Below are 1153433 nucleotides of genomic sequence, written 5' to 3' on the forward strand. Positions count from 1 at the left end.
AACGGCGGGTCGGGGACTGATATTGCAGGTCGCCCTAGGCTCGTAGATATAAATACTACCGGGAACCAGCCGAGCGCAGTAGGAATGTCCGTATGCAGTCTTGGATGAGTCTACGTGAAATAATATATTATAATTGATTGTTACAACATAAAACTAAAGTATTTATGAAATCATAATTTTATTTTTTGTTTTTGTTTTGTTACAGAACTCAACTAGAGAAGATTCATCGGACACAACATGGAAAAAGAAGGCGTAGAGTTCTGCCTCGTCTACTGCCTGTCTACTGCTTCGTCTGCCTCTACATTACTTTTCCGGGTCTGTTATATCGTTTCTGATTGTTTCAGGTACTACATCGGGCTGCGGCCATTCCAACCCAAACCTTTACCCAATCCCTTCATTTAAAATGGCCGATTATATGATGAATCACTGGTATTAAAGAGGTTTATATTTTTGTTAATATATAAAACAATGCTTTTGACGTAGAGCTGTCTCATTATTAACAGTTTCATTCCCGGAATAGGTTAGCTGTAGGGTAAGCATATTTAAGATTGCTTTTATTAAGAGTTTTTGAAGTACGCTTTACTCGTATGCTTTATTAAAGTAGACGTTTTTTGCTCCACCCCAAGAACATATTCCATACTGATATGTTAATCGGGCATACAAAAAATATACAAGTCTAGCGATACTGTTATTTTTTAGTTTACTAATGTGATGGAATCTAAGGAATAAGTGTTTAATTCTTTTGCAAATATTGTTAATGTGTACGTACCGTTTAAGATGAGGGTTTATCCGGACGCCAAGAAATTTTATTTTATTTACTTTTTCCAGTCTGGGACACGGACATGGAGTAAAAGTTGCTCTTTTGTTAATTTTTTGCACAAAATCTGTGATTTTATGATTGATTTCTTACTGTAATAATTTCTTGCTAATCTTCCATTAATACAAACTTCGTATTAAAATCGGAATTATATTTTACTAGTTTGTACATTTAAAGAGTAATAAATTGTATTTGTATGAATTTTTTCTTAACCTTCTTATCGAACCGCGAACGCGCAAAAACATGTTTAAGTTATACCATATTATTATCTGACCAAATCGCTTTATCCAGTTTTTTATTAATAATTAAAATTGTCTGTAATCGAAGATTTATTGTTATTTGTTTATAAAAATAAAATAACTTTATTTAATTTTTATTGCATTCATTCGTAAGTAATCATTTATATTAAAGAAAAAAAAAACTTTTGTCGTTACAACACCCTTTAGAGTCCCTATAAAATAACCAGTAGACGGTAGTTATTACTCTTGTATCCATGTTTTTCATCTTTTAAAAATTCTTAAACCTATCAGTTAAATCAAAAATAATGTTAACATTATTTATAAAAATATTCTTTATTTTACTGGAATAAGGGGGCTGTTTCATAATTAATAATTATAATAACAAGAGATACGATAACGTAGACTGGAATAAAATGTTCAGCATTTTAAAAAAATTAGGGTTCAAATACAGAGATAGAAGAACAATTGCTAACATGTACAGGAATCAAACAGCAACAGTAATAATTGAAGAACATAAGAAAGAAGCCGTAATAAGAAGAAAGGGAGTCCTACAAGGATGTTCCCTAACTCCGTTACTTTTTAATCTTTACATGGATTTAGCAGTTAATGATGTTAAAGAATAATTTAGATTCGGAGTAACAGTACAGGGTGAAAAAATAAAGATGCTACGATTTGCTGATGATATAGTAATTCTAGCCGAGAATAAAAAGGATTTAGAAGAAACAATGAACGGCATAGATGAAGTCCTACGCAAGCTATCGCATAAAAATGAACAAGAAGAAAACAAAAGTAATGAAATGTAGTAGAAATAACAAAGATGGACCATTGAATGTGAAAATAGGAGGAGAAAAGATTATGGAGGTAGAAGAATTTTGTTATTTGGGAAGTAGAATTACTAAAGATGGACGAGGCACGAGCGATATAAAATGCCGAATAGCACAATCGAAACGAGCCTGCAGTAAAAAATATAATTTGTTTACATCAAAAATTAATTTAAATGCCAGGAAAAGATTTTTGAAAGTATATGTTTGGAGTGTCGCTTTATATGGAAGTGAAACTTGGACGATCGGAGTATCTGAGAAGGAAATATTAGAAGCTTTAGAAATGTGGTGCTATAGGAGAATGTTAAAAATCAGTTGGGTAGATAAAGTGACAAATGAAGAGGTATTGCGACAAATAGGTGAAGAAAGAAGCATTTGGAAAAATATAGTTAAAAGAAGAGACAGACTTATAGGCCACATACTAAGGCATCCTGGTATAGTGGCTTTAATATTGGAAGGACAGGTAGAAGGAAAAAATTGTGTAGGCAGGCCACGTTAGGAATATGTAAAACAAATTGTTAGGGATGTAGGATGTAGAGGGTATACCGAAATGAAACGACTAGCACTAGATAGGGAATCTTGGAGAGCTGCATCAAACCAGTCAAATGACTGAAGACAAAAAAAAAAAAAAAGAGATAAATATTAAAAAACACGATTGCCGAAAAAATTACTGCTGACAAACATTACTCTTTTTGTTCTGGTTTGGTTCCATCATGATTTTGTAATGTAATAACAAATTTTCTGTTTGAATTTTGAAAACAGAAGATTGGTTGCGAAGATATAACATTTCTGAATAACCATTATCTGTTAGATCGAGAGTGTACGTGGTACATGCAAAGGTTTGCCTTCAACCTACTAACAAATACCCCGTTTGAATTTTTTAAAATCGAACGATTGTTAGCAGAGATATTATAAGAGCACCCCATTGTATCTCCCAAACGGGGTACCCCAAGGGTACCCCGTTTCTTACCAGTCAATGGTGATGTTTGGTCTAACCTCGCACGAGATGTTTGTACCACCACCCACTCTATTCTCACACTCAGTCTCTCAGGGGAAGCCCATTATTATTAAACAAAATTTTTTTAAATTTATTTCTTATAGTTTATTTTATTTAAGGTAAGTTTAATTCTATTATTTTTGTTATTCATTCGATTGATTCGAATCTTTCAGTTCAAATCCAGCTCAAACAATGAAAGGGACTCAAAGTTCACAGTTCATTAATTTATATCATTATAGTTTGTGCTTCAACCGGAAAATATCCACTACTACATAAATATTTATATAAATATATATATATATATATATATATATATATATATATATATATATACATATTTATATAGCTTATGACACTCCCGGTAACGTAAAAATTCCAACGCAGGACCATACATTTAAATCGGAGCTGCTACGGTAGAAGATACACATAAACGTATACCCAAAATAAATTGCACTCCTTTTTGGACAGTCGTGTAAAAAAAAAAAATAATAATTTATTAAAAAATTCATTCAAGTATTAAAGTAGTAGGAACGTTCAACAGATTAAGAAAATAAATTGAAGAATGTGTGCCAGATTAAAATTACACTTCTTTGAAACAAGAATCATAGAGAACAGTTAAAAATACAGCCTAAATCCATTTTACTGAATTCTAGTCTTTATTATATATTAAAAAATAAATCAATAAATATCAGAAATCAATTAAAGATGCCTGAAGAATATTTTTTCTCTTCTCCTTTAAGCTAGCTAAGCGGATAGAAATGGTGACGGGAATGCGAAAGATTTACGTAGCCTTGATGTAGAAAAGATTGCGTCGCCGTCAAGACAGAACGCTATTATTGCGTCTCGAATGAAAGCCGTGCTCCACAAAAATATTTTGTAAAGGAGAGAAAGCAGAAAGCTTTGTTGAACACCTGACATAATAGCGTATAACTAAGAAAAAGAATATTCTCTTACCGAAAGACGTTCGCCTGCTAGACAGAACTTTAATTAGAAAGTAATGAAAGAAGTATTTTGTGATTCTTAAAAGAAAACATACGCTTAACGAAGTAAAAGGTGTATTAAGTATCAGACAGCTCGTATACTTATAATTTTCAGATTCATGTGCTGGATAATGAGAAACTCTTTGAAGCGTCTAAACTTTCTATCAGGTAAAACGGAAAGCAGCCAGTTGCTTCTCTGATTTATACTGCCTGCAATTAGTTATTAAATCTAATAAGAAAAAAAATGACTTCTCGTAAGACGAAAAAATATAATCAAATAATTTTCTTATGACTAGCCTATTAAAGAAAAAATAAAAACAATATCTTTCCTGTTATATTTCGTAATATAAATAAAATAATTATTTTTGAAATTTAAATGAATTTATGAAGTTCTGATTTCTTAATACAATAAATAAAATAGTGAAAAATTTGTGATATAAAAATAACCTTTAATTTTTCTAATTATTATAAAATTTTTATTTTTTATTTTTTTTTTTTTTGTCTTCAGTCATTTGACTGGTTTGATGCAGCTCTCCAAGATTCCCTATCTAGTGCTAGTCGTTTCATTTCAGTATACCCTCTACATCCTACATCCCCAACAATTTGTTTTACATATTCCAAACGTGGCCTGCCTACACATATTTTCCCTTCTACCTGTCCTTCCAATATTAAAGCGACTATTCCAGGATGCCTTAGTATGTGGCCTATAAGTCTGTCTCTTCTTTTAACTATATTTTTCCAAATGCTTCTTTCTTCATCTATTTGTCGCAATACCTCTTCATTTGTCACTTTATCTACCCAACTGATTTTTAACATTCTCCTATAGCACCACATTTCTAAAGCTTCTAATATTTCCTTCTCAGATACTCCGATCGTCCAAGTTTCACTTCCATATAAAGCGACACTCCAAACATATACTTTCAAAAATCTTTTCCTGGCATTTAAATTAATTTTTGATGTAAACAAATTATATTTCTGACTGAAGGCTTGTTTAAATTGTGCTATTCGGCATTTTATATCGCTCCTGCTTCGTCCATCTTTAGTAATTCTACTTCCCAAATAACAAAATTCTTCTACCTCCATAATCTTTTCTCCTCCTATTTTCACATTCAGCGGTCCATCTTTGTTATTTCTACTACATTTCATTACTTTTGTTTTGTTCTTGTTTATTTTCATGCGATAGTTCTTGCGTAGGACTTCATCTATGCCGTTCATTGTTTCTTCTAAATCCTTTTTATTCTCGGCTAGAATTCCTATATCATCAGCAAATCGTAGCATCTTTATCTTTTCACCTTGTACTGTTACTCCGAATCTAAATTGTTCTTTAACATCATTAACTGCTAGTTCCATTTAAAGTTTAAAAAGTAACGGAGATAGGGAACATCCTTGTCGGACTCCCTTTCTTATGTTCTTCAATTGTTACTGTTGCTGTTTGGTTCCTGTACATGTTAGCAATTGTTCTTCTATCTCTGTATTTGAACCCTAATTTTTTTAAAATGCTGAACATTTTATTCCAGTCTACGTTATCGAATGCCTTTTCGATAACGTAACAAACAGGACATCTAGTAATATAAGTTTGAGGACGAATGTCTTCCCTTGTTTTTCTGAAATCTAGGCTCTTCCAACTAACTATTAAATATAAATTAACTTAGTGAGTATTTTCGATATATAAGTTATTATTGGACTTATAATGCAATAATTTAAATGTATACTTCTCTTGCTTTTATCAACAATGTAAGAATCTCACATTTAAAAAAAAAGTCTGAGGGCAGTTTAGTCCTTTAAGTAAAAATCATTAAAATATGACAAAATGTGTTGTTTACCTTTTTGCTTAAATTTTACAGAACTCTATCATTACATCTCACAACAATATTTTCTCTGAAATAAATCTTCTTTTTCACAATCTTCTTCTCCCCGAGTACCTCATCCGATCATTTGTCAACTCTGTGAAGTCCCACTATGTCTTCCTGCCACCTATTATCTATCTCTAAAACAGGTTTCCATTCAAGATACCGATACTAATATGTTTCGGTTTCATTTCTAAAAATATTCTTTTATTATTATATATGCTCTATCTACGTTTATAATAATTATTTTCTCATTAATTCATTACATCATTGGTTTTACTATTAATTTGTTTTACAAATAGTCTTAACAGTTTCCTTCATTTTCTTTTGTATTAATATATATATTACGTTTATTAATAAATCCTAATATTGATTTCGTTATTCATGATTTTTTTTCTAATTCTTCTACATAATTATTCTTTTCGTATAATAATTAGTTCTTATTTTTTTAATTTATACATTTTATAAAGTACCTGTTTTAGATTTCTTTTTTACTTAATCCTATTTTTACTCCCTTGTACGAAGTAAAGGAAGTATTGTGATCGCGAAACATTCCGATTTTCAGATTTCAGCATAAATATCCATTTTGACCATCCCTGAATCCATTTTGACTAGTTTCGGGGTGACGTCTGTACGTACGTACGTATGCATCTCGCATAACTCAAAAACGATTAGCCGTTAGATGTTAAAATTTTGAATTTTTTACTGTTGTAACATCAAGTTGTGCAGATCTTCTTTTGATTGCAATTAACTGAACCGAAAGTGTCCAATAAACCCCAAAATCCAAAAAGAAATTGTGGATTTTGGACATTTTCTTATCTGCAGTAATAAGTTCTCATTGAGAGCTTTTCAACGATATTCATAAATGGTACTTATTTTCATTGGTACCAGAGTTATAGCCAAATAACATTTTAATTAATGAAATATTTGGATCTTAAAAGGGGAAGATTTTTTAACTTTCCTGTAGCTCATGTCTGTTATAATCTATTTTTTTTTTTTAACAATACAGGCTATATTATTTCCCTTTTTATTAATTTGTACAAATTTTTTTTTGCCGAATTATTTTTAATTTAAAAAAACTATTTTTACCCAGTATATATAGTCGTAATATACTATATAGTGGTGTAAAGTTTGCTAATTGGGTCAAAATTTGTATGACAGGCTTTTTTTACACACATTCAAGTTTCATAATCCCATCTAACCTAAGGGCATAATTTTAGCATTGAAAAATGTTTAAAGAATATATATATATATATATATATATATATATATAAATATTATCTTAAATTTAATTTGTTTAAGTGTATTTTCCTCTTGATTGGATAGAATTAATTGTAACAAAACATATTTTACTTAAAAATATTATCTTTATTAATCTCTTGGGTTAAACAGTCTACTACTCAAACTTATAAATTAAACACACTTCGTTTCACTTAAAATTCTCTTAATGTGTATTCGCTTAATGTGTATTGTCACTTGAGGAAGCTTAGAAAATTCTAAGTGAAACGTAGTGTATTTAATTCATAAGTTTGTGTAGTTGAATGGTTAACCCAAGAGATTAATAAAGGTAATATTTTTAAGTGAATATATCTTGTTATTTTATATATATATATATATATATATATATATATATATATCTGTGCGCGCGCACGCGTGTATGTGTATGTGTGTGTTGGTCTATATTTTTAATATTAATAATTCAAAATTGGATTAACCGATATGGATGAAATTTAGAATTATTATTTCTGTGAATAGTTCATTGGTGGAATTTAATTTTACTTAGAAACGGTGAAAGGAATGGGGATATATGTATGGGCCTGATGGATCTCGTATCTCAAAATTTTACTGAAAGATTAGATAAGTCTTTTTCATATAATTTAATCTCCGTTATGAAGCTAAGTTTTTTCTGATTGTTTACATGTTACTCATACCCCCCATACAAAGGAATAAGGCAAAAAAGCACTTATTTTTTTTCATTGTCGGTTTCAAAGTAAAATTCTTGTTACTTTCACACATTCTTGTATTATTGATGTTATTAAAATAATAATAATAATTATTATTATTATACTTTCTGCTAAGAACACTATGATTTCTATGTTGTGTACTGTTTACCCTGCTTAGATTCATTATTTTATTATTTGTTGACGCGTTTCGGAATAACTTCATTGTAAAAACTTGTTCGTCATGTCTTATCTGGCTTTCTTCTTGTTTATTTGTTATTAACGTAATACTTATCTTTTAGTTTTATTTATCTATTTCCTGTTTTCAGTAAATTGAGGTTGTTGAAAAGGAAATCTGCTTCATCGTTTATCTGTTCATTTGTGAATACATTTTTATTTGAAGATTTCTAAATTTTCTAAAATTAGAAAGCAGATTGAAAATTTTAGAAAATTCAGAAATCTTTAAATTAAAAGGTATCATCGAACATAAATGAACAGATCAACAATCAAGCGGATGTCCTTTTCAAGTAACTCAATTTAATGAAAAAAGAAAACAGATAAATAAAGGTAGCAGATAAGTATAATCAACCGTTAATAACAAATGAAATTGTATAATTAATAATAACTCCATAGTTCAATAAATGTAAATAATTATATGTAAACTGTAACTAAATATATGTAAACTCATCCAATTCTCTTGCTTAAAAAGAATATTAAGTTGTTGTTTAACAGAAAAAATACCTTTGCAGAATATTGATAAAATTCTAATATTAGTTTTAGAGCTGTAATGGATAAAATTTACACAAACACTGATATTCACATACATTCGGACTTTATGTGAAAATAAATTGAATATAAACCTTAAATGTTTAAATTTTAAAACTGTAAAATTGTAAAACGTTAAAAAAAATATTTTTTTTCGGTTGTAAAATATAATGTACAAAAGTAAAATAATTTACGTTATATTAAATCCATGGTAAAAAACAAGAGTTTTTCTTCTAATGAAAATGCTTTTGTAAATTTTTTTTCTCTGGTTTTGAATAAAAGTTTCATATTATTATTTCCAAACAAAAAAAGAAGATAGATATTTACAAACATTGCTTGTTCTCCTAATTAAGTATATTGTTTTTTATTTTATTCTTCTGTTTAATATTCATCCCCTAAGAGTGAAAGTATTTTTTTGTTGTTTTTAATTTACCTACTTTTAGGCTGTATTGTTATTTATCATTGTTCAATCATAATATTTCATATCTTTTGTAAAAAAAATCATTGTCTAACTCATTATTTACGATTTTTTTACTCTCTAATTATCATAAAAATTACACAAGTTAGATAAGATCAAATTTAACAAAAACTTTTTTAAGTGAAGATTTTTCGATTAAAAATAAAATAGAACATCAATATATTAATTAAAATTCTTATAATAACTTAAATCAGATATCCAGTTGTAAAAGTTACTAATTCCAAAAAAAAACCTATATAGGAAAATGGTAAAAAAATTCATCTTCAAATTTTTGGGCCACTTTTTACTTCTTTGTACGAAGTAAAGAAAGTATTGTAATCGCAAAACTTTCGGTTTTTTTATTTCAACGGAAATATCCATTTTAACCATCCCTGAATCCATTTTGACTAGTTTCAGCATGACGTCTGTACATACCTATTTATCTCGCATAACTCAAAAAATGATTAGCCATAAGAATTTTAAATGTTGGATTTAGGACTGTTGTAACATCTACTTGGGACCTCTTCTTTTGATTGCGATCTACTGAACCAAAAGTGTCCAAAAAAAGCACAAAATCAAACAAAAAAAAATTGGATTTTGGACTTTTTCTTAACTGCAATAATAACTCTTCATTGAGAGCTTTTTAACGATATATCATAAGTGGTACTTATTTCCATTGGTTCCAGAGTTATAACCAAATACAATTTTAATTAATGAAATACTTGAATCTTACAAGGAGAAGGCACATCATTTCCAATCTGGTTTCATCTCCCTTTATTAACTTTTTTTTTAATTTAGAAATGTTGATTTATTATCCTCTGATTAAAAAAAAAAATCCTATGAAAAAATTATCCTATGAAAAAAAATACGATAAATAATAATTAAAAAATAACAATAAAAAAGTCAGAAATTATTATGAAATAAAATTTTATGTACGTTTCATTTTAAAAAAAATGTGTATATGTAATTTAATAGGCATACAAGGAAGTCATGCGGTTTCCATTTCAGATTTTTTATACTTATATTCTAGACGGAAACGAAGAGTAGTTTTTAAGAAATAGAAAAAGCAGTCATAGATATTCACATTGTGTGCAAATAACAGGATCCTACAACAACGAAAATAAATAATGCACGTGATGTACTGGATTAAAAAAAAAAAAAAAACAAGTAGATACATAAAAGTTGCAGTGACTCTGGAAACAGAACAATCGTTCCTAGAGTCAGTACCACCATTTCTGGAAGAAATTAAAAACATAATACAGAGCCACCAAATTAATAAAGCTTGTGGTGAAGGTCCATAATAGCGGAAATGTGGAAATATGCCAATGAAATTACTATCTTCTCGCTTCATAGAGTGTTAAGAGAAATATGGGAAAAAGAAGAACTCAGGTTTTATATTTTTTGTTTTCATTTTTTTTTTTTTTAATTTGGGATTTTATTGTTGTTGAATTTTTATTTTTTTTGAATGGAGAAAACAGCTCATAATCATCCACTTCACAAAAGAGACAAAACGGAGATCAACAATTATCTCTTTTGCCGGTTACGTAGAAATTCTTTTTAAAGTTATCCTTCAAAATTAGAAGAATAAATTGATCTACGAACTGGAGAGTGTCAAGGTGGATTCAGGATAGGGAGATTTGGTGCAGAAAAAATTTTAGCCGGAAAACAGTTATCAGGAAATAAAACTTGGCGATCAAGAGAATTGTGATTACATATGCAGATTTTTAAAAGGCTTATGGTACAGTACACTGGAAACATTGTTTAACGTTCTTAAAGAATTTGGGATAGACCCAAAACTAATAAAAATCATCAAGTAGACTCTCACAAACAGAAAGTCCAAGATTAAATTTAAAGGGGAAATATCTCATCCTTTTGGAATCAAGACAGAAGTAAGGTAGGGGTACGAATTGTCTCTTCTTTTCTTTAGTGTAGTCTTGAAAAGGATCATAAGAGAATAGAGGAGAGCTTGGCAAGATAAAAAGTCCTGAAACAAGTCAAATTTGGATGTGCGAAGAAGAATCTGAACATTGATTGTCTGGCCTTTGCAGATGATCTCACTCTGTTGGCAGATGTTCTACACAGAATGTTCAAAAAGGTAAGCCTATAAATTTTCATACAAAAAAGAGTATATGACGAATATTAAGAACGCACCTAAATTTTTACGGGCAGAGCTCGGAAGAATAAAGAAGAGGAGCAAATTTAGGTATTTGGTGAAGTTATTCAAATAAATGGAACGGAGAAGAAGCAAGTATCATCAGGATCAATAAGATTCTAAAATCCTGTGGCCTAACGAAGTACGTGTACAATAAGAAACAAATCTTAAGGAAGCGCAAGTCCAGGCAATATACAACGGTAATCCAACCAGGAGTTTTATACCCGTAGCTCTGAACTAAGGGGAAATAGATAAACTTGAACTAGCTGAAAGACGAATACTAAGAAAAATCCTAGGGCCCAGAAAAACTAATTGGAAATTAAGGAAGAACGAGAACATTTACTGGGAGTTATATAGAATCACGGAAGCAATACGTAAGCGAAGACTGGAATTCTACAGACATCTGGCAAGAATTTATTCAAAAAGGCTTACAAAGAGAATTTCTGACAAGTGTAATGGTGATAAGACGGATGTTAAATGGTTCTGGCAAGTTAAGAGAGGATCTAAGGATATCAACGTAAAAGTGATGGATTTAAGAAACAGAAGGGTGCTTAGGAAAAAATCTTCGAATTTAAAGGGATCTTGCAGAAAAAGAAAGAATGCGCTAACCTAAAGTGGTCGGAAGAAAGAGGGAAGCGGCACAGTGAAACAATGAAGGAGTATCGGAAAGCTAAAAAACCAACCAGAAGTTAACTATTCTATGTGGTTCTACAGTGACCGGTACCGTAAAAAAAATCAAGAAAATGGGTGTATTGATAAAATCAGAATGTTCTGGATTACAATCGCAGTCGGAAATAACTTTTTTCATACTCTACAACAATTAAGTGACTGTGATCAGTCTATTATAACTCATACAAAATAAGTAAGTAATTTTGTATTTTTGACTGTGTTCCCTCTTTGTTATTTTACTTTTATACTGATTTTATTTCAATTATATTTTTACCTCCAGTCAACAAGAAATTAACATTAAATATCGGACGATTGTTTGCAGAGCTATTATACCCATTCTATACCTGTCAAAAGAGTGCTCTGAGGCACCCTGTTTGTTACCAGTTGATGGTGATGATTGGACTATCCTCGCATGAGATGCTCGCATCACCACCTTACCACGCTAGCCTCACACACGCAGTCCTTAAGGGAAGCCCATTATTATTAAATATGAATTTTTATTATAAACGGAAATATTTTTAATTTATTCCATTTTATTTTATTTAACGTTAATTTACTTCTGTAGTTTTTGTAATATTATTGATTAGATCGACTGGAACCATTCAATTCAAACCAAGCTCACACAATGAAAGGGACTTGCAGTTCACAGTTCATTAATTCAAATCATTAAAATTTGTTCTTCAACCGGCAAAAATCTCTACTAACTTTTAGCCTCTTTTAAATCTCTACATATTTATATAGCCAATGACACTCCCAGTAACATAAGGGGTCATACATCTAAATCGGTTCAGCCGTTGAGCTGCTACTGTGGAACAAACATACACCCTAACCACATTACACTCCTTGTTGGATAGTTTTCTACAAAGTAAACAGGTCAAAATTATATTCTTCAAAACTTAAAATTAGGTCAAATAATTTTTGATTCTATTAAAGTTTTTAAATGTTTATAACTTCCGAACCCGTGGACCAAATTCAAACATCAAATTTTTTCTTTCTTATAACATTTTATACTAAAATTTCCAAATTTATCATCTTTTAAAAATTTCAGTTTATTTTTACTGGAAAGAGAAAGAAATTATAATTCATTTAATACTTAATGACTATTTTTCTACTTTTATGTACATGACTTCCATCTTGTCTCTTCAAAAAGCTTTCATTTAGTTTTTTTATTTTTAAAATTTTGGACTAAAAATCTCAATAAATACTAGACTTATAATCATCATTCACATTTAAAACATTCACATTCTAAACATCATTCACATTTTACAATTTTTAAAATTTTCTTTAGAATAATTTAGTCTTCTGCATTATTTCTACGAATTTGGTCTTTTAACTTTTTCAAATTAATAAAAATTTTAAAATTTGTTTCAACTATGATAGAGAAAACTAGGTTTTAATGATAACAACCAACTGGGTTGGTCTAGTGGTGAACGCGTCTTCCCAAATCAGCTGATTTGGAAGCCGAGAGTTCCAGCGTTCAAGTCCTAGTAAAGCCAGTTATTTTTACCCGGATTTGAATACTAGATCATGGATACCGGTGTTCTTTGGTGGTTGGATTTCAATTAACCACACATCTCAGGAATAGTCGAACTGAGAATGTACAAGATTACACTTCATTTACACTCATACATATCATCCTCTGAAGTATTATCTGAAAGGTAATTACCGGAGGCTAAACAGGAATACTTTAGAAGGATAAATTGCAGCTCTTACGATCCACATGTTACAGATTATTATATTCATTGCCTTGAAGGCACTGCTATCCAATTAGACATAGTCATTCTTGTATAACATAAATTGTTAAAGCATTTAAACTATTGCAATGAATTCATCATGATGCATTCTTTTACGAAACTAAATAAGTTTCAAACTATGCTTTGTATGCATGTAATCATTTCGTTTCAGAAATAATTCTGGGAAAAACCTGGCAAAACCTAGATTAAAACAACATCACAAAAATATAATTACTTATAAATATATAATTACTATAAAAAAATAAATTATAATATGTCCGATGAAGAGGTATACACTTTTGATTTACTATCTTCCGCTCATTCCCCTATCGATTCTATTGAAACATACAGACGTTTTAACGATATAAAATGTAAAATTGATTAAAAACAGATGATGTATTGGTAAACAGCTGTTCAAATTAAATAAAAGAAGTTAATAGTCATAACCATGAGTAATTTATATTACGGTGTTTAATTATTCTAGTTCTAATTATCATCTCTTACTAATAATTTTTATCAGCTATTTTAAAACTTTAAAAAATAAATAAAAGGAAAAAATAAATAACTTGGCCATGTTATTGTATGGTCAAAAAAATCATGGAAAAGAATTAGTTACAACATAAAACAATCATCAGTCTTTTTTGTGTAAAATGTGCAAATTAAAGATATAAGTATTACTATTATTATTATTATTAATAATAATATTCCTTTGTAAATGTACAGCTTCTTTTTGTACTAATTGCATTTTTTGTGAATGTCACCACGGCTTTATCCCTGGCGATCGACTACTCAAGTTTTGTAAAAAATTACATACAAGATAAATGAGTCAATTGATAATGATAATTGTATAATGGCACTCCTAACGGACCTTTCTAAAGCTTTTGACACTAAGTATGATATTATGTTAAAAAAATTAGCTGCTATTGGTGTTGGTGAAAAATTATTAGGATGGTTTCAGAATTATTTTTCCAATAGACTAGCATCTGTTAAAATACGAGATACGGTTGGTAATTTAATGGAGCAAGGTTGTGGCGTTGACCAGGGTTCAATCCTTGGCCCGATTCTCTTTAATTTGTATGTTAATGAAATTTGTGGGCTGAATTTGAGATCTTCACTGTTTATGTTTGCTGATCACCTAATTGTATTATTTTCCAATAAATTTTTATCTTTAACAACAAATACCTTTCAAATTTATTTAGATATTTGAATTAAATTTTGTTTTATTGACTGAATCCATGTTAATAAAAAAAAAAAAAAATTAATAGTCTTTAGAAAGCTCTGATCTAATTATGATTGTTTAGCTGACTGTAATCGCATCGCTTGTCATTTTCATACTTGTTTTTGATTTGATTACAACTGTTCCTATGAAAAAATTCAACATTCTCATACAGTCAGGTATCTTGGTTTGATGTTTGATCATAATATGAAATGGTCCTCTCATGTTGATTTTTTGTGTAAAAGACTAAGAATTATCTTGTTTAACTTATTACAAGGATTCTATATTTTGCATTAGTTGAATCAATTATGAGATATGGTCTTACATCTTATGGTTTTGAACCTCAGTATATTTTGAATCCTGTCGAAAACGGTTTAATTACAATTTTTAAAGTTTTATTTGGATATACTGATATGGCTAGTGTGGGAATTATGAAGTTACATAATTAGTTGATGTATATTATACTTTTGAAGAAGTATTTTGTTGACACTTATAAAAAATATGTAACAACGAATTATGAATTAAGAGAAACAAATATATTATTTTTATGTGCCGCGATATTTCAAACGTTATGGGAAGTCAATACCCAAGTTTTTTGTTCCTTTTTATCTTAATGAACTGCCGATTCATTTGAGATCTAGAATTGACTTTTCTAAATTGAAGACTGAACTGAGACATCATTTACTGGCATTAGCCTTAAATTTCACTAATATCTTTGTTCAATCTGTCAGAATACAGAGTTTCGATTTGTATGCGAAATTAGTTTACATTCATGTTCGTTTTAGACACTAAATTTAAAAAAAATATTTTTTGTAATGAAAATTATTATAACTTAAGAGAAATTTTATTCTAATAAGAAAATAAGTAAAAACTACTTAATATATTGTTGTATATTTTGCAATATTGTATTATAATTAATATTATAGATTAAATAAAAATAATTTTATATTTAATTTTTCAAAAAAACTTATTGTTGCGTCGCTTGCATAAGATCGAACTATTCAAGTAGCGCCACGTGGCGCTACTGTCTTGTATCACATGTACAAGACATATCACATGTACTTCTTTTTTACATATGTTATATTATTAGTTTTACTTCTTTTTTACATAATGTTTTTCTTCCTAATTTTATTCATTAATTGTTAGTGCACGAAAAAAGCAATTACACAACTTGGCCAAGTCGCCAACTATTATGTATCAATATTCTTTTGTTAAAAGTGTTAGTATCATTTCTTGTTAATAAAGTTGTTATGTTCAATTCAGTGTTTATTCTACAGTCCATTAATCAAATTAAATTTCAATTATCAATACAATACACTTATTGTAGCTTAGAGGAAATCTTATCATGACTGTAATACAACTCAATAAATAAATAAAATTATTATATTAATATAATTCTGGTTGTTGTATTCATTTTTATGAATTCATAATAATTATTATTTTTAAAACTATTATAATAATACGAAAATTATATTTCTTAAGTTTTGGATTATTATTATCATTATTACCACTATTATTTTTGTGTTATGCATAGATTCATTACTTACATTTGTTATTACTTATATTTATGTAAACTTGTTACTGATTAGTATATGTTAACGTATATGTACATTAATAGTTTTTTGTGTTCAATGTACAATACAAAAAGGCTCAAGTAGCTATTTTGTTGTACAAAAAAAAGAGATTATTATTATTATTATTATTCAAAGTCATCGAAAAAGTTTGTAGCAATTTAAAAAATCGTTCATCTGAAACCACTAGATATAATCAAATGAAATTTTTTTTTGAAGTATCACCAACTCGAATAGTTTTGTACGTACTGTAGAATGTTTCAATACGATCTCTTTTGGTTTCTCTGCAAACATCCAACCGATAATCGACTTCCGCCTAAGTCCGCTGGATCATCGCAGGCATAATTATGAAAAAATCAGCAGTGATTCGTTGTCTTAAATATTGTACATCCCTGATTTTTTTCAATGTAGATAATGTTTTTACCGGCCCTACCGATCCAAAGATTAGAGAATCTTTCATTGAGAGCGAGTCGAACTCCTAAGCTAAAGTGTGGCGCCGCACCATCTTGTTGAAACCTTAAAGCAGCGTTACATTCTTGTTCAATTTGCTGGAAAACGTACAGTTGTAGCGTCTAAATAAATATTCCCTGTGATAGTAGGCTCATGGAAAAAGAATGGGTCAGTCACACGAACGGACATCGAACCGCACCACAATTTTATTTTGGGGGTATCTCTAACATATTCAATAATTTCATTTAGTTGCTCAGATCCCCATATCCTACAATTATGCCGGTTAACACAACCATTGACATGCAAAGTCGCTTTTTATGTCCGCTTCTGCCAGCGGACCTGGTCAGAAGTCGATTATAGGATGGATATTTTCAGAGCGACCAACAGAGCTCGTATTGAAACATTCTAAGGTATGTAGAACACTTTTTGAGTTGATTAATTTAAAAAATATATATCGTTTGATTATCTCTATAGTTTCTGAGATAAATTTTTTTAAATTGCTGCAACCTTTTTTGATGTCTGTTTTTTACCTCAATCAGCGTCAGCATACTGACACATTCAAAAAGGAATGTTTTAAGAAAATTTATTAATTTATTTCTTTCTTATTCCTATATAAGCAATGTAATAATTACTATAAATAAAATAGTTAATTTCATATATTTCCATCAGTCCTTCAGTTTCCTGGGTCTTTAACCAGTCGGATGTTTGATTCCAGTGTCATGCAAATTAGTCAAGTAAATCGCAACATTTATACAGTGAAGTAACTAATTTTGCCCCCAGCTGTCTCGTTAGTTGGTACGAGAGTCAAGTTAAACCACAGCTAGTCAATTACACCAGTCGACGGACTTCTCCGATTCGATTTACAGATTGCAATAACGGGATAAATTATTCTTTATATATATATATATGTAAAAGGCGATATATTTTTATAAGTGAATTATTAATCTGATGTGGACACCACAGACTTACTTGTACGCCTATTGAATTACATATATTTATTTTTTTTTTTAAATGTAAAATACATAAAATTTTATTTCATTAATAACTTTTTATATTTTTTTAATGTTATTATTGAATTATTATTTAACGTAAATATTTTTTTTACAATCAGAGGTTAATAATTATTAATAATAAATCAATATATTTAAATTTAAAACAAAAATTAAAAAATAGAGGAGATGAAGTTGGATTTGAATCCATGAGTCTTCCTCTTGTAAGATACAAGTATTTCATATATGAATATTTTATTCGGCTATAACTCTAGACCCAATGAAAATAAGTACCACTTATGATCGTTGAAAATCGTCCAATGAGAGCTAATTATAGCAGTTAAGAAAAAGTTCAAAATTGAATTTTTATTTGGATTTTTTTTTTTAGACACTTTTGGTCCAGTCGATTGCAATCAAAAGGGGAGATGCACAACTAGATGCAGTCCTAAATCCAAAATTTAAAAATTTTACGTGTAATCGATTTTGAGTTATGCGAGATACGTAACTACATATATACGCACGTACGTACAGACATAACACCGAAATTAGTCAAAATGGATTCAGGGATGATCCAAGTGGATATTTCCGTTGAAATCAGAAAACCGAAATTTATCGCGATCACAATACTTCCTTTGCTTTGTACTAGGAAGTAAAAAAAAGAAAATGTAAAAGGATTGGATCCAAATACAAGGTAGACTACTTATATTATTATTTGTTTTATTCAAATCAAAATTTATTCAGAAAACAATTTTTTATAATTTAATAATTTAAAAAAGTGCAATTATAAATTATAAAAAAAATATTGTTTTTAAATAAGTCAAATATATATCAATATCAGTATTTTTTTTCTAAATCTGTTTTATTTTATCTTCTCATATTACCAAGAATCCCGGAACAAATCTTACCTTTTTTCAGAATTAATATAATCATACAAGTATATAGACTGATTTACAAAGAAAATAACAAACGTTCAGGACATGTTCTACTACTGAAAATAAAGTTCGGAAACGCGAACGAAATAAAGTTCGTTAGCGAGTGTTGGCAGGAGGTAAAATTTCCCCCTGTTTTCTGCACCTTTTGTAAAATTAAGCAAGACTATATAACTCTTGGGAACAAAATTAATAAGTAAATTTAGTAGGTTTTATATAACATTTGACCTGGAAAATTCGAAAAAAATAGGTTGCAGAAGTAGTAGTTTTCGGGAAATTTGGAGTAAAAGATAAAAAAACGGAGGTTTTATGTCTGCCTTAAAATAACTTTCTTAAACGAGTTAAAAAAAAATAATTGTAGGCAATTTGATTTCGAGTAAAATACCATGAATAAAATCCATAGAAACATAGGAGTTCAGAAGTATATAAAAAGTTCGAAATGTGCAGATTTTAATTAGGTATTAAACGAAATAAAATTTTCAGTACTGTAAGACAAATAATTAAATATTTAAAAATTAAAAATTTTATTAAAAATCAAACAAATTATTTGAATTTTTAGAAATATGTCGGTTGGACATGTCGGACGTACCAACTGGCCTTCAAGGTCACCTCTGGACTACTATCTGTATGACCACTTGAAATCATTAGTATATGAACTTTTTTAAAGTTTTTGCTTCAATCGGCAAATCTCACTACAACATACAGATATATTTTTTTCGAAATTTTTCGAGATGAAATATAAATAAAAACCTTCTTAGTTATGCCAAGAAAATTGAGTAATCATTTAGTTGCATTTGATTTTTTTATTTTTCCTGAACAAACAAAAACTCTCTGCTTCTTTATTATATATATATATATATATATATATATATATAGATTATTTCATTTCATGTAAATTTAATTATATTATTATGTAATATTAATCGATTGATTGGAATCATACAGTTCAAACCCTGTTCAGAGTTCTTTAATTCAATTCATTAAAGTTTATGCTTCAACCGGATAATCTCCACTACTACATATATACAGTAAATATCGTTTATAGCGACCCCCAATGGACCGAGAATTTATGTCATTATAATCCATAGTCACAATAACCGACGTTTAGGTAGCTTAGTGGTACTACTTTAATATGTCATCTACACGGGTATTGTAATACAATAATAATAATCATTAAAAATAATAGTTTATTTCCGTTATAGAATAATATAAAAAAATATAAATACACAATAATAAATACAAATGCGAAACCATATTTGGACCGTGCCAATCAAGGTTTACCGAGAAACTGGAAAAGATTGAAAGACAGATTCTACGACGATGCATCGCGAAAAATATTAAAAAAAGACGGGATTTGGAGAATTATTCCAAACGAAGAGATTTACAAAACGATAATCCCGATAACTAATAAATTTAGAAAGAAGATAATTTCTTTTCTAGGACATATTTTCAGAATGGAAGAGGCCAGACTTATCAGACGGATAATCGAACTTTTCTGGAACAGGAAAAGTAGACCGAACTGGTTATACGAAGTACAGAAAGACATGGAGGAATTAGATATAACCCGTGAAAACCTAAAAACGAAAACCGGAAACTATGAGAAATTAAAAAATAAAGAAACAAGATTCCTATCAAAACCCAAGAAAACAATAAGCCCGGTGTACTCTGAACAAAAAAGGGCAAGAAGATCTGAAACCCTTAGAAATTACTGGCAAAAAAGAAAAGCTGAAAAACAACAAATCAGCAAGAAAAGAAAGAATTTGCCCAAAAAAAATGAGCTAAAGTGATCCATTATGGTCTTAAAAGTAATAAAAAAAATTAAAAAAATACAAATACCGTAGGGTAAAAGAAGATAAAAAATTTTTTGTAAAAACTACTTTTTGTGCAAAAAGTCAGTTATTTTGATTTTTTTTTTAATACTTCGGGTTGTAATACAATTTTTGAAGGTCTTTTCTAAATCAAAACAAACACTCATAGTTTTGTTCAGTAGCATGTTCTGTAAAACTGAGAGACTGGCAAACGGTTTTCATTGCAGCTCTGGAAAGTTTGGCCGGTTGATGTCTTCAACATTGTTGCTATCGTTACCTTCGTTGTTATTACCAGTCCCCTTCCATTTCTGATAGTACTGAAGCCACTACATGCTACAGTTTCATGCTTTTCTAAATATTTTAAAACTCTTGATTATGTTCAACAATGCATTTGACAACAATGGTTATTAAATGCATTGTTTGAAGATTATTGTAGACTACTGCAAGGTTTTGCTGACTATTACTCCGTTCCGCTAAAGATTCTTCTTTGCATGTAACGACAAAAACTTCGCCAGCCTGTGGTAAAAATCCTCCTCCATGTCAAAAGAAATTTTTTTACAGTCAGCGGAGAAACCTCATTCTATCATCTTCCTAACATAATTATAGCATCCAGAATAGTTACTTGTGTTTCCTTTTTTTTCGAAATCCTATAAAATTTGTAAAATTAGTTGTTTTTTCTAGTGGACTTTTACCGACTTGATCTAACGGCTGTATGAATGCTGTTGTTTTCGAAGGTAAGAACACTAAATTTAAACATGAAAGATTTTCGATGCGTGTATGAGCCGGACAATTGTGAATGAACAGCAATGTTTTGTCATTTTCAATCTTTAATTCACGGTTTCATTTTCGTAACTAAGACGTAAATACAGTATATCACTTCTTATTAAAGCTTTCTTGTTACTTTTGTGCATAACAGAAAGCGATTTCAATTTTTTTTTAAATCGGGGTTTAGCACTTTTCATTATAACTAGAACTTTTTTTTGTCAGTTCCAGTCATATTTGTTGCATTTAGTACTGATAGTCTTTCTTTTGATAATTTTCCACTCGAACTCGTTTCGCCTTTAAACGGAAGGGTTCTTTTTAACGTCAATTTAAAAAAAAGACCGAATTCATTACCATTATAGACTTTTTCATCCGAATAGCTCTCTTTTAATTTGGTTAAATGGTTTCTTGCTATTATTTTCCTGACACCGGTTGGAGCTGCTACGGCCTCGCTACTTATTCTTCCTGACAATATCGTGACGCTGATGGAACTTTGTATCCAAGCTGAAGTTATTTCACGTGTTTTAACGAATCTTTCAGAAAAAATTTCGCCTTAGCTTGCAATATAGGGCAGCTAATAGGGATATTACTAGCCCTCTGGTATATGAACCATTTTAAAAGTGCTTGGGCTGACATCGTTATGTTGATTAGGCCGTAATTTTTTTGATTTCATATAATTTGTTTTAACATTTTTTCACATTTCTTTCGCATCATCGATATTGTCGAATGACGCACGCCTAATTCTTGTCAGTATCCCTATTAGTTTCACCACCCTGTAACCGCCACGTAATGTGCGCCCTTTTCTCTATTGTAAATGTTTTTACGAAGTCATAATTAAACCATTATTGAATAAATTACACAGGATACGTAAAATAGAATATTGTACCATCACGATATGATACGCTCACAGCAAAAGATTAAAAACAACTGAATGTGTGACTGCTACAGTTTACGATAATCTGGTACAGGAAGAGATATAAAAACAAGAACTATAGACCATATGTGAGAAAAAAGGAAATTCTGACTCATTTTAACCGCCAAATATTTCTGTAGTTACAATGTAGATATAGTATGTTACTGACGATTCACTTCCGTCCATCATTGTAAGCGATAAAATGATGAATTGCAATAGGAAATATAAGTCATAATAACCGATGTGTCACTATAAATGGTCTCATTATAAACAATGTACATACTGTATTATACATTAACAGCATACCAAACCAACCAAGAGACAAGTTTTTGGTCACTGTATCCGATATGTCATTATATCTGATGTAAAATCCAATGTATGAAGATGTATAAACGATACTTGCTGTATATATATTTCTGTTTTAGAAATTTTTCGAGATGAAATATAACTAAACACCTCCTCAGTTATGCCAAGAAACATGGGTAAAAATTTAGTAGCAATAGATCGGTTATTTGTTTTTAATTTCCAACAAAATATACAAATCTTTCTCTTTATATAATAGTATAGATTGACATCATCTTAATATTCTTGTTTCTTCTTTATATTACGAAATCTAGAATTTTGTATTTTAATGGATGGGTGCGGGTTTTCATTTGTTATAATATTATATTCAATTTTTTTTTTATTTATCTTTCGTCGTTTTTCTAAGATAATACGTTTAGATTTTAATTGATCATAATCTGTTCAGTTTTTGGTCAAGGTAGCAGACACACAGCGTTCGAGAAACCATAGTTTTGCCGATTTCGCAATAACGAGCTAGGATTTGTCAACAAATCAGTGAATGATGTTATAACCAACATAACTCAAGGTTGTTTCTTATTACAGTTCTGACCTGTGTGCGAATGACGATGTCAGCTGTTTGTGGATCAGTTCTCTTCGTGCGTTGGATGTGTTAGCTTCGGTGTTGTATACATTGTACTTTTTGTTATCAATAAATCGTCTGGTCAAGCTCTTTACAAGATTTAAGTTATCTAAAGACTACATTTACTTTTTACTTACTTCTCGCGGCTGTTTCTCTATTGTCGGATATAATACATAAAAACTAAAATTAGATTATTTTTTAAGTAAAATGTGCTTGGTAAGACTGGTCGTGCTATGTTTTTCGTGCTGTAAGTAAATTATGTGTTTAAATTCCTGTTTTTTTTTTTTTAACTTTGTTAATGTAATGCTTATTCATCATTCTCAGTTAAGACTTCTGTTCTTGTAGCATAAATGTTATTTACCGTATTGTTTTCCTTTATTACAGTTGATGCATAAACTCTAATTGTGTTTCTGGTATAATTATAAATTTAACAAACTTTAAATAATGTTGATGTGCTGTTTTATTTTTTCTCTCTTTCGTAATTACTACCCAATCCAGACCATCAGATCCTCTCAGAACATAATCTTTAATAATTAATTTGTTTTGTTGTAAAAACTTATTTATTTATGTATGAACTTAAACTGTTAAAAAATATTTTCAATATTTAAATTCCCTATTTAGAAATATTATATAAAGTGGGTCATACCTGCACTCAGGTTGTACTTTGCAGGTATAATGTTTCCTAATTATATACTGTAATTCTTTGTTATGCCATTTTTTTTTTAAAGGGAAATAACGGTTTATTTATTCATTCATTCAGTTTGGTCATTAAAGCTGAATAATCTATTAAAAAAAGTTAGTAATGGTAATAAATCTTACGTTTTTAAATTAAATTTCCTTTATGATTATTCAGTTGAATTCTCTTGTTATTTTTTTATATACTTAATATTTTTTAGCGGTACCTACTAAGAAATGCGTTATATTTTTTTTTTTGTTAAGAGTTCATGTAGAATTAATAGATAAAAAATTACATAATTGAAAATGAAAAATTTCCATCATCTTTATGGGGGTTATCATAGACAATCTCGAAAAGGACTACAAATTCTAGTAAAATATTTTATTCAAAAATTTACATCAAAGTATTTTTTCACATTATGAATGTAATAAAACAATGAACAGATTTTCATTTATATTTAAGTAAGCAGTATTAATAAGTCAAGAAAACTGAATTCAGGGTACATTAAAGAAGGAATACTGGGAATAAATGAAAACAACAAAATAGAAAAAGAAGTAAGAAATTCAATAAAAAAATAATATAAGTGATGTATACATATGTATATAAAGACAATTATTTATAGGAATTTAATCAATTAAAAAGGCTGTAAAGCCGCTTTACATATAAACTAGGCCGGTTTTAAATCGTTTGTCTTACAAATCACCTCTGCATTTTAACTGATTAACTAGCGAAAAGTCTTTCCTTCCGCTGTTTGTCCGTAAGAAGAATGCCTGGAAGAGGCCTACTGCGAGGGCAAAAGCTGAGTTTAAAAATCACCGATGTAAATGTCTACCGAGGCATTTAATCTCTAACCACGACCGACTTTAGAGAGATAGGTAAGAAGCCTAGCCGGAGGAGAGGGCTAGAGATTTTTTCTTCGATCTCCTCAAATACAAGTTCTGACAATAATGGTTCAAAAGTGGATATTGTGATGAAGACCCGGGAGGGTATGAACCCACTCATTAAAGAGTTTTCTCAAGCCAGGGGCAGGCCTGGCAGCTCTGCCCTGTTGGCCCAGGACGTTTTGGCCGAACTAGCTTGTTCCGCCAGGATGGTGCTCAGGATGGCTTGTTCTCTTGTTGCTTATCTTGCTTGATGCTTATCTAGTTAACCTGAAGTGTACCAGTGCAGCTACAAAAAAGAGATTATTACCTCTTCTCGAATTCTTCAGAGCGGATTTCCCAGGTGTCGTTAGGGGTTTTGAAAATCTTTCCTTGAAGCCTAAGGAAGAAACTACAGTTCATAAATCGGCTCCGGCCGCAATGCAGCCGCGTAGGTATGCTGAGGTGGTTATGGGTGGACGTGAAACCAGCCAGTCCAAGAAACCTGAGATTGCATTTGTCAGCAGAGCGGAGAGCTCGACTGTATCCAGCAGTCAGCTGAAGAAAGACCTCCAGGTTGATCTTCGGGGTGACTGGAAAGGTCTTAAAATCAGAAACGTCAAAGAGACCGGCAAGGGATTAATTGTGGTAGCGGATTGTAGAGACCATTAAGGCTATTAGAGATTCTACTGCGATTAAGCGATTGAATGTAAATGTAGAACCGAAGAGAACGCGTAGGTCCCGTATTATAGTCTATGATATTGACCGTAACCTTACTGCTGAAGATGTCTTATTTCTCATTAGGGAGCAGAAATACTGATTTGGATGAAGCCGCTTTCCGGCTTGACTGCAGGTTGGTCTTTAAAACGGGTAGGCGTGATACCCAGAAATATCACTTAGAGTCTTAGAGGTATGTTCTAGTTCTTTGAAAAATTTACGTCTGCAGGCAGACTATTTATCCATTTAGGGTCCTGCTGAGTAAAAGAATACGTGGATGTCTAAAGATGTTTCAGGTGCAGATATGGTCACAGGGCTAAATTTTGTAAATTTACCTTGGTGTGTGCCCATTGTGGCGAGGAGGACTACAAACGTGACGATTGTTTGCATAGGTCCGAAGCTCCGGCCTGTGCTAACTGTAAGGGTTTGCACAAGAATCATGAGCAACCAGTTGTTAGTAGGAAGTATGGCTGTTACGTAAGGGTCGTTGCGCTGTACTTTAATTCCTCAGATGGTTAGGTTCGGACAACTAAATATCCAGGGTGTTTATGTAGTCCAGGTTGAGTCAGGTGAGGTTGTAGAGAGACGGAGCCTCGATGTTATCCTTCTGCAGCAGCCGTATGTTATGGGTGATCTGTCGGGCATTCACAGCTGGAAAATGTTTTGTGTACAGCATACCTATATGTCTGCTATTCTGTGCAGGAAGTCGCTTGATAGTGTCTTTATACGGCAGGTTTCTCATACTCATCATGTTGTGGTTAGACACTTGTTGTGTATTCCTAATAAATGTCTGGATATATATCTTAAACGATATCAGGACATATCTCAATTTATGCTTTTATTATGAAGAAATTTCAGTATATTTCAATAAACAAACTAAGGAAAATACTTTAAATTATTTTTTTCTGAAATTACGTTGAGTTTGCAAATTAACTGATCTAAAAATTAATACGATTTTTTATACAGTATTTTGGTGTTACACGTTTTCAACTCACAAGAAAAATAAGTACAACAGCACTTTGAAGCCAGTGTATAAACTTACTGGAAGAGAATAGAGAAGGAATCTAATTAAAAAATTTTTACTGTTTTACCATAACCTTACAGTATTTGAAGATAACTTGTTTTGCAGTTAATTTAAAAAAGAAACCGTTGACTATAAAAATTATTTAAAAAACTAAATAGATTAAAAAAATAATTAAAAAATCAAACTTCGGGTATTTTTACCAACAATTTTTGTAAACTGAGAAATCAGATTGGTAAAATTAATTTTAAAATTCCTTTTTAAAATTAAATTCTTTTAATAAAATTAGTTATACGTTCTAATTTAGAACGTATACATTTTATATACGTATAATGCTGCAGAATTTTTTTACAATTTAGAAATTCTGAATATAGAAGGGTTGTTAAATATAGTCGAAACATGTTTACAAGTTCATATTACTATGTGTGTTATGTACCGATACCAAGGTTACGTGTATTCAATTTGGAATCGAGTACGTATAATACGCTTTTGTTGTTGCTTTTTGTGTATATTAATACATGTAATAAAAGGAGTCTGTTTATCAAAATGAAAATGCTCTTACGATAAATAAATTCCTCATTATAAAATGCTCGTAATAATAGATTATACAGATGACGTCAGAAATGGATAAATACAATACTCCACGAATAAAAAAGATTTGCTTAGGTGAATAAAGGAAATCCACGCTTAGACATTTATGAGATCAGTATGAAAAAAACAATCAATTGTCAAGTAAAAAAAAAATGTTGCTATTAACGTTGATATTAATTATTAAAAATATTGGTTCATGAAATAATCTTAAGGTAAATAAATAAGAAACAAAGATAACATTACATTACATTTATACAGTAACACATTTCTGAGAACTACAATACACATACATTAAGTTACTAATTATAAGAAGTAACTATAAAATAATTTACATAAAATATTTCAGAAGGTGGTAATGAAGATTATTTCAGCTCATATGTGTAAATGTATGTTTTGAAGGGGATGCACTTATTAAAAAAAATTAATTAATATTCTTCATAAATTTATCGATGAAATAATATTATTTCTGTAAAGAAAATCTTTCATAAAGTGGAAGAAAGATACTTTAAATGGTTCGGTAACTTATTAAATAGGGCAACGGGAGCATAATATGGTTCTCTTTTCGTAGTCTAAAGATATTGTGCTGAACTGTACGAAAACAGTTCTGCAGTTCGGTGGGGGTGGATAATTTTATTTTTAAATAACAAATGACTATTCTTCTTAACAAAGATTGCATATTTATAGATATAAAACAAGGATAAGTTAATATTTTTGATTTTCTAAATACTGTTCATCACGGTTCAATCGATGATAAGACAACCCTTTTTATATCTTGAAATCAGTTAGATTTTTTTAGGAAGCTCAAAAAGATGATATACTTCAACATGGAATATACGTAAACAAAATTAATATTTTAATTTTGTTGCGCTGCAACTCATGCATGGAGTTTTGCCGTAACTTGAGTCTGGCTTCCTTGATGGCATGTACATATTCATTACGAGCGCGCCGGTAGATTCGTAGACCTTCAGCGCGCACGTCATGAACGATAATCCCCGTTAGAGAACGACGCTGGTATCTTCTCCTAGCGGTCATAATTCTTGAGCGCAACATGCTAAGTTCAGAGGATCACCATATTTTCCCGGGTTTCTGCCTGCGTTTAACAGATGGCTTCCTGGAAAAAGCGGCCAGGCACTCTCCGATCAGCAAACTGGCCACTACCTAAGGGAACGTCCATTGGCAGAAGCCGCCGTAGGACCCTATCGCAGCCAGCCTTGATGGTCCGGCCGAATTGTTTAGCCATCAATTTTACCTCCTCACTGTGCTCCATGCGCCATTCCAACCCCTGCAAGGCAGCTACGCACTCACGCCGCAACCTGTCCTGACCAACTTGAATTGCTAGGCCCCTTATGTTACAGCGACCCGAATCTGGAGCTCTTAGACCGCCTCCGTAAATGATCTGATAGATTACAAGCCTATGATAGCTCACACTGGTCTCGGGCCAGACAGTCCAACTGCTTGTACTTCGTAGCAAGTCCCCGTTACCAAAGTAACATCGATGTAAATTTCCCCCAGTTCGGAAGAGAAAGTTGGCGGTTGCTCTGCGTTGTTAATCAAGTAGATGTCCTGGTTTCAACGAACTGTTCGAGACCAGCGTCTATGGGATCAGTGAGTGGTGAACCCCAGGCGGGAGACTTGGCGTTGGCGTCCAGAACATCTGATGTCCAGGAGACCTTCTTGGAGTTGCTCTTCAGATCAATGGGGCATCTAGTAGACACCCAACGAATCTGAGCTAAACTCGATCGCGAAGAGCGGCCGTCCTTACGAGGATGAATAACATCCACCACACGGAATCCGACCACCCTATCCCCGACCGCGTAGGGCTCCTGGACCAAGAGGACCTCGAGGTTGTACTCCTCAAGGAACCTCATGACTTCACTGGCGGCCGCTCGGGAATAATGTTAGTTTAACTGCCCCAGGTGCATGCGTTTGACATGGTGGAGTCCGACCTAAAAGGGTTCCCCCAATTCAGACGTCGCCATAAGCTGTATTTTTTGCAGCTCTTGCCCGAGCAATCTCATACGCCCTACACTTCCTACTCCCGTCCCGTTGCTCAGCATCGCTGCCTTTCACCAAGGTACAGGCGACGCACTTGGCAGGCGCAGACTTGGTAGGGTAATTAGCTGCCCTGTGCCCCGGAAGTGCTCACTGACCACACATCGCCGACTTCGCTCTGCAGCGGAAAGAAGTGTGACCAAAGCTTAGAAACTTGAAGCATCGGGCGACTTTTATATGGATGAAAACCCTACAGGAGGTCCACCCGAAGAACAGACATCCACCTGCCACAAAAACCTGCTGGATCTTAGACGAGGTCTCTAAAACCTAGTAACTCTTTAGGGCTTCCTTCTTCATTAGCTGCCGAACAACCTTGGTTTCCCTGCGGAAGTCCTCGACGGCGATATCCAAGATAGGATTTTGACCGTGCACAGCCCTGAGGATTTCAGCTTTCTCTACCCTTGTCGCCATATCATATACCAATATCTGCGGCCTTCGCTCTGCAAGCAACTGAGCCTTTAGCCCGTTCTTCTGTAGACCGTTGACCTCCAGCAGCTGCTTTGCCTGCCGCTTACTAACAACTTCCAAGATCATGCTTTGATTTCTTGTTTTCGTGACCCGGGATGTTTGGATCCTTTCTCTCTGCGGATCCATAATCTTTTTAAGGGTTAGCTCCGTCGCTACCGATGAAACTTCCGAACCAGGTTTAAATGGAATACCTTAACAGTAGCCCGCTTAATTTTGGTTTTTGACGGGGTGCTCAGGGAGAGATATTCAGAGGCGACCACACCGGTGGCATATGCTGACGATTTGGCCCTGTTTTTAGTAGAAAAAACTGAAAATGAGATGAATACTGACGGAGAGGCAGCGGCCAAAGTAGTACGGAGATGGCTCTCCAGCAATTATCTTCACCTCGCGTAGGAGAAGGTGAAGGTGGTGTTGATATCCAGACGGCGGAGGCTCAGATCCATCAGTTTCTGTCTAGGTGACACTACAACCTACCCCAATACAGCCTTAAAATACTTGGGAGTGTGGCTGGACAGGAATCGAACATTTTTTATACATCTGGAAGAGGCAGCCATTGAGCCACGGAGCATTGAGTAGAATCATGACTAACAAAGGGGGCCCAAAGACCATGAAGAGGAGACTGCTGACACATGTACTCTCATCAGTGGTTTTATACGAAGTGCAGATTTAGCAGGGAGCTCTTTCCAGAGCTCGCAATGTGAGTTGACTAATTGGTACTGCAACGCAGTATTAACATCCGAGTAATCGTTGGATACAGAACCATAAGCACAGAGGCGGCATCGGTGATGGCGGGTGTTCCTCCGGTGGATTTGCAAGCTAGGATGAGGATCTTCATTGTGAACGGTAGAGACAGGAGGTCAGCAGTAGATGAGTTGTATACAGAGTGGAACGGAAGGTGGCAAACGACACCCAATGGTATAATGGTGGAGCTCATCTGAGATGTAAGAAACTGGGCAGAGATAAGCCATGGAGACATGAACTTTGATTTTATCCAATTCCTGCCTGGCCACAAATGTTTTCGTGATTACTTACAACAGGTGGGTAGGAGAATCACCAACCAATGTCATGATTGCGGGTAACAGGACACCATGGAACATGTTGTGTTCTCCTGTCCAAGATGGCAAGATTTGAGTGTCGGACTGATGGAACAAATAATAGTGGACGCAAGCAAAGTAATACGAGTAATGCATAACAGCAAGGACAAGTGGGATACAGTAATGACGGTGGTCTCCACCATGATACGTGGTAAGGCGCATGAGGGGAGAATTCGACAGAATATGGATCAACGGATGAACCAAGGAACGGAGTCCTAAGACGAATGATAGTGGGTCCAGCCTTTGGAGATGGGCGACGGGGGCTCTCATCGCCCATCCGCCGTCCGTCAATAGCCCCCAGGGGACGCCATGGGTTCATTTCGAATCAGATAGAAGAGAACCCAGGTGATCACACAGGGGCTGAGTACATGCCATAGGGATTGGTTCCGGCACCTGCGTGACTAGAGGGGAGGTTTTTTAGCGGGCGAGAGCCCCGCACTGCCATCAGAGCGAGCCTAGCAGAGACCTTTTCTCCCCGATACGGAAAACAAAAAAAAAGAAAGAAAAGGAATGTTGACCTGAGATTATATAAGTCTCTACACTTCATTTACATTCATATATATCATCCACATTCATCATTATATTCATTGAACATACCTTACTATAGTTCCTGAGGCTAAACAGAAAAAATAAAGTATTAGTAAATATGGCCGATTCGTTGCATTCGTTTTCAGGATTATTTTTTCTCGTTAAAGCTTTAATTAAAATTTAAGCTTTAATTAAATTAATTAAGCTTAATTAATTTAAGCTTAATTAAGCTCTAATTAAATTGCTCGTTAAAAATGATATTTTACCCAAGCCTCTGAAGTAATCGATCTTGCTCATTGAAATTTACAACGATCGGAACCAACCGATATAGATGAACTGAACTGTATACATTTTTTTAAGTTTGGCCATGCTTATGCCAAAAAATAAGAAAAATTCTATAAAAGAGTACTGGTCAAAAGCCAGGCTACAATCCTCAATATTTCCCGAACGATCGCTAGAGACAGATATTTGAACATTTTTAGTATGCTTCATTTTGCCAATAATAAAGATCAACCGCTCGGATTCCGTCCGTCAAAAATTCAAGAATTATTAGATAAAATGAAAAAAAATTTCAAATGTGTTTTATCCTTCTCAAAACATAATAATCAACGAGTCCTTACTTTTGTCTAAGGGAAGACTTATTTTTTTAACTTCATAGTAAAAATTGTGTTTTAAAATTTCAAATTTCAAATTGTGTTTTAAAATTCAAATGAATTAAAATAATGTTCATTCCGATTGATTGTGAATTGATAAATCCTGTAGAGAACTACTTTTTTCCGTAGGGAGAGGAAAAAACTCTGCCAGCCGCCAACAGGCCCGCTCTGTCGGTAAGTGCGGGGCTCTCGCCCGATAAAAACCTCCCCCTCTAGTCACGCAGGAGCCAGACCTAATTCACATGGCATGCATACAGCCCCTGCGCAATCACCTTGGCGCTCTTGTCACCGAATTAGAATTGCTAGAGCGACGTCCCCAGGGGATCATCGGCGAACGACGATTCCGAGGAGGCCCCGTCGCCCCCCGCTTAGGTTGGTCGCACACAGCCATCCCGCATCGATCGCTCCGCTTCAGGTCAACTACAGACTTTCAGGCTGCTTGCCCCTCTCCACCATGTTTTGAATTATGGTGAACATCGCAGTCGTTACTCTCGTCCAAGCATCTGTCACCCAACATCGCACTTATGACATTATTCCTATTTATTGCGCCGTGGTCCATCATGGCGGCCCTCAAATCTCTCCACCTCGTGCAAAGAACGAATACGTGTTCCGACGTATCCTGCTTCCCAAAAGAGAAGTACTTAAAGATAAGTTACTTTAATAAAATAACTGAGTCTGAGCATGAAATAGGATTTACAGTATTTTAGGCCCGAAAAAGTTAATAGGAATTATATCAAAGCCGTAGCAACATTACGTCTACCTAAAAAAATTCTTTTAATATATTTTTATCCATATTAAAAGATAGATGATTATAATCTATTCAGTGAATAATTTTTTGAATTGCTAACATAGAATCTTCAAAACCTTTCAAATAGTTATTTTTAGATATACGTACAGTTAATCTACGAAGAAGATAAAGGGAATGGAATGGTTTAAGTGTTTGAGACGAATAATTCTACTAATTGCATTTTTATTAATCATGAACGTATTTATTTCTACATATCCAAGGAGACACCATTACGGTGTGTAGATATAAATAATAAAGGTTGTTTGTTCTTGGAAAATACTGGTATCACCCATACTTCCTTGTTTTTCAGCGCTTTTAACTGCACAGTACAAAAATTCTACAAGGATTTAGTTATTTGTTCAAGATACATCGATAATCAATCTTACAACGTCTTTAACGGTTATTGTAAATGCTACTACCTCGATAAGCGGAGTAAACATTACCGACTTTAGTATGACCTCTCTTATTCTACAAATACCTAATTATTATAGTGAGCATCTACGATACGGTTTTCTGCTTCTCAAATGTTCGAAAATTCTCCTTATACGCTACTGCTTATAACATCTGGTGATTCCTACGGGAGGGACTTCATTAAAGTTCCCTTTTAAATGAATGTTGTTGAATGCGACCTTACCACTTCTTTGATTACAAATTATAAGTTAGAAAGTTAAAGAATTTCACGTAATATTTTTTTAAATTTACACAGTAGGTAGTTACAGAAATACTTTAGTTTTTAATATATGAATCATATCATGCGTCAAAAAATTAAGATTAATAATTTAAAGTAATATTAAAAAACTACAATTATATTCTGTCTACCTATTATGAAATTTTGTTTATTTTTTGAGATTTTTATAGTTCCACAGCTGATGCTTTAAGTGTATTATATTATTAATTTGTGTATCTATGTGCATCGAGGAGCTATACTCTTGTATAAAATTATTCTTTATTATTTTATTTTCGTTTTATATTTATTTATTTATTTTGCATATATTAATTTATTTTTAGAAATTCAAAACCTATGATGTAATTATTTAATAAATTACGTTACAATCACTGTTTGCTTTATAATTATCAGTATTAATTACAATATTTGATTAATAGTTCGAATAATATCTGATGTATCCAAATATTCCTAAATGAATAGTAATTACTAATTTGATTGAATTAATAATTGTTATTAATATTGATATTGTCTAATCATAATAATGTATTTAGTAATACTTATTGTATTTTTTATTTGCTACACTGAATTTTCGTAAAATTAGATAGATAGACAGAAAATTTGTTCGTTTCTGGATTCAGGTTTGATTTTTAAAATCCAAAATAACACAAAATTTTTTTCAGAACTGTTTGAATATTGCTGTCACAGTAAAGAAAACCTTACAACACTGTTGTAGGATTTTCTTGTTACCCGGCTTTTTTCTGATGCATGGTTTAAACACAAATTTGTACACAACTTAATTTAGATATTTATCATTTTATGTTAATATAATATTTTTTGATTATTTAATTAAATAATTCTAACTAAACAGCGTGCTGATACCGTATTCTATTCCTACGAGTGTGGCGGTACTAGCGACCACGTTAAATACTTATATTATTCATTTATTTAATTCTACCGGTAACTTTTTTTTTTTTTTTTTTTTTCACTCTACTCCCCTGGGCCGGTCCGACTGGTTGGTATTGCGCCACCCAGGGGAGCGTCTGGTAAACTCTAACGAGCCTCTCCGCCTACCGGCTGAACGTCCGGCATGGCAGGTCGGCTCGCCGGTGTCAGCTCTTTTGAGTGATTTTCTGTTTGCCCATTTGGAAACCACGACATACTTCGAATAGCCGTAACGTGGCACCGGGTCTTTTCTTACTCTTCTTCTTCATCGGAACCTATCTAAACCCTTGGAGTACTCAGTGGATCATTGAGAACGACACACCTCAGCGTGCCGTCTCTCACCACTGAGGCTGTCCACCCTACTCTATTCTACACTAGTAACCTAATCGCCTTTCATCTATATCCTTCTCTGTTAATACTGCTACTATAAATTCCGTAACCTTCTTCCAGTTTATTTCACTCCTCAACATGTGCTCTAAGACCTCTGCTGGGCTCATACCTACAGTTCCTCCTTTTAATTGCCCACCTCTCGCAGCAGAAAAAAGTGTGTTCTGCATTGTCAATTCTCTCACAATACATACATTCTGGACCTGGCCTTCTTCCAACACGATGGCGGTACTCATGGAAATTGCCATGACCTGTAAAAAACTGCGTGATATGATAATTTAACTCACCATGTTCCCTGTCTAACCATAGTGCAAGATCTGGAATCAGCTCCTTCGTGCGTCTGGCTGGTCCATCCTCCTGCCATCTATTTTGCCATCTATGTCTAAGTCTATCTTTTGCTTCATTTGCTTCGAGGCCTTGCGCCCTCTCGACTCTATTTAGGGCCATTAAGTCTATTGGTGGCACCCCAAACAACACGCACAACGTGCTTGTTGTCTACCGGTAACCTGTGACGTTACAACAAAACAGACGACTATAACAGCTGTACGTCAGTGCTACACTAGCTCTCCTTGTGGTGAGAAGGATAATGACTCAGAGTACTTACTTAACCACTAGTTTATTTGGAGCATACTTTGTGGTGAGGGGTGCTATTTTGAAAAAAATGTTTTCTGCAAATATAGTTATTTTTTAATCGTTAACAAATATGCCTAAGAGAAATAAGACCTTAATTAGGTGAAATCTCGAGATGCTGAAGGTGATCTTGCTGTACAGTCTCACCCCCTTGACGTTTTAAGTTAAAATTTAATGGCATCAATGACTCATACATAGAAATAATCTGATCAAGTTTGGTCAATATCGGTGCAATAGTTCTGGATATAAGGTAATTTAACGTGCAATACTGAACACAAAACACGTAAATACGAACATCAGGAAAATTTCCATCCGGTTTCCTGAGTTCCTTAGATGTCAAAAAATCAAGATCCGGTGAAAACCGCAAATGCCCAAATTGGACCGATTACAATGCTTTCCGTTTTAAAGCTATAGCTCTGCTATAGCGCTAGTCTGAAAAGTAATAAACTAAAGGATTTTTTGTTAAAAACTGAAAAATAATTTCAGGGATACATCGTCCTGGTTGGTTCTAAACTCTTCAAATAGAATTAAGTTTGGTTCCAAGATTTTGTTCCTCCGTAAATTATACACTCAAACATGAATAAATATTTTCAACTGTTAATTTACTTTATACTTTACTTTATACATAGTCGAAAACGTTGAATACTTATGACAAAAAATTGGAAGATGTTAACGTAAGATGTTATAAGCTGACAAATCACTGGGCATTGAACAGGAATATATCTCTGTATAGTGCCTTAAAGCTACCCGGTAGCTTAACTTAAAGCCATAACGAATTTATATATAACATGAATTACATCCAGTTGATTATGTTACTAGGCTCCACTACTGTCAATGGTTGGATCAATTTGTTCGGAAGAGGATTAAAGTGTTGCATAATGTAGCTTTACACAGATGAGGCTTGGTTTCATTTGAATGGTTACGTTAATAATCGAAATGATTGCTACTGGAGCTCCAACAATCCTCATATCATCCATTTATGACCTCTACATCCACACTAAATTTGTGTGTGGTGTCCAATTTCCAGACTAAGAATAATTGGCCTCATATTCTTTGAAAGCACTTTTAATGATAACCTCTTCCAAGAAATTGTAACGCGATTTATTGCAAATTTAGAATTAAATGAGAGAGATCTTGATTTCCATTAGATTTTGCCATTGCACATGATAAGAGCAATAATGGACTTTTTGAGAAATTTCTTTGATGAAAGAATAATATAGACTGGCTTATGACCAGCTAGGTCATCTGATCTTTCTCCTTCAGATTTTATTCTCTGGGGATATCTGAAAGGTTGCGTATTCATAAATAATCGACACACACACTATTGAAGAATTGAAAGGCAATATAATTCAAGAATTACGAAAAATTGGAAGAGATACACTTCAAATGGTTGCACGAAATATGAAAAGAGGGTGGAGGCTTGCATTAATGAAAGTGGTAGGCACTTTCAACATTTTTAATAAAAGGATTTGATTCTTAATATTGTTTTGCACAAATAATCGTAATGTTTATAACTAAACGTATTAAATATAGTCCATTATTGTTGTTTAAAATGGGTTGCGTTTTAAAACTAATACTCGGTAGAAAAATTCACTTTTTAAATTGATGTCATACGTTGACGTGGATCAAGGTAAAGTGTAATCAATTATAATATTAAAGTACAAAATTTAATCCTTATCCATTATTCACATTTTAGTTAGATTTTTATTGGCTACTGGGTAAATCGTATCAGTTCGAATTGCGGTCAGCATGGAATTTTCGCACACGCTATAAAATTGCCATTTCATCTCATCCTCTGAAGCATTATCTAATGGTGGTCTTGGAGGCTGATATGAAAATAAACCGTACTTATGTTAAAAAAAAGGCCGAGAGTAAAAAAAAGAGAAAAATTGATAAACCTAAATTAATCTTTATAAAATTTTAAACAAAATAAAATTTGAGTGATGAAAATCAGCCGCGTTGTAATTGAGGTACAAGTTACAATAAAATTTAAATAAAATATAAATTGTAATTATTATCATTTTGATATTGATAAGGCCTAAAATCATATAAACAGTGGTGCCTATTGCTTCGAAAAAGCAAATGGAAAAGGCACCACGTAAAATAATAACGTTTTGATGGAATTTTAAGTTATTCTTGAAATAAAATAAAAGAATTAAAAGTATATAATAAATAATAAAGAAGGTAGGCCAGCCAAAATGTTACAATACAAGATTTATATATTATCAAAGTATCGTTGTTTTAGAATCAATTTTTAAAGAATGTCAGTGATGTTTATATTTTTTTATATTACGTAATGAAATGCATTTTACTTGTCGATTGTAATAAATTACCGATTATAGAATTTATAAATTATACCGGATGGTTTATTTTGTTAAAAATTAGATTAAATTTAAAGTAAAATATTTAAGGTAAATAATAACGTTTTGATGGAATTTTAAGTTATTCTTGAAATAAAATAAAAGAATTAAAAGTATATAATAAATAATAAAGAAGGTAGGCCAGCCAAAATGTTACAATACAAGATTTATATATTATCAAAGTATCGTTGTTTTAGAATCAATTTTTAAAGAATGTCAGTGATGTTTATATTTTTTTATATTACGTAATGAAATGCATTTTACTTGTCGATTGTAATAAATTACCGATTATAGAATTTATAAATTATACCGGATGGTTTATTTTGTTAAAAATTAGATTAAATTTAAAGTAAAATATTTAAGGTAAAAAATAATGTTTGTCAATGTAACTGAGTAAATGTTCTCCTACATGCAAGTATGTAACATTATTCATTTGACCTACCTAAATCAACGAGCATCACTGTGAAAATTAATGTTTGTTAATTGCATTTATGGAGAGTATATTAAGTAAAGTGGATGTTTGATGTATGTTTGGTGTAATAAAAGCTATGTAGATATAAACGTAAATGATAGCAGTCAGTTTGATCACCTTTTCATGAAAACTAATTTGTATTTCAACATCAAAAAGTATAACTTTTTTGTAAAATTATTATTTACTATTTAATATAACACAACCGGTTCATCAAATACACCATTATAAAATATATGACCGCCATTTTCCGTTTATTTAAGTTAATTTTTTAAATCTTAATTCATCATTAAGTAAATGATGAATTACCCAAGCGAATAGAGATTGTGAATAGTTCATTACTAATGAATTGTTCTTTTAAAAAAGGTGTAGATTATTTGATTTGTTTTATACCATCGCACGTAGTGTTCCCTGCGGCGAAACATTAGATACACCGATTATAATTACTTTCTCTGCGAGTTACATTGTTCATTATCCACATACCCTTGTGATGAATAGATTAAAAATAATAAATAAATGCATATTTTATTTTGACAGGTATTAATAACATATTTTATAAATCACTTTTAGAACGGGAAGATATGCTACTCCGTGGATAAAAAAGGAATTGTCCAACATCTGATTGAATGTATCAAGACAAACTGCGGTAAAATCTGAATCAAAGGAACGTTAGAAAATACACAATTCAATATAAAATAAGTGTGATTAAAGTTTATATTAGTTATTTAAATATTAAACACATAAAATAATCTTAAAAAAAAATAATGAAAACGTTGTGTAATTTTTTTCATTTTCTTAACAGATTTTAAAATTTGTTATTTTTTAACATAAATACATGAAGATACTAAATATAAAAAAGTATTTACAAAATAATTTACAATTCAGAAACAGCAGAAAAGTATTTTAAACTCATATTTGCGGACATGTCGAGAAAACTATTATTACAAAAATAGAAAAAATAAAACTACCCCAGCATTTAACTGGATGGATCAAGGAAAACCGTAGTAAATCTGGATCAGAATTAATTACAGAATAAAACAATTAATGAGATTAAAGTCTAAATTATTACTTTTTTTAATTAAAATAGATTTAAATTATATAATAAAATAAGATAATTCTAAAACATTAAACGTTTCTAAGAATCTGTGACAAAAGACAAAAAATAAATTTAGAAAAGTTATTCGAGAAGAATAACTCTTTCCAGAGAAAAAGAAGAAGAAGGATGTATACTTGAATAGATAGTCGGAAGAAAGACGACAACAACAAAGCAAAAGAGTCAAATCCTTTTGGGAAAAGAAAAAGAAGTCTAAACATGATCCATAATGGTTGGAACGAAAATAAAAAAATAGGATAATATAAAATCTATATTATTTAGGCCGATCTCCGTGACTGTGTAGGTATTGTTTCGACATTTCGTGCGGAGGTCCCGGGTTTGAATCCCGGTCAGGCATGGATCTTTTCATATGCTACCAATTTTAAAACATAAAATGATATTAAGATAAATATCGGAAGAAATTAAATATAAATAAAACTAAAAAATAAATTACACACAGTTCAAATAGCGTTAATTAAAATTATTTGAGCTCAGATTTACGGAAATTAATACAGACTTACAAATTTTTAAATTAGTATTAACATAAAAGATGCTCATATTTAAATTATCTATAGTAGAGTAATATTGTTTCTATAAAAGAACGTTTTTAATTAATTAGTACGTTAATTTTTAAAATAGTTCGGTAATTTAATAAAAATATGATTCAGGAAGCAAATTTAGGTTCTTCCTCATAAACCGAAGTATTGTGTTAAGTTACACGAAAACAGTTCTTTTGTTTAACCCACCGGGTTGGTCAAGTGGTGAACGCGTCTTCCCAAATCAGCTGATTGGAAGTTGAGAGTTACAGCGTTCAAGTCCTAGTAAAGGCAGTTACTTTTATTTGGTTTTGAAGACTAGATTGTGGATGCGGATATTCTTTGGTGGTTGGGTTTCAATTAACCACACATCTCAGAAATGGTCTACTGAGACTGTACAAGAGTATACATCATTACTCATACATAATAATCCTCATTCATACTCTGAAGCAATGCATGAACGGTAATTCCCGGAGGCTTAACAGGAAAAGAAAGTTCTTTTGTTTGGTATGATAGAGGTGGATACTGTTGTTTTTTTTTTAGGAATAAATGAGTGTTCTTTTTACTAAAGATTTCACATTCATAAGTGTATAAACAAAAGAATTACTTAACATCTTTAATTTTCTAAATATCGGTTTGCATGATACTTATACACGCGTAGCATTGATATAAAACCCATTTTTTATGTTGAAGAATCGTTTTAACTTTTTGAGGGCGCTCGAAAAAAATTATGTATTTTAGACGAGAGTATACGGAAAGGCTCTGTCAACCTAATAGCATAATATCAATAAAAACTTACCCAGGAGCTGAAATCGGATCAGACCATAACCCGGTAGTTGCTAAACTTCATATAAAGCTTAAAAACACATATAAAGCTTTAAAATCATAAAAGTAAGGGTAAATTGGTTTAGTTTGCTTGGGATTTATCTCGCCACCACCCTTATATAACGTGTGCTGAAATTCTTTCTGTTTTTTTGGTAAGAGTGTATATGTAATGTATATTTGTAAATAATAATTCATATATGAATCATATCCCCATTCGGTCATCCAAAATCATAAGACCGAATGTCTGTGCCACAAACGCCTACTGAGCCACGAAACACTTTAGCGACCAGTGTCCTAACTAGCTCCTAGAGCTACCCTAAAAGGGTGAGTGGATTAAACGTGGTACCATACACTACTCGCTTGCGTGTCCCACCGCCCACTTATCATATATCACTGAAATGGGTAGGTGCAGCCTGTCAACTACTAAAACAGATATGATTATCAATAATTAAATATATCTCGTCAAAGACAGCAATTCGCTGCCACGCTTAGGCCGCTGAATGCCAGGAAGTACCTGTCCACCATTAAAGCCCTTGGAACCTTAATCTGGCTGATAGCCAGCCATATCTCTCGGATAGCTTCCCACAGCAGTGAGGTAGGAGTAGTTTCCCTTAGGTAAACTACTGATGTCGGTTGAACAAAGCAACCGCATCAAGGAACTCCCACACGGTCCGACAATGCGGCTCTCACCACATTGACTCGCCGCTTGTGAGTGGTCAATTTTCCCCTTGATCTCTAAGTTTCAGGGTGGCCTAAGTCCTGGCCCTCCAAGAACTGGGCAATCGAACATCACGTGTTCATTCGATTGGACCTTCCCGCAGACGCGGGGAGGTAAAAGTAAGGGTAATAGAATAACGGCAAACTGAGGGATGAAGGCGTAAGAGAGCAGGTGCAGAGAGAGGTTAATACTAAAATTGATTCGGTACTGCATGGAGCAATGAATTTGGACATGGAGCATAAATGGAATAACATAAAAGCGCAGTTGATTGATGGAAGCAGGGACAGATTGACGTCAGATAAGAGGAGGCGAAACGGAAATGGATGACCCAAGAGATAATGCTTCTTACGGAAGAAAGAAGAAAAAGTAAGAACAATGGAAATAAATATAAAAAGGTACAAGGGAAGATAAGAAAAATTATTTCTGAAGCAAAGGAGAGATGAATTTTGGAAAAGTGAGAATACATAGGGAGCAAAAAATGAAATATGACAACCATATATAAGGAAATTAAAGAGCTAACACAAACAACCAGAAAAAGACAACCCACTGTTATTAAATATTAAAGAGGCAACATTTTGATTGAACTAGCGCAGAAAGTTCTACGGTGTAAGAATTAAAACTCGGATAGAAATGGCTACAAGCGCATTTCTTAAAATGCGTACTATCTTGTGTGATCGGCTGGTCAGATTATATCTACGGACTAGAATGGTAAAATGTTATGCGTTTCCTGTGCTGCTATATGGAATGTACATTGAAAAAACTACACATGAAAGTTGGCGGCTTTGAAATCTGGTGCTATAAAGGCATGCTAAGAATAACTTGGAAGGATAAGGTGTCAAACATCAAGGTAATAGAGAGTATGAATAAACAACTGGAGATTACGTCTACAGTATAAACAGGGAAATTACAGTATCTAGGTCACATAACGCCGGAGGAGAAGTTAGAGCTGCTCCAGTTGATCATGCAGGGAAGATAGTGGGCAGACGCAACGTTCGGAGTCGCACAATTTCATGGTTTTTCATGGATCTACCACATGCAACTTTCTGATTAAGTATAATATCGAATTAATTTAAAGTTCCTACTATACTTTGGGCCTAAAACGTATCTAGGTAAAGTTTTTTGATATCACCAATCATTGGCCCAGGGAGTGGAAAAAATTGGGTTTCAAGGTGAAACAAATATCATAAACAGACAAAAATATCCCTTAATAGGCTCAGTATCGAATCGGTTTAAAGTGGCCGTTAGTTCTACATACATTACCTAAAACTTTTATCTGAAACAATTTTTGATATGAACAACCCTTACGGGAAGGGATGACAAAATATTGATGGAATTGTAATAAGATGAGGCTTGTCGTATGCAAAACATGTGAAACTTTTGTCACATGCAACAATTGTCGTCGTATAGAGTACATTTGAAGTTTTTCTTAACGTTAAGGTGGAAATATTTTTTATCTCCTACTTAGCACTGGTGAAATCTACCTGCGCCTTTCGACGTCCCGAAAGGGATTTTTTTTTTAATTTAGCCAAAAAAACGTTTTAAACAAAAGATATTTTTTTTATAATTGTTCATAAAAATATAAAAAAATGCAACGAAATTAATCTCTTGTACTGCCTTCTATAATCTTCAAAATTAAAACCATTTTTAGTGGTGGGGATAAAATTTAGCCAAAAATGTTTTCATAAAACTTTTAAGTTAGTATTAATATTTACAAAATTATTTTTAAAAAACCACTAATTACGCAAAATCTGGAGAAGATTTCGTTTTCTCATCTGTAACCCCGTTCACCTTTTGAACTGAAAATTTAATATAATCAATAATCCTGCTATAGAAATATTATAGCCTAGTTTTTGGTCAAAATCGAAATTTGGATGGCATTTTTCGATTTTCTGGAATCCTTAGGAGTCAGTTCGTCAAGATTCGGTGAAAACCCGGTATGTCCAATTTTGACCGATCATTATACTGTATAGCTGCTCTATAGACGGAAAAATAAACATGTTTATAAATTTTCACTAGAATAACGACTTCTCTTTACAGAAATCTAATAATTGAATTTCTTTCTTTTAATTTCATAATTTTAATATTTATATCAATTACCGAAAGTTATCAATTACCAAAAAAATTAGGGTTCAAATACAGAGATAGAAGAACAATTGCTAACATGTACAGGAACCAAACAGCAACAGTAATAATCGAAGAACATAAGAAAGAAGCCGTAATAATAAAGGGAGTCCGACAAGGATGTTCCCTATCCCCGTTACTTTTTAATCTTTACATGGAACTAGCAGTTAATGATGTTAAAGAACAATTTAGATTCGGAGTAACAGTACAAGGTGAAAAGATAAAGATGCTACGATTTGCTGACGATAGAGTAATTCTAGCAGAGAGTAAAAAGGATTTAGAAGAAACAATTAATGCCATAGATGAAGTCCTACGCAAGAACTCGCATGAAAATAAAGAAGAACAAAACAAAAGTAATGAAATGTATTAGAAATAACAAAGATGGACCAATGAATGTGAAAATGAAGGAGAAAAGATTATGGAGTTAGAAGAATTTTGTTATTTGGGAAGTAGAATTACTAAAGATGAACGAAGCAGGAGCGATATAAAACGCCGAATAGCACAAACGAAACGAGCCTTCAGTCAGAAATATAATTTGTTAACATCAAAAATTAATTTAAATGTCAGGAAAAAATTTTTGAAAGTATATGTTTGGAGTGTCGCTTTATATGGAAGTGAAGCTTGGACGATCGGAGTATCTGAGAAGAAAAAATTAGAAGCTTTCGAAATGCGGTGCTATAGGAGAATTTTAAAAATCAGATGGGTGGATAAAGTGACAAATGAAGAGGTATTGCGGCAAATAGATGAAGAAAGAAGCATTTGGAAAAATATAGTTAAAAGAAGAGACAGACTTATAGGCCACATACTAAGGCATCCTGGAATAGTCGCTTTAATATTGGAAGGACAGGTAGAAGGAAAAAATTGTGTAGGCAGGCCACGTTTGGAATATGTAAAACAAATTGATAGGGATGTAGGATCTAGGGGGTATACTGAAATGAAACGACTAGCACTAGATAGCGAATCTCTTGGAGAGCTGCATCAAACCAGTCAAATGACTGAAGACAAAAAAAAAAAACAAAAAAAAAAACCGAAAGTTGATTTTTTAGTTAAACTTGTTTAGAAATGTGTAATTGTAATTCTTTTTACGCAATAATATAACAAAGTTTATTACAGTTTCATTGTGAATGTTTTACTTTTGTTATTTTGATTCTAAAAGGTTGTTATTGCATCGAATCTCCAAATATAGTTTGTGTTTATATAGTCTGGTCGATACGAAACTGTGACGCAATTTCCATGTTTAAAAAGGAAATAAATGAATTTTCATTTCAAAAACACTACCGCTGATATTCCTATACTTGTAAATGTTATCTGCCAAATACACGATAAAACCTCGATTTTACTTCTCTTAAAATATCACACATTTTTTTAACAGATATAAATTTATAAAATTTATTTATGAAAATAATATATCTATATACTTTTTTTAAATACATTTTTCTCGAGGTATATAATATAATTTATTTTTATAATTTAAAAATTATACGTATAAATAATTTTTAATGAACTGAAAAATAATTCACCCGAATCTAAATAAATATATACCTTTTTTTTATCGATACTAATAATTCTTATATGGATACTCTTCGAATAAAAGAAACCGACTTAGAATTTTCGTGAATGGAAACTGAGGTAAACATCAGAGCACCATCACGAAATAGAAATTTAATTAATTATAAAATAAAAAAAAATAAATACCATTAAAGTCCATATTAATTATTAAAAATAAATATATAAATATATAAATACTAGAAGAAATATGTGAAGATACTAAAAATAAAAATTAATCACAATACAGATGGCAACATTGAAAATCATTTATGTATACGTTAAACTTGTACGTAAAATTAACAAATTCTTGCGCAAGAAGACCGATTTTTTATTATTTTCTATCACTTTTTGTTCAAGAAATATACAAAACATAAATTAAATATGAAAAAATTAAAAGGGGTGTAATTTTTAATTTATTATTAAAATATTTTTTCTGTTTGTACGAAAATTAAATTATTATAATCGTAATTTGATGAAATAATAAAAACCCTACATTGAAGCATTAAGTTTATATTCGCTCACTACTGTGACTCACCGGGTAAGCGCGTATGAAAAATACACCGATACAAAGCCAACGTTACCTCAAATTGAGTTTATGTTGTCTGTTGTCGACCTTAAATTGAACGTAACTGAAGGATGTCTCAACCAATCTTCGCACGAGTGGGGGGTAGCGAAGAGGGACTCTCGTACCCCCAAGCGAAAAAGACCGACTCTCGGTGAGGATGCTCCACTCGGGTGTCCCCGTTAGAGGTACTGGTATAAAGATCGAGTCCCAGCTCCCGGACTGGGACCCAAGACGGCATACCCCGGGCCTGGTGGATCCTACGCTGGAGGTTTGAGGCGGGCGCAAAGTAAGATCCGACCGGCTGGCCGAGACGTGGAGGCCCGTTAGAATAAAGGAATGTTACACAGTCCCTGGACTGTGTAATACTTAACAGCAGGATCCGGCCTGGGGGAGAAGGTTAAAAAAAACCCAAGAAAAAACCAATCTTCATAAAATTCTCACATGCATGCACAACTTCATATACACTACTGCAGCATGACGAAATTTCATTGAACTCTTTTCTAATAGCTTTGGAGATCTTTGAACCACTAATTTTATACATAGGTATATATACTCGTACGTAAGGGAATTATATTTTATGTGAATGGTATTTTTGTATTACTCATACATCAAAACGTAACAAAAAATTAATTTCACCTCCTTCCCCCACAATAAGTCCGCGCATCCGAAAGTTATACCTAATTTTCTTCGAAAAGTATATAAAAAAAAATTAAAATTATTTAATTAGTGTCATATGAAAAATTCGTTGCTAGAGAGTATGTGTTTTGTAAAAAATTCCTTTTCATTCATTGTATTTAAAATAAATTGATGAGAATATTTCTTAAATGGTTCAGTAATTTATTAAAAGTGACAACAGAGGATCGTAGTAAGGTCTTTTCTCGTAAGCCGAAATATTGAGTTAAATTATACTAAAACAGTTCTGTGGTCTGGTTTAACAGAGGTGGATATTATTATTTAAAAAAAAAAGCTGACAACACTCTTGTAGGACTTTCCCGTTACGCTGCTAAAGCCACATTCGGGGAAAGTCCTGAAACTAAAGGTTTTTTTCTGATGAACGGTTACATACTCAAATTAATTTTTAATATTTATCATTTTGTTTAAATATAACCGTTCGTATATTTTCGTTTATTTAATTCCGTGATTCTAACTAAAGCGTACGCACATACCGTGTTTAATTTGTGCGGGTGTGGCGGTACTAGCGGCGACAGTCGGCACTAACTAAACTAGTGTAATTTCACAACCTGCATAAAACAAATTTCGCTCGTACGATCGGCAGTCTAGTATAGTCGCGAGGCTTAAGTACCAGGTACCAAAGTGACTGGGCGATCGAGTTCAAGGCCCGGCCAGACTGAGTTACTACTTTACACTTAAAATATGATTAATTTATTTAATTCTACCGCTCACCTCTGACATCGCAAAATATTACACAGCAGTCGACTACAACAGCGTTTTTTTGTGGGGTGGGGGTGCGATTTTTATAAAAGGTTTTTGCAAATATTGTTATTTTTTAATTGTTAACAAATGTGTCTAAGAAAAAGAAGATCTTAATTAAGCGAAATTTCGAGATACTGAAAGTGACCATGCTCTACAGCCTCACCCCGTTGTCCTTTTAAGTTGAAAATTTAATGGAATCAATGTCCCATATACAGAAGTAATTTGACCAAGTTTGGTCAAAATCGGTCCAGTAGTTCTGGAGATACAAGGTGTGAAAAACTAAACACACACACGTACATACGAATATTCGGAAAATTTCCATACCATTTTTTGGGTTTATTAGGTGTCAAAACGTGAAGGTCTGGTGAAAATCGCATATACCTAAATTGGATCGATTACAGTACTTTCCCTTCTATAACTATAGCGCTATCTAAACGGGAAAGTAAAAGTAAGTGACTATTGTTTTAGCAAAGGTAGGGTATTCATAAATATAAATGCATGAATAAATTATTTTTAATTAGATGATATACAACCCGTGTTTGTATTTTGGAAAATCATTGTGACTTTTAAACGGAGCCTAAAAGATCAGATATGTAAGTAAATAAAATATTTAATACTGATGTCATGCTTAGCGTTTCATTCTGACGCTTCAAAGCAAAACAGTACTGTTTAATTATGTTGCACTTAAAATCTGGTTGATTATAACAGTAGAGTTTTTCATTCAATAAAACACTCAAAGATTTTATTTTATGTTCATTGGAAGTATTATCGTTAATCATTAATATCGTTCGATTATGTCATTCTGATCTTAATGCAATTCTTTTATTGTTATTACTGTTACGTGGTTACAATTCATCTAGAGAATAATTTTTTCAACTGATAACGTAAGATTTTAAAATTCTTTTAAATAACTATTTTCAGATGTAGATACTATCGGGTCGGCGTTAGATCTCCGTGTCAGTTTGTGAAACTAACCGAATGGATAATACTTGAGAATTTCATACTCTGGCAAAAAAAAAGGATTACCGAGGGGATTTAAGGTGCCGTTTGGGCTTTGCCGCCTTCTTCTATTTTTGTTTTGTAGTTGCTAAGTTTTTATTATTAGTTTGTTTTCAATAGTTACATTGTTTTTTTCGTTTTGTTTATTATATTGCGTGTTGAATTCACTTCTTTTACCTTCAGGTAGGTAGTGGATTTCAGTTCAATTTTCTTAATTTGTTTACTCAGTCTTGGTTGAGACTAACATCAGATGTGTTTTTTTTTCTGAGGTTTTGAAGATGACCTCCGATAAAGCCCATAAGGGCTAGCAGAGGGTGGCGTGGCGATCGAATCTGTGACACGGTGCGTCTCTTCCCATGTGGGCTCAGGATGTTGGTTCGTCTGTGAAGAGAGTAGTAATGAGTAGTTCAAGATTTTTAGGTAGATTATTCATAAACAATACGAAAAGCAAGGGAATGAGGATATTTCTGTGTGGCACTCCATACGTTGTACGACTAACCGATTGTAAGTAGTTCCTCTGATACCGTAGCTGCTATGTCTTTTAATCAGTATAAAAGTGAAAATAAATCAAACACGACCGATATTTACCTATTTCAATCAAAATTTTGTGTCTGGTCGATTTTAAGTTGATGACAATTTAAACTGTAAGTCCTAAGTCGGTGTCTAAGTGCGTTTGTGTGTATGTGCGCGCACTTTATTTGAAAGTAATCCTTTTTGTTTTAAGAAAATTAATATAAGTGATTTCACTTTAATCTGTTATACCGTATTCAAGAGAAGAATATTTCCGTAGACTACAAAAGAAAGCTTTCTGTATTATCTTAAGTGTAAATAAAAGGGAACACCACTATAAACGCCTTCAAAGAGCTACGTATAATGACTGTTTAAAATTATTCATATTTGATTCACTTGTAGGCTTAATGACTTACATCTTACTATAAAGTGCACTTAGACTTACATTACGACAGTATAAGAAATGTACATCGACTAAGTTTTCTGGGTATGAGTTTTAAGAGAATATATATTCTGGCTATAGGAGGGAACATGAGTTTGAGATATAATTTTTTAGAGTTAAAAAATCATATATACTTACAAAGTCTAAGCTTTTCTTCAGTACTTTATTTTAAATTCCTATAAATACCTAGCAACTCACCACTTATATTTTCAGAAAAAAGAGAAGATAAAATAACTTTCTTTAAATGTAGAAAATAATAACATGTGCTTTAAAAAGATACAAATAATATGATTTAAACTTAATAGAAACAGAGTATTAAATTATTTTCTTTATAAAATTCATCTTTCATAGTGAAAATTACACATGAATTGACTTACTTTACGAAAATATTTTAAATAAATAGCAAAAGGGAATTAAATAGTTTTCTTTAAAAATTAATGAATTTTTATAAAACCTTTCTTTACAGTACGCATTTATAATTTGATTTCACGAATAATAAGTGCAAGGGACTATTATTATTCATGTATTTTCCAGTATGGCGGCCATTTTCATTTTTAAATTGAAATCCCATAATCTTTAAACATACTCAGATACAACGCATAATTTTAAGTTTGTTGTTTTAGGTATTTCACCCTAAACACAATAGTCCAGTTTTTACATCTTATCCACAGATGTACCTATGGACAATGTGTAGTTGAATCTAAATTTACAGTGTTCTGTAGATTTTAGTTCAAGAGAGTAAAAGTTTTGTAAAATTTCTTTCTTTATTGTTTAAATGACGTTGTATTTTCACAGTATTAACTTTAAAAAGTGTACACTTTTTTCCAGTTTAACAATCTTGAAAAACTTTAAATTAATAACACAAAGTCTGTGCTAATTTCATTATTCTAGTAAAAAAAGATTTTATTTAAATTTCCAAAAAAAAAAAATATTACTTTGACAATAATATTCAAACATATTGGCAAATATCTATTATTACAAGAAAAAATAAGAGATATTATTTCAAAAATTAAGAAAGAATCAGATTAATATTGGCAAATAATTTAATTATAGCAGAGTTAAATTTTATAACAATAAATTCTAAACTATACTAGAAAATCTAGGCAAGTCTCACTTCGGATGTACGATGTTACATATCGTCGATAGGTACAACATGATATGAAGTGTAGTTCTTTGATAGATTCCATTTATAAAAATGTCCAAAAATTATAATACCTTACAATTATATGTTGTATCTAAAAATGTTTAAAAATTGGGGTTTCTATTGAAAGAAAAAAGTTGGTCCCAAAATTTGAAAGCGAAAATAACAATTTAAAAAATTTTAAATGTTAACTTATTTCTGTGTTTATGTTTATGTATCAAAATAATCAAGAGAATTGTTCTCGTATAACTTAACACAATATTTTGGCTTTCATCATAGGACACTGTTGTGTTTCCTTTCCCATTTTTAATAAATTATTTTAAAAAAACCACCTATTAGTTTAAAATAAAATAAAAATATCTTTCTGAACCAATAATATTAAAAACATATAAATTTAAAAATAATTTTAATAGAAAAAAACTGTAGGACTATCCCGACACGCGACGTATTTCTGATTCCCGGCTTACACACACAATTTAAAATATTTATAATTATATTTAAATACAATATTTTTTGTTTATTTAATTCAATGATTCTAACTAAAGTATACGCGCATACCGTATTTCAATCTCGCGGGTGTAGGGGTAATAGCCGTTACTTTAAATAGATTTTTATACTTTAAATATTAAACATTTATTTAATTCTACCGCTCACCTTTGACGTTAAAACATAGAAGACGACAACATCATGAACACCGGTGTTCTTTGATCGTTGGGTTTTCAATCAAGTACACATCTCAAGAATGATCGACCTGAAGTTGTACAAGACCATACTGCATTACATTATTTGCATTCATACATATATCATCCTCTGAAATAATACCTTTCCGTAGCTAAACAGAAAAAAAGAGAGAGACGACTGTAGCAGCTGTACGTCAATGCTACACTAGCGTTCCTTGTGGCGAGAGGGGGTACGAATGACACACTTTATCCATTTAGCCACTAGTTTATTTAAAGAATTTTTTGGGGTAGGGGTGCGATTTCGCCAAAATGTTTTTTGCAAATATTATTATTTTTTAATCGTTAAAATATGTGCCTAAGAAAAATAAGACGTTAATAAGGCGAAATCTCGAGATATTGAGGGTGATCTCTACAGTCCCACCCCCTTGACCTTTTAAATTGAAAATATAATGATATCAATGCACCATATATAGAAGTAATCTCCACACGTTTAGTCAAAATCGGTGGAGAAGTTATGTAGCTATATGGTGATTTAAAGAGCGATGCCGAACACACAGACGTGCATACGAACATCCGGAAAATTTCCATAATTTTTTAGGTTCCTTAGGTGTGAAAACGTAAACATCCGGTGAAAACCGCGTATGCCCAAATTGGACTGATTACCATACTTTCCCTTCTATAGCTCTACTATAGCTCTTGGCGGGAAAGTAAAAATCAAAAAATCCCTTTATTTTTCAAAGTGTACATAAAAAATTTGTGTTTAATTAGTTTTCAATATTACCTTCTGAATTTTGATTTATTTTGTAGTTTATTATTTGATTTTTTTTTAATGTTAACTAATTGATATGGAGTTTAATTTTTATCTAATAATTAATTAGTTCTGTTAATTGTAATGCTATCCTGATGAATGTTTTACCCAGTTTCCGTTGGTTCATCTAAGCAAATACTTTAGAAGGATTTTGCCTAAATACTTTAGGCAAAATCCTTCTTTTATCCTTAGAGTAGCATATCTATCCATTCCTGACGCAGTATGTGTAATATATATATATGATTATTATTGATCAAATTTTAAAATTTATTTCGTAGAAAAACAGAATATAATTAATATTCTCAAGAAACTATTTTTTATTTATTGATATAATAGCAATATCAGGTTGACATCCAATAATAATTTATTCCGATGGATAATATTGGATGTTGTAGTTAATAACTACACCTACCTGACGAGCACTCAGGAACTCGAAGCCGACCGCAACCTCCGCTTGAAAGGGAAAGGCGCTGTCAACTCGCAATTTGTGGAGTGGAGAGGCTAAATTATAAGTTATTAAATAGGGGGAAAAAATGTTCTTTACACGATTAAATATCTACAATCTGTTCCACCAGAATAATGAATTGATGTGTTGAATGTGTATAATTGACTTGAAGGAGAGAAAGCCTAACAGCAATTAACTTCTCTGTATACCATTTTTATTTTGATTTGCATCCTGTAAGAGCTGTTAATGAATGATAATGGAATTCATTTTTTGTAGCATGTGAAAAAATTCCTTGCCTGACCGGAACTCAAACTCCGGCCTTCGGATAAAGGCGTAGACGCTACTACTCCGCCACGGAGATTTGCAAATAGATTATTAAAATTCTAACAATTTACTGACCTATAAAAATACTTTTTGCTGTGATTTAACATTCTGTTGGATTATTTTAAAATTTTTGTTAAACTATGTGAGTAGAAAAAAATATTTGTATTAAAAATAATTTATCAGTTATTTTTATTGTAACTACTTCTATTCAATACAATAATCTTCTTTTAAATTTAGTTTCTTTCATTATTTTGATATTAAAATAAGTCATGAATAAACGATATCACAATTCTGGTAAAGTTATTAAACAAGTTATCTGTATACAGATAACGTTATTACCTGATTTATTTGCTGTATTATCAGTAGCATTAAATAAAACATTTTTGTAGTTTTACAGAAAGTTAATAAAATAGTAAAATAATTCATCTGTTAAGGGCCTTCAAACTATTTTAAATATAAATTTAAAAATAAACAAGGGAACAAAACATGAAATTACGTTTCTATAGTAAAATAAAGTAGATAAAGGAAAATTGTACCGTTTTATCTGTTATCTGTACAAAGAAGGTATATAATTATAAAAAATAATTATTTTGTTATTATGACTATCGAAATGAATGAGATATTTTTTTTAAATAAATGTCTTTTAGATATATGTCCGCTGCTGCACGGCTGTCGCCGTTTCACGCGTGTGCACTGAGTAACTGTATCTATTGGCTTTCTATAGTCTCCTTTACGGGACTTTTCGTTTTTGTTTACAGTTTCCTGTGCGCGATTAAAATACCTATGACACTGCAGTCGATTGTGAAATTTTTCTATTCGTTTCTTAAATGTAAGAGATATAAAGCGGCCGAAATTCATGGATAGATTAGTGAAATATACGGGGATAACACTGCATCCGATGAAATGGTGAGAAAATGGGTTAGTGCAATTAAAGATCGCCATATAAATGTAAACGTCGTGGAACAGAGTCTGTGACAGTCTGTTCCCGATGAGGTGCTGCAGAGTATAAATGGAAAAATCTGAGAATTGATAGTTTACGATTTCATCATTATGTAATTTCCTTTAATTTCACGAAGTGTTTAATATGAAATTGTGTCGGTACACTTAAATTATCGGAAGTTGTGCGTATGTTGGCTACCAAAAATGCTGATTCAATTGCACAAAAACAAACGTGTAGCTAGTGTTTTGAATTTTCCCATCAGATACAGCAGTGAATGAGATCCTTATTCAAGCTGAATTGTTACTGGTAACGAGACATGGATGTCTCACATTACACCGGAGTCAAAACAACAGTCTATGGAATGGAGACGCTCAACATCTCCTAACAAAGAAAAAGTCAAGGGAAAATATCGTGTGTACAGATCCCGGAAAATCATGTGGATTGTGTTTTGGATAACAAGAGGCCGTTGCTTGTTAATCTTTTGCCTTGAGTGTGAAACGATAATTACCCAGACATATTGTGAGACTTTGATGAACTGGATCTCGCAATCCAAAACAGAAGGAGTGGCATGCTCATTAAGGGAATCATGCTGCTTCACGATAATATTTGGTCGATGGGATCTTGGGTACTCATCACACCCAAGATCTCATCGCGTTATTTAGCTAAGAAAAAATTGAATAGCTATCGCATAGTCCTGACCTGGTGCCCAGTGATTATCCTGCACTCAAAGTAACATCTCGGCGGTCAGCGCCATGACGACCTCAAAACAACCGTTCCAATAGGTATCTTCTCAGAATCCAGATTGCTATGAAGCTGAAATGAAGAAGCTGATCACAAGATACGGCAAGAGACTTATTATAAGCAGAAATTATGTAGAGTTTTAGGTTAAGATCCCCAGGCTTTCAGGGGAAAGCCTTTTTGCTGCAGAGGATTTATAATGGAATGCCCAAAAACGAGGTTATAAGACTTTTATTTGCTGATTGGTAAACCTCATGGAAGGCCTCAAGAAAAGGCAGTTGGATAAGAAGAATTATATCGGATGTTGGCGTATTGGTGCAGAGGGGATTTGGCGAGGTGAGCTTCTATCTCTTCCAGCTGTTGACGGGGCACAAAGAGTTCGAGGTTTACCTACACCGGTTAGGCAAGCGTGAATCTCCAACATGCAGATATTGCAAGGATTTTAATTCGGTTGAACATACGATTAGCACATGTAATAGGTGGGATGAAGCCAGACAAAACCTGGACCTGGCTAGGGCTAACTCCGGAAGAGACGGTATGTTTCATGATGAGAGGGAGGCGTAATTTGGAATTAGTGGTAAACATGATAACTAAAATTATCGGTATTAAAGAAAGGAAGACCAGGGAATGGGACGGTGAGTAGGATCTGTTAGGTTGGGATTTCCGAGAGCAGCGTTGCTCAGTAGAATGCAGCTCGCTGCGGTGGGCCGCTTTTGATGAATGACCCCTCGTGCTTGTGGAAAACAAAAGACCGAGTCCCGGCTGGAGCCCAACCTCACGGTAGGGTGACGGTTAGAGGCATGGAAAAAACAAAGAACTGAGTCCTGGCCGACCGGGGGGACCTACGTGGGGCACGGTATAGCCGGATCCTGCGAAGTCCCCGGGAGGCTTGAGGCAAGGTATCCGCTGAGGTTGCACAATGCTAGAAAGCAGGACCAACCTCAGCGGAAAGGGGGTGTGAGATAGGAGTTTTAGTGGGTAGAATGCGGGCACACATAGGCTCTTAACAACATCTAGCAGAACCCGTACGAGTCCTACTTCCACCACGGTACTCTCCTACTTGTGGCGGGTACGTAAATGGTATTTCTCCGACTCATCGAAAACAAACATAAAAAAAGACTTTCAATGGAATATAAATTAAAAAAAATTTCATTTTATTTTGTATATGAAAACAGTAATTACTAAAAAAAGTAATGTCTCTTATATTGCGTCAGGAATGACTAAGTATGCTATTCCAAGCGGAAAGAAAAAAGATTAACTTTTCCATTATTTGCCTGGATGGATCAAGTGAAATCGTGGTAAAACATTGATCATTGCGAAATCACAAAGTGCAACAGTAATTTAAAAATAGAAATGAGATCTTATTAGTTTCCATAATAATTAATTAAAAAAATTTTTATAATCGCATTAACAATTAAGCTCATAGCAACTCATCAAGATCTGTATTAAGCTACCATTAACGTGTAGTCTTGAAAACATTCAGATCGACCATTTCTGAGACTTGCAGTTAATTGAAACCCAACCACCAAAGAACACCGGTATCCACGTTCTAATATCAAAAACAACTGCCTTTATAAGGATTTTTTACAATTTTAGGATTTTTTTTTGGCTGAGTAGGTAGCGTTTCGGCATTTTGCGAGGAGGTCCCCGGTTTGAATCCCGGTCAGGTATGGCCTTTTTTTCATACGCTACCAATTTATACCGGGCTAATGACCGTAGCTGTTGGTAGCTCTTTTAAAAAAAAAACAACAAAAAAACAAGTGAAATAATGTTACATAAATGAATGATGATATATAATATAAAAAAATATGTAATATAATATATAATGTATAACGTATATACAGTATATAATATATATATATATATTATGATAAATATATAAAAATAATAATATTATAAATGCATGATGATACTAAACATAAAAAATAACTCACAAGGCATTATTGTAAATTATATGAATAAATATTTATGCATATGCTGAACGTGATGCTGAATATTTAGGGTATTTTAAAAGTTTTTTAATTAGGACTACTTAAAAATTCATGAAAGCGTAGTTGTTAAAAACAACTACAACTTCATGAAGGTTGTTATTGAAAACAGTTCTTTTGTCTGGTTCGATAAAGGTGGATATTGTTATTTTTTAAGCGAAAGTGACTATTCTTTTGTACCATACATAATGATGATTATAAGCCTTCTTTCTTTAAAGTAGTTTAAATGGTACTAAAGTATTTTTTTTTTTTTTAACATTTATTTTCATTGGATCGTAGGGAACTTCCCCCATTCTGCTATGTTACAGTATAATCTTCGAAAAATAAAATCATGAAGAGTCGATAAACATCTGTAAAATTTTACAGCTATGATAATTATCAATAACTTCTGTAAAATATGATTTTATTTCAGATTTAACATTTCTTTTAACCGTACATATAAAAATTGAATAAAAAAAATAAATCGATCTATTTGCAAATAAATATGAATCTGTCCATCTGTCTTTCAGATGCAGTGTATTCTCAAATTACAGAACCAATTTTGTCGCACGTGTTTTTATTAGATTTTGAAACCGAGAAGATATTTGTATATATTATCTAAAAAATTTCTATAGGTCTTTTGCCGCTCTCGAAATTTCTATTTTTACATACTACTTTTAACAGTAAATTTTAAAGCTATAATACATTCACAATATTTTATTAATAGTGCCTAGATATTTTATAAAATTTTGATAAATGTTTTCACTCTATTTCTTCAATTTTTCTAATTGGACGATTAAATGACTATACCATGTTTAAATATCTTTGTGGATGAATATAAATTCGTTTACGATGTTTAAATATTCAAAACAGTAAAATCCACACATGTTTAGAAAATCTGGTTTTATGTCTGCTTTGCTTATGCATATTTTCTATAAGTTTTATATAAATAAAAATAACTATTGTCAAAATAAAAACATAAGAAAATGTTAATTTAAAAAAAATATTTATCAGAAAAATATCTAATTTTAATAACGTTAAAAAAAAATGAAACATAATGTTACCGATCTCCTTGGTGAAGTGGTAGCGTCTCGGCCTTTTCCGGGTCACCGGATTCGAATCCAGGTTTAGCGTGGCATTTTTCTTCAGTTAAAAATTTCCATTTTAATATTCCCACAAGCAAGATTCATTGTAAGTATTTGTGGTAATTTAATTCATCAGATTTTGATTACCCGATTGCTTATTTGCTCTGTTATGTTAAGTAAAACATGGTATACAATTAATGGAGATTAAAAAATGTATAAAATGCAGAAAAAAAAATACATAAAATTCCAATAAAAATAAATTATTAGCATTTTTTTTTTATTAACAACTAAGTTATGGTTAAAAACGCGTTCTTCTACTGTCTGAGATATCAAGTACCTAGGATAGAGCTACATGACATACTAGGCAGGGAAGTGAAGTTCAAGCCTGAGGAGCTGATGGCCATAATGATAAAGAAGAAAGAAAACTGGAAGGCGATCACTACATATTAGAAAAAAATGATGAGAGACCTCCAAGCATGGGAGGAGTCACAAAACAATAGACATCGTCGGTGGGTGCGGGGGTGGAAGGTCCGCGGGTGAGCAAATAGGGGTCCCCCTTGCATGTGGGAGTTGTCTTGACGTGAAGAGGTCACGGGCACTCCGCTCTCGTATCTGATGGCATCCGCAGGCAGTAACAATAAGGGGTACCTGAGCCTGGTTAGTTTATGATGTAAGTTTGCTGTATTGATATTATGATGTAATGTTTTTGATTTATAATTCTGTTGTTTTGTTATATTTACGTATTTTAAATTTGATGTATATTATGTCTTTTTGATGTTTATCTGATCTTGAGTTAATTCTCTGTTTCTTGAGGCCTTATTATAGTATGCAGTATTTTGTATTTACTGCATTCCGTGGGGATTAGTTGTTTGGCTGCATATTGGTACTGCTGTTCGATGTATGCATTTATATGTTGCATTGATCGTGTAATATTTATGAATATCTCATTTCAGGCGTATTTTTCTATACTTTTTGGATTGGTTTTGATGATTTATTTTATAAGTATTTTGTTTTTTTTTTTCCGTAGCGGAGGAAAAAGCTCTGCCAGCCGCCGAAAGACCCGTACTGACGGCAGTGCGGGGCTCTCACCCGCTAAAAACCTCTCCTTCTACCATGCAGGGGCCGGATCTAAGCCATATGGTATGTACAGCCCCTGCATGATCACCCAGGCACTCCACTATCCGAATCCGTGTGACCGGAAGGCATCCCCAGGGGGCGATCGACAAGCGACGACTCCGAGGAGCCCCCGCCGCCCACCCCCTGAAGCTCCCTTGATCACCCATCATTGAACTCCAAGCCTCCATAAATTTGCATCAACTCACCTGCCGTCGCCTCTCTTCATTGGCCTTCTCTCGTATCATTGATGCGATCGTAGCCGAGACACACTCGCAATTGTTACCATTGCTGAGCATTACCTCGATTATATTGTTGGCCCCCTCCACATCCTGACCCTCGAGCACTACGCGGAAGTTGCGCCATCTAGGGCAAAAAAATACTACATGCTCTGCTGTATCCAGTCCGCCGCAATCGTGACAGCGACTTGTATGGCATCTGCCCATCCTGTACAGGTAATCTCAAAAACATCCATGTCCAGACAGGAACTGGGTGAATTCGTAGCTTGTATTACCATGCTTTCGCTCCACCCAGTTCCTGACGTCTCGTATGAGCCCATAGGTCCACCTTACTTTGGCTGAATCTCGCCATCTGTCACACCAAGCCATGTAGAGACTGTCAATTGCCTCCTTTCTTGTCCCCTCCATTCACTATTGCAGCTCTCATTTGTGCTTGTAAGTCTATGGGCGGTACTCCAGCTATAACCGAAGCCGCCTCGACGCTGATCGTTCGATACCCTGCGATGATGTTTGTATTGGTGTGATCATGATGTGTTCTTGTGTTTTTCTTCTCCTGTATTTGTATATATTGTGTGATAAGTTATGTTATTTCTTGTGTGTTCTATGTATTTTTGACGTATTTTTGCTGTGTTTTGCAGTATGTTTGATGTGACATTTTTCTTTGTATGTAGTTTCATAATATGTTTTCTGTATCTTGATGTGTAATGATGTATCATGTTTGCTGTGACTGATGTGTTTTTGTTGATATTCCTATTGTAATGCGTTTGCACTATGACGTATGAATATGTGAGTAGGCGTATCAGCCCCCTTTCTGAAGGAATGTTTCACTAGTGGTAGCAAGAAGGTTGGGTAATCAGGGATAGTGGTGTAGTCGGTAGTGCGCAGGTTTACATACGCATATTAATAACATCTTGCGGTACCTGTTAGTAGGCCCGACACGGCTTATCCGTCCGTAAATAGGATTCCCCCTTCTTACACAAGAAAGAAATAAAATAAAAGGTTATGGTAACAATAAACTTAAAAAAATATCGGATAAAAGATAACAGAGGGAACACCAAAAGTATTTATTTTACAAAATAAAAGAATATCATCAAAATTAATCCGTTTAGTGAGGAATAAGACAAAAATAAATATAAAAAAATGTTCATATAGATTGAATTATGAATCTCTATTTTGTAAAACGGTTTAAAAAATATCACACAAGAATACAAAAAGAAAACCGTTTTCAACTTTTCTATTAACATTTAATTCTAAAATCTGAAAAAAAAAACTATAAACATATCTAAAAAGAATCGAAAAATTTTTTTTATCTTTTTCCTTAAATCAAATTTTAGTTAAAAAACGTTTTCATAGAAACTTTAAAAAATTGTTTAATTTTTTAACACTTGTTAGATTTTATAATTTTTAGTCTATTATTATTATTATTTTTTTTAAAGGAATAGTCTTACAGATATAATTTTCGTTCTGTTTGTTACAAAAGCCATTCACGAGAAAAAAAGGGACAAACCTGAGTTTTTTAAAAATAAATCAGAAAAACTGCATTACTAGATAGTAGAAAATTACACTATAATTTATTTTAGGTTTTAATTAGTTTTTATTAAAGATTTGTGCAAAATTACTTTAGAATATTGGAATGGTATCAAGTTATAAGCAATTATGATGAAAAAAGAATAATGAAAAACTTTTAATTATCTTGTAAACTTTCTTAAAAACACAATCTTTCACTTAAATTTTCTGGAAGAAAATTACTAAGCAACTATTCAACGAAACATTCTGTATAAAATTAAATAAAAATCGTTGAAATTAACGAATTTTGCATTGTATTGAAAAAGAAACCTCTGGGTCGAATACAATGATTCCTTTTTTGAGGCCAGTTAAAAAATCAGAATGAAAGAGATAACTTAAAAATCTATAATGAAGTAATAGTAATAGAAATAATACCATTAATTACGATATAATAATAAAAATAAAAATAATAATTTTATTTATTTGTCAAAAGCAGGACAAAGCTAAAATATTACCCAGAAAAAAAAATTATAACGTTGAATTACTTAACCAAATAATCTATATAGTAATATAAACAAATACAGTTAGAAGTCTGTGAAAGTGGTTTCAAGACGTCAACACTATTTAATCAAAAAAGAATTAGAAAAACAGAAAACAAGTAAAACTACCCTTCAATTCTTTCCCATAAAAAAGGATGGTGTGTGCTCATATTATATTTTTATTTTAGCCGTTACGGGTGCAGAGCGGGTCACGTGGTGCGCCGCGCAGCTACGCACAGAGCACAAACGATTCATTCATTCGAACAATTTATATTTGTTGATACCAACGATTTATCTAAAATTATATTTATGTTTTGGGGATAAAAAAGGAAAACATTGGGGTGAAAGTTGTGTTAAAAATCACACCTCAAGAAACAGCTAAACATGTTCAGGCGTTTGGTTGTTGTTAGTACGGTAAATTCATGAAAGTTATTTAATTACAACTGGCATAAACATTTAATAAAATCATGTATAATGAAACATAAACTATGTAACATATTCGTGGCGAGCCATATAAAAAAGGATGGTGCGTGGGTTTATTGCATTTGCTCAGATTTTTATTTTAGCTGTTATTGGCGCCGAGCGGACCAATGGTGGTGCACCGGGAGGCTGCGCGCAGCGCATGAACGGTTCATTTGTTTGAACGATTTGTATTTCTTGATACGATTTATTTAAAATTATATTTATTTTTCGGGGTTCAAAAAAAGAAAAAAAAAATTGAGGTTAGAGCTGTGTTAAAAAATCAAAACTCAAGAAACTGCTAAAAATGCTCGGGACGCGGTGCCTTTTTTCTGATATTAATTAAAATGTAGTTTCTTTTATATTTTTTGTAAATTGTAGAAAATTCTAGAATTCGATTCCACAAACGAGATGCTGGATTGATTTGTTTAGCCAAGAAAAGAACCGACTATACTGCCTTCTACAAGGATTCAAAATTTTTACTATTTTTTGGAGCGAGGGTGCAATTTAGCAAAAAAAATTTTACACAAAAAAATTTTTTTTATAATTGTTCCCAAAAATATTTTAAAAAAAATGCAAGAAAGTCACTCCTTCTACTGTCTTCATTCGAAAAAAAATGTGGGTTGGAAATTTAATATGGCAGAATGTTTGAAAAAACCTATTAGTAAAGGAGACAGGATAGTAATTTTGAATATAGGAGGAATGATGAGAAATATACCGGATTCTCAGACAATATGGAAATCAATAATACAACTGGGTATTACCACCGTGATAAGAATTACGCTAACTTCTCTAAACGGATTAAAAATAAACTACTTCATAAACTACCAGAAAACTCTGTAATTATGATAGATAACTCGCCTTATCACAATGTAAAAATTAATAAAGCTCCCAATTCAAATGCTAGAAAGGAAATTATAGTAAATTGGCTTCAGTTTAATAAAATTACAACACCTCAAAACTGCCTTGAAAGTAGAGTTGTATAATATTATCAAGGAAAACAAATGGCCCTGCGAGAAATATATCGTTGACGAGATTTTGAAAAAAATACAGTAATGTTTTAAGACTGCCTTCCTACCACCCCGAACTAAATCCCATTAAATTGATGCGGGCAGATGTGAAAAACCGGGTTGGGAAGCACAACTTAACTTTCATACATGAAGACATTATTAATCTTTGTACGGATAAATTTAGTTCTATTGGGCCTGAACAATGGAAATCAAAAATTCATAATCGCTTACGATGTGATATAAAGCCAAATTTGGTATTTTAGAAAACGCAGTGGAGTCTTTTATAATAAGTTTAGACGAAAATAACGAAAGCGATATGGATGACAGCAGTATTTATGGCAGCGGATATTAATCCGTTGCCATATAGACAGTATATCCGGATTTTAATACTGAAGCTGTAAGTGGGGTAGAAGAATTGGAATTTTTCTGCGTTATTTTTAAAAATATTTTTACAAGTTAAATCAGAGATATTTCAGAATTAAATAGAACTAAATACTTACAGTATAAGGCGCAATCCTACAACATTTTCCAATAAAATAAAATAAATAGATCTGTTATAAAATATTAACTATAGGTTTTTCAGTTTAAAAGATTACAATTATTATTAATATGACAACCACCTCTTCGATGGTAGAAAAGGTAATTATTATAATGCTCTGTACACACTCTACCTCCCCACACGCCAAGTGAAATGCCTACAATATATCGATGTTATTTGAGCCATTCATAAAATGGTTCATTTATTAATATATTTAGACATTTATTATTAATATAAATTAAAATAAACTCTCAAGAAATCTTTATTTACAAGCTTTTAGTCTTAATAGGAATTATAATTCATTAAAATATTTTTACGATGACACAAAAATTTGAAAAAAAAAAATCAGCCCTTAGGACAAATTTTGATATCATATTTCGATTCAGCGTCAAAAATACATAAAAAAAGCGAAAATTATCTGTAAACGAAACTCATGTAGCTCAGTATTATAAGATGAATGCTTCATGACCGAAGGGGTACATTAATTTTGTTGTTCTCCACGATCTATCGGTCTTTCTCATGACCGTATAAAGCGCATGAGGTACAACAGGCAACGGTCAGAATTGATTTATCTAAAATTAATTACTAAACTACCCTCCAGACCCTTTGGTGAACTGAATGAAGGGGCGCCACTTGTAGAGCTCAATATCATTTGTACGTGGAGATCGACATATTGTATGCAATAGCACAATTGGATAGATGAAAAAGGGGAAGGGAAACCGATTTACCAAATATCTTCTTTAGTAAATCTGTCTCCTGGGATACTGATTATTCCAGGAAATGTGTGAGAAGTTTTTAAGTATCACTTATGATTAATGTCAATCCCTTATTAGTATTATGGTTAAGATAACAAAAAAAAAAAAATTAAAATGTATTAATTACTATTAAAACGTAAATGTGAAATGTGTTTCTAATACTGGATTAAGATTAAAAAAAAATTTAACCGTTTAACTATAATTTCGTAATTTGATATTTCAATTATTAAACTTTTGTGTATTATTTAGAATTTCAAATAAGGAAATTTTCACTATACTGACTCCTAAATTTGGTATTTATTTTAATGTGAAGTATGTAAATTAGAAAACAAAATTATGTTTAGTAACCATTTAGAAAGGTTTTATTTCAAATTATAAAACTAGATGGTCACTACAATTATATTTATAAGAAAAAAATATTATATTTAAAAAAAAAACCAAAGTCTAACGATCGAGACTCGGATGTTCGGGCACGGGTCGGGAATGGCATAGCCGAACCGGTGTCTCTGGCCTTAGCGGTTAGAGGCAGAGGAAAGATGAAAACAAGAAAAGATTCGGAACCGGTGAGCCGACCTGCCATGCCGGACGCTGCCGGTAGTCGCGGAAGCTCATTAGAGTCGCAAGGACACTGTCCTAGGCTGAGTAATACCTTGATTGCTGAGCCGGTCCAAGGGGGCAGGAGAACCAATAAAATAAAAAAATAAAAATTATTTATAAACTATACCTATAATTATAAATAGTATAATAGTAATTTTAATATGTAAAATATAGAGAATGTTTAAAATGATCGGTATAAAACAGCATGTTTGTGTGTTATCGGGTAATCTGTTCAATGTGGTTATTGTTAATATCAATATTTCGCTGGCAAGAGCCATGTTGAAATACCGCCATGGCTCTTGCCAGCGGTAAATACAAGGTTGGATCTCTCTCAGGGTGAAATAAAAAAGAAGCCAGCAGTTATCATCCAACAGGAGTATTTGGCAACCGTCAATAGTTACGAAGAACATATTAGAATTTATACTGACGGTTCTAAAACCGAACATGGTGTTGGATGTTCCATATATGTAAATGGAGAAGCTCATTGTTGGAAACTGCAAGATATGGCCAGTGTTTATACGGCAGAACTTACTGCCATTCAGCAAGCTCTTCGCTACATAGAACATTATTGCGAAGAGAGAGTGCTAATATGTTCCGATTCTCTAAGTGCACTTGTTGCAATTCGGAACAAAAACATTAAGGATGTCCTAATTTCAAACATCCTGTCCATTTTGTACGTTCTAAACCAACGAGGACAGCGATGCGTATTTGTATGGCATGCTGGTATTAGAGGTAATGAAAGCGCAGACGAAGCTGCCAGAAAGGCAACAGTCTGCGATGATTTGGATTCATTTCCTGTAAGAGTGGCAGATGTTAAAAACTGTCTAACAAACATAGTAAGAAACAAATGGAATACTGATTGGAGGAGTTTAAATACAAAATTAAACTCAGTGAAAACTTCTCCATATAAATGGAAAAGCGACTTTAAGTTGACTCGCCGTGAACAAGTACCTGTGACCAGACTCAGAATCGGTCACACGCGATTGACAAATTCATATTTGTTAACCGGCGAAGAAAGACCAATGTGCGGTGTTTGCAATAAAACATTTACAATTAAGCATCTAATAGAAGAGTGTACAATACATGAAGACCTCAGAAAGAGATTCCGTCTAAGAAATGACATTACTGCTGATCTGGATAATGGAAATGAAGAAAAGATAGTTGCTTATTTACACGCCAGTAGACTTCTTAGAAGTCTGTAAAAGTTGGAAATTTTTAAAGCTGTGTTAAAGAATCTCTAAGAGGAATTCTTCATCTTAGTCTCGAAGCGTGGCACGTGTACTGACGGGAGGTAGACCTCTTGCCTAGGCCATCCTGGCTCGTCTGCATTCAAGAGCAGCGAGTCGGGGTGTGTCCAATGATGGCATGGGGGACCCTCAAGGATGAACTGAGGGCGGGAGGCTATGGGTAAGCGCACTGGATGCCTGTAGCCTTTTTATAAAGAGTCAACTGCCACGGCATCCTGGCGCGACTAATACACTACTTCACGGCGGTTCTGGTCACGCCGAGTGTGCTTAAACAAATTAATAAACGAGACAGGTAGAATAATGATATGGTATGGTATTGTATAGACATATATTTTTAATTTCATGTTCATTGAGATTTTAACCTTTATTTTCTTTACACGCGAAAAATTTCGGTTTTCAGATTTCAACTTAAATTTACATTTTGACCATTCCTGAATCCATTTTTATTAGTTTAGGCGTGACGTATGTACGCACGTATGTATATCGCATAACACAAAAACGATTAGCAGTAGGATGTTGAAATTTTGTATTTAGGACTTTGTAACACCTAGTTGTGCACCTCCCCTTTTGACTGCAATCGACTAGACCAAAAGTGTCCAAAAAAAGCTCAAAATCCAAAAGAATTGGATTTTGGAATAATTCTTAACTGCACTAATCAGTCCTCATTGAGAGCTTATCATGGATATGTCATAAGGGGTACTTATTTTCATTGGTTCCAGAGTTACAGCCAAATAGAATTGTAATTAATTAAATATTTGAATTTCACAAGGGGAAGGCACATCAGTTCTAATCTCTCTTCATCTCCTTTTTTTAAATTTAAATATATTGATTTATTAATAATTATTAACTTCTGATTGTAAACAAAATAACAATAAATAATAATTCAGTAACAGCAAAAAAAAAAAAAAAAAAATCAGAAGTTATTAATGAAATAAAATTTTATGTACTTTTCATTTAAAAAAAAAATGTGTATAGGTAATCTAATAGGCCTACGAGGAAGTCGGGTGGTGTCACCATACAAATTTTATATTATGTTTATATTATAATTTATTCATATATTTAGTATATTTTATATTGTTTTAGTATATTCACTTACTTACCTTAATAATTCGTGTGTTAATATTTTAAATAATTAATATGGATTTCAATAACATCAATTTTTTATTTTATCATTAGTTACGTATTTTTGTAATGCTGCTCTGATCAAGGTTTTTCTTAATCCATTTAGACGTATGTTGAGGAAGTTCTTTTCTTTTCAGTCAAGTAGCAGTTTTACACATTCCTAATACAATCAATATAATGTGCATTGCGTTCATAAAGTCATGCGATCCAAAATCGACGTTGATTCTGCATTTGTAAGTTTTTGTTACAAAGTACCTGGTGAAGTGCATACGAATTTTATTGAGAGACAGTACTAGACAAGGTCAAAATTCATAAATTGTAATTCAACGTCCCGTCTTCTGTGTCAATAGTTTTTCAGCAACAAAATAAGCATGCCGTTTTCATAACACCATGTATTTATTGTGTATCAATAGTTATTAACTCGGTCTTTTACTGTGAACGCCAGAATAGTTTTATGGTTAATTTTCTCTTTAGTGGAAAACCAAATAAATCGATTTAGTATAACTTATTTCGATTTAGTGTCTATATTTCTTGAAACAGTTAATATAGTCACTAAAGAAACTTTCTTATCTGTTTGAATTCGATCAGGTTATTAAAAGGCTGTAAAAATTATTAATTTATGCCCGTATTTAATTTGAATATTTCAAGAACTTGGAAAACCCGACTTTAACAGACTCAAAGGTTTCATACAAGATGGTTTAATATTTTAGGCAATCTATATTTTTTCAGAAACAGGGAGGTTTCTTTTCTTTTGATATGTTAATGGCTAAAACAATAGAGTGTGGACTGCTGAGAGTCCTCAGATTTACTACATTTTTGAGCCAATTAATGTGAACAAGAGTATTTAAAAAAAAAAAATAATCAAATTTATTACATATAAATAATGTACAGTAATTTTTAGTATTTATTATGTCCTTCTCGCGCTCTTAGTAACCATTTCAATTCTTTTAGGCATTAAATCAATAAGTTTTTTACATATTTCTTTAATTTATTGATCGTGTAATCACACCTTTATCACAGCACAAATCATCTTGTCTTTCTCAGTCTTTTCTTTACAATTGCTAACAAATTTTCAATTGGGTTCAATGCCGGTGAATTTTTATGCCGGTCCAAACATTGATTTCTTTTTTGAGACATGTGAAGCTTAACTTTCTTTGATGAATGGCTGAAAATCAAATCTTGTTGAAAAACAGTCTTTTCGACTCCAAATAATTCTGTAAGTTTTTAAAGTTCTGGTAGAGCCCTATTTTCCAATAACGGGATGTACCTTTACTGTTCATCATTCCAGAGACGGGTACTAAAATTTTAGGATCAAAGTAGCTGAAGCATCCCCCAAAAATATTTTTTAAAGGATGTTTTACTATTTGTTTGATGTGTTTTATTGAAATCCGCTTTTCATCGCTTCTTCGCAGATGTGATATGCTTGCGCCCTGAACTAGAAAATAACTCTCGTCAGAGAAAAGGACTTTTCTCCGAGTTTCAAAACTCCAGTTTTTGTATTTTTTGGCCCAAAAAAGCCTTTTCTTCTTAAGGCGTCCGTAAGAAGTTGTTTTATTATACGTTTTCGTGCCATGTGATCGCTTTCCAGAGGTCTTATGTGCACGTAGAATCGTGAACTTTCGTATCGTCTTTTTATAGCTCTGAACTATTTTCAGAATATTAATTTTATTTATTCTACGTAAAATAGTATCTTTTAAGGTGGTTTTACGTTTTCTTCCACAGAGATCTTTTCATTGGGGTGAAATTGTACCCGTCTCAAAATTTCGTCTATTTATCTTATTAACTACGCCAAGACTAACCTTATGCTATCTGTCATTGATTAATACGATTATCTTCATCGAGTGTTATTACCTTGTTTCTTTTCTTAGGAGTTAAATCCATATCTCTGTTATTCTAGATTTATTAACGAAATCACAAGGAGATCATTTACATTAGAAGAAACCAAAATTAAATAGGTAAGCGATACACATACTTCTCAAAACAAACAATATATTTTCAGGTAATACTTAAAATGGAGGCAAACAGCTATACTACATCTGGATCAGTGGTACAACATAACTAACTAAAAATTACCCCTTGTTCACCGTTACGTTCACTTTTGCCGTCGGGTGCTGCTACCTATAGAGGACTAGAGTCCCCACGGCAAGCTTGGTCAGGCGATCTGATCACGTCATAATGCCGCAGGGAGTGGTCATTATGAGGTAGCGACTTATTCATTCGGCGCTCGAATCTGATTCAAGGCGGTCTCGTCATACTCTTTGTCCGAACGGACTGCATTCTTTGTTCGGATGAGCGTTAGCTTTAATGTTATATTTAATTTAATGTTTTTTTATTTTTATATCTCAAGTCATACGTTTTGTTACAATAAATTTCATTAACTGTCAACAGGACAATTCATTAAACCATTATTCAACAAGCAACAAGGCTTTGTTTTCATTCATCACCTATGAACATACAGTCCAACCTCAGTTCTAAAATACCACAACGTTTTAACGGTTTCAGGCGAGATCGTTCATAACATTCACATTAATTTGCACTAAACCGTTCTCAAATGGTTGGTATTCAGTGCGGCATTTTGTGATGAAGAATGATCTGAAACACATTTTCTTCACAGAAACATTAATTATAGATCATTATTCAGAAATTATTACAAATATCGAAACTTACTTGAAACTGAAGAATGAAACTGTTACTAATAGCAAAAAAGTGGTACAAACCACACCACCGATTCGACCATGTAATTTTCCGATAGTAATTTTCTTTATGATCCCCGGATCTTTACTACCAGATTTTTATTTATGGAAACATAGAAGGTATGTTTTCAAGAACAAGCAAGACGTTTGGGTGAATCGGAAGAAAATATTAATGATAGGATCCTTAATAGCAACGTAGCAACCCTTAGGAAAGTTTACTGAATATAAAGAATTCACTGGGTTTAGATTTGATGGCTCCATCAGTGCTGAAGGATTTAAGTGCTGAAAATTTGTTCAGTTTGTTGAGTTTCAGTGCTGAACATTTGTTGTGACATGTAAGTCCAAAAAATTAAAAATATAATTTGCTTAATTTCCTGAATAATATAATTAATTTATTCTTGTCATTAATATATATATATTTTATTTTACACGTTGGTGCATGTCTTTATAAACAACCTGATAATAATATAGGAAGAACGGTGATAGCTTGAAATTTTGTTATATTTTTTTTAATAAGAATTCAAAAAACGCTGATAGTTGAAAAAAAATTGACAAAAGTGAGCGCGTGCACGAGGTCGATTTTCCACATTCTTTTTTCTTATTATTTCCTGAACGTTTTACTTGTTTTTTTTTAAATTATTGTTCCAGTACTTTATACATATGACAGAGTAGATTCAATTATTTTTTTTTTTGAGGAATTAGATCAGGTATTCTGGAGATATGGACCCCTTGGGGGCTATAAACAGTAGATGGCGAGAATCAATTAATTTTAATTGTACTTGTGTTGATTTTTTTTTCTATTAGCAATGCGCTCCAATTATTAAACAGAAATCCTTTAAAAAAATATTTCAAGTATACTGAGAAATTTTATAACAATATTAAAAAGAAAAAAAAACTGTAATTTATAGTGGATTTTATCTCTAAATTGTTTTTTTTTTCAAATTTACATACATTTTCACTCATTATTATCAGCTTAATAAATCAATCAGAATTGGAAAATATTTTTATATTTTAAAAGGCAATAACTTTAACAAGGACATATAAAATCCTTTAGAAAACACGTCATAATAGAATTGAATAGTAGATACCAAAGAGGGATTCAGAAAATTAAGATCATGTGTAGAACAAATTTGAAAAATTAAAACAAATTCAAATTTATTCCAATAATAATTTTACAAATAGATATACAAGGTTTCATTCTCTGGAATACGTAGAACAACATACAAGCCGCAGTGCCAAAGGTAATAAATACATAAATGAATCATAAAATATAGACTAATCTAAATATAATTAATCTACCGTTTGTCACATCGAGTCTAGTTCATATTTCTAATCATTACAAATAAGGCGGTGTGTGATTCGATCCATCAACAGCATTACAAAACCTTTATCATATTGTAAATTTTGAACACTGTTTTAATTTTATTCGTTCTATGTTAATTTTATTTATTCTAATTTAGAAAACAAACACTAGTGTCTTGAATACTGGCAATCCATTTCTTTACTTCTTTAATGAAGATATTTTCAACAGTTATACGCTTTATACTATCGTATAACATGTTATAAATTTTAGATCCTAAATAGAGATATGATTTTTAAAACCGTTCTTTAGATACAGCCGGGATTTGTGTATTTTCTGCATCCGTACTTCCTTATTATTTATTTTATGATAAATAAGTAATATATTTTAATGACAATTATTGAAAAATACTTAATACTTTATGTATAAATTTTTATAGGAATAATATTGAGGTTTTTGAAAACCTCAAGAGATGGCATGAAACTGCTTTTGAAATTAATAATTCTAATTATTCTTTTTGCTGATATTTCTAAACTTGTTAACTGATATTTATAAATGTCCAACATTCCATTCCAAATTCAAGTCTAGATTTAATGAGCGTATTATATATACAAACCAACCATTTTTGATCCCAATAATGTCGTAACCTATAAAATTTATATGAATAAAATGATAATTCTTTTCTTAATTTTAATAAGTGAGGCTTCTTACTTAATTCAGATTCTATAATTAGGCGTAAATACTTATTAAAATTAGTTTTCCTTATATATTCACGTACACAAATTGTGTTACACGAGCAAGAGTCTTTATGATACTTTACAGAGAAGGTCCGCTTCCTCCCTATCCAACAAGATTAAATTTATTTGTTGTACTAAGAACCAATCTATTATGGAACTAATCCGTGATAATAATAATATCTTCTTCCATCGGTATTTTTATATCTTCCCATTTATCGCAGCTACATGCGATACTGCCATTGTATGGCAGTATCATCCGCAAAGAAGAACATTTCCCTCTGAAATTTTCATTACATAAGTCATTAATGAATATTAAAAGCAGAATAAGAAAACAATAGTAACGGGTAGAATTATGTGAGGTAAAATCAATACACTCGTCTTTATACATTTCAAAAAAGCATACGATGCTCGATTGATATAACTTCCACGACTAACATCCTAGAAGAATTCGGTTTGGATCACAAAACAATAACATAACTATAGTTAGACACATACAAACAAAAGATCCAAAGTAGAATTAAATAATGAACTTCGAATAATTCGAAATTAAAATAAGAATAAAGCAAGGGGATCTTTTATCACCAATTCTTTTTAACTATGTCCTAGAGAAAATAATAATAGATTGAGAAAAAATGAAAGAGACTGGAAAGCACCAACATATAAAATTGGTCCTAAATTGAAAGGAATTAAAATTTAACGCCTAGCCTTTATTAAAGATATTGTAATTCTCTCGGAGAATATCAAAATGAATGCACAAAGAATAAACCATCTAAAAAAATTGCAGAAAAAGGTAGAGTTAAAAATTCCTTCAGAAAGACAGAATTCATGACCAACATCAACGATTCCATCAAGTCCCTAAATAAAAAAATTGAAAAATCAACAAAGCAATAAATATAAATAACTGAGAAAATAATTTAAAATAATGAATGATTTAGATAAAAAATCCAATGAAACAAGAACGAAAAAAATGAGATTAGCCAACCCCTTAACAAAACCAATTTACAAAAAAAAAAAAAATCTAAATAAAAGCCAAAATCAGGCATTACAATCAATCAAACCAGAAGGTCGGTACGCATCAAAATGTATACTCAAATTGAAATCAGGTGAAATAAACGCAATAGAAAGAAAAAAGGAAAATCATGAAAATAGGTGAAAATAAATAGAATTTCAGAAATAATAAAAACCTTTACAAACACAATGAAACTGAGAAAATGTCAGATTTCATCAGAACAAGAAGAGTCCAATTCTTCAGCCACCTTTCGAAAATGAATGATAACAGGCTCACAAAAGAAATCTTTAGTAGTTCAAATGAACAGAAATTAATGGCCTCAGTAGTTCCGTTCAACAAAAGAAATGACTCATTTTTTTTTACCTTTTTTTTCTTGTATATCTCTGTCGTTGAGTGTAACGAAAGTTTATTTTCTTTTTCTTTTTTAAGATTTATGTTAGGTCAAGATGCAGTTATAAGAAGGTTATTATGGGTTACATTAATTTTTGTTTTTTGATTTTTTAATTTGATTAAATCTGAATTTGGATTTAATAGTAATTTTTTTTAATAAATTTTTTGAATTTTGCTCTTAATTATGTACATATCGCCCGTGACTTTAAAGTGACTCTAAAAAACCTAAAAGAGATAATAATATCTGAAGAAATTATTGAAGATAGAACAATGCTCAAAAAAATGATGAAAGATTTCAAGGATGTCGAAGTAAGGAGTAAAGAGAAATCAAAAACCTCTTGTCAGAAGAGAGAAAAGGCAAAAATAAAGCAAAAGAATAAACCACTCGAAGACCAGATATAAAAGTCAAGAAAAACAAAATGAATGTAAAATATTGCTTCAAGTTCGACTTGACACCCTCACGGTGTGAGGGGACGGGTCGCGTGGGGTAAGCACTAAATGTGCTCAACGGACACTTGGTGCTTCGTAAGTTAGAGACGGGAAGGGTAGCTCTCCAGCTGAGTAATGGGGTGGCTATCCAGAAGAGGAAGTCGGCGTATCCTGATGACACTAGGGAGATCCCGATGGGATGCTCCTACAGCGGGCTGGACAGGGTGGTCAGGCTGCTGCCACGACACCCTGAGGTGACTGAGTGATGCTTAATTTCCGGACTGATTGGCTTCGGGTTGTTTCCAACCGAAAAGTTCGACTTCAATCGGCAAAAAAAAAAAAAACAAAAAGAAAAAAGATTACGGCACACTTTGGGATGGGTTAAATTTTTAAGTTTTGTAAAATGAGGTGAATTTCAGCAATATCGTTTTTACTATGATAGTTTTATATTGTTGATTCTTTCTGTTACTAATTTCAATTTCTACTATTATTCAGCTGGTATTCAGGAATCTTATTTAACAAACAATTACGGAATAGTTTTCTTTTTATTGCGTTACAAATTCTATTTTGTATAGTTTACGAATTAAAAAACCTATCAAGAAATTTTACGTCCAAATAAAGTGACTGAAATTCTTTATTTTTTACAGTTTTTCTAGTCGGTTCCTTCTTGTTGCTATTGCTACACTAAGCTCCATATAACCAGACGGGTGATTTTGCCGTGTTCTGTAGTAAATATATAAAAGATAGACAAAATTTAATTACATGATTGATACATCAATAATTCATAAAATTTCACACACTTACTTATATAGGTAAACCTACAAAGGAAATTTAATAAATATCTCAGTAACAGAGAATTTGATATCGTTTTCAAATTTTAATTCACTAGGTAAAACTGATAAACTTAAAAATCAGCAATTTACAAACTTGAATGTGGTTGTAATAAAGTTACAACATTGACAATGACCAAGAATTCTTCATGTGATTATAGGTGATGAATCCTGGATATTTGAGTACGATCCTGAAAAAAAGCGGCAAGGCGAAGAATGGCACACTCCGTCATCTCCTCGACCGGAAAAATGTCGAATGAGAAAATCAAAGATCAAAACTATGCGGATTTGCTTTTTTGACAATAGGGGTATCGTGTATAAAGAATTTGTTCCTTCAGGACAAACTGTCAACCAAGTGTTTTACAAAGGTGTCCTTGAAAGACACCTCAGGAAAAGAGTGATTCGCGTGGGACCAGACATTGCAGGCAAGTGGATGCTTCATTGTGACAATGCCCCGTGTCACACGGCCATTTCCATCACGGAATTTTTGACATCAAAACGCATTCCTACGGTTCTTCCTCAAATATTCACCTGATTTGAGTCGTTGTGACTTTTTCCTCTTCCCGAAATTAAAACATGTCTTAAAAGGACGTCATTTTGAAACTCTGGGGAACATTTAAAAGACTTTGACCGACCAGTTAAAAGCCCTACCAGTTGAAACCTTCCAGAGCTGCTACCAGGAGTGGGAACAACGACCCCGCCGGTGTATAGCTGCCCAAGGGAATTACTTTGAAGGGAATAATATTGTTGTTTGAAAAAATAAAACTTTGGTTAAGTAAAAAGTCAGTTTCATTACTTTTCTCACACACCTCGTATTTTATTGTATTTTTCATGTCAAATCCATAAGAATTTAATAATTCTACTGCTTAATTAAAGTTCTAAAAATTTCAATACGACCTAATTTCACCGGGGTAGCTAAAATTTTATCAAAATCTTTCACTAGCCGTAACTCGCAAACGAAGCATTTTATAGTATATGTTTAAATTAAATTTTACATTATTTTTTACGAGAAGAAATAGATAATGAAAGTCCTGGGAGTGATATATATATATATATATATATATATATATATATATATATATAAATTTTTAATATTATATTATTCTAAGTGCGTATCACTCTACCTTAAAATATGTAAAAAAACTGGACCAAGTACAACATAAGTTATATATTTTATTCTGTTATAAATTTTATTCAAATGAAAATTGTATTTTTATCGTTATTTTTTATAATTGTTTAATGAATAGATTATTTAATTATAAAAATTATTATTTTTCTAAATTAAATAAAGATATATCAATTTTTTTTCATTACCTACTCATTTCACGTATCCAGTAACCTCAGAGGATCAACTTCACGTCTTTTCAAAATTAAAATATTTTTCTTCTTAATTTTCACTTTTTTACAAAATTGTTTCAGCACTTTTTAAATTTTTGAAACAAAGGTACCATTAGAATATTTCGAGCTTTTGAAAAGGTAAAATTAAATTCTTTTTTTTTTGTCTTCAGTCATTTGACTGGTTTTATGGAGCTCACCAAGATTCCCTATCTAGTGCTAGTCGTTTCATTTCAGTATACCCTCTACATCCTACATCCCTAACAATTCGTTTTACATATTCCAAACGTGGCCTGCCTACACAATTTTTTCCTTCTACCTGTCCTTCCAATATCAAAGCTACTATTCCAGGATGCCTTAGTATGTGGCCTATAAATCTGTCTCTTCTTTTGACTATATTTTTTCAAATGCTTCTTCCTTCATCTATTTGCTGCAATATCTCTTCATTTGTAATTTTATCCACCCATCTGATTTTTAACATTCTCCTATAGCACCGCATTTCAAAAGCTTCTAATCTTTTCTTCTCAGATACTCCGATCGCCAAGTTTCACTTCCATATAAAGCGACACTCCAAACATATACTTTCAACAATCATTTCCTGACATTTAAATTAATTTTTGATGTAAACAAATTATATTTCTGACTGAAGGCTCGTTTAAATTGTGCTATTCGGCATTTTATATCGCTCCTGCTTCGTCCATCTTTAGTAATTCTACATCCCAAATAACAAAATTCTTCTACCTCCATAATCTTTTCTCCTCCTATTTTCACATTCAGTGGTCCATCTTTGTTATTTCTACTACATTTCATTACGTTTGCTTTGTTCTTGTTTATTTTCATGCGATAGTTCTTGCGTAGGACTTCATCAATGCCGTTCATTGTTTCTTCTAAATCCTTTTTACTCTCGGCTAGAATTACTATATCATCAGCAAATCGTAGCATCTTTATCTTTTCACCTTGTACTGTTACTCCGAATCTAAATTGTTCTTTAACATCATTAACTGCTAGTTCCACGTAAAGATTAAAAAGTAACGGAGACAGGGAACACCCTTGTCGGACTCCCTTTCTTATTACGGCTTCTTTCTTATGTTTTTCAATTGCTACTGTTGCTGTTTGGTTACTGTACATGTTAGCAATTGTTCTTGTATCTCTGCATTTGAACCCGAATTTTTTTAAAATGCTGAACATTTTATTCCAGTCTACGTTATCGAATGCCTTTTCTAGGTCTATAAACGCCAAGTATGTTGGTTTGTTTTTCTTTAATCTTCCTTCTACTATTAATCTGAGGCCTAAAATTGCTTCCCTTGTCCCTAAACTTTTCCTGAAACCAAATTGGTCTTCTCCTAACACTTCCTCCACTCTCCTCTCAATTCTTCTGTATAGAATTCTAGTTAAGATTTTTGATGCAAATTTTTCTGTATTCTTCACATTTATCTGCCCCTGCTTTCTTTGATATCATGACTATAACACTTTTTTGAAGTCTGACGGAAATTCCCCTTTTCCATAAATATTACACACCAGTTTGTATAATCTATTAATTGCTTCCTCACCTCCACTGCGCAGTAATTCTACAGCTTTCCGTCTATTCTAGGAGCCTTTTGCCATTTAAATCTTTTAATGCTCTCTTAAATTGAGATCTCAGTATTGTTTCTCCCATTTCATCCTCCTCAACTTCCTGTTCTTCCTCTATAACACCATTTTCTAATTCTTTTCCTCCGTATAACTCTTCAATATATTCCACGCATCTATCGACTTTACCTTTCGTATTATATATTGGTGTACCATCTTTATTTCACACATTATTAAATTTTAATTTATGTACCCCAAAATTTTCCTTAACTTTCCTGTATGCTCCGTCTATTTTACCAATGTTCATTTCTCTTTCCACTTCTGAACACTCTTCTTTCGCCAGTTTGCACTTCCTGTTTATAGTATTTCTTAATTGCCGATAGTTCCTTTTACTTTCTTCAACACTAGCATTCTTATATTTTCTCCGTTCATCCATCAGCTGCAATATATCGTCTGAAACCCAAGGTTTGCTACCAGTTCTCTTTATTCCACCTAAGTTTGCTTCTGCTGATTTAAGAATTTCTTTTTTAACATTCTCCCATTCTTTACCTCCTCTTCTTCAAGCTTCTCTAGATTCCACCGATTCATCTGACACATTTTCTTCAGGTTTTTAAACCCCAATCTACATTTCATTATCACCAAATTATGGTCGCTATCAATGTCTGCTCCAGGGTAAGTTTTGCAGTCAACGACTTGATTGCTAAATATTTGTTTAACCATGATATAATCTATGTGATACCTTGCAGTATCACCTGGTTTTTTCCAAGTGTATATTCTTCTATTATGATTTTTAAATTGGGTGTTGGCAATTACAAAATTATACTTCGTGCAAAATAAGTCGGTCCCCTCTTTCATTCCTTTTGCCCAGCCCGTATTCACCCACTTCCTTCCCATTTCCTTCCTTGCCTTTTCCAATGTTTGCATTCCAATCTCCAACTATTATTAAATTTTCATCTCCTTTTACGTGTTTAATTGCTTCATCAACCTCTTCGTATACACACTCTACCTCATCATCATCATGGGCGCTTGTAGGCATATAGACGTTAACAATCGTTGTCGGTTTAGGTTTTGATTTTATCCTTATTACAATGACTCTATCGCTATGCGTCTTCCTTTAAAATTAAATATGACATAGAAATATCTTTGGAGAATTTATAAAACTGAAGAAATTTCCTCAAAATTAAAACGAAATATTTATTGTTATGCTAATGAAAGCATAATAGTAATTAATTTAATGTATCATCCCACACTATATTTGTAAAGTAATACGAATCGAAAATTCAAACTGGAGTTGTTTATGGACAAATTAATTAAAAAATAAAAAGGCAGAAAAACTAAGGAGTAATAAAATGTGCTATTTGACTACTCTAGACAAATAGAGCACGAAGAGAAACAAAAATATTTATTTAGAACTAAAAACACTTTAAACTTTAAATGCAAGCAGACAGAAATTACGTGACGTCTGTAGTTCTTTATATAAAGTTTCATATTATTGATTAGAATGTGGATGGAATCTTATAAAATATTGAGTCAATATATATATTTATATATATATATATATATATATATATATATATATATATATATATATATATCGTAAAACGAGAATGTAGTTCACTACTGTTGATAACTTATTACTTATCAACTTAAATTCAGAAGGATAAAGCCAATAACTTAAAAGAAATATGACACGGAACGTATCAGTTCAAGAGTAAATACAAAGAGAGTAAACTCAAGTGATATTATTATTTTGGTAGAAAAAAAAAACGATTTAACTAGAGAAAAGGCGGGTGGATGTAATTTGTCTTAAAGGACGTGCTCGACTTATTACACCAAGTTATCTTCATTTTTTATTTATTGCTAAAAAATTAACCTTATTTCACTGTATTTTACTGTTATTTGACTAATTTTTTTTTCTAAATAATATTTATTTAAAGCACAGTTATATATTGTAATTGTCTGATGTAAATATTTACACACTTTTAAATCTGTAATACAAGCACGTTATAACTTTTACATATTACACAGAGCGTTCCTAATTTACTACTATTATTTGTTATTTTTATTACATTTAGTGGAGGAAATAAAAACAGGTAAAAAATTGTCAGCTTGCATTGTGGTGCGAAAGCGTACTTCCGGATTAATTGTCTCCAATAACTCGATTGTTTACCAACGGATTTTTACAGATGAGGTATTATTTTATTCAAAATAAAAAGCTTAATAAATGTAGTAAAAGGAAAAATTTTATCAAAGAAATAATTACAAAGATATTGAAGATTAAAAAATTAAGATGGCCGCCATTTTGAAGTATTTGAAGATGACGTTATTAAATATTTTTATTCTGTTGAACAAGACTCTTAGATTTTCCAAATTTAATTAAAATAGGTTTACCCGATCCTGAAGAATAATTTTTTGTTGAATGTCACAAAATGGCGTCCAGAAGGAAATCTGTATTTGATCCAGTTAATTCAGAAAAAAACGAACGAATCGATAATTATCACTCATAAGTCTCAACAGACTTTTCTCAGAAATATTTGTATAATACATTTGTGTACACAAAAAAATATATACAAAAGAGTATTTATGTAAATCTACTCTCTCCTGATATTAAATATAGGTATCGAAAAAATTCTCGATATTAAATATAGATATTAATATCTCGATATTAAAAATATATATATACCTTATATTAAATATAGGTATCGAAAAAATTCTCCGCTTCGTAAAGTCTGCTAGGTTGTTTACCTGCGTTATTCTGTTAACTATTTATATATATATGTTCAACTATAGTAGATATTTTTTTATACTTTCCGCGTTTAGACTTTACAAACTGAAAAAAATATTATTTTTCGTGAAAATAACTCCCATATCTTATTTTCCTAAAATATGGTTTTTATTTATAACGTATTGAAAAAACCCAAACCGTTTTAAAATTGATAATAATTGTTCAATTTTTATTTATTTACTATTATTACTACTATTTATTATTACTATTATTTATTTACTATTTATTTACTATAAATAAAAATTACATTTATATTTAATTGTTATTTATTTTTAATTTTTAATATTATTCAATTACCTGTTCGTAAATGAAAAGGGTTTTTTGTGGTATGTTTTCAGATCTATTTTTTCCTTTTTTAACATTTTGTATTAGATTTCGAATCCTCCTGTTTCTCTCAAGTACATTTTACTTGAATAAAAATAATTGAAAACTAAAAAATAAATGAATGTTATCAACGTTTTTTTTTGGTACGAACTTTAAAAAATCCCTTTCGGCACGTCGGAAGGCGGAGCTAAATTTCACAGGTGCTAAGTAGGGGATAAAAACGAACTTTCCTCCTTAAAGTTTAGAAAAACATCAAGTTTATTCAATACGACAATGGTTGCATGTGAATAAAAATTCACATGTTTAGCATACGACAAGCATATCTTCTTACATTTCTAGCAATATTTTAGTCATCACTTGCCGTAAGCGTTGGTCATATCAAAAATTGTTTCAAAGATTTTAGGTAATGTTTAAATGAACGACCACTTTAAACTGATTCGATACTGTGCCTATTAAGGAAGGTATGATTTTTTTGTCTTCGAAACCCCTTTTCTCCACCCCCTGGGCCAGTAGTTGGTGAAATTTTACTCAGTAAAGTTTTTAGTTCCTACTAAAAACGTAGGAACTTCAAACGAATTCTATTCAGAGATTTTGGATCGTTATATTTTATGTATCAATATGAACGTGATTGAAGCAAAATTACGGCAGATATCGGCAAGATTACGGCTGAAGGTGGTTCACCTTCAGTTCACTGAACTTCAGTTGCAACTCAGATCAATTGACCATTAAAAAATGTATTAATGAAAAACTACAATTTAAAACTACATTAATGTTTCCAAAATGACTTTGTTAGGAACGATCAGTAAAATTGGTCAATGGTAAATATTAAATAATTGTTTAATATTTTGCATACTGAATTTGAAGAAAGTATACAATTAATAATAAGTAGATGAAATTTGACAATATCTTTTTTTTGTGAGAGAGGTGGAAATGCATGGGGTGGGTTCCCTCTGGGGTTCTTATCCAACCGTCATACTATCGAATTTAACTATCCCCCTTTCTACCAGGACTCAACCCGGAACCGTTTAACACATTACTACAGGCCGAATCCTCTTTTCAAATGTCTGAAAAAGCCGTTACTTAATTTTCGCTACTATCCAGGTCACCCTTCTTGGACATGATAATGCTGCCGAAAAATCGGGTCACACTCTCCCATCTGCTCAGGTCATGGATCATCACCGTATCTACGTTGTGGAAGCTAAATGCTCTGAGATCCGTCGCCTACCTAGCAAACTGGAAAAAGGTAGAGGAAGTCGGGGAACGGCGCTTTCCGTATAGCATGGAGATAAGCGCGGAAGTACCGGTGATCCGTTAAAAACTGAATCACGTACACCCCCTCTCTATGCAGCTGCTCTGCCACAGTCTGACCAGAGAGAGTAGCCTTGCAGTTCATCATCCGCTGGTCTTGTGGTCCCAGATCTTTTGCCATACCAGAAACGTACGAGTCCGTTACTCCTTGGCGATGGTCTCCCGGTCTTCTCCTGTAGGCCGCCTGGCGCTACCTTGCCGAAAGGCAGGCTCGGAAACCGTCCGGTACGGATTCTTTCGAATTTTAATGCTTGGGCCCACAATTCCGCTCCATACAACAGAACGGAATGCATCGTGGTCATCAGTAATCACCGTCTCCTACCCTTCGGTCCGTTGACATTCATCATGAGCCAGCTGAAAGCGGTTATGGCTCTCGCAGCTTTGTCGGCGGCTCTCCGAAGCTGCTCAGCAAAGCTGATTTTCTAGTCAATTCATGATACCGAGGTTCTTTGTAGCCGTCTTGGTCTCGATAACCTCTTCCCCGATCCGCAGGGAAAGAAGAGTGTCGATACGCTTCTTGTTAGAACCACTATCTCCGTTTTAGTGAGGGCAGAGCCATCAGGACCATGAATGGGAGGAGCAGTGTGGTGACCGGAAAAGTCACACAGCGGATGTCTTCCCCTACGGAGTTAGGATGAGGGCTAGAGACAACCCATAGTCATTCAGCCAGGCACTGACTCTTTCTTTCTTTCTTTCTTTCTTTCTTTATCCTGTTTAACCTCCGCTAAATACCGTTCAGATAATATTTCAGAGGATGAATGAGGATGATATGTATGAGTGTAAATGAACTGTAGTCTTGTACAGTCTCAGTTCGACCATTCCTGAGATGTGTGGTTAATTGAAACCCAACCACCAAAGAATACCGGTATCCGCGATCTAGTATTCAAATCCGTGTAAAAATAACTGACTTTACTAACGCTGATTAATTAACTGGCTCAACGCTGGAACTGTCGACTTCCAAATCAGCTGATTTGGGAAGACGCGTTCACCACTAGACCAACCCGGTGGGTTCAGGCACTGACTCTGTGGGTACCTTAGCTGAGCCTCAGTTAGGGCGCTCTCCTCGTCGTGGTCTGAGACAAGTAGCGTAACGTCGTCAGCGTACCCAACCAAGGCCGTTTCTTCAGGCATATCCAACCTCAGCAAGTGATGATAATAATGATTTACTTTGACTTGTACCAAATTTATGTTAAAATATATTACTGTAAAATAGATAAATTTATATTAAATAAAGTTTTTATATATTTTATAATTTTTTTAAATACATATTAAATAAATTAAATAATTTTTTTGTTTAGAGCGAGTAATCTTTTCAAAAAAAAAATTTGTGGCTTCAAATTTCCCATGGACTATTTTTGAAAAGAAAATCATACAATAATTTTAATTTAAACAGTATCAGTTATTAAATTGCACTATAAATATTCCATTGAATTTTATATAAGTGTCATTAAAAAGAATCAGCAGGGGTAAATTACAGTATTGTTATCATACCGTAGTCATGCGCTTTGATTTTTTTATCAAAAATAATTTAGCTCGATGTAAATTATCTTTGTAAAAATTTATTATTATTCGTAATATGTACGTTGCAATCTTTTCAACTAGTGAACAATAAACAACCCCTCCCCATATGGCTCATTCCCATATATATGACGTGTAAATGAGGTTTAGTCTTGTACAGACTCAGGCCAACCATCCTGAGTTGTGTGATTAATTGAACCCCAACCACCAAAGTATACCATCCACTGTCTAGTATTCAAATACCTATAAAAACAACTAACTTTGTACTAGGACTCGAACTCTACAGGACACATTCGGTGTGTATAAATTAAAAAAAAGATTATTTTACATCTAGAAAGCGACTTTATACATTTTTTTTTTTTGAACAAAGATTATGTAAACATTTTTTATGGTTTGAGTAATAAAAAATAATACCGTTGGAACCAAGTATACAGCCTCTTCTAAACACGACTGCTGCGGGTTGGTTACTTCATTAATAGATTGAAATAGAGTTATATATAAAATATCTCAATAGTGATTTTGTTTCACTATTATTTAAAACTTCAATAAAAAATCACCACTGTCTATATTTTTCTAGTCAGTCTATATTTTTCTTTAACTGAAATATTTCAATTAAATTATTATTTCTTTTATTGAAATATTTCTTTGTTTCTATTGAAATTTTTAAATATTTATAACTGTTGAACATGTAAACGCATTTCCAAAATTACAGATATTTTTTTCTGACAAGCTTTGGATACTTTGGATACACATTGTGCAGTGAAATTTTCATGTTTTGTCTCTTTTTCGGGTTTTTCAATACTTGAACTATTTAAAAAAAGAAAAGATTAAAATTCATTTAATTTCCATCTTTAGAATAAAGATATAAGTGCTTCTATATATGAATTTAGGTCTTATTTCTATCAAAATGCTAATATTAATTATAATTTTTAGAGTTTATTAATTTTTTCAAATTTCCAAACCTCAACACCTCAACAATTGCTAGACTGATTTTCACATTTAAATTTCACTGTCAGGAGAAATAGCTAGAAATTAATTTGTCCTTTTTCATTTTTTCCTAAGTTCTCTTTTAACCCTTTTCAAATTTTGTTAGAATGGTAATGGAGAATTATTTTAAACTGATAAAAAATTATTAAGATATATTTTTATATCGTGATTATTTTTATAATTAATACCAGGGTCATCCTGACTCCCGCACAGGAAGACATCCGCCTTGTGATGATCCCGGTCGCAACACCATCATCTCCACTGGCCATTAGGCCCTATTTTCAAGATTTTGTAATCATCGAGCTTTAAATTTCATACATTACTATTATTTGAGAAATATGAAATAAAAAAATAAATGAAAGCAATGAAAGTTATTGCTTCATATATTTTAGGATCTATCATTTATGTTTTTTTTAGTTTATAAGTTTGGTTGGAGTGACAGGTAAACTTTTAGTCTTTATTTTTTGTTTATATTCATTTATGTTCCTTTTTTATTTATTTTTTTTTTTATTATAAGATTAAGAACCTTAGGGATAACAGCGTTATAAATCTGGAGAGTTCTTATTGTTATTGGAGTTTCATTTTGTATATCATTCTAAATGAATGATGTTAGTTAAATGGTAGTTCCTACTGCTTTTTTGGACTACGTATTATACTAATCTTGGTTCGCCATTAGAATAAAGAAAGTTTTTCTATAACTTTAATAAAATTAATTTTCCCTTCCCCTATTTGTACATAGGTAATACAAATTTTATTTCAAATACGACAATTTCATTTTTAATATTTTTACTAATCATCCAATTTCCTGGCTCTTTTTACATTTTGTTGTGCCCGGCCCAAAATTGGTTGGAAACCATATATATATATATATATATATATATATATATATATATTGGCCTTCTCTTCATTCTTTTTCTGTTTAGTCTCCTGAACCACAGTAATTTATTACTTCAGAGGATTAATGAGGATCATGCGTATGAATGTAAATGAAGTGTAGCATTGTACAGCCTCAGGTCGACCATTCCTGAGATTTGTTGTTAATTGAATCCCAACCACCAAAGAACACCGGTATCCACGATCTTGTATTCAAATCCGTATAAAAGTAATTGCCTTTACTAGGATTTGAACTTTAGATCTCTGGACTTTGAAATCAGTTGATTTGGGATGACGAGTAGACTAACCCGGTGGGTTAATGAAATATCTGTACAAGTTTTAGAAAAATTATGTAGAAATCGATTTCTACGGTCGATTTGTAAAATTGTGTTCTCCAATTTGTACCTTATAATCGCTTTCATCCATTTTTAGTTACAGTAATAAAGATATTAGTATATTTTTTTTTTTTTACTCAGCAGCTAGATGTGAAGCGCAGGAAATATGTATATGTGGAGAGAAAATACACGAGGGTGACCCATGTAAAGACCCTCCAATCTGCGTTAACTGTAAAGGGCATCACAACTGTCGTTCAAGGAACTGCCCTACATATAAATTAGAAACAGCCATTCAGGAAGTTAAAACGCTTCAGAAGGTCAGTTATCCTGAAGCGAAGAAAATTGTTAATCAGCGCACACCACGACCATCGACTTCTTATGGAGAAGCAGCGGCTGCCCCTTCCACATCTAAAATTAATGTGGAGCAGTTGCTTAACACGATGGCACTAAGTCTTGCGACAATGATTGAAAGAATCATTGATTCAAAGATTTCGACTCATCAAAGAAAACAAAGTAAAGATGAGACGGCTCATCCCCGGACTGACGTCGTTGACATGAGAGACGCACCAGCTCCGTTTAAAAAACCAGCCAAATCTGCGATCGTAAAGCCACCAACTAGCGTAAAAATTAAAAATCTTGACTTATCTGACAAAGAGAAACAGATCACTCCGTCGACTAGTTACAAGCCTAAAGAAATTGCGACAAAAAAATCCGAGTCTACCGAAATGGAGGTGCAAGTTACTATCGAGAAAGCACCAGATAAAGATGATATACATCAACTGGAGGCAACAATGGAGCCTGCAAATGCTCAAAGAACAGCTTCAGTGAGATCATCTATTTCAGCTGGACGCAGCACTGCAGTAGAGATAGAATCCAGCTCATCAGCCGCGAAAAGTGCATCGCTTGCTAGTTTAGATTCAATAGCAACGATGCTAACTGCACCAACGAAGTTTTTGTCTCCTGACGTCAGCCGCAGAACGTCACTGGCATCCGAAATAGAGGAAGACGATGCCATGTCTGAGGCCTCAGATACGCTGTCATCAGAGGTTGAGGCCGTTAGAAGAATGGAGAAAGTGTGCAAGAAAGGATGGCCGAAAGGAAAGCCTAGGAAGTAATTTTTTTGGATTCGACGTTATAGAAAAATGTAATATTTGACCTTTTTTGATTCATGAGAATGTGAATCACTGAATCTTTTTTTTTATTTATTTATTTTTTTTTTGAAGTGGGATGGGGCTTTGAACTGGGTCGATGCCTCTAAAAACTTCAAAAAAAAAATATATATATATATGTATATTTTTACTTTTCCGACTAGATAGCAGAGGCATAGCTTTAGAAGGGAAAGTATTGTTATCGATCCAATTTGGGTATATGCGATTTTCACCGGATCTTCGCGTTGTTATGTACATTTGTGTGTTCGTTGTTTGCCTCTAAATCACCTTATATCTCCAGAACTACTAGACCGATTTTTTTAACAAACTATGTCAGATTACTTCTATATATGGGACATTGATACAATTAAATTTTTAATTTAAAAAGTCAGGTTGTTGAGGATGTAGAGCAAGGTCATACTCGGTATTTCGAGAATTCGCCTAATTAAGGTCATATTTTTCTTAGGCACATTTGTTAACAATTAAAAAATAATAATATTTGCAAATAGAAAATTTTGTAAAATCCCCTCACCACAAAAAATGCTTTAAATAAACTAGCGGCTAAAAGTGTATTCTACGTCAATAGTATCCCCTCTTACCACTAGGAGCGCTAATGTAGCACTGATGTACAGCTGTTGTAGTCGTCTGTTAATGTCGTTTAATTTATCTCGTTTTTTAATTTTTGATCTCGTCTTTATTCGTCTAATTTATGTCGTCTGCTTATGTTGTGACGACACAGATATGCGGTAGAATTTAATATATGAATAAATTTAAAGTGTAAAAAAGTAACTCGGTCTGGTGGGTCTCGACTCGATCGCCCAGTCGACTTGGTACCTGGTGCGTTAAGCCTCGCGGCTTCACCAGTCTGCCGACCGTATAAGCGAAATTTGTTATAAGTTGCGAAATTACATTAGTCTAGTTAGTGCAGATTGTCGTCGCTAGTACCGACACACTCGCACGAATTAAATACGACATGCGGGCGTGCTTTAGTTAGAATCACTGATTAAATAAAGAAAAAAAATTACATTTTAATAAAATGATAAATATTTCACATTAAGTTGTATGAGCAAGCTGTGTATTAGAAATAGCTTTTTTAAGTGGCATATTTGAAATAAAAATCTATGATCGGCCAATACGGGAAGGTTATGCAAATTTTTGAAGGCTTTTTCACTGACGTCTTTAGAACTTTTAAATATATCTGAGTGAGCATATGTGCTCAGTCAAAATTAATCGAATGGCAATTGATTCTTTGATGGTTATAATAAAAAATAAATGATAATGATATAAAAAAATACGTTATCCTTTTTTCTATCATTTTTCTCATAAAAATAGAAAAAGATATATGAGTATTTTTCAATATAAGGTAATTACTTTGAGGCAGATTTAGTAAATCCTTAAAAGTTCTTAACGTATTATTCATAGGAGCAACCTAGACACATTTTGAAATTTATATCTTGTGCGCACATTTTATATTCAATAACATAACATAGGTCTCACCGTACTACTTCTCTATTCACTCCTTCATGGCTCAAAATAAATCTGCGTTTTGAATATATTTCATCCTCTCTCATACACTTTCTACCATCTAACCTGTCACACGGTGCGGTAACTCATTTTTTATACCGAAAGCAATATACAAATGGCAGTAGTGAGAAGTTTATCCCTATTTTTATCCGCAAATGTCTTCTAGAATTTCTACTTACCGACTGCTGCTCTCGTACGTCATTCCTTCTCTTTATTTCTCTCTTCGTCTGTTTTGCTATCAGGTTAAATAAAACGATTTTGTAGCAAACAACAAGATAACAATTTTTATTAAACTCCGTACCGATTATTTTTATTCAGCGGTAGACAAATATGTAAAACAGTTAACTTAGGAATATAAACAAGCAAGTATGAACTTATTTCACAAACAATTTCTGAAACCCATTTCTTTTAAAATTACAAGTGCTTATAAATCTACGTTACGCTGTGCAAGAGTAAATTGTTATCCCAATAAGAAATATATTAAAGGTTAATTTTTAAGGTTATTGCATATATATTTTCTTAATAATAATTTAAATATTATAATATTTAAACAGTAAAGAGTAGACAGTAAACAGTAACAGTAAACAGTCGAGTCTCGTTATTATCGGCCTTTCCTTTTCACTCAACTTGTTACTCAATGTTATGTCCTTGATCTTCACTGGTAAATTGCTGCTTTAGTTTTTGTCAATACCATAACAAGAATCCGCTTATCTTACAAAAAAAACTTTATAATATCGGAAACAGCTTGAATCCTGATGCTGTAGTTTATACAGACGGCTATAAACACGATAACTGTGTTGGTTATGCCTTTGTGTTGGGCAATAGAACACACATGTTTGGCCTTCCCAGCATTGCCAGTATTTTCCTCGCGGAAGTTAGCGCTATTAATAAGGCCTTAAATATAATTAGCCAAAAACATCGACACTTACATTTTTGTTCAGATTCCATGAGTGCCTTGCAGATGATTAGTGATATTTATTCTAAACACCCTGTTTTCCATGTAATACAATCTATTATTTCTGAAATTGCTTGGCGTAATACTAGAATGTGCTACTGCTGGATCCCCAAACATTTTGGAATTTTAGGCAACGAGGTGCGAAAAAAGAGACTTGTTCGCAACCTCCTTTCACTAATCGCGTTGTTTGTGATAATTTTGTCTGTTTTTTAATGGAGGTTGTTCGTGATGACCGGCAAAGTTAATGCAATGATACAATCGACAATAAACTTCGGGTTATTAAGAACGCTAAGTTATTGTGGGACTCTTTCATCCAGGAGATGCCGTCAAAAGGAGTTTATTATTTTCTTTTTGCAAATAGGGTATACTAGAGTTATTCATGGACATTCCATGACTCGAACCGATGCAACTGTCTGTGTTCGCTGCGACTGCCATCTGATACACCATATATTTGTGGATTGTGTTGTTATGCGGTATTGCGTCGGAAATTTAAATCAGGGGCTAATATCGGTAATATTTTAGGGAAAAATACGTCGATTTATTGTGTTTTATTGTTTTATTTGTTTATTGTTTATTAAGGCTGTGCATCTATATTCGCATATTTGATTATTTCTATATGTCCAACCATTTATATCAATTATGCGCGTTTTAATATTGTATTTATTTTGTTTTATTTCACCTTTAGTATACCTCATAGACGTTTTAGATCTGTTTAATGTAAATTAAAATTATTATTTTTAATAATTCAATATAGTAATTTTGTGTCCGGGCGCAGATACCTCACTGAAATCCCTTCTTTTTTTTTGTCTTCAGTCATTTGACTGGTTTGATGCAGCTCTCCAAGATTCCCTATCTAGTGCTAGTCGTTTCATTTCAGTATACCCTCTACATCCTACATCCCTAACAGTTTGTTTTACATATTGCTGAAATCCCAGGAAAAAAAATAAATTTCCTTCTTATTCTTTTTTTTTATAATGTTACTTCTATTTTGATTTCATATCAAAATTCTAATCTTCAGTTAAGAAGTACAGCTTTCAATGTCATTTTATTTACCTATAAATAAGTCAAAGAGATTTTGTTTCTATTAAAATTTGTAAATTTTCTTATAAACCCTAAATTCTTAGAATGGTTTTGAAAAGTCAAGTTTGCTTCTTCTTATAAGGTTATATGTTCATTTATAATTCACTTAACAGTTCCTCATTTCCTATTTAAATCCGAAATTTAATTTTTTAAATTTTCATTTTTGGTACTGGAAATATAAAAAAAGTGATTATGTATGTATTGTTTAATAGTTAACTTTCCCTTCTCTCCTTTTAAATAAGGTTCTGTATATGAGTTTAAGTCTTATCCATATCAAAATATTATTAATTATATTTTGTATTTAACGTAATATTTCTTTCAATTTTTTAAACCAAAATATTAAAATAAATACGGGAACGATTTTATTTTATTTAGAATATTCTACAAATTAATTTTATTTTTATTATTTCATTATTATTAACACTCTTATATTAACTCGCTCTTGGACTATGTATGTGAGTTTCATGGTACGGGAACTTCCAGTCGAATTTTGAAGCACTTCGGCTTATCCATTCGCTCTGAAATTTTGCCTACAGATTTTCTTCTGATGACAACACATTTTAGCAATATTTTCAAGTCGCTTAGATGCCCCTAAATTGTTTAGTGAAAAAAATGCCCCTTGAACTTATGCGACTTCGTTTTCATGCATATTATCTTAGTGAAAGAAATTTTCTTAGTGAAAGATAGCCTAGCCTGTTTCCGTAAGTTTGGATCTAAAATTCGCACACGTTTTAAATACATAACTTTACCAAAACGTAGGGCTCTACATATTATAACAACCAATTGGAGCTAAATAACACGCTATTAGTTTTATAAACAAGTAAGTTATATATTGGGGTACACAATTTCTACTAGAAATTCTGTACTGTAGCGACCGAAGTTTTGGGAAAATTTAGTACTTTTTAACTAGATCCGAATTTTCGGACAATATCCCATCTGCTCACAGTATACCCGTCGGATTATAATATATTCATTTGCCCCCGTGGCGCCTTCGGAAATTTGGGAGGGGGTGCGATGGGGTGCCACCGTAATATCTCGGTAACCGCTGGTCCGATTTTCAGGATTCAAACGGCGGGTGTATCAACAGGTCGAGCGCTAACTGGTTAACGCATTGGGGGGTACACTCTTACACTCTTAATCAACCGGATCTTGGTTATCCGAAAATTAAATCGTTTAGCCCTATGTTTTGATTGCACTCACCCACCGTAAAACGTACCGATCCAATCTTTCGCTAAGCACTCTGAAACCTGTTCGCTAGCGCAGTTGTAAAGTATAAACTTATGAAGATTAAAAAAATAAAAATATTTAAGAAAGAATTTTTAAAAACCATTCTTATATTAAATACACTAAAAAGCAGAAAATTAATAAATATTTAAAAAAAGGATTTTAAACACCACTCTTAAATTAAACGCATTAAAAGATAAAAAATAATTTTAGAAAGGGATCTAAGAATGGATTTGATGGTGATATGTAAGATTATGTGAAAGTCATAGCTTCAAATTAATAATGTTATTTTTTTCCAGTTTTACCTTATGCGTGATGAATGGCCAAAGAGTGGGGTGCTCATGTCAAAGTACAAATCTTTACACCCCTCCCCCCTTTAGACCATTCTGAGATTCTCACAATTACTGATACTAATTGTTTTTAAAATAGGAGTTGTCTGATTTAATTGATACTCACTTAGGAATTCTACAAACTTCAGTATTGGCTATGCTTTTATAAGTATTTGATCTTTTCTGCAGACCTTCCCAGATCAGATTATTTCACAGTTGTATCGTTTACGAATGACACATCTGTCTTGGCGATTGACGATGACACAACTCTAACCTTCGGATAACCTGCAATCTGTGTTGGATCTTAACAGACTGTGGCTATGCAAATGGAAGATATAAGTCAAATCATGTGACATTTGCAATGAAAAGAGGAGACTGCCCTTAAATCCACCAGGATAATGTTTATACCCCACTTATGAATAATGTACGGTACCTGAGTTTGCATCTGGATCGTGTATGATGTGGAGAAGTCACGTAAAAGAAAAAAGAAACCAACTGAACGTTAGATTCAAGCGGATATGTCGGTTGCTGGACAGGGGATCTTAGTTATCTCTATTAAACAAAGTATTTTTGTATTAGGCATTTTCAAAACCGATATAGAGCTACAGTATGAAACCATCGGATACAACATGTAACAGAAATATTGAAGTTATCCAGTGATTCCAGAAGAAAATATTCGGAGACATAACGGAAGCGCTGTGGTTCGTGAGAAAAATGGATGTTCTCACAAACATTTGCGATTCTCACATAATCATGTTGGGATCCCAAACGTTCGTGAGAAAATCCAACGAGTAAGCATGAAATACATATCTAAGCAAAATACACTTATGAACCATCATGCAATGAATTTGGAAGACAATAGCGAGGATGAAGACAACAGCTGAAAAGACTTCATGTGTTGAATTTGGGAAATGCTACATGATGGCTGGAATGTTAACTTTCTGAACTGGAATGATAACTGTAAGATGATAAATATGCTTGTGAAACTAGTTTCTGTTGAAATAGTTGCTTATATTAAGTATGCTATAATATTATACTATTATATTATGTCAGAATATATATTATATTTTCTTACGTTAGAAGATGATTAGAGTGTGATAAGTAAGGTGAGAATTTTTTCTTCGATTGTAATTAATCGGCGTTACATCGATAAACTGAGAACTACTGATCTATATTGTGTTTAGTCCTACTATCTTATTTATTTTGTTTTAATCGATTGTAATAATTCAACTTTAAATCCTTGTACTGAGAATTGATTGTTTTTTGTGCAGTTCTGTTATCATTCAGATATCAGAATTATAATCCATTTTATCTCTAATTTTCTATTATTATTTATTATTCGGTATTTTTTTTAAACTAATTTTGTTAGGTATTATTGTATTGTTATAATCTCATTACGCATTGTTACAATGAAGTACTGGACATTATTGTTTGCATTTTTAAGGCGTGTCATTGGACCTATAGTATCTATAGTTTTAACCTTCTCATCGTCACGTACTGCCGTCAGCAGCTCAAAAAATCTATATTATCGTGTAGATAAAAACAATTTTTTTTCATTAGCTAATGACTTATGAGTAAAAAAAGAGTAATTTGGTTGGATTTAAGAAAAATATATCCTACAAATATTGCTTCAAATTTATATTATTTAATTATTTTTTCTTAATTAGGTTTAAAGTTATTTTTGACTTATATATTTTCTTATAAAATAAGTCCTTTTTTAATTACTGTATAACAGATAACATTAAAATATCTTGGAAAATTTAATTTCTACATATAAAATAAATTTGCTTGATTTATCGAATATTCATTAACGTCAGTTTAAGTTATTAGAAAACCTGTTTTATAATCGGCAAGTGGTTATTAAACAAATCATCTGTTTTGCGGAAGTATTAAGGGTGGCTAAATGTCTTCGATGTTATTAAAGTTCTTGTGTACTAGTTACAAATTTTAGGTCTAATATGGAAATATCGGCCGAAAATTTGTAGCTAGCGATTCCTGTTCAATCTGTACGTGGGTATAGGGAGAAATTATAATTATTTTGGAAATATTTAGAAAAATAAAGAAGCTAAGAAAAATTAGGTTAGAATACCGGTTTTATAAAAGTTAAAATATAAGTACATTTTCATTAAGTAAAATAAGATTTAATCGATAAGAAACGTAGGCAGATCAAATGGCAGACGGATAAGCAAAAGTAGGGAGCCATTTTACTGCGATAATATAAATCAGCCATATATTGACGATACGAACTTGATTTGATAATTAATAAGAAAATTTGTGATACTTTATCAGTGGAATATTTTTATTATTGTGAATTATTAATGGAATAAAATATAGAAAAAAATAAATGTTTCATTTTTTAAAAGAATAAATGTAGTAGTGTTAAAAATTAAAACAGCTCTTATAAAATCGTGACTAATTTGGTAAGGATTTTAATATTCAATTAAAAGTTTTAGGATTGTTGGCAAGTCGTAGGATAATGGAAAATGGCTCATTTTACATCTACAGCTTGAGGGACGAAATAAAAGTTTTCTTCTAACTTCTTTCACTCAATCACCTAAAAGTTTGTCTGAGTTGGTTCTAGAAGGAAATATGCCACTCGATGACGTCAGAATCTCATCTACGTAGGCTTCATGTTTTATTTTTAACTACCGGTCAACCTTAACTCCAGCCAGCCGTTTAAAACTTCGATAAATTTTGAATATAGAAATAAAGGGGTTAAGGTTATTCCTAGACAAGAATTATTATCTAAAAACTATTTAAACTAGGGATCCCCTATGATTCCTACAATTATTAATTATGCTTATAATTCATTAATTCTTTCTTTACGTAAATTTAAATATTGATGAATATATATATATATTATTATATTATATATATATATATATATATATATATATATATATATATATATATAGAGAGAGAGAGAGAGAGAGAGAGTGAGGGAGGAGAGTTCATACACATATTTATGAAATATTTATTTCTAAGTTTACTGTTACATATTAAAAATATATTTTTAATTCTTCCCTTTAAGCTAACATCTGGTAGGTCATCAGTTTACGGGAGGCCAGCTACACTGATTACATTACTGTCAATGGACGGAGATACCGAGTGTGTGCAATGGCATAGTATAAAGTGACTCTCAGTAAGAAGTACACCGAACAATGTCTGCCGCTAAGTTTAGTAGGAACCAACAGACGATACACTTTTAGTACCTTACAGTCTTTATTTCTACTTTCCAGATATATAGTTATACTGTAAACTATGTAAGAAAAAATATGTTAATCGAGTTGAATTTTGCATTTAGGGCTTTTTGAAAGATTTGGTATTTCATTACTATAGTTTGACCAAAAAAAAAGCATTAAAGAATCCGAAAGGATTTATGCACGTATTTTGGCTTATATTTTCCTTTATAACTGTACACTGAAAAGACTAATCCGGATGAAATTTGGCAAAATGATTTTCAGATATATGGTGAAGCCATTTAATTTTTGGCCAAAAGGTCAATGAGACAGCGAAATAGTACGTTATGAGTCCTGTATCTTAAACTTTTACTCAAAGGATAGCTAAATGTTTTCAAATAATTTATTATTCCTTAGGTAGGTAAAATATATATTCTGATGGTGTTCAGTCATATCCAGATACATATAAAGGTGTAAGAGCAACAATTTTTTTTTTATCGTTTTTGGACTCAAAATCACACTTTTGCGTTAATTACTGTTGATTCCACTGCTTCAGTTTGTTGCCTTGATAATTTATTAAGGTAATTTCATTCTTGGGTTAGGGACCCTATTTTTTGGGGGGTTTTGTTCAGTTTGATTTTTCAGACAGGATAAGCCGTTTTTTATGAAATTTTGTACATTGACTTCTTTATGTAAATTTTTTATGCCATTAATTTTTGTTAAAATTGTTTAAAGGGTGGGAAGATAAGGCAACGATAGTTCCCATATCTCAAAACATTATTAAAGATTCGAATAATTTTTAGGAAATTTATATACTTTTTATTGAAATTTTATGATTTTTTTTTTACAATCAATTGAATAACTACGTAGGTAGAAGGAAAGCACAACTCACAAATTTTTTTTTAAAAAGGTCAGCTCAACTGGTTGTTGGCAAGTCGTAATGGGAAATGGATCATTTTACATCTACAGATTGAGGGACGAAATAAAAATTTCCTTCTAACTTCTTTAACTCAATCGCCTAAAAGTTTGTCTGAGTTGGTTCTAGAAGGAAAGATACAACTCGATGATGTCAGAACCTCATCTAGGTATGCTGATTTATTTTGACGTATCGATTTATTTGGATTAGATGCGTATATAATTAAGTTCTTTTTTCGTATTCAGGAATCTTCATTTATTGCCATTTTTTGTCAAATTTCCGGTTCATAAATTTTATTAAGAAATTTATTTTATTGGACATTATCGTTTTCATTATTGACTTTCCTGTTACATGTCGGGAAAAGTAACTTTCCCGAGAGGTCTCGAAACCTATCTTTGCCGGCTTTTTACTTTCCCGTCTACCCCTATAGCAAAGCTATAGCATTAGGAGGGGATCGTTCCAATTTGATCATATGCGGTTTTTACGATATCTTGACGTTTTGACACCTCAGGAACGTAAAAAACCCGGGTGGGAATTTTCCGGATTTAATGTTCGTATGTATGTGAGTGTGTTATATCTCCTTACCTCCAGAACTCCTTATATCCTCTTCCATATCTTCAGAAATCCGGAGAAATAATTTCTTTTGATCCTCAGAATCAGAATCTTTCTTTGCGCTTCTCAGATAAACGTAAGAATGTTGATCAGGTGAATAAAATGGCCGTTAATGAAAACGATAGTATTTTTATTGCCCATTAAGGGAAATTATACAAACGAAAATATCATTCAAATATAATATATATATATATATATGTAGATAGTACCACCACATTTACGCGAGTGAAATATGGTATGCACGCATCTTAGTTAGAATCACTGAATTAAATAAACCAAGAAATTTTTTTTGACACTTTTGGTCTAGTCTATTGCAATCAAAAGGAATCGTGCACAACTAGATGTGAAAGCTATCCTAAATCCAAAATTTCAACATTCTGCGGATAATCATTTTTGAGTTATGCTAGATACATACTTACGCACATATAAAAGTGCGTACGTGTGTACAGATGTCACGCCGAAACTAGTAAAAGTGGATCCAGAGATGGTATCCGTTATATGTGAATGGTATTTTCATATTCCTCATATCACAAAATGTTAAGAAAATTAAATTTCCTTCCCGCAATTTCTAGTGCGACCAAAAATAATACCGTACATTTCTTTGAAAAGTCTGTAAAAACACGATTTACCTACATCTCCTTCAACGTGTGTATAAATATTTATTTAAAATAATTTTCAGTAGCGGTTTCTGAATTTTGAATTATTTTATATTGAATGTATTTATTATAGCATAATTCTAGAATTTATAGTTAAATAAATAATTTGGAATTTAAATAAATGTAGTTTTTATTTTACATTTGTAATTTATTTTATAATGACGTAATCTATACAATGTATTTTTATATTCTGATCAGAATAGATTTGTTTTTATTAATCTAGGATCAATAGTAGGTGGCTATGATATCAGAGACACTAATTTATGTATGTAAACCGAAATCCAAAACGGGCCGCAAACAGTGTAACGTACACCCATGCATCGTCTGTTGTTATTTTAATAGTTAATCTGATGGCTTTTAAACCAGTTAATCTGGGATACAGGAAAAGATAGAGTAGTATCTTTTGTCAGTTTCAAATTTTTCATAAAAGAATATTATAAATGCTTATTTGATACGTAATATAAAAAATATTCTTTAGTATTAGTTATTCTAAAGCTAGATAAGTTAAAAAAAAAAAAAAAACTTTGAAAAAAGTATAATGTAATTAATTTTTTTTTGTAAAAGCATTATAAATTGAGTCTCCTTTAGTTAGTAATAAGGAAAAAAGCGTTGTAGTTTAAAGTTATACCCGACAACCAAGGACTAAGGAAGTTTAGTAAAAGCATTACAAGAAAACATTGTACGACTTAAAAAGTTGTTATACCCACTCATCTGGAGTGTGAGTAATTACAAGAAAGAAAAGAAAATAGTTCTAACAAAAGAATTTTATAGATGAAAAAGTAATCGTAAAGAAAACAAAAGTTTTCTTTTATTTTCTTCTAATGAGAGGGAAAAAAGTATTACAATTTATAAACGTCCTATAATTTTACTCCTACCTTATATTTGCTTCGAAGAAAAATAGTATTAACCGATTTTTTATAATTCATAACCAAAGATTTTAAAAATTAAAATAAAAATATTAAAATTAAGACATCGGTCAAAATTCGGATTAATATAAATGAAAGGAAAACGAAAATCATTCGAAATGTAACCGAGTAAAAGTTAAGAGAATTAAACTGAACATTCAACATTTCTATTGAATTAATGAATCAATGAATGAGATAAAGGATTATTATTAATTCAAATGACTAGTAAACTAGAATTAAAAAAATTAAAAACTATTAACGGATAGCGGATTCATTAACAACTGAGTGGTGAGGTCGTATCATTTCCTTTCTCTTAAATCATAAAAAGTTTGTAAAAAACCTAATTGAACTATTACAATCATAATTTTTTTTTGCATAAAGTCTATCTAACATCTGTGTATCGTTTTAAAATTTTTTTTATTGGCTTAAAAAAAAAGAACAGGTTTTCATAAGATTTTCAGAAAAGTAAAATTTAAAAAAAACAAAAGTAAAATAAATTTATTACGCATCTCCATCCCCTTTATTTAAATTCTTTTCCATAAGAAAGGATGTTGTGTAGGTTTGTTTGTTTGTTTGTCACATGTGTTCACATTTTTATTTTAGCTGCTATTGGTGCAGACCGGACCAGTGGTGTTCTGGGCAGCTGTGCGCAGCGTACGAACGATTTATTCGTTTGAACTATTTATACTTCTCGAACGATTCATTCGTTCGAATGATTCATACTTCTTCATATAAACGATTTATCTAAGATTATATTTGTGTTTTGGAGATAAAAAATTTGATGTGGACACAAGATAACTTCTTTGTACGCCTATTAAATTCCATATATCTTCTACTACATCATTTTCTTTAATTTTTTTGTTTGTTATTGTTGCATTATTACTTATTGTTAATTGTTTTTTTACAATCACAAGTTAATAATTATTAATAAATCATTATATCTAAATTAAAAAAAAGTAAAAAAAAGGAGAAATAAGTCGGATTCTCGCCGATATGCCTTCCCCTTCTAAGATCCAAGTATTTCATTAATTAAAGTTTTATTATGCTATAACTCTGGACCAATGAAAATAAGTACAACATATAATATATCAATGAAAAGCTCTCAATAAGTGCTTACCACTGCAGATAGGAAAAAATCAAAAACCCAATTTTTTGGATTTAAGGCTTTTTTGGACACTTTTGGTCCAGTTGATTGCAATCAGAATGGAAGGTGCACAACTAGATGTTACAACAGTTTTAAATCCAAAATTTCAACATTCTATGGCTAATCGTTTTCGAGTTACGCGAGATACATACGTAAATTCGTACAGACCGCCGAAATTGGTTAGAATGGATTCAGAGATGGTCAAAGGATATTTCTGTTAAAATCTGAAAACCTAAATTTTTCGCGGTTACAACATTCGTACAAGGAAGTACAAAGGAAAACATTGGAGTTAGAGCTGTGTTAGAAAATCACAACTAAAGAAACAGCTAAAAATATTTAGGATTTTGGAGCTTTTCGTTGAAAAGGTTTTTGTTGTTAGTACGGTAAATTCATGAAAGTTATTTAGAAACAATGAAAAAAAAATTTAACAAAATCATGCGTAACATACTTGTCGGAGAAATAAATAAAAGTTAGATCAACAACATATAGGAAAATATCAAATTTTTATCATCTTCGATATTTTTATAGTTGTGTTAATTTTATTTTTCCAAAAATTTTCTGACAAATATGTTTTTTTTCTATTTTAAGTTTATAAAAAAAAAGGAAAAGACACGTAAATGTTTTTTCATAAATTTTATCTAGAAAAGTTTACGGTTCAAATATCATAATTAAACTTTTTCTGCAATTTATTTATTTAGTTTTCTTGATGACACAGTGATACGGCAAAGCCAACCGCTAAGTTATGTAGCGCTTATTACAACCATTACCCAGCGACACAATATCATTTCCCTCTATTATAGCTTGAATCTTTTATACTTCTTGTAAAATACCTATCTACCCTTTCTTATTTTCCAGTCGGCGTATTTCCATGTGGTGTATTATATTTTCACCAAAATCTCATGTTTGCACGTTGTTCTACAAATCTGCTGTAAATCATCGGGTTAATAATTCTCATAAAATAAGGATATCTGAAAGCCAAGATTTTAATAAATAATAAAGTGAGATAAAGAATTATACAATAGTTTGTAACTTAATTTACCAGAAATAGAGATTAATTCGCTGAATGAATGTGATTTCTTTGAAGGGTCTTAAAACTCTAAGCTATCTAAAATTAGCGTGGTGAGAGGTTGCACTTTCTTGCATAAAATATTGAGTAACTATAGGCAACTATATTCGCAAGCAGTTTGGGTAGAAAATCATTTCTCAACATATCCAATCAGCGTTGAGAATTAACTGTATCATCGATAAACCCTGGTCCTACTAATCCGTGACTGGATAAAGCTGCCCAAACGGTTACGTTAGACCTATGTTGTTGTTTTTCACGCACGAGTTGTGGTGCTCTCTCTCTTTTTCTGTTTAGCCTCCGGAACTACCGTAAGGTTTAACTTCATAAGTTGGATGAGGATATTTCAATACTTTCCCTTCTACAGCTTTAACTAAACTATAGTGCTGGACGGGAAAGTAAAATAATATATATTATTAACTTTAGATAAATAAAATTATAATAATTTATGCGGTATTATTATATTTTTTCTTACAAACAGCTGAATTAGGAGCACGAAGTTCGTTTTGATACGGCCAATTATGAATGAGATGCTTTTTTTTGTCTTCAGTCATTTGACTGGTTTGATGCAGCTCTCCAAGATTCCGTATCTAGTACTAGTCGTTTCATTTCAGTATACGCCCTACATCCTACATCCCTAACAATTTGTTTTACATATTCCAAACGTGGCTTACCAACACAATTTTTTCCTTCTACCTGTCCTTCCAATATTAAAGCGACTATTCCAGGTTGCCTTAGTATGTGGCCTATAAGTCTATCTCTTCTTTTAACTATATTTTTCCAAATGCTTCTTTCTTCATCTATTTGCCGCAATACCTCTTCATTTGTCACTTTATCCACCCATCTTATTTTTAACATTCTCCTATAGCACCACATTTCAAAATCTTCTAATCTTTTCTTCTCAGATACAAGCTTCATATCTTTTCTTCTTAGATGCTACTGAAATTGAATAAGACTGCTTTATGAACTTATTATCTGAAGATCAAAGTCAGAATATATTACTTTATATTCGCTCTCATGAAATTATGGGAGATCTTAAGTTAAAAGATCTTGAAGAAAAAACCTTTTATTTAGGGAATATTCAGAATAAATATTGGTTTAATAAAAGGGATTAGAAAGCATTTTACTAACTCAGATTCAGTTATATTACTTGTACAAATCCCTGGTCAGAAGTTGTCTTCAATGCTGCTTTCCTGCCTGGAATCGTGAAAGGATAAGGACTAACAGAGCTATGGAGGGAGTTCAAAGGAAGTTGTCAATGAAGTCATCGCTTTTCAGGCATTATGGTTAACGCTTCATGTTAAGTTATTTTCCTTTCTTTTAATTACAAAATCTTCAAATAAGAAGATATACACGTAATTTTATATTCTATAAGATATTGCAAGTTAGTTATGACTGTTTGACTGCAAAATTTGTTAAACCTACTATGTCGCCACTTAAAAAATATCAGATTATTTTAGTTGGAGAGGTAACACAAAAAATCTCTTTATTATGCACGCTTGCCGACATAGTAATCAGATTACCAAAAAATTAGCTTTATTTCCAAAACAATGATAAAGTTGTTTCCAATGATTTGTACCAGCTCTTTTACTATTGGAATACTGATGCTTGATAGATTCTGTAAAAAAAAATCGGGCGGGGCTGTGTCGGGGCGCGCGGCCGTTGGTTTAACGTGAAATGTTACAGACTTCGGATAAAGTTCTTCCAAGCTACCGACCGAACAAATTATCTGTAGAGTTAAATGAGAGTGCCCCCATCGTTTTTTTTTTAAACAATACTGAAAGTCTCTAATGAAAAATTTTAGTTCCTTCATTTGGCGGAATCTACAGATAAACTGGTCGGTTTCTATGCTAGCGAGTCACTTTTAGTGTATTGGATAGAAATAAAAACGAGACATTTACTGCGTACTAAATTTAATTTCAAAATAAAACAGACATTAAATGGTACATTATATTTATTTCAACTAATATTCAACTACAATTTTGATCAATATTTGTTTGTGATATGAGAAGTAGGAGACATAAGACATAATAAGCAGCGGTAGAGGTGCCCGCGCCGTCGGCGTCGTTCATGGTGCGCGTCATGCCAGCTTTGCGATGCTCCCGAAACAGTCTCGCTCGCTCGGCACCGGACATTGGAATACCTGTGCGTGACCTCCTCTTTTCAACGAAATGCATAATTTATATTTTCGGCAGATTTTGCGCGGGCTGAGGTTGACATATTTAATTTTTATATTTTTTACATGTTTATTTTAATTTTGTACACATAAATATTGTCCAAAATACACTTATTATTTCTTATACCGATCTATCTCGACCATCTCTAATCACAAACTCACGAATAACCGCGCTGTCAGGTCTAAGTCGTGAGCTACACTAAATGGAAATGAGCGAGAACGCCAATCTTTGCCGATCTGTGCTGTGCCCCCTCTCCGCTAACTCGATCGCCAGCGACGCAAACTCAAAGTCGTATCGGCGAGCTGACCATTTATGTTATAAAATGATACCGCATTTCCGTCTCAGACTAATAGTTAGGGAGTTATTGAGGGAGGACGATATTTGTACCTTTTCATTACGCTACAAATTTCTATTCTTGTACCCACATGTTTCGGTATGATTTTAAGGACGTTTCACGTCAAAAATTGTAAATAAAAATCGTGCCTCAACATGATTCATGTTAATTCCTGTTTTTATTCTGTGTTACTTATGTTCTATGTGCTAAGTGATTTCCTTACCACCTGCATATGATATGATTGTTCATATCATCATGATACAGTATATAAATGTTTTGAAAATGCTCCTTACAGATCACAGCAATAATTTAGGTAATATGGCGTTTGTTATAAAAAAATTCTGCATTCCCAGCTTAATTCGGGAAGTGGGAATTGTAGTAGAGTTGACTTGTAGCAATGATTACAAGATGATAAGCTAGTGAACATTGCTACAGGCCAACTGTAGCATTATAAGTGGGGTTTGTAGGCCCTAAAATAATATCATTCTTATTATTAGAGTAACTTTGAGCACTGAGTGTAAGGTGTAATCTTTACTCTCCCCGGAAATTCCTGTATTTAGCTTCTGCAGAAACTATAGCTGTAAGGTTGAGTATGACAAACATTTTTGGTGTAACGGTTTTGCAAATCTCGCAGTTCATAATCCAGTCTAACCGAACAATTAAAAAAAAAAAATTGGAAAATTCTGGATGGATGTATGTATGTACGTTCGAATATAAGTTGGTCTATATTTTGATAAATATCTCCCGACTACTAAAACTTTAAAATATTTCTATACATATGGCCTTCATGTTACTAAATTTTGAATTCAATCAAACAAGGAGGTGGGGTATTAACCGTATTTTAACATTTTAACGTTTGTGGGGGACGTTGACAACGTAAAATTTAATTTTAAATTCGGTACAGTGGTAGTACCTTGATTTGTTTACAGTACTGTAACTTTAAGTAGATTGGACGTTGGGTTAAGAATATAATTAGCTTAATTCTTTTAAAGTTTTCGTTATATATTTTCAAAACAGATTACGTAAAATTAATTAAACCTCAAAAAATATTCGTCTACATAATTGTTAAATTTTAGTAACAAATCCGAAGGGAGTTAGGCCGGTGGCAAATATAATTGTTTTTTTTAAACTTTGCTTATAATCTCTAAACCGGCTTAATTACGCATATTAAGTACCAAATTAGTCCAAAGTATTCTATCCGCGAGTCTTATTAACATCAAGTTTTTAATTCTTTATCGGACGTCACGCAGACTCAATTTTTATTTTTTTTCTGATATCATTAAACAAATTTTGTATTAAAGCGGCTGAGGTAATATTCTAATTTTAACTTTTGGTCCCAATCATTCAAAAAACGATGTGTTCAAGGTCGTAACTAACGTACCCGTAAAGAACACTGTTATACTCATTTTATCTTGTCTTTCCTGAGATATCAATATTTATATAATTTGCACGTATTCTGAAGCCAAGACCGAAATAAAAATTAAAAGAGGTAAACAATTAGCTTATAGCAATGTCCACAAGCTTATCTATCACCTTGTTAAATATCGCCAAAAACTTTGGAAACACTCTGTAGCAATCGATTTCTAAAGTCTTTCCCAAAAATTATTATTTAGAATCGATTTCCCAGAGCGTTTTTCATTCACTAATTTATAACCGATTTGATCGATTTTAAGTAAAAATAATTAATTCATTACTATTAAAAAATTAAATTGATTTATTTCAAATAAAAATCTATTGAGGATGAAGCCGGGAAAATGATGCGAAGTTTTACCTGATTTTTTTGTATTTATGCATATATAAATCTTTTTTTAAATTTTTTGCTAAAATTAAATAATTTTTTTTTTCAGAGTACATTAACACAGTATATTATAATGTTTTGCATCAACAAGTCATACAACCCAAAAGGTTCAAAATTGTCAACGATTTTTACATTATTTTTGAAATATTGTAGTAAGGAATTTACATAACAAGTGAACGGATATTTTTGTACTCAGGCTCATAACTATAAGCGGGAAGAGTACTTTATCTACCGCACCAGACAGGCACCGATTGAAAATTACATTACACCACTGAACAACATGGTTTACAGTGTTTTCAACGGACTGAAAAATGTCACTTATAATCTATTGTGTGATCGTCCTAAGCTAAAGAGATTCTTTTACGAAAATTGTTTTACGTCAACCTAACTGACAGACTAATTCCACTAGATAGGAAATTTTATGTTATTTTTACGTTTTATTTTTACGTAAACAAAACTTCTTTAAAAGGTTAAAGAAAAAATGTAATCTTTAATAATCGCAGTAATGTAAGAAGCCCTGTGATATTTAAAATACTACATATTTAAATACCACTGATCGTAATTAATGTAGTACAGTTATTTCTCTTTAAGAGTGGTAGTGCGTTGGTTTGGCGTATGTGTTCACATTTATATTCTGAATGAAGCGCTACCATCTAGCGGAAAAAACTGAACTAACAACTTTATAATAAATTAATTAATTGTATTGTGTATTAAAAACAGTACGTTATTTACTTTAACATACTTATTATTTTCTTATATTTTGCGAAAACATTATTGTAGTCATCAGATTTTTTAACAATTTTATAAAAAGAAATAAGTACAGAATAAATGTGAATATACAAACGTACTGTTTGTAATACAAAATACAATTTATTATACAGTTGTTAGTTCAATTTTTTATCATTATTTTTCTTCATTTCAATTTTCTTTTGGTACTGTATTGTTTTTCTTATTTAATAAAAACATTATTTACGAACATTATAAAATGAAAGAAACTGTTCCAGCATTTGCATAGATGCATCGGGAGAAACCATGATAAGAACAGCATTATAAAATACTTAATCCTGTTTATATTATAAAATGGTAAAAAAAATTCCTGAAAACACGAAAACTGCTGTAATTCGAGACCTAATTGATCAACTGGAACGGGTACTAGCTTAAAACAATCGAATAATCAAGTCACATCTAATCATGTCTTACCCAAAATTGTTCCTTAATTCTGAGTTGAGATATGAGCAAACGTTGGTTCACCATATGTTATGACATTGTAAGAAAAACACTGAAATGCGGCCGCAAAGAGGTCAGGGGGCGTAGCCTCCTAGAATAAAATATAATGTATTTTTTTAGTATAAATAAAAAAATGAATGTTTATTTTGTAATCATTTATTTATGAATTAAAAATTTAATTTAATTTTTATTTTTGGTAGATTTTAAAGTGAGATTGGACTGAATGTTCATAGGTGATGAATGAAGAACACGTTGCTTGTTGTATTCATTCATCACCTATGAACACTGCGCGGGATTCTAACGTAGAATGCTTTTCCTGTTTAGCCTCCGGTAACTACCGTTTAGATAATACTTCAGAGGATGATATGTATGAGTGTGAATGAAGTGTAGTCTTGTACATTCTCAGTTCGACCATACCTGAGATGTGTGGTTAATTGAAACCCAACCACCAAAGAACACCGGTATCCACGATCTAGTATTCAAGTCCGTGTAAAAATAGCTGGCTTTACTAGGAATTGAACGCTGGAACTCTCGACTTCCAAATCAACTGATTTGGGAAGACGCGTTCACCACTAGACCAACCCGGCGGGTTAACGTAGAATGCTAGTACGGCTTAAGTTTCCGGTTAGGGCTAGCACCCACTAGATCGCAGCACCGGACAGCTTGACGTGGAACAGAATATTTTTTTTTGTCTTTCATTCATCCAATTACGTTTGAGTAGTATTCTGAATCAATGCCTTCCTTCCTCTTCTATTTTCTTACTATTCACTAAAGATCTCTTCAATATTCCTCGTACTTTCTGCTAAAACTTCCTTTGAGTTCTCAAAAAAATAATATGTTTTCTGGACTGTTTTTTGGTTTAATCATTTTAAATGAAATTAAAATATTTTTTTTGTAATTAAATCTAAGCATAGTTAATCAACGTAATACATTTCTGATAATTAGTGATTTCTGGTTAAAATAATATTACTTTAGTATAAACGAGTTGATTATGCTAATGGGATTAATTTTAGTTATTATGTATGTAAAGTAAATATACAGCGAAATTTATTATGCGTAATGCAACGGTGCGTAGAATTAGCAAATTGATGATTTATTTCTGAGGCTAATCATTTGACGACATCATTGATGAATAGAAGGTACACATTTCTCTCAATTTCAATTTAAAATTATGTAAATAATTCGATGTTGTTCATTTCCATTTTTATCGGGTTATATAAGAGAAGTACAATTTTATGAGAATTATAATATTTATCAAATCATATTTTTTATATTGAAATATATTAAAAAAAATTCCTCAAATATATACATTTTTATATACTTGGAGTTAAAAAAATATATAATAGCTGTAAATAATTTTTCAATAGTTAAAAAAATAGAAAAATAAAATTTATCACATGCTACTACCTTAATGTAATATTTCATTAAATCACTCTGCTGGGAGTTGAAAGTAGCTGACGGAAGTCACCATGTTTAAGCAATAGAAAGTACTGAGAGTTATAGTAGAAATTGCTAGGCCGTCAGCGGCTATGATGTCACAGATTCTGACCGTTGACTGCTGCGGTTTGACCTCTCGGAGACTAGACGAGCCGTTAAACGTGACACGTAAGACCTAAGTTTGTATCTATCAACGAGTGGTTGTCTTCCGTCATACTTCCGAAACGAGAAAGAAGCGCTTAGAGCTGCTTCAGTAGATCGCACAGAAGAAAAGGAAAAGCTGTTTTCTTTTTTCTTATGGATATCCCGGTAGTCTTCAGATATACAATGTAGGTTTCTGAATTTGGGCCGTCAGCCGGGTCCCTTGTTACTGACGAGTGAGTTGCAGTCTTGTACAAACTCAGGCAGACGTTACCTAAGATGTGTGGTTAATTGAAACCTAACGATCAAAGAACACTGATGTCCACTATCTAGTACCCAAATTCGAATAAAACCAACTGCCTTTATTAGGAATTGAATCTGATAACTCTTGACTTCGAAAATCATTTGATATTCGAGGATGAATTTTTCTATTTTATACCACATATTTATTTTCTAAGGCAAAAATGAAAATTTTATCAACTGTTGCAATGCTGGAAGCAAACGCATTTTCTAAAGTGTTCAAACAGACTGCGCCTTTAAGTTGAGGTGCAACTTGTGGCTTTTTTCCCAGTGCGGCAGTGTGTACCAAGCCTATGAATGAACAGGTTTCGGAAAATTTAAAACAATCTGAAGAACTTAAAATTGAAATTATTATTAAGCAATTTCCAATAATTAAAAAATATTTTTTAATGAAAAGCAATGTATTTCCATAAATTTAAACGATTCCATTTCGTTCATTTTTAATGCATATTTTTGTGTACTGAATAAAGTTTCACATGTAAAATTTATGAACGTTTAAATGAAATTATATTTTTTATACCAGTTAAACTTTGTTTGTTAACTTCCTAATTTTAAAATCATGCCAATGTACTGAATTCAAAAAAGTTTCTTAAACTCATTAAAAAAAATAAACCGAAATAAAATATGCAAACGGTAATTAGAAAAATAAAAAACCAGAAAAGTTAAGTACTTTATTAAAAAAATAAATAATTAAATTTGAAATTCTAATTTTAGGAAGTTTTTATTTTTTGTGTGTGCTTTTTATCTTTCTGAATTAGGGCTTTGTTTTTTACCTGTTTTATGATACAAGGCCAATACTTCTATTCCTTCATGTAATTACAAAATTAAGCAGTTTATCCTAACGCAGCAACAAATCTTTCCTTTGCGTCAATCGGATCTTGCACTGCATTCATAATATTTCTTTACAAGCCGTTCTCTACTAATCTGAAGACAAAGGCTTAGGTTGACAACGGGTGTAGTTTAAAGAATCTTCGCATCGTCTGATCGGTTTTAGGTGGACTTCAAAAGAACGCTCCTTATTGCAATGGGTGCCATGATTCGACTTGTGGAAAATTTCAAAATATCTTCGCGTTTCACATTCCACAGACCCCAAAACTACCGTCAGTTCAAAAGTTATATATATATATATATATATATATTTCAATTTCTTGTGGACACGATAGCTACCGTAATTTTGCGACAATCAATTTCACATTGATACTTAAACATAACGATCCAAAATCTCTGTCGAGTTCGTTAATTGGCAAAATCGTACCATGGGGCTGGAAATAAGGGGACTTTTTCGAAAAAAAAAATATTGCTATAACTTCTTATTAAGGAAGATATCGAATTCATTTAAAGTTCCTACTATTCTTTGGATAAGGGCCTAAAACTTATATAAGTAAACTTTTTTGATACCACCAACCATTGGCCCAGGGGTGGAAAAAATGGGGTTTCGAAGACAAAAAAAATCATACTTCCCGTAATAGGCCCAGTATCAAATCGGTTTAAAGTGGTCGTTAGTTCTCTAAATATTACCTAAAACTTTTATCGATAACATCTTTTGATATGATCAACCCTTACGACAAGGAATGACCAAAATGTTGCCAATTGTAAGAAGATGATGCCTGTCGTATGCTAAGCATATGAAGTTTTTATCACATCCATCCATTGTCGTATTGAGTAAATTTAAAGTTTTTCTTAAACTATAAGATGGAAATCGTTTTTATACCCTACTTAAGACCGGTGAAATCTACTTCCGCCTTCCGGCGTGCCGAAAAGGATTTTTTATATTATTATTCATCAACATTACAATAATGTTCTTTTAAAAAATTCGTTTGACTTGGTTGTTAATGGTATTCTATTTTAATGTTTGTTTCCACATCTTCTTTTTCTCTTCATCAACTATACCATTGTACCTAACTCTGTTTTTATAATAAATAAAAAGGAATTACTTTTCACTGTATATACTGTCGCAGATCTTAGGGCACTAGTTGTTACAGATTGCGACGATGGCCGAAAACAGTTCAAGTGAAAAAGCTCAACGTGGTCAATCGTTACTGCTAGCTGCTACTGTTTATCATCGTGGCGGACAATTTCAGCGAAACAGTACTTTTAAAATTATTTAATCTTTGATAAGAGACTATCACCGAATCTTGAACCCTGTATGGAGGAGCAACTCAAAAAAGTTAAATTTTATATGGAAAATTTTAAATGGAGAATATATTGTAAATTAAAAAAAAAATAAATAAATAAATAAAAACCTCTTGACGTTAAGAAACTTCGGAATAAAAAAAACACTAACCAAGATGATGGGCATTATATTTCTTAGCTATTTTCAAACGTGGTCCATATTTTACCTCAAAGTAAAGTAGTGATTTCATACATAAAAAAATTGTTTACAGATAGAAGCATTTGCGAAATTCTAGTTTTCTATTTTTAATTGTTGAAAAACTTAATAAATGATCATTTGTACTTTGTAAACACTCTGTATAGTTTTTCATTTTTAATTTGAATATTTTTTACAACTGTTAATTAAATTAACAAATTATAAGAATTAGACCACCATTTATGCTTTCTATTTTTTTTTTTGTGGTGCTGATTGATATTTCAAATAAATTTAGAAATATCTATGATGAGTAATGAGTAGTTCAGTGAAATTAAGGTTATATGTAAGTAGTTGAGATTCTAGGTTTATTTTTACCTTTTTTTTTGTATACTGAAAATTTTTTTATTATCTCGAGTATTTGTCACTCAAACATCCAGATAGCAATAATTAAGTAGGTTAAACCATCGTATTTCAGAATACAAAAAAAAATTTCTTATATTCAGTTTTAAAAAACCTTTAAAAATACCTTAATTAGCATCGTGTTTAATATTAACTATTTTTGTACTAGAATTTGAAGTCATCTAAAAAGTAGGTTACTTACCTTTTTCAAATTAAACGACAGAATGATTTGCATAATTTTATTCTGCGTTGTTAAACATTTATTTTTTACTTATTTCTTAAAGTATGTTTTTGTTATGAGAGCCGAAAAAGATATCTTTACTTATGTAGGACTTGATATGTAGGACTGACAAAGACGTGATTCTATGTGAACTTTCTGTTTTTCGGTCCAAGATATCTTCAAAAAATACATCACCAATTCTTTTATCTCGAATAGATTATTTGTGTTTACGTAAAGTCTTGAGAGATATGGACTGGTCATGCATTTATAAGCAGCGAGATATATCAGTGGCTTTTGATCATTACATAACTATTTTAAAATCTAGCCTAGAAAAATCATCCTATGTTAACAAAAAAACTAATAAGTATAAAATCAATCCTTAAACCGTGGATGACACTTGACTTTTTAAACGAAAAGCGTTTAGAAACACGTTGTATAAAAATTCCAAAAGTAGATTAAATGACAGAAAATTTCAACGTATTTTTTTTCATTCTTATTCACTTAAGCTAAATGTAGATATGCAGGAACAAAAAAAGGAATTACTATTTTAATTTATTTAATGAAAGTAGAAGGGATGTTAGAAAACAATGGAAAATTATCAATCGAATTCTGGGAACTAGACAAAATAAGAATGAGGCTATAGGCATAAATTCGTTATCTAATCCTGGAGAGCAGATAGAGAGAGAACATATGAGAGCAGATTCAAGTTGCGAATGAATTTAATAAGTTTTTTGTTGCTGTTGTTGATAATTTAAGAAATTCTCTGGATTCGTCTTGTGGTTTAAGTAGAGATAAATATAATCGGTGTTTTCTAGAAACACATGTAAATAAATCTTTCTTTTGTTCTCCAACTAGTTCGGAGGACGTTAGCAGTTGTATTAATAGTCTAACCTCTAATAAAGCTCCCAGCACTGATGGGATTTCGGCTTTTACTTTGAAACACATTAGCGATATTATTTCTCCTATTCTCTCATTTTTATTTAATTAAATTTTGAGACAGGTTCTTTCCCTAACCCTTTAAAGTCAGCCATAGTAATTCCTCTTTTTAAGAAGGGCTCGGATACTGACGTTAATAACTATAGACCAATATCTCTTCTCTATGTTTTCTCGAAAATATTACAAAAAATAATGAAGAAACGTTTATTAGTTTTTTAAATGCTAACAAATTTTTAAGTGAAAATCAATTTGATTTTGTTGCGGAGAAATCTACTCAAGATGCTCTATTTAATATTTGTTCATCGTTGTTTGAAGGTTTAAATAAAAACTTATGTGTAACGGGAATTTTCGTGGATATAACCAAAGCATTTGATTGCGTTAATCATGATATTCTTTTGAATAGGTTATGGGAAGCGGGAGTTAGAGGTATCACTAATAATCGGTTCAAAAGTTATTTAACAGGTCGTACAGTGTGTCCGTTTAAAAAATTAAGTTAGTGATTCAACCCCAATTTCCTGCGGTGTCCCTCAGGGTTCTGTGCTTGGGCCAATTCTATTTTTGGTTTACATCAATAGTTTATGTACTGGTAAATTCACAGGTTCTCTGACTTATTTTGCAGATGTTACTGCGCTCTCTTACTCCTCAGAAAACGCATTTACTGTTAAAAATGAAATGCAAAATGTCTTGAATGTGCTGAAACTTGTTACAATAAACAGAATGGCCCTGAGTATTAAAACTGAATTTGTTCATTTTACATCGAGTACCAGGTCTAAGCGGGTTACAGTTGATGATATTTATTTTAAATGTAAACCTTGTCTTTTGGATAATAATTTTTGTGGTAACTGTATCCGAATAGAGCGGGTTGACCAACTAAAATATTTGGGTGTTATAATTGATGAGAGTATCAACTGGAAGGCTCATATAACTAGTGTGAAGGGTTACGTGAATTCAGCGCTTAGGAAATTCTATTAGCTTAAATATATTTGTCCAATTTCTGTCCTTAAAACAATATATTATTCGATTATTAATTCAAAATTGCAATACGGCATTTGCTGTTTGGGAGGTACGTATATTTCTACTCTCAATCCTGTTATAATTGCTCAAAAGAAGATTGTAAGAATTATGACTAAAGTAAACAGATTTGAACCGTCCTTCCCACTGTTTCAAAGATTGAAAATCTTACCGTTAAGGTATTTTTATGTTTATCGGGTTTTGCGGATATTCTATATTAGAGGAGGTTATATGAGGGGTAATAATAGTCTTTATTCAGGCAGGCTACAAGCACAGAACCGTGTAGCTATTCAATTTCTGAAAAACGAGGCTTATAAACGCTTCTTCATTTATTGTGCACCAAAGTTATTTAATAAACTTCCAGTTTCTATAACATCCGCAAATTCTCTACAGATCTTCTCCAAAGGCTGAGACTTTGGCTTTTGACGTTGCAGGATATTCAATTTCTTTTTAATTAACAAACTAAATTTTTCATTTTTCATTGAGTGACACTAATTTATTAGTCATTGAATAATCGTAATTAAGTTATGAGTAAGTCGTTAAATATGAGTAATTAAGTTAAATAAGTCGTTAAGTAATCGTGTAAACATTGAAGGTAAAGTTCTATTATGTGTAATTTTCTTAGGTTATAGATAATTATTAAATGAATCTTTGCGTTTTTATTAAAGAAACCTTTTAGCATCCTTTTCAACTGATTATTTTAAGAACTGATGGTGACCTCAATAAAGCTATGCGCTAAGGAGGCACCTATCTTTAGTACATATACTTTTATTTTCTAAGTAATTAACGGTAATAAATAATAAAGCATTAATCTAAGTTTTTTTGTTAGTCTCTTAAACTGTGTTTTTTTGTTTTTAGATTTTTTTTTTTATTAGATCAAATCTAAGAATTTAATGTTAATTTTTAAGAATTAAAATTTTTTAATGAAAATTCATTTAACGCTACGTTTAATTAATTAAATTAGTTTAAACGTAGTAGTAATTAAAAACCAAATTAAGGATATTGTGATTTTAATTAACTTAAGAGAAATTTTGTAGATTAGTTTATTAATGTTAATTTTATATTTTTCAATTATCATAGTTATATGTTACTGTATATTGTAAAAACATTTTTTTTTGTATATGTATTATGGAATAAAGAATTATTATTATTTTTTTATTACTTTCGTTGAGTAGCTTGAATTTAATTACATGTAATTAAAAACCGCACCAATCAAGTTATTATATAGAATATATCCTGTTCTATTAATCTATAACTTCTTAAATTCCAGATTTTTATCATTAATCGTTTATAAGTTGTTATTCAGTTTGGAAAACTATATTATCTTTTAACAACGAGGATGTGATATAGAAGGCTGTGTGTATTAGTTATTTTTTCAGAGTGGTGAATATTTTATTCTATATAAATTATTTATTGCTGGCCTAAATTTTTTAAACATTTTTATATATGAAGAAATAAAAATTTAAATGATTCATCTAAAAGAGGGAAAATCTAGAGATTAGGTCAATTCTCTCGTACAGATGCTCGCTTGTGCTTATTATGATTACCAAATTGTATCTATTATAAATAAATACATGAGATCAGTACATAATAAAACACTATACTAGTATGTATTTGCGCGTACTTGTAGAGAGTGTTTCATTTTAATCACCCCAGGCGATTTTATTGTAAACTAGACTCAATAGAAAAAAAAAAAACTATAAAAAAAGTTACTCAGATTGGAGAGGAGAAACCTCCCCTCCAATCTGAGTGACCATGTATTTATCGTGTATAGTGATCATGTATTTGATCGTGAACTTGATCTTGACCTTATTTAAAGGTTAACACCCCATATATAATAGTCTTTTTGCTGGTCCTTTCAAGAAACCATCAAATATTCCCGGATAAACTTCTAAATACCATTATTCACGAAATAGTAGTAACCGGATCGTATTCAAACGTAAAACGAAACAGACGATCTTCCGTTATGAATCCAGAGGCCATAGCCGTTATACAAAGAAGAATTTCTGCTCTAATTTGATAAATCTTAATAAAACTATAATATAAACGTCAAATAGAATGAGGACGGTGCATTCCTTACACCAGATACATATTCTAAAAAATGAAATATATATATAAAAAAAAAATCATGGTACCACATCGGTTATAATTATTTTCTCACGTGAATCACCTTAATGGTGAATTTAAATGCAACCATCTTACGAAGAATTATTTTAGAGTTAATAAAAAAAATATTATATAATAGAAATAGTGTAGTTACACTATATGTATGTTCAGTGGATAATGTGTACCTTAATTTGACTAATTCCTCGGTTTACAATCTCGTCAGTGAACGTTTTAGGATGAAAGTAATGTTAACATGTAAATTATTTATTAAGCAAACAGTAGAAAAATATAAGAAAATGTTACTGTTATTCATTATCAGACATAAATAATAATGATAATTTTACTTTCCCGTCTAGCACAGTAGCAGAGCTATAGCTCTAGAAGGGAAAGTATTGTAATCGGTCCAATTTGGGCATATGCGGTCTTCACCGGATCTTGATGTTTTGACCCTAAGGAATCCAAAAATCATAAAACCGGATGGAGATTTTCAGGATGTTCATATGTACGTGTGTATGTTTGGTGTTTTACACCTTATATATCCAGAGCTACTGGACCGATTTTGACCAAACTTGGTCAGATTACTTCTATATATGAGGCATTGATGCCGTTAAATATTCATCTTAAACGGTCAAGGGGGTGAGGCTGTAGAGCATGGTCACCCTCAGTATATCAAGATTTCGCTTAATTAAAATATTATTTTTCTTAGGAACATTTTTTTACAATTAAAAAATAATATCGCAAAAAGGATTTTTTAAAAATCGCACCCTATCCTAAAAACACTCTAAATTAAAGGCTAAGTGGATGTACTGTGTCGATAATACCTCCCAACATCACAAGGAGACTAGTGTAGCACTGATGTACGCGTAAAATTATAAATTATTGTATGTGTTTGTATGCGTAAGTCGTGCATCAGATAAAAGACGCGTGACGGAAAACTCCTGCAACTGTGTTGTCAGGTTTTTTCATATCTATAACGTTATTCTATATACGAGTATTTTACTATTCTAATATTTTTGAATATTAAATTCCGATTACTAAGTAATCTTAATGTAATTACAAAGTTCAAAAGAATGTTTACTTATTATGATAAAAAAGATTTTTTTTTGAATCGCAATTAATTTATCCTTTCCAAGAAGGAACCATAAGTAAATAAAATTACAATAAGGGCTTGATGAGGGGTTTCCAATCATTGAATCATGATAACCATTTAATCATGATGATTGCTTATCATTAAAAGGATGTCGTCCTAGCCCAAGAGTCACTTAGACTCTCCCAGGTCCAGCACATGAAGGCGTTTGAGTCGCCGAATATTCTCACTAACGTTGTCTAGAAGATTCAGAATTAGTGAGTAGTTCACATGATTATCTAGTCGATGTTTGTAATGTGAACTGAATTGCTTGATTTCCTCGTGGACATAAGGCATTTCCAGATATTTATGAATTTCTTTGTCCCGTGCACACCACGGTGCCTCTGTAGGGATTCTCGCCAAATTATTCTGGAAGCGTTGTATAACGTCAATGTTGCTCTTCCTCGTTTTACCCCGTAGCTGTACACCATTTACCCAAATGGATTTCAGAATGACATTAAATGTTAAATGTATGTAGGACAGCAATAAATGTGAATTCCTGTTCAGTAACCAATAAAATTTCAAAAACCTGATGTTTAGCTGTTTTCTATTATCTTTCGTGTGAATTTAGTGAGCTCGTGCTACCGTACTCGGTCAGAATGCGGGATGGAAACGCCATTTAGTTAGACCCGGGGACAGTCGTCCCTAATTAACACAAACGTGACATGACTCGATTTATTGTGATATATTTTTATTCTTTAGTTTTCTAGCCACTCACCGATCAGGTCTAATATTGATTGAAGCTTTCATGAGGTCAGACGAAAGTCTTCATTAATAGCTAGGATCGCTGTGCCATCAACAAATGAGACGATGGATACATCGTCTCATTCGGTCCGGTTTCGGTTCGGAGCAGGAAGGTCAACGGTGAAAACTGAGTACAAGACTGGTCCCAAAACAGAGCCCTGAGGAACCTCCATCTAATATTAAAGAATTCAGATAACTCGTCATGCATCTGACCTGGGAAAAATGCCCTACTAGGTAGTTCCGCAAGACTACATAAAATGGTCGAGGAAAGCTGTGTTTTAGCTTATGGTGCAATCCAGGCAGCTAGACTTTATCAAATGCCTGCTGAACATCCAAGAAGGCTGCCGAGCAGTACATCTTTTCTTCCAGCCCTTGGTGATAACATTCATTGGCCTATACGACTGTTCAGTGTTAGTATATTCCCTTCTGAAACAAAATTCATGATTCGGAATATATTTTCTCGCTCTAAGGTAGTTAAAAAATGAAAAAAATAGAAAATGAATAAGTTTCTTTTAATTTACTTATCAAATTATTTAAATTTAATTTCTATAATTTTCATTAAAAAGGGTTAATAGATTTATTATTTTATTAAAAAAAAAACTCGCAAAATGTTGTATAACTTTGCCTGTAAAGGAATATATATAATATAGTAAATAGAATATGAAGTGTCTAAGTATGCAACTAAAGAATTGGGTAAAAAATTATTCTACTCTGAGTAAAATTTTTAAATATGGAACCCATGAAGACGATATCTCTTCATCTTCCTTGACCAGTTGTAACAAAGATTTAATGGAATGAATGACTCATATTCATAGATCATCATATATAATTTCATAAAAATCGATAATCTAGTCTGAATATACCAAGCAAAACGATCGATGAAGTAAAAAATATGTTTTCATTTTCTCTCGTCCCGAAAGAAATCACTGAAAGAATATATAATAAATTGACATACTTATGAAATAAAAACATCTTTAGGACAAGATTGTGCATTTGGATTCAGACATAACAAAATATAGAAAAAGGTTTTTTGTCCCAAACACGTTTTGTATCCAATCGTGCAAAATTTAAACAGTATTCTCTTCTCTTATGTAGTATACTGAACATCTGTACAGTATAATCATATATAGCCGGGAAAATAAAACTCATGAGTTAGAAGTTAAACATTCTATATAAATTATTTAATGTATTTAAACTTTTTAATGTGTTTTTGACATTAAATAATTTTTCATTACTTTTTTTTACTATCTTTGCTTAGTTTTGCATTTTGGACAAAAATAGTTTTCTATAACAATTGTGTGAAATTTGATAATGAGGGTAACATAAAACATAGTAGTAGCTTATTTAAGGGTGTACACTTTCGTTGAATACGGTTATCGTTTATTAATTTCAGCGAAGATGATTTCTTACCACAATAAATAACATAACCGAAGTCTTAATAAACTGATGTTTCAAATATCGAAATCTAAATCAACCAAGGATTAAAAAAACCAACTGATTAAAAATATACTCACTGCTTGAAATTAAATAATATCTACACAAAAAGACTTGCACTCACCAATCTAACGTGTAGTGTAGTGTAAGGTATTAAATTTGTCGAGGTAAGCGGAGCTAGCAATTTATACCGCGCATGAGCGGCTGGTTGGTGGTGGAACGAGACCAGTGCTAATATGACTGGCCAGCATTTCGTTTGTTGAATACTTATCGTTTGTTTGGAAACCGCCATCGATACGTCAACAATTGTCCACATTCGCGATAAATTCAAAGCCGACGGAACTGTTAAAGATATGCACAAGGAAAGATCCGGCTGACACGAACAGCTACAAGTCCGGCGTCCAGTGCTGTGGTGTTGCAACAGTTCACCCGATCACCGCAAAAATCAGTGAACCAGGCGGCTCGCAAAAGTGGAGTGAGCCGATCAAAGGTAAGACGCATTCTGAAGAGTGCAAAGTGGAAAGTGTACATTCCAAGACCTACACACGATGAATGAAGACGACCTAGATCGAAGGATGAAGTACTGTGAACGGTTTCAGCACATGGTCGGAAAGGATGAGGAATTTGCAGGGGCGTCTGTGTGGACTGATGAGGCTTAATTAAAATTTAACGGTACTGTGAACCGTCACAATTGTATCTACTGGGCTCCTGAAAATCCTCACACTCATTTGGACAGGGCACTGAATCTATCAGGGGTGTCTGTGTAGTGTGGTCTATCCAGTGCGTGGTTTGATTGTCTCTTCTTCTTCGAGGTTACCGTAACTGGTGATGCGTATGCTTCAGACATGCGAGACCGTCAAGAATGACGTGTATCGACAGAAACCAGCGACAATCGACGAGCTACATGGTAAAATTGTAGTCATGTGCCACCATTACGCTAGATATAGTAACAGTCGCAGTTCGGGGCCATGGGCGTTGTATAGAAGCTGCTGGTGGTCATTTTAAACAAATACTATAACCCTCTCTCAGTGCCAGAAATTGTCACGAAAAGTCGAATTTGTCACGAAATATGGACTAGCAAACAGTGAGTACATGTTTTGGACCCCTCTATTAACCTATATTACTTGTACGTTGTTTAATTTATTTTAGTTAAACCATTAAAACAACTAACTGTTCCGATTTTAAATCTTATTCTCGGACTTACAGTAATCCGTTTTCTATTCCGAGGGTGTTTGAGAATCTACCCAATGATTAAAATTTTTCCGGCCTCATTAGATATCCCGTGGGGTTTATTCAGAGTCACTCACTGCTAGGTTCTTCCACCCTCTCACTCGTTAATCCTGTTACCCATTTATCTTCAGATGTGTTTATATATTGGCGACTCATATTCCCCATATCTGAATAATATGATAACATTATTAAAAAATGACATGTATAAGTTATTAAATTGTAAAAAGAAAGTTACAGAACATGAAGGTTTATATTCTGATGAATAATTTAATTTTAAAAGAAGAATGTATTTGTATAATTTTTCACATGAAGAATGGGAAAAACTTTTCTGATCACGTAATATTTCTAGTCTTACAGATGTTCGACCATCATGTCGGTAACACTGAGTGAATTGTATTTTTTTTAAATGTCATCTACTAATGTGCACAAAGTATTTAAATTTTTTAAATACTTTTTAATATTTTTTTTATTTATTGATTAAAATAAAAGCACAAAGACAAATATGCTAAATATGCTATATCTATTTAATACGCAAATTCAATAAATGCTACTGTTATTCAAATTGAAGACTTAAAAAGCTGATTAAAAGTATTCCTGTATTTTATAAAATGCTAGAAAATACCAAAGTTTTAATTATTCTTAAGAAATACCCATTTATCTTCCGATGTGTTTATATATTGGCGACTCATATTCCTTATATCTGAATAATATGATAACATTACATGAGTTTTCTTGAGAGTAATCTCGCCGCAAGTTACCTCATCACATCTTGGACCTTGGCGGCCACGGTTCGAGACTTCTTATTTAGCTGTGCTCTATTCGAAGTTAGCTATTTTACTATCCATCGCACCTGATAGCTGAAACTTACCACAGCAGCTATTTAGTTGAAATAGCCGATAAAAGAACGTAGAAAAAATTTTAAAGAATTTATTCAATGAAGCATATGGTAAAGAATATTTATTTTTAAAGGAAAAAGTAAATACAAAAGTAAAATAATGCAATAACGTGTTTGGAAATTATGGCAATACGTTTTTTACAATTAATACAATATAATTTATGTATTTGTAAAGTATTGCCCAGCACAGTTTCTTGTATTTTTCTGGGGAAACAAGAAAAAATTTGTTTCGACATAATATTAACTTTAAAAATTTGAATTTAAAAAGGTTTATAGTCAAAAATATTGGATTAAAGTAATTTTCAACATAATAGATAATATTGTGATTAAAAATTATACTGTGATAAAAAGCTGATTAAAAGTACTCCTGTATTTTATAAAATGCTAGAAAACACTAAAGTTTTAATTATTCTTAAGAAATAAGAAAACTAACGGCGTAAAATTTTAGTTTCCTGATACTGTTATTAAGTATATATCCCGTTGATTATTTTAGCAAGAAAAACCTAATTATAATACAAATGAGGTAACCTAACTTATCTGCATCCAACTCCATTATTTATTATCATCATAAATTCAGCTTATTCAAATTCCTCGTAGATATACTTTCATTATGTTATCTTTTCATTTCCTTTTTGATGCTGCACTTTATATTTTTTTGTCATTATTTATTTTTCACTCCTTTAAGCCATATTACCTTCAACGTACTCTCCGAACGTCTAAATCAGATTAATCCTCTTTTTTAACTAATCGCGTAAGCAGGCGTTCTATTAGACCAAAATTAATTAACTGATTTTATCGTCTTTAACCTTATTCTTTATTACTTTTTACACCTTCTTTTTAAATAAATATTTTCTCTTACTTCTATTCTATTTTTACTGAATAATTATCATATACTACCTTAAAATCAAAAATTACTACTTCTGATGTATATTCAGTTGTACATATATAGTATTAGATACGAATCGTTTTATAATCATTTCATTACATCTTTGTCATTATATGTCCTGCATAAGACAGAACATCGGGTAGATCAGAGGAATTAAACTCCTGTGTTAACAAAAGATAATGTTGAAAGTAAAAACTGTTTACTATTCTTAGAGAGCAAAATAAAATCGATCTAACGTCGATGACAATGTGTTTGATAATGTTTATTTTTGAAAGCAAAACATCACACGTTACTAGATAATCCACAAATCGAAGATTTGTGGGATTACATGTAGAAAGCATCAGAAGTACGAAATCGTATATGTTTTTAAGTGCGTCTTATTTTTTATGTTTTAAAGATACATTTCGTCGTAAGAGGGACAAAATATAAGGATAAAATATGAAACTAGATTTTTACCTCGTTCCACTGCAGTTATATCCTGTTATTAAAAACAAAACATTTTCTTTTGACTTTTTTAGAATTACATAGCAACATATTTCGGTTATCTTTCATTAATTTTTCTTAATAATTGAACGATTTGTACATTGTGAAAAAAAGATTTTAGTAATTTTCTTTGAAATATTGGTAGAATAATCTGGTAGTAATCTGTGTGTGCGTGATATTTATCAAAGCACTGCCGAAATTCTCTCCATGTCAAACATTTTACAACAATCCATGTGGATTGTTGAACAATGTAAAGTAATATTATAAAAATGGTGACTGTACTAAACCTGTTAATAAGAATTTTCGGCCAATCTTTAATCTTTGTAGTCGTTGCTATAAATACCTGATTTATAAATTTCCCAAAAGAATATTCTCAGCACAAAAGGAAAAACTACTGGTAGTGCAAGAACAGGTAATGTTGTTGCTCTTTTTCTGTCACTAACACCCAATACAAATTTTATAAAGAAAATATCAAACGATTTGAATTTTCACCTTTGTAGATTGAGGCTGTTGAAGAATTGAAAACTCGGTATATGAGGATATTTAAAAAATGATTGAATTAATTTTTAATTAAATATGCCTGAAAATGACCAAACTTTCTTCCTCAATTTATGGACATCAGACGAAAAAAATCTTTACTTAAATGATTTTGTAAATAAGTAGATGCTTTGGAAAGTATAAAATAGCTTCACGAGTGATCCTTTCATTTAGAATCAGTAGTGGTTTGGTGTTTCTTAACAACAGGAATTTTTGATCTAAATTTTTTGAAATTTTTTTAAATTATATTACAGAGACATTTTTAAGTAAACGGGTAAGGCAATTTAATTAATTACCTTTGTATCAACAAGACCGTGCAGCAAATAACTTTACTTACGTTTTTGTTGAGCCAGTGCCACAGTAATTTGGAAATCAATTGTCCTCACTTACGGCCAATACGATTTCGTTATTTAAGTCGTACGACTATTTTTTATGGTTGTTTTTTTATTTTTTGAAGTGTATGGTCTACAAAACCTTGAAATATTGTGAAATTAAAAGGAAGTTAGTGAAGAAGAGATCGCATACACTGCAATGGAAAAATTGTGAGAAAATCTTCAAGAATGCACATTCGTAAAAAGCACACATTTAGGAATATAATCTTAAGTGTAATTATTATAAGATAATCGTTAAATTAAACATTTTAATCTTAAATCTGATGTAAATAAAATTAATAAAACAATACTTTTAAGTTTTTTCTCCCTTTATTTTCTCTTTAGCCTCCGGAAGGATTATATTTATGAATGTAAATGATGTTAAGTCTTACGCAGAATCAGGTCGACCATTCTTGAGATATGTGTTTAATTGAAACCCAACCACCAAAAAACACCGGTATCCATGATCTAGTATTCAAATCCGTTTAAAAGTAACTGCCTTCACTAGGATTTGAACCTTAGAACTCTCGACTTCGAAATCAGCTGATTTGCGATGACGAGTTCACCACTAGACCAATACGGGTTTTTCATTTTTTCCTCTTTAAATATTCATATTTCTTTGGCTCTACCAAATGTTTTACTACCATATAATATTACTAATAATTACAGCGAATAAATATACACCGGGCGACCTCAGCCGAGTTAATTAACTATATAATATAAACACTGACATTACTTAAGATCGTACATGATGATCATTTACAGTATATTTTGTTGCTAACATCATCTAACAGGTTGATTTCTGGAAAGAAAACTAGTTGCAAAAAATCTAATTAAATCTGTTTTACCTAATTCTAAAAAAAACAGGAGTAAAAGACAAAAAAAGAATGTACACACCAACATTTCTTTATTAATACAAGATTCAATTTAATCATAGTAAACATAAACATAAACAAAAATCACAAAACAATAAGTAATGTATATTGGTTTACATCGTAATATTTACTATATCTTACCGCAAATACTTATACAGTAACAAATAAACGAGTACAAACAGTCAACATTATTGTTATTATTATTTATTATTTATTTCCCACAAATTACAGAGATATATTCATTTTAGTTTCAACAATTAATCAGTTTTGCATTTTTTATTATTATTATTATTATTTTTTTTTTTTAGTAGAGAAGTAATTGCTTTACGTTTATTTCATAAATTACAATTTTATCCAATAACATCTGTAAAACTTTTTTACATGGAAAGGTTATTAAATGTGTGAAATGTAACATATATACATGCGTGTGTATGGATGGCAGAATTTACCACCCACATACGCATCCACAGACAAACACACACACACACACACACACAAAACACACGTGCGCGCAATACACACACACACAAAACATATATATATATACATAAAACTCATTCCCATCTATAATTGTAAATTTGATGTACAGTTATACTGAAAGGAAATTAATTTTTTTTTTTATGAAAAAACACTAATTGTACTAAAAGTTTTTGCCTGCTTTTAACTATATTAAAAGCAGAAAAAATATATTGCTCTTCACAACTAAGTACAGCTTTGTTTTAAGTAGAAACAAAAAACTCATCTCAGGTTAGTATAACATAATAATTGTTGTACTATAGTAAAAAAAAAGATTGACAACTCTATCTACCGTGGGCTTTCACTTCAAGAGACTGAGTACGTAGGATAAAAATCAATTGCAGCATTAAAGAAGTAAATATAAAAGTAAAAAATTATCGAAAAACAATTATTTTACTCTTTCAGTAAAATTTTTGAGATTCAGGATTTATGGTGACTTAATCCTTTGTCTCATTCCTTTGTTCAAGTTGTACCAGAATTAATTACTATTCAAAAGCCATCTTATAAAATTTCATAAAAATTGGATAATCCAATCTGAAGATATAAAAAAAACAATAACTTACGAAAAAAATTAAATAAAATTAATTTTATTATCCCCTCCCCTGAATTAAATTATCCAAAGTGCCATACGCGTACTAATGAAATAATATCATCTAATTAGTACAAGAATGTGACTGAATCCAGAGGTGAAAAAATGAAACTTTTTCCCCTTTCCCTTTATAAGGATTTGGATAAGAAGAAACACCATTAGAAAGTATCGTCAGCTAAAGGTCTTAATTTACAGGAAAAAAATTTATCTCCTTTTTGTGTAGAATTCTAAGATAAGGGACTCATGAAGTCCGCATATCACTGCCACTTTTACCGATTGTGAACAAAAATATAACGAACGGCATGATTGCTCTATATACAGAATTTCTGGTGATAATATTTCAAAAACGGTCCATCCAGTCTGGTAATATCAAGCAAAAAAAGAGGGCAACATACAAACAACCTTCCGTAATTTTTCAATACTAAAATTGTGTTGTATATTTTTTATTAAAGGATGTCATGAAATTTCAGTATCTGCCAAAACGCAACATGCAAAATTTGAGCCGATTAGTATACTTTACCATGTACAAAAAGCATTAGGAAATTTTGTAATATTATTTTATTTTTTATAATTTTTCACAATAATTTTCACTACCAAATTATACTAGTTTCCATCCTTTGAAACCAGTGTTCAAAGAAGTCCTGTCATGTTTCATAGAAAATCTGGATACACTCATCGTCCCAAACCTTTAGGAGATTATCATTGCTAGTAAAATACCTCCCTTTCATCCTGTTTTTCATCTGAGGGAAAAGTGCATTCACATGGAGCAAGGACAGGACTGTTGGTATGATGTTCTAACGGTTTAATTCCAGTCCTGGACAAATACTAGGAAAAAACTTTGGAGCGGTGGGCTGGAGCATTATCGTGATGAATAAACCATATGTCCATCCTTGAGTTTGGGTGCAACTTCTTGAGAGCTTTGACAACTTTAAGCTGGCATACAACTTCCCTGCTGCTGTCTTCTGAGTTTACAACACAATTCGCTCTAAAACTCCTCTCAAACTAATAAACACAGATACCATTCTCTTCTTCACTGATTTGACTTTTTGAGCAGTAACGGGGATCTCCTCATCTTCTAACACCCGCACTTTGTTCTAAGACTTTGATCGGGACATCATAATAATACAGCCTTTTTCTTTTTCCTGTTTAGTCTCCGGTAATTACCTTTCAGATAAAACTTCAGAGGATGAATGAGGATGATACGTATGAGTGTAAATGAAATATAGTCTTGTACAGTCTCAGTTCGATCATTCCTGAGATGTGTGGTTAACTGAAACCCAACCACCAAAGAACTCCGGCATCCACAATCTAGTTTTCAAATCCGTGAAAAAATAACTGACTTTACTAGGAATGGAACTGTCGACTTCCAAATCAGCTGATGTGAGAAGTCGCGTTTACTACTATAATAATAATAATACAGCCTATTTTCATCACTTGTCACGATACTGTTTCTCAAAGGGAGATTTCCCACTTTTAAAGTTTTTCAACATTTCACGGAACTATAAAACAAGGCATGCCATCAGATCGTCGGATAATTATACAGCATCTAAAAGGTATAAAGCTTTCTAACTTGCAGGTGATCTCGCATAATAGCAGAACTACTGGTGCAATAATGCTCAAGAACACCTATATTTGGTGGAAGGTCAGATGACTGTCTGTCTCAAGCATTTTTCATAGTGCAGCCATGTTTTTTTTTGTAACAGCCGTACACAGTCGACCTGACTTTGGAACGTTCTCAAGGCAAACATTTCCTTTGAAAAAGGAAATTGTAGGAGATTGTATTATATAGGACAGTATTATTATTTTGGAGTATTCCAAGAACAGGAGTAAAATCTCTAAGCACAGGTCAACAGTTAATCCACCTCAAAGTTACCCGGTATTCTATTTTCGCTCACCGCAACATCCCTACCTATTTTCAGTAGCACTGTTAATTGGCAAATGATACCGAATCAATGATTAGAGTGGCTACAGTAAACTGCCGTAGTTTGGAACCTGTCTAAATACGCACTAACTTGTAACCACCAGTTATATTCGCTCCATCATATTGTACAACTTTCCTAGTGCCGCGTTGTATGGTTAACTGTATAACTATAAAGTTTAACTAAATAATCGGGAAAGAAAAAGTAGACTCAGAGTTATTATTATATAAAAGGAAACAAATATATAAAAACATTTGGATGTTTAAAAAGTCAGATAAAAACATGATTATTATACATCTTGAAGAGAATATATTTTTTAATTCGTTGTTAAGGAACGCTTATAAAAGTGTTTTAAAAAAAAAACAAGTGCTACAAGACTGAATTAGTAATGCAATTTTTTAAACAGCGTTAAGATACGTAATTCGAGAAAAGGTATCTCACATTTTTTTTAGTTTCTAGTCTGACATGAAACGCATTAAATATTGGATTGAGCACTGTAGAGATCTCGAGAATGCTACAGAGCAGTGCCAAGTTTAATGTAAAAAAAAAAGTTCAATTTGATTTGCATTTTATTTTTACCACTATCATACTCATGGCAAACTTCTCTATTTTCATACAAACACTAGCAGAAGTGATGTTGCTGTGATTCCTCCTTTATTATCGACGCAAATTTATTCTCTTATTTGTTTTTATAATTCTCTGTTTTATTGACCATAAATTGTTTTATTAGATGATAAATTTTCATGATATAATTAAATCAGTTTTGTTTACAAGAAAATCAAGCTGTACTGACTTTCCTTTGAAAAAAATTATTAGAGCACCAGTGAAAATTCACAAGTTAAAAGAATATTAATTTACATTATTTAAACGTTCAACATATTGATATCTTTTAATTGTTTTTTTTTTTGGTAAGATTTTTAAATGGTTTTGTAATATTTTAAAAAAGCTGACAACACAGTTACAATTATGGAGTGTTTCTGATGCACGGCTTACACACACAACTTAATTAAAAATATTTATATATTTTTTTAAATATAATATTTTTTCGTTTATTTAATTCAATGATTCTAAGTAAAGCGCGCTTACCGTATTTTATTCGCGCGGGTGTGGCGGTACTAGCGGCAACGATTGGTACTAACTTAACTAATGTAATTTCACAACTTACTGAGAACAAATTTCGCTTGTAAGGTCGGCAGACCGGTGTAGCCGTGAAAGTTTGAGACCCAACCAGACCGAGTTACTTTTTTATATTTTAATTTATTTAATTAAATCTATTTATTTAATGTATTATCGCAGTTATTTAATTCTACCGCTTACCTGTGACGTCACAACATAGTATGCGACTACAAGAGCATTTTTTTTGGGGGGTGGGGGTTCGAGTTTGCAAATCATTTTTTGCAAATATTTTTATCTTTTTTTAATCGTTAACAAAGCTAAAAATGAAAAATTTTCTTTAGTTGTGTTTATCTTTCAAATAAAAAAGTATGGGGATTGGACTTGCTTATGTGCTCACAATTTTATTTTGAATCAAGCGCTTCTGCATTAGAGTGCAGCACATACAATTTTATTAAAAGTATGTTTTACCAAAGCTTTTTCTAAAATTTGTTTTACTACTTAGTTTTTATTTTAAATATTAAGATAATTATTTTGCTTTTTTCTGTATTATTGTTTTTATAATTTTAAAAATAATGTTTATTATAGATTTCAAAATTATTTTGAAATGTTAAATAATAAAATAATAATTAGCTTAATATTTGATGTGTATTTAAATGGAATTGTTAGTTTTCATGAAAGCATTAGTTTAAGTACTTAAATCTATTAAGAAGGAGAAATTATGAAGAAGTTCATGGAGAAGAGAACTTATGAAGAAGAAGCATGGTGCATTGGCTTGTTTGACCTAATTGATCTACTAGTATGGGCAGTGTCAAACCCTCGGATAAAGTCACACCTAATGAGGTCTCACCCAAAATGATTCCACAACTCAGTCAAGGTATGACCGAATACTGGTTCTTCTTATATTATGAAATGGTAAGCAAAACGCTGAAATACTAGCCGCGAAGAGGCCAGGGGGCACAGCCCTCTAATTTATATTAAAATAAATTTTGTGAAAAGACAATTAACCAAGGTTTGAACAAGATTTAATCATCTTTCTTTCACAACAAAGGTTGTGAAAATAATTAACCTGTAAGGTTATTACCAATTCTTAAATCTACTGTTTAAATATTCTTGTCTATGTCTAATTTAAAAAAAATGATTTTATTATTTATCAAGAGAAGGTTTAAATTGTTCCATACCATAGAACAGAACCTGCTCGATGTCGTTTCTAGTATTCTTGTTAGAAGCAATTTTTATATAACAACTTTATAAAACAAGTTAAAAAAAAATGGATGTGACGTAATCCGTAAAAATGACAATCCGTCTAAAAATTAGCAGAATATACCAATCATATAACCTAGTTATGAAACGAGGTGTATGATAAATTCCTCTAATCGTATATTGCCAGAGCTTTTAACTTGTTTGTTACATTTTCTAACCGTATTTCCTGCATGTGAGTATACGGGCATTAACGTTTATATAAAAAGTTTCTTTTTATTATCTCGCCAATGAGAATTTCTAAACTTTTTAAAATATGATAGTACTTAGCCTTAATTATTATTATTTCACAGATATCTGTTCCTTAACAAATAAATAATTAGTCGTGAATACATTTAAATTTGTTATACTTTATCAATTACATAAAAATTAACATAAATTTGTTATTTTTTAGTATTATTTTATTATATCACAAGAGGAAAGGTATTTTTTTTTATTTGTATGGAAAGTAAATATATTAAAATAATTTGCTAAATAATTTAGAATTATTTACTAATGAGTTATCGATATTTCATTTCATAAATCATACCTTTATTACTTATTTAAAAAATTATTAAGCGTATTTTTTATGTATCCATATATCTGTCGGGTAATATTGAGATGTTAATTCGAGTATTCACTATTTTTTGACTAAGAATGATTATGGCCACTTACACTGTTTTTTTTTTTTGTTTATTTTCGTTGAATAATTCTTCAGAAAAATTGACTTAACAATCTAATAAATAAGAATATATATTGTTGGGAAAAATGACATTTCGGTGAAATATTTAAATCAAGTTTATTTACAAATTTTAAATTTCAAAATAATATTTGGATTATAATTATAGACAATTATTTTTTGCTAGATCATACTATAGGATAATTTTATATAAATTCCAATCTGAAGCATACATTTTACTAGGATTCAGTTGCTAATATGTAAATGGTTGCCTAGACATCCACCCCAATGTCCAATTACGTGTGACTTTCAATATTTAGTTGTATTTGTTCACATGAATTAATTCGATTGACATTTAAGTGTTTTTACTTGAGAGAAATGAAATGATTCTCCCTATATCGCTTGATAAAAGTGACAGCAATTCCTTTTTTGCAGCGGCTAGGATAACAGACGAAGTAACTCTAAAACATATGTACGATTATTATGTATTGTGTAAGTATTATGCATTATGTATCTTGTATAGTATTAAATAAGATTAGTATTACCATTTAAAGTTAAAAACAAACCTCAATAGATAAATTCGCAATAGTTCTATTTGGGATGACTGAATTAGTGTTGATGTTGTAAGAGTAAATAGTACCATTGTGGCGAGCGAGTAGCGTACAATGGCGTCGTAGCCAAAAACAATCCAATCGTCGCTTTGTTGGAATGGTGTATTTATTATATCTTTTTCAATTTTAAATTTATAAACATATTTTCATAGGTTTTACTTTGAAAAAAATTGTAAAGAATATGAAAATTTCAATAGAAAAACAGGATATACGTTTCAAACCAATAAATTATTTGAAACAGATGAAAATTTCCAAACTAGAAGACCAATTATTTTTCAAACGAGTAATAAATTCATTCAACATAGTAAAATTATATGGTTGAACTAATGGTTCTATTAATAGTTACAAAAATCCTAAGTGATATCGGCGAATATTGGAACTACTGAGAAGAAATTGTACTTATGCTTTTAAATCAGGTCAAAAGCAAGGAGTGTATCGAAAAGGAAGAATGTTGAGAAATACGAAAAATGGATGCAAATAAAGTTAATAACAAAATTTACATCCCATTCAGTTTCACTAATTGACTACGATCTCTATCATAACGTAAAATTGCCCAAAGATCTTAATTCAAATTGCATATAACACTAATTGTTAGAAAGGCTGCAAAGCAGAAATATTCCGTGCTCGAAAATTATGTTAAAAATTGTAATATAAGACTTAGTACGATTATACAGTCCCGCTATTACGATACTCGGCTGATAAATTTTGCACACTAGCGTACTACACGGAGATAAAAGGTACTATCGAGTTGGGTTTGGCAGCACATGATAGCTAAAATCCACTTCTATATACCTGTGATAATGTGTGAAATCCATGTACCAGACAAAATGGAGTCGAGTACGAACAAAATATCCACACGGAAAAAACAGCGCGCAGTAATTGAATTTTTAATAGTAGAAAATGTGAATCCTATAAATATTTCATAGTTTAAAAAGAGTTTACGGTAGTAAAACTGTTGACAGAAGTTCTGTGAATAGGTGAGCGTTGAAATTTCGCGAATATGAAGCTAGTAAAGCGACAATTGAGGACGCACCTCGCAGAGGATGACCACTTTCTGTGACTGATGAAAAACATCGAAAGGAGGTGGACGATTTGCTTCAAAGTGACCTGCGAATCACCCAGCAATGCATTGCTATTCAGTTAGAAATATCTAAAGAACGAGTAGGTCATATTATCGAAACTCTTGGGGCTCCGCAATATGGTGGCAATGATGTTCTCCACGCCGAGCAAGCTAGGCGTTAATCATCCCACTGGGGGCACTAGAACACCAAGTGTTCTGGGTATACACGTGACCGCAGGAAGGGCAGTAGGGGTCATCCGCCCTCCCCATTCCACACAGGTAGGCGCGGAGGACTCCATGGCCGGTCAGGAATTGCGTGAGCCAGTAGTTCACCTCACCAAACCTCCGACTGACTCACATCTTTATATCAGCGATAAGACGGTGCGTCCACCTGCCCTTGGTGCCGCGCAAACTCTCTGATGGCTCTCCGGAATCGAAGTTTGATCCTATTCCGCATCTGTCATATTCGCCGGATTTGGCTCCGTGCGAATTCCACTTCTTCCCTCATCGCAAGAGGGATCTCAATTGTAATCATTACACCACCAACGATGAGGTGAAGAAAGCTGTGGCCATTTACATCCAAGAAGACTGCCAGAAATTTTCAGTGACGGAGTGCAAAAACTTGTCACACGTTGGGAAAAGTGTATCAGTGTAAACGGGAATTACGTTGCAAAATCAATACTGAATTTTGTAGCTAAGATATTGCAATTTTATTCATTTTTTATTTCATTCCAATAATTGTTTTCATTCCCATGCTATGCATATATGTGCGAAATTTATCAGCCGAGCATCGTATCAAAGCCCTGCTATCAAAAGTACGTACTACTTTCACACTATATTGCAGGATTATAGTCACAAGTTATTGAGATTTTCAACCTTAACTCAGCATTATTGAGCTGATTTGAGTAAATAAAAATTATATATATAGGTTGCGGAACGAAATATACGAGTAAGTAAAATATAATAAAAAAAAATGGCAGGGAAACATTTTCTTGAACTTCACGTTAAAAATTATAAGAATTTCTGTGAACGCGGCTTAAAAATAATATTATGAATCAAACGGAGATGCTAATGTGTAAATTGAAAGTAGTAGCTAAAAATGATATTAAAGGCAATGACGTAGCGCCAAATAAATATCAGTTATCAGGATACGGATGACATGGTTGGGGTAGTGCAACTAAATTAAAAAACAAATCTTATTCTACCTTCAGCTTATCCAGCATGAATATGAATTGAACGTTTTAAACTATAATCAATAACAATTCTATTTAATCATGGTTAATTTGGACATCCAAATTGCTTCCTCAGCAATAATCCATGACCGATTCTAAGAGAAGTACAAATATTTGTCCATCACGCTTTTCCATCCTTTTATTTCATCATTTATATATCATATAATTACTGTTCTATTGATGATTTCAACGACACCAAATATACCAAAAACGTCTGTTAGATTTCAAAATGCACTAATTTTATAAAAAAAATCGGAGTATTTTTAAAAAAACTGATACTCGGCAGAATGGTAAATAATAGCGAGATGAACAAAATCCTAGAACATTAAACTTCTATCACTGCTGGTTAATTTTTTATACCTGCCCAAATTTTACCATTCCAAAATTACCTAAAAAATCCGATTCTTTCTTTCTTTTATTATCATGATAATAAAAATAAAACGAAAAATTACAAGAAAGTATTGTTTTAAATATATTAACAGGGAATATAATTTTTTTAATACTTTAATTTATAGTGGCATCAACAATTACAGTCATTAGCGACACAAATGTAATTATATGATCATAAAAAATAAACACTAAAATCAAGAAAAAAATCAACACAAAGTAGAGCAAGAATAATAAATGGGTAGTAAATACTGAAATATCACCACTGGTCATTTTACCTGCGCATACTGAATTCCGTGAGGGATCTCACGTAAGCAAAACCGCTAAATTACGTTCTTTATCCCATTATCAGAAGAAACCGCAAAAGTCTTTTTATGCATTCCTTCCGGTTTAGTAAACACTTCACATCTGAACACAGGCCTAATTTTTTTCGAATAGATCCGAACAATGGGCAATCTCTGAGCAAGTGGTTTACGGACTGTTATTTTGTTTAAACACAAGTTTTGTGTCAGGAATCCTAAATAAATTTCTTTAGAAAATCTAAATTTTAATTATATTTTATGAACAAGTGTTTCTCTAATTATTCCCTTCAATAATCAACAAATAAATACTGAATTTTCTTTAATCAACTGAAATTAGATGAATATAAATACGATGTTCTGTTCTTTCCTTGCTCTGTTTCTTTACTGTTGTCAAGTTCTGTTCAGTCCGGTCACGAGAAAAATGTAACGAGGAATTGATTAGAGGGACAATCAAACATTTGGAAATGTTTTTTTTTTCTTTTTTTTTGTGTATGTAATTCAAGTAAAGAAGTGTCCTGAGTTTGTGTTTTTTATTAAGGATTGAAGGGTCCCAAAAAATATTTTTTCGTGAATAACTCAAAAATAATAAATCCTAGGTAATCCATACATTTTTTTCTAAAATAAAAAAAATAAAAAACTATCTCCTACAGTATGAGTGTAACATAAAAAAGGCTTTTATGAAAATAAAATGATTTCGGATTAAAAATTTCATATCAGCTATCAATAATTTAAGATTTGCATGAACGCTTACAAATCGTTTTCCTGTTTATTTAGATACATTGTAATGCTTACATATTGGTTTTAACAAAAGTGCAAATATTATACAAAGTAAATGTGTTGCGTGCTAATATCTAAAAGTTAGAAATCACAATACACTTTACGAATAATTATTAATTAATAATTTTACTGCCGATCGTGTTAGTTAAAATTTCCCTCAGGAATTATATAAGCTATAGCTGGTCGTTTCAAAATCCTATGGGATTGTTCCCAGGGGGAACTATGTACAATGAGCAGCTACAGTAAACAGAACAGATATATATGCGCATACGTAGGGTTTATGTTTGTAAAATAGAATAATTGTTGTAACCCAGTTGCTGTTGTCGACCGCTACGACCCGACGCTAGTTATGTGACCGACAAACAGCATTGAAATGTTAGGTTAGCTACTCGTACAACAGAAAATATATCGACCGTTGTACAGACTTCTATATACATTTTTTATTACATATACGTTCAAACAAATTACTTATATAAAAAGGTTACAATTTTACTTTTATTTACGTTTATTAACAGTTATAATAAAAATAATATTCTTTTTTAATATTTATTTAAAATAATTAAAATTTTTATAGGACCCCCTAAACTGATACAGCAGTTTGTCAGTGGTTTCCATATAAATAATAAATATAGATTAAAAAAAAAAACAACAAAACACAGAAATAATTCTACTGAAAAATAAAACATAAAAAAGAATCATAACTTATCAATTAACTTAAACAAAACATAAAATCTCCTTATCCTCATAAACATTAATATTCTACTCTATAATTATTTCCTTCATGATACTTAAAACTAATAAAATATTAAAACAAAGTTTACAGATATCTTCCTTCATCTTCTTCATATAAACGAAATTTATTGTACCTGGTGGTAAATCTGAGAAAAACTTTGGGACAAGATATGACAACAAACGATAGCCGTATTTCTATGGCTATGATACACAATATGCCTATAATAATAAGGCAAAATAACGATACAAATACCATACGCACAAAATACGGAAATATACGGAGAGTCAAAAAGTTCAAATACCAAGGGGAATATCTACATATGGGAAGAGCAAACAAAGCATTTAACGTGGGAAGAACAGAAAAACTTCAGAAAAGCAAATAGACTTGCACGGTCGCACTACAACAAGCGAAGTATATCGAGTCAAGCGAAACTCGGACACTACAGGCCAATTGTGCTACCGAAAGCACTGTTCGATCAGAAGCTACCACAAATGGAGCACCTGGCGTTAAAGAAACAGTAAAAGCAGAACGGAAAATATTAAGAAAAATTTTTGAAGCAATACATAGAGATGTCATATGAATAAAGAGACCAACTAAGACCATACATGATCAAAAAACGCAGACTTACATTCTACGGGCGAATATAGCGAATGAACAACAGACCCAAGGAAAGGATCTTTGATGTATTGAACGGCTCAGTCAGGAAAACCAACTGGCAACATCAAATAGAAGAGGACCTAAGATAAGCAGAGATCAACAGAAAAATGATGGGAAAAATAAGAAAAGTTGGAGACAAAATTAAGAACAAGAAATTTGAAGTGAAATAAAAGAAAAATACACGAGCAAAGTGGACAGAAAAAAATAACATAGTTAAAGAATGAAGAGTTATTGGGAAAGGAAAAAAAAGGAGGAAACAATCACGAAATCATGATTGGGATCTCATTGTCATGAAACATTCAAGTTCAAACACTGTCCTTAAGAGCAAAAATGAATAATAATAATAATAATAAAAAAGACTACATTTATGTCTACTGTAAGTTGTTTAGTATAAAATTTCTATCTACAGTAGATACATTCATTATCAATAGCTTTTTTAAAATGCAGGCGACTCTATACTTTTATTTTACTGCTGATTATGAACAGTATAAAATAAAATCCCGGTAATCCGAACTTTTTAATCAGAGTAGAATTTCTAAAAAATAAAAGAATATATATTATTAAATTTTTTTTTTTAATATGGTAAAATATATTTAAAAGGTCTTTTGTTAAACTGGATTTTTATTCCCAGTATTATTCCTGTATAGTCAATTAAAATTACATTTCATTGCAAAGTTATACAGAATAATCTTTTGTGTAATAGTGTTTATTTCAAACTGTCTGTACTCTACAGGAAATAAGTCAATTAAACCTTTTCAAAACATCGGGTGAGCTAATAGAATTTACAAGATATATTGTTACTATGGCACCCGGTCAATGTTAAGAAGTAATGACGCATGATTTTTCTTTACCCGAACAGTGCTGTAAGTAGTTTCGTGAAAATAATTTACTATACGTTCAGTTTATACATTAAGATCATAATATTTCTAAAACCTAGTTTTTTATATTCATTTTCCGTAGAAGTTAAAAGTCTGTAAATTAAATAAAAACATATCAGATGGTAAGCTGCTTGCTAATATTCCATCACACTCGAAGAGTAAATACTGTCCTATGACATTAAAGCGATATTTCTGCCACCACATATTATTAGTACTGCTTTGCCTAAGGACCGAGAGGTTACTTAAGATATACAAAGGAAAGTATTAAAGAATGTTTTATGAGAAGTGAGTTAAAACCAGAAAATCGAGTAGACTTTGAAAAGCATTTAATTAAAAATTGAAATTTATTTATCAGCGTAAGGTCTGTATGAAATTAAAATAGAAACTCTAAAAAAAGTTCATGAAAAAAAAAATATTTCTTCTTAAGTGACAAATATAATTGTTAGAAGTAGTTTTATAGATAACGATTTGATCGCTTTAGTAAAGGAAATACTAGGTTGTGAAGACTCTCGATCAAAGAAAATTGAGGAACGGTTAAATTCTGACAGCAAAGAAATTAGTATTGACTACAACATAATAAAAACCTTGGACCACTGGATAACAAACGATGCAAATATCGGTTTTTTAAAATGTACTAAGCCCAAGCCCGACTATAAGTGACATTATAGTCACTTATAGTGACTATAAGTGACATTTTATTTCTTAAAAGTCATCTTGTAGTAAAGAAACTTCCAACACACAAATAAATTCAATGGATTTGTTTTTTGTTTTTTTTAAATCTGATGTGGACATGACTTCCTTGTACGACTATTAAATTACATATACACATTTTTTTTTTAAATGAAAACTACATTAAATTTTATTTCGTTAATAACCTATTGAATTCTAATTTATTGTAAAATCTTTTATACAATCTGAGGATAATAATTATTAATAAATCAAACATGAACTTTATTTATACAATTAATATACATTAACTGTGAATAATTAACTTTTAACCTAATTTTGCGCATATGTTAATATTGAATTAAATATGAAGATGAAGTGCATCGAAAGAGTAATGCAATATAATTTTACTCGACTAGAGAAGACCAAGGAGAGAATAAAAAAAGCTTAAGAGAGGATGACGGATATAGAGAGAAAATTTGAAAACTATAGAGAGAAAACGCATACAGAAATTAAGATCAGAACAATTATATCAAACCAAAGAGCGATTAAATGATTGGCAACAAAAAACAAATAAACGACATGATGATCAACTTTGACTTAGGGAGAATATTGTTCAACAATATTAGAGGAATAATGAACTAAAAGATAAGAATTTTTTACAATTTATTAAAGAGCGGAAATGTGTGCCTCAGTGTATATGTTGTTCTTATGAGGGTCTATTTTTCAATCACTGTGTTGTAAACTTTAATGTGGATAAAATTAAAAAGAAATTCCAGAATAATTGAGTAAAATTAAACAGAAATTAAACTGGAAAATCCAAAAATAATACGATTCTAAATTATAATTTTCAATTAATATTAAACAATTAGATGTTTCACCAAATTTATTACATATTCACATAAGTAATAGTGCTTATTAAATTACATATACACATTTTTAAAAGTACATAAAATTTTATTTCGCTAATAACGTATCATTTTTTATTTTTTTATTGTTATTACTCAACAATTATTTATTGTAAACGTCTTTTTTTACAATCAGAGGTTAATAATTAATTAAATCAATATATTTATATTAAAAAATAAATAAAATGAAGTCGGATTCTCGCCGATGTGTCTTCCGTTTTTAAGATCCAAATATTACATTAATAAAATTTTTATTAGCTATAACTCTTGAACTTATGAAAATAAGTACCAAATATGATATATAATAGAAAAGCTCTCATGAGGGCTTATTACTGCAGTTAAGAAAAAGTCCAAAATCCAATTTATTTTTGGATTTTGGGCTTTTATGGACACTTCTGGTTCAATCGAATGCAATTAAAAGGGAAGGTGCACAACTAGATGTTACAATAGTCCTAATACAAAATTTCAACATACTACGGCTAATCGTTTTCGAGTTATGCGAGATACGTACAGACATCACGCTGAAACTTGTCAAAATTGATTCAGGGATGGTCAAAATGGATTTCCTTTGAAATCTGAAAACCGAAATTTTTCGTGATCACATTACTTAGTTTACTTCGTACAAGGAAGTAAAAAAGGGAACGTTAAATTTATAATTTTATTTATGAACTCAGTGTAGTAAAATGTCGTCAGACATATCACAAATATCAATCAACAGTGCAATTAGTTAAATCCACCTTTCGCAATATTGATAGCTTTAATAACTTAATTTTTTCATTTCAAATAATTCGAACTTTTTTATACTGCTAGCGGATTTTCATTAATCAGATTTATGAGACTGTGCTGTATATAACATTTACTTTCACAGGAGAAAGGAGTAAATTTGTTTATCTCTATCTTACCAAGGCTCTTATAATAGTGACAGCCAGGCAGCAATTATGATTACATTCTTTGAGAATAGATATGTTCGCTCTACCGCCAATTCCTTTCTCAAAAGATTAAACATGTCACTTATTGAATACCTTATTATTGAACATCATTTCCAGTTCGTTGAATCTGTCATAACGATTTTTTGGCTCAGCAAATATAGCTATCTTGTTGATATACAATCAACAAGAACCGATTTACTGCTCTTTTCGTTTAATATACCTTTCATGGGATGTTCTCGAAAATTTTACCTCTTTAAAGAATGGGTTGTGATTAGTTTCATGTAGTTTATAACCGATCAAGATAGTTGGTTTGATATCATTGATTCATTAATTATTGTACTCATCTAAAAAAAAATTATTACCATATATATTTTAATTAATGATAAAATTTAAATTACAGGATGTATCAATTAATAATAAATATGTTTTTATTAGCTAAAAAGTTCATTAGTCAGGTTTTCCTCCATTAGTTTCTATTGACTTATCGGTAAGATGAGATAAATAATAAATTATAAAGATCATTTTAATGATATATATATATATATATATATATAATATATATATATATATATATATATATATATATATATATATATATAAAGAAGAGATTGAGGTAACCAAGTACCGAAATATTTAAAATCTACCTTACTTGTTTTTAAGAATATTATGCTAATTAATTGGTAGATAGCTTGAAAAAATTTCAATTGAAGTACCTTAAAACTTATTAAAAACTACAATAAAAAAAAACAGCTAATGATTGGAGGTATAGATTGGAGGAACCAATTAAAGTATATCACTTTTAATTAGGTTTTAATTGTGTGTAAAGAAATGGTATTTATATAATAGAACAAAAATGAATCAGAGTATAACGAAAAACAAATTAATAAAAATTTATAATTAATTGATGAATTAAAGTGAATGATTGCATCCATATTCCATTCATCCCATATTCTAAGAACTCTCATCTCATCGTTAAATTGTATTTAAGAAAACTTCTTTGGAATTGTAATCATAAACATAAAAATAACAATTTCAAAAATGTTACAAACGTACAGGAATCGTATTGAAAAAAAAGTATTCTGATTATGGAATGTACATAACATATACGAGTATACACTTAAACACACAGACATACCCACAACTTCAAACACGCACTGACAAAAATGTTCGAATATAAAAAAAAAAAAAAGTTACAAAAAAAATTACAACAAAAAGTTATACTAACCCATAAAAAAGATTATTATTGCTATTCTATAAATGTATTATTATAAATGTATTATTTTGCCCTGTTCACCGTTTTATAGGTGAATATGTGGTAAGTAAGATTTTATAATTTGCTAAGTTTCCATAAAAATGAATATAGATATATCGACACTATGTAGCATCGATAGAGATGATATTTACCTTAAGCTAAAGGAAAAGCTCTCCCTCTCATCTTTCCTAAAGGAATCTTTATAGTAGATCAGTCTAAATTTTCGAAACCCACAGGGTTGGTCTAATGGTGAACTCGTCATTACAAATCAGCTGATTTTGAAGTTGAGAGTTCTAATGTTCAAATCCTAGTAAAGGCAGTTGCTTTTATACGGATTTGAATACTAGATCGTGGATACCGGTGTTCTTTGGGGTAAGGTTTTAATTAAACACACATCTCATGAATGGGTCGACCTGAGACTATAAAAACTTACACTTCATTTACATTCATTATATAACATCCTCATTCATCCTCTGAAGTAATACTTTACGATTGATCTGGAAGCTAAAGAAAAAAACACATTGTCTAAGTTTTCGAAGTCGGTCTTTTTTTTGGGAATATCGACGTTTCACGAGCGCATGAGCCCAAAAAAACGTAAAAAAAACAATCATAAAAATTTTCAGAAGATGTATGTATTATGAACGATGTCTCCGGACGGGCTCAATATAAACTCATCCTAAATAACCCGAAGAATTTCTGAATGTGGGTATTTTCATTGGTGGGATTATTTTTTTTTTTAATTAAAAAAAGAAGAGAGATAGTTTTTAGTATTTTAAATGTTTTATAGTAGTTGTAAAAAATTGAGCATAATTACGATGGAAGTACATAAAATTTCAAAATTTCAAGTCGATCGAAATTATGGGTGAGAAAATATTCAACTTTAAAATCTTCGAAAATCCACTGAGTAAAAAAGATAAAATTTAGCATGAATATTTGACTATTAAATCCCAGTTTTGTTCTGTTTTTCCATTTTATTGGACAAGGAGGTTCAGCGTACTCATATTTAAAAATAAATTCCTTTCTGTCTATCCTGGAAGATGTTTACCACATTTAACGGATTGATTGTGAAAATCAAAATAAAGAAAAAACTTTATGTGAATAAAATAATCATCTCGCTTTATTTTCCTTCAGTTTACCATTTTATAGTTTTTCAAGCCAAAATTTTTGCATTAACAACAGATTGAAATATTTTAATAAAATTTCATATATATCTACCCAATAAAATCTAAAAAAAAACAAATTTGAATATTATAGTTTTAAAAATCCTTAAAATTCTTTAAATTTATTAATCATTAGTAGCTGTGTAATTAGAATAATGATTTATTAGCTACTTTAATCGTTAAGCCTCTTATTGTGAGCAATCGATTGATAAACCTCTGCGGTATGACTGAAATTGTTAAAATTGAACGGAAAACTAATGCTTGAAAACTGGCATAAAATTTGTAGACTGCATGATTAATTTCCAGTCCCTATCCCTTCAGACAAGCAAGTAGGGCGGTCTACAAATCATTTTTAATCTAAGTGGGGTTCATTATAGAACCGGATTCAATAACAAAGATTCCAATGATAGGTAAAAAAATTATTATCCTGTTTGATATCCAAATATACTATTCTATTAATTATTTTTTGAGTTAATTACGAGATATTATATATTATAAAATCCGATTTTCGCCTCTATGTTTAATCAATATTGAAACAAAAACTGTAGATCGATTCACTTTTGGTAATGTATATGTTTTCGTGGTCGTTTACATTTATACTATTGAAATAAGAAATATTTTTTTCTTATTATATGTAAGAAACAGAAAAATTCTCTAATTTAATCGAATTGATTACAAATTTTACTTTTCTTATTGCCGTATTTATAATTTTGTCTATATGATAGAATTATTTATTTTTATTACTTAATCGAGGATAATAAATTTTGCGGTAGTGAAATCGAATATTTATAAAACATTCATACACCTCATACACCTTGTAACATCTCTACTCTTCTTTTTATTAAAATTCTAAGAAATATCTCTTCGTTGCGTCCAGGAATCTCCCATTTCATATCCATCAACGCATTTCTCCACCAGTCCCGGTTGGGGTTATTAACTCTATTTTATATAACGGAAACATGTTTAACTGCATGAGTATTTTCAGAAATTTCTTCCGTTAGGTAGGTAGTTTCCCGTTTCTGTTAAAAAAGATATTCAACAATATGTATCCCGTAGACCATCGAGAGTTTTAACGACAGATAAATGAGATTAGTAATACGTTGACCATGAGCACCTGACTCGTAGGGGAAGACACTTTCCTTGTGGCAGTTTCGGTCACCACAACACCCTCCGTACCTAGCCCTTGTGGGCTATACCGAAGGACATCTTCAAAACCTCGGCAAAAGGTATCTCTCAGCCTTACTCTTGCCTCGGTCAGGATACCATCAATGCGAATACCGCGTGTGTGACATTCCCTACATATGACGTGACAGTTTTGGATGAAAGAAGGTATTCAAATGTCGTGTTTTCTGTCCTGTATAAAATGACGATGTTACTTCTATTTCAGATTGAAATCGTTGAATGTGTTGGAGTTGGTTTCCAAATCTTTTAAGAATCCTAGGTCACTCATAGTCTTATCGAACAGAAATGTTTGAAATGAAAAAAAATCTGGTTTCTAGATCGAATTCGATAACAATAAACGATTTTCACAGCTCGCGTCACGCGTAAGATTAAAAATAAAATCTTTAAAATATATGATATCACTAGTTCCCGTGATTAATGATGAATTAAATAAGTTTAAATTGGCCGCTTTTTCGCCAATTTACCAGAGAAATTGACAAAAATATAATTATTTACATGTCACTTCTGCTATGAATCAGTTCGTATACAAAAATATTTTCCAATCTCTACTGTAAACTATTAAATTAAGGTTACCATTACATTTACTAAAAGAGAATCTGTTCATTCGATAAAAAGTAGGTAGAGGAATGTTATACAAAGATTCTAAAAGAAAAAGATTTCCTTCCTACTTGCATTTTATGTTGTTTTTATTTTTTTTTACGAATCGTATATATATTATAATCTAAATTTTAATTCAATTTTAAAAATTTGCTTATGGTTATTGTTAAAAATATACTAGTTTTGATAAAATTACTATTTTAAAAAATATTTATTTAATATATTCCAATATATTTTTTAAGGTTAATTTGTATTTATTTTATTACAATAATTCACAAAGAAATTTTTTTATTATAAGCACTACAAATTCCATCATATATGTAACCTAAGTTCATTAATAAATTATTGAGTTTTGTAGTAAAGTAAAAGTGCACGCTGTAAATGTTGATGAAATATTTGACTCTATAGTTAAACAAGGTTTCCAATATTAAAATAAAGTGTAGGTAAGATTATGTGTTAAAGGTTATAAATTGCAAGTTTCAGACCCCGCTTTGTGTAAACGTGTTAGACCTACTGCGGTTCAAATGAATATCAGAATGAATGGACTACTTTAAACTTGCCGACATTTTTCACATTCCATAGAACATGTACTTACTGTTACCTTACGGTTAATACTGTAGTATTTTAAAAATATATATTAACTAATCAGAAGTGTTACAATTATTCAACAATATTTATTTTAATTATAATTGATTCACTTAATTTTATTTATAATTATTTATTCTAGTTGTATTGGATACAGTAATAGCCAACACTTAAAAGTTAATTTAAATTAAATATAAAATCTATAGTAAGTATCGCCCCTTACACAAACACACACACACACGCGCGCGTGCGTACACAGAGAGAGAGAGAGAGAGAGAGAGAGAGAGAGAGAGAGAGAGAGAGAGAGAGAGAGAGTGAGAGAGAGAGCGAGCGAGAGAGAGAGAATGATTGAGGTGGGAATAAATATAGGAACCCCTCTTTCCAACAGTTAAATATTGGAATATGAAATTTAGCTTTTAATGATCTACTTTTTAATAATAGACGACCCCATCACCAAATCACTACGGGCAAGTAGAAATCTTTTAAGAAACCGTAGGTGTTTTGACGTAATTTTAAAAGGCATTTTTTCATGTTTAACTATTGAAAAGCTATTAAATTTTCCCATATTTAAACACTCTGTACTAGTATATTAATCTATTTAGCCCACCGGTATGGTCTAGTGGTTAATTCGTCATTGTAAATCAGTTAATTTCGAAGTCGAAAGTTCTACTATTTAAATTGTGGTAAAAGCAGTTACTTTTATACGGATTTGAATACTAGATCGTGGATACCGGTGTTCTTTGGTGTTTGGGTTTCAATTAACCACACATATCAGGTATGGTCAACCTGAGACTGTGCAAGACTACACCTTATTTATATTCCCCATATCATCCTCATTCATCCTCTGAAGTAATAACATACGGTGGTTCCAGAGGCTAAACAGAAAAAAGAAAAGGTAAATTAATCACATCACTATTAATCCCCTGAATAGATCTGTGTTTTTCTTGATTCTATAATAAATGTGTTTGTTAAGATATTCCTTTTATTTCTAGATAATTCTTATATCATCTCAACTATTACAAATCAGTGAAATGTGAAAAAATCTAAATGATGGGATTTCCGCCTTTGTTAGTAGATTTTATGACAGATAAAAAATACAAAATTAGAAATAATATAACTGTATTATTGAAATTCTTTGAATTTAGATTGAATTAGAAGAAGTTAATAAAAAAATGCCTTCAATATCATTATAAACAATTTTATAAAACTAGATTTTTAAGTATGCAGATAATTAAATAGTTTGTCGATCCGTACTTTGGAAAATTATAAAAAATTTCCTATTCCATTACTTGTATATCAGATAATACACCGAATGCAGGAGATCAATTAAAATTTAAAATGTCACAGCGTTCTGGTGAATAAAAAGCATTTCCCGCTAGACTGAAACGAAATGGATTATATATCGAACCGAATATATTATTTTCATGAGTGCTGAACCCACTAAAATGAAAGCGATATATTTAACTTACAAATGATATCTTTATTCTGTTCATAATAGGGATTAAACATCATTACTCACAGATAAAATAACTTATATAGTACAGTATGTAAAGTAACAAATTAATATATTCCTTTCTGTAAAAAAATATGTATTTTCGCCACCTTTCAGTGGATATTTAAATAAAAAAATTAATAAAACTTCGTGTTTTAGCATCAAAACAATTTAAATATCACTTCGGAAAAGGAATTTATTTGTTAGTGTAAGTAGAATCACAATTTATGTTAAATCTGAATGATTAATTTTATCACGACTTGATTTTATTTAACAAATTGCGATTTATTTAATGTATAATCAATTTTTTTTAATTATCTGTGCATACAAATACCAGTTAAAATGAATTCGAATAGTAAGCTATTTATTGAATTAAAAATGACTCGAGCGACCGAAACATTCAGTCTATTGTATTTTCTACCACTACGCAGTAAGTGAACAGCAAATTAAGTAAGGTCGTTGATATATGGTGATGCGAAATCTTTGATTTCATTTCACTAATTTGTTACTGTTCCGTTGGCTCAACTACCACTAAAGGTGGCAGATTGATTTAGTCGAGTCCTACTCTTGTGCAGTCATTCAGACTTTCCTTATTAACGGTTTTTAGCTATGTCACTCCACTCACACCGTCATTACTTTTTGATGTGGATGGGCTCCATGAAATTTCCATTGCAGACCCATCATACATTGTCACGATCTTCTTTGAAAGCACTATACCGGTAATATACTGTACAGATGACGAATGGATATATGCATCTCCATAAGCTTTCTTCAATGTTTTTTTTTAAGTTTTTTTACTATCCCCCTCTCCTGGGCCGAACCCACAGCTAAGTATGACTCAGCCTAGAGCAATTTCCTTTGAATCTAACGAGCCTTCACGCCCACCAACTGTACGTCTGGCAAGGCAGATCGGCCCGCCGGTTAGATCTTTTTCTGTGCCAGCCTCTAATCCTCAGAGAGGAGACTCCGGATCTAGCAATGCTTCAACCTTTATTTTCCCCCCGAAGGCCGGGTCTCGGTCTTGTCTGCGCCTTGTGTCAAATGAGGGATCCCCAAGAGGATCCTCATTTGTGGATCCTCTTGGGGATCCCTAAATATGGGGGGGGGGGGGAGTGATGTGACGGTCGGACCCGTCACATGGTGGGTGTCTTCCCCTCCGGGTCAAGATGAATGTGAGTTGTTTTCGTTTTTGTCTTATATTTTTGTTCCACGTTTATTTTTTAGTATAGTTTATTGTTGCGTGTTCAACTCACCTTATATACTCTGGGGTAATAGGTCATTTCTTCCGGGTATTGTAAAATAAGTCTTGTTCAAGACCTGATGAGATATATTTTTTTTATGTAGTTAAGAATATATAATCCTGCGATAAACAGAACAGAACTCATAAATATAATCCTCCAATAAAGCCCATCAGGGCTAAGAACAGAGGCGGTGGTGTGTCTACTGTAACCGTCACATAGCGAGTGTTTTTGTCTATGGGGTCAGGATGAATGTCACAACAAAACTGAGGTCGATCCTTAAGTAAACCTGAGATCCAAACCTAAGTAAACTTATCATTTGACCGAATTCAATCAGAAAGCATTAAAGAACTCGAAAGCAAATGTAAAACAAAACTTTTTTTTATATTTACATATATTTAATTGAAAGTTAACAAAATATGGGGACTCTTAAGTAACATTTCAATAGTGAAAAGCAGAAAAATGAAATTTAATCAATGTTTATGCTGAAATCGATCTGTTTTTCACTGTGAGAGTACCGAACTCTCAAATAAGTAGAGAAAAATCGAAACATTTAAATGGAAAGGTTGTGAAAAATCATTGGAAAGGTTGTATAAAACCATGGTAATGTAATGTAAGTAGCATTGTAATATTTTAAAAGGATCTTGAACAACAATTTTGGACTAAAACATTATAGATCATTTAAAATGGAGCCATTTGATATTTTCCCAGTTTATTTCAAAAGTGGCACTAAGTAGTGGTTTCTTGCCGAAAAATAAATCGTTTTGAGGTAGAATCATTTGCTCAATATTTTTTTATTTATTTTAAATCATTAGTCTTTCGCTGTTGTAATTCTAGTTTTGTTAATTTTGTTATAGTTCGAAATTTCTCTGGTAAAAATAGTTGTTTGCTAAACTCTTTAAAGTAATATATCACAATTCTACGCTTTTCATATGAAAATTTTGAGTTGTTTCCGATAGGAGATTGAAATGTGATGGTCTTTTGAGTGTGAAAAATATATCTTTTGAAAATAGAGTATTCGCTAAATTTAAATTTTCTATGTTTGTGTTGAAAAGATACAGAGTTGATGAAATGGTTCCTCATATTTTAAAGCAAAAGTAAAACAACGTTATATCAAATGAAGTTTTTTACATTAAATGTGTGCCATTTAGATCGTCAAAATTTTCCCTTTTTTAATGTAAAACTTCTGTTTTCCGGACAAAAAACTGTGATAAGTGATTTCCACAGGCTTCTTTTGAAGAATTAATTATAAATTTAACACAGTTCTGTGGAGACCGTAACGAATAGTAGTCATTGCAACTGTATGAAGGATGCATAGAAAATTTCCGGCAAAAGTCTTTCAATTTTCTACCGGTCACCGAAGTTGTATAGGGTCTGGTCGTGATGGAATAACGTCTATTTCGTATCGATCAATTCTTATCAATTTCTCTCTTTCGATTAGCGGAATCTTTCAATTTTTTTGATATTAATCGTTAGAATAAATCGTTTGACCGGGTGGCAGCAGGTCACAACGAATCATCTCATTCCATCATAGAACACAGAATTACTATGCCACTGTTTCCAGAGATTCACCTTGATTCGACCGTGACAATTTTCGTACTTTATTATCGTACGTGATTTTTTTTTTGTTGTCTCTGATAAACCGTTCCAAAAATGGTTTGATTTCGTTCAATATTGGCAAAGATTCGGGAATGAAAATTCTATCCATTAAATTTTTCATTGTTAAATCATGTGACAATCAAAAAACATCGAGATATTTTGTATTCCCGTTTCCTTCACATATTTTTTGATAGATGCTTAGTTCTTTACTAATATTAGGACTGTTAATGTCCTTTTCTTGTTTAATTTTTTCCGTGATTTCATCGACCTTTTTAGTCATTGGTGGACCAATGTGAGATCAAAATTGAAAGCGCTTGAAGTAGTTTTGATACACGTATTAATACGGCAAAATTTTCATAAAGATCACTAACTTTTTTTTCAGTCTAGTCCACATTCTTCTGGTTTTTTAAATTAAAAGATTTAAAAATGTATCGAATTTTTTTCTTTATTTTGACTCATTATCAAGAAGCAATAACATTTAAATTAATAGAATAGTATAATCGTAACCTTTAGAAAATACTTAGTGATATTTCACCTTTGAAAAGAATATTAGTGTTGCTAGATTTTATATTACTAGTTACTACTTATTAGATTTTTTGCAGCCGAAAATCTATCTACAGGTAGAATACCGAAAATGTTTTCCCAACCGCAATGAATAAATTAAAAAAAAAATTAAATTTGTTATATTTAACTTTAGTACGAAAAAGTATTACTTCCATACAGAATATTTTAAAAATAATTTATCACTCAATATAGTATATATATGTAATTAACATAATATATATTTTAGTGCAATTTCAATTTTATAACGAAATACATTAAAAATATTATTTTCAGATTGTGTTTAAAGGCTATGTGATGTAGAAAAGATTAATATTTTTATTCATATATAAAAGATATTAGGCGTAATATCATTATCAACGTAGTATACACTGGAATAATAATAATAACAATTGGAAATAATAAAAACAGGGAAGTGAGGGTTGCTCCTGTTTAAAATGGAACAATAACAATTTGAAACTGAACATAGGGAATAATAAAATTAGCAGTAAAAATAAAGATAGCAATTCTAATATAAAACTTTCTTGTAATGATATTTAGACTGTATTAGTTATAAATTTCACACTTAAACAAATGCAGGAATAACAATTTGATTTAATAAAGCTACTTTCTAGTTAAACTACGTTTAACTTAATGACAAGAATTTGCTTCTTTATTTAAAAAAAAAAAAAACTATTATTTCAAGATTATATGTACATAAAAAGTTCTTTTCAAGAACTTTTTCCATTAAATTCTTCTTTACTTTTTAATTTTTTTTATTAAATTATAGTTTAATTTATTATTCTTTATTTTCAGATTGATTTTTATGGAAGTAAAATTAAATAATTAAAAAAAAAAAAATGAAATGGTTTTATTTCACTTTAATATGAAATAAGTTTTTTTATATGCACAATGTTAAAAAAATGAGAATCCTGAAATAATTTTTCACACATTAAACATAGAAAAAGAAAATTTGCTATTATTTCTATCTCAAACCATCCATTTTTTCAGTGTGAGACTACCTCATCCCGAGTTTAGATAGGACAACTCAAAAATCTTAAGTAGAATTGGTACGGTTGTGACAAGTCGGTTTGAAAGTCAGTGATAATATAATTGTTGGATTAAAAAGTATCTATCTGTAACAACCCGTCCAAAACAGCAGCTATTTTGTATATTTTTACAGCTATTTTCCAGTATCTTATAAATAAATCATCTATAGTAAAACACTAAAAGTACATTAATGCAATTACCTTAAAAGATCTATTTTTCTAGTTGAGACTGTTTTTTTGGGATATACTGTAGCCTACTTTTGAAAATGGTCGTGAAAATATTAAATTCTCGTCATTTTAGAATGATTTTTGTAAACCAAAGGTTTTACTTCATAATTTTTTTTTGATGCTACTTAAAATTATTTGACCAAAACCCTACACTTACTATTTAAATTTTCATTTTGGTTGATGATCTCATATTGAAAAGTAGATCGTATTGATGTAGAAACCTGTCTTAATTAATGTTTTTTTTGCTTATCGGTTGCTGAATTTTAAGGATTTCTTTATTTTTTTTTACCCTTTAAGGTGTTTCATTTTAATTTCCCCAACCAATTTTCTCGTTACAAACAAATGATCTAAACAAAAGTTACTGAGATTGGTAAGTGACAGATCATGGTGAAATTGACCTTGACCTTATTTGAAGGTTAACACAATTTTTAAAATGGAATGACCTTTTTTGAGCCCACCAATGAAAAGAGTAGAAAATTTTACTGTGGAATATGTGTTCACACATATGACCTTGGGACGTTTTATAAAGTCATACGGATAACCGACCGAGGTAGGGTAGGTAATAAGGGTTATAAGGAAATACGAGTTAATCGTTTTTGAAGGTCATACAATATTCCTGAAGTATTTATATTCCCGGGCATTTATCTCGCAAACTATGGGAAACAGCATAAAAATGCATTTATAGAAGTTATGTGATAGGAAGATACAGAAGATAGGAGGGGGATATCCGACGGTGACCTTGACCATGACCTTGAGACCCCTTTGGAAATCGTCCTAGGTCATAGAGGTTTTTTTAATGGAATTACGTTTTTTACAGCACCAGTGGAAATAACAACAAAATGTCACGTCGACATACTTGAATTTGGTCATGATGTTTTACGATTTATTTTTTATTTATTTTTTTCCAGCTTTGAAGTACATGGTTTAGAAGTTAGTCATACACGGTATGCGATTAACATAATTTGCTGATTCAAGACATTACCAGATACCAAACCTCTTCTCACAACTTAGAAACCAATGACTGTAAATATCTGCAAAAATAATCTAGTACCTGTATAACACTGATCGTTAGCCGTATGTCCTTTAAAAAAGTTCCAAGGACATATTTGTGACCACGTATTCCAATTACGTTTTCTGCTCTTTTCAATGGTGGGGTCAAAAATAGGTCATTTAATTTGAAAGCATCGTGTTTATTTTGAATAAGTCAAAATTAAACTCAAGGTCAAATTCAAGGTAACCATGAGCTGTCCCCTTCCAATATGAACAAATTGTGTTTATGTAATTTTTTTTTTTGTATTTTGCGTTGTTTACGAGAAAATCGCCTGGGGTTCTTAACATGAAAGACATTATATATTTAATCATAAGAAGAAAAATATCAATTTACTTTTTGTAAAATAAAATTATTGCTAATTAATTATCGAAAATCATTAATTTACTAATTTAAATTTACTAGGTAATTTAAGTCTGTTTTAATTTTTTTATCATTATTCCAACTTGATAAAGAATTATTTAGTGCGGGATTAGTTTATTAAAATCTGTGTATAATTTTTTTTTTTTGAATAAATATTTTTAAAAATTACTTGAGGTTAAATATTACAATTATTTTCGTACAATTATAGAGTATAATACAATGTAATGTGCTGTAGCCCGGTGTTAAATTCAGTAATTCAGTAAAAAAGTAAAACAGGAAGTGTTTATTTGTTGGAAGTGTTTATTTATTGAAAATTCTTTTTAGATTAATTCACTCTATAAGGTCATTGAAACAATTCAATTTTGTAAATTATGAAAAATACCATTCCTAATCAGAGTTTAGACCCAGGATTTTCCAGATGAAATTCTGAGAACTAAAATTCCGTTACTAAGATGAAAGGAGTGACAAATTAAAATAAAAATATTTTTATAAAATCAATTTTCCACTTAAAATTTCTAATTTAAATTACAAAGGCATTTTTATTGCACTTGTTTTGATAATAAAATTTAAATTATTGTTAAATAATAGTAAATAACTTTAATAATAAAGTCTTGATGGTTATATAAAATGTTAATTATCATGTTCCGTTTATACATCGATTAGTTTTCAAAAAAGATGGTAAAGAGTAGCATAAATTTAGTTGATCTTATCACTCTATTCTATTGAACAATTAAGACCAAAAATAAATTAGTATCAGTGACCTGTATTCGAAAGTCATCGAACGAAATTTCATAAATATCAGTTTACCCAGTCTGAAGATATCAAGCAAAACGTTATCTGAAGAAGAAAAGAAAAAAAGTAGATTTACTCTTTATCCACCCCTTAATAAAATCACCTATATACATAAAAAAAGAGTGACATACGAGGCTTGTTCGGAAAGCAAAGTTGCAAAATTTTACAAAAAATTGAAAAATACATTTCTATTAATGACATATTACACAAGTATACCATTATTTTTTTAACTATCCACGGTTTAGATTCAAGCGTTTGGTCAGCCGGGGTTTCAACTTCGTATTCTTGTGTGACACGTCCCTGCCGCCATCTCCTTTGATCATTCACACACGGCATTCTTTACGATTTATCAAATGAAAAACATTTTCCGCCCACAGTCTTTCAAAACGGTGGAAATAAAATCGCCACTTCCTGCTAAGTCGGGACTATGGACAGGATGGTTCAGAATATCCTAACCAAAGTTGTTCAGGAGTTCGACCATTTTGCTTGCGGATTGGGGCCGAGAGTTATCGTGTAACAGATAAACTTCTTTTGTCAGAAGCCCTCGTCTTTTGTTTTGAAAGGCTTGACGAAGCTTACGGAGGGCCTTGCAGTATTTTTGTGATTTATGGATTGACCTGGAATCAAAAAAATCGATCAACAAAATTCCTTTTCGTTCCCAAAAAAAGTCGCCATGAGTTTTTCACAGACTGTTGGGTTTTGAAAGTTTTTACCCGTGAAACACGCTGCAATTGCCTTTTGGACTCCGTTGTGTAGTGAGCCACCCAGGTTTCATCCCCGGTTACAATACAGTCAAAGAATTCTTCACCCTCTAGCTCATAACAGTCGTGAAACTCTTGAGAACAATGAATTCGATTTTTTAATATTGTTGTTCTTTGTTAACATTTTCAGTACCGATGGCACTCACAGTTTCTGAAAACTCAAACGGATGGTTACTGGTCCATGCAGCCAGTACAACCGATTTCTGGAAAGATTTTATGAAGTTCGTTCACTGTCAAAAGGTTCTGTCAAAATCCACGGTCTTCCGCTCGTTTGATCATTGTGAATGTTTATTCTTTTTTTTCCCTGTTTAACCTCTGGAAATCACCGTCAGGTATTACTTCAGGGGATGATATGCATGAGTGTAAGTGAAGTGTAGTAATGTACAGTCTCAGGTCGACCATTTCTGTGATGTGTGGTTAATTGGAACCCAACCACCAAACAACACCGGTATCCATGATCTACTCTTCAAATCACTACAAAAGTAACTGCCTTTACTAGGATTTGAACGTTGGAACTTTCGCCTTCGAAATCAGCTGATTTGCGAAGACGCATTCACCACTAGACAAACCCGGTGGGTCGTGAATATTTGTTCTACCATCTTTAAACTATACTACACCAATTTTTTACTCTATCACGTGACATCATATCGCCGTAAAAATAAACAATTTTGTAACACATAGCGAACATTTCGCAACAAAATGATGGATGTTGGCGAGCTTATCAATTTTAGTTATAGCGAGATATCGGAGGAAGGCTCACATTTCACATGAATGGCGTGATCGGAAAGACATGATGCAGGATTCATGTTAAGACATGATTCTGATGTAACCAATGAAGCTGCTGATCCACGACTAGAATTTTTCTTTTCATTTGGACCTCCTTTTCATGCTGGAGTGCCAAATTTGAAACAAAACATCTTCCTTCAAGCTAAAGACGCGTTGTAATCTTACTTTCCAAAAATACCTCGTAATAAAGTAATGGATTCATTTAATTTATACAAGAATGTAATTTTGATCCAGGAAATGAAAAATGAAGGTTTTCGTTACACCCCTTTATGAAAAGTTTAATGGAAAAGCACCTTCACAAAGTATCACAGCCTACGTAAGAGAAATAAAATTATGGTAAAAACTACCTAGCCTTTGATTAAAGTTTTGAGATAAGGAACTATGATCTCTGATTATTATCAAATAATCCATTTATGAGAACAATCATTTACTCGATTTTTACCAAAATTAAATTGTATCAGGACTACCATATACAGAAATTTACGGGTTAGATTTAACCCAAATCAATTCATCCAGTCTAGAAATATAAAGTTAATAAACAGACAAATATAAATACGTAAAATTTTTTTTGGTAAGATGTGGTTTTGGTTAGAGTGTTCATAAAATATCAATACGTAAAAACCCCAAAGGGCAAAATTGTGACCCCGATTAGTATACTTTCCTTTATATTTACTTTCCTTTTCCACATATTTATGTATGTTTATATTATACATACAAGTATATATATATATATTAATATTTCAAAACAAAATATATGAAATCATAGTTCAATGTAGAGCAGTCTAATTTTAAAGGAACTCAAGCTTGAAAGTCGATGTAACTCATGCAAAATACTGGAAAAGATCCAAGGGAAAAATCTCTGCAATGTATTATCATCATGGCTTAACCGCCTACTGAATATTAAAAAGAAAATCTTCAGCTCAATAATTTTATTAAAAAAAGATAAAATAAAAAAATAAAAAATAAAATAAAGTTTTATATGAAGTCGGTACTTACAAAATCTGATTTTTCTTGGAATTATGAAAATGGGATTATATTACAATTTATATATATTTGTATTTTTAATTTTCTTATTCTACCAGCAATAAAATATATTGTAACGTTTGTAGCGTTTTACATGCAGCTAGCCTTCTGTATTTTTTGATAAATTTCAAATCGATATTTTTTACTTGATTTTAATTAAATATTTAACCTTAAATGAGAAAGGACGAAAGGCAATGTAATTTCCTTCAATATAAATTAGTAAAAATGATCTTTTGTTCCTATAAAAATGTTTAAATGTTTATAACTGCTGAACCCGGGGACCGATTTTTAAAATTCAAATTTAGGTTTGCTTATTATACCGATCTATTAACTCATTTAGAAGCGAAAAAAATTGTTACTTGGCCTTTTATAAGTGGACATTGTAAAAGGGTTTATAATAAACGTTAAAAAATAAATGCGTGAGTGGAGATGATAGAGAGTTGATTTAGGGGGTTGAAAAGGGGTGAAAAATAATATTATTGCGATTTCCGGCGAAACGTCAAAAAATTTCGTCCTTATTTAAGACACAGAAAGGTATACTTTCACCAAGTTTCGTCAAAATGAAATTATTTTTGCGAAAATGAAAAATAAAAAATAAAAAAATAAGAAAAGATTTTGCGCATTTTTCTGGGAAATTTGTGGTTATGTTAAAAAGTGACTTCTACAAAAGTTGTAGACTTTTGCATGATCTACAACTTTTGTTTTGGAAAATTTTTTTTCAACCCCTAAGTCACCCTTCCACCACCCCAGCTTATGCATTAATTTTTTTACGTTTATTATAAGCCCCTTTACCATTTCCATTTATAAAAGTGCAGGTAGGCAATTTATATATAACACTTAGCTCTTATTTATATATAATTAATAATAATAATAATTTAATTTAATATAATTTATATATAACTTATATAATACACTTAGCTGTTACTTGGTTAAATTTCCAAATTTATTGTTACTTTATGATTTTAGTTCTCTTTCTAGGGTGAGAAAGCAAAACGTAATAACTTATTTATTTGCTACCATCCCGTCTGAATAAAAATCTACTTAAATCCACAAACAATGAAGGTAACAGACGACATTTTTGGAAGAATTCATTTAACAGACATTAAGTGATGTCAAAACTCTCATCTCTTCTCTTTTTTTCCTGTTTAGCCTCCGGTAATTACCGTTTAGATAATTCTTCAGAAGATGAATGAGGATGATATGTATGAATGTAAATGAAGTGTAGTCTTGTACATTCTCAGTTCGACCATTCCTGAGATGTGTGGTTAATTGAAACCCAACCACCAAAGAACACCGGTATCCACGATCTAGTATTCAAATCCGTGTAAAAATAACTGGCTTTACTAGGACTTGAACGCTGGAACTATCGACTTCCAAATCAGCTGATTTGGGTAGACGCGTTCACCACTAGACCAACCCGGTGGTTATGTCAAAACTCTCAAACACATCAAAACTTAACGCATTTATTCCTAAATTAACTTAAATTTGTTAACTTATTATAACTATATTTATTAATGTAAAAACTAGATGTAAACGGACTTCAATCATCGAACATCGCTGTGGGATGCGTGTGTGTTCACATCTGACTGGATTTAAGGGGGTTCCAGATATATTCCTGAGCGGTTCCGCACAGACAAATTTTTTTTGGTAGAATCTAGTGCCGGGAAAATCATTGTGTAAATATCTTGCTGATTATGTTTCGCTGGGTATGAAAAGATACATATTTAAAACAAAAATGCCTGAATAAAATACACTAAACATTATGTTTTGTGTCTTTCAGGTTTAGGTTTATTTACTTTGTCTGTGGTCATAAATAGACTTTATATATTCCTGCATATGATGTTTTATACCTTACCTCTTCAAAATACTAATTAATAACTTAATTAAAAATTAAATAAATTATCTTTTCACAATACTAATTATTATATTAATTCAAAATTAGACTTTTACTAAATCTTTGTTCGAATTTCTCAAGTTTTTTAACTTAAATACTGGACCTATTTACATCATTCATATTTTACTGGTTTTAAAATGATGTCTAGACTAATTTGATTCATTCAAATTCAGTTTTTAACACTTTTCAAATTTTTTAATATAATATGAAATATGTTTTAGTTAGATTAAAATATTGTAAACGTATATTTTTATGTTTTACCAATGTGGTCAAAATTTCCTGTGGTCGGGACTGCTAGATCATTGATAAATCTTATATTCTATACTTTACTATTATCGTTATTCTTTATCTTGGCTTATTAGACTTTTTTTAAATAGTTTTCTTTTCTTTATCTTCTCATTAAATCTAAAATTTCTTGGAATTCAGACAGTTTGATACTAGCCGTCATGTAAGTCGTGAATCAAACCGAACCAAATACGTAAGGGAGGTACAAATCCAATCAGAGTTGGCGTTAATTTTAGCCAACACGAATTTTCCGATCAGACGTAAACGTTTAAGATGATAAAATAATTTATTATTTTATAATAATTATAGTTTATAATGAAATTATAAATTTTTAGTAATTATAATTATTATTTTTATTTACAATTTTTTGTAAATAAATATTTCACAATATATCTTTAAAAGGGTCCACATTTTTTTTATTAAGAGTAAAAATACATTAATAACCCAAACACAAGATAAGTTATCATTTATTTTATTTTTTAATATGTACAGTAGTGTATTCAAATCGAAATACGTTCAAAAACGAATAGTATATTTTTTGTAATGTAAGTAATTTTTACTTTCCCGCCTAGATAACGCTAGAGCTGTAGAAGAGAAAGTATTGTAATTGGTTCAATTTGGATATATTCGGTTTTCACTGGATTTTGACGTTTTGAAACCTACGAAACCCAAAACCGGATGAAAATTTTATGTTATGTTAATATTCGTATATCTCAAGAATTACCGGACCGATTATGACCAAACTTGGCCAGATTACTTATATATATATATATATATATATATATATATATATATATATATATATATGATACATTGTTGTCATTAAACTTTCTCCTGACATTAGATATTCGTGTGCCCCAACCGTAACCGGCAGAGGACCACTTCCTCACGACGAGAATTCCTGCAAGAGGAGCCCCACGGCAACACTGAATCTTTAATCCGTCGAAGTTTATTATCGACGGGAGCCGTCCAGCCACTTTGCCAACTTGTTCGCAGTGAATCAAAGGTAGTAACTCGGGTGGTGAAAGGAGGCTGAATACACGCTTCTTTCGCAGCAGAATCTGCCCTCTCGTTACCTAGAATTCCAACGTGGCTAGGGATCCAGCAAAAACCTACCCCCCCTGTTCCGTTTATCCAACTCAACGATTTTATCATAAATGCCAACGACGACAGGATGTCCGGAATAAAGGTTTTCCAACGCTTGGAGAGCACTTTACGAGTCACTGCAAATAATAATGCTCCTATATTTAGGGCCAACAATACTTAGAGCCCTATCCACAGCGAGTAGTTCCGCGGTGAACACACTCGTAACACCAGGTAGGTCAAACATATAAGTCTGTTCATTGAAAACAAAAGTACAACTAACGTTACCGTCATGTTTCAACCCATCAGTGTATACCACCACGTCTGGGTTCGACTTGGTGAGGAGAAACTGAAACATCTGCTGAAAACAATAGGTGGCGTTGATCGTTTATCATACGTTGTAAGATCAAACGTAAATTTTACATGGTTTATTCTCCACCGGGAATTCGAGCACGGACATGATAGAAAGAACCTACTCCTGTGCACAATATGCAGCTGCCGCATGACTGTACACCACATTCTCGTTGACTGCATATGTTATGCGGCGTTGCGTCATCAGTTTAATATACCCAGCAGCATTCGTGATATCTTGTGCAATGATGGCGGGATTTTGGAACGGATGTTTCTCTTTTTGCATAGTACTGGGTTACTACAAAGGATTTAATATATTCATGTATGTTTTTCTGCAAGGAGAGTTTTTTAATAAATTTAACCTTTATTTTCGATTTGATTTTTTGTTCTATGTGTTTAATTTTATTATCCGGGGAGGGGATTTTTGCACAACCCATCGGAGTTAGGTAAATTTTTTACTTTCTTTATTCTATTATTTTAACTTTTATATTTTAGCAACTTTGTCTGTGGCATTAGTTTTGGGTTTTTTTTGCCTTCTTGGCTTGTTTTAGTAAATTTTTATTATATGATTAATATTACGTTTACACCTTGTACGGTTTATTATTTCGGAGTTATTTTACCGTTTTTCTAATAACTTAATAACGCCCAGGCGTTTTTCGCCCACAAAAAAAAAAAAAAAATTAAATTTTCAACTTAAAAGATCATGAGAGTAAGGTTGTAAAGCACGGTCACACTTAGTATCTCGAGATTTCGCCTAATTAAGGCCATATTTTTCTTAGATGCATTTTTTAACAATTAAAAAATAACAATATTTTCAAAAAAAGTTTTGAAAAATTAAACCCCCACCCCAAGAACCGCTGTTCTAGTCATCTGCTACGTTGTGACTTCACACGTGGAGGTATAATTAAATAAATGAATAATATTTAATGTCCAAAAATGTAACTCGGTCTGACTGGGTTTCGAGAACTCGATGGCAAGATCGATTCGGTACCTGGTGCGTTAGGGCTTGCTGATACAACAATCTGTCGACCGTAAAAGCGAGATTTATTTTATGTACGTTATGAAATTACATTAGTTTAGTTAATGCTGACCGTCGCTGCTAGTACCGCCACAGAAACGTGAATTAAATTGCGCGCGCAATTTAGTTGGTATCATTGAATTAAACAAACGAAAAAATAACATTTTTAAATAAGTTGATAATTATTTGAAATTAAATTGTGTGTCTAAGCCCTGCATCAACAACCTACAGAGTTATAAAACTTTCCCGGAACGCGGCTTTTTAGACGCGTTCCGGAAAAGTCTTACAACTGTGTTGCCAGATTTTTTTTACGTATAGTTATAAATTATCGAAATTCATTATGACTATTTTAAAATAAATTAAATACAATTAAATTATATCTTATTTTAAAAAAAAAACTTAATTTCCATAGCATTCTCACAGTATTCAGAATCTCTTCATGTTCTTCAAAAATACTCAGTTATTTATCTGATTTAAATTTTTTCAAAAAGTAATTAATTTTTTTATATTGCAACCGAGGTGACCTTTCACCATATTCTACCATATTTTCTTAAATCTAATGACAAAGCAGATCGTTACACAGTGGTCAAACAAGTAAAATCTTTCCGTCCACCCTAAGGCAAAAAGATGATTAAACGGTTAAATGGTTTTGCAAGACTGAAATTCATTTTAGATAGGTTGCCCGTTACCGATCCGAATATTTGCTATGTTATATTTCTATAAGAGGATGTGACTCAAATCCGTAGGTTTTACTGCTTGTAAATAGCATAACCACGAAACTATTAATTAAACTCTCCACCTCAGTGCTTTTATAAGCTTTGAGAAATAGCCTGCGTAAAACAATTTTGACTATCAAAGGCTAGTCAGATTATACGTGTATTAATAACAAAATCAAACAGTGTATGTACTTTTTGAAGCGTAGAAAACGAACTTAAATTGTTTACTCAAGTTAACATAAATTCTAAAATAATTTATCTGTAGTTGAAGAAACTTAATTAATTTCTTTGTTTTAATTAACTGTAAAAAAAAACTTTACAGGAATTTACACAAAAAAGGTAGAATACAAAATTCAACGATGGAATATTTAATCAACATGCTGTTTTACATGAGCCATTACTTAATAATTTTAATCGTTTCCATTGTATTTCAAGTAACTGTACAAACAATTACTGTATAAAAAAAATTATTTTTTAATTAAACAGTTTTTGTATTACGAGTATATAATAACGTAACCCTATTGAAATATATTTCAGTTTTTACTTCATTATTCTAAACACCAATATAACTTATCTGGTGACTTTGCCGTGTTATTAAGTCGTAAAAAAATTAACTATGGCATTAGATTTAGTAATATTATCTGTATAAAATGTTTAAACCAACATTTTTGTATAATTTAACTTTTTAATTTTGGTTTTATCAATGTGATAGTAGAAAAAAGAATATATTTTTGGGGAAAACTCTAGGATAAGTAAAATTTAGGCAGTTATGAAAAAAAAGCAGATAGTGATAAAAATTTGATATTGTAAAATGTTTAACCCTTATAAGAGTAAAATTTAACCCTTATTTACCACTCTGCCGAGAATCAGTTTGATTAAATAATTTTTTAAATACTCATGCTGTTTTTTTGTAAAAGAAGTGGATTTCGCAATTTAACAAAGGTTTTACGATAAATTTAATATTATTGGAATAGTTAGTAAAACAAAAATTTGAGTGATCGTAGACCTGAAAGTATTTTGTGAATTTAAAACCGGAGCGTGGAACTCTAGTTTCTAGTTCTGGGCATATACATTTTTAATAAAAAAAAAAACACTACAAAGTCATGATTAATTTCGTCGTGAGTAAAAGATGTAACAACGATAAATTGCAATTATATAATCAGTAGCGTAGCATAGTGGGGGCAGCAAAATTTCACAATAAATAAAAATATCTTGTAATCTGAACTAAAAATTTGAACAAATTCTTTTCATACTTTTTTCCCACCTTCAATTCGGACCGAGAAAAATGAGCACGGAACTAATATTATTTAATCTGCAACGGGAACGGGGAATCTCCTTTCTTGTATAAGTGTAGTCATCTCGCTCGTTCTAGTAGCTGGCAACACCATCTGTACCGGTTGTCATGCGGTTATTCCCCGTGTTTTATTTTGCGCTCGGATTGTTCACGACAAAGATTCAGCCAGAATTAATTCTTTTACATAAAGAATAGAAAGGTCAATATTGTCTAATAACACCTGCAACTTCAATCGTCCAATTCACATTGACTGAATTAAACTCAATTCATGATTTTCTTTAAGTTCGTGTAATGATGTGTGATTATTAAATTATTGTACTTTGTCGAAAAATTTTATGTTATTTATTTATTTATTTTTTTTTTGTCTTTAGTCATTTGACTGATTTGATGCAGCTCTCCAAGATTCCCTATCTAGTGCTTGTCGTTTCATTTAAGTATACCCTCTACATCCTACATCCCTAACAATTTGTTTTCCGAGAAAATTAAAATGTAAAAAAGAGAAAAAGTAATTAATAATAAATAATTAAATAAGTATTTAATTAAATATTTAATAAATAAATAATTACAAATAATTTACATTTTTGCCAAGTATAAACTCGGCATTTGGCAAAGTACAAACTCGTTGCAAACTTTCTCGCGACATTTTTATCGGAATAAAAAACAAAGAAACTGAAAAACATCATATCGCATATATATCAGGGAAATTACGAGGGAGCTGTGGAGAAAAAAGTGAATCGGTTAAAATAACGTAGTCCAAAACAAAAACAAAGAGGTACAATGAAATGTAACGATTGATGTTCACATTAATAAATATGATATACATCTTCTAATCTTTTTTAATCGGCTGTTATTTATTTTATGTAATAATAACTTAATCTTGTAGACGTATATCATAAATGTAAGAAAATTTGTAACAAATGTGTTTATTATATTGCAAAACATACAAACATGACTTCTTTATTTCTGTTCAATACACAATAACAAATCTATTTTTGCCGAAATTTTTTTTAGAATTTCTGTAAATTTTGAAGCCTTTTTGATTTAAATACCTAAATATTGTGGCGGTGAATTTGGCCTGCGCCCGGGCGGCTGAAACTCACGCTACGCCGCTGTAAATAACCCTTTTTAACGATACTGTAGTTGACAAGGACAATGGCGACTATGAAGAATCCTGTGACGACGAGTTGACTATTAAAATGAGAAATAATTAAAAGTTAGTTTTTACTAACAATAAAAGTAAATATTTTTTCTCTAAAATGTATTGATTAGTTTAAATGTATAACAACAATAACAAGACAAAATACACTGCAAAAACTAACGAAACAAATACATAACATTACACAACAAAATGTTTCTTCCTTATTTTTCTTTTATAATATTTACAGTTCGTTATTTAGTATGACTTATTTTCAGGTTCTATATCAATTGAAATGACCTATATAACAGAGTAAACCATATTCATGAATAAGTAATAAGATTTAACTCTTTATTTGTGTTAGCACATTTACGTAATTTATTTTTAAATCTTAGTTTATTAATTAAGTAAAATTATTTCATGGATTTTAAAATATTTATTAAGTGCATTAAGGAAGAAGAATTTGTATTTTACTACTTGCAGAAGGATGTATTTTCAATTAAAAATGTTTGTCATGAAAGAGAGAACTGGCTTTGTAACTCACAAAATAGTTCGAATTTAGCACTATCGCTTTATTGAGATTTCAAATGCTTGTTAAATTCGGTTGCACTGATCATTTAAACTATGCCAAAACTTATCACAAATCGTCCATCACATACCGGAATGCGTTTCTTATGAAGAAAAAAATATTATAGGAGTTTTGGAAATAGTTAGAGAAACTTTAGTTCCTTAGAGAAACTAAGGAATTGCATAATTGAAGCTGTAGAAACTATTAAGAATACTCCTAAGTTTGATGCTCCTAACGGGCTAGAAAAAAAAATTGATTAGTCTAGCGAAATCATGTATTGATCAAAACGGGGTCTACTTCGAGCAAATTGGCAGGTAATTATAACGCTTTCACTAATTTTTAATGTCATTTTTCCGTTGTTTTAAAAGTTAAATTGCATTTATGTTAGAAGCTGTTTCCAACCTTTGGTCAAAATTAGTTATTTCACGCTGTTAAAATGTTATTTCACAATACAGTCTGTTATGTATGTTAATAAACTTAAATTTCAATATTTTGTATTAAATATTTTCTTAATTATTTTACATGAATCTTTTCAGAATTAAATTTTCTACATTTCTAATTAAAAAAAAAAATACAAATTAATTAACCATTTAACAAATTTTTTTTTACATTAAAGCCAAAAACGTGTAAACGTGGCGTAAAAACCTTTTACCCCAAATTTTTGTGTTTTACGTCAGATATTTTTAAAACTAATGGAGGTACAGTTCTGGGAATCATTTTATAAATATTTACTGGTTTAAAACCATAAGAAACAACAAAATGCGCCCCTTAATTTACCTTCCCAGAATTTCAGGTAGTTTTCATTTCCCCGCGGTATCTGAAATCCGACCGAAAGCTATCGCTAGCCGTAACTCGCTAACGAAGCGTTTTCGGGCCTATGTTTCCTTGCACAATATATACGCATACACACACATATTAGTCTAAACTAAACGTTTCATTATTTGCAGTCTAAATTTAATAAATACCTACATATAGAGTCTGAACAAAGCTATGAAAATCCTTAAGTAAGTTTTCGATGGCTGACATAGAAACAGAAAATTTAGCAAATATTTGTACCTCAAAAAGCTCTATTTTTCAGTATGATGTCACTATTTTAAGTGTCCTTTTCTAAAATAAGCCGCGAAAATTATTCAATGGCTGCCGTTTTTATTAGACTTGTCTTACTTAGTAACAACAAATACTTAGAAATACAAATCTTTGTTTTTCAATACCTTTTAAAATTCTATCACAACCCTATCCTTTCCAATTAATTTGATTTTTTTGTTGTACTCCGTAGCATCTTTCCACAGTGGTGATCTCGTACCGAAAAATAGGTCGTTTTGCGATAGAAGGATTTGCTAAATTTTATTACCTTTAACCGTTAAAAAATTATTTAACGGAACCCTCATACTTTGTTGATGTTTTATTTTCATTTATTTTTTTCTTCTGAAATATTTTCTTCTGAATTAATGTTTGCTATAAAACCTAACCCTTTTACGCTAATATATAAGATAAATAAACTAAAGTAACTTCAACGTTTTCATAAGTTTATCTTCATAAAATTAATGCAAGATCTTACACTTAATGCCGTTTAGAAGTTTTAATTAAAAGCAAAATTCTGGTAATTAATAAAATAAGCTACAGTACGTTTAACATGTATTGTTAATTGTGCTTTAACTTATGTTATTAAGGAATAATTCAATAAATGATTAAAAAAATATATATTTCGAAAGTTTAAAAAACCTGGTTACATTTTAATATCTTTGAATTTTAAATGAAATTCTAAATAATAGTATCAATCATTGTATAAATAAGGTTAATATTTAATTTTTTTTTTTTTTTTGAGAATTTAATTATACAATTTTTAATATAACACCGATAAATTTTAAACATACTGAAAAGTTAAATTTACAGTTTGTATTTGTAACAGTTTTGTTTTTCTTTTCGTTTTTGGCCACTTCAGGATGAAGTTCCAAACTCCTTCACCTTTTTATTGTATTGTAACAAGATCGGTATAAAGGACAGAAGTAAACGATTCCTACAAATTAAGAAGAAAATAATAGGAAATATAATTATGAGAGGAATCCTGAAAGGGGCTAAAAGGAACATTTTTAGTAAAGGTTAAAGGTCCGTTTAACAGTCGTCCTTTGTAATACTGCCCACTGACACACCTAAACAGATGTTGTTCAATGAAAAGGGGTTACCGGACCAGGGTAGGAATATACGTATAGTTATTTAATTTTTTGATAATATTTGCCTATTCAGAATAATCAGACAACGCTGTATTTATGAAGTAGTAAAAAAATCTTCTAGATAAAAATGTTACTAATAAATCTTTTCGGAAATTTAATCGATAAAAAAAGCCAGTTTTAGTAAAATATAAATAAATGAGTCACATTTATTAATTATAAAATATAGATATAAAATACTAGTGATTTAATCAATTAATTATAATACCGAATATAATTAATTATTATTCAATTTTATACGAATTATTTAACAATGGTAATACCTCTTCGATGAATAATAAATATATTTAATTAAAACATTAATTATTTGAACTGAAGTGAATTATTTAATAAATTCGAGGGATTTAATTTTTAATAGTATTTTATGAAAGAAAACTATTTTACCAAGTGACATTATTTTTCAATGCGACATTTATGATAATGTGAGTGAATGGAGGGATTAAAGATAACGAGTGGAAGATAGAAGGGTATAAAAATCGAATGAGAAAATCGTTATTTAGGAGATTTACGAAGTACGGAATAGAAATACGTAAGAAGATAAATGTTTGCAGTTGAAAATTCATTCCTTTTTTTTATTCCATTTTATTTTTAACTTAAACGTAATTTAATGAACTGAATCTAACTGGATTTGAATGAAAAGCGATTAATGTATATTGGTTTGCGGTGATTTGTGAAAGTAGGGGAATGAATTATTAGGATATGCCTGAGGAGTAATTCAATTTAATTTGTTCGATTAAACGGGCATAATAAATAATGTATACAATATAATATTATTTTTGTGTCGATTGAATTTACTTTAGAATCATTTCGAAGAACTACGGAAATGATTTGACGGTAAGACATTTTCAAATTTTAAATATTATGGTAAATTTGACCGTTTTAATTCTGTTGTTATAAGTTAAATCGTGGTGTGATTTCGGTTGTTTAGTCAGTATTTAGATCATCTGTTCTAGGATTTGATTCCCGGCAAATATTAGGCTTTTGTTCACTTATAATTTCATTTTACAACCGACTTAGAAAAAAAATCTGCTATAATATCTAATTGTATTGAACATGTATAATATCATGTATATAACATGAATATATAAGGGCAGGATAATTGTGAGAAAGAAGCGGAACATTATTAAAGCAAAGAGCATCTACTACCACCTTTGACGTTCTTATCTTGAATAATAACATAATACAAAAAACACAACAAAGAAAACGTTTCCTTTTTTGATGGAAGAGAGTTGCGGAATCAGGAAAAAAGTACGAATTGAATTTATAGTGTTCTTCGATGACCATATTCCGGAGTATACATCAATGTATAAATGAAAAAATTCTAAAGCAGAGTAAATATAACACCCTCCTGAGTTCCTCAGTCGATTAGAACAGCAGATATACTATACTAGCTGATAACCAATCAGTGAATTTTCCTATAGATATTATTTGTACAGTGACTGGCAGAAATAACTTCACAATTTCCCACCGCTGCTAGTGAAGCACTAATAGTACTTGGCGTGGTGTCGGTACGCCATTTTATAGTGGATATATTGCCATTTCAGTTATAGCCATAGCATGGAGTAGTGAGCATCGGGCTTTCGTTATTGAAACGTATTTTTAAAATAGTAATTCCGTTGTGAACATGCAGCGATTATTTCGTTAACACTCCCGCCTAGGATGACATGCCGTGGTACTCGATAAGAAGAAAATTCAGGTACGGGTATCCAGTTTTAAAACACAAAAAGAAACCACCAGGTTTGCTACGAAACGTTCAAATATCCGAAAATATTGAAGCAGTGAGACCAGCAATTACACAAATTCCACATCTCTCAGCTCTTAAACACGCTGCTGCGTAACAATTTTCTGATCGGACTCTAAAGTTTATCCCACTTATAGTTTCATTCTTACAAAATATTGGTCGTGTAGCAGCTAAATGAACGTAACTGGATTGACCGTACTGCTTCTTGTCAGGCTATTCTGAAAAATGTCCAAGTGAACTCGTTTTCACTATTAAGTGAAGAAACCCATTTTCATTTGGCAAGCTGTGTTAACAAACAAAATTTTCAATACTGGGCAGAAAATAATCCCCTACAACTTCATGTGCGCTCTCTGCACTCTGAGCCTGTTACAGTTTGGTGCACGGCAGCTGAATTTGGATAATAGTGCAAAAACTTCCAAACGTTATGTAAAAAAAATTACGCGACTTGTTGCTACTAAGACTTTTAATGAAATTGGAAATCAAGCCGAAAATTTATGGTTTCAACAAGATTGGCCACTGCTCACATAGCAAAACAACGATGAATTTCCTGAGAGAAGATTTTCCTGGACGTATTTCACAACGAGGAAATATTCTATGGCCTGTACCATCATCCGATCTTGCAGTATCTCGTTTTAAATTTGCCGATATCTAAAGGCTGAAATATTTAAACAGAAGCTAAGCACATTCGATCCTTTAAAACTGCTTGCAATCAAAATCTCACGGCAATACCATTGGAAATGACAAAAAAACTAATACGGAATTTCAGGAAGAGATTAAAGACCTGTATAGATAGAGAAGGTCGGCATATGAACGACATAATTTTTAAAAATGAATAAAAGATGTCTAAATAAATGACAAAAAAATGTTCTTTCAGAATATATTTATTTGTTTATCATCTTGTTGTAATGACTACATTATTTAGAATTCAAATTGGGAGTTATTTTTGGGGGACTCTGTATAATCTTGATTCTCCCTCCAAAAATCATAACAATTTTTTAAAATGCAAGAAACATGTAGATCGATATTTAGAAAATTAATAAACGTTTTATTCATACTTATATTTATGTAATCTTTGCTAAAAAGAATAGTCACCCATCCTTAAAAAATAACAATATTCTGTGAAACCGGGTAATATATATATTTAATAATTACATATATATATATATATATATATTATATTTTACAATTTACCGAACGATTAAAAGAAGTTTATTTACAACGCAATCGCTGAGTTGAATAACAACACAGAAGTAAGTTTTTGCTGGGTCCCTAGCCACGTAGGGATTCCAGGTAAGGAACATGCACATTCTGCTGCCAAAGAAGCATGTAATCAGCCTCCTTTCACCACCCGAGTTGCTACTTCTGATTTTACTAGTTGTGTAAAACAATCACTGAGAGCAAGGTGGCAAGGTGACTGACTGGACGGCTACCCGTTGATAATAAACTCCGGCAGATTAAAGATTCTGTGTTGCATGGGACTCCTCATGCAGAAAAACTCGACGTGAGGAAGTAGTCCTCTGTCGATTGCGGATAGGACATACGAGGGTTACACACGAGCACCTGATGTCAGGAGGACACGCACGCCTATCCGGACGATGCAACTGCCGCATGACTGTGCGCTATATACTCATAGATTGCATATGTTATGCGGCGTTGCGTCGTAAATTTAATCTACCCAGAAACATCCACGGTGTCTTGTAAAATGATAATGAAATTTTAAACCGGATGTTTCTATTTTTTGCGTAGTACTGGGTTAATACAAAAAAATTAATATTGTCGTGCGTGTATATTTTTTATGCTGGAAGAGTTTTTAATAAGTTTGTTTTTTATTATTTTTTAATTTTACTTTTAATTTCAATTTTTTTGGTTCTGTGTTTTTGATTTGTTATCCGAGTAGGGATCCTTTTAAACTCCCTATCGGAATTTGATAAATTTTATATAGTTTCTTTTTTTTATTATTTTAGCTTTTATGTTTTAAAGACTCCGTATGTGATATTAGTTTTAAGTTTTATTTAATTTTGTTATTTTAGTTTTTAAGCTAATTTTAAGTTTTATGTTAGATCTTTTATGGTTTTCATTTTTTTTTTTTAGTTTTTTTGTTTTCCGAGAATGGGCCCTTTACACCCATCTCGGACTTTGTTAAAATCTATTCACTTTTGGTTTTATTTTAGATTTTATCTGTGATACTAGTTGTAAGTCTTATTCATCTTGTAGATTAGCCTTATTTTCTTTTATTTTTTATTAAAAAAAACTCCGGGCGATGATAACGCGCAGGCGTTTTTCGCCTCCCCCCCCCAAAAAAAGGAAGTTTCCCTTCAATTTATTAAAAACAACATGAAAACATACCAGGAGACAGGTGCTGCTCTGCAGTATCCATAAATAAATAAAGAAATAAATTTGGTGTGAGCTCATTTGATGAGGCTTGACCTAGTGACGGTTTTAAGACCCTCACAAATTCTGTATCTTAATTATTTGCCGGTATATGAAAACTGAAAAAACGATGTTCCCTTAAAACTCTTCTCATAATTGAGTGAAAGTAGTCGGTGCATATGGTGGAATATGTGGAATGATTTAATGAAAGTTTTAAGACCCAGCGAAATCTGTATCTAAATTAGTTACTGAGTTAGTGCAGAAAAACTAAATATTTTAAAATTATTTACCAAATATTTTCATGTGTAAATTTTTTACAGAACATATATATCGACAAAATTTTCATCGAAGAAATTTTAAGTAATAATAATTAAATTTTTTTTTAAAACTCTTTTTTTTTGTATCCTATTCATATATGCTCATATAATTTTCATTATGTGCTCTGAATTGTGAATTATTTTGTAATTATTTTTTTTGTGTTTGTACCTTCATTTATTTATCTTTATATGCATCATTATTTTATGTGCATATATTTGAAATAACTTATATAAATTTTAATACATACTTTGTTTTATTGTATATTAAAAACCTATATTAAAATAAAACAAAAATAAATTTCATCCTTAAAACTACCTAAATACATAACCAAAGTGACGTAATGATGTAATCTAATTATTAAAAGAATGTGACTTAGAGTACAGGAATGATAAAAAAGGTTTTTCTTTTTCACCCTTTGAGGGTTTGAATAAGATTAAAAATTATCAGAAAGTATGTTAGCAAGGAACATTAAAGTATATGAAAAATTTTATCTACCCTTTCAGTTAAATAGAGCAACTATAAAGTTTGTATCTCTCTGCCTCCTTGTTTAATTATGATCAAGATTAAAATCCATTAACCTCTCATGTACAGAAATCTTTATGCCAAATTTCATCCTAATGAATCTATCCAGTCTGGCGAAATCAAGCAAAAAAAAACACAAGCTTTTAGTTCACACTTTATTCCGGAAGTTTAAATGTTAAAAATAAATGGTTTTTTATATATATATATATATATATATATATATATATATATATATTTTTTTTGTTTGAGGGGACAACGAAACGTTAAAATCTGTAAAATTTGACCCGATTAGCATATTTTCCCTGATATACTCGTTGTGCATTATAATATTGGGGATACCGATATTCTTTAATGGTTTTTTTTTCTCTACTCCCCTGGGCTGGACCGACTTGAAGGTATTACGCCACCCAGGGGAGTGTCCGTTACTCTAATAGGCCCTCCCTGCCCACCGGCGATATACCGGCATGGCAGGTCAGGCCTACCGGTGGCTCTTTTGAGATTTTTATTCTCTATTATGTCTTCTATGGAACCACATCATACCTGCAAGTCGTGATGTGACCCCCGGATCTTTTATAATACGCTCTTGTCCCTACAGCACACCCCAGGGAGTCCTCAGCGGATCATTGAAACCAGCACACCTAAGCATGCTGGCTCTCACCGCTGAGGCTGTCCACCCAACCTAACATACTAGAAACCCATACTTTTGTTCATCTACATTCTTCTGTTTTAATACTGTCTTTATATAATCAGCGACCTTTCCCCAGTTCTCCTTACTGCTGAGCAGGAAATCCATGGTCTCCTTCGGCGTTTTTCCACGAATATCCGCGTCGTGTCTTAGCCTTATCCATTTATTACATACTAAAAACGTATGCTCAGAACCATCGTCCTGTTCGCCGTACATGCACGTGGGTTCATTCCTTCTTCCCACGATATGAGATAACCACTGAAACACCCATGTCCCGTCAGGAACTGGGTGATCCAATAGTCAGTCTCTCCATGCCGCCTGTTATATATACGCCTGTTATATATATACGCCTGTTATATACACGCCAAAATTATATTTAGGCATTTAGTCAGTTTCTCCGCACTCTGACAGACACTTAGTACCTGCTCAGTAAATCTGCAGTTTTTCTGTAAGATGACTCCAAGATATTTTAATACTGTTACTTCTTCAAGTCTCCAATTCGTATATCTACTGGCTGCAATACACGTTTTCCAGTGAATTTAATGTATTTACATTTTTCAATCGAAAGCTGCAAACCCCTATCAATTAGCCATCTACCGACTGTCTCCAATGCAGCGTTTGCCTTGGTTTTAACTTCATCGATCGTTCTGGCCTGCACAAGGATTGCCAGATCATCTGCGTATGCTATAATTTGTACACCCTCAGGAAATGTTAGCCGAACCAAACCATCAAAGGCAATGACCCATAAAAGTGGTCCAAGGACTGAGCCCTGCGATACTCCGGCGATCATACTAAAGAGGATATCTCTTGCTCTTGCGCCTTGACTATAAAGCTGCGATTTTTGAGGTATTCCTCTACTTGCCTCCTCAAGTACGGGCTAATTCCCTTTTCAACCATGGCCGCATTAATATGTTTCCATGGAATCGACCCGAAAGCATTCTTCACGTCTAAAGAGACAAGCAAAGGAATGTTTCTTGTCCGCCAAATACCTCTTCTAGTTTCGATAGCCCAACTAATTACCTTATTAATTGCCTGAATTATTGACCTGCCTTTCCAAAAAACCAAACTGATTAGCACTTATTTTTGCACCATCTTCCACCTCCTGCACTATGCGGCCAGCCAACATTTTTTCGACCACTTTTCCCATCGTGTTGAGGAGGCTCAACGGTCTATATGTCAATTGTCCTGTATAATTTGTGCCTTTAGGCAAAAACACAACTTTTGCTTCCTTCCAACATTCCGGGAAAGTCTTGTGAATCAGGCCGTAGCTGGCCACCTTGAGTATCTCCCAAGGTGCTTTCTTGATGAGATTCTTAATTAATGCAGCTGGTATTTGGTCCGGTCCGGGGCTTTTCTTAGTCGCAAGAATGCTGCCAGCACATTGCAACTCGCATAAGGCAAATCTTCTGCTATCGCATTCAGTGGGGTTGCGCTCCTCAACAGTTATATGCGGGAAAAGACTAGATACTTGAGTTTCAGCCCAATCCTTGGAGAGTATCGGAAGCCTTCTGGCGAACCTCTTGGTAAAAAGCCATGCCCCATGGGTCACTGTCTAGTTCAGCACACAACCTCGACCAGTGTATTCTCTTCTCTTTCTTTATAGCTTTATTAAGAGCTCTTCTAGCCTCTTTATAGTTGCTAATTGCCTCCTGATATCTCGAGTCACCCGCGGGTCTGAGCCTTTGCATTACACGTCTCCTGGTTTGTAGAGTCTGTCTAAGGAGCGCTATTTTACCTGTCCACCAATAGACCGTGTGTTTCCTGAGGCCATTGCGCGATTCTATATCCATCTCTTGCATAACAAAATATTGGTCAAAGTATCTGGCGTAAGATGTTCTGCTGCCTCTAGTCTTGTAGTCACTCTACTGGTAATTACTTCTATTTGGTACGCAGAAAATCTATTCAATGAGGGTTGTTCATTTGTCTTAAATCAGACATCGTTCAATGATATCATCGTGGCATAATGGTCGCTAGCTATATCATGTGGTATCACCTCCCAATGCCACTGCTGACTCCTCCATCTATTGTCAAGTATGGTGAGGTCCAGGATAGAGGTATGTCCCCTGGTCTGAAATGTAGGCGTCTCATCATTAACGCAATGGCAGCCAACGGTCTCCATCAAGTCAATAATTTCCCTCTCTTGTTCTTACATCGGCCTACTGTTGAAATCTCCCACCATGATGATCTTCTTATCCGTGTTACTAATTAGCTCTTTAATGGTTGGGTTTCAATTAACTACACGTCTCAGGAATGGTCGGCCTGAGTTTGTTCAAGACTATACATTTTACCAATACAGTTACATTACACCGATTATTCACAAATGACTTTAATTGTTGATGCGACTATAAATAAAAATATGTAATATAACTACATTACAGGCAATATAAAAATAAAATACTAATTTTTTTTTGTATAATATAATAATATATGATAAAATAATGTAAAATAATAAATATTAAAGTAAAATATTATTGCTCAGAAAAGCGTTAAGTTAAGCGTTACAGGAATTTTGTAGAACACTGATTGTCTATTAGCAGTGAGGGAAGCTATAACTAATCGCCACCGATTGCTTGCAATCACCCCACAAGAATGTTCTGCTGCATGTTGCTATAAATTCCGTCCGTAACACTTGACAGTAACGGGTCAATCATCCATCACAAGTGTATCATATACGGTATTACTGCATTTATTAATCTATGAATTGTTTTTAAATTTGAAATAAAATTAAAATATTAACTGTGTAGGAGAAATAAATTTCAAGTAAAATATTTCAAAGTTTATGAAAACTTGAAAATTCGAAAAATAAAAATATATATATTTTTTCACTTTATAAAAAATGAATGACATGTTTTACATGTCATCTTGATGGAGGTGGAAAAATGGACGTAAAAAGTCGTTTTTAATAATATATATAAAAATGAAATAGCAAATACTTTTCAAACTTTACTGGTAAGAAAAGCTGCAAATGTTTATCAACTTGCTCAGTTACGCCTTTGATAAACGCTTATTTCAAATACGCCTAAGGAGATTTTAAATTACTGATTTTATTATTATTATTATTATTACTTAAACACGGATCAAGTAAATAATAAAATACGAAATGGTAAACTATATTCTAAATCGAATTTTTTGATAATTGAATAAATAATTTTTGAAAACGACTCTAGAAATCTATTTCTAAATTGTGTTTGAAATTCCTGTCGATGTTTCACTAGGCCAAATATAGCAAAATTTATTTCGTGTAATTTTTATATCGACTTTGACTTCAAAATAAGAGAGAAATATTCTGCGAAAAAATTAATATTGAGATGATAACTACAAAATGTAATAAAATTCATTTTTTTTGCCGTCATAGTACAAAAGAATGTAAACTGTTGATTAGAGATAATTTTGAGCAAATTGTTTTTGTTGTTATTTTTGTCGATGATTGTGTAGTCTCAGCGCAAATTATAAAATAAAAAGAAATTGTTATTTGATAACTAATTAAGCAAGATAAATAGTTATTGTAGAATTAATTGCATAATTTTACAGATTGTTAAAATTTATGAAAAAGTGAATTTCGTAAATAAATATATATATATTTTTTTGGTTCCACAACTAGAATATTTACAATCGGCTCCTTATGTGGAACTATAAGAAAACCGTTTGATAATAAGCACATGCTAAGTGGGTTCTCAAGGAACTCCCATAATAAGTCAATCCATAATAATAGTAATAGTTATCAGTAAGCAATAATCTTAAAGTTCATTAGTAAAAGAATATATCTATCAACACTTCGTAGTTCATAAAAACAAACGATTAATAAATAATAACCGGTTAACAAATAAATAGTCAATAAAAAAACAAACAAATAATCAAGCGATAGTTAGTCGAACAAATAACGGAACAACTTGAAGCTGTAAACACTGCTTATCGTTAGATATCTTTAAACCGTTTGAACGGATTTTATTCGAACTTCGTCAACAGCAAACTATATGAGGCATTTATCGTGTTATAATTTTCCAAAGTAATAAGAAAAATATAGGAACTCTTTTTCTTTTCGCCCTTTCTGTAAGCAGTTTAAAAACGTTCTTAGAAAAGAAAATCGTTGCTTTCTAGTACATAAACTTTCAGCAAAAGAAATTTGCAAATTTTTTTACCGCCGCACCAGAAAATTCCAAATATAATAATTTTAATTTATTTATTTGTTTTTTAAATACCTCAGTCGCAATATGCTAAAAAATAATCATACAGAAACACTCTTAGTACAATGGCCTATATTAAATGTTTGTAAGTTTTATTCACCTTCGAGTACTTGATCCATAATTTGAAAAACTTTTGATAAATTTAAGCAAACTATTAAATTGCTACAATTTAAAAAAGAACGTTTTTTAAAGTGCTTAGAAAGAGGACGAAAATTAAAAGAGTTCCTATATTTTTTCTTATTACTTTGGAAAATTATAACACGATAAATGCCTCATATAGTTTGCTATTGATGAAGTTCGAATAAAATCCGTTCAAACGGTCTAAAGATATCTAACGATAAGAAGTGTTACATATATATGTACATACGTACATACATACATGTGTGTTTGTGTGTATAACTCTCTCTATGAATCATGAGACCTTGCTGATGGTGAGGGGGCTTGAGTGGTCAGTGATACAGAGTAGGTGACCAAAGGTGCAAACATATCGGAGAGATATCTGTTGAGAGCCAGACATAGGAATGATTCCTGAAAGATGGCAGCAGCTCTTTCAATAGTTATTAAGGGCGTAGGTCAGGACGACTTAAACGGCTATGTCAACATCACTCAATCCTCTGAGTACTGCGCAGCTGAAAGCAATGGAAAACTTCAGCTGCTTTTTTTCCAAGAAAATGTAGCTCTCTTCATTTTCATATAGCAATGATGGAGGCGCCTTCGTTGGTAAAATATTCCCGAGGTAAATTAGTCCCCCGTTCATATCTCCGGGTGGGGACTACTTACGAAGGGGTCACCAGAAACTTAAAAAAATAACATTTTACAAGTCGGACCGTGGAATATTATTTGTTGTCCTTTACAATTCCACAACATTAGTTCAGATTGATCGAAGAATAGCTTTGTAAATCAGAACATTATTGGACAACGAGGTGTAAGTTTCTCGGTAGCAGCCGATACAATTCCCTGTACTTTATCTTCAGTTGTTTTCTTTTCATCATCTCGTGATACTTCTACCTCAAACGCTTTCAGTCAACTAAAAAAGATTGGTAAGTTAAAAAATTTAAGTGGATAAATAAATGTAGATGTAGCAGGAATTCTCGGGGTTCGTTGGGAACAGGAAAACGACTTTTGGTCAGGTGATTTTAGAATAATTAACTCATCTTCAAATAATGGGCAGGCAGGAGTAGGTTTTGTAATGAGCTAGAAGGTAGGGAAGAGAGTAGAGTATTTCAAAATGCATAGCGATACAGTCATTGTAATAAGGATAAAATCAAAACTTAAACCGACAACGATTGTTAACGTCTATATGTCTACAAGCGCCCATGATGATGATGAGGTAGAGTGTGTATACTAAGAAATTGACGAAGCAATTAAACACATAAAAGGGGATGAAAATTTAATAATAGTTGGAGATTGGAATATAAGCATTGGGAAAGGCAAGGATGGAAACTTAGTGGGAGAATACGGGCTGAGTAAAAAGAATGACAAAGGAGACCGACTTATAGAGTTTTGCACGAAGTATAATTTAGTAATTGCCAACACCCGGTTTAAAAATCATAATAGAAGTATATACACGTGGAATAAGCTAGGTGATACTGCAAGGTATCAGATAGATTATATTATGGTTAAGCAAAGATTTAGAAATCAACTTGTTAACTGCAGAGCTTACCCTGGAGCAGACATTCATAGTAAGCTTAATTTAGTGATAATGAAATGTACCTTGGGATTTAAAAACCTGAAGAAAATGTGTCAGATGAATCTAGTAATGTGTTAAACAAAGATCGTACACCGATTTATACTACGAAAGGCAAAATCGATAAGTGAGTGGAATATGTTGAAGAGTTATACGAAGGAAATGAATTAAAAAATGGTGTTATGGAGGAAGAAGAGGAAGTCGAAGAGGATGAACGGGGATAACCAATCCTGAGATCTGAATTTAAGAGAGCATTAAACGATTTGAATGGCAGAAAGGATCCTGGAATAGACGGAATACCTGTAGAATTACTGCGCAGTGCAGGTGAGGAAGCGATTGATAGATTATGGAAACTGGTGTGTAATATTTCCGAAAAAGGGGAAGTTACGTCAGACTTCAAAAAGAGTGTTATAGTCATGATACCAAAGAAAGCAGGAGCAGATAAATGTGAAAAATACAGAACAATCAGCTTAACTAGCCATGCATCAAAATTTAACTTAACTAGAATTCTGTACAGAAGAACTGAGAGAAGAGTGGAAGAAATGTTAGGAGAAGACCAATTTGGTTTCAGGAAAAGTATAGGGTGACAAGGGAAGCAATTTTAGGGATCAGATTAATAGTAGAAGACTATACATGTCGAAAATGCCAGGTGATACTGCAAGGTAGCAAATAGATTATATTATGGTTAAGCAAAGATTTAGAATAGAACTCGTTGACTGGAGAGCTTACCCTGCAGCAGACATTAACTAAACAAAAATTTAACTTAACTAGAATTCTGTACAGAAGAACTGAGAGGAGAGTGGTATAAGTGTTAGAAGAAGACTAATTTGGTTTCAGGAAAAGTATAAGGAGACAAGGGAAGCAATTTTAGGGCTCAGATTAAAGAAAAACAAACCAACAACTTTGCTTTTATAACCCTAGAAAGGCATTCGATTACGTAGACTGGAATAAAATGTTTAGCATTTAAAAAAAATTAGATTGCTAACATTTACAAGAACCAAACGGCAACAGTAATAATTGAAGAACATAAGAAAGAAGCAGTACTAAGAAAAGTTACCCGACAATGATGTTCCCTACCCCCCGTTACTATATAATCTTTAATAATCTTTACATAGAACTAGCAGTTAATGATGTTAAAGAACAATTTAGATTCGGAGAAACAATATAAGGTGAAAAGATAAAGACGCTATGATTTGCTGATGTAATAATATGAAGTAATTCTAGCTGAGAGTAAAAAGGATTTAGAAGAAACAATGGACAGCATGGATGAAGTCCTATGCAAGAACTACGGCATAAAAATAAACAAGTACAAAACAAAAGTAATGAAATGTAGTAAAAATAACAAAGATGGACCACTGAATGTGAAAACAGGAGAAGAAAAGATTATGGAGGTAGAAGAATTTTGTTACTTAGGAAGTAGAATAACTAAAGATGGACGAAACAGGAGCGATATATAATGCCGAATAGCATAGGCGAAACGAGCCTTCAGTAAGAAATATAATTTGTTTACATCAAAAATTAATTTAAATGTCAGGAAAAGATTTTTGAAAGTATATGTTTGGAGCGTATCTTTTCAGGGAAGTGAAACTTGGACGAACGGAGTACCCGAGAAGAAAAGATTAGAAGCTTTTGTTAAAAATCAGATGGGTGGATAAACTAACAAATGTAGAGGTGTTGCGGCAAATTAATGAAGAGAGAAGCAATTAGAAAAATATAGATAAAAGAAAAGATTTACTCTTAGACCACATATTAAGACATCTTGGAATAGTCGCTTTAATATTTGAGGGACAGGTAGAAGGAAAAAATTATGCCGGCAGGCAACGTTTGGAATATGTAAAACAAATTGGTAGGGATGTAGGATGTAGGGGGTATACCGAAATGAAACGACTAGCACTAGATAGGGAATCTTGGAGAGCTGCATCAAACCAGTAAAATTACTGAAGACAAAAAAAAATATGTATACGTATATATATATATCGGTTCAGCCGGTCTAAAGATATCTAGTGATAAGCAGTATTACATATATATGTATATCTCCCTCTATGAATCATGAAACCTTGCCAATGGCGAGGGGGCTTGAGTGCCAGCGATACAGAATAGCTGTACCAAAGGTGCAACCATATATATTTATATATGTTTGTGTTTTTTATAGTATTAATACTCGTAGTATTAATACTTGTGTTTTTTAATAGTATTAAGACTCTTACTCTGTAACAAATCAAGATTTGTCAAGATTTATCCGTGTAAATTAATATGTGTATATAAATATGTATATATATAAAGCTGACAACGGAGTTGCTATACTTTCCCACCACTAACAAAACTGAAGCTGTATGTACAAAATTTATTTAGACAGGTACTAGAAAATGGTTAATAGACTGGAAAGGAATAACTGAAGTAGATAGGAGGCAATTTTCAATAGTGATTTTCTTTTCATTCATTATAATAGGGAAAGTGTTTTAATTCAATGTCGTATAAATAAAATTGATTTATAGTTAATTTAATTAAATTAAATTTAAAGTAATAAAATTTTAAGAGAGTCGAAAACTACCCTTTAAATTATAGACTGAGTATATATGAGAGAAAACAAATTATTATTATTAGTTCATTTAAGTAAACAAGATTACTTTTAAGCTAGTCACTAGTGATACTTTATCATATATACCGTTTATAAAACACAAAGAAGTGACTGGATAATTCAACAATATACAAGACGAATATAGAGACAAGTGAAATTGTTTGATTTCAGTCAGTACTGGTCTCAACGGGTGCAATACTTCTGGCAGCTTGAAATCGACTGCCTTATTGCTAGCACTCCTCTTCAGTCGTTTACCCTTCCCCTTCGCAACATCCTCTTATCCGACCGATTTCAATCCTTCTTCCGCCTTCACTTCTTTTTCTACTCTTTTAACGATTTCTCTCCTTTTTCTATTGTGATCGACGTTGAACCGATTACAAAGCAGATAACTTAGTTTCCTTCTCGACCCTGCTTCATCGACCTCGATATCTTCCCTCCGATCGTTTTCAACCGAAAGACAATGACCAAGCTATCTTCTACTCTAACCGCATCGACGACCTCGTTCTCTTATCCTTATTCTATTGTACTTTATATCTGACTCCGATCAATTTATATCTCTCTAATTTTAGTGGGATTATACTTTCACTGAAGAATTATTTATTATAAATGGCAATAAACATATTTCGGAAAATCTTATTACTTTATTTTTAATTAAAAAAATTTTCACGTCATTTATGTTAACGACTAGCAGTAATTTCCTCTACATTATCTCTCATTATAATTATAATTCTTTGTAACGCTTTCATCATTATTTTTCATTTAAAAATTTTTATAACATTAAAATTGAGGCAGCTAGAATTGACTAGTCATTAATTTTCCTGATATTAAAAATCATTAAATTATCCATTATTTTCCTAGTTTGTGGTCTATGAAAAATTTCCTACATAAATCAACTGATATATTGCTCTACGTTGATAAGAATCAAACAAAAATACTGTATATCAAAACATATGAAAACCAAGATTAGGTTTTATGCATAACAACTGTTATATGCTCAGTAATTGTAGTAAATGCAAGCATAAAATCCAATTATTTTAATGGAATTTCATTTGAATGTTTCCCGTATTTCATTTACCAGTAATTGAGGGTTCGATATATTCGAATGTTTTTAATGTATAAGTTTAAATAGATTTTTTAATTGTTTTTATTACTTTGTTTTTTTTTTAAATAGATATAAATTAATGAATATTTTACCGTATTTAATTAATTTATACTTGGCGAATGACTTGCCTTGTTATTGCGCTGCCAAAAAAGACCGAGAAAAAATTTAATTAAATTATTAAATTCACCAATGCTTTCTGAGGAAAATATATAAAACACAATTTATTTGACGTTTCCTTTTTCTTTTTATCTGCTTGAAAACAGAAAGGACATGTTTTTAGGATATTTTAGAAAAATTTAAATAGCTGTAAAAAAAAAAAACTGATAACACAATTGTAGAATTTTCCCATCGAGCAACTTTTTTTTGCTTACACACACACACACACACATACACACACACACACATACACACACACACACATATATACAAAGTTAATTAAAAATATTTATTTATATTCTATTTATAAATAATATATATTTTTTTAAATTTATTTAATTCATATATATATTTTTTTAACTCAATGATTCTAACTCTCTCTTTTCCTGTTTAGCCTCCGGTAACTACCGTTTAGATAATACTTCGGAGGATGAATGAGGATGATATGTATGAGGGTAAAGGAAGTGTAGTCTTGTACATTCTCAGTTCGACTATTCCTGAGATGTGTGGTTAATTGAAACCCAACCACCAAAGAACACCGGTATCCACGATCTAGTATTCAAATCCGTGTAAAAATAACTGGCTTTACTAGGACTTGAACGTTGGAACTCTCGGCTTTCCAAATCAGCTGATTTGGGAAGACGCGTTCAACACTAAACCAACCCGGTGGGTTACAATGATTCTAACTAAAGCGAACGCACATACCGAATTTCATTCACGCGGGTGTAGCGATAATAGCGGCCAATATAAATACTTTTTTACACTTTAAATATTATTCATTTATTTAATTCTACTGTTAACCTGTGACGTTACAACATAGCAGACCGGGTTAGTCTGCTATAATTTAGTATGCTTCTAGATTAGGGTTTGGGTGGATAGCCCCTTTCAGGAGGCGTGGGATGCCGAGGTGTCTCACGGAGGATGAGTGAAAGGGGACTCCAGGGGATTTGTTAGGGAGTTAAAATGAAAAGACCAGAGTCCCGGGTGGAGGGTCCTCTAGGAGGGCCTCCACTTAGAGGCTAGGCATAAAGGAAGACCAGAGTCCCGGGTGGAGGGATCCCTCTAGGGGGACTTCCGCTGAAAAGGCAAGGCATTAGAAAAGACCCAGTCCTGGCTGATCGAGTGGTACCCCGTGCTGGGAACGGAATAGCCGGGTCGAGCATGGTCACTCGGGAGGTTAGAGGCAAAGGCAACCTTGGGATTGAGTCCTGCTTCGCCGATCTAAAGAAGGAAATGAAGCAAAAAAAAAGACCGGGTTGGTCTCTACTGGTGAACTCGTTATCGCATATCAGCTGATTTCGAAGTCGAGAGTTCTAAGGTTCAAATCCTAGCAAAGGCATTACTTTTATACGGATCTGAATACTAGATCGTCGTGGATACTGGTGTTCTTTGGTTGGTGGGTTTCAATTAACCCACACACGTCAAGAATGGGCGACCTGATGACCTGATACTGTAGAAGACTACACTTCATTTATACTCATACATATCATCTTCATTCGTCCTCTGAAGTAATACCTGACAATGGTTCCGGAGGCTAAACAAAAAAGAAAGAGTAAGACGTCTACAGCAGTTGTACGTCAGTGCTACACAGCGCTCCTTGTAGTAACAGAAGGTACTAATGACGCAGTATACTAATCACTCGGCCCTTCGTTTATTTAAAGCATTTTTTGGGGTGGATCTTACAAAAGCTTTTTTTTGGAAATATTATTAGTTTTTAATTATTCACAAATGTGCATAAGAAAAATAAGACATTAATTAGGCAAAACTCGAGATAATGATGGTGACTTTCTTCTATAGTCTTACCCCCGCGAATTTTAAATTGAAAATTTAATGGGATCAATGCCCCATATATACAAGTAACATGACCAAGTTTGGTCGGTTGAGTAGTTCTGGAGATTTAGTTTAGATTTTAGTTCTGAAGGTGATTTAGAGGGCGATACCGAACACACACACGCACATACGAACATCCGGAAAATTTTTGGATTCCTTAGGTGTCAAAACGTAAAGATCCGGTGGAAACCGCATAAGCCCAAATTGGACCGATTAAATTTTCCCTTCTACAGCTATAGCTTTAAGCGGGAAAGTAATAACTGATCGAAAATAATCCAATATTATAATATTTATTGAGTCCATCTTTATCACTCTTCGAGCAACAATTCAATTAATAGCTCTTTCAAACGGCCTTGTCGGTTTATGCTAAAGAAGCGTATTCCGAGGTGTTTCGCGATAATTTTGTTATCGTTAGAATCATCAATGCAGCACGAATTAAACTCTAACAATTGAAATAAAATGATGGAGATACGTATTGGAAGTGGTTTTACTGTTATCTTATAAATTAAAAAGAAGCACATTGAACAGTTTTCTCGTTCAAGTACAGACAGTTTCAACTGTCTGTATAACATAAAGTCCATGAATAAAAAGTTTATGTTATACTAGCGATTCCAAGGTTACCAGATGTTTTTTTCAAATCAACCATCAGATACCGAAATGCGCTTATTTTACAAAAAAAAACTGCATGGTGTTTAAAAAATAATTTAATCAAACTGGTACTCTGCAAAGTGCAAATACGGGTAAATGAATACATTATAATATCACATTTTTGCTGCTTTCTAAAGTTTACGTTTCCAAAATAAACGTTCTTTTTTTTCAATTTTTACGCAAATAAAAGAAAACGGAAATATCCCTCAAGCATCTTTTTATGCAGAAAAGATTGGTATTCTATTAGAATAAATAAATTTTTTCTAGAATTTTTGACAAGCACTTTGGATTTTATATGGCGTTTAATGCAACAATACGATTATGAATAATTTAAACATATTTTACGTCACCTTTCATTTTAGAAAAGGGGTTGGGCCTTTATTTTTAATTCAAATGATTATGGATTGAATACTGGTAACGCTTTATAGATTATAGTAGTTACAAAATACATTTCTAATCACTTTAAAAAGCCTTTGATATGTAATTGCATGTAAAATTTCATTTTACTATATGCAATTAAAGTAACAGTATATTGTCGCTTCGCTAAACATAAATCACGAATGATCATGTTTTATTACACCAAACTAAAATTCGTTGTTTATTCATGTACTTTATTTTCAATTTTTTTTTTTAAATCAAAATCATTAATTATTCTAATTTTTTCAGTAAGTATTAAATATGATCAGTAGAAACAATAAACGAAAAATTTATAATATACCTTCATTATCTAAATGAAAGATATTACATGAGCAGATACTTAGATACACAGTAAACACATATAACGTAATTGACGGGATTAAGTACACAAATTCAAAGCTATGGTTCCCGCTCTAAAATTACTATTGTTGTAATTTTTGTAGGGGGTTTTTCTTGCAGTAATAAGGGACATATTACATTGGATTAATGGTACATGTTTCTGACTACCATTTAAAAAAATGATTTTCAAAACAACTGAGGATCGGTAGTAAGATTCAAAATTGTTACAACTTCACTAGAGATGAAATCAAGTTCATTACGAGAAAAGTAATTAAAGTAGAAATATATATATTTTTTTTAATGACGTCATTTTTAGTTTGTAAAAGTAGATTTTACGAATAGAAAATTTAATAATCTTATCCTACTAAAGGGCATTTGTATGTGGGTCTGTTTGTGTGTCGTCCCCCTTAGCTTAGCACCAGTATGTACCGCTAGCGGAAAACCCCGATACGTTAGTAGATGTCTCGAGTATACTTATTATATTATTATATATCGATGGATATGCAAAATATATATTAATAATATATTTTTTTATTTATGTGATTGTTTTGCTTCATAAAATAATGAACTATAACCAAAATATAGGCACCGGAATATAGCGATCACTAGCGGAAAATCCCGATTAGTTAGTATCAATTTATAGAGTTAAATTTCTAATTTAACTTCGGCAATTCATCAATCGAATAAAAATATTTTTACACAAGAAGTAGTCAATTTTGGACAACTAATAATTCCATTCCGAAACGCCGCCCGCCAGGGCAACCCACTCGGAGGGCATGTCTACAGCACGATTCTGTACCTCTTTTTACTTCTAAAATAGGGTATGGTTAGAATTGAATAGAAAAACTATAAAATCCTAGTTTCTTTACTGAATTTTCTCATAACACAACTAATGCTAAAATAACATTTTATTTAAGTATCATATCTACACATACAACAGAGTGTTTGTGATAATACAAAAACACGTAGGTGATTTCTTTGAATACAGATGAGATACGTTATAATTCCTTTGCATTCATTGTTTTACGATGCTATTATTTTACTCTATGTCGATATTTTTACATGACAAAACTGATTATTTAAGTAAAGCTATTACACAATCTGTTTAAAATTTTTATACATCTACCTTCAACTGTGTATGACATATGAAAAAAGAATATTAACCTGAGAAAATCAGTAATTTATAATGTGAAGTTTGTTAAAGCAAGCCTTAATATATGTAATCTTGACAGTAGATCAAACTTAATGATTGAAATAGTAAATAAATAATGGTATGGATAAAAGAGAAAACGTAAACAGATTTATTTTACCAAACGATGATAATTATTTGCTATTTAACTATAAAAAATCTGATGTGAACACCACATGACTTCCTTGTACGCCTATTAAATAACATATGCGCATTTTTTATTTTTAAGTGAAAAGTATATAAAATTTTGTTTCATTAATAGCTTTTGATATTTTTTCATATTTTTTTTGAATTATTATTTATCAAAAGACTTCTTTTACAATCAAAGGTTAATAATTAATTATTAATAAATTATTATATTTAAATTAAAAAAAAAAAAAATTAAACAAAAGGGAGATTAAATTTGATTTGAACCGATGTGCCTTGTAAGATCTAAATATTTCATTAATGTAAATTTTACTTCCCTATAATTCTGGAACCAATGAAAATAAGTACCACTTACCATATATCGTTGAAAAACTCTCAATGATGGCTTATTATTGCAATTAAGAAAAAGCTCAAAATTCAAATTTTTTGGATATGAAGCTTTTTTGGACACCAAAAGTACCCAGAAAATGTCGATTGCAATCAAAAGGGGAGATGCACAACTAGATGTTAAAAGAGTCCGAAATCCAAAATTTCAACATCCTACGCCTAAACGTTTTTGACTTACGCGAGATACATGCGTTCATACATACACATTAGTACATAAGTACGTACAGACGTCACGCCGAAACTAGTCAAAATGCATTCAGGGATGGTCAAAATGGATATTTCCATCGAAATCTGATGACCGAAATTTTTCGCAATCACAATATTTCCTTTACATCGTACAAGGAAGTAAAAAAAAAGTAGTGAAATTTTATAACCTAATTATCGTATTTAATTTTTTTGTGTAAGGAAGAAAGAAATAGATTTTTTTAATTGCTGTTGATTATTTTATATAATATTCTACACCCAATGCAATAAGCCAGCCCATAATATCTACCAACAGGTGACAGTAGAATTAATGCTGGTCATACATATAGAATGATTAAATCGATAATTAATTATTTGATATATATCTCTCTAATCAATGATAATATTTATATGGCATATCTATATCTGCAGTCCAATCGTCAAACCCGTATTTGAAATAAATAAATGAAAACCATTTCATTCGTATAAAAAAATAATTATATATATATATATATATATAAAGAAATCAATCTTTTATTCCGATTTGCACATAATAATATATCACATCTGGGGAATTGATAGACGACTACTTCGCAGATAAAAATAATAAACTGACTTGTTTGCCTGAATGAGTCAACTGAAACCTGAAACCGTTGTAAAATCTTGATCAGAGCGGTATTACTAAATACATAATAAATTGTGGAATAAAAATAGATGAAATTAAAGTAATATTAATCATTTATAATATAAGCTAGGAAGAAATGTTAAAAAAATGTTAAATCTAAAAATACATCAACAGAGTAGTATTACTTCATTAAAAATATATTTTATTTTAAAATAAACTGGAGAGAAAATTTTTAAAAATGGTTCTATAATTTATTAAAATTGACGAATAAAGTATAATAAAACCCTTTGTTGTATTCCGAATTATTTCGTTCAGTTACATGAAGATAGTTTTCAAACCCCGAAGGATCGAGAGGCGCAGCTGTGGGGACTGATTCAAAGTATCTACAAAGTCTGCAACGGGCAAGATTGATACCTCGGAACCTATTTCCGCCTTGAGGATGGACTATTTAATTAGCATATCATAGTAGTTACGTATTTTTCTAATTAATTGTACCTGTGTTAGTAAAAAGTAATTTGTAATACTGAATTATTGTATTTATGTATTTTTGGATCGCATGTGGCATGTAAATTTGTATCTTGTAGAATGTATTATCGTAGTTTAGGTGTATTATCGCATACTATAAGTACCACAATAGTATTGCAGCCAATATGACTGGGCGAACTTACGTTTTTGTGGATAATCTGTATTATGAAATGATATGTATTTTTGAAACTGGTGTGTAATGATGTGTCACTGTACGTTCAGGGCAATTTTATTGTGAAATATCACGTTTTATTGTATAATTGTAATTTGTTATTGTAATTATTATAGTATTTTTGTAGTTTGTATTCTTGTGAATAAACTATAACTTTGTGTGTGTAATGTAATATCGAATTATTGTATTCTTGTATTGCTGGAGTTAATGGGACTGATATTTTCAGAACAATCTGTTTTCTAAAATGAAATTACGTATTTTTGTATCCTGTAGTTTGTAGGTTGTAATTAAAGTGTTACATTGTGCGTAATAATATCGTGTTGTATATACATGCAAAGCCTTATTCGTGTATTAATGTATTAGTCACATACTACTGTATGTAAAATTATGAAATATACAGTTCATGTGATGGAGTGGCGCTGAAATTTCCAGTGTAAACTGAGTTACAAAAAAAAAAAAATGGGGCAGGCTTCAAAAAATTGTGGAAGCCTGAGGGTTGAATCGTGCATCCGTATAGGGCCAGGGAAATAGCTTTTTTGCTGAGGACGTCTTGGTTTGGCTTGAAGAGTGGCTGGATTGGGGCGTTTGGATGACGCACTGAGAACCCTCATTATGTGACCCTAATGATGGGTGTGCTAGTTTGGGACAGGGGGTAAGAGTGGGTGCATACCCGGACCCCACATAGAAGGTAGGAATGGGAAGTGTAGCCCTTCTGGGGAGGGCATCTTTGCCATTAAGAAGATAGGATTAGGGTACTCCTTTGATTCGGAAGGGAGCCCTAGGGAGGGGGTCCAAGACAGGGTGGGTGTTAGTCTGCGCCACGTCACTCAGGGCCGACCAAGTCAACGCCTACTAAGCGATTACCGGTTGCCCCTGCAGTGATTAAAACAGGATAATAGAAAAAAAAAGAAGTTATAAAACCCACCGGGTTGGTCTAGTGGTAAACTCGACATCGCAAATCAGCTTATTTCAAAGTCGAGAGTTCTAAGATTCAAATCGCAGTAAAAGCAGTTATTTTTATATGGATTTGAATACTAGATCGTGGATACTGGTGTTCTTTGACGGTTGGGTTTCAATTAACTACAGATCTCAGGAAGGTTGAAATGAGACTGTACAAGGCTATACTTCATTTACATTAATACATATCATTCTCTGAAGTAATACCTTACGGTAATTACGGAGGCTAAACAGAAAAAGTGAGAGTTATGTAATTCTAGTTTGATACATGTAGTTAATTTTTAAGTAAATACGCATACATTACCATTATAACGTTATTAAAATATAAAAATAACGTTATGAACAGTAGGTGTGATAAAATAAAAATCTGTCCCAATATTTTCCTGGACTTACGAAGGAAAATCGTTAATAGAGGTTGTGTGGTTTGTTTTAGCAAAGACGATGTTTATGTTTTTACTACGTTAACTCGTTAATATTAAATCTTTTCTCTCTTTATTTTAATATTATTAACCTAAAGAAAAACTAGTCGTGCATCAAAAATCTTAACTAGGATTCTATACAGAAGAATTGAGAGGAGAGTGGAGAAAGTGTTAGGAGAAGACCAATTTGGTTTCAGGAAAAGTATAGGGACAAGGGAAGCCATTTTAGGCCTCAGATTAATAGTAGAAGGAAGATTAAAGAAAAATAAACCAACACACTTGGCGTTTATAGACCTAGAAAAGGCATTCGATAACGTAGACTGGAATAAAATGTTCAGCATTTTAAAAAAATTAGGGTTCAAATACGGAGATAGAAGAACAATTGCTAACATGTACAGGAACCAAACAGCAACAGTAACAATTGAAGAACATAAGAAAGAAGCCGTAATAAGAAAGGGAATCCGACAAGGATGTTCCCTATCTCCGTTACTTTTTAATCTTTACATGGAAATAGCAGTTAATGATGTTAAAGAACAATTTAGATTCGGAGTAACAGCACAAGGTGAAAAGATAAAGATGCTACGATTCGCTGATGATATAGTAATTCTAGCCGAGAGTAAAAAGGATTTAGAAGAAACAATGAACGGCATAGATGAAGTCCTACGCAAACAGTATCGCAAGAAAATAAACAAGAACAAAACAAAACTAATGAAATGTAGTAGAAATAACAAAGATGGACCACTGAATGTGAAAATAGGAGGAGAAAAGATTATGGAGGTAGAAGAATTTTGTTACTTCGGAGGTAGAATTACTAAAGATGGACAAAGCAGGAGCGATATAAAATGCCAAATAGCACAAGCTAAACGAGCCTTCAGTAAGAAATATAATTTGTTTACATCAAAAATTAATTTAAATGTCAGGAAAAGATTTTTGAAAGTATATGTTTGGAGTGTCTCTTTATATGGAAGTGAAACCTGGACGATCGGAGTATCTGAGAAGAAAAGATTAGAAGCTTTTGAAATGCGGTGCTATAGGAGAATGTTAAAAATCAGATGGGCGGATAAAGTGACAAATGAAGAGGTATTGGGGCAAATAGATGAAGGAAGAAGCATTTGGAAAAATATAATTAAAAGAAGAGACAGACTTATAGGCCACATACTAAGGCATCCTGGAATAGTCGCTTTGATATTGGAAGGACAGGTAGAAGGAAAAAATTGTGTAGGCAGGCCACGTTTGGAATATGTAAAACAAATTGTTAGGGATGTAGGATGTAGAGGGTATACTGAAATGAAACGACTAGCACTAGATAGGGAGTCTTAGAGAGCTGCATCAAACCAGTCAAATGACTGAAGACAAAAGAAAAAAGAAAAGAAAAACTCTCTTTTTTGCTGTTTTCTTTGCTGGACATATAAAATTATAGAATAAAAGTAATAAGACAAAAGATGACAACAAAGTTTTAATATTTTTCTGGCATTGGTTATTTATTCTTATAAAATGGAAAAAAAAAGTTATCAAACCCTTTCTTGGTATAGGAAAAAAAAACAACAATTTTTTAAATTTCAGCAATCGATATTTTTAAGATTAGATCGACTCCCTTACCCAGAAAATTGCTATCAAAGTAATTTTTTTGGTCACTTGCAATACTACTATTTCTAGGAAGACATAAAAAAATATGCAATAATAACAATAGATAAGTATTAAACATTTAAAAAAATGACTGTCAAAAATAACCATTGCTGAAAAACATTGCTCTTTGAAATAGGATAATTACTAATATAGAATAATAATTGAGGATGCCGGGAATAAGTTCCAATATAATTTTTTTTAATTTTATACTTTCCCAGCTATTGCCATAACAGAGCTATAGCTGTAGAAGATAGTATCGTAATCGATCCAATTTGGTTATTTGCAGTTTTCACAGGATCTTTACATTTTGACACCTAATGAAATCAAAAAAACCGGATGGAAATTTTCCGGGTATTCGTATGTACGAGTGTGTGTTCTTGGTGTTGACCTCTAAATCACCTTATATCTCCAGAACTACTCGACCGATTTTGACCAAACTCGGTCAGATTACATATATAGATATGGTACATTGATGCCATTAAATTTTCGACTTAATAAATCAAGGTATTGAGACTGTAGAGTAAGGTCACCTTACTTACAAATCTCGAGATTTCGGTAATTAAGGTTTTATTTTTCTTAGACACATTGGTTAATTATTAAAAAATAATATTTCTTAAAAAAAAATGTTTTGAACAATCAAACCCAGCCCAAAAAATACTCTAAATAAACCAGTGGCTAAGTAGGTACAGTGTGTCATTAGTACTCCCTCTCTCCATAAGGTGGGCTAGGGTAGCAATGATATACGGCTGCTGTCGTCGTCTTTCTTTCATTTTCAGTTTAGCTTCCGGCATCAGCTACGTTGTAACGTCACAGGTGAGCGGTAGAAATAAAGAAATGTATAATATTTAAACCATACGAAAGTATTTAAAATGACCGTTAGTACCGCCACACCCGCACGAATGAAATACTGTATGCGCGCGCGCTTTAGTTAGAATCACTGAATTAAATAAACAAAAAATAATTTTTTTTCTTCTAAGGTCACATTGGATTATTTTAGTCATCCATATTACAGTTTTTCTTGAATTTCTGTATTAGTCTTGCCAGTATTTATTATTTTCCCAGTATTTCTTCATTCTATCGGATCGTTGCTTCCCGATATCGTCTGTGACCTCCACTTTATTATGCTTTTCTAATTTTTTAACGTTGAATCTATTGTTCTGAAGTGCGTAGTTAATTTTCATTTTATCACAGGCGTCCTCAACACTCCAGCCAATTTCTTGAAGATCTCTTTGGATGTTAAATATTTAAAATTAAGTTGTGTGTCTGTGTGTGTGTAAGCCGCGCGTCAGAAAACAGCCGCATGGCGTGAATATCCTACAACTGTATTGTCAGCGTTTTTAAATTTATTTAAAAAATCAACTTTAGTAGATAGTTTATTTTCTATTAGAGGTAATTACCCCAAAGTATTACCAAAATATTGACCCGTATAGACGAGTCTCTATGCCACATTTAATCAAAATCGTCTTACCCAGTCAAAAGTTATTAATCTTCAAACACTCTACTACACGTAGATACGTATGTACGAACATTACTCCTCCACCTTTTTTATTTTTTGGGGTCTCTGGGTCGTGAAACGTCGAGTAATGAAAAAACTCATCTCCCATTATTACACTGATTATCATACTTTCCTTCTTGCCACATAGCTATGATTCTATGAATGTAAAAGTTAAATTTACAAGATTTATTTACCTAGGCATATATACATTTTGAATTAATATTACCTCTTTTTAACCTTTCAAAATATTGTACGTAGAAATATTTTTGTCTGTATATTTTAATATTTATTAATCTTGTTTATTGGTAGCATATTGATTAAAAATAAAACAATACACCCTTAAATAACTCATTCAGTAAGTAATGACAAATAGCATCTCTGCGTTTGTTATACTAAAGAAAAAGCCTGCTGAGATGGATAGGCCTTCCTAAAATAGAACTATAATGTCGATCTTCAAAATGTATTTATCTGTTAATTATTTTATGCAGTGTTAGTAAAATATGTGAACCCTTAAATAATTTTCAACAGTCAAACATAGAAAATTAAATTTAACAATTATTAAAACAAATATTTTATTTTAAACAATTGTTTAACAAATTTGAAATATTTTTCAAGTAATTCGAATTTAATTTTTCGGTACTTTTTTGTAAATTAAAAAAAAATATTTGATCATTCACAGAAATTTTCATGCGTTAATTTTTATCATAACATGTAATAATAGTCCGTCGGTATGTAAGTAAAAAAAAAATATTACATGAATTTTTAAACAACAAATTTAGTGTCCAAAATTTTTAAAAACAAAATTTATGTTGCTGATTTAGTAATCTTTTTTTTTAAACAAAATAATTTTTAATTTCCTGGCACCATACTTCTAGCTATATGATCCAGGAACTCAAAAAAAAAAAATCAAGCAATAATATTCGTACTGTACATGTCTTGGCATGTTTGAAGCTTAATAACTATTGACTGGATAAACCGAGCTTGATGCAATTTTGTACAGAGACTCGTGTATATAAAGCAATTTTTTGGTCAATGTTTGCAAGTGGTGGGATAGATATAACGTAGTTTATTTGGGTAAATTTTCTGAAAACCTTTTTGTAAACATAATTTCACTTTATATCAATTAGGTAAGTACATCCGTACATACTATCATAACCTTAAAAAAAAATAAATAATTCTCCAAAATTCCCCTCTTTCCGAAAAATTGAGAAAGGTATTATTTTATAAGTGCATAATTTTTAACCAAATTTTTTTAGTGTCTTCCTTGTCATAGCAGTAAAAAAAATACTTTGGGAGCAATATTAGGAATAGGGGAGCCGGTGAAAATTTATAAATATCGATTTATGGACTTTTGAAGACTTTGTTTTGGTTTACATAACTTTTAATAATAATATTACAATAGCTCGGGTTTGAATCCCAGTCCATTTTCACACACGCTGCAAATTATTCATCTCATCTTCTGAAGCAATATCTATTGGTTAGATTTTGGTTAGATTAGGCACGGGGGCGGTTAATGATGTATGGGGTTTATTTAGTATAGGAGTATGTTATTTAGAGTGGAAGAAGTGTTAGGAGAAGACCAATTTGGTTTCAGGAAAAGTATAGGGACAAGGGAAGCAATTTTATGCCTAAGATTAATAGTAGAAAGAAGATTAAAGAACCAACGTACTTGGCGTTGATAGACCTAGAAAAGGCATTCGATAACATAGACTGGAATGAAATGTTCAGAATTAAAAAAAAAATTAGGGTTCAAATACAGAGATAGAAGAACAATTGCTAACATGTACAGGAACCAAACAGCAACAATAACAATTGAAGAACATAAGAAAGAAGCCGTAATAAGAAAGGGAGTCCGACAAGGATGTTCCCTATCTCCGTTACTTTTTAATCTTTATATGGAACTAGCAGTTAATGATGTTAAAGAACAATTTAGATTCGGAGTAACAGTACAAGGTGAAAAGATAAAGATGCTACGATTCGCTGATGATATAGTAATTCTAGCCGAGAGTAAAAAGGATTTAGGAGAAACAATGAACGGCATAGATGAAGTCCTACGCAAACACTATCGCAAGAAAATAAACAAGAACAAAACAAAAGTAATGAAATGTAGTAGAAATAACAAAGATGGACCACTGAATGTGAAAATAGGAGGAGAAAAGATTATGGAGGTAGAAGAATTTTGTTACTTGGGAGGTAGAATTACTAAAGATGGACGAAGCAGGAGCGATATAAAATGCCGAATAGCACAAGCTAAACGAGCCTTCAGTAAGAAATATAATTTGTTTACATCAAAAATTAATTTAAATGTCAGGAAAAGATTTTTGAAAGTATATGTTTGGAGTGCCTCTTTATGTGGAAGTGAAACTTGGACGATCGGAGTATCTGAGAAGAAAAGATTAGAAGCTTTTGAAATGCGGTGCTATAGGAGAATGTTAAAAATCAGATGGGTGGATAAAGTGACAAATGAAGAGGTATTGCGGCAAATAGATGAAGAAAGAAGCATTTGGAAAAATATAGTTAAAAGAAGAGACAGACTTATAGGCCACATACTAAGGCATCCTGGAATAGTCGCTTTGATATTGGAAGGACAGGTAGAAGGAAAAAATTGTGTAGGCAGGCCACGTTTGGAATATGTAAAACAAATTGTTAGGGATGTAGGATGTAGAGGGTATACTGAAATGAAACGACTAGCACTAGATAGGGAGTCTTAGAGAGCTGCATCAAACCAGTCAAATGACTGAAGACAAAAAAAAAAGGAGTATGTAACTTGACAAGCGTTGATACGAAGGCAACATTGTAGTTTTTGTTTTAATTGATGGAAATGTCTGTCAAGGCATTTGTATCGGTGGCATCTTGACTGAGGTCAAAATGATGATTGAGAGATGTAATCAGATTTGAAGGTCTGGAAGATGTCTTATAGGGAAGCCCATGAGAAGAAAGAACAAAGGGGTGGTGTGGCGACTGGAATTTATCATAAGACGGGTGTCTTCCCCTACATAGTCAAGATGTTTCATTATCGAAGAGTCATTTAAGAGGAACTGTAGATAAAATTTGTAATTATATACATACTTCTTATTCAAAAATTGATTTTTATAAATGGTCTTTTAAAACTGTATCTCATTTATCCTTTTGATTTACAATTTTTTTTTTGTGTGAAAAATAGTTCAAAGGTAGGAACATTTAATAAATTTCAACTGTTGGAAAGTAATTTAAAGATTGTCAGACTTTATTAAATTTGTATATTGAAATTCAAATAGATAAGTTTATAGTTTTAGTACGAGTTTTTAGAAAATTTTGACCACATTATCAGTATTTATTGTAGAAAATACTAGTTATTTTTTCATATTACTATAAACTGAGCAAAAAAACCGTTCATTTCTTAAAAAAAAAAAATTAAGAGTAATTAGAACATAATTTTAGTACTGACACTGCGTACATATTTAATTAATTTCAACAAGTTAACTCTAGTATTATTTTCACCATTTAATTATTTTGAACCGTATTTTTAAAGTTCAAACGAAAATTCTTTTCTTGCTCGTCTTTTTTGTAGACGTTTGAAGTTGATAATTTTACTAGTAAACATTGTGACTTTTTTCCCACACCAGTAACAATTAAAATAAGAATCATTATATATTTTTTTTTTTTACAGGAATTACTCTGATTTTCATTCAATTACTTTTTAATGATTATAATTTCTGTGTTTAATCGTTTATAAAGGTTTTTTTTTCTTTAAAAGTATTTTAATTTAATAACTTGTTTTATTATTAAATTAATTACTTAATTTTTTAATTATCCTTTACGTCACTAGTTTCCACCCAGATATCTAAATCAATGAAGAGTAAATTATTCATTACTAAATACTAATTTATATAACTTATTATCTTAGTGTACTGATATAAATGTGTACACATCCACACACACACACACACACACACACACACACACACACACACACTCACAGATATCTGCATCAGTGAACAAATACTATAATGCTATACGGGTAGAAACTTCACCTATCCCTTTCCCACAAATCTCGTCAGCGTAGGGAATTAAGGTTAAAACTAGGAATTCAGAACCTTTGAATTTAAACTTTGTGGTTTTCTATTCCGGTGTCGTTTCGCATGAGTTAGTTAAATTCTAGATTACATTAGAAACAATATTTAAAAATATAGATTTATAGAAATTATATTTAAAAAAAAAAAAACGTAATAAATACATTGATAAATACAAGATGAAAGATTTAAAAAAAAAAATTATTTGTACAAGATGAGATCTTGTTCTTTTTCACATTTATTTTGTTGTTGCAGAGGAACTTGTATTGATGTTTTAGTGACGACAGTATTTGAACAAGCAGTAGAACAGTAAACATCCTCTCTCCTCTTTTCCTCATCCTTTATCTTCTGCCACAAGATGCTTCTATTCTCCTCTTTACATTAGCTACTACGTCATGTTTGTAAAGCCTAGAAACATCAAAACACTTCAATATATCTATATATATATATGTGTGTATATATCTCATTCTCTCTCTCTTTATACCACCTCATGTTATGAGAATTCATATTCTCTCTCTTTTCATAATTATCTAGCATACAGTAGGAACTTTATCAGCTTCATGTTTTCTCTTATGATTAAACTATTGTTTGAAACCTTTCTGAGAATACGTCAATCTCATTTATCCATTGATGTATCAGTAAAGTAAGAAATACAAAAACCCATATGATTTAGTGCACATCACATACATTACTTATCAGTATATGACGCTTATATATGTGAGAGTACGCTCAAGTATTTTATTCAGTGAATTAAATCTGAGCCAACATTTATTACTAAACCATTGTAAAATGTTTTAATATAAAACGAATAAATTAATCAGGAAAAACTTCGAAAAAGGATTGCATAATTTCATTACAAAATATAAAAGATTATAGCAAAAAAACATAGCCTATACTTAAAAAAATTTTTGATATCACAAATAAAAATTTTTAATAAACAAAATAAAAAATACAAATCAGGTATAATAAAAAAAAAAACAAAATAGGAAAACACTGGTAAATAAAACAAAATATTTTTGAACACAACATAAATTAATTAAAACTAAATTACCAGAAAATAAATCATTCTGAGTCAAAGAAAAAAATCATAATTCTATAACAAGCAGAGCAAAAAAAAAAATAGATTTAAATCTCCAACTTATAATAGAAATAAATAGACAAATTTCAGAAAATAAATTTAATCTAGGAGGGCAAGACATATTCATTACACAAAATAAAAACAAAAAAAATTTGCATCCGTTGTTTAATTTCATTATAAGTAAACATTTTATTTTAATTTTGACGTTTAATGCAAAATCTATTTAGTGTTATTAGAAGAAAACTTATGAAATCGGTTATCACCTTATCTATCAATCTGTACAGCGTTAAAAGCTAATACAACTAAACCGGTTTAGAAATATTAAGGAAAGTCTAAGAAAAAAAAATCATTTTTTTTACAGCCGTATCCCCTTTTCGGATCGGAGACTAGTACTTATGTAGACAAATATTTTTATCGGTTTCATGAGTTTTTAGTGTTTTCCGTTTTGAAAATATGTAATAGAAGCTTCAAATCATCAATGATCCTTCTTTTCATGTCTGAGAGACGGTGACCCGGTTCATATCCCGCTGATAATTTCCCGTCATAGTTCAGTATCCTCTGTCAATTATATCAACGTTTCTTCAGTTACCTCTTCAATTTAGTCCGGCATCTTTTCGACGGTCTTCCGCGCGAACTGCTACCCTCTATTTTTTCCTGTATGACTGGCTTCTCAAGATTTTTACGTGGCCTACAGAGTATATCGCCGAAAAAGTGGAGAATGCGCAGTACAGGCCAACATTGTAAGACCCACCGGGTTGGTCTAGTGGTGAACGCGTCTTCCAAAATCAGCTGATTTGGAAGTCGAGAGTTCCAGCGTTCAAGTCCTAGTAAAGCCAGCTATTTTTAAGCGGACTTGAATACTAGATCGTGGATACCGGTGTTCTTTGGTGGTTGAGTTTCAATTAACCACACATCTCAGGTATGGTCGAACTGAGAATGTACAACACTACACTTCATTCACACTCATACATATCATCCTCATTTATCCTTTGAAGTATTATCTAAACGGTAGTTACCGGATGCTAAACAGGAAAAAAAGAAAGAAAGGCCAACATTGTAAACATCCTTTCTTTGGGAATTTTTTTTTGTTTTTTGGTTGATGGGTTAATTAAACCGCTAGATTTTACAAAAATTCACACACCTATAATTTTAAAAACGTGGTTCTTATAACTGTAGCTTTTGCAGCGGCTATTGCCAGGAAGTAAATAATATATAAATACTTTCCATTTAATACGAAGTTTTTTTAATATTTTCTTTTAATTATAATATGATCATGTGTAATTTCATATAATACAAAATAATAGAATAATGTAAATTTGATAGAATAGAAATGTAAAAATATATTTTTTTCAAAGTAAATATTTTTAAATAAAACATTTTTATAGATAAAATTAGAGCCATTTCACTGAATCGTAAACCATATTAACAACCAACTTAAAAAACATAACATGTCGTTCGCAGCGTATTTGGTTATTTCTCACGTATTTTGACAGTGTTTCACATCCTGGTTTATTTTTAAAAGTTTTTTTCTTTTTCTTTTCTGTTTAACCTCCGGATCCGCAGTTAAGCATTACTACACCGAGGATGAGATGAATGATTTGTAGCGTGTGTGAAAAATGCCATGCCTGACCGGGATTCAAACCCGGGACCTTCGGGTGAAAGACCGAGACGCTACAACTCGCGCCACGGAGGCCGGCTATATTTTTAAAATTTAAAAAAATAGAACCACACTTTTTATTTAAATTTTCGATCATTTCTTTCTAAAATCTAGTTTTTTTTTTGTTAAATTTCAGATCAGTTATTCAGTATTACAGAGGGTACTAGCTAGAATCCATCACTAAAGGTAGCGTATAAATAGTACGTTATATTTATTATTGATCTATTACAAATTCATGAAAGAATAATAAAACTTTTAAGATAATACTGCCTTTTCATATTACTAATATAATATACTAAACTAATTTCATGTAATACCATACTTCATATAATTACAATTATTCTCGATAACCCTCTTCTAATATTTGTTACAACGATGAACATTTCCCATACATAGCCACCGCTAAATATCTTGGTTTTTATCTGAATAAAAAATTTAATTGGAAAAACCACATCCGACATAAGCGCAAGCAAGAAACTAGACGCAGAATTCAAGCAATGCTATTTTGGGTTCATGGTTAAATAAACAGTATATGATAAAATCCTAATATAAAAGTCACTCCTAAAAACTGATTTCGAAGAACAGCGTCCACTTATGAACGATTTTATCGAATACAAAAAAACAACTCACAACGCAGTTGTAGGTCTTTCCCGTCACGCGGCTAAAGCCACTTACCGGGACGTCCTGCAACTGTGGGTTAATTCTAAGCACGGTTTACACACAGATACACACAACTTAACTAAAAATATTTATCATTTTTTTAAAATATAATATTTTCTCGATTTAAACAATCGATGAATTCAGTGATTGTAACTAAAACTCGCGCTCATTCGTATTTAATTGTTGCGGGTGTGGCGGTACTAGCGGCGACGGTCAGCACTAACTAAACTAATGTAATTTCATAACTTACATAAAACAAATTTCTTGTTGTTGTTGTTTGTGTGGTTAACATATTCCTGTAACCGCGAGGCTTAACGCACCACATACCGAGTCAACTGGGCGATCGACTTCCAGACTCGGCCAGACCGAATTACTTTTCTACACATTAAATATTATTAATTTATTTCATTCTACCGTTCACCTGTGACGTGACAATGTAGCAGCAGTTAAGAGCGTTTTTGGGGGAAGGGTTGCAAATTTTCTTTTTGTAAATATTTTTTATTTTTTAATCGTTAACACATGTGTCCAAGAAAAATATGATCATAATTGGGCGACATCTGGAGATACTGAGGATGATCTTGCTCTACAGTTTTATCCCATTGATCTTTCAAGTTAAAAATTTAATGGCATTAATGCCTAACATACAGAGGTAATCTGACCGAATTTGGTCAAAATCGGTCCAGTAGTTCTGGAGATATAAGATGATTTAGAGGCCGATACTTAACACACACACATACACACACACACACACACATACGAACACTAACATCCCGTAAATTTCCATCCGGTTTTTTGGGTTTCTTAGGTGTAAAAAGTTAAGATCTGGTGATAACCGTATATGTCCAAATTTGGCCGATTACAATACTTTCTTTTTGGAACTATAGCTCTGCTATAGCACTATCTAGAAGGGAAAATAAAAATTCAGCGTTCGAAATTATGATGTATTACAAATAAAATAATTCATATATATATATCATATCTACCGTCAAAGAAGAGATTTAAAAATTCAGAAGTGAATTTAAAGAAAATTCTTGAATCCCATGAAAATTATTCCGCAATAAACTACTGGAAACGCATCCATCTAACGAATTTATTTGTCTAGCATTTCAAAGTTCAGTTTTTTTTTTTATGAATATAATTATTTGACTAATTTTAAATGCGTTCAGTTATACATATTGAGGCAGCTCTACTAACAGTTAAAAAAGTGCAAAATAAATAAATTTTCAATTTTTTATTAACGTTACGTACTAAACTTTATAACTTTTGTCTTTAAAATCAGATAAAATCACAAATGTTTTAAGTTTCTTAAACAAAATCTAATTTTTAAGAAAAAAGATTTTTTTTTTTTTAAATGTTAAATAATATAAAATTCTATTTGTATTATAATATATTTCAACAAATAAAGCTTTATACTTCAGTTTTATTTATTTTTGTTCAAAGCTTTTTTTTTTTACAGCAGAGAAATATTTTTATTTTTAACCTCAATTGGTCTGTAAGATTTACTTTCCTTATTTACTTTAAAATATGTAATATTTTATTTATATAAAAACTGTATTTTAAATTAAGATTAAGATACATATCTTAAAAAAACTAAAGGTCATATTTTTATTCAAAATACATGAAGTTTAAGTAAGAGTAAAATTTCAGTTTATCTATACAAATAAAAATGTAAATGTTCGTTTGTTCAAAATCTTAAATCTCCGAAAGTTCTTCACCGATTGTTTTGAAATTTTGACACAACGTTGCATACGAATACGTTTTTATATACCTACTATTTACGTACCTATTACGTCACAACTGTGACAGGCAAAAACATGTTTTTTTTTAAAAACAGCGCTATCTGTTGGACGTAAAAGTAACACACGCTCTACTAAATATTTTACGATTCCATTTCAGTATTTCTGATGTATATGTCCGCTATAAACTAAAAAAAACTACTGGACCGATTTACGCGGGGGGTAAAGGGAGAAAGGGAAATAGGGACAAATCGGAAAAGGGAAAATCGAAATCGGTAAAAGGGAATATCGGGAAAATTAAAAAAAAGAAAAAAGGGGAAAACGGGAAAAAGAAAGAACAGGAAAAGGAAATGGAAAGGGGAAAAGAGAAAAAAAAGAAATGTGTAAAGATGAAAGGGAAAAGGGAAACAAGGGAAAATAAACGTGGGAAGGAAAGGGAAAGGAGAAGGAAATGGGGAATAGAGCATATCGTGAAATTGAAAATGGAAAATGGGGAATGGGGAAAAGGAAAAGTGGAAAGGTTACATTTTATGAAGTTCCGTAATGTTCATTTTGTTAATGTTTTATTAAACTTTCAGTTGTGTTCATTCAATCTATATATATATATATATATATATATATATATATATATATATATATATATATATATATATATACACACATTTATACTCAAAACTAGCAATAGCGAAGAATTTCCGGGTCTGCTAGCTTTTTACATAAAAGTAAAAATAATGTTTTACAATATTAGAAACTAAGAACTTATAGTAAATTTCTCCTCAAAAAAATGGTAATCGTTGTTTTGAATTTAACAACTTAATAACTACTACATGAAAATTGCGAATTCGATGATGCTATAATTTTTCCAATTTATCCTCGTAACATACCAGTAGCCCCTACTAATATACTTATCTGTTAGCAGGGTTAAACTCTAATTATAGGATGCCTTCCCTGTATTAACAACAATGGAAAAGCTGTTACGTTGTATTTAAATCCTATGATACACAATTGCCACATTATTTACGAAAATTGTGATTAAACATCTTTGCATAAATGTTCAGCCCCACAAAATTAACGGTTGGTTATAAACGATCAGACATGAGCTTTATGTCAATTCCAATAACGACATGGGTTTCCTCAAGAGTAAAAATACATTCCAAGCATACTAATTAATGTAAACGGTGTACCTGTTTCCCGTTCATTTCTTTACAGGGTAGATTATACTGTCGCATATAAAATGTCAGAATCTCAGCGAAATGTAGTGATATTCTTCTCTAAAGCGGATATTTTTATTCTGTTCACTGCAGAAATTGGTTGTGTATTAAATATTTAGACTCAATCAATTAGTTATTTGAGATCATAGACTATTTGAAGTTAGATATAGAAGAGTTTTGTGTAGAACTTTCGGTGCTAGAGTGAAGTGCGGGGATCGTGCTACCGGGAATCGGTTAATTTGATAGAGAGTTATAACTTATGGCAGGTGGTCGTGGTGTATGAGGCCATACGAGACGATAGCAGTTTAAATACACTAATGGAAATGACTGACGAGGCATTTACATCGGTGGCATCCTGGCAGAGGTAAAGTGATGACTGTGTTTTGTTATCAGATTTAGAGGGTTTAAAAGACGACCTCTAATTTAGCCCCATCAGGGCTATGAACGGATAGGGTGGTGCGGGAACCGTGGCCTTCAAAATGCGGGTCTTTTCTTCTACTTGGGTCAGGATGTGAATTAAGTATGACATTGAGAACGACATTCTTATCGGTCTCTCTTTTTAGTCAGCTGGTTTACGCGAATCACATTAATAATTTACGTAGGTACTGTAAAGGAAAAAATGCATGCTCATTTTATAAAGAAAAGTTCATTATAAATACTTTTCCACTGCTGGATAGTGGATAAGTATTTAAAAAATAAATAAATAAAATATTTTAAACATTTTAACAACGAATTCAAATACTTCTTTTCAATAATTTTCTTATTTGTCTTGAATCTTTTAATATATAGTCAAATCAGAAAAATAAAATATTAAATTTTTAGTACATAAAAGGTGAAAAGTAAAAAAATAATAATAACAGTAAAAAGTACAATGCTCTTAAGGCATGTCTAAGAACTGTATAGAGATTGAAGTCCCTAGAGTACCCAGCTTGTACAGAATTCAGACTGATCGGCTTGAACACTAAGCCCGTCAGAATGAATGGTACTTTCAGTGAAGAAAAAACAGATCTTCTTCCTTTGTGGTGAAGTGTATCACGATCTGTGTCTGTGAATACCGTACTGAAAACTGAGGTTGTAATCTTTTTTTCACTCTACATAAACAATTCACTCGTCTTTTCTCTAGAGATTGCATTTCATTTTTGGCTGAAAATAATAATGTTATAAAAAAAAAGCCTTTTAAATAAACGGAATAAATTGGAAAATTAATCACTTAAACCGTAGATTTTTGTAAGTTCTATGGGTCGTTAGAAACTGTATCAACCAATCAGAGTATGGTACTACATCCTACGGGGATAAATGTAAGTTCCAACAAAGTACATTCAATTGAAACTGATGGTATTTATATTTGAATTACTATTTATTAGATATTATTGGATGAATTAATCAAAATCAAAAGTAATAAGAGGAAGTAGTAAAGAGTGAAATAAAAATAATATGATTTGGTATGTAATTAATTAAATATATTGATTTACAGAAACAATGAATACTGTTTTGCTTTGAAGAACATTAATAAAAATAAGCATGTCATCAATATTAAGAGTTTATTAAACATATATATCTTCAGATATAATGTATAATATAACCTTATTGGAACGATCTCAAAAAGTTACAACACGTTTTTAACATAGAAAAAAAATCTGATGTGGATACCACATAACTTCCTAGTACGCCTATTAAATTACGTATACACATTTTTGCTACCCTTTATTTAAACTTATTTCATTTGAAAGTGAGGCAATTCTTTAATAAAGTGGTTAGTTACATAATTGCTGAAATATTTGCGTTTATTAACATAAAATATTAGGATAGAGTAAAAGTCATTTTATAACTCGTACTAAAAGATAAGTATTATTCGTATCTTCGTGAGTTGCTGATTAACAAAAGTTTCAGATTTCTGATGAGTCGTATAAATAAAAGTTAATAATAATTAAACTATTCCGTTTAGTGAACTCCTGTATACTGGATCCAAATATTAATTTCGATCTTACTGTGTAAAATATTCAGTTTTTATTGGATTATTTGAGGAATAAAAAATTAAAAAAAAAAAAAAAACAAACATACAGGAAAGAGAAAGATAACATGAAGAAATACATCTCAAAAAATCGACAAAAAGATGAATATGAAGAGGAAAAAAATGTTAAGACCAAGGGAAAAATAAAATAAAAGAGAAGATGGTAAATATAAAGAGGATGAAAACCTTAAGACCAAGGATAGAATACAAAGATTATGAGAGGATGATGAATATAAAGAGAAAAAAATTTAAAATTAGAAAACGTGTGCACAAATTAAGATCAGAACAGTTTTATTAACCAAAGAGCGATTAAATAATTGGCAAAAATAACAAACAAAATGATGAGCAACTCCGACTTAGGGAGAACATTGTTCGTCAATATCAGAGGAGTAATGAACAAAAAAATAATAATTTTTTTTCCAATTTATTAAAGATTGGGCATTATGCCTCAGTGTATGTGTTGTGCTTGTGAGGGTCTATTTTTCAGTCACTCTGTGATTAACTTTAATGTAGATAAATTTAAACAGAAATTCCAGAATAATTGAGTAAAATTAAACTGGAGAATCCAAAAATATTATAATTTTAAATTATAATTTTCAGTTAATAATTAATAATCAGATGTCTCACCAATTCTATTACAAATTGACATATGTAATAATGGCTAAAAAAACTACACATACAGATTTTTAAAAGTAAGTAAAATTTTATTTCACTAATAATTGCGGATATTTAATTTTTTTGTTGTTATTATTGAATAATTAATTACAATTTTGTTTCCAATCACGGGTAAATAATTATTAATAAATCAATATATTTAAATTAAAATAAAAATTTAGAAATAATAAATTAAAAAAATAAGTTAAAAAAAAGAAGGAGTGAAGTCTGATTCGAACCGATGTATTCTACCCTGTAAGATCCAAATACATCATTAATTAAACTACATTTGGCTGTAGCTCTGGAACCAGTAAAAATAAGTAGCACTTGTGATATGTTGTTGCAAAGCGCTCAATAAGGGCTTATTACTGCAGTTAAGAAAAAGTCCAAATCTTTTCTTTTTTTTTGATTTTGGGTATTATTTTGAAACTTTTGGTTCAGTCAATTCCAATCAAATCGGGAGGTGCAGAACTGGAAGTTAAATCAGTCCTAAATTTAAAATTTCAACATCCTAAATCTAATCGTTTTTGAGTTATGTAAGATATATAAGCACATACGTCACGCCGAAACTAGTCAAAAGGGTTTCAGGGATGTTCAAAATGGATATTTCCGATGAAATCTGAAAACAGAAATAGTAGTGAATGTACGAGGGTAAGTCAATTATTATCCGCAATTATATTTTTGTTTATATAATTATTATTTTATAGTTATATTTTTGTTTATGTTAGTAGTACTGTCATGTTGCGTAGATGACGCATGCGTGGTTTATTGTTGTTATGACTGGGCAGGTTTGATACTGCTAGATTAGTTCCATTATCGCTGCCTTGCCATTAACCATGGCTGCTCCGCTTTCTGTTTGCACTAAAGAAGAGCAACGTTCAGTGATCCGTTTTTTGTGGTCGGAAGGTGTATCAGGGGCCGAAATTCATCGAAGACTTTCGGTACAGTACGGGAACAGTGTGCTGCCGCAACGGAGTGTCTACGAATGAATTGAAAAATTCAAAAATGGTGGCACAAGTGTTACGCAAGACGAAGGAGCCGGACGACCGTTTACAGCCACAAATGAAGCAAATATTGAGCGTGCACGTGACACGGTTTTCTTAGAGAGACAAGTAACTATCGATGAAGTGGTACATCGTCTGCAAATTAGTCACGGTTCTGCCTACAAAATCATCCACAACAGGCTTGGGTTTCATAAAGTCCGTGCAAGATGGGTCCCAAAACAACTTACACAGTTGCATAAACAAACGCGCTTGGACATCTGCCAAAAACATTTCGATCGCTATGGTAACGAATGGGACATCTTCTTAGAAGAATCATCATTGGTGACAAAACATGGATCATCATTACGAGCTGGTGAGTAAACGGCAGAGTATGGAATGGAAACATCCAAATTCGCTCTGAAAAAAAAGTTCAAGACTCAACCGTCTGCAGGAAAACTGATGCTTACGGTTTTCTGGAACTCACAAGGCCCAGTACTGGAACATTATGAGGAAAGCACACGACAATAAACAGCGCGCGTTACAGTAAGATGCTTACTGCCAAGCTGTAGCCTGCAATTCAAAGCAAACGCGAAAAGTGTTGTATTGTTGCACGACAATGCCCGGCCACATACTGCTGTCCACACTGCTGAAACGCTCTAGAAACTCAATTTTGAAGTACTGGCTCATTCTCCATATAGTCCTGCCCCATCTGACTACCACTTGTTTAGTTCACTCAAAGAGACATTAAGGGGCCATCGATTTACCTCGGACGAAACAGTAAAGAGCGGTGCATTCCTGGCTCGCAACTCAACCGAAAACCTTCTTTTATGAGGGCAGCAGGAATTTTGTGCAACGATGGACCAAGTGCGTTGAAATGCAAGGGGACTATGTTGAAAAATGATGCACATGTAAGTTTCCTGTTTGTATTGCAATAAAATTTATAAATTTATACATTGTGGATAATAATTGTTTTACCCTCGTGTATATATATATATATATATATATATATATATATATATATTATACGCGTATGAATGTCCAATTTTTGTTATAAAAATGGTCATTTATTCTTTAAAAAAAATAACAATATCCATTTCTAACAGACTAAACAGAAGAACTGTTTTCGTATAACATAAATCAGTATTCTGGGCTTACGAGGAAGTACCTTATTTTTTTCTATTCTTAAATATATTATTGAACCGTTTAAAAATATCTCAATCAGTCTATTTAAAATTCTAACTAAAAAATTAAATAATATTAATTAAACATTTTCAAACACCCTATTTTTTCTTCCTCTATTCCAAAGAGTACATAAATAGATTTTTATTGAAGGGAATCATGAATTATAAAAAAAATTATTAAAGCGATCAAAACCGGGTAGCTGAAAAATAAATTGGTGCAATTTACTTTTCACAACTCATTGATGCAAATTACACTCCCTCCAACTTTTTTTGTAATTGATATTATTGAATGCGGTTTGGGAATTTTTCGTCGTACAAAAGAGCTACGTCAGTGAATATATATTTTACTTTTTTGTATGTTTGTTCGGTCGGGGAGGTCAACTTAAAAAAATTTAAATAAGTCTATAAACAGACATAATACTAATCCTTATCCTAAGAAAACCCTCAGTCGTATAATGATAGACATACCCAACATCCAGATCGGTTAAATATTTACGCAGGAATAATTCGTGACACAATTCTTGACACTTTTCTCATTAATGGTAGCTTAGTTATAAAAAATACAAGAAATTTATTATAATAGTAAAAGTCAGAATTTAGTTCTTTTTCATACTGTTTTGGTTGGTACCTACCAGTACCTTTCTTTCTTGGCGGTATATTTTTACTTCCTTGCACGAAGTAAAGGAAGGACTGTGATCGCGGTTTTTAGATTTCAATAGAAATAACCATTTTGACCATCTCTGAATCCATTTTGGTTGTTTCGGGGTGATATCTTTTTTATGTATGTATCTCGCATAACTCAAAAACGATTAGCCATAGGATGTTGAAATTTTGGATTTAGGACTGATATAACATATAGTTGTGCACCTCCGCTTTTTCCTGCAATCAATTGAACCAAAAGTGTAAAAAAAAAACAAAATCCAAAACATTTTGGATTTTGGACATTTTCTTAACTGCAGTAATAAGTCCTCATTTAGAGATTTTCAACGATATATCATAAGTATAACTTATTTCATTGATTCCCGAGTTATAGCCAAACAAAATTTTAAGTAATGAAGTATTTGGATCTTACAGGGGAAGGCACATCAGTTTGAATTAGACTTTATTTCCTTTTTTTTAACTTTTTTTTTAAATTTTGATATATTGATCTATTAATAATTATTAACCTCTAATTATAATAAAAACCTACGATAAATAATAATTATATAACAATAAAAAACAGAAAAAATATCAGAAGTTATTAATTAATATAAAATTTTACGCATTTTTCATTAAAAAAAATATGTATATGTACGATTTTTTAAAAATCTTACATCAAAATCAAAATCCCACATCAAATTTTTTTAATTATGAATTATTTTGTAGTTATTTATATTTAATGTCTTTGTTTACCTTAACATTATTCCTTGTATTTATATTTTAAATAATTAATATGAAGTTTAATCAAATTTATTTTTATTATTATCCAATATGTATTTTGTAATTCTTCTCTAAACATGTTTCACAACTGTTTCTAGGATCAATATTTCAGGAAAATGGTTGGGCGGTTGAATCTGAGGAATAGCACATATAACCTTTCCTATCGTAATCTAAATGATGTCACATTAAAAATTGGTCAGAATAGAATATTTATTTATTTATTCATTAAGGCGATACGCATAAAAAAAAAGTGAATTTATAAAATATAAATCGATTATCAACAAATAATTCAGAACTAATTCAATTAAATGATTTCTAAATTTATTTTTATTTATTTTATCTTCGTGTTTTACATTGTACATTTTTTATTACTCTTAGAAACAACAACATCAATAATAATAATAATAATAATAATAATAATAATAATAATAATAACAGTTGAAGTAAAAGAAATTTCAAGACCGTTTTGATTCATCCCCATTCACAAATTGAATTTTTAATATTTTTTTTGTTTTTTTATTCGTGCATCTTGTCTTAAATATTCATTTAAGTTTACTTACATTTGGTTGTTTTTTTAGCAAATGAAATATTTACACTACATTATTTTTATTTTTGATAAATAAATGAAAACTCCGTGTTTCTTAAAGGTTTGAACGTCTTTTTAACGTTAATTTATAAATAAAATTTTTTATAAAGAATACATCATCAAACCTTTTCAGGGAATCAGGAATAAAATAAAAAATGAGTTAAATACAAATGTAAGTATTTGAGATCTAATTAATTATTTCATTTTACGTGAATAATTACACAGTTATTTAGTAATTACTTAAAGCGTATCTAAAAATTTTTATAATTTTTTTCTTAAATTTAAGATTATTACAGTAAAACTTTACCAGTAATCATACTTGAATCGATGATTTTTTATTAATTATTAGTTAATTAAATATTATCATCTTGATTTTTGAATAACGTAGTTTGTTAATTTAATTGAACTCATAAATTAAATTACCTGCCTCTGTAGTGGAGTAGTATCTTTTCAGCCTTTTATACAGAAGGTTCTGAGATTTAATCTTGTTGATCAAACGATAGATCTCTCATACGCTTCAAAATTTTCATTTGATATTCCCAAGGCTTCAAACTTTTGAGGTAAATTAACGGTTTCAAAATTTAAAAAGAAACATATTTTATAAAGAATAATTAAAATAATAAATTAATTTAAATTATCCATAAATAAGAAGATTTCATGTGTTTTTTAAAAATTAAACAGAATAGTTAGGTGCAAGAAAATTACGGTACCATTTATAATGAGAATTAACCAAAAAGTATTGTAAAAAAACCCAAAAGTGTGGTATCTCTGCAGTTTAAGAATGTCGAATCAGAAGGTTTCCCTTTTTTTTAGTTAGTAATGTTGACAGTTATCTGGTATGAACCAAAAGCCGCATTAGAGAGAGGATTGACACTTATTTGCTTTCATTTCTTTTACTTTAATACTAAAAGGTTGTAAAGAATAAAACAATTTTAAAAACCTTTCTTTCTTATCGGTAACCTTTTCGTGTATTCTATCTGGTTTTCATATATATTATTTATCTATATCATTCTTCTCTTTTATATTATATCTGTTCCTGTTTTCCGATAGATGTCCAAAATCTATATAAGAATTATGATATCAGGACACAACTATTATCGTTTCCATTATCATTTTTCATTGAATTCTTTCCAATTTCTGTTCTTTAAGAACGGGTGCTCCTCTGGGAAACAATTCAGGAGGTTAGACATAAGAAGAAAGTCTTCAATCATATTGGTTGCTATATCTGATTAAAATAAGATCAATTTGTAAGTTTTATTAAAAATTAAATTTTAGAGTAATGCTGGAATAATTCTTTACAAAAAATAAGTAAAGAATTACTGATCTTACTGAATAATTCTTCTTTTTTGTCGGAAAAGATTTCCAAAGAGACAGTCGGAATACTTCAAATAACAAAATCAGCTAAAAGCACAGTTGTTGGACTTTCCCGTCACGCGGCTTTTTCTTATGCACGGCTTATACAAAGAAACACATACAACTTAATTTAAAATAGTTTCATATTATTTAAATGTTATATTTTTTAACGAGCCATCAGTAAGAAATATAATTTGTTAACATCAAAAATTAATTTAAATGTCAGGAAAAGATTTTTGAAAGTATATGTTTGGAGTGTCGCTTTATATGGAAGTGAAACTTGGACGATCGGAGTATCTGAGAAGAAAAGATTAGAAGCTTTTGAAATGTGGTGCTATAGGAGAATGTTAAAAATCAGATGGGTGGATAAAGTGACAAATGAAGAGGTATTGCGACAAATAGATGAAGAAAGAAGCATTTGGAAAAAATATAGTTAAAAGAAGAGACAGGCTTATAGGCCACATACTAAGACATCCCGGAATAGTCGCTTTAATATTGGAAGGACAGGTAGAAGGGAAAAATTGTGCTACACCAGCGCTCCTTGTGGTGACAGAGGGTACTAACGATCCAGTACACCCACTCGGCCACTAATTTAGCTATTTTAATGGAAGTACAATTTTGAAAAAAAACTTTTTTTTCAGATATTATTTTTAATTGTTAACAAATATGCCTATGAAAAATAATACCTTAATTAGGCGAAATTTCGAGATACAGGATGATCTTGCTCTACAGCTTCACTCCCCTTGACCTTTTTAGATGAAAATTTAATGGAATCAATGCCCCATATATAGAAGTAATCAGACCATGTTTGGTCAAAATCGGTCCAGTAGTTCTGGAGATATAAGGTGTTTAGAGGGTAACGCCTAACACACACACACACACACACACACACACACACACACACACACACACACACACACACACACACACACACACAAACATCTGGAAAATTTCCGGATTGAAATTTTTGAGTTGCTCCCCGACCACCACTGCCCAAAAAAAATAAATCATCATGACGGCAATATTTTTTTTTGAAATCAAGTCAAATATTTTGACATGATAAGATTATACTTGTGGTTTTTGTTTGTAAATGTATAAGTATTGCTGATAAGAATGGTCACTTATTCAAAAAAAATAAGTTAAACCAGAAAACAGAACAGTTTTCCTGTAACTCGATGCAATATTTTGACTTAGGTGAAAGCGACTTATACTTTCCTTGCCGTTTTTAATAAATTGCGAATCATTTGAAAAATCTTCCCACGAATTAATCAAAAATTAAATTGAATAATTTTTTTAAAAATTAAAAAAAAAATCCTGAATTTTCTCTAATCCGTTCAAGTGTTCATAAATATATGCTTAAAAAATCTTCATTAATGCAGTCAAAATTTCGAATTATTTAGCAGTTTCATTTTAGTTTCATATATTTTTAGCTTAACAACTATTTTTTTTATATTTTAAATAATTATTATGGATATCGGTCATGTATTTTTTTTTTTTTTTTTCTTGAGGGGCAACTCAAAACGTTAAAATATACTGGGTAGGATTTTAACACATCATTTTAAAAGTTTAACATTTTATAGTTTAAATTAAAGTTGAACAGAACAAAAAGAAAACTTCTAGCAATGACAACCCTGACCAAAATGATGAATATTCTATTTTTTACACCGGTAGTTTCAAAACTGTTATAAAGTATATCTTATAAAAAAATTAACAAATTCTTCTACAAAAATCTATTTTTCAAACAAAACAATTTAAAAATAGATGTGAATAATATTAAATGTCGGTTATTTTGATTAAGGCTGGCAAAAAGTTAAAAACCCAACGTTTTTAAAGGGGAAAAAGCTTTTACTTTTTTAATGTATTTTTAACTATTTAAAAAAAAAATTATAGTCGATTGTGTTTTCTGTGATATTTGTCTGATCAAGGAATTTTCGCGGTTTACCTGTTGATCTAATTAGAATTTTACTCAAAGTTTATTATATATCTTGGTGAAATAATCACTCGGGTCGGCTAAGTGATTTCTGAACATTTCTGAATCCTTTGTTCCTGAATAAAAATACAAACTTATAGTTTGCAATTGCATAATTTCCATTTCATATTTAAATTCAAATTTATGTGAAAAAATTATGCATAAAAGTTTTGTTAACCAAATATTATTAATAGTGTTAGCTAATCATAAATAGCTTTTTAACAAGTAAAAGATAGAAAAATGAAATCTAGCAAATCTATCTATCTATCTATCTTGAAAACGATATTTTTCATTATGAGACCACTAAAATTCTCCCAAATTAAGAAAAATATGTGTTTTATTTCTTGCCAGTGTTTGGTAAGATCGGACATTACTAGAGATCTAAAAAAATTAAGTAATAATCTGACTTTCTGAATTATCGATTTGTCTTAAACTTTTATACTTTATTATTGTGAATTATTTTAAATTAATATTTTTGTTATTATTATTCTATTTTTGTCCCCCGTCAGCATATTACATCACCAAAAATGGGAATTCTGGAAATATAATAATTTTCCTTCTCCTAGTTTTGCATTTAAATAATGTAATTTTTTTATTTCAAATATGATACATTTTTATATTAATTTTTATAGTTTCCTGACCTTTTATCTCCTTAATTAAATTTCAGCCACCATATCAGGAATGAGTGCTATCCGACACGGACTCAAGGTAACGAAGTTTGACGATAAATAACAGCTCTCAGAACTTCCCAGGTCCAATCAGTCTACTTTAAATAAATATAATTAATAATATTTTTTCGGGATAAATTATTTTTTATGTGTAGGTGTTCATAAGTACGACTATTCTTAAATAACATTCAACAGTTAAACGCAAAAAAAAAATAAATTTGTCAAACGATCTTATCTCGAAACGATCCGTCTTTTGGTATGAGAAGAGAAAACATCCTAAGGTTCCAAGAACCTTAGGACTTTTTGAAGGGAAAGCGATTGAAAAACTTTAAAGAGAAAGGGTACATTATTATGGAATTTGTCTCTCTGGCATTTCTCGTGCCATCACGTTCGTTCGTCCTAAGCATAAGACCGAATATCTGTGCCACAAACGGCAACCGAGCCTCGAAACAGTTTCGCGACCAGTATCCTAAATAGTTCTAGAGCTTACCTAACAGCACGAGCGGAATAAGCGCGGTGCTATACACTAAGCGCTTGCATATCCCACAGCTCAGTTGTCATTGTCATATATTACTAAAATGCGTGACGTCAACTACTAAAATATATATGACGTCAATAAATTTAAAGTTTATATCGTCTAGACAAAAATTAGCTGCCAGGTCTAGGTTACTGAATGCCAGCTGTCTGAAAGCTGTCCACCATCTTTTAGCGCTTGGAGCCATAATTGGCTGGTGGTCAGCCATACCCAGGGTTAGCTTCTCTCAACAGTGCGGTAAGAGTCTTCCCTTAATTAAACTAATAATGCCGATTAAACAACGCAACTTCATCAAGGAACTACCACACGGTCCGGCAATGCCACTCTCGACACATTGAGTCGCTGCTTGTGAGTGGCCAGTTTTCCCCTTGATCTCAAAGTTCTAGGGTGGTCCAATCTCCCCCCCCCCCACCAAGAGCAGGGCAGTAGAACATTAGGTGTTTGTTCGACTGGACCTCCCCGCAGACGCACAGCCCATCAGCTGACCGAAATAGATATTGGTTTAGATTAACGTAGTTGGTAAGCACCTGGGCACCCGTTGCCTTTAAAAACAAATTTGAGGCATACCATTCCCCCAGATCTTATATAAATTTATGCAAGGATCTTCTATTAGACGTGGTGTGCCATTCCAGGTGCCACGCTTCCATCGCGAGGCTCTGAAAATTCTTCCGCAGGCGGGGGATGGGCAACTGTTCGAAATTTGGATTCGTTGCATTGTGATCACCGTTCCGCTCTGGTACTGGCCCGGCTCGAAACCTCATCCCAAATATCTCGGCTCCCGCCCTCTTGCAATCTCCACATGGCTGCCCGAACTCTTTCACCATTAAATTGATTGGGAGAGCCTTTCCTAATACGGTAGGTAGTAGCCGCGTAGGAGAGTTGCATCAAACTAGTCAAATGACTGAAGGAAAAAAAAGGTTCAATTTATACCCAAAACAGGAAATTTATAATGGATTATTATTTTCCTATTTTATAAAATTAATTTTTAAGCATCCAGAGTTGTTTTTATCTTCTTATATAACATCTTATCTCTTCTCCTTACCTTCTTATCATTAGAATAATTTTCAAATGTGTAATACATTTTATTCAGCTAAGAGTAGCTGAATATATAACCGAATACAATTCATATGAAATTTTCGAAATTTAAAAATAAAGTATTTTTTTAAATATATTTTTTAATGGAACATGAAAAGTTTTTTTTAAATTTAATAATCTAAAAAACCTTTCCAATTAAATTAAAAAAAAAAAAAAAACATTTGGACAGTTCAACCTCACTGACGTACAGCATTTCATTTTATTGTAATTCAATTTAGTTATCACTTAAATATGCGTATGAATTTTTTCAATGTTAAAATTGTGTTTTATTGATTAGAGGCTGTCATGAAACATCAAGATGTGCAAAACCCCGCGACATGCAAAGGTTGATCGGATTAGCATATTTGCCCTTATGTAGTATCCAGTAAAACTATACTTAGCTGGGAAAGTAAAAATTAAAATTTGTTACTTATCATTGTAAAAAATATAATTTTTTTATATAACCTTATAATAAATTTATCTATTAAAATTGTTTTTTCATTTAGAGTAGATTTATAATATTTTTTAACGACCAATTGTAAAACCTAGTTGTAAAGAGCATTTAAATACGAGCAAAAGTATTTTATTTTCAAAACATAATTACACCATTTAAGTTATTTAAATAGCAGTATAAATAATAATACACTTTTAATTATTTACTTGTATTTAATGTCGTGTCATATCACAAGACCTTATAAATTCATGCAGTTTATTTAAATGATAATTGTTTATTTATAAATTCTTCTTTCGAGTTACACTACTTTACTGATTTAAGTCGGCTTGTTACGGATGTCATCTTATGTGTAATACCAGCCATGAAAGCATCAGATGTGCAGATAAACACCCCAATCTTGTACTTCGAGGACTTCCACCGTGTTGCATAGCTGCAGGTGTTTCACCTAAACAAATAAAGAAAATCAAATTTGATTAATTTTATAATATTTATTTTATAATAATTATTAAAAATAAGATGAAAAAGCAATTATTTAATGAATAATTTATTTTTAATTTCTGTGTATATACTGTATGTTAACATATTAAAGCTACAAACTGCTTTATCCGAGATAACTAGGTTAATTAGAAGCATCGAATTTAATGCATTCAGAAATATGTGCTCAAATAATTTCTATTAATAATCCCTTTTGCAATCTGAATTATTATGTAGTTATTTTTTATATTTAGTATCTTCATTTCCTTACCTTAACGTTATTTCATTTGTTTATGTATTTTAAATAATTAATTAATGCGGAGTTTAATTAACTTTATTTTTATTCTAAACTTAATTGTGTTCTGATGAAGGTTTTACAACGAGATTTCCCTTTATCCATCCAGGAAAAAGATGGAGCAGCTGTTTTATTATCAGTGGAGTAGAAATAGAAATAGAAATTCTGATTGGTTCATAATAATATATTATAAAGATCTCGTCGTTATAAATATAAAAACAAATTATAAGATTAAAATTGGATGATGACACATGAAATGATGTTAATGTAAGTACACTAATTATACAGTAAAATAATTTACAAATTATTTTAAGCACGTGTTTATTAATATATAGACCGGGATGCAGATAAATCGTGTTTTTTTTTTTTTTAATTAGTATTATTTAAAAATACAAGATATTATTGTTATAATACTATCGATTTTTTCTACATGCGATGTAGCTTACTTGGTCGATTTCATTTTACTTTCCCGTCTAAGGGCTGCAGCAGATCTCTGCTACAGAAGGGAAAGTATGGTAATCGGTTAAACTTGGGCATATGCGATTTTGACCGAATCTTTACGTTTTGACACCTAATAAACCCAAACAACCGGATGGAAAATTTCAGAAGGCGTATGTATGTGTTCTGTTCGGTATATCTCCAGAACTACTCGACCGATTTTGACCAAACTTGGGCGAATTACTGTTTTATATGGGATATTGATGCCATTATATTTTCAACATAAAATGTCAAGAGCGTAATGCTGCAGAGTAAGGTCACCCTCAGTATCTCGTGATTTCGCCTAATTAAGAACTTATCTTTTTTAGGCACATTTATTAATAATTAAAAAGTATTACTTCCACAAAAAAAAAACGTTTTGCAAAATCGCCCCACACCAAAAAATGCTACAAATAAAATCACTAATTTATTTGTAGCATTTTTTGGCTTTTTGTGTTTTTTTTTGTAATTTAATGGCTAAGTAGATATAGTATGTCATTAGTACCCCCTCTCACCACAAGGAACGCTAGTGTAGCACTGACGTACAGCTGCAGTAGTAGACTTCTACGTTGTGACGTCACAGGTGTGCGGTTTAATTTAATAAATGAATAACATTTAAAGTGTAAAATTATTTAAACTGGCCGCTAGTATCACCAAAGCCGCACAAATTAAATAGGCATGTGTGCGCACGCTTTAGTTTGAATCATTGAATTAAATAAACAAAACGTATTATATTCAAATAAATTAATAAATATTTTAAATTAAGCCTCCTCTATGAATCATGAGACCTTGCCGTTGGTGAGGGGGCTTGAGTGCTCAGGGATACAGAGTAGCTGGACCGAAGGTGCAACCATATCGGAGAGGTATCTGTTGAGAGCCAGACTAAGGAATGATTCCTGAAAGAGGGCAGCAGCTCTTTCAGTAGTTGTTAGGGGCGTGAGTCAGGACGACTTAAACGGCCGTATCAACATCACTCAGTCCTCTGAGTACTGCGCAGCTGAAAGCAATGGAAAACTACAGCTGCTTTTTTTCCAAGAAAATGTGGCTCTCTGCATTTTCACATAACAATAATGGAGGCGCCTTCCTTGGCAAAATTTTCCGGAGGTAAAATAGTCCCCCGTTCGGATCTCCGGGTGGGGACTACTAAGGAAGGGGTCACCAGAAAATTAAAAAATAACATTCTACGAGTCGGAGCGTGGAATGTTAGAAGCTTAAAAAAGGTTGGTAGGCTAGAAAATTTAAAAAAAGGAAATGGGTAGGACAAATGTGGATATAGTAGGAATTAGTGAGGTTCGGTGGGAAGAGGAAGGCGACTTTTGGTCAGGTGATTTTAGAGTAATTAACTCAGCGTCAAATAATGGGCAGGCAGGAGTAGGTTTCGTGATGAACAAGAAGATAGGGAGGAGAGTGGAGTATTTCAAAACGCATACCGATAGAATCATTGTAATAAGGATAAAATCAAAACCTAAACCAACAACGATTGTTAACGTCTATATGCCTACAAGCGCCCATGATGATGATGAGGTAGAGTGTGTATACGAAGAGATTGATGAAGCAATTAAACACGTAAAAGGAGATGAAAATTTAATAATAGTTGGAGATTGGAATGCAAGCATTGGAGAAGGCAAGGAAGGAAATATAGTGGGTGAATACGGGCTGGGCAAAAGGAATGAAAGAGGGGACCGACTTAAAGAGTTTTGCACGAAGTATAATTTAGTAATTGCCAACACCCAATTTAAAAATCATAATAGAAGAATATACACTTGGAAAAAGCCAGGCGATACTGCAAGGTATCAGATAGATTATATCATGGTTAAGCAAAGATTTAGAAATCAACTCGTTGACTGCAAAACTTACCCTGGAGCAGACATTGATAGCGACCATAATTTGGTGATAATGAAATGTAGATTGGGGTTTAAAAACCTGAAGAAAAGGTGTCAGATGAATCGGTGGAATTTAGAGAAGCTTGAGGATGAGGAGGTAAAGAAGATTTTTGAGGAGGACATCGCAAGAGGTCTGAGTAAAAAAGATAAGGTAGAAAATGTAGAAGAAGAATGGGAGAATGTTAAAAAGAAAATTCTTAAATCAGCAGAAGCAAACTTAGGCGGAATAAAGAGAACTGGTAGAAAACCTTGGGTTTCAGACGATATATTGCAGCTGATGGATGAACGTAGAAAATATAAGAATGCTAGTGATGAAGAAAGTAAAAGGAACTATCGCCAGTTAAGAAATGCTATAAACAGGAAGTGCAAACTGGTGAAAGAAGAGTGGATTAAAGAAAAGTGTTCAGAAGTGGAAAGAGAAATGAACATTGGTAAAATAGACGGAGCATACAGGAAAGTTAAGGAAAATTTTGGGGTACATAAATTAAAATGTAATAATGTGTTAAACAAAAATGGTACACCAATATATAATACGAAAGGTAAAGTCGATAGATGGGTGGAATATATTGAAGAGTTATACGGAGGAAATGAATTAGAAAATGGTGTTATAGAGGAAGAAGAGGAAGTTGAGGAGGATGAAATGGGAGAAACAATACTGAGATCTGAATTTAAGAGAGCATTAAAAGATTTAAATGGCAGAAAGGCTCCTGGAATAGACAGAATACCTGTAGAATTACTGCGCAGTGCAGGTGAGGAAGCGATTGATAGATTATACAAACTGGTGTGTAATATTTATGAAAATGGGGAATTTCCATCAGACTTCAAAAAAAGTGTTATAGTTATGATACCAAAGAAAGCAGGGGCAGATAAATGTGAAGAATACAGAACAATTAGTTTAACTAGTCATGCATCAAAAATCTTAACTAGAATTTTATACAGAAGAATTGAGAGGAGAGTGGAAGAAGTGTTAGGAGAAGACCAATTTGGTTTCAGGAAAAGTATAGGGACAAGGGAAGCAATTTTAGGCCTCAGATTAATAGTAGAAGGAAGATTAAAGAAAAACAAACCAACATACTTGGCGTTTATAGACCTAGAAAAGGCTTACGATAACGTAGACTGGAATAAAATGTTCAGCATTTTAAAAAAATTAGGGTTCAAATACAGAGATAGAAGAACAATTGCTAACAAGTATAGGAACCAAACAGCAACAATAACAATTGAAGAACATAAGAAAGAAGCCCTAATAAGAAAGGGAGTCCGACAAGGATGTTCCCTATCGCCGTTACTTTTTAATCTTTACATGGAACTAGCAGTTAATGATGTTAAAGAACAATTTAGATTCGGAGTAACATTACAAGGTGAAAAGATAAAGATGCTACGATTTGCTGATGATATAGTAATTCTAGCCGAGAGTAAAAAGGATTTAGAAGAAACAATGAACGGCATAGATGAAGTCCTACGCAAAAACTATCGCATGAAAATAAACAAGAACAAAACAAAAGTAATGAAATGTAGTAGAAATAACAAAGATGGACCACTGAATGTGAAAATAGGAGGAGAAAAGATTATGGAGGTAGAAGAATTTTGTTATTTGGGAAGTAAAATTACTAAAGATGGACGAAGCAGGAGCGATATAAAATGCCGAATAGCACAAGCTAAACGAGCCTTCAGTAAGAAATATAATATGTTTACATCAAAAATGAATTTAAATGTCAGGAAAAGATTTTTGAAAGTGTATGTTTGGAGTGTCGCTTTATATGGAAGTGAAACTTGGACAATCGGAGTATCTGAGAAGAAAAGATTAGAAGCTTTTGAAATGTGGTGCTATAGGAGAATGTTAAAAATCAGATGGGTGGATAAAGTGACAAATGAAGAGGTATTGCGGCAAATAGATGAAGAAAGTAGCATTTGGAAAAATATAGTTAAAAGAAGAAACAGACTTATAGGCCACATACTAAGGCATCCTGGAATAGTCGCTTTAATATTGGAAGGACAGGTAGAAGGGAAAAATTGTGTAGGCAGGCCACGTTTGGAGTATGTAAAACAAATTGTTGGGGATGTAGGATGTAGAGGGTATACTGAAATGAAACGACTAGCACTAGATAGGGAATCTTGGAGAGCTGCATCAAACCAGTCAAATGACTGAAGACAAAAAAAAAAAAAAAAATTTAAATTAAGTTGTCTGTATAAGCTGTGTATCAGAAAAAAATTGAGTGGTGGAATAGTCTTACAACTATGTTGTCAGCTTTTTTCTGTAGGGATTCTATTTTAATAAAAGTCATAATGTTTTTATCATAGAACGAATTCTACAGGATATTTTCAATAACATATAAAATATTATTAAGAATATTATTTAAAAATAAATTGTGATACAATTTGTTCATAATATCTCTTTTGTTGGTATCTAGTATATAAATGTTTGTAAAAAAATTAAAAAAATAGCTCTACATAAATATATTTAGGCATAGAGTTGTACGTAGAAAAAGTATATTATATTGAAATATTAAAAAAAACTTCATGTAGTAGAAAAATAATCGAATAAAAGTTTAAACTTGATAGAGTGTGTTTTGATTTAATTTTTTGCATAGAGTTGAAAATGGAATTGTCCGTTGAGTTCCATTTAAATAAAGCCATCCTTTTTCCTAAATAATCCGTTTTGTAAAAAAAAGAATGATCAATAATTTTGAAAATAAATTTCACTTTTGAAAAAGCTTGGTTGTACGTGTGAACACTGATCAATATAATTATTCAATAAATCGTGAAAAATACTTGACGAGATGGGATTCATATATATATATATATATATATATATATATATATATGACTATGTATAAAATTTTGAGGCTCAATAATCTCCAAACTACTACATCAGTTACATTTAAATTTTGATAAGCATGTATTAAAATTTGATGAAAATTGGTTAAATCGTTGAGTCGATCCTGATTGATCAGAATCAGCTGATCTCAGTTGGACAACTTCGGAAGTCTGAATATTTTTAGAATAGTTACTTGAGATTTTGATGCACTCCAATAAAACAAATAAAAAATACTACTCGAAAAGCTGTTTTGCGCATTTTTATTCAGGATTTATACTCACAATTTACACACCCAAAATCATTCTTATTTATTTAATAAAATGAAGGAAGGTATAGAAAAATCCTATTTTAAAGATTATAGTGGAAGCGTCACCGCCTCTCTGTTAAGTTATCATACTTGTCACAGGGAGAGCTAGCGATGCGCTTCGATTAATTGATGAGAAGATTTTTCAAATGGTACAATAATTTACTTAAAATCTCAATCAAAGCATGATATTACCTCTTCACGTAACATTAAATATTCTGTTGTTACACGATAAATGTACTGTTGACTGATTTGGTAAAACTAGATATTGTTTTCTTATTTTTTAAGGGTAAGACATTCATAAATATAAACCATAGATAATTTAACATATTTTTAATTTTAAAAGTATAAGTCGACTGTTTCTTTATTGATGGAATAGGAAATACAAAAGTGAATAAATATTTATTCTGTTCATAATAATATATTATAACGTTCTCGTCTTTATAGAACTATTATATAAATATGTCTTTTTATAAAGACTACTTATAAGTACCTTGTCTACGTGAGAAGCACAATACAACATTTTTTCCTCATCTAAAGTTAGATGGTTTCAATCCATCCAGAGAATAATTTTTAAACTGCTATAATAGAATATTCAATTCTTTTTAAAAAATATTTTCAGATAAAGTTATAGTTTATCGAGTGTTAAGAGAGTTACCATGAATGGCTCGTGATTTTTATCGAAGTTGTTAATAAACAATAAGATAACCAATTGTCCAAGAACACTTCCTTGAGGTACTTCAAGTTCTAAATCAAGAAGTGATTTAGAAGAAATCACAGTTCAAAACACCTTCAGTGTTTTGAACTGTGGTTAGTTTACGTAGCTTATAAGTGCAATCGTTTACGAAATACAAGCAAACAGTCGTTTGTAGAATGCCAGTCTCACGTGACGCATATCGAGTTGATTTTTTCGGATTACATGGAAAGCTTTCTCTGAGTTGTTCCACGGCAGCTTCAGGGCGTGGGCGTCCTGATGACTTTGTATGTTTAACAGAACAACCTATTTCAACAACGGTTTCGTACCAAGAGTAAAATAGATGCATATTGAGAGGCTCCCTACAGTACTCTACGAAAATTACGTTGAAATGCTTTCTTCTGACTGCAAATTGTGAAACCAAAATACACAGCTAGCACATTCCGCACCAGTAAATGTAACCATATTTAATAACAATGGTCAGTGACACGAGGGGGACTCTCACACCCCCGAGCGAAAATGATCGAGCCCAGCGGGGATGCCCTACTCGGGGTGTCCCCGTTAGAGGCATTGAAATAAAGAATAAATTCCGGCTACATGAATGGGGACCCAAGGACGGTATAGCCGGGCCTGGTGGATCCTACTCTGGGGGTTTGAGGCGGGCGCAAAGTAAGATCCGACCGGCGGGCTGTAACGTGAAGGCCCGTTGGAGTAAAGTACACTCCCCTGGGCTGTGCAATGCTTAACTGCAGGATTCGGCTCGGGAGAGAGAAAATCACTGGTCAGAACACTGATGACCAAATTCGGTACAATGAACTACGTGAGTCAAAAAAATTGATGTGTTTTGTTATGAAATATGAATCTGTGTTCAACCGAATCTGTATGTTATCTAAATAAATTTTTATACCCATTTAAAATTGTGAAGGTCTTCTTGAATCACTCATTTTATATAAATATATAAAAATATCCTATTATATATAGTGTTTGTGTGTATGCGTGGGCGCGGGCGCGCGTGTGTGTAAAGACAACAAAAGAATAATTTGCTGGTATCTAGTCACATGTTAAGCATAGAAAGTTTCTTTAGATATTAACTGAGTTTGTTTTATTGTTTTATCAGTCAGCTTTATATTTTAACTAAGTAACGAAAAATCTTTCCTTCAACTGTTTGAATAATATTAGATTCAACGAAAAAGAATTTACAAAATTTATGTGTTATTTTTAAATACATATTCTCTTTACGATTTTACCATCATTAGGATTACATTTCCTCCTTTCTTAATTCTTTCTTTTTTGCACTTTTTCTCATACCTCTTTATTATTTCCGCAAGTTATTTGCTTCCTTTTGACAATTTTATATTCTGATTTTCTTTTCTGGTCATTTTTACTTGGAAGAACCATATAATTTTGTGGAATTCCATAAAGTAACCGAATAGGGAACAAGTGAAGCAGTTGAAGTGTGAGAAAGATTGTAGATTTACATATCCCACGTAAATTTATATGTTAATCGATTAATATATAATATTAATATATTTACTAGAAGAAGGTTCTAAATTTTAAAGTGTATTCTTATCAAAAGATTAAATTTTAATTACTTTTTTTTACATGCAATATGTTTGACTGGGTAAATAACCTTACCCATTCCTTATGTAAATGGGTAATTGCATCCTTAAGGGCAATTTAATAAATTGTCATGTATGTATCAGAATATGACTTGTATTTATTCATTTAACTTTCTGAACTACAGACAAATTGCTGTTACAGATAAAATTATCTTATTTTTTCTTGCATAATTACTTGTCTCCTTAATTTAATTACTTTACACAGCATTGGATTGTCGAATTATATGCATTTTTCTTATCTGGTATTTCTTCACTTCCAACAATACAGCTGTGTTATGAATATGTGATGTCAGAATCGAATTTAAAAATATAATTTGCAGTTAAGGAAAATATTTTTACTCGTATTTATTCAACACCCTATTAACTAACATTTCTTTAAATTTGCAGTGCGAAAGAACACTTTGACTTCATGCAATAAAATTTGAACACGTATTAAATAGTTATTTTTTATTGACAGTACGCCAGTAATTCATACGAGATGGATTTTGTTTTTTTCAAAAGTAATTAAGTGAGAATTCGTTTTTACAAATATAGGAAGTTCATAAATAACAAATATAAGATAACACATTCTATTTTCTGACAGTTATTTTCTCTTTTTGTATTTTGAAAAATCGTTCTGATTTTTTGAGGGCTCTCTAATAGATTATAATATATTAATAATGACTATAGATAAAAAAAATAAAAAAAATTTAAAGTCATCAACCAAAAAAGAAGTTAATTACCAGTTTCCTATTTTTTCAGTAAAACTTGATTTGATATTTGTCTATATACAATAAATCATATAGTTTAGAGTTAATGGAAAGTTACCATAAGATGTAGGTGGCTCGAGAGGTAGATAAACCCTTCTCAAAGGTTACACCATACAATCAGTTCGGCTGGAAGCGCAAATGTATCATTCGAAATCAGGTATATTGCAGACGTGTTACGATGTAAATTAATATTATAAACCTCGATATCTGTAATATCAAATCCTTGAAAGCTGAGATACAATCGGATTAATCTTACTTGATTAATAAACTTCCAAAGCACACATGCATACGTAACTAAGCAGATAAACGCACATCCAGTAATGGAAGGAGAGAACCAATGAAGCCTAAAATCGATCAGGTTGCTATGGTGATAAGTATGTTGACAGAAAAATTAGAAAAAAAAGGAAATAAATAAGTTGGAGTATTTTTGATCGTATGATTTTATTAAAAACTAAATTTCATGTATTTTTTTATTCACCTTAACTCTTCAAGAATAATTCCGAGGGATAGAAAAAAATTGTCGTTGTGCAAATAGAGACGTGTAAAGTAATAGTTTTTTAATGAATAGTTTTTATTTTTTTTCTATTAAACGTATCACTTCCAGTAAAGGATTTATGTAATAAATTGCTAATTCCAAACCTTTAAAAAATAATTATTTTTAATTCTCTCTTATTAAAAAAATAAATAAAAAATAAAATGGGTTAAAATATTTTACCCCCGAAGCTGAGTTCATTCTTAATTGCCTGTCCGGTGGCGGGGATATTACAATGTATTACAAAATAAAAAATGAGCAGTTAGCATTTTCTCCAAGAAATACTATTATTAAAACATTAATTTAAATCATAATATATTCCCAGCGGTATTAAAGATTAATTTTTTTTCCTGTTTAGCTTCCGGGAATCACGTCAATTGTTACTTCCGAAGATGAGTGAGGATGATATGTATGAGTGTAAGTGAAGTGTAGTTTTGTACAGTCTCAGGTCGACCATTTCTGAAATGTGTGGTTAATTGTAACCCAAACAAAGAATACCAGGTATCGACGATCTAGTATTCAAATCCGTATAAAAGTAACTGTCTTTACTAGGACTTGAACGTTGGAACTCTCGACTTCAAAATTAGCTGATTTGAGAAGATATATTCACCATTAAACCAACCCAGTGGGTCAAAGATTAAATATTGAATTATATTAAAATTTTTATCTTTACAGGAAAGTCAACTTAGATGCTATAAAAACTTTCCGTGACTCCGTGACTGATTAATTTTATTTTACATACGCCATAGGGGTTTTAAATATTAATGAATTTTATTATTGATAAAATTGATTGATTGAAGAGATGACATATTTACTTCATGTAAAAATTTATACTCCTTTGTATGACTTATGTAAGGATAAAATTTAATTATATTTCTCACATTAATATAAAAACTGTTTAATTATATTATTTCGAAAATTAAAAAATAAAATTGGTACTCCTTATTTAATTATCTGTAGAGGCCTAAAAAATATAATAAAATTAAGTTTTTGTTAACAGAAATTTCTTATTTTAATGGTCAAGCAGGTTTAGAAAGATTAAGTAAAATCTAAATGACAATTATTTCGGGTAAGGCGATAACCCCTTTTCGGATGTGTTTAAAATTAAACAGAATTAGAATATCTTTTAATGAATATAATTTTATAAAATTTTTAATAATCCGTTTTGCAAATACACAGAGTGTTTCTAAAATGGTGTGTTGGGTATACATTTTCGGATTCTACTTGTAAAACTAAACAAAAATATCCTTTGGAAAAATGGCAATTTCTCCTTCGTTCTCCCTTTGTCCGCTATTTTGTAATTTTTTTAATAATAATTTATATCTCAAGTTTGGATAGACGAATCACATTAATATTTGGTAAGAATTATTTTAATAAAGTTGTAAAATTAGCAAAAAACCAGGACTTAAATACCTTTACAAATTACAAAATGGCGGCCATGTTTATTTTTCAATCCGTTATATCTCCATAAATATTAGTTTTATCAAAATATATGTTTTGACTAAAATATTAAGCCTTTTATTTGGAATAAAATGACATTTCATTTTTGAAATTCGGTTAACAAACAGTCGAGTTATGACAAAAAATGTATGTAATTATGTGTTTGGGTTCATGTCTTCTACGTCCAGTTCAATGAAATATTATTTTTTATTTTTTTATTGTTAATACTAGTATTGTAAACTAGTATCAAATTAAGTAATATTTTTTTCAAAATAATAAACCGAATAATTATGACATAAAATCTCCCATAACTTGACTATTTATTACCCGATTTAAAAAAAAATAATAAAATGCCATTTTATTTTTATTGGGCATTTTTCAACGATATATCATGAGTGGTTTTTATTTTCATTGGTTTCAGAGTTATAGCCAAATAAAATTTTAATTAATTAAATATGTGGATCTTACAAGGGGAAAGCACATCGGTTCGAATGCGATTTCATCCATTTTTTTAACTTTTTTTTCTTATTTAAAATATATTGATTTATTAATAATTATTATTAACCTCCGATTGTAAAAAAACAAATTACAATTCAATAATAAAATGTAAAAATATGAAAAAAAAATCAGAAGTTATTAGTGAAATAAAATTCGATTTACTTTTAAACCTCCTCTATGAATCATGAGACCTTACCGTTGGTGAGAGGGCTTGAGTGCTCAGGGATACAGAGTAGCTGGACCGAAGGTGCAACCATATCGGAGAGGTATCTGTTGAGAGTCAGACTAAGGAATGATTTCTGAAAGAAAGCAGCAGCTCTTTCAGTAGTTGTTAGGGGCGTGAGTCACAATGACTTAAACGGCCATATCAACACCACTCAGTCCTCTGAGTACTGCGCAGCTAAAAGCAATGGAAAACTACAGCTGATTTTTTTCCAAGAAAATGTGGTTCTCTGCATTTTCATATAGCAATGATGGCGCCTTCCTTGGTAAAATATTCCGTAGGTAAACTAGTCCCCCGTTCGGATCTCCGGGTGGGGACTACTAAGGAAGGGGTCACCAGAAAACTAAAAAATAACATTCTACGAGTCGGAGCGTGGAATGTTAGAAGCTTAAAAAAGGTTAGTAGGGTAGAAAATTTAAAAAGGGAAATGGATAGGGTAAATGTGGATATAGTAGGAATTACTGAGGTTCGGTGGGAAGAGGAAGGCGACTTTTGGTCAGGTGATTTTAGAGTAATTAACTCAGCGTCAAATAATGGGCAGACAGGAGTAGGTTTCGTGATGAACAAGAAGATAGGTTTTGATTTTATCCTTATTACAATGATTCTATCGGTATGCGTCTTGAAATACTCCACTCTCCTCCCTAAGTTTGGAATATGTAAAACAAATTGTTAGGGATGTAGGATGTAGAGGGTATACTGAAATGAAACGACTAGCACTAGATAGGGAATCTTGGAGAGCTGCATCAAACCAGTCAAATGACTGAAGACAAAAAAAAAAGTACTTTTAAAAATGTTTATATGTAATTTAATAGGCATATAAGGAAGTCATATGATGTCCACATCAGATTTGAGGAAACATCTGATTATTTAATATTAATTGAAAATTATAATTTAGAATCATGTTAAAATTTTATGTACTTATCATTAAAAAAAAAAAAAAAAAAAAAAATGTGTACTTGTAATTTAATACGCGTACAAGGAAGTCATGTGGTGTACATATCAGATTTTTATTAATTTATTCACTTAGGGCTATTTATTTATATGATTTATTCATATTTATTTTTTGTTATTCTTACTAATTGTAATTTGTTTGCTGATAACAAAAGCCAAAATATTCCGATTTATTTTACTTTAAGTAAAACAATTTTTATAGTAAAAATGAAAATTACAATTTCCAATATGAAAAGTGTAAAATCTGATCCGAGTAATCAGCAAGAAAGATTAAATAAAACGGGCGATACAGAGTTGCACAAATTGTCAAAAAAAAGTTTATTCCTCTAGAAAGGAAAGGGTATTGCTGAGTTGCACTGATCGTCAATGGTGTTTAGGGGCCTCGAGCAACCCAGTAGAAAACAGTAAAGCTGCCTACCTTTAAGGCATAAATCACTACGTAAAAGGCAGACTGACCCGTATTCAATATAAAAAAGGTTTTTATTTATTACATCATATATATTTATATTTTTAAATTATGTTTTCATTATGAGTAATCAATTGGTTTTTTTTAAGAAGTATTTTTTGGCAGGATCAATTAAGAAAATGAGTAAAGGTTTTTTTTTGTAAATAATTTACTGGATTATTTTTCATATATTAAAATATGAATTTCTTTTGTCAATAAAAAAATTTAAGAAAATTACTACAGTGAAAATTAAAAAAAAAATCCACTATATTTATGGGTGTTATCATTATGAAAGACGCACAAGTCCAGAAATTCCTGTGAATCATTTCGTTCAAAATTTCCTAACACTTTGTATAATTTGTATCCATATATTTTTTACTTTATGATTGCGATTAAAAAAATGAATAATATTCATTTTATTGCAAAAATTTTGTACTCAGTAGTATTTATGTTTTCAATTTTTTAAATATTTACATTCAGTAGTACTGTACTAAGAAAAGAAAATCGCAAATTATATTAAAGAAAATGGAATTATTAGAAAGAATGAAAACAAAATCTTATATTAAGTATAATAAGATCTATGATCTTAGTATAAGTTATAAGAGCGGTATCACATCATTATTATCCCACTTTTGGACAACGGTATTGTGCATTTATAAAAAAATTAACAATAAAATTAAAAAAAAAAATTAATAATAAATGAGTAAAAGATATAATTTAAAAACCCCAAGAAGACCAACTTTTCGTTTCCGATGTCTTAAGTATTTCCCAGTAAGAAAAGCACTGATTATCAGAGAATTTTATTTTCAGTTCGAGTTTGATTGTCGTAGTGAACGGATATTTACGATAGTCTTATCTCTCTTTTTCTATTAAGCCTCCGGAACCACCGTAAGGTATTACTTCAGAGGATGAATCAGGATGATATGTATGAACGTAAATGAAGTGTAGTCAGTACAGTCTGAGATCGACCATTCCTGAGATGTATGGTTAATTGAAACCCAACTAACTAAGAACATCAGTATTCATGATCTAGTATTCAAATCTGTATAAAATATACAGCCTTTACTACGATTTGAATCTTAGAACTCTGGACTTCGAAATCAGCTGATTTGCGGTGACGAGTTCATCACTAGATCAATTACCTCATCCGCTGAAGAAAATAGGTCTGTGTGCTCCTGTCTAGATAGTAAATATTTAATGATTCTCTTTAACCTTGTATTAAACATACATTAATTTCTTCTTGTTTTTATATTCTTATTTTTATAATAGAGGACAGCTGTAATAAATCTAAAGATAAATAATATTAAAGAAATCATTGAGTATTATGTATTCAATGATTACTTCCATCCGACTTACTCGCGTGTAAAAACTACTACACAATAATAATAATAAATAATTTAATAATAATATCAGGAGATATAACTAATCATGAACACACATTTGGGGAAGATATAATAAACATTACAGATATTGATTTCAAAAATGAAGAGATTAATATTATTAAACACGCGTTTAAATTTAACCTACCATCTTAAATAAAAATATAATTATCAAAAACACGATTATCGACGTAGAAAATAATTTATTTAAAATTTATAAAAAAGATAATAAAAATAAATTAAAAAATAATTTCCGTAATGTAATTGTAGTATTAAAAATAATAAAAGCTTGGATATCAATAATAAAGATTCTAATAAAAACTATAATATTTAAAGTATAAAAAATAAATTAAAAAGTAATTATAGTCAAATCAGACAAGTATAACATTCCGGTTATCATTAATAATAATCTATATATAGATAAAACAACCAAATTTATAAAAAAACATTTACAGAAATAAAGGATTCAACTACTAAAATCAAAAAAGAAATAACATCTAAAAAAGTAAATACTTAATCAAGGATGAATACACAAAAAAAGTATTTTAAAATAACTAATACTAATGCTCCAATATTAAAAGCACTGCCCAAAATAAGTAAAGAAGACATGCCTATAAAACCCCTTAAATTATGTTAATACTCCTATGTATCAGTTAAGTTTTATCTAATAACTTAAAAGAATATATTAAAATTGAGAATAAATACAGTTTAAATAATCGTTACGATTTAATAAATATGATCAATAAATATTTAAAAAAAATATAAATATAAATAATGTAGCCAAGTTGGATATAAAAAATAAGTAGACAAACATTGACACTAATAAAACCACAAATATAATTAATAACACTCTAATGAATTAAAAATTGATAAAAATATAATTTATTAAATAATAAATCTATTAGAATTATGTATTAAATAAAACTATTTTAAATTTAATAATAAATATTATAAACAATAGGGTCTAAGTATGGGCTCTTTACTTTCCGCTATTTTATCAGATATCTTTATGAATGAACTAGAAAACAACCTGATATACAATACAATTAATAAGCGTAAAATTATTTTACATAAAAGATATGTGAATGACATCTTGAATACCTGGACATAAAATTTAACAAAAGTTTTATCACTAATAAAAATCGATATATACATTTTATTGAAAGCCAATAAAAGAGAATACTGTAATACATTTTAAATCTTCCCATTCTTAAAGTCAAAAAATGGCAACCCTTAATTCATTAATTTATAAAACATTAAAATACTTAAAATATACGTTCCGTTCCATGTTGAGCAGATTGGTGCTGCACTCTAGCATCTACTAGTGCTGATCGGCGAGTTAATCTAATATGTCCATTCTACATTAGAATCCCGCCCAGTGCGGTCGCATATTGCATTTCGACCGGATGGACAATTAGTGTAGTTACGGCAAAATTCGTCGTGTTTTAATTTCAGTCCAAGCAGACTCATAGTTTCTTGATAATGTTCAACTTCAATTATGACTAAAGTGTCAAATATTCTTAAGTTTAATGTAACTATTGTAAATTCAATCAAAATGTCAAGGGCGACAAGAAATTAAATATAACGATTCAAGAAGAACATAGCGTTGCTTCATTTCATCATCTACCATCTCATCAAAAAATACAGTCTAAAATACTAGCTCTAAAATCTACCAATATGGTAATATAAAATTAATTAATGAAATTAATAATATTAGATATATAGTTTTAAATAATGGATATGATAATAAATTAATAAATAAATTATACACCAGAATAAAAAATAAAATACACATAAAGGACAAAATAAAGCTAACGAACAATAATATAATAAATGAATACGATAAAATTGAATACAATTATAATAAATTTAATAAAATATTTAAAACATTTTAAATTAATAAAAGCGTATACAAGAAGTAATAAAATAATAAAACATATAAATAATGAAGACCCTTCAATTACAATAAATCAATATAATATTTATAATATAGACAAGCAAGGAGTTTATAATCTTAATTGCGAAAATTGTGAATTAAAATATATTGGAATGACAAATCGTTCATTTGCCGTTAGAATTAAAGAACATATTAATTTTATTATTAAAAATAATTTAAAAAAATCCGATTTCGCTAAACACATTTTAGAAAATGGACATAATTATAATCCAAACGAATATATTAAAATATAATAATAGAATAATAATTGTTATAAAACCAGTATTTTAGAAAAATTTCTTATCGTATTTGAATAATAATAATTGATAAATAAACGGTCAGATTCGAAAATGATATCCTTTATAAACAAATTATATAACAATTAATTATTAATACGTTGGTAATATTTCATCTAATATTAATTCAATTTCATAATAGTCGCCAACATCTTACGAACATGACGTTATGGTCATATTGACGTACAATTTAATTTTATTTCTTGACTACCGATTATTATGAACGTAAAAATTTTAATTTAAATACAATTATACATTTGAATTTGAATTAACATCTTTTGGAAAATTCCTGATGATGGAGTAACGGCTCCGAAAGTACTCAGATATATACTTTTAAAATAGTTAGTAAGTGGAAATTTAATTTATAAAAGTAAAAAAGTGTGTAACAGATTTGTTTAATTAATGAAGAACCGACTCAGAAAAGCTGTAGTTGTGCTCAACGAGAAAATTTAACAATAAAATAAAAAAAAAATAATAAACGGTCGACTGCTTTCAATTTTACTTTCGTGTTAACCCAAGAAAGGTTTTAAGCTTTATACTTACGCTCTAACACCCGTACGGGTGAAATTGTTAATTAAAGATTTGCACTAAAGAAGAAAAAAATTGAAAATTACGTGCTCTCACATTGGCTACAGAAATAAGTTGTAAAGTTTTCCTCGTCAAAAGTCTGCGTATTTTAGTTACTTTAATTCTGTATTTTGTATTTTAGTTTTTTTTTTCTATAAAGCCTGAATACTTTAATTGTTATTTATCAGAATTATTTTCACAACCATGAGGTTACCGTACATTTCGGGGGTTCTGGCTAGACGGAAATGGTGACTACTTCGGGATTCCTGGGTTAGAGCCATCTGGCTAAATTCATAACTGGCTGGCTTTATTTTACAACTTTAAAAGCATATAAAAAATTATTTATATAACTCACAGCTTCGGTGTTAATTCGAAGTCTTAGCTCAATAAGATCTCCAGGCAAACGTGAATAAAAATCCGATCTATTATGAAACCCCACAAGAAAAAAGTGAGGTCAAATCTGGGAAAAGAGGTGGACTGCAATTGGATCTTCACGACGAACCCACTGAACTGGAAATGGAGTATCAAGAAAATTTTTGATTTCTAGGCGGTGGTGTTTCGTCTTGCTAATAGTAATGGCGTTCGTCTTGGTCATCATCGTCTAACTGAGAAATTATAAAATGTTGAAGGATGTCCAGATAAATGATACAAATTACAGTTGCTTCCTGGAAGAAGACCGGGACATACAGTCATGATTGCTGAGGGCACAGAAACCTTTACGTTATGTAGATTGTGCTGCAAAGTTTCGTCCTCTTCAGTGTTTAGTTTACGTAGCTTATAAGTGCAATCGTTTACGTAATACAAGCAAACAGTCGTTTGTAGAATGCCAGTCTCACGTGACGCATATCTAGTTGATGTCTTCTGATTACGTGGAAAGCTTTCTCTGAGTTATTCCACGGCAGCTTCAGGGCGTGGGTGTCCTGATGACGTTGTATGTTTAACAGAACAACCTATTTCAACAACGGTTTCGGGCCAAGAGTAAAATAGATGCATATTGAGAGGCTCCCTACCGTACTCTACGAAAATTACGTTGAAATGCATTTTCTGACTGCAAATTGTGAAACCAAAATACACATTCCGCACCAGTACATGGGTAGCACTTTCATGGCTAGCTAGCACATTCCGCACCAGTAAATGTAACCATATTTAATAAGAATGGTCAGTGACACGAGGGGGACTCTCACACCCCCGAGCGAAAATGATCGAGCCCGGCGGGGATTCCCTACTCGGGGTGTCCCCGTTAGAGGCATTGGAATAAAGAATAAATCCCGGCTACAGGAATGGGGACCCAAGGACGGCATAGCCGGGCTTGGTGGATCCTACTCTGGGGGTTTGAGGCGGGCGCAAAGTAAGATCCGACCGGCGGGCTGAGACGTGAAGGCCCGTTGGAGAAAAGGACACTCCCCTGGGCTGTGTAATGCTTAACTGCAGGATTCGGCTCGGGGGAGAGAAAATCACTGGTCAGAACATTGATGACCAAATTCGGTACAATGAACTACGTGAGTCAAAAAAATTGATGTGTTTTGCTATGAAATATGAATCTGTGTTCAACCGAATCTGTATGTTATCTAAATAAATTTTTATACGCATTTAAAATTGTGAAGGTCTTCTTGAATCACTCATTTTATATAAATATATAAAAATAGCCTATTATATATAGTGTTTGTGTGTGTGCGTGGGCGCGGGCACGCGTGTGTGTAAAGACAACAAAAGAATAATTTGCTGGTATCTAGTCACATGTTAAGCATAGAAAGTTTCTTTAGATATTAACTGAGTTTGTTTTATTGTTTTATCAGTCAGCTTTATATTTTAACTAAGTACAGAAAAATCGTTCCTTCAACTGTTTGAATAATATTAGATTCAAGGAAAAAGAATTTACAAAATTTATGTGTTTTTTAAATACATATTCTCTTTTCGATTTTACCATCATTAGGATTACATTTCCTCCTTTTTTAATTCTTTATTTTTTGCACTTTTTCTCATACCTCTTTATTATTTCCGGAAGTTATTTGCCTCCTTTTGACAATTTTATATTCTGATTTTCTTTTCTGGTCAATTTTACTTGGCATAACCATATAATTTTGTGGAATTCCATAAAGTCACGGAATAGGGAACAAGTGAAGCAGCTGAAGTGTGAGAAAGTTGTAGATGTACATATCCCACGTAAATTTATATGTTAATCGATTAATATATAATATTAATATATTTACTACTGTTTAATATTTATGCGACGAAAACATCATGAATATGAAAATGTATTCGACACAATATTTAATAATATAAATGTTTACTGGACTCAGAATAGAATTAAAATTATGGTAAATTAATATCGATTGCGAAAATGTAATATTGTAACTGTTCATTTTTACAGAGATAGAGGCCGTTAGCGCTCATACGTGTAAATGACAAAAAAAGTAAATACCTGAATTTGTATCTGAAGTAAACTGTGTAAAATATTTATGTAATTGTAAATAAAAAATAAAACAAATAAATAAAAGTGAATAAGAGAGATTATTGAAATAAAAACAAAATAAAATATACATATTTTATTTACGTTACAACTGCGCGAGTGATGCAAGGTTCGCGGTTTTAATATGCGCACTCTATAATACTGCAACTTCAACTCTTCCCCTATGTGGGCAAGAAGATCAGAGTACAAAGTGGATTTTTTGTAAATTATAGGTATCACAAAGGATCCTAAAATTTGCAATAGCAGTCCGTATACAAATAATCCTTGTTGTAAATTTGCAAAAGTGACATAATTATTAAAATTTTATTTAGAATATTAACCATCTCAAAAAAATACTAAATTAAAAAGAATTAGTACTTTAAAACTGGCAATCATGTAAATCTCATACAGCTTGCATGAAAAATACAAATTTTGAAAATAATTTCTTATTAGTAGTCTTTGAAGACTACTAGTAATAAATTAACCTATAACTAAATAAATAATAAATTAAATAAAGCTAATAATAATTCACCTTTTTAAACCAAAATTTGTTTGAAACTAGCTATATTTTTTTCCTTTTTTGGGTAGCAGGACAAAATTTATTTGTTGAAATCTGTAAACACTAATCGCAGACATCTTATGTATTACAAGATATATGTTTATTATTTTTTTTCTCTTTCCGTAGGGGGAGGAAAAAGCTCTGTCAGCCGCCGTCAGGCCCGCACTGACAGCTGTGCAGGGCTCTCACCCGCTAAAAAACCGCTCCCCCTATCATGCAGGGGCCGGATCTAAGCCATATGGTATGTACAGTCCCTGCATGATCACCCAGGCACTCTACTATCTGAATCCGCATAACCGGAAGGCGTCGTCAGAGGGTGATCGACGAGCGACGACACCGAGGAGCCCCCGCCGGCCACCCCCAGAGGCTGGCCACCCCTCATCACCCGTCATCGAATTCCACGTCTCTATAGATCCCCATCTGTTCAGCCTGTCGTCGCCTCTCTTCATTGGCCTTCCCTCCTATCATTGATGTGATCGTAGTCGAGATACATCATCATTTGTTCCTGTTGCTGAGCATCACCTCGATTATATTGTTGGCCCCCTCCACACACTGATCCTCGAGCACTACTCTTAAGATGCGCCATCTAGAGCAAAAAAACACCAGATGCTCTGCTGTATCCAATCGCTGCAATCGTTACAGCGACTTGTATGGCATCTGCCCATCCTGTACAGATAGTCTCAAAAACATTCATGTCCAGATAGGAACTGGGTAAATTCGTAGCCTGTGTTACCATGCTTTCGTTCTACCCAGTTCCTGACGTCGCTTATGAGCCCATAGGTCCACCTTCCTTTGTCCGAATCTCGCCATCTCTAACGCCAAGCCATGTAGAGACCGTCAATTGTTTCCTTTCTGTCTCGTCCATTCACTATTGAAGCTCTCATTTGAGCATGTAAGTTTATGGTCGGTACTCCAGATATAACCGATGCCGGCTCAGCGCTGATCATACGATACTCTGCGATGATACGTATGTTTCGTCTACGCTGTTGCATAACAAAACGCCTCACATTCCTGGCCCTTGACAACGCTCCCAGCCATACAGGAGCTCCAGCACACTGGCCAACAGTTTCCTCTTACCCGTCTGAGGACCGCCCTTATTCCTCATCATGTTGCTGAGCGCCTTCATCAGATTTTTGCCCTTTCTCGCCGCCTGCTCAACATGTATAGTAAAGGATTGGATCTTGTCCAGCCACACGCCTAAATACTTTGCGGCTGGAGTAGGGTGCAACATATATGTTAGACCGTTTTAACTATAAAAAATAAAACAACAGTGGTATTATTAATAATAAGAAAAAGCTAACAACAGAGTTATGGAATTTTCCAGTCACGCGGCTTTTCTCTTATGCACGGCTTATAAACACAACTTAATTAAAAATATATATCATTTTATTTAAATATATATTTATTTATATAAACAAAAGATATAAATTTTTTATGTAATTCAATGTTTCTAACTAAAGTGCGCACATACCGTATTTATTCTCGCGGATGTGGTGGTACTAGCGGCCACTTTATATAAATTTTTTGCACTTAAAATAGTTTTCGTTTATTTAATTCTACCGCTCATAGCATATGATACAACAGTCGACCACAGCAGCTGTACGTCGTGTCACAGTAGCGCTCCTTGTGGGGACACGGGGTACTAATGAAGCACTCTACCCACTTAGCCACTAGTTTTATTTAGAGAGCATTTTTTGGGGTGAGGGTGCGATTTTTCAAAACATTGTGTTTTTGAAATATTATTTTTTAATTGTTAACAAATGTGCCTCAGAAAAATAAGACCTTAATTAGGCTAAATATTCAGATACTGAGGGTGAACTTGCTCTACAGCATCACTCCTTTGACCTTTTAAATTGAAAATTTAATGGCATCAACGCCCATATATAGAAGTAATCTGAACAAGTTTAATCAAAGTTTGTCCAGTAGTTCTAAATATATAAGGTGTTTTAGAGGGCGACAACCAATACAAACACGTATATACGAACATTTGTAATATTTCAATCCAGTTTTTTTGGATTTTTTTGGGTTCCTCAGGTGTGCAGATCCGGTGAATACCCAAATTGGACCCAAATTGGAGATACCAAATTGGACCGATTACAATACGTTCCCTTCTAAAGCTATAGCTCTGCTACAGCGGTAGACGGGAAAGTAAAAATAATAATTCTATTACATTTGCAGAATACATATTTTTAATTCACTTGTAGAAGAATTTCAATGTATATTTATGGTATTAAAAATAAAAAAAAAGATAAATGAATTTATTAGTTACAACAAAAAAGTATCTTGCGTGTTTTTATTTTAATTTTTCGGTACTGTAAGATTACATTCTAATCTCGTTTACTTTTTTCTTCATTGCTATTTTCTCCGCTCCCAGTAGCTCCTCATTCTCTTCTTATGCTTTATTTTCTTTTGATCATTTTATATGCGAATTTTCCTTCCTTGCTTTTATTCTTGGAAACCCATCATAATTTTGGTTTTAAAGGTGTCTAAATTTAATTGATTTTTCTGTTTTTTTTTTTTTAAATTTAAACTTCTTTAATTCAGTTTATTTCTGTTTTACTATAATAGAAGAAATAAAATATTTACTAAGTTAATATTTCTTTTTATTTATTCGTTTCTGATAAGGTAACCAAAGATCAATCTTCGCTTTTTCATTGTGTACGTTACATTTTTTGTATATTTTAATATATTTTTTACTGTATCAAATTTTTTATGTGTTTCTATCCTTTTCGGGACGTAATATTTTTCTAATTTTCTTTTTAACTTTTTTTTTTGTATTTTCCATATTTGTCTTCATATTTAAGCACTCGATTTATTACTGGATTGTAATTTCCGATTTTCAGATTTTTTAATTAGCATTTTTTATTATCAGTATTTTTGATTATTCCGCAAATTTTTTCTATTAAATATTTTACTTTATTAATAAAATACTTATAGAACACTATAATAAATATAAACAAAGTTGATTAAAAGATTGCGCGACTAAGTGGAGGCCGATTGGATAAAATTAATAGTTTGTGAATTATGACCACAAATAAACAAAGGCCTTTTAAGTTATCCTTAAAATAAACTATATCCTTATCCTTAAGGCTTATCCATATAATAAACTTCCTTATACTTTACGAAAAAGGGATTCTAAAAAGAAAAATTAATAATTATGAAAAGAAAGCTACAAAAAAGAATAGCCAAAAAAGTAACAGAGGAAGAAGAGAAGGTCTGTAAAAGAAAAATCTTTTAGTAAGTCATTTTTATATTTATTTCTATTATCCTGAGTCTTTAGCGTTTAAAAATACATTTTCAACAACAGGTAAAAATATTTTGATGAAATTTTCAGGTTTATTCTATGTACCTAATAAGAATCAGGGAAATTAATTCGCTAATTTTTTTTTTTTTTTGTCTTCAGTCATTTGACTGGTTTGATGCAGCTCTCCAAGATTCCCTATCTAGTGCTAGTCGTTTCATTTCAGTATACCCTCTACATCCTACATCCCTAACAATTTGTTTATATTCCAAACGTGGCCTGTCTACACAATTTTTTCCTTCTACCTATCCCTCCAATATTAAAGCGACTAATCCAGGATGCGTTAGTATGTGGCCTATAAGTTTGTCTCTTCTTTTAACTATATTTTTCCAAATGCTTCTTTCTTCATCTATTTGCCGCAATACCTCTTCATTTGTCACTTTATCCACTCATCTAATTTTTAACATTCTCCTATAGCACCGCATTTCAAAAGTTTCTAATATTTTCTTCTCAGATACTCCGATCGTCCAAGTTTCACTTCCATATAAAGCGACACTCCAAACATACACTTTCAAAAATCTTTTCCTGACATTTAAATTAATTTTTGATGTAAACAAATTATATTTCTTACTGAAGGCTCGTTTAGCTTGTGCTATTCGGCATTTTATATCGCTCCTGCTTCGTCCATCTTTAGTAATTCTACCTCCCAAATAACAAAATTCTTCTACCTCCATAATCTTTTCTCCTCCTATTTTCACATTCAGTGATCTATCTTTGTTATTTCTACTACATTTCATTACTTTTGTTTTGTTCTTGTTTATTTTCATGCGATAGTTCTTGCGTAGGACTTCATCTATGCCGTTCATTGTTTCTTCTAAATCCGCTAATTACAAGAAGGAAATTATGATCCTAAAAGCGTAATTTTTAAGTTTATAACGAACATTAAACATTTTTTTCAACAAGAAAACTTTTGTAATTCTCCTGGGTTAAATATTTAAAATTTCCAATGATATTGTAGAAAAAAAGAAAATCTATATTTAAATCCTTACCTGTAAAAATGTTCTTTGTAATAACATGGCGTTAAATGATATCAGTGGATTCTCTTACGTAATTTATTTTTTTCAGTGCAACGTTAAAAATATTTTAAGGTACCCTGTTGTTATACAATAACTTTGTGTAAAAAATAAAAAAAAAAGGTGATTTATTTCGTTGTACGATGACTAATTCTGGATTCAGTCGCTACGATAATTGTACTCACGGCTTCTACGTACTCTTTATCATTCCACCAATGAAAGTTTTTTATTTATTTATACACTATCAGGATGGATAGATACCCATACTGATATAGCAGGATCACGAATAACAAAATTAATTATAAAAGTATAATTATAATGTAAAAAGTAAAGTTATTAAATTCCATATTAATAGTTTAAAATATAAACACTTGAAATAAAATTTACGTATTTACACAAGGAAACAAAATACGGGGTATAAAAAATGACTACAAAATAAATCACAGTTCAAAAGGGTTAATGGAAATTATCTGATCATGTAAAATATGTTGAACGGGGTGCAGATAATTAAGGTTTTTTTTTAAAAAAACGTTTACTGTTTTTTTCTATTTAGAAATTCATCGACAGAATAATAATTTTCTGTAAAAGAATATCTTTTAATTGTATCTGGCATAAATTCGTGTGCTGCTTTCAACCAAATTAGGAAGGAACATTTTTAAATGGTTTAGTTATTTATTACTAATACCAAGGGGAAAGATGTTAAAGCCCTTAGCAAAAATATTATGTTGAGTTAAATAAAGATTGTTTTCTTATCTACTTTTGATAACGAAGAATATTTTTATTTAAAAAAAAAAATAAATAAATAAAAAAAAAAATATAAATGATTATTCTTTTTAGCAAACATTACAACTTATTCATAAATAATAGAATCGTTGAAAAGGTAATATATTTTTAATTTTCCAAATATCGATGTACATGTACATTATTTTAAATTTTTTGTAAGAGATTCAGTAGATGATATTATATTATAGAATAAACATAATCATAATAAAAATTTAAAAATGAGGTAAAGATTAGAATTTTATCAACGTATTTCAATTTGAAAAAATAGGTTAGATTTTTTGCAAATTAAATGAATTTGATATTCTCAAGAAAAATTTCAAATCAAATGAAACATTCAGAAATTTTATTTTTTTAAATTTTTATTTAATGATATCACTACATAAACTTGAAGCTTGTGTGTGAGATATGGAAATTAAATTTTTTAGCGTATGAAAAATGCCATACCGGAGGTACCGGGTACGAATCCCGGTACCTCCGGATATCCCGGAGATTCGTACCCGGTACCTCCGGATGAAAGGCCGAGACGCTACCAATCGCGCCACGAATTTGATGGGTAACAGAAAAACCTATCGTTGTTATAAATGGGAATTCGATCCGTTTGATGAATGTTACATCTATTTTAGGAGAACAACGCAAAGATTTTATCTATTTTATATTAGATGGTTAATCATTCATCCATTCAATAATTTTTTGAACTCCAAAAGAAGAACTTTGAAATCCTTTAAATAATTATCTTCATATATCGTTTTGACTTCATTCTCCAAAAAGGATAACAATCAACGGTTCAGAATCGTAAGACAGATGATTTATCTTATACAAATATAAAAATGAATGTTTGTTTATATGTCCCGTATGAGTTCCCCTATACCATTCATCCATTTACGATGAAACTTTGGTGAGTTATTGTACGCACACACGCAAAGGTTTCTGAATTTGTTTGGACCCGCTAGGTAGCGCTGGGGGTCGAGATATTTTGAAAAATGTTATTTATGTTCCGATCTGGTTCATATTCAGAATATGTGTTACTTAATGGAAAGAAATACCTTGTAAAAAATGGACCCGGTAGATGGCGCTGGGGTTGAAATAATTAGAAAAATTGTATCTATGAACGAATTTGGCTCATAATCAGAATATATACTAGTTACGTGAAAAGATACATTTTTTGCAAAAACTCTACTCGGTAGGGTATAGTTTTTGCAAGCTATAATCTAATCGAGGGTACAGTTTGAAAAACTATCCCCTCTGACTGTCGAGTTATTTACGAAACAAACAAACAAATATACAGAATTTCTTCTTTTGTTTATATAAAAGGCAATGTTCGTATCTGTGTCCGCTATAGACTAAAATGTTACTGAACCGATTTACGGGTGGGAAAAAGGGAAAATGAAAAAATAAAAAGGGAAAAATGGAAAAATAAAAAAAGGAAAACGGGAAACGGGAAAGGGAAAAGAGGAAAATTGAGAAAAGTGAAAATGGGGTATAAGGATTAGGGGGAAACGGAAATAGGGGGGAAAAGGTTTTTGAAGTTCCGATATGTTCAGTTTTTTTAAGTTTTATTAAACTTTCAATTGTGTTCATATAATCTATATATATATATATATTAGAGTCGAAAACGTGCACCCCCTGATTTAAAAGTACGCTCAAAAACAAAATTTTTGACGCGTTGATGAACCCTTTCCGTTCGAAATAAGTCATCCCCACTCCACTTGAATTTTAACGGGGATTTAACATGGGTTTTAGGTTATTTTCAAGTCGTTACAATATAGCCCTTGCATGTTTCATCACAAAACTTCAAAAATAACGTATATAAGGGTTTTGGGGGTCGGAGAACATGAATTTGAAGTCAAAAACTTATTTTGACACATTGTAACTGTCAAAATCGCTGTCAATCAATTGACAACTAGCGTTCTTATGAAGGAAAATCAATGTTTGACATTACAGACAACGTTAATAAGTGTTTTTGGTGTCGAAGAACACGAATTTGAAGTCAGAATCTTATTTTGGCACATTGTAACTGTCAAAATCGCTGTCAATCAATTGACAACTAGCGTTTTTATGTATAAAAATCAATGATAGACATTAAAAATAACGTTAATAAGGGTTTTCGAGGTCGGAGAACACGAATTTTAAGTTAAAAACTTATTTTGACAAGTTAAAACTGTCAAAATCGCTGCCATTTAATAGACAACTAGCTTTTTTATGTAGAAAAATCAATGTTAGATATTACAAACAACGTTAATTAGGGTTTTTGGGGTCGGAGAACACGAATTTGAAGTGAAAAAATTGTTTTGACACATTAAAACTGTTGAAGTCGTTGTCAATTAAAAAAAATCTGAAGGATAGATTCAAAAAGATCAACTCTCATTTTATTTAAAAAAAATTATATTCATGTATATAATTATTCAAATAATGTTGTTAAAATTTTATGATTTCTATTTCTATTATTATATTACATTACATATGTAATGTAATTATATACATTTGGATGTTTTTTGCGATGATCATTTACAATTTGTAGTATATATTGCAATTGATTTTCATCTCTAGTGAATTTACATCTAAATTCTTTCATCAACTTAACCATTCTTTCTGAGCAGTCATTGACGACCTTTAGATTTTTAACACAATTCAAAGCAGCCAAATAATCTTCGTTTTCGCTCCACTTACATGGATCAATTTCTAGAAAACTAGTCGCAAGTTCGAATCGTCTAAAAAAATTCAAGGACTTCGTGTTGACAAAAAAGTCGATTTCTTTGTTTAACAATTTTTAGTTTCGTAGCGTTTCGTGTGAGCAGGTTCGTTATCATAATCACAATCATCATCTGTCGCAGATAATAAATTTTCGTAAGTTTCACCCGAAATTGCTAGTTTTTCAACCATTTTCAGTCTTATTTCAGTTGAGATGTCTTCATCAAAAAGAGCTAGCGTACCTAGCCAAAATGAGTTTTTTTACTTAAAATTCGTGTTCTCCGACCCCAAAAACCCTAATTAACGTTGTTTGTAATGTCTAACATTGATTTTCCTTCATAAGAACGCTAGTTGTCAATTAATTGGCAGCGATTTTGACAGTTTTAACTTGTCAAAATAAGATTTTAACTTAAAATTCGTGTTCTCCGACCCCAAAAACCCTTATATACGTTATTTTTGAAGTTTTGTGATGAAACATGCTAGCGCTATATCGTCACGACTTGAAAATAACCTGAAACCCATGTTAAATCCCCTTTAAAATTCAAGTGGAGTGGGGAATGACTTTTTTCGAATGGAAAGGGTTCATCAACGCATCAAAAATTTTGTTTTTGAGAGTACTTTTAAATCAGGGGGTGCACTTTTTTCGACAAAAATTTTGCCCTATTTGGACCACTCTAATATATATATACTCAAAAATGCTTTGCTTTTGCCGGCAATGCTTTGCTATTCCAGCAAAGCATTGGGTCTGCTAGAAAGTAATAAATAATAAAGGACCGAAAATCCTTCATTTTTAAAAAAAAAAAATATAAAATTTTCATTTACTCCGACCTCTAACCATAACAAAAACTTAAGAAAAGCAAGGGACGGACAATAATTCCTTATGGCATTCTGTTTATTTCACAAATCATAATCCTTCTTCTACTTATTCTACTACAAAGCTGTTTTTTATTCATTAAGACAATTATAATTGACTTTTATTCCTATAAACTACATTCAATTATCAGGAGATTTAATTATATTAGAAAAATATAAATTTGTAAAGAAATTAAAAAATAATATCACGGTTAAAATAATGTAACATAAAATGGTAAGAATAAATTACTAGTATTGCAGAATACATCGCTTTCTGATAAATTAACCACAAAGAAAAATATATTTATTTATTAAGTTAGAATCATTTTCAGTCGATTTATAATTTTAGAGTCCTTAATACCGACTTATAATTTAAAACCACATGTTCAATGTTAATGTTATACTCGCTAAGGTATTGAAAATAACTTTGATCAAAAATCTAAATTAATGTGACAGAAAAAAGATTCAATACTGGTGAAAAAAATACAAAAAAAATGCGTTTCTTTATGATAAAATATTATTTGAAAAATTTAATAAAATATCTGACATTCTAATCAATTTAATACTTCTAAAATATTGAAGTTTATCAAAAGGTTTTTATTCTATAGAGAGATCCTTTTCACATCAGTATTCAATTTTACTCATTTCTAATATCTTTAATGACGGTTTGTATCTATATATTTTTTTCTTTTATTTAAAACATTAATAGTAATAAAAAAAGGATGGCTTTTTTAAGTAATCAACTTTCTTAAATAAATAAAAGTTATGGTTTTTTTTAATATCAACAATAATTTATCGTTCATTCAAAAAAAAAAAAAAAAAAAAAAGAAAATGCTTTTACAAATAATATACAGTGTTCTTTGAAGGTGCGGCAAAACTGTAGGAAGGGATTCTACTTAACATACAAAGAAAAAATATCAATGAACATACATTCGAAAATGCATATTGTTCTTTCTGTTCGCCATTTTCTGTTTTTTTTAAGAAAAAATTATTTTTGAAGAACGGTTAGAGATAACGCAATAAAATTTTGTACTTGACCTTAAACTTACATTTTTTAATAGGAAAAAAAGTAACGATATTCATCGTTAACAAATTTCAAAAAGGCGGTGGTTCAAAATTTTCAATCAAATATCTTAGGAATTATTAGATTTATCAATTGTGTTTCATTACAAAAATCATTTTGCATTTTTTTGCGAACAAAATGACACCTTAGTCGTAATAATCCGACAAAAAGCAACAGAGTTATTGCAAAAAGTAAGACTAAACCGATATGGCGGCCATCTTGTTTTTTTTATTATCGTGATTAAAATTAGCAATTTTAATCAGAAAATTTGATTTAGTTATAAATTGAGTCTATGAAAAAAAACTTTTATTTACAATTTATATTAATAAATTTTATCCTAGGATTTTATATAAAATTAAATCGGAAAATATGAAGGCTGGGGTTCAACTGTCTTCTTCGCAGCATAATTTTGTGATATTTCAACTGACTGGGCAAGAAACAGAAGGAGAAATTAAAAATATGAATGTAAAACTACTGTGTTTGGAATAAAAAATTGGATAGTTTAAATGTAAAACAAGGAAAAATAAATTTTCTAAATTTTTGTGCAACAATATGTTCGAATAATCCATCGGATTTGAATAATACTTGCACATTTATCTTTGCTACTTTTTTATATACTGCATATATATATATATATATATATATATAGAACATCAAGCTGAAAAATGTTGGTGAAATTTTTTATATGGCGCGTGAACTCTGTTACTAGGATGGTATTTTACGTATTCATTGAATGTTTATTCGAATCTACGTCCGTTTGACCGATTTAGAAGATTTTGCATTCAGTTTATAGTGTTATTAAATTATGGGAACTATTTATATATATATATATATATATATATATATATATGAGTTATGTCACAGTAAATTCCTGACGCATTGCATTCCATAGGCCACGTGTGCTTCATATCGTTTAATACTAAGTAATCCGATCTGCGGGCCGAGACGTTTAGGTCCATTAGAGTAAAAGACTGTAATATTTAACTGCAAGATCCGGTCCGGGGGTGAAGGTAAAAAAAAGTACCAAGAAATCCACCGTATTATGGAATATAATACAAGTACAATTACAGAATAATGTACCAAGTTTACAGAATAATATGAGAACTACAAAAGTAGACTCGTTCGATATTGCATCGTCCTATTCAATTCATCATGAGCATGTACGCATAATGATGTTAATTATTTACTATTACATATATACTAATTGTAATTACATTAATTGTATAAATAATGTTCATGTTTTATAAAAACAGACCTCACTGAGTAATAAACTTAACTGATATATATCAGTTAACAACAACATACAACACCAGGGCCGGGCACTTAGCTAGATTAGAGTATATATATATATATATATATGCCAGGGGGCTCGTCCCCTAAACACCCGTTGTTTAGGTCGGGGTAAGCGAGCCCCAGGGCCAACCCAAGGGATTCTCCAGGCCACCCGGGATCATGGAGGTCTAGCCAAGTGCCCGGCTTTAAACCTTCCCTGGGATAACGGGAATGTATGACCCTAGAGCCTCAGAGATCGCTTCCTCTCCATTCCCATCTAGCCTAGATCTTCGCAGTGTTCTTTACCCTCATTATTGCGAGAATAATACTGATAAATAACAACTAAAATATTCAGGTTATACAGAAACCTGAAAAAGAAACTAAATTACAAAAGACAGGAGAGTATAATAATTATGGTATCTAAAGTACATAAACCCTAGACGAGGAAAAATTCACAACTTATTTCAGTTGCCATGGTGAGGAAGTTTCATTTATTTTTTAATTATCAATTTTTTTTCTTTAATGAATATCATCAATTGACCCCAAGGGCGCTAGATCCTTGCTCTAAGGCTTCCTGGAATAACGGGAATGTATCCTGCAAATTTGAAAGCAATCGGTTCTTTGGTCTCGCGTTATGCAAGTACAAACAAACTTTCGGCTTTATACAAAAGATAAATATATGCATACACGTAATATATGCATACAGTGTACGTAGTATCCCGGGAGATGTTGGCTACTCTAAGCGTAGTTAGCATCTCCCAGATTGTATTCAGGACATCAAATTTAAAAAATAAAAATTTTCATGTGGACCTACTCATGAGTCTTTTCTCACTTACTAATCATAGAAATTATTATAAATATTATTAATTTAATTAGTGGAGAAATTAAAAAGAAGAAAAGATTTCTGAGTAACATAGGTAATATTAGCCATCTATTTTATTAATTTAAGCCTTTTTCAGCTGTTGATTAACCATTGTGAACAAATGAGGTATCGGTTCTAAAAATAAATTTTTTTCCGACCACTTCAGAAGCCGTATCAATTATTATTAACAAGCAGAAAAAACCTCTTCCGATTGTCATATTTTGTAATTTGGACGTATCTTACGCGTTACAATCGTAAGAAAAATTGTGAGAAACGTGCTTACCAAATCAAGTCTAAGCACGATTATGCTTAGGCATGATTTTGTTAAATTTTCATGAATTTAGCTTACTAACAACAACAAAAACTTTTACAACGAAAAGCTTCTATAATTTTAAAAAAATGCGAGAGAAATGAAAACAATAATAAAAAGAATTGCAATAAATTTGCTTTATTTTTTCAACACAAAAAATAATTTTTTTCAAAAATGTTAAGCAAGCAAATGCGGTGTGCTACTTTGCTGCATTTTGTTAAGAAGCGTTTCATTAAAAATAAAAGTGTGAAGACATACAGCGAAAAAAATTTGATCAGATGATTGAGTCGTTTTTGAATAACACAACGCTTCATTCTGAACGATTCGAAAAACTGGCTTTCTTCAAAATAAAAATGCGAGCACACACAGCAAACAAACCAATGTACAATGTTTCTTCATTGAGAGACTAGCTGGTCAGGGCGTTCCTCTTCGGACCCTCGATGCGTTCGTATCCTCATGTTCGTGAGAATATTAAGTATTTTACAGTTATTCATTAAAAAAAAGAAATATTGTGGTGTGGAGAATATTTTTCTGAAAATTTTGTTGATTATGTTTAAAATAGGCTGAAAAAGTGAGTAGTTATAGAATTTAGTAGTTTATTATAGAAATATAATGTTTAATGCTACCCATATTGGTAACAGGGAGTTGGCTTGGGGACGCCGCCATATTCATTTAGTTTTGTGTATATTCGTTTGAGATCGTGTTAGTTGCCGGGCTGTTGGCGCACAGCGGCCACGTTATGCGCCGGGCACTTGTGCGCAGCCGACATTCTCCCGCTGACTGCTCTCTCATAGTCTTTCTTTCCCACAGTCCGTTGTAACGTACTTTTAAATAATTCGTTAAATAAATAATCCTTTTTTTACTGCTAAATATTTACTAATAATCCATTTTTTTTATCAATATGTTTGAATAATAATTTTATAATTAATTAATTAAAATGTTAATAAGTATAGTAAAACGAAAGAAGATTGAAGAATGAAAATTGTAAAAAGTAAAATTTAAATTAAATTGTTAATCTTATTTAAATTTAAAAATAGATTATAAATACTTATTAAAAAACTTTTAGTTCAATTTTTTTCGCTAGATGGTAGCCCTTCATTCAAAATAAAAATGTGAGCACAAACAACAAACATACAAACACACCAGCTGTGTGAGCGCATACGGCAAACAAACTAACGCACCATGCTTTCTTACTGCAGACAAATAAATCTCATATTCCGGTCGGTAAATAATAATACATTATGTAGATTACGTCAATATAAAATAAATTATATATGTAACAAATTATAAGAAAGAAATAATAGATGTTATTAAAGTCCATATTATTTATTTAAGTAAAAGTGCATGAAATAATGTTTTCTTATCAAAATTTAAACTTTCAAATACAGGGTCATTCACGGGAACCGGATGTTTTTAAAATAATCATAAAAATTGAATATTTACTATAAAAAAGTTTTACTGGTACTGAAACACTTGTTAAATCAAAGCATTTGTTACTTACTCATAAACGAAAAATTATGTCCGGCAAGTGATGTCAATTTTGGGCAATACATTGTTGTAGCCTTTCACGGTAACTGGCCTGAATTCTTTGCAGCATGTCTACATCAATCTGGGTGACGTGATGACGAATTGCGATCTTTAGGTCCTACAATGTACGCGGTTTATTGCCGTACACACGTGATTTCAGAAACCCCCACAGAAAAAAAACAACTACTCAAGTCGGGGGACCGAGGGGGACAAGGAATGTCGCCGAATCTGGAAACGATCCGTCCCGGAAACAAGTTATGGAGAAAAGCCATCGTTGCCTTCGCTGTGTGCGCTGTAGCTCCATCCTGCTGGAATAACACATTTTGAAAATTGATTCCCCGGTTTCGTAACTTAGAGATGAAAAACGTATTCAATATCGCAATGATCAGCTGTTACAGTTACGGCAGCGTAATTTTCTTCAAAAAAATATGGTCCAATAACACCGACCTTTCCTATTGCACACCAGACAATCACCTTTGGGCTATGAAGTGGTGTCTCGTGAAGCTGATGTGGGTTTCTTTCTGCCCAATCCCGGCAATTCTGTTTGGTGACGAAGCCATTTAGATGAGAATGGGCTTTGTCACTCATTAACAATAACAAATTTTCATTTTCTTCAAAAATGGTAAGCATTTGTCGACAAAATTTTAATCGCTGCGTGAAATCTTGCTCGTTTAACTGCTGCACGGCGGCTATCTTGTAAGAATCGAAATGCAGAATTCGTCTTACCGTACTTGTGCTCATTTGAAGCGCTGCTGAATGCCTCTGAATAGAGCGACGTGGGCTTCTGAAAATGGTTTCCCTTACTCGTTCGATGTTCTCCGGAGTGCTAGCAGTTCGTCGAGGATCCGGTGGTTTTTTCTTCAATATTGAACCGCTTGTTCGAAGGTTGTTTACCCGTCGCAATATTGTGTTACGAGAAGGGACACTTGCATTACGATGGATATTAAACTGACGGCGGAAATCTCGTTGAACAGCAGTTACGGATTCGTCATTTCGCACAAAACTGTCATACGCGTACAGGCATTAGTCTAGCGTCCACGGCTTCATCTCGACGACTAAAATGTAAATGCTATAAACAAAGGAAACGTCAGACACCAGCCACGTGCCCCTCGCACCACGAACGCCCGAGTACAACCCACTTCAAAAACATCCGGTTCCCGTGAATGACTCTGTACTTGCTTACGATTAGTAAGGGACAATCTAACCAATTGTAAGTAGTTCTTCTGATTCTACAGCTACTACGTTTTTCCACCAGTAAAAAATATAGAACTAAATCGAGTGTTTAGTGAAATTGCAAAAAAATTGAAAATGGAATCTTTTTTATTACCTACACAATTTAAAATATTTTCTAAAAACTGAGAAATGACAAACAATTTTTCTTATTACATTACTGAAACTATATTAGTATCTTATTCTTCTACTCATGAAATAGCTCTAGTTAGTGTATTTCTAATCAGTGTAGAAAAATAGTTAATATATTAGTTATATATTAGTCAATTACAAATTACTAGTCAAAACAGTTAAACGGTATCAATTATAAAAGTAAGATAATACATATTATCGATTTATTTGAATACGTTACACGTTGAAGAGCTATTTTTTACTAAAAAAAAAAGTTCTTAAACTTTCTTTACGTTTTAATATTTATCCATTATTAACAATCGATTAGTAAAAATATTTGCTTGATTTTTATAGGCTGTTTACTTTTTATTAAGTTACAAATTTAGGGTTTTATTCTTTTAAGATTTTTGCTTCACTCAGTTATTTAACCGTCGAGTAAAAACTGCTTTCATTTGTCTGCAAACAAATCGTTGATAATCATTACTATTTTTCCATCACTAAAAGTAATAAAAAAGCTTAATGTAAACTTCAACAAGCAAGTGATACAAAAAGTTCTTTTTATTTTTAAAGAAAATTAGCTTAGCTTTTTCTTCATTCAACGCTTCACCACTGTAGAGGAATACCAATTTTATGGTATCAAAATTTCTGATTACTTCTAACATCTAATGAATGAAAGATAAATCTAATCTTATTTCAAGATAAAACTTGGAAAAGAGAAAAATAATTTCTACCTTTCCCTGTAAAATCCTATCTTACATATATAAAAGCCAAAAGCCGTTTTAAAGAGTAAGTTTAGACTGTAACAATCTACCTTTGTTGAAAGGATCGATTGCCCACCTCTGCTGTTAACGTATCATTAGATAAAACTTATTTATTTTCTCCAGTTAAATACAAAACTTTATAATAATATTTTTTCATCAAAAAATAATAACCATCCTAATTTTAATCGGTTAAAAATATTTGTGAAATTGCTTGTGTGATATCAATTGGCCTAGTTTTAATTTTTCGACAAAGTATATCAAAGTTTATTTCAAATAACCAGGATTGGACCAAATACCTATTCCAAAGACTGCAGTATTTAGCGTCCCAAATATTTGACCCTCAGTAGACGTTATATCATTCAATTCCAAATTTCACGTTTACTTTTACTGATAAACAATTTATGGTATCAAAAGGAAAATTTGTTAAAGTCACACATGACAATACTAAATAGGTATCTTCTCATCTTTCGATAAGAATATAGTAAAATATAGGTCATTACTTCAACATGTGTAATGCTGAGTGCCTCAGGGGAATGTCCTAGGTCCCTTGCTTTTTTGTTTACTAATGACCTCCCTAAAATCTTGAGCAAATTATGGCTCTCTTAATGAGTCAAAACGGTGTTTTTAAGATACAAAAATGTGTTGTAAAATCAGTTTTTGGTACTAGCAAATATGAATCGTGTAGACCAAGTTTTAAAAACTTAAAAATGTTAACTTATCCTTACGTTTTATCAATTTACAATCTTTGCTAAAAAGAATATCACTTATTCTCACCAACATCTATCTTCTATAAAACCAGACAACATAACTTTTTACACGTACCTCAACGCAATACTTCAACTTACAAGAAAGGGTCTTGATTTGTTTCCATTATCATTCTTATTATTTTATTAAAACGTATAAAATACAACTAAAATCTATTTTCATGTGTTTATTTTAAAATTATTTCACGTATTTATATTTTAAATAATTAATATGGACTTTTATTACGTGTTCAGTTAATTATGAAATGATCTTTACTAATATCGTGGGCCATGATGAGAATATAACTGAGAAGTTTTGATGTAAATTATTAAATATATTTCATTTATACAATTTCGTTTGTGTGATCGTTGTAAAAATATTACTTTTTTTATAAGTACTTTAATATCCTATCATAAATGTTTTATGACATCTTATAAGAATATTATAAAAATAAATTAAATAGTACATTATTTGCTTGGATTTTTACTTTAGGCATAAATTGTCTACCTCATTTTTTATTAAAACTACTTTTTAATCTGATTAACCATGATCATTCGGAAAGTTTTCTGCCTGACACAGAGATTGCTTAAGTATGATATAATGACCATGGTATTTGTTAAGTATGATCCTATTGTGGTTGACCAAAAACATGTTCGACTGAACAATTCTCGAGGGTGTTTAGACTTATTTAACCGTGAATGAGCTGTGTTTCTTCGACGTTTAATAACAATATATGAAACATGGCTTCATCATAACCCATTAAAGATCAAAGAATGAGTGAAAAATATGAAAATTAAGCGAAAACGGTTTCATCTGTAAGAAAAATCATGAATACAGTCTTTTTTTTCGGTATTCCCGTAGTTCGATGCTCGTAGCTATCTGAAAATAGATAATAGAAAGGTGGATAATGAAATTGGAGGAAAACCCCCAATAAAAATCATTCGACTTGCACTGGGTATATTACGCTACACTACTGGATCGATTAAGCCGTTCTACTCAGGGTAAACGTTCATGTCTGGCCCATAAGATACTCTTTCACCTGTAATGCCACAGCACACATATATCGGATTGTATCTACAAATCTCCAAGAGCCAAGCTTTGAAGTACTTCTAAATTCGCATAATTTCGGCACGCCGGAAGGCGAAGGTATATTTCACCGGTGCTATGTAGGAAATTAAAAATATGTACACCTTAAAGTTAAGAAAACCTTCAAATTTACTCAATACGACAATGGTTGCACGTGAAAAAAAGTTTCACATGTTTAGCATATGACAAGCTCCATTTCTTATAATTCCAGCAAAATTTTGGTCATCCCTTACTGTAAGGATTGGTTGTATCAAAAGTTGTTTCAAACAAAAGTTTTAAGTAATGAAACTAATGACAACTTTAAACCGACTCGATACTCTGACTATCAAGAGAGGTATAAATTTTTTTTCTTCAAAAGCCCATTTTTTCCACCCCTTGGGCCAATGGTTGGTGATATCAAAACATTTTACATACTTATGTTTTAGGTCCTTATCCAAAAAATAATATGAACTTTAAATGAATTCGATATTTCAATTAATAAGAAAGTTACAGCGATATTTTGTTTTGTCGAAAAAGCCCCCCTCCAGTATTTCCACCCCCGGTCCGATTTTGGCCGTTAACGTCCTCGACGAAGATTTTGGGACAAGTTATTTTTAAGAAACACTTTGAAAGTGATTGGCGCAAAATTGCGGCAGTTATCGTGCCTCAAGATACAAGAATGTGAAATATATATAGATCTTATACAAGTATATATAAATGTATATATATAAACTTTTGAGCTGACGGTGGTTTTAAAATCCGGGGGATATGAAACGCGAAGCTATGTGGAAATTTTCCGGCTAATCATGGTACCCATTACAATAGGTAACTTTCTTATGAAATCTACCAAGAAAACCGACAACATAATTGTAAGACTTTCCTTACATAAATATAAATATATTTATATATATAAATACTTCATTACACATATCAAAAAATACTTCATTTAAAATATTTATCATTTTATTTAAAGATAATATTTTTTGTTTATTTAATTGAATTATTCTAACTAAAGCGCACACGTACACCGAATGTAATTCGCGCGGGTGTGACGATAATAGCGGCCAGTTAAAATTTTTTTTTTACACATTAAATAATATTAATTTAATTCTCCCACTCACCAATAATGTCACAACATAGCGGACGACTACATCAGCTGTACATCAGTGTTACAGTTCCGCTCCTTATGGTAAGAGGAGGTACAATTGACGCAGTATACCCACTTAGCTACTTATTTATTTAGAGAATTTTTTGGGGTGAGGGTTTGGTTTTGTAAAACGTTTTTTGCAATTATTATATTTTAATTGTTAACAAATATGCCTAAGAAAAACAAGACCTTAATTAGGCGAAATCTCGAAATACTGAGGGTGACCTTGCCCACTCCCTTCACCTTTTATGTTAAAAATTTAATTACATTAATGCTCCCCCCCCATATACAAATATACAAATGTAATCTGATCATCTGCAGTCAAAATCGGCTCATTAGTTCTGAAGATAAGGTGATTTAGAGGGCAACATCAAACATACACACGTACATACGAAGACCCGGCGAATTTCCGTCCGGTTTTTTGTTTTCCGGTTTGTTGTTCCTTAAGTGTCAAAACGTCAAGATCTGGTGAAAACCGCATAAGCCCAAGTTGGAATAATTACAATACTTTCCCTTCTAAAATTATAGCTCTGCTATAGACCGAAAAGTAATTTTATTTTAATTTAAATTCTACTCCTATCAGTCACTTGAATCTACAAATATATCATTCATTATTGGTTCGTTATACACGTCAGAAATAGGTAAATGCGCTAATCCTAGGATAAAAATTGGAACTACCTCAACATATCGCTAATGAATGTTTTTATAACAGAATACAGAATTAATCTAATATAAAAATACGAAAATTGTTCTGATTATTTATTTATAATAGCATCACGCCTCTATGAATCATGAGACCTTGCCGTTGGTGAGGGGGCTTGAGTGCTCAGGGATACAGAGTAGCTGGACCGAAGGTGCAACCATATCGGAGAGGTATCTGTTGAGAGCCAGACTAAGGAATGATTCCTGAAAGAGGGCAGCAGCTCTTTCAGTAGTTGTTAGGGGCGTGAGTCACAATGACTTAAACGGCCATATCAACATCACTCAGTCCTCTGAGTACTGCGCAGCTGAAAGCAATGGAAAACTACAGCTGCTTTTTTTCCAAGAAAATGTGGCTCTCTGCATTTTCATATAGCAATGATGGAGGTGCCTTCCTTGGTAAAATATTCCGTTGGTAAACTAGTCCCCCGTTAGGATCTCCGGGTGGGGACTACTAAGGAAGGGGTCACTAGAAAATTAAAAAAATAACATTCTACGAGTCGGAGCGTGGAATGTTAGAAGCTTAAAAAAGTTTGGTAGGGTAGAAAATTTAAAAAGGGAAATGGGTAGGACAAATTTGGATATAGTAGGAATTAGTGAGGTTCGGTGGGAAGAGGAAGGCGACATTTGGTCAGGTGATTTTAGAGTAATTAACTCAGCTTCAAATAATGGGCAGGCAGGAGTAGGTTTCATAATGAACAAGAAGATAGGGAAGAGAGTAGAGTATTTCAAAACGCATAGTGATAGAATCATTGTAATAAGGAAAAAATTAAAACCTAAACCGACAACGATTGTTAACGTCTATATGCCTACAAGCGCCCATGATGATGGTGAGGTAGAGTGTGTATACGAAGAGATTGATGAAGCAATTAAACACGTAAAAGGAGATGAAAATTTAATAATAGTTGGAGATTGGAATGCAAGCATTGAAAAAGGCAAGGAAGGAAATATAGTGGGTGAATACGGGCTGGGCAAAAGTAATGAAAGAGGGGACCGACTTATAGAGTTTTGCACGAAGTATAATTTTGTAATTGCCAACACCCAATTTAAAAATCATAATAGAAGAATATACACTTGGAAAAAGCCAGGCGATACTGCAAGGTATCAGGTAGATTATATCATGGTTAAGCAAATATTTAGAAATCAACTCGTTGACTGCAAAACTTACCCTGGAGCAGACATTGATAGCGACCATAATTTGGTGTTAATGAAATGTAGATTGGGGTTTAAAAACCTGAAGAAAAGGTGTCAGATGAGTCAGTGGAATTTAGAAAAGCTTGAGGAAGAGGAGGTAAAGAAGATTTTTGAGGAGGACATCGCAAGAGGTCTGAGTAAAAAAGATAAGGTAGAAAATGTAGAAGAAGAATGGGAGAATGTTAAAAAGGAAATTCTTAAATCAGCAGAAGCAAACTTCGGCGGAATAAAGAGAACTGGTAGGAAACCTTGGGTTTCAGACGATATATTGCAGCTGATGGATGAACGTAGAAAATATAAGAATGCTAGGGATGAAGAAAGTAAAAGGAACTATCGGCAATTAAGAAATGCTATAAACAGGAAGTGCAAACTGGCGAAAGAAGAATGGGTTAAAGAAAAGTGTTCAGAAGTGGAAAGAGAAATGAACATTGGTAAAGTAGACGGAGCATACAGGAAAGATAAGGAAAATTTTGGGGTACATAAATTAAAATCTAATAATGTGTTAAACAAAGATGGTACACCAATATATAATAAGAAAGGTAAAGTCGAAAAATGGGTGGAATATATTGAAGAGTTATACGGAGGAAATGAATTAGAAAATGGTGTTATACAGGAAGAAGAGGAAGTTGATGAGGATGAAATGGGAGAAACAATACTGAGATCTGAATTTAAGAGAGCATTAAAAGATTTAAATGGCAGAAAGGCTCCTGGAATAGACGGAATACCTGTAGAATTACTGCACAGTGCAGGTGAGGAAGCGATTGATAGATTATACAAACTGGTGTGTAATATTTATGAAAAAGGGGAATTTCCGACAGACTTCAAAAAAAGTGTTATAGTAATGTTACCAAAAAAAGCAGGGGCAGATACATGTGAAGAATACAGAACAATTAGTTTAACAAGTCATGCATAAAAAATCTTAACTAGAATTCTATACAGAAGAATTGAGAGGAGAGTGGAGGAAGTGTTAGGAGAAGACCAATTTGGTTTCAGGAAAAGTATAGGGACAAGGGAAGCAATTTTAGGCCTCAGATTAATAGTAGAAGGTAGATTAAAGAAAAACAAACCAACATACTTGGCGTTTATAGACCTAGAAAACGCATTCGATAACGTAGACTGGAATAAAATGTTCAGCATTTAAAAAAAATTAGGGTTCAAATACAGAGATAGAAGAACAATTGCTAACATGTACAGGAACCAAACAGTAAAAGTAACAATTGAAGAACATAAGAAAAAAGCCGTAATATGAAAGGGAGTCCGACAAGGATGTTCCCTATCTCCGTTACTTTTTAATCTTTACATGGAACTAGCAGTTAATGATGTTAAAGAACAATTTAGATTCGGAGTAACAGTACAATGTGAAAAGATAAAGATGCTACGATTTGCTGATGATATAGTAATTCTAGCCGAGAGTAAAAAAGATTTAGAAGAAAAAATAAACGGTATAGATGAAGTCCTACGCAAGAACTATCGCATGAAAATAAACAAGAACAAAACAAAAGTAATGAAATGTAGTAGAAATAACAAAGATGGACCACTGAATGTGAAAATAGGAGGAGAAAAGATTATGGAGGTAGAAGAATTTTGTTATTTGGGAAGTAGAATTACTAAAGATGGACGAAGCAGGAGCGATATAAAATGCCGAATAGCACAAGCTAAACGAGCCTTCAGTAAGAAATATAATTTGGTTACATCAAAAATTAATTTAAATGTCAGGAAAAGATTTTTGAAAGTGTATGTTTGGAGTGTCGCTTTATATGGAAGTGAAACTTGGACAATAGGAGTATCTGAGAAGAAAAGATTAGAAGCTTTTGAAATGCGGTGCTATAGGAGAATGTTAAAAATCAGATGAGTGGATAAAGTGACAAATGAAGAGGTATTGCGGCAAATAGATGAAGAAAGAAGCATTTGGAAAAATATAGTTAAAAGAGGAGACAGACTTATAGGCCACATACCAAGGCATCCTGGAATAATCGCTTTAATATTGGAAGGACAGGTAGACGGGAAAAATTGTGTAGGCAGGCCACGTTTGGAATATGTAAAACAAATTGTTAGGGATGTAGGATGTAGATGGTGTACTGAAATGTAACGACTAGCACTAGATAGGTAATCTTGGAGAGCTGCATCAAACCAGTCAAATGACTGAACAAAAAAAAAAAGAAGCATCACGCATGAACAAATCGGCCGATTGTTTTAAAATTTTCTGGATACATTTGTGTTATTCCGGGGAATGTTTTAAACCGTAGATTGAACCCCTAGCTCCCTTCGGGATGAAACATGTGAATTAAAAATATTCATTAATGAAAAAAAATATTAATCCTTTTACTCTATATTTCTTCCACCATTACAACAAAAATGCAACGTAGTAAAATGACTAATTCTTTTTTTCTTTTAATGAATATCTATAAAGTATTTAATATTCTCACAACCATAAGGATAACGAACGTGTCAGGGTTCTAGGAGGTAGATTCCTCTGGCTAGACGATCAGGCGAGGAAAGCCATGCCTGATGGGCTAATATATAAATGCAAAAGTTTGTAGCGGGTTCTGTCTGTCTTCCATTTGCAACAGAATCACGCGGGAACCAACTGATCGATTACTTTAAAATTTTTAGAATATATTTATGTTAATCCAGGGAAGGTTTTAAGCAACAGATCGATGCCCTACCCCTGTTGGGGGTGAAATTTTAAAGTTTTCTTAGTTAAATGTCTGTATACTTTAGTTATCGTAGTTATAATTCTGTCTTCAGCGATTTAGTTTCCTTTTTAGATATTTGTAAAGTCTGAATACTTTGTTATTTATCAGGATTACTTTCACAACCATGAGGATAATGAAAATAGAGGAAAACTGTGAACGGATAGGGTGAGCGAGGAAACCTCTGAGCGGCTAGTTATTAGATAAAAAAATAGGTGATTGAAAAACTTATTAATTATTTAAAAAATAAATGGGTGAAACAAAATTATAATGCAATTACACGAAACCACTAGGTATACAGAATCACTACGTATTAGTTTACAGTTCAGAAGGTGCTAATGATGTGATAATGATTATGTTACATAACATATTTATGTAAAACATTGAATAAAATCCATTAATTATGTGTAATATTTTAACATTTTTATATTAATATTGTTTAAAAATTCATTGACAAAATAAGAATTTGAAAAAAAAAATATAAAAAATAATAACTAAATTGGTTTGGTTGGATGGAATATTTGTAAGATTGTTCCGTAATTTATTAAAAAGATCAACTGAAGTAGAGTGCAGCCTTTATTGAAAGCTGAACTATTATTTGAGTTATCTGCAGGTTGCTTTTATGTTTGGTTTGATAGAGGTTGATGTAATTTTTAAATAAGAAACTACATATTTAGTAAATTCATAAATGTATACATAAAATATAGTTGATCTGAGGGTTATTTTCTGCCCTTCCTAGCATTGTCACTCATCTGCAGTTGACGGGTTACTTCCACTCTCAAAACTATGTTTAATACTGAATCTTTCTGAGTTGGGATCGTCGAATGTTAAGCTCCTTCCATTCTTCATTCTTACTGTCATGACCTCTTCAGCTTTGTCCCTTCGCTCTAATGGTTCTACAATTTCTTGAAACTAATCCTTGTGATTCTTTATTTTAACAATTTTAAATGTTGAAATATTACATAGGATTTAGTGATTATTTTTTCAATAATTACGGTCCTGTCCTTTTTATTTTAGTTTGAATATTTCCATGTCTTTAATATTTAAATGTTTTCCTTTTGTGCAAAATGTAATATTTTCATGGATTTTATCATTTCATTGGGAATATATCCTTTTTCTATCAAATAATTGCATAATTTGAATATTTTTTCTTGTATTTTTATGATCTTATATTTTCATTAAATTTTGTCTTAAATTTTCGCCCGTTTGTCCTATATATGTCGCGTTACAATCCCAGATTATTTGGTATACTCCAATTTTGTTGTAATTATCTTTTTCTTCTATATTAATTCTAAATTTATTCCTGATGATATCATTTATGGTAAATACTGAAAATAGTTATTTTTCTTAAAAAAAGTTCTTTAGTTTATATATTTCGTTTCCGGTGGATGTAAATTTTGACCATTATTGTATTTTTTTGGCCTATTGTCTTCCTTTTTGGTTTCATCTTTCGAAATAGTTTCCTTTTACCTCTTTCTCATAATCATTATTTGCTGATAATATTAATTACAATAATAATAATCATAATTATTACTGGAATTATAACCACTATAATTAAGATAATAATAATTATCTTAATATAGTAATTATTTTAATAATAATCATCCCAACTCAGGAAGACTCGGTGCTAAAGTAATTTTGAGAATAGAGGTACTCCAAAACGCGTCAACTGCGAATGTTAGCTACAATAATGCTAGGAAGGGCAGAAAATAACTCTCAAACTATAAATTTGTGTAATGTTAAAGAGTGGAACTATCGGGTGATTACAACGGTATAAATGGGATTGTAGTAGAAAGAGAAATTAAATTACAGTCCACATGGATTTTAAACGAATAGTATATTACGGAAACTCGGTTACGTAATGACTCATTTCCGTATCTCGTTTCTACCAACAAAAGGCAAACAAATATTAGCAGAATTTTACTGTAAATTCATGACATCATTTACATTCATTAGTGTATTATGCAAGTTTTATTAAAAACGACCACATATTTACACTTAAATTTTTTTTGTTTTTTTTGTTGATGAATTTCACAGAACCTCTTAAGCTTGTTGGTGAAATATGGAATTTTGTAAGGTGAAAAATTCCATGCCTAATTATGATTGTCAAATATATTGCAGCTTCAAATCTCGTTGATTATTTAAATTTTTCATTATAATCGTGATATAGTAAAAATAACAATATTAAATTTTTTTTTTGTTTTTTTTTTTTAATTTTAATCAAGTATTGAGATACAATATTACAAAAAAATGGTTTATCATAAAATATTTTAGTAATTATATTAGCTGTTTTTATATTTGCCTGCGGCTTTAATCGCGTTGATTTAAATTTTTAACTTGAATACATTTTCAAAAGAAATATTTGATTTCCTTAAAATTCTACCATAATTTAAAGGTTGATGTTTTAGTGAGCATATTGACAGATTGGTTTTTGTACGTTGTTTAATTTGGTCTAAATCTTAATTGAGTGACAAAGTAACAGCAATTCGCATCGAATCTTGCGAAAAAATCGTAGGAAAGGTGTTTCGGAAACGTCTGCTCTAATACGATTATTATCCATTACATATTTTTGTAGAGTAGAATTTAAAAAATTGCTTCTTTTATCCCCCCCCCCCTAAACTAATAGACGGTGTTTTCAAAATCCTTCCTTCATTAGTGCCTACGTTATTAAAGCATGTACTCTTCAAAATTTACTTAATAGTTTAATTGGTTTGAACTGTGGGTTGATGAATTAGAGTCAGTAAGAGCTTTCTCTATTAAGAACATTAAGGTAGATTTCATAAGAAAGTCACCTATAGTAATGGGTACTACGATTCGACGTTCGGAAAATTTCGACATATCTTCGCGTTTCACATCTCCCAGACTCCAAAACCACCGTTAGCTCAAAAGTTTATACATATTCGTATATCTATATATATGTATTCCATTTTCTTGTGGAAACGATAGATGCCGTAATTATTTCCCTAAATTTCAAGTTATACATAAAATGTAACAACTCAAAATGTCGGTCAAGTTCGTTAATGGGAAAAGTAGGACCATGAAGGTGGAAATGGTGGGCTTTTTCGAAAAAAAAATCGCTATAACTTTTTTATTAAATAAAATATCGAATTTGTTTAAACTTCCTACTACTACTGTATAAGGACCTAAAACTTATTTAAGTAAAGTTTTTTGATATCACCAACCATTGGCCAGGTGGATTGAAAAAAATGGGTTTCGAAGACAAAATAAATCATACCTCCCGTAACAGCACAGTATCAAATCGGTTTAAAGTGATCGTTAATTCTCTAAATATTACCTAAAAACTTTGAAACAATTTTTGATATAACCAATTCTTACGGCAAGGGATGACACAAAATATTGCTGGAATTCTAATGCTAAACACGTGAAATATTTTTTCACATGCCACCAATGTCGTATTGAGTAAATTTGAAGTTTTTCTTAACTTTAAGTTGGACATATTTTTAATCCTCTACTTAGCACCGGTGAAATCTATCTCCATCTTCTGCCGTGCCGAAAAGGATGTATATAGATTTTTAACAAAATTTCTGGCTACTGACGAGTCTGAGCGTGTGAATACAGGCAAATGCAATTACCACTACCAGCTTGCCTGGTCTGACGTAGCTTTATATTTAGAACAATGTAGTGTAAATATACCGATAAACATGTAGTCTGAAACAAACTCAGGTTGACTAATCCTGAAACTTATGGTTAAATGAAACTGAACCATCAAAGAACACTGGTATTCACAGTCTAGCATTCAAATCTATATAAAAACACTGTCTTTACAAAGACTCACAATATGTACAAACTAATATAACTAAAATACCTACTAATCATCCAACTTAAAAAATTTTTTTTTCTTCTTAAATTCATTTAGCTACCATGAAAATGATATTACCGGCTGATTAATGTGTCAGGTTATTTACATATTCAATATACACACATGCACTATTTATGGAATTCACTTTCAACATATATATATATATATATATATATATATATATATATATATATATATATATAAAGAGAGAAGAACGAGAACTAAATATTTAATTGAAAGTGGAAGAAGCCTAATAAAAAGTTTACGATTGGTAGTAAATCAGATTTATTAAAAATAAACTGAATATTATGAAAATCAAACATTGTGTTTTTTTTTTGTCTTCAGTCATTTGACTGGTTTAATGCAGCTCTCCAAGATTCCCTATCCAGTGCTAGTCGTTTCATTTCAGTATACCCTCTACGTCCTACATCCCTAACAATTTGTTTTACATATTCCAAATGTGGCCTGCCTGCACAATATTTTCCTTCTACCTGTCCTTCCAATATTAAAGCGAATATTCCAGGATGCCTTAGTATGTGGCCTATAAGTCTGTCTCTTCTTTTAACTATATTTTTCCAAATGCTTCTTTCTTTATCTATTTGGGCAATACCTCTTCATTTGTCACTTTATCTACCCATCTGATTTTTAACATTCTCCTATAGCACCGCATTTCGAAAGCTTCTAATCTTTTCTTCTCAGATACTCCGATCGTCCAAGTTTCACTTCCTTATAAAGCGACACTCCAAACATATACTTTCAAAAATCTTTTCCTGACATTTAAATTAATTTTTGATGTAAACAAATTATATTTCTTACTGAAGGCTCGTTTCGCTTGTGCTATTCGGCATTTTATATCGCTCCTGCTTCGTCCATCAAACATTGAGTGTGCCATACATTTCCATATAAGATATAATAAAACTAAAAAGTGCAAAAAATTGACAGGGATAAAAAAGAAATTTTCTTCCCTATCATTTTTTTGTTTACATCCCTGTTTATGAAAATTCCTTTTTCATAAACAATAAACAAAATTAAAAAAAAAAAAAAAACTAAACATGATAATCAAATATCTAATGTAAAATATATTTCCATACAAGATAGGCTACAATATATAATTAAAATAAAAAAATAGTAAGGTAAATAATTCCATGAGAGATAAAAGAAAAATCATAAAAATAATAATAAAATTAAAATAAAAATCCATAGTAGGTAGAACACAGGCTCTTCTTCCTGAGTAGTAGTAAAGAAAACTTCATTAATGATATATCTTTAATAAAATAAAATACCAGTATATATTACTTCCTGCTCATCCAATATAAGCTTCTTAAGCCAAGATATCCGTTTCTTCCCTTCAGTGCATGTTGTTATAAAATGCAGTACATTTTTATCCTCTATTGAATTACATAACCAGATATCAAACATGGAATAAAATTGCATGGTAACAAAGACTCTATTTTTCTAAGAATTTGATTTAAAATTCTCCGCTTAATATGTTCAATTGTATGACCTATTCTGTAAATTGCAGATTAATTAAAATAAAACTGGTAAAACTTAGCCCTATTTCCTCTTTCAAGGCTGTTATACTTTGTTTATTCTCTTAAGCTGTCCAGTATTGAAGAAGCTGACTATTTGCGCCTATTAAAATCATTGTCCAGCTGAAGAAAAATTATGCAAGACAAAAATGAAGTATGAAGTAAAAATTATGCCATTTTTACCAAAAAAAAACATATGATCTGAGGGACCTATCAAACCTAGCATTATGTTTTTCAATTAAGCATATCAATTCCAGCGATTTCAAATACAAATCTATAAAGATTAACCTGTTTTCATCATTTGAAAACTTATCACACTTATTATTTAACAGCTCAGCATCAGCATCAGTCCCATCATATTTATGTTTGTAGGCATGTATACCACTCTCAGAAGGAACTTTTTTAAAATTATTTTCAACGGCCTGGAACCAACCCTCTTCCCTACACCTATCCCAGCTCAAAAATCTTAAATGGCAGTGGTAACATTTAATTACATTAATTTACAACCCAAAAAAAAATAATGAATTTTGGCGAAAAGAAAATTAAAACCGGTCCACCCCTTCCCTATATAGGTACGCAATACCATTTTGAGGAGTACTTTTTTAATTTCAGTTCAACAAAAATTACTATAAAATTACAAGAAATAACTTATTAATGGTTTACTTGGAGGCCTAGCACGATGACTTTGAATGTCAACTAGTTTGATTTTACACTGCCATTTTTCTTAAATTAGCTCTGTGATCGGTTTGTACAATGTCATTGCTTTCTCCAAACGTTTTAGAGAAATCATTTCTGCTTTAGCGATGACACTATGGCACAAATTTTTTATTACCAAGAACAGGATAGATGTTCAGATAACAATACAGATAACACACTCCTTCATTTTGGTTTGAACAAATCTAAAATATAAGAAAACTTTTTTATATTCTTATGTAGAATTGGTATTTGTCAATGGCAGCTCTTACTTCCGTGAAAAGATGGTGATATTTATCAAATTTTCATAGTAATCTCTTAAATGAATGTGCAACAATCTTGCGGTTACTTAAAGTACCTGTTAATCAATAATTCGTTGCTAATGATATCTCATCACTACCATAACTAGTGTCACATACAATAATTAAAATATTAAAAATTTTTAAATCAAATTATTGCTAATGTTCTTGGTGCCTTATCGAGTATCACTGAAATGGCATAGATAGCTTCCTCATTACATTCTGCCAGCCCATACTGCAAGTTACATATCCACCTACCCATTTAGCCACACTATCACTGTGACCTGCTCACTATATATTTACCTAATTTTATTAAGAATTTTTATGTTGGTTAATTATAGCATATTATGAGGGGTAGTTAAAAGATTAAAGAGACAAATGACGAGAAAATATATTATTTATTCAGTGAGAAAGAAAGTAATTTTATTTTTAACATACTCCCTGCTCCATTTAGACACTTTTCCCATCTTTCTTATTCCAATAATGAAGAATTATTCACACTAGTGTCCAGGGCAATTATGGTTTAGCATTCTTGATGTGAACAGTGTTGCTAAACCTTGTTCTATGTAAAACTGCTTTGGGTGAACTGAACAAAAAAACTTTGATGGCATGAAATCAGGGCTGTAATGGAGATCTGGTAATACTTCCTTACCTAAATTATTAATAGCTTCACTTGAAAATGTATTAGCTATAAGTGTTATGCTGATTATATCTCCCATATTAATAGCACTTTCCCTCAGAATATCAGATCTTTTTTGAATATTTTTAGTAGCATAAAAAATTCCTCAAATTCTATTGCAACTTATTACCTCATCAACTGCCTCGAGCCTTCTCCTACTGGCATCTGCAAACATGTTACTATGCTCTGTTACCTTTGTGAATTAATTTTTTTCTGATTTATTGACTACATCTCATCCTTGTTTTGTTGTGCCTTTTTTCGTTGCATTACATTGTTATATTGTTTCTTTTGAGAATCAGTGGATGGTGTTGATAAACATATAAATAAATAATAACAAATATATATTATTTGTTATTATATTTGTTATTAATCTGAGAAGAAAAGATTAGAAGCTTTTGAAAAATGGTGCTATAGGAGAATGTTAAAAATCAGATGGGTGGATAAAGTGACAAATGAAGAGGTATTGCGGCAAATAGATGAAGAAAGAAGCATTTGGAAAAATATAGTTAAAAGAAGAGACAGACTTATAGGCCACATACTAAGGAATCCTGGAATAGTCGCTTTAATATTGGAAGGACAGGTAGAAGGAAAAAATTGTGTAGGCAGGCCACGTTTGGAATATGTAAAACAAATTGTTAGGGATGTTAGGGTGTATAGGGTATACTGAAATGAAACGACTAGCACTAGATAGGGAATCTTGGAGAGCTGCATCAAACCAGTCAAATGACTGTAGACAAAAAAAAAATATTATTTTATTCTCTAAAACAAGATCCAATATTAAATGAAGGGAAAATCCTGATATTCACCTCCCCATAGTAGAAAGGGGGCAAAGATTGTATATATTAACACTACTAGTATATACAAACAGTTAACGAATGAAGGGCCCAAGTTACTCCTGGTAAAAGGAGTTCCCTCACTACAAATGGCAACTACATTCTTAGCGAATGAATGAGCTGTGGAGAGTACTGAGCACTCTGTTTCCTGTGGGTGGAAAACTGCCTCTAAAAGCAGAGGTATTACTTCAGGATATCAATGGTATTAGAATATAGAAGGCATTGGAAAATCTCTGCAGTAAACATCCTAGTGATAATTGCTTCCATAACTCCGTGATGATGGTTCATTTGATAAATGTTTTGAAGTTTAAATACCTTCTCATTTGGACTCTGGGAAAAGTAACCAAAGAAGTTAGAGGGAATATTGCATAAAGGAATTTTGAATGTCATGACTTTGTTACAGAATGTAACAAATAGTTACATTCTGTAACTATTTGTTACAGAGATTATCTGAGATTATCCAACATTTGTTGGAATGTTAGATAACCTCAAGAGAGAAATGAAAATAAATAAAATGAATATATTAGAACTGAGTGAATTAAGGTGTGGTGTTGGTCAGAATCCCAAAATACCGAGGCTGTAGCTTTTCTTGCAGATGGAATCGTTCTTTCTATCTTTGGGTACAATTTCATCTTCTCCCGCCTACTTTTTTGACTGTTGTTGGATCTCTGGTTTGTAATGGTGAATGTAAGTTTCAGCTATTGTTATAAGACATCGAAGAATCTATGAAATCGCGTCTAAATTAGTCTAAACACCCTAGAGATGTGATCGGTAGCAAACCGATGAGATGTGATCTGTATCTGAGAAACACAGTATTCATTGAGTGGAGAACTTTTAAATTTTAAAACATCGTGTAAAATGTAGTGAACACGGTCTATTGAGATGTTTGCTATGTCAGTGAAATCGCGTACCTTCATTCGGCAATCAGTTAATACGGTATTGTGAATTCTTGTAACTGTTTTGTCGGCCGAAGGATTTTTGGGCAATTTAAGCGTTCATTATCTTCAATAGATGTACGACGATTTTTAAACAACAGCCCTCTTTATTACCGTTAAAAAGGAAGGGGAAGAATCCATTAAAGTGGAACCTAATTCTTCTTAAATGTCCATTGGGGTTAAACCTTTTAAAAGTATTTTATAACAGCTAGGATTTAATTTTTTCCACTTTATAGAAAATGTTAACACTTGTTTGCTTTAACGATCGCCATAAACAAATAATTAAAAGTAACTAGTCTGAAATTACCAAGTTTTTAAATTATTTTTCTTGACAAATATTATTAGGTTAGACTAGGGCCATCTCTGTGTCAAGCTTAGAGATTTCTTGAATGACCGTGGTAGGTGTGGTAAAAAGAAAAAGCTGATAACACAGTTGTAGGACTTTCCCGTCATGCAGCTTACGCACGTACACAGACACAACTTAATTAAGCACGTTGTGGTACACTAGCGTTCCTTATGGTGACAGGGGATACTATTGACGGATTATACTCACTTGTCCACTAGTTTAGAGCATTTTTTTTTGGATGGGGATGCGATTCTGTAAAAATTGTTTTTTGCAGATATTATTCTTTTGAAAAGATGTGCGTTAGAAATATAAGACCTTTTATGCGAAATCTGGAGATACTGAGGGAGATATTGCTCTACAGCCTCACTTCCTTACTTTTTAGATGAAATTTTAATGGCATCATTGCCCCATATATAGAAGTAATCTGATCAAGTTTGATAAAATCGATCCAGTAGCTCTCGAGAAATAAGGTAATATAAGTGCAACACCGAACACACCCACGTACTTACGTACATTTACATCCGGAAAATTTCCATCCGGTTTTTTTGGTGTTTTGGGGTTCCTTAGGTATCAAACCGCATATGTACAAATTGAATAGATTACAATACTTTCCCTAATACAGCTATAGCTCTGCTATAGCGCTAGATGGGAAAGTAAAAATGAGATAGAATAACAATCGGTATTATAACACATTTTTTTAATGATATAATTCATTTATATGTTGTATAAGTAATAACTAGCTGCCTTTTACATTTTTTTATTTTACATTAATAATTAAATTGTATACCATCTTTATACCAGCTTTATGGGAATTCAAAATCAGATACTTTCAGATGAAAAGTAGGGAATTAGTGTAGTATTAAGAAAGTCGGTATTAGTATTTTATTTAAAGAAAAATAAATTAATTTTTATGAATGTTTTTGAGGACTAAAACCAATAGGATTTTATTTTATGAAATCGAATGAAAATAATAGCATATTTGTTTTTATAGGTAAAATTGAAAAAAAAAACAAATATAATATCAAAAATCAAAATAAAATAGTACAATGAAAGTATATTTTAAAAATAGTCCTCGGAAATTTTACCCCAGCAATCTTTTAATGTTTAAAATATGGTGAATACAATTAATAAATAGAGGATTAATTAAATCTTTAGACAAATGTTAGTAGAGAGAACATACCGTTTAAAACATGAACAAGTACTGATGTAGCTGCTACTTCCGCTAATGAACACGTGTAATTACCAGAATCGTGAACATTTGCGTTAGCAATGAACAATCTGCTTTTAGCTCCGTCAGAGAGTATATCAGTCTTAACACTGAAACACAGTAAAATAATATTGATAATTATTATAATTAATAATAATTAGTATTTTATATAATACTAAAATTTAATGATAGACTAAGATTTCCTTAACGCTAAAATTATTTTTAAATATATGCAATGCACTTGAATTCCTTTGATTGCAGAAATTTGCTAAAGCTATGAAAGATTCCAGATAACAGATTTAAAGTGGTGTATAATAATTTTATTAAACTATCATTACTAAAATATCTAAAAAAAAACATATAATTGTGAAATATAGTAAACACAAATAATAGACTGTATCCAGTAAAATGCAGCGTCCCGCATTGGCTGGGTTTTCCTCATTATTTTAGATAGATTTCATAAGAAAGCTACCTATTTTAATGGTACCATGATTCGACTTCCGGAAACTTTCGACATATCTTCGCGTTTCACATCCCCCAGACTCCAAAACCACCGTCAGTTCAAAAGTATATATATATTTATTTATCTGGAAAAAGTTGTATAATTTGAATGTATTTTTGCTCGTGGTACCGGATAACTTTATACCTTACTTCCATATCGGTTTTAGAATCACCTTGTATATTAAACGTTTGTTGGACAGCGAGAGGTAGTAATTCCTGCCTAACAACCAATAAAGCGTTTTATACTTCGTATTTAACAATTTAATTTTTTCTCTCAAGAACTACTTCTAGGTCAAACGAGGATCAGGATTCCAAGGTACCATACGTTGTCAGAGTGTGAGATGAAAATGTAGTCTAGTGGTCCCGGAGACAGTCACCTCTCTCTTTTTCCTGTTTAGTCTCCTGGAATTACCGTTCAGGTATTGCTTCAGAGGATGAATAAAGATGATATGTATGAGTGTAAATGAAGGGTAGTCTTGTACAGTCTCAGTTCGACCATTCCTGAAATGTATGGTTAATTGAAACCCAACCATCAATGAACACAGGTATCCACGATCTAGTATTCAAATCCGTATAAAAGTAACTGCCTTTACTAAGAATTGAACGTTGGAATTCTCGATTTCCAAATCAGCCGATTTGGGAAGATGCGTTCATAACCCGGTGGGTTAAGGAGAAAGTCAGTTGTTCTCCTTGTAAACATAATACATGGCTTGACTTATTCTGATTCACCTTTATTCACGATTCTGTTAACTATACGCCAATTATATCTAATATCGACTTGAGATCCTCTGAGGTTTATTGTGGGTCTTCGTCAAAAGCCAGGAATGCTGTATCAACAGTAAATGGTGACATGGTTCGGAACCAGAATTTCCGTAGTGAAAATTGAATAAAAGAAAATGGGAAAGAAAACTTTCTTTCCCAAGTATTCTGTATTCATTCTACGTAAGGAAAGATTTTATGGTAAAGCTTAATTTTTTCAATGTTATTTAATGATACATCAACAAGGCAAAGTTATGAGGCCGATAACCTGAAAGAGAGGTAGCATTTATGTTTATATATAAGGTGTTACACTCATAATCCTGCTAGTAACACTATGAACATGGATTTTTTTTTGTCTTCAGTCATTTAACTGGTTTGATGCAGCTCTCCAAGATTCCCTATCTAGTGCTAGTCGTTTCATTTCAGTATACCCTCTACATCCTACATCCATAACAATTTGTTTTACATATTCCAAACGTGGCCTGCCTACACAATTTTTTCCTTCTACCTGTCCTTCCAATATTAAAGCGACTATTCCAGGATGCCTTAGTATGTGGCCTATAAGTCTGTCTCTTCTTTTAACTATATTTTTCCAAATACTTCTTTCTTCATCTATTTGCCGCAATACCTCTTCATTTGTCACTTTATCCACCCATCTGATTTTTAACATTCTCCTATAGCACCGCATTTCAAAAGCTTCTAATCTTTTCTTCTTAGATACTCCGATCGTCCAAGTTTCACTTCCATATAAAGCCAGACTCCAAACATATACTTTCAAAAGTCATTTCCTGACATTTAAATTAATTTTTGATGTAAACAAATTATATTTCTTACTGAAGGCTCGTTTCGCTTGTGCTATTCGGCATTTTATATCGCTCCTGCTTCGTCCATCTTTAGTAATTCTACTTCCCAAATAACAAAATTCTTCTACCTCCATAATCTTTTCTCCTCCTATTTTCACATTCAGTGGTCTTACTTTGTTATTTCTAATATATTCCATTAATTTTGTTTTCTTGTTGTTTATTTTCATGCGATAGGTTTTGCGTAGGACTTCATCTACGCCGTTCATTGTTTCTTCTAAATCCTTTTTATTCTCGGCTAGAATTACTACATCATCAGCAAATCGTAGCATCTTTATCTTTTCACCTTGTACTGTTACTCCAAATCTAAAATGTTCTTTAACATCATTAACTGCTAGTTCCATGTAAAGATTAAAAAGTAACGGAGATAGGGAACATCCTTGTCGGACTCCCTTTCTTATTACGGCTTCTTTCTTATGAACATAGAAATTTGTATAAAAATAACCCTAAAAAATCAAACGAATGATTTTGGATGTCTTTCTGTCCAAGTTGTATAATTAAATACAAGTTAAATATAACATCACTTACATCACAATATTCATCTATAAGTTTTTTTTGGTAATCATAAAAGAAATATAAATCAATTTTAATATAAATTGACAGTTATATTTACCTTAATCCTGATTGAAATGTAAATTGTAAAACACAAATATTACAGTGGGTCTATCTTATGACGATAATATAACGTGAGAGTTTAAGACTTGCGATTACTTCTGTTCCGATTTTACATGTGAAATAAAACTACAAACATTTTGTCATATCTCATTCAATCATTCACTCGATATAACTTTTTTTTTGTATTATTAATTAGTTGACGTTTTTAATATGCAATTTACGCCATTCGCATCCTGCGAACATAGGAAGTATAATTTTTGCTTATTACAAACCTGTCAAAATATTCCTATTGTATTTTTAGATATTTCAGCAGCCGTATTTTAAATTTTAATTTCATAATTTTTTTTATACCTTTTTTGTCTTCTGAAAAATATAAAATCTGAATAGATGAAGCTTATAAAAGTTATTTACTTAATATTTCAATAGTTTCATCGATTATTTTATTTTTACCTTAACTTTTTATAGCCTTGAGAGTATAAAGTTTTAATATATATTAAAAAAATTATATTTTTTTTATGTTAAGTCGGAAACTTTTTTATACAACTAGTAAAAGCTTAATCTTTACAGTATCTTATCATCAAAGGAAATTCATTTTTATAGCGCTACCTTGTTTTTTTTTTAATAATATTAAATTAAATTAGCAGAATTATGATGGATGAGATGGTGATGATGATAATGATAGGGAGCGGCGTTTTATGTAAGAAAAACTCGTTCCGCAGTAATCGACACAGCAACCCTCTAAACTCTTCCCACAGGATCGCTTCCATTTACGTATCGTTGATGTCGTGAAAAATTCCTTTCTTTTCCTTTAATACCAGACTTTTATAAACTACACCATTCAATCATAAATCCATTACGTGTTTTTTTCTTCTTTAACTTATTCGAAATTAAAAACAAACACTTTTTTTCTTGAGAAAAAAAGGTTATTTATTTTATAAGTATTTGATATTTGCAAGAGATTTTTTAATAATCAAGAATAATAACACCTAATGATTTTTAAAATTAATTTAAATTTATTCTGGAATGAAACTGAATTTGTTTGGAAAATCACACAATTTAAATATTAACAATTAATTAATATTTAAATTTTAAATGAAAAAAAGTGAGAACAAGTTGTAGGATTTTCCCGTCGTGTGGCTTTTTTCTGATGCACGGCTTGCACATACATAACTTAATTTAGAATATTTACAATTTTATTTAAATACAATATTTAATAAATATTAAATAAGCCTGCTGCTAATAAATGTGCCTAAGAAAAATAAGACTTTAATTAAGCGAAATCTCGAAATAGTGTGGTTAACCTTGCTCTACAGTCTCACACCCTTGACCTTTTAAGTTGAAAGGTTAATGGTGCTAATGCATAATTAATACAGAAGTAATGTGACCAAGAATATGAATTACGAACCGTCAAAGCCATTCGACGACAACAGCTCTTCTCAGGGCTACCGTACGGTTAGCAATTACAATGAGTTGTCGAAGCCAATCGACGTTAAAAACGGCCCTTTTCAGGGAACGTGACAGTAAGTGCCACGTGCCGTCAAAGCCTTCGGCGACAAGCTGTAGCTCTGCTATAGCGCGTTATTGCGCTATACGTACGACGGAAAGTAAAAAGGGATTGTTATTCTGTAGACTTAATTTTAACTATGGATATCTCTCTGTATCAAGTTTTCAGCATGAAACTTCTAATTCAGTTATATCCCATACACAATAAAGTTATTAACAGTAAGGCAATATTATAATTGTAAACATACACAGCTATTTTGATCTAAAATCAACACACACACACACACACACACACACACACACACACACACACATACATACACACACACACAGAGAAAGAAAGAGAGCGAGAGAGAGATTGAGAGAGAGTAGTTTATGAAGTTGTTCTTTAACAGTAGTGACGCATCTATCGGTTATGGTTACGTTAATGTATCTTATTAACAAGTTCGGAGAACAAAAAAAAATATTTGCAATAACACAGACATAAAATACCTGTATCATTATTATATTATAGTTAAAAAAAGTTTTTTTTTAAATTGGTACCCGAATTGTTGAGATAACACCAGTGAAAGGTCATTTTTATAATTAGCAGGATTTAGTAGTATAATTTCACTACGATAGCTTAAGATTCTTCGCACAAATAAAGTATGATTTATTAAAATAATTTCACCAATTAATTGTTCCGGTTAATTTTTTCGTAAGGGAAAAATTTCTTCAAAATATTTTAATTACTGCAATTTAATCAAATTAACAAAAAAAGGTACGCTCGAATTTAGTTGAAAAATATAAAAATAAGTGATAAAAACATCTTAAAAGTGAGGGAAAAGTGTAAAACAATGAAAACACTATCGACTGAAATACTGGCATGCGATTCGGGCAGTCATCATCACCAGCCAGCCACCTAATCAGTCAGAAAACCACCAGGCTGCGTTCATCGCTGTGTGTCTTAGTAAACGGGCAACCGTTTCGTTGTATTTAATGTTATATTATCGATTAAATTATTAAAAATATTACCTTATCCTCTGGTTTATATTTATAAATATGCAATAGTTGCTACAAAAAAAAAAAAAAAATGAAGATACGATTTACTAACCTTGCCTAACGAGCGTAAGTTAAGTTTGCTTAGATTATATTTATAATTTTATTTATTTTTTTAATTCAATGTAACGTTTCAGTGGTAGCGTCTCGGCCTTTCACCCAGGGGTCCCGGGTTCGAATCCCGGTCAGGCATGGCATTTTCACACACGCTACAAATCATTCATCTCATCCTCTGAAGTAATGCTTAACTGTGGACTCGGAGATGAAAAAAAAAAAAAACGTTTCAGTGGCGCCATCTAATGACTAACTACCTAACTACAGAGGTAGATCGCCTACTACATTAAAACCAGATTTTCTTTTAAAGAAAGAAAATCAGTCTGTTGATGAATTTATGGATAATATTAATAAAAAAATCCTGAATTTTACGCACACCTTTCCAATGTATACATGCCCTTTTTCCTAATATGTACATTGCAGTCTGTTTTATTAGAGAACGATAAGCAACCCCCACATATCAATGAGATGAGGATGATGTGTATGGCATGTAAATAAGGTTCAGTCTTGTACGGACTCAAGCCGACTGTTCATGAAACGTGTAATTAATTGAACCCCTACCACTAAAATACACCGGTGTCCACTGTTTTATATTCAGATCCGTATGAAAGCTACTAAAATTTATTAGGATTTGAACCTCAAAACCTTCGAGTTCGAAAATCACCTGTTAAACAATTGATTTGCGAGGACGAATTAACACTAGACCAGCCCGAGGACTAATATTTTTTTTTTTTTTTTGCTGAAGATTTATATCAGATTCTATATTGAAGCTATAAATACGTTGTATGACAGACTATCATTTGAAATCAGGACCATCCGGTGATAATCCTCAACCATTCCAAAATTAATTAATATGTGTAAATAAAAGATAAATACTGTGAATAAATACTAATAACTATGAAATAACATACATATTTGATAGTGCCTTTGAATATAGTTAAATCCTTCCACACAATTAATCATTTCGGATACGCAAATACCACAGAAATAAATAAAACATTAACCTTAAGATATCCATAGATAAATAATAAACTTAAGCATCCATAAATTTTAATAAACAAACATAAAACAAAAATAATTATAAGAAGTGTTATCTCCAACAAACCCGATCATTATAACGGTCCGTCAAGCAGATCAAGTACATGGAGTCTTTTCAGTCTCCTAACGTCCTCACTGTTGTCAAGTAAATTCAAAGCTAGATGATTAACATGACTAGATGATGCTTCTTCAACCTGGACACCTATCTCAAAAATAGGGGTTAAACTTCTTCTCGAACTTATGGATTACCTATGCAATCGTGGATTTCAGTATTCCTCGCGAACCACGGGCTTGCGTTATGTTCCGTAGTATTTTATTCTAAAATTGTTGAATGATCTCATTTCTATCACTGATTGTGCCCCAGAGTTCAATTCCGTAAGTCCATACCGGCTTCAAGAAAGCCTTGTAATGCAGAATTTTGTTGGATAAACAAAGTTTAAATCCTTTACCCAATATCCAGTATATCTTTTTAAACTTAATCCCAAGCACCTTCCTTTATTCTCCCTACATGATCTCACCAAACGGCGATCAAGGTAAAAGCCCAGGTACTTTACCTTACTGGCATAAGGTATTCTGACACAGTTAAAATGAATATTAAGGCAATCTTTTCTTCTCATTGTGAACGTTACGTGGCTGTACTTGGTCACCTTTATTCTTCATTTACGTAACCAAACGGTGATGGTATACAGTGCAGATTGTAATTTCTCCGAGACTATTTTTGGGCTGTTGTCAACCGTCAAATGGCCATGTCATTTGCATATCAAGCACCAGCAACACTGTCTGGATTAGGTCGATTAGCAGTGTAGACCAGTAATAGAATCGGTGATAGAACTTAGGTCATTGGAACTCCTGTTATTGCCGAAAAACTTAGACATCTTACATTTTTTTTTTTTTTTTTTTTTTTTGTCTTCAGTCATTTGACTGGTTTGATGCAGCTCTCCAAGATTCCCTATCTAGTGCTAGTCGTTTCATTTCAGTATACCCTCTACACCCTACATCCCTAACAATTTGTTTTACATACTCCAAAGGTGGCCTGCCTACACAATTTTTCCCTTCTACCTGTCCTTCCAATATTAAAGCGACTATTCCAGGATGCCTTAGTATGTGGCCTATAAGTCTGTCTCTTCTTTTAACTATTTTTTCCCAAATGCTTCTTTCTTCATCTATTTGCCGCAATACCTCTTCATTTGTCACTTTATCCACCCATCTGATTTTTAACATTCTCCTATAGCACCACATTTCAAAAGCTTCTAATCTTTTCTTCTCAGATACTCCGATCGTCCAAGTTTCACTTCCATATAAAGCGACACTCCAAACATACACTTTCAAAAATCTTTTCCTGACATTTAAATTAATTTTTGATGTAAACAAATTATATTTCTTACTGAAGGCTCGTTTAGCTTGTGCTATTCGGCATTTTATATCGCTTCTGCTTCGTCCATCTTTAGTAATTTTACTTCCCAAATAACAAAATTCTTCTACCTCCATAATCTTTTCTCCTCCTATTTTCACATTCAGGGGTCCATCTTTGTTATTTCTACTACATTTCATTACTTTTGTTTTGTTCTTGTTTATTTTCATGCGATAGTTCTTGCGTAGGACTTCATCTATGCCGTTCATTGTTTCTTCTAAATCCTTTTTACTCTCGGCTAGAATTACTATATCATCAGCAAATCGTAGCATCTTTATCTTTTCACCTTCTACTGTTACTCCGAATCTAAATTGTTCTTTAACATCATTAACTGCTAGTTCCATGTAAAGATTAAAAAGTAACGGAGATAGGGAACATCCTTGTCGGACTCCCTTTCTTATTAGGGCTTCTTTCTTATGTTCTTCAATTGTTATTGTTGCTGTTTGGTTCCTGTACATGTTAGCAATTGTTCATATAAATTGTACATCTTACATATAAACTCAAATAACTTATAAACTCAAATAATTCTCATTAATACCATCTGGATTGTGAATTCCTTTTATCTAACCAGCCAAATTTTGGAACAGTTCTTTTTATAATCCGTGGAGTATCATATCTACCTATTCCTGATGTGATACATTTTTTAATCTATTATTGTATACAGATCTGAATAAAAGTTTTATTGATTATAAATTAGTCAAAACAGATTTGTATATCAATTTTGTTTTTAGTTATTTTTAAATATTAAAATGATTCTTCTTCCGGTTTAAAATAATAATAAAGTATTTTTATAATCATTTTCAGCCCGTTTTGGGTATTAATAAAATTTAATTTTTTAAACTTTTCTTCATTTTTATATTTTGTTGGTTTTACATAGATTTTATTAAGATTAAATTGTCTAAATCTTTATTTGTATTAGCAATTTTACTGTTATTATATGTCATATCTAATTATGTTTTTTTGTTTTACAATAGTTGTTTAATAAAAAAATTAGAGTTCTATGGTTTGTTTTGTTCAATTTTTAAATAAAGTGCTTTTGGTTTAAATTAAATGTTGTGGATTAATAATAGAAAAAACAAGTTTTATTTGCATGACAAATTTTGTGAAGTTAAAAACTCTTGGCTATAAATTTCAATATATAACCTTGAAAGCTTATGCATGGGAATATGAAATGGAAATTTTTTAGCGTATGAAAAATTCTATGCCGACCAGCATCCGAATCCAAGACTTTCAGATGAATGGCTGAGACGCTACCACTCAGCCACGGAGATAGGCGGAGAGCTGTGTGTGTTAAAGTTATATAAAATATTGTAAAATTCACTTAGGGTATCATTTAATTAGAAATTTGGTTTTTAATTTTTAATTTTATTTTAATGGTTCTATTGAAGTAAACTGCTTTTTTTGTCTTCAAACCAGTCATTTGACTGGTTTGAAGCAGCTCTCCAAGATTCCCTATCTAGTGCCAGTCGTGTCATTTCGGTATACTTGCTACATCCTGCATCCGTAACAATTTATTTTACATATTCCAAATGTTTCCTGCCTGCACAATTTTTCCCATCTACCTGTCCCTCCAATATCAAAGCGACTATTCCAGGATGGAATAGAGATGTGGCCTATAAGAGTCTCTTCCTTTAGCTATTTTTTAAAATACTTCTTTCTTCATCGATATAACGCTATACCCCTTCATTGATCACTTTACCCACCTATATGATTTTTAACATTCTCCTGCAGCATCACATTTCAAAAGCTTCAAATATTTTCCTCTCAAGTACTCCGATCGTCCGAATTTCACTTCATATAAAGCTATGCTCTAAACATATATTTTCAAAAATGTTTTCCTGACATTTAAATTAATTTTTGATGTAAGGAAATTATATTTGTGACTAAATACTCGTTTTGCCTGTCCCATTCGGTATTTTTTATCGCTCCTGATTCGTCCATTTTTAGTTTTTCTACTTCCCAAATAATAAAATTCTTCTACCTCCATAATTCTATTCCTATTTTTATATTCAGTGTTCTATCTACATTATTTCAACTACGTTTCATTACATTCGTTTTGTTCTTGTGTGTTTCCATCTTCTAGTTCTTGCATAGGACTTCATTCATGCCATTCATTGTTTCTTCTAAATCTTTTATACACTCGGCTAGAATTACTATATCATCAGCAAATCGTAGCATCTTTACCTTTTTCCTTGCACTTTTACTCCGAATCTAAATTGTTTAACATCATTCACTGCTAGTTCTATGAAAAAAATTAAAAGTAAGGATAGGGAACATCCTTCTCGGACTCCCTTTTTTATTACGGCTTCGTTCATATGTTCTTCGATTACTACTGTTGCAGCTTGGTTCCTGTAAATGTTAGTAATTCTTCTTCTATCTTCATGCTTGAATCCTAAATTTTTTAAAATGCTGAACATTTTATTTTAGAGTATGTTACCAAAAGCCTTTTCTAAGTTTATAAATGCCATGTTTGTTGGTTTGTTTTTCTTTAATCTTCCTTCTACTATTAATTTGAGCGCTAAAGTCGCTTCCCTTGTCCCTATACTTTCCCTGAAACCAAACTGATTTTATTCTAATACTTCTTCCACTCTCCTCTCAATTCTTTTGTACAGAATTCTAGTTAATATTTTTTACGTATGAATAGTTAATTCTACTGTATTCTTAACATTTCCTGCTTTCTTTGGTATCATGACTACAACAGTCTTTTTGAAGTCTGACGGAACTTCCCCTTTTTCATAAATATTACAAACCAGTTTGTGTAATTTATCTACCTATCGCTTCATCAACTGCACTGCGCAGTAATTCTCCAGGTATCCCGTCTATTCCAGGAGCCTTTCTGCCATTCAAATCTTTTAATGCTCAATTAAATTCAAGTCTCACTATTGTATTTCCGTTTTCATCCTCTTCGACTTCCTCTTCTTCCTCTGTAACACCAGTTTCTAATTCACTTCCTCCGTATAACTCTTCAAGATAGTCCACCTACCTATCAACCTTTTCTTTCGTATTATAAGTTGGTGTACCATCTTTCGTTGACATATTATTAGATTTTAATTTATGTACCACAAAATTCTCCTAACTTTACTGTATGCCTCGTCTGTTTTACCAATGATCATTTCTCTTTCCACTTCTGAATACTTCTCTTTATCCACTCTTCTTTCGCTAATTTATAATTTCGGTTAACAGTATTTTTTAATTTTCGATAGTTCCTTTTACCTTCTTTATCACTAGCATTTTTATACTTCTTACGTTCATTCATCAGCTCCAATATATCTTCTGATATTCAAGGTTTTCTGCCAGTTCTCTCTGTTCGGCCTAAATTCGCTTCTGCTGATTTAACAATTTACTTTTTTACATTCTCCCATTCTTCTATACTTTCTATCTTATATATTTTACTCACCTCTTGTGATGTCCTCCTCAATAATCTTTTTTACCTCCTCTTTCTCAAGCTTCTCTAAATTCCTCCGATTCATCTGACACCTTTTCTTCAGGTTTTTATACTCCAATCTACATTTCATTATCACTAAATTATGGTCGCTATCAGTGTCTGCTCCAGATATACTTTGCAGTTGACGAGTTTATTACAAAATCTTTGTTTAAACATGATATAATCTATCTGATACCTTGCAGTATCATCTGGCTTTTTCCATGTATATATTCTTCTACTGTGATTTTTAAACTTTTGGTTGGCAATTAATAAACTATACTTTGTGCAAAACTCAATAAGTCGATGCCCCTTTTCATTCCTTTTGCCCCGCCCGTATACACCCATAATATTTCCTTCCATGCCTTTTCTGATACTTCAATTCCAATCTCCAACTAATATTAAATTTTCACCGTCTTTTATGTGTTTAATTTTGCTTCCTCACTTTTTTCGTATACGCACTCTACCTCATCATCATCATCTTGGGCGCTTGGAAGCATATAGACTTTAACAATAGTTGTCGGTTTAGGTTTTGATTTTATCCTTACTACAATAATTTAATCGCTAAGTTGTTTGAAATACTCTATTCTCTAGCCTATCTTCTTGTTCATTAGGAAACCAACTCCTACCTTCCCTTTATTTGACGCTGAGTTAATCATTCTGAAATCATCTGACTTACCTCTTGAAGTTACCTTCCTCACCTGAAGTCGTTTTCCTCTTCCCACCGGACCTGGCTAATTCCTTCAATATCTGCATTTAACCTATCCATTTCCGTCTTAAAAAAAAACTGCTTATTAGCCATGTTGATCGAGAGACATGCGTGGTTGAATAACCGCAACGGGTTGAACATCAATAACAACTAAAGGATTAATTACGCGTCTAAACAAGAGAAATATGTCTAGAAAACATGTCGAACAGCGTTTCTCAACCAGGAGGTCACGGTGATATGAAAGGGGTGGTCACAAAATTAGCCTACACCTTTATACGTAAAATTAATATGTTTTTTTTCTTTCATTTAAAAGATTCTCCATAGTAAACCAAAACATATCTAAATCTTCAGATGTGAATTGAAGTTGTAGCGTTTTAACGGCAGACATTTCGATGTGCTTGTCGTTAATCTCAACTGGTATCTTAGCTGCTGCAACAACGTTTTCACTAAATGGATTCAGAACCTATTTCTTTGTGAAATAATTTTTATCTTCCGGGCAATATTCCGGCAACTGATTGTTTATCTCACGCAAATGCATCTTCAACCTCTCCATACTATGATGAATAATAGTGTCTTATTCGACCACATTTTTCTCGATATAATCGGAACATATTAAAATTTTTCTCTGAAGGCGAATAATCAAGATATCAAACTTCTTAGTGAAAGCATGATCTTTTCTGTTGTTAATAAAAATATTTTGATGAATTGGGTTGGCGTTGGTGGTGTCGTGAAATATTCATTAAATATTTTTTTTTTTACTTTTTGGGGGTCATAGAGCTAAAACGGTTGAGAATCACTAATCTAGAAGAAACCGCTCTTTTACTTTTAGTCGCTTCTTACGATAGACAGGTGAAATACCGCTACAGTATTCTATCAGCCAGTCCTCATTTAGGTAATTTCCAAGATTTATAAAGCATTTTGCTCTTTACTATAATTGTTAATATTACATATTTTACTGTTTGTTTATAATTTCAGTAATAAAATTTAACGTATTTATATATTCAGTTAATGTTAAATAATTGTTGTATTTTATATATTATTGATAAAAATAATAATTGAAATAATTTTTTTTTAAAAATGTTAGGTTTATGGTTAATATTTTTGTTATACTTTTTTTAATCAAAAAAAGTAACACAAAGATTCATTTGATATACACAATAATTTAAACCAATAACAAATAATTAAAAAGATGATAACATATGATAAGAAACTACTACTCATTATTATATTTGAAAACGGAGTGTCGAAATATTTTCTTACATAAAAAATAAAATCCTAAACATATATCTGTTTAATTTATAATTACGAACCCATGTATCATTATTTTATTGTTATTCAATAGAATAAACTTTTATTTTAATTACTTAAATTAGTTCATTTATTTTTGCAAAAAAAGAAATTTGGATATAGTTAAGACTATTAGCATTAAACCAAATTTTAACAAAATATGGTGACCCTTAGATCTTTTTTTAATTGATAAATATAAAAAATTAAATATAAAAAATGCCCATCTCAAAACGATCTATTTTTCGGTTAGTGACCAACCCAAATTGGAAGGTTAATTAAAGATTTTAACTAGGAAGAGGAAAATCAAGAATATTGTTTTAAAGGGCTCTGAAAAAAAAAGATTTTTATTAATAAACTTCAAACTAAAACAATTCTAACTAAGATGATAGCGATTTAATATTTTTCCAGATTTTCTAAAATGACTTACAATTCACCCCAAGCAGTGGTCTAATAAAAAAAGGGAATAAAATAGTTAAAGCATTTGCTAAATTTAATCATTATTTATTGTTTCGTTGTAGTAAATTTATTTAAGGTGCACTATAGATAACTTTCTAAAGTAGTTATGAAAAATATTAAATGACCACCATTCTAGTTAGGATTGCCATAGTTTTATTTAAAAATTAGTGACTTTTATTTTTAAGTCTATATTTTTGTATTCTAATGCCCTTTAAAATTATCTGTCACAATTCTACCATTTCAATTTCAAATCTTTTAGTTGCTACATCCTTGGGCATTGTAGATGTAAAGATCTCAAAATTTTCGAAGAAAGAAATTTTGCTAAATTTCATTTATTTTTTATGTTTTATTGTTGAGCATTTGTTTAAGATATATATAGATCGTTTAAATCCAAACTAGCTTGAAAAATATTGCATCACTGATATTTTGGGGAGGGATCTTGTATTCTGAAGTATTTTTAAGGAATAATTTTTATTTTTTATTGATTTTAAAGTGATATGATGCAATCCTGCTGTTTTCACTAAAAATTTTTAAGTTTTCCCATTTGGAGGATCCTGGGTTATTATGGATGTGGTGGTCTTATTCTGAAAAATAGATAGTTTTGATTAAAAGAAATTGATAAATTTTATTTTTCCTAACTTTACCTAGTAACTTATACAGTCAGGGTGTATCACAAATTCTCTTGGGACCTTTATAACGTATTCTTCTAGTGAAGGTAGTGATATAACGTCATATAAACATGTGTCATAAAATGCTTAGTTTGAAAAACACGGCTAGTGAGAGATTTCGCTCGGATTTCAGCTACCCCGGTGAATTGAGATCGTACTAAATTTATAAGGACGTTAATTAAGGGAAAAAATTAGTGATTAATTATGGCCTTTTTACCTGAAAAATTGAATAAAGTAGATCCCAGAGCAGTATCTACAGTAGTTTTTAAAAAAATCTGGAATAAAAACCAATAAATTGGAGTAAAAAACCCTGTTTTTTATGTTTGATGCACAATAACTTGGTTAAATGGGTAATAAACACATAAAACTTGTACAGAATCTAATTTTGAACATAATGGTGTAATATAAGTTGATTAAACAAAGAAAAGTTAGAAAAATTCGAATTTTATTTAGAAACATTACAATACTACATTGTCACAAAATTATTTATTTATTGTGAACAAAAATCAAATTATTTTTTGATGATGTGAAAAATTTGTAAAATTAAAATTTATCGCTAAAAACATTAATGTTTACACCGGGAATCGCGACTGAAATGAGCTCTGCGACTGTCCAAGGCGCCATCTTCCTGCAATAAGGGAATGGCTAGCGAAGCGAACTCTGCAGCCCTGGGGTGGTCCCCGTGGCCCCGGAAGATCCCAAGCAGCTCCCAAGTTGGTTCCGGAATTCGCCCGGGCCGAGCCTGGCTAGACGGGCAGGCTAGTTATTATATAATTTGCTGCTTTTGCGGTTAACTTAACTGGAACCCTAATAGATTATTTTAATTTTTTTCCGTGCAAAGAACAAGTAAATGTACTTCTCTAACAATATTTTTTTTGAATAGATTATTATTAAATAATTTCTAAAATAAGATTTTATTTTTACAACCATGAAAAATGTGATTGATTTGTATAAAAAATTATATATAGAAAATTCGATACAACAAAATAATAATTGTTAACTAAAACTTAAATAAGAAATGCAAGTTTTTATAATTAATTTAAAGTTATATTTAGTCTTTCATTCAGAATATAGGTCAGCAATGATAACATATAATGAAAAGTGAATAAATATATAATAAAATTATGTGTAATTTACTTTAATCTGTAAAAATAACTGAATGAAGTTATATGTAATAAAATAGAAAAGTTATTTTGTTATATTTAAGGTTATGTTAAAATTTATATTAAGGTTATATAAAAGTATATTAAAGTGTATTATATTTAGTACTTTACATAAAATTATTCATATAATAAAAATAATTTTAAAAATTTTAAGAAAATATAAGTTTATTAAATTTAAAACATATATCTTTCCAATTAAAATTATTGCTTCTAAGGACATAAAATATTTCGCTATAGATTTATAGAACAAAAACAGGCTGATGCACAATAAGTTACAGTTAAAAAACAATGAGTTTTGCTAGCATAAATATATTTTTTCCTTTTAAACTTTATTATCATCTCTTGGAGCTCCCTTAAAAAATCAAATTAATTTTTCAAGATATAAATCATTTAAACCGATGTTTAAAAAAATTAAATTATCCTTTAAAATTAAATTAAATTTATCCTTTTTATTATATTTACGAATGTGAAATTATTGTTAAAAAGAAAATTTATTTATTCTTAAAAAAAAAATATTTATCTCTTTTCGATAAAACTGTTTTTATGTAACTGAATACAATTTTCTACTCTCTAGAAAGAGTCTTATTACCCTTCCTTTGCAAATTAAAAAAAAAATAACTATGGAAAGGTTAACAGAATATTTCCACCAGTTTATTTTAAATACAACGAAAGATTTTATTTTATATAAAAAGTAATATTCTGTGGATGAATTTCTAAATAATAAAATTAAAATAATTAAATTAATAAAACTAATTAAATTAATAGATTATAAAAAAGTCCCAAAATTTTCTAAATTCCGTCCAACTTCTACACAAATAAAGTATATGGACAAATCATTTCCACTAACGTCTTTTGAATTATGTTTAATATCTTTGGGTAATTACCTCAGCATTATTTCATGACTTTAAACATGTTTTTCTTTTATAATTTTCTAAATTTAAAAAACTGTAAAATTATTTTTATAATAATTATCATGAATAAGCATATCTAAAATGCTTAGATTATTTTATTTCATAATCTACAATAAAACAATCTGTTCAAGGTCATAGATCATTCTACCATAACATGATGTCAAAAAATCTCAATTTAATTTCATTCTATCGTTGCAGAGATTTCAGTACTTATATTTTTAGAAAAAAAAAAATTGCATGGATTTGAAATAAATACCGAAAAAAATGTACGAAGCCTTTGACAATGAAATATTGTTACACTTTTAGAAACACTAGGTAGAAATAAATTTCTAAAGTCATTTTCTGAATTCGTTATCTAAAATTACTAACTAAAATCGATTTTGATAATTATTTTGATAAATTCGTCGGAAATTTTAGACAGAAAACTGTGAAGACAACAAATTGGGAAATGCGAAGTCCAATCAGAGAATAAAAGACCAGGAAACAATTGGATGGAAGAAAGAAAGAAAACTCACGGAGAAAAGATAACAGCATGAAAACGCAGAAAATTGAATCATAATAGTTTTGGCTGATCCATTAAGGTCCAATCGGAAATTACACAAATAATTTTTTTTCTTTATTTAGATGGCTTCCACATCTTCCCTTACAGCCATTCCAAACTCCCTGAAATAAAGGCCTAACTAAGAGGGAAGCATTTATGTTCAGCGTTTTAAAAAAATTAGGGTTCAAATACAGAGATAGAAGAACAATTGCTAACATGTACAGGAACCAAACAGCAACAATAACAATTGAAGAACATAAGAAAGAAGCCCTAATAAGAAAGGGAGTCCGACAAGGATGTTCCCTATCTCCGTTATTTTTTAATCTTTACATGGAACTAGCAGTTAATGATGTTAAAGAACAATTTAGATTCGGAGTAACAGTACAAGGTGAAAAGATAAAGATGCTACGATTTGCTGATGATATAGTAATTCTAGCCGAGAGTAAAAAGGATTTAGAAGAAACAATGAACGGCATAGATGAAGTCCTACGCAAGAACTATCGCGTGAAAATAAACAAGAACAAAACAAAAGTAATGAAATGTAGTAGAAATAACAAAGATGGACCGCTGAATGTGAAAATAGGAGGAGAAAAGATTATGGAGGTAGAAGAATTTTGTTATTTGGGAAGTAAAATTACTAAAGATGGACGAAGCAGGAGCGATATAAAATGCCGAATAGCATAAGCTAAACGAGCCTTCAGTGAGAAATATAATTTGTTTACATCAAAAATTAATTTAAATGTCAGGAAAAGATTTTTGAAAGTGTATGTTTGGAGTGTCGCTTTATATGGAAGTGAAACTTGGACGATCGGAGTATCTGAGAAGAAAAGATTAGAAGCTTTTGAAATGTGGTGCTATAGGAGAATGTTAAAAATGAGATGAGTGGATAAAGTGACAAATGAGGAGGTATTGCGGCAAATAGATGAAGAAAGAAGCATTTGGAAAAATATAGTTAAAAGAAGAGACAGACTTATAGGCCACATACTAAGGCATCCTGGAATAGTCGCTTTAACATCCTGGAAGGACAGATAGAAGGGAAAAATTGTGTAGGCAGGCCACGTTTGGAGTATGTAAAACAATTTGTTTGGGATGTAGGATGTAGAGGGTATACTGTAATGAAACGACTAGCACTAGATAGGGAATCTTGGAGAGCTGCATCAAACCAGTCAAATGACTGAAGACAAAAAAAAAAGAGGGAAGTTGAATGACCTATTGTAATGTGAAAATGGTGCATAGAACAGTGAAGTATACCTTTCTGTATGCGCTAGTCTTACAAGGATAACGTATAAAGAAGGAACGTCAAAAATAATACATTAAATAGAGAAATACACAAAAATACCAATACAAAAAGCAAAATATTAACCTAACGAGGCAGTAATAAAAAATCCTACTTCAATAAACTTATTATGTGGCAGGGTTTAACTCGAAATACATCGACTACACAACTATATCCATCCGTTTAAACTGCTAATTAACTTAGCTAAAGGTGTCAATCTACTACTGTTATACCATTTAAACAGACAGTGCCTATTAGAGCGAATAAATAGAACACGTATGGTGGTTATGTTCCTCAAATCGCATTCAATTACCCCATTAACCATATTATGGGCAGAGACAAGCACTTGCACAATGTGCCAAACCTTGAGCGACTGCATCTTCTAAAAACAGCACTCTTCCGGAAATCTTTGAAAAGAAGAGATATTACACCGAAGACGCAGCTTATACCATAGTCGTTTGTGCACTGATTCTTTGCTGTTACACGTATAGTCCCTAACACAATTCCAGATGATAGTACAGTATTCAAGAATGGGTCTAACTATAGTTTTATATAGGTGCAAGATGGTATTTACATATTGGAAATGCCGACTAACCCAGACAAGTAAACCAAGATTCCTTCTGGACTTTGAGACTATCATACTTATATGCTCACTGAAAATTGACTTTGAGTCAAAGTAAACCCCAAGATCAGAAATACCTTCAACACGTTGTATTAAGTGCTGACCAATCTTGTAAGTATATTTCGTCAAAAAATTTATTCTACAATAAGTTACAAGAGATGTTTTTGCAAAATTAAGCGGCATTCTGTTATCAGCTGAATATTTATGAATTTTATTAATATCAGACTGCAGAACCTCACGATCAGAACTGCTGTTAATCCCAGCTATAATTTTAAGGCTAATAATATAATAACAGTAATAATAATTATAAAGTCATTGATATTTAAAAACCCTGTGGCGTATTTAAAAAAATCTCTGTCAAATATGCAGGTGGAAATGCCACATCTTTTCCGGATTTTTTATACATTTTTATTTTTATTTCTTAAAAAATATTATTACTTCCTTGTACGAAGTAAAGGAAGTATTATGATTGCGAACCATTTCGGTTTTCGCATTTCAACGGAAATATCCATTTTGATCATCCCTAAATCCATTTTGACTAGTTTCGGCGTGACATCTGTACGTATTTACGTATCTCGCGTAACTCAAAAACTATTAGCATCATTATAATGTTCATCGTTATCATTTATTAATTCTGGAGATGTTTGGTGATTTAGATGCTGACACCAAACATACATACGTACATACGAACCTCCAGAAAATTTCCATCCCGTTTTTGGGTTTTTTGGGATCCTTAGATGTCAAAGCGTAAAAATCCGGTGAAAATCGCATATGCCCAAACTGGACTGATTACAATACTTTCCCTTCTAAAGGTATAGCTCTGCTATAGCGCTAGACGGTAAAGTATTACCTATTAAATTGTTACATACTATTTCATGACAATTAAAACATATTTGTATTTTTATCAGCAAATATTTAAAAAAAATTGTTTCACCATCCATCTAAGAAATTAAAAATCAAACGCACTGATAAATAAAAAAAAAAATTGATTTTAAAATCTCACCTTTCAGAAAAGAAAATATTTTAATACTATAAAGTATGTCTTGTCAAACATAAAGCATTAAATAATAATTATAAAGGAACGTACCAAAATGGGTCAGGTATGTCAGAGTAAAACAACAGATAACATCACTTTACAAAGGTGCTTTCAAGTGGCTGGATGAATTTGTAAATACGTAACGGCTCTAACGAAATGTAAATAATTGTTCATAACATTAAATTATATCGACGATAATTTGAAATATTTGAATGTTATGAACATGCAATTATATCAAATTTTGTATAAAAGTGTATGCGAGACGAATATGCTTTAAGCAGCATCTATTTGGGAAAATAGAATGAAGGATAAAAGCTACCGCGACATTCTGTTTTGGCTTAGCATTTCCTGTTGGTACTACGAAGGAAGGGTATAGGACTACTTCATGGGAGGCAGTTCTAGTTATCGCAGGTATTAAATCGATTGACGTCCTTACGAAAAAACCTCAGTTACATTACGCTGCGAAGAATTCGAGTGAACTAACTGTGCATCGTATTCGGAAAATAGAGGAGGAAGGTTTTGGTATTTGGCAGGACATTTGGGATGAGAAGACAGATTGGCAGTATACGCACGGTCTCTTTCCGAGAAGGAAGGGCGTTGTGAATCGCCTCATTGATCTCCCCCAACCGGCATGTGACTCAATTCCTTTCTGGGCATAGCACATTTCGGGACAGGTTGGCTGGATTTGGCTTGACTGACTTGGGTCAGTGTTCTCAATGCTTATTATCGGATGATGCGCATTATGTGCTGTACGTCTGCTCAGAATATGAGTTTAGGAATGCAGAGGTGGTCAGGTAGGTTCAGAGTATTGGTTGGAATCTAGATCTGCGGGTTAACTTGAAAGTTACAGATGAGTGGCGGATTGTAGAAACATTTTTAAGGTTTTCGGCGCTCCAAAGGATTGCGATGGTGTTTAGAGTAGAATAGTAGCCTGAGTGGCTAGGGTTCCGTTTGGGTATTTTTCCGCCAGAGTAGGGACAATCGATAATTGTGCCTGGTTCTTGTTTGGTATGTTCGTGGGTTTAAAGTTACCATAGCTGTTGATATTATTTTTTCTTTTAATTAAGTTTTTTTTCAGATTTCTATAAAGCCTGATTATTTTAAGTGTTATTTATCAGTATTATTTTCACAGTCATGAGGGTAACGAGGACTGCAGGGATCCAAGGGCCGGAGCCTTCTGACTAGACAAGAATGGCGACCGATGCGACGTCTACAGCCCTGTAATAGGCTTATGGTCCCAGGGAGCCCCTCGGTCGGCTCCGAGGTCCATACCACTGGCATATCTATATATAAATATATAACACAGTCATTCGTAAAATAATTTGATACATTTATTTCGCTCTCAGAAATGAATCATTCTTAAATTTTATAAATTAAAATGTAACTACATAATTAACTTTAAATTTATTTATTAATTAATCAATGTAATTAATTACTTAATTTAATTAAGCAATGTTAAGAGTAATTTGTAGCATCCGTTCTTCATTAATATTTAAATACTTTTTACGTAATTTATTAAACATCGCGAAATTTATTAAGAAATGGGTATTTATTGCTTTTGCTTCAATTATACTCGTATGCTCCGCAAGTATGTTCATTATTTAATTAATATTTTATCCGATCATAGTATCAGCTTACTGATTCATCAACCTGCAATTGTTGACACTCAATTGTCCAATAATGTTTTCTTTATTCGTTCAATACACTTTAATATATAATACTCACTAATAATCATGTTTTTAATGGACTTCTACATCGGGGTATAGTTGTAGACCGTCAATGCTTCGTAACTTTTATTGACAGTTAATTTAATTTTCCAGTTCGTTAACATAACAACAATATAATGTTTAAATTTAACTCAATCCTTATCCAAACATAACCAAAGATAGTCTACTGCAGGCAAAATATTTCTCATTTCAGAATACTGTTTATATTTGCTTATTATCTCATTACCTGGTCTAAGTTTGTTGTGACAAATTACAACAAACTATTATATTAGATAACATAATATGAGGCATGCATAACAATTTTAACCACAAGGTTAATAAAGATTTATGGAATTTTACTTGTAAATGGATAATGTTTAACTTTCGCTTTACAGTATAGTAACCTGTTCATTTAGATCGCTGAAAAACTGATTTAAAAAAAAATTACTTAAAACTATATTTGCCACTTCGAAATCTTGATATCACTTCGAAAGCAAGATATCTTGGGCACAAATTCACACCTGTATAATAGTACTCAATCCTAGAATCAGAGAACCTTTTTTTCCATGTTTAGCCTCCGGAAATCACCGTCAGGTATTACTACAGAGGATGAATGAGGACGATATGTATGAGTGTAAGTGAAATGTAGTCTTATACAGTCTCAAATCGACCATTTCTGAGATGTGTGTTTAATTAAAATCCAACCATAAAAGTACACCGGTATCCGCGATCTAGTATTCAAATTTCATAAAAGTAACCGCCTTTACTAGAACTTGATCGTTGGAACTGTCGACTTCGAAATCAGCTGATTTGCAAAAACCCGCTAACCACTCCACCAACCCGGTGGGTTAGAATCACAGAACGTATATATAATATTCCGAGCATCACAATTCAACCGAGATATAAATTGATGCACCACATTAGCTGTGATGTTACTTTTACCAATTTTTGTTTCGAGGTATTGTGAAACTGATCAGAACTAGAAAAAAGGATGCCCAAATAAATAAACAAGTAAAAAGTGTTAATTTCTCCACATTTATTAAAAAGAGCAATAACTAAACAAAAATTATTTAATTCTTTATCTTTTTTAAAGATAGATAACTATTACAGTTTTATGAATTTATTAAACTACTGTCTCTGCAACATTTTCCTAAAGAATTAAGATTTGTGTACGACTGTAAAATCAAAGAGCAGAACTCACCGTGATGGTCTAGTAGTTAAACTCATCATCGCAAATCAGATGATTTCGAAATCGAGAGTTCTAAGGTTCAAATCCTAGTAAAAGCAGTTACTTTTTGGATTTGACTACTAGATCCTGGATACCGGTCTTCTTTGGTGGTTGGATTTCAACTGACCACATATCTGAGGAATGGATCTACCTCAGACTGTACAAGATTGCACTTGCTTTACATTCATACATATCATCCTCTGAAGTAATACCTTAATGTGGTTCCGAAGGCTAAACAGAAAAAAGAGTATCAGAGAGCGACACCAGATCATCGGCATATGTATGGACCATTGTTGCTACTTATGACAAATTTTCTAGTTAGAAATTTGTCTATAATAAAACCCAAAAATGGTTATATTTGCAATTTTTTTCTGTGATTTCACCTTTGTCAGACTTTGATATATTAAAATGGAATATTTGATTTCTTATGAAAGTGAAATACCACGGATGTTCGATATACATATTACTAAAACATAACGGATAATAACGAAAGGATGTAAACATTTTGAAAAAAATTGTTTGCCTATTTTTCTTGAAAATCTGTCTGTAAAATATATAAAAACACTGTTCAGAAAATCAAACATATTTCACCAAAAGAAAATACAAGTATTTTCATAACGGAAAAATGTTCATAAAGATATATGAAGTATTGCCTTTTTCACAAAAAGTAAAATTAATAAATTGAAAAGACACCTATAAAAATTCAAAGGGAAAATTTTGTCGCTGTAATCTAATGTAATATCTTTTATGTTTTTCTTAATAAAATAACCTACTTTTTTCCACTGATTAAGTGAAATTAACTTGGAGTTTCTGATAAATTATTTAGGTTCTTGTTTAATTATGAGAAACGTTGTAATTTTTTAAATTCTAGAATTAGTTTTTCTTAAAAGATTCTTTTTTAATTAAAATATACATGTTATTATAAGTATAAATAAAAAAGTAACGTAAAAAGTTATGCTTTTTATGGACGCTTCACTCGGATCAACATATTTTATATTTAAACATGTCGAAATTTCATCGTGACGTAAATAACTATAGCTTGATTAATTTTGAAACGAGTCTTTGACGTAAACTATCTTTCATAAATATATACTCTTTTTACACAATGATCCTTTGTATTTTTAGTACAAATGCAAAAATCTGTTATAATGCTAATTTAGAATGTTATCAATGGAAATGGATTAAAAAGATCGATATAATGATTATTTTTCTCGATCTATTTCCTCAGCAAATTGATTATAATTTTTATTAGCAACAAAAAAAATCTATTTATATTATCCTAGTGTGTTGAATTACATCTTCATTGATTCTTAACAGCAGAAATGATTTTTATACACTGCTAAAAACCCATTCGCCACATTATAAATTGTAATATTTTTCTAAACCTGTGATGAAGATAACAACAGTTAGGTGTGAGAAATATATTGCATTATTACATAATATAGCAAAAAAAAAAATTGTTCAAAGATCCTACAAAAAAAATTCGATAAGCTTATTTATGGTTCTTTTTAAAACATTCTATTTATCATTAGAAATCAAGCGTTGTTTCGCATATTATTTAAGTATGACTTACGTTTCTCATATAGGTGATTGGTCATATGGATTATTATTATTGATTGTGCCAATAGAATCCTCATAAATGATAATGATACTAATTCTGATAGCCACAAAGAGAAAATTCTGTCTGGGTGTTTTATTAGATGAAAAATTCTCGTAGGATGATCAAAATTATTTGATTTGTGATAAAATTCGGTACTGTATTGCTGTTAAGAGCATTAAATAAATTTAAGCTTTACGTGATATTAAATATATATTATGCCTACGTCTATTCTCGTATAAAATATAATGTCATCTCTTTTTTTCCCAACAAGAGATGTTGGGAGTAACATTTCCCAACATGTAGGCCGTATAAAAGTAACAGTCTTTACTAGAATCTTAGAACTCTCGACATCGAAAATAGCTAATTAGCGATGTTGAGTTCACTATTAGACCAAGGCTTACCAGAAAGATTAATGGCTCTATTTTCCATTTTTAATAAATTGCTTAACCGTTAGGAATATCTTTCACCAATTTATTTAAAATGCAATTAAAATATTTTATTTTACTGAAACAATATTACTCTGTCGATGAAATGTTACATAATACTTATTAAAAAATATTGTAATTAAAAATAATTGACCTCCTCTATGAATCATGAGACCTTGCCGTTGGTGAGGGGGCTTGAGTGCTCAGGGATACAGAGTAGCTGGACCGAAGGTGCAACCATATCGGAGAGGTATCTGTTGAGAGCCAGACTAAGGAATGATTCCTGAAAGAGGGCAGCAGCTCTTTCAGTAGTTGTTAGGGGCGTGAGTCAGGACGACTTAAACGGCCGTATCAACATCACTCAGTCCTCTGAGTACTGCGCAGCTGAAAGCAATGGAAAACTACAGCTGCTTTTTTTTCCAAGAAAATGTGGCTCTCTGCATTTTCACATAACAATAATGGAGGCGCCTTCCTTGGTAAAATATTCCGGAGGTAAAATAGTCCCCCGTTCGGATCTCCGGGTGGGGACTACTAAGGAAGGGGTCACCAGAAAAGTAAAAAATAACATTCTACGAGTCGGAGCGTGGAATGTTAGAAGCTTAAAAAAGGTTGGTAGGCTAGAGAATTTAAAAAGGGAAATGGATAGGGTAAACGTGGATATAGTAGGAATTAGTGAGGTTCGGTGGGAAGAGGAAGGCGACTTTTGGTCGGGTGACTTTAGAGTAATTAACTCAGCGTCAAATAATGGGCAGGCAGGAGTAGGTTTCGTGATGAACAAGAAAATAGGGAGGAGAGTGGAGTATTTCAAGACGCATAGCGATAGAGTCATTGTAATAAGGATAAATTCAAAACCTAAACCGACAACGATTGTTAACGTCTATATGCCTACAAGCGCCCATGATGATGATGAGGTAGAATGTGTATACGAAGAGATTGATGAAGCAATTAAACACGTAAAAGGAGATGAAAATTTAATAATAGTTGGAGATTGGAATGCAAGCATTGGAAAAGGCAAGGAAGGAAATATAGTGGGTGAATACGGGCTGGGCAAAAGGAATGAAAGAGGGGACCGACTTATAGAGTTTTGCACGAAGTATAATTTAGTAATTGCCAACACCCAATTTAAAAATCATAATAGAAGAATATACACTTGGAAAAAGCCAGGCGATACTGCAAGGTATCAGATAGATTATATCATGGTTAAGCAAAGATTTAGAAATCAACTCGTGGACTGCAAAACTTACCCTGGAGCAGACATTGATAGCGACCATAATTTGGTGATAATGAAATGTAGATTGGGGTTTAAAAACCTGAAGAAAAGGTGTCAGATGAATCGGTGGAATTTAGAGAAGCTTGAGGAAGAGGAGGTAAAGAAGATTTTTGAGGAGGACATCGCTAGAGGTCTGAGTAAAAAAGATAAGATAGAAAATGTAGAAGAAGAATGGGAGAATGTTAAAAAGGAAATTCTTAAATCAGCAGAAGCGAACTTAGGCGGAATAAAGAGAACTGGTAGAAAACCTTGGGTTTCAGACGATATATTGAAGCTGATGGATGAACGTAGAAAATATAAGAATGCTAGTGATGAAGAAAGTAAAAGGAACTATCGGCAATTAAGAAATGCTATAAACAGGAAGTGCAAACTGGCGAAAGAAGAGTGGATTAAAGAAAAGTGTTCAGAAGTGGAAAGAGAAATGAACATTGGTAAAATAGACGGAGCATACAGGAAAGTTAAGGAAAATTTTGGGGTACATAAATTAAAATCTAATAATGTGTTAAACAAAGATGGTACACCTATATATAATACGAAAGGTAAAGTCGATAGATGGGTGGAATATATTGAAGAGTTATACGGAGGAAATGAATTAGAAAATGGTTTTATAGAGGAAGAAGAGGAAGTTGAGGAGGATGAAATGGGAGAAACAATACTGAGATCTGAATTTAAGAGAGCATTAAAAGATTTAAATGGCAGAAAGGCTCCTGGAATAGACGGAATACCTGTAGAATTACTGCGCAGTGCAGGGGAGGAGGCGATTGATAGATTATACAAACTGGTGTGTAATATTTATGAAAAAGGGGAATTTCCGTCAGACTTCAAAAAAAGTGTTATAGTAATGATACCAAAGAAATCAGGGGCAGATAAATGCGAAGAATACAGAACAATTAGTTTAACTAGTCATGCATCAAAAATCTTAACTAGAATTCTATACAGAAGAATTGAGAGGAGAGTGGAGGAAGTGTTAGGAGAAGACCAATTTGGTTTCAGGAAAAGTATAGGGACAAGGGAAGCAATTTTAGGCCTCAGATTAATAGTAGAAGGAAGATTAAAGAAAAACAAACCAACATACTTGGCGTTTATAGACCTAGAAAAGGCATTCGATAACGTAGACTGGAATAAAATGTTCAGCATTTTAAAACATTAGGGTTCAAATACAGAGATAGAAGAACAATTGCTAACATGTACAGGAACCAAACAGCAACAGTAGCAATTGAAGAACATAAGAAAGAAGCCATAATAAGAAAGGGAGTCCGACAAGGATGTTCTCTATCTCCGTTACTTTTTAATCTTTACATGGAACTAGCAGTTAATGATGTTAAAGAACAATTTAGATTCGGAGTAACAGTACAAGGTGAAAAGATAAAGATGCTACGATTTGCTGATGATATAGTAATTCTAGCCGAGAATAAAAAGGATTTAGAAGAAACAATGAACGGCATAGATGAAGTCCTACGCAAGAACTATCGCATGAAAATAAACAAGAACAAAACAAAAGTAATGAAATGTAGTAGAAATAACAAAGATGGACCACTGAATGTGAAAATAGGAGGAGAAAAGATTATGGAGGTAGAAGAATTTTGTTATTTGGGAAGTAGAATTACTAAAGATGGACGAAGCAGGAGCGATATAAAATGCCGAATAGCACAAGCTAAACGAGCCTTCAGTAAGAAATATAAGTTGTTTACATCAAAAATTAATTTAAATCTCAGGAAAAGATTTTTGAAAGTGTATGTTTGGAGTGTCGCTTTATATGGAAGTGAAACTTGGACAATCGGAGTATCTGAGAAGAAAAGGTTAGAAGCTTTTGAAATGTGGTGCTATAGGAGAATGTTAAAAATCAGATGGGTGGATAAAGTGACAAATGAGGAGGTATTGCGGCAAATAGATGAAGAAAGAAGCATTTGGAAAAATATAGTTAAAAGAAGAGACAGACTTATAGGCCACATACTAAGGCATCCTGGAATAGTCGCTTTAATTTTGGAAGGACAGGTAGAAGGGAAAAATTGTGTAGGCAGGCCACGTTTGGAATATGTAAAACAAATTGTTAGGGATGTAGGATGTAGAGGGTATACTGAAATGAAACGACTAGCACTAGATAGGGAATCTTGGAGAGCTGCATCAAACCAGTCAAATGACTGAAGACAAAAAAAAAAAAAAAAAAATAATTGGATTTTTATACATTCAATTTTTGAAAAAATATGTGGTCAAAATAGGTTTCAATAGTACTATCTGAATTCTGATATATTTTGTTATAATTTTATCTACTTCATACACGTACAAGTATTTACCACTACGTTATTACATGTATTTGTCTTTCAATAATTAATATTGTGTTTCAACAACACATCTACTTTTTTATCCTACAATTTTTTTGATATATTTATAATTTATCTTATTTTACAGAGTGTCCGGGCTAATGGTATCCAAAATTAATGGCTATTTTTAAAATACAAATCATCGTAATCTCTTAAATGTAATCTAGGTCGAGAGATAATATGTCCAAGATTTGTTTAGTATAATCCCAAAGTCAGCGGAATGTGCTTGAGCACGCAAGTGGACATATGCAGTAGTAGTCAGTTGAGATATAGACCGCACAGCAGAAGGTTCAGTATGTGCTTTGGCTAGTGGAGTTTCAGTCAGTTACGCGTGTTGAACGGCGTATATGAACTGAGTGGAAATCGGTCTTCCTACATCTAAGTCTATTCGTCAGTGGTATATGACCGGACTGGAAGCTTGGTTTCAGAAAATAGAAATTATTTGAAGTTTCAGTTAGTGATGAAACGGTAGATCGTGTACGCGATGCATTACTGCCAGTCTTGGAATGATAAGTATGCGGGCTAGTTAAGAACTTTAAATTTCTGATTGCATTGTTCAATACATTGTACATAAGTAGGTGTGATTGTGAGCGTACAAGTTAGAACTCCTTAATCACATTAAGTCAATTGATTGCCATCTACGATATCAGTTTGCTGCAGAGGTAATGCACTGCGTCAAAAACAGTCCTAATTTTCTTTATACGTTGTTATTTAGTGATGAGGTAAACTTTCGTACTTGCGGGATAGTTAACAGACATAATTTTCGAATTTGGGGTACTAAAAATCCTTAAACAGTAATCGAGAATGGAAGGGATTACAACTGCATGAGAATCGGCTTGCCTTTGCATGCGTATTTCGCTGACTTTGAGTGTATACAGAATAAATATTGAAGATATTTCCCGTCGATTGAGCCAACGTTTAAGACAGTGGTTCCAAAATTATTCTGAGTTGCGGTGCCCTTTTTCAATTAAAATTTTTCCATGCCGCCCCACCCTAAGTAAAAATATGACTACTAGTAAGTAAGATGTAAAAATATATAAAACTCGTTTATCTTCATTATTTTTTTTTACTTTATTAAATTAAATTAATAATTATAAATTTTTTGGTTCAATCAATTATGAAGCTTTTATAATATTTTGCGGTGTCCCTGTGAAGAGGCCGCGGCTATCCGGGACGCCGCGGTACACAGTTTGGGAATCACTGGTTTAAGAGATTACGATGGCACTGGTTTTCTAAATATAGACCATTAATCTTGAATAACTTTAGCTGGAACACCTTATATGTAATTCATTTAATTTCAATTTTTTAGTTTTGAAATTGTTTTTATCCCGTCATATTCATAACATGACGAATAATATTGTAATTTACGAATTGTAATTCATAGGAAACAGGATGAAGTCTTAAGATAAACATATATTAATTACATACTGTAAAAAGTGGTTAAATACTAAAATATGTAAGTAATTATCACAAATAACGAAAAAAAAACAAATTTATTGTAAAATTCAGCGAATTTCCTTATCACAAAATCATATAAAATAAAATAAATTGTAAATAATACAAACCCCAAAAAACACTTGCAGGGAAAGGTATCCTTCAAAATACGAGTACAATTGTTTTATCCAGAATCGGAAAAAATTGAGATTTTTAAAATTACAAAGGTTCAATCGCCACGGGGCTGTTTTAGTTACAAAATAAGAAATAGCAAATAATGTTAATTTAAGAAGATGTTCTTAAAGATTTAGTAACTTGTTTCTTTTTTTTTGTGTTTTTTCTATGCAGTTTGTTAGATATAGTTTGATTCCTTATTCCGCTGTTTATCTTGCTACAGTACACTTTCTGATCGGTTAAATATGCTTGCATCCTGGAATTTTGGCTATACCTGGCTAAGCACGCCCGTTTCCAAAACAGCAGTCGTTCTGGAAAAATATACTGTAATACAAGTGGTGTAAGATTAGCTGGAGTAATATATTAAGCACAGAAAACTCTTCTAAAACTCTTCTAAGCACAGAAAACATTTTTTATCTCTCGCAAACTGTAACCATAGATTTCCAATACTGCGGATGGACTCGTCCCGGGTGGTTTCCTTGCCGTAAACATAGTCTTTCGTCTATTTTAAAAGTCGTGTTTGGGCCGCCAAATCTTAATTTTGTTGAGAAAAAAGATCGGATGCGCAGACCTCCCTTACAGTCCAACTTTCTTTTTGTGTTAATCTGAAACTGATTTCAAAGAATTTGATAGCCCCATTCTATCGACATTAAACATTAATGGAAAAATTGTAATTTTTTGAATGTCAACTAGAAGCCCTTCAAATAAATTATGTTTCGGAACTGTTTAAATTGCCAACATATTTTCAGACAATCTAACATTTTCCTTGGCAATTTGCATCTACGATTATTTCATAGACACCGTCACATATTCTTGGAAGGTGCTGTTGTCCAGCATTCACCACGATTTTAATGCTAATAATTAAGTCCTAAAAATCCATATTGGCACTAGACAGTGGAAGGCAGAGTGTAATTTTACGTGAAAATAATTTTTTTAATAGTTAGTTAACATTAATTGAAATAACTTTTATCTCCAGTTAATGTTGCGTTTGCTAAACGAAGAATATAAAGATGTGAGAGCAAACAGGACATCAAGAAATGGAGTCTTTCTTTCAATGACACATAACGCGAACAGAACGCAATTTTACTTATTTGTATAGCACTAATCTCAATCAGTATGAAAATTTATAAATATAATTCGTCTCCTTAATATATCATTTTTTTTTAGTAAAAGTTTAATCATTCTTAAACTTTAGGAGAAGAAATACTTAAGGACAGACGGCTCGAGAAGTGTAATTACTAACCTACAAGGTTGTTCAAGTGGGTAATTTGTCGTCGTAAATCAGCTGATTTTAAAGTCGAGAGCTCTAAGGTCCAAATCATAGTAGTAAAGGCAGTTAGTTTTATACGGATTTGATTACTAGATCGTGGATACCGGATGACCGGTATCCACGATCTAGTAATCATTTTTTGTAATGCTGTAGATTTGCGGGATGCCTCTTAAATTTTCCCGAACAAATGTGACGCAATTTCTTTCTGGGAATGGTGCTTTTCGGGATAGAATTTAGAAATTCGGCCTGGCGGACTCTGTTATGGGTCCGCAATGCGGATTGTTGGGTGGTGCTTATCATGTGATATATGAATGTGCTTGGTATGATTTGTTGCGCACGGGGACCGTTTATCAACTTAATATTATCAGGACGACATTTGATCTGCGTGTTAATTGAAAAAGCCGGGCCGAATGGTTGATCGTAGAAACTTTTATTAAATATTTGGCAAGAAAGGATCGCTGAAGGTATGTGATGTTCCGCTTGGAGTTTCCTTCTTTGTGTTTACGTTTGATTTTATTGTTATTTTATTTTATGGTTTGTTATACTGTTGCTGTTTGATTATAGATTTGTTTGTTTTTCGTTATTTATTTTTTATGTTACGTTATTTATTTTTATTCTTATGTTTTTTTAGTAATCATGTGTTGTATTTTATGATTCGTTGTGTGTCGAACTCATTTTAATCATTCGGGTAAGAGGTAGAGTTCAGTTTCTTAGTTCTTACAAAGTCATTCAGTCTTGTTTGAGACTTGATTAGATGTGTTTTGTTTGGAGTCCATGTTAGTATGACACCGATGGAAATGTCGTTGGTGGCATCCTGGCTAAAGCTTGACTGAAAGATATCATTGCCGAGGTACTGAATATGACCCCCGGTAAAGCCCATAATTGCTGGTTACGGAGGGGGTGGCATGGCGACCAAAACCGTCACATGGAGGGGTTTTCCCCCCCAAAAGAAAACCGTCTTCCCTTATGGTGTCAGGATGATACGAACATCACAAAAATATGTGATGCATGTGGTGTCCACCACAATGCTATTATGTAATTGTCCACTTTATTATGTAATTTAATAGAGGTACAAGGAAGTTATGTGTGATCCACACGAGGTTTTTTTATTCATTTTACGCGGGAAAACTGATGTATGTAATAATGTAATTAAATTATTTCCAAGAATTTAACAGCAGGTGATATGGTTTAACTTCTACAATATGATTTTAATCTTTTTTTTCACAAGTAATTCGTCAGTCGTAATCAATAAATATAGACTGATATTTATGTTTTCATAGTAAGTATTTGTTTTTATTAGTTTCAAACATCCTGTAAGCAATTAATTTTATCTATTTATCTAATGTACATTATCTCGTACATCCTGATTAAACGTAATACTGTTTGTGCATGTAAGGGGTAAATAATTACATTATTATGATATGTTGGTAGACGGTTTATTCACCGGTATCCAGTTTATTAATTACGCAATAAATAGTAAATTTGCAATTAAGTAAATCTGCAATTAAGTTATGATTAATGAGAATTATTAATTCAATTCCCTTGTTAAATGTGTTGATGCAGTTGAACTGCATCGTCTAAATGCTTTCTTCAAGAATAATTATTAAAACACATTTTTAACATTAGTATATATTTTAATTAAATGTGTAATTAATTAAATAAATAATTTACCCAGATTTAATTTTAAATCTTAATAAGATTCTCCTTTACCAAATGATTCAAATAGCGTAAATAAGATAATTGCGTATACAGACTAACCGCTGACGTAATTACAAGTTGTGCTCCGTAAATAAATTCATTCCTCATTTGTAAACCTGTATATTAAGTAATATACGGAAATTATTCATTCGGTCATAATGAATGAAACAAAATAAGAAACTAAAAATTTTCAATATGTGCAGGGTAAACAGATTTTATTTCATCTCGAATCCGCACGGGCACTTTAACTGTATAATGTTTAGTTGAAGTTTATCTGCATTAAAACATTTGTTTCTTTTCCGTGTAGCACTATAGCACAGATACAGCTCTAGAAGGGAAAGTATTGCAATCGGTCCAATTTGGGCATATGCGGTTTTCACCGGATCTTGACGTTTTGACACTTAAGGAACACAAAAAGCCGGATGAAAATTTTCTGGATGCTCGTATCTACGCGTGTCTGTTCTGTGTCGCCCTCTAAATCACCTTATACTTTCAGAACTACCGAACCGATTTTTACCAAACTTTGTCAGATTACTTCTGTATATGAGGCATCGATAACATTAAATTTTCAACTCAAAAGGTCAAGGGGGTGAAGCTGTAGAGCAAAGTCACCATCAGTGTTTCGAGATTTCGCCTAATTAAAGTCTTATTTTTCTTAGGGACATTTGTTAATAATTAAAAAATAACAAAATAATTTTAAAAAAATGCACCATCGTAACCGCACCCTAAAAGCTGCTCTAAAATAGTGGCTAAGTGAACACTTAGCCACGTCAATAGTACCCCTTGTTATCACAAGGAGCGCTTGTGTAGCACTGACGTACAGCTGTTGTAGTCTAGTCTGCTATGTTGTAACGTCACAGGTGAGCGATAGAATTAAATAAATGAATAATATTTAAATTGTATAAAAGAAACTTGTCTGGTTAAGTCTCGCACTCGATCGCCCGGTGATTCGGTACCTGGAGCATTAAGCCTTATGGCTACACCCGCTCTGCCGACCACACAAGCAAAATTCATTCTATATAAAATGTAAAATTACTTTAGTTTAGTTAGTGCCGACCGTCGCTCCTACTACCGCCACACCCGCGCGAATTAAATACGGAATTCGTGCTCTTTAATTAGAATCATTGAATTATATAAACAACAAAATTTTATATTTATATAAAATGATAAATATTTTTAATTAAGTTGTGTGTCTAAGTCATGCATCAGATACAACCATCAGTTGTAGGACTTTCGCACAAACGGCTTTAGCCGCGTGACGGATTTTATTTAATACTATTAATAACTTTTGTTTGTTTTATTATATAGATGAAGATAATAAATGTAGTTTATAAACTACATTTGTATTTAAACTACATTTGTATTTATAAACTACGACAATCCTTAAGTAACCTTTCGATATAGAAAAACGAAATTTAGCATTTTTTCGACCTAGAAATGATCTATGTTTTGGTATTGAACCGCCACACCCTAAAGCACCCGTACGGTAACTCAAACATTTTTAAATGGAATAAGTAAAGTTGCAACACAACATTTTAATGGACACCTAAAAAATAATTCGATTAAAAACATCGGGCAAACTAATCAAATTTTCAGCCATTAAATATATTTCACAATTAGTTCTAAAATTGGTCTAATGTAACTTTTAACATTACAGTTAGACAGTAAAACACTGGAAAATGAAAATACAGAAACACTTCTACCTCGAAACTCTGCATTGTATGCCTTTTTTGAGAATAGCTTAACAAATATTAAATATCCGGTATTTTGTACGTTATTGCAGATATATTTTGTATTTTAATTCGGGATGTCATTGTTTTTACCACAAAAATTTAATTTTTCGATTTACCGTAAAATGATTCTGAAGACTACATATTTCTATTTCTTTCTTTTCTGTTTTGCCTCCGGAACCACCATAAGGTATTACTTCAGAGGATGATATGTATGAATGTAAATAAATTTTTAGTCTTGTACAGGTCTCAGGTCGACCATTCCTGAGATATGTGGTTATGTGAAATATTATTTCTATTTAACGTTTTTTAGTACCCATAATGGGAGCTTGGTGTTATGATGTTACCGCACCGAAAAATTAATAATTTCGGAATAAGAACATTTGCTAAATTTCAGGTTTTCTATGTTGAACAATTGCAAAATAACTTAGGAGTTTCAATATTTTATTAAAACATCTACTTTATTTTTTGTCTTCAGTCATTTGACTGGTTTGATGCAGCTCTCCAAGATTCCCTATCTAGTGCTAGTCGTTTCATTTCAGTATACCCTCTACATCTTACATCCCTAACAATTTGTTTTACATATTCCAAACGTGGCCTGCCTACACAATTTTTCCCTTCTACCTGTCCTTCCAATATTAAAGCGACTATTCCAGGATGCCTTAGTATGTGGCCTATAAGTCTGTCTCTTCTTTTAACTATATTTTTCCAAATGCTTCTTTCTTCATCTATTTTACGCAATACCTCTTCATTAGTCACTTTATCCACCCATCTGATTATTAACTATTATATTTACTTACTATTATATTATATTAACTATACTTTATTTACTATTATATTTTATAAAACCATTTCTTGTAATATGTACAAGAATAATATATGAATGCATATATAAATATATATATATATATATATATATATATATATATTTATATAAACAATTATAAGCGTTTTTACATCGGAGGTCGTTTATAGACCCTGTAACTGATTATACATCACAGTCATCAGCCAGACCTCAGTCGGGATGCCACGAATTGCCTCGAATTGTGTGTGTGTTTATATTTATATATATATTAATACAAAGTGTGTGTGTGTGTGTGTGTGTGTGTGTGTGTGTGTGTATCTGCTAAAATTAGCTTTGATGTAAATTTATATTTAATATAATACCTTATTGGGTTATTTAAATGATTATTTATATTTAATCTAAAGAAATCTATTTTTATATTAGTAGAATTTAATTAACAAGAAATAATTTATAGTACACAGAACGTAATGTTTTAAAGTATTTTTAATTGAGTAGAAAATTAATAACATTTTTTTATAAACCTTAGACACACGAGTATTTTTTTGCAAAATGATAAGTTAAACAATCATTTAGAATCTTAAGATTGTTATCCGAATCAGAAGTGAAAAGAACCTGTTCTTTTCTTAGATAACAAGCTAAATTTGGTTTCCGAATAGAACGCTGATGATGCAGTAACGTGAATCCTTCAGTTAAGTGCGTTTCTTGAAATCGAAATATAATAAAAAATGACTTTACCTCATCCCTGCACAATACACTGCCATGTCAAGGGTTACCCCTTTCTTATTTTACATCCAGTAAAATTTTAATATGCTTTATAATCAATTAAATTAATTAATTAGATATTTCATAAATTAACAAAATAGACTAATATTTAGTAAAAATAAATTGACTTATAAATAGAGTTTACTTTTAGTGTGCTTCCATTCTCATCTCGTAAACTAAAAAAAACCCGTCGATCTTGATTCCATTAAAATACCATGTTAATAATTTTTAAATCTTTTCAATTTTTCCATTGTGGCGACCAATTTTATTTTGTGAACATGGCGTCCAATCTTTACAACATTTTCAGATACAACACATAATTGTAAGACATCTTCCCCTAAACGCAACCGTTTAGGAACTATTCCTCATTGTATATATTAACAATTTGTAACATTGTATATTTCAATAAATGAGAATTGTCCTAGATTTTCACTGGTGGTTGTGAATTTATTTTCTAAAAAAATGAATTATTCAATAACTAATTATCTGTTAGTATTAATTTTCTTTTGCATTTTCTATTATTACTTATAATAATAACTGTTTTTTGTTATGAAAGAGCAAGCATAATAAATATGGTCATTAGCCGAGTGGAAATTGATAGCGTATGAAAAGATACCATAGCTAACTGGGATTCAAACCCAGGACCTCCGCATGAAATACCGAGACTCTATTCAATCATGGAGGTCGGCAATAATAATGTACATTTTTCGTAAATTATTATTTCCCAATATTTCCTCACGTTTCAAGTATCAATTAATAATTTATTCCATAAAAAAAGATTTAAATACATCTACATAAGTAATTTTTGTAACAAAATTTAGAAAATTTTCCTTAACTTAAAGGTAAACTATATCGAGATACTTTTGGGTTAGGACGGTAGTATAGGACTAAAAGAATAAAATAAAATGTTGTGTATTACACTTAAAAATATATTTTATTTTTACTGGATTGAGGTCCTATTGCAGATACTGGTAGACCACTACACAGTTTCAAGACTCCTGGAAGACTCCTGATATAAATTAATAATAGAATTTTTGTAAATAATAAAATATAATTTGTCAATTTATTAAATTAAAAATTTATTTTCATAAATTAAAATAAACACAACTATTCCTTTAATGGTTTTTTTTTCTGTATTTATTGACTAGAATAAATACGAATAAATCAGTACAGAATTCTGGCCAAATATTTTACTTTCCTGGCATCATACCTCCAGGACTATGCTCCAAGAAGTAGAGTAACCTGGTAATCAGTAAAAAAATGGGGTGTAGGATTTTTTTAATTTTTAGATATTTCATGACCCAGGGACTCTAAAACATAAAAAAAATTGGAGGTAATTCGTACGAGTCTTAGCAAGTTTGAAGCTTAATAATTTTAAACTGGATAAATTTATTTTGATGAAGTTTTGTACAGATCACGTGTATACAAAGCAAAACGGGGGAGATCTCCAGAGTGAAGGATGGATAGTTTTTTGGGATCAATTTTCTCAAACTTTTCCAAACATAACTATACTTTATAATAAACTCAGCACACTCGTGCAGACCTATCTTACAGTTAAAAAAAAAAACTTTGCCCCCAAATTTCACCTTCCACAAAAATATATATATTTAAAAAAAAATATTTTGTATATATTTTAACAGAAATCTTTTTATCTCTTCCTAAGCATAGTAGTAGTTCAAGAGACTCCAAAAAAGTATTTCGGGTGTAATATTAGGAATGGGGGAGTCGATTAAAGTTTAAAAATATCGATTTTTGTTAAATTTTTTAAAACTTTATTAGGTTATTTAAACTTTTAATAAAGTAATTATCTACATGCACACTTTAATAATAATTGTTTAAATAAAAAATAAAAAATAATAATAATGATATTACAATAAAATGTATCATAATTCAACCTCCCAAAAAATAAATTTTAGGTAACTTTTAATTTGTTGTTTATTTTTCAATGGCAATTTTTTTGGGTTTCTTCCATTTAACATAGTAAACGTAAAAAAAATCACAAAATTCCTTGGAAAATGATTTTGGAGGTGGAAAAGCAGAAAAAAATAAAGATTTTATAAATCTTTTTTTGGTTTATTTAATCATATAATAAGTATTATATGATATAATGATAACTTATAATGATAAGTTTTCAATAAACTTCATCATAAAATACCCTCACATAAAAAATAAAACTTAGGTAACTTTTATCATATATCATTATTTTTCACACTAAATACTGTCAGATAAATATTACGATTTTTTTTAGATTTTTTTAAAAGTTAACTAAATGAAATATTACTTACAGAAACTATTGAATTGATATAGAAAGAAGATATTCACGCTGTGGATTTAGGTTCTTATTATCTTTTGGAAGAAATGGTGATGGAGATGTACCACCTTTACAGTTACTTTTAAGAGAAAGTATGAAAGAATAATAATGTCTTAGAACTCTGTATTCTATTCGAATATTTTATAAAAATTCAATTTAATATCCGTTTTGCAATTCAGATTTTGTCTATTTAAAAAATAAAGTTAGTCACCAAATTAAAAAATGTTCTGGAATTTTAAAAGTTAAAATAGAATGTTTTAATGCATTCAAAAATCTAGCAAAACTACCACCCCATTTAAAGTTCTTCGTTACTTTTCTAATTAGTAAAATGCCAACAATAGTACAGTTTCAAATTAACGCTATGTATACTTATTTCTATAGGAGTACAACAAAATTACATCAATGCGTATTCTATTATATATCTTTATTCTTTTATTTTTCATTTTTGTAAATTTTGTATCTTTTGTAGTTAAAAGTTTGTAAAATAAAATCTATTTTCATTTAAAACGAGTAGTTTTCTCAAGTTTAATTTTATAGTGTTAGCATATTTTGCTTTATAGGGTAACATACAACAATTTGTCAGAACCTTTAGTAAATTGTTATGAAATTCTAAGAAAATTGTAAATCGTTCTTTAGAAACAAACTGAATAGAATTAAGTGCTTTCATTATTCTTCGTAAATTATTAATATAACTTGTGAAAATTTTATGGATACATTATTGTTTAATTTAACAGATGAAAAGATCGGATATATCTATGTGTCTGAAGTTAAGTTTGCTTCCTTATGTTAATGAATATAAAAGAAGCTTCTAGTATAAGTATAGTATAATATAATAAAACAAATAAAATTAAACTAAACTAGACTGCAATCAAATGAAATTATGTACAAATTTACAAACACTGAAAATGATCTAAATTAGTGCACACACAATCTTATATAGGATTTTTAAAATGGCATGACATAAAAATTAAGTGAATCTGAATTATCTATAGTAATATTTTATAATAATTGTTATTTGATCCTAACTATAAAATAAAGCGAATAATATAATAATAACAGATATTTAATCCGTTAAATTACACTTAAGTTCCAAGGATAAAAATAGTAGAAATTCAGCATTAGCAAGCAGATGATGATAGACATTTACTACTCTTCACAACTAGTCGAAAATGCAGACAACATTGATGAATTTTTAGTTAAATTATAACTACAAAACAATAAATAAAATTAAATAAAGTATGTTTCCTAAGCGTAGCCAGTTGATGAGCAGATCTCGCCACTAATATACTTGACACTCATCTCTCACTATATTTATCATGTATTTAAGTTTCCGTATCTATTTTTTTCAAGTATACGCGGCTATCGATAATGTTAAGATCAATTGGACTGAAAGTGTATGTTGGGAAAAATTACAAAATAAAATGACACATTGCTCGTTTTTGCCAAAAGAATTGGACTTTATTTTTTGACAGAATAAAATCAAAATTATATAACCATATTAATAAAAACTACATAAATACATTATCACATTTTAACACTTTAAGTGCCACGTGAGGCCAACGTGGATTCACAGAGTTACAGATCTAATGGCCGCGTGAGTCGAATGTGTCACCACATGTTAGGTTTAGTTATATGGCCGTGTAACTCCGCTCTGGATTCAAAATTCCTATTAAAACACATGGCAAGTGAAAGAGCATGGCCAGTATGTCATGAAACTGTTATTGGCCTGTTAATAGTGAGTCCACACTGGTGTCACATGGCTATTACTTTATGATAAATGTAATGAAATAATGCAGAATATCAGTATTACAATATGATGTTATTTTTATTGACAAAAACTATAAAAAGCAATTGCAAAGAATCTGCTAGAAAATGGGCTTGAAAATAAAATATAGATAATGAAATTTCAACTTGAAAATTAAAAAAAAAAATAATTTTTCAGACAAAATATTTATGTACACCAAAAAAAAACAGTCCAAGCAAATGTGTTTTTCACACACCACACATTTATATTTAGTTTGAGTAGTTTTTCGCATGGCAATCTTCCTGCCTTCGGCCTTCGACTTTTCTTCATAACATTTATGACATCGCCTTCTTCCTTGTCTGCCAACATCGACAAGGCGGTGAGGTTGGTCTACTGGTGTCGGAGGAGGAGCAACGGCACTAACGTTGATTCCTGTCAATTCTTTGAATGCGATGATTTGCATGTTTCCATTTGCAAACTGATTGTATAAGTATAGCGCATTTACTACATTGGTTCCAAGAAGCAATTCCACAGCAAGTTTTCTGTACCACTTCTCTCCACGTCTCAGAGACGAGCAATAACTCTTGATTTGGTCCAAACTATCGATGAATGCCTTTCCTTTGTTGTATTCTTTGTGACACACTTCGGTTTCTGAACAGGATTTTTTCGTCTCTGAGCTTCTATCATATCAGTGTGTTTGGTTGTCAACATTAGGACATCTTTTCTGTCATGCCATTGAAACACAACTACACCTGTATTGCTTTCAACAGCAAAATTTTCCCCTCTTTGAAGTTTTTTTTTAATTACACTTGTGGATTATTCTTTCTGTTTCGTTTCAAAGTACCAACCAGGTGAGTGTTTCGTTTTAGTAGCTCATGAACTAGTGCTACTGAGGTGTACCAGTTATCAGTGCAGAGCGTACGCCCCTTATCCAGTAGATCGGTCATGAGGGCCATAGTTACTTTAGTAGCAACGGAGCTTTGACCTTTATCATCTCCGCAAATGATGTACTTCGAATCGGCGAAAGAGGATGATTATTATTATCAATTTTGTTAGTAATACTAGGACTAGGCCTACCTGTTTTTTGAATGAACATTCTCTTTTTAGATGGTGGTTCATCTTCCTCTTCTTCAGACTCAGAAATTGAGGCTAATCTTCTCCGATAGGTAAACGTTGCCGAAAATTTCGTCATCTTTTTCTTCATCAGTCAACAAATCCTGCCACAGTTTTTGTAATTCTTTTTCCATTGATTCATAACTTCTGTTCATTTTTCAATAAATAAAACACGTAAACCGAAATACAGAATAATAAAGATTGAATATGTAATATAAAAATTGTAAATGCAGAATAACACAGACTTGAACACAGAACCACTTGTAACTCAAACACTACTAACTCAATTGGCGAACATAAACTAAAACAGCAAATATATTCGACAACGTACTGTGGTGACACATTGGTATCACGTGACCAATCATAATGTTTTAACTGTTACTGGCCGCGTGAAGCCAATACGTCACCACACAAAAAAACAATCGCTAAAAACGTATTTTTTACTCAAATGAGTGATAGTTATTATCAATTCAATTTTTTTATGATACTAAATGAAATTATATGAGAAAAACACATTGGCCATTAAAATCGTTTTACTTTCTGTATAGGCGCTACTCAAAAGTGTTAATATTTTGTTAATACTGCACAAAATCCCCATGTACGATCTTTATATACAACAACCCTTAATTTAAAATACAGGTAAATTTCTTCCCTTTAATATTTCTTTTACATACACAAAATATATCATTAAATTACCTGTTTATTTAACAGAAGATTACTTTACAATGAAAAACATTAATATCTTGCTATTCACTTACAAAAAATGTAATCTCACAATCGTGAATTTTATATGTCTACATAAATTCCTTTTATTTTAATGGATCATTCTAAATTATAAAAAAGAAAAATCACAAACATAATATTAAAAAGATTTTTTGCCATACAAAAAAGATTCATACGTATTAAACATAACAAAAAAATATTCGCGGAGTTAATTTAAAAACATACACATAAATCCATTCAGATGTTCAGTTTTCTAAAAAGAAAATTATAAATCTATTATCTTCGATATTTTTACAGCTATGACAGAGCCGAAAATAATGCTGTAAGGTATAGAATTATAGAAAATTTTTTCCAATTATGTTCAATGGTAACAACCGTAATGTATATTTCATAAAAGAAAAATTTCATCGTTAAATATTTACATATTATAATGAACGAGTTAATGAATAAAATTGAGTTTTAAACTGTATCAAACCTTTCCTAGGCAAAGGCCTCCGATGATCACCACTCTAATAAACGTGATTTATTTTCAGTAACTGACTTCTGTAAGATCGAAATAAGTATAGGTCCAATATTGATTGCGTAACATATAAAAACAACGTTTCTAGTACGAAAACGTTTATGAATGCACAAAGGAAACGAATATAACCACACTAAAATCAACGTTTCTAGTACGAACACGTTTATGAATGCACAAAGGAAACGAATATAACCACACTGAAATCAACGTTTCTAGTGCGAACACATTTATGAATGCACAAAGGCAACGAATATAACCAACACTATACGAGAGAGAGTAACGAGAGCGAGTCGCAGGCATCCACACACCGTGGAAGTTTGTTCTGCACTGACAAAAGGTGGCGTGAAGAAAAGAAGGGGAAGTAAACTAGACCGTAAACAGAAAAGTGTGTGTGTTGACGACAACAGGGAGTGTGCAAGTGTTAGTGCGAGAAAGAAACAGCAAGGTTAGGAACGATAAGAGAAACGAGAAGTTTGGAGCGAAAGACATAACAAAGATTATTTTTTATAAGCAAGCAGACCATTAAAAGAATTACGTAAGACTGATGAAATAGTTGCTGAATAGGAACAAGTTGATGAATGACTTCATCGCAGACAAAGAAAATTAGACTTCTAGGAACTTTAACAACAACATTAAAATTGGTGAGAACAAAAACAGTTATGACTATTTTGACTAAATAGAAATGTTTTTATGAAACATTACGACGAACTTGACACTACGAGAAGACCTTGAATTTATTGGATTAAAGCTACTTTACGCATTGGCGTAAAGAGTGTTTAAAAAAAATGATTTTTATCACCCACATAATCGATGTATGATATCGGAAGATTTTTTTCATAAAAGATCTTTCTAGCTGTGATTCTGATTCCAGTTATAAACCTCATTCTATGAGAATAAATGTATCTGAATTTTGAGCCACTCATTGATCCCGAGACTGGAACCATGTAAAAAATCTTTGAGAGAACCAAATAAAAAACAAATCGATAGTGAGAGATCGAAAATGCAAAATGGTTGGTCGATTCCTCCTAATCTGGCTTATCAAAATTTGTCCGTGTCTTTTGACCGATATGGAAGCGGTCATTGTCATGTAGTATAATTTTGAAAATCACTTTAATTTTCATTTATTCACTTTATTTTTCAGCTAGTTGCAAAAGTTGTTAATGTTGATCGACTTTTTTCTTCCAAATAAATCCTAAATGGTTTTTTTATTTATTTTAAGTATAATTTTTTTATTCTAATACCTGATTTTATTTGTTTATTATTGGGTTGGGATGGTCTAGGGTGGTGGCTCGCGTATAGGCACTGTGGAACTATAGCATCCCCTACTTCCACTTGATATTATCGATAACATTTAATATAATAAGTTCTTTTTACTTTAATTCTTTCTTTATATCTGTACAATATATATACCTAAAGCTTAATGTCAGTAGCCATCCCACAGTTTATGAAAAAGTTACAAAAATGATTGTATGGAACTGTACGCTTCACAGTTTCAGCGGCGTAGGGTTTGGCTGTTTTGGGTATGCGCACATAACTAGATCGTGGATACCGGTGTTCTTTGGTGGTTGGGTTTCAATTAACCACACATCTCATGAATGGTCGAACTGAGAATGTACAAGACTAACACTTCATTTACACTCATACATATCATCCTCATTCATTCTCTGAAGAATTATCTAAACGGTAGTTACCGGAGGCTAAACAGGAAAAAGAAGAAGAAGAAGGGTATGCGCACATAGGAAGCTGCACGCGAGGTTGGGAGGGAAAGAGATCGCTGTCGCTCCCGCAGTGTTGACTCTTGAGTGCTGGGGGAAGGTAGTTTATTTTACTCCGCGTGTGTATGGAACGTTCCTTGTTCATTCCCTTTTCTAGTTTAATCGGTGAAAGGAATATGAAACTGGTTTAGTTGTTTTTTTAGTAGTGATCAGAAGATGGCCGAAAGCAAGGGCTCTTTGATCGCCAAACTTTTCCAAAAACACGCTGGAAGGGCAAAAGAGAAAGTAATTAGTAAAAAATAATTATGTATTTGTTACTGTGTATATAAAAATTTGAAGTAAGCACCGCTGGACTCTACTCTTTTTATGCAGACATTTTATGAAATTATTATCTAATAATACTAAAAAATATTATATATATTGACATGTTATTATTTATTCGGTTAAACCAATACTGCTTTTAAGCACAATGTGCTTGAAAACTGTGTACCATATTCATGAATTATATTATTAGTGTAGAATTATATTATTATCCTGCTTCCAGCTATTCTATTGATTCATCTTTTTTATGGTTCTTTTATTTTACAAAAAAGACTTTAACTATGGCCTTGAAAAGGCCCACAGAAGAATTTTCTGGAGCAGCACCGCCACTAATTTTAGGTACAAGCCTCCACAACAAATAATCGTAATAAATTGGGCCTTTAGTCCCAAAACATCGTTACCATCACTTTATATGCTTATGCTTAAGTTTTGAATTTTCTGACTGGCGAACTAGGATGTTTCTATTCTATTCAAATTCAAAACTATTTGAATTCGGACTCAAAATCATGAATCCAAGTTTTATTACTGTGTTATTATGCGATTTATAAACGTATTGCCTTCATATAAAAACAGTTTAAGTTTCGTTCAAATGTGATTTACTCGAATGTGAATTCGAGTAATCTGTGATTTGGAGTCTATAGTCTCGGAATCCATCACGAACAAGTTTTGCGTAATTAATTTTTGCTTATCATGAACAATAAAATGGACTGTGACTCTACTGGCAACAAAAATTTCCGTAAATTTTACGAATTTAATACAAACACTATAAATTTTAGTCAATTATATCAGCATAGACTGTATCTGTATTTCAAACAAAGATTTTATGATTTAGTTTTGTGTCACAGTATTTTCTTAAACAAAAAATGAAACAAATCATTAATAAATAAACCTAAACTTTGCAAGTTTTGGAGAAATACAAGAAAAATAAAAACCAAAATCAACCTATTTTAGGTTGTTTTTTCAATTAATAATTGAATTAACGATTAATTCAACGTAATATTTAATATAATAGAAATAATTTTAGATTTGAATAAATTGTTACGACTTATTTATTCGATTATAAATCACGACATATAGATTAATTTTATATTCACATTGTTATTAGGGCTGGCGTTTCCATAGAGTATAATTACCTACCTTTACGGCAATATAGATATTGCATATCGTACTTTTAATAACTACGAGTTTAAATTAATCGGTATTAAAATTTAATCTGATTTAAATTAATTTTAAAGGAAAATGATTGAAAATTTATTAATGTCAGTGCAAAACAGTAAGTTATATATATATATACAAGGTAGCAAAATATAACCATTTATCAAAAACTATAATTAAATTAAAAACACAAGTACAAATATATATCGGCTACAGACATCTCATCCATACTTTTATTAATACGAATTTAAACTAATCAGTATTAAAATTTAATTTTATTCAAATTAATTTTAAAGGAAATGATTGAAAATTTATTAATTTCAATGTAAAACAGTAAGTTACTTATATACAGCGTAAGATAAGCTGTTACTGCGGTGTCTGTAGGTGAGAACCTCGTCCGGGAGGGTTGGGAGGCTCCGGTGTCTCACCTTTAATGATCGGGTGGGGACTCCCTTGCAAACGCCACTGAGGGGGAGTGCAAGACCGTAGTTCCGATGAGAGATTCCTCCGGTGGTTCTCCATTAGAGGCTAGGCGTCAAGACCGGTGTTCCGGCAGGGGAATCCCTTGGGGTTCTCCCGTTAGAGGCATGGCATGTAACTCAAGACCGAGTCCCAGATACCTGGGTGGGGCCTAGCGCCTTACCGAGGCAGTTTGTGGCGAAGGCACTCCTTGGAGCTGAGTTTATGCGTAACTGCGGATCCGGATCTGGGGGAATGGAGATTACAAACGGAAAAAAGAGTAAGGTAGCAATATCTTGCCTTATATAAATGGTTATATCGTTATAATTTTTTATCGATAACTATAATTAGATTAAAAATACAAGTAAAAATATTTTTAAAAATGTAGTTTTCAGAAAATAAATCCCAGATTGTCGATAAAATCTTCCATTTTTAATTATTATGTTTCAATACGTGTTTACACGAATATTTATAAAATAATATTATAAATCAGAGAATAATTAAGGCTTACGTAGTAATAATCAAGACGATATATATGGATTAAAAATTCTTACAAATTAGTAAATGAAAATTAGAATCAATTAAACATTTTTATATTCCTAATATTTACGAACCGGTCCCTTAGCCATTTATCGCTTTATTACATAATTTTTTCAATTCGTTTCCATCAATGCTTTTTTTTTAATTTTACAAATTAAAACCTTTTTTTGTAGGCATTATTTACACCCGGTCATCCAGAAATTATCATTGGATCGTCTCGTTTAACTAGATTAAAAAAATAAAAAGATTTTTCAAAACAATTTAAAAAAAAACTCTTTCGGCACGCTGTAAGGCAGAGATAGATTTCACCGGTGCTATGTAGGGGATAAAAAAGATTTCCACCTTAAAGTTAAGAAAAACTTCAAATTTATTCAATACGACAGTGGTTGCACGTGGAAAAATGTTTCACATCTTTAGCATACGACATGCCCCATCTTCTTACATTCTAGCAATATTTTGGTCATCCTTGCCGTAAGGGTTAGTCATATCAAAATTTGCTACAGATAAAAGTTTTAGGTAATATTTAGAGGACTAACGACCACTTTAAACCGATTCGATACTGTGTCTATTAAGGGAGGTATGAGTTTTTTGTCTTCGAAACCCTATTTTTTCCACTACCTGGGCCAATAGTTGGTGATATCAAAAAACTTTACTTAGATAAGTTTAAGGCCCTTATCTAAAGAATAGTAAGAACTTTATACCAATTCGATATTTTACTTAATAAGAAAATTATAGAGATTTTTTTTTCGAAAAAGCCCCCATAGCTACCCCATGGTCAGAATTTTTCCCATTAATGAACTCGACCGAAATTTTGGGTCGTTATATTTTATGTATAAATTTGAAAGAGATTGGCGCAAAATCATGACAGTTAACGTGTACAAAAGAAAGTGAAATATATATATATATATATATATATATACATATACATGAGTATATAAATGTATGCATAAATATATAAAATTTTGAACTGAAAAAATTACGGCAGCTATCGTTTCTACAAGAAACTGGAATACATATCTATAAATATACGAATATGTATAAACTTTTGAGCTAACTGTGGTTTTGGGTCTGGGAGATGTGAAACGTGAAGAAATGTCGAAGTTTTTTTGGAAGTCGAATAATGATACTCATTACAATAGGTAGCAAAACAGATATAATAATAAAACAGTAACATAATATCATTTAAAACAAATGATTATGTTAATTGTAACATAATGTAGGATTCATCAACTAGAGATTCCTGGAAATACGAAACGACTCGGTACTAACTAAAAAATGTTTAGGTAAAATTTGACATTAAACATGTTAATATTATTGTTCGTTTTTTTTAATCATATATATTCCTATTGTAATAATACTGCCATTTTAGAGAACTTTTGTTAACTCTTTAGAAAATATGAAAAAAGTAATTTAACTTTTCTTTTTGTCCTTGTAATCTTTATATATATAAAACATGCACTAATAAAGAATTAATTTTACATACATGTACGTAAATAATTTATTCCGTAATTGTAAATTTATATAAAGGACTATGGAATTCTGTTTCCCGGTCTTATTGCTGAGCTGTGGTTGGATTCGATGGATCTCGGCAAATTATGGGTGGTTCAATATTTTCCGTACAAAAATATTAAAAAATATTTAACTATTAAAAAAAAAAAAAAAAAATAGTAAAAATATTAAATATATTATATAGCTCCTGGAAACTTCCATTCCTGACCGGGATTCAAACCCGAAACCGCCGGATGAAACTATAAATAATAATACGTGGTAGCTCATAATTAACTAGAATAATCTCGTTCTCTGTTTTTAAGTTGGTAAAATCCCTGAAAAGAAACTAAACAAATTGACACCTTTTGAAGAACTGTTTTCAAGGCTCAGAAAATTCTAAAAAAAAATCTATCGAAGTCAGTAAATCGTATTTTTCAAAGGAGTTCTATTTCCTTTTGTAAAAGAAATCCCTTTTTTTTCTTTTTTATTCGTTTCTTGTACAGGAAAAGAAAAATAACAATGTAATTTAATTAACAATCTTTTATTACGTATTCGGTACTGCAACTTCTAGTGGGAATTGGACTCCGTAAAAAAAGAAAACATTCCTTAAAGCTGTGGTACAATGAATTCCCTCTTCATTCTTTTCTAACTCTAGTTCGCTCAAGTGCAACAAAATCTTCTTTCTCTTAGGGAATTCTTAAATATTTAAATCTTTTCACATATGTACCAGTTAATTTAATTCTTGTACTTTCATCACTTTTCTATACATATAAATAATTTACTTTAAAAAGTCGTTTATAAAATTAAATAATAATAATTTATGAATGGGGAATGTAACAAAACATAGAGAAAAAAATTATAATAATTATAAATAAATGTTTTTTATCTAAACATTTATAAAGGATATTTACAACAGAATGGCAATTTATTAAAAAAGTACTTAAGTGTAAATCTATATATTTTTTATAAAAATCAACAAGAATTACAGTAACATAATAATGAAATTTTCTTCAAGTTTCTTAATGTCTCGAAGTAAATCACTGAATAAATGAATACCTTCGTTCCGATCATAAAATATTTAAAAAATATACTAGAATAAAAGGAATCCTTTTCGGAACACCTTTTGCAATTTTTTATTTTTGAGTTTAATTTATCAACAAAATTTTTTTGTTATAATAAGATATTTATATAATATCATTCAATTGATTAATTATTATTTTACAAAAAAGAAAAAAAGATAGTTATGTTATAATATATATATTATATATAGTAATATATTTATTTAAATATCTTGCTTAAGAAGATGGTCGCAATTAAAAAGAAGTGTGTAGAGAATGATTTTCGTGTTGATATTTTAGAAAATCCGCATTCAAATGGTGAATTTTTATCTCGTCTTTTTTTTTTGTTGAGATTACTATTGTAATAAATATTATTAAAATAATAATTGAGCTTAGTGATATTATTGTTAATGAAATTTTGATTATCTTTTTAATTTTTTTTAATCTATTAGTTGGAGGCTAATTATACTTTTTGTACTAAAAAGAGTAATTTTATTTTCCTCATCAGTAAATTGATAGGTAAAGGAGGAATAATCAGATTACATCTACAAAATGTCAGTATCAGATTGCTGCTTCTAGTCCGAAGTGATGATTGGTTGAGAAGTGTATCTTTATGCATCGTTCTATTGAGATTGTAAGGAAGATTGTCCCGACAATTACGTGGATACGTAATTAAAGGATCCCCTACTTATCGGTGCTAAGTAGGGGATAAAAAATATTTCCACGTTAAAGTAAAAAATCTGACTCGTTTGTCTTTGGAGGGTATTGCTTTTCTGTATTGAAAATAGATAATATATTATCGAACTTTTTCCTTTTATGTTTTTTATTAATTTTTGGAAAGAGAATTATCCATCTGATATCCCATTAAACATATTTGTTCATCATAATTTATTTAACACTCTAAATAATATGATTAATTAACACCTCTAAATAAGGGTGGGGATGAAATTTTTCAAAAGGCTTTTTCGGAAATATTGTTATTAATTGTTAACTAATATACCTAAAAAATATATGACCTTAATTAGACGAAATCTCAAGATACTAAGAAATTGAGAATCATTCTATTGATGATGGTTGATTATTTTAAAAAAAGTGTGATTCGTTTAAATATTAATGTTTCTGATATGATAAATATGAATATTGTGATTATAGTTATTGAAATTACTGATCCTAATGAAGGTGACGTTGCTCTATAGCCTCACCCCCTTAACCTTTTAAGTTGAAATTTTAATGGCATCAATATACCATATATAGAAGTAATCTGACCAAGTTGGGTAAAATTCAGTCCTGTAGTTCTGGAGGTATAAGGTGATTTAGAGGGTGACACTGAACACATACTCATACGAACATTCGAGCATCCGGAAAAATTCCATCCGGTTTTTTTAAGTTTCGTAGGTGTCAAATTATAGATTCGTTGATATTCAAGTATACCCATATTGGACCGTTACTTTCACTTCTAGAGCTATAGCTATGCTATAGCGCTTGACGGGAAAGTAAAACTATATTTCTAACAGGCCCATGTTACTTTTATTCAATAAAATTACATCAAATAGTCCTCTGTTTGTATTAAAATAATTAAATGATTAGGACTCTAACCTGTGGACCAATTTTCAGAATTAAATTTTTTCTTTATAATATAGCATAATTGGGTAAATTCTTTAATTTGGCATTGCTTAATCGTTGTGGCTGAAGGAAGAAAGGCGTTATGATCCATTTAATCAGTACATTTTCATTCGGTAAAAAAATATGTTTAAATATGTAATTTTAGGGTTTATCAGTGTAAGTATTATTAACTACAATTAGGATTTTATTTAATTATTAATCTAGTTTTTCTAATTTTGCACACTAGCGTGCTACACAGAAACAAATGGTGCTATGGAGTTGGGCGTGGCAGTACATGATATCTAAAATCCCCCTCTACAAACCTGTGATAACGCGTTGAAATCCGTTTACCGGTTTGTTTTAAGTAGCAGTTAAAATGGAGTGGAGTACGGCCAATATGTCAACACGGTTAAAACAGCGCACAGTGATATAATTTTTAACAGCAGAGAATGTGAATCCCACGAATATTTCTCATCTTTTAAAAGCGGTTTACGTTAGTGAAACTGTTGACTAGAGTACTGTGTTATAGTACTTAAGCAAAAGTGTTATAGTAATGATACCAAAGAAAGCAGGGGCAGATAAATGTGAAGAATACAGAACAATTAGTTTAACTAGTCATGCATCAAAAATCTTAACTAGAATTATATACAGAAGAATTGAGAGGAGAGTGGAAGAAGTGTTAGGAGAAGACCAATTTGGTTTCAGGAAAAGTATAGGGACAAGGGAAGCAATTTTAGGCCTCAGATTAATAGTAGAAGGAAGATTAAAGAAAAACAAACCAACATACTTGGCGTTTATAGACCTAGAAAAGGCTTTCGATAACGTAGACTGGAATAAAATGTTCAGCATTTTAAAAAAGTTAGGGTTCAAATACAGAGATAGAAGAACAATTGCTAACATGTACAGGAACCAAACAGCAACAGTAACAATTGAAGAACATAAGAAAGAAGCCGAAATAAGAAACGGAGTCCGACAAGGATGTTCCCTATCTCCGTTACTTTTTAATCTTTACATGGAACTAGCAGTTAATGATGTTAAAGAACAATTTAGATTCGGTGTAACAGTACAAGGTGAAAAGATAAAGATGCTACGATTTGCTGACGATATAGTAATTCTAGCCGGGAGTAAAAAGTATTTAGAAGAAACAATGAACGGCATAGATGAAGTCCTACGCAAGAACTATCGCATGAAAATAGTAAACAAGAACAAAACAAAAGTAATGAAATGTAGTAGAAATAACAAAGATGGACCACTGAATGTGAAAATAGGAGAAGAAAAGATTATGGAGGTAGAAGAATTTTGTTATTTGGGAGGTAGAATTACTAAAGATGGACGAAGCAGGAGCGATATAAAATGCCGAATAGCACAAGCTAAACGAGCCTTCAGTAAGAAATATAATTTGTTTACATAAAAAATTAATTTAAATGTCAGGAAAAGATTTTTGACGTTTGGAATATGTTAAACAAATTGTTAGGGATGTAGGATGTAGACGGTATACTGAAATGAAACGACTAGCTTTAGATAGGGAATCTTGGAGAGCTGCATCAAACCAGTCAAATGAAAAAAAAGAGTACTGTGAATAGGTGGTTGTTGAAATTTCGCGAATATGAACCTGGTAAAGCGACAAGTGAGGATGCACCTCGCAGTGGACGGCCAGTTTCTGTGACTGACGAGAAAAATCGAAAGGAAGGGGATGATTTGTTTCAAAGTGACCGGCAAATCACCCAGCAACGCATCTCTATTCAGTTAGGCATATTTAAAGAACGAGTAGGCTATATTATGACGCAATTGGATTAACGTAAAATCTGTGCACGATGGGTACCGCTCAAACTGATGGCTCTCAACAAGCTGAAGTTTGATCCTACTCCGCATCCGTCTTACTCACCGGATTTGGCTCCGTGCAACTTCCACTTCTTCCGTCATCTCAAGAGGGATCACAGAGATAATCATTACACCACGGACGATGAGATGAAGGAAGCTGTGGTCACTTGGAACCGAGAAAGACCGCCTAAATTTTCCTGTGACGAAATGCAAAAATTTGTCATATGTTGGAAAACGTGTATCACTGTAAACCGGGATTATATTTGAAAAATGAATATTTTATTTTGTAGCTAAAGCATTGTACTTTTATTTGTCAGCCGACCCTCTCGTATACTCATTTTTTATTAAAAATATCCTGGTAAACTATGAAATTACGTTACTAAGTGATGTATTATCCAAATATGCAAGGGGCAGCTGAAATATATTGCAGAATGAAACGTAAAGGGAAAACAGTCTTACTAAGCAACAGGTACTGCCTTCTTGTAATTAAATTCAGCTACTAATAATATCCATAACTTACTGACACTCTTATTTTCAGGCAATCACCATTGTTATGGAGTACAGTACGCCATAAAACTCTAAAACGATGTACAATGGTTTTTTCTAAATTTAAAGAAAAATTCCTTTCTTGGGTGATGTAACTTGCTGATGGTGGAATAAAATGAAATAAAACAATAATAAAAATAATAATAACGTATAAAATGTAATTCTTATCGACGATTCAGATATCAAGATTATAGTATCTTATGACTGCCGCTTCTGGTAATGACCAGAGGCTAAACAATTTTCTTTTTAATTGTTAAGATAATAATTACTATTATCTTTTCTGATAAGATCATGCTAGTTTCAATGTTTAATACTGCTTTCCTTTTTTAGCTTCATTTTTTTATCACTTGACGCTTTTGTGAACCACTTCGTTGTAATCTTATTGTAATGATATATGCTGATAAGTTTTGACGATCCAGTGGTTCCCAAATCAGTCAATAAGTGAAGAAAAATTTAAATAAGAAAAGTAGGCGGTACAAACATAGAAAAATTTCTTCAGCATACTGAGTATTTTAAAACAAAGTTTTAAGTAGAAGATTGGTCAATTCTTTATTCAAATATTTGGATTTGAATAAAAATCCAAATATTTTCAAATTCTAGTAAGGATTTTGTAAGTGAAATAACACTTTTAAAAAAAATATCAATTTTGAATGATTAAGAGTAAAATTAAGAAAATTAAGAGTTTGAAATGAAAGTAAATAGATAGAGCTTAGTTGTAATTAATAAATATATTTTTCGCGTTGGAAAGCTAAGTGAATCACAGTCACTTGCTTTCACTCTCCAATTCAAAAAATCTGGCAAAACGTTGCACTAATCTATCTACCGTTAAGAGGCTCTGCTCTAATTATGAGAACTTCGCCTTCAGTGGACCTCTCTCTCTACTAAAGAGGTAAATTAAATGAAACATTAATAAAGAATGTAAATATCAAAGCAATGAATTATTCTGCTTTTTGAGTAAATTTTAAGATACTGGACCCATGGTAAGCGCAACGCAACCTTATGACTGACTCTAACAAAAATTAAATGTCATAAATGACCTGTATTCACGAGTATCATAAACCAATCATAAAAATCAGTTAATTCATTAAATTTTTTATAAAAAAAACAAATGATAACTGACTAATGAGACCAAAAACATTCGGCTTATTATTTCTCATCTCTAGATGAAATTGTCCAAGTACATAACCAAAATCATATACTAGTATTATGGAATTTTCTCATTAGTATATTAATATGACTTTTAGTCCGGAATTGTCAAAGAAGTAAAAAATTTTTTTCCCATTCCTTTATAGAATTTAAAATAAGTTAATCTTCATGAGAAATTAGGTTAGCTATCAGAAAAACATTAAATTATATAAAGAATTTACCTACACTTTGAAAAACGTTAAGACAAGGATTGACTTAAATCAACAAAACAAACTTATATAAACTATAGAGACATGTACAGAACTTTAAAATTAGTTATTATACATGAGAAATTAGGTTAGCTATTTAAAGGCATTAAATTATTAAAAAAATTTCATACCGTTTGAAAAAGATGTTGACTCAAATCAACAAGAGAAATTTAAATAAAATGCTGAGACAAGGTTGGAAAAAATGTTGAGAAAAATATTGGGCTTAAAATAAGTTAAAATCCATAAAAAATTAATTAACTACTTAAAAAAATTATATGAAAAAATTTCCCCAACATTGCAAAATGTTGAACTTATAAGATTCGAATCTCTCTGTCTCTTGACGGGTTTTTACCAAAATTAGATAGAATTAATTTTCCATAAACAGAAATAATTGAATAATCATGCTAAAATTTATTCAAATCGATCCACACGGGTTCTTCAGTCTGCAGAAAAAATAAAACAGGCTAACAATGAATACATAAAAAGAAAGTTTATGTACATTCCGGAAGTAGATTCTTCAAGAATTTTTCAAAAAAGTAATTTCTGACGATAGGGGATTATAAAACGCCAAACAAGAAAACCCAACAAGAAAACTTTGAGTCGATTGCATACTTTCCTTAAGTTGTATACTGTTTAGTATTACAAATTAACTACATTTCCTACAAAGTAATAATTATAAATTTGTAAATTTAAGAACATTGTAGGCACGTATGCAAACTTATATGAAAAAGTAAACTTGAATTTTCATAATCGGTCCAAGAATTCAGGAATTATAAGCATTTAAATATTTTTAATAAGAACGAAGGACAACTTGACAGTTTTAATCAAATAAAAACAAATTAACTTCTGTGTTTCTTGACTGAAGGTTAAAAATATTTTCCGTATAAAATAAAATGTAAGTAAAAAATATTAAACGATGATAAGAGAATGCCAGGCAAAATCACATTCTGTATGGAATAATGTCGCAACGTTAGAGATGATATAGATACATTCATCATGGATAAATTCACCTCCAGAGATATGAATTTATAGCTTTAAAAACACCTGGAAAAAATTAAAGCTGTATTATATAAAGAGGAACGTTAAACATTAACAACGACAAATTTAAATGCGTCATAACCCAAAAAGAAATAAAAACATAATGTCACATACGACATTATTTTTTCCCAGAAAGAAAAAAACTCATATTTAACGTTATTCATTTATCATTTATTCAATTTGTTTATATTTCAAAAATTTGTTTAACGAAAGCAATAATGTCGGACGTTGTCTTCTTCATACAAATATCTTCCCCCATATTTATTCATAATGATGTCATTAATTAGTCGTTAATTAAGAAATCTGACTCGTTTGCCTTTGGAAGGTATTGATTTTCTGTATTGAAAATAGATAATATATTATTGAATCATTTCCATTTGTGATTTTTATAAATTTTTGGAAAGAAAATTATCCATCTGATTTCCCAACAAACATATTTGTTCATCAAAAATTATTAACATATATTTGTTCATCAAAAAGTTAATTTATTTAACACCCGTAATAATATGGTTCATTAACACCTCTAAATTAGGGTGGGGTGCGATTTCGCAAAAGGCTTTTTCGGAAATATTGTTATTAATTGTTAACTAATATACCTAAGAAAAATATAATCATAATTAGGTGAAATCTAGAGATACTGAGGGCGACTTGCTCTATAGCCTCACCCCCTTGACATTTTAAGTTGAAATTTTAATGGCATCAATATACCATATATAGAAGTAATCTGACCAAGTTTGGTAAAATTTAGTCCTGTAGTTCTGGAGGTATAAGGTGATTTAGAGGGTAACACTGAACACATACACATACGAATATTCGGGTATCCGGAAAAATTCCATCCGTTTTTTTGAGTTCAAAACGTTAAGATTCGGTGATATCCGCGTATACTCATATTGGACCGATTACAATACTTTCACTTCTAGACTTATAGCGCTTGACGGGAAAGTAAAACTATATTTCTAACAGGCCCATGTTACTTTTATTCACTAAAATTACATCAAATAGTCCTCTGTTTATATTAAAATAATTAAATGATAAGGACTCCTTCCTTATCTTGTGAGCCAATTTTCAGAATTTAATGTTTTTTCTTTATAATATAGCATAATTAAGTAAATTTTGAAATTTGGCATTTTGTAATCGTTCTGGCTGAAGAAAGAAAAGCAATATGATACATTTAATCACTACATTTCTATTCGATAAAAATTTGTTTAAATACATAATTTTAGCGTTTATCAGTCTGTTATTAATTACAATTAAGATTTTATTTAATTATTAATCTAGTTATTCTAATTTTCAGTCAAAATATCAATAAATTCTTAACGATTGGTTTTAGAATTTTCTATAATTTTCATATCAATATTTAGGTCATATATGTGTCAAGCCTCTCTTAATAGGCACATTATCGAATCATTTAAAATGGTCGTTAATCCTCTAAATATTACTTAAAATTTTTGTCTGAAACCATTTTTGATATAACCAACCCTTACGGCAAGGGATGACCAAAATTTGCTGGAATTGTACGAAGATGGGGCTTGTCGTACGCTAAACATGTGAAAAGTTTTTCATTTGCAGCCATTGTCGAATTGAGTAAATTTTTGTTAACGTTAAGGTGGAAATATTTTTTATCCCCTACTTAGCACCGGTGAAATCTACCTCCTTCTTCCGGCGCGCCGAAAGGGAATTTTTTTGTACGTTTATTTTTTTAATATTTTCTAATCGGAACGAAGGTATTCTGTTATTCAGTGATTTACCACGAGACTTAGAGAAACTTGAAGAGAAACGTTCATTATTATGTTATTGTAATTCTTGTTGATATTTTATGAAAAATATATAGATTTACATTTAAATACTTTTTTAATAAATTGCCATTTTGTTGTAAATATCCTTTATAAATGTTTAGATAAAAAACATTTATTTATAATTATTATAAATTTTTTCTGTATGTTTTGTTACATAACCCAATCATTAATTATTATTACTTAATTTTATAAACGACTTAATAAAAATAAATTATTTTTTTATATAGAAAATTGATGAAAGTACAACAATTAAATTAACTGGTACATATGTGAAAAGAGTTAAATATTTAAGAATTCCCTAAGAGAAAGGAGATTTTGTTGCACTTGAGCGCACTAGAGTTAGAGAAGAATGAAGAGGAAATTCATTGTACCACAGTTTTAAGGAATGTTTTCTTTTTTTTAAAGAGTCAATTCCCACTAGAGGTTGCAGTACCGAATACGTAATAAAAGATTGTTAATTAAATTACATTGTTATTTTTCTTTTCTTGTACAAGAAACGAATTAAAAAGAAAAAAAGGTTTTCTTTTACAAAAAGTAAATAAAACTCCTTTGAAAAATACGATTTACTGACCTCGATAGATTTTTTTTTTAGTATTTTCTCAGCCTTGAAAACAGGTTTTCAAAAGGTGTCAATTTGTTTAGTTTCTTTTCACAGATTTTTCTAACTTCAAAACGGAGAACGAGATCATTCTAGTTAATTATGAGCTATCACGTGTTATTTAGTAAAGTTTTTCAAATTATTTGAAAAAGCTTCAAGCTACAACTCTTTGCTCTAAAAAAGTTAAAACACAATTACTTTGGTTAGGGTGTTTTCCCTGGGCGCAAAACGAAGTGTCGACATTAGCGCCTGAACACGTTATTTATATAAAATATCAAAGTTTATATAAAACATCAAATAAATATATAAATTTATTTATTAATTAAATTATGCCAAATGGCGGCATAAATATAAGAACAAAAATTGCATGAATTATCAAATTTTTAAATCCAGATGTACGTCCTTAAGAAATCGTAATATGTTGGATAACAGACATATCGTTCCCTAAAATATTTTCAAGGTCCTTTGACAACCTTACCATTACCCACGAAGTGTTACAACCTTACCATTTTCTTTTATAATTTTGCAATTGATCCAGTTTGGTAACCTGGAGTATGTTGATCTCATACCGAAAAATAAATCGCTTCGATGTAGGGATATTTAAAAAATTAAATTTTATGTTTTATTGTTGCAAAAATATTTAAAGGTTGTTAAGAATGTATAATTCATCAAAGTTCGTAATAATTTATTCGACAGGAGATTTAAGATTTTACAGTGATAATAATTTAAACCTGACTTAAGTATCAATATGAACGTAATTGATATAAATTCCGAATAGTTATTGTTTGGTTTACGCCAAGAAAGATATTTCACCCTGATTTTTACTTTAAAAATTTTTTTTGTCTTCAGTCATTTGACTGGTTTGATGCAGCTCTCCAAGATTCCCTATCTAGTGCTAGTCGTTTCATTTCAGTATACCCTCTACATCCTACATCCCTAACAATTTGTTTTACATATTCCAAACGTGGCCTGCCTACACAATTTTTCCCTTCTACCTGTCCTTCCAAAATTAAAGCGACTATTCCAGGATGCCTTAGTATGTGGCCTATAAGTCTGTCTCTTCTTTTAACTATATTTTTCCAAATGCTTCTTTCTTCATCTATTTGCCGCAATACCTCCTCATTTGTCACTTTATTCACCCATCTGATTTTTAACATTCTCCTATAGCACCACATTTCAAAAGCTTCTAACCTTTTCTTCTCAGATACTCCGATTGTCCAAGTTTCACTTCCATATAAAGCGACACTCCACTACTTTAAAAATCAAATTAAGAAATACTAAAACGCTTTGAATCCAAATTAAGGGGGAAATTTAGTGTTTTTTTATGTTTTTTGACCTAAAAAATGAAATAAAACCGGTTTTAGAACTAGATATCTTAATTGCTGTTGAAAACTTCAAAAATTTGCAGAAAAAAAGAATTTTAATAGATTTGCTTTGTCAAATTAACTTGCTAATTTGGTAATAGATAACAATTTAGAGTAAAATTTGTAAAGAATTAAAATGAAAATTAAAACGTTATTCTTTTCCAAATTTACGGACATTTTTATTTTCATTGGATTTATACTAAATATTTTATTACATCATTTTTTATCCTATTTACTATTTATTAATATTTATTTTATTAAACACATTATTTGAAAAAAAAAAACAAAAAAAAAAAACAGAAAACAAAAATAATATATCTAGCCTAGATACCAAGGGAAATTATTATGATTAAAGTTTGTTTCTGAAAGAATCATCCGATTTTAAAATTTTATAACTAAAAAAAATTTAAGATTTTTAGATACTTTTTAAAAACGTTTTATTTAATTGAACATATTTAATTTGTAATTTTATTTTTTGTTAACTTGTAGAATTTTTTTTATTTAAAAATTTTATCAGTTTTGATCGAGCAAATTACTGTTAAAAAATTGAGTAAACTCTTGATTTTCACACGCGGTTGCCTCTAGGTAACACCAGAACTTCGCTCACTTCAGCTTTCGATAAAATGTTCTGTTGTAGTGGGAAGCGCAGTGCGTTTCCGAAATTACTGTTCAGCGTGATTTCCATTGTGAATGCAGAGCTAAATCTCCTATCGCCAGTGCATTAGGCGATGGTATAGGCAATTCAAAGACACGGGTTGTCAGTATAAAACGAAATCAAGTGGTCGATCCTGTGTATCAGACAACGATATGGTGCGCATCAATTAGGGTTTCTCACCTAGCCCCCGGAAATCAACTCGCCGTGCCCGTGATATTAACAGAATGGCTATGTCTGTCAGTGTTTTTCGTCGGCGTTTGCTTATGAAACAATTACTGCAAGCTCTTTTTGACGATGCCAAAAAACAACGTGTGGAATTTTATGAATTCGTCCTTTACAAGGTGGCAAAACATTACAATTTTATAACATGCTTAGTGTTAAACGAGGCATTTAAGTGGGAAAATTAACTGCTACAGTGTTAGAATATGGAGTTCGGAGAGCCACATAAATTAGTACAACATGAGAAAGACTACCTTAAACTTTATGTTTTTTTTTCTGCAATTTCTCGGGAAAAGGGGTATAGTCCCTTTTTTTTAGAGAACACTATTACGAAAAGAACCTATCTTGATATGCTTGAATAATGACTTTTCCCTCAGTTAAAGACCGATTCGAAAGTTTCAATTTTCCAGTAGGACGGAGCAGTCTAAATTTTTATCTCTGCAGTCTAAATTCTTAAATGATATGATTCCTCATCGACGGATCGGCCTTATGGGACCTAACAATTCAACTTTACATCACCGGTCTCCAAGATTACCAGACCTCACTGTATGCATTTTTTACTTGTGAGGTTTTGTAAAAGATTCCATCTATATGCATTCCCTTCCAGCTACAGCGGTCGAACTGCTGAACCACATAACTACAGCAGTGGCAGCAGAAACGCTTACTAAGTTGTGGGACGAATTTGACTACGTGTGGACGTACGTCATGCATCCCAAAGGGGTCATATTGAGCACCTATCATTTAGTTTATATAAAACTTTATGAATAAACATTTAATCTAGAATTAATCTTAAGTTTTTATATTCGGTATTTTTAAAGTATAAATAATTCAAATCGGATGAAAACTTTAAGAAACTATAGCTAAATATTGCCCTTTGTATATTTATTTCCTACAATAAAAATCATTAGCGTCTTCTTTACCAATCTTTCAGTTAGATTTGATTTTGCTTGTTTTATAATCGATTTTTCTGGTATATCTGCTTTTTACTTCTTTGTACGAACTGTTGTAACATTTAGTTGTGCACCTCTCCTTTTGATTCCAATCGACTGGACCAAAAGTGTCCAAAAAAGCCCAAAATCAAAAAAAAATTGATTTTGGACTTTTTCTTAACGGCAGTAATAGTCCTCTTTGAAAACTTTTTAATAATATATCATAAGTGGTACTTACTTTCATTGGTTTCAGAGTTATAGCCCAATAAAATTAATTAATGAAATAGTTGCTTCTTACAAGGGGAAGGCACATCGTCTTTAATCAGACTTTATTTCCTTTTTTTTATCTTTTTTTTAATTTAATTTTAATGATTTATTAGTAATTATTAACCTCTGATTGTAAAAAAAAAAAAAATTGCAATAAATATAATTCAATAAAAAAAAATGTAATAAAAAATATATAAGTTAATATGCGTAAAAGGAAGTCATGTGGTATCACATCAGATGGTTTCCTGTTGAGATTTCACATCAAGATCACCTTTGGTTTTCAAAATATTCCATGATTGGGAATAGCAAATAATGGATAATAATAACAATTATTACTTTCCATAATACGATACCGAAAATAAGAACTTATCCTTATGTTTATATTATTTATGTTTAAGCAATCTTAGTTAAAGAGAATAGTCACTTATTCTTAAAAAATAACAATATCTACCTATATCAAATACTCGTAGAATACAAAATATTGTCGTAGTTTAACTCAACATACTTTGGTTTAAGAAAAAACTACCAGATTTTCTTTTACATAAACATATTTTGTTGATGAATTTTTAAATAGTAATAATTGAATTAAAAAATTATATAAAAAAACATCTGAATTTTTTATGTATCTTTTAATGTGTTAATAAATGTATGATCAAATTATTTTCATTAACACCTTATGAATTATAAATTACTTTATATTTATTATCTTCATATATTTGTCTTATTATCATATATGTTTATATTCTAAACAATTAATATAAATTTGAATTTTATATATTTTTGTTATTTACTGTGTGTTTTGTAATGCTGCTCTTATCATAGTTTCCCTTGATTCATCGAGACAAATGCTTTTTATCCTTGGAGTAGCGTATCTACTCATTGTTGATGTGATAAAATTAAACGTTTATTTATTTACTGAAACAAGTATAATTTCCATATTAGTGTTCCTTAAAAAAAAAAAACAAAAAAAACACGATACGAGAAATCATAAAGTGCGGGAAATCTTTAAATGTTTTCTCGTAATTTGATCAGATTTTTAGTAAGGATTTTTTGTTGTTTTTGGACAGAAATCTTCAAACAAGTCACGTAGATAAAGTTTATTTTCATACCGCTCACGTAGTTACAACTTTGTTTTTAGTCGTATACGAGATGTTTGTCAGTAGATATTATTTTCAGAATGTTTATTTATTTGTATTTTTAGTATAAAATATACATATTGCATATTCTCCATATTAATAATATGTGGTTCAAATAAGCAAATAAATTTATCCTTCTCCAGATGAAACGTTAACGTTTCTCAAGATGTTAACTAATATTAACCTGTGTTTTGCAGAATCAAAATCGATTAAATTTTTTCTCGCATCACTAATACAGCTACATTTTTAACCACTTTGTTATTATAATAAATGAGTATATTTTATTCGATTGTTAGAAATCCATGATTTTAAAAAAGGAATTGCCACTTATTTTCTTAAATAAATAAATTAATTTTTTCTACGTATGTTAATATTAATTTCCATTTCATTGAAAAATTACTGGTTTCATATATTTGGAATAATAAGCTCTTTAACTGCAGCTTTTACATTTTCCCGCTTCACTGACGTGCTAGTATATATGTGTGGGTTTGTGTCTGTGTCTGTTTGAATAATTTAATGTGTAAATTTACAGGTATTGGTATTATTATTTGAATGGCAAGATAGTAAGTAGATTAATTATGATGTAAATGGATTTCTTTTAAATTTTTTGTTGTCGTTACCATCATTTTCACTATCCCGTCTAGTTAGAACTATATCAGAGCAATAGCTCTAGTAGGAAACCTACTGTAATCGGTCTAATTTCGTCTTATGCGGTTTTCATCGGATCTTGACGTTTGGACACCTTAAAACCCCCCAAAAAAACAAAAAACGGATCGGAAATTTTTCGCATGTTAATGTTCGTATGTACGTGGTGTGTTCAGTGTTGGCCTCTAAATCATATTATATTTTCAGAACTACTGGATCTATTTTGAACAAATTTGATCAGATTATTTCTATATATGGGGCACTGATGCCATTAAATTTTCAATTTAAAAAGTCAAGGGGGTGTGGCTATAAAACAAGGTCATCCTGAATATCTCAAGATTTTGCCTAAATAAAAATTTAAAAAACAACAATATCTGAAAATAAAATTTACAAAATGGCAGCCCCATTTAAAAAAAAATTCTACACTACTGCTATGTTGTGACGTCATAAGTTAGCAGTAGAATTAAATAAATGAATAATATTTAGAGTGTAAAAAATAATTCGGTCTGGCTGGGGCTCGAAGTGACTCGGTACTTGGTACGTTAAGGCTCTCGGCTACACCAGTCTGCCGACGGTACAAGCGAAATTTATTCTATGTAAGTTGTGAAATTACATTAGTTTAGTTAGCGCCGACCGTCGCTGGTAACACGGCCACACCCGCGCGAATTAAATACGGTATACGCGCGCGCATTAGTCAGAATCATGGAAGTGATTTTTTTTAACAAAATTAAAAATCATGTTAATATAAAATAAAGTTAAAATCGTGGAATTATATTTTTAATTTAGTTGTGTGTGTAAGCTGTGCATCCGATATAACCCACAATTGTAGGACTTTCCCAGAAGGCGGCTAAGCTGCGTTCCGGGAAAATTCTACAACTGCATTGTCAGTTTTTAAAATTTTTGTATGATTATTTATTTATAACTATCTTGGATTGATATTAAAAAAGGTTATTAAATTAAATTTCCGTTATTTTGGTAGAATTTTGACCCTGACAGATCTTTAGCAGATGGGTTCTGTTTTTGTAAATGTCATAATAGATAAGTAATTATTTTTTGAAATTAGAGGTCAGTTTAAATATAATATTATTGATTTGTCTACAAGCCATAAATTTAGTTATTATAGCGGCTGGTGACCTTGTCCCAAGTCTTCTAATGAATTACCCAGTTGATAAACGACTAACGAGGTTTTAATTTATAAAAAAAACGTTTACTTATTCTTTTTTTTTGATACCTTCCCCTTCTAAGTTGTCTACCAGAGATAATTACACTTTCACCAGCATTTCTTCCAATCCTCAAAACATCTATGAAAAGCATTAGTTGGTACAGCCTTCTCTTTGCTTAACGACTTTTCTTTATTTCATCTATCATAGGAAATTGTTGACCTTTAATGTTATCTTAATTAGGGAAACAAATTGTAGGTAAATATTATCTTCCGGGATAATAATATCCCCACTACCAATTGTCAACAGCCTTTTTCTCGGTGGAAGAGCGGGTAGAGGTTAGCATCTCTATTGTCCTTGGGACAGAAAATGGCCCTAAACGTCCGAAGAGTTAAAATTGGTCAACAGCATTAGAATGCAGAAGGAAACGGGAAATCACTGCATTAAAATTCATGAAGGATATCTCTTTGAGTTCACATGTGATGGCTCTGTTTGCAGCTGGCTATGTGGACCGCCAACATCCGTTAAGCATAAGGCGCTTAAAAAAATAAAAATTAGCGAAAAGAAAAAGTCGCATCTGCCATGTCTGGAAAGTACTGAGATGCGACATTCAGTATGATATTACTTTTGACTTGTTAATAATGAATTATTAGTGAAGTGTAAGCTGGAACGTTATCGTGGTAAAAACTTCAAGACTTCTTTGCCGACATTTCTGGTTATTTTATTCAAATTGCTTCATATAAATGGCCTAAAACAGTTTAGTAAAACTGTATTTTAGCAGTGCAAATTTGAATTAAGAAATCTTAATAGACCATGCAATTGTAATCGAAAAATACAGTAAGATGAACCGAAATTCGGTAGCATTCGGTGTAATTTATTCTGCGTTATTTTTTTCAGGAACTTTATTCTAATTATTGGACCTTATTTTTCATATTGTAACCGTGCACCCAAATTTTTTTCATCCATTATGACACCATGTTCGAGTAATTACATTTCATCATCGATATCAGCTAACAATTATTCTGTGGTGCTAATTTTGTTGAAAGTTCAACAGTTTAGGACAAACTTTACTGTTACACTTAACCAAAATATGAGTAAAGATTTTTTTACACCAGCCTTTAGAGATTTCCATCTCTTTATCAACTTCCGTAACAGTGATTCAAAAATTTTCAATTACATTTTTCCTTATTTTATTGATATTCTCATCGGTTGTTGATCTGCTACGACCTCCAACGTTTAGGTTGTCTTCGACGTATTTGTGACTATCTTGAGACTGTTTGTATCACTCATAACCCGTGATACTGAATGCTGATATAACATTCTCTCTCTAAGCCTTCTCTAACATGTTCATAATTTTATTTTATTTATTTCACTTTAAATCCAAAAGTTTGATGCGTAGCATTTCAAACTATATAAATCGAAATTTATATACAAAATAAATAGCCACTCGTATTAAAAATACTATCTACTTTTCTATCAAATTTGAAATACGTGTCTAATATGGCTGAACATATTGATACCTTATAGACAGTGCTGCCAATGAGTGAGAAAAAACCTCAATCGAAAAGTCGTATAAGACATATCCAGTAGAATTAATAAACTCTCGTTATATTTTATCACACGATGTATGCATAGTATCACATTAATTCTTGTATAGATGCAGTCATTGTAAAATTTTATTTTTTTGGAAAAATAGTATGTAATATTATTATATGGCCTAATGAAGGACGTGTACAACAGGAAAAGGATCGCAAGAACCGGCATGATCAGGCACTAGACAACGGTAATCCGACCTGGAGTTCTATATTCAACAGAATAACTGGTAGCTCTGCACCAAGGAGAAATAGAAAATCTCGAAATTTCTGAAAGACGGATACTAAGGAAACTCCTATGGCCAAGAAAAACTAAAATTGTTTGGAAACTATGGAAGAATGAGGAAATTTACCAGGAATTAGGTAAAATCAAGAAGGCAATACATAAGTGATGATGGCATTTATGGATTTCTGACAAGAATGGATTAAACTTGCTTAAGAAGGGAAATTTTAATTAGTGTAAAGATAACAAGAGAAAGGTTAAGTGATTAAAGCAAGTTAAAGAGGACTTACAAAGGAAAGGACCAAGCAAACATAAACAAGACGGCGTTAAAGGACAGGAGGGTGTTTACGAAAATCTCTTAAAATTGAGAGGGATCCAGGAGAAGAAGAAAGAATGCGCTAATCTGAAGTGATAGGAAGAAAGGAAGAAGCGGAACATTGAAAAAATAAAGAAGTATTGAAGAGGTAAAAACTAGCCAGAAATTACCTATTGTATGTGGTTTTACAGTGACCGGTGTCGAAAAAAATATATAATCTTCGTTTCTGTAATTAATAAATTGATCTATATTATTATTACTTTCTCCTTATAGCGCTATAGCAGAGCTTTAGCTTTAGAAGGGAAAGTATTGTAATCGGTCCACTTTGAGCGAATGCGATTTTCACCGGATCTTAACATTTGACACCTAAGGAACCCAAAAAACACAAAAACCGGATAGAAATTTTCCGGATGTTCATATGTACGTTTGAGTTTTATTCTTGCACTTCTTATATCTTCAGAACTATAGAACCAATTCTGACCAAACATGGTCAGATTATTTCTATATATGAGGCATTGATGATATTAAATTTTCAGCTTAAAAGGCCAAGTGGGTGAGGCTAGGGTGAGTCTTTACAGAAAGGTCACCCTTAGTATCTCGACATTTTACCTAATTAAGGTCTTATTTTTCTTAGATACATTTGTTACCAATTAAAAAATAAGGAAATTTTCAACAAAAAAAAAATGTTTGCAAAATCGCACCCCTCCCCAAAAAATGATCAAAATAAACTAGCGGTTAAATGGGTATAATGTGTGAAACCTCTCACTACAAGAAGCGCTGGTGTAGCATGACGTACAGCTGTTGTGTAGTCATCTATATGTTGTGATGACACAGGTGAGAAGTAGAATTATATAAATAAATAATATTTAAAGGGTAAAAAATATTTAAAGTGGCTGCTAGTACCGCCACACCGGCTTGAATGAAATACGGTATGAGCGCGCGCTTTACTTAGAATCATTGAGTTAAATAAACGAAAAATATTACATTAAAATAAATGGTAATTATTTTAAATCCAGATTTGTGTGTGTGTGTGATTTAAGTTCAGTTTCATGTCTTACTTATTATTGATAAACAAACTATGCAACTCTTTCCTTCTTACTTATGTAAGCCATATAAATATGTCAATAAAATATGTTAACCTAAGTTGAATTCTTTGCCGACCTTCGTGGCGTGAGTGGTAGCATCTCGGCCTTTCATCCGGAGGTCCTAGGTTTGAATCTCGGTCAGGGATTCACACGCTACAAACCATCGATTTAATCCTCTGAAGCAGTACTTAACGGTGGTTCTGGAGGTTAAAAAAAAAATTTATTTCTAAATTTTTTTATAATATATATTTTGTCTTTAACACTATTTTTTAATTAGCCCAATTCAGAAAAGATGTTAATTTAAATCAGTTCAATAAAACATGAATTAAAGATTAATTCCTTTCTGTTAAAATGTAACCTAAAATGTGAATCTATATAAAATACTTAAATATAATAGTACTTATAATATAAATATTGTACAAGTACATAGTAATTAACTTCAGCAATTTGAAATAAGGTACTAATTACTAATATAATATTAAAATAATTGAAATTTGTCTAAATCTGTTATAAATTATATGTAATAAAAATGTAATTGATCACATTAACAAGGAATTTATTAGGACACATTAATGATTCTGAGGCAAAAGTTCTGAATATTTGAAGGTGCATTTAGGTACAGTTATTTGAATTTTTTTTTAGTCCTCCGGGCCCAAAAAAAAATGTAAGCGGTGCACCAGAAAAAAAGCCGGGTAACGGGGTAGTACAACTATGTCGTCAGATTTTTTTTAGTTAAAAAGTTTTCTTGCATCGTTTTGTTTCCAGATGTCAAAATATACGTTAAGGGGAAATGTAATGATGATCATTTGGTTTTTCAGAATGGCATTATTTGAACAAGTCAATGGTCCGCTGTTAATAGAATCTTGAAAAAAACATAATCACAATATTTTTTTTCTTTCACTATAAAGACATTAAAAGTTAATATTTCTAGGCTTGGTCAATGTCGAAATACGTAGAAAAGAGTTAATAATGGACTCAGGTATTTTCGTTTGATTATAAACTGATGTTTAATGAATATGTTTTCAAACAAAATCTAAAGTGACAAAACACCTTGGAATGCTTTGATGGATATGTTGCTTGTTTGACGATAACCGATCGATTCTTTATCTGCACAAGAGAACATGTTAACCTACTTTATGAATAACGAAATTATAATAATTACTGGACTACTAATAATTAAAATAATACCAACATGAAATTATAATGAACTCTACCTTCAAATTTAATTGAAGCTATATTCAGCTGTCTTTTTTTAATATTTGACATACATAGGTTTTAATAAATTGTTCCGATTTTAAGACCCAGTGTAGTTCCAAAGGTTATTAGTGATCTGAGATAGTTTCACAAGGCCTATTTGTTACTAAAGTACTCAAAGAGAGTTTTCTTAGTGGAATAACCAATATTACTTTTCGAGTGATTAATGTTAAAAGAGTAGCCTTTTTCTTTAGATGCAGCACCCGCCACATTTTTTAGATCATTTGATAAAGCCTTTTCTTTTATTTTTCTGTTTAGCCTCCGGAACCACCGTCAGGATTACTTCAGAGGATGAATGAGGATGATATGTATGAGTTTAAGTGAAGTGTAATCTAGCACAAAATATATCTGAAATGTGTTGTTAATTGAAACCAAACCACCAAAGAACACCGGAATCCACGATCTAGTATTCAAAGTATTTATCTAATATTAAAAGTATTTATCTAGTATTTAAAGTGCTTGGAAATAATTATTGTTCATTTTCCTGATTCTGTGATTATTGCTATTGATGGTTTTTAATTTTACTTTCCCGTCTAGTGTTACAGCATAGCTATATCTGTAAAAGGTATAGTATCGTAATCGGTCCAATTTGGGATATGCGGTATATCTTGACGTTTTGACACCTAAGGAACTCAAGAACCCAAAAAAGCGGATGGAAATTTTCTGAACGTTCGTATCTAGTGTTCGTGCTCGATGTCTCATACCTTATATATCCAGAACTATTAGACCGATTTTGAATAAAATTGGTTAGATTACTTATGTATATGAGCATTGTTTCATTAAATTTTCAACATAAAAGGACAAGGAGGTGAGGCTGTATAACAAGGTTTATAGGGCAAGCTATATAATTTTTGACAGTACGATTTTGTAAACCGAAAATAGTTGGAGAGAAAAAATAATTAAAAGTAAAAAATAAAAATCATTATTTTAGTTTTAAACTTCTGAAATTTAACTGAACGTCTGTAATCTTTGTTTAGTTTATCAACACTTCCACTTTTACTAAATAAAATTTTAAGTTTACAAATTTTCTTAAAAACACCTTCGAGTTGGTGAGTATATTTTAGTTTAAAACCACTTACAATGCTATATAGTTAACATAAACTATTAACACAAGTTTATAGTGTATTAGCGATATAAAAGCCTTGGTCTGAGAAAGCTCTAGAATGTCTCATTAAAAAGGTTCTCTTCCAGTTCATATAGTTGCTGACAGACGTTCATTAATGATTGACAGTCTCATTCACTGTCTATTAGTCGAAGTAACTCTTACTTTAGCAGCAAATGACGTGTTAAAAATCCTTGCACAGTATTTAAAAAAAAAATTATTTTGTAAAATCAATCGATTGAAATAAAAAAAAAATAAAAAATAAAAAGCCATGAAAAATATTTTATTTAGTTAAAAAAAATTATTATATTCAGTAAAGTTTGTTTACCATTTTTTTAAAACAAATATGTGTTTGTTACATGTTTTATTTATCGTTTCCTGCTAATGTGTCTGCATTACTTTTATAAACCATCATTTATTTACTTTATAAAGTAAATTGCCCTGTACGTGTTTGTTTTTTTAAATTTTTTACTTTTATTAATCTTATTAATTAAACAATACAATTGTAAAATTTATATATGTTGTTTTTTTTAGTTCACTCGATATAATTCGTTGCGTCTAATAGTTTAATAATACCATAATTCTTATTTATTGTTTTTTTCGATCAAAAATATAAGTTACTAAAATTTTGTTATTTTTATATCATATAGAGGCTTAAACGATCATGGTTTTTTGGGTAACATAGGGTTGTCATAAAAGAATGGTGTGATTTTGAACATGGTTTAAATTAAAACAGAATTACTTACAGTTTATGTTTTTTTATTTTTTAAATTTGTCGTCTCAAACATTTTTTTACATAATTAATAAATTTCAATATGTGCGCCCTTAGTCGCTCGACTAATGTCCAAACGATACTCAACTTACCTCAAAACATTAGTTAGCATTTCTTCGTTAATGGTTGTCATCGCTTCATTAATCATGTTTTTTAAGCGGTTTAGGTCGCGAATTTTTTGTGTATAAACAACGCTTTTGATGTACTTCCACAAGAAAAAATCGCAAGGTGTCAGGTCTTGACTCCTTGGAGGCCAAAGTATGGGTCCTTGCCGATCCATACGATCTATCCATCGATCTCCAATTTTTTCGTTCAAAGCGTCCGTGACCAATGCATTGAAGTGCGGGGGAACACCATCTTGCTGGAAATGAAGTCGATGAATGTTTTCGAGTTCATCAAGCTGAGGAAAGCAATAATTGGTTAACATGATCCAATTTCTTCGAATTGTTTGAATCAACGTGTTATGTTATTTTTGTGTGGTGGATCTCTTCCGAATTCACGTCGAAACGCACGTTGAACTAAAATTACGGATTTTAATTAAGCCATCAATAAAACACACAATGCATTGTCTTTATCCGAGAACATAGTAACTCACTAAACTCACCGCAACAACAATCAAGAACTGACGTTGTGGTTACAACTGCTGATAAACAAACTTTTGGGTTGGGGGCTTACAGGGATACCAATATAACATCTAGAAATTTCCCTACAATCTTCCTATGAATTACTGAAACCGCACCATGATAACCCTGTATTTATTTCGTTCTGATAGTCGAAATCAAAGTAATAGCAACGCTCCTGTGATCCCTTAGTTTAGTCCTAATTCAATATCGCAATAGATGGTTCGCGTTTAACAATTGAATGTGGCTTTCATTTGCTTTAGTGAAATCTTGGATAACAATTCATTACGAGTTTTTTTTGTTTTATTTTGAATAAATGTTGCATATTTATATTAAATTAAATGAATATAAATTATTTTAAAAAAATAATGAAAGTCAACATCTAGCATTATGTCAACGACACCAGTTAGGAAGAAGGAAAGATAAATAGTGTAATGTATAATTGTAGTTTAGTATTATAAACATTTAAAAAACACTTTGGGTTTACCTAATGTTAGTATTATTAATATGACTTGTGATGTCACTATAACTTCCTTCTTCTATGCCAATGTTTACAGCTATAAAGGCCATCTCTCTCATCCCAACCGCCAAACTCTTCTATCCCGTCAACTTTCCTCCTCCAGATTCCTTCTCTTCATCTCCTACATCACTGCAGATATCCACTGATTTGGAGGTCGTCCTTGTTTCTTCCTGTCTTCTGGAATCCATTCTAACATCATCCTAGCCATCTATACTCCTCCATTCTTCGAACATGCCTGTAACATTGTAGTCTTCTTTCCTCCAAAACATCAATCACTGTACTGGTTGCCCCTATTCTTCTTTTGATCTCATTTCTCATGCACCGCATTCTAGAAACTCCACAACTTCTACACAGTACATCCATCTCTACAGTCTTACAACCTTCCCACATTTCTTTTGCTAAGTTTAACTGAAATTTGATGCTCTAAGAAAGTAAACGACGTTAGTCAAAAAAAAATTTGAATTGTCCACAAGAAATTTGGATTGTCTTTTTGATTGCATTATCCGAGAAAATATTTTTATTTTAGACGGTCAAAAAATGGGTTCGGCCATCAGTAAGTTGCTAGCTGAGTTAAAAGAAAATGGTTTTATGAAGTGTAACAGAAATATTTTAAGAAATTTATAATAAAGCTTAGATTTAAATGAAAAAGATGTCAATCTAAAGGAAACTTCTTATTGAATTATCTGACAGTGGAACTTGGAGAATAAGATATTTGCAGTGTAAATTCAGAAAATATGATTTTAATATAACTTGCGAGATCTGTAAATAAAGTAATGAGACTAGTTTTTTTTTTGGCAACCAAAGTGGCATCACTGTAAATTTACTAGTAAATATATGTTTATAAGAACAGCTGATTTATATTAAGTATTATATTTTTCAAGTCTATTGTTGCCATGTGAGACGTAAACAAACTTTTCGTGAAACGAGTTTTTGTTGTGCGTTACAAAAATGAGGGATACTAATTATGAGCAACGATGTGCAATCAAGTTTTGTGTTAAACTAGATTAGAATGCTACTGAAACGTTTTCACAATTGAAAAGGGTATATGGAGATGACCTCTGTCACGAGCCCAAGTTTTTAGGTGCTTTAAATCATTTTCAGATGGCTGGGAATCAATTGCGGACGATCCATTCTCTGGAAGACCGTTAACGTCAAAACGTGACGACAATGTTGAGCGAATCAGAGACTTTTTGTTTACAGGACAGATTGTAAATTAATATGTTTACCGAAAAATTCTTGAAAGTCTGTGGAAAAAAGTTGTTCACGTGACACCAACCATAAAAGATAATTGGATGGTGCATCATGACAATGCACCTTGTCACACTGCACTCTCAATTAACGAGTTTTTGGCAAAGAAAAACATTTCTCTAGTTCTTCAACCACCTTATTCACCTGACTTGAGCCTCTGTCACTTTTTCCTGTTCCTGACTTTAAAAAAACACCTCAAAGGACACTACTTTGGAACAGTAGAAAATATTTTAAAAATTTAACAGATCATCTGAAGGATATTTCGGTTTCTGAGTTCCAAAACTGCTATGAATAGTGGGAAACTCGTTTGAAGTGTTGCGATGTTTCACAAGAGAACTATTTCGAAGGTGATAGGGTCTATGTATAATTGGATTTTAAATAAAGATTTTTTCTGAACTAGTCTCATTACTTTATTTATAGACCTCGTACTTACATGAAATGTGTATAAAAGAGGGAAATTTTCTTGCTAATTGCTTGGACGACTTTTATTTGAATTTTTGTCAAAAAAAGTCATGGAAGGAAATGAACTTACTGATCATGATAGCGAAGAAATGGGCTTCCTCTTTATGAATACATTACTAATTTTTATAAGGAGAGAACACTCTGAGACTACAACGATTCAATGAATTTTTTATCCTGTAAGAGTTTGACAAAGAATGTTTACTATTCTTTAAAATCCATGTGTAGTCGTACGGGATTAATCCAAATATTTTTTGGTAAAAAAGTCATCTAGTCAAATTTTTTTTCTCTTTAATGGGATGTAATGAAGTGACAAGATAATTTTAAAGTGATATGCGATCCGTCAAAAATAAAAGAGAAAATTTTGGAAATTTTTATATATTTAAGTACAATAATATAATTTTGACCTCCAAAAAATTATAATTACGGACAGAAACTTTCCTTTACACTTTCATTTTACCACATTGATCTTAATCCAACGAGTTGGGTGCTGCTGAAATAAAATGCGCAGTGGCTAAATAAAAATCGGATTGTTTTTATAGAAAAAAAGTGATTTTTTTTTTGTTTTTTGAATATTACATCGTTGAAAAATGGAAGAAAATTGAGAACGTAAAAAATTAAGAGAAAATATTATAACAATGGTTTTATGATAAACAGGAAAATAAATAAATTTATTATAATAATGGATTCGAACTATGATTCCGATGATGATAAATGTAGTAACGACAAAGAATGAATGCTAGAGTGATAAATCCTATCGTGGTTGTTATAGCCTGACCGAAACAGTTTGAAGAGGGAGAACAAGAAATAGATGATGGAAGAAATATACACTAACGTCTTGGCAAGTATCGCTTCAAATGTTTGTATATAATTTTTTTTAATTATATCTCACCCTTATATGTGAAATATGAAAAAAAAATTATTAATCCTGTAAGTCAAATAAAGGATGAATTTTTATCATATACGCGTACGCTTTAAGGATGATTCAATCAAAACATCGACCTAGAGTCATCAAACCTTCCATCTTATCCTATACGAAGATGAAAAATGATGTTAAAGCAGAGTTATCATAAGTTTACTTTAGGTACGTCAGCTTAAAGTACACGATTGCATATTTAAATAAATAAATATCTTTTCTTAAGCTTTTTAAAGTAACTTTAGTTTCGTCGTTATAAAATTCATTAGTTCCCCTTTAAATTTAGAAGTATAAATAAAATCTAATAACATTTATAAACACTTTTATAATTTTATTCCTGTAGTTTTTATGTAGGAGTACGTATTAATACACCAAAACACAAAGAAACCTTACTGAAAAGATTGCAAATTAGTAAACGTCATAAATTATTTCTAAATTTATATTTATAAAATTATACTATCACTATAGGTTTTACAATTCAAATTTCATAAAGAATTACCGCAGATTCGATTTTATTTACATAATATAAATCGATTTTATTTCCATATAAACATTGATTGATTAAATAATCATCAAATTTATTTTAATTAATTTAATTAATATCATCTTAATTGTTACAAGAAATAAAATAAATTTAAAAAAACATTTTATTGGTCTCTTCCATGCAATAAAATTTTATTGAACACAAGTGTGTATATATACTTATTTTCACCCGGTAAAATCAGCCGGTAAGATTTGAAAAATTTTAATTTTTCTCCATTCTCAAATAAAAGATAATAATAAAATAATCTAGCAGATAGATAGGAACTTATTTGTTTTACAAATATCACTTCTGTTCTGACTTAAATTTTATTGCAGCCAAACGTCATGAAAAATATATATATTTTTAAAAATGAAAAAAAGATTATTACTTAAAAAATTTTTTTTTTTCCGGGACCACCATTAGTCTATAGTTCAGAGGATGAGATGAATGACAATTATGTAGCGTATGAAAATACCATGCTTGACCAGGATTCGAACCCAGGACCTCGGTATGAAAGACTGAGACGCTACCACTCGCGCCACGGAGGCCGGCACTTAGAAAATAATTAGATAAATAAACGTTTTTTTAACCTCCGGGACCACCGTTAGGTACTGCTTCAGAGGATGAGATGAACGATAAGTAGCGAGTGAAAATAGCATGTCTAACCGGGATTTGAACCCAGGAACTACTTATAAACTAATTTTCTTTCTTTTCCTGTTTAGCCTCTGGGAATTACCGCACAGGTATTACTTCAGAGAATGAATGAGGATATGTATGAGTGTAAATGAATTGTAGTCTACTACAGTTTCAGGTCGACCATTCCAGAGATGTGTGGTTAACTGAAATGCAACCACCAAACATCTCCGGTATCCACGATCTAGTATTGAAATTCATATAAAGTAACTGACCTTTTATAAAAGATGCCAGAAGTAAAGCTTTCTCTCATTTGGATCTCCAGGAGTGGAATACAATAAAGTTTCATGCTTATGAAGAAGTAAGAATAAAATATAAACACAGAAAGGGTAATTGTGCAGGGAGGGCTGGAAAAATGAAAAAGAAAACAGGAAATACAATAAGAATAAAAACATGGAATGTACTGACACTACTGCAAAAGAGTAAGCTAAAAACGCAAAACAGAAAATGATAAGAAATAAATTATATGTACTTAGAATGAGTGAAGTATGGAAGGAAATGGAAAAACGTCTAGTGACGACTTCCCCTTGTACTAATCAGGTACTGAAAGAAGCGGTAGGAATCAAGTTAGCATATTTATAAAAAAAAAAAAAAAACTAGTAGGAAAAGTAATTAAGATGGAATATATTGATCGCCTGATGATGATAAGGATAGAAGTTGGAGATAAAGACCTTGAAATAATTCAAACACATATGCCAAAATCACAGTATACTGAAGAAGAAGTTGAGGAGTATTATGGAAAGCAAGAAGATTTACTAGAGAAAGAAAGGAAAAAGGCATGTATATTGATGATGGGAGACTGGAATGCTGTGGTTGGTGAAGGGCAAGAAGGCAAGATAATAGGAAAATATAGTTTAGGTAATAGATACAATAGAGAAGAGAGATTAGTTGAGTTCTACATGAAAAATGATATGGTGGTGGGAAATACAATGTTTGAAAATCATAAAAGAATAAGTGGGTGTCGAGACTGGATGGAGGGAAGTATCAAATTGATTACATGTTCATACAAAGGTAAAAGAACTGTATGAAAAATGGATGATCATTGGTTAAATATTAAAAACAGTATAACAGAATCAGTTGAGGAAACGATAGGAATTAAGAGCAGAGAATGAATACAGAAGGAGTGGGTCAGTGAATAAATTATAGAAAACATGGATGAAAGGAGAAAGTGGAAAAATGTTTGGACAGAGGAAGGTAAAATGAACTATAGAAAGCTTAATAAGGAATTAAGAAGAAAAACTGAGATAACAAGAGAAAGGTGGTTACAGGAAACATGTGCTGCAATAGAAAAACAAGAAAAAGAAGTCAGATACAATCTTATGTACAAAGAAGCTGCAGAAATGGTATTTTTAGAAAAATGGACAAAGTTGTACACTGTATCAGATTGAGTCAAAGAACAAGGACATAGTAACTGTGAGGAATGCGGTGGAAAAAATATAGGAAGTATACATCATGGATCTATACACACTGAATGATAAGCCAAGGGAAGTAATCTAGGAATAGAAGAAGAGAACAAAGTTCATGAAGATTGCAAGGAATATAATATATTAAAATGTGAAGTAAGTATGGCCATATTTGCTTGTATGACCATACAGTTAAAGTTAAGTACTGCCTGGTATGGCCATACCAGGGGCACTGACCTGCCATATCAGATGTACAGCCAGTGGGTGGGGAGGCCCTTCAGAATAACAAAGGATACTCTCCTGGGCTGAGCTGTACTTAACTGTATGATCGGCCTGGGAGAGAAAGGGAGGGAGAAAAAAAAGTGTGGCCATGAAAGCAATGGCTAATGCAAAAGCTGGAGGATGTGATGAATGGGTGATTGAGTTGTTTAAAGCTTTTGGAGAGAATAGATGCACAATAAAATACATGATGAGAGAAGATGAACTAAAGATTTCCTTGATATAATAATGGTGCTATTAGCAAAGAAATTTAATGCTAGAAAGTGTGAAGAATAACCAGACTATTAGTCTGGTATTCTTCACACTTTGCATGCAGAAAAAGTTTTACTAAGAATTCTGAACAGGTGGTTGTACTAAAAATTGGATAAAAATATTGCAGAAGAAAAATATGGTTTTAGAAGGGGAACTGGAACTAGAGATGCAATAGGACTGCTTCTAATTATTTGTGAAAGATATATAGAAAAGGGAAGAAGAGTATATATTGTGTTTGTGGATCTTGAGAAAGCTTTTGATAGTATAAGACCTATTGCATATTCATTCATTGTTTTCTGCCAATATGGCAGGTCTTGCCATGGCTACTCTCCATTTGTTCCTTTCCTGTTCAAGTGTTTTTGTTTCTGTATATTTTGCTCTTTCCACAACCCCATAAATCAACTGAAATCATCTTCTTCCCCTTCCACTCTTTCCATTTACCAATCCTTCAACTATATCTATCAATTAGTAAGCATTTTCTTCTTTTACAGAGTTAGATTTAATTTACCACAGATCAAAATCCTTTTCCTACTAAGTACCTTTTTACCCACTGCTATTCTCCTTTGGATTTCTGTAATACTGTTAAGATCTTCCATTATGAGGCTACCCAAGTACTTAAATCTCGCAACCTACTCTAGTACGTCAGTCCCAATTCTTACATTAATATTTTCATCTTTGCCACCTAGTATCATACATTTTGTTTTCTTTTTATTAATTTTCATCCCTATATTTTCACAAGACTTATCTGGATTGTTAAGCATTTCATTCAACTTTATTACACTTTCTTTCAGCACCACCATGTCATATACATTCTATTCTTGTACCACCTATTCTATCACCCCCTACTCTCCTCTTCAAACCATTGTTGATAATTTCTTCTAGATAAATATTGAATAGTGTAGGTGACGTGTAGCATCCTCGTCACACTCCGTTTCATATTTCTATCTTTTTTGTTGTCTTACTTCCTGTTCATACTTTTACTTTTAGGTTCATGTACAACTTTTTCATAAGTCTCTTATCTGTTCAATCAATAATGACTTTTTCATATTATCATTAATTTATTCCATTTTGAGTTTTTCGGTTTCAGAATTTAAACAATACCTGTCGGTTCTGACACCTGAAAAGGGGGCTCCTAACGGTGGTGCCCGGGTCAGCTTGACTCCGTTTACCCCACCATAGGGACGGCAATGGTAATATTAGTAATTAACAATTTACTTATTTGTTGTTGGTCAGTGTTAACTAATTAAAATTTTAACATTTTTGTGATCCATCTGTTCTGTGATTGGTAGAAATGAACATTTTACCTTTAAATGGTATTAAAGCGTACGCGTATATTATAGACATTTATTTGACATATATAAATATATATATATATATAGGTACAACCTTCTCAAGCGTAAGACATATAAAGTAGAGGAAACGAAGTATAGGTCCTGCAGAGCTGTAACAGGTGTTCAAACCTCTGAATGAATCACTGCAATCACCTGTCTATTTTAAAAATGGCTATCTGTACCGAACCTGAAGTACGCAGCCCCACCTGTCATCTTAATAGCATATATGTTTCTGTTACTAAAGTTTCGCCCTAGAGTGAATATTCTTATACTTGGGATCCGTAAATTAGCAATCGATACATCAAGTGAGTTTTGATCACGACAGCAGTAGACTTTTCTATGTAACTGAACTGGTTCTGGCCCCATTATACATTATAATCATGGTTGACTCGAAGAATTTGATACGTTACCTGGTTCAAGCCATCCGACCACACAAAGAAAAAGTTGTGTATCAGTGAGCAACTGAATAAGGGAACCTAACCAACCAATGGCACCCACAACCCACAACACGGTAAAATTTGGTCTTTGAAGGCATAAGGTACCACGAGAAGGTACCTTCTCTGAAAGGGGCAGTTTTCTCTCTTTTACAAGCTTTAGACTACGGTAAGAAATCATATTAGGTCGCAAAATAATTTAGAAACTTCAGAGCCGTTCTGTGTAGTCCTTAAGCATTTATTTTGCGAATTTAAATCCAAATCAGATGACGCTATGATCATTCTTACGTAATCTCCCATTCATTCGAAGTTATCAACCATCAGATAACTACAAACTCTTGTCGATTTTTACACAAAAATCTGTGTTGAGTCAACCAACAAGCTGGGCCGGTTTCCGAATCTATTCCCTTAAATGAGTCAGGGCTGTGGTTCAGCCGAAATTTCAGTTGTATATCAATTACAATAATAATAATTTGAACTAAATTAATTAATTAATTATTTGAACTAAATGATTGGTTGTTATTAAATTATGGCTGACAGAATTTGCAAGTGCACCTAACATTAACTGTGAATTGTTGAATAGAATTTAAATTTTGAACAATTGCTTGAACTACATACAGTGCTTCCATTTCTTCTATTAATACACATATTTCTTGTTCTAGTATTTCCTCACATCTTTCTCTGTTTTGCTTTCAAACTGATGAGAAATGTGTCTTATAAACTAGCAAATTTAATTATATTAAATGCATATATTTAACAAAACATATGTTATAGCCACCTAGTATGAGCAGCCGAGAAAAGTTGTAGTCTATATTAATTTAAAATTTAATCAAAATTGAAGTAAAACAGCAGCTGAAGCAATTTGCAAAAACAACCACTTATACTAGTCTATTATAAAACGGAACCAACCGTTCCATTTTCTGAAATATTCTCGCAATCATTAATAACGGAAAGCGGCAGACCAGAATTCGTTCCTCATTTAAAACAAATGAATAACGGGTAACCACCTCACTTCCTTTCCTACATACGGGTATAAGTGGGTACTTACTCGGCTTATAGTACAAGTAGAAGCCAACTCAATTAAATTAAATTAAATTAAATATCACCAAAGAAATGAAATACGGTCGAGGTTGTTAAATCATTAATTAAACAAGACATTAATATAATGTATTTTATTTATTGTTCTAAATTGAAATATATTGCGGAGTTTTCATATAAACAATGTAATTATCAAATATGACATAAGTGTTTTGATAATAATTTTATTAAAAAAGTGATTTTTTAAAATTTTCATTGAAGTCGATTTAAAAAGGAAAACTAAAAAAAAGTGATAGAGGTATTGGAGGAAAATTATAAACAAAAATATTGTAAATTTATCATAAAGCCGTGAGTTAAAAATAAAAATTTTATATATCTATGTAATGTATACTATTATATAAAAAGGAAGAGGATTTTTGTTTGTTCGGGATAAACAAAAAACTAACCGTTCTTTCGCAACTAAATTTTTACCCATGTTGAGCTGGGTTTGAACTGATTAATTATGAACATCTAATAACCAATTTCTAATTTTTTTTGAGTTTCATTCCGAGTTTCAAGGGATAAAATTGATTTTTGAAAAAAAAAATTTTAATTTCTCGGTAAAAAGTGAAGAAAATCAACCTGATTTTTTGAGAGTGTATTCTTCATGTCAGTAAACCAATTTCTAGATTTTTGAAATTGATCCTGAAAGGGCAAAACAATTTTTGAACAATGATTGTAAACTATTGAATTTAAAAGTTACAACTTAAATTATTTGTGGTTTGTAGCTTTAAATACTGTTAAAACCAACTTAAAAGTAAACCACAAACCACAAAACCGTAGTAGCAATAATACTAAATAGCCAAGTGATCTCTTTTACAGTGTTGTAAAGAGATTATTTACTGTTTTACCACTATTAAAGTGAATGCTGAATTGATACTACATTTTACTACCACTAAAAAGAGGCCTCTTTGTTGATATTACACTTTGTATACGTATGATATGTTTTATTTAAAATACTTTGTATTTTTAATTTTACAAAGCAATAAAAAACTCAAAGGAAATATTTTTTTTGACGGTCTTTCTCTCCAAATCACCCCTTTCAGTTATCATAACTTTCATGAAGATGCCTATATAAAAAGTGAAGTGGAGTAAAATCTATGTTAAGGTTGTGAGTGCACAGAACAGAATAAAATATTAATGTATAAACTTGACCGACCTAAATAGGAATGTATGGTAGTTGGATCTTTATAAATATAAATTTATTTTAAATAAACCTAATATATAAAATACAATATAAAGTGCAATAATCTAAACAATAACAAAACATATATGAAGATTTTTAAGTAACATGAAACAAATTTAAGGTAAAATAAATAAAGCATAAAAAATTTTAATAAAATAATTTATAATTCTGATGGTGTAACTGAAAATTAATTTGACCACATAACTGTGTACATGTTGAACGAAATGTAGAAAATCGTGGTTTATGATAATAGTAATAATAATAATAATAATAATAATAATAATATATAATAATAATAAAACGCCCTGAGGTAGGTAATCCCCACGTCCGGAACACAACATCTACGTTCCACGTCCAGGGCGGTAACAGCCGTACTTATGTACAATACACATAGCTGGCTAACGGGGCTCCGAGTAAATTCCTCGGATATGCTTTTCTTTTGACCTCTTTCCACCTTCAGGTCCCCTCATGGATTGGATTTTTTGGCTACCTGCAGGATATGAACAATTTATGGATTAGGAAGTGGACATATACCAAACTTAGAGCTGGCGATGTGGCGGCAACGGTCGAAGTTATTTGCAGGTGTAACGGAGACCTTTTGCTGTCCACATGCCTCCCGCGATGGCAAGCATGTAGTTAAGGTGCCCATGTTGTTCGGAGCATGGGAGCCCTGAAAGCCTCGGTGTGTAAGGGCCTGGAGTCAGTGCAGAGACTGCGCATCCGCTCTCTGCCAGGACATATGCCGGTTCCACCGGAGTACCGGAACGGACCTCCAGGGTTGGTAGCCCTGGAGTGGGGGTGTACCCCGGCGGCTAGCCTTACTACAGAAGGGATTTATTGTTCATGCAAATTGAACAATTAAACGTGGCAGAGGGTTCACGCAAACACCCTCGTTTAGAACCAGCCGTTTCGCCTGAGGCAAAACGGAGAAAAAGTGCGGAAACTAAAAGGATAGAGATTGAGGCTAGAAAAAGTTTACAAAAAGCTTTTTTCAAGAGCAATAATGCACCGAAACCTAAATATTTGGTTATTACCAAGGAGGATGGAAATTTTTCGAAGGTGAGTCCTTTTCTCATCGCTTGGGAGATAACCAAATGCGCTGGTGGCCCTGTAAAAGAAATAAGGAAGACCTTCATGGGACTTCATGTTGAGACTGTAAATGATGTCCAGTCTCAAAAGATTTTAGGGCTTAAAAAGATTGGAGAACTGGCTGTGCATGTTGATCCCCACGGTACGCTCAACACCTCAAGAGGTGTGGTCGTCTGTCGGGACCTTCTAAATTGTACGGAACAAGAAATTGTTGAATCATAGAGATATACGTCATTGAGATAAGGTCGTAATTGTAATTGTTTGGTCGCCCGATGAACAGTTGATTTAGACAAATTAATTTCAGCAGAAAAACTTCTGATCGATTTATTTGGCTAGGCGAGTAATCGATCTTTGATTTCAGCGACTGTATCTGTATTCAACACTGACGCAGATCTTTTGTGTTCCTTGTTATTAACAGAACCGGTCTCTCTAAATTTTGCAACTAACCTTAATACTGATTTTTGTTAGGAGCTGGTTTATCTGGGTACTTGTGGCGAAACAAATCTTGCACTGCAACCACTGATTTCGTACTGAAGTACGATAAGTAATTCAACAATGAAAACACGTTCATCTAGCGAAAACACCATCTTGTCTCTAGCAATACACTGAACGTTATGATTGCATTGTTGTTACTATCGGTAGTGTTCTAATGCGTGTTCTGATGTTGGACGAGTCCATTTCAGTAACGAGTAGGGGAGTGACCTTGACTTTTGAAATTTCATGGATTAGTGATTGATGGGTTGCGTTTTGTATGGGACACCCTGTTTTCCCTGTATTTATCTAAAGTTAATCAGTATTTATCAGCTTCAATATAGAAGCTGATTGTAAATAAAGGAATTAAAAAAAAAATATTATTTTATATAATATTTTATTCTGATTAACAGAAATTGAATTGTAGCTATTAAAAAAAAAAAAAAATACCAAAACTCATAAATCTAGCTGGGGAAATTAATCATGAAATTCTGTAAATCGGAAAAGTTATCCGACGAACTAAGGTATAGCGATGGTATAAATATCATTAATAAAGTAAGTTAATAAGATCACAAGTTTACCTTCAGATGAGTTTACTATTATCACCTAATTTTCTCTGGTAAATAACAGCATTAGATAAACATATTACAAACTATCAATCTATATATTAGCAACATCAACAACAACTATATAATAATATTATTTTTTAATCAAACCGTATTTAATTAAGTAGTGCGACCATTACAATATGTCATGGTAACATTGTACTATAAACTGGATTGTAAATATTATCAAGGCAAGGCAAGAATATCGTTGCGTTGTGTTTTCCTAGTGAATAAAAGAATACAAAACTTATCTTTACACACCTTTAATTACTAAAACATTGAAAATTTAAGCTTTAAAACATTCTATTATAAAGATAATTATAAAATTACAGAATGTTATAACATAATTTATTTTATAGTTTTAAATAATTTATTGTTAATATTTTTTAATTTCTGCAGTTAATTCTGAAGATAAATACCGGTTGTAAAAAAGATACTGAAAAATATTGTCTAGGTAAAATATGTAAACTTTCTATCTTGAATATAAGCAAAACGTTTGATGAAAAGTTTGATGTTGCATAAATTTCTCACTAATTTCTCCACCGAAGATAATAAAATACATTACTGAAAGTTTTATGGTTTGTAATTTTAATAATCGAATAAAACAGGTTCTAGAATCTCTAGTAATTTTTTAGAAAATTGTTAGACTGTCTGGTGGGCCTGGTCCTAATACTTAAATTTCTTTTTATACTCTAAATATTATTCATTTATTTAAATCTACCGCTCATCTGTGATGTCACAACATAGCAGTAGTTTAAAAAAGTATTATTTGGGGTAGGGGTGCGATTTTGCAATTTTTTTTCCTTGTTATCTATTACGTGTTAACAAATCTGCCTAAGAAAAATATGACCTTAATTAGACGAAATCTCAAGATATTGTGGGTGACCTTGCTTTATAGCCTCACTCCTTTGACCTTTTAAATTGAAAATTTAATGGCATCAATGCCTCATATGTAGAAGTAATCTGACCAATTTTGATGAAAATCGGTCCAGTAGTTCTGAAGATAGATAGTGTTCTGATAGACAGATAGATAGTTGATAGTGTGTGTGTGTGTGTGTGTGTGCGTGCACACACACACACACACACACACAATATATGTACGCGCATAGATAGTATGGCATATACACGCGCGCGCGTACATACAAACATCCGGAAAATTTTCATCCGGTTTTTTGGGTTTCTTTCGTGACAAAATATCAAGATCCATTGAAAACCGCATATGCTCATATTGCACCGTTTACAATACTTTCCCTTCTAGGGCTATAGCTTGCAATCTAGACAGAGTAGTGAAAATTAAATTAGACAATTAAAAAAATATATTGTTTTTAAAATTAAAAAAAGATTAATTTTTAAAAATATAAAAAAATAATACAATAAAATATTATAATATTTTAACTGTAAAATTAAAATTTCTGATCTAATTCACATTCGTGAAAAAGTCCATCAAACACGTTTCTTTTAAAATCTGTTCTTCGGTGTGTATTGTTAATTTGCCTATTGTTTTTTTAAAGAAAAAATACAATTTGAAAGGGGATTTTAGTTTTAATATTACATTCACTGAATTTTTGGAATTAGTAAAAATATGATTATGATCTATCTCTTCCACAATACCGGACAAAATTTAGTATTACACAACAGAAAATCCTGCCCTACTAAAGCGCATTTGTATGTATGTCTGTGTGTGTGTGTGTGTGTGTGTGTGTGTGTGTGTGTGTGTGTGCCACTTAGTTTAGTACCGGAATGTACTGATAATTAGCGGAAAACCCTGATTAGTTAGTACATTTCTCGTGGTGATCAGGTGTAAACTTGTTCTATTATTATTTATCGATATATATGCAAAATATATATTAACATATTTTTTTATTTATGAAATTATATTTCTTCATAAGATAATGAACTATAGCCACAAAATTGGCACCGGAATGTACCGATCACTAGCGGAAAATGCCGATTCGTTAGTATCAATTTCTGGAGTTAAATTTGTAATTTAACTTTGGTGGTTTTTCATTATTCGAAAAAAAGTAGTTTTACACAAGAGGTAATCAATTTTGGACACCTAATAATCCCATTCCCAAAGACACCGCTTGCCTGGGAAACCCGCCCGGTGAGCTTAGCTGCGGAGGGCGTGCCTACGGTTCGCCTCTGTAGCTACATACTATAATGAACAGGACGATTTGTTTAAATCAAATCCCTAATGCAATAAAAAATTAGCTTTACTATTTCTGGTCAGATCCAAACAAGTTGTTTGTCATACAAAATAGGTCATTTCCTGAGAATATAGTAACTGAATGGAGACAATAATAATGTATATCTATTCTACAATAATACAATATGTGTAATCTTGGACTTTCAGAAGTTTATTCTGCTACTAAATGTTTGAATTTCTACAGTACAAAGTAAATTTCCTTATTTATAGTTAAAACCTCAATTGAATCCAATTCAAAAGAAAAAGCAAAAAAGTAAAATCAATAATAATATATTGTGAACAAATTTTAATTTATCTCTGTAACGTAAAAAGCTTTAACCTTGATTCAGAACTCAGTGATTTAGAACTTTTATTGTTCGAATAAGGGAGGTTAATGATACATGTAATTATTTGTTGTATTCTTGATCGCACAATAGACCTTTCCTGTATTATCTGATCATTGTTTGCGCCTATAAGTATGAATTATATAGGACGATATTTTAGTAAATTAAAAAATTTAACTTACCTTTGCGTTTATATTTATTATAAAATATTTATTCTTATGAAAAAAATAACTTAAATAGATTTTCTATAATATTTAAATAGAAAAAACATAATATTTATGAATACACAAAATGTATTTGTGTAGGGCCCGTCTCTGCAGACATTCCTGCAGTAGCAGAATGAAACTCTGCATAGTTCAACGCAGTATTTTAACAGGAATTTTACCAATTGCTGTTTGGATCATGGCATAATTCTCCGATCATAGCACTGTACAGTTAGCTTTTAAGGTGACTCCATAAAAAGAAATTTCAACCGACAAATCGGACGACCTGGGAGGCTATAAAATGTCACGATTTCTTGAAGTCGTACGGTTCCCAAACGATAGACATACAGCCGACGTCGATATTCATGCTGTGTATAATAAATGATGCTAATCTATCTTTTTAAAATCAAGCGTTGTCAATAAATAATTTTTGCAATGTCTATAGTTTTTGCGCTTTGGGCAACAAATTTAAATTTTTTTAATGGTGACATATGGATCTGTTGTGACTAGTAGTTAGGCCTTCTCGTTTAAAAAAAAATAGGTTTTATGCCATACGGTAACACAACTCACCGCACGGTAACCTTGTTATGTATATCAGTAACTGATGCACCTGTGTGGAATTCTCTTGTGCCTAAAAACTAAACTTTTGTTTATTATTAAATCCATTAAGGTGGAAATGGGCATCGTCCACATCCGCAGTTGTTTATAAAGTCGTCCCCATTTATCTTTACAACCCTTCGTTCACAAATTTGATAGCGCAGTATCTGATCGTTTGGTTTCAACTTTTGGACGATCTACAACGTGAACGGGTGGTAAAGTCTTTCCTGCAACAACAAACTTCAAAAATGAACTATGCGAATTATTTTTTCCTGTTTAGCCTCCGTGAATTACCGTCAAATATTACTTCACAGGATAATATGCATGAATGTAAATGAAATGTAATATTGTACAATATCAGGTCGACCGTTCCTGAGGTGTGTGATTGATTGAAACCTAACCACTAAAGAACACCGGTATCCACTATCTATTATTCAAATCCGTACAAAAGTAACTCCCTTTACTAGGATTTGAATGTTGGAACTCTAGACTTCGAAATCAGCTGATTTGTGAAGACCCGTTCACCACTAGACCAACCGGGTGGGTTATGAACTATGCGACTGTAAAGACATTGCAGCATGACAAATTAAACGGTGTGTTTCTTACGACAGCAGCTCGAACAGTCTCGGTATTGTCTGGTGTATGAATGGTACGGTCCCAACCTGGAGGTTTCTTTCTCATTACTGAAGCTGTTTTATCAAAATTATCTACTGCAATAATACTGTGTATTAATTGCATGTGCTAATGGATTACTTCGTTGTAATCCATTGCTAAAATATCCACGAAATTATCTACGAGCAGCTTCCATACTCTCATTATTTTTATAAAAGCTTTGATGGCAAAAACACGTTGCGCACCATTACAAGTATCATGATAATTAATAGCAAGATTGCAAGAGCTGGCTTTTATAAGTTATTCAGCGCTTTAACTCGGCCAGTGATAACACCACAAATTTCAAAATTTCCCGTTTCCTTGAATCATTCTGTATTAAAAAATTACAAAACTATTTTCATTTAAGTTAACACAATACTTCGACTTACAAGAAAAAGCTTTCTCATGCTAGCGGTCTTAATTTTAATAAATTACGGAACCATTTTAAAAAAATTTCTCATCAATTTATTTAAAGTACAATTAAAATATTCTGTTTGGCAAATTCCATCTTTCTATAAAAGTTAGACATGAAAAAAACCTGTAAGTTTTGGATTTTGTTCAATGTTCTCATAAATATATGTTCAAATAAATTTCATTTTTTCTATTTAATACCTTCATATATTTAATGTAATATAATTTCATGTATTAATAGCCTTTTAAAAATTAATATGGACTTTAATCGTTTGTATTTTATTTTGTGATGTTAGTCTGATCAGTGTTTTAATACTGTTTCCATCTAGGAAAATGTAGTGTCAGATTCTTTTGTTTTTATCCGTATAGTTGCATATGTTCAATTCGTGACGCGAACAATATAAAGCCTATGTTGATAAGGGTAAAATATTTATTTATTTTTTTTTCTTCTTCTAGGGAAAAGTACATGATATAATATAAAAAATCCTTTGCTTCCATAAAAGCAAGTGTACCATAATGCTATATATATATTACTTGCAAATACCCCATCTGAAGTTTGAAAATCGGAAGATTGGTTGCAAAGATATCACAACATTTTCGAATAACGGTGATTTGCACCCCCATTGCCCCTTCCAAAAGACCGCTCCAACCCGTTTGATACCAGTTGATGGTGATGATTGGTCTAGCCTTCCATGAGGGGCTCGCATCACCTCAACACTCTAGCTTCACACGCAGTCTCCACGGGAAGCCTATTATTGTTAAACACTCATTTTTTAAACTTATTTAATATTATTTTATTTAACGTAAATTTAATTTAATTTTTTTTTTTTTTTTTTTTTTTATTCATTCGATTGATTCCAATCAATCAGTTCAAATCCAGCTCACACAGTGATAGAAACTCACAGTTTACTACACTTCATTAATTTACCAGTAAATCTCCACTACTATATATATATGTATACCAACACAAATTTCATTTTTCATTAATACTGTTTCCATCACTATTGGAATATATATATATATATGTTTTTTTAGAGATTTTTCGAGAGGAAATAAATCTAATAACCTTCTCACTTATGACAAAAACGGTAAAAATTTCGTTGCGATTGGTTGAGTAGGTTTTGTTTATCCCGAACAAACAAAAATCCTCTTCTTTATTCAATAGTATAGATATACAGAAGTATACTTATCAATTGATGTATACGTATATATATATATATATATATATATATATATATATATATATTAAAAGTATTGAAAATAATATCTTATTGTATCAAAGACTTGGGCCTTTTCTGTTTTTCCCCTACAATGGATTTTGGTGAGAAACAGAAAAGACCCAAGTACATTTGTTAACAAAACATAACTTACGCTCGCTTCGCTCGCAACCTCGTTTAATTAACGTTAAAAAGCGAATTGATCGTAGGTCATGTTTGGTTCGGTTATGTTGATATACGTACGATTTGTCACGGAGTCAACATAATAGAAATTGTTTTGCAATGTTTACTTTTCATAAACAAATGTATTTTGGGTCTTTTCTATTTCTCCCCAAAAACCATTGTTGAGTTTAAATAGTTACTTTTCGTATTAAAAAAAACCGTTGTGGGGAGAAACAGAAAAGATACAAAATTTTAAGAAAACGTTGTTTAGTAAACAAGGTTTTATTTTTAATATTATCATTTACCATACTTCTGTTAAATGAAATAAAGTAGTTTTAAAACAAAATAATCATGATTTTTTTGTTTTAAAGGATTTTATTTTATTACAGAAGATAGTTTCTCATTTCACAGATACTAAACACTCTGGACTAAAACCAAATTAAATTTTATGTTTCGTCTAATTTTTACTTTCATTAAGTACAAAATTGTTTTACTAAGTGAAAAATTTAACAGTTTCTTCAGAACATTTTTGGAAGTTCCTGAGACTATATATTAATAAAGAAAACCTATACTAAACTCAAAGTTTAAGTGAAAAAACCATACCTGATTTAAATCGTAAACGGTTGAGGAAAGTCGAATTAAGTTTTAGATAATCGATTCTTGTGATTTGACATGAAGAGACAGCATTTTTCTTTTACCACTGTAATTTTTGTTAGGTAAATTCTTAGAATAAAAATACATATTAGTGGGAAAAAATATTGACCCGGTCCATAACTTCAAGAATTATGAAAGGTTTACTACAGTCACGCTATAACTTGTTCCTCGAAAGGGAGATTTCACAATTAAAATTCTTGTACGATTTTATATATCGATGTAAAAATTCTTTCCCATAGAAGTTCTTGACTTTGTAAATAAATAATAGCTTAAAAATTTCTCTATGTAAAAAAAAACTTAAGCAAACAAAAGTTATTATATTTTGTATATTTCAAATATTGATTTTAATTATATTAAAATAATTTGTTTGTATAATGGGGTAAATTACTTCTTAATCCAAGTTAAAAACTGTTGAAAAAAGAATATCATGCACATTGTTTAACAAGAAAATGCAACAAGATAAAAGTATTGAGTTTGAATAAGTAAAGTCTTTTAACTATAAAAACAATAACTTTCAGAGATAAGAAAATCTTTTGTAGAGTTCCATCATGTAACAGAACATGAAACTTCTCTTAGTAACATAAAAATAATCATTTTCTTCATTTCTGTTTTATTGATTTTAATGTCAGAGAAGAAATATTAAAAAGCAGGAATAAAAAGTGCAAACTAAAATTGCTTCCTTTTTTATATACAAAAAAGAAAAATATAAATATAATACATATTAATATAATTATTATTATCTCCTCTCGTATTTAGTTTAAGTATTCTTCTAGGCGAGATTGTAAGCGGAAAACGTATCGTTTTTCGTATTTCGTATTCCGATCTAACGTATCATTATATCGCGAAATTAAGACGTTACACAAATACAGATGTAGCAAGTCCACTAACCTTATATGGTACTAAAACATTACACCTAACCGATCTCGAAAAATTGTTCATAATTGAAGCTTACTAACGTAAACCCATTTTCTAAAGGTAAGAAAGAAAGGATACAGACTGTAATCTAACAACCCACTGCACTGGGTGGTCTAGTAGTGAAAACTCATCGCAAATCAGTTGATTTCAAAGTTGAGAGTTCTAAAGTTCAAATCCAAGTAGAAACAGTTAATTTTATACGGATTTGAATACTAGATCGTGGATAGTAGTGTTCTTTGGAGGTGGATTTCAATTAACCACAGATTTCAGGAACGGTTACCTGGGACTGTACAAGACTACACTTCATTTACACTCATACATATCATCCTCACACATATCATTAAAAATATTGAGCGAGAGAAACAGAAAAGAACAGTGATACCTATCGGACACCTTTGTGCTTACAAATTCTATGACAACAGACAGTTTCACAATCTTTTTTTCGTCTAGGGAAATTTAACGAAATTTTTCTGACAACAAATGGTCTTACTTAATTCTAGGCGTTGTCTCAATACATCCTCGTTTTTTTCTTCTACGATAGAGATTGCGTAGGTAATTATGCGTAAAACGTATAGTTGCTCCACCGAATCTGGGGCACGTGACGTCACTTGCTGACATCTCATTATATTATTCTTTTCTAAAACTTTATTTTTGCGCGTAATTATTATTTTCATTTCATTTTACGACTTACAAAAAATTCGGGCGCCCAAAAAATTCATTTATGTTGTTCTGTGTTCAATTCTTTCCATTGAGTTAATTACATGTATAAAAATGCTTAATGACTCAATCTTGTAAACAATAACAGTTTCTTAACCAATGACTAATGCTCTAATTGTTATTACATACAGGCCTTTAAAAATGTATACATGCAGTTAGAAATTATGTATTTCGTCACGATTATATTTAGATCGGTCATTGGTAGTACACAATGTGTGTATAAAGAAATAAACTTTAATCCAGTTTATATCGTGTTCATTAAAGGTAATAGGTTAGAATTTTTTGTGCGGTCATATTATTTTATAATTACTCATTGTTTTTCGCAATTTTTGGTTTAATATATTATTTTTTTGTTCTATTTTGGCTGTGTGAAATTAGTGCGGTTTGTTATGGCATAATTTAAATCCGTAGAATCAACCACGTGAAATTATCAATAAATTTTTAGGATTTTATGAAAAAAGAAGCTCTAAATGTAGGAGTAGTGACGAAGAAAAAACTGCTGCTGCTTGTAGGATATCAAGAACCCAGGTTCAAAAACTCAGCAACATCCCAATCGTGTTCTTTTAGCACACCCAAAAAATATAAATGACGTTGAATACCTGTCAGTAGACTGGAAAAGTTTTGATTTAGGAGTAATTAAAAGAACAGTAATGATTTTCATTCAAAAAAGAATGAATATTTACTTTAAAAAAAAAAAAGGCAACAACTTCACTCATCTATTGATTTTAAAGACAGTCAATCAACTTTAGCTGTTATTTTGAAAGAGTTAGGTTTAAAATGGCGTAAAACTGAAAATAACAGAAAAAAATTTAATTGAGAAATCTGATATCAGGTGGAAGAGAATTGAATATTTGAGGCAGTGTAAGTAAAACCAAAGAAATGCTACAATTGTTTATTTGGATGAAACGTGTTTATTTGAGGTACTTCATGTGCCGATTAATAAAGGTGACCGTTTAATAGTAATTCTTGCTGAAGGAGAAATCAGTTTTATTCCGAAAGCATTACTAACTTGGGAAGCCAGTTAGAAAGGTGGTGACTACCATGACAACATGACTATAGACAATTTCATGAAACGGGGGCGACAAAAATTTATTCAAAATCTTCCACCGATGTCAGTTGTTGTTGATAACCCCCTTATCACAATACCGGTATTGATAAAATGCCAAATTCTAACTCCAGAAGAAAATATATGACCGATTGGCTGAAGAAAACCCAGATTCCGAATAGTTCAAAAATGCTGAAACCACAGTTATATGAATTAGTAAAGTTACATAAAAATAAAGTAAAAAAATATAACTTGGATAGATTTTTGAAAAAAAAAACCAGTATTGTGTTCTTAAACTCCAACCGTACTATCCTGATATAAATCCGATCGAGATGGTACGGTCAGCCGTAAAAAGGCATTTGGCGAGTCATAACACAATATTTTCTTTCACAAATGTTGAAAAATTAACTACGGAGAAAATTAATTCCATGAATGAAGATGGCTGGAAACCCTATTGTGAAAAAGTAAAAAAAAATATTGAGAAAGAATATGAAAAACAGGAACCATTGATACATTAAATAACAGAATGTTATTTTATACGTGTAGACTCTGATAGTGAAAGCGAAAATGAAAGCGATTCGTTTAGCGAGGATGGTGAACTTGGCAGAAATTTAAATTAGATGCATGAAGAAAATTCAAGTAAGCTTTTGTTTTATATTAAAAATGAATAATTTAGTACAATTAAAGGTTATAAAAGAATTATTAACGCATTTTTTATAATTAATAAATGTAAATATGATAGTTATTACCGTGTAAAATATAAGTAACATTTCGATTTGATACGCGGAGTTGATGTTTTCAGGCCGCGTATTACTACGCAGTCTGCGTAGTACAAGCTCATACATTGGCTGGGTCTAACATATGTTGTACATTACTCTTTTATAATATATGAAAATTGTTTATTATATGTACGTAAATCCATTTATTAACATTTTTTGTTTGTTTACATCCTAATTTAAACCGTGTGACTGATTAACAGGATTTTAAAAATAATTGTAATATTGATGTTTATCGTTTAATACAAATTTCATCTGATTATGAAATTGATTACATAGCGAATAAATATTAAATGAAATGAAATGACAATATTCCAATTAAATGTGACGACAAAACAGATGAAAAATGATGTACACATCCGCGACCGAGTATATTTTATATCGGTCAGTTAACAAAATGGAACACGTAGTTGGTTTATAATTGCTGGATTTAACAGCACCGTTAGAAATAGTCCTGAATTATTATTGTTGAAGCTTATTATTTTGAAAAGGTTGCAGCGCAAATCCCAATAATGAAACTAAAAATTAACGAATGTGTCAGCTTTATTTCTTGTTTTCAACGTTTAAAATTAAAAAAAAAAAACTTGATCAAGAAAAAGTTATTAAAAATGTGATAATAAAACTGTTTTCAAACACGAAAAATAAGTACTCATTAGAGAGACTTTAACCGACTTCAATAAAAAGAAAGGGTCTCAATTCCAAACATATTTTCAATACTGAATGGATTGATTTAGTTCTGAATTTTTTTTTTTTTTTTTTGTAGTAAAACATGTTATTAATATAAAGATAATTTGAAGTGATTTATATATTTTTACGTTACAATTTATAAAGAAGTATATAACGAGATAATAATATTTCATCTTGAAATTATATATATAGGTAAATGCAAGAAGATATTAAAAATAAAAGTACAAATAAATAAATTCAGAAAGTAACGAAAATTATGCGAGTAAATGTTTGCAAAGAAGAACGCAGGAACTTAATTTTTTTCGTTGTCAGAATAATGCTGGTTCTGAAAAAAAATTCTTTCAATTGTATTTTAAACAAATTGTTAGATGACTTATTAAATGTTTATAAAAAAGCTGACGATATAGTTGTAGGATTTTCCCGTCACGCCGCTTTTTTCTGATGCACGGCTTACACACACAACTTAATTTAAAATATCTTTCATTTTATATAAATATAATATTTTTTGGTTTATATAATTCAATGATTCTAACTAAAGCGCGCGCGCATTCGTATTTAATTCACACGGGTGTGGCGGTTTTACCGGCCACATTAAATACGTTTTTACACCTTAAATATTATTCATTTATTTAGTTGAACCGCTCACCTGTGACGTGACAACATAGTAGTCAGCTACAACAGCTATAGTCAGTGCTACATTAACCAACCGGGTTGGTCTAGTGGTTAACGCGTCTTCCCAAATCAGCTGATTTGGAAGTTGAGAGTTACAGCGTCAAGTTCTAGTAAAGCCAGTTACTTTTACATGGATTTGAATACTAGATCGTGGATAACGGTGCTCTTAGGTGGTTGGGTTTCAATTAACCACACATCTCAGGAATGGTGGAACTGAGAATGTACAAGACTACACTTCATCTACACTCATACATATCATCCTCATTCATTCTCTGAAGAATTATCTAAAAGGTAGTTACCGGAGGCTAAACAGGAAAAAGAAAGTCAGTGCTACATTAGCGTTTCTTGTGGTGATAGGGTGTACTATTGAGGCATATACCTACTTAGACACTTGTTTATTTAGAATCTTTTTTCGGATGGGAGTGCTATTTTCCAAATATTGTTATTTTTTAATTGTATCAACTGTGCCTAAGAAATATATGACCTTAATTAGGCCAAATCTCTAGATATTGAGAGTGACCTTGCGCTTTACAGCTTCAACCCCTTGACCTTAAATTGAAAATTTAATGGCATCAATGCCTCATATATAGAATCTGACCAATTTTTAACCAAAATTATTCCAGTAGTTTTGGAGATATAAGGAATGCAAGGCCGAATACACACATATACGTATTAACATCCGGAAAATTTCCATCCGGTTTTTTGTGTTCCTTAGAAATCAAAACGTCAAGATCCGGTGTAAACCGCATATGCCCAGGATGGATCGATTACCATACTTTGCCTTCTAAAGATATAGCGCTAGACGGAAAGAAAATTGAGTCGGAATAATAATAAGGTCCTTTCTCATAAGCCGAAGAAATACTTTGAAAACAGTTCATGTGACTAAACGGTCTGTTTGGTAGAAGTGGATAGTGGTTATTTTTTATGATTCGTGAATATTATTTTAAGAAAAGATTTCACATTCATAAAAGAGAAACAAGTTTTATTTTTTAAATATCGATCTACATCATTGATTCCCAAAGTGGTCCAGGTGGACCCCCAGGGGTCCACGGGCGACTCGACGGGGGTCTACGTTGGCGTGACAAAAAAATGGGGGTTCACAATTCGTAAGCGGGGTCCACGAAAAATTTCTTGGAAAATTGAAATTAATGAAGCAAAATATTAGTCGGCGCGTATTTTCCCAGTTTTCAAACTTGTCACAGGTAGAATGCCTTGATGAGGATATTCAGACATACGTTCAACATTTAATCGCCCTGCATGATGACTTCAAAATCAGATTTGAAGATATTCTGACGATGGAAATACCACCATGGATCATAAATCCATTTGATGAAACGGAAGTTGAGAATGTGATATTACAAGAGGAGCTACTCGAGCTTAGCACTAATGAGGAGCTGAAGGTGATATTTAAAAGAGGGTATCAAACATTTTGGTTGCAGGAAGAAATACTAGAAAAATATCCTGGACTGTGGGGAATTTCGAGAAAGCTTTTGATAGCGTTTCCCTCGTCATATCTATTTGAAAAAAGTTTTAGTGTTGTTACAAACCTTTTATCAAAAAAAGGAGCAGATTCACTATCATAGAACGGGAAGATTTGCGCTTATTCCTAACAAAACTGAAGCCAAATATTGATAATTTGCTGTCAATCCATCAAGTACATCCCTCCCATTAAAATTGTAACTATTTTGTGATTGTCATTGTAGAAGTTACATTACGTTATTAATTTTAATTATATTACGACAATTTTATTGTATTACATTGCAATATGATAACAATAATAATTAATAGTGTAATGATTATATATTTGAATAAATGCAACACAAAAAAATACTATTTTTCTTTTTCTTTTTACCACTCTGAATGGGAAGTTTTCTAAAAAAAATAAGTGAGAATTGATTGCTTTTTTGTGCTTTGAGTAGATGTAAAAAATGTAAAGTTGGATGAAGCATTTTTTTTGATTGGCCAACTTTACTTTTTTGACATCCACTCACAGCACAGTCAATCAAAAATTAACCAATCAATTCTCACTTTTGTTTCGGAAGCTGTTAGTTCGTGGATTCAGCCGTAACGCAAATTTCCATAGTTAGATCTAATCTTCACATTTTTCGTCGACTGGAAATATGGTAGAAATATAGCTGCAGGGGGTCCACCGGAACCAGCAAAATTTTGAAAGTGGTCTATGAGAAAAATAAGTTTGGGAACCTCTGATCTACATGATTCATATTTATGGGTTCTAAAAAATGATCTGATAATACAATTTTATATCTTGAAAACTCGTTTTGAGTTTTTCAGCGAGTTCTATACGATAATATTGTACGTCAAGACGGGAATATTAGTAACTGCATCAAATGAAGATAAGTTTCGCGTTTTATTAAAGTGTTTCAAAGAAAAGAAAATAAGGCATGAAATATTAGCTTAATGTAACTGATTTTCGAATCATTTTCATGCAAAACTTTGATGATATAATTTTGAAATCTTATTATAAAAACTACTTAAATAGAGTTGTGGAAATCTGCACTTATTCCTACTTTATAGTAGGAATAAAATTGTGTTTGAATAATAAAATAATATAATTGTGTTATTATAATAAAGTTGTATTTGAATAAAAAGTGTTCAATAAGTGACGCAACCTTAATGGAAGAATGTTTCCTTCTTTTTTGTGGTTTAATTAAGGAAAAATAGGTTACTCAATGCCACAGTGAATATTCGTCTCCCGACTAATTAGATGTGCCAGTTATTCCCTGACCCAGAATGCCTTCATAAATAAGTATGATGTGGATGGACCAAACAAGTCCTCCATCAAGTGGCTGTACAACAAGTTCCAAAAGACAGGTAGATGCAACCAAAAATGGAGGATCGAAAGTTCTAACACCAGAAAAGTTGATCATCGTGCAAGCTGCATATTCTGGTAGTCCCAAGAAATCTGTGCGACGCCTATTTAGCCGATCTGGTCTCTCCGTCGGTAGTGCACACAAGGCATCGCGCAAATGTTTAATGATGCATCCGTACAGAATTCATGCTGTTCACGACTTTTTACCTGCAGAAACTGGAAAACATGTAGTTTTCTGTCAGTGGTTCATGTCATCTGTAATACCAGATGAGTAAGAACTCGATGATTGGTTTCGGTCGATGAGGCATGGTTCCACCTTCATGGACACGTGAATGCACAGAAGTCACGTATTTGGTGTACGAAAAATCCACATCAGCTACACGAGTCCTTTCCGTACGGAAAAAAATTTGATGTTTGGTGTGCAATGTTACGTAGGCGAATCTTCATGACATTCTTTCATGGGCCAGTGAACAGTGAGTGCTACATACAGATGGTGCAACAATTTGTAAACACTATACTTGGAGACCGGCTAGACAACATGTGGTTGCAGCAGGACTACGCTACGGCTTATAAAGCCAACAATACTATGACGTTCTTGGATCAGTATTTTCATGGAACCAAATGGTTTTGAAGGGATTGTGGCCTCCTCAGTCTCCTCCATTTATCCCCTCCTGACTTTTCTTTTGGGGATACCTTAAGGATGTTTCCTATAAAACTCATCCTCACGCCATTCCCGAATTGCAGAGCCAAACTGAACGATGTGTTTCTGCAATTCCTCAACAAATATTACAAAGTGTGTTTAAGACCATGGAACGTTGTAATAAATTTCGTGAATTGCGTAATGGAGACCGCTTTCAACTATTATTTTAACTTGCTCTTTTTCCCATAAGGTTGCGTCACGTTTTGAACACTGTATTAAAGTCAATAATCAATTCTAAGTTGTTTTAATATTCAATTTACTAAAGTTAAATCAGAAGCACCTTTTATAATGTAGCATTTCTATGCGGTTTTCAAACAAATTTTAATAATTGTGCACATATTTTACTTGTAGTATCTCTATTTTTTTTTTTTTTTTTTTTTTTTTTTTTTTTTTTTTTTTAATATACTTAGAAGTCTTTATATATGAATAAAACTATTCTGTATAAAAATTGGGAATTTAGCTTGGATATATTTGTCATTCCACTCAATATTATAATAAAATTGTAGTATCGTAAGGTATAATTGACACTCACCCACAACCAACCCATGCACCCACCCCCCCACACACACACACACACACACAAACACACACACACACAAACACACAGCAGTGGAGGTTCCTTAACTATAGCTTATATTCCAGTTATTAACCATTCTTTCTTCCAATACTGCTTTTTTCGACTTTTTTCGACACCCTACTGCTTTTTTCGACTACCGTTTCCACTCTGTTGTTGAAGTGAAACAAATTTTATAGACATTTCTGAGTAAAGACGAATGGTTTTGATTAATATCATATTTGCCAAATTCCTAATTTTTACAAAAAAATTCTTTAATAACACTTCTTTTAACAAGTCCCTCGAAACAAATAACTTTCGATCCAAAAATGGATCGCAGAAAGCAGTTAAAAGAAATGTTAAAGAAAAGCGAGTTAATTGACTTTTCTATTGTGAAAATTTGTGGTGAAAATAAAGTGACAGAGCCGTATTTTTCAATAAGGATGACTAAAAATTTTGTAGAAATATGGTAACAGATATCGATGGATTAAAATGTTCAGAAAAATTAAAAAAATAATATGAACTGTTCCAAAGATTTACGGATATGTTTATCGATATTATAATACATATGTTTTATCGAATTATATATTTTCGTGATCTCAAAGAAAAATACCAACCATTGAAGTTTTATTACAAAAACCCATGTCTGGGGAACGTTCAGTGTTTTTATGATATCTAATTCCTCTAAATTGAAACTAAATATTTGATTAATGTTGCCAAATTTAATTTAATTTTTAAATTTTATTTTATTGGTTAATAATTTAAGAAATTTTGGATTGTAATGCCATGTTTTTTCCAATATTTGGGTGTAGTGCCACAACCCCATTTCGCATACTTGCACGTTTTCTAACGATTTTTCTCAAATCTATTGGTGTAATGGCATGAGTTTTCACATTTTGTATATAAGACAAATGTTTTCGCGTAATTGCATTTTTGCAAATATTTCTGTGTAATGATACATTTCTTTTCATATTTGCGCGTAAAGCTACGACATTTTATGGATATTTGGGTGCACTGCCACTATTTTTCGAAAATATTTTGTTGTATTTGAAAAGGGCGTAAAATCTAAGCATCCTACTTTATTTGCAAAAGACCTGGGAAAATTACAATCAATTCTAAATTTTAAAAATAAGAGATACAATTAAAATATAAAAAAAAACCTGTTTTAATAGTTACAAAATACAACTACCAGAGTATATTTTTATAATTTTTCCAAAACTTTAAATAGAATTAAAAAAAAAGATTAGAAGTTAAATATTAATATTTATTGATTTCTATAAGACGTAACATTCTACTGGTGTCTTCTAAAAAAGAAATGTACACCTTTCTTTAGTAAGCTGATGCAGAGAAAATTTTAATCTAAAACTTAGAAAAAGAATAGGCTAAGTAATGATAGAACTGTCGAAATCGACAGTTTTAAATCGGGTATTTTATTATGTTCGTGCAAGCATAAAGTCTACAACATATTTATTTACCAGTTATCATTATTTACTGCAAAAACATAAATTGGTAAACATATACCTACAGGATAAGAGATTAAAACAAAGCTTTTATTAAAAAAAGAAGCGAGAAAAAATTAAATAATCTTAATTTTAAATCAAAATAGAATACTTGTTATAAAAAAATCATTTTATTCTGTTATCTTAAAATCACAAGTGGAAAACAGTGGTAATAAACCACTGGTAATAAACAGTGTAGAAAATAATATGTAAATTTCTTTCAAAAACGATGAAATATTTGGCTTGTAGGATAAATGTTGAACAAGCAAGATGACAAAATATAGGCTGTTTAATAAAGAATAATCATTATTCAGAGCTCTTTAATATAGGACAATTATTATTCAGAGATCCCCCCTTTCAACGGCAATTAATTATTATCGTTAAAGGACAACATTTTCTTATCGATGTAAGACGTGGTGAAAACTTAATCATTAGACAGCATTAATTGCCTGCTATTTATACAACATAAAAATAAATTTAAATAAAGATATATTTTTAAAATATTTATTTTTATTTATTTTTTTAAAATTTTTATTTATATATTTAAACAAAGATATATAAATAAAATAATTTAAACAAACAAGGTGATAGGTCACCCATTATTTTATTTAATAAAATATTGCATAACGATCTTTAGTCCTTTATTTCCATAAATCTTTTTCCATATCTTTTTTTTTAGTTGGCTACTGTGGTTTTTTTTTTAGCAAAATTTATTTTTTAATTTTTAAAATAAATTTTGCAGTCGTATTTTTAATTTTAGGTAGATTTTATAAGAAAGCTACCTATTGTAATAGGTACCAGTGTTCGACTCCCGGAAAATTTCGACAATTCTTCACGTTTCACATTCCTCAGACCCCAAAACCATCATCAGTTTAAAAGTTAATATATATATATATATATATATATATATATATATATATATATATATATATCTATCTATCTATATATATATATCTATCTATCTATATATATTTCACTTTCTTGTGGACACGGCGTAACTTCCGTAATTTTCTGCCAATCACTTTTAAATTAATACATAAAGTATAACGACCCAAAATCTCGGTCGAGTTTGTTAATGGGAAAAATCAAACCATGGTGGTGGAGATGTCAGGGGCTTTTTCGAAAAAAACAAAATATCGCTATAACTTTCTTATTAAGTAAAATATCGAATTCGTTTAAAGTTTCTATTATTCTTTTGATAAGGGGCTAAAACGTATCCTAGTAAAGTTTTTTGTTATCACCAAACATTGGCCCACGGGGGGGGGGGGGAAATGAGATTTCAAAGACAAAAAATTATCATTCCTCTCTTAATAGGCACAGTATCGAATCGGTTTAAAGTGATTGTTAGTTCTCTAAACATTACCTAAAAGTTGTCTTAAACAATTTTTGATATGACCAACCCTTACAGCAAGGGATGACCAAAATATTGCTGGAATTGTAAGAAGATGGAGCTTGTCGCATAATAAACATGTGAAACCTTTTTTCACAAGCAACCATTGTCGTAATGAGAAAATATGCAGTTTTTCTTAACTTTAAGGTAAAACTTTTTTATCCCCTATTTATCATCGGTGAAATCTGCCTTCCCCTTCCGGCGTGTCGAAAGGGATTTTTATAATTGTTTTTTTTATTATAATTATTATTATGTTATTATCCTTTTACAATAAAATAAATTGTAATTTTCAGTATTTTATTTTGTTTATTGCATTTTAGACATATTTTGAGAAACAAATCTCTGGGTACTATAGTTATTTAAAATGTTAGTTAATATTAAAAAAATGTTATAACTAATAAAACAGTTGAAAAATATACTACAAAAACAACAAATAAAACACTTATAAATAATATTTTTCACGTTGGAAAAGTAATTTAATGTAATTGAAGCGTTAAGCGATAAATTAATGTAATAATACATATCTATTAAGACATAATCTCTGTACATTATTCTAATGACGATAGAGTCGCTAAAAGGAAGTCGTTTGTAATCCCTTCATAAGCTCTTAGATGGATTCACGAATTGTGTCAGTGATAGTCTATACAGCCACATCACGAGTATACTAAAGAAACTTTACCCTACGCTTATCAATATGTGAATATCACATCTGCTCTGTTTTGTTTTTATCGTGTTAAGAATGGTACGTATTTTACAAGTTAAGTAGAAACAATTTGGTAGATCGGTGTTAGACAGTAAACTGACAACTGAAACCTAGAAAATGTTATCACTTCCTTTATTTTAGAAGTGATAACATTTTCAGTTATGAATTATTAAAAGTATTTTTTACCTTTCATTTACTCAAATAATTAGGAAAGGTTACATATTTTATAAAAGTAAAATCATATGTTTCTAAGGTAGACATAATATTGCTGATCGATTGGATAGAAGTCCCATTAATGATAATGGTAGTATTTCTTCTAAGCTTGCCAGTCATCGTTTTTAAATATTTATTACGCTCACACATAATCTACTAAAATGAATAACATTCGGACAAAGGAAGGTGGACCTTTGGGCTCATACGAGACATCAGGAACTGGGTGGAGCGAAAGCATGGTAATACAGGCTACGAATTCACCCAGTTCCTGCCTGGACATGGATGTTTTCGAGACTAGCTGTACAGGATGGGCAGATGCCATACAAGTCCCTGTCACGATTACGGCGGACTGGATGCAGCAAAGCATGTAGTGGGAGTGTGTCTCGACTACGATCGCATCAATGAGAAGGCCAATGAAGAGAGGCGACAGCAGGCTGAGTTGATGCGAATCTATGGAGGCTTGGAGTTCGATGACGGGTGATCAAGAGAGGCCAGCTTCTGAGGATGGTCAGCGGGGGCTCCTCGGAGTCGTCGCTCGTCGATCGCCCCCTGGGGACGTCATCCGGTCACACGGATTCGGATAGTAGAGTGCCTGGGTGATCATGCAAGGGCTGTACATACCATATGGCTTAGATCCGGCCCCTGCATGGTAGAAGGGGAGATTTTTAGCGGGTGAGAGCCCCGCACTGCCGCCAGTGGCAGTGCGGGCAAGTGGCAGTGGCAAGCTGGCAGAGCTTTTTCCTCCGCTACGGAAAGAAAAAAAAATGAATAACATCAACTCTTGGGGCTCCCTCAAACAGTCAAATCTAATTTTTAAGGTACACAAATTTTCTGTCAGTCCAATATTGACTGTTATGATAAGATAAGTATGAATCATGCAGGCCTATATTTAAAAAATTAAATATATTAACTTTTTCGTGTGTTATATTTATGAATTTTCCATATAAAAAAATTGTCAAAACGGATTTACTACATTTAATTTTTATATACAATACTAGCCGGTCAGTCTAGCCAGAATCTGGACCCTCGAGTTTAGATCAGCCCAGGCCAATCCCGGAACCAACTCAGGAGCACCTCGGGGCCTCCCGGAGACAAGGAGTCTGCTCCTTGGCCACAGCGCTCGCTTCGCTCGCCATTCCCAATTTTCCAGGAGGACCGGCGCCCTGGAGAACCGCAGAGCTTGCTTCGGTTGCTATTTATACTGAGAGGGCTCCACCCCCTGTCCCCGCACTGTACATTATCCTCATGATTGTGAGAATAATACTGATAGTATACTAATAATAATAATATTAAATACTAATAATAATTAAAGTATTCAGACTTTATAGAAACCTGAAAAAGAAACTAAATTATAAAATAGAGATTAATAGTAACTAAAGTACCAGCCAAACACTAGAACAATTAACAAGACCAAATTCTTTCAAAAAATGTAATGTTTCTTTTGAAAACTTACTTTCGCTACAAATTCCAAATCCACGCTAGCGAAGTTGTAAGCAAGGATAGTATACATATATTTGGAAATAATTAAATATTAAAAATAAAAACCTCCATTAGCAAACCTTTTCGATGAATATTTCTAATACACGAATAAACATCAAACTAATTCTCGTTTTTAACTAACAATTCTACAAATAACTGTTTATAACAGTAGTTTTATCCATATGAATAAAACTTTGCGGTACTGCAAAGTTTTCAAGAGTAGTGTAACAGTTGTAATATAAATCACTATTTCAAAAGTTATGCAGTTATCTTTTGGTCGGTTTATTTAATTAAAACTCATTTCTACAAAGCAAAATGAGTTATTTTTCCGTAATAAAAACTAATATTGAAGGGTTAGCATAGTTTGTATATGTGAGTAGGTGTATATATAAAATAAACTTTAATAATTTAATAAGTATGAAAACCAATGGGGGTTTTCATATAATATTACTATCAAACAATAAAATTACAAAAAAAAAAAAATTAAATAAGACGCACCCTAATGAAAGGAGATACAAATGACCAAATCAGAATCGGTAGAATGAAACTGATGCCTTAAAATACCTCTACTTTAAGAACACTTAATATTTTATATAATTTAAGTCTGGGCATGTAATTTTTAAAATGACACCTATACATCATGTAGGGTGTAGTCTTTTCAGCCTTCTAGATTATTCATTCTAGTCAAAGAAACATTTATTTATTTTTTAAGTAAAACTAAATGATGCCCTTTATTGTAAGCATGTTATAATAAAGATGAATTTTGTACCTCATAAAAATTGGCAATTCTTTTCCACATATACACCCAAAAATTGAAAAAAGCAATATCATGATATTTCACATTGATGGTGGCGAAGTTGTGTGTTGTAAAATGAAATAAAACGAATAAGATTCTTACATATAAGCATCCAGGATCCAAATGGCATCAGCAAGATATATTATAGATAATTACGTGGCAAGATTATTTTATTTAAATCCAATACATACCGTAGAATGATGCTATGATGTAAAAATTAAGAACCACTATTTGATAAGTTCTGCCTATTAGAATTGGCCAACGCCCTTTAAGGCGGAAGAAGAGAATTTTTACCAACTTCTGAGAAGGTGATGAACTAAAGAAAGTAAACCCTGAAAGATGCTCAGGAAAGCTATGCTGTGCCAGCACTTTGTGACGCTCCCGAAACACTCTAACACACCTTCGGCACCGGACATTGAGGTATCTGTGCGTACCCCATAACCTCCCATTTCTAACGATATGAATATTTTATATATCCTGCTGGCATTTGCGCGGACAGAAGTTATCATATTGAATTTTTATACTTTTTTACATGTTTACTTTAATTTTTTAAAAACATAAATATTTTCAAAAAACCTCCTCTATGAATCATGAGACCTTGCCGTTGGTGAGGGGGCTTGAGTGCTCAGGGATACAGAGTAGCTGGACCGAAGGTGCAACCATATCGGAGAGGTATCTGTTGAGAGCCAGACTAAGGAATGATTCCTGAAAGAGGGCAGCAGCTCTTTCAGTAGTTGTTAGGGGCGTGAGTCACAATGACTTAAACGGCCGTATCAACATCACTCAGTCCTCTGAGTACTGCGCAGCTGAAAGCAATGGAAAACTACAGCTGCTTTTTTCCAAGAAAATGTGGCTCTCTGCATTTTCACATATCAATAATGGAGGCGCCTTCCTTGGTAAAATATTCCGGAGGTAAAATAGTCCCCCGTTCGGATCTCCGGGTGGGGACTACTAAGGAAGGGGTCACCAGAAAATTAAAAAATAACATTCTACGAGTCGGAGCGTGGAATGTTAGAAGCTTAAAAAAGGTTGGTAGGCTAGAAAATTTAAAAAGGGAAATGGATAGGGTGAATGTGGATATAGTAGGAATTAGTGAGGTTCGGTGTGAAGAGGAAGGCGACTTTTGGTCAGGTGATTTTAGAGTAATTAACTCAGCTTCAAATAATGGGCAGGCAGGAGTAGGTTTCGTGATGAACAAGAAGATAGGGAGGAGAGTGGAGTATTTCAAAACGCATAGCGATAGAATCATTGTAATAAGGATAAAATCAAAACCTAAACCGACAACGATTGTTAACGTTTATATGCCTACAAGCGCCCATGATGATGATGAGGTAGAGTGTGTATACGAAGAGATTGATGAAGCAATTAAACACGTAAAAGGAGATGAAAATTTAATAATAGTTGGAGATTGGAATGCAAGCATTGGAAAAGGCAAGGAAGGAAATATAGTGGGTGAATACGGGCTGGGCAAAAGGAATGAAAGAGGGGACCGACTTATAGAGTTTTGCACGAAGTAGAATTTAGTAATTGCCAACACCCAATTTAAAAATCATAATAGAAGAATATACACTTGGAAAAAGCCAGGCGATACTGCAAGGTATCAGATAGATTATATCATGGTTAAGCAAAGATTTAGAAATCAACTCGTTGACTGCAAAACTTACCCTGGAGCAGACATTGATAGCGACCATAATTTGGTGATAATGAAATGTAGATTGGGGTTTAAAAACCTGAAGATAAGTTGTCAGATGAATCGGTGGAATTTAGAGAAGCTTGAGGAAGAGGAGGTAAAGAAGATTTTCGAGGAGGACATCGCAAGAGGTCTGAGTAAAAACGATAAGGTAGAAAATGTAGAAGAAGAATGGGAGAATGTTAAAAAGGAAATTCTTAAATCAGCAGAAGCAAACTTAGGCGGAATAAAGAGAATTGGTAGAAAACCTTGGGTTTCAGACGATATATTGCAGCTGATGGATGAACGTAGAAAATATAAGAATGCAAATGATGAAGAAAGTAAAAGGAACTATCGGCAATTAAGAAATGCTATAAATAGGAAGTGCAAACTGGCGAAAGAAGAGTGGATTAAAGAAAAGTGTTCAGAAGTGGAAAGAGAAATGAACATTGGTAAAATAGACGGAGCATACAGGAAAGTTAAGGAAAATTTTGGGGTACATAAATTAAAATCTAATAATGTGTTAAACAAAGATGGTACACCAATATATAATACGAAAGGTAAAGTCGATAGATGGGTGGAGTATATTGAAGAGTTATACGGTGGAAATGAATTAGAAAATGGTGTTATAGAGGAAGAAGAGGAAGTTGAGGAGGATGAAATGGGAGAAACAATACTGAGATCTGAATTTAAGAGAGCATTAAAAGATTTAAATGGCAGAAAGGCTCCTGGAATAGACGGAATACCTGTAGAATTACTGCGCAGTGCAGGTGAGGAAGCGATTGATAGATTATACAAACTGGTGTGTAATATTTATGAAAAAGGGGAATTTCCGTCAGACTTCAAAAAAAGTGTTATAGTTATGATACCAAAGAAAGCAGGGGCAGAAAAATGTGAAGAATATAGAACAATTAGTTTAACTAGTCATGCATCAAAAATCTTAACTAGAATTTTATACAGAAGAATTGAGAGGAGAGTGGAAGAAGTGTTAGGAGAAGACCAATTTGGTTTCAGGAAAAGTATAGGGACAAGGGAAGCAATTTTAGGCCTCAGATTAATAGTAGAAGGAAGATTAAAGAAAAACAAACCAACATACTTGGCGTTTATAGACCTAGAAAAGGCTTTCGATAACATTGATTGAAATAAAATGTTCAGCATTTTAAAAAAATTAGGGTTCAAATACAGAGATAGAAGAACAATTGCTAACATGTACAGGAACCAAACAGCAACAATAACAATTGAAGAACATAAGAAAGAAGCCCTAATAAGAAAGGGAGTCCGACAAGGATGTTCCCTATCTCCGTTACTTTTTAATCTTTACATGGATCTAGCAGTTAATGATGTTAAAGAACAATTTAGATTCGGAGTAACAGTACAAGGTGAAAAGATAAAGATGCTACGATTTGCTGATGATATAGTAATTCTAGCCGAGAGTAAAAAGGATTTAGAAGAAACAATGAACGGCATAGATGAAGTCCTACGCAAGAACTATTGCATGAAAATAAACAAGAACAAAACAAAAGTAATGAAATGTAGTAGAAATAACAAAGATGGACCACTGAATGTGAAAATAGGAGGAGAAAAGATTATGGAGGTAGAAGAATTTTGTTATTTGGGAAGTAAAATTACTAAAGATGGACGAAGCAGGAGCGATATAAAATGCCGAATAGCACAAGCTAAACGAGCCTTCAGTAAGAAATATAATTTGTTTACATCAAAAATTAATTTAAATCTCAGGAAAAGATTTTTGAAAGTGTATGTTTGGAGTGTCGCTTTATATGGAAGTGAAACTTGGACAATCGGAGTATCTGAGAAGAAAAGATTAGAAGCTTTTGAAATGCGGTGCTATAGGAGAATGTTAAAAATCAGATGGGTGGATAAAGTGACAAATGAAGAGGTATTGCGGCAAATAGATGAAGAAAGAAGCATTTGGATAAATATAGTTAAAAGAAGAGACAGACTTATAGGCCACATACTAAGGCATCCTGGAATAGTCGCTTTAATATTGGAAGGACAGGTAGAAGGGAAAAATTGTGTAGGCAGGCCACGCTTGGAGTATGTAAAACAAATTGTTAGGGATGTAGGATGTAGAGGGTATACTGAAATGAAACGACTAGCACTAGATAGGGAATCTTGGAGAGCTGCATCAAACCAGTCAAATGACTGAAGACAAAAAAAAAAAAATTTTCAAAAACAGACTTATTATTACTTAAATCGATCGATCTCGGCAAAATCTAAACACAAACACACGACCAAAATAGGAATTAATTTCTATCTAGCTAGAGTTTATACAGCCGACATCAAGGGAAATTTAAAAACAAGTTAGAGAAATGAAAGGGAGAAACCTGACCAGAGATTAAACAAAAGAAATTTAGAAATATCAATATGAAATGATTTTTAAAACTTGAGTTGTTATTTCTTTTATTGGCTAAGAAGTGGAGTCCGGGGAAGAAATGAAGTATGCTGGATGAAAATATTGGAGTAAGTGATGAAAAACATTGTCGGTAGGAGCGGGATGAGATGTTAGGAAGTTGGTTAGAGTCTTATAAATATAAAAATAAGAAAATCGGGTGGGGCTGTATCGGGGTGCACGACCATTGGTTTAACATGAAACGTTACAGACTTTGGATGAAGGCTTCACCATGTTGTGCCCATCAACGGATACGTTAATCACCTGGCCGATTATACCATAATTACCTTCGTAGCGTAGGTGACTAATTTTCATAAAGGATAAGCACGGCGAAAACAACCGAACACTGATCAGGTCCAGCGGTGACAGGCTGTCCGGCTACGGGGGATATTGAAATCCGTTTGAGCGCGACAGCGTCGGGATTTTACCGGCAACTATCGACTTGCTACAGGTACTACATAAATAAAATGCCGCTACATTTTCGCCAGCGAATTTAGTCTGAAGGAGAGAAAAATTGCGAGCTTTCGCCTGCATTTCATATTAGATATCATAAACGCTGCATGATAGATCAAACGGATTGTTTTCAAATACTGTTTTGAAGCTTTTGTCTGCAGTACGCCAATGGTTCTGCATTGGATTAATTCGACTGATATTGATATTCATCAGCTCGAGGACGTCTTCGATAGATGTATGGGTATAATCCTCACTCGTTATGTCCATTAGTTTGGGTACAGCAGCGGTACAGGTGCTCGCGCTGTCGCCGTTGTTCACTGAGTGCGCTGTGACAGAACTTAGCGACGCTCCCGAAACACTAATTCACCTTCGGCACCGGACATTGAGGTATCTGTGCGTACCCCATAACCTCCCATTTCTAACGATATGAATATTTTATATACCATGCTGGCTTTTGCGCGGACTGAAGTAATCATATTGAATTTTTATACTTTTTTACACGTTTACTTTTATATTTTATACACATAAATATTGTCCTAAATAGACTTATTATTATTTAAATCGATCGATCTCGGCAAAATCTAAACACAAACACCCTTTTTTTAAACACAAACACACACGACGTTTGAGTCGTAAGCGACACTGAATGGAAATGAGCGAGAGTGTCAGCTTTGGCTGATCTTCTCTGTGCCCCTCCCCGCCAATCCGCACTTCAGTGACGCAAACTCAAAGTAGTACCGGTGAGCTGACCATGTAAGTTATAAAATAACACACAGTTTACGACTATGAGACTAATAGTTATGAAGTTATTAAGGCAGGACGATATAGACCTTTTCCTTACTCTACAAATTTCTGTTCTGGTACCCATATGTTTTGGTGTGATTTTAAAGAGGTTTCACGTCAAACATTATGGAAAAACCAATGTCTAGAGTTATATAAGGGTGTTGATAATATAGAAAAAAATCGACATTCATGTATGAAACTGAGCTATTGATTTCCCATCCACCAAAACTTATGTTATAATTATAAAAGTATAATATCTATTTTTTTAGAAGTTAAAAATAGAATAGATTTATTAAATAATATTTTTAAAAAAACGGAAAACGGCCCATATCTATAATGTGCTGTTCTTTACTATTCTAGAATGGTTTCATTATGTTTATTCTGTTTAAAACGTAAACTATCGAAGGGTTTTCTCTTTTCTAGAGAAAAGGATCCCAGGAAAATGGTAAAACAAAATAAATTTATCAGTAAATTAAAGTAAACACTTAATTTAATAATAGTAAATCTGAAGTGATTTAACTTTTTTGTTAATATCACGTTTCCATTTCTAAACAGGTTTATTCTTTAATGTACCGTTTCTCAATTTTTTTTTAATCTGGATCCTGAAAGTCAGCGATGACATTAATTTGAAATTTAATTTTTATGTTTCATAGGATTTACGTCTGTGATTATATGGGTCTTCCAGAAAAGCTAGCAGTTTAAATGAAGACCGCGTGTTAGATTAACCAACTGTGTTAGATTACAGTATTTTGTATATTTTATAATTCTCTATAGTGTTTTCACAATGAAACTAAAAACGTTTCAAGATGTATTTTACAAGTGAAAATTATGAAAACAGTTAATGTAAACATGCATACGGAAACGCATCGTTTTCGAGTTAGTCTGCGAAAAATTTCGTCCTAATCTCTGCACCAAGAGTAAATGACGCCCATCTGAAATGAAATTTTAGGACTTAAATTAAGGGGTAAATTTGATGGTTTCATATTTTAACTTCATTTACGAAGTAAATGAAATATTGTGATCGCGAAAAATTTCGGTTTTTAGTTTTCAAGGGAAATATCTATTCTGACCATCCCTGAATGCATTTTGACAAGTACGTACGTATGTGAGTATGCATCCAGTATAGCTCAAAAACGATTAGCCATAAAATGTTGAAATTTTGGATTTTGGACTGTTGAAACATCTAGTTGTTGTACCTCCCGTTTTGATTCCAATCGACTGGACTAAAACTGTCCAAAAATGCCCAAGATCCCAAAAAATTGGATTTTAGAGTTTTTCTTAACTGCAGTGATAAACCCTCATTAAGAGCTTTTAAACTATACACAGTAATTGTTAATTATTTTCATTGGCTCCAGTGTTATAGACAAATAAAACTTTAATTAATGAAATATTTGGATCTTACAAGGGGAGTGCACATCGGTTCTAATTAAACTTCATCTTCTTTTTTTCAACTTAAATTATCTCCTTTTTTATTTAAATATATTGTTTTTTTAATAATTATTAACCTCTGACTGTAAAACGTTTTGCAATACATAATTAATCAGTAATAATTATAAAAAAGTATGAAAAAAATATCATAAGTTAAGGGAATACAATTTAAATGTATTTTTAATTTAAAAATAATGTGTAATGTGTAATATGTAATGTGTAGGCGTACAAGAGAGTCATGTGGTGTCCACATCAGATTTTTTGAACTGAAAATTTGAATAAAACATCTCTCAGAACATAATCTGCCCTAATTTTCTACAAAATCATTGTAAGACCCCAAAGTTTAGTTTTAATGCATAATAACTTCGTTAAATTGTCATTAAAAATCAAAATTTCTCAAAAAAGCTGACAACATCGTTGTTGGATTTTCCCGTAACGCAACTTTTTTTCGATACACGACTTTACACGCGCGTGCGGGCGTACACACACACACACTCAATTTAAAATATTTATCATTTTATGTAAATATAATATATTTCTACAAAAGCTACGTCAATGCTGCATTACCGCTCGTTGTGGTGACAGGTGTACTATTGACGCTGTATACCCACTTAGCAACTAGTTTAGAGCGTTATTTTTCCGGGGATGAGATTTTGCAAAAATCTTTTTTGCAAATAATATTATTTTTAATTGTTAACAGATGTGCCTAAAAAATGCATAACCTTAATTAGGTGAAATCTGGAGATACTGAGGGTGACCTTGATCTACAGCCTCACCCCCTTGAACTTTTAAGTTGAAAATTTAATGACGTCAGTGCTCCACATGTAGAAGAAATCTGAGCAAGTTTGGTCAAAATCAGTCCAGTAGTTCTGGAGATATGGGGAGTGAAAGACCGAATGCACACGTACATACGAACATCCGGATAATTCCATCTGGCTTTTGGGTTCCTAAGGTGTCAAAACATCAAGATTGGGTGAAAATCGCATATGACCAAACTGAACCGATTACAATACCTTCTCTTCTACAGTTGTAGCTCTGCTTTTAGCTCTAGACGGGTAAATAAAATGTTTAATTGGAATGTAATTCTGAAAAAATCTAAGAAAGTAATTTAACTGAAGGAACGAAGAGTTAAAGAAATTTGACTTTTATTAAATTATAAAAAAATACTGTTATTATTAATAATAAATAAAAAGTATTAAAAACTTATTGTTTCAATAATTGTTCAAAATGTCTTCTTCTTTCGCTATTTACATAACATTTCACGTGATTTAAATTCCTTAAATAGCTCTTTTTAACATATCAAAATTTTTCCTGTAATTTCTACCGAGTTAAACATTTTGCCACCACAATTTATTTTTTCTATTCTAGTAGCTTTTATCAGTGCAATAACCATTTCATATAACTGTCTGTGGGGATCATATGAAACGGACTACTGTCTATTGGCGTCAGATCAGGTGAGAGAGAAAGATGATTAATTTTTCCAGTTCAAATCATAAGATTAACACACAAAAGGATAAGTAATTATCAAAGGTAGAAACTATTCAAATAATTATTTCTTACTTCTGGAAAAAATAATGAAAGCTCGGTCACGTTAAAAAATCATTTCTTGTCTCATTAATAGTAAAATTTAAAAAAAAAATCACTAATTTTTTTTTAAGAAACGTAAATATTTCCCGAAGATTTTTCAAAATAAATACTCTGATAATTTGTTCATTAATAAGGCCACACCAAACATTAACATAAAAACTGCGTTGGAAACTACTTTCTATTGTATTATGTGAATTTTCGAAACTCTAGTGAGGATCATTTCGCGAACTATTGTTTCATTTATCGGAAAAAAAATACCTAATCAAATACGTTTTGGAACCCGTGTTCATATAATGATTCTCGGTTAATATCATTTGTACAAAAAATTTAGGTAACCTACATGGAAACCAATATATAAAAAAAAGTTATCAAATTTTAATAATTATTTCATAACGTCAGGAATAATTTTGTTATAATAAATGATCTAAATATTCTCAATTCGCAGCTACACAGGCATAAATACTTTGTACTATATTTTCATGTTAGCAGTCATTTATTCAATGGTTCATGCACAGATGTGAGATATTTGAAATTTGGTATCCCGTTTTAAACGATCAATTGTGAGAGGATGATTTCTGAACGTTTTTCCTTTTAAATCACCAAAAGAAATATGTGAGAAATAAATCTGATGACTTAGGTAGACAGGAAATGACTTTCTGCGCAAAAAATTCACTTAGCACCAACAATGTGATGTTCAGTATGTGAGATTTGACACCTTCTTTCTGTAATCAGACATATTTTTTATCTTTTTATAACTGTGCTACGAAGTCAATTATAATCTGTTGATAGCGTTTCGAAGATAGTTTTTCAATAAAAAAATTGGATACAATATTCTTTTCCGAGAAATTTTCCACTAATAACTGAGTTTTTCTGGATAGTTTTGTGGAAAACACAAGGTTATCGGAGTTCCAATATCGGTGGTTCTAGCTGTTTTCATACCACTTAGGTGAAACCATGCCTCATTTCTAAATAAACTTTTATCCAAGATTCGAATATTGACGCGAATAAATTGCATTTGCAGTAATTGAGCTTTTTTCTTTGATCGGCATCTAGAAACTCCTGCATGACGTGAACATGGGACAAATGTAATTTTACAGAGCTTTTTTAGTTTCAGGACACTCTCGTATGACATTGCAATTAGCTGATGTAGTCTTCTTCTTGGATGTCGAGATGACTTTAAAACATTTGGCTAGGGTAAGGTTTTTGTTTATCTGCACTACGGTTTCTTTAAAACGAGCGAGTATGGGTGAATGTTTTGATTTAATAGTTATGTTTGATAAGGAAAAGCTACAGTAAAATCTTCCTGCCTTTTTAAAAATTCAAATTTAAAATAACTCTTAATAATAAATATACGTTGAGTATGTGTAAAAAGTATGGTAGTGGTTTTATGGCATTCCTGCCGCTAACTGGTAAATAGAGTGAGATTACTTGATCTTTGTGAATAAAATATAGCTTCAAGCTCAAGCAATACCAGCGCATCAGTTATTGGCAGCCTAAAAGCAAATTCCCTACTTCAGTGGATTAATGAATTTAGGGTTGCACAACGTCCTTCTTATCTTACAGAATGTATCCTGAAATAATTTATTTTTCTTAGAGAGATGTTCTATACAAAATGAGGCAAAGTATAAAACATCGGTACTTTTTCGTTTTACGACCCACACTTTTATCGCATTTTTTCACATAAAAATTGCTTAATATAGTATGTTTTATAATAATTAACCAATAAAATATTAGGGAAATACCACAGTAACCAACAACTCAATAAAAATAATCCAGTAATACATAAGAGAAAACACACTAACATGCTGTTTTATACCGGTTATTTAAAACATTCTCCATATTAACATATTTTACATATTAAAAATATACGCATTATTGCATATAATTATAAATATAATCTAATCAAACTTAACCTAAGCTCGCTAACTTTGACTAATTACCAGTAATTTTTTGATTATGTAAATAATAGTTATTGAAATTATTTATTTTTTTTTCTGAATTTTTATGGGCATCGACTGCTAAGGTCATTAGCCCTTGTCACATTCTTTAAAAGATTTTTATTATCTCCATCAGGATCGTCATATGTAATGGTGTAAAGGGCCCTTATATTTTATTTAAAAAACACAAACATCACAATATACATTAAGACATAAAAGACAAGGACAATCCCAAACACTTACGGGGTGTAAAGGGCCCCGATATTAAAATTTGAGATATGGTTCTCAAAAGACCATGAAATTAAAATTTGAACTTATCAATACCATTTCTTTCTTTATATATATATATATATATATATATATATATATATATATAAAACTACCGCTTAGAGATTCTTTTATCACAGCTTTAAACTTTCATTTTATAGATTTTTAAGAAGTCCACTGGCGTGTAAAAATGCAACTATATTTTCTTCATTTCCATTATCCAGATCAGCACTAATATTATTTCTAAGACGGAACCTCTTTCTGAGGTCCTCATATATGGTACACTCTTCTATTAGATGCTTGATTGTCAGTGTTTTATTACAAACACCGCACATTGGTCTCACTTCGCCGGTTAACAAATATAAATTTGTTAATCGCGTGTGACCGATTCTAAGTCTGGTCACCGCTACTTGTTCACGGCGAGTCAACTTAAAGTCGCTTTTCCATTTATAAGGAGACGTTTTTACCGAGTTTAATTTTGTATTTAAACTCCTCCATTCAGCATTCCACTTGTTTTTACTATGTTTGTTAGACGGTTTTTAACATCTGCCACTCTTACAGGAAATGCATCCAAATCATCGCAGACTGTTGCCTTTCTGGCAGCTTCGTCTGCGATTTCATTACCTGTAATACCAGCATGCCCCGGAGTCCATACAAATACGCATCGCTGTCCTCGTTGTTTTAGAACGTATAATATGGACAGGATGTTTGCAATTAGGACATCCTTAATGTTCTTGTTCCGAATTGCGACAAGTGCACTTAAAGAATCGGAACATATTAACACTCTCTCTTCGCAATAGTGTTCAGTGTATCGAAGAGCTTGCTGAAATGCAGTGAGTTCTGCCGTGTAGACACTGGCCACATCTGGCAATTTCCAAAAGTGGGCTTCTCCATTTACATATATTGTGCATCCAACACCATGTTCGGTTTTAGAACCGTCAGTATAAATTCTAATATGTTCTTTGTAACTACTGACGGTTGCCAAAAATTCCTGTTGGATGATCACTGCTGGTTACTTTTTTATTTCTCCTTGAGAGAGAACCTAACTTGTATTTACCGCTGGCAAGAGCCATGGCGGTATTTCTCTGGTAGAAATTGCCGATGTATCTGGAAAGGCAATTTCGTATTTACTTCTTAATTCGTGGTACCTAATTCCGGCTGGTCTGGAATAGGTACCACGACGTTCGTATAATGCAGCCATAGGATAGTTATTGAAAAGTTTATTATTTATATGGGCAGGATAAGCCCATATATTTGCTGCGTATCTTAGTAAAAGGATCTCTCTTCTATAATGTAGTGGCATTATTCCGGCTTCAGACATCAGACTAGCCGCCGGACTTGTGCGGAAAGCACCAGTAGCATATCTTATTCCGCTATTATGAACTACGTCTAACTTTTTTAAATGCGACTTTCTAGCGGATGAATATACGATACAACCGTAGTCTAGTTTAGATTGAACCAATGCTTTATACAATCTCAATAATGTCCCTTTGTCTGAGCCCCAATTTAAGTTCGATAGACATTTTATAATGTTTAGGGCTCTTTTGCATCTATCACTCAAGTCCTGTATATGTAATCCCAATGTAAGGGATTTATCCAATACTAGTCCTAAATATCTTACATTGTCCTATTGTATTGGATTATCATCAATTTTCAACGCAGGACTTTGATGAGGAATTCTCTTCCTACAAAAGTGTACACAGCACGTTTTTACTGGTGAGAATTGGAATCCGTTATTCCTTGCAACTTCATTTAGAGAATTGATCGCTCGTTGCAATTTGTATTTCACCATAGCAGTTTTGTTGCTGGCATTAAATTATTAATTATTTAAATAATCAAAACATTACTGTTAATTAGCAATGTTAGCAAATAAAGCGAGCGTAGGTTAAGTTTAGTTAGATTTTATTTATAAATTCCCAGCAATTACCCACCGATTTGGAAGAATTCTGCCTCTATTATACATTCTTTTTGAAAAAGAGGATTCGTCTATATTTACCGTCCTTCCTGGACCACCAACCTATCTGGATTTTTTAATAAACGATCAGTACACATACCTCTGCCAGGTACATTTTCCAATCGCTTATTGCTTCATTTGACATTAGCCTACGCTCGGTTCGCTCGCTAACTAACTAATATGTTATACGTTTAAAATGACCGACATAAATTGCTGCTTTATGTCGGTCATTTTAATGTGTTTTCTCTAATGTTTTATTCATCAATTATTATTAAACATACTATATTAAATAATTTTTATGTAAAAAAATACGTGAAAGTATCAAAACATCCATCAAATATGAAACAAATTTTATGTAATTACAAATTTACACAATATTTCTTACACATTCATAATAATTTGATGGTTTATAACGGGATTATTATATTTGTATGGCGTAAATAATTACATCCAACGGTGTTATATCAAATCAAATATCTCTATTTACAATCATAATAGATATGGGAATAATGACTTAATTCAAAATTTTGTACACGAATTTCAAATAATATATGTAAAATTACGCAATAATATTGAAAAAATAATATTACTGAAAGTAATATAATTAAAATAAAGGAAAGAATATTGTTTTGAATAGATTTTAACCAAATTTTTACGTCTGGGATTTCTATTGTAACGAATAATATTGTAGAATGCTTGCAATAAAATAACAACGGTGGCAGGGAAACGAACAATAAGAGCAGATGAAAAAACCCTATTTACTGAGGAAATATTTTTCTGTTAAAAAAAAAATAGAACAATATCCGGAAAAGTTTTCGAGTTAGCAGTTTAAAAGGAAAGGATGTTGATTTTTCTTATCCTTGTCTTTATATTTTTCTCTACCCTTATTCTTACATTTTGTATATAAAAGAGAAAGCTTTCTCGTGATGTGATATGATAATTTGATTCTAGCTCCGATGGTGTGACAGGGGACAGAGAGGTTAGAAGTTTGCAAGTGGCTTTTGTTGTCACCAACTATGAAATTTCTCTGCCTTCCAAATGCTTACTTATGTCGTCAGTCTACTACCAGGCAATGAAAAAGAGAATAAAGGGTCATGAAGTCGGGCGGGCTTGTGACCAAGGCCGCGGTCGCCATGGTAACAAATCCAAACTGTATGTCCATTTTATATGATCTTCTCAAAAGCTGCACAACTGTTTTGTGCACGTTGCGTTAAAATTAAACGTCTAAGGGGATTTAACCAAATATTGCGGTTTCATTCTAATACCATCTGGGAATAATAAACATAAATTATAAATCATTCTGTTTATTTTTCTTTCATTACTGGTTAATAAAAAAAAGAAAGTACAACGTGTGCGGTATCAGTTGATTTTTTTGTAGTTTCATAAAAATGTTACGTTTATTATTTTTTTAAATTTATATTTTTGATGATTTTAATAATATACGATAAAGAAATTTCCTTAACATTTTTTTTCTTATAAAATACATAATTTTATTCCCTGATCTTATTAAAAATTTAAATATATTTTTGGCATTTGTATTATGTTTTAACATCATCGATTTATTTTAAGGTAATTTTACGAAAACGGACAGCCAATATTTTTAAATTTTGTGTAATAGAACTTGTAAAATAGCGCTTGTTTTTGAATACTTAATTAAAAATATATTGGAGAAATAGGGGTAAAACGATAAATTATCAGAAAATATTTTTGTTGATAAAACAAAACTTATATTTAGACAATACAAAATACAATTTTTTGGTCAGCCATTGAATAACTTTTTGTCTGATTAGACATAAAAATACACTAGTGTTTACATAGTAGAAGATAACAAAATACAACTTTTATCCGTAATTAAACAAATATAAATTTTAACACTAATATGTTAAAATCATTACTTCAAAAATCTTTTCTTCATATCTATATCTATGTCTCCATAAAAATTCATATAAATAGGAATCCATTAATTCTCTGGATGTTCCCTTTTCCTTTTTATTGAGTTGTTTGGCACACATCCACAAATTCTTAATATTTTGTGTATGTGTTGCTGTCTCAGGATTGACAAAATTCTCAGAAAGTGTTCCCGGTGAGGTGTTGAATGCTTTCTTCCAAATAAGGAATATCATCACTAGACGATATTAGAAGATTTATATTTACCAGAAATTATTGAACCTTTTTCGATACAAGATTTAATTATAATCAGTAAAGTGGCTTTTGTATGATCCGTAAGAGGATACATAAAACATTGTTTTATTTCTCTATAGATTTCACCGAAAAGTTACTGGTTTAAGAAAATTTTTCCTGTATTGTATTTTCGTTTTGAGAAAGAAGACTCGTCGATCTCCACTGTTATTTCGGTATCCCAATTTTTATCGATTATTTATATAAACTTCTGGAAAATAGTGCCTCCAATCAATGATATTTTCAATTTTCGTGTTCAGTTCTAAAAAAAAAATTTTAGTTTTGAATATACCTTAATGCAGCAATAAATACAGAAAACAACTCTTTCAAGTGTTAAATTGCTGGCTTCTAACTATGTATCATTTCTTAAATGTATGTTTTGGCGACATGATCATTTATCGCACAACCAACGCTTATTGTTTGCACTATAATTTTATTATTTTATTACAGAAATTTTTGAGCGAACGAAATGATATCTTCAAGAACCTTACCGTACGGTTTACAACTTCATTGTAATTTTTTTTTGATATCACAGCGTTTTGTTAGTAATGAAATGTAGTAGAAATAACAAAAATGGACCACTGAATGTGAAAATAGGAGGAGAAATGATTATGGAGGTAGAAGAATTTTGTTATTTGGGAAGTAGAACTAATAAAGATGGACGAAGCAGGAGCGATATAAAATGCCGAATAGCACAAGCGAAGCGAGCCTTCAGTAACAAATGTAATTTGTTTACATCAAAAATTAATTTAAATGCCAGGAAAAGATTTTTAAAAGTGTATGTTTGGAGTGTCGCTTTTATATGGAAGTGAAACTTGGACGATCGGAGTATCTGAGAAGAAAAGATTAGAAGCATTTGAAATGCGGTGCTATAGGGGAATGTTAAAAATCAGATGGGTGGATAAAGTGACAAATGAAGAGGTATTGCGACAAATAGATGAAGAAAGAAGCATTTGGAAAAATATAGTTAAAAGAAGAGACAGACTTATTGGCCACATAGTAAGGCATCCTGGAATAGTCGCTTTAATATTGGAAGGACAGGAAGAAGGAAAAAATTGTGTAGGCAGGCCACGTTTGGAATATGTAAAACAAATTGTTAGGGGTGTAGGATGTAGAGGGTATACTGAAATGAAACGACTAGTACTAGATAGGGAATCTTGGAGAGCTGCATCAAACCAGTCAAATGACTGAAGACAAAAAAAAAAAATCTTTTTTTTTTATGAATTACTGATTGTTATCTTATACGTTTATTATTAAAATTTATCGTCTTACAACAAACAAATTGAATTTCACCGCCAATTTATTTTTGTTATAATCATATCATTCACTTCATACTATATTTTTCCTTTTTTAATAAAAGTAATATAATGACTTTTACGAATCGGAAATCCGTGATGTAATATTGCGCTTTGAAAGTGTAGTCCTCGATTTTTATCGTTACGTCCGATTTAACCAATCCAATTTACTTGTGTTTTATTTATTCCTTTTTTTCTAAAACTAATTCTTGTAAACTAATACTTTTATTTTTTTAAAGAAGTGATGGGAATTAAAAAAATTGTTTCATCTTCAGTACTTTACACAACAGAATCTACTGTTAAAACAAGCTGTAGTATATTTTCTTTTAAATTTTATTATTTCAAGTGCATTATCAATTTTTTGTACGCTACCTAGTACCATCAAGTACTGCTTTCTAGTGGCGCGATTTATAAAGGTACATTAAAAGAAAGAATAAAATGACATATTCGAGACCTGCGGTTCAACAAATGAAAAAAAAAACGTTGTCTAACAAAATTCGAGGTATTTTTTGAAACTATTCTTTATTGATAATCTAATTGAACTAAAATATAATGTTTTCATGCTTATTTTTTCCTTTCATTTCACTATTAGGGTAGGTCTTGTTTAGAACTATAAACGTAGTTCGTTGACTTCATCCCCTCTTACCGACGAAGTTCTACCGAACTTCGTGATAAGTGCGTATTATTTGTTTAAGGTGTAAAAGGTAACAAGTAAAAGATAATTTAACTATCTAATTCTCTTATTCATTTTTTCGTATCTAAATTTCCTCAAAATAGTATTTTTATAAAATTAAATTTTTTAAGGTTAATTATAAATTATCAAACTTTATTATACCATGGTATATTATATATATATACATATAACATCTCAAAGAACTCTATGACGTTTCAAAATTAATGTAATATTTTTTTTTCAATTAATGATTTTAACTTTATATTCAAATTTAAAATTTATTTTAAATATTTAAAAATTAATGATTTCAATTGTTAAAATTATTTAAATATTATTATTTTTACAAAAATATTTCTTACTTATAAAAAATCAGGCGATATTAACGTTCTGTAACATGATGTCTGTAATTTGATGTCATTAACATAAAGTTTTAAAGTAAATTATAAGTTGCTTAAAAACTTAGAGAAATCTTAATTTAACTACCTGGTTGTTCTAATTATTAATATAGTTGAATTTCATTACTGAATATGTCACCTATAACTGAAGGAAAACTCTTTGATATTCTAATCAGCAATGTCAGTTTGAAGGGTTACGTTTCCACATGATTAAAATGATCATAATATAGAGTAACAGTTCTGAGTTAGCAACTAAGCTCAATCCTGTGAAGGACATCGCTTTCAAACGGGAAGAGGAGAGAGCAGACTATGTTTGCAATCCGGTCGGCCATTGCTTTATAACGTTGAGTTGTACGTTGACCGCTCAAGATGAAACACGTAAATGTAATAAATGAAGAAATTATATTTGTTGCAGCTAATATTTTTAACTTCATTATGTTAATATAATAATGAGGGACAATAAATAAATTAAAAATAAACCTCTCACAATAGATTTCGTTACGATTCTAGAATGAGATATGCGTTTTATAAAATAGAATAAGTTTAAAATGTTTAAAAAATTTCCGGCTCAAAACCAAACAATTTTGATCGTAACTAAACTATCCTTATAAATCTAAGGAGAAAGAACACTAGCCATCATGTAACAGCGAGCTTGAATGATCAGCCCTCACGTCACTGCTATATTACTGTTCTCTGAAATACTGGCACACCGTGATTTGTCATCTCTCAGTAGCATAAATATAATGTAACTATTGTTTACGAAGCAATATGTTTTTGTGTGTTTACAGTATTAAGAAAGTGACATCATTTTTCAAATACAAAACGATTGTTTTTTATTTTATTTTATTTTTGTATCTATTTTACCTTTCCACGTATATAAAGTTCAGTCCTGTGGTTCGGCCTTTAGGTACGGTTTATTGACGTGTGTAGTATATTTTGTTACTTAGTCAATTATTGATATTACGATAGATGGGATATTTTATAAAAAAAGGTTTTATCGTAGTTTACGGCTCAACGTTTTAAAGTAGTTCGTTCACGTACGAATAGTTATGGCTGAATTTAAGTCTGTTGTGAAAGGTAAAAAACTTCGTTGACAGGCGGACGAAATTGTAAACAATGTGTATAATTTCATGAAGAAAGAATCTTTAGTTGTAGGAAAATAAAAAAATGTCAAGTATTTAATCGCTAAACAGAAGTGTGAAGAGAGAACTGCAGCTTCCTCTGACATTTCCAGGACTGAGGTTCAACGCCTAAGAAAAGAAACTTCTTCGATCCGAGAGGCCAGAATGTTCGTTCATCCTCCCGAAAAAAAAAAACAGTTCCACATCAGTTACTGGATTATATTATTTTGATAAAGGTGTGTTTAAGCGAACTATAAATGAATTTTATTCAAAGATAAGAGAGCTGCCCAACAGTTAACAAACTGTAAAGAAATGAAAAATAAGATTAATTTTAACGGTACTGAAATTAGTTTTACAAGAATTTTGAATGAATTAGGTTTTAAGTGGCGCAAAACAGAAATAAAAGGAAAATTGTACTTGATAAACATGATATTAGGCAGAAAAGGATTTCATATTTACAGACCATCAGTGATTTTAGAAAATGTAACTGGGTGGTAAACTTAGATGAATCCTATCTTTTATCATCTCATTCAACGGTAAAATCGTAAACTGACGACAGCGGTAAGGACTTCACTTACCGATAAATAAAGGTGAACGCTGGTGGTGAAATGGACTTTTTTCCAAACGCAATGATAACTTGGACAACCAAATTAAAAAGTGGAAATTACTAAAATAGCATGAATACTAAAAATTATTTAGAGCCAGCTGAAGAAAAATTAGTTCCTTACCTTCCAACTGAGTCTGTAATAATTTTTGACGATGCTTCGTATCATAATACCCTTTCTAAAAAAACGTCCAGTATAATCAGGCAAGAAACAAGACATGACCGTTTGGCTACAGAAACACCATATTCCATTTTCCTCTCAAGTACTTAAACCACAATTGTATGAACTAATTAACAACAGAAGACGGAGTAACAACATAAAGCGATTGACGAATTGTTGGAAAGAAGTAACAAGTTAACAAGAAGTAACAAGGTAACAAGTTCTGCGGCTTCTACTTTACTATCTTCGTTTAAATCCAATCAAGATGGTATGGTAAAAGGTAAAACGACATGATGCGAGCTATAACACAACGTTTGAGATGTTAGCAGTTCAGAAACTGTGGGAATATAAAATCAATTTAATGAGCGACCAATACTGGAAACCTTATTGTAAAAAGGTTAAAAAAATAAGGTTATTATTGGAGCCAAAAATCGTTAATAGATTCTCTGATAGAATCATTCATTTTTTCGTTATGTAGTGACACTGAATAATGACAATTACACTGAAGATACTGATGACAGTGAGCAGATCATTCTAGCTGAGTAATTAAACGGAAAATTAATTTTCCAGTAATTAATTAAATTTACAGTTATAACCACCTATCGCAATATTTACCGTGTAATTAGTAATAGATAATACGTTGTCACTACTTTACTTTATACAATGTTGTATTTTACTTTATACAATAGAAAATTGTAGAGTATTAGACGACTGTATTTGATTTCAAAATTTGTTTCATTCATTTGTTAAAAACAGAAAAAAATTTAGATAAGGAGGATAACTAAGAGCGACGAAAATGTTTTTACGTTGGGTAGTAAACGTCTCCATTCCAAGCTCGCCGTTACTTGGCAACGGCTGTAAATAAAGTATTTATATAAAAAAGAAAAAAAATGTTATATGATTTTTGTTGACTGAAAATGACTATACTTAAATAAGAATCATACATGAAACAAGATGCATTAATGATATAGTAAATAAGAACATTTCTGTTTATAAATAAAGTAATTATAAAATCTGATATTTTTATTTTTTTCTGTTTAGCCTCTGGTACCACCATAAGGTATTACTTTAGAGGATGATATGTATGAATGTAAATGATGTTTACCGCTGTACAATCTCAGGTAAACCACTCCTGAGATGCGTGATTAATAGAAACCCAACCACCAAAGAACACCGGTATCCACGATCTAGTATTCAAATTCGTATAAAAGTAACTGTCTTTACTAGGATTTGAACCTTAGAACTCTCGACTTCCAAATCAGCTGACTTGCGATCACAAGTTTACCACAAGACTAAGCCGGTGGGTAGTATATAATATTTTATTTAGATAAAAATATGACAGTAGTATGTTGACACATTACAGTCGGCATAATGCTGTGCGCTAAATTTATTCGTATTATGTACACCCATGTTCGAAGTCACAAAAAAAAAAAACAACAAAAAATTCTACCCGATTAAAAAGAGAATGCACATTAAAATTTACATAATAATTTTTTTTTAATTTGATAATTTTAAACATTAATTACTTCTAATTTTTTGAAGAAATGTTTTTTACTATGAGAACTTGGGAAAAGAAACTATTTTCTTTTATTCTTCTTTCTCGTAGGTTGAATTAAAAAAAACTACTTTTCTTCCTATTAAAGAACTACTAAATTAATCATCCTCAAATTTTTATACCGTGCAGCATAAGTTAATCTCTTTCATTTGAAATCTGTAATTTTAAACGTTCAAGTACTACGATCAATTTATAAAACTATTTTATCTTCGAAATGATACGATAGAAACACCGGTCAAGATTGTATTTCTTCATTGTTATTTTAAATTTATGAATACTATATTTTATAAAAATTATTATTAATTTTAATTAACCTACAGCCTTTTACGTACAAAGAAAAAAATTGTATTAATTTAATTACTAAATGAGGAAAATATAGTGCTGAGAAAATGATCTATTCTCTCATTCAGAGTTTTGTTTGCCTGTAGGTACAAGATTGCCAGACACTTTCTACTATAACATTCATAAATGATATCTAATAAAACTATCTTGGAACGCTCATTTGAAACTCTAACTAATGCAAAAACTTCAGCTAGGTTGATTCAAAAATTCTTCTGTAATGGGAAGAAATTATCGAATGCAATATAAAACTCAAAAATGATGTCTTTTTCCATTCTAACACTACCAAAAAATATTTTAAAGAATTGATAAAAAATAAAAGTTTAACACCAACAAACGCAGAATTAAGTTTTGCAAAATTTTTACGTGATTCGTTTAAAAATCGGGAGGGTAGTTCCTTTTTTATAAGACTTCAAAGTTGAATATATTTGTTTTTTAGGCCGGCAGTAGTTTGTTAATCACGAAGCTTGTTAGGACTTCATTGGTAAGAGACGATGAAGTCAACGAACTACGTTTATAGTTCTAAACAAGACCTAACCTAATAGTGAAATGAAAATGGGGAAAAATAAGCATGAAAACATTATATTTTAGTTCAATTAGATTATCAATAAAAAATAGTTTTAAAAAATACCTCAAATTCCCGTCACGTCTTTAAAAAAAAAATATATATTAGTTTACAAGAGATTACACTAGTTTTGTGAAAAAAGGAATAAATAAAACACATGTAAATTCGATTGGTAAAATCGAACGAGGATTACACTTACAAAGAAATAAGTTACATCACGGATTTTCGTATCGTAAAGGTAATTAAAAAAAAGTAAAAGGTTAATTTTATTAAAAAAGGAAAAATGTGGTATGAAGTGAATATGACTACCAACAAAAAAAATTGGCCGTGAAATTCAATTTGTTTGTTCTAAGGCAATAAATTTTAATAATAAACCTATAATATAACAATCAGTTATATTATCAGGAGAAAAGATTATGGAGGTAGAAGAATTTGGTTATTTGGGAAGTAGAATTACTAAAGATGGACGAAGCAGGAGCGATATAAAATGCCGTATAGCACAAGCTAAACGAGCCTTCAGTAAGAAATATAATTTGTTTACATCAAAAATTAATTTAAATGTCAGGAAAAGATTTTTGAAAATGTATGTTTGGAGTGTCGCTTTATATGGAAGTGAAACTTGGACGATCGGAGTATCTGAGAAGAAAAGATTAGAAGCTTTTGAAATGTGGTGCTATAGGAGAATGTTAAAAATCATATGGGTGGATAAAGTGACAAATGAAGAGGTATTGCGGCAAATAGATGAAGAAAGAAGCATTTGGAAAAATATAGTTAAAAGAAGAGACAGACTTATAGGCCACATACTAAGGCATCCTGGAATAGTCGCTTTAATATTGGAAGGGCAGGTAGAAGGAAAAAAATTGTGTAGGCAGGCCACGTTTGGAATATGTAAAACAAATTGTTAGGGATGTAGGATGTAGAGGGTATACTGAAATGAAACGACTAGCACTAGATAGGGAATCTTGGAGAGCTGCATCAAACCAGTCAAATGACTGAAGACAAAAAAAAAAAAATATATAACAATCAGTAATGCATAAAAAATAAATAAATAAAAGAATAATCTAACAAAACGCAGTGATATCCAAAAAAAATATATATATATAATGAAGTTGTAAACCGGACGGTAAGAAGAGTCTTGGATATATCATTTCTTTCGCTCAAAAACCAAAAATTTCTGTAATATAAATAGAAATATTTTTAATAAAACGATACTGATTTCGAAAACGTAAGAAACTACATTTCTATTATCAAAATCTGTTATTAATTTGGATTTTTTTTTTTTTAAAAAGACATGTTAAATATTAATAATAGGCAATAGATATTCAATAATGGATAATAAAGAATGTTTATGCGTTCCATATAATAAGCAAAAAAAAATAGAACTATTACAAAACTCTTACTGACTTGAAAATTTACTGAAATAATAAAATTCGTTGTTTAATAAATGAAATCGGGCTGGTAAGAGTTTTGTAACATTTTTTTTTTTCTTATTATGTGGAATCGTTAATCATTGTTTATTTTCTATAACATAAATTTAACATGTACTTTTTTTAAAGAAAATTCTAAATTAATAACAGATTTTGATAATAGAAATTTAGTGTCACCTTTTTTAATGTCAATATCGTTTTGTTAAAAGCAATTTTATTTATAATACAAAAGTTTTATTTTTTGAGCGGAAGAAATGATACCTGCGATACTCTTACCGTATGGTTTACAATTTTACAATTATAATTTCATGTAATTTTTTTCTTCATTTAAAACCTTTAAGTGTGTTTTAAAGATTTTTCTTTACTATCATTATGTTTAAATTTATAATTATATATTTAATTAAATAATTATTACATATCATCTGTAATTCTTTCAGTAAATGACATAACCGAGCATAAACTAATTTACTAAGAACTTTAGTGTGATACCCAACTTGAAAACTTTCTAATAATATTAATTTCTCGGTCTGGATAAATTTTGCGTGTAAGTAATCATGAACCCCATGACACTTACATAATTTAAACAAAATCCGACCATTCCTGAGATGTGTGGTTAATTGAAACCCAACCACCAAAGAACACCAGTATCTACGATCTAGTATTTAAATCCGTACAAAAAAAACTGATTTAACTAGGACTTGAACGCTGGAAATCTCGACTTCCAATTCAGCTGATTTGGGAAGACGCGTTCACCACTAGACCAACCCGGTGGGTTATCCAAATTACATATTTCCTTGTCCCAACGTATACTTTTAACAGAGTTCTTATATTGATATTTTGTTAGAATGTTTCTGTGCAAAGAGTTAATTTCTAGAATCTACAATTTAAAAGCCAAATAACTTTACTCTTTTCTAAATTTAATGGAATTCTATACAGAAGAATTGAGAGAAGAGTGGAAGAAGTGTTAGGAGAAGACCAATTTGGTTTCAGGAAAAGTATAGGGACAAGGGAAGCAATTTTAGGCCTCAGATTAATAGTAGAAGGAAGATTAAAGAAAAACAAACCAACATACTTGGCGTTTATAGACCTAGAAAAGGCATTCGATAACGTAGAATGGAATAAAATGTTCAGCATTTAAAAAAAATTAGGGTTCAAATACAGAGATAGAAGAACAATTGCTAACATGAACAGGAACCAAACAGCAACAGTAAAAATTGAAGAACATAAGAAAGAAGCCGTAATAAGAAAGGGAGTCCGACAAGGATGTTCCCTATCTCCGTTACTTTTTAATCTTTACATGGAACTAGAGTTAATGATGTTAAAAAACAATTTAGATTCGGAGTAACAGTACAAGGTGAAAAGATAAAGATGCTACGATTTGCTGATGATATAGTAATTCTAGCCGAGAGTAAAAAGGATTTAGAAGAAACAATGAACGGCATAGATGAAGTCCTACGCAAGAACTATCGCATGAAAATAAACAAGAACAAAACAAAAGTAATGAAATGTAGCAGAAATAACAAAGATGGACCACTGAATGTGAAAGTAGGAGGAGAAAAGATTATGCAGGTAGAAGAATTTTGTTATTTGGGAAGTAGATTTACTAAAGATGGACGAAGCAGGAGCGATATAAAATGCCGAATAGCACAAGCGAAACGAGCCTTCAGTAAGAAATATAATTTTTTTACATCAAAAATTAATTTAAATGTCACGAAAAGATTTTTGAAAGTGTATGTTTGGAGTGTCGCTTTATATGGTAGTGAAACTTGTACGATCGGAGTATCTGAGAAGAAAAGATTAGAAGATTTTGAAATGCGGTGCTATAGGAGAATGTTAAAAATCAGATGGGTGGATAAAGTGACAAATGAAGAGGTATTGCGGCAAATAAATGAAGAAAGAAGCATTTGGAAAAATATAGTTAAAAGAAGAGACAGACTTATAGGCCACATACTAAGGCATCCTGGAATAGTCGCTTTAATATTGGAAGGGCAGGTAAAAGGAAAAAATTGTGTAGGCAGGCCACGTTTGGAATATGTAAAACAAATTGTTAGGGATGTCGGATGTAGAGGGTATACTGAAATGAAATGACTAGCACTAGATAGGGAATCTTGGAGAGCTGCATCAAACCAGTCAAATGACTGAAGACAAAAATAAAAAAAAATTTAATTGCATTCAATTTGCGATAGACAAATCGTATATCTTTTCCATGTATGTTTGCATTATAACAGAATCATCATAATTGTTAACCTTTGAAAGACTTTTGAGAACTGCAAGTTATTAGACTGAATGCCTTTTCCGATATCGTTAACAAAGAGATTAAATAACAATGTTGGAAGATGTGAGCCTTGCGGAACTCTAGCAATTCCCACATAACATTTAGAAACCTCCTGCAATCTGAACATGGAAAAGCATATATATTAGGTAGGACTCTATCATATCAGCATAAGGTCGGTAATTCCGTAATTAGCAAACCTATCTAAAGTATATCCTGAGAAACCGTATCGAACGCTTTCTTATAGTCATAGAATATGAAGTCAACCGGTCCTCTAATCTCAATTTCAAGGGTCACAAACACATCACTTTAGTCAGGTATTCGACCGTAGAGCTTCGGGCTAAAAAACTATGTTGGCATGAATCAGTAGCATCATTTCGCAGAATTTCATCAAGTACATAAACAACTTCTTCGAAGAGCTTTGCAATAGAATTCAACACAGAGATTGGTATACAATTCGTACATCCCCTTAGTTAACCTTTTTCGGATTTGGTGACAACAGAACAATCTTCCAGCAATCAGAGAAAACAGAAAATTTAAACTTAAATTATAAATAAAAACAAGGCATTGAGAAATTTATTCTACAGTTCCTTTCAATGTAAAAGGAGAGATTCTGTCAATACCAGCCGTAGAACAACGCCTAAGCGCCACAATAGTTAAAATAAGACTCGTAATAATTATCAAAATAATATATATAATAATTAATTAAATAAGATACTTCTTATTTTATTAATGCTTATTTCTCGATGTATTTTAAAGGATTGTGGTGTATTTATTTCAAAATAAATATTTAATTGACAAATTGTATTTTTTTTTTGTTTCTGATGATTTTCATTGAAGAGATTTTGTTAAAATATATTTTATAGATGTGCTGATCGGTTGTAAATATTTTGAGAGTCACTGTTGTGAAAAATTACACTCGTTATGAGATACTGTACCATTGTTATGAAACGTATTATGGAACAGCGGAAGACTTAGAAATTTACTTTGTATTGAAGTCGCTATGATAAATATTTAAAATTCTTATTTCGCCTTAATTTTAGATATAGCATATTCTTTTTTTTCTGTTCATGACCTTGCATCATGACTGTCATTGTAAAACAAGCAAAATTATTTAAAAAGAAAAAAAGTTGAATTTTAATCTGTACTGTTTCTTTCTTATACATTATTTCTTTTACAGCCACATTTTAAATTTCTCGTTGTTCTATTTCATATTTTTTCAACCGGTTTTCATTTTTCTGGATATTTTCCAAGTAATTTTTGTTTTGGTCAGTTATTATTATTTTGCTGTATGTTTAAATCAAACAAAGCGCATAAAAAGTAAATAAATGTAATATATACCGAATAAATTGGTTGTTTTTAAAGAAAGATCATTAGCTTCTGAACTTATTATAGTTCATCTCGATTCCCCCCCGAGGGGAGAAGATCCCGCCTCGTAGCGTGTCCGGTCGCTAAACCCCCCCCCCCCCACCGTTCCTAGCCAGTAGTGGCTTTAACGGAGAAAATTATAGTACATGCAAGAAAATCAAATATTATTGTTAAAAGAAATTACCTGATTCCACCGCGCGTTGTGTCGTAGTTAAGTATTCTAGTTCCATGTCGCCACATAATAAACTGTGTTGGTTGAGGTACTTTACTAATAACGCATTTAAGCTCGATCGTGCTTCCAGAGTTGTAAAATTTATTCTTTATTGGCAATCCTCGTTCATCAAGTATCTCCAATTCTGGTACTGAAAAAAATTATAAATAAATTATAAATAGTTCAACTATACAAATATTTTGTATATTTCTGTAATAATTTAAAAATAAATTTCATAAGACGTTTAAAAAGTAAAAGGGAATCATGTAGTTCGAATGGAGTATTCCTGATTTTTTTCTTCTGTAGTATGGTAATATAGTGACACCTTTATGAAACCTTGCCATCAAAAATCTTACGATAAACAAATCTGACATTTGTATCCGGCGTTGTTAACATATATACCGTACAGATATTCACATACTTCTATAGCATACAAAATACATCTAAATATACTTTTTTCTTTATTTTTCTGTTTATCCTCCGGAACCACCGCAAGGTATTACTTAAGAGGATGAATGAATATGATATGTATGAATTTATATAATGTGTTAAGCGTTGTTTCAGTCTCAAGTTCGACCGTTCCTGAGATGTGTGGTTAATTAAAACCCAACCACCAAAGAACACCAACCAAGTATTCAAATCCGAATAAAAGTAACTGCCTTTACTAGGAATTGAACTTTAGAACTCCCGACTTCGAAATCAGCTGATTTTCGATGACGAGTTCACCACTAGATAAACCCGGTTGGTTCACGCACATATTTAATATAAATAATTATTTTTATTCTGATTGAAAAATAACAATACATTCAACAGATCATTTCAGGAGTGGGTAGATATCCTTCTCCATAGACAAAAAAAGAAACTGCCATGCGGATGGATCAACGGAGACCGTGGTAAAACCATGATCAGCCCAGCATCACAAAACATACGATTATAAAATTAAAAATAAATAGTATAATTAAAATCCATATGAATTACTTAAAATATAATCGCCTACCATGCATTCATCGTGAGGCTGTAAAGCCTCCTACGCAGTCTCGTAGGAGGTGGTTTTAAAAACACCAGTGCACACAATTAACGCTCTGCGCTGGGCACTCCTTAAATTTTGAACAAGTTCTCTATTCATATCCAACCTATGCGCCCAAACGGTTGCCGCGTAAAGGTTTATGCTTTCAAAGACACTTGGGTACAACATCTACATTTGACGGCCCGAAAACCCATAGTCTTTCTGAGCAATCCTCTTGAGTTGTGCATCGCTGAGACGGCGTCCACCACTATTTGCTTAATGTGGTTGCTAAAAAGCAACTTCTCATCAAACAAAACACATAGGTACTTATGAACTCTAACTCGGCTGATTACACAGCAATTTTACTTAATGTAGGGGTTTTGATTGTACGATAATTTGTATGCACCCTTTTAAATTTTGCATGTCTATCCAGCCCTCTGTGGTTGACAAAACCGCCTGGGCTTGATCTTCTGGCTGCTGTCGCGAGTTACCACGAACTAATAGGAGACAGTCATCGGCAAAATCCGATTGGGGGGCCGTGACCCCTTCCGGAAATGTCAATCCCAGAAATCCGTCAAAGACCAAGTTCCAGAGCAAGGAACCGAGAACGGAACCCTATTGTGACAGGCAACATATGAAAGAAAATATCCGGGTTAAGTTGATCATTTCCCGGTGCCTTTCTCAATTCCATTCGATCCCCTCGGTCTATATCTACGGGATCCACAGACCGCACGCCGCGGAATGGTGTCCCACCCACCCTAACGCTGACTTCTGCTTCCGTCCGGAGCATCTGCAAACATAGTATCCAGGAATGCTTGGTAAGTCGCCACAGATTTTAACGTACGGTCTCGACCACAAAACCCGCATCGAATACTCGACAGCATGTGCAATGGCTTTGGCTGGTAACATGACTTCGTGAGCTGCCAGGAACTGCACTGCAACTCGCGCATGGAGTCTCGCCAAAACTTAACTTTGGCTTCTTTGATGCCATGAACATACTCGTTACGGATGATCCGCAGAAATCGCAGATTTCTCTTTCCTTTTGTTGGAAAAACAAGCCCTGGGTTTGGTTCCCAGATATTGTCCAAGACACCCAGTTTTTTTTCATTAGACAAGAATTTTCCTACGTAAACACCAATATCACATGCGTGTGGTTCACTGGAATTGAAGATGTTGAAGCTTCTGGATTCAGAACAATACACTTATTGCTTCTAAATGATTCAGCGGGCACGTCAACATTATTGAGCGATGTCGATGTACATTCAATACCAGCTAAGTTTTCATAGGTGGGTGTGAAACTAGTTTCGGGAAGAACGTTTGCGACAGATTGCGGGAGCGAAAAAATATTTGGCAATGTGAAAATTTCACTAACTTTACAAAAATTACTACCGGACGCGCGGTTTTGCTAAAAAAATTTTGAAATTGAACTTTGAGGTCACTTAGACATATTAAAGAACACGAAACTACAATGTGAAGTTTCTATTTAAAAATATGAACTGAGAAATGTACAAAGCGTTAGACGAACGTTCCACAACAAAATCTGAACTCAAACTAGTTAATACCGCTTGATAATGTAAAATATTTCGTATATACATGTTGCCACTGCAGAGCTGTTCCGACATTGTTTCACAACAAGTTCTTTCTGGATAATCTCGGCGCCGCCAGTGATGAGCACGGTGAAAACGTTTTCACCATCAGATCTGTCATGGAAAATGGGCACCAGCTTCATTGGAGTGAAGAATTTTTACAGATTATTATTGGACGCTAATGAGAGATGTTCGAAATGTCAAATACAAAATAAAACAACCTCTACACATTTTAGGTAAGTTAAATTGTGCTCTGTATGTATTTAATTGTAATTTCTCTTTCAACGTTTGCTTACATATCACAGAAAACGATGGGGATAGAGAAAATGTGATGACATATTTGAATTCAAAGTGAAAATTTTGTTAGGATAACATATTTTCTTCCTTATGCCAAAGAAATAATGTTAATTTTGTTCCTTTGGTAATTAATTAATAATTAAATCAAAATAAGGATGGATTAATACAACCAAAAAAAATTTGGAGAAAAGACCGTGTCTCGGCGGATAGGGCGGGTTTCGGAAACGGAATAGCCGGGCTCGGTTACCCCCGTCTCTGAATTTAGAGGCTGGTGAATTAGTATGAAGATCCAGAACCGGTGATCCGACCTGCCTTGCCGGACCTACTGCCGGCAGACGGGGAGAACCGTTAGAGTTGCAAGGTCACGCTCCTGGACAGAGTCATGCTTGGCTGAAGATCTAGTTCAGGGTCGTATGGGAAAAAATACAAAGCGGCCACTAGTTATGGAATTTCAGAGAAACATGCTATGAATTTATAGATTATATAACTTAGTACAATGATCATACAGCTACAGCTAAAAGTTAATTAAATTTTTTTTCCTGTCAGTAAAAAAAAAGCATCGGCTTAGCTTATATTCCATATGTCAAAATTTCGAAGAATTTTTAAAATTATTTAATAATTAATACCGCGCCAATACGGTAGACCTCTTTTCTTTTATTTATTTAATGTTTATATTATAAAATTCTTTAGAAAAGAGTCGATCAAACATCCTCCCGTAGAATTCACCATTAACTCTGTTGAAGTGGTAATATCAGAACCAATAATTTTTTATTTAATTCTTTTACTTTCATCATAGCATGGTTATATTCCATTTCTCTGGATAATATGAGTTAAAATTTTTAGGCCGTCATATTTTCCTCTCATAAATTTTAAATATTTAAGTGCCTTTGTTTTAATTTTTCAACAAAATTTTTATCTTGGAACACTGGATTTAAAATAAAAATTGATTTTTATTCAATTATTTTCAATGTTTTTTTTTTTTTTAAATAGGTAATAATAATATATTTTATACATGTGACAAGTACATTTCTATATGCAGCGGCTGGTCAAACTTTGATGTAGAAAAAGAAGTATTGATAAGAATCACTGCATATCACCTTGATATTTGAAAACATAGTATAAGCTTTTATACATGTATACTCGATTCACAACCTGTTATTACAAATGTATTAACTGGTAATAGGATTTTATTTATTATTATTATTATTTTTTTTTAATAGAACTGTGATGTATGCTAATCGACCTTTGATTTTGAAAAGTTTTCTCTGATTTTATTTATTACCTGCATCATTATTTTGGTAAGAACTTAATTTTATTTATAACTATTTTTCCATTAAGAATAAAATGCATTCTCCTACGGCGATATATGGATTATGTATAGTATTGTTTAGCTATATTATTAGAATGTTATAAGTGCTATGTTATTTTTTTGCAGAAAAATTTACACTGAAATTTAAAGTTAATTTCATAATCTGAATGCAAAGATATGAAAAGAGTTAGAAGAAACTTTAGTGCACGCTAGAAATATACAATGAAACGAGCTCTTGCAATAAAATTTTATATTGAACGTTGTGGCTTCATATTGAAATACATAAATGAACTTTAAACATAAACGTATTCGAAATCTTTAGGGTATATATATATATTATACACCATATTCAAAGCAATGCAAGAAGTAAAGGGAATACACCTTTTCATATATGCTCTTAAAAATATTGCGTAGTTTTATCATTTTGATACGCTGAATTCTAGGAAGAATAACCGGAGTCAATAAAACTATCAGGGGGATTTAATCACAAGGAATTTTTCAATTCGGATGGAAATATACAGAAAATAATTTGTCAATAGTATATACTCGTATAAACTTTGTTTAAAATTTGTCTTTACTTGTCGCAGTTTTATAATCACTTTGGGAGTACAGGTGCTCATTAAAATTAATAAAAAATATCGAATTGTTCCAGCCGCACTTGTAAAATTTCGGCATTTTTAATGTCTGTTAATGTTGCATTAAATTTAACAATATCTATTACAAATATCATAATTTTATATAATTTAAATATATTATATTAAACCAGAATATTAATTAACTGTTGTCTTAAAAAAGAAAAACTGACTGTTGGAGCGGGCGGCTGAAGCCGCGTTCCCGTGAAAGTCCTATAACTGTGGGTTGTTTCCGATGCATGGTATAACTTTATTTAAAATTTTGTTGAAATATAATATTTTTTTCGTTTATTTAATTCGATGATTCTAACTAAACCGCCCGGGCATACCGTATTTAATTCAGGCAGGTGCAGCAGTACTAGCGGTGACGGTTGGTACTATTTAACTAACTTAATTTCCAGTTTACATACAACAAACTTCGCTTGTATGGTCGGAAGACTGCTGTAGCCGCGACATTTAACGCACCAGGAATCGAGACAACCGGGGATCGAGTTCGAGACTTAACCAGACGAGTTACTTTTTTACATTTTAAATATTATTGATTTATTTAATTCTACCACTCACCTGTGACATCACAACATAGCAGTAGTTTCGAGCAATTTTTGGGGTGAAACTGCGATTTTGAAAAAAAGGTTTTGTGTAAATATTTTTATATTTTAATTTTTAACAGATGTGCGTAAGAAAAATATGACTTTAATTAGGCGAGTTACTGAGAGTAACCTTGCTTTACAACCAACATTGATCTTTTATGTTGAAAATATAATAGCTTCAATGCTCTATATAAAGTGGCGGCTTGTGTATAGTCACTGTGGAACTGCAGCATCCCCAATTTCCACTTGATATTATCGATAACATTTAATGTGAGTCCGTTTTTCTTTAATTTTTTCTTTATACTTAAAAATATATAATCCTTAAACTTAATGTCAGTCCCTCAGTTTATGAAAAACGTACAAATATCTTTATACGGAACTGAGCGCTTTACAGTTCTAGCGGCGTGGTGTTTGGCTGTTGTGCACATGCGAACATAGGTAACTGCTCGCAAGACTGCGAGGGAGAGAGAGAACTGTCACTCCCGCAGTGCTGATCCTAGAGCGTTGGTGGAAAGTAGGTTGTTTATTCCGCGTTTGTATGCAACGTTCCTTGCTCGTTCCGTTTACTATTTTAGTCGGTGGAAGGAATATGAAAGTTGTTTAGTTGTTTTTTTCAGCAGTGAACAGAAGGTGGCGGAAAGAAAGGGGTCTTTGATTACCAAATCTATCCAAAAACAAGCTGGAAGGGCAAAAAGAAGGTAATTAGTAAAAACTAGTAATGTTATTTGTTTCTGCGTAAGTAGAAATTTAGATTAAGCACCATTAGACTATAATGTATTTAAGCGGACATTTTATTAAATTATTATCTAATAATACTTAGATAATATTATCTGTATTAGCATTTTATTAATTATTCGATTAAACCGAATACGGTGTTGCAGCACAATGTGCTTAAAAACCACCATATTCATGAATGTAATAAAGTATAGAATTAGATTATTATCCTGCTTCCAACTACTCTATTTGATTCATTTTGCTTAATTTTATTTTACAGAAAAATTTAACCATGACCTTGAAAAGGCTGAGAAAAAGATTTTCTAAAGCAGAACCCCCACTAATTTTAGCTTCGAGTCGCCTCTGTCCATACATAAATGACCAAACTTGGTCAAAATCCGTCCGATAGTTCTGGAGATATAAGGTAATTTAGAAGGCGACATCGAACACACAAACGTATATATGAACTTCTGCACATCCAGAAAATTTCCAGAGGGTTTTTTAGTTTTGTGTGTAAAAACGTCAAGATTCGGTGAAAACCGCATTAGCGAAAATTAGGCCGATTACAATTCTTTCCCTTCTACAGCTATAGCGCTGGACGGAAAGTAATATATTCAGAAAGTCAATTATGATTAATATTTAAATTTCCCTTTCCAAATGAGATGTTTGATAAAAAATAGAATCAGTATGTTACAAATTTGTACTGATTAAACTAAAATGGATTTTGTTCAAATCCTTTGTCTTTTTCAAACTGAAAAACAGATTCTAACTGAAAATTTTTTGTTCCGGAAATAAATAACTGCTGTAGCAGAGATTATAGTAAGAGAAAATACGTATGTAAAATATGCAGGGTGTCCCATATAATACGTAACCAAACTTTATATTGAAATAATAAAAAGGCTTGTGTAAATGTAAATGTAATTTTTATTATTACAATCCATTACCATACATTTTGAGTAGATGTTGGAAGTGGCCAACACTTACAAGCGTAACTTGTAAGCGTAGTTGGTACTACGCTTACGTACAAGCTTCAATTCTTTTTACAGCGTTTCTTGCAACTTTTTTCAACAGTTTGTGACTGGATATTTAATACAGCTTGTTCAATATTGACTTTCAATTGTTCAAGTGTTCGTGGTTTGTTGCTGCAGGCTTTTTCATTGAGGTAACTCCATAGAAAAAGCCTCGACCGATAACACGATTACCAAAGAATTCCTCAACGAAATCAGAAGTTGAGCCTGCGTAGTGCGATGTCGCACCGTCATGTTGTAGCCAACAGTGTCTGTCTTCCTCTTCAAAGAGTGCGATGAACTGAAATAAAATATCCTGATATCGTTCTGCATTAATGGTCTACTCAAAAAAAATAGGACCGGTTATTTTCTTCCGCGATATCGCGCACCACACGCCCAACTTCTGCGGGTGTAATTGTTTTCCGTGATAAACGTGGGGATTTTCAGCGCTCCAAATTCTACTGTTTTGGCTGTTTACGTAGCCTTCCAAATGAAACCGTACTTCATCTGTGAAAAATAACGAATCCATAACGTTAATTCCCTCACGCAGAAATCGACGGAACCGTTGACAATATTGTAGCCGTTTTTCTTTGTCGGGCTCAAGAAGTCGATGAACCGTTTCAATGCGATAAGGTCGTAATTGTAATTGTTTGGTCGCCCGATGAACAGTTGATTTAGACAAATTAATTTCAGCAGACAAACGTCTGATGGATTTATTTCGCTAGGCGAGTAATCGGTCTTTGATTTCAGCGACTGTATCTGTATTCAACACTGACGCAGATCTTTTGTGTTCCTTGTTATTAACAGAACCGGTCTCTCTAAATTTTGCGACTAACCTTAATACTGATGTTTTGTTAGGAGCTGGTTTATCTGGGTACTTATGGCGAAACAAATCTTGCACTGCAACCACTGATTTCGTACTGAAGTACGACTCGACAATGAAAACACGTTTATCTAGCGAAAACACCATTTTGTTTCTAACAATACACTGAACGTTATGATTTCATTGTTTTTACTATCGGTAGTGTTCTGCTGCGTCGCCGCGATGTTCAGATGTTCGACGAGTCCATTTCAGTAACGAGTAGGGGAGTAAGCTTGATTATTGAAATTTTATGGGTTGTGTTTTATAATGGACACCCTGTAGTAGAGCAAGAGAATATATGTTATCATTCATTTCGGTTGTAAGAGTTTTTTGCTTATCTCGACATTTCATAAACCACTCTAAGAAAAAAACACAAAAAAGCATGGAAAATTCCGTAAGGATGTATGTATGAGTATGAACGTATCTATGTTGATCTGTTTTTTGATAAATATCTCCGGAATTCTAGAAGACTAAAATTTAAAATTTCGTTTATATGTATACATATTCATATATGTGTGTGCATAAAAATCATTATTGCCAATCAATCATTATTAACTTTTATCAATCATTATTAACTTTTGAACTTAATCACACAAGAAGACGAGATATTAAGAAAGTTGAAATTTGGTATAAAAGGAGTTCTATAAGAATTACTTACCGTATCAGACGATGTAAGGGAGATTAGTTCAACTGGTTTACAGTTTTGTTACATATTCTCAAACTCCTAAAGTTCAGGAAACTTCGAAAAAAAACTTTTTTTAATCAGTTTTGTTAAGGTTTGACCCCCATCGAATAACGGTTAAGCCGTACATAAATTAACTGTTTTTTTTTCCTTTAATTTGCTGAATATTTATTTAAATCGGCTGAACTAAGTGAAGTCGAAATATTTCTGTCAATGGAATCTTAATCGTGTTAAATTTTAAGCTTCTACAAACAAGTATGTAAGGCGATTTCACATTTTATTTTATTTTTTTCTAATATCATTACTGATTTTGCATTAAAGCCTAAGGCTTTATGAAGCTGTATCAAATTTTAGCTTAGGCTTTACAACCATTTTCCCCTGAAAAAAAACTTTCTTTTCACGTTCATAATATCAGTATTTTTATCTTTTCCACATATTTTTAATTTTAGAGCGAAACATATTATTTTAAGTAAACTTTATTACATTTGGCGTCGTATATCACATAGTAAAATATCGGCAGAACATTTAAATACACTCTTGTGCAGATCGAGTCGTATAGTTTTCATTTAAAATGGTTTAATAAATCTAAAATTGGCAGTTTTTATATAAAATTGATTTCCATAATCCGTTTTCCATTTAGTATTTAAAAATATATTTCATCAATTTTAAGTAATAATAATAGTTATTTATATATAAAAACCCACAGTGTTTTGAAGTAAAAAAACTATCTAGGGCAAAGACAGGTAAGTCATGTAACACTTTTAAACTTTTTTCCACAGAAATTGGAATGCAGTACTATCAAAGAAGAACAAATTCGTTAATTTATTAGGAAAAAAAGATTACTAAAAATACATGTTATACGTTTTAGTATCGTTTAATTTTTTTTTTAAAATGCAAGAAATAATTTAAACAATTTCCTGTCTGATTCTTTTTCAGTTCAACATTTTTAGGGTTACACTGACAGCCGGGAATTTATTTCTTTCGAGAAGTGGACTGAATCGTCCGATGACCGTTACACGCACGGTATTTTTCCTGATGTGAAAAAAAATGCAGGTAGTTAGATGAATTTCCCCCAATCAGCATATTACACAAGCATATTATTTCTGAACATGGTGCTTTTCGAGATAGGTTGACCAAATTTGGTTTGTTTAATTCTGGCTTATATCCGGAATGTCGGGTTATGTCTTATATATCATGTATGCCAAGTCTAATATTTAGATCCCAGGAACGAAGCTGAACGTACTAAAGTAGCTAGAGAAGTTGCGAGAATCAATTACGGTTTTTATCTACAAGTTAATTGGAAATCCGAAAGGGAATGGAACTTAGTTGCTGGCTTTCTTAGATTCATAGCCCTGCAAAAGATGGCTGAGAGGGTCTGATGCTGTTACAGATGTATAGATAGAAGAGCAACACGGTTGCTAGGGGCCCGCCTGCGTGGTTATTTGGCCACGAAAGGCGTTTTGGCATCGAGCCTCGGTTAGCTGAGATATTCGATGTTAGGATGAGAATCGATGTGTGGAGAACTCTCTGATGGAGTTGCAGTATGGGAGGATGTAAGGATTGACCACGCTTCCAAAAGCAGATCGAGCAGAGAGAGATAGGTTATGTTTTCGTTAGAGGCTAATTAAATTTTTGAATTAATTTATTGATTTTTAAGTAAATCAAGAAGGCTTTGAGCAAATTGAATTGTACGACAAAATTGTCGTTTTTGGGATCAACAGTTGTTTTAATCCCAACACTTGACTTAACTTGATTACATAACAAAATCAAATAATAATCTTAATGCACAATACAACTGAAGTTAGATATAGGAAGAGTTTTTGTGTAAAACTTTGGGTGTTAGAGGAATGCACGATGATCACGCTTCCGCAAATCGGTTAATTTGATGGTTCACTGTTGTATGTTACGGTAGGTGGACGTGTTTAGAGGAGGCCATACGAAGGTGATAGTAAGTTTTGTATTTAAATCAAATGCCGAGGCATTTGCAATATTGGCATCCAGACAAAGACAAAACTGCTGATTGTGTAGTGTTATCAAGTTTAGGCCTGAAAGACGAAATTCGACAAAGCCATCACGGCTAGGAACGGGATAGGCTGACGACTAGTATTGTCACAAGGCGGGTATCTTCCCCTACAGGGGTCATGATGGCCTACCAATGTTTCCCGGTAACATCTTTATATGTCTAGATAAAAGGAGTTACTCACTTTTTTTACCGGCGCCTTAATATCAAACGACGTTGTTTGAATCTATTTTTTATCGTGAATAGGAAACATCATACGGTTTGAACTTGTCATTAAACATATATAAGAATCCAGAGTCCTCATTGTGCACCTCCAGAAGCCTCATTGTGTGCATTTTAAAATAAATTTAATTAATGTTTAGCCGATGTGAGATTTAATCCAATTATTTATTACTATTCACATTCCATAAACGTAATAAGACATTAAATAAACTTAAGTGCATTCGAGTATTTATTTATAAAAAAAATAAATTTTTAAATTTGTACTGCATAAATTACATGTATAAATTTATCTTGTTTAGTGAATAAAACCGAGGATGTTTGAATATGTTAATATTTCATTGCATACCTCTGTTCGTTCAGTATAAAATTATCTAATCTATTCCGTTGAATTTACGAGGAGAAATAAGAATGTCATTTATAATTTTCGCAGCAATGTTTTCTAAGAGTTCTTCAAAATCTAAACTTATTTATTTTCAGAGCAACAAGAACTTATATCATTAGAAATAGTTATTTTATTAAATTAGTTCAAAAATTCACTATTACTTAAAACGTTTTTTTCCACCGACACCCACGTTTATAACAATATAAGCAGCAAAGGCTGCTGTAATATTGTATGAGGATAATTCAATAATTAATAAAACATAAATAACTAGAAAATTTATTTAACGATAATAAAGTTCACCTTACTTTTCAACGTAATCCGCGGCTACATTTTGGCATCAAAATCAAATCAAATAAATTAATTGAGGCTACTGAATTATACCTCAGAATCTTCAACTTTGAAAACTAGCTGTTAAACAGCTGATCAACTACGACAGTATTGACACCCGGTAGGTCAATACGTTCCTAATTGATTCTAAAATAGTTGAACCAATTTTATCTTTTCTTGTTAAAATGTTTTCTTGTGTTATTTTACATGGACTAGATCTGTTATAGGGGGTTCAACTTTTCTGTGTGAAAAATATTTCTATTTTTCTATTTAAGGATGAATTTTAGAGAAAAACTTCTGTAATAAACATATAAAAAGAATTTTTTTTTTTTTGTCTTCAGTCATTTGACTGGTTTGATGCAGCTCTCCAAGATTCCCTATCTAGTGCTAGTCGTTTCATTTCAGTATACCCTCTACATCCTACATCCCCAACAATTTGTTTTACATACTCCAAACGTGGCCTGCCTACACAATTTTTCCCTTCTACCTGTCCTCCCAATATTAAAGCGACTATTCCAGGATGCCTTAGTATGTGGCCTATAAGTCTGTCTCTTCTTTTAACTATATTTTTCCAAATGCTTCTTTCTTCATCTATTTGCCGCAATACCTCTTCATTTGTCACTTTATCCACCCATCTGATTTTTAACATTCTCCTATAGCACCACATTTCAAAAGCTTCTTATCTTTTCTTCTCAGATACTCCGATTGTCCAAGTTTCACTTCCATATAAAGCGACACTCCAAACATACACTTTCAAAAATCTTTTCCTGACATTTAAATTAATTTTTGATGTATAAAAAGAATAAGATTTTGTAAAAATTCTTAAACCATTCCTTTCATTTTTGATTATTATGATTTGACTGCTGGATGATCACACTATTAGGAGTGCTAAATATTTGAGGGTAGATATTTTTTACATGTTCTATTAGCGCATAGAAAGAAGTGGAATTTTTTTAAAAATCTTTATGTTTTTAGGAAATTTCACATTCACATATAAATATATCCTGACAGGGTATCCTCTTTTTATATATCCACTCTTTTTAAATATTCAAATTTTTAAATATAAAATACATTTTATACTTAAAAATTCTCGAGATTCATTTTAAAAAAAAATCAACTTTTGTAATTTTTAATTAAACAAAAATGCCGAACTTATTTGAAAAGCAAGAAAATGTTTAAATATGATGATTTTAAACTGAGAAAATAAACACCTTTTTAACTTAAAAATGGCATTAAATTTTTCCATTTGAGTAAAAAATGAAATACAATATAATACAAAATTTCGATTTTGGCTATACAACAAGAACATTAGAACCGCTTGATCTATAACGTGATTTCATATTTTGATCTTCCTGTTCGGTAAATTTTTTTGAAAGTTTTTTAGCGGAGGACTATGACCTAACACAAATGTAACAAAAAACTTCCAACTTTTTGAACCGTGGTTTGGCAAAAAATACGAATGATGAATAATGTTATAAGTATGAGAATAAAAACAAATTATAATAAATACTACAAGTGTGACTGGTTCATAATTTAGAAAACAACAAGAATTCTACGAATGAAATAATATATAACAGATAAATAAATAAATACTTTATCTAATCACGATAACGTTCCAATAGCTATTCACAACATTCCTTTCGTTGTTTGTTTTTCTCTGTGAGTTTGTGTGACAACTGCTGTGAACAGATGTTTTTTTGCTCCAGTCGCACAATAATTTTTCCTATTCGTTCTTTCGATATGACTATTTGGGTGTCGATGCGTGATATGTCGGTCATTTTGAATCGATTCATCTGCTATCTTTTGATGCGTCTCGTCGGTAACAGAAATTGGTCGATCACTACGAGGTTTACCTTAAATATTCGTTTTAACAGCTTCTGTTGGACGAACTTTTATTGGCTACCTGTGCTCAGTATTTCCTTTGACAATTTCATTTATATAAAAAGCTGCTAGATAAGGATTTATGTTACTAGAACTTTCTTTTTCGCCAGTTAAGAAATCGGTTGCTGAATATTTTTTTAAGTGAGTTAAAACAGCAAGCGTACTCGACTTCAAAACAGTAGCGACTGACAGAAGGCAAAGAATTTTGGAATTTTAGTAGGAGGGGAATGGAACTACAAGATGTCAGATCTGTCACTTTATGCGTCATTTTATTCCACTCTTACGTTCCAGTGTGCTTGCATTTCAGCCCCCTAGCTTATCTTGAAAACTCGTTCTAAATTTTTTAGTAAGCTTCAAAAGATTACTTAAATCGACTAACTTAAAATTTTAACTTTATTTTGCTAGTTTCCGTTTTCCATATTGTTGAGTAATAAATCGTATTCGAGTGCTATTGTTTAAATTCAAATTAATTTGCTTAACATTAAAATTATATATAAAAAAAATTTAAATCTTCATTATCAGGAGAAAATGAATAAATGATTTATGTACATAAACATAAACACGATCTTTGGTAGAATGTCTACACCACTTTAAAAACGGTTGCAGTGATTTGAATCATGAAAAGTTCATATTTGTGAAATACAACTTGCACACAAAAGTAGCTGACAAACTTGCACGTGTGCGCGCTTGTGAATTTTATCTACTTTCAGTTATTACAATCGGAAGTTTACAGTTCTTGATATGAATTCCGAATAAAATATAAAGCGAAATATTACGAGATATTGTTATATGTATCCGTTTTGAAACTGATTACGTATTTTATTGTATCAAGAGTTTTACGAGATACGGTTCTTTTGTGACGGTTCACTATAATACAGTGTAGGGAAATTCATTCAGCTTTAAAGTTATTCTAGTATATAATAAGACTAAAACGCAGCTGCATCTTTTAATAAAACTTCAAATATGTGTATTCTTCCAGCAACAAGCTTCGTTTTCAAAAATAAGGCAACACCCAATTTATAAACACTCACAAGCACATATGAAAACTACCAACGCAATACAAAGAACAATTTCTGATTTCCCTTTAGAGTAATTTGAATAAAATGTAAATTAAATTTTAAAAAAATTCAACAAATACAGTAACCAGTAAAATAAACTTGTAATAATAAAAATTATAAATTTTCACATTGTGATTACCTTTCTTTTATTAATTCGTAAAAAAATAAATATTTTATTCTGAATGATACGTAATAATACATTATATAAGTAACGTCATTATAAGATAAATAATAGATATAATTAAATATTATATTCAAATACAAATTTATTCCAATAATAGTTTTACAAATAAATGTACAAACTTCCATTTTCTGTAACAATACACAAACGAGACTTAAAATATAGCCTAATCTAAATATAATTAATCTAATTTGTCACAACGAGTCTAGTTCTTATTAATAATCATTACATATAAGTCGGTGTGTGGTTCGATTCATCAATAGTTAATCTTATACAATCTAATTTAGAAAATAAAACACTATTGTCCCGAATACATGTTTTTTTTTTTTTGACTCCTCCCCTGGGCCGGTCCGACTGGTTGGTATTACGCCACCCAGGGGAGTGCCTGTTATACTCTAATGGGCCTCCCCACCTACCGGCTGTATGTCCGGCAAGGCAGGTCGGCCCACCGGTCAGGTCTTTTGTGTCTCATTTGCCCTTCTGTATCGCTACGCCATACCTTGGAAAGTCGTGACGCATCGACGGGTCTTTTACACTTGTATAGACCTATTCTCCCTCGGAGTCCCCAGTGGATCCTTGGAATTGACACACCTAAGCATGCCAGCCCTCACCACTGGGGCTATCCACCCTACCCTAATCTAATCACTCAGAAGCCCAGTTTCCTCTCGTCTTCGTTTTTTACTGTTAAGATATTCCTGATAGTTCCTTCAATTCTTTTCCAATTGTCCTCACTATGTATGTTACTCGTAATCTCCTCAGGTCTCATCGTCGATAAATTTGTGTCCCGTCTATTTTGTATCCATCTGATGCATTCCTTGAAGGTGTAGTCTGCATCGTCCTCAATGCCGCAGTACATATAGGCCGGCGTTTGTCTTCTCCCAACTCTGTGAAGGTAATAATTAAAATTACCGTGGCCCGTAAAGTACTGCGACAAAAAGAAGTTCACCTCCCCGTGTTTCCTACTGATCCAACTCTCAAGGTCAGGGATTAGCTGTGTTGTCCTGCTAGCAGGTCCTACCTCTCCCCACCTTTCTTTCCACCTAGTTATTAGCCTATGCTTAGCCTCCTGAGTTTCCAGTCCTTGCGATACCTCTACCCTGTAATGGGCTAAGTCGATTGGAGGTACTGCTGCCAAGACGCAAAGTGCCTCATAGGAGACTGTTCTGTAAGCGGAAACCACTCCCAGCAACAGCCTCCTATGCGTTCTCACAAGTATATTTTTGTTTTTCTTGATTCGTAATGAAGTCCACCATACAGGCACTGCATACAATAAAGATGATACAACTGCCGATGCTGTCACCTTTCTTTTGGACGCTCTAGAAGCCTTCTTTGTTGACATGATCATATTTAACCCTTTTATCATGTTGTCCGCTTTATTGCATATACTATTAATATGTTCAGAAAAGGCACAATTTCTCTGAAAGAGAATTCCAAGATATTTCAGGCAGCTTGTCTCCATTATTAGGAGAGGCAGTGTCCCGAATACTGGCATCCCATTTCTTCACTTCTTTAATGAAGATATCTTTAACAGTTACACGCTTTATACTACTGTCTAACATGTTACAAATTTTAGTTCCTAATTAGAGAAATGATTTACGAAACCGTTCTTTAAATACAGCCGGGATTTGTGTATTGTCTGAATCTATACTTCTTGTATATATACATTATTTATTTTATGATCTTTACAACTATTGAAAAATACTCTTAATTCTTTGTATATGTATAGTTCCTTATGGATAAAATATGCAGTTTTTTGAAAAGCTCGAGAGATAGGTTGGAAGTGCGTTTGAAATCCGTAATTCTAATCATATTTTTTATGCTATTTCCTCACGTGTTAAGTGAGATTTATAAATGTCTACCCAACATCCCATTCCAAATTCAAGTCTAGATTTAATGAGCGTATTATATATACAAACCAACCATTTTGGATCGCAATAATGCCGTAACCTATAAAATTTATATGAATAAATGATAATTCTTTTCTTAATTTTAATAAGTGAGGCTTCCAACTTAATTAAGAATCTATAATTAGGTCTAAATACTTATTTGAATTAGTTTTCCTTATAAATTCACGTACACAAATAGTGTTACACGAGCAAGAATATTTATGATACTTTAAAGAGAACGTCCGCTTCCTCCCTATCAAACAATATTAGATTAATTTGTTGTACGAAGAACCAATTTATTATTGTAGAACCGATCTGTGATAATAATAAGATCTTCCATCTGTATTTTCTATCTTCCCGTTTATTGCAGTTATGTTCTGTGGTAGTATTATCCGCAAAGAGAGACATTTCCCTGTGAAATTTTCATTACATAAGTGTTTAATGAATATCAAAAACAGAACAACGGAAAAGACAGTACCCTATGCAGTACCACTTGATACTACAGTCCAATTGCTTAAATTGTCACAGATTCTGACACATTGCAGACGATTTGACAGATAAGTTCCAAATCAGGCCAACGCGATACCCCTAATTTCTACTTTTTCCATTTTATCTAGGAGGATTTTGTGATTAATTCTATCAAATGCTTCTTGTGTATCTAAAAGCATAGCTGAGAATATTTTACCTATATTTATGCTCCTATACACGTCTTTGAATAGTTCACTTAGTACCATTTCAGCACTTTTATTCTTTATGAATCAAAATTTTCTTTTACTAAAAAAATTGTTTTTAACGAGAAAATGAAGTAACCTTTTTTCATGACTCATTCTATTATTTTGGATCGGGCAGAAACAAAAGATATCGGTTGGTAGTTGAAGTACATTAAATAGAAAAAAAATTGCAAAAGATAAATTTCTCTAAAATGAGCGACTTTGTTTGATTTAATTGACTTATTAGGTTCATTTGATCTAGAAAATGTTAGATAAAAATCTTCAGGGGACTTTCAAAACGATTTCAAATTATGTAAAATGAATGATAGTCTTTTTTCAACTGCCATTGAATACATAATATTCAGAAATTACTTGAATTTTAGGTAGATTTCATAAGAAAGCTATCTATTGTAATGGGTATCATGATTTGACTTAAGGAAAATTTTGACATCTTTGCGTTTCACATCCCCCTGACCCCAAAACCACCGTCAGCTCAAAACTTTATACATACATTTACATATATATATTTCTCTTTCTTGTGGACACGATAACTGCCGTAATTTTGCGCCAATGACTTTCAAGTAAATCCCTAAAAATCTGCACAAAAAACCTAGGCCGACTTTGTTAACGCCCAAAATCAGAACATGGAAGTGGAAATGGGATGGCTTTAAAAAAAAAAAAAAATATTATAACGTTTTTATTAAGTGAAATAACGAATTTGTTTAAAGTTTTTACGATTTTTCGGATAAGGGCCTAAAACTTATGTAAGTAAAGCATTTTGATATCACCAACATTGGCTCACGGGGTGGAATAATGGGGGTTCGAAGATAAAAAAATCACATCTCCCTTAACAGGCACAGTTTCGCATCGGTTTAAAGTGGGCGTTAGTCCTCTAAATATTACCTAAACTTTTGTGTGAAGCAATTTTTTGTATCACCAACCCTTACGGCAATGGATTACCAAAATATTGCTGGAATTATAAGATGGGGCTTTTCGTATGCTAAACATGTGAACCTTTTTTCACATGCAACCATTTTCGTACTGAGTAAATTTCAAGTTTATCTTAACTTTAAGGTGGAGATTTTTGTAGCCTCTATTTAGCACCGGTGAAATTTTTTTTTCAAATTGAATTATATTGATTTATTAATAATTATTAACCTCTGCTTGTAAAACAAATGTACAATAATTAATAACTCCATAATAAAACAATAATAAAATATGAAAAAAATCAGAAGTTATTAGTGAAATAAAATTTAAGTTCTTTTCATTAAAAAAAAAAGGAAATGGAGTCGGATTCAAAACGATATACCTTCCCCTTGTAAGACCCAAATATTTCATTAATTGTCTATTTTGCTTTAACTCTGGAACCAGTGAAAATAATACTACTTATGATATACCGTTGAAAAGCTCTCACTGAGTGCTTATTATTGCCGTAAAAAGAAAAACTCAAAAATTCAAATATTTGGATTTTGGGCTATTATGGACACTTTTGGTCAAGTCGATTGCAATCAAAAGGGAACGTGCACAGTTAGATGTTACAACAGTTCTAAATCCAAAATTTCAACATAATACGCCTAATCGTTTTTGAGTTATGCGAGATACACACGCACATACGTACGTACAGACGTCACGCCGAAAATAGTCAAAATGGATTTAGGGATGGTCAAATGGAAATTTTTGTTGAACTCAGATAACCAAATTTTTTGCGATATCAATACTTTATTTACTTCGTACAAGGATGTAAAAATCGAGATTTATAAATAACAGTTAATATTATAATTGGTCCCAATTTATTTTTATTGGTGAATGGTCCCTGGTTATTGAATTCACTGCTGTAAAAATTCGATTTCGCAGATCTTGAAGAGTAGCAGGCTTAATTGGTAACCCACCGTGTTGGTCTAGTGGTTAACTAGTCATCGCAAATCATCTGATTTCGAAGTCGAGAGTTCTAAGGTTCAAATCCTAGCAAAGGAAAGAATAACATTTTTACGGATTTGAATACTAGATAGTGGATACCAGTATTCTTTGGTGGTTTGGATTCAATTAACCACACATCTCAGGAATGGGCGACCTGAGACTGTACAAGACTACACTTCATTTACATTCATACATATCATCCTCATTCATCCTCTGAAGTAATACCTTACGGCAGTTCCGGAGGCTAAACAGAAAAAATATAATAACCCTGAAGTAAAAGGTTACATAAATATATATATATTTGTTTTTTATTCTATAATGTCGACATATTACAGAATAGAATTATAAACGACTGTTCCGACGTAACGTAATAAAAAATATTATTAGATTTAATATTTAAAAATTAAACAGGTAAAACATTTCTCTTAATAGCACTTAATAATATTAAAAATTAATGTCTTAAAAAAACAAAATTTATAAAAAAAATACGAATTATACACGTGTTATGACACGCTTATAACAAATTATAATATAAAAATCAAGTTTAAATTTAATATTATTCTATAATACAATACGAATAAGATAGGACAGCTTACATTTTAATATCAACGCATCACTTTATATTTAAATGACTTCCAAATAATGACGTGATATATAATAATTAAAGGACCGATATTTATTCTAATATAAACAAAAACATGCTTTTAAATTTTATTTTATTAATAATCAGTAATAGATCATTAATAATTAAAAATAAATTATTCTTTTTATTTTTACGTAAAATATCTATTTTTCAAACTGAATAAATTATCCAATTTTAAGGGGTTGTAAATTGGTAAAATCCCCCAAATTACAAAATTCATTACCAAATTTATTTCATTATATTTTTGAACAATATAATGATTTAGGTAGATTTTATAAGAAAGTTACCTATTGTAATGGGCACCATGATTCGACTTCCGGAAAATTTCGACATACCTTCCTGTTTTACGTATCCCAGACCCAAAACCACCGTCAGCTTAAAATTTTATTTATACAAAATGAAATAAATAAATAAATATATATATATATATATTTATAATATATATTTACATATATAGTGGAATATATATATATATATATTCCACTTTCTTGCGGACACGATAACTGCCGTAATTTTGCGCCAATCACTTCCAAATTGTTCCTTAAAACAAAAAAATCATGAAAAAAAGGTTGAAAAACCACCTGAAATTTTATGATATACCATACTAATGTAAAATTATTCCGTAACTGTTAGATTAGCAATTATTACCAGACTAGAAAGGCTTAGTTAGATTGCGGAAAAGATTTACTACAAAATCGATTGTTGACTAAATATAATTGGTTACTTATCTTTCTAATTTCATTAATATTGTAATGTATAGTTCTTGTAATTTTTTAATGTTAATTTACATTTTTCAATTTTTACAAATAAATACTGATGGTCAGATTTAGAAAATTATTTTTTTTTTTCTTCAACAGTACATATTATTTTTGGTGCTTCTGTATGAATTTTAATTATTTTTAATTGTGGTATAGTAAGTTAAATTTTAAAGTTGTCCTTTTTTATTTTATAATTTTAATATTGTATTTTCTTCTAATGTATTTTGATTTTTAAATTCATTTACCACGGTTTACGTAATGAAAAATTAATTACTTATAGTTTACACTTTCTTGCGGACACGATAACTGCCGTAATTTTGTGCCAATCACTTCCAAATTGTTCCTTAAAACAAACTAGCCTGAAAATCTCGATCGTGATCGTTAACGGCCAAAATCGAATCATTGGAATGAAAATGGAGGGCTTTTTCGAGAAAAAAAAACTATCGCTATAACTTTCTTATAAAGTAAAATATTGAATTCGTTTACGCTCCTATTATTTTGGATAAGGTTGTAAAACCTACGTAAGTAAAGTTTTTTTTTTATCTCCAACCATTGGCCTAGGTGGTGAAAAAAATGGGGTTTTGAAGACAAAAAAACATCATGCCTCCCTTAATAAGTACAGTATCGAATCTGTTTAAAGCGGTCGTTGGTTCTCTAAACATTACCTAAAACCTTTGTCTGTAACAAATTTTTGATATGACTAATCCTTACAGCAAGGGATGACTAAACGTTTGCTGGAATTGTAATAAGATGGGTTTGTCGTATGCTAAACACGTGAAACTTTTTTCACATGCAACCATTGTCGTATTGAGTAAATTTAAAGTTTTTCTTAATTTTAATGTAAAATTTTTTTTCCCTCCTTTTTTTTACCTCCGGGACTACCGTTAGGTATTGCGTCAGAGGATGATATGAATAATTTGTAGCATGTATGAAAATGCCATGCCTGAATTAGATTCGAATCCGGGACCTCCCGATGATAGGCCGAGACGCTACCACTCGCACCACGAAGGCCGGCTTTTATTCCCTACTTACAAACGGTGAAAAACTACCTTCGCCTTCCGACTTTCGGAATAGTATTTTTTTTTTATACGTTATTAGTATAAGGCCAAGCATTACTAATTACTCCGATATTGGCAATCTAAAAGAGATTAATGAATTCAGGCATTGCCTAACTTCCGCTCATCCTCGTATTAATTAAATAAAATTTACTTATAAGGAAGGAAACAACTATCTTAACCCTAATTGATAAAATTTATGAAGGAACCTCCTCCCTATCCACTATTCCAGGATAATTCCTTTATAATTTTATATAATTTTTATAATATTTGGATATTTATTTCCAAGCTTAAAAGATGAGATAAAATATAGTTTTAAATGACATTTAAAGGGAATATTATTTTAAGTAGGGGTTCAGTTATCTTCTAGCGGAAATATTCTTCTGTGGTATATTTGCTAAGGATGTCTTTTAGAAAAGTTAGGTATAATAACTACAGCGAATCCAATGAAAATTAAAATAATCTGTAGGTTTTTTTTAATATGGACAATAGATTCCTTTCCACGTAACAATTAAAAATAGTACCCCTGAAAAGCCATATAATTAAGCTTTTACTATTAAGTAAAAATTTGTGGCTTTGTTTGGCAAAACTTTTCAATTTTTTACAAACAGTTTTCAAAAAAAAAAAAACGTAAACGTTTTTTTAGCGTTCGATAATTACCATCAGTTATATATTATTTGCTAGATTACACATCAGTTGTTCCGAAACTACTAGTTCTTTGAAGATCCTAAAAGAAAAATTGATAAACAGTTCTTTTTTTTATTTTTAGCTTTGCGTCAGTAAACCGTTGAATGAAATCAATAAAAAATAAGATAATGAAAAAACAAAATCGTATAGAGGTTTTGTTCAGTTAACTTCTCTTAAAAACCAACGCTTTAAAAAAAAACTAGATTATCGAATATTTGGTAAATGTCCAAGGTGTAGAAATACCATTACTCTATTTTCAAATCCTTTTATTATATTAAATTTTATTTCAATTCTGTTTTCATTTCGTTAGTCTATTTTCTAGAAACTTTTACTACCTTTTTTCTTTTATAAATTATTCATACTTCCTTATAATACCTGAAATACGTCTGAACATTATCTTCTTTTCAACTGTTATTACATTACGTTGGTATTATTATTATTATTGTTGTTTTTTTTCGTACGGTCTGTTGAGTGGAAACTTTTATTATTAACGTAATGAAAGCAAATATTTAAGCGTAAAAATTTATTTATATCTTCCTCGCTCCCTAATTGATTGAATAATTCCGGTGATGCATTCAAATTCCTGCTCCTTTATAAGTGAGGTATGTTGATTTTTATAATTTAATTGTCCATGTGAAATTCCTGATTAAGAATAATAATTTTTTTTAGAAATATTTTCCTTGTTTTTTATTAATTTTTGATTTGGTATACAACCATAATTAATTTAATTAAATTTAGGTTTTATAAAATATTAATAAAATGTAAGAGGATTCCAGTAAAACAATAACTTAATCATTCCGTTAAATAAATCAAACCAGCTAATCAATTAATCGAGCACATATTTATTGTTCTTTTTCCACATCGATATGTTACAGGTTTAATGCATATTAAAATGATACAAATATATCAAAAATAAAACCGTAATATAAATTAAACTGAAGAGCGATGTTTTCATCTTTTTTTTTGAACAATATTATTTTACAACATAGTAGCCATTTTAATTTTTACGTACATTATATCATTTGTTTATGTTTATATTATCTATTAATCAGTTTAAAATTTTCCCTTTAAATTAGTTTTTTTATAGAATTTTTATTATTTCCTATACTAGCCTTTTTCATCACTACTTTCAAGTAGAGTAGTTGTGTAGTAAAGTATATATATATATAAAAGTCGGTCAGGGGACTCCGCTCCCTCAACCCGCAACGCGTTTGTCATCCTCAGAGTATCTCTTAATTACCTTAAATCCCAAGGGGGCTAGAGTCTACATCTATGACTTAATTCTTCTCAGGGGTAACAAAAATGTATCCTGAAAATCTGAAAGCAATCGGTCGGTTGGTTCTCATGTAATGCTGTTGCAAATAAAATAACAGACAGGTCCACAAACTTTCAAATTTACACACACACACACATATAATATATATATATATATATATATATATATATATATACACACACACACAGCTTTAAATAGAATAAAGGAGTCCTTAAAGAACTGCTCAACTGATAAATACATAAAAGTATGTTTCTTTATCGAAATGTTCTATGCATGAGTATGAAATCGCCACACCCCAAATTTACCTATCTCTCTTTACTTTTAGAAAATTTCATATCACCTCGATAATTAGTTTAGACTTAAAATAAATTTACAATCTAAAATAATATGTTTATTAAACTGCTAAACTGGTTTTACCATAAACCGGTATATCGTAACTTGTTTAAAATACATAAAAATTATGAAAATCGAACCGACTTAAGTACAGATCTTGAGATGATTGTTGTTAAGGATGCATTATTTCAATTAAACTTAGGATGGTATTTCAGACTTCGTTGAACAATGATATTACTACATTTATTCGGAAGAAAGAAAAGGACACTCATTTAGTCGAAGCGTTTTGAAGATTATAATGCACAGTTTTGATTTTCCTTTATTTTAATCTTTTAAGACGGCTTATTCTTTGTAATAATAATAATTTATTTTTATGTCCCACGGCTTCACTTACAGCCATTCACTGAAAATTAAATTCTGAGTAACTGGCTGAAGTTGTGAGACAGAAAGTACAACAGAACAATTAAAATCTTAATATTATAGTGAAAAATGAAATAAGCATTAATATGTAAAAAAACACAAAGATAATCAAGCAGTAATTCATGCGATACAGAAAATTGTATCAATGTATAACAATAATATTATTAAATGCCTAGAGTTAAGTCCTCAGTCAAATTAACAAAACAATTTACGATAATTGCAAATAATTACACATAATACGAGTTACTTATTATTTATAATTCATTGCTAAAACATCCACCGACATCTGAAAGGTTATTCATCCAGCATCTGGCCAAAGGAACCGAAACTGACTGCTGCATTAAAAGAAAAATTCGATTCTTCTTAATCAAACATAAGGCATTTGAAAACCAATATAGATTATATCAGTAAGAAGACTTTCTTTGAATATTTTAGTAGCACGTAAACACCCTGAAACAACCACTGATCATTCAGGCAACTAACGCCCTAAAATTATTAGAAATTAAAAAAAAACGTTTCTGAACACCTTCAGTTAAATTATAAATGTAGTCTGTTTGTAATTCTATATTTTAACACAGTATTCAAGCATTGGACTTATGATCGTCTTATACAGATGATGGATCGATCCCTATCTTGAAACAAGCAACAGACCCATAAGAGCAGTCAAAGGTGATTCCTTGCTTGAATGCTGTTCGAGAAACAAGTTCAACAACAACCGTTTTCAAACAAACCCATAAAACTTTCTTCTCTACCTATTCTACACTGACCAATCTCATTGAAATATTTAATTTAAAATGTCTTTCTAGAAAATTGTAACAGTTTTTTCTAGATCGAGGGTAATTCTATTATAAATAGACCATTGATATATTCCATTAACATCACTCAGTAAAAACAATTTTTTTTTTTTTTTTTTGTCCAGTAATTTTACTGGTTTGATGCAGCTCTCCAAGATTCCCTATCTAGTGCTAGTCGTTTCATTTCAGTATACCCTCTACATCCTACATCCCTAACAATTTGTTTTATATATTCCAAACGTTGCCTGCCTACACAATTTTTCCCTTCTACCTGTCCTTCCAATATTAAAGCGACTATTCCAGGATGCCTTAGTATGTGTCCTATAAGTCTGTCTCTTCTTTTAACTATATTTTTCCAAATGCTTCTTTCTTCATCTATTTGCCGCAATACCTCTTCATTTGTCACTTTATCCACCCATCTGATTTTTAACATTCTCCTATAGCACCGCATTTCAAAAGTTTCTAATCTTTTCTTCACAGATACTCCGATTGTCCAAGCTTCATTTCCATATAAAGCGACACTCCAAACATATACTTTCAAAAATTTTTTCCTGACATTTAAATTAATTTTTGATGTAAACAAATTATATTTCTGACTGAAGGCTCGTTTCGCTTGTGCTATTCGGCATTTTATATCGCTCCTGCTTCGTCCATCTTTATCAACTTATCATCTTTATAACTCATCTTAGCGAACAATTTGATGCCATCCATAAACGTTGGATCTTTTATGAAATAAAGGTGGCGATGTCATTTATGTAAAAAAAATAAAAGCAGAAGACCTAAATTATAACTGTGAGGAACACCACATGGAGTTGAATACGTACTAGAAATCCTACCCAACATCTTTACTTCAAATGTTCTTTGAACATTAGGACTTTAACCAACTTAAAACACTACCTTTGAAAATAAAAAGTCAAACCATTTGCTAAAGTAAATCATGAGGTATCTTGTCAATGGCCTTCTTCTGAAAGTCGAAATATACAACAAAAAATATTTCCTATCTTCCACCTTAGGGCCAATGAACGATAATATTTCATTAAGATTAGTTAGGGTAAACCTCTTAAACATAAAACAATGCTGATAAGACGAGATACCACGACGCAGACGAAATATAAATGTTGGAGAATAACCTGGTAAAACTGTTAATATGGTTATTGATAATAATATTAATAATAACGAACCGTTTGTCCGCTTAATTTAACAAAATTAAATAACGTAGTGAATGATAAACATATATAACTTTATGAAGTATTTTTTATTTTTAAATTTGCTTTTCCAAGCTATTATTTTTAGATTAATTTTGAAAGTAAAGATGGTTGCAAATTGTATCTGTTTCAATCTGTTTGTTCGATACGTGTAGGCCTATACCAAGTTTTATTAAATATTCGAGCCAGTATCTAATAAACTAAGGATTTTCAGACAAAAGCTATGTTTATATGATCTCGTATTTTCTTGCCTCAATATGAGGTATTGGTTGGTTTTATACAATATATATTCAAGAAAACACCTCTCTCCATTCCTAAAGGCTTCACGTTTAAAATTTTTGTAACTTCTATATACTTTCTGTGCTCACAATCAAACTATTTTTATTTCTTATGAAATGTTTTCAAGCAGTTCAATTTTTTTTAAATGTTATATTTGACAGTATTGTGTCTGTTATCTCTCCCTTCATATTTAATTTCTTTCCCCAAGAGCTATCTGCCTTAATTACCCAAATCGTTATCCCTACTAATTGTTCCTATAAAGGCGACGAATGACTTGTAACGTCTGTGGTGAACGTATTACGGAACAGTTACAATTGCTTTTTTTCACGAGGTCTCATTTTTGGATGTTCGGCTAAAACGTACTTCATGTTCTTCGGTCAGTTTAGTGATATTGGACCTCATAAACTTAATTATGATACACTGGTGAAGACACCATGAAGGGTGTCGTCTGAATGTGATGGGAACTCTCAGATTGAACAAATAACCAGATTTGTAAAAAAAAACACATTCTAGTGGAGCACAGTTGTCAGACTGGAGCGATACAGTTTGCCACTCGCTATCGAGCACTAATTACCAAATGTTGGTGTTACATTACATTACAAAAGTTTTGTTACAAATCCGACTCAATTAAGTATCCCGAGTTAATAAATTCCCCATTTACCTTGTACAACTCGTTTTCGTGTAGGTGTTTAAGGTTGTGGTTCGTTATATTCTTTGATAATTTTTACTGATTATTGACTTCTTTTCCTCTGATAAATTTTATAATTTATTTGAAAAATTGGGTCTGAAGGGAGAAGCTGGATACACTAAGCGCTTTTTAGGATGCGGCATGTTTAAGTAGTATTTTTTTTTTTTGTTAATCTAATTTTTAACATATATTTGGTTATAATGTAGGCTGTCAGATTTTCCCCATATTATTACTAATAATGCTTATTATAATTCTTATGAACCGCAAGGCTTATCCCTGTGGTCAGACCGTGGGCGGAACGGCGGCATGGAAAGGTGAACTACTACGAGATCCAGTTTTTAACGGGTCATGGATAGGTACTTCCGCGCTTATCTTCATATCATAGGAAAACCGCCGTCCGCTAACTGCCTCTATTGCCCCGGTGTACGGGACGACGCTGATCACACCCTTTTCAAATACGGTCGGTGGGGGGCAGATCGAGGGACACTAGAGGCGGATCTCGGAGCACTAAGCCCCCGCAACGTGGTTGCGGTGATGCTCCGTGATCTGAGCAGCTGGGAGAGTGTGGCCCGATTCTCAGGACCAAGAAAAGGGACCTGGAAAGTTGTGAAAATTAAGTAGCGGCCTTCTCAGATCAGGATAGAACTCCAGCTTAAGTAATGAGTTAAACGGTTTCGGGTCGAGTCCTGGTAGAAAGAGGGGTGGTTTTAGTCGGTAGTCTGCTGATGACGATTGGATAATACCACCAGCGAGAGCCGGACACTTTGTAACTGCATTTCCACCTCCCTCTAAAAAAAGTATTATTATTATATAATTTTGTATATTTATCTTTCTAATTTACTTTTCCGCATAACTTATTCCTTTTCATTAGTTTTTACTTAATAAAAATCTAAAAATTAATGTATCCGTGGCATTGGATTTCTCTTACTTTTGACGGTTAATTTACAAAAAATACACAATTTTCGGTACTCAGTACCTCATCTGCATACTTAAAGTTACTTTTTTTCAGTTCCAGGGCAATCAAGGAACACCAGAATAACTTCCTTTGGGAGACATGCTAACGGTGCTGCTGGACCCAGCAGTACCGTTAGGCGGGGAGACTCATTAAAATCGCAAAGACACTCTCCTGGGCTGAGTAATACTTGATTGTTGAGGCGGACCAGGGGAGCAGGAGAACAAAAAAAAGATCTAAACTTAAACTACGAAGAGAATTTTCAGAAGCATTTGAGATAAAAACAGGCATAAGACAAGGTGATGGAATCTCCCCAATTTTATTCAATAATGACTGAGAAAAAGTAATTAGAAAATTGAATTAAGAGCTAGTTAAACATCGAATCTCAGAATCTGTATATTTATGAACGAAAAAACCAAATTAGCTGTGAATAATTTAGCCTTTGCAGATGACAAAGTTATTCTAACTAAAAATATGGAAGAACAAAATTAAAAGTACATGTACGAATATTAGAAGAGAACAACAAAAAATAAGTCTAGAAATGACCTATGAAAAACAGAAATTATAACCAACGATAAGAACTGTGTAGAAGAAATAATTCTTCAAAAGAGACAAAACAAACTCACAAAGTAGGCAGATTAAAGACAAAATTAAGTACACAAATTAAGCAAATTTAAGTATTTTGGAAAGTTAATAACACCAACTGAACTCGAAAAAGAAGGAATTAAAAATAGAATTCGTAAAATGGAAACGGCTTATAGACTGACAGCCGATGTTTACAGTAAGAAATTAATATATTTCAAGTTCTTAATATAATATATTAAGAAATTAATATAATTTATAGTAAGAAATTAACATAAAGCTAAACTATGACACTATAAAATAGTAATATGCCTAGCCTTATATAGCGGGTGTTTAGGAAAATTTAATGAAAAAATTTAAAAAAAAAAGAAAGAAGGATATTAAGAATGATTTTTGGTCCCAAAAGAACAGGGAAAATTTAAAGGCTAAAATAAACATAAAGATTTACTAATAAATAAAAGCTTTCGAAACGGTAACGCGAAAAAATAAAAAGGATTATTGGCCATATTTATAGAACAACTGACAATAAACTTACAAAACAATTATTTAAATTTTAGAAAGGTAGAAAAACAAAAATGGAATGGCACGGAGAACAAACCAAAATCTAAAAACTAAATAAAAATTAGAAAAAAAATACAAGAAATAAAATAGAGGTTCGAATAACAACTAAAAATTTCAAATTAGATAAAAAGGAAATACCAAAAATTAGATTCAGAAAATTTACAGAACTAAAACAAGCACTCTGGGAATGAATGAAAAAGTACTGAAATAACGGGAAGACGCTGAAAAGAGTAAAGAAAATGCAAAGAGATCTAAATTTTTCTAATCGAAAGAATAATAATAATAAAAAAAAACTAATCTTTGCACAGTAACTTTCTGTTTATCTCAGTAATGATTGTAAACTACTTTACACCTTTCTTTCTGACAGCCTGATATGGAACTTGTTATGCTTGAGAATTTTTATGTCATTTTCGGGAACTCTAGACAAGTAAAAACCATCGGCAAATATATATTATGTTCAATAAATATACTGTATCAATTTTTACTTGAAATGAGTAAATAAACCAAAGGTTGGTTTTTCCTTAAAAAACAATTTCATTTTCCAAACATCTACTAAAGAATATTTTGTAGTAGAACACATAAAAAAAAGAAATTAAGTTGAAATCAGACTCAGTAACTTGTTAACGTAATCCTAATAAGTTAAATGTGTAATTAATAATTTATTAAAATTCTATTGTCGACTAATTTTATTTGAAAGCTATTAAATTCAATAAATTGTTCATCAAAATTGTTTGTTGTTTGTCAATTGATTACAATACTAATGAATGCATAATAAATAAATACAATATCCTAATTTTGTCTATCACGAATTAATTTTTCCTTTATTTATTTAAACTGTAGAAAACATTTGTAAAACGTTATTTACCTTGTTTCATTTTATAACATTACGTAAATAAAGATATATATATTTTTGTAAAGGTATATATTCCAATTATAAATGTGTACATTTCTGTACAAATGTCGGTCGCTTAGTAAAATAAAATATTATAGCTAATTAATATATGGTAATGTTTACTTCCAGTAGATTTTATCGTAGATTTTCATGGAATAAAATTTTACTTTTATAATTGATATCAAACAACGATATTCATGAGTAGTAGCGAGATTGGAACTCGGGTATACCAAAGTTTATATTTTATTTAAATCGCTGAAAAATATAAAATTTTTCCATTTTAACCTAATTTACAAATGATCTTGATTTCTAACAGATTTTACGTTTGACTAAATTAATCTTAATAATAGAGTTTTATTTCAATGTCATTAGGAAAAATTATTTATTCAAAAAAATAAAGATGAACCCAGTATATACCAGAGTTAAACATTTTAAAATCTTGAATTTGTTTAATGGTAAGGCAAGTATAATATAAAAAAACTATAACATTTTATTAAAAAGTATTTTTCTAGTTTTGTGCCGTTCAAAATAAAATCTCTAGGTTATAAAAAACAAACCCACTGGGTTGGTCTAGTGGTGAACGCGTCTTCCCAAATCAGATAATTTGGAAGTCGAGAGTTCCAGCGTTCAAGTCCTAGTAAAGGCGGTTTCTTTTATAGGGATTTGAATACTAGATCGTGGATCGTTGACTATCTTACTGAGGACATATCGGTGAATCGACCGGTCTTACTGGCGGGCGACTTTAATGCCTGGTCGACGGACTGGGGTTCAATCAGGATGAACCAGAGGGGTGCTGCACTGATGTAGACGATCACAACCCTGGATTTGGTGGTGCTCAATATTGGGAGAGAGTACACCTTTAGAAGAGGCAACTCTGGCTCCATTGCTGATGTTTCCTTCCCACCTTCAGAGGATGCAGGTGGGATCTTCGACTGGAGAGTGTGGGATCGTTAAATGGCCAGTAATTACCACGCAGTTCTGATGACGTTAGCAGGCAACGGACTGGATGGTGTCGGTCCACCAATGTTTACGGGCTGGAGCACGAGAAACCTTGCTCCAGAAGTATTTGGGGAGGGATTTAACCAACGAGAGATCTACGGAGATGCTACTGTGGAGGAGAAGGCTACCAGATTGGCTGAATCTCTAGAATATCGTGGATACCGTTGTTCTTTAGTGGTTGGGTTTCAATTAACCACACATCTCAGGAATAGTCGAACTGAGAATGTACTAAACTACACTTCATTTACAATCATATATATCATTCTCATTCATCCTCTGAAGTAATACCTGAACGGCCATTGCCGGAGACTAAACATGAAAAAAAAGGTTAAAAAACCACCCGAAATTTTATGATATATCATACTAATGTAAAATTATTCCGTAACTGTTAGATTACCAATTATTACCAGACTAGAAAGGCTTAGTTAGATTGTGGAAAAGTTTTACTACAAAATCGATTGATGACTGAATCTGATTGGTTACTTATCTTTCTAATTTCATTAATATTGTAATGTATAGTTCTTGTAATTTTTTAATGTTAATTTACATTTTTCAATTTTTACATATAAATACTGATGGTCAGATTTAGAAAATTATATATTTTTTCTTCGACAGTACATGTTATTATTTTTGGTGCTTCTGTATGAATTTTAATGATTTTTAATTGTGGTATAGTAAGTGAAATTTTAAAGTTGTCCTTTTTTATTTTATATTTTTAATATTGTATTTTCTTCTAATTAATTTTGATTTTTAAATTTATTTACCACGGTTTACGTAATTAATGAAAAATTAATTACTTATAGTTTACAAATCACCTGATACACTCATATAAAGTAAAATTGATCTCACCTTTAACTATCGATTATAATAAAGAAAGATATGTATGCTATTGCTTATAAACCAGTAAATAACATTTGAGAAAATTATTTAGTTATGATGGAACCTATACCTTTGACAAATTCAACTTAAGCGGCATATATAGTATTAAATGCACAGAATGTGCTGTTTTCATTTAAAACCTATAGATCATTCAAAGTGAGATTCTCAGAACATCTGAGTGCATTTTAGAATAATATGAAATGTTTTATAAATATGGTGGATCATTTAATTTTGAATGGACACAGAGTTACAAGTTCAGTGGATAATTTTAAAACATTAGAAGTTTGTAACATTAAGGACAAATTAAAATGTTTGGAGAAATATTATATTTATTAATATAAAACCTTCAATTAAATAGTGAACCACCAAATAAATTTTGAATAAGGTGATCTATTTAAGTTGGCTTTAATATCTGTACATTAACACCTGTTTTAACATCTAATTAACAGTTTTAGTTAATGTTGGCCCTAGTGACAAATTATCTCAATGTTTTATTGATTGTAATATCTTAACAACTGATGATGTACTTAATGGATCCGAAAAGGCATTATTGAGTGAGAAAGGATTTTTAACACTTCACTTGAAGGTGGAATCAATCTTCGTTTATAAATGTGTGTATCTGGTGATTTATAAACTATAAATAATTAACTTAACACTTAGGATATGTTTGAAAAATTATATATAATATAAAATAATATATATTAAAATACATTATATTTATTAATCTATAAAATTTCAGATTTTTATTTATTTATTTTTTTTTTAAGTGAACAAGAGTAAAGTGGAAGATAAACTCATTCAGTAAATTTTACTACTATCATCACCGTCAAAAATTTCTTCCATTGATAATGCCACAAATTTGTTTATTCGCATATTACTCTAATAATGTATGGACATTTTTTAAGATAGAATGCGATCATTTTATTGTGCACATCATGACACTATAAACTATAATTCCATTATGGACTATGATACAGAGATACCTTCATTTGATTTGATTCATGGAATGTAGTTATGCACAACTGATAATCTCTTACATCAAGTGTTGGAAATGTCCACAATTTTCCTGAAGGGAGGTCCAAATCCTTCGGAACGTATTTTTTGACAACATTCGTAAGACGTTAAGGCTAATGGAATTCATCTCTACTGCAATGGCTCGCTCCAGTTCTTGTAGAGACTTACTCGACGTACACTATCTTAAAAAAAAAGACAAAAGGAAAGAAGTTTGACGATGATAAGTTAGAGAAACGAGGACGCCACCGATCTTTTGAGATCATACGATCACCAAACATTTCTTCCCAGATTTCCATGGTATTTTGCATATATGACGTGTTGTCCCTTCTTGTTGCAGGAAAAAAAAGTGTTCATCAGGCTGAAGAAGAGCTACAAATTGCATAATTATGTCCTGGTATGCCGGACTATCAAGAGTTTCGTAAAAAAGATATCGGCTCCACTATTTGCTCATCAAGAAATTACACACCAAACCGTTATTTTCTGTGAGTGCAGTTCATGTATAATGTGTGGATTTTGTATTGGCTAATATCTGTTCTGATTATTGATGTAACTGCTAAGTTGAAAATACGCCTCATCACTTAAAAAAAAACATTATCCAATACTCATGCCATTACTTTCCACATGGTTGATAAACCACTGACAGTTAGTCATTCTTTTAGTGTCTGGGGGTTTCAGTTCCTAACTTACTGGATATTGATCTAGTGCTGAACGCGTCTTCCCAAATCAGCTTAGAAGTCGAGAGTTTCAGCGTTCAAGTCCTAGTAAAATCAGTATTTTTACACGAATTTGAATACTAGATCATGGATTACGGTGTTCTTTGGTGGTTGGGTTTCAATTAACCACACATCTGAGGAATTATCGAACTGAGATTGTACAAGACTGCACTTCATTTACAATCATACATATCAACCTTATTCATCCTCTGAAGTATTATATGAAAGTTAATTACCGAAGGCTAAAGAGAAAAAAGAAAAGAAAGGCGGTTTCAGTTCCTATACGTAATGTATTCTGTATTCACTTAGACCTAATTTCTTTGTGGCCTTTTGTGCACTTCGAACGATATTCCTGTCTGCGATGATAATTTACGCTAACCTTTGCTTAAAAACTGTTCAAGTAACGCACGTAGTACGCGATAAATGATCACACTTTACTATTAAATAAAGTAAATATAATGTCTAGTCTCTTAAATTTAAAAATTGATCGATCGCCTTTGTAACAGTAACAGAGGATAAAATATACGAATAAGAATTTCTTAATTTATTATTGTTTTCGAGAAATTATTACTCGTATTTTCTATAATTATTTAATAACAGAAAAAAATAATTTTTTGGAGAAAATTTGTAAATATACAATGGTTTTTCTAAGTAGACCAGGGGTCGCATTTTAAATAGCGACCTATTAAATATTTAACTATCTTCTCTGTTAAAAGTTTTTTAAACTCTTAAATTTTGTTAATTATTAAATATCATATTTTCAGCTAAATTTTCTTCATCGTAAAATTATTTACAACATTTATAAAATATTTGATAAGTCTGCTGTAACTTCTTATTACTCATTGTAGATCATTTTTCAAAATATCTTATCAGCGAATTGATACAAATATTTGTAGGGTCTCATTTTAGTTAGAATTCTCTCCTATGGGCTCTTCCTGGCTGACAGAGATATGGTAATCTTGTACAAGATAAATCATTTCAAGGTAGAAAAAATATTTGCAAAATCCCATGTGTCTATGTTTAATTATTAAAAATATATTTCTGGATTCCCATTCTTTATGAACGATCTGTATAGCTCTACAAATTTTTATAAATAATAATTATAATTATTATACTTATTTTTATAATTATAATTTAATAATGAAAATAGTTTCTGTAGTAATTTGTTCAGAAGGGTTTGCATTATATGTATTAGAATAGGCAATGCTTAATGTAATTAGATACAATTACGGTAATGTATCCTAAATGATACTAGTTGTTGCTGAAAATCATATTGTTATTAAGGCTGATATAAGGCTAAACTGTCCATGAGGACCTTAATAATGATGTTCAAAACACTGAAGATAAATTAAAAAATGAAAATATTATGAACAAAATAAAAATTTCCTTAAATACTCTAAAAGAATTAAGAATGTGCGGTCATAATAATGTATCAATGAGACGAAAAGTGCCGTCATTATTATTATTACGCCTTTCTTTCTGAGGTCCTGGGTTCAAATCCCGATCAAGCATAGCATTTTTCATAAGTTACAGATTTACATCCTCATAGGACAAAATAACCGAAACAGTCGATGCTCATCATCTCATAAAAAAAAAAAAATTAAAAAATTACATCTAAGAAAAGTAACATTTAAGGTAAATAATCTGACCTTCATATGACTTCCTTGTACACCTATTAAATAAGATATAAGTACATAGAATTTTATTTATTAATAAATTCTAATATTTTTAATATATGTTTTTTTTAATTGTAATTATTGAATTATTATTTATTTTAATTTTTTTTACAGTCAAAGGTTAATAATTATTATTAATAAATCAATATATTTAAATTAAAAAAAAGTTAAAAAACGGAGATGAAGTCGGATTCGAACCGATGTGCCTTTTCCTAGATCTAAATATTTTATAAATTAAATTTTATTTGAGTCTCTGTTGAGAAGTGAACGTGGAAGGTTGTGTTAAATAGTGCTCATGCGTTAGTGTGTGTTACTAGTGCTTGTGTGTTGGTGTTCTGCTTTCTTTCTAGCTACCTGGGTCCATGACCATGTGACGTCGGCAACATCCCGTTAGGACGTTTACCTAGGCCCTCAGCAACATACAAAAGCTATTGTCAACAACCGGGTAAGTTTTAAACCTTTGTTTAAAAACTTACTAATTTTATTTATTTCTATATGTTAATATATTAGTGAATACTACTGAACTTTTACAAGTTATTTTATTCCTAATTCTTAAATTAATTTAATTTAATTAATTTAAGAATTAAATTAAGTCATAAATTTAAGTCATTAAATTGGACTTTATGTAAATTACATATAATATAATAAATAATTTTATTATATTATATTAAACTACTTCTAGTTTTAACCTTTTACTTTTTATTTTAAATTTTCTACGACAGTCTTTTCATCGAAGTCAAAAATAGTTAAATAACTTAATATTAATTTAAATTTTAGCATTACTCTTCGGACGATTCTTTCTTAATGGAAAGCTATCTAATCCGAACCCGTCCGCCACCCCCTTGTTCAACCTATAAAAATTTATTCTAACTGGTAACGAAAATCGAAAACTAGGAATAGGTTTTTGCAAAAATATTGAAACTACGATTAAAATTCTACATTCTTGTAAACACCTTTTAAGAATTTATCCTCGCTGATTAGAAACAAATAAAGAATATTTTATTCTGATCGGTGTATAATATACAGTATATATTAAATCAGTAATGAGTAAATATGCTACTTAACGAATTAAAAAAAAGCTGACAACGTAGTTGTAAAACTTTCCCTTCACTCGGCTTAGCCGCGTTCCGGTAAAGTCCTACAAGTGTGGGTTGTTTCTGATGCAAGGCTTACACACACAACTTAATTTAAAATATTTATTATTTTATTTAAATACATTAATTTTTCGTTTATTTAATTCAATGATTCTAACTAAAGCGTGCAAACACACTGTATTTAATTCGCACGGATGTGGTGGTGCTAGCGGTGACGGTCGGCACTACCTAAACTAATGTAATTTCGCAAATTAAAAAGAACAAGTTTCGCATGTACGGTCGGCGGACTGGTGTAGCCGCGAGTTTAACGCACCAGGTAAATCGTCTATTGGGCGATCGAGTTTGAGACCCAGCCAGATCGAGTTACTTTTTTACATTTAAAATATTATTCATTTATTTAATTTTACCGCTCACCTGTGTCGTAACAAAATAGCATTCGAATACAACAGGAGTTTTTAAGGTAAGTGTGCGATTTTGCAAAAAGATTTATTTTTGCAAATATTTTTACTTTTTAATTGTTAAAAAATGTGTCCAGCGAATATAAAAGCTTAATTAGGCCAAATCTCTAGACACTGAGGGTGACCTTGCTCTACAGCATCACTCTCTTAATCTTTTAAGTTGAAAATCTAATGGCACCATGCCCCATATATACAAGTAATCTGACCAAGTTTATTCAAAATCGGTCTGCTGGTTCTGGAGATATAAAGTAATTTATTGGCCGACACCGATCACACACAAGTATATACTAACATTAAGATCTGGAAAATTCCTATTAGGTTTTTTGGGTTCCTTTGGAGTCAAAACGTAAAGATCCGGTGAAAACCGCATATGACCAAACTGGACCGATTACAATACTTTCCCTTGTAGATCTATAGCGCTATCTAGACGGAAAAGTAAAAAAACCGGAATTCACAAGGATAAGTCAAGGTAAAAATTTAGGGAAAATCTTCATCAATCATTTATAGAAGAAAAAATTAATAATTAATGAAAAACGACTGTATAAAAACGTAGATAGGATGAAAGGATGTAACGAGATACTAAATTTGAAAAATAACTAAAAAATAATTCATAATTCTTAACGGAATAATGAAAATAATTTGAGAGTTTATGTACGTATATTTAAAAAAATTCAGGGTTTTAAAAATTTTTAGTTAGTATAATTTAAAAATTGATTGTCAAAGTAATATTTTTTTATTTGAAAAGGTTTTTTAATTTTATTTTAAATTGATTGACCTTTTAGTTAGATCATTTGTTAAAAATAACAGAAACATAACAACGGTTTTTCTTGTAGGTCGAATTTTTGTGTTGAGTTACAAAATAACAGGATTTACTGCCGCCTGGTTTAATAAAGATTGAGAATATTATTAGTTATTTCAAGAATATTTTCAGCAAATTTTGAACATTCATAAACATAAAAACAAGGATATGTTAAAATGTATCTACTTTTTATATATGAGTTTACATGATTGATTTATTGGACACAATTAGTGATCTGAAAGACAATTATTGTATTTTAATTATTCGTTCTAACTTTTTGATGAAGTCCTACGAGATGATATTACAACCAGTTTACACAAAGGACGCAACCGTAAGATTAAGAAGGTAGAACTCACGCATAAGTAAATTTTATTTCACTCTACATGTCAGTTGGCAACACTGTACTAAAGGTTAGCAGCTTGTAACAATTGTAATGGCCTTATGCACTTGTACAATACCATTATAAATTCGTCTCTATTGTGTTAAATACAATATGTCGTTTTCTAAGAACAAACGTGTATTTATTATTTAGATTTATTCGCGTAGAAATCTTACAAACGAGTGAAAGACATGTTTCCCAATTCTTCAAGTCCTAATAAGTCGATAATATAGCGTTTGATTAATAGATTTCGTGAGATTGGGAGTGTACATGATCGGAAAAGCACAGGTGAACCGTCATTGTTAAAAGTACAAGTTCTGGAGGATATGAAAGAAAGTTTGAATCACTCGCCCAGAAAATCGCTCAGAAAGTTATCTTCATAGGCGGGCTTTCACTACTTACAGCTTTCAGGGCTACTAAGAAAACCACAATTGCATGCTTCTGTGTTGCTGAAGAACTGAAAGAAGTAGCCGCGGAAAAAGTTTACAGTTTGTCATCGGTTTTGATCAATTGTTTATGACAACGGTATTGAAATTTTGGGTCGTGTTTATTTTAGCGACAAGGCACGGTTTCACTCGGATGGCTACATTAACAACCAAAACTGCCAAATATGGAGAATCCTCTCCCGTTTCATGAACGATCACTACACGCACGTAAATTTGGTATCTGGTGTGCGATCTCAAAGCGTCGTGTAAATAGGTCTTTTCTTTTTTGAAAAATCTGTGGATGATGTGGTTTATCGCAACTTAATCGAACAATTTATGGCCGTGTTAAATTTACATGAACGAGAATGTCGGTTCCATCAGGATAACGCTACGTATCTTACTGGTAATGAAACGCTGGATATGTTACTGGAAATTTTTGAACATCGTTTGATATCAAAAGGGTTATGACCTTCAAGATCCGTAGATCATACACCAGCAGAGATTTTTCCTTTGGGGGATATTTTAAAAGTGTAGTTTTTATAAACAATCCTCATACACTTGACGAACTGAAGGCCAAAATTGAAAGTGAAATTTCAAACATTACGAAAAGTGGCTGCAAATAGTTTGACACATGTATTAACACTAATCTGCATCGGGATCAGTGGAAGTCATTTTGAACATCTGTTGTAAAGCTATTAAAGTTAATTTGAATATTTTTATATAAGTATTTTATTAACAATAATAATTTTGTAATAAATTCACGTCATCGGTTACGTCCTTTTTGAAACACCCGATACGAGGGGTATAGGAGGGGAATACAAGGAGTATATGAGTATAAGTATGAGTAATAATAGTGATGAAAGGTGCATTAAAGAAAAACAGTACAGTATAATTTTATCACAAAAAAAATCAATTCGATCATCCCAAGATAAATTGTCATCTGTAATAAAATAACCAGAAATTTGTTTTATAGGCAGCAGGAATACTATTGTTATCATTAGTGGGGAATCTACCCGAAAAACACAATGCAACGATTTTACCAATGTTTAAAGATAAATGGTTACTTTAGTCCAGTGAACAATTTTTTAAACAACTAAAGTAAAATTTTCAAGCCCTTTTTAATATTTATCTTCAAATAAGTGTATTATCTGCACAGTGTAACAATGAATGGTTCATTAGATTCAGTGAGGTAGGTCATTAATAAATAATAAGATAAGCAACGGACCGAATTCCCTCGGGGAGGTTGTGCATAATATATTAATATTAAGAAACGAAGCTGTTGGCTAGTATTAACATACTTTATGCCGGATTAACAATTGAATTCTAATGGCATGCAACATTTATTTCGCTTTTCTTATTTATATGACAGATCTTTGTATTACTCATTCAAAATTCATTTATTTATACGCGTCAATTATTTCTATATTTTTTATTTCTATTATCCGTTTTTTAAATAATTTAATTTAAAAATTAGATTATCCAAATGTTTAATTTTGTAAATAAACAAAAAAATTTCTATTTTGATAATCATGTTGGATTTCATTGTTGAATAAATGAAAATGTTTTGGTAAATGTTTCAATTTTACGTCTTAATTTGTAGTTAGGTTTCTTTAAATGTTTACTGTGTATAGTTGGACTTTAGTGTAATGAAGTTTTACAAATATTTTTTTCTCTTTCGGTAATATTTTTTTTTGAAATTTAAAAACCAAATACTTACTTTATTATTCCCTTAAAAAAAAATAAACAAAAGATTAATAACGTTCCCGATTAATTCATTATCAATTAATTGCGGGGCATCTTTGGAAAGACTGTCAAACTGAGGCTAAAGGCGCCTTATGTAAAGTTCGAGAGCATTCACTTCGATGCCGTAGCTGTAGGATCAGCAGCAAGAAATGAGACCCGTCCGCCTTTCCTTTTTGGGACTACCTATGGTTGGGACAGTCTCGTCCATGAGGGGGGGAACGCACAAGTGTCCCACTTTCAATGGTTGGACGGGGACTCTCTATAGAACTTCACGAGGAGGGGTAAAGTAAGACCGTGGTCTCGGTGGGGATCTCTCTGGGATTTGACATTAGAGGCGTGGCGTCAAAACCAGACTCCTGGTGGAGAACCCACTTGGGTCCCCTCATTAGAGGCATGGCGAATGATTAAAAACCGAGTCCCGGCTATCTGGGGTAAAAACTTAGTTCCTGCCGAGGTAGTTTGAAGTGATGGCACCTCCTGGAGCTATGTACAAGCTTAATTGCGCATCCGTTTCCAGAGGGGCGGGGGATAAACAAAGGCGAACGATAAAAAAAAGAATTAATCCATCATTAGAATTCATTTATACGGACGCGTTATTCTAACCTGTTTCATATTATTTACTTCATTGTCAGAGGGGGATCAATTTATAGAGTTGGTCGAAATATTAAAATTATTGTAGGTATGCACGCTAATATTAATAACTATAATATACGCCGGGAATATTTTTGTAATCGTATGTAACTGAACTTACACAGATATATTCGGTATTTATACGATCAAGACTGTTGAATTTAAATAAGGATTTTAAATTATTTAGGGATTATTTATTTGCTATTAGTTGTTTAATTGTTGTGCATGATAATTATACCTAAATGAATTCTATAATCAAAATTTCCTGTATGGAATAAAATCAAGCCAATACTACATATATAGTGTTAATAAATTATACGAATACTTAAATAACGTTTCAACAGTTAAACATTAAAAAATGAAATTTAGAAAATTTTAAATGGAAAGGGAAGGTTTGTCAAACGTCATTTATAAGAGAATGAAAAAAATAAATTATAATTTAAAAAAATTTGGCTACGAAAAGTCTAACCAAAACCGTGGATATTACATAGCTGCCAACTTCAAAAGCAACATACAGTATCTCTTGAATAATTTCTCAAAAAGTGAAATATTAAAAAACTAATTGGAAAATGATCTAATCTCAAAACTGTTTATTTTCTGAAAAAAAAAAATACTACTTGTAGAATACGATTTGGCCACTATTTTAACTAGCTGTGAAATATATGACATAGCTTCTTATTTCATTACGGTTGTAGTACGAGAAAGGTTTTAGCTATGTCAAAGTTATTATTTTTTAATAGTCATTAAAATGATTTGTTACAGCCCTTTTTCTTTTGGTTTAAAATTTGCCGGTTGCTCTTCTTCATTAGAGCTTTAAGTGATTTAGACACTATTTTCATATGAGAAAATAGATAATTTTGAGAAAGAAGCATTTCATAAAGTTTATTTTCTATTTTCTGCAGTTAAAAAACTATTTAAGGGTCCAGTCTTTGTTAACACCCCTTTATATACGTACCGACTGCTACCTGTGGCTTCGTTGACGCAGATTTCGAATTTATACATGGAAGAAATTTTCAAAATAAACATCATATTTTTGTTAAAACCTTTCCTTAATTTAAATTTGATGTTTTAGTGAAAATTTGGCAAATCGGTCTATTTAATTTGAGAAGGATTTTGGTGTTGTCAAATTGTTTCTAGTGGTTGGCTTTATACCGGTAATGTTCGTACACTGCAGACTTTGTTGAGTGTTTAGCATTCTCGAACGATTTGTTCTTTTAGAGAGTAGAAAATACCAAAAAAAAAAGTTATCACGTCTTATTGAACAACATTAGAGGTGTGAGAAGCATCAAATTGTTAGGTGAGAGACCACGTAAAACTGTCCACGAAAGAAACAATCTTTTTATGAGTCAATTCTTGCCATGATGAAATACAGCTTAGCGTGAAACTAAAGGCTTCTGAATTCAAAAATATATTCAAGTATTTGCCTTACAGTTAGTACTGGTCAACCGGAGTCCTGTCACGGATTACAATTATCATTCATTACTATTGTTGACATTTAGAATTTTCATACGAAGTTTGGCAAAACCATCTTATCCTACCAAATTTGGTTTTTATAAAATGGTAAAACACGTGCCTTTTTGTTTGCAAATAAAAATCTAAATACTCATTTCCACGATTGAAATACATTCTGCATCATAGCATTTCATGAGAAGACTTGTTCCACCACCTGAATGAGATCTTTGAAAGATGATAAAATACGTATAATTTTATTTTGAAAGGAGCCTCTAAGTATCTATTTTCTCTACTGTAACACCTTCGGTTTCTGCGATATAAAACTTTCATTAAAGAAATTACTCTCTTTCTTCCTTATGAATGAGTTTTCAAAGATCCATCCTTAGCGGGTGCATAAATTATATAACTAATGTTCCCTCAAAAAAAAAAAAAAACAAAATGTACCCTCAAAAATTTAACCTAGGTTATAAGGAAAGAGATGTACGTTGATGAATAGGGCTAAGAACGGGTGGGGGGTGTGTCGACCGAAACGTCACTAGGCGGGTGTCTTTCCCTACAGGATTAGGTTCTGTCTTTGCGGAGACACACTCCTATGATATTCCAACATGCCGAGATAACTTTCTTATTGACTTTCTATGTAATTATCTAATCGGTCAACGAATTTCTGAAGATTTTTAATTTAACACCAGTCGTCCTGTTTTCGTTGACCTATCTTAGAATTTTCTCTAAAACGAGAGACTGTGTAAAATTATTGATTTATTTTGTAAGATTGATCAGAGAAAAGGTACAGGAAAGTCTTCCTGAGATTTAAAAATAATCTCAACGTTGAAAGAGAATAAATCCGCGTTGAAACTGGGTAAAACGAATGATGGTATTTTGTAACACACCGCCCATTGACAGGCTATACTGGAATAGTATATTTATGATTTTTGTGCGAAATGCCTTATTGTAGGATAAGTTTCTATAATAATGTATCGTTCATTGTAATGCAAAATAAGTTAAATGCGTTGTTGCAGCATACGTTATTGCTACAAGATCTAGCATTAACTTATACACTATTGTCAGTCTAAAAGAAAATTTCCCACTTCAGAGGAGTAACGAATTCTGGGTTCAACCTGCAACTTTATTCTGAATTATAAAAACAACTGTAACTATAGATGTTTAAAAAAATAGTTATCTTGCAAAGAGTAGTATGATAGATTTGACTGAAATTTCCCTGTACAGTGCAATTATTCTATTAATTTTCTCAACACTACGCTATCGTATATGAATATTTTCTGCTGAAAAATTTTTATTTTAATAAATGTTTTAAAAAATCAAATGTTTTATTTAAAGAACAGCAATAATCATTTTACAGTATCAGATGAAAATAGAAATTAAATAAGTTGTTGGCTTTAAGTAAAAACTTTACGATCTGTAGTCTACATAAAAAATTAATCAATTAAATTATTACATTTTATTGGTTTGTTTAACGATAACTAAAGGTGCATATTAAGGATTTTAAGGTTTTATAGACGGTGATCATCGACATTGTTATTTTATAAACATGAATTTTTATTGGTTTTATTTATTTAAGAATAAGATGGGTGTAATGTTACATATTTATTAGTCGAACCTCTTATTTACGTCAATAAACAGATTTTTACGAAAAAATTAATAATTTTAAAAGAATTAAAAGCTATGTTTTTTTAAGTACATTTTACTTCTTATGTCTTTCAATCTTCTTATTATAAAAAATAAAGTATACCTCACGTAATTGCTAATAAATAGGCCGAAAAACTTAGTTTTATCAAAACATAAATATAGGAAAAGTTTTTAAGAAAAGCCGATAGACGTGAGTAAAACTAAAAATAAGTTTTAAAAGTTAATCCGTATGTTCTGTTTTAGATAAAAAGAAATATATAGATTGAAAGTTAGAAAAAATTTAGTAAGTTTTTACAAAGATTGCATGATGGAAAAAGCAGCAGAAAACATCTTTACGAGTGGCTAATCTTATTTTATCCGTTTTGAGTCAAGTAAAAGATCGCTGAGATATCAAAATAGTTATATATTATTTAAAAACAAAATCTTCATTATTAACTCGTTTTCTAAATATAATTAAATATTCTAAATATTAATTGTTTTTATTTATTGTTAGTTCTACTATTGTAAATTAGTATTAAATTAAATTAAAATTTTCTCAGAATAATAGACCTAATAATTGTGACACAAAATTACAACATCAATTTTCTCCCATAACTCGACTATTTGTTAACCGATTTAAAAAATAAAATGTGTCATTTTGTACAAAATAAAAGGCTTAATATTTAGTAAATTCATAAATTTCTATAAAACTAATATTTATGGAAATATAACGGATTAAAAATTAACATGACCTCCATTTTGTAATTTTCGAAGGTATTTAAGTCCAGATTAATTTTGCTAATTTTAAAACTTTATTACCAAGACGCTGATCAAATATTAATGCGATTCGAACTTGAGATAGAAATTATTATGTAAAAATATCAAAATGGAGGACATTGGAAGATCCAAGGAGAAATTGCAATTTTTCCTAAGGATATTTTTTTTTGTTTATTTTACAAGAAAAATCCGAGAAAGTATATCCAGCCCACCATTTTAGAAACACTCTGTATACAAAATTAAATTTACCATTATGTTTTACCATACAATCTAATACGTTTTGAATTCCTCAATAAATGGCACAGCATCTCGAATATTGTTTGTATTCATAATGTAGTAAACATTTACGTCTTGAATCTAGGAGCTTAGAATTATATAGACATTAAAAACTATATCAAACTGAAGAACATCGAGTAAGTAATAAACTAAAACTCTCGTACTAGCAATAATAAATTAAGCGAGAAAGTAACAGTATTTCGCATCGTATGTGTGCGATAAACCAATATAGAAAGTAATCCGGAGTAGTCTTCTAAAAAACAACCATTATTTATTAATTTTGTCGAGATTTAGAGTTTCCAAACAAAATTTTGGTCTACTCCTTCCCATCCCAAATTCTGTTTATTTTTGAAAAATGGTAAATACGAGCCGGTTTGTTTTTAAAGAAGGGTCTAAATACCAGTTTATACGACTAAGAAAGAGATTTTTCATTTTAAAAATTTCACCCTATTTCGATCCCTTACTAACGGAGTTTTTCGAAGCCGTTCTTCGTAGTGGGTCCATAAATATAAATATAAATGAATGTACCCATCAAAATTCATCTATTTTGTTAAGCGGGTTTGAGCTGCTTGTTGATTAGTCAGCCAGCCAGTACAACTTATTTTACACCTATACCGTATATTTAGAGTGATTCGTTTTGGTAGCCCCAGGCGAGTTTCTTGTAAACTACTCACAGTACAAAAAATGACCTAAACAAAAGTTACTCAGATTGGAGAGAGACATTTCTCATGGTGACCTTAATCATGAACTTGACTTTATTTCAAAGAAAACACGATTTTTTTTCAAATGGAATGACCTGCTTCGATCCCATCAATGAAAAAAGCAGAAAAGTTTTTACATTGGAATATGTGGATACCCAAATAACCTTGGAATTTTTTTGAAGGTCATATGGCTGACCATCAGAGATATGGTAGATAACTTGTATATAAAAGATAGATAAATAAAAGAATTAAAAAAATTAAATCCTTATACAAATATTGCAACTATAATTGGAAATTAAATTTTGTATGAACTGGTGATTATTGATCTGGTAATGAGATAGACTTGAGAGCTGTAAAAAATTCATTTTATTAGTAACTTTAAAATCGCATTTTGTAATATAATTATGATGTTATCTGTATTCAATTATATAATAAAGTATGGTATTGGTCATATAATAATCAAAATCAAGATAAATATAAAATGATAATATCTATTTATTCAATCTCACGAAGAAACAAAATTAATATCCGGTCAGTTCTTCAAGTGAAAATAAGGAAAAATGTTCACATAATCATTTTACGTTTCGTTTACAGCTTGTGAAAAATTTCATTATGATTTCTACTCGAAGCGTAAAATGAAATGATACTGAAATTTAAAAAAATGAAATTAAGGAGTAAATCGGATGATGACATATGGTTGATTTGAATGTTATTTTCTTCCCTTCCTAGTATTAACACTCTTACATCAGTAGTTGACGATTTTCAAAGTATCTCCATTCTCAAAATTACTTTTAGCATTGTGTCTTCCTGAGTTAGGATCATCGAATAGTGATGTTAAGCTCTTCCCAATCTCCATCCCTACTGTCACAACCTCTTCTTATTTGTTCCCCGCTCTAACGGTTATACAATTTCTTCAAACTAATCCTTCAGATACCTTATTTTAATAATTTTTAAACATTAAATTGGACTGAATGTTTAGTTGTTCATAATTATCTCTGCAGGACAGGAGGTCATCGATTTCACCGAAAAATTTCAATAAAACAGGCAATATCACTTTTTCTTCATCACAGCTGGGATATGAATGCGCCAGTCAGTGTTGTTGTTGTAAAGGATAAGCGATGTCTTCTTTCTTACCAACACCGTACTTATTCTCAGTAGAACAGTCTAGTCGAGACATCGAGTAAACCTCGATGTCTCGATGTAATTTTAAACCTTGTTATACAATGATAGAACACCCGAAATGATGTAAAAGAACATTTCGACATCTTAGTTTGATCCAAAGCCCAGATATAATTAATTTATTTATTAACCTAATCGTTATACATGGAAGCCTGGGTAGATGGAAAAATTAATACACGCATTTATTTTTTAAATATTATCTGAAGAAGAATAAAAACTTTGAAAAAAGATAACTTTCCAGTTGAAGATCAAAATGGGGTGAAATTATAAGTTAATTAAAATATTTTTTGAAAAAAAATTAAGATGGGACTTTCTAGGAACCGCACATTTGGGTATTATAACATATATAACAAATAATTAAGGTTAATACGATGTGAAAATGTTACATTTTTTTTTTTTTTAAAGGGTAGATTCTTATTTCAGTTTTTAAATTAAATATATTTGAAACAGATTTTTCATATTTTTCTGAACTGCTTCTTAAAAGATAAATTACTGGTAAATATTACTAACTAAAATTTATACCTACAATGACTTTACTATTTTTCAAAAACTTATGTTCAAAAAACTGATGTACTGCGTTTCTAGTTTCTAAAAAGTAACACGTGGGAATTGTTAAAATTAACTCCAATTCTCAATTGCAGGGCATTTATCATTAGTTAAATAGACTATATTTTGAGAATCAAGTTATTTGCATTGGCAAGGACATTTATATTAGTGTTACTATACGGATGCCTCAACCTAGCTCTTGAGAAATAAAATTAATTAAGAGGGAAAATAACACGCAGCTTAAGAAGCGACCTTGTTTCACCACCATAAATTTTTTAAATTGCTCTAAAAACCTCTGCTCAACACAGCACAGGAAAAGAAACATATTACTTTTTCTTCTGTGTTTTTAACAATACCTTGAACAAAATAACTAATTTCAATTACAATAAAATAATATCAATGAAAAGATTTAGAAGACATTTAAAACACAGTTGCAGAAATTCATGGTTTAATTTTTTTAAATTAACATTTAAAAAATCATCGATAGAGTAATATTCTTTCTACCTTTTAAAAAAACATAATTTTATTTAACCAGTAAATATATTGGAGAAGAATTTTAAAATTATTCCGTAATTTATTAAAAATTTCGCTGAACGCGTAATAAGATGAAGTACTGAGACAAAAACAGTCTCTTGTCTGTGTTTTAATAAAGGTGAATATTGCTACTGTTGTTTTTTAAAAATAACTGATTATTCATTTTAGCAACGATTACACGTTCATAAATATAAACCAAAGGATAATTTAAAAAATTTTAAATTTTCTAAATATTTAGTCAATTTTATATTCCTTGGATGTTAACGACTTCCTTGAGAGCCCGATGCCAATCAGCTTCCCGATTAAACCGATTTCTGCAAGGGAGAAAACCTCTGGGTTGACTGAAATTATTCAACCAAGGTCAACCAAGATTAAGGAAGGCCCCAGGCTTTGCCTTAGACGCAGAAAATGCTTGTCATGCTATTCCTTAAAGGCATCGTACGGCGAGTACGTCAGGAATTTGTTTAACGCTGTTCTTCGGACGTCTTACTTGCCAGCGGAATGGAAGGCGACACCTTCCGGTGGCGATGGTTTAAAGCCAGGGAAGCCTGCACAGACAGTTTCTTCTTACAGACCAATTAAGTACTTAGGTGTTTTGTTTGATACAAGTTCCTTTTTAGTAACCACATTAGGCAAGTTGCGGCTGATGCCGTCTCTGTGATGCGCAAGCTTAGAAGGATTGCTCGGAAGGATTACGGACTGTCGGGCCGCTAAATGTACTTGGTGTATCGAGGCGTCTTCGAAAGTATGATCGCATACGCGGCGCCAGTTTGGACGCATAGGTTGGAAAGAAATAGAGCACTGCTTCAAAATTTAAGGAGTGCCCAGATCAGAGCCATGGTATTATGCACTGGTGTATTTAAAACAACCTCACCAACTATGTAAATTTAAAACAATATCTGTTTCGGTTTCGCCTAGCGGCTGATAAGTTGTGTGTATGCAGGGAGGTCCAATCGAACGTGCACACGATGTTCGACTGCCCCGCTCTTGGGGGGGGGGGGGGTCAGAGATCTAGCCACCCTGGAACTTAGAGGTCAGAGGGAGACGTATCCGCTCACAAACGGCGAGTCAGTTTGGCGAGAGCCACATTGTCGGACCGTGTGGGAGTTCCTCAATGAGGTTGCGACGTTCAACCGTCATCGGTAGTTTTAAAAGTTAGTATAATGTAATACGGATTCCTACGGTGCTGCTGTGGGAAGCCTTTCTTGAGATAATGACCGGCCACCAGCCAGATAAGCTCCAAGCGCTGTTAATGGTGGACAGGTACTACCTGGCATTCAGCGACCGAGGCGTGGCAGCTTAAATTGTTGTCTTTTATTTATTTAACTAACTCGATAGTTTTAATTGTAACAAGGGGCCGCCTCCCTGATTTAGTTTTAATTTTGACAAGTGAGCGGTTGGGACACATAAGCGGGTGGTGTACAGCACCCTGCTTAATCTGCTCACGCTGATAGGTAGCTCACTAGGAGCTTATAGGAAACGAGCTCGCAAAACCGTTTTAGAGGTACAGTAGCCGTTTCTTGGCACGGACATTTGTTCTATGCACTAGGGCGGGAGAAATGCCAGTTAGCCAAACTTACAGACCAATTAGCCTTTTACCGGTCTTATCTAAATTGTTTGAGAAGCTACTACTGCGCAGGCTTAGGCCAGAGTTGGAGAGTAAGGGGATAATTCCGGACCATCAGTTTGGGTTCAGGTGTGGCCATTCCACAATCAAACAATCCCATAGAGTCATCAGTGGCTGTCTGGAGGAGTAGAAATTCTGCTCGGCGGCGTTTTTAGACATCCAACAGGCTTTTGATAAGGTATGGACACCTGGCTTACTCTACAAGTTAAAGCTACAACTTCCTCAACCCTACTTCTAGTCTTGCGGAATTATTTTGAGGGGCGTTTTGCTCAGGTGAAATGTAATGACGATTTTTCAAGGTTCTTTGGGATTGGATCGGGTGTCCCTCAGGGTTCTGTGCTGGGCCCTGTGTTGTATTCCATATTCGCTGCGGACATTCCGGTCCAAATTCCACATTCCTGGATGATTGCATCGTCGTCATGTTCGCTGATGACATTGTTATCCTGACCGTTAACGAAAACCCTGGCCTAGCCTCGAGGACCCTACAAATGGCGCTGGATCGTGTGTGCATATGGCAGAAAAAGTAGAGGATTAAGGTTAGTCAGGGTAAGTCGTGTCACGTCACATTTGCCATGCGGAGAAGTGACTGTCCAGGTGTGTTTTTATCTACTTCGACTACTTCGATGGTGTTTTTATCCCGCAAATGGAGACTCTGCGGTATCTGGGACTTCACCTCAATCGGCGTTTGACCTGGAATTGTCACGTGAGGATGAAGAGGAAACAGCTAAGCGCAAGGTACAGGGAACTTCATTGTCTTCTACGGAGGAACTCAGGCCTCACGTTATCAAACAAGATCTTAATTTACAAGACTATCCTGCGCCCAATCTGGACGTAAAGTGTGGAATTGTGGGGAACAGCTAGTACTAGTAATATGGAAATTATACAACGATTACAGAACAATGTAGCGAGGGTAATTGCCGAAGCTCCGTGGTACACGCGGAATGATGAGATTCAGGATTATCTGGAGCTCCCATCGGTTCGTGAGATTGCACAACAGCGCAATGCCAAATACCTGCAGAGGCTTGAGACTGATGTAAACCACTTTGCAATTAATCTACTGGATAACAGCAGAGACGTCCGACGGTTGAAATGAACCCATATACTCAGTGGTCTTTCACCGTTATAATGATGGAAGACATTAATAATGACAGGACTTTAAGTCGACACAATTTTAAACATATGACGACCACTGTTTTATATTTTATACAATTTACATAACAATTTTACTTACGACAACGAAGTTTTGGTTTTATTAAGAATATTATAATAATTTTTAAGTTCCTGAAGATAGAATTCATTTCCGAAAGCGCTTGAACGCACAAAAAGATTTGTTGTTAAGTGGGTTTTATATTTAAATTATTTATTGTAAAATTAGATTATTACAATCCATCCGGTCAATAATTTTTTGAACTTTTTTAATGGATTTTTCAAGTACTTATGTTGGTCAAAACTTAAAGAAAAATCTCCTTCTCGACTGTGTAATTATAATTCTAATATTATTCAGTTTTTTTTTTATCTATCCTTTCCGTATTTCGATATGAAAATTTGTCTAACAAAATAATTAATTTGTTGAAAACTAATGATAAAAAAAAAACAATTAAACATTTTTTTCGTATTTGATAGAGTTTGAAATACAGAAAACCTATGATAACATAGAAGTTATAACTGCTTTAATAATTTATAAATGACTAACTGTTGCGCACGTATGTGCCCGTTTGGGTGGTGCGCTCGCTGACTTTAACTTTGTGTTTTCGAAAACTTCCATCGTATCTCATACGTGCATGGAGCGTCAGTTCCTTGCTTTTAAAATATTATATACGTGTACTATGAAATTAATTAACTACTTTTACCATTAATCATAATTTCTATATTAAATGTAGAAATTAATTCAATAAATTAATAAAATCTTGTATTATAGATTAAATCAACTAAACAAAAAAATGTTAAATACACACACAGACACACACACAATTAGAATAACTACAAATTATTTTTTATCGCGCAATTTTATATTTTTTAATTAGCCATAGATAACTGCATGTAACCAGAATTATTTGAATTTTAATTAGAATTTGTCAGAATTAGAATTTGTTTTCGTACTCGCGTTATATAGTTTTTTATTTTACCTCCGGGTTTACCGTTAGGCATGCTTCAGAGGATGAGATGAATGATTTATAGCGTGTGTGAAAATGTCATGTCTGACCGGGATTCGAACCCGGGACCTCACGGCATTTTCACAAACGCTACGCGTGTAAATACTTACTACTTTGAAATGCACCGTGTAATTATACAGATATTAAAAACGTTACCAAAAGGAAAAACACCGGGCAAATCATAAAATAAAACTTATGTCAAACCAAAATTAAATTAAGCAATCAAGTAACAATCTTTCGTATGGAATTTGTAGTATATCATGATAGAGAGAGTAGGTAGGAGTCGTCTCAAAATTTTGATATTACTTATCACAAATAATTATGAAATAAAATCTTTATACAAAATTTGGACTTCCATCTTGTCTTTCAAAGTGGATCTCAATAACACGGTAAAACAGATTTCAATCTCTTTTTAAAGAGAAAATTTTAATATCAATTTCCATGAATGTAACACCTTCGATTCCTGATATATAGAATTTTCAAATAATACCCACCTTGTAAACACTTTTACAAAGTTTTTCAAAATCGTTCCTTAGTGGGTGAATCCGTTATAAAAAAATAAGCTGACAACACAGGTGTAGGACTTTCCGTCATACTACTAAAACCCGCGTTCTGGGAATGTCCTACAACTACGGGTTGTTTCTGAAGACCGGCTTCCACACACAACTTAATTTAAAATATTTATAATTTTATTTAAATATAATATTTTTTCATTTATTTTATTCAATAATTCAAAGTAATTGCGGGCGCATACCGTACTTAATTCGTGCGGATGTAGCGGTACTAGCAGCGACGGTCGGAACTTCCTAAACTAATGTAATTTTATAACTTACATGGAAAATATTTAGCACATGTGGTCAGCAGAAGTGTAGCCGCAAGGCTTAATGTACGAGATACTGTCAACCGGATGGATGAGTATGTGAGACAGTCAGACGAGTTAATTCTGTACACTTTAAATACTTTCCATTTCTTTAAATCTACCGCTTACCTGTGACGACACAACATAGCAAACGACTACAATAGTTGAACGTCATTGTTACACTAGCCCTCCTTGTAGTAACAAGAGATACTATTGACGCAGTATGCCCGCTTAGCCACTAGTTTAGAGGATTTTTTGGATTGAAAAAAAAGTTTTTTTTTTTCATATTGTTAGTTTTTAATCGTTAATAAATTTGTCTAAGAAAAAATATGACTTTAATTAGGTGAAATCTTGAGACACTGAGGGTGATTTTACTCCCTTGACTTTTTAATGGCATCAATGCGCCATATATAGAAGTAATCTGACCAAGTTTGCTCGAAATCGGTCCAATAGTTCTGGAGATAAAAGGTGATTTAGTGGTCGACACTGAACACACACGTACATACGAAAATTAATACCCGGAACATTTCCATCTGATGTTTTGGGTTCCTTATGTGCCAAAATGACAAGATCCGGTGAAAACCGCATATGCCGGAATTGAACCGCGCTATCTAGACGGGAAAGTCGCAATTTACCCCCCGAAAATTCACCTAACTAGGTTTTTGCTGTACATTGATGATTCAGTCAGTCAAGATATGTTATTTTATATATAAATAAATTTCGTTTAATGGGTTATAAAGAAGATATTGATGATTATTTTTATAAAATGAACTACATTTTTTTTTTTTTGATTTTATTTTGTATTTATTATACGAGTATTAATCGGTCAAATGCTTGATAATATAATTGTGTTTTGATGAACAATATTTTCATTTAATTTTAGTTTCAGTTATTGTTACTTAAACAGATTATATCGAAGTTATATCTAATATCAACACTATGCGAACAGCAGTACACCTCTACGTAATAAATCATACAATATACACTACAGTACAAATCCTTACATTCATGAGTAGTTAATTTTCAATGAATAAATTACGTTAATAGTATCTTACAATACACGAGTTTATATATATATATATATATATATATATATATATATATATATATAATATTAATTCATATCAACGTAGGTGAAATATTTCTGAATAAATATCAATATGGTTTTAAAGCAATGCTAATTTTTTTTTCCTAATCATCCAATCTGAAATCAATTTATTGCCTCACACGTTAGCATCATGCACCCATCTACTCGAAAGTATTGTTTCCATCCAATTACTGGAACCTTATTTCACACCATCTATTAGAGTCTGTTCTGAATAAAACACAAAAGATTTACTGGAAATAACTCGTATAATAGTACGTTACTCATAAATAAACAATGTAACATCAAAATTTATTTTTGTAAAGTACTTTCTTTTATTTCCCCATCTAGCGATACAGCAGAGCTACAGTACAGAAGGGAAATTATTATAATCGGTACAATTTTGGCATATGCTATTTTCACCGGATCTTGACCTTCTGACACCTAAGGAACCCAAAAAAACCGGATGGAAATTTTCCAGATGTTCGTATGTCCGTGTGTGTACAAATATACACACTGCGTGTTCGGTGTCTCACACTTTACATCTCCAGAACTACTACACCGATTTCGACCTAACTTTGTCAGATTACTTCTGTGTATAAGACAACAATGCCATTAAATTTTTAACTGAAAAGGTCAAAGGGGTGAGGCTGTAAAGCAAGGTCACCCTCAGTATCTCGTGATTTCGCCTTATTATGTTTTTATTTTTCTAAAACACCTTTGTTAACAATTAAAACATAATAATATTTACAAAAAAATATTTTGCAAATTATCTTATATTTTGTGATTTGCAAAATCGCACCACTACCCCCAAAAAATACTCTAAACTAGAGGTTAAGTAAGTATACTGGGTCACCACAAGGAGCGATAGTTCAACACATACATACAGCTGTTGTAGTCGTCTTCTATGTGTGTGTGTGTGTGTGTGAGCCGTGCAACAGAAAAATGATGCGTAACGGGAATGTTTTGCAGCGGCGTTGTCAATTTTTTCTCTTCAATAAATGACTCTTAACTCATATTACCATCAATATAAAAGTTTATTAAATTGAAAAAGAAAAGGTAAATTTATTAATTTACTCAACATCATAGAAAAAACTATTTTTTATTCAAAATTTCGGGCATAATCGATATTTTCTAGTTGTGTTTATAAAATAATTAAACTTAATTTTACAATTGAATACTTATAATGTGATATGTGAAATATAATTGAGCAAATGTGTATTATTTTGGGTAGTCAGTAGGATGATTTTTGCGTTTAAATATTATAAATGTTGAAATGTAATATAATTGCATTACTGTATCAACAAATGTAAATTTGTTTTTGACTCCTAGTTGGCGTTTTGATTAGATCGTTCCTAAGCCCTCCGGTACGCTGCTGTGGATGCCAATGGTTGTCTAATTTCACTAACCAGATGCTTCCATATATGTATGGCGATCCATGACCGTTGTCCTGGCCTCATTAAGGTTCAGTTTTTGGCCTCATTAAGGTTTTTTATATCATAATTGATCTGCTTGATCCACCTTTTCTTTGGAGCTATGCGTTGTACTCTCAAATGGGTGGGTCGTTTTCCCCAGAGGAGTTTGTATGGTGTCGGTTCCCACTCATTCGGCGGACATGACCAAACTATCGCAGTCTTCGGTTTTTAATCTGTTCCTCGATTGTTGGCTGTTGTTCGCAGCGATGGCGGATATCCTCAATTTGGATGTGATCGTGAAGTGAGTCTCTGATGATCTGGCGTAGGCATCGCCTTTGGAATGCTAAGGGTTTGCTCAGGTCTGTCTTAAGTAGTTTCCTCGTTTCTGCTCCATACAATAAAATTGGCAGGATCAGGGTTCGTAAAAGATGAAGTTTTATCTTCAGCGAGATGCTGTTTTGTTTCCACAAAGAATCATCTCGCTGAAGACCATGTACATATATACATAATAATTATAAAAATTATACAAAGATGTTGTTTAAGTCCACCTAATTAAATATGTCCACCAAGGATTTTTTTTAACAAATGTTATTGTTTGAAGTAATTTGTTAAATTATTTGTTTTATTGTTTTTCTGATGGCTTCAGATATAAATAATTTTTTTTTTCTGATGAGCACGTTATAACATATTATCTAATCACCTAAGGATTTGTAGGTATACTTCATGGATAAAAATATGGAATTTCTCCAACATTTCCTGGAATGGATCAAAAGAAACCGTATTTAAACCTTGATCAAAGCAGCCTCACAAAATATGTAATTAATTAATTAAATAAAAAATGCGGAAAATTAAATTTAACATTAATTTATTTAAAACGTAACACATGAATGTTCTACATACAAAAAAAAAAAATAGATAAATCAGAATTGCGTTAAAGAAAGTTATTTTAGCACATATTTACGTACAAGTTAAACAGATATGAAGATAATTCAAGATATTTTATAGTTTTAGTCTTAGAAAATTCATTAACTGTATTTTATATAAATTGGTCGGAAAAATTATTAATTGATTCGAAAACTTATTAAAAATATCAAGAGAAGCAAATTAAGACAATTTTTCATTAGACGAAGTACTGTGTTGAGTTAAAAGAAAACAGTTATTTTTTCGTGTAAGGGTTCGATGGAGATGGTTTTTGTTATTTTACATATTCATAATTACAGATAAAATGGATAAGTTAGTCAGGATAAATAAGGATAGGGATATGAAAGCTGGTGGTACTAAGATAAGCTTTCCGGACGCATTAATAAAAAAAAATGAAAACATTTAAATTTTTGTTTTTAATGTTTTACAACATTGTCATTTTTGGTCAGAAACTTTTTCTGATACCTGTCAATTTTTAACTCCTGCTTAATGAGAAATTATATTTCCATGCATTCCCTTTCCAGTAATGGCTTACAAAAACAAATATTTCTTCTTTCTATATTCACATTTAACATTTTATAATTACACTGATCGTTTATATTTTTCTTCAATGTACTGAAGTTACAAGATAAAATAATATTTAATATTACCTCTTAAAGCAAGGAACAATCAATCATACATGGCTCGTGTGCGTTTTATGATACCAAAATAATGATACTGTACTGAAATATTGATTTGTGCCTCTTGATCGGCTACAGGTTTCAGCTTACTAAACAATTCATCTATTCGACAATCATTTGAGCATTGAATTATAAATACTTAATAAGAATAAAACTAATTTTTCAGGCTGGATGCTTTTTCTAAGTTATTTGATGTAAAAAACAATTCATGATTTTTTTTTTAAGGAAAATGTTTATTCTGAGTTGCAAGATGGTTTAAAATTAGAAGTACAGAACTACAAGCTAATTTGAAAAAAAAAGCAAATGTTCTGTGCGTTAAAATTAATCAGAATATTTTTCTCAACGTCCTAAATAATCTTTAAAAGAATTTTTAAAGTCAATCATTTAATATACATATAGTCTAATTGAGTTATATTTTTACTACGTAGACATAGGTAAACGATTTGTTTTTCAAAATAATCTTTAAATCACTGAATAATTTATACATATAAAGTTTTCAACAAGGATTGTTATTAACTTTAATTTTGGAAAGGTTAGAAGAAAACGACCTGAAACCTATTTGTACACAAATTAAACTTTTATGAAAGAAAACTCTACTTGATGTATACCTAAGTACCCTATCTTACTTTATGAAGTAATTATCTTCAACTTATTTTTCTTATATTGTTCGTTCGACTGAAAAGAGTTCAGAATATAATTTAATGAATTTAATTTTAACTTTTGCCGTTAAATACCTCTTATACAATTTTATAACGGTTTAATTGATGTTTTTCTTCACTAAAATAATTCACGTGTAAATAAAGATGTTAACAATCTAATAAATTACATTTCAGAAATTTTTGTTAAATAAAGAATCTGTGATTTTTAATTCAGGGATAACAGTATGAACTGTAAAAAAGCTGACAACAAAGTTGTAGGACTTTCCTGTCACACGGTTTTTTTTTTTTGATGCACGGCTTACACACAAATGCACACTCAACTTAATTTAAAATATTTATAATTATATTTAAATATTATATTTTTTGTAGAGATGTACATCAGTGTTACACTAGTACCTCTTGTTGTAACAGGGGTACTATTGAAGCAGCATACCCACTTAGCCGCTATATTTAGAGCATTTTTTTCGGGTTGGAGTACGATTTTTCAAAAAAAATGTTTTGCAAATATTACTTTTTATTTGTTAACGAACGTGCCTAAGAAAATTAAGATCATAATTAGGCGAAATCTCGAGATTCTGAGGATGACCTTGCTCTACTACCTCCCACCGTTGACCTTTTAAGTTGAAAATTTAATGAAATACATGCCTCATATACGGAAGTAATCTGATCAAGTTTGATCAAAATTGGTCCAGTAGTTCTAAAGATAAAAGGTGTGAGACACCAAACATGTACATACGAACATCCGGACAAGTTCCATTCCGTTTTTGGGTTTCTTAGGTGTGAAAATACCAAGATTCGGTGAAAACCGCTATACTAAAATTTGAACGATTATAATACTTTCCCTTTACAGCTATAGTTCTGCTATAGCGCTAGAGGGGAAAGTAAAAATGTATGACCAAATCGATTTTACGTACTTGTTTATTTACAATGTTGCAGTATCCCTTTTAATAACACAATATATACCTACTAGTTTAAGATGATTGTAATGGAATTACAAAAAAATAAATAGGTAAATATTTTGCTAATGGATGATTCTACAGCCAACTTGGCTGTAATAGGTACTTCATTGCACTAGTGGTCAAATTTAAAGGGGTGGTTCTAGTTATATCATCTTCCTTTTGTACTGTTCACTACAAAATGAGATAATTCTCCCCACGTTGAATTATCTCTCCACGTGGTAGAGTCTTTAATTAATAATAAATTAATTTCTATTAATGAAATACTCCATAACAGGTATTTTCTTATTAGAAAAATTTACATTTTAAATATTTGAAGATTAATCCTTTTGTTTTTTCCTAATATTTACGAAAAGAGATAAATCTTTCGGAAAAAAGAAACTAAATAACTCAGTATCATAAATATTAGATAATCATAAAGATAATGTTTTAAATAGAACACATCTGGTTTCTCTTATAAATCTATAATAATAATAATTATAATAATAATAATAATGATAATAATAATAATAATAATAATAAAAATATAATAATAATGATAATAATAATGGCCATTATTATTATTACTATTATTATAAATTTATTGTTTATTTGCTTCTTCATATTATATGAAATTATTAAATGTTTTAGGAATTGCAAATGTGCAAGAGATATTATTATGACATGAAAAAGAGATGTTTATTTTACTTCAAATAAATGATGTAATTTAATAAAACTGTTTGGGCCGTATGTAAACTGTTTATAATAAAAATTATTCAATTTTACGTAACATTATTAATATTTATTAATCCGTTGTTTTTCAGAGAAGGCTTATAATATATCATTAAATGAAATTAAAAACAAAAGCTGTCCATTTTACAAACATACGAGTATTTTAAAAATAATAACAATTTATCCGTTTTAATGTATGTTATTTGTTGTTTAAATCTTTTATTTCAATTAAAAACTGACACGTAAAATGGATATATACCTATAATTCAGTTTTTAATACCACTGAATTTTTTGAATCCATGGTGTTATTAAGTCGTTTTGTATCGTTTCAGGAATTAACTCTACAGAAATTAAAAAAAAAAAAAAAAATTACTTATTAAATTGTATGAAGTAGATTAACTTCCCATTGAATTTTATAAATGCTTAAATGTGGAAGAAATAGTTGGTTGAACTGTCTAATAAGACATAAAGTATGGAAGAAGGGCTTGTGTACTTCGTAGAAACAGTAATGTTACCTATGTCGAAGAAAACTCGTACCAGAAAATGTACAGAATAACAGGTTTAATAGCCCATTGCACTAATAATTGGTGTGAGTCCTAAACCAAAGGTTGGTAAGAATAAAGGAAGAGAATGCTGGAGAGAAACAGTTTTATTTCAGGAAAGAAAAAGGAATCAGAGATGCCATCGTGCTACTAAGGATGTCTGGAGAAAGATATTTAATGAAAGGAAGACGAACGAATCTCCGATTCATAGATTTACAGAAGACATTTGATAGAGGTAAATGGAAAAAAATGATGGAAACTCAAAAAGATTAAATGTAGAAAGGAATTAATGAAGGTTAATTAAAGAATTATAAATTATGCAAACAACAGCAGTGAAAGTAAATAAGATTATGATTGAATCTATGGGTCTTGAAGCGTTTAGTAAGGATGATCCAAACATCCATCGATAGTGTTCAACATTTTTTTTTTTTGTCTTCAGTCATTTGACTGGTTTGATGCAGCTCTCAAAGATTCCCTATCTAGTAGTGCTAGTCGTTTCATTTCAGTATACCCTCTACATCCTACATCCCTAACAATTTGTTTTACATATTCCAAACGTGGCCTGCCTACACAATTTTTCCCTTCTACCTGTCCTTCCAATATTAAAGCGACTATTCCAGGATGCCTTAGTATGTGGCCTATAAGTCTGTCTTTTCATTTAACTATATTTTTCCAAATGCTTCTTTCTTCATCTATTTGCCGCAATACCTATTCATTTGTCACTTTATCCACCCATTTGATTTTTAACATTCTCCTATAGCACCGCATTTCAAAAGCTTATAATCTTTTCTTCTCAGATACTCCGATCGTCCAAGTTTCACTTCCATATAAAGCGACACTCCAAACATACACTTTCAAAAATTTTTTCCTGCCATTTAAATTAATTTTTGATGTAAACAAATTATATTTCATACTGAAGGCTCGTTTCGCTTGTTCTATTCAGTATTTTATATCGCTCCTGCTTCGTCCATCTTTAGTAATTCTACTTCCCAAATCACAAAATTCTTCTACCTCCATAATCTTTTCTCCTACTATTTTCACATTCAGTGGTACATCTTTGTTATTTCTACTACATTTCATTACTTTTGTTTTGTTCTTGTTTATTTTCTTGCGATAGTTCTTGCGTAGGACTTCATCTATGCCGTTCATTGTTTCTTCTAAATCCTTTTTACTCTCGGCTAGAATTACTATATCATCAGCAAATCGTAGCATCTTTATCTTTTCGCCCTGTACTGTTAATCCGAATCTAAATTGTTCTTTAACATCATTAACTGCTAGTTCCATGTAAAGATTAAAAAGTAACGTAGATAGGGAACATCCTTGTCGGACTCCCTTTCTTATTACGGCTTCTTTCTTATGTTCTTCAATTGTTACTGTTGCTGTTTAGTTCCTGTACATGCTAGCAATTGTTCTTCTATCTCTGTATTTGAACCCTAATTTTTTTAAAATCCTGAACATTTTATTCCAGTCTACGTTATCGAATGCCTTTTCTAGGTCTATAAACGCCAAGTATATTGGTTTGTTTTTCTTTAATCTTCCTTCTACTATTAATCTGAGGCCTAAAATTGCTTCCCTTGTGCCTATACTTTTCCAGAAACCAAATTGGTCTTCTCCTAACACTTCTTCCACTCTCCTCTCAATTTTTCTGTATAGAATTCTAGTTAAGATTTTTGATGCATGACCAGTTAAACTAATTTTTCTGTATTCTTCACATTTATCTGCCCCTGCTTTCTTTGGTATCATTACTATAACACTTTTTTTGAAGTCTGACGGAAATTCCCCTTTTTCATAAATATTACAAAACAGTTTGTGTAATTTATCTACCTATCGCTTCCTCAACTGCACTGCGCAGTAATTCTCCAGGTATCCCGTCTATTCCAGGAGCCTTTCTGACATTTAAATCTTTTAATGCTCTCTTAAATTCAGATCTCAGTATTGTTTCTCCCATTTCATCCTCCTCAACTTCCTCTTCTTCCTCTATAACACCATTTTCTAATTTATTTCCTCCGTATAACTCTTCAATATATTGCACCCATCTATCGACTTTACCTTTCGTGTTATATATTGGTGTACCATCTTTGTTTAACACATTATTAAATTTTAATTTATTACTCCAAAATTTTCCTTAACTTTCCTGTATGCTCCGTCTATTTTACCAATGTTCATTTCTCTTTCCACTTCTGAACACTTTTCTTTAATCCACTCTTCTTTCACCAGTTTGCACTTTCTGTTTATAGCATTTCTTAATTGCCGATAGTTCCTTTTACTTTCTTCATCGCGAGAATTCTTATATTTTCTACGTTCATCCATCAGCTGCAATATATCGTCTGAAACCCAAGGTTTTCTACCAGTTCTGTTTATTCCGCCTAAGTTTGCTTCTGCTGATTTAAGAATTTCCTTTTTCACATTCTCCCATTCTTCTTCTACATTTTCTACCTTATCTTTTTTACTCAGACCTCTTGCGATGTCCTCCTCAAAAATCTTCTTTACCACCTCTTCCTCAAGCTTCTCTATATTCCACCGATTCATCTGACATCTTTTCTTCAGGTTTTTAAACCCCCATCTACATTTCATTAACACCAAATTATGGTCGCTATCAATGTCTACTCCAGGGTAAGTTTTGCCGTCAACGAGTTGATTTCTAAATCTTTGCTTAACCATGATATAATCTATCTGATACCTTGCAGTATCGCCTGGCTTTTTCCAAGTGTGTATTCTTCTATTATGATTTTTAAATTGGGTGTTGGCAATTACTAAATTATACTTCGTGCAAAACTCTATAAGTCGGTCCCCTCTTTCATTCCTTTTGCCCAGCCCGTATTCACCCACTATATTTCCTTCCTTGCCTTTTCCAATGCTTGCATTCCAATCTCCAACTATTATTAAATTTCCATCTCCTTTTACGTGTTTAATTGCTTCATCAATCTCTTCGTATACACACTCTACCTCATAATCATCATGGGCGCTTGTAGGCATATAGACGTTAACAATCGTTGTCGGTTTATGTTTTGATTTTATCCTTATTACAATGACTCTATCGCTGTGCGTCTTGAAATACTCCACTCTCCTCCCTATCTTCTTGTTCATCACGAAACCTACTCCTGCCTGCCCATTATTTGACGCCGAGTTAATTACTCTAAAGTCACCTGACCAAAAGTCAACATTTATATAGATATGATAAGAAATATATCAGAAGGAAGAGGAGAAAGTACAGGTGTTGGAGGACAAAAAATAAAAATGCATACGGTTTAGTATAATATGGTAATTCTAGCTGACGCCATACTCTCATTTCAAAGATTACCAATAGTCCTGAAGGAAGGTATGAAAAAGTATGGGATGAAAATTAAAATAGGAATGCTAAAATAATGGAAGAATTTAAAAAAAAACCAAAGAATTTAGTAGTAAGGACAAGTGAAAAAAGAACAGAAAAGTTACGACAATTTGCATTGACACCTGCACTGGAGGAATCAATAGAAGGAAAAAGGAAGCAACGCAGAAGAAATTTTTAATTAGTACAGGAGATTGGAAACTACAAAGCGACTAAGGAGAAAGCTTAGGACAAAAATGGATGAAGACATCAGTGACAAGAAAACTGTTATCTGGCAACACACTATATGATGATGATGATGATTTACCAAATATTTTAATTGGATTGAAGAAATATTACTCCTGATATATATATATATATATATATATATATACAGAATGTTCAAAAAATCATAAAACATAATATTCCAGAATATTGCAAAGCCTTATATGCACACACACGCGCGCGCGTTTATGAATGTTATTAACTTTTAGAAATAAAGATTAACTTTGAAATAGATGGGATTCATTGTCTGGGATTCACTGTGAGAAAAAACTAGGCGCTGAAATAAAAAAAATAAAATGATTTTAGACGTAATTTACGTTTAAGTTTTTTTTTTTTAATTATAATGAATTGTGATCATTTATCATTATACTGTAAAAAAAGAAATTATTTGGTTCATAAAAAAAATTTATTTTGATTTTCTATGTTTAGTACTGCTTACCTTATTTAGCTCATTCTTTTATCTCTTGTTGAGCGTTTCTTGGAAAGGACATCCGTTAGATTATTGTTGTATTCATTAATTATCGACTTATTGCTAATTTATTTAAATCTAGAAATTTTTATTCTATTTTAATCTTTATTATTTATCTGTTACTAAATCTAGAAATCTTTCAATTAGAAAGGAACAACATAACCATCATACATGAATAGATCAATAATCAAGCGGATGTTCTTTTCAAGTTCCTCAATTTATTGAAAACAAGAAATAAATAAATAAAGTTAAAAGATAAGTATCACCATTAACAACAAATAAACAAGAAGAAAGGCCAGATAAGGCATGACGTCAAATATAGGGAGGGGAATTGACTTAACACTATTTAATGATGAACGGAAATAGAAAGTATCAGTTCTAATCATTATGGAGTGGTCATCATGGAGTGGTTTCGAAACGCGTCAAGAGATAAAAGAATGAAGCTAAGGACGGTAAGCGGTACTAAACAGAAAATGTAGTGAGCGATCTTAGCAGAAAAGATAATAATTACTATCCTAATAACAACAATTTTGATTTTTTTTTTTTGTAATATATAAGAAAAATGAAATACGTAAATTTTGTTATACATAAAGATCATTTATGTACTAAAAACTCAAAAGCAACCTCGACATTTAAAAAAAATAATTATTAAATATTTAATTAAATATAAAATAATTCAGAACGTCATTGTACATCGGACCGAAGGATCCCTACTGGCTGAGACTGGACATAATTGACTGACTTACACAGCAAGTTGATTGTATATTTACACGTCCAGCAAATTGAATAATTACTGAAAATATTGAAATTAAAATTATTTTATTTTAGATAAAAATTATATTGTACTAATACTAGGAAGGGGAGAAATAAATTTATTAAACCTAAAGGAATTTAATACATTTAAAGGAGAATTCTCTTTTTGGATGAAGTAATCTGCTGACGTTGGACTGTGACAAAGTATAACAACAATAATAGTGAAGTTTAAAACCTAACCACTATATATTTGGAAGTAAATATGTATATTAATAATATTTTATATTATCAATTAAAGCAATCTTCCTTATCATAATTTCAGTTCTTTAAAAATGATTAAATTGGACGTAAAAAACATTTTAAAAGAACAAACTAATTTATAGAGAATTCGAAAGAGAATAAAATTTTAATGAAGGAGGAAACTGATCCGATATCTGTTTAGAAATTATTTTTTTAGCATTTTGAGAAAATAAGATGTTTAAATCATAAACAGAACCTTATCTCTTTAAGTCAAACGAATCATAGTCTCTTTTTCCTCCAGTAAAAAGAATGAAAACACTAAAAGATTACAATTTCGATATTTAATTACTCAATGCGGTAGATATACAATCGTACAAAAATAGCAAACATGAATTTTTAAAATCGCTTCTCTAGTATGTTTTATAAATATTTAAATATTTTATAAAAAAAAATGATTTCATCAAATCTTACCCAAAAAAATAACAATGACCTTCCCACTTTTCAGTTGAAGGTTGAAATATTATTCAAATAAAAAACAGTAAGAAGTAAAATTTTAAGAAATATTAAAAATTGAAAGCCAGCTGAAATGAGAGATTAGAGTTTGAATCTTAATAATTAATATTTAAGATGAGATGAAAAAATCGAAGGTGATCTTGTATTATCTTCTCAAATCATTTCAGTTAATTTAGCACAATTTCATTCATTATTAAATATGTCTTCAAAAAAGATTGAGATAAAGTAAATTAAAGAAAGAATACAATTTTAATTAGATTTTAACCTAACTTGATTTTATACCCGTACAAAAAGCACAAAAATAATTAAAAAGAACATCTTACAAAAGATTTCATAATTAATTAATATTTACTTATAGTCTTCTCCCACCATCCAGTTTGGATGGTTTTCAAACAACGTATTCCAGTTATTAACTATTTTTTTAAATACTATCTCTTCAGCAAGAAATAGTTATTTTTAAAAAAACCGGTTTTGGCAAAACGAATTAGAAAATATGTACAATATCTAAAGGTAAAGATAAATAAACATAGGGATAAAAGTAAAGTTAACAATCCCGTCACGCGGCAAATGCCGCGTTTCGTTTATTTAATTTAATGATTCTAACTAAAGCGTACGAGATTCTAATTTCATAACTTAAATAGAACAAATTTTGCTTGTACGGACGGCAGACTGGTACAGCCGCAAGGCTTAACGCACCATTTACCGAGTAAACTGAGCGATGGATTTCGAGACCCAACCAGACCGAGTTACTGCTTCACGAATACAACAGCATTTTTTTTGGTGGAGGTCCGATTTTGAAAAAAATATTTTTTTGAAATATTGTTTCTCTTTATTCATTAATAAATGTGCCCAACAAAAATATGACCTTAATTATGCGAGATCTCGAGATACTCAGAGCCTCTTAATCTCGAAGTGTTGGCCTCTTTATGATGATTTAGAGGCCAGCACTTAATAATTAAGAGAAACGCCTACATATACATACGAACATTAACATCCAGTAAATTACCATTCTTTTTTTTTCGGTTCTTTAGGTGTCAAAACGTCATGATCCAATGAAAACCGTATTTTCCCAAATTAGACCGATTACAATGCATTCTCTACTAGAGAAGGCATTGTAATCTACTACAGCTCTGATATAGCGGTATTTAGACGGGAAAGTACAAAGTAACTTTTATCCGATCTTTGTTGAGGAATGGGGTAGCATCTCAGCCTTTCAACCAAAGACTCCGGATTCGAATCCCGGTAAAGCATGGCATTATTCATACTCTAAAAAATTACAATTTAAAATTTCCATGGCAAAAGCTTCAACCTTTTGAGAGGAATTAATAAGTAAATAAATGCTACGTTATTTATTACTCAGAGAATTGTCCTCTTATATATATATATATATATATATATATATATATATATATATAGATTAAATGAACAGAAGTGAAAGTTTCATAAAACATTAACAAAATGAACTTAACGGAACTTCACAGAATTTAACCTTTCCCTTTTACCCTTCACCTCTTTCCTTTTTCCCTTCTCCCTTTTCTCTTTTCTCCTTTCCATTTTCTTTTCCTGTTTCCCCCTTTTTATTATTTCCATTTTCCCCTTCTTCCCATTTTACCTTTTTCGGTTTTTCCCTTTTTCTTCTCGCGTAAATCGGTTCAGCAGTTTTTTAGTCTAAAGCTGAACACATATCGAAAACACTGAAATGGAATCGTAAAATGTTTCGTATAGCGTGTGTTGCTTTTACGTCCAACAGATAGCGCGGTTTTAAAAAAAAAAAATGTTTTTACTTGTCACAGGTGTGACATCTTAGGTATATAAATAGTAGGTATAGAAAAACGCGCGTATTCAATTATAACGTTGTGTCAACATTTCAAAGTAATCGGTGAAGATCTTTCGGAGATTTAAGATTTTGAACAAATGAACATTTACATTTTCATTTACTATATAGACAACACAGAATTTTGAAAATGTTAATGATTTCATTATTGTTAATTAAAATTAATTAAATAAACATTTTAAATAAAAAATCGAAAAAGATTTTGGGTATCAATATTACGCAGCTGCAAAATATTTAAAGTTAATATCTCATTAAATGATTCCCTTATTACGAAACATTTTATTTGAATTTCACCCTTTAATATAAAATATGTTTGATTAAAAGAAAATTAATAAAATTTTAAATTGCGTACCACCTTATCCACTTTTGTTTAGTCTTAAAAATTAATACCATTAAGAGCTCGTGAACAGGAATACTTTACTTGAATTTGGTGGTTATGGTTAGCCAGTTAAGAAATATTAATCAAAACCTAAGAAATAACCAGTTGGTTTGAATACGATCGTACCCCTTGGTTGGATCGGAGTAAAAATTTAAACAAGTCAGAACGAAGGAGGATAAATAATTTTTCCAAATATCATGAGTTTTCAGTAATTCGTTTTGGAAATAAGAACACTTTTAAAACAATTAAGCCAATTATATTTCCTCTCCTAGTTCCAGTTGCATTAAAATTTCAGCACTGTAAACATACATACAGCCTTCAAAAATTTTACATCGTTTTTTCCGTGTTATTTTGCTAGAGGGGGTCATGAAAATTCGAGATATACAATAATCCTTTCACCCAAACTTCTGACAGATCACTATACTTTCCGTTATAGGTGTGGTTGCTGTTGCAGCTAAATAGTTATTGCCTGGAAAGTAATACTCAAATTCTGTTATTAAGATACCAACAGTTATTTCATATCAGCACACTGAAACGATATATTAAATTAATTTTTTTACAAATAAACGAATAGATTGCTCGGATTAAAAAAACGATATATATCACAGTAGTTTGGGAAAATTACCTTCCCGCTTACAAGATTTATTAAAACTGATACCTTATTTGATCAGTAAAAAAATTAAGCTAAAAACTTATACATGATGGGATGTAAGTGATGGTTTTTTTTCAATTCCTGACACAAAAGAAGGGTACAGTATAGATAAGACTACTACAAGATATTTCATAATATAAATTTCAACAAGTTTATATTTATTCTAATTACTATTAAGGGAAACAGAATCAATTAATTTTTAAATTAAGGGAAGTAGAGATACATCAGGAAGCAAGAGAGTATGAACCTCGTAAGTAAAACATGTATAATCTTTTCGAATTAGTGTACAATTTAAAAAAATACGGTTTGATTACAATTAAATTGTTGTTATATGAACAACATTTTGCTTCAGGAAGCAAAAAGGTGGGCTTGAGAGTATATTAGGTTGGTTTACAGTGTGTGCTTGATAGCTGGATGGAGGTCAACGGGGAAGAGAAAGCAGAAAGCTCTTTAGGCAAAAGTAGCTGCAGGGCATGCCTATGGCACGCCTCCGCAGCTGGGCCCTCCAGGTGGATTGTCCTGGCGAGCGACGTCTCGGAATACTACTATTAGATATCCAAAATTGATTACCTTATGTGTAAAAATGTTTTTTTTTTTTAATGATGAAAATCGATCAAGGAAAAGCGAAAAAAGGATTCGTGATCATTCAGTTAAGCACCCTTCCTCATTAGAAAATAAGTAATTTCTAAATGGATAATCTCACAAAGCTTTTCAAGAGAATGTTCGATGCTAGGCTCCGTGAGGAGATTGCGATGAATGGAGGGCTGCACGTGAGACAATATGGCTTTCGACCTGGGCGGTCGACAGCCGCTGCAGTCGACGCAGTGATGAAGATTGTAGATGCAGCAGCGACGGGCACTTGGAAGAGACGCAGGATTCCGGTCTTGGTACTCCTCGACATCCACAATGCCTTTAACTCTCTCAGTTGGGTCTCCGCCTTCGGTTCGCTGAGAAGGTGGGGTGTGAGTGGCTGTCTTAGCAAGATGTTGGAAGACTATCTTAACGGTAGGAAGCTGGTATACAAGCTTAGTGACACTGAATTCTGGTTCCAATCCACGTGTGAGATGCCCCGGGGCTTCGTTTTCAGTCCCCGTAAAATATCGTTTAACGATGGGAATATAGTGTAGGATAGAGCCCTTTGGTTGCAATACCCTCGGGATGTTACCTCTATCGCCTGCGCTGATGATTTACCCCTAGTGGTGGTGGTAAAGACCTAAGAGGAGGTGACGCGTGCTACAAATGCCGCTATCGCGATGGTCGGTGAGTGTGGGCCGGGGTGAGGCTCCATCCGTCGTGCGATAAATTTCTGTTTGTCTCAATGGCAGGAAGGGGGCGGCTGGTGCCCCTTCTGATTATGATGCAGGGACCAATGGCCCAATCACGGGAGGCCGCCAAGTATCTTGGAGTGTGGTTGGACCTAAGGTGGTCATTCACTCGTCACGTCCAAGCGGTGAGTGGTGAAGCTGGGCAGAGTGTCAATAACTTGGTTAAGTTACTAACGAACGTTGGAGGGCCCCGTCCGTCGAAGACGAGGCAATACGCACATGTAGTGACCTCGGTTCTTCTCTATGGCGCCGCAGTGTGGAAGAGAGCCATGGTGATAGGGGGTAACGGAAGAGTCTTACAGGGAGTAGAGAGCCTTGACCCACCGGGTTGGTGTAGTGGTGAACGCGTCTTCCCAAATCAGCTGATTTGGAAAGCCGAGAGTTCCAGCGTTCAAGTCCTAGTAAAGCCAGTTATTTTTACACGGATTTGAATACTAGATCGTGGATACCAGTGTTCTTTGGTGGTTGGGTTTCAATTAACCACACATCTCAGGAATGGTCGAACTGAGAATGTACAAGACTACACTTCATTTATAGTCATACATATCATCCTCATTCATCCTCTGAAGTATTATCTAAACGGTAGTTACCGGAGGCCAAACAGGAAAATAGAGAGGGAGTAGAGAGCCGTATGGCTCTTAAGGTGGCGTCATCATAAGCTTCGGTCTCGGGGTACTGGTGGTGACTGGGATTTCCCCGTGTTTGCACGAATGGGGTAGGTGATGAAGTGCGGAGACTCTCGAGCCCCTGAGCTAAATGACTGAGTCCCGGTGGGGCTGTTTCTTAGGGGGTATCCCCGTTAAAAGTGAAGCACAAAGGACCGAGTCCCGGTTGCTGGATGATGGAGGCCGGTAACTGCATAGTCGGGCCTGGCGTTTCCCTCATCTGGCGACTAGAGGCGAAGGCATCTCCCAGAACCGTGTTAATGCTTAATTGCTGGTCCAGTTCCGGGAACCAGAGTTAAAAATGGATAATTGATAGTATTTTTAGTATCGATTTATCCGTATCGAAAATAGTTGTGCTTTAAGATTTGCTACGATACTGAATGGATGAATTACGGTAGTAAAATTTATTCATTTATTTTATAATTATTACTACTGTTCTTATTTATTGTTTCTAAACATTTAAGATAAAATTTTATGATTTTTTGACGGGCAGCATGTTCTTAGCTAAGGGATTTGTATGTGTGCACACAGATAGTCCACACATACAAATGCTCTTTAGAATACATTAAAAAAGCCTGAAATAAAGAACTCATTTTGAAAATAAATACTTAAGCAAATAAAGAAAATTTTGTGGGCCATGGAGTAACAGATTCTGAGTTTTTGGATGGATAATGTTTCTTAATTTACTTTAAACGTTGCTGATATTACTGTTGACAATTTTTACTTTCCCTATTATAACTCTACTATTGTTGTAGCTGGATAGCTATGAAGAAAAGGTATAGTGATCTGCCAAAATTTTGGGTGTCAAGGTTTTTACAAATTTCAACGTTTCAAGCGGCTGTATCCAAAAAAAAAAAAATTATAGAAATTTCCGGAAGATCTCTATGGATTCACATACGTACCTGTGTTGATCTGAATTTAGATTAATGTTTCTGGACTAGCCAACCAAAAATTCTTTTAAGAATGGTTTGAAAAATTTTCCATATGGGTAATTAATAATTCATATATCGATTTTTAACCAAATTTAAAAAAAAAATATTGTAATATGAGGTAGTTTCAAGCTAAGGGGTCAAATAGGACTCAAGTATTTACAAATTCTGTACTTTATTACTTAAAGCAATTGCTACTCGAAAAACGTTATAATTGTGATGATAAAAACGTCATTTATTCAAGGGAATCAATATATTTTTTTTATCAATTACATTTCTTAAGACAGCATAATTTTTAAGACAAAATTGGATAAAGAAATTCAGATCCGATCCAATTTTTTTTTTTTTTTTTTTTAGTGAACATTTTGATCTTTTTCGCAATTGTAAATCTACTCAAATATTACAGGAGGTCTAAATCTCTCTCGCAAATTATTGACCTAAATTTTTCTTTTATGTTTGTTATTATTATTATACAAATGTGTTTATACGTTTATATTAAAACATATTTCAGGCGAAGAAAAACAACCAAAAAATATTTAAAATAAAAAAAGGTCTATGAATAAATGTACGGGAATAATTAAAACAAATATTCGGTTAAATTTAAAGTTATAGAAGTTATGTATTGTTTTCAGCACAATGATATTGTATTGATATACGACAAAGTTATACCCCCTTGCATTGCGATTATGGACTGCAGCTTAGAAAACAAGGCAGGGGAATTCTTTTTATATGAATGTTATTTTACCGTCTATAAACTACAAATTATATACTCATATTTTATATTATTACTTCAAAATAACTATTTCAATGTGTAAAATAAAATTTCATTCGTACACACACACTCAGAAGGTTAATAAATAATGTAAACCTTAAAATAACTTTTCAACAGTTAAACATAGAAAAATAATAAATAGTAAATTCTTCTACCTCGACCAATCAATAGTTCGTTATGAAGCCAACACACATCAAGAATTCAGAGAACCACGAGGAAAGAATAAAAAAATATTTAGCTGAAAGGATAGAATTGTGACGCATAACATTAAAGTAAATTGAATAAACAAATGTTTTTATTTAAAAAATATCGGGTACGACAATCGTAACTGGCCTTTTTAAAAGCTAGCTTCAAAAGTAGCATACTGCTCACCACAATCTTTTTGGTCTTATACAAAATAAAATCGTTTTCATAAAGAAGCTTCTGCTATGTTTTTTCACTGTCTCGCAGTTATTTAAGAGGTACTGTACATCACTAAAAAGTTTTTTAAAGTTTTATATACTTTGTAAAAAATCTATTCTTACATGAATGGGGGAAAGTCTGGAATATATGTTTTATCTTGGACTACAGTTGATGTAGGATGGTGTTACACATCGCGTCGAAAAGCTCTTCATTAGAGTTACAGGCTGAAAATCCATTAGAATACAATTTTTTCCGAAAATTAACAATTGTACATTTTTCTTAATGTAAACATATCACTCTATTTATAATTTTTGAAAGTCCTCATTTATTTGATCATTTTAATTATAATAATTATTTTTTATTTTTATTACAAACTGATTAACAGGGATTGATTTGTGCATCATCTTTTACCATTCTATAATGCGTCACTTAAACATCCGTAGTTGACGCGTTTTGGAGTACCTCCATTCTCAAAACTACTTTTAATACTGAATCTTCCTGTGTTGGGCTCATCTAATAAATAGCGATTTTAAGCTCCCCCCACTCGACATCCCTACTGTCATGGTTTCTTAATCGTTGATCTTCACGCTTTAACGGTTATGTAATTTCTTGAAACTAATCATCGTGATACTTTATTATAATAATTTAAAACTTTATATATTACATCGGATTGAGTGTTTATTTATTCATTTTCTGTTCTTTTAACTTTAGCTTAAATATTTCCAGTTTCTCTAGAATACTAATTTTCTAGAATATTATTCTAGAAAACATAAATATTCCAACTAGAGACTCAAATCAATTATGATAAACTTCGCGGAAATATTAAATATTGTGAACATTTTAATGATTTACAGGGTGTTGAAATTTTACAATGCATGATGTTTTTACGTCTTTCTTTGTCTTGTGTTAACTTCGGTTAACACCGAAGTTGTCAAGTCTTTGTCTTGTGTTAACTTGTGGAAACTAATCCAATTGAAATTTAAAAACAGAAATATTTACTTAATCTTTTAATAGTATTAAATAAAACTTAATCCTTGCATACAGGTTGTTCAATAAATTATAGAGAAGTAAATTAAATTTCAAAAAAAAAAGCAACTCTCTCCTTTTTCTGTTTAGCCTCCGTAACTACCGTAAGGTATTACTTCTGAGGATGAATGAGGATGATATGTATGAATATAAATGAAGTGTAGTCTTGTACACTCTCAGGTCGACCGTCCCTGAGATGTGTGATTAATGGAATGCATTAGAATTATTGACTTCGAAATCAGTTGATTTGAGATGATGAGTTCCCCACTAGATCAACCCGGTGGATGTAACTGTAACGAAAAGCTTTATAACGCCATGTCAAACGTGTTCGTATATCAACTAGAAAATGGAAATTTTTAAATTAACCATTCATTAATGAAATAATTATTATTTAAAAAATAATCGGTAATCGAATTCATCAATATAATTTAAAGATTGAACCATTACTGTAAAAAAGAAATCTCAACACCATTAACTTTTCTTGGCAACATTTTATATTAACGTGAATTATTAGCCTCAAAGAGTACTAAGAACGGCTTTAATTTTTTATTATATTTTTAATTTTTAATTTTACAAACATAGATTTGTGTGTATATATATATTTATATATGTATATATATGTGTGTGTGTGTGTGTGTGTGTGCACCCGCGCGTGCGTAAAGTAAAGTATCTGAGAAGTAAAATGACATGTGGCTTGAATTTAAACGTTTTTGTAATGAATTACCCAGTTTCTATATCACCCATTTAGTCTACGAACAGGAGGATAAACGAATAGGAAAAAAATGACAAAATTATTGTACTACTTTAGTTATAAATAATATATATTGAAGATTAATTTGTAAATTTTATTAAATTAATAATGCATAGTTTCCCATAAAAAGAATTCATAAATTTTTATTTTAGGCTATCTATCCCAGCCTTTCTTACGATTGTAATGTGTAGAATTTGAGGTAAAAGCGGCAGTACTAGATCGCTTTCTCCCAGAGTGGCGATGTTCAATATACATCTACATCTATATACATCTGGCTTGCTGATTTACTAATTGAAGAAGGTAAAGAGTGTATTCGCCTCTTACATTCCTAATAATTCTAATTCTGGATAATCGTTATTCGTGTGCCATTATCTACAAATGACCGGTGTTTTGCTTGAGTTCCTTACATCAGTTATCGTTATTAGCGTTTGAATGAATTATTAGGCAGTCTAAAACTCACCGATAAATATGTTCATAAAACTTAAAGCAGAATGATACGAATATACCTTGGCTTGGCTATACCTAAGTATTACTCAGAGAATTTTGGTGACCCGTTAGATACTTTAACCGTAAAAATCGATAAAGCTGTTATGGAACACAAGTTTTAAATATACAGTTGTTTGTATAAACGGTCCACTCAAACACATTAATCAGCTTTCGTAATCTCTGGTAAAAATGTTATACTTATAAAGTTTTTAATGGGATTTCGTTCGTTAGATTCTATCGCATTTTAAATACTCGTTAAGTATACTTTTCCTCTACTGGCTCCTTTTTCTCTTTCGTTCTTTCTCACTCACTCACTTACTCTCTCTCTCTCTCCCTCTCTCTCTCTCCCTCTCTCTCTCTACATATATATATATCCTTACTAATATTATAAATGTGAATGTGAGTTTGTTTGTTTGTTTGTTACGCTTTCACGCAGAAACTACTCAACCGATCATCATGAAACTTCGTACACATATTCTCAAAGGTGTTGCTAAAGACATAGGACACTTTTTAATAAAAAAATAAAACAATATTTTTTCGGAAGGGTAAAAATATTTATATTGGTAGGTATGATCGCCCGACAAAAAATTTGACCAAATTCAACGCCATCTGGCGTTCCATTAAGTAAATGAAATAAAGTGCCAATCCAACACAGTAATACCCACGGTATTAAAATGAAAAACATATTCCAAATGACATTCTTTGGAGTAGATAAAGTCATAAGAATGCAGGGATTTTCACCAACGTTTACTGTACAAGGATAGATATATCATCAAATTGGATCACTTTTTCAAGCGCATAATGAACAGCATAAATTTTTGCAGGTGTATTTTATGAGTGATGAAGAAAATGAAGTAAATTGTCATTGTCAGTACATTGAAGGAGTCGAAAGAGATACAGTATTGAAAATTCAACGAATATTACACAGCTACAATTTGTTGGTAAATACCTTTAAAAGTGCAATAGAAAACTGGCCTGCAGATAATTACATAGTTGTCATTCATACGGATCAGACCCCACGTGGCGAACATGAGAGGCGTTATAATGCGCCGATGATCAATGAAGTTGCTGTTTTGGTTAGTGGTGACCCATGCTCTCCACGAGACATAGTGTTACGGGCACTTGATAATACGCTGAAACGCGTAGCCGATATTCATAAATTTTATGATGCTTTTCAGTACCCGTTAATTTTCAGTAAATGTGAGCCAGGATATCATTTCAATATTCCAATCATTAATCCAACAACAAGACAGCCAGTTCCCAATAAAAAGGTTTCCTGAATGGATTTTTATGCGTATCACATGATGATTCTAGAGCACGACTTCAATCTCCTTTCGCGGTCAAGGCAAGTCTTTCATTCATTCTTGGTAGATATGTATATTAAAGCAGAGAGCGAACGCCTTCGTTGCATTTCAGTAAACCAGACGAAATTACGAGCTGAAAATTACATTCATCTATAAGATGCGATTAGCGCGGATGGTAATATTAGACCTAACGACATAGGCAAGATGGTTATTCTGCCTTCTACTTTTGTTAACAGTCACCGTTATTTGCATGAATACACTCAAGACGCTTTCGCTTATGTACGAACTTACGGCTGGTCTGACCTCTTTGAAACTTTTACCTTTAATCCTTCGTGGCAGGATGTAACTAAAGAGCTAATGCCCGGGCAAAAAGCCACTGATCGACATGACATAGTTGCTCGCGTATTTCATTTAAAGGTTCACTTTGAGCGAAGCCGCGGGTAAAAGCTAATATATATATATATATATATAAGCTAGTATATATATATATATATATATATTGTTTTTTTTTATTATTGTTACTATTTTTTCTATTATTATATTTTTGATTAGTATTGGTTAAATTGATTGAACACTTCCAATACTTCTCAGCTGTTTAATTTTTATATTTTTACGATCGACTTCTGCAGTACATTTTTTAAAAGTAGGTAAGTAATAAGTAAGTGGTAAGTAGGTATGAAGTAAAGTAGATATGTATTTAAAAGTTATTGATTCATTTTCAGATGAACTTGTTTTTTTACGGTATAGAGAAACAACTTATTATGATTTGTATACACCAGAATAAAAATACTTTGGGAGCTAGTATTTCGAAGTCTCTTGACTACATCTACACTAAAACATGAAAAGTTAATTAATTTAAATTGAATATTTTCTTTTTTAAGTTTTAATATATATGTTCTCTTCCATGTTTTTCTGTTACAATGCAAATGAATAAAATCTTTCTACGTCTAAAGATAATATATGATATTTTGGAAAATTTTTAATGGATATATAAAACTTTACCACAACTTTCATTAAATTTTAATAAAACCAACTGAAATAAATAAAAAAATACAGCTTGATTTTATAAAATGGTTTGGTATCAAAACACTTGGGCCTAATAAAAGTAATCTATAAAAATAGAAGTTTTTTTCCGTTTCATGCATTCAGAAAGGTGTATTTCATTGTAAATTTTGAGCAGATTTCTAACTGCAAATAAAAAATGGAGGTCAAGTATTTTAATAACACGGATTTAAAGAAAACCTGTTGGTTTTACGGAAATATGAAGTTTATAGTATGATATTATCTTACTAAATATCTATTTTTCTCTAGTTTTCTTCTGGTATGTTCCTTTTGAGTATCCAGCAGGAATCGGCAATCATATTCGGGTTCCATTTTTCCTAATTGTGCTTTTCTTTGATGTATCCTATGAAAGCATTCGAAATGAGCATTACTTACATCGCTAGGGCTAAAAAAAAGAAATGTTCAAATATGAATGACACAAATGTATTCTTACTGAAAAATTTCATCCCAGTTTTTTTAGAGGTTTCATGATGTTCACTTACCAATTCAACATGTTTTCAACCATCTTTCTGCCCAGGAATGATTAAGATATTTTTAAACTAGCCGACCCGCCTTGCCAGAACCTGGGTGTTCAGAGCCTAGGCGAAAAACGGAGCTAACATAGGGGCTTCTGGCCGCAGAGCTCGCTCCGCTCACTACTCTCATGTTGCATGGGGACAGCGCCTTAGACACCCACAGAGTTGCTTCGGCCGCCGTTCCCGTCTACTCTGAAGTCTGCACTCCCTGGACCTCCGCACTGTTTGTTATCCTCATGATTGTGAGAATAATACTGATAAATAACAATAAAAGTATTCAGGCTTTATAGATATCTGAAAAAGAAACTGACCTCAAAAGACAGAATAATAGTAGCTATGGTAACTAAAGTACACACATCTTGGACAACGAAAAATTCATAACTTCTTTCCCATGGAGGCAGAAATATAATAATGAAATAGAAGGATTATTTCTTTTAAAACTTTTAGAGGTGAAGAAATAATTATTATTTTAACCTTCAAGGGAGCTAGTGCCTCGGTCTGTGAACTTAAAACCTTACATGGTATAATATAAATGTAACCAGAAAATTTTAAAACAATCGATTGGTTGGTTCTTCGAGATGAAATATATCTAAAATCCTTCTAAGTTATGCCAAGAAACGGGTAAAAATTTGGTTGCGATAGCTTCGTTTACCCCGAACAAACAAAAACCCTCTTCCTCTTTATATAACAGCATAGATAATAACTGCTTTTTCAAATTTACTTAAACTCCTTTCGATCGTTAGAAACTTACTCTTAAGGTATAAAAAGACTTTGACCATTTTGACACATTACTGTACAAAATCTTTTATGAATGCAGGTTTTATGTGTAACGGTGAAAGAAACAGATTTTTCGAATTCACAAGAGTTTGAACAATAGATTTTACTGTCCAGCTATGAGTACTACTTTCATCGGTCAGTCTTTTTTAATGTAATGTACTTTCCTGTCTTTATTGTTCCACTCGCACAAGAAAAATATTTATACGTATAATAAAGCTGAAGTCCTAATAAAGTAGCTTAGGGTTCCATATATATGCCAAGACACGTTTCATACTGTATCACCATCAGGAAAATATTATTTTGTCATACGTCTACTTAGTTTCTGCTGCATAAACTAGAGAAATTTTTATTTCTCGTTTTCATTGAGAAGTAGGACGGCTTTCAAACTCATTTAGGGGAATCTATAATCTATCTCCATTTCGTAGGACTGCAATGCTGTCCTTGAAAATCTATCAAATTTACGGCATAACACCACACTATATTATCTTGTAAGGAAAACAGGTGCTGAAATTCAAGCTGTGTAACATTGAATAAACGTATATTGGTGTCACTTTTGAGAAAAAGCCAGAACGAAACTGATTATCTGATCTGGGTTGTTCCACAATAAAAATAGTAGAAGTTACTATATCAATGACTAGTTCCTGTGTGACGTCTGTAAATAAGAACGTATGTATCTCGCATAACTCAAAAACGATTAGGCGTAGGATGTTGAAGTTTTGGATTTAGGACTTCTGAAACATCTAATTGTGCACCTCCCTTTTTGATTACAATCGACTGAACGAAAAGTGTTCGAAAAGCTCATAATGCCAAAAAATTAGGTTTTAGGACTTTTTCTTAACTGCATTAAAAAACTCACATTGAGAGCTTTTCAACAATATATCATAAGTGTTCCTTATTATTAATGTTTCCAGAATTATAGCCAAATAAAATTTTAATTTTTTTTTAATTTTAAAATATTGATTTATTAATAATAAATTAACTTCTGATTGTAAAAAAAAATTACTATAGTAAATAATTATGCAACAATAACAATTAAAAAAAATATGAAACAATTTTAGAAGTTATTGAAATAAAATTTTATGCACATTTCATTTAAAAAAAGGGTGTATATAATTTAATAGGCGTAAAAGGAAGTTATGTGGTGTCATCATCAGATTTTTAGAATTGCACAATGGGTCTCATTTCAAATTTTTCTGTTCAGGAATGAGTGATTCGCGTTTAGGGCATTCTTTTCTAACGAAATGGTTTTTTGTGTCCCTACTATCCCATTCACACAAAAAACAACAGTAGATTATGTAACCGAGTTGCAGACCAAGAATAAGTGCAATTATCTTCAATTCACCACAAATATTCCATTCATACATTGCATATTGAAGCTTTCTCAATATGAATTTAGAATTTCTTTCATAGTATCAGAGTGAGGCACAGGTATTGATGGGAATTTATTGCCATTATTCAGAAGCAAAGCTTTTAAACTGCCATTACGTTGGGTTATGTTCAATACAAAGTGTCTTCATAAGAATAGAAATGTCACTACAATACATTAAGCCTTTCTTTAGAAAAATAATCTGTAAAATCAGAATGACGTTTACGACAAGTCCATATCTTTGTATTCTTCTGGAAAAGATTCGATCCTTTTAACCAGGAAGCAAGCATTTTATACTGTTGTTTTTTTTAAAAACCTTAAATCTCGTATGAAATCGTGAAGATTTTCTTGAGTCAGTAAACGAGGTTCAAAATTTGTATCACCAGAATCTCTTTGTTTTTCTTCACAAACAGCGTGGAACTGGTCTCATTACAGATTGAAAGTTAGGATACCCCACTTTATGTTTTGATTTTGACGTAATCCCTTAATGTTTCTTAAGCAGAAATAACAGTCAGAAGAGTGATATTTAGGTTCCCACCAAATCATAGGGATAGCAAATGGCATGTGGTGTATAACATTTTTCCGTGCAGTGACAACCCTAGAACACGATAAACAACAGATGTGTGGGGCCAATGCCCTTGTTTAGTCCCTCGATTTTACACCCAAATTATAGTTCATAACAATTTTTTTTTTCTAATGGAGTAGGGCTTTGGGAGTTGATCGTCTCTTCACCACATACATAACAAAATTGTTAGGATGACTTTAAAAAACTCTAGTCATTTTGTAACTACCGACTAATTAAAATAAATAAAGTTGTAAGTATGTAATACACATTAGTTCAGATAAACAAAGCACTCACAATGACATATTTACTGGTTCACTATTTCATAGCCGACATCGTTCTGATGAATGTGTGCTATGCTAGATCACTTTTGACATGTCTATACACGTGTTAACGGTATGTAACTTCGTTACTACCAATTCTTGGAAAGTGCAGGCCAAAGAAAAATGAAGAGGTCTTCGGAAGAAGAAGAGGGAGAAGAAGAAGATGAAGAAGAAGGAAGACCCACTACCCGTCTCAACATCACGGACTGGAGTCCGAAACAGAGCCCAGCAGAGATGCGTCCTGAAGGGCAGCCATAGCAGAAGCGGATGAAGAGCTTCTATATAACCCTTCCTCTAAAAACTTACAATAAAAATTAACACAAATCAGCAATTGCGACTCCTCCGGAAAAGGGGACGCATTGCTCCCTCCATAAAGTTAGTGCCCCGTTGTGGCGTATTCCTGCTAGCCTATTAAGCGTTAGCACCGAAAGGACTTCAGTAGACGGTCTGAAGGGGAATTAAGTCGGGAGGACAGGCTTCATAAGCCTAGCCTTCCGCGGTCGGCCCATAAAATGGGTTCGATAACGCTGATTCAACAACGGATTGGAATGCAACTAAATCCGTCTTAAAATCACTAAAAATTAAACAAAAATTGAAAAATTAGACCGCCATTTAAAATAACCTTTTTAAAAAAAAAAACAAGCCCGATTAGAATCATCCAGCAGCAAGGGACTCTGTCCAGGTTCTGCGATAAGTAGGGAGAAATAAACTCCCGCCAACTTTGCATTCCGCATTCCGCTATACACGTCTGAACCTGCACAACAGTAGCAACTCTAGCCATTGAGTTAGCCAATTTGGTTCCGTTATATTTACAACGCTCTAGTAGCTTTTACTTACCAATGGACAAATGAACGAAAAAACATTTAAAAATATAAAAAAATTAAAATAACAAAAAACTGAGGGTGATGTAAAAGTTCCGAATACATGTTAGAGAACAGGATAAAAAACTGTAATAAGTACACATGTTGGCAGTCGTGAGAAAAAAATCATGTTGACCAATGCAATCAAGCGAATGCCCTATTCAAGAATCTCAATTTACTGAAAGCAGGAAATAGATAAATAAAAATTAAAAGATAAGTGTAACCATTAATAACAAATAAACAAGAAGAATTCCATTTAAAGTATGACGTCAAATATATGGAGGGGCGTTGACTAAACGCTATATAATGATTAACGGAAATAAAAAGTATCTGTAAAATAATTTTTGACTATGGAGTGGTTCCGATTCGCGCTTAATAAGAAATAAAAGAATGAAGCTAAGGAATGTAAGCAGTACTAAACAAAGAAACTAAGATAAGATTTTTTTAAAGTACAGTTTTGAAAACTGTATATAAAATATTGCATTTGTCCTGTATTTTTTACATTAATGATATAAACGAAGTATCTAGAAACAAAATCTCTCTTTGATGTTATATATAGGTATAAAATTATTACGTATGATTTTCAATTTAGACAGTCAAAGGAAAGTCAGGAACTATTACGTAGGCAAATAAAAATAAATATTTCATAGTTTATTTATCATCAAATAACTTATAATCCGTATTTATTTGTTTTAAAATATAATGTTAATCGGGACAGAAGAAATTTATTTTTGATACCTTATATAAATATAAACAAACAAATAATAATTCTTGATAATTTATCAATCCTTTTCCAGAAACTGGATTTCATTTTCAAAGAGAAAAATAAATTATAATTGACTTAAAAGATTTTTAATCAAAATTTAAATTATTTATTTGAAAAAACGGTAGTGAAGTTTAAAGTTGCCTTCGATTATATTTCTATAGCTTAGGATATATTTTAATAGAGCATAGTGATGTAAACGTTTTAAACTTGCAGAAATAATCTTTTTTTCTCTTCGCTGTTTAAAGAAAAACTAACAAACTTTTCGTGGAATAAATATTTAATTTTCTAAGTTAATTATTTCTTAACTTAAAAATATCAGGAGTTTAAGAGTTAATGTTCATAATAACCACGAGAATAATTTTAATAAAGATATCCCTCTACGTGGAAATCTTTGTGTTATTTACTTTTTTTAATGCATTTCGGAACTGTGATTCATCCTCAGAAAATCACTCACTGAAGATTGTCATCACATCAACATAAAATGATAAACGAATACCGACACGTTTACACACAAAATCATAGCACAATCATAACACATAAAATCACCCACAAACGCTTTGTGTACACTTCGTCGTCCACACACCTTTCTTCCTTTTTCCTGTTTAGCCTCCAGTAATTACCTTTCAGATAATACTTCAGAGGATGAATGAGGATGATATTTATGAGTATAATGAAGCGTAGTTTTGTACAGTGTCAGTTCAACCATTACTGAGATTTGTAGTTAATTGAAACCCAACCAACATAGAACACCGGTATCCACGATCTAGTATTCAAATCCGTGTAAAAATAACTGGCTTTACTAGGACTTGAACGCTGGAACTCTCGGCTTCCAAATCAGCTGATTTGGGAAGGCGCGTTCACCACTAGATCAACACGCTGAGTTTCGTCTTCCTCACCTAGAGCGACTGAAGAACTCATGAAATACATAGTCATCCTTCTTGAACATAAGAATAATATATCCTTAACAAGAATTTTAAAGGTTTAATCTGAATATGTATTCTGAAACAACCCATCAGATATCGTTCTTAAGATACAACTCCTTAAATTTATTTGTTCAATCATTTGTAGAAAAAAACAATACAAATAAGTTAGTACGTCTGTATGTTTGCTTGTTCACATCTGATTTATATTGTGATGTATGCTGTAGATCTAAATTTCATACTTAATAGTGGAATGATATCATTTCATGTCAAGCCAGACGTTTATAGACATGTCAGTGAGTCAAGGAATGAGTAATTCAACGTGATGAAATTTTCTTCAGTATGAGTTCAGCTCGTGGTATTACTTGCTACGTTCTTTAGGTATGGTAGTGCTTTTATCTTAAAACATATTATAATGATTATATCATAAGCGATGTCATAAATTTAGTGAAAGATTTTTATGACAGAGCAAATTTTGGTATTATATTATTGAACATCAAGATTTGTTAAGTAGTATATGCGCGCGCGCGTGTATGTGTGTGTGTGTGTGTGTGTGTGTGTGTGCGTGTGCGTGTTTTGCGCTGTGTTTTATTGCATTCTACGGAAAAACAATTTTATGAGGTATTTTAAGTAATTAAGTATCTATAAATTTATACTTAATTATTTTTAAAATTACGAAAGTATTTCTGTAATATTTCAGTTTAATTTTATTCAATAAAACATTATGAATTTTATAATGATTAAAAGTCGGCTGGTAAAAATTTTCAAATATTTTTTGTTACTTTTGCGGAGAATTCACCACGAAAAGTGAACGAATCTGCTGAAACTACTTACAAACATTATTTTGTCAGTCCCTTGGGAGATCAAGATAAATCCTGCGTTCCGCATGTAGCATGCGTCAAGAGTTACGTTAAACTAACCCAGTGGTGAAAAGGAAAAAATAACATTTGCCTTTTGGTTTGGCAAACGCTAACTAATAGTTATGATGACGGCTATTTTTGCTTAACAAATGTTACTGGTTTCAATTCAAATATTAAAAGCATTATCGCTTACCCAAATCTTCGTTCATGTTGATTTACCGATTCCGATTGCTCTAATTTCTTGAAAAGAAATGTCTAATTCCTAGAAGGTTTAACCGATGAATCCTCAACTTCAATAGACATTAATTACATTCCAGAAGAATCAACTACTGAACCTCACCTCAACGCACAAACAGAACTGAGCGATCTAATTTGTGACTTATATTTGTCGAAACAATATGCAGAACTCCTAGGTTCACGTCTTAAAGAATGGAATTTATTAAACGAGAATACTCAAAATTTCAGCACATAGAAATCGAAACTAAAATTCACTGAAATGCTGAGATGGTTTAATTTGTTCCTGCCATGACGTTAAGGGGCTAATGTCTGAACTGGACAATATGTTATTCATGATCGGCGTTTATTTTTAGATTCATCAAAAAGAAGCTTAAAGACAGTGTTTTTTCATACCTTGTATAAATTATTCTTAAGCACATCCTGTAGGAATGAAAGAAACATATGAAAGTATGTAAAAAAACTTTAAAAACTATTGAGTATGGGAACACTCATGGCGAATTATCACTGACCTGAATGTGATTGGACTTCTTCTCGGTCTCCAGAGTAGCTTTAAAAAATATATGTGTTTCTTGTATCTGTGGGATAGTCGGGTTACAGATAAACACTACGTAGTTACGGATTAGCTAAAAAGAAATCAGTTTACCTCAGAAAAGTAAAATATTGTCTAGCATGGATCTAGCAGCATGAAAACAAAATCAATTCGTTTATTGTTGAACAAAATTATTTTTTGTTAAAATTACAAGAAGGTTTGAAAAATTCCCCAGGCTCTCTTAATTAACCAATTTAAATTTCTTTGAGTGATTTAATTTTGAGTGCTCTTTTATATGTGATTAAATTTTCAAGAATCTGGAAACTTTATTTCAAGCTCTAAACTGCTTCGAAAAGTCATATGTATTTTAATCTGGATTGCAAAATTATTGTGCAAAAATTGTCCCACCGAGTTTTTTTAAATTTGGCGTGTTGCTTTATCATATCAAAAAGTTTGATATTTGAGGAAAAATATGGAGGTCCTATGTATAAGTACGAAAAAAATTACCAGAAATTTTTTTTTTCATTTTTTTATAGTTACTGGTATTTTTCCATCAATATTAACGCATTTTTCCATTTTTAACCGATGATATTGTAAGTAAAATTTAAATACAAGAATTTTTTCTATCTCGGTCTTGTCTCTAATACGAAGAGTTATCGATTTATTTAGGGAAATAAGAGAAAAAATGGATATTTTTATAAATTTTTTAATAAAATTTTAAGCACACCTTTTTCAACTGGTGCATAACGAAATAATAATTTCTTCTGATATTTCGGACGCATTAAAGGAAAACGTTCTGAACGACGTTTTGAACACATATCACCGTAGTGACAGAGTAATAACGGTTATAATTAAAGCCCAACCTGTTAATTTGTGTATCGTAGTCTACTTACATATAACTAATAGCAAGGACAAAGAAGTGGTGCAAATATATGAACAGAGAGGTGATTTAATGAACTTCGTTAAAGACAAGGATAATCTAATAATAGCCGATGAAAGCACTAAACGAAAATAGATGGACAAATTTGGATTAGGAAAGACGAATGCCGGAGGTGAAAGACACTATATTTTTGTGAACAGTATGAGATTAATGCCACTAACACATGCTTTGAAATGTCCAAAAGAAGAAGGTATACTTGTACAATGCCAAGAGAAAGCAAGAGATATCAGATAGATTATATTCAGGTTAACGAAAATATAAAAACTAAATAAAGTATAGTCATTTGTACCCTGGATAAGAGATAGATAATGATCACATCCTTGTGATAGCAAAGTGTGATATTATATTTTGGAAATACAAAAGAGCTAGCCAATATAAATGGTGCGTAGGAAAACTCAAAGAAGAGGAAATAGTTAAAGAGCTGAAAATAATGACAGATGGGTTGATCAACAGAGAAGAAGGATGGGAAGGAAGGTGAAAGAAACGATAACGGTAACGGCTAAGGAAATAATAGCAATAAACAAGTTAGAACTAAGGAAACCATGAATGTCCAAAGACATACAGGACCTCATTGAAGAGCAAAAAATTAAGGAGAAAAGACCTCAAGAAATACAAAAGGATAAAGAACATGGTTACTCAAAAATGCAGACTGGAAAAAGAAAGGTGGATGCTAGATAGAAATGAGGAGATTCAGAAAGACCTAGAAAGAGGAAAAAGTTGCAGAGCTTAGTCGACTAATAAGTCAATGAAGATAAAATCGAAAATGAAAACAAATATGGTAAGAAATAAAAATGGGGATCTTCTGTTTGATGTAGATGATGTAGGTGACAGATGGAAATAATATAATGAGGAGCTATATGAAGTAAAGTATGTTGTTAACAGTAGGGAATATCTGGAAGATAAAAATAGGGTGGATAAAGACGTGATGGGACCATCTGTATCTAAGGAAAAATTGATTAACGCCGTGAATAACTTGAATAATGGCAAAGCGACAAGCACAGATAACATCCCGACAGAAATATTAAAAGAATTAGGAGAGACCTCAACAAAGGACTATTTGTATAGGCTTATCAAACGTTATGAAGGGAGAACGATACCGCCGCTAGATTTTATAAACAGCAAAACTGTAATAATTCCACAGAAGGGAAAAATACAATGGATTGCACCAATTACAGAACAATCTCTTTGTTAACCACAATTCAAAGACAACGCTAAACATTGTTAAAAGTCAAGTAAAAGGGAAAATTTAGGCAAATTTAGGAGAAGACCAGTTCGTTTTCTTTTTTCATATCTGGGAAGGGAACTAGAAATGCGATACTAGCACTGAGAATGTTATTGGAGAGAAGAATTGTGGTTAATAGAAAGCCTTTATTGACTTTTGCAGACTTAGAAAAAGCCAAGGTGGATTGGGAATTGCTATTTCAAACAATGAGGGAAATAAAATTCGACTGGAGGGATAGAAGATTAATTCTGAATCTGTATAAAATGCAGAAACGGAGATTGAAATCAACGGCTTAAAGAAAGAGGTCAAAATAAGAAGGATAGTCAGAAAATGTTGCCCATTGTCACCGTTTCTGTTTACTTTGTTTATGAAAAAGCTGTTGTAGAAATGAAAGAAAAAACAAAAGGAATCAGAATTAATGGAAAATCCATACATTGTTTCCGCTTTGCAGGTGATATTGTGTCCACTGGTTTAATCAGCAAGAGGAATGGAGAATATGTTAGAAATGGTATCTAAAGTACTAACAAAACTTAAACTGAAAATTAATAAGGAGAAGACCAAGATTATGATTGTAGGAAAAACAAAGTAAGGTACAAAAGTTGATATTAAATTAGACGGTACTGTTGTAGCGCAGGTTGACAGTGTTTGTTATTTAGGAGGCACCGTCACTAGCGATAATAAATGTGCCACAGATGTAAAAAGAAGAATAGAGAGGGCAAAACGAGATTTCCAGGATAAAAAGAATATACTGACTGACAATCATATGAGTTTGCAAATAGGGAAACAGTTCGCTAGAACTTATGTGTTCTAACTTATGGGTTTGAAACGTAGACGCTTGGGAAAGCAGAAATAACAAGAAAGAAGCAATGAAAATGTGGATTTGGAGGAGAATAACAAGAACAAGCTGGGTGGATAGGAAAAGAAATGATCAAGTGTTATCAGAAGTGAATGAGAGGAGGTCTTTGCTAAATGTTATACGAAGAAGGAGAGCGAAATTGATAGGAGATGCAATACGACCAGTTCTTGACGAAAATATTTGAAGGCAAGATTTTGGGTAAAAAACTTGCACCTTGTAGGATGAGAGCAACCGTCATCAATAATGTTAAAGAAGAGATGAGCCTTGGTTCATATAATAACTTGAAGAAAGAAGCGGAGATGACAGTGACATGGCTAAATCGACAAGGCGTAGCCTTTAGTGAATGTTAATGATAAAAAAAAAATTAGCGATCATACAGAAAAAAAATACAGAAACCGCATAGACTATAGTGTGATTTAGGAATTTGTAAAAAAAATTTATTTCATTATTATTTTTTGTCTTTTAAGATTTTGATTCTTTTGTTGATCTGCAAGGTGTGTGAGAAAAATAATGAGACTGTCTTTTTACTTACCAAAGGTTTTATTTTTTTCAAACAACAATATTTTCCCCCTCAAAGCAGTTCCCTTTGAATGTTTCCAGAGTTCCAAAATGACGTCCTTTTAAGAAGTGTTTCAATTTCAGGAAAAGGAAACAGTCACAAGGACTCAAATGAGGTGAATAGGGGGGGTTGAGGATCCGTAGGAATGGGTTTTGAGGTCAAAAATTCCCTTATGGAAATGGCCGTGTGACACGGGACATTGTCATAATGAAGCATCCACTTGTCTGCAATGTCTGGTCTCACGCAAATCACTCTTTTCCTGAGCCTTTCAAGGACACCTTTGTAAAACACTTGGTTGACAGTTTTTCCTGGAGGAACAAATTCTTTATGCAGGATACCTTCAAAAGTCAAAAAAGCAAATCAGCGCGGTTTTGATCTTTGATTTGCTCATTCGATATTTTTTCGGTCGGGGAGATGACGGATTGTGCCACTCTTCGCTTTGCCGCTTTGTTTCAGGATCGTACTCAAATATTCAGGATTCATCACCTGAGATCACACGATTCAAGAATTTTTGGTCATTATCAATCCTCCCAAGAAGATCAACGTACACGTTTCTTCGATTGTCCTTCTGTTCCGGTGTGAGGTTTTTCAGAACCAATTTCGCAGAAACCTTTCGCGTGTCCAAATCGTCTGTCAAAATTTGATGTACGGTGTAAGCGTTTAAATTTAACTGCTCACTCATCATTCTTATTGTTAAACGATCTGATATGATCTCACAAGAACCCTCACACGCTCAACGTTTTCGTCAGATTTTGAAGTCGGTCTCCCTGAGCGAGGTTTATCGTCAATCTGTTCTTGGCCTTCTAAAAATGATTTATACCAGCGGAAAACTTGTGCTCTTGATAATCAATGTTTCCCACAGGCCTGATTCAACTTTTCAAAGGTCACACTCGCGGATTCTCCAAGTTTAACACAAAACTTGATTGCACAACGTCGCTCTAAATTCCGATGCTCCATTTTCGTAACACACAACTTCACTGATGGCGCTGTCAAAAATAACGTGTTGGCTGAACGGAGTTGAAACTCGTACTGAGCATGTGGAAGGGATGAACAAACCGGTCTAGCGCAGACCGGTAGACACAGTGTTGCCAAATCCCTCGCAGTGTTACCAATCTCATTACTGTTCTCACACACCTCGTATATGTCTTTGTTCTTGTGTATGTTGTTAGGAATTGGGGTTGCGGTTGTAAAAAATTTTAAAAGACGAAAAGGTTTATTATATTTGCGATATAATAGGGAAGCTGTTTATATTAAAGGTACCCTTATGTTAGTCGTTTTACATGCAAGAACATGCAACGTTGAGATTAAATTAGATTTTTTTTTATGAACAAATAAAATAAATTTTGACATACAAAGAGAGACATTGAAATTATTTTTACCAAAAGAGTGAATAAAGTTTCGCTCTCGGTCTCTCTCGGTCTCATATATATATATATATATATATATATATATATATATATGTGTGTGTGTGTGTGTGTGTGTGTGTAGATTAATTTAACATTCCTAATTCAACTGTAGTAAAATAATTTGCAAGATATTGTAATTTTAACATGAATATAACAAAACATTAATTTGAAACGAAATAAATATATCTACCGCTGAACTATTTTTATTGATGAAATATTATATATTGTATATATTTATATATTTTATATATGATATTATATGTTCACGAATATTTGCAAGAAAGCATTGAAAAAATAAAATTTCAAACTTATCGATTTTAAGTGAAAAAGTTTTAAATAAAAATGAAGAGATATTTAAGAAAATGAAAACATGGTAATTAAGAAAGTTACTTAAAAATTTTACATTTGTGAAATATCCAATTATTAATTTTTAATAAGTAATATGGTTTTTATGTTTTGTAATATCTTTTGCTACCTATTAATGAAATAATTTGGTGCCATTTACTGAATATTAATAAGATATTTAATGCTTGATAATAATAGTTCATTAATTGAGTTATTTTCTTAGTAAGTCTTAATTAATATTTTGCAGACGTTCAACTTAAATAAATCATATTTTTACCAGTACATAAAGATACATAATATAGATCATCCGAGGAATGAGTAGATACTCCAGTAATACATCACTGCTACTCCAGAATCATGTTAAGATCAGTATCGCAAAATAGTTTATTATAAATTAAAAACTATATAAAATCCATAACGTTACGAAATTAATTTACTATATGACTACAAAATAATTACGGTACCTATTCAGAAAGCGTTAAATGTTTGAGAAGATCTTCACATTGAAGACTATGCGGAAAAATCATCTTTTTTAAAATTCTATAAAGAAAAATCTTTTAATTATATTTTAAATAAATTAGCAGGAAGATTTTTTAAATGGTGTGGTAAGTTTAACTAATATGGCAACGTAAGTATAAACAACCGTTTCTCAAAATCCGAAATATTGTGCTGAGTTATACAAAACAAACCAGTTTTGTTGTATACCACACTTCTCAAAAGTGATCGACCTTTTCGCTCAGAAGCGATCACTAGTCTTAAGCAGTTGATACTGCTTAAGACTAGACTTCATTTACATTCATACATATCATCTTCATGTATCTTCTGAAGTAATACCTTACGGTGGTACCGGAGGCTAATCAGGGAAAAAAGAGAGAGAGTTTTTTTTATAGCTTTGATAGAGATGAATATAATTATTAATTTTTGAACAAAGAATGCGCATTCATAAATATAATGTAAGTTATCGTTTTTAACTTTCCAATATCGGTCTATGATTCATAGTTTTGGAAACAAAACCATGATCTAAAAGCGAATTTTGTACCTTAATAAATTGTTTTGATCTTTTGAAGGAGCCCGAGGAGATGATAGGATAGTTTAGAGGTAATATACATAAGAATAATACATATTTAATAATGATGTCGAGCTTAGTGTTTTATTAACCCGCTTAAATGTAAAGTAGTACGGTTTGAACTGCTCTTCGATTTAAATGGAGTGAAAGAAAATAAAAAAGAAAATCGTCACATAAACCACGTTAAATGGAGCTATCGAAAGCGAGTTACCTAGTACAAATAAAAAAGTTTATCGTAAAATAGAACTACCGAATTGAAAAGAAACGAAAAGCCGATTTATTTCTTGAGAATGCATTTTTGAAGGGAAGAGTAAAAAATAAGTCTCTTTCACATAGCTTCATATAAAGTCGATATAAAATTCACATACCTTCACTCATGAATCGACAATCGATAGTTAACGTAGAATATATCACAGGAAACAAGTAAATACTTGTATAAGAGATATTACTATGCTACTTACAACTACTGACACATAAAACGACAACACGATCAACCAATAAAGAAACTGAAAAATTTATCAGAAATGTATTGGATAAAATCATCACTTCTAAATCGATTCGACTATTTATAATGAAGGAAACGACATATCGATGTGATAAAAGACAAAATATTCTATCAACAGTTGAAAATATCTATCAAATTCTATTTTTCTGCCGAAAGTATGTTTTATTGAAATATTAAAACTGATACAATTAAAAAATAAAATCGAACGTTGAAATGTTACTAGACCGCCTTGTTATCAGTGTAAACATATTAACGAGTTTTAACAGGAAATTCAACTTTTCATAAATAATGATGCTCTATCATAAACGGTCAAGAGGACAGCTAGACTTTTCATCGACATAAGGACTGGTGACCCATAGAAAGAACTAGAGCGTACAACCCCCTCCTGTTTGAACACCCGAATCATTCTTTTTTCCTGAAACGTAGATGTTATTTATAAATTTAAAAGGGGTTATAAATTATTAACCGAAGTTCTCTTATTAATCTTTCATGAACTCACATTGATATCTCTGAAAATAGAATATTTATAATCCCAATTTCAAGAGGCCTGAAAATAGGACATCCTTGATCAGGGACGCTCGCAGATTGAAAAGACTACTTAAATCTATTAAAAACGATTCATTCAGAAATTATTTGAGAGTCTCTCCAATTCAGGGAGAGACGGTAATCTATATGGAGATCCACGAAGAGCTTCCTCCTGCCGCCATCCTCGCTTCCTCCTTTGAAGGCTTTGAATGGATTGTCGGCTCGGAATGACGGAGAAAAGGCAGAAGAACTATTTTCTACTACTTGAGAGAGGTTTTTCAACCACTTGATATGCGAGGCCCTTTTGAAGAAAAAATCTTAAAATTCTTCAGCAGCTCGATTCCTTTTGAGTCTACCTATTAAGACATTTTCTTCAGTAAAGTTTCTACAAATGACCAGGAAGGGAGAAAACTCCCAGAAGGCTCCAGTATTTGACTTCATCAATAATAAGATGCAATTTAAGCTTCCTAATAAAGTCATCCAGTACATAATGCACTGCTTTAATGGTATACTCCAGACGACGTACTTCCCTACCAAATGAAAAGTTTCATAATGCTTATGTTCCCGAAACCGGGTAAACCTGTTCATTATATATCCTCTTGTAGGCCAATAAACCTGTTCCCTACTTTGTTGAAGGTATTTGAGAGTTTATTTCTTCGGAAAATGCGGCCTATTCTGTATGATAATGCAGAGTCACATTATTCGAGATCATCAGTTTGGTTTTCGTAGTGAGCACTTCACTACTGAACAAACCCACAGATTTGTTAAGGTCATTAGCAGGGGCTTAGAGGAAAATGGATAGTGTTTGGCAGCCTTCTTAGATGTCCAGTAGGCTTTTGATAAGGTTTAGCTACTTGGGCTTTTATACAAGTTGATAAAGAACCTTCCTCAAACGTATTCCCTTATTTTTCGTAACTACCTGAATGGGCGTTCTCCCAGATAAAATATAATCAAGCATTATCTGCATTCTTCAACACTACGTGGAGAGTTACCGCAAGGCTCAGTTTTAGGACCTATCTTATACTGTATCTTCACCGCCGATCTTCCAGTTGAGAAAGTTGTCACTCTCGCTTCTTTCGCCGACGACAAGGCAATTCTGGCTGTGGTAAATAACCCATCTTTTATCTCAACTAATCTACAGTCCAAATTAAATTTAATCAGGATGTGACTGAGTAATAGGATGATAAGGGTTATTCAAGCTAAGTCAGGATATTTGACATTCACAACGATGAGACAAGACTGCCCATTGATCCACTTTGATGGCATTTTAAAACATTTTCTATCTTCAGAAGTTGTATATATCAGTAGTAAGAAATTATTGAAGAATATCATTGGGGATGCCTTTTTAATGTGAATATATTTGAAATAATTTAGGTAAGGTTCCATCAAAAACGTAACCGATTGTAAATAAAAAGAAAAAAATTATTTAATCTATAGATTTGTGCTTGTCACAATTAGTCTCCCAAAATTTCTATTATTAAAATAAATCTGGAATAAATCGATTACATGGAATCAAAAATAATGGATTAATTTAAATATTCATTTTCAAATTAAGGAATGAACTGTAAATAAAAAATTAAGTTATTTTAAAAATAATTATTGAATTTTATGATAATAAACATTTGAAAGATTTGTGAAGAAAAAAGTATAAGTAATTTTCATTTCATTTAGTCGTATAGAACAACAGCCTTCATTATCGGTACGTAGAGAAACAACACACTCTCTGTTAAAGTTAACGAGCTAAGGGCTACTTAGATTTTCTCTTGTAATAACAAGCCGGCAGGACAGCAACCCAGACCCTCGAGGTGAATATTGAACTTACAGTCACATCTTGCAACTCTCATCGAGTTGTTATCACAGATGTCGTTATTCTATATGTATTAATTACCCTTAAACAAATACACGTATACAATTATAAGCTATAGGACACCTATTTCCAATCTTAACGTTTGCCATTTTTAATAATGCTGACGAAGACCGCATTGTTGACAGTGAACAATAATTTTTTATTAGCTATACATTAGTTATTAATAAGTATTTCCTTTATTTAATAACCTATAAATAATAAAACAAACTTTCCTGACTGACAGACTGACTCATCAACGAGGAGCTCAAATCGTTTAACTTAGGTGAATTTTGGAGGGTACATTAGTTTTATAACAAAACTGCTAAGGAAAGATTTTGGATAATCCACCTATTCCAGGGGTGAAAAGAAAAGTTATCTTTTTAATGAAAAATTTATATCTCAGGGACCGAAGCTGTTGCAACCGTAAAAAATAGTATTAAGACCTTTCTTTGAAAATAAGAATTAAAGTATTTCACAATTTTTTTTTCAGAAATTTAAATTGAGAAGTGACAAATTCTTTTCATAAAATTATATGAAACCAAAGCTGTTACAGTTGTAAAAATTAATATTTATACTTTCTTTTGAAAACAAAGAGTCCCACATTTCACCATTTTTCAAAAATATAATTTGGGAGGCAAAGGTACGACAAAAATTATGTATGGAAATAAATAAATTTCGACAATAAGTAATTACTGCATTTTGAGAGCGACTTTTTGCATTGTTTTATTGCTCATATTTGATACGAAATAATGGTACTTTGTCACCCAATTTATTATTGCGAGAAGTTTATAATTTACTCGCTGTTTTTCCGTTTGATAATGTTCTCAAATCTGTGTAATTCCAAGCTGTACAAGTGATATCGTAAATATTTACACTGTTGACATGTATAACGAATACGAATTATATTCGATACGTTACATGATGTGTTAAATATAAACGATTCTTAAACTAAACGTAACGTAAAATATAATTTGTAATTAGTCTAATTTTGAATATATGATTAATTTTTTTGTCAGTTTATTAAATCGACAATGCTATTATATAATTATACTAATTTATTCAATTATTATTAATAGTAATTAATTACAACTAAAAAAAATAATTGTATACGAAAAAATCAATAATATGGCAAGAAAAAATCCTGATCAAAGTAAATAAGCTAATTTGCTAACATGACTCTTATAAATTAAAGTTTAAATTACACTAGAGCTTTAACAAAAATCTAATTTTTCTTTTAAATATAATTTTAGTTACAAATACTAAATTTAACCTACAAAGCCGAATGTAACAATTAGTTAAATAATATGATAAATTATATTTATTTACAACTGTAAATCAGTTTTTGATTTTTTTTCTCTACAATATGTTGTCATTCGAGTTGTTTGATCCTATTCTCAGTTTCTTTCTGTTCTGTATTAATCTATCACATTTAACATATTCACCTCATCCTAAACACAGTAATGGTTTTTCATTATCATTAGTATTACTACAACTATTTAATTTTATAAAATTGTTTTAAAATGAAACGATTTGTATTGATGATTAAAAGTTTATCTGCATAGTTTGAGAATTACTGAACATAAGTGCTTTGTAATGTTTATTTTACATTTTTTTTTAATATATACAACATTACAAAAGATATATTCAACTGAATATGTTGGTATTAATTATTAGGTTAGATTATGATAATTTTTAAATGATCAGATTTAATTATTTTACTCCTATAGTTAACAATAAAATCCGACGTACAATTTAATATGAATAAGTTTAAAGGAGAAACGAAATTTCCGACGCTAAGAACAGCTGTATTGTACGTGCTAGTGAACAATCTTACATAGATTTATGTGAAATATAGAAAACCTAAAAAAAAAAACGAAGACGACGAAGATGTAATTATTTCAAGGATTAGTTTTAAAAGTTTAGGGAGAATTTTTAGTTATTTGTTGTGAACTTTTTTTTAGTATTAAATCATAAAGCACGAAAAAAAAATTAAATTAAAGTGTAATATGGAGGAAAACTTTGAAAATTATTAGTTAAAAAGCCTTTACCTTTTTTCACTTGACGTTATTTTCCACCATTTTTTCTTTGTAACAAAATCGGATAAAAATAAAATCCTGTAGTCCAGTACTTTTCAAACTTTTTACCTCAAGCTATACTTTCATTTTTATATGATGTAATTCCCTATACGAACTTGAAACTTTTAAAGTGAAAATAAAGGGTAGGTATTTTGTAGGTTATAAAAAGAATGTTACGCCTGACCAGATATGACCATCACCATAGGGGATTTATTCTAATTTTTTGAACAAATTTAGTTTTTTTAAAGCAGTCTAATCGATTGTTAACGAGAAAACTCATTTTTTTTAACCAAATAAAACTGTTGAAAGGAAGAAATAGTGTGTGTGTGTCAGAGAGAGAGAGAGTTTGAGAGAGAGAGTGTAAGAGTGAGAGAGATTGAGTGAGTGTGTGGGTATGTATGTATGTGCGCGCGCGCGCGCGTGTGTGCTCGCAAGGGTGTAGAGCAGGGCTTCTTAAACTTTTTTATATAGCGACCCCCTTCAAGCTTACGAAATTTTAAACGACCCCCTCCTCCATATAATGAAATATATATTAACCGTAGATGTAGATGTAATATCGCACTATTTTACAATGTAAATAAAATAAGGATTAAAGAATACGTACCCATTCATTTCACATATATATAATTGGAAACGTTGACGGGATATCGGTCGTAATAAAACAATAAATAGAATGACATAAAACTATATATATATTTATTCAATAGAAAAAATAAACTTTTGTAACAATTTTTTTATAAGAAAACATAAAACTATATCTATATATTCAATAGAAAAAATAAACTTTTGTAACAATTTTTTTAATAAAAACATATTATTAACATCAAACAATAAATGTGACGGATGTGATTATTTTTACACAAATAATTAAATCTAGGCTCAATTTGAGTTAGTGCAGATCGTAATAAATTTTCAACGTTTATTAAAGTTGAACGGTATTTTGATTTTATGTAAGTTAATGTGGAAAAGGCTGATTCACATAAATATGTTGTACAAAATGGCAGTAATTTGTTCATTGCCATTTCCGATAGTAGGGGATATTCTGATTTGATTTCTATCCAAAATTCATGCACAGGCACTTGAGAAAATCTAAGTCGCAAGGTAGTATCACTTGTTAATTCGGCAAATTCTTCTTGTGCTTTTAAGTTTAAAAAATTAATTTCTTCCATTTCAATTGAAAATGGATTGCAAATCCATTGTTGTGTATCGATATCATTGGGAAAATACCTATGCATGTAAACTTCCATATCCTTCAAATGATTACCTATAATTTTTGTTATAGGAGTATCTTTTTTTGAAATATTGTTACTAATTATATACTCGTCAGTAAATGGAAACATTTCGAGCGATCCACTTTCCACTCTGTTCTTCCATATAAGAATTTTTTTAACAAAGGCCTCAAGTTTATTTTTTAACATAAACATATTAACGCAGACTCCCTGCATTGATAAATTCATATCATTGATTTTATCAAAAATATCTGGCAAATAGCATAGCTTGAGAAGCCATAAATTATCTTGAAAATAATCGGCCAAATTAGAATTTTGCTCTGTTAGAAATATAAGAACTTCATCTTTTAAAGTTAATAATCGTTTCAAACTTCGACCTTTTGATAGCCACCTAACTTCAGCATGTAACAATAAACTTGTATAATCCGAATCCATATCAATGCACAAATTTTTAAACAATCGACTATTAAGTGCTCGACTTTTAATAAAGTTAATGATTTTGACTGCATCAAAAAACACAGTGTTTAATTCTGGTGCAATTTTTTTAACAACAAGTGCCTCTCGGTGAATCATACAATGTGTAAATGTAATATGATCATTTCCAGCTTTAAAAAATGCTGTAAAACCAAGATCTTGTCCGGTCATTGCTGCAGCACCGTCCGTGCACACACCAACACAATTTTTCCAATTTAATCCTTCTTTTTCAAAAAACTCATTTACTTTTTTATATATATCTTTTCCACGAGTATGACCTTCCAGAGGACGACAAAACAGTATATCTTCATGAATGCTTCCCTCATAAATATATCTTACAAAAAGTAACAACTGTGCCATTTTTGAAATGTCTGTCGACTCGTCCAGTTGTATTGCAAACTTTGAGCTGTCTTTAAGCCTCATAAGAAGCTGTTGAAATTGATCATTGCTAATGTCTGAAATTCTTTTGGACACAGTGTCATTTGATAATGGAATTTTACTAATTTCAGCAGCATACTGTTTTCCATGAACAATTTCAGACATTCTTATAGCTGCAGGTAGTAAAAGTTGCTCTCCAATAGTAAAAGGCTTTTTCGTTTTTGCTATCAAATACGAAACTTCATACGATGCCAATAGATATTTATCATTCAAAGTAACATACTTCTCCAAAGTGTTCTTTTCTTTATTTGATGTTTGCAAAAGACGCTCAAAATATTCTATTGGCTGTTTTGATAACGTTGCATGTTTAGTATTCAAATGTCGTTGCAGTTTTGACGGTTTCATGCTTTCTGCAGCCAAAACTTCTTTGCAAATTAAGCACACTGGTTGTTCTTCATTGTTGTGAGAAGAGCATGTGAAGCCATACTGCAAATATGATTCGTCATATTTTCTTTTTTTTGTTTTGCTAGAAGTCGGATTTGAAGCACTGCAACTTGGTTGTGACGGCGTGGCAGACTTATTAGTTGGAATTTTAATTAGCCATTTATCCATGATGGTTAAATAATAATAAATAATTAAACAAAATGTAGTTGAACTTTAACGTAATAATTAAAAACACCAACTGAAAATTACACAGTAAATACACACATGTCACTACGAAGACAAAGCTGAGTCCAAACTGAAGTACAAACAGAAAAATAACTACACTCGAATCTTTACCAGTGCAATGACAACAAATTACGATCAGATCAACCCCGACGCATGGCGTGTTCAAAGTGTGCAGCGCACAAAGGCACCATATCACAAAGACGCCGAAAAAGAAGCTTTCATTTAATTTTTTTTATTATTCTTTTATAAAAATAATATGCCGATTCGCCTAGCCTAGCTTGATTATGCTTCCGTATTGTATGTGTAAGCTGTAAGGCGACACGGCGTCTGGGTACTTATAATCACTAAGTTATCTTGCAAACACTGACGCCGGCGGCCAGACATCAATGTCGAACGTTCAGTTGAAAATCGAGGAGCGCGTTGTATTTATTATTTTAAATGCTACTTCCATATTTTCATTTATAGGCCCTACATAACAGTTTTGCATTGCCACTTTTTTCAAAAAATAGTTATAATAAAACTACAATAGTATTTTGTATGATTTTTATTTGTATTTATATTTGTACGTAGTCTGTATACTAATTTTAAAATTTTATTTATAATGATTGAAAAGTATCAGATCTTTGCAACCTCCTTTCAGTAGTCTCGCGACCCCCCTGGGGGTCGCGACCCACAGTTTAAGAAGCCCTGGTGTAGAGGACAGTATAAATTGAACGTATATCTGTATCTACATTGAAATAATTTACTTTTAACATTAGAAAAAAATCATTATTTAATGCCTATAAAATAAATAAAATATTTAGATCATTTTGAAAGGAGTTTTTAAAACACATTAAATTAGGATTTTGTCCTAATTAAAAGGCTTTTAAATAAAAATATAACCCTTTTAACTTTTTTATCTCTTCTGAAAAAAATAAAAATTAAAATATTAACTTAAGTATTTTTATTACTATAATTAATTATATATATATTCTTCCTTTTTTTATTTTATACAAATTTATTAATCATTATTTCTTCTATTTAAATTTAAAATATTTAAATTTTCCTCTCAATTTTCTCTTAATCGTATAACTTCCGGTTTTACCCTGGCAACAAAAAACAACTTTTAGAATTTTGCTTTTTCAAAGACAGAGTAATCCTCGCTTAATTTTCAAATTTATTTGAAAAATTAGGAAAAATAGACTTTCAACAACTCCAGTAAACACAGCGTATTTACAAACTTTCAGCATGGATTTAAAAAAAAAAAGTAATTATCGAAACAGCATTTTACATGTTTTAGAAAATATTGTAGAATATACGCGTAACAAATTTAAACCGTTTTCATGATTTTGGGATATTAATATAACAATTGATTTTGTTTCTAATTTTTTACTGATAAAAAAGCGTAATATCTACGGTTTCAGATATAATGCTTCCAACCGCTAAAAGTCATACTTTCCGATCGTAAAAAGGTCATTCAAATTTTCTCTTTTGATAAGAATAAGCTTGTATAAAACGTAGGTCCTCATTGAAGTAATACATGTAAAATTATGAGTGTCATAGGGAAGTGTGCTCGGTCCCTTGCTTTTCTTGTTTATTAATGACTAGCAGACCTGATAGTCAGTTCACTACTGCTGGATTTGAGTATATATATAGACTAAATGAACATAATAGAAAGTTTGATAAAACATTAACAAAAATACGGAATTTAAAAAAATTTAACCATTCCCTTTTACCCTTTCCTTCATTTACATTTCCCCTTTCCCATTTTCCTTTGCCCCTTTTCTTTCCCACCATTCCTTTTACCCATTTTAATTTTCTTTTATCATTTTTAATTTTACCACACCACCTTTCCACCATATTCTTCCTTTACTCTCCATTTGCCTTTCCTTCCCGCAGTTCTCTTCCCATAATTTCCTTTCCCCTTCCTCTTCCCCTTTTAACGCTCTTCTTCTTTCTCCTTTTTCATTTCCATTTCCTTTTCCACGATTCCCACTTTTTTCTTTTTATTATTTTCCCCTTCTTCCATTATACTTTCTTCAATTTTTCCCTTTCTCTCTTTTTCCTGCGCGTAAGTCGTAAAATATTTAGTATAGCATGTGTTGCTTTTACGTTCAACAGATAGAGCTGTTTTTCTATAAAAAAAAAAACATGTTTTTATCTGTCACAGGTGTGATATCTTAAATATATAAATAATAGGTATATAAAAACACGCGTGTATTTGAGTGCAACGTTGTTTCATAATTTCAAATCCATCGGTGAAGAACTTTCGGAGATTTCAGATTTTGAACAAACGAACAATTTTTATATAGATATGCCTCAAAATATTAAACTAATCGCTGCTGCTCTCTAAGTAGATTAAATAACTGTGTCTAACATAAAGAAAATTATTTAACAGAACTAGATAATTCTACGATATAAGTTCAAAAATACAAAGCGACTGGATTTTAATCAATTAATTTTAAATATAGATAAAAATATTGCACGTGTTTTTCAAGTAAATTTAATATTACTGGTCATTTAGGTAGGTTTCCCCCGTTAATAATATGAGAGCTATTCTGTTGCTCACAAAGCAAAATTTGTGGATGCTCTGACAGATGACTATTTCTCTCGGGATGATCAATCCATTTAATTTTGTAACAAATCAAATATCAGACTGTTTTCCTTTGAAGTTGTTATGAAACGCTAAGCTTGTTATCATTGTTACATAATATGGTAATATATATTCCGGTTTGAATTATAATACTGTCTTGGGCATTCTGAAAAACTTAGCAAGAGGTTTTAGGTCACAAAAATTCAGAAAAATAAATATGTTAACTTATACTTGTGTTTATATTTATGAATATGTACTGTTAGTTAAATAGAATAGTCATTATTTTACTCATAATATTCTGCCATTAGGGCAGGTCCTTTCACTAATACATCACTTCAACTTGTTCTACCCTTTTCTAACCTATTTTTTCCCGCATATTTTCACTTTTCCATAATCCCATCCTTAAAATCTCTTCGTCTTCCTTTCCTTCCATTCACCAAGACTTCTATCCTATCATTCCTATCCATCCTATCGAATGATAAGATAGAAGGATAGAATGTTGTAGAAGGATAGTTGTATGACATCTCATACAACGTCCTGGCCAGTCTTTTAATATTCAATCACATTTTGTCCTCTCCGATTCTCTTTAATACATCTTAATTATCGCATCCGACATTATCGTTCTGCAGCACACACACGTCTTAAAAGCCTCAAATTGTTTTCTGTCTACCTTTCTCAACATCCACGTTTCAGCTAAATAGAGCATCACTTTCCAAGTAATACATTTTATTAATTTCTTCCTTAACGCTAATTTTAATTCTTCATACAGCAGTCTTCCGTTGTTATTAAATGCCTACTTACTTCTTGTTTTAATTTCTACTGTACAAGTTATAAAGTTTCCTGAGTAATTAAATTTCTTAAACATCATTTCCTATCTCAATCTCAATCCTCTCTATTTTCCACCTTATAATATGCATATTGTCTTCTTTGTGTTGATCCTGCTATGGCTCGCTCCCACACTGGAACGCCAGTGTGGGAACCTTCTGTACTTATCTATGTTGTAGGAGGAGAGTCGAGGACAACTACTGTTGTATTATCATGACCTGGACACTCCAGAACACGCTGTATTCAGCGCCCGCGGTGCGAAGAGGAACGCCATGGCTGTGCTGCTGTTACTGGGGACCTCAACATAGAAACCATCATTGATATAATGATCGGAAGTCTGGTACATTTCGAAACTGTTGCAGAATGTATAGCGGGGATTCTGCAAACAAAAGATCGGTAGCGAGAGGCTCCAGTCCTGTGTAGAGCTACCGTTCGTCCGTGCTAGCACGGATTGGCGGTAGTAATGAAAGACAGGGACTCTCGAGACTCCAAGCTAAAAGGACTGAGTCCCAGCGGGGACGCCCCTTTGGGGGTATCCCTGTTAGAGGCAAGGCAAAGAGGGCCAGACCCCCGGTTTTTAGATGGGAGTAGCTGAGAACAGCATAGCCGAGCCTGGCTGATTTTGAGGCGTAGGCACCTCCCGGAAACGTGTTGATGCTTAATTGCGAGTTCCGGGAGGCGGGGAAAATATAATAAAAAATAGTAGTGAAATTTCTTCATCTGCTCTAAAACATCATTTTCTACCTTAATCTCAATTCTCTCGCTTTGCCACCTTATATTATGTATTTGTCTTCTTTTTTTTCATCCTCACACCCTGAGTTTTGCAAGCTTCATTTAAGTCATCAAGTATTTTATTGATTTTATTTGGACTCTCTGTCAATACCGCCATGTTATCAGAATAACGTAACCATTCTATTTTTCCTTCCCCGATATTTTTTCCTCTTTCCCATTCAAACAACATGTTGGTAACACGATTCCATCATTTCCTCTCCACTATCACTTTTATTCTCTGGTAATAGTACAGCTCTTTCATTAGGCGCCTCTCTTTCCAGTCAACCACCTTCTTTTCCAAATTTGGTAGTAATTTATCCCATCTAACTCTGTCAATCACCTTTTCTAGGTCAACAAATGGAACATACACTCTCCACCTCCTTTCTATGTACCTCTTACATAATACTCAGCCCTACAGCGTCCCTTGTTCCAACAACTCTTATCAACTGTTCTTCCTCATTACTGCCATCCAATTTATTGTATATCCTCTTATTTAGAACCATTTGTACTATACCTTATACATGCAGCTGCATGTGATATTAGGCTAATCGTCTATGTTCTTCACACTTCTTTGTATTTCTAATTTAATAGTCATTACAATTTTAAAATTAACATTATATGTTTCCATCAAATCAGATAACAACTCAACACAATACTTTGTTTAGCTTAAACTGTTAATCTTTCCATCTTTAATAACTCACCGAACCATTTAAAAAATCTTCCGTCTAGTTTATTTAAAATGAAATTAAAACGATGTTTTTTTGCAAAAATAATATTACTTTGTAGATGAATTTAAATAAAAGAATAACAGTTAAAGAATTAATAATAAAAAAACCTTTGAATTTACTGCATCTCATTTAACGTGTACATAAATATGTTGCTCTCATGATTTTTACTACGGTTTCCCCTCTTTGGTTTTAGCAAGGCAAAGTACTGAGGCAGTTTATTTTTGTCCGTGGAGTATTATATCTTTCTTTCTCTGTTTAGCCTTCGGAACCACCGTAACGTATTAATTAATCAGATGGTGAATGAAGTGTAGTCTTGTACAGTATCAGGTTGACCATTCCTGAGATGTGTGGTTAATTGAAACCCAACCACTAAAGAACACCGGTGTCCACGATCTAGTATTCCAATCCGTATAAAAGTAACTGCCGTATAAACGTAACAGAGTAGTATACCTACCCATTCTTGAAACGATTTATATATTGCATTATTATACGGGTGTACCAATCAGAATAAAACATTTATTCTGTTTTATTATTTATTATTATTCTGTATTTATCCAAGGATATTTATAATCACGGATACAAATAATGTAAATTATCTGTATGCTGTCATCTTATATTAACTCTAAATAGCTTTGCAATTCTATGAGAAAATGTGAATGATCGTAAGAAATGTAATGGAATACTTGAATGAAAGTACATTCGACCGACAGATAAATTGCCAATCTGTCTGTTCAGAGCGACTTAAAATATTAGCTATTGTCCTGTCCTGTTTTATTCCAGTTAGATTATCTTAATTACTGGAAAGAGAAAACCTGAATAAAAATTCATTGTAAAATTAGAATACCAACGAAAATATTAAAAAAAAAAAAATATTTAAATGTTTCAAATTTCAATAAAAATATAATGAAAAACTTTATAAATTTAATTTAAAAAATATTTTAAGCAAATTAGCAATATTATTAAAATAATTAACATGGTTTGTAAGAAAATAGCGATGTAGACTTCATTATTTAGAATACAAAATTATAAAATATCATTAATCAAGCTTATGTAGTTAAAAAATATTTAAAAATTATTAAAATATCGGGACCGAATTATATTACTGACAAAGTAAGGGAATCATTATATAGTTAAATTTAGAAAATATTTCTAGGACGAAACTACTTATTTTTCGTCATCAGACAACCATAATTCAAAAACCTAGATAATTCCATTAGGAAAGTGCAACTCAAATATTTTAAATGAAAAGGTTAAAGTTGTGACATTATTTTAAATAACACTGAAAAAAATTCTAACGACGAAAACCCTAACAAATTCAACATAGATTTAATATTTATTAGAATTAACATTCAAAAGTAGCTTACAGTAAACCAAACGGAGTTTTCTTATATCGAAAAATTTATCTTTCGGGGTTTGAGCAGTTATTTACGAGCTACTGTTGACCAATTTTTACCGTTAGTTTTAAGCTTTTAACATAAATTGAAACCATTTTCATTAGGGTTATCGTTGCCTATAGTTTTTACGTCAGATTTAATCTTTTAAAATGGTGTACCACAACTCTACCTTATCCATTTAAAATGCTAAGTTACGTTATGTTAGGCTTCACGGGAGCCTCTCGATGATTGGTTGCAGTGATGTATGAAAAAATAGGTTGTTTCAAAATAGAAGTATTTGTTAAGTTTAATTTTCCTATATATATAATGACTGAAAATTTATTTAAGGATTCATCAATTATTGACTCTTTTTGCAATTTATTTAAGTTTATTAAACTATTCTAAATATACTCTAACATCGTTCACAATTGAAAACTATTTGTACGACTAAATAATATTGTACGAATAAATGAAACGAGTTAGTTTTTATCGGATTTTGTTGTATTCTTCACTATTTGTGTAAATTAGGGCACGGTCCTTAAAGCTATTTATGGCTATGATTACGGTTATTTATTGGTTTATGTTCTTTATTTTTGCTGAATTATTTAAGGGCTTGTTAACAAGCTTTGCAGACGATACGCATTATTCTAAGATTCCAGAAGTTTGTCAAACCTGAAAAATTAATACAAAATATTCTTGATTTTCAGAATATGTGGTTTATTTTAAAAGGTTATCACTTACTAAAAAAATTAAAGATACCTAGTTTAGTTTAAGAGATAATATTTATCTTGACACATCGTATTTTACACGGGTACGTTGCGTGTATTTAAATAAACTTATAAAAGATCTATCTTATAAAAGATTTACGTCAATCAACCATATTGATAGAATTAAATTCTTAGGTTTGTTTATTGAAAATAATTTTCCTGAAATTTTCAAATTAAGACTGTAAATAGGTTTTACATTATTTATAATAATATAAATGTATATTATAATTTATAATATACATATGTATTATATATTTATTATTTTTTAAGGAATATATTTATGAAAATTACGATGACGAAACGCTCTATTCAAATTTTTAAGGTTCTCGGAATTCTGCCCTTTAGATATGATTTTATGTATACGAGATCTGTTCAGAACCGAAAATTTTTAATTACGGGCCAACGGATTTAATTAGGGGATGTGCAGTTGGGAGCGTTGTTTCCCGCATAAGTTCCTCTGTAAGCACATGTTCTTGGATTGTTGATATCTCGTTTAGTTTTCGTATTATTATTATTTTGAACGTAACGCGTTTAAGTGTTAGTAGCAATTTTTGTAATGTGTGAGTTTTTGATGATTGAATTATAGTCTCAATGTCGTAGTCATAAACCCAGCTTTCGTCTCCCGTTATGAACTTTTGCATTTTATCGTCATCGGCTGGTTCAAGAAGTTACCAACAAACGTCCACTCGATGTTCTTTCTTTGGTTCCGTCATCAAACGAAGAACAAACTTTGTTGAAACTTGATGCATGTTCAATGTCAAACAAACAACAACAACAGGAAAAATATTCTGCTATGATCCAATTGAGATGTTAAACTCTTCTGAAAAGGAGAGTAAATCTTCTTCTTCTGAGAGTAAATCGGCGATTTGCTTGCACCAGATCATTGATTTTTTTTGCCGGTGTCATCAGTTGAAGTCGAAGGCATCCTGGTCTAGGGTCATCTTCAAATGACTGACGACAACTTTTAAATCGTGAAAATCATTCGTAACATTACATACGACCCAGAGCATTATCTCCTTCGTAAGCTTGTTTCAAAAGTTAAAAACGTTTCTGTGAACGTTTTCCCCAGTTTCACGCAAAATTTTACGTTGTATCGTTGATTTTGAAAATCGAACATTATAAAAGTCGCTACTAACATTTAAACACGTTGTACTCAAATAACAATAATAGGAAAAAGTAAATGAGATATCAATAACCCAAGAACATGTGTTTACAGAGGAAGTTATGCGGAACACAATGCTGCCAACAGCATGTCAATAAATAATTCTGTGGGCGCGTAGTCAAAAATGAAATGTTTTTTTTCTGAACAGACCTCGTACAGTACTGAGAACCTATTTTATAAGAAGTGACCGTACAAAATTTTACTGCTACATTTATTCAATTAGGTTGAGGACATTGAATCGTATTGCATTAGTTCAGGATAACAACTAATGTTAGTCAGGACTCTGCTTTCTATACTATTGTACAATTCTACATGTTGACTAATGTCGTTGTGTCAGATTCATCAAAAAACATTTTTAAAAAGATTAAAAATTAGCTGTTTTCGTTAGAAACTGTTAAAATATTTTATTTTTAATTTTGTAATGCGTTATGTTTTTCCCCTATACGGTCGTACAATTTCGATAAGTGTAGGATGTAGTTTAAGGAGTATTCCATTAAGGGTATCATTGTTATTTTCTTTCTTAAATTTTTAAGATTTACTTCACAAAATTGATTTGTTTTAAACTGTAAAGTATTCTGTTTGTTCATGGATTTCTAGAACACTCATTTTTTATACTATGACCTTTGTGTTTGGTGGAGCATCTATGCATAATATTCTCATGATGTATCAACCTGCAGGTTAATGAGATATTTTTCTAATGAGCTCAAGATTTAAAAATTATCGAATTTTTTTAAAAATATAACGTAATAAAATTTTTAAGTCAAATTTATTTTTTATTTATGTTTAAGTTGTCCGTAGTAGTGAAGTCTGAGTTATATTATGGTGTTTGTGGAAATAAATAAATAAATTGCATTGAATTTTAATCAAATTAAAGTAAACCTATCAATCGTTATTTAATCTTAAACTCAAGATTTAAATAGCATTATGTTTTGTTTTTTTTTACAGAAGATCCCTTAGTTCTTGTTAAAAATTTTTTATGTCATGTGAATTAAATTTTCAGTAGTTTAAGGAAAAACATATACACATATTTTTTTAAAAATCATTTCGAGTGACTTTAGAATTAATAAGTTGTTTAATGATGTAAGGGTCGTTCAATAATTAACAGACAAAATGGAAAAAAGCGGAAAACCATTTAATAGAATAGACTGAAACTGTTTGATGTTCAAATTGGCACTCCTAACATATAAAATACCATCTGTTCGAAAAGAATTTCAATGATTACAACCTCTTTTGTTTATTTCAAAATTTCAGCTTCGTTTGAAATGAGTAATGTTGAAGAACAGCGATAAAATTTTTATTTTTTGAAGGTCTAAAATTTGTGTAGGATATTAAAACAGTATAGTAAAAATATTAAACCTGTACATTTTAGAAGGATCGAACAATTTTTATCATGTAAAACGAGTATAAACGATTTCCATCGTAGCGGAAAACTGTTATAAGATTCGACTGATGCTTTGTAAAATTTCATTTATGAGCTTATTCGAATAAAAATGTTGGAAATTTCTGAAGTTTGTAGTGCGAGTTGTTCACGAAATTGTGAGTCGAATAGTGTCCACGATCATCCTCACTATTCTAAATACTGTAATCCATAGAATAACTTTACGTTTAATAAAATGTACCGATTCACTTGTTTAAATGATTATTTACTGTTTTATTATTTTTATTTTTATATTCTTTATATTATTTGGTCGTATTTTATAATAAATGACATGAACATGCTGTGTGTAGTTATCAACGGGAGTGAACAATACAATAATATTAATAAAATGCATATATTAACTTCAGCTGTATTTAAGCTAACTAGATATATAGCTGTAAAAAAGATGAAAACGACAGTATCAAAATACATCATAAGGAATATAAAGTAAATAACATATGGAGGTGAACACGAGTATCATTAGCATACTCCATTCCAGGAATATCCGAATTAATTGAAAAGTGTTAGAGCTGGGTTTCGAGATGTCGACAAAAAATTAAAAAAGACACCTGAATTCACATATGTACCGTGGTTAAAGACAGTATTTTGCAGAATGTAATGCTTTCTTAGATCGCAAATAACTTGGATTTATCACTTTGAGCCGGAATCCGAATTTCGGAGTATGGAATGTAAAAATTCAAGTTTAAAAAATAATTCAAAACCGGTTAGCCGGTAAAGTGATACCAATTGTGTTTTGAGGGGTTAAAGATTCAATTTACTGTAATTATTTGGAATGAAAACTTACAATCAACATTGAGTACTACCAGTATTACGGTATCTTAGAAAATAAAGTCTTCTACGCAAAAAGGAGAAGACGTTTCCTATCAAAAAAGGCATAATTCTTCTACAAGATAACGGCCCACCCTCGTACCGCTCAAAAGACACTGGTAACTGTTCAAAAGTCGGTTTTGGAAATGTTTCTAAATTCAGCTTACCTTTTACCTTTACATTTAATCATTCAAAATTATTTTTGTCTTCTCAATGAGTTTTTATATGGCACAAATTTCAGTAATAATTTGTATTAATATACAACCATTTAGCAGGTCAACACTGTAACCCACCAGGTCTGTCTAGTGGTAAACTTATCATGGAAAATCAGCAGATTTCGAAGTCGAGAGTTCTAAGGTTTAAATCCTAAGGCAGTTAATTTTTGCGGATTTAAATACTAGATCTTCGATACCGGTGTTCTTTGGTGGTTGGGTTTCAATTAACAACACATCTCAGGAATGGTCCACTTGAGACTGTACAAGATTACAATTCATCTATATTCATACACATCATCCTCTGAATTCACAACTGTATTGTGGTTAAAGACGGTTTTTTTTTTGCAGAATATAATTCTTTCTTAGATCGCATATAACTTGTGATGATACTACCAAGATGTAATTTTTCTTACGATGGTTTCAAAGGCTACAAACAGAAAAAGAAGGGAAAGTTCATGACTGCGGTACAGAAATGACTCAGACATCGAGGTAAACAAGGTTTTACTTTACTATTGGCATACGAATCTCACATAATTATGGGTTAAGTGCCTAATTGTAGCCCGCGATTATGTTAAAAAGAAGCGTTCCTTAAATAAATAATAATTTTTCTTCTGCTATTTATCTCTATAATTAGCCAAAGATTATTTTTATTCATTTATTTGCAAGACATCGAATCAGTAACCAAAAAGGGGGAAAAAATTGAGTTAATTGTTATCTTATTATATTTAAATGGTGTTGTGAGTAAAGAAGATAATTCAATCAATGGTTAATAGTGAACTTAACAACGGTAAATATAAAATTATTTCAGTTACTGGCTGTGTAACTGTTGATTGTAACAGCTTTCTCCATCCTTCCATCAAACGTTTCTATTTGGTTGAATTTCGTACCTTGGGATTCGCTGCGGGTAGTCAATTAAGTTGACGGCAGGTAGTTCTAATAGGTGTCGATCAATAACCGGGTACATGCTGATAAATACGTGTATCTTATCTTTGATATATAATAATATATTTAAGTAATACTGCAAGACATATTTATACGACTCTTTTTAAACCGAATAGTCTGTTAATTAAGTACGAGCTATAACTATAAAGTTAATGGCTGGAGCTTATTCAACAATTTTGCGCTTATTATAACAATATTGTTATAATTTAGAGTATTAGATTACCCTTTTTTTTTTGTCTTCAGTCATTTGACTGGTTTGATGAAGCTCTCCAAGATTCCCTATCTAGTGCTAGTCGTTTCATTTCAGTATATCCTCTACATCCTACATCCCTAACAATTTGTTTTATATATTCCAAACGTGGCCTGCCTACACAATTTTTCCCTTCTACCTGTCCTTCCAATATTAAAGCGTGAGATTAGATTACCATAATCTAAAACAAATTTAGTTAACAACTGGTTAATTCAGCAGCAACAGATACCTCACATATATTGTACTGATGATTTTTTTCTTTCAACGTATCAAGTAAGATTTTAAATTTACAATTATCAAACTCAAACTTAAAATTCTCTGGTTTAGATCTACATAATTGGTAGCTCTCAGCCAAGTGGCTGCAGCTTAAACATAATAATTAAGCCCGAGAATAAGATAATAACCCCGTAGAAATGATTGGATGCCTCTAAAACCCGCGATAAGAAGTAAATTATGATTTTTCTATAACAATCCATTCCTCTCGATTAGAAAAATAATTAGTATATTTTTCCGGTAAAGATTCTACTTGCGTACCGGACTACAATATCGGCTACAACACATAATGTTTTACTTTCCCATCTGCACTATAGCAGAGCTGTAGCTGTAGAAGAGAAAGTATTGTAATCGGTCCAATTTCGGCAGATGCGGTTTTCACCGGATCTTGACATTTTGACACTTAAGGAATCCAAAAAACCGGATGTTCGTATACGTGTGTATGTTCAGTATCTCACACCTTATATCTCCAGAACTAATGGATTGATTTTAACCAAACTTGGTCACATTAGGTCTGTGTATGGGGAATTGATGCCATTAAATTTTCAACTTAAAAGGTCAAAGGGGTGAGGCTGTACACAAACGTCACCCCCAGTTATCTCGAGATTTCGCCTAATTAACGTCTTATTTTTCTTAGGCACATTTGTTAACAATTAAAAAATAATAATACTTTTAAAAATATTTAAAAATTGATCCCCAAAAAATGCTCTAACTAGTGGCTAAGTGGGTATACTGCGTCAATAGTACCCCCTGTCACCACAAGTAGCGCAAGTGTACCACTGACGTACAGTTGTTATAGAAAAATGTTATATTTAAATAAAATTATAACTGTTTTAAATTAATTTGTATGTGTATGTGTGTGTGTATAAGTCGTGGATCAAAAAAAAGCCGCATGGGAGTAAACTCCTACAAGTGTATTGTCAGCTTTTTTTGTGATCCTTGATATGGTATGTGGGCAGCATGAGGGTTGTGCTGCGTGTGGCCTACCATATGACAACCGATGCTGTAAGGTTTTGTACTGACGGGGGATGCAGGTGACTGCATTCGACCGTAGGCCGATCGTTGTGGTGTAGTAATCAGGGTTTAATAGTAGGTGCATGACGTTGTAAAACCGATCCGGGATAAGTACAGATCGTTTATCGTAATGTCAATATTTACATGGGGGAATCCACAGAGGTCCGACACAATTTTACCTTATTAAACGAGTATAACTGAATAAATCTGTCTCACTTAAATGTTGATAGTTTGAATTAAAAAAATACCATAAAACATGAAATTGGTTTTATTAATTTTTCCTATATAATGGAACAGCTTTTTTTAAATTTCTTTTATTTGTGAACTCATAGAATGACAAATTATTTAAGTTTATTTTAAGAATATATACATCTATTTATTCTAATTTACTAAAATCGAGAAAAAGCTACAGTAAACTGATATGGGATGAGATATGAAGGTTAAGTTCTAAATAGGATATTACTCTTGCATTTTAACGAAATAAGTTATAAAAAGTAGTGAGAAATATGATCAATATTTTTTTATATGTTATTAATAAAAGAACAAAACAAAGTATAACAGTATATAACTATATTTTTTATAAAAACATATTTAAACTGGTTTTATTTATGTAAAACGAAAATCAGGTTTACAAATATCTTGGAGCAAAAAAAAAAAAAATGAAAAACAGAACGTTATTTAATTAACGTACCTTTGAACATCAAGGGGATTTTTACATGAATGAGTCTAATGTCATCTCTAAAGAGTCTAATGACAGAAACGTCATTATTACTCACGCCATTAGACTGATTAGACCGTCATTAGATTGATTAGAATAATAATCTGCAGGTTTCTTATGTTTTTTTTGTTTTTTTTTTTCTTTTTTCTTGAGTCATTTGACTGGTTTGATGCAGCTCTCCAAGATTCCCTATCTAGTGCTAGTCGTTTCATTTCAGTATACACTCTACATCCTACATCCCTAACAATTTGTTTTACATATTCCAAACGTGGCCTGCCTACACAATTTTTCCCTTCTACCTGTCCTTCCAATATCAAAGCGACTATTCCAGGATGCCTTAGTATGTGGCCTATAAGTCTGTCTCTTCTTTTAACTATATTTTTCCAAATGCTTCTTTCTTCATCTATTAGCCGCAATACCTCTTCATTTGTCACTTTATCCTCCCATCTGATTTTTAACATTCTCCTATAGCACCGCATTTGAAAAGCTTCTAATCTTTTCTTCTCAGATACTCCGATCGTCCAAGTTTCACTTCCATATAAAGCGACACTCTCTAAACATATACTTTCAAAAATCTTTTCCTGACATTTAAATTAATTTTTGATGTAAACAAATTATATTTCTTACTGAAGACTCGTTTCGCTTGTGTAACATAAGTTTTAAAAAAACAGGTATTCTAAAAAAAGAAACAGTTTATAAAAACGTTTTGTATACTAATTTTTATATATTTTCAACTGAAGGAAAAGAAAGTTCAGTTAGTTTTTGTATCTAAATTTATATAAAATTTTTAAACAGTTTTTAATAATAAGCATATTTCTCCCGAAGTAAACATTAAACTTAAAAGGTAAAGTGTATTTCAGTTACATTCCCGGTTAATTTTTTCTCACCTAATGGATGACATTTTATGTTTAACCACTTGATCACTGTCATGCAAAATAATTAATCTTCCTCTTCAATATATTTTTAATAATTTCATACATTTATAAACTGATTTAAAAACAAACAGTCCAAATTATTCTTTATTAAATTTTAATTTAAAAATTAAATAAATTAACTTACATTTTTTCGATATGAAGAAATATAATAAAAAAAATAAAAGTTGTTACAAAAAAATGAAATCTTAAAATTGTAAATTTTCTGCATGCATAAATGAGATAAGTATTGTTTGACAAACAAAATTATCATCAAACCAATTTAATTAAAAAAAAAAGAAATAATCCTAATTCTATATATAAAATAAATCTCATTTTTAATTTAATGAAAATGGAAAACAGTATATTACATCTGCTGCGTAATAATTCTAAATACAAGAATAATCTGTATTAATCTAGTATAAACGAGTCGTGTAAAACCACTGACCAGTGAATTGTAGAGAGTATAATTATGGAAAATTAAAGCCGACAAAATGAGCCGTTATTAAAGTCAGTCCACTATTACTGATAATGGCTTAACTTGTATTTTGTCAGTGTTGATTTTTATTATCTGTTTTCTTTACCATTTCGTAATAATAATAATAATAATAATAATAATAATAATAATAATAATAAAATCATTATTATTATTACTCCAGAACATCTACATATACCATTTACATTCCACGTCCATGTGGGCAAGAGCTGTTGATAAATGCAATACATATATCTGACTAACGGGGCTCCGAGTATTTTTCTAGGTAATATTATCTTTCTTACCTGACTTACATTTATAACTCACTATAATGACTACTTTTCGGTCATCAGAAGATCATCTTCAATTAAAATCGATGTTGGATACAGAATTACACCATTATTACAGCTGGTGATGTGGTTACCAAGGTCAATGGGGTTGCAGGTATAATAGAGTCCCTTCCGATATCCATAACCTTCCGCGATGGCAACCAAGGGCCCCATGTACGTCGGTGCATGGAAGCACTGAAAGCTTCGGTGAGTTAAGGCCTGAATTAAGTGCGGAGATTGTGCATTTGCTCTTTACTAGTAAATGTAATAGTTCTACCGGAATAACAGACAGGACCACTAGTGTTGGTAGTTTTGGACTGGGAGTGTACTCCGGAGGACAGCCTTATTAAAAAAAAGATCGAAATTCCATGCAAGTTAAACAATCTATCGTGGTAGATGGTTCACGAAAACATCATTTGCTTAGAACCAGCCATCTCGCCAGAAGCGAACGGAATAAGAGTGCTGATTCAGAAAGAATTCAACGTGAGGTGTGGAGTCTGTAGAAAACTGTTTTCAAGAACAGTTCAGATCTAAGACGTTCACGAAGGAAAGGGCGATGGTTCTTATCGCTCGTGGAATAACTAATTGGTCTAAAAGCCCAGTAAAGGAATTATAAAAAACTTTCAACGGTCTTTACATCGAGACGACCAACGACATCCAGTTGTAGAAGATTCTTGGATTGAACAAAATAGGTGAGTTTGCTGTACGGATCGATCCTCTCAGTACTCTCAATACATCAAAGGTCATTGGAGTTGGTCGTATTTTATTTAACTGTTCATAGAAAAAAATGATCTACCAGTTGTCCACACAGGAAGTAATAGAGTACTGAAGGCAGACCATGAGAAGGGATTATGAAGTTTTACCTTCTACCACTTATGATCTCACTTTCAACAGACATTCCGTGCCGGAGAAATTGCTCGTTGGTATATAACATTTGAATGTGGTATATCTATCCAAATGGATATACCATATCCGCGTGAAAATGCGCAACCCATGCGGTGCTTCAGGTGACGGCGATTTGGCCACACCTAGGATCGATGCGAAAGATCACAAGTATCTGGGTGTGATGAAGAAAATCACAAACGGGAACCATTTTAAGAGTCCTCCCATCTGCGTTAACTGCATAGAACAGCATTTATGTAGGTAAAGATACTATCTTGTTTATGAAAACGAAGTAGCTGTTTAAGAAATGAAAACCTTACAGAAGGTCAGTCATTTCATTTAGAAGGCAAAACAATTGCAAACAGCCGCAAACCAAGAGCAACAAAATTACACTCAGGGAGTGTGGCCACTGTTCCTATACCAAGTGTTGAAGCAATTAGCTTCACAGTAGAGTTATTCCAACTTTGGTTACTGTGATAAAGAGAATAATTGACAAGAAAATTAAAACTGTCTCTCTTTTGAGAGACATTTCTAGATCCTCCTTTTGGGAGTTACTAGACGGTCCGTGTTACAGCCACTAGTAAATGATTTGAATAAAAGAAAAAACAGTATTATAGCAGGACAAAAACGAAGAAAAATCATCAAAAAGCTTTCAATTTTTTGTTAAGGTGCAGTTACATAGTGTAACAGATTAACTAGTTAAGAAGGCTTCGGAACCCCCTGTGGATGCTTTGTATCATTCATTATAATCGCTGTTAGGATGAGAATGGATGTGTTAAAAACTTTGCAATGTAGCTGTGGTTAGAATCATCTAGGCATTAACCCCGCTCCTGAAAGCTGACCAGAGTAGACAGTTTCATTATGAGATTAATAAGCCTTACATTATATTTGTTTTTCTTGATATTTGAATAAATCAAGAGGACTTTGAGTAAATTGAATTGTAGGACAAAATTTTCGTTGTAACGATCAATATTTATTTTTTTCTTTGAGAATAGTATATTTGGTGTTTAAATAACTCAATCAAGAAATGATCTGAATGCGTAGTCTGATTAAATTCAGATGTGGAAAGAATTTTTGTGTGAAAGCTTAGGCGTAAGAGGAAGGCGTGGGGATTGCGCTACCGTGAATCGGTTAATTTTATAGCCGAAGGTTGTAAGTTATGGTAGGTGGTCATGGTGGAAGGAAGACATATGAAGCGATAGTAAGTTGCGTATATACACTGATGGAAATTTTTGCCAAGATATTTGCATTGGTGTCATCCAGACAGAGGCCAAACTGAAGACTGTGATGTTTTATCAAGTTTAGATGGACTAAAGAAGATTTCCGGTAAAGCCCATCAGGGCTACGAATGGAGGGGTTGGTGTGGCGACCCAGATAGTCGGAAGGCGGGTGTCTTCCTCTACGGGGTTCAGGACGCCACTTTAGCATACTTTAGAAGAAAATTGCGTTTAATTTTGTTTGCACTTGTTAGTATATGTTCCTTATTAACTTGCGGTGCAAAAACGACAACTATTGAAACTTGACCAAAGAAATGGCCACAACTGGTAAATCGCAAAGGAATCGTATTCTGCCAAACGATGCAAGGCCTCATACATTTTGGTAACTTGTGGAAAATTGTTGAAGCTCGGTAGGAAGTGATATCTCTCCCTCATATACTTCTAATCTTACACCAAAAGATTATTAGTTATTTCTAACTTAGCAAATATCTTTGAATTTTAAAATTTTCACTATTTACGAAAACTTGAAATAGCACTGTGTTAAGTTTTTTCTGATAAGGACCAGAATTTCTATCAATGAGGATTCATGAAATTGCCAGAAAGATGGTAAAAGATGGTAAGATGGTAAAAGAAATACGGACAAAACGGAAAATATATAATTGACAAAAGAGTTCATTTTTTGAATAAAATATATTCACAATGGGAAACCGAAATTATTCTCTTACCAATCAGATTTACGCAAACCTATACAGAAGGGAATGTAAAAAAAAATAGATGTACTTTTTAACCTCCGTAAACTTTTTATTTTAAATTCAATAAAAATCTCTATCAGGTAATCAAAATTATCGCATTAACATGAATGACATTTGAATTGCCTGATAAATTCATCTTAAATAAATTGTGGTTTTGTTCTTATTTTAAAAAAAAATTCTGATTCTCTATTCATTAAGATCGTTTAAGAACTAGCGACAAATAACATATATCGCTAGTTTTTGTTTCTTAAGGATCTTCATAGAAGTTCACACAGAATATTTACACCGAAAATATATAAGCCAGTGCAGGTACTTAACACCACTATAACTTCATGTAGACGGGTTCTATTAGGATATTAGGTCATGTGGTTATGAGTTAATGGAACTAGTATCACCAATGCAACAATATACCCGCTCGTACGCGAATGCACCTGTGCAGAATGTGTTTCCATCTGTGGAATTGTTTGATCTTGCTACGTAATACCCTTTGTAGTGGAGCCTAGAGGAGTGATATTTACTCCCTTTAGTATCTCTTTCATTTAATGTCTATTATTGTATTACAATTAAATACTGATAAATCCTATGTCCTTTACTAACTATACTTAATAAGAGATCATATGAGTTAATAATTCGATCGGCTATTTTTCATATACATTATTATTTAAAGAAATTTGACTTATTACCTTGTATAGTAAAGTTTTATTGTTCTCGGCATAGGATTTTAGTCTCTTTTATCTTTGGAGATATACTAGTATCTTCAACAGCAAAATTTGTATAGAGTGAGTTTAATATTATAATTTTGAATATATTTATTCTGTTTATGGAACTTTAAGGCTGTTTTTAAGTTCATTATTTGCTACGGAACAAACGTTAGGAGAATAAACTATGGAATAAATTAGCAATGACGAAACGGTTTCTTTTATACGAAAATATCTGGTTTACCTTACACTACCCTGAGTATACTTTAAAATAAAACTAGGATCTATTTTATTTATATACATAAATAAAATTGCATTAAAATTCTCTTAAAAGTTGTGCGTACTGACAGCCAAATAGATATACAAATATCTTGCTCAAAAAACTACTGATAACAATATTTATTTACACGAACTAAAAAAATAAAATAGTACTCGAACAACTCAAATTAAAATTACTGTCATTTAACATCATTGCAAGTAATCTCAAAAGCGGTATACAATATCTCTTAAAAAGTACTTAATGAAAAATTAAAAAAAATTAAATTTGACAAACGCTTTTATATTATTACAAGCTATGTTTTCTGTATGAGAATACTACTTGGGATTTACTATAAGCCACGATTGAAATTACCTGTGATAATATTTAATTGCCACTATTTTCGTTAAGATTGAAGTAGTCTAATGTTTGTTTTTCAATGACCTTTGAAATATGTATCTCGAAATTTCATTTTTCACTTAAAATAGTTTAGCGTTACGGCCAAAGGAATTTTGGATAAAATATTTAAAGTATGTGTCAAATAAAAAAAAGAAAAACCATTTAAATGGTTTTCTAAACCACTTAAAATTATATATATATATAATTTTATATATATATATATATATATATATATATATATATATATATATATATATAATTATCTTTATAAATCTTGATAAATCTTTATAGACATATATATGTTTAAAAAGGGTTTTTTGTCTTTTTTGTTTTCAGTCATTTGACTGGTTTGATGCAGCTCTCCAAGATTCCCTATCTAGTGTTAGTCGTTTCATTTCAGTATACCCTCTACATCCTGCAACCCTAACAATTTGTTTTACATAATCCAAACGTGGACTGCCAACATAATTTTTTTCCTTCTACCTGTCCTTCCAATATTAAAGCGATTTTTCCAGGATGCCTTAGTATGTGGCCTATAAGTCTGTCTCTTCTTTTAACTATATTTTTCCAAATGCTTCTTTCTTCATCTATTTGCCGCAATACCTCTTCATTTGTCACTTTATCCACCCATCTGATTTTTAACATTCTCCTATAGCACCGCATTTCAAAAGCTTCTAATCTTTTCTTCTCAGATACTCCGATTGTCCAAGTTTCACTTCCATATAAAGCGACACTACAAACATATACTTTCAAAAATCTTTTCCTGACATTTAAATTAATTTTTGATGTAAACAAATTATATTTCTTACTGAAGGCTCGTTTCGCTTGTGCTATTCGGCATTTTATATCGCTCCTGCTTCGTCCATCTTTAGTAATTCTACTTCCTAAATAACAAAAATGGGTTTATTACACCCATTTATTAATTAATATAAAGGTTGTAATAAACAACCTTTGAAATATTCGAATAGTATTATTTAAAGTGTGAAAAAAATCGGTTTGCAATTCTGTGAGGAAAGAGGGAATTTGTCACAGAGAAATCTACAAGGCGGATCCAAGATGATCGCAAGAGATGGATGGACCCAAGGAGGAACACTCGACTCTGATTGGTCAACGAAGAGGGGAGGGGGCATAGCGTGAAATTCTATTGGCTCCTGCTAAATAAGTGGGGAAAATCCAACATGGCCACGTAATCAAAATCCTACAACGGGATTGGCTATTGACGAATAAAAAAAATTTATGCACTAGTATAGATGCAAAAAAAAAAATATCTAGTTTTTTTTTTTGAAGGGTACACGTTTTATTATTGTTTTCTAATTGCAACCAGCTATGAGAAAAATAAAATATTTATCATTAAGTACTCATGATGATCCGAAAAAGATGTGATTTGACCGATATGCATATAACACCCCACACACTTCTAAGAAAGAAAATATTATTCCAACTTCTAAGAAGTAAGTGAAAGATTAATAATGTACCACTGTGATAACCGGTACATTTTTATCTATAACCCGGGACTTATAGCGATGCGTCCATTATTCGTCAAGTGTAATAGGTGTAAATGTATTACGTTGCAAGTTCTTTAGATTAGTATTTAGTGTTAACCGTGACGCAACAATGAATTATCATCAGGAGAAAAAAACTGATGATCAAATAGCTTAGAGTTAAAGTTTTTATCTGATATATTCTAACATCAATCCACTAACGCTTACATGCAGAAAGGATTATATTTTGCTTTGCCTGAATAAGGTTTACCCAGTGTAAAAACAGTATGATTAACATAAAAATTGGCTCATTATTCTTAAAAATAGTAAATACTACATAGAAAATGGTTACGAAACTTATCCGACCTCTATGGGAGAGTGGTAACGACATTGTCTTTCTTCTGTTAAGTCCCCTGAGTTGAAAACCCAATCAGAGATACCATGTTTTTCACTCAATACAAAAATCCACCTCTGATCGGCTGCAAATTGGGAGATTAGCATGCAGTTTTAAAAAAAAATAATTAGTTAAATAGAAATTAGTTGCTAAAATTAAAACTATTTAAATAGAACTATAGCAGTATTTTTTCTTATCCTTTAAAACGTTTTCTACTTAAATAAATTTTCGGATGTTAAAGAGAATTTTTTTCATCATCGTTAATATCACTGCGGTATATCTTCATTCGATCGAAGTTCATGACAAACAAATATTTTTTTTTAAACTTGAAACAATAACATAAAGATTCATACTTTTTTATTATCCCATTTTTTATTATCTAGAGTGATCGATTGCCAGAAGATGGCCGTGTAAAACCTACTTTAATATATAATTTAAATATATTAACTATTAAAATAATAAATTTGGACATTTGAATATAAATAAACTGTTATATAAAAATACTCGTATGTATAAAAATATAGTGTAAATAAACTTTTACAGTTTTTCTGCAAGTACAAAATATAAACTGTTTGGATTAAATTGAAGGATTTGCGACGAAGGATTTAAAATTTTTATTACATTTTCCATCGTAGAGAAGCTATAGAAAATATAAATCCCTGTTAAAGTAGTTTAACAGGAAAAAGGTAATAAAAAAATAAGCTTTTCTTTTTTATAATTTTTTCTTTTGTTTCTAAACTAGGAAATGTTGTAACATGTACTTAAAGAAACCTATTTGCTTAATAAACAAGGGAATGTTATACTGTAAAAATATTTTTTTTTCTGTAGTTTAATATTACAAAATGTATATTAAATATATATATATATATATATATATATATATATATATATATATATATTAAAAAAATGTGTACATGTAATTTAATAGGCGTACAAAGAGTCTTGTGTTGTCCACATTCGTGATTTTTGTATATATTCATCTATTGAGCATTACTTCTTGAAATAAAAATACATTTTTTTTGTATTAATTAATTTATAACAGCAGCTGCCAATGTAGGCTATAAAAGTTTAATGATAAACATAAATTCAAAAGCCAATACGTTTGAGTAAAAATCGATTTTACAATATTAGTTCAGCCAGCAATGGATTAGTTTTAAAGTAGAAACACCTTCTCAAAAAATGAAACACTAACTACTAAATTTTTTTATTAATATTATTTTTTTTTTTATATATAATTTTGGTGAATAAAATATCATTTTTCTTTATGATTACATTATAGACTATCATAGTAGGGATAAAATATAAATCGTGTTCAATCAGTGTTACAACTCATCAAAATCTTTTCCTCCTAATAAGTAATCTGAAAGTATATATTATACTATCCTACGACAGTAATTAGGTGAGTTGGTCGTTATGGTAAACCGCTGCCTAAGTATGTAGATTGCGCTTATGTATGAAATAGGTTGTTGTACAGGACATAGTAGTTGTCAAGTACAGATGACTTGCTCCCGTCTCTTGCAATACTTCAAGTAATGAGAGGGCCTGAAGTGCACGATAATATATACACTCTACACATATCAGATTCTGAACAACAAAATCTCTATCAATTTAAATTACTGCTATATTAATTTACTGCACAATTCGTGAATATGAATATAATATTAATTATAAAATTTTAAATATAAATTTATGTTTAAAGATGAACTTTTATATTTAGGTAAAAGATCATTGTAAATCAACGCGTACATCATTAATTTCAATGCAAGCAGCACTATTTTCGTTGAAAGTAAATAAATACATTACTTTTAAACAGACTTTAAAAACGAGGTTATCAATTCTATTTTTTTTAATGTATGTTACGCAATATTTTCGACGTTAGGAAACCGATATTGATAATTTTTTTTTAATCGAAAAAGTACACTTTCGGAATGGTTCCCTATAAATTTTAACCAAATCCTATAATAATCTTAGGAAAATTACGAGAAAGCCGAATGGCTCGACACCCTTAGCAGCTGACCGCTGGCACAATACAAAAGGAGGAGGTTTTATAAAATAATTAAAAAAATAAATAAGAAAAAAAACCGACTTCAACAAATAATAATACTAACTCTTAGTTATTTGTAACTAAACAGTTAAAATAATTACATTTTTATTTATTAACTAAAGTAAAAAAGTATTTACAACAAATAACTATTTTTGAAGTCGGTGCCAGCCAAAAAAAATTAAATTAACCATAACGTTAGAACCTCAACCGACCGCTAGGCGGCTAAACGGGATTCCCTCATGAATAAAGGGATCTCAGGAGCACGTCACACAATCACACCTCATCTTGAGTTCGCTGACATATATACTTCGTCATATTATATGTACCTAAGCATCTATAATGTATTCTTGTTATCATATTTTTGTATGTCGCGTTTTATTTTTATATTATATTTTTGTACAACTCAATTGATAGTAGTAAAACTTCTATTACCAATTTTGCATTGTTTAGATTTGTGTTATCGAGATTATAGGTTATTTTTACTTCCTTGTAAGTAAGGAACTATTGTAATCGCGAAAAATCTCGGTTTTCACATTTTAACGGAAATATACATTTTGACCATTCCTGAATCCATTTTGACTAGTTTCGGCGTAATGTTTGTACGTATGTATCTCGTATAACTCAAAAACTATTAGCAGTAGAATGTTGAAATTTTGGATTTAGGACTGTTGTCCTAAATCCAAAATCAAAGGAGAATTGCATCTTGTTGTGCAATTCCTCTTTTGATTGCAAACGACTGGATTTTTTTGGGCACTTGGAAAAGTATCCAAAAAACCCCATAATCCAAAAATATTTGAATTTTGAAGTTTTTCTTAATTTTTTTTTTTTTAAATTATGAAAGCGCTTGGTTTTAGGATTAAATACATTTTGTTATCATCTACTGGAATATACTCTTGTGTATTAAAATTCTAATCTAACCATCGGCCACAATAGAGATAAACATATTCAGCATAACGATAATCTTATAAAATATTTATTTAGTTATATTTATAGATTTTAGTTATTTATATTGTAAGTATGGTAGTGACAATAATACTTCATTGGTAATGACTTTTGTTTTTTTATAATTCATTACCTAATATTTTACCGCCCTATTAACTAAGCTGGTCTAAATAACTAATTAATTATCTCGTAATACTTGCCTTTCATTTCTTTGTTTATTCATTTCCTTCATCCTTCTTCTTAAATTCATCCAGGAACTTCACTTTAAATCCAGTATCATGGTCGCTTTCTTGGCACTTCTCGAAATTCCTGTGTTTCTGATCCAGAAGGAACCGTTTTTAAAACGGATAATAAAACAAAAAGTCTAACGTAATAAGTATAAGCTGTAGTTAAATTATAATAATATATTCGCATGATTTAAATAAAAAATTAAAATGTTTAAAGCATCAATATTAATTACAAGAGAAGCATCCCTAAAAAAATAAACATGGCTAGTAAAAGTTCTTTCAAATCCACCGAGATCACAAAACAACCCAGATAGAAAGTTATATAATATATAAAGAGGTGCCGGACAGTCAAGCAAAATGGATGGACTGCATGTCCAAATTATTTACTGAAAAACTAGTTGCATTGTGTTAATATAATGATCTGCTCTATGACTTCAGCTAATGGAAAAAAAAAGTGTAACGATATTAAAGTGCGAACTGGAACAATATTAAAGGGGAAAAGCATACAAATAAATGCAGTTATTCAATCATGTTATTTAATTGAACATTTCATGTAAAATATAAACCAAATAAATTATTTAAGCACCTACATATTAGCTCAAGTTTTCACTAATTAATTTGTAAAAGACAAAAGTTGGTTAAATATTTTATTGAAAACTTATTATCTGGACAAGAAATTGCATTAGTTGCAACGATACCAACAAGCTACTATTTCTTTATATCTATTTTAAAAGTAATAAAGCGTAAAAATATATAGCATGCAATCACTTTAAAAACATAAAATTCTTGATTAAACTCTATTTAGTTTTCGTGTTTATTAATTAATTTCTTAATGAGTATGAACCATATTACACAATTTGTGGACGAATCCATCTAATGGTCTGTTCGGGAAGAAATTAAAAGTAGGACATATGTTTTATACTAAGTCGATACTATAAATATGTGGTATCGATACCTATATCGATACTACAATAGATTATTAAAATGGATGAACGTAATGAGATGAAATTTAATACGGCGTAAATTAAGCTTTCTCCTCGACTCAATAACTGACACGATATTCAACAATCGAAGGAAGGGTGTTAACATATTACTAATTTCACGAGAAATTGTTATTCTTGCTACCCAAAGATAATAACATCGAATGAACTATCCGTAATTTATTTAGTTGTTTGAACTACATCTATGAAGATAAATGGTTAAACTTTTTCTCTAATTAGATAAAAAGCAAAAAAAGGGTTAGTTACGTAAAAGTTTAAGAATATCCAGAATGATTTTTAAAAAGGGAGACTAAAACACAGCTTTAAAGGAATTTTAAGATGAAAGAATTTTACCCGAGAAAAATTGAGGGAAAAACGTAAGTAGTCAGTGACATGTTATATCCATTCACGCGCGTATAGCATATTACAGGATGAAAAAAATGTAATCTGAACAAAAGTAGCTAAATTAAATGAAAAATTCAATGAACAGTACCACAATGTTGAAACTTTTTGTATTATTATTTTCTTTCTTTCCTTATAGAAACTTGTTTTTTTTAGAGAACTTTCAGAGCTAATTAGGAGAACGTTTTTTAAATAAGTTTTAAAATTTTTAATTCATAAAGCTAATTCGAGGTCTGTTGAAAAAATTAGAACTTTTTTAATTAAACGCCAACAGTGATATTTAGTGACGTGCGGTTGGAAGTACTGTGTTGTGCATCATCTCCTCTGTAACCCCATGTTCTTGGATTATCGATATCTCGTTTAGTTTTTGTTGTTTAAATATAACATGTTTAAGTGTTAGCAGCGATTTTTATAATGTCCGACTTTTTTATTGAACTTTTGTCTCGATGTCGTAGCCGTAAACCCAGCTTTCGTCTCCCGTACGATCCTTTGCATGAATGTTTCATTGTCATCGGTTTGTTCTAGGAGCTGCCTGCAATTTGTCCATTCGATGTTCTTTCTGCTGTTCGGTCATCAAACGAGGAACAAATGTTACTGCAACTTCATGTATGTTAAATGTTTCAGTCAAAATGTCATGTCATGATCCAATCGAGTTGATAATCATTTCTGCAAGTTCTGTGACAGTCAATCGGTGATATGCACGCACCAATTCGTTAATTTACTGAACGTGTGTCGTCAGTTGAAGTCGAAGGCCTTCTTGGTCAAGGGTCGTATTCGATTGACTGACGACCACTTTTAAATCGTTTAAACTATTTGCAGCATTGCATACAACCCAGATCATCATCTCCGCAAGCTGGTTTCAAAACTTGAAATGTTTCTGTGAAAGTTTTTCCCAGTTTCACGCAAAAGTTTACGTTGCATCGTTGCTCCCGAGAAACGCAAATTACAAAAATCGCTACTAACACTTAAACACGTTGCACTCAAATAACACAAAAACTCAACGAGATACCAACAATCCAAGAACATGTGGTTACAGAGAAGGTTATGTGGAGCACAATGCTGCCAACCGCACCTGACTAAATATGTCTGTTGGAGCGTAATTAAAAAAGTTCGTTTATTTTTTGAACAGATTTCGTAAAGTACATGATTAATTTAAGATAATATTTAGTTTTAAATGTCAACAATACTATCCATTAGGGTTTTCTATATATATAGCACTGTCTTAAAAACAAATAAAAAGAATTTCAATATATGTTTTACAAAGGACAAAAATTAAAATAAACATTGGTATAGAAATTGTATTTTCGAATTATAGCCTACGAAATGTTTGGCCATGATCACTGATGAAGAATAAAATGAGACTACAATGAAATTGTAGGAACTTAAATTTATTAAGGAGAAACTTTGATAGCCTCATAAGCTTTTTGACCTGAAAAAGATGACAAAAATATGTCCCAGAACCTGTACTTTTAGCAATTTTTATAGAAATATTGAAAAACACACAAAATGGTGTCAAAAAACACTAACTTTTAAGGTTTCATTAAAGCCGGCCTCCGTGGCGCGAGTGGTAGAGCCATGGTGGCGCCGTGTTCGAATCCCGGGCAAGCATGGCATTTTTCATTCACTATAAAAATTGATTTCCATATCTCACGCACAAGCTTCAAACTTACGTGATATCATCAAGCAAAAAAAAAAAAAAAAAAAATTGATCAAGACACCAAACGTTGGTTTGTTCACATTTCTATTGCCAGTTGAAACGCAAACTTTAATGAATTTAATTAATGAACTGTGAACTATGAGCCTCTGTTACTGTGTTTGAACTGAACGATTAAAATTACTGGAAAGCATAATATTACAGAAATAATAGTTGCATTTAAAAAAAAAAAAAAATATTTTGAAGCTTTTCGTTGTAAATTTTTTATTGTTATTAGTACGCTAAATTCATTAAGGTTATTTAGTTACAATAAACAAAATTATGTGTAATCAAACATAAACCATGTATCATTTTCGAGGCGGGCCATGTACCCGCCTTTTTTATAATATCCTATTAAGAAACGGAACGAATTGTAGGAATTGTTCGAAAAGTGCAAAAATAAAGGAAATAGTTTATATAAACATGGGTGGGAAACGCTTCGTTTTCGAATAGTAGATACCAAAAAAATTTGTACTGATTTCTGCTGCAAAGAATAAAGCCATATTGAAATTCTTAGAACTAAAATTAAAGAAAAAATATGATATGACACTCGGTTTTTAATGGTTTTGAAAGATTACATAAAAGAAATCAAAGAACTGCTCAAGTCTTTTATTTTTTTTGAAAATTAATGTAAAACAAAAAATTTTAATGCTGCAAAAATTCCAAAATTTTTGAATTTTGACTTATAATATAAATACAAATATTGTATACAGTTTACACAAGAATAGTAACATTATCGTATTTAAAATTTTTACACAACATTTTCAGTAAATTTAATTTCATTAAAACCAAAAAAAAATCTGAACATGACAGAAAATACTACAAATATCAGTATTTTAAACCGAAAAATAGTATTATACAAAAATTACTGCGACAACCTTTACCAAAGTTTTATAGATAATCTTAAATAAATGCTCGAAGATAAAAAAATAGTTGACTACACAGTTGTAGGACTTTCCGGTCACGCGGCTTACTCACACATACACAGACAATTTAATTTAGCACATCAGTGCTATCCTATAGTTTATTGTAGTAACAGGGGTATTATTGATACAGTATACCCATTTAGAGCCACCAGTTTAAAGAATTTTTTGGGGTGGTGTGCGATTTTGCAAAACGGTGCGATTTTTTAATTGTTAACAAATGTCCCTGAGAAAAATAAGACCTTTATTAGACGAAATATCGAGATATTGAAGGTAAAATTACCGTACAGCCTAAACTCCTTGACTTTTTAAGTTATAAATTTAATGACATCAATGTCCAATATGTAGAAGTAATCTGACCAAGTTTGGTCAAAATCAGTCCAGCATTTCTGGAGATTTAAGGTGATCTAAAGGCGGACACTGAACTCACACACGTACACGTACACACAAACATTAATATGCTGAAAATTTCCATCCGGTTTTTTGGGCTCCTTAGGTGTTAAAACATCAAGATCCGGTGAAAAACGCATATGCCCAAACTGGACCGATTACTTTCTCTTCTAAAGGTTTAGCGCTAGACGGGAAAGAAGAATAGTGCTCATACGACAAAAAATTATATATTTTTGTATAGCAACCTACTTGGTGTGTACTACACGCCTGTTTTGAGATTAACAGTGAAAAATAATAAATGGCGGATAATTTCCTTGCCGTTTTTGTAACCTGAAGTTTTTTCGTCAACTTTTATTCTCATTGCCCTTTAAAATGATGAGTCACAACCTTATCCTTTATTCTTAAAAATTTGGAGCTAATCCCTACGGAAGCATGGAATTTGGTAGTTTCATACAGAAAAATGTAGATAGATTTTATTTTATTACTTTTAACTCTTGAATAGTTATTATATTATCATATGTTTAGTATAATTATAGTAATATACAGTAAATATTATTATATTATAGTAAGGTAGTTACTATAAATTAAAGGTTCTCATACTTTATTATATTATTCTTTGTAACAAAGTGCTTTTTTAAATTTATTGTCAATTGAAGAAATTTACAAGCCTCAATCGGGTTATAATTTATTGCGTTCAAATTATTATACAGAAAAATGAGAGTTATTTAACATCTAGATTTACTTTTACTATAATCGTGAAATAAGATTGCAGCAGTCAAATTTATTAAAATAATCATGACAATAGCGCATACAGTTCAAATAAATTAATACTTGTTTCATTAACATTTTTTTTTAAACAATAAAACAATAAATTTTTCTTTTCACTTTTTTCCCTTACGTTAAATAAAGGGAAAAACTTTTTTCCCTTTTAAGTTAAATAAAAAATATTTCGATGGTTAATACTCTCAATTACCTTGATTAAACTTTTTTTATTTTAATATATATTTAAGAAGAAAGCCGTCTAATCTGATCTTTTTTACTGACAGTATAATTTACAAATTATTTTCTTTCTACAGATGTATACTTGTTATAAAAAGTGTTTTATTTTTTTTTCCTTATTTCTTTACCCTTTTTTACAGAAGGACATCAACTTTAAAGAAAAAAAGATTAAATGGACTGATATAGATTCAATACTTTTCATGCTTTTGTTGGATAAAATTTCTAAAACTTTTAATAATTCTTGGAAATATTTACTTCTGGAAAGTATTATTTTTAGTCAAATATTAAAAGTAAAATTAGGTGGGAATTTTAATAACAGATATATATTTTAATAAAATAAACCATTGTTTGCACAATAACAAATTTTCTCATTTAGATTTTACATTCCCGTTAAGATTGCAGAGCTATATTTATATAATGGAAAGTATTGTAATCGGTCAAATTTGCGCATATGAGGTTTTCAACGAATCTTGACTTTTCAGACCTAAGAAATCCAAAAAATCGGATGGAAATTTTCTGGATGTTAAAGTTCTTACGTACGTGTGTGTGTGTGTGTTCGGTGTCGGATTCAAAATCACCTTCTATCATCAGAACTACTGGACTGACTTTGACCAAACTTGGTCAGATTACTTCTATATATGGGCGTTGATGTCGTTAAATTTCCAATTTAAAAGGTCAAGGGGGTGATGTAAGCAAGGTCACCTCAAGTATCTCGAAATTTTCCCTAATTAAGGTCACATTTTTCTTAGGCACATTTTCTAACAATTAAAAAATTACAATATTTGCAAAAAAAATGTTTAAAGAAACGCATCCCCACCCTAAAAATCCTGCATGAAAATCCAGGATGGCGAACACCGCCATCTTGGAATGACTCTAGTATCCCGTCAGTGTTGCCAACGTGGTTGTATATTTAATTTATTGAAGTAATATTACAAAGGTTGGTACCGCTGAGGAACAGCTGTTGTGTAGCGGTCGGTTTGAATTCAATAAATAAATAATATTCGAAGTGAAAAAAAAGGACCCAGCACAGAACCCTGAGGGACCCAATCTCAAATAATCTTTAAAACGTATCATTATATTTCACCTGAGCGAAACGCCCCTCAAGATAATTCCGCAAGATTAGGAAGTAATGATAAGGAAGTTTTAACTTTAACTTGTAGAGCAAGCCAGATATCCGGAAATAAATTTATAATCCAAAGTCGCAAAGAAATGGGAAAACAACTCGTCAATTACAGTATGACGCGGAGGGCAGCAGACCGCAAACTACCTAATAGGCCTCAACCAGTCTGTAATTTCAACCGTAGTTGCCTGAATCTGGTCAGAGCAGAAGCCCGGAAGTTCGTGATGCTGCAGAGAACTCCGAACCAGAATCGCAGTTCCTCCATGGGCGCTTCCATCTGGGTGATTCATCACATACACAGAATAACCTTGACGCCTGAGATAGTTCCGGTCAGTAAAGTGCGTTTTCGATATCAATATAACGTCCAGGGAATTGGAAACTCCTATAACCCATAGCTCCTCACGCCTAGAAAGTAGGCCGCAAATGTCTCATGCAGCGATTCATAGATATCTGACATCTACAGATTTTGGAGACCAACTGGATGAGCAAGACTATCAGACTCCCAATCTATTGGGAACTACGAAGTTTATATTTGATGAAAACCTGTCCAACTTATCCACACTTCTCTCACTAGCACGCCCAGGTGCTGCAGCATACGTTTTATGGAAAGATTCAGCTTTCGCGTCTACTGTCCTCGGCACTCCGCAACCCTGCAAAGGGAAATTTTTATCATCAAATGCGGAGCCGACTACCCTACCGCAAGCAGGTTTGACTGTAGGAGCAAGCTGCGCGTACGAATTCACCTTTCGTCTACGCTTTATCTCCAATATCTCTTGATATACTCTGCAGCCTCGGTAGTTTGTCGGAAGGCCGGAATGACACAAGGCGCAGGTTGCCCATGTCCTTCCTTGGACAATCAGCTGTCCGGTGGCCATCTCAACATTTCACTAAGCGGAATGACCTCATAGAATTGTTTTAGGGTGCCCATATTGCGGACACCTTATGCACTGCACGAGACCTGTAGTCTTCCATGGCGTCTCGAATGACACTCTGCAATTTTGCAGAGTGTCAATTTAAAGATGTTCTGATTTTTGTCCTGTAACTCCAGGTTCACGTAGAAAGTCAATATCGGCTCCTTAGTTACAATGTGGCGTGCATTTATGAAGTCCTTCACCCGATGCCAGTAGCTTTCGATTTCGTTCTGTATCATCCCCAGTGCAGGTTTCTGATTACAGCACGAAAGGCTTGTTGATCCATCCTTGGACTTATTAGACCATACCCCCCGAATAACATGTATAATCTTCTTGTACGCTACGATGTCCCGAAAAATTATTATCAGTTGCTTACTTCCAACCAGTCAAATGTTGTAATCACTCTTGCACACGGCCACTTCCAGCATTTCGTAGAGCTTCAGCACGTCGTTTATCCCGTGAAGCACAATCGAAGGAAGCTTGACTGGGTCAGGTTGGTTCAAAACATCCGTATCCTCTAGTGGAAGGTCAAGAAACCTATTCGGTACTGGTAAGTCGCCATTGTTAGGACTACGATTCAGTGCTTGCCTCCTCGGCATAGCTATCGTTCTTCACTGACTATTAGTAGGCGGGACTCCATGGTTATATTCTCGTTATCACTCGAAGCACCTGACAGATTGTTCATCAAGTTGTCTCTAATAAGCTTCCTGGGCTCAGCCCTCCTCGGGTCCCTATCCAACGACGGCAGTGACCACATTTCCTGGGCGGTACATGACAACATCCAATATCAGATGGCCTCTCGTCTACCATAACAGCCATAGGTAGCTGATCCGTATTGTGAAAGAACAAAGAGCACGTAAACATAAACGAATCTAGAAACCATAAAAAGTAAGAAAAAAGTAAACAAACAAATAACACTCATTAGCAACGAAGCCGTGAAACGAAAAGATCCTCCAAGATTATTATTGGAAAGAAAAAATAATAAAACTTAATACCTAACGAGAATTACCTTCCAAAACACAACCGCAGATATAAAATAAAATGAAACATAACACAATAAAAAACAAAAATAACTTTCAGGTGGAATACACAAACACATATTACTGAAAGTTAGAAAAATACTTCTTGTACAAAATCCAGAGAATAGTTAAAAAGCAAAACCAATTTAAAATAGAATTTGGTAAGCAAATATCACTATATAAAACAGCTTGGCACAAACAATTAAATTTTTTCCTATTATATGCTAACTTTTTATCCTGAATTACAAATATAATCAAATTTTTTTCATGATCCGAAGTTTTTATGTAGTTACATTTTTAAAGAAGTATTGTTTTGCGGAATTCTACGTATTGTTTTTAGGGATAACTTATTAGCATAAAAGAATATAAAAAAAATTGTATAAATATTCAAAACTGATACCTTATTTTATATAAACGAACTATATATGTATTTCGATTCCTATGAAATCATCTTCTATAGTAATATTAACAAAATAATATGAATTGTTAACATTAATAAATTATAAATAATATGTCACAGAGTAACATGTACATCTTCGCAGAAGGTACATGTTCCCTCTTCCGTGATTGAAGATCTGATAGTTTATTAATGTTAAAATCTTTTATTGTTTTTTTAGTATTATACTACTGAAGATGATTCCATTGGAATCGAAGTAGCTATATTGTGTTTTTATATAAAATAAACTGTCAATTTTAAAAATTTAGTGTTTTTAAATGTTGTAATAAATTGAAAATTAAACTCTTGAAGTTTAAATAATTTTAAATGATTTCTAATAAAAGGCAATGTACAATGATATATGTAATGATTCATTTACTGCAGATTGTGACACACATCGGCAGTGAAGAGCCTTCTGAGGAATCACACATTTGATACTTCAGTATTGTTTAAATGTTTCCTGTGTATTCATGTACAGAGGTTTTATTTCGTTTTATGATTTACAGTTATTGTATAGATTGTGTTGTGTTAATGAATAAATATCCCGACAAAGTGTGTAAATCATCCGGATAATTTTCGTTATGTGAGTAGGAAATTGATATTTAAAAAAACAATGACGAACTTTGACTCCACTAATAAAAAAATATTCTGACCTCTATTCTGGCTGTAAAGTTGGGGATCAATATAAGAATTGGGTCTCTCACATCTCCTGTCTCACCTGAATGAAACGTCTGACTGTAATGAAATTCATTATTCAAAAATTTTGTGAGATGTATAATAGATAAATTTTCAGTGATCTCCTGTCAAGTCTTTTTAATTTACAATTTTTATGATACTTGCTGGGGTTAGAACACGACACTCTCTTAACAGTATAGTAAAATAAAACACAAGCAATTTTGAAATAACCACAAACGTTTTAAATACTTACACATGAAATATGATATTCCATTTCCCTTCTTCTATCTATTCCTACAATTATATGTTACGCAGTTAAGAATCAGGATGAAAATTTATCAGCAAATCCTTGTTTAATCAACAGGAATAGTAACAGTGGCGAGAATCACAGCAATTACTCTTCAGTATAAGTGTCATTTTTACATTCATTAGCTCTGTATATTTTGTAGTATTTTACGTACTGTTCAGTTGACGTAAGAGAATAGGGAATAAACTACAAACTTGCAGTCCAAGGAACGATCCAGTTCAACATTACAGCGCTTAATCCATCTGTATACATCGATTAATTGCCAAGTGTTGTAGGTATTTGAAGGTCATAGCTGTATGAGTCAAGATGGTTCACAAAATGCTGCAACTTTTATGTTTATCGAATTGAAAAACAACAGAGCAGCATTTGGTAATAAAAGACCAGTTAAAGGAAATATTTAAATCAGGTAATCAAAATATTTTTGAATATTAGTACGTTATTCTTTCTCCATTTTACATCAAATTAGCATCGATGAATAATTTTGTAAAGGACGTGGATAAAGGAGAAGACCTCAAACATTTAAAAGAACATTATCTACAACGAAGTGAAGAAAAATTGCAACCCTGAAGAAATCTTCGCGGGCGTGCGCACAACTCATCAAAATTTCATCACAATCGGATGAATGATATAGGAATGCAAAAGGGACAAACAGAAAAACATTCATTTTTATATATATAGTAGATGTATATAAATATACGAGTATATATCTGGTTGCGATAACTGTCTCTAAAATTAGCTTAATTTTACCTTTATTTATTTGTTTATCCTCCAGGACCACCGTTAGGTATTACTTCGGAGGATTAGATGAATGATATGTAGCTTGTGTGAAAGTGAAATTGCCATGCCTGCCGGGATTCGAACCCGGGATCTCTGGATGAAAGGGTGAAACGCTACCACTCGCGCCACGGAAGCCGACAAATTTAATTTTAACTTTGTCCCAGTAAAATTATAGTGAGCACCATATAACTTGCTGGATGAGTTTACAATATTACTGTATTGTCAAAAAAGGTTTATAAAAAAATTTAATTACACTTACAGAATCACAAAAATATTCTTGATTATAATGAATAAAGTAACGCTTACTTGTCCATTTTCTTGCTTGTCATATTCTAGCTTGACAAGCTAAAACATTGTTTTATTTCAAGATATTTTTAAGAAAAATTAAAATTTATGGTTATTAAAAATCCGTCACAAAACAAAATTTTGGTACAATAACGAAATGTTGTACGACGAAAAATTTTATAAATACTGAAATGTTAACGGACTATCTCGGTTATTTTTTAGGGTCAGTAGACATAGTCATAAATAATAAATGAAAATAAGTGAGTAAGTCTGTGCTAAGAAAATAATAAACATTTATTTTCAAATCGTAATTGTTTCAGATAAGACTCAAAAAAGTAGAAAAATAGACCAAACATATATACCAATAAATATATATATATATATATATATATATATATATATATATATATATTGGTATAACCAATATATATATATATATATATACATATATATATATATTGGTTAGGCTATAAAGTCAGTTTAAAACTAACTCAGAATTTACTCAAAAATCCAATTATAAGTGGAATATGCCAGACAATTGTCTTCGAAAGCTATTCTGCCATATCGTCATTCTTTTCTTAAAGATTTCCATCACTTTCAAACATAGGTCTGGCTCAATTTCCACAGTCACTCGCTGAATTTCCCTTTTTAGCTCAGTAATTCTTTGCGGACAGTTTTAAAAAACCTTCCACTTCAAAAATCCCCAAAGTAAGTAATCACAGAAGACAGATCGCGTGATATCGATGGCCACGTTAGGTCGGTACGGTTTGAAATTATACGGTCAAAGAATTTTTCACGTAACAAATCGAGTGTTTCTTTTGCAATGTAGCATGTTGCACAGTCTTGTGGAAAGCACAAGTTTTTGCCGAAAATTGAGTCTAATCGTGACCAAAAAAATTCAACATAAAATTAGCAAACTTTTACACTTAAGTGATCCGTTGGCTTAAGTTGCCGTGTTAATTATATTTTTTATGGGTGCATATGCAGCTCTTTTGTTAGAATTACGCTTAAAGTCGTTCTGATTATCCCAAGTTCTTGTAAACGATGGAGTATCGAAGTACTTGGGTTTGCTGCAACACTGTCGTGCACTGACTAGATATTATTAAGAGATCGGGGCGACCATAAAGTTTTATGTCTAAAACAACGCTAATTTCTTCAAACTTTCTCTATAATCACTGAACTGTTGACTCATTCGGTGCGCTTTCTCTAATAAATATTTTCCAAACTTTACGAATTGTTTCCGCAAAACTTTCACCTTATTGATAGTGAATTTTAATTATAACAATTCGATTATCCATTATATAACTATCCACAGATATTTATCGGAACTAATGCAGATAAGATAAGCAAGTCTTCATGGTTGAAAATCCCTCCAAACGATAAGGGCGAGCAATTTAAAAATTGACTTTATTTTTGCCCCACTGTTTATTCTAGAAATTACCGCCTCAACGAATCCAATATCGCTGGGTCATTGAATTAAAAATTCCTTTGATATCTAGCAAAATATATGAAACTTAAATTCTCACATCTGGTAAATATCTTTGACTCTGTTCTTGGAGTTTAATATGGTTGCAGTATAGTACGAAAATCCCGCCTTGCATAAATATGTTGTGTTAGAAAGAAATAAAACATAAATATTCAGTTATGTTGGGATATTCATCTGTTAGATTTGCTTAAAAATAATTTATGGCGTTTAAATATTTATTTTAAATGAAGAGTCGTGATATAATTAATACGGTAAGAATATTATAATAATTTGCGCAAAAGCCTTCTGGATAGGTTATTACTATAAATTGATTGTTAACTCAAGAATTACAGTAGTTTTTGGAAATATTGCAAAATAATTATTTGTAAGTCATGCAAATATAATAAAATAACATTAAAAATTTCTTCCAGTCAATAATTCATTATACGTGGGAAAATAATCATAATTATTCCTTTTAATTGAAGAAATCCATATTTTTAATTTCCTAACAAAAGGTGCAAACTTATCTCTTGTATTAAATATTGTATTATTCTTTCCTTGTAATAAAAAATTTATTTTATTGTAATTTGTAAAAATCTGCTACACAAGATTCATTGATCATGAAGAATTTGTAAAAAAATATTATTTTAAATTATGTGAAGTCAAGAATAGACACTTTCATATTTTATAGAACATATTTTTACAGAACAGATACTTTCATATTCACTTCCTCTCAGTGATATCTTGTGCAATAATAACGGGATTTTTGACCGGATGTTTCTCTTTTTGAATAGTACCAGGTTACTGCAAAGAAATTAATATTATCATATATGTTTTTCTGTAAGAAGAGGTTTTTTTAATAATTTTAACCTTTACTTTCAATTTTGATTTTTTTGATTCTATGTATTTACTATCCGGGGAAGGGATTTTTGCACAACCCATCGGAATTAGGTAAGTTTTATATAGCGTCTTTATTCGATTATTTTACTTTTATATTTTATCAACTTCGTCTGTGGTATTAGTTTTGAGTTTTATTTTGCCTTCTTGCCTTGTTTTAATAAATTTTTATTATATGATTAATATTACGTTTACACCTTATATAGTTTATTATTTCGGAGTTATTTTAACCTTTTATTAATAAAATTCTAGGCGATGATAACGCCCAGGCGTTTTTCGCCCACAAACAAGAAAAAAAAACTTGCTCTCAGAGATATCGACAACCTTGAGCATTTTATTTTCAAACATGATTAAACTTATCACAGCATTTAGAATCAATCCAGGTTCATATTAATGTTGATGATTGTTATTATCAATGATTTATTCAGGTTTCAGGTTTCAGGATGTATTCAGGTTTTTTTTTTATTCAGGTTTCACAGAACACCAGTGTTCAAAGGAAAATTGTTTGGGAACGCTGAACTAATATAATGTTCTTCTACTTTTCTATAAAATAATCTGCCGAATACCGGTTCGATTTTTAAAACATCAGTGAAGTTTTACTTACAAGAATTGCATTTCGGGATAAGGAAGTTTTTCGATAAATTTGGTATCGTTGGAATCGACTGGATTACAGGGATTCGATAAATACAGTTAAATCAAAAAGGAATAAAATGATGTAGTGCGTGATGGTGACAGGTTTTAAATTATTTTATGAATTAAAAAGATACTCTTAAAATAGCGGTCCTTTGAATTAAGAAAGTTTAATTTCGGCTGAAAAACACTATAAAGTCGTGACAATTTTATAAAAAAGTTAATAATACCAAGTTTTAGCTATGTAATTTTATGTAACTAGACTACTTTTTCTTAATTTTTTAATGATAAGAAAAGATGATAAGATTGTTCTTCATTAACACTCCAGTTGAATGCTATTGGTCACCTCCAATTTATATGATACTAGGTACAATTTCAATAGCCAGATTCTGTATGTAGTAAAATTATGCACAGACCAAACCATTTTACCGAAAAGCGTGTGATGTTTTGTAAAAGGCGTGAAATTATTTATAGATATATAAATGTTAAAGAATGTGTATACATATATAAAATATTATTAAAATTTTACTGCACTAATTTAATGAAATGTAAAATTTAATATCTCTAATGGTAGAACTTTACAGGGTTTAGTAATTTGCATAATCTCTCTATTAATATTTTTAGTAACTAGTGTTGGAAGGAACTTAAGTATGAAATTATTCCTATAACTCTTTCTCTTGATATTCTCCGCAAAAATCTTTCTTTTTACTCTCACATAGAATTTACTGTCTCATAAAAAATATATATATATGTACTTTTTTCAGGAATTTTACCTTACTTCTACGATGCTGAAAGGTAATGTTTACGATGTGAAAAGACAATAAAAGTAAATGTTTCCTGTCTTTTACACAATAAGTACTAGGAAAAGTAGGTCAAAACGATTTATTAAAAGCCAAAAAAAAAAAAAAAAACAAAAAAAAAACATGAAATTAACTAAGAATTGCCAGTATATGATAACACTATCTATCATATAATCTGTAATGAATTATAATTAATAAAATAACAATTATATTTGTATGTTCATAGTACAGTTAGGAAAAAATTATTTAAATTAAAATATTTTCTCTTCAGCAGACAGTCTACAAGTTATTATTGTTAATTTTTTAAACTTTAAAAATTAATTAAACTATGAACGTAAAAATTTTAATCATATTTAATCAAAATGAATAACTTTAACCATATCAATTTTTTTATAAAATTAGATTAACAAAAAAAATTGTTTAATTTTATTGAATAAAGAAATTTTTTATTAAATTACAATTTAAATTTTGTTGATAATTAAAAATATCTAAAACCGTATTAACAATTTGCTGGACAGCATTACTATTCTTGATAACACTATTTTATTAAATTATTAAACTTTTTTTTTTCTTACCGTTCCGACCACATCGGATTAAGTTGACATAGTTTTGACTTCTTTTTCTTTACCCAAAAGTTTTCATTCTTTTGCCCTGTAGTAGTCTTTTTTCCGTCCATCTATTCAGGTTTATACCTTACTTTTTCTTTCTCCCTGGAAACTTAGATTCTGGAATCACTTTTCTGAATTTATCTCTGTCTTTATACAGATCCTTAGAAATGTTTAATGTTTTTAGATATGTTTCTATTTCTTTAAAACTATTGGTCTTTGTGGCTCAGTTTATCTAGAAATTAGATATTTTTATTGTTAATGTTGATTGCTCATTCTGCATAAATGTCCATAAAACTATTAATCTTCTTTTACGGATTTAGTCTTCTATTTTTCTGTATGATTGTAAGTTTATTTTTCAGTTTTCTAATTGTAAATTCTATCTTCATACTTTGGTCCAAAAATCTTTTTTAAAATTCTTTTTTTTACTTTTGTGATTTCTTGATCTGAAAAACTGCAGACATTCTGTCCCATACAGTGCTTCTGTTAGGACTACACTTTATAGTTCTTCAATATGGAGTTCAATTGAAAATTTCTGAAATGATAGGCATTTTCCATTTCATTCATCCCAATTTTTTTCCAATTTTATTAGGTGTTATGAATTATCCTAAATTTTTACTTATTTCTTTTCTTGTCGGAAATTTTAAGGTTATGACTTCTGTTCTCTTTGTTAACGGAAAACCAGTTAGTTTTTTCATAAGAAATTTGAAGCCCAATTTTGCCTTCGTATTCGCTTTTACAATTTTTTTTATTTGAGCCTCTATCATGTCTGTTGCGAAAATTTCAATATCGTGTGCAAAGGTCAGAACTTTGTATTTATGAATTTAGTTCTAGCGCCCGTATTATTACTTATATATTTCCGTGTACTTTAACTTTCAAAGTTCATTCTCCCATTCTCTTATACCTTTTTCAGGGGAACAATTAAAGAGGATTGGAGACAGTCCATCTTCTTGCTTTACTCCCGTATTAATTTCGATTGGTTCTGAAAATTCCTCAAAGAATTTCCGTTTTGATTTGCTGACTTAAACTATTATATTAAATATTAAACGTTTCTTTCCATACAACCTTTCAGAACTAATTAGCAGCACCTCCTTCAATGGACTATAAAATTCAGAGTATTAATAATATTAAAATAAACAAAATTTATTTAATTTTCTTTAAAGTTACTTATATACATTTTGCATACTTATTATGCATAAAAACGTTTTGGTTTACTCTTGAACTATATATATTGGATAGCAATTTGATGAAAAAAATGGGTTGAAAAGTTTGGTTAATATTTCAAAAGAAAAGGAACTTTGTTAAAGAAAATATGTACAGTTTTGATAGATCACCTTTTGTCAATTTTAAACTAGACTAGAACTCCGTCTCTGCAGAACTTACGTATTTTCTCGACATAAAACTGTGATAAATGATTTTCACAGGCCTCTTTTGAATTCATTTTTATATTGTTAAGAGAGTATTGTAATGACCGGCACGAAATGTGTGTAAGGTTAGGATTATACTGTGAATACTTTATAACTTCTCAGCCAAGTACTCTTAATTTTTGTCGGGGTCAATAAATATCTGTGGGAATTTGTCTACTTTTAACATGAAGGAAGATGAAATTTTTTTTTATCGATCAAGTCTTGTCTGATTTAGTTTGATCAAGTCTCGAACAATTAGTTTAACTAGTCACGCATCAAAAATCTTAACTAGAATTCTATACAGAAGAATTGAGAGGAGAGTGGAAGAAGTGTTAGGAGAAGACCAATTTGGTTTCAGGAGAAGTATAGGGACAAGGGAAGCAATATTAGGCCTCAGATTAATAGTAGAATGAAGATTAAAGAAAAACAAACCAACATACTTGGCGTTTATAGACCTACAAAAGGCATTCGATAACGTAGACTGGAATAAAATGTCAACATTTTAAAAAGATAAGGTTCAAATACAGAGATAGAAGAACAATTGTTAACATGTATAGGAACCAAACAGCAACAGTAATAATTGAAGAACATAAGAAAGAAGCCGTAATAAGAAAGGGAGTCCGACAAGGATGTTCCCTATCTCCGTTACTTTTTAATCTTTACATGGAACTAGCAGTTAATGATGTCAAAGAACAATTCAGATTCGGAGTAAAAGTACAAGGTGATAAAGATAAAGATGCTACGATTTGCTGATGATATAGTAATTCTAGCCGAGAGTAAAAAGGATTTAGAAGAAACAATGAACGGCATAGATGAAGTCCTACGCAAGAAGTATCGCATGAAAATAAAAAAAGAACAAAACAAAAGTAATGAAATGTAGTAGAAATAACAAAGATGGACCACTGAATGTGAAAATAGGAGGAGAAAAGATTATGGAGGTAGAATAATTATGTTATTTGGGAAGTAGAATTAGTAAAGATGGACGAACCAGGAGCGATATAAAATGCCAAATAGCACAAGCGAAACGAGCCTTCAGTAAGAAATATAATTTGTTTACAACAAAAATTAATTTAAATGTCAGGAAAAGATTTTTGAAAGTATATGTTTGGAGTTTCGCTTTTTATGGAAGTGAAACTTGGACGATCGGAGTATCTGAGAAGAAAAGATTAGAAGCTTTAGAAATGCGTTGCTATAGGAGAATGTTAAAAATCAGATGGGTGGATAAAGTGACAAATGAAGAGGTATTGCGGCAAATAGATGAAGAAAGAAGCATTTGGAAAAATATAGTTTAAAGAAGAGACAGACTTATAGGCCACATACTAAGGCATCCTGGAATAGTCGCTTTAATATTGGAAGGGCAGGTAGAAGGAAAAAATTGTGTAAGCAGGCCACGTTTGGAATATGTAAAACAAATTGTTAGGGATGAAGGATGTAGAGGGTATACTGAATTGAAACGACTAGCATTAGATAGGGAATCTTGGAGAGCTGCATCAAACCAGTCAAATGACTGAAGACAAAAAAAAAAAACAAGTCTTGAACACTTGCCGTAATCTATCCAGTTTTTGACAGAAGTTAGAATCAATCATCAGTTCATAGCGAACATTTCCTTTCTTATCACACAACAAGGTGAAACAATTTGAATACTTTTACAATCACGTTATTATTAATTCGAGCCGGAGCCTTAATGTCTTTAAGGTAATGGCACTATATGTCATCGAAGACTTTTACACATGTTTTGTAAATATATAATATTATGATTAATCCTGTATTTATTTTATGCCTGTTCATTAAAAAAAAACTGACAATATATTTGAAGGATTTTCTTGTCACGCGGCTTTTTTTTATACCCGGCTTACAAACACAAAATAATAAATCTTAATTTAAATATATTTATCATTTAATTTTGATACAAAATGTTTTGTTTATTTAATTCAAGAATTCTATCTCAAGACCGTGCCACTTTAAATACTTTTTTACATTTTAAATATTAATTTATTTAATTTTACTGCTCGCTCACCAGTGACGTAACAACATAGCAGACTACTACAGTTCTTTAGTTGTTGGGTTTCAATTAACCATACATCTCAGGAGTGGTCTACCTTTTTTATTTTCTCTCATCGGCTTGTTGGTATTAAGCCGCCCAGGAGAGTGATTTTAAACTCAAATAGGCCTCCCTACCTACCGGCTATATACCGGGATGGCAGGTCGGCCTACCGGTTAGCTCTTTTTGAGAGTTCTTTATTAATATTGCCCTTTTGGATACCACGCCAGACCCAGTTCGCCGCGACGCGGCGCCGGGTCCCTTCAGTATTCAGTGTGCTGTTACCTGACTGTTACCCGTGGAGTCCTTGGTGGCTCATCGGTGCCAACACACCGCAGCATGCTGGACCTCACCAGCAAGGCTGTCCACCCAGTCCTATTCTAGCCAACACCTTGTCTTCTCTCATCGGAGTATTTCTGTAGAACAACTTGTCTAACAAAACTAGCAAAATTATTCCAGTTTGACTCGCTTCTTATCATGTAGTCTATTGTTGTCTCTGGAGTTATATCTGTGAGTGTCTTACTATGTCTAAGTGTGTCCCACCTATTGCACTCAAAAAAGGTGTGCTCAGCATCATCTATCTCGTTGCAGTAGTTGCAAATTGGCTCTTCTCTCTTGCCTATTTTGTGCAGATAGTTATTGAAGGAACCATTCATGTAAAAAACTGCGATAGGTGATGATCAACTCATAGGAGTGGTCTACCTGAGATTGTACATGTCAACACTTCATTTATATTCACGCATATCATCCTCTTTCAACCTTAGAAGTAATAGCTTGCGGTGGTTCCGGAGACTAAACAGAAAAAGAAAGAAGAAGACGACTATAGCAGCCGTTTATCAGTGCAACACTAACGCTCCTTGCGGGGAAAGGGGGTACTAATGATGCACAATACCCATTTAGCCACTAGTTTATTTAGAGCATTTTTTGGAAACGGGATTTTAAAAAAAAAAAAATACTTTTTGGAAAATATTATTATTTTTTAATTATTAACAAATCTGCCAAAGAAAAATAAATCTTAATTAGTGAGATCTTGAGATACTGAGGTTGACCTTGCTCTACAACCTCACCTCCATGACCTTTTAAGTTGAAAATTTAATAGCAACAATGTCCCATATATAGAAGTAACTGACAAAGTTTGGTCAAAATCGGTCGAGTATTTCTGATGATATAACACGTATATGCGATCCGGTGTAAACCGCATATGCCCAAACTGAACCGATTACAATAATTTCTCTTCTAAAGCTATAGCTCTGATATAGCGCTAGGCATGAAAATAAAATTAAAATCATTTTACTTACGATTATTGAAATGAATATTAAAACTGTTTTGTTTACTAACTGAAGAACGAATAATTTATATAGCTCTTTTATATGCAATCATTCATTCTAAATTTCTTACAAAATCGATAATTATGAATTTTTTTTTCCAGACAGATAAATCTATGAAAGATTTGCAGTATAATTTTCTTTTCTAAAATATCTATTTAAAATAGTATTATTTTTTAAATACTTGTTTAACTTCTATTTATTTCATAATTCTGAAAGTATTAAATTTAACTTCTAGTTAGTATATTTTTCAGCGCTGTAGCTGCTCATTTGCCTGGTCTGTCCTTTTAGTTATTTTCCGCAAAATCTTTCATAATTTTAAAACTATTTCTTTTTTTATCTTTTAATATTTTAATTTTCATATATAAAGTAGAAATATCAATGTTATTTTTTTCAATTAAAAGTAGTTCAAATACATTAATATTATAAATAATATTTATATTATAATTTTTAAATAATTATACCTTCTGAAGTTTAGGACTAATTTTAAAAATTCATGGTTGCCTTTCTTTTTAATGTAATGTATCTTTCTACCGGGCAAATAAATTTCAATTTTGTACATTTTAAATAAACTGGTTATAATACATATAATTATAATTACATAATTCTTATTATTATAATGATATATTTCAACATTCCAACACTATTAATACGTTTTAATGTACGATTTTTATACCTTATATCTGCAAAATATAATTAACTACAATTAAATTATTTCAACTTATTCTACTTTTCAAACAGAAGAATATAAAAAATGGCTATATGAATGACCTTCAGTAAAACTGAAGGTCATACCCAACCACCAAAGAACATTGGTATCCAAGTTCTAGTATTCAAATCCGTATAAAAGTAACTTCTCTTACTAGGATTTGAACAGTAGAAATCTCGACTTCGAAATCAGCTGATTTGCAATGAGTTTACCACTGGACCAAACTTCATTTTTTCTTTTTTTGTTTAGCCTCCGGAACCATTGTAAGGTATTACTTGGATGATGAAAGAAATGATGGAGGATGAATGAGGATGATATGTATGACATGTATATGAAGTGTTTGCTTGTACAGTCTCAGGTCGACCATTCTTGAGATGTGTGGTTAATTGTACCCAACCACCAAAAAACATCGGTTAGATTAATAAATACTAAACCAATCTTCCTCATTCAAACTTTATAGTCTTAGAATTTTCTGTAGAGTAATTTGATTATTTTTTCTGTACCTTCAGTTTTAACCTCTCCGAATTTTTTTGTGTGATAAGAAAACATTTTTTGAATAGTTAAAATTGTTATTAACGCTTGCTTTTATCTTCATACCAATGTTTAGGTAATTTTTAAAAATATTATTTATTTGTTATTTGATAACCTAAGTTCAATCATAACAAAGGACATAACACACGTGCTTTTTAAATTAATACTATTATTATTTTTTTAAATGAAAAAAAATAAAAAATATGTATATAAATTTTTATTTTTATTGAAAGAAAGGGAAAGTGTCTGCCTCTTAGAATTATATTACATAGATTAGCAAAACAGAGTACTTGATACGCGTAGAGTGTAATTAATATAGAACAATAATTAGATCATAACTTAATCTCAGAATACTCCATTCGATATTCTATGATATGAGTGTTCGTTTGATATAAGTGTATTATATTGAATATTTATAAATAATAATAATAATATTTATAAATGTATGTATATTATTGTTATAGTCACATAAAGTGTGTCCGGAACTTGTAGTTGCATAAGTTTAGATTTTGTGTTACCTATAAAATATAATGAATTTACATTTTACATATGTTATGCAATTTACATGGTAGGAAATCTTTGCTCTTGACGTATTATGTAAGAAATTTAGATTTCATATTTTTTTAACCTTCAAAACGTTTTATTACTTACTTGTACGAAGTAAAAGAAATATTGCGATCGTGAAAAATTTCGATTTCATATTTCAACGGAAATATCCATTTTTTCCATCCCTGAATCCATTTTCACTTGTACGTACGTATGTGCATATGTATCTCGAATAAATCAAAAACTATTAACTGTAGGATGCTTAAATATTGGATTTAGGACTGTTGTAACATCTAGTTATGCACCCTCCTTTTTGATTCCAATCGACTGGACCTAAAGTGTCCAAAAAAGCCCAAAATACCAAAAAATTGGATTTTGTACTTTTTCTTAACTGCAGTACTAAGCTCTCATTGAGATATTTTCAACAATATAACATAAATGGTACGTATTTTCATTGATTTCAGAGTTATAGTTAATAAAATCTTAATTAATGAAATATTTGGATCGTACAAGGGGAAAGCACATTGCATCGGTTCAAATCCGACTTCATACACATATATTTTTTTAATATTTTTTTTTTAAATTGAAATATATTGATTTATTAACCTCGTATTGTAAAAAAAATCTTTACAATAAATAATAACGGTAAAAAAAATACCAGAAGTTATTAATGAAATAAAATTTTAAGAACTTAAATTTTTAAAAAAATATGTTAATCTAATTTAAAGTCGTACAAGGGAGTCATGCGGTGTCCATATCAGATTTTTTTTTTATTCAGTTCCCAGAAATGGGATTTTTAATAAATATCGTATGGTACCATTTGTCGAATACGAAGAGGAACACTGACATCAGAAATAAATTAAATATATATGATGTTATTTATTGAATCAAAATGTACAGACTTAATTTGACAAACCATGTTGAAAGAATGGGAAAAGAGAGAATACCTAAGCTACTTTACAAGTATAAGCCAACTGGACGCAGAAATTTAGGACGTCCAAGGGGAAGATGAAAAGATCAGCTTGTGTAATCGTAACGGAAGGATACCTAAACCATGAGGAAGAAGAACAGAAGATTTTTTAAAATGATTAGAGTTTTTGTTTGTTTTATATTTGCCTGGTATTTGTTGTAGAAAATACAATTTAACTACTTAATTACTGTGTAATTACGAAAGGTGAACATTTTTACTAATTTACTATTATTAATTTTTCTTACATTTAGTGGAGGAAATAAAAACAAGCAAAAAATTATCAACTTGCATTACGGTGTGTAAGCGTAATGACAACTTATTTATCTGCAATTACTCGATTGTTTGTCAAAGAATTTTTACAAATGAGGTGTCATTTTGTTCAAATAAAATGATTAATAAATTTTGTAAAAGTAAAAGTTTGATCAAATAAATAATTACAAAGATATTGAAGATTATAAAATTAAGATGGCTGTAATTTTGACATTTTGAAGGTGGTGTTTTCAAAATTTTTCATTTTTGTAGAATGTGACACTAGTCTCAGACTTGCCATAATTTATTAAAGTAGGTTTACCGGTTCCTGAAAAATAATTTTTTTGTTGAAAATCATAAAATGGAGTCCAGAAAGAAAATAAAACAAAATAGAATTTATGTCGATATGAATTTTATTCATTTTAGTATCCAGAATCAGTTCCCCAAGTTTGGTAATTCCTCCCGGAACACTCTGTATATATATTTATATATATGTGTGTGTGTGTGTGTGTGTGTGTGTGTGTGTGTGTACACTCATACACACGCTTATTAATTATTCTACTAAGTAAAACTTAGTATTACAGTAATAATAAAATTTGAATTACTCTTTTCCTGACATGTCATTAAATAGTGTATATGTTATGTTTTCTGAGATTAGGTTTTAATGGGGAAGATTTATGCGAATTGAATAAGGATCAAAGTATTGTATGCAGTGCCTGTATGGTGGACTTCATTACGAATCAAGAAAAACAAAAATAGACTTGTGAGAACGAATAGGAGGCTGTTGCTGGGAGTGGTTTCCGCTTAGAGAACAGTCTCCTATGAGGCACTTTGCGTTTTGGCAGCAGTACCTCCAATCGACTTAATGGCCCATTACAGGGTAGAGATATCGCAAGGACTGGAAACTCAGGAGGCTAAGCATAGGCTGATAACTAGGTGGAAAGAAAGGTGGAGAGAGGTAGGATCTGCTAGCAGGACAAAACAGCTAATCCCTGACCTTGAGAGTTGGATCAGTAGGAAACACGGGGAGGTGAACTTCTTTTTGTCGCAGTACTTTACGGGCCACGGTAATTTTAATTATTACCTTCACAGAGTTGGGAGAAGACAAACGCCGGCCTGTTTGTACTGCGGCATTGAGGACGATGCAGACCACACCTTCAAGGAATGCATCAGATGGATACAAAATAGACGGGACACAAATTTATCGACGATGAGACCTAAGGAGATTACGAGTAACATACATAGTGAGGACAATTGGAAAAGAATTGAAGGAACTATCAGGAATATCTTAACAGTAAAAAACGAAGACGAAAGGAAACTGGGCTTCTGAGTGATTAGATTAGGGTAGGGTGGATAGCCCCAGTGGTGAGTGCTGGCATGCTTAGGTGTGTCAATTCGAAGGATCCACTGGGGACTCCGAGGGAGAATAGGTCTGTACAAGTGTAAAAATCCCATCGATGCGTCACGACTTTCCAAGGTATGGCGTAGCGATACAGAAGGGCAAATGAGACTCAAAAGACTTGACCGGTGGACCGACCTGCCTTGCCGGACATACAGCCGGTAGGTGGGGAGACCCATTAGAGTATAACAGGAACTCCCCTGGGTGGCGTAATACCAACCAGTCGGACCGGCCCAGGGGAGCAGAGTAAAAAAAAAAATTTAATGGGAGAGAATTATTGAACAGACTAAGAGTGAGGTTCTGCCTGACAAACCCTCTTAAGTTCTCATAATATATATAAATACCTCTATATGTGATTCATATTTCCTTCAATGAGGTACTAAGAATAAAAAAAAAACAAGTTAAAAATACAGCGGTACAGAACCTTTATTTAAGCTTTTCAGCAAGTCGAATAGGCAAAAATGCAAAATAGTTTCTGTAAATTTAAGAATATCGTGGGTTCACGAAACCGAAAAGTTTTTACTTGCAGAGGAAAATATTACCCACATTTATTGGTCGAGTCATAATAATTAGCAACGGTATATTTAAGTGACAAAGGTAACCGCTTTTCACGTTCTTCATCAGGTACTCTTTCTAGTAAGCCTAGCATTGGATGTTTATTATTCTTGCAAGAATCGACTATAATTCATTGCTTATCATCGTCTTCGAACATAATTCACATACAATTGATATAACAAATATTTTTATGTATTAAATGTGTTTTTAATCTGACGAATTTTTTATTGTATTTCTAATATAGTATCTTTGTGATTATGTTTGAACAAATAATTTAAAAATTTCATTCTATATAAAAGATTATTATGTTTTTCTTTTTTAATAGATATTATAAAATGTCTAACATACTGTAATTTTCTATTCATAGATTCTGGTGTAAGACAGGTAAATAAAAATTAAGACAGGTGGATTAGGGCTCAAGATATTTTTAATGATCTATATTTTCTTTACTATTTTTACTTTCTATTTTTAATTTAATAATCTAGAATCTAAAATAGATAAATAGAAATGGAATTCTTTGTAAAAGTTTTGAACTTCTGTAATCTGTTTACAAACATCGTACTACTTTGTGAGAAGAAGCTTCTCACAAAAGTATGAAAAAAGGCTATTTAAAAATATTTTTAAAAACAGAAAGTTTCTTTTTTTATCGGTTTAAAGTAAAGATTTATGCATTTACATATAATAAATCGGTCTCAAAAGAAAATATTTTACAAAGAGGAAGATGTACAAATGAGATGAAGTTTCCGTTATTGACATCACCTAAGTTTCCGCTTAAGTCGATTTATTCCTTTTTTATCGGTGAATAATATTTGTTTCTCTTAACTGGATTACAAACTGAATCCTTTACTGAACACCCTTCTGTAATACAATCTATTCCGCTTACTTGTATTCCCCGCTTTTAGCCCGTATTCCCCATAATGTTTTAAATTTATAACACCCAGTAAAACTTTTCCTTTTACCATAACGATTCTAGAATTATAAAGTTTGTGAGTTACTACAGACAAACAGCGAAGCAAATTTTAACATTTTTTTCCTCTTGAAATAGAGAAAGTAATGAAAAATGAAAATTTTAAAATTCCTCTCACATTTTCTGCCGCCACAACTCGTGCTAGTGAGGTTTTGCTTGCGGCGTGTACTATCCCTTCTTTATTTCCTTCCTATCTGGTATTTCACTTTAATGTATATATCCGGTATGCCTTCGGGAAAGTGTTATTACATTATTTTTTAATCAAAATATCAATACGATTTTCTGCTAATGTCAGTATTTTACTTCCTTGTACGAAGTAAAAAAAAGTATTGTAATCCCTAATAATTTCGGTTTTCAAATTTAAACGGAAAGATCCATTTTGAGCATCCGTGAATCGATTTTGAATCAGTTTTGGCGTGACCTCTACACGTACGTATGTGCGAATGTATCTCGCTCGCGTAACTCAAAAACGATTAGCCGTAGGATGTTAAAATTTTGGATTTAGTACTGTTGTAAGATCTAATTGTACACCTCTTTTGATTGCAATCGACAAACTCTGCCTGACAAACCCTCTAAAGTTTCATAACCTGTATATGTGATTCATATTTCCTTCAATGTGGTACTAAGAATGACAAAAGCAAGTTAAAAATACAGAGGTATAGAACCTTTATTTAAGCTTTTCAGCAAGTTGAATAGGCAAAAAACGCAAAATAGTTTTGTAAATTTAAGAACATTATGGGTCACAAAACCTAAAAGTTTATACTTGCAGAGGAGATTATTACTCAGAATTATTGGACGAGTCATAGTAATTAACAACGGTATATTTAAGTAAAAAAGATAACATAGCTGCTTTTATTTTGAATTCAGTCATATAGAAATAAATAAGTTAAATTTGGTTGAACTATTTTACTAAATTTCGAGATATATTTTAAAATATGATGTGAAAAAATATTTTGGTTTAAATAATGAATAATTTTTGGAACAAAAGTCTCCAAAAAAGCCCAAAATCCAAATAAAAATCTCGATTTTGGGGTTTTTCTTAAATCCAGTAATAAGCACTCATTGAGAGTTTTTCAACCATATATCGTATGTGGTACATTTTCAATGGTTTCAGAGTTATAGCTAAATGAAATCTTAATTAATGAAATATTTGGATCTTACAAGGGGATCGGTTACAAAGCAGATCGGTTCAATTCCGACTTCATACACATATATTTTTTTTACTTTTTCGTTAATTTAAATATATTGATTTATTAATAATTATTAATTTCTAATTGTAAAACAATTTTACAATAATTAATAATTTAATAATAACAATAAAAAAAAAAAAGAAAAAATATCAGTAGTTATTAATGAAAGACAATTTTATAAACTATTCATTTAAAAAAAAAAAATGTGTATATGTAATTTCATAATCGTACAAGGAAGTCATGTGTGTCTACATCAAATTTTTTGTTAAAATATGAAAAAATTTTTAATAGTACAAAGTTACTTTGTTAAATAATTTTAACACGAGGTACATGTTGATACAAAATATGAGTTTTGGAAGTTGTTTTAGCTGGTTGTTAAATAACATACAACTGAAAATTATAATTAAATTACCAACAATTAAATGATACTGTATCATAATAGTTAAGTATAATAACTAATATTTTATTTAAATACTACTGTTTTTATTTACGTGATTAAATCTGATGGCCTTGAACTATAGCAACGAAGGTCGCTTTGTTAATATTAAATATTTAAACTATAATTTATTAACATAGCTGCTTTTATTTTGAATTCAGTCGTATAGAAATAAATAAGGTAAATTTGGTTGTATTGTTTTACTAAATTTCGAGAAATATTTTTAAATGTATCATGTAAAAAAATATTTCGGTTTAAATAATAAATAAACTTTCAGACACATGGTTTCTTAAATATATATTTTTTATAATAAATTAACTAATTATTCAGGAACAAAAAAATTATTACTACGAAACTATTTACGCTTATCTTTGGCGTAGAAAAAACTCAATTGCTGTGGTAGAAAATTAAATTTACTCTCTTGGGAGCTCTTAACGATACGGTTTCGTCAAATTAGCCGTGGGACCTCTTAATTTCGTCTAAGAACGTGAGATCTAACCCATCGGGTTGGAGTAGTGGGTAATTCGTCATTGCAAATCAGCTAATTTTGAAATCGAGATTTCTAAGATACAAATCCTAGTAAAGGCAGTAACTTTTATACGGATTTGAATACTAGATCATGGATACTGGTGTTCTTTGGTAGTTGGATTTCAATTAACCAAACATCTCAGAACTGGTTGATCTGAGACTATCTGTTAAGTCATGGAGCGCGTTTGTGAGAAATATAGTTCCTTCTTTGTGGGAATTTTTTTCATTTTCAGCAATCGGTTTGTTTTCGTCACTAATATCTCATTAAACTCTTATGTAAAAAATTTTACACTCTCGTCATCATCATATATTTTAAATGTTTGTTCCCTTGAATCCGACTGTAACCAGTATTGCGCGTCATTTTCCTTTAAATTTTCACATCCTGGTATATTTTCTAATAAAGCGTAAAACTTCTGAGGCTAATTAATTATGGATTGAACGAATGATTTGTAGCATAGTAAAAAGATGCCGTGCCTCAGCGAGATTCGAACCCTAACCGCCGGTTGAAAGGGCGAGACGCTGCACAACCACGGCGGCTGGTCATCTCGGTTAAGATAGGGTCGGTTAAGGGGTAAAAACATACTTATTGTATGTTTTGTTCGTGTAAATAAATCGTCGGAGTCATGCTACTAGTATGGTGAACGGACTATACTGGATAAAAATCGTTCTTAATGACAAGTCCATTTATTTCAACTCTTTCTTTAAACATATATATATATATATATATATATATATATATATATATAAAAGTATTGTAATCATTAAAAAAACCTGATTTAGACCCCAGATGATTTCCTTGCACCCTTATTAAATTACATATACACATTTTTTTAAAATAAAGAGTATATAAAATTTTATTTCATTAATAACTTCTGAACGGCATAGATGAAGTCCTACGCAAGAACTATCGCATGAAAATAAACAAGAACAAAACAAAAGTAATGAAATGTAGTAGAAATAACAAAGATGGACCACTGAATGTGAAAATAGGAAGAGAAAAGATTATGGAGGTAGAATAATTTTGTTAATTGGGAAGTAGAATTACTAAAGATGGACGAAGCAGGAGCGATATAAAATGCCGAATAGCACAAGCGAAACGAGCCTTCAGTAAGAAATATAATTTGTTTAAATCAAAAATTAATTTAAATGTCAGGAAAAGATTTTTGAAAGTGTATGTTTGGAGTGTCGCTTTATATGGAAGTGAAACTTGGACGATCGGAGTATCTGAGAAGAAAAGATTAGAAGCTTTTGAAATGTGGTGCTATAGGAGAATGTTAAAAATCATGGGTGAATAAAGTGACAAATGAAGAGGTATTGCGGCAAATAGATGAAGAAAGAAGCATTTGGAAAAATATAGTTAAAAGAACAGACAGACTTAAAGGCCACATACTAAGGCATCCTGGAATAGTCGCTTTAATATTGGAAGGACAGGTAGAAGGAAAAAATTGTGTAGGCAGGCCACGTTTGGAATATGTAAAACAAATTGTTAGGGATGTAGGATGTAGACGGTATACTGAAATGAAACGACTAGCACTAGATAGGGAATCTTCGAGAGCTGCTTCAAATGACTGAAGACAAAAAAAAAAAAATAATTTCTGATAATTTTCTTTTTTTTTGTTATTGAAGAATTTATTCATAGGAAAACTTTTTTTACAATGAGAGGTTAATAATTAATAATAAATAATTGTATTAAATTAAAAAACAAAATTTGAAAAAAAGGAATTCAAGTCTGATTCCCCTTTGCTACGTGCCGTTATATATACTCCAAAAATTTCATTAATTAAAATTTATTTGGTTATAACTCTGCAACTAATGAAAATAAGTACAACTTGTGAAGTATCTTTAAAAACTTCTCGATGAGAGCTGATTACTGTAGTTAAGAATAATTTCAAAATCCAATTTTTTTTTGATTTTGTGCTCTTTTGGGCACTTTTGGTTCACTCTATTTCAATCAAAAGGGGAACTGCCCAACTAGATGTTACAACAGTCCTAAATTCAAAATTTCAACATCCTACGGGTAATCGTTTTTGAGTTATGCCAGATACGTAAGCACAGATGTCACGTCGAAACTAGTCAAAATGGATTCACGGATGGTCAAAATGGATATTTCCGTTGATATCTGAAAACCGAAATTTTTCGCGATCACAATACTTCCTTGTACGAAGTAAAAAATGTAAACATTTTTAAAGAAGATTAAAATTAATTTCCGGTAGTAATATTTTAAATAGTTATTTACTTATGACTTTTTAAATTTACAAATAATCTGACGGCAGAAAATTCCGATCCAAAATCATTAATATTTTTAAAGAAATGTCAAGACACAATTTATTTAATTCAAACTTAATTAAATTATTAATTTTAAAAAAATTAGGATATAAGGAAAAAACATAATTTTTTATTGTTAATATTTAACTTTAAAAAGAACATAATTTGTAACTAATTTTATATTTCTTTAATTTTTTTTTAACTTCTAATCCAAATCTAAGATTAAATGTAAAGTTGAATCATACTTATTGATCAGTTATGTTATATTTAAATTTATTTAAATGATTTTGTTATATTTTGCTAAGTGGATAAACATTTTTTTTTTTTGCAAACACACTTTACAAGTAAAATATATTATCAACATAAATTCCCTTATATTACATACATCTATATATTTAAAAAAAAAAACATGTGACTGATTCAAAATCCACGCCCATTAACTCCAGCACTAGTGAAAATAAATTGATAAAAATTTGTATGCACATTCGTTTCACAGTGTAAATCACATTAAAAAAAATATTGAGAGTTTAAAGCGTTAAAATTGAGTAAAAATGAAATTTACTATATTTTATTTTTTATTTCTTGGTAACAAATGAATATATCGACTTCATTTCTGGTATGTGTAATCTTCTTGTAAAAATCTAAAAATAAATTTATATAAATTTTAGAAATTCGACCTTGAAAGGGGTGAAGCAAGATAAAAAAATTTCGAACAATTATTGAAAATTTTCCCTATTTACGACTATGCTTAACAAGATATTCACTCAATTTGTGCTAGCAAATATTCCTCAGATAAATAATATTTGAAAACCAATTTCGGGTTTTTGAATTTTAATATTTTGTGAAGTAAAAAATAACTCTTTTTATTACATTTTCCCTGTTTTACACTACCGCTAATGAATCAATCTTTATCAGATTTGTTAAAATTGTGGTGGTAATTTGTGTTTGCAATTTTGATTAAGAATTCTGCGAGCGAAGCCGCGACGGGAAATGGTAAACCAATCAGTGGGTCTTTTATTGAAGAATCTATTGCTTTGGAGAAATACCAATATACTGATATTTTTTATAAATTGAACAGGCTTTTTTTTATCATTCGTACTTTCAAAAGCATGAATTTACTGATCACAGAAGGGTCCCGGGGGCAGAGCGACGGGAAACGCAAGTAACCATACAGCGCGGGCGAAGCCATGACGGGAATGCTAGTATATATATATATATATATATATATATATATATAATATTTGATGCCCGCTGTTGTGTTCGATTGGTTCTAGGATTTGTGCTTAGAATGAATTTTCAAAAGAAAATTAGATTTTTTGTTAAAATAATATCATAATTTAAAGGTTGATGTTTTAGTGGACATATTGGAAATTGGTCTATTTGATTTCAAGAGAGTTTTGGTTTCTCAAATTATTTCTTGTGGTTGGCTTTTGCGTGGGAAATTTTTGGTCCGTTCCTTTCATCGTCCAATTTAATTTTGGTAAATGACAAAAACACGTGGCTTTTTATTTTCAAAGAAAACTCTAAATGCCAATTTACAAGACTGTATCTGTAGCTATAGGATTTTTAAACATCCACTATGGAGTTTTCCAAAATCCATTCTGAATGTTTACCTACGTTAAAAAAGTAATGTAATCTCTAAAATTCACCTAACATAGGTTAAAAGATTTAGGCTGTGCGTTAATGAGTCAGCTAGTCAGTTAGGACCCTTATGTACATATACATATATATATATATATATATATATATATACATTATATATATATATATATATATATATATCCGCGAGCTTGCGCGCACAGACACGTACACAACGAAGCAATCTACTCTGCGGTATGAGACAATCACATCCGTAACTCCCAGACGGCAGCAATGGCGAACAACAGAAAACTTTTAAACTGATACAGTAGGTTTAGTTACATATCATTTTTAATTTCATTGAAAAGTTATTTTTCTTTACACGGAAAAAAATAAAGAATAGGTTTTTAACTTAAAACTGGTTTAATATAATTAAATGAAAATACTTTTGCATCACTTTCATAATAAGTTAGCGGATATAAATAATATATTTCAATAAAACTTTCAGAAATTATTTATTTATCCTACTTCTAAAATATATCTCTGCATCATAAAATATTTGTGTTAGTTTTATTTTTATTTTTTTTTATAAATTTCTATCTCATTTCTCACAGCAAGCCTGGCAGGAGATGTTTATTATTCTTTAAATGGGAAGTCAAATTTTGGAGATAACTAGTGTATCATATAGGACGCATATCATGTTTCTTTTTGTGGCAGTTAAGCCATAAATTAACTGTTTTTAAATTGAAAGACAATGCACAGCAAATTGGCAAGAAACTTCAAACATGAAATCGAATTATGTGTAACAGAAAAGTTGTGTAAGTAAGAGAAAAAAATTACCTATCATTATATTAAGTTCATAAAAACCCAAAAATAATTAAAATGTTGTTATTTATAAGAACTATAAATATCCTAAAATACGTTAACTGTCAAACTTATAATAATCTTGACTTCTTACGTAAAGTTTCAATACCAAAGGTGAAATTCTACAATCAGGTAAGTCTTTCTGAATGTCTATTTAGTCAAGCAAAAAAATGTATTTTTATAAGAAATTTCGGAGAAAGGAAAATTTATATTATTAATTAAAGGAATCAAGAGATTACTAAATAATGTTTAAAGGACGTTGAGTTCGTCCTGTGATATTCGTGGCACTGTAAGACAACTTGGATGTAAAATAAAATAATAAATATATTTTATATCTGGATCTGTTAAAAAAATTATGAATTTTCATAATTTATAATTACGCTTTAAAAAATAAATATTTAAATTATATAAATATAATGTTTTGAACAAATTTTTGATTCAAATAAAATACATAAAAGAAAACGTAACTTATTTTATTCTTAAAATATATATTTATATTGTAAGCAGAAACACATAAACGCGCGCGTGTTTGTTTGTAAGAGTAATGTTGTTAGATGTTACCGTTGGGGCCAATTTTCACTATGCAGCTGTATTGTTCGTTACTTTATGTTCAATAAATGCTTGATGAGATTATGCCGGTGTCTTCCTTGATTTTCCTATCTTATATTTCAGAAGCGGGATGTAACTTGATAACAAATAAACATAAACAAACCTTTGTTAGGATGGTTCAATTGTTGTTTGTAATCGCTGTTTTTACATTCGATAGCTGATTGAGAGGATATAACCTGAAATTTTCAAATTCGTTGTCGTTTTAAATTGTGCGAAAATGAGAGCAGATTTGACTGTGAATGAATTAAGAGATATTCTACTTTGGAACTTGTACTTTGAGCTGTACGTAATACAAAAGCAGTTAGAGTTATATTGTCAACAAATGAAGCAGATCAAGCGACGGTGACAAAACGTATAGTTCCAACAATATGATATTATGCAATCTAGTTCCAGTACAGCTTAGAATTCATCGATGGATTCACCATAACAGATCATGACGCTGTTAAAGATTTTAATGCAGGATATGACACGGTAGACCGTTCAGACATTGATGGAGGAAATATTCAGACTGCAGCAGGCGTAGCCGCATCTCAATTCCCCCCCGAGGGCAGAAGATCCCGCCTCGTAGACTGTCAGGTCGCTACACCACCCTCTCCGTTCCTAGCCAGCAATGGCTTAACGGAGAACATATTGCCCTCAAACTGATCACATTCCACAGTGTTCAGTCCGGCCACGGTGAGATGCCACCGATGCAGATGCCCCGAAGGACATCTACATCAGTAATCCGCCACGAAGGATAGTAATGAGTTCTGTCTTCCGAAGATGGCAGCTGACACCTAACGCTACCACGTTGCTCTCAGGAACTAAGCAAAAGCCTACTCGCGGAAGAAAGAAGACCCAGCGCCTAGGCGTAGCCGCAGCAGAAATAGCAGTTTTCGTTCTTGACATTTCAGATAACAGTCAACGAGGTGTTTTCTACATCACGGGGTAGAACACAGGTTTCCAGTACCGCCAGTAGCAGCGTCTTCGAATCCAACGTCACCGACCGTAGCAGCGCGTTTAAGCATAGATGTACCGAATCTTGTGTCTGTGAGAGCGATTGGGGAATTATTGGGTAATTTTAACGATATTTGGAGAATTTTAAAAGCTGGTTGCAGCAAGTAAAAATGAATCAGAATGGGTATAGATTATGCGATGATATAATGCGGATTATTAAAACCGGTAAACTTGGCGGTAAAGATTCTGAACAGTTTCAATCGCGGCCGGAACATCGGCATTTTCCGATTTATGATATAGTATATAAAATTCTTCAAATATATTCTTCGTCTTAATGTAGATTGGAGTTAGGTAAAGATTTGAAAATCGTGTTTCGTAGAGGAATGAAATTTTTTGTTTGTAAATTTCAAGGTTAGATTAGCCCATAAGGCTAGAATTAATGAAAGCAGATTTTTTAATTGAGATCACCCCCAATAAAATATAGCGGTATTAGCAAGAATTTAAAGATTTGTTGTTACAAATTAATTGATTTTGGGTACTGAGAAAATAAGTTTAAATGATTAAAAAAAAGTTTCAATAAAAGTAAGAACGAATCAAAATCATCTTCGGATAAGAAACACACAAAGTTGAGTCATAAGTTGTACGAGTTTATATATGTATACGGGAAAGATGTGCGATAAGTACTGTTGTTAGTCAGTTGCCGTTGAGGCCTTATCTTATTATATATTTGTATTCTTCATTATTTTATATTTAATAAATGATTGATAAGATTACGCCTGTATCATCCTTGATTTTTCCATCTTACATAAATAAACAGTTTATCAAATCAATGGACTGCAGATGGTCCATGACCGGAATTGGCTGATGGTATTATTGTGCAAGCTACAACTGAATTTGAGGAATCACCGTACGGGACGGCTAGGATCCACATGTCGATCGAATACGAAGGCGATAGTAGGTAAGCCCACCGGGCTGGTGTGGTGTTTAACTCGTCATCGCAAATCAGCTAATTTTGAAGTCGAGAATTCTAAGTTTCAAATCCTAGTAAAAGTTACTTTTATACGGATTTTAGTACTAGATCGTGGATCCCGATGTTCTTTGGTGGTTAGGTTTCAATTAACCACACTTGTCAGGAGTGGTATACCTGAGATTGTGCAACACTACATCTGATTCTCATTCATGCATATTATCCTCATTCATCCTGTCAAGTAATTCCTTGCGGTGGTTCCAGAGACTAAATAGAAAAGGAGAGAGGCAATAATAGGTTGTGTAAATACACTGATGGAAATGTCTGCCGAGGCATTTGCATCGGTACCATCCTGACAACCCCAAATTGATGACTGTGTTGCGTTATCAAGTTTATAGGGTCTACAAGACGACTTCCGGTAAAGCCCATTAGGGCATTAGAGGGGAATGCAGGGAGAGGTGTGGTAACCGGAATCGTCACAAGACAGGTGTCTTCCCCAATGGGATCAGGATGACGGTAATACTCGTAAAATAGTATAATAATAATGGTAAAGTCTAAAATTTAATGCTAATTGATGATTCAGAAATTCAGATTATAGTATTTTTTTTCTGATGCTCTTGTAATGGCCTAAACATTGATATGAGAATAAAAATACGCATTTTTAATATTTTTATAACAGCTTTCTTTTTCGCAATAATTTATTTTTAAGTTTATTATAATTGAACTTCGAAAAAAATGAAAAAGAAAAAATTAAAGAAATAATCTTTAGAAAATTCTATAGGCACAGAATTTGAATAAAAACTTAATTGTATTATACGTGAGCTGAAAATTTGCCCCTCGCCAACTTCTGTGGCTAGTGTACTAATCATTGTATTCTACTAATCTGTAGTGTTTGCATTTTATATACAAATATGTCATGTTATTAGTAATCGGAGGATATATCTGGTTAGATTATACAACAAACCCCAATTGTTCCTCCTGCCAAAGCCAGTCGACAGTTCCTTTGACAGACAGGTGAAACCTTCAGGTCATTTAATGTAATTAACAGCAATTTTATATATAGCGCCTCAAATCACGTTCAATATGTACATTGGAGGAGGATATTAAATTAATTATAATTACTTTCTTTCGATTTACAGCTCAAAATTTTAAAATCCTAATAAATTACAAATTTGGAAATACAGCCGTTTAATAGACAATATAATCATATAAGAAAAATCAAATTTGAATTTTTTAAATCGGTCGTCGGATTCGTGTGATAAAATCATTTAAAAAAGTTTAATAGAAGAAACGAATTATTTGACCTAATTTTTATTTAAGAAAAATTAAATTGACTTCAGTACTTCTTGACTGAAGAGTAGAATATAATTATAGTTATATAAGAATAGAAACAAAATTAAAAAAAAATAAATAAATGATAAAGAGGGAAAGCCACTCAAAATGAGATGCTTCATACAACTATTTTAGCCGACTGGTGATTTTACCGCTTGTGAATTATTTTGTAAAACACTATTATTGTATTATTAATTATATTATAGTATCACCTCTTGTAAAGGAAAACAATAAAACTGTAACCGATTTTGTTATTCACAGAAGACCAATCCGACATAATACTGTAAGCAGCAGGAGTTGTGTTTATACAGTTAGTTTGCTATTAATTCATGTCGTATGTAACAGTTAAGTGCCCACTTGGGCCGGATTTATCAGGATTTAACTACCGCTCACTACATTAACGTTTCTTTAATCTTTTAACTTTCTTGTCCTATAATCATTTAATATTCTATCGCTTCCGTAAATTCTCTTAATATATTACATTTCAATCAGTTCTACAATTTTCTCCAATTCCTCCAACTCCTAATGTTAATTACCCTATATAACAGTACATTTCCTATTTTTTTGATTACCTAACGATTTTTTAATCAGCATCAGTAAAATGTAATTAAGTAGTCAATGAATAATGTTTTTAATGTTTAAAAACTTTTAAAAAATTTGAAAATTGGTTACATCGCTTTAAGTATTTTACCTTAACTTATTGATCAGAATATAAATAACATACTAGTAAAAAACAATCATCATTTGTATTTAATTTAAAAGGATACGAATTCCTGGTTACAGATATAAAGTTGGATAATGGCTTTGAATAAAAAATTACTTGTACATAATAGCCAAAATATATTTTTTAGCGATGATAGAATTCAAGGATTTAATGAGATAATACTGTAATAAGACACTGGAAAAATTAGATTTCCAACTGATTTATTCTGACACATTTAACAATTTTTACGTTTTAAAATTTATTCCTGAAGTTTCTCAACTCCTAATTTGTCATCCTTCTAAGAATTAATTGAAAATAAGTAAAATTTCACAAAATTTAAAATGTTATTAAAAAAAACCTTTTGCAGATCCTGAATATTTTATACAGTTTAAGCGAAAAGTAATGCAATCCTGAATTCATTAATTCAGCGAAGTGAAAAATATATTTTTACGTTGATATTAAAAACCCTGGAAGTGAAACTTGGACAATCGGAGTATCTGAGAAGAAAAGATTAGAAGGTTTTGAAATGTGGTGCTATAGGAGAATGTTAAAAATCAGATGGGTGAATAAAGTGACAAATGGAGAGGTATTGCGGCAAATAGATGAAGAAAGAAGCATTTGGAAAAATATAGCTAAAAGAAGAGACAGACTTATAGGCCACATACTAAGGCATCCTGGAATAGTCGCTTTGATATTGGAAGAACAGGTAGAAGGAAGAAATTGTGTAGGCAGGCCACGTTTGGAATATGTAAAACAAATTGTTAGGGATGTAGGATGTAGACTGTATACTGAAATGAAACGACTAGCACTAGATAGGGAATCTTGAAGAGCAGCATCAAACCAGTCAAATGACTGAAGACAAAAAAAAAAGTAATAACCCACGGTGTTGGTCATCCAACAAGGTGGGTTATCTAGGGTCTAGGGTCTTAAAGGGTTGATATGCCATAATAATATACAATAATTGTAGTACGTCTTAACACACTTAACGAGAATTTATTTTTGAGAGTTGTTTTAAATCGTGTGTTTTTAATGTCCCAGGAAGAATTTGCTGTGAATCTACCCAATAAGTCAACAACTTCACTCTCATCTCGATTAAGAGAAACCGGTAATGTAGTTGAACAAAAACGGTCGGGGCACCCAACAGTGAAAAAGTTTTAGAAAATGTGAAAGCATAATTTGAACTATCACCTCGAGTCAGTAAAAAAGACAATAAAAAGGCTTTTTTAGCAGATTGGAATTTTATATGGGAATATCCACAAAACCACAAAGAAATTAATAATTACTAGGGTACCGTATATACGTGGTGCAGAAATTCTAGTACTTGATCACGGAAAAAGACTTAATTATTTCTAATGTTTTATGTGTATAGTTCGGATCTCAGTTTAAGTTAAACCGGTTAATAGTAAACACTTATTTAACAGTAAATAACCTGTACGACCGATATTGTCGTGCGGAAAATCCTCAAGTTTTCCACAAAAATTCATTACATTCAGAAAAGATCGTAGGTTTTGCCCGGAAAAAAAAGATTGTGTCTTTTTTTTACAAAACACTGCTAGAAGAAGGGGAACGCGATTACTGGTTGCAACGAGACGGTACATCAACCTAGACAGCTAATAACAAAGTTACTGCAGCATTAGTACAGTATTATCCGATGGAAAATCAATTTCATTGCTCGAAATTAAATAATTGAATTATTTAACTTACGTGAACTCTATTACGCACAGTAAATTACGAGAATTGGATAGTTGTACCGAAGATTCGTGGATTATTATCTTTTAATTTAAGAACTCGTTAATAAATAGGTATTTAATAAACATTATTAAATATATTTAATAAAAAATTAATAGAATTCTTGTATCTTCCATTCAATATTACTCAGCTGAGGAATGTTATCCCGATCCTTGTTCGCTTAAAATAAAAAACAAATTGACTGATAAAACGTAAAATTTAAAACCAACTCGGTTAATATCCAAAGCAGAATAATTATTCTTTTAAGTTCTTTACGCAAACACACACACACACACACACACACATGCTTTTTAATTTTATTGGTACATTTTTCAAATAAGTGTACGGCTACCTCTGTCCCTAAGTCAAATTAATAATACGGGTGTTTCAAAAAAGACGCAATCCTAAGCGGGTAGTAGTCACTCTTTTTTCATTAAGTGAATAAAGTAAAATTTTTACTCAATTTTATAAAACTTGTTAATAACATTTATTTTCCCTTTTAAATAACAACAATCTAAATGTACAGAAGTTTAGCGGGTAAGAAGGAGTAGGAAGTTTCTGACATGTTTTACAGTCGTTTTATATTATAAAAATAATAAAAGTTTATAAAAGCAAGACCTGCAAATGCTGTGTTACGATTGTAAGATTTTACTCACATTTTTTCTTTAAAGGTCAAATAATAAGATACAAATTACTGCATAAAGTTAGTGGATTTATATGCAATATTACATTAAAAGTAAACAAAAAAACTGCATTTTAAATTACTGCGGGAAAGTATCTTACGAGAAAATTATTATATAACTAAAACAACGAGTTGAAAAACAATTTTTTTAAGTTTGGAATAAATTTACTTTCTTAAATCACCAATAACAAAATAAACACTTAAATACAAAACTTATAGAAAACTTACTTCTGAGAAAATCGATGTGATTAAAGCCAACATAAAGACCGGATGAACTTTTTTTTAAACTTTTTTTATATCAAACCATACACAACGAAAAATTAAGAAATCTCCATTAAAATGATCAGCTAAACGGCAAATCCACTTATCTTATTATAATTTTAAACAAAAACAGTGAAATTATTTAATATACCACTTAATTATCTCCATTCATTTATTCATTCATAGTGTTCTGCTTTGAGGCAGGTCCTGTCATAGCTGCTGCTCTCCACCTTGATCTATCCTTTGCTAACCTTTTTGTTTCAGTATATTTTCCTTTTTCCATAATCCCATTCATTATTTGATATCTTATCCTTCTTCTTCCTTTCCTTCCATTCTGTAAGCCTTTTATCATTTCCACTAATAAACACCTTCTCATACAATAACATGGCCAGTTCCTTTCCCTATATTCAATCACATTTAGCATTATCCTGTTCTCTCCGATTTTCCTTAATACTTCTTCATTTGTTACTTGCCATATGACATTTATCATTCTGCGACACACCCTCATCTCAAAAGCCTCAATTCGTTTTCTGTCTGCCTTTCTCATCGTCCACGTTACAGCTCCATAGAGCATTACATTCCAAACGTATAAATATATACAATGTTGTATAAATTTATACAACATTGTATAAATTTGTTCCTTAACGCTACGTTTAATTTTCCACACACCAGTTTTTCCTTCTTATTAAATGCCTGCTTATTTCCAGATATTCTTGTTTTAATTTCTACTGTGTAAGTCAGATCATCAGTTAAAAGCTCCCTAGGTACTGAGATTTCTTCACCTCCTCTAGCACTTCATTTGAGTTCCTCCTCTTTTCCACCTAATACCATACATTTATCTTCTTAATGATACTCATATCCAAATTTTTCAAGCTTCATTTAAGTCATCAATCATTTCATTTAGTTTTTCTTGGACCCTCCGCCAGTACCGCCATCTCATCATTAAAACGAATACATTCTATTTTTCTTCCCCCGACCTTTATTCCTCTTTTCCCATTTAGACGGCATTTAATTATTTCTTCCAGATATGTATTAAGAAGTGTTAGTGACATGCAGCATCTCTTTCTCATGTCTCACTCCCCTAAAAATCCCTATTCTTCCAACATTTTGTCGTCTCAAACCCTAACTTTTATTCTCTGGTTGGAGTACAGTTTTATTAGATGTCTCTCTTTGCAGTCAACTACTTTCTTTTCAAAAATTAGCAGTAATTTGTCCCATATAACTCCATTAAACTCCCTTTTTAGGTCGTCAATGTCACATTCTGACTCCGCCTCCTTTCCATGTAACTCTCACCTATTAACTTATAATGTCTATTTCAATACCATTTCATCACGAAAATTTATGGATAGGGCTGTCTTTAACAATATTATTCTTGGTCGGCAAACTTTTTCTGTAAAACAGTTAATTTTTATTCCCGGATATTTGAGCACCATACGAAGAAACCTTCCCACTAGCAGGTATTATAAAAGAAGAGTTTTCAAATTCAAGCTTATGTAAACGTTTTTCATTAGTTTGATTAAAGGAATACGCCTATGGCAGAAACTTCTCGAAATATCAGTACATAATTCAATGTTTCTTTACAGAAATAGGTATATAAGTTAATTATTAATTAATACTTGTTAAATTCTTCTAATTTTAGTGATAACCGGAAAACCTGAAACTCTTAAAAACAAGAAATACTTCACAGACGTTATTTCTCTGATAGTAGTGATGTTCAATGTACAAAAGAGGCCACTCCTTGTGACGAAGAATGAGAAAGTTAAATTTTTAAAGATAAATATCCCATGAATCTCAGTCGGTTTGGTGTGCTAATATTCAGCAGTATGCATTGTGCTCTGTAAAGAAGGCAAATAAAAAACAAATCACTTCAGTTATTACTTTTCTAAAACTAAAGAATGGAAATTTATTCTAGAAAATAGCTCGGCTTCTTTTATGGAAGTAACTTTTATTTTAATTTTTTTATTTTTAATTATCCCTTACCCCGCTGGGCTGAATATACAATCAAGAAAAGCTCAGCTCTACTCAAGCTGATATCACTTCTTCAGTAAACGTTTTGATTATCCTTGTATACTTTTATCTGAACACCATATTTTTTTTTAATTATTGCTTAGCGTTTCTCTAATGAATTCAGAGGGAAGTTCCGAATGTTCATTTTTTTAATATCGCGCTAGTTTCTTATGATTCGTAAGGCATTTTGTTGAAAATTATCACTATAATTGTTTGTTTATACGGTGTCCTGTTTAATCGAGAACCTTATCACTGTGTTAATCTATTATCTTAACGTATGAATTGAAATACCACAAAAATTGGTAAATTTAAGTAGAAGTCCTTGCTGTAAAATATTTGGATTTTCGTTCCTAATTGATGAAGAAACGTTAATAATTACTTCCTTTGGTTTCTTAAATCAACTCCTTGACCTAGAGAGCAATAAGACATACGTTGAGGCATTGCTAACCACTTTTATTAACGTTTGGTAATCTGAAAACACTCGAGAACAAAAAATAATTTCTTTTGTCTCAGTAAGAAAAATATGTGACTGATAGTATTTATTCTCTGGAATTCAAATTTCATATCAGTTTTTCCCCATCACCACAGGTTTTCGAAAGACAGGCATTTATAATTTCAAAAATTTTAATACTTTCTGTATCCATAACTACACAATATTCAAACATATGACGCAGCTAGAAATGACGATTATCTCCTGTATTTCGTCTGTGGAGCATATCACTTGATGTTCAAGAAATAAACGGCCAACGTATTAGGATTCCATTTGCCTTGATACCAATTTTCCATTGCTGAAATTTCCTAATGAAAGTATTCCCCGTGCTCACACCTGACTGGGCCAAGTATTTCCAAAAAGAAATCTAGGTGGTAGTGCAGGAAGTATTTACGTGAAGTAATATTTACGGACATATTACAACCCAAATTTTTATAAGATCGTTGATAATGTCACGTAATGTTCTGGCTTTTGAGTAACGTTTTTTGAATGCTTCCCAAGCTGCTTTCTCCAATGGATTCTATAGTTCCTAAAATTATTTTTCATGCATTAATGATTGATTTCTGGACCCATAAATATTCCTTCTTTAATCTTTGCATTTCTAATTTTAGGAAACTTCTATTTTAAGTAAATGAAACCAAGAGTATTATCTATGGCCTAGACGAAATTCTTCATTAATCCTAGTTTGATATGTAACGGAGATAGATACATTTATGGATAATACAATGGGTCATATTTCACATTTTTCTGTTCAGGAATAAGTGATTCGCGTTTACGCTATTCTTTTCTAATGATATGGTTGTTTCTGTTCCTACTATCTCATTCGTACAAAAAACAACAGTACTTTGTGTAACCAAGCTGCAGACCAAGAGTTAGTGCAATTACCTTAACGTCACCACAGATATTCCATTCATACATTACAAGCTCTTCTAATACAAATTTAAAATTTCCATATGTTTCATTCATACTAGCAGAGTGAGCCATAGTTACTGATGAGAATTTATTGCCATTATGAGAAGCACAGCTATTAATCTAACTTCATTATAATCTATGTACAAGCGCCATTCTGTTCGGTTATGATCATTACAAAGTGCTCCACAAGAGAAGAAATGTCATTACAAAACACTAAGCCATTTTTTTCAGAAAAAATAGTCTTAAATTCAGAATGAGGATTATGATAAATACATATCTCTGTATTCTTTTGAAAACGATTCTATCTTTTTATCCGGGAAGCAAGCGATTCAAACTGTTTTTTTGAATAACTTTAAATCTCGCATGAGATCTTTAAGATTTTCTTAACACAGTAAATGAGGTTCAGATGAACTGCTTTGTTCAAAAGTTGTACTCCCAGAATATGTTTCTTTTTTTCCTTACTTCCATCAGATTCTGAGCTCAGTTCATCAAATGTCACATGTTCTGGAGGCTTTGGTATGGGAAATTCTACGCGGTGTAGAACTGGTCTCATTGCAAATTGCAAGTTAGGGTACACCAATGTATATTTTGATTTTGACGTAATCCTTTTAATGCTGTTAACCAGAAATAACCGTCAAAAGAGTGATTTTTGGATTCCCTTCAAATCATAGGCAAAGCAAATGGCATGTGGCGTGTGCCATTTTTCCATGCAGTGAGAAACTTAGAACACGATAAACAACAGATAAGTGGGGCCGAGGCCCTTGTTTGGTCACCGAATTAACACACAAAATAAAGTTCATAACACTTTTCTACTAATGGGGTATAGTTTCAGCTTTGGGACTTGGGGGTCACTTCAGCATGTATATACAAAAATCATTAGGTTGATTTAAACAATATCTAGGCATTTTGTAACTAACGACTAATTAAACGAAATATAGTTGTAAATATGTTTTTTTTTGTCTTCAGTCATTTGACTGGTTTGATGCAGCTCTCCAAGATTCCCTATCTAGTGCTAGTCGTTTCATTTCAGTATACCCTCTACATCCTACATCCCCAACAATTTGTTTTACATATTCCAAACGTGGCCTGCCTACACAATTTTTCCCTTCTACCTGTCCTTCCAATATTAAAGCGACTATTCCAGGATGCCTTAGTATGTGGCCTATAAGTCTGTCTCTTCTTTTAACTATATTTTTCCAAATGCTTCTTTCTTCATCTATTTGCCGCAATACCTCTTCATTTGTCACTTTATCCGCCCATCTGATTTTTAACATTCTCCTATAGCACCGCATTTCAAAAGCTTCTAATCTTTTCTGCTCAGATACTCCGATTGTCCAAGTTTCACTTCCATATAAAGCGACACTCCAAACATACACTTTCAAAAATCTTTTCCTGAGATTTAAATTAATTTTTGATGTAAACAAATTATATTTCTTACTGAAGGCTCGTTTAGCTTGTGCTATTCGGCATTTTATATCGCTCCTGCTTCGTCCATCTTTAGTAATTTTACTTCCCAAATAACAAAATTCTTCTACCTCCATAATCTTTTCTCCTCCTATTTTCACATTCAGTGGTCCATCTTTGTTATTTCTACTACATTTCATTACTTTTGTTTTGTTCTTGTTTATTTTCATGCGATAGTTCTTGCGTAGGACTTCATCTATGCCGTTCATTGTTTCTTCTAAATCCTTTTTACTCTCGGCTAGAATTACTGTATCATCAGCAAATCGTAGCATCTTTATCTTTTCACCTTGTACTGTTACTCCGAATCTAAATTGTTCTTTAACATCATTAACTGCTAGTTCCATGTAAAGATTAAAAAGTAATGGAGATAGGGATCATCCTTGTCGGACTCCCTTTCTTATTAGGGCTTCTTTCTTATGTTCTTCAATTGTTATTGTTGCTGTTTGGTTCCTGTACATGTTAGCAATTGTTCTTCTATCTCTGTATTTGAACCCTAATTTTTTTTAAAATGCTGAACATTTTATTCCAATTGTAAATATGTAATATAAAATAATTCAGACGCACAGAGCACTCAAATGGCTGGTTCACTGTCTCCTGACTGGCATCGTTCTGATGAATGTTTGCTACACTAGATCACATTTGCACAGGTCTATACACGTTTGAACCTGCACAACATTACCAAAGGTACCCTTTGAATTAGTTTATTTTGTTCCATCATATTCACAATCCTCTAGGAGATTTTTCTTGAAGAAATGAAAGAAAATAAATTTTAAATATAAAAAAAAAAATTAAAATAAAAAACTGTGGCTGATGGAAAAATTCCGAATATATATTCGAAAACAGGTTAAAAAACTGCAATATGTCCACGTATTGTTACTCGAGAGACAAAAATCATATTGACCAATAAAATTATTGGCCAGGTTACGCAAAAAAACGGCTTATAATCTAAACTGTAAAATAGTATATTCTGCAATATGGTAAAAAAATTAATTTAAAATTAAAATATAAAATTAAATTTCTAAAAAGCATATTAAATCACTGTGTAATAAACAGAAAAACGGTAAGCTAGTTAAAATTGATTATAAGGTTATCCTGAATACAGAGTTCTAATGTATTGTGTAAGTTACTTGAGTTAAATTTTCATCTCATTGTACCATTATAATTGAGCTTATTGTCTCAAGCGTTAATACATTTCTGTTATCATCGACATACCAACCTTTCTTAAGGAGGATATACATAAAACTGTCAGTAAAGTTCTGAAGTTGAACAGACATCCTATAATATGTTCTAATGAACTCTCTCCGATTGTTTTAAGCATAAGGGATGTAATATTCCCAATTTCAAGTAGAGTTTTTAAATCTCAATAAAACAATTGCTTGAATCAGGAATTAATATTGTAGTAATTTTAGGTACTTAGAAATATCACAGTATCAGAACATTATTTTAGATCCAAAAAGATATATGACACAAGCAGAACTATATCTCTTGTGCTGTAAATCATTATATTAAGAAAAAATTGCAAATGGCATTAATCTCTGGAGCGTTGTATTTAATCAAACGGAAAATCTTAATCATGAAAAAGTGTGTCGATCATTTCAGGTGAAATATTACTTCGGATACGCATTTTTATGTTATAAATCAACTTATTTGAATACCACTAAAACATTAGTAATCTTTTCTCTTAAATACAGTAGCCGAGTAAAAGTTATATTCCTTAACCTCAGAAAGAAGTAAGTATGAATCATTTTGACCGATATTGAAAAAATCAAATATGTTATCTTATTCCTGTGTTTATATTTATGAATATGCAATTTTTGATTAAAAAAGAATTGTCATTTATTTTTAAAAATTATCAAAATTCAAGTCTATTAAATCAGACAACAGAACTGTTTTCATATTACTTTGGTTTAGGCGAATGTGTCTTATGCTACCGTTGTCATTTTTAATAAATTGTCGAACTATATGAAAAATCTTCTAACCAGTTCATCTATATAAATAAAAATGTAAATGTTCGTTTGTTCAAAATCTTAAATCTCCGAAAGTTCTTCACCGATTGCTTTGAAATTTTGACAAACCTTTGCATTCGAATACGCGCGCGTTTTTATATACCTGCTATTTATATACCTAAGATGTCACAACTGTGACAGGTAAAAACATGCTTTTTTTTAAAAAAGCGCTATCTCCTGGACGTAAAAGCAACACATGCCACACTAAATATTTTACGATTCCATTTCAATGTTTCCAATATGGTCTCCACTATAGATTAAAAGACTACTGGACCGATTTACATAAGGGGAAAAAGGGATTAATGGAAAAAGGGAAGAAGGGGAAAATAAAAAAAAATAAAAGGGGAAAAAGGAAATAGAAATGGAAAAGGAGAAAAAAGAAAATGGGAAAGGGGAAAATATGAAAGGGAAAAGGGGAGAAAGAGGAAACAAGGGAAAGAGAAATGGGCGAAGAAAAAGGAAAGGAAAGTAAATGTAAAGAGTAGCGGGGGAAATGAAACTGGAATGTGATAAAGATGAAAATGGGAAAAAGGAAAATAGGAAAGGAAAACGAGGAAAGGGGGAAATGAAAAATGGAAAGTATACATTTTGTGAACTTCAGTAATGTTCATTTTGTTAATTTTTTTTTAACTTTCAATTGCGTTCATTTTAATTGTGTTCAATTGTGTGCTAATTTAAAATAAAATTGAAAGATTTACCATTCTTTCGATTAATTTCTAAATAATACCAGTGAAAAAAATAAACTTTAATTTTCTATATTACATCTACCTGATTAAATGTTTGCTTAAAATAACTTTTAAGTTATTAGTGCCGTTTGAACTATGAATCATTTATTAGAGATATTTTTATATTTATTGTATTTTCCTTAACATGTTTCATATTAACATGTTTTTTAATCTTTTCTATCTTATATTCATCTGATCTGCAAAATTTATTTTTATGTTGCGATCGGTTTGGTAATTTATATATTTATATAAATATAATTCTACTTATACAGAATTTTCTGCTCCACCGTGTTTATAAATATGTGTAGAAATAATTTCTCTAAGAGAAAAGTATACTTACGATCTGGAAGTCGTAAACGGGACACGGGTGTCCAGTCTGTTAGAGAATAATTTAACAACATGGCTAAAAAGTACAATGGGCACACTCTCATCTACACAGACGGCTCTATCTCGGCCGACGGATGTGGCTATTCTATTGTACTCCGAGATATTATATAAGCTGGCACCGAGATATTATATAAACTTAATGCCTGTTCTTCTGTGTTCTTTTGCGAGGCCTTTGCAATTTAATCCGCCTTGAAATTTTTCTAAACCCGTAGCGATGAATGGTTCCTAGTAATTACTGACACTAGGAGTGTATTTGAGAGCTTGATCTGAAAATGTTCTGAATCCATCGTACAGATCATTCATAATATCCTTTCCAGGATAAATAAGACTGTGGTACTGGTATGGGTTCTTGGCCATTGTGACATCCTCGGGAACGAACTGGCCAATGAGGCTGCCAAGAGAGCTGCAATAAATGGCATCTGAGTACAATCGACATGTGAGAGAGACTTCATGAGAACATTCCGTGTAAAATTGCGGGCTCAGTGGAAGAGGTTCTGGCTGCTGAGTCCTCCCACGGCATTACATAACATCCGGGAGAATGTGCTCAAGAAACCTCTTTCCCCGAGCAAATGAAGAGACCAAGACATCTTAACTAGGCTAAGGATTGGACACATCAGGGTTACGCACGCTCATCTACATGGCTTTCCTCAGAAGATCTGTGAGGCTTGCAAGGTCAAATGGTTCGTGCACCATTTGCTCTCTGATTTCCCAATCTTTGGAACCATCCGACAAAATTTAGACTTCGGTTCGTATATGAAATATCTATTAAACCAGAAAAAAGGTGTAAAACGTTCGTTGCGGTTTCTCTCCTACAGTGGAGGAAAGAATACGATTTATTGATTTTTGTCTGATTTATGTATTTTATTTTGTATTTATTGTTGTTACTTGTCTATGTTTATTCTTTATTGTTCCTGATACTTTATTGTTTAGTATTGTTTTTTTAATACTACATGATAGTATTACCTTACTCGTTATGCCTATATTTGACATTAAAAAAAAAAACATCTGTTGGTGTTTAATAAAAGTACGTGATATTGGTAAAAATATTTTTATTTATTTTTATTTTTTTCTTACAAAGGTCACATTATCCGAAAACAAATATCCTGCATTTTATGTTGTCAAAATTAAGATTAATTCTTGATTGTAGCCCTTTCTTTTGTTTTTTGTTTAGCCTCCGGAACCACCGTACAATATTACTTCACAGGATGATGTGAATGAATGTAAATGAAGTGAAGTCTTGTACAGTCTCAGGTCGACCATTTCTGAGATGTGTGGTTAATTAAAACCTAACCACCAATAAACACCGGTATCCACGATCTAGTATTCAAACACGTATAAAAGTATGATTTATATCCTACTAGGATTTGAACCCTTTACTACGATTTGAATCTGAGAACTCTCGACTTTGAAATCAGCTAATTTGCGATGAGGAGTATACCACTAGACAACCAGTGGATCAGTGTAGTTCTGAAATAAAATATGAATCGAAATATCTTTAAACATATAAACAGAATGCATATTTACTAATGATACCGAGCTTAGCTATATATCAAGTGACATCAAATCGAAATAATACAGTTTTATCTTATTATAAACGAAATCAGATTGGTTATACGCGTATACCATACAAATTTATCATCCTATAAGAAGTCATAATATTTGCTGTATGGACAACAGAAACACTACAATTTTCTGTGTTTCTTATGTGTAACAGAGTCTGCAAGCTACACTTATTTTATAATTATAGAAATTATATCATGAGTTAAACTGGGACTTCCATAACCTACTCGTGAAAATAATGAAAAAAAATGAAAATATTCTTTATAAGTTTTGTTTATGTGTTTATAACCTATTTAACAAATATATTTTGTGTCAAATATAAAAAAACAGGGGTTTTTATCGTAATTTTATGGTTTTCACCCCCAGATTTCTCAAAATCTGCTGCAAATGCAGTTCTGGGACTTATTTTATTCTATTTTTCCGATCAAAAACCATGAAATGTCACTAATTGTGCACCTTAATTAACATCCTAAAAATTTCTGTACTACCTCATTTCACCGAGGTCGTTGAAATCCGAACGAAATCTTTTACTAACCTTAACTCCCAAACGAAGTATTTCAGGACGTATGTTTATATGAATTTTTACCATTACTTTCATAGTAGAATAGTAGAATAAGCTTTGAAAGTCCAGGGAATACTTCATTATACACCGTGTATTAGAAGAGAATTTTATAATTCTATACGTAATTATTTTGTGATACATGTATAGATATATCATCGAAAAACGGGATAAAAATGATTGGTCCAAAATACTCATAAACGTTTTCTTGATAATGCAGTTTAAGATTTCCATTGGTTTGTTAAGAGATTCGTTCAAATAACTGGTGATTATTTGGAATCGATTCACGACTAAATCATTTTATAAATAATTATGATGTCTATAATTAATTCTACGTTTACGTGAAACGGCTTTCTAATAGAAGACCGAAATTTCCAACAGAATATTACTTGTCTGTTATCTGAACCCATTCATCTTTATATTAATATATGAAAAACCGGTAAAATTTGCCTTCCGTTTTCTCCTTTAATTTATTAATTTTTATACCAGTTTTTTTCTTTGATGAATTAATAAATTAATGATCGTTTAATATATAAATTAACCAGGATTAAATAAAATATATTTGTTTTAATATATATAAATAATCCACAATAAAATTACGGAAAGAAACGATTACATCTCAGAAGATTGAATATGCATCTTCTTGAATGTAAATATAAATAGGTGTAATACCAACCTCCATCATTCCAGTCCAATTTTAAGGCGAGTAAATAACGTTTGTCCTTATCAATACAATGAATCCTCCTTTCCAGTTTTTCCGATTTCATCTTTAGATATAATGTAGTTATAAATTTAGCATAAATATGTTTTCAAATTCTAGTAAAAGTTGATTACTTCTATATGGATTTGAATACTAGTCATTGGATAACGGCGTTGGTTGTTGGTTAGGGTTCAATTAACTACACGTCCTCAGTCTGTATAAGACTACATGTCATTATGTCATACACATCACCCTCATCTCACTGGAACGTTATTGTTGTGGGGGTTTGCTTATTTTTCACTTGTGAACAGATTGCAATCTCGCGTTAAGGGAAAATTTTTTTCTGGTCAATTATAGCTTCGTTGCAAATATTTTAGTACCTACCACAAAATTCCAGTATTTTATTTTTTAGCTTCATTCAGTAAAGTATACAACATACAGTTATTACGAAAGGGATAAATAATTTTCGGTACGTATCTCTTTTTAATCTTTAAATGATTTAACGATGTTTTTCCACATAATTTTGAATATAAAGGTTCTATCTTATATCGTCTGCGGGTTCTACTAACTCGTATTGTTAATTAAATTACGACATCAAAAGCGATGAAATTTTACAAGTGAATAACAGCGAAAATGTAAATTAGTTATATTAGCAAAAGAAAGAAAACTTAATTAAACTATGAAGTACGGTAAGTTTGTTATGTTATCATTTAAGATCCGATATAAGGAAATGAAATAAAATTAAATGAATCAGGACTGTACACCGAATAACAGGATGGAGGGAGTTGAGATAACAGATAAGTACTCCAGTTTTAAAGGAAAATATTTCTTTCGCTTCTGTTTCTCCACCCCGTTGTTAATTTGAAATTTAAACAATTTACATACTGTAATAGTATTCTTAAATATTATTTTGATTTAGTGGCAAAAGATAATAACAGTTTTTATTTAAATATTTATAAAAAAATTATAAATTTTCTACATTATACCGATTAACTTTTTTTATCGTAAATTATTTACTTTAAAAAATTGTAAATAATAAATTTGTTAACTTAAAAAAATGAATAGATGAGGTGACTGATTACACATACCTTGAAAGGTTGAAGCCCATCAGAAAGCATTCCTGTGTCCACATACAGTAATCGAAAAAATTTGTAGCAATTTAAAAAAAATCTTATCTCAGAAACTATTACAGATAATCGAAGGGTACTTTTTCTAAATTCACAAACCCAAAAAATTTTTTTATATCCCTTAGAAAGTTTCAATATGAGCTCTGTTGGTCGTTCTACAAACATCCAGTTGATAATCGACTTTTGTCCAGGTCTGCTGGATCATCGCAGGCGTAACTGTGGCAATAGCAGTGGTGACCCGTTGTCTTAAATGTTGTATATTCCTGATTTTTTTTACGGTAGATAATGTTTTTAACGTATTCCGTAGAAAAAAGTCTAGGATGTCAAATCTGGGCTGCTCGAAAGCCAAAGAACAGGACCGGGTCTACCGATCCAACGATTAGAGAGTCTTTCATCATTGAGAGCGCGTCGAACGCCTAGACTGAAGTGTGGGGGCGCACCATCTTTTTGAAACATTAGAAAAACGTTATTCTCTTGTTAAGTTTGATCAACTTGGGAGAAAATGTACTGTTGTAGTATGTTTAAATAAACATTCCCTGTGAGAGTAGGCTCATGAAGAAAGAATGGGAAAATCAAATGATCGGACATCAAACACGTTGGTTTTTGGGGAATATCTGGTGTATTCAATATAATTGCATTAGGTTGATAAGATCCCCATATCCTATAATTATACCAAAACGTTTAAAGACAATGGACCAACATTGCTATTGTCATAGTTACGCCTTCGATGACCCAGCGGAATTGGATGGTACTTGATTATTGGTTACATGTTTGCAGAGCAACCAATATTGAAAATTAAAATTTAAATAAAAAAAACTTTTTGAGTTAGTGAAGTTTAAAAAAAAAAATACTCGTTTAATTACTTGTAGTAGTTTCTGAGATATGATTTTTTTTAAATTGCTGCAACATTTTTCGATTACTCTGTATTATCTATATGTATAAAAAATATTCGCGTTTTCTATTTACAAATTATGAGTTTTAAAAACGGTCAGTCGGATGACGTAACTGATCTCCAAATTGCCACAACACTGGCGGCTTATTCCAGTCCTGAATGACTAATTGAAGTAAACCTTGAGATCTCTTCACTTAAGATGTAAGTTGAAGTCTGGATGAGTGATATTTGTTGTGTACCGAGGTGAATCTGTGATGGAAGAAACTTCGGAATGAAATTGTTGTAATATACTTATGTTGGATTTCGATTATGTTTACGTATCTGGATGTCATGATAAAGATCGGTTCTACAATACCTTGGTAATTAATTATCTTTTTCAATGGTAATTTTGAGTTTTTATTTTGAATCCAATATATATATTTTTTTGTGGATTGATGATATCACAACATAAGCTTGTACATGGGATATGGAAATGGTATCTTGTAGTTGTGTAACAAATTGCATGCATGAGCGGGATTCAAACCCGGAACCTCCAGATTAAAGGCGGAGGAGCTACCACTCCGCCACGAAGATTGAAAATTTGGACGACTTTTATTCAGTTTTTCCCTTTTCGTTCAAACGTCACTTTTCCATATGTGCCTTTTCTCGAAATCCATGCCCAGGTATTCTAAGAAATCTGAATGTGATAGGTGGATTTATTTACTGTAACAGGTAGGCAGACAATTTTTTTGAGGAAGAACGTAACATGTGTACTTTTATTTTCATTAGATTTTATACGTGACAAAACTTCTGCGGTGCTTCAATTTTTTAAAACTGTCTTTGAAGGTAATGAAATAAGTTATCTGTTGACTTGACTAATGACTCCAAAATCATTAGCAAAAGAGCTGTTTTACTAGTTAGAAAAATAGATATTCGGAGATGTACATAGAGTACAGGAATTGGAAATAAAATAATTCCCTCAGTAACGCCAATATTTATGGAAAATAGTTGAGATGATTCAGTCTCCATTAAAATATCTATTATTTAGAAAATAAATAAATATGTTAAAATTGTGATAAGGTAGACGCTGTTCTATTTTTTAAAGATCGGTTTGCCACATTTTAACAAAGACTCGGCAGATATAAAAAAATTACACTAGAGCAAAATTTCTTTTCTTCTAATTTTTTCTGAATATCAACAATAAATTTAATAAATGAATTAGCAATTAACTAATATTTTTTTATTTGTATGATAATAATAATAATATTAGTAATAATAGGACTTTTTATTATTTTTTATAAAATTTTGATATATTTTAATCAGTTGTGGAAGAATTGTAATCTATTTTCAGAATTTCATGACGCTATTGTTACTGGTTCACCATCTGACGTGGACAGTAAAACTTATTTACTTTTTATCAGATGTAAAAAAAAAAATTAACTGAGATTTTCATTTTCTTTATAAAATGTTCCTTTGATGTGGAAAGTTTAATTTTCCAAGAATTTTAACACAAAAATATAAAAAACAAAAAACTCTGGGAAGTATGCTTATTGAAATTAAATGAAGTACTTTTTTTTTCATTTTCTATAAGATTAAACTTTGGATATTTTTCTTTATAAAATGTTTGCAGGAGAAAATTTAATCTCAGAATTGTGAGAAAAAATATTAACAATACAACACAAATAGGAAGTTAAAAATTAGCAATAAACTGACTACAAAAAGAAAATTTCAGACTAGATTTTTAAATAATTCATCTCTTCAATTTTTTATTTAATAAACAAATTTAATCAAGAGTTTTATTACAAAAAAAAACATACGATGAAAAAGTAAACCACAACATTTTTCGTAGTTTCAGTGACTTTAATAAAATATAACATCATAAATAAAATAGTTATGTGTAACTGTAATACATATAAAGCAAGTGGAATTAAAAAAATTATAAATTTTGAGTGTTGTTTTAATTTGTTTCTCCAATGATTTTCTAAAAATCATCAGTTAATTACTAGTAGTTTTATACTTTCTTTTTATTTCAAAATCAATATATTTACATTATAATGTCAAAATTTGAAATTTATGTTTTATAGTATCAAAAAAATTTTGATTTGAAAAATTGTTTCACTACCAGCTCTCTTTTTCTGTTATAACCAGATATGGACTATAAAAGAATAACCATTTCTTTTTGTTTATTTTTTTATAATTTTTTCTCCAATGTTCTCTCATACACGTTCGCAGAAAGTGTTTTCCATTTTTTCTGATCATTTATATTCTTTAAATTTTTTTTTTGCTTTTATTTCTGGAAACTTTAATTTCCTTATAATTTATTGTTTCAGTCAAATATTAAGCATCTTTTCATTTCTATTTCTTCTTCATCTTTTCTAGTTTGATCTTTATCTTGGTCAGTTTTCCTATTTTTAAAAAAAATTATGTGTTTTTTTTATTAATCTTTTTCATCTATTCTTTATGGGTAACCATAGAGAAAAATAAAATTAAATAAATAAATTTAAAAAAAGAAATGAATTTCATGTCAAAACAACCTCAAACATATAAATAATTATTCTACAATAAAATACAGATTAAGATAGATCTTCATTATTCGGGGAAAAAATTAATTTAAAAAGTTAATTAACCCTAATAAAAAAGACTAAAAAAAATTATTATTCTAAAATAAAATTTATCAATCCAATACAGTACAATTAACTAAATAAAAAAAAAATCAAATAAAAAAAAAAGAACTATTCGTCTCCTAATTTTTGAGTGGAGCTCCCTGAACCCCCCTCAGTTCGCTTCGCCGCAATTACCGTCTAGCCAGGAACATTGTAGTGATTGTTCCTGTAGTGAATTTTGAGGCAGATGAATAGTAACTATGGTAACTCAAGTGATGAAAAATCCATAACTTATTTCATTTGCTATGGTGACAGAAATATAATAATGATTTTTTTTTCTTAATAAATATCTTTAACTCAAAATTTAACCCCGAAGGGGGCTAGGGCCTCGGTTAATGGCTTCAAACTTTTCCTGGTATTATACGACTGCATCCTGCGAAGTTAAAAGCAATCGTTCAGTTGGTTATCGTGTCATGAGAGGAAAAATAACAGTAAAAATTTCCTCTTTATGTAGGAGATTTGATAAATTTATAATTAATTTACTGTTGCATAATAATTTTCACAATTAAATAAATAATTTATTCTGATCGATACATAACAATGGATTACATAAATGACATGATGAATCAATAGATATGAACGTCCAGGGTTAAAAAGAAAGACCAACCCCAGGTTATTTTTGAATAAATCAAGTAAACAAGGGTTAATATTGATCAGAGCAGAATTATGAAATAGAAAAATTACTATAGAATAAAATAATATTAATTTCAATTAAAGTTTCTTACAAGTTTAGTGAAGAATACAGAACAATTAGTTTAACTAGTCATGCATCAAAAATCTTAAGTAGAATTCTATACAGAAGAATTGAGAGGAGAGTGGAGGAAGTGTTAGGAGAAGACCAATTTGGTTTCAGGAAAAGTATAGGGACAAGGGAAGCAATTTTAGGCCTCAGATTAATAGTAGAAGGAAAATTAAAGAAAAACAAACCAACATACTTGGCGTTTATAGACCTAGAAAAGGCATTCGATAACGTAGACTGGAATAAAATGTTCAGCATTTAAAAAAAATTAGGGTTCAAATACAGAGATAGAAGAACAAATGCTAACATGTACAGGAACCAAATAGCAACAGTAACAATTGAAGAACATAAGAAAGAATCCGTAATTAGAAAGGGAGTCCGACAAGGATGTTCCCTATCTTCGTAACTTTTTAATCTTTACATGGAACTAGCAGTAATGATGTTAAAGAACAATTTAGATTCGGAGTAACAGTACAAGGTGAAAAGATAAAGATGCTACGATTTGCTGATGATATAGTAATTCTAGCCGAGAGTAAAAAGGATTTAGAAGAAACAATGAACGGCATAGATGAAGTCCTACGCAAGAACTATCGCATGAAAATAAACAAGAACAAAACAAAAGTAATGAAATGTAGTAGAAATAACAAAGATGGACCGCTGAATGTGAAAATAGGAGGTGAAAAGATTATGGAGGTAGAAGAATTTTGTTATTTGGGAAGTAGAATTACTAAAGATGGACGAAGCAGGAGCGATATAAAATGCCGAATAGCAATGGAAGTGAAACTTGGAAAATCGGAGTATCTGAGAAGAATAGATTAGAAGCTTTTGAAGTGTAGTGCTATATATATGGCCACATACGAAGGCATCCTGGAATAGTCGCTTTAATATTGGAAGGACAGGTAGAAGGGAAAAATTGTGTAGGCAGGCCACGTTTGGAATATGTAAAACAAATTGTTAGGGATGTAGGATGTAGAGGGTATACTGAAATGAAACGACTAGCACTAGATAGGGAATCTTGGAGAGCTGCATCAAACCAGTCAAACGACTGAAGACAAAAAAAAAAAAACAAGTTTAGACTAACTTTAAAAATGTTCAAATCTCAATAAATATGGGACTGATTGTCATCATTCAAATTATTATTTATAGAATTTTAATTGGAGATAAATTTTTCATTTTCTGTAAGTACTGTTTAACCCCTTCAATATGGTTAATTTGATGAACTGTTTTAATTGGCTTTATTAACGTATATTATTAGTTCTTATCAATGTTTGATTCGTTACCAGAGGCGTCAGTCGCCTTTGGTAACGACCCGATATTTGCCATTTTGTAAATCGTTAGATGTCTTGAATTTTATAATTTACTATTATAATAATTATTATTCTTTATCTTGGTCTATCGGCAGCATAATAGATTACCAAAAAATTGAAAGTTTCCTACAAGTTTAGTAAATTTATTTTCTCCCACCCTATTTACACGATGTAAATTTTATTTCAAGTATTATATAATTCATTATTAATATTTTCTCCAGTCCTCAAGTTTCATATCCATTTTCCAGTCCATCCGTTTTTATATTAATCGTGAAAACCCAGAGATATGCTGTGATTTATGCCCCAGTTGTGGTACGAGAATGAACTCCAGCAGCAGAAAGGGTTAGACAAAAACACTTGCAAACAGGACTTCACCGTTATCGGCTCTGCAAATTTGCAAGTACAGAATAAATTAAACTATAAATAAATATTTTGTATATACATATCTTTAGCGTATGTTTTTATAAAAGCGCATCATTATTTCTTAAAGATCGTAAAAGAATCGATCACAGCCGGAATCTTATATTTTTTAAAGAATCAAATTGTTCAAAAATTATATTTTTTCAATTCTCGCCAGCTAAAGAACTAAAACTTTCATTTAGATTTCTTTTAATTTCCCGTTTAGAAATATAGCAGAGTTGTAGCTGTAGAATGGAATGTATTGTAATCGGTCCAATTTGGGCACCAAATTTTCACCGGATCTTGACGTTTTGACACCTAAGGTTCCCAAAAACCTGAAAAAAACTTTCCGATTGTTCGTATATACGTGTGTGTGTGTGTTCGGTGTCTTACACCTTTTATTTCCAAAAATACTGAACCGATTTTGACCAAACTGGGTCAGATTACTTCTGTATACGGGGAATTGATCCCGTTAAATCTTCACATATCTCATCCTAAAGCGATATAAAAATTCCCTTTGTTAACTTACAGATCGAGCAGTGTACAAGTTGATGTTACATTTTTATAATTATTAAAGCATGAAAACTGGTAATGAAGGTTAATATTTAGAAAAACTTTAAGAAACATAAATTAGTTTTACTAATATTTTGATAAAAAAAAAAAACTGAAAACATTTGAAAAATAATACTTATTTACAATATTAACTCTTTAAGTAATATATACTATTAACGTTCGAATGGTTTCCGATAAACAAAATTAAATAATATTTTTTTGAATAAATTTAGAACCACTTAATGGAAGAAGATAGAAGTTACTGATTAATTCTGTCGAGTGTATCGTTACTTCGGCGATACAACAGGTTTTGCTAAACAATATCATTGCATCCTGATTAGTCTGTCTGGTGTGAGACTCACCAGCACCTAAGATGGTGCTGGTTTTCGAAGGTCTTCATCATGAGGCATGAATATGTTTTCATACTCGTGTCAATATTTCTAACCAATACCTGCTACAGGCCGCAATGTACTGTAACACAAGACGTAATTTAATTGAATTTAAAAATATTAATTACTTTTAGGTGCTAAGTATTTAATAAAATTAAATAAACTTCTATATCGAATTTTTTTTGACTCAGTCAGCCTCAAAAAATATTAAGGCGATTCTCGGGCCGAAGGTTAAATATTCGTACTCTACATCAATATGTAACCTTGTCTTGTTAATACTTGTTTAGTTGTCAATCATCCATCTTCTTTTTCTTTTTAGCCTCTGGAATCAAGAGGTATTATTTCAGAGGATGAGTGAGGATGATATGTATGAATGTAAAGGAATTGTAGTCTTGTGTAGTCTCAGGTCGACCATTCCTGAGATCTGTGGTTAAATGAAATCTAACCACCAAAAATCACCGGTATCCACGATCTAATATACAAATCCGTATAAAAGTAAGAGCGTTTACTATGATTTGAATTTTAGAACACTCCACTTCGAGTTTAACCACGAGAACAACCCGGCGGGTTGTCACTCATCCATCTGCTACTTATTCAAATCACTCCCGTCATCTCTTTCCATCGTTTCCATTAAACTATCAGGCAGCAAACAACACTTCTCAACCGGTTTCTTTTTTTCCTGTAAAACGCTTTTTTCTTTAATGTAATTTTATGTATTTCTCTTTATTCCAACAAGTCATTATTTCTTACATTTTTGCACAAACGTTTCCCTCTTATTTTCCCAAACTTTCAAATCCCGTATCTCAACATTTTGTTAAATTAAAAAGACTAAAAAAAGATATGAAAAAAAGTAAAATTATGATTTTACACATACAGACTCTCAGGTAAAATTATATTTTTGCATAAAACTTAGATTCCTTGTTATTGTTAAGTAAAATTATAATTCGAAATAATTAGAGAAATATTATTAGTATTTTACGTTAAAAAACAAAAAAATAAAAAAAATAAAACATTTATTAGAATAATTTAACTCAAAATAATCGGTGTTAATTAAGATTTAAAAAGAATAGGATTTACGAATATATCATTACCCAATTTCCATCTCTAATTTCCTCTATTCACAGTTGACTTTTAAGTTAATAATTACTAAAATTTCCTTTTGGATTGTCTATATATTGACGCTTTTCCGGCTTCCCTGTCTTACTTTCTATTAATCTATCCTATCTATAACAATTTAATTAATTCTTCTCTAATAACATTATGTCGTAGGCAATTAGTTTTCGTATTATGAATTGTTCTGAGTGAGCTCTACTATTGTTAACTCACTTCATTCCTTCTTCATTTTTCACTTTGTTTATTTTTTTCTCATTCTCCTTCATGTCAGATTAAACTAATTTAGCCTCTCTTTTTATATATTTTTTATCCAATTTTAAGATCTATATAGAAGTGAACAAACAATGGAACACTTTTCAATAGGCTTCTATAATAATTCTTTTTTTTTTTGTCTTCAGTCATTTGACTGGTTTGATGCAGCTCTCCAAGATTCCCTATCTAGTGCTAGTCGTTTCATTTCAGTATACCCTCTACATCCAACATCCCTAACAATTTGTTTTACATATTCCAAACGTGGCCTGCCTACACAATTTTTCCCTTCTACCTGTCCTTCCAATATTAAAGCGACTATTCCAGGATGCCTTAGTATGTGGCCTATAACTATAAGTATGTCTCTTCTTTTAACTATATTTTTCCAAATGCTTCTTTCTTCATCTATTTGTCCCAATACCTCTTCATTTGTCACTTTATCCACCCATCTAGTTTTTTAACATTCTCCTATAGCACCACATTTCAAAAGCTTCTAATCTTTTCTTCTCAGATACTCCGATCGTCCAAGTTAACTTCCGTATAAAGCCACACTCCAAACATACACTTTCAAAAATCTTTTCCTGACATTTAAATTAATTTTTGATGTAAACAAATTTTATTTCTTACTGAAGGCTCGTTTAGCTTGTGCTATTCGGCATTTTATATCGCTCCTGCTTCGTCCATCTTTAGTAATTGTACTTCCCAAATAACAAAGTTTCTCTACCTCCATAATCTTTAATAAATAAATAATAAATATTTTATTCTGTTGGATAAACAGTAATACTTTATTATAGAATAAATGAAAAAGTATGATCTCAAAAATATTTTGAGCTAATATTTGTGTACACGTTGGGCAAGATGCAGAAAAATCAAGGGTTCTTTTTTTTGTTAATTCGAAGGAAAAATATTATTTAAGCAATATTGTCTGACAATTAATCGATAGAGAAATATTGTTCAGTAAAAGAAAGGAGTTTAATTTTATTTTAAATAAATTGATGGGAAGATTTTTAAAATAGTTCGGAGAACAGAATAATATAACTTTGTTTTAACCCAAACCATTGTGTTGAGTTATACGAAAGCAGTTTTTTTGTTTGGTTTGGTGATAGTAGATTCTGTTATTTTTAAAAATTAGTGAACATTATTTTAACAAAATTTGTGCATTCATTAATATAAACACAAGGATAAGTTAAAGATATTTAATTTTTTAAGTATCAGTCAACTTAATTCACTTACAAGCAATAGATTATCATTTGACATTATTGTCTATTAAAAATTCGTTTTGAGTTTTTGAGAGGATCTCAAGTGATAACACTATACTTTAGATGAGAATTTAAGTAAGAATAATATATATTTACTAAACAAAAGCTTACAATTTTATAAGGCGCTTCAAAATAAAACATTAAAATTTAATTTTGCTATTACGAAATCAGTTTGAACACCCTATCAAATTTGTTATCTAATAAACCACCCTAAAATTTCTGTTTATGGGCAACAGAAATACTCTTGTTATCATTAATGGGAATTCCACTCAGGTGATCAGAAACAATAAAACAATTGTTATATAAAACTCAAATTCATTCCGCTAAATAGTATCTATTTTTATTACTTTTCCGTCTAATATCATAGCTGTATCTATTTGTTGTTGTCAATCTGATGATTGTAACTAAATACACACAGACATTAAAAGGAATGATAAAAGCATTGGAAATAGGCATAAAGGAATAGGGGATGAAAATGAATGTGCGGAGAACAAACGTTATGAAGGGGAATATGAAAGAAGATACGGATGTTGTAACAGCATAAGGAAAAATTGAACAAATAAAAAGATATAGTTATCTTGGGACAGTACTAACTGAAGACAGGTTGAGTAAAGTAGAGATTAAGTGGACCCACCGGGTTGGTCTAGTGGTGAACGCGTTTTCCCAAATCAGCTGATTTGGAAGTCGAGAGTTCCAGCGTTCAAGTCCTAGTAAAGCCAGTTATTTTTACACGGATTTGAACACTAGATCGTGGATATCGGTGTTCTTTGGTGGTTGGGTTTCAATTAACCACACATCTCAGGAATGGTCGAACTGAGAATGTACAAGACTGCACTTCATTTACACTCATACATATCATCCTCATTCATCCTCTGAAGAATTATCTAAACGGTAGTTTACTGGAGGCTAGACAGGAAAAAGAAAGAAATGATGAATTTAACTTTCATATAAGTAATGTGTTTTTTAATCGCAGATTTCTCAAAATTATTTTTTTACATATAAATGACTCGTTTTCTCAGTAACTAATAAAGATAATGAGTTAAAATTTTTACCAGGTGTTCTTGGCTATAAATTTCACAGATTGACGCAAGGAATTCATTTTAATTGTTTTAAAAGATATAATTCTTTTTCTTTTTTTCAATGAACGAAAACACATTGTAAAATTAATTTTTTCTCTAACTTAAGAATTGATTAATCAAAAAAACAGCTCTTCTGAAAGTTTAAAAAGAAACAAATTAAATGTAGAAAAAAAATTTGACGTTGGTAAGTTTAAAGGCGACTGAGAAAATGGGTAAAATGTTAACTTGAGGAAGGATAGGGATTCGGATACCCCTTTACTCGTAATCATTAATTTATCTGATGAATCTGTAAGAGAGAATCGCTTTATAAAGCAAATGATTGTGTATATAGAGTGACGATTCGGTTACAAATAGGGAATGATATAATGAAAAATTTCCTTTGTTATTCAAAAGAATCCAGTATAATAGCACCGCATAAAATGAAAAATATTAAAATAATCCAGTAATATTTTATCAAGGAAAATTTAAAAATTACTTTCATTAAAATTAAAATAATGGAATTTTTTATGGTACAGAAATAAAACATTTGTGCGTTGGGTAGATATTATATTAAGACTGTAATTTACAATATATTACTTGTAATAAATTAATATATCTACAGGTATCAGACACCTTTTTATTATCCGATTTGTTCTTCCTCACACTATTAGATATTAGACGGAAATTGTTAGTTTACAATAAATAAATTTTGGCTATCGTCCAATAAAATAAAAGAAACTCTGGATAAACCGGAAATGGATCACTCCTTTAAACCTACAGTATATTAAATGTTTGGTAACCGGCATGGATAACAATTACGCGTGGGTCACAGTCTTGCATCTACTAATTAAATTTTCATTTAACGGTAACGTATACCTTTAGTCAGGTTTAAACTAAAGCCTATGCCTTACTTATTAACCACGTCATCCCAAATGAGTTTACAGTAGCAAATTTGCAATCTAATGGGAATTTGGTTAAATTTTAATGAATCAATATCGATTTCAAAACTGTATCGATATTATATAATAACAAATTGATGGGATGTATCAAAGTATGGAGCCGTTTCAAATAGAGTTAAATGAATTGTTACTTTCATCTGTATTTCAACACCGCAAAATGCCTAATATTTAATGCTAAAAATTTCTATTTTGAACTCAATAAATTTCTATTTATCAGAATTATTTATCATACATTATACAAGCGTGACTATACAAATTCAGTTGAATGCAAAACGTGATGTGAATAATCCTGAAAAAAATATTTAAAAAAATATTTATTTTTATTGTTTATATCAATTATCACTGATACAGAATTTTTTTTTAATATATCTCTATGATTCTTGATTTTTTAGCTTACATTACAGATCTGTTAATACGATTTTTCTATCACCCTTAGTTTTAAATAATATACAGTTTAAACAAAATTAAGGGAAAATATAATTAAAATCTGTAAAATTTATAATTTCACCTGGCCATACCTGTGCTAGAATGATTTCGCTGATGCATTTCTTTTATAAATAGCCTCGGACACATCCCGAATTAATATCCAAGAGTAATCGGCTAGCATGATAGTATTCGATTTCCCTTTATAGCGCCTTTCCATCACCGAAATGTCTTGGTGGAAACGTTCACCGTGTTCGTCACTTACGTTTCCGAGGTTGTCCGGGAAAAAATCCACATGTGAGTGGAGGAAATGTATTTTCAAAGATATATTACATCCCGTACCTCCATATGAAGTAGGTATTGATTAACAATATCGTGGTAATTTTCGAATTTTAGTTTGACGCGAAAACATTTGCAAACATCTTTAAATGAAGCACAAGCTACTCTTTCTACATTATTTGACATCGAGTTAAATACATCATTTTATATCAACTCTCTTATTTGAGGACCAACAAATATTTCTTCTTTAATTTTTCCTTCACTTACATTCGGAAATTTCTGCCTTATATAAGAAAATCCAGGATTATCTTTCTCACTGGTATCGAAGAATGTTTGTTACCGTTGTGTAGTAGAACCACTTTTAAACTATATATGGACGAACCAATCAAAAGGCGCCAGTCCTCATGTTTATGAACATGTCAACTCATCAATATTTGTGCAATAAACCAAATTATTTTCTTCAGTAAAGCACTGAGAAAGAGTTCTTTTTATCGGCTTCGAAAGCCTGAAATTTTTGTATTTTTTTGAAGTAAATTCCAACATTGCAGTTTTGATCCTAACAGTTCAGTTTGATTTTATGTTAAATTAAATCCCTAACCAAGTCATTCAATTCACCTTGTGATATAAGATGTGGCTTATTGGAAGATAATTCAAAATCAAAATCATTGTTGTCTTCTTCAGTACTGCCTGATTCTTAAACGCTGCTTTCGAAACATACATTCTCAGAAACTGGAATAATTTCACTGTGAATTACAGGCCTGTTTGCAGATTGCAATGAAGGATATTTTACAGTACGATTAGATTTTTCAAAAAATTCCAGACACACTTGTTAAAAGTAACGATCGGTTACATGATCCTTTGGTTCATGCCAAACTATAGGTACACCAAATGGCAAGGCCTTCCGTGTACCTCTTAGCCATTCTGTTAAATATACAAAACAATTGGTGTTTTCTATATGAAGTCTTATCCTGACCACCAATTTTACACTGAAAGTACAAATGATATGCTTTTTTAATTAAAGGTGTAATGATTTTTTTTCTATTTGATTTTACGATAAACTCACCACATACATAACAAAAGGCATCCTTATTTACACAATTTCGAGGCATTACGACACTGCACTGTTAACACGCTTAAGACAGCAATAATACTGAAAAAAAATAATTCATTTCTAAATGCAGTGATTAATACAAACAACAAGCTGTGTATTCAGCTACATGTTTTTACTTACACAGACGCGATTAATTTTGTCCATGAAGGTTCACTCCTCAGTATTAGATGTGATGTCATAATATGTGAATATGATATGATTTAACTGTTTTTCTAGTATTGTTTATTTATAGCTAACAAATTAGTTAACAAAGTTAAAAAATAAAAAAATGAGCTAACAAAATACAGTTAATATAGGAACTTAAAATGCTACCTCTACGTTGAAAAATGAAAAAATCCTTTAATTAAATTTTTTTCAAAAATGGTGGGTGATAGAAAGTTTCTGATTTTATATTCGTTTTCAGCATCAAAAAAAGAAAAACAGATTAAAATCATGTGTTTCACGTTAGGAAACAAAAATTATGTTTATCAGTATTATTTAATCTTAAATTTATTTCAGATTAAATGAGGGACGGACTATCGTTATTATACTAATAAATTCTATAGCGTAACTTTAAAAAGCTTAAATGACAGCTGTAAATGATAAAGTTTCTCTCTAAATTAAAAATTAATTTATTCATTATAAGAGATTTTATTTTTAAAGTGGATTTTCTCCAAAATCTATTAATCATTATAATACTTAAGATTTAAAAATAAAATCATATCATTTTTAATTTATAAAAATATTCTCTATATTTTCGTACAAAATAAAATAAAATATAAATTGAAAGAGAATAACGGCTGGAGAATTAAATAATTTAATTAATCAGGAATTAATCATATTAAAGATTGGAAAAATTGTTTTTTATAACACGATTTTTGTCTCACAAGTACCAATAGGTGTACTTAATATAGTTTTTTATCCTCTTTTCAAATATGTATTCGGAATTTGTCCATCACCCACAGTTTTTTTTTTGTTTTGTTATTACAATGTTTTAAAATATTTTAAAACGTTTTTTCGTCCATTTGTTCATTGTCTAGTAAAAGCTCATTGCGCATTGTAAATATGATGGAATCAAATGAGCTAACTCAAAGAGTAGCGTTGCTACTGTTGTACAGGTTTAGACGTATATAGACGTTACAAACGTGATGTAGTGTAGCACAACTTCATTAGAACGATGGCAGTTGTGTGATAGTAGAGAACCAGTAATCATGTAATTGTGAGTGTTTTGTGTGTCTGAATTATTATATATTACCTATTTACAACTTTATTTCTTTTAATTAGTCGTTAATTACAAAATGCCTACAGATAGTTAAAATCAATCTAATGATTTTTATTACTTATATGCTGAAGTGACGCTCAAGTCACAAAGGTAAAACCTTATTCATTAGTAAAAAAGTGTGATGAACTTTATTTTGGGTGTTTAGTCGGGGACCAAACAAGGGCTTAGGCCCTACATATCTTATCTTGTTCTAGACTTCTCACTGCATGGAAAAATGGCACACGATACGTGCCATTTGCTTTCCTTAAAAACACTCATCTGACTGTTATTTTTACTTAAAAAACATTAAACTGTTACGTCAAAAATAAACATTCAGTGGTGTACCCTAACTTGCAATCTGCAATGAGACCAGTTCCACATTGCGAAGAAATGCAAATACCATAGCTTACAAAACATGTGGCATTAGATGAAGAGAGTTCAGAGTCTGATGGAAGAAAGGAATATAAAGATACAAATGCTGGTGATAAAACTTTTAAACAAAGCAGTTCATCTGGGCTTCATATACTAATTCAAGAATATCTTAACGATCTCATACGAGATTTATATTTATCCAAACAAACAGTCTGAAATGCTTGTTTCCCGGCTCAAAGGATAGAATCTTCTTCGAAAAATACAAATATATTTACTACTTATCGTGATCGTCGCTCTAAATTTAAAGACAATTTTCTGAAGATAATGGCGTAGTGTTTTGTAATGACATTTCTTCTCTTATGGAGACACTTTATAATGAACATAACCCAAGAAAATGCCTCGTGTTAAAGGTAATTGCACTAATTCTTGGTATGCGCAGCTTGGTTGCACAAAGTACTGTTGTTTGTTGTATTAATTAAATAGTAGGAACAGAAAAAATCATTTCATTAGAAAAGAATGGCCTAAACGCAAATCACTCATTCATAATCAGAAAAATGTTAACTGTGACACATTGTGTAAGCCTAAAAATGTGTATCTACCTCCGTTACATATCAAACTAGGATTAATGAAGAATGTCGTCAAAGATGTGAATAATACTCCTGGTTTCATGTACTTTAAATCTTAGTTTCTTAAAATTAGTGATGTAGAAATTAAACAACGGAATATTTGTGGGTCCAGAAATACGATCAACAATGCACGATGAAAAGTCTGAGGACCTATTAAATTCACTGGAGAAATCACCTTGGCAAGCATTTAAAAATTTTACTAGAAAGGCGGAAAATTACCGTGATATTGTTATCTATTTTATAAAAATTTTGGTCGTTATATTTCCTTAAAAGTATACACTTCCTGTACTCGCACCTAGATTTCCTCCTGAAAAATATTGGCGCAGTGACTGGTTTGCATGGGAAACACTATCGTCAGGAGAATTCAGATACGGAAAGAGATATTAAGGAAAACGGAATCCTAATATGCTGGCAGATTATTGTTGGACCATCAAGAGAGATGCTCCACAAACAAAAAATAGCAGAAAATCGTCATTTTTTACTTTGTCGGTGAGTCAAATGTTTGAATATTGTGTAGTTAAGAATGCAGAATGTATTAAAATGTTTAAAAATTATAAATGCCTCTCTCTCTGAAATCTTGCGTGATGGGGATAAACTGATATCATATTTGAATTCAGGAGAAAAAATTAATCAGAATTTCATATTTTTCTTCCTGAGACAAAAAATAATTATTTTTTGTTTCACAGTTTAATTAAAATATATCGTCTTATAGAATGGAATTAAAAAAAAAATTATCTGAAACTGAACTTGAACTGAAGAAATCGTTCATTAAATTTTTACTTTCACTTTTAGCCTAGATAACCAATTCGATTTGTTATGTCAGCAGACATTCGGAAAAAGTATAAAAAAAATAGGTTAATGAAACAAACCCACCGGATTGGTCTAGTGGTTAACGCGTCTTCCCAAATCAGCTGATTTCGAAGTCGAGAGTTCCAGCGTTCAAGTCCTAGTAAAGCCAGTTATTTTTACACGAATTTGAATACTAGATCGTGGATACCGATGTTCTTTGGTGGTTGGGTTTCAATTAACCACAAATCTCAGGAACGGTCGAACTGAGAATTTACAAGACTACACTCCATTTACATTCATACATATCATCCTCATTCATCCTCTGAAGAATTATCTAAACGGTAGTTACCGGAGGCTAAACAGGAAAAAAGAGAGAGAGGTTAATGAAAGAAGAAGTATTTAATTGGCAAAATTAAACCCTTACGAAACACTTCAAAAAGTGCATTTTTTGCAATAAAGGTCTATTAAGACATAACAGTGCCCTCACATTGACATGTCCTCGTAGCCACTATTATTCACAGGCACTATTAATGCCGAAACAGTGATAATTTAGTCAACTCTTCTTGTACTGTACTTCTTGTAATTCAACCATGTACTGCCAACCGTGCCGTAATACTTGATGATTGTGAGGAAGAAAGCAGTTAGAAAAGAAATGGGTACATGACGATTAGTTAAAAAGAGAAACTGAAGGTGAGCATGTGTTATTAGCTCATTTATACATTTGTTTTATGTTTTTACATTTTTTTTTTTTTTTTTTGTTAATGAAGATAGGTTTTACGAATACCTTAAAAGGTTTTAAATTCAATTTATTTCTCAAATAAATACCACCTCAAATAATACCTCAAATAATAATACCTCAAATGAAAAAAATACAAGATATACGCTGGGAGGAAATAAATGAGGAGCTATAACACCGAGGACGCTGGTAGCCGTTTGATTAAGGTAAGTTTTAAAAAAATATTTTTGAATATTTATACTTACAAGATTAGATTGTTAAAATTTGAAACCCGTTTGTGTCAGCGCGGTATATTACGCACATCATCATAATTTAAGAAGTGATTTTCTATTGAACCACCTGTTACAATTATTTCCCTGTTTCGATAACAATAATATTATAAAAAATAAATTATTCTTAAAGAAAGTAAAAACGATCAATAAATTTATAATTTCTATATCATAAATCTTGAGATTTTGTTATGTAAATTAAGATTTGCTCAATTTTTCATAGTAACACTACAAAGTAAAATTGTGCGAATCGTGATTGAGGTGATTGAACTCGCCATAAAATTGTTATAGTATTGTTGAACACAGGTTTACCACAAAACTGTATACAACATTATTATATTGGGCTGCACAGTAGTATTATTTATTGGCCTAATTTTTCCTGCTTTGACTTTCTAAATCATAAATTTACATTGCCTAAATCATAAATTATAAAATGTTTGAACACTAGTTAAATCAAATGTTCAATATTCACATTTATTAATAGGATATTTATCTTTCCCAGCCCATAAAAAAGGACAGTGCGTGGGTTTGTTTGTTTGTTGTATGTGCTCACATTTTTAATTTTGCTACTATCGACACAGAGCGGACCAATGGTCGTGCGCCGGGCAGCTGCGCGCAGCGTTTGAACAATTTATACTTCTTTATACGAACGGTTTATCTAAAACAGTTTTAACAGTTTAACAGTTTTAACAGTAACAGTTTTTGTTGCTTTTTAGTACGATAAGATCATGAACGTTATTTAGTTACAATCGGCAGGAACGTTTAACAAAATCATGTGTAATGAAACATAAATCATGTAACATTTTCGCGGTGGGCCTCAGGCCCGCTTTTCCCTAAGTCACATTTATTAATGTAAATTAATTATTTAAACTGTTAAATTTAAAATACTTTTGAATTTAATAAATAAATAAATAATAATAGTTGTAGAAAATAATAATGAAAAATTTAAAAATAAAAAATTATTTAGGAATTGATTTAAATGTTATTTTCTGCGTTTCCTAGGATTTTCACTAATATTCGTAGTTGAAGTGTTTCGAAGTATCTCAATTCTCAAAACAATTTAGCACTGAGTCTTCCTAAGTTGGGATCGTCGAATAAACAGCGACATTAAGCTCCTCCTACTGTTGTATCCTATTCTGCATTGTTCACCCGCTTTTTTTCTAGTATTTCTTGAAGCAAATCCTTATAATTTTTTTTAAACAATTTTAGGTTTTTAAACATTACGTCGGATCGAGTGTTATTTGTTCATTAATTATGTCCTGTCCTTTTAATTTTAGCTTGAATATGTCCATGTTTCCTAGAATATTTAAGCATTTTCCTTTTTCTAATTTTCTTTGTAATGTTTAAAAATATATAATAAAAAGAACAGTGATAAAAAAAATAAAACAAAATCACAAGGATTTTTCAAGAAATAATAAATGATCAAATTATTATAAATCATTACAGCGGGTGAGATAAAGCAGAAGGCTATGACTTAGGGATGGTGAGTAGGAAGAGCTTAACATCGTTATTTATTCGATATCCTAATTCAGGAAGACTGTACTAAAAGTAGTTCTGAGAGTCGAGGTATTCCGAAACGCATTACCTACGAATATTAAGAGTGGCAGTGCAAGGTAAGGTAGAAAATAACACTCAAAACAACTATGATAATTCGAGCGCAAATTAAAATATTCTACAAATTGTTATTGAAATATGGATTTTACACAAATATCTCTAGCACATAGTGTAAGCCACCAAAAAATATGCTTAGAAACTAATTTTTTTCGCTGCCTGCATTCATTCTGCGCACTGTGTAGCATTTACGGTCCGGTCATGGTCGGAACTCATATCATCGGTACAGCCAGTTTGAACATGTCGATTACAAGACACGATATTTTTTTACTACTGGCACTAATAAAATTCCATTTAATGTGTCGTAGGAAGTGTCAGTCAATGTTCGTATAATATATTTTATACGAACACTATTTGTGTTTTTGCAACTGTAAACAAGAGTGTTCTTATTCTCTTTTAGAGAGATAAAAAACAGTCACGACCAAAATTTACCTATCAGTGGACCAAATTTACGTTAAAAAGCCGAATACTTTGCGAGACAGTTCAATCGACCGAATTTCGAAGCTAATGTGGGTTGAATTAATAAGTTTAGATAGGCATGGAATAATTTTAAAAATGTTTTTTTGGTGAAAGTGTCAGTGTAAATGAAGAAATTTGTAATACGTGCATAAAAAGTACACAAAAATTATGGAATTAGACAATATTTAGAGCAAATGTACAGGAAAAGGATTATAATTAAAATTTTACCAGAAATTAATCTTCTTCATTGTCTATGGGAAATTAAAAAATCTTGGAATGATGTGGCTGAGCTAGTAATTTTTAATCGTTTAAAAAAAAATTGGATTTAAAAACCCACAACAACCGCCGTTATTTTGTCGGAATGTAAACAAACTAGCAGTGAAAATCTTTTTCAACAATAATAATGGTGATGATGATGACGATGATAATGAATGACAATAAATTAACGATATTTTGCAAGTACCCAGCGATGTAACTTTTCGGGATTATGTTTCTGTAGACAAAGATTTGGTAATAGCCGAATACCCTACTGACGAAAATGTTATTATCAATACGATTAACGCAAAGGCAAATGATAATAACACCGTAGAGACTGATTTGGATATCGACAATAATGAACTATCCTGCGTAACACCCACAACTTTAATGAGAGTTACGGATAATGTCCATTCTTTTCGACGATCCGTTATGTCAAAAGATGATGTACCAGAATCGGTTTTTATCCGCGGTGGCAGATATAGAAAAATGGTTGACTACCGTGCATCAGATTAAACGTTAGACAACTATCAAGAATTTTTTTAATCAATTTTAATTAAATTCAGTTTTTTTATTACCAAAGAGCCAATTATTCTTCAAGTTTTATTTTATTTTTATAATTGTTACATTTGTTTTTTTTTTTATCTGAAAAACTTTAAAAACACAATCATTGAATTTAAAACTGAACCGTGTTTTATATACAACAATGATATGTTTTACTATTCATATTAAGTTATAACCTTTTGTATTTTTCATTTATTGACGATTGTTGTGAAATAAACTTATTATGAGTAAGAAAAAATGTGATAAATATACAATATTTTCGTATGTATTTATTAGCCTACATTTTTTTTAGTGTCTTCCGCGGTAATGAACACTCTTAAGTTAAGTTAAGTCTAACTTATTAACTACATACATACTATATATACGTACTAACCTACAGTAGTACGTACTTTATACTGTATTTATAATGATGAATCATATAATGTAATAATATTGCTGTGATATGATAAGACTCTATATGGAAAAATGCAAATTTTCTTAAATAGTGTTGTATTGAGTAATGGGTAATGGCTGTAATGTAATGTGTGTGGGTAGTTATTTCGTAACATGTATGATTCTCTAACTCGAAGTTTCCGTAAGAGGAATTTCTCTTTATTCCCTTGAATATTCGAGTTATAGGAATTCCACTGTATATATGTAACAGTAAATCTTATTAATTCGTTGATTATGCGTAATTACCGGCTAATATGTATAATCACCTCCAGCGTTGGAGAATTTTATAAATATATAGCAATATATATTTAAATATTCTCCATATTAACATATTTTAACATTAAAATAACTCGACTATAAGTAATAATTACTCAATTTATTATTTAATAATTAATTTTTCTTTTAACAATAATTGTTTTTAACAAATAAATAGGTAATACAATAAATGAATTCAAGAATTATATATACAAAAAATATAGTCTTACAAAATAAAATTAAGTGCATCATTTTACAAAAAAAAACTTTTTACAATAAAATAAATTGCAACCGTCTTTTTATATAAGGCAATAATATTAAACTGGTAATGAATATTTAACGTACAATAACTTCAACAATTCAGCTCAGCCTAATAAAGATTATTTTATTAATAATAATGTAATCTAAGCCTGTGATAAATTTCAAACAATGAAGTCGGACAAAGAGGAATACTATTTAAATATTTAAGAAAGAAAAAACAAGTCAAGTTTTCCAATTGTGGTTGTAAAGTTTATTTAGCTTTCATTCGATAATTAAAAAAAAGAGCAAATTAATTTAGCTGTTACAAACAGAATAATATAGTTTCAACCATTTACTCAAACAATCGCAATAGATAATAAATGATAGCTGTTCATTAATAATAAAAGAGAGCAATTTAAAGGCTACTATAGTATATAGATTTTTAATTTTCATTGCATTCATGCAGATAGAAAACAGTTCAATAAGGTCATACTTGATTCCATTATTATATTTAACGATATGTTGATATCTGAAAACTCTAAATAATTCACAGTATAAATAAAAGTGCTCAAAAATTCATTTTTCATGATAATATAGATTGTTCATAAATTGTCGTTCAAATAGTACGTATTTCTCTAATGAAAAATATATAAGTGATCATTTGTACATAATTTAATTTAATTTGTGCCATTATAATTTTATATACATAAATGTTAAAGAAAATATTATCTTCAACGTAACCTAATCCACTGATAATATAAGTAATCTACTGACGCTTCTAAATAAAGAAACATAAGATGAATGAATATATATATTTTTACTGAAAGTAAGCAGGTGGTTTTTAACTTTTCCTGTTATTACACATTTACACCCGACTAAATTTTGTTTTGTCTTTGACATCAGCGTTAAAGATAATTCCGAATGAAAGAAATTGTTTTGAAATTTGAGAATACAAGTTATATCTTTATCTATACCTTATTTGAGTTTGTTTCAACCTTTCAAAAACAGATTTTAAGATACATTGAATCTAATATATTTATCCAATAATTTATTATATCTGAAAACAGTTGATTATGTCGAAGTGATTCATCGGTTGATTATATCTGAAGTCAAAGGATTACTACTAGTTTCTACAATTACAGAATGATTTGGAGTATTATACAGCAATAAAAGGACCCTTTTCAAGTATGTAGGATTATCATAGTTGACTTGAGTGTTATTTTCTGCTCTTTCTAGCATTGTTATTCTAACATTCGACGCATGTTGACGCATTTTGGAGTACCTCCATTCTCAAAACTTTTATGCATATGCAAAACTTTTAAGTATGCATATTTAATTTAGTACTTCAGCACTAAGTGATAAAATTAGTTTGGAGAATCGAGGTACTCCGCGTCAACTACGAATGTTTCGAAAATAAAATTTATAGGAAGGGCAGAAAATAACATTTAAATCAATTATGTGTTAAGTCCCTTTTCCGCTTTGAAAAAGGAACCTCAGTGATCACATTAATTTTGTTTCTTTACATTGTAATCTGGTCTCCGATCAGGTTACAATGTTATTGAAAATAGTACGTAATTAAATAACCTCAACTTTCTACAACAACAATTTGGTTTTCCCGAATATAATAAACTTTTAACGACTGAAATCGATTTGATTCCTCTGTTTGTTAGTTGCAGTAGCAAACTTACCGGTCGAAATAATTGAAATACCCAAATAATTGAATCTGTTTACACGTTTCCAAACTTTCCTCAGTTCAGGTAAATGACGGAAGAATATTATGATAATTATTTTAGTGATTTTCTACTCAAACGAATTAATTTTGCAATATTCCGAAACAAAATTTTTTGAATGTATTTTTATTAAAAAACTCCACATACAGAAATCATTATACCAAATTTCCTCCAAATCGATCCATCAATCTGAAGATATCAAGTAAAAAATATCCCTTTCGGCACGCCGGAAGGCGAAGGTAAATTTCACCGGTGCTAAGAAGGGGATAAAAAAGATTTCCACCTTAAAGTTAAGAAAAACTTGAAATTTACTCAATACGACAATGGATGCATGTGAATAAAACTTCATATGCTTAGCATACGACAGGCCTCTTCTTCTTACGATTGGCAACATTTTGGTCATTCCTTGTCATAAGGGTTGATCATATCAAAATTTGTTACCGATAACAGTTTAAGGTAATATTTAGAGGACTAACGACCACTTTAAACCGATTTGATACTGTGATTTGATATTGCGGGAAGTATGATTTTTTTTTGTCTTCGAAATCTCATTTTTTCCACCCCGTGGACCAATGGTTGGAGATATCAAAAAACTTAACTTATATAAGTTTTAGGCCCTTATCCAAAGAATAGTAGGAACTTTAAACAAATTCGATATTTTACTTAATAAAAGTTATAGCTATATTTTCTTTTTCGAAAAAGCCTCCACTTCCACACCCGTGGTCAGATTTTGCCCACTGACGAAATCAATCTAGATTTTGGATCGTCATATTTTATGTATGAATTTAAAAGTGATTGGCGAAAAATTATGGTAGTTATAGTGCCCAAACTATAACGAAATATATATAAACGTTTGAACTGACGGTGGTTTTGGGGTCTGGGTGATGTAAAACACGAAGATAGTCGAAATTTTCTGGAAGTCGAATCATGGTACCCATTACAATAGGTAGTTTGAAGGACTCCTTTCCCTTGGAAATATTCCGCTTGCTACTTTCCGTAGCAAAAATATCATTGGCTTTTATGCCGGCGAACACGATGACTGCCTCTAGCGAGACAGTTCTGTAGCTACCGACAACAGCTAGCAATAGAAGAGGCTGACCTCGCAAAACAATATCCCTATAATATTGGAATTGTAAACGATGAGCCCAGACGGAGGCACCATTCAACATTATGGCCTCACATTCACCTTTGTAAAGAATACGCACGGTACAGTAATTCAACCCCAATCAGGATGAATGATTCTACGGACCACGAAGAAGGCATTAATGGCCTTCTTCGCTACAAACTGGAGGTGCTCCTTGAATTAAAGCTTCTCATCAAGGATAACACCCAGATACTTCTGCACGGTAACATTCCTAATCGGAAGGCCGTCCATCACAACTCGCTGATGACGGGTTGCGGCTAGATGACTCTTCAAGAACATCATAGTGGTTTTCTCCGCACTGAAATTCATTTTATGCTAAAGACTCCACAACCATAATACCTTACATACCTGTGTCGCTCTGAGCTCTATTTCGGCATGCGAATCGCCCTCAACCAGCAGCAGCCCATCGTCGGCATAAGCCACGATTTGACAGCCACTGGACATCCGCATTCGCATGAGAGAATCGAACTCAACGAGAACCCAGATGAGTGGACCTAGAACACTGCCCTATGGACAACCTTTAGACAGGGTCTTTCGTAATTCTGAACTGCCGTGACGAAGGACGACAGTTCTGTCGCTGAAATTACTCAAGAGAATATTAATCTTATTTAGCGAGCAACCACGCTGCTATAGTTGAAACAAGGCAGAGGGCCTACACAAGTTATCGAACGCCCCGGATATGTCAAAAAGACACTGAGTACATATTTGGACTCGCTGGACAAACCCAAATCCATGACCCTACGAAGAGCGTCCTCTGTGACCTTGACAGGACAGAAGCCATACTGATCGTCCATCAGCAGAGGGACGATCAGTATTAGAAGTTAATCTACTGTTAATCGGGAAGTACAAGACCTTCTCGAAAACCTTAGCAACTACAGACAAGAGTGTCAGAGGACGGTAAGAAGAATTTACAGTGGGATCCTTGTCACCACCTTTGAAAAGCAGTTTCAACACACCACGTTTCCAACACGCTGGGAAGTACCCAGAAAAGAGCAACCTATTAAAAACCCTAGTCAGAGCACTAATAATCACGACCAATATTCGAACAATGAGCTCCACCGTGATACCATCATATCCGGAGGCTTTATTACTAGCCAGGCTTCAAATTATTTAGCGGACTTCCGCCTCAGTAATTTCTGAAGACAAAATTTCACAACAAAAACCTACAACTTCCCTGCCAACACGTCGATGACACAAGGTCTCACCAACCTCGGTATCATCTGGAAGCCAATCTTCTATCAGATGAATGAGGACATAATCTTTATCTATTACATCCTGGGTCGAGAGAGCCAAAAGAATAATGTCTTTTTTCCGCTTATGACCAGTTAGTCGATAGATAACACCCCATGGGTCTTTATTTCCTTGCTCTTGCACAAAAAAGCGCCAGAAATCACGTGAAGAAGACATTATTCAGACATATTCGGCAACCAAGAACGCACGCCGATCAGGATCATCCGCACGTTGTGCGGCTCTCCTGAACCGGCCCACAGTCCGCTTCATAGAAGTCAATTCCCGAATCCACCAACCAACTACTCACTCTATCCCGACTCGTGCTTCTGGTAATGGAGTGTTCGGCGGCTTCAACTACCGCAGAATAAATAATTTTGTCAGGTTGTCAAATGGGACCCTGTCCAGACTTCGAGTAAAAACTCTGAGCCTGTCCGCAAGAATATTTGAAAACTTGGGCCTATCCGTACGCTTGTGCAGGAAGCGCCTCTGCTGAACAGGAACGTCCACCCTAAAGACATCGCGCTGCCCACCTACTCAATCAAAAAATATTAGCCGGTGATCGCTTTCGCAATCATTTCGACCAATCTATAATTCTACCAATATTAGTAAGGCTAAAGCTGATAAAATAGCCAAGTAGAGCTCTCTGGCAATAGAATATAAAGAAATTTATAGACTGAATTCAATAGAAGACATTCCCGTTGTGATAACAGCAACTTGATTAATTAATACAAATTTGAAGAAATGCATAGAAAAGGTTGGCCTGTTTCCTAAACTCGTAATTTCAAAAGCCCAAAGGTCGGTAATTCTGGAGACGTGTAGGATTGTACGGACTGAACCCGCCAGGTTGGTCTCGTGGTGAACGTGTCTTCCCATATTTGGAAGTCGAGAGGTTCAGCGTTTTACTAAAGTCAGTTATTTTTACATGGATTTGAACACTAGATTATGAATACCGGTGTTCTTTGGTGGTTAGGTTTCAATTAACCACACATCTCAGGAATGATCGAACTGAGACTGTGCAAGACTACACTTCATTTATACTCATACATATCATTCTCATTCAACCTCTGAAGTATTATCTGAAAGGTAATTACCGGAGGCTAAACAGGAAAAAGAAAGAAGGATTGTACTGACTGAGTTAAATGTACCACAGTACTGAAATATACGCCTCCATGGCCGCTCCTACTGGAGTTCTGGATGTGAAACATCTCCGAGGGCGAAGAGAAAATAATAATAAGCAACACCCCTTCTACCAAAGCATAGTAACGGCAGACAAAAACTAAACGCCATTAAACCTACCCAACAGGACCAACAACATAGAACACAAGGAAGAGAGCAACGCAGATGAAATTATAGATTGGGAAAGGAAAGAGGTACATGGCAGACATAGGTACCACCTAGACCAGGAAGGAGTCAACAAAGCAGGTTCAAATACTTGGCTTGCGCCAGGAAATATTACCATTCCACATAATATGGTAATATTACCACCTTCCAGACGGAGGAGTTTATATGTTGCATACGGGATCAAGTAGTAGCAACAAGAAATTTAATCTTAAAGAAAATATCAACAACAAATGTAAATGTTTTGGAGAAAATACAAAAATTCTCTGGAATCAAGGAATTTTAACAGCAAAACCCATCAACTTTATTAAGCCAGATACAGTACTAGTTGACAAAATGGAAAAAGTAACTTACCTTATAAACGTAGCCACCCCATCAAGTAACAACCTCAATATTAAACACAATGAGAAGCTGCAGAAAAATACAGATCTTGCTTTTAAAATTAAGGAAATGTGAAATCAAATAAAGGTTTATATAATCCCAATAATTATATCTGCGGAGGGAATAATACCTTCTACTTTCCACAAGTGTTGAAAAACTGAAGATCTAGTGGAAAACGCGCTAATACAAAGGAGCGTGATAATTGACAACTGCCATGTTTCTCGGAAAGCACTTAGTCTAACTAATCTCGTTGGTTTAAATTACTCCGAGTTTAGAGAATATCACCGGAAAATGGCTGTGAAAATTTGGAATAATAATAATAATAATAATGACAATACGTATATGTAACACAAAAAAATTCAAATAAAAATGACAAGATTTGTTGAAGACAGTTAAGATATTTCAGAATAGAAACCAGCGAGTTCAGTATACTAAAAACGTACGTTATAATGACCACTAGAAGCTGATATTGAATTAACAAGATAATACTAGGAACGTTTAAAGTTCTTACAAGTCAATTGTCTGCAAATATTATTACTTTCTCTTTCGACAAATAAAACTAACTACCCTAAACTTTATGAATCAATATAATACTTTCACTTTCACTACTGTTTACCAATAACTAAGCGAAAAACTTTATTTGTTCACCCACTGTCCACGTTGGAATCCTCGTGAAGTACTCTTTACTCGTTATTAACATATACTTATTCATTTTGCCATCACCGCAAATTATTTTTAATTTTTTTCAAAATCAATTTTAGAGAATATTTTAATCATTAAAAACAGTCCCCTGAAACATGATTCCCAAATTTTCAAAAAGTCGAAAAAATATTTTTCGAAACTGTTATACTAATAACATAAATTTTGATTATTGCTTTATTTTTTTGAGCATTTTAGCTTCAAAAAATAAAATTAAAAAAGTTATGAGTAAATTATAAGTAATTTTATATTTAATTAAAAAAACAAGTAACATTAAAATTTATTACTATAAATGTTTCTTTTATTATATGTTGATGAATAAACAACTGAAGATGGCTAATTGAACATATTTAATAGATATTTTATGACATATTTGGAAGTTGTAAAAGGAATTCAAAATTTTGGTGATTGTTTTAAATAAAACGCGATTCTTTTATCATAAAGATACAAATAGAGCTTAAAATATTGAACTGAAAAAAACTATCTTGCTTTAGCCACGCTATACAATTCTCGTAGGATTTTTTGATAATTTTATACATATATTTTTAATGTAACTTACGGGATTGATTTTAAATTATAATAATGAATTTTGATTTTATTAAGCAACAAATTTCCCTGCGGATCTAGCGGTTAACTCATCGTCGCATATCAGTTGTTTAACAGCTTCTAAGGTTCGAATCTAGTAAAGGTAACTTACTTTAATTCTAGTTTGAATACCAGACAGTAGATACCGTTGTACTTTGGTGATTGGCGTGGTTTTATATTAACCACACGTCGCAGGAATGGTCGGCCTGAGTCTCTAGAAGACTACACCTCACTTACATGACATAAATATCAATATCATCTCATTGGACTGTTGGGGGTTGCTTATTGTTCATAGTTGCAACGTTCTCTTTAGGAAAATAGAATATTCTTTGTTTTTAGGGAACACATTGATTATAGTTATACAATTAGGTAAAAAAAAAATTATTAATTTTAACTAAAACATTTAAATTATGTTTTAGTTTAATAATTTTTTATTAGTAGAAGACATCAAATCCACCTGTAAATTAATATAAATACATAATAAGAATATCGTAATTATTGTTTACTTTCCCGTTTAGCGTTATACCAGAGATGGGAAAGTACTGCAATCGGTCCAATTTGGATATATGCGGTTTTCAGAGGATCTTGACGTTTTGATACCTAAGGAATTCAAAAACCGGATGGAAATTTTCCGTTTGTTAATGCTCGTATGTATGTGTGCTTGTGTGCTCGTATGCTCGTGTGTGTGTTCGGTTTTGGCCTCTAAATCACCTAATATTTCCAGAACTACTCGGCCGATTTTGATCAAACTTGGTCAGATAAGTTCTATATATTGGGAATTGATGCTATTAAATTTTCAATCAAGTGGGTGAGGCTGTAGAGCAAGGTCATCATCAGTATTTCGAGATTTCACCTAATTAACGTCATGTTATTCTTAGACACATTTGCTAACGATTAATAAATAACAATATTTGCAATAATACTTTCTCAAAATTGTATCCCCTCCTCAAAAAAAAATGCCGTTTTAGTCGTCTGCTATGTTGTGACGTCACAGATGAGCGGTAGAATTAAATAAGTGGATAATATTTAAAGTATAAACAAGTAACTCGATCTGTCTGGGTCTCCAACTCGATTACCCGGTTGATTCGGTATCTGATGCGTTAAGCCTTCTGACTACACCTATCTGCCGACCGTAAAAACGAAATTTGTTCTACGTAAGTTGTGAAATTACATAAGTTTAGTTAGTGCCGACCGTCACCGCTAGTACCGCCACACCCGCGCGAATTAAATACTGTATACGCGCGCGCTTTAGTTAGAATCATTGAATTAAAAAAACAAAAAAAAATCTATATAAATTTTTTTAAATATTTTTATATATTACATTTATATAAATATTTTTATTAAGTTGGGTGTGTAAGCCGTGCATCAGAAACAACCCACAGTTTTAGGACTTTCCTGGGACGGGCCCTTAGCCGCGTGACGGGAAAGTCTTACAACTGTGCTGTCAGATTTTTTTTAAGAAAAATACTAACATTGTTCAACTTTATTATAATATAATTATCTTATTATAATGAAATAATTATTCGTAGAAAATTGAAATTAAAAATCAAAAATTATAAAAAATCTTTTTCCTGCATTACTTAAAAATAAGTTTCAATTTTCAAAAATAAGAAGAAATTTTTTTTTACAATAAAAGGCTTAATATTTTACTTAGTAAAAATTATTTTGATAAAACTTACGCTTACTAATATAAATTAAAAAATTAGTAAGACCGACATTCTGAAATTTATGAATATATTTATTTATTTATTAGTGAAAATAGTTTTATAAATGTGTACCAGATGCTATAATGATTCCTCAATCAGATTTTAAGGTATAGTCGTATATATTTCGTGAAGTAACGCAGAAGCAAGGTCAGAAATAAAAGAAAGAGAAAAATCGCAATTATTTTACAAAATCCTTTTCTGTTTTTGATACAAAGAGTCCGAAAATGAAGAGAGGTTCATTTTTTTGTTATCCTCTGTATAAATGCAACACTTATTTATTTTAAATAAATGAAAAAAATAAAACTGAAGGTTAATTACTAAAATCTTTTTAAATCTTATAAACTGAAATTTTACAATTTAATTCATTTACCTAATACACAAAATTTAATAAATATTTTATCATATCGTGTTGCATCAAGTTGTGAATTTGATTTATTTTATTTATTCATGTTTATTTTTGTATATGAAAGTATGTATTTTTTTAGAAGAACAGAAGGGTTGCAGTCGTTAGTCGAACAACGAAATTTAATTTCGGTGCAGACAGGTTGATAGAGGGGGTAGCACAGCGTTAGGAACGAGTATATGCTTATGGATTATAAGATGACAGGTGTGACGGGTTGAGCTGTGCCAGAGAAACACCGAGTCTGTTAAAAATGATGAATGTTGAAGGAAATGCGTTGAGAGAGACCGAGTAAGAAAGAATGAGAAACAGGGCGTTGTAGAACCAGAAATGGTCTGTCTACGGTTGCGGTCGTGTAATACACGAGCGTATAACGTAAATAAAACAGAGTATCATAATTAATCCGAGATAGAAGCCGACTTGGTATAGATGAGAAAGGAAAAGGAAACGTTGATAATAAAAACGGGTTTTGTAAAGACACGTTGTCGGTGATTTATTACGTTGTAAGCTGTGAATTACTCTCTTAAATTTGTTATTTATTCATTTATTTTTTTTATGACTAATTGTATTAATTGCTCATCCGTTTTTAATGACTATTACAAAACATGTGTAATGAATCATGAAGGTTCATAACTGTCGATACACATATTTTTGCATTATTTAAAATTATCTCATTTTAAGAAAAAATATAGTTTTAGTTTAAAATTTTTGTAACACTATAATAATCTTAATAAAAACAAACGAATAATATAATATAATAATGTAATCACCAAGACTATGTTAACTTGGTTTAGCAAACTTAAACCGCTATTAAATAATAATAATATAAAAAAATTCAAACGTTATTAGAATTATTATTTTTTTATAATTTTATATTCATTGAAAATTTATCTTAGGCGGCCTCTCTGGCGCAAGTGGTAGCGTCTCCGCCTTTCACCCAGAGGTCATGGGTTCGGATCCCGATCAGGCATGGCATTTTTCATATGCTACAATTTCCATTCGGGCTAAATGATCATAGCAATCGATGCCCGCACCTCTCATTAAAAAATTTGATTTGGACAACACATGACTATCTTGTTCGCCTATAAAATTACATATTCACATTTTTTTACAATCAAAGATTTTTTTTTTTTTTGTCTTCAGTCATTTGACTGGTTTGATGCAGCTCTCCAAGATTCCCTATCTAGTGCTAGTCCTTAAATTTCAGTATACCCTCTACATCCTACATCCCTAACAATTTTTTCATTCTACCTGTCCTTCCAATATTAAAGCGACTATTCCAGGATGCCATAGTATGTGGCCTATAAATCTGTCTCTTCTTTTAACTATATTTTTCCAAATGTTTCTTTCTTCATCTATTTGCCGCAATACCTCTTCATTTGTCACTTTATCCACCCATCTGATTTTTAACAATCTCTTATAGCACCACATTTCAAAAGCTTCTAATCTTTTCTTATCAGATACTCCGATTGTCCAAGTTTCACTTCCATATAAAGCGACGCTCCAAACATATACTTTCAAAAATCTTTTCCTGACATTTAAAATAATTTTTCATGTAAACAAATTTTATTTCTTACTGAAGGCTCGTTTTGCTTGTGCTATTCGGCATTTTATATCGCTCCTGCTTCGTCCATCTTTAGTAATTCTACTTCCCAAATAAAAAAATTCATCTACCTCCATAATCTTTTCTCCTCCTATTTTTACATTCAGCGGTCCATCTTTGTTATTTCTACTACATTTCATTACTTTTGTTTTGTTCTTGTTTATTTTCATGCGATAGTTCTTGCGTAGGACTTCATCTATGCCGTTCAATGTTTCTTCTAAATCCTTTTTACTCTCGGCTAGAATTACTATATCATCAGCAAATCGTAGCATCTTTATATTTTCACCTTGTACTGTTACTCCGAATCTAAATTGTTCTTTAACATCATTAACTGCTAGTTCCATATAAAGATTAAAAAGTAACGGTGATAGGGAACATCCTTGTCGGACGCCCTTTCTTATTACGGCTTCTTTCTTATGTTCTTCAATTATTACTGTTGCTGTTTGGTTCCTGTACATGTTAGCAATTGTTCTTCTATCTCTGTATTTGAACCCTATTTTTTAAAATGCTGAACATTTTATTCCAGTCTACATTATCGACGCCAATTTTATTATAAAGTATGTTGGTTTGTTTTTCTTTAATTTTCCTTCTACTATTAATCTGAGGCCTAAAATTGCTTCCCTTGTCCCTATACTTCCTAAAACCAAATTGGTCTTCTCCTAACATAAAATTATGTTTCATTAATACCTTATTGAATTCAAATTTATCGTAAATTTTTTTTTACTGTCAGAGGTTAATAATTATTAATAAATCAAACATGAACTTTATTTATACGATAAAAAATATTACAATTGGTATACATTAATTGTAAATAATTAACTTTTAACATCATTTTACGTATACGTTAATGATGAATTAAATAGGACGATGAAGTTCATCGAACGAGTACTGCAACAGAACTTTATTCGACGAGAGAAGAAGACCAAGGAAAAAATTATAAAATAAAAGATTAAGAGATGATGAATGTAGAAAGAAAATTTGAAAACTAGAAAACGGTACACAATTTAAGATCAGAAGAATTATGTCAAACGAAACAGCATTAAATGATCGGCAACATAAAACAAATAAACGAAATGAAGATCAACTCCGACTTAGGGAAAATGTTGTCAGACAGTATCACAGGAGTAATGAACTAAAAGATATGAATTTTGTGCAATTTATTAAAGATCGGGCATGTATGCCTCAGTGTAAATGTTAGTCTTGTGAGGGTCTACTTTTTAGTCACTCGGTAGTTAAAATTTAAATAGTAGTTTAGATAAAATTAAACTAGAAAAACCAAAAATAATACAATTTTAAATTATATTTTTCAATTAATATTAAATATTCAGATGTTTCACCAAATCTGTTACATATACATGTGTAACAATGGCTATTAAATTACACATACAAATTTTTAAAATATATAAACTTTTATTTCACTAATAACTTCTGATTTTTTTCATTTTTTTTTTTCTATATTGTTATTACCCAATAATTATTTATTTTAAAACTTTTTTTTACAATCATGGGTTAATAATTAATAATAAATCAATATATTTATTAAAAAAAAGAAATATAATAAAAAATAAATTTAAAAAAAATAAAAAAGAGATAAGTCAGATTCGAACCAATCTGCCTTCCCCTTACAGATGTAAATATTTCATTAAATAAAATTTTATTTGGCTTTAATTCTGGAACCAAAGAAAATAAGTACCACTTTTGTTAAATCGTTGAAAAGCTCTCAATGACGGCTTATTACTGCAGTTAAATAAAGTCCAAAATCCATTTTTTGGGGGGTTTTGAGCTTTTTTCGTCCAGTCGATTGCATTCAAAATGGAAGATGAATAACTAGACGTTACAACAGTCCTAAATCCAAAATTTCAACATTCTACGGCTAATCGTTTGTGAGTTATACGAGATACGTATATTACGTACGTACGTACGTACAGACGTCACGCCAAAACCAGTGAAAATGGATTCATAGATGGTGAAAGTGGATATCTGCGTTGAAATCTGAAAACGGAAATTTTTCGCGGTCACAATATTTCCTTTACTTCGTACAAGGAAATAAAAATATATATATATCTTTAAAATTTTTTCTATAAATATTTATATGAAAAAAAAATAGAAAATTCAAAACTGGATTAACAGATTATTATTCGTATAATGGTAAAAAAAATTTGGTAGGTCCTAAATTTAACTTTCCATCAGACTTTAAGCAACAACGAAAAGACTAGCTTTTAACCATAGTATCACTAAACTCGGAAAGTTTTCTTTCATCTATAAAAATGTAATAAAATATAATGAACGATCGGTGATCTAGTAATTCTAGCCGAGAGTAAAAAAGATTTAGAAGAATCAACGAACGGCATAGATGAAGTCCTACGCAAGAACTATCGCGTGAAAATAAACAAGAACAAAACAAAAGTAATGAAATGTAGTAGAAATAACAAAGATGGACCACTGAATGTGAAAATAGGAGGAGAAAAGATTATGGAGGTAGAAGAATTTTGTTATTTGGGAAGTAGAATTACTAAAGATGGACGAAGCAGGAGCGATATAAAATGCCGAATAGCACAAGCGAAACGAGCCTTCAGTAAGAAATATAATTTGTTTACATCAAACATTAATTTAAATGTCAGAAAAATATTTTTGAAAGTGTATGTTTGGAGTGTCGCTTTATATGGAAGTGAAACTTGGATGATTGGAGTATCTGAGAAGAATAGATTAGAAGCTTTTGAAATGCGGTGCTATAGGAGAATGTTAAAAATCAGATGGGTGGATAAAGTGAGAAATGAAGAGGTATTGCGGCAAATAGATGAAGAAAGAAGCATTTGGAAAAATATATTTAAAAGAAGAGACAGATTTATAGGCCACATACTAAGGTATCCTGGAATAGTCGCTTTAATATTGGAAGGACAGGTAGAAGGAAAAAATTGTGTAGGCAGGCCACGTTTGGAATATGTAAAACAAATTTTTAGGGATGAAGGATGTAGAGGGTATACTGAAATGAAACGACTAGCACTAGATAGGGAATCTTGGAGAGCTGCATCAAACCAGTCAAATGACTGGACAAAAAAAAAATAAAAAAAATAAAAAATCGGTGATCTATTTAGGTAATTGGAATATAACAGTCAAAGTTAAATGTTAAACGATTCTGGTCAAAGTTATTAAAGTAAATAATTGATCAAGTAAAAATTAGGGAATTACACACGTAACTTCTAAAATAGGAAAATTAAAACTCTTTAGAAACTTTATAAGAATTTTAACGTTACATAAATTATAACCCGAGAATCATTTACTGGAATATTTAAATTATTTACGAAATTATATATTCATTCCTGCATATTTTGTTTGTTATACAAAATAAAAAGGTTACAAAAATATCTAAAAGAGATAAAAAATTTATTGAACAGTTTTACGAAATCTTCACTTTGAATTCTTCTTTAAGAGTAGAATGAAGCCAAACTGAAATTCTTAAAACTTAAATTAAAGATTAGATCTGAAGAAATTATTATTAAAATATGCACATTTTTTGCTAAGATCGTCGTAATTTTTATATTGAGTATGTTTATGTAATCTTTCTTAGTTTTTTCATGTTTAAATCACTTGTAGATTTGCTGGTTTTTGATGTGAAGAATTACGTATAAATTTTGGGCCTTTTCCGTTTTTCCCCCACAATGGTATTTTTACGCTACATATTAGTAATTGCTCATGTTTAAACCCGAGAAAATATAAATATAATTTCAGCAAGCTTAACCTAAGTTCGCTAATCAAAGTTAGCGAGCGAAGCGAGCATAGGTTAACTTTGTTTAGATATTTATATTTATAAGCAATAATGCCTATATTGGACCTCTCCAGGTACATTTGGAAAACCCATGTTTGAATAAAATCGACACAGACTGATTACAGACAGCAACACCAATGTCTATTAATATTGTGCAATGCTGTAGTAAGTCAACTAGTTTAAATATGTTTAAACATGAGCAGGTACTAATACGTAACGTAAAAAAATCATTGTGGGGGAAAACAGAAAAGGCCTAACATTTTTATACAAGATACATACTTACCGATGAATAATTACGTCAGAAAAATGAATTTCTAAATTTTATTTTCGTTATGAGTTCTAGTCGACTGTTTGACTCTTGTAATGTACAATTTTTATCGACATAAATGCGTATATCTGTTGTAGTTTTAAGAAAATCTTGTTCATTATCTTTAATTTAATGAAATAAAATTGTTAAATTATCTGCATTGGGCTCGTTGCACATCTGAACAATTTTTCTCTACGCAATAATATTTTTTGTTTGGTAGAATAATGGGTTCACGTAATATGGTTATCTGTCTTGCGGCAGATGTTTCGCCTCCATACTTCGTTAAACCTTTGAAATTTTGATCGTTTATTTTAATTCCCTTTATTTTAGATCGTTTATATTAATTACGGCTTCTTATTTATCAATCTTTTGTTTCATAAAATATTTTTAATAATTAATAATTTTTAAAAATCCAAAGAAATGTGTGAGAGTATACATGTGTGTAAAAGATTAAATAATATTCTCGTATTTAAACATTTTTAATTTATGTTGAATTACTACTGCAAAAGCGAAGTCCTCTTTTCTCTCTTGTAACCACTGAGTGATCTGAATACTATCACATTGATATTACAGGAACACAAAAAAAAACAGTTTTTATTATACTGAAGAGAAACTAGTTTAAAATAATTTGTTAAATGGAATAAATCTCTATTAGTATTGATTTAAGTAGACTGGAACAATGGAATTTTTAGTTTTATCTATAATATTAATAATAATTTAAACGTCAAATAGGACATGATTGATCGCGTCAGAACAAAACATTCAGTAAGTTTATATACATATATATATATATATATATATTGATTGCAGAATAGTAGTATGCTTTGCATAAAATCATATTACTAAATTGAAGATAAATCTTAATTTAAATGTATGACGTAATAAAATATTTAATAGTATTCTCTGATATAATGTAAAAATAACATGAACTTGTTTTTGACATATCAGATGGGTAACTTCAATGAGAAGAGCAGTCTTTTCTCTTATGTTGTGGAGAACCATGTCTGACCTATACGTAGCAATAAGTTTATCAGTATATCGGGGAGATAATAATACAGTTTCTAGTGCTCATTTTCCAACACAGGTCTGGTCTATATTCATATATTATGCCCTATATTCTGGCTATATTAATAATAAGGACACTGTTCCCTGTCATCTACGAGTCCTAATTTCAACGCCAACTCCTGATGAACAATGTTCTCTGTAAGACTGTGGCGATACAGATATTCCTTGTAAGCCAAACTTGAACACCCAGTTATCAAATGATCAATTGTCTCTGATGATGGGTGGCACATCCTGCATTCATCACTCTTGTTCTGATTTTCTTGTTAATTATTCGTCGCAACGACCTGGTCCTAGATGGCATGGATAAACCCTTCATTATTATTCTTTTTATTAGTTATTTTGTTTATAGGTCTTTAGAGTAATAAATTGTATTTGTAAGAAATTTTTAGTTTTATTTGTCTTTCAGTATCCTGGTCGAATCGCGAACACGCAACAATATTTATCTATTTATTTTTACCAATTTCAGAGAATAAAAATTCATTTATTTATTGACAACGTAATAATTAAAATGTCTAGTATAAGGTTTTTATTTATTTTAATGTTTTCTCTTTCAATTTTATTCTCGATCGATCTAGCCGGAATAGTAGAATCTTTCCCTTTCAACCAAAAATTTCTGATTCCAGAAACGGTCAGGTATGACATTTTTTACATACTTCAAAATTCGTTATCCATCCATCGGCAGCTGTTACAGAGCATTAGTCTATTGTTGATATTGCAAAAGTAAACAATTCGAATAAGAAAATAGGACAAGTTCATAACAAAAATATTGTTTTTTTGGAATTAAGTGTAAGAATAATATTTCATCTTAAATTAAATAAATTTATTAAAATTCGAATTTTATATTAAATAACATGCATGTTATAAAAATAATTTTTTTTTTAGAAATTATTGAAGCGTGTAAACATTTTGTAATTGTTTTAATTAGATACCGTTACACAGTTAGATTTTGTAACTTATTAAAGTAAAGTTGATTCATACAAATTTACTACATGTTGATAATTTTTATCGACCCAAAATTTTAAGAAATTTAATCTCTTCTTTTCAGAAAAGAATAAATAAGACGCAGTAAACATTTTTACAAATTCTACGTAATTGTCTCTAGATTTCTTCATTGTATATAACAGAATGCTGTATTAAATTAAATTACGTAATATAAAACCCACATGGCATCTGCTGTTGCCTGGTACTGCAGGTTGTTTTACGGTCTAATAAATGTTATTCGCTTCAACGTTGTGTGTGTGTACGCGTGCGCATGGGAAGTAATGCTTTTTGGTTTAAGAAATTTAATGTAAGTGATTTCACTTTAAAGTAATCTGCTATATCTTATTCCAGAAACGAGTATTTGTAATAAAAAAAAAAACTGCCGATATTATCTTAAGTATAAATAAAAGGGAACCCTGTAAAACGCCTTTTAGACAACTACATGTATCATATGACGACTATTTGTAATTAGACAAATTTTATATTTAATTCTTACAACATACGATAAAGCTCGCTTAGAAATAAATTTCGTCAGTATAAGAAATGTATATTGAATAAGTTTTCTCTATTGAGTTTGATAAGAACATAGTGTGACTAAAAAAAGAGAAAATAAAAGTTTTAAACTATTTTAATTTTGTAAAGAAGAGTTTTATATATATATATATATATATATATATATAATTTTAAAACTTGTAATTTTCTACGTAATTTTTTTTAAACTCTTGATGAATACCGTAGAAACCCTTTTATTGTACATTTAAAAAAAAAATCCCTTTCGGCACGCCAGAAGGCGGAGATAGATTTCATCGGTGCTAAGTATGGGGATAAAAAAGATTTCCACATTTAAGCTAAGAAAAACTTTACTCAATACGACAATGGTTGCATGTGACAAAACTTTTACATGATTAGCATATGACAAGCCTCACCTTCTTACAATTCCAGCAACATTTTGATCATCCCTTAACGATGATCAAAGGATTGCCTTAAGGATTGGTCATATAAAAAATTGTTTCAGATAAAGGTTTTAGATAATGTTTAGTGGACTAACGACCACTTTAAATCGATTCAATACTTTCCGTATTAACGGAGGTATGATGTTTTTTGCCTTCAAAATCCAATTTTTTTCACCCCCTAAGCCAATAGTTGGTGATAGCAAAAAACTTTACTGACATATATTTTAGGCCCTTATTCGAAGAATAGTAAGTACTTAAAACCAATTCGATATTTTAAATAGGAAAGTTATAGTGATATTTTTTTTTCGATAAAGCCCCTCCATTTCCACCCCCATGGTCCGATTTTGGCCACTAACAAACTCAACAGTGATTTTGGGACGAGTTATTTTTAAGGAATAATTTGAAAGTGATTGGCGTAAAATTACGGCAGTTATTCTGTCCACAAGAAAGCGAAATATATGTGTATATATAAACTTTTGAGCTGACAGAAAGTTATCACGAAATTTTCCGGCAGTCAAATCATGGTCGAACCCATTACAATAGGTAGATTTCTAATGAAATCTACCTAACATGCTGAAAAACACACTGATTTACATGCGCAATATTAAAACTCTAACTTTCAAAAAAACTCACATTTAACAAAAATTATTGGATGATTATTATTGTTTACCTACTTAATTTCAGGAGGTTTCAGTAATTAGTTGGTGGAAGCCCTTTAAATCATTTTACTTTCATGCTCATTTATACTAGTAAAATATCTGTTAAGATACTGCGCATTTTTTTTTTATATTGACGTAGTACATAGAAGTGTATATGAGTGTGTGTGAACACACACACACACACATACTCATATACACACTTTTGTGTATATGCTACGTTCTTGCTGCCATTATTAACTCCTATACGTCTCCCCAAACTAGATAATTTGCAACACAAGTGAACCTAGTGCAAGATTGTTACAATTTAACTATTTCGAATAAATGAACAATTAGTAACTGGTACTATAATTAACTAATTGTAGTTTCTTGCAATTAATATAATGTTCGGTAGTCAGTGTATTGGTATATAACTATACTTAACAACACATATTACCAATAAAAATAAAAAATACTTAAATGAAGTGCCATAATTAACCCTAGTTGTGGAAACTAACATGAGTCGCCATTCATAACTGAAAATTATATGGTTATTCCTATAAAGTATATATACTCGTATATATATATATATGTGCATATGTACTCATGCTTACTACCATATGTGAATCCGTTAGTTATGCACAAGTAAATATGTATATTGAAGGTTGCTAAATAAATACAGTATTTACTTACATATATATATATATATATATATATATATATATATATATATATGTTGTGAATTGATTACATTCTGGAAGTAAATTCTTGAACTTTCTGCGAAAATAAAATGAATTTACCAAAAATTAGGTGATATAAACAACAGATAGTAGTGTCATTTTAATGAAGGGTTTGAATGTCTTGTTATAATCTTGTATATGCCTTTTCAATTATTAGTTATAATGAAATTTATTGATTGCAGCCTTCATTTTACTCTTTAGTGTGTGCTAATAATAATATTTTAACGTGATAGAAACAAATCATCTCATGTATTTTTTTGTCTTTATATCCCGAGCGTTACCCGTAATATTCTCAGAATTCTTATTTTTTATATACAAAAGGGAGGCTTATTTTATGGTTTTTTTTCTTTTTGTCTTCAGTCATTTGACTGGTTTGATGCAGCTCTCCAAGATTCCCTATCTAGTGCTAGTCGTTTAATTTCAATATACCCTCTACATCCTACATCCCTAACAATTTGTTTTACATATTCCAGATGTGGCCTGCCTACACAATTTTTTCCTTCTACCTGTCCTTCCAATCCTTACAGCGACTATTCCCGGATGCCTTAGTATGTGGCCTATAAGTCTGTCTCTTCTTTTAAATATATTTTTCCAAATGCTTCTTTCTTCATCTATTTGTCGCAATACCTCTTCATTTCTCACTTTATCCACCCATCTGATTTTTCACATTCTCCTATAGCACCGCATATCAAAAGCTTCTAATCTTTTCTTCTCAGATACTCCGATCGTCCAAGTTCCACTTCCATATAAAGCGACACTCCAAACATATACTTTCAAAAATCTTTTCCTGACATTTAAATTAATTTTTGATGTAAACAAATTATATTTCTTACTGAAGGCTCGTTTCGCTTGTGCTATTCGGCATTTTATATCGCTCCTGCTTCGTCCATCTTTAGTAATTCTACTTCCCAAATAACAAAATTCTTCTACCTCCATAATCAATTCTCCTCCTATTTCACATTCATTGGTCCATCTTTGTTATTTCTAATACATCTCATTACTTTGTTTTGTATTTGTTTATTTTCATGCGATAGTTCTTGCATATAAAGAACTTCATCTATGCCGCTCATTGTTTCTTCTAAATCCTTTTAATTCTCGGCTAGAATTACTATATCATCAGCAAATCGTAGCATCTTTATCTTTTCACCTGGTACTGTTACTCCGAATCTAAATTGTTCTTTAACACCATTAACTGCTAGATCCATGTAAAGATTAAAAAGTAACGGAGATAGGGAACATCCTTGTCGGACGCCCTTTCTTATTACGGCTTCTTTCTTATGTTCTTCAATTGTTACTGTTTGTGTTTGGTTCCTGTACATGTCAGCAATTGTTCTTCTATCTCTGTATTTGAACCCTAACTTTTTTAAAATGCTGAACATTTTATTCCAGTCTACGTTATCGAATGCCTTTTCTAGGTCTATAAACGCCAAGTATGTTGGTTTGTTTTTCTTTAATCTTCCTTCTACTATTAATCTGAGGGCTAAAATTGCTTCCCTTGTCCCTATACTTTTCCTGAAACCAAATTGATCTTCTCCTAACACTTCTTCCACCCTCCTCGCAATTCTTCTGTGTATGTCAATTCTAGTTATGTTATGTTGTCTTATTTATGTTATGGGATTTATGTTTTTTTTTTCAGTCTGTAATTCTTTTAGTTTTTGTCTGCAATTAGAAAAATTAATCATAAAGAAATTATATACTTGCTAAAACTTTCGTTACGTTAGCGGAAACGAAATTTTATTTTTACCTTTATTTTGTAATCGAGGAATTTAATTACTTAATATGTGTTAAAAAAATTATTAGACGGAGTTGAAAAATGAATGTAAAAACTATATGATTGTCTAGATCCCATTAGGAGTACTCCTACATATGTATTCCTGAATTTCTCAGGTAGATTGAGTAACGAACATAAAGGTTCTTCGATGAGACAGAAGTTAATAATAATTAATGATTAAAAAATACAAAGGTAGCATATATTGTTGAATTTTTACGGATAATTAATTTGATCTCATGAACCCGGTAGCTGAAAGAAAAGTAGAAGGAAATGTGGAATCGTTTTTGAGTTATGCGAGATGCGTACGTACAAACATCATGCCGAAACTAGTCAAAATGGATTCAGGGATGGTCAAAATTGATATTTTTTTTCTGTTTAGATGTGAAAACCGAACTTTTTCGCAATCATAATACTTACTTTACTTCTTACAAGGAAATAAAAAAAAAACTTAATTTTATATAATTTAATTTTATTGCAATAAATAATTTTCATTATAAAATTAATAAGCCATAGTTTATATTTTCAAAGTGCGCCAAAGTCATTGTTACGGCTCTGATGGTTCGTAATATGCTAAACGTTTTACTATGGTTACTGAGAAATTATTACAGTCTAATTTCGGTTATATTCTTTAATTTTCCAGACTATAAATGAATGAATATTTATTATGTAAATATGGGATTTTTTCCAGTTACATCTGTTATTATTATTAACGAGCGCAGAGGTTTAGAAAAATTTCACTTTTATGGGCTTATATTTTTTACCTTTTTGAAAAAAACCTTTTGTATTATTTTAATTTTGATTGTTTTAGTAACTAAGTTAAAACGGATGGAAAAGTGTGGTCTGCCACAGGAATAAAATAAAATACGTTCATGCGGCTGATTGCGCATGGTAATGTGTGAGAATTCACACACATACACACACACACACACATACACATACACACACACACATGCATATCAAATAAGCAAACTTCCATACACGAATTCATTACGCGAGTGTAATATGAAATGCTTGCAAATGTAATCATTTTGCAACGCAGCAAATGAAAAATAATTCTAATTCTGCGTTAAATTAAAACAAGCAAATGAACTAGGGAATAACATACGTAGTGTGCGTAATGAAAATCCTGCAGAACGTGATAAAGAATTTTACGTCCTCCCCACTCTTCGTTAGGATAAACATGATATTTTCATAAAAAAAAAAAAAAAAAATGCCTGTGACAGTTTAAAAAATCATGCTCGTTACGTTTAACTACCTAGTTAATTTTCTAAGCTACGTCTTTATGTTAAGGTAATATAGTGAGAGCTACGGTAAAATTTCCAACTTACTTATATCTATAATACCTTTGATTTAATTTACCTTTAATTAACCGTCTATATTTATTTATAGGATGTAAATATTGAAAATCTAATTATTATATGAAATGAAAAAAAAAAATATATTTAAAATAAAATAAGATTAAAACAATGTTAAAAAACAGCGTTTAACAATTTATTCACCTTCTATTTAAAAATAGAAGAAAGATTTCATAGGGGTTTATTTTTTTATAGAAATAAATAATTTCGTAGATACGAAAACGTATATTCAATTGTGTGAAAAAGTATATTCATTTTTTATGTGAAAGAGTATGTTCATTAAGTCCGTTTAAAAAAATCTAAATCTCTATTTCTGTAATTTTCTAATTAATTTATACGATTGTTATTAATAATTATTCAAATCTGATGTATTTTTTCTCGTACTTTCTGGACATTTATGACATAAACACACCTTTAATAATTCTTATTAGATTACATAAACAAAGATAATTCATCTATGTATTTATGATTTCAATTTAACAATTATTTCTGGTATCATGATTGATTTAATATTTATATTGAACACTGTTCACGAATACAAGCACCCTTTTTGCAAACCATTTATATATTAGATCTCAACAAAAGGGATGTGATAAAAAATGTAATTTATTTTTAAATAGTATTCCTATAGTGTTTCGTATCTTAGTTAATTCGTCCTGTAGAATTCGTTGTAGGATAAAAACAATATGTCTTGTATTAAAAAATGGAATCGACCAAATAACCTACGTCGTTAGCCGATTTATTTTCAATCGAAAACACACGGGACTTTGACCATACTTGACCGGTCTCCCGAAAGGAGAATAATATACTCTTACTTTGAAAAAATTGAGCTGTTTTAATACAAAATCCATGTCTAAAATTTTTGTATACATTTTATATTTTCATTTAGCTTATAAATGTGGAAAAAAATTACATTCCAATCATTCAAATTTATGGTATCTACTTCGATCTGACACCGATTTTTGTCACCTGTGCTAACTTCACATTGCATGAAAGTCCGTGTTTCATCGCTTGCATAAATTATTTGTCCTTTCTTTAACTTTATGTTGTTCCAGCTCTATTTAAAATGCACAGGATGCTGAGCAGCCTAAATTACCTAAGTAAAAAGTAAAAAATTTTTCCCCGCGTGCATTTCAAATATAGTCTCAATTTTCTGAAGTTAAAAAAGGTACTTAAGCGGTGTTAGTGGGAGAACTCATCTAATTCGATTATGTATGAAATTCAAGATATTAAAAAGAAAAGATATACGTGAAAATTAGTAATTCATTAAAAAACTCTTAGCACAGTAGGATAAAATTACATGTTTCAGATGCTTCAATCTCTTTCGGCGGACCGGTAAAGTAGGATGAAAGTTCCGTATGTTTTCGATTAAAAATAAATCGAGTAAAGATGTGGGTTACTTCACCGATTTCATTTTTTTTATAAAATTAATAATTATTTTATATATAAAATGGTTTTATTTAATAAATAATGAAAAATACTTGACGAAATGTGTTTTAATTTAATTTTTTGAGTTGAAGATGGAATTGCCTATAAAGTTTCATGTTAAATTATTAAAATGTATTTATTCATTTTAGTAGTTATTTCTGGCGCAAGTACTCACAGTTTTAATTGAAAAATACAATAAAACTTAAATTTTGTAAAGAAATTATTAATAACTACAGTCATATAATGCGCTGTAACACCAGATTGTATGAGGATCGTTGTTTAACTAAAGTTACAATTGGAAACAGTTAAAAAACTATTAATATAATAAACTGAAACTATCTGACGATCAAGTTGGTACCTTGTAATAGAAAATATCAACTATTTGTATAGAATTTCCATCGTTATAACCTTTTTTTGTTTATTTTAAAATAACGGCTCTGCTTGGAACGTGAACCGTGGAGGAACAGCTTGTTGTGGTAAGAATCTTGTTTTCTGTTGGTCCGGCTGGTATTTTCTCATAATTAATTTATCTCATAGATGTTAACATCGCAACTCATAGATAAATTAACTCGTATATGTTAAAACAGTATTTTAAAAATTGTATTATCAGTCAAACTTTTATACTGTAAGTGGATCGAACAGTTTAAATCGGGCAGAATAAGTGTCACCAATTTTTTCGTAGTGGAAGACCGGTGAAAGATTTCAAAGATGATTTGCAAATTTCCATTAATGATCTTATTCGGAAAGACAGACGCAGAAAAATTAGGAAAATCGCTGAAATCTGTAGGGAAAGGTTTTGCATGTTCATTTCATTATCCATAAATTATAACTATCGCAAAACGTATTCTAGTAGGGTTTTAAGACGGTGAATACAAAATCACAAAGACATCAGAATTTATATTTTTAAGAATAAAAACGACGAGTTTTAGAGTAAGATAATGCTTCCTCTTTTTCAGATCGTTATAATGAAATACGGACTCATTATTTTTCGCCGGAATTCAAACCTCAGAGTACAGATTGAAACATTCAGGCACATTCAAAACCTACGTGATAGCCGGTAAAAATAATGCTAACTTTTTTTGGGGCTATAATGGCCTAATGATTATTATTTGGAAGAACATTTGTAAAATCAACAGTTGAGTACTATTATAACATGCTAGAAAATAAAGTGAAACTCGTAAGAAGAAAGAAAATCCGTAATAAGTAAGAGAAAGACTTTCTCTTAGTAAGCGTAATTTTTCTTTGTATAAATGCCTGCCTCCATACCCGTTCAGAAGTTATGGGAAGCTTATTCAAAAGTTGGTTTCGGGCGTGTTGCTAAATCTACCTAACAGTTTCGTTTTCACACCATCAAATCATTCCTGTTTGGTCCTCCCAAAGAGTTTTTAAATGGCAGCACGTTCAGCAATAATGATTTTTTATTAGTATAATCACATTTAACAGGTCAAGGATGCAGTAGAGGAATGATTCGAAAACAAAGGTAAACAATCTTTCACTAATGCAATAAGTAATCTCTCAAAAAAAAAAAGGGATACGTGCCTAAATATAGCCGGGAACATTACTGAAAAATAATGTTAATTTCATTATCATTCAATAAATAATAACTTTTCTACCAAAGTTTGCCTCTTTTATTATTTAACGACACTCGTACTTGAACGAAATAACTCGAATTCCACGAAGGAATTTTTAATTCGTGAAATAGTGTCAAATCTACGTCCATCAAACATCTCCATCAGTTTATTCCGATTTAAAATTGTTATAGTAGAATTCACATTATTCTTACGATTCCAAAAAGTATAAAATTTATCAGAAAATATTCTGAGTGCTCTGCTTTTTAAAAAAGGAAAACATCATGGGTGTTTTAAAAGTCGTTTAATCGAAATTTTGGCAGAAAGATAAATAAGCGTTAAATGAACAACATATCCTAATATCACATTTTTATATCAAATACTTTTTTACAGCACTCTAAATTTTATTTTTCTGAAAATCCCATTTTTTTAAAAACTACAATTTTCCTATTTTCATGCCAATAAAAGGAAACGGAAAAGAACATTCAAGTACATTTTTATATAAAAAAAAGATGATTCTAATAGTAAAAACAAATAATCTATGCTGTTTTTTCTCATAAATCTATGTAATCACATAGTAATAAAAAAATTCATCCGCTAAATTTTTTTTTTTGTCTTCAGTCATTTGACTGGTTTGATGCAGCTCTCCAAGATTCCCTATCTAGTGCTAGTCTTTCATTTCAATATACCCTCTACATCCTACATCCCTAACAATTTGTTTTACATATTCCAAACGTGGCCTGCCTACACAATTTTTTCCTTCTACCTGTCCTTCCAATATTAAAGCGACTATTCCAGGATGCCTTAGTATGTGGCCTATAAGTCTGTCTCTTCTTTTAACTATATTTTTCCAAATGCTTCTTTCTTCATCTATTTGCCGCAATACTTCTTCATTTGTCACTTTATCCACCCATCTGATTTTTAACATTCTCCTACAGCACCGCATTTCAAAAGCTTCTAATCTTTTCTTCTCAGATTCTCAGATTGTCGAGGTTTCACATCCATATAAAGCGACACTCCGAACATACACTTTCAAAAATCTTTTCCTGAGATTTAAATTAATTTTTGATGTAAACAAATTATATTTCTTCCTGAAGGCTCATTTAGTTTGTGCTATTCGGCATTTTATATCGCTCCTGCTTCGTCCATCTTTAGTAATTCTACTTCCCAAATAACAAAATTCTTCTACCTCCATAATATTTTCTCCTCCTATTTTCACATTCAGTGCTCCATCTTTGTTATTTCTACTACATTTCATTACTTTTGTTTTGTTCTTGTTTATTTTCATGCGATAGTTCTTGCGTAGGACTTCATCTATGCCGTTCATTGTTTCTTCTAAATCCTTTTTACTCTCGGCTAGAATTCCTCCCATTCTTATTACGGCTTCTTTCTTATGTTCTTCAATTGTTACTGTTGCTGTTTGGTTCCTGTACATGTTAGCAATTGTTTTTCTATCTCGATATTTTAACCCTATTTTTTTAAAATGCTCAACATTTTATTCCAGTCTACGTTATCGAATGCCTTTTCTAGGTCTATAAACGCCAAGTATGTTGGTTTGTCTTTCTTTAATCTTCCTTCTACTATTAATCTGAGGCCTAAAATTGCTTCCCTTGTCCCTATTCTTTTCCTGAAACCAAATTGGTCTTCTCCTAACACTTCTTCCACTCTCCTCTCAATTCTTCTGTATAGAATTCTAGTTAAGATTTTTGATGCGTGACTAGTTAAACTAATTGTTCTGTATTCTTCACATTTATCTGCCCCTGCTTTCTTTGGTATCATGACTATAACACTTTTTTTGAAGTCTGACGGAAATTCTGCTTTTTCATAAATATTACACACCGGTTTGTATAATCTATCAACCGCTTCCTCACCTGCACTGCGCAGTAATTCTACAGGTATTCCGTCTATTGCAGGAGCCTTTCTGCAATTTAAATCTTTTAATGCTCTCTTAAATTCAGATCTCAGTATTGTTTCTCCCATTTCATCCTGCTCAACTTCCTCTATAACACCATTTTCTAATTCATTTCCGCCGTATAACTCTTCAATATATTCCACCCATCTATCGACTTTACCGCTAAATTATGTAGTGCTTAATATAGTATTGAATAACTAAATTTTATTTACAACACGTTGTTGACAAATATAATTTTAGTAATATCTTAAGAGATTTGATGTAAATTTAAGTTACTTTAACAGTTATAAGTAAATAAAGTTATTGAAGTACATCACTTCAATTAACGAACTTAAAGGGGTAACATCCGATATTTTCAACTGAATATTAGTTACATTCAGCAGAGTCACTTCTATTTATTTCGTAAAAAAATTTAATTACTCCATACCTTCCAAATTTTTTACTAATAATCAATTAAAATAAAAGGAAAGTATTTCTAAATCAGCGCCTGAGAAAATACAAAATAAATATTGAGTGTGAAATTTATTTTTACTGAATTATTTGTGATTAAACAAATTTGAAATATTATGATACCAGCGAGTTATATTATAGAATAAATAATAAGAAAATAATAAGCGAATCTTACAATAAGTAATAATTTATAAAATATCCCCCAAAAAACTCCATTAAAATACTATGCATCGTTTTCAGAATTCTTTGAATGTTTAATTTAATATTTCTTAATTTGCTATATTTTCCAACAGATATTAATTCTGTTCTATATTTATATCTGTGTATGTTTCTTACAATAGTAAAAAGAAAGAAAATACGATGATAACACTGGTCAATATGATTTTTGTCTCCCAAATACCAATAGGTGTACTGTAATGCAGTTTTTTATCCTGTTTTCAAATACATATTCGGAATTTCTCCATCACCCACAGTTTTTTTGTTATTTTAATTTTTTTTAAAAATAATTTAAAATGTTTTACAGCATTGTAAATATGATGGAACCAAATGAGCTACCTCAAAGAGTAGCGTTGCTACTGTTGTACAGGTTCTGACGTGTATAGACATGTAGGCTACAAACGTGATGTAGGGTAGCACACATTCATCAGGATGAACGTTGTGTGATAGTAGTGAACCAGTAACTGTGTTATTGTTAGTGCGCTGTGTGTCTGAACTATTGTGTATTACATATTTACAATTTTATTTCTTTCAATTAGTCGTTAATTACAAAATGCCTAGAGTTTGTTTAAATCATCCTAAAAATATTTGTTATGTATGTGATGAAGTGACGCTCAAGTCCCAAAGCGAAACTTTACTCCATTAGTAGAAAAGTGTTATGAACTTTATTTTGCGTGTAAAGTCGGGGACCAAGCTATAGCCTGAGCCTCGCATATCTGTTGTTTATCGTGTTCTAGGCTTCTGACTAAATGGAAAGATGGCATACGTCACGTGAAATTTTGCTATCCCATGTTTTGGAGGGAACCAAAAAATCACTCTTCTGACTGTTATTTCTGCTTATATTAAGTTACTTATATTATATTAATTATATTATATTATATAGCTTATATTAATTAACAAACATTAAAGGGATTACGTAAAAATCAAAACATACAGTGGTATACCCTAACTTGCAATCTGCAATGAGATCAGTTCCACACTACGATAAATTGCCCATACCAAAGCCTCCAGAACATGTGACTTTAGATGGAAAGAAATCAGAGTCTGATGGAAGTAAAGAAGAAAAAGAAACATATTCTGGTGATACAAATTTTGAACAAAGCAGTTCATCTGAGCCTTATTTACTGACTAAAGAAAATCTTACCGATCTCATACGCGATTTAAAGTTATCCAAAAAACAGTCTGAAATGCTTGCTTCCCGGCTAAAAGGATGGAATCTTCTTCAAAAGAATACAAAGATATGTACTTATCGCAATCGTTATTCTGAATTTAAAGACTATTTTTCTGAAAAAAATGGCTTAGTGCTTTGTAATGGCATTTCTCCTCTTATGGAGACACTTTGGAATAAGCATAACCAACAGAATCGCGCTTGCTGATTAATTTCTCAAAGTTAGTTTAAAAGCTGTGCTTCTGCAAATGACAATAAATTCCTAATAGTACCTGTGGCTCACTATGCTATTATGAAAGATACATAAAAAAAAACTTTAAATTTATATTGGAAAAGCTTCAATATGCAGTGTATGAATGGATAATTTGTGGAGATTTGAAGTTAAGTACACTTATTCTTGATCTGCAGTTTGGTTACACAAGGTGGTGTTGTTTTTTGTGTGAATGGGATAGTAGAGACAGAAAAAACTATTTCATTAAAAAAGAATGGTCTAAACGCGAATCATTCATTCGTGAACAGAAAAATTTGAAATAAAACCCATTGTTTAATTATAAATATGTGTATCTACGTCCGTTAATATCAAACTAGGATTAATGAAGAATTTCGTCAAAGCCATGAAAAATACTCCTGATTTCATGCACTTAAAAGAGAAGTTTCCTAAAATTAGTGATACAAAAATTTGAGAAGGAATCTGTGAGTCCACAAATACGATCATTAATGCATGTTGAACATTTTGAAGAACTATTCAATCCACTGGAGAAAGTATTTTGGCAAGCATTCAAAAATGTTACTCGAAAGGTGGAAAATTGCCGTGATATTGTCAACGATCTTATAACATTTTATAAAAATTTGGGTTGTAATATGTACGTAAAAGTTAACTTCCTGCAATCGCACCTAGATATCTTCGCGGAAAATCTTGGCATAGTAGCGATAGCACGGGGAGCAATTTAATCAGGAGATTTCAGCTACGGAAAATAGGTATCAAGGCAAACGGTGTCAACTCAATTATTGTTGGACCATCAAGAAGGATGTTCTACAGGCGAAATACAGCAGAAAATCGTCATTTCTTACTTTCTAGGTGAGTAAAATTTTTGAATATTGTGTAGTTAAGGATACTGAAAATATTAGAATGTTTGAAAATATAAATTGCTGTCTCTCAAAAACCTTGCGTCATGGAGAAAAGCCGATACCATATTTGAATTCAGGTGAAAAAATACTATCAGAATCATATATTTTTCTTCATCAGACAAAAAAAAAAATAATTTTTTGATTTTATAAATATTCAAGCACACCTATATTTCTATATTGAAATGCAGAATTATAGAAAAACGATTTTACAAGCACAGTTATCGATAATCGTTACTATAATGCGGACTAAAACATTCTCTATTCAAACGAGTATATTTTTTTTTATAATTAATTATTCATTACTTCAATCCGAAAAAAATCATCTATATTTTTGAAAGGTTTTTTTAAAATTTAATTTAAAAATAAATAAAAATAGCATCTATTTTATATTAGCATCTATGTCGTGGCTTCGCCCGCGCTATATAGTTACTTGCATTTTCCCCTCGATCAGTTTAGCTTAAGGAGTCCAGCCACCCCCTTTGTTCAATAAATTCTTGCTTGTAAGACTAATAATGATACATAAAAATTAAAACCTGTTCAATTATAAAAATTATCTGTATATTGTAATTTCTTCTGAGCAACTGAGTTTGGTCAGTACAGGTCCCACTAATTGTTTTTTAGATTTCCAGTCGAGGCTTCGCTCACGAAATTCGTAGCCAGAATTGCAAACATAATTTACGGTTATAATGCTACCAAATCCCATAAAGATTGATTCAATAGTGGTAACATAAAACGGTAAAATAGTATAAAAACTATTTATGTGTTTTTATCATTAAAATTATTAAAATCAAAAAATCCGAAAATGGTTTTTAGATATCAATATGAAGAGTATTTTCAAGTCCAAATCGAGCGAATATCTCGTTTAGTATATTAGGAAATGGGGAAAATTTGGAATCATTTTTCGTAATTTTCTACTTCCGAACGAAACATGGTTCATAAGAACCTATAATAGCTGGTACCTTTTTCATTCCCCAAATAATTTGAAGGAGCAGAGCACATGAAGTGGCATAGAGTAACCACACACTGGATAATCCAACGAACAGCTCCAAAGAAAACGTGAATCAAGCAGATCGATTAGATATAAAAAGTTCCAGGTTAAACCATATTGAGACCAGGACAACGGCTATGGATCACCAATCATGGTATTGTCTTGTAAATTAAATCAGGCAACCATTAGCATCTACAGAAGCGTAAAGGCTTAGGAGTCGGTCCAATCCAAAAGCCAGCTAGCCATCAAAAAAAGAAAGAAGAAGAATTTTTCTACCTTTCTTCACCCCTTTCAAGGTCGAATTTAAGAAAATCTAGAAATTGATAGTTTCATGAAATTTAGATAGTTTCATGAAGATTTCACACACGAAAATCAAGTTGATAGTTTCATTTGTTACCGAGAATTTAAAAAAAAAAAAAAATAGTAAAATGTAATGTTACCCCATTTTAAACCTTTAATCCTGGAATTTCAAAATATATAGAAATTGGTTCTACATAATTATATAAAGTTTATACACATCAAAAATCAAGATGATAATCTTAATTTGTTACCGAGAAATAAAAATAAATAAATAAATTTAATTTTTACTCCATTTTAATCATTCAAACTGGGAATTTCAAAAAAATCTTTTTTTTGTCCACTTACACCTTAAAAAGAACGTTTACATCAATTTATCTTTTAAATATCTTTTTTTCATAAATTTACCTTTTTAATCATATAATGGATTTTTTTCTGGGCGTTGATTATGCATTACACACGACATTATATTATATTTTAATGTATATAGATAACTAATTTTGAGGAATTATTTTATATGATTTTATACGATAAAAGGACATCCAACAGAGCAGTTATTTTACCCATAACTGAAATAAGGTTTTCATTTTCATCACTTCTAAAGGAAAAACTTGTAATAAGAAGTACGAGTACGTAAGATTGAATATAAAAAAATTTCCGTTCGGATGATTGTGATAGAAGGTAAGAATATATAAAATGACTCAAGAAAAAACTTAAGAGGGTAGTTGAAAGTCATAGACCTTATAAAATGGACCCGAGTCTTAAGAAATCTATTATTATCGGTTCGGAAGGGTCTTACACAACATTCAGGACGTTCAGAAGGACTAAATAAAATGTTACGTCATTTTATTCACATTGTAGTTGTATTTGGAGTGTTCATATAAAGAGAACATAGAAGGTAATTTATTGTCATATATGAAGAGTGTTGTACAATAATTTGCATAATAATAAGAATACAAAATAATAAAATCTTCAAATAAAAAATTACGTAATAGGAAAACTGCAATAAAAATTTGATAACACAGTTGTAGGACTTTCCCGTCACCCGGCTAAAAAGCTGCAGGTTGTTTCTGATGCACGGCTTACACACACATACACCCTACTTAATTTATAATTTTATTTAAGTATAATATTGTTTCGTTTATTTAATTTAATGATTTTAACTTAACCGCACGCGCATACTGTGTTTAATTCGCGTGGATGTGGCGGTACTAGCGGCGATGGTCTGCCCTAACTAAGCTAATGTAATTAGCTTACATAGAACACAACTTACGTAGAACAAATTTCGTTCGTACGGTTGGTAGACTGCTGTTGCCGCGAGGCTTGACGTACCAGGTACCGAATCAACCGGACGATCAAAGGGGGTGAGGTTGCTCTACAGCCTCACCCCCTTGATCTTATAAATTGAAGATTTAATGGCATCAATGCCCCATATGTTGAAGTAATCTGACTTATTTTAATCAAAATCGGTCCAGAAGTTCTGGATATATCAGTTTATTTAGAGGCCAACACTGAACACTCATTCATCCAGACATTAAAATCCGGAAAATTTCCATCTGGATTTTCTGGGTTCCTAGGTTTCTAAACGTGAAGATCCGGTGAAAACCGCATATGCCCAAATTGAATCGATTGCAATACTTTTCCTTCTAGAGCTATAGTTCTACTATACCGCTATTTAGACGGGTAAGTAAAAATTAATGTACAATTATATTGTATTTCGATTGTTTTTTTTCTTTTTAACATACCAGTGCAGAAGTAAATGTGCCTTGGAAAATAATGTTTTTCTATATTAAAACATAGTATATGGATCAATGTGTGGGGATATGATATGCAGTATATTAAAACGAAACTACGTCAGTTATGCCTGGTTGATTGAGTTAACCAATGTTGAAATATTGAACAGAGCAACACAAAATTATTTATAAAACAAAAAAAAAAATATCATTTTAATTATTTAAAATAAAAATACAAGAAAGAAAATTACAGGAAATACGTTATCAAGAAGCATTAATGAAAATTATTTGATGATATATTTACAAATATACTGAATGTGTATTTGTAAATTGGTCTTGTCCGGGGTCCGCCCTATAGACTGATGGCCCTTAATAGAGTTGATAGGGTGCAGGGGTTGGATGTACACGAGGTCAATAGTAAGACTAAGATGGCAGAACAAATGGAGGGAGGATGGGCCTGCCAAAAGAACTAAGGAACTCATCCCCAACTTAACAGCTTGGCTAGACAGAAGATTTGGAGAATTAGTCTACTACATGACAGTTTTTCACGAGTCATAGCAACTTTAATGAATATCTCTACAAGGTTGGCAGAAGGCCGGAACCGTGCTGTATGCATTGTAGAGCAATAGACAGCGCTGAACATACTTTCTTTGATTGTGATAAATGGAGCACAATAAGATCCAACTCTGGTATCGCTTGTATCAGTTCTCCGGATGTAACAGGATATATGTTGGAGAATGAGATAAAATGGAAGAGGTTACAAACTATGTGAGGAAAGTAATAGCACAGAAAGATATTGATGAGAGGAGGATGGGTTATTAATATTAGAGTAGTGAAGGGCGGAAAGGCCGTCTCTCACCTCTGTGGTGAGAGACGGCATGCCGAGGTGTGTCGGCCTCAATGAGCCACTGGACACTCCGGAGGAAGTTAGGAATTGTAGGAATTAAAAAATTATATCAAGTGAAAAGACCCGGCATCACGTCACGACAATCCATGGTAGGGCGTGGTGTCAAAAATCGGCAAAAATAAAAGACAAGAACTCGAAAGAGCTGACCGTTGAACCGACCTGCCATGCCGGACCTATAGCCAGTAGGTGAGGAAGGCTCGTTTGAGTAAACCAGACACTCCTCTGGGTGGCACAATACCAACCACTTGGACCGGCCTAAGGGTGAAAAAAAAAAAAAAAAAAATATATATATATATATATATATATATATATATATGCTACTGATACAGAATATTTAATAATGTTAACAAGCTTCGATTTTATTTAAGATACGTAAAAACAAACAGTATGGTACGATTATGTTGCAATCAAATCAAAATATTATGATTATGAGAGAATTTATCATCTAAAAATCGCCCTGAAAGTTCGGTTTATGGACAAAAAATAATAACTTTATCATTAATTTTAATATTATTCACTTAACTGGCAATTTTACTTCTACATGAGAAGCAATGCAACTGTCTTATCCAAGTTAGATTATTAATTTTATCCATGAATAATTTGTTGGACTGTTAAGGTAGAATTTTCAAGGCCTTATAAATGATTACCTTCATACATAGGTAGTTCTGTATAATGTGTTAAGAGCGTAATAAGGAATCGTTCAAGAATTTGAGCATTAATAAATAATAAGACAATCACGGAATTGAGGACACTATCTTGTGGAACATGAAAAGATTTCTTACCGATAACAAATTTAGCCACACAGAGCTTTACTATTATCATATTTTTGAGGTAAATTCACTGTTTCATATTTAAGTAATTTTTATCATTAGATGTTTGTAAATAAAGTTTATAAAACTGTAAGGAAAATAAAAATCCTTTAAAATATTTCCTTCATAAAGCTATCCTCCACCAGAGGCGTTGCTACCAATCTATTAATAGCATTCACTTGAATCGCTTTTAATTGACCGTTAACTGTTTTTCTACAATTTCCACCTTTTCAAAACTGTGTCCTTTTGGGATTGATTTTTAGTTTCAGGAAAAGGAAAAATGTTACACGTTTTAAGATGAATTGAGTAAGAAGCTGAGGAATTTTAGGAAATTTTTTAATGAAAATTTCATTCACACACCGCGTACAAAAAGGGCCATTCATTATAGCTATACAACATCCATGTATTTGCGATATGTGACTGCACTCTGTTAGCCACTATTTCTATTATACCTTCAAAAATCTTGCGATAATAAAACCGATTTAAGTATTTTCTGAACATAATCGAAGATCTTTCAGGGTGAAGTTAATTTTTAATGACTTCACGGCGCTCTAAAAATAGGTTCGGCATGCTGAATGTTTGTGACCTCAATAAATCATGCTTTACAAAATCAGTTTCAATTTTTTTTTTTTTTTTTAATTACGAAAAACATTTTCCCCGAATTTGCCACAGAACATTATCGCAAATCATCGCTATAAACAATCTTTTGTTTTATTGACATACCTGTGACCTGTTGACATACCCTGTGAGGCTTTATGAAAATAAACTTATGAAGCTAACTTTTTGTTACTAGTATTGAATATTCAGGAGATGTTTAAGTAGACATTATTTAAAGGTTGAGATTATCAATGTTGTAATATCTTGCGTAATGCAAGGAGACTTATTACACTATTTACACATCTCACACTGAATAACTAAAATGTTTGATTTTATGTAATTCAATTTATTTTAAATTGATAACATATTTTAAAACGTTTATTGAATCATTAAATATATTACATTAATGACTGCTTGCAAAAAGAAAACTATCAGGGACATTTTATTTCAGCACTTTTATAAGGAATCCTTTAAAAGGAGTGTTTCCGTTTGTAAATTTACGATTGAGCTACGTGGAATTTTTAACTAACAATTTAACTCTTTTTTTGGTTGAATATTTTATAAAAAAATTTACATTACATCTAACTACATTAAGGTTTAATAAATTGTTTTATTTTACGGAAGTTTATTGAATAATGAATTAGCGAATTACAATTATATCGATTATTAAATCAATATACGACTAAATTTAGTTTGAATTATTAAATAACATAATTTCTATTGAAATTCTTTTGCTAAATTAAGATTAATTTTAATTTATTTAGACTGTAGAGATTAAATTTACATTCACTGAACTGTTTATAAATTTTAAACAGTTTAAAATAATAATACCGGCATGCAATACTACTATTGCATATCATTTGTTGATTAAACAAATTCCTTTGGATTGGCTCATTATTATTCAATGATTATTTTAAATGAATGGATGAGTTAAGATTTAAAATATATTAATTTAATTCTCAAATGGAGCTCTTCGATTACACTTATTGTAGTTTACATAAATTTTCTCTATGATAAAATTTCAGTTTATCCTTATCTAAATTTATTTATTTTATTTATTTAGTTCGTTAAATGAGATGTAATATTTTATATTAGTTCTTTTGATAAATAAAAAAAGTATATTATTAATAGAAAGAAATAATGCGTTACTCTTTCAGACAACATATAAAATCGGATATTTTAATAAGCTATGTTTTGTGTTATGAAAGAGGTCATTAGATCAGAGGAAATTGTTTACGTATAAAAATATGCCAAAAGGTTATTATTTTTATATATTTGATGGCTTTGGATTCATACTACTGTTTTTAATTTAATTAATATTGGGCTTTTTATTTCAAATATATATATATATATTTTTAATCTCTTTGCAAAAAGATTTAATATCAAAGTGTGACAGCTCTGTAAGTTCATTTATTCCAATAAATGATCATTGAAAAATAAAACCGTTCAGAAAGAGAAGAAGATTATAAAATTTGCTGAATAATTAAAATATTCGGAAAAGGGAATCTTTTTTTCCTGTTTAGCCTCCGAGAATCACCGCCAGGTATTTCATTAGAGGATGATCTGTATGTGTGTAAGTGAAGTGTAGTCTTGTACAGTCTCAGGACAATCACACCTGAGATGTGTGGTTAACCCAACCACCAAAAAACACTGGTATCCACGATCTAGTATTCAAATCCGTATACGGAAAAGGGAACCTGATCTGCAGTCTTATAACATAAGGTTAAAAAAAAATTGATTGATAACCCAAAATAAAATAATTAAAGAAAATATCAGCAGCCAGATTTTAGTTTCTCTCTTTTATTAATTTCCATTTAATGGTTGAGGATAAATTTTCTTCATATATTACTCAAAATTAAAACAATTTAAAAAAAAATAAATGAAATTTATTAAATTACTTATTTGCCGTTTTGATCGACAACCGTTTACAATTTTTGAGATAAAAACCATAAACCCGTCTATGTTGAACTGTAAGTGATTTACGTAGGCTATTTTGAAGTCAACTTATCGTTAAAAGAGTTCTTTAGAGACCGAAACATGTGATGTCTGAGAGGTCAAGGTCAGAAATACGAGTATCCTGTGGATGCATAAAATTTCCCATCCAAATTCTCTCGATTTTCGACGGTTCACCAAAGATATGTAGTCGTATATCGTTTTCGTGATAGAAGACGACGCCTTACTTTTGATCAATTCTTATCTTTTTGTCTAGATTGTTTGGAAAAATTTTTCCAGTTGTTGAGACTAAAGGTTAGATTAAATAATTTGAATAAATGGCCGTAGCTCATAATGAAAATGTTCAATACAATCATACTACACACACACACACACACACACAGACACACACGTACATATACATATATACGCATACACATCTTCACTTTTTTTGGCATCGATTTTGGCTTGGCTGCTGATTGCGGGGCTTCAACTTGCTTCGAACTCGATTTTTTCCGTATATTAACTTCCCACGTAATCCATTTTTAATCACTTGTAATGGGCCGTTAGAAAAATAGTTCCATTTCGTTCTGTTTTAAAAACGATTCGCAGATGAAAATTCGAAAAATTTAAATTTGGGTCATTAAATCACGTTTCACCCAAACATCGAGTTTACTTTGTAACCATCCTTCTTCAAATGGTTTAGAACTATTTTCTCGTCGACATTTAGTTCAATGCTAATATCATGACTGCTAATGTGCCGATCTTTGTCAAATTTTTCCATCAATAATATTCAATTTCGATTTAATCGTTATGAAATGTTTAATCATTTACCGACCAGAGCGAGATGCATCATCGATATTAAAATATCGTGATTGAAAACGCTTGAACTAACTTTGTGCTACGCGTATATGTGATCATGGTGCCGCATCAAGTTCATTAACAACATAGAATATTTTAACAGCCAAAGTCGCATTTCCCCTTTTTTTTTAAATTAAAATTTTCAAATTTCTTCTTTATTTTAACTCGTTTTCAGGATCCAATAACTTTTAAATAAATAGACTAACATACCATATGCTTTCTAAAAATACATATTGATATACCATCTTTTAAAAGTAAGAACATTTTGCTAAATTTTATTAGTAACCAAAGTTTGCGAACCTAAAGCTATCTACATGTAGAATACAAAGAAAATTTTTCCCAACACCAATATTTTTAATTATTTCATTAGAAGAACGCATTATAAACGATCAGATATATTAAAATAAAATCTAAACTTACTTAAGGAATAAACGTAAAATGAATTCCTTATTACTAAACCAAGCGATTTGCTACATTACTTCATGTCATTTGTCAGGAATGTTGCTAATTGAGGTTAAATGAATTTCAATAAATAGTATCAAGTTGTTCTATCAACCAGTCAATTTTGTAAGGGTAATGGCATACACAGAAGCGTGTTTTGAGTTCACAAAAAAGTTTTGTAATTTTTACTTCCTTTTACAAAATAAAGGGAAGATTATAATCGCGAAAAATTACGGTTTTCAAATTTCAACGGAAATATCCATTTTGAATAGTTTCGGCGTGACGTCTATACGTACATATGTATCTTGCATAACTAAAAAACGATTTGCCGTAGAATCTTAAAATTTTGGATTTAGGACTGTTTCAACATCCAGTTATGCACCTTTCGTGTTGATTGCAATCGATTAACCAAAACTGTCCAAAAAAGCCCAAAATCCAAAACAAAATTGGATTTTGGACATTTTATTAACTGCAGTAATAAGCCCTCATGAAGAGCTTTTCAACAATATATCATGTAAGTGGTACTTACTTCCATTGTTTACAGAGTTACAGCTAAATAAAATTTTAATTAATGAAATATTTGGATCTTAAAAGGGGAAGGCGTATAATACGAATATCGAATATCGGTTCGAATTCAACTTCATATACGTATATTAATTTTAACTTTTTTTTTAATTTGAATATATTGAATTATTAATAATTTATAACCTCGGATTATAAAAAAAAAAAAAAAAAATATTATAAATACTAATTCAATAATAAAAAATATATATATATATGAAAATAATCAGAAGTTATTAGTGAAATAAAATTTTATATACTTTGAAAAATGTGTATATGTAATTTAATAGGCATACAAGGAAGTCATATGGTATTCACATCAGATTTTTTAATAACAGTTTCTCAATTAACATAATTAAGTTTAACAGGTTAGGTTGCAATAGCAGTCATAACATAACTGGAATAGTATATTGTTAATACTTATGAAGGTAATATAATTTATTTTTAGATACAATAGATTTCACGTAAAACCAAGTATTTCAATAATAAATAACATTCTAGTACGTAACAAGAGTGTTAAGAGTAACAAGTTTTTTAATAATTCTTATTTATTTTATTTTTTGGATGATGAATATTAATGCATACATTTTTGATTTTAAGTAAATTTGACAAAATTAATGAATTCAATTTAGGCTCATTATCGTCATGTGAAATTACAACATATTTGTAAGGAAGAAGACGGAAACGTTTAATCCGATGAGTAGTCGCATCAGAAAAAGAAGCCAGAGTACCCTGTGATAATTGTAAAAGAAAATAAGGTGCTTTCAAATTCAGGTAAATGTATAAAGATGAGAGACAATACAGAAGCAAAAAAACATATGATATCATTATTACATTATCATTGGAAAAGAAGGAAAAAAACAAAACAAATGTAGGTGCTTAAAATTATAGTGTTAAGACGAGAGATCATTTTTATAATTTATTCTCTGTTGTAAAGAAAGATAAAGAAGAACTACATAAAATGACTGGACTCTGAACCTCTACTTTATACGATTTACTCTTAACCATTAAAAACAGTTAACTAATTAATGATTACAAGTAAATTTTACCATTTTTCTTAAGATATTAATTATTGTAATTTTATGAAATCAACAAAAATTACGTTGAAATTTATTTAAAAGTTAAACAAAAAAAAAAAAAAAATGAAAAGAAAAACTTACCAGGAATAGAATGAAATTGAAAAACCCATGTTTGTTAGATAAACTTGTAACGACGTATATTTTTTGAAGAATTGTCAACCGACTCAAATAAATTATCTTTTCCTCCAAAAGAGTCAGATGGAAAATCAAAAGGCAGCGTTTATCGCTATACTCAGATCCATCGTATAAACGTGTCAACCGTTTCTGTTTGTATTGTAGAACAACTAAATGATGTATAAACTCGATTATCAATTCGATAAACGCTTCAGTCAAAAAAGCTGAGTGTGTATAGCCTAAAAATCGATTCGTTGTATTTATTAGTTTCCCGACTAGCATTATAGCAGAGCTATTGCTCTAGATGGGAATGTATTCAATCGGTCCAATTTGGACATGAGCGTTTTTCACCGGATCTTCACGTTTTGACACCTAAGGGACCCAAAGAACCGGATGGAAATTTTCGGGATGTCCGGATGTGTCTTCGTTGTCAATCTTAAATCATCTTATATCTTTAGAACTGCTGGACCGATTTTAACCAAACATGGTCAGATTACTTCTATATACGAGGCATTGATGGGATTAAATTTTCAACTCAAAAGATCAAGGGGATGTGGCTGTAAAGCAAGGTCACCCTCAGTATCTCGAGATTTTGCCTAATTAAGGTCATAGTTTTCTTATGCGCATTTGATATCAATTAAAAATAACAATGTTTGCAAAAAAAAAAAAAATTAAATAGCACTCCTACTCCAAAAAATTTTAAACTAGTAGCTAAATGGACAAACTGCGTCAATAGTACCCCTTGTCACCACAAGGACCGCTAATATAGCAGAGACGTACAGCTATTGTGATAGTCTGCTATATTGTGACGTCACAGGTGAACAGTAGATTTAAATAAATGAATAATATTTAGAGTTTAAAAAATGTCTCATCTGGCTTGGTCTCGAATTCGATCGCTCGGTTGACTCGGCACCTGGTGAGTTAAGCCTACACCAGTCTGCCGACCGCATAAGCGAAATTTGTTCTATTAAGTTATAAAATTACATTAACTTAGTTAGTACCGACCGTCCCCCCTACTACCGTTAAAGCGACGCAAATTAAACACGGTATGCCCGCACGCTTTAGTTAGAACCATTGAATTAAATAAACGAAACAATATTATGCATAAATAAAAAGTTAAATATTTAAAATTATGTTGTGTGTGTACGTATATGTATGTTGTGTATCAGAAACAACTCACAGTAACACGTCTTTCTAGGAAAGTCCTACAGTTATGTTGTCAGCTATTCAACTAATTGTTTTTTTTCACAAGCCGTGTATTTATAGTATAGGTTTTTGGGAATGTTTGTTTTGTAAGTCAATTCTATCATCAATGTTAGGTTTGACGGAACGATTTATTTTAATTGATACAATCAAATATGTTTGTATAAATTGAGCCATTGTTTTAGTAACGGGTTAGGTAATATTTCGTCCCCATTAATTTTAAGTTGCCACAAGAATAACATAAAATGTTTATGTAGGAAAACAATAGAACCAAAGTGTCCTAAAGGATCAAACACGCCTGCTCTAATGGACAGAATATTTCTTTTGGTGTGTTTTTCAGATTCATTAGAATAAGTAATTTGGAAAAGTAACGTGTCTGAAGAATTATTCCAAAGAACTCTTAAAGTACGTATATTCTATTCTTGATTTGACGGAATGGAAGAATTTTGTTCAGAAAAAGAAATGGTACTATTATTGGAAAACCATATTGTTATAATAATTTAGAAATATCAGTTTTCAACTGAATAACTTCATATAAGTTATCTGAACCGGTTATGAGATCATCAACATAAAAATCATTTTAAATGACCTTAGAGGCTTGTGGAAAATCCTTCTCATTTTCATTAGGTATTTGAATTAGACATATAATGGCTAAATTTGGCGCACAACGGTCTCAAACGTTACGGTTCGTAATGCGAAGTGTTTTATTTCTTGATCTGAAGAATCACGTCAATGAATACGTTGTAAATTGGAACCACTAGGTTTAACTAACATCTGACGATACATTTTACCTATATCAATGTTATTATCTTTGCGTGATAACGCAAAGATAATTAACACGACAATTTCCCTTGATTATTTCCAGTAGTGTATGCAATGGTGAACCGGTAAAATTATAGAAAAATATACAGGAACCGGCAGACCGTCAGCTTAGATTTTTTGACGAGCACAAAATTATATATTTATAATCATACTTTTTATTTTATTAGTAATTATATTTTCATATACATAACATTGTATATTCCCTATCTCCGTTGCTTTTTAATCTTTACATGGAACTAGCAGTTAATGATGTTAAAGAACAATTTAGATTCGGAGTAACAGTACAAGGTGAAAAGATAAAGATGCTACGATTTGCTGATGATATAGTAATTCTAGCCGAGAGTAAAAAGGATTTAGAAGAAACAATGAACGGCATAGATGAAGTCCTACGCAAGAACTATCGCATGAAAATAAACAAGAACAAAACCAGTCAAATGACTGAAGACAAAAAAAAAATACATAACATTAATTAATACCATTTCTATCAATAAACAACAAAACAATATATAAATGAAAATCTGAAAATAAATAACAAAAAATAAATGTAGGTTGTTTTATTTAAAAATAGGAACTACAAACAGATCATATTACAAACTAATTGTAAATAATGAAAGTTAGTGAGAAATTTGATGTTGATAATTTCACACAATTGTTTCAATATCGGGTTGTAAATTACTTAAACCTAGTCGAAGAGATGAATTTATTGATAAATGATTTCTTGTTTTGGTTGTAATAAGGGTCCTAGCTGAGAATCCAGCTTCATATAAATATGTGGTTGCAAAGTGAAGTAGCAGTTTATTGATTTTTTTTTTTCGTGGATCTATTTATTCAGAGACCGGTAGCATTATCTTGCGGATCGGTGGTAGAGAAACAATGGTGTAGATGAACACTGTACACCCAAGAGTTAAGTGAAATTTGAAGCCGATATAGCTAACTTTTGCCGATGTAGGTAACTATTAATTAGCGGATTATAAAATCTTAATTTTGTGATAAATTAAAAAAAATTTCTTTACTTTTCATGATAAATTATCCTGAATAATAATAGTAATAATAGGATAAAGTCCTTTAATAATAAATTTTCCTAAGTTAATTGTTTAATTATGAAATCAAGAAATGAATTAAGGTTGCTTTAATTAAATTTTAATTAATATATTCAGTTAATACATATTCTTTTAATAAAATATGAAAAATACACAAAAAGAATTACGTTTCACAGAACAAGACTTTTTACAGTATTTTTTTTTAACTCAAATTTAAAATCGATCATAAATAATAATGAACGGTCTCTAAATTTAACGAATTATTGGTTTATATTAATCTTAATCGTAGAAAATAAAATTTTCTTGTTACTATGATGACTTCCTTTAAATAAAATAATTTGATATGCCTATAAATGCATACATTTAAATTTAAATATTTCTATATTTTTATTAAAGAAATAATAGTACAATGAAGCTGTTGTTAACTTACCCACGACATGTAGGTAAACTGTGTGGACAATAGGAGGATGCGAAGAGACTTGACACTCGTAATGCCCTTCGTCGTGTTCAGTAGCGCCGGTCACATGCAGCTGCCAATCATTCGGTCTTCTGAAAGCACTACTATATCTGCCATCACTGGCATATATCTCTAATCCTACCGACAATAAATCTAGTTTAGTACCTCTCTTCCTCAACCAAGAAACCTGTCAAAAAAAGATTATCACTGCATTATAAATATTGAATAATATCATAACAAACACAAACTGACATATATACGTATATTAAATATATAGATTATATATGCATTTAATGTCAGGTCATTTCATAAAATATAGAACACGTAATCTGCGACTGGCTATAACAAGCTATAAATTTTAGTGTTAATTAACCAACCCTATAGTAAAACACAACAATAGTTCTCATAGATGGATTGATATTCTCAAACCGTGCAATATGATCCAGGAAAATTTAATATGAAACTTTACGTCATCAAACTACTTTGTGATAACTCACATTAGTTAAATAACCCAATTAATTTATTATAAATGAATAAACGTCTTACGCTAATTAGAATATAATAAAATACAGTTCATATAACACGTAAATATCGTCAGTAGTGGATACTACTGACGTTGTGTTTTGCTACACAACGGATAAAAAATGAATTGAAAAAAAAATGATAAAAAACTTCAGTCTGAAGGGTACCAAGAACTTATCATGAATTGTGTAAAAATAGATATAATTAAAACCCCTACTATTAATATAATAAAGACACAAAATTAGTATAAGTTAATACAGTTAATTTAAATACAAATGAGATACATTAACATGACATAACAGATACATGAGATAATATTAATATAAATACGTGAAGCTATTAAATATAAAAAAAATTTGACAACACAATTGTAGGATTTTCTCGTCATGCGAGTTATTTCTGATGCACAGCTTACACCCGTAACTTAATTTAAAAGATTTATCATTTTATTTGAATATAATATTTTTAGTACAGCTGTACGTCAGTGCCATACTAGCACACCTTCTGGTAACGGGGGGTAGTATCGATTCATTATACCCACCTAGCCACTATTTTACAGAATGGGGAGGCTGCGATTAGGAAACCTTTTTTTGAAAATATTATTTTTTAATTGTTAACAAATATGCCTAAGAAAAATAAAATTTTAATAAGGTGGAATCGCGAAATTTTGAGGGTGACGTTGCTGTACAGTCTCACTCGTTGACCTTTTAAGTTGAAAATTTATTAGCATCAATATATATAGAAGTAAGCTGACCAAATTTAGTCAGAATCGGTCCTGTAGTTCTGGAGATATAAGGTCTGAGACACCGAATACACACACGTACATAAGAACATACGGAATATTTCCATCCCGTTTTTTGGGTTCCTATGGTGTTGCCATAGGAATTAGTATCAAGGGGTGCGCCTCCCCGATGTAGATTTAGTTTGACAAGTGAGCGGTTGGGACACATAAGCGGGTGGTGAATAGCACCCTGCTTAATCCGCTCACGGTGATAGGTAGCTCACTAGGAACTTTTAGGAACGAGGTCGCTAAACTGTTTTAGAGGCACATTAGCCGTATCTTGGCACTGACATTTGGTCTATGCTCTAGGGCGACCGAATGGGGTGGTGGAGGGAGAAATGCCAGTTAACCAATGTCTTTTGCTTTCTTCATAGTGAAGTACAGATCAGTATTCTATACGTTATTTTAATAAAATAAAATGTAAAATTTCAACTACCCGTTTACGTTTGTTACGATGTGACTTACCAGATATTACAGTAAAAAAAAGAGTAAGTAAATTGAATACTTTACTGAGAACGTAAAAACTTTGAAATGGAACTTTTTCAGTGTAGGGTATTCAAAAAGTGACGCAAACTTATGAGACAATATATAAAAATAATAGTAGTAGAAAGTGATCTCCATTATGCCATTCACATAACTGAATACGACGTTGCATGCTCTTAAACACATGTTGTAATGTTTGTTGAGGAATTGGAGCGACACATGTAACAGATGCACAAATGCAATATGATAGTAAATCATTTAAATATAAATGTACTATTATTTTACTTTTTTTAACATGTTTCATTAAAACATGTAATATATTTATATTTAACATGAAATAATACCACCAATCTTCAATGCTAGAAGTTATTTCGTAATAAAATAAAAGCAAAAATTTTAAGTATTATATTCTAGATAATTGGCAAAATTAAAGTAAACAGAACTTCATACATGCATTTACATTTTCTAAAAATGAAATAATTTTAATGCATATTACCAAAATTAAAATTAAAAAAAAAATATTATACTCCTTCACCATATTTTACAGCGTTCAAAAAGTGACGCAATCTTATGGGAAAATGAGTAAGTTACAACAGTTGTTGAAAGTAGCCTCCATTATGCGATTCACAAATTAACGGAATACGAGGTTGCATGCTATTAAACAAATGCTGTAACTTTTTTTGAGGAATTGCAGTGACACATCGTTCAATTTCTTTCTGCAATTCGGGAGTGGTGTGAGGATGAGTGTAAACATTTTTAAGGTATCCCACAAGAAAAAAACAGGAGGGGATAAATCAGGAAACTGAGGAAGCTAAAACCTACGAAATCACCATGAAAACACTGATCCCAGAAATTCATAGTGTTGTTGACTGTATGACCCGCAGACATTGTCTAGCTGGATTCACGTGTACTCTAGCCGATCTTCAAGTTAAGTGTTTACAAATTGCTGCACCATCTGTACGTAGCGCTCACTGTTCACTGTGACATGAAAAAATGTCATGAAGATTCGCTTACGTGACACCACACCAATCACCTACTTTTTATCCGTGCAGCTGATGTGGATTTTCTGTAAAACAAATGCGTGAATTCTGTGCTTTCGCATATTCATCAAGGTAGAACCACCTTGTCAGACCAAATCCACATCAAGGTTCTCGGCAGACCAAAACCAGTCATCGAATTCTTCCCCACCTGGCGTTACAAATGACATAAACCACTAACAGAAAGCTACACGTTTTCCAGAATCTGAAGTTAAAAAACTCGAGAAAAACACGAATTCTGTACGGATGCACATTTAAAAACTTGCGGAATGCTGTGTGTGCATTACCAACGGAGAGAACAGGCTGGCTAAATTGTTTCGCACAAACTCTTGGTACTAACAGAATATGCAGCTTGCAGGTCGATCAACTTTTCGGATGTTAGCACTTTCGGTCGGCCACTTTTGGCTACATCTGTCACATTCCCTGTCTCTTGGAACTTGTCGTATAAATTTTTGATGAAGGACTTATTTGATGCATCGACAACATAATTTTTTGTGAAGAAATTCTGGGTCTGACATAACTGGCACATTTAATCTTATGAAAGACAATGAATATTCTCTACTGCATTATGTAACCAATTTTTCCTCAGTTAAACCAGTACCAAAAAAAGGAAACATTCTTCAATAAGATTGCGTCACTTTTTAAACGCTGTGTATTTATACTGTTTAAAGTATTTTTTTAAAACTGCTAAATGTCTATATAGCAAACGATTTTTTTTTCTAAATTCATACTGAAATTTATCTATATTTCTTATGCTTTTTAAACAGTCAAAAAGGATCCATTTTTCATAAGTTTTTGAAATATTTAAGAATGCTACGGCTGATAAAGTAACTAGCTTATAATTATGTAAACTAAAACTCTAAACTTTCTTAAGGAAATAACGAGTCTTAAAGTATAAAGATTTGTTAATTACTTTCGCAAGAGAAATTAAATTATAACAATTACGACTTTAGCAAATAGCAAAATTTTGGTAGAAATTTTAACATGTTCACTTGGTGTTAAGATAATAATTAGTATTATCTTTTATGTTAAGAACACTATAATTTCTATGTTGAGTGGTATTTACCGTTTTTCATTTATTTTTTTAATATGTTGAAAGCTTTAATAAATGAATGAAGCTAAGAAAGGTAATTAACATATAAGAAAAGAATGAAACTAAGAAAAAGTAAACAATACTCAACATAGAAAACATGTTCACTCTTTGAATTTAAAATACAAGTTTTAATTTGCTGAGTATTAACGGAAAACAAAAATGCTGATTATAGGTGAATAGCTGTATTTGAAATACTATTAAAATTTGAAATACTGGAAAAGAATAATTAAATTCCTCTATTACGTGTGTATAGATTGAGATGACGGAAGTCGAGTTCTTTGTTATTTTACGTGAAGTTACGCATAGTATTATCTGTATAAATAATAAATCTGCTTTCATTTTTAATAACTTATCGCTTCGTATTAGATTTATTATTTGAATTAATTATTAAAATATGATTATATAATCTTTGACAACTACGAATAACTTTAGTATTAATTTATTTTAATTTTTAAGTTAAGAGAAAACTATATTTGGATGAAATTGAAAAACTAGACTTTACAACTCTATTGGGATTTTTACGTTTTTTATACTTATGTTTAAACTGTTTCTTTTTTTTGAAGGGCAAGCTAGAAAAAGCCTTCTGAAAATTATCAAGAAAATTGTTGCATTTTTCATCAAAACTAATTTTTTATATTTCTTTTTTTTTACATATGTTTCTGACAAAGATTCTCAAATTTCTAATTAAATCTACAATATTGATCATCTTTTTAAAAGAATAAAATTTATTATGCCTCGTCACAAATTTTTATTAGCAAATGATATTTTTCGCGTAATTTGACAGTTATGATCTGAATAACAGTAATTTGTAAAAAAAAAGATGAAAAATGATCTTTAAGTAAATTTGTAAAAATATCGTCAGTTCAAGTTTTTCAACCCGTGCAGTGCGAGGAAATTAGTTGTAATTTTAGTTGGCTAGGCGATAAAAATATTCAGCCCTACGAACCCAGCCCAACGGATTGGTCTAGTGGTGAACTCGTCTTCGCAAACCAGCTGATTTCGAAGTTGAGAGTTCTTAGGTTCAAATCCTAGTAAAGGCAGTTACTTTTATGCGGATCTGAATACTGGATCGTGAATACCGGTGTTCTTTGATGGTTGGGTTTCATCTAACCACACATCTCAAGAATGGATAACCTGAGGACTGTACAAGACTATATTTCATTTACATTCATACATATCATCCTCATTCATCCTCTGAAGTAATACCTTCTGGGGGTTCCGGAGAGTAAACAGAAAAAGAGTGAGCCCTAATTACCCAGACTGAGTTATTATATATATATTTTTTAAATTATTCACTCAACCTAACACTGTACATTGTAGCATAGTATTTTTTCAAAGCGGATAGGTTTTACATTATTTGTTATTATGGGACTAACAAAAAAACTTTTATTCTGATTTACATGATAATTCATTAAGTAGATCAAGTTAGGAATAACTGAAGGGAACCATGGTAAAACCTTAATCATAGCAGGATACAACAGAACGCAATTGATTATAAAATAAAAAGGAAATGTGATTAAAGTCCATATTATTTATTATTTAAAATATTAAAAAATAAAATAACGATTAGTAAATGAACGAAGATAGAAAAAAATAATGCAGAAATCGTTAATGAAAATTATTTAAGTTATCGCCGAATGGCATCGATGGCACGTAACTCATACATAACCTTGCGGTGGCCCTGAAAAGGGCCGTTTTTTTAGCGTTAGCTCTGAGAAAAGCTGCTGTTTCCGGAAGCTGGTCTCTGGCGAATTCGGGGAGTTGCGGCTCGTCCATTGAAGTCTGACCGGGCTTTCCCGCTGCGGCAGTTAGGTTCCCACTACAGCGTGGCAGTGGTAGCCCCCAGAGCCCCGCAGTGTCGGGTCGGCGTCGGTCGTCTTTCACCGGCGCGGTTCTCCCCGAGAACGCTGGTTCGGCTCTTGTTGCCGAGCCCGCCGAGCTGGAGCTGGAGCGGGAATGTTGCGCCCGCGTCCAGCGACTGCCTCGGCGGGCCGACCAGGCCTGCTGCTCGGGCGGGGATGTTTGCATCCGCCGGGACGTTCCACGTTGAGCCGGCCAGGAAACTTCTTCTGTCTTCTTCCATCTTCTCCTTTTTTTTCTAACTTCTTCTTCAGCTGGTAGTCGACGATGATTTTTCAATTCACTCACGTGCATGCTCTTTTATAAGACCCTGAGAGTGGTGGGGCTGGAGCGCCGCTATGGTGGGAGAAGTGTCCGTTCATCTGCGCGGTGGTAGTTCTGCTTGTATCCGAGCATTCATACACTGTGCGCCCCTCTCACATCGTTGCTACAGTTATCGCCCGCCGATATTAAATGAGGCATATGTGTGGTAACAATGTACATGCAGACAATTCAGGCATTTAAAAAAAAAATGATTTAATTAGTATTACTTTAAAATCCATTGGTATAATATTGTTGTTTCTGTAAAATAAATTCTTATAATTTTATTTTTAATATAAAAGTAGGATGATATTTTAAATGGTTTAAAAAATATAAAACTGTTTCTTATAACCTGAAATAACATGTATTGAGTTGTTTGAAAACGATTCTGTTATCTGGTCAGATAGAGTTTTTTTTGAGACTGACAATTGTTACTTTTTCGCCTAGCGCTGTAGCAGAGCTATAGGTATAGAAGAGAAAGTATGATAATCGATCCAATTTGGGCATATACGGTTTTCAGCGGATCTTTATGTTTTGACAATTAATAAATCCATAAAACCAAACAACCTTGTAGAAATTTTCCGGATGTTCGTATGCACGTAGGTGTGTTTAGTGTTAGGTATCGCACCCTAAATCACCTTATATCTTCTTATAGGTCAATTACTTGACCGATTTTGACAAAACTTGACCTCAGATTACTTCTATATATCGGACATTATGCCATTAAATTTTCAACTTAAAGGTCAACGGGATGAGAATGTAGAACAAGGTCACACACTGATCTCGAGATTTCACCTAATTAAGGTCTTATTTTTCTTAGACACATTTGTTAACAATTAAAACCTAATAATATTTTTTTTTTTAAATTGCAAAATACCACCCTCACCATTGACCATACGTAATTTAATATGGTAACTCTAGAAGCAAGATTTCATGCACATACTACGTTTCATTGTTTATATGTCTTGTAACTTCCACTACTAATTTAGAGTTATTTTCTAATATATCAGTTCCAGCCTTTCTTGCAGGCTTCAAAAGTTTCACGGCCAGCAAGAGCTATATAATGAAGTTGTATATTTACAGTTGTAGAAACTTTGTTGGGGCAGAAGGGAATTAATCGTATCGAACAAACTCTTTGTAACTGAAGAACCTAATTCAAAATAAATGCCAGAAATAATTCAAACGATATTTAATATCACCTATTTTAATATTCACCACTGGTTAATGATCTCTAAGTGTCTGCTAATTACCATTTAAAAATAAATGTAAATGAAACCTATTTGAAGGATTTAAACTCTTTCAAACGAAAATGAAGCCATTCTAAGTTAAAAATTTATTTCACTCTTATCAATTGACCTAAATGTTTCATTCTACCTATCATCCCTGCATTTGCTCATTTGTAATTCAATAACTACCATCCTTGAACCTAATTTTTAAATTTAACTTTCCAGAAAACAGAAGCTGTAGTGAATGCGCCAACTTATTTTATCTCTTTGATTAAAAGATTATTCACATGGTTTGTAACGAGGCAAGTGAAGAACAATACATAATCTCCAACCAGACTGAGTAATTTTGTAGGAGAATAAGCTTACTTACACTTTATTGGAAGATGGGTATCAGAGACAATGTTTTTCTTGGCAAAGATAGTTTATAACTTGTAATGTACTTAAAGACTGGCTACACAATTATGAAAAAATGTATTATCAAAATTTGATCCATTACTAGTATAATGATTATGTTGTATAATATTGGTTACAGATGAATGTAAGATAGGAGTCTGTTGGTGATGCAAAATTCCCTCGTGGCTCACTGTCACTTTTAATGTGACTCTGCTAGTGATAAAAAGTGTTGCTACAACACTTGTGAAGGACACACTCTACATGGTCTGTGTGTACAGAATATTTTAACAAGATTAGAGAAGTAGTTGCTAAGAAAGTGAATTAATGTAATATATTTTTATTCAATAAATATTTAGTTAATCTTTTTTCATCATTATGTTTTTTTTTTTCTGTAATAACTCTCAGATTTCCAGTTTACTTTATATTTACAGACTACTTAACATTTAATTCGTATTATATCTGTTTTTCTTTTTGACTTTTATTGTCTTGTCACTTTTAATAGAATTATTACTGTAATTTTCCAAGAGTGCAGACAACCAAGAAAAACGAATATCGTTTAAATTAAATTTGAATCAACTGATTTGTCATCTTTAGAAATAAAATGTAAATGAGAAATATTAAATTTAAAACCTGGAAAAAACAATCGAATTTCATGTATAAACAGAAAAGATATGCGTTATACAGAATGTCTCACAAAGAAACGGAAATAATTTCAGGATGTATTTTACAAATGAAAATGAAGGGAAAAATTCTATATAAAAAATAAAGATTTTTTTTTTTCAAGTTTAACTTTCCAAAAAAAAGCTAAACTGAAATTCATTGAATTTAAATTAAGGAATAAATTCTATGGCTTCATAATATATTCTATTTGAACAATTGAATAAAAGATATACCAGACTTTTATATTAGTACGTTTTACGAAAACTATTGATCATCACAAAAATTGGAATTGCAAAACAGATTGTTTTAAGTATGACAAAGAAAAAATTCATTAAATTCCCACCAAACAAACAAAATTTAGCAAAAATTCTGTAGAGAATTTAATTTTGAAAAAAATATTCACGTAATCATGAAGAAAAGTTTAAGACTTTTAACTTTTATTAAAGCAAAATAGACGGAAACGTGGAAAAAATATTTTGTATTTTAAACCAAAAAAAAAGAAATTTCAGTAACAAAAATTTTAACAAAGTAAATTATTAAAAATAAATAAATAAATACCTATTACTTACCACCAACTTAAAATTAAAGTAATTGTTTATAATGCCCAATTTTCTTAGTATATTTTTATTCTCAATTTAAAATTCGTTAACTGCTTCTTCTGTATAAAACTTCTTATAAAAATGATTTTTATAATCGAGATTTGAGCCCAGGACATTCTAGATAAAAGGCTGAGTTTCCAGCCACAAAGATCAACAACGTGATCTAAATGAATTATCCGTATTATTATTTTTTTTTTCGTTGTGGTCTCTTTGGACCGCGTTGAATTTTTCGCACAACAGATATCTTCAGTCTGTTTTCCCAGTACAATTTCATTTCGTCTCGTTTAACTCGTTTTTGTTATTCAATCCACTGGTATCGGTATTCCATGTATCCCGTCTTCTCGTAAGATATCTGTAGTCCTGTCCTTATGGCTATAAGTTACTTTCGTCTAGTAACTATCTATTTTCTAGCCTCTTCAACATTTTTTTTAATTATTGCTATATCATCTGCAAAGGCCAAACAATCCACTTTTATTTGGTTTTTACCAGCTCCTAGTCGTATTTCTTTTAATCCGTTTTCCTCTTTCTTCTTCCGCCATTCCCTTGTTATTTTCTCGAGGATTAGATTAAACAATATTGGCGACAGCCCATCTCCCTGCCTCAATCCCGTTTTAACTTCAAAGGGCCCTGATATTTCTCCCATAAATTTTATTTTGGACTGCGTATTTGTCAATATTTGTCCTATTAACGTTTGCGTCTTCCTGTCTACTCCGAATTCCTTGAGCGTTTCCATCATTGACTGTCTGTCTATCGAATCGTATGCCTTCTTGAAATCTACAAATGTTACTACGGTGTTAATACCTCTCAATGCTCTTAATCTTAATATATTTTTTAAATTGAAGATTTGTTCCACGCACCATCTTCCTCTTCTGAACCCTCCTTGATATTCTCCTATTTCATTGTCGACTTGTTCTTCGAGTCGAGACCTTCAAATTTATATAACCGGTATTTTATAAGCTACAGGAAGCAGGGAAATTCCTCTGTAGTTGTTTGTGTTGGATCTATCACCTTTCTTGTGCAGTGGGTGTATCAGCGCCTTCTTCCATTCATCTGTTAGTGTTTCTGTTATCCAGATTTCTTCAACCTTTTTTTGAATTTTGTCAGCCATAATCTGTCCTTCATGCTTTATCATTTCGGACATTATTCCATTTTCTCCTGGTGCTTTGTTGTTCTTTAATCTCTTTATCAGTGTAACCATTTCTTTCAGTGATGGTGGTTTGGAATCATCTTTTTTCTTCTCGCCATCCTTTAGGAATTGCAGTCTTTCTTTTAGTTCATCAGAGTTTAATAATTTTTCAAAGTATCTCGCCAATATTTGGCAGTTCTGTTTATTATTTAGTGCAAGTTTGCCATTTTCATCTCTGAAGCAGAGTCCTGATGGTTGATATCCCCTCAGCTGGTCCTTGAAGATCCTGTAGAAGTCTCTCGTGTTATGTTGTTTGAAGTCGCCGTCAATACTTTCCAGAATCTCTTTATTCTGATTTTTCTTGACTCTTCTAATAATCTTGGTGGTATTCTTCCACTGGTTCCTACAATTAGTCCATTTTTCTATAGTCCTATCTGCCAGCCATAATTTCCATAACTTTGCACGTTCATTCACTGCTCGATCACATTCATTATTCCACCATCTTGCCTAGGTTTTCTATCAGGTTCTGCTAGTTCTTCTGCTGCCTTGGTCATGGCTTCTTCTATTTCGTTCCAGTTAATTCCCATTTTTGAACTTTTCAGCTTTTCTTGGTATTTTTCAACTTTCAATCCTAATTTGTCCATGTCTAACCTTGGCTTTCTGGGAGGGCGAGCAGTAGGTTTATTAGGTTGAAACTTCACTTTTATTTCCGTAAGGTAATGGTCTGAATCTATGTTAATCCCTCTCTTTACCTTGACGTTTAAGATTTATTTCTTGTTTCTTGCAGTTATCGCTACATGGTCCAGTTGAAATTCACCTAATTCCGGGTTGGGTGATGTCCATGTCTTCTTTTTCCGCGGTAAGGCTTTAAATTTGATTGACATTAACCTAAGATTGAATAATTTGCAGAAAGCTATCAGTTTTTCGCCATTCTTGTTCGTCCTTTGATGTGCTGGAGAGCCTCCTACCAGTCCCCTGAATTTTCGTTCTTTTCCTATTTGAGCATTAAAGTCGCCTACTAAAATCTTTACATGGTGCTGAGGGATGTTCGTAGAAGTTTCTTCTAACAGGCTCCAGAATTGTTCGACCTTATCGGGATTTTTTCTGTGGTCTCTATTTATTGGTGCATGTCCGTTTATTATTGTATAGGCTTTGTTGCCTGACTTGAAAGACATCGTTGAAATTCTTTCTGATGGTGAAGACAAATCGATGATCGATTCGATGATGTTTCTCTTCACTATAAACACTGTTCCTAAGATGTAGGCTCCTGCGTTGATTTTGATCGCTGGTTTGCCTTTAAACATTCTGTAGTTTCCGGTGTCCATCAGCAATTCATCCCTGAACCTTGTCTCTTGTAGAGCCAGTATATTTATTTTTTGCTCGTCTAGAGTGTCCGTTAGTTGTTTTAGTTTCCCTGTCTGCATCAGAGTGTTGATATTTAAAGTCCCTAAAAGATGTTTCTTCTTGGTTTTTAGTCTTATTTGTTGTATTGTTTGTGTAGTCGTCAGTAACGTAGTTCCGACAATTCCGAGCATGAGGTTCCGGGGTCTCCAGAATCCGATGGCCCAGTGACACTGCCAACGGCAGTGGAGGATTCCTGTTCCCAGTTACCTCCTGGAGTAGTTACGTTTTGTATAGACATTGCCATCACACATTTTAGTTTAAGGTATGGTGGAGTGACAGGGGTTTCCCCTGTCACTCATTGTTAGAACTAAGGTTGTAAGCCCTAGAGCATTCTTCTGCTTTAGTTCAGAGAGATCATTAACACTCTCCTATCCAGGGGCACCACGTGGATGCTCGAACGTCAAGTTGTTCCCTTAGTGAAATGCGTAAACATGTCGGGACCTTTCCGTTCTGGAGGATTGACGCCATTATCCGTATTTATAAACAAATTATTAATGTTTTTTTGTTGCTGGAAATTTCAGTCTAGCATGTGGTTACATAAGGTGTGATATGCTCGATGTTCTATTTAAATACTTTGAATTTTCTACATTTTTCTGCTTTGAAATTAGTCTCCTTTATAAATACTTCCTTTGTATGTTTACTTTATATATTTTTCGGAGTATTTGTGTCGTTTTTACTACCATAAAAATATGTTGTAAGTGTCTACAAAACTGATACTTTCATGCAATTCATTACTTTTGTATGGATGTAACTTTTTAACTTTTTATGATTATTCTTTGTTACTGTTAATTAGTTCCTTACTTCCTACTTCCTACTTCCTACTGAAATGGGGTTAATTTTTAATGAATATTATACAGAGTGTTCCGCGAAGTATTAGTTAAACTTCAGGAACTGATTCAGGACACCAAAATTAGCAAAAACGTTCATATCGACATAAATACTACTTTGCTTTGTTTTCCTTTTTGACGCCAATTTGTGATTTTAAACAAAATTGTTATTTCTCAAGACCGGGTAAACCTACTTTCATTAAATACGCTCTGGAACCCTCCGTATACTGAATTATATAAATGGTTAAATTTTCACAATATATTATATTTCCGCTTGAATTATAATTAATGAATTGAGTGCTATTTTCTGTCATTCCTATTACTGTCACTCTAAAATATTCGTAAACACGCGTTTCGGAATACCTCCATTCTCAAATCTACTGTTAATGTTAGAGTGACGATGTTAGGAATGGCATAAAATAACACTAAAATCAGTATATAAATGGTTATTATTCTTATTTAATAAATAATATATGAATAAATAATTCATCTTATTTAATTTGCATATCTCAGTAACGGAGAGGTAGCGTCTCGACCTTTCATCCTGAGATCTTGGGTTCGAATCCCCCGATCTGGCATGGCATTTTTCATACGCTAAAAAAATTCCATTTCCATATCCCTCACATAAGCTTCAAGCTTATTTGGTGATATCATCAAACAAAAATATATATATATATTTTTTTTTTTTTAAATATTAAATATATATGTATTTATATGTAAAGAATACAGAACAATTAGTTTAACTAGTCATGCATCAAAAATCTTAACTAGAATTCTATACAGAAGAATTGAGAGGAGAGTGGAAGAAGTGTTAGGAGAAGACCAATTTGGTTTCAGGAAAAGTATAGGGACAAGAGAAGCAATTTTAGGCCTCAGAATAATAGTAGAAGGAAGATTAAAGAAAAACAAACCAACATACTTGGCGTTTATAGGCCTAGAAAAGGCATTCGATAACATAGACTGGAATAAAATGTTCAGCATTTAAAAAAAATTAGGGTTCAAATACAGAGATAGTAGAACAATTTTTAACATGTAAAGGAACCAAACAGCAACAGTAAAAATTGAAGAACATAAGAAAAAAGCCGTAATAAGAAAGGGAGTCCGACAAGGATGTTCCCTATCTCCGTTACTTTTTAATCCTTACATGGAACTAGCAGTAATGAACAATTTAGATTCGGATTAACAATACAAGGTGAAAAGATAAAGATGCTACGATTTGCTGATGATATACTAATTCTAGCCGAGAGTAAAAAGGATTTAGAAGAAACAATGAACGGCATATATGAAGTCCTACGCAAGAACTATCGCATGAAAATAAAGAAGAACAAAACAAAAGTAATGAAATATAGTAGAAATAACAAAGATGGACCACTGAATGTGAAAATAGGAGGAGAAAAGATTACGGAGGTAGAAGAATTTTGTCATTTGGGAAGTAGAATTACTAAAGATGGACAAATCAGGAGCGATATAAAATGCCGAATAGCACAAGCGAAACGAGCCTTCAGTAAGAAATATAATTTGTTTACATCAAAAATTAATTTAAATGTCAGGAAAAGATTTTTGAAAGTGTATGTTTGGAGTGTCGCTTTATATGGAAGAGAAACTTGGACGATCGGAGTATCTGAGAAGAAAAGATTAAAAGCTTTTGAAATGCGGTGCTATAGGATAATGTTAAAAATCAGATGGGTGGATAAAGTGACAAATGAAGAGGTATTGCGGCAAATAGATGAAGAAAGAAGCATTTGGAAAAATATAGTTAAAAGAAGAGACAGACTTATAGCCACATACTAAGGCATACTGGAATAGTCGCTTTAATATTGGCAGGATAGGTAGAAGGAAAAAATTGTGTAGGCAGGCCACGTTTGGAATACGTAAAACAAATTGTTAGGGATGTAGGATGTAGAGGGTATACTGAAATGAAACGACTAGCACTAGATAGGGAATCTTGGAGAGCTGCATCAAACCAGTCAAATGACTGAAGACAAAAAAAAAAAATATATTTATATTGTAACACTTTTATCTACGTTGCTCATTGAGATGTCCACAAACCTCCTCTCTCTTTTCTTCTCCCTCTATTTAGTAGCATATTTTATCACTTATTATTTTTATTTTAGTTTATTATGTGTACTTTATTTAAAGTTGGTGTGATAAAATTTAATTTATTTATCAATAATTACTTGTTCTATTATGTCATTTATAATCATATAATTTATATAATTCAATTAAAGATAAATTATTGTAATAGAAGAAATTGAATGAGTAGATAAATACTCTTTTTTATTAAAATTACGTATAAAAAATGAGTTTAAAGAACTCTGTTTCATGTAAACAGACAGTCGCTTATGAAAAAACAAACAAATGGAAGCTCTGACATAAATGTATGTGTAGCAATTACTTACAGATGTGAATATATTTACCTTATCTAAGATAAAAGGTTTTTAAGAGGTTTACGTCTGATTATATCTAACTAAAAAATTATCAACCTGCTGCACTTGATTACTTTAACAAATTTTTAAGTGAGGTGAAAACTTAAATCAAAAAATGAAATGTATGTGAAGTAACATATATTATTTATTTCTATTATTATTTTATAAATAATTCTATTTGGATATTTAAAGCAAACAAATATTAAAAAAAATAAATAAAAATAAAGAAGATCTTTGTTGAATAGATGAAGTAATAAATGAGGAGTGGTTTCTGACAAGAGCCGCTGAAGAAGGAAAAAAAGACAAATTGTTGCTGGAATAAAACAAACGGGAGAAAAGAATAAAACAACATAGGCTGTTCTTTCTTTCGCTAAATGAAAAAAGTAGTCTTGTAGAAATATATTTACAAAGGAAAAAGAAAAAGTAATAAAAAACTTATATGAAACACTAAATACAAAAATTAATTTTACAAAAAGCAAATTATGAAGACAGTATTTTTAATCTCAATAATTATTTGTTGTATTGACAGATTTCACATAACGATTTGCTTTTTGCTGGAAAATGAAAATATGGGTTTCATGAATTCCGTGTTTAATTTAATAATACAGCATTAAATACTCGTTCTTTAAAGTTTTATACTTAAAATAACTTGTTTTACGGTGATTAAACAGCTTTTATATTTACGTGCTTTTCTGAATTTCAATTGTTTTTCCTTTTTCTTTTGGTTTTACATTGCGAAAACAATGCATGTATATAAATTTAAAAGTTTACACACACACACACACACACACACACACACACACACACACACACACACAACAATATTTGACACTAGTTTAGATAAAACGAATAATTAATTGAATTTTACTGAAATAAAAATTTAACTAAAATTCAATGATTATTTTAATAAGTGTTTTAAAATTACATTATATATTATTGTTGGAAAATGGGCAAAATATATTTAATTTCTTTATTACTTCCTTGTCGGAAGTAAAGAAAATATTGTAAACACGAAAAACTTCGGTTTTATATTTCAAAGAAAATATCCTTTTTGAACATCGCTGAATCCATTTTGACTAGTTTCGGCATGACGTCTGTACGTACGCATGTATCTCACATAAATAAAAAACGATTAGCCGTAGGTTGTTGAAAATTTGAATTTAGGACTGTTGTAATATCTAGTTGTTCACCTCTCCTTTTGATTGCAATCGACTGAAGTGTCCAAATAAGCCCAAGATCCAAAAAGATTTTGGACTTTTGCTTAACTGTTTTAATAAGCTCTCATTGAGAGCTTTTCAATAATATATCATAAGTGGTACTTATTTTCATTGGTTCCAGAGTTATAGCTAAATAAAATTTTAATTAATGAAATATTTTGATCTTACAAGGGGAAGGCACATCGGTTCGAATCAGACCTCATTTCCTTTTTTTAACTTTTTTTTTAAATTTAAATATATTGATAATTAATAACCTCTGATTGTAAAAAAATTTTTACATCAAGTAATAAAAATTCATTCAATACCAATATATATATGAAAAAAAAATCAGAAGTTAATGAAATAAAATTTTACACAAAAGGGAAAATTGCCTTCCCCTTGTAAGGGGAATACTTCATTGTACGAAGTTCAAGTAAGTATTAATCACGAAGATAATTCCTTGTACGAAGTACAAAGAAGTATTGTAATTACGAAGTACGAGGAAGTAAAAAAGAAGTATACTAAATACAAAAATTACGTTATACTATTGTAAGTTTTTATCATCTGCTATTAGTTGTTTTGAAAGCAATCTGTGGTGTCTTCATTAATATTTTTATGAATTTCCTTTTGTATTTGATTAAAATCAATTAAATTTAGTTAATTCAAAAAGACCCCTTAGCGAAAACATAATTTATATACGAGGGACAGTAAAAACAGGACTTTAGTCATCGTGGCTTGCGTAAGAAAAACAGTGAAATTTTGAGGATGGATATTATTGTTGGAAATGTGGAAAGGGTATGGAGGCTCAATTAAGTTGCTCAAAATATTATTGTAAATTTTCTCACGAATGAGCGATACAAACTCTCCAAAATTTTGATTAGACTGCTTGTGAAGTTTGGGGATATGACGTTACGTACAGAATTTTATGACAGGACCAAAAAAATTACCAAGTGGGAGGGAAGCTCTAGAAAAAATGTTCTAGAAAAATCACGGTAAATGTTCTATGACAAGCGTGACGGATGACTACGTTTGATCGATCATTATATTCACTGAAGTTCATCAGCACCTTACGTTTAATAAAATGCTTCTGAAGCAGGAATCAAACTTGAACGTGCTCACTTCATTTTCATGAAGCACTTTGGGTTCCTCAAAGTCTACGCGAGTGGGTTCTAAGAGTTTAATAAAAAATTAGAAACAGCAACGTCAGGGAATTTTTCAAATTCTTCTAAATCGATATCGTCGAGAGGTAAATAAGTTTTTGCATCTAACAGTCAGATGTGATGAAATATGGATCTTGTACTACACTTCCAAGTATGGACATGGCATATGTGTGGAAAGTCGTGCCCGGTAGAAAGTTTCTGTGAGTTGGGAAAGTCCTTTCAACCGTCTATTGGGAATAGAAAGGAGAACTGGAGCAGATTTTCTTCTTAAACGTCACACTGTGAATGATGAGTAATACTGTCAGTTCTTGGAGAATTTGAAAGCAGCCTACAAGAACAAAAGGCTACAGGACTAGAGGCGTGGTTCTCCTTCATGACACTCAGCCTCTCATATCATAAGGTTAGCACGCAGGATAAACTAGATATTTACTGGAAAATCTTAGAACAACCTCTGCACAGTCTAGGTTTAACACTTTGTAATTCCTTTTGGTTTTGATCATTGAAGGAGGCAGTGGAAGGATATCGAATTCAGAATATCTACAAGCTTGGTAGTTTTTTTTTTATTAATAACCTCGAGACCACTGGTATTGCTTCAGAGGATGAGATGAATGATTTGAAGCATGTGAAAATGCCATTGCCTGACCGAGATTAGAACCCGAGACCCACGGATGAAATGCTGAGACGCTACCACTCATGCCACGGACGCTGGCAGGCTTGGTAGTTGCCAAGAATTGAGCAACAGGAACACGGTACGTCCTCAAATATTTCATGAAGAAGGGATATACAAGCTGTCTTCACATTTGAAAAATAATTTTTCATCAGACTTTGGTTGTTCAGAGAGATTGACATAATTCTTTGAAATAGAAAAATTAATGTTAAAATTTACTTTCCTCGCCCAGTATTATACTGTGAAACTACACAATGCATTGTACTACATAAGGAAAGTATGCTAATTAAATTTTGCATTCAGAATTTAATAGATTTGGAATTATATTTGAAAAATCCCTTCTAACCAAAGAAACAACATTTTAGTCCAGAAATATTATAGAAAAATTAGTGTAATTATATTTGTATACGGAACAAATGAAGAAAGTTGGCAAGATGATTTCCATATATGGCAGAATTGATGATATTTAATATTGTTCAAAATTGGTCAAGAAGGCAGAGGGATTTGGACTTTGTGATCTTGTATATAAAATTTTAATCAAAGGAAGGTAAATTTTTCCCATAGTTGCACTTAGTTAGCTAACCTACTTTCTCATGGTGTCTGGTATTATTCAAACCTCCATAAAGGGATGGAAGAAAAATTTCTGTTTTCTTTTTTGTATTTCGGGATGCAAATTCACATTATGTACTAATTTAATAATTAAATTACACAAGGTTTTCATTCTGGCCATCTAAATAAATTTCCTTCAGATAATAAACCTTAGTTTTTTTAATTTTTTAATCAATTATCTTTATAGGTTCTGTATCTTAAAAATTTACTCAAAACAAAAACCTGGAATCAACACATAGAATTCTAATTAATACCAATATATATAATTTAAAAATCACGTAGTTACAGTTCATGGGACTATAAAAAAAATTGGTAATTCTGCCAAAATAATAACAATACTGTAACACACATTAAGAAATGCCTTGTAAATGTTACTCAGAAAAGTATAAGATTAAAAATAAGTATTAGTAATTTTATTTCTATTATACCTCTTTCTTTTACTTTACTGACAAGGATTACGCTTCATAAAATTTTTTCTGGTTCTCATCCGTCCAGTGATCTTCTAACAGCTTACTTTCCAATGTAATGATAGTTCAATTCAGCCAATGTAATTGTTCATACGGCATCCTGCTTAAGTGATCACATGATCTTTGTTTATATTGTTTTAATTTCTTATATAAATATTGAAGAGCTAATTGGTTACTCGGTCTATCTTTAGAACATCAATAAACACTTAGTAAAACTTTATTGCTGCTGCTTGAATCTTAGTACAAAAGGATCAATTCTATTTTGTGTGGACTAATTATTCACTATGACATAAAACGAGAAAACTATAATACGGTTGTAAAATATAATCTTATCGTTCCAAGTCCTTAAATCTTGCATATGTATTCTGATATGCCTTATAACCTGGCCAATTTTTCAGATACATTAACGTTAATTCATAAGACACATCTATTCCGAGATATTCAGAAATTTTTACTTGTTTTATTACATGACAATCTAATTTTATTTTTGTTCTTCTAAGATAATTCCCTTGAAAAACCTTAATTTTTCCCCGACAAAATTTTTACATTGTAATTCCTCTTAAATTTAATCAAAACAAATGCAATTCTTCGTATCTTGTATTTTCTTTTGTTTATAATAGCATTGTCGTCTGCATACAACAGTGAGTCTACAAATCTCTGTTTAGATACTAAGAGCTGTAAATCTACCAAGAAGGGGCAATCCGCTAGGATTGTATATATTAAATTTTATTGGTATATAGAAGCAGCTAATACAGCTCCCGGGAAAAAGAGCTCTTCCTTACAAGCTTTTTGGAGGTGGATGAGTAGTAGGGGTTTGGGGCACTCTACTGCCCCACAAGTGAGAAATCGGTCCCAAAGGCAAATGAGATTTCTAAAGGAAGGCAACAGCATTAGGATACAGTAGCAATGGAATACCACTGTAATAGTTTATCCTAGACAGACACCATCATGAGGAAAAGTAAGACAGGTTACTGTTCATCCTCAAAGTTGTTCACTTTTTATGTCAAGGAAATGTTGAAAGGAATATTTGGTGGCCAAAATTTTATTTTGGTTCATTAGTAGAAAATGTGTCTGATTTGTTGTTGTCAATCTGCTGATTGTAACTAAATACACATAGACATTAAAAGGAATGATAAAAGCATTGGAAATAGGCATAAAGGAATAGGGGATGAAAATGAATGTGCGGAGAACAAACGTTATGAAGGGGAATATGAAAGAAGATACGGATGTTGTAACAGCATAAGGAAAAATTGAACAAATAAAAAGATATAGTTATCTTGGGGCAGTACTAACTGAAGTGGTTGAGTAAAGTAAAGATTAAGTGGACCCACCGGGTTGGTCTAGTGGTGAACGCGTTTTCCCAAATCAGCTGATTTGGAAGTCGAGAGTTCCAGCGTTCAAGTCCTAGTAAAGCCAGTTATTTTTACACGGATTTGAATACTAGATCGTGGATACCGATGTTCTTTGGTGGTTGGGTTTCAATTAACCACACATCTCAGGAATGGTCGAACTGAGAATGTACAAGACTACACTTCATTTACACTCATACATATCATCCTCATTCATCCTCTGAAGAATTATCTAAACGGTAGTTACCGGAGGCTAAACAGGAAAAAGAAAAAAGATTAAGAGGATTAAAATAGTAAAGAAAGCCTTTTTTAGAAAGAACAACATACTCTGCAGGAACATTGAACTGAATCTGATGAAGAGATTGGTGAAATGCTATGATCAGAGTATACTTTTTTATGGCAGTGAAATATAGAGAAAAGAAAAAGATAAGATCAAAGTTTTTGTGATGTGGATCTGAAGAATGATGGGGTAGAAAAAATGGGTGGACAGGGTAAATACTGTACAGTTATTAAAAAGAATGAGTGAAGATAGAACAATACGGCGGCTCTCAAGGAGAAAAGAAAACTGGATTGGGAATTTAATTAGGGAAAAGGAATAATAAATACAGTATTTGAAGGTTTGGTTGATGGTCAAAAGAAGAGGATGAAGTTAATAAATGACCTAAAGGGTATTAAAGGTTATCATGAGACAAAATGAAAGCATGGACAGAAATAGATGGAGACAGTAGTGGTGCCAGGGACCTGCTGACATGGAGAACACCAATTGATGATGTCTACCTTAGTTAATCAAAGGAGTCCATGTTTGAAACATCGTTGATTAAGGTTGAGGGTAATCAGAACACTTTATGAATCAATTTGTAGAGAACAACTTGACAATATATCAGTAAGCTGTAAAATAATTGTCGTTCCTTCATACAGATTTGCAATATTCTTACTACATTTCACAAATATCAATCGGAATCAAGATGTTTCAAAATTAATATTGTTAAATACTTTAAGAAAAATCTATAAAAGTTGGATGTGTTTTGAGGTTATATTCATTTCTCTTTTAGTAATTATTTACTTCAATGTAAAAGTTGCATATGAACACGATCTGCCTTTTCAAAAACCCATGTGTTCTTCTGCTAATAAAGCTTTGTTAATTGTTTTCATTAATTACTATTTTGTTCATCACAATATTTTAACTTTAATTTGCAAAAAAAAATATTACACATTTCAGAGGAAAATAGAATGTTATTGGTTGCTGTTGATAAATAAAGTGAACGTCTTCTACATAGATGATTTTATAAAACCTGTACTGTAATAAATTTCTATTTACTTTGGAAGTTGTGAAGAAATATGTTTCTTATGTTCTCCCACTTTTGTTTAATCAAACTATGGTAAATATACTAACTTTGTCTTTAATTTCATTTTATCTTAATATTTTTATGGTTTTGTTATACTGTTGTTTGTTCTTTCATTGAATCATTAAAAATTTAAACTTTCCAACAACATATATCGTATACTTTATTCATAGCAGTTAAAGTTTTTGTTAAAAGTATAATTTATAAAAGAACATATATTTTTCAGATACATTTTTAATTTAAAAATAATTACCAAAATTAAACTTTGTTTATAAAAGCAGCAGTAATTACTTTCAAAACTTAAATTTTTCAACAATAAACAGCTGGTTTGTATATTTAATATGTATTATTTTGTAATCTCATATAATTAAGAAAAATAGTAATCGCAATAAATAATAAAAAATAAAGACAATAAAATAATCTTTTCCAGTCAGACAGTAAAGTGCATTGCTTGCAACAACCCTACAGTCAACAACTAGAAAATATAAGTAATAGCATCCTGAAAATTTAAACGCAGAAATAAAGTGAAATTCTGATGCAAAATCCACGTTAAATTAACTTCTTCTAATAGTAAACTGTATACTGTAGTACATTACAGTAAACGCTATTAAAATATTTTGGTGGCTGATGATCATAGTTGTCCATGCTATTTTTAAAAAAATGAGAAAGATGTCTGGCTACAGAGAACTTTGACCGCAATGGAAGAGCATAATTTAAGTCGAATGTTTAAGTATTAAGTAAATTGAATTATGTAAAAAAATTATTGTATTCTTTGCATAGAATTTTGAGATACAGGACTCATGTTAATTTTGTATCTTCCATCCCCTTGCCTGATTGTAACCAAAATTAAATTGCCTCAATGATCAATATTGAAAGTCATCTTATAAAATTTCATAGAAATTGGATAACCCAGTTTTAGAATATCTAGCAAACGGATAATCGAAAAAATATTAGGCTTATTATTCTCAACCGCCACTGAAATTCCCCAAATATATAGATACCCAAAATTACTTATTCATATAACAGAATCGTTTAATTAGTTCTAGTATATGACTTTGAGTCCACAAAGGAAAAATAGAAAAAAAAAAAATTTTCCTACTTGATGGGAATTTGAACATGACCAAATACAATTAGAGGTATTTTAGCAATCTAAGTTTTGTTAAATTATATGAAATAAATTATTTACATTTTGAGTAAAATTTTTGAGAGGGAAACCAAACAGTTCTTATAAACCTGGCCTCTTGATCAATTGTATACTACTCTCTCTTTTTCTGTTTAGCCTCCGGAACCACATAAGGTATTATTTCTGAGGACGAATGAGGATGATATTTATGAATGTAAATGAAGTGTAGTCTTGTACAGTCTCAGGTCGACCGTACCTGATCTGTGTGGTTAATTGAAAGCCAACCACCGAAGAACAACGGTATCCACGATCTAGTATTCATATTCGAATAAAAGTAACTGCCTTTACTAGGATTTGAATCTTAGAACTCTGGTCTTCGAAATCAGTTGACTTGCGATGACGTGTTAATCACTAGACCAGCCCGGTCAGGTGGGCTGACCGATTAAATACTATACTCGTAGAAATCATTGTGAAAAATAACATCTAAATCTGTCAATCCAGTCTTGAAAGAAATGGATCAATAGTCAAAAAATCAAGCCAAAATGCATATATAAATATTATGTATATATTTTTTTTTTTCAGGAATTTTTCAATGCTAAAATTTTGGTTTTGGTTAAAACGACATGATTTGCAAAATAATATCAAAGTTTGACCCGATTAGTGTACTTTTCCTTATATAGATTACTCTACAAATATACTGTTTAATTATACATCTGGGAAGATAAAAATGAAATTTTAGCCTATCATGGCGATCTTTGCTTTGCTGTGTGAAGTATGACTTAGTTCTTTGACTTTACTTGTTCTAACTTCAGAAGTGCTAAATAAAAAATTAAGAAATTTCTAGTTACTAAAAAATAAATAATGTGCAACGTCTAATATAAAATTTATAGGAATTTATTTATTTCTTTCATTCTGCTTAAAGTTCAAAATAATTTGGACAGACGATAAAAACAGACAAAAAATTATTGTAACAAAATGTTATTTTATATATATAGTAAAAAAAAGTGTATGTGTGTGTGTGTGTGTGAAGTGTGTGCACGCGAACACACACACACACACACGAACACACGTTTTCGTTGTTGTGTAGTAACAACAACAACAACGAAAGTTCAAGAAAACTTTTTAAAAGTTTAGAAATAAGTTATAAAGTTTATTTAATAACAAAACTTTACTGACAAAGAATATACAGTACTTTAAACTAGAGGAGTATATACGCCTGTTTTCATAGTTTAATAAATGCTTTATACAGCCTTTTCTCCTTATTTAGTTAAGCCCAAAAGGTAATGTTGTTCGTAAATTGATAAACTTGAAATATGAATTAGAAACTGAACGTACTAAGTTAACTCCAAATTGCATGATACAATCAAGTAGAAGATTATATACGTTTTCATGTTTAGAAGCTATAAAACTTTACATGTTTGGAATAGATAATAATCAGTAAAAATATCAAGCGAATGGGAATTGACTAGTAGTCTCCTTGTTTCTGTTTCATACATATTGGTAGGAAGAATTTTTTTCTTTCTAGACATCAGTACAACAATTTCGGATCTTGTATTCACTTGCACTCATGTACAGAATTAACCTATAAACAGCTGAACTTGGGATAACAAAGCGTAATTTATTTTTCGTTATTATTACATGAAATAATATTTTATAACTGCTTTTTATAACAATCTTGCATATTATTGAATAATAGCAAAACGTTTTTGTTGGTAATAAGTATTTTATGTAATTGTTTACTAAATTTAATATTTTTTTTAAAATTCTTCAGTGATAACCTATAAATAGGAAGTGCGTGTATATATCCATCGGCTTGGTCTAGTTGTGAAGCGTCTTTCTAAATCAGCTGATTTGGAAGTTGAAAGTTAAAGCGTTCAAGTCCTAATAAAAGCAGTTACTTTACAGATTTGACTACTAGATCGAGGATACCGGTATTCTTTGGTGGTTGGGCTTCAATTAACCACACATCTCAGGAATGTTCGAACTCAGACTGTTCAAGATTACACTTCATTTAGACTCATATACATCATCCTCATTCTTCCTCTGAAGTAATACCTCAACAGTAATTCTCAGAGGCTAAACAGGAAAATGAAAGGTAGTTCGTGTAAATACAGCAAACTACTATACGCGCCGAGTTGTTGTTACTACCGGATATTTATAAAAACAAAACTATATTTTTATAAACAACTCAAATTTCTGTGACTTGTAGTTACCACATTATTATCATCAAAGGCAAATGACACGGAAATTCCACAAATGTAGAGACTTGGACGAAAAACAGTGTTTTCAACTGCAACAACTCGGCAATACTCAACTGACAAGCATCTTCCTGAAATAAAAATGTAAATAATAGAAGAATCCGCTACTGACAATGTAAAAGTACTTATTTTCGTGTAATAAGTGTAAAGTTGGACTTCACCCAAAATGTTTTATTCATTACCATAAAAAATAATCTTGATATATTCATTGTATTCTGAAATAAAACGTATACATTTCATTTATATTGTATTCTAATTTCTGTTGTGTTCAGTTTTTGTTTAGATTCGTAAAAATATAAAAAAAATAAATAATAAGCTCAGTTTATGTTAATTTAGATACAATTTCCTGTAGAAATTGGGTTTTGGCAACATTTCATAAATCAACAAATAAACATACCCGAGGGTCAGAAATCATATATACGATTCAGAAGCATCTATAATACTGAGAAATCATTTTACGACGAGTGCATCAGTGCGCGGAAAAATTTGGGTTTTAACCGTACTCAGTATTTTAATATTCTTGTGTAAATGAGTGGTGTAAAACTATTAACATTTCCAAAAACGTTTGCAAATACCGTTAATTTTTTTTTTTCAGATTGTAGACCATATTTTATTCTGTTCAGCAAAAAAATATTCTATCTCAGTATTTTAAATTGTATTTTTAGCGGAGAACAATATTGAATGTAATTTACCGATATCGATATAATTTTACCGATTTCAAAAGGGATTTTGGTTATTTCGATTCTATCAAAGATAAAAAAAAAAAAAAAACGTTAAAGAATTTATTATTAATTATAAAGAATTGTTATAATTTTGAAAGGATGTTGTTTTTATCATTTGATAAGTAGTGGGAACTTATCTATAAGTAATTGGGCCTGTGGAGGGAACAGGTATTTAAAAAAAAAATTACAAGTAATTTTATTTAATCTTTTTAAAAATACTAATAACGACATTTGATAATTTACACTCGTAGTAATAATTTTAAAAATTAGTATTTCCATTTAAAAAAATTTTCTTTTAACTCTTGAATTGATTAAAATATATAATAGGATAAAATATAAACTGACTTTGAGCTTAGTTCTGCTGATTTTACACTTAAAAAGTAATAATATTCAAGACAATTGAGCCGGTAACATTTCTGATGCACGTCCGGACCCAGCGATCTAGATAACTATGTTGATTAACTGCACCATCGAAAAATAAGGACAAAGCTGATGTTCAGTTGTCACCCCAGTCCAAATCACACCATGAGGGATGATGTTCGATTTCCTCAAAAAAAGAGAATATTGTCTTTCACACAGCAAAAAAAATTTTCGGTTACGAGAGCTTCGATAAATCACACACTCCTCTGAGAACATGACGTTCTTTTTATCATTTGCTCTTGGATAGCGTTCAAGCAATAACTGAAATCCACAAACACGTTGATCAAAGTCATTGAAAAGCAACTCATTAACTGTGGCTCGATGAGAACATTTAACTTCTAAGTCCTTCCGTATATAGTCTTGATTGTCGATCTTGGAACGGCTAACTCTGGAGAACGTTTGCGCTTTGATTTCATCGGTGATCGCTGAATCGATAGCTTCACAGCAGCACACATCTAAGCAGGAGTACGCGGTTTCCTACGCGTGGCGCATCAAGAACACTTCCCGTTGCGAAAGAACTTTTCTCCCATGACAGTAACGTTGTTTGTCGTGATGGTGATGATTTCCCAAAACGCACAAAGAAGTCATTTATAATGTTCTCCAATATTTTATCAGGGTGTGGACGTTGGTGGACTCTCACACAAGCCAAAAAACGTTTTTCGACTGTGAACGCAATCGTAATCGCCATCGTTCCATACTCGACCACGAATAAATACACCAGACGATCCCCACCTCGGCTTATCCTCCCTACTTTTACCAGTAGCAATATGCGATATCAGCAGTGAGAACTGGCAGCAGTAGAGCCCGATTAAACTGGATTTATTACAGTGTAAATATATTTCCCACCCACATGTTAGCATCTCGGTTTTTCATCTAGAGGTACCGGGTTGGAATCCCGGTCAGAGCTGTTCAAACGACACGTAATTTATTTTCATGTATTATAATAACTATTATAGGGCGTCAGCTTCTAATTTCACGTTTTGTTTGAATAAATAACAAAGTTTAAAGAACAGAAAATAGTTGAATAAACGGACAAGGGTGGAGAAACGAAAAAGGAATTACTCTATCGCTTTTAATCACGTTTTAAACCTCAGAAAATAAAAAACTGAATACGGAAAAGAACGGTGATACGGGGAAGATATCAGATAGATTTTTTTTAATAATTATACGAAAATTTCAGAACCAAATTATAGAATATAAAATTATTTAAAAAGTATTCAGGAAAAGATAAGGGTTGAAAAAAGACCAGAAATGATTTCTAAGATGGAGCCAAAATGATTAATATCATAGGTACGGATGGAAAATATTGTTACAAAGGTAAGAAGAATCATACAGTTGCCACGAATCTTTTGAAGAATACCAGAGAGAGGAAAAAAATAGGAGACAAAGTTTTGAGGGAAGAAAAAGAAATTTATACAAGAGAAACTAATTTTGAGATCAGTCTTTGACACGCTTTTAAAGACAAACAGATGAAATGCAGTGGGTAAAAGAACATTTACCTTCAAACTTTCTGTCTTGTTTAGGAGAGTGAGAACTGAATGCGGAGTTTATGTGACCGGAAAAGAAGTAACAAGTTTTATAAAATGTGTAACAACCAGTACTAAAAAAAACGGGAGCGGATAAGTCTGACAAGGGAATAGCCTGTTCTCACTACTTTTCAATATGTATACAGATGAAACAATACAAGAATTGAAGAAAAATCTAGAATAGAATTGCTATGTAAGGAGAAAAAATAAAACTGTCTAGATTTATTGATGATGCAGTCCTTTTGGCAGAATGGATTAGAAAAAAAATTTAACCACTTGTTTATCGGTAGATCTTCCCAATCTTAAAAATAATATAAAAAAAAGTTAACCACCTTACCAGCAAAAAAATGTATTTTTTCAAGATCTTTAGTTTTTTTTGAATCCATCATCAGGAGATTAAAATAAAACATGTTTTGGAAATTCAATCTTAAAACTAGACAATGAGGGAATAAATATTAAGAAAGAAATTCATAATATAGATGAGCAGAATTTTTTTTCTACGTTAATAAAATTACAAAAAATGGATGAACTAAGATAGATGTAAAGCAAACTGGGGCATCCAGGGAGAACTTTCATGAATAAAAGAAATCTGCTTGTATGAAATAAGGATGTACGAATAAACAAAATTGTTTAAAGTAATTATATGGAGCGTAGCAGTAAAAAGAATACAAGTTTTTGAAATTATAATTAACAAGAAAGTTTTGAAAATTAGGTGGGTCGATAAAAAATTAAGCAAAGAGGTCATAAGATGAGTGTATGAGGGGAGACAGATACGGAAATGAACAAGATCGGTACCTTCGATAAACGGATGAATTTATTGAAAATTTAGAAAAAAATATAATAATGTAAACACACCTTAACATTAAAAAAATAAGATATGGGAACCTACAGAAAATATTATATTTCAAGATAATAAAATAAAATTAAACGGAAATTAAGTTAAAAAAAAAAAAAAGTAATACTCATACTTACGACATGACCTAGTGGAATCTGTCAGGTTGGCAGTACATAAAAATTGCAGAAAAATATTAAAAAGTTTACAGTACAATTTTGTTAAAAATGAACAGAAGAAACGTTACTAGTTTTAATAAATAAACTACTATATTAATGATTCTGTTTAACTACATGCCTCCCGGCACATATCTGAATAAACAGTTTCAGTTCGCTTCATTTGGAAAATTAACAATCTCTTCTTTTGTCAAAATAAACTGCTTAGCTATTTTTTTTCTATACAACCTTAAAATAAAAAAAAAAACTATCCAGAAAATGCTTAACAATTTATTCCTTCCTCTCTTATTTCATAATGTGAAAAACACCAATTTCTTTCCTCAGGAGAATGACACATTCAGTAGTAGCATAAAAGTTCTTCTTTAGAAAATTATTCATATGGAGTTAATATTTCCATCGAATAATAAGTACTCAATATTATACCACTATGGTTATATGATACTTATTATATTATCACCTAATATTATTAATACTATATTCGTAATACATTTCTCCCCTCCCAAATAAAAATTTACTTCCTTACAAACTGTATGAAATTGCTCTATTAATTTTTGTTTCAAATCCGTCCTGATCCTACTTATCAGCTCATCAATTCTATCTGTCGTTACATTTTTTATTCAAAAATCCAGATTAAATTGAAATTTTTGGAAAAGTTATTTCAAAATATAAAATCACGTTAAATTATTTGTTTTACTATTATTTTCGGTTATGAGATAGGTGAGATATTTATGTAGGTCATCCAGAAAGTAAGCTACGCATCGTATGCGCGCAACTTCACTCAGAAGAACGGGTCAAATCCAGATAGTATCATTGTTGTTTTGCTTGCTATGTACTAAATTTTGTAGCTGTACTGTAACAGTTAGTGATTTTGCGTGTATTTATAATGAAACAAAAAAATTGAAAATCCCACTTTGAGGTACAATCGGTCATACGTTTTTTGAATGTGTGAGATGTTCGTCCTGTAAAAATTCATCGTCGAATAATTGCCCTATCTAGTGGCAGCATAATGAATGAAAAAAAAACGTATGGAAATGGTGTCGTTTATTTAATTCAGAGGGAAATTTGTTCATAACGAACAACGCTCAGGACGCCCGTCACTTATGAATGAACAGCTGAAACAACGGATTGACAGACATGTTAATGAGATTCAGCGTTTCACGTTAGACGTACTTTAGTGATAAATTTCCTTTATGTTCACAATCTGTTTACATGAAAGTTACAACGATGTCAAAGCACCTATTTGTGAGTGGCTTAATGGACTGCCGTCATACTTTTTTGACGAGAGCATAAAAATAAATTAACGCGACGATTTGACAAATGCTTGAGCTTATGAGATGATTATGCGAAAAAATTGATTAAAAATAAGTTTATAATGCATATATGAAAGTTATAATAAAAACAATAAATCTCTATTTATAAAAGAAAATGTCCTGACTGACTGACTTATAATCAACGTACAGCCAAAACTATTATAGGTAGAGACTTTAAATTTTCAGGGTACCTTCATATCTTTAAGTAGGCGTGCTAGTGCACGCCTACTTAAAGATATTCTCGTTTCTTAGTAGAAAGGGTTTTACGAAACTTTGATTTTAAGGGGCTCAAATTAGTAATCGATAGTATTTTCAATATCGATTTGTTTGTGTCGAAAATATTTGTGTTTTAAGATCAATCGATATTGAGTGAATCGATTACGGATTAATAATTTAATTTAAATTTATTATTAATGTTGTTATTTATTATTTATAAATATTTAACAAAAACATGTCATATGATTTTTTATGAGTCATCAGGTTAGTGTAGTGTTGCAAAAAGTGAATAAACATCAATTGAAAAAATAATTGTCAACGACACGTTAATAACCCAAACAGTTAAACCTATCAAAGGAGATGGTGCATGCCTATTCCGAGCACTTATTCAGTGATGAAGAACGATGCCAGGAGGTACGAAACCTCCTGGCGAGGAGATGGGCGGAGGCTGGAGTGGCTGGATGGACAAGAACCTTAATTCCAGAATTAACAGGATGGATAAACAGGCGGCATGGAGAAACTGACTATTGGATCACCCAGTTCCTGACGGGACATGGGTGTTTCAATGGTTATCTCCATAAGGTGGGAAAAAGGAATGAACCCACGTGCATGTACTGCGAACAGGACGATGATTCTGAGCATACGTTTTTAGTATGTAATAAATGGATAAGACTAAGACACGACGCGGGTATTCATGGAAAAACGCCGAAGGAAACCATGGATTTCATGCTCAGCAGTAAGGAGAACTGGAGGAAGGTCGCTGATTATATAAAGACAGTACTAAAACAGAAGAATGAAGATGAAAGAAGTATGGGTTTCTAGTATGTTAGGTTGGGTGGACAGCCTCAGCGGTGAGAGCCATCATGCTTAGGTGTGCTGGTTTCAATGATCCGCTGAGGACTCCTTGGGGTGTGCTGTAGGGACAAGAGAGTATTATGAAAGTTCCGGGGATCACATCACGACTTGTAGGTATGATGTGGTTCTATACAGGACATAATAGAGAATAAAAAATCTAAAAAGAGCCACCGGTAGGCCCGACCTGCCATGCCGGTATATAGCCGGTAGGCGGGGAGGGACTATTAGAGTAACGCACTCCCCTGGGTGGCGTAATACCATCAAGTCGGTCCGGCCCAGAGGAGTAGAGAAAAAAAAAAAGGAGGTACGAAACAAAATCGTTTTGTACGTGGCTAATCATTGCATTTACTTTCCTCAAATGTCTTAAACATTTTTACAACTTTCCAATTTGTAAGGAATATGTGCTCCAATTATGATATTGAGGAATTTTTGCCAACCTAAGTTATGCAATGGTTCAAGACTGTGTATAATCGCCGTTCAAACAAATTTTATTGAAGCTAAAATTATAACTGGGTGCGCCAGAAGAGAATCGGTGCTCATTCCTCGCATACCAATGATACCATCGGGCTATCCGTTTGAATTTAAGAGAATGCAGTTTCCTGTTAAAGTATGTTTTGCAATGACAGTAAATAAATCGCAAGGCCAAACGTTACAAGTTGTTGGGATTGATGTTAGAGAAGACTGTTTTTCACAGGGACAATTTTATGTGGCATACTCCAGAATCAGCAACGCTTTAGGTTTGTTTATTTTGACGCCAGAAGGAAAAACATCTAATGTAGTTTACAAAGAAGTTCTAGAATAATTTTATTTTTATATTAGAGTTAAAATATGTATATTAATATATTTTTTATTTGTTATTAGTTATTTAATGGTTTTTTTAATTATTTATGTTGTTTATTATTAAAATAAATTCTATAAATAACATGCGATTAATAAATATTTAGTATATATTAGTAAATTTTTAAAAGCATTGAAAAGTGAGGGCTCGGATGGAAAAAAGGGTAGATTTTTTTTTTTTGGGAGGCCGCAAGTTACTATGATGATGATTGATGATTAAAACTGATAAGAACAGAAGTTCTATTATCTATTTCTGACATCATCTTTTAATCATACAAACATAATAAGCAAATGCATCACTCCAAAACATTCAATAAATATGTTTAAAATTCAAGAAACGCGTGGGCCAGGTCGCGACGGGTAACCTGCTAACTTTTTAGAAAAACAAAAATGGTTTTGACTTTCTGGACCACTATCGCTGGTTTATTTAATTTGGCATAGCGGGATTTGTAGGAAGTAAAAATTTAATGAGACAGATAAAGATTGTAATTATATAAAACAGATGATTTAGGATGTAATTATTATTTCTAGATGAAAAGATTCGTACCAATGGAAAGGTAGAGAGAAGTATCTGAATGATTGAATTTTTAAAAAAAATTGTTGTTTGGTAATTTGCTAAAATTTTAACTTGTTTAGGGCCTAACTATTTTAAGTTGTTGAATAAATAAAAATATTTTCATATAAATTCCGTGGTCAAACTAAAAGTATTTAATTGTTTTTCTTCAGTGTCATACTTGCTCAAATATTTCTTTAAAAGAAAGTTTAGTCCTTTCTCATTCCAGTAATAAAATAATTACTGGTTTATTACCCATTAACAATAAATTGAATCCTTGGAACGGTTTCAAAACCATATTTTCTCTTTTTAAGTGTTTAATAAAAGGATTTAAGATTTAACAGAATTTTTATAAATTATTATTAGAAATAAAAATATTTTATTGTCTTTTTATAGCAATTCTTTATCTTCGTAAATATACTGTATTATATACATATATATGTATGTATAAATGCCGCATAAGTCTGCTGTGAATCGTAATAGCTCTGATATCAATTCATATAAAAATAAGATATAATAGGGATCGGAACTGAAATCGCCAGATGGGTCCACTATTTCATAGCCATACGGCAAAAGCAGAAATCGATGGAAAGGAATTTTAATACTCGCAGGCTAATAACTAAATCTGATTTAAATATCTGAACTAAATGAAAGTTAACTAAACAAAAGGGCGCCCCATATAATTTTCTTTCTTACTTCATGTAATATTATTGTAAATGAAAATAAACTAACTAATTTTTCAGCTACTTTTTTTATTTGATTTCATTCGGATGGGATGGAGCAAAATTTGGAATAATGATTTCTTATAAGGAGTATTGTTGCTATTACAATTTTTCACAATAGGTTAAAGAGACAATAGGTTAAAAAGACCTTTATATTTTCGGTATCCCAAAATGTTTCTCAAAGGGAAATAAATCTTTTCCCATATTTTAATGCCCTGTAGGTACTTCAGATATTTTTTTATTCAAAGCTGCATAAAGGGGTAGGGGAAAATATATATTTTTGGTACTTACTTATTAAATGAAGGCCATCCTAATAGAGCACGCTGCGACTGTTAGGTTGAGATTAAGTAAGGTTGAGTTTCATTTGCTATCTATATTGAAGAGAATACTTTTCTTAATAGATTGGCGTTTAGCGCGGTCAAGGTCAAATTAGTCGGATCAAATTCAGTGCTCCGCGCGGCAACAATAGGTTATCATGATCGCTATCTCTAACTGTCGCTGCATTGTTTTTGGGTTGTTTCTATCTGTTGTTTGTAGGGTATGTGAAATGAATGATGTATGTTGATTTCGGATTTCACCAAAACTGAGGAAGAAGTTGTTCGAATGTGGGGGTTAGCAAAATGTCGAAACAAAACACATAGGCGCACAACTCTCCAGTATTTAGATTCGTATTTGGCTGAATATATGTGGCGATCGGCGGCCGGTGGCAACGTATTCAACGAGCTCCTCGGCTACATCGTCACGTTTTGGGAATTTGTTTAAGCGCAAAAGTAGTATGCAAAATTTAAAAAAAATGTTTATGATATAAATAAAGGCTTATACTGTGTGTATATGTATGAGTTTTTTTTTCAAAACATAATTCTGTTTAATCAGAAAGTAATAAATGTTTTTCATTTTTGTTGTTTCTGAATTCAAAGCCACCTTCTGTATTAAATAAATGTTTCCATACATTAGTATGTCGATTTCATTATGTATTTCGACAATTTTATTCTGGGCTAATTTTAATTAAGGTTAGATTTATTTACTTTTCGTCAGCTCGGTTTACTTGATATCTTAAGAATTTTGTATAATGAGTGTGGATCATTGATGCTATTAAATTTTGGACATAATTGGTCAGCAGGAGAGGGAAGATATGATTTCTATGGATCTTGTGTCTCAAAAGTTTTACTAAGTAGAAATAATTATTTTACATGTACCAATATATGTAATTTTTCACAAACAAAGAGGTATGTTGAAACTTTAGTTTCTGAATGATTAGAGTTTTGCAATCTTTTAAGGCTATATTAAAATGTTTTAAAAGCTGTACGATCAGTTTAAAAAATTTTATTTTTTATTGAATTTCTTTATCTCTAAGTAAAAAATCCCTTAAATTTAAACTCATAACATAATTGAATTTTTTATTAACTCAATGTTAGTAGAATTGGTAATAATTAATGGAAATTAAAAGGTAGGCTTCAGGAATGGCTGAATTAGCTTTACATACATGCCGGCCTCCGTGACGCGAGTAGTAGTAGTGTCTCGGCCTTTCATCCGGAACTCCCGAGTCCGAATCCCGGTCAGGCATGGCATTTTCACACGCTGCAAAAATAGTCATTAATCTTATCCTCTGAAGTAATACCTAACGGTGGTACCGGAGGTTAGAAGAAAAGAAAAGAAGTTTACATAAACGAGCCCAAGCGCGCGCGCGGAATTTGTGTCAAGTTCTTGATGCTTATTCTCGCTCCATGTTTTTGCAGTTTTTTTTAAAGTTTTATGTTGTAATTTAGTTTTGATTTGTGTTACTTTTAGTTGTTTTTCGTTTTTGTTTGTTTTTTGTGCTCCGTTAAATTTTTATTTTATTTACGTGTTATATTTAGTTCTGCGTTATTTTTCGTTTAACGTAATATTTAATTAAGTTAAGTTTTTTTTTGTTCGGTTAATTAACCTTTATTTATTGTTTAGTGCTGTTTGACTGTTCTATTTAATTTAAATAACGTTTTTTATATTTATTTATTTTGTGTTTGCCCTAAAACAAATATTGGTTACGTCAGCTGTTTATATATATTTGTGTTAGTTATATTCCACGTAAAGAAATTGCTAAGTCGAACTTTACAATTTTATTTGACTTAAAAAGTTTTTTAATTATTTTACATCAGCTATTTTGCGCGGGGAAATTTTTGAAAAAATTTTCCCTCCGTCCGTGTAGCTCTGTTTACATCACAACATGACCTGAGGATGTCTTCCAGTCTTTGGCCGTATTGGAGGATACTGATGAGCTGGAGAAGGGTGTTGGATCCGCTTGGAACATCGATATGGCGGCTGGAACACATGCAATACGCGACAGTGTTTTGGAAGGCTTCATGTATTCGTGCGGCTAAACTGAAGGTGGGCCAGGTCCTTTTTAAGCAGTCAAGTGCTCGCGATCTGGCGACATGTCTCGTGTCTAGCGGGTATAGTAAGTGTAAAATTGATCATGGGCGAACCGGATATGTTCTGGTAATTACTTTGGCGGTTGGGGATCGTGGGTTGTCCTCTGTCAATTCCTCAAGTGATGAAGGATGGACAGAGTCAGCCGATCTGTTTTTGTGGTTTGCCTAGGCGGATTAGACAGATTTTACAGCGCTCAGTTGAATATGCGTGTAGACAGAGAGGGAAGAAACATTTTGTGTATCTATGACTTGCGTCATCACCATCGATGCTACAGGGTAAGAAGTGGCCGGCAGATCCACCGATATCCACAGTGGTGGTCAAGGAGGAGGGGAAGACCTACGCTGGCCTCCTCTACTCTGTGAAGGGAGCAGTGTCGCCGAGTGAGGCCGGGGTCTTCTGCGCGCGACAGAGCCAGGGACCTACACCTCCGAGTGCGAGTCGAAGGTCGCGCTGCTGATCAGCTCAGTCGGGACATCGCTGAGAAGTTGGTGGGTGTCACTACGGTACTGATTGGAAGGGGTGGCTGGAGGGTCCACGTACTTGTTAAGGATATGAGCGTGCTTACCAAACAGGACGAGTTCCTCAAGGAACTTCATCGAATCACACGGGAGTCTGTGACAATAGACGTTTTGTCTTTGAGGCCAGCCTATGGTGCGGCGCAGGTGGTCACCTTGGCAAAGCCGCCCATCCTTGCGGACAAATTACTGTCCGATGGGCGTATTCGTATTGAGTGGGTGGCCTGTTGGGTGATGAGGGTCACCATTGATTTTTTCAGTTTTCGATGATGGAGTCTGGGCCATAGGACCAAGTTGTGTAATGGTCCAGATCGGCGCGGCTACTGCTTCACCTGTGGTGAGGACGGCCATCTTCGGAAGAACTGTAAGCAGGAGGCTCGATGTCCTTCTTCCATTATGCATGGACATCATCCGGGGGTCGAGGATGCGAGGCAGTTTTATCTGCGCCATGAATGTGTGGAATCTACACAGTAATGCCGTGATATCTGCGAGGGACAGCTCTATCCGGGAGGAGTGGGAGGTTCCGATGTTCCACTAACAATGATCGGGTGGGGACTCCCTTGCAATGCCATTTAGGGATAACGTAAGACCGTAGTCTCGGTAGGGGATCCTTTTGGGGGCCCCTCATTAGAGGCATGATACGTACTAAAAGACCGAGTCCCGGCTACCTGGGTGGGTCTGGTTGGAGCTGAGTTTATACTTAGTTACAGGTCCGGCTCCGGGAAGCGGGAACATAAAAAAAGAAAAAAAAAATCGCGCGCACAAACCACACACACGCGCGCGCGCATTAAATATCTAGCCATGTCTTTTTAAAAATATTAATTATAGCTGAAGAAATTTTCAAATTAAATATTTTGTCAAAATTAATAATAACTATTAGGTTATTCTTTATAATAAAAAAAAATAATCTAACAATAAAGTTCCCGGTAATGGTTATTTATTCTTATATAGAGGCAAAATCATGGTACATGAAAAATGTTACCTAAGCTCTCTTTCTTGGGTAAGGGTAATTTATGAAGAAGTTTTATTCTACAATTATCAGTATATGATAGAATAAACCAAAAATTTTTTTTTATTTTTGGAGTCACTTGTACTACTACTATACTTAGGAAGACAATAAATCTTCGGTTAAAAAATATGCAATAAATAAAAAGAGAAGAAACCTTTTTCGACTTTTGAAGAAGGGAGAATTTTTGGGCAAATATTATTTTTTAAACGGTAAGATATTCATGCATGATTGTACTGAGTTTAATATAAAGAGGGGTTTTATTTGTAAAATTTTGAGAAAATTGACCCAAATAAACTATCTCCTCCATAAGATATTGACCCCAAAATTTACCATATCAAACATATTTCACCATATACTCGACTCTATTAAAACTTTCATCAAAATTGGTTGATCCAATGAAAAGTTGGTTACTTCAAACACGCCTACACACGTATTACTTTTATTTTAATTCATAAAAATATTACCACTACTTTTGTTATGTTGTTTGTGGTTGTTGCGTATGAAACGTCAAGAAATGTAATTAAAATAATACCCCATTTTTTGACTGATCACGTTCCAGCATAGCTTTACAGATGTGATATACCAGGAAATTAAAAATTTGTAAGAATAAACAAGTTTTTTTCCAAATCGTGGCGCAATGGTAGCGCCTCCGTTTTTCATTCGGAGGTCCCGGGTTCTGATCCCGGTCAGGCATGCTATTTTCATACCCCACGCACAAGGTTCAAGTTTATATGGCGATATAATCAAGGCAAAAGAAAAGGTTAAATAAAAATTGTGTCTTAATGAAATTCAATCCTATTAAATCGTGTTGACTGAGGGTTTTCAGTTTGAAGTGATGCTTAATCAATAAAAATACTGTAATCATTTATCTTCTGTTAGGAAATTGAAGTTCGGTTTAACTTTTTATTAAAAAGATTCTTTAGAGTTGAAGTAAAAAAAAAGAAAAAAAGAAAAGGTTTTAACTATTGTACCAAATTAAAGAAAAAAAATACTGGAAAAGTGTTACTTTCTATCACAGCTGGAATTGTTACGTAACTCTGGTTATCTAGGCTTTCCTTCTCGACAGACTACTGCTTAGGAGGAAATTCAAGTGGAACAATTAAATATGTAAGTATGCAAGTAAAGAATATGTAAAAATAATGATCTATTTTTTAGTAAAATTTTGAGACACATGACCAAGATTAATTCCGCCGTTTGATAAATTATAACCAAAATTAAGTAGTATTAAAACATCCAGAAGTTATCGCCCAAAAGTTTATAAAATCAGATAATTCAATCTAAAGATAAAATGCTAAGCGATAATTGACGAAACCCTCCGCAAATAAGACTAGGCTTATTAACCTCCCATCCCTGAATAAAACTGCCCAAATAACTCACCAACATTACATACTAATGTAAACCAACAAATAATTATTACAAAAACGTGACTTTATATCAAAAAACGAAAAAAAAATACTGACAACAGTTGTAGGACTTTCCCGTCACACGTTTTTTTTTCTGATGCACGGTATACACTCACATCTAAATTTAAAATATTTATCATTTTATTTAAATGTAATATTTTTTGTTTATTTAATAAAATGATTCTAATTTAAGCGCGTTCACATACCTTATCTCATTCCCGCTAGTGGGGCGGTAAAAGCGGCCACTTTAAATATTTTTTTAGACTTTATATATTATTCATTTAATTAATTCTGTCGCTCACCTGTGACATTACAACATAGCAGACGGATATGAATACTAGATCTAGGATACCGGTGTTCTTTGGTGGTTGGGTTTTAATTCACCACACATCTTAGGAATAGTCTACTTGAGACTAGACAAGACTTCACTTCATTTACATTAATTTTTTTTTTTTTTTTTTATTACTTTTAAGACCATAATGGATCACTTTAGTTCATTTTTTTTTATGGCAAGTGCTTTTTCTTGCTGATTTGTTTTTTTTCAGCTTTTCTTTTTTTAGTAATTTCTAAGGGTTTCAGATCTTCTTGCCCTTTCTTGTTCAGAGTACACCCGGCTTATTGTTTTCTTGGGTTTTGATAGGAATCTTGTTTCTTTATTTTTTAATTTCTCATAGTTTCCTGTTTTCGTTTTTAGATTTTCACGGGTTATGTCTCTAATTCCTCCATGTCTTTCTGTACTTCGTATAACCAGTTCGGTCTGCTTTTCTTGTTCCAGAAAAGTTCGATTATCCGTCTGATAAGTCTGGTCTCTTCCATTCTGAAAATATGTCTTAGAAAGGAAATTCTCTTGTTTCTAAATTTATTAGTTATCGGAATGATCGTTTTGTAAATCTCTTCGTTTGGAAAAATTCTCCAAATACCGTCTTTTTTAATGTTTTTCCCGATGCATCGTCGTAGAATCTGTCTTTCAATCTTTTCCAGTTTGTCGGTAAACCTTTTCTGGTACGGTCCAAATATGGTTTCGCATCCGTAAAGTATTTCTGGTCGGATAACCGAGTTATAATGTTCTATTATTGTGTTTATGGACATGCATTTTTTGTTATAGATGTTTTGTGTTTTTATTGTGGCTTTGATGAGTTTATTTATTCTTTCATTCCAGTTTGGATTTTCTTGGAGGTTGTGCGTTATGTTTTCCCCCAAATATTTAAAGTTTTCTACTAGTTCTATGTTATTATTGTTTATTTTTACTTTGCTTATGCATAGTGGGTCATAGTGGTTACATTCATTTATATGATCCTCATTCATCTTCTGAAGTAATAGTTACTGTGATTCCGGAGGCTAAACAAAAAAAGAAAGATGGCGACCAATAGCAGCTGTACCTCAATGTAACACTAGCGCTACTTGCCTCCGGGTTCTTGAAGGGGTACTATTGATGCAGTACACCCACATAGACAATAGTTTATTTAGAGAATCTTTCTGGGTGGGGGTGTGATTTTGCAATGTATTATTATCTTTTAATTGTTAACAAATTTGCCTAACAAAAGTAAGAACTTAATTAGGCGAAATCTCGAGATGATAAATTTGCTGTACAGGTGACCTTACTGTACAGCCTCACCCTTTTGAGCTTTTAAGTTGAAAATTTATTGGCATCAATGCTCCACACAAAGAAGTAATCTAACCAAGTTTGGTCAAAATCGATCTAGTAGTTCTGGAGATATAAGATGATTTAGAGGACAACATCGAACACACACACGTACGTACATAAGAACATCCGGAAAATTTCCATCCGGTTTTTTAGGGTTGCTTAGGTGTCAAAACGACAAGAGCCGGTGAAAACCACATATACCCAAATTAGACAGATTACAATTCTTTCTATTCTAAACCTATAGTTCTGCTATAGCGCTAGACGGGAAAATTAAAATGGTAAAAGATTTTTTGCCCCTATCCTTTTTGAGGGTTGACCCATTAAGCAAAAATGTTGAGGTGCAGAAACCATAAATTATTGTGATCGCTTGAATAATTGTGGCCAAAATTAAATGACATCAGCCGCATTTACCGAAATCATTCTGTCTAATTTTATACAAATCTGTTCGTTCAACCTAAATGCGGTTGTCCTATCAACCAAATACTGGCCAAAATACATTCACATGTACTTATGTATATAAAACCTTTCGGGATAATTTAAATTGTGTTATTTTGTTAGAGAAGTCATAAAAAGTAAAAATGTTTAAAAATTTTGACAGGCAAAATGTGATTTTATTAGTATCATACTTTCCATCATGTAGTAGTGTATTGTAAAGGTATAAATTATAAATGTATGAACGGGAAATAAAAATTAATAATAAAATTAATTATGATAAGATGAATTGATTTTGCCAAAGAATTTTGTATGTTATTTATTAAGCAATATTTGTCTACTGCTGTGCTGTAAGATATTCAAATAATAAATTCTGAATTTAATTCAGTCGTCTTGCGTCTGCTACCTCAGAAGTAAGCATTTTGATTTTATTAAACTATCAACCAAATAAGCGAAAAAATCCTTACACGTAACTTAATTTTTTAATTTTTACTGTAATATAAACTTAGTTTTCACTACTTCGACACTTAATAATATAGTAACATATTCGGTTACTAATTGATCTTCCTGTCGTACACAATAGTTTTAATACAAACCACCTATTTCCTCGATAAACCAGACACTATTTTCTACAACAAAGTTTATTTTCATAAATGAAAATAAATAGACGTACATATAGATGTACCTCTATTGCCAATATAACTAAAAAACTTGTACGCTTTTTATTTTAACAGAATTTTTAATATAAGGTAACAAAATAGAAAAAAAATTGAATTTTCCTGTGTTATTTTATTAATAAATAAATCCTCGTCAATTTTAATTATTTTTGCCTTTATTGTCAATTTTGTTTTATATTTATATGATCACTATAATTCAATCTTATTTTGATTTTATTCATTAATAAATCATCAATATTTATGAGGTATAATATTAATTCTTCGTATACTCGATAAAATTTCCTTGTTACACTATTTCAATAATAACATTTAATATCATCAATCATGAATGATTGTTTTATAAAGGTACATGGAAAAGCTTTAAGTTATGATATTTTATCTGTGAAAGTGGTTTTGCAGTAAAATTTTCAATATTTTAGGATTTAGTCTTATTTTTTTTTGTAATTAAAATTTTATTTATATAATTAGAATATGATGAAATTAAGAAGGATTTAAAAATAAGATTTTCCACGGTAGACAACAAAATAATTATAAAGGAATTTATTAATCACAATTACAATACTTTCCACTTGACTGCTTTTAACTAATTTTAAAAAAGATGGACTACCTATCCATTTTAAGGAGATATGCATACACACACTGCAGACAACAGAGCCATGTGGAACAGTATGCCTAAAAAATATTACATACTAAACTTTACATACTCACAAAAATGTTATACTGACTTCACACATAATTTATTTATTTAATTTATATTTACTTTATACTTAATTTACTTCTGAGAAGAAAAGATTAGAAGCTTTTTAAATGCGGTGCTATAGGAGAATGTTAAAAATCAGATGGGTGGATAAAGTGACAAATGAAGAGGTATTGCGGCAAATAGATGAAGAAAGAAGCATTTGGAAAAATATAGCTAAAAGAAGAGACAGACTAATAGACCACATACTAAGGCATCCTGGAATAGTCGGTTTGATATTGGAAGGACAGGTTGAAGGAAAAAATTGTGTAGGCAGGCCACGTTTGGAACATGTAAAACAACTTGTTAGGGATGTAGGATGTAGAGGGTATACTGAAATGAAACGACTAGCACTAGATCCCCTCCACTAGGATTCTAGAATCCACTAGGATTCTTCTAGATTCCCTAGCACTAGGGAATCTTGGAAAGCTGCATCAAACCAGTCAAATGACTGAAGACAAAAAAAAAAAATTAATTTTATAATAAACTTGTAACTTTTTAATTCCAAACAAAAATTTTAATATAATAAAACCTAAGCATACAATAATATCCCAAACAATATCTGTCATATAATTAAAAATAATTAAATAGGTAAAACATGTAACTTGAAAAAAATCTTATCACTTCCAAACATTAAGAAAATTGCTTACCTTATTCTTTGTCAGTGTCCGACAAACACTGGATTCCCTCCAATATATCCGATTCTTCATCACTCCCAGAAGTTGGAGTTAACGACGAATCATCTCTAACATTAATTATTAGTTCATAAACCACAACATCCAGAAAATGATCAAAATCCCAAATTTTCTTTTCTTCCTCGGTGACATGCTTCACGCATTGTTTCCACTTATCGGTTGATACCTCTTTTACAACTTTTTCAAACAAGATTTCAACATCTTCCATTTTATATGTATGATTATTTCGGGCAACATAGCCTTTTACTTGGCTCCACACTAACACAATCGGATTAAGGTTATATTGAGAAGGGGGAGCCTTTACACTGTATACCTTTCGTTTCAGCTAGATCATCGATTAAAAATTTATTTAATTTGTTACGATTGTTTTACGTGTTGAAGGAGTTCTGCTTTTAAACTGTTTTATCCAAAGCGGATATTTTTTGATTGCAGCCATATAGCAATTTCTTATTTCCTTCATGAAGTGTTTCGAATGTTTTCCAATTTTACACTACGGTACGGAGCATTGTTCATTGCAACAATACTATTTTCGGGTAATAACGACAATACGTTTTCAAACCACTTCCTAAAAATAACGCGGTTCATGTCATCGTGGAAGTCTCCAGATTTTGCGGTTCGTATCATCGTGGAAGTCTCCAGATTTTTGGATTCAAAAAGAAGAAATCCGCACTTTTAAAATCTATTTTCATTGACAATAAGTACAACATTTAATCGCTTTCCTTTATTTTTTGGAGGCTGCAGGCTCCTGCTTAGTCCTGACAGAAATGCTGTTTTTACCGATGTAACTGTCGTATCACACAAAGTTTCTGAAGTGGTGTGGCCTTCATTTACCCACGTCTCATCCAAATAAAATATATTCCTACCCGTACTTAGATAATTTACTATTGTTTTTTTTTATAATAATTACGCCGCAAAATTATGATCTCTTCTCGATCAACAATTACATTTTTTTTATTCAGTTTAATAAATTTAAAATGCATCGATAACAGTAATTTGTATAAACTAGTACGTCCAGTCTTTGGTAAACACTTGTTACAGTTTATCACAGCCAGAAATTTTATTAAGGTTGGTATTCCATTTCGAAAAAAGAAATTACGTACACTCAATCTTATTACATTTTTATCAAATTCATCCGATTTTCCTAACACAGGTTTTCCTTGGTTTCTATTTTTAACAGGCGTTTCTACCTTTCCTTACCTTTTTATTTCAGTCCGTAATTTATTAATACAACTAACCGACACACTTAGTTCAGAAGTATGTTTCATTACCTTCTATTTTAACCAACGTAGAATTTTCTCCAGCAATGGATTGAATATGTTTAAAACTTTTTTTTTTCACCACTTTGTAAGTGTTACCCTTTTCTATGCTTATTAAAAGATGTTCCTGAATTATCAGCTATATCGATTAACTATTCGGATAAACACACATACAAGCTAATCACACTGTCAAATATCACAATATTCAATTATAATTGCACAGTAAATAAATCGCACAATTAATCACAATAATCAAATCACCGAATATACACACAGAGTCACGCGTACTACAAAAAGTACTGAAACACAGAACTACAGTTTAAAGAAAATTAAATTATCCAGTATGGAATAAGATAATTTATACTTTTAGTTTGAAGTTAGTGATAAAAAGGATGTTTTGTTTTTATAAACATTCGGTAGTTACAACAGCTCGGTGCGTACAATAGTGTGCTGAATATACACGCACTACCACCCTTGCAGTTTGTTTATTACATAACTCCCAAAAATGAACAGATAATATATACATATATATATATATGTATATATATATATATATATATATATATATATAAGTAGAGAGAAAGAGCGAGAAAGAGAGATATACGTTAGTAGATTCAAAATGTAAATAGAAAAATATTAAATTTAAAATCTGGATTCTGAATTTCATGTCAGGATATATCATGCAGAAACGCTAACATTATAATTTTTTTCTTTATTTTAGAAAAAAAATAATAAAAAAAATTCTTATGAACAACGTCCTGAATCTATTTTTCTAGTTATACCTTACAAAACATTTACCGTTATTTATGGTCCAAGTGTAATAGGGAGCCATTCTAAAATTCTTGAAACTTTAATTGAGGCGTAAATTTGATGGTTTGATATGGTTTGTAACCTGAAAAATTATATAAAAGAAGTCCCACAACTTTATCTGCAGTAATTTTTAAGAAATTTATATTAAAACAAAAAATTTTTGTTACTAAACACAATTTTTTTAGGTTTATATTGTAATAATATGTTTAAATTACCAGTAAATAAATAACATTTTTTTTTTTGAAAAAATTATGAAGGAAGTTTAATTATGATGTGACTGTCCCTGAATCCATTTTGATTACTTTTGGCGTGACGTCTGTTCGTACCTATGTATCTATGTACGTATATATATCGTATAATTCAAAAACGATTAGGCGTAGAATGTTGAAATTTCGGATTTAGGACTGTTGTAACATCTAGTTGTGCACCTCCCATTTTGATTGCAATCGGCTGAACCAAAAGTGTCCAAGAAAGTCCAAAATCCAAAATAAGTTGGATTTTGGACTTTGTCTTATTTGCCCTCATTGAGATCCTTTCAACGGTATACATAAGTGGTACTTATTTTTACTGGTTTCAGAGTTTTAATTTCATTAATTTTAATTAATGAAATATTTGGATATTAGAGGAAGGCACATCGGTTCGAATCAGAGTTGATTTCCTTTTTCTGTAACTTTTTTTTTTAATTTAAACATATTGATTTATTAATAATTATTAATCTTTCATTGTAAAAAATTATTACGATGTAGAATAATTCATTAACAATGAAAAAAAACGAATAAATAAAATATTTGAAGTTTTTAATGAAATAAAATTTTATATAGTTTTCATTTTAAAAAAAATTGTAAATGTAATTTAACAGGAGTACAAGGAATTCATGTCCACATCAGATCTTTTTATACTAGCAATAGTTCATACGAATCGAATAGCAGTAGTCAATTCCGTTAATTCAGAACTAGGAGGACAATTAATTCGTACGCCTTACCTGATCAATATATTCGTTTATCTTACATTCAAGTAACTCTAAGCCACTATTAAAAATGAATGTAGGAAATATGTGGTCAACTGTAAATTGCAACGCAGAACTGAAAAATACTTTTAATTGATTGAAAATGAAAAGTCATAAATATCCTTGAGGACTGATTGAATACCCTGAAATTTTTGGAAGCTGTGTTGCTAATCTGGAAATTTTTGGAGGAACTACCGGATCATGATACTGGCTTTTTTTTTGTCTTCAGTCATTTGACTGGTTTGATGCAGCTCTCCAAGATTCCCTATCTAGTGCTAGTCGTTTCATTTCTGTATATCCTCTACATCCTACATCTCTAACAATTTGTTTTGCATATTCCAAACCTGGCCTGCCTACACAATTTTTTCCTTCTACCTGTCCTTTCAATATTAAAGCGACTATTCCAGGATGCCTTAGTATGTGGCCTATAAGTCTGTCTCTTCTTTTAACTATATTACTGGCTTATGATCTGTAAAATAAGGCCTTATAATAACTTCAAGGAAAAGGAGATTATGACTATTACAGTTCAAGGAGTAAAACATTTCTGTAAAGGTTGTAGAAAGATTACTGGCTTTAAAAGAAATATTTCAATCTAGTGTAGATTCAAAAAAATAAAATTAAAATTTTCAATATGTTCATATTGTCAGTAACGATTGTATCACACGGACGCTGATAAAGAAAGTAATACAAAAATTAAGGATAAGTATATGATCAATATTCCTAAGAATAATGGAGTTTACCAGGCGGAAAAAATGTAAAAAGAAAGGGTTTTGGGGATAAAATTTGGAAGACAGAGAAAATTTAATCGGGTACAGCCATATAGAAGATTTAAGAGTGGGAAATGTATTCTGAGAATAATACATTGGTATCTGTGAAAACGTGGGAATACCGCCACACAGATGAACGAAAGATTCAATAGAATATATTGGAGAAATAAAGTACCAGAGAGCGGAGAGACATTAGGAAGTAATGGAAGAGGAAGAAAGAAGTATCTGCGACTGGTTGTAACAGCATTACATATGCACTCCTAATAATGAAGAGAAAAACGGAATAATGTTTTTTTTTTATTTTCTTAATCTTAAATATGAAGTATTAATGTTTTACGTTATAAGGTTACTGGCATTGATAGCTGGGTTTTGCTACAAATGATTTTGATTTTTGTTTAATTAGAGTTATGTTTAATGCTCTTTCTTCAAGTCTAAAGATTTGATGCCTTTTATCGGTATCAATTCTTTTTTTTTTTTTTTAAATAGAGGTTACATCTTTTAATATTTACCATATCTGTAATATATATTCTAATACATTCTGAATTTTATTTGAAAAACACGATTATATATTTGAATATTCTTAAGTGGATAGAAATGAAAGATAACCCACAGGCTTCGTTGGGATTTCCAAAAGAAGGGCAGTGCGTTTTTCTAAAACTTTTCTGATACTAACAGCTAAATTTTAAATGCAGGCAAATACAATGAAACATAAACAAACTTGTTGAAAGTAATTAAGTAGAATATCAAATAAATGTTTTTTTAACGGGAAAGTAAAACGATCCAAAAAAATCATTTTAATTTATTGATATTATTTCAAAAATAGAAAGGAAGAACTGTAATTTGAATAATTTTAAAATGATTAATTAATCATTTTAAAATTATTCAAATTCTTTTTCATTTCAATGTACTTTTGACAATGTACCTTTATGTAATTGTAAAGAGAAATTCTTTGGTTTTATTTAGCACAAAGTTTGTTTTTAAATGATTATACTACTGGATGCTTATAGGTAAAATTATTTTTCAGTATTCATCACAAGAAAAATATGACTCAACGAGATGATCCATAAATTAGAGTGGAATAGGTTATGTCTTGTTATATTTTCCGTACATAAATTATCCAGATAAAGAATCTTTGTAAACTAAAATGTAATCCAGAGGATTATATTTAATTAGGCTGTACCATAATTCCTAGGAAAAGGGTTGATTAAAGGGTTGGGAAAGGGTTATATTTTCCATTTACAGTAGCACTGAAATCGTATGTCTTAAAGAGGCATCATTTTTAATGCGTCGAGCATATATTTAAATCAAGAAAGTTACCTTTTTTATTTGTAGGGTAAATTTGCCGGTTTTAGAACCATCTTAAGTGAAATTTCAAAGTCAATTTTAATTTTATTTCCATTTTTTAATGTCTACTTGTGTAAATTCACTAAATATGTTCCTTAATAACGTGGCCGTTCACTATTGCAATAGCTTCGTACGTTCGTATAAGTTGTTTTAACATACCTAATGCCAAATCACAACAGACATTCGAAGTCGAGAGTTCTAAGGTACAAATCCTAGTAAAACCAATTACTTTTATATGGATTTAAATACTAGATCGTGGATACCGGTGTTTTTTGATGGTTTTTTTTTTCTGTTTAGCCTCCGGTAATTACCGTTTAAATAATTCTTCAGAGGATGAATGAGGATGATATGTATGAGTGTAGATGAAGTGTAGTCTTGTACATTGTCAGTTTGACCATTCCTGAGATATGTGGTTAATTGAAACCCAACCACCAAAGAACACCGGTATCCACGATCTAGTATTCAAATCCATGTAAAAATAACTGGCTTTACTAGTACTTGAACGCTGTAACTCTCGACTTCCAAATCAGATGATTTGGGAAGATGCGTTAACCAGTTCTTTGATGGTTGGGTTTCAATCAACCACACATCTCAGGAATGGTCGACCTGAGACTGTTCAATACTACACTTCATTTACTTTCATACGTATTATTCTCATTCATCTTTTGAAATAATAACTTACGGTGGTTCCGGACGCTAAAACAGAAAAAGAGGGAGAGAAAAAGAGAGTGATCACAACAGACAGCAAATTATTCTGTAAATTCTTAACGTTTATTATTCTGTAAGAGATGTTGGAGAAGCTTTTAATAAATAAGCTTTTTTAATTCAAATGCTTTTAGAATATGAGATGCAATACTACGTAAAAACAAACTCAGAAGATAATTTTGTACAGTTTTTCAAATATTTAAATTATAATTAGCAAACTTTTTTTATTTCGGTCAGTGAAGGCTTGGTTACTCGTGGTTAACAGTCCCAGTTTTGGGAGTCTTAATGACATTAAAGCAAATTCGGGATGGACCTTATATGCCATTTCAAATAAAACTATCTAGGACTGCTGCGCGAAGTGGAAACACCCCGCTGGGAAAAAATGTGTGATAAGGAAATGGGGATACTTCGAAGGGGACAAGGAACAATAATCTGTAAAATTAATAATAACAATTAAAAAGATAAAGTTCGGTTATTTTCTGATCGTAAAACAACTTATAAATTATATATCACCATTTATTATTACTCTAAAACAATACAATATTTTTATATGGAAAAGATGTAAAAAAAAATTATAGATTCTGTAGTTATTAATCTAATGGTGAAAAATATAAGCTGGTACAAAATCTTTTAGGCCAATATTTGCGTAGAGTTTAAAAAAAAGTCGTATCAATTATCTTCATAAATAAGTTACCTGATTTTTTGTCTAATGAATTACCTGCTACACTAATATGCTACTTATAATAACAAAAATGAAAAGTACACTCCATATGATACCAGTTCAAAAACGAAAATAATTAAAAGCATTTAATAGCTTTATAAAAAAATAACTTTAAAAAACATTCAAGGATATTTCTTTCATAATGAAACATAAAGAGCTTTAGGTATTTCACATTGATGTCAATTTTTTTTCTTTTGTGTACATTTTTTGTTAATTATTTTTGTAAATTTTTGATTTTTCATTCAGGTGTTTCATTTTGATTAAATAATACGATTTATGAACTATGTTTCCTTAAATGTTTTTTGTAGTACATCGGTTTTATTTAAATATAAATAATTGGATTTAATTATTCCATTTCCTATTCGCGTCATTTTAATCTAATTTTTTTTTATCTCAACTCGGTTAAAATAATAATGGAATTCAACTTTCTGATTGTACTAACAAAAGCAAACCCGATTCCTGTCAAACAAGCCGCGTCAAATTCAAAGGTAGAAGGATAACAGGGACTGACAGTTATTGGGGAAAACCAGATGCGATGAGAAAACCACAGAAAACAGGATTGTATGCGACAAGTGAAAAGTAGGAGACGCACGTACTCATATTCTCCATATCCCATATTATAAATGGATTCGAATATATTGCGTTTAACCTCAAAATAATACCGCCCAAAACATCCACAAAACATTTAAACGAGCACTAAACTCATTTCCAGAGACGGAAAATGACTGACACATCGTCAACTAACATTAAAACTGGGATAGTCAAAAAACCGTAGATACAATGTAAAAATTTATAAAAAATGTTAATTTGTTTTACCCTTACACATTTTCCTATATAGATATTTGTTTGAAAAAGGACCGCATTAATAGTTTTCTGATTATTTAAATGAATAAAATTAAAAATTAACCTTTACTTTAAAAAGAGTACGAAAATGTATAGTGTAAATCTAAATTTTGACCTTTGGTTAAGTGAGAAAAATTGTCACTTTTTGAAAAATATTATCAAAATTACTTAATAAAATTTTAATGAATTAAGAAGTTCGTTGAAATTTGTTTTCAGTCAGTTATCAGTAACATCAAAGTTTGTTACTTTATCGGAGACGTAATATTCAATTAAAAATTGTTTTTATTTTATTCTATTTTTTCAATTTCCTCAAAGATTGTTTCTCAGCAATAGGTTGACGCCCGATTATATTCATTTAATGATAGTTGAAAGTTCGTAGCTTCTGAAATGATGCAAAGCTTGATCGAAATTCAAACCGAGAACTTTCTGAATGAATGGAAAAAGAGCTGACAACACTGTAGTAGGACTTTCCCGTTAGCGGTTTTTTTTTTATTTACGGCTTAAACACAAAACTTATTTAAAATATTTATTTTTTTTTTAAATAAAATATTTTCTACAACAACTGTACGTTAGTGCAACACTAGCAATATTTGTGGTGCCCCTGTCACCAAGTATATGTGTTCGGTGACTCACACGTTATATCTCCAGAACTACTGGACCGAATTTTATCAGATTTGGTCAGATTGCTTCTGTATACGGGAACTTGATGCCATTAAATGTTCAACTTGAAAGGTTAAGCGGGTGAGAGTGTACAGCAAGGACACCCTTAGCATCTCGGGTGTCGGCTAATTATGGTTTTTATTTCTCTTAGCCGCAATTCTTAATAATAAAAAAAATAATATTTTCAAAACACAAATTTTTCAAAATACCCCACAAAATGCACAAAACTAGTGACTAAGTGGGTATACTGCGTCAATAGTACCCGCTATCACCACAAGAAGCTCTGGTGTAGCGCGAATGAAATACGGTATGCGCGCGCGTTTTAGTTAGAATAATTAAATTAAATAAAGAAAAAATTATATTTACGTAAAACTATAAATATTTTAAATTAAGTTGTGTGTGTAAGCCGTGCATCAGTGGTGAACGCGTCAACGCAAATCACCAAATTTCGAAGTCGAGATTTCCAACGTTCAAATTCTAGTAAAGGCAGTTACTTTTATACGGATTTGAATAATAGATTGTGGATACAGTTGTTCTTTGGTGGTTGGGTTTCAACTAACCACACATCTCAGAAATGGTCGACCTGAGACTATACAAGACTAGACTTCAATTACACTCATACATATCATCCTTATTCATCCTCTGAAGTAATACCTGACGATGATCCCCGGAGGCAAAACAGGAAAAAATATCCGTGCAACAGAAAAATGCAATTTTTTTATCGCTACTTGCTTTTCAGATTTGACCAGGCTTTCTTAAAAGCTTTCGACCTATTTGTACGTAAGTTGGCAGGAAAAACTACTAGCATTCAACAAACATTTGGTACGGTACTAGGCCGGCTGAAAACATTGTCTGTTTAATATAGATTATATTTAAAACCAAAAATACGTACGATGCTATCTAATTAAAACTAGTTTAATATCCCAATTAATATTATTATTTTAAGTACTTTAAACAATTAATTTTTCTACTCTGTTTTTCCACAGTAACAATATAGCTTGCTAAATCCAAAGTCGCTCTTGCCGGTAGATTCTAAATAGCTCATATTAGATTCTAAATTCACATTTATCACGAAATTGTCGATTGCACATCATATAAATGTTTATATTCAATGTACTTTTTTTAACGTTGACAACATGTTCGCAGATATTTTTCCAATCAGCTTCAAACACTTTATGAAATTTCTCTTCAGCTAACTTAAGAACGTCCGATTTGTTAAATGTTGTATTTCTTTTAGCTACTTGCCCTTTCACTTGACTCCAAATCATTTCAGTGGCTTTTAAGTCAGAGTGATTAGGTTGCAGCTTTAAAACTGTGTGAATATAATTTTCAAAATGTCATCTATTAGAAATTTCTTTTGATTTTCATTGTGTAATTTTATAATATCATATAATTCAGTCTTCGTCATAGCAGGAGAACAGTTAATTCGTGGTTCGGCTAACCATTTTATTATACCGCTTTTTAAAGTGTTAGAATTGACCTGCTTTTGAGCAGAACATTGAGATACGATGCGTTATCTAGTACAATACCGACCGAAGTGGCAGTTTAGGGGATACACTTCTCCCGTAACCATTTGTGTATATTTTGAAATCCATCAATTTGTGAAAATCGCATTTTTATATTTTACTCATAGATAAGTAAAGCATTGTTAATAAATCCTTTATTACAGCCGCCATGAACACTTGTTAATATTGAGCACTTGGATACTGGTGTTTTCAGTCCGTCATGAAGGTTTGTGTCTACCCACGATTTTGATGTAGCATGACTACGGTGAATATAGGTTTCATCTGTGTATACAATCGGTCTTCCTTCGTCGCGAAACAGGGAAATTTAACGTAGAAATTTCATTCTTTGCATTTTAATTCTTGTCGTTCTATTAGTATCTTCCCGTTATCTTCTGTTTTTTTCTATATAAATCCCATTTTACGTAATATTTTTCTTAAAGATTGTTCACCCCTTTGAAATTAATTTCCCTTTCGCGAGTTTTTTGCGTAATTCTCTTCTTAGTGGGAACGCATATTTCGGTTACATAAAATTTATTTATTAAACTCCTTAGAGCATCCGTGTCAAACGAATCTAAATTGCACACAGTAATAAGACGATTTTCACGTTTTCTCGGCGAAACGAACATGAATGGCTTCTCAGTTTCGTATGCTTTCCCTTCTGCTATAATTCTTTAGACCGTTTTGATACTTTTGTCGCTTGAACACTTCGCTATTCAACACTTCAGTTTCCCTTAATATTCCGGTTTGGGCATTGTATTTAAATAGAGATTGTAAACATTGAATACAATTTCACTCGCCTGACTATGAACTACTATACTTTTTCCTCCTATTTTGGGCATTTTAAAATAAAATAACTATATTGAAATATTAAAAATTTAAATGACTGAATTTATTACAAATTATTAAATTAAAACAACACAAAAAACTGTAAAAATAAATCACTAACAGCTATTCACTTCATTAAGTAAAGTATACACCGCAATATGTGTTACTATAATTATAGAAAAAAAACACGTCTAGAACATAATTACAAGCGATTTGTGACGTATGATTCTTCACAGCGCAATGATAAGAGTAGATTAAAAATAAGTAAATGAAATTCTTAGAATTGCGTGTTGCGTTTACAACAATTCATGAATAGCACATTTGTCATGTATGATTCATGAATGATTGTAGTATTATTAGTGCAACTTATTTCTGCAATGAGTGTGCTTCAGAACGGCTGTTATATCAACTAAGTTCAGTTACATGACAGATTGTTAACAACCGTTAGTTTCAACACCTGACATTCATACCTATGTTAAAATAATTGGGTTTTATTAAAAAAAAAAAAAAAAAAAAAACTAGCTGATTAGTAATTTACAGAGAGTAACTGACTTTATATATAATATATACTATAAATATTATTATATAAGCCAACAAAAATAATTTACAGTAATATATATTTTTTAAAGCAACTAAAGTTTACTCCGCATATACAATACGCTAAGGAAAGACGATGTTATGCACCGTTTATAAGACGCAACACAAACCACCATAAATGTCGTATTTCCAGATCGAAAATTACTCGCAGTGCGCATCAAACAGATTTAAGACAAAAAAGAAAGTGAAAACGTGTTTAAAGTGCAAAAATTTAGTTAAAATGTAATTTGTTTCACTTGTCTATTGATGCGCCCAATAGCTACGGACGCACCACCGTTCGGTCACTGTAATACAACCAGAATCAGTTGTTTTGTAGCAGCTGTATTTTTAATGTTTTCTAATGTTCTATTAATTTTTTATCGTTACATTTTAATCATTATACTTACAGTTCCTCTGTTTATAAATAAATTATTATTGCAACTAACCTAATGTTTTTTTAATTTTATGAAGTTTTTCTCCCATGTCGCATTAAACTCGAAGTTACATAAATCAATAAGTGGCAATTTGCGAAATTTCAGCAGTGTTTGCTTGTTGATTTGTTTAATTATACAGACGTTTGAAATATTTTTTAACGATTAATACCTCATCTGGTAAGTCCAGTATTTTTCTTGGTACTTGGTTATCACATCGACACTTTTTTCTTTTTTTTCGATGCAACTTCATTGTCAAAAAATAAGCGTATTATTACAATTTATTAAACCAAATGTATGTCTGTTAGCGAGCGAAGCGAACGTAGGTTATTTTTTAGATTAACATGACTTCGTATAATGATGAATCGTACGTATATCGGTATAACTTAACCAAACGTAACCTACTCTCGCTTCGCTAGCTAACCTCCACTAATTATAATTAATTATTCATATTATACGCTATTTAATGTGAATTAGACAAGGTTAGAGAGCGTAGATTATGTTTGGTTACGTAATGTTGATATACGTCCAATCGTCAGTATACGAAGTCAACATACTCTATAGTGCTTTGTGAATTTTATGTTTCATTAAAACATGTAATTTTCCACACAATATAAAGGTTATTATTAATTTTATCATGAAATATGAAGAAATGGAATAAAAAAAATTGTAAACAATTGGCGATGCGACAACAAACAAGTATCATTTTTCTAAATAATAAATATTTTATTAAAATATACGAAAGAATTGTTTTTTCATTCAGAATTTTACGTAACCTATTAAACATTTTACTGTTGAAAAGAGTTCAAATTAAAAGCAAAAGAGAAATTTCAAATAAAATTTATTTAAGAGAATTCTCATTTGCGTTAATTTATTTATTATATTTGCAAAATTATTTTTTATAGGTTAGTTTTATTTTGGAAAAGAAAAGATTTTATTATTAGTCTCGCTTCAGGAAAAAGAAAGAAACCTGAGATTTTATTGGGCTAGTAAGGATGGTTGGAGAGAGATATTTAGAGGGAAATAGAGGAATGAGTCATGCGTGTCATAAATTTTGAAAATATATTTAATATAGTCAAACGGAAGAAAATGATGGAAATTCTTAGAGAGATAAAAATAAAAGCGAGGACAGATTAAAGAATTCTATATGTGATAAAACAGTAGCAATAAAAATAATAAGAATATGACTGTTTGGGTGGGTCTAGGTCGAGGTTTTAGGTACCATCCTAAAACCTAGGTCTAGGCCTACCCTTTTCCTACAACTAGGTTGAGGTTTTAGGCTGGTGCTTACAACTTCGACTTAGGTTAGACGACTTCGACCTAGGTGGGTCGAGGTTTAGAATGCTTCCGCTTACCATTCAACATTGAACAGCAACTATTTCAACATTTACATTGAACGTTTGAGAACGAACATATTGGAATAAAGAGAAAAAGGATAAAGTATAGGAGGACGAAAAATACGACGCATAAATTTTTCTGATGATAGGGTAATTCTAACTGATGGCAAACACTCGCTTCAAAAATTGATAAATGTCCTGGAAGAAAGAATAAAAATAATTATAGGAAAAATAATTTAACGGAAGTAAATAGAAAAGAGGATCTAATGGTAAGGACAAGTGAAAAAAGAAAAGGAAATTTAACTAAAAATAATTAATTAAATAATTTTTTAAAAAATACAGAAATTTTTAGAAGTTTGGTGACAGAGGACTGGAAGAGGGCAATGAAAATAAAATGAACGGTAGTGATGGAAAAATAAAGCCTTCAGTTAAAGAAAGGAATCTACAACTTATTAAAAATTTGGAGTCTAGACTGGACGTTAAGGAAGATATTAGCCGAGTGCTACAAGTGTCTTGTTACGGGAGTGAAGTATGAACGATGTGAGTCGTGCTAAACTGAGGTTTTTGAGGTACGGTTTACAAATATGCATACAGATAAAGTGAGGAAGTAATAAACAGGATTGTAGAAGAAAAACCAATTTTACGAGAAATGCACATATTTAAAAGAAAAGAAAACCGATTTGGCTTTCTTTTCTTTTGAGAAAAGAAAAACGAGCCAAAATAAAAACCTGTAGTTAAAAAAATGAATTTTGAAAACTGGACTGGAATGATAAATAAAAGAAGAAAGGAAGCAAAAAAGAAGAAAAATGAAGTTTATAGAATAGGAGAAAATTGTAAGCTACAACGAGACGAAAGAGAATATTTGAGACAGGAGTGGATGAATTCAGCAGTGGCGTAGGTTCTCCCGCCTGGCAAAAAACCAGATGATGGGTTTTATTTTATCAAGAGCATGATATTTAAATTTGATTTTCAAACGCATCCATATTCAAATTTTTCAGATGTATGAAAAATATCATTCTTTTATTATATTGTCTTCTGATAAAAAAAAAAAAAAAACTAACTTTTTAATATGATCACCGTATATAAATTTTGTATAAATGATATAGTGTTTTCAATTTATATCATGACTTTCACAAATTTTTTCTTCATTTCTTTAAAAAAAATACTTATTTACTTTTAAAAAAATTAATATTTTATTCTGATGGCTAAATAACAGTGCATTATATGTAGATCATGTTGGGAGTAGGTAGACATGATATTCTACGGATAAAAAAAAAAGTGTTTCACCATTTCTTGAATGCTTCAAATGAAACCATGGTAAAATCTTGATCAGAGCAGCATAAAAAAAATAGACAACAAGTGTGAAACAAAAAAATAATTCATGTCAATAAAATTCATATTAATTATTTAAAATAAAAAAAAAAAATAAATAATTTAAGTTAAATGAATGAAGATACTAAATAAAAAAAATAACTAATAAAATAGATCATCCTGAAGACATTAAAGAAATTATTTCAGAGTATAAATTTTCGACAGTCATAAAAATTCTGATGAGAACACCACGTGACTTCCTTTTATCTCTATTAATTATATACGCACACTTTGCTGCACTTCATTTAAACTTATTTCATTCGAAAGTGAGATACGATCCTCCAATTCTTAAATAAAGTGGACAGATATACAATAGCTAAGATATTGGCTAACATCAAATATTTATACATTTATTAATTCAACAATCTTACCTGAAATATTAGGATAGAGTAAAAAACCTTTTTTAATCTTTAAATAAATATATGCCTTATGTCTATCTAATACTACGTTTTATTTAAACTGTTATGATGTAACCATCAACAAAATGAAAACAAAAACGAATAATCAAATGTTTCACCACTCTGATGTTGATACCACATGATTTACTTGTAGCCTATTAAATTAAATTTACACTTTCTTTTTTAAATTTAAGTACATAAAATTCTATTTCATAACAACTTCTGATATTTTTTTCTATAGATATTATTTAATTATTATTTTTTTGTAAAAAAACAAAAAAACAATCGGAGGTTAATAATTCAATATATTTAAATTAAAGAAGACAGTTAAAAGAAAGAAAAGAAGTCTGATTCGAAGCGATGTGCATTCCCCTTCTCAGATCCAAATATTTCATTGATTAAAATTTCATTTGTCTATAATTCTGAAACCAATGAAATTGATTACTACTTATGATAAGTCGTTGAAAAGCTCTCAAGGAGAACTTATTTCAGCATTAAGTAAAAGTCCAAAACCCAGATTTTTTTGATTTGGGGTTTTTTTGTATAGTTTTGGTCCAGTCGATTGCAATCAAAAGGGGAGTTGCACAACTAGATATTGCATCAGTCCTAAATCCAAAATTTCAAAATTTTACGGCTAATTGTTTTTGAATTATGACAGATACATTCATACGTACGTCAAGCCGAAATTAAAGCTAGTCAAAATGTATTAAAGGATAGTTAGAAAGGATATTTCCGTTCCGAAAGGATAATTCGTTCTGAAAACCGAATTTTTTCGCGATCACATTACTTCCTTTAGTTCGTACAAGGAAGTAAAAATGGACAGCTAACGGTAGAGCAAAAAACAAAGTCATTAAAATCCATATTAATAATTTAAAAAATAAAGAAACTTGAAAATATTTATGTTAAATGAATAAAGATACTAAATAAAAAAAAACAAAATAAAGTAGATTATTTTGACATTAAATCATTTTACACATTAAAGAAATTATTTCAACGTAAAATTTATGCCTACGTCAAAAAAAAAATGCAGAAAATTCTTTCTTTATCATATTTAACAATAATATTTTATAATTCATCAAAAGAATATAAAATACTGCTCATGTGAAAGATGAAGTTCACTTTCATTTGAAAGACCACTTCAACGCATTCAGCGTTGAAGTGGTCTTTGGGCGTCCTCGATTCTCTCGGGCCGGTAGGTTGCTCCCTTGACGGCTGAAACCATTGTTGGTACCTAGATTACGAGAGATGCATTTTGATAGGACGGTTTCACCTAAGGACGTGATGGAGAGTACGATCGACTCGGGAGCATATTGGGAGAGGTGTTCGAGATGGTTCAAAAGAGTTCTCTCCGTGAAATTACAAGAAGATGCAAAAGAATAGGGTAGTGTGCATTCCCGAAGTGGGAGTGGAAGGCCAACCCTCATGGGTATGCGGCGGGGTCCAAATGATCGCTGGATGCTTTAGCGGAAGGACCACATCCGGAATACCCGTAGGCCGCGTAGTGACGATATGTACCTCAGTAAGTAGTTCCACGCCGAGGGAGAGAGAGGGTTTTTAATGGGTTCCCGCCTTACGCGAGAAACCCCTTACACCCAGCTGTACGGGCCGCTGGACGTCTGGCAGCAGATTTTTCCTCCTTCAACGCAAAAAAAAAAGAAGAAAAAAGTGTAACAATTTAACATACTTCCTGACATTGCCTATGATAAAATTTTGCACAGGTACTAAGTTCGAGTGACAATACTATCTCTACCATTACTTTTGCAAACATCCCTCCGTGCGGGGATAAACTAAGGGTAGAAATTATGGGTGCGGGTGTAAAAAATTAAAAAATCCGTAAAACGGCTATGCGGGATTTTTGAGGTTGCCAATGACTAATCCGACAGTCGTTTGACATAAAAAAATATGGCATAAACTTGGCACGGCAGTTCTTTGTGGTATCGAATTTGACAACATTATGTCTTCACTCATATATATATATATATATATATATATATATATATATACACACACACACACACACACACACACACACACACACACACACAGATGATTTAGGCGGGCAGTATGTTGGGACAGCTCCTGACGTTTCCCTCGGCTCCGTATCATACACAGAAATACGTGTGGTTCACTCAGTTCCGTATAGTATATGTTGAAAATTTGTTTGATCTTTTATAAATTTATTAGAAATTTCAATATTTTATATTATCTTTTGAAATCCAAATTAACCTATTAATTAAACTCATCTTTGTATGATAATAATCTGATTAAAGTGACTAAAAAGTATAAAGCAGTTTTTTAAAAAGTTCGAAAAACTTTTGTTATATTATTTTTGCCATACTAGTATATGTTACAGTAGATATACTATAATAATAAAAATATACTTTTAGTTTTAATTATATTCAGTCTGTAGTTTTTCTTTAGTTATCATAGCACGAAAAATGATTCTGCTTCATTACTGACAGCATTCCTACTTCATTATAGACAATATTGTTTCTTTCTGCATCAGAACTAATATGTTCCATTACAGTAAATTCATAATTCCTCTGCACATGGTCGAAACTAACTATTTCCAAATTTAATTCGAAAATAAAGTCTTAACTACAGTGAAACTGACAATTTTGATTACAATACTGAACATTTCAGCCCAAATTACATTAAATGGGGTTATTTTATTTTTAATTTGATTTAAAAAGTACTTTAATTATTTTATTTACAATTTCTGAAAGATAACGTTTTCGGAACGTAAATCTGGTTCTGATTCTATCGTACTCACTTAAAGCCAAAAAATAACTTTATGACAGACTATTTTTGAATTTTCGATATTCACTGTAATATTTTGAGGAAGAACCGTAAGATGATATTATATATAAGACGGAAATATGCATTTTTTATAAAAGTATTTTTAACACGGTAAAATAAATTATTTCATATTCAGTTAATTTTAGTTTCATTGTTAATTATTATTAATTTTTTTTCGTAATTATATAAACAACTGAAATGTTTTTAAATAAGCAACTTTTTTGTACATTTGAATATAAATAAATTACCTAAATTTAATAACAAAAACTTGACTAAAATGATTTTTGTATTTATTGCCATAATTTACTGCAGGTCTATGTTGATTTAAAATAAGCCGAAAAAATTGTAGTAAAGAATCGATCACTAATAAAGTGTCCTTTAAGTGTTACACATTTTAATTAAGATTAATGCAAGTTTTTGTTTAAACTGATATTATTATTATTATTATTATTATTATTATTATTATTATTCTACTGGTAAGATGCATTACTGTAAGTTATTCGGTAACATTAATTTATGATATTTTAATTTTCGCAACAATATTAATATTGTAATTATTCTTTACTTAATGTAGCGTTAAAGGACTGAAAAAACTGTAAATATTGTATAACGGAACAACTTTATTAAACAATAATCTTAATTCAGTACAAATATAATAAAAGTTTGCGACCTGTCTTGGTCGTGTACGTAAGAAAATTATATTTTGATTTATTTTAAAAGTTATCAACACAATGATGTTTTCTTTCTATTACTAATGCAACATTTGTTATTTTTGCAATAAAACGGCTTTTGGGAATTACCTTTTCTCGCTTTGGGAATCGCTTTTTTTTTATAATAGAGACAGAGAAAAACTTGAATACCAGTAAATTTTTCTCTGTGTATGGACGCATTTGTGTTCCAGCTAGGAAAAGAAAGAAGAGAAGTCGACGCTCTCTTGGGTTTTCAAATCGAACGATTTATTGAAGCTGTTTTCGGAAAACTTTCCTTCAGAGAATACATACCGGCATACTAAAAGAGTGTACAACTAAAGATCTCCGTACGTTACCGGTGTCGTATAGATCTTGCAAGCATTTACGCACTCCAAAAAACACGCTGTATTTGTGTATTAAACACGTATTCATAATGTTTAAATAAACCCAAATATGCGTACATGTAAGTAATGCGTAATTTATGTAAGTAATTATGGATTTAACAAAGTAAATGTGCGGAAAAATTATTTATTTATAAACACAAACGTTGATTTGTAACTTTAAAAAAATGTTAAAAAGTTAATATTAGAGTAATGGAATTAACATTGTTCAAAAAAAATATATTTTTCAGTTTACGCTTGATTTCATTTAAATTTACTAAAAGATTTTTTTTGGATTCTCTATTATTCCAGTTATTTTTCTTAATAAAAAGAAAAAAACCGGGCTTGACAGGGATTATGAAAACCCATCCTATTTAATATAGTTTTATAAAGACATACTGCCGAAAATAAATAATTTCGGTAATTCTGGTTTTGGCTAATTCTCCTAACGTTTTATCATACGTTTCTTATACTGGCGACATGCGAAATTCTCGTAAAGTTTAGTCAAACTCTGAGAATTTTGAAATGTGACTCAAGTTCATATTGACGAGCATTTCTGATACGTATTTAATTTTTTTTGGTTTTCATCTTCGCCGAATGCTACCTCCGTTCCATGCTTTGAGTATGAGCTTGCTTTTCCAAATCAACAAAGTTCAACTTACGATTAACAATTGGATGATTCCATCATCACCGCTATTATTATCCATTGGGCAAATCTAAATTAACAATGTAGCAAACCGGTTTCACGTACTATTATAACAATAAACTATAGAATCTTACAGAGACAGTTCAGTAAAGCGATCAGGAAAGTTTCCTTTGCCTCCCTTTAAATTCTGACAAATATTCACTGTTGTAGGAGATCACGCCGATGGTTGTTTCATCCTCCCTAAAGAGGAGATTCATCAATTTAAACTGTAATCCTAGGTTTCCCGACCGTGCTGTGTCTTCTAATAACCAGCTAGCCAAACTCCAAAAAGTAACTACTTCAATCGAAGATCAATTTCTAACTCATGTTTCAAAGTGATATAGACATCAAATATTATCTCCATCGACATAAAAAGTTCACAAGCTGCTTTTGTTACGGCATCTTCAAGAATGCCATTTCTTTAACATGAAATTTTATTCTCTAAATTAATGTCTTGAACGTATACGCCTTCACGATGGTGTGACTGGATAGCTTAATCGGACAAAAGATAGAATTACGTTAACTAAAACGAAACCCTCTAGGGCTAACCACCTTAGTTGTACTAAGTTAGACTAAGTTCAACCAACAGAAACATTATCATGAATTATGGCTTATTACGTAATTAATTAGGCTGAAGGTAAACTCGGGTGATCGCATTCAGGATGTCTGACAGCATTAAGCTAAAAGGTGAATCGGAGCATCAAAGTAACCTATTCAACTATAAAAATAAATAAATAAATATGTTTATGTAGTATATAATATTAAATTTTAAATCCAAGTAGAAAAACTTAAACAATAAAGCACATAATTACATAGTATAAATATCTGAATACTTGGACTTCAAGAAACCAAATTCTTTTGAATTTGATAGTTTCAAAATTTTTAAGGGAAAAGTCGGTAAAGAGCAATGAAAAACGTTCCACATCTTGGACAGCATTTATGATCAGCAAACTTTAGACTCAGTCATTGACCTCAAAGGTGTATATGCAAGTTTGTCAGATTTGACCATTAAATCATTAAATAAAAATTACACATTAATTAACACACACCCTCTTTTAATTTTTCTGGGATAAATTAATTTTTAATTAATTATTTAAATAAATTTTTCTAATTTTTAATGAATTAAATTTTTTAATTTAATTGGTTTTAAATTCTTTTAATTTTCGAAGAATTCTGGGATTAACTGGAAGAAGAAATTCTCAAAATCCCAGTAAATTACACGATAGTTCTGCAAGGAGATTTCAGTACTCAACTTGATTCTGAAAGAAAATTTTCTAACATAACCGTAAATATTCAACTCACCAGAAAACACACAAGAATGGTGAAAGACTGATTAAACTCTAAGAACGTCTAAACTTAAAAAATCATGTGAACACATTTTAAAGCCAAGCGAAGCAAAAAGGAAAAGTTTGGTTTCTCCAAGTCCAATGATTGGTTAATTTTAACTTGAACATGTAGCAATCTCTCGTAATTGCCACAAAGAGATTAAAAATGTCAAAGTCAGAATAACCATAAATATACCCACTATTTGTCCCAAATAAAGGTGAATTTCACCCCTATAAAAACAAACATAAACTTGTGTCAAAAGAAATTAATAAAGAAGCCCTTTTAAATAAAAATAAGATAGAATTTCAAAGTAAACTAACCGCACCTAAAGATTGGAACGATCTCACTCAAAATTGCATCGTTAAACTTTCACAAAACAAAAGCCTGGTGAATAAAAGAATGTGAGATTAAAGCTTCTAGCCTAAAAAAATGCAACGAAAAAAACACGATAAACTCTAGAAAAAATCCAAAGATTAAGAAAAATAATGCACCAAACACTATGGAGAATTAGGAGAGAACACATGAAAAAATAAATAATGGAAATGAAAGAAAACTTAAAGGAAAACAATACAATTTCACAGGGGTATAAAATAATATCAACTGTTACTCAGTTCCAACTTTTAACGTTAAAAGAGAAAATGATATAAGACCCTCAAACAACAAGGAGAATTGTGAGATCCTGGCTGAATATTTTAGAAAAGCTATTAAAATGTAAAAACTCAAAGAAGAACTGAACTTAAGTTACCGAGATCATAATTATAATCCACTAGACAAGGAAGAAATTAAAAATGTGATCAGCTCACTAAAAAACAACAAAGCATCAGATTATGATGGCACAATCTCAGAATTATTGAAACTTAATTATTGATAGTTTCATAATAGAAACAACCAAACTTTTCCATTAAATCTGAACAGAAGAAAAAAACTTCAGTTGATTTGCTTGTCGGCATTAATTCATCCGTTGAGTAAAAAAGGCTCAAAAACTGTCAGGAACTACAGAAGAAACTCACTATTATTTGTCTCGTACAAAACGTTCTCCAAAATACTTCTTAACAGACATGTACCACAGATCGACTCAAGGCTTGGCGAATATCAAGATGGATTCAGAAGAAATAGATCTTGTACAGAACAAATCAACCTAAAAATGATATTAAAATATTACAACACAATGCCAAATGACATCTTTCTTTCATTATTTGATTTACAAAAACTTATAATTCAAGAGATACAGTAACTAATTTGACAAATTAAAATAATACAAAGTTGAACAAAGATCCATAAATTTAATTTAACCAACACTGCGTATGTATGTAAAGTATTCAGGTGAAAATAGTCAAACATTCTAAATAAAAACAAGACTAAGTAAAGGAGATGGTCTTTCACCAATGATATTCAACATGGTTTTAAGTAAAATCATGAAAATTTTCTGAGAAAATAATGACTCAGTACAAATATAGGAATAAAGAATTGCATTTAAAAATTAAAAGTCTAGCTTTTGCCGATGCTTTAGCACTCTTTGCAGAATCAAAGCAAGAACCAATTAACCAACTGAAAGAAATAACAGAAAAAACAAGTTGCAGATTTCCTTTGCAAATACAGAACTGATGACATATCCGAGACAATAATCCTAGACAATGATTTGATGCCAAATCCCATGACAAAGTAAAATCAAAACTCTGTGTAGAGAATTCTTGAGAGATTGAGCTGCAGACGATCTGAATTCATCGTCCAAATAATTTATGATACCCTCTCAAGAATAAAAGAGTGTGGTATTGGTATGGGTCCCTGGCCATTTCGGCGTCCTCGGAAACGAACGGGCTAATTTGGCTGCAAAGAGCGCGGCAATAAATGGCCTCCGAATAGAAATAACATGTGAGAGCGACTTCATGAAAACAGTCCGTGTTAAACTACGTTCTCAGTGGAACAGGTTCTGGCTGCTAAGTCGTCCCACGGCCTTACATAACATCCGGGAGAAAGTGTTTGAGAAACCTTTTATCCCCAGCAACAGAGGAGATCAAGTCATCTTACTCGGCTGGTGATTGGATACACTAGGCTTACGCATTCCCATCTATCTGGCTCTACTTAGCAGAACTGTGAGGCGTGCAATGTAACGTGGTCCGTTCACCACTTGCTCATAGATTGCCCAATCTTCGGATCTTTTTATTTCTGTTTAGCCTCCAGAAATTACCGTCAGGTATTACTTTAGAGGATGTATGAGGATGATATGTACGAGGATGATGTGTAAATGAAGTGTAGCCTTATTTAGTTTCTAGTCGACCGTTCCTGAGATGAGTGGTTGGTTGAAACCAAACCACCAAAGAAAATCGGTATCCACGATCTAGTATTCAAATCCGTGTAAAAGTAACTGCCTTTACTTGCACGTTGGAACTCTCGACTTCGAAATCAGCTGATTTGCGAAGAAGTGTTCATCAGTAAACCAAACCGTTAGGTCCCAATTTTCGGGTTTAATCGAAAAAATTAAGAATTGGATTCAGATGTGTGTACTACACCGGGTGAAATGCATAAAAAGATTGTTGCGGTTTCTCTCTGACAGTGGGATGAAGAACGTAATTTAGAGGTTTTGCTTAGTTTGTGTTTATTGTTTCGGGTATTTGTTGTTTATTGTTTATTATTTACGATCCTGTACTTACATTTAAGTCGCTAATGACTATAATTCTTGATGCGACTATGAATAAAAGTTAAAAAAAAACAAACAAAATACAAAACTGCATATTGAGACTTCTTTGTTTCTTTTTCCTGTTTAGCCTTCGGTAATTACCTTTCAGATAATACTTCAGAGGATGAATAAGGATGATATGTATGAGTGAAAATGAATTGTAGTCTTGTACAGTCTCAGTTCGACCATTCCTGAGATGTGTGGTTAATTGAAACCCAATCACCAAAGAACACCGGTATCCATGATCTAGTATTCAAATCCAAGTAAAAATAACTGACTTTACTAGGACTTGATCGCTGGAACTCTCGACTTTCAAATCAGCTGATTTGAGAAGACGCGTTCACCATTAGATCAACCCGGTGGGTTTGTACATTGAGTCTGAGATAAATTAAAATTTCACAATTATCAAATCGTAATTTTACAAGATTTTTAATTCTTTTCATTATCTTAGCAATTACATTTTAATTACTAAATTATTAATAATTTTACAAAGCGAAATTTTTTGATGTAAAAAAATTAATATGTTACACATACAATTACTTTAGACTGACTTGAAGGCGTTGCTGGTAAACATTGTATTATTTAAGACTGAAATGTTAAAGTAACTGAATTGTTATATGTTATTTAGTTTAATTAAATCACAACTACAGTTCAGTTAAAAAGTTATAAACAAATTACTCAGTTGATTTTTTTTTGTGTATTTGATTTCGTAACATTTATTGAATATTATAAACGGAGGGATTAAAATAAGGATACATAAAAAAAAAAAAAATAATTAAATTAATGAATTGTTACTGTATAACAATGTTATGTATAATATAACATAATAATTATGATGAAAAGTTTCGATTTAATATTCCATCAAACCAAATTAGATTAAAATAAATGAAATAACAACAATCCATTTGTATTACAATGTAATGATAAAATAAATATAATTTTTTTATTTGTTGACCTAATACATTTAATTAATTTTAGGAATTAGTTATATAGATAAGGTAACATTGCTCTTTTAATATCTATGTCTATAATAAATCATTATTTAATATTATATAAAATATCTTAAGAAACTGTTATATATTTTTATATCTAATGCCTTTGTAGAAGTATAATTAAACCTAGTTATCCTTTTATGGTACTCAATAATGATTTTTTTAAAATTTATATTAAAAAAATATACACGGGTATATTAAAGAAATTTGTTACTTGATTTACCAATTCAACTCTTTTTTTTTTAATTTTTATTTCGATCAGTTATTCCAGCTGCTGTCAGATCTCTCTCTCGATCTCTCTCACTCTCTCGTTGTGTGTGCGCGCACGCATATAAGCAAATGCAATTACTGCTACCGGCTTGACGAGCCTGCAGCTGGAAATGTAAGTGTCAATGTAAAGGTAAACATACAGTCCTGAACAGACTCAGGTCGACCATTCCTGAGATGAGTGGTTAATTAAATACCAACCACCACTGAACACCGATTTTCACAGTCGAGTATTCAAATCCATATAAACTGCCTTTACAAGTATTCGAACCTTAGACCTCCTATTTCCAAATCAGCTGATTTTGCGATGATCAGTTTAATCACTGGAGTAACCCGGCGGGTTAGATTTAATTTTAATATACAATTTTTTTTTACCTTAAATAAAATTTACCATCAGTTGCTCTTTTACAACAAATATAAGTAAATATGAACCCATACAATGACATGTAGAGGGCCTTTCGTCGAATCTTCTCAAAAATTTCATACTCTTTATTTTTCCGTTTAGCAGAACTACCGTAAGGTATTACCTCAGAGGATGATATGTATGAATGTAAATGAAGTTATAGTTTTATACAGTCTCAGGTCGACCGTTGCTGAAATGTATGGTTAATTGAAACCCAACCACCAAAGAACACGGGTATCCACGATCTAGTATTCAAATCCGTATGATAGTAACTGCCTTTACTCTAGGATTTGAACCTTAGAACTCTCGGATTCGAAATCAGCTGACATTCGATAACGAGTTCACCACTAGGCAAACCCGGAGGGTTAAAATTTACATACTAATAATACTATAGTAAACAGTTAATGAAAATGCACTTATAAAGTTAAGCAAGAGAACAGTGCCTTTGCTAGTTAAACATGGAATAAAAACAATTATAAGAATTCATGAACTAGAGGAAAAGTTATAATAAGACTAAAATTAATAATGGGCGAATAATAATTAAAATTAAACAAAGTGAAGTAATGATATGATGGGTATCACTGAGTTGATGAAGTTTCATATCAAATCACGTAAAGTTACCGAGCTCCAACACGTGTAGTCGTTTTAGCCTTATAATGTCTTCACCGTTGTCTAAAAAGTTAACAACTACATGGTTCACATGGGTGTTTTACCGCAATTTAAATTTTGTACCGAATTGCTGTATTTGTATCAATAGTTGCGTTGGTTAATTTCAAAGTTATATTATTAATAAAAACATAAAATGTAGTATATACTCTGTTGCTGGATTAATTTAAAAAATATATATTTATATAAAATATGTTTCCTTTAATTCAGTCATATTTTATACTTTTTTTATTTAGCTAACTTTAATAATTCGAATGTTAACTAAGAAACAAAAGAAAAAAGAAAAATGACTGAAATAATCCGACACATTGTTAGATTACACCAAAGTTATTTATAATCTCTAAGGTAATGCGTCTCTTTCCAGATTATCTACGACGGTTGCAATTATGTTACCGACAGAATGACAGTGATAGAACGGGCCAAATTTCCGTTGCGAACTAAGTTCAATAAACAATATAACAGTAAGAAATAGTTTGATTATAGAAACTTTCTTTGTTAATAAAATTGGAATTTATAATAACTTTAATATCAATATTACTAAAGTAATATAATATCAATAATAATATAATATTACTGAAGTAATAATTTATCAATCAAAAAATTAATTTCTCTTAATCAAAAACAACTTTTAAATTTGTTTGGTTTTATATATTGTAACCAGAAAAAAATTGATTATAAAATATTTTGGGCAGGGGAGAATTTAAACAATAAATATGGAATTATTATTTTTAATTAAAAACTAATTAATAATCATAAACAGATGAAAGAAGAAGAAAATTGCGACTAACCCTCTACGGACACTTAGTCCAAATAAACCAAAGGTTTAAGAAATAACTTTTTATAAACTATGGAAAAAAGGTCAAGGCGGCTAAAATTTTTATGATATTTTATACTAAAAAATATTTCTAACAGTATTTTTGAGAATGAAGGTACTTCGAAACGAATCAACAACATGTGTTAGAATGACAATGCTAGGAAGAGCAGAAAATAGGACTCAAATTAATAAAAATGACTGTCTTAAACAGACGGAAGAAAACCTTAAAGGTTCTACATTATAAAAATATTGTTAGATCAACAAAAAAAATACAGAAAGAAAATTTTTAAATTAAATTTTCCTTTAAGTATAACGAAAAACTCAATAGAATAGAATGAAAATAAATAGACCGAAAGAATGAAAAACCTCTTGACGAGAAAGAAAGGAACTTCATGAAATGATTTTTGCGTGGTCCTTGAAGTTCTAACCACGGATAAAAAAAAATAAGCAATGTTTTAATTAAGGAAATTTGAAAGGTTTAACACCTTATTTTTCTCAAAAGGATAAAATGATATTATAAAAAAATACTAAAAACAAAGAGTTTTACAGCTATCTTACGCCTCGGAAATTTTAGTTGCTGTGGGCTTCAACTTATTTTCACTTCCATTTAGTTTTCCTTTTAACTAGTCATCACTTAATAGGAAAATAAGTAGAACATTAAAAGTATAGTAATGCAAGTAAAGAAATATGTAAAAGATTATTCTACTATTCTTTCAGTAAAATTTTGCGTTACGTGTCGCATGGTGACCGAACTGTATTACCTCCTTGAATAGTTTTAATCAGAATTAAATTGCATTCACAATTAGTATTCAGATGTCATAGCACAAAATATATTGAAATCAGTTGTTAATCCAAAACAAACATACCAAGGAAACCTATAAGTGAGAAAAAACCAGCAAAAAATTAAGCTTATAATCCGATTAGCAAATGTATAACCAAAGTAACTTACTAATGTAATGAAATCATCTAATTAATACAAAAAGTGTGATTTTTGGTGACCAAATTTCATTAGAAGGTATCATAGATACTAGAATATGTGGGAAAATTTATCTAATTTTTGAATAAACTTTCGAGTGACAAGACCAATAAAATCGGTATCTCTCTTCTCCCTTCATCTTATCACACCAAAATTAAGTAGGATCAATGCCCCATACATTTAAATCACATCTTAAATTTCATCCGTATCGATTCATCCAACCTTAAGATATCTAAACTAAAACTAAAACCAAAAAAATGAATGGGAACACATTCTTCCAGAAGCTTTCATTGTTAAATTGTGTTTTCGGTAAGAGGACAAATACAAAAATATCGAAATATAAACTTTATCCAATTAGGATACTTTCTCTTAAAGATATGCTACAAAGGAACGTGAGGTCTGTTCACAAAAAAAAAAAAAAACGAACTTCATTTATTTTAATCTTTATTATTAATTTTACAGACTATTGGTCATTCTCCAGTTCAAAGTACTTCTCTCCACTACTCACACAAGGTTCTAATTCGCGATGTAGTCCTGGATAGATTCATTTGAAATGGCTTTTAACATCCGTGACGAATTTGCTTTAATGACATCAGTAGTCTCAAAACGGAGTCTTTTCATCACTGATTGCAATTTACGAAATAAGAAAAAATCACACGGAGACAGGTCTGGTGAGTAGGGAGACTGAGTGAGGTTATTCATTTAATTTTTGGTACAAAACTGACAAACTGACAAAGCTAAAAGGTGCAGGTATATTATCCTGGTGAAGCAACTATTAGTTGTCTCATTTTGCTGACTTTTTCACGTAACCATTGTGAAACCCCTTGATAGTACGCACGGTTCAGTGTTTCACCTGGAGGTAAGAATTCAAAATGCACAAACGCATTAAAATTAAACAAACAAACAACATCACGTTGACATTGGATCGAGATTGAAGTGCTTTCTTGAGGCGTGGAAATCGTTTGCCGATCCATTGTGATAATTGAACTTTTGTCTTGGTGTCATAGCCATAAACTCAGATTTTGTCTCCATTATAATACTTTGCATGAGTGTTTCATCATTATTGGCTTCTTCAAGAAGTTACCAATAAACGTCAACCCGATGTTCTTTCTGCTTTTCGATCATCAAAAGAGAAACAAACTTTGCTGCAACTCGATGTATTTTCAATTTTTTAGACGAAATGTCATAGCACGATCCAATCGCGATCCTGAACTCTTCTGCAAGTTTTGTGACAGTCAATGGGTGATTTTTACGGATTAGTCATTGATTTTCTGAACGTGGGTGTCATCAGTTGAAGCCGAAGGTCTTCCTGGTAAAAAGGCATGTTCAATTGACTGACTACCACTTTTAAATCGTGAAAACCACTTGTAACATTATGTACGACCCAGTGCATCATCTCTGTAAGCTTGTTTCAAACCTTGAATCGTTTCTACGATAGCTTTTCCCAGTTTCACGGAAAATTTTACTTTGTATCGTTGCTTCGGAAAATCGCACATTACAAAAATTGCTACTAAAAATTAAACACGTTGCACTCAACCAGTAATAACACGAAAACTTAAACGAGATATCAACAATCCAAGAAAATTTCGTTACAGAGGCGGTTATGTGGAACACAATGCTGCAAACCGCACGTCACTAAATATCTCCGTTGGCGCATAATTAAAAATTTTCTGTTAAAATCTGAACAGACCTCATATTATCGGGCAATCTTAGTGGTTTTACATGATATTGACGAGAAAAATTGAAAAAAATATAATAGGTCCCAAAGCTTAATTTTTTGTATTTTTTTGAGAAATATGGGTTAAAATACCGAAGATTGGGGTCGAAAAACAAACTATTTTATGACTGACGTAAAATAAATTTGTTAAATGGATGTATAATAAATACAAAAAATTTTTTAACGAAAATTATAGACAATCTGGCAATCTAAACATCAAAATTCTTACGGTTTTATTTAGGTTCTGTGGACTTTATTAATACTCAAAATCAAATTCTTCACAAGTTTTGTTTAAAATGTCTATGAATTTATTACTCATATATCAATGTTATTTTATACTGAACATAAAAGTGTGTTTTCGACTCCAATCTCTTGTCTTTTATCCCAGATTTTTCGAAAACTAATGAAAAAACTCTTCTGAGACCTTTTTTCAATTTTTCAGGCCTGATTTCACACGAAATTACAAAATATACCCGTTTTTTCCAAAAACATACAGTCTTGTTTAATTTTACTGAAAGAGCAGAAATTAGGGTGGGATTTTTCACCAGCCAACACTCACTTACGAAGCGTTTCTGAATGTTATGTCATATTAACTTTTTTCTCTATTTTCACATTTGGAATATGTCACAATAGTTTGTTACCTTCTTCCTGAAATTTCCTGTATTTCATTAAAAATAATACATATATCTGCAATACTAAAAAATTGGTGTTAAATCCGAATAAAATATCAAATATGTTAATAAAAATTTGGTTTACAAATAATAAAAGAAACTGGCTATGTAAATTGCTAACGTATTAATACAAACAACTAACAACCAAAAAAAATGACTGTTTCATAATACAATAATTTTATGATACATTACTATGTAATTGTTTTTTTAAATATTCAAAATCATAATGAAAGAGACATACAATTTGCCCAGAACTGAGGTTAACAGCAATCATACATTCCCGGTTAAGATATTATTACAGGAAATTAAAAAAAAAAAATTTTTAATGAGAGAACTGACCTTTGTTCTCCACAACAGTGGTCCCTTTTTGCAGATTTTTTCACGCAACCATTTTAAAACGCCCTGATTATATGTTCGGTTAACTTTTTCATCTTAAGTCAACTATTCCAAATGCGGAATTTCATTAAAATCGAAAAAAAACAGAGTGCATCAGTTTAACATCGGATTCATATTTAACGTGCTTTCTTGGAGCGTGGAGATTCTTTACCAATCCAATGGGATGATTGAACTTTCGTCTTGATGTCGAAGCCGTAAACCCAGTTCGTCTCCCACTATAATCCTTTGCATGAATGTATCAACGTCATCGCCTTGTTCAAGAAGTCGCTAACAAACGCATTTGATGTTCTTATCTGCTGTTCGGTCATCAAACGAGGAACAAACTTTCCTACAACTCGATGCATGTTCAATTTTTCAGACAAAATGGCATGACATGATCCGTTCGATATGCTAACCTTTTCTACAAGTTCTCTGACAGTCAATCGGCGATTAGCACGCACCAGATAGTTGCTTTTCTGAACGCGGGTGTCATTAGCTGAAGTAGAATGCCTTCCTCGTTGAGAGTCTTCATCAATTAATTGATGACCACTTTTAAATCGTTCGTAAAATTGCGTACCATTCAAACAATCATCCTCGTAAGCTTCTTTTAAATACTGATACATTTCTCTGAAAGTTTTTTCCAGTTTCACGCAAAAGTTTACGTTGTATCAATGATCCCGAAAATTGCACATTACGAAAGTCCATAATAACACTTACACCCTTTGTATTCAAATCATAATGATACAAAAAATAAACGAGATATCAACAATCCAAGTATATGGGCTTAAAGAGGGGGTTATAAGGGACACAAAGCTGCAATCCGCATGTCTCTAAATGTCTCCGTTGCTGCATACGAGGTGCTACCCAAAAGTTCGGGGAATTTGAATTTCGCGGGCTAATTAGCTGGTACGACCTGCTGCCGCTAAACGTGGCTATCAGTACTCTTTGTAAATCAGTGTTCCAACAGCTGTGACGGTGAGAGGCTGTATTGTTGACTTTCGTGCGGTTGTGTAACGTTGTGTTTTACTGCTTCGGCGAAGTTCTAAATAGCAGATTTTAATGAGGAAAGAACTTGCATCAAATTTTGTTTCATGCTTAAAAAAACTGGTGCAAAAACCCTCGTATGCTTGTGGAAGCATTAGGTGACAATGCTATTAGTAAAAGTAAAACTTTTTTGTGCTACAAACGATTCAAAGATGGACGAACGACAGTCGATGGCGATGAGCATTCAGGAAGACCATCAACAAGTGCAACACCGGAAACTATCGCGAAAGTGCGAGAGGCTATTGTTGCAGATAGTAGAATTGTCTTGTCGGACAATTTGAACGTGAGACGCATTACTGCAAAATTCGTACCGAAACTGTTGAACAGCGACCAGAAACAAAATTGCGTAACTGTCTGTAGTGAATTGAAAAATTCAGCAAGAGATGACCCTAACTTCATCTCCAACATCATAACCGGTGATGAGACATGGGTGAACGGGTATGACTCTGAAACTAAGCAGCAGTCGTCGCAATGGAAGTCGCCAAGTTCATCACGGCCAAAAAAGCACGCCAAGTTCGCAGCAACGTGAAGTACATGATTGTTTTTTCGACATCAAAGTCATTATCCATCAGGAATTTGTTCCTCTTGGTCATACTGTCAATGGGATGTTCTTTTGTGAAGTTTTGAAGGGGTTACGTGAAAGCATTAGGCGCAAAGGTTCAGATCTGTGGGGTAACAACAACTAGGTTCTGGACCATGACAACGCGCCCGCGCACACATTGCTAGCCGTTCGGAATTTCTTGGCTTCCAAAAAGACGGTAGTAATTCCCTACCCACCCTATTCGCCTGACCTTGCCCCGTGCGACTTTTTTCTCTTTCCGAAGATAAAATTTCAATTGAAAGGCCGTCGTTTTAACACAATTGTGGAGATTCAGGAAGAAACGCAGAAGGTGGTTCGATCACTTACACCTGCAGACTTCCTGGGTAGCATGGAATCATGGGAAAAACTCTGGGATCACTGTATCAATGCCCAATGGGATTAATTTGGAGGAGACAGTGGAAATTATAGTTATGGTAAGCTATTTTATTTTTATGGTAAAATTCCTCGAACTCTTATATAAAAATGTTCGGTTACTTCCAAAACAGACCTCGTATAATATAATTATACAGCCAGGCATTTAATTTAGTGTTGTATTTGCAGACATTTCAAGTTTCATAAATATAGTAATTAAAATTATCCCTTGAAATAATTTAATTTTTAAAGTAAGTATTCAAATAATCAAATAAGAGTATACAAGTTATAATAGGAACCAAAAAATTAACAAAAATTGACCTAGAATTGCAATGGAGAGAGACACACAAACTGGCATAAATTTTTGTATGGATATCGTCAGTCATTTAGAATTGATATAAATAAATGACAAAGATAAATGGAAATGTAACTTTAGTTATATTAGAAAAAATGAACGAGAAATGTAAGAAGTGTGGATTATGAGAGAGCTAGTCGGGTGCTCTATCACTATGTGTATATAAAATAATCAATAAAGAAACTTCTCGGTTGATTTTATTTAGAAACAACCGAAAAGTTGTTATTAAATCGTTGTATGACCTGCAGAATTTTAAAATAAATATTTGTTATATAAATATATAGCTAACGGGTCCAGAAGCTGATAGAAAATAGAAAAAGAGAGAAAATGAAGAAAGAAGAGTCTAGATTCTAGACTCTAGAAGATACAACAAAGGGATTCTTTCTAGAAAAGGATTTATTGATAAAAAGCGTTGAAGGTGTGGACAATGAAAATTATTACGCTTGAACGATCAATAGGACAAGTTGGGTACTAGTACTGCACGTCAGTAAATATAAATACTGCCAGGGACCAGCAGAGTGACAGTTTTACAAGTTCGAGTTTGGCTCAGTTTGCGATAAAAACGATTTCGATGTTTGGTAATAAACGAGGGAATAGTCACGAGTACTCCATTTGAACCGTGGCTGAAAACAAGAAGCTATTTAGTGAGTTGTTTGTGAACAGGAATTAAAGTGACATTATTGTCACTCCACTCATAAAGTGTAGGGCAGTTGTTTTGTAAACAGTAAAAGTGAATAATACAGTTTTACTGTTTAAGTACAGTATTTACCATCTAAATACACTTTTAGAATAAAAATAGATATTAAAAGTAGATATTTCTATTGCCACCTTATTTAATATTATGATTAAAAAATAAAAACCCCTTTCGGCACACCGGAAGGCGGAGGTGGATATCATCGGTGCTAAATAAGGAGAAAAAAGATTTCCACCTTAATGTTAATTTCAAATTTACGTAATACGACAATGGTTGCATATGAAAAAAAATTTTACATGTTTAGCATACGAAAAGCCCTATCTTCTTACAATTCCAGCAATATTTTGGTCATCCCTTGCCGTAAGGGTTGTTCATTTCAAAAATTGTTTCAGACAAAGGTTTTAGATAACGTTTAGAGGACTAACGACCACTTTAAACCGATACAATACTGTGCCTATTAAGGTAGGTATGATTTTTTTAATCTTCGAAACCCCATTTTTTCCACCCCCTGGGCCAATGGTTGGTGATACGAAAACCTTTACTTAGATAAGTTTTAGACCCTTATCCAAAGAATAGTAGTAACTTTAAACGAATTCGGTATTTTATTTAATATAGCGATATTTTTTTTTCGATAAAGCCCTCCCATTTCCACCCCAATGGTCTGATTTTGCCCATTAACGAACTCGAGAATGATTTTTGGTCGTTATATTTTATGTATCAATTTGAAAGTGATTGGCAGAAAATTACGGCAGTTATCGTGTCTACAAGAAATTTAAATATATATATATATATATATATAAACCTTTCAACTGACGGTGGTTTGGGGTCTAGGGCATGTGAAACGCGAAGATATGTCGACATTTTCCGGAAGTCGAATCATGGTACTCATTACAAAAGGTAGCTTTCATATGAAATCTACCTAAAAATGAATCGTATTTGTATTTTGGTGTTTAAAATTTAATTTTTATTAAATTGATTTTGTATTTATTTGGACTGTCATTTTGTGTAAATTATGTAAAAGTTTATATTTTTATTGAGTAATAAATAGTATTTACAAGAAACCTTACCATGTGCTATCTCTTAATATTCTAGTGCAACCACGAACACGCGACAATATATGTTGTAAATTAAATTTAAATTTGCGTGAAAAGGATTATAAAAATGGTTTAAATAACAGCAATTATAATAATAATGTGTTTTTACCCTGTTCTGTACTGCTATCCTTAAACAATGTGGCGTATTATGTGTTCGAAAGATACACATCTTCCTACATAACACTCAAGAGGAGCAAACTACTGTTCAAGATTTGTGTGAGAAACTAGTAAGGAGAGCCGGAGGAGGAACGGACAGCATTCGGCACGCAAATGAAAATTGTTCAACTAAACATGAACCATTGTGCGCTGGCACAGAACATGCTTACCAGACACATACCGGAGACGGCACCGACATAGCCATCGTCTCAAAGCCATAGGAGGAGGAAATGGCAGGATCTGCGCCCTTGCCACTCTGGATGTCAGAAACGCTTCCATCCTGCACTCGATAGTAATAATATCGATGGAAGAACTGGGAATATCTGGATATTTGTGCCGGATGGTGAGATCCTATCTCATCGGCCGTTGGCTGATATGTGGGGTGCAGGATGGGACAGTTGGGAGGAGTTTGGATAGAGGGGTGCCGCGAGTATCGGTTTTTGGATCGACTCTGGACTACTGCATATAACGGAGTATTCAATGTTGTCCTACCATTAGCAGTGACACTCTTTGGAGTGCAAAGAGGCTGAGGGTACTCCTTTCATGCAACTGTTGATGACTGTAAAAAAATTCTGCCTCAGAAGGAGAATGAGTAATACTTGGGTTGAAACGGTAATTTTTCATGTTATTTAAACTTTAATATATTTTGTATATAGATATTTTCTTTTCATATTTGCTACATTTTATTATTATTTTGCTGTTCTTTGTTTTATGACTATGAGATGTCTTCTGTATAATTTTGTTATCTCTGTTGTCTGTATGATTGATCTGATTGACATAATCCGTTTAATGTATTATGCTGATGTACTATGATGATGATGTTGATATATTATGCCAGTGTATTGTTTTTTGATTCATTACGTTATCTAGTTTTTCTTTCTTCCGGAACCTTGTTGTGATCTGTCTGGATGTTCGTGGAACTTTGTACATGTGAACATCCCTGAAAGGGACTGATTTGATAAGTTTTGATGTACTGTCTGCAATTATGTTCTTTCCTCATGTGGTGCTTGATGTGAACTAGTTGAGTTTTCTTTGTTAGATTTGTTGTATATATGTTTTGTTTTGATTTGATTTTGTTTGATCATTGTTTATATTGTCTTTCGTTGGATGCGTTTTCTTTGTGTAATGTTATTGCAATGTATTGTTTGGACGGTGATGTATTTCATTGTGCTGTATGAATGTGTGAATGGGAGCATCACTCCCTTTCCGGAAGTAATGCTTCTTTAAGCAATTCCAGGAAGGGCGGGTAGCCAGGGATGTAGGTTTAGTCGGTAGTGCGCAGGTACACATACGCATTTAACAACATCTTGCGGAACCTGTTAGCGACCCCGATACTGCCATATGGCGTCAGTAAAATGGATTCCCCACCACTACAAAAAAAAAAGGTTCATGTGAGGTTCTCAAGAACATTAGGTTCTTCTGGATTGGAAGATATGAATTATAGGAGCAGAATATCATATATATATATATATGTATTTTGAACGGGGAGAACTGAAGTAAATTGGTTAGTTTTATCTTCGAAGCATCAAAATTAAGATGGCAGTGGATAGAGGAATTTAATTTTTAATTATGATAAGCCAATATTTCTCGAGTTGCTTGTCTTTCATTTATGAATTATGGCGATATTATTATTTAACATTATTAAAAATGAAGTGTTACTATTTGCATTCTTGAAGTCAAACTGGCAGACGGCCTTGCGGTCATGCCAAAGGTGTGGTAGTATTGCTAGTATTTGAATCATTGTACCTTAATTTTATTTTTGTTTTAATTTTCTTTTCGACCGATTAATTTTGTTGTAATCCAATTTTACGTCAGTATACACACATTTATAACCGACGTTATTAATTTAAATTTATCAGCGTCTAAAATCTAACGTCCCATTTTTATATCTTATAAACTCATTATGGTTTTAGGTAAGCCAAAGAAATATTGTTATATCTCAAACAGGAATGAAGATAAGTATAAAAAATGTGTAATAATGATGTAAAGCGTTTTTTAAGGTAGTTCAAAGCAAAGAAGCTTTGTTTAATTTTGTTGTAAAAGAACACAATTTGTACAGAGAATTTTGTATTGTAATAAACCCACCCAGAAATTTGGCTTTATGGTCAAACAAGTATTATCGTTATAACTAAGAAATATGCTTTCCATGCAATCAATAATTTTACTTCTCTGTACCTGAGAAACACAACGAATTGTTTTAAAAATATTTTTTTTTTTTATATTTAAAAGTTAAATGGTTACAGCTATTCAGTGAATAATTTTTTAAATGCTATCATAAAATTTTATGATTCTTTTAAATAATAATTTTCATATGTATGTATGTCACCAGCGAAATGGAAAACAGTAACGAGTTAAACGATTTTGAGAAATAAAATTGTATGAAGATCAGGACACTTGTCTTAAATGTAGAAGCGAGGACTTATATTTTATTTATATGTTGATATCAAAAAGTAGAATTCCAAGTATTTGATTATACTCGGCAACTATGTCTTTAATATCATTATTTCATAAATTATGCGTACATAGACGTTCTTATTTGCTTAATTTTTACTTTACCGCGTAGCTCTATAGCACAGCTTTAGAAGGTAAAAATCGATCCAATTTGGGCATATGAGGTTTTCACCGGATCTTGACGCTTTGACACCCACGGAACCCTAAAAATCAAAAAAAAAAAAAGATAGAAATTTTCCGGGTGTTTGTATGTATGTGTCTGTGTTCGGTGTCTCACACCTTACATCTCCAGACCTACTGGACAGATTTTGACCAAACTTGGTCAGGTTACTTCTTATGTGGATCATTGATACCATTAAATTTTTAATTTAAAAGGTCAACTATTATCTATTATCGTAAAAGGTCAAGTATTAGCATTTAAAAGCAAGTCAGCCTCATTTTCTCGAGATTTGCCTTAATTTTTAGGTCTTATTTTTCTTAAACACATTTTTTAACAATTCAAACAAAAGATTTCAAAAAATAAATTGAAAAATCCCACCCCTATACCAAAAATGCTCTAAATAAACTAATGGCTAATTGGGTATAACGGGTCAGTAACCCATCTCACTACAATGAGCGCTAGTGTAACACTGACAAACAGCTGCTGTAGTGGTCTTCTTTATTTTTCTGTTTAGCCTCCGGAACAACCGTAAGCTATTACATTTTACACCGTAAGCTAAAAAATAATTAAAGTAGCCGCTACTCCGCTACACCCGCGCGAATGAAATACGGTATGCGCGCCCGCTTTAGTTAGATTCATGAAGTAAATAATCAAAAAAATATTATATGTAAATAAAATAAAAATTTTTAATTAAATTATGTGTATATGCGTGGGAAAGCAGTGCATTAGAAATATCCGTGTGACGAGAAAGTCCTAAAACAGTGTTTTAGCTTTTTTTTACCAATTACTCATTAATTTTAGTACTTTTTAATTAAACTAAACTATTAGAGCTTTTCATACAAAAATAGCTGGTCACACTAAATTTTCGACTGCGTTGCTTGTTGATGGTTTTGTTCTTTAACTTCAGTAGATCAATTAGGTCTTGAATTATTGCAATTTTCGTCTTTTCAGCATTTTTCTTACCATATTATAGTACAGGAGAACCATTGTTTTCTTATACCTCGATTCAGAGTTAAGGAAAAAGTTTGGCCCAGTTCTTATTTTGTGTATCTTAATTCTCTGAATGTTTTAAGTCATTACTCGTTCCAGTCGATCAATTAGGTCTTGAATTATTGCAACATTTGTGATTTCAAAATTTTTCTTATCATTTTACAATATAGGTAAGATTTTTAAAATGTTTACTTGGTTGCATATCTACTATATGATACTTGTAATTTAACCGTTATTATTAACTTATAAAATAATTAAAAGTATTAAGGGATATATCCACCTTACAGCAAATAAGAATTAAGTCCTCGAGATCTTTAGATTTTTCAAACAGTCATCAGGATTTAAAATATTATAATTAATTACATTTTTTCACTTAAATGTAATATTTTAAATCCTGATGATGGTTTGAAAAAATCGAAAGATCTCGAGGTTTTAATACTTATTTGCCGGTAAGATGGATATCACTTACTAGTACTTTTAATTGTTTTATTAAAATATACCAGCAGTAAAATATTTTAGAAATTTATTAGATTATTTTTCAATTTTCACGCAGTATTCCTTCCTTCTTCATCTGAATGAACTATTCCTGATTATAGTTTTTTGTAAAAATAATTTTTTTTTCTATCGCTTCATTGATTTTATTGTATTTTACTTCAGCACTAAATTTCCAGCAAAAATTCTCTTTATTTTTCGATTTTATATCTATACTTTTGTATTAACTTTAACATCTAATAACAATTGAGGAAAAATGTCTTCTCCTATTAAATATTTCCTATTTATTTTAAAATTTTTGTTTCCCATTTATAAAGTTATTTTTCAGATCCAATCTGTTCTTCTTTGTTTCATTCCTAGTTTTTCTATATTTTCTTTACACTGCCCATCTTTGGTTTAGTATCTAAATAAAAAGAAAATATTATTTTGTTCTGTAATATAAAATTCGCTAAAGTAAATTTTCAATTTATTGATCGATAAAAGTTCCGTAAATATTTCATTAGGCATTTATTGTTTCTGTTTATTTGAAAACTGAATTTACCTCCGAGTACTTCAGTATTTATTTTAACTTCATTTAATTTCTACTAAAAGAACAATGCCATCAGCAAATTCTCACTTCTTTATTTTATTCCTGACTTGGTATTTCGTTCTTAATTTTCCCCCTCAATTCCTTTATCATTTCTCTTATATATAAAATGAAAAGCAAGAGGAGTAGGTGGTAACTACATAATTTCTGGCTCATTTCTCCCCCAGAAATTATTCTTCACCTATTTTTGTTATAGCTATATGATTATTCTAGAGACTATAAATAACTTTAATTTTTTAAAATACAATTTTAAACATTATGTTTACTTAATTTCATCTTGTCAGTTGCTTTATTCAGATTTATAAGTGTTATTATATGTATGTAAAAGCAATTAACCTACGTAGCTTATTTTCCTTTAATAGCCCTTAATTCTGTATAAAATTAATTTTTTTATATACATAAATTAAATTTATATATATTAATTAATTTCCCCGAGAATATAACTTAAACTATTCAAGACTTTTTTAATTTCTTACAACTAATTGAAATTATTTCTTTTTAAATTGTGTCAATCATGTTATTTTTAATTAATTTTCTCAGTTACATTTTATAGTATATTTAGATTATTAACTAAATAAATCATTATTTTATATTTCAATAACTACTTTACAGAATTTTTGACATAAAAAGCAGTTTAAAAATTTTTAATAATACTATTAAAATATATTCCAAAAGCAAAAAAAAGAATGATTTTTAATTGTTTTTTAACTATTAATAAAGTACAGCATATTTCAATAAAATTCATCAGATAAAAGGTTTTGTATTTTATTTATTTTTAATGAACATATGACCTTGAGGAAAACTATAACTACATGTTTAATTTTTCTTTTTTTAAATAATTTTATTTATATTCCCATCAACAATGAAAGTCATTAGCGACTTAGTGTAATGTAACTGTGTCGGTAAGTGGGTAGTGTGTAGCTTGAACAAACTCAGGCTGACCATTCCTGACACGTGTGGTTAATTAAAACCCAACCACCAAAGAACGTCGGTATCCATGATCTAGTATTCAAATCCTAATAAAAGCAGCTACCTTTACTAGGATTTGAACCTGAGAACTTCGATTTCGAAATCAGCTGATTTACCATCACTAGAAAAAACAAGGTGGGTTAAATTAAATGTTTTATTAGCTATAAAAATCTGCTTATAAAAATTATTTTAAAATTTACCAGTGATTTTTTTTTTCTTTTAAATAAAATTGCATTTTTTTAAATTGAAAACTGATATTCGAAGTTATGTCATATAAACGTTGTAAAACCATTAATGTTTTCAGTTTTAAGTTTTTTTTATGATTAAAATTGCATATAATAATATAGTATACATTGTAAATATTCTGTTTAGAAAATACTTTATGATATGATTTTCCTAAAAAAATTTCAATTATTATTTTCACAGCTTTTTGCAAAAGTGGCCTACTTTATAACCCCCAAATTTTGGTGACCATAATTTTTTATTTCTATAACGATCTATTTATGTAAAACGAAAAATAGATCGTTTTACTGTAATTGGGAACCTGTTAAATTTTATTGAATTACTGTTTTGGAATTATTTAAGAGGTAGTGTAAACCACTTTTGAAACTAGCAGTAAAAAAAAAAGTGTATTAAATTTCGGTTGGTAGTATGGTGCTTTTTGCTTCGAAAGTACAGTTTTATAAAACAAAAATTTTTTTCAACTGATGTGTCAAATTTCACCTTTTGTTTATTCAAAATATTTGAGTATCCTACCTTAAACTTGAGTTGTGGTGATCTTATACCAGAAAAAAACTGACAACACAGTTGTACCATTTTTTTGTCACGCGGCTTTATTCATATGCACGGCTTACGCACATATACACACACAAATTAATTAAAAATATGTATAATTTTATTTAAATATAATATTTTTTGTATCGCTGTAGGTCAATGCTACACTATCGCTCCTTGTGGTGGTCAGGGGGGGGGAACTAATAACACAGTATACCCACTTAGCCACTAGTTTAGAAACATTTCTTTGGATGGGGATTTAAAAAAAAAAAAAATGCAAATATTTAAATATTATTATTATTAATTCTTAATAAATATACAAAAGAAAATTAAGACCTTAATTAGGTGAAATCTGGAGATATTGAAAGTGACCTTACTATACAGCCTCACCTCCTAGACCTTTTATGTTCGAAATTTAATGACATCAATGTCCCACATACAGATCTGACCAACTTTGATTAAAATCGGTCCAGTAGTTCGGCAGATATAAGGTGTGAGACACTGAATCCACACAAGTACATACAAACATCGGATGGAAAATATCCATCCGATTTTTTGGGTTTCTTACGTGTCAAAACGTCAAGAACGGTGATATACTTAAATTGGACCGATTATTGTAGTTTCCCTTCTACAGCAACCTACAGCTCCGTTATAGTGCTAGACAGAACAGTAATAGAATATTATATGCTAGAAAAAAATTAATAAATTTCATTTTTTTATGTTGAAAAGTTATTTATAGGTTTCACATTTTTATCATATAATAAAATTTTAAGTTCAAAATAATTTTTTTAATTTTTCCAAACCTTTTCCCAGCGCGTCTAATCTTAAGTTTAAATAAACATTTTGTTAAAAGTATATTATATCATTTACAAATCTTTTTTCACTTCAAAAGAAAGTTTTAGTATTTGTAAATTAAGAAAAAAACTGCCGTGGAAAATCTTTCTGTAATCTAACACTCAGAATCGGATGGACTACGAAACATTATATCCGAAGTTCTGTCTATAATATTTAGAAATTATTCTACTACTTGAAGTAAATTAATTATAAATTCAAATTTCTAAATATAATTTTAAATTTTGGTTTGATGTACTTTGTACTTTATAACAATACTTTTAAAAAATATTACTCATATTGTTATAAAATGAACTCGGTTCGACTTCATATACGTATATTTTTTTTTTAACTTTTTTTAAATTAAATATATTGATTTATTAATAATTATTAACTTCTGTAAACGTTTTTGAAATATAATGAAAAGTATACAAAATTATATTTCACTAATAATTTCTGATTTTTTTGATATATATTTTCTCCTGTAAGATCCCAATATTTCATTAATTAAAATTTTATTTGGTTATAACTATGGAACCAATGAAAACAAGTATGATATACCGTTGAAAAGCTCTCAATGAGAGCTCATTACTGCAGTTAAGAAAAAATCCAAAGAGGAGGTGCACAGCTTGATGTTACAACAGTCCTAAATCCAAAATTTCAACATCTTACGGCATATCTTTTTTAAGTAATTCGAGATACATATGCACAAAGTTTACGCCAAAACAAGTCATAATGGGTTCAGGGATGGTCAAAATGGATATTTCAGGTGAAATCTGGAAATCAAACTTTTTCTCGAACATAATACTTCCTTTACTTTCTGCAAGGAAGTGAAAAAGAAAGTCATCATATTTTGTAACCTCAAAAATTCAGAACGAGTTTTCATATTAGAAAAATCAGCTGTGAGGTTGTTTTGTGGGATCCATATCTTGTAGATAAATTAAAAAATAATGAAATAAATTAACTTATCTTTGTATTTATATCTGTGAATGTGAAATCTTTGTTCAAAAGAATAGTTATAATTCTTAAAAAAAAAAAAACAAATCATCTGTATCAAACTAGAAACAGAACTATTTTCTTGTAATTCGTCACAATACTACGGCTTACGAAAACGTACCTTATTACTCTTGTATTGTTATTTTTAATAAATTACGAAACAGTTTAAAAGATCACTCAAACAGATTATTTCAAATAAAATTAATTATGGATGCATAATAACTAAAATTAAACAAAGTAAAGTAATGGTATGATGGGCATCACTAAGTTGATGAAGTTCCACATCAAATCACATAAAGTCACCGAGGTCCAACATGTGGAGTCATTTAGCCTTATAGTCATCTTCACTGTCGTTTAGAAAGTTAACAGCTACAAGGTTCAGCCGCAATTTAATTTTTGTGCGTAATTGTATCAATTTGCGTTGGTTAATTTCAAGTTTACATTATTAATATAAACATAAAATGTAGTAAATAATCTGTTACTAGATTAATCAAAAAAAAAAAAATTATTATTTAAAATATGTTTCTTTTAATTCAGCCATACTTTATATTTTTGGTATTTAGTTAAGTTTAATAATAATTCGAATTTTAACTAAGAATCAAAAGAAAAAAGAAAATAAAATGACTATAATAATCTTACACATTGTTAGATTACACCAAAGTTGTTTATAATCTCTAAGGTAATACGTCTCTTTCCAGATTATCTACGACGGTTGCAATTATGTTACCGACAGAATGACAGTGATAGAACGGGCCAAATTTCCATTGACAACTAAGTTCAATAAACAATCTAACAGTAAGAAACAGTTTGATTATAGAAACTTTTTTGTTAACAAAATTGGAATTTATAATAACTTTAACATCAATATTACTAAAGTAGTATAATATCAATAATAATTTAATATTACTGAAGTAATAAAGTAATAATTTATCAATCAAAAAATAACTTTTAAATTTGTTTGATATTATTTTTATTTATTTTAACAAGAAAAAAATTGACTATGAAATATTTTGGGCAGAGAAGAATTTAAAAAATAAAAATGGAATTATTTTTAATTAAAAAACAATTATGATAACAGATGTAACAAGAAGAAAACTCCGACTAAAATTCTATGGGCACATGGTCCGAATAAACCAAAGTCCTAAGAAATAAATATTTAATAAACTATGGATAAAAAGGTCAAGGTGACTAAAAATTGTCATAGTATTTTATTATAATACAGTTCGTTTTGTGGGATCAATATCTTGTAGGTATTTATATAGAAAATTAAACATTTTAACTTATCCTTGTGCTTATATCTATGAATGTGCAGTATTTGTTAAAAAGGATTGTTATTTATTCTTAAAAGAAACAAATCACCTCTATCAAACTAAACAGAATTATTGGGACGAATTACACGAAAATAAACTTCGGCTTATGAAAACGTACATTATTACTCTTGTGTTGCCATTTTTAATTTATCAAACTGTTTATTCCAGCAGATTTTTTCAAATGAAATTATAAAACCTGAATTTCCTGCTTCCGTTCAATGTATACATAAATATGTACTGAAATAATTTTTTTTAACGCATTTGAAATGCATTTATATTTTTTTTATATTTAGTAATTTTATCTAAAAATTATTTCATGTGTTTATATTTTAAATAATTATTAATATGATTTTAATCACAAATATTTTTACCCAGACAGAACTGAGACGGTATATTCGTTTGGGGTAAGAGGTTGTGTGTGTGTGTGTTACCATTTTCTTCAAAAACTACTGGACCGATATTGATATGGTATTTCCATTACATAGGTATCAGTTTAGTACAGGTTCTTAGGCACGTTTTATGGTTATAGGCCACCAGGGGGCGCTACAGTAGAAGTGTTCTTCAAAACGTTTTTGAATATTTCTAAGTCTTTCTAACTTCAGCAAGACTACGTTTTTATACTGATGATTAATTAATTTGCGCTGGTCATGTATAGTAAACTTTCATCATCATCACCAGTCTATAAAAGTCACACTGTTGAGCACAGGCCTACTAGTATTTAAAAATTAATAAATTAAAAAATTGTGATTCGGACACCACATGACTTCCTTGTACGCCTATTAAAGTATATATAGACGTTTTAGTGTATATTTAATTCAAATTCAACGAGATCTGTTTTTCATTAATAACTTATTGAATTCTAATTTATCATAAGTTTTTTCTACAAACAGAAATTAATAATTATCAATAAAACGAACATGAACTTTATTTATACAATTAACATTATTATATTTGGTATAGCTTAACTGTTAATAATTAACTTTTAACATCATTTTGCGTGCATAAATTCGGTATTTCACCTTTACTTATATGAGAGTTGCAAGTTTTAGAAATAAATTTTGAACTATAATTGAAAATCTTTGAAAAGTCTTCAGAAACAGTCTGTTTAATTTTATCTACATTAAAACTATCTACAGAGTAACTGAAAAGTAGACCCTCTCAAGAACAATATAAACACTAAGGCATACATGCCGGATTTTTAATAAATTGCAAAAAGTTCTTATCTTTTAGTTCATAACTCCTTTGATATTGTTAGACAATATTCTCCCGAAGTCGGAGTTGATCATCACTTCGTTTATTTCGTTTTTGTTGTAAATGAATCAATCTCTTTTTGGTTTGATATAATTCTTCTGATCTTAATTTGTGTATACATTTTCTGATTTTCTCTTTTGATATTCATCATCGTCTCTTAATGGTTTTGTTCTTTCCTTGGTCTTAACGATTTCTATCTCTTTATATTCATCTTCTTGTCGTTTTTTTGAGTTATATTTCTTCATGTTATCTTTCATTTTCCTGTATGATTGTTTCTTTTTCATTTTTGATTGCTATCAAATAATCCAGCAATACAAACTGATTATTCTACACCGTAAGGTCAAAATTAACATTTGTAACCAGTACACAGGAGTTCACTAAAGAGAATAGTTAATTATTATTAACTTTTGTTTATACGACACACCAATAATCTGAAACTTTTGTTAATCAGAAAGTCAAGAATATACGAAGAAATAGAATACGAACATAAGTAAAAATAATTTTCAGCTAAGTCTTTAAATTGGTATACAACTCAATAAAATATATTTATTTTTATGCATTTTATTTTCAGTCACTCACAGTAGTTAACTTTAATGTAGATAAAATTAAACAGAAATTCCACAATAATTAAATAAACAGGAATTATATTAGAAAATCCAAAAACAATACGATTCTAAATTATAATTTTCATTTAATATTAAATAATCAGATGTTTCACCAAATCTATTACCTATAAATGTATGTAATGCCTATTAAATTACATTTACATATTTTTAAAAGTACAGAAAACTTTATTTCATCAATAATTTTTTTATTATCATTGAATTATTATTTATAGTAAACATTTTTTTTTTAAATCGCGGGTTAATAATTATTAAATCAATATATTTAAATTAAAAAAAGAAAAGTTAAAAATAACCAAATAAAACAAAAATTAAAAAAGGCAAAAGATGAAGTCGATTCGAACCGATGTTCCCTTCCCTTCCCTTTAAAATCCAAATATGTCATTAAAAAAATTTAATTTTGCTTTCGATTGCAATCAAAAAGGGAGTTGCACAATGATGTTACAACAGTGCTAAATCCAAAATTTCGATATCTTACGGCTAATCATTTTTTAATTATGCGAAATACATACGCACATACATGTATACGTACGTACAGATGTCACGCAGAAAATAGTCAAAATAGATTCAGGGATGTTCAAAATGGATATTTCCGTTGAAATCTGAAAACCGAAATGTTTCACGATCACAATACTTCCTTTACTTCGTACAGGAAAGTAATAAAATTAAAAATTAAAAAGCAATAACAAAAACAATTAAATTTAAGATTTTTATTGATGGTCGTAAGTGACCGGTAGACTGCATAGATAAGCTTTAGTTAGTCACGCAGGACGATCAATCAGAATCTTAAATTTTATTGCCTTCAAAACAATATCACAACGTCACAGAGAATTATAAGTTAAAAATACATTTATTTTATGTTTTTCACGGTTTTTCGTTATGGGGTTTTTAAAATTTTTAATTTTATTTTTCATTAATCTTATAATTAATTGTTTTTTTTTTTAACTCTGCTGCATTGTTCAAGGTTTTTACCAGGCTTCCTTGATCTATCCAGGCAAACGTAGCAGTTCCTTTTTTGTGGACTAGTTTATTAGCCTATTCTTGAAATTATCTATATGCATTTACATATTGTGCATTACATATATAAATATAGTATTGCTATATACTGACCAGAAAAAAAATCATTATTTCATTAAATTTAAAGTAAGACTAAAACTGAAATTACGAATTATGATTGAAAACTAAATGTGAATAAATACGAATATATATATATATATATTTAAACTAAGGAGGATTTTAAAAATACTATTAGAAAATATATTTGTTAGACAAACTATAAAATGGTGAATTAAATAAAATAATATTTGTTTTTTCTGGTTAACTGTGAATATTTTTTTACAGACAATAAAGCACCTTTAATAAAACCACTTTAAAATGAATACAAAATACATAATAAAAGTCTTAAATCGGATTATGCAGCAAAATATGTTTATGAAATAGTAAAACTTTTGAACGTTAAGCGCAATAAAAATGAAATATTTAAATTACTTACCGTAATATATAGGTCATAACTGTTAGTTAGTTATCAGCTCAGCAAGTTACTTAAGTAAATAATGTTAAATACATTAAAATTGCTACTAAAGAAGCTTTCATATTTGATTAAGTAAAATTAAATATTCCAAAAAACATATAAATTTATTTTTATCTTCACATGAACAGATTTTTAAATACTGTCGTTCATAAAAGTAAAATTAAAATCGACTCGCATTTAAAATTTTATGCAAATGAAATTAAAAAATTCAAATTAGTCGTTTTATATTAAAATGGTTATAAGTGTTGTGATAGTTGTTTATTTCATCGAACTTTTAATATGAAGCAGTTGATATCGCGCTTCTACAAGCTTTATTTTAATTCTTCTGCATACGTAGCTGTTTTGTTAGAGACTGATACAGACCGCTCTTTAATACCTATATATATATATATATATATATATATATATATATATAGAGGAGTATATGCAGTGTCTATTCATCACACTTTAATGGAGAAAAGTAATAAATTCAGAATTTCTGATATTTAAAACATCACTTTTATATATATATTTACAAAATATACAAGGCTATACAAATGTTTATATGCAAAAAGCGTGTGTAGGTGGTGTGTGTGTGTGTGTGTGTGTGTGGGTGTGCGTGTGGGTGATATATATATTACCCACACGTTTAGATAAATCAATAAGAAAAGTGAAATTATAAAAAAAAATTATTTTTTTTTCCACAAATATAAATTATATATATCTATTTATTTAACATAATCTTCTCCTAATTCTATGCTATCCCAAGTTTATCCTAAGTCTATCTTCTATTAAGCTTTTGAATTCCTTCTGTTCGACCTGGTGCAAAGCCGATTTTGCTTCCTGTTAATGTACTTTTCTTGAGGAAAAAAGTGATTTCCTCGTACCTCTTCTTTCAGTAGCCTAAATAGATTAAGTTGTTTGGATTAACCCACCGGGTTAGTTTACTGGTGAACTCGTCATAGCAAATCAGGTGATTTCAAAGTCGCGACTTCTAAGGTTCAAATCCTAGTAAGAACAATTACTTTTGTACGGATTTGAATATCAGATCGTTGATACAGGTGTTCTTTGGTGGTTGGGTTTCAATTATCCACACATTTAGGTAATGGTCGACTTAAGACTGTACAAGTCTTGTACAGTCTTAGGTCTTAGAAGGGTAGTCTACCCTTCTTCATTTACGTTCATACATATCATTCGCATTTATCCTCTGTACTAATACATGACGGTGGTTCCGGAGGCTAAACAGAAAAGAAAGAAGAAAGAAGATTGGAGCAAGGTCAGTATTATTGGGTGTCTGCAACATTTCAACACCAAGAGTTTGAAGGAAATGGGTTGTTATAGTAACCGTATGAGATCGAAGGTTAACCTGATCACACTGATGATTGAATATGCGAATAAAGTATTGATTACAGAGATAAATTCAACTTTATTTTAAAACACAGATCCGCTTGTAGATTTTGTTTCCTCTCAAACAACTCCTTCCAAATCGCTGCTAGATTCTACGAATTATGTCTACTGATTTCACCCCTTCCGTATTGACAACTGCTCATATTTCTTACTTCATCCAGTTCAATAAAAATGCACTGAAGATTCACTGATTTTAAATTGAATTTTTAATACAACTATAAACAGCTAACAGTAAAATCTTATATCCAGTGAAAACAAGATATGATTTGTAATAAAACAGTCAGTGTTTCAAGAGATGTGGTTGGGGGAGAAATAGAAATTTACTTTTTTTTTGTCTCAACTGTTTAAAATTAAGTTTTCATAGCTAAATCATTAATATACATATATTTTCGTGTATTAAAAAAGAAATTAAAAATTTTTTTTCTAATGAAAAATTACATCTTTTCTTCCATTTTTTTTAGGAAGAAAAAGATTGAAGTTGAAGTGAAATAAAAAGTTATGTTGTATAAATTATTAGGTTATATTTATGTTTGAATATTGATTAAAAAATGAACGCGGTTGTTTAGTCTCTATATTCATCTAATAACTTTACGCTGGAACCTTTTTACAAAAAGAGATACAAACACGTTTAAAATATTGCTATTTAAACATAGGTGTTAAATCTGGGTCATTTATAATCAGATGGAAATTTTCCATCTACTTCGGAATTTATTGACTCTAGTAACCTCATAAGTACTCGGCTACTTTTAAGTTGAACTTATCCCGTTGTTTGCTTTGGCTTTCATACGCTCGTGTTACATAGTTTTATTTGTATTCAGTTTAGTTACCTTGATCAAGAACTGTTGTACAAGTAATAAACTTTGAGTTTTATTATTAATTTATTTTTAATAACACAAAATAGGAATAATTAAGGGTTTTTCAGGAAATTATCAAATAATTGAAATTTCGCTCACTTATAAAAAATATCGATCGCCATATAAGGTTTTTGTTATAACATGTTAACTAAATTTTATTTGCTTATGAACTTGGTTAGGTGTTTTTAAAATTCGTTTAACGATCTATAGATCGATTGTAAGCGCATTCCTGGTTTTAACAGGCGTTTTACGGTGAATCTTCTATTTTAAAATCGGCAGTACAAATTAAAACGATTTTAAATTGAAATATACTTATGAAGACGCATAATGAATGTAGATTTGAGACTTTTTTATAAATTAAAAAGGTGACCGAAATAGATCACCTTTTTCTTCTTGTTTTTCAAGTATGCACATTTTCAACTGAACATATATCCTGCTATTATTAAAAATAAGAACAAAGTAAACAGTAAAATACAGGTTAATATTAACAAACCACATCTGCATCAGACAATCTAGTCGGATTCCAACTGCATTGACTATTCCAGTGAAGTCAATTATATCGCTAAACGTACATCATCAGATTCGGGAATGCGCTAAATATTATCAAAAAAAACATCATGAGGGTTTTAAAAATATTTTAATTTAATCATTACTCAGTTAAGTGTTAGGATAACACTTAACATGTATGCTGTTGCTTATATGTGTTTATATTGTATGATTGTTACAGAATGATTCCCGAAGAATATAAAAAACCGGGTGAAATTATTGAAGAAAGTTCACATAATCACTGGTTCGGAAACCAGTGATTATGTGATTAGCTTCGTTAGCGAGCGTTGGCTGGCAACATTTTCACCTAATTTCTGCATTGTCGTTAGAATTATAACCGACTGTAATTCTTGGAACATACGAGGTCTGTTCAAAAAATAACCTATTTTTTATCTTTATTATTAATTTTACAGAATATAGGTTCTTGTTCCCTTCAAAATACTTTCCTCCCCTATTCACACACTTTTTTAAGTGGGTTTTTCTCTTTGCGAAGCAGTCCTAGATAGCTTCATTTGAAATGGCCTTTAAGGTCCGTGACCAATTTGCTTTAATGTCATGAATAATCTCAAAACGGCGTTCTTTCATCTCTGATTTTAATTTCGGAAATAAGAAAAAATCGCAAGGAGCCAGGTCTGATGAGTAGAGGGAGTACAATCATTTGATTTTGGTACACAACTTACGAATTGACAGAGCTGAATGTGCGGGCAAATTGTCGTGGTGGAGGAACCATTAGTTGTCTAGCCACAAATCTGATCTCGTTTTACGGATTTTTTCACCTAACCATTGTAAAATCCCTTGATAGTCTGTACGGTTCACTGTTTCACCTTGAGGTAAGAATTCAAAATGTACAATTCCAATAAAATAAAAAAACAGAGAACATCACGTTGACACTGGAACGAGACCGACGTACTTTCTTTAGGAGTGGAAATCGTTTGCAGATCCATTGTAATGATTGAACTTTTGTCTCGATGTCATAGCCGGAAATCCAGCTCTTGTTATAATAGTTATTAATAGCTTTCCTTTATAATAGTTTTCATGAGTGTTTCATCATTGGCTTGTTCAAGAATTTAACGACAAACGTTCACCCGACGTTCTTTCTACTGTTCAGTCATCAAAAGAGGAACAAACTTTGCTGCAACTCGATGCGTGTTCAATTTTTTAGACAAAATGCCATAGCACGATCCAATCGCGATCCTAAAATCTTCTGCAAATTTTATGTCAGTGAATCGGTTGTTTTCACAGATCAGTCATTGATTTTTTGACCGTGAGTTGAAGTCGAAGGCCTTCCTGGTAAAGAGTCATTTTCAATTCACTGACGACCACTTTTAAATCGTGAAAACCATTCGGAAATTGCGTACAACTCAGAGCATCATCTCGCAATCTTGTTTTAAAGTTGAAACGCTTTTACGAAAGCTTTCCTCTGTTTTACGTAGTTTTAATTTGTATCGTTGCTTCCGAAAATAGGACATTACAAAAATTACTACTAACACTTATACACGTTGTACTCAAATAACAATAACACGAAAACTAAACGAAATATCAACAATCCAAGAAAACACTGATTACAGAGGAGATTATTTTGAACACAATGCTACCAACTGCACGTCACTAAATATCTCCGTTGGCGTATAATTGAAAATGTTCGGTCATTTTCAGAACATTCATAGTATTAAGGGGCAAATTTGGTGGTTTTATATGAAATTTAACGTGAAAAATTGAAAAAAAAAATATATATAATAGCTACCACAACTGCTTTCAATTTTTTTTTAGAAAATTTGGGTAAGATACAAAAGATTGGGGTCAAAAAACTGAGTATTTTATGATTGACATAAAATAAATTGTTTAAATGATGCATTATAAATACAGAAAAATGTTTAACGAAAATTATAGAGAATTTGGTAAACTAAACGTTGAAATTCTTCTTTTTTAGGATGTGTAGATTTTATTTATACTTAAAATGAAATTTTCCACAAGTTTTGTTTAAAATGTTAATGTATTTATTACCCCTATAACAATGTTTTTCACATCGAACATAAAATAGTGTGTTTTTCGACTCCAATCTCTCGTCTTTTACCCCAGATTTCTCGAAAACTAATGAAAATACTTTTCTGAGACCTACTTTTTTTCAATTTTTCACGTCTGATTTCACATGAAATCACAAAATATACCCGTTTTTAAAAAAAAAAATACAGGTGGGTTTAATTTTATGGAAGGAGCAGAAATCAGGTGAGATTTTTCACCAGCCGACACTCATTGACGAACCGTTTCTGAATTATATTTTCATATGAACTTTCTTCTCTATTTTCACATTGGAATATGTCCGAATAATTTGTTACGTTCTTCCTAAAATTTCCTGTATGACTAATTTCATTAAAAATAATACATATATCTGCAATACTAAAAGATTGGTGTTATGACCGAATAAAGTATCTAATATGTTAATAAAAATTTGGTTTACAAATAATAAAAAAAGTTGTCTATGTAAATCTTTAACGTATTAAAACAAATAAATGTTTCATAATACAATAATTTAATTATATTTTACTATGTAATTATTGAAAATATATTCAAAATCGTGATTAAAATGACATACGAATTGCCCAGAACTGAGGTTAACAGCGGTTGTACATATCTGGTTAACAGAAATTAAGGTATTAATACAGCAAGTTAAAAGAAAGAAAAATTTTTAAAATGTTAAATGTGTATGTAAAAACAAAAATTGGACGTTTCTGATTTTAATTTTTTGAGGGAACTGAACATTCATCTCTAACCTCTTTTGTGAGGAGTTTACTTAAATATTGAAAAAAATAAAAAGGCGCAAATGAATTTTGGATGTATATGAAAGATAACTTAGGAGATGAATTAGCAAAAAGTGTTATACGGAAGCAATTTCAAGAAACGACTGAATAAATACCGGTAGTAACTCTAAAGAAAATTATAATGAATAGAACAGTAAATGAAGGTAAGATGATGAAGTGCTTGCAGATAAATGCTCAAAAAAAAAAATTTAGAAAGGAAAGGAAGTTACGAATAGTATATAAAAATTTAAAACAGTAGTAAAATTGGATAAATGGACAAGAAATGAAAAAGAAATCGTTAGTAATTGTGGCAGTTTTGCGTAATAACGTTAATAATATAATGAAATAATTGCTCCACTATAACAGAGAGCATATAATCTCTCTGTAGAAAATATCCGTCATATTGTAATTAAAATGGTGTAAATGCATTACACATAATAAATAAATATAATACACATACATAGTGCTAGGAAGATTAAAGAAAAACAAACCAACATACTTGGCGTTTATAGACCTAGAAAAGGCTTTCGATAACGTAGACTGGAATAAAATGTTCAGCATTTTAAAAAAATTAGGGTTCAAATACAGAGATAGAAGAACAATTGCTAACATGTACAGGAACCAAACAGCAACAATAACGATTGAAGAACATAAGAAAGAAGCCCTAATAAGAAAGGGAGTCCGACAAGGATGTTCCCTATCTCCGTTACTTTTTAATCTTTACATGGAACTAGCAGTTAATGATGTTAAAGAACAATTTAGATTCGGAGTAACAGTACAAGGTGAAAAGATAAAGATGCTACAATTTGCTGATGATATAGTAATTCTAGCCGAGAGTAAAAAGGATTTAGAAGAAACAATGAACGGCATAGATGAAGTCCTACGCAAGAACTATCGCATGAAAATAAACAACAACAAAACAAAAGTAATGAAATGTAGTAGAAATAACAAAGATGGACCGCTGAATGTGAAAATAGGAGGAGAAAAGATTATGGAGGTAGAAGAATTTTGTTATTTGGGAAGTAAAATTACTAAAGATGGACGAAGCAGGAGCGATATAAAATGCCGAATAGCACAAGCTAAACGAGCCTTCAGTAAGAAATATAATTTGTTTACATCAAAAATTAATTTAAATGTCAGGAAAAGATTTTTGAAAGTGTATGTTTGGAGTGTCGCTTTATATGGAAGTGAAACTTGGACAATCGGAGTATCTGAGAAGAAAAGATTAGAAGCTTTTGAAATGTGGTGCTATAGGAGAATGTTAAAAATCAGATGGGTGGATAAAGTGACAAATGAAGAGGTATTGCGGCAAATAGACGAAGAAAGAAGCATTTGGAAAAATATAGTTAAAAGAAGAGACAGACTTTTAGGCCACATACTAAGGCATCCTGGAATAGTCGCTTTAATATTGGAAGGACAGGTAGAAGGGAAAAATTGTGTAGGCAGGCCACGTTTGGAGTATGTAAAACAAATCGTTGGGGATGTAGGATGTAGAGGGTATACTGAAATGAAACGACTAGCACTAGATAGGGAATCTTGGAGAGCTGCATCAAACCAGTCAAATGACTGAAGATCTAAAAAAAAAAAAAAGAAAAAAAAAAGAAGATATTTGTCTAATATAGTTTGTCATTAGTATACAAACATACATAAAGTAATGTTTATGTTGAAAGCTACGTAAAAAAGAATTGGTATTATGCATGGTTCAAAAAGGATAGTATAAACTACATTCCGCTTTGGAAAAAGAGATAAATATTAAAAATTAAAAAACGACTACCAAAAAAAAAAAAAACATGTGCTGACAAATATTGTTCTTTAATATAGCATAATTAAAGTGCGTGTGGGCGACAATTTTGTACATTTTTTTTTCAAATTTTTAAATATATTTAAGCACATATACATATTATATATATATATATATATATATATTCGTGTAGCCTGTAACATAAAAATTCAACCCATAGTCATATATCTAAATCGGTTCAGCCGTTGAGGTGTACAATGGAACAAACATAACTACGTACTAAAAACATTACAATCCTTTTTAGGCATTCGTATAAAAACACTAGTTAAAATTATACAGATAAAATTGATCATTTGATCCATCAAATGATAGATTTGAAAAACCTATCAGATGAATGAGTCGTTTTTATTAACCCGCATCTCAATGCTTCATTTTATACGATTCGGAAACCTCGTATTTCATGCGTGAGATGCGAGTTTTTCAAAATAAATCTAATGAGGACCACCAAATGACTTATTAAATTATGACCTATTAAATTACATATACACCTGTTTATTAAATGAAAAATACATAAAATTTTATTTTATTAACTTCTGATATTTTTTTCATGTTTTTTTTTTGTTTATTGTATTTATTGAATTATTATTTATCGTAGAACGTTTTTTTTTTTAAATCAGAGGTTAATAATTATTAATAAATAAATATATTTAAATTTAAAAAAAGTAAAAAAAAAATTGTATGAAATCGGATTCGAACAAATGTGCCTTCCCCTTGTAAGAACCAAATATTTCATTAATTTCAATTTTATTTAGTTACAACTCTGAAACCGATGAAAATAAGTACCACTTATGAAACATTGTTTAAAAGCTCACAATGAGGGCTTATTACTGCAGTTAAGAAAAAGTCCAAAATCTAAATATTTTGGATTTTGGGCTTTTTTGAGTATTTTTGGTTCAGACAATTGCAATAAAAAAGGGAGGCGCAAAACTAGATGATGCAACAATTCTAAATCCAAAATTTCAACATCGTACGGCGTATCGTTATTGAGTTATGCGAGTTACTTAAGTACGTACGCCAAAACTATAATAATAATAAGTTATTACTATAATGTAATAACGACGAAAATAGTCAAAATGGATTCAGGGATAATTAAAATGGATATTTCCGTTGAAATCTGAAAACTAAAATTTTTCGCGATCACAATGCTTTCCTTATTTCGTACAAGAAAGAAACAACTCATTCATTTGATAGATTTTCAATTAATACTAAGAATTTTTGGAACATATTTTTATTTATCAATTGAAAAGATTCTGTGCTTCATAAAGCTAGAGAAGTCTTTTCGTAGAGTGAAGTAGGAAAAAATAATGGTGATTCAAAAAGTAGAATGAAAAAACAGAAGGTTAATTAATGAATTATAGTTAAAACAAATAACAGAAATGAAAGTGAGGAACAATATGATTGACTGATTATGTTAGGCATGGTAGCTGCCACAACAGACATTGATCAAGATTTACATAGAAGATGTAATAAGGAATATATTAGAAAAACGAGAAGAAGGAATAAGTATAGGAGTCTGAAAAAAAGATGCAAAACAATTTTCGTTATATGATAATTCTTGCTGATGGTACAAGCGGTTTAAAGAAAGTTATCAGCCCTGAAAAAAGGAATGAAAATAAATATAGGAAAAACTAAAATAATGAAAATAAATAACGAAGAGGATTTAGTTGTAAGGAAAGTTAAAAGAAGCCTTCAGTTAGAAGAGTAAATTACTATGTAGTAAATGGCTGGTGTGAGAATTGAGTTAAAGAAGTTAGTCGATTGCTGTGAATGAGTATCGTGTTGTATGAGAGCACAACCGATGCGGAAGAGGGTGAGGAATTGGATTGCGGTTTTTGAGATGTGGTTATGTAGAATAATAGAGAAAATAAGACGGATGGAAAAAGTGAGGAATGAAGAGGAAATGAACAGGATTAAAGATGAAAGACTACTTATGCAAAAAGTACAAAAAATACAAAGAAACCGGTTAGGACATGTATTTTGAAAAAGTGAAATCTTGACTATTATATTGATTACTGCATTAGAAGTGTAGGTAAATGGAGAAAAAAAGTGCGGAAGAAGAAAATTTAAGTTAAAGATGAGGTGATGTTAACGAATAAAAGGGATGAAGAGAACCCATCGGGTTGATCTAGTGGTGAACGCGTTTTCACAAATCAGCTGATTTCAAATTCGAGAGTTCCAACGTTCAAATCCTAGTAAAGGAAGTTACATTTATACGGATTTGAGTACTAGATCGTGGATACCGGTGTTCTTTGGTGGTTGGGTTTCAATTAACCATACATCCACAAATGGTCATATGGATATATGGTCATATGGTCAATGGATATATGTATGAATGTAAACTGCGTTTACATTCATACATATATCATTCTCATTCATAATCTGAAGTAATACCTGATGGTGATTCCCAGAGGCTAAAACGGAAGAAAAACAGAGGTTGAAAGAGAAGTCTTGTGACGGAACTGCAGTTACGTAAGGGACCTCTCTTTTTCTTTTTAGCTTCCTAACCACCGTAAGGTATTACTTCAGAGGATGATATATATATATAAATGTAAATTAAGTGTAGTCTTGTACTACAGTCTCAGATCCACCATTGCTAAGATGTCTAAGATTAATGTAACTGATGTGTAAGAGACCTGCTGCCAGGTAGAACACCATATGATGATTATAAAAAACATGAAACATTGTTAAGGTGAAGATATTGAATAAAAAAACAATTACAAAATAATTCATACTTCCCAAGAGATTAATAAAAAATTCTGAATATATATTGATTAGATCATACAGAAAAATCATGTTTTTTTTTCTTTTAATTTAGATAAATTAGAGGGAAAATTTTTAAATGTTTCTTTTAAAAAATAGTAACGGAAACATATAAAATTGTCCGGAATAAATCCAGATGTATGTGAAGGAAATGTATTTTCAAAGATATATTACATTCCATAGCTCTGTATGAAGTAAGAAGTTGATTAACAATATCGTGGTAATTGTCGGATGGTAATTTTCCGAGAAAACTTTTGTAAACATTTTTTAATGAAGCCCAAGTTGCACTTTCTACATTATTTAACATTGAGTTAAATACGTCATCTTTGACCAACTCTATTATTTGAGGACCAACAAATATTCCTTCTTTAATTTTTTCTTCACTTAAATTCGTAAATTTCTGCCTGATTTACAAAAATCCGGGACTATCCTTCTTCATTGCTTTTACAACATTTTTAATTAGTCCTATTTTGATACGAAGAGGGGATAAAGAATTTTTTTGTGAGTTCAACTAAGGGCTCATGAATAATATTTTTCCCTTTTGGAGTTAAGTTGTCTCTTCCACAGTGTGTGTTCCACTCTTTGGTAATATAACGTTAATCCGTAGCTCAGTTGTCTCACTCACAAAGAAAATATATACACTTAGTATAATTAACTGCATGCCTAACAAAATAGCTATAGCTTTCAAATCACCACATATGTTCCATTATCTAGTAAAGGGAAGTATTAATATAAATTTTCTATTTTCTGGTTTCATGGAGAGATTGATATTGTGTTTTTTATTTGAATAAGCAATTATTTCTCTAGGTAAGCTTCTACCTAAAAAAGTACAAATACAAGGACATTTAAAAATTTTTAATTTTCTTAATATATCCCTATACGATTTATATTTAAGGGCATCACCCAGTGATCTGACAACCCGTTATATTATCTTGAAAATTAGTTGTTACTTTGTGAGGAACCTCAACAGAAGTTATTATACTTCACACAAAAAAATGCATAACCAAAAATGCGTAATCAATATCTAATATCGATGAAGATCAGAGTTTTATTAATGCGCTTTAAAATAAAGCTTTACGTTTTATTTTGCAGAAAATAAAATAAAATGTGATCATTCTATGAGAGGTTTTCATCCGCGTCATTAGCATTACGATTACTGAGGAAGATTATCATAATGCCACGATTTAATCAAAATATAGTCCATATAGAATTTATACCGGAACATCTTGTGTATAATTAATCAAATTCATCATGAAATGTTATATTGGGAACACTTTCACCTGTAATTATATTTCTGTTAATATGTGTATGGAACAACACGGTTATATTCCTTTCCACACATTTTATATAATGAAATATAACATTTTAGCATTTCTGTTTTGATTCCTAGCTTTCCACTCAGAAAAAATAATATGATATTGATAACAATTAAAACGTTTTACTATCAGTCTAATTTCTGGTATGTCTAAAAGATTTAAACCAGAACTGTTTACTTATAATCTCATATCCACTTAAAAAAATTTAATAATATTTATTTAAATTTATCTTCCATAAAGTTTAGCTTACAAAAATCATTTTTAAATTTTGTCTCATTTAAGAGTTTATAAAAATGTTAAAATGGTACGTTATTCAACGAACCAATAATGATAGCCATTGATGCACGAGTGCAAAGTATGTTAAATTTCGCAAGAGTGCATTAATGGCTATTATAGAGAGTACTGTATTTTTAGTATAATTAGAAAATATTGGGATTATTGTTTTAAATAAATGATAGAATAAGTTAATTATGGAATATTTTGTTTTACTTTTTCAAAAAATAAATTTCTGTGGGAGTAGGTTATTAATCATAAGTTCTGCCTTTTCTTTAATATCGATCGGTGTTGAAGATGTTTCTTTCTCAGAACCCAAAATAATTAGAAAAGATAGACTGTGTAATATAGAAACTTAGTTATCTGAACATTTAAATTAACCTCTGCTTGCTAACTGTTAAATCGGATTAAAATCAAAGTAAAAACAAAAAAACACCTGATACATTAAACAATCCTCTCTAAAGTACTGGAGAAACCAGGAAATTCCTTGTGATCCTGATCTCGTGGAAGGGATATTGCGGATTTTCATCTCCTCGTGGTAGAGAGGGGGCAATGGTTACACGTACTGCTTATGGTAGTATGTATAAGCAGTATGTGTAAGCGGCTAACGAAGGCTGGGACCGAGAATCTCTCGGGATAAGGAGATCCCATTATACAAATGCCAACAGCCTCTATGGAGGGTGGTGGAACGATAGAAGGCCCCTCCCTTCTATTGTTTATCTGGTGGCTCATCCTCTTGCTGTTGGGATGGAAAACCATTCCTAAAGGCTGATGAAACAAAAATTTAATGGCAATGGATGCGAAAGACAAGGGGACTCCCACTGGATTATGCTCTGGAGAGCATCCAATTGAAACGTGTCATAAGACAGATCTACAAGCGAGAGGGACATTAAACAATAACTTATTCTGATTGGTTAGTGGTTGAAAAGGGTAGGCTTTTGATTGGTTGAATATCTTTTGTTTTTAGCCACCGTTAGGTATTGCTTCAAAGTATGAGCGTGTGAAAATACCACGTCCGACTGCCGGGATTCGAACCCGGGACCTCCGGATTAAAGGCCGAGACGCTACCACTCGCGTGGTTGAATACCTGTATCATAATTAAAATATTTTCCTTAATGATTCTCATTTATTATACAGATTACGGACGTGTAATTCAAACATTACAATACTGCCGTAAAAAAATGTTTATTTTGTTTTGTACAACAAAAAGAAACGCACTTGTTGTTAATGATGAGAATAAAATAAAATTACAATGCTTAATTACAATACTTCTTTTTTTGTTCTACAAAACTACTCAAACAAAAATTAGTAAAAACGAGAAAATGAATTTAAATAATAAATAATCTAATTAATTAAAACTACCTTTGTTGTCATACTTGAAAATATTTTGAATAATGAAAAACTTCATCCACACGTTATGTTAGGTAAAATGCGATGTACAACTTTAGATTCAGAGTCATTATATTTTACCGCCATCTGTTGTGAATTTCTGGAATTATTATAATATTTTTAAAAAATTTAAATGTTTTTTCTGGTAATAATTTATTTGTATTTTAATTATTATAACACTGTGATGGAAATTTATATATACAAAAAAGTTTAATAAATGAAGAATAATAAAAAAAATTGTGATTGTATCTCAATTTGTTTTCAGTTACTTCGTGTATTATTTTTCGCTGTAATTTATTCAATTTATTTAAATTCAAGAGAAATATATGTATTTCTCCTTAGCTGATCTGCAAAATATATTCAACAACTATTTTAAATAAAATTCTAGAGGCTATACAATTGACTTACGAAAATTGATTATAAAACAAAAAAAAAGACATCTTTAATAATTATCAGTAATACTTATTAAATCCTTTAAAATAAAGGAATTTTAATCCCATAATAGCAATAGAAATTTTTTAATAAAGCAATAGTCGGCATAATAAATCCACGCAACTTTCCCGATTTAGCTGAGGAAAATAAAATGAAAGATTACGTAAAAATTATTCTACTCTTAGGTAAAAATTTGAGATACGGGAACCATGATGACTACCTGTCCCCCCTTTAATATATTATAAAAAAAATTAAATAGCACCGACAGCCCAACCCAGAAATCATCGTACAAAATTTCTTCTATAATCTGATCTAAAGATATCAAGCAAATCGATGACTGACAAAAAGAAATAAATAATTCTTCCTAACTCCTAACCCCTAAATGAAATTGCTCAAATACGTAACCAGAGTGATACACCTAACTGAATGAGATCATTTTGTAGTTTCAAGGGCACAAAAATGTGCCCTTTTTTCCTAAACGTATAAAAAGAAAGGATTTTCGGCCCCACTTATGAGAATTTAAAAAATACCAAACACTATCAGAAAGCAGTTTAATTACCTAACGAGCATAAATTATGGGAAAATACTAATCCACCTTTTTAAGTGTAACTTTGGTATACAGGAATCACTAAATTTGTAACTCCCTGCCCCTTGACCGAATGTGACCAAAAATAATCGTTCCAAATTTTATCCAAATCGTTTCGTTTACTTTAGAAATATTAAGCAAAAATAATGTGAAAACACATGGTATAGGTATGCAATGTACATATTTAGGATATTTCTCGAATTTTTTTTGCTGAGTTGATGGCTGTCGACTCCTTTGTTCATTTTGCATTATGAGAATTTACTTTCTTTGTAGCGTTTGAAAAATGACATGTCTTACTGACTTTCAAACCCAGGACCTCCGGATGATCGACTGATATGCTACCACTCCGCTACGGAGATCGGCGGAATGGCATATTTTTTTTTTCTTTTCTTGATTAGAAAAGTTTATGAAACCTCAAGATCTGGTTAGATCCAGTCGCACAAAGTTTGACCCAATTGTCATATTCTCCCTTATGTAATACTCTAATGCTATGTATACGAATATAAATAATATAGGTCAAATATAGCTAGGTAATTAAATTATAATCAAATAATTTTATTGTGAAATCAACTTATCACCCTTACTGCAACAAATAATTTAAATTATTTGGTTACAATTTAGGTTATACAAGGTTATATTATTTTCATAATGTTTTGTGGTGTAAATTATTAAAATGTATAATCTTTGTTTTAGAGGAATTTCTAAAGAGGTACTTTCAAACGAAAATTTAACAGTTATTGATTCTGTAAAACCTTTTGAGAGACATTAATATCATTGTAAAATAACATAATATGCTTATTTATATTAAAACCTTGTCGACCGCATCAAATAAAATACAAACGAGAAAAGTTTGAGACAAGTAATTTGCGGTTTCATAATAATATATTCGAACTGAATTTTACAAGAAAAATTTCTGTTAGCTAAACAGATTTCAAATAATCTTTAAAAACTTTTAGTTATTACAACTTTTTGACAAAATTTTAAATTGAAAAAACAATTTATAAAAGTAGGTAAACGTTATATATATTTTTTTTACTCTACCGTCAAGCGCTATAGTTCAACTACTACTTTAGAAGGGAAATTAGTGGAACCGGTCCAATTTGGGCATATGCGATTTTAACCGAATCTTTACGTTTTGACATCTAAGGAACCCAAAAACCGGATGGAAATTTTCCGGATGTTCGTATATACGTGTGTGTAAGATCGATGTAGCCCAATAAATCAACTTATATTTCTAGAACTACTGGACCGATTTTGACCAAACTTGGTCAGATTACTTCTACATATTGATACCATTAAAGTTTCAACTTCAAAGTTCAAGAAAGTGAAGGTGTAGAGCAATGTCATCCCAAGCATCTCGAGATTTCGACTAATTAAGATATATTTTCTCAGGCACATTTGTTAAAAAATAATATTTGGAAAAAAATTGCGAATAGCACCCCACCACCAAAAATGCTCTAAATATACTAGTGGCTAAGCGGGTATACTGCGTCAATAGTACCTCCTCTCACCACAAGCAGCGATAGTGTAGCACTGACGTAAAGCTTTTGTAGTCCTCTATGTTGTAACGTCACAGATGAGCGGTAGAATTAAATAAATGAAAAATATTTAAAGTATAAAAAAAATATTTAAAATTGCAGCTAATACCACCACACCAGCGGGAATAAAATACGCTATATGTGCGCGCTTTAGTTAGAACCATTCAATTAAATGAAGAAAAAAGCCTTGCATCAGAAAAAAGCCGCGAGACGGGAAAGTCCTACAATTGTGTCGTTAGATTTTTTTATAGGTTTCAATTTTGACTTAATTTAGCTATAATCTTTAACTGTTAATGACATAACAACTTACTTTTTTTTATTGAAAAATACTCCTTTTTTTTTGTCTTCAGTGATTTGACTGGTTTGAAGCAGCTCTCCAAGATTCCCTATCTAGTGCTAGTCGTTTCATTTCAGTATACCCTCTACATCCTACATCCCTAACAATTTGTTTTACATATTCCAAACGTGGCTGGCCTACCCAATTTTTCCCTTCTACCTGTCCTTCCAATATTAAAGCGACTATTCCAGGATGCATTAGTATGTGGCCTATAAGTCTGTCTCTTCTTTTAACTATATTTTTCCAAATGCTTATTTCTTCATCTATTTGCCGCAATACCTCTTCATTTGTCACTTTATCCACCCATCTGATTTCACCACATTTCAAAAGCTTCTAAACTTTTCTTCTCAGATACTCCGATTGTCCAGTTTCACTTCCATATAAAGCGACACTCCAAACATACACTTTCAAAAATCTTTTCCTGGCATTTAAATTAATTTTTGATGTAAACAAATTATATTTCTTACTGAAGGCTCGTTTCGCTTGTGCTATTCGGCCTTTTACATCGCTCCTGCTTCGTCCATCTTTATTAATTCTACTTCCCAAATAACAAAATTCTTCTACCTCCATAATTTTTTCTCCTCCTATTTTCACATTCAGTGGTCCATCTTTGTTATTTCTACTACATTTCTACATTTTTGAAAAAATACCCCAATGATAATTTTATAAAAAAATGATACCGGTAAGAATGATGTTTTTTTTTTTTTTAGGTACGAGTATCATAAATAATAATTAAATTGTAATTTTAATTTTAAAGACAATAAAACCAACTTGATTTTTAAAATTATTTTGTTTGGTATATCTAAATATTTATGAGTCGTTGTGTAATGTACATAATCAGTTATTTTATTTTCATGCAATCATGATTTATTAATTTCACAGATTTTGCGGAATTACTGTTACAGAATTTTTTTTAAATTTAAAGCACAATAATTTTATTATACAGTTATTTTTCTCTTAGTGGTAAATGAATTGACAAATAAATAAAATATTCTACATAAACTGTTTAAATAAAACTCATTATATATAACGGTAACGTTAGTTAATAAATATAATTCTCTAAGCTCATTTATTATAATATATAAGGATAATACACAAAGCCACCGCATATTGAGGTGAGTTTATGTTATATCAAAAACCAAATTTATCAAAACGTAAAATAAATTATTATCAAGCTGATATATATATATATGATGTATACAACTCATTGTTGTATAAAACCTGCTCGATCTGAAACGTAAAACTAAGGTGAAAAAAATTCAAATGGTTTGTAACTACGTTATGTTTAATGAAATGTGACGATGAACGATATATCAAAACATAAAATACTAACCCCTATTAACAATTCCGTTGTCGATGTTTAAAATATACGATCCGTTTAAAAAATTTACATACGAAAAACAAAATTCATCATTTTGAAAACAGTGTAACAATATATTGTTTAAATTAAAATAAAATTGTTTTACATTCTGGTTAAAAATAAACAATTGTAATTTAAGATTTTTATGTAACTTAATATAACTCAAAAAGTCGTACAACATATCAATTGTTTTTTCCGATAAAATGATTTATATAAACAAAAGAAAAAGTTATTCATTCTCATGTTTATAAAGTAGTCTTTCATAACATCATTAACAATAAAATTTTAGCATATATTTTGCCTATAATAAAAACCAAAAAGCCTAAATGAACGGAAAAATAATAAAAATATCCACTCTTTAATTACAAAAAGTCGTAAAAATTTGTGTAACTTTTCAGTAAACAAGTGGTTCACCCTCGATGGACTTCCCATACTAGGAAAGTGAAATGAAACATTAAAGAATTACGTTAAAATATTGTTTTACATTTAGAGTAAAATATTTTAATTCAGGACCTATGGTGACGGAATATATCCACCCTCTTAACCATTTCAATCTGAGAATCAAATATTAAGTAATTGATGTAAAAATTTCATAAAATTCGATCTATCCAGTCAGAAGATATTATTAAGCAAAATGATAACTGAGGAAAAAGCAAAAAACACAGAAAAACATTTTTTTTTTAAATTGCCCAACTGTGTGAAATCGCCAAAATACATGAAGAAAGTGACATCATAATAATGTAATGGAATTTTCTAATTGGCGAAAGAATGTGGTTTGAGACGTGAAATAATAAAAATGAACAAAATTAAATTTTTGTAGTGATCCCTTTATTGGAGGGTCTACTAAACACAATATGAATGTATCTTAGTTACCTAATAGGTATTAATTCACGTGAAAGATGTACCCATTCTTAAAATAAAATTTTGACATACAACACACATGAGGTCAGTATTTTTCTGCCATCTAGACGGAAAATGAACAGGAATTAAATTCCATCAGTGCTCAACTTACGGAAATCATCGTGCCAAATTTCATTCGAATCGGTTCATATAGTCTGAAGATATCAAGCAGACAATTCACAAACATACATACATAGAAATAAATGTATATAGGTATGTACGCACATACACACACACACACACACACACACATATACATATGTACAAGCATCGTAACGGATAATGATGCTTGGTGGTACGGAGCGACAGCCGCAATTCGAATTATTCTATCATTTTAGCATAAAATTTTCTTCATTACCTAACAGCGAACGAACCTTCGTAAGGTGTATTCTGGTATTAATATTATATTGTAAAAACATTTTTTTTTGAAATTTTAACTATCTCAATGTACTCGCTATAATGTTAGGTATTATTTAGAAAATTATTACATTTCTAAATTTAATTTGGTTTAATTACATATATATATAAGTTTAATCTTAATACATTATTAAGGTTTAATACTTTTATAAGTTATGTCAAATTTAATTACTTCACTGAAAATTTATTTAATTAATATCCGACTATTTTCTGCAAAAAAAATGTTATGAATTTTTGAAAATGGTAAATGTGACAAGAATTACAGAAGAGCTTACGTGAAGCTGGTAATTGTAGAATATTCGTATTATCATGCAAACCAAAATGTATTACCCTCATTGAGTGCTGGTGTTCAATTTTATTTCCAGACATTCCAAAGTAATTACAAGATAAATAAATACACTAAAAAATGAAATAGGAAATTACAGCAGAAACTAATTATTTTTAAATGTTACAACAAAATAAAACTATTTTAATTAAACAGGGCGATTGCCATCCACTTTGTAAGGAATATTAGAATATCGGAGGTTACTTTCATCAGAAACATTATCATAATAATTACTGTTACTTTCACTTTCATCTTGTAATAAAGAATAAATGATTACCTTTTGAAATAACGACTTTCAAACCGTCCCCTGTATCACTACCCGACGATTTATTTGTATTGTAAGAAGACAATATATATATATATATATATATATATATATATATATATATATATATATATATATATCGTCGAGGTACACTATCGGCCTATTCTCGATTCAAAATTTTGTTACGACAGTCAGAATACGTTTAAACCTTATGTCATGTCACTCAGTGACAATCTTCCTGTTGTTTTCAGTTTTTATCCACCTAAAGAACAATCCTTTTATTATTTTTCTCATACTCATTTTTTTCCTGAATAACTAATGGTATCTTTAAGCGCTAACATTTTCTTTCTCTGTTAACAGTTGTTCATGAATTTCGTAATATTCGTTTATAGTTTATCTTACCATACACTTTCAGTTATCTAATGCCGGTGCAGATATTTCACGGCGTTTTTATTTTATTAGAATAGAGAAAGAGCCTCCGCCAGATCTTCGGCTAATTTTTCTAGTAACCGTTTTATCTCTTTCTCACTCTTTAGACTTGGGATCGTAACACTCCACACGTAGCTGCTGATCTTTCTTTACATTTTTTAATATGAATCAGGTGTTTATCTTTCTTTTCTGAATTCGAAAATCGATCATCTTCTTTTTTTTTATAAACTTATACATACTATTTATTATTTTCCGGGCTTGCCGTTTTAGTTTCTTGTTTTTTTTTTCTTTTACGGTAGACCTAAGTTCATACATTATAAAACACTATAAATACATAAAAAAATAAAAAAATATGATTACTTGTCTCAATTAAAATTCGAGTAAGAAGAAACGAAGTTTGCACAAATTCACTCACAAGATCAACATATGCAGGACTAGTTAATTGGATAATACTTAAGCGTTCTATGACGCAGGCGTATGGGTAATTATTTATTTTTACATTGGTTTGGCTGTATTTGAAAACTAAAAGTACATAGCAAACAATATAGTTTTCTTTGCCTTGTTTTGGCCTACCACAAGTCATCACCATGTTGTTCGCTATATTGTTTCTTGATGTCATTCTAAGAAAGGTATTTCGTGTGTTATAATACTTGGCTTGTCCGTCCGTGTTTATTTTTACGATAAATAAATTGCAATAGATTATAAACTATGTTTATAAATTTCAAAAAATTTTAATGTTGTTAATGTATCATTTAGCCTTTGTCTGCTGATTTAATTATAATACTTTTTGAGAATAGGACTACATTTTTATAAAATCTGAAAATATACCATATATTTTATGGCAATGTAATTAATTATTTATAAAGAATAAATAGCAGAATTATAAAATATTTACAAGTAATCCATAATACCATCCGTTACGTAAAATAATATCATGTATATAAGAAAGAAATTTGCTACTGCGCATGAAAATTAAACTGAATGTTTTCAGTTTTTTCAATGCTATAATTGTGTTTTTTTGGGAAGTCATGAAATCTATATCTTCCTGACCCCGCAGGGGAAGACACCTTCCAAGAGACGGTTTCGGCCACCAAGCCATCTCCTCCGTACCTTGCTCTTATTGGCTTTACGGGAGGACATCTTCAGTACCTCGGCAATGAACTTTTTCAACCAGGATGCCACCGATGTGAACGTCACGGACATGCCAAGTGACATTCCCATCGGTGTACTAGTAACTATCATGAACTCATAAACAAAACTCATCATGCCAAGTCATAACTGATCGGAGAGTGCCTGGAGCCGTCATGGCCTCTCCGTCCGTGGAGCCTTCTGTTAAACGCAGGAGGAAACCCGGAAAAAGTGGTGGTTCTCTGACCTTAGCGAGTTGCGTGCAAGAGTCAGGACCGCTAGGAAAAGATACCAGCATCGCTCCTTAACAGGGATTATCGTTGATAACGTGCGCGCTCTAATGAGTACGTTCATGCCATCAAGAAAGTCAAACTTAAATTTTGGCAAGACTCCATGCTCGAGTTGCAGCGCAACCCCTGGCAGCTCGCGAAGTCATGCTACAGGCCGAAACCATTGCACGTGCTGTCCAGTGTACGTGTTTGGTGGTCGTGAACATACTTTACCATCTGTGTCGACTTACCAGGAGTTCCTGGATACTCTGTTTCCAAATGCTCCGGAAGGGGAAGCAGAAGTCGACGTTAGGGCAGGTGAGACACAATTCCCTGGCGTACGGGCTGTGGAACCGGTAGATATAGATCGAGTGGTTTCTCGAATGGCACTAAGAAAGGCACCGGGGATTGACCAACTTGACCCGGATATTTTCTATCATCTGCTGCCTGTCATAAGAGAGCCGCTTGGCAGGCTCTTCTCGAAGTGCCTAAGCTGGGGTAGCTTTCTGACTTGTTGGACGGTGGCTTTGGTGAGGGTACTCTTAAAATCACGAAAGGATCCGAGTGAGGTTAGCAGTTATCGACCCATCAGCCTCTTGCCGGTAATCGGCAAGTTGCTTGAACATATATAAGAATATATGACAAGTAAGCGGTGGGATACGAAGCAGGTGGTGCGTGGCCTCATGCTTACTTCGCTCACGCAATTTGGTTAGCTGTAGGAGCTAGTTAGGACACTGGTCGCTAAACTAATTTGAGGTTCAGCAGCCGTTTGTGGCACAGACATTCGGTCTTATGCTTTAGGGCGACCGAATGCATAATTTAGGATGGTAGGAGAAATGCCATGCAAATCAATCAATGTCAAGTAATAAATAAGACTGAATGGACCACACGGTAACGAAGGAACTGAACTCCCTACCCGAAATAGGCCAAAGTGAATTTATCACCAGAAACATAAAAACATAAAGCATACATAAAATACTTAAACGGAACAACAGTAACAACACTAACACTAAACGCAAAACAAAACATAAATAATGTAATACAATAACTACAATAACGAAACTTAAAACGTGAAAACCAAAGCAGAATCCTAAGCAGTCCTTTCCTTTGCATGGTAAGTTACAAAATTTCCACAATCGCCCATTCGGTCCAGTTCCTTCAATTAGCACGGAGATGTAACGCCGACCCGATTATATCGAGATGACAAATAGTCTCCGTGAGCATCAGCTCGTGTTTCGTACATTGATATAACGAATAGTAAGCGATATCTACTTTTCAACGTTGCAGACACATTCCGGAGTATACCAGCCCGAATTTCTGCAGTCTGTCCCAAAATGCGCCATGGCCAGAAAGAAATTGCGTGTCATGTACTTATTAGGGTGTATCAAAGATGTGTCCCGAAACCAACAGTATTTGGGAAGAGATCATGTGTGTAACGCTCACCCTCTCTCTCATCCCATCTGGCCTGCCACAAGACATCGCCATGTTGTTCATCCTTTCGAATATTTTCTGAAGTCAGCTCACCGGAATTCTTTTCAACATAACGCTGTAGATTCTCTGACGCAATTAAATCTACCGGTTTCAAGTCTGAAATCATCAAGATCTTTTCCGGTGAAATTGTACGATAACCACCTTTTACTCTAAACAATACAAGGCGTTGAGCCCTCAGTAAAATATCCTGATAGCTTTTAAATTTTATCCTATTCGCCCGAACAGGCGCCGCCTATATCATATTAGCCTCGCTCACGTTCTAATGCAGGACTATGTATTATTACATAGTCGAGGCAAAAAAAAGAATAAATAAATGAAGCGTATAAAAATATTTATTGCAGTTTAATTGAAAAAACAAATAGGTTTATAAATTCTATGACTTTACAACTAGTCAGAAAACCGTCACATTTGTAACTTAATAATATTATTAATTTTGTTTTATTTTATTTATTTAATACACGATTAATAATATACAGAAAATTTCCAATTGTTGTGTGATGGGCAATCATATATATGTATATATATATATTAATCAATTCAGTTAAAAAAAAAAATTATTTACAAATATATTACTGCAATAGAATTGATATATAGCTTCGTTTAATCGTTTTTTAAAGCTTCTATAACGAATTATCAGACCTATTCATCGATAAATGGACTTAATACTTTTTAGGAAGCAGATAGCCCTGATCGATGGGCAGAAGATTGAAGACGTCAGGAACGCCAAGTATCTAGACGTCTCGTTCGATTGATCTGGACGCTTTACCCTTCATATCTAGAAGTCGTTGGAAAAGGCTGAGAAAGTGCTGGTAGATCTGCCGAAGATGATATCCTCCAAAATTGTTCCCCGGTTGAGTAAGAGACGGCCTTGGTAATAGCGGGAGTCCTCCCAATTATATTTTAGGGCGAAGCAGCTCACAAGAATACATGAGTGCAAACCCAAGGGGAAGGCAATTGGTTTGCATGGCATTTCTTCCGCCACCACCCCATTCGGTCGCCGTAAATCACAAGACCGAATGTCTGTGCCACAAACGGCTGCTGAAACTCGAAACAGTTAAGCGACCAGTCCTAACTAGCTCTTGGAGCTAACATAATTGCGTGAGCAAATTAAGCGTGTTGCCACACACCACTCGCTTTGAGTCCCACCACTCACTTGTCATATATTACTAAAAAAAAAAAAAATGGGTAGGACATCCCCGTCAATTAATAAAATATAAATGACACTCAATAAATTAATTGATATCGTCTTGACCGCTATTCGCTGCCACGCCTAGGTCGTTGAATGCCAGCAAGTTCCTTTCCATCATATTAAAGTTCTTGGAGTTTTATTGGCTGGAGGCCAGCCATCGCTCTCGGGTAGCTTCCCACAGCTGCTTGGTAGGAGTCATTTTCCCCCGAAAAATTACTGATGCCGATTGAACAACGCAACGACATCAAGGAACACCCACACGGTCCGACAATGCGACTCTCGCGACACTGACTCGCCGCTTATGATTGCCCACTTTTTCCCTTGACCACTAAGTTCCAGGGTGGCCTGAGTTATGGCCCCCCCCCAAGTGCCAAGGAGAAGGCGACTAGAGTAATGGCAAGCCGAATAGGATGTGTCCCAGACAGGAGTGTGGGTTAAGAGGTTAATCCCACACATAGGGCCGTGTGACCGGAGGGGATTTGGGGAGGTCAACTATCATCTCACCCAACTCCTCTTGGGACATGGAGATTGCGGGACATCCAGTGTCATCTTTGGACAGGATGGACAGGGGTCAGGAGGCCACTAGGACTCAGTAACCTGACCCCGGAGACTCCGATGGGTCACATGCTCAAAGGTAAGAAACAGTGGCAGGCGGTAGCTACGTTGTCTACCAGAAACCTAGATACAAAGGAGAGAGAAGCTGAGGCCTGGAGGGACTGACGCTGAAGTGAATGGCGATAGGCATCAGGCCTACCAGGACTATCCGTCGATGTACTTATTTTATACAAATTTTCCTTATATTTTCTACATGTTAATTTATTTTATCGTTGTGTATAAATTCGTGTGTTTCATTATATTTGTACATTTATAAATATGTAAACAGGAATTATGAGGTGAATGTAAGTTCTGTATGGCCAAGTTTAAGAGATAAACAAGGCCGGGATAAGATAATAGTTGGTCTGTCTCAGGAAAGTGACATGTTGCGATAAGAGAGGAACGAGAAACTTCCCGAGGATAGGCGGTTCATGCTATTTGTTGTAAAAATGTATTAACGTTTATTATGACTTGTACTCTATTTTATTGTATTTAGTATTTTTTTTAATAATTTATCCCAGATTGGTAATCATAGGAAAAGGAGTCAGGGTGGAATAGGGACACGTGCACTAGTGGTAAAAATGTATTTAAGTTAGTACAACTTGTATTTATTGTATTTAATATTTGGTGGCTAGTCGCCGCCGCATCACTTAGGGCCAGTTGAGGCAACGTCTTTTAGGAGGTTACCGGCTGCCCCTGATTGGTTAAAAAAGGATAGAAAAAAAGCAGCAGATAGTAGTACCATAATAAGTGGTGCCATCTGTAAAGAGGTTAGATGAAGGAATGTCTGTGAAAGGAAGCGGATAATCTTTTAAAAGTTGATGACCTTATTAGGGTAAATTTTGTTTGATAAACCAGATCGTTATACTCTACGTATACAAACCTCTGAATTTAACTGACTAAAAGCCACAGAATAATACAGCTCTAAGTTTAAAAGAAATATTTTCTTCATAAAGAGTCTTCCTTTTAGATGAAATGCTTCACAGAGAAAATAAAATAGTTCATTCAACGTTCCTCTCCGGGAGAGGACTACTCAAAAGAAGGTGAACGCAGAATATATAACTATTTTTAACAATCATATACTTTAGCTGAGTAAAGGATTCCAGAAATATGAATTGATTATCATGCACTCAGGTCTTGTTAGGTGTGAGGTGACAGATCCGTCCGCTTTACTTTTACGCAGAAGGTTTGGATAAGTTAGATAATAATTCACTTCTTTCAAACTAAGACTGAACGATCAGATCCTCTTAAATTTACTTAGATGGATCAATGGAAACCTAAAATCTTGATCAGAGTAGCATAAAAATAAACACAATTAATAATATTATATTTAGTAAAAACCTGAAAATATTAATTATAAAATAATATTATTAATAATAAAATGCATTAATAAAAATTATTTAAGCCCATATTTATGTGCACTTGGAAAACTTACTGATTCAGAAAATTCAGGATATTTTTAACAATTTTTAATTATATTATTTCAAAATTCATCGACAGACAATATATTGTCTCTATAAAAGAACGTCGTTTAATTATATTTTAAACAGATTGGCGGGAATATTTTTAAAATGATTCGGTTGATTTTCCAGCTACTGCGGAATCTGGAAGTGTGTGTACAGATTAAAAAATGAAATCATTACCGCAAGGCTTGTCTTAACTGTAGTCGTAACGCAATGTAAGTGTAAATGTAATGTTAAACATGTAGTCCTTTTTTTATATTTTGTTAAAGAGGTGGGGAATCCCATTTACGGATACCTAAGCAGTGTCGGGTTTGCTAACAGGTGCGGCAAGATGTTATTAATATGTGTATGTAAACCTGCGCACTACCGACTAAACCAACACACCTGGCTACCACCCTTCCTGAAACCGCTAGTGAAGCATTCCTTCTGAAAGGGAGATTATACGTCCACTCACAAACTCATACGTCATAGCGCAATCGCATCATTATAGGAATATCAACAAAACCAAATCAGTCACAGCAAATCAACAGAAAACATGATTCATCACCATACAGAAAACAGATTATGAAACTACATACAAAGAAAAATGTCACACAACATGTACAAATACAAGAGAAGAAAAACTGAAGAAAGCAAGTATCACAACAATGTAAATATCATATAAAAAATCATCAAAACCAATACAACAAGAACGTAAAATTACATAATTCATTTATATTACACGATCAGTGCAACAATGCAACAATATAAATGAAAACATCGGACAGTAGTAAAAATCTGCAGGGAAACAGCTTATCCTCACGGTATGCAGTAAATACAAAATACTACATACTGCAATAAGTCTCCAAGAAATAGGGAATTATCCCAAGATCAGATAGACATCATAAAGACATAATATACATCAAAAGAAAAATACTCAAATATATACGTAAAAAAAAAAAAAATGATAAAAAATAAAAAATATTACATCATAATATCACTACAGCAAACTTACAACATACAAGGTATGCTTGTATACCTGGTAAACATGTAGTATGGAACAGACTCAGGAGCCACTCAGACGTGCGTTAAATTGAGACCCAATCACAAAAGAACACCGGTATCCACTAACACCGGTTAGCATTCAAATCCATATAAAAGCAACTGGCTTTACAAGGAAAACTCTCCACTTCAAAAATCAACTGATTTTTCGATTATGAGTTTTACCACTAAAGTACCCGGTGGGTTTTTAAATGATTCTAATTCATTAAAAATCGCAACTGAAGAATAATAAAGTCCTTTCTTGTAAGCCGTAGTATCGTAATTAATCACATAAAAATGGATGTTTGAAATAATGTAGCCAAATAATTTATTTTTTAAGAATAGTGACTATACAAAGGTTGTACGCACATTCATGTAAAGGTATATAAACATTAAGATAAGTTAAAATTTTTAGTTTTCTAAGTAGCGGTCTACAGCCTATCTATACAGATATCTACTATACAGGCTGCTAAAATAGGCTGTCAGAAAATTAACTACAGATAAATATCTGACAGCCTATTTTTTTTTACCTTGAAAACTTGTGAATTCTTGATGAAGTTCAAAGAAATGATTTTATTACTCAGACGGGAATGTACGTAAATATTAAAACACCTAATAATAATAAAAATCTACGTTAAATAAAAACGATGTAATTAGGAAAAATATTATTAATGTTTATTGCTTCCTTGTAAGAAGTAAAGGAAGAATTGTGATCGTAAAAAATTTTGGTTTTCATATTTCAACAGAAATACCAATTTTGACCATCCCTGAATCCATTTTGACTAGTTTTGGCGTGACGTTACGTACGTATTTACGTACACATCGCATAACTCAAAAATGATTAGCCGTAGAATGTTGAAATTTTGGATTTAGGATTGTTATAACATCTAGTTGTGCACCTTCCTTTTTGATTGCAATCGACTGAATCAAAATTGTCCATTTGCCTAAAAAAAAAAAATTAGATTTTGGACATTTTAATAACTGCAGTAATATGCCCTTATTGACAGCTGTTAAACGATGTATCATATGTAGTACTTATTTTAATTGGTTCCGCAGTTATAGTTAAATAAAATTTTAATTAATGAAATATTGTATCTTACAAGGAAATGGCACATCTGTTCGAATCAGATTTCATCTCATTTTCTTAACTTTTTTTTATTTAAATATATTGATTTATTATGATACTTGATTCTGATGCATGGGAGTTATATGAAGAATACGAATCAACTACTATGTCTTCCTGACAATCACGACCATTGTCTATGTTATGAGAAAAAATTTCTTCCGTAGATGAATAGACAGAAATCCTGTTGATCAGATTAGCGGTTGAAATGCTGATCTGAGAGTTAATTGTAGCACTTGGCTGAATAATTGATGTACTGAGTTCACAGGAATCAACAGGATTATTTTCTGCTAGATTAGATGTTAACTTGACAGATTCAGTGTTATTAGTAGATAAATATGAATTCGGTATTAAAATAGGGACCATTTTCAACGTCAGGTTCATCATCATTTGCTAATGATAATAACGTAATTTTTTTATCATCAGCGCACTTCGACCGATATTAATAATTTTTCATATAGATATTTTTATTCAGTAAAAAGAAAATAATTTAATAAAAAATCGCAAAACTAAAAAACTAACACTGTTGAAATGAACGCAGAGACTAGTCCCATCTGGTAGACGAATACGACTGACATCAAGATTATCAGTAAACAAAGGTGAGGCGTGTAGCTGTTCCGCTCCACAAGTATTTCTAAATAGCCAAGCTGGTACTCCTGTCTTCCGCTTGGTGATTCGGTATAACAAGTAGCACATGCGGCACTCTCGAATATAGCAGGCGGTTATAGCTGCGCACATTGCCTGTGAGAGAGATAGATTCCTAGGACGGTGGAACAATAGTCATTGCTTCACGAAAACATCGCGTGTAGCTCCGTATACTTACATATAACGAGCGGCGTATAGCTGAGCACAGGAAAATTAATAGAGCGGTAAGCCAGCCGTCAACCTATGTGCACAGCAACACGCCTCCAGCTTTGTTGTACTTTTGTAGGTCGGAGCGTATTGTATTGTAGGTCGGAGTGTATTGTCGGATCACCAGTAGGTGATCCGACAATTTTTTTTTATGATAAAAAATAATTGACAAAACTAAAACAAATCATTAGTAAATACACTATTTCGTATACCTTTTTCAAAAAAAAAAACTAGAAACGTCTGATGGGAAGACCCTTCGTGAGATCAGGTATTTTCTATTAAAGCAGGAAAATAATGTGCAGGCGAAAACGTGTTAATAAAAAAGAATTAACAAACGAACATTGACACCTAATCCGTCTCGAGTAACTTTGTTTAGTTAAAACACCATACAAATACGGGAAAAAAACAAATGTGATCGTCTCGAAGGTAACTTACCCATCTTCAAATCTTTTTAATCTCTAAAATCCTCAAAAATTTATTATAACAACTGATCATACGTCACAGATCATAGTGTTGTTTGCACAATTTTTAAATTTAAACGAACTGGAAAACTTGAAAGACGTATCGTTTTTGTGTGTCTAGCTTACAATGATTGTTAAAAGGAAAAATGGAAACGAGAAAAAGAGAAAGAAGAAAAACGTAAAAGGGGAGAAGGGTAAAAGAGGGAAAGGTGATAAGGGGAAAGGGTAAGAAGGGGGAGAAGGGGACTGCGAAAGGGAAACGGGAGAGAGGAAAAGAGAGAAGGGGGAAAAGGGTGAAAGCGGAAAATGGTAAAAGGGAGAAAAGGGAAATAGGGAAAAAGAAAAAAGGGAAAGTGAAAGGTTAAATTTCGTGAATTTCCGTAATGTTGTAGGCTGAAATGTATTTTGAATAGTTTCCAAGAGGATGAAACCAAATGGGCTGGATGTAAGCTGTAAATAATAATTTAATAAGGTAGATTCTACTTTTAATTTTCTGGTAGGTATACTGAAGTTTAGGTAAATTATAAGAACCCACCGGGTTGGTCTAGTGGTGAACGCGTCTTTCCAAATCAGCTGATTTGGAAGTCGAGAGTTCCAGCGTTCAAGTCCTAGTAAAGCCAGTTATTTTTACATGGATTTGAATGCTAGATCGTGGATACCGGTGTTCTTTGGTGGTTTGGTTTTAATTAACCACACATCTCAGGTATGGTCGAACTGAGAATGTACAAGACTACACTTCAGTTACACTCATATATATCATCCTCATTCATCCTCTGAAGAATTATCTAAACGGTAGTTACCGGAGGCTAAACAGGAAAAGAAAAAAAGGTAAATTATAAGAAATGAATAAAAATGGTAATGAGTCGTAAATAAAAATGAAATTAATAGTAATAAAAGATGTAAAATAATAATTTCTTTTATAGTAATTCAGGTTTAATTTTCCTTTTATCAAACTTAAACTAGCAAGAAAAGTTCTTTATTTTATATTTTAGTAAATTGTAAATTTATTTAATGATTGTACGATTTTTGTGTATGAGTCGATGCAATTTGCCTGAAGTATTTTTCTTTCATAGTATGATTTTGTGTTTTATTAATTAAATAATCTTAACTATACTTTTCGATATTTTACCTGATTTTATTAATAAGAGCAATAATAATACTGTTATTGAGAAAAGATAACTAATTTTTAAACCGAAGGTCACGGGTTTGAATCCCGGTCAAGCAAAAGCCTGAAATTTAATATATTTTTTATTCGCCCAAAAAAATTCCTTTAGATAGTGCCACGGCACAAGCTCCGAACTTATGTGGTAAATCAGTCATCAAAAAGAAAAAAGAAACACTAAAGTTTATTTTGAGATTTAATATACTGCGTTGTTCTGTATCATTAATTAATTATTCTGGAAAATATCATCTTATATCCAGAGATATGTTAGGAAATATTTTCCTTCATTGTTTAAATCTAGGTGACGACTGTACCTTTTACATAAGTACAAAAGTGAACAGTCATAATTTCCGAATACGTTAAACCAACAGAAACGTTATTACAACACATTCTCGATTCGCCTAAAGCATTGTTTTCCTAAGTGGTCCAGGTGGACCCCCAGGGGTCCACGGGAGACTCTACGGGGGGTCTACGTTGGCGTGACAAAAAAATGGGGGTTCACAATTCGTAAGCGGGGGTCCACGAAAATTCATCTGGTTTCGATGTTGGCTTGACTTTGCGTATCTATCTAGGCAGATAATGTTTTGAGTCCGCAACGCTTGTTCAGACGTGCAAAGGGACGAAATACGACTTGTGGAGAACAGTTAATTTTTACCCGCTGTTGAACAGGTTTTAAAAACTGTTCTGCATAAATTTCCATTTGACATACCCAAAAGAATTCCTTTGAGTAACAACACTGTACAAAGACGTATTGATGAAATGAGCTCTGATATTGAAAGTTTCTTGTGTAATTATCTGCAAACAACTCATTTTTCTATTCAACTGGACGAGTCAACTTTACCTGGTAATGAAGCATTATTATTGGCATATGTTCGATTTGTTATGAAGAAATTCACGAAGAGCTTCTATTCGCGAAAACTTTGGAGACGGACACTAAAGGTGAATCAATATTTAATGTCCTGAATGATTTTTTTAACGAAAAATCAATTCCATTCACAAACGTCATTTCGGTGGCAACAGATGGAGCTCCTGCCATGGTTGGGCGATATTGTGGGTTTACAAGCCATCCTAAAAGAATTAATTATACCAGAGGTACCGAAAACAACTAGTAGCGAAAAATCTGAGTGATAGATTGCACCAATCGCTTCAACTTGTAATTAATGTTGTTAACAAGATAAGAAGCAATGCATTGAATACGCGTTTATTTGCCCAATTGTGCGATGAAAATGATGAAGACTTCCAACGATTGCTCTTACATACTGAAGTACGCTGGTTCTCGAAAGGTGAATGTTTAACAAGATTTTACTCACTTTTTGAATCAGTTTTAGAGTTTCTGGAAGGTAAAGATTCAGATTTAAAAGAAAACCTGATCACTTTGAAAGCTGACATCGCGTATTTGACAGATATGTTCAAAAAATTTAATGACATTAACTTACAATTACAAGGGGACAGTCTCAATTTAATAAAAACAAGGGGTGTAATTTCAGCTTTTCTTGGAAAATTGAAATTTATGAAGCAAAATATTAGTCGGCGCGTATTTTCCCAGTTTTCAAACTTGTCACAGGTAGAATGCCTTGATGAGGATATTCAGACATACGTTCAACATTTAATTGCCCTGCATGATGACTTCAAAATCAGATTTGAAGATATTCTGACGATGGAAATACCACCACGGATCATAAATCCATTTGATGAAACGGAAGTGGAGAATTTGATATTACAAGAGGAGCTACTCAAGCTTAGCACTAATGAGGAGCTAAAGGTGAAATTTAAAAGAGGGTATCAAACATTTTGGCTGCAGGCAGAAATACCAGAAAAATATCCTGGGCTGTGGGGAATTGCGAGAAAGCTTTTGATAGCGTTTCCCTCGTCATATCTTGTCGAAAAAAGTTTTTATGTCGTTCCAAACCTTTTATAAAAAAAAAGGAGCAGATCCAATATCACAGAACGGGGAGATTTGCGCTTACTCCTAACAAAACTGAAGCCAAATATTGATAATTTGCTGTCAATCCATCAAGTACATCCCTCACATTAAAATTGTAACTATTTTTTGATTGTCATTGTAGAAGTTAGATTACGTTATTAATGTTTAATTTTAATTATATTACGACAATTTTAATATATTACATTGCAATAAGATAACAATAATAATTAATAGTGTAATGATTACATATTTGAATAAATGCAACACAAAAAATTATACTATTTTTCTTTTGCTTTTTACCACTCTGAATGGGAAGTTTTCTAAATAAAATAAGTGAGAATTGATTGCTTTCTTGTGCTGTGAGTAGATCTCAAAAATGTAAAGTTGGATGGAAGAATTTTTTTTTGATCGGCCAACTTTACTTTTTTGACATCCACTCACAGTACAGTCAATCAAAAATTAACCAATCAATTCTCACTTTTGTTTCGGAAGCTGTTAGTTCGTGGAACTCAGCCGTAACGAAAATTTTCATAGTTAGATCTAATCTTCACATTTTCCGTCGACTGGAAATATGGTAGAAATGTAGCTGCAGGGCGTCAACCGGAACCAGCAAAATTTTGAAAGTGGTCTATGAGAAAAATAAGTTTGGGAACCTCTGGCCTAAAGTAAACAAGTTTCGTGTTATATGTCAAGAAAAGATACCTTTATATAGCAATTCATACCGACATGTTAATCGAGCAACTAATGAATGGCTGGATTAGAAGATGGAATAAGACCTTATTCTAGTAAAAAAAATGTCCCAGTAAGGGTCATCGCCCTTTCGTTACGGCCTTTAACCGTTCAAATAATAAAAAGATAGAGCTAAAACTTTACGTCAATTAAGTTTGAACTAAATATCTGTGATATTTTTTTGTAAAATTTTATAAAAAAAAGAAGGTTTTTATTCTATATTCTGTAAATATAAATGGCATGAACAGACTGTACTCCGTGTTGGGGATGAACAAAAACGATGAAATTAATGTCAATCTGTGGTACAAGTTATACTTACAACAGTGTAAATGTTGGATATAAAGATAAAAAAAAAAAAATCTATTAAAATATTGTGAAGGATTATCTTTATATGTGCAAAAGATTTTATAAAGTAGCATGTTCAATGATTTTGTATCTTCCTGCAAAATCATATTAACATAAAATACATTTTACTGTACAATAACAGTCAGTTTATTTAAATTTTAGCACTAATAACTTGTATAAAATGAAATAAGTAAGAAATAAATTATTTACAAAATAAAGTTGCTTTCAGTTCATTACGAGGTGATTTTTATTTATATACATTAACGTTTTTTAACGTTAAACATCTTGTAAAAGAACATTTTGTATTATTAAGGTGAGTTAAAAGTAAAATTAAGAAGTGTCGAATTAATATAATTAAATTAGTAAGTTAGTACTTACTGTTGTCTTATCTGTAAGACCATTGACCTTGCAGTGCAAAATAACTAAAGTTCCAAGTTGAGCAGTAATGTTGGTAAAGCTGGGATGCTCGAAGAACGGCTGAGGAAGTGCAGTTGTTGTAATCACCCCTATCTGATCATCTATTGCTCCCAAGGGTGTTGATTCTAACCACAAGCTGTTCAAAAATGTTTCAAGTCTCAGTGAGGACGAATCACCTAGAAAAAAATTAAATAAATAAATAAATAGATCCAGGAACATCGTATGTAACTAATATAAGTTAATAATAATGAAATACCTGTAAAATATTAATAAAAAAAATAATTGAATGGATTCAAAAAAGTTACTAAAAATGAAAAGCTATCTTTTGAAGTCAGTGCCAAGTTTTAGAATTGATCCGAATCCTTAATTCAAATAAATGTCGTAATCCATACCTCATGCGTTGAACGTTATAATTCATTTAAAATTTGGCACAGACATCAAAAAATAAGTTTCAAACATTGTATTGAAGAGGCAGTGGAAAAATTATTTTTCTTTTCAACGTAATAATATTTTGTTGAACTATTTCTTTTGAAGTCTGTTCATTTTTTTTTTTAGATATTTATTTTATCCTTTATGGTTTTCTATCTTCATCAAAGCGGAAATAGGAGAAAAGACTGCTCGTAAAAAAAGGACGTGCAACAAAACAAACTTGTTCAAAGAATCTTTGTCATGATAGCGAACAAAATCATCTTTTTAATTTTAGGAAGTTTCTCAGCCGGTTATAATGTAGTATAATCTGACAATAAAACAAAAATCCCCCCCAAAAAATTAAATCAGATATGAAATCATCACAATCCAAACGCCAAGTGTGACTCCTTTGGATAAAACTTCAAAAGTTTTCAATTAAAAGTGTAGGATAGTGACTCATCAATTTAAAGGATATTGATTTTTAAAAAATCTGCCGTAGAAATATCAGGCTACGAAAATAAAACTTAACCAAAATGGCGGTAATTAAAATCATCAATAGCTTGGAGAATGATAAATGAATGTAAAACGTCAAGAAGATGAACTTCCGCTATCCTATAAAATCTATACATGTGTGTGGAATACATTTAATCTCAATACACCAGCGATGTAAAGAAAGAGGCTTATCAAGGTTTATTAAAAATGTTTAAAAGAACTACCGTAATAAAAATTCTGTAGAAGAGATTCTTAAGAAGAAACTTACAATCGTAAATAATATTAAATGTTTCTGATATTATCCAAGATATTATCAACTGCGGTGATTTTTCTGTACCATATTCCTTGTAATATATTTCTATGATAAGAAATACTATATGTTGACGGTTGACCGTTCTTCAGTACACAGTAAGTTTCCCTTAATTTTATACTCTTTTTTTTTGTTTAGCCCCCGGAACCACCGTAAAGTATTTCCAGAGGATGAGTGAGGATGATGTGAATGAATGTAAATGGAATGTATTCTTGTACAGTCTCAAGTCGACCATTCCTGAGATGTGTGGTTAATTGAAATCCAACCACCAAAAAACACCCCGGTATACACGATCTAGTATTCAAATCCGTATAAAAGTAACTGTCTTTACTAGGATTTGAACTTAAGACTTATATTCTGCTTTTCAACAAATGTTCGTACCGTGCTAAGTGTTTCGTTAAAAAATTTCCATTCTTAAAAATGTTTTAAAATCATTTGCATGTAATTTGAATGAAAAGTTTGCGAGATTAAATCAATTTCAGCCTAACCACTTTTATCCCAAATTTTCTTCATTGACATGAATGAAAAATTAAAGTCGGTAATGCGGTTCCAATCTTTTGGAATTTATATCAATCGGAGAAAAGATTTACGTTTATTCATGATACTTAATAACTACTGAAAAATAGTATCAGAAGTATATTATCAAGACTCACCTCAGTCTATCGTCTCCGACAAATTGGTTGATTGAACCGGACGAGTTTCATTACGTATAGACTCGTCTACAATCTGTCGGGACTTGATAGATTAGGTTGTTGGATCGATCAAGTTTGATAATATATTGCGGCCTTATATTATACAGCATAGATATTTTATTTAAGTGACGCATTTAAAGCTACTAGTACTAGCACCATTATATTTGTGTATGTTATTACTCTCGCTTATTGTTTTCAGTTGTAAACTGTTAATTCTTCGGTGCAGTATAGTTACTTTCTTTGCAATTTACTTTTCTAAAATGCTTTATTCGGTTTAGGAAACGATTGGTTTAATGTATGCTCATGTGAGTTACGGATCTTTTCAAGAATTGAGAAAAAAAATCTGAATGCCAGTATCCCAGCAAAGAGTAGTTTAAACAATTTGGTTAAAAAATGGCAAAAAAGGAGTCGGTATCAAATTCAAAATGATGTGTGTAACCTCCCTATAGAAATCCAGAGGCCTTAACTAATATTAAAAAAAGAATTTCAGTCGATTCTAAAAAAATATTATACCTAAGTTTTCATAAAAAAATTCCTTTCGGCACACCTGAAGGCGGAGGTAGATTTCACCGGTGCTAAGTAGGGGATAAAAAATATTTCCACCTTAAAGTTAAGAAAATCTTCAAATTTACCCAATACGACAATGGTTGCATGCGAAAAAAATTTCACGTATTTAGCATACGATAAGCCCACATCATCTTACAATTTCAACAATATTTTGGTCATCCCTTGCCGTAAGGGTTGGTCATATTAAAAGTTTTTTCAGACAGAAGTTTTAGGTAATTTTTAGAGGACTAACGACCACTTTAAACCGATTCGATGCTGTATTACGGGAGGTGTAACTTTTTTTTACCTCATTTTTTCCACCCCCTGGTGATATCAAAAGAATTTACTTACATAGGTTTTAGGCCCTTATCCAAAGAATAATAGAAACTTAAAGAATTTTATTTTAACAAGAAAGTTATAGCGATGTATTTTTTCGAAAAAGCCCACCCCATGGTCAATTTTGCCCATTAAAAACTTCGACCGAGATTTTTGGACGAGTTATTTTTAAGGAACAATTTGAAAGTGATTGGAGGAAAATTACGGCAGTTACCGTGTCCACATCAAAGTGAAATATATATAAATATATAAAATTTTGAACTGACAGTGGTTACGGTTTTTTTTTGCTTTCTTATGAAATCTACCTAAAAAGTACTGATCATACACAAACATCTTGTGGTGAGACAAACCGAAAATTTTGGGACTGGCTTCTCAAAAGGAAAGAACCAGTGGTGTATTTCATGTAAAAAAAGGCACGGTTTCATTTATCTGGGCATGTTAATTCATACAGCACCGTTTAAAGGTAATCCTGTCAAAATAGAATGCCACTAACTATGAAAATAGAAAATTTTATTCTAAAAGACAATTTTATAATTTGAAAAAAGACAATTTTATTCTATTATAAATCAAAAGAAAACGTGATTTTAGATATTCGAATATAAGATTAATAAAAAAATAGGGCATACTAAAATTATTTATCAAGTAACAAAAATAAATTTACCTAATTATCAGGTTAATGATAAATTCACAAAAAAACATTCTAGATTCTAAAAAAAAAAATTAATAATCGATTATTGATTTTTTCTCAAAACAGAACAGCAATTGAACCAATTTTGAGAGCCTTCTAATGCAATATGTTTACAGTAATTAGATTTTCCTGTAATATCTTATTAATTATCAATTTAAAGAAAACCAAATGAAAAAAAATATGGATTATTGTGTAACCTATCTTTGCATTAATAATGCAGTTAAAATTCACGGGTATAAGTTTTACAGCGAATATAATTTCTATCATTGTTTAAATTTACTGTTCAGTTTATAATCGATGTTAACAAAATATAAGATTAATGTAAATTATATTATTTATTTACAATACACTTTAAGGAAAGTGAGAAAACAAATAAGTTTTAAGTGTATATTTACAATATAGGAAAATAAAGTGTACAGGTTTAACTAAAATAATTTTGACAGCCGATGTTGGTAAGCATAATAATACGATCGTCAAACAGTAACTATATTGTATCATTATATAGTGAAGACTAACATATTATTAAGAGCCCGTGGTTTACGACCGTGATGGAGAGGAAAAGCCTCTTCGGCAAATTGGGCTTCCATTTTATATGTCAGTAAATTATGAGAGGGATGTGAGAGGTTTTGATGCTGCTGTAGCATACTGTACGCTTATCAACATCAGCAGAAGCAGTATTACCACACTTGCCCGAACTAAGTTGTTAAATTTCCCTTTCAGTAGCTACAATACTAATTTGCATAAATAATATCCCTCGTCGTGCTCACCGTTCAAAGGGGTCAAATCGACATACTGGCAAAGAACAGAAGATCAGAATACCATTTCGGAGTATCAAAAAGCCTAACATAATAAATCGATTCAAATTATGAAGGATTAATAGGGTCATTCCTTTTAATAACTCTTATTTACAAGAACTCGACAATATTTTACTTAATTTCTCAAACATAGTACCCCTGATATATTAAATAAATAAATTAACAATTAATATAGTCCACCTTAACAGCGCGTTGATATGTTCTCTAGATCTTTCGGCTTACTTGGAAGCCATCATCAAAAGTTAAAATTAATGCATTAAAGTCAAAGTTTAAAAAATCATAGTTAAAATTCAGAAACAGTCATGACTCTCCGGTTCTACTAATCCTACTAGTATACTGAAGAAATATGCATATACTCTGGTGGAATAAAATGAAATCAAACGGAACCATGTTATCAAAGAGATAATTATTGGATTAAACTAATAATTCTTTATATTTAGTATGTTTTTAAATAATATATCGTATTTTTAAGTTTTGTTCATTAATAAGATTATTATATTACAGTATATACGATATTTTTACAAATTAGAAGTATTATAATATTTGTAAGATATATCTAAGATTTTCACGAAATTATTATGATTGTATGTATGACCGTATTCTATTATATGTTTTTCAAAGTTAGAATTTCTGATTTATTATTTTTAATGCTATTTATATGCTCTTTAGCACATGTATAAAATTTGCAATTGGTCATACCCACGTATATTAAGTCGCAATCATCACAAACAAGTGTATACTCTCTGTTTATAAAATTTGGAATATATTATTAATATATTTAATTAAATTGTTATTAGTAGCATATGCAGGTGTTAAGCCATCTTTTTTATACTTTTGTTTTTCAATTTTTTGACTAATTGGTGTGTATTGATTTTTCTGCTTTATATATAACCTATATTTTATCAGGTAATAATAATTATATTTTGTTATTTATATTAATTTTTTTATTTATTATAATATATAATTTGTTTATAATACAAAAATTATAACTGTTAGCAATAGCAATGTATTTAATTATTTCAATTTCTTTATTTAAGGAATTTCTATCATGTTTGAGGTACTTTATGGCTCTATATAATAATGAGTTAAAAACAGCCTTCTTTTGGGACCATAGATGAAATTAATGGTAATTAATTATTGTGTTATTTAATGAGTCTTTACGATATATTTCTAATTTTATTTTGTTATATACTTTATTATTATGTAATTTTTTATATCCAAAATGTTCAAACAATTATTATTTTCTATTCCTATGGTAAATTTGATGTATTTATAAATTTTATTTTTTTATTTTTTTTATTTTTTTATTTATTTTTTTTGTCTTCAGTCATTTGACTGGTTTGATGCAGCTCTCCAAGATTCCCTTTCTAGTGCTAGTCGTTTCATTTCGGTATACCCTCTACATCCTACATCCCTAAACGTAGCCTGCCTACACAATTTTTTTCCTTCTACCTGTCCTTCCAATATTAAAGCGACTATTCCAGGATGCCTTAGTATGTGGCCTAAAAGTCTGTCTCTTCTTTTAACTATATTTTTCCAAATGCTTCTTTCTTCGTCTATTTGCCGCAATACCTCTTCATTTGTCACTTTATCCACCCATCTGATTTTTAACATTCTCCTATAGCACCACATTTCAAAAGCTTCTAATCTTTTCTTCTCAGATACTCCGATTGTCCAAGTTTCACTTCCATATAAAGCGACACTCCAAACATACACTTTCAAAAATCTTTTCCTGACATTTAAATTAATTTTTGATGTAAACAAATTATATTTCTTACTGAAGGCTCGTTTAGCTTGTGCTATTCGGCATTTTATATCGCTCCTGCTTCGTCCATCTTTAGTAATTTTACTTCCCAAATAACAAAATTCTTCTACCTCCATAATCTTTTCTCCTCCTATTTTCACATTCAGCGGTCCATCTTTGTTATTTCTACTACATTTCATTACTTTTGTTTTGTTGTTGTTTATTTTCATGCGATAGTTCTTGCGTAGGACTTCATCTATGCCGTTCATTGTTTCTTCTAAATCCTTTTTACTCTCGGCTAGAATTACTATATCATCAGCAAATTGTAGCATCTTTATCTTTTCACCTTGTACTGTTACTCCGAATCTAAATTGTTCTTTAACATCATTAACTGCTAGTTCCATGTAAAGATTAAAAAGTAACGGAGATAGGGAACATCCTTGTCGGACTCCCTTTCTTATTACGGCTTCTTTCTTATGTTCTTCAATTACTGTTGCTGTTTGGTTCCTGTACATGCTAGCAATTGTTCTTCTATCTCTGTATTTGAACCCTAATTTTTTTTAAATGCTGAAAATTTTATTCCAGTCTACGTTATCGAAAGCCTTTTCTAGGTCTATAAACGCCAAGTATGTTGGTTTGTTTTTCTTTAATCTTCCTTGTACTATTAATCTGAGGCCTAAAATTGCTTCCCTTGTCCCTATACTTTTCCTGAAACCAAATTTTATTAAATTCTTTTAATATTATATTTGATTCATTTGAAGATCTTCATTATATATAATTATAATGTCATGTACATAAAGTTTATACAATAGTATATTATTTTCAGTAAGAATTTTATTGATGCAAGAATCTTCTAAAAATTGCAGATATATCTGCCAAAATTGTCAGCAACAGCATATATATATATATATATATATATATATATATATATTATATATAATGAAAATGTTTGTATAACGAAAGTAGTCTTTATTTGCTAACAGAAATAAAAAAATTGAAACTATACATAATAAATAAATAAATAAAAAATTTATTGGTTATTCCTTCTTAAACTATTAAAAAATGTTTTCCAAAACTAAATAAAAAAAAAAACATACATCCCAATTCTTCTAAAGCCGTAGTAAAATTAAAACGTCAAAGTGTAATTAATAGATATAGTTTAAAAGTAGAATAATTAATAAATCAAAATAATTTTTCTGCTATCTTATCCAATTCTTTTTTTATTTTCGCTATTATATATATTACCGGAACGGAACAGAACGGAATGCAAGGGTAGCTGGAATTTATTATTGTCTTCCTACTAATACCAGACACCAGACAAATGTCCTTTGCTGCTGTGTCTTTCTTTTATCGGTCGGGTCATTATTTATTTAGTGGCGGTTATAGATATTTATGTTTTATTTATGGACAGAGTTAGTTTTTGCGTTCCGGTCCTTTAGACCAATACGAATTAGTTGACCGGAGCTGATATGGCAGACTAGACGCATTCGAGCTTTGTACTCCTGGCCTAATTCCCCTTCAATCCGTCCAATGATTTCCTTTTGGTGCTAGCACCTTTCGTCCTAACAGGAATAGACCTTCTGGGGCCCTAGTGTTTGGAGTAGGCAATGCACTCTCTTCTCCAGAGGGAGTCACATGTGCTGACTGAATATATGTTACCTTGAAAGGCCGAAATTAGAGAATGTCAATATTCTCTGTTGTATGTTGACACATATCAAATATGTCGGAGACCGTAATATTTGGTTATATTATTATACATTCAGACGTTCGCCAGTATAATTCGGCAAACTTATATACTTATATTGTAAGCTATATTTTAAACTTATATTCGGCATAAACTCTAGTAGGAGTAGTAACGAAAACTAGTAATTAATAAAAATCACCCAGTACCAATCTTTAAGGTAAATCAGTTACTAGAAACTCTCGTAAAATGAAGGAAGTTTAAATTTACACCAAACATAACCTACGCTTGCTTCACTCGCTAAATTCGTCTAGTTAAGATTAAACATACAAATTATGTGTGTTATTCTCTCTAACATTGGAGGCGTTTAGTCAAATTCACCTTATTCAGCATGCACCGATTGTGAAAGTTGAATAAAAATATGTTTATAAGAAAACTGACGAAGGACAAACTATCTGACCATTTTTTTGTATCATTATAGTTCATTCATGCAGTTAACATATTCTGTGTATCCTGACTGCCTCTTCCAATTTATAAAATTATGAAAATTTGATTAAATTCCTTTGAAAATGCAGTGAACATGATTAATCGCGTTCAATGTTGGAGAATAACTTATTTAATTTGTATATTTAACGTTTATTAAAGAGGTTATTGACCGAAGCGAGCGTAGGTTATGTTTGCCTTAAATTTAAACTTCATTTTTTATGAGGGTTTTTTCGTAATCTATTTACAGTGGTATTGACAGATTTTTGTTTTCGTAATTTCTAGTTAACGTTTTCTTATAAACATTCAGATACAAATTCAATATCTTCACAATCCACTTTTCAACACGAGATCTTGCTGTATGACCAGCCCGATTCAATTTTCCCTCTAGTGTTATATTACCAATGATTCCAAAATTTGTTTCTTCCCCAATATATATCTTAAGTTTTTCTATCTCTTGTTAACCGTAGTTATTGTCATCTTACGTTTGGGCGTTGATCATGGGCATATTTTTAATTTGTGTATTATTTGCTTTGACAGAATCCAAATTTCAAAACCATTAATCATAACCGGCAGCACACATGTAAAACAATCTTTTTTTGTTTGACACTTCTATATTAGATCTAAATATATTACTAAATTTGTTAATGTTGCCAATCCTTCTATTAGCTGCCAATCCTTCTATTACCTGCCCATCTCGCTCAATTTTCTGCCTTATGTGACCATTCACCTTAACTTTTCGTGCTCCTTAACTATTAAAATGTTCAAATATTACTTTCGTTTACTTCGCCATAGGCTCAAATTTTTATTTTTTTGCAATAACTTTCATCATTTCACTGACTTCCTTCAACCACCTCCCAATCATCTAAAAATTACTACATAATCTAAAAATTTAATAGTTGTCAGCAACTCTAAGAGCATATTTATACTTTTACCCTGAAAATTTATACTCATAAAACACTATTGGAAAGTATAAGGTACGCTTTAAATAAAAGCCGGCAAACAGTTGCGTCATTTTCCCGGTAATGCCAGAAAAGTTATGCAACCGAAGGCTTCGATCTTGACAGGCTTCAGCTTTAGAAGCAAATTAAGAACATTAATGTATACTAGGCCCAGCCTGTGTACAAGCTTGTGATGTCTAGTAGACTGCGTATTACTAATCGGCCTGAAAACATCAACTCCGTGTATCAAATCGAAGTTTTATTTATTGTCATATTGTACGCGGTAATAATTATCATATTTATATTTACTAATTATAAACAATATATAATTAATTCTTTTATAACCTTTATTTTAACTAAATTATTTCTTTTTAATAATAAAAAAAAAAGGGGTACTTGAACTTTCTTCATGCATCGAATTCAAACGTCTAGCAAGTTCACTATCCTTGCTAAATGTATCACTGTCACTGTCACTTTCATTATCAGAATCTACACGTATAATATAACGTTCTGTCATTTCATCTATCAGTGCTTTCAGTTTTTCATACTTTTTTTCAATATTTTTTTTTTACATTTTCACAATAAGGTTTCCAGTCATCTTCATTCATGGAATTAATTTTCTCTGTAGTTAATTTTTCATCATTTCTGAAAGAAAATGTTGTGTTATGACTCGCTATATGTCTTTTTACAGCTGACCATACCATCTCGATCGGATTCTTATCAGGATGGTATGGTGGGTGTCTAAGATCACGATGCCCATGTTTTTGTTCAGAAGTTTATCCAAGTGATATTTTTGTACTTTAGTTTTATGTAACTTTACTGATTCATATAAGTGTGGTTTCAGAATTTTTGAACTGTACGGTATGTGGGTTTTCTCCAGCCAATAGGTCATATCTTTTCTTCTGGAGTTAGAATTTGGCGCTTTATCAATACTTTTATTGGGATAAGGGAAGTTATCAACAACTACTACCGACATTAGTGGAAGTTTTGATATCAATTTTTCATGCTCCCCTTTCATGAAATTTCTGTATTCTTGTTGTCATAGTAGTCACCACTTTTCGGAATGGGTTCCCATGTTAGTAAAGCGTTCGGAATAAAACCGATTTCTCCTCCAGCATGATTTAGTATTAAACGGTCACCTTTATTAATCGGTTCATGAAGTCCCTCAACAATACCATCAGGCCCTACGACTTCGTCGAACAATCAGTACTTCGTTGAACTTAAAACGTACGTTTCATTCAAATAAACAGTTGTAGCATTGCTTTTTGTGTGCATTTAGTCATTGCCTGCAATGACTAAATAAATATGCAATTCTATTCTACCTTATATCGAATTTTTCAATAAAACGTTTTTTTGTTATTTTCAGTTTTACGCCATTTGCAAACTAACTCTTTCAAAATAACAGCTAATCTTGATTGCTATATGAAAATGCATATTTGGTGTGTAATATTTATGAAAAAGGGTAATTTCCGTCAGACTTCAAAAAAAGTGTTATAGTAATGATACCAAAGAAAGCAGGGGCAGATAAATGTGAAGAATACAGAACAATTAGTTTAACTAGTCATGCATCAAAAATCTTAACTAGAATTCTATACAGAAGAATTGAAAGGAGAGTGGAGGAAGTGTTAGGAGAAGACCAATTTGGTTTCAGGAAAAGTATAGGGACAAGGGAAGCAATTTCAGGCCTCAGATTAATAGTAGAAGGAAGATTAAAGAAAAACAAACCAACATACTTGGCGTTTATAGACCTAGAAAACGCATTCGATAACGTAGACTGGAATAAAATGTTCAGCATTTTAAAAAAATTAGGGTTCAAATACAGAGATAGAAGAACAATTGCTAGCATGTACCGGAACCAAACAGCAACAGTAATAATTGAACAACATAAAAAAGAAGCCGTAATAAGAAAGGGAGTCCGACAACGATGTTACCTATCTCCATTACTTTTTAATCTTTACATGGAACTAGCAGTTAATGATGTTAAAGAACAATTTAGATTCAGAGTAACAGTACAAGGTGAAAAGATAAAGATGCTACGATTTGCTGATGATATAGTAATTCTAGCCGAGAGTAAAAAGGATTTAGAAGAAACCATGAACGGCATAGATGAAGTCCTACGCAAGAACTATCGCATGAAAATAAACAAGAACAAAACAAAAGTAATGAAATGTAGTAGAAATAACAAAGATGGCCGCTGAATATGAAAATAGGAGGAGAAAAGCTTATGGAATAATTCTCTAAATCCCGTCTTTTTTAATGTTTTTCACGATGCATCGTCGCAGAAAATGTCTTTCAATCTTTTCCAGTTGTCGGTAAACCTTTTCTGGACGGTCCAAATATGGTTTTGCATCCGTAAAGTATTTCTGGTCGGAAGACTGAGTTATAATGTCTTATTTTTATGTTTATGGACATGCATTTTTTTTATAGATGTTTTGTGTTTTTATTATGGTTTTGATGAGTTTATTTATTTTTTCATTCCAGTTTGGATTTTCTTGGAGGTTGTGTGTGATGTTTTCCCCCAAATATTTAAAGATTTCTTTTATTTATTTATTTGTATTTTATCTGTATAAACTATGAAGTGTTGGCAGAAATATGTTTTCTAATGGACCTTAAGATTACTGCTTACTGAAAAGTATTATTATGAATTACTTATTATGGGAGTTCCTTAAGTTCCCTATCATGTGCTTTTTATTAAAGAATTTAGTTATGGTTGCGCTTCAGCAGCCGAATTTAAATACACTGGTTGTTAAACAAAAAAAGAAAAAGAATCGCTCAACGTTAATTTCATTAAAATATTAGATCTGTAAAAATAAATATGAAAAAGCAAATAAAAGAATCGTATTAAAAGAGAAAAAATTGCGTGTGATTCTCAAGTATGTAAACATTAAAAGTAAAAATTATCAAGATTATTACAATATAATAATAATAAACTGTAATAATAACAACCGAATAATTATTTAATAATGCAGAATCTAAAATGAAAGACAAATATTATTTTTCTTCACTCACTTTTTAATTAAATTGTTCTTCTATTTATTATTTTTTAAATAATCAAACAACCCTTCGCGTTACATACAGAAAGAAATATTAAATCTTTATATACTCATATTTAATAGATAATTTTATCGTTTCAGACAAAATTTAAATCAATCCAAAAATAAAGTAACAAATAAAACAAACAATTTTATATTTAATTTTGTTAATCGCTTGGTATTAATTTTTTGCTACCGGAAAGAAACTCTTAATTTATTTTTCTTTACACATTTTAATTTGAAAAAAAAATTATTACGCTTTTCCCTAGATCATGCAAAATTAGTTTTACACATGTACTTATCCAACGGTGGAAAGTTACTAATTATTAATTAAAAAAAAAAAATTCTATTTATATGTGAACACATTATTAATTAAAAAATAATAATTTTCTGGTAGAGATGATATTGAGAGGATCATTAGATACTATACAATTACAATGAAAGATATATTACGTTACTGTATAATATAAAGATTATTAAATCTATCCCGCTGATTATTTCGTAGAGGAAGAACAGCTACCAAACTTATGAAAGGATTCTTCTAGGCCGGCACTTAGATTAGCCACTACTCCCATTAGAATGTTGTTTTTTCTGGTTGGATAAGCGTATGGCTGTTATTTTCCTGAATAGCTCCATTATGATTTTAATTAATGAACTAACTTTTTTTTTTGTACTATGCCCTAACTATTTGAAATGAAAGAGAACAGTTTATATATATATATATATATATATATATATATATATATATATATATATATATAACCACACATCTTAGGAGTAGTCAACCTGAGACTGTACGAGACTCACTTCATTTACATTCATAAATATCAATAAACATCATCCCTATTCATCCTATGAGGTAATACTTTAAGGCGGTTCCAGAGGCTAAACAGAAAAAAAGAAAACCACTAAAGTACACTGATATCCACTCTCAGTATTCAGGTCCGTATAAAAGAAACTAGCTTTTGTTAGGATTTGAACCATAGGCCAACGACTTGGAATATCAGTTAATAAACAACTGATTTTCTGACGACGAGTTAACCAATAGACCAGCTCGGTGAGGTTATATATATAATATAAAACAAATATAATTACTTACCTTTCATGAAAAACATGTACAGGAACCAAACAGCAACAGTAACAATTGAAGAACATAAGAAAGAAGCCGTAATAAGAAAGGGAGTCCGACAAGATGTTCCCTGTCTCCGTTACTTTTTAATCTTTACATGGAACTAGCAGTTAATGATGTTAAAGAACAATTTAAATTCGGAGTAACAGTACAAGGTGAAAAGATAAAGATGCTACGATTCGCTGATGATATAGTAATTCTAGACGAGAGTAAGAAGGATGTAGAAGAAACAATGAACGGCATAGATGAAGTCCTACGCAAGAACTATCGCATGAAAATGAACAAGAACAAAACAAAAGTAATGAAATGTAGTAGAAATAACAATGATGGACCACTGAATGTGAAAATACAAGGAGGAAAGATTATGGAGGTAGAAGAATTTTGTTATTTGGGAATTAGAATTACTAAAGATGGACGAAGCAGGAGCGATATAAAATGCCGAATAGCACAAGCTAAACGAACCTTCAGTAAGAAATATAATTTATTTACATCAAAAATTAATTTAAATGTCAAGAAAAGATTTTTGAAAGTGTATGTTTGGAGTGTCGCTTTATATGGAAGTGAAGCTTGGACGATCGGAGTATCTGAGAAGAAAAGATTAGAAGCTTTTGAAATGTGGTGCTATAGGAGAATGTTAAAAATCAGATGGGTGATAAAGTGACAAATGAAGAGGTATTGCGGCAAATAGATGAAGAAAGAAGCATTTGAAAAAATATAGTTAAAAGAAGAGACAGACTTATAGGCCACATACTAAGGCATTCTGGAATAGTCGCTTTAATATTGGAAGGACAGGCAGAAGGAAAAGATTGTGTAGGCAGGCCACGTTTGGAATATGTAAAACAAATTGTTAGGGATGTAGGATGTAGAGGGTATACTGAAATGAAATGACTAGCACTAGAAAGGGAATCTTGGAGAGCTGCATCAAACCAGTCAAATGACTGAAGACAAAAAAAAAAAACATGAAAAATAAAATAAATCCATATACATGTGAAGTTATATATATCCTTAGAGTACGTTTTAACAAGATAGTTTTAAATCTTCCCGGAACATTATAAAAGGAGTTAATGGTGAAAGAGTTATAAAATAATGCTATATAGTGCTGCGGTGTAATTTTAGTTAATGTGAAGAGTTTCATCATTATACTAAATTTTATTATTCCTTCAAAAGTTTATTAAGGAGATAACGTGTAAATAAATATATCTTTTATTGTAAACAATACACAATAATACATTATACAGATTACACCACGAATATGTAAACTACAGCTAAAAGAAATTAAATGTTGCAGAATTTATCTGTATAAATCAAGGGAAACTATATTAAAACCACAATCACAAAAATATAACCTTAATCATAAAATAAATAATGTATTTGATTATAACCTAATTATTGGTAGTATTTTGGCATTTCGTGTGGAGATCCCGGTTTTGAATTCCGGTCAAGCATGACATCTTTTCCAATTTTCACTGGGATAATGACCCATAGGTGTTAATTCCCACGTTTTCATAACAGTAAAAAAATAATCTTAATTATTTAAAATATAAACACATGAAGATATTAAAAATAAATAAGTAAAAGATAATTTGCAATTCAGAAGGGGTTAAGGAGAATTATTTATGTACACGTTCAGCATAAAATTCACAGTTTTTAATTTAATTATTTTTTTTTGTCTTCAGTCATTTGACTGGTTTGATGCAGCTCTCCAAGATTCCCTATCTAGTGCTAGTCATTTCATTTCGGTATACCCTCTACATCCTACATCCCTAACAATTTGTTTTACATATTCCAAACGTGGCCTGCCTACACAATTTTTTCCTTCCACCTGTCCTACCAATATTAAAGCGACTATTCCAGGATGCCTTAGTATGTGGCCTATAAGTCTGTCTCTTCTTTTAACTATATTTTTCAAAATGCTTCTTTCTTCATCTATTTGCCGCAATACCTCTTCATTTGTCACTTTATCCACCCATCTGATTTTTAACATTCTCCTATAGCACCGCATTTAAAAAGCTTCTAATCTTTTCTTCTCAGATACTCCAATTGTCCAAGTTTCACTTCCATATAAAGCGACACTCCAAACATAGAATAGTCGCTTTAATTATTATTATATAGAAATTCAGCGGCAGAGTACTGATAGGGTTTTATAAAATAAAATATTTCAATTGCATTTAAACAAAAAATTGAAGGTTTTTTAATTGTTCAATAATTTATTAAGATTTATTATTACGGACAATTTTCAATAACAAAGTAAATTTACGGAAAATGTAAAAAAAGGATTCCTTATCATTCCATGAGGTTTTAGAAAAACGTTCTCAAAAATTATTGGAGAAACATTTTGCTAACTGGTTTTTTCAATTTTCCCTGTAGGATTGCATATAAAACCACTACCACTTATTCTGTTTAGCCTCCGGAACAAACGTAAGGTACTTCAGAGGATGAATGAGGATGATATGTATCAATGGAAATGACGTTCAGTCTTGTACAGTCTAAAGGTCGACCAATCCTCAGAGGCGTGTGGTTAATTGAAACCCAACCACCAATAACACAGGTATTCACGATCTAATATTCAAATTCGTATAAAAGTAACTAACTGCCTTTACTAGGAATTGAACCTTAGAATTACCGACTTCGAAAACAGCTGATTTATGATGGCAGTTTTACGATTAGAACAATACGGTGCAGTGGATTATAAAACCCGTAAACTTGTTTTATAATTATTATTCGTAGAATTTTAGAGAACATTATTTAACTTTTAGAGTGGAATTCTGGACGAAAAAGTTCACGCCGTAACTCAAAAACAAAACGTTTCCAGATGTTTTGTGTAAGTTATGAACTTTATATGAATTTATTTTTTTAATGATTTTGTTAAGAGGAAACGGGAATAAAGTATGGCAGAAATTCCCTGAAAACCCTCTTATATTAAAAATTTAGTTTTTGATAAAATTATTAAATGTTTTTTATACATCACTATTAATCGCTAAATATATAAAATTTCTTATGAAAAGTGTTTATGGAAATCAATAGAAGTTTAAAAAAATGGTATTTTTATACTAATCACGTTTATAAATATTTAGTATGATTTGTTATATAATCATGTTTCATATGCTTTCAAATTTACATATCAAATTATTACATATTTAAAGTGAAAAGAATGAAAGCATTTGCTTTTATTACTATAATGTTCCTGAAACATTTTCAGATGCATCTTTTTCTAAATTGTGACAAAATTTATAATGACACCTGAATTTTGTCTTCATGAATTTACTCGAATGTGTCGTACAGAATTTGTTTTAACAGCTATAAACCGAGAAGAACATTCCATTATTCCCCTCAAGCAGCTGTTATATTTTTCTTACTCAGAGCAGGTATACTGCTAAGCTTTATTCAAACGACTTTCAATCACGTCAGCTTTGTTAAATGTAATTTTAATAAGATTTGTATGTGTGTGTGTTAGGAGAAATTTTATCAACTATCAAAACAAAAAATGAAGGAAGTCTTGAAGCAGACTGTTTCAAGAATAATTTTGTCACATATAAACGATCTTCAAATAAATAAAAAATACATCAGAGTGATTATTTTTTTAGTGTAGTGGTTATAGTACCGGGCTCTACATCATTTAGTCTCGAATTCAATTCCACTCAAGTGTCTGGCATCTCTTTATTAGTCATCATCCCATTTCCTTGCTGAAATACGTGAAAAATCAATGTCCGAGGTAATAGACTTTTAAAATAATAGATAAATAAATAAAAAATAAGTTGATTATAAGAAAAAAAAATTAAATTGTAAAATCAGCTGTTAAACAACTGATTTGTTAAACAACGAGTTTAACCACTAGGTCAGCCGGATGGGCTAGAGTAAAATTTCTTGACCACAGGTTAGGGGTGGATTGCTGGATCAGCGACTGGATTCTGGTTACTTAACAAGACGTGTAGAGCGATATTGTTCCTATTTTAGTATTAGAAGTGTGCCAATTCTACTTCAAAAGACATCTCAAGCCTTATTACTAAGGATACACATTTTTAATCTTCCTAACTTTATAGAGATAATATAAAGTTACCTGATGAAACCGAACCATTTAATTGTATTTAGGATTACCGAACCATTTCCAAGATCTTTCATAGAAATATTATTACTTGGTCTAAATTTTTAAATAAATATCTATTAAAAAATAAAAATAAATAAATCCTGAATTCTATATACTCTGTTTAACATGCACTTATTTTTTTACTTAAAAAAATGCACAAATTTTTTTGATTAAAACCTTTTGAATTGTCGATTGATTTTGTTTCTATTTTTTATAATTGTTATTTTCATCTATTTACCTTAAACTTATTTTCCTTTCGTTCCGACCACTACGGATCACGTTTGCATAGTTTTGACTTCTTTATCTTAACCCAAAAGTTTTCCATTCTTTTGCTCTGTTGTTGTTTCCTTTCTTCCGTCCATTTATTGAGGTTTATAACCTTAATATAACTTAGATTCTCAAATCGACTTTTTTTAATTTATATTTATACAGATCCTTAGAAATGCTTATTGAATTTAGATCTGTTTCTATTTTTTAAAACCGGTTTGTATTTGTAGCTCTGTTTATGTAGAAATTAAATATTTGTTTTGCCAGTCTGGTTGTTCATTCTGCATAAATGTCCATTAATATTCTTTTCCGTATTAAGTCCCCCATTTTTTCTGTGTATTTTTAAATTTCATTTTCACTTTCCTTAACTTTATTTTAGAGTCTATGTTTTAAATAATTAACAAGGGATGACATAAATTTTTTTATTTTATAATTAGTACTATATTTTTTAATGCTCTGATCGAGCTTATACTATGTTCTTTTATTTGCCCAGTGAAATGGTGGGGAAGTTCCTTTTTTATCCATGGAGTATTATGTGTCATCAGCTTAAAATGGCTCGAATCCCAGTCAGGCATGGCATTTTCACACACTACAAAAGGTTTCATCTATCTCATCCTCTGAAGTAATGTCTATCGGTGGTCTCGGAGGTAAAAAAAGGGGAAAAAAAAGCTTAAAATAGATAGTTATTTATTTTTAATGACACAGTACTTTATATAACTTTTAATAATATATATTAAAAAAATATGCGAAATTAAAAAAATAATAAAAAAAAATAATACAATTTTAAATGCTTTTTAAATGTTAAATTTAAACATTGTAAATAATTTATCAATTAAATTCTCTATTTTTTAACGTAATAATTTTCATATTTAAATAAATTAATACTTATTTTTAGTATTTTGTGTAGTTAAATGTTCAATTCTACTCTAAATATACTTATCCATCCACCAAGATTACTTCTTTTTTAAAAATTATAGATTTATTCCTGGTTTCAATTGTCAGGAAACGTTGTAGAGATTCTACAATTGAAAGTGTATGTTTAACCACTGTAGGCAAACTTTTATCTATAATTTTATGTGATAATTATCAAACCATAAATGATAATTTTATTCTTTAAATAACTTTTCTTAACTGTAAAATATAAGAAATTGAATTTTAGCAAATGTCCTAACAGCAATACAATCTGTTTTCGGGTTGAAACCACTCCGTGAAAGAGTATTGTAAGCTACTTTTAAAACTAGATGAGAAAAGTATAAATTAAAAGACATATTGGTTAAACTTTTTAAAACCCTATATTTATTACGTAATTTTTTTTTTTTGTTTAATCTTATGGTATTTAAAATGTTACTCTCCTATGTTAAAATTTAAATTTTTTTTCTGTCCCGTGTAAGATTATAGATGTGATGGTCTCTCACCTAAAAATATATTGTTTCGAGGTATAAGCATTTGGTAAATTCTATTTTTCCTGATAATAGTTATATAAGAGTTGCTGTACTTAGTACTTTGCTAACATCTTTTACACTTTATTTCGATGCATATAAAAATCAGATAAGGTAAATAAATATTTTGCTACTGTTGGTAGAAATCGAACTTGAGACGGACCGACCTCTTCTCTCTTTCTCTTTTTAATCTCCGGAACCACCATAAGGTATTACTTCAGAGGATGAATGAGGATGATATGTATGAATGTAAATGAAGTGTAGTCTTGTACAGTCTCAGGTCGACCATTCCTGAGATCTGTGGTTAATTGAAACCCAACCAAGAAAGAATACCGCTATACAGGATCTAGTATTCAAATCCGTATAAAAGTAAAGTAGGTCTTTACTAGGATGTGCATCTTTTACCCACCGGGTTGGTCTAGTGGTTAACACGTCTTCCCAAATCAGCTGATTTGGAAGTCGAGAGTTACAGCGTTCAAGTCCTAGTAAAGCCAGTTATTTTTACATGGATTTGAATACTAGATCGCGGATACCGGTGTTCTTTGGTGGTTGGATTTCAATTAACCACACATCTCAGGAATGGTCGAACTGAGAATGTACAAGACTACACTTCATTTACACTCATACATATCATCCTCATTCATCCTCTGAAGAATTATCTAAAACGGTAGTTACCAGAGGCTAAACAGGAAAAAGAAGAAGAAGGATTTGCATCTTAGAACTCTCGATTTCGAAATCATCTGATTTACGATGACGAATTCACCAGTAGACTAACCCGGTGGATTAGTCCGGTACTGAGACGTGAATCTCATCATACTAACTATTCCATCGACTTATCATTGTAGTAAATAAGAACTGCAATACATCATTCATTTTTGAATAGGAGGATTCAAATGATATTGTAATAATTTTTGACGATCTATTTGTTTTAAAATTAAACTATTTGATTGTTTTTCATTTTATTTACTCATTTATACATACAATTTTTTTAGCATTTGAAAAATTCTCTTGTTTTCATTCTATATTGTAATTGTGTAAAGTTATTCATGTATCAAATACGTTGTTAACTAATTTGAGAAATAATTGGATCTACTGTGTCTCTATTTTATTAAAATTATTTTTAAATAAACTGCGTAACACTGTATATCCATTATCGTATTAATTAAAAAACGGAATATTCCATATATTATGCAGAAAATACTTTATACTCGGTTAGATTTCAATTGAACTCGTGGAAATAATTAGATTTCGAAATAATTAACTGATAGAAACCCTTTTTCAACTTCATGTTCAATTTTCTTCAATTAAAACACCTTTTGAAACTGTTAATTTACAAACAAATTAGCCATGAAGTTTCCATAATAGTAACTATTAAAGATAAATCCTAGATTGTAATATTGTTTATAACTGCAATTCATGTCAGTAGACACTTAATTAATACACTATATTCAATTATCATAGATACCGTTTTATTACATGTACTCGTAGATTACATTTTGACGATCGGATATATATGATATGAGATTTCTCATAAGCGCTTTTACTCCTTTATTTAATGATACTATAGCACGAGAGAATTAATTTGAACATTTTCTATTTATCATTGATTTGCACATTATATAACGTTTAAATGCGGTTGTAAAGTTATGGTCGACATTCAACAAAATGGAGGAATAGAATGAACAGATAATTTATTGAGGATACCAAATATAAAAATAATGTTTTTAACAACTATCCACAAGGCTGGATTACACATTTGTACCCATTAAATAAAAGTTATTTATTTTATATCAATATTATTTTATTTAGGTTAATTTATCCATTTATTTCCATTGCTAAAGAAGAAAATAAATAAAATTAGTAATTACAATACTACAATTAAGAAATAGTAATTATAAAATTTTTTTTTTTTTTTTTTTTTTTTTTTTTTATATAAAAAATTACTCCTCTAAAATGGTAGAACATAGAAGATCACCATTTTTCGGATCATGAACAAACTCCGGGTGATCAGATCAAGATCAAGGTATAGATTTCATTTCAGCGGTGATTCTGTTTGATGAGTGAAACACATTCAATAATGTACAGTGTGATAGCTCATCGGGTTAGTCTAATGTTAATCTCGTCATCACAAATCAGCTGATTTCGAAATCGAGGTTTTAAAATCCAAATCCTAGTAAAGACAGTTACGTTTATACGGATTTCAATACTAGATAGTGAATACCAGTGTTTTTCGGTGTTTCGGTTTCAATTAAACACATATCACAGAAATTGTCGACTTAACACTGTAAAAGACTACACCTCATTTACATTCATATAAATCACCCTCATTCATCCTGTGAAGTAATACCTTAAGGTAGTTCTGGAGGCTAAACATAAAAAGAAACATGAAAAGAAAGTACCGTAGGGTACAATATTTATAGCCCTGAAGAATCAACCCACGGGGTTGGTCTAGTGGTTAACGCGTCTTCCCAAATCAGCTGATTTGGAAGTCGAGAGTTACAGCGTTCAAGTCCTAGTAAAGCCAGTTATTTTTACATGGATTTGAATACTAGATCGTGGATACCGGTGTTCTTTGGTGGTTGGGTTTCAATTAACCACACATCTCAGGAATGGTCGAACTGAGAATGTACAAGACTACACTTCATTTACACTCATACATATCATCCTCATTCATGCTCTGAAGAAATATCTAAACGGTAGTTACCGGAGGCTAAACAGGAAAAAGAAAGAAAGCACTGAACAGTCGTGGCGTCAGCACATATCTGAGGAGGATCCTCTTCAGATATGGACTGACGCCACGACACTAAGTAGTGTGTGGAAGAGTCAGCATTCTCCAAGACTTAATAAATGTCACATGCAGTCAAAAACAAGCAAATTATGATTTTCGTTAACGATAAAAAGGGTTTTATTATTAAGAATAAATTGCCAAATGGTGTTAGTGGAATTATTACTTAATACACAAAACTTCGTTCGAAAAGTTTTTCTACCAAAAGTTCAAAAATTGAAAAAAAAAATCAACAATGGTGAGTCAATTTTCATGATAATGGGCAACCACATACTGTAAGTTCCGTAGTTTATATTTTTTTCAATTATTAATGGGAATACTTTCACCATCCAACATAATGTCCTGATTTGAGTCCTCCTGACTTCTTAGATCACTTTTCAAAGCTTATAGGATCACTCCGAGGAATTTGTTTTAGGAGATTGAAAATGTAAGAGGAATAAACTACCATGACCCATGAAATTCGATACCTCAGGAAAAGAAAATCATCTCTTGATAGGAATCCAAAAGCTACCGAGTGGGGATTATATTGAAGGCCTGTAAACTTGCTTTTATGCACAGAAAAATTTTCATTGATTTCTGCTGAACTATGGTTCAGCAGAATTCAGTGGTTTTCAGAATTCAGTGGAAAATTTGTAAATTATATTTACGATTAACTTTAGGAATTTAGAAAATTTATCTTTTGAAATTAACAGTTAGAACTCTGCTGTTTATAAATATTGTTTAATAATTAAAATTAAAATAAAACAGATGTTACCAATGTATTAAGTGAACTGATTTATTAATTTACTTTATAAATAATAACGTAACTTAATATTTAAATCAGATCCATTTAATTATTCGTGAAAATTATATAGCCCCAAAAGAGAACACCAATATGTTACAAATACTTTTTTAAACACCATAGAATTTGACGGTTTTTATTAAAGAAAAAAAAAATTAATTACATTAGATTTATTTTAATTTTTCTGAATTTAGAAAAATTCAAGTAAAATTTAATCAACTCATAGTAAAAAAAAACCGGAAAATATTGGAGATAGAAGAAAATTTTGCAGAAAAAACATAGATAAAAGCGAAAAAGACTTTACGTGATAAAAAATTTAGTTATTTTATTTATCAATCTGACAAGTACTGGTTTGAAGAAATCACGTTTAAAACGCTAAAACGTTTTTACAAAGAAGATTATGCCGGAATTTGTTGAATGTTCTTGAAAACTTTGATATCGTTGGAATCGTCTCTGTAACACAAATTTGGCTGTGACAGTATGAAAACGTTCAAGATTCTTTATAGACTTGAAACAATTTTAAATTCATTTACTAGTTATATCTCATAAATGTTTAAAATAATTTTTTGTTTGTTTGAAGAAGCGAAAAATAACAGTATTGTTGGATATTGTAATTTCAGGTGAATTTCTATTCTCATGTTTACTAATAATTTTAAGGTTTATTCATTTATAATTATTTTGAAATAAATACTCTTACTTTAACCAGATGCAAATGTCAGTATGTTTCAAATGTCTTTTAATGCTTTACATGTTTTACACATTTTATTGTACTTTTTCATTCATTAAAAATATCTTAAACTTATGGGAACCTGGTTCATTCCAAATATTCACAATTCTTTAAATATATTTTATATTTAAATATAATTATACATACAATGAAACAACAAATTATTATTATTTTTTTTTTAATGTTCTGTGTGAGCACTATTGCGTCCCACAACACACATCCAACCGAAAGGTGAGTTCATCCCATACTTTAATCAGCAAGTCTGGAGTAATTGATGCGACACCTACTTCAATCCTTTGTCTCAAGTTGGGTAGGTCACCGGGAAACGGTGACACATACACATTCATCCTTTATAAACCCCAAAAGAAAGAAAATCATATGGGGGTTATATCGAGCGAACGTGGAGGCCCCAGGCAAACAAAACTTGTCATCTGGTCCCCGGCGACCAATCCAGTGGTCGGGGAGAATTTCATTCAACCCGTGCAGTGCGTAACACGTACAGTGTTATGTCGGAGAGGCATAGCATCTTGTTGCCAAATAAAGTTATGTGGTTTGTATTGTAGTTGAGGAAAGAACCATAGTTGTAACAAAGTCTAGGATTTCCTAGGACTACTCGTACTTATAGAAGACTTTCTTTCACTTTCAAATTATCTTAGGAAACTCTCACTTTTTCTGTTTAACCTCCGGAACCAGCATAAGATATTATTCCAGAGAATGAACGAGGATAATACCTATGAATATAAATGAAATATAGTCCTGTACAATGTCAGGTCGACCATTCCTGAGATACATGGTGATGGTTAATTGAAATCCAATTACTAAAGAACACCGGCATCCACGATCTAGCATTAAAATCCAAATAAAAGTAGCTCCTTATACCAGGATTTGAACCTCAGAACTCTCGACTTTGAAATAAGCTGATTTGCGAAGATGAGTTCACCAGTAGACCGATTCGGTGGGTTGGAAACACTCAGTTGTCCTGTTCTTTTCCCTTTACAAATACAGCCAGAAGTTTCAAATTGTTTATACCATTTACAAATGTATTTGAAACTCGGGGGATAAAATGGAAATTCAAACGGGACGCATGGTGGACAGTTATTACAGATTCACATCTTGTAAACTGCAAACGACAAAACCCTTTCTGTTGGGGTCGTCATCGTTGCTACTAGCACTTTCAAGTGAAAGGTAGAGGAAACACTTTTATGAGCTTGTACACACCTAAACCTCTTTTGATTTGCTCTTTCGTACCATGTATAATTAATCAATGGTTGTGAAATTTGAGAAATATTATATAGTTTTAAAACCCCGATATTCATTTTTAACCACTCGGTCATAACTACTGTTGCTTTGTTTTATACCAAGCGCCGTATAACTTTGCGGATGATTTTGACCTTTTATTATGCTGTAAAAAAGATGTTTTTTACAGCATAATAACGACTAGCATATAACGTTAATATAATTAACGTTGCAGCGTTATAGCATATAACGACTAATATTCAATAATTTTAAATCTGTTAAATTCCTTAAATTGTAAAATGTGTAAAATGCCGCCTGATTGTAATTTTCCCTTTTCGTTTTATTATAGTGAAAATATAGAAAAAAGTTGGCAACACATTTGTAAGACTTTGCCGTTACGTGACTAGCACGGAAACACACACAAATTAATTTAGTACTTCACGTTACACTAGCGCTCCTTATAGGGACAGGAACTATTATTGACTCAGTATACCTACTTTACCAGAAATGCTTTTGCAAAAATATTTGCTTGCAAATAGTATTATTTTTTAATTGGCAACAAATGTGCCTAAGAAAGATAAGATCTTAATTAGGCAAAATCTCGAGATACTGAGGGTGACCATGGTTATCACCCTCCACCTTTTAAGTTGAAAATTTAATATTTAGAAGTAATCTGAACAAATTTTGTCAAAATCAGTCCGGTAGTTCTGGGTATATAAGGTGATTTAGAGCGTGCTACCAAAAACGCGCGTGCGTACACACACACACACACACATACATGTACGTACATACATAGAAACATCCAGTTTTTGGGTTTCTTAGATGACAAAAAGTCAAGATCTCGTGAAAACCTCATATGCCAAAATTGGACCGATTACAATACTTTCCCTTCTAAAGCTACAACTCTGCTATAGCACTAGAAGGGAAAGTAAAAATATAGATTTTCATAAATTTTAATCTAATAGATTTAAGACGGTTTTTTTTTTAAGAAGAAGAGATAAAGATACGTTTAGTGTTTTACGATAAATTTTGTAATTGGTAATTTTGTAATGGTGTGTGGACACCATATTGCATCATATATTTTTTTTTTTTGTAGTGGCCGTATTAGCATTTTATATTAGTTTATAAATTAATTTTGTTTCACGTCCCTGTAGTAGTTATGTGGTGCAGGCCTCAGTGGCCCGAGTTGTAGCATCTCGGCATTTTATTCGGAGGTTATGGGTTCAAATCCCGGTCAGGCATGACATTGTCACACGGTTCTTAGCATTTATCTCATCTTCTGAAGTAATACCTAACGGTGGTCCCGGAGTGTTAAAAAATAAATGGTTACGGGGTGCAATTGAGAACGTGTCGGATCCGTAACCATAGACACATCAGTTCGAATCAGAATTCATACACATATTTTTTTTAATCTAAATATACTGATTTATTAATAATTATTAACCTCTCTAAAACTTTTTGAATTAAAATATAATGTACATAACATTTTACTTCACTAACAACTACTGATTTTTTTCATATTCTTTATTTTTATTATTCGGTTATTATTTATTGTAAAACTTGTTTTACAGTCTGCGTTTAATAATTAATAAATTAACAATTTAAATTAAAAAGAAGTTAAAAAAATATATGTACATGAAGTTAGATTCGAACCGAAGTGCCTTTCCCTTGTATGATCCAAATATTTTATTAATTAAAATTCCATTTGCCTATAACTCTAGAACCAATGAAAATAAGTACCACTTATGTTATATCGTTGAAGAGCTCTCAAGGAGGACTTATTACTGCATTAAGAGAAAGACCAATTCCAAATTTTTTGTATTTTCGGCTTTTTTGGACACTTTTAGTCCAGTTAATTGCAATCAAAAGTGAGGTGCACAACTAGATGTTATAACAGCCTAAATCCAAAATTTCATCATTTTACGGGTAATCGTTTTTTAAGTAATGTGAGATACACACGTTCAAACGTACAGACGTCACGCCGAAACTTGTCAAAATTCATTCAGGGATGGTCAAAATGGATATTTCTGTTTAAATATGAAATCCGAAATTTTTCGCGATAGCAATACTTCCTTTACTTCGTGCAAGGGAATAAAAATGCGATCCTCAAGGCAGTTTTCTAATTTAAGTACATAAAGTTTCAAATGTACAATGACATACAATTAGAAACAAAAGAAGATAAACTAATTAATATTTTATTCGATTTTCACAAAATTAATTTAAAAATTACAACGCTTTCGGTACACAGTACACTCCTCAGGTGATACGAGCAGAATCTTTTGTAACATCTGATAAAGGTACTCCGTATCGAAACAATTGTGATTTTTTAAACAAATTTTGTTAAAATATAATAACATATTTTTTTTATTTTCCTTTCTTATGATGGATTTTCATTAATTAACGGCGGCGTCCATTTATTATTTGTTACTTAGAAAAATTTGTAAATAAATTGTAGCCCAATGATAGATTTAACCGGACTGTACTTGAAGCTGTAAAAATTTTATCCTTCCAAAGAATTTATAAATAAGAAAATGGGAAATGACGAGCAGCTGATAATTCAAAAAGTTTGCGCAGAAAATGTTTTAGATTCTAATGATTCAATTTTCATTTTCTACGATTTGATTTCATCATATAACAAAATGGTAAATTCACCCGCCAAGTTATGTGATCCTTTGTATAATACAAGGAATATATGTTTCTTGCCTGGGTTACTTAGTTTGTAGTTTGAATATTAACCAGCAACACCGAACTTTACCAAACATAAAGTCTATATTACTCATAGAACTATGGATGTACACTAATAACTCTGTATAATATTAGGATGTATCTTATGAAACAATTTCTTTGGAATTTAATTTAATAAATGAAACATATTTCTGGTACACAATATTTTTTGAAGCGATGAATAGTTTGTACTAAGGTTTGTTGCATAATTAATATTTAAGGTACCGACAATACTGAAGGAAAGTCATGAAAATCCTGATTTAAATAAAATTATAAAATATCATTTGAAAATATTTTTAAATAATATTGCAGAGAGTAATTTGTTTTTCTTTTGATACGTTTATCAGCACGTAACACGGACTAATAAATTTATTGAAATTTACAATTTCATTATGATGTAGGAAACGTAATTTACAGGAACACACGTAAATTATAAACACATTCTTTGGGGTTAATGATATTCTGTCCGAATAAACTTTATACATCTACTAAAATCAAAATTATAAAAGTTTAATAAAATTATCTGAAATTAAAGTAGAAAATCCATGATAAACTTAGAAAAACACAATAGAAAGAAACAGGCAAAAGGTTATATAACATTCAGTATGAGGGGTTCGGAAAGTCCTCAGCCTTACAAAGAAAACAACATTTTTCAAAAATTATTTTTTGTTTTTCAACTGACACCTTCAAATTCTATATATTTAGAACAATAACTTTAAAATCTTTCAGTAAACTCAGTACAGTGCGAATTGTCCAACTATGCAAAATTAGTGGTTATCTCAGCTTTGATCACATTATTTGAAGTGAATCTTTGTTCATCGAGTCATTGAATACGTTTGGGAAGATCATGCACTGGGAAAGTTTATAACGATACAATTACAACGATAAGTTTGTTAACCACTGGGAACCGAATTCGGCGAAACAGAACAAATGAAACTACTTGTTTCCGAGACGTGTATACTGGCGCATTATCGTGGTCAAAGAGTATTTTCTTTTAGGCCGGATGTGCTCGTTTAGCCTAAATATCACCATTTAATTGGTCGAGTAGTAAAATGGAATACTCACCGTTGATAGTCCTGCCTTTTCCCATATAATCGATTAACAATACACCACAAGAATCCCAAAAGGTCGTAAAAATGACTTTTCCTGCAGACGTATTTTCCTGTTTTTCCTTTTATTTATGGTCTTTCACTTGCTCTCAGCCACTGTTTGGTCTCTGGCCGGTAATAGTGAATCAGTGTTTGATCTAATGCTATAAAATATTGAAGAAGATTACAAATAATCACGATTAAATAAGTTTAAACTCTCTTGAAATATGTTCAACCAAATGCGTTTTTATTTGACTGTTATCAAACGTGGCACCTATCGAGCGGAACGGTTTTAATCATACCTAAAACATCGCGCAAATTATAGTGAATACGGTATATCGAGATGTTTTGTGATGTCAGAAAGCTCTTGTACCTTCATTTAATGCGATCATTCAATACGGCGTTCTGAATTTTACGGAGATATAGTCAGTGGTATCCGTTTTTGGGTCTCCCGAGGGTTCATTTTGAATGAATGTACTATCACGTTAAATTTAGCAGCCCTTTCTTTATCGTCAAAAATTAAGAAGAAAAATCCTTTTATGTAAAATAACTATTTTTGTATATCCGACGGGTGTTAAACCTTGTAAATCAAGTTCTTTACAACAGCTCGATCAGCCTTAGTAATTTTTTATTCTACAGATCCTATCTTCATCGAAATCTACAACGCAATCGCTGAATTCAACCATCGCAACACACAAGTGAGTTTCTGCTGGATCCCTAGCAATGTGGGGGTTACGGGTAATAGACGCGCAGATTCCAGTGCTAATGGCGCATTTAGTCAACCCTCTTTCACTACTCGAGTTTCATCCGTCTTTATTAACTGTATTAAACTCACACTTCGCACAAAATGACAAGATTACTGGATTGCCACAGTAGATAACAAACTTCCACATATCAAAGATACTATGTTGCAATGGGATTCCTCCCGCAGGATAATTCGCTGAGAGGAAGTGGTACTCTCTCAATTGCGGATAGGAAATACGAGTGCTACTCACAGGTACCTGAATTCAGCAGAAGATGCACCATTACGCATACGATGCAACTGCCCCTTGACTGTGAACCGCATCCTTGTAGATTGCATTTGTTATGCGGCCTTGGGTCGTAAATTTTAATTGCCCAGGTCTTTTCGTCAAATCCTTGGCAACGATAAAGAAGTTTTGCTCAGGTCTTTTTATCTCTGAAAAGTTTTAGTATTTTACATACTCTTTAACAGTGTTGTTATATTTTTATTTTACTGTTATTAATCTTATTTAAAATGTTATTTTTATTATTTTTTTATCAGAGAAGGCTCCTTTTACATTCCCCTCGGAGTTCGTTCAATTTATATTATTTTTATTTTAGGTTTTATATATGTGTGTATATATATATATATATATAAAGAGAGAGAGAGAGAGAGTTGTTTTTAAATATTATTTATTTTTAAGTCTTTTCTCTGTGATAGTAGTTACAATTAATTTTTTAATCTGTTGACTGTGATAATAGTTGTATGTTGCTGAGTTTGATATTTTAGTTTTAGTTTTGTTTTTATTATCCAATTAAGGTTTTTATTTTGTTATAATTTTTGTTGCTGTTTTATTTGATATTATATGTAAAAGTTTTGTTTTCCGGGCGATAACATAAACATTTTTTTATGTTATCGCCAAAAAAAAATCTGTTGTCTACAATTTTTAAAACTTGTTTAGTTTTTCCGATTGCCATAAACAAGCAACTAAACACACACATACGAAATTTCGAAGCACGCCATATAAAAAATCATACTTGAAAAGTATTTGTCATTTGTCAGAAATAAAATTTCTCGAGTAAAACTGATATTATTATACTTAAAATCGATCAAATAAATATTATTAAAAAAAAAAAAAATGGATATCGATTTTAGATAATAATTGTAGGTAACAGATTTAGTAAATGATCTCAAAAAGAAACTTTAGAGGTCAACTTATAGAGACTGTTTCTGAATGTTCGTTCTGCTGATAATTCATTAGGTGATAGAGGAAGTCGAATGTTGCAGTGTTCGTCTTCTGTATTCTTGTTTCTTCCTTTTAACTTCAAAATATAAATAACCCATTTTTTGGAAAAAAAATACTAATATCTTAGAAACGACAAAATTAAATCGATTTGAGTATCTTTTTGCTGTGATTGTACAGAGAATTAAAATTATTTGTTTAGGGTAATCATAAGCTGTGACCATGAAAAGCTTGCATTTTATGGAAAATTGAGGAAATCAGCCAAAATTTAATAAAAAGTCAGTTATAAGTTTGAATATAAAACGTATTTAATGAAAAATTTATAAAGTGTGAAATTTAATATTCGTCGTACTTCCTTGTCTGTAGACGCCTAAAATATTTCAGGTAAGTTGTCATGTATAAAAATACTTCAGCATAATTTGTACTTACTGGGAAAACCGGCTTAGAAATGTTAAGTAAAATCTAAAACCCATTATTTTGGGTACGATAATATCCTATTGTCAAATTGGAGCCAAGTTAGAACATAAGTAAGCGAGTATTTTTTCCAAGTTTCATGAGGTTTAATAATCACTGGAAATTAATAAAACAATTTTTTTTCTTGTTTAGCCTCCAGAACCACAGTACGGTATTACTTCATACGTTCATATGTATGAATGTAAATGAAGTGTAGTCTCGAACACTCCAGTCTATGAAGTGTGTTTTTGTACAGTCTCAGGTCGACCATTTCTGAGATGTGTGGTTAATTGAACCCCATCCACAAAGAAAATTGTAACCCGACTACCAAAGCCCTCCGTTCGCGGGGACCCCGACTAGAGGGAAGACCTAGTCTCGTCTGTCCGGATGGTGCAGCTGGAGTCGATATGATCGGGCCCAGCGTGACCGCTCGGTCGGTTTGAGGCAACAGCACTGGAAAAGACTACAGACCCGGTGGGGGTACCCCTTCGGGTGTCCCTAGCTTGAGGGGAGGCATTGGGAAGACCTAGTCTAAGCTACGCTGGTGGTTCTGTTGGGAAACAAACAGAAAATGCCAACAAAGAACACCGGTATTCAAATCCGTATAAACGTAACGGCCTTTATTAGGATTTGAACCTTAAAATTCTCGACTTCGAAATCAGCTGATTTGCGATCACGAGTTCACAACTACACCAACCCTTGACACTGTTGGAAGTTACAAACTTGACCGACAACCAAAAATCACCACTAGTCAGTTGTAAGACAGCTTTCTGGACGCACCTAAGGAGACCAGAGATTCAAAATGTAACAGCATCAATGCCCAATATATAGACATATTTTATCCTAATTTAAAGTTTTATTTTTAGGCAGTCCGGAAATATTTATCAACATACCAACCAACATACAAAGGTGCGAAAGTGCGTTCAGTTTCCGAAATGGAATGTTCCATGTTTTTGGTAGAGAAGGCTACAGAAAAGCTAATTTTGCAAAGTTTTTCACTCAAAAGTTTTTATCTAGCGTAATACTTCCTTTATAGTCATAGAAGTTGCAGCAGTTCTGTTGCAGAGGAAAGTAAAAAAAATTACAAATTTTTAGTTCTTTTAAAGCAAAAGTTTTGTTTTTTGAAAAAGTGTCTTTTTTATGGTTTTGAGAAGCTTTTTCTCTTTTGCCTATTACCCAATTTTTATAACCCATAGTTTTAAAACAAAAGTAGCTGCTTATTTACCACTTTATGATCTGATGGTTTTTCATTCATTTATGAGCGTTTTCTCAGAAAATTGCTAGGATTTTTAATTGACTGAATTTTTTAATCCAGAACGGGTCGATATTGAAAAATTGACAAATACTTTAAAATTTATGGGAAAGAACGTAGCAATTAAATTTACACATATATAAGGAATTTTAAAGTTGTATTTTTAAGCAACTTATATGTACCTTTTTTTATGCAATAGCGGATCTAGACGTTTACTTAAAAACAGAATAACCTTAAAATCATATATATATTTATATAGAATGTTTCATATAGAATGTTTGTTTGTTTGTCCCGTATGCGTTCCTATGCCAATCAGCTGATTGCGATGAAACTTTGTGAGTTTTTGTGGATACGCCCGCGAAAGTTTCTGAATTAGTTTGAATCCACTAGGGGGCGCTGGGGGTCAATATATTTCGAAAAACTGTATTTATAGTCTGATTTGGCTCATATTGCGAATATATATTAGTTATACGAAAATAAAGTTTTTTGCATAAACTATATCCTATATGCATAAACTATATGGTGCCCTTGTCGAGATTTTTACGAAACAAACAAATTAACAGATTTTCTTCTGCTATATATACAAAAGACAATGTTCGTATATATGTCCGCTGTAGATTAAAAAAGTACTGGACCAATTTACACCCTAGGAAAAAGGGAAAAAATGAAGGGGGAACGAGAAAGGGAGACATAGAAAAGGGAAAAAGGAAAAGGTGGAAGGAGAAATTGGGAAAAGAAAATAGGGTAAAAGTAAAAGGTGAAGTTCCATAATGTTCAGTTTTTTAATGTTTTATCAAACTTTCAATTTGTTAATTTAATCTACATATATACTCAAATCTAGCAGTAGCGAAGCATTTCTTCCGGGTCAGCTAGTTTTAACATATTTTTGAGAAAGTGCTTAATTTGTGATCCGAATGCACCAAGACCATTTTTCCATTTAGTACAATATAAATCGTTTATATTACAATAAATCCTAATCGAATTAATTTTTTCTTTTAACAATCTAGTTATCTTTTTACAATCCAATAATTTTTATTCTTCTGGAAAAAAATTAGAAAAATATTAATGTTAAATTTGATAATGAAAAAAAAAAATGGAATAATAGGTAAATTTTTGATCAATTAATAAATTATATAAAATATTTTAAATATTGAAAGAAACTGACACTATATAACTGTAAATAAATATAATTTATGAAATAAAAAGTAAAGTAAAAATATGAAAAAATGAGATTTTGGTTAGTTACCATTGTACAGTTTAGTATCGTTTAGCTATTTAAGTATTTGTTACTAAGTACTAACTGGGAGGGACAACATAGAGCCTCATTAATCTGTATACTACTTGGAATCTTGGTTCGTTGTCACCAGTTTTTTTCTTAGTATAGTCACAATCCCGTATCATAGTTTACTGTAAACTGGCGACCCGTCTGTTAGCCTTTAAGTCAATCTGAAGTTATATTATAAAAATTATTGTGGTAATAGTTATCACTTTTGACAATTACTGTTCCCGTTATTTATAATTAAATGTATTTATAAAATGATCATTATAATAAATCATTTTATCGTGGATGCACATTAAAAATTTTGCGATGCTTAAACTGACTTTTAAAGTAACAGGTCTACATAAAATTTATTAACAGAAATACATAATCTAGTCATCATACTCCATAATGAATACGATGTTTATTTTGTTTGTGTATAAAATCGCTAATGAGTGTTTTGACCCAAAAATAAACTAAAAACAAACTAGCTTTTTGTTACAGGTTTAAAGATGGTAACAATCTATTATCTACAGGTAGTATAACTAAAGAAGAAAAAACTAAATCAGTTTACGAAAATCCTTTTCTAGAATCAGATTTCCCATGTGAGTTTTGTAAAAGGATATATATTTTTCATCATTTATAAGAATCAATGTGTATGCGTGTATAATTCGAGCACAAACGTGTATCAGAAAGGACGCTTCAGTTTATTCTTCTTTTATTTTTGATTTATTTCATTAAATTGTCTACAAAACAAATTTAAAGCTATGAACTATAAAGCTATAATTAATTTGTTGATGTACTTGTAATTTATTTAATTAAGCTACTGGAAATAGACTTTCAGTTTGGTTTAAAAACTAGTAATATAAACACATTGTTCTAATACATACGCGTATAATTATTAACGGGAAATTAAGTGGAAGAAAAAATAAAAAATCTTTTACTTCCGGTAACTTAAGTAATACTGGTGGTTTTTGGCGAGGCACTTTATGTAACAGCTACATCTTTTTGAAAATATCAGTCATCTACATACCGGTAAACCTTACTAGTTATACAGAAAAAATTTATAATATTATAAATTGACAAAAACGAGGCGACAATACTACTTATCGACATATATCTTGGCAGGTGACTAATAAACTGAATAAGCAATTGCGATAAAAATGTGATATTCTAACAAGTTATTCATCCTATTGATTATCATCCTGTTTATTAAACGATTTTTAAAGCTCCTATGATTTTTAATTCAAAAGAAGAGCATTCCGGAATCTGATAAATTTGCATTTTTTAATAGGTAATTAAAAACGAGTTCGGCTGTAACAAACTGAAACCAAAGATAAAATGATAGAGACGCATAATGAACATCAATCTATGATGGAAGAATTAATAAAACGTAAATAAACCCGTAAACGTGTATCATTTATCCATAAATACGGTTTCTCTAAATTATATCGATATAGAACTTGAAACAAGTAATTCTTAAATAAAGTGATGTAAAAATTATGACACAAAAAGTAAGAAAGGTATATTTGGTTTTACAATCAACATGTTGTCCTGGGAATTTTATTTACTCATTAAATAAAATCTGTAAATAAATTAATAACAACAAATTTCAATCACATAATCCATTGTAACCAGACTGTACTAAGAGTCAGAGAGAAATGGACAGCCTTCTAAAGTGTTGTGTAATCGTTTTACTGTTTGAATACGACTGGATTATGGCTTAAACGTTATTTTACTCCATACACAACCGAAATAATTGCAATAAGTAATAAAATTATTTATCATGAAAAATCCTATCAAATGCTAAAAACATAAATTATTTTACTTCCCTGCCATTATAGCTCTAGAGCTATAATAGCTCTAGAGCATAGCAGCATAGCTCTAATTAATCTATAATTGCAGCATAGCTCTAGAGCTATGCTGCAAGAAGGAAAGAATGGGTACCACTGAAAAAAAGGATTATGGGATTTTTTTAATTTCTCAACGTTTTATGATTCAGACACCAAAAAACAAAAGAAAAGGCAAGGGTAATATTGTTCATTCATACTTATGTACGTGTGCTGGCCTCTTTGAAGTTGAATAACTTTCGACTAGAGAATGGTGCAATTTCATGGTAAGGATTTGGGCTTAATATACCACAACGTTTATTTTTTTATTTGATGAAACCCGGTACTAGAATATGTCATTTTATTAAATTTTTAATGCACCTTTAAGAATCGCGCCGCTAGATAGCAGTACTTGCTAGTACTAGGTAGCCTACAAAAACTTGATAATGTACTTGAAATAATAAAATTTAAAAGAAAATATACTACAGCTTCTTTTAATAGTAAATGCTGTTATTTAAATGATAGTACTGAAGATGAACAATTTTATTAATTACCATCAATTCTTTAAAAAAAAAAAAACTAAAAAGTATTAGTTTACAAGAAATTAAAGTAGTTTTATTAAGAAAGGATTTAACAAAACAAAAATAAATTCGATTAGTAAAATCAAATTTAACGATAAATTCGAGGGTTTCAGTTACAAAATAATAAGTACAATATTACATCACGTATTTTTATTCGTAAAGGTCATTATGCTAGTCTTATTAAAAAAGGAGAAATATGATATGACTATCAACAAAAAAAGTTGGCCGAGAAATTCAATTTGTTTGTTCTAAGGCAATAACTTTTAATAATATATCCATAAGTAATTCATAAAAAAAAAAAAAAAACAATCAAAGAAAACGCAGTGATATCCAAAAAAAAAATTACAATGAAATTATAAACCGTACGATGAAAGTCTAGCAGATTTAATTTCTTCCGTTCATAAATCAAAAATTTCTGTAATATAAATAAAACTGTTTTTAACAAAACAATACTGATATAAAAAAGATAAGACACTACATATCTATTATCAAAATCTGTTATTAATTTAGAATTTTAAAAAAAATACGTCTTAAATATACGTAGTAGACAATAGATAATAAACAATGGAATACTTAAATTCCATATAAAAAAAAAAAAACAAAAAAAAAATTATTACAAAGCTCTGACCGGCCCGATTTCATTTATATGTAATACATATCACATTTACAGAAATAATACAATTCTTATGATCATTTGTTGTTTAATAAATGAAATCAGGCCAGTAAAAGGTTTGTAACAATTTTTTCTTTTTTTTTGCTTATTGTATGAGACGCTTAAACACTGTTTATTATTTATTATTGTATATCTATTGTCTATTACATATATTTAACTTTAATTTTTTTAAAGAAAATTCTAAATTGATAACATATTTTGATAATAGAAGTGTAATGTATTACCTTTTCTGATATCAGTATCGTTTTGGTAAAAACAGTTTTATTTATGTTAAAAAAAGTTTTGTTCTTTGAGCGGAAGAAATGATATCTACGAGACTATTACCGTACGATTTACAATTTTTTTTAATATTAAATTACAATTAAATTAAGGGAAATATTTTAAAAAGTTTTACGTTCAACAGTAAACATATAAAATTTACAACTATATAAATTGTTGTAAGATCCGGTCCAAAAAGGTTTATTTTTTAATTTATCAACAGTTTTTATTTGCAGATTCAGTAATGAAATAATAGAATATGTATATATATTAATAGAAAGCAGATACGGCCGCCAATATTTTTTACCTTTATAAATAATTAACCTGTTAAATGCCGTTAACCCAATAACGGGGATTTGTAAGGCTATTCTTTTGCCGCCTGTAAAATATGAACTGATCATTCTATTTATAAGCTGTTATTATCGTTAGAAAGAACAGATTTCAATGTTTAACGTAATGTAGTTTGTATCTGTACATTGTAAAGGGAAACTTTGTTATAGAAATTTGAAGTTGCATTACTGTGGCCAGGGGAGGAAGCCGGTCGTGTGTATATGCTATGAAAAACATCTTCCACTGCAACCTCGTACGTTAGCATTGTATTCAGTTTGGATTGTTCGTTTTCGTAGAGCGTAGCGACATCGGGATCATTCGGTTAGTCTTATTTCTAACAGACTTTGTCGAGTTACAAGTGGGAGGGGAATTTTTTGTCAACGTTTACGCCAAATCTTGTGTAGGCTTAGCCTTTTGTCCAAGAAGCATGTACTGTTACTCAATGTATAGAACAAAGATAGGAAAATGAGAATAAATTGTCACTTTGTACCACTCCAGCAGGGTGAGGCTGAATTCCATCATTTTCGCATTGTTGCCAAGCGACCCCACGCGTCCCGGTCTCGGCATTCACGTTAGTTTTCATTTTATCTTACTCAAATTTGACCCGATTTGGACCAAATTTATTTTTTTTGAATCTGCAAAATGTGCTTTATAAAACTGTGTATAAAAACATTTTCCCATAAAATTCACGTATTGTTTCCGAATTTTTTTACGCTTGTCGGATTTTCAGCTGTAACATACGTAAAAAAAATCGCACAGACATATAGTTCAGTTTTTTTGAATCTATGAATCTTTTTCTATAACCTTTATTTTTTTCTATTTTTTCCGACTATAAATGAATGAATAGTGAGAAATTACAATTTTTCGCGCACGTAACTAGTAACCCTCGAGAGAAGGCTCGGGACCCCTGCGGATTTACAGAGGTTAAATTATATTTAACTTTCAAACTTACAGGAAAAATTTCAACGCTTAGTGACATATTGCACCATATTAAGTTTGTTGTAGGTCAAACAGAACACTGCTTTTAATTTAGTGTCATTATTTGCTAATTTAATTATATTAAGAATATCGTTATTTTCCTCAGTAATAGTCTGGAAATAACATTACTGGCAAGGTAAAAAAAAAGTTGATAAGAATCATCAATACTGTAATTAGCTTTATAATTCTATGAAGGAAAACAAAAAAAATTCTAAAAATTATTAATAGTAAAAATAAAATACTATTAAAAAAATACTTTTTTAAAAAGTAAGTACAGGTTATATTAAGAAAAAAAATTGATAAAATCCTCTTAAAACATAGAACTGAATTTATGTTCCAAATTTTGTGGTATGGGTCTAATAAATTTATCTATTATAATGAAGTTTATAAGATTTATATAAAAATGCATCATATTCATTTCGCTATTGATAAAAAATTTGAGTTTATTTTAAGAAAATTTAACGTCAACTGGAGGCATCCTAAGAGAAGTTATAGGAATAACAGCACCGCATTTCATATAATATTTTGATTATTCTAGTTTCTACTTATTAAGATAACATTGGACCCAGGTGTGTTAGGTACCGGTTAATTAGTACGGTAGTCAAATCCTGTTGCTTTAGTAAAATCCCCTAGGAACTTCAAGTACTGAAAAACAGAAGAAAAAATATTTTTCACAAGCAACAATGTTTATTTTATACCGACTTTATTTTCGAGACTATGTAGTTATACTGTATAGCATTACAGTACACTATAAAAGAGAAGTACACTAATAGGATAAAAATTTTGCATGTTAAGGTGTTTGCAGGTTTACAAGTTTAATGAATTTCTCTAACTAAAAAACACAATTAACCCTGAATATTTCCAGAAGGTATACAACCTTCTCGTACGTATTTTACATTCTCGTACCGTCTCGTATGTATTCTCGTACGTATGTTTATGTGTTGGCCTATATTTTTGCTTATCTCCAGACCGGATGGACCTATTTAGATGAAGTTTGGCTCGATAAATTTTATGTCTGGAGAACTAATTCCGTTTAGGTTTGGATACAATCAGTGAAGGGAGCAGGAAAATACAGATTCTACCTAGTTTTCAAATCTTTATGGTTTTGATATCTCAATTTGTTTTGTATCTCAATTTCGGAGGGGGATTTGGTGAGCTGAATTATTGGCTCACCCAATTCCTGACCGGCCACGGTTCATTCCGAGCGTACCTGTTCAGAAGAGACAAGGTAGATAATCCGGAGTGCCAATATTGTGGCCAGAGGAATACAGATGAACATGTCTTTTTCCAATGCGTTAGATGGGAAATAAAAAGAAGAATTATGGTGATTACTGTGCAGATAGACTTAGGCAATGTCATTGGAGTAATGCTAACAAACAGTGATAAAGTCTCCGCGGTGTCCAGCTTTGTATACAGTGTCTGCTGTAAAGGAAGGTGCAGGATGCAAGCGGGGGAAAGACTGCCTTTCGTGGAGCTGTCGTTTGTTTGTGTTTACGCAGATGGGTGCTGGTGTTGAAGCGGGGGGGACTCCGGTAACACCTAAGCAAGTATTAGTTTCCCAACTGAGATGTCCAGTGATACACAAGCATGTGAGTATCAATTTCAAGGTGAGTACAGTTGCAGTTCTAGATCGTAATGCATTAGTCAGAAATGTAATCAATAGTCTGTGTGAGGGGGTGGGGACAGCCCCGGATGTTTGAAGCTGTGGGACTCCTGGGCCTCCCTGCTTTGGCACCCTCGGGGTTGTGCTATACGTAATTGCAAACCCGGCCCCGGGTGGTGAGGAACGGTGAAGTAGGAGTTTTAGTCGGTAGGGTGCGGGCACACATGGGCTCTTAATAATATCTAGCCGAACCCGTGCGAGTCCAACACTCCCCCACTTGTGGGGGATACATAAATGGTATTTCTCCGTAACACAGATAAAAAAAAAATTGTTACTCAAAGGGTAGATAAATTTTTTCATTTGTTTTAATCCCCCTTATTTAGCTGAAATACTTACTGATGGTGTTCGATCTTATTCAAAACCAATAAACAGAGGTGGAGGCAAAGAAAATTTTTCTGTTTTTGGTCGTTTGTGGATTTACTGAAATATCGAATAGATGATTCCATTATAATAATATGTCACTTTTATTATTTATCTGAGTGATTTAATTTTGGAATGGGAGATAATTAGCCTATTTTTCGTTTTGTTTTTTTGTTCAGTTAATCATTTGCTTCATATTTTGAAACACTATTAACTATAATATAATTTTAAACGATGAATTCATCAATACTTTAATTGATGTCATCTAATTTGGATACAGTCGGTCAAGGGTGTAGGAAAATACAGTCAGCTTCAATCTTATAAAAATTTTAGGCTTAAACAAAAAAAAATTAATATCTCTCGAAAGAATTTTACACTTTTTCGTGTTGTTTCCATTGGACCCTAACAGCTAAATCATACATGATATATTTTACTTATTTATAGGCTAAAGTAGGTCACATATTTAAAAACATTACATCATATCATTTTCTTTTGGAATCAATCTGTTAAATGGGTTAGCTACACTTATATAACTCAATAACGATCTTTCATACAATTCTGAAATTTCGCATCATGAATGAGGTGTCAAAAATATGAGGTAAAAGGTTTTTGAGTCAAAAATGCGATGGAGGGGCTGTAATAAAATATATATTTTCCGGCTTACCGGAAGAGTTATACAACTCTTTTTCGGCTTTTTTAATTAGTAAAACTTTAATTTACATTGTCATAATGAAGTCATAATTTTATTTATTTTTGTGTTTTGGTTTTACCATAAAACATTTAGTAATTAAAAAAATCAATTCATAAAAAAATATTTCGTTTTACAAAAATAAAAAAAATAATACAAATATTAAAAAATTCATGAAGAAAAGTCAGATTGAAAAAAGTCGTTTTATTTCGTTTCGTAGTTATTTACAATTTGAAATAAATATAATAATCCAAACTTTTCTTTACCTTTATGTACAAAATAAAATTTCCTGACTTATCAATGCACATCTCAAACCGCTTAATAGCGTAAATAGATGAATTTTGACGGATATTTTATTTTTAACCTCCGGGACCACCGTTAGGTATTGCTTCAGAGAATGAGATAGATAATTTGTAGCTTGTGAAAATGTCATGCATGACCGGGATTCGAACCTGGGACGGCCGGATGAAAGGTTTAAACGCTACCACTCGCGCCAGGGAGGTCGGCAAGATTTTTTTTATCTATAGTCACTCACTAAGGAAGGCCGTTGAAAAACTCCGCCTGGTGAAAGTGAAGGAATATTATTTTATGAGAATTCTATACCTCAGGGTCAGTCATGAATTTATCCATTCCTTTGAAAATAACGTTATACGTATATTATCTGTTTTTCAAAAATCTAATTTGAGGCTTAATAAAGTTTTTACAAGGTAAGAGGGTTCACTCGGATAAATAGGTATTTAATCTTTTCTTTGAAAAAAAATTATTTCACCATTTTAAAAAAAATCCAATTTAGGGAGCAGAAGGAAGCAGAATATTTGTAAAATAATGATTGTATTCTATAAGATGACTCCGATCGTCTTCTCCATAGTTTTATCAACTTTGATATTAAATATTTTTAATGTGTCACTAAACGAAAATGTAAACAAAATTAAATGTATATAGACAACTTTTCCCATTAAAACATAAACCTTTAAATTAAGGTCGAATTTGAATAAAAATCTAATGTTTCTTTTGACTATCAAAATCTTTTTTTCTTCTTTTTTTTCCTGTTTAGCCTCCGGAAACTACCGTTTAGATAATTCTTCAGAGGATGAATGAGGATGATATGTATGAGTGTAGAGGAAGTGTAGTCTTGTACATTCTCAGTTCGACCATTCCTGAGATGTGTGGTTAATTGAAACCCAACCACCAAAGAACACCGGTATCCACGATCTAGTATTCAAATCCGTGTAAAAATAACTGGCTTTACTAGGGCTTGAACGCTGGAACTCTCGGCTTCCAAATCAGCTGATTTGGGAAGACGCGTTCACCACTAGACCAACCCGGTGGTTTGACTATCAAAAATCCAACCTAGCGAAACCACACGCAACAACTAGCTAAATATATATATTATATTATTATATATTGAAAGATTAATTATTCCTTTTCAGAATTCAAAATTAAAATATAAAATTTTTAATTTATCATTAATTAATAATTGAATACTATATTTATAGGTAATAATTATAATAATAATAAAATTAATTATATTATTGTAACCTATTTAATTAAAGTTAAACAAACAATGAAATCATTCTATTTACTTTTTATTTCTCTGTTATTTTTTTTTAATACAGATTTTTATTTCCACTTATTATTTGTATTATTTTATTTAATTATATATGTATAAAGAAAAGTCACATTGAAATGACAATTAAAAAAGTGGGTAGTACAAAAGAGAAACTGTAATAATAATAATAAATGCATTTTAATATAACGAATGGCTTATCTATTAACTAACAGTCCAATTAGTTGTTGATTTGTTTTGGTAAGAAAAAGGATTTTTGAAAAAAACCTATTCTATTGCTTATTTTATTAATTTTGTTTTTTTTTACTTTTTTTTTAAGTACTCCCTATTTTTTTTTTTTTTAAATGCAAGTTATTTGTTATTTTATTACCTCTTAAGTTTATAATTATTTTTTCATTATCTATATTTTTTAATGATCATATTTCCTTTTTTTTGTACATCATAAAATATAATAAGAAATCATGAGAACAGACTGACGGATAGGTTTCAAGTAATTGTGCAAAAATAAATTTTTGATTGAAATAGAGAATATATTAGCAAGTGATTATAAGAAATACTTTAGAGGTTTATATGGGCGTTCTATGAAATTTTCTTATATTTTAGTAATGAAATATTATATGTTAGGACGTCCTCTTTGTTCCAATACAAAAATTATTTGTATAAATATTTAAAAAAAAAAAAAAGCTGCAACACAGTTGTAGGACTTTCCAGCCACGCGGAGATTTTCGGATGTACGGTTCACACAAACATACATACCAAATTTATTTTAAAATATTCAAAATTTAATTTAAATATAGTATTTTTTTAATTAAATTTAATGATTCTAACCAAAGCGCTTGCGCATACGGTATTTCATTCGCGCCGGTGTAGCGGTATTAGCAGTCACATTAAATACTGTTCATTTTTTAAATTCTACCGCTCACCTGTGACGTCACAACATAGTAATCGACTACAGCAGCTATACGTCAGTGCTACGCTAGCGCTCCTTGTGGTGAGGAGCTACAATTGACGTAATGTATCAACTTAACCAGTAGTTTATTTAGAGAATTTTTGGGTTTGGTACGATTATTCAAAACATTATTTTAGGAAATATTATTTTTTACTCTTAACAATGTGTCTAAGAAAAATAAAACCTTAATTAGGAGAAATCTCGATATACTGTGGGTGATCTTGACCTACACTCTCACCTATTCGACCTTTTAAGTTGAAAATTTAATGCTATCAATTTAAAAACAGAAAATATTTTAATATTTATGTACGTGGTATTAAATAACAAATTAAATTAAATTAAATCGAAATTTTATAAAGTAGCATTATTTTTTTTTTTTTGTTTCTGTAGGGGAAGGAAATAGCTCTGGCAGCCACCATCAGGCCTGCACTGACGGCAGTGTGGAGCTTGCACCCGCTAAATAACCTCCCTTCTTATCATGAAGCGGCCGGATCTAAGCCATATGGTATGTACAGCCCCTGCGTGATCACCTAGGCACTCTATCCGAATCTGTATGATCGACGAGCGACGACTCCGAGGAGCCTCCGCCACTAGAAGCTAGCCACACTTGATCACCCATCATCAAATTCCATATCTCTATCGATCCGTATTTCCTCAGCCTGTCGTCGTCTCTCCTCACTGGTCTTCTCTCCTATCATTGTTGTGATCGTAATCGAGACACATTCCCATTTCCCCCTATTGCTGAGCATCACCTCGATTACATTGCTGGCCTCCTCCACATCCTGTTCCTCGAGTACTACTCTTAAGTCGCGCTATCTAGGGCAAAAGAACACCCACATGCTCTGCCGTATCTAGCCCGCCGCTACCATGACTGACTTTTATGGGATCTGCCCATCAGGTACAGATAGCCCCGGAAACATCTATGTCCTTACAGGAACTGTGTGAATTCGTAGCCTATGTTACAATGCTTTTGCTCCACGCAGTTTCTGACGTCGCTGATAAGCCCATAGGTCCACCTTTCTTTGTCCAAATTCCGCCACCTGTCACGCCAAGCCATGTAGAGACCGTCAGTTGCTTCCTTTCTGTCCCATCTAGCCACTACTCTAGCTCTCATTTGCGCTTGTAAGTCTATGGATGGTACTCCAGCTATAACCGATGCCGCCTCGGAGTTGATGGTACGATACCCTGCGATTTAGCCTACGTTGTTGCATAACCAAACGCCTCACGGTCCTGGCCCAGGTAGCATTATTTTAAAATAATAAATATTAATTGGTTCTTAAATTGTGAATAATAATTACGTTTATTATTTTAACAAATAAAACACAAATTGGATTAAACTTATTCCTTTGCAAAAAAAAAAAAAAAAAAAAACTGTTAAAAGCCACTAGTTTAAAACTGGGGATTTCAAATTGGGATTTTAGAATAATTAATCATTTTTTTAATTTTCTATTAGTAACATAAAATAAAAGCAAGGAAAAATTAAATATAGGAATCTGTCATCATTGCTGAAATCGTTATAAAATATTCTGCATTTAGGAAATTTAAAACAAACAAAAAATTCGTATTAACTTAATCAAAATCTCGGTAAATCATTTTATTCCATACTTATGACCATTACTTTATCCACAGAAAAACTTTTTTTTTATTTAAACAAAATAAACATAAGAGTTTCTGCGTTGACAAATATTTATTTGAAGAAAGAAAGAGAGAAAAATTAAAAAAGTACTTAAAACATTTTTGTTGATTCACCCGCATGTAAAGTTATCTCATCAAAGCTGCCCAGAAGTTTTAAACTTTTCCTGCAAGGACAATAATTACACACTACATCGAGTTGCAAAAAAATAAATTTCAAATATACTTTTTTTTACGTCAAAATAAACAACTGTTATTATATTTCGGTAAATATTGAAACCAGGATTGTTTTAGAAATTAATTAAATATCTAATTAACTATTACTCCACTGAGAGGTATTTGGAAACAGAAAAATGTAGTTCTACATAAATAAAAAAGGTTTTCAAAGTTGCAGTGATGGAAAATTCCATCACTGCAACTTCTTGCAAAGTCCTTGCAACTTTGAATGCTTATAACTCGAAAACGAAGACATCAACAAAAAAATAAGGTTCACAATTGCTTTTCTTTTAAAATTTTAAATTGAAACCACGTGTCATATGTTCACCTTCATATTAAAAAAAATGTTTTATTCAATACAGCGGATCTAAAATGGCGGTCAAAAATTTAAAACCCACCATAACGCAGAATTTTTACTTCCTTGTATTTTTCGCTATAAATTTCGGTTTTCATATTTCAACGGAAATATCCTTTTTGACCATCCCTGAATCGGTTTTGACTAGTTTCGGCATGACGTCTGCACGTATGTATATATCTCGCATAACTCAAACGATTAGTCGTAGGATGTTGAAATTTTGGATTTAGAACTGCTGTAACATCTAGTTGTGCTTCCCTTTTGATTGTAATCGACTGTACCAAAAGTGTGCAAAAAGTGTGGATTTTGGAATTTTTCTTAACTGCAGTAATAAGCCCTCATTGTTCGTTTTTCAACGATGTATCATAAGTGGTACTTATTTTTTATTGGTTCCAGAGTTATAGCCAAATAAAATTTTAATTAATCAGATATTTGGATCTTACAAGGGGAAAGCACATCGGTTCGAATCCGACATCATTTCCTTTTATGTAAACTTTTTTTTAAATTTAAATGTATTGATTTATTAATAATTAACCTCTGATTGTAAATAAAAACTTTACTAAAAATAATAATTCAATAATATCAGTAAAATAAAAATAAAAAAAATATGAAAATAAATCAGAAGTTATTAGTGAAATAAAATTTTATATAATTTTAAAAATGTCTATATGCAATTTAATATGCGTACAAGGAATTCATATGGTGTCTAAATCAGACTTTTTTATCCACGTAGAACTCGTATTTTTTTCTGCCTCCAAATACCTCTCAGATATGCAGTATAAAGTTGTTTCCATACTTAGATATCACTGTATATATACATATATATGTAAACATTATGACAAATTTAGCTTAATATCTCTTATTCTTTGTAATATTCATAAATGTAAATTATTACGCTTTATGTAGTGGAATAGCGTCAAAATAAATCCTTTTTTGGTTTTAAAATCGTTCGTACACTTAAATCATGAATAAAAATTTTAAATCTTCGAATCTGATAAATATAATTAAAAAAGTGATGAAAAATGTATAAATGAAATACAATCCCATAAAAGTTAAGTATAATCTAATAAAACAAAGACAAAAATGTGATAGAAACTGAGTAAAATTCTTGAGAAATAAGGGGTTAAGTGATAAGAGAAAAATGGTGTTATAGAATTCTTGTCACCTATTTACTGCGTACTTCTCCTTTAATAAAACCATACCGGTTTTTATTTCAAATATTTATTGTTCTTATGATCTATATGAATGAGACACCAATCACCTCTTTCCCACCCACCACCAGCCATTGCACGTTACGCCCTTTCCCACCTTGGCAGATCGATGGGAAAGGGGTTGCCAAGCTGCATCGATGGTCAAAAGATAATGTTTTATTTTGGTTGATTAGTACCGATTATTTATTATTCCCTTTGTCAATAAAGCAATTCATTTCAACAAGTAATATAAGTGTTCGTTATTACAATTTTAAAAATTATTTAACATTAATAAACATATTTTTATAATGATTTTCTTTAAGACATTTGAAACAATGAAACTCTATTAGACTTCTTATAACAGATAAAAATAATTACCCAGTTTTCTTTTTTGTAAAAAAAAATACATAATTAATTTATGCAAATTCTATCGATATAAGCCATGATATTATTGGAATTAAAAGTTTCTTTGATTAAGTGTCTTCATAAAGTGTATGCAAATATCGTCATATATTTATTCGTTATAAAGAAAATTACTTATAAGCTATGCAAAATAAAGAACACGATTTTACTCAAAACTAAAGGGAACGGACTTTAATATTCTATATGATGTATAGTTATGTCAAAAGGTCTCAAAATGCTCATTTGCAAAATAATCTTTCTCATTCTGTAGGATAAATCACACAACCATAGAAGGAGTAGAAAGAAATAGACCGATTTATTCATTTATTTGCAAAATAAATAATAATAATTTTATTATTCATAATTTAAAAGCAAAATTCACTGTTAGAGAATGAAAAAATAGCCTTTATAAGCGATAAAATTCTATTTTATCTAAGACCTTTGTGACATCAAATCATAATCACTAGAGAATTTTTTATTTGAGTTAAAATTTTAAAAACCTCAATAATTTAATATAAAATCAAATACTACAACGTACTACAAATCAATGAAATGAAAAACCTTTAAATTTTCAATATATATTACACCTATGAGATAAGATTGTTCAGTCTTTTTTTTTTTTTGTTTAGCCTCCGGAACCACTGCAAGTTATTACTTCAGAGGATGATATGTATGAATGTTAATGAAGTGGTCTTGTACTGTCTCTGATCGACATTCCTGAGACGTATGATTAATTGAAATCCAACCACCAAAAAACACTGGTATCCACGATTTCGTATCCAAATCAGTATAAAAGTTTTTCTTAGGATTTGAACCTTAGGACTTTCGACTTCGAAATCACCTGATTTGTGATGAGTTCACCACTAGATCACCAACCACTAGTTGGTTAAAATTGTTCGGACATCGTATTCAAACTGTGAAATGGCTTTAATTCTTAGTGATAGGAAAACTCAGAAATTGCAGTACTTCCACAGCCTTCAACAATTGTAATATGAAGGGTAAATAAAAATGTAATGCACACGAGAACGTAACTTGAGAACAATATTTCGCACAAAACAATAGGTTGCGCTACCTTACACCTTTACTATTATCAATCCAATACTATTTGACCAAATCCCTCTCATTTTTTGTCAGTCGTCATTGTTTAGGAGTCGATTGGAACCTATATGTCAATTCGTCTGAAACAACCTAGAGTGACAGATATTTTAAGACGGGAAAATGGAATGCTAATGATATTAATCGTTATCTAAAAGTCGTTTATTTTGCTTAAACATTTCATCGAAGTATTGTTAATAGTTGGCACTAAAATTTCGAATATTAGAACTTGGTAAACTGAATATTGAGAAAGCAGTTTCAGAGACATGATAAGCACAAAATAAATTGAATGAATTGATTCAAAAAGACCACCACATTACATAAAAACACATGAAATAAACATCGAAATAACGAGAAGGTCATATCCTACTAATTGATAGTGCAATCAATTTTTAATGCAAGACAAAACTTGGGTGCATCATAACAACCTAAAAGAAAAACGGCAGTGCGTCGAATACCAGCATTATCTTTCCCCACAATCAAAAAATTCAAAACCTACCTCTACAAAACATATTTTTTGAGAGTGTTCTGGGATTCCTACCTTAGACTACCTGGTAGCTTGGTTGACTATATATTATGTGCAATTTATAGAAATTTAAAAACGCCTTAACAGAAGTGTGTGTGTGTGTGTCGTGTTCAAAAATCCACTGAGCCGATATTTTGCAACCTGCTCAGGTACACATACATCGTAAAACCTTCTATTGCTCATATGAAGTTTAAATTTGGACTTATTCCAAATTCTCTGTATTGTCATGATTTAGCACCATGAAATTTTTACTTCTTTCTGCAATTAAAAAGTAGTATTATGGGTGTAATGTCACCACAAACGATAAACTCAAGAGTCATGTAAAGAACGTCAGCGTTTTTCATTGTCGGAATGAAAAATTCTGACGATTAACCAAAACTGGTTCACTCTCGAAATAAATGTCGAGCTGTAAAAGATGATTGCTTAGAAAAATAAATGTACGGTTTTATAGCAAATAATTTTTTTTTTCATCCTAGCAGACCCGGGAATGCTTCGCTATTGCTAGATTTAAGTATATATATAGATTAAATGAACACAATTGAAAGTTCGATAAAATATTAACAAAATGAACATTATGGAACTTCACAAAATTTAACCTTCCCCTTTTCCCCTTTCGTTGTTTTACCCTTTCTCCCTTTTCCCCTTTCACCTTTCTCCCATTCGCCCATTCCTCTGTCCCCTTCTTCATTTTGGCCATTTTCTTTTTCCAATTTTCATTATTACCATATTCCCTTTCCCCATTTCCCGTTTCCTTTTTCCCATTCCCAATTCCTTCCCAATTCTCTTTCTCTTATTTCCTTCCTCTTTCCCTCCTTTCACATTTTTTTTCCTCCTTTCTTCTTTCCATTTCCTTTTCCACGTATTCCTCTTTTTATTTTTTCCGTTTTCCCATTCTTCCCTTTTCCGATTTTTCCCTTTCTCTCTTTTTCCCCTTGCGTAAATCGATCCAGCAGTTTTTAGTCTATAGTGGACACACATATCGGAAATATTTAAATAAAATCATAAAATATTTATTATAGCGTGTGCTGCTTTTATGTCCAACAGATACCGCTGTTTTTTTCAAAAAAAGCATGTTTTTACATGTTACAGGTTTGACATTTCAAGTATATAGATAGTAGGTATATAAAAACGCGTGCGTATTCAAATTCAAAGTTGTGGCAAAATTTCAAACCAGTCGGAGAAAAACTTTCGGAGATTTAAGATTTTGAATAAACGAACATTTAAATTTTTATTTTTATAGATTTTTTCATTTGTGAGTTATGAACAACTGAGTATTGCACTTCAGCCATCCTACGATCCTTTCAAAATTTCTAAACCGATTATAAACAGTATTAGTATAAACCATATTAACATAAAATGAAGTATAAAATAAAAAATTAGACTAATTCTTTTACAGCGGCTTAATTTAACGTATTCAAAGAAGTCCGACAATTAAACACTCTAACACCACAGACTAATTTCTTATCGGAGTACAAAACATTAGTTAAAACTAGTAAACTACACTGTTATAGTTCAAGCTTGTTTGGGGCCTTCTGTGTGAATTTTAAATGGGACTTTTAAAGTTTAATTAGATGAAGTATCCTTTTATACAATTTTACTGCATACCAGACTGCTGCAGTAGATGTGGTTTAAAAGTTAAATTACTTAAAACTATACATTCTACTCTACATTAATTTCTTTGTTACGTTAATATTCATGAAGTCCACTTATTTTAAATATTGTGTATATATACTTGAATTTAAATTTTAGTCGATTCATTTTGTTTTTTTATACATTTTTGGTAATATCTTAATTATATCCTTGTATAATTAACTTATCTTTATATTATTTTTTTCTTTTAAATGAAGAATGCAACTATTTTAACCTCAAAACATTTTCGAAGTTACTATATACATATAATATTTTTTCTAATAATTTTAATGAACCCATTTCAAAATGTTCAATCTAGCCCACACGCGCGTGCGAGTTGCTAAATGTTTTCCAAAATTTATAACTTACCAAAATATTTTAAAGAAAAATTTAGAATAATTTTGTAATGTTCAGTTACTTTTCAAGCTGATTTATGTACAACTTACGGTTGTACCTGAATACGTAAATTTTTAAGTTTTTTGAAAATTGTTCGATTGATTGTAATTTTTTAAAAAAAGAATGATATTTTGTACAGAAAGATTACATTTTGTTTATAAAAATCTGACAATACAATTATAGGACTTTCCCATCACGCGGTTTTTTTCTGATGCATGGCTTACACACACAACTTAACTTAACATTTTTATAATTTAATTTAAATATAATATTTTTTGTACAACAGTAGTTCCAACAGTGCTACACTAGCGCCCTTGTGATGACTGGGAGTACTATTGACATAATATATCCTCTTAGCCACTAGTGGAGAGCATCTTTTGAGGTAGATGTGCGATTTTGAAAAACTTTTTTTTTTGAAAATATTATAAATTTTTAATTGTTAACAAGTGTTCCTTAGAAAAATAAAACCTTAATTAGACGAAATATCGGAATACTGAGGGTGACCTTGCTGTAGAGTCTCACACTCTCGACCTTTAACTAAATTTTAAAGTTGAAAATTTAATAGCATCAATTCTCCATATTAACAAGTAATCTGACCAAGATTGGTCAAATCGGTCAAGTAGTGGTAGAGATATAAGGTGTGAGACACCGAAAACAAACACGTATATACGAACATCTGGAAAATTTCCATCCGGTTTTTGAGTTCCTTAGGTGTCAGAACGCCAAGATCCGAAAAAAAACACATATGCTCAAATTTTACTGACTACAATACTTTCCCTTCTACAGCTGTAGCGCTAGACGGAAAAACGAAAAAAAATTATATATTTAAAAAAATAATCCGTGATAGGAATCAAAGTTGAAAAGTTTGTCAATCCATTACCAAACAGTACCTATCTGTTTTTATTATTTACAAATTAAAGTTCAATAAATCTCAAAAATATAATTATATTAACGTTAATAATAAAATGCTATATTAAAATTATAAAACACTAAACGATTCAAAATTTGGAAATAATTAAACTTGATACAAAAAATGACCAAGAAAAAAACTTGTATTTTGGAAAAGAAAAAATCCAGTATAAATGTTTCTGAATGATTAGAAAGAAAAGTTTTTAAAACACCCAAAATAATACAACACAACAAATAATTTGTGGTCATAATTACTCAGTTATATTTGTATAATCATACTATATTAGTATAAATTAGTATAGTTGGTTTAAATTATCAAAGAACCAACATTTATCTTTCTCTTGTGATTCTAAACTCTGAAATTTGGCACTGAATGTCATGTAAACATTAAAGTAGAAAATATAAGGAGAAGAATAAATTCTGCAGTATTTTACAGAAGTTAGTAGACAACGAAATCTGCACACACACACACACACACACACACACACAGACACACACAGGCGCCTGGGGTCACCGTCTTTTAAAATGAAAGGATATCTTCCTTTTATATGACAAATAATTTATTAGGTACTTAAACGTCTTATTTTTACGACTACATACTTTTTTACTGTTCTATCCTCATTTTTAAAACTAGAATTCTTTTTTCAAAATGTCATATTACAGAATATTTAAAACACTGAAAATTAAGAAAACCCAATAACTATCGAGTAATCGATTGATTCACGTATATAAACAGTTCTTTTGTTGCATTTTGCTACAACAAAAATAAAAATGGCTAAGCAACGTATATAATAATAAAACTTTTTTTAGTACATCTATAAATTTATGTATATTCGTAAAACACAGCATTTTTCAAAAAAAAAAAAAAAAAAAAAAATGCGTGCAATATATTACAAATACTACCGTTTAATAATTGAACTATATTTCAAAATCTTTTTCATAGGATATATTTAAATTATTACGTATTATCATCACTGACTGGTAATCTGCCTGGCTGCAGGTCCCTTTACGCTATCACTGTCTCCATTTATTTCTGCCTCAAGCATTCTCCTTTGTCTCCTTGTAGTTTTCAATCTTTACTTCATCTAATAACTTCATCTTTCTTCTTCATCTCTTTCTATTGACCCTTCCGGTGCAATTTTAAAGATTCAACCACCTCTAACCACATGTTACTTTCTTTTGCGTACTTTCCTTTACGTGTTCTTCTTTAATCCTATTCATTATTTCACTTTACCGTCCATCTTATTTTCTTCATATCCACACTTAAAAAGCTTTAATCCAGTCTCTCTTCCTATTCCTCATCGTCCATGTTTCACTTCCATACAGAAAGACGCTCCATACAATGCATTTGGCTAACCTCTTTCTTAAGTTCAGACTTCTACTATATAGCAGTTATCTCTTCTTACTGAGGGCTTTCATTACCATTTTATCGTTCCTTTTATTTCTATTGCATTCATCCATCACTATAATACCAAATATCTGGAATCGTTAATTTTTCTACTTTTCTTTCGGTTTTCTTTACTCTCTTTGTTGTTTATTTTTTTCATTATTTTAGTTTTCCTATACGTACATTCATTTCATATTCAAATATTTGTAATATCCTGTAGGTCACTTTTAAAATTAGTTGAGAATAACGGTTACCATTTTGCAGTGGTCTGATATTTTATACGTCAAAGTGTTTTGTAATTCCCCTTAAAATGTTGTGTCATACTTCTACCCATTCCGTTAATAATTTTTAGTTGTTCCATGAGAATTTCAGAAGTGGAGGTCTTACAAATAAAAATTAATTCTTTTGAAGTAAGAGCATTTTCTAAGTTTAATTTTTCTATATTTAACAGTTGAAAAGTCGTTAAAGTATTGCATTGTTAACAATTCGTATTTTTTTACTTTACATTACTTTGAGTAATATTAAGTGAATAAATAACATTTAATTGCAAATCTTTAATGTGTTTGAGTATTATTTAAATAATATATTTGTGGTAGATAGTCTTTAAAAGATAATTTTTAATGTTTCTGTTAGAAATTTCCTTTAGTTTCATACCGTTGATTAACGGTATATATTATATACAATGTATATTTATAAATTTTGTGTCTTTAAATAGTCTGAATTTGTTAGATTCAAAGAATCCTCTTAGCCTAACACTGGCGTATTACAAACTAGAATAAAATTTTAAAATATTTTATGCAACAGAATATTAAATGGATAATATATTCGACAACGCATAACACCATTTTTAAAGGGCCTGAAAATTACATGCAACATTGATATAGATGAAGCACAGAGTTAGGATCTGTCTTTACCTTAAATCTCCATATTCTTTTTTTTTCCAAAAGTGAAATAACTGCAGCAAAGAGCAACAATAACAGAAGAAATCAAACAACTAATTACTTATAAAAAACAATTTGGTGTAAATGTCCGTGTTTTGATTTGAGCAATAAATTACCATTGGATTTCCAAATAAATAAAAGACAAAACTCTAGCGCTGTTTTGCTCAAGAAGACAGATTTTTCATTTTTTTATTTTGTTTCTTTTCCAAAAAGTGCCAACTCATTTTAATCAAAAAAAAAAAAGAAAGAAAACAGACCTTTAAAGACTACAAACAAGCATCCATTTTCAACTGGCTCACCATTGTGAAAAATTGCATAAGCGCTTACGTAAAATATACCACCGTACAGTCAATATAACCCTTAGATAAAAAACACACACCCAATCATCATTACCCTCAAAGTAGGTAACGCTACCTGAATACACCGAACATATTGCTAACAAAAGATACTGCGGATAATGAAACATAAACCTTCCATCTTGCAGCGTAATTACGAAAAACGCTCCTGACTTGCCGCGCTCAAATTATTTCGATCTTGAATTGTGCGTAACTCAAGAACAACTCAACCAATCTTCTTTTGATTTTAATATGCACATCTTCAGATACACTACTCCAGTTTATCTAAATGTCAATTAAATCGATTCAGTAATTTTGGAGTTTTTCAAGCCACAATATTTTTCATAGGACTATAAATAAATATATAAGGAAACGATAATTTAATTGAATAGTATTTTTTACTCATCATACCACAAACCGTTAAGAGAATTCGTTTTCAGCCACCCGCTACTATAATTCGGCCGAAAGTAATACTGTACTTTTCTTCAAAAAGATGAAAAAAATAATGCTTAATAATTTTTATGTTATTTCTAATTAATTAAACCATTTTCGTTTTGATTTTTTTTTAAATGAATTTTTATTTTGTATTTGGTAAGTACAGGATTACTGTTGCTTTAAATTATTATTTTTTTTTTTTTTGGATTAGATATGACTTTGCAACCCTAACCGGGATTCACACACAGAATCTTCCGGATAAAAGACAAAGAAGCAAATAGCTCGTCACAGAGATCGGAGGAATTCTTCTTATAACATCGTAATTCCTTCTTCTTTTTTCTCTGTTTAGCCTCCAGAAACACCGGAAGATATTAGTTCACAGGATGAATAAGGATGATATGTATGAAGAAAATGAAGTGTAGTCTTGTACAGTCTACCACCGACCATTCCTGAGATGTGTAGTTGATTGAAATTCAACCACCAAAGAACAACGGTATTCACGATCTAGTATTCAAATCTGAATAAAAGTAATTATATTTACTAGGATTTGAACCTTAAAACTCCCGACATCAAATCAACTGATTTGCTATGTCGATTTCACCACTAGACTAACCCCTAATTCTAATTTTAAATTAAACTTATCTTTATTTTCTTTTTTAAAGTTAGATTTTTTTTTTTAAATTATTATTCTTGCAATTATGAACGAGAGCACACTTGCAAATTGTTACAATATTTTTAACATGTATATATATATATATATATATATATATACAAAACATTGTTTTAAAAAATCCTCTTTCATTTATTAACGTTTAAACAATAGCGGTGTTGTATTATACATATTAATATAACTTTAAAAGTTCGTTCAGTATTTTATTAGAAGTAAATTAATTTTTACTATTATTTCTTTAAAATGAGTGATAAATAAAAAACTCAATATTTGGTTTTACAAAAAAAAAATAAAACTAGTTTTAATTATTTTATAAATTAATTAGTTTTGAGATTTTGTTTATTGTAGTTAGTAATAACTTTTATGTTAGATTTTATTTCATTATTGTTATCATTCGTTTATATTTATAATTAGAAAATTATACTGTTGACGATATAAATTATTTTCATTCTCAGAGTTTAAAGCCAAAATTTAAACAATATGACTGATTTATACGAGATAAAACTTTTTCCTCAATTACTTTAGCAAAATTAATTTACCTAACAATTAAAATTATTATAAATTGTGCTTAGATTCGATCACTGAAATTATTGATATATACATCCTTTTTTTATTGTCTTCAGTCATTTGACTGGTTTGATGCAGCTCTCCAAGATTCCCTATCTAGTGCTAGTCGTTTCATTTCAGTATACCCTCTACATCCTACATCACTAACAATCTGTTTAACATATTCCAAACGTGTCCTGCCTACACAATTTTTTCCTTCTACCTGTCCTTCCAATATGAAAGCGACTATTCCAGGATGCCTTAGTATGTGGCCCATAAGTCTGTCTCTTCTTTTAACTATATTTTTCCAAATGCTTCTTTCTTAATCTATTTGCCACAATACCTCTTCATTTGTCACTTTATCCACCCATCTGATTTTTAACATTCTCCTATATCACCGCATTTCAAAAGCTTCTAATGTTTTCTTCTCAGATACTCCGATCGTCCAAGTTTCACTTCCATATAAAGCGACACTCCAAACATACAACTTCAAAAATCTTTTCCTGACATTTAAATTAATTTTTGATGTAAACAAATTATATTTCGTATTGAAGGCTCTTTTCGCTTGTGCTCTTCGGCATTTTATATCGCTCCTGCTTCGTCCATCTTTAGTAATTTTACTTCCCAAATAACAAAATTCTTCTACCTCCATAATCTTTTCTCTTCCTATTTTCACATTCAGCGGTCCATCTTTGTTATTTCTACTACATTTCATTACTTTTGTTTTGTTCTTGTTTATTTTCATGCGATAGTTCTTGCGTAGGACTTCATCTATGCCGTTGTTTCTTCTAAATCCTTTTTACTCTCGGCTAGAATTACTATATCACCAGCAAATCGTAGCATCTTTATCTTTTCACCTTGTACTTTTACTCCGAATCTAAATTGTTCTTTAACATCATTAACTGCTAGTTCCATGTAAAGATTAAAAAGTAACGGAGATAGAGAACATCCTTGTCGGACTCCCTTTCTTATTATGGCTTCTTTCTTATGTTCTTTAATTGCTACTGTTGCTGTTTGGTTCCTGTACATGTTAGCAATTGTTCTTCTATCTTTGTATTTGAACCCTAATTTTTTTAAAATGCTGAACATTTTATTCCAGTCTGCGTTATCGAATGCCTTTTCTAGGTCTATAAACGCCAAGTTTGTTGTTTTGTTTTTCTTTAATCTTCCTTCTACTAATAATTTGAGGCCTAAAATTGCTTCCCTTGTCCCTATATTTTTCCTGAAACCAAATTGGTCTTCTCCTAACACCTCTTCCACTCTCCTCTCTATTCTTCTGTATAGAATTCTAGTTAAGATTTTTGTAGCATGACTACATCCTTTAAAGATCTTTATTAAAAGAAAAATCGTTTAAAATTTCCAAGATTTTAGACAAGGTTGCAAGACATACGTCCACATGTGAAAAAAAAGAATGAAATTGAAGCATATAGAGAAAATTTCTCATGTTTGAACTATGACCGACAACTCTCAATAAGAACTGTCCGTTTTCAAAAATTAAGGAAACGATCTAGTACATAAAAACGCTGAGAAAGATCAAATATTTCAAATTTAAGAATATTGGGAGATTATTAAAACCAAGGAAGAAGTCTTTCTTGAAAATTGTTGCGAGATATAATTCGAATATTTAGTTACCCAATTTGTTGATTATTTGATAAACCAGATAAAACTTGCGATTCGTTCTGTTTTTTACAGATGTTTAAGCTAGGCAATACTAAATGTCATTTAAGTATGAAGGTATTGGCTAATAAAATGGTCCAAAAAAAGAGAAAAGTTAATGATACTGTAAGCACTGAAGAATTCATCTGTACGCAATATATAAAAAAACAATCTTTGCCTGTCCAAATTATTGTAAAAATCAAAAGGGAAAAGCCGGATGTTCAAGAAATGGAGAGTGATCTGATCTTACTTTATTTTTACTGTAAGAATAATACGTATACAGTAAAAATTTTACGTTTGTGTTATGTATGATGTTAATTGTACGTGATTCTGAAAATTATTTCACGTTACAAACGGGTAATATCGAAATAAAACTAACTCACAAGAAACACTCAAAGTATTCTAGCTTAATAGAAATTATATTTTATATAATATAAGTAGTTTTTTTGATTATTTATTTAAATTTGTATTTACCAAATATTAAAAAAAAAAATATAATAATTTAACAATCAAGAAATTTTTATTTATTACATTATAGGTTATTAAAAACAAACAACCGATAAAAATAACTGAAGGATAACTAAAAAAAAAAAAAGCTTATAATAAATAAAAGAACAAAAATAAGAGAAATCTAATATTATTAAAATCAATTTAAACCGTAAATATATTTACTACGGAAATAAATCTACCCTCAATAAAAAGAGAAAAAAAGTACTGATTCTTTAAAAGAAAAACAGGTTTATAAAGTATAAAAATTATAATTGGTGCTTGTAGGAGAAAAAAGTGTAGAAAATGTAGAAAAATATTGAACGTAAATTTACTTACAAGTTATAGCAGACATGGCCAACAGTTCTTACCTCCGGGCCGAATTGGAAAGAAAACTTTTTTACGGGCGGAACGAAATATTAAAATTAAAAAAAATTAAATATAAAAACGATTCATTTAAGTAAACAAAATTTCATTATGCACTTTGTTGTACTTTTATTTAACTTCATTAAAGAAAAGGTTTGTTTAGAAATATAAGGTGAGCTGAAGGTTACTAAAATATTTCTTGGCAAATTTTTCTTAAATTTCCGTATTTTCCATTATTCATTTACTTATAAAAAAAACCTAGTAGTGAAAAGATTTTCGCGGGCAACATAAATTCAGCCCGCGGGCCGGGATGAATTTATACTGGGCTGTTTGTTGGCTATGCCTGAGTTAAAATGCCTGAGACAGTAGTTTCACTCTGAATAAATAGTTAAGTGCTACGGAAACTTCATAGATTTTTAATAATGATTTATTTTAATTAAACTTTGTTTGTAATTACCACATTTGAATTAAGCGGGAAAGAGCTGCATAACTTTCCGAGCTAAAATTATCCAACTCTGGCTTCCGAAGGTTTCGTTCTCCACGGACTACTACTAACGTACAAAATATTAAGTAGAGTATTAAAATACGTAAATACACTAATAAAAGATTATGTAAAAAGCTTACTTTAGCGTCTGAATAAAGGTTTAAGATCCAGGAACCACGGTGATCGTATCTCCCTTCTCCACTGACCATTTATTAATTAAAATATTAATTCACTATTAAATTTATTCTTTCTTCTTATAACCCCCAGTAATGTTTACCACAGTTCAAACCTGACCAATCTCAAATGCTATATAAATCATAAAACAAAAACATGTAAATAACTAACGTAAATTATTTTTTTCTAAATTAAATATCATTCATTGTATATATATCGAGAAATATCCACTGTATCGATTGTCATTGTCTATATCAATCGTTTTCTTCATCAATATATGACGAACTTCTTGACCTTGACTGGCCGGAAGGAGTGAAGGCTATAGATTCACTGACGACGTCGCACTAGTCACTGTGGATGAGGATGCCCGGCGACTGGTCGCTACGTTGAATCGGGCTGTCAACATGGCGGAAGTTTGGCTGCCGGAGAAGGGGCTGACACTTGCGGCAGAGAAGACGGAGGCGTTGGTACCCGCGGGAAGGAGGAGGCTCCCGCTTATGCGGGATACAGTTTGGGTAACATTGTTGGAGCCAGTCACGTTCGTGAAATACTTGGGAATCTAGGTGGATAACAGAAGGAGCTTCACCATACATATTGACGAGATGCTCACCAAGAGGACAGTGTGGCCGGTGCAGTGAGCAGGCTTATGGCTTATCTAGGGTTGCCGACGTTGTCCAGGAAGAGATTCCTCGCTACGACGATGTCATCCATTACCCTGTATGCGACACCAGCGTGGCAAAGGAAAATGAGGTATTACAGGTGTAAGTACTCACGCAATGATTTGTTGCGCAATGGTCTGGCCTTCCGAATAACATTGGCATACAGAATTGTCTCCTTGGATGCAGCCTTCGTCATTGCGGAGGTGCCGCCCGTAGAACTTAAGGTTGCTGAACGGGTAGATAGGGCGAATTGTATTTCCAAGGAAATTGCATGGGATAGGGTACTGCTATGAAGGTGAGAGGAGGAGTAGATTGATTGTGGTTATGTGGACCCTCTGCATTCTTCTCAACGTAGGAATGTGGGTCCGTCGGGCGCACGGTGAGACCAATTTCTGGCTATTCTACCTACTAACGTGTCACGGTGCGTTCAACGCCTACTTGTTTCAAGGAGGAAGAGGAATGAATCGACGTGTTCCTATTGTGTTGGTGTTACACACCTTCTTTGAATGCGGAAGATGGGTAGCAGAGAGAGCCCGGTGCTTCGCTGCCGTTGGTAGGCTTGAGCAGATAATCTGCTAGAGACGATGTTGACCATCTTAACATCATAGCCAGAAGTGACCGCTTTGGCAGAGGATATCCTCAAAACCAAGATGGCAGAGGAATTATTGCGCGAAGGCTAGCCTTCACATGGCGGTTGGTGGGGGAGCAGACCCTACAAGAAGGTAGGTGTTTGGGAGCCCCATGGGTCGTCACTACTATCGAGGTGTGCAGGGCTCTTCAACCCTTCAGCTTGGTGGTCGACGGTGATCTCTGTTAATTGTTTCCAGCAGCTCTGTAGCGTTGCTGACATTGGATGTCGACAGCAACCCTCCTCCTCGTTGAGGTGCTGCAGATGAAACCCTGGACACCTACTTGCTTCACGGGTGATTAGTGGTATAGAGAAAGAAGTTTCACTGCAAATGGAGGCTTCGTGTGTTTTGCCGGAGAATGCTGGGTTGGCGGGATAGAAACAGCCTATGGATGGAGGTGGTTAGGAGTCCTTGTGTCGCTGCCACTGGTGATACGTGTGGGATTCTTGACACCTCCCTGTTGATCCTGCGAGAGAAACAGCATTCTCTGAGTAATGTCAACAGGTGTGTTTCGGGGCATGTTGTCTTAGGGGGAGGTTGTTCAATGAGCCCCGTCACTGACGGGAAACCTCACACACCCAGTGGTGCGAGCTACTGAGCGTCTGGTCGCAGATTTTTTCTCCTTTATTTTTTCTCCTCCGCGCAAAAAAAAAATAAATAAATAAAATGTAAACACTCCCGGCACAAATAATAATAAATTGAAAAATTTTAAGCGAATTCGGTTAAGTAGTTTTTGAGTTACTAGGGCACACACAAAATTAAGATTGTCTTTTATGTATATTAATTATGATTCCTAAATCGAATCTGGAGGTGTTCATTTTTCTTTAAATAGCCACAAAATAGTGAACAGAGGAAAAGAACGGGAAATCGTTTTTCCTAAGAAATTTTTTTTAAGAAAGTTTTTTTTTGTTTATTTTATTACAGTAAATCCAAAAATTATAGCCAGGTACAAAAATTTTTGTTACATCTTGTACGTTCGTTTATATGATTTTATAAAATATTTTTAAAACATATTTATAAATATGTAATTTATTTATATTTAGAGAGTTTTTAATTTTCTTTCCGTCTAAAAAGTAGAAGTTGAACTTAGTATATATCTTTAAAATACCAGTAATAATAATTGTAAGAGTAAAACATTATTGCAGAGTAGAATTAGAAATTTTTAATAATTTCCATCCTTTATTTTCTTTAAATTTTCTCCATTTTAACGACTTGATTTGATTTGTTTTTTGAAAGGAAAGCTTGTCTAGCAAAAACAAAATATAATTAATAAAACTGTAAGAGAATTTATATTTATATTCTGCTCCCCAGTCCTACCTGTTACGCCTTAGGATATTTACATATTCTTATAGCACTTCGCAATATGTAATTTAAAAAATAAATAATAATTCCATTTTTATCATACCATATTTTCTAGATATCAGGTGATGGCAAAAAAAAAACAAAAACTAAAACAAAAAATAATTTAAATATAAGTTACCCACACATTTAAAATTTTCCTCGAGCGAAAAAGTTAATAAAAAGAAGATAAGTAAAAAAACAATATTGCTTACTAATAAAGATAGAAATACTAAGAACGATTTTTTTTGTTATTAAATCATCATATAATCTTATCAAGGGATTAACATAAATTCATTTTGAGGAGTTGAAAATACTTATCATCTGATTTGGATAGAAACCGAAATCTCTTCAAATTAGTGAAAGACGACATCATTTTTCTACTAAAGTGGATTAATTTCTTATTGTTTTACGTTAAAATTATTAAAATTGTAATAATTCAATTTGTAAAAACAAAATTTATTCTAGATATACCATTATTAAAGGAAAAAAGTGAACAGCGATGAGCAAGGAGAATCAACCCCTTTCTTATCTACAAAACAGCTCAGTAATTCTCGAATAATCGTTTGCTAGGATTGCAAAATTAAAAATTAAAATAAGTGTTATTTCAACTATATTCTTGATTGAGCCGATGTGTTTTTACCCATTATCACATTGCCTGAAAAGAATGCAAATGGTGTACTGTGTAAATGTAATACGTTCATTTCGGTTACCACAGGAAGAGGCTAAATGTCAATTTATATCATCAAGAGACAGCAGTCTTGAAGAGTTTTTTTATTGAATTTTTGAATAAAAGTATGGTATTACTTTAGGTTACATGGTGATAGTGGAAGAGGGATGGTGAAAATAAATGTTTTTTACGTTTTGTAGCATGAGAATTACGGAAATACATTTCGCTTAAAATGTAGTTTCCTTATACACAGAGTAATTCAGCAGGAAAGGGAGGTAATTTGGGAACTTATTCTAGAACTAGAAATAAGCAAAAGTGTTTATAAAAACATATGTTTATAAAAATCGGGTAACAACTAGTGAAAAATTTCGCCTGAATTCAGTTCTCCCGGTGAAATGAGGTCATGCTGAAATTTTTAAGGCGTTACGTATGGGATAAACTTGATGCTTTCTTATGTTTTTTGACCTGAAAATCAATGAAACAAATTATAGAACTGTATTTCCCATAGTTTTCATAATATTCGACGTAAAATAGATAAATTCAGTGACAAAAAACACGTTTAAAATACAATACTTTGTTAAATGACATAAATGAATAAAATTTATTATAAATCGTGTGTAGAAGTTAATGCTGAGAAAATTGCTGTAATGAAGTATAGACATTAAATAGGTAAATAAGTTTGTTTTACACAGGTAAAAAAAAAAAAACAAATTTTATTACATTATCTGGGTTAGTCTAGTGGTTAAACTCGTCATCACAAAATCAATCTGTTTGAATATTACTCATTATTCTCATAAAATTATGGTTACGTGATAATAATCAATGTTAGGCGTTTTAATTGTTTTTGACATGTTTCTGATTGTGTTTTATTATTTTTGAGAATCAAATTATAGTTTTTTGTGTTTATTGCATTATAAACTGTACCTAAATTTGTAAATTGAATCAGAATTTGAAAAAGTGGAATTCCGTTTTCAATTGTTTGTTTTGAAAAATGCCTGCCCTCTTCATTCTAGCAGAATATATCCTGATATGATTTTGTGTAGAGCTTTTGTGAGGGACATCGCAAAACGCTGTACACAAAAATCATCTGTGGTGCAAAACTCCGCAAAAATGAGCTGCGGTGAAAGAATACCGACGTAGGTACCTTGACTAGAAGTTCATTTCCGTAGAGTATTTTGTAGAATTCTTAATAATCTTCGTAAGAACGGTATACTTCCCAGCGCTCATATTTCATCTGAACGTCAGCCGATTCAGTTGATGAAAGATAAATTATTCTTCAAAGAGTAAAGCTTAGTCCTACAACGTGCACACGAAGTATTTCTACACGATTCAACATTCCACAAAGTATAGTTTGGAAGCCAAACATTATCATGTTCAGAAAGTTCATCACCACCAGTTTATTGACCATGCCAGACGACTACAGTTTTGTTTTGTCAACGGTTTAATAATAATTACTATTAAATTCAGTTCATACTATTTTCGGACGAAGCTAATATTACCAATAATAGCATAAACAACACACGGTATTCCCATTGGTGGTATGAAGATAATCTATATTATGCAGTCGAATCAAATTTACAGCAACGATTTTCGGTGAACGTTTGGAATATCATGATCAACAACCAATTTATAGGTCCTTTCAAATTAGAACAAGTGTCACGAAGAGAAATTATCTGTAACTTTTACCAACAAATTTCTTATAGCGCTTGAACATTTCTCATTGGCTAAACGAGTTAAGATATATTATCAACTTGACGGCGCACCAACACATTTAACGAATGAAGTAAGACAATTCTAAAATTAAACATTTATAGGTAAATGGATTGGACGTAGGGAGCCGGAAAATTGGCTACTTAGATCACCAGAACTTATTGCTTTAGATTACTGTAAACGTGGATGGATTAATGCAACGTACACAAAATAAAAATAGACAATCGTGATGAACTGATAGTTCGGATTTTTAATAATTTTCTTTTTCCTGTTTAGCCTCCGGTAACTATCGTTTAGATAATACTTCAGAGGATGAATGAGGATGATATGTATGAGTGTAAATGAAGTGTAATCTTGTACATTCTCAGTTCGACCATTCCTGAGATGTGTGGTTAATTGAAACCCAACCACCAAAGAACACCGGTATCCATGATCTAGCATTCAAATCCATGTAAAAATAACTGGCTTTACTAGGACTTGAACGCTGGAACTCTCGGCTTCCAAATCAGCTGATTTGGGAAGACGCGTTCACTACTAGACCAACCCGGTGGGTACTGGCATTTTTAATACTGCTACCCCTATAAAGGAATGAGAATATATCATTATATTGTCATAAAAATTATCAGGAAACGAATTGAATAGTGCATCAATGTCAATGGTGGAATTTCTGAACATCTATTGTAAATTAACATAGGATAAACCTCAGTGAATATTAATTTTAAAAGTAAATTTGAAATAGTTTAATTTTTCAAAGACCTAAATTTGTTGTACTAAATAGTAGTTTTCAATTTTTAAAAATTGATGACATTTTTCTGTTGTTTTGTTTTTAACAATAAAAGTTTACTTTTTTCTTCTTTTTTTTTGAGGTTTTTAGGGGCATCGACTACTTTGGTCATTAGCCCCACCACAATTCAAAAAAAAAAAAAATAAAAAAAGGTTCAAATATTCACATTCACATGAAAAAATGTTCAAAATTTCACATTCTTCTATAATTTCAAATCCAAAAATTACCGCCTAGGCTTTCCTTTCGACCATCCTTTCTGGCGTTTTTCCATTCTGCGAACGGCCTCAACTTCCGATGACAGTGTGTCTGAGGCTTCTGACATGGCTTCGTCTTCTCTTTCTGATGCCAATGACGTTCGCCGGCTTACATCAGGTGATGAAAGCTTCATTGGTGCTGTAAGCATCGTTGCGATTGAATTTTTTGTTTTTTTGTTTTTCATAGAATAATAATTACATAAATTTTCTCATAATTAAATTTTCTACAAGTTTTGATTATGAAGATTACTCTTATTAGTCATTTAAAAGAGTTATTGTAGATCAAACCTAAAAAAAAAGTGTTTTTCGTCTGCAAATTTATCTACCTTACGTTGTATGTCAATATGTCTATTACAACTATGGTTGTAATAATTCTGCTACTTGTTTTCATAGATTTTTCAGGTCCCAAAAAAAAACTTGAGGTATGCTCCTTAAATAATTGCTTAGAAATTTCACCTCATTTTACCTGGGAAACAGAAATCTGTGAAACGTTTTCGCTAGTCGCTATTCAATAACAAAACGTTTTTAAACAAGAACCTTTTTCCTTATCTCAAGCTCTAGAATTAGTTCCCAAATTATTACTCTTTCCTCTTGGTTCACTATATATAAAATTTTGGCTCGAAAATATCCAAAAATTCTAGATCAATTTCATTGAAAATTTTTCATGCTGTACTAGTTTATATGAAGTTATGACTATATATAAGAAGTTATGAATACGAAAATTAGTCGTTTTTGAGTTACGCTCAATTTAAGGTGGACAACAGACAACATTACCTCAATTTGCGTTTACGTGACTTTTGTAATAGTGTATTTTTCATATACGATTATCCCAGTTAGTTGCACTGTTGAATGAGTTAAAACTTGATGCTTGAATGTAGTGTGTACTCGTTAATCTAATATATGTAGTATGATGTACTCTGAGATTCAGTGCGTTTCCTACTGCGAAATAGTGAAGGCATCGGAAACGAAAATCGGTCTTGCAAAGAAAGTCACAAGTTTTTTTTTTGTTGTAATTCAAACAGTTTACAAACATTAAAGTAATGTAAAAATAATAAAATATTAATTTTTAATGGTGGTGAAACAACTGCTTTAAAAGTCGCTTAAATAACATAAACACTGGAACATTACACAACAATAAAGTAAACTCCGTTTTTGCAGCAATGGTAAGAGACTAGCAATGATCAGCGGATCAGCATGACTAGGAGACAATATTTTTATTTATTTATTCATTAAAATGGGACAAAAACAGTTTTTTGTGTTAAAAAAAAAAAATTTGTAATTTTTTAAACTTTAAATTTAACTTTTAAAATAAGTTTTAATTAAATTAGATTAAATTTTAGTTTACCAGCCTCCATGGAGTGGTAGCGTCTCGGCCTTTCATCCAGAGGTCCCGGGTTCGAATCCCGGTAAGGTGTGGCATTTTCACACACGCTACACATCATTCATCTCATTCTCTGAACCAGTGCCTAACGGTGGTCCCGGAGGATAAAAAAAAGAAAAAAAATGATTCCTTTTTATTTAATTTTATTACTATTAGAAATTACTAAATTTTGTAATTTTCAAAATCAAAAATTTAACCCCCCGCCATTTTGGGTACAGATATCGTACTAACCTCTTATTATTTATTGCATTTTTCTTGTCTTAAAGTGACTTTTAAAAATCATGTACTACACAGAAGGTTTTATCATTTAAAATATTTGAATTACAACCCCTGGGTCAAGCCCCCCCCAAACCCAACAATAAGGAATAAGGTTAAAAGTTGAAGTATTTTACCGATATCTTAGAATATTCTATCTGAAACGGTTTTAAAGTTGTTGAGGGGTTTCCATACTGTTGACTTCCTTTGTATATCGTACGATATTGGTATATACCGGTTAAAATAAAATATTGATTTACTTGATTTACTACGTATAACTATCATATCAGACATGGTGGAATGACTTTCTAAAACACTGCCCATTATAAAAACGGAATGAGAACTTTTACAAATTCCCTAATTGCTCTATTTCAGTGTATCATGAAACACAATCCAAACGGAATAAAGAACACAATCATAACTTAATTTAAAATAGGCTAAAAAGTATTTATCTGTTTTATCATTATATTTTTACATCCTGTAGTTTATCGTTTTTGGCAGTAAAACAAAAATATTATTTATTAATAACTATTCACATTGTATTTCTTTCTTTATTAAGTTATTTTATTTTTTAAATTTGTAAAAAAAAACTTTGTAAAGCAAAATAAACTCAAAATATTGATTCATGTATTTATGACTTTGTTTTTCCAGAATTCTACAAATCTCATCATCTTTAGCGATTCTTTGTTTTATTATGAGGAATTCTTTTTATTATTTCAAATGACTTTGAATCCTTGAAGTCTTGCAGTAAAATATATTTTTCCCTTAATTTTATAAATTATTTTACGTTTTAAGAAGATCAGATACTCTATGTTTAATTTCGTTTTTTTTCTGTTTTAACGTTAAAGAAAAGAAATAATCATTGCATTCGAATTATTGATTATTATTTCAAGTTTTTGTCTATCAGTTAAAATCTTTTGTATATATAATTTGTTCTATTCCCATAGCAATTGAAGGTCATTTTTTAACCTTTAATAATGGAATAATAAATAGTAAATAATTTTGAAAATAACAGGTGCTATAAAAGGCGTATTAATAAAACTGAGAAATGAAGTAGTTTCCAGTCGATGTCTGTACAGAGTAAAATGTACAGAATATATGCGATCCCACAAGCGAGACGTTTAGCTGACTTACTGCAGGACTAGAAGATGATTTTATAATTTATTTTATTTTCTACTATGAGGTAGACTGAAGGAAGGTGAAAATTAGCGTAATAACATGCATAATACAAACTGTCACTATACGGTGAATAGGCGATTAAAAAAATTCATGATTTTTAATTACTACAATTTAAAAATTCATCGACAGATTTATATTATTTCTATTAAAAAACATTTGTTAGTTGTATTTTATGTTAAATAATGGGAGGAGTACTTATTTTCTTTTGTAATCCATTCAAATTAGCAACGGAAGTATATTAAGGCTTTTTCTCATATTGTTTTTAAGCAATGTTGAATTACAAGAAAACAGTTTGTTATCCGTCCGATAAACCCGAATATATGATAATTTAAAAAAAATTAGTGTTATAGTTATAAATATGTAACTATTATGGTTAGTAAATGCAGGACAATCTATATAAATAAAAATGTACCAGTTTAAGATTTTAAAACTCTGAAAGTTCTTCACCGATTGCTTTGAAATTTTGATACAACGTTGCATCCGAATAAACGCGTGTTTTTATATACCTACTATTTACGAGATGCGACAATAAAGTAATGAGACTGATTTTTCTTTGGAAGATGTGGCAACCCTGCAGCTTGCGTAAGCACACCATCTTTGATCTTGGTCTATAAGCTACTTCTAGTCCAAGCGGCATATTGATGCAACTGTTCAGTCGTGAGTTGTGCTGTAATAAGTTAACACGTGTTTGTGTCTCTCGTCACAGAAATGAAACCGAAAAATATTGTGCAGCGGTATGCCAATTCTTTTTGCGTTAAATCGGATGAAAACGCGACGGCAACTTACGGTAAGTTTCAGAAGGCTTTTGGAGAGGAGGTTATGTCAAGAGCTCAAGTTTTTCGGGGGCATAAAATTTTTAGTGAAGGCAGAACGAATTTTGAAGATGAAGACGGCAGTGGACGACCATCAACCTCACGGACAGATGTCAACTTGACCAGGGTGCGTGAAATTGTACGATCTGATCGAAGATTATCCGTGAAAATGATTGCAGAAAAACTCAACATCAATCGAGAAACGGTTCGTCTAATATTAACTGAAGATCTTGGTAGAAAGATTTGTGCAAAAATGGTCCCCAAAAATCTCACAAAACAACAGCGAGAAACACGGAAAAATGTGGCAGCCGATCTGTTAGAGCAAACGGAAATCAATCCAGATTTGTTTGGCCGTGTTAACACTGGTGATGAAGGATGGTTTTTTCAATACGATCCAGAGATAAAACGTTCGCAATGGTGCTCAAAGGGATCACCCAGACCAGAAAAAGCTCGCATGTCAAAGTCAAAAGTGAAATGCATGTTTGTGTGCTTCTGCGATTCAAAGGGAATTATTCATAAACAGTGGGTGCCTCCTGGACAAACAGTTAACCAATATTTCTACAAAGAAATTTTATAAAGACTTCGTAAACGAGTTCTTCGTGTCCGTGCCAACATTGCTGATAATTGGATTCTGCATCACAATAATGCGCCATCCCATACTGCTTTGTTAGTCCAGCAATTTTTAACGTCAAAACTAATTTCAGTACTACCACAGCCACCTTATTCACCAGATATCGGTCCGTGCGACGTTTTTCTATTTCCAAGAGTCAATATGGCAGTCAAGGGACACCATTTTCAAACAACACAAGATGTCCAAAAAGCTGTGACGAGGGTCTTGGTGGATATTACAGAAGATGAGTTCCAGAAATGTTACCATCAATGGCAGAAGCGCTGGAATAAGTGTGTGCAATCAGTGGGGAACTACTTTGAAGGAGACAACACTAAACATGACTAAAACGGTAAGCAACATTTTTTTTCACATCACTCTCATTACTTTATTGTCGCACCTCGTATATACCTAAGATGTCACATCTATAATAGGTAAAAACATGTTTTTTTTTATAAACAGCGCTAACTGTTGGACGTAAAAGCAACACATGATATACTAAATATTTTATGATTCCATTTCAATGATTCCGATATGTGTGTCCGTTATAGACTAAAAAACTAATGGACCAATTTACGCGAGGGGAAAAGGGAGAAGGGGAATACTCGGAAACGGAAAATAGGGAAAAATAAAAAAAAATTAAAAGGGAAGAAGGGGAACACGGAAAAAAGAAAAAGGGTAAAACGGGGCAAAGTAAAAACGGGAAAAGAAAATATAAAGGGGAAATTTGGAAAAATAGGAAAGAAATGGTGAAGGAGGAAAGGGAAATTGGGCGGGAGGGGGAAATGGTGGAAAGGAAATGGTAAATGGGGGAGAGGTAAAGGAAATACGTTAATAATTGAAATGGGTAAAAGGAAAGTGGGAAAAAATCAGAAGGGGAAAATCGAAGGTGGAAAAGGAAAAGGTAGAAAGGATAAAAGGGAAGATTAAATTGTGTGAAGTTCCGTAATATTAATTTTGGTTAATGTTTTATCAAACTTTCAATTGTGTACATTCAATCTATATAATTATATATACAAGTATAAATATATATTTATATATATAAATAAATAAATAAATATATATATATACTCAAATCTAGCAATAGCGAAGCATTGACGGGTCTGCTAGTTATTGATGTAAACAAAAAAATATGTTGAACATTTTAATTTTCTATATTTCGGTTTACACGTATGGTTTTTATGGTGACCTGATAGTTTTTTTTTTTTGTAATTTGAAAGCTTTTTCTGATTTTTTTTTGCGGGAGCCCCAATACATTATGTTATACTTCGGACGGGAATATAAGAAAACATACGAAATATTTAATAGCGGTTATGGCCCCTCAAGTAAAACGACATGTTATGTAAAACTCAGTAGAAGAATGTTAAGCTCTTTCTAATGTACAATTATAATTATATGATCATAATTCAACAGAAATAATCTTTTCTTTACAACTATTTCTCGGTAATAATTATTTCCTTTAAATCTACCGATATAATTATTACTCGGTGTGTTATTATTTTCTGACTCGCTCTATATATCTATTCTTTAAATAAATTTGTTATGGAAAGCTTAATTATGATATATAAATAATTCAGATTTATTTTTCTTTTGTGAATCCTGTTTTTTATTTTCGTTATCATTTTATATTCGGAGCCTGGTTGTTTTTCTTTGCTTATAAAGCGTGCCAATTCCTCACTTTTATTATCTGCTAAATTTTATGAGCTTAAAACCATCCACGACTATATTCTTTTCTCGTTTGTTTTTAGTGTTTGTCGTCTAAATGCTTCAGACAAAAGTTTTATAAAAAATGTTTTTAAAACTACAACGCTATAAAATATTGATCGAAAATTTATGAAGTATTTCTAACAGGAATTTTATTTTTTGTTGAACAGTTTCCAGTTTCTTAAATAAATTTACGAAATTTTTACGAGATAAGATGAATTAGATAATTTGAAAATTTCTTATATTTTGCTACATGTAATAATTACAAATGTTTTTTTTTTTTATTAAACCACGATTTGATAGGACCTTGTTACTCTATTTTTAAATGCGTTTGGTGGATTTAGATTTTTTAAGAAAAGTTCTGTTACAGTTGTAAAGCAAAGTCGGCTTTTGACAGATTCAAAGGGGTCACACCAACATGTCACATCAAGTAGGACATGGTCCTACATGGTCTTGCCCTACGTGATGGTCAGGATCATTGTAATCACCAACAAACATCACTAAGAGTAACAGAACTTCATTTCTCATTAGTTATATTTTATGTTTTTTTATCAGGTAACTGGAGGAAGGTGCAGCTAGTCGCGTCACACATACACTAACAGTGGCTGTGTTGGCTTAGCCGCCGCGCCGTACACAGTCACATCCTTTCAAAACTCAAAATTAGAAAAAAAACCGAAAATGATTTTTCGGTTTTCCAAGAGTATTTCCAAGAGAAATATTTCCAATCGTCAATCTAGTAATATTTAGTTTAGTATAATCGGAAATGGGGAAAATTTGCACATTGTTCAAATTTTTTACCTCTCTACATTCTTTTCAATCTGGAATTTGAACCCACTAGAAACCAAGTTGTTGTCTTCATTTATTCCCAAGAAATTAAAAAAATTTGCCGGATTTAAAAAAAATTCAAAATCATTTTAACACTAATGTCGGAAGTTCAAATAAACTAGAATTAAAACTATATAAACAACATCCAACACCATCCCATGAAGAGACCATAATTTCATTTAGTCAGCATATGCGACTACCTTCGGAGAACGGGGCGCATTCCTCCCTCCAAATAACTAGGGCCCCGGTAGGCGTATTCCTGTTAGCCCATAGGTACTGGTACCGAAAGGACTTCAGTGGATGGATTGAAGGGGAATCACGCCGGGATTACTACACTCAAAAGACTCTCCCACGTTCAGAACCAGTAAATAAATTTCGCTAGTCCATAAGGATAGAAACGCAAAATACTAAATCTGTCCATAAATAAAACTTAAAATTTATAACCACCACTAAATAACAGATGAAATCCGCCCGATAATAAAAAGATACAGCAGAAAGGGACATTGTCCATGCTCTGCTATGTGTAGGGAGAAATATTGAAACTCCCTCCATTCTTGCGTTCCGTTCCGTAAACTAGAAATTAGTTGTTAGGTATTCATATGGAGATATAAATACGAAAAATCAAGTTGATATCTTCATTTGTTTCCGAGAAATTAAATAAAAAATATAAAAAAATTAGTAAACTTCACTGTTACTCCATTTTAATCCTTTAAACTTAGGATTAAAAAAAATCCTTTCTTAGTGTGCACTTAAACCATAAGAAGAACATGTATACGAATTTTCATCAATTTATCTTCAGCAGTTATTGCTAGATATTGATTCATCAGTCAGTCAGTCAGTCAAGACCAGTTGCTTTATAGGTACAGTAAAACAGAAGAAAAAAAATGTATTAGTATGTTTCATCATAAAAAATTTTTTCATCTGAAAAAAAACAGTCGTTAATAATAGACATCTTTAGTCCTCCGTTCTCCTTTATAAAATTTATATTTTGTTTTGTAATATACTCACATATATTTAAAATTATAATTTATTTTAATCAGTACTCATGTTTTATTAAAAACAGTTAGGATTTAAAATCAATGAAAATATTATTAAAATCCTCGTTAAAAAAGTAGATATTCACAAAATTATATCAATTCATAAAAACCTCAAGAAAAAATTTTAACTGAAAATTTTTAGATAGAATATTCATTCGATAAGAAAATGATAGCACATAAAAATTGAAAATAACAGTGAATCTATAGGTTCTGATTTTTTTTATTTATAGGTTGATGTGTAAGAGTAACATTTCAGTATTAAAAAGAAATAATTTGGCTCTTGTTTCATCAAATTAGATTAACCTTTACATCAGTAAAAAAAAAATATAACAGTTGTTCATAATTACGATCCTCTTTTACTTTTTTCTGTTTAACCTCCGGAATCACCGTAAGATATAACTTCAGAGGATGAATGAGGGTAATATGTATGAATGAAAATGAAGTGTAGTCTAGTACAGCTCAGGTCGATCACTCCTGAGATGTGTGTTTAATTGAAACCCAACAAGCAAATTCCTTTACTAGGATAATTGGCATCCTGTGTCTTTCATTCTGTTTTATAAAAATATTTTTATTTAGTATTAAATTGATTATCATAGCAGTTGTTTGATTCATTAAAATCTGTTGATTATTTCAAAAGTTAGAAAAATAATAATGACATAATAAAAATCAAGATAAAATAGAAAACTGAGAGAATCTGCTACATAGAAAATAGGTGATGAAATGCGCATAAAATAAAATATTATCTTAAACAAATAAAAAAACCCTGTAATATTTACCAAAAAATAATTTTACTTCTACTAAAAGAATTTATAAATAAATTTCTCACGTTCCAATTGGTATATAACAACAACAACAATAATAATAATAATAATAATAATAATAATAATAATAATAATAATAATAATAATAATAATAATAATAATAATAATAATAATAATAATAATATATCGTCAAAATATGGGTAAATATGATACGAAAAAACTGCCAAAGCATTTTCATGGTTGGACCAAGAGACAATGGGAAAATCATTCATGAAGGCAGCATCATAAAATATTTATTAAATTTAAAAACTATATAATTAATAAGATATTAATATTAAAATAACACATCTGCCAAAAAAGAAAATGGCTGAAGAACATTGCTCTTTTTTCTGATTTGGTTGCATCGTAATTTTGTATTAACTAGCTAATACCGCGTTTGAATTTTGATAATCGGACGATTATTTTCAGAGATACTATAAGAGCAACCCATTGCACCTCCCAAAACAACGCCCCAGGGGCACCCGTTCGTTACCAGATGATGGTGATGATTACTCTAGCCTCGGACAAGGTACTCGCAACACCTCACCTCTCTAGCCTCACACACAGTTCCCACAGGAAGCCTATATTATTATTAAACAGAAATTTCTGAAGTTATACTTCTTTTTTTCGCGTTAGAAGAAACTGATCATTGTGTATTTTCGGCAAGTTACGAAAGTTGCGCGCGGATGTAACACACCATGAAGACTTGCGCAGGCCCAAGTTGATCAGTTTGCACGCACATGCGTGTAGTGTCTAATTCAATCTTTCAATGCAATTACGTGATTAGCATGTGTTTCAAACATAACAGATATTGAATCGTAATAAATATATATTTATACGGATTTCTGGAGACGGATATTTTAAAATGTGAATATTGTTGTTCATAAAACATTCTTTATATTGCATCGTATATTGATTACATTTTTTTTTTGTGAAAATTGTGTATCAAGATTTGAGGTTATATTTATATAAGTATTATTTTTTATGAGTAAAATTATATATCTTTTAATGACAGAAAATAGCACGCTTCAAATAAATTCTTGATTCTGTATAAATAATTTTAAATTTACGAAAAGCAAAGTTTTTTGGTAAAATACACTATTATAAACTAAAACTGTTTGTATCATATTTTCCATATCATAAGCCCCTGATAACCCTCGTGCCTATTCAATTGTCATACGAAGAATTAATGGAAATAAACTAATCGAAATATATATAAGATGAACTTTGTTTTATAACGCAACGAATACTTCAATACTTTTTAAACTGTATAAAATAAATATTATTTAATTTAATTTATGTGTTGTTTATTCAAACTTTTATTCATGGCATTTAATGTCGTCTATCGATTGTTTGACTCGGTTCAAATTTATTTGAATGCGTAAAAAAATTATTTTATTATTCACGCCAAAGAAGTTATACTTCTTACTTGTATTCATAAGTATATTAACAGTATAGTATACACATGAAGTTTTTTTAATATTATTTTATTTAACGTAAATTTAATTCTATTTTTTTTTTTTTTGTAATTTTATTTATTCGATTGATATGAATTATTCAATTTACACCCAGCAAACAAAGTAATAGAGGCTTACAGTTCCCCAGTTCATTAACTCAATCATTAAAGTTTGTACTTTAACAACCGACTAATCTCCACTAATACATCATTTGTTTAAATATACATACATACATATGTATAATATACATATATACATATTTATATAACCTATGACTCTCCCTGAAATTTAGGGATTCCAACGCGGATCATCTATCTAAATCGGTTCGACCGTTGAGCTGCTATGGTGGAATACGTACAAACATACATACATACTCGTACACTCTAATAAAGGACATGTTTACATGATCAAACATACTGCCTGTCAAGAAATCATATGTTTTTTTTCTTAAATGTTTATAAACAATAAGTAAAGCAGTAACAATAATTATAAAATAAGTTAATAAATTTTACTACCGTAATTCATTCAATATTGTAGCAAATCTTAATACACAACTATTTTGAATACAAGTAAAGTCGATATTGAAAATACTATCGATTATTCATTTAGAATTGTATACATGAATTTTTGTTTTGTAGTTACAATTAAACATAGTTATATACATATTTATATCGCCTATGTCACTCCCCGTGTTGTAAGGTTTCCAATGCTAAGTCATACATCTAAATCGGTTCAGCCCTTAAGATGCTATGCTTTCTTTCTTTTTTCCTGTTTAGCCTCCGGTAACTACCGTATAGATAATACTTCAGACGATTAATGAGGATGATATGTATGAGTGTGAATGAAGTGTAGTCTTGTACATTCTCAGTTTAACCATACCTGAGATGTGTGGTTAATTGAAACCCAACCACCAAAGAACACTGGTATCCACGATCTAGTATTCAAGTCCGTGTAAAGATAGCTGGCTTTACTAGGACTTGAACGCTGGAACTCTCGACTTCCAAATCAGCTGAATTGGGAAGACGCGTTCACCCTTAGACCAACCCGGTGGGTCAAGATGCTATACTGGAACAAACATACATTACATACACCCTAAAAATATTACACTCCTTTTTGGGCAGTAATGTGAAAATAGACGTGATTAAATATAAATATATAAAATAATAATCAGTTAGATAATAAATATTTAAAAAAAACTCGCAGTTAAGAAGACAAAAATGAATATTACTTGAGTATGAATTTATATATATATTAAACATATCTATAGAGTCTATGCTATATATATATATATATATATATATATATATATATGTGTGTAAAACGACTCTCTTTTGGAGTATAATGTATTACGGTGTATGTTTGTTTGTACGTATGTTAGTTCCGCCGTAGTAGCTCAACGGCTGAACCAATTTAGATATATGTACCCGCTTTGGATTCCACACTTCTTGGGAGTGTTATATGCAGTATAAATTGTCACTGAATGGCTTCGACAGCACGTGGCACTTATGGTTATAACCTTATGGTTATGAGAAGGGCTGTTGTCGTCGAATGGATTCGACGGCTCGCAATTCATAACTTTCTAGTGGCCCTGAAAAGAACCATTTTTTGCGTTAGTTCTGAGAAGAGCTGTTGGGTCCGGAAGCTGGTCTCCGGCAAAGTTGGGGAGTTGCGGCTCGTCCAATGAAGTCAGACCGGGCTATCCCTCAGCCCGGTGAGCTGGAGCGGGAAAGTAGTGTCTATATCCAGTAGCTCCGACAGGCCTGCCAGGCCTGCTGCTTTGGCGGGGATGTTGGCATCCGCCGGGAGGTCCCACGTTGAGGCGGCCAGGGAATTTCTTCTTTCTCCTTCTATCTTCTTCTTCTTGGTCTTTTCCAGGTGGTAGTCGACAATAAATTGAAAATTCACTCTCGTGCACGTCGCTATGGCCGCAGCGTCGCTATGGTGGGAGAATTGCCCGGTCATTTGTGCGGCAGTAGTGATGCATTTATCAGCGCGTACGTATACTGTGCGCAACCCACATATGAGTTGCTACCGTGTTCGTCCGCCGCTATTAAATTAGGCATATATATGGTAAAAATATATATATATATATATATATATATCCGTAGTAGTGGAGATTAGACGGAAACGAATTGAATTAATGAACGGTCAAGAGTGAGCCCTCTTAGTCTTTATCACCGTCTGAGCTGGATTTGAACTGAATCAATCGAAGGAATAATATTAGAAAAATAATAGAATTAAATTTACGTTAAATAGAATAATATAATAATAAATAAATTAAAAAATCTCTGTTTAATAACAGTGGGGTTCCCGTGGGGGACTGCGTGTAAGGCTAGAGTGATTAGGGATGAAAGCACCTCGTGCAAGGCTAGACCAATCATCACCTTCAACTGACAACAAATGGGGTGCCCCTGCGGGATTGTTTTGGGAGGTGCAATAGGGTTCACTTATAATATCTTTGCACGCAATCCTCCGCTTTTAAAATTCAAATCGGGGTATTTGTTAGTATGTAAAGGCTAGCAATTACGTGCATCAAGTAACTCTCTATCTAAGAAATCATGACTATTCGAAATCTTGTTACATTTTCGCTACCAATCATCACTTTTCAAAATTCAAATGGGGTGTTTGCTTGTATAATTCAAAATCACAGTGGAACCAAACCAGAACTAAAAGAGCAATGTTTAGTTTTCAGCAGTCCTGTTTTTTTAATTTTAAATATTTATCTCTTGTTTGTATTAGTAATAACACATTCTTCCGATGAGCTTTTCATTCTTTAAAAGCTCATCAAAAGAGTAATATTGCTTCTACAAAAAAAAAAAAAAACTATTAATTGCATTTTAAAATAATTGATGGGAAGATTTTTTTATATAATGTAATTTATTAAAAAAAGAGGCAACAGAAGCATGATAAGTTCTTTCTCGTAAACTGTAATGTTGTTTTTAGTTACTCAAAAACAATTTTACTGTCCGATTTGGTAGAGTTTGATTTACTTTTAATTTTTAAGATTAAATGATAATTACTTTTATTAAATATAGCATATATATATATATATATATATATATATACGAGGTGCGACAATAAAGTAGTGAGACTGATTTTTCTTTGCAAGATGTGGCAACCCTGCAGCTTGCGTAGGCACACCATCATTGACCTTGGTCTATAAGCTACTTCTAGTCCAAGAGGCATATTGATGCAACAACTCAGTCGTGAGTTCTGCTGTAATAAGTGAACACGTGTTTGTGTCTCTCGTCACAGAAATGAAACCGCAAAATGTTGCTCAACGGTATGCCATTTCTTTTTCCGTTAAATTGGGTAAAAACGCGACGACAAATTATGGTAAGCTTCAGAAGGATTTTGGAGAGGAGGTTATGTCAAGAACTCAAGTTTTCTCGGTGGCATAAAATTTTAGTGAAGGCAGAACGAATATTGAAGATGAAGACCGCAGTGGACGAACATCAACCTCACGGACAGATGTCAACTTGACCAAATCGTACGATCTGATCGAAGATTATCCGTGAAAATGATTGCAGAAGAACCCAACATCAATCGAGAAACGGTTCGTCTAATATTAACTGAAGATCTTGGTATGAGAAAGATTTGTGCAAAAATGGTCCCCAAAAATCTCACACAACAACAGCGAGAAACACGGAAAAATGTGGCAGCCGATCTGTTACAGCAAACGGAAATCAATCCAGATTTGTTGAGCCGTGTTATCACTGGTGATGAAGGTTGGTTTTTTCAATACGATCCAGAGATAAAACGCCAAAGTTCGCAATGGTGCTCAAAGGGATCACCCACACCAAAAAAAGCTCGCATGTCAGTCAAAAGTGAAATGCATATTTGTGTGCTTCTTCGATTCCAAGGGAATTGTTCATAAAGAGTGGGTGCCTACTGGACAAACAGTTAACCAATATTTCTACAAAGAAATTTCAGAAATTTTAGAACTCGTTTCTTTGTAAACGAGTTCTTCTTGTCCGTGCCAACATTGCTGATAATTGGATTCTGCATCACGATAATGCGCCATCCCATACTGCTCTGTTAGTCCAGCAATTTTTAACCTCAAAACTAATTTCAGTACTACCACAGCCACCTTATTCACCAGATATCGCTCCGTGCGACTTTTTTCTTTTTCCAAGAGTCAAAATGGCGGTCAAGGGACACCATTTTCAAACAACACAAAACGTCCAAAAAGCTGTGACGAGGGTCTTGGAGGATATTACAGAAGATGAGTTCCAGAAATGTTACCATCAATGGCAGAAGCGCTGGAATAAGTGTGTGCAATCAGAGAGTAACTACTTTTAAGGAGACAACACTAAACATGAAAACGATAAGCAACATTTTTTTTTTCACATCACTCTCATTACTTTATTGTCGCCCCTCGTATATATATATCAATGCAAACAAAGTTTAACGCCTTTAATTTACTAAATATCTACATAATTCATATTTATAGGCGCTAATTATTCACTTGATAGCAAAGTTTTGTCTTGAATGGTTTTTCGAAATGTTTAATTAATCTCAAAAAATATACAGTTAATTATAAAAGAAAAAATCAACGTGAATGAAATATATATTAATAATTAACAAATAAATCAAATCAAAAAAAAAAATTAAAAAACCCAAGACAAAATAAACGTTAAGTAAAACATATTAATTAAAAATACTTAGAAACATTCAAAAGCCATTTTGAAGAAACATATCTACTGCAGCACCCCCTGTCTGCTTATAATCGTAAATGTGTTTAGAGAAACACATTTACTGCAGCGCCTTCTGGTGGTCTATAACCATAAAACATGACAGAAAATGCTTTGAAGTGATACCTATATAATAAAAAAAAAACCGCATAAAAATCGGTCCAGTAGTTTTTTGACGAAAATTATAACACACACACACACACACACACACACACACACACACACAAAACCTCTTACTCCAAACGCATATATCGTCTCCGTTGCGTCGTGGGTAAAAAGAGTTGGGTTGATTAATTCGAAATAAGTAAGTATATTTTTATTTTTTATGAACCTGTGATCATTCTTTTAGTAAAGCTTACACTTTCATAAAAATCAACACAAGGATAAGTTAACATTTTTAATTTTCTAAACATTTAGATCAACGTGACTCATATTTATGAACATCAAAGGATGATCTATCATCACATTTTTTCATCGTTCTGACTGAATGATTTCCAACTGATGATATTATAAATTAGATAGGAATATACTTAAACATAATAAATATTTAATTATGGAAATATGCTTAAAATTTTTAAACGGCAAATCAAACAAAAACCCTACTATTTGATTTTGATTCAAACGAATACAGTCTGATTATTGAAAAAGTGATGACACAAATTCTCATGGAATGAAAAGAAAACTCTCCTTCCTGTGGGCTTTGTCCCTAATGAATGAAAAATAACTATCAAAGTTGAATTTGTTTTCACTGGTTAAAACCTTATTGCTGCCGAACATCACTCAGCGAATATTTAAGTGAATATAAAACTTCTTTGATGATCATTTTGTGACGTATTTAGTTTTCAATTTATTAACTGGAAGAAAGTTGTACTTATAGCTATCATTATTTAGCGTATTTGATAAATAATTAATATTAAGCTACATAGCTTAATAATAATTGGGTGTACCTATTTTTCTTACAGTTCTATTGAAAGAGAAAAAAAGGCAAAATATTTATCGGTGAAATTTGAAAAGAAAAAAAAAATCGTTAATAAAGTATATATAAATACTTAAAGGAACATATTTTTATAATATAAAATATTTTTTATCATAATATTAAAATGTAAATTTACAGACAAATTTTTTTCAACAAATAATATTTGAAAATTTATCCTTCCTGTATAAAATCATTTTCTCCAGAGAATAATTTTAACCACAGAATGTAGCATTTTAATTAAAAATGTTTTTCCCGATGAGCTATAGCAGCAATGTTTTAAAAAATAAAAAAGAATACACGAGTATCTCCCACAAAACAAGTTCGGGTTCTTTATAGAGTTGAAATTCAGAATGACCTTTATGGAATTTTTTAAACTACCTGTATAGTCAGCGATATTTAAAAAACCCCATTCATATATTAAAAAAAAAAAAAATTATAAAATATTAATTTCTTACTTTACTCACGTTTCCTCACGTCTCCAATTAATTTTTGTATCATTTTATAATTTTATTGATATCTTTTTTATTTTTCTCTTCTAATAATTCTTTCTCGTATAGTTCTATGAATAATTACTCCTGCAGATCCAAAGAGAGATGCTTGAATTATATTCTTCCGTTACCAATTGTTCTATGAAATCTTCGTGTGCTATAAAACTCACTTTACTTAAAAATAAAAAAATAAAAATGTTTGTATTTTTCTAACGATATAATATTTGTGGATTATATACTCGGAGATGTTTAAATATAGGAACAAATTTATACTGTGTATCATAGAGGTATTTGGAGGCAGAATGAAATGGGGTTTTACATAGTTAAAATGATCTGTATTATGGAGGGATTTTAATTTTTGTCCGTCAACATGGATCCGACATATTGAATCTATGTTATTTTTTTTTTTAAATTAATACAGGAAGGTGAACATATAACACATGACTTCAAATTACAATTTTACAAGAAAAACAATGGTGAACCCCGTTTTTCTGAATGCCTTCGTTATAGAGTTATAAGCATTCAAATTTGCAAAGACGGAAAAATGAAGGTAAAAACAAGATAAAACGCGCTACATGAACTATTTTATTGAATTTTACATTCGTAATATATACAATTAATGCGCAGTGCAGGTGAGGAAGCGATTGATAGATTATACAAGCTGGTGTGTAATATTTATGAAAGAGGGGAAGTTCCGTCAGACTTCAAAAAAAGTGTTATAGTCATGATACCAAAGAAAGCAGGGGTAGATAAATGTGTAGAATACAGACAATTAGTTTAACTAGTCATGCATCAAAAATCTTAACTAGAATTCTATGCAAAAGAATTGAGAGGAGAGTGGAAGAAGTGTTAGGAGAAGACCAATTTGGTTTCAGGAAAAGTATAGGGACAAGGGAAGCAATTTTAGGCCTCAGATTAATAGTAGAAGGAAGATTAAAAAAAAACAAACCGACATACTTGGCGTTTGTAGACCTAGAAAAGGCATTCGATAACGTAGACTGGAATAAAATGTTCAGCATTTTAAAAAAATTAGGGTTCAAATATAGAGATAGAAGAACAATTGCTAACATGTACAGGAACCAAACAGCAACAGTAACAATTGAAGAACATAAGAAAGAAGCAATAATAAGAAAGGGAGTCCGACAAGGATGTTGCCTATCTCCGTTACTTTTTAATCTTTACATGGAACTAGCAGTTAATGATGTTAAAGAACAATCTAGATTCGGAGTAACAGTACAAGGTGAAAAGATAAAGATGCTACAATTTGCTGATGATATAGTAATTCTAGCCGAGAGTAAAAAGGATTTAGAAGAAACAATGAACGGCATAGATGAAGTCCTACGCAAGAACTATCGCATGAAAATAAACAAGAACAAAACAAAAGTAATGAAATGTAGTAGAAATAACAAAGATGAACCACTGAATGTGAAAATAGGAGGAAACTTGGACAGTCGGAGTATCTGAGAAGTAAAGATTAGAAGCTTTTGAAATGCGGTGTTATAGGAGAATGTTAAAAATCAGATGGGTGGATAAAGTGACAAATGAATAGGTATTGCGGCAAATATATGAAGAAAGAAGCATTTGGAAAAATATAGTTAAAAGAAGAGACAGACTTATAGGCCACATACTAAGGCATCCTGGAATAGTCGCTTTAATATTGGAAGGACAGGTAGAAGGAAAAGATTGTGTAGGCAGGCCACGTTTGGAATATGTAAAACAAATTGTTAGTGATGTAGGATGTAGAGGGTATACTGAAATGAAACGACTAGCACTAGATAGGGAATCTTGGAGAGCTGCATCAAACCAGTCAAATGATTGAAGACAAAAAAAAGAAATATATACAATAACGAACTTTAAACAGCGCTATAATATTGATAACTATAAACAATAAATAATAAATAACAACATAACAACAAATTGAACGGCTATATCAACTTAATATTTATTTAAAAATTTTAAATAAATGTTTTCGATCGTGAATCACTGATGAAGTAAGTTTTGAAAGCATACCATTCTACAAGAAATGATCAAAATGTTTACCGTCTACAGATTGGCAGTGTGTTAACGTCAAGTAATATCCGTTTATATGTAACTTGTCATATCATGTCTGATGGTACAGAGATGACGTCAGTTATTCTTCTTTTCAATTCGTCAATGTTTGCAGGTTTTGTTTTGTAAATATTATGTTTGAGATACCAACCCAAAATAAAATCCAGATTAAACAGGTCTGGGGACCTGGCAGGACATTTATTGTATGGCTCCTCTACGACCTCTCCAACAACCTGAAAATTGTTCATTTAAAATTTTTTCGTGCCCTTATATAATAATGTGGTGGTGCCCCATCTTGCTGAAACCAAAATTCATTCTTGTCCAAAATTTTACCAGATATTTGCTATAACTATCGGCTAGTTGCAGTAAACATCTCCTGTAAGATTTTCCTAAAATAAAAGGTCTTACAATACAATAACCAACGATTTCCGCCCAAACGTGAACTTTCTGAGAGAAAGTATACGTTTGGTATGTATGAGTTTCTGAAATCCAACTGGGATTATTAGATGTAATATCGACAGTTTTGCGAATTCACATGGTCATTTAACATTAATGTCATTTAATCAGTAATTATAATTGAATTAAACAATTGGTTTTTATGTCTTATTTTTGGATTATATCACAGTACTCAACTCGGAGGTCAAAATCATCTTCCGAAAGTTCTTGCACCAGGTGTAGCTTTTAAGGCTGAAATTTATTTGTTTTCAGAAGTTTTGAACTGATTTTGTCATTTTGCACAACAACTTTTCGAATCCACAAATCAGGATCTTTAAGAAAGGTCTGCAATATATCTAATGACATTCCATCAGTTGTGACAGTTCTTGGTTTACCGATTATTAGAGTACCAGGTTTTTCATATCATTATATTGTCTTGATCACAGTCGATTTACTTATTGTTTCAGGTTTTGGAGATCAATTTTTAAATAAATCACATAAATTATTATCAGTATTATAGCACTGTTTAAATTTCGTTATTGTATGCATTATGAATGTAATTTGCAGTAAAATTGTTCATGGAACGCTTTTTACCTCTTTTTATTGTTAACACGATTTTTTCGTCAATGCAACTTTGATTTTTATAACTCAACAACGAAGTAATTAACAGAAAATGGTTTAACCATTGTTTTTTCTTTTGTAAAATCATATCCAACTTCCTATTAAAAAAATCTGATTTGGACACCACATGACGTCCTTGTACGCCTATCAAATTGCATATAAAATTTTTTTCTTCACTTCATTTAAAATTATTTCATTTTAAAGTGAGATACGATCATCCAATTCTTTAGCAAAGTAGGCAGTTACACAATTGATTAAATATTAAGATAGAGTAAAACTCCCTTTATTACTCGTATTACCACATCTGTATTATTCTTTTCTTCGTGAATTGCTGATTAACAAAAGTTTTAGATTTCAGGTATTTCGTATAAGTAAAAGTAAATAATAATTAAACTATTCCGTTTAGTGAACTCCTGTATACTGGATAAGAGTGTTAATTTCATCCTTACGGTGTAAATAATTCAGTTTTTATTATTGGATTATTTGGTGAATAATAAAAAATGAAAATAAACAATCATTCAGGAAAATTAAACATAACATGAAGAAATATATTTCAATAAAACGAAAAGATGATAAATATAAAGACAGAGAAAATTTGAAAAATAGAGAACGTGTACACAAATTAAGGTCAGTAGAAATATATCAAACCAAAGAGCGGTTAAATGATTGGCCAAAAAAAAAAAAAACAAATTAACGAAATTATGATCAACTCCGACTTAGGGAGAATATTGTCCGGCAACATCAGACGAGTAATGAACTGAAAGATAAAATTTTTTTGGAATTTATTAAATATCGGGCATGTATGCCTCAGTGTATATGTTGTTCTTGTAAGGGTCTATTTTTCAGATACTCTATAGTTAAATTTAATGTATATAAAATTAAACAGAAATTAAACTAGAAAATACAAAAAGTAATACGATTCTAAATCATAACTTTCAATCAAATGTTTCATTAAATCTACTACATACATATAAGCATATATAAAAATGCCTATTAAACTACATATACACATTTGTAAAAATACATAAAATTTTATTTTACTAATAACGTCTGGTTTTTTTAAAAAAAAAAAAAAATATTGTTGTTATTGAATTATTATTTATTGTAAATATTCTTTTACAATCACAAGTTAAAAATTATAAAATAAATATATTTAAATAAAAAAAGGAATTTAAAAAAATAAATTAAAAAAAACTAGATGAAGTGTGATTTGAACCGATGGGCCTTCCCCTAAGAACTACATATTAGATTAATTAAAATTTTATTTGGCTATAACTCTGGAACCAGTGAAAATAAGTACCACTTATCGGTGACCAGCTCTCAATGAGGGCTTAAAACTGTAGTTAAGCCCTCGAATTTTTTCTTAAACTGCTTGAACTTTTTGAACTACAATTAACAAAAAGTTCAAAATCCAATTTTTTTTGGATTTTGGGCTTTTTTGGATACTTTCGGTTGAGTCGATTGCAATGAAAATGGGATGTGCAGAACTAGATGTTACGAAAGCCCTAAATCCAAAATTCAACATTCTACGGCTCTTCGTTTTTGAGTTTTGCAACATACGTACGTACAGACGTACGAAACTTGGATTCAGAGTTGGTCAAAATGTATATTTCCATTGAAATCTTTTTTTCAGTATAATCAGCTGTATTGATTTATTAATAAACCTGTGATTGAAAAATAGCAGAAGTTATTAGTGAAATAAAATTTTATGTACTTTTACAGATTTGTATACGTAATTTCGAAGAAGTACAAGGAAGCTTTGTGGTGTTCATGTCAGATTTTTACATTTAATATAATGTTTACTTTCCCGTCTAGATAGCGCTGTAGAAGAGCTATAGCTGTAGAAGGGAAAGTATTGTAATCAGTCCAATTTGGGAATATGCGGTTTTTACCGGATCTTCACGTTTTCAGACCTAAGGAACCCCAAAAACCGGATGGAAATTTTACGGATGTTTATCTTCGTATGTACGTATGTACGCGCGTTTTGGCCTCTAAATCACCTTATATCTCCAGAGCTACTGGACCGATTTTGATCAAACTTGGTCACATTACTTCAATATATAGGGCATTGAAGACATTAAATTTTCAACTTAAAAGGCCAAGAGGGTGAGACTGTAACGCAAGGGCACCCCAGATCACTTCAGTATCTCGAGATTCCTCTAAATTAAGGTGAAAATTTTCTTAGGTACATTTGTTAAGAGTTAAAAAATAACTATATTTGAAAAAAATTGACAAAACTGGATTCCTAATTCAAAAAAAAAAATTGTTTTAGTCATCATATCTTATATTATGAAATCAAAGGTGAGCGGTATATATTTAAATAACAAAAATAAATATTTTAAACTAAGTTGTGTGCGTGTTTGTGTGCATAACCCTTACAGCAGAAACAACCTATAGTAGTAGGAAGTTCCCGGAAGGCGGCTTCGGCCGCGTGACGGCTAAATTATTATTAAATTAAAAATTTTTAATAATCTCAAGTTAATTTTAAAAAAAATTTTATAATTTTTTTTTTAAATTTTATGTTCGATATATTTGGGAATTGATTGCATGATCATTTAGTCCGAACGGGAATTTTTAGCGTACGAGAAATGACAAGCCCGATCGGCATTCGAATCAGGATCTTCGGGTAAAAGGCTGAGGCACTACCAATCGCGCCGTTGCATGTGATCGATCTCTTTACCTCACTACACCAATAGTGCGCATCTTAAATTTGAATGGTATCAAAAGCCCGCATTTAATTGAACAATACTATACTAAGAGCCATATAACTTTGAAGATGATTTTTCTGTATTACATAATAAAAAAAATAACACAAAAACTATCATTATACCAAAACAGTTAAGAAATTTTTCTTTGAAAGATACATAAAACGCTACTTCTTTATCCTTTTCTGTGTATTTTTTTTTTATTAATGAAAAATATACACTTTTTTTCAGGAGATTTTTGTTGGTATCGTCAATGTAATCCAGTTTTAACTACTATAATTTGGCAAAGTTCCTACTAGTTGAAATTGAATACTCTACACGCGTGTATAACGTACAACTGAAACTAGTTTATGAATTATGAAGAGGCAAGTGAAACGGCAGTCTCTAGTTCAAGTACACTCAGTTTCAACAGAACATATATCCTGCTGCAGGTAGAAAACTAGAAGCTAATGACAACAAATTGCAGGTACATAATACATTAAATTCAGACTACTGGACGATGTTTATCATGCAAATTTCTTGGTCTTTAGAATTAGTAAAGGCAAATTTCTTATACATTTTTTAATATGATAAAGAAATAAGTTAAATATTTTTAACGTATAATCATCCATATCAATGTTTAGTTGATTTCCACAATTGTTATTAATAAGACCCAAAAGTAGGGTTTTCTAAATCATAGATAAGAATTAGATTTATATTTTACTGTTATAATTATTCCCACCATCATCGTCATCTAAAATAAAACTTTTTCTACAATGAGGCACAAGGAAACGGGAAATTTTGAAGTAACTCTTAGAAAAGAAATGAATTTACAAGTTTCATTATTGAAAAAAAAAGAAAAGAAAGTAAATGCCATTAAATATCCCAACATAATATTTCAATTCCTAAAAATAAAGTAAATAAGGCCATTTGAATGTATCGATTCCTGGAAGCGAATGCTGAGATTTTGTCCGGCACTTAGAAACACTTCAATGGGAATTGCAGCAATTTCTTCTCGAATCCTTGTTTTCAACTCAGCGGTTATAGTCGGAAGAATGGCTTTTACTTTTGAGTTGGACCTACAAGAAAAAATAGCACATCGACAAATCTGGTGATTTTAGGGAGCAACGAATGCCATCAAACTGTTAAATTACATGGTTACTAAAGAGCTGCCAAACGGCTGCCCTTGTTGCTCTGTTAGCATGGTCATTGGCTCAATCTTACTGAAACTAAGGATTATAAAATCAGGAAAGTTTTGAAGTTGTTCTGCTACGAAAGTTTCGAGTATATTAACATATCGTTCAGATGTTACCGTTAATGCATTCCCTCTCTCATCCCCAAAGAAGTAAGTTCCAATCACACCTCGCGTTGATACGGCACACCAAACTGTAAACTTTTGTCTGTGTAATAATCGTCCATGCGATTGATGAGGGTTTTTAGCTGCCCAATATCTGCAGTTTTGCTTATTTGCATACCCGCTGATATGGAAAGAGCCTCATCCGACACTAAAAGGTTGTCAACAAAATTCGGGTCTTCATTAATCTTTTCAATCGTTTTATCACAGAATTATTTTCGTACCATGTAGTCTAATGGCTGTAGTTCCTGTAGAACTAGAATTTTGTAAGGGTGAAACTTCAAATCACTGTGGAGTATTCGACAGACGGTTGATGGGTTTACGGTCAACGCTGCTGTGTGTTACCTTGGCGATCATCATGGGTTCAATGTTTTCTGAAGTTCGTTGACAACCTGGTGATACCGTTGAACCCGTCTCCTCAAAATTCTCAAACCACGTCTTGATGGCGTGGTGAGGTGGAATGCGATCATGTTATCCTAAATTGTAATGTCGTTGGAATTCCCGTTGAGCAGCAGTCACATTGTCACCAGTCTTATAAAATGCCTTCACGGCAAATACACCTTGTGTACTAACCGACTGGTTTATGATTAGTAAATTGCAGGTAATTTTGCACAGAAGGATGCTACTCACACTTTTTTACCAACTTCTCAGGGCTGCCACTACTACTTTCAAAATTTCCCGTTTCCTTATGCCATTCTTTATAGGTCGACCTGTGACTGTACAAGACTATACTTCATTTACCTTCATACATATAATCCTCATTCATTCTCTGAAGTAATACATTACGGTTTTGGAGGGTAAACAGAAAAAGAGGCAGTCCCTTTATAAGTGTAGTATATTATTTTTCCTTTGCTTCTACTTGTACAACATAACGTTTATTTTGAATACGATAGTTATATATTTTTTATTTCTCACTAATTCTAAAGTTTTCTGAGTCTTTTTCTAGGCAATTTTGCCTCAACCAACACATAAGAAAGTCAATGAGTTCAGATCAATCCAACGCATAAGGTGTTTTGTCCAATAAAATCTCATAGTACTTTGTTACGTGACAAAACCAACCAGCAGGTCTTAGTACCCCTACCCACCGGGTTGGTCTAGTGGTTAACGCGTCTTCCCAAATCAGCTGATTTGGAAGTCGAGAGTTACAGCGTTCAAGTCCTAGTAAAGCCAGTTATATTTACACGGATTTGAATACTAGATCGTGGATACCGATGTTCTTTGGTGGTTGGGTTTCAATTAACCACACATCTCAGGAATGGTCGAACTGAGAATGTACAAGACTACACTTCATTTACACTCATACACATCATCCTCATTCATCCTCTGAAGAATTATCTAAACGGTAGTTACCAGATGCTAAAAAGGAAAAAGAAAAAGGTCTTATTACCCCTACTGTTTATATTAACGAAATTTATATTTTCCTAAGTGCTTACCTCCTTTTAATGTGACAGTATAATTTTATTTTATTAGAATAAATTAGTTCAATATAATTTATTTTTAAGTTTAATAGTAAATTACAAAAAATCATCGATATACCTTTTTTTTAATCAATTAAACATAAATTACGTGTAAATTCAATATTATTTATTTACTTTAGCGTTTATCAGTTTCATAGTCCCAGGGATCACAAACTACTTCCCACTTGGGGGACGCCACGTACTTCAGAATTAATTAATAATTTTTATTTTTTTATATAATATAAATTTATTATATTTTTCAAAATGTTTTATTAAAATTATATTTTCATTAAATTGGAACAATAGTGTATTTCCATCATACGAGTATACTTGTAATAAGGGAATGGGAATTCATAAATTATTTCTACATTCAAAAGTTTCATTTTCTTAAAACCATTTTCTATATACAATTGATATTTTATATAAATGGATACACTACTTTATATTCTAGAAATAACGTTTAACGTTTTTCAATAAATTGCTTTTTTTAATTTAATAATGTACTAAATGCAACAATCCGAGAATTAAATTATTCTGTCGATAAGAAATCTAACAGAAGAGTAAAATAGATTCTAAATTTAGAATATTCTTTGTGTTTATTTTCAATAAGATTTTACTAATAAAATTTAATAAAATAATAATAATGGATATAAAATTATTTATATTTTAAAAATTATGAAAATAATAAATACTTCTTGAACTACAAGAAAAAACTGAATATTTTCAACTAGTGGATGTTTCGATACGATTTTAGTAATTTAAATTTCCTGCGAATTATTTATACAATTTGTCTTCTGATATGATTTCATCTTAGAGCAACATGAACTGGAAAAAAAATTTAATTAAGCAATAAATAATTTTCCTGCATAATTTAATTAAATTTTACAAATAACTATCAATACATATAAGCTTAGGTAAAAATATTTTAACGTAAAAAAGTTTATTTCTCGGAAAACGTGTTAGAAAATAGTTAAAAGTTAATAAATTTTAATTAATATTCTCGTTTTAAATTTTTCGGAATATTAAATATTAAACAGTTATTGAAGTTTCAGTTACTTGTATTAAATTATAAAATTACAATGTTAGTTATTATGTAAAATTTTCTACAGATATTTCATTATTATCTGTGAAAACTTATTATAAAAAAGAAAGCAAAGTGATTTTTAAAAAAAAAAGTAAAAGGTTTTAATTAAAAAGGATATTAAAAGGTTTTTAATATATATTAACATTTTAATAACTTTTGGTATCTTATCTATAAATATATAAAAATGAATGTTTGTCTGTCTGTATGTCTCTTATGCCTTCCTAAACCGTTCATCCGATAGCGATGAAACTTTGGGGAATGGTTGGACGCATGCCATGGGATGGTTTCTGCATTAGATTGGACCCGCTAAGTGGCGCTGGCATCGAGATATTTCGAAAAATTGTATTTATGGACCGATTTGGTTCATATTCTGAATATAAGTTACGTGAATAGAAATATTTTTGCAAAAACTTTACCCGCTAGGTGGGGTCGTTGTCGAGATATTTACGAAACAAACAAACAAATATACAAGCAGAGTTTTTTATTCTATATATATATAAAAGGCATGTTCGTATGTGTGTCCGCTAAAGACCAAAAAACGAATGGAACGATTTACGTGCGGGCAAAAGGGAAAAAAGGGGAAAATGAAAACGGGGAAAAGGGTAAAAAGTTGGAAAGAGAAAGGGGGAAAAGGGAAAGGGTAAAAAGTAAACTTGGAGAGGGAGAAGGGTGAAAGAAAGAAGTTGGAAAGGGAAAAGTTGAAGGAGAATAAGTGAAATGTAAAATTTGTGAAGTTCAGTTTTTTAATTTATTTTTTTATCAAATTTTCAATTGTGTTCATTTAAACTCTCTCTCTTTCACTCTCTTTCTCTCTCTCTCTCTCTCTCTCTCTCTCGCTCTCTCTCTCTCTCTCTGTATATATATAGCAATAGTGAAGCATTGTCGGGTCTGCTAGTCAAAAGTAAAATTTTCCTTCACTTCAAAATAAAAATTGTAGTATAATAATGAACATTCTGTGGTTTTGAGTCAAACTGTAAAGTCAGTTATATTATAATAACGCACCATATATCTTGGCAGCCTACCGGGCTGGTCTAGTGGATAAACTCGTTGTTGCAAATCAGTTGTTTAACGGTTAATTTTCGAAGTCTGAGGTTCAAATCATGTTTTAGATATCACACCCATGACAGCCACCACAGCCAACACAACACGGGTTTCTTCACTGCGGCCACGCGGTCCCCCCAAACCCTTCCCGAACACACGTATGTCTTGAAAATTAATTATTTGATGTGTTTGAGTAATCCGCTCTTACTTCTTCGACAAAAGGCGATCGCCGCTCCCAAACCGCGATCGCGAATCATATTTTACCCCAATTGTAAGTTCCCCTTTTTCCTTTCCTTTCCCTTTAAGAACGAAGAAGAGGGAATGAGCCCAGCAGCCACCCACAGCATGAAAGAACGAAGAAAGAAGAAACCTGCACTTTCCCCAGTTCAGCCTTTCAGGGCCACGGGAACAGTATTTTCGATTAGTGCCGAGTCTTGAAAAGTGTAGGCCAAAGAAAATCGAAGAGGTCATCTGAAGAAGAAAAAGAAGAAAGAAGACCCACTACGCGACCCGCCGTCACGGACTGGAGTCCGTAAGAGGAGCCCAGCAGAGAAGCAACGTAAAGGGTACCCACCGTAGAACTAGATGAAGATCTTCTCCTTTATCCATACCTTAAAAATTTTTTTTACCTAAATTAAATCAGCAATTGGGACTCCCTCCGGAGAAGGGGGCGCATTGCTCCCTCCAAACCACTAAGGCCCCGTTGGGGCGTATTCCTGCTAGCTTATGAAGCGCTAGAACCGAAAGGACTTCAGCGGAGCACAGGTTTTAAAAGCCTAGTCTCCCGCGGTCTGACCCAGAAATCGGTTTGAGAACGCTGGTCCAAACGGATATGGAACGCTATCCACAATCCGTCCATTAAATATAACAAAACTTAAAACTTAGACCGGACATTAAAATAAACCCTTGAAACACGCCCAATTACAGAATCATACAGCAGCAAGGGACATTGTCCAGGCTCTGCGATTCGAAGGGAGAATTTGTGAAACTCCCGCCACTTTTGCGTTCCGTTCCGTTCCAGTTTCAAATCCTAGTAAAGGTTAGTTTAGTTAATACGGATTTGAAACTAGATAGTGATTATCGGTGTACATTGATCGTTGGTACATGTTGTCAATTAACAACATGTATCAGGAATGGTGGGTTTGAGTCTGTACAAGACTATACTTCATTATTTGGAATACTACATACTATCACCGTCATTTCATCATAGGAGTTGTTTATTGTTCACTAGTCTACAATGTAAAAATTAGGAAAATAATATATTTTGGTCAGTGACTTGGTTGACCGTGTTACTATGTGCCATAATAATATATGCATATATACATACACGGAGTATACCGGGACGTATTCCCCAAATTTCAGGACACAAAACTGAAAAAAAAAGGTTATATCGTCCTATTTTGCTTTGCTTTCCTTCTAGACGCCATTTTCTGATATTCAACAAAAAAATTATTTTTCAGGAACGGGAAAACCTAATTTAATTAACTTTGGCAAATCTAAAACTAGGGAGTAATTCTACAAAATTAAAATTGTTTTAAAATCTCACCTTCAAAATTTTGAAAATGCTGGCAATTTTTTTTTTATCTTCAATATCATTGTAATTATTTGTTTTATCAAATTTTTACTTATGAAAAAATTATTAAGCATTTTATTTTGAACAAATTAACATCTAATTTGTAAAAATCCATTGACAAATAATCGAATCATTGAAAAAAATTAACCCGGCAATACGCTTGCGCACCGTAATTCAACCAGATATTTTTTATCAATTTACTATTATTATTAATAATTTTTATTACACTTAACACAGTTTATATTGCGGTGCTGGTAAATAAATTATCTGCTTGTCTGGTAAATTGTCTACAATAACTCTATACTTTGTGAACGGAGTTTTACAAATGATGGGTCATTTTGTTCAAAATAATATGCTTAACAAAGTTTCTAAATAATAATTTAATCAAACAAATAATTACAAAGATATTAATGGTTAAAAAATTAAGATGGTGGGCCATTATGAAATTTTGGGGGGTGACTTCTCAAATTTTTTTATTTTGTAGAATAAGACGCTAGTCATAGATTTGCCAAGTTTAATTAACGTAGGTTTACCCGTTTCTGAGGAATTTTATTTTTTTTATAATCACAAAATTGCGTCCAGAAGGAAAACAAAGCAAAATAGGACTTTATATTTATATATATATATATATACATATATTTATACTTATTTATTTATAGAAATCATTTAATTATTGTTTGAAATTCACCATTATTTCTGTGAGTAATTAATAAAACATTACTTTCATATCGCTTATTCAGTTTTTATTACGTAATAAACATTTTTTTAAAAAAACGATTTTTTAAGAATTTCTTTTTTAATAGTTTAATTTAGACAGTTTTAAAAAATAATCGAAGGAGATCTAAATTTGATATTCTAATAGATGTTCATTTAATTCCAATGGCGACAAGAAGCCCGTATGAAAATGATCGAAACTATTAAAATAATTTATGATAGAAAAAAAATTTCTAGTACAATTTTGATCTTTAAATCAGTTCAAAAAGAAGAATAGCCGAAGGATAAATTCTTAGATCTACGGGAAAATGATTGGAAACAAAATGAATAACTAACTTTCCATCGTATTCAGTTTTGGTTATCAACAACGGTCGCTATAATGAAAAAAACAAAAACTTATTCGGTGGATGGACTCTACATATGAATAAATCCGGTGCATTGGACTTTTTAGGCAGATTTAAAATTTACTTATTGAGTGGATAGAATTTCCATTAATGCCAATTCTTATATTTCTGATGGACACGGAATGAAATTTCTGGTTGTTTTACTAGACGGCAAGATGTAGTGGAATGATCAAATTGATTTTGTTTCAAACAAAATCAAGTAATAGTTGTAAGCAATAGTCAAGTAAGTTGTAAGTCAAGTAGTAGACAAGTAAGTCAAGTAAATTGTTAAGTAATAGTCTAGTTTTGCTGTAAGTGCCTTATTAAAACGATAACTTGTCATTAAAAAATATTTATTATAATTGTTGTTGTTAAGATAATGATTACTATTGTCTTTTAATTTTATTTATCTACTTCCTACTTTTAATAGATTGAGGTTGTTGAAAAAGATAACCGCTTGATTATTGATCTGTGTGTTCATTTATGATCGATGATACTTTTTAATTTAAAGATTTCTAGACTTACTAAAACGTTCATTCTTCTTCCTTTAACATATTTGTAAATTAATTTCAAAGATTTATCCATTTTCATTGGAGTATGTTCTTTTTCTTTTTTTATTAAATGCGTTACATAATTAGAATCATTTTTTTGATTCTGCAATGTCAGTAAAAAAGGTTTTGACAATGGAGTGGATCCGAAAAGCGTCAACTAGGGATAAAAGAATGATGCTATGAAAGATTGTAAGCAGTCCTAAATATAGAAAATATTTATTATGCCTACATATGATCTTGTATAATGTCACTTCTTGGTGCTCTTTCAAAAAATCAAAATGAATCTTTAAAATAGAAAAATGGGCTGTCAGATCATTATATAGAGCTCATAAGTTATAATCGTGCAGATCGATATTTTTAAAATTAAATATGTTAACTAGTTCCAGTGTTTATATTTAGGTATATACATTTTTTTGCTAAAAGAAGTCACTTATTTAGAAGAAAATAATAATATCCACCTTTACCAAACTTGACAAGGGAATTGTTTTCGTATAACACAGTACAGTACTTCGGCTTACGCGAATGAACCTTATTATACTTCCGTTGCTACCATTATTAATTGCCGAACCGTATGAAAGATCTCCTCAAAAAAATTATTAAAATATAATTAAAAAAGCTGACAACACAGTTACAGGTATTTCTCGTAACGCGTTTTTTTCTGATGGACGCCTTACACATACATACACACACAATTTCATTTAAAATATAATTTTATTTAAATATAACATTTTTTGTTTAATTAATTCAATGATTCTAACTAAAGTGCGCGCACGCATACCGTATTTCATTTGCATTGGTGTGGCGTTACTAACGCCCACTTTAAACAACGGGCGATACTGAACACACATACACGTACATACGAACATCCGGACATCCCGAAAATTTCAATCAGGTTTATTGGGTTCCTTAGGTGACAAAACGTAAAGAAAGATCTGGTGAAAGATCTTTCACCAGAAAGATCTGGTGAAAACCGCATATGCCCAAATTTGAGTAATTGTCATAATTTCCCTTCTACAGATTCTCTTCTATTGCGCCAGACCGGAAAGTAAAACTAAATAAATTCAAATATAAACAATATTTAATATAAAAAATAAATATATAAATAAAACAATCATTAAATCTAATTGGCAAAGAGAAAAGAAGAGTAAAGGCAAAGAGAAAATTCACTGCAACCACACTCATATGCATACATGTGTGGAGCGTGGTTTTTCCTGATATTCCTCTATTGTCCCGTAGTTTCGCAAACTATCCCCACTCTCTGCATCAACTGGATGTTCTAAACTTTGATGAGTAATGCTTACAACTAGCAGTATTTCATTACGATCGAGTTACATGGAATAGTGTACTGTTAAGAAAACTATAAGATAATAAGAGAAATTCTCTTGAACAAACTGCCGCTGTATATCATCTTTTAATCAAGCATGTTTAATTATGTAGTAGTAATCACAGTTTGTAGCAAGATAACTTTTGTAAAATAAACTTCACTGTATAAAGAACACGGTAAAAGTGAGTAGATTATAAAAAGAATTATTATAGTGAGAGTTATAAAATTAAAATGAAATTAATATTTTTTTTTTACCGTTCAGAAATTAAATTTAAATCAACCGTAAGGAATGGATATTCAAAAAAAAAGATTGAACCGATGCAACAATAAATTTACTGCTGTTTCATATTGAAATTTGTTCACTTTGTCATTCCATTTACTTTAATGTGTTTGTAACTTTTTCAGTTTCTTGGAAATTTGAGAGAAAAATAAACATACTTAATCCATAAGTAAAATTGTATTTAGTGCAAAAATAAAATCATGATATGATTTATAATCATCATTATTGATTTAGACAGACGTTACGTTTTTTTTAAATTATTAGCAATTGTAAATAAATGTTATGTTTCTTCAGTGGCCTACTGTAGCCAATTATCACCGTCTGAATCACTAGAAAAAGCTGCAGCAAGATTGTAAGCAAGTTCTCGAATAATATATTTGCTCTTTTTTCTATAAATAAGTAAGTAAGTTAGTTTTTTTTTTTTTTAAATAAGTAATATATTTTACCCACGACGGAACGGAGACGGTACATGCTTTTGGGGTAAGAGGTTTGAGTGTGGGTGTGTGTCTTTTAAAATTTTGCTCAATAACTATTGGCCTAACTTCGATGCGGTTTTTGCATTGCATAGACATTTGCACTTCAGAACAGGTTCATAGACATATTTTACGACTGTAGGCCATCAGGAGGCGCTGCAGTAATGTGTTTCTCTTTGCCCAAGACGAAGTATATGCTTTTCAACAGTGTAGACAAATTATCATACAGTCGTAACCCCCATATTAAGTATAAAGGCTGCGTAATCAGCCTAGTTAGTATTCATAAGTACCTTGGTGTTTTGTTTGATGAGAAGTTGCTGTTTAGTAACCTGATGAGTAGTAACACTGTTTAGTTTCAGTGATGTACAAACTTAAGCGGATTGCTTGGAAAGACTGTGGGTTGTCGGGCCGTCAAATGTACATGGTGTACCGAGGTGCCTTTGATAACATGAACTTTATGTGGCGCCCTTTTGGGAGCATAGGTTGAATATGAATAGAGCACTTCTTAAAAATTAAAAGAGTGCCCAACGCAGAGCCTTGATTGAATGCACTGGTGTTTTAAAAACAACCGCCTTCGAGGTTACCACCGTGTTGGGAGGATCTCCGAATCGATTTAGTTGTGAAAGTTCGGGCAGCCATGTGGAAGTTGCGAAGAGGTCGAGCGGCCGAGGTATTTGGGATGCGGTTTCGGGCCGGGCCAATACCGGAGCGGAACGGTGGTCTCAATCACCGGATCTAAATTTCGTTCAGTTGCCTATCTGCCGTCTGCGAAAGAGGGATAGCCTCGGGATGGATACATGGCAGCTGGAATGGCACACCACGAATAAGGGAAGATCCTTGTATAAATTTATACAGGATTTAGGGGGATGGTATGCCTCATGTTCGTTTTTAAGGGCAACGGGTGCCCAGGTGCTCACCAACCATGTCAAATTGAGCCTACTTCTGTTTCGGTTCCACCTGGCGACTGATGAGCTGTGCGTCTGTGGAGAGGTCCAGTCAAATGAGCAAATGATATTTGATTGCCTTGCTCTTGAGGGGGCCAGAGACCGGGCCACCATGGAAGTTAGAGGTCAAGCGGAAAATTGGCCACTCACAAACGGCTAGTCAGTGTGGGGACAGCCGTACTGTCGGACCGTGTGAGAGTTCCTCGATGCAGTTGCTTTTTCAACCGACATCTATTAACTATCTAAGAGTAAAAGACTCCTACCGAGCTGCTGTGGGAAACTAATCTAGAGATATTGGCTGGCCACCAGCCAGTTGAAGCTCCAAGCGCTTTAACATGGTGGACAGGCACTTGCTAGCATTCAGTGATCTAGGGGTGGCAGCAAATTGCTGTCTTGATAGGATAAATTTAAGCGGTGCGCCTTCCCGGTAGTTTTAGTTTATGACAAGTGAGCGATTTGGACACGTAAACGGTGGTGAATGGCATCGCGCTTAGTTCGCTGACGCTGTTAGGTAACCTCACTAGAAGATTATTGGTCGCTAAACTGTTTGAGTCTCAGTAGCCGTTTGGGGCACAGATATTTGGTCATATGCTTTAGAGCGACCGAATGGGTTGGTGGCGGGAGAAATGCCAGTTAAACCAAATTATCATATACGATATATGGATCAAAAGACAAGAAGAATTCTTAAGTCAATATAAAAAAAGACCGGATTACCGGAAAAAATTTCAGATTGAAAATTTTTAAGAAAAAACCTTTTAAATTAGTCCAAGAACTGCAAAGATTTTTCGGCTGATGTGAGCTACATCATTTTTATATGCAAGGATAAAAAAGATTAAATAATAATATTAACAGATTAGAATAAAAGAAAGAGAACACATCCTTGTTGTAGGTGACTAAGATTAAACGATGTTGCTTGTACACCAGTATTACCCACCGGGAATGTTTAGTGGTGAACTTGTCCTCACAAATCAGTTGAATATTGAAATTTAGAGTTCTAAGATAAGTTAAGATTATAGTAATTGAAGTTCAAATTACTTTTATACAGATTTGAATACTATATCATGGATTTTTTTGGTGGTTCGGTTTCAATTAACCACACATTTCAAATTTGAGACTGTACAAGAATTCATTTCATTTACATTCGTATATATCATCCTCATTTATATTCTGAAGTAATAACTTACGGTGGTTGCGGAGGCTAAACAGAAAAAATGAAGTTTGTACACTATTCTTCCCCACTTCGCGTGGGAAACATAGGTTGGTTTGAAGTATTCTGTTTCGATGCTTGAAGTAAATACGTGAGACTTATATATAATCTCCTGAAGTTAAAAATCGAAGAATAGTTGCCAATCTTATTGATGATAGAATTACCAAGCGGAAATTAATATGAATTTTCATAATTTTTGCAGCCACAATCATTAGGAGTTTTTTAAAATCAGATTTATTTTTTCAGGAAATTACAAAATTAATTTCCATCATGAAGCATTAATTTCTTTATTAAATTAGTCCCAAAAACTTCACTAATAATTTTTTTTTTTAATTTTTCTACCAACTGCATTTCCTTTTTGATCCTGAATTTACAATACAAAGGGACTTGATCTCTTCTGAGAGAGAGAAAGAAAGAGAAACTAAAATAGAAATGTTTTGTGAATCGGTGTTACCGTTCATCTTGATTCAGATCGCTGAAGTTCTATCAACTGTTGTACAAACTGTGTAATATATGTAGCTCGCAATAATAATTTGGTCTGAACAAAGCTTAAGAAATCGGTAGATAATATAGAAATTAATGACGAAAATAATTTTTATATCAGATAATTAAGAAACTAAAAAAAAAAAACCTTTTCCCATCACAAATAACCCGCGGTTGATAATCGCTCCGCGAAAATATGTTGGTATATGATTGCCTCCCTTCATATTCTTATGCTACCCTCTTGAGAAAAAAAATTCAAAAAATTACAGTATATTAAAGAGATTTAAAAGATTCTGACAAAAAAAAACCGTTACGATTGAATATTTTTTATGCCTGTAGCAAAAAAAATTGAAACAGTACAGAAATTACGATAATTTAATTGGAAGGACTTTTTTTGCGCATTTCTACCGCGTTTTTTACTAGCAAAATTTTTCTTTTTTTTTTCTTTATGAAATATAGTTTGCTGATTTTAAAAATAATACTTTCAAGCAAATCGGTTGAAAATTGGGCAAAATATGATGAAAAACCCGTGTCATAAATTACAGATTAGTAACATATGTTAGTATATAAGTGAAATTAGATTCAGAAAACTACGTTTTATAAAACTTCCCACCACTTAAAAGGCTATTCAGATTGTCAAAAAACAATTTTTACTGTATACTGTTATTCATTACGAATCGTTATATGATTCATATTTACCGATATCTTTTGTCAGAAAAGATATTTTAGACCTCAAGTAAAAGTGACATATATTTATGATCACAAATTCCTTTTCTTTTTTTTTGTTTGTGCCGTATAACATAATTTATTATGTGTTTCAATACATCGATATGTTGCTAATATAATAAGCTATTTTTATAAATAATAAATAAATCCGTAACCCTCATAGTAATTATAATACACAAGTTACATACATACACACAAGCACATTTCTGATACATATTATAAAACTCGTTCAAATTGTGTAATAAAACTGATTCCTTTATGAATACAAAACAAAATAACCGACTTAGATGCCATATGTAATGATTTTGTAACAGCGTTTTAAAACTGACGCCGTAAATAGCCAGTTTAATGGCTACATGATCTGAAAAGTTAAGAAACTAAAAAAAAAAAAAAAATATAGTAGTTGAAAAAAATATCATTATAAATCTTTGAGAAATCTATTGTAAATCATTTTTCATGAAGACTTATTTATAATGAAAATAATTTTGTAAGAAACTAGAATTTCAAAAAAACTATTACGATGAACAAGATATAGGTACTTAAGAATTTTATCTTGTTGACAATGATGTAGAAGATGCGTTATTAAAATACTTTGAAAATTCAATTTTGTTTCTATTTAATCATTTGACCTGTTTTGGTCTAGTTGTCAATCAAATTTTAGATTTTTAAATTTAGCTAAAGTGTTTTATAAAGATGAAAATGTTTCACTAAAAATTTCTTCACATCTTCGTTTTTGTTTTATTAAATCATTCTTATTTGTTATTATGATTACTACTCTTGTTATTATTATAATTTTTTTTTCTTTTTAATTACGGTTTTTTTTACTAAATCTTGAACTTTTTGAAAATTTTGTTTTTATAATCTAATTATATTATCATGTAAATATTATATTTTTGTAAACTGTTATTGAGAGTTTCTTGTCGCTATTATATCTCATAACCATTAACAATTACTTAATTTATACAGAAAAAATATCCAATATTAACTCCTATAGTTGTTAAAAATTACTGAATTAATTAATTTAAAATAAAATAAGATGAAATAGTATTGATTAAATGCGTTATCCTTTGCTATTTTGTTTCGGTCATTAAACAAGTTGTTATAAGTTTTGTATTACTGTTTGAGTTATATAAGTGTCTCGTGGTAAATCTTGAAAATTTAATAATTATCAAAATCATTTTAACATTTAATCTTTTCAGTTAGATTTATTTTTTTCCCAGAAAAGTTCAATTATATATATATATATATTTTTTAAATAATCGTCTCAAAAATTAATTTCATTAGCGATTTATCATAGTAATGTAACTGTACCCGTAAATTAGCAGTCTTGTACAAACTCAGGTCGACTACTCCTGAGGTGTTGGTTAATTGAACCCCAAACACCAAAGAGATGTTATTTGCTCTCAATAGGTTACTGAGCAATATAGCCGGCCCTCGCGCCTCCAAACGAGCCCTGTATGGTATCCTGTAAATTCAGTGCAACTATATGTAATTCGGGTTTGGTCACAAACACTGAGGAGGGACCGGAACCGAGGTATAATTGAAGGTATAATTGCAGCGGAGGATCGTTCTCCCCATTGTGTCGGCATACTCTTCTGTCTCGATTGAGGCAGTGTTGCTCATTGCGGGAATCCCTCCTTTTCAACAACTTGCTGTCATGCGGATTGGACTTCTTCGTGGGGCAGCTAAAGCTGAGATGGTGGAACGAATTTATTATGAATAGCAGGCCCGTTGAGATCAATTTCCTTCAGGGCGGTGGGCTCATGCGCTAATTCGGCAAGTGAAACCTTGGGTCAATCGAATATTTGGTGAAATCTCGTATTGACTGATTCAATTTTTGACTGGTCACGGCATGTTCCGGATGTACTTGCATGCGCGACAGAGGGCTGATGACCCTTTCTGCTTGTTTTGCGGGGAACTTATTATACCCCAGAGCACATTGTATTTGACTGTCGGGCGTGGAACAGGGAACGTCAGCAATGTGAATTGATTACTGGACCATTGTCAACAGAGAATGTCGTGGATCATATGTTGGCAGATGAGAGGCACAATTTCGGGCAATATTCGATTACGTTACACGTATACTTCAGCAGAAGGGAAGAGTTAACGGGACAACGAGGGGATAAGGGACATCTCTCTCCTGAGCTGCCATTCGTTTGTGTATGCACAGACTGATAACAGTGATGAGGCACTGGGACTCTCTTGTTCTCTGGTGGGGAAAGAAAAGACCGCATTCCCGGCAGAAATACTCTTTCGGGTGTTTTCGTTAGGCAGGATGGCATAAAGACCAAGTCCCGGCTCCTGTAGTGGAGGAACAGGAACGTCATAGTCGGGTCTGGTAACCCTACTCAGGAAGTTAGGGACAGGAAATAAATTAAGATCCGTCCGGCGAGTCGACCTGACATTCCCAACGTACTGTCGGTAGGTGGGTAGACTCGCTAGAGTGAAAGGTCAGTCTCCCCGGCTGTGTTATGCGTCATTGTTATATCCGATCCTGAAGTTAGGAAAAACCCAACAAAGAGAAACACCGGTATCCACGATCCAGTTATCAAATTCGAATAAAAGTAACTTTAATAGGATTTGAACTTAGAACTTAGACTTCAAAATCAAGTGATTTACGACGACGAATTTACAACTAGATGAATCTGGTGGCTTTATATTATTTTATTTTGTTTATAGTTATTAAATTTGAAACAAAATATTCTTATTATGATTTATATTTTAAAATAACTAACTTTAAAAAGAATTAAGTAGGTAAGTTTGAATTTTTACACCGAGATAAAATCTACCTTTCGAGGTTTCTATAAAAAAAAGTTAATATTTTGAAGTAAAATCTTTAAAGATGAATTATAAAAAATAAAATACTATTTATGTAATCTACTTTGTTCAATTTGATGAAAATTTTTCTCCAGAGTGTTAAGAATGTGTCAAGTTACAAAAGTTTCAATAAAAACTTATAGAATATTATTATTTTCCTACCAGTTACAGTTTACATCTTTTGATTTCCTTTCTACATTCAAGTTTAGGCATCAAATTTACATGTAAGATACATATCTATCCATTCTACGTTGTATATCCTTAAAATTTATTGTGAAAATTATCTATGAATAAAATAGTTGACAGTTTTATTTTCCATTGGCATATATTTTATGTTTTCGCTAGTTTGGCCGACTCGTGAAGCAAAATTTTGTATACATTTCCCTTTCTTTTGGACCATTTTCTTCCCTCTTCTAAATATAGATTTTTATTGTTTCGCTTTGATTTTGGTTTATTTCTTCTGACCAGAAGTTGATCGTTTTTCTTTTTTTATCTTGACTTGAAACTAGTTTTTTTAACGTTTATTCTATCTTACATTATTCTTCAGATATTTTCATTTTTCTTAGGTCTTTTTGAACCGCTGAAGTTCAATGATTTCCAAATTTTTGTTGTAAATGTAGTTGTTCATTTGTTTTATGTTTATTTTTATTTAAAAAAAGTGTTTATTATTTTTTTTTTTTTTTTTTACTGACAACAGTTTTCCCGCAGAGATTCTGTACAATACAATATTAAGTAAATAACTTAAATTAAGAATTACAAAATTATTAAATTAAATTTCTTAAATATATTACTAAGTAAATTTTATAGAAATAATTTGGACCGACAATTTTCAGAGGTAAGAGAAATTGCTTTTTATTTTTCATTACCAGAAAGGAACTTTATTGAGATTGGTTAATAAAAAAATGAGTAGTATCAGGCGATCTGAATTTTTCCTTTAGTACCTTGTAGATTATGGAGCTAAAACAGTGTACTACTGGTCCATGTATGATGTATTTATTCGCTATTCGTGTAAAAGGATATAAAATTAAAAAAAAAAAAACCACGATAGCCAAACAAAAAATATATGCAAGGATAAAATTGTATGTAACAATTTTTGCAAAATTTATATTCTACCCAACTAATAAAATATAGATATAAAATATAGATATAAAATAGATAAAACGCATTGACGCAAACATTTTAAAACAACACAGAATGGTTATTTTTTTTTAATCAGCATATGAAACGTTCAATATACTTATTTATTGCTCTACAAAAAAAAATAGTTATATTACACTCAGATAAATGAACATAAAATATAATACTAAATTACTAAAGTTGTCTAAACCATTACTATTATTACTTAATTAAAATAATGTACATTTTTATAAAACATAAAAAAGGTGGTACACATGAAGTCCCTCAACAATCCCATCAGACCACGACTTTGTTGAACAATGCAAACTTAAAATGTACGATTCATCTAAATAAACAATTATGGCATTACTTGGTTTGTACTTAGCCATTGCCTGCAAATATTCAATTCTCTTCCACCTAATATCAAATTTCTCAATTAAACGTTTTCTGTTAATTTGTTAATTTCAGTTTTACGCCATTCCTACTGTTTCCATACCTAACTCTTTCATAGTAACAGCTAAAGTTGATTTACTGCCTTTAAAATCAATAGATGATTGAAATTCTTGCCTTATTTTTTTAAAGTAGGTAATTCATCCTTCTTTGAATGAAATTCATCAACTGTTTTTTTAACTACATCTAAATCCAAATTGTCCAGTCCACTGACAGGTTTCGAACGTCATTTATGCTGTTACATTTACTAGACAAATTACAGATAATTAATTTTTTTTTTAAACTTTACTTACCAATTTTTAAATGTTCCATATGGCTACACCTTCTGCTCCGATAACATAAAGACAATAGATAAATCTACCGCAACACGTCGCAGAAAAGTTTCTGTTACAAAAGTTACAGCAGCTGTTATCCTGGTTTTCAACTCATTCAAAGCAGCTGATAATGGCGGAACATAAATTTTTTATTTCACAAAATGTCACAAGGTGTAATGTCTAGGGACCATGGGAATCAAAAGTGTTGTGCCTAGTCTTTGGCTCCTGTAAGCTCTATCAAATTTTAAGGCAATGTTTAATTTAGATACAAATTAACTCGGTTGTGCTGATGTAGCGGAGCTCCATTTTGATGAAAAAAGAATTTTCCGCTACAAACTCGTGCGAATTCTAAACTCCTCATACGTGAACATTGTGGCGTAAAGCTTTACACCTTAAATGAAATGTTGTTTCTTCACTAAATTTTGAACGCGATATAAACCTACCGTCTTCCAAATCAATTTAGTGCCTTTCACAGAAATCTTTACATTCTTTTTCGTCACTTAAATGAAGAACGTTTTATAGTTATAATCCGTTGGCCTGAAAAGGAAGTGTCATCTTAACACACGCAAAGTAGACACATAAAGGATCATAAATTTTCGTTTAGCGTGACGAGTGGACTATTTTGTTCTACGCTGAAAAGTCTCTTGAGTTCGTTATACACTTTCTTCTGAAGTGCGTGGTCATTCAGGACTCTTCTACTTACATCACCACGATTCTTCAAATTGTTTATATCAGCAACCTATGTTCTTAGCCGATAGTGAATCAATGCTGACGTGCTGTCAAAACCACACGCTGATTTATTGTTATGGACTCTGTCTCGCTAAACTTGTGTAGAACACAAAACGCATTCTGTTGCATAGACGCAATGGTTAGCGAACTTTTGAATTTAGTATTACAATTTGTCAGCTGGTATTTGAGCACTTTCAAATGACGCATTCGTTGATCATTGCATAGGTTACGGTGTATGGTTTTGAAATCGGATAGATCTTTTTGATATACGATGATGATACGCAATATATAAGTAAAAATAAAAATTAGTTTCATTAATTTTGTGAAAATTGTTGCGTGTAAAGAAGCTATGATTCAAAAGATATTTTTATTGCTATATAAGTAACGTAAAAATAAATTTATTATTTAAAAACCGTAAAAATATTTAGTCAGAAATTCAGGTTTGAATTTCAGCTAAATAGTGCCGCTGTCCATACATGGGTAACTAAATTTTCATTTGAGCTATAACTTCTTTTTACATTAAAATTTTTAATTTGCGATTTAACTGAATGACAAAGAAGAAAAGAATTTGTATAGAAAAAAAATGATAAACAACCTCAACTTTAATGTATACACATCTTACGTAAGCGTGTTGCTTTTGTATTCTATTATAATTATAAAAATACCAGGGTACTACGTTTAAAATAATCAATATGTATACGCTTACATATTAACTTAATAAAGACCAAACGACAAAACTGCAGTAGACCAAAGCAGAACGTGCATGCCAAGCATATAATATGTAAGCGAAGCAAGTAACATACAGCGGAACAAACATTTATAGAGGTTTAATAGTTTAAACTGTCAGCAATGCCATCTGCTGTGAATTTATTAAACTGTTTATGGAAGAAAACCCATGTTAATGTCACACTTTTAGCCATGGTTCTGTCCTGTGAAAAATGGAGCAAAAGAAAAACAATCCTTAAAAACCTCCTATTACTCTGTTACTGTTGCAAACACTGAATTGAAATTGTGGAAGCTTCTATCGATTCGCTTATGCCACGAAAAAGACAATTAACATACGACTTTCTTTCCTTATAATTATTTTATTGTTTACATTAGTGACACTCATACTGTTCGAAGTTGGATGTACTTTAATAAATGAAAGTGATGATTACTTGAAAAGAAAATCAAAATTTAAAAAATATTAAAAAACAAGCTTATTTTTTGTTTGCAATAAGAGATTTTGTAACTTATCATATCAGATTAAATATATTAACATCTTAAACTTTACTTAAAAATTGTACGTGTGTGAACTTTATTTCATTAGTTTATGCAAGAACTATACGCTGGCCACACAATAACAATTACTGATGGGTGGTAATGAATTTGTAGCGTAAAAAATAACCATTTCTGATAGAAATTCGAACCGGGATCCTTAGGATGCAAAGCAGAAACGATTCCTTTCCATTACGGAGATGAGCAGTTTCCTATCGTTGGAAACACTAAATTTAATTCAATTAATCGTTGAAATGTACAAGTATGTTACATATAATATATATATATATATATCAGAGGTTACCTCTAAAGTAAAGACCGTTTCATTGTAAAAACATTTATTCTGAAAATATTATAAATATTTTTTATTTCTCTTAAACTACATACCTTATACTACTTCTCCATGTAATCGTCACACGAATTAAGAAAATTATCGTGGCGGTACACCAGCTTCAATACATACTCTTCCTATTCTTCTGCCGCCAGTTCATTTAACCACTGATTAATAGCATTTTTAAATTCATCGTCACCCACGATTCGCTTACCACTCAAAAATTCTTTCAATTTCCCAAACAAATGGTAATCAGAAGGAGCTAAGTCCAGACATATGGTGGGTGATCGTAAATGTCCCATCCAGATGTTCTAAGTAAATCACGTGTTGAACCCGCAACATGTGGATGTGCATTTTCGTGCAGCAGGGCGACGACGTCGGTCAGTCGCTCGCATCGCTGATTTGAATGGCGCACCATAACTTACTTAGAGTTGCACAGTAGGCTTCTGCATTTATAGTCGTTCTACGTAGTTTGAAAACATTTAACGGTATGCCAAATCGATCCCAAAAGGCTGTGGACATCAGTTTGCGTCCAAATAGATTTTGTGACCTTTGTTGAACTGGTTGGTGACTGAAGATGACGCCATTCACTTAGATGCCATTTTTTGGCGTGTAATACGAAATCCATGTTTCATCGCCGATAACAGTTGTATTAACGACCTCATAATCTTTTTCAGTCTAGCGCATCAAAAATTCCAAAGCAGATCCAATTCGGATTTTTTTGTGACGTTCCGTTAAGAGTGCGGCACCCGACGAGCACAAAACTTTTTGAATCCTAAATCGTTACAAACAATGCGACCAATAAATTCTCTTGTAACATTAGGAAAAAGTAGGGCCAGGTCAGAAATCGTTGTGCAACGACGTTTTTTGACTTCATCAACGGGTTTCAACAAGTACTCGGTGATTATCGAGGGCCTCCCCGAACATTCTTTCTCATGCATATTAATTCTGTTATTTTTAAACCTTTCACACCATTTTCGGACGTTTCTTTAATTCAGTACATTGTCACCGTACACAGCAACCAACTGCCTTTCTTTTTCCTGTTTAGCCTCCGGTAACTACCGTTTAGATAATACTTCAGAGGATGAATGAGGATGATATGTATGAGTGTGAATGAAGTGTAATCTTGTACATTCTCAGTTCGACCATACCTGAGATGTGTGGTTAATTGAAACCCAACCACCAAAGAACACCGGTATCCGCGATCTAGTATTCAAGTCCGTGTAAAAATAGCTGGCTTTACTAGGACTTGAGCGCTGGAACTCTCGACTTCCAAATCAGCTGATTTGGGAAGACGCGTTCACCACTAGACCAACCCGGTGGGTAGCAACCAGCTGCCTATAAATTTTAGCCGGCTTAACGTTTTGATGTTTTAAAAAACGTATGTTTCCACTTATTTTACAGTCGGCGGCAACATCAATTTTTCTATTCATTTTGTAACGCAATAACTCTCACGTAATCAAAGATACTACAAAGCGATAACTTACAGAAAAAAATGCAGTGTGCACATTACTAACGTGGCCATGAACGACACAGATTCGCCAATCTTAAGGAGAGAAATTTCCCAGCGGTTTTTAATTTAGAGATATCCCTCTTACGTATGTATTCTATTATTTTGTGTACAGTGTTACGTTACTTTCTACTACGCCGCCTAAAAAATATTTTTTACGAGTCCGATGTTGATGAAACAGAAATTTTAGTTGTATGAAAAGAGAATGGATTTCTATCCCTTGATTCTTACTAAAAACGAATACAAATTTTTTATTTTACATCACCTCTAGGTGTTTCTTAGGAGTAACGCACATAAAGGATATAAAAATAAAGGGGACTAAATACATTTGCTTTCTCCAAACCGAACAATAACGTTCAAACGAACAAAATATTACAACTACTTATCGTAGTTATTATAAATTTTTGCTAAAAAGAATAATTATTTATTCAATTTTTTGAGATTCAATATTTCAACTTAATGAGAAATAGCCATATTATGTTTCTGCAACCTTTTTAATTATTAATCAAAATTTTAAACATCTTTCCTCAAATTGATTTAACAGACAATTAAAGGAATTTTTTTACATACACATACCAATTAATTTCTTGATGAAATTCAAAATGATACTAATTACATCATTTTTTAAATTTGGAATTCCTGCATCCGTCGTTATGTATATAAATATATGCTCAAATAATTACATTAACACCTTCTGAATTGTGAATTTAAAACAAACAAAAAAGAGTTAATTATTTACTATTTCAACTGTTTTTAATTAAAAAAAAAAAAAAAGATATTTTAAATTCAGTGAACGAACAGTTCGTTATTGAATTTAATATGTATATGTGCGAACGCTTTGTGTCTCGCTTTTGATTTTGATTTCGGATTCGAATTAAGCATCGTTATGGGATTAAAAAATATACGAACGATTGCGATCGGCTGTTAGGTTCACCTCAAAATGGCCGTCAAAATTAAAATTTTGTAATAATCATTTTGCAATAACGGTATAAGCTATAGCTTATACCGTTATTGCGTAATTCAAAGTTAATAAAGTTTTTTTCAAATGCACATATGTAAGGTTAATAAAATGCATAAAATATATAAATATAAATTTTATATATTAATTGTAAGACTCCAAAATGGCGGAAAAAAGAAATTTTTAATAATTGAATCAAAAAAAAGTGTCATATAACAGTCAAAATATGGGATAAATCAATTATATTAACTTAAAATATGTAGAACGTCAACAGAAATTTATTAAAATCATTTCATTTTAGGTTTTTGAAAAAAAATTAAATTTAAAGGTATAAAAATGTGAAACATTTTAATTGGAATTAATATTGATAAGGAACCAACGCCATATAAGATTATAAATTATGATTAACATAATATGAGAAACCATTCAATAATAGTCAAATATATTATTTTTTCTAGTAATATGTAGTAATCTGAGTTAAGTAAAAGTTAGAGTTAACAATTTTGTTAGAAATGAATTAATAATTAACAGAACAGTAACAGTAATAAGAAAGTATGTTGGAGTAAGTTTTGGTAGATTTTGTATTGATAAATGCTTTATAATTAAATGTGTAATTTGTGATCATGATCAGATCATGATTTTATCATAGGTTCCCTTTGCATCAAAGCAAAAGCTAATGAAGTTTTGATTTTTAATGGATGAAGAAATCTATCTACCTATTCCTGACGAGATAATTTGATAAAATCTGATATAATGTTTAGTTTTGGTAGCGAACAGATTGAATTTGTTAACTGTAGACCCGAGTGTAATCTGAATTTCGATGGGCCCTACACGTAACAGTATATTTGGCTCTGTGAAGAATTATTCCCAATTTGGACCGATTTCAATATTTTCCTTTCTACACCTATAGCTTCTGCTACAGTGCTAGACGGGAAAGTAGAAATTAAAAAAAATAGTTTTTTTTATTGTTTTGTAGTTTAAGGAGATATTTAATTCAGCTTTTTAACAAAAAAAAAAAAAAAATGTGAATGTAAATAAATTACAAATAATCTTCAAAAAAGATTCATTATTTCAATATTTCCAAGTCAAAAAAATCTGTTTTTGTTAGACGGAAGTTTGTCCCTATGAACACTGGCCTTACGTTCCGAATTTTTATTACGTTACGTAATAACATATATTACGTTACATAACATATATATAACGTGTGTATGAAAGTCTGTATTTAGTCTTACAATTCTGGATCAATTTGACGGATTTTTTTCAAACCTGGTAGATCAGTATTATCTTCCCCGAAAAGAATGTATTAAATATTTGAAAAAAATTGTAAAAGAATGGGTGTTTTTTTTTTTACCGGAAATAGAATTTTAAATCTTTACTGTGCATTTTAGCAAATATTTTCTTATAAAAATTGAAGTTCTTTTTATCAAGATCATAAATCATCAAAATAATCAAATAATTTTACTTAATCTCTTCTACCCCTCTCCAAAAAATTACATTAAATATTTTTCATAACTTAGTTACATTATGCTTCAGAAAAAGAGTTAGTGTGAGTTTTTCTCATTCATATTTTTTTTTATATATAAATGTGCCATCAAACCACATTATAAATGTTTTTCCCCATTCTACTCCATTGGCCTGTGGTAACGAAAACCATTATTTTTTTTATTTTTAAAAACATTTTTTTTTAAATTTACTTTAAATTTGTATCTAAGCTATTGCCAATTATATTTTAAATAAAACCATCTTCATTTTTGATAGCCCTTACTGTTTTCTTTTCAAAAAATATGTAAAAATGTTCACCCGTTCATAGAAAATTACACCTTTTTTTTTTCTAAATTATGGCTATATCTTTTTAAAATTTTTTTTTTTAAAATCCATATCACCATTTAGGAATAATTTCTTAAAAATTAATTTTACTGGAATGCTTCCTGTTGTGTATGGGAGCTCCCAAAACGAAAAAAAATTTTTTTGCATTTTCAGATTTTTAATTCTAAAATGTATTTTGTTAAAGAATAAATTTATTAAAAAAAATTAGTACCCTTCCCCTGATGAAGAGCTTCCTAATTTCTAAAAAATTAAAAACTTTTTTCTACATTTCGATTTTAATATATTTAAAATTATAATGATTAAATAATACATATTTACAAAAAAAATTAAAGATTTTTAAAACTGGTTTTATAATTTTTAGTCATACAGTAATCAAATTATAATACACTACATGAGTTTAATTAATAGGTTAATTTGAATTTAAAACCCCACATAGCCGTTTTGCACATTTTAAAATTTTTTACACCCGCCCTCTTAATTTACCCCCGTACCGGGGTATGTTTGTAAAAGTAATGGTGGAATATTGTATTGTCACCCTACCTTAGTAAATGTGAAAATTTTCATCAATCGACAATGTCAGGAAGTATGTTAAATTAAGGATGCAAGATCTGAGGACAGACATAAAAATATTGAAAATTGAATAAACATTAAGAGTTAAAATAAAGCAAGTAAAAAAGGTCTCTAATGTATGAGTCCCCAAATTTTCAAAAATTCGAAAATATATTTCTGGAAATTAAGATAATATTTTTTTTTTGTCTTCAGTCATTTGACTGGTTTGATGCAGCTCTCCAAGATTCCTAGCGCTAGTCGTTTCATTTCAGTATACTCTCTACATCCTACATCCCTAACAATTTGTTTTACATATTCCAAACGTGGCCTGCCTACACAATTATTTCCTTCTACCTGTCCTTCCAATATTAAAGCGACTATTCCAGGATGCCTTAGTATGTGGCCTATAATTCTGTCTCTTCTTTTAACTATATTTTTCCAAACGCTTCTTTCTTCATCTATTTGCCGCAATACCTCTTCATTTGTCACTTTATCCACCCATCTGATTTTTAACATTCTCCTATAGCACCACATTTTAAAAGCTTCTAATCTTTTCTTCACAGATACTCTGATCGTCCAAGTTTCACTTCCGTATTAAGCGACACTCCAAACATACACTTTCAAAAATCTTTTCCTGACATTTAAATTAATATTTGATGTAAACAAATTATATTTCTTACTGAAGGCTTGTTTAGCTTGTGCTATTCGGCATTTTATAACGCTCCTGCTTCGTCCATCTTTAGTAATTCTACTTCCCAAATAACAAAATTGTTCTACCTCCATAATCTTTTCTTCTCCTATTTTCACATTCAGTGGTCGTCCATCTTTGTTATTTCTACTACATTTCATTACTTTTCTTTTGTTCTTGTTTAGATAATAATTACTAATATTAAAAATTTTGTTTATTGCTTTATTGTTGAGCATCTTGGCTTTAAATATTTAAATAAAAAAACTTTATATATAATCAAAGGAATAATTTTATATTTTAATCAATTTACTGTGACTAAGTTATATTAATATATCAATGAAGAAATAACAAAAGCTGGTTAATTTAACATTTTTGGTTCTGTATTTATTTCCTGTTCTTTTATTGTGTATGTTTGGAATAGAACAAGATAAAAAAACAATAGTCCCACCATTCAACTTTCATTAAATCCTTTACAGTGTGTATTTATTTATTTAAATATGTATCATAAAATTATAAATAAATATAGTTACATAAAAATATGAAAAAAAAAATGAATTCGGTTATTGCTTTTAAACAAAAAAAACTTCTTGTATCATAAAGATACAAATAGAGCTTCAATTAATTGAATTGATAAAATGAATTGTAGGATGTTTTTTTTTTATTTCTAAATGAAAAAAAAATATATGCAACATCAATATAGAATATACATAAATATATTTCAGTGTGTCACGTGTTATTTGAAGAAGAAAAAAATATTGAAATTTGTAATAATAATGTTTGAAATTTATAAATATTTTTGAGTTTGTTACTGTGTCATAAATAATAATTTCTGTAGGATTTTCAAAATCATATTACTTTCTTACATATAATATAGTATCATATACCATAATAGTTATAGTCTTACCACATAGTTTTGTACTCATGTATTATTATTATCTTGTTAGATTACTTCATATAACTTTCTTAACTAAAGTCTCTAAACTAATAAAAGCAGAATGTTAGATAACAAATTATACTTCACTTCTATCAAAATACATTTCATAGATGAGTTGCAGGATTCGAAACATTTTACCATTTCTGAATTAGATGTGAGCTCATTCTTTTGGGTCTCCTTGTTTCGACATACCAACGTCAAACTAGTATACCTATCCCTGAAGGGATCTAAACGGTTCATGCGCCGCATGCTAATCCCTGTACTCATCATCATAACTATCGGCTTATGACTACAATCATCTGCTTCCCATAGATAGAACTAAATGTGACGTATGCAGTGTCAGCTGTCGCCTTAGGATATTGGTTATCTTCTTTGATTATTGTTAATTTGAGAACGCATATGACAGACGAACATATTATTGATCGGGTAATCTCCAACAACAAATTAGAGTTAGAATTATTTTTAAGTCAGAATATTTTATACAGAATAAAACCGTTCAATTGCAATACAAGAGAATAAAGAAAAAAAATCTATAAAAGTACAATTAAAATCAAATAAACATTCTGAGTACCAAAAACAAAAATCAAAGTATAAATAAAATTGAATAAACATTTTTAATTTAGCTAAGAATAAAAATAAAACAATTTAAATTAATGAGGCTGATAAAACTAAAGTAAGTTGATTAAAATCGTTTAAGAAGTATCTTAATTTGATAAAATTTGTAATCCGGAAAAATAAATCCCAGAAAATATAATGAAGATTTTTAAATACTTGTACAGGAAAACAAAACCAATGAAAGTCTTCATTCAAAAAACAACTTTTAGAATCAAGCACATATGAAATACAATTCAAAATATTTGTACGTAAAATTTTATTGGTCTCAATAAATTCACAAATATAATCACAGTCAGAACAAAAGCTAATTATTGTAGCTTTTATATTTTAAAGACTCCGTCTGCGATATTAGTTTTGAGTTTTATTTCACTTTATTAAATTTTGTATTAATAATTTTTTTATTATATAATTTATATTAGTTTTAAACCTTATTTAGTTTTATTATTTCAGTGTTATTTTACCTTTTTATTAAAGAAAATTCCAGGCGATGATAACGCACAGGCGTTTTTCGGCCGCCCCCCCAAAAAAAAAGCTTCAAAGTTATAAAAATTTAAATGGGATTAAAATATTAAAATATTTTAAGATGAATTACTGTGACAAACATTTTTGGCATGAAAAAATGGCCACAGATTAATTTCATGAGAGTAGTTAAAAAACATATATATATTTTTTTTCTTTCTGAAACTTAATAAGAAATGTTACGTCAATATGAAAACATTATAATACAGAGGTGAGCAACATAAAACCGAACCTATCACATAACCGTTGCAGAATCCGTAGGTAATGTTGGAATGAAATTTTATGAATGATAAGGATAAATTAATTAAGAAAAACATAAAACGTAATTTAGGTTTTGCATTTATTTACTCTCTCGTTACAAATGTGTTCAAAATGACCATCCTGTGCATCGATGCACTTTTGCTCCACTGATTATATTGAGAGTCGTCTGACGCAAAACGTTGTCGTCAATTGCGTCGAGTTCTCGTTGAATATTCACTTTCAGTTCATCAATATTGAGGGGATTAAATACATATAATCTCTTCTTTAAGTAGCTCCAAAGGAAAAAAATCGCGACATCTCTGGGGAACGTGAAGGCCACCATCCTATGCTGACAGTACATTCCTTTGTGAAAGCGGCATGAACGTTTGATGTGTAATACGTTGCTCCGTCTTGTTGGAAGAAGCTGTGTTCTTTTTCATAATCGGTTAATAGCGTATAGAATTGTTCGAAATTTGTGAGGTAATTGTGTATTGACAGTCCAGTCAAAAAATATTGGTCCCACTTTACGATTACTAGACACAGCATACCAAACACCAATTTTTTCATCGTGAAGTGGATGTTCGTTTTCTCGTGAGGATTGCTCGCCATTACCTGGTGTTCTGCAAATTAACATTACCGGATAAATGAAACCATGCCTTGTCTGACGTGAAATACGAAATAGGGTCTATCTGTCTACCAACAATGTTTCGAGAATCCAGTTGCAATATAATATAGTATATTATATTGTATATATCTATCCACCCTCAGTGTATGTAACTGAAAAAAAGAGTAGTTTTATGAGCACAATTTTAATTCGTAAATTACTTTACAATTGACATCTACCATTCAACTCCATTATTTAACTTCGATTTCAATTTTTTATATTCCATCTATGATGTTGCACTGAATATTTCAACTACACAAAATTTATTGAAAAAAGTTAATCAGATCATAGCCGGGAACAGAGCCCAGCAGAGATGCGACCTGAAGGGCAGCCATAGCAGAAGCGGATGAAGAGCTTCTACACAACCTCTCCTTTTAAAACTTACAAGTAGAGTAAAACAAACCAGCAATTGCGACTCCTCCGGAGTAGGGGTCGCATTGCTCCCTCCTTATAGTTACTGCCCCGTTGTGGCGTATTCCTGCTAACCTATGAAGCGTTAGCACCGAAAGGACTTCAGTAGACGGTCTGAAGGGGAATTACGTCGGGAGGACAGGCTTCATAAGTCTAGCCTTTCGCGGTCGGCCCATAAAATGGGTTCGATAACGCTGGTTCAACAACGGATTGGAATGCAACTAAATCCGTCTTAAATTAACTAAATAATAATAAACAAAACTTGAAAAATTAGACCCGCTATTTAAAATAAACCTTTTAAAAAACAAGCCCGATTAGAATCATCCAGCAGCAAGAAACTCTGTCCAGGTTCTGCGATAAGCAGGAAGAAATAAACTCCCGTCAACTTTGCATTCCATATATCAGATTTTCTCTCAGTTTTTTTTTTTTTGTTAACACCGTTAAGCATTTTTTATTGTGTAAATTTTTAGTTTTCCAAAAATTTCCTGAAACATGATTTTTATTATTAATTTCATTAGTAAAATGAAAATTTTAAAAGAGGGACAAGTATAGTATTATAACATTTTTGCAGAAAAAGTTGAGAATTCTAAGAGTTTATTAAATTTTTTCTACTTTTATTAACAATGTTGTAGTACGGCAGAGTCAGTTTAGTTTTAGTTACAATATGAAGAGGAGAGAACAGAGGGCCATCGTGGTAAAACCATATAGTAAAAACCTGATGTGGACACCACATGATTTCCTTATATGTCTATTAAATTACATATATACATTTTTTTTTTTGCACTTAAACTTATTTCATTTGAAAGATCTTCTATTCTTTAATAAAGTGGACATCGTGGTGGACACCACATTGCATCACATTATTTTGTGGTTACCGTATCAGCATTTTATATTAAATTATATATTAATTATTTTTCACGTCGTTTAAGTATGTGGTGTGTGTGAAAATGTGTCGGATCCGTAACCATGCACACATCGGTTCGAATCCGAATTCATATACATATATTTTTTTAACATTTTTTTTTTTTAATTTAAATATATAGATTTATTAATTATTGTTAGACTCGGTTTTGAATTAAAATGAATGGTATAAAATTTTATTTCACCAATATCTTCTGAGTTTAACATATTTTTTTTTTGATATTGATATTACTGAATTACTATTTATTGTTATTTTTTTCGATCACAGGTTAATAATTATTAATAAATAAATATATTTAAATTAAAAAAAGAGCTAAAAAAAATATTTATATGAAATCGGAATCGAACCAATGTGCCATCCCCTTGTAAGATGCAAATATTTCATTAATTAAAATTTGATTTGGCTATAACTCTGGAACCAATGAAAATAGGTACCACTTACGATATACCGTTGAAAAACTCCCAACGAGGGCATCTGACTGGTTAAGAAAATTTTCAAAATCCAAATGTGTTGGATTTTAGGCTTTTTTGGACACTTTTGGCCCAGTCGATTGCAATCAAAAGGGGAAGTGGACAACTAGATGTTACAACATTCCTAAATTCAAAATATCAACATTCTACGGCTAATAGTTTTTGAGTTATGCAAGATACATACGTACGTACGTACAGACGTCACGCCGAAACTAGTCAAAATGGATTTAGGGATGGTCAAAATGGATATTTCCCTTGAAATCTGAAAACCAAAATTTTTCACGATTGCAATATTTCGTTTACTTCGTACAAGGAAGTAAAAATAGCGAAAGTTTTGTACATTTTTCGTAACTTTGCATTTTTGAAAACTTTTTGCTACTCATGAAATTCATCATGACCGTTTGGTTCCAGTAGGCTCAACGTTTAAGCTTAGGGGCGGTAGTAGCCCGGTGCGAAAAAGATGTTGGAAGAAGTGGTAGAAGATCAGTTTCTCAACACTCCACAACACTGCAGATCACTCTCTTCTATTCAACGGATTTTATGTCATCATGGTAACAAAATTCAAGTGTTTTAGTGTAAAAGAAAGTAAACAAAAAATTCCGGGAAAGTTTGGTCAAATTCCATCTCCTTGAAGTACTTCAAAGTGATTGAAGTAGTTCTTCTTTCTTTCTTTTCATACATTCTTGTTTTTCTTTTTATACATTCTTTCTTACTTTATTTCTTCATTCTTTTTTCTTTTTTTACATTCGTTTCACACCAATAATATTTTTTAATTCATTGTTAATTGAATTTCAAAATTTTTTAAAACGTTTATGGTAATACCAATTGTTGATTACTGGAAGTTTGAATAAGTAGACGAATCCAAATTGAGTTTATGTAGTATTTATTCATTTGTAGAATACATTTCTGATTAGATATATTTGGTAGTCTTGTTTGTTGTAATTTGATTTCAGCTTAGTAATAACACATTGAATATTAATAATGCATATAATATTTAGAGTATTTGAAGTATATTGAATAGAATTAATGTAAATGATTGATTGAATTGCTTAATGCATTTTATGTTCCACTACATATCATCTTGTGTACTGAGTCTAGAATCGAATCAGCTGAGCTTTAGCGTTGAGAAAAAGAATTACAACAATCAAGGCTGCCATTACAATATTTTAAATAGAAGAAAACATGATGTTAAAACTTAACACCAATGTTGTGTAATCTACAATAATTCTCTCGTAAATCAATTAGCATAGAGTTCTCAGATCTGTTTTATTCAATATATCAGATCAAAAACCATATTGTTTTGAATTCATCAATTTTACTAATTAATTTGTTGTAAGAATTTCATTACCGCTTAATTTTACCATCAAAAGAGAATTAGGTGAAATTTTTCACACATATAACATGTAAATGAAATATTTGTAGACTCATAATTTTTTATATGAATTGTTCTTTTATTACTTTCTTGTACGAAGTAAAGAAAGTATTGTGATCGCGAAAAATTTCGATTTTCAAATTAAAACGGAAATATCCATTTTGACCATCCCTGAATCTATTTTGACTAGTTTCGGCATGACCTCTGTACGTACTTACGTATGTATCTCACATAACTGAAAAAAGATTAGTCGTAGAATGTTGAAATTTTAAATTTAGGACTGTTGTAAGATCTATTCGTGTACCTCCTCTTCTGATTGCAATCAAGTAGACCAAAAGTGTCCAAAAAAGCCAAAAAAAAAAAAAAATTGATTTTGGACTTTTTTAACTGTAGGAATAAGTACTTATTGAATGATTTTCAACGGTATATTGTAAGTAGTACTTATTTTCATTGGTTCCAGAGGTATAGCCAAATGGAATTTTAATTAATAAAATATTCAGATCATAAAAGGAGAAGGCACATCGGTTTGAAACAGACTTCATATATATGTATTTCTTTTAATTTTAAATTTATTGATTTATTAATAATTATTAACCTGTGATTCTAAAAAAAATTAACAATACATAATAATTCAATATTAACAGTACCAAAAAAATATTTTAAAAAAATCAGAAGTTATTAGTAAAATAACATTTTATGTACTTTTAATTTTAATCAAACATTTCACTATTAGAGGATAAGAATTATTAATAAATCAGTATATTTAAGTTAAAAAAATAATAAAAAAATATATGTATATGAATTCGGATTCAAACAGATGTGTGTATGGTTAAGGATCCGACACATTTTCACTTACACCACATATCTACTTGAGCGACGTGAAACAAAAATATTATATAAACTAATATAAAATGCTGACACGGAAACCACAAAAAAATTTGATACAATGTAGTGTGCACCACAATTCAATTGTGTAACTGTCCACTTTATTAAAGAATTGTAGGATTGTATCTCTTTTTTAAATGAAATAAGTTGGAATGAAGTGAAGCAAAAATCTGTATATGTAATTTGGTAGGCGTACAAAGAAGTCAGGTGGTGTACACATCAGATTTTTTTTACTTTGTCATGTTCTAACAGAAATTCTTTTTCTGTAAGACACTTTGCATGTATATGTAATCATGAATGAATGAATGAATAAATAAACACGTGTATTTCTGTGTATATATGTAAATATTACAGATATTTACATAACGATGCCAATTTTAATAACACTTAAGTGCTATTCCGGTCCTGAGGAGCGGGAACGAACTTTATGTTTGCCTCGCTTGACATGTCTGCTTTCCTTATAATCGGGGAGTAGAACAGCTCTATTAAAAGCTGTTCTGCTGCGTTGCTAGCCGAAATGTTGTCATTATTAGTTGCGCCATCTGTTGGATTATGGTGTACTTACCACTGTATTAAGTTAATGTGTAGGTTACATGTGCTGGAAATCACTTTACCGCTTCGTGTAAAGTTCGTATCCATAGCGTCTCGTCCAGTTGTGTCCAACTTTTTAACCCGGTTTAAGCCAATTAAAAATTAGAAATTTTGGTTTAGCCATATATATATATATATATATGTTGTTTCCAACATTTCAATTTAAAATGTATATAATGCACAAAAAAAAATGCAGAAACCTGACACTGCATTTCTTCTTACGGTTTCTTGTACTCTGGTACATAAGAAGTTATAGCTAAATTTATGCAGTCATTCAGATGTTCATTAGTTATCCTGGATTTGAGCTTTGAATTTAGTAAATTCATTGTTGAAAAACCTCTTTCGTAAAGGTAACTTGATCCAATGCAGGAGTGTAGCCTTTGAAAAGTTTTTTTTTAAGAGTGGATATTTTTTCTCATCTACGAGTACCCAAACATCTTTTGTGATATTCTTGTTTTTAATTACAGATCAGATTAAATATCAATTATTTATATTTCAAAATTAGTAGAATTTTATACTTATCATATTTTCAATTTGTTGTGATACTTCAGAAATATTAGTATCAACAAACGGATTTAAAATGAATGAAGTAATTGACTGAATTTTAAGAAAATCAGAAATCTAATTTCGAAATTATTTTTAAGCTGAGTGAGAGATTCAGAATATTTATTTGTTTCAGTTTTCTTATATTTCTTAACGTAGTACTCCAAATTTGCAAGGTGACCAAAGTTACATTCCCTTATTTGGAACATCCACAAATTTAATTTTGATTTAAATGCACTGATACTTCCTATTAATTCAATAACAGTTTTTTTTCATTTCCCTGAAGTTCAAGATTGATTATATTCATTTTAGTTGTTATGTGTGTAAGAAAAGCTAAATCAGATAATCAGCTGTGATCACTAAGTTCTACATAATTTTTGTTTCTAGATTCTACAAACAATTTTACATCTGGAAGAAGCTCTAATAATCGTTGCAGGTTTTTCCCTTATTAAGCCATCTAATTTCAGAATGTAACATTAAAGTTCCATACTCAGCATTGAGATCATCGGTCAGTTTTTTAATAATCTGCTCTGAAATGGTCTCTTAACAAATTGAATTCACAATTTCTAGAACAACTTTCATCACGTGTTCATAATGCAGCACTTTTGTACATTATACATGTTGATATTTGATGCAGTGGTAGTGCAAAAATTTGGAAACTCAGCATCGTTCATGCAAAACGTGATGAAGCCAACAGCAGAACCAACAATTGCAGGTGCAATAGGTGTCTGTTGTTATAGACACAAGTTTTTGAAGCAGAAAATTAATTTCTGTAATATTGTTTTTAATAACTTGGTATATGTCCTACCCACTCGTGTTTCCTTTTAATGGTAAAACTGACAGTATATCTTTCTTTGCTATGCAATCGTTAAAAACCATCCTTATAAAAATATTTATTTGAGCTACATTGCAGATGTAGTTCAAATAATTGATTCATCACACCGTAAACTTAGAAAATCACATTTTTGTAAATCATCTTTAAATTGTGCACTGATATTATCAGCCATTGCTTCAATTCTACGAATGACTGATTTTTTGAAAAATTGAAATTCTTGGATAGCTAACATAATTTCATTCTTATTTTTAAATTCTTGAAATAATATCTCTGCAGGAAGCATTGATTCTTTAATTATGTTGCCAACCTCAATATGGGTTTTTTCTGTATTGCAAGTATATGTGCAATCTTAAATGCAATCGTAGCAGGTTTCATTTTACTCACGGATCTGATAAACAAAGATTGTTTGGCGACTTATGCGGTTTTCATTTCTTTCAATTTTGATTTTCTTAAATTGCTGTTAGGAGGATAATTTTTATGAGTTATGAAGTTTCGTCCTAAGTTTCATTTTCCCCCCAACAATAACTGTTGATCCACAAATAAAATAAATACATTTGTTCTTAAAATAAATTTAAAAAAATATTTCTCTTTCCAATCATCGTGAAAATTATAGTTGATCATGTTTTTTCTTTTTCTCTGGTTCCTATGCCGACATGATTAGGTAACTACAAAATAATTGATAATATATAATAATGACTAATGTTCGAATAAATATAAACAAATATCTTTATACCTGAATGAAACCACTTGTTATTTCATGCACAACTTCTGATAAATAAAAGTTCTTAATACGTATTACAAAATAACTCAACGAACCTATCTTGCTGCCCTCTCGGTAGCTACTGGCCAGAGTAAGCGCACAGCAATTAATACCAAGATAAACCGGGGTATCCCGAAGAGCGCTTTGGGTGATGCCAGTTCCGACCGAAAATATTCCTGGTCAGTGGCGTAAAAATTTAATAAAAACAAAGAAATTTACAAATAATCGACCAACTTAATACCTATAATAGACTTTTTTTCTTTCAATACATTAAAATAAAAGAAATATTTGAGCAACTATGGCCATTAACCACGGTTAATGTATTTGCTGTTAATGCTGTATTTTATACAGCAAATAATTTTTAGACATTTTCCCGAATTGAAAAAATGAGCAAAATCAAAAGTTGCCGCGAGCCACGTATGGCTCGCGTGCTACGGTTTGAGCACGCCTGGTCTAGGCCTATAGCGGTTCGATTTTCCATTCATCGAAGATGATACAGCACTACTGCTGATGGCAAATTTATTAAATCTTATGTAAATAAATTTTATTTTTTAGATAGTATTATTTTATTTCAAAGTTTTCTTTACTACTTTATTGCATCTGAGCCATATGTAAGACCGGAATGGATACATTAAATAAAAACTACATTCATGTTTATTGAAAAACAATTTGTGTTTGTTAGTATGTGTGTGTGTGTGTGTGCGCGCCCACGCGCAATTGTATGTTTATTACCTCTACACAGTATATAATTAATACTTAAAAATAAATCGAATTTATTTAAACTTTCTATTTCATCTATCTATCTTTTTACCTATCATTTCTACAGATTTCGCCAATTTTTTTTTAAATATTTGTTTAAAAAATTTTAATAGCAGTAGATCCTATTTATTGTGATATTGAAATCTCCGTTTTTGCTGCAATAAGAAATATAATAAAACGATTGGAAATAAATGCATAATGTCGCGGCTTTCTTATCGAACAAAAGTAGTATAAAAGTAAAGGTTGATCTTATAAGCAGTCATAAAATGAGTTTATTACTAAAAGTCTACATAGAAAAACGAACTCCGTGGATTTTATTATTGGATTGTAAAACATAATTTCTCGAGAAATGTTTAGAGATTCACTTTTATAAAAGCTTAAGAAAAAAGAAACTGATGCATTTGTATTATCTTTATAAAATAGTAAAATTGAACAATAAATGATGTAAAGCTTACTAATAAAGTTGAAAAATATAAAATCCACTCCGAAATAAAAATATTTTGAAAATAATATATAAGGCGGAATATAAAAAAAAAAAAAAACAATGAATGTAAGATCCGGCCAGTAAAATACTAAATTCATCCTATATCGCGTGAATCGTGAATAAATAATATTTAATAACATCAATCCAGCAATCGTAAATCTATGTTTTATATTTTCTTAGAGCCAAATAAAATAAATGATTCTTTTTTGCTTGTATTATAAGCTGGTAGCTTTGGATTTTTAAGATGAATTAATATTTGATCACTTGTTAAATAATGATTCAAATATTTCTTGTAATTCTATGAAATTAAAAGAAAAAAAATTGTTTTTCTGATAATTATTTGTTACAAATTAAGAGGAAATAAAAAATACAGCATAAGAAAACTGAAATTGATATACTCACGTACGAGTATATAAGTCTTACTATATGAATATAAAATAATCTAAAAAAACATGTTATATATTACGTGCTGAATTGTAACCAGTAGTTCTTTCGATTACGAGTTGTAATTGAAGATTTGAATTCGATACACGAGTCCACCATACTCCCAAACCGCCCTCATATGGGGACAAATAAAAAATTTAAAAAGAAAGGAGTCGAGTTATGACAAATTTCTTTTTAGTAACGTACTGCAAAAAAAAAAATTTACGAACAAATCTTCAGGCTCCGACACAGCTTATCAAAATGGCGGTTATTTAGCAACAATTACAGCTTTATAATGAGTAATAAAAATAATTTTAGTTTTTTTTCTGATGATAACATAATCACCAACATCTGGTGATCTGCCAGGCGTCAGTTTCCTTACGCCACCACTGTCTACACCCATTTCTTTCCCAACCATTCTCCTTCGTCGCCTTGTAGTATCCAAACCTTACCTATTAAATTCATCTTTCTTCTTCCTCGTTTCATTTCTCCTTCTACTGATCCTTCTGATGCAGGTTTTGTTTCACTCCCTTTAACTACATGTTCAAACCGGTTTCCTTTTCTTTTGTGTACAGCCCACATAAGTCCTCTTTCTTCTTTAAACCTATTCGTTACTATAGTATTCCTCATACTTCTCCATAACCGGATCTCAAAAGCCTCAATCCAGTCCGTCTTCCTTTTCCTTATCGTCCCATGATTCATTTCAACAAGGCAATACACATAAAACATCTGGCTAACCTCTTTTTTTAACTCTAATTGCAGACTTTTATTAAATAATAAATCTCTTTTGTTACTGAAGACTTTCTTTGCCATTTCTATCCTTCCTTTTATTTCCGTTGAGCTCTTCCAGACATTTGTCAACATAGTATTCAAATATATGTAATTTTTTACTTTATCAAGTTTTCCTTACCACTTAATCCTCTTTGTTTTTTTACTTTCATTACTTACGTTTTTTCATATATTTATTTATATTCCATACTCTTTCATTCCATCCTCCAGGGCTGTCAAAAATCTTTGAAGAAAGTGTGTGCCATCAGATAGAATTACCATATAATCAACAAACCTTATATATCTTATTTTTTGTCGTCCTTTTCTTATCCCTTCATTTTCTTATTCTCTTATAATATATTCCTTATCATGTTTTCAATATAAATTTTGAATATGTCTGTGCGATACAACATCCTTACCTACACCTCGACCTAGATCCATCCATTCAATCATATTTTTATAATTTTTGTAATCCTACTGTCTGTCTCATGTATAATTCTTCAGCTACCGTTTTCGTTTTACTTTTTTATCTTTAAAAATCTCCATCATTTTCTCCCATTTGAGTCTATTAAATCGGTTCTTTAAATCTGTGAAATACAAACTCATTCCTATTCCTCTCTCTAAATATCTCTCTCCAACCATCCTTAGTAGTTCGATATCACCTCTGGTTTTTTTTCCCGTTCTTCAAATTAATCACCGTTCTTCTGCGTTCTCTTCCTTAATTCCTACCAACTTCCTGTTTGAAATTATTAACAATAATTTAGGGGCATGGATATTAAACTTATTGTTCTTTGTTATTTAAATTTTCTAATACCGGTTTTCTTCGAAATAGGTATCATTACTGTTTTTACAAGGTTTATAGAATATACATCACGACAGGAATGGGTAAATGTGCTCTTTCAATAGTGAAAAAAGAACTGTTCAGGAATCTGCTGGATAGATCAGGGAAAGTCGTGGAATAATCGTGATTAGAAACATCACAAAGTTAATTAAAAATAAACATGATTTGACATCTACTTCTAACTATTTAAAATATAAATTCTGTAATAATATTAAGGTAAGAAAATTAAGATACTAATTATATAAAGTTATCTGAAAAATAATTTACCATACCGAAAGTGGTCATGAAATTTATATGAGCACATATTTATAACTACATTGAATGATGCAGAAACTACAGTATTTGTTTTCTTAATTTGTAATTAATATTGTTTAGAAATTCATCGACAAAATCATATCGACGCAAGAGATAAATAAAAAAAATTAAAAAAAACACGATTGCAGAAAAAAATATTGCTGTTTTGTTCTGATTTGGTTCCATCATGATTTTGTGTTAACTAGCAAGTACTCCATTGGAATTTTGAAAATCGGACGATTGTTTGCAGGTATATTATAAGAGCACCCCACTGCACCTCACAAAACAGAGTCCCAGGGGTACCCCTTTTGTTACCAGTTAATTGTGATAATTGGTCTAGTCTCGCATTAGGTACTCGCATCACCTCACTATTCTTGTCTCACACGCAGTCCCCAAGAGAATCCCATTGTTAATGAACAAAATATTTCTAAATTTATTTAATACTATTTTACTTTATTTAACGTAAATAGAATTTTTGTATTTCTATTCATTCGATTGATTTGAATCATTCAACTTAAACCCAGCTAAAATCCAGCTAACACCGTGACAGAGGCTCACAGTTCACAGTTCATTAATCCAATTGATTAAAGTTTATGCTCCAACCGGAAAATCACCAGTACTACATATGTTTTTTTATAAATATACATAATATATACACATATTTATATAGTCTATTACACTCCCGGAAACGTTAGGATTCCAACGCGGGGTCATTCATTTAAGTCGGTTCGGCCGCTCAGCAGCTGCGGTGGACAAACACATATACATACAGCCTAAAAACATTACACTCCTTTTTGGGGAGTCATGTAAATTATTAATTTTATTATGAAAGAAAGGGATTATTAGTTAATATTTAGCAATAAAATTGTGGCTCAGAGCGAACTAATGCTAGTGCGCCTGGCGGCTGCACACGGCACCATCCACGACTCTTACCGGTTAGAAGCACTCCGATGTTAATTAATTTACAGATTATTTTATTTCATTCCTAAGCGTAGATTATGTTTAATTATATTTTATATTTGTATTTTTAATTAGTTATTATTATTATTTATTAATTTTAGCAATAAAAAACGTGCTTACATGATCGTAATTTTGCCAACCATAAAACCGTTTGACTTAATTTTCTTAAATGTTTTTAAACAATAACTAAGAAGAAGCAGCACCAACAAATAAGAGCAAGAAGAAATATTATGCTTACACGATCGAATATACTGCCCATAAATAAAATCATAAGATCTTTTCTTAAATGTTTATAAATTTAGCTTTCTTTTTCCTGTTTAGCCTCCGGTAACTACCATTTAGATAATTCTTCAGAAGATGAATGAGGATGTTATGTATGAGTGTAAATGAAGTGTAGTCTTGTACATTCTCAGTTCGACCATTCCTGAGATGTGTGGTTAATTGAAACCCAACCACCAAAGAACACCGGTATCCACGATCTAGTATTCAAATCCGTGTAAAAATAACTGGCTTAACTAGGACTTGAACGCTGTAACTCTCGACTTCCAAAAATAAATTAGCTACTTACTTATAAATTTAGCTACTTACGTATTAACGCCACGCAGCTACAGCTGTTGTTTAGGTTATGTTGACTTCGTGTACTGACAAATCGTGCGTATATCAAAATAACCTAACTAAATATAACCTCCGCTCGCTTCGCTCGCTAACCTCTTACGTATTAACGCCACCGCAGCTACAGCTTTATTTAAAAACAAAGTAGTCAATCGGATTTCGGTGGATTAAATTAGTTGGATTTCGGTGCTATAACCTTATTATTAATAAGTTGTATATATTATGCATATTTAATGTTAATTATAAGAGGTTAGCAAGCGAAGCGAGCGTAGGTTATATTTAGTTAGGTTATTTTAATATACGTACGATTTGTCAGTACACGAAGTCAACATAACCTAAACAGCAGCTGTAGCTGCGGTGGCGTTAAGACGTAAGTACCTAAATTTAATTTAAATATTAACAAAAATAATAATTATTATAAAATAAATTTTACTACCGTAATTCATTCATTCAATATTGTAGCAAATTTTAAAACACAACTATTTTTGACACAAATAAATCGATATTGACTGAAAATGGTATCGATTATCAATTTAGAATCGTTTATATGATTTTTTGCGGCTTTTTTTTTTTAACCTCCGGGGACTACCGTTAGGTATTGTTTCAAATAATTAGATGAATGTAAAGTAGCGTGTAAAAATGCCGTGCCTGACCGGGATTCGAACACGGGGCCTTCGGATCAAAGGCCGATACGCTACCACTCGCGTCATTAAGTTTGTGGCCTTTTAGTTACAACGAAACATACATATATACATATTTATAAACTTTACGACACTTCTGGTAACGTAAGGATTCCAACACGGGGTCATTTATCTAAATAGATTCGGCCGTTCCGCTGCTATGTTTGAACAAACATACATACATACACTCTAAAAACAATACACTCCTTTTTGGGCAGTTGTGTAATAAAAAAGAAAAATCTTTTAATTTTATTTATAATGTATTTATGAGAAGAGTTTTTAAACGGTTCAGAAACTATTTAAAAATCAGAATTTAAATAAGACCTTTTCTCTTAAGGTGAAGTATTCAGTTGTGGTATATTTACACCACTGGTATGATAGTTTTACAACTATATACCTATAGTGGTTACATAGGAAAAAAAATTAATTTGCGGTAGGAACATTTATTAAGTTTTATTATTTCAGTATTTCACCGCTGAGCAATTAATTTGGCAAGTAGAATTACTTTTAAACAATGTGTGAAAATATTAAAATGCCGCCATTTGCGTTAGGGTGTCAAAACCGAATTTTTTACGTTAAAAGTTTTATTTTATAGCTCTTCAAAATCATCTCTCATAACACTACCTTTTATATTTAAAATTTTTGTGCTGTCCCTCATGGGGGGGCCTCGTCATTGGATGCTTGGGGTGTGATGGTCTCATACCAAAGAATAAAATATTTTTCTTTTTTTTACCGCTAAAAACTCACTAACGTATTCCCATAAATTTTGTAACATTCTGTATGTATAGTTAATGTTTAAAATGGAGGTATATTCCGTTTTATAATTTCAAAAAAAAAAAAAAATACGTATGAATGTTGTTTGAATAGTTTGCTGTAATTTCTTCAATTGTTTCTTTTGAAATAATCGGTATATGTCGAAAAAGAAACTCAAAAAATTTATATACATATTTTTTATTAATGCAGTTCACTGTGTTTTTATACTTTTGACTCTTCGTATTATTAATTAATTAATTATTTTATTTTATTTTAAATAAAGTGACAATTAAAAGAAAATCTACTTAAACTTATTTTAGTTAATTATTAATTCAATATTTTTATTTTAACGTATTTTAGAACAGATGATCAAAAAAATAATAATTTAAAATATTTTTAATTTTGTGGCTTTTTGCAAAACTGCATTATAATTTATAATCGTTTTTATTGTAAACGTTCATTTTTACAATAGTATTTATATGTAGCGGATATTTAAAAAAAAATTTGCTTAATTTTAAATACTTTTGAAAAACAAGCAAACATAAAAGAAAAAGAAAAAACCACCTTTGGTGTTAGCACCACTGAATATTACTAAAAAATTGTACCTAATAGTTAATCACTAAAGTTCGTGAGTAAGTATGCCCAGTTATTGATTAATTAGCAAATTACTGGTGGTTAACAGAAAAATGTAAGTTATCCTTAATCAAAATCAATAATTAACAAGGATATATAATGAAAAATGCAAAAAGAAAATTGTAAAAAATTATTCAAGAATATTAACCACCTACCAAAGCAATTATCAGAATAATCTGGTGTCAAGAATTTAGTGAAAAGCTTAGGACTCCGCGAGCTTTCAATGGAGTCAGTAAGAAATCGTATGAATGTTTATTGCCACTAGGTCATCCAGTCCATATTGGAAAGGTTAGGTAAATATCACACCTCAACGAATAGAGTTATAAGAAATCTGTATTTCATCTCCTTGAGAAAAGTATAAAATCTCTCTTTAACAAACTCCGTCCTAGCTGCAATATATGATTATTCGAAAAAAATTATTTTGGTTTACTTACCGGTTAATATTGTTATTTTTTGCACTTTTCTTTATATTAAGGGCTTTCGCAGTGATGTCTGTTCCTTCTTTGGAATCAGAGAGGTATTTTTTAAGTGTAAATTTCTATTTTTATAAGTTCTGACAAACCAGAGGTTTCTACAAAAGCGATTAACATAGACAAAAGGAAAAACGTAAAGTTATTAAGCAAAAGGTGAGTAATAATTAGTTTTTCTAAACAAAACCTCTTAAATATGATAAAAGTATAGACAATTTTATCCTTTTCTCGTTAAATTTATTCTTAACATCTTTATGAGATATTTATTTATTTGTTTCAGTTTTAACAATCTTACAAACGTACTACAAAACGCGCAAATGCATGTTAAAAATGCGCATTATCAAGTAAGATGTGATGGTTGAATTATACGTGAAAACTACTTCACTCATTCTAGGAACCTTACCTAAGATCTCCAACCTTTTTTTTTAATCTTCGGGACCTTCGGGACCAAATCAGCTGATTTGGGAAGACGTGTTAACCACTAGACCAACCCGGTGGGTTAACGGAGGCCGGCCAAGATCTCCAACCACCTAAAAGCCAATATGCTAACTACGAGGCATATTTTTTTTAAGTACCGTTTTCGTATAAAATATAATAAGGAAACTTTTTTTTAAATTTATCTTAATCTGCAATTCTACACAATTTCCACCAACATTAATTTCTTGTCGTATCTTGTGATCACTTCTACATTTCAGCTACATGGAACTATGCCTGAGAAGATTACAATTGCTGGACGGCATTTTTGACGTTGTCAACATCGTCGTGGCGCAGACCGCCTAGAGTTTAAATCCAGGAACAAGTGGTAGTTACTAGTCATCAGGTCAGGACAATACGGAGGGTCATCAATCTGTTCCTAGCCAAATAACGTAGTGAGACCTTGGGTGAGATGAGCCGCGTGTGGCTGAGTATTGTCGAAAAGCAGCACGATTCCCGTACAGAGCATGGCACGCCTTCTGTTTTCGATTGCCCGATGCTATTTATCCAAGGTACAAAATACTTTTCGGAATTTATTGTTTCACTCTAACGCAAAATATCAACAAGCAAATCACCAAAAGCAAAAAATTAAGAAACAACGGTCCCTTTCTATCCCAGTATACAGTGCACATAATTTTCCAAGCTGACATTATTTGGTTTAATTTAATTTCTTGGGAAATTTAATATTTTTCCATCCTATGGACTATTATTTTGATCCCGGTGTAATGTGAGACACCCATGTCTCGTCATCAATAACAATTCAGTTTAAAAACGGATCGCCTTCATTGTTGCATCTTATGGAAAACTCAAAGCACTGGCTAAAAGTTTGTTTTTGTTGAACTCACTCAGTATTTTTAGTATCCAGCGAGAGCGAAACAAAATTTAGGCGTATTATATTAGCGCCAGAATTTCATACATAAAATTTCCTGAAATTAAAAGAAATTCATTGCAGAGTGAAATCGTAAACCGTCTATGTTCACAGACTTTTCCATTAACTCTCTGTACAAGTTCAATATTAATGAAAGACTCTCGTTCACTTCGTGCCACATCGTGAAGGTTTGTACGGCTCTCTTTAAATACTCTAAACCATTTTCTAACCATTCCATCGTATATAGTATTATCCTCATACACTTCACTTAGTCGATGGATTTCGGTCACTTTCGTACTTCTTGCATTTAAAAAACGAAATATAGCACGAATTACACAATTGGTGACAATGTATGCAATCATAGGAATTTTATACACGTAAAAGAAACTCTAAACAAAGATTAAAAATCACGGAATGGCGTCTGCAGCTAACCAATAAATGTAGTTACTCAGTGAAAAACGGCGTCAGCTGGCTGCAATGGACATATACAATAAGGGTACATCGAATTACGTCAGATGGCCAAAACAAGGCGATTAATTTCATCAATCGATCGGTGGGTAGCCGCTCTTTAGCCCGAATTTTTTTACACGATTATTTTCCTAAGGTCTTTTTTGAATTATATAATCCTTCAAACTGGTTGCAATGGACCAAATTTAAAAAGGTTTATTACTAAGGACATCGATACCACTGATGTTCTTATGCACGACTGGTATTTTGAAACATCTCTAAAAAAAAGGTTTGTCTGTGTAAAAGCGTATAAGGTTCTTTCTTCGATCTTCATCATATTGGGAGGTGTGATACCCTCAATTGTGTGTACTGCACGGAATGTGACACCGTCGAACACACCCTGTTTCAGTGCCCTGAATGGGAGGAACAAAGGACTCGTGCTGAGATTACTGGCTTGTCACCTGCGTCCTGCTACCTTATATCATCGCTTCTCCAGCTTGCCGAGATGCGTTCAGCCTCTTTTCTTAGACGTTGCTTCGAGCCAAAGATGATGAGGAACGGAGGAGTGGTTTCTAGCGGGAAGTGATGGACAGTCGCAGCTGTGAGGGCGGAATGCCCTGGTGTGCTGGCTCCGATGATCAGCTTGGGACTCCATGTACATAGTGTGACGCTTTCTGCTGTAACAACGATCATCTGGACCTGAAGTGGGAGTCTCTTCGGAACTCCCCATTTGAGGCATAAGCTACTCAATATACAATATTTTGAATATGATATAGATTTAACAAGTCATTCCTCCTGAAATTGGCAGTAATAAACTTTTTCTGGACGGATATGTGGACTAAAACCGTACAAAAGGTAAAAACCGTACAAACCGTACAAGTAAACCGTACAGGTAAACCGTATAAAAGGTAATTCACTGGGAATAACGTCGGCTATGCCTTTATAAGAAATGCACCGCTAAAGCAATCACGACCATTCCCGAGCCTGGCCTGGAGCTTTATATTTTGGAAAGTCCCATCCAATCAGATTACTTGTATGTGCCAAATTACGAGGAATACCATTCGGAACGGGTTAAGGTAACCTTGAAAAGAAAAAGCCGTGGAGCATCTGGAACAACCACCAGCACAATTATTGCGTGTTCAATTGGCTAATGCTTCGGATGTGTTTCTGGTGAAGGTACTAATGTACCATCTTAATGTGTACTTATAACAATAGCTTTTTTTTTTTAATAAGGTGTTCTCTGTAATTTGTTCTTGAGAGATAATCATACAAAAGGGTTTAAAGAGACAACGTCGGAGGGATTTGCCTCAACCATAAATAGCTTATGGCTTTCTATGCTTTGGCTGATCCGCTATAAAAAAAAGTTGGTGAACAAACAAAATTAAAAACAATTTCTAATCAATGATTCTGGAAAAACAGAGGAAGACAGACAAACAGTTCTGTTTTTTCTACGCAGCATAATCTGCAACTTCTGAGTAAAATCACTAACTGGTTAACTCTTACCTTCGTTCCATTACAAGATGTTCGTTGGGTTTTTGACATTCTTGAAGTGATGTTGAGGATGATATTTTCCCGGTCTACTCAAGTTTTTACTTTTGATAGCGCACAATGTGCAATAATTTTTGGTTATTTTAATAAAATTTCAATAAGATATATTTCGGGTGTAACACTTTCGAATTAAATAAATCTCGATATTTGAATTTCGGTGTTTTCGATGTTTGGAGTTTTGTTTTCGGAGAAATGGAATCATATAATATTTACTGAAACTAATCGTTTTATGATTTGTATTATTCCTCCGTATTGTTAAGTTATGTTTAAATTGTATTAAATAAACCGATTCTGTGTTAATTGGTTAATTTTATACAATTTAAATACACTTGTAATGAAAATGAACATACCTTGATGAAATGCTAGTAAAAACTTTGTTTTTTCTAAATAGAAACATATTTTAGATAAAGAAATGAAATCAGTATGCTTTTTTTATTTTTTGAATTTTTTTCTTTAAAACTGTATATGTAAGTATTGAAATGTTTATTTCATTGTTGAATAAATTAAACTAAACCTCAGATAAAAATGAAAAAAAAATTATATATATATATATATTGCAGAGTGTTAATAAAGTACGGGTACCATTCCGTAATATTACACCCCAAAATCTGTTCTCATACCGAAAAATAGATTGTTGTCAGTCAAAACCGTATGCTAAATTTAGCTACTTTTCAATATTTCACCGGTGAAAAATTTGTTTACATAGAGGTTACTGTAGACTATATTTGAAACTTTCTATGAAAAATATTAAATGGACACAATTTTTGTACTTAACTTTTTTTAAAATGATGTATCTCACTAACTGCTTATTTTATTTAAAAGTTTGAGTCTCTCCACTTTTAAATAGGCCCTCCAAAAAGGGGGTGGGTGTTTTCGTCTAATACCAAAAAAACAGATCGATTTAAGGCTTCAATGTTTAGTAGTTTTAGAATTAAACTGTTCTTATAATTTATTACATAATAATAACAATGATAATATATATATGTGTGTGTGTGTGTGTGTGTATGTGTGTGTGTGTGTGTGTGTGTGTGTGTGTGTGTGTGTGTGTGTGTGTGTGTGTGTGGTGTGTGTGTGTTGCGTGTGTATTTGCGTAGGAAATATATCTTTCTGGATACACTAATGGCTTTACAATATATTGGTATACGAGTATATATATATATATATATATATATATATATCTTCTTACAGCAGTGAAAAATTATAACATTTTAGAAAAAAATACTTTTTATTCTTTTAATGAAGGTTTGTAAGTGGTGTTAAGAAGATTGTGGATCTGTTTAAAATAAAATAATAAGAAAGTTTTATAAATTAATGTCCACTAAATAATGTTATTTAATCACTTATTTAATATAATTATTATAGCTCTTGCAGTCTTTGTATATCGAGAAATCATATATGAAGATACTGATTTAACTATTCTTTTTTACTTGTTTTTGCTAAATTTAAATCATGTAATCACTAATTTTATTATTTTATTACAAATAAGTAATAATTACGTTATATATAGTAACGATAGAAAGAATAATGTAATCATTATGAGAGTAAAACACCTGATGTGGACACTACATAACTTCCTTGTACGCCTATGAAATTACATAAATATTTATTTCATTAATAACTTTTGATATTTTTTCATATTTTTTTATTGTTATTACTGAAGTATTATTATCAAAGTTTTTGTTTTTTTAATCAGAGGTTAATAATCAATATATTTAAATTAAAAAAAAAAAAAATTAAAAAAAGGAGATGAAGTCTGATTTGAACCGATGTGCCTTCCCCCTGTAAAAGCCAAATATTTCATTATTTAAATTTTATTTGGCTACAACTCTTGGAACTTTGAAAATAAGTACCTCTTATGATATATATTTAAAAATTTCTCAATGAGGGTTTGTTACTATAATTAAGAAAAAGTCAAAAATCAAATTTTGAATTTTTGACTTTTTTTGATACTATTTCTAGTCGATTCCAATCAAAAGAGGAGGTGCACAAATAGATATTACAACATTCATAAATCCAAAATTTGAACATCTTACAGGTAATCGTTTTTTAGTTACGCGAGATACATACGAACAGGCTTCACGCCGAAATTAGTGAAAATGAATTTCAGGGATTGTCAAAATGTATATTTCCATTAAATTTGAAAACCAAAATTTTTTTGCGATCACAAAACTTCCTCTACTTCGTACAAAACTGCCTTTTACTTCGTATAAATTTATTTATTAAAACAACTATAATATTACTAAATTAAGAATATTAAAAATAAATATCAAAAATATCTTAATTATATATAATTTTTTCTTTGAATTCAGCAATTCAGATTTTAGGAGTAAGTGCCTGCCGTATCGTACATATATGTCATGTGTATTTAATTATTTCTGGACGGATAATCTTCAAACAAAAACATACATTATTATTTTATATGTACGAGTATTTACAAATCGAAAAGACCATAATCGCACGTTCAGTATGAATAAGAGAATATGGTAGTTTAAGAATGCTGTGAAAAAGAGTGCTGCTACTGTAACAGCAGAGTACTCCGTTATGTCTATTTACACACGTAATTATACAAATATTATCATCAAATACTGCAGTACTTAAAAGCGTTAGTCTCTTATGAATAATTACTTGTGATTACTTTAATGAACGCAGCAAGGAATATTATATTCTTGAAGGGTTGTATCATAAGACAAATGAAATCAGAATCTTAATACTATACTTGTGGTTATTTTTTTAATCTAAACATTATTTGATAGCACTCATGAATAAGTTAAATTTTTTTATTTACACTATACTTTGTTTATACTATATTTATATATTTTTTTTTTCTTTTTCCTCTTTAGCCTCCAGTTACCGTTTAGATAATTCTTCAGAGGATGATATGTATGAGTGTAAATGAAGTGTAGTCTTGTACATTCTCAGTTCGACCATTCCTGAGATGTGTGGTTAATAGAAACCCAACCACAAAAGAACACCGGTATCCACGATCTAGTATTCAAATCCATGTAAATATAACTGGCTTTAGTAGGACTTGAACGCTGTAACTCTCGACTTCCAAATCAGCTGATTTGGGAAGACGCGTTAACCACTAGACCAACCCGGTGAGTACTATATTTATACCTGTAAAGCAACTTCTCCCCACTGACTGATTCATTATCGCTCAGCAAAAAACTACTGAAGATAAATTAATAAAAATTTGTTCACATGTTCTTCTTACGGTGTAAGTGCACACTAAGAAAGGAATCTTTGAAATTCCGCTTTTAAACGGTTAAAATAGAGTAAAAATTAATTTTATTTTATTTTTAATTTCTCGGTTACAAATGAAGAAATCAACTTGATTTTTTTTGTGTTTAATCTTCAACTAAATATCTAAAAACCAATCTCTAGGTTTTTCAAAATTCGAAGAGTTGAAGAACGGTAAAAATATCTGAACAATGATTTAACATTTTCTTCAATTCCGACTACACTAAACGAGATGTTCAATAAATTCGGCGTTGAAAATACTCTTGGCAGAAATATATAAATCATTTTTGGGTTTTTAAAATTTCTATTTTTTAAGGGGTGCAACGGGTTACGGTACTCAGGCTCAACAAACAGAGCCACTGTTACTTTATGTGCGTAACCACTGGCTGCACCTACATACGGTTACTTGACTAAACGTTTTAACATAAAAGTAATTAAAAAATCTTTTAAAAATGAGAAAGGAAGTATGGTCACCTCCTAATGGTGTTTGTTAGATAATGCCAAGAACCAAGAAAAATACATTTTTACCCGTAAAAGTTACGGGTAACCAGTTATAACTAATACTTCTAATGGGAGGCCGACTGTTTTAAAAACCACATTCTTAAATTACTCAAAGTTTCGGGTTCTGTAGTAATCAAAGTGTTTCTCTGAAGAAATTACAATACATTGATGTTTTTATAAATTGAACAGCCTTTAATTTTTATTTTTCATTATTATTCTCACAAACATGAGGTAATGTACACAGCGTGGTCTAAAGGGTATACCCTTCTGGCTTGATGGGTGACGAATAATAGCCGCCTTATTATAGTCCCTCGGTTAGTAGTAATTATTCTTGTTTATAAATCGCTGGTTCAGTAAATTAAATAAATACAGACATTGTTCACTTTCTATTTATATATGAGCCTTTAATTTGAATGAATGATACAAAAGATTATGTCATTATGATGATTATATAAATGCTTAATATTGTTGAAAAATATATAATTTACTGTATGTATATGTTAACATAATGACGTATGTATTTTGACTAAACATTGTAATAATTAGTAGTGATATTCACTAAATGTTCGCCTGGTGAATTAGGTCGACTGAATTATAATAACTTTATATTTTACATAAATAAGAAGAAGGGACAGTTAGTTCTTCATTCATAATTAATGACTATAAATGATGCACGAGTCTGAACAATGGAAAGGGCGAGCGAAGCGAGCCATGACCGGCTAAATATCCCCCTCAGCTCGATGGGAAACGCAAGTAACCATATAACGCTGGCGAAGCGCGACGGGCATTCTAGTTATCCATATATGTAAAATAACATGTGAGTTATTCATAATCAATGTCCAGCAAAACTAATGAAGAAAAATTGGTGTACACGTTCTTCATGCGGGGCACTTACTACACAACAAAAACAGTTATAGAAATTCCAAGTTTAAAGAAGAAGAATGGGGTGAAAATGAATTCTTACCATTTTACCTCTATACATACATATTTTACCTTCATTTTATCATATTTCTTTCGATACCATATTTTAAAGTAATCGGTAACATTTATAGATATTAGCTTGCTTTTCGTGTATGGGTTTTTGAATTTATTTTTGGAACCCGATTATTTTTTGATATTCTTGGTAATTTTTGAATTTCTTGCTAATAGATTATTTTTGATTTTTGGTGTTTTTAATCTTCATGTGAATATCTGAAACTGATTTCTTGGTTTTGTGAAATTTAGTCGTGGAAGGGGAGAAAAAAGGTAAAAATATTTTGAATAATTATTGAAAATTTTCCCCATTTCCGATTATATTAAACTACTAGATATTCAGTAGATTTGGGCTTGCAAATACTCTTCAGGAAAATATCTACAAACCATATTCGGGTTTGTCTGACGATTTTTTAAGGTATACGACGGTGTACAGCGCGGCGGTTTACCAACACAACTACTGCCAATGTTGGTATTTGTGCAACTCGACTTGCTGAACTTGCTTCCAATTACTTGATTAAAAAACATAAAATAAAAAAAATTGACCACGACGAGAAACGAGAGTAACCTTATAGAGCGGGCGAAGCCACGATGGGGATGCTTGTTATCTATATACTTTGCAATTCTGAGTAATTGGTATTTAAGTTTTTTTTTTTTTTTTGTGTTTTTTTATCAGAATATTTATTAACTACACAGAGACTTTACGACACGCCTATTTTCTATAATAAAGTTATATTTTCTGTGTTTCCTATAACACCGACTTTTATGATAATCTTATACGGAATTATCTTTTTAAAATACGTTTTTTAGCCGAAACTGGTCACCGAATAATAAGCTATACAGTTCTTGTTTTATAATACTTGAAAATTCTTATTAAAGTGATGTACGTATTCTTTACGTGAAGTAAACATTTATAATCGGCCATCAGGACATAAATATTTTTTAGAAAAATGTTTCATTCACAAAATATTCATTTTATCTTTAAAAAAAAAATAATTCAATAAATCAAAGCTCAACGAATGCTATAATACATTTTTATCTAAATATATATACATAGATTTTATAGACTCACCCTAAAATATAATGAAAAATAAATTAAAATTAATGAAGTGAGTTATTAATGAAGTATATAAACAATCGTCATTTTTATTTAATGAAGGAAAACTAAAGACATAATCAATATTTCAACATTTGTTTAGAGTATTTTTATGCAATTACTATGTAAATATAGTGCTAGAATATTTCATCCACAAAAAGGCACTGAATCATATTATACAAGACTATATGAAAATTTAAATAATTCTCTTTCTGTTTAAAAGTATTATTAATTCATAAAATATAATGCAATGTAAAAGAACTGAATTGTTTATTTACTTTTATATACAACTTATACATATAAGTTATTTCTAAGTTAGTTGTATTTAAAAAAACTATTTTAATTTATTTTTATGTAAATATAATTTACAATTGATATACAGAGTCGGACAGAATTAATCACCGCTGTTGGCGAAACGCTAATAGTACACAGGGCGTGGTGTTGGCACTCTATTCTGTAGTGGATATCTTATCATTTCTGTTATAACCATGGCATGAAATGGTGAGCATCATAGTTTGGTTACTGAAACTTATTTTAAAAATGATGATTCTGTTATCAATATGCAGGGATTATTTGGTCCACACTTTCGGCTAGATAGACTCGCCTTGGTACTTGATTAAAATTTAATTCAGCTATGGATGTACAATTTTAGAGCTACCGGTTCAGCGGTCTTAAGAACAAACAACTAGGTAGACCGAAGCGTTCGAATACCCAAAAATATTGAAGAACTGAGATAAACAGTCACACAGCATTTACGTCGCTCAGTTCTTAAACATGTTGTTGCATTACAAATCTCTACTCGGACTCGGCACTCTACTCCCTATTCGGCAAGTAGAATATTACTTGCCAACTTAGTTTCATGCTTACAAAATGGTGGTCATGCACAAGCTAAACGTGACTAGATTAGCAGTATTGGTTCTTGCCAACTTATCCTGGAAAATGTTCCAGTGAAATCCATTGTGCTGCCCAGTGACGAAGCTCATTTTCATTTATCGGGTTGTGTTAACAAACAAAACTTTCGATAATGGGCAGAAAATAGTCCCTACGACTTCGTGAACACTCTACACTCTACACTCTATGCGTGTTACAGTTTGGTGCGCGGTTGTTAAATTTGGAATAATAGGGGCATACTTTCTTGAGGAAGAAAGACAATCAGTTACAGTAATTTCTGAACGTTATGTAAAAATGTTATGCGACTTCTTACTATCAATACTTAATGAACTCGGAAATCAAGTCGAAAATTTGTGGTTTCAACAAGATGGGGCCACTGCTCATACAGCAAGAAAATCAAAGAATTTCTTCAGAAAAATGTTTCTCGGACGTCTTATTTCACAACGAGGAGAAATCCTGTGGCCTGCAGGATCACCCAATCTTGCAGCCGATCTTGATGTGATTTATTTCTGTGGGTACATCTAAAGGCTGAAATTTTTAAACAGAAGTCCAGAACCCTAGAATGTTTAAAAGCTGCTATCACTAAATCACTGCAATATCATTCATTGTAAAAGAAAGAAAAGTAACGTGGATGTCAGGGAGAGGTTAAAGTTCTGTACATATAGTGAAGGTTGGCATATGAACGATATAATTTTTAAAAATTAATAAAAGGTATGTGAAAATAAGTAGGAAATACTGTTCTTTTAGAATATATTTAACTTTTTTATCATTGTGGTAATCTCTATTTTATTTACATTTGAAATTGGGGAGTTATTTCTTCCGGACTGTGTACATTCAATTACATTGTTTATAGTTATTATACATACCTTTTAATGATTTACTACGTAAAAGATTTAGGGTACTTGCTAATATTAATAAAACGTTAATCATACATGTTAACAAGTGAAAGCCAATAAGAGAACTGTGGAACCAAACTAAAACATTGCATAAAGACAAAGGTTCTAATACAATAACAATTCTTAAAAACAAATGATTTCCACGAACATATTTAGTTATTAATGCTTATATCTACTAAATGTTATATTCCAATTTAAGTATATATATATATATATATATATATATATATATATATATATACACATGTGTGTGTGTGAGTGTGGGTATACATGATTTTAACAAACCATGGGAGTGCCTTATTAAATTTCGGTAAACAAGACAATGAAATCTATCTATCAAATTTTTCTACTACAAAAAGATATATTTTTTCGATATGAGACTTGCATAAACCAAGCAACCAGAAGGTCTCACGAGAAGCTAATTAGAGATTTTTAAATGAAAATACATTTAAAATGGCGAACATGTAATTTTTTCACAGCTACTTTTACAAAGGGATGTACACTATATTTTAAATAATTACTCGACAGTAAAACACTAAAAAATAAATTAATAAAAATTTAACAAAATGATGTAATTTTCACTATGAGACGACCACCGTACAATTCCTCGTGCGTCGAAATGTGGCACATCATTTTAAGGAGCGATAAAAATATATCTTTGAAGTAAAACCCTATAAAATTCAGTTAACAATCATCAACATAATGAATATTAAATATTTTTTAAAACTAGTTTCAAAAGTGGCTTGCAGAACACTCAATATTTTAGCCTAATTCGTATGTTAATACGAGAGCAATTAATTTCATCCATTTCTTAACACCTGCAAAAAAGTATATATATATATATATATATATATGTATATACATACATACTTACACATGTGCGCACGCGTGTGAGTGTGTTTTATTATGTTGATTACGGAATTACTGCAGCTTACATTTACATACCATTTTTGAAAGACATACTTTCTATTTTATCTTTGGGCTTAATTACTTAAGTTTTATGATTCTTTTTTCCTTTAATTTCCCTTATTACTGGGCTGGTTCTGCGCCAGAGCATTGCGCAGCCACAGTGAGTGCCTTGGCCTCTAACCCCCAGGGGGATTCCAACAGATCTGACATTGCCGTGCCCCAAAGAAAATCCCGCTGGCCGGGAGTCGGTCCTTTTTATGTTGCCTCGCCTCTAACCTATGCCCTTTCGTGAGGGATGGCTGCAGCCGGGACTACGGTCTTTTGTTTTCCAGCAAGAGGGGCCCCCGGTTGCTCATCAATGACGGTCCACCTCAGCTTTCTCCCGAGCAAGGCTACCCTCGAAGTCCTTGCCTATCAATCGCCGACCCACTCCCTTGTATCCCGATCTTTAGTTTTAAGAATCCGCGAAATTAACTTCACAACCGATTCATTCTGTCTCCTTCCAGTTACCATGTATTTACAGATCAATTCAGGGATGAGCCAACTCAGCTCCAAACTCTGTCGGACAACGTCCCACCTATCCCGTTTATTACACCGAAAAATAATATGTTCAGGTGTCACACATTTTACTGTACCTACAGTCAGAGAAATCTATCTTACCAAAGCGATGGAGATAGACTTCAAAATCCCCATGTCCAGTCAAAAGCTGGAAAAGGTAGAATCCCAACTCCCCAAAGCCACGTTGCACTCAGTCGTGTACTCGCGGTATTATTCGCCTCGTCCATTTTTCCGTTGCGGAGTCATTTCTCTCGTCTTGCCACTCATCCAGTATGACACGTTTAGCTTCATTCTTAGGCATGCCGTTGTATACGCGATTTAACATCTGAGTCCTCAGTTTCACTGGTGGAATACCTGTAAACACTTCAATAGCACTCCTAGATACAGTCCTACTGGAGACTGCCACACTAATCGCCACACGCCTTTGGATCACCGATATCTTTTCCACAGTCTTCTTCTTTTGAAAAATTTCAACCCAGGTTGGGCCGCATAAAATATAATAGATGAGATTACTCATAGCTAGGTCACACCATAATTTTTGTTTGGAATTAATTTTGCGATGTGATCTAATATATTGAGCTTTTTTATATTGAAAATTCTAGTGATACACTAAAACATTTTTACGTGTTTGTTATTAATGTAATTTTTTTATAGTTATCGTATAATATTATTTATTTCTGTGCCATTAGCTTCAAATTTTAATTGATGAAGGAATGTTTGATCTCAGGGTTTATTAAATCAGATTAGTTGAACTTCCATGAATAAGTTAATTTACATGTGTTGTTGTGCCTTGTTACAGCATTAGCTGGGAAACGTGAATTAGTTATATATGAACCTCTCGTTGTATAATCTATGCGTATTATTACGTTAATACGAGATTGTGTATATTCTCCGTACAAATTTGGTGTACTATTCGGTAGATGAATATGCAATACATAACATTTGAAGGGAAAATCCTGAGTATTCCGTGTTTATATAGTTTCCTCTTTGATACTTAAATACAAATAACGAAATAATTTATTATGTAACAATATTCTTTACAGAATATCTGCATTAAAAAATAAACCAGTATTACTAGTATTTAATATTTTGACGCTTTTTATCAAATAGCGTTCACGACAAAAAGTTCAATATTATCCAAAGAGATAAAATTTCGCACAAGACGAGTTAATGATGAGATGCATTACAAGTAAATACACAAAAGAATATACTCATCAGAAGTATTCATTAGAAATTTTACAAATTACTGTTGAAATTATAAAAGCATTGTCATTTAAAATTAATATTCTGTACCGACATTAATACAAAATATCAGTCTGCATTACAAACTCTACTTTCTGCATCCCATTGAACGTATATATAAATATGTTTTTAAACGAAAAATATTTTATAGTTAATTTTGTATTTTGAATCTTCTTGCATTTACTTTAATATTATTTCTCGTTATATTTTGAAACTTTACTCATATATTTTAAATTTATATTAATTTTGTAACTTTTGCTGATCGAGGTTTTACAACGCTTATACTTGATTTATCCAGGCGATTGGTGGTACAGTTCCTTTTCTCATCCATAGAGTAGTACTTTTATCCATTTCTAAAATGATATATGTAATGGATAATTATCTCTTGACTTGAAAAAATGATTTATTAATATACTTACGCGGCAAAAATGTCATTAATCGAGGTAAGATTCCGTATTATATTTATTGGTTACAAAAAAGTGTATTAATCTACTATTTTATGCTACCTTTCTTAGTCCATCTTACATCTGTGAATCGTTGAAGAATGAAATTATTTCTGCCGTACGTACAACATCATCGTGTTTCTACGATGAATAAAACAAGCGAATCTTTGGATACCTTTGGTACATATAATATTGCTTAAATTGTATGGATGTTAGCTTCCTATTAACACATCGTTGCTATTGTAGTACCCTGATGGACTGAAGTATCGGGTTTCCTACTACACGGCTTGGTACACCTACGTACCGGTGTCTATGATTGTTGTAAGACGTCCCGATACCATGTTGTGCCGAATTACAAAGCTAGTTCAATACGGTCCGTTTTAGTTGTAATCATTTAGAATGATATGTGTTAAATATATTTGGGAAGTGGAAATATCTGTAAACCTTATCAGCGCTCGTGTGGACTTGTATCATTCAGAAGGCGTTTTTTTTTTTTTTTTATTACAACATGTAAAAGACATATAAAAGACAAATAACTAAAACTAATTTTATCTATTAATCTAATTAAAAAATGCAAAAATATTAAAAATGTGAGAATATATATACACTATGTTTATTTCAGATACTAAAAAAAATGGAAATCTTTTAAAATAAAAAAAAGCTGACAATTTAGTTGTAGGACTTTCTCTCGTCACGCGGTTTTTTTCTGATGCACGGGTTACACACACATACACAAACAACTTAATTTAAAATATTTATCATTTTATTTAGATATAATATTTTTGTTTATTTAATTCAATGATTCTAATTAAAGCGCGCGCGCACATTGGATTTCATTCGCGTGGGTGTGGCGCTACTAAGGACCACATTAAATACTTTTTTACCCCACAAATACACCAGTTTTCTTTTAAAATTTTGCCATATGATATTTATAAAAACATGTGTTCTTAAATTTACTTTTAATGTTGATTCCAAAAATAATATTCATTTTTACCTACCAGATCAGGATTTTATTTAACAAACGGTTTTTTTCCCCCTCTACTCCCCTGGGCCGGAGCGACTTGATGGTATTACGCCACCCTAGGGAGTGTCCGTTACTGTAATTAGCCCTACCCACCTACCGGCAGGTCGGGCTAACCGGTGGCTCTTTTGAGGTTTCTTTCATTTTTGTCCTTTATGGCACCACACCATACGTCAATGCCGTGGTGTGGCCCATGGATCTTTTGTTATTTTTTATTCATACCAATCACACCCAAGGAGTCCTCAGCAGATCATTGAAACCTGCACACCTCAGCATGCTGGCTCTCACTGCTGAGGCTGTCCACCCCACCCAACAAACTAGTACCCCATGTTTCTTTCATCTATGCTCTTTTGCTTTAAAACTGTTCTTATGTAATCAGCAAACTTTATACATTTTACCTCACTATCAAGCATATAATCAACTGTTTCCTTCGGCGTTTTCCCTCTAATACCTGCATACTGCCTTAACTCCTGCCATTTGTGGCACCTAAAAATTGTATGCTCAACATCATCTTGTTCTACACAGTACATACACATAGGCTGATCTATTTTGGCAATTTTATGAAGATATGCATTGAAACAACCATGCCCTGTTAAAAATTGTGTAACATAATAATCCATTTCACCGTGACGCCTACTTGTCCATATTAATATGTCAGGTAATAATAATCTAGTCCAATTAGCTACCCGTGCATCCAGCCATCTTTGCTGCCATAAGTTATATATCTCTTCTAACAAAAGGGTTACTATTATTATTATAATCCCTTTATTTGATAAAATAATTAGTACACTTAAACATCGTTATACTTTTAGATTTTTTCTTTCAAATATTGTAACTAAAAGTTATTGATAAATGCTATTAAAAATTTTATTAATACTTTGAGCAAAGTAAGACAAAAAAAGAGTCATTAATTTACAAATTTTCTCCTAAGTGACTTCCTTCCTTCTTGTGATTTTTCTATGTTGTCCTAGTGTAACATCGAAGAATAATCGATCATCATTGTTTTATTCCATTTTCCTTGGTGCCGCTTTTCCATCTCCCTTATGGCTTGGTGAAACCGTTCACCTTGCTCTTCACTAGAATGCCCGAAATTTTCTGCAAAGTAGTCGATTTGTGAGTGAAGAAAGTGAATTTTAACATTCATTTTACAACCAGACTTCTTAAAACTTTTCAACATCGTGTCAACAATTTTCATATAATTGGGATTAGTTTCATTCCCGAGAAAATTCTGAGTAACAGATCTGAAGGAAATTTAGTCATTTTTTTCTCTAATATTCATTGTATTCTGAAAATCTTTGTCCTTCATCAATTTGCGGATTTGAGGTCCAACAAAAATTTCAGCTTTTAATTTCTGTGGTGTGATAAAAGTGAATTTCATTGATAGGTATTGAAAGTAGGTCCCACTTTGTTGTAGATCTGTTACAAACTGCTTCATTAAACTCACTTTTACGTATAATGGTGGATGTAACACGTTTTTGCCGTCTACGAGTGGTTAATGCAAAATATTTTTGCTACCAGGCACTAATTGCTTTCTCTCTCATCAAAATCACCAGTTAATTGCCTTTCCTTTTCCCAACTATCCTACTCGCCTAAAAAGCAAGTCATCTTTGTTTATCCACGTTGTTGAGCTAATAGCAATTCTATAAGATTAAAATCACTTCAGATTAACCGATTGTGTTTCTTATATTGAATATTTTCTAACAATATCTTCATATTTTGAAATCTTTCTTTCATTGTAACATAATGGGCCATAAGGACTGATGCATATACGTTTCCATTACGAAGTAATGCGCCTTTATGACTTCTTTTCGATAAGTCAACAAATAACCTTCAGTGAGTAGGTTCATGTTTAATTCCATAGAACAGCATTAACTTGTTTATGCCACTGCAGTAAACCAAGGAACTGTTGTGAGTAAAAAGAAATTAGTACTTTTTCTTTGTGTTTGTACCATGAAAAATTTGTACCTGGCGCTAAAAGATTCTTATCTTTAAGTCGGGACCCTAGTAATTGTGCGGAAATCTTAGGTAAATTCAAATCTCGTACCAGATTGTTAAGTTTAGCTTGAAAAATAGTTTTGGGGTAATGTCTTCATCAGGTTTGCATTCATCAGATTCGGTTTGGGATATTTCGTTTTCAACATAATTTTCAGCTTTATCCTTTAAATCAGCTGGAGGAAGAGGCTAAGGTAAGTTTTATCCATGTAAAATCAGCCTAAAAGCTGAAGGAATATTTGGATATACAATTTGTTTTTTTATTTTTTGAGTTGCTGCTCTTAACATCAACTAAAGAAAAATAACAGTAATGAAGGTGATCTTTAGGCTCTCTCCACACCGTAGGAATGGCAAACGGCATACATGATTTTTTACCTTGAGTTCATAACTTCAATACTTCTACACAATACTTACAAATCTTTTTTGGTGCCCACGGTTTGTCCCGGGCTCCAAGTTTCACTTGAAGTAAGCATAGTAAGCTTTTTCACAAAGTCTGTTATGTCTGTTCTTTGTTTTAGCACCAAATAATTTCCACTAATCGTAACAAAGAACAACAGCCTGTCTGTACCTGCACTGAATATTGGCTAATCGACTAATATCTCCAAAAATATGAACATTTTGCAATCATATCAATCACTGTAAGCAGTATACAAACGATAAGTAGAGGAGAAGGGGTGCCAACACACCTATTTACAGAAACGTATCCCTCTATCAGTTTACCTTATCTGCCATTGCCACAGAAATAAAAATATTCGAATTATGAAAAAACTGTACGTGATAGACAAAAACTGATAAAATTTCTGAAATCAGCGTAAAAAAGTTGATTTAAAAACACGTATTATACACCTGATATCATGCAGACTAGTGTTATTATTCATTCATTTAATTCTACCACTCGCCTGTGACGTCACAATATAGGAGATGACTACAACAGATATACGTCAGTGCTGCACTAGCGCTCCTTGTGGTGAGAGAGGGTACTTTTGACAGAGTAAACCCATTTAGCTACTAGTTTATATAAAGCAATTTTTGGGGTGGGAGTGCGATTTAAAAAAAAATAAATATTTTTTGAAAATATTATTTTTTAATTCTAAATGCGCCTTAGAAAAATATGACCTTCAATAGACGAAATCTCTAGATACCGGGGATAACTTCTCTACAGCGTGACCCGATTATAATGAAAATTTAATGGCAACAGTGCCCTATATATAGAAGTAATCTGACCAAGTTTGGTCAAAATCGGTCCATTAGTTCTGGAAATATAAGGTGATTTTGAGTACGATAACGAACATAAATATTTACATACGAACATCCGGACATCCCGAAAATTTCCATCCCGTTTTTTGGGTTCCTTATGTGTCGAAATCCGTTAAAAACCGCATATGATCAAATTGGACCGATTATATTATTTTACCTTCTACAGCTATAGCTCTAGGTGAGAGAGTAAAATGGAAAATTGAAAGCAAAACTAGTAAATATTAAGAAAGTGGTAAATGCATAAAAATGATAAAATAGTAAAATGTCATCAAAAACACCTGTCTTTTATCCGTCAACTTTATTACTTTTAACCCATATTTGCTGACGGTATTAACTTCTCTTTTTTTATGTGTTTTAAAATAATATCTACAGAGTAATCTTTTCTATTTGTCCTAAGAGTTCAGAAATATTTTTTTAAAAATAAATTACTAAATAGAATAGAAATTATCTCTATAAGCAATCTTTCTTCATCTTTCAAACCTTCCGTTAAATTGATTAAAGTTTTGTGTGCATGTCTAATATCTTCCTTCGAATTTGCAGATTTAACAATATACCTTATGGTAAACATAATTTACAGTACTTTTTTTTGTATTTATTCAATTTGAGAGAAATATTTTAACGAAAAATAAGCCGCCTCCTTAAATTGATCATGTTTCCGTAAACTACTAGCTCCGTACAAGGTTTTATTACCATTTTATCCCTTTCCTATTAACCAGTGCAAACCACTGGTGGAACGCAGTACTTTAACTACGCCCTAGATGAATGTAAAGAACGTGAAATCACCCTGATAAACCGTAAAATATTAGAGAGCCCACAATGCACGCTCTAGATGTGCAGACGGGAACTTACATCCGACTTTCAGGCAACAAAGAACAAGCACTACGGACGACCGCAACCGGAGCTTGAATAGCTGTACAAGAGCTGAGGCTGGGGAGCAAGCATTTGCCAGCGAGGTTTAGCGTAAACAGAAAATAAAGCGAAATTCAATGCTATCCGGGTGGCCAAATAGGCAGCGAAAAGCCCACATAAACAGTCACTACGAACGGAAGAAAGAGTGCAGGCAAGGAAGCGCACCGGACGACCGGTGAAACAGAAACATAAAGTAACTGCCACCGGAGCGTAAGTTTTCTGTTGGGAGAGAGGAGGCTCAAGCCATGACTACATCCCTCTGGAACACAGTAATATGAGAAATATAAACGGAACGGTACAAATGAGCCGAAGCGTTAATATCGGTTGGAGCGGTACAAACGTGTCCTGAAAACTGTCAGCCATTTTTTTTTTTTTGTTTTTTTTGTTTTTATGATGATATTTTATTAAATAATGTCAACATATACTTATTAAGTGTGCATTTAAATGTCTGTTATTAAAAAAAAATTTAAAACCGTCCAATGGAATAATTTTTATAATGATACATGATTTTGAAATCATTGGTCGATATATCGGCACACTAGTGTCGAACGGCGGCAATATGTTAAGGATATTTAAATTTTTGTTCAAAATGTATTAAAATTGTAAATTTGTATTTTTTTACAAAAATAGAAAGAGAAAAGTTTCAACAGATTTTTGGAAATCTTTACTTTAAAAGATCGAAAAGCGATAAAAAGCTGACAACAAAGAAAAACATTTTGAAATTTTACAAATCTTTTTTCATGTAAACTTATTTCATTTTTCGACTAAAATTTATGTTTAAGAAAGATTGAAATAATAAAAAAAAAGATAATATATATATATTTTTTTTTCAAAATATAAAAATTTATTAAGGTCCTGGAAATTTTTGTTTGGAAAAAATCAATTCCTGCATGATACTGGTATTTCAAAGTATTTTTATTGCAGTTGGAAAAAAAGAAAACGCAAATTTAAACGTTAAGTTTTAACATCAAAATAGATGGTGGAGTTACATTTTAAAGAAAATTGCGGAGTGCGGATTACTGGCAACGAATGGCTTATGTTCAATGTAATTTTCAATGAACTGCGGAAAGGATTTAGCTGTATGTAATTTTTTTTCTTTAGACTTCTTATTTATTTTCCTTCTAATCAGGGATTAGGGAAATGTCGTCTGCTCCAGTTTTAAATTTTATTAACTAAACTTATTTTTTACAATTTCTCTTCATAACTAGACTCAAAAATATGGCTTAAGCTACTTTGAAATATAATTAAATAATGTACTCGTACATAAGCAATTTTTATAAATTAAGATGGTTCTTCGTATGATACAACAAGTACTCATGTAAGTTAGTATAAATTATGTAAATTGAACGAAGTTTATAAATATATATATATATATATATTCTTATTAATTTAATTCTTTTAAAAGCAGATACTGAATAGTATAAATAATATTGCAAAAGATTTATGGTCTAACATAATTAAGTAAAGGTAAAAAATGTTTTATTTATTTTATATTCGTTATAATGAAGAGCTTATTTGCTGAATACAAGAAGTGAGGACTGAAAATTAATGTTAAAAAGACACGGTACATGGGATCGGAGGAAAAGGAGAAGATTCAGAAATTCCTTAGGGACTGTGAAGTATTCTGATGAATTTAAATATTTTGGGATAACATTAACACGTGATGAAATAGATAGTACGGATTATATGAATAAGATTATAAAGGAAAAGAGAATTGTTACAAGGTTGTATTCGAATTTGTGGAATAACCATACCTCAATAAAAAAAATCATAATATTTTTGAAACCTTTTTACTTGAAAGCAGTGTGACGTATGGATCTGAGCTATGGACGCTTCCTGAAGTGATGAACACTAAATTAATGGCTGTAGAGATGATGTACTGTAGAAGGATTGTACACAATCCTTCTTGTTGGAGGTGTACACTGATGTCGAAGGTTATAGAGTATGAGAAATTATGTAGGTCACATCATCTTTGATAGAGAATGTAGGAGTTAGATAGTTAATATGGCATGGTCATATGCGTAAGATGGTTCAAGACAAATCGCCTCGTCAAGTTTGGAAATGGCACCCATCAAATAGAAGAAAGAGAGGAAGGCCACTGAAGATGTAGGTCATGATGTGGTTAAGAGTATGGAGGAGCTTGGTTTGTTGGACGAAGGGTCCCAGGATAGAAAAGCTTGGAGAGTAGGATAAGGAAAGCCGTAACGGCTGTAAAAACCGATAAATAATAATATTTGTTAATCCAGTTATATTTTAAACGGGATAATCTATTTATTCATTCATTTCACTTCCTGTCTAAAATTTTCAAGCTTTCATTTTTACACTCTTCGAAAATTAGTTAAACGGTTTCTGTACGTAAAGGTAATAATTTAAAGGACTTATAAAGTGCTAAGAGATAGCAGTTGAAAATGTATTCAATTGGTCAAATTTTACAATAAAATTTATTCATAAACCGTTTCACTCTGTTTCTCAGGTAAGCATGCTAATGGTGTAAATTCCTGTTAATAATAAACATATTACTTCTTTCACCATTCGTTTGCAATAAAATCAAACATCATTGTTTGATGCTCCTTCAAAAAACGCTGTACTTAAATATTTATTATACGAGGATCAATGACAGACGCACCGGACTTTTATCTTCATGAGTCACGTCCGAACATGACTCTCCAAAATTTTGACTATCCTGATTGCGCAGTTTGGAGATATGTACGTATCTGAGTCTAGATCTTGGTCAAAAAATTTAAAGGAGGAAGTGAAATTGTAGAAAGTGAATGTTACAATAAGCGTTCAAAGATAAGAATGACGAATTACAATATTGTCAATAAAACCAATCACGAATCCTCATAGGAGGTCAATCCTTGAACTCATAGAAGGCGATCGGTACTTTAAAATTGATGAATTTACATCGGAAGCAGGTATCAATCTTAAAAGTTGCGAGTTAATCTATCACAAAGCATCTCAAATTTCTCAAAGTCTGTGGGAGAGGGGTTCAAGGCTTTTGTATTGCTAGATTCATCAAGGTTTCCCTACAGTTTTACATTATATATCCAGGAAAATTCCGGGATATTACTTTTCCTTATCAGTGGCTAGCATGTTTATCCAGTTTTTAATGTGTTCTGTGTAAAGTACTATTACGAACAGATCAGAATAAAATATTTATTTATTAAAGTTTTGTTATAAAATATAATGAAAATTTATAAACCAATAATATTTCATTTTTTTATGTGTGTACTAGCTGCAGAAGCGTGTCAAAGGCACGCCCTCCGCAGCTAGTATTACCAGAGTTAAAGGAGTTAAGCATTAAATTGGAAATTTAACTGTAGAAATTGATACTAACTAATCGAGATTTTCCGCTAGTGATCGGTACATTCCGGTACTAAACTAAGGAGAACGGATACACATACAGACTTACATAAAAATACTCTTTAGCAGGGTAGGATATATGTAGATATATATATATATAATTATAATTTGTTTATATTTTTTTGTTCGTATTTTTTTATTTTCACACGTTTACAATTTCTTATAAATCTATTGTTAATTAATTATTATTTACTGATCGAAACTTGAAATACTTGTAATTTCAAAAATGTTTAAATGGAGCTACAACTTATTGTACAGGCAGTATCTGTTTTAGATTGGAATTTTTCTATATGATCCCAAATTTTTGCTTTTGTGCGTCCGGAATATTATCAGAAATTATTATTTCGTTTTGCGTCAGTTGGAAAACGTGTGCTTAATTTTTTTAAAACTAAATGTAAAACAATTCGCAAAAGTAATCCAGTTTTTTTGTCCTATTTCCCTAGATAACTCGATAACTGTCTATTTTAGAGAAACATTCAAGAAAAAAAAAAGCTTTGTTAGTAAATTTTGCACACAATTTCATCGGTTTTAAATCGAAAATACGTTACTGTTGATGCAAAAATAGCAATAACTGCCAAAAAAAAAAACACGATTTTTGGGGAATTTTTTTCTCGTACTTGCGTACGATGCATAGGATGCGTAGGATTTTCAAAATTTGCCTGAAAGAACTTTTTGATATGATAAAGGCACACGCCAAATTTTAACAAAATCGATGTGACAATTTTTGCAAAATAATTTTGCAATACAAATAAATAATAAAATGTGTTTTTTCCAAATTATGTAGAGCTTAAAACAAAGTCCCTAAGTACTTGAAAATTTAATCATATATAAAAGAGTTATCAAACTTTCAAATGAATTTTGAAAAAATTAAATCCGTTAATTAGGAGAACCTTAAAAGCCTTCAAACATACAATTTTTTTTTTTTACTTTTATACAAATTAATTTATCGAAATTATTTTTAAAAGCACAGCTTAAAAGTACTCGGAAAGACCTTTCTTTAAAAAAAAAAAAAAAAAAAAAAAAAAAAAAAAAAAAAAAAAAAAAATGGAAATTCGTCCATTAGTAGCTGAGATAATTGCATTTCAACAGTTATTGCTGCTATTACATCAATCATAATGTATTTTTCGATTTTCAACCGATGATGTGTGGAAAATTTAATTACCAAAATTTTTTATCTCTCTCTCTCTCTCTCTCTCTCGATCATTTCTTTAAAATGAACAGTTATCGATTCATCTAGGGAAATCGGAGAAAAAACCGAATATTTTTACGATTTTTTTTTTTTTAATTTTAAGCACACCTTTTTCAACTGGCGCATAACGAAGTAGTCATTTCTGATCATATTCCAGAGCCATTAATTCAAAAATTACCGATCATATAGAAAAAGTCCAAATGTGGCCATTTTAAAACAGATACCGCCTCAACTATTACCTCTGTGATTTTATAACATTGTATCCGTCTATTAGATAAAAAAACATTCTTTACTTTAGAAGGTGTTGCAAAGGCATAAAGAGTACCTTTATAAAGAGTACCATGAACTTTGAAATAATATTGATGAAAGTTGATGTCTGAGATCTTTTGATGTAAGGTTACCTGATTCCTTTCTTTACGTACTCTTTTAAGATATTTATGTTATATTCATATACGGTCTAAAATCTCAAACAACTCAAAAAAATAATTATAAAAAATTTATTAATTACACATCGCAGTGTATCTTTTGATTAGAAATATCACTTTAAAATATATTACGTCAAATATTAGGTAAAACTGACCGTTTTACAATTCCTGTAATTTTTTTTTAATGCTTGTTACATGTTTAAATTCAACTCTGAACGATAGAAATTTACACGGTTTGAATATCAGGGCGTTATTTCTACACATATTTAAAAAGCTTTGTCATTTATATATTTATTATGTATTTCCCGCCTTTCTGTAGAGATGAAAAATTGAATAACAGTTAATTTCATAAATTCTTTATTTACGTGCCCTTTGTAATATTAATTTTTTGAATAGAAAGGATATTATCGTTTAACTCGAGCTTTATATACAAATGTAATATTTTTTTTTGCAAAATTTACGCAAATTGTAAAAAATACTAGAAAATCCAGTAACAGTACCAGTTTTATTTTAACTTCCGAGAATTTCAGTATGGCTTCAATTTACCATCGTAGCGAACTAAACTGCCATTAAAATATGTTATTTTGATGAAAAATATTAAACTTTATCCTGTCCTGTTTTGTTATATTTTCTTGTTTTTAGTAGTAATACTGCCTGTCAAAACACGGATTGATTACCAGAAACAGATATCTCAATAACAATGATGCGGTTTACAAAATGATTACCATAGTTTATTTTCACGGACGGATTAAAGAAAAATAAATTGAAAACTATTTTTGGATTTTGAATCTGTCTATCAGGGCAGCTGGCATATTTCAATCATAAAATCTATTATAAAAATTTTTTATGTGCATTCTTTATCTAAAATCTGAAAAGGTATTATATAAGTGATATGCAATCATAATTTTTTTTCAGTTATGAAAGCATAAAAACTTATTGAAATGCATTACAGGAATCTCAGTCATCGATATGTTAATATCAACTAATAAAATACCAAAATTCTTAATTTATGTTTTCCACGTTGTTTATAAATAATGCATTTTCGTTTCTAATTATCTATCTTTAATACTTCTATAACCCAAAAATAAATATAATACTTTTAAACTTACAATTTTGAATAATTTTCCTTTATCTATTTCTTTAAATAATTGTTTTTATTTCTAGACATTGTCAAAATTGAAATGATTTTTATTTCATTTTACAATTGTTATATAGTATTTCCGTTTTCTTTTGCTGTTAAAAAAATTCTAATCCCTTAAATTTATTTTTTAATATGTTAAAGTAACTTTAATTGATCTTCTCACACTTTAATTCATTACAAATTTTTATTTTTTTACTGGCAATTTAGAATAGTTATTTTAGGACTGGTCAACTTAAACATTTGTGTTTTGAGACAACAATTCTTTGTTTTATGCAAAACTTTTTTAAACGGTACTAAAAATACAGTTTAAGAACCAATTTTTGTTTAGTTTTTCAGGTCAATAATCATACGAAACCACCAAATTCAAACCTTAATTTCCAAAAAATTTCAAAGAATTTCCAAGAATTTCAATATGACTTCAATTTACTCTTATAACGAACTGAAAACGAAATTTTTCAGAAATGTTTTTTCTGTATACATTCACTCTTAGAACATGTTCTGAAATTCTTTTTTCGTGCGACACTCCACATAAGCTAGATAGATAAAATCTCGTCTCAAGAAACATAGAAAGAACATGAAACTTTAACCTATCAAAGAATATTCCCTTTCATGGTTAAAATTTTAAAAAGAGCATAAACTTTCAGCGTTCTTAAAATTAACTAGATACCAGTCCTTTATCTTTATTCAACATCCCAACCTTCTTAGGGGAAGACAGCCACCTTGTGACGATTCCGGTCGTCACACCACCCCCGTTCCTGACACCACCCGGTTCCTAGCCCTGATGGGCTTTAATGGGATATCTTTTTTCAACAACAAAATTCTTTTGCATCAGTAGTTTATATAATAGGTACTTTACATTATTCTTCTCCAGGCAGTGGTCAGCCACAAATCAAGTCACTGCGAAACGGAACAGAACGCAAGGGTAGCGGGAGCTTATTATTGTCTCCCCACTAACTGCAGTACCTGGACAAAGTCCCTTGCTGCTGTCTCCTTTTTTTATTGGTCGGGGTCATTATTTATTTAATGGCGGTTATAAATTTTCACGTTTTGTTTATGGATGGAGTTGGTTCTTGCGTTCCTGTCCATTAGACCAATGTGGATAATTAACCGGGACTGATCGTGGAAGACTAGACGCATACGGCCTCGTACTCCCGGCGTAATTCCCACCAAGTCACCGCATGGGGGGGGGGGGGGCATGCCGCTGTGGTGGAATGTTGCCCCTTTCAGCTGGCTTGGAGGGTAGTGCGTTTATGTAGGCGGTAGGTATATTGTACTTTTGCGACATCAGAAGGGGTAAGTGTTGCGCTTGCCAATTTGAAGTTCGGAATGTGTGTGGTAATAATATATATAATTATTTATTAAAGATTTTTTTATAAACTTTAACTTTATTAGAACAACGAGAAAGTTATAATTTCTTAGACTTGCTTTATAAACTTCAAAGTTGAGATTTTTAAAAATACGTTCTACTTTCTTAATAACACGAGAAGAAGATACAAGTTTTGTCCATGTTTCTACGATTCGAAATTACAATTTAAATTTATTCCAATAATAATTTTACAAGTAGATATACAAAGTTCCTATCTGTGGAATACCTAAAGCAACACAAAAGCTCAAGTGCCAAGGGTAATAATACATAAATGAGCCTTAAAATATATCCTAATTTGAATGTAATCAACCTAAAGTTTTTCACATGAAGATTAGTTCATATTACAGTCAATCATATTATTATTAGTAGTAGATCATATTAAATTTAATTATTCTTCTTGTCTGTTGTTCCAAAAAGTCAGGATGGTTTGTTCTGTTGGCTATAAAAAAATATGTCTATCAACGGTATTTTTTGAAAAACTATTGATTTCAATTGTATCTTTAATAAAAATAATCTCCCTCCGCTATGCGTCTAGACCGGGTGGAATCCGTTTGTTAAATAAACCAAAACATTAGACAAAGTAGTTTTACGTTATACGCATAAAGCATAATGTGTAGAACGTTGCATTAGATACTGTGTTTAGCATAGGATGGCAAAATTATCTGTTAATAAAATTTAATTTCTAATATACATTTTTCTTATTTTCTGTTGATTTTGATTGTTTAAGTATAGAAATGACATTCCAATTTTTTTCAACTGCAAATTTTTAAGAGTTTTCTTATTTAAACACCATTAAAAATTATAAGAATTTATTTAAAGGGAAAATTAGGGAAAAGTGTTTAATCACTATAAATTCAATTATATAACGTAAGGTTTATTTTCCTTTATAAATTACAATACTTCTAGCAGAAAAAGTTAACTTCAGTTAAGTATTAGAAAATTTTAAATCGCGGGTTTGAACTCAATTATTTTCTCTGGATGTTAATGAATGGTACATTGAAATTCCTTTAATTAAATTTCAAGAAAGGCTAGTCAAACTATTTGGAAAAGTGGAGTTATGTACCTTTGCATAAACGCGTATTGCGTATCTCGGCTCTTGATTAAACTGAACTCATTTTTTATTTTAATATTACGTTTCAAAAGTTAAAAATATAAAATAAAACTGTTATTATAATAAAATATTCATATTTGGTATCTTTATGACCGGAAGCTGTTCAAGTTCTGAATATTTTTCTAAAAAAGTGATACAGAGTAAACATAATATTTGTAATATTAATGAATTATAAATCTCTTCCTTTCATAAAAATTTAAATAAAAGTTAAAATTTTCAGTTTTATTAAAGATAATACCAAACAGTGTATGTACGTTTTTTTTTTACATAAAAATTTAATCTTCAAGGATCGTGTTATATGATTTTAACTCGCGTAATATTAAAAGGGAAAAAAAATTCAGTACATTAATTTCAATTCATGAAGTCAAGTAATAAAGAGGGAGCTGTAAAACTTTTGTTTGTAGTTAAACATTTAAATATACTTGATTAAAGTAACACCATAAAAGAACTTTATTGAAAAATCTTAAACGGTTTAACTTCCTTTGTCAATAACGAAAATAAATTCTGTATTATTTTTACACAGAAAAATAAGTTTTCTAAAGTTAAATATTAAATAAAAAGTCGATAAAACCTATAATTCTTTACGTTAGATTAAGCTTGTAATATTACACAGGTATAAATTAGTATTTATAGAGCTGAATATAAAATCTCTTACGTTGATTGCTTTAATAAATACATCATCAGTTTTATATTACGTACAGTATGCTACTTTACAAAAAAAAATCATTTTTAAAAATAATTCTAGAATAAAAGGAACACTGAAGGACACAAAGATATGAAAGATTAAAATTATACTATTTTATTAATCTTAATTAGTTTTTGTTATTAAACTAAAACAAATAATATAATAAGAAAAATATAAAATTAATGTAAAAGACAATTTTATATTTTCATAATTAATTTAAAGCAGAATAAAGTAAACAAATATAAGACCGGTTTATAGATTCTAATACTTTTTACTAATAACAATAACTCATAACTACCAAGAAATTGTTAAATTATAGTATGCTTCTAAACACCACTTTTTACGATTATACTCGCGAGAGGCAGTAACTGTGATCGCAGGCATCAAACCTTTGGACATTTCGGCTACAGAACGTAGCTAGCGGTATGTTGCAAAGAAGGGAGGCCTTCTTACTACAGGAAGTATGCGTGAGATCGAAGACCAAGGTTTTGGCTCTTGGCAAGATAGGTGGAACGATTCTTCAACAGGTCGTTATACGCATGGTATATTTCCAATGTTAGAGAGTTGCGAGCGGTTAGCTGGGTATCCCTCAATCGGCACACGAAGCAGTTCCTCTCCGGACATGGTGCCTTTAGGGATAAATTGGCTAGGTTTAGGTTGGTCGATTCCGGCTTCTGTCCGGACTGTAGGGTCGATGACACCGTGGACCATGTCCTACACATATTTCCCCGGTACGAAGCTGAGAGTACCAGAGTTACTAGGGAACTCGAGAGAGTAAACTCTTTTTAGGATCTACGAGTCAACTGGATGACTCGTAGGGAGTGGACAATAGTTGCTGGCTTCCTTCGCTTCCTCGCTCTGAGCAGAACTGCCAAAGGGATTTAGTAGGTGATAGGAACCTGGGTGGCTAGGGACCGCCTGGGCAGTTGACTGGCCGAAGGTAGGTGCTTAAGGCAGCGTCCCTCGATTAGATTTAATTGGTGTTATTTTGTTGGAATAAAGCTGTCGGCGGAGTTGCGGCCGCTGCCAACGGGCATGGTTATCCTTGTCCCGGGGGGTGCGGTCACGCTCCGACGAGGGCGTTTTGTGAGCACACGACACCGTCGGCGGGACGTGGCTGTGTGCCGATTCGGTGGTAGGCAGTGGTGTTTCGACGGCGGTTACGAAAGATGGTGAATATCACGCGGGACTCCGCGATGGAGCTGCGTGGGAGTAGGCGTTCGCTCTCCTGTCCCGGGCAGAACGAAGCAGTCAGATAGTTTGAACTCATTGAGTTATTAGGCAGGGTTCTTTAAGGGAGCTAGGACCAAATTTCGCTGTGTAAAAACTTTAGTGGGAAGTTGTGTTGAAGTCGTAGTTACTCGTATCTGAGACATTCAGTAAGTTGGCTCTTTAATAGTTAGGACTAGGCGCGGGGTATTCATTTCGTGGTTAGGCTTCTAGCTTAGTTCCTGAGGGCGACGTGGTAGCTGCAGGTGCCGTTGTGTTCATTCTGAAGGCATAAACACGAAAAACTATTTCGGGGTGAACTTTACCGATGCAGATGTCCCTCGGGGCATCTGCATCGGTGGCATCTCTGCGGGGCCTGAACTGAAAGCTGTTGTGCGCAATCAGTTTGAGGGCGAGAAGATGTCCTCCGTTAAAGCCACTACTGGCTAGGAACAGAGGGGGTGGTGTAGCGTCCGGACACACTACGAGGTGGGATCTTCTCACCTCGGGGGGGAATCGAGATGTTTACTATTATACGAGTACATACATGAAAATAGTACCAGATTACTTTCTTCAATTCAAATTTAAGTTAAATATTATTAAAAAGTATAAATCCAAGTTACCAGAAACTAATTTTGAACTTCACAAGATCATTCAGTCCTTAGACCATCGTCAGGAGATTAAAATAACATAATAAAATCAAATTAAAAAATAAGAATATTAAGCAGTCGTGACTGGTTGCTGCTAGTTATCAGCATACTGAATGAAATTGACTGTATAATCCAGTAGAATAAAATCAAATCAGCGGGAACCGTGTTGTACGAATGATATTTTATTTGTTTTTTATCTCTTTATGTCTATTTAAAGCGTGTTTAAACAATTTATGACCTTTAAAAAAGTTTGTATCTTGAAGATATCAAGAAAAGGATAACTGAAGAAAAAAGCAAAACGTAGGCTAATCATCGCACAACTATAAATAAAACCGCCGAAATAGATAGCCGGAGGGACAAACATATGTAACAGAATGAAATAATTAGTACAGCAATGTGATTTTCAGTCCTCGAATGATAGAAAAGGGAGTTTTTTCCATCCTTTTATAGGGAATTCCAAAAAATCAAGGTCAAGTAGTGAGGCTGTAGAGCAAGTTCAACCTTAGTATCTCCATAATAAAAAATTGCAAAATCGTACCTCCAACCCGAAAATGCTCTAAACTAGGACGCTAAATGGGTATACTAAGTCAATATTATCCCTTGTCACCACACGTAGCGCTTGTGCAACACTGACTAACATCTGTTGTAGTCGTTTAATAAGTTGTGACGTCATATGTGCGTGGTAGAATTAATATTTAAGTGTAAAAAGTAACTTGTCTGGCTAGCTCCCGAGCTCGGTCAACCGGTTGAAACGAAACCTTGTGCATTAAACCTTACAGATACATCTGTTTGCCGACTGTACAAGCGATATTTGTTTTATGTAAGCTGTAAAATTACATTAGTTAGTGCCGTCCGTCGGCAATACTACCGCCACACCGCGCTAATTAAATACGGTATGCGCGCGCGCTTTAGATAAAATCATTGAAATAAACGAATATACATTATATTTACATAAATTGATAAATAATTTTAATTAAGTTGTGTGTGTAAGGTGTGCATCAGAAACAACCCACAGTTGCAGAACTTTCCCGGAAAGCGGCATTAGCAACGTGAAGGAAAAGTCTTCAATTGCGTTGTCAGCTTTCTTATTTTCTTAACGATTGGGTCCCCCTGATGTCTTGGGTTGCTGTGGTTTCATTCTGAAAAACATATAATTTCAAAATACTAGTACTAGCTAATTTAATTCTTCTATGTTTAAAGGTTGAAATTTAACTAAGGGTTTCCGTAGTATTTTAACAATGATATTCGTTATTAAAAATCTAGTTGTTAAAAATTTATATATACTATATAATAATTCATTTCTAAATGGAATACCTGCAAAACATAGATAAATTTTCATTATACTGAAATACAGATAGTAAACAATTTTCTTTTTTTAGAAGAACAGATAAGAATTTGCGAGCTCATCATTTTGATAATTTAGTTTAACGAAAACTTAGAAACTAATTAAGGTTACTTATTTTAACTCACTCCTCACTCATTAAATTTTATTTAGTTTGTTTTTTCCGTCATTAATCGTAACTACTATGTATTTTTTCATCAAAGTTAGAAGAATCCATTTTACATAGATGTATTTTAAACACAACGAAATAAATTTATACACTTTCAAAACAGCATATTTTAACACGAAATTTACCAATATATATGGTAATTTTAAACGACTGTAAACAAATTCACCGATGCAGTCTATAATTTTGGTGTTTACTTCAATTTCGTTTAACTAGTTCATACTTGTAAGCATACGTAATTACAAATTAATTAATTTATCATAAACTCAAATAATACTGTGCAGTGTAGTAGCTTTAAAATATTCATTTAACCGTCAATAAATACGACATGATGCAATACATTAACTAAACCCGGTAATATATTTGTTCCAAAAATCTCTTTCACATACATAGCCACATATGGGCGCACGATATAACAAACTCATATACAGTACCATCCGTTATCATACGTACACTAACACACTTTGATTGTTCAACGATACTTACAGCAAACACATTGTCACAGATTCATAATAATAAAATAAAAATAAAGCAAATTTAATTAAACAAATGTTTGTGAATTGTAATTATGAACTGCTATTATGGAGCATATTAAAAAAAAAATACTGAAGTTTTAAATTTTAAATTGTAATGAGCCTAATTATTCCACAATTAAGTATGTAAATTAATTTGAAATACACACTCGAATAATGTAGCATATCTTTTTATACTTACGCTATCAATGTATGTCACCTACAGGGTGATCTTGCTGTGACATTGTATTAAAAAAAGCATTAAATTTTAATTATACTACTAGAAATAAGGCGGCTCTTTGTTCACCGCGAAAATGTTACATGGTTTATGTTTTATTACACATAATTTTGATAAATGCTTTTGCCAATTGTAACTAAACGCCGGCCTCCCTGGCGCGAGTGGTAGCGTCTCGGCCTTTCATCTGGCGGTCACGGGTTCGAATCCCGGTCAAGCATGGCATTTTCTCACAAGCTATAAATCATTCATCTCATCCTCTGAAGCAATATTTCACGGTGGACTCGGAGGTTAAAAAAAAAAAAATTGTAATTAAATAACGTTCATGAGTTCAGCATAATAACAACAAAATTTTTTATAACGAAAAGGTTTAAAATCCTGAATATTTTTTTATCTGTTTCTTGAGTTGTGATTTTTTAACAAAGCTGTAATCCTAATATTTTCCTTTTTTATCCCCAAAACATAAATAAAATTTTAGATAAATCGTTCGTATAAAGAAGTATAAATCGTTCGAACGAATGAATAGTTCGTGCACTGTGCGCAGCCAACCGGCGCAACGTGGTCCGCTCTGCGCCAATTTAACCTAAAATAAAAATTTTAGCACATACATCAAACAAACAAAAAAACCCACGCATAATCCTTTTTTATGAGAAAGGTTACAGTAATCATCAGTCTTTTCCATGGAAAATATTTAAAACATTGCTTGTGTATCATTTTCAACGAAAATAGTCCGTGAAAATAAAATAAAAACTTGGTTTTCGAGAGAATTTCCGAGAAATTGAAAATTCATTAATCCGTGCTTCCATGGGATTCTTTTTCGAAAGAGAAGACTCGACGTGACAAATTTTAAATTACCTACACATAGGTTAGGTTATATTTTAGGACTCATTTATGTATTATTACCTTTGGAACTGAAAATTATATGTTACGCTACGTATTCTAGAGAATGGAACTTGGTATACCTATTTGTAAAATTATAGTTGGAATAAATTTGAATTTGAAACAGACGCGTATGAAACAGCATTGACATGTTCAAGAACAGTCTGAATTCATTATAATGAAAAATGAAAATTTATAAACTATGTTGACCTAAATAAAATAAATTAATTATGAGTAACTTTATTAATAATTTTTCATATTGATTTTTATGCTATAAAAATACTGATTTTTGGATGATCACTTTATGGCACAGCACTCCAGTACTGTTATTATTTGATTTTTAAATTGTATTTTTTTTCAGCCAACTGGGCTGGTCTAGTAGTTAACTAGTCGTTGCAGATCAGTTTTTTAACAGCTGATTTTTGAATTCGAAGGTTCTGAGGTTTAAATCTTAGTAAAATTCAGCTGCTTTTATACGGATGTGAATACTAGACTGTGGTGGATATCGGTGTATCATGGTGGTTGGAATTAAATTAACCGTACTTTTTAGGAATGGTTGCTCTACGTTTGAACAACACTACACCTCATTTATATGTTATGCATATTATCTCATCTCATTGTGCCATTGGGTGGTGGAGGGGTTTGCTTATTGTTTAATAATTGAACAGATTGCAACTTATCTATTACTAAAATAAATGATATTTTTGTAAACTTAAAATTTCTAATTTAAAATAAAATTAAACTTGTGTTTATTTACTTTTTATAGTTTTCTTTTTAGATTTTAACTTGTTTAAAATTTTTAAATTCTTTGTCGCTGTTTCTTTGATTTGAAAATTTAATTAATTTTTTTTTTCGAATAATCATCTGAGGACACGCTTAGTCAACTTTTTAGCCCATGCTTCTTTCATTTTTCTAGAGTGGTGTTCTTTGTCGTCTTGAGTCCATTTTCTCCCTCTTCTACAAGTGAATTTTTCCTCTCCTGAAACTCTAATTCCTGTATTGTTTTTCTGAATGTTGCTCTGTCTTTTAAAATGTCTGAGTCTATTGAATTGTTTACTAGGTAATTGTCTATTTCTTTAAGCCAGGTTATCATGTTCTTGTGAGTGTTTAGTAGGGTGAAGATCTGTTTTTTAGTCTGGTGTTCTCCATTCTGTATATGTGTCCATATAATTGCAGTCTTCTTTTCCTGATTACATCTGTTATTTTTTATATTTTGGAATATAGCTCTTTTTTTTTTGATCTTTGTTATAATCTAGTCCTGTGTTGTTTTTTGGGCCTAATATTTTCCGTAATATTCTTCTGTCTATTTTCTCTACGTCCTGTACTTTATGCAGTTTCAGGGTTTCTCCCGCATATAGTACTTCTGGTCTAAATACCGTTTGGTAGTCTCTTAGTTTGGTGTTCCAGGAAAGGGATTTCTTGTTGTAGGTATTCTCCGTGATATTGTATGCTTTTTCTATTTTGAGTAATCTGTTTTCTAGAGCGATTTTTTCACTATTGTTTTGCGTTATCCATTCTCATAGGTATTTAACTGTCAGTTCTGGCTATTTTATTTCTGTTTATTTTAAGATGTTGTGGCGCGTTCTTGATGTTTGTAATGTGTTGTGTTTTCTCAAAGGAGATCTGTAAGCCAGCCTTAGCTGCTTGTCTTTGGAGTTCTGTTATTTATTCTTGCGCATGTTCTATTGTATCGCTGATTAACGCCACATCATCAGCAAAAGCTAAGCTGTCTATAACAACTCTCTTGTTTTTTGTTCCGAGATGTAGGTCTTTGGTGTTAATCGCCTTTCCCAATTGTATTGTATTTGTATTTCTCCTTTTTGTCTTTTGTATCTATACATTTATTTTTATCTATACTCTTCTGCTCCTGGTTAAGAATAAGTTTTACTATTGAGACGGTTTGATTTTAATTTATGTACTTTTCAATTTTTTTTTTAGTGATTTTATAAACTTTTTTTTTCAATATTAAAGGAAGAAAAAATGAAAAGCTACCAATAAGAAAGGTATTAAAAATTATGTATAAATTTATGTAATTAATTAGTAATTATGATATTTATATAATTGAAAAAAATACCTTCAAGAAATGATATTACAGATGATTTTGTTGTGTGTATTTATTCTCTTTCTATAACCAGAAAATAAAAGATGAATGCAATAAAATATAGTAAACTAAGGAAACAATTTGTGAGCCTCATTTTTCAAATCCACAGGTTTACTATACCAGTAAATTACATTGTTTTCTACTCTAAAAAATTGTTGCTCTTGACAATGATGGATACGTATTTATATCGGCCACATAAAAAGTTAAAACTTATTTTTCTTTTTCTAGTTGTACTTTATAATACATTCATATTCAGCAAATAGTTGATTTTATTTTATTAAAATAAGTAATAATTTATTGTTATTATTATTTTTAATATATTATTGTTGTTATAAGCATAAATTATAATTAAACTCTCTGTACACAAGGAGTATAATTATTAATGCATATTTTTATCGTTATGGAAGGGAATAATAAAAGGTACCTAGTTTATATTTAGAGCGTACTAAAAGAGAAAGATTTTATGTGTTTCATAGTAACGTAAAATATTAAAGTCCAATAACAAGGATTTGCTTGTTTATTTGTGAAATTTATTTTAAATTCTAATGAAGTAATGATATCGGGTATATAAATTAATCTAAGTAATTATTTTTTTCATTTTTTTCCTGAATAATTTTCGGAAAAAATTACATTTTAAATAGTTAACTGAATAAAGAAAAGTTCATTTAAAGAGTACATGGAATGTAAGCCACCCACTTTATTCACCTAAAAAAGCTTCGGACACGAATTTACTTTCAAATAAAATGTAAATTGAAATGAAGATATTTTATTGCTTAAAAATGAAAAAGCGAAATCAAAATTTCAATGGTAATTTGAATGCTAATGATTCGGTTAAAAAAAAGTTTAATCGAAAGAAAGTTTATTTTTTCAAATTATTCTACTTCAAAGCTCAAAGTAATAATGTTTTTACACTTGTTCTACATTTTAAATGAATAAAATTATTTAAACAGATATTCCTATTGAGTTAGAATAAATGTTTATTGTCGTTATTTATTGAAAGAAAGAGTTTTTTATTTTTTTATTTTTCACCATACGAGTTAAAAATACTAAACAGTATGATTTTAACTGGTCTGTGGAAATCATTTTTACTGTATGACAAGTAACTATGTTTGGTAAACAGAATGAAGATATCAGTTGTAGAGCTCATAGGTGTTACCTAAATTTTTTTATTGGTTTTTCTGGATGCATAATTACAATTGGATGTAATATTTTCTTATTGCGTTACTTGCACCGGTTTAAATTAAATTTTTTAATTAAACAAGAGGTTCAGTTTTTGTTTTTCTGGGGTCTGGTCTTTTATATACTAAAATACAAATTAAAATCTCGAGAACGAGTTAAGGTATTTCAACAAAATTAGTAAACATGTTTAAATGAAAAATGAAAAAAAAAAAAGTTATAACATTTACATTTCAGAAGGTATATGTTTTTTTTATCATTCATACATTTTATTGTTACTATTATTGTTTATTATACGTTTTAGTAAAAAACAGTTGAAGTGAGTCGAGTATTCATTTCAAAAGAAAATTTATATAAAATTCTGTCTAAAAGCCACTAAAAAGTGTGATCAACAATACTTGAAGTGATCAATTTTGAAGTAAATTTTGATTTATAAAGTTGGGAAAAAGTAAATATTTCATTTTGATCAGTAAATAATTTTACATCATACAGTTCACATCAGGAATGGATAAACATGTTACTCAACGAATAAAATAAAAAAAATTAGCCCCGGATTTAACTTGATAAATCAAATGAAACCGTGGTAAAACTTTGATCGAGAAGCATCATGAAATAAATTAATAAAATTAATGAAAAATAAAATATGATTAAAAATAATGATTAATAAAATAAAAATAATAAATAGATGTGATTAAAGTTCACATGAACTATTTTAAAAATTGCACATAAAATAACATTGAAATAAATACGTTATTATTAAATATGAAAAAAGTTACAATTCAGAAGTTGATAATGAAATAGATTTTAACAAATTAATGTATACCAATAAGGAATACAGAAAATTTAGAAATTAAGAAAAAATTGATTTGTATTTTTTAAACCTTCGACAAAGGAATTAATATAGTTTCTATAATATAAACTTTTAACATTATATTTTAAATAAATTAATGGGATTTTTTTTAAAAATGGTTCAGTAAATTAAAATTACCAACGGAAGCGTATCAAGTCAAGCTTTTGTGTTGACTTTTACCTAAAAACTTTTTTCGTTGGGGGAAGAATATTAAAACAACAGACAAACGAAAAACGAATTTAGCCCTTAGTTTAACATCGTATTACAATATTTAAATTTAAAGAAAAATTAAAAAGAATCTTTGTTTTTCATTTCTCTGCGTTTTTGAAATTATTGTATTCATAATTTTAAATTTATATTTTTAAATGATATACTTATAGGCCTATTAAAATGATTCCATGAAAAACCCATTTACCGTATTTATTCACGTATGACGAGCACCTTTTTTTTTTTTTAAATTTACCAATACTAAATTTATGGGCGCGCGGATAAGTGGGGATTCTCAAATGAGGTTACAATATCTGTATTACTATTGTACTACTAGTGTGGTCAAATCGTAGCGTATATTCTAATTACATTTGATTTAACAACAGTAACTTAACGTTGATTTACATCTGTTATGTTAGATATATCGTAATTGACCGTTACTTTAGTAAACTTGTCACAAACAGTTGTGTTCATTTCCGTTTATTATAACTTTTGTTATTATCCATCGTCTGTATTTTAATATAGGTCCAAGTAGTTTCAGCTAATCTCTCAACGGTATTCATTTTATTTTTGTAGAGTAAAGATAGATAATGTTATCAGTTTCAGATAGGTTATGTGTATCAGATAGATTATGTGATAGTTATGTGTTTGCTTTCATTTACGGTCGGCAAAAAATTAAACGTTATTCGCTTAGCTGAGAAAATCTGTAATCGTGCGGTAGGCCATTAATATGATATGCCGATATCGTGTATAAAAAATTGGAGAAAGAAGAATCAAAAGCTTATAGATAATAGTAAAAGTAGAAGAACATTTCCCGGCTAAATTAGGAAATTTCTTCAAGTGAAAAATCAGTTGTTTTCTTACATGCAAGACATACGCTAGCAAGGTATTGCTGTTTCAACAAAGATGTTACAATTAAAAGCCGTATAAATAACGAGGAACATCAGATACCAGATTTTAAAGCAAATCGATGATGGTTAAATCGTTTTATATGTTTGAACTATAAATAAAACGTTTTCTATTTGTCAGTGTTTGCCAGATGCATTTGAAAGAAAATTATTTACCTTCTTGAGGCATGTAATTCAGTTACGACAAGAAAATAACTTTTTCTTAGGGCATATTATAAATTCCGATCAAGGACCATTTTACTTCGACATGCCAACAGTTTCAACAACTAATCCTCTATTGGTGAAAAAAAATTTTCACTTTCATACTCGTGGTTATGAAAAACAGCGATATTAACAATATTTATCAATAGTATTAAACTTCCACCATTAAATTTATTTAAAAAAAAAACCTTCTGAATTATGAAAAATTACCTGCTAGTGTGGTTGTTATGTGCTAATAAAATGTATGGATTGATTAGGCGGTTTAGAGTAGGTAAAAGATTTAGAGTGGAATAAATGTGCATCCGAGTGGTGCCCGAGTGCTTTTTTTAAATTTTAAATTATGTTAATTATGTACATGTAATAGACGATGTGAAAAAAACACTTCCAGAAAGTAAAACAGTGCAAGTATCTATTCCCACTTGGAGTCATAACTCCAGCAACTCGAAGTTTTTATTAATCAGCCTATCCCATTTGAAACATTTTATTCTGAGTGGATGTTGACTACAATCCATGAAATGACTCTTACAAGAAGACTGAAAGAGCTTACTTAGTTTGACATTCATGTGCGAGTGGATGTTGGTTCTAGGGATCTTACTTCCCTGGAATAAGATTTGGTTGTGAACCTTCAAGAAATTCTGAATTTCTAATATTCTAGATGGAAGTGAAGACTCTGAAGTAGAGGATAACAGAGACGATCACGCCACTTCTAAAGTTGGAGATTTAAGCAGCGTAAAAGATTTAAACACAGGTAGAACTCCTTCGTCAAATTTACCAGATTAGTATTTTAACTTGCTTGTCTTATAAGGAAGGAAGGAAATATAGTGGGTGAATACCGGTTGGGCAAAAGGAATGAATGAGGGGACCAACTTATACAGTTTTGCACGAAGTATAATTTAGTAATTGCCAAAACCCAATTTAAAAATCATAATAGAAGAATATACACTTGGAAAAAGCCAGGCGGTACTGCGAGGTATCAGATAGATTATATCATGGCTAACCAAAGATTTAGAAATCAACTCGTTGACTGCAAAACTTACCCTGGAGCAGACATTGATAGCGACCATAATTTGGTGATAATGAAATGTAGATTGGGGTTTAAAAACCTGAAGAAAAGGTGTCAGATGTATCGGTGGAATTTAGAGAAGCTTGAGGAAGAGGAGGTAAAGATTTTGAGGAGGACATCGCAAGAGCTCTGACTAAAAAGATAAGGTAAAACATGCAGAAGAAGAATTGGAGAATGTTAAAAAGGAAATTCTTAAATCAGCAGAAGCAAAGTTAGGCGGAATAAAGAGAACTGGTAGAAAACCTTGGGTTTCAGACGATATATTGCAGCTGATGGATGAACGTAGAAAATATAAGAATGATAGTGATGTAGAAAGTAAAAGGAACTATCGGCAATTAAGAAATGCTATAAACAGGAAGTGCAAACTGGCGAAAGAAGAGTGGATTAAAGAAAAGTGTTCAGAAGTGAAAAGCTAAATGAACATTGGTAAAATAGGCGGAGCATACAAGAAAGTTAAGGAAAATTTTGGGGTACATAAATTAAAATCTAATAATGTGTTAAACAAAGATGGTACACCAATATGTAATACGAAAGGTAAAGTCGATAGATGGGTGGAGTATATTGAAGGAGGAAATGAATTAGAAAATGGTGTTATAGAGGAAGAAGAGGAAGTTGAGGAGGATGAAATGGGAGAAACAATACTGAGATCTGAATTAAAGAGAGCATTAAAAGATTTAAATGGCAGAAAGGCTCCTGGAATAGACGGAATACTTGTAGAATTACTGCGCAATGCAGGTGAGGAAGCGATTGATAGATTATACAAACTGGTGTGTAATATTTATGAAAAAGAGGAACTTCCGTCAGACTTCAAAAAAAGTGTTATAGTCATGATACCAATGAAAGCAGGAACAGATAAATGTAAAGAATACAGAGCAATTAGTTTAACTAGTCATGCATCAAAAATCTTAACTAGAATTCTATGCAGATGAACTGAGAAGAGAGTGGAAGAAGTGTTAGGAGAAGACCAATTTTGTTTCAGGAAAAGTATAGGGACAAGAGAAGCAATTTTAGGCCTCAGATTAATAGTAGAAGAAATATTAAAGAAAAACAAACCAACATACTTGGCGTTTATAGACCTAGAAAAGGCATTCGATAACGTAGACTGGAATAAAATGTTCAGCATTTTAAAAAAATTAGGGTTCAAATACAGAGATAGAACAACAATTGCTAACATGTACAGGAACCAAACAGCAACAGTAATAATTGAAGAACATAAGAAAGAAGCCGTAATAAGAAAGGGCGTCCGACAAGGATGTTTCCTATCTGCTTTACTTTTTAATCTTTACATGGAACTAGCAGTTAATGATGTTAAAGAACAATTTAGATTCGGAGTAACAGTATAAGGTGAAAAGATAATGATGCTACGATTTGCTGATGATATAGTAATTCTAGCGGAGAGTAAAAAGGATTAGAAAAAATAATGAACGGCATAGATAAAGTCCTACGCAAGAACTATCGCATGAAAATAAACAAGAACAAAACAAAAGTAATGAAAGGTAGTAGAAATAACAAAGATGGACCACTGAATGTGAAAATAGGAGGAGAAAAAATTATGGAGGTAGAAGAATTTTGTTATTTGGGAAGTAGAATTAATAAACATGGACGAAGCAGGAGCGATATAAAATGCCGAATAGCACAAGCGATACGAGCCTTTAGTAAGAAATATAATTTGTTTACATCAAAAATTAATTTAAATGTCAGGAAAAGATTTTTGAAAGTATATGTTTGGAGTGTCGCTTTATATGGAAGTGAAACTTGGACAATCAGAGTATCTGAGAAGAAAAGATTAGAAGCTTTTGAAATGTGGTGCTATAGGAGAATGTTAAAAATCAGATGGGCGGATAAAGTGACAAATGAAGAGGTATTGCGGCAAATAGATGAAGAAAGAAGCATCTGGAAAAAATAGTTAAAAGAAGAGACAGACTTATAGGCCACATACTAAGGCATCTTGGAATAGTCGCTTTAATATTGGAAGGACAGGTAGAAAGAAAAAATTGTGTAGGCAGGCCACGTTTGGAATATGTAAAACGAATAGTTAGGGATGGAGGATGTAGAGGGTATACTGAAATGAAACCACTAGTACTAGATAGGGAATCTTGGGGAGCTGCTTCAAACCAGTCAAATGACTGAAGACAAAAAAAAAGTGTTATAAGATGATCAAATAATATTGGCGAAGTAGGCCCTTTATTATTTTTTTTCAGAATTTAGCCTACGCGTATTTTCGAATTTTTAAACATAGTTTATCAGTGTAATATATCTTTAAATTGTATCTTTATCACTGTAATGTAATCACTACATATATCTTATATATATAAAAATCTCGTATCACGATGTATGCTCGGAATAAACTCCGAAACTACTGAACTTAGGGTTGGTCATATCAAACGTTGTTTCACACAAAAGTAATGTTTAGAGGACTAACGATCACCCTAAACCGATTCGATACTGTGCCTATTAAAGGAGATACGATGTTTTTTATCTTCGAAAAACATTTTTTCCACCCCCTGGGCCAATGTTTGGTGTTATCAAAATATTTTTCCTTATATACGTTTTAGAGCCTTATCCAAAGGATACGTGGAACTTTAAACGAATTAGATACTTTACTTAGTAAGAAAGTTATAGCTATATTTTGTTTTTTTTTCGAAAATGTCTCCCCATTTCCACCTCGATGGTCCGATTTTGCCCATTAATGAACTCAATCGAAATGTTGAGTCGTTATATTATATATATCAATTTGAAAGTGATTGGCGCAAAATTACAGCAGTTATCGTGTCCACAAGAAAGTGAAATATATATATAAATGTAATTATAAACTTTTGAACTAACGGTGGTTTTGGTAACTGAGGGATGTGAAACGAGAAGATATATCGATATGTTTGGAAGTCGAATCATGGTATCCATTAAAATAGGTTGCTTTTTTATAAAATCTACCTAAAATGTAGAATGAATTTCATAACAAAAAAACAAACATAAAAGGAAATCTCTATTATGGAACACAAAACCGAGACATTATCAAACAGTGATTAAATACGAAATATTTATGGTACGAGTAATACTTTCTATGTATCCGAATAATTCTTCCCCGAAATACGTTCTATGAAAACGAGTGTGTTTTTAATCACGTCTTATGTTTCGCATTTATTCACGGAGATTGTATCTTACAACAGTCAATAAATGTGAACGTTTTTCAGTCTTTTCATTAAATATACATTTATGAATCAAAGAGAAACGGTCGCTGTTCTTGAGTTTCATTTGAAAGGCAGACATTCATTAATCATGTCAACGTTCCCTCTTAGACTTTTTTTGACAACTTATATTTCATCTACTCCTACATTATGGACAGACTCTGTTCATGTATATCAGATCTTTGATTCCGTATCTTACGCATTCTTTTCCTCAAATATTTAAGTATAGAGTAATTTGTTTACATATAATATTATTGTTTCCTACGAACACTCTCTTTTGTAGGTCTACGCAAATTTCTGCTTATGAAGTTATAAAAATAAAGAATTTTTGAAATAAAAATTGCCGGTTTCAAAAATAAAAGAAATACTGCGCTGAAAATTAAGAAAATAATTTCTCAATCCAAGTTAAACAAATATTGTAATTATTTAAAATTGATAAATTTACAAACATAACTAAACAATTAATAAAACAATTGAATAAAAGAATAAGAAATTCACTTATTTCATAATTCAAAAACTAAGAATTAATTCTTTAATGAGAATATATATGTATTATCAACAGAAAAAAAAAACTCATTTCCATAAAAGAAATCAAATTTTACCGTTTAAAAATCCTTTAATTCCTTAAATCATTTTTCACGTGTTTTTCTAACAATATGTAGATCTAATTTCACATAGTAAAAAAAAGAAAAAAAATGATTAAAGTCTTATTTCTCTTTCCTTTTGTTTCATGGTGAACAAAGAAGCTATATTTGTCTATAAAGGAATATTTATTGCGGTTAATTGCTTCTTCTCTTGCTTTAAAAAGAAAGCCAAATAATATTTAATTTCTTACGCAATACACATATTCGCCTTTCCATTTTTTAAACAGGTTTGTATATTTTCCTATTTTAAATTTCTTGTAAAAAAACAAAACAAATTACTATTTCGAGAGGTATTGCTTATCTTTATTCTATTCATTTTTTATTTACTTTTTATTTAGTTTCGATTAAATTTACAGTACAACTACAAAATCATGAGGAGATTATTTGCTACGTATTCCACCAAGGTACGTAATTCCTACATAACATGGTAGAAAATCTACTGATGAATGAACACAATTTAAAGAAATCCTCTACAATTCACTTATTTTAATTCTTTAATACTTCATTTTTAAAAAGTAAAATACATAAAAAACAAACGAATAAATTTTATTACGTACATATGAATAAAATGTTCAGCATTTTAAAAAAATTAGGGTTCAAATACAGAGATAGAACAACAATTGCTAACATGTACAGGAACCAAACAGCAACAGTAATAATTGAAGAAAGAAGCCGTAATAAGAAAGGGAGTTCGACAAGAATGTTCCCTATCTCCGTTACTTTTTAATCTTTACATGGAACTAGCAGTTAATGATGTTAAAGAACAATTTAGATTCGGAGTAACAGTATAAGGTGAAAAGATAAAGATGCTACGATTCGCTGATGATGTAGTAATTCTAGTCGAGAATAAAAAGTAATAAGAAGAAACAATGAACGGCATAGATGAAGTCCTACCCAAGAACTATCGCATGAAAATAAACAAGAAGAAGACAAAAGTAATGAAATGTAGTAGAAATAACAAAAATGGACAACTGAATGTGAAAACAGGAGGAGAAAAGATTATAGAGGTAGAAGAATTTTGTTATTTGGGAAGAGAATTACTAAAGATGGACGAAGCAGGAGCGATATAAAATGCCGAATAGCACAAGCGAAACGAGCCTTCAGTAAGAAATATAATTTGTTTACATCAAAAATGAATTTAAATCTCAGGAAAAGATTTTTGAAAGTATTTGTTTGGAGAGTCGCTTTATATGGAAGTGAAACTTGGACAATCGGAGTATCTGAGAAGAAAAGATTAGAAGCTTTTGAAATGCGGTGCTATAGGAGAATGTTAAAAATCAAATGGGTGGATAAATTGACAAATGAAGAGGTATTGCGACAAATAGATGAAGAAAGAAGCATTTGGAAAAATATAGTTAAAAGAAGAGACAGACTTATAGGCCACGTACTAAGGCATCCTGGAATAGTCGCTTTAATATTGGTAGGACAGGTAGAAGGGAAAAATTGTGTAGGCAGGCCACGTTTGGAATATGTAAAACAAATTGTTAGGGATGTAGGATGTAGAGGGTACACTGAAATGAAACGACTAGTACTAGATAGGGAATCTTGGAGAGCTGCATCAAACCAGTCAAATGACTGAAGACAAAACAAAAACGTACATATATACTGTTATAGGCATATTGAAGTATAAATATTTCGTTATGTTGATATTGTTTGATTTTTCTTTAAATTACCTTAGAGTATATACAGAGTTTTAACACATTCATCCACATGTGCAAATATTTCTAGGTTTTTTATTTAAATTTCTGATACCGAATTCCAATTTTCGACAAAAATAATTTACTTCATCGCTCGTATTCAACATATGTGTATTTGATATTGAAGATCCCAGGTACTTACTTAATTTCTCGAATATGTCGACCAAGTAGTTTAATTCCATCACAAATAAATCATCTGGAAAATTATCGGGTTCCGGTTGGTTTTCCTTTTCTCGAAAAATGACGATTTCATCTCTAAATTCATAAACACGTTGCAAAAATGTTCTACGTGATAACCATCTTGCCTCGCAATAAAATACTCACGCTGAGTCTATTGCACCCGTGTCTTTACAAAGTGCAGTAAAGATTCTTGATTTTGGAAGTCTCATTTTTATATAATTTACTACTGTTATAATCGTCGTTAGCACAATATTCAGACCAGGACTAATTCCTTTGGAAGCCAGAGCTTCTCTGTGGATCGTCCAATCTGTCCAGACACACTGTGGAGAGTTTTGTTTCACAAGTGCTTGTTTACTTTGGAATCTATCAGATATTGAACTAGAACCATATGTGCATATATCGACACAATTTTTCCACTCTATATTTTCCTCGTTTATAAAATCATTTAAGTTAATAAATAATGCGAGTGCTGTTCCTTAGAGTTCTATTGGTTTGCAGAAAAATATTTCTTCTACTGCTGATATATCACAAAATCGAACGTAAGGAATGAAATGTGTAATTTTATTGCTATCAGTTGCCTCATCAACGTGAATTGAAAACAATTTGTCACGCAACTTTCCAAAAAGCTAATGCTGTACATCTTCAGCTACATCATCATTTCGACGGGCAACAGTATATTTTATACCGGTATGAACTGTAATTGTTTGGAAAATTATCTCCAAACGTCGTTTCTACAATTTCAATTGCAGCTAGAAAAATAAGCTGTTTACCAATGGTGTAGGGCTTTTTACATCTAGCTGTTTTACATGAAACTTTGTAAGAGGCAAGTAATGGTTTTTCATTCAGGAAAAGTTTTTTTTTTAAAATGATGTTTGTTTTTCATATGATTTTTATTTTAATCTGAAGAATCTTCGGGGTTTGTTAACGTACTCACTATGTAGCGTTTTCAAATGCCGTTTAGATTATTAGGTTTCATGACGTCTGGTGCCAAAAGTTTTGAGCAAACGACGCACAGGGACCTCTCTTCTTCACTTACTTTAATACTGGTAAACCGAAAATTTAAGTATCCTTGAGAATATTTTCTTCATTTTATTTTCAAAACCACGCTCGTTTGTGCACGTGTTAATGCTTCAGTATCGTCTATTGCTTGCTTTCACCCAAAATCTATCCATTATTGTGTATAAACCTACTGACGGGAATATTTAATACCGTGAATTGCAATTAAAACAAAAATTACAACACATTCGCGATAAATTTGATAGCGATAGAAGGATCGACTTGACTGAGACTGGCTGGAATTCAACGAAGTACAGCATTTATACACGTTTGCGCAGACGTTCCAAAATGTTCGAGACGAATCGGAACTTCTTGCGAAGCGGCGACAGTTTCAGATATGGTGGACGTAAGACAGAGAGCAATAATAAGGCATCGATTCTGGTTTTGTCAATGCAACGGAGCGGTGTTGCCAGACATCAACAAATCTACTTATTCTTGGTAATTTGTAAGTTTTGTAATTAACGACTTAGTGTAGCTTTAGCATCAAAATACATTATTATTATTATATAACAGGGGAGATACAATGAAATTATGATTGAAAATTGGATCGCAATTACTGAAAAGTTGAGAAACGCTGCGTAAAGGATTATACTTCAAGGGATGAATGAGGATGATATGTATGAATGTAAATGAAGTATAGTCTTGTAGAGTCTCAAGTCAATCATTCCTGAGATGTATGATTAAATGAAAACCAACCACCAAATAAGATTCACGATCTAGTATTCAAATCCTGTTACTTTCCCGCCTAGCGCTATATCAAAGCTATTATAGCTATAGAAGGGAATGTATAGTAATCGGTCTAGTTTGGGCATAAGCGATTTTCACCGGATCACGACGTTTTAACACCTAAGGACCCAAAAAACCGGGTAGAAATTTTCCGGATGTTCGTATGTACGTGTGTAAGTTCGGTGTAAAGTGTCGCACCGTAAGTCACTTTATATCTCCAGAACTACTGGACCGATTTTGACCAAAATTGGTTCCGTTTACTTCTATATATGGAGCATTGATGCCGTTAAATTTTCAAGTTAAAAGGTCAAGGGGTGAGGCTGTAAAGCAAGGTCACACTGAGTATCTCGAAATTTTTCCTAGGTCTTTTTTCTGAGACACATATGTCAAGAATTAAAAAAAAAAAATTTAAGAAAAAAACAATTTTTGCAAAATCGCCCCATCACAAAAAATTTTCAAAATAAACTAGTGGCTAAGTGGGTATAGTGTATCATTCGTATCGTACCACCAAGGAGCGCCAGTGTAGTACTGACGTACAGCTGCTGTAGTCCTCTGTTATGTTGTGACGTCACAGGTGAGTGGTAGAATTAAATAAATGAATAATATTTAAAGTGTATTAAAAGTATTTAAAGTTGCCGCTGATACCGCCATACCCGCGCGAATTAAATATGGTATGCGCACGGTCTTTAATTAGAAACATTGAATTAAAAAAAAAAAAATTTAATTTTTTGATAATTATTTTGAATTAAGTTGTGTGTGCGTGCGCGCGCGCGCGTGTAAGCCGTACAACAGAAAAAACCGTCTAATGGGAAATTCCTAAAACTGTGTTGTCTGCTTTTAGGTAGATTTCAAAAGAAAGCTATCTATTGTAATGAGTAACATGATTCGAATTCCGGAAAATTTCGAAATAACTTTGCGCTTGTGCAGTCCCCAAAACCACTATCAGTTCAAAAGTTTATACATATATATATATATATATATATTTCACTTTATTGTGGACACCATAACTGTCATAATTTGCGCCAATTACTTTCAAATTGATACATGAAATAAAACCACCCAAAATCTCAGTATAGTTCGTTAATGGGCAAAATCGAACCATGGGGCCGGAAATGAGGGAGCTTTTTTCGAAAAAAACAAAATATCACTATAACTTTTATATTAAATAAAATATCGAATTCGTTTAGAGTTCCTACTATTCTTTGGATAAGGGCCTAAATTGTATCTATGTAAAATTTTTTGAAATCACCAACCATTGGCCCAGGGGGTGGAAAAAATTGGGTTTCGAAGACAAAAAAATCATACCTTCATTAATAGGCACTGTATCGAATCGGTTTAAATTGATCGTTAATCCTCTAAACATTACGTAAAACTTTTGTCTGAAACAATTTTTGATATTACCAACCCTTACGGCAAGGGTTGACTAAAATATTTCTAGAATTGTGAGAATATGGTGCTTATCGTATGCTAAATCTGTTAAACTTCACATGCAACCATTGTCGTATTGAGGAAATTTGAATTTTTTCTTAACTTTAAGATGGAAATCTTTTTTATCCCCTACTTAGCACCGGTGAAATCTACATCCGCCTTCCGAGGTGCCGAAAGAGATTTTTTAATTTTAATCTGCAGATTTAATATAGTTTTATAAAATATTGACGTATTTGGTCTAACATGTTTTTAAAACCGACACAAGAAGGATTCTTTTTTACATCAAATTCATGAAATTTTTCTGATAATTGAAAATAGTTATTGATTCATCTGCTATCATTAAAAAATCTGCAGACAGCTTGTGTACTTTCCTTGATTAAGACGCGAAGGAAGATGCCTTTCTTGTTTGTAGTGAATATATCCGTAATTTGTTACGTTTCTCGATCCCTAGGTAAGGTTTATATTAATTAGAAATGATAATCAATGTGATAGCTGAAGGCATTACTCCGAAGACGTTACGATGTAACAACAGTGTAATTTTTTCCTTGAATTTTCTACCTCTGGTAAAGGCAAGGAAGATCTAAACCCACGTAACACTTCATAAATGACTGCTTATTATACAAACCACAAAGCTGTGAGAACATTTTCATAGTGTTCTTATTTCTATATGTTTTATTTTTTAAAACCTAAGAATTAGAACTTAGCTGTTATTCCAAACACACAAAAAATTAATACTAAAGTAGAATAAATAAATGATGTTTATGGTATGAATTTGTGGAGAAGCTTTCTGGTTTCCTAGCGTTTCTATAGAAAATGATAAAATAAAACAAAGAAATAAAGGGAACCAAGTTTTGTATTTAGTTAACTTTCTTTATATTTTCAATTTTTCCTTTATTTATTTATTTTTTTAAAAAATAACTTGTATATTACGATAGGTGCAAACGTAATATGCACTGGATTATGAAGAATTATAAAAAGAAAATAAGTTTTTCATAATACATGAAAATTATATATAGATATAGATATATTTAATACTTTCATTTATAGTCTTATCAACAATTACAGTCATTAGCGACTAAATGTAACTAGATGATCGTAAATAATAAACATCAAAAACAAGAAACAATAAACACAACTAAATTACATAAAAGAAGCAAACAACTAAATAACGTTCTTCATCTCACTATCAGAGAGAAATCGCAACAGACATTTATGCATTCCTTCCGGATTAGTAAACTCTTCACATGTTTAATTTTTGTCGATTCTCTCTCTTCCTTGCTTTATTAATATACATAATGATTAATATTACATATATAATTCCTGTTGTGAGACAAAAGTCTCCAGGGTAAGCAGTAAAATAGTAAAATTTCAATTCAATTTGGTCTCATTGAACGGAGTGTCATTCTGGAGTTCATTCTATCGTCCTTCTCTTGCCGGGTTAAGCCATGTTTCAATCGTCGATCTTCCAACTGCCTACACCAACTGTTCTTCGGTCTTCCTCGTTTCTTGACTGGCGGAATATCGAGAGCCATTATCTTTTTTTGTAACACTTGAAGGGTGCTGAGAATCAACCTTTTCAAACCAATCGTTTCGCTCTCGAGAGATTTTCTCCGCTACTGACTCTTTTATTTGAAGGGAGACTCGTATTCGTTCGCTTCTGATGCGGTCCGCGGTCCGACTTAGTCACTCCAAGAGACATTCGACACATTTTATCTCTGCGGTCGTGAGATCTCGATCAAACTGCTCGTATCGTGTCCAAAACTTTGTTCCATATGTAAGTTCGGGTCTAACCACTGTAGTATACATTCGGCCCTTAAGTTTTGGAGGCATACGCTTGTCGCAAAGATCTGCTGCCACTTCAACCATGCCACGGTGATTCGATGATTCACATCTTGCTCACAGCCGATTTGATTCAATATAGATCCAATATACTTAAAACTTATACACTTCGTCATAACTCGACCGTTGATCATAATGTCAGACGATGGTGCTTGTGCATCGCTGAATGGCAAGAACATATATTCCGTTTTGGATTCACTGATCTTCAGACCGTGACTTTCAAGTGCACATTTTCAGCGATTGAAAACATCCTGCAGCACCGCAACACTTTCACTCACGAGACCCACATCGTCAGCAAAAGTACGCTCAGCAGCAATTCATCCATGATGTGCGTTGTCAAATAATTAATAACAATGTTAAAGAGCAGTGGGCTCAGCACGCTGCCTTGGTGTACCCCCATGTTCACATGAAAAGCCGTTGATGTTCCTGCCATGCATCTCACCCTTGTGGTCGCATCGCGATACATGTCCACAATGATTTCAACATTTCGTTCTGTACACCGTGACTTCTCAATGCCGTCCATATCAAATCTCGCGGCACTCGATCGAAATCTTTCTCAAGGTCTATGAATATCATATGCAAATTCCTAGCAGCGTCTCTATACTTTTCCACCAGTATACGCATAGCTTGAATTGCATCCACTGTTGATCTACCGGGCACGAAACCACATTGATTAACGTGAATTTTTTGACAGTACAATTTTCATCAGGCGGTTGTTAATGACTCTTTCCCAAAGCTTCATAGTGTGCGACAGTAGTTTTATACTTCTGTTATTGCCGCATTTTCTGGAGTCTCCTTTGCCCTATGCGATTATATCCAAAGATGGACAATTTATGAGCAAGTAGTGTATGGACTATTTCATATTGCCCGCCTCACAGTTGTATATTATTTTATAATGCACGTTTTGTCTATTTATTATTTTTACTAACTTTTACGTGATTTGTTTTGAAGTCGGGTAGATATTTGTTTTTATATGGCCTGAAAGTCGAAAGTATTTATTTTCTACACCAAAAGTAGTTTTCATAATTTTTTTATTAATATTTCAATTTTTACTTTCCCGTCTTGCGCTATAGCTGTCGAAGAGAAAGTATTGTAATCTACCCAATTTCGGCATACGCGGTTTTCACCGAATCTTGATGTTTTCATACCTTATGAACCCAAAACACCAGATAGAAATTTTCCAGATGTTCGTATGTACGTGTGTGTGTTAGGTGTTTCACACCTTATATCTCCAGAACTACTGGACCGATTTTGACAAAATTTTATCAGATTACTTCTGTTTGTGGAGCATTGATGACATTAGATTTTCAACTTAAATGGTCAAAGTGTTGAGTCTGTAGAGCATCACCCTCAGTATCTCAAGATATCGCTTAATTAAGGTCTTATTTCCTTAGGGACATTTGTTAACAATTATATAATAATAATATTTGCAAAAAAAATGTTTTCGGAATCCTAACCCACCCCAAAAAATACTCTAAACTTGTGGGTAAGTGGGTGTACTGCGTCAATAGCTTCTTCATCACGACAAGGAGCGCTACTATATCCGTGACGTACAACTGTTCAAAAAAATATTATATTTAAATAAAATTATAGATTAAATTGTATGTGCATGTGCGTATAAGCCGTTCATCAGAAAAAGGCCGGGTGACGGGAAATTCCTACAACTGTGTTGTCAGATTTTTTTGTATTAATTATAATTTGTATAGTTGTATAACTACTGAAAATAATAGCAATTATTTCCAATAAAATCATTAATTAAAATGAAGGTTGTCTTTATTTTTCATTCTGGTATGAAACGTTTTCATGTACCTTGTACAAACGTTTTAATTTAATTGTAAAACAATTTTTTTTTTATAACGAAACAAAATATTTACTCCTGTACTGTGAAATTTAGCAAAACGTTTTGCTGACCGATCACAGGGATTCTTATGTTTGTTATATCGCTGAGTAGCTTCTGATTTACTGATTCGTGACTAGTGACATATTGAACCGATAATAATTGAAGATCAACAGAGAAAGACGTGGCATATGAGGAGTTTTAAAAAATTAAACAAATATAATCTTACTTTAAATAAATAAAAAAAATTACAATGTAAATGTAACTCGTACGGTACAAATCTCGCGGACATAATTTCTTCCGCTCAAAAACAAAAATTTCTGTAACATAAAACTGTTTTTCAAAAAACGATACTGATATCAAAAAGGTAAGACACTACATTTATATCATCAAAATCTGTTATTAATTTAGAATGACCTTTAAAAAAATGCAAGTTAAATATATGTAATAGACAATAGATATACAATAATAGATAACAAACAATGTTTAAATTCCATATAATAACCAAAAAAATAAAAATTTGTTACAAAACACTTACCGGCCCGATTTCATTTATTAAACAACCAATAATTATAAGAATTGTATTGTTTTTGTAAATGTAATATGCATTACATATAAATGAAATCGGGTCGGTAAGAGTTTTGGAAAAAACATTTTGTTTTGCTTATTACATGGAACGCTTACTGTGTCATAGCAGCAGTTTCTGCCCACTCTGTTTAGCCTTTCTCCAATGGGCATACCCATCGGGGTTTCTCTAGCTTCAACGGAACCTGTCGACTTTCACTTCAGGTTCATTCTCCTCCACCAGAAGGCTACCCTTCCCTTTCCTAATCTATCAATCCAAAAGTGCATTTCGCACACCTTTCACTTTTCCCGCTATTCTCAAACCTCGAGGGTCCTCCATGCTATAATTGAGGAACGGCGACCCGCTCACTTGCTGGTAGGGAGACCACAACACCTTAGTCATGGAGGGCTACCCCCCCCCCCCTAATTATAAAGAATCTACTGACTATCCAGCTTTTTGGATCATTTATTCTTAATAGATTTTTATATAGATAACCCTAAAATAAGAATCAACTACTCAAGAAACATAAAAAAGTAGGTCTAGAAATTTACTTTGATAAATGGATATGTCCGATGGTAAAATACGCCAGAAATACTCATATCATTAAATATCTTAGAGAAAAAAATATTCTCAAAAATAATAAAGACGCAGTTAAAGTAAGAGCAGAACAATTTCAATCAGCTAATATGAAAGTTAAGAGTTTACTACAAAAAATATATCAAATATCGGTTAATTAAGGCACTGTAGTGGAGTATTAACTCCAGAAAATCTTCTTTTTTTTTAATCCTGCCTCCCGGAAACAGATCTCCAATTAAGCATGAAGACGATTCCGGGAGGTGCCTTTGCTTCTAGCCACCAGATGAGGGAAATGCCAGGCCCGGATATGCCATACCAGACCATCATCACCCAGCAACCGGGACTCGATTCTTTGTGCTTCGCTTCTAACGGGGACACCCTCAAAGGAACAGGACCCTGTCTTTTAGCTCAGGGGCTCGAACGTCCCCGCACTTCATCACTAAAGTCCACACGTGCAAGCATGGGCAAACGGCAGCTTCGTACGGAGCTGTCCACCACCCCCTCGCTTCACGATATTTCATTTGCAGTATTACCAACACAAAACCCGTAACAGTGTCGAAGTTCACCAAATTTTGTAACATCGTTTCAAAGATGGTCCCCACCTCGGGATGCCCCGTTACGGCAGCACAGTCGCGCATTCCTCGTACCACCGCGGACAAAAATCATTCTTGGCTCAGATACATTACGTTTAATGAAATTTAAAGATACAATATTCTAAACCGCATAATTTTTGTCTAAAAATAACTAATTGTATTAGGAAAAGAAGTTCATTTTATTTTTCCACCTTCACAGAATGGATAAAGAAAGATTAACTAAAAAAAGAGTTGGTGTTTAAAAAACAGAAAAATGAACCGAGATAAATGACAGAAGGACAAACTAGAAATGATCTAGTGAAAACAGAAATTTAAAAAAAATTCAGTATTTACCAGAAAAACTTCTCAAGAAAATTAATGTATTAAATGTTTCCAGGAAAACTCAAAAAATATCTGGAGAGAATAAATGGTTAGAAGAAAGGAAACGAGAATTCTCAGAATATATGAGAGAACACTAAAAAAAAAATTAAAGAGAAGAAAACATAAATATCATTATTTTTTTGGGATATGTAGCTATTGGCATCAAAACGGAATATATTTACGTAGATAAAAGAATTAGAAGTTACACATCGTAAGATACTTTTTAAAATAAAAAACTAGCAGTTATTTCAATTATTAACGGTTTTTTTAATGATTTATGTGTTATTTTCAGGACAACAAATTCTAGTGAGCTACTATCGTTTGATCCTGAATTTAAAAACTCTATATTTGTCTAATTTTAATGATATCTTTTACTTTAGACCAAAAGGTATATAGGATTCGACGTACAAAAAGAGAGAGTAGAAAGAAAACTCAGGCATAAAAGAAAACCAGGGATAAAGAAAGACAGAATGAGAGCGAGAGAGTGAGAGAGAGAGCGATAGAGAGAGTGAGAGAGATAGGTCTACTGAAGAATAATGATCCATATCGTTCTTTTATTTATATATAAGAGTTTTTTATTAAAAATTCATAATACTTATGTTAATTTTGTTAAACAATTTCTATGTTAATTTTGGGATCTCGCTTTTCTAGACTATCAAAGGACCGTTGACTTTTGAATGATTTGAGTAATTTTTTACCCTTCCTAGCATATTCACTCTAACATTTGTGGTTGACGCGTTTGGGAGGACCTTTATTCTCAAAACTAATTTAGCTCTGAGTCTTCCTGAAACGGAACGGAACGGAAGGGTAGCGGGAGTTTATTATTATCTCCCTACTAATCGCAGAACCTGGACAAAGTTCCTTGGTGATGTGTCTTTCTCTTATCGGTCGGGTTATTAGTTAGTTAGTGGTGGTTATAAATTCTCATATTTTATTTATGGACGGATTTAGTTTTTGCGTTCCGGTCATTTAGACCTAAGAAAAATGGTTTACCGGGGCTGATCTTGGGAGACTATGCGTATATGAGCCTCGTACTTCCGGCGTAATTCCCCTTCAGTCCATCTGCAGAAGTCCTTTCAGTGCTAACGCCTTTTGGGCTAACAGGAATACGCCTACTGGGGCCCTAGTTTTTGGAGGAAGCAATGCGTCCCCTTCTCCGGAGGGAGTCGCATGTGCTGGCGGAAGTATGGAACATACAATCCGAGTTAGTTTCGTGTTTGTGGATTGAGAGCGACGATCACCTTATAATTTTTTAAGTTTGTTGGTTGTAAGAAGAGAATGTCTTTTCCTTTTCATAAAAAAATTATTTAAAAATCTTCCATACACGTGTGTTCGGGAAGGGATTGGGGGAACCGCGTGACCGACGTCAATTGCCTGCGCCAACTGTGAACCTGAAGAATCTTCCTGAGTTGTGATTGGTAAATGAATATATTGATTTTAAGCTCCTCCAATTCCCCATCATCACTGTTATTCTCTATTCTGAATGGTTCCACACGCTCTAACGGTTATACAATTTTTTTTGAAACTAATATGATTTTTTAATTTAAGATTTTAGATTTTTAAGCATTACATCGGATTGATTGTTTATTTTTTAAGTAATTATGTTCTGTTCTTGTAATTTTAGTTAGTACATTTTCACGTTTACTAGAATATTCAATCTTTCCCTTTTTTTTAATAGTGTAATATTTTCATCGATTTTATCATTTCATTGGGAATATATCCTTTTTCTATCAAATGTGACTCAAATATTTCCATCAATAAACATTCATTCCGATATAATTTTATATATCTTTAATTCTTAAAATAGAAAATCTTGAGGATTAGTTTTAGGAAATGGTAGAACCGTTAGAGCGGGAGGGGCAAAGCAGAAGAGGCCATGACAGTAGTGTTGGGGAATGGAAGGAGATTAAAATCGTTATTTATTTGACGATCCCAACTGAGGAAGACTCAGTGGCAAAAGTTGTTTTCATAATAGAGGTCAACTACGTATGTTGAGTGATAATGCTAGGAACGGCAGAAAATAATTCTTAAATCAATTATGATAATTCTAGCGGAAATATAAAATATTATGAGAAAAATATTTATTTCTTTCTTCAGAACAAAATGTTAAATTATTGAGTCCTAGCTCGTAATAAAAAAATATTTTTATAAAAAAGTGCCAATTTGAATTTTTGAAACTTGGTCAATCGGTTGAAAAGTTAGAAAAAATTCAAAATATTAATATAGAAAAAAATTACATGAACTATTTTAAACAAAAAACATGTCGACGTATATAAATTGTTAAAAGTTTTTATAGAAAAAAGCTTAATTAGAAATTAATATGTATAAAGAGAAGGATGGTTTAGAAAAACGAGACCTTAAAAATGAATGAGGGTATTATGAATTTTTAATTTAAAGTACGTATCTATTAATAAAAGAACGATGCCTATGATTATTCTTGAGGGATGGTAGACCTCTCCCTCCCACTCTCTCTCAATCTGACTCTTTTTATCTCTGAATTTCTCTCTATTGCTCTTTATATTCTCTCTTTTTGTACGTCGAATTCCGATATAGCTTCTTGTCTAAAGTAAAATATATCATTAAAATTAGAAAAATAGACAGTTTGTGAAATCAGAATCGAAAGCTAGTAGTCCACCCGAATATGTCGTCATTACTTCAAATCAACTGTTTTCATGTACGTCTATTTCAGGTATGAAATTAATTTCGTTCTGCAGGTCGTTAAAAAAAAATTAAATTAGGTAGGGAAAGGTTTATTACTATATTTATTACTTTTATTCGATACAATTTGTTAAATGATATTTTATATTGCTTTGGTCATTTCGTAAAATAAATAAAACCGTATGGACTAATTTCTGTAATTTTTAAATGTAGTAAATATTATTATCATCATCATGTTGAAGATGATAGTTACTTAATCCCAATTATGGATTCCATTACATACACAAATCTGATATATCTATTTGTGTTTTAATTGCTACATAAAATCTTATTATTGTATATTCATAGCAACAATACTATTATCACTGAAGTCAGTTATATATTATTTATAATATATATAATATTAAAATCATAATTAAAAAATTAAATATACAAAGCCGTCGTTCCATTTACTTTATATTTTATAGAACCTGAAAATATTTCAAAAACCTAAATTCCAGATGTTTTTTTGTAAATAGTTACGTAATACAAGAAGGCAAACGTAGATTTACATTTAAAATCTGAATCTTTCTGGATTTTCATTAAAATTATAATTTAGCCACCAGAACATTGCTTTCATCGCGTAAAGCTTCAAATTTTAAAAGGAATTGATGATAACGGTATCGGACATTAGTTTTAAATATAGGTATAGACATGAAATTTCAAGCTTAGTATCCAGCCAGCGGAACCTTCTCCAGTTGATATCAAAGCATCATTTTTTAGTCATTTTTTTTAGTACTACTGTAAATTTTTATTTTAATTTATAGTACGATAATTGTATGCAGTAATAGTAAATACATGCATATAGTAATTTTACGTAGTTTTAAAGATTAAAAAAATAAAAATTAACTGAAACAATTAAACTTGAAAATTGAAATACTGAATGACGCATAATGCAAATATAGTTTAATTAGAATATTACTTTATCATATAATGTTATTTAAGGATGTGAAATTGATTTTCGGTCCTTCTTACTACATCTTTCTTTTTTTCTTGTTTAGCCTCCGGTAATTAACTTTCAGATAATATTTCAGAGGATTATATGTATGGGTGTAAATGAAGTGTGGTCTTCTACAGTCTCATTTCGACCATTTCTGAGATGTGTGGTTAACTGAAACCCAACCAGCAAAGAACACCGGTATCCAGGAATTACTATTAAAATCCGTATTAAAATAACTGACTTTACTAGGACTTGAACGCTGGAAATCTTCTTACTACGTCTAGTCGAAATAATCTTGTCCTGCGACAGGTTTTTTCGCGGTTACTCTACTTTTTGTTTGAGCTGAAAGATGTGGTAGTCTCCAAAGGGTTTTGTTGTTATTTCTTTAAGATATTTTTATTTTTATCATTCGTTATTCTCTGAACTCAAGATTGGGGAAATTTAAACACATTTTTTATTTAATTATTTTTTTTTTATTATAACATTTCCTTTACAGTCCTAATACTAACTATCATCCGGTAATAGTAGAATATACAAAAATGTTTCACTAAAAGAAAAAGAAGAATAAAATTACAGACCGTGCCAGAATCCATTATTGTATAATACTAAATGAAATATAATAAAAAAAGTTCCAAAAAAAAAAAAAAAAAAAAAAAAAAACAGTAAATTTCATGTACCCGCCGGCCTCCGTGGCACGAGTAGTAGCATCTCAACCTTTCACCCGGAGGTCCTGGGTTCGAATCGTGGTCAGGCATGGCATTTTTCATATACGCTACAAAACATTAATTTCCTCCTCTGCGGATAGAATTCCTTGACTGTGGACCAGAGGTTAAAAGAAAAAATATATATACCCACAGGCAAGCAGCTGTGATAGAGAAACAACCTACTCTCAATGATTTTCCGTTTTTTAGCTGCTCAGTTTAAAAAATTATACCTTTATAACAAAAAGCTCTAAATAAAAATATGATATCAAATTAAAATAAAGCCAAACACAGAGGACCTTATCCCAAATTTTGTTCCTGTACTTTTCCAAAAATAAAAGTGTTTTATAATTTTTACAATAATATTTCCGCTAGGATTATCACAATTTGAGCAGTTTTTTCTCTTCTTCCTAGTATTGTCACTTTAAAGTTCGTATTTGACGTGTTCGGAGTATTTCCAATCCCAAATTTATTTTTAGCACTTCAATTCTTTTGCACTCTACTAATTTTAGTGCTAAAAGCAGGTTTGAGAATGAAGCTACTCCTAAACGCGCCAACTACGAATGTCGGAGTGAAAGTTCTTTTACAAGTTGAATCTGAGCTTAAGAAAGATACAGATCTGAAATTTAAGTGTAATTCAAGTCAACTATGTGAAAGAAGATTAAAATTAAAGTGTTTTCTCCTGTTCTATATTTAAAAATTGCCTTAAAAAATCATTAAAATAAATTTTACCATTACAACGCAGAATAAAATTATGCAAATTTTTATATAAGTTGTTTTGATGACGGTTTGTCTCTTCTTACAATATTTTAAACTCAACTGAATATAATATCTATACCGATATTAATTAGTATATTTTAAGTAATAACATCCTCTACATTCTTTTTTGTATTATTTTTGTAAAAATACCAATCATTTTAAAGTAAACTTACGTACCACTGAATTTTACTTTTGAAGTAAATCATACAACCTATTAATTCCACCATCAAAGAACATGTAGCAAATTTGTTCGTCGGTGATGAAAATTTATCTATGGTTAAATGAATAGGTTTAATTTTTTTGGGTGTTTAATTATTTGAACTTTAAAAGTATTTTATTGTGAGAATTTTATTTCTTTTAAGTCTTTTACGATATCAGAAAATGCAATAATGTCCTTGATCCAGCAATAAAGATAATAATAATGATAGAATTAATCCTCTTCTACATTATAGTTCATAAAACGTTACATTCTCAGTTACTTCCTCCGATTCCATCTCACTAATTGGATCACATCCGGAATGGGTTCAGACCTATATTGTAAAGTTTAATGGGTTATACGCAAATTCACTACAATCCTGTTAAATGACTATAGTTTGTACATATTAGCTTGTAACAATCGCAAAAATTGTTTAAAAGATGCTCTAAAAAAAAAAAATCAAACATATTTAATACCTTAAATAATTCAAAAATTACTCTAAAATAAGTTTTAAAAATTGTAAATATTATTACTCTTTTAAATTTATTTAATTTATGATCTATTTAATTAAAATGTATTTGAAATATTATTATTGAACTGCATTTTTAAATAAATAAATATTTGGCAACTTTTCCTTTTTTATAATATCCCTACAAAAGCTAACTTTATTTCCAGCTTCAATAAATGTATTGCAGTAATATGAGGTCTGTAAATAAAGTAATGAGACTAGTACAGAAAAACTTTTTATTTACAATCCAATTATATATAGATTCTATCACCTTCGAAGTAGTTCCCTTGGCAAGCCATGCAACGCTTCAAACGGTTTTACCACTCTTCATAGAAGTGTTGGAACTCAGAAACCGGAATATCCTTCAGCTGGTCGGTAATATTTATTTTAATGTTTCAAACTGTTCCAAAATGGTGTCCTTTGAGATATCATTTAAAAGTCGGAACAGGAAAATGTCACCGCGATTCACGTCAGGTGAGTAAGGTGGTTGAGGAACTATAGGAATGTTATTCTTTGCCAAAAACTCATCAATTGAGAGTGCAATGTGACAAGGTGCATTATCATGATGCAGTATCCAACTTTCTTAGATGGCTGGTCTCACGCGGGCAATTCTTTTCCACAGTCTTTCAAAAATTTCTCGGTAAACATATTGATTTACAATCTGTCCTGTAGGCAAAACTTCCTTATGGACTAGTCATTACTATCGAACAAACAAATTAGCATGGTTTTGATTTGCTCATTTTTGCTTTTTTGGGAGGTGGTGAGTTTGAAGTATGCCACTCCTTGCTCTAGCGTTTTGTTTCTGGATCGTCCTTAAAAATCAAAGATTCATCACCAGTAATAAATTTTTTTTAGAAAATCAGGCTCAGTTTCAATTCATCTTAGAAGATCGCGGCACACCCTGTTGTTTTTCTGTTCAACAGTGAGGTTTTTTGGGACCAGTTTTGCACAAATTTTTTCGTGTCCAATACGTTTATCAAAATTATTATAGACTGTGGTACGGTTCAAATTAAATTGTTCTGCAATCATTCTGACAGTTAATCGCTGGTTATACTGTATCAAGTCACTTTTTCGCTCAAAATTGTCGTCACTTTTTGACGTTAACTGTCTTCCAGAGTATGGATCGTCCAAAATTGATTTCCGGCCATCTGAAAATGCTTTAAACCACTTAAAAACTTGGACCCGTGGAAGAGTGTCATCTCCTTAGGCCCTTTTCAATGTTTGAAAAACTTTCAGTAGGATTCTAATTGAGTTTAACACAAAACTTGTGTTAAATGAAACTCGTTTCATTAAAAGTTTGTTTACGTCTCACGTGGCAACAATAGACTAAAAATATTAATACCTAATATAAATCAGCTGTTCATATAACTGTGACTGTTATACTAGTAAGTGCTGTGTCCTAATAGTGCTATTTACTATTAACTTTATAGTGTTACCACTTTGGGTGCCAAAAATACTAGTCTCATTATTTTATTCACAAACCTTGTAGATTATTTGGATAACATTCTTAATTTTTCAAATAAATCCAATGAGTTTTTTTTATTCTCGTAGTATCAATAGTTTTAAAACAAACACTGAGTGGCCGGGAAGTCACCGAAACCCCTAAAGTTAGAACTAAAGATTTGTAATGAATTTAAACGAAAAATCGGATACAATAATGAAATATTTTATTTTATTTCTTGATACGTAGTATTAATTTTAATGAGCCAGTGGGTCTATATGTTCACTCTCATGTTGTACGAACAATTCTAAACGACGCCACATCCTCTGTAAGAAGTAACGGAGCATTTGTAGTGAGTGTTACGTTACGGAAGACGTCACACACAGAGTCATACAATTCTTCATTTGTGGTGTAGCGACGTGCAGATACGTGTGCCTTTATAATTCCCCATAATGAATTGTCTGATGTGGTGAGATCAAGACTTCTGTTGTGGTCATGATAACAGAGCTGGTGCCGCTGAAGTACCGCGGCCGATTCATCGTCCTGGAAATTTTTCGTACAAAACCGCGCGGACTGATAGAGAAAATTGTGCAGATGCTCCATTCTGCTACAACCGTACTCGTTCCATGAGATCCTTCTCTTGAAGCTGTGCTATTAACCGTGCCTCCAACATCTTTAAATACGTTTTTGCATTCACTTTCCCGTCAAAGATATAAGGACCAAACAAACGATGAGCTAATATTCCAGCCCATATCATGACGTACGGTAAATTTCTTTTCATATCTGTAGCGTAATAAGGATTTTCTTTCACCCACAATAACACATCTCTGATACGTAAACTGCGATAGATTGCACATTCGTCCGTAAAAAGCACCTTCCCACGGTGCACTGCAGTGGGGAATATTTCTAATAAAACCCGGCAGGATTCAGCGCAATGTTCCATGTCTGCACCTGACAGTTCATCGATGAACGTCAAAAGAAATTGCCTAACTTTCTAGTTCTTTTTTCATTTGGTTTTACATTGTCGTTCATGGTATATAAAGTTCAGCTGACCGTTTACGAGTTCATTTCATCGGGAATTGTTGGATGAAAACTGCAAGCAACACATGTTTCTAACCGCGTAAACTTTTGTCCACACCGTGACCTATATATTTAACACTACTTAATTCAATCGCTCGTTTTGCCGACGCCAACATTGTTGCTTTTCATGGTGGTGGCTTATTAAATCGTTGCCTAAAATGATCACTAATTACCTTAATTGTTTGAATCATATGCTGTCGTTCATATCCCCTTAAACTTTTCACTAACCACTCTTCGTTACTGTAACTACTCGTGTCTGCCATTTTAGCACAATTGTTTGTTTAACACACTCAGAGCGTGTTACGTTGTAAAAAACCGACTCTAACGAAAATACCGTTTGTTCTAAATACATATCAACTTATATTGTTCGTTAACTTTAGGGGTACAGTGATCTCCCAGCCACTCTGTATAATGTGAAATTTATATTACATTACATTATATTTTAATATATTATTTATAATATAAAGTAAATACTACTGAAACGTTTTCTGTAGATGGAAAATTTACAAAATATTTCCCGAATTATTATAAACAAAAATTACGGACTAAAACCGGTTCAATTAATTTACTTTTTTCTGACTTTGAATATATGGTGGCTTAATTTTTTGCTCTGATTAGGTTATAAAATTAGCCGGTAATTACAGAGGTACTGAATGAAGAGGTTTCAGATTGAACAAATATGGAAGGATGGTATATCCTTCCATATAATCCAAATAATCCATAATTCCATCCAAATAATAAGGATGGTATATGGAAGGAACGGTATTTAAATGTATATATGAAGTGCCATGTAACTTTCCCGATGATTATATACCGTGTTATTGTTTTTAAAACAAATACTTTTTAAAAAATTAATTATACTAGAATCATCAGTCATTTCTGCATAAAATTTATAAAACAGGACTTATTTTTGTTTTCTTTTTTATTGAAGGGAAGAAAAAATAAAAAAATTGTTTTCAGGAGATTTTTAAAAATTTAAATATTTAAAAAATACTTAAAAATAAGATAAAAAATACTTAAATTGCTAAATAACCATAAAAAATACTTACAATATTAAGTTGAGATAAAAGAATGTTTTTTTTTTCTTGTATTTTTGACTTTACATAATGAAATATTAATTAATTATAGAAGCAACATCTCCGTCGAATTTGAAACTGCATTTAATTTATAGAATTTTTCAGAAAAAATTGAGACTAATGATACAGATTTGGTAGTAAACAATTCACTGACTGAAGCGCTGCATAAATTTGCAACAGAAACTTTAATCATATCAGATGACGTATCTGGACGTGTTCTATAGAGAAGAGAAATGCATATTATTACTTTAGTAAAATATAATTACCTTGCTACACAGTCGAGTGAACTTGACGTCCTTAATGAAATGAGACGTCGAATCGATTGCACTAAATAAACTACCCATTTATATTTCTTTAATTTATTTTATTTTTTATCCAATATTTCCATCTTAATTAATTCTGAATTATTTTATTTTACTACGATATTTACGTAAACAAATGAGAGACGGAAATTTTTCGCCTTAATTAGTAAAGGAAAGCTTCTACCAAAATTTTAATTAATATTCAAGAGTTAGGAATCGATTGATTTTCCAATATGAAATCTAATCAACTAAGTGTTTTAATTACTACTGCTACTAAAAGGTTCTTTCAATTTTTAAAGAATTTTTAAAAATTAATACTTTCACAGTATTAAAGTTTATGTTTTCATGCCTATGTTTGTAAAAGAAAAATGGTTAACTTAGGATATATAAATATTTTTGCGTGTTTGCGGCTCGACCAGCATGTTGAGAGACTAACAAACTAAAACGTTTTTATAAATAAAATTTATTACTCAAAAACATAGAAAATAAAATAAGTAAATATAATAACATGTATAAATAGTTAGTACATGCCGTACAAAATAATAATTTAAATAAGGACAAAATTTGTTTAAAAATAGTTAAGTTATAAAAATCAGAATACAGTCCGATTTACTAAAAATATTATAATGACCGATAATATTAATACCTAATATTGCGTTAACAACAAGATAAGATTAGACAAGTCTAAAGTTCATATACTTCGTTTCTCTGCTAATATTAATTTTGCTATTTGAAGTAGAACTACACTACACTTTATATGTGAATGTAATACTGTTACTTTCACTACTGTTTACCCATAATTAACTGAGCAACTTCCTAAATTCCACCACTCTCCACGCTAGAAAATTCTCGTGACTTACTTTTCACTCGTTGTTACAACACGCTTACTGATATAGCCGTCACCGCATCCACGACAAATACGGCCTTACAGAACTACTTACTGATATCGCGACTACGTCGAACAAGGCCTCACAGAACTACTCGCTTAACTACTTACTATTCTACGAGTCCTGGCAGAATTTATATCCCCTGGCTTGCAGAACAATTACCCACCTCAGCCCTTTACGGTTGAAACGTAATAGTTTTCATCCGCGTCCATAACTTTTTCCCATAAAATTCTTATTCCGGTCCGGTAACACTTCTCATCAAACAACAGTTGTTGGAGGTGCCATTGTCAGTATTACAAAGAATAGATATTTAAATGGACTTAATAGTCTAATAAAAAGATTCCTTTTAGTTTGTTCTGGATTTCTTTCATTATTATTTGCTCATTATTTTTTCTTAACTGGAAGGAATCCATTACCCTGGTTCATTATATTGGTCCTATTACAATATTTTTCTCCACCAGTATTATACTCTGGCTAATGTTTGTTTTTTTCAGAGAACAGGGAATCCCTCTTTTCTGAAAGAAATGAGGAAAAATTAGGAATATTAACGAAAAGATTTAATAAATAATTTGTAAATCTTTTATGCAGACAAATAGCTAGTACATTAATCTCATAGAAGTATACAGTCAATTTTTTTAATCATTTACTGCTTTTATTTTAAATAGTCGTTTACATTTAGAGAAATTTCTCCTTAATCAAAAGGTTTTTTTTATTTCTTTACAATAATTATTTTAAAAATTCTGCTTCTACAGTTGAAAATTTTTACATTAAATGGGTTGTAACAAATTAAATTTAAACCTTCTTAAATCCATTGTATTTTCAGCTCTTTGTGATTTTTCAGGTAGAAGTAACACAGCTATAAATAGGTAATGTTCCCATTAATTATTTCTATTTCCGTTATGTAAAATTTATATGTGCTTTTTTAAATGACAAATTCTCTTGGGATGATCTTCCTGTATTGTTTTTTTAAGCTTCCTAATAAAACTCTATACTTGTTATTAGTATAATTTTTTGTCGCAGTGTTTAATTTACAATGAGTTCAAATTTACCCGAACCATAAGTAAATTTAAATACAAAAAAACTAAGTGTAGAGTAGGGTTCCATTGTAATCCCTCAAAGAACTATATATCTATACGTATGTATACATATCTTATAAAGGATACATAAATATAATTAAAAAATAAACGTAAATAAGTATACAAGGATGACTCCAAAAAACTTTGAACAAGATTAAAACATAAAAAGCAAAAAAAAAAAATCATCAAAAAGATATAATATATATATATATATATGGAGTTGCATAGGGTGCCTAACTTCCTTGGTGTTTTCCACGAGGTTAACCGCTAGCCAGTTTGCATGTTTGTTCAGTGACTTTCTTTCTAGTTTTTAATCGCCGTATCCCCTCTCGAAAGGTTGGTAATCCCAGATAATAGTCTATTTCAGTGTTTTTCTCAACCCATTCGCTTCTGTTACATTTTTCGATAGTTTGTTCTAAAATCACTGAACGACTTCATCCAGATAGAGTCCAAACACATGACTTTGTTGCGGTATCAAGTTTATAGGATCTAATAGATTACTTATGGTAAGCTTTTCAGGGCTGTGAACTGTGGGAGTCGTGTAGCGACCGGGATCACAATGGTAAAGTGACAATCGGGATCATCGTAAGTAGGGGTGTATTCCTCTACCAGGGTCAGAATTTACAGTCCGATATTATACTCATGTATTGTAATCTAAATTTGATTCCGAAGGTTCAAATCAGTTTCATAACCGCAGAGTAAAACGATTGCTTGATAATGATAATTGCGCTCTGGCTAGCAACCAATAGATCTCTCTTAAGTTAGTGTTAATCTGCATCTTTTTATCCCTGGCAGAATTTATTGATGTCAGACGGTGACCCAAATACAGTCCCAGGTATCACACGCTGTTAGTATGCGAGATGAAAACACCATTAAATTGAATTCGACGGCAGTTATACATTCTTATCGCTAATGTAATATTAACTATTGTCATCATTATTAAATATTATTAAATATTTATTATGCTTACATTTCTGAATTCTAAGGCTTCCCCTAATAATCAGAAGTAATTTTCAAGATACAAAAATAGGCTGCCAGATCATTGTTTTAGCATACATATATGATGAATCCTGTTGTCCTGTTCAGAAAAATAAAAATGTTACTTATATTTCTGTTTATATTTATAAATGCGTAAACTTTGCTGAGAAATATATTCATTTAATTTAAAAAACAAATTTCAATATTCACCTTAACCAAACCAGATAACTTAAGTACCAAATGGATACCGGTGTTCTGGTGGTTTAGTTTGAATTAAACCACCTATCTCAGGAATGGTCGACCTGATTCTGTACAAAACTACATTTCATTTACATCCATATATGTTATCCTCATTTATCCTCAGGTGTAATACTTTACGATGGTTCCGGAGGCTAAACAGAAAGAGAGGTAACTGAAATGTTGGTTGAGTAACACAACAATTCTTCAACTTACGAGCAAGGGCCCTGTTAAACAGTCGCTGGAATTTTTAATAAATTGTCAAACCATTAATTTTTTTTTTTCGGCACACCAAAAGGCGTTAGTAGATTTCACCGGTGCTAAGTAGAGGATAAAAAGAATTGCACTTTAAAATTAAGAAAAACTTAAAATTTACTCAATACGACAATGGTTGCATGTGGAAAAAAGTTTCACATGATTAACATACGACAAGCCCCATCTAACAATTCCAGCAACATTTTGGATATCCCTTACCATAAGAGTTGGTCATATCAAATATTGTTTCAGACAATAGTTTTAGCTAATGTTTAGAAGACTAACTATTTTTTTTTAAACCGATTTTGTTTTGTGCCTATTAATGAAAATATGATTCTATTTTGTCTTCGGAACCCAATTTTTTCCATCCCCTGGGCCAATATTTGGTAATATCAAAAACCTTTCCTTAAATAATTTTTAGCCCTTATCCGAAGAGTAGTATCAACTTAAAACGAATTCAATATTTTACTTAATAAGAATGTTAAAGCGATATTTTGTTTTTTTTCGTACAAGCCACTCCATTTTCACCTCTATGGTCCGATTCTGACCGTTAATGAACTCGACCGAGACTTTGGGTCGAGTTATTTTTAGAGAACAGTTTGAATATGATTGGCGCAAAATTACGGCAGTTATAGTGTCCAAAAGAAAGTGAAATATATATATATATCTGTGTGTGTGTGTGTGTGTGTGTGTGTGTGTGTGTGTGTGTGTGTGTGTGGGTATATATACTTTTGAGCCGACAGTGGTTTTGGGGTCTAGGGGATGTGAAACGCGAAGATATGTCGAAATTTTCCGGAAGTCGATTCATGGTACTCATTACAAGCTTTCTTATGAAATCTTGCTAAAAAGTAATCTAGTGTATCTAAAAATAATTAAATTTTTGATTTAATGAATACTTAAATAATACTATACACAAGTTTTAAAAATGGGAACTGTTAAAAACGATAAACGTGTGCATAAATACAACGCCTTATAAATTGTGAATTAGTTTGTTGTTATTATTTATATTTGGTACCTTCATATATTATATATTATTTCATATGTTCATATTTTAAATAATTATTTTGAAGCTTTAGTCATACTTATTTTTTTCTTTTATAATAAATTGTGCATTTCGTTAAGCTTCCCCGATCAAGGTTTTATTTAATACGATTGCATTGATCCATCCAGGCAAATGCCGGGACAGTTAGTTTTTATTCACAGTTGCTTTTATTTGCAGCCGTGGAGCAGCATATCTACCCGTTATAGTCTAGATTTATATAATGTATTTATTACGCTCTGGTAAGAATAAAAGACTTATTTATTAATACAAAAATAATAATTTATATTCATTCAAAATGAAAAACACTTTATAAATTTACAAATTTTCTTCTATTGATTAATTTTAATATATAACTCACTAAACTTCTACTTTTTATCTATATATTTTATCTTTGTAGCGGTAAAACCTATCAAATCCAGGTATAATATAGATTGAGCGAAAAATTACCAACACAGAAAAAAACACATGTTTATCAATATATGAAAAATTGCATTAGATTTTAAGAAATATATAATTTCATAACTTAACAATAATTTTGTTATAATAAATATGCGAATTCTCGTCGATTTGCAGGTAAACGGGTGGACATAAAATTATCATATTATCTACATAATCCATATCATAATACTTTTTCTAAAGGTTGCAAAGATGACATGGAATTTTTCAACAACAGTTTCCATTTGAATCAGTCAGTTGTGCGAAGATTATTTCCAAACACTTTTTATTTTATTAAATAACCACAAATAAAAAATCCATGGGTGATAAATCTCGCAATCTAGATCACAGGAAATGACGTTCTTCCAAAAGATCTCGCGAATTCTTTTGTTTGCAGTGTAGAATGTTGCACCTTCATGCTGAAAAAAGCAATTGCGTTCACCTTCTTTTAGCACTGCTATGAAGTCAGTTATAAGTTGTTTTTGGCCTTCAGATGTTACCGTTTCTGTAAGAAGAATAAAATCCGTTACTCTCTTACGAGAATTTGGACACAAAATCTGATCTTTTCAGAACGAAATATAATATGTGGAAAACGTAAACGTTTTCGGCGCAGTCCAATATCGAATATTATGGCTATTTACCAAGCCACTATATGACACCATTTCACTAAAGAAAATATTGTCCGCCATCCGAATACTGTCTAACAAAATGTATAAACATTTGCCGTAAATGAGTGAGTTTCTTCATGATCCGGATTAGCAGTTATAGTTAGTCCCTAAAGTTTTCGGGATTTTTTTTTACCGTAAGCACAATTTATTGTATTCCTCATTTCTAGATCTAGACATTGATTCCGTATCCAAAATATTAATTTTATTTTGAGTTTATAATTAATACTTTCCATAAGAGGGTCATCCTACTAATCAGAAAAATTAGACGTGTTCACCTGATCCAAAATTAAAGTAAAATAAAGTAAAACGTATTTTATTCAACAAAATTTTAGTCTTTTTTTTAACCTCCAGGACCACCGTTAGGTATTGCTACAGAGGATGAGATGAATGATTTTTAGCGAGTGAAAATGCCAAGCCTGACCGGGAACCTTGTACCTCCGGAGACGATACCACTCGCGCTCACGGAGGCCGTCGTTGGTATTGATCTGGTTGGTCTCAAAGCTGTGTTTCACGCCCGACAGACCATAGCATAATTATATCGGTGATCATCCATCATAATTACATCTAGGTCGGTATACTCTGGTCTAGTTTGTCAGCTTACAAATGCAATTGCGCCCTTAGAGAAACAGCAGGCGTGACAGATCGGTATAGTAAATCGGTAACACTTTGTATCGGATTCCAATAATCTGCTTTTATATTAAAAACACCAGCGTCTCTAACGTCACAATCACTTTTTTTTTATTCTCTCAAACAGATTTATTTTATTTTCATCTTACTGAATTTGATATTTTTTGTCATTATTGTGATTTAACTTTTAGGTTAATAAAGTTTTTTAATCTTACCGAAAATATAGTACAATTATAAAAAAATTATAAAACGAGAATTAAAAGTGAATTATAACTTGAGCACAATTACAAACGAACATACGAAGAAAAAAAGAAAATGATGAGTACATTCAATTATCCATTACGAGCAACAGAAAGAAGTGTTTTATAGTTTATATCTGGCAATCTTATAGAATGAAAGAAAAATCTAAATTGTTTTATTATTCAATCACAAATCACCTCAATAAATCTTAGTATCAAGAATTTTCATGTGCCATTTTTTTAAAAATATTTTTTGTTTTATTTGCTAATATAATATTATAAATAAAACTGAAAGAAACTGGGTGTGTATATATTTTAAATAAATTTAATCGTATAAAGTAAGAAATAAAGTACATATAAAAAACAAAACAAATATATATATATATATATATATATATATATATATATATATATATATATGTATGTATGTATGTATGTATATATATGTAATAAAAAAATAAAATTGCGATGCAGTACATTTGTAACGTCTGTTGGTTCGTATTAAATTGTACATGTCTTAGGTTCTGACCAGGACAGACACCGTGAAGCAACATAATTCGGTAGCTCGAAACTAATTCTCCGTCTGATGACATTAATTTACGTTTTAGTTTAGTCAGCATTTTGTACGCTATTATACCGTACCCGTAGTTCCGTCTGTTGTTAGCCTTACTTTTTCATTTCAAAATCTACTGTGCTACAAATATTTTACTTAGGGGGAAATCACCCCAAATAACAAATGACTGAATTATTTGGTTTCAATTCTAGTTCTTATTTATCTCCTTAATCGTTTTTACCATTTCGTTGTTCTCGGTCTGGTGAGTAATGTAATTGAAATAAATGATGTTGGTATATAAATACCAAAAGAAACGGCCGATAAGTTTTATTATCGATGAATGTTTATAAAACAAAGTAGTATCTCAAATTTAAAAAAAAAAATTAATGAATTATGAGAATCCTGTTGTTAATATTATTTGAGTTTTATAAAAACTTAATAACAGTGCATGGCCGTCGATCCTCATAAACGAACAGTCTAGGGTATTTTATTTAGGAAAACAGTATAAAATCAAGTACAATTTAATTTAAAATACGGTATAATTTCATTTCTTGAACTATTTCATTTTGATAATATGTATTGTATAACTGTATTTATATTTTGTATGATTTTAAGATAATACCAAAACAATAAATTTAAATCTAATTTTTCCGTTATGTTGGTAAAATAAATCATTGGGAAGTAAGTAGTCTTCTGAGCAGTTAACTTTTACAATCGCTCCAAAAAGGATTGCCACCGTAACTAAAATTTTTGGCTAATTGTAACGTGTCAGGAGATCATCCAAAGATAGTCTACCTCAAATACAATATGAACGATAAAAATCATTATCAAAACACAACCAAAGCGATTAATTTACAAAACAAAAGATAATGAAGCGTCAAAATATTAAAGTCATCCAAATAAAGTTACAAATAAAAAAGTCAGCTAAAAACAATAGTCATAAAAAAATAAAGACACCGAATTCTCAGCAGAGAATTCCAATACAGATTTTTCAACTTTAAACTATCTTTAACGTACAAATTACTGTATCATCCCACTGTTCCAGGATTCCATTGATTAACATAGCTCAAAGATCAGCGAGTTCCATTATATAGCTTCCTTAATGGTCTTACTTCCTTAATATTGTCAAATAGATTCAGCGCCAGATGATTCACGTGGTTGTCCTAGTCTGATATCTAGTCGCAACTGGTCCTCCAGACAAATACCAGACACTCCAATAGATCCCTGCACTTCATCGTTCCTAGCGAACCATGGAATACGCAGTTGATGTAAAACATTATAATAAAGAATGTATCTAAGTATTTTATAATTATTTTTGCAGAATTTTTCATCTGCACAGGAAGAGCCTGTAACTTTATGCTCATGAAATATAATTACCAAGTAAAGAATTTTTATCGAAACCTGTACAAATGAGATGATCAGCAACCAGAGATGTCTTTAAATATCTAAAAAGAAAAAATCCCTTTCGGCACACCGGAAGGCGGAGGTAGATTTTACCGGTGCTAAGTAAGGGATAAAAAAGATTTCCATCTTAAAGTTAAAAAAAAACTACAAATTTACTCAATATGACAATGGTTCCATGTGAAAAAAGTTTCGCGTATTTAGCATACAACCCTCATCTTCTTACAATTCCAGCAAAACTTTGGCATCCCTTACTGTAAGGGTTGGTCATATCAAACATTTTTTCAGACTTTCTCCCTTTTTCCCCGCGCATAAATCGCTCAATTAGTTTTTTATTTTATAGCGGACACATACTCGGAAACATTAAAATGGAATTGTAAAATATTTAGCTTAGCGTGTATTGCTTTTATGTCAAACAGAGAGCACTGTTTTAAAAAAAAAGCATATTTTTCCCTGTCACAGATGTGACATATTAGATATATAAAAACACGCGCGTATTCGAATACTACGTTGTGTCAGTATTTCAAAGCAATCGGTGAAGAACATTCGACGATTTAAGATATTGAACAAACGAACATTTACATTTATATATATATATATATATATATATACATATTTTATTATTATTATATATAAAATCTATTAATAATTATATAGCCTATGACTACCGGAAAATTATGGATTCTAATGCAAGGACATACGTCTAAACCGGTTCGGCCGTTTAGCTGTTATGGTGGAACAAACATATATGCACCCTAAAAACGTTGCACTCCTTTTGGGCAATCATGTAAAAAATAACAAACCGAAAAATACTATGAAGAAAAATGAAAGACGATAATTTATAATTTTAATTTAAAATCGGAATAGTGATGAGAGTTCAAGTGATTTAATGAGCAATGTTGAAAATTTATAATTCAAATTGCTAATAGATTTCTGTTATATTATTAATTATTTACGCTATTAAATTTATTATCAGTTTTTATCACAATTTTATATGAATATATGAATGAAAAGAGAATACGTATAACAAGATACGCGATTAAATTTAGCAACACGTTAACCTACATATGAAATAATATATTTGAACTTTTTATTTCTATCGTTCATCTAATATTTTATTTTTATTTTAACTCATAGATAAATTTTTCAAATCACTATTATTATTTATTCATATTTTACAATTGTTTCTTGTGCATTCGTATTTAATGCTCAAGTAGGTTAATTATTTTTATTTTCATATCAGTTGAAATATACAATAAATATCCTTTTAGTATTTTAATTAAAGCTAAATGTTTTTTAAAAATAATAAATGTTACTTAAGGCTTTCTTTATGTAAGCTTCTACATAACATTGGATATTATTACATTATAATACTATTATGACTATATTGGACATTGAACGTTATAACTTTGGAAGTAATGAGAAATAATGTATACGTTTTGCGGCATTTAGGAATAATTTAAACTCCAAACAATACAATTTTTAAGGTTTTAGCGAGAGTTTGCCGTCATTGAAAACATCAAAAATCGAAAATCAAAATTCGACAATTTATTTATTTACAGTTTTTCAAAAAGACATTGTCCGAATCAAAAAAGTACAACGTTAAATATTTTCTTCCTACTCTATTAATATTGTAACTAAATGATAGAACTTTTTTATATAAAACAAATACGATATCATCGAGAGATAACTGGAGATATACAATTTTTTTATGTACTTGTATATATACTCAATAACAAATTATATAATAAAAATTCGTGTAATTTTCACAAATATGTTGATTGAAAATGCAAAACTCTTACCGGCCCGATTTCATTCTTTAAACAACTTCATAAATCCTAATAATTAATTCAAGTGTTCTACTTGACTTGCTTTTAAAAGACGATAATGAACAGTGCAAATCATATGAGTGATCATTCTCTAGTTAAAAATTCACGACAGTATCAAATGATTCAACCATTGAAAATAATTAATTAACTAGCTGAAAAAAATATTAACGGTACATAATTTTCTTTGATTCAACAATTAATTCAATTTTAGAAAAAAATATTATATAATTTCATAATAGCAAAACAGAACGTAAATTTTGTTCACAAAACTGAAATATGTTTTAATCATTTTTAATGTTAATTTTTTCCAAGGTAATTAATGAAAAATTAGAGGCAATACTCGTATTTATGATACTTTACAGTAAAGATGACATTAGAAATGATTTCATCCCTTTGAATTATCAAAATATCAAGGAAACATTTTATTAAAAATTTATTAAAATTTTTTTTTATATGATTAATATTGTGTGACTTTTTAACCATTAGGAACATATGATAAATATATCAATAGAAACCTACAAATGATAATTAGTTCACATAATAAGGTGTGTAACATTCACTTTAAAATGTCACAACGATCCGTACTGCCCCTAATGTTGATTTTTGATCAACATTAGAGCTGTTCATTAACTGATCTTTTTATTGAAATCAGAAATTGATTATTGTTTTTTATAAAATTTTTTCACCGTAACGAAAAATGTTGAACATATTGTTGAAATAGTATTCAGTAATAATTTATCGAAGAAGTTTAGAAAAGGAAACTGGCGAGGGAAATGGAAGCAGCCAACAAACTATCAATTTTATATAACGTAGTATATACGAATTAAATATTTATCTGTTGCTAACATAAAATAATATTGATATTCTAAAAAGTTTTAACATACTTTGAAAGATAAATAAATAACGTTTTTTAAATAAAAATAAAGGAAATTAATTAAATTTCAGTGAACAATAATACTGCATCATCAACAAATGAAAATGTTTCGATTTTCTGAATATAAGATAATGTTATTTTGTTGCAATTTAGGAATAAATTTGAATATATACTAATAGTTACAAGAGTAACAGCATTACTTAGTTTTTTTTTTGTAAATTATTTGTTCTATTTATGTATATATTTCATGTCTAAAAAAAATAATTTAAAAGTAGAAGATATTTACTTACAGATTTTTATAGGAAATTTCTTGACTGTTGCAAAAAAGTGTCGCAATCTTATGGCAGAATATTTTCTTCTTTTGTTACTGGTTGAATTGAGGAAAAATAAGTTACAAAATGCAGCAGAAAATATTTATTGCTTCCCAATACATTAGATGTGCCAGTTATGCCCAGACCTAGAATGCCTTCACAGAAAAGTATGGTTTTGATAGTCAAATACGTCCTCCATATCCAAGATTGTTCTTTCTTTTAAGGTAGTAATCACATCCATCATGACGTTAAATTTCCAAATCTTTCATTTTTAGCGTTTTGATTTTTTCTGGATTGGGGAAAAAGTGAGAATGAAAGAGAAGAAAGTGAATATGATTCATTCGATTGACACTTTTCTAGTAATACGAGGTTCGGCTGATACGTTTTTCACACTAGTGTGCTACATGGAGACAAAAGATATTATCGAGTTGGGTGTGGCAGCACTGACAGCTAAAATCCCCCTCTAGAAACCTGCGATAATGAAATAAAGAAGGTGAAGGTTTGCTTCAAAGTGACCGGAAAATCACACAGAACGCATCTTTATTCAGTTAGGCATATCGAAAGAACGAGTAAGCCATATTATCAAGCGACTGGGTTATCGTAAAATCTGTGCACGACGAGTACCGCGCAAAATGACGGACGAAAACAAGCAGCATCGTGTAGAATGTTACGAAGAACTTTTACAGCGCTATCGTGTCGAAGAGAACTACTCTTTTCAATATTGTGACCGGGGATTAAAGTTGGATACATTATTACGACCCGACAAGAGTCGGATCGTAACAAAAACACAAAGTATGAAAATACAGACGTTATGAATCGCCAAAACTCAAAAAAATTCAAAACTCAAGCCTCGGTGAAGAAACAAATTTTGACGATGTGATGGGACACCAAACACGCTTATGTGACTGAGTAACTGGAACACTGGACCACTGTGAATTCCCAACCATACATGGAGATGTTATGACACCTCAACCGACGAGTACGTCGCATTCGATTTATCACCTTGCCCATAATCTTCCTACATCACAATGGGTAGCCTCACACATCGCACACACCTACAGAGGCTCTCCGCAAGCTGAAGTTTGAGCGTATTCTCCATCCGCCATACACGTCGCTTTTGGCTCCGTGCGATTTCCACATCTTACCTCATTTTAAAAGGGATCTCAAAGTTAACACCACCGACGATCAGGTGAAGAAATCTATGACCACTAGGATCCGAGCAAGACCTCCGGAATTTTTCAGTGATGCAATGCAAAAACCTGTCACAAGCTGGTAAAAGTATATCAATGTAAATGGAGATTATATTGAAAAATAGATACTGAATTTTGTAGCTAAAATTGCTACAAAACGTTTATGCATTTCTTTTATTTTCTTTTCAATATCTCTTTTCAATTCCACGCTACGCATATATGAGTAAAACTTATCAGTAGACCCTCGTTAATCCTTTTTATGTATGACTCGAAAAAAGGCACTAAAAGTTTACACGATTTGTGTTTTATTATACATGATTTTGATAAATGTTTTTGCCAGTTTAACTAAATAACGTTCATCAATTTTGTTGTTGTTAGTATAACAACAAAATCTTTTACAACGAAAAGCTTTAAAACCCAAAACAGTTTTAGCTCTTTCTTGAATTGTCTTCTAACTTCATTGTTTTCCTTTTCTATCGCCAAAACACAAATATAATTTTAGATCTATCGTTCGTATCAAGAAGGATAAATCATTCGAACGAATGGAACGTTTGTGCGCTGAGCACAGCTGCCCGGCGCACCACGTGCTATTGATCTGCGCCAATAGCAGCTAAAATAAAAGAGTGAGCACATACATAAAACCAATAAACCCAGGTATCATATTTTTTATGGAAAACGATTTTAGACCTTATCAATATTTAACCCATCGGGTTGGTCTAGTAGTTAACGCGTCTTCCCAAATCAGCTGATTTGGAAAGTCAAGAGTTACAGCGTTCAAGTCCTTGTAAAGCCAGTTATTTTTACACGGATTTGAGTACTAGATCGTGGATACCGGTGTTCTTTGGGGGTTGGGTTTCAATTAACCATACATCTCAAGAATGGTCGAACTGAGAATGTACAAGACTACACTTCATTTACACTCATACATATCATCCTCATTCATCCTCTGAAGAATTATCGAAACGGTAGTTACCGGAGGCTAAACAGGAAAAAAATAGAGACCTTATCAATATAAAAATTCTATTTAATTTCACTTAAAATTTATTTAATTTATTACACTAATTTAAAAATTTTTCAAAATTCAATAATTCAAAAAATATTGGACTAATATTCACATTCAAATTTTATTGTTTTTAGAACTGTTAAATAAATTGTTTTTTTCTTTTTTTACGTTGCATTTTAACCTTTTCAATTTTTATATTATAATAAAAAATATTTATTTATTTATATTAAGATTTTTAAAAACATATTTTTTTATTTTCATAACTAGATCATTCATTACCAGAGGTGTCAGTCATACGGGCTTGACGTTTGCATTTCCAAATCAATAACAATTCTTTATCATTGTTTTTATACTTTATCTTGGTCCTCTATTAGCATAATACATCATCAAAAAATAATTTTTTTCTAGAAATTCAGTAAATGTCCCTTTTCCTGTTTATGCAATTTAATTTTTATGTAAAAATTCAACAGGTTCATTTTTAGTATTTTCACTTAGTCCTTCAGTATGCTAAATCTTTCTAAAGGTCATTTGTTTCCAGCCGTCATGTGAATTAGGGAGTTGTGCCTCGGCTATAATGCCAGAAAGAATTATTTTTTATCTCCAGCTTTCATATAAGGAAGCCGAAGTTAGAAACTACTCCTCTAAATGCCATTAAAGGATACCTCAAAGCTTGGGAAAACAACAGCCAACAGGAATTCTTTGGACCAATAAAAAAATTTACAAGACAAAATAGATGATGTATTTTTATAGTTTGTTAAGAGTTTATTGTTATAAGTGCGTATTATTTCCTTTTAAGTGTAAATGAGTCAGACACAGATATATTATATATTTTATTTTTAACGTACATTTAAAATAAATCAGAACCTATTCAAAATGGTACATTTATATGTTGTAAGTAACTTTTTATGTAAGTAAAATTATTAATTATCAAAATTCATTATTATTGTTTATTATTATTATTATTATTATTATTATTATTATTATTATTATTATTATTATTATTATTATTATTATTATTATTATTATTATTATTATTATTATTATTATTATTATTATTATTATTATTATTATTATTATTATTATTATTATCATTCTCTTGGGCAAGCCCAGTAAAAAGCATCCTGGCCGGCCCATAGGCAAGGCGCAGGAGCTATAACTATTGTTCTGACGTGCATTGTATATGGTAGCATGAATTATTGAAAAAAAACTATGGGTAAAATGTAATAATGAAAGATAAAATACCAGACATAACAACTTATGAACTGCCAGATGTTAACGGCCATTGTCCCCCGTCTGCAGTTCCATCTGATGACGATCAGGTGGCCCCTCAAGAACAGGCGTTATCTTATTGCTCGAGCTTGTGATGTACCGACGGACCAAGCGGCATGTATCCAGCAACACAGCCTTCTGCATTGGTCGGAACAGATTTGCTGGTGCTCCAACGGATCTTAATGAACCATGCAGAGAACGTGGAATCTCTCCCATCGCGCCCAAAACCACCGGGACCACTGTTACGCTCTCCTGGTCCCAAATCTCCCTGACTTGTTCTGCAAGATCCCTATACTTCACTAGTTTTTCCGTGTACTTCTTCACTATGTTGGTGGACAATGGGATTGTGACATCAATCAGGAAGGTGATTTTTTCCTGCTTCTTGGTCAGAACGATGTCTGGCCTATTATGCTCCACTGTCCTGTCCGTCAGAACAGTACGATCGTAGTACAGTTTATACTGATCGTCCTCTAATACAGACTGAGGAGCATACTTAAAATACGGGACTGAAACGGAGAGAAGACCCAGGTCCAAAGCCAGTCTCTGATGAAGTATCTTCGCCACGTTGTTATGTCGGACTGTATATTCCCTTGGAGCTAAAAACTGACACCCGCTAACGACATGTTCGATGGACTCGTTAGTCGATCCACAGAGACGGCACAGGTCAATGGTTACAGCAGGATCCTTGACGACATGCTTTCTGTAGCTGAGTGTGCTGATGACCCTGTCCTGTATAGCAAATACAAGGCCCTCCGTCTCAGCAAACAACTCGGCATACTTCAGCCAGGCCACAGACGCATCTCGATCAACCGCTTCATCCATAAGCGCCGCATAGTACCTCCCATGCAACTCCCTCGAACGCCACCTATCCATCACACTGATCTCGGAGAAGGTATCCTCAAGGGGCTGAAATTTCTCATCACCGAGGCGCAATGGGGTTAGATTACTGTCACTTTTTACTATAACCCCGTGGAGCAAGCTGGATTGGCTCCTCTCTAGGAAGTATTTCCGGAGATTCAGCAGTTGTTTTGCATGAACCTCCCGCAAATCCACAACGCCTCTTCCTCCTCTATTCCTGGACAGGTGAAACCGCTCGACAGAGCTGAGCGGGTGATGGGAGCGGTGTCGCGTGAACGATACACGAATCATTCTATTAAGCCCTTCAAGGTCTGTCCGCGTCCAATTTATCACGCCAAAGCTATAGGAAATCAACGGAACGGCAAATATGTTAATGGCCTTTACCTTATTAGAACCACTCAACTGGGAACTCATGACGGCTCTTACTCTACTCTTGAAGCCAGATGTAAGGTCCTCTTTCGCTCGACTATGACTAATTCCAATATCCTGCAGGAAACCAAGGTACTTATATGTCTCACCACGCTGCATTGCATTCATGAGTGCAGGAGCATCCATCTGCGGCACTTCACACGCCTCAATCTGCGACCATTTCCCTCTCTTCATAGCATTGACCCTACACTTGTCAAGACCAAAACTCATGCATATGTCGACACTGAACCTCTCGACTAATTTGACAAGTTGCCGGATCCCTTTTTCAGTGTCAGAAATAAGCTTAATATCATCCATATACATGAGGTGGCTAAAACTGTACTGCCCAAGAGCAAAACCCTTCTTGGACTTCTGTAAGATGGCAGACAGAGGGTTCAACGCTAAGCAAAACCATAGAGCGCTCAAGGAATCGCCCTGAAAAATGCCTCGGTTGATCTGTGTTACTCCGACCTTAACGGGGTTCTTATCTGGAATAGTCAACAAAAGATTTGTGCACCACTTACCCATAACGACACTTAGGCACTCAACGACAACGGGATCGACTTTGTAGAGACGTAAGACCTCTATCAACCAGGAGTGCGGAACCGAGTCAAAGGCCTTTCTGTAGTCTATATAACCAGTATACAGGCTGCCCCGACTCTTCTTTGCCGTTAAAGAGATAACGCTATCAATCACTAGCTGCTCTTTGCAGCCCCTACTACCCTGACGACACCCTTTTTGCTCCTCAGCTAAGATCTGATGCCTCTCAAGATGCTTATTGATTTTGGCAGTGAGAACAGAAGTAAAAAGCTTATATATTGTGGGGAGACAGGTAATAGGTCTGTACTTGGACGGATCTTCCTTCGCAGTAGAAGATTTCGGGATCAGATAGGTCATCCCCTGGGTGAAAAAGGTCGGCATTAGACTTGCATCTCGCAAGATGGCAGAGTAAAATTCTGCAAGACGCCTGTGAACAGAAGAAAAGCGCTTGTACCAAAAGTTATGCACTCCATCAATCCCAGGCGCCCTCCAATTATGGGTTTTCCTAATTGCCTCCTGTACATCCTCTAGAGTGATTAAATTATCTACCATTGTCTGAACTCTATCAACTCGTTTTCGCTCCTCACGAATCCACCTTTCCCCACTGTTATGCTGTGAGGAACACGACCAAAGAGGGCCCCAATAACCCAAGACCTCCTCACTAGTAGGGGACGCGTTCGCCTGAGGTTGTTGCTGAGGTGAAACCTGCAACCGCTTATACAGCTCCTTTTGATTGGTACGGAACAAGTGAGCTTGTTCCCGGCGCATGTTACTCTGCCGATACCGCCTCAACCGACATGACAGTACCATCAATCGTTGCTTTAACAAATCCAGGACTTCATGGCCGGTGGTGTTTTCCGGGTTCTCATATGTTCGGATTATCGACTCCGCCGCCGATCGGATCCTTCCACTGGGGTCAGCAGATGTTAAGAAACTGGACAAACGACCAATCTCTTTTCTCAGCTTATCGACTTTCCTACACAGTCTCTCCTCCCAAGGTGGACGCTGGGGACTCTTACGCATTGCAGAAGCGACGATTCGCTGGCCATTCGCTTTGACTGCCGTAATCGCACCGATGTACACTAACTCATGGAGCTCAGTTATGGAGGGTACTAATTTTACTTTTTCTTCAAGAATCTCATTAATAAGGCTCACTATGTTCCTCGTTCCGCCATTAACCCTCAGCCTTGGTATACGCTGTCTGGCCGACGGATCCATACCACCATACAGCATCTCGTTCTCAGCAAATTGATCGGAGAGGGGATTGTCGGCTCTTATCGTTTCTTCTACAGTACTTTCATCTGAAGATGGGCTAGACAACAACCCTAACTCCCTAGAAACATCAGCTCGGATTAACGCCACCACATCCGCAGGAACCCTATTAGACTTAAAAAGGGATCTGCGCTGATCAAGTATGTTTTGGACAGACTTACATCGTAGCTCAGGGAACTTCTCAACCATCGCTTGGTGCAGCGGAACACTATACGGTTTCATGTCCGATTCCATTTTTGTTATAGTTAGGTAGGTACGGTAAAGGAAGGCATTATGTTCATCTGTCCATTTAAACCGCTTCCTACCCCGGGGTTCTACAGCACTGGGTGACTGAACTTCAGCCACAACAGAAGCTACAGAAGACGTTCCAGGCCTTGTGGTACCATTAGGTGAGGCGCCGCCACTCGCTCCAGCACTCCTCACCTCAGACTGAACATCACGACGGCTCCGAAGGGTGTCAGCCCGCAACACCCTACCGCCCCGGCATTTATTCACATCGTTGTACTCCATTAATTTTCAAAACAAATGGGTAACAGGATAAGCTCCTGCGGGCAAGGCTCCGACACCTCTAGAAACGGCCGTCCCTAACATGGGAAACAAACGCCGACCAAACGCCGCCCAATCTGGAACAGACGCGTTGGATTTAAAGTACCTGTTATGGTCCGCGGGTGGGCCTTTGAAGAACACCACCTACCCTGTATATCTACAAGGCCTTCCTCTATCCGCCACCTTGAGGACGCGCCCAGTAGGGGGACAGGATCCCCCCCTGGGTTAGGGGGGGGATCCTGTCCCCCTACTATTATTATTATTATTATTATTATTATTATTATTATTATTATAATTATTATTATTATTATTATTATTATTATTATTATTATTATTATTATAATTATTATTATTATTATTATTATTATAATTATTATTATTATTATTATTATTATTATTATTATTATTATTATTATTTTTTTTTTTTTTTTTTTTTTTTTTTTTTTTTTTTTTTTTTTTTTTTTTTTTGAGGTTTTTAGGGGCATCGACTACTTTGGTCATTAGCCCCATCCCACTTCAAAAAAAAAACAAAAAAAAAAGGTTTCAAAATTAAACATTTTCATGTTCAAAAATGATCAAAATTGTACTCTTTCTTATAATTTCTGATCCACTTATATCACTTTCTAGGCTTTCCTTTCGGCCAACCTTTTTTACACCGCTTTTCCATTCTGCGAACGGCCTCAACTTCTGACGACAGAGTGTCTGAGGCTTCGGACATGGCATCGTCTTCTCTTTCTGACGCCAATGACGTTCGCCGGCTTACATCAGGTGATGAAAGCTTCAATGGTGCTGTGAGCATCGTTGCAATTGAGTCTAAACTTGCAACCGATGCACTTTCGGCGGCTGATGAACTCGATTCTATGTCTAAGGCTGTGCTTGGACCGGCTGATACAGATGCTCTCGCCACAGTTGTTCTCTGAGCTTTTGGGGCCTCTGTAGGTACAGTTTTAATATCGTCTGTGTCCGGTGCTTTTTGGATAGTTACTTGCACCTCCATTTTGGTTGACGCAGATTTTTCCTGTACTCTTGTCACAGTATCCTTAGCTATATGACTCGTCGTCGGGATGATCTTTAGATCTTTGTCGGATAAATCAAGATTTTTCTTCATTACGTCTATTGCTGGAGTTATAATCGAAGCCTTTGCCGGTTTTTTAAACTGAGCTGGTACGGGTCTTCTGTCGGCGACGTCAGTCCGGGAATGAGCCTTCTCATGTTTACTTTGTTGTATCTGATGAGTCGACTCGATCTTGGAATCAATGATTCTTTCTATCACTGTCGCGAGACTTGGCGCCATCGTATTAAGCAACTGCTCCACGTTGATTTTAGGTGTGGGGGGAGCAGCAGCTGCTTCTGCGTATGAAGTCGATGGTCTAGGTGTACGTAGGTTTACAATCTTCCTCGCTTCAGGGTAGCTGACTTTTTGAAGCGTTTTAACCTCCTGAATGGCTGTTTCTGATTTGTATACTGGGCAGTTCCTGGATCGACAGTTATGGTGCCCTTTACAATTAATGCAGACTGGAGGGTCTTTACATGGATCACCCTCATGTATCTTCGATCCGCATATACAAATTTCCTGCGCTTCACATCTAGCGGCAGTGTGTCCGAAACGTTGACATCTAAAACATCTCATCGGCTGCGGAATAAATGCCCGTACATCAAGCCGATGGATGCCAGCTCGTACCTTTTCAGGAAGACTTGGCCTATTGAATGTCAATACATGAGAGGCCGAAGGAAGAATCTCACCATTTCGTCTCATAGAAAGTCTGCGACAATGTGTCACTCCCTGACTAGACATTTCCTGCACTATTTCTTCTTCAGTACAGTTAAGAAGATCACGGCAAACAACAACTCCTCTAGATGAATTAAGTGTACTATGCGGTTGGACAGTAACCGCAAATTCACCGATCTTCTTCAACGCCTGGACTTTCTGACTTTGCATGTCGTTTATAGTTTCGACATGTAATCCGTTAAACGTCTTACGGATATCCTTGACAGGACCACCAGCACAATTTGTAATCTCTCTAGCAATTAAGAATGGACTTACCTTTTGGAAGTTACCATTCTCTTTTGTAATGACCAAAAATCTTGGTTTGGGAACATTATTACCAAACAAAGCTTTTCTCAAATCTTTACTGAGTTTATCAGCATCTTTCCTAATCTTATCAGTCTCCTTACTTTTTTTCCGCTTCGCTTGTGGCGAATCGGCGGTTTCTAAACGAGGGTGTTTACGTGCACCCTCTGCCACGTTTGAATGTTCAATGTTCATGAACAGTGGATCCCTTCTGTAGCAAGGCTAGCCGCCGGGGTACACCCCCACTCCAGGGCTACTAACCTTGGAGGTCCTATCCGGTACTCCGGTGGAACCGGCATATGTCCTGGCAGAGAGCGGATGCGCAGTCTCTGCACTGACTCCAGGCCCCTACACACCGAAGCTTTCAGGGCTCCCATGCTCCGAACATGGGCACCTTAACTACATGCTTGCCATCGCAGGGGGCATGTGGACAACGGAAGGGTCTCCGTTACACCTGCAATAACATTGACCCTGGCCGCCACATCGCCAGCTCTAAGAATGGTATGAATCCATTTCCAAAATCAAATGTTACTCCATTTCCTGCAGGTAGCCAAAAATCCAGTCCGTTTAGTGACCTGAAGTTGGAACCAGGTCAAACTTAACAATGCATAACCGAGGAATTTACTCGGAACCCCGTTAGCCAGCTATATGTGATGTACAAAGGTACAGCTGTTGCCGCCCTGGACGTGGAACATAGATGTTGTGTTCCGGACGTGGGGATTATCTACCTCAGGGCATTATTATTATTATTATTATTATTATTATTATTATTATTATTATTATTATTATTATTATTATTATTATTATTATTATTATTATTATTATTATTATTATAATTATTATTATTATTATTATTATTATTATTATTATTATTATTATTATTATTATTATTATTATTATTATTATTATTATTATTATTATTATTATTATTATTATTATTATTATTATTATTATTATTATTATTATTATTATTATTATTATTATTATTATTATTATTATTATTATTATTATTATTATTATTATTATTATTATTATTATTATTATTATTATTATTATTATTATTATTATTATTATTATTATTATTATTATTATTATTATTATTATTATTATTATTATTATTATTATTATTATTATTATTATTATTCTCTTGGGCAAGCCCAGTGAAAAGCATCCTGTCCGGCCCATAGGCAAGGCGCAGGAGCTATAACTATTGTTCTGACGTGCATTGTATATGGTAGCATGAATTATTGAAAAAAAACTATGGGTAAAATGTAATAATGAAAGATAAAATACCAGACATAACAACTTATGAACTGCCAGATGTTAACGGCCATTGTCCCCCGTCTGCAGTTCCATCTGATGACGATCAGGTGGCCCCTCAAGAACAGGCGTTATCTTATTGCTCGAGCTTGTGATGTACCGACGGACCAAGCGGCATGTATCCAGCAACACAGCCTTCTGCATTGGTCGGAACAGATTTGCTGGTGCTCCAACGGATCTTAATGAACCATGCAGAGAACGTGGAATCTCTCCCATCGCGCCCAAAACCACCGGGACCACTGTTACGCTCTCCTGGTCCCAAATCTCCCTGACTTGTTCTGCAAGATCCCTATACTTCACTAGTTTTTCCGTGTACTTCTTCACTATGTTGGTGGACAATGGGATTGTGACATCAATCAGGAAGGTGATTTTTTCCTGCTTCTTGGTCAGAACGATGTCTGGCCTATTATGCTCCACTGTCCTGTCCGTCAGAACAGTACGATCGTAGTACAGTTTATACTGATCGTCCTCTAATACAGACTGAGGAGCATACTTAAAATACGGGACTGAAACGGAGAGAAGACCCAGGTCCAAAGCCAGTCTCTGATGAAGTATCTTCGCCACGTTGTTATGTCGGACTGTATATTCCCTTGGAGCTAAAAACTGACACCCGCTAACGACATGTTCGATGGACTCGTTGGTCGATCCACAGAGACGGCACAGGTCAACGGTTACAGCAGGATCCTTGACGACATGCTTTCTGTAGCTGAGTGTGCTGATGACCCTGTCCTGTATAGCAAATACAAGGCCCTCCGTCTCAGCAAACAACTCGGCATACTTCAGCCAGGCCACAGACGCATCTCGATCAACCGCTTCATCCATAAGCGCCGCATAGTACCTCCCATGCAACTCCCTCGAACGCCACCTATCCATCACACTAATCTCGGAGAAGGTATCCTCAAGGGGCTGAAATTTCTCATCCCCGAGGCGCAATGGGGTTAGATTACTGTCACTTTTTACAATAACCCCGTGGAGCAAGCTGGATTGGCTCTTCTCTAGGAAGTATTTCCGGAGATTCAGCAGTTGTTTTGCATGAACCTCCCGCAAATCCACAACGCCTCTTCCTCCTCTATTCCTGGACAGGTGAAACCGCTCGACAGAGCTGAGCGGGTGATGGGAGCGGTGTCGCGTGAACGATACACGAATCATTCTATTAAGCCCTTCAAGGTCTGTCCGCGTCCAATTTATCACGCCAAAGCTATAGGAAATCAACGGAACGGCAAATATGTTAATGGCCTTTACCTTATTAGAACCACTCAACTGGGAACTCATGACGGCTCTTACTCTACTCTTGAAGCCAGATGTAAGGTCCTCTTTCGCTCGACTATGGCTAATTCCAATATCCTGCAGGAAACCAAGGTACTTATATGTCTCACCACGCTGCATTGCATTCATGAGTGCAGGAGCATCCATCTGCGGCACTTCACACGCCTCAATCTGCGACCATTTTCCTCTCTTCATAGCATTGACCATACACTTGTCAAGACCAAAACTCATGCGTATGTCGACACTGAACCTCTCGACTAATTTGACAAGTTGCCTGATCCCTTTTTCAGTGTCAGAAAAAAGCTTAATATCATCCATATACATGAGGTGGCTAAAACTGTACTGCCCAAGAGCAAAACCCTTCTTGGACTTCTGTAAGATGGCAGACAGAGGATTCAACGCTAAGCAAAACCATAGAGCGCTTAAGGAATCGCCCTGAAAAATGCCTCGGTTGATCTGTGTTACTCCGACCTTAACGGGGTTCTTATCTGGAATAGTCAACAAAAGATTTGTGCACCACTTACCCATAACGACACTTAGGCACTCAACGATAACGGGATCGACTTTGTAGAGACGTAAGACCTCTATCAACCAGGAGTGCGGAACCGAGTCAAAGGCCTTTCTGTAGTCTATATAACCAGTATATAAGCTGCCCCGACTCTTCTTTGCCGTTACAGAGATAACGCTATCAATCACTAGCTGCTCTTTGCAGCCCCTACTACCCTGACGACACCCTTTTTGCTCCTCAGCTAAGATCTGATGCCTCTCAAGAAGCTTATTGATTTTGGCAGTGAGAACAGAAGTAAAAAGCTTATATATTGTGGGGAGACAGGTAATAGGTCTGTACTTGGACGGATCTGCCTTCGCAGTAGAAGATTTCGGGATCAGATAGGTCATCCCCTGGGTGAAAAAGGTCGGCATTAGACTTGCATCTCGCAAGATGGCAGAGTAAAATTCTGCAAGACGCCTGTGAACAGAAGAAAAGCGCTTGTACCAAAAGTTATGCACTCCATCAATCCCAGGCGCCCTCCAATTATGGGTTTTCCTAATTGCCTCCTGTACATCTTCTAGAGTGATTAAATTATCCACCATTGTCTGGACTCTATCAACTCGTTTTCGCTCCTCACGAATCCACCTTTCCCCACTGTTATGCTGTGAGGAACACGACCAAAGCGGGCCCCAATAACCCAAGACCTCCTCACTAGTAGGGGACGCGTTCGCCTGAGGTTGTTGCTGAGGTGAAACCTGCAACCGCTTATACAGCTCCTTTTGATTGGTACGGAACAAGTGAGCTTGTTCCCGGCGCATGTTACTCTGCCGATACCGCCGCAGCCGACATGACAGTACCATCAATCGTTGCTTTAACAAATCCAGAACTTCATGGCCGGTGGTGTTTTCCGGGTTCTCATATGTTCGGATTATCGACTCCGCCGCCGATCGGATCCTTCCACTGGGGTCAGCAGATGTTAAGAAACTGGATAAACGACCAATCTCTTTTCTCAGCTTATCGACTTTCCTACACAGTCTCTCCTCCCAAGGTGGACGCTGGGGACTCTTACGCATTGCAGAAGCGACGATTCGCTGGCCATTCGCTTTGACTGCCGTAATCGCACCGATGTACACTAACTCATGGAGCTCAGTTATGGAGGGTACTAATCTTACTTTTTCTTCAAGAATCTCATTAATAAGGCTCACTATGTTCCTCGTTCCGCCATTAACCCTCAGCCTTGGTATACGCTGTCTGGCCGACGGATCCATACCACCATACAGCATCCCGTTCTCAGCAAATTGATCGGAGAGGGGATTGTCGGTTCTTATCGTTTCTTCTACAGTACTTTCATCTGAAGATGGGCTAGACAACAACCCCAACTCCCTAGAAACATCAGCTCGGATTAACGCCACCACATCCGCAGGAACCCTATTAGACTTAAAGAGGGATCTGCGCTGATCCAGGATGTTTTGGACAGACTTACATCGTAGCTCAGGGAACTTCTCAACCATCGCTTGGTGCAGCGGAACACTATACGGTTTCATGTCCGATTCCATTTTTGTTATAGTTAGGTAGGTACGGTAAAGGAAGGCATTATGTTCATCTGTCCATTTAAACCGCTTCCTACCCCGGGGTTCTACAGCACTGGGTGACTGAACTTCAGCCACAACAGAAGCCACAGAAGACGTTCCAGGCCTTGTGGTACCATTAGGTGAGGCGCCGCCACTCGCTCCAGCATTCCTCACCCCAGACTGAACATCACGACGGCTCCGAAGGGTGTCAGCCCGCAACACCCTACCGCCCCGGCATTTATTCACATCGTTGTACTCCATTAATTTTCAAAACAAATGGGTAACAGGATAAGCTCCTGCGGGCAAGGCTCCGACACCTCTAGAAACGGCCGTCCCTAACATGGGAAACAGACGCCGACCAAACGCCGCCCAATCTGGAACAGACGCGTTGGATTTAAAGTACCTGTTATGGTCCGCGGGTGGGCCTTTGAAGAACACCACCTACCCTGTATATCTACAAGGCCTTCCTCTATCCGCCACCTTGAGGACGCGCCCAGTAGGGGGACAGGACCCCCCCCTGGGGGGGGGTCCTGTCCCCCTACTGGGCGTTGGTATTATTATTATTATTATTATTATTATTATTATTATTATTATTATTATTATTATCATTATCATCATTATTATTATTATTATTATTATTATTATTATTATTATTATTATTATTATTATTATTATTATTATTATTATTATTATTATTATTATTATTATTATTATTATTATTATTATTATTATTATTATTATTATTATTCTCTTGGGCAAGCCCAGTGAAAAGCATCCTGTCCGGCCCATAGGCAAGGCGCAGGAGCTATAACTATTGTTCTGACGTGCATTGTATATGGTAGCATGAACTATTGAAAAAAAAAAAAAAAAAAAAAAAAAAAAAAAAAAAAAAAAAACTATGGGTAAAATGTAAGAATGAAAGATAAAATACCAGACATAACAACTTATGAACTGCCAGATGTTAACGGCCATTGTCCCCCGTCTGCAGTTCCATCTGATGACGATCAGGTGGCCCCTCAAGAACAGGCGTTATCTTATCGCTCGAGCTTGTGATGTACCGACGGACCAAGCGGCATGTATCCAGCAACACAGCCTTCTGCATTGGTCGGAACAGATTTGCTGGTGCTCCAACGGATCTTAATGAACCATGCAGAGAACGTGGAATCTCTCCCATCGCGCCCAAAACCACCGGGACCACTGTTACGCTCTCCTGGTCCCAAATCTCCCTGACTTGTTCTGCAAGATCCCTATACTTCACTAGTTTTTCCGTGTACTTCTTCACTATGTTGGTGGACAATGGGATTGTGACATCAATCAGGAAGGTGATTTTTTCCTGCTTCTTGGTCAGAACGATGTCTGGCCTATTATGCTCCACTGTCCTGTCCGTCAGAACAGTACGATCGTAGTACAGTTTATACTGATCGTCCTCTAATACAGACTGAGGAGCATACTTAAAATACGGGACTGAAACGGAGAGAAGACCCAGGTCCAAAGCCAGTCTCTGATGAAGTATCTTCGCCACGTTGTTATGTCGGACTGTATATTCCCTTGGAGCTAAAAACTGACACCCGCTAACGACATGTTCGATGGACTCGTTGGTCGATCCACAGAGACGGCACAGGTCAACGGTTACAGCAGGATCCTTGACGACATGCTTTCTGTAGCTGAGTGTGCTGATGACCCTGTCCTATATAGCAAATACAAGGCCCTCCGTCTCAGCAAACAACTCGGCATACTTCAGCCAGGCCACAGACGCATCTCGATCAACCGCTTCATCCATAAGCGCCGCATAGTACCTCCCATGCAACTCCCTCGAACGCCACCTATCCATCACACTAATCTCGGAGAAGGTATCCTCAAGGGGCTGAAATTTCTCATCCCCGAGGCGCAATGGGGTTAGATTACTGTCACTTTTTACAATAACCCCGTGGAGCAAGCTGGATTGGCTCTTCTCTAGGAAGTATTTCCGGAGATTCAGCAGTTGTTTTGCATGAACCTCCCGCAAATCCACAACGCCTCTTCCTCCTCTATTCCTGGACAGGTGAAACCGCTCGACAGAGCTGAGCGGGTGATGGGAGCGGTGTCGCGTGAACGATACACGAATCATTCTATTAAGCCCTTCAAGGTCTGTCCGCGTCCAATTTATCACGCCAAAGCTATAGGAAATCAACGGAACGGCAAATATGTTAATGGCCTTTACCTTATTAGAACCACTCAACTGGGAACTCATGACGGCTCTTACTCTACTCTTGAAGCCAGATGTAAGGTCCTCTTTCGCTCGACTATGGCTAATTCCAATATCCTGCAGGAAACCAAGGTACTTATATGTCTCACCACGCTGCATTGCATTCATGAGTGCAGGAGCATCCATCTGCGGCACTTCACACGCCTCAATCTGCGACCATTTTCCTCTCTTCATAGCATTGACCATACACTTGTCAAGACCAAAACTCATGCGTATGTCGACACTGAACCTCTCGACTAATTTGACAAGTTGCCTGATCCCTTTTTCAGTGTCAGAAAAAAGCTTAATATCATCCATATACATGAGGTGGCTAAAACTGTACTGCCCAAGAGCAAAACCCTTCTTGGACTTCTGTAAGATGGCAGACAGAGGATTCAACGCTAAGCAAAACCATAGAGCGCTTAAGGAATCGCCCTGAAAAATGCCTCGGTTGATCTGTGTTACTCCGACCTTAACGGGGTTCTTATCTGGAATAGTCAACAAAAGATTTGTGCACCACTTACCCATAACGACACTTAGGCACTCAACGATAACGGGATCGACTTTGTAGAGACGTAAGACCTCTATCAACCAGGAGTGCGGAACCGAGTCAAAGGCCTTTCTGTAGTCTATATAACCAGTATATAAGCTGCCCCGACTCTTCTTTGCCGTTACAGAGATAACGCTATCAATCACTAGCTGCTCTTTGCAGCCCCTACTACCCTGACGACACCCTTTTTGCTCCCCAGCTAAGATCTGATGCCTCTCAAGATGCTTATTGATTTTGGCAGTGAGAACAGAAGTAAAAAGCTTATATATTGTGGGGAGACAGGTAATAGGTCTGTACTTGGACGGATCTGCCTTCGCAGTAGAAGATTTCGGGATCAGATAGGTCATCCCCTGGGTGAAAAAGGTCGGCATTAGACTTGCATCTCGCAAGATGGCAGAGTAAAATTCTGCAAGACGCCTGTGAACAGAAGAAAAGCGCTTGTACCAAAAGTTATGCACTCCATCAATCCCAGGCGCCCTCCAATTATGGGTTTTCCTAATTGCCTCCTGTACATCTTCTAGAGTGATTAAATTATCCACCATTGTCTGGACTCTATCAACTCGTTTTCGCTCCTCACGAATCCACCTTTCCCCACTGTTATGCTGTGAGGAACACGACCAAAGCGGGCCCCAATAACCCAAGACCTCCTCACTAGTAGGGGACGCGTTCGCCTGAGGTTGTTGCTGAGGTGAAACCTGCAACCGCTTATACAGCTCCTTTTGATTGGTACGGAACAAGTGAGCTTGTTCCCGGCGCATGTTACTCTGCCGATACCGCCGCAGCCGACATGACAGTACCATCAATCGTTGCTTTAACAAATCCAGAACTTCATGGCCGGTGGTGTTTTCCGGGTTCTCATATGTTCGGATTATCGACTCCGCCGCCGATCGGATCCTTCCACTGGGGTCAGCAGATGTTAAGAAACTGGATAAACGACCAATCTCTTTTCTCAGCTTATCGACTTTCCTACACAGTCTCTCCTCCCAAGGTGGACGCTGGGGACTCTTACGCATTGCAGAAGCGACGATTCGCTGGCCATTCGCTTTGACTGCCGTAATCGCACCGATGTACACTAACTCATGGAGCTCAGTTATGGAGGGTACTAATCTTACTTTTTCTTCAAGAATCTCATTAATAAGGCTCACTATGTTCCTCGTTCCGCCATTAACCCTCAGCCTTGGTATACGCTGTCTGGCCGACGGATCCATACCACCATACAGCATCCCGTTCTCAGCAAATTGATCGGAGAGGGGATTGTCGGTTCTTATCGTTTCTTCTACAGTACTTTCATCTGAAGATGGGCTAGACAACAACCCCAACTCCCTAGAAACATCAGCTCGGATTAACGCCACCACATCCGCAGGAACCCTATTAGACTTAAAGAGGGATCTGCGCTGATCCAGGATGTTTTGGACAGACTTACATCGTAGCTCAGGGAACTTCTCAACCATCGCTTGGTGCAGCGGAACACTATACGGTTTCATGTCCGATTCCATTTTTGTTATAGTTAGGTAGGTACGGTAAAGGAAGGCATTATGTTCATCTGTCCATTTAAACCGCTTCCTACCCCGGGGTTCTACAGCACTGGGTGACTGAACTTCAGCCACAACAGAAGCCACAGAAGACGTTCCAGGCCTTGTGGTACCATTAGGTGAGGCGCCGCCACTCGCTCCAGCATTCCTCACCCCAGACTGAACATCACGACGGCTCCGAAGGGTGTCAGCCCGCAACACCCTACCGCCCCGGCATTTATTCACATCGTTGTACTCCATTAATTTTCAAAACAAATGGGTAACAGGATAAGCTCCTGCGGGCAAGGCTCCGACACCTCTAGAAACGGCCGTCCCTAACATGGGAAACAGACGCCGACCAAACGCCGCCCAATCTGGAACAGACGCGTTGGATTTAAAGTACCTGTTATGGTCCGCGGGTGGGCCTTTGAAGAACACCACCTACCCTGTATATCTACAAGGCCTTCCTCTATCCGCCACCTTGAGGACGCGCCCAGTAGGGGGACAGGACCCCCCCCTGGGGGGGGTCCTGTCCCCCTACTGGGCGTTGGTATTATTATTATTATTATTATTATTATTATTATTATTATTATTATTATTATTATTATCATTATCATCATCATTATTATTATTATTATTATTATTATTATTATTATTATTATTATTATTATTATTATTATTATTATTATTATCATTATCATCATTATTATTATTATTATTATTATTATTATTATTATTATTATTATTATTATTATTATTATTATTATTATTATTATTATTATTATTATTATTATTTTTTTTTATTTTTTTTTTTTTTTTATCTGAATTTTTACGGGCATCGACTGCTAAGGTCATTAGCCCTCGTCACATTCTTTAAAAGAAATTATTATTATCTCCATCAGGATCGTCATATGTAAGGGTGTAAAGGGCCCTTACATTTTATTTAAAAACACAAACTTCACAATAAACATTAAAACATGAAAGACAAGGACAATCACAAACACTTACGGGGTGTAAAGGGCCCCAATATTAAAATTTGAGATAGGTTCTCAAAAGACCATGAACTTAAAATTATAATTAATCTTCTCAATACCATATCTTTCCTCTTTCTTCTATATGTATATATATATATATATATATATAACTACCGCTTAGAGTATCTTTTACCACAGCTTTAAACTCCCATTTTACAGACTTTTAAGAAGTCCACTGGCGTGTAAAAATGCAACTATATTTTCTTCATTTCCATTATCCAGATCAGCACTAATATTATTTGTAAAACAGAACCTCTTTCTGAGGTCCTCATATATGGTACACTCTTCTATTAGATGCTTGATTGTCAGTGTTTTATTGCAAACACCGCACATTGGTCTCACTTCGCCGGTTAACAAATATAAATTTGTTAATCGCGTGTGACCGATTCTAAGTCTGGTCACCGCTACTTGTTCACGGCGAGTCAACTTAAAGTCGCTTTTCCATTTATAGGGAGAAGTTTTAACTGAGTTTAATTTTGTATTTAAACTCCTCCATTCAGCGCTCCACTTGTTTCTTACTATATTTGTTAGACGGTTTTTAATATCTGCCACTCTTACAGGAAATGCATCCAAATCATCGCAGACTGTTGCCTTTCTGGCAGCTTCGTCTGCGATTTCATTACCTGTAATACCAGCATGCCCCGGAGTCCATACAAATACGCATCGCTGTCCTCGTTGTTTTAGAACGTATAAAATGGACAGGATGTTTGCAATTAGGACATCCTTAATGTTCTTGTTCCGAATTGCGACGAGTGCACTTAATGAATCGGAACATATTAGCACTCTCTCTTCGCAATAGTGTTCAGTGTAGCGAAGAGCTTGCTGAATCGCAGTGAGTTCTGCCGTGTAGACACTGGCCACATCTGGCAGTCTCCAAGAGTGGGCTTCTTCATTTACATATATCGAGCATCCAACACCATGTTCAGTTTTAGAACCGTCAGTATAAATTCTAATATGTTCTTCGTAACTACTGACGGTTGCTAAAAAATCTTGCTGGATGATCACTGCTGGTTTCTTTTTTATTTCTCCTTGAGAGAGATCCAAACTTGTATTTACCGCTGGCAAGAGCCATGGCGGTATTTCTCTAGTAGAAATTGCTAGTGTCTCTGGTATAGCAATTTCATATTTCCTTCTTAATTCGTGGTACCTAATTCCGGCTGGTCTGGAATAGGTAGCACGACGTTCGTATAATGCAGCCATGGGATGATTCATAAACAATTTATTATTTATATGGGCAGGGAAAGCCCATATATTTGCTGCATATCTTAACAAGAGGATCTCTCTTCTATAATGTAGTGGCATTATTCCGGCTTCAGACATCAGACTAGCCGCCGGACTTGTGCGGAAAGCACCTGTTGCGTATCTTATTCCGCTATTATGAACTACGTCTAACTTTCTTAAGTGCGACTTTCTAGCGGATGAATATACGATACATCCGTAGTCTAGTTTAGATTGAACCAATGCTTTATACAATCTCAATAATGTTTCTTTTTCTGAGCCCCAATTTAGGTTCGATAAACATTTTATAATGTTTAGGGCTCTTTTGCATCTATCACTCAAGTCCTGTATATGTAATCCCCATGTGAGGGATTTATCCAATACTAGTCCTAAATACCTTACGCTGTCTTTATATTGTATTGGATTATCATCAATTGTCAGAGCAGGACTTTGATGAGGAATTCTCTTCCTACAAAAGTGTACACAGCACGTTTTTTCTGGTGAGAATTGGAATCCTGTATTCCTTGCAACTTCATTTAGAGCATTGATCGCTCGTTGCAATTTGTACCTCACTATAGCAGTCTTGTTGCTGGCATATATGATTGCCAGATCATCAACATAGACGCTTTTGCTGATTTCTACTGGAATGGCTAATATCAATTTATTAATGGCAATGGTAAACAAGGTACCGCTCAACGGCGAACCTTGCGGTATGCCATTTTCCATGATTCTTTCACGTGAATATTCGTTGTTGACGCGTACTTGGAAGGTACGGTCATTCATGTAGTTGCTGAGCAGTATAGGCAAGTTGCCACGAATGCCCCATTCATGTAACTGGAGCATTATACCATGACGCCAGGTCATATCGAAAGCCTTCTGAAGATCAAAGAAGACTCCGACACAATGTTTCCTTGTAATAAAGCTGTTATATATAATGTCCTCTAAGCTGATCATTTGATCAGTGGTAGAATGGTATTGTCGAAAACCTGCTTGATACGGTGATATCAGGTTTTCTTTTTCCAAAACCCAGACGAGTCGATTATTAATCATTTTTTCCAATATTTTTCCCATAGCACACGTCAAAGAAATAGGACGGTAGCTATTGGGGTCTGTTAAATTTTTATTTTTCTTAGGTACTGGAACAACATAAGCTTTTTTCCACTGCTGCGGGTACGTTCCATCCCGCCATATTTTATTATAAAGTTCTAATAATCTACACTTTGCAGTGGTATTCAGCTGCCTGATCATATTGTAGTGGATTTCATCCGGACCAGCAGCTGTGTTACCTGATTTTTCCAACGCTTTCGTGAATTCTTCCATTTTAAATGGTACATTATATGAGTAATTATACTCAGTTCCAAAATTTAGTAGACCTTCGTGTTCTTCTTTTTTGGTTCGAAAACCTTCCTCGTAGTTGGCCGTTTTGCTGGCCTTTTCGAAATGATTGGATAAGAGCTCTGCAATTTCATATGGAGTATCTTTTATTTCATCTTCATCTTGAAGGCTAGTTATGGGAGCAAAATCATTACGCCCACAAATCGCCTTCACTTTCTTCCAAACATCTGCTGCAGTAGTGGTTTTGTCGATGGATGACACGTATTGCTGCCAGGATCGTTTCTTTGAATCTATCATAAGACGTTTTGCATACGCCCTGTATTTCTTAAAGGCAACAAGATTTTCTATACTAGGACGCTTCTTAAAGGCATTATACGCCCTTTTCTTTCTTTTTATAGCTTCACTTATTTCATCGTTCCACCATGGAACGGGTTTCTTTGTAAGTTTCCCAGATGTTTTGGGAATATATCTCGATGCCGACTCAATTATTGCATTTGTTATGGCGTCGACATCTTCTCCGATAACTCCAGTTGTTTTCGGGAGCATCGTTCTAGCTGTGAAGCTCGTCCAGTCTGCCTTTTCAAATAACCATCTTTTAGGGATGGGATATATTGTTCTAGTAACATCAGTTACAATTTGCACCGGGAAATGATCGCTTCCATGCAGATCGTCTATAACATGGAAGCTGTACCTCGGTGCTATCGATCCGCTTATGAGTGCAAGATCTATACAGGACGTCGATCCATCTCTGGCATTGAAAAAGGTTCCTGATCCGTCATTTAAAATAATAAGTTCAGAATTCATCAGGAACCCTTCCAGTTCTCTTCCACGGGAATCTACTCGATCCGATCCCCAGAGAGAATTATGAGCGTTAAAATCACCCACCAGTAAAACAGGTGGGGGAAGCTCGGAAATTAATCTTTCTATGTCATCCTTAATCCAATCGTAATTCGGTAAGTATATGCTGCACACAGTGATCTTAAGCGGTCGCTTCATTCTGACGGCGACCGCTTGAAGGTTGGTGTTTAGAACAACCGCTTCGGTGGTAGCTCTAGTCGATGTTAATATAGCTACTCCACCTCTAACTCTTACATTTGGCGGTTGATCTCGCCGAAATATATCGAATCCTTTTATTTTAAAATATTCATTTCGGCAGAAATGCGTTTCTTGCAGACATATACAAATCGGGTCTACGTCATGTACCAAGCGTTGGAGCTCATGGATGTTTGAAAAACATCCATTGATGTTCCATTGTACAATCGACTCGCTAATTTTTAATTTTTAATTAAATTATTGCCTGGGTTTTCCTTTCGGCCATCCCTTTTTCCTTTTCTTCTCCATCCTACGAACAGCATCGTGTTCGCGGAGAAGGTCGTCGCCTGTAAGGCTTCCGGTCTCCGTATCGGAGACCACCGAAGCCGCCGACGACGACGGGCATGGATCGGCGCCGGTTTCAGGCGCCGATTGAGAGGCGGCAACCTGGCCGCTCCCCAACACGGGGGTCGCACCGGTCACCGCCTGTGGGAGGGGGGACACTCGCCCCCCCTGTGTGATTTTTTGTGGCCTCTGAGGCTTAGAGGCCACTTCAGTTACAGGAGGCTTGGGAGCCTCCATAACAGACTCTGTAGGTATCACCTTTTTCTTTTCATCGAGGATCTCGCTGAGACGGACTTGACAGTCTGGTTTGGTGTCCGTTTTCTTTTCTGGAGGAGCAACTTTCACTTTTATCGTCTTATCTTCAGCAGGCTGTACCACTATCTTTGGCTTAACAAGTTCTTTATTACCAAAAGGTTTCATCTTATTTTCGATGATCCTCTCAATCATGTTAGCCAAAGTGGGAGCAAGTTTATTTATGATTTGTGCCTCATCTACAGCAATCGGAGCAGGAGCAGGAACAGTAGCCGCAGCCTGAGCATAAGATGTTGCTGCTCTAGGCTTACGGGCGTTAACTATTTTTTTTGCATCGAAGTAGCTGACCTTTTGCAGGGTTTTTACTTCCTGCACAGCTACCTCATCTTTGTAGACAGGACAATTCCTTGATCTACAAGAATGCGCTCCTTTGCAGTTTATGCATGTAGGAGGCTCTTTACATGGCTCTCCCTCATGCACCTCTTCACCGCACACGCATATTTGCGGTCTTTCGCATCTAAGAGCGGTGTGGCCAAAGCGTTGGCACTTGAAGCACCTCATCGGCTGTGGGACAAATGCCCGCACATCCAAACGGTGAATCCCCGCTCTTATCTTTTCTGGCAAAGTAGGCCGGTTGAAAGTCAGGACATGAGAAGCTGAGGGTAAGACCTCACCGTTCCTTCTCATGTTCAATCGACGGCACTCTATTACTCCTTGTGCTGCCAGCTCCTCTACAATCTCTTGCTCCGAACAATTCAAAAGATCCCGACAGACCACAACACCCCTTGAGGTGTTGAGCGTGCCGTGGGGATCTACACGTACCGCTAGCTCTCCAATTTTCTTCAGCCCTAAAATCTTCTGAGACTGTATATCATTAACAGTCTCTACATGGAGTCCCGTAAAAGTTTTCCTGATTTCTTTAACAGGGCCTCCAGCACATTTGTTTATTTCTCGAGCGATGAGAAAAGGACTCACCCTCGAGAAATTTCCATCCTCCTTTGTAATGACCAAATATTTGGGTTTCGGTACATTACTACTTTTAAAAAAAGCCTTTTGTAAGCTTTTTCTAGCCTCAATTTCTATCTTCTTACTCTCCGTACTCTTTCGGCGTTTCGCTTCAGGCGAAACAGCCGGCTCTAAACGAGGGTGTTTACGTGCACCCTCTGCCACGTTGGTTTGTTCAGGAAAGTTCATGAACAAGTAATCCCTTCTGTAGTAAGGCTAGCCGCCGGGGTACACCCCCACTCCAGGGCTACCAACTCTGGAGGTCCGTTCCGGTACTCCGGTGGAACCGGCATATGTCCTGGCAGAGAGCGGATGCGCAGTCTCTGCACTGACTCCAGGCCCCTACACACCGAAGCTTTCAGGGCTCCCATGCTCCGAACATGGGCACCTTAACTACATGCTTGCCATCGCAGGGGGCATGTGGACGACGAAAGGTCTCCGTTACACCTGCAAATAACTTTGACCGTGGCCGCCACATCGCCAGCTCTAACGGCGGTATTAATCCATTTCCGTAATCGTTAATAATGTCATATCTGCAGGTGGCCGTAAAGTCCAGTCCTGTAATTCGGCCTATAGATGTAAATCGACCGAAAAAAGTATATCCGAGAAACAACACTCGGAACCCCGTTAGCCAGCTATATGTAATGTACTTGAGTACAGCTGTTACCGCCCTGGACGTGGAACGTAGATGTTGTGTTCCGGACGTGGGGAATATCTACCTCAGGGCATTATTATTATTTTTTTTTTTTTTTTTTTTTTTTTTGAGGTTTTTAGGGGCATCGACTACTTTGGTCATTAGCCCCATCCCACATCAAAAAAAAAAAACAAAAAAAAGTTTCAAAATTAAACATTTTCATGTTCAAAGATTCGATCAAAATTTACTTTTCCTTATAATTTCTGGTCCAATTATATCACTTTCTAGGCTTTCCTTTCGGCCAACCTTTTTTACACCGCTTTTCCATCCTGCGAACGGCCTCAACTTCCGACGACAGAGTGTCTGAGGCTTCGGACATGGCATCGTCTTCTCTTTCTGACGCCAATGACGTTCGCCGGCTTACATCAGGTGATGAAAGCTTCAATGGTGCTGTGAGCATCGTTGCAATTGAGTCTAAACTTGCAACCGATGCACTTTCGGCGGCTGATGAACTCGATTCTATGTCTAAGGCTGTGCTTGGACCGGCTGATACAGATGCTCTCGCCACAGTTGTTCTCTGAGCTTTTGGGGCCTCTGTAGGTACAGTTTTAATATCGTCTGTGTCCGGTGCTTTTTGGATAGTTACTTGCACCTCCATTTTGGTTGACGCAGATTTTTCCTGTACTCTTGTCACAGTATCCTTAGGTATATGACTCGTCGTCGGGATGATCTTTAGATCTTTGTCGGATAAATCAAGATTTTTCTTCATTACGTCTATTGCTGGAGTAATAATCGAAGATTTTGCCGGTTTTTTAAACTGAGCTGGTACGGGTCTTCTGTCGGCGACGTCAGTCCGGGAATGAGCCTTCTCATGTTTACTTTGTTGTATCTGTTGAGTAGACTCGATCTTGGAATCAATGATTCTTTCTATTATTGCCGCGAGACTTGGCGCCATCGTATTAAGCAACTGCTCCACGTTGATTTTAGGTGTGGGGGGAGCAGCAGCTGCTTCTGCGTATGAAGTCGATGGTCTAGGTGTACGTAGGTTAACAATCTTCTTCGCTTCAGGGTAGCTGACTTTTTGAAGCGTTTTAACCTCCTGAATGGCTGTTTCTGATTTGTATACTGGGCAGTTCCTGGATCGACAGTTATGGTGCCCTTTACAATTAATGCAGACTGGAGGGTCTTTACATGGATCACCCTCATGTATCTTCAATCCGCATATACAAATTTCCTGCGCTTCACATCTAGCTGCAGTGTGTCCGAAACGTTGACATCTGAAACATCTCATCGGCTGCGGAATAAATGCCCGTACATCAAGCCGATGGATGCCAGCTCGTACCTTTTCAGGAAGACTTGGCCTATTGAATGTCAATACATGAGAGGCCGAAGGAAGAATCTCACCGTTTCGTCTCATAGAAAGTCTGCGACAATGTGTCACTCCCTGGCTAGACATTTCCTGCACTATTTCTTCTTCAGTACAGTTAAGAAGATCACGGCAAACAACAACTCCTCTAGATGAATTAAGTGTACTATGCGGTTGGACAGTAACCGCAAATTCACCGATCTTCTTCAACGCCTGGACTTTCTGACTTTGCATGTCGTTTATAGTTTCGACATGTAATCCGTTAAACGTCTTACGGATATCCTTGACAGGACCACCAGCACAATTTGTAATCTCTCTAGCAATTAAGAATGGACTTACCTTTTGGAAGTTACCATTCTCTTTTGTAATGACCAAAAATCTTGGTTTGGGAACATTATTACCAAACAAAGCTTTTCTCAAATCTTTACTGATTTTATCAGCATCTTTTCTAATTCTATCACTCTCCTTACTTTTTTTCCGCTTCGCTTGTGGCGAATCGGCGGTTTCTAAACGAGGGTGTTTACGTGCACCCTCTGCCACGTTGGTTTGTTCAGGAAAATTCATGAACAAGTAATCCCTTCTGTAGTAAGGCTAGCCGCCGGGGTACACCCCCACTCCAGGGCTACCAACCCTGGAGGTCCGTTCCGGTACTCCGGTGGAACCGGCATATGTCCTGGCAGAGAGCGGATGCGCAGTCTCTGCACTGACTCCAGGCCCCTACACACCGAAGCTTTCAGGGCTCCCATGCTCCGAACATGGGCACCTTAACTACATGCTTGCCATCGCAGGGGGCATGTGGACAACGGAAGGGTCTCCGTTACACCTGCAATAACATTGACCCTGGCCGCCACATCGCCAGCTCTAAGAATGGTATGAATCCATTTCCAAAATCATATGTTACTCCATTTCCTGCAGGTAGCCAAAAATCCAGTCCGTTTAGTGACCTGAAGTTGGAACCAGGTCAAACTTAACAATGCATAACCGAGGAATTTACTCGGAACCCCGTTAGCCAGCTATATGTGATGTACAAAGGTACAGCTGTTGCCGCCCTGGACGTGGAACATAGATGTTGTGTTCCGGACGTGGGGATTATCTACCTCAGGGCATTATTATTATTATTATTATTATTATTATTATTATTATTATTATTATTATTATTATTATTATTATTATTATTATTATTATTATTATTATTATTATTATTATTATTATTTTTTTTTTTTTTTTTTTTTTTTTTTTTTAACTGAATTTTTACGGGCATCGACTGCTAAGGTCATTAGCCCTCGTCACATTCTTTAAAAGAAATTATTATCTCCATCAGGATCGTCATATGTAAGGGTGTAAAGGGCCCTTACATTTTATTTAAAAACACAAACTTCACAATAAACATTAAAACATGAAAGACAAGGACAATCACAAACACTTACGGGGTGTAAAGGGCCCCAATATTAAAATTTGAGATAGGTTCTCAAAAGACCATGAACTTAAAATTATAATTAATCTTCTCAATACCATATCTTTCCTCTTTCTTCTATATGTATATATATATATAACTACCACTTAGAGTATCTTTTTCCACAGCTTTAAACTTCCATTTTACAGACTTTTAAGAAGTCCACTGGCGTGTAAAAATGCAACTATATTTTCTTCATTTCCATTATCCAGATCAGCACTAATATTATTTGTAAAACAGAACCTCTTTCTGAGGTCCTCATATATGGTACACTCTTCTATTAGATGCTTGGTTGTCAGTGTTTTATTGCAAACACCGCACATTGGTCTCACTTCGCCGGTTAACAAATATAAATTTGTTAATCGCGTGTGACCGATTCTAAGTCTGGTCACCGCTACTTGTTCACGGCGAGTCAATTTAAAGTCGCTTTTCCATTTATAAGGAGAAGTTTTAACTGAGTTTAATTTTGTATTTAAACTCCTCCATTCAGCGTTCCACTTGTTTCTTACTATATTTGTTAGACGGTTTTTAATATCTGCCACTCTTACAGGAAATGCATCCAAATCATCGCAGACTGTTGCCTTTCTGGCAGCTTCGTCTGCGATTTCATTACCTGTAATACCAGCATGCCCCGGAGTCCATACAAATACGCATCGCTGTCCTCGTTGTTTTAGAACGTATAAAATGGACAGGATGTTTGCAATTAGGACATCCTTAATGTTCTTGTTCCGAATTGCGACAAGTGCACTTAATGAGTCGGAACATATTAGCACTCTCTCTTCGCAATAGTGTTCAGTGTAGCGAAGAGCTTGCTGAATTGCAGTGAGTTCTGCCGTGTAGACACTGGCCACATCTGGCAGTCTCCAAGAGTGGGCTTCTTCATTTACATATATCGAGCATCCAACACCATGTTCGGTTTTAGAACCGTCAGTATAAATTCTAATATGTTCTTCGTAACTACTGACGGTTGCTAAAAATTCCTGCTGGATGATCACTGCTGGTTTCTTTTTTATTTCTCCTTGAGAGAGATCCAAACTTGTATTTACCGCTGGCAAGAGCCATGGCGGTATTTCTCTAGTAGAAATTGCTAGTGTCTCTGGTATAGCAATTTCATATTTCCTTCTTAATTCGTGGTACCTAATTCCGGCTGGTCTGGAATAGGTAGCACGACGTTCGTATAATGCAGCCATGGGATGATTCATAAACAATTTATTATTTATATGGGCAGGGAAAGCCCATATATTTGCTGCATATCTTAACAAGAGGATCTCTCTTCTATAATGTAGTGGCATTATTCCGGCTTCAGACATCAGACTAGCCGCCGGACTCGTGCGGAAAGCACCTGTTGCGTATCTTATTCCGCTATTATGAACTACGTCTAACTTTCTTAAGTGCGACTTTCTAGCGGATGAATATACGATACATCCGTAGTCTAGTTTAGATTGAACCAATGCTTTATACAGTCTCAATAATGTCTCTTTTCCTGAGCCCCAATTTAGGTTCGATAAACATTTTATAATGTTTAGGGCTCTTTTGCATCTATCACTCAAGTCCTGTATATGTAATCCCCATGTGAGGGATTTATCCAATACTAGTCCTAAATACCTTACGCTGTCTTTATATTGTATTGGATTATCATCAATTGTCAGAGCAGGACTTTGATGAGGAATTCTCTTCCTACAAAAGTGTACACAGCACGTTTTTTCTGGTGAGAATTGGAATCCTGTATTCCTTGCAACTTCATTTAGAGCATTGATCGCTCGTTGCAATTTGTACCTCACTATAGCAGTCTTGTTGCTGGCATATACGATTGCCAGATCATCAACATAGACGCTTTTGCTGATTTCTACTGGAATGGCTAATATCAATTTATTAATGGCAATGGTAAACAAGGTACCGCTCAACGGCGAACCTTGCGGTATGCCATTTTCCAAGATTCTTTCACATGAATATTCGTTGTTGACGCGTACTTGGAAGGTACGGTCATTCATGTAGTTGCTGAGCAGTATAGGCAAATTGCCACGAATGCCCCATTCATGTAACTGGAGCATTATACCATGACGCCAGGTCATATCGAAAGCCTTCTGAAGATCAAAGAAGACTCCGACACAATGTTTCCTTGTAATAAAGCTGTTATATATAATGTCCTCTAAGCTGATCATTTGATCAGTGGTAGAATGGTATTGTCGAAAACCTGCTTGATACGATGATATCAGGTTTTCTTTTTCCAAAACCCAGACGAGTCGATTATTAATCATTTTTTCCAATATTTTCCCCATAGCACACGTCAAAGAAATAGGACGGTAGCTATTGGGGTCTGTTAAATTTTTATTTTTCTTTGGTACTGGAACAACATGAGCTTTTTTCCACTGCTGCGGGTACGTTCCATCCCGCCATATTTTATTATAAAGTTCTAATAGTCTATACTTTGCAGTGGTATTCAGCTGCCTGATCATATTATAGTGGATTTCATCCGGACCAGCAGCTGTGTTACCTGATTTTTCCAACGCCTTCGCGAATTCTTCCATTTTAAATGGTACATTATATGAGTAATTATACTCAGTTCCAAAATTTAGTAGACCTTCGTGTTCTTCTTTTTTGGTTCGAAAACCTTCCTCGTAGTTGGCCGTTTTGCTGGCCTTTTCGAAATGATTGGATAACAGCTCTGCAATTTCATGTGGAGTATCTTTTATTTCATCTTCATCTTGAAGGCTAGTTATGGGAGTAAAATCATTACGCCCACAAATCGCCTTCACTTTCCTCCAAACATCTGATGCAGTAGTAGTTTTGTCAATGGATGACACGTATTGCTGCCAGGATCGTTTTTTCGAATCTATCATAACACGTTTTGCATACGCCCTGTATTTCTTAAAGGCAACAAGATTTTCTATACTAGGACGCTTCTTAAAGGCATTATACGCCCTTTTCTTTCTTTTTATAGCTTCACTTATTTCATCGTTCCACCATGGAACGGGTTTCTTTGTAAGTTTCCCAGATGTTTTGGGAATATATCTCGATGCCGACTCGATTATTGCATTTGTTATGGCGTCGACATCGTCTCCGATAACTCCGGTTGTTTCTGGGAGCATCGTTCTAGCTGTGAAGCTCGTCCAGTCTGCCTTTTCAAATAACCATCTTTTAGGGATGGGATATATTGTTCTAGTAACATCAGTTACAATTTGCACCGGGAAATGATCGCTTCCATGCAGATCGTCTATAACATGGAAGCTGTACCTCGGTGCTATCGATCCGCTTATGAGTGCAAGATCTATACAGGACGTCGATCCATCTCTGGCATTGAAAAAGGTTCCTGATCCGTCATTTAAAATAATAAAATCAGAATTCATCAGGAACCCTTCCAGTTCTCTTCCACGGGGATCTACTCGATCCGATCCCCAGAGAGAATTATGAGCGTTAAAATCACCCACCAGTAAAACAGGTGGGGGAAGCTCGGAAATTAATCTTTCTATGTCATCCTTATTCCAATCGTAATTCGGTAAGTATATGCTGCACACAGTGATCTTGAGCGGTCGCTTCATTCTAACGGCGACCGCTTGTAGGTTGGTGTTTAGAACAACCGCTTCGGTGGTAGCTCTAGTCGATGTTAATATAGCTACTCCACCTCTAACTCTTACATTTGGCGGTTGATCTCGCCGAAATATATGGAATCCTTTTAATTTAAAATTTTCATTTCGGCGGAAATGCGTTTCTTGCAGACATATACAAATCGGGTCTACGTCATGTACCAAGCGTTGGAGCTCATGGATGTTTGAAAAACATCCATTGATGTTCCATTGTACAATCGACTCGCTAATTTTTAATTTTTAATTAAATTATTGCCTGGGTTTTCCTTTCGGCCATCCCTTTTTCCTTTTCTTCTCCATCCTGCGAACAGCATCGTGTTCGCGGAGAAGGTCGTCGCCTGTAAGGCTTCCGGTGTCCGTATCGGAGACCACCGAAGCCGCCGACGACGACGGGCATGGATCGGCGCCGGTTTCAGGCGCCGATTGAGAGGCGACAACCTGCCCGCTCCCCAACACGGGGGTCGCACCGGTCACCGCCTGTGGGAGGGGGGACACTCGCCCCCCCTGTGTGATTTTTTGTGGCCTCTGAGGCTTAGAGGCCACTTCAGTTACAGGAGGCTTGGGAGCCTCCATAACAGACTCTGTAGGTATCGCCTTTTTCTTTTCATCGAGGATCTCGCTGAGACGGACTTGACATTCAGGTTTATTGTCCGTTTTCTTTTCTGGAGGAGCAACTTTCACTTTTATCGACTTATCTTCAGCAGGCTGTATCACTATCTTTGGCTTAACAAGTTCTTTATTGCCAAGAGGTTTCATCTTGTTTTCGATGATCCTCTCAATCATGTTAGCCAAAGTGGGAGCAAGTTTATTTATAATTTGTACCTCATCTACAGCAATCGGAGCAGGAGCAGGAACAGTAGCCGCAGCCTGAGCATAAGATGTTGCTGCTCTAGGCTTACGGGCGTTAACTATTTTTTTTGCATCGAAGTAGCTGACTTTTTGCAGGGTTTTTACTTCCTGCACAGCTACCTCATCTTTGTAGACAGGACAATTCCTTGATCTACAAGAATGCGCTCCTTTGCAGTTTATGCATGTAGGAGGCTCTTTACATGGCTCTCCCTCATGCACCTCTTCACCGCACACGCATATTTGCGGTCTTTCGCATCTAAGAGCGGTGTGGCCAAAGCGTTGGCACTTGAAGCACCTCATCGGCTGTGGGACAAATGCCCGCACATCCAAACGGTGAATCCCCGCTCTTATCTTTTCTGGCAAAGTAGGCCGGTTGAAAGTAAGGACATGAGAAGCCGAGGGTAAGACCTCACCGTTCCTTCTCATGTTTAACCGACGGCACTCTATTACTCCTTGTGCTGCCAGCTCCTCTACAATCTCTTGCTCCGAACAGTTTAAAAGATCCCGACAGACCACAACACCCCTTGAGGTGTTGAGCGTGCCGTGGGGATCAACGCGTACCGCTAGCTCTCCAATTTTCTTCAGCCCTAAAATCTTCTGAGACTGTATATCATTAACAGTCTCTACATGAAGTCCCGTAAAAGTTTTCCGTATTTCCTTTACAGGGCCTCCAGCACATTTGTTTATCTCTCGAGCGATGAGAAAAGGACTCACCCTCGAGAAATTTCCATCCTCCTTTGTAATGACCAAATATTTAGGTTTCGGTACATTACTACTTTTAAAAAAAGCCTTCTGTAAGCTTTTTCTAGCCTCAATCTCTATCTTCTTACTCTCCGTACTCTTCCTCCGTTTTGCCTCAGGCGAAACGGCTGGTTCTAAACGAGGGTGTTTACGTGCACCCTCTGCCACGTTGGTTTGTTCAGGAAAATTCATGAACAAAAAATCCCTTCTGTAGTAAGGCTAGCCGCCGGGGTACACCCCCACTCCAGGGCTACCAACCCTGGAGGTCCGTTCCGGTACTCCGGTGGAACCGGCATATGTCCTGGCAGAGAGCGGATGCGCAGTCTCTGCACTGACTCCAGGCCCCTACACACCGAAGCTTTCAGGGCTCCCATGCTCCGAACATGGGCACCTTAACTACATGCTTGCCATCGCAGGGGGCATGTGGACGACGAAAGGTCTCCGTTACACCTGCAAATAACTTTGACCGTGGCCGCCACATCGCCAGCTCTAAAGGCGGTATAAATCCATTTCCTTAATCGTTAAAAATGTCATATCTGCAGGTGGCCGTAAAGTCCAGTCCTGTAATTCGGCCTATGGATGTAAATCGACCGAAGAAAGTATATCCGAGAAACAACACTCGGAACCCCGTTAGCCAGCTATATGTAATGTACTTAAGTACAGCTGTTACCGCCCTGGACGTGGAACGTAGATGTTGTGTTCCGGACGTGGGGAATATCTACCTCAGGGCATTATTATTATTATTATTATTATTATTATTATTATTATTATTATTATTATTATTATTATTATTATTATTATTATTATTATTATTATTATTATTATTATTATTATTATTATTATTATTATTATTATTATTATTATTATTATTATTATTATTATTATTATTATTATTATTATTATTATTATTATTATTATTATTATTATTATTATTATTATTATTATTATTATTATTATTATTATTATTATTATTATTATTATTATTATTATTATTATTATTATTATTATTATTATTATTATTATTATTATTATTATTATTATTATTATTATTATTATTATTATTATTATTATTATTATTATTATTATTATTATTATTATTATTATTATTATTATTATTATTATTATTATTATTATTATTATTATTATTATTATTATTATTATTATTATTATTATTATTATTATTATTATTATTATTATTATTATTATTATTATTATTATTATTATTATTATTATTATTATTATTATTATTATTATTATTATTATTATTATTATTATTATTATTATTATTATTATTATTATTATTATTATTATTATTATTATTATTATTATTATTATTATTATTATTATTATTATTATTATTATTATTATTATTATTATTATTATTATTATTATTATTATTATTATTATTATTATTATTATTATTATTATTATTATTATTATTATTATTATTATTATTATTATTATTATTATTATTATTATTATTATTATTATTATTATTATTATTATTATTATTATTATTATTATTATTATTATTATTATTATTATTATTATTATTATTATTATTATTATTATTATTATTATTATTATTATTATTATTATTATTATTATTATTTTTATTATTATTACTTAAAACTATTATATATAAATTAAATCCAATTTTTTTATTTTATATTAGCACCTGAATTTCTCACAGTGCCATAAATTTCAAAGGATTCTTTGAAATTAGTTTATCATTTATTTAAACATTTATTTTTAAATAAACATATAATTTTTTTTTCAAAGTTTTTATAAAAATATTTAAAGAAGTTATTACTTAATTAGACCATTTTATGTTAAAATTCTCATTTTGTTTTCCCATCTGGAATGACGATGAATACATTATTAGGAATGACATTAATAATGAAGAATACTACGTAATGACTACTGCAAAGACAAGTTGTTGGTAATGAAAATGAGTCTAAGAAACGGCATTTTTTTCTGAGTTGACCTGATTCCAGTGTCTCCAAGTTGAAGATTAATAGAACCAATGTAAAATCAATACGTAATTATAGCTCCCTGAGCTGCAATGTTTGGGTTTATAGTAATTGCATGTCGACTATGAAAAAGATGCAAGATTGGTTAAGACGACTTTTTGCTAAAGTTTACAATGCAATAAAAAAAAAATTAACACTGTTTTAGAAAAAATAATTTTTTATTTATTCACTTTGTAAATTACCAAATAACGTAAACGTATATATTATAACCACTTTACCCAATTAATATTTAAGTATTCTAGCTCATAACTACATTATGGACAATTAATGTAAGCATATGACCATCGAGTATTCCAATTTACATAGTCTTGACACCCTAAACCTAATGCTACATCTTCAAAAGTTTCTTATTAGAAACTAAGTTGTCAAGTATATATATTATGCCTTAATACAGGGTCATTCACAGGAACCGGCTGTTTTTGAAGTGGGTTGTACTCGGGCGTTCGTGGTGGGAGGGGCACGTGGCTGGTGTCTGACGTTTCCTTTGTTCATAGCATTTACATTTTAGTCGTTGAGGTGGAGCCGTGGACGCTAGACCAACGCCTGTACGCGTATGACAGTTTTGTGCGAAATGACGAATCCGTAACTTCTGTTCAGCGAGATTTCCGCCTTCAGTTTAATATCCATCGTAATGCAAGTGTCCCTTCTCGTAGCACAATATTGTGACGGGGAAACAACCTTCGAAAAAGTGGTTCAATTGAAGAAAAAACCACCGGGCCGCGACGAACTGCTAGCACTCCGGAGAACATCGAACGAGTAAGGGAAGCCATTGCCAGAAGCCCACGCCGCTCTATTCAGAGGCATTCAGCAGCGCTTCAAATGAGCACAAGTTCGGTAAGACGAATTCTGTATACAGACCTGCATTTCCATCCTCACAAGATAGCCGTCGTACAGCAGTTAAACGAGCCAGATTTCACGCAGCGATTACAATTTTGTCGACAAAGGCTTACCATTTTTGAATAAAATGAAAATTTGTTATTGTTTATGAGTGACGAAGCCCATTTTCATCTGCATAACTTCGTTAACAAACAGAATTGCCGGTATTGGGTAGGAAGAAACCCACATCAGCTTCACGAGAGACCACTTCATAGCCCAAAGGTGACTGTCTGGTGTGCAATAGGAAAGGTCGGTGTTATTGGACCAAATTTTTTGAAGAAAATGACGCTGCCGTAACTGTAACAGCTGATGGTTACATTGGGATGTTGAATAAGTTTTTCATCCCTGAGTTACGAAACCGGGGAATCGATTTTCAAAATGTGTTATTCCAGCAGGATGGAGCTACAGCGCACACAGCGAGGGCAACGATGACTGGTCTCCGTAACTTGTTTCCGGGACGGATCGTTTCCAGATTCGGCGACATTCCTTGGCCCACTCGGTCCCCCGACTTGAGTAGTTGTGATTTTTTTTTTGTGGGGGTGTCTGAAATCGCGTGTGTATGGTAATAAACCGCGTACATTGGAGGACATAAAGATCGCAATTCGTCATCACGTCACCCAGATTGTTGTAGACATGCTGCAAAGAATTGAGGTCAGTTACCGTGAAAGACTACAACAATGTATTACCCAAAGTGGACATCACTTTCCGGACATAATTTTTCGTTCATGAGTAACAAGTGTTTCAGTACCAATAAAAGTTTTTTAAAGTAAATGTTCAACTTTTTATGATTATTTTAAAAACATCCTGTTCCCGTGAATGACCCTGTATATTAAAAAAAAAGTATAGAATTACAGTCAGTTTATTTTATAGACTATAGTATGATATTTCTTCTATTACTAAAGTTTTATTACATTTTTTACAACTCCTACCATAACTTTCTTTTTCTGTTTAGCTTCCGGAACCACCGTAAGGTATTATTTCAGAGGATGATTGAGATTGTTGTGTATGAGTGTAAATGAAGTGTAGTCTTATAGAGTCTCAGATCGATCGTTCCTAAGATATGAGGTTAATTGAATCCTATCACCAAAGAACACCGGTATCTACGATCTTGTATTCAAATCCGTGTAAAAGTAACTGCTTTTACTAGGATTTGAACTTTAAACACTCGGCTTCGAAATCAGCTGATTTGCAATGACGAGTTAATCACTAAACCCCTAACAAAACTTAAATTAGTAATACTACTGCTAAAATTATTTAAATGATTAATTTCGATTAAGTTGCAATCTGTAGTGAGAAAAGTATGTGTGTTTTCAAGCTGAATAATAAGACAACGTGGGTTTATTAGTTTAAATGAAGGACATTATATAGAAGATACAGTAAAAAAAAAGTATTAAAAAAAAAAAAACAACAGATAAATTCATTTGATAGTATAAAGGGAAATTCCACCGGGAATTCGACATTATTGATTATTTTTTTATAAAAATAACGGTCTATAAGATATGTGGAATAGTGAATCCAGAAAAGGTATCGTGGATTTAAATTTTAAGTAAAATTGTTATGGACTTCAAGAGAAACAAAGGTTAAAAAAAGTAGCTGGGCAGACGCTAAGTTCCAGCATAGACGAAAACACTGGGAGTTTTGAATTCCAAAAAGCATTCCCAATTTACTAGATATAATGCTACAGTGCAATTTGTGAGGATGATATAAAAAATTTTTATTTAATTAAACAAATTAAGGCAGTAAAGCTAATAGTAGGAGAAATTTATAATATGCTCAGGTTAGTTGTATACACTTAAAATAGATGACACACTAATTCTGAACCACCACAGAAAAAACTTCGTTCTTTGATTATAAGTTAATATTACGGATATTAAAGTTTTAAGCTACAGATTACTTGCATTAGATGACTTACTTATATTTAGCCTACTAAAGTTTGTAACAGTTAACATAAAGAAAAAATATATAGCGCTATATAATCTTAGGCGAAAGACTGAAAAAAATTAATTTTATTTAGTAACATTTTTTTGTCATTTTTTTGCAATTTTTTCAATTCTTTTGCAATTTTTTTCCGGTTTTTGCAGCATGAAATAAAACAAATTTTTGTAATATATTAAAATGTAATATTTTGGATAACAAAGAATAAATGTTTATCTCTTTTTAATAAACATGCATCGAAAACATGATTTAAATTAATTATTTTTCTGTATTCAATAGATTGTACTGAAAAATTGAATGAATTATGTATGTGTCTAACGTCAAACGGTTGCATGAATTTAATAATAAATTATTTAAATATTCATTAAATTACAAATATAAAATTCAATTATTAACCTTATGGATAAATAAACGTAATGATTTACAGAATAATTTAAACATAAATTAACCAAAATTACAACATAATTAATGTCATAAACTGAAGTATTCATGCAATTCGCACGTTCAAAAAAAAAGAAAAAAAAAAGAGACAATTCAATGGAGTAGTATAGTAATGGGGCCTTCAGGACAAGGTTAGGACAAGACTAGGTTAGGTGCGGCTTATGTGAACCCTCGTGTGATACAAGGTGAGCATCCCATGCGAGGCTAGACTTATACACACAAACACTTGGATCACCGCCGCTGGGCGAGGTGCAGTATTTGTGAACCCCCGTGCGAGGCTAAATGAGGTAAGCTGAGAACTCTGTGAGAGAATATGGGAACTGAAGCGCAACATTTATGGACTGAACTAAATGAACTGTGAACTAAATGAATACAATCAATCGATAAAGAACAGATTTCGATTTAATGGGCTTCCGGTGGGGACTGTATCAGTAGTAATCGCTGTTACCACAAGGAGCACTAGTGTCGCAACCGCCAGCTTGGAATTTATTTTTATCTCTGAAATAATTTTCCCTTTCCCTCGTACAATCACTACCCTTCCCTATCGACCCCAACTATTCCCTCATAAGTAGTGTGTAAATAGGTATACACCATCAAAGGGATGCCGCCACACCTAGGTGCTAATTTTCAAATCTCATTATTTAATAGATGTTAATCTTCATACCTCACTAATTAATAGGTGTCACTTTTAACTCTCTCTCACCAACATCACCAGTCGACACTCCTTAGTTGTTAGGTGTCAAATTTCACCTCACCTTGTCATCTCCCCCCCCCCCTTTGCCATCATCATAACCCACTAATCACTCATTCGTTGCTCGTCACCTCCTTGAAATTTCTCTTTTTCCGCCATTTTTTGTCCACCATCTAGTGATGTCGTTTTATTTTCAATCTGTCATCGTGGAATTTCTGTTTTTTCTCCGTGAGAAATTCTTTTCCGTTTTTCCCTTTTTTAGCCTGCGGGAAATTCCCTTTTTCCACTTGTCCTCTTAGCTTGGAAGATTTGAAATTATACAGAGTTGCCAACTTAATTATTTCTTTTACGCATTAAATATTAATTATTATTTCAATATTTAAAAGGTTGGAAGCACATCAGCTTATTGTAGTCATCTGCTATGACGTCACATGTGAGCGTGAGAATTAAATAATATTTCCATTACCCCACTCCTCTTACCCTAACCTTTCTTTTTTTTCCTGTTTAGCCTCCGGTAACTACCGTTTAGATAATTCTTCAGAGGATGAATGAGGATGATATGTATGAGTGTAAATGAAGTGAAGTCTTGTACATTCTCAGTTCGACCATACCTGAGATGTGTGGTTAATTGAAACCCAACCACCAAAGAACACCGGTATCCACGATCTAGTATTCAAATCCGTGTAAAAATAACTGGCTTTACTAGGACTTGAACGCTGTAACTCTTGACTTCCAAATCAGCTGATTTGGGAAGACGCGTTAACCACTAGACCAACCCGGTGGGTTCCTCTTACCCTAACCTAACCTAATCTAACCCAACCTGTGGGTGAACTGGAAAGATTGAAGAACAAGTACATTATGGAAACGATCTAAATGATCTGCCAACTATGAACTAAGGACTGTGAGCCAACTGTCAGCTGGGTTTGAACTGTGAAATAATGAACTGTTAGTTGGTTTTGAATGATTTGAATGAGTAATAACTTTCTGTGGTGAGTGCGGGTGAGGCTAGGTGTGAGCACTCCGTGTGAGTCTAGATCACGAAGCTTTTTTTTTATAAAATATTCTAACCTATATCTCAGCAACTGATGGTTATATTAAGGGTATGTGTACTTGTTTAATAAAAAAAATGTATTTTATTCCTTAGCACAAACTTAAGGTTATGAAATATCTATCAATCAGACAAGATGAAACTAGCTTTTCACCTACACACATCCGGTCATGTACAAATCGTTATCTCTCTCACACACCCACATCAGTCAATCTTGATTATGTTTACCACAGCCACTTCTTCTAAGAAACTTTTATCGCAAACCACATACGCAGTATTGCACCAAATACAACGGTGTCCATCAAATAAATTTAAAAATCGTCCTTAAACGAACATTGTACAAACATGAAAGAAACATAATGTAACGTAAACGATCATTAAACGAACATAAAACGTACATGAAACAAACATAAAAAATGTAAACAAACAGTGTGAGCGCAACGAGCACTAGTGTTGCAGTCTGTCATCATGACAATTCGCTCAGGATGTTGTTCTAATAGTTTTATAGACTTTAAATATTAACGTAATATTTCAAAAGTTGTTAGCACATCAGCTGTTGTAGCCGTCTCTTTGCGAACAGCAAAGCCTAATTTTAAAAGATTAACGTATTAAACCCTCTCCTCACCATTAGTAAGGTAATTTGACATCGGGTGCTCGCATTGCCTCGCACGAGGGTTCAAACAAGCCGCACCTAACCCAGCAGCATCGAATGATCCTAAATTTGTCCTTAAGTCCGCCATTCCTATATTACTCAATGAGGTTGCATGAGGCCTATATCAGTTACTGTATCGCTCGACGTAAAATGGTGGGGAATACTCAGTACAGCATTGGACCGAATTTACAGTCCATTTATATACATCGATGGTGACGTCTTTTCATTATTATAAAAAAATCAGAAATAAACATTTCTATTTGGTGTTAAATGGTATTAACCATTTAACACCAATGCTGGTGTGAATATTTTTTGGATTATGCGTATTTTAGTATTTTCATTTTTTACTAGAAAAACCTTTCAAAAAGTCATTAACTACAAATAAAATTTATTATATTTTTATTCAACATTTCCAAATGTAAATATTAGACAAATTTAAACAATTTTCGTTATTAAAATTATTTATCTTTTTTTTTAATTTTTAAAAAATTACTCTGTTACTTTCTATTTTTCTTTCCTTCATTTTTAGTCTTTTTCTAATTTGACAATCTGATGAAGATTTGATAAGAATATTATTAAAGTATATTTTTCATTTTCATATCAATGTTTAGATCAAATAAAGCCGTCAAAATAAGGCACTAGAGTCTAAATTTGTGAATCGTTGATATATCTTACAGTTTATATTACTATTAGTTTTGTAGTATTTTACTTGGGACTACTATAAGCATATTACATCATCCAAATACTTTTTTTTTTTTTGTCTTCAGTCATTTGACTGGTTTGATGCAGCTCTCCAAGATTCCCTATCTAGTGCTAGTCGTTTCATTTCAGTATACCCTCTACATCCTACATCCCCAACAATTTGTTTTACATACTCCAAACGTGGCCTGCCTACACAATTTTTCCCTTCTACCTGTCCTTCCAATATTAAAGCGACTATTCCAGGATGCCTTAGTATGTGGCCTATAAGTCTGTCTCTTCTTTTAACTATATTTTTCCAAATGCTTCTTTCTTCATCTATTTGCCGCAATACCTCCTCATTTGTCACTTTATCCACCCATCTGATTTTTAACATTCTCCTATAGCACCACATTTCAAAAGCTTCTAATCTTTTCTTCTCAGATACTCCGATCGTCCAAGTTTCACTTCCATATAAAGCGACACTCGAAACATACACTTTCAAAAATCTTTTCCTGACATTTAAATTAATTTTTGATGTAAACAAATTATATTTCTTACTGAAGGCTCGTTTAGCTTGTGCTATTCGGCATTTTATATCGCTCCTGCTTCGTCCATCTTTAGTAATTTTACTTCCCAAATAACAAAATTCTTCTACCTCCATAATCTTTTCTCCTCCTATTTTCACATTCAGCGGTCCATCTTTGTTATTTCTACTACATTTCATTACTTTTGTTTTGTTCTTGTTTATTTTCACGCGATAGTTCTTGCGTAGGACTTCATCTATGCCGTTCATTGTTTCTTCTAAATCCTTTTTACTCTCGGCTAGAATTACTATATCATCGGCAAATCGTAGCATCTTTATCTTTTCACCTTGTACTGTTACTCCGAATCTAAATTGTTCTTTAACATCATTAACTGCTAGTTCCATGTAAAGATTAAAAAGTAACGGAGATAGGGAACATCCTTGTCGGACTCCCTTTCTTATTAGGGCTTCTTTCTTATGTTCTTCAATCGTTATTGTTGCTGTTTGGTTCCTGTACATGTTAGCAATTGTTCTTCTATCTCTGTATTTGAACCCTAATTTTTTTAAAATGCTGAACATTTTATTCCAGTCTACGTTATCGAAAGCCTTTTCTAGGTCTATAAACGCCAAGTATGTCGGTTTGTTTCTCTTTAATCTTCCTTCTACTATTAATCTGAGGCCTAAAATTGCTTCCCTTGTCCCTATACTTTTCCTGAAACCAAATTGGTCTTCTCCTAACACTTCTTCCACTCTCCTCTCAATTCTTCTGTATAAAATTCTAGTTAAGATTTTTGATGCATGACTAGTTAAACTAATTGTTCTGTATTCTTCACATTTATCTGCCCCTTATCCAAATACTAAATTTCTAGAAGTACAGTAAATCTTTTCTCCCTTTCGCTCTTGTTTATACAATGTGAATTATATTTCAAATACAGGAATTTTCTTATAACGTACCAAACTAAAATTTTCCAGATAACTTCTGAAGTAAAATTACTAATCGGTTTAAAAAATTTAAATGTTGTTCCTTCGTTATTATGTATCAATTTAGATTATTTTTCAATAGAATGTAATAAATTTCTTTCTTATGCACATTTCAACTATTACAAGAACATATTATATTATTTATCTTATGATAGAGAAAGAGAAAGAGAGAGTGAGAAAGTGTGTGTGTGTGTGTGTGTACGCGCGCAAGCGTGAATAAGATTAATTAATAAATGAAGTTGAAATTATATACAAATAAGAAATCTACTAATTATTTTATTTGCTTGATAATAAATTACTGATAAAAATTTTATCGTATCAAGTTAGATATTCTCAAAACATTTCAGTAACAAAAATTATATAATATAAAATAAATTTTTATTCAAGGAATATAAGTATAAATACATTTTAAAAAAATTGCAAATACATCGAAAACACGGTCATAGTTCTTTAGGTTAAGCAATGACCACAATTTTTGAGGGTAAAAGTAACTAGATTACTTTACAAATTATTATTTTCATTGTCATAATGTGTAAATAAAATTTTATTTCTTTTTTTTATTTATGGTAGTCAATTGTTTACACAATGTTTTGAAAATACCTCCGGGGAGATAAATTCATTTTTCTATCATTTAATTATTAGATAAATTAATTGTAACATGTGTTTATTATTTTGACTGTAAATGTAATTTATTTTATTTAAAATTCATAAGCAGAAGTCTATATATATATTATCTGTATTTTCGTGTACATTTTTTTCTTATATACATTGTATTACATTTTCCGGTCAAAATTGGCTTGGCACGATTTTTTCGCAGATCTTAGGATTTCATAACCTATTCAAACAAAAAAGCAATTTTTAGCATTAAATATTTCGGAAGGAAGTACACATTTTCGTTCGTATGATATGAATGTTGACATGTTCTTGATTGATGTCTCCAAAATGGATTGATCAGTTTAGATGAAATTTGGTAAAAAGAAGTTACCGAAGTGACTTTCTAATGTAATGGAATCTAATTAGTACAAGCATGCTTCTTTATTTCTTTATTTGGGATATTAACGCCAATTCACTTTGGTCAAAAAATCCAACGATACGAACTTTATGGGTCCCGTAAAGAGCATGTAAATATTTGTATTTTAGAGAGCTCAAGAAATTTTTTTTATTTTCTTTTTTGGGAGGGTGGCAAAAATCCTTTCTGCAAAGTCACATTCTTCTTCTACTAATTATATTTCATTACATTAGTATGTCACTTCGGTAATATATTTTTTAAATTTCATTTAGTGGTAGGTGATATTAAGATTACATCTTTTGCTTTTATCGTTAGTATAATTTGCTTGATATCTTTTGACTTGATTAAACTATTTAAAAAAAAAAATTAATATGTCCAAATTGATTCATTGATGTCATTTAATTTTCATCGGAGTTGTGGGTGATGAGATATTTTCATCATGGGTTCCATATTCCATAATTTTACTATGTAGAATAATGTTTTACGTAATTCCTTACTTAAATATTTATGAATTTTAATGTTACCTTAACTTTTTTCATAAGTTGTAATCAGTTGAGGGCAAAGCCCCTTAGTAGCCAGACTTCTATATACCCCCTCATTCCATTCTACATCGTTTTATTGTTTATATACCAGTAACTCAATAGTTTTAAATTTAATTTAAAAATATAAATAATTAATATTAGTATTTAAAATAAAAAATTAAAAAATAAACCATTATTTTAAACAATGCCGATCGTAATGGAAAAATCTAGTGTCACTCTTTTTCATTTCACACTTTTGAGTTCGAATCCCGGCTAGGTCTAGCACTTTAAAATGCTAAAATATTCTCATCTTTCAATAGTAACTGTGTTTGGGTGGATGACCGAAATAAAAATAATAATTTATAAATACAAACGTTATTTGTTTAATTAATAAATACCAGTATTATTAATATAAATATTAACTTTTGTAAATTAAGATTAACTAATTTTTACGGTTTTATTTAATTTATCTTGAAGGAATACACCTACTGTTCAGCAGTCGATAACGTTGTCTATATTAAATCACTTCCACGTACCGCACAGTATCTCTGTAACAGACAATCTACATCAGCAGATCAGCCAGCATTCCTTTTACCTCTACAAAAAAAAAAAATATTAAATTGAATTTTCTGAACGTTTTTATCTTTTTGTGTGAGTGTATTGTTCGCTCTTACGAGTGTGTGCACGTTTTAAATATGAATATGGTTTAAAATTGCTATTTAATTATGTTTATGATTGACCAAGGGAGTGGGGAAAGTAGTCATTATGATCCCGTATTTCAAAATTTTATTGAAGCACCAGAATAATTTTTTTTATATAATTTTATTACATTTTATACACTTTAAGTTTGAAATTTTACCTTTTCATAGCTAAAGAGGAAGCTAACGTATTTTGAAGTAAAATTCGTCAAAATAATTTTTTTGAAAGTAAACTTGTGCGCAATTTTTTTTAGCAGGTGTGTGTGTGTAATTAAGTTCTTTTATTGCCTTCTTCTGTTGTCGATCGTACCTATTTTTAATTTCGTTAAAAAAAGAATATTTTTTGTAGGATTTTGTCATTTTTATCGTAGACAGTTTATATAACTTTTCCAGCTAAGCCGAAGAAATTTACACAACTTTGTCAGAGTTGTTGCTTAAAACATATAACATTTTAATACAGGGTTATCATAAAAGAATGGTGCGGTTTTGAACATGGTTTATATTAAAACAGAATTACTTACAGTATATATTTTTTTTATTTTTCAAATTTGTCGTCTCAAACATTTTTTTACATAATGAATAAATTGCAATATGTGTGCTCTTAGTCGCTCGACAAATGTCCAAACGATACTCAACTTCTCGCCAAACATGGTTAACATTTCTTCGTTAATGGTTGTCATTGCTTCATTAATCCTATTTTTTTGGTGGTTTAGTTCGCAAATTTTTTGTGTATAAACAACGCTTTTGATGTACCCTCACAAGAAAACGTCGCAAGGTGTCAGGTCTGGACTCTTGGAGGCGTAAGTATGGGTCCTTGCCGGCCTATCCATCGATCTCCAAATTTTTCGTTCAAAGCGTCCGTGACCAACGCATTGAAGTGCGGGGGAGCACCATCTTGTTGGAAATGAAGTTGATGAATGTTTTCGAGTTCATCCGGCTGAGGAAAGCAATAATCGGTTAACATGTCAAGATACACAACTCCATTAATTGTTTTTCAGCGAACAAGAAAGGACCTATTACACGATTTTTCATCACACCACACCAAACATTAACTTTAGGCGAATCGCGTTGTATCTCAATAATTGCGTGTGGGTTTTTAGAGCCCCATATTCGTGAATTGTGTCTGTTAACACATCCATTCACATGGAATGTAGCTTCATCTGTAAAAATTATATCATCTAAAAATGATTCGTTTTCACTTATTCTGTCCGACATTTCAACAGCGAAATTGTAACGTTTTACACCATCATCGGGTTTCAATTCCTGCAGTATCTGGATTTTATAAGCGTGTAATTTCAGTTTTTTATGTAAAACTTTGTGAACCGTTGAATTTGGAATACCTAATTCGACGCTTAGACGGGAGATGTACTTCCCAGGACTTGTAATTGCCGATTGTCTAATTAGTTCAACCGTTTCGTCCGGTACACTTGGTCTGTCGATTGATTTCTGTTTTTCAACCGATCCAGTTTCTTCGAATCGTTTGAACCAACGTGTTATGTTATTTTTGTTTGGTAGATCTCTTCCGAATTCACGTCGGAACGCAAGTTGAACTAAAATTACGGATTTTAATTCAGATATCAATAAAACACACTTTGCTTTGTCTTTATCCGAAAACATAGTAACTCATTAAACTCACCGCAACAACAATACAAGAAATGACGTTGTGGTTACAACTGCTGATCAACAAACTTTTGGGTTTGAGGCTTTCAGGGATACCAATATAACACCTAGAAATTTCCCTACAATCTTCCTATGAATTACTGAATCCGCACCATTCTTTTTTGATAACGCTGTGTATCAATCATATACTCTAAAACATATATAATTTTAAAGGAATCTATTTTAAGAAATTAACCATAAAATTAAAAAAAAAAAAAATGTATAATGAATAATGTACATTATAGTAACATGTAATAAACAAGAAATACATTGAAAACACTGTTGTGGGACTTTCCAGCCATGCGGATTTTTTCTGGCGCATGCCTTACACACACAACTTAATTAAAAATATTTATCATTTTATTGAAATTTAATAATTTTATTTATTTAATTTCTCGATTCTAATTAAAGCGCGTGCGCATACCGTATTTCAACCGCCCGGATGTGGCGGTACTAGTGGCCCCTTTAAATATTATTCATTTATTTAATTCTATTAATTGTGTGACATTTCAACGTAGAAGACGACTACAGCATTTGTATGTCAATGCTACCCTAACGCATCTTGTAGCCAGAAGGGGTACTAATGACGCACTACACTTACTTATCCACTAGTTTATTTAGAACATTTGTTGGGGTCGGATTGCGATTTTGCAAAAAAGTTTTTAGAAATATTATTATTTTTTAATTGTTAACAAATATGTCTAAGAATAAGAAGACCTCAATTAGGCGAAATCTCGAGATATTGACGTGACCTTGCTCTACAGCCTCACTCTCTTGATTTTTAAGTTGAAAATTTAATGACATCAATGCCCCTTATGTAGAAATAATCTGAGCAAGTTAACTCGGTCGACTAGTTCTAAAGAAATAAGGTGATTTAGGGTACGACATCTAATACCAAACAAACACACACACGTACATCCGGAAGATATCTATCCTTTTTTTGGAATTTTTTGGCTTCCTTAGGTGTCAAAACGTAAAGATCGGGTGAAAACCACATATGCCCAAATTAAACTTATTATCATACTTTTCCTTCTATAGCTACAGCTCTACTATAGCGCTAGGCGGGAAAGTAAAAGTATAATTCCTTGTTCAAATTTTTACTTTACGGTTCATAAGTAGAAGAATTTTGTTATTTGGGAAGTAGAATTACTAAAGACGGACGAAGAAGGAGCGATATAAAATGCCGAATAGCACAAGCTAAACGAGCCTTCAGTAAGAAATATAATTTGTTTACATCAAAAATTAATTTAAATCTCAGGAAAAGATTTTTGAAAGTGTATGTTTGGAGCGTCGCTTTATATGGATGTGAAATCTGGACGATCGGAGTATCTGAGAAGAAAAGATTAGAAGCTTTTGAAATGTAGTGCTATAGGAGAATGTTAAAAATCAGACGGGTGGATAAAGTGACAAATGAAGAGGTGTTGTGGCAAATAGATGAAGAAAGAAGCATTTGGAAAAATATAGCTAAAAGAAGAGACAGACTTATAGGCCACATACTAAGGCATCCTAGAATAGTCGCTTTAATATTGGAAGGACAGGTAGAAGGGAAAAATTGTGTAGGCAGGCCTCGTTTGGTACATGTAAAACAAATTGTTAGGGATGTAGGATGTAGAGCGTATACTGAAATGAAACGACTAGCACCAGATAGGCAATCTTGGAGAGCTACATCAAACCAGTCAAATGACTGAAGACAAAAAAAAAAAAGGTTCATAGAACGATTATTACAATAACTTCAATAAGTAATTATTATTGTTTGAAAAATAAAATTTAATTTTAAATTGATTTTGTAAATACTTATAAATATTGTTCATTTGTATTTAAAAATATTTAAAACATCTCTTTAGGTATTTTTTTACTTTAATTTTATAATGTTGAACGATCATTGGTTCTTTTATTTCAAAAAGCACCTAAATTTAATCGCATTCAAATCTAAAATCCTTTGCATAAAAAAATTAGATAGTTAAAAAAAAATGTAAGGCTTTATATTGTTTACGTTTTTAAGTTTTTTTTTATAAAACAATTTTTTTTATTTTTTACGAGTACTACGTCGCTACAGCTACGATGAAGTGTTGAATACTATCTTTCACAAAGCCAATCATGCGTTCTTCATCGACCTAATCGATATTGTTCTCACTAAATACTGTACCGAACTGATTTTAAATTTAACTTTCGAAAACTTTTTTCATGAATATAAAGCTTTTAAAATCAGGAAATAACTGAATGAAATGTCAAAAACTGATTTGATATCAAGTGAGGAAGAAAAATTAGAAACAGAAACGAGGGATGTGTCATAATGGCAAAAAATATCAAAACATATTTAAAATTTTTGTAATCCCAGTAATAAACACTGGTACGATTTTAATTAAACATTTGTAGATTATTACAAAACATTTGCACGCTTATAAAATTTTAATTTAATTGAACTTTTTTTCTAAAGAAAGTTTTAGTTTTACGATATAGATTTAAGCTAGTCTAAACAAAATCATTGATAAGTGTGCTCCTTTCACCAAGCTCTCGAGTTTAGGGAAAACTTAGAAATAAATTATAAAAATCAAAGTTAAAAGATTAAAACTTATTTTTTAATGCAGCTATAACACGAAAAAAAAATATTATAATTACGAAACATTGGTATAGTGTAACTAACAAAGAGAATTAAGAATTTTTCGAGTTTAGACGAGAATAGAGTAATGAAATAGATTATTCTATTTTCAAATAATAAATAAGTAAAAATGATTATAATTAAGTTATTCCTAATAAATTCATTGAAAGCTTATTGAGGCACCTTTTGACTAGAAAAAATACGAAGAATTAAGAGATAAATATTAAAAATTAAAAAAATACGACTGTTAAAAAAAATATTGCTGAAAAATTTTTCTTTTTAATTTGGGGTAATTACAAATTCAGGAAAATTAAAGTGTGCAGGCGACAATTTTGTACATAGTCTATTTTTTTCAATTTATTCAAGTACATATATATATATATATATATATATATGTACTCAGATATATGTACTCAGATACTCCGATCGTCCAAGTTTCACTTCCATATAAAGCGACACTCCAAACATAAACTTTAAAAAATATTTTCCTGACTTTTAAATTAATTTTTGATGTAAACAAATTGCATTTCTTACTGAAGGCTCGTTTAGCTTGTGCTATTCGGCACTTTATATCGCTCCTGCTTCGTCCATCTTTAGTAATCCTACTTCCCAAATAACAAAATGCTTCTACCTCCATAATCTTTTGTCTTCCTATTCTCACATTCAGTTGCCCATCTTCATTATTTCTACTACATTTCATTACTTTCGTTTGGTTCTTCTTTATTTTCATGCGGTAGTTCTTGCGTAGGACTTCATCCATGCCATTCATTGTTTGTTCTAAATTCTTTTTACTCTCAGCTAGAATTACTATATCATCAGCAAATCGTAGCATCTGTATCTTTTCACCTTGTACTTTACTCTGGATCTAAATTGTTCTGCTGGTTCCATGTAAAGATTAAAAAGTAATGGAGATAGGGAACATCCTTGTCGGACTCCCTTTTTTATTACGGCTTCTTTCTTATGCTCTTCGATTATTACTGTTGCTGTTTGGTTCCTGTACATGTTAGCAATTGTTCTTCTATTTCTGTATTTGAACCCTAATTTTTTTAAAATGCTGAAAATTTTATTCCAGTCTACGTTATATAGTATAATTTTTTCAAAAATTTTTTAAATATATTTAAGTTAATGTATGTGTATAAATATATATATACATACTGAGTATGTATTTATATCCTATTACACATTCGGTAACGAAAGGATTCCAACGGTGGTGTCTTACATCTACATCGGTTCAGCTTTTGAGGTGCTACGATAGAACAAACATACATACATACACACATTACACATATTTTTTTGGCAGTCGTGTATATTTTTTATATTTTCACATTTTTACTTTACCTTTTACATTTTCATTTTTTATATACTACATACAAAAAATTAAATGCATCCTAAATTTGACTGAAAACAAAATATTTTTGTCAGATATTGTAGGGTAACGTTAGATTATTTAATATATCCAACATGGTGGAAGCTGTCCAGAAAAGCATTTTATTTGCGCTGAATTTGTAATCTACTTGGTTGTTTGATAGAAATTATTATGATAATTAATGTCTTTACATTAATTATCATAATAATTAAGCTAGACCCGGATTAATTTTTAAATCGAGCAATTATTATGGATTTGAAATTCATTAGGGATTATCTATATGAAAATATGTCGTATAATCCGGAAATTTAATTAAGGATTCAGACTAGAAAATAAAACCTTTTCTGATAATTTTATGAACGAAGAGTTTCCGAATGTTCTCCTGTCATAAGATTATTGCGTTTATAAAATAGGTAAATCGATTTAATCTAGAATTTTTTGAGAGTTTAAGAGGCATGGCAACAGAGTAAAGTGTCGAGTAATTGACAGTAATTGATCACTTTAAAATATTTATTGTATCTGCATTTATTACCCTGCTTTTAATTGCCTAATCATAATAGTACTGGTTAAGTTTTTTTTACCTTGTTAGATTTCTTAAGAAAGCTACCTATTGGAAGGTGTACCATTATTCGACTTACGGAAAATATCGGAATATCTTCGCGCCACTGTCAGTTCAAATATATATATATATATATATATATGTATATGTAAATATATGAATATACAAAATAATAACAAAACTCTATTCTTTGGTTAGACAAATATAAAAAAACTAAATAAGTTAGAAAATTATTCAAATTAATAGAACATTTTCTAATGCAATTAAAAAAAAAAAAAATATATATAAAAATATAAAACTACTATATACTACTACTATACATAAGTAGTATATACTACTAATATATATATATAAATATATGGTGAAATATGTATATATATATATATATATATATATATATATATATATATATATATTTCACTTTCTTGGGTATACGATAACTGCCGTAATTTTGCGCCAATCACTTTCAAATTGATACATAAAATATAAAATCCCAGAATCTCGGTTAAGTTCGTTAATGGGCAAAATTGGTCCAATCTTTGGCGTTTCTTGTGAAAATGGAGGGACTTTTTCGAAAAAAAATATCGCTATAACTTTATTATTAAGTAAAATATCGAATTCTTTTAATGTTCCAACTATTCCTTGGATATGGGCCTAAAACTTATCTAAGGAAAGTTTTTTGATATCACCATCCGTTGGCGGAGGGAATGGAAAAAATGGGGTTTCGAGAACGAAAAATACATCATACCTACCTTTTTTTTTTTTTTTTTTTTTGACTCTCCTCCCCTGAGCCGGTCCGACTGGTTGGTATTGCGCCACCCAGGGGAGTGCCTGTTGTACTCAAATGGGCCTTCCCACCTACCGGCTATTAGTCCGGCATGGCAGGTCGGCCCACCGGTCAGTTCTTTTGAGTCTGTTGATATGCCCATCTATATATATCGCCACGCCATACCATGATTGTCTTGACGTGACGATCGGGTCTTTTCTTTGATCTTTCCTATCAAGAAAACCCTTGGAGTCCCCAGGAGTCCCATTGGAATCCCCATCATACCTCCCTTATTAGGCACAATGCTGAATCGATTTAAATGGGTTGTTAGTTCTCTAAACATTACCTGAAAGTTTTGTGTAAAATAATTTTTGATATGATCAACCCTTACGGCAAGGGAGACGAAAATGTTGCTGGAATTGTAAGAAGATGGGGCTTCTCGTATGGTAAATATGTGAAATATTTTTTTCACAACCATTTTCGTATTGAATAAATTTGAAGTTTTTCTTAACTTTAAAGTACAAATCTTTTTTATCCCCCACTTAGCACCGTTGAAATCTACCTCCGCCTTCCGGCGTGCCAAAAGGGATTTTTATTCTTTTTTAATTTTTTTCCCATTTACAAGCATATATTCATAAATTATGTATTTAGATTAACAAAGTGATGCACCACGTTTGTTTTACCAATTACTACCATTCGATCTATCTCTTTCCAGCTCCCTCTTCTTGTAGGTGAATATTATGGATATGTGGTTGGGCGTAATGGGTTCAGGAAGTAAAAACAAAGTTATTATTTTCCTTTAGGTAATCAATTATTTAAAAAAACTACATTAAAATAAAAATAAAAAGTAAAATAACAGTTAAACATTTCTTGCAAGGTTTTATGAATTTTTGGGGTAGGTGAGTTGCAGTAACATGAATTTTATGAACACTCAATGCTGGATGTGATAATTCTCTGAATATTAATTGTATAGAAAATGTAAATATATGGAGATTTCATCATAGTGATACTGGTAGTAAAATACGTTTTCCCACTTGCTCTATGGTAATAATATTTTTATAATAAATTCTGTGATCATAACGGATTTATAACTAATAAATGAAGCGCGCACTTCGATTGTAAATACCTATTTTTGTTTAATCTTTACGTCATCATAAATAAAATACTAAAAAAATATTTCTCTTGTTTTCTTTTACGGATTATCATATTTTCTAATTACTCTAAGCAAATTTCGTTTGGCTTTATTCCCTATACTAGAACTCCACTTCGTAGAATTTTTATGATTAAATTTAAACATTAGATATATTTTTTAGAATAATTTTCTCCAGCAGTGTACGTAATCTTCAAAATTTAATCGTCTTATTAAATCTAGATGAGTAAAATAATTGAACAAAATATATAAATTTATGGAAATTGTAAAACTAATCAAAAGGTCTAAATAAATTTTGTACGATATATTTTCATTTCTTTATATCAGATACTAAACTGTTTAGGTTGCAATTTCATTGGAAAAGAAAATTTGAAAAAGTGATTATTTAGTTTAGGATTGGTGAATTAGCTGTCGGATTGTTATTGGATAAATAATCATCTCGGAATAATGAATTTACTGGATAGTTTGAATTATAAATAAACATGATAATGTTTTTTCTGGCTGCCCTTCCGAAGACTAAGTGTACTTTTCGGATTTAAGTAAATAAAATTGTTTATTGTCAATATGGATGTGACGCATACTGATAAACATCAGATGGCTATTTTCTGTCTCAGGGTTTGTTCCGCTTACAGGACAGTTTCCAAGAATGTGGCTGATGTTCTGGCAAGTCAGATGCCAATCGACTTGCTTGTGATGTGAGGAAAAGATCCTGGAAAGTAGGTGGATCATCCAAAGACCGCTGCCAAGAGGCTTCACTGATTGGGACAGCACACAGTGAAGTATGGCAGAGACGCTGGAATGACGTGTGTAAAGGACACCGGACTCACCGATTAATCAGTGATATTGCCAAGTTAGAGTTTTTATCTAGGAGACATGGCGACATGAACTACGCCCTGAGTCAATTTTTATCTGAGCATTGGGGGTTCAGGGCTTACTTATTTAAATTTAGACTGGATCATTCATATTTTTGCCTCAGTTGCAAGGGCATCGAGGATACGTTGTTTTTCGAATGCCCGAGATTCATCTCAGAGAGGATCATACTGGTGACCAAGCCTGAAGATTTTCCGCCTGAGGATTTTGAAGAGATAATGGTCACTTCGATCAAGATCTGGCAAGCAGTGTCGAACTGGGCAAATATTATAATGTCGAAAATACGAGACAAAGACGATTCTAGGAAAGGAAGAGCAACAGTGATGCCTTGGCACTAAGGTCTGAGGACAGGCTGCCTGTGGAGCTCCTGTAGGGTTTCGGGCCACTGGGATCATCCCGGAATTGTAAGTAAGCAGTTTGCAACACTTCCGGTGATGACATCTTGAAGAGAAAGCCGCTCCGTTCCGAAAGTAATGCCTTGTGGCAGAAGGAGGATGGCGGGGAGGTGATTTATTCGGATGCACAGGCACATGTACGCACTAAGTTACATCAAGCGGAACCTGTTGTGAGTCCGACACACTCTATCGGAGTGTCCGAAATATCTTTAATTCCTTACCTAATAAAAAAAAAAGATGGCAAGACCATGTAATAAATGAAGAAGTATTAAGTACAATCGGGGAGAACAGCAAAATGTTAAATGCGATTGAATACAGGAAGAGTAAGTAACTGACTAAGTTATTGTATGAGATGGAGGTGTTTGTTAGTGGATAAGATAAAAGGCTTGGTGAATGGAAGGAAAGGAAGAAATTTCAAATGATGGACTGGGTTATGGAAAAGGAAAAATATATTGAAAAAATGAGGTAAATAAAGGATAGAATAAGATGTGAGCAGCAGGCGTGACAGGACTTACCCTAATGGTAGAACACTGTTAATGAACGAATAATATTTTTAATTATCGGTGTTAAAATACCGATCAATATTTTAAGATTTAGTAGTAAAACATGATTTGTGATGTTATTAAAATTTGATTTTAAAGAAAAAAAAAGGCAAATTATTACTTTATGGTAAGAAAGAGGGTGACCGGAACATAGCAAGTCCTTGTTGTTTTGTATTATACAATATATATTTGAATCCAGTGTAACTAGTGATCGATTAATACCTGTTTTATTAATAACGAATTATTTATTAATAAAACTTCAAGAACGATGCTTTGACGAAAAATGTATACTGAATTTGTAGTAGGTATATATATGTTACATTACTCTGTATATAACTATAGAAAATTTTAATAAATTTAACAAAATATTCTTCGTCAAAAATATTTATGTTCTATATTAGAACACTACTTAGAACATACTTTAGCCACTTTTGTAAATAACTGAAAGAAATAAATGATCGCTATTTTAGTAAGGGTTGTCCAAGTCCGAAATATTTTTGTCTTATAAAATTTTGTTAAAACCATGTATTTTCCATTTAATTTTTTTTTAAATTATCTTCCATCGGAGCTTGAGGTGTGATGATGTTATTACCAAAAATTTAAACCGTTTCGACATAAAGGGTAAATTCCATTTGATAAATTTAATTTTTCTATTTTTAACTGCTAAAATTTGTTAGAGTTTTTAAACTTTGTTAACATTCAATACTCATTAAAAATTATGTAGTAATTTTTAGTAACGTATCAAATGAAAATTGTGTATACGAAATTGTAATAATTATTAATAATTAAAGATAAACAAGGAATGGCTGAATAGATCTCTGTAATTCTTTGACCACTGTAATTATTTAAATTTTAAGAGAGTTGTAATTAAAGTTTACTTATATATAACTTTATAATTAGGAAGAAATAAAGCTAAAACGAATATCTTATTTCATCGGGTCTGTATTCAAATACATGCCAAACTGGTGTTTATCATTGCTCAGAATGTTTACTTAGTAGGAAAAAAAATTAAAATTATACGCTGAGGAAATATTTCAAAGTTAAAATATTTTTACTCTAATTTTGTCCAAACAGTTTTTTAATTTATATGCTTAGGATAAACTTTAGGCAAATATTTCAAGCAATGAAAGTAAGAGCTAATATATCTTTCATTGAACCATTTTCGAAATATCAATCAGTGCTTCCTTTCCCCCTCATGAAAGCCAAATTTTTGTTTTTCATTACCTGAGTACACATTCAAAAAGATCTCTAAGGGCAAGAAATAACTTTTGTAAAAATTCTTACGTACTTCTTTTTAATTAATTCTGATCAAATTTCCATTCTCAGTAGATAAGTAGGCCTGCTTATATTAAGAAAAAATATATATCAAACACTCTTTTTAGTCTTATGATCTATATACGATTATTTTACTCATAAATAATAAAAACGAGTTAAACAAATTAATGATCACCATTTAAATCAATGAATTTTTTTTTTTTTGTAATTTACTTGAATCATTTTAACGTTTCTTTGCGTGATATATATGCAATTTTGTGTTCATTTGATTGAATAGCTTATAATTAATATCCTCCATTATTATTATTTTTATTTATTTTAGTAAAGATGCAACTACACTATTAAGTATGATGCTAGATTTTATTGCGTAAAAAAATTATTGCTACATTTCGTACCGAACTGCTGAGTTATTTAACATAGCTAAAGTAAGTTATTTCGAGTTCTGAAATAAATGATACTTAGACTAAAAAATGTTTTTAAAAACTTATATTAAGTCAGCTATTAGTTCAGCTAAAACTTCTTACAGCATATGTAAAATAATCTAGGTATCTGAGACTAAGTTCCATTAACCTCAAAGAAGCATAAGTTTCATTTAATGGTTTTTGGTGTAATATTTTCCACCGTAATTTGACTAAAGTGGCTTTTATAATACAAGTATTTCATTGAATTTAAAAATTGAACTAGTTTTAATTTAATATATGTATATGGGTCAAATAATCCAACCTGAATCGTACACATCTCTCATTAAAATTTTATGTGAGATTCCACTCCGTCTCAGATTTTCCAAATCACATTCTCTAAAGAAATTGTTATTTCTCTGCTATTCTGTTATTTAAGATGCTAGAAAAATTTATATGAAATCAAGCTTATAAAATTTATATTGTATGGGTCCCTTGTTTAACTGTTAAAAATTGGTTGAATCAAAAGAAAAAGTTGAAAAAGAATTACTGCCCGTAAAAGTTTAATTTTATTAGTATTTTTTCAAAATAATTTCTCCAAATTCCCTCTTAAGTTCCTTATGAGTCAAAGTATAAATATTTTTTTTTTTAATCTGATCGGTATATAGTAATCGGAATACATAAAAAAATTAATAGATATGCTACTTCAAAGATGTACCCAAAATACATTAAAGTATCATAAAAAAATACTCAATTAGTTTTTATTATTATTAGGCGTTGTTTTTTTACAGCCGTTACGGCCAGTTTCCGCATCGTTCCTACCCTGTCTCTTTTTCTGCTTAGCCTCCGGAACCACCGTAAGTTATTACTTCAGAGGATGATATATATGAACTCTAAATGAAGTGTAGCCTTGTACAATCTCAGGTCGACAATTCCTGAGATCTGTGCTTAATTGAAACCCAACGATCAAACAATATTTCCAATATGTCCAAGATATAGTATTCAAATCCATATAATCCTTGCTATCCAGGGTCGCTTCGTCCAACAAACCGTGCTCCTCGATACTCTTCAACACATCATGACCTCCATCTTTCGTGGCCTTCCTCTCTTTCTTCTATTTGATGACTCCCAAATTTGACGAGCCAATCTTCTGGACCCATCTTACACGTATGACCTTACCGTAGTAGCTGTCTAACTGCTACATTCTCTATCAAAAAGTATGTGACCATAATTTCTGTTACTGTAACACTTCTGAATTTATCTATCAGTGTAACTTGGCACATCTCCTCCAGTACATCATCTCTCAGTCTCTGTTTCATCATTTCACGTGGAGTCCATAGCTCAGATCCATACGACACACTGCTTTCATCTAAAGTTCTGAAAATATTATGTTTATTTTTTATTGAGGTATGGATGTTCCACACAATCGAATGCAACCTTGTTACAATTATCTTTGCCTTTATAATCTTATTCATATTATTCGTACTCTTACTTCCATCAGATGTTAATGTTATCAAAAGATATTCAAATTCATCAGAATATTTCTTAATTCCTAACAACGTTTCTAAATCCTATCCTTTTCCTCCAACCACCATGTACCGAGAACTTTCTACATTAATTTTCAGTCCCCATTTCTTGTATTCAGTGTTTAAATTCTCCATCATATACAAAATATCATCTCCTCTGCCAAAACTACCTGATTATCTACAAAAAATAAATTTTGAATATAGTTTTCCTCCTTTAGAACTCCCATTTGACCACATTTACGAGTTCAATATTTCAGTACCTTCTGCAAATAAATTACAAATAATGTTGGGAAATAGAACATCTCTGCCGTAAACCCTTAGTGACAACGAAGTCATCCAACAAATATGCATTGGCTTTTACCTGATTTTAGAAGTCTAACAAAGTGCATTTATATAAATTCCTTTATCTCCACAGTTTTTCATAGCTGTTCAGAGATACATAACAAGAACGCTGCTTTTTTCAAGTCAGTAAATACTATATACAGTTTCCTATTACAGACTAATGACTTTTCAATAAACTGTTTTATGCAGAAAACATTATTTATACAAGAACGGCTAGGTCTAAAACCACTCTGCTCCTCCAATTCCTGCATCTGATCTTTAAAACGCTTTTAATACCCGCCCTTTAAGTCTACTCACTGAGCTTGTCACACTGATACGTCTGTAATTTATACAGTCTAGTTTATTATCTTTTTTAATTATAGATGTTATATTTCCTAACTTGAATTCATTTGGAATGTTGTTAATTTAAGACAAGCACTGAACAAATCAGCAATTCCCTTAAGTCTCAAAACTGATTATAAAATTAAAAAAAAAGAAATTCGATTAAACTTCATGATAATTATATAAAATATTGTACACATGAAATAATTTTAAGGTAAATACTCGGGTGATCATTTGAAAAGTTTTCATACTTATTATTCAACAACTATTAGTAACATCGTATTTTTTTGCAGGCATGTACACCATTCTCGAGAGGTAACCTTTCTAAAATTATTTTTAAAGGGGTGGAGCCTACCCTCTCCTCTTTATCTTTTTTTTATCCCTACATCCCCGGGCCGGACATCCAATTAAGTATACTCGTCCCGGAGGCGTGTCTTTTAACTCAAAGGAGACCTCCCCAACAACCGGCTAGAAGTCCGGCACGGCAGGTCCCCCCCCCCCCCCGGTTGGAACTGCCGTGCCGAGCTTCTCGGCTTCATCTATCTCAACTCAAAAATCTTAAATAGCAATGGTAACGTTTAATTACATTAACTAACAGCCCGAAAAAAATAATGAATTTTAGTTAAAAGAAAATTACAATCCGCCGACTCCTTCGCTCGGGAGGTGCGAAAAACTATTTAGGGTAGTACTTTTTTAAATTTTAGTCTAACAAAAATAAATTTAAAATTTCTTTGATAGTACTTCTTAAACTATTTGAAATAATCATAATCTGTGGATTAAAAGTATGAAAATTAGTTTTTAAATTACCAACATAAAATATCGCCCTTAAATGTTTTCTAAATTTTCAATGGTTGAAAACTTATTTTTTATAAACGAGTTGTTGTAGCTTGTGACAGGCATTGGAAGGGTTTTAAATGACAAGTAATTTGGTACAAATAAAATAAAAAACTTGTTCACCGGTATAGAAGTTATGATTAAAAATGTATTTTTTTAGGTTATGTTGGGATACAGTGTTACTGACCCAAAGCATTAAGACTGAAATCCTCCGTTTTTGTTAAAAATATGGGTTTTAGGTTTGTCCATCATTGAAAATGTACCAGTAAACACAGCATTATAACATAAGTCAAACATACGAAAATCCAATAATCAGGTACCTACTTCTTTGCTGGTAACATTTTGAAATATTTATTACCAGATAAACTTAATTAAATAAATACTAATTCCTAAATGAATAATTTTTAATCAAAAAATAAAGCTTAAATCATTCATTATTTAATTTTTTATGAAGGATTTAACAATAAGGGCCCTTAAGTAATAATAAGTGAAATATATTTTTTAGCTCAATAAAATAAAAATATCAATTTTTACATAATTTGTTCAAAATGATTCCCATATTCCTGTAAACAATAACAAAGTCTTTGTTGAAATTCATATCTTACTTTTATTTTTTTTTTTTTTTAGTTATATCCCTATATTCTCTTACAATTTTATATTTTATCTCTTGTTTGTTATCACGAATTTCTTTATAAATTATTGATTTTAAATGACCCCCACATATTAACAGTCCAGTGGTGTAAGGTCAGCAGATCATGCCGGCCACTCAACTGTTCTTCTTCTACCTATCAATGATCCAGTGCCCAGGAAACATACGGTCCAACCATTGTCGAACTGGAAGTGAAAAGTTCCGCTCTGAGTCAATAGCGGAATACGTGATACACTGGCCGGATGCGTGCCAACGAATCTCTCCCGTTAAATAAAGAATCCTTTTTTGTACTACTAAATATTAACTTATAATCCTTTTCTTTTATTAATAAAATTAATTAGTAATATTAAGAAAATAAAAATGCAGATACAAAGATATAAATAAAAACATTCCACGCAAAGAAATTAAATGAAATAATCTGTAAATTGATTGACAACGAACTGCTTATACCGGGATAAAGTCACCATGCGCAGTCGTCCGGCGCACCACTATTGATCCGTTCTACGCCAATAGCAGCAGAAATAAAAATGTGAGCACGTACAACAAACAAGCCCACGCAACATCCTGTTTTATGGATAGTGATGAAGAAATAACCAGTTTAAGTTCAATTGCAAGTACACGAAATTAATCTTTAAAAATATTAAAAGATTTTATATAGAAAGATATGCCTTCACTTTTTTCTTTAAAAAAATCACTGGAAATATCCACCCTTAAAGTTACAACACTTCAAAATCGAAATAAAGGATTTTTCTTGTCATGCTGAAATTAGAATTGTGTATATAGCTTACACAATTATTTTATTAAATTTAAACAATTACGTAAGTCTAGATAAAAATATGCTAAAACCAAATTAAACTCAAATCCTGCTTTCAGTACTCTTTTAATTAATTCATGTTGGATCAAAACACAAGTATTTATTTATATCAAAAAAATTTCTTTTTGACAAAGGGAATTTTGTATAATTTTAAACAGTTATGAAATTTTTAATTTTTAGTTGTTATTAACTTTTAATAGTAATTTATATTAAAAATTTACTTTGTGACAAAGGAAATTTTATATAATAGTAAACAGCTGTTATGAACTTTTTAATAAAATGATCTAAAATGAGTTTTCGTGATGATGATGCATCACGACAACTCAGCAAAACATTTAATTTTTAAAGAGGAAAAATATTTAATTTTACAAAGTTGTGTAATACTACATGTAACGAGGTTATTTTATATGTAATATGTCCCATTAATCTGTAACTCATAACTCTTTGTCTGTTTCCTGTACTGCACTGAATTTATCAGTACGTATACAGCTGGAATAAAAATGACTATTTGCCTACAGCCTTGGCAAAGTGCAATTATTTGTAATATGTTTTATCTTTAAAAAGCTATAGCAAAGGTTTTCTATAAATTATAACCGGCTTTTCAAACTGTATCTAATAAATCATGTGTTAGTTAGGTTAATGTTCACAATTTTATTTATTTATTTATTTTTTCATAAATTTAATTTATTTTTGTTTAGTAAAAATTATTTAAAAATAGTAAAAGATGTAAAATTATGTAATTATTAATTTCATTTTAGTGCTAAAACAGAATTTTACATTCATTTATATCAATAAAAAATGTAATAATAGGTAGACTAAAAGATATTGAGCCTTTTGCGTACGAGGTAGCGTTAGCGTGTTCTGGTAAAATTCGAGGAAGACCGTATAAGCAGTCGTGACATCACCAATGACCTAAACGTACATCACTAAAGAGCGTTGAACCGTTTTGAGAAAACTGGATACAAAAAAAAGCTAGACGATTGGGTGTCGCATGATTTACTGAGAGAATTTCTTTCGGCGAATATTTAGTGAAACTTAACGAAGCCGTTTCAGAAGCGGTTGATTGCAAATGAATAGAAGTGGATGAACTACGACAACAATGTGCGAAAAAATCACGTGGTCAAAGCGAAGGGAAACTTCACGGTGTGTGGTAAAGCCCACACTGAAGTCTAGGAAGATTATGGCTGTGTGTTTGGTAGGATTGGAAGGGCATCGTGCACCACAAGCTGCTACCGCCAGGTAGAACGATAAACTCAGACTTATACTGTCGACGATTCGTATCAATCATAAAAATGTGATGCAATGCGGTATCCACCACAATGCAATTGTGTAATTGTCCACTTTATTAAAGAATTTGAGGATCGTATCTACATTTAAATAAGTTTAAATGAACTGCAGAAAAAAATATGTATACGTAATTTAATAGGAGTACAAGAAAGTCGTATGGTGTTCACATCAGATTTTTGTAGATGTGAAAAATAGACAATATTTTGTAACTTTCTTTGATTTTCAAAAATCATATGAATCGGAAGTTAAAAGATGATAGGTAAATTTACAGTCAAAATTAACAGAAGTCTTCAGCTACTTTCTTCTTTTTAAGAACAGCTTTCCTTGTTTTTATAACCTTAGAACGAGATGGATCCATGTCTCCATGTGAGACATGAAATGATCCATTCCTGATATCAGCTAATTCATAGACATTTAAATCATTACCAGTTAATATTGTTCATCTCTTTATAATAATATTAATTAACAATCTGATGGGACTATCATAATACATTACATAAATCACGTAAAGAGAGAGAGTGATGCTCTTCTCAACAGATAACAAAAATGGAACTGCTCTAGCATTTGCCTTTAAGTGGATAAAGTGGAAGTGAAGTAAAACCATGATCAGAACAGGATCGCTAAGTAAGAAATTAAATTAAAAATCTGATAAAAACTCAGTCTTAATTAAAGTTATTTAATGAAATGCATTAAATAAATAAAAAAATAAAATTAATTCACGAAGATATTAAGTATTAAAAAAATAATTCAATGTAAGGAAGACGTTAATGAAAATCATTTTAGCAAATATTTTATATAAGTTAAACAGAAATTAAAAAAATTCTGCGTATTTAATTTTTTTTAAATTATAATTATTTAAAAATTCATGGAAAAAATTCATTGATTACGTAACAAATATCTTTTAATGGTATTTTAAATAAATTCGTAGAAACATTATTGAAAGTTTTTGTTAATTTATAAAAAATTGCAAGGGAAGCATAATAAGCTCCTTCTCTTGTTAGTATTACGCCGACATGTTGAGTTAAAAGAAAGCAATTCTGTTATAGGGTAAAAAAAATAAGTTACAGTTATCTTTAGCTAAGATAATAATGAGTTCATTCTTTATTGAAGATTCAGATATAATTGCAATTGCTTTTGTTATAGAAAATTAAAAAAATCGAAGACGAAATAGAATGTAGAGTGTGTCATCCTGCCGGAAAAAAATCAGAACTGAAAAATAAAATGCTATATTTAACGATATTTTCAACAAAGATAAATGGCATTCTACAAATACTTCCTTATGTACGATATAGTAATTCTTCAACTACGGAAGAAATACTTTCCAATATAATGAACCGAGTAAGAATACATAAATATCTATCTAGGTGTACTGTTTGATGAAAAGTTGCTGTTTAACAACTATATGTAAAAATTAACGGCAGACGCTGTGTCTGTGATGCACAAGCTTAGGAGAATTGCTCGGATGGACTACGGGCTGTCGGGCTGCCAATTGTACATGGTGTACCGAGGAGACATTGAATGTATGATCACTTACGCTGCAGCCGTATGGACGCATAGGTTGGAAAAAAATACAGCACAATCTAAATTTAAGGAGTGCCTAGTACAGAGCTCTCATTGTGCATGCGATGGTGTTTTGAAAGCAGTGTTTCCTCCTAGGAGGCTATTATCGTAATAGTTAAGGCTCTCCCAATCGATTTAGAGGTGAAAGTTCGGGCAGCCATGTGGAAGTTGCGAAGAGGTCGGGAGGTGGAGGTATTTGGGATGCGGTTTCGGGCCGGGCACGTTCCGGAGCGGAAAGGTAATCACAATGCACCGGATCTAAATTTCGTACATTTACACATCTCCCGCTTGTGGAAGATGCTTCAGAGCCATCCCATGGAAGCATAGCAGCATGAATGGAACACCACGACTAGAGAAAAGTCTTTGCATAATTTTATGCAAGACTTGGGGGATAACACGCTTCGAGATCATTTTCAAAGGCAACAGGAGCCCAGATGCTCACCAACTACGTAAATTTGAAGCAATATCTGTTCAGATTCCGCCTGGCAACTGTGTCTGCGGGGAGGTACAGTCGAATGTACATATGATGTACGACGCTGATGTACGCTGTAATACTGTCCCGCTCCCCAAAGAGCGGGACAGTATTACAGCGGCCACTAACTAATAGCTCCAAGTGACTATAAATGGTGGACAGGTACTTGCTGGCATATAGACGTGGCAGCGAACTGCTATCTTTTATTAAATTAAATTGACGAAATAAATTCGATCATTTATGACTGCTGAGGTATTTTACTCTAAACGGGGTGTTCCTACACAATTTAGTAAATATATGACAAGTGAACGGCAGGATACAAAATCAAATGGGGGAATATAATCAGCTTATATCATTCACGCTAGTAGGTTAGCTCCCCAGAAGGGGTCACGGCTCAGGATTTCGCCGATGCCTGTCTCCTGTTCGTGGTAATTGACGACTGCAACCGAGCGCAGGCGGCTTTGTCAGCCGCAGAGAGCTGGATGGACATTCAAAATTTAAGGATTTCTGTTCCCATAACGAGGTTTATGCTTCTCCAGGGTGCAGACAAATTATCATGCAGTCGTAACCCCCGTAAAAAGTAATCAGTAAGTATTAAGTTACCAATATCGGGCTGTGTAATCAGTCGAGTTCATAAGTACCTAGGTGTTTTGTTTGATGAGAAGTTGCTGTTTGGCAACCACATCAGATAAGTAGCGGCGGACGCCGTCTCTGTGATGCTCAAGCTTAGGAGGATTTCTCAAAAGGATTACGGACTGTCGGGTTGTAATTTGTATATGGTGTCCCGAGGTGTCTTCGAAAGTATGACCTCTTATGGGGCGTCCGTTTGGGTGCATAGGTTGGAAAGAAATCGAACACTTATTCAAAATTTAAGGAGTGCTCAGCGAAGAGCATTAATTGTTTTCATTGGTGTTTCTAAAACAACCTCCTACGAGGCTACTACTTTGTTGGGAAAGGATCTCCCAATCGATTTAGTGGTGAAAGTTCGGGCGGCCATGTGGAAATTGCGAAGAGGCAGGAAGGCTGACGTATTTGTGATGCGGTTTCAGGCCGAACCTGTACCGGACCGGAACGGTGATTTTCGAACAGTTGCCCATCTTCCGCCTGCGGAGGAGGCAGCCTCGCGATAGAAGCATGCCAGCAAGAATGGCACGCCAAGACTAAGGGAAGATAGTTGTATGCATTTATACAGGATCCGGGGGGATGGTATCTCTCCTTCCTTTTTAAGGGCAAGAGGAGGCCGAATTCTCTCCAACCATATAAATTTAACCCAATATTTGTTTCGGTTCTACCTGGCAGCTGATGAGCTGTACATGTGTGGGGAGGACGAGTCGAACAAACACATGATGTTCGATTGTTCAGCTCTTGGGGGGGCCAGGACTGAGGCCACCCTGGAACTTAGAGGTCAAGGGGAAAATTGGCCACTCACAAGCGGCGAGTCAAGGTGGCGAGAGCCGCATTGTCGGACCGTGTGGAAGTTCCTTGATGCGGTTGCTTTGTTCAACAGACATCAGTAGTTGAACAACTACTTGTTCAACCTAAGGGAAAAGACTCCTACTACGCTGCTTTAGGAAGCTAACCGAGAGATATGGTTGGCTACCAGCCAGATTAAGGTTCCAAGCGCTTTAATGGTGAACAGGTTCTTGCTGGCATTCAGTGGCCTAGGCGTCGCAGCGAATTGCTGTCTTTGACAAGATAAATTAATTATTGATTTTCATATATGTTTTAGTAGTTGACGGGGTGCGCCTACCCATTTTAGTGATAATGACAAGTGGACGGTGGGACACACAAGCGAGTAGTGTATGGTAGCACGATTATTCTGCTCACGCTTTTAGGTTAGCTATAAGAACTAGTTAGGACGTAGGTCGATAAACTCTTTCGTTTCTCAGTAGCCGTTTGTGGCACAGACATTCGGTCTTATGCTTTAGGGCGACCAAATGGGGTGGTGGCGGGAGAAATGCCAGTAAACCAAATTATGTAAGATATTCATTGATGTGAATATAGAGTTTGAGGGTGTATCGTGCTTTAAAATGTTTGTTAATTTTTCATGATCCAAACGTTTTGTTTTTTTTAACCTCCGGGATCACCGTTAGATATTGCTTCAGAAGATGAGATGAATAATTTGTACCATGTGTGAAAATGCCATGCCTGACTGGGATTCAAACCCGCAACCTCCGGTTGAAAGACCGAGATGCTACTATTCGCGCCACGGAGGCCGACAATTAGTACAAGTTAAAATTAATTAATTAACAATTATTCTATAAATAAAGATATGATTCAATAAATTATAAATCTTTTATTCATTGACAAACACAGCTAAATAATCGGTAACAATAAATACATGTGACAATGCCTGTGACGTATACACACAAGAATCGGGTTCCACTAAAGGCCGATGGTTCGTGAGATCAGAAAATTTCGCGGATAATCCTATCAATACTTATTATAAATTTATAATGTATTTCATATAATTGGTTTATTATATGCATTCTTGATTTTTATTTATTTTACATTCCCGTCTAGCGCTATAGCTGAAGAAGGGGAAGTATTTTAATCGGTCAAATTTGGGCATATGCGGTTTTCATCGGATCTTGTCATTTTAACACCTGAGGAACCTAAAAAACCGGATTGAAATTTCCAGGTGTTCGTATGCGTGTTCGGTCTTGCATTACTTATATCTCCAGAAATACTGTACCGATTTTGAAAAAAAAAAATTCAAATTACATCTATATATGGGCCATTGATTCAATTAAATTTTCAACTTAAAAGGTGAAGGGAGTGAGGCTGTAGGGCTAGGTAACCATCACTGTCACAAAATTTCGCCTATTAAGGTCATAGTTTTTTTTAAGTATTTGTTAACTATTAAATATAATATTTGCATAAAAACTTTCTCAAAATCGCACTTCATCACAAGAAATGCTCTACACTAGCAGCTAAGTGGGTGTACTGCGTCCATAGTATCCACTGTCACCACAAGAAGCGTTAGTGTAGCACAGACGTACAATATTAATTATTTGTGTAACCTGCGTGATAGGAAAATCCTACAACTGTGTTGTCAACTTGAATATTTAAAATTAATTTATGGTAATTTTAATTGTAGAAATGATTATTAAAAAAAAAAAATTAAAATTAAAGAAAAAATATGTGACTACGCTATATTATAAAAATATTAGCAAAGACTAGACCATAATTTCTTTACACACATTATTTGAAATATTAAATTATACGTTTTTACTTATATAAATTATACAATTGAAAATTCTATTCTGTTACATAAGAAAATGTTTACTGCAAAGTTGATCTGTTTAGTATTTATATAAATTCACATCATTATAAATGTTCGAGTATATTTTATCTTTATTCATAACTAGCCCGTAAGGGTTTTCTTCACTCGCCCGATTGTCTAGCCCGAGGGCGAATCCCTTTGAAACCCTAAAGCGTTCGTTATTGTCATTGTTGTGAGAATATTAATACTTTACAGTAATCCATTAGAAAAAATTAAAAAAATAGCAATTTTATTTCATTATAATTATAAAATATAATGTTAAATTTGTTTTTTAATGAGTTTGTTAATTATCTTAATCGGCAAGGAGGCTAGAGCCTCGAGATATGGCTTAACATCTTCCCTGGGATAACACAAATGTTTCATAAAAATATGAAAGCAATCGGTTAGTTGGTTCTTGCGTAATGCTGTTGTAAATAAACAAACAAATTTATGCATATATATATATATAAATAAAACCAATCCATATATATGGATTGGTTTTATTTGATATGTTTACTCACCGTGAACGGGAGGTACTTCGTAGAAAATATGATTCAATTTTGAAAATGAAAATTCGAAACGTAAGTTAGTTAATGACAATTATTCATAGAAACTTAATACCCATGGCAAACTAAAAGTTTAATAAATATTAAAATTGTAAAAGTTAAAGTAGAAATATTAATTAATAAAAGTTTAATTAATATTTCTACTTCATTATTTTTATCAATCGATGTTATAATAGTGGACTAACACGAGTATTATACATCAATTTTTCACGCTACTTTTACTTATTTTGTTAGTTTAGAAACTTATAAAATCAACAAGGAAAGAAATTTGGTGTATAAAAGGAGTGTCAAAGTAAAATTTACGTAACCATTATTTCATATAGTTAAATTCATCATGTGTTTTTTTTTTTCCTAATGGGTATTCTAAATCATAATCCAAATTAGTAATCATTTGTTAATTTCGTAAAGATTTTATACAAAATTCTCTACCTTTTTTTACATATCTAGCTATTTATATATTTGTAGATATTTAATATATAATATAGAAAGAAATTGAGTCATATTTTGTTTGCATATCCGAGATTTGCAGAAATTTACGTTTATACTCTTTCTGACCAAAAACTACAATTTTACAAATGACAATTTCTAGAAGGATATTTGCCTCCATTTGCATGATATTTTTGATTTGGGTAAAATTTGCCACGGCGATTTTTGTTTAAGGGATAATAATCCATGAAGGTAATAAGAAGATATATATAGTTTATTGGTCCGGTATCTCAAAATTTTACTCAAAGGATATTTAAGTTGTTTTACATAATTTAATGCCTCCTTAGGTAGCTAAGATATTTTATAATTTTATTTGATCTTATTCAAACCCACAAAGAGATGGAAACGAAAAACTTTGTTCTTTTTTGTCGTTTCTTACTCAAAGTCACATTCCAGCAACATATATGATTCCATTACATTGATATGGCATTTTGTTTATGCATTTGTTCGATTTCATTTATTGGTTTGTGATGAACCAAAATATTTTGCTTTTTTCCTCAATTTTCATTTCTCAAGATACCTTCTGGCTGGATCAAACGATTTTTATGAAATTTTGTAAGATAATTTCTAAATACTAGTGCCATTTAATTTTTATTGAAATTGATTAAGGAAATTTCAGATTTCTACTCCAAGTGTAGAATAATATTTAAATATAATTGTTTACTTCGATGGTTCCCAAAGTTTTCCGAGTCGCGGTGCCCTTTCACAATTAAACTTTTTCCATGGCGCCCTAACCTAAGTAAAAGTATGACTACTCGTAAGTAAAAGATAAAAATAAATAAAACTGGTGTATCTTCATTATTATTTTTTTTTTTTTTACTTTATTAACATTAAATTAATAATTAAATTGTCTTGATTCAATTAAATATAAAGCTTTTAATATATGTCTCGGCGCCCCTGTGAAGAGGCCGCGGTTTCAAGGGGCGCCGCGCCGCGCAGTTTGGGAATCACTGCTTTATTTGCTTATTAACATACTTTAATGTTCCAGTTAATTTTCCTCCAAGTAGTATTTTGTCGAGGGCGAAGCTCTCGCTAGAAAAAATTTGCATAAATTTTTTTTAGTTCAATGGATTTTAATTTTTTTTATTCTTTATAAATCAAGGTCTACATTTTTTAATTTAATTGCAGAATACAATTACTTGGTAGTAACATTATTAAAAGATAATGTATTCTCTTTTTCAAATTAAAATATAATAGTAATTTTTTATAGTTAAGTATACGTTAGAAAACGTCTCTGACTTCTGTGGTAGTATCTGTCTTTCATGCTAAAGGTTCTGCGTTTGAATTCCGGCAAGGCTTACGAATTTACACCGTTATAATATTTTTCTTTTGTTAGTAATTACAATCAGATTAAATTAGCCTGTAGTTGTAAAAAAAATTAATAATTTATAAACAAACAAGTTACTTTTTTAATTAATAAAAAGCAGTATTTTAAAAATAAATAGCCAATTTAGATCAACGAATTTCTTCGATTTAAAGTAATTTATCTTGAAGGAAAATTTCTACAGTTCAGTAGTCGATAACGTATTAGTCTACGTTAGATCACTTCCTCGTTCCGCACAGTATCCTCGAGTACAGACAATCCACATCAGCAGTCTTCTTATCCCTAGGAAATAATACAATATTGAATTGAATTTCCTGAACGCGTTTCTGTATGTGTGTGTGTGTGTGTGTGTGTGTGTGTGTGTGCACGAGCGCAAGTGTTTTAAGTTCATCTTCTCGAACTTATACAAAAAATACTATAAAAATGTTATTTTATTCCCTTGAGAAAAATAATGAAATATTATTTTTGAGATTAAAATATAAAGCATAGTTGTTTTTTGATATTAAGGTAATTGTAGTAAATAATAAGTACGTCAGATTCTGTACCGATATAGTACGTTATGTTTCAACGACGTTCTACTCCATAATGAATTAAACACAGTTTATCTCCAGCGTGTGCTGTAAATTACTTAAAATTTACAAATTCTTTAAATTTCATTCTTACATTATATTAAACGTCCAGTTTTTATGATGGAATTAAATTTTTTTACTTACTTTAACTGTGATAAATAATAAAAAGAGAAATAATATGGAAGTTTTATGAAAAGATTGTTACTCAGAGATTTTTTAAATTAAACAGTATAAATTTGAATTGCAATAAAATAAAAATACTAAGTAGAAAATTCAGTAACTGAAGACAAGAGGAAGTGATTGAAGATCCGAATTATACTGGAACATTTTATGTAACATTGAGATTAATCTAGGAAAAATATTTCTAAAACCTTCTCCCTTTGCTCAGAAGCTTTTCAAGGAATTCAAGGATCGATATCACATTGTAACTAAAAAAAATGAATAGAGAAAGCAGGAATGAAATCGTTAATAATATAATTAGACGCTAAGAGATCAGAGATTTTCATTTGCGAAAAAAAGAACAAAGAAAAATACAGGTATACGGAACGTGATATTTCTGGTATTCCAATCAATTATTGTACCTAATTCATATAGATATTAGGATTTATTTAAAAATGCAACTTAAAATGTGAATCAAAATAAAATATTTACATATAGCACTACGCAAAATAAAAATGTGCATGTACATCGTAATCAATTTCAACAATGTGAAATATGGTTCTAATAATATAAAATTTAAAAAAATGAAATGTATTTAATCTGTTATAAATTACATATCACATTAACAAGGAATTTATTGAAAGACATTAATGATCCAGCGGCAAAGTTCTGAATACTGGAAGGTGCATTTAGGCACAGTTATTCGAAAATTTTTTGGGTTAGGTGTGGGAAAACACCATTTGTTGCGTTGTTGAAGATATTACAGATAGTCCTTTGACCATCATCTCCAAGTGGATTGTATAAATTTTTGGAGCAGTTACCATCGACCTAATCACCTAATTTCAACCCTTTGATAATTGAGTTCAGGTAAAGATGTGAGAAGACATCCAATAAGAAAATGTCCCGGTGAAAGTAGTACTCAGTCTCTATGGTCTGTGGAAATAGAAAAATTTGTGCGAGTGTGCCTAATCGCCTAATTTCAACCCTTTGATAATTGAGTTCAGGTAAAGATGTGAGAAGACATCCAATAAGAAAATGTCCCTGTGAAAGTAGTACTCAGTCTCTATGGTCTGTGGAAATAGAAAAAGTTGTGCGAGTGGACCTAATCGCCTAATCTCAACCCTTTGATAATTGAGTTCAGGTAAAGATGTGAGAAGACATCCAATAAGAAAATGTCCCGGTGAAAGTAGTACTCAGTCTCTATGGTCTGTGGAAATAGAAAAATTTGTGCGAGTGTGCCTAATCGCCTAATTTCAACCCTTTGATAATTGAGTTCAGGTAAAGATGTGAGAAGACATCCAATAAGAAAATGTCCCGGTGAAAGTAGTACTCAGTCTCTATGGTCTGTGGAAATAGAAAAAGTTGTGCGAGTGTTAAGACAAGCCTCAATTTGTGTCAATACTGTATAAAATTCCACAAAATTGATTTTTTTCCCCTATTACACGACGTATATGATATTTGACACTTCTGATAGCACTTTCCCATAAACCACCAAAATGAGAAGATGCAGGAGGAATAAATGACCAAGTAATCGCTTGTGATGTTGAAAGGGTTTGAATAGAGAGGGTATTTATTTTAAGTGTGCCTTACTGCTTAGATTCAATTTATGAAGTATTATGACAAAACCACTAAAGGTAAGTTGTAGCTACTGAAAGGTTATGTTTAGGGGAAAATGTTAAAGAACAAAAATTTCTTAGAATTATATGTTGTAGCCGAAATTTTTTAAAAATTAAAAATTTTGGCTTAAAAAATGAAACTGATCAACATATTGGAAAAACTGTGGTGATCTCTAATATGCTTATAGAATATAATTAACGCAACAAAAAATCGAGGAAATGTTCTCCGTTTTAAATTTTTCGTGGCTTTTTTTTTACGTGATTCCAGTGGTAGTACACTTAAGTTGAACACTGTATAAGAAACGATTAAAAAAAAATTTAAATGATTCTCATTGTACACTATCAGAAACAAAGTGTTTATTCTTTGCATTTCAATAACGAGCTTCCTAAGTTGAAAAAAAATATTAATTGCCTTGAATGCCAGTTCTGAACTACCAAATTTTCCTAGAAGTACACTACATCGTGTTTTAATTTCAGTGACGTTTTGTTTCATGTCCAGAAAGAATAATTCTTTATTGATTGAACGCAAAGATATAATTTCATAGCGTAGGGAATATTTATGAGGAATTATGCGATGAAGATGGTAAGACGATTTATTACTTAGCTGAAACTTTAGTTAATGCGGGACGAGTACGAGAAAAGATATGGGTGGAAAATGAAATAAAAAGCGCAAAATTCGCTTTTATGAAAGGTTCGTCAACTGGAGTGAAAACCCCGAATGGAAAAAGTAAACGATTAATAGTAACCCACGTAGGACGTGAAAATATATTTTAAGTAAGGTGATTTATGGGTATATGAATCTATATCTTTCCAAGAGTATCACGATGAACTGAATGGTAATAATTTTATATTGTGATATAAATATTATTGAAAATAATGTAGAAAGATCCGTAATATAAGGATTCCATGCAGCCGTGAGATGTAGTGAAATCTCGACGATGGTTGAAGAAAGTAAATGTCACGCGGGTCTCTGGGATGGGGCTGAATGGGAAAAGGAGGTCTATCCGCCTCGCCCTTGTAGACCAGACCGGAGTCCGTAAATTAACCTAAAATCATGGTATGACATGTGCGAAGATTATAGATTAATCGTTATTAGCGGTAGAACCAACGGTGATCTAGAGGGGGAGTTCACATTTACCGGTTCATTTGATAGTTCGGAAAAATAGCATTGTTGCAATGCCTTTTATCATTTTAAATATTAAATGTTTAATTTACAACCACCAAGTTGTAATGCATAATGCGCCGTGCCACTTCCTAAAAACTGAAAAAATGTCAATCGCTTCAACCCGAAAATCAGAAATCGCCGAATGGCTAAAATAGAAGAAAATCGCGTACACCGAAGAAATATTAAAAGTATAACTTTTAAAGATAATAAAATCATTTAAAACAACAAATATCCATTATTAAGTAGGTGAAATTACAAAATCAAAAACTGCGACTTCCTTAATATCATGGCAATTTTACCCAGTAGATTTTATATGGGCACAAGTCAAACTCTACATTGGAGGAATAACACAATATTTAAGTTGAAAAAAATTTTATTGGTAGAATAGAGTAGATACAAATGTTCTGAAAACTTCAAAATATAATATTCAACATGTAATTAACGAAGAAAAAGCATGGAACGCAGACAGTTTATGTGAAAATATTATTGATAAATTTGAAAAACGATGTAAATACCGTAGTTCAAAAGACAACAGTTTATCGTATATTGAAGAAATACCCGAGGTAATAAATTTTTTTTTTTTTTTTGATCTTAATGAAATTCTATATAGCGGTAACATAGTTTCTTAAATTTTTTTAAGGAAAATATATAAATTCTTCAAAATTTTTGTAACTGTTCTATTATAAGTTGGAAATTTTCCCGCAATTTGTAAGTTATCATTGGATATTTTTAAATAAATCAAAGCAGAATATAAAAATAAAACCGTATAAAATATTTAAATAATCGTGTTTACTTTTTTAATATTGTTTTCGTTTTTACTTTCCCGTCTAGCGGTATAGCAGAGCTATAGCTTTAGAAAGGAAAGAATTGTAATAGATCTAATTTGAGGATAAGCGGTATTCACCAGATCTTGACGTTTTGAAACATAAAGAATCCAATAAACCAAAAAAACGGATGAAAATTTTCTGGATATTCGTGTGTGTGTGTGTGTTTGTGTGTGTGTGTGTGTGTGTGTGTGTGTGTGTGTGTGTGTGTGTGTGTGTGTGTGTGTGTGTGTGTGTTTGTGTGTTCAATCTTGTACTCATATCTCTAGAACGACTGGATCGGTTTAGACAAAACTTGGTCAGAATACTTTTATATATGGGGCATTGATACTATTAAACTTTCAACTTAAAAGTTCAAGGGGGCATTTAATGTACATGGGTTTAATGTACAGCAAGATCGCCCTCATTTTTCGAGATTTCGCCTAATTAAACACTTTTTTTAAGTACATTTGTTAACAGTTAAAAAAATAATATTTTCAAAAAAAACATTTTGCAAACTCGCATCCCCTCCGGAAAAACTGGGTGGCTAAGTGGGTACACTGCGTCAATATTACCCGCTATTACTACAAGAAGCGCTAGTGTAGCACTGACGTACACCTGTTTTAGTCGACTGCTATGTTGTGACGTCACAGCTGAGCGGTAGAATTAAATAAATGAATAATATTTAAAGCGTAACGCACCGGGTTGGTCTAATGGTAAACTCGTCATCGCAGATCATATAATTTCGAAATCTAGATTTCTAAACTTTAAATTCTAGTAAAGGCAGTTAATTTAATACGTATTTCAATATTAGATCGTGGCTACCGGTGTTCTTTGGTGGTTCGGTTTCAATTAACCATACACCTCCGGAATTATAGACCTGAGACTGTGCAAGACCACACTTCATTTACATTCATACATATATTCATCCTCTTAATTTAATTTCTTGCAGTGATCCTGGAGGCTAAACAGAGAAACAGAAAAGATAAAGAAAATATATAAAGTTTTAAAAAAGTATTTAAAGTGGCCGCTAGTACCACCACACAAGCGCGAATGAAATACGGTATAAGCGTTTGCTTTAGTTAGAATCATTGAATTAAATTTAAAAAAATATTATATTTAAATAAAATTATTAATATTTTAAATAAAATTGTGTGTGCAAGCGTGTGTATGCCATGCATCAGAAGAATTATCAATTTTTTTTTAATATGCGAAGTAGTATCATCTAGGAAAATAAATGATTTTAAAATAAAAATAATTAAATAAACTTAGAAACGATAATGGATGAAAGCAAAAAAAAATAATTTTAGTGTATTCAATTTTAATTACTTTCAAATATTTTACTGATGTTCTAAACTCTTAATGTACTCTATATTTTCTTTCGAAAAAGAAAAAATCTGACTTAACGGCTTATAAACCATACAAACTGTGTAAAGTTATTCACTATACTAAGCTTTGTAGCTTAGTACTTTGCTATTTGCAAAGTACTAAGCTTGTGATGTAAATAACTGTTAATTATATAAGTTATTTGTATTTTACTTTAAATATAAAGTAAAACTATTTAAAACAAAATTTTGGAATAGTTATGAGAAAAGAATAAATAAATAAGTTTTTTATTCTGATTGTAACATATCAAATAAGTAACAGATATGCTATTATACGGATAAAAAAGTAATCTGTCCAACATTTGTTTAGCTAGATCAAAGGAAACAATGAGGATAAGAGTAGAACCAAAAGATACAGATTTGTCATAAAACAAAAATTAGATGTGATTAAACTCTCTCTAAAAGCAAGGCATTATCGGAACAGATATTTAATTACTAAAATAATTCCATTATAAAGGAATACCAATACTGTTTTTCAATCTCATACAAGTTTTTCTTGTCGCATCTATTGTTCTATTTTGACGAGCCAGTAATAATTCCAACATTTTTTTACGTTTTTAATATACCTGCATTATATTCATGTCTCTTAAAATTAAATTAATATGACGCCTATCATTCATTCCTTTTGTACCGGCAATATCGTCCTTATTAATCTTTTCTTAATGATTGCTAACATTTACAGGAACCAAACAGCAACAGTAATAATTGAAGAACATAAGAAAGAAGCCGTAATAAGAAAGGGAGTCCGACAAGGATGTTCCCTATCTCGGTTACTTTTTAATCTTTACATGGAACTAGCAGTTAATGATGTTAAAGAACAATTTAGATTCGGAGTAACAGTACAAGGTGAAAAGATAAAGATGCTACGATTTGCTGATGATATAGTAATTCTAGCCGAGAGTAAAAAGGATTTAGAAGAAACAATGAACGGCATAGATGAAGTCCTACGCAAGAACTATCGCATGAAAATAAACATGAACAAAACAAAAGTAATGAAATGTAGTAGAAATAACAAAGATGGACCACTGAATGTGAAAATAGGAGGAGAAAAGATTATGGAGGTAGAAGAATTTTGTTATTTGGGAAGTAAAATTACTAAAGATGGACGAAGCAGGAGCGATATAAAATGCCGAATAGCACAAGCTAAACGAGCCTTCAGTAAGAAATATAATTTGTTTACATCAAAAATTAATTTAAATGTCAGGAAAAGATTTTTGAAAGTGTATGTTTGGAGTGTCGCTTTATATGGAAGTGAAACTTGGACGATCGGAGTATCTTAGAAGAAAAGATTAGAAGCTTTTGAAATGCGGTGCTATACGAGAATGTTAAAAATCAGATGGGTGGATAAAGTGACAAATGAAGAGGTATTGCGGCAAATAGATGAAGAAAGAAGCATTTGGAAAAATATAGCTAAAAGAAGAGACAGACTTATAGGCCATATACTAAGGCATCCTGGAATAGTCGCTTTAATATTGGAAGGACAGGTAGAAGGGAAAAATTGTGTAGGCAGGCCACGTTTGCAATATGTAAACAAATTGTTAGGGATGTAGGATGTAGAGGGTATACTGAAATGAAATGACTAGCACTAGATAGGGAATCTTGGAGAGCTGCATCAAACCAGTAAATGACTGCAGACAAAAAAAAAAACACTAAATCAAGTTCTTTACTATTCATAACACGAGTAATATTTTTTAAAATTAAATATACGTATTTGATTTTTTTTTTTCGAAGTCAAATATAATTTTACCACAAAAGGAAAGCAATAAAATTAACAAGAATAATTTTAAAAAAGAAAGGGGTTAAAATAAAAAAATATTTTTAAATTCCAGAGATTAATAAACAAAAGGCCTATAGCCAATAGGAGTTTTTTTGTTTTTTTTAAAGAGATGGGGAATTCCATTTACGGACGCCTAAGCAGTGTCGGACTCGCTAACAGCTGCCGCAAGATGTTATTAATATGCTATGTAAAGCTGCGCACTACCGACTAAACTGCCACCCCTGGCTGCCATTTTTCCTGGAACCGCTAACGAAGCATTCCTTCTGTAAGGGGGGTTACACGCCCATTCACACACTCATACGTCATAATGCAATCGCATCATAAACGAAAATCAACAGAAACACATCGGTTACAGCAAACAAGATACATCAAGATACAGAAAACAGATTATGAAACTACATACAAAGAAAAAAGTCACACAATATATACAAATACAAGAGAAGAAAAACTCAAGAAAACAAGTCTCACAACAGTATAAAGATAGAAAAATTATTAAAAAAAAAAACAGCAAGAGCATAAAAAAACAGCGGAAAAGAGATAATCATTAATATTACACGATCAGTGCAACAACACGACACTAAAAATGAATACATCGGACAGCAGAAAAAAATAAAAAATGAATCTGAAGCCAAAAAGCAAAACCTCACAAGGGCCAATAGTACCTAAGAAATGTTATAATTTTAATTGTCTACGTGAATAAAAAAATTTTACGTAACACTGATTGGTAAGAATTTTAGTTTACGATTAATTTTTTTTCCTGTTTAGCCTCCGGTAACTACCGTTTAGATAATTCTTCAGAGGATGATATGTATGACTGTAAATAAAGTGTAGTTTTGTACAATCTCAGATCAACAATTTCTAAGATGTGTGGTTAATTGAAACCCAACCACCAAAGAACACCGGTATCCATATCTGGAATTCAAATCCGTATAAAAGTACCATCATAGTAAAGGTAGTTACTATGATGGTATACATTTACTAAACGTTGTTTTGTTTAGTATAAACGTCGTTTAGATTAAATAATAATAATTATTAAGTGGACAGCAGATAAAAATGTGTTGATTGATGTCTTTCTGTAAGAGTAAAATAAATATAACAAAAATAAATTAAATAGTTATTTTAAAAATATTTTTCAATTAAATTACAAACTTTTGGCCGCCTGCATGCAATACACACATTGAACAATATGTCGCGGCGGTCTTGGAAACGAGGGGAAATTTGTTTTATAAATATTCTGTATTAAGGAATTGAAGGTATTGCAGTAGTGAAAATTGGTATTTAGACTTTATTAAAAACAAGCTTAATAGATGTTTACTATTTTTCAATAATCAGTTTGGGGATGGCAAAAGAGGACAATTTTTTTTAAATGAAAACTCAGGATTTGAAGGTGTTATAGAAGTGAAAGGAATTATTTAAACTCTTCTTTAAAGACAAATTGAGATGTGTTTCATCATTTTTCAAAAATTAAAATTTGGATGGGTAAAACTTTATATGTAAATTCGAAATATCTACAATATGTAATAAATACCGATTTATTCTAGAAAACCTCACAGGTTCACTTTCTACATTGTTTTATCGTTTACAATCAATGGAAGCAGATGTTACTTTGTTGTTTAATCCGTTTTTGCGTGCACGTGAGTTTATTATTTGCTCGGTGTTTTTCTGTTTCGTAATGTTTTTAATGTCTATTTAATTCCACATTGTGATTGAAAGTCAGAAATGATTACACACGTGCGTAAGGAAACAAATTATATTCGATACGTTACATTTAAAGTAAATTTAAAAAAAATATTTTATTAAATTGATAAGATGAATAGTACGGTATGATAAGGTAAATTTATTAAATTTAATATTTATATCGAATTTACAAATTATCTTTTTTATTTATGATTAAATTATTAATTTGATTTTTAACTAAAATTTATGTTCATAGAACGTAATTCCTTAAATTCAAAAACAAAAGGATTTAATGTCAGCGAGCGCACCACCCGAACAACTATACAAATCAGTTGGAACCTATTTGGTTTCTCTGAAGTTTTTTTTTTTTTATGGTATTCATAATGCAATTATATAAATATTAATTCTTTGGCCTGTTTCGAATTGTCTTCATATCTTTTTAATAAGGATAACTAACTGCTCATTTATTCTTAAAAAAATTCTTTGGTATTTAATTTCGTTTTTTATGTATTCTAAATTAATGCGTAATGCAAATTGAAAATTTAAATTTCAATGGTGTGATGATACCACACAAAGTGGTACCAATTGTAGTTAAAGGAGCAGCATGTCTGTTCCAGGCGCTATCGTATGAACGCTATGTTTGGCATTCAAGTACTGTTTACTGAGTGCACCAACAAATAGTTATACAAAGGAATTAATTCCTAATAATATCCCGTGTGAGTAATAGTGACAAAAATGTGATTGGTGCATATTTTCGTAACATATCATGACCTCATATTTATGGCGGCTTTTGATTTCTGCATTAGTTTATCATAAGGATGATAAACTATCATAAGGATATGGATAGTTCTAAGTTTATCATAAGAGGCGAATTTTATTCTGAATTCATTACCAAAAATTATCGGTTTTTAAGAAATGTTTTTCAGGTTAATTTTTTAATCCTTTCGCAATGGGCAATATTTCTTTTAAAAAATTATTCAAGATATTCACTATGAATTTTAGAAAGTCTACGATATTAATGGTGTAATATCGAAAAATATATCCTTTTTGGTGAATATCAAAAACAATTTGTTAAATTCTCAAATTTTTTCTTCTGTATTAACTGTTGAAAAATTTATTTAAGGTTAATACTTGATACTTTATTAAAATTTATATTGGAACGGAAGTGACCAAAATTTCCTGCTCCTGAAAATGAAAAATATGAAGTAAAGGATTACGAAAGTGGTCAGCTAAATAGCTGGTACGAGGTGGTATGAAGAATTCTGGAGTTTTCTGTATTCCAGAGAGTTCCAACTGTTGTACTTCTCGCTGTCCACTTAGAATACTGTCAATGAATTAGTTTTGACTCGAATAACTTGGCAGATAAACTGAATAACCCTCCTAAAAATACCTGTAAGTCATTTCTATAAGCTATGTAAAAGTGATGTCTTCCCAAAGACTCTTCTTATTCTATTAAATTATTAAGTTCCTACTTATTTTGAATGGAAAAACAGCAGCTTTTTTAAGGAGAAAATAGGAAACGAATGGCAAAAATTAAACTGATGTATAAAAGGATCACGCAATAGAAACGTGTATATTATCTACCAAATTTAAATAAAGCTTAATTTTTTTCTTCCTCTTCATAAAAGAATTAATATTAAAAAAAAATCTAATGGTTCCTTTTTAAAAATTAATTTTTTTTCCTATCACCCCTGGACCGGATCTGCAGTCATACACATGACTCAGTCCAGGGACGTGTCCTTGCGACTCTAACGGGCCACCCCGCCTGCCGGCAGTATGTCCGACGTGGTAGGTTGGCCCGCCGGTTCTAGATCTTGTTATTTTAATTTGCCTGCCTCAAACTTTAGATGGGAGTAACCGGACCCGGCTATATCGTTCCCGGGATCCCACCCCATCCTTTTCTCCATTTTTTTTATACTCGGGGTGTTGGATGTCGTGCCTCCTCACTGCCCCCCACCTGTGCTGGCAAGGACGAACGGCAGCTAAGTAAGGGGGCCCTTCTCCCCCATATCTTCCATCCGGGAGTCTGCCCCCCTTCTTTGTATTCCTTTTCTTTCCTCTTTAGGATGACTGCAATTAGCTTCTTCATGTTTATCCATTTATTCCCGAAAATCCCGTAAATGGAACAGCGGTTTCAGGTGTCATCTATCAGAGATTACAATTTAACCTAACCCCATCTCATCATGAACATACAAATAAGGTATGGTAGGGTAATATAAAATTTATTCTAGATACGAATTAAAAATCCAATCGTGGACAACTAGTTTTACATAAAATAACAATTTTAATACATATTTGATATTACCACTGTTAAATAAGTTACACGCAACCTGAAAATCATTTTTAACTATTAATTTGGTTTTTGTGAACTTAACAATGAGACATAGTTAATGACTATTGCGACTGCAAAGTCACTTATTTCCAATAAAATGTTCTTACAAAATGAAAACTGAAGTGTATTTTAATTTTTCTTTAAATTTATAATAAAGAGAATACAAATCATACCTACGAATAACAGGCGACCTGATTAAATAATCAAGGAAAGTATTGGCAGTACTTGGTGGGGTACGGTGTGTGAGGGGTAAACATAAAGCACAACCCACAAAGTAGGATACTTTAAAGATACGACTATCCAAATTCATGTAGCAGTTCGTATGGCTTTTGAGAAAGAAATAGCCGTATGTAGGTAATATTATTTCCCGTTGCGGAGAGGAAAAACAAATAGTAATTCCTTAAAGGGAGTAGCAACCCCATCATTAGAAGTTTTGAGAGCACAACTTGATACCTGCAAAAAACCTTTCTCGGTAATGTATTAGACTATGATTACTAAATGGTTTTAAGCAATGGAAAACTACATTTATTTTCCGAGAAAATGTTTGTTCCTCATTTCATTATATAATTATCAAATGTATAAAAGGGTGATATTAATGATGAAAACGTTTTCATATTTCAAAACTGAGGGATACTAGGAGGTAGGAACAACTACGTACCTACAAAATTATTTGTGTGCAGTGTGTTCGTAATTTTTCTCTACCAACTTAGATTCTATATAATTAATCAAACTTAAATAGAAAGGTGGATGGAAATGGGATAAATGAATTTAATATAAGATTTTACGAGAAAAACTGTGGCGAAAATTGTTTCTTGATAAATGCCTTCGTTTTGAGTTATAAGCAATAAAAATCACAAAATCTTTAAATCTTTAATCGTGATGAAAGTAAAACAAAGTGAAACGCTTTAAATTAAAAAAAAAATATTATAAAATTATTTCATGGCTTCCTTTTTTTAAGGAAAACCTAGTTGTTTTAAAGCTAATATTTAATAGTGAGGATTTATTCTTTAAGGAGAAAATAATTTGAAGATAAACAAGTGAAATATTACTAAATAGTGATTCAGTAATTTATGAGTAAAGGGGAAAATACCAGAAATAGTAAAGTTTTGTTATGTAAGTAGTAAAATTACAAGGATGGATAAAGTAATGTCCATATTAAAAGAATTGAATAGGACAGTAGGAAAATGTAAAAGAGGCTTTTGAAATACTACTACGGAATAATGGTGAAAATTATGAGGGTCGATAAAATATAAAATGAAGTCTTAGTCCCATTATATAGTCAAGCGTATGGTCCGCCCTCCACTCACCCCGTGCAGGTAAGTGACGCTTTTCTTATGTGATTTTTATAGAGTTCAATGGAGAGACCCTTGTACGCTGAAGATTCCTCCGCGTGCCCTTCCCCATACATATCAGTTAGTTTTTTAAACATGTTGTAAATTGCATTTTCGACCAAACAGCCATTTGATCATCATTTCTTTTATAAAATTTTTATTGTTCAATATTATTATAAATATCGATACTGAATTGTTAAATAATATCGGTCGAAATTCACTTCGAACTCAATCTGATTTGTGGGATCCATAATTATATTAATATTTGTAATAAAACTTTACTTACAATTATGATTTTGTTTTTATTTTTATTGAAATTAATCTGATAGCAAGTCTATGTAACCAAACCCTGTTCAAATGCGAAAATAATTAAAAAATTTGAAATTTAAAAAATAATTAAAACTTGAAGATGAAGATTGATGTAATTGAAGATGAAAATCAATGTACAAGGGTTATTCCGGAAGTACTCTTTCCGTCACAGATCAGGTATTTATGACCAAATAACTGTGATATTTATCATATGCTCCTTTGCTAAACGTTCTGTCAAGTTTTTCGTCTACATAGTGCTTGTTTGTTGCGATAGAATAAAGCAAAAATGTTTTGTGTTTGCTTGAAAAGGTGAATTAAATTTCGAGCTGTTGTAAGGTATTATTTTTTTTAAGTTTAATCCCGACAAACAAACAAAAAGAGTTAATTTCAATTTAAAGAATTCTTTCCTTTAGTTTTCATTTGTAAAAATGTCGGTTTCTGATTTAAATACGATCGTAGATCGGTTCAAGATGGTGAAATTTTAAATATTGTTTTGGTTATGAATAAACATCGAGCTCAAATGGTGTTGCATGTTTTAACAATCGATCACTAATACATTTCATTCAGTATGTCTCAAGGGTGTTAGACTAATTTTGATATTATTAAGTTGAGTTTCTTTTACGTTTTTTTACAAGTAGATGAACCATAAATTCACCGCTATACACCAGAGAGAAAAATGTAGATGGAAGCAGGTGAAAGTAAAAGAAACCAAAATCTATTCCATTTTCAGAAAATTCATGAGAGTTTTTTGGAATTCTCCTGGTATATTATACATAGGTTAGGGGTTAAAGACAAGATGATAACCGGTGAGTATTATTTTTCACAACTGAATTGAAAATTGATATTTATACTAAATATTTACATCACCACCATAATGCTCCTACATGCACACACACACATTTCTCAGGTAGTCGCTAGAAAAAATGAATGAAAATGCTTCCACATAAGTGCTTGTACATGCCTCGTAGTCACCGCAATAGTCTTACTGATTAAATCCTTTTCCTAAATCTACCAAAAAAAAATTACTTATTAGACGATGATTCACTTCAAATGATTGGATTAAAGCTGAAGCTGATTCGGTGTATGAAGCAAGCGGTTATTTCTAGAGTTGAACAAATCGCATTATAGTGAGGGTTAAAAAACCCTAAATTTAGAATTTTTAAATAAAAAATTCAGAAAGTCTTTGGTTTAAATATTTATAGCAATTTAAGTACGTTAACAAAAGATTTAGTGTTTTTCGTCACTGCGAGAACCCTCCAAATAACGCCGAGAAAGCAGCATTTATACTTCCTTTAATAACTAAAGGATGTACATAACAAAATCTTTGCTTAAGTTTTCTCATTTTATACAATAATATATAGCCACTCGTAATGTTCTTATTCTTCTATTTCTTACCATAAACTGATAAAGTTAATATCATCGAATAGGGTAAGGGGATGGGAATTGTCAGCTTGCTACGTAACAGGCCTTAAGACCAATAATAGAAGAGAGTAATACTATTTCTCACAAAGAAGAGAAAAATCAATGGGAAACTTTCTATTTTTTCTGGTATTTGAAGGATGTCGTATATATATATATATATATATATATATATATATACATATATCTCATTTATCCTGAAAGATTGTAGGATACCACAAACCCACGTCTCTCAAGAGATATCGATATTTGTGACAACTGCAATTACAGTATTTCGGCGACATTATGAGATCGCGTTTCTTTTTCTCAAGCAATCAAAACATTGGTTCGTAACTTTGAAGAAATTAGTTCGGTTTAGATAAAACATAGTGGGCGTGTATTGCCTGTATGTACACCAGAAAACACTGATGCCGTGAAAGCTGTAGTGGAAAGGAGTCCTTACCATTGGTCGTTCGGTGCTGAAAATTGCGTCGTCATTGGAACTCAAAAGTCGGATCCTGCAAAGAAAACTCCATAACCAGAAATTTTATCCTTACAAAATTCAAATTGTTCAATAACTGAAACCTAACTAACGGTTGTGTATTGCGTCTACAGTTTTGTTTTGTGAAAAACTCTTGTGTAAAATCAATGAGAATGCTACCTTTATTGAAAATCTTTGGTCTCAGATAAGGCTCATTTTCACTAAAGTGGATACGTGAATAAGCAGAACTTCCGCTAATGGGCACTAACAAATCCTACTCAGCCTCATCAGTAACCGTTACATGGCGCTAAACTTACTGTATGGTGTGCAGTTTCGTGTGGTGTCGTGTTGTGAAAGGCTCTTACTTGTTTGAAAATGAAGGGGAGTTTGCTGTCAGTGTGACGTATAAACGTTACATCGACATGCTAGAGATATTTATTGCTCCTAGACTCCGTTCTCTTCCAAATCATTACCTTCAACAATCCTGGTTTTTACAGAACAAAGCCACCATACACATTGCTCTACAGTCTGTGCCGCAGTGAGAAGTTTGCTTGGGATCGCATAATTTCAAGAATTGCTAACATCTCTTAGCAATCCTTGGTAAGGATTGGAAGCGATGTTCAGTCTACGACTCTTTTATGGGGCCATCTGAGGAACATTGTTTACCAGACTAGAAAACTTGCCCAGCTCAAAACACAGATTGAAGAAGAAATCGCCAACATCTCGAAGAACACATTGGGCCACGCTATGTATAATTTTCATAATCATCTTATTAAATGTGTACGCGCAAGTGAACAGCACTTAAGTAAAGTAATTTTTTTTAAATAATTTATATTGAAATTTCTACTCTTGTAGAACATATTTTCAATATCAAGTAAAGTTAATAACTTTATTTACATTTTCATTATTTATAATTTTTTAAAGATTTGCCGTTTGTCTGCGCCACTCTGTATATCAGACATATTAAATGAGTTTTGGTTGTCCCATGTATATCCAATACATTGCATATATTAAGGATATTATAACAGCCGTATATAAAACTAAAACAGAGTACTGCAAGTACATTGATTTGCTGTAATCCTGATTAGAACTGATGTATCTAGGGGTATCTGAGTAGAAAAGCTACCCAGAATATCATTATTAGGTAATTCTATTTAACTGCAGTAGATGAAGAAAAAAATTGGAAAATATAAACATATCAACAAGAATATATGACAGTAAAAAAAACTTGAGGTTAAAAATTAGAAAATTATGGGGCATAAAGTATAAACTGGTTACCTAACTGATTGCAAAAAAAACAAAATTGTATAAAAAGTTTCGAATAAAAAATGTATTATATATTGAATTATTGTTGTTATTTTGCTTTAGACAGTTGAATTTTTGAATTGGAAAATTTTTTATAAGACACTCTAATTTTAAGGTCACTGTTAGATTGATGATATTGTAGACTAAAAAAGTATACTTTTTATTAGATTAAACGGTAAATATTATTCTGATTTGTTCTATTATGGTAATAATAAGAAGCCTAATTCATTTTAGTAATATAATCTTCTTTAAATTAAAATAATTCTTGAGATTTAATTCACAATGCTCTTTAAGATTATCTGCGTCATTATGTCAGAAAAGGTACCTTACCTTTTCTGACCTACAATTATAATGTCCTACAATTTAGAATCGGATCATACATTTTATAGAGGAAGAATGGTATAAAAATCTCTTTAATCGTTCAGTCGTCCCGTGTATAAATATATAACTTATTGTATAAGCTTAATATCCCATTACGTTCGCTTTATGATTAGCAGAAGGATGGGTAAGTACAAGGATTATGCTGAATTTGCAGTTGTTTATAGAAAATTATATTAGATTGTATCTAGTATCTCTACTTGAATGCTGTGTTGTTAATTCTCATCTTGTCGTATGTAATTTCATGCAATAATTCTCTTTCTGTTTAGCAGTTAGTTGTATTAATGTTGTTAACAAATAGAGCGGAAGAATATGCAATTCTGCTTTTATTGATTTTAGGAATAAATATTAATGATGGGTATGTTGAATATATCTAACAAACGAAAATTAAAATATTTTTATGATTTCAAAAATAATTTCATTTTGTGTATACTTAGGTATGTAAAAAAGAATTTATAAAATTAAAAACCGACGGAAAGAGTACATATACCATAATTTTAACTGTGAGTATAATAATGTAAGTAAAGCCTTCCACAAACCGGCGAAAAATATTTGCCAATATAACCACAACAAAAAATTCCGCGCAGCCCACCCAAAGAAAACATTGAATTTATTCGACAAAAGGGTTATAATATTGAAGAAAATATCAAAAATCGATTATTTTAAGGAATAAAATAGAATGGGTTCCCGATGTTAAGTTAGAAAGAAACGAATGTAGACTAGTTTATTCTATTATCTCACAGCTATAAAAGAGTGAGAGACCCTGTTTTGGGAATATTGAATGAACATTTCTAGTTTGAGGAAATCCTAATTACAAACAGCATCTGATTTTTCCGTATATTTTTGTAATATTAATAGGGATAATTATTTAAAATTGGATATTTCCATATAACTTCTAGCAAATGTGAAAAAGAAAAGACATTCTTTTTAAAAATCGATTTCTCAAGTATCAAAATATCTATAAAAATAATAGCACTACCGTCAGTGAAATAAATCCGCAGCAAGTTTATTCGTAGTAACCCACCGGGTTGGTCTAGTGGTGAACGCGTCTTCCCAAATCAGCTGATTTAGAAGTCGAGAGTTCCAGCGTTCAACTTCTAGTAAAGCCAGCTATTTTTACACGGACTTGAATACTATATCGTGGATACCGGTGTTCTTTGGTGGTTGGGTTTCAATTAACCACACATCTCAGGAATGGTCGAACTGAGAATGTACAAGACTACACTTCATTCACACTCATACATATCATCCTCATTCATCCTCTGAAGTATTATCTAAACGGTAGTTACCGGAGGCTAAACAGGAAAAAGAAAGAGGTTTATTCGTAGTGAATTCACATGCTTGTCTCTAGACGGCCGTGCTGATCTGACTATGAATATAATCTGCTACGTAGGAAGGCTCTTCAAATTTTCACAAACAAAAATTCTGATACTGGAATATTCCAGGTAGATATGGTAACTCTTATGTAAATGAGTCAATTTTTTCTTAGAAAGTTCTTATATAAGAATAATAATAATCTTTTTTTAATGTAGTATTAATTTAGTTTAAAATTACATGATACAAAAAAGCAAAAATTATAAGTTTTATTTCATATCTTGTGTTCATTTACAAAGCTAACTGTTCCATTATTATCACCTTCATTTAAAAAAGTCATTTGTTAATCAAAATATTATTTAGAATGAAACAAATGAAATTCCGTATTTATTGATCTAGTATAAGAGAGAAAGTAAAAACGAATTATTTTATTGCGAAAATGATTCACAAAAATAATTAATTGTTTAATATTACAGTTAAGCATTTTTAAGAACATACTTAACACTATGAATTTGTTTATAAATATTACAATCAATTTTTACTTTATCTGTATTACGCTTTTTTTTTGTTAGGGTAGCGGGCATAAATGGCTATGGTTCATTAGCCCCTTCCCTGAACTAAAACTATTCCATCCTGATTAAAAATAGCGATCAAATCAAAAGATCTTGTTAAACAGACTTGTCAGAGACAATAAAACTCAAAAAGAACACAAGATGAAAGGGATGCACGGCAAGGATCCCATGCATCCTTGTAAATATGCAATTTATTTCTAAAGAAAAGACCTCAAAACTATAAAAACAGTTGTATAGGACTAGCAATTTAAAAAAAAAATCCTCAAAATAAATTCTTCAGTAGCTTAAAAATATGCTTTATTGTCTAAGTTTTCCCTTAGGCCAACGCTTCTTATTTATTTTCTCCATCCTCTTGACGGCCTCCATCTCTAAAGAAAGGGTTTCTGAGGTCTTGGAGAGCGAATATTTAACCATCTCTGATACCACCGATGGTGATTGAGAGGATATTTAGCGGCTGGTATTGGGATGATAACGGTTCAGGTCAAGTCTAAGCCGGATGCACTCCTCTCTGAAATTTAGAGATCGCTGAAGTAATAGCCCTCTCTTTTGGAGACCTCTATGCTTTCGGGTGCTCCTCTTCTATTCGGTCAACTGTCTCATTTTCGACAATCGTTATCTCATCATCTGGCTTTCTTAAATGCGAAATTTCATCATTTTAACTTCGGTTTGTGTTACATTAGATTAAGATCTCTGTATTTTTATAGCTACATTTTCTTTCCCACTAGGACTGCAGAGAGGCTCTTTACTGGCTCGAAAAGAACTCTTTTGCTTCGCAAGATCTGATCTCCTCTGTATTGGTATTGGGTTGCTTTCTCTGGTTAACCAACTTTTCAGTTTCTTATTCGTAATACTTTCAACCATATTAGCTAAGGCTAGTGCTACCCAGAGATTACGACTTTCAGTTTGAAAGAAGTTGCAGAAACGACAGTAAATTGTGCATAAGACGTTATTACTTTTTGCGATTAACTATTTACAACCTTCCTTACTTCGAAGTAGCTGACCTTTTATTATGGTCTTTACCTTCTGAACTGCTATTACTTCCTTGCACATTAGGCAGTTTCGAGATCTGTTAGATGATGTCCATAATAATTGACACAGATAAATCAAATTTGACCTATTCACGGGTCATTCGGATGCGGTGGGTCACCACAAGCATAGTTGCACTGCCTTGCACGTCGTGCTGGTGTATATCCGTATCTATGATATCCAAACCACTGGTATAGAGTCGGGAGAAAAGGACGTACAAAACTTCTAATCTGTGAAAACCAGGCTTTTTTTTTCCGTACACTTCAATTTATTAAAAGAGAGGACATGCGATACGGAGCGTACAACTCCTCCGTTGAATTGTGTGTTCAATCGTCGATACGCTACAACTCCTTGTTCAGTATGTTCTAAAAGAAATTTTCTCTTCTGTGCAGCTCAACAATTCCTTGCACACGATTAATCCTTTTGAGGTACTTAGTACCATTTGGTGCAGTCTATTTAACACTGCTAACTTCTTAACTTTGAATATCGGTGACTATTATAAATCATTTCTGATTTGAGCTGGTTTCGACAAACAGCCCATTAGAAATCTTTCTTCTCTTCTTTACCTATACTTCTGCAACTTCCGTGATGTCTAGAGCTATCTCGAAGGACTAATCTTAGTGAAAGTCTCTTCACTCCTCTATAATATTTTGACTTCGCTTCACTATGCCAAAACTTGGTTTGATCTCAACTTTCTACATCGATGAATTCTACGCTCTTCCTTCGTTTCATTGTAATGAAAGAGGCTCTCTAGGACGAGGATTTTATCCCGCCCCTCTGTCACAGAAAGTGTGGAAATATAAAATCCATCCAATAAATATGTCAGTCATGATGTCGCAAAGTGTGGGTGGATGGTTAGGCTTGCCATAGATCATTGATCCTGCTTGGATTCCTCCAGTGAAACGCTTTCCAAAGATTATACCAGGGCTGGAGAGTCAGGTGCCTGACCTAGTATACCACCCAGTATCAATATGAATTAAAATAATTTTTTTTACCTGTTTAGCCTTCGGGAATCAACGTCAGGTATTACTGAAGGATGAAGGAGGATGTTATGTATGAGTGTAGTCTTGTACAGTCTCAAGTCGACCATTTCTGAGATATATGGTTAATTGAAACCCAACCACCGAAGAAAACCGGTATGCACGATCTAGTATTCTAGTAGTTAAAAAGTAACTGCCTTTACTAGGATTTGAATGTTGAAACTCTCGACTTCGAAATCAGCTGATTTGCGAAGACGCGTTTACCACTAGACTAATTCGGTGGGTTTTGGATTACCTTATCCTTGGTATATTCCCGAACAAGGGCCAAAGTGACCGAATCACGTTGAACAGCGCAAGATTTTGGTAGAACAAGCCTATATTAGCGTAGCTCAACCAGTCTTCACTTCCGCAAAGGGAAGAAGCCCTCCCCAACACACACTGCTGAACGTTGGGAAAAACAAACATGGTTATATATCCCCCTCCATTGTAAGAAGCATAACCGCAACCATGACAACTCAGACAGCTAAGGACCGTCACTTCTCGTACCCCACAAGGGTTCCTGAACAAGACTATTTCCCCGACAGCTGACATAAGAATAGATGTCAAAGTAACAAGTCGTTGCCCACCCGATTGTGTAAGAAGATATAACTTTACGGGCCTAGGGTTGGATTTTATCGACGGCTATTTAAATAAAATTGTTTTAATTGAATATTTGCAATATGTATTCATTTTATTATTTCTTGTTTATTGTAATTATTTATTTTAATAAAATATCTGCATTACTACTCTCCGTAGTTTGCTGTCTCTTTATTCCGAAAAAGGTAATACTTAATATTACCAAGAAGCCAATATTAATATTGAGAAAAATATTTCTTATAAATTACTTTTTTAATGTTATTAGCTTTAAAACTTACCTCCCGAAATTTTTTGTTCAAAGATAAGCAACCGTTTTAGATTGAAATAAAAATTTAGAAACAATTCCTCTACTAGATTAGGACGGGGGGGTTTACTTTAATTCCTTCAACCAAAATTATTAAAACATTTTGTTAGTTGAATTCGGCTATTATTTTTGATTAAGAAATTCTCATCCAGCAAAGATTCCATATAATTAAAGATTAGTCTATTCTTGCGTAAGCTGTGAAAAAATATTATAAAAATCAATCAATATTCAATTCATTTTTACGAAGCACAATTACCAGAGAAAATTTGAATGCCTTATTCAGAATAATTTACAGGAAAATAAACTTCATAGCAAATGATTACATTTAAAAAAAAATTCTGTGTTAAACATAAATGTGTAACCGGTTAATTAAAACTATACAAATATACGAATATATTATTTAGTTTTTTAAATTCAAATGCATTAAAATCAGGAATATAAACCGCGAAATTAATATAATAAAACCGTTTTGATTTGGTTTTGTAATACTTAAGCTAATACGATTAAATAATTTAAAAAGTTTCAATTAGTAAAGAAGAGACGAAGGCATCTATAAAGTTTGAAATATAAGTATTACACTTCTGGCTTTCTACTACCACCTGTTTGCGGTTCAAGCAGAAAACGAAGAAACTAAGTTAAAGTTGGAGTAATAATCATAACTGTTCCGTTAAGTCGGGGTACTTATGGTCACAATTTATGAATAAGGATTAACAGCTAACCTTGAATTTCTTTTTACAATTTTTGTGGTCTAACCTGCGATCTGTAAAAAAATGCGTTTGACGAACTATGTTTTAACAAAATTAATGTTTATTGGGTTGTATGTAGAGTATTAAAACATTTATGGTAACTCTTAAGCAACGTTTTAATGTTTAAATATAAAATAATAACATTTAGCAAATGCTCCTTCCCATATATTTTTACGTTTGAGACCGCCATATATCCAGATAAGGTTCTCCATGAGGTGACAAAATAAAATAATTTAATGAAAAGGATTGAGTTTTAATACGAACATCTTTCACATTTTGATGCAAACAGCTTCAGTTTTTGACAACTCCAATCAAAATGGCGGTCATTCAATATTTTTTACAAAATGAATTTATTAATTTTCTAAATTGTAATATTATTATTTTTTAGTTATTTTAGTCATTATTTACTGTTATATGCTTTTCATAAAAAAAATACTATTTCCAAACCAAATGTGAATTTTTAATTTTGATTTTAAATGAAAAAATCTTTAATAAATAACAGTCATTTTAATTTTGCTTAGTACTTATTAATGTTAAACAATATTAGGAAAGAGTGTGGGAAGCACGGACATGAGCTTCACTATTAGGAAGAGGTGCTTTGCCCATAACTTGGCGTTTTTATTTAGTAGTGTTAAAGAGTTAAGTTCACTCGTTCAACAACATGTGAACACGAAGGTTGAAACCAAACAATTATCTGATAACAGTAAGGGCAGTGTACACATGCTGGAGGTATTTTAGGAGGTTTTTGATGAGGCTGAGGAGTCTCAGAGGAGTGGGTCTGTTCAACCGAGTATGGTAGAGGAGGCGACTCAGACTTACTTTGTCATTTCGGGCCTATTTACACAGACTCCAGATAGGGGCCTTCAGCGGACGGTAACGGGGTCGGGCGATGACCTCCGACTAGCGGTGTATGATGGTGTTATCTCATCAGGTCTTGTGCAGCTGGTTTTGAGGGTCTGACCTGAAGATGTGTTTCTATTCTCTACCTTCGTGAAGGATATTGCCGGATTGGAGGGAGGAACTGGTCTCGCCTGGGTTGTCGACTTGGCAGCCGGGCCTGATAATCCGTACCTACTGCAGACGTTCCGGAAGGTCCCTTGGATCCGGGACTTGGCCTGTGCGGGCAAGTTATTAGTACTGTGCGAGACAGGTATTAGTATAACAGTTGTCTACCCTGCCCTCTCTGAAGATGGCGACGAGTGTCAGCTTGATCTTGAGCGCCATTGTAACTGACATCCTTAACTACTGACTGGTTAAGGATATGGACGTGCTGACGACAAAAGAAGAATTCATTGTGGGATTTTGCAAGGTAAAGTGGGAGTCGCTTATAATTGATATAATATCCAAACGCCGGCCTGTAGAGTAACGCAGGTGGCCTCGGTAGCGGTGCCGCCCACCCTTGCGGAAAAATTGTCAGATGAGCGGATTGGGTGGTGGCCTGTAGAGTTACACGGAGCATCTTCGATGACCTATGTTTCCGGTGCTGGAGTCCAAGTCATAGGGCTCAATCTTGTCGCGGCCCGGACAGGAGGCACCACTGCTTTATCTGCGGACAGGCCGGCCACTTGCGGAAGGCCTGCAAGCGGGAAGTTTAAGGATGTAATTCTTCAATAATCCACAATTAAACAAAAATTGAATAACTAATTTAGCATATTAGATATACTTATTGAATCATCATTAGATAATCCGTGTAATTCTCTATCTTTAGCATGGTTTATATCAGTTGCATCATCCGATTCTTGGCACTCATTGATATGTATAGATATAACCCAAATATCATCATTAAACGTTTTTAAATTCATTTTTCACTCTTCAAGAACTATAATATCAGGTATATATTTACTTTTTAATCTATTGTATATATGTATTGCTTCATAACTGGCCTTGATCACGTATGGATCAAATGATATCCCTCAGTAGACATTGTTCTTGAAAAAGTGACGTATGCTTGACCAAATGTAAAAATATTATTACCAACATTTACGAAGGCATTTTTTATACTCATTCCTTGTGTACAACACATAGGAAATTTTTCATGACGAAAACTTTGTCCATCAATTCAAATTTAACACTTATTCGTTCAAATGTACGTTTTTCCTCAGAAGATAAAGTAATCGTTACTTGTTGAGCATAATTTTTAACATCGTTTCGTTTTATAATTTTTACAATACCTACGGTTCCATTAACCAGTCCTTTAGAAACATAGATATTTTAGTCAACATGACTTTAGCACCAATTTTTATAGTAATGACCTTAGGAAGACCTCTAGTATTGGAACAATTTTCATGATCTAATTTTAAAGTTTTATCGATCTTTTTCTGAAATAGGTTGCACAGTCTTATGATTCATTAATCTTAAGCAACTAATTCAATTTTTTCAGAAGAGGTGGCTCTTAACATTTCATTTTTTAATGTTTCGCACATGTAACGAGTTGGTAGAAGTTATAGTTATAGTTATAGTTGGCAGAAGAATAGTTATATTGGTAGTTTATCGATATAATTGCACAATTCGATCAAATTTTTATAGTAATCAGTATTTAAAAAAAAAAATTTCTAGAATTAAATTGTTTAAGATCGTCATTGTTCAAGTAACCGATTCTAATTCGACATAGCATTTTTGAATATTTTAATTAGTTTTTTTTGTAGCATATTGATAGTCAGTTCATCGTAATGGTTTGTGACCAGTGTCACACACTGGTTTAAGTTGCAACAAACCTCCAAATAACAGGTTGTGTCGTTTTCCAAACCAACCATCTTGTTGATCAGAAGTGTCGAATATTTTACATAATCTAAGATTTATATACATGAAGTTATGTTAGATATCATCGAAATTTTATCATTAATGAATAAAAGCGTGTTTTTCAAGTTTTCTTGTATTGAATTTAATGCCATATCTGACAATGGTCTATATTTTGGAGTAGCATCATGTTCTACAGGCATATAAAAACGTCTGTGGATTGTTAGTTATTTAATATTGTGCGCAGTTGGAGCAGTTACAGCAAACCTTTATTCAATTGTAGTTTAACCCAACACTTATTGCGTTGATAAGAAAACTTTTACAGGTCCCTTCTTCACCACTACGAAAAGTCTTAAAATTTGATCATTATCGATTTCTACACATTTTGTTACTGTATGGTTTACGTTTCTGATCTTCAAATAATTGCGCAAGAATATTGTCCATCTCAAAATCTTCCAAATTGCTGTTAATTTCTCTGTAATCTTTCATTGTTTCATCGGCCTCAGTAAGGTAACATTCTAATGATTCATCGATTATTTCCAAGTCCTTTTCGGACACTTCTATTTTATTTTTAATCATTTCCTCAATCTGCTCAAAAGCCTTTTGAATTTCCACTAGTCTTTCATGGTACGCCATTGCTTTTGGTAAACTATGTTGTAGACTTTGAAATGACTCTGCTTTAGAATCCATCATTCAAAAGTTCTTACTTTCTCCAGGGTTTGAATAACAACAATCAACTGTAATAGTATTTTTCAGGTTTAACATCCACATTGTATGTGTACTGATTTACAAGACATGGATTTAAACGTTTCTTGATAAATTTTCTATTTGGTTGCATGTAACATTCTCTATTGAAATTTGCGAGTCTGTCAGTTGTATAATCTAATACTTTAACGAAATCATACAAATAGTAGTCATCCAATTCTTTTGGTCTCATAGGATAATAGTCGTCAATCATAATGGAAAGAAAATATCATTAGAATCTTTATTTAACAATTCAATTTGTTTCTTACGTTTCAATATCTTGGCCCGATCTTTGTTTATATTAACTCATCTGACAGTAGTCTTAGGGTTCGTACCATAAAGCGAATTTCCTGTCAGACTATCAGATGCTTCTAAAGCTCCCCACTCTCTATTAGTTAATGCTCTAATGCGAAATTCCATAGCCGACTGCACAATGAAGTTGAATTTTTAATAGTTTCAAAATGATCTTGGGCAATATTGCTCTTATCTCCTTTTGTTTCATATTTTGTAATGTATCTATTGATGATTTTGATTCTATCACCACACAATTGAATATCGATATTTCCTTCCAAGCAAGTAACATTGATGGATTATAATGATTAATGTATTCTTCAATTTCATTTCTTGGTAAATCATATTTCAGGTTTTCCTGCTCTCAATGGAAGAAACAACATCTCTCAAAACAAGAGTATCAGTCTGAGGTCGTGGAAAACCAAATCTGTAAACCTTGATGAAACCTCTTATGGTTTTTTTATTACGTTGGCAATAAGAATTGTTATTATGTCTTTGATGACACGTCGGTATAAAGTTGGCGAAAGAGATTTGTTTAGAACATATTTCTGTGTAAATTCAGCAACTTCTTCATTCGTAGATTCCCCTGTGATAGGAGTATTTTCCACCCACAACAATAAATGAAAATGTTGCGTTCCTCTAATTTGATATTCCCACCGCCAAAAGTAGTGCGTGACTTTTCCTAAAGGATTATCTTCCGAACAAACGAAGTCCAGCATAGCATGCAATTGAATTACGATAAATCTTCAAACTGATACTGAATCAGCTGCGATTATATGTGCATCTGAAATTTTATCCATGTGAGGCTTGTTAACATAGCGAACATAATGTATCAATTCATGCCACAACAATTCTGCTGGACTTAAAGTGAAAAATTATGTAGCAGGGCCGTAATTATGAATCATGCAAAAAAAATTACTTCTAGGAATTTTCCAGTGTTGTTTAGTATTACGAAGCCTAGAAAAAACAGTATCTAAATTAGTCTCCAATTGTTCTTCAGAGAGTAATTTCAAGTAAGTTGATGCAGTGAATTTTTTCCAGACATTCATTTTTTAATAAATTCCAGATTTTAATTGGCGATTGTTGTTATCATTAAGCAAGTAAAACAAATACTGTTTATTTAATCAAAATTGTGGATGATTTGATAGTAATTTACACGTTATGAATTCCAATTAACTTAACCGAGTTTTTCGATCTGCGTATTGACCACCATCCCCGTATAGACATAAGTCAGGGAAACACAATAAATCTAACGATTTTGTTCGGTTCCATTGGAACATTGTGTATTTCGACAAACTGATACAAGATCATTGCAGTATCATTGACAGGATAAATCGTATATTGATCGTAATACTTAACTGTATCGGATTTTTGTGTTAACATAGCTTTTTTTGGGAATATTATCAAAAGTTTCATCAGTTTCTTTCTTATCGTCGTTTGTTTCCACTTTACTACCAATACCTTTTTCATTATCATCTTTCTCTCCATTAATATTCAATACAGAGTCATCTCAATTCGTTTTTTTCCACAAATCGTTAATATTTCTGATAAAATTATTTGACGATATTCTGGATTGTTATTTCTCAACCATAATAATATATTGAGTACTTTTCTCAATTAATATAATCTCTTGTAAACTAATACTTTTTTTTTTTTTTTTTTTAATGAACTGATGGGACTTAAGCAAATTGTTTCATCTTAAATTCTTTCATTTACATAAGAGTATTTACTATTAAAACAAGCTGAAGTACATTTATTTTAAATTTTATTATTTCAACTATGTATTATAAAGTTTTTATACACTACCTAGTAATATCAAGTACTGCTATCTAGCAACGCAATTCGTAAACGGATAAGGAGAATAAAATCAGGGTTAGAAGAACAACCTACTGGGTTGGTCTAGTGGTGAACGCGTCTTCCCAAATCAGCTGATTTGGGAGTCGATAGTTCTAGCGTTAAAGTCATAGTAAAGGCAGTTACTTTTAAACGGATTTGAATACTAGATCGTGGATACCGGTGTTCTTTGGCGGTTGGGTTTCAATTAACCACACATCTCAGGAATAGTCGAACTGAGACTGTACAAGACTACACTTCATTTACACTCATACATATCATCCTCTGAATTAATACCTGAACGGTAATTCCCGGAGGCTAAACAGGAAAATGAAAGAAAGGGTTAGAAGAAGAAAAAAATTTTAATTTTCAAATTAACAAAAAACATGAAATTACGAAGATTATCACATATTTCTCGAAAAAAAAATATATTCACTAAGAAAATCTATTTCTGTGATGATATGTAGCTTTATTTCATCAAAATTATGATTTAAATTGTTTAAAATATAACACCGAAGACTGGTTTAATCTGACCAACTCGCAAATCGACATTTCAAAAACTTTTAAATTGTTTAAAATATAAAAAAAGTTTTTGAAAAGTCGATTTGCGAGTTGGTCAGATTAAATCAGTCTTCGGTGTTTCCGCCGGCGGACAAACTTTCGTCGGCGTCATTCTACCAAACGACTTGATACATGAACAATATTTCAACTGTAAAAGCATATTTACAGTAGCCGCTAGCATCCGCCACATCCGCGCTAATGAAATAAAGTATGGGCGCACGCTTTAGTTAGAATAATTGAAATAAACAAACAAAACGTTATATTTAAATAAAATTATAAATATTTAAATTAATTTACGTGTGTAAGCCGTGCATTTGAAAAAAAATCGCGTGACGGGAAAGTCCTACAACTGCGTTCTCAGCTGTGAATAAACACATTTTTTATACTAATGTAAAAAATATGTTGACAGAATGAATATTGTCTATATATTTCTTTTCTATTTACCGTTGTGTGGAGCAGGAAGTTTTTAATGGTCTATTACAAGTTTAATTACAGTTTCTTACTAGTTCTTTTATCTACAGGTTTTGTTATTTTATTTAAACTTCTGTCGGAATAGTTTTCTGTTAATTTTATGCTTTTACTCTTTTATTTTTTTCTCTGTATTATAATTATGTATTATTAATTTAATCCAACAGCTCCGGCTAGTATCATGGTTCAAAAAGTTTATTCAATATTCTACAGGTTATAAAAAACGATATAAATTTAGAAGAGTATGAAAAAATCTGTTTTGCAATTTTTTTTTAATTTTTTTCTAGATTATATATATGTATTTCCTTTAAACCGGAATAAAATAATATTAATTATTAAATCATAACTTTTTGAACAATGGTTTTATGGTTAGGAATGGATCAACTTTTTAAATATTTTTTGAGTCTATTTCATAAAAGTAATATTTCAGAAATATTGGAATTTTAGAAGTTTGTTTTTTAGAATTTCAGATTCACTTCTGCTATTTTTTGAAAAAAAAAAACATTGTTGAGAATAAGTAGAATAAAACTTCGAATTCTCCTCGCATTTATCACCTTTTTAAGAAGGATTTTTATAAATCGGTTTTACTATGTTCGTTTCGAATTCAGGAATTTCCAGAAACAAAGTTTAATCTGAATATTTTCGTTTTTTCATCAATCATTGTCAACCGAAAATTATTGGAAGGTTTTGCGGAACAGGATTTTTATTAGGAAATAAAAAATTGTTGTATGAAATACTAAATAACAAATCAAAACTTTACAAAATTATTTATTTATTTTAAAAAAAAAAAAATTGTAAAAAGATTGATTTTTTTAAAATGGTCCGAGGTAAGATGGAACCGTTCCCTACAACCTTGAAGTTCATTCACCTGGAACGTTTCTCCGGGAGTTAACCAATACTAACTCAAAAATTATACTTTCAGTAATATTCCAGTATTTTATTACCAATAAATTCTGAGGGTAGAACGAGAGAAAATTTGTCATTTCCAGCAAATCGTAACTTTTTATATTAAGGTATGGGCAAATTTCAGATGCCTAAAAATGGGGAAAACTTAAGTAAGTTAAGTTCCAAATTGATGATTGAACGATTTCAGAACATCCACCCTGTAAAAATAAAAAAAGTGTTGCTGTAAAGCCAAAAAATATGGAAATTACTGACGTGCTCTACCACAAGGGTAAGTAAGAAAAGATTTCATTTGATTTACCGTAACTAAAAATTATATTTTATTTCTTTGAAAAATGATAAACAATACATAAATCAATAATCTTACAAAGGATACCATTTTATTATTAATTATATGAATGAAATAAAACACAAAATACATTTTTGTTTGTTTACAAAAAAAAAATAAATTTAATACTAGCAGGTTGACTGCCATGTACCCCAAAAATGGGTCACACTCACCTAGCCAGTTTTGCTCCTGCACAAATTATAAGTTTTGCCAATTTTTTTAATAATATTGTTTAACTAATAAATATGCAGTCAAATAAATACTTGAATTCAGTTTATTATAATAAAAGGTGCCATTATTATGAAGTTATAAAATATATACGTGAAGTACTAAATAACAAAACAGTTAAAGCTAAAAAACAAAGAAACAATACAAATATTACAAAAGCACACATAACTTTTAGGATATTTTACTAAATAAAAAATAATTTATCAAATTCAAGAACATTATTTTAAAGTGACTTTTCCTTTTACAGGATGGATTGCAAAAAAAACAGTCTGTTCAAAAATTTTTATTACACACACTGCATTTAGTAAACGTCTTTCTTGCACGTGTGGCTACAAAATTTCGTCCTTTTTGAGCTCTACTTTGCGGTTATATAAAACAGATCTGCTTTGGTTAAATTTCTGTAACGTGCGGTAAATTGATGGAGTTTCTGTTTTTGTAGAGGGTGTATGGAGCCGTGACCGAACGGAAATTAGTGATTTTAATTCTGTTACCAGTAACTTTCATGGGTAACAGTAATGCATTCACTACTGAAGTATGATATAAAAGTTAAGGAAATTTTTCTATACCATCTTTGTGAATATCTTAGTGTATAATGAGGCTAACTCGTCGGATAGTTCTTCAAATGATTTTCCTTTATTGGATTCGAATACAACCTTTGGTTTTATTTTTGGTTTTTTCTTCAAATGAAGACCATTCTATTGAACTTAGAATACAATTTTTTTCTTGTCCTTCCATATCATAATCATAAACTCAGATGAACTTTTCATATACACTGACTCACCACTTTTAATTTTAGTTTTTATGACTTGTGTTGGATTACACCGTCTATTAGTACTTATGTGCCTACAAGATTGGTTGAACAATCATTTAGTTTTTGAACAAGCTCGAGTGACATGTACCAGTTATCAGTATACAAGGTTCTTCCGAAGTGTAAATAATCTTTCATGAGCTCCAAAATAACTCTTGATAATACAGATTCTATTATATTTATTACCTTTCCAGCACACATCTTGACAGCTGACGTGTACCCAGGTGACGCACAAAATTTAAAAAGCTTGATGCTGTACTTGTGGCGTTTGCCCTTTATGCATTGGCTAAATGACAAACGCCAAACAAATGATACCACAGATTCGTCAATACAAAGTTTATCCACCGGAATTATTCTCTGCTTAAAGGTTTTCACCCTCCTATCAACTAGAAGCTGTATTTTATACAATTGGTCACCTGGAACAGCCGTTTGATTATCTGTAAAGTGTAAATTACTTAACAATAATTCCAAACTATTACGGCTCAGAATATCAGATACTTTGTTCAGATACATTTTATCATTACGTCAATAATCACCAAATTGGAATCAATATCAATTGATTGCAATTTGTACTAAACTTGCCCACATATGAATTCCAAGAAACATTTTCATTTCTTCATTGCATGTATCAAAACATTTGTTTAGGCGAGAATTTGTTTTTAAAACGAGTGCATTTCTCTTTTGGTTCGCAAAAAGATTTTTCTCTTGCACCAAATCGTTAATCAAATCATTATCCAAGAATAAAAACAATAAAAGTCATTGGAGTACCATGCATTAATGAATCGAAAAAATCTGGATTTAGGCCAACCGGTTCATCAGCAGGGTTATAAACAAAATTCTTATAATTATTGTCATTTTCTTCCCATACAATATTAGAAAAATTGTTACTTGCTAAAATTGTCGTTACTTACGGTTACTGCGTTATCATATATTTCGTTGTCAGAATCTTCAGCATAACTGGAAGAATTCGGATCGTCGTTTAATACAAATAGAAGATTTGCATTAAATATCATCATCCGAAGACGAATTGGCTTCTAAATAATTTAATATTTGGGATACACTAAGTTTTCACCCACTTAGAACAAATAATAAACAACTGCTTTTAATAATAATTAGAAAGTTATGTAAACTTTTTTTTTTCTGTCTTCAGTCATTTGACTGGTTTGATGCAGCTCTCCAAGATTCCCTATCTAGTGCTAGTCATTTCATTTAAGTATACCCTCTACATCCTACATCCCTAACAATTTGTTTTACATATTCCAAACGTGGCCTGCCTACACAATGTTTCCCTTCTACCTGTCCTTCCAATATTAAAGCGACTATTCCTGGATGCCTTAGTATGTGGCCTATAAGTCTGTCTCTTCTTTTAACTATATTTTTCCAAATGCTTCTTTCTTCATCTATTTGCGGCAATACCTCTTCATTTGCCACTTTATCCACCCATCTGATTTTTAACATTCTCCTATAGCACCGCATTTCAAAATCTTCTAATCTTTTCTTCTCAGATACACCGATCGTCCAAGTTTCACTTCCATATAAAGCGACACTCCAAACATACACTTTCAAAAATCTTTTCCTGACATTTAAATTAATTTTTGATGTAAACAAATTATATTTCTTACTGAAGGCTCGTTTAGCTTGTGCTATTCGGCATTTTATATCGCTCCTGCTTCGTCCATGTTTAGTAATTCTACTTCCCAAATAACAAAATTCTTCTACCTGCATAATCTTTTCTCCTCCTATTTTCACATTCAGTGGCCCATCTTTGTTATTTCTACTAAATTTCATTACTTTTGTTTTGTTCTTGTTTATTTTCATGCGATAGTTCTTGCGTAGGACTTCATCTATGCCGTTCATTGTTTCTTCTAAATCCTTTTTACTCTCGGCTAGAATTACTATATCATCAGCAAATCGTAGCATCTTTATCTTTTCACCTTGTACTGTTACTCCAAATCTAAATTGTTCCTTAACATCATCAACCACCAGTTCCATGTAAAGATTAAAAAGTAACGGAGATAGGAAACATCCTTGTCGGACTCCCTTTCTTATTACGGCTTCTTTCTTATGTTCTTCAATTGTTACTGTTAGTTGTTTGGTTCCTGTACATGTTAGCAATCGTTCTTCTATGTCTGTATTTGAACCCTAATTTTTGTTAAATGCTGAACATTTTATTCCAGTCTACGTTATCGAATGCCTTTTCTAGGTTTATAAACGCCAAGTATGTTGGTTTATTTTTCTTTAAATTTATTTACTAAATGTAATTATTACTGGGTGGATTAACTTTAATCACTCCTTAGTGTAAAGTAATGTAAACAGATGGTAACCTCAAACAAACAAATGACAAGAACAGCGGCTGTATTAATAGAAAATCCACATGATGGATGTGTTGCCAATATTAACTAAAGAAATTATTGTAAAAATATACTTAGAAATAGATTGCTATATTTTATTTGGAACTTTCCGGAACTTATTTCATCCGGTTCCGGAAAGTTATTTTTTTCTAAATAATTTTCGTATAGATGAAAATTTTCCAATTCTAACTCTACTGGTGGATTCAGGAACTAAAGCTATATTAACTGTAGTAAATCTAAAACTCTATTACATTGTAAAACACGAAAAACGTGATCTATAGATGGGACACATTATTTCAAAAAACTTTAATGCCTCTGTTCCATTTATATGTTACGTAGCTGAATTGCAAAAGTTGGGTGTGTTCCATTTTTGGGACACAATTATAAAAAGGACAAAACCATAAAAATTTCAATGGCAGTTAACCTGCTAGATATGTACAATTTTATAAAAAAAACTTCATAAAGATTTCATTTTCAAACAGAAACAGAATATAAAAATATTGAAAAAAAGCAATATCATTTAAGATAAATAAAAACTAGATAAAACAAATAATTTCTCTTTCCTTTTCTTGATCCGATATCAAAGCTTGATGAAGTAAATAGCTAAAAATAAATGCTCCAACATCTGAACCCAACAAATTCTGCTACCGTTATTGAGTCTTTCAGAAATGACTAAATTTTTTCTGTAAATTTCCACCGATCTCCGTGGTAGTATCTCACCCTTTCATTTGAAGGTTCAGGATTGGAATACTGGTAAGGCATATTATTTTTCGTAAGCTAAAACGTTTCTATTTTCATATTCACATACATAACTTTCTAGTAAATATGGTGAAACAATTCATCATGCGAAAAACAAGAAAATTTGAGAAGTTAAATTTGGTTATTATTCTAATAATCCATCTAATAATCCAAATTAAAGAAGTAATGTAAACTAATTATATATACTGTATATTATTAATTATAAAACATCCAACTAATCGGACACAAAGACATATTGCTTTGACAAACAGTGTTTATTAAGTTAACAGGGGTATTAAGTTAAAATATCGACGATTTTATTAATAAATTTAATTTTTTTGGTAAATAATTGTTTTATTAATTTCTAATTAACGGCACAATCAGCTCCCTCCGTTCAGCAATGCCCACATTCAGGCAACTTCGATTGAGACGTAGGAATGGTTGGGGTGTATTACACTGTCAACAATCTACTGTCTCCCTCGACACGCATTAATCAATGACATGGTTGGGAATATTTTAGCTCAGTTAGGTGTCAATTAATTGCGGGAGGTGATTAGAACTCGAAGAATGTATTCTGGATATCATTGCTCACACGACTACACACGAAAAGTTTCTATCAAAAGGATGCGACTACTATTTCTATTAAAAGATCCCTGGGCCTCAATAGATCTATTGGCCTTCAGATCCGACTAAGATTCTTGACTTGCTGGATTTTTATGTCAGCTTAGGTGTGTCGCCTTTTTACAGTGATCCAAAAAACAACTACGATTAAATTTTGTATCACTCATCTGTACTTCTGATAATTAGTACAATGATTGTGAGAAAGAAGACAATACGACAATAAAGCGGACTGGAAGACGTGTCGTAGTTGGATTATGGGGAAGCTACCTTTCGATATAGTGCGAAGTGCACTGATGATGTGGTAGTAGCTACAAGTTGCTTAACCGCTATCATGCAGGAGGCTGCACGGTGTTCTACTCCGTTAGGGGTAAAGAACCCCCCACCTTTGGGGGAGGTGCACGACAAGGCGCGGACTGTCCCAGGGAAATATGGATCAAGTTAAATCAAAGAGTACATTTAGAGGGTGGTGACAATGTTTCGGGAGGTCTGAGGACAGGGCGGTCCGTAGATTGAAGGTACTAATATATACTCACAGGAATTTTTGAAAGTCTTTCGTAATATACGAAAGGCTTCAGGGTTTGACTGCATTATGCACAGGATGATATCTGCACTGTACTAGAGCTATTTCATATATGCGGCAACTATTTAGTGTAGGATAACTTATTACCCACTAGAATGGAAAATAACGCAGATAACGATGGTCTTGAAGCCTGCCAAAACTTTCTCAAGAAGTCTTTGTATAGGTTTAAAATTGTACTTCCAATTTTATATAAAATGTTTGAGAAAGTGTTGCTGCGCAGATTTTGACCAGTGTTAGATAGCAAATGAGTGATACTCGATCATCAATCCGGCTTTAGTTGTAATAATTCAACAATAGAACAAACCCATAGAGTTATTAATGTTATCGTTAGGTTTAAGAATAGAAAAGGTATTATTTGGCGGCCTTTTTGATGTAGAATAAGCATTTGACAAAGTTTGGTCGCCTGGACTTATTTTAAAATTCAAATCACGCCTGTCACAACTTATTACTTAATTCTACGCAGTTAACTTGATGGTCGCTTCTCACGAGTTAACTGCAATCAAGAGACGTCTAAGTTTTTCGGTAATAACTCTGAAATTCCATAGGGCTCAGTTCAGGAACCGGTTCTATTCTTGGTTTGCACTGTTGACGTACCTATTCCAGACAAAGCTACAGTTAAGTCACATGCAAAGGCTACGGGAATCTTATTCACAATGATGAAAAGACTGCCCTGAAGTTCATTTGAACGGTGTCAGAATACCTCATTCCACTAAGATAAAGTACGTGAGCATTTACCTTGATCCCCATTTAACTTAGAAAGCTCATGTAAGGGAAAAAGGAGATTACTTGACTTTAAGTTTAAAAAGGATGTATTGGATATTGGGTAAGGGATTTCAACTTTCTTTATCCAACAAGATTCTGCTTTAGAAGGCTTTCTTGAAGCCGATATGAATTTACAGAATTGAACTTTGGGGCACAACCAGTATCAGCAATATGGAGATCATTCAAAGGTTCCAGAATAAAATACTAAGGAACATAACCCAAGTGCTGTAGTTCGCGAGGAATGCTGAGATATTGAATTATATAGGAATTCTATACGTTCCAGTAGTTGAACACCTATTTTCGAAAAACGTGTCCATATTGGAGAAGCGTGTTAATCATTTAGCTTTGAATTTACTTGACAACAGTGAGGACAATACGTGGCAGAAAAGAATCCATATTCTTGATCTGGTTGATGGACCGTTATTATGAGCAAGTTTGTTGGTGGTACACTTCTTACATTTACTTTGGTTTTATTCACCATTTTCAAATTTATGAATAATTACGTTTATTATTTATTAATGGTTATCTTAAAGTTAATATTCATTTACTGCTCTTCTATTTACGTACCTGATATGATTAACGTTGGGAAGATATTTAATTATAATCTCAAACATTAACAAATATTATCAAGTTATTTCATAGTTACTAGTATTTATTAAAATTAATTGGTTTTGTACTTATTGAGGATTATCACTGGATGATCCTGTTTCAAATAACGCTGTAATACTTGTGTATAGCTTCAATATGGTAGCTAATTGTAAATAAACGAATTTAGAAAAAGAGAAATTCGAATTTGTAAGTGATCTACATTGTAAATCGTAATAATTAATACATTATTTTGTAATTCTGTATAAAATTAGATAAAAATATTTAAAAATAGGTTATATTAGTAGATAGATAGATCTCTGTTATCTATTAAAGCATTTTATTTTATGGCCACACTTTACGGTTATTCATTTTATTTTTTTAATTTCACTTCTATTTTCATATCAGTAATATTTTAATCTTCAATTAAAAAGTATAAAAATTAAACAAGTAAATAGCACAAAACTTTTCAGTAAATAAGACATTTACAATTTAATTCTACTTTAAGTATATAAATTCTTGAACTTCTTCTACTAGTGAAGTTTTTAAAATTCAAGTTCATTTTTTACAAAAAATAGCGTATTTGTTATATTAAATTTGCGATTTTTAGGATTTTAATTAATTTATACTAGCGAGAGAGAGAGTAAGAGAGCGAGAGAGTGTGAGAGAGAGAGAGAGAAATAATGATTGCTTTAAATGCTATCTTCCTACACAATAAATATATTTCTAAATACTATTAAATACAATTAAGTTAATATTTATTTACGTATATTACGTAATACCAGGTTAGTGAGTAACAGCACAACGACATGATGTCAACAGAACTCTGCATAGATGCCAAGGCATCTGTGCGCAGTCTGGCGTGTAAGTATAAATGTAACGGTAAATGTGTACTCTTGAAGAGACTCAGGCCAACCACTCCTAAGACGTGTGGATAATTGAAGCCCAACCACCAAAGAACACGTGTATCCACAATCTAGCATTCAAATCCATATAAAACAACTGACTTAACAATGACTCAACATTAGAACTTAGAATTTTTCACGTTTCAAATGCACAGTATTTAAACAAGTACTAAGCCGATTATTATCATTCATGTTTGATTGGCGTAGATTTTTTTTATAGGTAAATTTTTATCTTTTAAAGTTAAATTTCCTTTATATAAAATAAAATTTAATCTAATTTTCTTTTATTTTAAACTTATAAGTTAAATTTTAAAACTTTTTCTGTATGATTAAGAAAAGTTATTTTTACTAGATAAAAATATTATTAACAGATATCTGTATTACCATATCAATGTTAGCTTCTTAGTAGAGGTGTCAGTCATAAAGCTGGATTGTTCCATCATCGATTAATCTTAAAATTAATACTTTACTATTTTTTTTTTTATTTTAGGATACCCTTTCAGAAGGTACGATAAATAAACTTTGGTTATGTTTCCTTTGTGCTCACACTTCATTCATCCTTCAAGAATGTCGTTCCTTCTCTCTTCTGTCCCCTTCCTTCTACTGGTTGATTTTTCGTTTCCTGAAAACTTGTTTTCTGAATTACCTTCCTAAGAAGTGCCTTGTCGTTTATTATGTCTCTGTTGATTCTAAAGTCTTTCCTGTCATTTTATATTTCCCAAAACTATGTGGGCTTGGATTTATAATATCTTAGCAGTTACAGATCTGTTTAGTTAATTTGTTCACCCATCCAATGTATATGTTCATAGAGTTCTAATTTTCTTTTCCTCAACGACTCTGTGTTACTTTTAAGATTTTAGAATTTTCCTTAGAATTCTACTTTTCATATATTCTAATTTTTCAATATCTTAGTTTCCGGTCAATTTTAGTGTTCCTGCTGCGTAAAATATTCAGGTTTAACTACTGTTTGATAACGTTTCATGTCCGTGATAGATATGTTATATGTGTTTCTTCTAATGTAAAATGTTCTTTCCTGTTTTTATATTCTAGTTTCAATCGATATTATTTTTTATTGTGTTTGATATCCATTCTTCAAGACATTTAAAGCAATCGTTTTATATATGTTTTTATTATTTTTAATCTTAAGGTATTGAAGTGCATTGCTGATGTTTGTATGAACAGTGCTTTTTCAAAGGATATATCTAATCCTACATTGGCTGCTTATTTTTGTAATTCTGGGATTTTTTCTTATGCATTTTTAAGTGAGTTTATAATTAATTCCATGCCATCTGCAAAACCTAGGCAATCCACCATCATCTTATTTGAGTTCCTTCCAAGTGGTATGCACTTAGTATTTATGGCTTTTCTACATTTTCTAACCACCTTCTACAATACAAAATTGAAAAGGAGGGGTCAACAACCTTGTGGTTGTTTTACACCTCGGATTATTTAAAAATCTTCCGACAGTTAACCCATAAATTTTATTTTAGATTTTGAATTTTTGTTAAGGTAGCTTTAATTATTTCATTTGTTTTATTGTCCAGTTCCAATTATTTTAGCGCTGAATAGCGCGTTTCTGTCAACTGACTTTACTATTATTATTTGGTTCCACAGTTAGCATATTAAAAAGTAGTACATCATCCAAAAAGATAATTTTTTCTAGAAATAAGTTTACTTTTCCCCTTCTCTTATTTGTGCAGTGTAATTTTTATTTCAAATACCATAGTTTTATTTTTAATATTTTCATTAATCAACCAGTTTCCTGGCTATTTATCCAGATATTCCAGGCGTCACAAAGTTTGTCGAGTGTGATACAAACAATATATATGAATGTAAAAGTCGTTTTTATCATGATGTGTTATTTTTTTAAATTATGATAATAAATTCTTAAAATTCGTTATATTTTCAATCAAATCAAATATAATGCATATCCAGAAATGTTTACTTATATTAGCACCTAGTCTTAGCACAGTAACAATATTCTTAGTCAACGAACCAAACTTACATAAGAATAAATATGATTTAAAAAAAAAATATAGTTGACAACACAGTTGTAGGACTTTCCCGTCCGCACTTTTGTTTGATACACGGCTTACACACGCAACTTAATTAAAAATATTTATAATTTTATTTAAATGTAATTTTTTTTTGTACAGCTGTACTCAGTCTATACTAGCTCTGTTTCTGGTGAAAGCGGATAGTATTGATGCAGCATACTCACCCACTTAGCTGTTTAGATTTCAGTTTATTTAGATATTTTTTTAGGGTAGAAGTGCGATTTTGCAAAAACTATTTTTTGGAGATATAATTTTGAATAATTTAAAAAATGTGCCTAAGAAAAATAAGACCTTAATTAGGCGAAATATCGAGATACTGATAGCGATCTTGCTCTACAGTCTTACCCTCTTAAAGACCTTTTAAGTTGAAAATATAATGTCATGAATGCCTCTTATATAGAAGTAATCTGACCAACTTTGGTCAAAATCCGTATAGTAATTCGAACATTAAAAAAAACCGAACATTAATATCCAGAAAATTTCCATCCAGTTTTTCGGGTTCCTTAGGTGTCAAAACATCAAGATCCGGTGAAAACCGCAAATGCCCAAATTGGACCGATTACAATACATTACCTTCTACAGATATAGTTCTAGACGGGAAAGTAATAATATAAATACATTTATATTTAATTATTAAATATATATGAAATGTTCCACGGATACAGAATTAAAATATATTATTCAGAATTAATATTATTAATTGTGATCAACTTGTTTTCTATCAAGTTGAAACTACCAGATTAATAAAAAGTCATATTTTTTCTCTTAAAATACTTCCATAATTCTTCGTTGTTTTACTAAAACAGAAATAAATTTTAAGAACAAAAAGAGTTACTTTATCTACGGTTAATTATTAATTAGAAATGGCAAACACGTCGACTCTGGAAGACTTTAAATGACCGTAATTGAATAATCTTTTTAATTACCATGACAGCAATCTGTCACTTACAAAAATTAATAAAATTGTTAAACAAAATATTAGCTAGTAATAATTTTTTATTTTAATATGTTTGATATTACTAAAAGATCTAACAAAAAGTATAACACAAATTTTCCGTTAGAATAACTTATCGATTTTATCAAAATGTTTATTAAATGTAAATGAATTTACTTGAAAACTAATAATAATGAAAACAGGAATAATAATATTAATAATTTGCATATTACGAGTAGACAGAGATTGGTTGTTAAAATCATCAGTAAAACCTCATGAAAAGTCAAGAAAGTAAGGAATAGAAATGCTGTAGGAAATTGTATTAAATGGAAAAGGTTGAATATCTTCAGCTTTAGAATGCTGGGATAGAACTCGAGCTATCTATTGATTCTCTAACGACTATGTAAGTCGTCAAGGTGGATGAAGATCAGATATCTTGATACTGACTGAGCCTATTGTAAAAAATAACTTCTTTTTTTATTCCTGTTTCTGAGCAACAAGTAGATAATATATAACGAATGCAATTAGAATGAACAATTATTTTTGTGAAAATTGTTAAATTAAAGAACTTTAAAATTTTCACCGGTTACGACTTAAGCATAGAAAATAATAAATTTAAAAATCAACTATGTTTATTAAACAAAAAAATAATCTAAAATATTACTTGAGGCAAATCTTAATCTTAGTGGAAGACAATTTATGTTGTGTACTCCCATAAAATATATTTTTTTAAAAATATAAAGAAAAAATTAGTTTTTTAAAAGTGGTCATCTATTATGTAATTATTTAAAATAACAGTAATAGTAATAATATTAAAATAATTTAATAATTATTAGCTGTTAAACATGAAATAATGTCGGTACATAAATCAGACAATCAGTGAGAGTAAGAAGCTCATTTCCATTTGGTTTACGATTGTTAAGCAATCCCACTCGTTAATCAAAATTACTTTATAATGTAAAATTAAAGAATTCTAATTTGGTTCATACAGCTTCAAACAGTATATCAATTTTGATAATGAGAGAAAAACTACTTATTTTGGTGGGAGAAAAACATATTTTTCGATGGTCATCCTGACCTTCGTACGGGAAGACAATCACCTCGGTCGCCACATCACCTCCTTTGTTCAGGGCCCTGACGGGCTTAATTCGAAGTCGTTCTTTAGACTCTCTAAACTTGATAACACAACACAGTCATCTGTTTGGCCTCTGACAGGATGCCACCGATGCAAATGCCTCAGCAGCCATCAGTGTATTTCTTTATTCAGCTACATCACCTAATAATAAATTAAATAACCTGGACTCGATTACCGACAAGTATTTGAATTTTTCAAACAAAGATAGATTTTTCAGCTTATCGATGTGTACATATACATAAAAATTATACATGTAAAAGAAGAGAAACGACATTGATAATGTAAATGTTAATTAATGGTAAATTCCACTTACTACAAATAAATGATTTATCAAGAAAAAATTTTGTCAATTTTTACTTTCTCGTCAGGCGCTGTAGCAGAACTATAGCTTTTGAAGGGAAAGTATTATAATGGGTCAAATTTGGGGAAATGCAGTTTTCAACAAATCTTGATATTTTGACACCTAAGGAACCCAACGGATGAAAAATTTCCGACATTTCGTATGTATGTTTGGGAATTTGGTGTCGCACTCTAAATCACCTTATATTTCTAAAAGTACTAGATAAATTTTCACTAAACTTGGTTAAATTACTTTTATATTTGTGGAATTGATGCCAAGAAATTTTCAACTTAAAAGATCAATGGGGATAGGCTGTACAGCCAGGTCCCCCTCAGTAACTCTGATTTCGCTTAATTAAAGTCATATTTTTCTTAGACACAATTGTTAGCTATTAAAAAATATAATATTTCCAAAAAAAGAGTTTATGCAAAATCGCAATCCACCCAAAAAATGCTTTTAACTAGTGGCTAAGTGCGTATATCAGCCTCAACATTACCCCTTGTTACCACAAGGAGCGTTAATGTAGCACTGATGTTCTAAATTAAGTTGTGTGTGTGTATTCGGTGAGCAAGCTGCGTGAAGGGAAACTCCTAAAACTTTGTTATCAGCTTCTTTTTATTATACTTATGTTACATCAGTAATTAAAATTTTAATCAAATTAATTTTAAATTAAACATTTAAAATTAATTATATTTAAATCAACTAATTAAATTTAAATCAATAATTAGTTTCAAAACCTCGGCGATAAAAATTATTCAAACATTATTTTCCATATTTGTTAATTTATTTAACGTAACTGTAGAGTGAATGCGTATTCAATAATTATATTTTAATGACTTGTAATTAAAATGACTCATTAAATATGACTCACTTATACGACTTATATTTAATGACTTGTGTGGAAAGTTAGAAATCTATAAAAGGTTGGTAGGTTAGAAAATTTAAAGATGGAATTGGATAAGTTCCATATAGATGTAGTAGGATTTAGCGAGGTTCAGTGAGAAGAGGAAAACGACTTTTGGTCAGGTAATTTTAGAATAATTATCTCGGCGTCACATAAAGGGCAGGCTGGATAGGTTTCTTAATTCATAGTTGTTTCTTGGATAATTGTTTCCAATAGAGTTAATATGTCATGCAAATTATAATTTTTCTTTGGTTCAAGTGATAGTTTTCAAAATATTGCCGATTCTTTCAGAAGGATTGCAGCCTAAAGTACCATCATGTGTATTGAATATACATTATTTAGATCCTTTTGACATTTACAATACAATAAAATGGACATACATTAAACAAGTTTAAACTTTTTACACACTGCAATATGAAATTATGAAATATAAATCTGTCATATATTGCTCCATTCCGTTGAACCTAGACTCCACCTTTGACGTACGAGATGGTCGTCCCCTTAGAGACACAATTCGTCGAGTATTCGAGTATTCCAGTGGCGACGTTTTGACGAAATACTAGGTTGTCTAATCTTTAACCATCTTGCCTATATAACTGTCAGGAATTGTGTAAAGATCAATCAGGTGTGAAATTACTGGAAAGTACCACTTCTTTCCCTTGATTGTAACTCGATAGAGAGAAAGTTTTTGATCAGCTCTGTCGATGCCACCCATGTGTAACTTGTAATTATAGATTGATTACTCGTGGCTGTAAGACTGAAATTCGCTTTTTCTCTTGTTGAGAGAAACGTGCAACCTGACGAATGGGATGTACATGTAAAAATTAATTGCCACACAAACTGCGCTGTTATTGTTCCTATAACTTCAACACTCCTTTTATTCGAATCACTTAAATGAGGAACTGAAGTCTACGGAATGTTCTTGCTTGAAAGGACTAAAATCCCTGCACATATCATTTATTACTACCAAAAGTGGCCTGATTTTAGCAAATTTGGTTTTTTTTGTCAAGTTCGTCATTATTGCAGACATGAAGATTTGCCATGATGTACTTGAATCTGTCTTTGGACATTGCCCCTGAAACCAATATATTATGAGCATCATTTGACGTCTTTCCCAATACATCTCTTTTTCTTGGCAAAACAACATATCCACTCAGAAGTAATATTACAATGAAGGATTTCATCTCATTTTCCAGTCATTTACTTTCTCTCAGCCGGTTTCACTTTGCAGCATACTGGTTGGTGTGCTTGACCATCATGCTGATTATATCATCATCAAAGAAAAGTTGAAAATAAGTTAGTGGTGTTTTTTCCTGACATTTAGATGTGCAAAGTATTGGCCAGCTAATGGAATGTACTGCAAGAGGCTGTTTTATCCACTTCCGTTCATCAAGAACTTATCTTGAATTTGCACTTTCAGTTAGACTAATAGTGAACTGGCGCCTTCTTTTAGGTGCTGAACAGAAACTTCAGATGTTGATGCAACTGTTGTTGGAGATGTTGCTGCAAGAAGCTCAGCGAATGGGACAAGTAAGGCTGGTGCATTTAACTGACTGGATGGCATATTGCAAAGGGGATGAAAATTTAATTATAGTTGGAGGTTGGAATGCAATTATCCGAAAAGGGAAAGAAGGAAATACGGTGAATACGGGCTGGGCAAATGAAATGAAGCAAGGAACCAACTTACTGAGTTTCGCACAAAGTACAGTTTAGTAATTGCCAAAACCCAGTTTAAAAACATAACAGAAGAATATACACATCGAAAAATCCAGCTGATACTGCAAGGTATCAGATAGATTGTATTATGGTTAAACAAAGATTTAGAAATCAACTCATAGAATGCAAAGCATATTCAGGAGCAGACGTTGATAGCGACCATAATTAATTGATAATGAAATGTAGAATGAAATTTAAAAAACCTGAAGAAAAGATGAAAGATGAATCACTGGAAACTAAATAAGCTCGAGGAAGAGGAGGTAAAGAAGATTTTTCAGGAGGACATCGCAAGAGGTCTGAGTAAAAAAGATAAGATAGAAAATATAGAAGAATGGGAGAATGTTAAAAAGGAAATTCTTATATTAGCAAAAGCAAACTTATGCGGAACAAAGAGAACTGGTAGAAAACCTTGAATATCAGGGATATATTGGAGCTGATGGATGAAAGTAGAAACTATAAGAATGTAAGGGATGAAGAAGGTAAAAGGAACTATCGGCAATTAAGAAATACTATCAACAAATTGAAAACTAGAGAAAGAGGAGTGGATTAAAGTAGGTATTCAGAAGTGGAAAGAGAAATGATCATTGGAAAAATAGACAGAGCATACAATAAAGTTAAGGAAAATTTTATGGTACATAAATTAAAATCTAATAATGTGTTAAACAAAGATGATACACCGATTTATAATACAAAAGAAAAGGTAGGTAAGTGGGTGGAATATATTGAAGAGTTATATGGAAGAAATGAATTACAAACTGGTGTTAAAAAGGAAAAAGAGGAGGTCAAAGATGATGAAAAGTGATGTACAATACTGAGATCTGAATTTAATAGAGCATTAAAAGATTTGAATGGAAAAAAGGCTCCTGGCAGAGACGAGATACTTGCAGAATTATTGTGTACTGCAGGTGAGGAAGCAACAGATAAATTATACAAACTGCAGTGGAATATTTATAAAAATGGGGAAGTTCCGTGAGACTTCAAAAAGAGTGTTATTGTCATGATACCAACAAAACCAGGAGCAGATAAATGTGAAGAATACAGAAAAATTAGGTTAACTCCTTATGCATCAAAAGGTAGAATTCGGTACAGAAGAATTGAGAGGAGAGTAAAAGAAGGGATAGAAGAATACCAGTTTGGTTTCAGGAAAAGTATACGTACAAGGAAAGCAATTTTAGTGCTCAGATTAATAGCAGAATGAAGATTAAAGAAAAAAACACCAACTTACATGGCATTTATATACTTAGAAAAGGCATTTGATAACATAGACTGGAATAAAATGTTCAGCATTTTAAAACGTGTAAGGTTATGTAAGTTTATGGTCAAGTATAGAGATAAAAGAATAATTGCTAACATTTACAGGAACCAAACTGCAACAGTAATAATCGAAGAACATAAGAAAGAAGCAGTAATAAAAGAAAAGAGTCCGACAAGGATGTTCCCTATCTCTGATACTTTTTATTCTTTACATAGAACAAGCAGTTGATGATGTTAAAAAGAAATGTAGATCCGCAACAACAGTACAATGTGAAATGTGAAATGATGCTACGATTTGCTGATTATATAATAATTCTAGCCGGCAGTAAAAAAGATTCAGAAGAAACAATGAATGACATGGTGGAAGTCCTACGAAAGAACTGCTGCATAAAAATAAAAAAGAACAAAACGAAGTAATGAAATGTAGTGGAAATAATGTACGTGGACCACTGAATATAATAATAGGACCAGAAAGACTATGGATGTATAAGAATATTGTTATTTGGGATTAAGAATTACTAAAGACGGATGAAGCAGGATCGATGTAATGCCGAATAGCACATGCGAAACGAGCTTTCCGACATAAATATTCATATATAAATATTATTTCATATTCATATATATATATATATATATATATATATATATATATATATATATATATCATATTCATATATAAATATTAATTTGCTTACCACAAAAATTAAATTGAACATTAGGAAAGCATTTTTGAAAGTATATGTTTGGAGAGTACCTTTTATGGAAGTGTTTAGATAATTCTTCAGAGGATGAATGAGGATGATATGTATGAGTGTAAATGAAGTGTAGTCTTGTACATTCTCAGTTCGACCATTTCTGAGATGTGTGGTTAATTGAAACCTAACCACCAAAGAACACCGGTATCCACGATCTAGTATTCAAATCCGAGTAAAAATAACTGGCTTTACTAGGACTTGAAAGCTGTAACTCTCGACTTCCAAATCAGCTGATTTGGAAAGACGCGTTAACCACTAGACCAACCCGGTGGGTTAGATAGAGTATCTTGGAGAGCTGCAGCCAGTCAAATGAATGACGACAAAAACTGATGACTTGTTATAACAATAGCTTTACTTCTCTGATCCTGTCGAATTAATTTACTAAATCAGAATTTTAATCCTCAACCAAAATATTTTCAAATCCCATTTTCTTATTAATTATCGTTAAAAATAGTTAAAATCATAGAACATATGAATCAATATTTTAATAAAAAGTTATTCTTATTTATTTTTTAAAGCAAACATATTTTCCCCAGAAATTTCAATTCATTAATTTGAATAGATATATAAATTTAAAAATTTTATAAAATAAAATTCTTTCACATTATTGTTCATTTTGTATCTTATAATAAAGAAGGATAAAATAATAAACTAATACACTTTAATAATTTATTATTAATTAAAAAGTTGAATAATTATAACAGTATTACTTTACTTCAGAGGTAGACTAAATCCTCTTTTCTTTATTAAATGTAATCTTCAAAAGAAATAGTGATTTTGTATACGGACAAAAACTGTCTGACACACTTTGTTTTTTTTCTTAATTATAAAATCATTATTGCTGGCAAACCTGGCGCGAGCGGTAGCGTCACCTCCTTCAGCTGGAGGTCCTGATTTCGAATCCCGGTTCAGGAATGGCATTTTTCATACGCAACAAATTTCTATTCGGGTTAAATAATCATAGCATTCGATGCCCGCACATCTCATAAAAACAAAATCATTTCCACAGCAAATTTATTATAATCATCAATTTCTTTCAATTTTTATTTGTAATTTAATCACATCTACTCCAGCACTCTTGTATTTACCTGGTTAATGACTGTAAATCAATAATTGGTAACGCGTGTTTTGAGAGGGAATAAAAAAGTCAGTATATCAAATAACCAGTGTTCATTCAAAGTTCTCTTCTGTGAAGAGATCTTATATGGAACGTAATTATAGGACTGAAGTTGATAAACCAGACTTCACTCTTATGATCCTGCATTCATACGAATACGTAAATATTTTTCTCATAAAAAAGCAAAAAAAAAAAAAAAAAATACAGTACTTTCCATGATATTAATAAATTAATTTCAATTATGGTTGAAGACAGATGTATACATGTACATAGATATACATGTAAATGTATTATAATCTTTTTATATTTCTCTGTAGATGCAAAATATGGAACTTGACTTCTAGATGATGCACTTGGAGCGTTATTAATGATCTGCCTCAAAATCTTGAACCACCTTTTAAAGAGGAAACAACTTTATTTTTTAAGATAATTATTTAAAAGGAAAAATCGTAAAAATGATTTACTTACTAGAAAATTGTACGTTTAAAATTCAAAAAACCTGGCAGGGTTGTAGGACTTGCCCGTCACGCAAGTCCTTCTCCTTTCTCCTTCTCCTTTTTTCTGATGCACGGCTTACATATGCAACTTAATTTTAAATATTTATATATTTATTTAAATACAAAATTTTTTTTTTACTTAATTCAATGATTTTAACTAAAGCGTGTGAGCAAACCGTAATTTATTCTTACAGTACTAGCGGCCACTTTAAATAATTTTTTACACTTTAAATATTATTCATTTATTTAATTCTACAGCTCAATTATGACGTCAGAACATAACAGGTGACTACAGAAGCTGTACTAGAGAGAGAGAGTACTAATGACGCAGTATACCCACTTAGCCACTAGAAGTATTCTGACCAAGTTTTTTTCAAAATCCATCGCGTGGTTCTGGAGATATAAGGTGATTTAAAATGCGTCACAGAAATATAGACACACATCATACAAATATCCGGAAAATTTCCGTCTGGTTTATTGGGTTCCTTAGGTATTAAAACGTAAAGATCCGGGGAATAGATCCTGTCAATAGAAATTATTTCCATTAATTAAACAAGATAAAATAAAACACAGAATTAAAATTATGAAAAGAATTTGATTTTAAAATGTAAAATAATTATAAAAGTAATAAAATAAAATAAGTAATAAAATAATTATAAATTATAAAATAATTTTAATTATAATTATAAAATAATTATAATTTTTTTGTGTGTAAAAAGTAATTTTTTTCTGTTTGTAGCTGGTCATTGTCCGAGGATGCATTTTTGTAATTATTCCTTTCTTTCAAACTGTTTTAATTAAAATTAAAAAAATTTTACGGAAAACTGCTTGTTGTTAACTTGATTTTACTAGTATGTATAAACTATACATACTATTTTATGACATACTACGTTAAAGCATGTAGCTCATTATTTTTGTATTTTTTGTCTTTTCTGATTCCTCCAGAAACAAAAATCTGATGTGGACACCACATAACTTCCTTCTACACCTATTAAATTACGTATACACATTTTTTTTTAAATGAAAAGTACATAAAATTTTATTTCATTAATAACTTTTGATATTTATTCCTTTTTTTTGTTTTTTGTTTTTTTTTATTGAATTACTATTCATATATTTTTTTTACAATGAGAAGTTAATTATTAATAAATCAATATATTTAAATTTAAAAAAAAAGTTAAAACAAAAAGGGGAAGTCTGATTCGTACCGATGAGTCTTCTAAGATCCAAATGTACCATTAAAGTTTTATTTGGCTATAACTCTGGAACCAATGAAAATAAGTACCACTTATATCGTTGAAAAACTCTCTCAATAAAGGCTTATTACAGCAGTTATGAAAAAGTAAAAAATTCACTTTTTTGGATTTTGAGCTTTTTTTGACAATTATGGTTCAGTTGATTGCAACCAAAAGGGGGAGGAGCACAATTAGATGTTACAATAGTAAAATTTCAACATTATACGGCTAATCGTTTTTTGAGTTATGCGAGATCCGTACGTACGTACGTACAGCTGTCACGCCGAAACTAATCAAAATGGGTTCAGGGATGGTTAAAATGGATATTTCTGTTGAAATCTGAAAACCGAAATTTTTCGCGGTTACAATAATTTCTTGTACGTACGATGTAAAAATTTAATCAATTTTTTTTGTCTTCAGTCATTTGACTGGTTTGATGCACCTCTCCAAGATTCCCTATCTAGTGCTAGTAGTTTCATTTCAGTATACCCTCTACATCCTACATCCCTAAAAATTTGTTTTACATATTTCAAACGTGGCCTGCCTACACAATTTTTTCCTTCTACCTGTCCTTCCAATATTAAAGCGACTATTCCAGGATGCCTTAGTATGTGGCCTATAAGTCTGTCTCTTCTTTTAACTATATTTTTCCAAATGCTTCTTTCTTCATCTATTTGTCGCAATACCTCTTCATTTGTCACTTTATCCACCCATTTGATTTTTAACATTCTCCTATAGCACCGCATTCAAAAGCTTCTAATATTTTAAAAGCTTCTTATTAGGGACAAGGACAAGGATGTTCCCTGTCTTCGTTACTTTTTAATCTTTACATGGAACTAGCAGTTAATGATGTTAAAGAACAATTTAGATTCGGAGTAACAGTACAAGGTGAAAAGATAAAGATGCTACGATTTGCTGATGATATAGTAATTCTAGCCGAGGGTAAAAAGGATTTAGAAGAAACAATGAACGGCATAGATGAAGTCCTACGCAAGATCTATCGCGTGAAAATAAACAAGAACAAAACAAAAGTAATGAAATGTAGTAGAAATAACAAAGATGGACCACTGAATGTGAAAATAGGAGGAGAAAAGATTATGGAGGTAGAAGAATTTTGTTATTTGGGAAGTAGAATTACTAAAGATGGACGAAGCAGGAGCGATATAAAATGCCGAATATCACAAGCTAAACGAGCCTTCAGTAAGAAATATAATTTGTTTACATCAAAAATGAATTTAAATGTCAGGAAAAGATTTTTGAAATTGTATGTTTTTTTGAAAGGTCGCTTTATATGGAAGTGAAACTTGGACGATCGGAGTATCTGAGAAGCAAAGATTAGAAGCTTTTGAAATGTGGTGCTATAGGAGATGTTAAAAATCAGATGGGTGGATAAAGTGACAAATGAAGAGGTATTGCGGCAAATAGATGAAGAAAGAAGCATTTGGAAAAATATAGTTAAAAGAAGAGACAGACTTATAGGCCACATACTAAGGCATCCATGAATAGTCGCTTTAATATTGGAAGGACAGGTAGAAGGGAAAAATTGTGTAGGCAGGCCACGTTTGGAATATGTAAAAGAAATTGTTAGGGATGTAGGATGTAGAGGGTATACTGAAATGAAACGGCTAGCACTCGGTAGGGAATCTTGGAGAGCTGCATCTAACCAGTCAAATGACTGAAGACAAAAAAAACAGAAATCTTTGTTTTTTCAGCAGAAGAAATATTTTCAATAATCATATCGTACGGATTGTAATTTTTTTGGATGTCAGTGCGTTTAGTTTCCCTAACTTTTTTTTATGAATTACTGATTGTTATTTTCTGGATTTATTATTAAAATTTATTACCCTAAAACAAACAAATTGAATCTCACGCCCAATTTTTTGTTGATAGTCATATCATACCATATTTATCCATTTTTAATAAAACTAGTATAATGATTTTTACGAATCGAAAATCCGTGATGTAGTATTGAACTTATTTCTTTGTAACTATAACCCTCGATTTTTATCGTTAAAATCGATTTTGCCTTATGGTATATGCAGCCCCTGCATAATCACCAGGCACTCTACTATCCGAATTCGTATGACCGGAAGGCGTCCCCAGGGGGCGATCGACGAGCGACGACTCCGAGGAGCCCTCGCTACCCCCCCAGACATTGGTCTCTCTTGATCACCCGTAATCCAACTCCACGTCTCTATAGATCCGCATCTGTTCAGCATGTCGTCGCCTCTCTTTATTGGCCTTCTCTCCTATCACTGATGCGATCGTAGTCAAGATACATTCCCATTGGTTGTTATTGCTGAGCATCACCTCGATTATATTGTTGGCCCCCTCCACACCCTGATCCTCGAGCACTACTCTTAAGTTGCTCCATCTAGGGCAAAAAAACACTCCATGCTCTGCTGAATCCAGTCCACCGCAATCGTGACAGTGACTTGTATGGCATCTGCCCATCCTGCACAGATAGTCCCAAAAATATCCTGTCCAGATAGGAACTCGGTAAATTTATAACCTGTGTTAATAAAACTAGTATTATCACTTGTAAACTAATACTTTTATTTTTTTAAAGAAGTGATGGGAATTAAACAAATTTTTTCGTCTTCAGTATTTTCATTTCATAACAGCATTTACTACTAAAACAATTTGTAATATATTTTCATTTAAATTTTATTATTTCAAGTACATTATAACGTTTTTGTACGCTACTTAGTCCTATCATGTACTGCTATCTAGCGGCGCGATTTGTAAAGGTACATTAAAAAAAAGAATAAAATGAAAAATTTGAGTCCTGTATTTCATCAAATAGAAAAAAAAACGTTGTCCTATAAAATTCAAGGTATTTTTTGAAAGTATTCTTTATCAGTAATCTAATTGAACTGAAATATTTTCACACATATTTTTTTCCCCCATTTGCATTTTACTGTTAGGTTAAGTCATGTTTAGAACTGTAAACGTAGTTCGTCGCCTCGGACCGAGGCGACGAAGTTCTAATGAACTACGTGATTAAATCGGTTTGGTCCATACAATTCTATTTTTCGGAACCTCATGTTGTATAATAATTCTTAAATTTTTTGCAACGCTTACCTAGATTATCAGAACCACTTGGCTAATTACTGTAATGTAATAGGGAAAACTTTGAAAATTTTGGAAAAAACCTTTGAACGGTTGATTCTATTTTATTCAATGATTACATATACACAATGATTACATATATTTTTTATATTTAAAAACGTTAGTTCTATTATACGTATACCAGACAATGAAGTATACTTTTTGTAAAATCATTTTTTAAGAAACTAATCATAATTAGTCAACTACGTGGTAGTTTAAAGCTGTTTTATTTAAACTATATGCGATTCAGTACATCTCTTCAAAACAATTTTGTTATACATATAAGTGCTATTTCGGTACAAGTGTTACTCGGTTGCTAATTAGCTTTTGTAATATCTAGCATCATTGTATTATGAAAATACGGTGTCTAACAATGTTCAGTAAATAACAAGGTTACACTGCATTCAATATTCGTAATTCTTATAAAACAGTAAAGTAAAATAAAGAAAAAAATACTTGTTTCAATGTTGTGAACATTTTATAATATATATTTATACAAATTACTATAATTTTACAATAAACCTAAGCTGAAAATAATAACATTTTGACATATCTTCAGACAAACCGTAGGGTGTAGTTCGTGATTAAAGTGTGAAATAAATCTTACGTAGCATTGTTCTATTATTTTATCATTGTAAATTAGTTCCCACGTTGAATACTAAGGAATAATTAATTATTTTAATAATTAATAACAAATATAACCTGACGAAATTTAAAAAAAACTCTGATGTAGACACCACATGACTTCCATGTACGCCTATTAAATACATATGCACATTTTAGTGTATATGTAACTCAAGTGTTATCTATTCACGCATGAGGTAAGTTTCAAACTCAACGAGGTCTGTTTTTAAAAAACATGATCTTTTTTACAAAATTAACATTATTACTATTAGTATATATATATATATTAACTGTAAATAATTATGTTAACATCATTTTGCGTACATGTTAATGATGAATTAAATAGGACGATGAAGTTCATGGAAGGAGTACTGCAATACAACATTACTCGACTAGAGTCGACAATAGTTGTGTGCATATTACGCAAAAGTGAAAAAAAAAATTTCGACAACCACATTAAATTGAACAAAAATATATTCATTTTTCTATCAAATAATTATATAAAATTATTTTTTTAAAAATTAATATACAATCTTTAGATTTTGCTAAGAAATCCAAAAATAATACGATTTTTAAATAATATTAAACAATCAGAAATATCAACAAATATGATATGGATGCCATCTGACTTCCTTGTACGCCTATTGAATTACATAGAAGAGACATTATTAAAATTACAAAAAAAAATTATTTCACTAATAACTTCTAATTTTTTCATATTTTTTTGTTATTATTATTAAATTATCATTCATTGTAATTTTTATTTATCATCAAAGGTTAATAATTATTAATTAATCAATATATTTAAATTAAAAAAAAAAGGTAAAAAAAGGAAATGAAGCGGCATTCGAACCAACGTACCGTCCCCATATAAGATCAAAATATTTCATTAATTAAAATTTTATTTGGCCATAAATCTAGAACCAATGAAAATAAGTAACACTTATATCGTTGAAAAGCTCTCAATGTGAACTGATTAGTGCAGTTAGGAAATTCCAAAGTTTAAATATTTTTGGATTTTGAGCTTTATTAGATACTTTTGGTCCAGTCGATCGCAATCAAAAGGGGAGGTCCACAATTAGATGTTAAAGCAGTCCTAAATCCAAAATTTCAACATCCTACGGCTAAGCGATTTTGAGTTATACTAGATACGTACGTACGTACAGACGTCACGCCGAAACTAGTGAAAATGGATTCAAAGATGATCAAATCGATATATCTGTTGAAATCTAAAAACCGTCACTTTTCACGATCACAATACTTGCTTTACTTCGTAAAATGAAGTAAAAAAAATAAACTTCAATCCTTTTAGCACTATATTAATATCTTTAATGATAAATTAAATAGCGGCCAGTCTTTTTATTTTATATTTTTTTTAGTCAAATAACCGGAGGCAGGTGCCGCCAGTCACACACACAACTATGGCAGTGGCTGTGTTGGTTGAGCCACAGCGCTGTATAATTTCGCACCCCTTAAAAAGATGGGAATTAAAAAAAAAACAAAATCGTTTTTAAATATTTATTTGAAGAGTATTTGCAAGCCTAAATATACTAAATCTCTCGTTTACTATAGTCGGGATTGGAAGAATTTAGAATCATTGTTTAACATTTTTTGACCTTTCTTCTTCACCGTTTCAAGGTCGAATTTAAAAAAATCTAGAAATTGGTTTATTTATATGAAGATTACACTCACCAAAAATTTCAAAAAAAAAATCAAAAATTCATTTTAACTCTTAAAACTCGGAATTTAAAAAAAATAGAAATTGGTTTTTAGATATTCATAATCATTTAGTTGACACCCAGCTCACACAGAAATAGAAATTCACAATTCGCAATTCATTAAAGTTTGTGCTTCAACCGACAAATTTCTATTAGTTCATATATAACTTTTTTCTTCTTCAAAATTTTTCGAGATAAAAATGATCTAAAAAACTTCTCAGTTATTCCAAGAAGCACATGTAAAAATTTGGTTGCGATTGATCGGGTATTTTTTTTTTTTTTTATCTTGAACAATCAAAAACCCTCTTTCGTTTTATCTAATAGTATAGATATTATATTCATCACACCAGGAAAGTGTAAGATATCGTGTAAGATCTTTCATTCAGAGGTCCTGGATTCGAATCCCGGTCAGGCATGGCATATTTCTTACCCTATAAAATTCCATTTTCTTAACCCACACACAAGCTTCAAGCTTTTGTGGTGATATCTTCAATCCCTAAAAAAAAAATAATTGAAAAAAATAAATATAGTAACTGCTTAAGCATTTTCCTGAGTCAAGTAAAATCGTGCTCAAACCTTGTACAGCTTGTCATCACAAAATATATAGTTAATAATAAAATAAAATGTAGATGCTATCAAATCTGATTTAATTATTTAAAATTTAAATATATTTCATAATGTTTAAGAACATCATAAGGAAATACTTCATATAAAAAATGACAACAAAATAAATTACAATTCAGAACTTTACTCTATCTCGGGTAAGGTGGTTCACTGATGGAAATGAAACATGTAGTACATTAGGGGAATTTTCGTGTCTGAGTTTAATGGTGGCATCAATTATGACACATATCATGTCACTGCAGTAATCAACATACCGTTATCCGAGGTAAGTCCCTTTTACCATGTCGGCATCCATTCTCTTCTAAAATTCTTCCATTTAAAATTTTAAGATGCCTCTATATTTTTATACCGTCTGTACAATTTTGAATTATAATCGGCATATTTTTTTATATCTTCTACTGCATTAATCAGTCCTTTTCCGTTCATTTTCTCTATTCATTTAATCTTATCAATTTTTCGTATGTTAAATGACTCCCGCCACACTTTTTTTTTGAGTGTCTTTATTTCAAATCCGTACCGAAAAATACTCAAAAGGTGATTTTTCCCATGGATATTACTATAGAAAATGCTAATTAATTCTAGTATCAAGCTGAAATATTATATATATTAACAGTTTTTTCTGTTAAATAATTTTTTAGCCGTTATTATGTTTATTTTTAGTTGCAGTATTCTGTTAAAGTGGTATCTAAGTACCCGTATTCTTTTACTTGTTCAATTTCGCCTTACTTTTTTTTAAAGCATTCAGCAGTTTATTTTCCCCTACTTCGTTACTTAACATAAGTTATTGTCAAGGTCGTAACAAAACCAGGTAAACTGATGAAGAAACTGAAAGTAACATCTATTTACTTCAGGGTTAGAGGTTAAGGTTTACTTTGGTCAATAGGGTTTAATTATAAGCTAATTAATTTTTGATAAATATTTTCAATTGTCAACCGAGAAACGATAACTATTTTAAGATCGATGTCTGTAAGCGTACAACAAACAATTTTCCTTGGATATCCCAAGGAGTATCGGCGTGTAAGTTTGTTTGCTACTATCTACTTAAATGAGATTTCTTACATACAGTAATATATTTTTCGACTATTAGGTTCGTTTTATATGATTCACATACAGACGGCTAACCAACCTACGTCTAGTGGTGAACGCGTCTTCGCAAATCAGATGATTTTGAAGTCGAGATTTTTAAGGTTCAAATCCTAGTTAAGACTTTTATACGGATTTTAATACTAGATCGTGGATACCAGTGTTCTTTAGTGGTTGAGTTTCAATTAACCACACATCTCAGGAATGGTCGGCCCGAGGACAGTGTACAAGACTACACTTCATTTACATTCATCCTCATATATACTCTAAAGTAATATACGATGGTTTCGGAGGCTAAACAGAAAAAGAAAGAGAGATAGAGACGGCTATTCTTCTGGTTAAATATTTCCATTTCTGTTTTTTCTTTCATCGTATAATTAAGTCTTAATTAGTAGCCTTCCAGTTTTTTTTGTCTAACCTCCGGAACCACCTTTAGGTATTGCTTCAGAGGATGAGATGAATTATTTGTAGTGTATGTGAAAATGCCATACCTGACCGGAATTTGAAACCGGGAATTTAACTGATTTTCTTATCTCGGCACAAAAAAAAACGATTTATTGATAACATATCTGTACTTATATCTTTTATTTATCATTTTCTTATTTCGTGTTTTTTTTTTCTTTGTTTCAGCATGAAACTGTCGGTTATTATGTTAATCTGTTTTGAATATGCAACTTTCTTATAATTAGTTTAATGTAAATTATACATTTATTTCATTTCTGGTTGACGTTTTTTTCCTATCATACCATATTTTTTTCGATTTTTGAATTTTATCGCCAAATGATTGCATAATATTTTAACTTCAATTTAAGAGATTATTCGTGAAGATCTGAGGGTTAGAAAATCGTTTATGATTTTTTGAAGAAATGTTTGCCACTGGCAGCATTTTGTCGAAGTTTTATAATTATTTTGCTTTTCGTTATTATTTAAGTTCAAAAATATTTCATTGTTGAGGGAATTTAATTATTTTTTTGTTATTTCAAGGGTAAACTCTGTCTTTGCAAACCGTGTTATAAACCTTTGATCATAAAAATTTGTTTAGTTTGCATCCAATAGGTAAATTTAATTATTTTTATTTTTATTTTTTTTGAGGGGGGAGTCGGATGAACCCCAGTTACGAAGTGTCGGGCTCGCTAACAAATGACGACAGATGTTGTTAAAGTGCGTTTGTATGCCTGCGCTCCACCGACTAAACCTAATATCGTTATTATTATTATTAAACTTATTATTATTAAACGAAACTTTTGTCTTCTTGCATACTCTACACAACTTATCTCACCCACAAAGAGATGCGCTTTAACTGCTGTAAAAAAATATGATAAAATAGACTTTTTTCAACCGAGGAAGAATTTTGTTTTTGAACTGAGTAGGTTTTACTCCGATAAAATATAGATATTAAAAGTATAAAGACCCATAATACTGGATTACTACAGAACTTTACTAACCCTCTTCTATATATATATATATATATATATATATATATATATATATATATTGACAGTGCTGTATAAGTAACTGAAATTCTAATTAAATTTAATTGGATGAAGGAGATAAGATGTAAATTTTTGAATTTATAACTAAAGTTATTATTTTTATTAAATTATATTATTTAATTTTGTTTCCTGAATTATGTGTATTTTTAATTATGTGTACATGTTTATCTGTAATCTTGTATTTATGCAAAGACATATAATAATATAATTGTGTAAGATAATTAAAACACCAGTATTACTCTCATTTTTATGAATTAATAATTATATGAGCTATGATTATGAACTAATGATTAAATTTTGTATTTTTAATTTATATTTAATGTATATAGATTTGTTTTTTATGTACTATTGTGTAATACACAAAGGCTATAGTTAGCTGTCCTATTGCACAAAAAATACAAACAAATAAATAAATAAATTATTATTATTGTTATTATTATTATTATTATAAACGTACGTGCGACTTGAATTTAAATTGTATATAAATAATATATTTTTTAAATCGAAGATTTCCCAAAATATGTTTTGGGAAATCTGCGATTAACACATAAATGACCCGTTTTCTCAGTAAGCAATAAAGATAATGATTGAAATTTTTACCGGTGTTCTTGGCTGAAATTACACAGACACAAAGAATTATCAACTTATTTCTTTTCAAAAAGTTATAATTTTCTTTTGGTAATTTAAAAACTGATGAATCAAAAAACGGTTGTTTTAAAAGTTGTAAAAAGGAACACATTAAGTGTGGAAAAAATTTGAAGTTAATAAGTTGATAAGTGACTGAGGAAATGGGTCAAATATTAAAATATTAACATTGGGAAGGACAGGCATTTATATCCCCGTTAAGAATCAAAAACGGGCAGTCAGATTGTTTGGAGCTTATAATCAATATTTATAAAGTTAATATTTTTAAGTTACGCATGTATTTCCCATAAAAAACGATGGTACGTGGGTTTGTTTGTTTGATGTGTGTGCTCACATTTTTTTTCAGATTTTTTTTTTAGCGGAGCGAACCACGTGGTGTTTCGGACGGCTGGGCGCAGCGCACGAACGATTTATACTTCTTTATGCGAACGATTTATTTAAAATTATATTTGTGTTTTGGGGATAATGAACGAAAAATTTGTGATTACAGCTGTGTTAAAAACTCACACCTCATGAAACAGCTAAAAAAATGTTCAGGATTTTGAAGCTTTTCTTTGGAAAAACCTTTGTTGTCAGAACACTAAATTCAAGAAGGTTATTTAGTTACAGTTGGCAAAAACGTATAACAAAATCATATCTAATGAAACATAAGCCATGTAACATTTTCGCGCCCGGCCGTAGCCCGTCTTTTTTCTAGTGCCTATATTAAAGAATGTGCAATCTTTGGTATAAAGAATGAACACTTATTCTTAAAAAAATAACGAAATCCACTTATATTAAAACAGTACACTCTTTGTATTATTCAATAAGTTACTTTCGCTTAAAAGAGAACCTTATTACGCATTCGTTGTCTTTTTCCTAACCGATCTATTTAAAAAATCTCATACCAATTTATAAAAGAAACAATAAAAAGATTTTTTTTACACAAATAATACTAGTCTATTGATGTGATTTTAAATAATGCTAATTAAAAAATGTAAAACCCACTTTATTTTGTGCATTTTCATCATAAATCATTTCAAGCATAATTCTGTATTTGCTCAAATAATTTTCATTAATGCCTTCTCAATTATTAAATAATTTTTAAACATTTTTTTTTATGTATTTCATATCTTCATATATTTAACTTGGCATTATTTCATAGCTTATATTTTATTCTTCTTTTTCTGTTTTAGCCCCTCGAAACCACCGTAAGTTATTAGAGGATGAATGAGAATATGTATAAATGTAAATGAAGTGTTGTAGTCTTGCACCGTCTCAGATCGACTATTCCTGATACATGTGGGTAATTCTAACACAATCACCAAAGAATACAGGTATCTACGATCTAGCATTCAAATCCGTATAAAAGTACTAGAATTTGGTCCTAGTACTCTCGGCTTCCCAATCAACTGGTTTTCGATGACCAACCCGGTGGGTTGGTCATTGGTGTGGGTTGGTGGGTTGTGTAAATATTAGACAATTATTGACTTTAATTTTTTTTATTTTTTTTATTTTTAAATAATTGTTTGTTTCCTAAAATTGCTCTAATCAAAGTTTTACTACGGAACTCAAAAAAATGTTGAGTTCTTTAATATATCCATGATTTTGAATATATTTTTATATTTGTTATGTGATTTAAATAATGCATTATTACAGAGATTGGAATAAAACTAAATTTATTTATTAAATTAATTATTATGTAAAATTTCAATTAAAAATATTCCACTTAAATAGAAATAAATTTTTAAATCCCTTTAGTTATACCAAAAGCAAAGAGTCTTTAATGCAATAACATTGGTCCTTTCATCAACGAACAGCAACAGATTAAACATATTTCACAAGATAGTGGAGTGTTTTGCAAACATTTATCGGATTTCTACTTGCTTTTTTAGCCGCTCTTTAAAGATTTATTTACATTTCAATCGCTAAGACTAAAAAAGTTTTTAATTCGAAATCAATCTAAAATGGTTTTGTTCTTTATAAGTTTAGATGAGCTACAGTAAACAAGTAAAGAGCTTATCGTCTGTGGGCGCCTGTGTAATTTAAACTATTGAAAGTTATTATCTGTATAGAATCATATAAAGGTAAATGATTTTTAAAACGTTTTGTATTTAAGAAAACAAAAATTTGCATAAATAGAAGTGTTAACGAATTCAAGCGTGGTTACGAATAAATTTCTTTATTTGCGCGATTTAAAAACGAAAAATCCAATCTTGAATAAAGAAATTAATATTTGACCAATGATATAACCAAAAAAAAAATCGATTTTAATCCCTTCCCACTTATTGCTTTCATACACTAACTACTCCAAACGTTTTCTTTCATTTTTAAAAGGTTATTGGAAGAGAAGCCTTTTATTCATGGTCGGGTCACTTCTTTCCGTTATAGCAGAAATCTTTTTACGTTGCCGCTGTTATATGACGTAATAAACCATTCACTTCCTTAAAAAATATTAATAATAATAGCTAAACAAATTTATAAAAAAAATTTATTTAGTTAATAACAGAATTATATTTATTATTAACAGATTTTATTTCGAAAATATATTTTCTTATAAAATATACGGGTGGACGGGAATTAACTCCCTATAGAAAATGATTTATAACTCTTTTAATACTTAACCAATTTTCATAAAACAAAAAAGCGTTTTGTTCCTTACATTGGTAGAATTTATTACATGATATCTCATGTATATCGTTTCTGGTATCAGTGGCGGACCATGGCGCAACGTCTAACCTTGCGTGAGCGTGCTCAGCTGGCATCCTGGTACGAAGTATGGCGGTCCGCGCTTCAAGTACAGAGATGGTGGTTAAGTGTGAAAGGACCTCGTGCCTTGGTAGATGCAAATACCAGGTTCTGAATCAGATGTCAGGACGCATTTTTTCTCCAGGAGGAAGGAAAATGTTCTAGTGGTTCAGGAAATGTTCATTCAAAGTACTCAGAAATCGCAAATACAAGCATCTCGAGAAAGTAGTTTAACCTGAGACACAATCCGAACTGTTCTGAAAAAAGAGTTGAATTTTCGTTCATGGAAACCCGATTACTGCCAGCAATTACCGTCGGAAGATTGTGACCATCATTTGGAACATGGGGAGATATAAAGACTGAAATGAAGACTCTTGATATGAACACTGGTGGAATATTTTCAATAATATCTTGTGGTCAGATGAAGCCGTGTTTCATGTTGTGGGACGGGTTTGTTAACCGGTAAAATTGTAATTATTGAGCAACAGACGATCCGAGGGTGGTTGTTGAGAAAACCCAACATCTCCCAAAGGTCACAGTGTTGTGCGATATGAAATCCACCAAAGTTGTCAGTCCATATCTCATTCGGGACACAATGAATCCTTAGAACTAACCTAACAGCATGAACGGTACAAGCATGGTACAATACTTCACTCGCTTTGTGTTCATGGGTGCACTTGTCATATATTAATCTAAATCGGGTAGGCGCACCTCGTCTACCCAACATATATTATAATATATGATTTTCATAAATATAGCATTTATTTCGTCAAATACAGCAATTCGCTACCACACCTAGGTTGCTAAATGCCAATAAGTATCTGTGCACCATTTACAGCGCTTGGAGCTATTGATCGATAGCCAGCCATTTCTCGAAGGGAACCTCCTACAGCAGTGCGGCAAGGGTCTTTCCCACAGCAAACTTCTGTTGCCGGTTGAACAACGCAACAATATGTACATTTAATCTGTTCAAAAGTGAACAATAAACAACCTCCCATTACGGCTCAGTGAAATGAGGGAGATATGAGTGACATGTAAATGAGTTGTAGTATACAAGACCATTCCTGACTCAGGCCGACCATTCCTGAGACGTGTGGTTAATTGAAGCCCATCAAACACGTACACCGGTATCCACTGTCTGCTATTCAAATCCATATGAAAGCAAATAATTTTTACTAGGATTAGAACCTTCGACTTAAAATTCAACAGTAAAAAAATTCTTTCAAAAAATGTTCAGAAGCAGCAGAATACGGTTCAGAAATGAAAATTTTCAGTAAAGGAGAAAAATGTAAATATATTTAAAATCAGTAAATTGCACTAAATACTTTCAAAATATTAAATGGGATTAAATCAAAAGTTTAATTCATATTCATAGCTAAAATCTACCATAAAAAATACTTTACATTTACAAAATTACAATTCGAAAATCAGAAAATGTCCATCCAACAACCGGTAATTTTACCCGGGGAGAAACCTGGGTTTCTCTGGGAGTCTACCGTTTTTTTTATAAATTTTCTAAATTGATCTCTGTCTTTTCGTTTAACTTTTTAATGTCTTTATCAACTACCGAGAACAAAAACTAAACTTAGTTTTTACTGCATTAAATCTATGAATGATTTGTTTTGGAAGTCTTTTTGGATCTTTTCTATACAAACGCCCGTAAAATTGTAACCTTTTTCTTACTGTGTTGTAACTTTATTTATTTCTATAAACTTCGTTTTTGCTTTTAAGTTTGTGGATCCGTTTTTAAAGTTTCTTCATAAATGTTTCTTAAGATTCTTTTTTCCAATTTGTAAATTTCTTTATCTAAAAATTTTTGGAGACATTCGGCTGCATATAGGGCTTTGAGTAGAATGACTGCGTTGTCGAGTTTTAGTTAAGTATTATAAGATAGTGATTTTTTATTGTTGATGTTTCTTAACTTCAAGGCGAGATTCATTTTCTTAATTTTATGTCTCATCGCTTATTTTTCTAAAACGTTAGGTGTTACGATATCACCGAGGTATTTAAATTTTGTAACTGTTTGGATTTCTTGATTTTCGTCTATTTTGAATTTGTTTTTTTTTATTTTTTTGTCGTTTGTGAACCATTGCGTTTTTTGAAAGGAGATTTGTAATTCTATTTTATTTGCACATTAGTTTAAATTTTTGCTTTCTTTTGTACTTCCTGATTTTTTTTTAGCGAAGATGGTAATATCATCTGCAAATGCTAGTGGTACTACGTTTATTTTACAACATTTGTTTTTAATAAATAGGGCATTAGGGATGGTTAGTTTCTCAAGTTCTTTGGTCCAATCTCTGATTTATTTTTTTGGTGCATAATCGAACATGTTAGGAGACAATCCATCTTATTGTTTCAACCTGATTTTGATTTTAAAAGGGTCGAAAAGTTCGCCCTAAAACTTAACTTTGGATTTTGTGTGTGTTGGATTATGCTTATTGTTTTCGTGTGTATTTTGAATCCTTCGAGCATCTAAAGAGGGATTTGTAGTTTATGGAGTCGTATACTTCTTAAAGTTGACGAAAACAGTTATGGTTTTGGGTTTTCTTATGTTACGTTATTGTATAATTTGTTTAAGGTTAAAAATTTTCTCTGCGCAGCTCTGGCCTGATCTGAAGCCACCTTGGTATTCCCAAGTTTCCTTCTCTATTGCGGTTTGTATACGGTCAATTAGAGTTTTGGATAGTATTTTATAGGGAAATGAAAGCAGTGAGATTACTCTGTAGTTGTTTACATCGGTTTTTGAACTTTTTTTATGAAGTGGATGGAATATGTCCTTTTTCCATTCTTCGGAGATTTTCTTGATTTCCTAAATTTCTTTGAAGGTGTTCCCTAGTTTTTTGCTTAGTTGTTCATTCGCGAATTTAAGGATCTCCGCAATTATCAAGTCATCTCCACTTGCGTTGCTATTTTTGAAAGATATTTAATCGCATTTTGTATTTCTTCTTTGGTTGAAAGTTAGATTCTGGGATGTTTTGAATTTGGGGATTAAACTTAAAAGTTTGTTTCGTGTTTTTGCAATTTTTAGTCCTTCAAATTGTTTTGCTAATCGTTTTAGGTTCTCTGGTTTGTTTACTATTAACTGTCTTTTGTCATCTTTAAAGATTGCGCAAACGGTGCTAAATGTTTGAAGTTTGTTATTAAATATTTGATAAATTCGCGTGAGTTGTTTTTTATGAAGTTTTCTTCTATTTATTTCAGTTTATTTTTTTCGTAATCTCTTTTCGTTTTTCTAATTAAATTTGAGATTTCTATTCGTGCTGTTAACCAGTTTCGGGTAATACCCCATTTGTTTTATTTATTAAACAAATATTTACTTGCATGATATTATACATTCAGTAGAATTAAACTAGATCAGATTCATTAGCTTGGTCATTAAAATTGATTTTATTTTAATTTCGCTACTTAAATCGTCTGTTTAAATTTATTTTTTAGTATATTATATTTTAGCTTTTTTTCATGTCCATTACACAGTTAAATTTCCAAATTTCTACTTTTTATGGTTTTCATTTTCTGTATCAGAAAAAGAAAGACATTAAAATTAAGTTAGTTTTTATGTAATCTAATCTTCCAAGCAATAACACTTTTGTATTTTTGATTCTAATTCCTTAATACCTTATCTTTTCAGAAAGATATTCATTAAAATTCATTAAATTTTTATGCAGATTTTTCAAATTTCAAGCCTACTTTATCATAATAACTATTTTACGGATATTATCCTGTCCATTTTTACTGTTTTTACACATTTGTTTAAACATTAACTTCATTATTTAAATTTTTTTGTACGTTTACGTTTAACAGTTTTCAAATTTTTTAATACGATAAACAAATTTCTTCTTAATCAGATAAATGTATTAATAAGGTTATAATTTTATCTTCATACAAATGTTAGACCGTTACCAAAGGAATCAAACATAAGATCCAGTGCTCTATATTTCTATATCATTACAAAATTTGTACTATCATTACTTTATTTTGGTTCACCGACAGCATATTACATTATTAAAAATATGTATTTTTCTATAATTTTATAATTAAAAGAAGGATTAAAATGTGCTATTTTTCTTTGCAGCGTACTGCGTGGTCAAATGTAGTAAATACGTTTCAATTAGTCAATGTGGAGCACATTCACGGTCACATGGCATAAGGTCACAAGACAAAATTTAATAAAGATATTGAGAAAGTTTCATTGATACTGTGAGCAAATTAATAGGCTACTAATTAATAGGCTGTGAGCTTACTAATAGGCTTTATCAATAGAAGAATAGTCCCAAATGTAAAAACCAGGAAACGTTTGAACAAAATTTGATTGTTTTGACCAACGATAACAAAAAGCTATATGATCTCTATCGGCCGTTCAACCGAAAAGATTACTATTGTGAGTGATAATGCAGCAGTGTCTTGAAACTTCAATAAGACGTTGAGGACTGCAATTAGAAATTTCAAAAATCAAAATGCAGTGGAATTTAAAGAAAAATCTGCACCTGCTCTATTCAAAATTCAGCTAACTTAAGAACTAAAACCAGAAACCATTTAAAATATCGGACTTTCGTCGATCGGTTGCTGGATTCCAAAACTAAAAAACTATTATCTTTTTCAAGTTAACATCTAGCTAAAAAAATTACCTTTTTCGACAAGAGGCTACCATCTTAGTGGGTATGTCAAACAGTAATTTTGGAGCATAGAAAATCCTTGGATCACTCAAGAACGGCCTACTGATAGCTAAAGATTGGTAGTTTTTTGCGTATTTCCCACTGGTGAAGTGTTTGGGGACCGTCCATTATTTGAAAATAACGACATAATAACAGAAACACTGTGAATATCAGTTGTGAGAATTATGGGACTTTTTGTAGCCTGATTTGAATGGCATGGTTTTGGATGACTGGTTCCAGCAGGATGGCACCACCTGCAATACGGCCCGTGGTGTGTGATTACGAGAAACAATCCACTTGCGGCAGAAATTGAAAGAGTCACTGTTCTTTTACAACAGCGAAGTGAATCGGTCACCAAATCTTGATGATTTTTTCTTGTGGGGATTCATTAAATCCAAAGTTTATGATGCAAAAGTAAGAACGAGTACTGAATTAAAAGTAAAAATTCAAAACTTTTTAATCCGCAGATATACGAAAAGTAATCCAAAATTTGCCAAAATAATTGGAAAATGTCAAATTCGTAGTTGAGGTCATACTTTTCATTGCAAATTCAATGTGCGTGTTTAACTTTTCAAATAATGTAATCAATTTGCCTTCTAATAAATAAATAAGAAATTAAAACCTGGTTTATTTTCGGACATCTATTACAAAGTAGTTTTTTTTTAAATATCATAAATTCACTGTTAACATTTTCACTATCCCTCAAAGTTTCCTGGACATTTGTGCAGTCAGTTGGATTCTAGATGGCATGCAAATTTTTTCTAGCTGTCATATAAGGAAGTTCATCAGAAGTATAAAACATTGGGCAGTATCATCAGTCAGTGTATTTCTCTGATCGGATTAAAGAATTTACAAAGATGTGATAAATTATATTTTTATTATGATACATTTAAATTAATATATTTTTTTAATTTATCGCCTAACACTACATAGCCTAAGAAGGGAAAGTATTGTAATCGGTCCAATATGGGCATATGCGGTTTTCACCGGATCTTTACATTTTGACACTTAAGGAACCAAAAAAACCAGATGGAAATATTCGATGTATGTGTGTATGATTGGTATTGCACACATTATATCACCAGAACTGTCCGACCGATTTTGACCATACTAGGTCAAATTTCTATATATGAAGCATTGATGCTATTAAATTTTCAACTTAAAAGGTAAAGGGGTAAGGTTGTACCCTCAGTATCTTAAGATTTCTTCTAATTAAGGTCTTATTTTTCTTAATTAAAAAGTAATAGTTTTCCCCAAAAAATACTTTTGAAAAATCGCACCCCACCTAAAAAAATGTTCTAAATAAACTAGTGGCTAAGTGGGTGTAGTGCGTCATTAGTACTCTCTGTAACTACAAGGAGCGCTAGTGTAGCACTGACGTATAACAGCTTAGTCGTTTCTCTCTTTTTCTGTTTAGCCTCCAGAACAAACGTAAGGTGGATGAATGAGGATGATATGTATGAATGTAATGAAGTGTAGTCTTGTACAATCTCAGGTCGACCGTTCCTGAGATGTGGAGATTAATTGAAATCCAACCACCAAAGAACATCGGTATCCACGATCTAGTAATCAAATCCGTATAAAAGTAACTGCCTCTACTAGGATTTGAACTTTAGAACTCTCAACTTCGAAATTAACTGATTTGCGGTGACACGTTCACCAACCAGGTAGTGCTGTAGTCGTCTGCTATGTTGTAACGTCACAGGTGAGTGGTAGAATTAAATGAATATTATTTAAAATGTAAAAAGTAATTAAAGTGACCGCTATTACCTTAGCAGTCGCAGGAAAGAAATACGATATACGCGCGCTACGATATTCGTTATTCTTTATCGTGGCGATATTCTTTAGTTAGAATCATTTAATTAAATAAATAAAAAGTATTATATTTAAATAAAATTATAAATATTTTAAACTACGTTGTGTGTGTAAGCTGTGCATCAGACAAAACCCGTATGATGGGGAAATCCTACAATGTGTTTCAGCTTTTTTATTGTGCGAGGTTTTTCAAATAAAATGATCACCCCAAGTGCGAGGTAGTTATCTAATCAATTTCATTACATATTTTATTTAAATCAACATGTATTTTAAGTGGTATTATTTTACAATAATATTTTTTTCTTCTTTAAATATAATTATAATTTATCAAAATCTCTTCATCATTATTATTTTTTTAATTAATTAAATGTATATATCTAATAATTTAGGAATATATATATATTTTTTTAGGAATAGTGGTGGAAAAAAGCCGACGTAAAAATCTTGAGGAAACCTCTCAGGAATGAAACACAAACTTCTTAGTACGCTGCCTAATTTTTTAGTCATACCCATACAAATTGTTAATGTTTATTGGGCAAATTTATTAATTTACTTGTATTTGAAGTGCTCATACCAACAGTAAAATAATTAATATTACAACGATAAGGAATATGACAAAATTTCTGTGTGAATATTATTATTATTTTGTGTTTTTTTTTTTTGTTTTTTTTATACATCCGTTACGGCTATTTTACGCGCTTTACTCTCCAAGCATTCCTATCCTGGGTCTCTACGTCCAAGAAACCACGCTTTTTCATACTCTTTTATGAAAGTTTTTAATAATTTATGGGAAATCATAAATAATTTTTCAATCATAAAGACAAATAAATGAAATTTCGCAAAAGCTTGATCTAAAAACGATCAATATTTAGTAAAAAATCAATATTTTTGATGAACTTTAAGCCACTTTATAAGTGGCTTATAACTTTGCTTATAAATTTTACTTTTGACCTTACGACATACAATAAACAATCAACACTACCTATTTTCTTCCAGCAAATGTTTCAGTGTGTTCTCTCCAAGATGAAACCAGACGCGGTTGTATACACTGATGGATCGAAACAAAACAATACCGTTGGTTGTGCATTTGTTGTCAATGAAAGAACTTATATGTTTGGTCTACCCGATATTACGAGTGTGTTTACCGCTGAACTATACGCTATAAATAAGGCTCTAAACATCATTAATCCTAAATATAGAAAAATTCTTATTTGCAGTAACTCGTGTAGTGCTCTCCAAGCCTTATAAAACTTTTATTCCAAACATCCTATCGTCATTGAAATTTACAACGCAATCGCTGAGTTGAATAATCGCAATACAGAAGTAAGTTTTTGCTGTGAAATAAATTAATGTCTGCCGCTTTGGTTAGGGTGTCGTATCTTGATGGTTTTTTTAAGGTAAAAGTTTTGTTTTTCAATGTTCTTTCATTATTATTTATCAAACATTAACATTTTAATGTAATATTTTTCAGTTCCCCCCTTCGGAAGAGGTCCCGCAGAAGGAGTCTCCGGAATCTTGATATATGGTAGTGTTATACAAAAAAAGTAAATGGTTAGGAAAGTAAATATGTATGATAATTGGTTAAATTACATTTTTCTATGTTTTGTAGTTGAAATATAATTTAAAGGTTTTCATGTTTTAATGCTAGCGTGTATATATATATATATATATATATATATAATCTTTAAAAAAATATTCAAAATTTATTATTTATTTATTTCCACAGCTTCAATTTTATCTTATAAAAATCAAATTTGTTACAATAGTATTTTATATTAACGCTTCGTAGGATTTGTTGACGGCAAAATGTTATAAACGTATGTGCATTGAGTTTGACTGTACATCTGTATTCCAGTTACGTTTAGAGTGACCAGAATACTAATCACACCACGTTTAACCCTTCTGATTACACTCTTAAAAAATGTATGTGCCTTCAGTTTAGTATAATACCTTGTTTTGAGTTAACATTACCGACTTAAATACTTTATCTCCTGTAATTTTTTCCTAATCTGGTCATTGTTATCGGTCAACCAATTACATAATACTTAATTATTACTCTAAACAATAAAACGTCTACAATTAAAATTAAATTATGATTTACGCCATGATCAAATTATTTTATTAATTTTAGAATTTTGTAGATTATATTATAAAATTAAGGTAGTCATAAGGTAGTCAATACTGTTCTGAATATGCTAACTCTTCCGCTATTCCATTTCTCAAACTGTCGAACGTTGAAAGCTATGATCACTTTCCTTACGCCACATCATGTCTTATTGATCGAAGTTCTTCTATGACCTTCACATACCACTCCACGGGTGATCGATCGCTTGTAGTAAGTACATAAATATAGATGTTACTAATTTTTTGTACGTAGTTTTTAGTTAGGTAGAAACGGGTATTTTGTGAGCACGAAAGAAAATACACGACCGTGTAATGTCACATAATCTCAGATAAAATTTATATATACATTTATTAAAATATTATTAATTTATAAAATAAATAAAATAAAAAAGTAATTTTTTATTTTATTTATTTTTTAATGACGTGATGATGGACGTGAGGTTTGGTTTCTAAGATTTTTGATACAGTGTGTTTAAATATATATATATAATTTTAAACAAATTTTTAATTGAGTAAAATAAAATGAAATATTTTATATACTTACATGTTTGGGCAGATCCTTTTGATACAAAAAAAATTGCTATATACACAGAATAACAAAATGTAACACAACACGCATATATATGTATATTAACTTGAATAAATGTAATTTATTCAAGTTTATTTTCCTCTAGAGCGGAGAGAATGAAATATAATAACAAGACACATTTTACTTAAAAATATTATCTTTATTAATCACTTGGGTTAACCAATCAACTATACAAATGTATAAATTAAAATCCACTACGTTTCACTTACAATTCTCTAAGCTTCCTTAGGTAACAATACACATTCATACACACATCATACAAAATGTCTTACATACTTAGTAGCAGTATGTAAGATAATATTGTATGATGTGTGTATGAATGTGTACTGTCACTTGAGGAAGCTTAGAGAATTCTAAAGGAAACGTAGTGAATTTAATTTATAAGATTGTATAGTTGATCGGTTAACCCAAGAGAGCAATAAAGATAATATTTCTAAGCAAATTACGTGTTTTTGTTGTTGTTATGTATGTATATGTATATATATATATATATATATATATATATATATATATATATATATTGTTACCACATATAAGCCTAATTTAATATCGGCGGGCGATAACGGTAGCAACGATGTGAGTAGAGCGCGCAGTATACAGTCACGCGGATACAAGCATCACTCCCACCGCGCAGATGACTGGGCACCACCATAGCGGCGCTGCAGCCTTACTACTGTCAGGTTCCAATAAAAGAGCGTGCACGAGAGTAAATTTGCAATTCAACGTCGACCACCACCCGAAGAAGAAGTTGGAAGAAGATGAAATTCCCTGGCCGGCTCAACGTGGGACCTCCCGGCGAATGCCAACATCCCCGCCGGAGCAGCAGGCGTGGCCGGCCCGCCGAGGGAGTCGCTAGATGCTGACGCTACCTTTCAGCTCCAGCTCCAGGTCACCGGGCTACAATCGCCCTAGCCGGCGAACTCAGCCGCCGGAGTCGGCCCAGCGTGGGATTGCTCGGGGAGAACCGGTGAAGGACGACCGACGCCGACTCGACACTGCGGGGCTCTGGGGGCCACCACTGGCATGCTGTAGTGGGGACCCAACTGCCGCTGAAGGTAAGCTTGGTCGGACTTCAATGGACGAGCCGCAACTCCCCGATCTCGGCGGAGACCAGTTTCCGGAACCAACAGCTCCACCACAAGGTTATGAAATACGAACCGTCGAAGCCATTCGGCGACATATATACTAGGAAAAATTCGTTCCTACGACCCGCTGTGAAAATATTACATGGTTTACGTTAAATTATACATCATTTTGTTAAATGTTTTTGCCAGTTGTAATTGAATGACCTTTAATTTAGCATACTATGAACAACAAATATTTTTACAAAGCTTCAAAATCCTGAACATTTTAAGCTCTTTCGAAATTTTCGAGTTTTTTCCAATTTTTTTTCTTTTTTATCCCCAAAACACAAATATAATTTTAGATAAATCGTTCTGCGTTGCGCTCAGCCGGTCGGCGCAACATTGTACCGCACTGCACCAATAGCAGCTAAAATAAAAATGTGAGCACAAACAACATACAAACAAATCCACGCACCATATTTTTTTATGGGAATTATATACATATATGTATGAATGATCAATTTTTTTAATATTGAGAATTATTTTTTTAAGAATGGACCAGAGAAATATTGTTGGATAGTGTTATTGCCGATCTTCCTTAGACGAAGGTTGAGAATGGACACTAAGGAACAATCTCGCAAATTCCATGACAACTGGGAGTAGAATTGTACTTTCTTTGAATAATATATCAACTTGTGACCGCACTATTCTTGCTTTTTCATTAATTCAATAACTTTTTTTTATTATTAATTTTTTTTTTTAAGTACTTTCAACTGTGTTTTTGGAGAAAGTATCAGGCTTAACCTGTCACTATTATTAAGTTTTAACCTTCTACCGAATAACGTTTACGGTTTCATAGCATTAGTAGTAGGATAATTTGCTGCTCTTTCTGTAACCCTAGTATCTGTTGATACAACACTTTTCAAAGCCCTTTCCGTTAGATCTTTATCAATTTTCTCACTGGTATTCGTTTTGGAATATTTAGAATAAGCTTTATTATGCATTTTACAGGTCTCATCAATTTATTGATAACTTTGTTGTGATTATAGTAACTGCAGCCTGTTGTATTACCATCTCTCCTTGATATATATATATATATATATATATATATATATATATATATATATGTAGAACCTATAATACTACGACTACGTTTCTTTAGAACAATTTTTATTTGGAATCAATATGGAATTATTTGCATAAATAATTAAACAAACAAAAAATCTAAATATTTACATGAAGGGAAAAAAATACTTGTGGTTTTTAAATTTTATCCTTATTTTTTTATCCTATTATCCTTATAATTTTATTGGCATCCATTGTGCATATTTCAATTTTAGTTAAAAGCACAATATTTAGAAATTAGGTAAACTCAATTAATAAAATATTAGCCGCCTTCTTTATCCGCTCTTCTTGTGAATAAATTCTTTTATTTCATCACTCATTCTAAATGTAATGAATTTTTTCAGGACGTAGCCGTTCACTTTTTAAATATTTTTTTTTTTACTTTTTGAGAACTGACTGTCGTTGTCATCTTTTCACATTACGTAAGCTTTGATTTTTTAAACCGTAACTTCTTTCATCCAACAGTTCTTTCATTCGTCAATGAAAATACTGCCCACGAAGATCTCTTTTCTGTTATTATTTGATGATAATATTTTTCTGATAAGGGAATTTTAATTTATAAATCAACAATATATTTATTCATGAAATTCAGGTGCTTTGGGTTCTTTCATTTTTTTTTTTTTGTCTTCAGTCATATCACTGGTTTGATGCAAATCTCCAAGATTCCCTATCTAATGCTAGTCGTTTCATTTCGGTATACACCCTACATCCTATATCCCTAACAATTTGTTTTACATTGCCTGCCTGCACAATTTTTTCCTTCTACCTGATCTACCTGATTTAATATTAAAGCGACTATTCCAGGATGCCTTAGTATGTAGCCCAAAAGTCAGTCTCTTCTTTTAACTATATATTTCTCAAAATATTTCTTTCTTCATCGATTTGCTGCAACACCTCTTCATTTGTCACTATCCACCCATCTGATTTTTAACATTCTCCTATAGCACCACATTTCAAAAGCTTCTAATCTTTTCTTTTCGGGTACTCCGATAGTCCAAGTTTCACTTCCATATAAAGCGACGCTCCAAAAATTACTTTCAAAAATTTTTTCCTGACTTTTAAATTAATTTTTGATGTAAACAAATTATATTTCTTACTGAAGGCTCGTTTAGCTTGTGCTATTCGGCACTTTATATCGCTCCTGCTTCGTCCATCTTTAGTAATTTTACTTCCCAAATAACAAAATGCTTCTACCTCCATAATCTTTTGTCTTCCTATTTTCACATTCAGTTGCCCATCTTCATTATTTCTACTACATTTCATTACTTTCGTTTTGTTCTTCTTTATTTTCATGCGGTAGTTCTTGCGTAGGACTTCATCCATGCCATTGATTGTTTCTTCTAAATTCTTTTTACTCTCGGCTAGAAATACTATATCATCAGCAAATCGTAGCAACTGTATCTTTTCACCTTGTACTTTACTCTGGATCTAAATTGTTCTTTAAGATCATTAACTGCTGGTTCCATGTAAAGATTAAAAAGTAACGGAGATAGGGAACATCCTTGTCGGACTCCCTTTCTTATTACGGCTTCTTTCTTATGTTCTTCAATTATTACTGTTGCTGTTTCGTTCCTGTAAATGTTAGCAATCGTTCTTCTATCGCTGAGTTTGAACCCTAATTTTTTTAAATGCTGAACACTTTATTCCAGTCTACGTTATCGAATGCCTTTTCTAGGTCTATAAATGCCAAGTATGCTGGTTTATTTTTTTTTTTTAATCTTCCTTCTATTATTAATCTGAGGTCTAAAATTGCTTCCCTTGTCCCTATACTTTTTTCTGAAACCAAATTGAAGACCAATTTGGTTTCTAACACTAACTTCTAACAATTCCCCCACTCTCTTCTAAATTCTTCTGTACATAATTCTAGTAAAGATTTTTGATGCATTGCTTATTAAGCTAATTTTTCTGTATTCTTCACAGTTATCTGCTCCTGTTTTATTTGGTATCATGACTATAACACTCTTTTTGAAGTCTGACGGAACTTCCGTTTTTTCATATATATTACACACCAGTTTGTATAATCTATCACTCGTTTCCTCACTATTCTTTCATTATACTACAGATACATTTTCATTCGCGACAACAGTAATATTCATATGATATTCAGATATTGAATCATAAATTCTATCTGTTGGTTCTACTTCGTTTGAATGTTGTCATGTAAATATGACAGAACTTTATTTCATTTTTCTTGTAGTAAATCGATACCACTAAAAGATCCAGTGTGAAATGGCAAATCCAGTCTGCCTTCACCCTGTGACTATACGGGGTTATCTGATTACACTGTTGTATTTTCCAATATCTCTTTGTTATTACTGAATCAGATGATATTAGGCAAGCACAGCTTTTCAATTAGAAATTTTTACATTTTCTCTATACACCTTTTATAGATATGAATTATTTTAAAAACGACAATTTAAACACATCTGATGTAACTTAATATTTTTGATTTTCTAGGTAGATTTTATTTTCTTTACAATGTGTCTTTTTATCATTCTTCATTAAAGTATAATTTTTTTCTGATTGCTCACCCTATTGGTGTGATTCATTGATGACTTGGGTTGTTGTTTAGCACTTATAAGAAACTTTTGTTGTTACCTTCTCAGTAGAACAACCGGTTCAGGGCGTTCTTTTTATTTTAAAACAGCCAACTGACCTTCTACAGTTCCTATATCAATTTCACCAATTTATGTTGGTGTTTGATTTTTAATATCGAATACATATTTTTAAATTTCTTTTAAGAATTCTGTTATCGATCGGATTAGTTTTTTTCTAATTAAATTTAATTAAATAAAAACGGTGTATATTATTGTTTTTTTTTCTTACTTCTATTAAAATATATACCCATATTTTACTGTTTCTTTCATCAGTACATCTATTTTTTACATTATAAATAATTGATGACACTACTTCCGTTGATCCATCAAGGCAAACGCTAGGACAGTTCAATTATATCTGTGAAGTAGCATATTTATGTACCAATCAGAAAAAAATCTTATTTATAGCAATATACAGGGTGTTTCTAAAATGGCGGGCTGCCTATAATTTTTCGGATTCTTTTTGTAAAATTAAATAAAAAATATCCATAGGAAATATTGCAATTTCTTCTTCGTTTTCCCACTTTATTTTGTTCAAAATAAAAGGCTTAATATTTTAGTAAATAACATCACTTTTGATAAAACTAATATTTATGGAGATATAACAGATTGAAAAATAAACATGGCCGCCATTTTGTAATATGCGAAGGAATTTAAGCCCTGATTTTTTGACAATTTTTTACTAAGACGACCACCAAATATTAATGTAATTCGTCTATCCGAACTTGTGATATAAATTTTTTATATAAAAATAACAAAATGGCGGACAAAGAGAGAACGAAGGAGAAATTAGAATGTAGAATCCGAAAAATTATAGCCAGCCAATCATTTGAAAAATATTCTGTGTATATTTATATACAAAACTACTTTTTGATATAAAACTACATTAATAATTCCCGATATAATATTATGGTTCACAAAAAGGTGACCTTCACCTTTTTGTCACAGTATTTAAAAAAAAAAATTAAATAAATAAAGAATACTTCATATTCTCAGATAAAGTTATTATCTCTTGATATCTATTTCCACTGATGTCCATTTTAATAATAATATATACAGAAATATTGAGATATATTCCAAATCGTTCAACGGAGTTTGGTAATACAAACATAGAGACTAGCCTAAGAGGTTATTTATGGTCTCAAGAATTTGAAAGTTGGGTTCAACGCAACAACTGCACTGATTCAGGCTATAGTTAAGAAATTTTATATTGCCGCACGGATTGCTAACTACCCAATAACGGATAGACACAAATACAAGAATGAATGTTCCTTTCGTTTGTTTACTCGTTTCATCAATACCAAAGTGTGTAATATTCTTTTTTAATCCGCAGGAGGCTCAGGAAGAATAATTCACACCTGTTCTTCTTCAATCATCTTCGTACGGATAATCTTCAATGATATCACGGTCATGGGTACCACATCTATTCGGTTTGCAGGATAGTCCCCATGAAAAACTACGCCGAATTCCCTTCAGGATGCTTCCTTACACTGCAGGAATCGATCGCATACGAACACCCTGTTACTGCGGTGTCCTTCTCCCCACCAGTAGTCGCATTCTGGAAAGGATTTCAATGTCCATGCACACAGGTATGTTTTGAAGTACTCGTGACCGATAAAGAACTTGGTCAATTCATTCCCGAATTCCCTGTGCTTATGGTTTAGTCAAGTCTGGAAGTCTAGGATTAGCCTGTAAGTCCATCTGCCATTCGTCGACTAGTCCCACCTTTACTGCAACTTACGGATAAGCGATGCGTTCGCATCCGCCTTACTCGCTTCCCTGTTATCTCTTTCCTCTTACAAACCAGGAGATCTGGAATGCAAGTCATTACATATGGGGTTCACCCGAGATGGCCCTATGCCAACAATGTAACTAATAGTTGAATTTTGATAACCGTAACTTTTGTGTTTTTCAAATCTTATTATAACAAAACTTAATAACATAAAGTTTTATAAACTTTTTTTTCTAAAGTTTTTTATAGTCATTTATACTAAAGGGATACAACTTAAGCCACGTTTTATTCTAAATTATTTTAACGTAATTTCATCGTAAGCTTTCATTGTAATTATTTATTCATTCGTCATAGCTTTTTAAACACGATCACTTTTGAGAAACAGTTATCTTTTTATTGTTTAACCTACGGGTCAACCGTTAGGTATGCTTCAGAGGGTGAGATGAATGATTTGTTGCGTGTGTGAAAATACCATGCCTGGCTGGGATTCGAACCCGGGAATTTAACTGATTTTCTTATCTCGGGACAAAAAAAACGGTTTATTGATAATATATCTGTACTTATATTTTTTTATTTATCATTTTCCCAAGCCCGAGACGCTACCACTCGAAAAAAAAACCGGTATTGAAAATCTAAAGGAAAAAATATCCCTATCAACTCCTCAGTAGTGAAATTAATTGTGTAGTTTATTGATGTAACTAAGCTACACGTTTCAAATCGCCACTTTTTCATGATAATTAATGAACAAATAACGGCTCATAAATGAATCAACGTTTAAGGTATACATTCGATTCGTTTATTCTATACGAAAGTAAAATATGCTTAAAACAAATATTTTCTTAATCATTTAGGTCAAATATTCACATGTAGCTAACAATTTTTATTCTTATTTGTATAAATGTGTAATCTAATCCGTATTCAGGGAGGTATTGAATATTAATATACAAACATGACGGTTTTTATTTATGCACAGGTATTCAATATTACTTTTCAGCTAATAATAATTTCTATGAGTAATTCTAACATTAGCGAATGAATTAGTAGAGGCATTTTGAATTTCTTTCTATTTTATAATTTTTTAAATAAGAAACATACAAAGAACAGTTGAGGCAGCTTATTACGAAAAGATAATCATTGTAAGCGGTTACTGAAAAGAAAGAACACTCAATAAACGATTTACCTTCTCTTACCTTTCCTGTGTCTTCTTATTTTCTCCTGCACAAGAATATTATTCTCGTATAATGTAAAATTCGTAGATGCTGAAGATTTATGATTATACGTGTGCATATGAGTGTTGATGTCTGTATATGACGGGCCATGTAAATGGTAAGGACTTTATGGAACACTCGTAGTCTAACGTACATTTAGTCGACCCACGTACTTATTGCTGTTACAGACATCAATACATTATCATGCATGCATTATAATTATAATTGCATTCAATTATAATTGAAATAAAAAAGAAAGCAGATAGAAAAGGTCGGCTATTAGAGAAAGATCTGGATTAAAGTTAAAAATTAATACTTTTCTGAATATATATTTCTGTATATATGTAATATATACATGCGTATTATGCTCCAGGGGAAGGACGGGAAGATGCTTTCAGAAGAGTTCTATAGAGAATTGCAGCAAGTGATAGATACATTGAATAAGAATGATTACTTCTTGATAGGAGGTGATCTAAATGCAAGCGTAGGGAAGCAGCCTATTAGTGATATTATGGGTCCACATATTGGAACGTGTTTAAATATAAATGTAAATGCAAGATTTGGCAAGTTTTATCGGACTACGTATTGAAAGCACATTTTGTAACAAAGATATACCTTAGAGGATAAAAGTCACTTATTATTTCTTGTCTAATGAAAGACTGTCAAAGTTGTTTCATGATTTTAAAGGTCTGTAGAGGATTAGATATTGGTTCTGATGATTATCTGATGCGTGTAAAAGTAGCTTTGAGTCAGAAGTGGTTTAAGGCTAATCCAGAAAATGCAAAACGTAGGATACAGAAGTGGAAGAAACACCTTGTGATGGATGTCTCTGTAAGATCTTTGAACCAAAATTGTGTACGGTTCCATCGCAAGTATAAAGTATGCTGGATGTATATGTTGTAGAAAAAGGGTGGATGAATATTAAAACAATAATTGAAAGATGGGAATTGAAAGAAGCTTTGGGTACGAGAAAAAGTGTTTGAAGAAGAGAGGGTTATAAATCTGGAATGACGATCTTGAAAGACAGTTTAATAGGAGAAAACGATTGTACCTAAAGGGGCTTTCAACGCAATCAAAGATCGATAAAGAGCAATATCAAACTCAGGCAAGGAAGACAAAAACGTTAGTAAGGAAAGTTAAACGGAAATCTTGTGATTGGTTATGTTGCCAGCGTACCCAACATGATCTTCATGGTAAGTAGAGTAAGTCATATAAGATTATGAAACATCTCAATACAGTTGTCCGTGATTCAGCAGGAATTGTTGAAAAATGGTTGAATATTGTCAGCAGTATTGGTCAACGGACATAGAGGTTCATCCAATTGATGATCCTTGGGTACTCATACCCGGCAAATACAATATAGACCTTAAGGAATTACAAACGGCTCTTGCTTGTAGTCATAATAAGAAAGCCCCAGGAACGGACAAGTTGAACATGGATTTTTTAAATACGTATACACCATTGGAATTGCACGTCCGGTTAACAAGTTTCTTTGACTTATGCTGGAAGCAGAGAGAATACCACAGGAATGAAAGGACACATTAGTGATACCTACTTTTAATAGAGAGGTAATAGACCTTAATAATTATAGAGAAATACGTTTATTAAATTCTGGTTATTATTATTTTCCCCGAGTTTGATTAATCGAATGAGACTAGTTGTAATGCTGCCGGAAGAACATACCGGTTTCAGGAAGGGACGTTCATGCACGGATAATATATTTGTATTGAAACTGTTTATAGAAAAGAGAAGAGAATTTAACTGCAGTACTTATATAGTGTTTATTGATTATGAAAAGGCCCTCGATAAAGTATTGAGAGGTAAATTATGGAATATAATGGTGGAAAGAGGAATTCCTTTACAAATAATTTAGATATTGATAACGTTATAAAATACGGGATACAAGAGTAGCGGTTAGATTGTGAAATAGAAAGGTTGAATATAGGAAGGTGAACATGGGCGTAAGACAAGCGTGTGGAATTTCACCTATATTGTTTAATATTTATTTAGATAATGCCATTAGATAGTGGAAAAATAGGTTAAGAATTTAAAAAATTAATGACAATTTGATTTGCCGATGATCAATTTATGATATCCAATAAAGAAGATTATCTACAGCGTGCTTTATTTGAATTGAATAAGATAGTCAAAAATATAATTTTAATATCTCGCCGAGTAAAACGGTGTCCATATCCTTTTCTGGATTTAATCCTCTGAGATGTAAATTAGTAATTGAGGATAAAATCTTTGATCAAGTGTATGAATTTAAATTTCTGGGTTGCAGTACATCACTTTTTGTGGAAAAATTGTAAAAAATAAGATAGAAAAGTTTAATAAAATATGTAGAACTATTAGGAGAACATTGAGTGGCAAGGTCAGAAATGATACAGTGATTAAACCTTATAAAAGCATAGCTGTTACGGTGGGTCTGTATGATAGTGAAACATGGGTTTTGACATCAGCTGATAAAAGCCGATTAAAGACTGCTAAAATGTTTTTTTTTTAGATCTGTTATAGAAATTACCCGAAGGGATAGGGTACGAAATGACGAAGTGCGACAAGAGCTCAATGTTTTAAACTTGAGGAAATATGTGATGACATATATGAAGAAATATATCTCAGAAAACGACAAGAAGATGAATATGAAGTGGAAGAAAATGTTAAGAACAAGGGAACAATAAAAAAATAAAGAGATGATAAAGAGTAAATTATGTTAGACTAAGGAAAGAATAAAAAGATTAAGAGAGGATGACGAATATAAAGGGAGAGAAAATTTGAAAACTAGAGAACGTGTACACAAGATAAGATCAGAAGAATGATATCAAACCAAAGAACTATTAAATGATTGGCAACAAAAAACAAATAAAAAAAAATGATGATCAACTCCGACTTAGGCAGAATATTGTTTAGGCAGTATATCAGAGCAGTAATGAACTAGAAGATAAATTTTTTTTGCAATTTATTAAAGATCGGTCATATATGCCACAGTACATGTATGTTATTCTTGTGAGAGTCTTTTTTTCAGTCACTCTGTGGTCAACTTTAATGTAGATAAAATTAAACAGAAATTCCATAATAATTAAATAAAATTAAACAGAAATTAAACTTGAAAATCCAAAAAAATATTACGATTCTAAATTATAATTTTCAATTAATATTTAATGATCAGATGTTTCACCAAATCTGTTACACATACACGTATGTATTAATGCCTACTAAAATACATATACACATTATTATGAATACATAAAATTTTATTTCACTAATAACTTCTGATTTATTATTATTAATATTAAATAATTATTATTTATTGTAAACATTTTTTTTTTTACAATCACGGGTTAATATTATTAATAAATCAATATATTTGAATAAATAAAATGAGATAATTCAGATTTGAACTGATATGCCTGCCCTTGAAAGATCCAAATATTTCATTAATTAAAATTTGATTTGACTATAACTCTGGAACGAATGAAAATACATACTACTTATGACATATCGTTGAAAAGCTCTCAATGAGGGCTTATTAGTGCAGTAAAAAAAAAAAGTCAAAAGGTTAATTTTTTGTGGATTTTGGGCTTTTTTTGGATACTTTTGGTTCAGATGATTGCAATCAAAATAGGTGCACAACTAGATTTATAACAGTCATAAAACCAAAATTTCAACATCCTACGACTAATCGTTTTTGAGTTATGCAAGATATACGTCTGTACGTACATACGTACGTACAGACGTCACGCCGAAATTAGTCAAAATGGATTCAGTGATGGTCGAAATGGACATTTCCGTTGAAATCTGAAAACCGAAATTTTTCGCGATCACAATACTTCCTTTACTTCGTACAAGGAAGTAAAACTCTAAAACCTACGATTCTGCCCGTAATGTGGTGTTAACGATATTTTGATAATTTTTTTGCGATTATTTAGAAGAACAACGTGCAATAAACTATTATGAAATACTAGAAAATAAAGTGAACCTCGCAATAAAAAAGAAGTATACTGATTCTTTCTGAAATACGTAATTGATCCGCATGAAAATACCCGCCCTCCTCACAGCTCAAATGACACGGGTATCTAGCTATTCAACAGTCCAGTCAGGTATTTTTTTTCTGTTTGGTTCTCCTCAAAATGTTTTACGAGGCCCCTGAGTTCGACAACAATGAACAGGACAGGAATGCGATACAAGGATGGCTCAGATTTTAAGATGAACTATTCCTTGTTACTAGAATAAGAAAGTAAACAGAAAAATGGAATAAGTGACGGAATATAGAAGAAATTACGTCAAAAATACTACTAATTTCATTGCCATTGAATAAATAATAAATTTTTATAGTCATTTATCTCTTATTTTTGAAACATCCTCTTATTTATAAATACATATTTAGAGAAAGCGAGAGAGAGTGAGAGAGAGAATGACGAATAATAGTAAACTTATTCGTACGTTACGTTAACCAAGACTTACGTTATAATCCAGATAGGTTATAACGTTATTACGTTATAAACCAGATACTTTAGAAAAACACACTTGTGTAGTGTTATTTTAGACGAATCATTTTATAAGTTTGTGGAATTTTTACATAAATATAATAAATTTAGAACGGTCTGTGGAAGAATAGATACCATTCTTAAATATAAGGCTAAAAGGGAAACTAAAACATTTTATAAAACATTGGTTGTTCCGTTCCTACATTACGAAAGTGAAAGATGAGTGATATAAAAAAAAAATTATGATTCAAGCTGTAGAAATGAGATACCTAAGAGCAACGGCGGGTTACACTAGACTAAACAAGAAACGAAACGAAGATATTAAACGATAACTAAACATGACGTTGTTGTTGGGCTCAACTAGGGATTATTGACCTAACTGGTGTGATTATTTAAATAGACATCAGAACGTTTACTAGTTAAAACTTTTGAATATAATCTTTGTAGAAAGTGAGATTGAGGAAGACTGAATAAAATATGGGTGCCGAAACGGCCTGAATAAGCCCGTATTTGCTATATTCTTAATATAGCAAACAAGAAGAAGATTTTAGAAAAAGTATCAATATTATTAAATTAAGTAAATTATATCCTTTTAAAATATAAGTTTACATTTTATGACTGGTATTATTATAATCTCTTAATGTGTAAAAGGTACAAAATATTTAAACGAGGAAATTCACTTACTTTGTACGAAATATTAAAAGTACGAATGATTCTTTTCAGTTTAATTCTATTTAAAACTGTCGGTCAACTTCATTTACGTAAATAAAAACCCCCTACTCTTTTCTCTTTCAATTTTTCGGCAGAGATCATCATTTTAAGACTTATGTATTCTTTGGATTTTTTTTCTGAGTACCACAATTGAGAAGCTACAACTGTTCTTTTTCGATTTGGAAATACAAAAGTATGGGTTGATGCTGAACGCATGTTCGCTGAACATAATGAAAGCACATTTAAAACGAAAATTCTTTATATAGGTTTGTATCTAAAAACCACTAAGATCGTCAAATTTAAAATTTTTATATAAACGATTTAATTTCGAAAAATTATGACGTTTTCTTTTAAAGAGTCTTTCAGAGAAACTTATTATAAAATATTTAAATTTTAAGGTGTTTTTATTTCAAAATCAATACTTAAATTTATAAGATGTCTAACAGTTTAACGAAACAAAATATTTCTTTGAATCGAGAAACAGAATTGGAATATGACGTTTTTGGGAAGGGAGGAAGCAGAATATATGATTTTATTGCTCTATCTGAGGAGAAAAATAATATTAATCTTGATGGTCGATAAAAAAGCTTGAATGGTAATTGCTTCGAAGTAGGATTGTGAGCAATTGATAAATAGATATTATCACGGTAAAAAAAAAAAAAAATGGTTAAAAATGACTGATTATTAAATAGCATTTATTAACCTGGATCGACTACATGTGTTACATATCTACTTTCACATTTTTTTTTTTTTGTTTTTACGAGTATTTTGAGTAAGACTATTCTCCATGTTTGAGTGTGTATACGCAAATATGTATGTAAAAATATTAGGTTATTTTAATTTAAGAATTTGTAACATTTTTTCCTTTAATTTAAAAACCACTCACATTAAGTATAATTCTTGTTTTCCATTACAGAAAGAGATACTTTAAAATAACATATGTATTTAAAGAATTTCCCTATGCTTAAATTTGACTTAAAAAATATATTTGTTCATTTATAAACAAAAATTTATCTAAAGAAAATCTGTAGAGAACAAGCCATTAAATTATTTTAAAACCATGATTACAACTAGAAGTCATAACAGTAATCATATTCTTTGAAAATAGGGTTTACTTCGTACAAATTTCAATTAAATAAAATTGAAATTACAGCGTACCGAGTTTGTTCTTTTACGAAAACCTTTATTACAGTATTTAAAAATTTCATTCTGACAATTTCATTAAGTATAAATAATTTAATATATTTTTCGAAAAATAAGATTATCATAATTTGCCTTTTTGTTTAAGCTTTACCTTTTGTCTAGATTCATGTTATGTAAAGACCATAAATAAATTAAAAATCTAAAACGAAATGACAGATAAAAAATATATAATAATTTTAAGCCAATATTCTCGTCTTTCTAGTGTTATTAAATATCACAAAAAAATATAAAAGTCCAATGATTGGCAATTTACCAAGAACCTTTTAAAATGTATAATGCTTGAAAAGGTTGCCAACCCCCTTTAAAAGCGCTTTTCTTCCTTTTTCTTTTATTCTTCCTATTCTTCACTATTAGAAATGAAATGAAGTGTTGGCAAGCCTGCAGTCAGTCCTGCTTCTCCGGCAAACAGCGGACGGTCGGAGCTATGCTCGTTTTTTCCCTTTCAACAATCTCTGTCTTTCTCGGAGGCTTCACCTACCCCTTAACCGTAAAATCCGTCAAACCCTCCCCCATTAAATAATAAAATGAAATAAAGAAAGAGAGCAGTTAGTCGTTTTACTTACGCCAATTCAGGACGTGCATTATAATTTTAAAAACTTTGGTACCATCAGTACTGGCGTGTGTTACAGTTCATTTATTTCTCTGAATGAACTAATAAAGCTTAATTAATTAAAAATTATTTCAACATTCTAATTTCATAAAATTCAATTAAATAATATGATAATCACAAAATAATTATTTTTATTATTACTATTTTACAGTTAAACCCCATAAAAAATTAGAATCCAATTAAAAAAAGGATATAAGTCAAATTAAAAACACAAATTTTAATTTAAAAAAAATTAAATCAATGAAGTTCGACGGTAACGGGGACATGAAATGTCAAATATTAACAAACTCATAAATTGTCTTACTCAAATTATGTAGTGTAACAGGACTGGTATAACGGATTTCTTCCAATTAAGAAGAAAGAAATAGAAAATAATAATGAAAAGAAGATTGCAAAAGGAAATAAAATAAATCCTTTCTCATACTAAAAGATCCGATTAACAGCCTCTTGTTTGTAATACAGAGAATGACATTTCTAAAAGCTGTTGTTCGACCAGAAGGGTTTCGGGATAAATTTTGACCAAGAAAATTTTCAAAATGTCACGTTCTGAATCGGAAATTACCTCGCCACCAAAAAGGAAGGGAAATTATTCTGGATCAATAAGATGGATAAAAAAGAACAAAAATCTCCATGAAGACCAACAAATATAAAACATTATTTAAAAAAGTAAAGCCTGTGGATCCTCAGGAGAAAGAAACCAGGAAGAGGAATATGACCATACTTAAAAAAAAAAAAAATAGCAAAGATAACGGAGGGAACCAAAACACGAGAAGGAGATTCAGAAACTGAGAGGATATACAGCGAACAGCATGTGAAACCGGGTGTATTGACTGACGACCAGTACACTGAGGTCGATTGCTTGACAAAGGAAGACACCCTATACTGTCATTCGTCAGCTAGTGAGATGGAGATGGAGAGTTTCCCAACAGAGGAGGTTAAGACTGCACACAAACGCATAAAATCACAGTCCCCACCGGTAGGGAGCTATAAAAAAAGTCAGCACGTGAGAGGAGAAGGCCCTAGTGGAATAATCCAGGAAGGAGGGTATAATACAACATCAAGGGATCCTGAAAAGAACGGGAATGGAAAGAATATTGGAAATTACTAAGCTTTGTCAATCGCAAATATTTTAGCCAGTCTTGCAAAGATGTTGCCTGTCCACAAATAAGCCCGGAAAAGACCACAGATGCGAGCTGTGGTCATGGCAGGTGATATCACCGAATATAGTACTAGGCTCCTGGGGAAATAAGATGCGGAGAAAATAGACAGAGGATATTATCTCTACTGCGACTCCAAAGCCGGAGAAAATGAGATCATGAATCTGATGCTGGGATCACAAAAAAAAAATAAAATTTTTATTTTTCTGACTCTGAAGACAGATATTTCAGATGCTGAGGGTCGGGGAACATGTCCTCAATCTGCAAGGGACCTGACCGCGTTGGCCTTTGTTTCAACTGCGGACAGGAAGGACATCATCGGTTACAGTGCAACAATAAAAGAAGGTGCCCAATATGTAGCTCTAAGGCTCACAAATTATCAGAATTCTCCACCCCGAAATTAAATTTCTTCAACTAAACACGATCAGGAGCAGACGCTTGTTGAACATCTGTGTGAGAGATTGCATTCAGCTGATTTGCAGATGTGGTCCTCTTGTAGGAACTGCCAGCAACAAAAACACTAGGAACTGTGGTGGTTGTTGGACAACGCAACAACTACAGCAATAGGTCGCATGTGACCAGGTGTCCCGGTGGTATCATTTGATATTGGGGATAGCTTGGTCTCGACAACCCTGAGAGTTTTGATAGTCTACTCCTGCTACTGCTCGTCAAACATAGGGATGGAAGCGTTTCTTAAATTTCTGGACGGGCTGTTTCTGGAAGTCTGTCGACATCGCGGTGAAAACCTTGTCGTTACTGGGAAACTTCAACGCGAAGTCCAGGGAGTTTGCAAGAAAACATCAGTGACATACGTGGGACGTGGGCTTCACCTTCGTGACAGGACTGCTGCTACGGACCTAGTGTGTATAAATGATCAGGCAGCAACCTTCACGAGAGGACTACGGCATTGGCAATAGACGTCATCTTCGTGCAGGTGAAAGGGTGAACGACCTTTCAGACAGGAAAGTACTGGAGGAGGAATCAATTTCAGACCACCTCATCATCAAGTTTCAAACACGCACCTCCCTGAAAGTCCTGTAAGTAGACAGAAGGATATCCTCCAAGAGTGGCTGCATCCGCTTTGGGGAAAATATGCAACCACGTTTGGCTTACCCAATGTCGCCAGAAAATTTAGTAACTGTAATATAGGAGGAGTGTGAGGAATCTGGTGCGTTTGTGCGCTGCTCTCCGCCCAGACATGCATATTGGTGGAACGACGAAACAGCACTTCTGCGAAGAGAATAATGGGCGGCCAGGAGGGCTCTGCAACAAGCAAATAGAAGTACCAAGCAGGACGTGCAGTTACCCGTCCGAAGGCGCTATGTCGACGTGGCATAGCTACACCGGGATCATAAAACGCAGATGCTGGTAGAAACTGTGTGATGAAGTTGATCAGGACACGTGGGGGAAGGGCTACCGAATAGTGGCCGGTAAGTTTGGGAGAAGGTCTCGAGCTCTCACGGAGAGCAAGGCGCTGGAGGCTGTGGGCAACCTATTCCCCGAGGATGAGGAAATAATGATGATGAAACCATCCCCGATCACCATCGCTGATCTGCTACTGGCTGGAAAAAGCTATTGCCACTGAAAAGCCCGGATCCTGACTGTACTATAACGGAGATCACCCGCATTGCAGTTGAGAAGGCACACTTGGAGATTTAAATGTGACAAACGGTATGATCTCAGGTAACCACAAGCCGAGAGGTTGGAAAAAGTCTCGCCTTGTACTACTGAACAAACCAGGACAGTAGGTTTCCCCCCTGCGTACCGTCCAATCAGCCTCACTAATTCAATCTGCAAGCTACTGGATAAAGTGATTGATGTGAGCAAAACATTTGAGGATATGGCTGGATCATCGGTGAACCTTTTAGGTACAAGTCAAGGAAACAGCAGATCGAGCAGGGGAAATGGTGCTTGCTCTGAGCAAACTACTGGGGAACGTGGCCGGCTCTAAGCATCCAAAAGGAAGTTGTACGGCAAGGTAATCAAATTCATACTACTGTATGGGATCTCTGTTTGGAGCAAGGCGCTGGAGAGGTAGAAATCGGAGGATATTGGAGTGTGTGCAGAGGCGAATAGTTCTTCGGATTATCTCAGCGTACTTCTCAGCGTAACCCAAATTCTAACTGGCCACGGCGTTTTCCGGATTTACCTGAGTGCCAGGAGAAGGACAGGTGATCCCTTCTGTCTCTCCTGTGGAGAAACAGATACTCCAGAACACGTCATCTTCGACTGCCAACGGTGGGCTAAGGAACGCCACCGTTGTGAAATGGTGACTGTTCCCATTACAGTAGATAACATCGTTGAACGCATGCTCTCAGGCGCTGAAGCATTCAAAGAAGTAACGAGGCTAATGACAGAACTCCTCAAGAAAAAGACTGGGAAGACTGGGTGGTGAGGGGATGAAGGACAACCCACTGCTGAGCTGCCATCTCTTCATGTGTATGAGTGGATGGTAGTGAGGAGGCACTGGGACTTACACACTCCTTAGCCAAAGAAAAGATCGAGACCCGGTTGGATCGCCTCTCGGGGTGATACCTATTACAGGCATCTATAAAGACCGAGACCCGGCCACTGTACAGGGTACGGAAACGGCATAGCCGGGCGTGAGCCCTGCTGTAAGTGGTTAGAGGGAGGCAAAAAACCAGATGATCTAACCGACGGACTGACCTGCCATGCCGGATGTACTGCCGGTAGGTGGGAATATCCGTTGGAATTTAAAGGACATTCCCTTGAGCTGAGTAATGCTTCTATGCAGTTCTACCACAGGGGAGCAGGAGAAAAAAAAGTAGGAACCAGCATAAGTAGTTCAGCGAGTCCGTGTTCGGCGTAGTCGTGATAATAAACGACATCAGAGTGGTTTCACAAGCCCGAGTTTGACGCGGTTGCAGGGACAGCTATATCAGTAAGCGTACGGTAACATCGAGTAATTGCGGACATTGGATGAATATGGGAAGTTGTACGGTGAGTTATTGGTAAACAGTAGTGCGAGTGATAGTATTATAATCATTCACAAAGAATAGAGTAGTATTTTTGTTGATAGTAAAATTACTAATATTTACAAAAATTGAATTGTATGAACTTCAGACTTTTCTAGTGTTGCCTTGTTTTGAATTCAATATCAGGTATTTATTATTAGAGGTCATTATAATGTTTTTTAGTAAATTGGACTGGGTTGTGGTTTTTATAATTTAACTTTCAAAATCTTGTCCTTATTTAAATTATTATTTTGTATATCATGCATTAATATTATTATTATTTTATTTATTTTCCATGTTTTTAGAGTAATTAATTGTATTTGTAAGAAATTTTTAGTTTGTCAGTCTCTCAACATACTTGTCGAGCCGTGAACACGCAATACGCGACAATACCTACCCGAGAATTTTCAACCGATATAAAATATTCACAATCAATCTTATTTTAGAAATAACTTTTTGCTAATGATTTACTAACAGAACTTATCTTAAAAAATGATTTCTACAATAATGATGAGTACAAATTTTTCTGGAGTATAGATTGTTCATTTTAAGTGTGCTATCATTGGGATCTTACAAACTACTAAGGTCGTTCGAAAAGTTCCCGGCGTGTCATAGAGATGGTGAGAGTATGACCAAATTACAATGATATTTGTAAAGTATGATTCTTTAGATGGCGTGTTGTGATGTTACCGACGTGTGCGTTTAGTTGCTTGAGTGGGAATCGGGTAAGGTAAACAAATTTTTATATTTCCTGAAAAACGGGTTTCGTCGATGATTTAAAATAGTAGATGATATATATAGATTCACCATAAGACCAAACAATGGGTGGAGACAAGTAAATTTGGATTAAATGAAGCAAAAATAATTCCATCAGCTGATAAAAATCTTGGCTACTGATATTTGGAATTCTCATGCTTTGGTGCACGTAGGTTCTCTGGAAAGAGGTAGGACCGCCACCGGGGAGCACAATCCACTTTAAATATTAACTGAAGGGTGCGAATCCGGATACATGTTCACATCTGTGAAAAATAAACTGCTCTTTCACCACCATAAGACTCTTGCACACACTGTCTAGGATTATTGCAGCAAAATTCCACGAAATATACTTCCACACAAGTGCCTCGTATTCACTGGATTTGATTTACCAATTTTGAGCTTCATTTAAATCCTGAAGAAATGGTTTTCAGGACATATTTTCACTTCAAATGATGAAATCATAGCTCATGCAACCGCTTGTTTTATAGAGTTGGTAAATAGTATTTTAAATTGAGTATTAAAAGTTGGAAAGTTATTGAATTTCAAGGTTATTAAGCTAAAATTAAAAAAAAAAGTCATAAAAATCTTGCGTTTTTTTTTGACATGCCGAGAAATTACCGAACGGAACTAGGGATAATTTAAGAAGAACTTTAAACAAGAAACATTTCTTCGATTTTTGAGTGCAGTAAAAATACCCTAACATATGTTAGGGTATAATATATGTGGGCTAACATATGTGTAATCTCCACCATTTTTTTACAGTATAGGGAGCAACGTCATATTTTTAAATCAAAAGCTCCGGTTTTTCAAATATTATTTACAAGTTTTTCTGACGATGTCTCCTAAAAGCCTCCGTTCAGGAGTGAAAATCATGTCTAGCTGTACAGATTACGGCAGGAATAACGCCCCGATTTCCCACAGCTGCTGGTGGAGCGCTAATAGTACAGAGCATGGTTTCGACGCGCCGTTTTGTAGCAGATATCTTGCAATTTCAATTACAAACATGGCATTGAGTATTGAGTATCGTGATTTACTTATTTTAAAAATGGTGATTCTGTTAACAACATGCAGCGATTATTTTGTTCACGCTTTCAGCTAAGTTCACACGCCGTTGTAACCATTAGAAGACAACTCAGTTATGCGTGTCCAATTTTAGAGCTACCGGTTCAGCTTTGAAGAACAAACCATCAGGTAGGCTACGAAGCGATAAATTCTCGAAAATATTGAAGCAATGAGACAAGCAGTTACACAACGTCCATGTCGGCTCAGCTCTTAAATACGGTGCCGTGTTACAAATCTCTGATCGGACTATACGGAGAATTTTACGCGCCAACTTACAGTTTTATCCTTACAAAATGATGGTTGTGCAAAAGCTAAATGAATGTGACTGGATTAGCCGTATCTAATACTAGCTGTAATGGATAAACTATAAATGCTTAATAAACAAGTAGATAAATCATCCTTTCTCCATTGTAATCGTGTAAAATAGAACGTAAGTACAAATAATCCGTATAATAACGTTTAGCTGTACAATTTTCCTGTTATTATGAGATAATAAAAATAATTAATAAAATTAATTTTAAGTAACAATATAACAAACCTGCTTAATTTGTAAACCACTCAATTCAAATTCACTAATGAAAATGCGAAGTACCTGAAACAAAGGAAAGATTTGATTATTACCAAAATTTATGAAATTGACAAAATATTTTAGACTAGAGCAGCGACCTCCAAACGTTTTTGTTCGGGTATCCCTAAAACGAAAATAATTAAAAAGTTTTGCCCCAAATAATATAATATAATGTATATATATATATATAACACAAATATATATATGTGTGTGTGTGTTTTTGTGTGGCGTGACCCCAAGTATCACTTTGCGTACCCCCTGGGAAACGCGTACACCACTTTGGAGACCACTGAACTTGAGGATTAAATAGCACATTATTTTAAAATGAGACACACAAATTAAAAGAACAAAGTAATTCTATTGCCTCGTAGGGAAATGGTATTAATGTTCTCAAAAACTAAAAAAAATATATATATAAATCTTATTTTATTATCGTTCAAAACTTTAGTCATAAGGTTGTAAAATTTCCGCCTTCATCAGAAGTAACACTTTTTTCAAAGATGATTCTTTACCTGAAGTTCTCAAGGTAGTATAGAAGTTCTCTTTCATGCGTAGTATATATGTAATTAAATTATACTTTGACAGGACCAGGGTAAAGAATTTTTTTCAATTATGAAGAAAGAAAGAGAAAATAATAATAATAATGAAAAGAAGAATCCAGAAAGTACTAAAGGGACCCTTTTTTATAAAGTAATGGTCCGTTTAACAATCTTTGTTTCGTTAAAGAGTCAATGGCACCTCTAAAACCTGTTGTTCAACTAGAAGGATTAGCGGAAAGGAATAAAAATTTATAGAACGTAAAGGCGTGGACGATGAAAATTATTATGCTTCAACAATTAAAGGGTTAAGGCAGGTACTGTTTCTGCAGGCCAGGGGATGTAGATACTGCCAGCGACCTGCGGAGAGTGTGAGTAGTTCTGCGATGCCTTGTTCGACGCAGTCGTGATCATAAGTAATAACAGTGAGTAGTTTTGCAAGCTTTATTCTAGTAATAGATTATTCCAGTGTTGACGAGAAAAAATTTTCAGCTTATGGATGATACCTTCTTGCATTCACTTTCTTAGGCGAAAAGGAGTAGGTGAGTTGGTAAACTGTAGTGAAAGTGACAGTATTATATCCGTTCATAAATTTTAGTTAGGTCTTTTATAAACACTAAAGTAATAATACTTGTAAAAATTTAATTGTGTAAACTTTACACTTTTCTGTTATTATCTTATTGTTAATGCAAAATTAATTTCTTTCTGTCGTTTTGATGGTTTTAATAAATCGGGCCGTATTTTGGTTTTTATTATTCAACTCTCCTTAAACAAATCTTGTACTTTTCATTTAAATTGATATTTTGTATGTGTACGTATTGTCATTGTTATTTTTATTTTATATTATTATTGCTATTATTTTAGAGTAACAAATCGTATTTTTCAGACATTTTTACGTTTGTTAGTCACCCAATATACTTGTCGCACCGCAAATATCCGATAACATAGATTTTTCTTATAGCTTAACAATGGTAAGTCAATAAAATATACCATTTCTCTATAAATGGAAAAGGAATAGCTTCACAAACTATAAATACATTAGCCTGCAGAATATTTCTAATATTCATTTACTGTTCGTGGATAGTAATATAATAATGAAAAGTAGTCATGATATATTACCAGTTGCCTTTAACATCGATAAAATTTTCATGAATTACGATTAAAATTTTTCTAAAAATAATTTGATGTTTCAAAGGATGAGACTTCATTAGAGTTAAGATTTATGTTGATGGAGATATTTTAGAACAATTCTCAAATTTCAACTACGTAGGATTTGTTTTTTCTTACAATGTAGATTAAGATCTATAAATAAAAAAAATAGACTTCAAGGTATGTATATATATGTATGGTAGTAAGGAATATTATTGATACGCGAATAAAAATGTACAAGACCGTGGCTTTACACCCTCATTTATGAAATAAAATATTGGGTGTTAAAAACTACAGGCAGATCTCTCATCCGAGCTTCATAAATGATTTCCTTAAAAGCATTGAAACGGGTCAACGAGCTCGATAAGGAGTCTAGATACACAAAGAGTTTCAAGTTTTATCGGTAAACAACATGATAAATGAGTACAGAAATAATTGGAACGGTTTTTTTTTTGTTAAATTCTAGTCTTCCAAAGTATGTATGTATTTATAAGCTAAAAGCAAAAAACAAAATAGATATCTAGGAAGGTCGCTGACCAGATTAAATCAAAACTGAAGCATAATTTCCCAATATACGTAGAAGTTAAAACTAATACGTGGAAGTTACCGCTAATGCCGGATGAAAAATCTTAACTTATAAAGTACTGTATTTTGGTACTGTACTGTACTTATTATAGAAATTTGGTAAACATAAAAATGAATTCGCTTCACCAAATTCGTTGTCTTTACATTACAGATATTCTTCCGTTATGTTTGGGAAAATCATCTAAGTACCAGTTAAATTACTTAGTGGCAACCATTAAGAATGTTATAATATGATAAAATAAACATGAATGTTTTTTTCTTTTCGTTAAAATTCAGCAGCTCATCCTTAGGTCCACATTAGCATTTTTTTTATCAAGATATAAATTACCCGTATTTTTAATTACTTTTTTTTCAGTAAATATTTTATTTTATTCCTATTTTCCAAACCTATGTTTTCAGTTTTAATTTAAATTGTAAATTTATTTAATGAAAAATAAATAAATACATAAAATAAATAGATTCATTTAGTATAACATAAATTAAAAAAAATAGTTTAAAAATATACAGCTTATTGAAATGTATAATTTTTAATTTTTATTTAGAAGACAATGACTCTCCTCCCATGGAACGGTCCGACTAGTTGGTATTGCGCCACCCGCGGACTGCCTGTTGTACTCAAATGGGCCTTCCCACCTACCGGCTGTATGTCCGGCATGGCAGGTCGGCCCACCGGTCAGTTCTTTTGAGTCTATTGATTTGCCCATCTATAAATATCGCCACGCCATACCATGATTGTCTTGACGTGACGATCGGGTCTTTTCTTTGATCTTTCCTAGCAAAAAAACCCTTAGAGTCCCCAGTGGCTCATCGAAACTGGCACACCTCAGCATGTCAGTCCTCACCACTGGGGCTATTCGCTCTTCCCTATACTAAGATCAGAACCCCAATCTCCTCTCGTCCTCATTTTTCTGCGTTAATATTTTGTTAATAGCTGAATCAACCCTCTTCCAGGCATCTTCACTCTGCAACATGTGATTAATTAATCTGCCGTTACCATCAGATGATAGATCGATGTCTACTAATTCTTCTCTCCATTTATGGCAGTCAGTAAATGTGTGCACAACATCATCTTCGCGTTCGCAATACATACATTCCGTCGATGCTCTTCTACCGATTTTGTGCAAGTAAAAATTAAAGTTGCCATGCCCTGTAAAGTATTGTGACAGGTTAAAATTCACTTCCCCGTGCTTCCTATATATCCAGCTTTTAATATCGGAGATGAGTCTCTTTGTTCTACCTCCAGGGCCATTCTCATTCCACCTGTCCTGCCACTTTGCCGTTAGCCGCTGTCTTGATTCGTGAATTCCAACTCCCTGATCTCTTTCAACTCTTAAAAGTGCCAATAAATCAATCGGTGGGACTCCAGCGAGCACACACAAAGCCTCAAAGGAGACCGTCCTATATGGAGAAATCACTCCAAGCAACAGTCTTCTATGGGTCCTGATCATACGTGCCAGGTTTTTCTTTACTTGCACTGAAATCCACCAAACCGGCACAGCATAAAGCATGGACGATATTACCGAAAACGCTATGACCCTTCTCTTTGACGCCCTAGGCGCTCTTTGGTACGTCATAATGATATTTAAAGATTTTATCATTCTGTCAGCCCTGTTACAAACTTCGTTTATATGTTCGGTGAAGAAACCGTTCCTCTGAAAGGTAACGCCTAGGTACTTCAGCTTATCAGTTTCTGCTATTGGTTCACCGTTGATCCTGATATCCAGCCGATCAATGATCCTTCTTCCAGTGAAAGTGATAAATTTGCATTTATCAGTGTTCAGCACTAAATTTTTATTACATAGCCCGTTTTCTATCATCTGTAATACCAAATTGGCCTTATTTTGTACTTCCAGTGCATGTCTATCACTCGCAAGGATCACCAGGTCATCTGCATAGCCAATGACCTCGACTTCTGCAGGATAATCCAAATTCAGGATTCCGTCAAAAGTTAAAAGCCATAATAACGGGCCCAAAACGGAGCCCTGGGGAACTCCACCGTGTATGTTGACTTCCAAATTTCCACTTTGCGTTGCATATTTAGAAGACAACTAGATTCTGAAAACTCAATAAATTTGATTTACCAAGTAATATGTTGATGTTTTTTTTCTTTTTTTTTCAAATATTTCAACTAATAATACAATTATAAATTCTGAATGAAATTTATATATATATATGTATTTTATGAAAGAGCGGATACTAATATATATGGTCATTAGCCCGGTGAAAATTGGTAGCGTATGAAAAGATGCCATGTCTGACAGGGATTTAAATCCGGGACCTCCACACGAAATGCCGAGACGCTACCTACTCAACCACGGAGGTTGGCGAAAAGTTTTTAATTACATTTCATTATTATTATTTTCAGAGGCGACGTGGTTGGCGAAAGACACTGAAATTCATGATTACCTGTAAGTACCAAGCGTTCGGAGGAAAAACGGAGATTCGGAAATAAAAAAAAAAATTGATGTGGACATACATCACTTTTTTGTACGCCTATTAAATTACACGTAAACATTTTTAAAAGTACATAAAATTTTATTTCACTAATAACTTCGGATATTTTTTCATTTTTTTGTTGTTATTATTGATCTATTATTTATTTAAAAAAAAAATTATTATCAGATATTAATAAATCAAAAAGTTAAAAAAAAAAAAGGAAATTAAGTCTGATTAGTATGGATGTGCCTTTCCTGTCTTTGATACAAAAATTTCTTTAAATAAAATTTAATTTAATTTTCATTGAAAAGCTTTCATCGAGGACTTAATAATGCAATTAAGAAAAAGTCCAAAATCCATTTTTTGGGCACTTTTGGTCGAATCGATTGTATTCAAAAGGGGAGGTGCCCAAGAAGTTATTACAATTGTTCTAAATACAAAATTTCAACATTCTACGGCTAATCGTTTTTGAGTCATGCGAGATACATACGTACGTAAAGACATCATGCCGAAACTAGTTAAAATCGATTCAGGAATGGTCAAAATGGTTACTTCCGTAGAAATCTGAAAACCGAAATTTTTTCTGTTACATTTCTTCCTTGTACAAAGTATAAGAAAGTAAAAATGAGTCTGAATTAACATGTGTAATGGCTTGTATTTAACGTTTAGGTTAATAGCAAGGACGTTAGACGCTTAAACCGGATGCACAAATGGATCAGTAAGTTTCTTCTGGATGGGGTGAATTATTTATTTTACAATGTTATACACTCTCAAAACATGTCACGTAATTTCGAATTATTTAAAATGAAACCACCAAATTCATTTGGATTCAAATAATTTGGTTTTTAATATTTAATTATAAAACTACAAAATAAATTCAGTGGTTACATAATTACTGGCAAGCTACAACTGGAAAACTAAGAAATTTTTTCTTAATTTTCGCTTGTATAACGTGTCCTGATATTCTTTCTTTCATGACACTATATATGTAATTACAATATGTAATGGTAGGCAATTCTACCGTTATTACTCAACAGTAGTTGATATTTAAAAAAAAAAACAAAAAAGTAAATAAATACAACAAAAACAACATATATTAAATAAAGACAGTGTTACTTTTTTACCCCCTCTCGCCAACGGGTGCTGAAACCTAGCGGTGGCTAGTGTGTCCACAGCAAACTATGGTCACAAGACCATCACGCCACACCACGCACAAGCTGTTCCCTTGAGCACTGTACGTAACGTCTTATACCAGTCTGCACTCATACCTGACCCAAGGCGGTCGTGTCCGGATGAACTCTCTCAATTCTTGTTCAGATGAACATTACATTAAGATTTATTTAGCTTGTGATTGCTATTTTTGTAGTTAAGTTATAAGTTACAAAATTATTTTAAACCACCAAGAGGGCGTAAACAATCCTTCAGCAATCAACAAGGTGTTGTCTTCATTCATCATCTATGAACTCATACAGTCGCTCTAAAATCGCCCGCTCTAAAATCTACCATAACGCTGTTAAACAAGGGCGTCCCGTCGACGTCGCAATAGAGAGTTTATTTTTGTTTTGTTAGATAATGATTGTAAGATGTTTCAATAAATGTCCGTTTTCTAAACACTAAGCAATTCATTCGAGTATAAAACACACTGTATTTATGACAATCTCACGTTTTTTTATAATTTATTTTGCCTTCATCCGCTTTAAGTAAAGTATTTATTATCGGAAGTAAGTAGTTTTAAAATTTTAATAAACTAGTGTCATTTATGATTAGGTAAATTTATAACAATTTAATACAACAGATTATTTTTACGGATTGCAGTTTTTACTTTTATTTACCTATTTTAATTTATTATTTTTTCAATCTCTTTCACTTTTCAAAATTAGAAATTTTAAAATAATTATGCTTACGTCAGAAATGTAGGTAATTATATAGATGATGGAGTTGAAAATGATTATATATTATAATTTGTAACCATTTTCTGTTAAGGTAGACTGAAAATAAAGAGGAATCACAATATTGAAGGTGGTATTTTAATAATAATTATTTGTTGAAAGGCTAAGTAGTTATAAGCTGTCCTGTGAAATATGAAGGAAATAAATTCATTCCTCACGAATTATCACTTCTCAGTAGGAATGAATATTTATAAATCATATATATATATATATATATATATATATATATATATATATATATATATATATATATATATATATATATTAATGAACTTAATAAATGATTCTATACCAAATTAAAACATGTAATTTTTCTGGCAAAGAATCTAAAAAAAATAGGAAGTATATTGGAAAAAAAGTATAAAAACCTTTATTTTTATATCAAAAAAGGAAGAATAAAAAACAAAAAAACAATAATCAAAAACTAATTAGTTGTACCGAGATAAACTAAAACCAGATTAGAAGCCCGGTTAGACTTAGCATCGTAAGATTTTGATCCAACACAATATTGTTTGTTAGTTCGTTCGAGTAACATATCGATTTAGTAAGACTTACTAAATTGAATAATGTGAAGATTTCATTCTGAAATAATGAATAAATTTTAATCTTATAGGATATTAAATATTTTGTTTTTTGTAATTCCGTAAGCTGATTTAATATTTTAAAAAGGAGTAATCAAAAACATCAGGTGAAGATTTTACAGAACGAAAAATATAGGAATGATTCGATGTACAATATAATTATTTATTTAGATATCTTGGAATATAATTATTTAAAAAGGGAATAAATAAAAAAAACAAATACAGAGATAGCAAGAAGATAAACTAATCAAAAATAAACATTTTAAGAATAAGGAAAAAGGTAGAGAAATGAGAAAACGGTATACCTTTATTCTCTTGTACACTCTAAATTGGCGAAAGGTTTTCGTTATTACTGTTTATTTATAACAAAAATTTGCCAACACAGTTGTAGGACTTTCCTGACACGCGTTTTTTTTAATACACGGTTTATACAAACCTATACACACAACTTAATTTAAAATATCGTTTTATTTAAATATAATATATATTTTTTTTATTTAATGATTCTATCTAAAATGCGCGCACATTCCGTATTTCATTCGCGCGGGTGTGGCGGTACTAGTGGCCACTTTAAATACTTTTTGACACTTTAAATATTATTCATTTATTTAATTATACCGCTCACCTGGGACGTGACAACATAGCAGATGACTACAATAGCTGTGGATCAGTGCTACACTAGTGCTCCTTGTGGTGAGAGAGGGTACTATTGAGTCAGTACACCCACATAGCCGCTGGCTTATTTAGATAATTTTTGTTTTGGGTGGGGGTGCGATTTTACAAAAATGTAAAATTTGCGATTTTGCAAATATTATTTTTTAATTAATTAATGTACGTATGAAAATTAAGACCGTAATTAAGCGAAATCTCGAGATGCTGAGGGTGACTTTGCTGTATAGCTCCCTTGACCTTTCAAGTTGAAAATTTAATGGCATCAATGTCCCTTTTAACGAGGTAATCCGCGCAATTTTTGTCAAACTTTGTCCGGTAGTTCTGGAGATATAAGGAGTGCAAACACGAACACACACACGTACATAGAAGAAACAATTGTAATATCCCATTAGTATCACCAATCTGCGTAAAATGAATAAAACAACACTTGAGTGTCATTTTTAATTTTCTTTATTGGGGTGAAAATTAAAAAAAAAAAGATGGTTTTCAGGAAATTTTCGAAAAATGGAAATTTAGACTGTTATAAAAAATAAGCGAGGCGTAAATTATATGATACTACATAATATGTTGTTCAACTGCTAGTTGTTTATTACTGTGCCTAGTACCAAATCAATTGAATGAGTTTTTTAAACATTTATAAAAGCGAAAATTTAAAAAAAAATTCTCTCTTTTAATTTCATATAATTTTAACTGATCAATACTACTCGTAGTTACGTCATGACAAATTAATAATAACAAATTGCAACTGCAGGATACTACGTAATCAAATTTTACTTTAAATATATATATAAAAGTAAATTTTAATTTAATAAATAAACTTAATAATAATTGTATTTTTTATTTTTTCCCCTATACCCCTGCCTTGGATCACCAATTAAGCATGGCTCAATGCAGAGGCGTGTCCTTTAAACTCAAATGGCCCTTCCCGCCTACCGGCTGTACGTCCGCCATGATGGATCGAGCCGCCGGTTGGATATTTTATTGTTTTATTGCACACTCGAAAAGGAGGTGCCAACACTGGCCTCCCGCCGATACGGGTCTTTTTATTTTTACCCGATATGTTTTTTTCTCCATGTGTTTTTTCAAGTTTGAGGAAGCGAGAGGATCCGGAGTTCCTCCATTTCCTCACCAATACATATCTAAGCAATCACAAACAGACGACTTCATAATTTACAAATGTAAATAATTATAGCATTACTTTATTTTTAGAACGTTTGTTTTTGTACAATTTAGTATATGTAAGTTCACACTACTATTCCATATTTCACTTCCGGTATAAGAAAAAGATTTAAAAAGTTTTCATTGCGGGATGAAATTAATTTTTCATGTAAGCCGGTTACATGAGATTGCTAGATTAAAGCAGGTACGATAAGTTTTAAGTTACTGATTTACTTATACCTGAAAGAAATTATAGATGTAAATTTTACTTGAAGATTTTGTTACAAATATTGATGTTAAATAATTTTTTTTTCTTTTTAATTATTAACAAATATATGTATTATATACCATTATAATATGTGTGCGTGTGTGTGTGTGTGAGTATTACTTTCTGAAATAGCTAACTAAACCAATTAACAATTAATATCATTATAATAAAAAGAACGGAATAAAAATAATGATTAGAAACAAAATGTTTCCTCGTCTATTGAAATGGAAAAGAAATTCTATTCAAAACTTTTCTATTCATTTTGTTCAGGAGTATTTGTTATATTGAAGAAAATAAGTTTTTGGTTTTTTTTTTTTTGTAAAAATGTTCTTGGTAGAGGCTGACATGATTTACATTACGTTAAGATGTTATTTTTATTGTTAAAAAAGATCGAAGAAATCGATAGTCTAATTTCATTTTTTATTTATTTCCTATATTTTTCAAAAATTAATCTTCAAATAAGTGTTATAATAACTATTAAAACCTACACTTACACTTGCACTATTAAAACCCACAACAGACCGTTTGAGTTTAAATTATATACATTATCATAGTATGAGAACAATTTTTTCTTGATTTACTTCAAAAAATTTACAGAATTTTTTTTTCTAATTTTTCAATTGCTTATTCTATTCCTTTTTGCTAATCTTAGGAAAGACCTTTCCAAGTCTTTCATTTATTTTAAATTGTTTTCTATTGAATTAAAAAATTTTTTACTTATCACTTCATTTGGTAATTCTGGGGAACAGTGTAACATATAGTAATCAGCATTATCCATTCGAATTATTACTAAAGATTATTTATTCCTTCCTTTACTGACCTATATACTCTGTTATAAAAATATCATTGATATGGTACTCCACGCTATCAAATATCTTTAATTAAAAAAAAAAAAACTTTGTGGAATCGCAGTCTGATATAGAATTTTTTCTCATGTTACAAAATTTTGTCTTTCATTCTAATCTATTAAATTTTGACTAGGAAATCTAAACACGTAAAAAACTTTGTCAAATCCGTTCTTTCTAACTGTAGAAAATGACCTTTAAAAGAAACAAATATCTTCAAACCACCATTTTGTAACAAGTACCAAAAAATTGTTTGTCGATTGTTATTTTGTCTACTTTCTGTTTGTGATTTTTGAAATTATTAAGCAAAGAACTCTAAAATTATCTGTTACTTCGATATTAATTTCATTTCACCGTTGTTTTACAAGTGATTATAACAGATTGAATTTAATTTTGGTATTGCACAATAATGAATTAGTAATAAAATAATGTATGAATGAATAAATAAATATTTTATTATAACTTTAATTTTACTCAAAACAATAATAGAATATTCAGATCATTTCAGAAATGGGTATTTATGCTATCCACGCTTTGATTTCATGGATAAAAGAACTGTTCCAGCATTTGTATAATTGTGACAAAAAAAAATTACCTACCAAAAAATCGAAATTTATATAATTTCAAAACGTTTATCTTGAAGAAGAAAGTCTTCGATAATTAAAGAAATAAATGATTAGAAAAATGATTATTTATTTGGCGATAATAAGACTTAATGCTACTTTTTAACATAGTTCACGGATACATTTAGGCACTTATCTCTTCTATCCGTGAGCTTTTTTATTCCAATTTTAAAGATTTGTTCACCTTAATGTCTGCCATCTTGACGTGCTTATCGGTGCCGAACTCGACAATAGAAAAAATTCTTTGAGAATACAAAAATAAAAGATTAAATCGGATGGTGCAAGATGGGAATTAAGGTGGACGTGGCAACACACATCCGGACCCAACTTTTAATAAATTTTCGTATTTTTTCAGAAATATATGGCCGGACGTTACCGTCCAGAAAAATTACATTTTCAAGAAAAAACTAGGACAATTCCTCCCTATTTACTTTATTTTGAGGCATGTCACAATTTTATTCGCTGTTGATTTTATGTTCTTCTTCCAAATAATTACAATAAAATACAGCTATTTTTTGTCTGAAAACATGGTTAGCAACACTTTACCAACTGAAGCGTATCTTAATTTTCTCCTTTGCAGGAAAACAGGAATGTTTCATTCCATACTCTAAATTTAATGCTCTGAATCAAAAAGATAAACTATATTTATCACACAGTAAATATAACCATCCGTTAAAAACGGTTGTTTGAACTCTATAGAAATATTAACTCTGATTTCTTTGTGATTTTTAGTCAATCTTATTTAACTTGAACATGTTTTTCGGTAATTCAATTAATAATGGATTATGGAATAGAGTATGCCTACGAGTATTCTCGAAATAAAAATTCCAGCAACTTTGGACATTTTCATATGTGTTTCCTACAGGAATAAATTCATCTGTACAATTTGACAAAGCGTCAGCTTGAACTTCCTGTAATGATAATCGATGACTCATGTTCTTCTTCTCTTTTCTGTGTAGCCTCCGTAACGTATTATTTCAGAGGAACCACCGGTCCATCAGAAGTTATACGGTTCGGTAGGAACCACCGTAAGGTATTACTTCAGAGGATGAATGAGGATGATATGTATGAATGTAATGAAGTGTAGTCTTGTAGAATCTCAGGTCTGAGCTGTTTGATTAATTGAAACCCAACTACCAAAGATCACCGGTAATCACGATATAGTGTTCAAATCCGTATAAAAGTAATCGACTTTTCTAGGATTTGAACCTGAGAACTCTCGATTTCGAAATAAGCTGATTTGCAATGACGAGTTCACCACTAGACCAACCCGATTGGTTGATGACTCCTGTTCTGCTTGATTTAAACTTTCCGATCCAGTTATGCAAATTTGAACGGTATGTATATTTTTTAACATTCTGTTTTAACATCGTGAGTGAATTTCGGGTGGTTTTACATATTAAAAAAATTAAAATCATATTATAGTACCCTTTTCTTCTACGGTAAACGTCTCATGTGAAGCCAACATTTTGAAATAAACTTAAGTTATAATAATAGAAACTCTTTTCTAATAACTGATATTTACTATTTCAGAGGTGCCAATATGAACATCAGACAGTTTCAATTAATTCTTTTGAATAGCTTTTCTGTTGTTACCATTTGTCTCATTAATTTTTTAATAACCCGTGCAGAAACAAAGAGTTATCCAATTGATGAATAAAAGGTTCGGCAGTTAGACTGTTACAATAAACTATTTTTTAATATTCTGTTAGTAAATTGATTTGGAAATAATAAATTTCTTAAAAAATGGCTTTTTACGACTTTTAACTTCTGTATCAGTTTTTTGTTTTTATTTATTTAAAAACATAAAAAAAGAACAAAAGTTATGAGTATTTTTTGAAACACAAAGATTGAAAGATTTTTTTCATTTTTTAACTAATGAACCTTACTGTAAGTTTAACTAAAATATTTAGTGTCATCTAATCGATCTTGTTTTGGGAATAAGTTGTTCAGCAGTTTGCTAATTAAATCAATTGTTTTAGTTCTTTAATAAAAATTGAGTTTTTGTTTTCGAATAAAGTTATAAACTTTTCGGAGCAACTTGAATTTATTTTGATTAGCTCATTTGTTATTAAAATGGTTAGGAGAGATACGAGTGCATAACTTGTGTGCGTGTGTGTAATTTTACAAGTGATCATAACAGATTGAATTTAATTTTGATATTACACTAATGAATTAGTAATATAATAAAGTATGAATAAAAGAATAAAAAAATATTTTATTATAACTTTAATTTTTCTCCAAAAAATAATAAAATAAACAGATCATCTCATAAATGGGTATATATGCTATCCAATATTTGATTTCATGGATAAAGAGGAATTGTCACAGCATTTGTAGAATTGTGACAAAAAACAAACTTATCTACCAAAAATCGAAATTTATGTTTCGATTGAAATGTACGAAATTGAAATGTTTATAACGACGTTAAATATGAAGGTCATTCGATAATTAAAAAGACAAATGGTTAGAAAAATTATTATTTATTTAGTGAGACCTAACAAACCTTTTTAACGTAATTCTTTATTTTTGCTACTTTAACGTAATACATTTAGTGCACTTCCTATCCATCCGTGAGCTTTTTCATTCCAGTATGTACGCGCGCGCGCGTGAGTAAGAGTGTTTACTCTCCCTCACTCACACTCTCTCTGTGTCTATCTGTGTGTGCGTGTGCGCGCGCGTGTTTTTGAAGTTATATGTGTACTTGTATAATAACTAGGTAAGATATTACTCATTCGGTCTTAGAATGAGGAATTCTAAGACGTACGCGTCTTCCCAAATCAGCTGATTTGGAAGTCGAGAGTTCCAGCGTTCAAATCCTAGTAAAGCCAGCTATTTTTACACGGATTTGAATACTAGATCGTGGATACCGGTGTTCTTTGGTGGTTGGGTTTCAATTAACCACACATCTCAGGTATGGTCGAACTGAGAATGTACAAGACTACACTTTATTCACACTCATACATATCATCCTCATTCATCCTCTTAAGTATTATCTAAACGGTAGTTACCGGAGGCTAAACAGGAAAGAAAGAAGAAGGTCTTAGAATGGAAAATGATAAAAAGTTTATTAAAAAGTGAAATAAATAAAAAACATATCCTTCAACTCATATGATTGATAAATAGGTTTCTCCTTAGAATAAATAGTTTTGGAGATTATTATCAATCAGAAATTAACAGAAAACAAAAAAAAAAAATAATAATTGGAAAATAATAGGAAGAAAGCTGTGCTATTTATACATGAGTTAGATATTTCAGAAATCATCTACAGCATTAAAACAAACTGTTAAACACAAAGATTTTTTACAAAAAACAAGATAATTGGTCAAAAGAGGTATATAATGAGGTATATGAAAAGAAGTATATGAATTAAAAATAACTATTAGAGAAACAAGAATAAACAAATGCACAATCTTTACTTCTTTTAAAAAAGAAAATCAAATTATAAAATAACTGGTTACGTAGAGCCAAGAAATTAGTGGAAAATTACTGCAAAGGTTTTATAATTAGGGACCCGATTAATAATTTCGAAAAATTTCTCGATCCTCTACGATAAAAAGTTTAATAATTTTTTTTTTTTTTTTTTTTGTAAAAACTTACGATTTGCCACAATTAGAAAAATCTGTCGTAGACAACACACGACTTCCTTTTACGTCTACTAAATTAGGCAACCGCATTTTTTTAAAATGAAAAGTTCATAAAATTTTATTCCATTAATAACTTCTGATATTTTTTTCATATTTTTTTGTTATTGAATTATTATCATCGTAAATTTTTTTTTTTTACAATGTGAAGTCAATAATTATTAATAAATCAATATATCTAAACTAAAAAAAAAAAATGTAAAAATGGTGGTAAAGTCTTGGAGGTAAATTGAGGTAACCTCTTTTGGAACAGTCGATAGAAATCATAAAATGAGGGACAGAAATCCAAAATTGGCTCTAAAAAGTGATCCTAAATCCAAAGTTTTAACATTTTACGGCATATCGTTTTCGAGTTATGCGACATACGTATGTACGTACGTACAGACGTCACACCGAAACTAATAAAAATGGATTCAGGGATGGTCAAAATGGATATTTTTGTTGAAATTTGGAAACCGAAATTTTTCATGATCACAATACTTTTTTTCTTCGTACAAGCAATTAAAAATAAATAAGCAATACACTTTTCGCTTTATGTAATCATATAACAGCTGTAGAGAGGAAAGTATTGTAATCGGTCCAATTTTTGCATACGCGGTTTTGTCTGGATCTTTATGTTTTCATACCTAAATAATCCTAAAAACCAAAAAAACGTATGGAAATTTTGTTCGTATGGACGCCTTTGTGTGTTCGGTGTCGCACTCTAAATCACCTTATATCTCCAGAACTACTGGACCGATTTTGATCAAACTTGGTCAGTTTATTTTTATATATTGGAAATTAATTTTTTACTTAAAAGATCAAGAGAGTGAAGCTGTAAAGTAAGATTACCATATCTAAAGATTTCGTCTGATTAAGATCTTATTTTTCATAGGCACGTTTGTTAACAATTAAAAAACAATATTTACAAAAAAAATATTTTCCGGAAAATCGCACCCACACCCAAAAACATTCTATAAACTAGTGTGGCTAAGTGTGTATACTGATTCAATAGTAAACCCTGTCAACACCAGGAGCACTAGTGTAGCACTGACGTGCCAAATTAATTTGTGTGTGAATCCACGTGACGGGAAATTACTACAACTGTGTTATCAGCTTTTTTTTTATAAAAAATTTTGTAATCAGAAAAGGGAGACCAATTTACCTAAATTCTTACCCGGTTTCATATCTACGTTTATCTGTACATTAGGTATTCCGATTTTAATTTTTTTTTAAATAATTCTCTAAACGATAATCGCCTAATGGGCAAGGCTCTTGAAGTTTCTAATTGGAAGGGGTCATATAAACATAATCTTCTGTTCAATTGATAACCGACCTATATATCTGACTTGTATTCTCCACGCCAGCACCCTATACTACTATCGAGTTCTGACTTGATTATGGCAATATACAGAATTCTTTTCTATAAGATTGACATTAAAAAAAAAAAAAAATCTAATTTTGTTTTTTATATGATTCTTCACGTATTATGCATGTTTTTTCATATAAATAGATTTTTAATATTATTCAAGGTAATTTGTATTATTTGCTGTCTTACAAATACGGATTACCCTCTTCAGGCAATGTAAACTGTAATATTAAAATTTAATATCATATTTTTAAATTTTAAGTTGAATTCCTAAATTTTTTTTAGATAAATTTAACAAAATTCAGTTTTCAGAATCATCACTAAATTATCTGTATCAAGTCCGATTCAATCTACCTAATCAGCTCATGACATTTTGCAGTTAAGGCTAGAGAGATATGTTATCAGCAAATGAAACTAACTTACCAAAAAACTTTCCGTTTCAAAAGTTATTTAAATGTAATAAAAGTAATACCGAGCGTAACACTGATCTCTGTGGGACTCTATGTTTAACTATTTCTAAAACCTTAAATCTTATTTCTAAGAAAGCGAATGCAAAGAAAGATTAATCTATTTCTTCAACTTATTTTGTTTATTTCATTAATTTTTAAATAGCTCTTATAAATTACCTTTATTCACACTAAATAATTAATGTAATGTTATATATAATATAAGCATTATTAGTATAATATCAGTTTTTTTACAATTCGTAAGGCTACTGCGTTTAGCTACTGGTCAGTTACAATGAAACCTCTTTGGAAGACCACCTCATGTAATGTTTACCTGTGCTTTCGTAATTCGCTATTTTTAGTTAAGATACCAACAACAGTTTATCAGAAGCCTACCAGGGGGAGTAAGGAACATTAGAGGAGAGTCAACACATATGCTACGGAGGTAATCAGGAGAAAAAACAAGAGGAGCGGCGTTGGGGCTATTAGTATAGGAACGGGAGAACAGCCCGAGAGGTGAGGGCTGGCACGCTCAGGTGTGCCCGTGCCTATGATCCTCTGGGGACTCCAGCGGATGGACACAGTAAAAGAGAAAAGACCCGGCGCTGTGTTTTAAGCAGATATATCCGGATCCGGCGTCAAGAAAGGGCACAATAAAGACTCCTTAATAGAGCTGACTGACGAACCGACCTACCATGCCGGATATACAGCCGGTTGGTGGGAAGGCTCATTAGAGTAACCAGACACTCCTCTGGGGGAGTTATATCCAACAGTCCGAACCGACCTAGAGGAGTAGAGGTAAAAAAAAAGTGTAAATATATATCTTCGGTTTATTTAGGAAAAGAGTTTTGTATTTATTACTGAGGAAACGAGTTTCAGTAGTAAGAAGAGTTTTTACAGTAACAGTTGTTTTAACTTTTATTTTTTTTTAGTATTAGCTGAAATATTTTGTTAAAAAAGCATCACTTGCTAATTCAATCACAAAAAAGCTTACTTCCAACAAATGATTCCAGTAATTTTAGACCAAAATTACTATAAAAGTTCCTTTAGTTTCTTTTAAAATGATACTTTACTTTTTTTCTTTGGAGTGTTTTTTTTTCTTTATTTTCACTGGAAGAACGTGTCTAATCTTTTCCTTTTCTTCTTAAGACACTTTGTACTACATAACTGTTTAATACAGAATGAAGTTCGAGTATCTACACAGTAAAATAATTATTTAAGAGCTGATCCACGATCATGTAAACATTAACCAAAAATACCATATATTTATAAAAAAATACTAATCTTGTGTTATTAAGCGAGAAAAGGTAAAGAAATAAAGATGAAGTGTTTACACAGTAAAGATATTTTCACAGAAACAAAACTTCGTGACTGATTACAAAAACTTTTGACTTGTCGACTGAAGGCGTGAGCGCGCATATGTTTATCATGTAGAATATATAAATAATGTATAGTGCATGAAGTAAAATTCTCCTCATGTGTGTAGATATATAAACAATTCCATTGTTAATTAATTTAACCAAATATTTATCTAAGATATAATCTTCTACTCTACTTCAAATATATATATTTGTATTACAAACAAGGGCTCACACACACACACACACACACACACACACACACACAGAGAGAGAGAGAGAGAGAGAGAGTGAGAAAGACACACACACACAAGATGTAATCAAATATGAGAGAACACTTAAATTTTTACAGTTAAACAAAGAAGTTTAAAATTAGAAAATGTTTCAACCTCGAAATGATCTACTAGTTCGTATAATAAACTTCATAGAATTTTATTTTCCCATGTTAAACAGTTGGAGATTTATTTACGCTTTTTACCGTTAAGTAAGCATTCCAACGCTTAATCTCTTGCCAAAAAAAGATTTTATAACACTATATACTCCATATATAGTCATTCCAGGACGTATTCTTTGAACTTTAGGACACCAAAATGAGCAAAATTCTCCACATAAGTCCTATTTTGCTTTGATTTCCTTCTGGACGCTATTTTGTAATTTTCAACAAAAAAAATTGATTCTCAGGAACGGATAAACGCAGTTTAATTAAACTGGCTGATCTAAGACTACTGTCTTATTTCTAAAAAATAAAAAAAAATTGAAGATTAATAACAGATAAATAGTAAATTAATAAAAATTATCAGCTGGCAATACGGTGTACAAGCGTTGTGCCGGTTAATTTTCTGCAACAACTGGGTTGTGTGTCAATGAATTTTTACAAATGAGGAGTTATTTTTTTCAAAATAAAATGCAAAGTAAATTTTGTAAAAAGTAAAACTTTGAACAAACAAAAATTACAAAGATATTGAACATTAAAAAATTAAGATAGTCGCCGTTTTGACTTTTGAAGTTGATGTTTCAAAATTTGTTATTTTGTAAAACAAAACACTAGATTAGATTTACCAAATTTAATTAAAGTAGTTTTTCCCGTTCCTGAGAAATAATTTACTGAAAATCACAAAATGGCATCCAGAAGGAAAACAAATTAAAATAGGACTTAACGTCGATATGAACTTTTCTGTTCATTTTGGTGTCCTGAATCAGTACCTGAATTCGAGGAATACGTCCCAGAACTATCTGTATAATTTTTTTTTTTTTTAAGTTAAATTATAATTAAATCTAGGTAATACGTGTAAGTTACAAATAATTAACAATATATTTTCAATTTGAAAATGATTTTTATGAATAAAATATTTCATGTCCAGTATTTTTACTAAATTTATTACACACTGTTAATAAATATAATTTGTTTACATCAAAAATTAATTTAAATGTCAGGAAAAGATTTTTGAAAGAGTATGTTTGGAGGGTCGCTTTATATGGAAGTGAAACTTGGACGATCGGAGTATCTGAGAAGAAAAGATTAGAAGCTTTTGAAATGCGGTGCTATAGAAGAATGTTAAAAATCAGATGGGTGGATAAAGTGACAGTTGAAGAGGTATTGCGGCAAATAGATGAAGAATGAAACATTTGGAAAAATATAGTTAAAAGAAGAGAGAGACTTATAGGCCACATACTAAGGCATCCTGGAATAGTCGCTTTAATTTTGGAAGGACAGGTAGAAGGAAAAAATTGTGTAGGCAGGCCACGTTTGGAATATGTAAAACAAATTGTTAGGGATGTAGGATGTAGAGGGTATACTGACATGAAACGACTAGCACTAGATAGGGAATCTTGGAGAGCTGCATCAAACCAGTCAAATGACTGAAGACAAAAAAAAAAAATACACACTGGAAAAATAAGAATTATTTATTTCACGGTATAATATAGAGTAAATAAATGTAAATTGATTATATATGTTTTTTATTTTGGTCATTTTTGAATAAATGCTTCGATTTTTGATGAGTAATTTATAAAAGGTTGTCATCTTAATACTGCAGATAACAATCAATATATGGGATTTTGCAACGAAAATCCTTTTAAAATATTATTTAAAGTTTGTAGAGTAGCGTTTTCTAGATAAAAAAAAAGAATTATGAAGCAGATGGTTCCCTGTTTTTCTTTTATAAATCAAGTTTGATTTAGTTGTTATGTAAATTTTTTCGTCATAATTCAGTCATGATAACTTTGTACTGGGATTCTTCTTTTGTCATTTATAGGAAGGCATTTTATACTTCGTGTTTATGTGTGTGTGTGTGTTTGAATGGGTGGACAGTTTGGTGGTAAATTTTTTTTATGGGTGTGTGAGTAAATATAGTCAATCCTATCTTTTACAATTTGAATTATCTTCTTTTGAAAATGTTAAAATTGTAAAAATCCTCAATTGCAAATATTTACTCGTTGTTATTTAAAAAACGTTTAATATACGTTTCGGTTATCTATTTTTGAAAAGAAATAATTATTTCAGAGATAGTTTTTTTTGGTTCAACAATTAACATACAAGCCTGATGCTATTTCATTAATTTCTAATAAATATGAAAATTGGTTTTTGATAAAGTTGATTTGTGGGAAGGCGATCTTAAGAGAACTTCAATTTACATATTTTTAGTTCAGCTAGTCCTATTAGCGGCTGAGGTCAAACACCCTAATAAAAAAGCAACTGAACAATAATTTTTTTCAGAATTTTCATTAATGAGCTCACAATTTATGTTACAAAATCCAAGTAAATACAATAATATTCGATTGATTATAGGCGAAGTTTGAAAACAACAAAATCACAAACAATGAAAAACTTGCTAATTGGAAGGTTTGGAAATGTGATTAAATTTTTATACCATAAATAAACTTCGTTTTTAAATATA

General features: G+C 31.8%; 1 protein-coding gene across 1 annotated transcript; it reads right to left on the reverse strand.

Annotated features, from left to right (window-relative positions):
• Positions 1–213438: 213438 nt before the first annotated feature.
• Positions 213439–764469, reverse strand: LOC142317936 (zwei Ig domain protein zig-8-like). The gene is made up of 6 exons (XM_075354472.1): positions 764212–764469; positions 640499–640708; positions 625335–625341; positions 399424–399601; positions 267315–267451; positions 213439–213545 (listed from the first exon to the last, which is right to left on the reverse strand). The coding sequence occupies exons 1-6, from the start codon at positions 764467–764469 to the stop codon at positions 213439–213441; spliced, it is 897 nt and encodes a 298-aa protein (XP_075210587.1).
• Positions 764470–1153433: the final 388964 nt, after the last annotated feature.

This window comes from Lycorma delicatula, chromosome 1 (genome assembly GCF_047948215.1).
Source record: "Lycorma delicatula isolate Av1 chromosome 1, ASM4794821v1, whole genome shotgun sequence".
Classification (NCBI taxonomy): domain Eukaryota; kingdom Metazoa; phylum Arthropoda; class Insecta; order Hemiptera; family Fulgoridae; genus Lycorma; species Lycorma delicatula.

Coding starts and splice junctions, on each gene's coding strand:
- LOC142317936 (XM_075354472.1), bottom strand. CDS start 764,469: ATGTTCCTGGATCTATTTATTTATTTATTTAATTTTTTTCTAGGTGAT. Junction 640,709..764,211: donor GTCTTACAGATAAGACAACA/GTAAGTACTAAC, acceptor TTTTTTTGACAG/GTTTCTTGGTTGAGGAAGAG. Junction 267,452..399,423: donor ACAACGCGCGGTGGAATCAG/GTAATTTCTTTT, acceptor ACTGTGTTTCAG/TGTTAAGACTGATATACTCT.